The 1,088,685-nt window shown below is 45.0% G+C and overlaps 3 protein-coding genes, 3 long non-coding RNA genes, 1 other non-coding gene and 1 pseudogene across 11 annotated transcripts; 4 read left to right on the forward strand and 4 right to left on the reverse strand.

Annotated features, from left to right (window-relative positions):
• Nucleotides 1–185,136: 185,136 nt before the first annotated feature.
• Nucleotides 185,137–185,240, reverse strand: LOC114111148 (U6 spliceosomal RNA). The gene has a single exon (XR_003587252.1). It is a non-coding gene; the product is annotated as a U6 spliceosomal RNA (small nuclear RNA).
• A 232,110-nt stretch (nt 185,241–417,350) lies between these two features.
• Nucleotides 417,351–874,368, reverse strand: EPHB1 (EPH receptor B1). Its single transcript, XM_027960197.2, has 16 exons — nt 873,937–874,368; nt 738,068–738,132; nt 713,340–714,021; nt 571,315–571,470; nt 544,060–544,395; nt 521,229–521,353; nt 513,819–513,981; nt 510,186–510,294; nt 509,276–509,340; nt 496,180–496,302; nt 481,602–481,849; nt 469,992–470,207; nt 430,949–431,098; nt 424,114–424,307; nt 422,137–422,292; nt 417,351–418,809 (listed from the first exon to the last, which is right to left on the reverse strand). The coding sequence occupies exons 1-16, from the start codon at nt 873,992–873,994 to the stop codon at nt 418,701–418,703; spliced, it is 2,955 nt and encodes a 984-aa protein (XP_027815998.2). The 5' UTR covers nt 873,995–874,368; the 3' UTR covers nt 417,351–418,700.
• LOC114110252 (cytochrome c oxidase subunit 5B, mitochondrial) lies at nt 780,218–780,704 on the forward strand. The gene has a single exon (XM_027960200.3). The coding sequence runs from the start codon at nt 780,237–780,239 to the stop codon at nt 780,624–780,626; it is 390 nt and encodes a 129-aa protein (XP_027816001.1). The 5' UTR covers nt 780,218–780,236; the 3' UTR covers nt 780,627–780,704.
• LOC105604319 (uncharacterized) lies at nt 874,047–893,540 on the forward strand. Of its 3 annotated transcripts, XR_006057184.2 has the most exons (4): nt 874,047–876,549; nt 876,928–877,137; nt 878,605–878,756; nt 881,446–893,540. It is a non-coding gene; the product is annotated as an uncharacterized LOC105604319 (long non-coding RNA). The 3 variants fall into 3 exon arrangements; XR_006057183.2 differs by having other exon boundaries at nt 874,047–877,137; XR_001023806.5 differs by having other exon boundaries at nt 874,047–877,098.
• Nucleotides 893,541–927,589: 34,049 nt separating this feature from the next.
• Nucleotides 927,590–940,794, reverse strand: LOC132657418 (uncharacterized). The gene is made up of 3 exons (XR_009595567.1): nt 940,691–940,794; nt 934,846–934,908; nt 927,590–927,672 (listed from the first exon to the last, which is right to left on the reverse strand). It is a non-coding gene; the product is annotated as an uncharacterized LOC132657418 (long non-coding RNA).
• Nucleotides 940,795–946,033: 5,239 nt separating this feature from the next.
• On the forward strand, nt 946,034–946,676 carry LOC105611213 (protein BEX3-like; annotated as a pseudogene).
• A 47,421-nt stretch (nt 946,677–994,097) lies between these two features.
• On the reverse strand, nt 994,098–996,918 carry LOC105604327 (uncharacterized). The gene is made up of 4 exons (XR_003588640.3): nt 996,502–996,918; nt 996,105–996,215; nt 994,749–994,894; nt 994,098–994,281 (listed from the first exon to the last, which is right to left on the reverse strand). It is a non-coding gene; the product is annotated as an uncharacterized LOC105604327 (long non-coding RNA).
• A 30,445-nt stretch (nt 996,919–1,027,363) lies between these two features.
• Nucleotides 1,027,364–1,077,229, forward strand: KY (kyphoscoliosis peptidase). 3 transcript variants are annotated; one of them, XM_027960210.3, is made up of 11 exons: nt 1,027,364–1,027,559; nt 1,030,817–1,030,879; nt 1,034,574–1,034,636; nt 1,045,851–1,045,925; nt 1,047,878–1,047,940; nt 1,051,355–1,051,437; nt 1,055,199–1,055,307; nt 1,057,486–1,057,603; nt 1,067,035–1,067,223; nt 1,068,796–1,068,986; nt 1,072,856–1,077,229. In XM_027960210.3, the coding sequence occupies exons 1-11, from the start codon at nt 1,027,424–1,027,426 to the stop codon at nt 1,073,749–1,073,751; spliced, it is 1,986 nt and encodes a 661-aa protein (XP_027816011.1). In that variant the 5' UTR covers nt 1,027,364–1,027,423; the 3' UTR covers nt 1,073,752–1,077,229. The 3 variants fall into 3 exon arrangements, with proteins under 3 accessions (XP_027816011.1, XP_027816015.1, XP_042092731.1); XM_042236797.2 differs by lacking the exon at nt 1,027,364–1,027,559 and adding an exon at nt 1,030,562–1,030,623; XM_027960214.3 differs by lacking the exon at nt 1,067,035–1,067,223.
• The last annotated feature ends 11,456 nt before the right edge of the window (nt 1,077,230–1,088,685 follow it).

Consider the following 1,088,685-nt stretch of genomic DNA (forward strand, 5'->3'; position numbering starts at 1 on the left):
ACCTGTAATCATGGCCACAGTTGCTTTCTCCTCGAAAAAGCTTTCCTGACGAAGGAATACTTCTCTAGGTCCATGAGGAATTGATCTTGTAGTTTCTGGCTTCTAAACAGTGTTTTGTTTTTTTTTTTTTTCACTTTGAATTTAATTGTGACAGACTTTTTCTTTCCCTGTCTGTAAATCTTAACTAGAACAGAGCAGATTTCTTTTGGATATGGTTGAAAACATTCTGATTTTCATCATTTCTGTAAATATTTTGAAGGTGGGTGAAGAGAATCTTTAAAGACTGCTCTTAGTAATATTTTTTTCTCAAACTGTGTTTACACCATATTAAACTAAAGAAACATTCTAAGGACAAGGACAAAAGATGTTAGTTTTTCCATATGAATAATGTCAAATAAATGGTTAAATGGCCAGTTGGAATATAGCACCTGGGATTGGTTTGCTGCCTGACCTGAATTTGTTGGGGATTCCAGCAGGAAACTCATTCCTTCTTCCATGGCATGTTACAATGTGACATGCAGATTTGGTCTTAGATGAAATTTGGGATAAATTCATACTCCTTTTTAGGTCACTCTTCAATGACTACATGTCTTCTGACCAGTTTTAAGGAAATCTTCATTTCAGTAATTAAAATGGCCCATTCAGTACAACAATCATGTTAACCCTTACTGACTAGAAAGCATCTCCCCTCTGTGGATATTCCTAGGCTTTGAGCTGGGGAGCCTGGCGTGGGGTTGGGGATGCCACCTCTTTCTTCTCTCTGTGGTTGTTGGGTTTTTATTGTACCATGATTACTTGGATTGGCTACTGATCACAATTCTGCATTTCCTCCTCTGCCACGTGTTCCTTCAGTGCGTAACAGCAGCAGCGAGGCCTTTACTTCCCTGTTGATCTTGGATTTAACAATGGAACAATAGTAGTTATGACACAAGCAGGGCTTGATACGTGTCTGAATCATTGGTTCCACTTTTGTGATCACAGGGAGAAGGCCATGCCTTGGCAGTCCACTGTCCCTGTAGCTGGAGTGCAGGTTCAGTTCAGTCGCTCAGTCGTGCCCGACTCTTTGCAACCCCATGAATCGCAGCACGCCAGGCCTCCCTGTCCATCACTATCTCCCGGAGTTCACTCAGACTCACGTCCATCGAGTCCATGATGCCATCCAGCCATCTCATCCTGGGTCGTCCCCTTCTCCTCCTGCCCCCAATCTCTCCCAGCATCAGAGTCTTTTCCAATGAGTCAACTCTTTGCATGAGGTATCCAAAGTACTGGAGCTTCAGCTTTAACATCATTCCTTCCAAAGAAATCCCAGGGTTGATCTCCTTCAGAATGGACTGGTTGGATCTCCTTGCAGTCCAAGGGACTCTCAAAAGTCTTCTCCAACACCACGATTCAAACACATCAATTCCTGGCTCTCAGCCTTCTTCACAGCCCAACTCTCACATCCATACATGACCACAGGAAAAACCATAGCCTTGACTAGATGGACCTTAGTCGGCAAAGTAATGTCTCTGCTTTTGAATATGCTATCTAGGTTGGTCATAACTTTTCTTCCAAGGAGTAAGCGTCTTTTAATTTCATGACTGCAGTCACCTTCTGCAGTGGTTTTGGAGCCCCAAAAAATAAAGTCTGACACTGTTTCTACTGTTTCCCCATCCATTTGCCAGGAAGTGATGGTACCAGATGCCATGATCTTCGTTTTCTGAATGTTGAGCTTTAAGCCAACTTTTTCACTCTCCTCTTTCACTTTCATCAAGAGGCTCTTTAGCTCCTCTTCACTTTCTGCCATAAGGGTGGTGTCATCTGCATATCTGAGGTTATTGATATTTCTCCTGGCAGTCTTGATTCCAGCTTGTGTTTCTTCCAGTCCAGCGTTTCTCATGATGTACTCTGCATAGAAGTTAAATAAGCAGGGTGACAATATGCAGCCTTGACATACTCCTTTTCCTATTTGGAACCAGTCTGTTGTTCCATGTCCAGTTCTAACTGTTGCTTCCTGACTTGCATACAGATTTCTCAAGAGGCAGGTTAGGTGGTCTGGTATTCCCATCTCTTTCAGAATTTTCCACAGTTGATTGTGATCCACACAGTCAAAGGCTTTGGCAGAGTCAATAAAGCAGAAATAGATGTTTTTCTGGAACCCTCTTGCTTTTTCCATTATCCAGCAGATATTGGCAATTTGATCTCTGGTTCCTCTGCCTTTTCTAAAACCAGCTTGAACATCAGGGAGTTCACGGTTCATGTGTTGCTGAAGTCTGGCTTGGAGAATTTTGAGCATTACTTTACTAGCTTGTGAGATGAGTGCATTTGTGTGGTAGTTTGAGCATTTTTTGGCATTTCTTTTCTTTGGGATTGGAATGAAAACTGACCTTTTCCAGTCCTGTGGCCACTGCTGAGTTTTCCAAACTTACTGACATATTGAGTGCAGCACTTTCACAGCATCATCTTTCAGGATTTGAAACAGCTCAACTGGAATTCCATCACCTCCACTAGCTTTGTTCGTAGTGATGCTTTCTAAGGCCCACTTGACTTCACATTCCAAGATGTCTGGCTCTAGATTAGTGATCACATCATCATGATTATCTGGGTCGTGAAGATCTTTTTGTACATTTCTTCCGTGTATTCTTGCCACCTCTTCGTAGTATCTTCTGCTTCTGTTAGGTCCAGACCATTTCTGTCCTTTATCGAGCCCATCTTTGCGTGAAATGTTCTCTTGGTACCTCTAATTTTCTTGAAGAGATCTCTAGTCTTTCCCATTCTGTTGTTTTCCTCTATTTCCTTGCATTGATCACTGAAGAAGGCTTTCTTATCTCTTCTTGCTGTTCTTTGGAACTCTGCATTCAGATGCTTATATCTTTCCTTTTCTCCTTTGCTTTTCACCTTTCTTCTTTTCACAGCTATTTGTAAGGCCCCCACAGACAGCCATTTTGCTTTTTTGCATTTCTTTTTCTTGGGGATGATCTTGAGCCCTGTCTTCTGTACAATGTCACAAACCTCAATACATAGTTCATCAGGCACTCTATCTATCAGATCTAGACCCTTAAATCTATTTCTCACTTCCACTGGATAATCATAAGGGATTTGATTTAGGTCGTACCTGAATGGTCTAGCGGTTTTCCCTGCTTTCTTCAATTTAAGTCTGAAATTGGCAATAAGGAGTTCATGATCTGAGCCACAGTCAGCTCCTGGTCTTGGTTTTGTTGACTGTATAGAGCTTCTCCATCTTTGGCTGCAAAGAATATAATCAGTCTCATTAATGATAGCTTAGCCTAGTACAGCCCCTATTGTGGATAGTAGGATTATTAGCTGACTTTTTTTTTTTTTTTTCCTATAGGGACTGAAGTAACTAAGGACTTCAAAATTACAGTTTGTGAGTAAAGAGGATTACTAGGAGCTTCCTAGCTTTGAAAACTCTTCTGGGTAACTCAAATGATGCTAATTGAACTTCTCTTTGGATTTTAATTCAGAACTCAGGACTGGAGAGATGGGAGGTGTACATCCTACCTGTGGTTAGTATTAGTACTCTAAAGGTTTATGTGTTTTATCTGTGGGCTCTTAATTTATTTCCAGGACATGCATTAAGTGCCTGAGTTGGATATTGTCCCTTTGCCCCTTCAAATCCACTCTCCATCTTTTTCAGTCTTGCTCTTGATCCAGGGAGGGTGACCTGGATGCACTGTATCAGCTCAGCTCCCCTGTCATTTGGCTGTCAATTGTGTTCAGACAGTGGGGATAACCATTGGGGGATCCAGGTAGGAGGAGAGTGGGATCGGAATGTTTATTGCCCTGGATTCCTCCCTCTTGAACCCCATTCCTCCACGAAAAACCACAGCTCCTGCCAGGTAGTTCTCTTCACAGAATTACCCTTCCAGTATTCCTGTAATCACCTCCTCCCCTTGCCAGTGCAAACTAAACATTCCCTGCTATTGCTAGTCGCAGGCTACTGCGGTGTCTCTTATGATTTCTCTGAGCCAGCGTTTCTCAATCTTGGTTGCACGTTAGAATCACCTGAGGAGTTCTAAAAAAAATTCCAGCCTGATGCCCAGGCTGTGTTCTGGGCCAGTGCTGTCCATCAGAAATAGAATTTGAGCTACATACATAATCTTAGATTTTCTAGTAGCTATGCTATTGCAAGTAAAAAGAAACATACACTTAATCTCCATATTTTTGTCATTTCGATAAGGAATCATTCTCAAAATTATTAAAGCAAATATTTCGCTTTCATTTTTTTTCTACTAAGCCTTCAAAACCTGGTGCATACCTCAATCTGGACAGTGCAGCTCTACACCAGTTGGATCAGATTCTTGGGGGTGAGACACGGGCAACAGTACTATTTAAGACTCTCCAGGATATTGAATGTGTAGCAGAATCAAGAACCACTATCCATACATTTGTAAATAAACTTTTATTGAACTCTCTTCAAATTGCCTCATTGGAGAACACCGTCTACTTGATGTTTATGCTCGGCCCTGACTGGGACTATGAAGGGAATTTAGGTGGATTGGCTGCCTTGTGGGAGCATCTGGTGTTGAGCAGAAGACACCCAGGTCAGCAGGCCATTATGCTGTGAGAAGTAGGCCTGGATGACCCTGTGGGCAAATCTGTTGTACCTTTAGAACACCAAGAAATGCTATCAACAAAGTGAGAAAGTGGAGAAAATGCAAATTTCATTGGAATTCTTTACACTTTATTTTTTGAACCATATATTGTGTGCAGATGTGTGCAGAGGAGGGTGGAAGGCTGGATACCGTAATCATTTTAGTGTCTAAATCCTCTGACAGCTGCCAGGGCTCTGGAGAAGAGAAGCCATGGGAACTTGGAGGAGGGAGAGCACCTCGTCTGTATCGTCTGGTTCACACTAGTCATCAGTCAATTTGGGTCCATGAATTTCTTTCTGTTCCTCTTGGCCACTGTGCCTCAATTGTCTCAAACACAGAACCCTCCCACCCTTCCCCACAATCTTGCTGTGCTTTCTGTGCTTATCAATTTCCTAAAAATCACTCTGAGTTCTCCCAGTCTCTTAGGTCAGTTATTTTCAGCCTGGCTTGCTGGATCACCTCTGGGCATTGCTCTTTGTTGCTGAGCATCACGTGTGTCAAAGCTAAAGTGACTTGTTGGGGTGATCTATTTATCAAGGTTTGTTGGGAACTTTCTTGGTTTTAGTACTGGCAGTCCCATGTCCAAAGTGATTTCATCAGTCCTGGGTGAGCTGGGATACTTGGTCACCCTATAAGGCACCTACTTCCTGGCTGCTCTCTCCTGCTTCTCCTGCTGAAGTATAGAAGGACACAAGGTCACTGGGGCAGCGAGCATGGAACAGAGGCCCCAGTGCAGCTTGAGAATGAAACCCAGATAGCAGATGCCATAGCTGAAAGGTAGGACAACCCAAGCAAGAAACCACGGTTTGAGTGCCTGTGTCAAGATGGAACCTACAGCCAGACCCACACAACTGTATTGTGTGGCCCATACTTTCTCTTTTTGTTTCAGTCCATTTGAGCTGGTTTTTCTACAATGGCCCTACCTGATACAAAGAACAGCCTTCTGGTTCTGATTTGTGTTCCCAGGTCTCTGCTTACAGGAAAAGAATGCTGATCTGAATGTCTGGACAGCTGGTTACATGGAATTGATCAGCCTTTGGTTGGTAAGAACTGAGGCTTTTGTGAGTTGATTGGTGTCATCCCAGCCTAAGATTACCTTTGCAGTGCTGGCAAGATTGAGGTTCCGGTCCTAGAAACAAGGTGCAGATCCTGGGATGTGGGAGTTAATTCAGGTCCATGGATGCATGACACAATGGGAGGCCTTGAGTGGCCTTCTCTGTAGGCCTGGCACGTGTGTAGATTGAGGCCAGGTTGCCTGTGTTAGTCTCACCAGGGAAGATGTGCAGCAGATTGATTGCAAAAATGTCCCCAATTTTCATCCCTCCGACACCCACACTTCCTGCAGTGGGACTTTGGGCTTCTCCCGTGAAAACTCTGATGAGGAGGTGGGTTACATGTTACATTAAGCTGGGTACATGAGTCCCTTCCTTTTCTCTATGACTGGCCTTATGGTTTGCTTTGACCAAATAGACTGAGATGGAAGTGACAGTGTACATGTTCCAAGCTTAAGCCTTAAGGAGTCTTGCTTGCTTTTGCTCTCTCTCAGAACCCTGAACAAGCCCATGCCAGCCTGTTGGAAGAGGAGAGACTATGTGGATGGGAGCTCAGTTGTCCCAGTCGATGTCATTTTAGACCAGCCTTAGCCAGCCCATCCCCCTCAAATGAGAGGGTCCAGCCTATGTCAGTAGAACCACCTACTCAAACTACAGATGACCATAGATGAATGAATGGGCAAGGCTGAGACCTGCTGGCCTGTAGATTAATAAGAGATCATAAATGATAACTACTTTACTGGGTTTTGGGTGGTTTGTTATATAGTAATAGCTAACTAATATTACTTGCTAAAAACTTTCATTCCCAGGTTCTATTATCTTGAGATTCTAATTGCTTTAGCCTGGCATGGGACTTTTGAATCTGTATTTTTAAAAAAATCTCAATGCTATTGTTCCAGAGCTTGGGGAAGCTCTGGAAACACACCTCTGCCTGCAAGTGTGACGTTTTATATCTTATCTATATCTATATCTGTATCTATATCTATCTATCTATCTATCTTATCTATATTTTCCTAATGTTTTCAGCCAGCCTTTCAACAACTCATCCTGGGCACTGTTTCCTAAACAATTGGTAAGCTTCAGTAGTGGCAGCCTTCTCTGGTGAGGAGGTCCTGTGATGTGGGTCGGAAGGCAGCCCAGGAATCCCTGCAGACATCGAAGAAGTAAAAAAAGCATCAAGGTTTCTGGACACTCAATTTGAACTCTATTAAGTGAAACACAGGCCCTCAGAAAGAGGTGTTTGTTCTGGATTCAGCTGCACTCTGCTCAGATAATGGCCTGTGGGGCCCTATCTGTCACAGGCAGGCAGGTGTCTGGTTTGAGACAGAGGATTCCTTCCAGCATGTTTGAGGCAGCCAGTTTTGTAATTGAAGGTGAGCCTGACTGGAGCACTTCTGGACTCTGCGGGGAAGGCCACTCAGCCCAGCTTTGGTGTGAGGTCTTCGTCCACGGTGTGTCTGCCTTCCTGCACACTGGCAGTGCTGGTGTCGTTTTGGCCCCTTCCATTAGGCTCCACGGGGAGTGGTGGGATGATGTCCCGGTCTCCCACATCTGTACAATGACAAACCAAACTCAAGCTCTAGTTCACAGAGGCTCGCTGCCTGTCTTTCCAAGTTGTTTAGTCATCGTGAGACTCTTCTGACCACGAAAAAGTTGTTTACTCATTTACTGGAGGAACACTGCACAGGTGATCCATGAGTGGTGTTGAGCAAAAAAAACACTATTATTTCAGCATTGATCTAGAAGCATCAGTGAATGCAATTATAAGAAAAAAGAAATAAATATTAATGTTAGAAATGCTAAAAAATTTTCATTGTATGCAGTTGATACTGTCATATACAAGCCAAAGGAATTTGTGGGAAAGTATTAGAAATAATAAAAGAATAATAAGATGGCTAGTTATAAATCAATATATAAAAATCAATATCAATTGATTAATATCTTTTATTATGAAATGTATTATATATACAAAATATATGTATGCATATATATAATTTAAAATATATACATTATTTAAAAATAAGGAAGTAACCAATACTCTCTGATCACATCCCTGTCTTCCTTCCAGAAATATCCATTGTTAATCATTTCCTTCTTTTGTTACAATTTTGCTACAATTACATGTGTCCCTAATTAATATACTGTTAGTCTTGCTATTTTTAATTAGTTTCTTCTACTTGTTATTATATTTCTGAATCATCCCTGCTGATCATGGGCTGTGCTTAGCTGTTCAGTCATGTCTGACTCTTTGTAACCCCATGGGCTGTAGCCTGCCAGGCTTTTCTGTCCGTGGAATTCTTCACGCAAGAATACTGGAGTGAGTAGCTGTTCCCTTCTCCAGGGTATCTTTCCAATCCAGGGATTCAACCCAGGTCTGATCGTGTAGCTATAGTTTATTCATTTTCTCTGCTCTATGGAATTTCATCATGTGAGCGTATACCATCCATTTTCTCAAATTCTGAAAGTAAAAAGCTTGAACTGATGTTTAGGGTATTTTTGATCCAACTTATTGTGAAAATTCATTTTTTTGCTTCATCTAGTAGCAAATTTAAATCAGCATTTTTGATTGTCTATATAAACCACTGGATTTTGGCTTTGCCTTTCAATTAGCTTTGAATAACAATAACAATTGTTATTTTTGTTGTTTAGTCTCTAAGCCTTGTCTTTTGAGACCCCACGGACTGTACCTCACCAGGTTCCTCTGTCCATGGGATTTCTCAGGCAAAAATACTCAAGTGGATTGCCATTTCCTTTTCCAGTACATGTTTCTGACCCAGGGATTAAATTAGCATCTCCCGCTTAGCAGGTCGGTTCTTTACCACTGAGCCACTAGGGAAGCCCCATGTTTTTGCTTCAGAAAATGTTTTATATTTGAATTTGGAGTGTTGCTTCATATATCTGGGTATCTATGTGTGTGTGTGTGCTTTATATATATATATATATATATATATACACACACACATATATATGCACACATATTCTATTGTCTTTCTAAAATTAAAAAAACCTCACTGTATTTTGTATAAAAGGTTAGTAACTTGTATCATAATTTACTCATCCATTCCCATGTTGGTGGATATTTTTGAATGGATGTCTTTTGGTACCTGTGTGCATGAGTTTCTCTAGGGTATGGATTTAAGAGTGGAGATGCTGAGTCATGACCTATGCACACGTCCAGGGTGAAACCACATTGTCAAAGATGGAAGAGCCAATTATGTGTCTACTGACAATATATGAGAGTTCCCTTTACTCCACATCCTCACTGGCATCTAAAATTAGACTAAAATTTTCTTCAGTCGGTTGAATGAAAATTTGTATACCATGTGGTTTACGTTTTTATTTCTCTGGTTACTAATGAGGGTGAGCATCTTTCCATGAGCTTATTGACCACTAAGATTTCATCCTTTGTCAAGTGTCTGATACATCTTTTGCTTATTTTTCCATCATTTTTTGGGTCTTTTTCTTGTTTGCTTGTAAGAGTACTTTATATATTGAATACACATGTTCTTTATTGGTTATACATATTATCTTTCTTCTTTGGTTTGTGGATTCTCTTTTTCTCTTTCTCAATGCTCTTTTGGTTAACAAAATTTATTTATTTTAATTTAATTGAATTTAACTTTGTTTTCTTTTGTTATCTTCATAAATTAATTTCTAAGCTGAGGTAATAAAGACATTTTTAAAGTTTTATAGTTTAACTTTTCTAGTTGGGATTTTAATTCACTTGGAAATAAGTTTCATATATGGTATAAGTTTGGATTTAATTTCTTTCTTTTTTTTTTTCAGTAATAATAACTGATTGGTTCAGCCCTATTTATTGAAAAATTCTTTCCTTTCTCCACTGATTTACAGATACTCTCTGTCATAAAGCAAATATACATATATGAATGGCTCTTTTTCTGGGTTTCTGAACTGTTTCATTAGCCTAATTTGTCTCTCCCTGCATCAAAACCATGTTGATATAATGACTGTGTTTAAAAATAAATCCTGGTTTTGATTCATCTTTAAGCATGTCTTAGATATTCTTGATTATTTGATTATTTGTACATTTTTAAAAACTTTAGAGCTATTTGTCAATTTACATACACACACACAAACATAATGGGGAGAACTGACATCTCTGTAACACTGAGTCTTCTAAAGTATGAGTAAAATATCTTTCTTAATTACTTTAAATCTTATTTACTATCTTTCCATAAAGTTCTATAATATTCAACACAGAGGCCTTAACACATTTTGTTAGGGACCTGAGTTTTTAAAATGCTATCATAAATGTTTCAGTTCAGTTCAGTTCAGTTCAGTCGCTCAGTCGTGTCCAAGTCTTTGCGACCCCATGAATTGCAGCACGCCAGGCCTCCCTGTCCATCACCATCTCTCAGAGTTCACTCAGACTCACGTCCATTGAGTTCGTGATGGCATCCAGCCATCTCATCCTGGGTTGTCCCCTTCTCCTCCTGGCCCTAATCTCTCCCAGCACCAGAGTCTTTTCCAATGAGTCAACTCTTCGCATGAGGTATCCAAAGTACTGGAGCTTCAGCTTTAGCATCATTCCTTCCAAAGAAATCCCAGGGTTGATCTCCTTCAGAATGGACTGGCTGGATCTCCTTGCAGTCCAAGGGACTCTCAAGAGTCTTCTCCGACACCACAGTTCAAACGCATCAATTCTTTGGCGCTCAGCCTTCTTCACAGTCCAACTCTCACATTCATACATGACCACAGAGAAAACCATAGCCTTGGCTAGACGGACCTTAGTCGGCAGAGTAATGTCTCTGCTTTTGAATATACTATCTAGGTTGGTCATAACTTTTCTTCCAAGGAATAAGCGTCTTTTAATTTCATGACTGCAGTCACCAACTGCAGTGATTTTGGAGCCCCCAAAAATAAAGTCTGACACGGTTTCTACTGTTTCCCCATCTATTTCCCATGAAGTGATGGTACCAGATGCCATGATCTTCGTTTTCTGAATGTTGAGCTTTAAGCCAACTTTTTCACTCTCCTCTTTTACTTTCATCAAGAGGCTCTTTAGCTCCTCTTCACTTTCTGCCATAAGGGTGGTGTCATCTGCATACCTGAGGTTATTGATATTTCTCCTGGCAATCTTGATTTCAGCTTGTGTTTCTTCCAGTCCAGCGTTTCTCATGATGTACTCTGCATAGAAGTTAAATAAGTAGGGTGACAATATACAGCCTTGATGGACTCCTTTTCCTGTTTGGAACCAGTCTGTTGTTCCATGTCCAGTTCTAACTGTTGCTTCCTGACCTGCATACAGATGTCTCAAGAGGCAAGTTAGGTGGTCTGGTATTCCCATCTCTTTCAGAATTTTCCACAGTTGATTGTGATCCACACAGTCAAAGGCTTTGGCATAGTCAAGAAAGCAGAAATAGATGTTTTTCTGGAACTCTGTTGCTTTTTCCATGATCCAGCAGATATTGGCAATTTGATCTCTGGTTCTTCTGCCTTTTCTAAAACCAGCTTGAACATCAGGGAGTTCATGGTTCATGTATTGCTGAAGTCTGGCTAGGAGAATTTTGAGCATTACTTTACTAGCATGTGAGATGAGTGCAATTGTGTGGTAGTTTGAGCATTCTTTGTCATTTCCTTTCTTTGGAATTGGAATGAAAACTGACCTTTTCCAGTCCTGTGGCCACTGCTGAGTTTTCCAAACTTACTGGCGTATTGAGTGCAGCACTTTCACAGCATCATCTTTCAGGATTTGAAATAGCTCAACTGGAATTCCATCACCTCCACTAGCTTTGTTTGTAGTGATGCTTTCTAAGGTCCACTTGACTTCACATTCCAAGATGTCTGGCTCTAGATTAGTGATCACATCATCATGATTATCTGGGTCGTGAAGATCTTTTTTGTACATTTCTCCCGTGTGTTCTTGCCACCTCTTCTTAATATCTTCTGGTTCTGTTAGGTCCATACTGTTTCTGTCCTTTATCCATAAATGTTTAGGGTCATTTAAAAATTTCGATTCCTAACAGTTTATTGCTTGTGTGCTGCTGCTGCAAAGTTGCTTCAGTCATGTCTGACTCTGTGCAATCCCAGAGACGGCAGCTCACCAGGCTCCCCGATCCCTGGGATTCTCTAGGCAAGAACACTGGAGTGGGTTGCCATTTCCTTCTCCAATGCATGAAAGTGAAAAATCAAAGAGAAGTCGCTCAGTCATGCCCGACTCTTTGCGACCCCATGAACTGCAGCCCACCAGGCTCCTCCGTCCGTGGGATTTTCCAGGCAAGAGTACTGGAGTGGGGTGTCATTGCCTTCTCCACTTGTGTACAGACATGTAATTGATTTTGTAAATTGTTCTTTAAACAATAGAATTAACAGATTTGATTTAATTTAGTTGTATTTAGAAACCTTTATCAGTAATTCTAGAAGGTGTTATTTTTCTCAAGTGTACACAGAGCACTTACAAACATTGATACTATGTCTGGGTTGCAGAACAACTCAGAAATACCAATGAATCAGTATCATACACACTACGTTATGTGCCCACAATTTAAACTTAGGATAAAAACGTCTGTCTTTGGAAATATAAGACATTTATAAATTGATCAGAGGAATAATGCAAGGGGAAACAAAAACAGTATTACATTGTTTAGAGTGAAACAGTGTTGTAGTGAAATGCTGCATGTTAATATAAAGATATGACAAAATTCAAACAGTACTTAAAGAGAAATTATATAAATATTTTAAAAGATCTTACATTAGGAAAAGGTCTTCACAGGTGGCGCTAGTGGTGAAGAACCCGCCTGCCAATGCAGGAGATGTAAAATGCATGGGTTTGATCCCTGGGTTGGGAAGATCCCCGGAGGAGGGCATGGCAACCTGGCAACCTACTCCAGTACTCTTCCTGGAGAATTCCGAGGACAGAGGAGCCTGGCAGGCTGCAGTCCATGGGGTCACAGAGTCAGACACAACTGAAGCGACTGAGCCCCAGCCCATGTTAGAAGAAAGGCTTAAGTCAAAGTTCTACAAAGTTAGGGAGGTAAGGGAAAAAACCAGAATAAACACAAAATAATAGAAAGTAATAAGATAATAAAAAGCAGACACTAAAGAAGCAGAAAACACATATATGAGAAAGAAGATCAACACAGCCATAAGTTTGTTTTCTGTAACGGATCCAGAAAATTATAAAATACATACACACAAAAACAAATTTAGAATTGAAAACAGAGACAATTTAAAGATATAGCACATATATGAAAAGATAGTAAGATGTGGATGGCTAATGACGATCATATTAAAAACCTTCTTAAAACATCTAGAAGATATAATTAAACAAAACAGAATCAGTGACAACAGAAACTGCAGATCCAAGTAATTTTATACGTGAATTCTTATAAATTTTAAAGTAACAGATAAAATTGATTTTGTAAATTTTCTAGGTAACTGAAAACTATGAAACGCCCCTTGAATGTTTTTAGTGCTGGGATTTCCATTTGGCTTTCACTATAGTTTCTAGTACTCTTCTGAAATTCTCAATTTTGCCTTTTATTTCCTTGAGCACAAGATAGTTATTTTAAAGCACATATCTGTTAACCCCAATATTTGCAGCCCTTATTATTCTGTCAGGGAAAAATGAGCATAGAGAATAAGGCTAGTCTTCCTGGGCCACTATTTCCCCCTAATTCTTCCTTATTTTATTAATTTCTGAATTCTTTTAATCAGTTTAAAACCGTGTTTGGTGCAATTATTAAAGTATCTTAGGGAGGGATTAATTTGAATTACCTAGTCTACCATTTAAGCAAGTTAAAGTCAGTAAATTCTTAGTATTCTGTTTTTCTTAATTTAATTTAATTAATTTATTTTATTTTACTTTGCAATACTATATTGGGTTTGCCATGTACATTTACTTTTTTATAATTTAAAAAATTTACATTAAAATAGTAAAAGGTCGATCTATACACTGTGACATGGAATGCTTTCTCTGGCAAGAAATACTAAATAAGGCACAGAATAACATGTATATAATAATATCAATACTATTACTTAACATTTAGTGAATGGTTATGATATGTTAAGAATTATTCTAAGGGCTTTAAATATATTGGATAATTTACTTCTCAAAAGACCCTGGTAGGTAGTTATCATTATTAGTCCCATTTTACATATGAGGAAGCTGAGAGGCTAATGAACTTGCTTCAGATCATGCATGTTCTGTTGGAAAGTTCTATTGGACGGTATGCTACAGACTCAGAATTTGAGTACAGGCTGCCTCCAGAGGCCACACTGTGAACCTCTGTATTCATTAGACATGACATATAGCATACTTCCTCCCACAAAATCCTCCTAAGAATATACCAAACCATTAATAATGGTTTCTTAAGGGCTTTGAAGATGCATGTGATATTTTTAAATTCTTTTTCTGGGCTGTCCAATGTGGTAGCCGCAAGGCACACGTAAGTATTTAAACTGTGGTTAACTAAAATTAAATAAATATTAAAATGAGTTCCTCAGTCTCCGTAGCTCATTTCTAGTATGCTCAGTAGCCACAGGTGGCTAATGGCTACTTTACTGAACAGCATAGATATAGAACATTTCCATCATAACAGAAAGTTCTATTGGACAGTTGCTCTGTAGGGTTCAATAGTGCTTGAATTTTTTATATGTCTGTATTCATGATTTACTTTTGTAATTAAATAAGAAGGATCAATAATATAAAAAGAAAACTGTTTATTCAAAGTGAAAATACTTTTTAACCCTGCTAATTCACTGTAGTGTTATTTTCTTCTAACTTCCATAGTTGCTCAGAGTCTGTTTCTCCTTACAATTGCCTTTTTGGTTATTTAAAAGCAATACAGTGACAGCCTCATTAGATAAACCCATGATGGGTTTCTTGTAAACTTAGTGGCATCTATGTAGGGCTACATTCATCTCTTGACTCTTTGGAAGCATTTAAAATGCACATTGTTTTTAAGACCTGTTAACCAAATCATGTGTATTTTAAAAAGGTTTTCTTGGCAACAAGCTGGCAAAATATTGATAATATATTTTACTAAGAGTCAAGCTCATTGACTGAAAGTTTCTGTTCATTTTAAAGATGTTTAAAAAGTACCATTTCCAATAGATCGCAGCGAGGGAGCTGCTCTGCTACGTACGAAACCCCGACCCAGAAGCAGGTCGTCTACGAATGGTTTAGCACCAGGTGCCCCACGAACGTGCGGTGCGTGACGGGCGAGGGGGCGGCCGCCTGTGTATAACGGACTTTTGGACTCAGAGGGAGAGGGAGAGGGTGGGATGATTTGGGAGAATGACATTCTAACATGTATACTATCATGTGAATTGAATCGCCAGTCTATGTCTGACGCAGGATGCAGCATGCTTGGGGCTGGTGCATGGGGATGACCCAGAAAGATGTTATGGGAAGGGAGGTGGGAGGGGGGTTCATGTTTGGGAATGCATGTAAGAATTAAAGATTTTAAAATTTAAAAAATAAAAAACTAAAAAAAAAAAAAAAAAGAAAAGAAAAAAAAAAAGTACCATTTCCACTTGTGGAATATACAAAGAATTAGAGTACCTTTGGAGTAGAAAAAATGCCTTTATTTATCATAAAGAGTCAGAATAGCTTCAGTCTCATCTTCCAAGTCTTACAATAAAGTAAGAACTGGCAATGTTTAGTTTGGACATGATTAAGCATCCAATAGATTAAGTTTTGTCTTGTGGAATACAGAGTGGATTGACCTGAGTGGCTATAGGTGGCAGGACTGCTACCAGCGGAGGAGAGCCAACTGAAAAATATTTGAACAATTTGAATTCCAACAATGATATGAATTGACACACAGTCTAATGAGTTCCCTTCCCTGTCACCAAAGCAATTCATGTAGAATTTCAAAGCCCCAGGATTCTGGGCAGAGGACTTTTCTGTTGGAGAGGAGACTAATAGGATGGCCTTCTGACTGTTATATTCTCAAATCCTATGACTCTTCTTGCATTGTATACCATGGGATTATCACCGGCTGACTTATCATTCAGCTTAGGCTAACTTCTTGACTAACAATAAACCTTCAATCAGCGATTTACAACAACAAAAATTAATTTTTCCATCCACCTGGAGGTCAGTTCCATAGTATGTTAGCTACTGCTATGCTTCACATTGTCTTCATTTTGGGATCCAGGAAGAAGAAGCAGCTCCTATATGGGACATCACTGATTTTGTAGCAAAATAAATGCAGATATGGCTGAACCACAAAATAACTTTGAATTTTCAGCTCTAAAATGTCACATATCCCTTTCACTCAATTTGAATGGACAAGGCAAGTCATGTGGCCAAATTTGATGTTAATGGAGTGGGAATTATAATGATTCTATAAGGGTGAGCAGCATACACTTGAGAGCAATAATAAAGTCTACCACATAATTTAATGGAAAGGAGAAATCAAATATTAGTGAAAATGAGTTGTGATGAAGGCATAGGTCACATGGAAGTAAATGCCAGAATTTATCTTGTTATTCTTTCTACCTTTTCTTTCCCTCTTCATTTTTTGTACACTTCTTCATTCTTCACGTACTCCCTCAAAATATATCCAACTCTAGACATTGAAATTAGTCTTGAGAAAATGGAGGTAAATAATATGAATACTCATCTTCGATGAATTCCTGGTCTAGTGCAGAAAAAAGAGTAAATATATATTTATAACAACCATGTTAAGTGTTAGAAAAGGACAAATTCATAGTTCTCTGAGAGTACAAAGGAATGACATCTAACCCAGAATTTTGAAAATGAGTGATTTATAGAGGGCCTTCCAGGAAAGACTTTAATTTCAAACTGAGAGTGCAGAAAAAGATCATGTTCCACCTGGAGAAATTCTGAGAATATAAGATCACAGGCCCCCAGATAGCTGAGGTACACACTAAGGAAGTAATTTTAATGAGCCCTGACTCTTTCCCCATACATAGAAAAAGGCTAACTTCTTTAAGTTGAGATGCTGCTTCAAACCCAGATGCTGGGTTTGAAGTTCAATATTTCTAAGTTGAAAGGTGTAAAGTAGACACTTTCCACCTTTTGACTTAGAAATATTGAACTTAAATTGAGCCTAAAATTCAAAAAACTTAAGATCATGGCATCTGGTCCCATCACTTCATGGCAAATAGATGGGGAAACAGTGACAGACTTTATTTTCTTGGGCTTCAAAATCACTGCTGATGGTGATTGCATCCATGAAATTAAAAGACACTTGTTCCTTGGAAGGAAAGCTGTGATCAACCTAGACAGCATATTAAAAAGCAGAGACATTACTTTGCCAACAAAGGTTCATCTAGTCAAAGCTATGGTTTTTTCAGTTGTCATGTATGGATGTGAGAGTTGGACCATAAGGAAGTCTGAGAGCTGAAGAATTGATGCTTTTGAACTGTAGTTTTGGAGAAGACTCTTAAGAGTCCCTTGGGCAGCAAGGAGATCAAACCAGTCAATCCTAAAGGAAATCAGTCCAGAATATTCATTGGAAAGACTGATGCTGAAGCTGAAGCTCCAATACTTTGGCCACCTGATGCAAATAACTGACTCATTGGAAAAGACTCTGCTGCTGAGCAAGATGGAGAAGGAAATGGCAACTCACTCCAGTGTTCTTGCCTGGAGAATCCCAGGGACAGGGCAGCCTGGTGGGCTGCACAGAGTCAGACACGACTGACGCGACTTAGCAGCAGCAGCAGCTGAGCAAGATTGAAGGCAGGAGGAGAAGGGGACAACAGAGGATGAGATGGTTGAATGGCATCACCAACTCAATGGACATGAATTTGAGCAAGCTCTGGGAGTTGGTGATGGACAGGGAAGGCTGGTGTGCTGCAGTTCATGGGGTCACAAAGAGTTGGACATGACTGAGTGACTGAACTGAATTGAGACACTTTCCTAGAGAAACAAAGAAAGAATAATCTCAATATTTGGAGCATTGGCACCAATGGTGGACACTCCCAGAAAGATCCTTCTGATGCAGCAATTAGAAGAGTCATTGCCTTTTCTTCTATAAGATTGTGAAATGGACTTTGACCATGGGAAACTAGTAGGGAGAAGTCAATTCTGACTCTCTGTTGGAACTGTTTCTTTGACTTGCTTTTCATTGCTGTTGTTACTATAATCATACATATTGACCTGCCTCAAAGGATCCTGACCCTCTCTGCCTGTCAAACTAAAGTGCCTTTGTTACACTCATAGATAATATGACCCTGGCCACCTGTGAAGACTACAAAAACAGAGAGGAGATTAACGCAACCCTTCCAAAGGCTGACCCTTCCTGAAGATATTTTGCAAGACTGAAGATCCTTTCACTTTAGTTCCCCACTGCCTTTCCTTCTGTATTCTGCCTTTTGACTTCAGATACTTGTTGCTTCTTTCTGACTCTACAAAAGAATAGCATTCAGACCTCAACAAGATGGTTACTTTGAGACTCACGGTGAGCAGATCTAACTTGGACTTCGTAACATGCTGATAAACATCTATTTAATGCACATTATGTTACCTTCTTTGGGTCTGTGGTCAACACAGTTTGGAGCATGCTGATGTTAGATATGATGACGGTTGCATAATTCTGTGAATATACCAAAACCCACTGAATTGTAAATTTTTAAAAAAGTGAGTTGTATAACATGCAAATTATATTTTAATAAAACCAATAAGCAAAAATTAAAACAACAGAAGAAACAATCACATTCCAGGTAGAAGGAACAACATATGTAAAATACACATGTGGGAATGTGGGTCAGAGTGGGGCTCTATCTGGAGACATATCACTAAACATATATGGCTAGTGGCTACCATACTGGCAACACAGAGGCAAGTTCAGTGTGGATGGAACCTGGACTGGCAAAAGGAAGATTGAAGAAGGGGAAAGTCAGGTGAGGTTTTAAATGACAATGTAGCCAAGATGGCAGGGTAGGAAGACCCTGAGCTCACTTCTTCCCATGGGCACACGAAAGTTACAACAGAGCAAATATTGCTAATAATGATCTAAAAACTAGCAGAAAAAATTTCCATCACTAACTGTTTAAAGAAGGAACCACACAAGAAAGTTAAGAGGGGTGTAGATGTGGGATAGTCAGGACCCACGCCCCTGGATAGGTGACTCATAAATGGGAAGACAGAGGCAATAAGATTTTAGAGATTCTCCCCAAGGAACAAGGAGTCTGAGCCCCACATGAGTCTCTGTAGCCTATGGGTCCTGCACCAGGAAGATGAGCCCCCAGAATATCTGGCTTTGAAAGCCATGGGGCTTATGTATGGGAGAGCTAGAGGTCTTCAGGAAACAGAGACTCCACTGTTAAAAGGCACAGGCAGAATCTCACATACCTCAAGTCCCAGTGCAGAGACAGCAAACTGAAAGGAACTTACTGACCTTAGAGAACCTTCCAGAGAGGTAGGAGGCAAATAGGACTATCCCTGGAGACATAGATGCTGGTAGCCTCCATTATGCCACTAAGACACTGGTACTAAGTCCTCCCTATACTTTATTAGCACTGGATATGTGCCCACCCACCATCTGGTTGGCAGCAGTCTTGGGACCCTACAGCCCCTGTAGTCAGCCACCCTGGGACCTGGCCCTGCCACACAGTCTCGGGACACCCTGGGTCCTACTGCTAGATGTGCTGGGACCCATCCTTTCGTATCCATGGGTTGGTACCATCCCAGGAACCCTCTGTATTCCATGTCTAGATTTCCCAAGAACTGACCCTGCCCACTAGTGGGCCAGCACCAGCCTTAGGACCCCTCTCCTTCTGGATCTGCATGCAGCCACCCCAGGACCTGGTCCCGCCCAGCAGCCTACGTATGGCAGGGCCAAGAAGTGAACCTGGCTGGTGTCCAGTCCTGCCTACCAGTGTTCCCACAGTAGTCATTCCCACCACAACAGAAGGACCAACACAGTTCACATGGCGGCGCCCTAGACTATATAACTTTGATGGCCAGAGGACTGCGCTGCTAGGCCCCATAGGACATAGGACCACTTTTCCAAGATCTGTAAACATAATCAACCTATCTAATACATAGAAATAAACACAGCCAACATCAACGGTGAAAACCTGAAACCTTTTCTTCTAAGACCAGGAACAAAACGAGGATGCCCACTCTCATCATTTTTATTCAACATAATATTGGAAGTCCTGGTCACAGCAATTAGACAATAAAAAGAAATAAAGGAATCCAAATTGGAAAAAAAAAATAGAACTGTCATATTTTGCAGATGACATATATTATATATAGAAAATGCTAAATGTACTATCAAAACTATTGGAACTAGTCAATGAATTTAGCAAATTTGTAGGATACAAAATTACAGAAACTTGTGTTTCTATACACTAACAATGAGCTATAAGGAAGAGAAGAAAGCAATCTCATTTATAATTGCATTGAAAAGAATATAATATCTAAAAATGAATCTAACCAAGGAGGTAAAAGACTTGTAAAATACTCAAAAAGTTATAGGACATTGATTAAAGAAATTGAAGATGACACAAACAAAATGTAAGATATACTGTCTTTCCAACATACTGGGTTGGAAGGGTTATTATAGTTAAAATCACCATACTCCCCAAGGCAATCCACAGGTCCAGTGCAATCCCTATCAAAATACCAGTGATATTTTTTTCATAGAACTAGAACAAATAATTCTAAAATTTGTATAAAAACACAAAAGTACCAACATAGTCAAAGAAATCTTGAGGAAAAAACAAAGCTGGATGTATCATGATCTCTGATTTCAAACTCTTCTACAAAGCTACAGTAATCAGAATAGTATGGTACAGGCATAAAACAGCCACATATATCAATGCAATAGAACAGAGCCCAGAAATGAACTCATAATTATACGGTCAACTAAACTATGACAAAGGAGGCAATAATATACAATGGGGAAAAGATAGCCTCTTCAATAAATGGTTTTGGGAAAACTGGACAGCTACATACAAAAGAATCAAACTGGGTTACTTTCTGATGCCACATACAAAAATTAACTCAAAATTGATTAAAGATTTAAATGTAAGACTTGAAACCATAGATTGCCTAGAATAAAACAAAGGCAGTATGCCCTTTGACATTGATCTTAGCAATAGTTTTTTGGATGTTGTCTCCTCAAGCAAGGTAAACAAAAGCAAAAATAAACAAATGTGACTGCATCCAACTAAAAAATTTTGCACAGCAATGGAAGCTATCAACAAAATGAAAAGTCCACCTACTGAAAGGGAGAAGGTATTTGCAAAAAATATATCCCCAATATACAAGGAGCTCATACCATTCAACAACAACAAAAAAAGCAAGCAACCTGATTTAAAAATGGGCAGAGGATTTGAATAGATATTTTTTCACAGAAGACATACAAATGGGCAACAGGCACATGAGAAGATGCTCAACAGCACTCATCCTCAAGGAAATGCAAACATAAACTACATGATACCACCTCACACCTGCCAAACTGGCTATTAAGGACTACAAGTAACAAGTGTTAAAGATGTGGAGAAAAGGGAACTCCTTTGTCCTGTTGCTGAAATGTTCATTGGTATAGTCACTATGGAAAACATTATGGAGGTTTCTCAAACAATTAAGAGTAGAACTATCATATGGTCCAGTAATTCTACTTACGGGAAATTTTTCTGATGAAAACAAAAGCACTAATATGAAAAGATATGTGCAACTCTATACTCATAGCACCTTTATTTACAAAAGCCAAGATTTGTAAACAACCTAAGTGTCCATGGAATGATGAATGGATAAAGAAGATGCAATATCAATATCTATCTATCTATCTATATAATGGAATACAACTCAGCCATAAAAAAGAATGAAATCTTGCCATTTGAGACAATGGATGGACTTGGAGAGTGTTTTGCTAAGTGAAATAAGTGTGACAGAGAAAGACAAATGTCATGGGATTTTGCTTATGTGTAGAATTTAAAAAACAAAAAAAATACAAGACAGAAACAGACTTGAAGATACAGAAAACAAACAGGTGGTTTCCAGAGGAGAGGGAATTGATGGATGAGTGAAGTATGTGAGGGATATTAAGAGGTATAAACTTTCAGTTATAAGGTAAATGTTACAGGAATGAAACCTACAATGTAGGGAATACAGTCAACAATATTGTAATAACTTTGTATGTTGACAGACAGCTTGACTTATCATGATTATCATTTTGTAATGTATAGAAACATCAAATCACTGTGTTGTGCACCTGGAAAAAATAATAAAATAAAGCAAAGACTTAACATTGTATAAAACATAACGAAAATGTGAGGAGATTTATCAGCTATTTCAAAAATGTAACTTAAATGCTAATTTTGGGCCAGGCAAGCATTTGCTAAGTAGTTGTTATGAGCATGGTGTGGAATAAGGTCTGGTAGGAAACACCAATGACGCAGAGAAAGGTATGGAATTCAGGCATTTTATACTGAGAGACTTCTTTGAAAGGTGCAGATTGAATATAAGCAGCTAGTTTTTTTTTCTTTCTTTTTTTTATCTAACCTGAAACATCATTCAAAAGCCACTAAAGAGATCCTCAAGAGGACAAAAAAATTCTTGTAAAGACAAGGAGAACAGGAGAACTGCCTACAGTGTGGCAGCTGGGAAGACTGCATTAGTGATAACTGACTTAGCAGCTACAATAAAGCAAAATCCTCAGTCAGAAGTAGGGAAAGCCAAGAAGTAAATCAACTGTTGTCCCAGAATCCACAAAGTCCCTGTACCTGGGGACATAATGTACCCCTGGAAATGGAGCTGCTGCTGCTGCTGCTGCTAAGTCGCTTCAGTTGTGTCCAACTCTGTGTGACCGCATAGATGGCAGCCCACTAGGCTCCGCCATCCCTGGGATTCTCCAGGCAAGAACACTGGAGTGGGTTGCCATTCCCTTCTCCAATGCATGAAAGTGAAAAGTGAAAGTGAAGTCGCTCAGTCATGTCCGACTCTCAGCAACCCCACGGACTGCAGCCCACCAGGCTCCTCTGTTCGTGGGATTTTCCAGGCAAGAGTGCCGGAGTGGGTGCCATAAACAGAACTGGTTGAACCTCTAGGTTAAGATGAGATTGGAAGCTGCACACCTCTCCCCCTCCTTAACCCTCTTTACCATTGCACACAGTCAGACAGTAGAATGGAGGGTCATAGATGTTCAGGTATCATTGTGAATACAGGACACTTAATTGAACATTTCCATGCCATTAATATCTCAGCCTTCCTTCCCACTGGCATGCAGATTCTTCCCTGCCCTCTCTGTAGATTTTGCTTATTCCAAAAACAAAAGGCAGAAAGACATCAATATCAGAAGTGCCTCTAGAAATGATCCTGTCACCCTATCTCAGTGGCTGGGCTCACTGAGAGCTTCCATTGGTTTCTGAATGTTCCTTTCCCACTGAAGTTTTAGTTTTGCTGTCATTGTGCTGTTATATACTCTCTGAACATCATTTTTTCATGGCCTCCTATTCTTTTCGTATCTCTTTGAGAATACCAATAATAATTTCCCCCAAGTTTTCATTTTTCAAGTATTCTGCTTCTTCTTTGGTCCCATCTGTCGTATTAGACTTGCTCAGCTGACTGGTGTTTCTTACCTGCCCATTCATGTTCAATTCCCAGAATAAAGGACTAAACATAAGATAGAAAATAAGAAAGAAAAAATGAGGATATTACAGGATCAGTCATAAAAATAACTTGAGTTCCAGAAAGGAAGAATAGAGAATTGATGGGAGGGAAATAATCATAATCAAAGGAATAATTTAAACATTTTCCAGAATGAAAGGAGGTGAATTTCCAGATTGAAGGGGCCTGCCTAGCACCTTGCCCACATGATAGAAATTGATGAAGTCACACTGAGAAACTTGAAAACACCATGAATTAATTACTCTCAAGAGGGAAACATACAAAACCCCCAAATGATCAGAAGTCAGTGTGGCATCAGACTTTTCCTTTTCAATAGCAACACTGATAGAAGACTGGAAAATGTCCTCTGACTTCCAAGGGAAGATGATTTTGATTTTCACCCATTAATTCTATTTTAAGCCTAACAATAAATAATTAACAGGATAGAATAAAGATATTTTCAGAGATGTGAAGACTCAAAAAGTGTACCACATCTATATTTTTTCTCAAGATCATGATGAAGTATGAGTTCTTTTAAAATTGGATTAATCAAGAAAGTGAAAGACATAGATCCTGGAAATAGGGATTAAGCATAACATAGATGCAAAAGGACTCCTCCTTTTGCATCAGGATGGTGGGTGTGCAGCAGGCATTTCAGAGTAACCAGTCCAGATTGGAGCAGGTCAACTGGCTCCTAGAGCAATATCTCCAACTGGATAAGACTGATACTTTAATATGTTAAACCATATTTACACACCTGATGAAGAGTTTGTTGAATTAGTACTAAATGTAAAGAAATTAAAGCAAAGAAACAAAAAAAGGCAATTATACAGGCAAGTGAAAATAAAATGTACAGGGAGAAAAAGTACTCATAGAACACTATTTGGCTCATCTGAGCACCACATTTAGATGGTTTTAATGAGAGTTGGACTGTGAAGAAGGCTGAGCGCCAAAGAACTGATGCTTTTAAACCGTGATGTTGGAGAAGACTCTTGAGAGTCGCTTGGCCTGCAAGGAGATCCAACCAGTCCATTCTGAAGATCAGCCCTAGGATTTCTTTGGAAGGAATGATGCTAAAGCTGAAACTCCAGTACTCTGGCCACCTCATGCAAAGAGTTGACTCATTGGAAAAGACTCTGATGCTGGGAGGGATTGGGGGCAGGAGGAGAAGGGGACGACCTAGGATGAGATGGCTGGATGGCATCACTGACTAGATGGACGTGAATCTAAGTGAGCTCCGGGAATTGGTGACGGACAGGGAGGCCTGGTGTGCTGCGATTCATGAGGTCACAAAGAGTTGGACACGACTGAGCGACTGAACTGAACTGAATGAGGGAAACCCTGGATATTGATCTGTAACCAGAATTCAATGGAACTGTGTGGGTAGGAGGCAAAGACTAACAGAGATTGATAAATGTTTTTGTAAAGAGCTAGATAATAAGTATTTTAGGCTCTCTGAGCCAGATGGTCTTTGTGGAAACTGCTAAGTTCTGTTGCAGCACCCAAACAGCCGTGGACAATACATGAATAGTGGGCATGGTCATCTTCCAATAACACCATTTACAAGAACAGGTGGCAGGCCAAGGGCCATTGTGTACTCACTCTTGAACTAGAAATATTTGTGCAGAGGAGATGAGGTGAAAGAGAACTAAGATATCATATTTTATAGGGGAAAGCCAAGAGTTCATACCTGCAATTGAAAGAAAACACTCCAAAGTAGTAATCTAAGTATATTTTTTTAGGATACAGCGATACGTACCAAATGGAAATAGGGGTGAAGGTAGCTTTTTATTTTTTTAAAATGGATTATATACTTTATTATTTTATTTTTTAAGTATAAATTTATTATTTTAATTGGAGGTTAATTACTTTACAATACTGTATTGGTTTTGCCAATCAACATGAATCCGCTGCAGGTATACATGTGTTCCAGCAGATGAATGGATAAGAAAGCTGTGGTACATAGACACAATGCAGTATTACTCAGCCGTTAAAAAGAATACATTTGAATCAGTTCTAATGAGGTGGATGAAACTGGAGCCTATTATACAGAGTGAAGCAAGCCAGAAAGAAAAGCACCAATACAGTATACTAACACATATATATGGAATTTAGAAAGATGGTAACGATAACCCTGTATGCGAGACAGCTTTTTATTTTATGAATACAGTGTTTGTAGAACTGTTTGTTTCTTTAACCCATGTATTTGCGTAATTTGGGTAAAAATAGCTAAATTTAAAAATTAAAATTCATGTAGGCAGCAAACTATAGTCCATGTTTTCTCAGGTGATAAAGAAAGATAAGGTCGCCAAGGATACCAGAAGGAGGGGACTTGAGGCACTGAAGCTCAGGAAGAGTTTTTACTACCTCCAGTGGCCCTTCTCCATCCCCAGGGGCACATCCTGAGGCACATGGACAGGTGCACGACTGGCAGCTGGAAAACATCTCCATCTGTTAACTTACTACAGTTGGGCTTGTGCCAGCAGCTTCCAAGTCTGCAACTGGTCATGGTGCCAATGGTGACTGGCACAAACCCCAGTGTGGGGTGAGGGGGCATCTGTGGTGAGGCTCCCAGGAAAGTCTGGCTATGGAGGCTCTTTTTCAGTCCCACACAGACAGGCCTGGTGCCCCATAGGTTGGGGAGTTTCCTGTAGAACAGAGCCAGCAGCTGGGAGGGCAGGATGGGGGAGGCGGCCAAGCATGTCTGGAGGATGGGGGAGGTGGCCAAGCATGTCTGGGTGATGGGAAGTGGCTGCTGCATGTGGCTCGGAACGAAGGACCACGAGCAAGCTGACTGTGCTACAGTCTCACCTGAGCTGGCCTCGTGTAAGAGTGACGCAAATGCTGAGGAGATTGGTGGGTCTGAGGTACACTTGAGGCTCTAAATCAAAGCAAAGAGCTCACAGAAAATTAACAAAATTTCTGACTGGAATTATAATTTGCGAACCGTCGTGTCTGTGATCCTTAAATAAATTATTGGTGTCTTCCCTGGCATTACGAATGCATCATAAATGAGGGCTCTTCATAAATAATTTGTTTCTGCTTGTGTTTAAAGGCAGCTGGTATGGGGAGAAGGAGGAGAGGACCAGTGGGGAAAGGAGTCTGGAGTCTGAAGAAGGAGAAGGTTGAGGTGGAAGGAGCAGGGTTGAGGGGTCAGGCCTGAGCAGAGGGCCATCTGAATCTGTCCTGGTCTCCAGGTGAGCAAGGCCCAGCCCTGTGCCCTGATGCCCTTGCTGCTGAATTCAGTGCGTGGAGTATATGAGGTCCTTTAGATCTGGCATCTGCCACAAGTAGGCAAGGCCCCGTCAAGATGGGACCTAAGACCCCACGTCTGCCGTTTCTGACCCCTCTTTCCCAGGCTTTTGCTTCAGGCCCACTGGCAGCTAGGACCTGTTAGGTAAGGATACCCAGAGGTCAATTTACTAATCTCAGGGTCTTAAAAAAAAAAAAAAGACCAGAGGAAGTGCTGAGGGTGGATGCTGCTGCTGCTGCTGCTATGTCGCTTCAGTCGTGTCCAACTCTGTGCGACCCCATAGGTGGCAGAGGAGGGAGTAAAACATGAGTCAAAGCAAGGAAGAGGGGAAAGGTCAAGACAGGAATAGGGGATGAAGAAGTACAAGATATTATGTATAAAATAAGTGATAATGGGCTTCCCTGATGGTCCAGTGGTTAAGAATCTGCCTTGCAATGCAGGGAACTTGGGTTTGATCCTTGGTTGGGGAACTAAGATCGCACATGCTAGAGCAACTAAGCCCAAATTCCAGAGCCCACGCACCATAACTAGACAGTCTATACGCCAGAAGGGAAGATCCGGCATGAGCAAGGAAGATCCTGCAAGCTGCAATAAAGACTTGAGGCAGCTAAATACATATATAACTGAAATAAGCTACAAGTTGGTAATATCTCTTGGAGGAGGGCATGACAACCAACTTCACTATTCTTGCCTGAAAATCCCATGGACAGAAGAACCTGGCAGGTTACAGTCCATAGGGTCACAGTCCAAACAGTCGGATACAACTGAAGTGACTTACCATGCATAAGCGTTTATCAGATTTATTGTACAACACAAGGAATAAAAGGCAATATTTTACAATAACTATAAATGGAGCATAACCTTTAAAACTTGGGAATCACTATATTGTACACCTGTAACTTATACAATATTGGACATCAACTGCACTTCAATTGAATAGTGAACCATTAAAAAAAGGCAAGGAGGGCCATAGGATGTAGAAGGCGTTCTCAGGTTGGTTCTGATCACAAGTGAGAAAACACTTTCAATGTGGACCATTACTGCCAGTTATCTAGTGATGCGCCATCTCACACCTGGGAAGCTCCCCAGGGGTGGAGAGCCAGGAGCTGGAGCAGGTACAGGATGGCACTTTCTCACTTTGTTTTGGAGGTCTCCTCTCCTGCAGCCTCCTTCTCCCACTGTTTCAGTGGATATTCCAACAGATGGGGGATAATTCTAAAGAGTGGAGAAGAGACAGGGGCTGAGCAGACACCTCCAAAGTATATACTTCGTAAGACGAGAGCCTGGAAAGAAGAAAGAGCTGAAAGAAGGAAAATGGATTTGTACACACTGTTGAAGACAATAGTAGATATGAAAAGAGCTGACAGGAAGGATGCTTAATGGAAGGAGGAAAAGGTGGAAAGGATGCTTAATGGAAGGTGGAGGACAAAAAAGCCCCACAGCACTTCTGCCTCTGAGATACACTATTAGCAGGCATGGCTAGAGTACAGCAGCCCCACAATTTATCCTGTCTATGGAGTTTTGTGAAGCCAGAGTCCTTACTCCCATAAAAATAATGTGACAGATGGAGGATGTGTTCCCAGGTCAGCCTGCAAAAGACCAGTGGCCCCATGATGACCCAGGTAACTGGCTGGTCCTGGGATACAGCAAGGCGTCCTCCTGAGCCTAGAAGCTGGGGTACGAGGCTATTCTTGGGGTGATGCCTGAGGTCCAAAAGGGAGACCTGTGTAGGGAATAGTTGGCAAATAATCTTCCTGACCTGGCAGCTAGGTTAAACATTTCAAACCTGTGTCTAGAAAATGACCCTGCAGTTATGTGGGCACCTGGTTACAGGGCACTCTCAAATGGAGAGGGGTCACCCACTGGGCTGTGTCCCAGCACTGAGCAGTGCAGCTAGAGGCAGGGCTGGGCTCTGCCTTCCTGACAGTCATCCCATCTGCATGTCAGGCATTCACACCTGCATGTGCGGTGTGCATGTGTGGAGGGAGGGCGTTGTGTCCATAAAGCAAGCATGCTTTCAGTTATGTGGCCCCCCACAAAAGGTTCTGTTTGATCAGATGCTCATGAGCATATAATGGTTCAACAAATTGATATCTGGCAACTTTATAAATCTCTGGTTGGCATCCTCGAGTCAGACCCACTCTAGGACCTGTCACTGGTGGGGTTTCCAAACCCTCAGACCAGCCTGCCCTCATGGGCCGTGTACAAATTTCTTGATACTTGAATACCCACAGTATGAATAACAGCTGTGTGTCCTGAGGGAGTGGGGACAGCCCACAGAGTGTGGGGAGCAGAAAAAGGAGCAGAATAAGAGGATCCTCCTTCCTTTTCAGATGCAGGGCTGAGCTTCGTGGTGGTGGGTGGTGGAGCACCATGCAGTCACCTTCATGCACGTTTGCATTTGCCCCGCAGTGTTCACTGAGCACTGACTCTGGATCAGGTAGCACTCTGGGTGCTGACACAAGCTGTTCTGAAGGAGTGTACATCTAGTTTGCGTCTATGGATGTGTGTGTGTGTGTGTGTGTGTGTGTGTGTGTGTGTGTGTCTGTGTGTGTGGTGTACAGAATGTAAATAAATAACTCTGGCAAGTTCAAATCGTGATGACGACTATGAAGAGAAGAAAGCAAGAGATGGGATAGAATGGTAGTGTGGGTCTGGTCAGCAATGGCCTCTCTGAAGGGACAAGGTGTAAGTGTCGACTGAGTGGTGAGGAGGATGAGGAGCTGGCCAAGGAAGATCCAGGGCAGAGTTCCAGGCAGAGGAAGAGTAAGTACAGAACCTAAGGGCAGAGGAAGCTTGGAGGCAGGAGGCTGGCCAGCGGGGCTGGGCTTGGGAGCAAAGGAGTGGGATTCAGCTAGCCTGGGGGAGATTTTCCTGGGTCTTCTGCTCCACGTCAGGAGTTCAGATTTTATTCCAAACGCAGTGGGAAGGGAAACCCACGACCTGATCATGGGATTTTTCTTTTTAGTTTTATTTATTTATTTTTTATTTTACAATATTGTATTGGTTTTGCCATACATTGACATGAATCTGCCACAGGTGTACATGTGTTCCTCATCCTGAACTCTCCTCCCATCTCCCTCCCCATCCCATCCCTCTGGGTCATCCCAGTGCACCAGCCCCAAGCATCCTGTATCATGCATTGAACATGGACTGGCAATTAGTTTCACATATGATAATTTACATGTTTTGGGCTCCAAAATCACTGCTGATGGTGACTGCAGCCATGAAATTAAAAGACGCTGACTCCTTGGAAGATAAGATATGACCAACCTAGATAGCATATTGAAAAGCAGAGGCATTACTTTGCCAACAAAGGTCTGTCTAGTCAAGGCTATGGTTTTTCCAGTGGTCATGTATGGATGTGAGAGTTGGACTGTGAAGAAAGCTGAGTGCTGAAGAATTGATGCTTTTGAACTGTGGTGTTGGAGAAGACTCCTGAGAGTCCCTTGGACTGCAAGGAGATCCAGCCAGTCCATTCTAAAGGAGATCAGCCCTGGGTGTTCTTGGACGGACTGATGCTGAGGCTGAAACTCCAATACTTTGGCCACCTCATGCGAAGAGCTGACTCATTGGAAAAGACTCTGATGCTGGGAGGGATTGGGGGCAGGAGGAAAAGGGTGCAACAGAGGATGAGATGGCTGGGTGGCATCACGGACTCCGGGAGTTGGTGCTGGACAGGGAGGCCTGGTGTGCTGCGATTCATGGGGTCGCAAAGAGTTGGACAAGACTGAGCGACTGAACTGAACTGAACTGAACTGAATTTACATGTTTCTAAGCCATTCTCGCAGATCATCCCACACTCGCCCTCTCCCACAGAGTTCAAAAGACTGTTCTATACATCTGTGTCTCTTTTGCTGTCTGGCATACAGGGTTATTGTTATCATCCTTCTAAATTCCATATAAATGTGTTAGTATACTGTGTTTGTGTTTTTCTTTCTGACTTACTTCACTCTGTGTAATAGGCTTTAGTTTCAGCCACCTCGTTAGAATTGATTCAAATGTATTATTTTAATGGCTGATTAATATTCCATTGTGTATATGTACCATAGCTTTCTTATCCATTCATCTGCTGATGGACATCTAGATTGCTTCCATGTAATGGCTATTATAAACAGTGCTATGATGAACATTGGGGTACACGTTGTCTCTTTCAATTCTGGTTTCCTTGGTGTGTATGCCCAGCAGTGGGATTGCTGGGTCATAAGGCAGTTCTATTTCCAGTTTTTAAGGAATCTCCACATCATTCTCCATAGTGGCTGTACTAGTTTGCATTCCCACAAACAGTGTAAGAGTGTTCCCTTTTCTCCATACCCTCTCCAGCATTTAATGCTTGTAGACTTTTGGATGGCAGTCATTCTGACTGGCATGAAATGGTACCTCATTGTGGTTTTGACTTGCATTTCTCTGATAATGAGTGATGTTGAGCATCTTTTCATGTGTTGCTTAGCCATCTATATGTCTTCTTTGGATAAATGTCTGTTTAGTTCTTCGGCCCACTTTTTGATTGGGTCGTTTATTTTTCTGGAATTGAGCTGCAGGAGTTGCTTGTATATTTTTAAGATTAATTCTTTATCCATTGCTTCGTTTGCAATTTTTAATGCTCATCTAGCTGCTAAATGGAGTCTTGACTAGGGGGTGTGGGAGGAAGTGAAAAGCAGATTAGAAGGTTATTGCAATGATCCTGGGGAGGAGCAGGTCTCTCCTCCCTTTTACTTTCCCCTGTCTTTTCCAAATAAAACCTCTACTCTGTAAGCACTATGCAACTCAGATAAAGGTTCTAAGGAAAGAGAGCAATCTCCTTGAACAATTTCTCCGTAGGGCTGGGCCATTAACCCCCTCAGAGTTATTTTCCTTTGTAAAGGCGTGTTAATCACAATGGATTTCTGATTGGTAGAATTTCACTTGGGGAAGGAAAAGCACTCTCACTAACTGGGGGATATTTTGGTCAAGGCTGACATTTATAGTAATTCTTCTTAAACTTTATGTGTTACAATGCAGATTCCTTGTCAGTTTGTCTGTGAAGGAACCTGAAGTTTTGCTTTCTGACATTTCCCCATGGACTTCTTTGAGTTGCAAGTTTTTTCTTAATTATTATTTTAAATTTTATTTATTTTTAGGTGCACAGCACGTGGTATCTTTGTTCCCTGACCAGGGACTGAACTTGTGTCTCCAGCACTGGAAGTATGGAGTCTTAACCACTGGCTTGCCATGGAAATCCAAAGTTGTAAGATTTTAAAGGACTTTGACATATTAAAGACAGGTCAGAATATTAAAAATTGCTTTCTGGATATTAATTTGATCATTTGTTCATTTGTTCTGAAGGGTATCAGAATATGTCATGCCAATTGATGCCACTTTGGCATAAGAATTGTTTTGATTGGAGTCAACTGAAAAAAAGACACAGGAAGATTTCTCTGCCCTCCCTATATCTGCCTAAAAGCTGGCCATAAATTTTCCTTCATGGAGATGGCATAAATTCTGTACTCTGACCTCTCCTTCTTCCCCTATTCTTGTACCACAATGAGAGAGTGACTCTTATCACAAAAGACAGAGGGCCAGCACTGAGATGAGTCTGCATAAGCCAACCTTACTAAATAACCCTTATCTACTGTTAGTGTCCCTTATATATTTACCACTTCTAGGTGCTTTCACCAGAAGCACCTTTGTCATTAGACATTTTTGTTGCAAGCATTTTTGCTACAAACATTTTCACTGCATAACTAATTGGTCATAAGGCAATTTTGCTGTAAAAAAGAAAATGATGAAAAAGAAAAGAGGGACACTGAAAAAGGGTGTAATGAAACATGAAATATTGATGACAAAATAAAAAGACTTTGTTGTGAAACACAAAATATTTGAATCCATTAAAAATGTGTGTAGATTCATGGCCATACTGCAGAAATAACTGATTTTATTTTGTGGGTTGGTCCTAAGAACTTGTCTTTTGAGTCTCTCATTCTTAGTATTATGCATTTTTAAAATTGATTTTTCTTTCAGTTTGGCATCACACTTTTTCTTTCTTGCTAAAATTTCTTCCTTCGTTAAAAAATGTATCTATTTCCAAACACTAAAATGCATCTTTGTTACTGAGCTTTCTATTGCATTGTGAAAACCTCCACACTTTATCCTTGGCATATTGTTACATGTCTGTTGATAGATATTCCCAAGTTCTGTGGGAAATATGAGTTCCATTGTGTGCCTTTGAGGTCCTTTGCCTCTTTTTTTCTGCAATGTAGTATGTTTTAAAATAAGAAACCAACTCTTGGGGCAAATCATTGTCTGTCAACTCAACAAAGCCATCAATAACATCACTAACTGGAAGAAATGCTAACATTGAAACCAAACTGTCAAACCAAACTGTCAACCAGTTATTTTATCTTTGACTGCAAAATTGCCTTACAGCCAATTAGTTATGTGGTAGAAATGTCTGTGGCAAAAATGTTTATAGCAAAGAAGCTAATGTGAAAATACCAGAGACAATATTTATCCTCTCACTATTTACGTCCCCTAGAAAACCCAGATCCCCCTCCTTTGTATAATCCCTTCTCCACAATTTATCATCCTTTGCTAAAGTGGCATATAAGCCCTTGAGTATTGCTTTTGGTTTTTCGTTTCTTTCTCTGAAACCTCTGTGCATATAAAAATATTAACATCAAATGAAATTTGTATGCTTTTCTTCTGCTAGTCTTTTGTCAATTTAATTTGTAGTCTCCAGTTTCAGTACCTAATAAGGTAGAGGAAAAAAATTACAGTTAATTCATTCAAATGTTTGTTGGTTACTAGGGATCATCATATTTAAGGATATGAAAGAGTTTTCTGAGGAGGTTGCCAAGACATATATTTTTACTGAGCCTTCGAAAGCTGAACACATCTGGATTCTGGTGTTCCTGATCCCATCCAGTGGTGTGCTGGTAAATGTCTTAAAACTGTCTCTGGGGAAAAATCTTGATTTACAGCTTTTGTTAATTTCTGTGATGTAAATCTTTCCCCAATGCTGACTTTCAGCTTTCAGAATGATATTACTTAATGATGTTGTTGTTGTTCAGTTGCTAAGTCATGTCTGACTCTTTGCAACCACATGAACTGCACCTCACCAGGCTTCTGTATCCTCCACTGTCTTCCTGAGTTTGCTCAAATTCATGTCCATTGAGTCTTTGATGCCATTCAATCATCTCATGCTCTGTTGTCCCCTTCTCCTCTTTCCTTCTATCTTTCTGAGCATCAGAGTCTTTTCCAGTGTGTCGGCTCTTTGAATCAGGTGGCCAAAGTATTGGAGCTTCAGCTTTAGCACTAGTCCTTCCAATGAATATTCAGGGTTGATTTCCTTTAGGATTGACTGGTTTGATCAACTTGCCATTTAAGGGACTCTTGAATCTTCTGCAGCACCACAGTTCAAAAGTATCAATTCTTTGGAGCTCAGCCTTCTGTATGGTCCAACTCTCACATCCATACGTGACTGCTGGAAAAACCATAGCTTTGACTATCCAGACCTTTGTCAGCAAAGTGATGTCTCTGCTTTTTAATACACTGTCTATGTTTGTCATAGCTATTCTTCCAAGGAGCAAGTGTCCATTAATTTCATGGCTGCAGTCACTGTCCGCATTGATTTTGGAGCCCAAGAAAATGAAATCTGACACTGTTTCCACATTTTCCCATCTATTTGCCACAAAGTGATGGGACTGGATACTACGATCTTCGTTTTTTGAATGCTGAGTTTTAAGCCATCTTTTTCACTCTCCTCTTTCATGTTCATCAAGGGACTCTTTAGTTCCTTTTTACTTTCTGCCTTTAAAGTGGTATCGTCTGCATATTTGAGGTTGTTGATATTTCTCCTGGAAATCTTGATTTCAGCTTGTGATTCATCCCGCCCAGCATTTAGCACGATATTTTCTGCATATAAGTTAAATAAGTAGGGTGATAATACACAGTCTTGAAGCACTCCTTTCCCGATTTTGAACTAGTTCATTGTCCCATGTCAGGTTTTAACTGTTGCTTCTTGACCTGCATACAGGTTTCTCAGGAGGTAAGATTGTCTGGTATTCCCATCTCTAAGAATTTTTTGGAATTCCCATCTCTAAGTTTGTTGTGATCCTGTGGCTCAGCTCGTAAAGAATCCGCCTGCAATGTGGGAGACTTGGGTTCAATCTCTGGGTTGGGAAGATCCCCTGGAAAAGAGAAATGTTACCCACTCCAGAAATGTTACCCACTTCTGGCCTGGAGAATTCCATGGATTGTATAGTTCGTGGGTCACAAAGAGTTGTACATGACTGAGTGACTTTCACTTTCACACAGTCAAAGGCTTTAGTGTAGATATGATACTACATTTTACTTAATGTAGATATAGATAATAATGGATACAATAGATAACATAAAGGACATAGATGATAGTCAAATATAGTCAAACATTTAGGAAGTGAGGCATTTATTATTTATATATATATTTTTAAATGCAATTTAATTTATTACTTTTTAATTTTTTTGATGTGGACCATTTTAAAATCCTTTATTGATTTTTTTTTTGCAATATTGCTTCTGTTTTATGTTTTGGTTTTCTGGCCACCAGGCATGTGGGATCTTAGATAGAACTCTCACCCTCTGCTTTGGAAGGCAAAGTTTTAACCACTTCGACTGCCAGAGAAGTCCCTGTACTTTAGTGTATAATATAATTTATTTCACTGTAAGTTTTGAAATTTAACAACTGGCTCACAAATTTCTTAAAAATTTAGCAATTTCTTCCTTAAGCTTCTTCTTGGCCTTAGGTTCCAAATCAAATGCCTGTGTTATAACCACTGTGCACCTTAAGTTAACTGTTTCCAAGAAAAGGAAGGAATCTCCTTGAATGAATTCTCTACCACTGCATCAGACCCCATTCATGCTCAGCCCATCCTTTATTTCTTGCTATCAGGTGAGTGTTCGGTCGCAGACTTCTGATGCATTTCCAAATTTTGTGGTAGGTGCTGGTAAGTGACGGCAGATGTGTTAGAAGTGATAGGTGATAAGAGGATGTGAGGATGACAGCCTTGTACCCCTTATCACCTTATCTAGAATTTAGATACAAATCCAGTTGTCTCTAACACCAAACTGACCTGCTCAACAAAAATGTTATAGATATATCTGTAAGACTACTTACGTATGTATGTATGTGTGTGTGTCTGTGTGTGTGCGTGCTCAGTCATGTCTGACTCTGTGACCCCATGAACTTTGGCCTGCCAGGCTCCTCTGTTCGTGGGATTTTCCTGGCAAGAAAACTGGAGTGGGTTGCCATTTCCTCCTCCAGGGAATCTTTCTGACCTAGGGATAGAATCCATGTCTCCTGCATTTGCAGGTGGATTCTTTACCACTGAGCCACTTGGGAACCCATACTTATATAAAAGACTATTTATATGTTTTATATACAGGCTGATTCATGCTGCTGTTTGGTAGAAACCAATGCAAAACTGTAAAGTAATTACCTTTCAATTACAAATTTAAAAAAAAAGAAAATAAATCTACAAGCATAGTGTAGCGTCTTATCCCTTTCCATTCCATTGCTATTCCCTAGAGACAAGCAGTTTCAATTTTCAAATTTCAAATACTACTCTTGTATTTGCTTCAGTTGAGTTGAGTTCAGTTCACTCCAGTCGCTCAGTCTTGACTGATTCTTTGTGACCCCATGGGCTGCAGCATGCAAGCCTTCCCTGTCCATCACCAACTCCCATAGCGTGCTCAAACTCATGTCCATTGAGTAGGTGATGCCATCCAACCATCTCATCTTCTGTGGTCCCCTTCTCCTGCCTTCAATCTTACCCAGCATCAGGATCTTTTCCAATGAGCCACTTCTTTGCATCAGGTGGCCAAAGTATTGGAGTTTCAACTTCAGCATCAGTCCTTCCAATGAACACCCAGGACTGGTCTCCTTTAGGATGGACTTGTTGAATCTCCTCGCAGTCCAAGGGAATCTCAAGAGTCTTCTCCAACACCAAAGTTCAGAAGCATCAATTCTTCAGTGCTCAGCTTTCTTTATAGTCCAACTCTCACATCCATACATGACTACTGGAAAAATCATAGCTTTGACTAGTTTTGTTGGTAATGTCTCTGCTTTTTAATATGCTGTCTAGGTTGGTCATAGCTTTTCTTCCAAGGAGCAAGCATCTTTTAATTTCATGGCTGCAGTCACCATCTGCAGTCATTTTGGAGCCCAAGAAAATAAAGTCTGTCACTGTTTCCATTGTTTCCCTATCTATTTACCATGAGGCAATAGGACTGGCTGCATTGATCTTAGTTTTTTGAATGTTGAATTTTAAGCCAACTTTTTCACTCTCTTCTTTCACATTCATCAAGAGGCTCTCCAGTTCCTCTTCACTTTCTGCCATATTGGTGGTATCATCTGCACACCTGAGGTTATTGATATTTCTCCCAGCAATCTTGATTCCAGCTTGTGCTTCATCCAGCCCACCATTTCGCATGATGTACTCTACATATAAGTTAAATAAGCACGGTGACAATATACAGTCTTGACATACCCCTTTCCCCATTTGGAACCAGTCTGTTCCATGTCCAGTTCTAACTGTTGCTTTCTGACTTGCATACAGATTACTCAGGAGGCAGGTAAGGTGGTCTGGTATTCCCATTCTTTAGGAATTTTCCACAGTTTGTTGTGATCTACACAGTCAAAGGCTTTGGCATAGTCAATAAAGCAGAAGCAGATGTTTTTCTGGAACTCTCTTGCTTTTTTGATGATCCAGCAGATGTTGGCAATTTGATCTCTGGTTCCTCTGCCTTTTCTAAATCCACCTTGTATATCGGGAAGTTCATGGTTCATGTACTGTTGAAATCTGGCGTGGAGAATTTTGGGCATTACTTTGCTAGCATGTGAGATGAGTACAATTGTGCAGTAGTTTGAATATTTGGCATTGCCTTTCTTTGGGATTGGAATGAAAACTGACCTTTTCCAGTCCTGTGGCCACAGCTGAGTTTTCCAAATAGCAAGCATATTGAGTGCAGCACTGTAACAGCATCATCTTTCAGGACTTGAAATAGCTTAACTGGAATTCCATCATCTCCACTAGCTTTGTTCCTAGGCCCACTTGACTTTGCATTCCAGGATGTCTGGATCTAGGTGAGTTATCACACCATCATGGTTATCTGGGTCATGAAGATCTTTTTTGTGTAGTTCTTCTGTGTATTCTTGCCACCTCTTCTTAATATCTTTGCTTCTGTTAGGTCCATACCATTTCTGTCCTTTATTGTGCCCATCTTTGCAAGAAATGTTCCCTTGGTATCTCTAATTTTCTTAAAGAGAACTCTAGTCTTTCCCATTGTATTGTTTGCCTCTATTTCTTTGCATTCATCACTGAGGAAGGCTTTCTTATCTCTCCTTGCTCTTCTTTGGAATGCCGCATTCAAATGAGTGTATCTTTCCTTTTCTCCTTTGCTTTTAGCTTCTCTTCTTTTCTCAGCTATTTGTAAGGCCTCCCCAGACAACCATTTTGTCTTTTTTGTATTTCTTTTTCCTGGAGATAATCTTGATTACTGCCTCCTGTACAATGTCATGAACCTCTGTCCATAGTTCTTCAGGCACTCTGTCTATCCGATCTAATCCCTTGAATCTATTTGTTACTTCCACTGTATAATCATAAGGGATTTGATTTAGGTCATATCTGAATGGCCTAGTGTTTTTCCCTGTTTTCTTCAATTTAAATCTGAAATTTGCAATAAGGAGTTCATGATCTGAGCCACAGTCTGCTCCCAGTCTTGGTTTTGCTGACTGTATAGTGCTTCTCCATCTTTTGCTGCAAAGAATATAATCAATCTGATTTCTGTATTGACCATCTGTTGATGTCCATGTGTAGAGCCTTCTCTTGTATTGTTAGAAGGGGGTGTTTTCTATGCCCAGTTTGTTCTCTTGGAAAAATTCTGTTAGCCTTTACCCTGCTTCATTTCGTACTCCAAGGTCAAATTTGCCTGTTACTCCAGGTATCTCTTCACTTCCTAATTTTGCATTCTAGTCCTCCATGATGAAAATGACATCTTTTTGGGGTATTTGTTCTAGAAGGTTTTGTAGATCTACATAGAACCATTCACCTTCGGCTTCTTAAGCAACCTTATTGGTTGGCGCATAGACTTGGATTAATGTGATATTAAATGATTTGCCTTGGAAGTGAACAGAGATCATTGTCCTTTTTGAGATTGCACACAAGTACTCCATTTCAGGTTCTTTTGTTGACTATGAGGGCTGCTCCATTTCTCCTAGGGATTCTTGTCCACAGTAGATATAATGGTCATCTCAATTAAATTCACCCATTCCAGTCCATTTTAGTTCACTGATTCCTAAAATGTCAATTTTTACTCTTGTCAATGTTCACTCAAGGTAAATTGCAAGTGGTCAAACAGAGGATGGCAAGAATGAACATTGACATTTCAATACATTGAAATAAAATAGTTATACCATGATTTCTTGATTCTGCAGTTTTAGATATTATCTATTGATCTCTAAATATGGGGGATTAACATTTAATTTCCTTATATTGCAGTCTTTTCTGTCTTCCTTCTGATTGACATATGCCTGAATGCACGTGCGTACACACACACACACACACACACACACACACACATTCTGCCTCTCCCTTAACTAGCAGTATATTTTATCACGCTCTTGGTGCAGCCTTTATTCACAGTGTACATCAGCACTGTGTAAATACTAGTAACAGCTGAGTCATGTAATGTACTATAATTAAATTTACTTTCAGGAACAAGTATTTATTTTTCCCTGAGTTAATAATGCTTTTGCTTCCCTTGTTTGCTTAGTTTTCTAGTATCTATCTAGTATCAATGAACACGAATTTGAGCAAACTCCAGGAGATAGTGAAGGACAGGGGAGCCTGGCATGCTGCAATCCACAGGGTTGCAAAGAGTTGGGCATGACTTGGTGACTAAACAACAATAACTCGTATCAACCACCAATCCATCCCACAATTCTTTTAACAATTTCTTATTTTCCTAGGGATACTACCCTGGATTTCTCTATCCTTTTGCTCATATCCGGGCTAGCTTCTTGTTAAGCCTATTTGCAGCAATTGTCCTGGGACCTCTTTTCACCATTTTCCTGGGAATTTGCTTTACTTTTTTCCTGTGTTATATTCCTTGTTTCTTAAATAACATCTTTTCCTTTGGTTCATTCTCATTATATTGGAGTACATTCCCCGTAACTTCCTGAAAATAAGTATGTGGCAAATATAAATTTGGAGACCTGGTATATCTGAAAGTGTTTAAGTTCTATCTGTTTTTATAATTAATATTTTGGCTGGGCATAGAATTCCAGCTTGGAAATTATTTCCCTGAAGGATTCTGAAGACATTACCCTCTGGTTTTCTAGCCTTGAGAAATTGAATGATGCCTTCCCCAAAGAACTATCTTTTTCCCCCCTCCATAGACTCTTTTAGAATATCTACCCCCCTCCATGACTTACCCTCCCATATTTATTCTAATTTAAAAATTTTAATTCCTAAATGTCCTTAATTTATAGTCCAAATATTCCACTGAAATTTTTTTCATTTCTGCCATCATATTTGCAATTCCCAAGAGCTCATCATCTATTCTGTGGGTATTTCTCCTGCTATGATTTCATGGATGCAGTATCCTTTTACTCCCAGAGTCTCAGTTAGTTCACTATCCCCTCTGAATTCTTTCCTCTCTGCTTCATTTTGTTTCTTTCGGATGATGGAAGGCTTCTCAAATGTTTGCTGATTTTTGGTTGTCAGATGATATTTAAGCACGGGTCACTGAAAAGTTGGCCTGAGCTACGTTTGCCAGGGCTATATGTGGGTAGTGGGCTTCACTGTAGGGAAAACAAGCTTGGCCCTTTCACTGGGGACCCGACTCCCAGTATTTGTTGGCCTGGTTGCCTTTTCCTGTGAGACACCTGCCAACTTTTTGCCCAGGATGCTTCAGTCAGGTTACCTGCATTCTGGGAGCTGAAAATGGGAGCATGGGAGTGGGGCCTGGGGGCTCGTGATTCAGTGTATCAACTCTCACTTAGTTCTCTCGCTTTTGCTCGGGTACCCAGGCTCTGTCATTCCAGCCTGTCAGTTCAGAAGCTTTGAACTCTGCATATGAACATCACCAGATGGTCCTAGGGTAAACACCCAGCTTTCTGCTACAGCAGAGGCAGGGATGTGAGCGTTTAAATGCTTCTTATAAATATATTTAGCCCATTCACTGTTTTCTATTCCACCTGCATGCCCACTTTCAGAGCTAGGTGCTGTCTCCAGTTTCTGAAACTCCATGGTTCTTCAGGGAAATCAGCTGCCCGTGAACTTTCTTAGTCACTGGTTACATTTGTGTCTTCTAACACACCCCTCATCTGCCACCCAGCTGTCCAGCTCTGAAAGGCATCCTGAACACAACCTCTCTCCATTCCCACTGATCCTGAAGGGTATCCCCATCTCTGGGCTCCCAAGGCTTGCTATTCTGGAGGTTCCCGAGGATCATCTGTAAACTCAGTCTTTGTTTTTTTGCCTTAGCTGGTTTAGAGTTGGGTTTCTCTCATGCCTTGAAAAGCCCTGATATACAGGGCTAGTGAAACTGACCATTTGATTAAATAGGCAACCTAATATTACTTGATCTTTTTCCTTAGAGCAAATATTGCAAAACTGCATTAAAGGCTGTTCTCAGAACTAGACACGGGGGCCCTGAGTTGATCTCTAGTTTGGATCATCAGAGCTTCCCTGACAAGTTCAGATGGAGCCCCCACCCCTACCTCCCCCCCTTCTCCGGGCTCAATCCTCAGTCTGCGTCCTTCCTCTTGCCACTTACTGGGCATTTAGCTGACTCCACCCACTGTGCTCTCCTAAAGAAGTGTTGTTTAACTCAATATAAGACTATTTCATCTCCTCAGTTAATTCTTCCTTGGGTTCAACAGACTGCTGCAAATGTATCTAGCTAGTTCTAGATCTAGACTGCTAGTGTCTAGATTGCTGCAGATGTATCTAGAACAAGTGAATGAATGAGGAAATTAACTTTGTGGTTTTTCTACTCTGAATGTGGGTGAGTTAATCTAACTTCTTGTTCTTAAATACTTTTAGTGTTTAAGCCACCTTTTTAAAAAATTGATTTTTATAATTGAAGTATAGTTGATTTACAATGTTTTGGGTATACAGGAAAGTGATTAAGTTATATATATATATATATATATATATATACACACACACACACATACATATATATGTATTATTTTTCAGATTCTTTTCCATTATAGGTTATTACATGATACTGAATATAGCTCATTGTGCTGTACAGCAGGTCCTTATTGTTTATCCACTTTATACATAGTTCAGTTCAGTTCAGCTCAGTCGCTCAGTCGTGTCCTACTCTCTGCGACCCCATGAATCGCAGCACGCCAGGCCTCCCTGTCCATCACCAACTCCTGAGTTCACTCAGACTCATGTCCATCGAGTCAGTGATGCCATCCAGCTATCCCATCCTCTGTCGTCCGCTCCTCCTCCTGCCCCCAATCCCTCCCAGCATCAGAGTCTTTTCCAATGAGTCACCTCTTCGCATGAGTTGGCCAAAGTACTGGAGTTTCAGCTTCAGCATCATTCCTTCCAAAGAAATCCCAGGGCTGATCTCCTTCAGAATGGACTGGCTGGATCTCCTTGCAGTCCAAGGGACTCTCAAGAGTCTTCTCCAACACCACAGTTCAAAAGCATCAAACACTTTAAAAAATATTTTATTTATTTATATATTTTTGGCTGTGCTGGGTCTTTGCTGCTGGGCATAGGTTTTCTCTAAATGCAGCGGGCGGGGCTACTCTCTAGTTACGGTGCAGAGACTTCTCAGTGCGGGGGCTTCTCCTGTTGTGGAGCACGTGTTCTAAAGCATAGGCTCAGTAGCTGTGGTGCATGGGCTTAGTTGCCCTGTAGCATGTGGGATCTTCCCAGACTAGGGATGGAACCTGTGTTCCCTGCATTGTCAGGCAGATTCTTAACCACTGGACCACCAGGGAAGTTCTAGCCACATTTATAGTAGAAAATAATGAGTAAAAATTACTGATTAAGTGTAATTATATGCTCCATCCCTGAACTTTCAGCTATGATTTATAACAGTGCTCTGATGTAGGCAGTATTATCCTCATTTTATAGATGAAGAAAGGGAAGTTCAGAGAGGTTATCACATTTCAAGGTCATACTCGTAGTGAGTGGCAGAGCTGGGATTTGAACCTGACTTGCTCAGACTTCATAGATCACCCTTGCACCTATACTCTGCACTGTCGCTCAGGCTCCCAATTTACCTTCTATCTGCGACAGTTTTACCCTTTGATTTCTGATTGGTTTTACCATAAAGCAAAACTTTACTAGACTGTATATTTTTCAGTCATACAGACACTTAGCAAATTCCACATATATCCATCAGCCTCTTCTCCAAAATAAGAAAAGGTGACAAAGTACATGAAGACAAGGCTGCTCCAGACAAGTGCCTCACAGAGAGAATAAAGCAAGAGCTGCTGGAGTCATTTTCGATGCAACAAGGAGCAGCTTATGAAATGTAGAAATTAGGATGGATCTTGGGTACGCTTCCAAAGAATGAGCTCTATTAGAATGGTCTCTCCTGGGGAGTCCTGTGATGGAAAATTCATTGCTGGAATTATTTAAAAATGAACTATCAAAATTCTTCAGGGGCAAATCTCACGCTGATAGGGGGTGGACAAGATACCTTAATAGTTCATTTTAGTCTCTGATTTCTGTAAAAACCTCTGTTCTTATGGTACATTGAGATTTTTGATGAATTTCAGTTTCTGCTTAAGTGCCCAAGAAGTTTCGCAGACAGAGTTGAAAGGGAACAGTGTGTTAGACTCAGGGTAACCAGAGGAAACATCTCCTTGTCCTCCTTGTCTGTGTTCACTGGATGGCCAGCCTATAGCAGCCCCCACTGGGGTACCTTCTGGGTGTGTGGCACCATGAGAGCAGGCCCAGCCCCACCTGACTCCAAATGCTGTTCCTTGAGTACACAAGTCTGTGGTTCCCAGCCAAGACCCCAAGGTGGCGAGGAAAAGTGACATATGCTAAATAGTGGGGTTCCTAAAAAGCCAGAGCAGGCCTGCTGAGAGGCCCATAAAATCCCTGCCTGCAATTCCCTGCCTCCACATGCTCTGAGAGGTGTTTGTTCGGCTTAGGGCTGGTGGGCACAGAGGGAGTTCTGCCCTGGTATTGTTTGCTGAGTTAATTGTTCTGTTTGATCTGAGGCTCTTCGAGGTTGCACAGGGAAATGAGGTGTTTGGTCAGGGTTTTTCTCAAGCAAAGTTAACCTAACAACTTGGACAGGGGAAGAAAGGAAACAGGAGTTGGAGAAAAGGAAAGAGAGAAAGTCCATGAGAGCTTTGCTAGGTTCTGCCTGGTGCTGAGTGCTCACAAGTTATGAACAAACTGGCCGAAGTAATAGGGATGGTCTGTGGCCAGGTTACAGCAGAGGTCTTCTTTGACTAGAGAACTTGGGAAAAGTAAAACATCACATGTTTCTGTTTATCTATAATATTTACATATAGATTATAACAAAAAGTACATATCAAGTAAAACTATTAAAACAAAAGATCAGACCCTACGCTGAGAAGGCGAAATGCAATCATGCCCAAACCCTAACATAATTTGGCTACAAAAAACTAAGGGTTAGTAGCATTGACATATATAGATTATCATGTATAAAATAGACAGCTAGTGGGAAGCTGCTGCATAGCACAGGAGCTCTGCGATGACCTAGAAGGGTGGGAGGGGATACATGTATACTTATGGGTGATTCACGAAACCAACACGACCTTGTAAAGCAATTATCCTCCAATTAAAAATAAACAAACAAAAAAAGCCCTAAGGGTTTAGTTAGCCCCTGGATATTTGGAAATTATCCAAGATATAAGATGGAGTGGCCTAGGAGATCTGATTTTCGCTGTCTAATAAGGAGACCCATATCAGATCAGGAGGAGAGTGACATCATTTCCTAAGGCTAAGTTCTGAGACTTATTGAAGGGATCATTTTCATGTCATCCTTACCTTCTGGTGATGTAAAATAAGTAAACTTTTTCAGGAAAAAAACTATTGTCCAAAATATAACACAATGGCCACACAAGTTGTGACCTTGTTGTTGTGGGTGACAATTCCTTCAAAAGCAATATGGATTTGGGACTAGCTTTCCCAAGTAATTGAGGCAGGGCAGGGCATACCTGGAGCATCCACACCACACGAAGAATCCCATCAGCCAATCTAATTTCATGTATGTTCAAACTAAATGGTTGGGGGTTGGGGCTTTTGAAGAGGCTAACATCAAAGAACATATTTCTGGAAGATTCATGCACAGAGAGAATTCCAAGGGGGTGGGAGAAAGTGGAGACTGGGACAGACAGCCCTTAGCTCTAATAACAATTGCTCTCACCAAATGGCTTCATTCATAACTTGTCAAACCCTCATCATGTTGCTTCTTATCCTTTGTCCAGGGTAAGTGGGAGCCAATGAGTCAGTTACAAACTCTGCAAATAACATATGTACCTTGGTGTTCCTGCTGATTTTACTAAACCTGGACCATGAGTTCCTGAGATAGACATATTGAATCTGAACCTCCAGAAGGTAGGGTCTGGTTTGTATGTGTTAATAAAACTCACTAGTGGTTCTGATGGACAGATAGGTTGAGGATCACTACACTAGGCTCCATTGTTTGGATGTAATTTTAGGGATGAGGGATGGTGATGCTAAAAGGGGAGTTAGAGACTGGAACTGATGTATCGTGGCTCTGTGTTTATGTCTCCCCACGTCCATGTTCTTTTTCAGGATTATAGGAGAACCAAAGCCAGTGTAACTTGCTACATTACTACCCTAAATTGTGAGCTTCTAACCATTGCCAGGGTCACCTGTTTGCATGAATCGTGTTCAGAAAGTAAAGCATGAGGAAGAAGAGAGAGACTCTTGTCCTGCTCCACACTGTGTACCCAGTATCCGTTTGAGGAGCCATGGTCATTCCTACTCTGCACTCACATGCAGTGGGAGGAGTTGAGTCACTTCTCAGCTCCAGGAGTGAGCTTTCTATTCTACGGACAATCAGGAGTTTTATGTGGCACTTGTGTGTTTTGCATAGTTTTATTGTACAAATCTTGTTTCAAAAAGCCCCCATGGGGTGGAGAAGATAAAGTGGCAAGAGGAAAAACTAAATGACAGGCAGAGAAATTGCCATAGGTGCTGAGGTTGTAGGTGGACATCTGTGAGCCCACAGGGTGGCAGTGAGTCTAAGGGAAGACTTGGGCTGATAGAGGGGAGGGCAGGGAGCCCGAATCAGAGAAGAGAGCCCCTGTCCTGTGTGTAATCTAGCCTCCTTTTCCTTTTAGATTCTGCTTCCCCCTCATCTCCACCTGAGCTTATGCTGTTTCTGGTGTGAATGTCAGAACACGTTCTGTGCACAAGTGTCAGAAATGCTGTCAACCTGCCCTAACCAAAGTGGGAATTTACTAGCTCATGTAACTAAAAAGTTTAGGGGTAGAGTTGAGTCAGTGCAAGTTTTGCCCCCAGTTGGGAATTTGAGTCTCTAACTCTTTCACTTTGCTTTCCTCTCTTTGGGGCTCCTTGTATGCAGTGGCACAAGCCACCTGCGGCTCTGAGCCTTCTCACCCTGCTCCTTAATTCCAGCAGAAGGAGAGCTTTCCCCACTAATTCCTGCTGTTTATTGGCTTAGGATGGGCCATGTGCTTCTCTCTGCACCAATCACCATAGCTAGGGCTGTGGAGCACCCTGGAGAGACTTGGGCTGAGTGCCAGCCATACAGGTGGAGGTGCAAGGGGGCAGTAGCAGAAGGAGAAAGTAGGCTAGGCTGCACACACCATGGGCTCCCTTCTCTGGCTTGGCTTCCCCTCTCCTCCCCTCTGCCAGCCGAGTCTTCCCTTAGACTCACTACTGCCTGGTGGGCTCTGTAGACATCCCCCTACCACCTCAGTACCTATGGCAGCTTCTGGATCTGTCATTTAGTTTTTTCTGGTGCTGCTTTATCTTGTCCACAAAATGGGTTTTTTTTTTTTTTTCTTTTGGGCAGGATTCATACAAGAAAACTGTGCAGAACACACAAATGCCTCATAAAACTCCTGATTGTCCGCAGAAGCACTGAGGCTTGAGCCAGCTACTTACCATTCTGGGGTCAATTCCCTTGTTTTTACATAAAGAAATCAGGGGCACTAGAACCCCTAGGCCATGGCTCCTCTTTCTTGTGTTCCTGTGCAGGGGGGAAACCTCAGAATCCTTCCATACCCAGGAATCCAGGGAGCCTCCCCTATCACTTAAAACGCTGAGACTTAAGGAATCTTGTCACATCTCTAAATCCTCCTATAAGAACATTCTACATCTCAGCATGATTTCTTTAGTAAAGAATCTGCTGTCAGACACCACATATAAGATGTTCCACAAATCTCTAATTTTGCATGAAAACCAGTTATTATTTATTCTTAGAGTATCTCAGTAGGAAAAATTCATTTGAAGAACTCCGCTGAAGCAAGTTACTCTGAAGCAAGGACTTTGAATACCCAGCAAATGAATCTGAATGCAAAGCTTGTTAGAGGTGTCATGGGGAAGGAACTGCGGACACCAACCCACTCCAGCAAGTCACACTAAAGTTCTTCCTCAGCTTATGATGGGGTTGTGTTCTGATGAACTGGTCATAAAATATCCTGAGCTGAATGTAGATTTACTACACCTAAACTTGGAGAAGGAAATGGCAACCCCCTCCAGTATTCTTGCCAGGAGAACCCATGGACAGAGGAGCCTGGATGGCTACCATCTATAGGGCTGCAAAAAATTGGACACGACTGAAGTGACTTAGCACACACACATGCACACCTAACCTACCATCATAGCTTAGCCTAGCATACTTTTTTTTTTTCTTCCTTTTTTTTTCTTTTTTCTTTTTTTTTTTATTTTAAAATCTTTAATTCATACTTTAAACAAACTCAGAGCACTTACTTTAGACTACAGTTGGGTAAAATTAACTAAAGCAAAGCTTCTTTTTCTTTTTTATGCTTTTGAAAAAATATTGTAGTGTATTTACAATGCTGTGTTAATTTCTGCTGTACAGCAAAGTGATTCAGTTATACATACTCTATTAAAGCAAAACTTATTTTATAGAAAAAGTTGAATCTCTTATGTAATTCATTGGCTATTGTACTGAAAGTGAAAAATGGAAAGTTTGTGAGTGTATCTGTTGTTTACTCTTGTAATCACGTGGCTGATTGGGAGCTTGGCTCCCAATGCTGCCTAGCATTCCCAGAGAGGGTGGTGCTGCAAATCACCCGCTCAGGAACAGATTACAATCCAAAATTTGAAGCATAATTCCTACTGAATGTATATAGCTTTTGTACCATGGTAAAGCCAAAGATCACAAGTTGAACCATGGTAGGTTAGAACCATTGGTAATATTATCTTTGTGTGTGTGTGTGTGTGTGTGTGTGTGTGTGTGTGTGGACTGTTTTTAAAGTCTTTATTGAATTTGTTACAATATTGCTTCTGCTTTATGCTTTGAAGTTTTGGTCATGAGGCATATGAGATCTTATGATCTCTGACCAGTGATTGAACCTGCACCCCCTGCATTGGAAGGCAAATTCTTAATCACTGGGCCACCAGGGCAGTCCCTGTAATTTTATCTTTTGAGTCTATTCCAGCCCTTTCTCCAGAGATGCAAACCCACACGCTTGAACTGGCTTGGCACAACCTCAGGAGGCTTGGGCAGAATTTCCCTTTACATGTGGTTATTCAAGATCTTGGACATAGGCCACATCTGCCTGATGCTGGGAAAGACTGAAGGCAGGAGAAGGGGATGACAGAGGACGAGATGGCTGGATGGCATCACTGACTTGATGGACATGAGTTTGAGCAGGCTCCAGGAGATGGTGATGGACAGGGAAGTCTGGCATGGTGCAGTCCATGGGGTCGCAAAGAGTTGGACACGACTGAGTGACTGAACAACAACAACATCTGCCAAGGGGAAATGAGAGTGTTTCCTCTCTGCTCTCTCATCTTTGTTTGCTTCTCTCCTAATAATGGAGCTGAAAACCATGAGTTACTGTGAAGGACCATGAGGCCATGAAGCCAACCTGAGGAGAACAAAGCTTGCACAGACGTCATTCCCCACCACCCCGAGTGGCAGCTGTGGCCTGGCTTTATTCAGAGAGGAGGCAAAGTCCCCTCTTTGCATTTCAGATGGCAGGATGGAGAATTCCAGAGCTCTCTTTGGCCTGTGCCTGAAGCGTCCATTAATCTTGGTGACTGGTGGTTGTTCACAAACCTCTTATGTTATTTCCATGGTTTCCCGGCCCTCATCGAAGCCTGCCTCACATACCTGGATGCCCACTGCTCATCTAGCAGTTTCTGCCTTAGCCCGTCCTGGGCCTGAACTAGCTGCAGATGCCAGAGAGGACATAGTCCCTCATTGGATATCTGCCCTCATCTGTCTCCTGTCACAGAGGCCCACGGGTGACCTGGGATCACAGGTGAGACTTACGCCCCATGCCTCTGCTTCCTGCAGTCCTCTGCCGTATCTGGGCCTTTAGGGAAAACACAGTCCTTCCTGTGCAGGCACTGCTGAGGTGAGCATCAGGCAGCATCTGAGCTTAGTGATGACAGGAGATTAACACCAGGACAGGGGGGCTTCTTCAGCACACTCAGTGTCCCTTGGCGGCTGGAGGGTGGGCTGCTGGAGAGTGAGTATACCCACCAAGCTGCTGCCTGTGAGGAAGTCCAGGGCCCACCCCCGCACCCTGCAGGATACAGGCTGCCCCCAGTACAGCAGGCTCGGACTCTGCAGTGGGTCTGTTCTCCCAAACTTTACTTACACTAGGCTGGTTTTGTTTTTGTGTATTTAAAAAAATATATTTTTAAGGTATAATTGCAATGCCCCGTAGTCTTTCCAATCATTGATCATCATGTTTTCTCCTTAAATATCCTTCTCCTGTGGTTCTGGGCTCTTATTCTATCCCTTTCCTCCTGGTGGCTGGGCTGGGTGGCCCCAGGATCTGTCCTTGGACTTCATCTCTTCCTCTTATCACTGCTTCATGCTTCCCTCCTCAGGGCAGCGTCTTAAATTCTCAGACTCCACTCTGCATCCTAACAGCCTGTGGACAATCTGTCTCCAGATGTAAGTGTCCGAAGCCAGACACACGCCTCTCCCCCGCACTTGCCCTTGTCCCCGCAGTGCTCATCTCTCCAACTCAAGACCCGGGAAAGGCTGGTCTCATTCTTTCCCTTCATGCTCACTGCCCCTCTGTCCTCTGCATCTGATCTCAGCAGTGTGGCTAGAATTGCCCTCCTGTCCCTCACTCTCAGTGTGACTGTCCTGCTTTGGCCTGCACTCCCCCTTCCCCTGGACTTCCCTGCTGGCTCAGATAGTAAAGTGTCTGTCTACAATGCAGGTGACCCAGGTTCAATCCCTGGGTTGGGAAGATCCTCTGGAGAACGAAATGGCAAACCACTCCAGTACTCTTGCCTGGAATAAAATCTGAACTCCTGACATGGAGCAGAAGATCCAGGAAAATCTCCCCCAGGCTAGCTGAACCCCACTCCTTTGCTCCCAAGCCCAGCCCCGCTGGCCAGTCTCCTGCCTCCAAGCTTTCTCTGCCCTTAGGTTCTGTACTTACTCTTCCTCTGCCTGGAACTCTCTGCCCTGGATCTTCTTTGGCCAGCTCCTCATCCTCCTCACCACTCAGTCGACACTTACACCTTGTCCCTTCAGAGAGGCCATTGCTGACCAGACCCACACTACCATTCTATCCCATCTCTTGCTTTTTTCTCTTCATAGTCGTCATCACGATTTGAACTTGCCAGAGTTATTTATTTACATTCTGTACACCTCACACACACACACACACACACACACACACACACACACACACACACACACATCCATAGATGCAAACTAGATGTACACTCCAGAACAGCTTGTGTCAGCACCCAGAGTGCTACCTGATCCAGAGTCAGTGCTCAGTGAACACTGCGGGGCAAGTGCAAACGTGCATGAAGGTGACTGCATGGTGCTCCACCACCCACCACCACGAAGCTCAGCCCTGCATCTGAAAAGGAAGGAGGATCCTCTTATTCTGCTCTTTATTCTGCTCCCCACACTTGGTAGGCTGTCCCCACTCCCTCAGGACACACTCCTGTTATTCATACTATGGGTATTCAATTATCAAGAAATTTGTACACGGTCCATGAGGGCAGGTTGGTCTGAGGGCTTGGAAACCCCACCAGTGACAGGTCTTAGAGTGGGTCTGACTCAAGGATGCCAACCACTCATCCAGAAATTCATAAAGTTGTCAGATATCAATTTGTTAAACCATTATATGCTCATGAACACCTGATCAAGCAGAACCTTTTGTCAGGGGCAACAATACTGAAAGTGTGCTTGCTCTGTGGACAGTCCAAAGAAGGAGCATGGTAGGCTACAGTTCATGGGGTCTCAAAGAGTCAGACATGACTGAGTGACTTCACTTTCTTTCACTTTTCACTTCCTTTTCCCTGGGTGTAAGCTGTTGGCCACCTGATGCGAAGAGCGGACTCACTGGAAAAGACCCTAATTCTGGGAACGATTGAGGGCAGAAGGAGAAGGGGACAGCAAAGGATGAGATGGTTGGATAGCATCACCGACTCAATGGGCATGGGTTTGGGTGGACTCCGGGAGTTGGTGATGGACAGGGAGGCCTGGCGTGCTGCAATTCACAGGGTCGCAGAGTCAGACATGACTTAGCGACTGAACTGAACTGACTGAAGCTGCTGGCTGGTCTAAACCCTCACACTGCCTTCTCTGTCTTCATTCTCCTCCCTCTTCATCGCCTTGTTCACATGTCCCCAGGTCCATTTCTCTAATACTCAGCTTTGAACATTCTCACTGCCCAGTGCCAACAGGATGGCACTTCTGTGGTGTGAGATCTCTGGAAGCCAGCTGCATGAGCTTTGGCTCAAGCTGTCTTTGTACATCTGTACATGCACCCTGTGATCCTCAAAGTGTGGTCCCTCACCAGCAATGGCAGTATCACCTGGGAACGTGTTGAAAATGTAGATTCTTGGGCCCTGCCCCAGGCAGAAACTCTGGGCCCAGTGATGTGTGTTTCAAGAAGCTTCCTGGGTGACACTGATGCAGCTAAAGTTTGAGGCCTACTGCTCTAGCCTGGAGGTCTTTAAACCCACTGCATATTAGTTTCATCAGGGAAACTGTTTGAAAAATCATTTATGTCCAAGTTTCACCCAAGACCAATGATTCAGAATGTCTCAGAATGGGACTTGAGTATTAATGTTTTATTTAAAAAAAAATTTGGGGTGGGGTGGGGCTCACTGAATGGTGTGTGGAATCTTAGTTTCCCAACCAGGATAGAACCTACACCCCCTGAAATGGAAGTGCAGAATCTTAACCACTGGACCACCAGGGAAGTCCATCAGTATCTTTGTAAGTTCCCCAGGTGATTCTGTAACACAATCAAGACATAGACCCTTTCCAAAGCGCAATTCAATGGCTGGAGGTTCCCAGAGCATGTCCTGCTGGCAGAACCCCTCCATGGTTATATTCACAGGCCTCTCTTTGCCTTTCACTCCAGCAGTTCAAATCTTATTCCTCTTTCAAGGCCTAGGATACATGTAAACTCCTTTCATTTTCCTGGGTAGTAAGCAGTCATTTGCTTTAGGGTCCCTTGGCACTTTCAGAAAATAAATGTGAATGCTCTGTAAACTGTCAAATATTAGTTACCATAATCATATGTAATATAATGTAAGGAATATTGAAGAATGTAGTTGAAATGGACTGAATGTTTGTGTCCATGCCCCTATGCCATGTCACATCCCAAATTCCTATGCAGAAGTCCTAATACCTGATGTGATGGGATTTGGAGATGGGAACCTTCAGGCAGTGATTAGATCATGAGGGTGGAGCTGTTATGGAGGGGACTAGCATGCTTATAAGAGAGACCCCAGAGAGCTTTCTGCTGTCTTCTGTGAGCATGCAATGAGAAAATGACTATCTGCAGCCAGGGAGAGAGCTCCTTCCAGAACCTGACCTCAATAACAGCCTGATCTTAGTCCTCCAGCCTCCAGAGTTGTGAGAAATAAACTACTCACAATTGTTTATAAGCCACGCAATCTGTGAGATTTTGTTATAGCACACAGAACTAAAACAATAATATACTAATATTTTGACTCCTTTATTAGTCATAGGTGGCACTTATGGAATGCTGACTGTGTGCCTGGCACTGTTCTAAGTGCTTCAAGTGGATGAATCTATTTACTCTTCCCCCAATACTATGTATGAACAAACTAAACTAAGGCACAGAGAAATTAAACTGGTCCAGTGTTATACAACTAGTAAGTGGCAAAGCTGAGGTTTGAACCCTGGTCCACATGGCTCTAGAACTCGTCTTAATCTTTGAGTGCCAACATCTCAATGTATACTATTGTAAGTATTAATAATATTGTAGCTATGCGAGTATCTCAAACATGTATACCAGGCACTTTCCTTTTTACAAAGCACTTTTTCTTTGTGGGCAGTATCTCATTTTTCCTCAACAATTTTGTTAAGTGGGAGCTGTTATTACCCCTGCCACCCCATGTTCTGGATGAGGAGGTCCAGGTTTTGAAGGTTCTGTCCCTCATCCAGGGCAAACACCAGTAGGGGCTGGCACTGGGGTGTGAGTCCAGGCATCTGGTTCCAAATCCAAGTGTGCTAGGCTGAGTGGCCTCTCCCAGGACTTCACTCATCTTCCTTAGATTTTCCTTGCTTGGATGTGCCTTTCCCCAGCTCTGCTAAAGGGTAAAGAGGGATGGTGAGGAGACGTGGTCTCAGTCTACTGCTGAACAGAGCAGCAGGCATCTTGGACCTGGCAGGGCACATGGTGAGTGAGCCTCTGTTCAGAGCTAGTCCTAGCTGAGCCATCTGGTGGCCAGTGAAATGCTATGAGCTGGCTGTCCTGTGGTTTCTCCCATAAAGGGGCCCACAGGAGTGGGCAGGACACAGGTGTGGAGGAGCAGAGAGGCTTGCCAAGGGCTTAAGGCTGAATCCACTGTAGGCTGAGCTGGTCCGTGGGTGACCATTAGGGCCTTGACACCTAGCACAGTATCTTTACACAGGTGCTCTGGGGATGGCATAGTCTGATGGGAGACTGTGGTTCAAGGTCTGTTTCTTAGGCTCATGTGTCACTACACGGTGACATGTAGCTGCACCTCCCTCAATGGGGCCCTGGTGAGAAAGAAATGAGTTAATATCTATAAAGTGTGAACAAGAATCCCTTGTATGTAGGAACTGCTCAAAGAGGAAGGGAAAGACAGAGAAGAAAGGAGTTTGTCTAGGGTGGGAGGTGCGAAGTAGGCAGTCAAAGAAGACTCCACAAGGGAGTTGACATTCGAGAGGCTTTTGCAGGGTGGAAAGGAGTTTGCTGTTGGATAAGCAGGTGAGGAGTGGGATGGTTTCCAGGGACAAATGTGTAAATGTTTTGGAATCTCTCAAATATTGCTTAGTATGATCATTAGATGAGAGCACAGATGATACCCCTTTCTAAGCTGTGGTGATGATTTGCTTGCTTACATGAAGCATTCCCTGTGTTAGACATCCTGTCTCTTTCACCCCTTCAAGTTGGTCCTAGTTCCTTGCATGTAGTAAGTATTCAATAAATATATGCTGAAAGAATAAGTTACCTTCTTTGAAAGGTAACATCTCAACTATGAAATGTTCTGCACATGAATAGATTGTGTAAATTCCTTCTTATGATAAGCACTGAGTGGGGCAGCTTTCTTTGGGGAAAGATAGAAGACTGCCTCACTCACAGTGATGCTACTTCTTAACCTCTCTCTGGACCCATTTGATGCCTCTCTGATATCCCAAGCATGACAGATGTGGCTATCACAAAATGCCACCAAGGAAGAAGCTAGCTGTTCATTCTAGGGCATGGACTTCGGGCAATATTTTTCATTGTAATGACGGGTTGTAGCATGAAGCTCAGAGGAGATCAATTTGCATTCAGTTTTTATCAATTACCAGCTGGAAAAGCCTGAATGCATATCCATGGGTCCCTTGTCCCCATGGTCTCTTCACAGTTAAGCTAGCCTATGCCTAGTTTATTTTCTAAAGGGGTGGGTTTTATAATGTCAAGAGAGAAAACAAGAGCCACTTTTGGTTTTTAGGTTTTCAAAAGCATTGTCCTCAGAGGGGCCCAGAAAAAAATTCTAGGAGGCTCTGATTTATAGCAAGCATCTCCCCCAACAGAGGGCAATAAGACTTCCCATCCTGGACTGGGAGGAGCTGAGGAGAAGTGAAGAGCACCCAGGTATAGCAGGCACATGTGGAGCTCATGGCTGGGCTCTCTCTTTTGGAAAGAAACTGCTGTTTGGCTGGGGGGAGTGCAGTGACTGAGAGCCTGTAGCTGTACCACCTTTGGGATTCGACACAGTGACTAAGATGAGCCCACGCCCTCCTTTGGTGGCTCCAACCAACAATGAGAGGGCTGGGGTTCTAGGACTGGTGATTTGGGCTCAGTGCAAGACCCCTATAAAGTGCTCTGAAGCTCCCTGGGGGAAGGACTTAATAAATCTTCAGTGGATGCTCTCCTGCCCGATTCTGCTTCCTCCCCCTTTACACTTCGCTAGAGTTCACACTCCCCTCACCCCACTCTGACAAGCCTCTTCTACTCTGAATAGCGTCACTTCCCAGGGGACCAACTGACACAGCCCCTGAGAGAGGTGTGGCCCAAAAAGAAATATAAGTCCCCCCAAAATAGGTTTGAGGAATCCAAGGCACAGGGAACTTGTATCCTACATCTGTTACCAAGTCCAAACTCTCTCTGCTTGCCGCATGACAGGCGAATGAATCAGAGACAAGGTGTTGAACCAAGGAATTCAACTTTATTCAGGAAGCCGGCAGACTGAGAAGATGGCAAACGAATGTCTCAAAATAACCACCTTGTTGTGGTCTGGATGCCAGGTTCTTTTACAGAGCACAGGGACGGGGGAAGCAAAGTAAAAAGGCCATTAACCTTGCAAATATCTCCTGGAATGGCTAGCCTAGGGGATGGGATGTGTTAATTTCTTCCTTCCTATAGCCATCCGAAGGTGAACAGGGTCCTGAAGTGAGGCATTTTGGTTTAGCATTCAGGTAGAGGGGCAGGGTTCTGCCAGGTGGTCCTTTATGTATAAACAATATCCTTTTAATGAACAAAGAAAGTGAAGTTGCTCAGTCCTGTCTGACTCTTTGCGACCCCATGGATTGTAGCGTACCAGGCTTCTCTGTCCATGGGATTTTCCAGGCAAGAGAACTGGAGTGGGTTGTTATTTTCTTCTCCAGGGGATCTTCCCTACCCGAGGATAGAACCCAGGTCACCAGCATTGTAGGCAGACGCTTTTACCATCTGAACCACCAGGGAAGTCTTGGGAAACAAAGGTTAAAGTAAAAGAAACAGATCCACCATGGAGTCAGTTCTTCCCTCTAACACATTTATTTAGGCAGGACCTCATTGAGGCAGCCAGACCCTGGAGAGAAAGTAGCTACCTGATACCCCCTGGTGCTTGTGGACTCAGTTTCAGGGATCTGGTGTAGAGGGGTGTGTCAGTAGCTGAGACAGAACCTGATCTATAGAGGCCTTAAGACAAGGAATGGAGGTGGAGGGCGTCCTGAAGGAACCTACATGAACAAGTGACCAATGACCAGATGGCACAAGCTTAGCAGAGGCCAGCGAGAATGCAGGAGGACCTCCCCATCCACGGTTACCCTGGCACTAGGCAAGGAAACTGCACAGCCTGGCTAGGGTGAGGTGGGAAGGGGTCCATTTTAGCTAAGAGGCTAAAATGTATCTATGCTCCAAGGGTCTGGGGGTTTGAAATAGGAATGAAATTCTGTTTCAGAAAAATACAGGAGATGAAGAGATTAAATCTCTCTCAGCATGAGATTTTTTCACTCCGTCCAAGTAATGTCATCCAAGGGCAAGAGGCAAAACCTGAAAAGCTGGGAGGATTTTCAGGGTCAAGGGCCCCCATCTCTCCTTTCTTTCCCATTCATGATACATGACACTCACCCCAAGCCGCTCCACCCACCCCCACCCCCAGCTGGCCCTGGAGAGGCCCCATCCATGCTGAGCTGTAAGATAGAAATGGCTGGTGCTGGGATGCAGGTCTGTGCCACGGCAGACTGCAAGCAGGCAAGCCAAAACCTGGGCCGGCAGGAGCCTCAAGGACGCAGCAGCAGGACCGGAAGCAGAGTGACTTTATCCAGGAACCAGGGGGAGTGGCGGGCAGCCAGGAGAAGAATGTGGGCTGGAGTGGGAGGCAGCTTCTGCAGGTCTTGTCTGGCAGCCAGACCAGAGCAGGAATGCACCAACGGCTGATGAGGATGCGGGTCCCTGGCCCGCTCTAGGATTTAATTGGCTCTGTGGCTCCTCCCACCATGGGCAGAAAGCATCTGGATACAGCAGAGATGGAGGGCATGTGTTCATCTTCTGACCCCTGGACCAGAACAGCAGCTTTGGAGCCCTCAGCTTCTCTGTGAAAGGAGATGGGGTGGAAATCTGACAGGTGAATCTGTGAACTATATGCCTTTCTATTTATCCTTCTCTTTACCACACAGATAATCCTCCTAAATCTCTACTTTCATTGTGTCACACTGTTGTTTGAACAATTCAAACGCTTCTATTGGCTTTAAAGATAAAAGTCCAGGCTGAACTCAAGGACATACAGGGTCTGGCCCCTACTTTCACTCTCTCCTGTCAGAACAATCTATGAGTCTATCCTCAAACAGGCCTGACTCAGGCCTAACCCTGTGTTCTCCATCATGGTGTTCTCCAAAGACTGCCACCCCCCAGCTCCACCAAACCCACTGTCTCTAATGTTCATGATTAGCTGGCATTTCAGGTTCTCTGTGAAGCTCTGTTCCTTCATCTGTCATCCTCTACTCCTTCTCGTGCTTTCTACCCCTGCCTCTAGGCAAACAGGAGCAAATTGGATCTCTTCATTGGTCCCCAAAGAGTGGAAAGATAATTACTCTTCTCCCCTTATTTCCTCCACACTTCACTAAGCTTCCGTGTTTATTTGTAAAGATTTTTTGTTTTTGATGTGGACCATTTTTAAATTCTTTATTGAATTTGTTACAATAGTGCTTTCTGTTTTGTTTTTTGGCTGAGAGGCATGGTGGATCTTAGCTCCCTTACCAGGGATTGAACCCTTACTCCCTGAATTGGAAGGCAAAGTTTTAACTACTGGATTGCCAGGGAAGAACTTCCTTCTCTTCTTTCCCCCCAAAACTAACAACAGTTAAATAACCACCAAATATCAATCTTTGAAGAAAATTCAAATTTTGAACACTTAAAATTTTTAAACAGTGAAATTCTAGCCACCGAGGGTAAAGAAAACTCCCTTTCATCAGGAATTAGTATGCATTGGGTCATTTTTTTTTTCCTGGTCTCATTTGCAGACACTCACTCCCATGTGAGGAGAGGAGATTTTCTTTGCATTTGCATCTTGCTGGCCATTTGTAACATCTGCAAAGACATCTGGATAATTTCATTTTCATATGCTTTGAGATGTTTGGGGCTCTGTAGATAAATTCAAGATGAGAGAGGAAGGCACATCGCCACAAGTTCATGTAAAGGCAATCTGTATGAATGGCAAGGGGTGGGCAGATGATGTTCTTTTGGACTGCCAGGCCACGGCTGGGCAGGTATGACCAGACTGAGTGTAGAGCTTGGAGGCTGCTGTAAAAGGCGCTAAAGAGCAAGCTGAATTCTAGGGATGAAACATTCGTTCTGCGTCTAATTTAATCCATTGTGCTGGATGTAGAGAGCCTTAGCTTCCATATTGTAGTGTGGGGCCAGGGGTTTATAGGAGACTCTGCTTGACAGGAGGTGACAGGGGCTTCACCCACACAGAGACCCTGTAGCTTCTAGAAGCAAAGCTGCTTGGTGGAGGGGGGCAGTGTGTAGAGTTTGGAGCTGGGCAGAGCTAGGTTGGAATTAGATTCTGCTCTGCCAGTTGGTACAGTTTGGGGCAAGTCACTTCATCTTTTGGAAGACCAGCCTGGTTTCCTTGACTGTAAAAGAGAACAATCCTGTTTCCTACTATGCCTGGTGCAGTACTAGACGCTTAGTTGAAACTCACTAACAGACCCAGACTCTGGCAGTTGGATTGGGTCATGACATGGGTTCCTTGTGAACCCTGCTGCCCATGGCCAGGTCAGCCCATGGCACATGGGCTGTTGGCTGAAGGAAAGTCAGACTTGATGAGAGGAGGGGCAGGAACATGAACGCCCGTCTAGGCAGGCGCGTGGTGGGCCTCTGGCTCCAACAAAACTTTGTTATTTGGAAACCAGAACCTTCCTGCCATTCTGCCAAGAGACATGCTGGGTTCCTAGATAGAGTTGTCTAGTTCCTTGCCTATGAGTGTGTTGTTGTCAGCGTGGGGCCGAGGCAGCAGAATCCAGCGACAGCTTTTGCCTCCCGACTGCCAGGAAAGGCAGCCGCCTCACCTGCACGAGCTCTGTAGCCAGCTCAGAGGCAGCCTGCTCACATTCGCCACAGGAGATGTTGGAATCTTCACCAAGAGCCTGCAGGCTGAGACTGTTCCCAGTGCTGGTCAGTAAAAGCTAGCTTTATTCCATCCAGATGAGAAGAAAAAAATCACCAGGTAACATGTATATAGCTCTCCAAGTCTCTCAGTGGTCTCATTTTTATGGTATAACTTTGACCCAGGAAAGTTAAATCTGAAAAAAATCCATATTTTAAATTCAGAATGTTGATTCATTTTAAAATTATAAAACTAGAGTCATTCCTACGGGGGAAATGACCCCAAGGCATAATAAAAACACATTAAAAATGTAGTAAACCTAGAGAATTAATCTAATTAAAATGAAAAGTTTCAGCCTCCAATAAAATATCAATGAACTTATTCAGTGTTTCTGGAATTAGTATTGCTGAATAGGGATTCTGGTATGTCAGACTGTTGGCTGTGTGGCTGAATGTCTCCTTCTTCAATCAGGAGCACAGCTCTGCTCACACACCACACTCTCTACCAGGCCTGCCAACAGCCTCTCTCTAGTATTCCAGCCATATCCTGGCACCTTTCTTCCCTGTTCCCAAAGCATTCCAGGTGTGGATTCAACCTCCTTTCAGATATGATGTTTGGGTTCCATGTCCCATCCTTGTCCCAGTTTTCTTGGTCTTTTTGTCCTCCCGCTGGAGTTTTGCCCCCCTCTTCTTAATGAGATCCAGCTCCTTGCTGGGCTTCTTTTGCACCTATGTGGTCACCAGAGGTGCTCCCTTTGGCACTCATTACTCCTCCTTCCCACTCTTAAAACAGTTTGTTTATGTGGCTGCACCAAGTCTTAGTTGTGGCCTGTGGGATCTGCAGTCTTCACTGCAGCGGTGGGCTCTTTAGTTGCAGCCTGTGAACTCTTATTTGCTGCATATGGGATCCAGTTCCCTGACCAGGGTTCCAATCTAGGCCCGCTGCATTGGGAGCACAGAGTCTTAGCTGCTGGAATACCAGAGAAGGCCCAACACTCACCTCCCTTCATACACTTAAATGTGTCTTAAATATAAGTGCTTTAAGATAAAATTACATCAGGGCTTCTTGGTCATTGTACCTGGTATCAGGGCCTGGGATCAGTAGATGCGAGGGTCAAGGAAAAGAGCAGCAGACGCTAAGGGCCTAATGAGGGGCATGACTGGCAGACAGCAGGATGTCTGCAGGCCTGTGAGCCTGGCAGGGCTATGACCCCTGACTAAGGGGGAAACTGGCAGTCACTACCCTGGAACTGATGAGGAAGAGCTGGGATCAAGAAGCCAAGAGTGGATCTTGAGGCAGTCTTGGGTTCCTGGTTTTAGCTCTTCCAGGACTCCTCTGAACAGAAAATATTCTGAAGACTTGTCTGGGCTTGGCCCTGGGACCGATTCACAGTCTGGGAAGGGGAATCTGGGCCACCAGTCAATGGTTGCTTTTGGTGATGCTCAGTTTCCAAGGAATACGACAGAAGCAAAGAGACAAGCTTTGAATGCTAACAAGGTATGCATTAATGTTGCAAGCAAAAGACAGGTGAATATGACTCTTCTAAAACTTTGTCTAAAATTCTAAAAGCTCATACTATGCTCAGCCCCTAGAATCTCATATGAAAACAAACTTTGATTTTAAAAATAAACTTAATGAATTTACGCTGATATGCAGGGAATTTCTTATAATATGAAATAAATTATTGAAGAACTAAGAGTGTCAAGAAATTATTTTATTGTTCCAGGGCTTTATCTCATTCATTTCTGCCTTCTAAAATTTTAATGTTTATCATTCCTTGAAGATTCTCTGAAGATAAATAATCTACAAGCTCAGATAAGCAAAACATGTGACAGGGTTTAAAGCAATATTTTAGGGGGATAAGCACGAGCATGACTCTCATACATCGGCAGAACTTCTTGAAAATTATTTTACTTCTGTAGAAAGAAGTGAAGTTATTCTTTTTTTTTTTCTTTTTTTTTCTTTTTTTTCTTTTTTTTAATTTAATTTTATTTTTTTCCATTCATTAGGTTTTCCTTTTTTTTTTTTTTTAAATTTTAAAATCTTTAATTCTTACATGCATTCCCAAACATGAACCCCCCTCCCACCTCCCTCCCCATAACATCTTTCTGGGTCATCCCCATGCACCAGCCCCAAGCATGCTGCATCCTGCGTCAGACATAGACTGGCGATTCAATTCACATGATAGTATACATGTTAGAATGGCATTCTCCCAAATCATCCCACCCTCTCCCTCTCCCTCTGAGTCCAAAAGTCCGTTATACACATCTGTGTCTCTTTCCCTGTCTTGCATACAGGGTCGTCATTGCCATCTTCCTAAATTCCATATATATGTGTTAGTATACTGTATTGGTGTTTTTCTTTCTGGCTTACTTCACTCTGTATAATCGGCTCCAGTTTCATCCATCTCAACAGAACTGATTCAAATGAATTCTTTTTAACGGCTGAGTAATACTCCATTGTGTATATGTACCACAGCTTTCTTATCCATTCATCTGCTGATGGACATCTAGGTTGCTTCCATGTCCTGGCTATTATAAACAGTGCTGCGATGAACATTGGGGTACATGTGTCTCTTTCAATTCTGGTTTCCTCGGTGTGTATGCCCAGCAGTGGGATTGCTGGGTCATAAGGTAGTTCTATTTGCAATTTTTTAAGGAATCTCCACACTGTTCTCCATAGTGGCTGTACTAGTTTGCATTCCCACCAACAGTGTAGGAGGGTTCCCTTTTCTCCACACCCTCTCCAGCATTTATTGCTTGCAGATTTTTGGATCGCAGCCATTCTGACTGGTGTGAAGTGGTACCTCATTGTGGTTTTGATTTCCATTTCTCTAATAATGAGTGATGTTGAGCATCTTTTCATGTGTTTGTTAGCCATCCGTATGTCTTCTTTGGAGAAATATCTATTTAGTTCTTTGGCCCATTTTTTGATTGGGTCGTTTATTTTTCAGGAATTGAGTTGCATAAGTTGCTTGTATATTTTTGAGATTAGTAGTTTGTCAGTTGCTTCATTTGCTATTATTTTCTCCCATTCAGAAGGCTGTCTTTTCACCTTGCTTATATTTTCCTTTGTTGTGCAGAAGCTTTTAATTTTAATTAGATCCCATTTGTTTATTTTTGCTTTTATTTCCAGAATTCTGGGAGGTGGATCATAGAGGATCCTGCTGTGATTTATGTCTGAGAGTGTTTTGCCTATGTTCTCCTCTAGGAGTTTTATAGTTTCTGATCTTACATTTAGATCTTTAATCCATTTTGAGTTTATTTTTGTGTGCGGTGTTAGAAAGTGATCTAGTTTCATTCTTTTACAAGTGGTTGACCAGTTTTCCCAGCACCACTTGTTAAAGAGATTGTCTTTACTCCATTGTATATTCTTGCCTCCTTTGTCAAAGATAAGGTGTCCATATGTGTGTGGATTTATCTCTGGGCTTTCTATTTTGTTCCATTGATCTATATGTCTGTCTTTGTGCCAGTACCATACTGTCTTGATGACTGTGGCTTTGTAGTAGAGCCTGAAGTCAGGCAAGTTGATTCCTCCAGTTCCATTCTTCTTTCTCAAGATTGCTTTGGCTATTCGAGGTTTTTGTATTTCCATACAAATCTTGAAATTATTTGTTCTAGTTCTGTGAAAAATGTGGCTGGTAGCTTGATAGGGATTGCATTGAATTTGTAAATTGCTTTGGGTAGTATACTCATTTTCACTATATTGATTCTTCCAATCCATGAACATGGTATATTTCTCCATCTATTAGTGTCCTCTTTGATTTCTTTCATCAGTGTTTTATAGTTTTCTATATATAGGTCTTTAATTTCTTTAGGTAGATATATTCCTAAGTATTTTATTCTTTTTGTTGCAATGGTGAATGGAATTGTTTCCTTAATTTCTTTTTCTACTTTCTCATTATTAGTGTATAGGAATGCAAGGGATTTCTGTGTGTTGATTTTATATCCTGCAACTTTGCTATATTCATTGATGAGCTCTAGTAATTTTCTGGTGGAGTCTTTAGGGTTTTCCATGTAGAGGATCATGTCATCTGCAAACAGTGAGAGTTTTACTTCTTCTTTTCCAATTTGGATTCCTTTTATTTCTTTTTCTGCTCTGATTGCTGTGGCCAAAACTTCCAGAACTATGTTGAATAGTAGTGGTGAAAGTGGGCACCCTTGTCTTGTTCCTGACTTTAGGGAAATGCTTTCAATTTTTCACCATTGAGGATAATGTTTGCTGTGGGTTTGTCATAGATAGCTTTTATTATGTTGAGGTATGTTCCTTCTATTCCTGCTTTCTGGAGAGTTTTTATCATAAATGGATGTTGAATTTTGTCAAAGGCCTTCTCTGCATCTATTGAGATAATCATATGGTTTTTATTTTTCAATTTGTTAATGTGGTGAATTACATTGATTGATTTGCGGATATTGAAGAATCCTTGCATCCCTGGGATAAAGCCCACTTGGTCATGGTGTATGATCTTTTTAATGTGTTGTTGGATTCTGATTGCTAGAATTTTGTTGAGGATTTTTGCATCTATGTTCATCAGAGATATTGGCCTGTAGTTTTCTTTTTTGTGACATCCTTGTCAGGTTTTGGTATTAGGGTGATGGTGGCCTCATAGAATGAGTTTGGAAGTTTACCTTCCTCTGCAATTTTCTGGAAGAGTTTGAGTAGGATAGGTGTTAGCTCTTCTCGAAATTTTTGGTAGAATTCAGCTGTGAAGCCATCTGGACCTGGGCTTTTGTTTGCTGGAAGATTTCTGATTACAGTATCAATTTCCGTGCTTGTGATGGGTCTGTTAAGATTTTCTATTTCTTCCTGGTTCAGTTTTGGAAAATTGTACTTTTCTAAGAATTTGTCCATTTCTTCCACGTTGTCCATTTTATTGGCATACAACTGCTGATAGTAGTCTCTTATGATCCTTTGTATTTCTGTGTTGTCTGTTGTGATCTCTCCATTTTCATTTCTAATTTTATTGATTTGATTTTTCTCTCTTTGCTTCTTGATGAGTCTGGCTAATGGTTTGTCAATTTTATTTATCCTTTCAAAGAACCAGCTTTTGGCTTTGTTGATTTTTGCTATGGTCTCTTTTGTTTCTTTTGCATTTATTTCTGCCCTAATTTTTAAGATTTCTTTCCTTCTACTAACTCTGGGGTTCTCCAACTCTTCCTTTTCTAGTTGCTTTAGTTGTAGAGTTAGGTTATTTATTTGACTTTTTTCTTGTTTCTTGAGGTATGCCTGTATTGCTATGAACTTTCCTCTTAGCACTGCTTTTATAGTGTCCCACAGGTTTTGGGTTGTTGTGTTTTCATTTTCATTCGTTTCTATGCATATTTTGATTTCTTTTTGATTTCTTCTGTGATTTGTTGGTTATTCAGAAGTGTGTTGTTCAACCTCCATATGTTGGAATTTTTAATAGTTTTTCTCCTGTAATTGAGATCTAATCTTAATGCATTATGGTCAGAAAAGATGCTTGGAATGATTTCGATTTTTTGAATTTATCAAGTTTAGATTTATGGCCCAGGATGTGATCTATCCTGGAGAAGGTTCCATGAGCACTTGAAAAAAGGTGAAATTCGTTGTTTTGGGGTGAAATGTCCTATAGATATCAATTAGGTCTAACTGATCTAATGTATCATTTAAAGTTTGCGTTTCTTTGTTAATTTTCTGTTTAGTTGATCTGTCCATAGGTGTGAGTGGGGTATTAAAGTCACCCACTATTATTGTGTTATTGTTGATTTCCCCTTTCATACTTGTTAGCATTTGTCTTACATATTGTGGTGCTCCTATATTGGGTGCATATATATTTATAATTGTTATATCTTCTTCTTGGATTGTTCCTTTGATCATTATGTAGTGGCCTTCTTTGTCTCTTTTCACAGCCTTTGTTTTAAAGTCTATTTTATCGGACATGAGTATTGCCACTCCTGCTTTCTTTTGGTCTCTATTCGCGTGGTATATCTTTTTCCAGCCCTTCACTTTCAGTCTGTATGTGTCCCTTGTTTTGAGGTGGGTCTCTTGTAAGCAGCATATAGAGGGGTCTTGTTTTGTATCCATTCTGCCAGTCTTTGTCTTTTGGTTGGGGCGTTCAACCCATTTACGTTTAAGGTGATTATTGATAAGTATGATCCCGTTGCCATTTACTTTATTGTTTTGGGTTCGGGTTTATACACCCTTTCGTGTTTCCTGTCTAGAGGATATCCTTTAGAATTTGTTGGAGAGCTGGTTTGGTGGTGCTGAATTCTCTCAGCTTTTGCTTGTCTGTAAAGCTTTTGATTTCTCCTTCGTATTTGAATGAGATCCTTGCTGGGTACAGTAATCTGGGCTGTAGGTTATTGTCTTTCATCACTTTAAGTATGTCTTGCCATTCCCTCCTGGCCTGAAGAGTTTCTATTGACAGATCAGCTGTTATCCTTATGGGAATCCCCTTGTGTGTTATTTGTTGTTTTCCCCTTGCTGCTTTTTAATATTTGTTCTTTGTGTTTGATCTTTGTTAATTTGATTAATATGTGTCTTGGGGTGTTTCGCCTTGGGTTTATCCTATTTGGGACTCTCTGTGTTTCTTGGACTTAGGTGATTATTTCCTTCCCCATTTTGGGGAAGTTTTCAACTATTATCTCCTCAAGGATTTTCTCATGATCTTTCTTTCTGTCTTCTTCTTCTGGGACTCCTATAATTCGAATGTTGGAGCGTTTCATATTGTCCTGGAGGTCTCTGAGATTGTCCTCGTTTCTTTTAATTCGTTTTTCTTGTTTCCTCTCTGATTCATTTATTTCTACCATTCTATCTTCTATTTCACTAATCCTATCTTCTGCCTCCGTTATTCTACTATTTGTTGCCTCCAGAGTGTTTCTGATCTCATTTATTGTGTTATTCATTATATTTTGACTCTTTTTTATTTCTTCTAGGTCCTTGTTAAACCTTTCTTGCATCTTCTCAATCCTTGTCTCTAGGCTATTTATCTGTGTTTCCATTTTGATTTCAAGATTTTGGATCATTTTCAGTATCAATATTCGGAATTCCTTCTCTGGTAGATTCCCTACTTCTTCCTCTTTTGTTTGGTTTGGTGAGCAACTCTCCTGTTCCTTTACCTGCTGAGTATTTCTCTGTCTCTTCATCTTGGTTATATTGCTGCGTTTGGCGTGGCCTTTTTATATTCTGATAATTTGTGGAATTCTCTTTATTATGGAGCTTCCTCACTTTGGGTGGGGTTCTATCAGTGGCTTGTCAAGGTTTCCTGGTTAGGGAGGCTTGTGTTGGAGTTTTGGTGGGTGGAGCTGGGTTTCTTCTCTCTGGAGTGCAGTGGAGTGACCCGTAATGGGTTATGAGACATCAAAGGTTTTGGGATAATTTTGAGCTGCCTGTATATTGAGGCTCAGGGGAGTGTTCCTGTGTTGCTGGAGAATTTGGGTGGTATGTCTTGTTTTGGAACTTGTTGGCCCTTGGGTGGAGCTTGGTTTCAGTGTAGGTATGAAGGCATTTGATGAGCTCCTATTGCTTAATGTTCCCTGAATTCAAGAGTTCTCTAATGTTTTCAGGCTTTGGGTTTAAGCTTCCTGCTTCTGGTTTTCAGTTTTATTTTTACAGTAGCCTCTAGACTTCTCCATCTATACAGCACTGATGATAAAACATCTAGGTTAAAGATGAAAAGTTTCTCCACATTGAGGGACACTCAGAGAGGTTCACTGAGTTACAAGGAGAAGAGAAGATGGAGGGGGTAGTTAGAGGTAACTGGAATGAGATGCGGTGAGATCAAGACAGGAGAGAGCAAGCTAGCCAGTAGTCACTTCCTTATGTGCGCTCTATAGTCTGGACCGCTCAGAGGTATTTACAGAGTTATACGGGGAAGAGGAGAGGGAGGAAGTAGACAGAGGTGACCAGGAGGATAAGAGAGAGGAATGAGTAGGAGAGAGACAAATCCTGCCAGTAACCAGTTCCTTAGGTGTTCTCTACCGTCTGGAACACACAGAGATTCACAGAGTTGGATAGAGAAGAGATGGGGGAGAAAAGAGACAGAGGCCACCTGGTGGAGAAAAAGGAGAGGCCAGAGGAGGAAAGAGTGGTCAAGCCAGTAATCTCGCTCTCAGGTAAACTTGGGTAGTGAAGTTTGGGTTTTTAAATGTACAAAATTGACAACAAAAACCTAAGAGCAAAGATTAAAAATCTGGAGTAGAGGTTGGATTTTCAAAGATACAATATTAAAGAAAAGCAGAAGGAAAAAGGAAGAAAGAGAAAAAAAAAGAATTATTAAAAAACAAATAAACAAAAACAAAACAAAACAAAACACCAACAACCATCCAAAGAGTATATATGGTGTTTGCCTTTAAAAAAAAAAAAAAAAGTCCTTTTTTTTTTTTTTAAATAGTAATACTAGGTTATAGAAATAAAAATTAGAGGAGAAATAGAAGACTTAACAATTAAAAAAAAGCTCGGAAAAAAATGAAAAAAAAAAGCAAAAAGCAAAAAAAACAAAAAACAAAAAAAAGAATGATTTTAAAAATATTAAAAAATTAAAAATATATCTGGCTCTTCTCTGATGTTATGGGCCGTGTGGGCTCACTTCCAAGGTGGTTCCCTCTGTTTAACTTCTTCTGTTTGCTGGTTTTTAGACTCACTAGTTCAGTCGCGCTGTGGGGAGGGGGGATGCTGCAAACAAATAGCACTGTCGTGTGCACACAGTATTTCTGCCCCGCTTGACCTGTCCTTTCTCACGGCGCACAAACCGCTCCGGCTCTACGATGCTCAGCCGGGAACCGTCTGGGGCCGGCCCTAGGCTGCGTGCACTTCCCCGGTCCAAGCCGCTCAGGTTCGGCCCTCAGGCAGCCCTCAGAGGCACATATGCGGCTGGGACTGCGCTTTGTGCCCTTCCCAGGTCCGAGTAGCTCAGGAGTTTGGCGAGCGTGATCGCTGCGGCTTGTCACCTTTTCCGCCGCTGCCGCTCAGCTCTCTGGGTGGACCGCTGGCGCACCCCGTGAGGCAGACTGTGACTGTCCAGCACCCCCAGAAGTCTTAGCAAAGGAGCCTGCTTGCAGTTAGGTAAGTAAAGTCTCTCCGGGTCTGCAATTGCCCCTTTCCAGTCCTTACGGCTCTGGCTGCCTGTCCCCGGTAGGGGATGGTCTGCAGCCGGCTTTTTCCGCTCCGTCCTTTGTTCTGTGCTCGGTCCTGGCGGTGTCTTATGTTGGAGCTTTTCGCGTGGTAGCTATCCCACAGTCTGGTTTGCTAGCCCAAGTTAGATCATTCTGGTTGCGCGTGGGGCGTTCCTGCCCGATTCTTACAAAGCTCTGCAGCCCGCGCCTCCCGCGCGTCCCTGCCCTGCCCCCACTTCCCAATGGCGGATGCAGGCGTCTGTGCTGCTTTTCCGCTGGGGGAGTTACTGGTGGGCTTGTAATCTCTTGGTTTTAATTATTTATCTATTTTTCCTTCCTGTTATGTTGCCCTCTGTGTTTCCAAGGCTCGCCACAGACTCGGCAGGGAGAGTGTTTCCTGGTGTTTGGAAACCTCTTTTCTTAAAATTCCCTTCCCGGGACGGGCTTCCCTTCCCGGGACGGAGCTCCCTCCCCACCTCCTTTGTCTCCTTTTTCGTCTTTTATATTTTTTCCTACCTGTTTTGAAGAGAATGGTCTGCTTTTCTGGTTGCCTGATGTCCTCTGCCAGCCTACAGAAGTTGTTTTGTGGAGTTTGGTAGGCGTTGAAATGTTCTTTTGAGGAATTTGTGAGGGAGAACGTGATCTTCCCGTCCTATTCCTCCGCCATCTTTCCCAAATGTCCTGAAGTTATTCTTAAACACTCCCCTGCTAACCGATAAAAGTCACCTTGCTGTTCCTGTTTAGGATCAAAGCCACAAGGGGGGAATATTTTAAATTTCTCCTGCCTTGGAGCTTCCATCACGATGACATAACAGTGGCCTGCAATGCTCCCTAATTCTTCGTGTTCTCAAGTGGAGCCCTGGAGGCAAAGGTCATGTGGCAGTGACCTTTCCCACAAACGGGAAGGTTATGGGGGCACCCCAACATTGTTAGCAAGGAATAGAGAAGCCAGGGTACAGTTTCAAATATGCCCAATTCCATTTTATTGCACAGTGAATGTTTGGTTGAGAAAAAGGCCAGTTTAAGAATTAGTAGCAACTGCCTAGTAAATTCTAGGATTTAAAGTAACAGAAAGTAGGGAATGTAGTAAAAAAAAGAGTTGATGTGAATTAGCTATTTTTCAACGCTGATTCCAAAGGGAGAAGATGAAGCAAGGAGAATGGCTTTGATGGGGAGAAATACAGTGGGAGAGACTTCAAGGGGGCTTTCTCATGCTAGATGCATAGCAAGTGTCTTCTTTCCTCCTGCCAGCAGAAATGGAGTAAATGATTTCTTGCAGGAGAGTAGATGTAGAAGCCATCCCGCAAAAAAAGCCGCTCTAATGTGAGTCCTTGGCTCCAACTGACTTTGTCTGGCTCAGCAGAGCCCCTGAGTTTGCTTAAGTTTGCTAGGGTGGCTGCCTGGTTCTGAACAGACACCAGAATCTGCTCTTTCAGGCCGAATGTAGTGGGTGGGACGAGGTTTTTTTTTCCTGGATATTTACCTAGAAGAAGGCAACAGAGCTCCTGAGGCATCTGAACCTACCAATCCCTGCAGACCACCCCTGATGGCATCCTACTTCTATGGGTGGGCTGGATTATTTGGATTCGGAATGTTTTCCTCCTCCTCCACTGCTTTTATCTCCAGCTTAAAATAATAACATCATTGCTTTCAGCAGGAGAGCCTTACCTCCAGCTACCCATTTGAACTGAAGAATCTGACGATTACATTTTTGCTTCTTTCTTTGAGTTGATAATTTAAGGCCATTGAAATAGTTTTGAATCTAGACATATAATCCAACGATTATAAAGCCCTCTTAACTTTGTGTCATCCGCAAATAGGCCTATTCTTAGGGTTCATTTGGTAATGAATCCATACCAAGCACTTCCCAGATGACACTAGAGGTAAAGAACCCTCCTGCCAATGCAACTAGACCTAAGAGATGCTGGTTTGATCCCTTGGTTGGGAAAACCCCCTAGAGGAGGTCATGGTAACCCACCCCACTGCAGTACTCTTGCCTGGAACATGGGCAGAGGAGCCTGGTGGGCTGCAGTCCATAGGGTCACAAAGAGTTGGACACAACTGAAGTGACTTGGCACACACACATTACCAACACACTGAAGATGCTGTGGCAGGATCCCTGCAGGTTTTTCTCCATGGATCTCCCTCTCTAAGGGAGGCTTTCCCCCAGTTACTATAAGGCAAACTTCATTTCTCCATATTCACAAGAGTCATATTTAGGGTCCATTGAAGAAAACAATGTACATCAGATATCTTCCTTGCTGAACTTTGCTCAGTTTTGGTGTTTGTATTAAACACCAGTGACCACTGCCTTGATCACCCTCACTAGGGATGCTCAGCAAGTTACCTCACTGTTTACTCTCCTTTAGACCATTCAGCCCCCTAGGTTCTGGGTATGATTTTCCAGCTGTTGATTGTTGAGCATCAGCTATAGTCTCTACAGTTTACACATCTTATCTTGGTTCAGTTCAGGTCAGTCGCTCAGTCGTGTCTGACTCTTTGCGATCCCATGAATTGCAGCACACCAGGCCTCCCTGTCCAGCACCAACTCTCGGAGTTCACTCAGAATCATTTCCATAGAGTTGGTGATGCCATCCAGCCATCTCATTCTCTGTTGTCCCCTTCTCCTCCTGTACCCAATCCCTCCCAGCATCAGAGTCTTTTCCAATGAGTCAACTCTTCACAACTCTTCACATTCCAGCCTGTGTTTCTTCCAGCCCAGCATTTCTCATGATGTACTCCAAAGTACTGGAGTTTCAGCTTTAGCATAAGTTCTTCCAAAGAGCACCCAGGACTGATCTCCTTTAGAATGGACTGGTTGGATCTCCTTGCAGTCCAAGGGACTCTCAAGAGTCTTCTCCAACACCACAGTTCAAAAGCATCAATTCTTTGGTGCTCAGCTTTATTCACAGTCCAGCTCTCACATCCATACATGACCACTGGAAAAACCATAGCCTTGACTAGATGGACCTTTGTTGAAATAATGTCTCTGCTTTCTAGGTTGGTCATAACTTTCCTTCCAAGGAGTAAGCGTCTTTTAATTTCATGGCTACAATCACCATCTACAGTGATTCTGGAGCCCAAAACAATAAACTCTGACACTGTTTCCCCTGTTTCCCCATCTATTTCCCAGGAAGTGATGGGACCGGATGCCATGATCTTCATTTTCTGAATGTTGAGCATTAAGCCAACATTTTTGCTCTCCTCTTTCACTTTCATCAAAAGACTTTTTAGTTCCTCCTCACTTTCTGCCATAGTGGTGGTGTCACCTGCATATCTGCGGTTATTGATATTTCTCCTGGCAATCTTGATTCCAGCTTGTGCTTCTTTCAGCCCAGCATTTCTCATGATGGACTCTGCATATAAGTTAAATAAGCAGGGTGACAATATACAGCCTTGATGTACTCCTTTTCCTATTTTGAACCAGTATGTTGTTCCAGGTCCACTTCTAACTGTTGCCTCCTGACCTGCATACAGGTTCCTCAAGAGGCAGGTCAGGTGGTCTGGTATTCCCATCTCTCTCAGAATTTTCCTCAGTTTATTGTGATCCACACAGTCAAAAGCTTTGGAATAGTCAATAAAGCAGAAATAGATGTTTTTCTGGAACTCTCTTGCTTTTTCCATGATCCAGCAGATGTTGGCAATTTGATCTCTGGTTCCTCTGCCTTGAGGAAAAATACTGAGTCCCATCTCCTTTTCACTCTATCCCAACACCTAATTTTTCATGCTAGGAAATGAGACAAAGTAGTTAATTGTCTTTCCCCAAACCCCACAGCTGACCCATGGTTACACCACAATTTGAACCCAGGACTGTCAGATTTCAAGTGTACACCACAGTGCTTCCCATTTTCTGTGTGTACTCAAACTTCATGATCTTGTTCTTCATGATTTTGCTCTATATGTTCTTTCAGGACCATTGGGTTTGATTCTTCTGTTTCTGAATATCTGACCTCGTATGATGGAGGCAGCTGTTACTTGAGTAGCTCTCATTTCAGTTTGTGTCATTAAGCCCCTCTTGACCAGTAAGCATGTTTCCCTGGTGGCTCAAATGATAAAGAATCTGCCTGCAATGCAGGAGACCTGGGTTTGATCCCTGGGTTGGGAAGATCCCCTGGAGAAGAAAAAATGGCCACCCAACACAGTACTGGAAGTGGGATCTGACTGCTTGCTGCTCAAAAGCGAGTAAAGAGGGGAGGTTAGTGGAAAGGAAAGTTTGCTGTATTTCAGAGGCTGGCAACTTGGGAGGGGAGAGGGGAGGGTAGACTTGTGTCCAAAGGCCAATTCCTGCCCCTCCAGCCCTGACTTGACCCCACTGACAAAAAGGAGGCAAGAGCTTTAATAGGTGGAGTGAGGGGACTACAGGCAGTAACGGCACAGTCATTCTGACAGTCATCTTGAAACTGGTTATGCAGTGGTCATTTTGATCAGCTTCACTTTGTTTTAAGTACTGTTAATCTTCAGTTCCACGGTCAGTTCGTTATCATTTCTTTGAGGCTAGTTCTTGGAATTGCAGCAGTTATGTCAAGGCTACAAACTGGTCATCATGTAGTTAACTTCTTCCACCTGGTGGGGATCTCAGTATCTACAAGACACCTCGAAGGATATGGCTGTGAATATTATCTATAGCCCATGGGGAGGAACTTAAAGTCCTTGGATTTGTTTAGTGATGAAACTGTTTGGTCTTGTTTGACTATTTTCCTTTGCTTCTGCATTTTCTCACTTCTCTGATTGAACTTATTCTTTGACTGAAATTTTTCTATAGACAAAGGCAGGTGGAGGATATGAGATGGGGAAGAAGTATAGAGTCCTGCTTTGTTTCAAGTACATCCTCTGGTGCTCATGGCAGACCAGGGCTGCTGAATGCACGCTGCTCTGGGGGAGGTGGTGCCCAAAAGGCTTGTGACTGCAAAGCCTGGGGTTAAGACCACAGCAGAGGCACTGAGAGGGCTGTGGTCCCCAGAAGCCTACACCATCCTCTGCAGCTGATGCTGTGGGCTCCAGGGGCCTTCCCATCCTTCCTTCAGCCTGGAACACCCTTCTTTCTCCTTCTCTAGGGAAGGTTCATGTCAAGGGCCATTGCAGCTCAGTTGAAGCCTCATGAGGGCTTTTCCTTTAACTGAGCCAGTGAGTGAAATGATCACAGCTCTCCTCTAAGTGGATGAAACCGAGTTTCAAATTTCTCAGCTGTTTCCAGAACCCTAGCATATTTTACTGCTGGGAGGACAGATGCCTGCTCAAGTGTCTGATGAAAACACTTAACTTTTATCGTTGTTTGACATTCATTAGGGAACCATCTTCTGTAGGCAAAATACAAGACATTTCTTTAGGCAAGAGACATAAAAGGACTAATGGTGGGTCATAGGCCAGATGGTATGGAAACAAGATGAGCTGAGCCTTGGAGCCATACCAGCTTGGTCCTCCACTGCCTTCGATAAATTAGTGGGTGTGGAGAAGAGAGAAAGAGGTGACTTTAGGTCACTGGTGAGGGTGCCATTGAGCAAACATGGAGGCCTATATGTGGGGCGGGGGTGGGGGGGGGTCACACAGTCCCCTTTCCCAGCTGAGATTTGAAGAAACAGTTGTTGAATTAATGATCAGGAAATGCGGACAAGTGTTTATTGGAGCCCAAAGCTATATCTGCAAATTCCTTGGGTTCTCACAGTAAACCTGAAGAATGCAGCTAGTTTCAGATCCCTGGGTAGGGAGATGAGGTTGAGATAAATGAAATTGACCAAAGACACATGGTTCATTAGTGGTGCTGCTGGAGTTCAAACCCAGATCTACCTGGGTGTCAAGTCCCCTTTTATTAATATTTCCCTACACTTCAAGAATCCTGAAACTAAATACTTATTTTTTACCTCCAAAGAAAGAGCAGAATGGGGATGAGGGAGGGAAATCAACAACCCAGGGCTATAGGGTAGGGAAATAAAGTCTGAAATTTCCCTCACTTTGCTATAGGCATCTCAAGACTCTTCTTTTACTGTTTCCTAGCTGACTCTTGAAGTGCAGATGGAAGACTAATGGGAGTCTGTGATGGCAGAGCATTGGCTCAGCGTCCAACCAGAGGGGCCTCCTCCACAACTGCCCCTCAGAGGAAGGAAGAAGAAATGATTGACTTGCCACAGGGTATCTTTAAATTAGATATATGGATGGAGGCTTTACTCTGAGGACTTCTTCCTGATTAAATGTTGCTGGTTCCTTTAATCATATCTCCTCAGAAAGTTTCTTTTGCTTTCCCCAAAGAAGTCATGGAATTTCACAAAAGGAAAGTCCCTATTAATCAGCCTAATGTAATTTGGGGGCAATCTGGCTTGAAAGTGGGGTCATATCTGCAAATTTCTCCAGACGTGCCTATGCAGAGATGCCAAAATTTTTTGTACTGAACTAAGTATTTTCTAACTATTCAGCTTAGTTACTGCTGCCTACTTATATATTTTTAAATTTTATTTTAAAAATTTTAATGGAGTATAATTGCTTTACAATGTGCTAGTTTCTGCTGTGCAACAAAGTGAATCAGCTATATATATATACACACACACACATATCCCCTCCCTCTCGAGCCTCCTTCCCACCCTCCTATCCCACCCCTCTAGGTCAGCATTGAACTGAGCTCCTTTTAACCTGAATTTTCTTTTCCTCCCCCAACCCCAGTGCCTTCTTTCCTATCAACCCAACTATATGTCCTTAAAGAAAGGAATCTCCCTCTTGTTTGCAAATTCATCTCAAGTTGCTGGGGCTGGGTTACTTCCTTGATTGTGAAGTAGTGAAGGAAAGCATCCGCTTGGTCCCCTTCTAGGGAGAGGGCTGCCATATACTAATACTGATTAAACTCCTTCTGGTGGGTATGTCCTGATGAGTTTTTCCTTGAGGAAGTTTTAAGTTGATGCCAGTTGTGGGTTTCCCATGTTTTAGGAGTCCAAGCAATCTAAAATGTGGGAATCGCCTACTGCTCTCTGTCCATAAAGCCATGCTCTCAATTAAAGGAACTAAGCAAAGCAGATGCACATGAACTCACAACCTCAGCATGGTTTCATTTTAATGCTCGCTGTCCTATTTGGAGCAAGAGTAATTAGAAAATCAGCAGCAAGTTAGGGGAAAAAAATGCTGAGGTTTATAATGACTTGGGGCAGGGAGAGAGAATCTGGGATCCATTTACCGAAGGGCTCATTAAATTCTCCACCAGGAGAGTCAAGCTGCTACTGTAGAGCTGTGGGAGAAGCAGCAGAGGCAGCTGTGAAGGAAGGAGGCCAGGGGTGGGGCTGGGGGCCACGCTCACCTTGTCCTGAAGCTCTCTGTGCTTTTTGCATCCTGCTGTCACCTCTATGCTGGGCTTGGCCAGAGGGTCTCCAGGTCAGTGTTCTCACCCAGTCTCTCTCCTTCTGTCCAGCCCTCCCCTTCCTTTCCTCATTGAGCACTCCATGAAGCCCCCCCCCCCCCAACCCTGCCTCATTTTTCTCTCTCCCTCCTCCTTGGCTGTGCCTGGGTTTATGTGTGTGTGTTGGGTTTGAACATTTGTAATTCTCAATTGGTCATCAGGGATGCAATGCCTTTTCTGCATATATCTAGTGGTAGGCTGAATTGTGCCCCTCACCTCTAAAGAGATATGTTGAAATCCTAACCCCCCAAACCGGAGGTGACCTTTTTGGAAATAATCATTGCAGATGTAATGTTAGGATTAAATCACACTCAGTCAGCATGGGCTCTAATCCAATATGACTAGTGTCCTTGTGAGAGAAAACACAGAGACACAGACAAAAAGGGAGGGTGCCACATGATGATGGAAACAAAGTCTGAAGTCCTGCGGGGCAAGCCAAGGGATACTCAGGGTTGCCCACCATGATGGCATGATCACTCACCCTAAGCCAGACATCCTTTAATGTGAAGTCATGTGGGCCTTAGGAAGCATCACTACAAACAAAGTTAGTGGAGGTGATGGAATTCCAGTTGAGCTATTTCAAATCCTGAAAGATGATGCTGTGAAAGTGCTGCACCCAATATGCCAGCAAATTTGGAAAACTCAGCAGTGGCCACAGGACTGGAAAAAGTCAGTTTTCATTCCAGTCCCAAAGAAAGGCAATGCCAAAGGATACTCAAACTACTGCACAATTGCACTCATCTCACATGCTAGTAAAGTTATGCTCAAAATTCTCCAAGCCAGGCTTCAGCAATACATGAGCTGTGAACAAAAAGGCAGAGGAACCAGAGATCAAATTACCAACATCTGATGGATCATCAAAAAAGCAAGAAAGTCCCAGAGAAACATCTATTTCTGCTTCATTGACTATGCCAAAGCCTTTGACTATGTGGATCACAATAAACTGTGGGAAATTCTGAAAGAGATGGGCATACCAGACAACCTGACCTGCCTCTTGAGAAACCAGTATGCAGGTCAGGAGGCAACAGTTAGAACTGGACCTGGAACAACAGACTGGTTACAAATAAGGCTTGAGTATGTCAAGGCTGTATATTGTCACCCCGCTTATTTAACTTCTATGCAGAGCACATCATGAGAAACGCTGGGCTGGATGAAGCACAAGCTAGAATCAAGATTTCTGGGAGAAATACCGATAACCTCAGATATGCAGATGACACCATCCTTATGGCGAAAGTGAAGAACGAAAGAGCCTCTTGATGAAAGTGAAAGAGGAGAGTGAAAAAGTTGGCTTAAAACTCAACATTCAGAAAACTAAGATCATGGCATCTGGCCCCATCACTCCATGGGAAATAGATGAGGAAACAGTGGCTGACTTTATTTTGGGGGGCTCCAAAATCACTGCAGATGGTGATTGCAGCCATGAAATTAAAAGACGCTTACTCCTTGGAAGGAAAGTTATGACCAACCTAGACAGCATATTAAAAAGCAGAGACATTACATGGTCAACAAAGTCTGTCTAGTCAAGGCTATGATTTTTCCAGTAGTAATGTATGGATGTGAGAGCTGGACTATAAAGAAAACTGAATGTTGAAGAATTGATGCTTTTGTACTGTGGTGTGGAGAAGACTCCTGCAAGTTCCTTGGACTGCAAGGAGATCCAACCAGTCCATCCTAAAGGAGACCAGTCCTGGCTGTTCATTGGAAGGACTGATATTGAAGCTGAAACTCCATTACTCTGGCCATCTGATGCAAAGAGCTGACTCATTTGAAAACTCCCTGATGCTAGGAGGGATTGAGGGCAGGAGGAGAAGGGGACGACAGAGGATGAGATGGTTGGATGGCATCACCAGCTCAATGGACATGAGTTTGGGTAGACTCCGGGAGTTGGTGATGGACAGGGAGGCCTGGTGTGCTGCGGCTCATAGGGTTGCAGAGTCAGACATGACTGAGAGACTGAACTGACTGACTGACCAGAGGGAAAAAGCAAAGAAGTAAGCTTTCTCAAGTCTCAGAGGTAGCATGGCTCTACTGACTTCTGAATTCTAGCTTCCAAAACCTAGAGACAATACATTTCTGTTGTTTTGAGACATCTTTTTTTGTGATTCTTTATTACAAAGCCCTAGGATACTAATTTACTCCTCCAACAAGCAAATATCAAGTAGAAGATATGTATGGAAGGGTGCTGGATTAGACGCTGGGAGGACCAGGATGAGCTAGGTTGGGCTCCTGCCCTTTCTGTGACTCTTGGTTTCATGGGGGAGATTGGCGACCATGATTCATACTCATCCATGGTAATGTGAGCATACAGTGTAACAGAGGGGCAAATAGACTAAGTGAGAGGGATCTTGGAGGTCTCTGGGGAGAAGTTAGGATCTGAGTTGGGCTTTGTGGACAGAGGGTGGGTAACATTAAAGGGTGGAATAGCTTGTCCAAAGGACTGGGGTCTGGGAGCAATGGAGAATGCTGTGGTCGGTGATTGGAGTATGTGGTGAGGACCTGAACATAGACTTAAGCAGGAAAAGCGAACAAGGCAAGGGTAGCATCGGCTTGGTGCACAGTACCCATCTGCTTGCATAGTGAGGGATCTGGGGAAGCCATTAATGGCTAGAGGGATCTCCATGATCATCTTTCCAGAGAGAAAGAGAGAAGCCCAGAACAGAGTGCTGTCCAGATCTTTGAAGCAAGTCCTGCAGTATGTACCCGAGGGTGAGCTCAAGACATGCATATCCACTGCATATCCACTGCCATCACTTGGCCCACTCTCAGAAAGGAAAGCGATCTTCCTAATCTGGAAGTCTCTTTTCACCTTGGTTCTTTGACAAGCTGCAATTTCATGTTGGGTGTTGGCTTAGGGCAGGAGTCAGTATTCTGCCATCTGGTCTCCATCCAGGCACCACACAGCCCCTTCAGAGAGAGGCTTGACTTCTGGCCTTTCTGGTGATTCTCTCCCATCCTTCTAGACCTCTCCTGTACCTGGGAACTAAGTTGTGGTCTCGATTGCCCACAACTTCCTGTCACTTTGGAATTTCCTGCTTTGTAATCACATCTCTCTTTGCTCTGTAGCTGCCTTGCTCAGGTCTTTTAATCTGAAGGGCTGCTCCACTCACCCTTAGCTCTAGATCTTGTGTTTCTCTCCGAGACCCAGTCTAAGCACTATTCATTCATTAGGTCCTTCAGTGTTGAGCACCTACTGTTATGTAAGCCCTGTGCCAAGAACTGGGGATACAATAGTAAACACAACAGCTGTTCCAGCTTGTGTATAGTTTACAGTCTGGTGTGGATCCAGAAGAGTCAGTTGCCACCTGATTAATGAAGACTTGTGGTAAGTTCTGAGAAGGAAGTGAACAGGGAACTGTGAAAGGGAATGGTGAGGAAGGGAGATTTAGACTAGAGACTTGGGGAAGCTGGTGAAATATGGGAAGGAGCCTGTCTTGAAAGTCATCTAGAAAGAGAGTGACAGCATGTGTTAAGGCCCTAGGACAGGGAAGACTTTTTTAAGTTCAAGAAACTGAAAGCGTGGCTGAGGCCCAGTGAGAAAGATAGAGCATTAACGAAAGGTAGAGGGATGTAGGAACATGTTTTGGACCATTGAAAAAAAAACAATGCTCCAAAACAATGGGGAATCATCTGAAGGTTCTAAATAACTGTTTGGAGAATTGCCTGATGGAGTCACAGGGGAAGCCAGGAATGAGTCAGAAAGTTCTGGGAGAAGCCTGGTCCAGAGGAAGGACATGGCTATAGAGATGGAGATCAGTGGATGAGAAAGAGCTGAAGGTAGACCAAGAGGCCTTGCGTATGGGTTGCTGGGCAGGGTGCTGACGAAGAAACAGAAACAAAGGATTATGGCTTTAACAATAGTGTAGGTGGGGACTTCAAAGGAAAGAATGGGTTTGGGGATGTAATTTTAGAGTTGAGGATTGGGCACAGAGATTTGGAGATGCCTGAGAGATTTTTGAGCTCAGATGTGTGGCATGCAGTTGAATTTATGAGTCTGGAACTCTAAGGAGCAATCTCCTTAAGAAGTGACAATCAAAGAGGCAGAGTGTTAACGAGAATAATGTCCTGTTGCGGAATGAGAAGGAAGAGGTTATTTTGAGAAGGGAGTACCAAGATTATCAAATATTGCTGAAAAGCCCAGGGAGATGAAGACTTCCAGTGTCTGTGGGATCTGGCAATATGGCAAGATTCATAAGAACTCTTTCTTCTGCTTCTATTTCGTCACTCTTCATCTTGACTCATATTTATTGAAACTTCCCAACATGTATACAATACATTTGTTAATCTTCAAAACAACCTTGTCATGTTGATACTGTTATTGTTAACCCAACTGTATAGAAAAAGAGATAAATTAATAGAGATTAAACATCTTACTTTAGATCTTATATTCTCATTTTACAAATCGTTCATCTGGTATTCTGTTATGGAAGCAGGGGAGTTTATAGCTTGGAGGGAACTTAAAAATGTTCTAGTTTCCTCTCATTTTTTCATCAAGAAACTGACCCTGTAGGTGAGAAGAATTCATGTTTCTTGTTGCCTTTTATCTGTATACTAGAAGCCATGTGCATTCTCTCATGTGGTCCTCCAAGAACCTCAAGAGGTTTCTCCATAGAGGGCTCTGAAAAGTGTGGCCTATGTCTGAATTGTGCTACTAATTGACAATACGGTCAGGATTTGAACCTAGGGTTTGCTGACTCCAAAGCGTCTCACTTCCTAAGCCACATGACCTCCCAGGTCATGGCAGAATCAAGACTAGAGTCAAGCTTCCTGTTCCTTACTCCCCAGCACACACAGAACCATCAAAGCCCCACACTACCTGTATTTCAACACAGGCAATTTAGGGCCCTGTCTACATCATTTCTTCAACATGTGTAGCCCCTCTCCAAAGTAGGAGCATTGCACACAGAGACAGACCTTCACTGTTGTCTAATTTTGACCTGGATTCCCAGCTCCACCTTAGGTGGCTGAGTTCTCAGCTGTCTCATTCCACTGCCTGGGATCTCATCTCCAAGTTGTAATCATGCTTCCTAACTCGGCTGCCTCCCTCCTCCCTCGTTTTCTGGTTTAGACTGTTCCTCATTATAGCTCGTGTTTGCTTAAGATCATCCTTAAGTTCCTTTTATCTCTGCTGTGAGCTCCTTAAAAAATCCTCCTAGAACTTTGATTGGTTGCTATTTGATGCTTTCTTTCAAAGGTAGCTTTACTAAGTCTTTCCTAAGCTTTTTTGGTTTCGTTCAATTAGAGCTAAGGATTCAGCCAGCTGTCTCATTCCTGATTTGAGGTCACTCGATGTGTGCATTTAGAGTCTTAACTCATCCATTTCTTTACTCTTGGCTTATTAAGTCTACTTGCCTCAGAAATATAGCATTCACCTTATTTTTTTTCCCCTCAGAGGAAAAACTGCGTCTTTAATATCATAAGGGTGAGCATTGTTGGAGACTCACAATGACAGGTTCTAGGCAGCCCAGGGGTCTCTGATATCTTGACTGGTTCCAGTGTCACCTGGGCCTCCTGAAGAGGTGATTGTGGGGTCAGGATTCTGGGTGTCTTGACTCCCTCTGCTTTAACACTTTTCCTTTTGGGGTCTCACTCTTTCCATGCTCTCCCTGAGGTTCACCCTCATTCCTCTAGCTCCTCATCCTCCACATCTACCCTTTCTAGTGTCACCCAAACAAGATGATACAGTGGGGATGGAGTGGACTTAGTCTCAATGTAGCTGTTCCCTTGGTGGGAAGATGGGGGGTTAAGGCCTGGAATTCTGGTCTGGGACTGATTCCTGCCTTCATCTTTCACCTCCATAACTAAGACAAAATAGATGCTTCCAGTGTGAGGATTCATTTCTTTCTGAAACCTCTCCCTGACCTTCTTGGGTCTATTAAAAAAAATTCATATTTTACGTATTAACCCAAATTTGGTTCTACTTCTTGCCAACTAATACACTAGCTTTACTATGCAAATAATGTCCAGCCCTTCCTTACCTGGGTTATATCATAAAGAATTCTGCACTAACTTGACAAGAAACAGCTTAGAGCCCAAATTTCCTTCTTCTTAATTCTTAGGTGAGGGTGTGAGAGTGTATAATAAAGCTTGATTTTATCTTGCCATATAATCAAATGAAGTTGGTATAGATACAATGAATTCAATTCAAATAACTTATTGTGTGGGTGCCAAGCCTGAGCTAGGTAAATGAAAACTTAGAAAAGAGATCCAATTCCTGTGTTAAAGAAGCTCAGAACTACTGAAAAAGAAAACTAAATAACAAAAACTGGACGAGTCCTAGCAGGATCCCTGCTGAGGCTCTGATGCACCAGCCAGGGGGCTGGGGAACTTTCTACAACCCAGCGCTCTCCTCTGACCTGCAGGTGACTCAGAAGCACAGAACTTGAGTCTCATCCACATTACAGGTCAGACACATGCACACATGCTTGTTTGGGCCCCAGTGGGTGGCACGTATGGACAACAAGCCCCCTGAACCAGGGGAGTGACCAGCTCAGGTGTTGGGGGGCAGCAGCCGAGCCTGAATATGGGTTGGGGGCAAACTGTTCAGGTACAGGAGAAGCGTGTATTTGAAGTCATCCCAATCCACTTCCTGGGTGAGGAGGGGATGACTGGGCAGCAAAACTGAAAACTATATTATATTCTCATCATAGAACTAAATTATGTTGTAAGTGATGTGACTAAGTGAAAGGGAAGTCGCTCAGTCGTGTCCGACTCTTTGCGACCCCGTGGACTGTAGCCTACCAGGCTCCTCCATCCATGGGATTCTCCAGGCAAGAATACTGGAGTGGGTTGCCATTTCCTTCTCCAGGGGGGTCTTCCCGACCCAGGGATTGAACCTGGGTCTCCCACATTGGAGGCAGACACTTTAACCTCTAAGCCACCAGGGAAGCCTTAAGTGATGTGAATGATGTGTAAACTAACAGTTAGGAGACATTTACACAAATATCCATAATAGACCTGGTGATCAAAATTTTCAGCAAGGCAAGGGAGATGAAACTGATCAGTGTGAAAGGAGGAGGTGATTTGGTGCCTGACAGTGTCAGGGATGTATCGTTTCCCTAAAAAACCTATGAGAGTTTCCAGTTTGAAAATATGAAGCTAATGTTAAAAAAGACCACCAGAGAAGTGAATAGTATGACTTGTACCACATTTAACTAAAATGTTTTGCTTAGAGAGAAAAGAGATTTTGCTAGTTAAATGTGGTATAAGTCATATTATTCACTTCTCTGGTGGCCTTTTTTTTTTTTTTTCCCACTTTAGCTTCATATTTGCAAACTGGAAACTTGCATAGGTTTTTTAGGGGAATGATACATCCTTGACCCAGATTTAGCTAGAATATTTATATCTGTGGGCTTCCCAGGTGATTAGTGATAAAGATCCTGCTTGCCAATGCAGGAGACATAAAAGATGTGGGTTCGATACCTGGGTCAAGAAGATCTGATATGGCAACCCGCTCCAGTATTCTTGCTTGGAGAATACCATGGACAGAGGAGCCTGGTGGGCTACAGCCATAGGGTCGCAAAGAGCGGGACATGACTAAGGTGACTTGGTGCACACGTGCATGTACCTCCAGAGCTACAGTTGACTGACTTGAGTTCTCAGAAAAAAAATTTTGCATTAGAAGTTTGCAGTTAGCTTCTATAGAGCATAAGAGAAAAAGAAATATTTGTCCATCAGCACAGAACTAATTGAAGGGATATGTAAATTTAAAAATAGGAAAGTGACTGCATACTTTTCAGGTTGCTTGCTTTTTTATTGGGCAAACATATTAAATTAATAGAAAAAAGTCCCTTTAGAGAGAAAAAAGGGAAAGAAAGAAAATTGGACTTATCCAAGCAGATATATCTTCTATTGGTACCCTCTGCCCCTAAAACCAGTGCTTGGGACTCAAAAAGAAGGACCATTTTTTCTAGTGGATAAGTGTGGACCCAGGAAATCATGAGGTCAGGAAATCATGAGGTCAGTAATGTAGTTTCATAGGCAGAGTTGCTTATGCCTTGGGGATCAAGAAGGGGCATCTAAGAGGATGATGGGCAGCGCATGGCAGGCAGAGTTGGCTAGAGCATCAGTGGGCTAGGAAAGATGGGCTGCAGAGGAAGCAGAAACCTGAACTACCCATGAGATACATATTTCCCCATCCACCAGAGCCTTCTGGAGAGATTCTGGAAAGAGAAGGACTGAGGGGGACTAACATTTGGTGAGTGGGGTCCACTTACTTGGCATATCATGAGACACTCTGTTTAGGTGACTTTGGCCAGAATCTGCAAGTGGTGAGCCTAAGGGACACTTAGGTTACAAAATACATGTGAGTGAAATAATAGCATCATTGTTGCAGCTTAATGATAATAAATAGCTTCAGACATGAGAGAGGTCTAAGCCAGCTCACGAGTAAATGTTCTAGTAGATCATAAAATAAGGGCTCAGAGCAGGGTGAAGGCCCTGTGGTTTCCATGACCATGTTGGATGAGAGAATGGAAGAGGTGGGGCTTGTAGCTTGGGAGACTAGTAGGGTGAAAGGATGAGGAAAAGCAAGACCTTGATGAAAAGAAAGGGAACTTCCAGTTCCAACCCTGGCCTTTAAAGAGCTTGGACTGCCTCCTCCCATCCTTATGGGACAAGAAAAGCCTGGACAAAGATAAACTTTTCTTGAATTCATCAGAGAACGTGTTTCAGGGCAAACTGCTGCTTTAAAATCTGCAGACACAAGAGCATCCAGAGAGATTACTTTATCAGAGAAGCTACTGGAGCCATGAACTAGTGAGAACATTAATGGTAACTGGGTGAATGCCTGGATGTTGAGTGTGTCCTAGCGTGACAGTGACAGACCTCTGTGGACCATCGTCTTAGGCGGTCCCCCACATTTTTACAGACTTTCACTCCAGTAATCGCAACATATTTTCACAGTGAGGATCCTAGAAAGATCTCCTATGGTTCTGGCAGGGGAGAGTCATCATTGCGAAGCAGGCGCATTGCGAAGCGTGGTTCTCATAGCGTTTTTTCTCTCCAGGAAGAAGGACTTGGCTGGAGCACAATACCACAACTTTACAAGTAAGGAAGAGGACTTTCCCTCTGCCTTCCTATATCACCTAAGGGAGGAAAAAATTTTACAAAGTCAAATAGGGACACAGCCAAGGAAATATATTCCCAATGCTGTACCAGCAAGTGTGTATGGGAAAAGATGCTGACTTGAGTAACCTTTGAAATGAATGAATGCTCTCAGACTAAAGACAAGAGGAGCTGTATGCAAACATGGCACAGCTGGTAAAGTTGTTTCGCATGGGGATGCAGGTTAACAATTCTGAAACTAATCTACATGTATATTGGAAATGAACAATGCAATAAATGAAAGGCGGATGGTGGGAGTCAGGCTTCTCACTGATAGAGCCATAGGTCATAAGCAAGCAAGGGAGGAGGCTTGAATAACCCATGTGACCCTATATTAGCATCAGACAAACTGATCTGTGATCTCATGTTTAGCTTAACGTACAGACCAATGAATAACAGAGAAAAGTTTTTAGATACGTATACATATATTAAAGGTTTAATATACACACATGTATTTCCTTACTCTGTCAGTGAGAAAGGCTGAGACATAACAATACTCCAGGAGCAATGAGTACACCCAGAGTCCAATCTTGGTTTCTAATACCATCTTCTGAAAAAAGGAACCAGGCTTCTGGAGCAGTGTTTTATTTTAGGACTGGGGCAGGGAATAGACAGGATGAATCTGGAGAATCATGTAGTGTCAGAAAGTTAGGAAGTGTTCAAGAACACACAATGATGAAGCATATCAAAGGGACACAGGGGCCAGCTAGAAGAATCCCCCATGGCAAAAAGAGGAACAAATTGAGCAAGAATACAAATATTGGATTCTAACCTACAATATAAAAAAACATCTAGAAGTCCATACTAATATAACTAATGGTTGAATAAATAAATGTTGAAGAACAGATGAAGCCTCTATGCAGAAGAATTCCAAATAATTCTTGTGGTTATTCCTCCTTAAAGGAGGTGAAAGGTAAGCCCCCCACTCTTCAAGTGTGGGCTGTGCACAGCTACTTCCTACCCCAGAGTATAGTGTGGAAAGGACGAAAGAGCTGGTTTACAGTGGAGACCCCTGACCACACTGTTGTAGCCATATGATCAAGGTATCAGCAGTGACTACTACTGGCTTTGACTCTTGACCTGATGCACCAAGAATGACCCTTTACCTCTGAAAAGACCTTCCTCCCCCAAACTCCAGAACCCAAGTTAATCATGAGACAAATATGAGATAAACCTAAATTGAAAGACAGTCTACAAAATACATTAAGTTTTGATGTTAGACTCATCGGAAACAAGTGATATCTGAGAAGCTGTCACTTTCTAGAGAGCCTAAGGAGACTAGATGACTAGTCATAATGTGTCTTCAATGATGTCCTGGGACACATAAATGACCTTAAGGAAAACTGATGGTATCTGAGTAAAGAATGGATTTGGTTCGTAAAAAAGGTGTCAATATTGGCTCATTAGTTGTGAGCAGTGGACCGTATTAATATAAGTTGTTACTAGTGGAGACAGTGGGGTGTATGAGAACTCATTGTGCTATCTGTACAACTTTACTGTAAATCTGAAACTATAGGGTTGGCCAAAAATTTGTTTGGGTTTTTCCATAGCATCTTATGGGAAAACTTCAATGAACTTTTTGGCTAACCCAATATTCTAAACTGAAAAGTTAATGAAAAAGAGAAACTTGAATTTTGTTAAAGTTTTTACATCTTTATTTTATTCACTTTTCATTAAAATCTGAGTTTTCCCCAACTCACATACTTGATCTTTAAAATAAATGAAATATTTCAACCATACAGAAAAAATAAGACAAAGTAAAAAGCATTCAAATTTGTCAAATCATATTTGTCATATGTGTTTTTTGTCATTTTAAAAGAAATAAAACATTATCGACACAGTAAATCCTCTCTCTAAACCCATTCTGCTCCTAACCCATTTAAGTTCTTATACTGTTGCATAAAATGTGTCTATATAATGTGTATACAACAGTATTTGAAGGGAAACATTTTTTTAAAGGAAATGGGGGGTGAAATTAAGGGAAGGAGCTCCATCCTAGAGGAGAAGCTGGTCAGAGGTGGATACAGAAGCACCCTGATGAGAGGCAGATCTGGCCATTGGAACTTGGCCACCTCCAAAGATTCTGTGTAAAATAAAACGTGGTCCCTAAGGAGCCGGTGTGGGCCTCCCTGGTGGCTCAGTGGTAAAGAATCTGCCTACAATGCAGGTTCAATTTCTAGGTCTGGAGAAGGAAATGGCAACCCGCTACAGTATTAACTGGGAAATCCCATGGACAGAGTTGCCTGGCGGGTTACAGGCTATGGGGTCACAAAGAGTCAGACACAACTGAGCAACTAATCAACAGCAATGTGCAAGCGCAGCCCTAGAAGGCAGCTGGGTGGAGTTCCACAGGATTATTACACTCTTCAATGAGAGTCAACCTTAGGCCAAGTACTTTATGAACATTATCTCACTGAATCCTCTGACAAGTCTGTGAAGCAATGATTCCTCTTGTCTTTCCTGTAGATGAGGACACTGAGATTCAGAGAGGCGTCATGTTGGAAGCTTCAGTGGAGAGAAAGCGGCTGGAGTTGGCGCTCAGCTCCGTATGAACCTGCACTCTTCATCCTAACTGAGATGAAGTGAAGTGAAATCGCTCAGTCGTGTCTGACTCTTTGCGACCCCATGAACTGCAGCCTCCCAGGCTCCTCTGCCCGTGGGATTTTCCAGACAATAGTCCCGGAGAGGATTGCCATTTCCTTCTCCAGGGGATCTTCCCAATATCTACCTGGGTTCGATACCAGGGCTCGAACCCAGGTATCCCGCACTGTCGACAGACGCTTTACCATCTGAGCCACCAGGGAACCTAATTACTCCCTTTTCCTGAGTGCAGAAACCACCGATAAGGCCCTGTGACAAGGGCTTTAAATGCATCATCATACAAAATTCTCAGTTTGGATAGCAGGTTCTATCATGATCCCAATTTCACAGATGAAGGAGCAATCTTAGAGGATTTAACAGGATGGTTTGTAAGTCCCACAGATAGGAAATGGTGTAGAGATATTCAAATAGAGGCCCTCGATTCTGAGAGCCCAAATGTTAAAGCACTAACTTGTCTCACTTTCCGTGGTCATGACAGGAGTGGGTGTCTCTGCATGGCATGTAATCTACAGGCCTCTCCCTGCCCTGTGTCCCCTAAGTCTGGGATCAGTTGAAGTGACTGCTCACTAGCCTCAGCTCTTATTGCCCAGAGAGCTGCATTTTACCCTGGAAGGTCAGCCCGCTGAGAGTATTGCCACCACTGACAATGAGGCACTGTTGCCTCAGCTTAACAAAGGAGCAGCATGGCCTCTCCTGCCAGCTGCAGGCTTCTGTAATGGATCCATGATAAATCTTTCTAGCAGCATCTCAACTCAACCAAAGTGCCAATCTCATGGCACCTTTAGGTGCTCAGAGTCTGGCCTACAGTGCAAATAAGGTCCATGACCCACAGGGAGACAGCTGCTAGCAGTGGCCTCTAATAAATAGGGGAGCTGGTAGCTACATGAACTGCAGGCTACTTAAGACATACCAATGGGTCTTGAGCTGCAGGGCCCCATGGCCTGCATTGCATGATTCAAGAAGTAGATTCATTAGCAGAAGGGACATATCAAGAGTCAAATGCAAAACCCATGAGAATGATGCCCAGAGTCTTCTGTGCCCATATACCTCAGTAAGCTTTAGGATACAGCTAGGAATTGCTAGATGGCCTGGGGGAAGATGTTTCTAGAAGCACTACCACCCACAGCATGGCCAGAGCTCCAGGGAGCAGTTAACTCTGGCAATAGTTTGCCAGGATGTCTTCTAATTTCTTTGTTCAAAGGGTCTCTGGGCCACCTCTACCATGAGCAGAGGGTTAGCCCTGTGTTGTGAACCTGCTGTGTGGTAGCGGCATGTAATTCTAGGTTGCAGCAGATGTGTTATAGCCCTGAGACATTTTCAGGATTCCTTGGGAAATGCTATTGCATAGCAGTTTGGGGGATTAAATTGTGAGCTGTGGCAACAACCATATTTAATATGAGATTTTACTTTTGGTATTACAGTCTTGTGGGGTGGAACTGGCAAAGTGGGATGTGTATCCTGTTCATCTCCTCATGTTTTGAAGAAATAGAACACTCGAGAGACTGAGTGGGAAGGTGGGGAAGGAAAAGTGTCCTCACTTGCAGGGGCAGGTGGAGCAGGTCACAGCCACTGAAGAAGGGACCCAGAGATGCTTCTGCCTTGAGAGTGACCCCTCACCCCTCACCAGGGTAAGCTGAGAGAAAAACAAAAGGTAAAAAGAAGATGTGTGCATATAGTTTAGAATTGCACCTATCACCACTGGGAATAGAACATGATTTCTTGATCATTTGGAATTTCTGCATCAACCAGGGATGGACTTGGAAGAAAGAGAGGGAAAACAATATTAAATTTTATGGGCCAGTTTGGGGCATTTTATTTTGCAGGCACTGTGTTCTTTGGACTATGCGGTTATCATCTGCTGCATATTGTTTACTCCTGTCTGGCAAGCTCTGCTGGAAGACATCGCTGGGCATCATTTAAGATGGGAAGTTGGATATCAGTGACCTCCTGGCCTACTGCCTGATGGTGTCATTGGGGATCCTTGGCATGACTGGCAAATTGGAGGGGCTCTTCTGCCAGAGAGCTGTGTGTAAGGGAGACTGACAAGGCTCCTGTGTGAGCTTATCTGATGGGAGAAGGCGCCAGGCACAGTTCATGTGTCCAGAACAAAAGCCATGGTTGTTGGCAGAGAGTCCTCCTATTTCCTCACAGTCCAGTTCCCAGTGGACTCATCCATTCATCCAAAACACCTTTACTGAGGCCTTAATATGTACCAATCACTGTGGTATGTGTGGAATTGCAACAGGGAACAGAGCAGAGACACATTATTCACGTCCTATGGACATGAAGATGGCTGACAGTAAAGTTTGATAGAGTTGGTGTTGTAAACAGCCTGGCAGACATCGGAGCATAAGCAATTCACTTTCTCTATAACCGGGTCTTGAACAGAGAATGACCTTCCTGTCATTTGGAGTTGAGCATGGTGGCACTTTGTTACCCTGGGGGCTTTAGGTGATGCTTTCTGGGGAGGCACAGGGGGAGATTCTGTCCAACAAAGTAGGCCTCTCTGGGCCTAGAACAGCAGAACTGAGACCATAGTGCCTTCTGTGGCAATGATAGAGACCATAATGCCCAGCAAAGGTGGAGATGAAAGCAGAGGCCCAGCGGAGCACTGATGGGAAGATACAGTATCTGTGATGTCCAAAGGAGAAGGGATGAAGACCCTGGGTGAACAGTGGGGGAAGGACTGTTCTAGAGAATACTAGAGAATATTCTTTGTGAGTTTGTTCCTGAAATCTCCTGGGGCAAAAGAGGAAATACTGGAGAGATTTGTAGGACAGAAATTTGGCTTTTTGCTACTACTATGACCTCACATACGCTCATAGACTGTTGAGTTCTGTGAAAACTTAATTCAAATAATCATAATAAGGACATTAATATGAACACTACTCTACCACCACCACCACCACCACAATTATTGGGGTTACTGAATGCTAGCCAAGTACTGGGCTAGGAGCTTCAAATATATTACAGCTAATTCTTAGAAGAATTACAAAGAACTTCCACTTTGGACCAACATGGTGTAATAGGGACTAGATTTACCCTGTTGTCTGAAATGACCAAAAAAAAAAAGGAAAAATATATATATATAACAATGGTTTTCAAGACGTGGACATCAAGCAACAGAGAACAGTGATCCCTGAAAGATGAGAAATGAACAAGGTGAGTCTGTGATCGCCCCAGGTTGCAGGCCATGGTGCAGGGAAGCGGTTCCTAGGTAGAGCCAAGCAGACTTCCTGTGTTAGAGAGGTTGATAGTCTGGAGAGGCCAGGGCAACTGGAGTTTATAGGACATACTGCCAATAGGGAGAGACATGCACAGACAAAGAAGCCCAGACATGTGCAGAGGGGCTGTCTCGACTACTCATCAGCACATGAGTGTAAGGGAAACAACCAAGGCCAGGGAAAGAGTCACCCTGGAGGATTAGACTTAACTGCCTAGTGCTCATACAGGACTGGGAATGTGCCTGTCCCCAGTGGTCAGACTAGAAAATACATGATGCCCATGGTATTAGGTAGAGATGTCAGAAGGATCATTCCTCAGCAGTGGAATAATTAATCCTAGGCAGCTATGGTCCCGCTCAACAACTCTATAAAACAAAAGGATTAAATCATTTCTAAGTGACTTAATCATATTCTAGAGCAAACCTCAAGAATATTTATAGAAATACAAAAGCATACAGCAGCCAACAAGGTAAAAGCACGCTGTCTGGCCTCAAATTAAAAATTATCAGACATATGAAGAAGCAGAAAAATACAAACCCTAATAAAAAGAAAAATGTATCAACTGCCACCAATTCAGAACTAACACAGAGAAGGACAAAACATTAAGAAGAAAGAGAGATATAGAAAATATTTAAAACCTTGAAATTAAACTAAAGACAAAAACTGTAGTGTGTGAGATGGAAAAATACACTGGTGGGATTAAGGGCTGATTGGATGTTGCAGGAGAAAAGATCAGTGAACTTGAACACCAGAAATGATCTAAAATGAAACACAGAGATTCTTGGAGCATGACACTATTGATACACACTGCAATATGATGAATCTCAAAATGGTATACTGAGTGAAAGAAATCACACATATACACACACACTCACACGTACATATTGTATAATTCCTTTCATAAATTTCTGGAAAATGCAAATACTCTGTAGTAATAGAAGGCAGATCACCAGTTACCTGGGGATGAGGAGGGCAGGAAAGGGTGGGAGAGAAAGGGGGATAGGAAATGTTTAGATTCATTATCTTGATTTGGATGATAATGTCTCGTATACATTTGTCAAAACTCATCAAACTATTCACAAATATTTAAAGTTTATTGTATATTAATTATACCTTGATGAAAGCTGTCAAATAAGACCACACTAGAAAGTATTGCCACACTTTTTAAAAATTTTATTATTATTAAAAAAAAAATTCTGGCCACACCCTGCAGCATGTGGGACCTTAGTGTCCTGATCAGGGATTGAACCTGTACTCCATGCCTTGGAAGGCAGAGTCTTAACCACTGCACTGCCAGGGAAGTCCCCCACAGCTATGTTAAAGATGAGAAAACTGATAGGAAAGTCAGTGGACTTGCCTAAGATCAAACACTTCCTAGGTAACCCAGGGTTTCGAATTCTGTAGGCCTTTGAAATGGCATCAGATCGCAACTTCATAGCTAATATTACTTAAATCTACTTTTTGAAAGGATTATATTTTCAAAAATCTCTACAATAACGGTGAGCATTTGCTTACACCCCCCTTTAATACACAGTCCTTATCACAATCTTACATATCATAAACATGAATTTATTTACAGAATGTCAGTCTTTCTACCTTTCCTAGGCCAGGATAAAGTAAGCTTGTGAGGACAGGGACTTTGTTTCATACGCTATGTGTATTGAATATCTTTTCTGGCTCTCTCAGGCCTCTTTGTCTATTGTTCTAGCTGTCAGTCTGGGAACCAAATGTGCGTGCACTGCACTGGATATCAGAGACATAATCTGCCAGTGCTCCGCCTCACGCCTGCCTCTGGTCTCATGCCCCAGGGTTTCACTATTGATGCTGCAGCAAAACCCCACTAGAGCAGCATGTGTTACTTGGAAGCGTCGGTTTCCCTATGGAACGAAATTTTCTAATGGAAGGAGGGATCTGGAAGACAAATTCTGCCTCCTTTTACCTCCTGATGATGGTCCATATGTGACTTCTCAGGGATGGTGCAGCAAGATCAGTCAGGTTCACTTAGTGCTGGCGGGTGTGAAGCTCCTTACTCACCCTTCCTCCTTCCCCATCTTACTTATTTTGACCCTCACTCCTTATCTCTATGGATCGAATTCCCTTTAAGTAAAATACATAAGCCCCTTGCCTCAGGCTGTTCTCTGGTACCAGCAGTGGTCTCAGAAAGCAGACCTCTGAATGGTGTTTTGGAGCTATGTTATAAGAACCTTTATGCCAATGATGAGTGGCAAAGTACAACTTCAGGGAGATGGTGACATTCTAATGACTAACGTTTTCACCAAGATTTACTTGGGATGAAGTGCAGGCAGAAGGTGATGTGTTTGTGTGACTGTGGCTCTTGAATAATATGGAGACAATGATCTTTATAAATTATCAATTGTAATAGGACTTGTAGAGTGGGTTGACCCTTTGAAACTTCACTAAAGCCTTACAAAAATGTCAAGCTCAGAACTGACAACACACAGATTATGTTGTGAAAACTAGACATTTCTAACGCAGCTTTTAAGAAGATGCTCATCTCTGTAGCCATAGGGCAGACGGTGCTGAAGATCAGACCTAATGTTTAGTTGAAAGCGTATCAGAGCTGCAAAGAGACAGATGCACAGCAGGATAAGCATCTCATGTCGTGGTCATATCTTTAAAGGAAAATAATGAAATCCTGAGACTCAGGACTAGAGTAATTTGGGTAGATGAGCCAGAGTAACTTGAATCCCCTGCAGCTTTTGAACACTTCACAACCACAGAGGATCTTCATCCCTTTGTCAGAGGAGAGCTGGAGATTGCAGTGACCTCACCTTAGGGGAGTGTCTCACGAGGTTTTGCTTGTTTTCCACAGGACCTTCCCTCATGTCCCCTCATTCATCTAGGCTGATAACAAAAGCCATATTTCAACAAAGCCTGAGCAGAGAAGTACAGCCCTACTACGGGAGAAAATTGCTTAAAATATGAAAGAATCAAAGGACCTTTTGAATATATAACAGCATAGACCAGAACACATGTGTGCATAGATCTCATGGGTATTGAACCAGAGAGGAATGTAAGACTAGAAAGGAGAGAATTTATTTTTGAGGCACCTGCCCATGAATTAGGATTCAATGGTCTGCCGGGGACATTTGTGTTTGAAGTTAGTCCTAACAGTTTTCTGAGATGGCGTTTTGAAGCTTGTTTCTGACAATGGATTATAGTTAACAGTGTTTCTTTTTTTTTTTTTCCCCCAAAGTGTGGTCTCTGGAACAAAAGAATCAGCATCACCCAGGGAAATGAAAACTTCTCCTAGGGAATCAAAAGCTGCTAGGTGGGCTCTAGCAATCTCTGTTTTAGTAAGTCTTCCTTGAGAACCACTGGCCTGCAGTAATGAGGTGGAGAAGTCAGAATTTCTCTGATGCAGTATTTAAGGAAGGGATCAGAGGGCTCAGAGAAATGGGAAGGTTAGAGTAAATTTATCATGTAAGACATGAAGACCACTTTGAGTATGATTGCTCTGGGGGCCCTATGGGCACCCCTGCATTAAGGCAATAAAGAAGACACAGATGATGGGGATACTGGCACCTTTAAGCAAGTTGGTGATGGCCACCCTCTGGAGGATTAGGATAACCATGGGAGATGTTGCTATGAACCTGGGCTTCCTAATGTCAGTCAGATGATGGGATTCTAGAGTGACAGTATTCAGGGGGTAGCACTTAGGGTCAGAGGCAAGATGGTGTCATGACAATAAGTGACAATCGGGGTGCACTGATCTGCAGGGATTTGTGGAAAAGCTAGAGATCCAGGCAATGGAGGAGTGTGTGGTGATGCACAGATGACTGATTAGAGTGTGGCTTGGCTTGAAAATAACACAAAAGTTTCATCTCAGTTGCCACAATGGAAAACATCTCCCCTCATCTGGTTTCATTTGCTCTCTGAGTCCATTCTTTGAATAGAAGGCCATCCCCTCAGGAAGGACCATGTGGTAGATTGCATGAAAGTATGGTCCGTATATCACAGACTCTTCCCCATAGCACCTGGGCCATTGACAAGGTTGACTTAATGCTGGGAAAAGAGGGATACCCAGATGTGGGGGGACAGGGGTCTGGGGTCTGGGAACCAATGCACTATCATGGTCTTTGAACCTAGGAAACTTTCGCTACACCAGCCCCATCCTGATAAGTTTTGACTTCCTTACATTTAGACCTCTCTTCATTTCCTGGCCCACATTCCCAAGACAAATACTGGGGGGGAAAAAAAGGACACATGATTTATCTTACTTGGAGAAACAGAGTGCCGAAGTGTTAGAAATTGAAGCTTCTCTTTGACAAGTTTGGGCTGACCAGGACAAAGTGATCTTCTTCTCAGTGTTGAACTTAGGTGTGACCTCAGATTCTCTTCTTTCTAAGTATAGGAAATCTTAACTGCCCATATTATGCTCTTATTTCTCTCTGGATAGGTCACAGAAATCAGGGCTAGGAGAAACATCTAAGCACTAGGCTGCCTGAAGGTGCAGGTCCATGCATGCCCACAGCCCCAGCTTTAGGAGAGGGCGCTCTCTCTTCTGCCAGCCATGGCTTCTTGAGTGTGGCCATGAGGACTGGTTGGCAGAAAGTCAAAGAAGAAAGGGGGACCCATGACTGTTAACCTACACTGAGCTCGCTAGGATCAGCAAGAGAAGGGGCTAATCTGTAGAGCTCCAGCAGCTCTAAATCCCACAACACAAAATCAAATCCTCTCCCCTCCAGGACCTCCCTCCAGGGCCTGCTCTGCTTTCTTGCCGTCACTTGGGGGTGGGCACCGATACTCTCAGCATCCTTTTTTGCCTTCTGAGGCACTGAGCCTGGGTGGTCATTTTGAAGATGTGTGATCTAAAAAGGCATGATGGATCTCTGTGATCTACAAAGCCCCGCCTTATGGCAGCTCTCTCACAACAGTTGATGTTAAACCAACCTGTGTTGTTTTCCATTGTCTTCATACTTTTCATTCCGTGGCAGAAGCCTGTTTTCTTGGTTTATGTCTCCTTATAGCTATGGGGCTTCCCTGGTGGCTCAGTGTGTAAAGAATCCACCTACAATGAGGAAGACCTGGATTCATTCCCTGGGTTGGGAAGATCCCCTGGAAGAGGGCATGCCAATCCACTCCAGCATTCTTGCCTGCAGAATCCCCTTGGATAGAGGAGCCCAGTGGGCCATGGGGCCCAGATACAACTGAGCAACTAAGCCAACATAGCTAAAGTGCTTTTAAGAGACTTTTAGATTTCCTTTTCTTCCCCATTGATTGAAGTATTATGAAGGACAAGTCCTCTACACAGATAGACCCTTCTGCACAATTTCTGATCCTCCATGTCAGGCTAGTCACAAGTGGAGTTTTCAGAGATCACCTATATATACAGTGAGATGGAGGATTTACCAACTGGACAAAAAGGCAGTGTGGAAAATGGGCCATGCAGACTTGTTGGACAAGTTTTCCTGGAAGTACAGAAATACCATCATTGGTTGAGCATCTTTTGGCTATTGGCAGCAGCAAAGCCAAGGGAATGAGTCTATCCTCAAGGATCTTATAGTTTAGTTAGGGAGGGATTGAGGATATATAAAAAATAGAAAGAGAACTGACCTGTACATAAGGCATGTGACAGGGGGACAAATGAAGACCTCACTGAGGATGACATCATTGAGGCCATGGTGCCGAAGCAAGGTTTTGAAGTCAGACTTGGTGGGAAAGCAAATTGCTAGCAAGAAAAATGAGATGGGACAGTCACAAGAAACAGCATTATGTCTGCTGGAAAATGCAAGTAAATGGTGGTTCTGTTGGAGTTTCATCAGGGGAAAAGTGAAAGGAAATGAAACTGGAGAACTAGGCAGGGCTGGGCCACACACCATCTGTCATTCCTAGAAGTGCAGGCTTTATTCTCTAGGCCTCAGCTTGTGTAAGTATGACCCCTGGGCCAGCCACATCATCACCTCCAGAGAACTGGTTAGAAATGCAGATTCTCAGGTCCCACCTCAGCAACCCAGTGAGGAGCACAGGGGCTGGGCTGGCGATTTTAATTTTAACAAGCTGTTCAGGTGATCCTGAGGCACCTCTGCTTTCAAGGGTGAGAAGCCATGGCAGGTTCTGAGCATTGAGAAGCTGGGGCCTTAAAAAGATCCTCTTACAGCTGCATGGAAGTAGCCTTGGAAAGGACAGGTCTCATGGCAGAGTCACCAACTGGGAGACTATTCCAACTGTCCAAGTGAGAAGCTAGGATGAGAACCAAGACACAAGTGGTACGTGAATGGAGGGAAGGAGAGAAGGGGAGAGAGTGAGAGGTGTGAAAGTCACCCTAAGGTGAGGGCTGGATCTGGGCTAGGAGTTTCTACTGTTGAGCCTGAAGTTGCTGGTGGGTGGCCAGAGTGTCCATGCCAGCTACCCGAGAGGGAGGCCTTCTAGGTTCACTTCAACATCCATGGTGATGCTCCTTAGCTGCATTTTCCTGTGACCTTCATAGTGACAAGGCCAAGTTCTTTCTGAGCCAGCAGAACTACAGATGTGAGGATAGCTGATTATTCTATGTAAAGAAAACTTCTCAAAGCCAGGCTTGCTAATGGAAAGACTGTGCCGAGTGCACACATGTGGGCCAGTGTGTGTGCCGTGTAACTCTTTTGACTTCTCATATTTTACATCTTCCAGGTGCCTGCTTTTGCGTGCAGCAGGAGGTAGAATGAGGTGAGCTCCATACCTGTCAGTACTTCATTACATCTACGTTAATATTGTCTCGGCCTCTGTGTATTTGGAGTCCAGTAAACAAAACACATAGGAAAGCTTGAGTGCTTTAGTAGGGGTGGGGGGGTAGGGAGATTACCTTCAGACTTAAGCTTAGCTTATAAGAATATTATAAAATCCAGGCTATAAGCCACAGGAGTATGATTGTGTTGCTTTATTGTCCTAGAACAGGGCACTTGAGAGTCGCACGCTGCTGCTGCTGCTAAGTCGCTTCAGTCGTGCCCGACTCTGTGCGACCCCACAGATGGCAGCCCACCAGGCTCCTATCCCTGGGATTCTCCAGGGAAGAACACTGGAGTGGGTTGCCATTTCCTTCTCCAATGCATGAAAGTGAAAAGTGAAAGTGAGGTCGCTCAGTCGTGCCCGACTCCTAGCGACCCCATGGACTGTGGCTGAGAGTTGCATTGGTGTATTGTTGTATTTCCACCAGATGCCCTATTGTGTACTGAATCGTGTCCCCTTACAAGGCATATTCAAGCCCTAGCCCCAGTACCTGTGAATGTGACCTTATTTGGAAACAGGATCTTTGCAGACGTAATCAGGTGAAGATGAAGTCATACTCATTGGTGATGGTGGTGCTGTTGCTCACTCATATTCAACTCTTTGTGACTTCATGGCCCAAATCCAATGACTGTTTCTTTATAAGAAGAGGGAATTTGGACACAGACATAGACCGAAGGAGAATGTCATGTGACCATGGGGACAAAGATTGGCATGATGCATCTTTAAGCTGAGGGTTACAACCACCAGAAGCTAGGTAGAGGTGGGAAGGATTGTCCCTCAGAAACTCTGGAGAGAGCCTTGATTTGGGACTTCTGGGCTCCAGAACTGGAGACAAAAAAATGTCTGTTGCTTTAAGCCATACATGTTTGTGATCATTTGTTATGGCAGCCCAAGAAACGAATGCATGCTCCAAACCTTCAGCAGGTTTAAGATCTGCAATCCCAACACAAAAATGGAAATATAAAGCAACAAACAAAAATCAACAAAAAAATACGAACAGTCAGAGACAATTCGAAACTTATACAATTCAGAGTTGGTAATCAGAGAGATTGAAGAGATGGAAGGAAAGCCTCCTGTGTGTGAAATATGAAGAAGAAAGATAATGTGCTTTTTATCAAACTATCTGAAAGTGCAACAGACTGCCTTCTAAGATGGAAGGGAAAATTCTCCATAACTTTCAGGGAAAATAAGGACAGCCAGATAACTTCCCCATTCTGTGACAGCCTATCACCAAATGAGAGATGGAAAATAATAGGAAAGGCAGAAATGATATAAAACGGGCCCAGACATGGAACACTACTGGATTAACTCCAGCAGCATTTGTGTATGTTGTCATGTCAATAAAATTATGGAAATTGAAACTTGAAATTGAACAGAGTGTGAAAGAAAGAAGATATTCCTCAAGGGACACAGGCAGTAAATATTCACATTAAGGGGATGTGATATCATAGAAAGTTTCTGTGGCTTGGGATGCCACCGAAGTCCAAACAAAGCCGTCTAATTTCACTGTTTTTCTCCGTGACATTTCTGCAGAACTGAGCGCTTGGTTATAATGAAATTGGGCTCCTGAGAAGCGAAATCAAAGTTCAGAGATGCTTCAGTAGGTTGGAGTGCACATCCATTTATTCACAAGCCTGGTGGGGCTGCTTTCTATCAATTAGGAGCCATGAGTTTGCTTTATTCAGCAGCAGGGATTTGATATAAAGAATAGGCTGTAGGTTCTTGGACAAAGGAGAAAGCTGAGACTCAGGTCAATTTGGTAGTGTAGCTGGAAATCTCCCTCTCCACTCTCTCTCCTTGCTAAATTGTGGAATGTTTCCTTTTTAAGCCCCCACAGCAACATCCATGGAGCCCTCCCTACATGCCCCCTTGTGACCTCTCTCTTCTTCTGCCATCTTAGGCAAAGGTCAGGAGGCACTATTCCTGATCTGAGAACTGCTACATACCAGTTTGTTCCCTTCGGGTATCTAAAAAAACCCTTCTGCTATCTGTTTTCATCCATCTGAGTACCCAATGGGAAGTCTCACATTCCCATGCCCTATGTAGCAGGGCATTGGGTAATCCACTGATGATCTCTCCACAAAGGAAGCTCCTGAGCCAAAATATATAGACAGTTTTTCCTGACACTCATACAACTGCCAGTATTTCCCCCTGAGGATTATTTTCTACTGAAAGAGAGTCTGTAGCTGCTTTGAGTTCTTATGCTTTTATAAAAACAAAACAAGTCACTGCACCTAATCCATCACTGCATACATCTAAGAAAGGTCCATAGTTGTTGAACTGGTAAGAAAGATCTGTTTTTGTCTTTCCTGGAGATGTTATTAATATGCTGAGCTCAAGATAATTTAACTGGATTTTTACAAAGCAGTTGAAGATAATTACTATTAAGATCCTTATCTTGTAAATGAAAACTGAACCTTAGAGGGGTTAGAAATTTTGATCAAGTTTACAGAGTTAGAGTTGAAATCCAGGTATACATCTCTCCCAAACCATGCTCTTGGCCACTAAGCCACACTGCTGCTCATGAGCTGCAATTTTTAGGGAAGCACAGAATGTGAGCACTGAGTAATCTTAGAGGTCATCCAAGCCAACACATAAATCCTACAGCCGAAAAGTGATTGGATTCTGCCTGCACATCACTAGTGTCAGAATTCACCACCTCTCCAGATTCTATGTTTTGGTTTCAGTTCAGTTCAGTCACTCAGTCGTGTCCGACGCTTTGCGACCCCATGAATCGCAGCACGCCAGGCCTCCCTATACATCACCAAATCCCGGAGTTCACTCAGACTCCCGTCCATCGACTTGGTGATGCCATCCAGCCATCTCATCCTCTATTGTCCCCTTCTTCTCTTGCCCCAATCCCTCCCAGCATCAGAGTCTTTTCCAATGAGTCAACTCTTCGCATGAGTTGGCCAAAGTACTGGAGTTTCAGCTTTAGCATCATTCCTTCCAAAGAAATCCCAGGGTTGATTTCCTTCAGAATGGACTGGTTGGATCTCCTTGCAGTCCAAGGGACTCTCAAGAGTCTTCTCCAACACCACAGTTCAAAAGCATCAATTCTTTGGCACTCAGCCTTCTTCACAGTCCAACTCTCACATCCATACATGACTACTGGAAAACCCATAGCCTTGACTAGATGGACCTTAGTCGGCAAAGTAATGTCTCTGCTTTTGAATATACTATTTAGCTTGGTCATAACTTTTCTTCCAAGGAGTAAGCGTCTTTTAATTTCATGGCTGCAGTGATTTTGGAGCCCCCAAAAATGAAGTCTGACACTGTTTCCACTGTTTCCCCATCTATTTCCCATAAAGTGATGGGACCGGATGCCATGATCTTCATTTTCTGAATGTTAAGCTTTAAGCCAACTTTTTCACTCTCCTCTTTTACTTTCATCAAGAGGCTTTTTAGTTCCTCTTCACTTTCTTCCATAAGGGTGGTGTCATCTGCATATCTGAGGTTATTGATATTTCTCCCAGCAATCTTGATTCCAGCTTGTGTTTCTTCCAGTCCAGCGTTCCTCATGATGTACTCTGCATATAAGTTAAATAAGCAGAGTGACAATATACAGCCTTGACGGACTCCTTTTCCTGTTTGGAACCAGTCTGTTGTTCCATGTTCAGTTCTAACTGTTGCTTCCTGGCCCGCATACAGATTTCTCAAGAGGCAGGTCAGGTGGTCTGGTATTCCCATCTCTTTCAGAATTTTCCAGTTTATTTTGATCCACACAGTCAAAAGCTTTGGCATAGTCAATAAAGCAGAAATAGATGTTTTTCTGGAATTCTCTTGCTTTTCCCATGATCCAGCAGATGTTGGCAATTTGATCTTTGGTTCCTCTGCCTTTTCTAAAACCAGCTTGAACATCAGGAAGTTCATGGTTCACATATTGCTGAAGCCTGGCTTGGAGAATTTTGAGCATTACTTTACTAGCATGTGAGATGAGTGCAATTGTGCGGTAGTTTGAGCATTCTTTGGCACTGCCTTTCTTTGGGATTGGAATGAAAACTGACCTTTTCCAGTCCTGTGGCCACTGCTGAGTTTTCCAAATTGGCTGGCATATTGAGTGTAGCACTTTCACAGCATCATCTTTCAGGATTTGAAATAGCTCTACTGGAATTCCATCTCTTCCACTAGCTTTGTTCGTAGTGATGCTTTCTAAGGCCTACTTGACTTCACATCCCAGGATGTCTGGCTCTAGGTGAGTGATCACACCATCGTGATTATCCGGGTCATGAAGATCTTTTTTGTACAGTTCTTCTGTGTATTCTTGCCACCTCTTCTTAATATCTTCTGCTTCTGTTAATTCCAGACCATTTTGGTCCTTTATCAAGCCTATCTTTGCATGAAATGTTCCCTTGGTATCTCTAATTTTCTTAAAGAGATCTCTAGTCTTTCCCATTCTGTTCTTTTCCTCTATTTCTTTGCATTGATCACTGAAGAAGGCTTTCTTATCTCTTCTTGCTATTCTTTGGAACTCTGCATTCAGATGCTTATATCTTTCCTTTTTTCCTTTCATTTTCGCTTCTCTTCTTTTCACAGCTTTTTGTAAGGCTTCCCCAGACAGCCATTTTGCTTTTTTGCATTTCTTTTCCATGGGGATGGTCTTGATCCCTGTCTCCTGTACAATGTCACGAACCTCATTCCACAGTTCATCAGGCACTCTATCTATGAGATCTAGGCCCTTTATCTATTTCTCACTTCCACTGGATAATCATAAGGGATTTGATTTAGGTCATACCTGAATGGTCTAGTGGTTTTCCCTGCTTTCTTCAATTTCAGTCTGAATTTGGTAATAAGGAGTTCATGATCTGAGCCACAGTCAGCTGCTGGTCTTTTTTCTGTTGACTGTATAGAGCTTCTCCATCTTTGGCTGCAGAGAATATAATCAGATTTCGGTGTTGACCATGTGGTGATGTCCAGGTGTGGAGTCTTCTCTTGTGCGGTTGGAAGAGGGTGTTTGCTATGACCAGTGCATTTTCTTGGCAAAACTCTATTAGTTTTTGCCCTGCTTCATTCTGCATTCCAAGGCCAAATTTGCCTGTTACTCCAGGTGTTTCTTGACTTCCTACTTTTGCATTCCAGTCCCCTATAATGAAAAGGACATCTTTTTTGGGTGTTAGTTCTAAAAGGTCTTGTAGGTCTTCATAGAACCGTTTAACTTCAGCTTCTTCAGTGTTACTGGTTGGGGCATAGACTTGGATTACTGTGATATTGAATGAGCTCCAATACTTTGGCCACTTCATGCTAAGAAAAGATGTTAAGAAAAGATTCATTGGGAAAGACCCTGATGCTGGGAAAGATTGAGGGCAGGAGGAGAAGGGGTGGCAGAGGATGAGGTGGATGGATAGCATCACCAGCTCAATGGAAATGAATTTAAGTAAACTCCAGTAGATAGTGGAGGATAGAGGAGTCTGGTGTGCTTGCGCTACAGTCCATGGGATTGCCAAGAGGTGGTCATGACAGCAACTGAACAACAACAATAGAACAATAGTTAGTCTATAGCAATCTTCAGTTCAGCATTGCCTTCATCTTATTCTAAATGGCAAATAACCCTTTCCCGTGACTCAGGAAGACAGTATCCTTTCAGAGTTATTGTCTTCTCTATGACGGGTCTACTCAGTTTCCTCTAACCTCTATCTGTGAGTTCTGAAAGCACAAACCAGGTTCCTTTTTTGGCTCAGATACAGTCTCAGCTGACTTTCATGTAACAAAGCGGAAGCAATAATTGAACATCTGCTATTTTCCAGGTGCTCCCTCACATTCATGATCTTATTCAATTCTCCAGTAGCCCTATAAAGTAGAAAAAACAATATTCCCACTTCATAGAGAAATCGGAGAAACCGAGGCTCAGAGAGGTGAAATGACATGCCCAAGGCAGGAAACTGGGAGGATCAGTCTTCAAACTCTTGGAAGCTTATTCTAGGCCTAACTCATTGCATGACACCCGGATTGTTTTCTTGTTCCAAATCATAGTCCTCTAAGGCAATTTGAAAGCATGTCAGTCATTTTCTCCTCAGAGACTGGGTTTCCCTATAGAATGATCCTATTGTGATATTCCTAAACTAATTCTAGTTTCATCTTAAAGTTCATCAAGGAGGGCAAACACGAAGTTCCTCATTCTACTGCAATTACTTTATCTAAATGAGATAGGCTACTTTGGCTTGACTTTTCTCGCTGGATCAAACCCACTCAATGATTTTTGAGCATCCAAATGTGTTTTTGTCTAGAAAACAGAAAGTGGAGATTTTGTTGAGCTATAGGAAGACATTTTTGTCAATAAATTCATATTACTAGAAGTCTTTGGGATTTAAGATTTAAAGGTAGAGGCAGAATGGGTGAAAGAAAGGGTGGGTACTGAATTTGACTGAACTGTATACTAGCAGCATCTGAATGGCTTTGTGGTAGTGTTTTTAAGTGCTATAGAATAAGGAAAATCTCTAAATCTTTGAGGCAGAATTCTTTTAGAATTTAGGGTATGGGCCAGGGTTTCCCAGGCTCCCAGGGGCAGGCAGGTAATGTCAGTGTGAGATAGATAGAGCTGGGTATGGGTTTACAGAGAATCATGGTACACACTTTGATCAAAGGCACTGAAAAAATTAAATGGTCTAGTGTACAAACAAGCAAGATCCTCGACTCCTGGGGTTCTAATTAATGACCCCTGGTCCACTAATACGCACCTCCCCCACCAATTTTGCTAATTAGTGGCCAATTCTTTGTAAGTTACAGAGTTAAACTCCTCCTCATGGCACTGATTTCAGATTGGCCAGCTCTGAAGGACTGAGAGGACCACTCTCTACATGGGAAAATAAATGTACTTATGAAAGAAGATGTCTGAGGTTGTCACAATACAACCCATGCAGGATGATAAAACAAATGAAGAGATTCTCTCTTTATGGAGAATTCTCCCTGCTTCAAAGTTCCAAGTTCTACAGCTTTCTGGGATGATCCCATTGATGACTTCTGTAAAAAGATTTTTTGGTTTTGGCTGTGCTGGGTCTTCGTCGCTGCACAGGCTTTTCTAGTTGCAGTGGGTGGAGGCTACTCTCCGGCTGCAGTGTGCCGGCTTCTTATTGCAGTGGCTTCTCTTGTTGCCAAGCACAGACTGTAGGGCACACAGATTTTAGTAGCTGTGGTTTAGTAGTTGCTTAGTAGTTGTGGTTTCCAGGCTCTAGAGCACAGGCTCAATAGCTGCGGTGCCTGGGCTTAGTTGCTCCATGGCATGTGAGATCTTCCCAGATCAGGGACCAAACCTGTGTCTCTTGCATTGGCAAATGGATTCTTTACCACTGAGCCAACAGGAAAACTCCCTTTGATGACTTTTTAAATGATTCAAGTATTTCTCTTATGCCAACATCCTCTTCTCTTTCCTCTTTTTAAAATTAAAACATTTTTATTATGGGAAAAAAATGAACATACAAAAGGAGAGAGAATAATGTAACAAAGCCCTAGGTGTCCATCATCCAGCTTCAATATTAGTAAGCTCACAGCCAAACTTGTTTCCTTTATATTCCTACTCGCTGACCTTGCCCTCTCCACCATCTCCATTTCTTAAAGTAAATTTCATCCAGTATGTCGATTCATACATAAACGTGTGTATGTGTGTGTGCTAAGTCACTTCGGCTGTGTCCAACTCTTGGCTACGCTATGGACTATAGCCTGCCAGACTCCTCTGTCCATGGGATTCTCCAGGCAGGAATACTGGGGTGGGTTGCCCTGCCCTCCTTCAGGGGATCTTCCTGACCTAGGGATTGAACTGGTGCCTGCTGAGTCTCCTGCATTGGCAGGTGGGTTCTTTACCACTAGCCCCACCTAGGAAGCCCATAAAAATATGTGTATATCTCTAAAAGCTAGGAATTTTTTTTTTTTTTTAGAATTCCTAACCATAACCACAATACCATTCATCATTACAGAAGAAAAATCCTTTGATATCATTAAATATCCAATCAGTGTTCACATTTTCTCAATTGTCTCATTCTTTTTACATTTTATAGTTTGCTTCAACCCAGATATAAACAAGGTCCACACATTGCAGTTGTTGATATCTATCATAACTCTCTTTTAACCTAAATGTTCCCATTTTCACTTTTTCTTTTAATTTAGTTGTTGAAGAAACTGAATTGTCTGTCCTAAAGGGTTTTCCACTGTCTGGATTTTACTAATTGGATCCCATGGCGTCATTTAATGAGTTCCTCTGTTCTTCTAAATTGCCAGTTAGATCTAGGCTTGATTAGATTCAGGTTTTTTTCTTTCTTTCTTTCTTTCTTTTTTTTTTTAAGCAAGACCACTCCATTGGAGGAGTTCTGTACTTTTATCAGGAAACTTGCTATGTCCATTCAGGTGTCACTCTTCATGATGTAACCAACATTGATAATAATTGTCTAGATCCATCAGTTAATTTGCAGTTTCCAAATATTGATTTCCTAACTCTATCACTTCTTCTTCCCTTGGAACGTAGAAAATTCTAAAAGAAAAACCTTCCCTCAGCATCAATTTGTTTACTCTGAGGTACATCTTTTTGTAGGGAAAGAAAGAAAATTTCTTAATACTTTCTTTATATTTACCAATCTTTGGAAGAGTGAACTGATTTTTCTAATTCTCCAAAAAGTTACTTTTTTCTGTTGCTATTTTTCTTTTTTTTTTTTTAAGGATTTTATTTTTTTTTTTAGTTTTTTAAATTTAAATTTATTTATTTTAATTGGAGGCTAATTACTTTACAATATTGTATTGGTTTTGCCATACATCAACATGAATCTTTAGCATCATTTGGGCTTTTGAATTCAAACATATTTGATATGATATCAAGCCATCAAAACTTATCCTTATCAATGGCCAAATTATCCCAGCTTTGGATAGTGGGAGACTTTTCAATTTGGATCCTGATTTCTTTTGACAAAATCCTAGTATTTCTCATTTACTTCCTATATTTATAATATAATAAGATATTTTGAGTTTACTTTATTCATTTCTTGTCCCAGATCTGGAGTTAGCCATTCTTCAAGGAGAGTCCTTTTTGGAGAAATATTTAGAAACCATAGTCTGGATACTAGAAGTGCTCACTGCTACTGGACTGGTCATTGTTTCTGAAGTTTTCAGCAGATTGAGCCAGGAAATATTTACATTTTCAAAAGATAAAATTCATTATGATTTCATTCTGGTACTTGTACCCCAAATTCAGGATTATGAGGTTTTATTTAACCTCATTATTTTTATGCCTGTAACTCCTTCTTCTACACTGAAAATCCCAGTTCTTAAAAATGTCAACATAAGCATTCATTTATTCATTCAAATAAATATTTGTTTATTCTCACAATACCCACAAAACAAACAATAATAAAACTCATAATGCAAATAACAATGTGATAACTGGATACATATAGTTTACAATATTTTTGCAGTTCTTTTATCTTTAGAGCTTATTCTACTTAGGATGGAAAGTCAACTGATGTGTTTTATAATATCTTGGAAGAATTAATATGCTTATGCCATCAATTTAGTTTCATTTACCATTTTTATTTATAATCTTAGAGAATTCTTTTTTTCTCAGATTTAATTGTGGTTTATACTAGTATCTCCTCTTTATATTAGTTTATCTGGAAGCTGTTCTTTTTCCTAGTTAAATTTTGATTTAGTGTTTTAGTTTCTGAATTCTGGATTCAGCTCTTTGTCTTGCTTCCTTTACCATCATTAATTTTCCACACATCTTTGCTTCAAGTTGAAGACTTCCTAGTTCCTTAAATCTACCCCAAATTATCACTAACACATTTGATCTGCACAGGACACTTTTAATTAGGGATCATCTGTGGGTAATGTTAGGGCTGATAGGCAACTGCTTAAAATTGAGTGTAGGCATTATACTGGAAAATTAGACAAAATCCCCCACAGGCCTTGGCTTGGCACCATCTTTTTCCCTCTTGAGCCCCCTCTTCCATTTTCTGACTCAAACCACAGACTTGCAGTTGTTCATTTATTTTCTCTGCTCACAACCCCAGGAGAAACAGTTTTATTGGGATTAGCATCTGGAAACAGAAAGTAGTAGTATCTGATACATCATAACAGGTTGAGGAATGCAGATAAGGCAGATATCATTGTTAGCGGACCCTGTGGTAAGTATAGGCAATACAAGCCTGCTGGGAAAAGAGTTTTCACACCCTCAAAACACTCTGCTAAGCAACCATTAAGAAAAATGGAACAATGTTCTTAATATACTTTTGTCACCTCAATTACCACCAATTACCAAAATGTGATACATCACAGTTTATTAATTTAAAATTTGTCTTCCACATATAGCTTAAAGGTTCACTATTTTCAAAAATTTCTAATCTTCCGAACCTGGCAGCTACAAGGTCAACTGAGAAGAGAGAGGATAATCATACTGGCCCAGTGGCCTTTTTCCATTTTGTTTCCTCTTCAGTTAAGACCAGGTAACAGTGAATGTCTCAGACTTGGGGAATAGGGTTATCTCCCCCAGCACAATACTGCACGAAAGCATCAGAAGCACAGGTTGGTTGGACATGCGGGCAGGAAGGCATAGACCTGTAAGTTGGTGCAGGAAGAAAAGGGATGCTTACTGCCTTGGGTGCCTTGCATGTCTATGAACTTTCTTTGCATTCTGCCTTTGCCTTCATCTTTTCTTCCAATCCTGGCCCTAATTTCAGGTATCCAGGAATTGGCAGAAGGTTTGCCAGGGCCAGTGGTGGGTGTGGAGAGGAGAAGGGAGTAGTAGGTGTTTAGGGTGGGAGGTTAGTAGCCTGGATACTCTGGCTGCAGGCCAGAGCAAGGGGGACACTTGAGAGGTGGGAGCAGGATTTCCATGGGGGGAGGAACTCTGGGGAGTATGTTTATGGGGAGGGGAGGATTAACAGGATTGTGGCCTTCAGGAAATGCAGATTTGGGGGAATATGGAGGACCCCCTCAGGGCATGGCCGCATGGGATTCTGTGCCTCAGTGAGTGAAAGTCACCAAGTCATATCCCACTCTTTGCAACCCCATGGATATAGTCCATAGAATTCTCTAGGCCTGAACAGTGGAGTGGGTATCTGTTCCCTTCTCCAATGGATCTTCCCAACTCAGGCATAGAACCCAGGTCTCCTGCATTTCAGGTGGATTCTTTACCAGCTGAGCTACCAGGGAAGCCCAAGAATACTGGAGTGGGTAGCCTATCCCTTCTCCAGCAGATCTTCCCAATCCAGGAATCGAACAGCAGTCTCCTGCACTGCAGGCTGATTCTTTAACAATTGAGCTACAAGGGAAACCCAAAAATCAGTGCCTCAGTATTCTTTGCTAACTCCATGCCTGTAATCAATCCATTCTTATCCTCTGACTACTTTCTTAAATAGAGCAGTTCAACTTCCCTCTCCAACCCAAACCAAGTTCTTGACCCAGGTTCCTATATCCAGTCACCCACTGAAGAGTCATAAAGCACAGGGCCATATACTTAGGTCTCTATACTTTCATAGTTCAAAATATCAATAGTAACTTAAAAATCACATATTTCCTGATTACCTGATTATGGTCTAGTCTGTCTCTTCCTGTACTTCTTTCCAGAGCAAAAACCCAGGGTGTGGCATTTCGTTTTGTTTGTTTGTTTGTTTGCTCTTTATTCAAACTATAGAAGCATCTGTAAAGGTAGAAGCCAATGTATTATCCAGAAAATATGACGATATCCCATGTGACAAATGTTAGACTCAGTGAATTTTTCTTTTTTCATTTCCTTTCTGAGTTCCTTCTCTGAGAAAGATGAGTTTTCTATCTGTAGAAAACTGTAATAGAGGGTCATATAATAGCTAGCTCAGTCCTGCTGTAGTCTTTTCTCTTGCTCCCAGGTCTTTCTGCTTTCTGCAAACCAACAAGAACAAAGAGATCTCAGAGCCTCTTAGACTGGCAGTTTATTTCTCAGTTTGAAATCTGAAGGACTTCCCCACCACCAATAAATTCACCCCCAAATTAAATACAATGAAAAAGAGGAATTGTAATCTGGATGCACTATTAAATAGATAACTAATACAATTAGATTTGTTCTCCCCTATGAAGAGTGTAAATATTTTTCTAAGGATCACACAGCTAAGCCCTAGGAAGGAAGACCTGCTTCAGTCCTGAATATTGGATAAGCAGAGGCCCCAGCCTGGACCCACTCTGTGCAGCTGTTAACCCATCTTTCTTCCCCTCCTATCACCTCTCAGCAGCTTGCAATCCCAGACCAGTGAACACTCAGCCATGCTTTGGAATTGCTGTCATCAAAATGACAAAGGATCACAAGACAGATCCACAAACACCAGTTGATGAACCCTGTGTGGCCCATGTCTTCTCCCAACAGTCATTAGATTCCCAGAGCCCTGGGCATGGTGGTGGCCATTCCTGCTCAGTGCATTCTTTGAGTCTTGCTTGATGGGAATCATTGCCTGACTGCAGGGGTAGACTTCTACACCAATGAATCTCTTTTAAGATTCAGATCCTTACTGTATCCTGTTCTCTCTAACTGTACACTCTTCACCTCCCCCAGTTCCAGAAGAGGGTAGTTCTAAGAGGGCAGAGGAGGCACTATTGGGTGGTGGAAGGGTGAGCACGTGGGGAAGCCATCACCTGCAGCTCATTTTCTTTAGACATCTCACAGTTTAGCCAGTGATGGTCAATCTGATATTTCAAGCCTACTTTCTATAATGCCTTTCCCTGCCACTTTCATAACCTATTATTTTGAGAACTGTTGAGAAATGCCACTTTGGAGACTGTGCTCAGTGGTTGCTCCCAGCCAATGAGGGGCAACCCAAATATTTCAGCATTCATGGCTTTTAGACTGATAATGATGGGTGCCAATTTTATCTTGGGCTTTTCTGTGCCTTCTTCTTCTTTTGTTAGAGGACCCACCTACCTAGAGCACTTTAAGGCCTGGGCTCACCACACTCTGGATCTCTGAGTCCTGGTCAGAGTCTGGGTTCTGGGCTCCTAAGATTCTTGGCAGACCTCATATTTTACCTCTATAGGTTTTGAGCAATTTTAGTGACTGTATTTTGGGAACCCCAAATCAGAGTAAACATATGATATGTTTAAATAGACGTATGGAATCTATAGAGTAGAAAATTTCAAATGATCACAGACCAGGAGAATCTGTGCCATGTGATGACCCCAGTGGGTCACTGGCAGCTGAATGATAATCACAAACTTAGCCACAGGGGCTCTGCCAACAAAAGCACTCCTTGATGTTTTTGGGAACCTAAAGTAGGCTGCCATTTCTGGACTTTGCACAGCTTCTCTTGGGCCATATGTTCTGAGGCAGGCTTTACTCTTTCTATGACCACATATCTCACCCATAAAACAAAAGAGAGAGTTTTAGTAGAAAATCCCTAAGATCTTTTCCAACTTTAGCCACTGTATGGTATTATGATCTCTACTTTTGATTTATCTTTCCTCTCTCCCATATATCCTTGAGAAATCCCAAGAATGAAGAAACTGGACCGTAGCTGATCACTGCAACTTACCAGAATATAAAGTGTTCCATTCTCTTCTCTCCTAAGCCAAATGAAGACGATTTGCAAAAGCTCCACTGGGGCAAACTGTCTCTGAGTTGCTCACTCTGTTTATTTATTTGCATTAAAAATTAGCACTGCAGTGAATTTATAGAAACAATATTTACAGGTTTAGCATGGATCCTAACCATTAATGGAAAAATAAATTAAAATCCTTCCAGCCTCAAGCTGAAGAATCTTGGCACACATATGGGGAGACTAATGTTATTAAACAAGGTTTTAGAGGAGATACAGGAGACTGTGCCCTTGACATAACTGAGCTGAATGTATTTTATCATGAAATTCCCAGGGAACTGACTTGCAAATCAGAGCTCAGAAGCTCACAATGGTGGACAACAGAGCTGTCTGGTGAGCAAGCCTGGGAGGTGATGAAGTGGTGTCGGATGAGAGTTCTTCAGACATCAGTCCCCCAGGAATTTCTAAGAGCTGTTTCTTCTATGAGATGTTTTTGCAGGATTTCACTTGGTGGTGTCCCTCTGAGAGGGTATCCTACCTTTCTATAAGATTTTCTGCTCTGGGAATACATGGGGCAGTGGAAAGTGAGGACTTGAAAGAAATCAACACTCCAGCTAGTACACATTTCTCAAGATTTTGCCCTGAGGGAAAGCAGTGCTTGGGGTTTCCCAGGTGGCTCAGTGATAAAGAATCTGCCTGACAAAGCAGGAGATGCTGGAAACCCAGGTTTGATCCCTGAGTCTGGAAGATCCCCTGCAGAAGGAAATGGCAACCCACTCCAGTATTCTTGCTTGGGAAATTCATGGACAGAGGAGCCTGGTGGGCTACAGTCCATGGGGTTGCAAGAAGTCGGGTACAGCTTTTTTCTTTTTAAACAAAAAAGAGTCCATATAACACTCTCTTTTAACCCACATCAATTGAGCTCTGACTCAGGGTCAGCGCTATCTTTGTTGGTATCACAACTATTGGGGCCACAGACCCATCAACAGGGAATTATAATATTGTGTGGTTAGGGCAATGACCGGTTACATACAGGCGGATATAGGAGCACAGAGTGGGGACCTACCTTGACCTTGCCTGGCCCTTAGGGGACATCTCAGCAGAATATTCCAGGGCAAACACTGGCTCAGTTTCTAAGGATGGGGTCTGCTTGAGTGAGAGAGAGCAAGAGAAAGTGAGCAAGAGAATCATTTATGATTCTATCATTCATAAATTTGTCCAAAGCTTTTGGAAGGCATTTATATTTCCTGCCAGCACCGCCTCTTGGGGGTGATGAATTCCAATAAGTTCCAATCCGTTTATTACTCAGTGTGAGAGAAATTGCTTCCTTTTATGTCTGGAGCTAAACCTGGATCACATTTCATAGGCCATCTCCTAGTTACAGAGTTTTGGAATCTGGTAAGAAGTCAGTGCCCCATGGGTTCCAGGTTCTGTGGATCCAAATCCCTTCCCTTCCCAACCTTCAGAATGAAGACCCTAACTTTTCAGCTTGTCTGATATTTTCATTTTACTTGCTCATCTACAAGCTCTAATTGCCATGCTTTTCTGAGTTTCAGTGGCCAGAATATCCCTCAATCATCTTGTTTTATGGAAAAACAAAAAAGCCACCTTGTATAAAGGAAGAAAAGTATTTTTGCTTTGTGTTTGTGATAACACAACATGGGAACACAGAGCACTGACTGGGAAACACTTCCAGGGCAGGGCCTTCTGCATCTGATGCATCTTTCTATCACCAGAGTCTTGCCCAGAGCCCATTGTATAATCAGCTGGATGGGTGTTTGCAGAGGAATGGAGTGTTCAGATATCCCCTAGTGCTGGTAGGTCCCTGAAGCCTGACTACTGAGAACCCAGAATCCTTTATGTGACTATTAGTGTTCTGATTTTTTATTTAAAAATCTTCTTTCCAAGCTTCCTAATGTCTCATCGGAATTATAGATGCTTCCTTAGTGTCATCACTTTTTACTGCCTGGTGGAGTTATTTATTTATAATGCTTTATTTATAAAATTATTGTGTCTTTGTGATTATAAAGTGGAAAGCATTCACGTAGAGCATTTGCAAGATACTAAAAGGATAAAGTAGAAATATGAAATTATCTACAATTTAACCACCCCTCAATAAATTTCTTCCAGATTTTTCTGCGAGATTATATATATATACAAAACTGAAATCTTTCTCAGTGTTATACATTGATTTTTCTCATGTAACACCACGTTGTGAACATTTTTACGTGTTTGGGAATATTCCTTGAAAACATCATTTTAAACAGTTGCTTAATGTCTGTCAAATGCATATAAATTTGACTAGTTATTCTTCTTTGGCTAGGCCAATCTCTTCCAATGTTTTGCTATCACAAATATTTATATTTTTCTTATTGTCACAGTCTACCACATCAGATCATTCCCTGTCCACTAGACATGACTGTATGCTTAATTGTTCAGTGCTGTCTGACTCTTTGCGACCTCATGGACTGTAGCCCACCAGCCTCCTCTGTCCATGCGGATTCTCCAGGCAAGAATACCGGAGTGACTTGCTATGCCCTCCTCCAGGAGATCTTCCCAAACCAGGGATGCAACCCAGGTGTCTTGCATTGCAGGTGGATTCTTCATCATCTGAGCCACCAGAAAAGCCCAGACATGACTAGAATGCTTAATCTAACTCTGTGGTCTCCTAAGTGAAGTGTGATTCCCTGGTATGCAAGATGATCTGGAATGTGGAATAAAGTATTATAAATCTTATTTTTGGTTTTGCCTTTTACTTTTTATATTTCTACTTTTTTAAAATGTATTTTTATTGAAGTATAGTTGCCTTATAATTTGTGTTAGTTTCTACTGTACAGTAAAGTGAATTGTCTATACATATACTTATTTTAATATTAAAATTTTTTATTTCAAAAATAATATATGCACATCACCAAATATTATAGTTTGGAAATGCTTATGATTCTGAAGTGTTGAAGTATTTAGAAAATAGTATTTTTTTGTTCTAATTACATTTTTTATATGCATATACTTTTATTCCCTCTATTTTGGATGTCCTTTGGGGCTTTGCTGGTGGCTCAGAGGTTAAAGAGTCTGCCTGCAATGCGGGAGACTTGGGTTCAATCCCTGGGTTGGGAAGATCCCCTGGAGAAGGAAATGGCAACCCATTCTTCCAGTGTTCTTGCCTGGAGAATCCCATGTAGAGAGGAGCCTGGTAGGCTACAGTTCACGGGGTCTCAAAGAGTTGGACACGACTGAGTGGACTTCACTTTCACTTTAGGTCAGCACAGAGCACTGAGTACTTTCCTGAGCCGTTTATATATTTCTAATTATTAATGCCCATTTGAAAATCAACAATATACTAGTATAGGAGTACATGCATGCAATCTACTAGTAAGCAGCCCTATTCAGTAGGCACAGCTCAGATGTTTTTCTTTGCAAGAGGGGATTATAATCAAAATCATTTGTAGATACTGATTTCACTCACTCAAAAAATTTATAAAACTTCATTTCTCTTGGAGTTTTCCCAAAGCCCTGGAATTTTAAGGTAAGCTGGATTAGTAAACTCCTAGTAGGTTTTCTCTGTCACTGTCCACCAAGGGGTCTCTTCTTAGGCTGTGAGAGTTGATGGTAGGGTTTCCTTGGTTGATCTTCCTCCCTTTCTGAACAACCATGAAACCCCATCCACTCCTGACTTCTTTCGCCATCTTTTGCCTCCACATGAACCCAAGGAACTTAGGTTTCATGCATGAAGCCTAAGTCTTATTTCCTCCAATCCCTGGCTTCCTCCCACCTAGCTTTGAAGCCCTAACTTGTTTTTCACACCATTCATGGAAACTTATTTCATGATTCCTTCACTCTTATAAATAATACTTTTTTAAAAAGTTCCCGACGTAACATAAAACACAACATGCATGACATGACATAACAGAACAATTAAAAGCAAAATACACTGTTTCTTTAAACTGTTTCTGGTCCCTTATACTTTTATAACTTTTGTTTTCTTTTCTAGCAGCTTTATGGAGTTACCCTTGAAGCACATTTTAAACAAGTACAATTTGGTAAGTTTTGATAAATGTATACTCCTGTGAAACAATCACCATGATAAAAATAATGGACATATCCATCACCACTAAAAGTTTCCCCAAAGGGTTGTAGATCTATTCTTCCACCCCCTTTACCTACTCCTATTGTCCCCAGGCAACCACTGATGTGCTTGATGTCATTATAGATTAATTTGCATTTTCTAAAATTTATGTGAATAGAATCAGAGAGCATGTGTTCTTTTTTGCCTGTCTTTAACTCAGCATTAGAATTTTGAAATGCATCTATGTTATTGTACCAATATTTTATTCCTTCTCATTGTTGAATAAGTATTGTACAGATGTTATGCAATTTGTTTACCCATTTGCCCATCGATGGACATTTTTTTCCAATTTCTGGCTTTTACAAATAAAATTGCTGTGAATATTTGGTTTCATATGTTTTCATTCCTCTTGGGTAACTAGGTAAAGAATAAATGGATAATATATGTTTAACTTTTGAAATCCTAAACTGTTTTCCAAAGTGGTTGTACCATATTATGTTCCTGTTTGTGATATATGTGAGTTCCGTGTGCTCCAAATCCACATGGATCATCACCACTTGGTATGGTCAGTGTTCCCAATTTCAGCCATTCTAATAGATACATAGAAGTATCTCATTGTAGTTTAGATACATGTTTTTAGAATGACAGATGATGTTGAGCATCTTTTCAGTTGCTTACCTCTTATCTATATATCTTCTTTGTTGAAGTGTCTTTGCAAATCTTTTGGACATTTAAAAAATAGTTTTTTCTTATTGAGTTTTGATAGCGGTTTATATTTTCTGCATATGCTTGCAAAGATTTTCTTTTAGTCTGTCCCTTGCCTTTTCATCCTCTAAACAGTGTACTTTGAAGAATAAGAGCATCAATTTTGATGAAAAAAAAATTTATCAGCTTTTTTAAAATTGATTGGGTTTTTGTTGTCATATTTAAGAAAACATTGACCAACTCAAAGCTGCAAAGATTTCCCCCTATATTTTATTATAAAAATTTGTAGTTTTAGGTTTTAAATTTAAGTCTATGATCCATTTTGAGTTCACCTTTGTATATAGTACTTTTCTGCATATTGATATCCAACTGTTCCAATACCATCTTAGAAAGACTATTCTTTCCCTATTGAATTGCTCTTGTACTTTTGTTGAAAATCTATTGTCCATATATGTGATATATGTGTCTATTTTTGGACTCCATATTGTGTTCTGTTGATATTGCCTACCTTGAGGCCAATATCACACTGTTTTGATTTTTATAGTTTTGCGTTAAGTTTTAAAATGAGGTCATTTTAGTTCTCTATTCTTTTACAAAGTTGTTTCAGTTATTTTTGATCTGTTATGTGTCTATATTATTTTCCCCTAGCTTACATAGGTAGAGTTGACAAATAGAAATTATATGTACTTAGGGCATGCAACATGATGATGTAATGTACATGTACACTATGAAATTATTACCCCAATTAGGTTAATTAACACATCCAACACCTCACTATTTTTTGCTGTGCAAACACTTAAGATCTACACTTAAGATCTTTTCAAAACTAGCCGTCTATATGTCTTCTTTGGAGAAATGTCTATTTAGTTCTTTGGCCCATTTTTTGATTGGATTGTTTATTTTTCTGGAATTGAGCTGCAGGAGTTGCTTGTATATATACAGTGGGTTTTTTAAAATTTATTTTAATTGGAGGCTAGTTACTTTACAATATTGTGGTGGTTTTTGCCATACATTCAGATGAATCAGCCATGGGTGTACATGTGTTCCCCACCCTGACCCTCCCTCGCAGCTCCCTCCCCATCCCATGCCTCAGGGTCATCCCAGTGCACCAGTCCTGAGCACCCTGTCTCATGCATCGAACCTGGACTGTATTATATATAATACCATGTTTTTAACTATATTAATCTAGTCACCATGGTATATGTTAGAATCCAAGAACTTATTCATCTTATAACTGAAAGTTTGTACTCTTTGACCAATATTTCCCCATTTCCCCCACCCTTTGGCCCCTGAAAACTATTGTTCAACTGTAAGTTCTATGAATTTGATTTTTAAATTCTACATATGAGTGAGTCATATAACAATTGTCTTACTGTATCAGGGTTACAGTATTTCACTTAGCACAGGTGTCCTCCAGGCTCATACATGTTGTTGCAAATGGCAGGATTTCTTTATTTTTTAAGACGGAATGATGCCTGTCAATGCAAGAGACACAGGAGAAGGAGGTTCTATCCCTAGGTCAGGAAGATCCTCTGGAGTAAGAAATGGCAACCCACTCCAGTATTCTTGCCTGGAAAATTCCATGGATAAAGGAGCCTGGCTGGCTACAGTCCACAGGATCACAAAGAGTTGGACATGACTGAGTGTTATGCACTTGGTGTGCACCCAAATTATATTTTATTATGTATGTACATATATATTTGTTAATGTGTATATGTATAAGCATATACATGATACTTTATATATAACAATATCTCTTTGAAGTATTGATTTCATTTCCTTTGGATATATATTAAGAAGTAGAATTGCAGTATCACATGGTAGTTCTATTTTTAACTTTTTGAGAATCCACCATACTGCTTTCTATAATCAGTTCAGTTCAGTCGCTCAGTCATGTCTGACTCTGCAACCCCATGAATCACAGCATGCCAGACCTCCCTGTCCATCACCAACTCCCGGAGTTCACTCAGACTCACGTCCATCGAGTCAGTGATGCCATCCAGCCATCTCATCCTCAGTTGTCCCCTTCTCCTCCTGCCCCCAATGCCTCCCAGCATCAGAGTCTTTTCCAATGAGTCAACTCTTCGCATGAGGTGGCCAAAGTACTGGAGCTTCAGCTTTAGCATCATTCCTTCCAAAGAAATCCCAGGGTTAATCTCCTTCAGAATGGACTGGTTGGATCTCCTTGCAGTCCAAGGGACTCTCAAGAGTCTTCTCCAACACCACAGTTCAAAAGCATCAATTCTTCGGTGCTCAGCCTTCTTCACAGTCCAACTCTCATATCCATACATGACCACAGGAAAAACCATAGCCTTGACTAGACGGACCTTAGTCAGCAAAGTAACGTCTTTGCTTTTGAATATGCTATCTAGGTTGGTCATAACTTTTCTTCCAAGGAGTAAGCATCTTTTAATTTCCTGGCTGCAGTCACCATCTGCAGTGATTTTGGAGCCCCCCAAAATAAAGTCTGACACTGTTTCCACTGTTTCCCATCTATTTCCCATGAGGGGATGGGACCAGATGCCATTATCTTCGTTTCTATAATAGATGTACCCATTTATAATCCTACGGACAGTGTATAAGAGTTCGCTTTTCTCCACACCCTCAACAACACTTGATATCTTTTTATTTTTTGAGGTTATCCATGCTAATAGGTATAAAGTAATATCTCATTGTGGCTTTTATTTGCATTTCCCTGATGATTAGTGCTGTTGAGCATTTTTTCATATACCTGTTGGCTAATTGTAAATCTTCTTGGCAAAAATGTCCATTCAGATTCTTTGCCCATTTTAATTAGATTATTTCTATTTTTGCTATTTTTCCAGAGAGATAGTAAAAACAGCCCTACAATTTATATGGAACCACAAAAGACCCTGAATAGCCAAAGAATTCTTGAGAAAGAAGAACAAAGTGGGAGGTATCATGCTTCCTGATTTCAAATTATATTATAAAACTATAGTAACGGAAACAGTATGGCTTAAAACAAGACACATAGACCAATGGAACAGAATCAAGACTCCAGAAATAAACCCATGTATATACACTCAACTAATCTGTGACAAGGCTGCCAAGGATACACAGTGCAGGAAAAGACAGTCTTTTCAATAAGTAGTGTTGGGAAAACTATATGCATGTGCAAAATAATGAAATTTGACCCTTATCTTACTCCACACACAATAATTTATTTGAAATGGATTAAAAACTTAAATGGAAGAGATGAAACTACTAAATGCCTGTAAGAAAATATAAGGAAAAATCATGACAATGATTTTATATATATATATATATATATATATATATATATATATATACATATATATATATTATATATAAAACACCAAAACATAGGCAACAAAAGCAAAAATAAACAAGTGGGATGACATCAAACTAAAAAGCTTCTATAGATCAAAGGAAAAAAAAAACAAAATGAAAAGACAATCTACAGAATGGGAGAAAAATATTTGCTAATTATTTATCTGATAAGAGGTTAATATGATATGAATTTTTATAATCAGTTTGTCAGTTTCTATGAAAAGGCTGATGGAATTTTGACTGGAATCTTCAGATCAACTTAGGAGACCTAACATCTTAACAATACTGAGTTTTCTGATTCATGAACAGAGAATCACTCTATTTTATTTGGGTCATCTTCAGTTTCTCTCAGCAATTTTTTTTTAGTTTTAATCATACAGGCTTCCCATATCTTTTGTGAAATTTATCCCTAGCAGCTAATTGTGCTATTCTAAGTGATATTGATTTTTAATTTCAATTTCCAGTTTTTTATTGCTAATATATAGAGATACTATTGAGTTTTGTATATTGATCTTATATCCTAAAGATTTTCTAAACATACTCATTAGTTCTAATATCTTTTTTGTAGATTTCACTGAATTTTCTACATAGATGATTATTTTTTCTATGAATAAATACACCCTTAATTTTTTTCCAGCTGCTGCTGCTGCTGCTGCTGCTGCTAAGTTGCTTCAGTTGTGTCTGACTCTGTGCGACCCCATAGACAGCCACCCACCAGGCTCCCGTGTCCCTGGGATTCTCCAGGCAAGAACACTGAAGCGGGTTGCCATTTCCTTCTCCAATGCATGAAAGCTAAAAGTGAAAGTGAAGTCACTCAGTCATGTCCGACTTTTACCTAGATGATTTATTTCTTATTCTTACCTTATTCAACTGTCTAGAACTATGGGAAACTTTTAAATAGATGAAATGAGACTGGATAGATTATCTTATTCTTGATATAAGGCAAAAAATACTCAGTCTTTTGCAAATAAGTATGATATTGACTGTTGCTTCCTGACCTGCATATAGGTTTCTCAAGAGGCAAGTCAGGTGGTCTGGTATTCCCATCTCTTTCAGAATTTTCCACAGTTTATTGTGATCCACACAGTCAAAAGCTTTGGAATAGTCAATAAAGCAGAAATAGATGTTTTTCTGGAACTCTTGCTTTTTCGATGATCCAGTGCATGTTGGCAATTTGATCTCTGGTTCCTCTGCCTTTTTTAAAACCAGCTTGAACATCTGGAAGTTCACCATTCACGTATTGCTGAAGCCTGGCTTGGGAATTTTGAGCATTACTTTACTAGCGTGTGAGATGAGTGCAATTGTGTGGTAGTTTGAGTATTCCTTGGCATTGCATTTTTTTGGGACTGAAATGAAAACTGACCTTTTCCAGTCCTGTGGCCACTGCTGAGTTTTCCAAATTTGCTGGCATACTGAGGGCAGCACTTTCACACCATCATCTTTCAGGACTTGGAATAGCTCAACTGGAATTTCATCACCTCCACTAGCTTTGTTTGTAGTGATGCTTTCTAAGGCCCACTTGACTTCACATCCCAGGATGTCTGGCTCTAGGTGAGTGATCATACCATTGTGATTATCTGGGTCATGAAGATCTTTTTTGTACAGTTCTTCTGTGTATTCTTGCCACCTCTTCGTAATATCTTCTGCTTCTGTTAAGTCCATACCATTTCTGTCCTTTATCGAGCCCATCTTTGCATGAAATGTTCCCTTGATATCTCTAATTTTCTTAAAGAGATCTCTAGTCTTTCCCATTCTGTTCTTTTCCTCTATTTCTTTGCATTGATTGCTGAGGAAGGCTTTCTTTTCTCTCCTTGCTATTCTTTGGAACTCTGCATTCAGATGCTTACATCTTTGCTTTTCTCCTTTGCTTTTCGCTTCTCTTCTTTTCACAGCTATTTGTAAGGCCTCCCCAGACAGCCATTTTGCTTTTTGCATTTCTTTTCCATGATGTTAAAGCTGAAACTCCAGTACTTTGGTCACCTGATGCGAAGAGTTGAGTCATCAGAAGACTCTGATGCTAGGAGGGATTGGAGGCAGGAGGAAAAGGGGACGACAGAGGATGAGATGGCTGGATGGCATCACCGACTTGATGGACGTGAGTTTGAGTGAACTCCGGGAGATGATGATGGACAGGTAGGCCTGGCGTGCTGCAATTCATGGGGTTGCAAAGAGTCGGACACGACTGAGCGACGGAACTGACTGATGATATTAACTGTAGATTTTCCAAATTTGCCCTTTATAGTGTTGAAGAAGGTTTGTGTTGATTTTGTCAAATGCATTTTCTCCATTAATTGAGAATGATCATATAGTTTTCTTTTTGGTTTGTTAATATGATGAATTTCAGTGTCTTTTTTTTTTTTTTAAGTTAAAAGGTCAGCCTTGCCCTCTTGGGATAGGTTCTACTAAGTAGTGATGTATTATGCTTTTTGTATATTGTTGGATTTGACTTGCTAAAGTTTTGTGAAAATGACTGCATGTTAGTCATGAGGTCGCCTACTCTAATTTTCTTGTAATGTCTTTGTCTGCTTTTAGTATCAGTGTAGTGCTTGACTCATGAAATGAGTTAGGAAGTGTTTCTCCTTTTTAGTTTACTCAGTGATTGGTATAGAATCGATGCCCCCCCCCCAAATGTTTAGTAGAATTCAGCAGTGAAGTCATCTGGGCTTGGAGTTTCTTCCTGGGAAAGTTTTTAACTACAAACTGAATTCTTTATATATTTGAGACTATTCAAGTTATTTTCTTTCTTGAGTGAATTTTGGTAGTTTTCATCATCCAAGGATTTTGTCCACTTTATTTAAATTGTCAAATTAATTTTTTTAAATTCACCCAACAAATATTTATTAAACTCCTACTTATACCACTAGTATCACAACCATGACTATCACTTTACATAGTTCTTTTTAAAAAATTTTTATTTTTACTTTATTTTGCTTTACAATACTGTATTGGTTTTGCCATACATTGATGCGAATCACCCACGGGTGTACATGAGTTCCCAATCCTGAAGCCCTCTCCCACCTCCCACCCCATATCATCTCTCTGGATCATCCTCGTGCACCAACCCCAAGCCTCCTGTATCCTGCATCGAACATAGACTGGCGATTCGTTTCTTACATGATAGTATACATGTTACAATGCCATTCTCCCAAATCATCCCACCCTCTCCCTCTCCCACAGAGTCCAAAAGTCCTTGCTATACATCTGTGTCTCTTTTGCTGTCTCGCATACAGGGTTATCATTCAGTTCAGTTCAGTCGCTCAGTCGTGTCTGACTCTGTGACCCCATGAATCGCAGCACACCAGGCCTCCCTGCCTAGCACCAACTCCTGGAGTTCACTCAGACTCATGTCCATCCAGTCAGTGATGCCATCCAGCCATCTCATCCTCTGTTGTCCCCTTCTCCTCCTGCCCCCAACCCCTCCCAGCATCAAAGTCTTTTCCAATGAGTCATCTCTTTGCATGAGGTGGCCAAAATACTGGAGTTTCAGCTTTAGCATCATTCCTTCCAAAGAAATCCCTGGGTTAATCTCCTTCAGAATGGACTGGTTGGATCTCCTTGCAGTCCAAGGGACTTGCAAGAGTCTTCTCCAACACCACAGTTCAAAAGCATCAATTCTTCAGCACTCAGCCTTCTTCACAGTCCAACTCTCACATCTATACATGACTACTGGAAAAACCATAGCCTTGACTAGACGGATCTTAGTTAGCAAAGTAATGTCTCTGCTTTTGAATATACTATCTAGGTTGGTCATAACTTTTCTTCCAAGGAGTAAGTGTCTTTTAATTTCATGGCCGCAGTCACCATCTGTAGTGATTTTGGAGCCCCCCAAAATAAAGTCTGACACTGTTTCCACTGTTTCCCCATCTATTTCCCATGAAGTGGTGGGACCAGATGCCATGATCTTCGTTTTCTGAATGTTGAGCTTTAAGCCAACTTTTTCACTCTCCTCTTTCACTTTCATCAAGAGGCTTTTAGTTCCTCTTCACTTTACCATCTTTCTAAATTCCATATATATGTGTTAGTATACTGTATTGGTGTTTTTCTTTCTGGCTTACTTCACTCTGTATAATAGGCTCCAGTTTCATCCACCTCATTAGAACTTATTCAAATGTATTCTTTTTAATACTCCATTATGTATATGTACCACAGCTTTCTTATCCATTCATCTGCTGATGGACATCTAGGTTGTTTCCATGTCCTGGCTATTATAAACAGTGCTGCGATGAACGTTGGGGTACACGTGTCTCTTTCAATTCTGGTTTCCTTGTTGTGTATGCCCAGCAGTGGGATTGCTGGGTCATAAGGCAGTTCTATTTGCAATTTTTTTAAGGAATCTCCACACTGTTCTCCATAGTGGCTGTACTAGTTTGCATTCCCACCAACAGTGTAAGAGGGTTCCCTTTTTTCCACATCCTCTCCAGCATTTATTGCTTATAGACTTTTGGATCACAGCCATTCTGACTGGCGTGAAATGACACCTCATTGTGGTTTTGATTTGCATTTCTCTGATAATGAATGATGTTGAGCATCTTTTCATGTGTTTGTTAGCCATCTGTATGTCTTCTTTGGAGAAATGTCTATTTAGTTCTTTGGCCCATTTTTTGATTGGGTCGTTTATTTTTCTGGAATTGAGCTGCATATATTGCTTGTATATTTTTGAGATCAGTTGTTTGTCAGTTGCTTCATTTGCTATTATTTTCTCCCATTCCGAAGGATGTCTTTTCACCTTGCTTATAGTTTCCTTTGTTGTGCAGAAGCTTTTAATTTTAATTAGATCCCATTTGTTTATTTTTGCTTTTATTTCCAGTATTCTGGGAGGTGGATCATAGAGGATCCTGCTGTGATTTATGTCTGAGAGTGTTTTGCCTATGTTCTCCTCTAGGAATTTTATAGTTTCTGGTCTTACGTTCAGATCTTTAATCCTTTTTGAGTTTATTTTCATGTATGGTGTTAGAAAGTGATCTAGTTTCATTCTTTTACAAGTGGTTGACCAGTTTTCCCAGCACCACTTGTTAAAAAGATTGTCTTGGATCCATTGTATATTCTTGCCTCCTTTGTTGAAGCTAAGGTGTCCATAGGTGTGTGGATTTATCTCTGGGCTTTCTATTTTGTTCCATTGATCTATATTTCTGTCTTTGTGCCAGTACCATACTGTCTTGATGACTGTGGCTTTGTAGTAGAGCTTGAAGTTAGGCAGGTTGATTCCTCCAGTTCCATTCTTCTTTCTCAAGATTGCTTTGGCTATTCGAGGTTTTTTGTATTTCCATACAAATTGTGAAATTATTTGTTCTAGCTCTGTGAAAAATACTGCTGGTAGCTTAATAGGAATTGCATTGAATCTGTAGATTGCTTTGGATAGTATACTCATTTTCACTATATTGATTCTTCTGATCCATGAACATGGTATATTTCTCCACCTATTAGTGTCCTCTTTGATTTCTTTCATCAGTGTTTTATAGTTTTTTATATATAGGCCTTTAGTTTCTTTAGGTAGATATATTCCTAAGTATTTTATTCTTTTCATTGCAATGGTGAATGGAATTGTTTCCTTAATTTCTTTTTCTACATTCTTATTATTAGTGTATAGGAATGCAAGGGATTTCTGTGTGTTGATTTTATATCCTGCAACTTTACTATATTCATTGATTAGCTCTAGTAATTTTCTGGTGGAGTCTTTAGGGTTTTCTATGTAGAGGACCATGTCATCTGCAAACAGTGAGAGTTTTACTTCTTCTTTTCCAATTTGGATTCCTTTTACTTCTTTTTCTTCTCTGATTGCTTTAAAGGCGTTTATAATGCTCCCAGGAATCCTTTTAACATCTGTAGAATTTATGGTGATTTCTCTCTCCCGTTCTTAATATTACTAATTTGCGTCTTCTATCTTTCCCTCTTTTTAACTGATTAGTCTGCCCAGAGGTTTATGCTGCTGCTGCTGTCACTTCAGTCATGTCTGACTCTGTGCGACCCCGTAGATGGCAGCCCACCAGGCTCCCCTGTCCCTGGTATTCTCTAGGCAAGAACACTAAAGTGGGTTGCCATTTCTTTCTCCAAGTGAAAAAGGAAAGTGAAGTCGCTCAGGCATGTCCAGTCATGTCCCCATAGACTACAGCCTACCAGGCTCCTCCATCCAGAGGTTTATAGGTCTTCTCAAAGTACCAGCTTTTAGTTTCATTGATATTTTCTATGATGTGTTTGTTTTCTTATACTGTAATATGTACTCTGATCATTATTATTCCTTTCTTTGGCTTACACTGGGTTTTATGTCTTTTTTTTTCTCAGTTTACTATAATGGAAGTTGAGGTCAGTGACTGAGATATTCTTTATTCTAATGTAGGTTATGGTTCTGTAAAATTTCCCATAAGTTTGCTTCCAGTTCAATTAACTTCTTAATTAATTTATTTGACCCATGGGTTATTTGGAGATATGTTGTTTATTTTTCAAATATTTGGTAATTTTTTTCAGAGCTCTTTCTATTTTTGACTTATAATTTAATTTAATTTTGGCAGGAAAATGTGCATTGTATGAATTAATTTTTTAAACTTCAAGATTTTTAAAAACTTAAAATCTAAGACATTTTATATTCCAGACATAATTTGAGACATTTTATTTAAAGTGTTTATATACATTTGAAAAAAAAAAAAGTGTATTCTACTGTTCAAGAAGAAGTATTCCACAAATGTCAATTAGGTCCAGTTGGTTCATAGCATTGTTCAAATTGTGTGCATTCTTACTGATTTTCTATCTCCTTGGTCTATCAGTTATTGAGAGAGGGATATTAAAATCTCCAACAATAAATTTGACTTTTCTCCAGTACTTCTATCAGTTTTTGTTTCATGTTTTTTTGAAGTTCCATTGTTTGGAACATGAAAAGTCAGGGTTGTTATGTCCTCTTGATGAACTGACCTCTTAATTACTATGAAATAAACTTCCTTATCCTTTTTTGGATGCTGAATATTTTTGTATTTCTATAAATATTCTTGAATTTTGTTCTGGGGTACAGTTAAATGACTTGAAAACAGTTTGATCTTTTCGGTTCTTTGTTTTTCATATTTGTTAACTGAGAGCAAAGTTGCATTTAGTTTAGGGCTAACTCTTCCACCATCACTAAGGCAAGCTTTTCGTGAGAACTCTGTCTCACACTCTGTAAATGATGGGTTTTCCAGTTTTGCTGGTGAGAACAGGCACTGCCCTAGGCCCTTTGTGAACACCAGGAACTGTTATCATGAATCCTTCTGGTGGTTCTCTTTTCAGATTCAAGTAGTTTCCTCACATGCATGTGCTGTATCGAATACTCAAGCAGAATCCTTACCCATCCCCTGAGTTTTCTCTCTGTTCAGCCTTCTTCTCTCTGTCCTGAAAACTCTAGCTGCCTCGATCTCCTCAAACTCTCAGCTCTGCCCCCTAAACTCAAATCCACTGGGCTCTGCCTTGTTCCCTCTTCCTACTCTGTGGTCCGGAAACATTATCCAGGCAGTAAGCTGGTGCAGTCAGAAAACTCATCTCAACTCTTTCCTATCTCTCAAGCATCACTGTCTTGATATCCAATGTCTTGAAAACTAGTCTTTCACTTTCTAAAAAAATATTGGCTATTTCAGACAGGTTTAATCTAGCCCCTGTTATTCCATCTTGGCCAGAAGTGGAAGAACTATAAATATTTTTAGATTCAACTTAATTTTGCCAGCTTGCTTCCAGATAAAATCTGTTTTCTAGAATAAAAAATTTAAAAATATAGTAAAATGATTCTCAACAGGTTGTATTTTTTCATCAACTTTATTGATGAATAAGTCACATACACTAAAATGTACATATTTTAAGTGACCATTTTAATGAGTTTGACAGATGTACAGACCTGTTTGACCCCATTCAAAATGTAGAGTATCTCTCTCACACCACAAAATTCCTCTCAATAAGGTTTTAACTGCAGTTAGGAGACATCAGTTGAACCCTTGGCATTGCCTTTTAAGCTAAGAAAGGAAGCCCATCAAATGCTTGCCCCTATTGCATTGACTCTAGATCCTACCTTCTTAGATCTGTTACCTTCTTAGCCCAGGTATACATACCCATATGTGATGTGCCACAGAATGAATTATTGGACAGTCGGACCTGGGTGATTTTGTAACCAGTCAGAGTTCATGGACCAATGAGATGAGGAATTATTTGGGGAACTCAGTATTCCTCTTTGACATTCATGGGATACTTTAGGCTATATACAGTTTCCATCTTGAACCCCTGAAAAACTTTATTTCTGAGGTTTTTTAGGTCATTTGTTACACAGTATTATTGCCACAATAACTAACTGATACATGGTGCTTGATAAATATTGCTGGATTGCTTTCCAAAAATGTTATATTTATACTGTACCAAGTTTACCAAACTGAATATTATTTTTATTTAACTTATTTTTCTGAATTAATTGAGATGTAAATTGCTGTACATCACTGTATAAATTTAAGGTGTGCAGCATAATGTATTTCTATTTTTAACTTCTAAAATTTTAATAAGCTTAGTCATATTTTTGTTATTATCTTGTTTTTCAGAAACATTCCTAAACTTCCCAGGCACCTGCGAGCCATGCTGGCAAGAAGCATTAATGGGTCTCATTTCCCTTCTGGTGGGTGCACCAGAGGGAACCCTGCTTGGCAGCTGGTTGTAGAAGAAGTCAAAAATTAAAGTTGACAGCAAATCATGAAACTGCTGGGATGGTGTCCTATTTAAGTAGATCACCTTGTTTCCAAACATTCATTTATTTCCTTTCTGACTCTTAATACTCCATTTGCAATCTTGTATGTTCAGATTTCTCCTGTTTATCACGTGCTGGGCATGGTATAAGCCATATTAGGCATTGCACCCATAAGAAGCAAAGTTACTTCTGTGCCATTGCAACCCTCTTGTTTCCAGTTGCTATTTGCCCCATTGTCAGCTGGTTCTGAATTCACATCCTGGCCCTGGACACTGTGTTGCTCCCTGCATTTCTCCTAGCCTACTAAGAATTTGAGGGCTTTTACTCAAACACATCTCACCTAGCGCATTGAAATATAGCAGCAGCAGCAGCAAGTAAGTCTTCTGGTGAGTGAGTGAGGTGGGTGTGGGGGCAAGTGACCTTTTATCATCTCTGGGCTCAGGTCCTACATGTCAATCTGTTTTAATTGACAAGGATGACTATCTTTCTAGTTAAGGTTTTCCTTATATGCATTTTCTTTTCCTGTCTGTTGTCTACTTATCTACTGAGGTCTTGATTTTTAAATAAATCAATTTATATGCATTATTTAAGTAGCAGAGGTATTAAACCATTTCTGCAATGTTAGTTGCAAAATTTTTTCTCTGCCCAATATTTGTCACCTTGGCTTTTACTATACAGAAGATATGTTTTCTGAGTGTAAAGTTTATACCCATAAATAAGAAGGGGCATATTTAAATGTGTGTACCTTTCTCTTATCTTTACATAGCCTATAATATGTTTTCTCAGGCAGTTTAAGTCTTTCTCTGGAATGCTCAGATTAGCGGCTGGGGATGTATTCAGAAGGATGGAGAAATTGGATCCTTCTGTGACAGGAATGGCTAATGACATTTTCTCTCTGATGAGGCTCGTGGGCAATTCTTCATTTATGCATTCTAAAATATTTATTGAGCATCTACTGTATGCCAGGACCCACCACCTGGGACATTCTGGGCCCTGGCTTAATGGTCACTGAGATTTAATTGAGGTTTGATGAGATGGATGAACCATACACCATATCAATAAAGTTGAGTATTACCTTAATCGCATTCTTAAGAGTTATTAACTTCAGGGCCTATGGAGACAATTTTGAGTGAGCAAGAAAGATAAAGTCTCTGCTCTCCAGAGGGTCACAGAAGATTGAAGAAGGCAGACAAGCAAAAGACAATTACAGTGAACTGTGGTGGGAGCCGTGACAGAGGACATGGGGTGGGAGCTGGGGCTTTGCAAATATACAGCAGGGCACTTAGCTAAGATTTGAGGGACCAGGGGAAGCTTCTTAGAGATGATGTCCCAGTTTAGCCCTGGAGAATGAGTAAGAATGACTCAGAAGAGGGTTGGAGGTGAGAGTATGTTTGCAAAGGCAACAGCTCACAGCAGTCCTGGAGATGAGAAAGGAAACATGCGCCTTTGAGCAGCTAGGTGCTGAAGACTGTCTCCTACAGATGGTGTTTGAGAATGGGTCATTGTTATTCCTTGAGGTATTTGACCCCATTTCTTGTTACTCCCTACCTCTTTGTAAAAGATGCTACCATTATCCCTTACCACTGCAAAGGGGGTTGGCTTGAAAATCAAGACACTTCTAGCTATGAGAGAGTGAGGTAATTTTGGTGAGTTTAAGTTCCTACCCTGGATCTCTGTCTTTTGTTCTATGAAATCAGGGATAGAACAAAATTATGTTCTAGCAAAACATCCTATGGCTACCCCTACTGTGTTTGAGGTATGGGTGCTGACTGGCCTCTGGTCCGCTCTTCTTTGCATTCATCATATCTATGTCTAATGCTCAAGGGAGCACTCTCAAGGAGCTAGAGTTCAGGAAGAGGTTGTTTCCCCACCCTCACCCCCACCCCAAACCCAGTGAACCAAATCCACCGGCTGAAATCAGAACAGTCTCTACGCCCAACTCCATCAAGCATTGCCCTGTGGGCTATCGGTTTCCTCAACAGGAGTCAGGCGGATGAGAAAGAGCTCCTGGGAGGTGGACAGGACTGCTTTGGGGATTCTCCAGGCAGTGCCTAGTACATTATGGGTCCTCAGTTAATATTCATTGAAGTTTCATTGAGGTTTGATGAGATGGATGAACCATACAATATGTCAATAAAGTTAAGTATTACCCTAACCACATTCTTAAAGTTATTAAAAATGTCAAGAGCAGGGTGATTTATTTGCTCAGTCTATGGAAATATTGCAAAGACAGTATGTATAAAAATGTTCGGTGCTTAAATGATAATGATTTATCTTTCTGGCTCCATCTCAAACTTAGTGTCAGTGACTATTTCTGATGTTGCTTGTCTCTTCTAGGTCTTTGGCCTTTTGACACCATTTTTGGCTCTAAGAGGGATGGGAGATTGTAGGACAGGATGGAGGTTCAGGAGCTGATGCAAATTCCTTCCCCAGCCGTCTCCCATCTGTGGATGATGCCAGGCAGCTGCCTCAGGGTGACCTTTCACATTTGACATCATGGCCCCTGGGTACATAATAGGCACTTCAGCAGGGAGATAACAAAGTTGTTGCCGGGATCTGACACCCGAAAAATGTGGTTCTTGATCTGAAATAGCATGTCTCCTGAGAGAATTATAAGCAATAGCAACTGTGGTAGTTCAGGAAGGAGTGAGAATCAGAGTTACTTGCTTTGGGAGAATGTGTTCACGTTGTATCACTTGCATTTGACTTGCAGCACAACCTGCTGCGGAGTAAAGCTCCTGGCAGCGCCAGCTTTAGGATTTGTCATCCTGAGTCTCGGGCTTCCCTGGTGACTCAGATGGTAAAGAATCTGCCTGCAATGCTGGAGACCTGGGTTTGATCCCTGGGTCGGGGAGAAGGGAATGGCAACCCACTCCAGTGTTCTTGCCTGGAGAATTCCACTGACAGAGGAGCCTGGTGGACTACAGTCCATGGGATTGCAGAGTCGGATATGACTGAGCGACTTTCACTTGCATCCTGGGTCTCAGCCATAACTTCTCCAAGGCGTGGAGAGACCCTGGAGTCTCAAGGTGGGTGTTCGAGCTTCTAAGACGGCACATTTCACAGGACACGTCTGCACAAACAGCTTCACACAGCCATGTCCAAACACCCTGTACAGACACACGCTCAGTAAAAAAATGATCTTGAGGCTTTGTATTAACTATGTGATTAAAAACCACGTGAAAAATGACAACAGTTAGAACAAAAATCAGCCTTGCAAGCTCCTGTGTTGCTCTGGCAAAGCCCCTATCCCCTCCACCCTCTCCAGCTGTGCTCAGGTGCCCACCCTCTCAGGAGCGCCCCTCTTAGACATACTGCAGGGGTGGGGCTTTGTGTGGGAGAACCCCCTCCGAGCCTTCCTCTAGCCCTACATTCTTAGGACCATCCCAGCGCTCCGTACCGTTCTCAGCCTCTGGGGGGCACCAGAGCTTGCGCATAGCAAGGTGGATGCATCCCAAGACAAAAGAGGAGGATTTTGGCTGCCAATCTGTCTGAACATTGTGTAAGGTCTGTCTTGAAGCAGAGGAGGCCATATACAGACTCGAATTGGGGTGCGCACTGTTCTGGCTGTTGCGACACAACGGGGCTGGGGTCTGAGAGTGGTCCACACTCCCAGGTGATGGAAAGCCAGATTCTGGTACCTTCTGAATCTGAATCCAGCCTGGGGGCCAGTGGCTGGGAGAAGAGGTCCCCCCGGAATAAGGCCTCGCAGGACAGGAGGCTTCCTTCACCCTTGCCCCATGCTGCCCTCTCGGGAGCCGCATTCATCCAAGAAACAAAAGATGCCAGAGACACAAGGCAAGTGAGGCTGGTAGGGGGAAAGGAGCAGGAAGAGAGAAAGAGAACACGAGCTGGGGGCAAAATCAGAACAAGGCGGAGGAAAGCTAATGTATGGTGATTGTTCTAACCAGTGTTATGGGTTTTGGAGCAAAACAATTTGTAGGAAGCAAACTTCCCAAATGTGAGTACTTAATAAAGAAGAAAACAGAAGGATTGATAATGGGAATTAGGCTAATGAATAAACAAGCTGCTTAAAAAATGGGCTCCTCTAGCAGTCCGTTATTTTTAACTTAGTGGCAATTTGCATACTAGTTAATTTGCATATATTAAATACTGTTCCCCTTCTCCTCCTTCCCACCTCCTCCACTTCAGAATAACATTTCATTACGGTGCTGCTGGGCCCGAGGACTTGGAGGCTCTGGAGAGTTTATTAATTTATCCAACACATGCTGTGTACATTTTTATCACTTGCTGCACAGTGGACCCAGTATCTTTGAAGTCATTAACAACACAAGGGGTGTTCTGCTCGAGGTATTCAAAGGAGAGTGAGAAAAGTCAGCCTGAAAAAATGTACCCCAAACCAGGAAGAGATCATGTTTGGTTTATGTTCTTTCTAGGAAGACAAAAATGAGCAATGGATGACTCTCTCATCTGCATCAGGGAACCTCTGTTTTGTTTAATTTTTTTTGAATTTTGAAGTGAAATAGAACTGATTCCCAGTGGGGCACAGATGCCCAAAAGGAACTAGCCATACACGACATTTCTCCTTTTGCTGCTCATGAGGGAAGGAGGAGGAGATCATGGCTCTTTGGGAGCTCCCTTGCTGCTGACGGGGATGATGAACCAGGAGGCGAGTTGGGCAGGCCCCCTCCTCTGAGCTTCCTGGACTCATCTCCTCTGCACTGCCCTCTCCCAGGGAGCCCTCCCTCCACTGCCCCTTCCCTTCCTGCCTTCTAACTGCTGAGAACTTGCTTGAGCTTCTGGTGGCTTAGTTAGTTGCTCTGTAGAGGATCCTGGCATCACCCATGGGACCAGAAGAAAGCTACCATGCCTACAAGGGAACTTTTAGAAACTGTCTGGATCCAACCCACTTGGATTAACCCTGTTGTCATTTTCCAGTGTCATCCTATTAGTTTGGCTATTAGACTCCCTTTCTATTGTCCCAGTTGCTTAAGCTGAAGAGAAGCCTGTGTATTTGCCGAGAGCTTGTAGAGTTTTCCCCAGGTGCAGATGCAAATTTAAATTAAAATAACTAATTTATTCAGTCATTCACTCATCAATTATTTATTGTCTACTATGTGCCAGACATTCTAGGCACCAGAGAAGTGGAACTTACATTCTAGTGGGCAGAGACAGGCAATAAACATATAAATGATAACTAAATGATACTACCCAGGTTATAAACACTAAAGAGAAGAATAGGGAGAATGATGGGGTAGCAAGTGACATGAGGAAGGCACATTACCTAGGCTCATTAAGGATGCTGATCTTTGAGCTATGACTAGAGGGAGGCAGGATTCATTCAGGGTCTCGCGGCCATCTCGGTGCTTGGCTTGGCCCTAGATGAGTTTTTGGCCTAGTGACTTTGCACTTGGCTAAAATAATCTGCCCGTCCCAGTGTTCTTATTACCACTTGGTCTCACGGTGTGGCTTGCATTCTAGGCTTGGTGAGGCAGCAGCCTTGAAAGTTCACGCCATTCAGGTAGGTTCAGATTCTGTCTCCAGGAACTAACTTCTTTGGAGGAAATGGCGATGAAACGTCTCAGGCACTCTGGGTTTGAATCTCACTAGGTTTGTGACTTCGGGTAAGAGACCTAACCTCCTTGCACTGTAGTTTCCCAATCTGCAAAGTGGGTATAATAAATGGAAAAGGCCTGGCATGAAGTTTCAACAAATGTTCCCAAGCTTTATTGCGCAGAAAATACAGACTTTCCTCACTCCATTACCCCAGAGGATAAGGATTAATCCATGAATGGAAAGTGTGAAGGCTTTTTATGTGAGGCACTAAATGTATAGAGAGTAGAAAATCATCCCAGAGTAGTTTCTGTATGGAAACTACAAGCTATATAAGTCCTGTACAGCTTGTAGTTTCTAAGTTCCCGTGGCTTGAGTCAAGAAATCAGGCAACCTTGGGTTTGAAATCCAGCTCCACTATCTAACTAACAGTATTTTCCCTAAGCAAGTTACTTAATCTGATTATGACTCCTTTTGCTCATTTATAATATGGGGATAATAATAATGTCTACTTATAGGGCTGTTATAAGGATTAATGAGACAAAGTCTGTAAAGTGTGTAACACATAAAACGTTAGCTGATATATTTAATATTATTTCACTGACCTGGTCTGTGGCAGTAAGTAGTTTGATCCTCTTGATTAACAAGATATTGTTACATTCTTCACATATTTTATTGACTGGGTATTTTGGGGGCCAAATTATTCTCAAACTGACTGCCCCACTGCTACTTCAGTGTAATTTTCTCCATCACCAAAACCTTTACCCCAGTCAAAGTCACCATCATGTCTCCCTGGAGAACTGTGATGACCCTTAGTCCCGCCCTCCTCTAAGCCCTTCATCACTTGGCAGAGGATCTGTAGAATACACATGAGCTATCAGCTGGTCTCCATTCACCCTGAAAATAAAATTCAGATTCCTTACCTGGGTCTGTGAGGCTTTAATTGTCCTGTCCCTTGCTTCTGTCTCTAATCTTAGCTGCCTTCACTTTCCTCCATGTCTGCTATACTTCATCCACACTGGCCTTCTCTCTGCTCCTAAACGTGCCAAGCTCACTCCTGTCTTAATGTCTTTGGGCATGTCATTTCTTCTGCCTGAAATTCCCTTCTGTCCGTGCTTTGCTTGGCTCGTATAACAGTGAGGGATTTCATTTGACCCTGAGTAACAGAAAATTCTGATATAGTGACTTCAGTATATATAAGGGTTTTTGTTTGTTTGTTTGTTTTGTTATTCAGTTAGAAGTCTGAAAAAAGGTAGCATTGGTCATGGCTCAAAAACGTCATGGACGAGTTTCCTGAGATTTTCTGTTTTGGCTTTTTCCTCGTGGTTGCAATATAGTTGCCATAGCACCAGGCACCCTATCTGTATTACAGATAAGAAGAAGGAGCTGAAGGAAGCAAAAAAGGCAGTACTTAAATTAGAGGAGAAACACTCTCCTCTAAGCCCCAGCCAGTATCTCACTGGTCAGAACACTGTCACTTTGGCTACCCTTTGCTACCAAGAAGGCTGGGACAGGTGTGTTAACTAGTTGCCCTGTGCTGTGGCTCTCCATAGAGCTGTGGCTGGATACTTTTAGATGGGTACATTGTGACCCTAAACAACAAGGAAGCAGTGAGCAACTGTTAGGTAGGCAACCAGTGGTGCCCGTCACAGCTGGCCTCTAATGTTTTTAGGTCTGATCTGACCTAGTTTCTTCTCAAAAAGGCATTCTCTGAACCTCTTATCTAAGCATCACTTCTCTGTCACCATTATTTTCTGTCGTAAGCCCCTCTTGTTTGCTTCACAACACTTTTTATGATGTAATTGTTTTGTTTACTTGTTTTTCATATATCTAACTGTAAGGGCAGGGAGCCTTTCTTCTTACCTAGCCACTGAACTCCTTGCAGCCAACTCAGAGTTGGGCATGTAATTGTTTCTTAAGAAATTATTCACCCAGTGAATGAGTGAAAGTGTTAGTCACTCAGGGAATGAACGAATCAGCTTGTAAATGAATATAGGATATCTCTAGGATGTTGAAAAAGTTCTCTGTTCCTTTCCTAGGCTTCCCTAATCAAGGGGATCGGACCCAAAGCAATTGCTAAATAGAAGTGAACACAGTCAGCTAATGTTAATAGTGACTTTGTCAAATTAATAAATGATTGAATGTCCAGAAGATAAATCACTGGGTTCTTATTCTCACATGTTATCACCAGCACTCAGCTCTCATCGGTTATTTCCACAGAGGCAGATGAATTGAGTGCAGCAAGTTGTAGAGATATTCCAAGTAATGTAGGGGATGTAGAGTCTAAGCTCAGAGCTGTCCTTTGAGACTATTAACTGTTTCAATTCCCAGCACTTGGGGTAGGAACATTCAACACAATGACTGTGTTTTTTCTTCTCTTTAAAAGACCAAACCAAAGCACAATAAATCATTTACTCTGTGTTATATATATTAACTAATCAAATCCTCAAACCAATCCAAAGAAAAGATGCTACAGACCAGGGAAGTTTGTGGTTAGGGAGAAGTGATGGAACCTGGGTTAACAGTTGATGGAGCAGCCAGGCTCCAAAACCTGCACTGTGAGCCAATATTATACTACAATGCTTACTGTTTTAATTTAATGCAAGATTTCTTTGGGGAAAATTGGTATTATCAAATGAAAGCCCATATTTTAGTATACCTATGACCCTTATATAAATGTCAGTGATTGGGCAAAAGTTAAAAAAAAATGACTTTTTAGTGTATCACAACAAGAGACAAGGGGCCTGCTGGACCTCAGAGAGTGGGGATGATTCTTCAGGAGTGTATACCAACGCCTCCATCCTCTTCCAGCTCTTGTATCTGAAATTAGAGCGCCATCACCCTGAATCTAATTTCAGGGCCAGCTTCCCTGCATTGCTCTAATCTGTTTTTTTCTAAAGAAATGTTAATGTTGCTAATCAAAACCATGTGGAGTGACATTTCTCTTTTTTTCCCCGAGTGTTGCTACAAAGCAAACATTTTGGAAGAATGGAATTCTACATTAATTTAAGAGAGGGTGCAGGGTATAAGCCTGGTAGATTCCAACTTCTCAAATCAGAAAAGCCCTCCAGTGAGGACTAGAACAGGCTGTAGAGTTCTGCAGACCTGAAATCAGGTCCTGACACTGCAGCTTGCTTGCTGGCTATGTTGCCTGAGTAGGGCATGTAACCCTCTCAATCTTAGTTTCATCCCATTTGAAAAGAATTAATAGACCTAAGTATCTCTCACTCATTGTGAGGAATGCTTGTAATAATGTGTGTCAAGAACCCTTTTCAGGGACAGTCATAGGGTGGGATTCAACCGGGACTGACTGTTTCACCTCCTCTTTCAGACACCATCTGGTTCACTCGCTGCCCCTCTCTGATAAATCTTTACAAAGGAGGCTCCAGTTTCAGAATAGCTTCAGGTAGGAGATTTGCTGAGCACTCTTGGTCACCCATCCCACTGTCATTAGCATCTCTAATTTTCTAGCTTTCAGTAAAGCACTAGGCTCAATGGGGAGTCTCACAGCTGAATGAACAGGCAATGCTGGGCCAGGGAGCCAAGACAGTCAGAGAGAAACCGAAAAGGTTGGTTAAGAAGACCCTTGAGAAAAACAGGAGATACTGAAACCACTCAGCCTGAACCCTCAGGCCTGGCTTAAAGGATTTATTAACAGTCCTAGGGCCGTGTGTTTAGTGCAGGCACTGGTCAGATGCCAGAAGGGGCAAGGATGAGTGGACCAACCATAAATATAACCCTCAGTGCAAGAGGGAGATGGTCAGCCCCACTGCCACTGTGCTAATGGGCCACCCTCAGGGGAAGCCTGGTGTCCTAACTGTGTCTTGACTCAGAGCATTCAGATCCTAGAAACCCGCCCACGTAACAGCTTCTCTCAATTGTGGGCCTGTCTCATCCTTGATTCTGTGCTTCTTTGAGTCAGGTAGCCTTATCTGGAAAACTACAATTCTTAGAGTCCTCCTCTTAAGGTTGAACACAAATCTGCTTCCTTTTAACTTCCCACTGCCTCCCACACTACAGTTTACATGGTAATAATATTCTTCTTTCCAAGAGGTAATCTTTCAGATAGGCAAAGACAGTCTTCAACAGGCTAAACAGCTCTATGCCTTCATCTGTGATTCAGTTAACATGGATTCCAGCTGCTTTTCCACAGTATTCTTCTGACCTGCACATCTCAGGGCCATGGGCAGAGGCAGGCTGTACCTTGAAAACTACTCTCTAAGCTCCTGTTAGCCTCCTGGGTCAGAGCTCCCCAGGACCAAGTGAAGCTGAGCCTGCATCTAAATTCAATCCCAAGGTCTTTGCTTTGTGAGTTACTGTCCAGGTACATCCCTTCATCCTCTATTTGTACACTTGACTCTTTGAATAAAACCCCAAGGCTTTTGAAATAGTTGAAATATCATCTCATTGGAATTGAACCAATATATTGGCTTGTCAAGATGGTTTTTGGCTTGTTGATCCTGCCACTCCACCCCTCAGCTCCTCTTGTCAGGCTTAAGCCATGCAGATGTCCCCTAGGCAGGCTCTAGGGGACAAAAATTTAATAACACTTGCTAAAAGTTTTGGACTGGAAAAGGCAGGGGGTCAACATTCTTCATCATATCATTCAGGCCATCCTATAGGATCACATCACCCATTAATCATCATCTCGGAATTCATTCAACCAGTTATAAATCCACTGAATGGTATTATCATGAGGTCCATATCTCTGTAATTTGTTCACAACAATATTATAGGAAACTCTAATATTATAGGAAAGTGAAAGTGAAGTCGCTCAGTCGTGTCCGACTCTTTGCAATCCCATGGACTGTAGCCTATCAGGCTCCTCCATCCATGGGATTTTCTAGGCAAGAGTGCTGGGATGGGTTGACATTTCCTTCTCCAGGGGATCTTCCCGACCCAGGATCGAATCTGGGTCTCCTGCATTGCAGGCAGATGCTTTACCATCTGAGCCACCAATAGGCACTCTATCCACTGCATCTCTTTAATTCTCTATTGTGGTTGTCCCACCAACAAGCTGGCTAACATGGCTAGCTCTTAGTGAGTCTAAGTCAGTCTCAGCAATGAGTAGGCTCTCCCTTCTAAGAGTTCACATTCCTTCTATTATGCAGTCTGCCCAAGGGTCTGATTGGGACCATCTTACTGTCTTAAAAATCAGGGCTTGGGACCCTTCCAAAGGATATTAAACAGATGGGAATGGGACGAAGGAGACTGAGATTCAACTTTGTACAAATAATTTCAATTAGGTAATAAGAATAGGTGGCTCAGATGGTAAAGAATATGCCTGCAGTAAGGGAGAACTGGTTCTATTCCTGGGTCTGGAAGATCCCCTGAGAAGGAAACGGCAACCCATTCCAGTATTCCTGCCTGGAGAATTCCATGGACAGAGGAGCCTGATGGGCTACAATCCATGGGATCACAAAGAGTTGGACATGACTGAGTGACTAACACTTTCAGGTATTTAGAATAGTTCCCTGACCAGACATTGTGCTGAAATTCTAAGCAATGGCTATGATGTCATTTACTCAAATAATTAATAAATTGACTATACATGTGATCATTTTCCTTTGTAGACCTAGAGGCAAAGGTATGGATGAGGTCATGAACAGCAAGGGGACTGCTGCTGTGAAAGAGTCAAAGCCAAGGTTATCCTTCTGGCCCTGCTATTACCCACTAGCTTTGTTGATATGCTATTTTGGGATAGTCTTTTCTCTCTGAGGCCCTATTGCCTGGGTTTCAAAGGGGGATGGGAATAATTTCCATCCCTGTCTCATGGAGTTATTATGAAAACTCTGATGAAATGCAGCATCACTAAGAGGAAGTGGCTATTATTAAGGCTTCTGGAGGAGCTTTTGTCTCCAAGTAGGATCCACGGCTGTCAGATCCATGATTGCAGCTGTATATACTGTGGGATGTGGAAGCACATTGTTGGGGGTTGATCATATTCTCTAATTGGGTGTCACCTTTCATGAGCCAAGCAGCTGCCAAAACTGATTGCTTCTGATTTAGATTCTTGGAACTGATCAGCATGCTGTTTTTGTTAACAACTATCTGAGGTTCAAGAAGTCTTCTGAGTGGCACCACTTGAAATATAACAGCTGGCTAGGGGGCTGTATTGTGGTACATTCAAAGGGGATTTATGTGCTATTTCCTTCTTATGAGCAAATGTGGTAACAAGCTTGAAAAAGGGGCTCAGTGATTCCCCACTTCCTTTGGTACTCAGTAGGTAATTTTCATATTTCAATACAGAAAATACATCTTTGGTTCTTTTTTAACCAATCTGCCTCTTTTCATAAACTAAATGGGGTACACAAAGCCAAGGAACAGAGTGAACACAAGATTCAACATTGCCTCAATAGTAAGATGTCTATTCAGGACACTCTTGTCTACGCATCCATCTTTCCATCCATTCATTCATCCATCCATCCACCCATCCATTCACTCATCTATCCAACAAATATTCAGCATGTATTTATTATGTACAAGGCACTGAATGAGACTTAAATTATGCCCTCAAGGAGTTTATAGTGTAGTTTATGAAATAAATTGTATACAGTTCATATTTTAAAATGATATTACAAGATCAGAGAGAGATTACTTCTACTTAGATGGAGCTGGGGAAGCATTTGAGCTGAGCCAAGAAAGTTGGCTAAGATTTAGGTAAATGGGAATGGGAGATATGGTTTTTCCAGGTAGAGGGAATAACCAGTGGCAAAGACATGAAGGAAGTGAACTGCCTGGGAAATTCTGTTCCGCACTGGGCTTTGTGGGAGAGTAATGGGAGGTAAGCTGGAAGGGCAGCCTGGAATAGCTGGTGAGGGGCTTAGAATCCCAGGCTGAGGAGTCTGAACTTCATTCAAAGGGACATGGGAGCGATTGAGGGTTTTTGAGTGTTGTAGTAAAGGTGACCAGAACTGTTTCAGAAAGATCACCCTCTTGACCATTGTGAAAAGTTGTAAGGAACGGGTAAAAGCCTTTCCTCTGAGTCTTGCTTTCTGATTTTCATGCAGCTGTCACTGCTGCCAGTGGCAGGGAAAGAGGTGGCTCTATTTAACCCTGAAGGGAGAAGCTGCGTGCAGTAGATCTGTGTGTTCCGGTCACTCACTGGCTTTGGCTGCTGAAGGCTTACCGCTGCATCCTTCTCTGGGAATTGCTTTCTCCCTCAAGGTTAGTGTCTCTCCTTCTATGACTGGTTGATACAGGAGCTACAAAGGCCTGAGACCTGCCTCAATGTGAAAGAGAATTCTGAAGGCCCCTGTAAGATCATCTGAGGCCTCTCTGTTTCCTGGTGCACACTCACACAGGATTCCTACACACACATCTCCATCTCAGAGTCTGTTTGCAGGATCTGGACTGAAGGCAATGGGTCCTCCTTCTCCCTAGCTCTATCTGCACTGACGTATCCAGTGGATGGCTTGTTTCAGGCACATGTCATCTCTTCTTAATTGGGTGCTGGAAGTGGGCAGTGCTGCTCCAATTCCAGAGCTTCCCTCTGTGAATGCAGGGTTTTGTCTAGGTTCTGAGGGTCTCTGGCCTTCCCAGACTCTGGTCCTCAAGATGTCCTCCATGGGATGTTTAATGGGGGTGGTCCTTACAAAAGTGGTGGTCAAACCAGCACTGAGTATCCAGAGGTTAGAATTATAGAAAGTGCCCAAATGTATTTGATCATAAGACTGTCTTTATAAAAAAGAAAGAAAGAAAAACCATATCAGGGATAAAGGAACTTTTGCTCTGTTCCTTTGAGGGGTTGCTTGGGGCTGAATTAGTCATTAATGAAGGGTGAGGCCAAGATCTACTTGAGATGATGGCTTTAGAACAGAGGTTGATAGCTCAGGTGACTCAGCATACATTCAACATAAATAATGAGACAACCAGGTGGGGACTGTGGAGACCTGGAAATCGGATGTATGACCATCAGAAGGGGGCTGCTGCCTCATGGCCCCAGATAGTACTGTTGGCACATGGGGGCACTGGGCCTTGTGGCCAGGCCTCAGGTTTTACAAGAGAAGCCAGATATTTGCATTTTTTAAATTTAAATCTCCTGAGTTTTAATTCACATTTTAGAAAACATTGTGTTTGTGGAGCAAGATAGATATGTGAGCCAGATGTGGCCCGAGGGCTGTGGTTGTCTGCCTGTTTTAATCCGCTGATGTGCTGCAGAGAGTACCAGAGAAAAAGTGAGCACATTCGTATGCTCTTCTCTAGAGGAGTCTCTGTCTGGGAATAGCCTACTGGGGGCCAGGGCGGGCTAGAGAAATGGAGGGAGGGCCGCTGCAACTTTGCATGAGCGGTGCCAGGAGCAGACAGCCGAGAACACACTTCTGAGTGTGTACTGGCCTCTCGCTTTCATGGAGACTGGGGAAATCTGCAGGTTTTAAAAAAAATCTTATTTGCAAATTTACTTATTCCTTAAATTCCTTCTTAAAACATTACTTTCTGTTATTTAATCTTCAGAAAATCCTTCAAGGATTCCCAGCTGTACACAAGGTAACCATTGACATTATGTCTTTCTGTATTAAGACTACACATGCAGTTCATTCATTCATTCGGGTGTGAATTCCCTTATCTGACACATAAATGAATAATTATCCTAATAATTATTGAATCTATATTGCACAGGCCACTGTATGAAATGCTCTGGGAACAAGTAAGTAAGACAGCCTCTGCCCTGCAGGGACTCAGATGCCAGCACAGCAAGACAGGATGATAGTGACAGTGACAGGTCTCATTTACTGACTACCTACTAAGTGCCTGGTGGGATTCTTAATATTATTCCCAAATGATAGTTGAGGTTATTTAATCCTCATACCAGTTTGCCAAAGAAGAAACTTTCCTAACCTTACTCCACCAGTTGCCCTCGGGAGGGACTCCGAGCACCTCACAGCTCCAGTGGAAAGCATAGGAGAGGCAGGTGGATGCTGGGCTCTGAAGATAGGCCTGGGACACAAGTGGAGAGAGGTGCACAGGGAGAAAAGTCAGACAAAGGCAGGAAGAAAAGACTCAGGACTGGAGAGGTCCAGGTGGGTCCTGGGACCCCAGGGAGCAAATGGAAGTGGCACCAGCCAGCTGGACAGCTCCTGGGGCAACAGAGCTGACTGCATTGGAGCTGGTCAGAATAGACCCAGTCAGGAAAGAAACCAAAGGATGCCAAAAATTTCATTCTCCTAATAGACGCAAAACCACTCATTCTCCTTAAGAAGGGAACAAAGTTGAACCACAATGAAATACTATGTTTTCCATCTCCTATTAAAACACATTCAAAAGCTTAAAATACTAAACACTACTTTGTGTTGGCAAGGACTCTCCTTTTTTACAATATTGATGGGAGAGTCAATTGGAAAAGTATTTTTGACTGTGGTTTAGCTATAGGTGTGTATCTATTTTTTAAAATATTTTATTCATTTATTTGGCTCCACTGGATCTTAGTTGAGACACTCAGGATCTTAGATCTTTGTTGTGACAGGAAAACTCCTAGTTGTGACATGTGGGATCTTGTTCCCTGACCAGGGATCGAACCCAGGCCCCTGGCAATGAGAGTTCTGAGTCTTAACCAGTGGACTACCAAGGAAGTCCCAATATATTTTTAAATGCACATACATTTTGGCCCAGAAAAATCCCTTAGGATACACTAATAATTTACTTACTTGACTTTTCAGTGGCAAAGATCACTTCTAATTTTCTGTTTCTAAAAATGCCACAGCCTAACATACATGTATGTGCAAGAATGCATTTGTACAGGTGTTCCTATAGAATACATGCACATGTTTGTATATGCGCGTGTGTGTGTGCTGCATACTAAGTTGCTTTAGTCGCGTCCAACTCTGTGCAACCCTATGGACTGTAGTCCACCAGCCTCCTCTGTTTGTAGGATTCTACATGTAAGAATATTGGAATTGGTTGCTGTGCCTTTCAGGGGATCTTCCTGACCCAGGGATCAAACCCACATCTCTTATATCTCCTGCACTGGCAGGCAGGTTCTTTATCACTAAGGCCACCTGCGAAGCTATGTGTATGGGGCTTCTTTGGTGGCTCAGTTGGTAAAGAATCTGCCTGTAATACAGGAGACCTGGGTTCAATCCCTGAGTCAGGAAGATCTCCTGGAGATGGGAATGACTACCTACTCCAGTATTCCTGTCTGGAGGATCCCATGGACAGAGGAGCCTGGTGAGCTAAAGTTCACAGGGTCACAAAAAGCTGGACATGACTGAGTGTCTAACACATACACACACACATACCCACACATACATATGAATGTGAATCCTGTATAAACACCTTCACAAATGCATTCCTGCACATACACATATGTTAGGGTGTGTGAAACAGAAAATTAGAAATTTTTAGAAACAGAAAATTAGAAGTGATCTTCACCACTAAAAAGTCAGGTAGGTAAATTATTGTAATGCAAACTAGGAGAATATTGAAAATAAAACCCCAATTCTTTCCATGGCCCACAAGGCCTGTTATGATCTTGCCACTTTGTTCCTCTTCAGCCTCATTCCCACATCTCTTTCCTTCTCAACTCAAGTTCTCAAGTTGCATGAGGCTTCTTGGCTATTCTCATTCAGACCACGGCTTTGCTCTTACTATTCTTCTTCTTAGAAGGTTCTTTCCCCAGACAATCACATAACTCACTCCCTCACTTCATTTATTCCTCTGCTCAAATATCAACCTGTAGTAGGCAGTTTCTAGGATGGACCCAGTGATCCCTTCTTCTGGAACATACATGCTGTGTGATCCCCTCCCTTTAAGTGTGGGCTGAGCCTGGTGATTCACTATTAATGAATACAGTGTAACAAAGATGAAGGGGTGTCCCTTCTGAGATGAGATATAAAATACTGTGATTTCCAACTTGCTGGATTGTTCTCTCTCTCTCTCTCTCTGTTTTTCTCTCTGACTCTTCTCTCTTGCTTTCTGTGGTGAAGCCAGCTGCCATATTGTGACCTGTCCTATGGAGAGGCCCACATGATGAGGAACTGAAGGAAATTTCCAACAAACAACCAATACGGAGCTGAAGCCCTCAGAGAATGGCTTGGGAGAAACTAATCCTTGCCAACAACCTTGTGAGTTTGGAAGTGGATCCTTCCCTAGTTGAGCCTTCAGATGATGACAGCCCTGACTGATACCTTGACCATAGCCTGTGAGAGACTCTGAAGCAGAGAATGCAGTTAAACCACTCTGGCCTTCTGTCTAATAGAATCTGTGAGTTAATAAATATTGTTTAAACTATTAAGCTTTGGGAAAATTTGTTACACAGCTAAAGCTAACTGATACAGAATCCCTTGGAAAAGTCTTCCAAGATGAAACTAAATGGCAACCCACTCCAGTACTCGTGCCTGGAAAATCCCATGGACAGAGCAGTGTAGTGGGCTACAGTCCATGGGGTCGCAAGGAGTCAGACACGACTTAGCAACTTCACTTCACTTCAAACAACAACAGTGTTCTTTGTCATGCAGTGTTACCTTAACTTGCTTTGTTTCTCTTTATTGCGTGTATCCCTTGGATAGTTTACATTTTACTTGTATATTTGTCGATATATTGCCTCACTACTATACCAAAGCCTTTGACTGTGTGGATCACAATAAACTGTGGAAAATTCTGAAAGAGATGGGAATACCAGACCACCTGATCTCCCTCTTGAGAAATCTATATGTAGGTCAAGAAGCCACAGTTAGAACTGGACATGGAACAACAGACTGGTTCCAAATAGGAAAAGGAGTAGGTCAAGGCTGCATATTGTCACCCTGATTATTTAACTTATATGCAGAGTACATCACGAGAAATGCTGGGCTGGAAGAAGCACAAGCTGGAATCAAGATTGCAGGAGAAATACCAATAGCCTCAGATATGCAGATAACACCACACTTATGGCAGAAAGTGAAGAGGAACTAAAAAACCTCTTGATGAAAATGAAAGAGGAGAGTGAAAAAATTGGCTTAAAGCTCAACATTCAGAAAACGAATATCATGGCATCCAGTCCCATCACTTCATGGCAAATAGATGGGGAAACAGTGGAAACAGTGTCAGACTTTATTTTGGGGGGCTCCAAAATCACTGCAGATGGTGACTGCAGCCATGAAATTAAAAGACACTTACTCCTTGGAAGAAAAGTTATGACCAACCTAGATAGTATATTCAAAAGCAGAGACATTACTTTGCTAACTAAGATCCGTCTAGTCAAGGCTATGGTTTTTCCAGTGGTCATGTATGGATGTGAGAGTTGGACTGTGAAGAAGGCTGAGCACCAAAGAATTGATGCGTTTGAACTGTGGTGTTGGAGAAGACTCTTGAGAGTCCCTTGGACTGCAAGGAGATCCAAGCAGTCCATTCTAAAGGAGATCAGTCCTGGATGTTCATTGGAAAGACTGATGCTGAAGCTGAAATTCCAATACTTTGGCCACCTCATGCGAAGAGTTGACTCATTGGAAAAGATCCTGATAACGGGAGGGATTGTGGGCAGGAGGAAAAGGGGACGACAGAGGATGAGATGGCTGGATGGCATCACTGACTCGATGGATATGAATTTGGGTAAATTCCAGGAGTTGGTAATAGACAGGGAGGCCTGGTGTGCTGCGATTCATGGTGTCACAGAGTCGGACACGACTGAGCAACTGAACTGAACTGAGGGTATAAAATCTCACGAGGGCAAAATCTTTGTTTTGTTTACAGTTGTGGTCACTAGTGCCTACAGCAGTGCCTGACATGAATTGTGCTCTTATGTTCAATATTCAGCATTAGTGGCTGAATGAATATTGCAACCACAAAGAGAATGAGCTGGTCATGCACACCCAGACATGGGGAAAGCTTCCAAAGTGTAAACTGTTGAGGAAACTGGGAAGTAGAGAATTATAAGGCAATCTACATATAGCGTTAACCCCCTTTCATATCTAAAAAAACACCTATCAAAGTGCTAATAGTTGTGATTTTCTTTGAAAGAGAAGATTACAAGGTACACTGTCTTCTTAAATATTCATAGAATTTAAAAATGTTTTACAGTGATTATTTGCTATCACAAAAATGAAGGCATTTGGTATAATTTGTAAAGCTAACCAGCCACTTGCTTTGTGGTGTTCTTGTGTAGTCTCTGGGGAAGCCTGGGGAGCTAGTCCACTGCTGCTGTGGACGGAGCAGCCTTAGTTTCTTCCTCATGGGGGGCCAGAAACTCCTCTCCCTGCACCTCCCCCAGGCAGATTGCAGCCTCTGGGCAGTGCCCGGGAAGAGCTCTTCTCTCTCCCACATGACAGACTGTCAGAAATCTAGCAGGTTTTCTGCGAACATTTCTTGGCAATAATTACAGAATAGGAAATGGGAGGTTGAAAAGAAAGAATAAGACAGTACAGTAAAAATAACTGTTTTTGCAGTTCAGCCTTGAGGGGATCGAGGCCTCTGAGGAGCTGGTGGATGGAGCAGAGGGCTCTCATCCTCTGTTCTTCTTGGGGGTATAGTTCTCATGGGGGTGCTAAGACTGGGTTTTGGGAAAGAGATACTAGCTGGTTTCTCCTTGCCTATGCTGAGTGTGTCTGTGCAGGAAGGTACCCAGAACTGCTCCGTCTAAAGCTTCAGGATTCCCTGTAGACTCAGAGCCAGTGTGGCAGAGGGAGGTGGGAGGCAGCCGTGACATCACATCATTCCACACTTAACTTGGCTTGGGTACAGTTTTTCACAACCCGCTATGCAATCAACTCTCCACCATACCCCCTGTATCCCAGGGACTAAGGGTATTGTGTGCAGTGGCTGGGATAGAAGTGGAACGTCTGAGAACAGGGACTCGGGGATTCTGTCCTCTGTGGTAAGCTCATTGCCTGGTACAGTGATGGCCAAGTAGGTGCTCCAGTGGTGTAGTTGATTGAATGGCCACACGGACTTTTGTATATGTCCTTCCCAAAGTGTGCTCAGGTACCGTCTGACCGCTAGATACAGAGCAGGAATGTGGATGCCTTCTTTGTACATTATATACTTCCATGAATCTGATGACAAATGACATTTTTTGGGGCAGCCAAATTAAGCAGTTATATAACTTAATTCTCTTGTTCCTCCAACATTTTCTCCTTATTCTAAAGAGAATATTATATATTCTTTCTAAGTATTTCATAATTAAAGAAACACTTATTTGTTGCTTTAATTATGAAATACTTTAAATGTACACTACTCCACATATCTCAAACAGCAAATGCTCATGAACCTCTCTCTCAAATTTAATATTCTATTTTGTCATAGTTACTCTGCCTTTTGAGAAGTAAAATACAAGATAAAATTTGTAGCCTATTTTTTCATTCTTTGCTCTTCATCTCTTTACCCAAGAGATAAGTATTATTATTATTTTGAAGTTGGCACGTACCCTTACCATCCGTTTTTAAATTTTACTATATATATATATATATATATCTCCATAGGAATAAAGTGTCATATAAACTGTATCAAATTGTTTTGTCTGATGATTCTATAACTCAGAATTGTGTATTCAATATTGATTCATTGAAACTTGATCTCTTTAATTACTGGATTCTATGAGTATGACATAATTTGCCTACTCATCTCTAGTGATATTGGACATCTTTTCATGCATCTATTTGCCATTCAGATTTTCTTGTTTACTAAATACCTGTTCTTATATTGAGACAGATTATAAAAATAATGAAAATTTCCCAGCTTGAATCCACACCCTTGGGTAGTTCTCATCAGATTGGCTCTGGGTTTAGACATGTGACTTGCTTTGACCAATGAAATAAGAAAACATGAGGCTTGCGATCCAACAGACTTGAAAAGCGCCTGTGCATCGTGTTTGTGTCTGTTAGTTGCTCAGTCATGTCTGACTCTTTGCGACGCCATGGACTGTAGCCCGCCAGCCTCCTCGGTCCATGGAATTCTCCAGGCAAGAGTACTGGAGTGGGTTGCCATTTCCTTATGCGTGTGCATTAGTGCTTGCTTTTTCTTGCTGCTCTTGGGAACACTGAAGATACTATCATATGAAAGAGCCCAGACTAGTCTGCTAGGTGATGAGAACCTTGCAACCCAGTAACCTCCATGCCTCCTGCCAACTGCTAAACATAAGAGTGAGGCAATGAATCATGAGCTGAATGCAAATGTGAGCAGGAGCCCAGCTCATGCCTTGAGGAGGAGGAGAGCCATTCCCACTGAGCTCAGCCCAGCCTCCCAACTGTGAGAAAATAGGTGGCTGTTGTTTTAAACCAATAAATACTGGGTGATTTGTTAGGAGGTAAAGCTCATTTACATAACATTCTGTCCATTTTTGTTTCTGTGTCCTTTTTTTATTGCTACACTTTTTCTTAACATGCCATTTCTCATGTGACTCTATGAGTAAACTTATGAAATAGACATTTCCATCATCTTCACCACTTTGCAGATGAGAAAATTTGTTAAGAATCTGCCTTGCAGGTGGGAGATCCTGGTTAGATCCTTGGGTTGAGAAAAGTCCCTGGAAAAGGAAATGGCAGCCCAGTCTAATATTCTTGCCTGGAAAATCCCAAGGACAGAAGAGCCTGGAGGGCTACAGTCCATGGGGTCACAAAGAGTCAGACACCATCGAGTGACTTTTCACTCAGTGGCTTACAAAGGATCATGCAACTAGCAAGTAAAGAATGTGAGATTTGAATCCATGACTGTCTGACCACAGAGCCCAGGGTCTTAAGCTATTTCCCTATCCTGCTTCTCTCACACTCTTCACTTACTCAGTCAATGGAATGGCTTTATGGTATTCCACTGGCCACATCTTTCCTCATGCTATTTTGTCTTTACTAACTCTGTTTTGGGCTTCCCTGGTGGCTCAGAGGTTAAAGCCTCTGCCTGCAATGCGGGAGACCTGGGTTCAATCCCTGGGTCAGGAAGATCCCCTGGAGAAGGAAATGGCAACCCACTCCAGTATTCTTGCCTGGAGAATCCCATGGCCAGAGGAGCCTGGTGGGCCTCAGTCCACGGGGTCGCAAAGAGTTGGACACGACTGAGCGACTTCACTCATTTAACTCTGTTTTAGAACTTTATGTTCTCAGTTTTCAATGGTATACTGGGACCAGTTCACACTGGCTCATAAGGGCCATGTCTGAGTTCAGTGACTTTACTTTGGTAGCTTGACATTAGTGTCATAGGAACATTTGTTCCGTAGGTATCAGCAAAAGCTAAAAATTAGGGATTTTTTTTTTTTTCTTCCAGAGAGCTGGTTCACCAGCACACAAAACACTGGGCTGAGTATCATCCTATTCTGTATATATTGTTACAGCTGTTTCTTTCAAGTTGCTCCTTGGCATAGTTTTGGAACATGATTCTCACATCTGACAGATATGCTGTGCTGTACTAAGTTGCTTCAGTCGTGTCTGACTCTATACGACCCTATGGACTGTAGCCTGCCAGATTCCTCTGTCCATGGGATTCTCCAGGCAAGAATACTGGAGTGGGTTGCTGTGCTCTCCTTCAGGGGACCTTCCCAACCCATGGATTGCACCTGCATCTCTTATGTCTCCTGCATTGACAGGTGGGTTCTTTACCACTAGCACCACCTGGGAAGCCTGGCATATATGCTGGCCCTCCCCAATTTATACTATCTATGGAAGAGAAAAGTGTAACCTCTACATGTACATGAGCCTGTCAAGTCAGCTTAAAGGATTGGGAGTGGAGATCCTCTCTGGTTCACTTGCTCCACTAATCAACATTTATATTCCTTTACTAATAGCCACCATTTATTGAGCATTTACTATGTGCTAAGCAGTATCCTAAGCCTTTTGATTGCATTATGTTCTAATTCCCTCAGCAACCCTATGAGGTGTGGATCTAAGGCATAAAGAAGCTTGAACTACATTCCTTTGAGGTCTATATTGCTAATTGGTGACTGAGTTGTGATTCAAACCCAGTGTGCTACCTCTGATCTACAAGGCATTCTCTGATCTACAAGGATACTGCAGGGTGGAGGGAGCTGGATTCAGTGACCAGTTGGGTTCAGCAGGCAGCAGAGAGGCATCAAAAATTGAGTTGGAGAGTGACTATTTTTCACATGATATTTATGTTATTTTTTTCAGACTAGAGTGTGACAGATTGGTCACATAGAAGAAAGACCATAAACAGGGAAAATGCCTGGGGCATTATAGTGATCATTTAGAGCCTGATGATATCTGTGGAAACGAAATGATTCATTCATGTGTGGCTTTCCTTTCAAGGGCATTAGACTCCTCACTGGCTCAGTCTAGTCACCAAGGATGTGTTCATGCTATTTCCCTGGTCCAGGATATATTCCTCCATCTTCTTATTTCTTTATGCATAAAAATAGTTTTAAAATAATGACAGATTTATTATATTATTATTACTACCTTATTATTAAGTTTACCCACATCATTCCACTTAAATATTCACCATCTGATTCAGAGTTTTGATTTGATCATTTCCCACGTATTTATTATTTTTCACCAGTGAGTCTTCAGGTTCCTCTAGGGCAGGGAATGCATGTTATTCTCTGGCATGCTCTGCAGTGCTGAGATCATCAGAGCTACCCTGTAAATGCTTGTGGAATATAAGGATACATAAATAACTCTGCTTTTCTTTTTTCCCCCACTGGCAAGCTCATTGACAATAGGTGCCCAGAGTAATATAATTAGAAAGCTCCAAAATAAAACTGTGTTAAGGAACTACTTAAATGCTGTAAAGGAAAGTGGAGAAGACAGCCAATTAGTACCTACAAGCACCGATGATTTCTACATAATAGAAGAAGTCATTTATTGGATTTAGTTGACTTAGGTTCCTGGCTACAGACTGTCCCCTGAGTCCTTAATTGCTTCATCCAAAAGGAAGAAGGAAAGGGTCCCATCAGAACCAGGTTATGTGGTATGCAGACTAAGAAACCCTGAACCCACTGGCAGATTTGAGAGTGCAGCTTGAAAACCAGGGAGCCTGTATGAGAGGAACAGAGCTCCCAGCTGCTGAGCAGCCAGTGTGGGCAGACACTATACTAAACACTTTATTTTGGCCTTACTTAGAAACTAGCTAGGTGTGTTTTGTTATCCTCTTTGGAAGATGAAAAACTAAGCTTTAAAATGATGTACAGCTTGCTTAGAGTTCAAAGCTGATGAGAAGCAGAGATTCAAACCCACTCACTCCCATCTAGCTTAAAAACAATGTTATACTATTTACATACAGGACTAGAGTGGTGATGTAAATGTGTAAAGTGGGTTGGATTTAAGAAAATTGAGAGAAGTATGCATGTTCTACTTACAGACAATCAGAATCAAACTTTTAAAAACTGCTAACTAAGAAGGAATGATGCTAAAGCCTAAACTACTTTGGCCACCTCATGCAAAGAGTTGACTCATTGGAAAAGACTCTGACGCTGGGAGGGATTGGGGGCAGGAGGAAAAGGGGACGACAGAGGATGAGATGGCTGGATGGCATCACTGACTCGATGGACGTGAGTCTGAGTGAACTCTGGGAGTTGGTGATGGACAGGGAGGCCTGGCGTGCTGCAATTCATGGGGTCGCAAAGAGTTGGACATGACTGAGCGACTGAACTGAACTGAACCAAGAAAACAACCGAAAAGCCACGTTTGCAGAGTGGATTTTACCATTTACAACTTTTATCTGAATAAGGCACTGCACGCAGTCAGAGTGGGAAATGTAGATCCATCTCTCCTGCACTTTCTATGATGGGCTATTGTTAGCTGGTGAGGCCAGTCTGAACCCTCCACCCAGGAGGGGAAGAGCATGCTATGCAGAGGTTGTGAGAGCAAAGAGGTTTCCCAGGGATCCAGCTTGGGTGATACCCCTGAAGACAACCAGAGCTGGGATGTCAGCCAACAGGCCTCAACAGAGAGAATGAGGTACAGTGACCGCCTGGTGTGTGGCAAGAGATCTGGGCGCCCTGGCAAAGAGACTGTCAGGAAAGTATAGGGACACACAGGTCACTGATTCCAGAGACAAGTACAGGTGGCTCCAGAGAGGCCAGCAGGTGATGGAGAAGGTGTGGGGAGGATGGCATGGAGAAGGATCCCCCAAATCAACTCTGAGGTGGAGTGTTCAAGGCTGGCCTTTGTTTCCTGGAGGCCAGGGGAGTGGATGCAGGGCCTTTTCTGGGGCTATCCGGTGGGACTTAGATTCAGGAGAAAAAAACAGACCTCTGGGAGTTGTATTCAAGGTCTTGCCCTGGGCTAGAGAGGTCCCTATCTCAATCCTTACAGTGTAGAGGGACGTTTGAGTGTCACACACACACACGCACACACTTTACAATTTACAGAAGAGCACATGGGAGCCTCTGTCACTTGACAGCTGGTGGAGCTGGTCTGTCACAGCCTGCAACCCTGAACATCAGCTCCCAGGCCCATCACCATTCAGACCCCAGGGAAATGCTTCTCCTTGCTTCCTCCTCTACATCCTGGAAACGCAGGTCATTTCCTTCAGGTCTGTGGGTGTGTGGCTGCTGTCACTAGAGTAGGACTGGGGAGACCTGGAGCAGCGGAAGTACTCAAGTAAGAGAAAAGACAAATCAGTGTGTCAACTCCTTTCTCTCAAGCAACCTGAGTGCAGCAAATTCTGCCATAATACAGTGCAGTGTTTTAGAAATGCCACATATCTTATTTTTACTATTTTTTGGCTTCTCTTCATGGTTCAACTTGTGGTTCTGGAGGTATATTCAGAATTAATATGGTATTGACAACTGTTATGTATAATGAATGGTGAATATTTTGCAATACTAGATATTTTATATTACTCAAGTTTGTATATACATAGCTTTAGACTTAACAAACTTCTGATATAACATCAGTAACAATGGATTATTGACATAGTCAACTACACACTCAAATTGCAAAATAACCTTATTTTATAAAATGTTTATGAAGCTATAATTATACTTTCAAAAATTTTAATCAAAAATTAGGATGATTTAAATAATTGGTAAAATAGTTGATATTCTCTAATTACAATGTCTGTTTTACGTTTTAAATTTGCAGCAAAATGGAGTACCTAGAGATTGTCATACTGAGTGAAATAAGTCAGACAGAGAAGGAGAAATATTGTATGACATCCCTTATATGTGGAATCTAAAAAGATATGATACAAATAAACGTATAAAACAAGAAGACTCACAGCTTTAGAGAATGCACTTAGATTGATGAGGAGAAGAATGGGAGGAAGTGAGAGTTAGGGTATTTGGGATGGACATGTACACACTGCTACATTTAAAACTGGTAACCAACAAGGACCTATGTTACAGCACATGGAACTCTCCTCAACGTCATGTGGCAAGCTGGGTGCGAGGGGAGCTCGGTGGAGAATGGGTGTATGCACGTGAATGCCTGAGTCCCTTTTCTGTTCACCTGAAACTATTACAAGTATAGTTAGCAATTGTTAACCAGCTATACAAATACAATGCAAAATAAAAAGTTTAAAAAAATAAATTGAACAGATAACTGATGCTTATAATTATTTGAGAAATTAATGTTACAAGTTTTTAGACTCAATTTACACTCTAAGTGAAAATGTATTTCAGTTTTATACATGCTAAATACAATTTACATTTTATTTTTTGCAGATGGGACCCATTTTACCCTCACAACAGCCCTGTGAGGTGAACCTTGCCATTATCCTAATTTGTGCCAATTGAACACAAATTACATAAAATTCTTGATTATATGAACATACATAGTGATTTTACTTAACTGAAGCAAGAGAGATAAATTTCACGGAATACATATATAATAATTTATGAATTATGTATGTATTTATCACTTAGCCAAATGCCATCAGCCCATCAATAGTTCATCACACATAAGCAGTGATGATTAAAGTTGGTCAACCTTGATATATTATCTTTGATCGTGTGAAACTATATGCATATATTTTAAAAATTTTGTTGTCATGATGGTGTAAATGTCAAGGTAAGAAGAGACAATATGTTATTTGCCAGTTTATTAATTTTATTTGTAACTTTTTAAAAAGATTTTTTTTTGATGTGGACCATTTTTAAAGTCTTAGTTCATTACAATATTGCTTCTGTTTTTATGTTTCAGTTTTTTAACCAAAAGTCATATGGGATCTTAGCTCCCTGACCACGGATCAAACTTATATCTTCCTGCATTTGAAGGGGAAGTTTAGCTATTGGACCACCAGGGTTATTTGTAACTTTTAAATATTTAGACATGATATGTGGGCTTAGTGGGTTGAATTGTAGCCCTCAAAAGATATGCCCAAGTCCTAATCCCTGGAATGTGGGAATATGAATTTATATGGGAAAAGGGTCTCTGCAGATCTAATTAAGGGAATGGTCTTGAGATAAGATCATTCTGGATTAACAGCTGGGCCATAAGTCCAAGGATGGGTGTCCTTATAAGAGAGGAGACATAGAAATACAGGGGAGCAGGCCATATGTTGGCAGAGGCTGCCCTAAGCCCAGGACACCTGGCTCCCCTGGAAGCTGGAAGACGTGGCAGGGATTCTCTGCTAATGTTTTCAGAGGGAACAGGACTTTGGTGACACCTTGATTTCAGATTTCTCGGATCCAGAACTGAGTGAGAATAGATTCTTGTTTAGAGCCCCTAGATTGGTGGTGGTTCGTTCTGACAGCCGTTCCATCTGTACTTTTGTCCTGGGCCCTGCAAATACTAGAAGTGGGTCTGGCTGCTGGGTAAGCCAGGCATGAGAGGCAATACCAGAGCCCAAGTTTCAAGTCTGGCTCCTGTTCCAGGCCCCCATGCCTTCTGTGAAGTACTGGGAGCTCCCTGGAGGCAAGTAGGTCTTGGTCTTCTTTATCCCCCTAAGTTTTAGCTAGGCGCTCAGTATGAGTTAATGAATGAATGAACAAATGAATGTTGGTCATTTGAGTGTAGGCTCCTGGGCCAGGCTTGGCTGAATTAAAAATCAGGTACTACCGGCCGTGTGACTGGGGCAAGGTTATGTAACATGACTCAATTCCAAAGTCTTAGTTCATTCTCTGTAAATAGGAATAATAATGCCATTTGCAGCAACATAGATGGGCCTAGAGACTGTCTTACTGAGTGAAGTAAGTCAGACACAGAAAGATAAATATCATAGGATATTGCTTATATGTGAAGTCTAAAAAAAGTGTACAAATCAATACTCAGTACTCTGTAATGGCCTATATGGGAAAAGAATATTATAAAAAAAGGGATTCACTTTGCTGTATACCTGAAACTAACACAACATTGTAAATCGACCATACTCCAATAAAGGCTTTTCCAAAAAAGAAAAAAATTTCACTGACTTCACATGAGTGTTACAAGAATCAAATGAGTCAATCTATATAAAGCAACCAACATAAAATGGGTACTAAATAAATAGTACCTGCCATCATCATCATTAATATTTTATAATGTCCCACCTTAGGGCATTTACATTCTTCCCCCAGCTTCTTCCTACCCATGGTTCTGGTCTCACCTTAAACCTCACTTCAAGGTTGTCTTCCCTGACCTCTGGGTGTAGATCAGGTGTATGCTCCAGGATTTCTGTCCATATTTCCTGTAAGTCTGTGAGCTCTGGGAAGGTAGAGATTTTTGTTGTCTTGAGCACTAATATAATGCTGTATCTAGCAAAGGACCTGACACCTAGTAAACAAAGTTATTGAATGAAAGGTTCAATCTAGTTCAAGATCTGATGGGAGGAAGTCTTGAAGGGAGAAGATGCTGTCTCTGGGAAGAAGATTAATTTGATTCAATTTCTTTACAGGTCATTTTGGACCTCTCTCACCTCCAACAGATTTGAAAACTGAATTCAGGCTTTTTCATCTCTCATAGTTTCCCGGCAACCTGACACTGGTTTTGGTGAGGTGTAAAATATGGGATCCAGGATACTCGGGATATACATGGGCTCTATTTTGAGTATGAAATGTTTGAGCCTGGCCATGATCTCATCCTGACCCCCAGGGCATTTGTGTCAGTGCCTGGCAGAGTCTCTGCTAGAGAACTGGTGCCTGTTTGGACTGGAAATAAAAACCCTTATATTTGACTTACAAAGTGGTTTATACCCATTAGTAGTGCTCCCTGCCAGAAGCCAAAATAAATGAAATATAGCATCAATATGGCTGGGGTCCTAGATCTAAATTGGCCCCTTAGGACCTTGTCAGGGACTAAGATGGGGTGATCATGATACACTTATGATTAGATGACTGGATGGTGTTTGTGAGACACTATACAGGCCACCATATGCAGAGGTCTGTACTGTTACATTTTGGGAATTGATGCCAGGGATGTGGTCCCCTCCCTTCTGGACCTGCCTTCTTACCTAATCAGAAATTATGATCTGCTTTGCCTACTCCAATGAGCGCGGGACATCAGCCATCTGCTGCAGGACACCGCTGCAGAGCTAGGCTGGGAGCCACTGGCTTTCTTTCCTTGCTACCAAGCCAGCAAAGGCAAGCTGCATGCACACACCATCAAGAAGTAATTGGGGCCTGGGGCAGCTGGATTGCAGATTTCAGGGCAGATTTCAGAATCTAAACTAAGATGGAATTTGTATGTCCACATCTTGAAACAGTAATTATTCAGATACAAATGAACTTACAAAATGGGCTTCCCTGGTGACTCAGTGGTAAAGAGTTTGCCTGCCAATGCAGGAGATGTAGGAGAGGGGGGTTCAATCTCCAGGGGGAGGAAATGACGGTATTCTTACCTAGAGAATCCCATGGACGGAGAAGCTTGGCGGGCTACAGTTCACAGGGTCGCAAAGAGTCAGACATGGCAGTGATTGAGCACACTTGCACGAACTTAGAAAGAGACTCACAGACTTAGAGAACGAACTTATGATTGCCTATGTGAAGTGAAGTGAAGTCGCTCAATCGTGTCCGACTCTTCGCGACCCCATGGACTGTAACCTACCAGACTTCTCTGTCCATGGGATTTTCCCAGCAAGGGTACTGGAGTGGGTTTCTGTTTCCTTCTCGAGGGGATCCTCCCAGCCCAGGAAATGAACCTGGGTCTCCCTCATTGTGGGCAGATGCTTTACCTGCTGAGCCACCAGGGAAGCCCCTATGATATACACAGTTCTATATTTAAGATGGATAACCAACAAGGATCTACTGTATAGCACGTGGAACTCTGCTCCGTGTTATGTGGCAGTCTGGATGGGAGGGGAGTTTGGGAGAGAATGGATACATGTATATGTATGACTGAGTCCCTTCACTGTTCACCTGAAACTATCACGACATTGTTAATCAGCTATACCCCAAAACAAAATAAAAAGTTAAAAAACAATGCAAAAAAAATTTAGATGCCTGCTTATCTTAGCCAATTCAGAACTTTCTTTACAGAGACTTGAAGGTTTGTACAAAGATGGATTCAGTGGGATGGGACCTGCATTCCTCCCCCCTCTCCTAGATCTGCTGCCGCTGCTGCTGCTGCTAAGTCACTTCAGTCATGTCCGACTCTGTGTGATCCCACAGACAGCAGAGTTGGACCCGACTGAAGTGACTTAGCAGCAGCAGCAGCGGCGGCAGGAGAACTAGGAGAAGGGGGAGGAATGCAGGTCCCACCCCTCTGAATCCATCTTTGTACAAATCTTCAAGTCTCTCCTAGTGTGATAGATAACATGTTCTTTAATATCTCATCCCATTTTAATATTTTATTATTCTATTTAATTTAGCCCTGTGATCTGGAACCTAGTAGAGTACGTGGCACACAGTAGGCCCTTAACAAGAATGTACATTGAGTAATTTTTGCACTGTGTACTATGCTAAGCACTTTACAAATATGATCATCTCAGGGCACCCTCACAAACATGTAGGAAATGGGGGCTCAGATGGATTACATAACCAGTCCAAGCTCACTCAGCCATTAAGGGACAGAAGAGCAACTTGAAATCAGTTATTTCTGGCTCCCAAGTTCATTTTTTTTTTTTTTTACCACCAAACTGAGCGTTCTCTCAATAAACAGCCTGAATAAGAGCATGAATGTTTCTTCTTAAGCTAACCTAGATTTTTTTGGTGAATAGATTTACATGGACAATTGCCTTGATTGATTCCTTTGGGACTGGTCTAGACAAGCGTCACTGAAAAGTAGGAAGTGGACCATAGATACTGAGTACATTGAACTGTAACATGTCCCAAACTTCCCAACGGGGACAGTGACTAAAAATTTCCTTCTTGGCCCTTCTGGGAAATATAATACCTTCAAGCCACTGTTTCATCATACCAGCAACTGACAGTATCCTGTTCTCTTCATCTGGGAGCATGACTCATAAGAAAGAAAATAAATGGAGGCATTGATTTTTCTGAAGCAGGACTCCAGTCTGGTCTGAAGGGCAGGGTTTGGCCTATTCAGTTTCCTTTATGCTGAGCCTGACATGAGACCCCTTCCTAAGTTCTTCTATGGTGATCAGATAAGCCATAGAGAAGGAATTAGCTCTGATGTAAGTTAAGTGAAGCAACAGGCGGGACCAACCTTCAGTGAAGGTCTCTGCAAAGGTAATAAGGAGAGAAGGTGGATTTGGCCCCAGAACACAAAATGGGTCACCAGAAACTGGTGTGGCCAGAGCAGCAGAGCAGGGATTCCTCTAGAGGTGCTGATCTGAAGATAGAAATGATCTGATCACTGACTTGCATCATCAGGAGCCTGGATTTCCCTCATTGTAACAGACTTGGGCCAGAATGTGTGTACACACCTGACTAGGATGGACACTTAGTGCATTTCCCTCTCAGCATCACTCTCCCTTCTTGGGACAAATGAAACCTTGGTTGGATTGAGGGGTATTAATCCTTGCCTCTGTTCAGCTCAAGATCTTCTGACAATGGAGGTCACCCCCTAGAGTAGAACACAAGACATGATCAGATCATTTGGGGAGGGACATTCTTTCCCCTACTCCATGTGCGCATGCTAAGTTGTTTCAGTCGTGTCTGACTCTTTGCCACCCTATGGACTGTAGCCCACCAGACTCCTCTGTCTATGGGATTCTCCAGGCAATAATATTGGAATGGGTTGCCGTTTTCTTCTCCAGGGGATCTTCCCAACCCAGGGATTGAATCTGCAGCTCCTACACTGGCAGGCAGGTTCTTTACAACTAGTGCTACCTGGGAAGTCTGTGCTACCCCACCCTAACCTCTGTTGTTTACAGAGATGAACCCATAACCCAGGTCCTGCCAGACAGGATCAATGGACTCTCACCTAGGTTTCTGGGTTGCCCTCTAGGGGAGGTGGACTCCCCCAGCTGAGCGAATTACTGTGATATACAAGATTGAAATTGCTATAGGGGACCCAATATACAGCCTGGATTTGGAGGCAACCTCGAGGCAGCAAAGTTGTGAGACAAATTTTGGACATTGTTTAAACCCTAAATTGTACCCCATCCAGGGGCATTTCAGTGATGTCAGCAAACAAATTTGCTTTTCTTTATGCTGATGTGGGTGAAGTTTTATGTGACTTTCACTGAAAGAGAGCTGACTGATTCACTGACCTTTTGCTGCTAGTCTGCTTCCCTTTCCCATGGGCCGAGTTCCTCTAACAGGTGGGTTGGGATAGCATAAAAACTGAGCTGCGAAATATGTTTGGGGTGAACTGCTATGGACGTTCACTTTATGGGAAAAGGCCTACCTCATCCATTTTGTCCAAAATATCATCCCTTTTGTTCCTTTGATAATTTCTTTTTAAAGGTTAATACTCCCTCTGACATCCTGTGTCTCCATATCCATGGTGGTGCCATTTAATGACATCCAGCATGGCATTTTATATTCCAGTGCTATGCCACACACAGTCTCTTTGGTCGTGTCCAGCTCTTTGTGACTCCATGGACTGTAGCCCACCAGGCTCCTCTGTCCATGGGATTTTCCCAGCAAGAATACCGGAATGCTATTTCCTTCTCCAGGGGATCTTCCCAACCCAGGGATTGAACCCACATCTCCTGTGTCTCCTGCACTGAAGGTCAGTTCTTCACTTGCTAAGCCACTGGGGAAGCCCTTATATTTCAGGGTAGATGTTTAATCACTTTTTAAAATTGAGATATAGGTAGATGATTAGGATTGAGATTATTTACTTTCTCCAAGTTTGTTTTGTGATGTTTGTATTTGGTCTGGTGCCCCTGCTGCCTGTGGGAAAAGGTTACTGGGGTGTCCCTCTCTGAGAAGTATTTTTTTTTTTTCGGAGAGGGATTTCTGATCCAAGTGGCTGTTTGTAAATCCATACATTTGAAATTCCTGAGGTTACTGTGTGAGAATATATCTCCCTATGACTAATATCAAAAGCTTTCTTTTTATATTTGTCAGCGGTGGCACATGAACAGTTCTGTTGGTGATCGAGGGTTTGGTGGCGGTATTGAGTTCGGAAGGAATTGAGGAAAATTCTGAAATGTTGAGGGAGGGAGGTACAAAGCCTTTTAGGAATGTCAACTCCCAGGTCCTAGGCCTGGTTTGGTATCTGGTTTGGTCCCATTGCACAGATGTGTATCATGAAGTCCAAAAGTTCTACAGTTTCAGAAGTCACCCTCGTCTCTGGAATCATAATATTACCCAGGAACCAAGAGGAGTCATGATTGCTGGGTGATTGGTTGGGATGATCTACATCCTAGTTACTCAAAGTGAGGTCTACAGACCAGATCCATCATCAACACCCTCATTAGAAATGCAGGATCTCAGGTCTCCCCCAGACCTACTACATCAGAATCCCCAAGTGATTTGTAAAGCACAATAAGGTTTGAGAAGTGCTTGTCTCTACCCACTGACTCCAGTGCTTCACTCAAGCCAGCATTTAATGAGCACCCCCTGTGCTCCAGGCGTTGTGCTAAATATTGCATATAAAGATGAATAATGCACAGTCTTTTCTAATAGTTTGCTCACAGCTTGTTTAGTTCTTAATTCTTTCTCTAGTCTCTCTCCAACCCTCTGCATTCTAGCTCTTCCCTATCTCTTCATTGAAATGCTTCCTTTAAAGTCCACTAACGACCTGCTTGTTGTCAAATTCAATTTTTTCCTCTCTTTAGCATTTAATGCTTCTGACCAACACCTACCACTTAAAGGCTGTCCTTTCTTGGTTTTGCTGATGTTACACCATCTTTGTTTTACTTTTCTCTCACTCCCTCCTCTTGCCTCATTTACTAACTTGTCTTCTTTCCCAGGTTTCCCTCCCACCTCAGTTCTTTCTCTCTTACCAGGTTATCTGATGACATGGCATGAATTTCTTTTATTATAGAATCCTTGGCCCTCTAGGAACCCCAGGACTGTTGATATGAAAGGGGGATCTTGGGTATCTCCTTCTTATAATCTCTTTTTGAAAAAGTTTCAATTGCTTTCAATAGGAATTTAAATTTGAAAAATGTCCTGAAATGGAATGTGTGGATTTTTCTGAGTATCACTGCTGTGACAAATGATCACAACCTTGGCAGCTTAAAAGTAATTTATTATCTTAACCATTCTACAGGTCAGAAATCTGAGGTGGTCTCATTGGGCTAAACTCAAGGTGTCAGGAGTGCTGTGTTCTTTTCTGGAGACTCTAGGGGAGAATCTGTTCCCTTGCCATTTCCAGCTTCTAGAGGATGTCTGCATTTTTTTGGCTCATTGCTCCTCCTCCATCTTTCAAGCCAGCAATAGCAAGGTAAGTCCTCCTCATACTGCCAAGCTCTGGTTTACTGCAGTCTGGAAAGCTTCCATGCTTTTAAGAATTTGTGTGATTGGGTCAGACTCACCTGGGTAAATTAGGATAATCTTCCATCTTAAGGTTCTTAGCCTTAATCACATTGCAGAGTCCTTCTTGTTATGTAAGGTAACGTGTTCACCTTAGGTGCCAGGGATTAGGGCATGTTTGGGAGTTTATTATTCTGCCCAACATAGTGAGCCTGAGGACAGCAAAGGTTAGAGAAAGGAGAATGGAAGGGTAGCATGTTCCCTGCATGCCTGTATGGTTTCAAGATGAGTTAACAAAACACCTCAACATGTGCATTGGAAAAAGGGGCTGGGAATGAGGAAAAGGGATGCGCCGAGGTACGGAACACAGGAATCTCAGGTATGGAACACGGGTGACCTCAGGACACTGAGGGCTACAAAATCTATCCCCTATCATATGACAGAACAGCATTTTGCACCCATCAAGTTCAAAATTAAACTCATTGTCTCCCTCCTGTCAGCTTTCCTGTGTCTCTGAATGAGATCACTACTTAACTTGTTATTCAAGGCATAAATATTCAGTCATTCTGATTTCTTCTTCCCCATCCACATATAAATAGGTCATGGACTCCTGTCAAGTCTTCTTTGCCTGTATTTCTTAAATATAGTCTACAGTTTTTTCAGCACAGACCTGGTGCAGGCACCCACCTTCCACCCAGACCAGAGCTAAGCCTCAATCCAGCTTTCTCATCTCTGTGACTGATTTCAGTTCATCTCCCACTCTGCGGTAGGGTGATTTTCCACTGGTCTCTTCAGAATCACATCAAATACTTTGAATCCTTCCCACTGCCTTGAGAATCAAGTCTAAACTTGGCATGGTTTTCAAAGCCAGTTTGGCAACAACTTCCATATTTTGCCTTGTTTTTATCTGATTTCATCCTGTTCTCTGTACTCCAGCCTAATCAAATTCTTGCTTTTCTTCAACTATGACCTTTCATTCTTTCATATTTTTGCAAAAGCTACTCCCTCCATCTGATCCTACCTCCCAATCCCACAGGACTCAGATCAGCCATTGCCTCCCTTCACCCTCCTGGTAGACGTGGCTATAGATGTTCACAGTGTTTTACGTACATTACTACTGTAGCACATGTCATATTGCCTTGTACTTGTTTGTCTCCCCTTCTAGACTCATCAGGCAGTATTGGTAGGGTTCTTCTCTGTCACCATGGAATTTTATTCACATATTTTGAATCATAAAAAAAGATTTATTGGGGCTTACGGCTATGTCTATTTCTGCATAGGCCATATCATTCTTTAGAATGATGAGACATCTATACAAAATGTACTGCTATTGCTTTGCACAGTGCATGGTGTACTCTAGGTGCTCATGAAGAAATGGATGCTATTTCCTTATCTAAATCTGAGAGCTAAGAAATGAAAGCACTACTTACCCACCCAGGGGAGAAAGACTCACTCTACACTCCCAATCCTGAAAACCTATTGTCCTTGGTCATGAAGATTTTTGCATGCCTCTGCCTGTGCCAAGAAAGATGTAGATGTTGGTTTAAGGGAGGATGAAGGGTCAGCCTAAAAGTGGTGATCTTTGGGGTCTCTGCCTAACTTTGAGTTCTAGAGAGTTATGCTTCTAGAAAAAGCTGATATGGTTTCTGGTTACTCCTGCTCAGAAGTAATCTGGGATTACTCTATGTCCCCTGCAGTTTTCTACTTGGATGCCCTTAACTTTAATTGCCTTTTGTTCATTTAGTTGATCAATAGTGTCTCTTGAGTGCCAAGGCCCATGCAAGGCCAAGTAGAGAAGGAAAGGGAATCAGAGAGGATTCTGTCCTTCTGGGTCAAGGCTACAAAAGGGGAAGACTGCACACAAGTAGTAGCTATGATAAAATGTCATCAAGGTTAACGCTGTGCTAGAGAATAAATGGAACTGTGGGAGTCCAGGAGGGCTTGGGGTATAATCTGAAGGCAGCTAAGAGCCACTGGAAGACTATAAATAGTACCGTGACATAATGTGGTCAGACGAAGACTGAGGGAAGCTTAGCAATGAGTTGGTATTTCACTTATGCTGGGAAGTGGGGGGTTGGGTTTTTATAGCTGAGGAGGTAGTAGAGGCAGGACATTCAAGGAGGAAAGAATGAGAAGAGGAAACATCCAGATATGGGAAGGCAAGACATGGTGTTAAGAGAACAGCTAATTTCTTATGGGAATTTGCTGTAACCCTTGCACAACCAGTGTAGAAGCCACCCAGATGTGCCCATGGAGCAATAGCACAGATTTTTGCCAGGTACATGGTCAACCCCTGGGGTTCCTCCCAGGTGAATTTACTGAAGGTGACCCTTACCTAAGAAGGGAGAACTTCTGGTCCTATGCAATATGCTTTGTATGCTGTTCTGTCACCACAGCATTCTGCTTCTCTAGGTCTGGCTTCCCTGGAGGTAGCCCAATAATGGTGATACATTTATCTCATGCTTAAGTTCCAGGTTCCAGCATCTGTACAACCAAGGGTTCTATTTTCATCCAAATGCCTTGACTGGTTGAGAGAGTCAATTTTAGGAGAAGGAAAACTTCTCATGAAGATGCCATGTAGTTGGTATAGGATTTCTGATTTGAAAATCCTCTGATGATCATGAAGCCCCTTTATGGTAAGTATCTTCATTTCAGAAGTCACCCCATGCTTTCATTATTCATACATATAGTGCCTCTCTCTCTTCTGTTCCAGAAACCATGGTGCTGGCTCAGGGATATATTCCAGACAGAACTCAGACCTGCCAGATACCCCACTAGCAAAGAGAGATGATGAGATTTCTGGAGGTTTTAACCAAGGGCCTGGCTGATGAAGACACTGTAGCTAGCAAATGAGGAGAAGGCAGGGGGAAATCACAAATTTTCAGCACAGTGGGACAGACAGTGATTGCTTTTGTTCAGTCATTAAGTCGTGTCCAACTCTTGGTGATCCCATGGACTGCAGCATGCCAGGCTTCCCTGTCCTTCACTATCTCTTAGAGTTTGCTCAAACTCATGTTCATTAAATCAATAATGCCATCCAATCATCTCAGTCTCTGTCAGCCCTTCTTATCCTGCCCTCAATCCTTTCAAATATCAGGGTCCTTTCCAATGAGTTGGCATCAGGTGGCCAAAGTATTGGAGCTTCAGCCTTAGCATCAGTCCTTCCAATGAATAGCTAGGATTGATTTTCTTTAGGATTGGCTGGTTTGATCTCTCTGTCCAAAGGACTCTCAAGTCTTCTCCAGCACCACAGTCCAAAAGCATCAGTTCTTTAACCCTCAGCTCTCTTTCTGGTTCCACTCTTAGATTCATACATGACTACTGGAAAAACCATAGCTTTGACTACTTGGACCTTTGTTGGCAAATATGATGTTTCTACTTTTTAGTAATTTAATACGCTATCTAGGTTTGTCATAGCTTTTCTTCCAAGGTGCAAGCATCTTTTAATTTCATGGCTGCAGTCATCATCCACAGTTATTTTGGAGCCCAAGAAAATAAAGTCTGTCACTGTTCCCATTGTTTCCCCATCTATTTGCCATGAAATGATGGGACCAGATGCCATGATTTTAGTTTTCTAAATGTTGAGTTTTAAGCCAGCTTTTTCACTCTCCTCTTTTACTTTCATCAAGAGGCTTTTTAGTTCCTCTTCACTTTCTGCCATAAGGGTGGTGTCATCTGCATATCTGAGGTTATTGGTATTTCTCCCGGCAAACTTTATTCCAGCTTGTGCTTCATCCAACCCAGCATTTCACATGATATACTCTGTGTATAAGCTAAATAAGCAGGGTGATAATATACAGCCTTGATGTACTCCTTTTGCAATTTGGAACCAGTGTGTTGTTCCATGTCTGCTGCTTCTAACTGCTGCTTTTGACCTGCATATAGGTTTCTCACAAGGCAGTTAAGGTGGTCTGGTATTCCCATCTCTGGAAAAATTTTCCATAATTTGTTATGATTCACACAGTCAAAGGCTTTGGTGTAGTCAATGAAACAGAAGTAGATGTTTATCCGGAATTCTCTTGCTTTTTCTATGATTCAATGGACATTGGTAATTTGATCTCTGGCTCCTCTGCCTTTTCCAAATCCAGCTTGAACATCTGGAATTTCTTGGTTCGTGTACTGTTGAAGCCCAAATTGGAGAATTTTGAGCATTACTTTGCTAGCATGTGAAATGAGTGCAATTGTGTGATAGTTTGAACATTCTTTGGTATTACCCTTCTTTCAGATCGGAATGAAAACTGACCTTTTCCAGTCCTGTGGCCACTGCTGAGTTTTCTGTATTTGCTGGCATATTGTGTGCAACAGTTTAACAGCATCATCTTTTAGGATTTTAAATAGCTCAGCTGGACTTTCATCACTTTCACTAGCTTTGTTTGTAGTGATGCTTCCTAAGGTCCACTTGACTTCACACTCCAAGATGTCTGGATCTAGGTGAGTGTTCACTCCATTAGGGTTATCTGGGTCATGAAGACCTTTTTCGTATAGTTCTTTGGTGTATTCTTGCTACCTCTTCTTAATATCTTCTGCTTCTGTTAGGTCCCTGCCATTTCTGTCCTTTATTGTGCCCATCTTTGCATGAAATGTTCCCTTGATATCTCTAATTTTCTTGAAGAGATCTCTAGTCTTTCCCATTCTATTGTTTTCCTCTAATTCTTTGCACTGATCACTGAGGAAGGCTTTCTTTTGTCGCCTTGCTATTCTTTGGAACTCTGCATTCAGATGGGTATATCTTTCGTTTTGTCCTTTGCCTTTAGCTTCTCTTCTTTTCTCAGCTATTCATAAGGTCTCCTCAGGCAGCCACTTCCCTTTTTGCATTTCTTTTTCTTGGAGATGGTTTTGATCACTGCTTCTTGTATGATGTCATGAACCTTTGTCCACAATTCTTCAGGCATTCTGTCTATCAGATCTAATCCCTTGAATTTATTTTTCACTTCCACTTGTATAGGAATTTTATTATTAAATACTTGTAAGGCATTTTATTTAGGCCATTCCTGAATGGTCTAGTGGTTTTCCCTATTTTCTTAATTTAAGTCTGAATTTTGCAATAAGGAGTTCATGATCTGAGCCACAGTCAACCCCTGGTATTGTTTTTGCTGAAGATATAGGGCTTCTCCATCTTCGACTGCAAGGATTATAATCAATCTGATTTCAACATTGACCATCTGGTGATGTCCATGTGTAGTCATATCTCATGTTTTTGGAAGAGATTGTTTGCTATAATCAGTGCACTCTCTTGGCAAAATTCTGTCAGCCTTTGCCCTGCTTCATTTTGTACTAAAAGGCCAAACTTACTATAGAGTAAGAATAATGGCTCATACTAAGAATTAAATGTCTGGCTTTAGCAGCATATTAGACACAATAGAACAAATAAATAATTAACTGGAAATAGGACAATAGAAATATATAAACTGAAACAGAGAGAAAAAAATGGTAAATAATAAAAAGAGAGTCTGAGCCATTTGGAGCAAGTGAAAAGTGCATCCCATAGATACAAGTGAGATCCCAAAAAAGAGAATGAGATTGAAGCAATATTTGAGGAAAAAATGACCAAGACTGGTTAAAAGACATTAATCCATTGATCTAAGGATCTCTATAAACACCACACAGGTTAAAAATATGTATATATAAAAGTATGCTTATGCACAAAATAGGAAAATTATTGTAAACTCAAGTCAGAAGAAAATCTGGACAAGCAATTAGAGGAAAGCAATCCAATAAAATAGGAAGATTACTTTCAAAAGAAATGATGAAAGAAGGTGACTGAAATGTCATCTTTCAGTGATGAAAGAAATTAAGTTCCAACACAGTATTATGTGCACAATAAATATAACTTCAAAAAAGGAACAAAGTCATTTAATAGAGGCAAAAATTGAGCAAATATGTCATCAGAAGGTTCACATTAAAAGAAAGAAATAATAAAGAAAGTTCTATAGCCGAAGGAAAATGATCTCATATAGAAACGGGAAGTGGGGAGAAATAAAGAAGATTCAAAAGAATAAATAAGTGGGAAGACATAATGAATATGACTTAATAAAAAATACATCTTGGGTGGGTTTAATATAAAAGTAAAAATTTAGTGCATTTTTCTGAAAATTGGCAAGCTGAACCTAAAATGTATATATAAATGTAAAGAACCAGAAATAGCCAAAACAAAAAAAGCTGGAGGACTTCCACCACTAGCTAGCAAGATTTTCATGAAGCTAACATATTTAAGATTTCATGGAATGGTGCCAGTAAACACAAATAGATCAATGGTACAAAATAGAGAGTCTAGAAACAGATTCATTCATATACAGTCACTCGATTTATGACAAAGGTGCAACTGTTGTTTCTGTGGGAAAATAGTGGTCTTTTAAATTGCCAGATCTGTTGGATATCCATATAAGGTGAAAAAAGAACCCCCACCCCAATTTATACCATTTACCAAAAAAAAAAAATTTCAGATAAATCATGAACCTAAATCTGAAAGGCACAACAAGAAGGCTTCTTGAGGAGAAAACATAGAACATATTCATGACCTGGAGGCAGGCAAATCCTTCTGAAACAAAACACACTGAAAAAATTAACCATAAAGGAAAAAGTTAATAAATTTGACTTCATTAAAATTAAATACTTCTACTCATCTAAATGTATACTTTACAGCATGAAAAGTAAGCCTTAGAGTGGGAGAAGATATTTTCAATATGCTTATCTGATAAGTGTAATATATTACATACAGACAGTATATGTGTAATTATATCATATATCTGATGTAAATGTATGTGCATATAATCAGTCATCTCTCAGTATCCATAAGAGATTGGTTCCAGGACCCACCATGGATTCCAAAATTTGGGATGCTTAAGCTCCATAATCAGACTTTCATACCCACAGATTCCACATCCACAAATTAACTAACTGCAGATCATAAATATGATACTACATGATCCATAGTCAGTCAAATCTGTGGATATGGAACCCATGAATATGAAGATCTGACTGTAATTGTTTTAAGTCAGACCACTAAGCAAAAAGTAAGCGATAAATTTGAACAGGATGGTCAGTATCCAAGAGGCTAACAAACCTGAAAAGTGGCTCAGCATTAGTAGTGTGTAGGAAATGCAAATTAAAGTCACAATGAGTTGATACTCTATTCCCACCAGAATGGCAAAAAATGACAAGGACTGACAATGCCAAGTGTTGGCAAGGATGTGGAGCAACTGGAACTCTCACAAGCTTCTATTGGAAGTATATGGAAGTATGTGTTGTTACAACTATTTTGCAGAAATGTTTGTCAATATACACTAAAGCAGAACATATTCATGCCAGTAATTTAACTTCTATGAATTTAACAGAAATGGATATGTACATTTGATAAATGACTAATAGAGGGCAAAAGAGAAACTTTTAGAGTGCTGTTTTTGTATATCTTCATCATGGTGGTAGATATATGTGTGTTCACTCTATAAAAATGAATCAGCTCTATCTTATGATTTTTCCCTGTTATAATCTAGTAAGTCATACTTCAAAAAAGTTTCACTTAGAAACAAAGAACTAGCACCCAAAGTCTTATATGTATTAAAAATGACAAAACAAAACACAAAACTACTCACTTGTGGAATTCAGATGACTAGAAGTTAGAGAGATGGCGCAAAACAGACTCATTCACGTTTAGTCATTTGATTTATGACAAAGGTGTAACTGTGGTTTCTGTGTGAGAAATCATGATCTTTTCAGTTAAAACTGCAAAACTGGGTTGAAAGCATAGGATGATATTTAGGGCCAGAGCTTTCTTCAGGTCTTATCTAACACCCAGACATTATAATTTGCCAAAGCCTCAATCTATAACCCTCTGGGGGATCAAAAGACCAGGGTTGTCAAGGGAAAGAACCATTTAATTGATCAGAACTGCACAAAAAAATGTCTTAATGACCCAGATAACCACAATGCTGTGGTCACTCAACTGGAGCCACACGTCCTGGAGTGTGATGTCAAATGGACCTTAGGAAGCATTACTATCAACAAAGCTAGTGGAGGTGATGGAATTCCAGCTGAGCTGCTTCAAATCCTAAAAGATGCTGCTGTGAAAGAAAAGCTATGGAAAACCAAGATAGCATATTAAAAAGCAGAGACATTACTTTGCTGACAAAGGTCCAGATAGTCAAAGCAATAGTTTTTCCAATAGTCACGTATGGGTGTGAGAGCTGGACCATAAAGAAGGCTGACCACTGAAGACTTGATGCTTTTGAGCTGTAGTGTTTAAGACTCTTGAGAGTCCCTTGGACTGCAAGGAGATTAAACCACTCAATCCTAAAGGAAATCAGTCTTGAATATTTATTGGAAGGACTGATGCTGAAAGTGAAACTCCAGTACTTTGGCCACCTGATGCAAAGAGCTGACTCATTAGAAAAGACCCTGATTCTGGGAAAGATTGAAGGCAGGAGGAGAAAGGGAGGACAGAGATGAGATGATTAGATGCATCAGTGACTTGATGGAGATGAGTTTGAGTAAGTTCCGGGAGATGATGTAAGATAGGGAAGCATAGCATGCTGCAGTCCACGGGATTGCAAAGAATCAGACATGACTGAACAACTGAACAACAATAGCCTAAATCACTAAATCACTGTAGTTTTCAGTTTAAAATTTTTCATTTAATTCCTTTCTATAGATTCTGGTAAAATTGTCCATATTACATCTATTTTCTTGACCATATTAACATGAATTATTCAAAAATCACGGTATTTTTTTTAATTTGGGAAGAGAACATACGATAAAGCTAGTACCTATAAGTTTTATGCAAGTGTACTCCACAGACTGCTCATATAAGATCAAAGGGTAATTAAAAAATGATTTAGTGGAAAAAATGGAAATGAACAAAGAGGTTAGAATCATATATCTAAGATTAATTATTTTCATGGTATCACCCTGATAAGGCGTGTGTGCTCAGTTATGCCCAACTCTTTGTGATCCCACAGAATATAGCCCCCTAGGCTTCCTTGTCCATGGGATTACTCAGGCGGGAATGGTGGGGTGGGTTGCCATTTCCTTCTCTAGGGGATCTTCCTGACCAGGGAGGGATTGAACCCGATCCTCCTGCATTTCCTGCATTGCAGGTGGATGGATTCAAAAATCTGAATTCACAATGTTCATATGCAGGTTTGCTTCATGTTTTTTTTTTTTTTCTCTTGGTTTTGGTAATTTCGTCCTGACTCTTGTCATGTCTAATTGTATTTTATGGAGTGATGGACAATGCATGAAAAACTTTGTTTTGTTTTACAAGTCAAATATTGTAGTGGTTTTGTTGGTGCTATTTTTCCACAGAAGATTCAGTGTTCTGTCTAGTAGTTAAGGGTAGATCACTTCTCTCTAATAATAGATAAAATGCTTCCAAGCTTAGTTACACACTTTGGAGGGCTCATCTATTTTCTTTTGTTTTTTAACTTGAAGGCAGAGCATTTTAGAGGACTCAACTGAAAACATGCATTGTTTATCAGGACTCTTTTGTGGGCCCTAAACTTTGACATAAACTAACACCAGTACACAAAAAAGCATTCTGTGTTATCTGTCGCAATAAGGGATGCTAACCATCCTTCAGCCTCCACACTGACCATACTCCTCTGAGGATGGATAACCGGTTATCATACATAGGAAACTCACCTGCTAATGAACCTATGTCCAAATGTGGGAATCACATCTCTTCCTTCACTAACACAGTCTACTTTCTTTCCTGTCTCCATCCACTTCTATGGAAATATATTTTCCTTCTCATCTAGGTATGGGGATGCTCTCCTATCTCACCTCCATTTCATACCTATTCCTGTGCTATAGTCTGTGAATAGATACTGAATATCGCTTCATTTAGTCTTTCTCTGTGAGCATTAGTAGGTTCAAGGAATCACAGAGTTCTGTCTTCTAGATACATAGAGAATTGGGCCAGACCCAGGAGGCCTGCTATCCTATATGTCTCTATACCACTGAGGGATGTACTTGGGATCACAACAAAATCTGTTCTTATCCATCCTCCTCCAAGAACTATTAGTACCAGTTCCATAATCTCCACCATTCTACACATCTTCTTTTATAGCAGTCACTAGGGAAAATGAAACCTTCCCAGGGCATCCACAATCTCCTGTGTTCTCATCTTTGACTTATTTTGTACATCTCCTAATTTGGTCCACCTCTCTTCCTCTCCTTCATTCCTTCTCTGTGTCTTCTGGCTCTGTAAAACTGTACTTTTCTCAGAGTACTTCTTGTATTTAGGAAACCAGGGAGTCTACTCAGAGACATTGAGGAGCAAAAGTACATCATACTTGAAAAATTTATTGGAGTGTAGTTGATCTACAATGTTGTTTTAGATTCAAGTGCGAGCAAAGTGAATCAGTTGTATATACACATATATCCATGCTCCTTTAAAGATTCTTTTTCCATATAGGCCACTATAGAACGCTGGGGAGTGTTCCCTATGCTTTACAGCATGTTTTTACTAGTTATCTATTTTACATATAGCAGTGTGCATCTGTCAGTCTCTCTCAATTGCTCACCCCTCCCCCATTCTCTGATAACCGAAAGTTAGTCTTCTACACTCATGACTCTACTTCTGTTTTGTAAATAAGTTTATTTGTACACTTTTCTTTTCTTTTTTTTTTTTAAGATTTCACCTATAACTGATATCATCTGATATTTGTCATGTCTGACTTACTTCACTCAATAACAAACTCTGTCTCCATCCATGATGCTGCAAATGGCACTATTTTGTTTAGGTTGCATCTATGTCCTGGCTATTGTAAGTAGTGCTGTGGTGAACACTGGGGTGCATATATATTTTTGAATTAGAGTTTCCTCCATATATATGTCCAGGAGTGCAATTGCTGGATCATATGGTAAGTTCTATTTTTATTTTTTTAAAGAATTTCCATACTGTTCTCCATAGTGACTGTACCAATTTACATTCCTGCCAACAGTATGGGAGGGTACACCCTTTCTAGCACTTATTGTTTGTAGATTTTCTGATGATAGTCATTCTGATCAGTGTGAGGCAAAGCCTCATTTTAGCTTTGATTTGCATTTCTCTAATAATTAGTGATGTTGAGTATCTTTTTATGTGCCTGTTTGCCATCTATATGTCTTCTTTGGATAAATGTCTATTTTGACCTTCTGTTCAGCTTCTGAATGGGTTATTTCTGTTTTTTGATATTGTGTTGTGTGAGATGTTTGTATATTTTTGAGATTAATCACTTGTCAGTTGTTTGATTTGCAAATATTTTCTCCCATTCTGAGGGCTGTCTTTTTGTTTTACTTTTGGTTTCCTTCGCTGTGCAAAAGTTTGTAAGTTTAATTACGTGCCATTTGTTTATTTTTGGCTTTATTACACTACAAGGTAGATCAAAAAAATCTTGCTGCAATTTATGTCAAAGAGTGTTCTATATTTTCCTTCAAGAATTTTATAGTGTCCAGCCTTACATTAAGTCTTTAACCCATTTTATGTTTATTTTTGTCTATGGAATTAGGGTGGAGAAGGCAATGGTAACCCACTCCAGTACTCTTGCCTGGAAAATCCCATGGACAGAGGAGCCAGGTAGGCTACAGTCCATAGGGTTCCAAAGAGTCGGACATGACTGAGTGACTTCACTTTCACTTTTCATTTTCATGCACTGGAGAAGGAAATGGCAACCCACTCCAATATTCTTGCCTGGAGAATCCCAGGGACGGGAGTCTGGTGGGCTGCTGTCTGTGGGGTCACACAGAGTTGGACATGACTGACGTGACTTAGCAGCAGCATGGAATTAGGGAGTGCTCAAGTTTCATTTTTTTACATGTAGCTGTCCAGTTTTCCCAGCACCACTTATTGAGGAGACTGTATTTTTCCATTGTATATTTTTGTCATAGGTGTTTGTCATTAGATTTGGTGACCATAGGTGTGTGGGTTTATATCTAGGCTTTCTATCCTGCTCCATTGATCTGTATTTCTGTTCTTGTGCCAGTACCATACTGCCTTGCTTACCATAGCTTTGCAGTATAGTCTGAAGTCAGGGAGCCTGATTCCTCCAGCTCTGCTTTTGTTTCTCAAGATCTCTTTGGCTATTTGGGGTTTTTTGTATTTCTATACAAATTATACATTTTTTTTTGTCCTAGTGTTGTGAAAAATGCCATTGGTAATTTGATACAAATTGCATTGAATTGATATATTGTTTTGGGTAGTATAGTCATTTCCACAATATTGATTCTTCCAGTCCAAAAACATGGTATATCTCTCCATTCAATTGTGTCATTTTTGATTTCTTTCATCAGGATCTTACAGTTGTCTGAGTACAGGTCTTTTGCTTCTTATGTAGGCATATTCTTAGTTATTTTATTCTTTTTGTTGCAATGGTAAGTGGGATTATTTCCTTAATTTCTCTTTCTGGTTTTTCATTGTTAGCGTATAGAAATGCAAGATATTTCTATGTATTAATTTTTTATTTTGCAATTTTATCAAATTCATCAATAAGCTCTTGTAGTTTTCTGGTGGCATCTTAAGGATATTCTATGTATAGTATCATGTCATCGGCAAACAGTGTTAGTTTTATGTATTGTTTTCCAATTTGGATTCCTTTATTTCTTTTTGTTCTCTAATTACTGTGACCAGGACTTCCAAAAGTATATTGAATAACAGAGAGTGGGCACCTTTGCCTTGTTCCTAATCTTAGAGGAAATGCTTTCAGCTTTTCACTATTGAGAATAACATTTGTTGTGGGTTTGTCATATACTGTCTTTATTATGTTCAGGTAAGTTCTCTCTAGCCCACTTTCTAGAGAGTTTTTATCATAAATGGGTGTTGAATTTTGTTGAAAGCTTTTTCTGCATCTATTGAGATGATCATATGGTTTTTAATTTGTTAATATTGTGTATCACATTGATTTGTGAATATTGAAAATCTTTGAATTCCTGTGATCAATCCCACTTAATAATGGTGTATGAACTCTTTAAGTGTTGGTGGATTCTGTTTACTCATATTTTGTTGAGGATCTTTGTGTCTATGTTCATCAGTGCTATTGGCCTGTAATTTTCTTTCTTTCTTTTTATCCTGTCTTTGTCTGGTTTTGGTATCAGGGTGATGGTGGCCTTGTAGAATGAGCTTGGGAGTGTTCTTCCCTCTGAAAATTTTTGGGAGACTTTAAGAAGGATAGGTATTAGTTCTTCTCTAAAATATTTGATAGAATTTGCTTGTGACCTGGACTTTTGTTTGTTGGAAGATTCTTAATTACATTTTCAATTTCATTACTTGTGATTGATTTGTTTATATTTTCTATTTCTTCCTAGTTCAGCCTTGGAAGTTTGTACCTTTCTAAGAATTTGTCCATTTCTTCTAGGTTGTCCCTCTTCTTGCCCTTGTATTTCTGTGGCATCAGCTGTAATTTTTCTTTTTTCATTTCTACTTTTATTGATTTGATTCCTCTCCTGTTTTTCCTTGAATGAGTCTGGCCAAAGGTTTGTCAATTTTGTTTATTTTCTCAAACAACCAGCTTTCAGTTTCACTGATACTTGCTGTTGTTTTCTTTGAAATGTATGCTATTTTTGCTACACTTTTCCTGAATTCCTGTTCTGCAGAACTCAGTATATAAATAATTTTTATTTTATCCTCTGAAGTTATGGGTGGCTTGTTATATAGAATTAGGTAACTAGAACAGAGCCCATCAGGCCCTAGGATTTAAATAACATTTTTATTCTGATGACTCCCACCTTTACACAATTAAGCCTAAACTTGGCTTCTAAGCCATAGATTCAAGTATCCAACTACCTCCTTGACCTTTGCACTTGAATTCCTACTAGACATCTCAAGCTAATGTTGAATAGTCTTGAATTTCTGATTCATAAACCTGCCCCTGTCCCCAGTCACAGTCACCTCATTTTAGTAAGTGGCAGAGCCGGTCCGTCAGCAGGGTCTGTAGAGTCTGCACCTTGTCTCCACCTTCACGGTCACTTCCTGGGTCCAGGAACCTCTCATCTTGACCCCATGCTTCTATAAGAATCTCCAACTGATCGCTGTGCTACACAGTTCAGTCATTCTAACCTCTCCACTTTGCTGCTCACTGAGTGATTATTTTAAGATATAAGTCTGGTTGGCTCACTGTCTAGGCTTCCCTGATAGCTCAGTTGGTAAAGAATCCGCCTGCAATGCAGGAGACCCCAGTTCAATTCCTGGGTCAGGAAGATCCCCTGGAGATGGGATAAGCTACCCACTCCAGCATTCACAGACTTCCCTATGGCTCAGATGATAAATAATACATCTGCAATGTGGGAGACCTTGGTTTGATCCCTGGGCTAGGTAGATCCCCTAGAGGAGGGCAAGGCAACCGACTCCAGTATACTTGCCTGGAGAATCCCCATGGACAAAGGAGCCTGGTGGGGTACAGTCTATGGGGTTGCAAAGAGTTGGATGACAAAGGAGTTGCACCACTGAGCAACTAACCACAGCCCAGCACACAGGCTCACTGCCCAGTTTAAAACTTTGTTGATTCCTTGGTACTTGGTAAGATAAAACTCAAAGTTCCTATATTCATACATAAGAGAACTTCATAATGTGTAGACTTCATGCTCTGATCCATCCTATATAGCTAACACAGAACCACCAGGTTCCCTTCACATGCTGCCCTCTTTCATACTGCTGTGCCCTTGTTCATGTTGTTCCTTTGGCCTGGCATTTACCCTTTCCCCCATCTCCTGCCATTAACCTGGAAAACTGCATCCTTTCAGATCCTGCTCAGGTGCTACCTTTTTGTCATGCAGATTCTGATTTCTATGTCCTGAAAGCTACATGCTTATTTCCATATGAGTTGCATGCATGTGTGTGTGCGAGGTCACTTCAGTCAAGTCTGGCTCTCTGCAACCCTGTGTACTATAGCTTGCCAAGCTTCTCTGTCCATGGGATTCTCCAGGCAAGAATACTGGGGTGGGTTGCCATGCCCTCCTCCAGGGATCTGCCTGACCCAGGGATCGAACCTGCATCTCTTATGTCTCCCTCACTGGCAGTCAGGTTCTTTACCAGTAGCACCACCTGGGAAGCCCATGTGAGTGCATTTAGAAAGCAGAGAGGGAAGAATAAATCAGCTGTAATATACCTCCATGATAGGTTATTTTCAATATTTTCCTTCTATTTCATTCCTATATGTATTTAATAATATATTTGTGCATATATGTCCATGTACACACATATTTTATAATTATGACCTTTATGTCATGTTGTATTTCACTTAACATGATATCAACAAAGCATTATTAAAAAAATGAAAACTTGAAAATAATACAAAGATCCAACAAGAGGGAATGGTTAAGTAAGTTACATACCATCTCTGTTATGAAGTCATTACAATTTATGATAATAATCATATTCAGGGGCCAAAAGACATAATATTGTTAAAATGTTAATTATTGCCAAATTGACCTATTGATTTAACAAAATCCCTATCAAAATTCCAGCAGACTTTTTTGTTGAAATTGTCAAGTTAATTCTAAAATTTATATGAAAAGGCAAAGGACCTTGAACAACCAAAACATTTTGAAATAGAACACAGTTAAAGACTTTTATGATCTGAAAGTTTGCTAGAAATCTATGTAATCAACATGATGGGGTATTGTATAAGAAGAGGTATACAGATCAGTGAAACACAAGAGAGTTAAGAAAGAATCCCACACATACTTAATTGTCAACAAAAGTGTTAATTCAATGGAGAAAGAATAGCCTTTTTAAATAAATGACCTTGGAACAACTGGGTATTCATATGTAGAACAATTAATCTTGACTCTTAACTCATATATGAACATTAATTCAAGATTCACCAGAGATTTAAATGTAGGAGCTAAAACTATAAAACTTTTAGAAGAAAACAAGAGAAAATATCTAACCTGGAGTTACACTGTGGCATAAAAAGCATGAATCATAAAATTAAATTGGACTTCTTCAACATTAAAAACTTTTTCCTTTGAAACTCAATATTAACAGAATGAATAGGCAAGCCATAGAGTGGGAGAAATCCCAAACTGATATTTGATAAAGTACATATATTCAGAATATATTAAAAACTCTCACCATTTAATAGTAGCAAGACAAATATACTGATTTAAGAATGAGCAAAATATTTGAACAGCCGTTTCACCAAAGAGGCACATGAAAAATATGCTAAACATAATTAGTAACTGTAAATCAAAACCACAAGGAGATGTCACAACACACTTATGAAAATGGCTAAAATGAAAGATACTGACCCTTCCAAGTATTGGTAAGGATAGAGGGCAGCTGGAGTTCTCATTCACTGCTGGCAGGGTTGCAAAATGGTACAGTCATTTTGGAAACCAGTTTGGTAATTTTTTATAAAATTACAGAATGGGAGAAAGTACTTGCAAATGGAGCAACTGACAAAGGATTCATCTCCAAAATATACAAACATATATATATGCTATATATACACAAACCAAACCAATCAAAAAATGGGCATAATACCTAAATAGACATTTCTCCAAAGAAGAAATACAGAGAGTCAACAAACACATGAAAAGTTGATCAACCTCACTAATTACTAGAGAAATGCAAATCAAAACTACAGTGAGGTATCACCTCACACTGGTCAGAATGGCCATCATCACAAAATCTACAAATAATACGTGCTGAAGATGGTGTGGAGAAATGGGAACCCTCTCCTACTGTTGGCGGGAATGTAAATTGGCACAAAAATTATGGGGAACAGTATGGAGGTTCCTTAATAATCTAAACATATAAGTACTATGCGATCCAGCAATCACACTAATGGCATATACCCAGAGAAGACCATAATGCATCCAGTGTTCATTACAGCCCTAATTACAATAGCCAGGACATGGAAGCAGCTTAAGTGTCCACCAACAGAGGAATGGATAAAGCAAGCATGGTACATATACACAATGAAATATTACTCAGCCATAAAAAAGAATGAAATTTTTGTGGAGATGTGGATAGACCTAGAGAGTGAAGAGAAAAACAAATATCATGTATTAACACATATGTGTGGAATCTGAAAAATTGGTATAGACAATCTTATTTACAAAGCAGAAATAGAGGCACAGTTTTAGAAAACAAATATATGGATACCAAGGGGGATTGGAGCAGCAGGATGAATTGGGAGATTGGGATTTACATATATACATTATTAATGTGATGATGTGCTCAGTCGTGGTCAACTCTATGACCCCGTTGGACTATAGCCTGCCAGGTTCTTCTGTCCATGGAATTTTCTAGGCAAGCATAAGGGACTAGGTGGCCATTTCCTTCTCCAATACACTACTGATACTATGTATAAAATAGATAACTAATGAGAACCTACTGTATAGCACAGAGAACTCTACTAAATGCTCTGTGGTGACCTAAATGGAAACGAAATCCAAAACTAGGGGATATATGTAAACATATAGCTTATTCACTGTGCAGTTGAAAGTAACACAGCATTGTAAAGCAACTAAACTCCAATAAAAATTTTTTTAATGAAAAAATTAAACCAACACTCACAATATGACCTATTGTCAGAGTAGCACTCCTACTCCTAGGCATTTATTCAAAACAAATGAAGATATATGCCCTTTTAAAAAGTCTTTTACGTTAATGTTTATAATAGCTTTCTCTGTACTATCCAAAAATTAGAAGCTGTCTAAATGTCTATCATCCAGTAAATGAACACCAGCGTGCATCCACACAATGGAATTCTACTCAGCAATAGAAAGAAACGAACTATTGCAACACACAGTAGCATGAACGAATCCCCAAAACATTATGCTGTATGAGCATAAAGTGTGGGATCCAACTTGTAGAAGACTGTAGAAAAAGCCAAACTATAGCAACAGAAAGAAGATCAGAGGTTGCCAGGGCTGTGGTTAGAGAGAGTGACTATGAAGGAGTATGAGGGATGTTTTGGGGTAATGCAAATGTTCTATATTGTGATTATGATGGTACTTGTGTGACTATATATGTTTGTTAAGTTGATTATGTTGTGTGCTTTAAGTTAGTGAATTTTATGGATCATAAAGCATGCTTTGATAAAGCTGATTAAAATCTCTGAAATCCCTTAAAACCTATGGTTACACATGTGAATTGGTAGATATGGAAACCACAGATTTCTGTGCTAACCCTATTTCCTCTTTTGTGATCTGTCTGCACAGTTTTATTTTTTTTCACGCAGCTATTAGTTTGCATGCCTACTTCTGCTGACTGTGGGTTCTTCAAGGCTGGAGCTTTGTTTATTCATGTTTGTATTCCCCCAGGACCTGGTCAGGGCCTAACACAGAGTATGTGCTCTGTAAATGTTCCATCCTTTCAATCAAAAATATTTATTGCAACAAATGTTTAATGATCTTCAGTTCAATAATCACTAAAGAACTTGACCTACATTGCTGCTCTCCTCTTTTGGTCTGATGGGAGCCTGTTCCTTGCAGCTTCTGTTCTTGTCTTGGTTAAAAGCTGAAAGAAGAAATTTTATTTTACTAAAATAAATGTAGTGCCTGTTCCAGAGATTTTAGAAATATTAATTCAATCTTTACAAAAATCCTAGAGGGTAGGAAATATTATTCTTTCCATTTCAGAAGAGGTAACTGAAGAACAGGGATGTTAAGAATTTACTCCATTTGCACCTTGAGTAAGTGGGTTGGAGCCAGGATTTGAATCCAGATTCAGGGTCCAGGGTCTAACCCAGGATGTTCGGGCATGGCGTGAACCCACACCAGTGAAGTGTGTCCTGGAGGACACATGTGCCCTCCATGGGCATGCATCTGTGCCTCTTCCTGGCAGTGCCCACTGTGATCACCCCCTTACCTCACCCTACTGCTTTCTGACTTTGTGGAACTTACAGTCCTCACCATTCCTGCTCTCTGGCCTCTGGTCCCCCTTCTGCGGTCCAGTTCTGTGAGAGTTTAGCCCCTCCATGGATGACTGGGGTCTGAGGCTTGGTATGTTCTCTGGCTTGGCCTCAGAACCCTGTCTGGGGGACCTGCCTCAATGGATGGGCACAGCCAACCTTCCACAGACTGGCCATCTCCTTTGGTCCATCCAGGAGTCTGGGGTCAGGCAGGTATGACTGTCCACTGAACATCCGGAGCCCTATTACCTACTCCTCCTCAGGCCTGCTCTGCTCTGCAGTCGCCCACAGGCTAGGTTGATACTGGAACTGCTGTCCCAGTGACCAGAACAGCATCCCCCTCCTCCCAATCACTCAGAACTCAGGGGATGGTGGGGCTGTTCCCTTCAGCATTTGTGGATTTGAGGAGGCAGTTAAGAACCTGTTTGCGGGTGGATAATGCAATGCTCATGCTCTCCTTTTAACCAAAGCTTTAACATTCATTCAAAAGGAAACCCAGCCCCTTTCTCTCACTGCAAGCATTTGCCACCTCCCCACTGCCCAATTTGGAATGTTTGCATGTTTGGGAGTGAGTGGGTGTTGGAAGGAGGCTGAGAGTGTGGAGCTGACAATCTCGCTGTGTAATAATGGAGTAGGCAGATTCAATGACGCCCAATTCAAATTAGTCATGAGTGAATGCAGTATCGCTCCAGCACTGGGGAATTCCTCCCAGCTTAGCGAAGTAAAGTGTCACAAACAACAGCTAAGAGAGCATTGTGTGTTTCAAGTTGTGGGTGTGCTGATTTCTTAATTTTTTCCTAGGAAAGGATTATAGAAACATAAAACAAAAATATTTCGACTTGAAAAATACTTTGTAATTGTATGTCATAAAATAATTAGGTCATGGCAAATTAGCACAAATGTTTACAGCAAAATTGCCATGTAAAACATTATCGGTAATATTATGCTAATTGCTGCAGAAGCAAAAGCTGATTATGTTTCGGCAGGATGAAAATTTGCCACGTCTGCATTTCTCTCTAGCTTCACTAGATTTCCATGAGGGCACCAAGCCTGTGAATACTGTAGGGGCTGAACTGCCCATCTTTGGGGCACTGAACATGAAAAGGGATCTTTCTGAAGATGAAGCTAAGATCATCAGTATAAGAGAGAATTCCTGAAGGTATCCTCACCCTCTGGTGGAAAGTCAGCAAGGCTTGTACCCAGAAAGATCCAGTTTGGGGCGGAGCATAGAGAAGCATGGAAGAGGTACACAGTGTGTTCTAAAGGCCAGGCAGGACATGAGATTGGGCTACAAAGAATCTCAGAGGGGAACCCCTGCACCAGCCTGCGCAAGCATCATTTAAAATAAATGTACATTCTGTTTCATCAGTTCTGGAAAGGGGCCTGGGAGTCTATGATCCTGGGGAATGCCAGTGCTACTGGTCTGTGGACTGCCTTTAGAGTGGTAAAACCTTAGAGGAAATCTTGCCTAAGGTTACCAATTCAAACGTATATGGGGCCAGGTGGGCAATAGAGCATGATGCTGATGAGAGGGAGAATTTGGGATGGGAAAACCTGAGATGGATTGGAGAGGGCAAGCTGGTCCATTAAGGGTATTCAAGAGCTGTGGAAAGGAGAGGAAGGAAGAAGGGACCCTAGACAGGTGCCACCCACTAAGCCTATTAGTCTGAGACTCTGGTTCTAATTCAAGCCAATCCTGACAAGACAAGGCTGGGAGGGGCAGAAGGGACTTGCTGCAGGTATATAGATGGCTTGTGGGCAGCCAGGGCCCAACTTTTCCCTCCTCCCTCCTGCCTTCTGCGATGGCACCTGTGTTAAACTCCACGCCATGGGGAGACAAAGCCACCAACACTTAGGCAACACAGCTGTCTGTGCCCTGTGCCCTCAAGGGGGCCAAACCCTCTTGCTGCTTGTGCGATAGCACCTCAGCTTCACCCGGGAGGCTCCCATCACCCCTGTTGCCTCAACTGTGTTCATATCTGTCCAGACAATGGGCAGAGGTCCACCCTATCTTGCTAGCTTCCTTGAAGGGCCTTGAGCCACTTTCCTGTGGGCCTCAGCTTTTCATCTGTGAAATGGAACCACACGAAACACCAGGACAGCAGTGTCCTTCAGACCTCCTAGGGGTGGTTCTGGTCACAGCCTCAGCAGCAGAGGTCCCCTCCCCACCATATTGTCTGGGTGGGGGAAGTTTCACTGTCTCCTGGGGCAGGGCACTGGGTTAGACCTCGTGTTGAAGTTTCCCAGTCTTGCTTTAGCCAGTGTCTAGGGTACCACATGGGGCTTCCCTGGGGGCTCAGTGGTAAAGAATGAACCTGTCAGTGCAGGAGATGTGGGCCTGATCCCTGGGTTGGGAAGATCCCCTAGAGAAGGAAATGGCAACCCACTCCAGTATTCTTGTCTGGGGAAATACTATGGACAGAGGAGCATGTGGGCTACAAGTCCATGGGATTGCAGAGTCAGACACAACTGAGCAACTAAACAATAGCAGCAGGGTCCTATGTAGCATCCCATGCCCCTCAATTTATCACCCCTCTCGAAAACTTGCCTTCAGGCTCCATAGGGCTTCATGTTTTAGTTTATAAGGCCTATTCATTCTCAACATAGGGTTACTCAAAATGGAGTGGTCACTGTGCCCAGCCGCTGGGCTTGGGTCTCTATAGGAGTGAATACCCTGTCAATCTCGCAACAATAGGAGATTCTCTTATTACCCCCATTCTACCAAGGAGGAAACCAAGGCCTGGAGAGAGGCAGGGCTGTAATCGAATGTCTGTAATTTGGGATCATGCCTGTGTCACCCTTAAAGTCTAGTGCTCCTTAATCCTTTCATCACAAGATGGCAAGGCCCCCAGGAGCAGGGAGTGTTCTGTGTTTGTCCTTTGGAGACCCAATGTGCAGTATGGAGCCTGGCACTAAGGATTTGTTAGCTTTGCACAAAACTTCTTTTCTTTTTTGGATGTGCCATGTGGCTTGTGGAATCTTTGTTCCCCGATTATGGATGGAACTTATGTCCCCTGCTTTGGAAGTACAGAGCCCTAGCCACTGGACCTCCATAAAATTCCTTTGCAAGCCTTCTTTTACACTGGGTTCCTTCTTTCTACAAGACTGACTCCTAACGTCTTGCAAAGGGTAGGTCTCTGTGAGCAGAGATGTTTATTTTCCCAAGATCAGTGCCCTCAACAAAGCTAATGTTCAGAGGTTCCAGAACTGTTGAGGGCTTTCGGAGCCAGGCTCCGGCCTGCCGCCTCCCCTCATTTTTGCATCTTGATTCACAAAATGTAGTTCAACTGCTTCACATGATTTCCTTCTGCTCAGAATCATAGCCCTTGCGATTATGTTATTCTTTTTTATTATTTATTGTGTGCCCTGGGAAATTTTCATTTTAACCAAGACACTGGTTCAATTGCAAAATGGCAAAGAATGATTTGTAAGAAGATCAGTGTTGGGAGCTTATTAAAATAAGAATTTAGGGGATGGTTTGGAAGTAGAAGAGGGAAATCTCTTGGGAGAGGAGGTATTTCTAAGAGTTGAGACGAAATTGTGGAATATGAGGAAGGGGAAATAAGGGGAGGGGAGACAGAGAGAGAAAGATAAGCAAGAAATAGAATTAATGGAAAAATAGGAGGTAAATGGTGGACATAAATGTGAAAAGGAAAATAAACAAAAGTACTCAGAAATGAAAGATGATGCATTTACCATCATTTGAGACAGAATGAAGATTGTCCCCACTCCATCCTGTAGGCTCCCAGATGGGCTTAGGCTGTTAGCTGGGTTATTTGAATGTTTTCTTGAAAGCATTATTGAAAATCACAGCCCCAGGAGGTGTCTTTGTTCTCACTGCACAAGTGCTGGGTAGACCAGGGACACAGAGAAGCCTGCAGCCGCTCTTCTGGAGCTGGGGCCAGGACCTCACCTGCTCTGGAACCTGACCAGATGGCTCTAGAAAAAGAGCTGTGTTGTATGCGCCTCATGGAGGCCTCTTCTGTCCCTCCAGGCCCCCACAATGTCAGTGGCGCCTCCTGGAGTTGGGCCTGTGGTGGGAGGGGTCCCTTCTCTCTGAGATGTTCCTGCTTTCCTCCCTTGCTGTGGTCCTCAGGTCCCACCCACAGGGCCCTGGAGGCCTCCACCGAGCGTCTCACTGCTCTGGTGGGAATTAATGACTCACCTCTGCAGAGAGGCTTTCCCATCTGTGTGCTTAGAGAGAGATGTTCCACACACTGAGTGAAACAGCCTATTTGCAAAGGCCCGGGCCATTCGGGGTCTGATCAGCAAATCTGTGTTCAGAGGCTGAGGGTCAGGCTGTGGGGGCAACAGCTGACCACGTCTGCCTCCCAGTGCAGCCCAAGACAGCAGAAGGCAATTTGCTCTCCTCAGACCTCTTTTTATGAAATGAGCACTAGAGCATTCTTGAATTCTTCGGCTTCCGTGGAGAAATGAATTCGGCAGTGAGGAGTCTTGGGAGTCTGAGATGCACGTTCTTATTATGCCAAATAATTAGAGAATGCCGCCAAGCCGCCTTCTCCTTGCTCTTTCTCTGGGTTGCTGTTTTTAGCACTTACTGCCTTCAGAGCCTCAAATAATTGCTTTTCTGACCCATGTATGCACATGTGCACACAGATGTGAGTATATACATGCACGTGCACACATCTGCTCCCCACAGCGCACTCTCATGCTCCCTGGGTGTCTCACTCAGTGGACTCTCAGTCCAAGAATAGCTTGGGCTCTGCTCCTGGGCAGCGTAGCCTTCCCAAGTGTGTGCCCAGTTCTCAAAGCTTGGGCCTCTACTTCCTGTGCTGACCCAGGGGAAGGTGATATGCGCATTATTAACCTGTGGTAGAATATACGATGGTCCCTCATACATGTCCACAGCTGAGTCATATGTCACGTTCTGTGGCAAAGGGGACACTGCAGCTGTGATTAAATTAAGGATTTTTTTTAAAAAAATATGGAACGCTTCATGAATTTCCATGTCATACTTGTGCAGGGGCCATACTAATCTCTGTATAATTCCAACTTTGGTATATGTGCTGCTGAAGCAAGCACTAAATTAAGGATATTGAGATGGGGCAGTGATCCTGAACCATCTGAATGGGTCCAGTATAATCACAAGGATCATCATAGGAAGAAGGCAGGAGGGTCAGGGGGAGAGAAGATAAAAATGGGAGAGAAGGTGAGAGCAGTGCATGGCCACAAGCCAAGGAATATGGCGGCCTCTAGAAGCTGGCAAAGGCAAGAGTCCTCTTGCAGAGCCTCCAGAAGGAATGCAGAGCTTCTGACACCTTGATTTTCATCCACTAAGACCCACTTCAGAGTTCTGACCTCCAGAACCTTAGGATAATAAATTTGTACATTAAGTCACTAAGTTTGGGGGAATTAGTTATAGCAGCAATAACAACTAGTACACACTAGTATAATTCAGGGCTTGGTCTTTCTGACAGGCAAAGGGAAAAACTCTTCTGTCTCGGAGCTAGCCCTAGGTGGCCTCTGTGTCTGGCATCTAGGCACCTAGGCAGCAGAGGGCAGGTAGATGCATCATGGGGCTCAGTCATGCGTCACGACTAAGAACTGGGGGCAGATTGCACGCCAGGCGGCAGGACTGTGGCAGAAAGCAGAAGAAATTTCAAACCTAAACTTTGCTGGATTCAGGGTTCTGGGGAAACCAGTTATTAAAGCCCTGAACTCAGAGAGTGAGCAGACTGCCTGTGTGGGTGGGTCAAGGAAGGAGCTGGTGGTACGATCACCTGCTAGCGGCAGGCAGCCTGGGAAGTGGCAGAGAGAAGAAAGAAGCTCTTTCAGACCTTCATTTTTTTACCTCTGAAGTTTCCATGCCCGTCTGATGACCAGAACCATCTGGGGTGCCCGATAAAGACACATTTGGGGTCCTGCCCTGGGGTGCTTCCAGGAGCTCAACTGTAGGTCTGTTCACAGGAACGTTGGTTGCACTGGGTGTGGTATCTCGTACCCTTGGAATCCTACGCACAGGGTTCCCAAGTCTGGTCCTGCCTAGATTTCCACTCTGCCTTCCAGTCACCCATTCCCACCCCAGGCCAGAGTGCCCCACTGGCTGGCATTCCAACTTGTCCAGGCTCCTCATTCTCCAGCTGAAGCTTGCCCAGCCTGCGCTTCACTCCTGTGTCAGTTGCTGACCTGGCCAGGTCACAGCACAACAGTGAGCGCAGAGGGTCTGGACAGCTCCTGTTTCTACAGGTATACCACATTCTGATGACACAGACTCAGAACTTCAGCTCCTTTAATTCTTTCTCTTCCTTCCCCACCTTTTCAAACTGGACCCTAGAACTAGGGTAGCTGAACCATTCCACCTCCAACAGACAAGGACAACTGGGATTCTTCTATCACCCTCAACCTTCAATGTACAGGTAAAGACTCTTGTATTTACTACCATAAAAAATATCATCTAGTTAGCTATTTTACATATATATATATAATATATATATGAATCTATTTTCTATCTATGTATCCATTTATCATCTAATTTATTGCTATCATCTCTCTATATACCTGTTTGTTTTAGGTCTCCATCTTTGAGCTCAGGGAAGCATGATATACAGATTAAGATGGCTGGCTGTATATTGAAATTGTGTTCTTTAATCACTCTTAACTGTTTGACCTCAAACAAGCTTCTTAGCATCCCTTGTTATCAGCGCCCCATCTAAGAAGTGGCATGAAGTGTTCTTGTCAAAATAAAATGAAATCATTTATGTAAAAATTTCAGAACAGCTCCTGCAAAGTTGTAAGGGCTCAATAAATGTTAGGTGTTACTATCATTTGGGTTAGCCTTTTATGAACTATTTATTTGAGAAAAGGAAGATTTAAAAATTCCCCAAGTCAGGTTGCTCCTTTATTGTAAAACTCTCCTTTTGCCGGCTTGCCTCTTGGCAGGCCTTCAAACAAGGAGGGAAAGAGTGATTGCAAACTCAGCCCACCTTTCTGGCCCTGCACCCTTTTTACAGTTGAGCAAACAAGCAGGAATAAGCTCAAAAGGCAGACAGCAGAGGGCTGGAGAGTCCCAGGTTGCTCAAGCCGAGATAACAGAGTCGTCCGAGGGTGGCCCATGTGAATCTAATCCCCACACCATCTGTTTGCTGATTTTCCCCTCTGTCCTCCTCTCTGAGGCACAAGACGTTCTGAGCAGGTGGAATTGAGGGCCCTGCAGAAAGGTGGCCCCGACACCTCACGCCAGAGTTTTCAATTATGATGCCAGTCAATGGGAGAGAGGGGAGGGCGAAAATGAAAATGGAATATTTGGTTAGCGCTTTGACAAGCCATGAATCAAAACCAAGTGAAATTGCTCTGGGGTCTCCGGGCCTGTCAGACTCCCCCATCCATTCTGCCTGCCCCTCGGCAGTGTAATTCTGTGCGCGGCCAACACTATTTGCAGGAAAGCAAGCCTCCCGTGCCGCGTCAGTGGGTTCTTCCGCTGTGCTCTGCCAGGGGTTGGTGAGGGGTGGAGGGGTGGGCGGCGGAGGTCAGAGGGCAGGTGTAGAGGGCCAAAGGAGGGACGGTCAGCAGTGTGGGTGCTGAAGTGTGTCTGACCCATGTCGCAGGACTGGGATGCCTGCTTCCTTCTTAGGGCTCTTCTCTGGGCTCATTGATTCCCTGGCAAGTGATCATTCATTCTTATTTGAGCAGCTGTCTGTGCAGCTAGGGTCAAGGCCAAAAAGTGCTCTGGGTCAGCAGGAGAAAGGGAAAATCTACAAAGGAAGAGTGTCTTCTCCACTAGGAAGGGGGGACCATCTCCACCCTCACCTCTCCAGTAACAGCCCAGGTTGATTTAATGTGCATCAGGGCAGAAGCAGAAAGCGCTAGACAGGGAATCCTTAAAAGGGGGAGTTTTGATGGAACATTGGAGTGAAGAAGCTCATGCTGAAGAGGCGGGGCTGACTTACCAGCAAATCCTTACTGACCCAAGGTCTTATGGTGCTATCCGGGGGTGAAAAGTGAGTTTCTTCTTTTTTCCTTCTTGTCACTCAACTTTTGGCTTGGTAGGCATTTATTGAACAGAGTGAGCATTATGAGATGATTTTAGCTCTCAGAAACCTCAAGTTTGGGGTGATTTGGACAGTGATGTGGATTAAAGGCTGCAGGGAAGTCAGCTCTGGGTTCTTTCCCTATGGGGAAAGCCTGGACCCCTGTGTGGTCAGTACCAATCAGGGCGATGTCAGACAGGGCTGCTGCTCACTGCTGAGCAGGTTGTCCTCTGCCAAGGGGCAAAGCATGTGGGAGCACTAAGGTCCTGCTAACTTTCCACTCACCAAGTCATGTGTCTTGGAGTGCCTATGTCTATCCAGAATGTGAGCCTTCAGATTCACACAGAGGCATGAATGAGTCAGAGAAAGCCCTGTCATCAGATGGCAGAGAAGTCTGCTCCTGACTGGAACAGTGAGTGATCAGGAGCCTCTGTAGCTACAGAACAAGGCAGGATTAGGCCCAGTGATGCCAGAATAGAGCCAGCAGAAGCTGAGGTCGAATTGGAAACTCAGAGTAGAATCGGATTTCAAGAGGCCAATCAAGATCCAAACTGTCAGCTGTAACCAGAAGGTGAGGAAAAGCCAAAGGTCTGTTCTGGGTCCCGGTCGGTCTGTGACCAGTTTCTCTGGAAGGCCCAGAGTCAAGCCTAATGCCATTCACAAGCATCTGCCTGGATGCCACTCTTTATTTCTGTCTCAGTAGCACCTGCGCCAGAGGTGGAGTGGGGAATTACTGCAAGACCAGAGGACTCAGGCCATGCTGGGAGCAGAACCAAGATCAGTGTTAGAAGTTTCTGGGTGATGGATCTTGGCTCAAGATATGCTGCTGTGAAAAAGTTGCTTTGGAGGTGGTGAGCCCTCTGTCACTGGAAGTATTCAAGGCCCCATCAGGAAGCCTGCTGAGGGGATTCCGTATGCCAGGTAGAAGCTTGGGTAGGACATATCAAAGGTCCTCTTTCAGTCCCACATCATCTATGAGTTTGTGAGACTTCAGTCAGCTGGCTTTCCTCCCTGTCAGAGAATGGATTGCGCAGAAAGTTGAAATTAATGATTAGCACAGGCTTTTAGGGTTTTGTTGCATTTTCTTTCCTCCCTCTTTCTGGCCCCCTCCCACATCCCAGGTGCCAAATCTATTCCATGGATACTTGCTAGTAAATTGCCCAGACAGGAAGTTGAGAAGAACTTGTGGACATTATTCAGATAGCTCCTGGTCATCTCCCCATTGGGTGTTTCTTTAGTGCAGCAGGAAAGATGACCAGCTTGGCTGGGAGTGACATGAAATGTAGGGGCTAGCCACACTGGACATGGTACAAGAAGGAAAGTGTCCCAGTGAAGGGCTTTTTCTACCATGTCTGCCAGACTCCAAAGTGAGGGCAGAGTCCAGAACAGGCCCTACAAGCTGTGTCAGTAAAGAGTGTTTGTAGGATGTTTCTGTAAGTTCAGCATCCATTTCCCCTCCTGAGGTTGGATCCTGATTTTCCTTTGGGAAACTGTTTTTCCACTCACTGCCAGGCCATGTCCTGGGTAGTATCTCACTGGGTCAGGTAGCCTTCCCAGCCTCTACGCTTCCCTCTTGTTTTGTACTCTGTACCCATCTCAACACTGTGAGTAGGTTGATTAAGGTGCTCTGCTTTGTTCATTTTCCAAATGCCTAGTGCCTGGCACTGAGCCTGAGTATAGTGGGTACTCAACAGGTCAAGGCTGGGGGTATGAGTGGATGCATTACTACTCAGTGGGAGGAGCCATGGGGTTTTCAAAGACCCCTTAGCTTCTTCCTCATCTTTCTCTTATTGGAGGCAGTGATTTTGTGGGCAGCAAGGTCAGGTCAGGGAGATAGCAGGCAGCAGTGATCTGAGAAGGACCAGGGCAGGAGCCTGAGAAGGCTGTTCTCCTAAAGTGACCCTGGCTCACCCCAGCATGGGGGCAGAGGGACCCTAAAGCAGGAGCACTGTGGAGGGGAGAGGAACAAGTGCATCTAACTGTACCACATCCCAGGCAGCTCAAGTTTAGTGATGGGTAGTGGGCAGGAGTGGGCCTGGCTCTTTCAGGGGAGCCCCCAGTCCTGGTTTCTTAAGGCTGGATCATAGAGTGTCACCTCCTGGGATGGCTTTCAGGGGCATTACCTGGTTCCGCTATGCTATTCCCCATTTAAGAAGTCCTCTTTGTAGCTAGGAAGCCCAGAAAATCCTTTCAAGTGCCTTTCCCAGGAGACAGGACTAGGACACAGGACCTTTTAAAGTTCCTTTCCACCTTAGGATATGGATGCTTCTGGATGCATTTTTAAGTTAAGAGCATTTGAATATTTTTGCTTTATTGCTTCAAAAGTCCATAGGTAAGCAGTGAGAGATGCTGATGGGGATGAAATATGCATCAGCAGGGATGATGGTTTGCAGGGTTGGGCCCTTCCCTTCCACCTGGAACACCAAGGCTGGAGAGCATCCTTCAGGAGCAATGTGCTCAACAACTGCAAAATGACGAACATTGCTCATACTGCAATCCATTTCATAATTCTTTATATTATTTAGAAATAATCCTTGGCCTTTCTGAATACATCTGTCAAATAGGCATGAAGCAAGGTGCCTTATGTACATAAGAACCTAAGAGCCTTGAACCTAAGAACTAAAACATGATGATAATGAAAATAATAAATATAATAACATCACCCCAGTTCTATTCAAAAGCTTTGCCCACATTATCTGCTTAATTCTCACCACAGCCCTATGAAATAACATTATTTTGCCAGATGAAGGAACAGATGCTTGAGAAGTGAAATTGCTTCCTCACCACTGGTTAGTGGCAGAGACGGAGTAACTAGCTCCCCCTGGCCTCATGCCTGAGGCCTTCATCCTGCTCTAACTACTGTGGGTTAGAGCTGAAGAGGAAGGATGGAGACTGGTCCTGTCTACAAAGCTGGACTTCAGTGCCATGAGTGAGTTGTGCCATGAGTGAATTCCAGCAGGCAAGGGACCGCTTCAAACTCCACCCAGAGCCTTCTAGGGCAGGTGATGGCTGCAGGTCAGGAGAATGGATATTGTGCATGGTAAGGGCATTGTTTTCAGATTATAATTTCTTTTAGCAGTGGAATTCATTATTTTCCTCAAATTATGAAAGAACTCTGACTTGAAACAGACCTAGTTTATTTGATTGGAATGAACTGATTCTTATACATTCACATGTATAACATTTGAAACTAGCTATTAAGAAAAATGAGGCACTTTAGATCAACACAGCCTTCAAAATAAGCTTTTTGACTAATATTTACAGTCAAATATGCTTAGAGTAGTCTCAGCATTCCACTTATGTCTGCATCTTGCTAGGCCATATAATACGGGGGAAAAACTTGTGATTCACACAGGTAACAGTGGCATATATAAATTCCTGAAATCTGACTTCATGATATCAGTATTCTCTTAAATGCAACTCATCCAGAGGTTTGAAAGAGAAGGGGCAAGATATTTTTATTCTAAAGTTGAATTACTCTCCATGTCTAAGAACTGTCCCTGTTCCTTAAGTAGTAAATGTATAAGCTGGAGGGAGTTGATGAATGGGTTCTTCAGCTGATATAAAACCACAATTGTATCATAGAAAACACTTTTCAAGTATATGTTCTAACATTATGAGATGTTTGGCAGTATCATTAAAAAAAAAAAAAAAACTCTCCTGCATCTTAGTACCTGTCTCTGTCACATAGTCACTTAACATCTCAAAGTAGTCAGATTAATTTTCATTCATTCATTTATTCTTCTATTCATGCATTCAGGAAAAATTTGTTAAGTGCCTACTACATTCTGGACAGTAGTCTAGGCGCTCTGGATGTAGCCATAAACAGAACAAAGGCCCTTCCTTCCTGGAGTCTACACTTGGAGGGTGGGAGGGAAATGAGAATTGTGATAATAGGCAATAAACTCACAGAAACTAAATACATCAGTGAGGCAGTGATACACAATTTTAATAAAAGGGCAGTACTATTTAGGCTATCCTGAAAAGATGTTCAAGGAAGCAGAGTAAAAATACAATCGAAACATAAACGGTGAGAAAATGGTGAGAACATGAAACACAGAGTAGAGAGTAGTCCTTTTTTTTTTTTTTTTAATGTTCAGTTTTCCCCAACAAATCGGCATAGATGTCCCATCTTACCTTACTGGTAAAATATATCAAAACATTGGCACTTCCATGATGTAATGACCTTGCCCCACATCTGTTCATTTTTATACAAAGAAGGTAAATATATTAATGAGATAATGCAGAAATTTAGAAATTTCCATATTCACAAGACAATAAGGAAAGTTTGAGGTCTACATGCACTAACTCAGTAGCACATGTTACCCAAATTTGATATAAAACAGACTGACTTTGCATGTGTGTGTGTGAAAGTAGCTCAGTTGTGTCCTACTCTTTGTGACCCCATGGACTATGCAGTCCATGGAATTCTCCAGGCCACGGTACTAGAGTGGGTAGCCTTTCCCTTCTCTAAGAGATCTTCCAAACCCAGGGATCAAACCCTGGTCTCCTGCATTGCAGGCAGATTCTTTACCAGCTGAGCCACAAGGGAACTTTGTATGTTGTTTTAATTTGTATAGTTTATAACAATGCTTAAGATATGTTAAAGTGCAAAAGTGCACAAAATAATTGTGATGTTTAAAAATCACCTACTCTGGACTTTGAATTCCTGGGGAATAGTCTGAAAACCACAAGTACGGTGGGTACGGGGTGAGTGTTAAGGTAAGACAGATTTGTCTTTGGCCTTGCCAAATCTGGTTTAAAATTTGACTCTGTACTTGTAAGTTGTGTGGCCTTAGGTTTGTGTCTAGGGCTCAGCATCTTCACCTGTGATGCAGAGAACTGACTTCCCACATCTCCTGGATGCCTGAAGGATCAACAATCAAGATGTAGAAGAGTTCTTTTCTTCCCCCCAAAGCCAAGACTGGATCAGTTTTGAGGATGCCAGTTAGCAAACAGCAGGGCTGTGGCCAGAGGGATTGGTTTGTGCTGGGATTCCAGTCTCTGGGGACAGAGGCCAGGGGCCAGGAGTCATTTGGAGGATGGGCAAGGGGTGGGAACAGGGACTTGGGTGCAGAAAGCTAACAAACTAGGGACACAGTGATCAGAAATGGGCACACTGTGGTCAGTAGTTTTTAGCAGTGAATTAGAAGCCAAGGCATCTAACCTGAGGCATTTGGTCCAGGATGTCAGGTGGGGCCAAGTGTGGCCAGGTGTTTCCACCAATGAGCTAACAAGTCTCCAGCACCAGCTTCTAGAATGAGGTCTGAAATATGGCTCCTGCTGCCACACCCTCCCACCTCTCCAGGAGACTCTCCTAGAAGCAGCAGTGGCAATGTGCACCAGGAAAAAGCAGAAAGGAGCAGTGACCCCACAAGAGACTGAGCCAGACTTGCCTGTGCATGTCCAGGAGTCTCTGGCAGAGGCGAGGGTTGGTGGTGGCCTGCTGCAGGGTCAGAGGCACTGAGTGCAGCAGTGTGTGCATGGAACCTTTTGAAGGAGGTCACCATTATGTTCATTACCTCCACCATAGTTTGGCCTCAGTTCAAACAACAGGGAGGGAACACAGCCCTGCCTATCAACAAAAAAGTGGAATAAAGATTTACTGAACATGGCCCCATCCATCAGAAAAAGACCCAGTTTCCCCCTCAGTCAGTGTCTCCCATCAAGAAGCTTCCATAAGCCTCTTATCCATCAGAGGGCAGACAGAATGAAATCCACAATCACAGAAAACTAATCAAACTGATCACATGGACCACAGCCTTGTCTAACACAGTGAAACTATGAGCCAATGCCTTGTAGGGCCACCCAAGACGCGTGGATCATGGTGGAGAGTTCTGACAAAACGTGGTTCACTGGCGAAGGGAATAGCAAACCACTTCAGTATTCTTGCCTTGAGAACCCCATGAACAGTATGAAAAGGCAAAAAGATAGGACCCTGAAAGATGAACGCCCCAGGTTGGTAGGTGCCCAATATGCTATGGGAGATCAGTGGAGAAATAACTCCAGAATGAAGAGACAGAGCCTGAGACAAAACAACACCCAGTTGTAGATGTGACTGGTGATGGAAGTAAACACCTATTCATTAAAGAACAATATTGCATAGGAACCTGGAATGTTAGGTCCATGAATCAGGGTAAATTGGAAGTGGCCAAACAGGAGATGGAAAGAGTGAACATCAACATTTTTGGAATCAGTGAATTAAAGTGGACTAGAATGGGTGAATTTAACTCAGATGACCATTATATCTATTACTGTAGGCAGGAATCCCTTAGAAGAAAAGGAGTAGCCATCATAGTCAATAAAAGACTGAATAGCAGTACTTGGATGCAATCTCAAAAATGACAGAATGACCGATGTTTGTTTCCAAGGCAAACCATTTAATATCACAGTAATCCAAGTCTTTGCCCCAACCAGTAATGCTGAAGACCCTGAATGGTTCTATGAAGACCTACAAACTTTCTAGAACCAACAACCAAAAGAGATGTCCTTTTCATTATAGGGGACTAGCAATGCAAAAGTAGGAAGTCAAGAGATACCTGGAGTAACAGGCAAATTTGGCCTTGGAGTACAAAATGAAGCAGGGCTGCTGCTACTAAGTCACGTCAGTCGTGTCTGACTCTGTGCGACCCCATAGGCGGCAGCACACCAGGCTCTTCCATCCCTGGGATTCTCCAGGCAAGAACACTGGAGTGGGTTGCCATTTCCTTCTCCAGTGCATGAAAGTGGAAAGTGAAAGGGAAGTTGCTCAGTCGTGTCCGACTCCTAGCGACCCCGTGGACTGCAGCCTACCAGGCTCCTCAGTCCATGGGATTTTCCAGGCAAGAGCACTTGAGTGGGGTGCCATTGCCTTCTCCATGAAGCAGGGCAAAGACTAATAAAGTTTTGCCAGGAGAATGCACTGGCCATAGTAAACACCATCTTCCAACAACACAAGAGAAGACTCTACACATGGACATCACCAGATGGTCAATACAGAAATCAGACTGATTGTATTTTTTGCAGCCAAAGTTGGAGAAGCTGTATACAGTCAGCAGAAACAAGACTTGGAGCTGACTGTGGCTCAGATCATGAACTCGTTATTGCAAGATTCAGACTTAAATTGAAGAAAGTAAGTGAAATTACTAGAATATTCATGTATGACCTAAATCAAATCCTTATGATAATACAGTGAAAGTGATGAATAGATTCAAGGGATTAGATCTGATAGAGTGCCTGAAGAACTATAGGTGGAGGTTCATGATATTGTACAGGAGGCAGTGATCAAGACCATCCCTAGAAAAAGAAATCCAAAAAAGCAAAATGGTTGTCTGAGGAGGCCTTACAAATAGCTGAGAAAAGAAGAGAAGCTAAAGGCAAAGAAGAAAAGGAAAGATATACCCATCTGAATGCAGAGTACCAAAGAATAGCAAGGAGAGATGAGAAAGCCTTTCTCAGTAATTAATGCAAAGAAATAGGGGAAACAATAGGGAAAGACTAGAGATCTCTTCAAGAAAATTAGAGATACCAAAGGAACATTTCATGCAAAGATGGGCACATTACAGGACAGAAATGGTATGTCCCTAACATAAGCAGAAGATAGTAAGAAGAGGTGGCAAGAATACACAGAGGAATTATACAAAAAAGATCTTCATGACCTAAATACCCACGATGGTGTGATCACTCATCTAGAGCCAGACATCCTGGAATGCAAAGTCAAGTGGGCCTTAGAAAGCATCACTATGAACAAAGCTAGTGGAAGTGATGGAATTCCAGTTGAGCTATTTCAGATTCTAAAAGATGATGCTGTTAAAGTGCTGTACTCAATATGCCAGCAAATCTGGAAAACTCAGCAGAGGCCACAAGACTGGAAAAGATCAGTTTTCACTCCAATCCCAAAGAAAGGAAATGCCAAAGAATGTTCAAAGTACCGCACAATTGCCCTCATCTCACACACCAGCAAAGTAATGCTCAAAATTCTCAAAGCAAGTCTTCGACAGTAGATGAACTGAGAATTCCCAGATGTTCAAGCTGGATTTTTAAAAGGCAGAGGAAACAGAGATCAAATTGCCAACATTCACTGAATCATCAAAAAAGCAAGAGTTCCAGAAAAACATCTACTTTTGCTTTATTAACTATGCCAAAGCCTTTGACTGTGTGGATCACAATAAACTGGAAAATTCTGAAAGAGATGGGAATACCAGACCACCTGACCTGCCTCCTGAGAAATCTGTCTGCAGGTCAAGAAGCAACAGTTAGAACTAGACATGGAACAACAGACTGGTTCCAAATATGTCAAGGCTGTATGTTGTCACCCTGCCTATTTAACTTACATGCAGAGTACATCATATGAAATGCCAGGCTGGATGAAGCACCTGGAATCAAGATTGCTGGGAGAAATATTAATATCCTTCGATATGCAGATAACACCACTCTTATGGCAGAAAGCAAAGAACTAAAGAGTCTCTTGATGAAAGTGAAAGAGGAGAGTGAAAAATTTGGCTTAAAACTCAACATTCAGAACACTAAGATCATGGTATCAAGTCCCATCACTTCATCACAAATAGATAGGGAAACGATGGAAACAGTGGCAGACTTTATTTTTCTGGGCTCCGAAATCACTGCAGATGGTGACTGCAGCCATGAAATTCAAAGACATTTGCTCCTTGGAAGAAAACCTATGACCAACCTAGGCATCATATTAAAAAGCAGAGACATTACTTTGCCAACAAAGGTCTATCTAGTCAAAGATATGATTTTTCCAGTAGTCATGTATGGATATGAGAGTTGGACTATAAAGAAAGCTGAGTGCAGACAAATTGATGCTTTTGAACTGTGGTGTTGGAGAAGACTCTTGAGAGTCCCTTGGACTGCAAAGAGATCCAACCGGTTCATCCTAAAGAAAATCAGTCCTGGATATTCATTGGAAAGACTGATGCTAAAGCTGAAACTCCAATACTTTGGCCACCTGATGTGAAGAACATACTCATTGGAAAAGAACCTGTTGCTGGGAAAGATTGAAGGTGGAAAGATAAGGGGATGACAGAGGATGAGATGGTTGGATGGCATCACCGACTCGATGGAAATGAGTTTGAGTAAGCTCCAGGAGTTGGTGATGGATAGGGAAGCCTGGCGTGCTGCAGTCCATGGGGTTGCAAAGAGTCAGACACAACTGAGTGATTGAACTGAACTGAACTAGAAGTGAAGAGATTCCATGTGGGTGGGAGGAATGGACTTTAGGGACAGAAAACTGAGCAGAAATGCATGGGTAACGGTAGGATGGTATCTTTTGGACTTGGGTGATCAGTTTCCTCTTAACAATTATCCCCAGGGTTCACCCCATCTCTGATTTGACTTGGCTGGTTGAACTTGAAAGTAGGGTGTGGTGGTCATAGGTGCTGGCCCTGGTGGCTGGAGCTGGATCCTGGTGAGTCAGGAGAGATGACTGTGCACATCACTTCCCAGCTCCAGTTCAGTGATGGCACACTGGTAGCTTGCATGGCTTTTCTCTTTTGACTGTGTCGGGTCTTCACTATGGCATGCAGGCTTTCTCTAGTTGCAGGATATTCTCTAGTTCTCAGGCTTCTCATTGCAGTGGCTTCTCTTGTTGTGGAGAATGGGCTCTAGAGCATGGGGGTCTGTTGTTGTGGTGTTCAGGCTTAGGTTCCCTTCAGCATGTGGGAACTGCATTGGTAGGTGGATTCTTAACCACTGGGCAACCAGGGAAGTCTCCATACATTGCTATCTTAAAGTCAGAGATAGTGGGAGCATTTACCCCATAGAGCTTGGCAAAGGCTATGAACAGGGCTCTTCCTCTAGAGAGATGGTTATTAAACGCCGGATGCTGGGCTTGGAACTATATCATCTGTTGACTTCATCCCTGTGATAAAAATTACATATGAAATTCTCAATTTACAAACTACCCAAACATGGATGAGTTTACCCCAATACTTCCCCCAATGCCATCACCGACTCTCTTGCTCCTGCCTTCTCCAAGGAGCTAAAGAGAATCCACAAATTTAGGAGAGGCAGAGCCAGAACTCTGGAAGGAAGGCTGTTCTGCCTGCTGGCTGGTTTTCCTGGTCATTTTCTCTTCACGTTGACAAGCAGCCTGAAATCTCAGTAATGTACATTAAAGCAGAAAAAGCCAATTGATCTTTTATTTATTAATGAGAATGTGTTTCCTAGGAGAGTGGAGGCAAGAAATTGGATAAATGATATTAGAGCATGATCACAGAGGCAGGAGGTGCTGGAGTTAAGGGAAGATCTGCATGTGATTCCCATCAGGGAGTGACCTGGGGGCCCCAGGAACCTGTGAGAAGTGATTCTAAGGTACCAGAGGACTGAAGACAAAGCTACACCTTCTTACATTTCTTCTGGGGCTGGCTTTGCTCCTAGGGAAGAGCAAGAATTCTTTCATCATCCTTCTTCCCCTTCATTAGCTTGTGATCCTGGCCCATGAGGTTCACAGATCACATTAGAATTATAAGGACTCATGCCTAGATATTTGTGGGGAAATATATTCTAAGTTATAAATCAGCATTCAGATGACATAGAGTTGACAACTGTCTTTAGCTCTCTTTAATCAGTCAAGATATTTCTGAAGTTTCATGTAGCATAAGATAGGTTTACTTACCAATTCACATGACAATTTCATAAATATTTTAATTTTTGATTCCTCCTCTGTGGGTAGAAATGTTTAGTCTGTTAGGACCCTCTGTACTCCAAGCATCCCTGTCAAATGGTTAATGATGTGAAAACAAATACCTAAATATGCCAGGGTCACTTGGCATTTAAATAAACACTTTCATAGAGATTTATCATCCCACATTGCCAGAGAGCAGACCATGTTCATTTACATAGAGATTTTGTGGAAGAGAACATGGCCACGGTTGTAGATGGGTCCATAGGGGTTTTTGCAATGCTGTTGGCAACATTTGCTTGAAAGTTTTGGCTGCATTAAAAACCTACTATAAAATTAGTGGCTTGAAACAATAACCATTTTTATGATATCTCATTTGGTGGGTTTAATATTTAGGCAGGATTTGACTGATTTATTCTTCTGTTCTCCATGACATAGACTGAGGTCACTCAGTGGTTCTCAGCTGGTGGGTTGTTATTCTAGAAAGTCTAAGACAACTTATATATCTGACATCTTGAAGGGATAAATGTAATATTGTGATTTATAACAAATATATATTTGGTCTTTGTACTTATTTCTGGCACAAAGCTCCTGAAACCACTGGAATTTCCCAAATGATAAGAGCAATAAAGATGTCTTTTGTTTAGTTAGTAAGGTAACTTTGGGAAAGCACCTAGGTTACCTAGAGGTGGGTGCTGGTTGCCTGAGTACCCAACCATGTGATTAGATGGGGAACTTTCAGTTCCATCCAGAACACATCCTCCAATCCCGGATAAGGAATAGGTTGGAGGGCGAATCAATTGTCAATTATGTAATCAATTATAGGTAATAAAACCTCCATAAAAAGCCCAATGATGGGGTTTGGAGAGCTTCTTGGTTGGTTAAGAGGTGAAGATTCAGGAGAGTTGCAAGCTTATAGAGCATGGAAACTCTGTGCTTTTCCCTTGTACCTTACCCTAAGCATCTTGTCTACCTGGCAGTTCCTGAGTTATATTTGCATATAATAAACCAGTCATCTAGTAAGTAAAAATGTTTCTCTGAGTTCTGTGAGCTCATTAAATTAGTACTTAAGATTACTGTATCTTAGCAATTTGAAAAAAACCCAAGGAGTGGGTTAAGGAAACCTTCCACATATAGCCTATTGGTCAAAATTGCAGGTTACAAGCTAGATTTTCCATTGGCATTGGAAGTTGGGGTATGTGTGTAGGGAATAGTCTTTTAGGACTGAGCCCTTATCCTGTGGGATCTGATGCTATCTCTAGGGAGGTAGTGTCAAAGTCGAGCTAAATTATAGAATTACTTGGTGGTGTGGAAAAACTCCCATATGTTGGAATTGGGTGTGGAATCAGAATACGTGAAAGCTGGGCTCAGCTGGGACTTTAGGAACACCTACTTATGGCCTTTTCAAGTGGTGGCCTCACAGTAATTGGATTTCTTCCATGGCAGATAGCTTCTCCCAGAGTGAATGTTGCATGAGAATGAGGTAGAAGCTCCATGGCCTCTTCTGACTTTGTCGCAGAACTAAGCAGTACATTCAATTCACTCAATTGACAGCAAGTTGGTCATCAGGACAGAGAAGATTTAGGAGAGGACAATTAGACTTCATATCTTGATGGAGGTGTGGCATGGTGCCACTGTGGAAAAGCATGTGGCATGTGAGCTAATGATATGGCCATTCTTGGGGAAACCCCTCTGCTGCACTGTGTATCCTAAAACTGGCCACCTTAACTGCCCTATTACACCATACAGTAGCCAAAGTCTTGATTGACAGCATTTTCTGTTGAATTAGCTAAATGATTCTGAACTTTGTTCAGGGTGTGGATTAATTTCAACTTGATCTTAATCCTTACCACTACTCTATATCATGAAATCCAAATCCTGGTTTTGCTGTACCCCCAACATGTTGTCAATCAACTTAAGACTTGTCATAAACATCCCAAAATATTAACATTAATTAAGTGATAAATATTTACCATTTATGCCTTTGAGGATTTCAACGTTGTTACAGCTGAAATCAGACAAGCTATGACAGGGTATCAGTCATAAAAAATAAAAGAAATCCAAGAATCACAGATGTGTACCCTAAGTACCATGAAAGGATAGAATCTAGAGGAATGATTTTTTTTTTCCCAGGGGCTACGGTGAGCATGTGGATAAGTTTCTCTAAATGCAACTAGTTATAGTTCTTTAATTGATTTTTGTTGTTGGTTTTTTTTTTTTTTTTGGCTCAGAATTGACCTTTTTTCTTTTGTGCTCAATGACTTCTGTGCAAGCTGTTGCCATTCTATTGTTTCTCTCCCACAAGCAGAGATCATGCTGTTCACGTGTGTGTTGATGAGTGTGAACGCTGCTATCACTGGCTGACACTGCACTGCATGCCTTGCTCCTGGGGTGGTTAATAAATCTTCTTTGATGATTTGCTGACATAACCTTTAGATCTGAAATTGCAGTTGTACTGGACTGTCAGGAAAAGCTCCTTTGTCATACATTGCATGGATTTATTAGGAAACATATACTACGTTGGTTTTGAAGTCTTTCTGGTGTACTTAAATAATTTCTTGAGCACTTGAATTGTTCCTATGGTCTTGACTAAGCTTTTTCCCTTTTAAGATTGACTTCAAGTTGTTTGAAATCTCAAAGAAGAATAGATTGTATATTTAAATATCTGGTTCATTTAGATGATCCTTTGTCTCTTTTTTGGGAAAATATAAATCTTTTATAAATTTTCTTCCAAAATCTGCCAAATATAGTACTTCTCTAAAAAGTATAGATTTTTGTAATGAAATGACTCTTCGTGGCCCAAAAGTATAAATTTGGTAGTATTCTGACATTTCTTTGTTCTTACTACCCTCATGTTGCCTCTTGATTAGAGCCAGAGTGGGTGTATATGGGAACCATCCTAATGCCAATTTCCTGATTGGTTCAGTCAGATTTGGAAGATGAGCTAGTGGAATATTTTTCAGTCCAGTACAGCTGGGAAACATTAGTAAGCACTTGTCCACTAAGAGAACATTATGAACTTAGGTCTTAAGGGAAGAAGGCATTCAGGTCAAAAGGGACAGGCAGAGTGTACTCATGCTCAAAAAGTTTCTCTTTCCCCAGGTTTTTTGAGATATAATTGACATATAATGTATTTTCAAGGTGTATAGTGTGGTACTTGAATACATGTATATATTGTGAAATGATTACCACAATAAAGTTAGCTGTTAATAAAACTTCCATCACCTCACATAATTACCTTTTCTTCTTCTTCAGTGAGAACTTCTCAAATGACCCTGAACCCAGGATATCCAAGGGAAGATCTCTTTCAGTTGGCCTTGTCAGATAAAACTGAGGTTCCCTTAAACAGCAAAGCAACAGCAACACACTGTTGCTGTTTGGTGTGAGGTGTGATGTTTGTTTCCTAAGTCATGTATGGATCCTGGGACTCTTCTAACTCGCAGGGTTTCCTCTTTTTGGTGAAGTGGAAAAGGGGCAGAAGTTGGACAGCTTGGTTCTATAACTTGTGGTCCATCTCGGTAGGTGGGTAGTAGGCCTTGCTACATACGTTGGATTCTAAACACATTCTTTTCCAAAATTTACCTTTGTTCAGATTTCATAATTTACTCCTTTCCTATATGCTCTCTCTGTGTAAATCCTCTCAAAAACACTTTCAAATGGGCTAAGTTATAAAGAAAGAAATCATGGTCTTTGTTAGTGTTTATGGTTTTAGTGATATTAAGCATGGGAGAAAATGGGAGGGGTGAATTAGGAGGTGTAGGAAGAATGGGGTGCACTACAGCTCAGCAGGATTAATTCCTAGGTGGTACAGGGCTGCAGAGTGACGAAGTTTCAGGACTAGCTGATCTACATGTTGGGCACTCCAAGGACAGGAGATTTACTTCTGTGTGGTGTTCACTGAGTCTCTTGGGTGAAAGTAAGGAATCCTCTTCTCATTTTCACTTTTGTTCATTTCTTTTTATTTTTAAATAGTACCTATTGCATAAATATTAGAAGATATAGATAAGAAAAGGGGAAAAAATCTATAACCCCAGTTCTTACATATCACTTTGGATAGGATCTTCATTTGAGGAGAAACTTCTTTTTTCTTTCTACAAATTATTTTTCCTTGAATTCCATATTGCCTCCTGCTTTAGTTTGCTTGTATTTTCCCAGAATGTTTGTCCATCCCTCTATTTATTTCATTATTTTTATGATAATAGCAATATCAGTCCCCCCAAATAAAAAAATCTACACTGTACAGGCTATGAAGTGAAAAAAAAAATGCTTTTCCTTCCCACCTCTGATCCTAGCATTATATTTTGAAGAAAAAGTTTTGAGTTAAAAAAAATGGTTCTTATTCCATAAATAATAGACTTTGCTTCTATTTCTTGATTTGTCAATGTTAAGTGACTTATTAACTTTAAGCATATTTATTGAGTCCTCAAGATGAAAAATAATAAATTTCACTCAGTTTCTACCCTTCTCTTGCTCCCTTTCTATTTTCACTTTTTTTGTACTTTATTTCTTCTATCTGATACTTTACAAACTCTTAAATAATGTACCTCTGTCTGTTACTTCTTGATTCATCTATTTAGACAGTGTCTTGACTCTTAACAATAGAATATGAGGACATTAATGCTCCTCCATTCCTCCCCCCTCCCCGCCCCTTCTCTGCTTCAGTTCTCTACTGCTGTTGTTGTACTACCATTTTTACATTGTTAAAGTTTCTGGCATAGGAGTAATTAAACCTTTCACATTTTGTTTAGGTTGATTCCCAGATTCAAATATCCTAAAATTCTCTTTGTTATTTGTTAAACATATTGGCTGATAGGTATACTGTTGTCATTGTGGTTTAGTTGCTAAGTCGTGTCCGACTCTGCAACCCCATGGACTGTAGCCCACCAGACTCCTTTGTCCATGGGATTTCCCAGGCAAGAATACTAGAATGGGTTGCCATTTCTTTCTTGAGGGGATCTTCCTGACTCAGGAATCAAATCTGAGTCTCCTACATTGGCAGGTGGATTCTTTACCACTGAGCCACCAGGGAAGACCATACTCTCCACTTTGGAGTCATTTAATGAGACTGTATCCATGGAGAAAGAGAAGTAATTTCCTTCCAATCTGTGCCTCTCAAAGGAGAATGTTGCAAGTGCCAAGGTCAAATAGATCCTCAAAACTATATCACATAATTACTTTATACTTAACTTTGTCATTTCATATATAGATTTTTCTTTATTCTGAAATTTCTAATTACCATTCTCTTTTCTTATTGATAGAAATGTTTTTAAAACAAGAGCAAAAGCACACCTTGAACATAGTTTTGGGGTGGTAAATAAGTGCTTTCTAAGACTATTTCACAGAGATCGTTCTTCTTTCTTGTCACTCTATGAATTTTGTTTACTTTTTTCTTTTATAAATTAAAATGTAGTAAAATGGCTTCCTTTCCTTTCCTTTTTTTTTGATGTACAATTTTTATGTTTTAATGCATGTATGAATTTGTATAACCACCACCACAATTAAGATAGAAAGCAGTTCTCTTGCCCCCAAAACTCTCTGTGTTGCTTCTTTGTAGCCTACACTGGCAACTACAGATCTCCGTTTAACAGCAGCTGCCATTTAAAATTTTAGTGTTTATGAATGCAGCCACTATAAAAATTTGTGTATGGATTTTTGTGTAAATGTTAAGTTGTCATTTATCTAAGTTAAATATCAGAGTGGATTTGGTGTATCATATGATGTTTTAGTTTAACTTTATAAGAAACTGCCAAAGTGTTTTCTAAAGTGTTGTACTATTGCATCGCCACCAGCAGTGTATGCGAGTTGATTCACATTCTTGCCAGCATATGGTATTGCTAATTTTAATATTATTAGTTTTAGATGCACTGATAAATATAGAGTAATATCTCACTGTCATTTTAAGTAACATCTTCCTAAATGGCTAATGATGTTGAACTTCTTTTTATGTGCCCTTTGCCATGTCTACTTGATGAAATTTTGGTTCAAGTATTTTGTTTATATACTTTTTCCAGTCTTTTCCTTACTGGTGAGTTTCGAGAGATCTTTATATAGTTTGGATATACAAATATTTTCTGTCTATAGTTTGTTTATTATTCTCTTAAAAGTATTTTTTATACAGCAAAGGTTTTTAACTTTTATTAAGGCTAATTTATCTTTTTAAAAAACATTAAAAAAATGTTTTTGTAGCAAAGAACTCTTTGGCTAAATCCAACACATAAACATGGCATGATTCTACATTTATTTATATTGAATTTGATTTCATCCATCAATGTTTTATTGTTTTTAGCATATAGATTCTGTACATGGTTTGCTAAATTTAAATAGACTAAACTACAAAATTAACCCATTTAAAGTATATATTTGCTGGATTTTAGTATATTCATAAAATTGTGCAAGTATCAACACAATTTAAAGTTGTTACGTTTTCATTACCCTTAGGCAGTAACACTTCATTTTGCCTACACCCACCCCAAGTCATAGAAGGCATTAATTTGATTTTTGCCTCCTCTGGAATTTTAGTTTAAACAGGCTAAGTGTAGTCTTTCCTCTGGTTTCTTGGCTTAGCATAATTTTTCTTAAAAAAAAATTTATTTAATTGGAGGCTAATTACTTTACATATTGTAGTGGTTTTTACCATACATTGACATGAGTCAGCCATGGGTGTACATGTGTTCCCCATCCTGAACCCCCTCTCCCACCTTCCTCCCCATCCCATCCCTCAGGGTCATCCCAGTGCATCAGCCCTGAGCACTCTATCTCATGAATCAAACCTGGACTGGCAATCTATTTCACATATGATAATATACATGTTTCAATGCTTTTCTCTCAAATCATCCCACCCTCACCTTCTCCTACAGAGTCCAAAAGTCTGTTCTTTATATCTGTGTCTCTTTTGCTGTCTCACATATAGGGTCATCGTTACCATCTTTATAAATTCCATGTATATGTGTTAATATACTGTATTGGTGTTTTTCTTTCTGGCTTACTTCACTCTGTATAATAGGCTCCAGTTTATCCACCTCATTAGAACTGATTCAAATGTATTCTTTTTTAATAGCTGAGTAATATTCCATTGTGTATATGTACCACAGCTTTCTTATCTATTCATCTGCTGATGGACATCTAGGTTGCTTCCACGTCCTGGCTTATGTAAACAGTGTTGCAGTGAACATTGGGGTACATGCATCTCTTTTGATTCTGATTTCCTCGGTGTGTATGCCTAACAGTGGAATTGCTGGGTTGTATGGCGTGTGTATGCCTAACAGTGGAATTTCTGGGTCATATGGCAGTTCTATTTTCAGTTTTTAAGGAATCTCCACACTGTTCTCGGGGAAGGCAATGGCACCCCACTCCAGTACTCTTGCCTGGAAAATCGCATGGACAGAGGGGTCTGGTAGGCTGCAGTCCATGGGGTCGCTGAGAGTTGGACATGACTCAGTGACTTCACTTTCACTTTTCACTTTCATGCATTGGAGAAGGAAATGGCAACCCACTCCAGTGTTCTTGCCTGGAGGATCCCAGGGACGGGGGAGCCTAGTGGGCTGCCATCTATGGGATTGCACAGAGTCGGACACAACTGAAGTGACTTAGCAGCAGCAGCCACACTGTTCTCCATAGTGACTATACTAGTTTGCATTCCCACCAAAAGTGTAAGAGGGTTCCCTTTTCTCCACACCCTCTCCAGCATTTATTGTTTGTAGACTTTTTGATGGGTAGCCATTCTGCCTGGGGTGAGATGGTACATCATTGTGGGTTTGATTTGCATTTCTCTGATAATGAGTGATGTTGAACATATTTGCATGTGTTTGTTAGCCATCTGTATGTCTTCTTTGGAGAAATGTCTGTTTAGTTCTTTGGCCCACATTTTGATTGAGTCATTTATTTTTCTGGAATTGATCTGAAGGAGCCGCTTATGTATTTTTGAGATTAATTCTTTGTCAGTTGCATTGTTGCTATTATTTTCTACCATTCTGAAGGCTGCCTTTTCACCTTGCTTATAGTTTCCTTCATTGTGCAAAAGCTTAAGTAGGTCCCATTTGTTTGTTTTTGCGTTTATTTCCATTACTCTGGGAGGTGGGTCATAGAGGATCCAGCTGTGATTCATGTCAGAGAGTGTTTTGCCTATGTTTTCCTCTGGAGTTTTATAGTTTCTGGTCTTACATTTAGATCTTTAATCCATTTTGAGTTTATTTTGTGTATGATATTAGAAAGTGTTCTAGTTTCATTCTTTTACAAGTGGTTGACAAGTTTCCCCAGCTCCATTTGTTAAAGAGATTGTCTTTGCTCCATTGTATATTCTCGCCTCCTTTGTCAAAGATAAGGTGTCCATATGTGTGTGGATTTATCTCTGGGCTTTCTATTTTGTTCCATTGATCTATATTTCTGTCTTTGTGCCAGTACCATATTGTCTTGATGACTATAGCTTTGTAGTATAGTCTAAAGTCAGGCAGGTTGATTCCTTCAGCTCCATTCTTCTTTCTCAAGATTGCTTTGGCTACTCAAGGTTTTCTGTGTTTCCATACAAAATTTGGAATTATTTGTTTTAGTTCTGTGAAAAATACCATTGGTAGCTTGATAGGGATTGCATTGAATCTATAGATTGCTTTGGGTAGTATACTCATTTTCACTATATTGATTCTTTCAGTCCATGAACATGGTATACTTCTCCATCTATTTGTGTCCTCTTTGATTTCTTTCATCAGTGTTTTATAATATTCTATATATAGGTCTTTTGTTTCTTTAGGTAGATATATTCCTAAGTATTTTATTCTTTTCATTGCAATGGTGAATGGAATTGTTTTCTTAATTTTCCTTTCCTTAATTTCCCTTTCTCATTGTTAGTGTATAGGAATGCAAGGGATTTCTGTGTGTTTATTTTATATCCTGCCACTTTACTATATTCATTGATTAGCTCTAGTAATTTTCTGGAGGTGTCTTTATTTTCTATGTAGAGGATCATGTCATCTGCAAACAGTGAGAGTTTTACTTCTTCTTTTCCCATCTGGATTCCTTTTACTTCTTTTTCTTCTCTGATTTCTGTGGCTAAAACTTCCAAAACTATGTTGAATAGTAGTGGTGAGAGTGGATACCCTTGTCTTGTTCCTAACTTTAGGGGAAATCCTTTCAATTTTTCACCATTGAAGATAATGTTTGCTGTGGGTTTATCATATATGGCTTTTATTATGTTGAGGTATGTTCCTTCTATGCCTGCTTTCTGGAGGATTTTTATCATAAATGGATGTTGAATTTTATCAAAGGCTTTCTCTGCATCTATTGAGATAATCATGTTTTTTATCTTTTAATTTGTTAATGTGGTATATTACATTGATTTGCAAACATTGAAGAATCCTTGCATCCCAGGGATAAAACCCAACTGGTCTTGATGTATGATGTTTTTAATATGTTGTTGGATTCTGTTTGCTAGAATTTTGTTAAGGATTTTTGCATCTATGTTCATCAATGATATTGGCCTATAGTTTTCTTTTTTTGTGTGTCATCTTTGGTTTTGGTATTAGGATGATGGTGGCCTCATAGAATGAGTTTGGGAGTTTACCTTCCTCTGCAATTTTTTGGAAGAGTTTGAGTAGGGTAGGTACTAGCTCTGCTTTAAATTTTTGGTATAATTCAGCTGTGAAGCCATCTGGTCCTGGGCTTTTGTTTGCTGGAAGATTTCTGATTACAGTTTCGATTTCCATGCTTGTGATGGGTCTGTTAAGATTTTCTATTTCTTCCTGGTTCAGTTTTGGAAAGTTATACTTTTCTAAGAATTTGTCCATTTCTTCCAAGTTGTTCATTTTATTGGCATATAGTTGCTGATGGTAGTCTCTTATAATCCTTTGTTTTTCTATGCTATCTGTTGTGATTTCTTCATTTTCATTTCTAATTTTGTGGAGTTGATTCTTCTCCCTTTTTTTCTTGATGAGTCTGGCTAATGGTTTGTCTATTTTATTTATCTTCTCAAAGAGCTAGTTTTAGCTTTGTTGAGTTTTGCTATGATCTCCTTTGTTTCTTTTACATTTATTTCTTCCCTAATTTTTATGATTTCTTTCCTTCAACTAACCCTGGGGTTCTTCATTTCTTCCTTTTCTAGTGGCTTAGGTGTAGAGTTATGTTATTTATTTGACTTTTCTCTTTTTTCTTGAGTTAAGCTTGTATTGCTATAAACCTTCCCCTTAGTGCTGCTTTTACTGAGTCCCATAGGTTTGGGGTTGTTGTGTTTTCCTTTTGTTTCTTCTCTATGCATATTTTAATTTCTGTTTTGATTTCTTCTGTGATTTGTTGGTTATTCAGAAGCATGTTGTTTAGCCTCCATGTGTTTGTATTTTTAATAGTTTTTTTTTTTCTTTTCCCTGTAGTTGACATCTAGTCTTACCACACTGTGATTAGAAAAGATGCTTGGGATGATTTCAATTTTTTTGAATTTACCAAGGCTAGACTTATGGTCTACAATGTGATCTATCCTGGAGAAGGTTCCACGTGCCTTTGAGAAAAAGGTGAAATTCATTGCTTTGGAGTGAAATGTCCTATAGATATAAATTAGGTCTAACTGGTCCATTGTATCATTTAAAGTTTGTGTTTCCTTGCTAATTTTCTGTTTAGTTGATCTATCCATAGGTGTGAGTGGGGTATTAAAGTCTCCCACTATTATTGTGTTACTATTAATTTCCCCTTTCATACTTGTTAGCATTTCCCTTACATATTGTGGTGCTCCTATGTTGGGTGCATATATATTTATAATTGTTATATCTTCTTCTTGGATTGACCCATTGATCACTATGTAGTGTCCTTCTTTGTCTCTTTTCATGGCTTTTATTTCAAAGTCTGTTTTATCTTATATGAATATTGCTACTCCTGCTTTCTTTTGATCTCCATTTGCATGAAATATCTTTTTCCAGCCCTTCACTTTCAGTCTGTATGTGTCCCTTGTTTTGAGGTGGGTCTCTTGTAGACAGCGTATATAGAGGTCTTGTTTTTTCATCCATTCAGCCAGTCTTTGTCTTTTGATTGGGGCATTCAACCCATTTACATTTAAGGTAATTATTGATAGGTATGATCCTGTTGCCATTTACATTTTTGTTTTGGGTTTGAGTTTATAAACTTTTTTGTGTTTTCTTTCTAGAGTAGATCCTTTAGCATTTGTTGAAGAGCTGGTTTGGTGGTGCTGAATTCTCTCAGCTTTTGTTTGTCTGTAATGCTTTTGATTTCTCCTTTATATTTGATTGAGATCTTTGCTGGGTATCATAATCTGGATTGAAGGTTTTTCTCTTCCATCACTTTAAGTATGTCCTGCCATTCCCTTCCGGCCTGAAGAGTTTCTATTGAAAGATCAGCTGTTATCCTTATGGGAATCCCCTTGTGTGTTATTTGTTGTTTTTCCCTTGCTGATTTAATACTTGGTCTTTTGTGTTTGATCTTCATCAATTCGATTAATATGTGTCTTGGGGTGTTTCACCTTGGGTTCATTCTGTATGGGACTCTCTGGGTTTCTTGGACTCTGCTGGCTATTTCCTTCCCCATTTTAGGGAAGTTTTCAACTATTATCTCCTCAAGTATTTTCTCATGGCCTTTCTTTTTGTCTTCTTCTTCTGGGACTCTTATGATTTGAATGTTGGGGTGTTTAACATTGTCCAGAGGTCTCTGAGGTTGTCCTCATTTCTTTTAATTCTTTTATCTTTTTTTCCTCTCTGCTTCATTTATTTCCACCATTCTATCTTCCACCTCACTTATCCTATCTTCTGCCTCAGTTATTCTACTATTGATTCCCTCCAGAGTGCTTTTGATCTGTTATTGCATTATTCATTATTGATTGCCTCTTTTTTATTTCTAGGTCCTTATTAAAGTTTTCTTGCATCTTCTCATTCCTTGTCTCCAGACTATTTATCTGTAACTCCATTTTGTTTTCAAGATTTTGGATCACTTTTACTATCATTATTTTGAATTCATTTTTAGGTAGACTCCCTATCTCCTCCTCTTTTGTTTGGTTTGGTGGGCTTTTATCATGTTCCTTTCCTGCTGAATATTTCCCTGCTGTTTCATCTTGTTTAGATTGCTGTGTTTGGGGTGGTCTTTCTGTATGTTGGAAGTCTGTGGCTCCTCTTTATTGTGGAGGTTCCTCCCTGTGGGTGGGGTTGGACGAGTGACTTGTCAAGGTTTCCTGATTAGGGTATCTTGCATCAGTATTCTGGTGGGTGGAGCTGGATCTCTTCTCTCTGGAGTGCAGTGAAATGTCCAGTAGTGAGTTTTGAGGTGTCTGTGGGTTTAGTGTGACTTTTGGCCACCTGTATTTTAATGCTCAGGATTATGTTCCTGTGTTGTTGGAGAGTTAGCTTGGTATGTTTTGCTCTGAAACTTGTTGGCTCTTGGGTGGAGCTTGGTTTCAGTGTAGGTATGGAGGATTTTGGATGAGCTCTTGTCAATTAATATTTCCTGGAGTCAGGAGTTTTCTGGTGTTCTCAAGTTTTGGACTTAAGCCTTCTCCCTCTGGCTTTTAGTCTTATTCTTACAGTAGCCTCAAGACTTATCCATCCATACAGCACTGATGATAAAACATCTAGGTAAATAGTGAAAAGATTCTCCATAGTGAGGGACACCCAGAGAAGTTCACAGAGTTACATGGAGAAGAGACGAGAAGAGGGAGGAGGGAGATAGAGGTGACCAGGAGGAGAAGAGGGGGGATCAAAAGGGGAGAGAGCAATCTAGCCTGTAATCAATTCCCTATGTGCTCTCTACAGTCTGGAACACTCAGAGAGGTTCACAGAGTTACATAGAGAAGAGAAGAGGGAGGAAGGAGATAGAGGTGACCAGAAGGAGAAGAGGGGGAGTCAAAAGGAGAGAGACAGATCTAGCTAGTAATCAGTTCCCTAAGTGTTCTCCACAGCCAAGAACACCCAAAGAGATTCACAGAGGTAAGTGGAGAAGAGAAGGGGGAGGGAGGGGGTAGAGGTGAGCCAGGGGAGAGAAAGGAGAGTCAAAAGAGGAGAGAGCAATCAAGCCAGTAATCACACTCCTAAGTAAAAATGGGTACTGAAGATTAGATTCCTAAAGGTACAAAATTGATAACAAATACCAAATAGCAAAGATTAAAAATCTAGAGGTTAGCCTCTCAAAAATACAATATTAAAAAGACAAAACAAAACACACAAAATATTAAAATATATATATATATGAAATTTGCTTTCAAAATAGGATCTCTTTTGCAAAGTAATAGGTTTTAAAACTGCAAAATAAAGGAGTAATAAAGAACTTAAAAATAAAAAAGATTATAATAGTAAAGTATATCTAGGAAACTCTCTGGAGCTGTTGAGGGCAGTTATGGGCTCAGTTCAGTTTCAGATAGTTCCTTGTCTCAGCTTATACTTCTCAAGGTCTATAGGCCCCTTTCAATGTAGTCAACGCTAACTACAGGGTTTTAATCTGTTGCTCCTGTCACTTCCAAATAGGTTCCCTCTTCTTTGTTTATTTCGGCTTCCTCTGTTTGCAAGTCTCTTCAGTGTCTAATTTCCACCCTGAAACAAGGGGGTGAAGGTGGTCATTTATTTAGGCTCACTTGTTCAATTGTGCTGTGGGGAGGGAGGAACACTGCAAACAAATATCACTGGCATGTGTGGGGAATGCTCGCAGTGTCTGGGCCACACAGGGTTTGGCCCTGCTCATGGCATGTGTGCTTTCCCAGTCTACACTGCTCCAGCTCCAGGTTGCTCTGCAGGGGAACTGTCTAAAGCCAGCCCTGGGTTGCCTGCACTTCCCAGGTCTAAGCTGCTCAGGGTCAGGTTCTTGGGTACTCCACAAAGGCACAGTCTCGGTTGGGCCTGCATTTTGTGTCCTACCCAGATCCGAACTGCTCAGGTGACCAGGCGCTTGGCGAGCACACTATCCCAGGTGTGTGGTGCATCTTACCACCTCCCTGGTGCCAGCCACTTGGTTTCCTGGGTGCACAGCAGGAGTGCCGTCTCAGGTGTGGTGTGTGTCTCCTCTGGGGAGCTGATCTCTGACTGTGACCCTCCTGGCAGATGTCAACTCTCCAGGATCCCGGGAAGACTTGGTTAGCAACTGGGAGCCTGCTTAGAGTTTGGTAGAGGATGCCATCTCTGGGAACTGAGATTGCCTCTTGCCTTCCAGCTCTGGCTGTCCCCACCTGCCTCTCTGCCTCTGGCGGGGTGAGGACCCTGTCTGCAGCTGGTTTGCTCTCCTCTGGTATTCGCTCATTCCTTTGTTCTGTGAGCAGGCCGGCTGTGCCTTAGGTTAGGGCTTTTCATGGGAAAGTTCTCTCTCTGGCTATCCCACAGTTTGGGTTGCTATCTCACATTAGCTCCCTCAGATTTCCCTCAGGGCATTAAGGCCTGGTCCTTACCCTAAGCATGTAACCCCCACTTCCCTGTTCAGCCCCTGCTCGCTGCTGGCCTATGTGAACGTCTAGGCTACTTCTCCACTGGGAGTTGCAGTTAGGCAAATGATCTGTGGGTTGCTTTGTTCTGTTTTTTTCCTCAGTTATGTTGCCCTCTGAGATTTCTAAACTCTCCACAGACTCACCAGTTGAGAGGGTTTCCTGGTATTTGGAAACTTCTCCTTCATGACTTCCTCCTCGCAACAGGTCTCCATCCCTAGCTCTTTTGTCTCTCTTTTTATCTTTTATATTTTGTCCTACCTCTTTTTAAAGAGAATAGGCTTCCTTTCTGGGCACCTGATGTCCTCTGCCAGTGTTCATATCTTTTTTTTGTGGAATTTTACTCAGCGTTCAAATGATCTTGTGATGAACTTGTGGGGTAGAAAGTGGTCTCCCCGTCCTATTCTTCTGCCATCTTAGGACCACCTCACAACATAAATTTTCAAGTTATGTCCATATTATTGCATGCATCAACTTTTTTTCTTGTGTGTGTGTTAAGTCGCTTCAGTCGTGTCTGACTCTTTGTGACCTCATGGACTGTAGCCTGCCAGGCTCCTCTCTCCATGGTGTTCTTCAGGCAAGAATACTGGAGTGGGTTGCCATTTCCTTCTCCAAACATTTTTTCTTATTGTCAAGTAAGTATTCCCTTTTATAGATATATCACATTTCATTTATTCTTATATCAGTTGATGGATGCATGAGTTATTTCACATATGGCCATTAAGAAAAATGCTGCTAAAATTAGTATACAAGTTTTTGTGCAAACACAGTTTCTTTTGTCTTGGGCATATATCTAGGAGCTAAATTTCTGGGAGATATGGGAAGTCTGTTTAGCAATTTGAAAAACTGTCAAACTGTTTTCCAAACTATAGCACCATTTTGCATTCCTACCAATAGTATATGAGGGTTTTCTATTTGTTCACGTCCCTGACAACACTTATATTTGACTTTTGATTCTAGCTGTCCTAGTGGGTGTGAAGTGGTATCTCGTTGTGGTTTTGATTTCCATTTCACTGATGACTAATGATGTGGAGCATCTTTTCATGTGCTTATTGGCCATGTGTTTTTTTTTTTTTAATTAATATGATGTGTTACACTGGTTGATTTTCATGTGTTGAACAGATCTTGCATTCCTGGGGTAATTCCCTTTTGATTATGATGTATAATTTTTTGTATATATTGTTGGATTCAATTTGCTAGTGTTTTGTTGAAGATTTTTGCATTTATATTTATAAAGGATATTGGTGTATAGATTTCTTTTGTGATATTTTTTGTCTTGTTTAGTACCAAGATGGTATTAGTCTAAACGAATAAGTTGGAAAGTGTTTCCAACATATCCATTTTTTTGGATTAATTTGTGAAAGGTTGGTACACATTAGGCCTTAAAATTTTGGTTAATTCATCATTGAAGCTATTTGAGACTGGGCTTATTTTATGCCTAGCTTTTAAATTATTAATTAAACCTCCTTACTTTTTATAGGTCTAGTCAGAATTTCTTTTTTGTTGTTGTTGAGTCAGTTTTGATCTTCCTAGTTATTTGTCGATTTCATTTATCAAATTTATTGGCATACCATTATTCAAATATTCCCTCAAGTCTGTTGTGTTTCTCTCTTTAATTCTTGATTTTAGTAACTGTATCTTCTCTATTGATTCTTAGTAAGTCTAGTAAAATTTGCCAATATTGTTGATTGTTTCAAAGAATCAGCTTTTGGTTTTACTGTTTTTCTCCAATTTCTATTTTCTACTTAATTAATTTCTTCTTCACATCATCTCAGTTCAGTCGCTCAGTCGTGTCCGACTCTTTGCGACCCCATGAATCACAGCACGCCAGGCCTCCTTGTCCATCACCAACTCCTGGAGTTCACTCAAACTCATGTCCATCGAGTCGGTGATGCCATCCAGCCATCTCATCCTCTATCGCCCCCTTCTCCACCTGCCCTCAGTCCCTCCCAGCATCAGGGTCTTTTCCAATGAGTCAACTCTTCGCATGAGATGGCCAAAGTATTGGAGTTTCAGCTTCAGCATGAGTCCTTGCAATGAACACCCAGGACTGATTTCCTTTAGGATGGACTGGTTGGATCTCCTTGCAGTCCAAGGGACTCACAAGAGTCTTCTCCAACACCACAGTTCAAAAGCATCAATTCTTCGGCGCTCAGCTTTCTTCACAATCCAACTCTCACATCCATACATGACCACTGGAAAAACCATAGCCTTGACTAGATGGACCTTTGTTGGCAAAGTAATGTCTCTGCTTTTGAATATGCTATCTAGGTTGGCCATAAGTTTCCTTCCAAGGAGTAAGCATCTTTTAATTTCATGACTGCAATCACCATCTTCAGGGATTTTGGAGGCCCCCAAAATAAAATCTGACACTATTTCCACTGTTTCCCCTTCTATTTCCCATGAAGTGATGGGACCGGATGCCATGATCTTCGTTTTCTGACTGTTGAGCTTTAAGCCAACATTTTCACTCTTCTCTTTCACTTTCATCAAGAGGCCTTTTAGTTCCTCTTCACTTTCTGCCATGAAGGTGGTGTCATCTGCATATCTGAGGTTATTGATATTTCTCCCGGCAATCTTGATTCCAGCTTGTGCTTCTTCCAGCCCAGCATTTCTCATGACGTACTCTGCATAGAAGTTAAATAAGCAGGGTGACAATATACAGCCTTGACTTACTCCTTTTCCTATTTGGAACTAGTCTGTTGTTCCCTGTCCAGTTTTAACTGTTGCTTCCTGACCTGCATATAGGTTTCTCAAGAGGCAAGTCAGGTGGTCTGGATTTCCCATCTCTTTCAGAATTTTCCACAGTTTATTGTGATCCACACAGTCAAAGGCTTTGGCATAGTCAATAAAGCAGAAATAGATGTTTTTCTGGAACTCTCTTGCTTTTTCCATGATCCAGTGGATCTTGGCAATTTGATCTCTGGTTCCTCTCCCTTTTCTAAAACCAGCTTGAACATCAGGAAGTTCATGGTTCACATATTGCTGAAGCCTGGCATGGAGAATTTTGAGCATTACTTTACTAGCGTGTGAGATGAGTGCAATTGTGCGGTAGTTTGAGGATTCATTGGCATCGCCTTTGTTTGGGATTGGAATGAAAACTGACCTTTTCCAGTCCTGTGGCCACTGCTGAGTTTTTCAAATTTGCTGGCATATTGAGTGCAGCACTTTCACAGCATCATCTTTCAGGATTTGAAATAGCTCAACTGGAATTTCATCACCTCTGCTAGCTTTGTTCATAGTGATGCTTTCTAAGGCCCACTTGACTTCACATTTCAGGATGTCTGGCTCCAGATGAGTGATCACACCATCGTGATTATCTTGGTCATGAAGCTCTTTTTTGTACAGTTCTTCTGCGTATTCTTGCCACCTCTTCTTAATATTTTCGGCTTCTGTTAAGTCCATACCATTTCTGTCCTTTATCGAGCCCATCTTTGCATGAAATGTTCCCTTGGTGTCTCTAATTTTCTTGAAGAGATCTCTAGTCTTTCCCATTCTGTTGTTTTCCTCTATTTCTTTGCATTGATCGCTGAGGAAGGCTTTCTTTTCTCTTTTTGCTATTCTTTGGAACTCTGCATTCAGATGCTTCTCTTTCCTATTCTCCTTTGTTTTTCACCTCTCTTCTTCTCACAGCTATTTGCAAGGCATCCTCAGACAGCCATTTTACTTTTTGCATTTCTTTTCCATGGGGATGGTCTTCATCCCTGTCTCCTGTACAATGTCACGAACCTCCGTCCATAGTTCATCAGGCACTCTGTCTATCAGATCTAGTCCCTTAAATTTATTTCTCACTTCCACTGTATAATTATAAGGGATTTGATTTAGGTCATATCTGAATGGTCTAGTGGTTTTCCACTCTTTCTTCAATTTAAGTCTGATTTTGGCAATAAGGAGTTCATGATCTAAGCCACAGTCCGCTCCCAGTCTTGTTCTTGTTAACTGTATAGAGCTTCTCCATGTTTGGCTGCAAAGAATATAATCAATCTGATTTTGGTGTTGACCATCTGGTGATGTCCCTGTGTAGAGTCTTCTCTTGTATTGTTATTTCTTTCTTTTGTTGGCTTTGGGTTTATAGGTTTTATAGGTTCTAAAGGCAGAAAATTAGATATTGACTTGATGTCTTTCTACCTTTTAACATAGGTATTTACAGCTATAAATTTTGTTCTGTGCACTGCTTTAGCTGTATCTCCTAAATTTGGGGATGTTCTTTTTTGTTGTTGTTGTCACACATATCAACGTATTTTCTTTTTAAAATAATTTTTAATATGAACTGTTTGTAAAGTCTTTATTGAATTCATTAAAATATTGCTTCTGCTTTATATCTTGTTTTTTGACCATGAGGCATGTGGGCTCTTAGCTCCCTGATCAGAGACTGAACCCATACCTTCTGCCTTCAAAGGTGAAATCTTAACCACTGGACCACCAGGGAAATCCCTATCAAGATATTTTCTAATTTCCCTTGCAATTTATTTTTTGATCCATTGGTGATTAAGGTGGACATTGTTTAATTTACACATAATTGTGAATTTCACAAATTTCCTTCTATAGTTATTTTTTAATTTAATTCTATTATCACTGGAGGAAATCTTTTTTTTAAATTACTTTACTCCTTTTAAATTCATTCAAGACTTATTCTATGGCTTCGTATGGTCTAATCTGGAGAATGTTCCTATGTACTTGAGAAGAATGTCTGTTCTACTGTTAGTTGGTGAAATATTCTCTAGATGTCTGTTAATATAGTTGATTTATAGTATTGTTCAAATCTTCTACTTCCTTCTTGATCTTCTACCTACTTGTTCTATCTATTAGTGGAAATATGGCATTGAAATCTCCAACTATTATTATTGAATTGTCTATTTGTACCTTCAATTCTGTCAGTTTTTGCTTCATATATTTTGGGTAAGTGCTATATGGCTCTTTTTAGTTAGTGCTTTATTTTTCCCAATTAGTTTCCAATATTTGTTATGTTTTTAATCATCTAAATCATACTTAGTACATCATTCCCATGCCATATTTGTATTATCTGATGTTTTTCAACATCTAACCCTACTGTTCACCATATCTCCTAATCTCATGAAGCTGAATAGCTTCCTCATATGTTTTACAATTTTTAAAATTTTCCATTTTAAGCACATGTTAATTTGTAGGAAACCTTTACAACCTGAAGTTTTGTCTCTCCAAACAGATTTTTCTTTTACATCTGTCAGATGCTCTAAGGTTATCACCAAGTTGAGACCATTATTTTATGTACATTTGTGACATGAAAATGTCCTGGAGAAAACTTGAATTTGATGTGTAATGCTGAGTAGGCATAGGCCCATAAATAGTGCTTCCCCCCCCCAACCCCCCACCCCCCGCATTGAGAGGACAGACCAGGCAAGAAAACTATCTCTTTACCCTGTGCTCTTGGGTTAACATTTCCTAGTCTACTTTTTTGGGGAATGTGGAGCCTTTCTAGGAACCTGGTTTTTTAATACAGAAGTCTCAGTTCTATTCCTACCATAAGGAGGATCAAGACCTGATTTCATTTCCCTGTGAGTTCATTAAAACCTAAATGCGTTAGTTATAGAGACCAAAAACCATCCCTAGGTCTGCTACAGAATTTGCTAAGGTCGTTGCCTCTTTTGATTTTAATTTTCCCTTTGTTTTTGACATGTGGAAATTTCCTTTCTTAGGACTGTGGCTATGCATATAATGAAATGTTTGTAATAGTTTAACCACAACCTGTAGAGAGTATTCAGGCTATCTAGTTTAGACTATTGCCAAAAATAAAACTCAAGTCATTTTCTTTTTCTTTTTTGAAAATAAAATTGTTTTAATAGATAAATTCAAATTATCATGAGAGAAATAGAAAAAATACTTTATCACTACATTAGTAACTGATGCAGCCAAGATCCACTGATGCGTACCTACTGATGAATATCTACGTAGAGCCCGAGGGACCTACCAACACATCCTTTGCTGGCAAGGAATAGACTTATTTTCCCTTCTAAGTAGCCTCCACTGCAAACTCTTGACTCTTGTGAAGTGGGTCAAGTATCACCTTTTTTCCTTGACAGAAAGCAAAATATTTGTATTCTCTCATCGCCAACAGAAAATTGACTGTGATTATATACACAGCCAAGGTTATTTTCTTATTCTTATCAGAGCAATATTCATACTTAACTCTTAATCCAAAATTTCCATCCCATCTGTGAGCAAGATGCCATTTATGACAATGGCACAAGATACTTCCTTGGTGGTTATGCATATGGGCCTCATGATCCAGGTAGTCTAGGTCCATGAATATAGTACAGATCTACTTCCTAAAAAGCTGAATATGACCACTGCTGATAGGAATGCTACAATGTATGTCTGAAGAGACACTGAGGATCAGTCTGCTCCATAGCCATTGACTTCAGGGAATTCAGACGTAGGACACAGTGTGTCTTCCTGAGGAATCCCCATTGTAGACAAAGGCCACCATCAACAGAGCCTGGCACTAGTCAGTGATATTTTTGAAGGTCACCAGGATCTGGTCAGAGCCATAGTTTCCAAGGCAACAGGTGAAGCTACAGTTCTAATTGAAGGCTTTGTCCCACAGTGCTCTACTCAGCTGAGATGGTTTTCTCAGCAAGATCAATGGATTCTAGAACTCCTATGAGGAATCCTCTGTCTGGGACCAGCAATGACATAGAAGGCTGATTGATGAGTATGACATTAACACTGTACAGTGAATGTATACCTTTTTCAGGCTAAATATATTCCCTCTATTGCATATTTCTAACAATTCCCTCCCACCCCTTGTTTTGGTTGTTGAAGCTTGCTGACTTTTATCAAATGTTTTATCTTGTGTTGAGATAACCTTGTGGCCATTCTTTCCTTTATTTTCTTATCAAATGTGCATTCCTGGAGTAAAATCAAACTGATCATAATGTCATTATCTTTTCAATACAGTTCTATAATAGTGTTATTAATACTTTGTTTAGTATTTTTGCATCTACGTTTGTGAGTGATATTGGTAAAGATTGATCAAGATTTTCTTTCTTGGACTGTCCTAGTCTGGATTTGATGTTAAGCTTTTACTAGTCTCATATAAAAAATGAGTTATGAAAAACCATTTTCTGAAGAAGTTGTGTGTGCATATATACATACCTAATCTTACCAGAGGTTTGTCAGTTGTATTTGTCCTTTCAAAATACCAGTTTTTGAATTTGCTGAAAATATCCATTGCATCTTTTTTCCCCATTGTATGCATTTCTACTCACGCATTTGTTATTTCCTTCCTTTTGACTTTTTCCAGTTTATCCTGCTCTTCTTTTTCTGATATCTTAAATGAATACTTAGCTCAATTATTTTCATTATATCTTCTTTTCTAGTATCTGTATTTAAGACCTCTTCCTGTCAGTACTGCATTGGCAGCATCCCCAAAGTCTAGCATGTGATATTTTCTTGACAGTGATCCAACAGTTACTGAGAGACTTACTATTAAATGCCCCATAATTTTAGTGTCTTTGTTAATTTATCCCATGATTCTGCCCTATTTTGCTTTATGTATCTATTAGTATGCAGTTAAATTGTTTTATCTTCCTTATGAAGTGAAACTTTTGTCAATGTACTAATATAATGGCTTCCCAGATGGCTTCACCACTCAATTGTGCCAAACATTTAAAATTACTACCAATTCTTCACAAACTCTTCCAAAAAACAGAAGAGGAAGGAACACTTCCCCACTAATTTTATGAAACCAATATTACCCTGATATCCAAATCAGACAAAAGTTCTTGACATCATTAGTCACCAGGGAAATATAAACCACAACCACAATATGATACAGCTTCCCACCCTTTAGGATGGCTAGAATAAAAAATTCAAATATTAATAAACAGTGATAGAGATGGGGAGAAATTGAAACCCCCACACACTGTGGGTAAGAATGTGGAATGGTTCAGCAACTCTGAAAAACAGTTTGGCAGTTTCTCAAATGTTTAAACACTTCTAGCTATATGTCCAAGAGATATGAAGGCATATGTTCACATAAAAAACATGTACACTAATGTTTATAGCAGCATTATTCATAGCCAAAAGATGGAAAAATGTATATGCCCATCAATGTATAAATGTAAAAGTTAAATGTCATGTATTTATATGATGGAATATAATTCATCCATAAAAAGGAATGAAGTATCAATACATGCCACAGCTTGGATGAACCTTGAGAAAACAGTAAGCAAAAGAAACTAATTGTAAAAGTCCATATATTATGTGAAAGTCCACATAGTATTTAAAATTTAGAATAAGGAAATATAATAAAATAGAAAGTAGATTTTGGTTGCTTAGATTTGAGGAAGTGGTTTGTAAGGGGGTAAAGAGTTACAGCTAAAAGGTATGAGGTTTTTTCCTCAGGTAACAAACTATTCTAAAATTGTGACGATATTCACTTTTCTGTGAATAAACTGAAAGTCATTAAATTGTACATCTTAAATGGTGAATTGTGTATGTGACTCATATTTCAATAAAGCTGTTAAAAATGAACCTATAAAAATGTATTGTCCCTCATATCTTAAAATGCTTCTTTAAAACAATTTTGTCTAATATTAATATATGTACAATAATGTTCTTTCAGTTTGAATTTCCTGATCTATATATTTCAATGCTTTATTTTCAACCTTTCCATTGTTCTTGTATCTTATGTGTCTTTTGTTTTTTAAATGTGATTAGTAATTTTGTAAGTCCAATCTGACAACTTTTTTATTTAATTGGAATATGTATTCATTATTATTAATTATGATTATGTGTGTATGAATATTTTTTACTACCTTATTGTAGTTGTACAAGTTTTTTGTTTCTCCCTGTTCCTTTTCTTTAAGATTTATTTGTTCTCCAAAGCTGTGTCATGTTTTTTTTTTCTTTCATTAATTTGATGTTTTACATTCTAATTCTATTCTTTTAGTAGTAACTTTAGACATTTTCAACATGTATATTTAAGTTAACAAAATCATTAATCATATCCTTGTCTGTATCTTGAACAGTATGAAGATTTGAATACTTAACTTGAGGATAACCTCTATTATATCTATTGCTCATTATTTTAGTTTTTTAAAAATTCTGCATCCTAGACATTTCTAAAAATATGGCATTTGATTATATTTAGCTTGTTTGCCATATGTTTAAAAATTTATTTATATTTATTTATCTGAGTGTGCTGAGTCTTAGTTGTAGCACATGGGATCTTCACTGTGGCATGCAGGATCTCTAGCTGTGGCATGAAGACTCTTAGCTGCAGCATGTGGGATCTAGTTCTCCAACCAGGGATTGAACTCAGGCCCCCTGAATTGGGAGTATGGAGTCTTAGCCACTGGACCACCAGGTAAATCCCTACCATTTCTTGCTGATTTGTCTTTCTGGCATCTCACACCTTCTGTGACCATTTACATTTTTCTTGAAGTTCGTTCTTCTCTCTTGTTAGTGCCAATAGTTAACTTTTTTTCATTGGTATTTGTCTCAAAATGCCTTAATTTCACCTTTGTATTTGAAAGATAGTTCTATGAGTATAATGGTCCTCAGTTGATGCTCTTTCCTCCCTGCACTTTGAAAATATTGTTTCACACTCTTATGGACTTTTTTGCTTGCATGTAATCTATCTGTTTTGTCTGGTTAATATTAATATCTTTGTCTTTTTTCTTGAAATTATGCTAAAATTTTCTAGGTGTTTTTTGGTTCATCCTGTTGGGAATTGTTGGACTTTCTGAATCCTGAGTCCAAGGATGGTGCCTTTCAACAATTTGAGGGAAGTCTCAGCCATTCTTTGAATGATGCTTCTCCTTTATTATCTTTGTAAGCTCTATTGTAAACTGTAATTAGATTTTTTTTGGAACATGTCACTTCATATTTTACACCCCCGCAATTTTTTGCATATTTCCCCTATCTTTATGTACAATTTGGGAAACAAATTTTGTGCACTACCTAATTCACAATGTACCTTCAGCTGTGTCTGACTTTGAATGTAGCATCTATGTAGCTTTTAACTTGGTATCTATTTTCACTTAATATTTTTTATTATTAGAAGTTCTACTTGATAAAATTTCAAGCTTGACGTTTTGATAATCTTTTTTCATTCAATTGTACCTTTAAAACCTTTAAAAAAATATACTTTCTATTCTATCTCTGATAATTCTAATAGCTCCTGCCCTTGCAGATATTGTTATGTAAGTTTTTTTCTTCCCTGAAGATTTTGCTCATGGAAGTATTCTTGTTATGCTTTGTGTGTTTTGATTATAAATACATGTTGCACAAAAATGCTTTTTAAAGTTTTTTTCTAAAATAATCTCGTAGCCAACATTTGATACATTTTGTCAGCTAGCTAGTGTTAAATATTGTCAGAAACATAAGTCCAACCATCCTTTTATTTTAAATTTCCTATGTTATTTTGTTCCAGGTATGTCTCATTAAATAGTAGTCATTTGCATTTTGTTTACCAAACAAATTTGAGATACCTTAATAGATGAGCTTGAAGTGAAGAACTAAAGAGCCTCTTGATGAAAGTGAAAGAGGAGAGTGAAAAAGTTGGCTTAAAGCTCAACATTCAGAAAACAAAGATCATGGCATCCGGTCCCATAGCTTCATGGGAAACAGATGGGGAAACAGTGGAAACAGTGTCAGACATTATTTTTTTTGGGCTCCAAATTCACTGCAGATGGTGACTGCAGCCATGAAATTAAGATACACTTACTCCTTGCAAGGAATGTTATGACCAACCTAGACAACATATTAAAAGGCAGAGACATTACTTTTCCAACAAAGGTCCATCTAGTCAAGGCTATTGTTTTTCCAGTAGTCATGTATGGATGTGAGAGTTGGACTATAAAGAAAGCTGAGTGCAGACAAATTGATGCTTTTGAACTGTGGTGTTGGAGAAGACTCTTAAGAGTCCCTTGGACTGCAAGGAGATCCAACCAGTCCATCCTAAAGAAAATCAGTCCTGAATATTCACTGGAAGGACTGATGTTGAAGCTGAAACTCCAATACTTTGGTCACCTGATGTGAAGAACTGACTCATTGGAAAAGACCCTGATGCTGGGAAAGATTGAAGGTGGGAGAAGAAGGGGATGACAGAGGATGAGATGGTTGGATGACATCACTGACTCAATGGACATGAGTTTGAGTAAACTCCAGGAGTTGGTGATAGACAGGGAGACCTGGCATGCTGCAGTCCATGGGGTTGCAAAGTAGTCAGACACGACTGAGTGACTGAACTGAACTGAACTTAATAGATGAGCTTAATTGATACAACATTGTAAATCAACTATACTTCAGTAAATGTTTTAAAAAATAGATTAGCTTAAACTTTATGTATATCTGAAATATCTTGTTCTACTTCTGTTATTTAAACTTCTGTCATTTTTATGCTTCCTTATTTTTCTTTGGCTGCCTTCTGTAGTAATTCTGTGACCTGCCTTGACTTTTTTGGTAATGTGTCTTGTTTCACAATTACTTTTATTCTACTGATATTTAATTAAAACCCATGTCTTTTCTAAATATATTTACTCGCTTCCTATATAAAGCAAGAAATGTTTTATATTTGTAACTACTTCTATTAGTGACCATCATACACTAAATTTTCATGGAATAATCTGGCCTTTTAGATGAAGCATTTTTGTGTCATTTTATATATTATGAACTCTCTCTTTAGAATTATTTTTAAATTTGTATTTAATATTATAATTACATTATATTTGTTTAGGCATCTTTTCTAAAGTTTACTGGATTTATTTCCTCACTATTGAGTGTCATTCTCAAGAGGTACTTTTCAGTAAACCACAGGCATGTACACCTCCATCTCAGACCTACAACTTCCGAGCTATCTCTAAGGTTTGCAGGGTCCTGGGCAAATACTGTTTATGTAAGAATTGGTTAAAATTTGTATTATAAATCCATGGGCCCATGTAAGGTATAGTGAATTGACAGTGAAGATTCAGAACAGTGGCTAAAGAAGAGATACTTATGTGTTTGTTTATTGTCCATCAGTGCATACGAAAGCTGTCTCTAGCACCCAGGCACCGTTTCTTCCTGTTTAGTTCCAGGAATTGTCTTATTCTTTTTTCTTGTTGTTGTTAATAATGCTCTATTTATTGTCAAGTGCACAATACCTGAGTAATTTCTTATGCCTTTACCCTGTGAAAAAGCTAGTAATTATGTGTAAAGCCATGCCATAAACAAAATGAAAAGACAACCTGCAGACTGGAAGAAAATATTTGCAAACGATCCTACTGACAAGGAATTAATTTCCAAAACACACAAATAGCTCATACAGCTTAATATCAAAACCCCAAATAACCCAGTCAAAAAATAGGCAGAAGACTTAATAGATATTTCTCCAAAGAGGACATACAGATGGCCAACAAGCACTTGAAAAGACGCTCAGTATCACTAATTATTAAAAAATGCAAATCAAAAAACAATGAGGTATCTGATGTGACGTTGGTCAGAATCAGTTCAGTTCAGTTGCTCAGCTGTGTCTGACAATTTGTGACCCCATGGACTATAGCATGCCAACTGTCCATCACTAACTCCTGGAACTTATTCAAACTCATGTCCATCAAGTCAGTGATGCCATCCAACCATCTTATCCTCTGTCGTCCCCTTCTCCTCCTGCCTTCAGTCTTTCTCAGCATCAGGGTCTTTTCCAATGAGTCAGTTCTTCACATCAGATGGCCAAAGCATGGAGCTTCAGCTTTAGCATCAGTCCTTCCAATGAATATTTAGGACTGATTTCCTTTAGGATGGACTGGTTTGATCTCCTTTCAGTCCAAGGGACTCTAAAGAGTCTTCTCCAACATCACAGTTCAGAAGCATCAATAGCCATCATCAAAAAGCCTACAAACAATAAATACTAGAGAGAGTGTGGATAAAAAGGAACACTTCTATACTGTTAAGTGAAAATGTAAGTTGATATAGCCACTCTGGAGAACAGCATAAACTTTCCTTAAAAACCTAAAAATAGAGTTACAATATGATCTAGCAATCCCACTCCTAGGAATATATCTGGAAAAAATTCTGATTTGAAAAGATGCATGTACCCCAGTGTTCACTGCAGCACTGTTTACAACAGCCAAGACTTGGAAGCAACCTAAATGGCCATCACAGAGGAATGGATAAAGAAGATGTGGTATGTATATACAATGGAATACTAGAGCAACATGGATGGACCTAGAGATTATCATATTAGATGAAGTAAGTCAGACAGAGAAAGACAATTATCCTGTAATATCACTTTTATATGGAATCTAAACAAAGATACAAATGAACTTATTTACAAAATAGAAATAGACTCACAAACACAGAAGACAAATTTATGGTTACTAAAGGAGATAATAGGGTGAGGGGAGAGATAAATTAGGAGTTTGGAATTAACATATACACAGCACTGTATATAAAACAGATAAACAAGGACCTACTGTACGGCACAGGGAGCCATGTTCAATATCTTATAATAACCTAAAAGGAAAAGAATCTGAAAAAGTATATACATGATATATCTCTATATCTATATCTGCATTATTTCGCTGTACACTTGAGACTAACATGATAGGTTAATTATACATACTTAAATTTGAAATTGTTTAAAAATGTTTTTTTTAAAACAAGTTTTTTTTTTTTCTGAACCTGTTTGCATTGAAACAATATAGATTTTCTTGACTCTGAAGTTCCTTAATATCTTATGTAATGCTGGTTATATTGTTCTCTGTGATGCCACATTATTCAAAGCTTCCTGTGAATACAAGTTTCCAAGGACTCCCAAACACTGTTACTGTGCTTTGTTTTAGTTGCCCTCAATGCAAGTCTTTGTCAGAGTGTGAAGGCAAATGTGAATGATAATTGATTTTCTGGTCATGTTAAATTTACACTTTGAAATTTTATAGCATAAATGTAGAATGACACATCTTCCACACCTTCCAACAAAACCTCCCTTTGAACTCTTAACTCAGTAATCCTGTTTCAAGAACATGATATCTTTCAATGTTGACAGCACCCCTGTTGTAAACAGAAAGGATAGTTGAGAGGCCTATAGGCAAAACGAGAAAAATGGTCCCATTTCCCCAAAGAATGTCTGTCTCTCATCCAGCACAGATAAAGATTGATCCAGAAGAACATGTTGCCACAGATTGTATTAGGCAAAAAGGGACATGAGTTGTAAGGGCTCTTTGGCATTTTAGAGTAATGATCTCATTGGAAGAGCTTGGTCTGGTTATGTCCAGAGGACTACCTGGCACCTCATGCAGAAGCTGCAGAAGGGGCAGCAGGACCACTCTGGTAGTGTGCACACAGGATGAAGGATGCCTGCCTCCACCCCAGCACCCTTTGATGCTAAAGACTGGTGGCAGCATGTGGTTGGAAACTTGATGGGTGAACACCTGCACAGTTCCTTACCTATCGTCCAAGCCAGCCCAGAGACCAGAGCTCATGTGGATCCGACATAAGTGACAGTCACCCCAAATCTCTGTGTCAGCACAATTCTGGTGATTCAGTCTCATGTCATGCCATGAAAACAGTACTGTGCTGGCCAGTGGAAGAGATCTGCTTACCAGGTCACTCTCTGGGAACCAGGACCTATCTTCAAGGCCCAGGACAGCTCCATTGGCCTGTGGGCATTGCATGGACATTCTAAGAAGATGCTCTCTGGGGTTGGTCAGTGATTCAAGGGTAAAGTTTCCTCCTCTAACTGCTCCTTCACTCCACCTCAGCTTTAAGCTATTTCTATGAGTTTGAAGTATTAGAGATGGGACATTCGGCTGAGGAATCTCCCCTAACTTGGACTTCCACGGAGTCTTTCCCTTAATTTTTTTGCAACAGAAACTGGTATATGATTCCTCCATCTAGGGGGTTAAATTACTAATTTGTTCAGAGATCTTACCTATTTTCTTAGAAAGATTTTTTTTTTCATGTTTTTGTTTCTCTTTATTTTGGCCACTGCAAAGGGAATTTGGGGAAAGAGGGAATTAAATTCATGAGCTTTAGAGGCAATTAGCCATTAAGTAATGATGATCCCATTCTATCTATATTCCTGTCTCACTTTTTAAAAAAATGTAGTTTTAAATTTATCTTTTATTTTTAAATTAATTTTTATTGGCATATAGTTGCTTTACAATGTTGTGTTAGTTCCTGCTGTACAGCAAAGTGAATCAACTATACATTGTATACCACAGAGCACTGATGTTCTCAAGGGGTGTAGTGCTTGCAATTTGGCACTGGGTACCAGACAGGTCTTCAAACTTCAGCAGAAAATCTGCATAGATAGATTTTGTCTGTAGGTAAACATGGGTGCCTTCTTATACTAGAGGACCCAAACTGGCATTTGATCTGCGTATCTAAGAGTTTTAGGGTAAATTCCCTTGCTGGTCACCACAACAAGATATTCAGAGCTCAAGGTGAATCTGGATTCTCATGCTCCAGATTGCTGAGGGTCCTTCTTTGAATATACTTCCTCTAAATACACTTTTCCTCATTTAATTCCAGGGACATCTTTTATTGCCCTCCAACCTATGGTGCTCTCAGAGCTCAGACAACCTCTGTGGGGTTACATTACCCATTTCATGAGAAAACCAGGCCACAGTGAAGATGCTTGAGTCTCAGCTGTGATGCACAAGAGAGCCCCAGTGCAATGTGCTCCCAGGCCTCCTCTACACTGTGGGGGATGGAGTTTCCTCTGGGTAAAGGCCTACCTTTGCTTTCTGGACCTGCCTGAGCAGGCACAGCCATCCAGTCAGACTCCTCCCCTCTTAGCCCATCTTGGACCATGTGGCCATCAGCCCCCTGTGGAGCATTACAACAGAGGGTCCAATTATACATTTGGGCCATTGTCACTGCCCGTGCCTTGTGGCTGTGCCCAATCCTCACATTCTGAGTCTCCCCACTTTCTCTTTCAAATTCTCTGACATTTAAAGAAATTGCCTTCCTTTTTTAACATTAGTATACTTACTAGCCGGAGGAGGCAATGGCACCTCACTCCAGTACTCCTGCCTGGAAAATCCCATGGATGAAGGAGCCTGGTGGGCTGCGGTCCATGGGGTCACAAAGAGTCGGACATGACTGAGCAACTTCATTTTCATGCACTGGAGAAGGAAATGGCACCCCACTCCACTGTTCTTGCCTGGAGAATCCCAGGGACAGGGGGGACCTGGTGGGCTGCCGTCTATGGGGTCGCACAGAGTCAGACATGACTGAAGTGACTTAGCAGCAGCAGCATACTTACTAGCATCTTGATTAAAAATTGATTTGGGCCTACCAGTGGGACCAGGCAGCATCAAGGGATGCTCTAAAGCTGTCCAGGCTGGGAGGCAAGGGTGGATCAGCCAGCAATGCAGGTACCACACAGTGGGCAACCAGCAGTCACCTGATTCTGGACTGTGCAGCACTGTGAGAGGGGTCCTTCTGTGACATGCAGGCATTGACACCAAATAACCACTCTAAAATCTTCCCTTTTTGTGGGTGTTTATTGGGCAGGGCACCTCTAGGCTGGCAGGTCTAGGCAGTTCTCTGCTGAATCTCCTTTGAAGTTAAAGAAAGACTTTTAGAAAGGCTTAAGCCACTCAAACTGAGAGCCTTTTTGCTAGTAATACCCAAGTGTAAGCAATCTGGTTGTCTCTGCTCCCTGGCCTTATATTTCTTACTTGGAGTTCAGGAAAGAGAACTCAAACCATACTCACATGCCTTTCCCCATCTTCTCACATGTCTCCTACATGGCTTTGTAGATGTGGCCATCTTGAACAGTCCACAGCATCTTGGGAATTTCCAGAAGGTGCTTTCATTCTCTCGTTAAGTATTAAAAACCTGTCTGTACGTTTTCTAGTTACAAATATAACAAATTCCTGTTGTAGAGAATTAGAAATTATGTATAAACAACAAACAAAAGAAAAATCACCTGAATCCCTCTATTCAAGGATAATTGTTGTCAGTGTTTTAGTGTTTCTTTTTAGCTGCTTTTCCATGTTTATATTTGTATTTTACCTGTATAATACCACTCAACAAAATATTTTGTACCCCGCGATTGTCACTTTACAGCATGCCCTGGGTATTTCATCGTGTTATTAAATGTTCCTTGGTAACTCTATTTTTATTGGCTCTATGTATTCCATTTCATAGAGGTGTTGCTGGTTGTTGACTATTTTGGTCTTATTTTTCCGCCTTCTTGTCCTCCTTTTTACATTTTAATATTATAAACAGCATTGGGGTAGTTTAAGCCCCACTCTCATCATTTCTTAATTATGTCCCTAGTAGTATAACTTCATAGTGGAAATGTTGGCTCCTAATATGCAAATTCTGTTTTTTAGGGAAAAAAAAAACACACCAAATTGTCCTTCAAAAAGGTATATGAATTTATATCTCCACTTGGATGTGTAAGAGTTCATGGTACCAAAGTTGAATTTTCTTATATGTTAATATAGATTAAATTATTGTATATATTTAATATACAATTACAAACATTAATATATATATAAATCTTATTGAAAAGCTTCCAGAAGCTTATATTTTAATTTATATTTCTTTGATACAATGAAATATTTAATATTTTTCACATGATTGTTTCTCATCTTTTGTCATGCTTCTCCACATCCTTTGAATTTACTAGTCACATTTTCCTTATTGATTTAGAAAAGCTTCTGAAGCGACTTAGCAGCAGCAGCAGCTATATATTGATGGTATTGCTCTTTTGTCCATTTCCATGGTTTTCTTTATAGGTTTTTTGAAATGTCAAATTCTCATTTTGATAGCATTAAGCTCATTCCTGCATTTGCATCACAGAAAATTTGTAGATCTTACCACAAGTCAGGGGTTGTTCTAGCCCACAGGGTTGTAGCAGTGACAAATGAGACAATGATCTCTCTCCTGGGCTTACGTTCTCCTGAAAAGTGGAGGAGTCTCACAATGAACAAATAAGATATGCAAAATACCAGATAATGATAAACCTTGAGGGGAAAGCACAGCCATGCAAGGGTATAGACAGAAGCAAAAGGGCTGCCATAGCTGGGTGGCCAGGGAATGGATGGCCACTTTTGAGCACTGGAATGAAGGAGGGTGAGCGAGGACCTTCTAGAGGAGTTTTCAGGCAGGGGAAACAGCACATGCCGAAGCCCTGAGTGGAAAGAGAGCTGGGGTGTGGAAGGGGCCAGGAGCCTGTTGTAGCCAGAGCAGAGTGAGGCAAGGACTGAGTAATGAGAGTGGGGTGCACGCCAGGTGCTGGTGTGCTGCCCGCTGCTCTCGCCTGCTCAACAGAGCCAGTGTCAAGTTTTCAAGAATTCTGAGAACCAGTTGTTAAACAAAGCCATTATTAAAAATTAGATTATACCTTCTAAACTTACACTCTGGTATGAACAGTCCCCATGGCGCTGGTTGTGGGGAACCTACTTGCCATGGAGATGGCAAGAGACAGATGGAAGAGACATGGGTTTGGAAGATGGAAGAGATGGAAGAGACATGGGTTTGATCCTTGGGTTGGAGGAATCCCCTGGAGAGGAGTGTGATGGCCTACTCTGGTATTCTTGCCTGGAGAGTCCCATGGACGAAGGAGCCTGGTAGGCTTCAGCCCATGGAATCACAGGGAGTTGGACATGACTGAGCCAACTTAGCACGTGTAAACAGTCCCCATAGCTTAAGAGTGCCAAATTATATTAAGATCTGAACTACCTGTGACATGATATAGGTGATATCAGAAATAAGTTGTGATAAGAGGAAGTTGCACAACAAAATTCTCAAATAAAATGGAATTCATGTCCTGACAAGTGTGTCTCTGTGGACTTATAGCACATGGCAGGCAGCATCTCTGCTTTTGGACTAATTCAAGTTCGCTTCTATTGCTGAACTGTCTAAACCTCATGACTCTCCACTAAAATGAGACAGCTTTCTTACTTTATCCATAAGAGGCCCTGCATAGCAGAAACCCCAATATAAAAACCAGCTACTGTTTGTTCTATAGACCATAAAAATGTCAGATAATGTAAAGGTAATTTCAAGCAATGGGCTGAGTTGAGAGCATACAAGACAGTGGAGGGAGAACTTAGTTCTTTGCCTCAGGCAATGTTTGGACATCTTAAAAAGAGTTATAAGCAATAATGAATAAGAGGAATCTGGTTGGTTACTGCCTGAAAGTTGTATTGTACATTAACAATACATCAATGAAAAAAAGGGTTTATTCTGGTCCCAGTTTCTTCTCCAATCCCCCAGTGAAGCGGAAAGTGAAAATGAAAGTCGCTCAGTTGTTTCTGACTTTTGAAGCGAAGTCTGTTAGTCGTGTCCAACTCTTTGTGATCCCATGGACTGTAGCCTACAAGGCTCCTCTGTCCATTGAATTTTCCAGGCAAGAGTACTGAAGTGGGTTGCCATTTCCTTCTCCAGGTGATCTTCCCCACCCAGGGATTGAACCCAGGTCTCCCACTTTGCAGGCAGACGCTTTACCGTCTGAGCCACCAGGGAATTTTTATGGACCCCATTGACTCTACAGTCCATGGAATTCTCCAGGCCAGAATACTGGAATGGGTATTTCCTTTCTCCAGGGGATCTTCCCAACCGAGGTCTCCTGCACTGCAGGCAGATTCTTTACCAGCTGAGCCACAAGGGAAGCCCAAAACCCGAGAGAAGAAGGGAGCCACACCATGAAAGAGCCTGGAATCCCAAGCGATCACATAGAAAATTTCTGGTCAATCAGACATTACTTGAGCAAGAACAAAATATCTATCATATTAATCCATGGAGGTTGAGAAGTTCATTTGTTCCTGGAACTGGTTGTACTTTAATTAATCAGTTGTTAATATGTTTAAATCATCATTCTGAAGTAAATAAATAGTGAATATGAAAAACAATGAAGGTAAAATCTACTCAGATTTCATCCCTTCCTGATTGTTTTTTCTTAGCTCTTGAAGTTCATGGTGTGTATATGTTGGAAATGCTACATGGAGGAGGGCTACTGCACATCTCATCACAATTCAATGACGTCATGTTGGTAGCATTAAGTCAGCCATGATGTGACTACTTACAGCACAGAAACCAGCAAATTCTACAAATCAAGGCCTCATTTATCATTTTGTTGATTGTCTAGACTTAAAGTGAAGGAGAAAAATGTCTGTAATGCAGATTAAAAGTGTGTGTTTCTAGCTGCTACACTGTGAATTCCAAAAACATCAAGGAAATATTCCTCCCGTATTTAAAAATTATAATGCAGTTCAGCAAAGAAACTGTTTGTTTCACTGATGAGCAGGTGGAAGTCCAGCATGTATTTTCATTGTTTCAACTTCTTTTTACTCATTGATATTTTGGAACTGTGTTGATTCATCAATTGCAGCTACAATTTTGCTAAGGATCGAAGAGTTTGGTGCACACACACACATAAAAAGCAGTATGAGCAATCTGTGAGTATCAATTTGATATATGTGATTTGCAATGAAGGATACTGTATAGTTCATTACATTCACAAATGTACACTACACATCTTTCATATCACTAAAATTTATAATAAAATTATGAATGTTTGTGCATATATTTGTTTCCTTTGGTTGTTGAACATTTGCCTGTACATCAGTAGAGCCAGCTCCAGAGCATCTGGGAGACATGGTGAACCGAGGTAAAGATATTTATTCTAAATGTGATTGGAAGGATCAGTAGGTTCTGAGCAGATGAATCAAGTGGCCAGTTATTGGGTTTACAAGACTCATTCTGGCTGCCGTATAGGAAACCAACTGAAGGAATTAAGAGGGGACACAGGCAGAGCACTGTGGAGGCTCTTGCTATGATCCAGGTAAGAAAAGACAGGGCTTAGAATAGGGTGGTAACAGTAATGAGAAGTGGTTGTATTCAAGATATATTTTGAAGGTAGGTGCACCAGATTTCCTAATGGACCCGTATGGAGTTTTAGAGAAAGAGACGGATCAAACTAGCTCTCTAGATCTTTTAATGTGAGCAACTAAAGGATGGGTGACTATTTCTAAGACTGGGGAATTAGAAGAGAAGCAATTTTAGTGGAAAAATACGTATTTGGATTTGAATGAGCAACATTTGTGATGCTGACAAAACATCCAAGGGGGAAGCTGAGCAGGCAAATGGAAATAGGAACCTGGAGTTTTAAGAGAGCAAGTGTAAGAAATAAAAATTTACTGTTCAAAAGTGCAGAAGTACTTGAAGCCATGAAAACAAATGAAGTTCCCCAGCGATGAGGGTAACAGAGAGGAGTTTCAAGATGGAGCACTGGATACTCCAGCTTTTAGAGACTGCAGCCCTGAAGGTGATCAGAAAGGAACCTGGGAAGCATGGTAATCTTCATTCTATTATTTTAATTGTCTTTGGTGTCTAAATTTTCCAACTATTTCTGCACCAATAATAATTTTAATTCCTGTAGCTCTATGTTAGATTTTAATATTGGGTAGATGAATCCCTGTCACTAGTTTTCATAATTTTTAAAGCTAGTCTTTTGTATTCATTTTTCTTTATAGTAGTTTTTATGGCTAGACTTATGCGTTTTTTTTTTCTAGGTATTTTTAGACAATAGTGTTTGAGTTTTAAAAATTTGATGGCCAAATTTAAATCATTTATGGGTTAATTGGTATTTTATGATATTATCTTTCTTTCTAAGAAAATGTTATTTCTCTCTGTTTGTTCAAATATATTTTTATGTGCCTTTGTAAAGTTTTAAAGTCTTTTTTACAATGACTGTAAACAATTTTTGAGAAGTTTATTCCTATACATCTATTTCTTCCATTGTAAATTGAATCTTTTTTGGCCCCTTGTTTCTAACTAGTTGCTAGTATATAAGAAAGTCATTTATGTATACCCCATTTTTATCCAGCCAAATTACTACTTGCTCTTATTCATTATAAGAATCTTTAGTTTATTGGAGTTTACCAGATGATAATTATTCAAACATAATAAGATTAGATCTCATTGTCAAATATTTATATGTGTTATTTCTTACTTTGTCTCCCTTATTCCAATAACCAAACTTTTCAGAGTTGAGATAATTAATTGAACCAAAAGCAGACACTCATATTTTTCTTGACTTTAATGGGGAAGGCCTTTATTATTTCAGCATTAACTATGACATTAGCTAATTTGGTTTAGATTAGTGGTTCTCAAACTTCAGTGTACGTAACAATTTTTTGTGTTTTTGTTAAAAATGCATAATTTGGGAATTCATTTCCACAGTGAAAATGTTTAGGATGAGGCTCAGGATTCTACAGTTTTGATGAGAAACTTATTCTGATCCTTTTGCTAGCACGCTCTGTCTACAAGATACTCTCTCTCTCTCCTTTTTTTAATGTTTGATAATTCTCCTATAATTGCTTGAATTTCATCAAATGTTTTCTTATTTTTCATCAAATGTGAATTTTAGTTTTTAATGAAACAAAGTGATACATACTAATACGGAAATAAATTCAACTGAATTGTTGAAATGATCCTTCAAAACATTTTTTGCATATATATTCAAAAAGATTTGTTGAAAGTTTATTTTGGAGATTAACAGGGGCTACCCTGGTGGCTCAAATGGTAAAGAATATTCCTGCAATGCAGGAGACCTGGGTTCAATCCCTGGGTCAGGAAGATTCCCTGGAAAATGGAGTGGAAAGCCACTCCAGTATTCTTGTCTGGAGAATTCCATGGACAGAGGAGCCTGGTGGGCTACAGTCCATGGGATTGCAAAGAGTCAGACATGCAAGAGCAGTTTTCACTTTCACTCAGAGATTAACTTTGTTGGACTATTTTTCAAAATCAGTCTTGCTCTAGCTTTTTAAAATGAATCAGAAATCATAAAATGTTACATCTCATGTAACATGGAAGATTTCTGTCTCTTAAAAGTTTAAATTACCTTTGCCTATAAAATGCTCTATGCCTGATGCTATTTCTAGCTTTTTTTCTGGATTATTTATTTCATTTTTTTTTCATTCTTGAATTTTGATTTATTTAGGATTTTCCATTTTTATTCTTTAATTAAAGGGGATAGTATCATCTATTTCCATTCATTTGTGTTTAATGCTTAAAGAACTTGAGATTCATTAGTTTTTCTTTGAGATTAATTTTGAACTCACCCAATACATATTTGCCTTGAGTCTTCTACTATTATTCTTTTCTAAAACATATACTAATGAAAATTTTATTTCTTCTTTGATCTAAGAGTTACTTATGAGAGTAGATTTTTAAAATCACTTCAAAGTGGTTGGAGCATTTCAAAATAAATTATAGAATTAAATTTTAGCATATTCACTGTAGCTTGTACAGAGTATTTATTTAGCTCTTTTAGTTCTTTTTTTCAGAGTCTTTTAATGAATTTATTACAATACGGTTTCTGGTTTTGTTCTTTTATGTTTTTGTTTTTTAGCTGCGAGGCATGTGGGATCTCATCTCTCCAATTAGGGACTGAACTCTTACCCCCTTCATTGGAAGGTGAAATCTCAACCACTGGACTGGCAGGGAAGTTTCTAGTTCTCTTTTATTTAGTTCTTTTATGATATATAATCAGTATTTTTGAAGTGTGACATAGCCCATGAAAAAGAATCATGTTATTTATGCTTTTGGAGTACAGAGTTCAGCAATACACATATGCACATGTATACATGAATACATATGTATAAATAAATGTATGAAATTAAAGTTCCCCTGTAATGTATTATTCATAACACCAATGTTCTTGCTTTGCTCGTATTTGACAGTCAAGTATTTATAAAGAATTGTGATAGTTAATTTCATGTGTTCAATTACTTGGTTAGGCCGTGGTACCCAGATATTTGGTCAAACCTTATTCTAGATATTTATTTGAAGGCATTTTTCAGATGACAATAATATGTAAATCAATAGACTTTGAGTAAAACAGATTGCCCTCCATAATGTGGGTGGGCGTCAACCAATGAGTTGAAGGCTTTAATGGAAAACAAACAAACAAACAAACAAACGTCATACCCCAAGGAGAAGGATATTCTACTAACATATTGCCTCTGGACATGAACTTCAACTCTCCCCTGAGTCTACAGATTGTTGGTCCACCCTTGAGATTTTCAACTTGTTCTTCTCTACAATGCCATGAACAAATTCCTAAAAAGAAATCTTTCTCTATATATTTACATACTCTTAGTTTTGTTTCCTGGAAAACCATAACTAATACAGATATATTCAAATCTGCATACTCCATTGTGCTTTTGTAAATTTATTCTTCTGCAAATTGTATTTTTTATTGAAGTATATTTGATTTACATCATATTAGTTTTATGTATACAGCACAGTGTTTCAGATACACACACACACACATATTCTTTTTTAGATTATTTTCTCTTGTAGGTTATTAAACTATATCATATATATACGGGCTTCCCTGGTGGCTCAGAGGTTAAAGCCTCTGCCTGAAATGAGGGAGACCTGGGTTCAATCCCTGGGTCAGGAAGATCCCCTGGAGAAGGAAATGGCAACCCACTCCAGTATTCTTGCCTGGAGAATTCCATGGATGGAGGAGCCTGGTGGGCTACAGTCCCCGGGGTCACAAAGAGTTGGACACAACTATATATTTGAGATTAATTCTTTGTCAGTTGCTTCATTTGTTATTATTTTATCCCACTCTGAAGGCTGTCTTTTCACCTTGCTTATAATTTCTTTCATTGTGCAAATGCTTTTAAGTTTAATTAGGTCCCATTTTAAAATTTTTGCTTTTATTTCCATTACTCTGGGAGGTGGGTCATAGAGGATCTAGCTGTGATTTATGGCAGAGAGTCTTTTGCCTGTTTTCCTTTAGGAGTTTTATAGTTTCTGGTCTTACGTTTAGATCTTTAATCCATTTTGAGTTTATTTTTGTGTATGGTATTAGAAAGTGTTCTACTTTCATTCTTTTACAGGCAGTTGACAGTTGACCAGTTTTCCCAGCACCACTTGTTAAAGAGACTGTCTTTTCTTCATGGTATATTTTTACCTCCTTTGTCAAAGACAAGGTGTCCGTAGCTGCATGGATTTATCTCTGGGCTTTCTATTTTGTTCTACTGATCTATATTTATGTCTTTGTGCCAGGACCATACTGTCTTGATGACTGTAGCTTTGTAGTATAGTCTGAAGTCAGGCAGGTTGATTCCTCCAGTTCCATTCTTTTTTTTTGGCTATTCGAGGTTTTTTGTATTTCCATACAAATTGTGAAATTATTTATTCTAGTTCTGTGAAAAATACCATTGGTAGCTTGATAGGGATTTCATTGAATCTATAGATTGCTTTGGGTAGAATACTCATTTTCACTATATTGATTCTTCCAACCCATGAACATGGTATACTTCTCCATCTATTTGTGTCATATTTGATTTCTTTTATCAGTGTTTTATAGTTTTATATATATAGCTCTTTCGTTTCTTTAGGTGGATTTATTCCTAAGTATTTTATTCTTTTTGTCACAATGGTAAACGGGATTATTTCCTTAATTTCTCTGTTTTCTCATTGTTAGTATATAGGAATGTGAGGGATTTCTGTGTGTTAATTTTATATCTTGCAACTTTACTATATTCATTGATTAGCTGTAGTAATTTTCTAGTGGTGTCTTTAGGATTTTCTATGTAGAAAATTTTCATGTCATCTGCAAACAGTGAGAGTTTAACTTCTTCTTTTCCAATCTGGATTCCTTTTATTTCTTTTTCTGCTCTGATTGCTGTGGCTAAAACTCCCAAAACTATGTTGAATAGTGGTGGTGAGAGTGGGCACCCTTGTCTTGTTCCTGACTTTAGGGGAAATGCTTTCAATTTTTCACCATTGAAGATAATGTTTGCTGTGGGTTTATCATATGGCTTTTATTATGATGAGGTATGTTCCTTCTATGCCTGCTTTCTGGAGAGTTTTTATCATAAATGGATGTTGAATTTTGTCAAAGGCTTTCTATGCATCTACTGAGATAATCATATGTTTTTATGTTTCAATTTGTTAATATGATGTATCACATTGATTGATTTGTGAATACTTAAGAATCCTTGCATGCCTGGGATAAAGCCCACTTGGTCATGATGTATGATCTTTTTAATGTGTTGTTGGTTTCTGCTTGCTAGAATTTTGTTAAGGATTTTTGCATCTATGTTCATCAGTGATATTGGCCTATAGTTTTCTTTTTTTGTGGCACCTTTGTCTGGTTTTGGTATTAGGGTGATGGTGGCCTCATAGAATGAGTTTGGGTGTTTACCTTCCTCTGCAATTTTCTGGAAGAGTTTGAGTAGGATAGGTGTTAGCTCTTCTCTAAATTTTGGTAGAATTCACCTGTGAAGCCATCTGGTCCTGGGCTTTTGTTTGTTGGAAGATTTTTGATTAGGATTTTCTATTTCTTCCTGGTTCAGTTTTCAAGATTATACTTTTCTAAGAGTTTGTAGATTTCTTACAAGTTGTCCATTTTATTGGCACATAGTTGCTGAAAGTAGTCTCTTATGATCCTTTGTTTTTCTGTGTTGTCTGTTGTGATTTCTTCATTTTCATTTCTAATTTTGTGGATTTGATTATTCTCTCTTTTTTTCTTGATGAGTCTGGCTAATGGTTTGTCTATTTTATTTATCTTCTCAAAGAACCAGCTTTTTGTTTTATTTTACTATAGTCTCCTTTGTTTCTTTTACATTTATTTCTGCCCTAATTTTTATGATTTGTTTCCTTCAACTAACCCTGGGGTTCTTCATGTCTTCTTTTTCTAGTTTCTTTAGGTGCAAAGTTAGGTTATTTATTTGATTTTCCTCTTGTTTCTTGAGATAAGCTTGTAATGCTGTGAACCTTCCCCTTAGTACTGCTTTTACTGAATCTCATAGGTTTTGGGTTGATGTGTTTTCATTTTCATTTGTTTCTATGCATATTTTTATTTCCTTTTTGATTTCTTCCATGATTTGTTGGTTATTCAAAAGCGCGTTATTTAGCTTCCATACGTTTGCATTTTTAATAGTTGTTTTTCCTGTAGTTGACATCTAATCTACTGCATTGTGATCAGAAAAGATGCTTGAACTGATGTCAATTTTTTTGAACTCACTAAGGCTAGATTTATGGCCCAGGATGTGATCTATCCTGGAGAATGTTCCATGTGCACTTGAGAAAAATGTGAAATTCATTGTTTTGGGGTGAACTGTCTTATAGATATCAATTAGGATTAACTGGTCCATTGTATAACTTAAAGTTTGTGTTCCTTACTATTTTCTGTTTGGTTGGTCTATCCATAGGTGTAAGTGGGGTATTAATGTCTCCCACTATTCTTGTGTTACTGTTAATTTCCCCTTTCATGCTTGTTAGCATTTACTTTACATATTGCAGTGCTCCTACATTGGGTGCATATATATTTATAATTGCTATATCATCTTCTTGGGTTGATCCTTTGATCATTATGTAGTGCTCATGCAGCTCAATACCAGAAAAATAAATTACCAAATCAAAAAATTGGCCAAAGAACTAAACAGACATTTCTTCAAACAAGACATACAAGACAAGATGTCTAATAAACACATGAAAAAATGTTCAACATCACTCATTATCAGAGAATTGCAAATCAAAACCACAATGAGGTACCATCTCACACTAGTCAGAATGGCTGCTATCAAAAAGTCTACAAACAATAAATGCTGGAGAGGATGTGGAGAAACAGGAACCCTCTTACACTGTTGGTGGGAATGCAAACTAGTACAGCCACTATGGAGAACAGTGTGGAGATTCCTTAAAAACTGAAAATAGAACTTCCATACGACTCACCCAGCAATCCCACTGCTGGGCATACACACTGAAGAAACCAGAACTGAAAGAGACTCATGTACCCCAATGTTCATTGCATCATTGTTTACAATAGCTAGGACATGGCAGCAACCTAGATGTCCATCAGCAGATGAATGGATAAGAAAGTTGTGGTACATATACACAATGGAATATTACTCAGCTATTATAAAAGAACACATTTGAATCAGTTCTAATGAGATGGATGAAACTGGAGCCTATTATACAGAGTGAAGTAAGTCAGAAATAAAAACACCAATACAGGATATTAATGCATATATATGGAATTTAGAAAGATGGTAACAATGACCCTACATGCGAGACAGCAAAAGAGACACAGATATAAAGAACAGACTTTTGGACTCTGTGGGAGAAGGTGAGGGTGGGATAATTTGAGAGAATAGCATTGAAACATGTATATTACCATATGTGAGATAGATGACCAGTCCAAGTTTGATGTATGAGGCAGGGCACTCAAAGCTGGTGCACTGGGACAACCCAGAGGGATGGGACAGGGAGGGACGTTGGAGGGGATTCGGGATGAGGGACACATGTATACCCATGGCTGATTCATGTCAATGTATGGCAAAAACCATGACAATATTATAAAGTAATTAACCTCTTAATTAAAATAAATTAATTAAAAAATATCATATATGGTTCCTCTGCTATACAGTACGTCTTTGTTGCAAATTGTATTTCTAGTAGTATACGCTTGACATATTTTAATACAATATTTTTTAGTAAACAAAGATTGATTACTATATCTTTATTGTAAATTATCTGTTTATTAATATTAAAATAATGTCTTTCTGCATATTGTTTAATATTAAATTCTTATCCTTAAGGTTAAACTTATATTTTTAAATGCATTTTTTGGCCTATTTTGTCCATTATTGATCTTTATTTTATTAAATATTAATACTACAATATTTCTTTAAGATTTGAATTTTCATGTATATACATATATAGACAGATAGATAGATCTTTGCCCACTTTTCTGCTCTTCAGCTTTCTATATCTTTTATTTTAAGGATGACTCTCAAAAGCACAGTATTTTGTTTACTCATTTTTAAATTAATTTTTTTATTGAAGGATAATTGTTTTACAGAATTTTGTTGCTTTCTGTCATACCTCAATATGAATCAGCCATAGGTATCCATATATCCCCTCCCTTTTGAAACTCGCTAACATCTCCTTCCCCATCCCACCCCTCTAGGTTGATACAGAGCCCCTGTTGAGTTTCCTGAACCATACAGCAAATCCCTGTTGGCTATCTATTTTACATATGGTAATGTAAGTTTCCGTGTTACTCTTTCCATACATTTCACTCTCTCCTCCCCTCTCCCCATGTCCATAAGTCTATTCTCTATGTCTGTTTCTTCACTGGAGCCCTACAAATAGATTCTTCAGTACCATTTTTCTATATTTCATATATATGCATAAAATATGCATATATTTATGCATATTCTTTAAGCATAAATTATCTTTAATAAAGATAAGATAATTTATCTTTCTCTTTCTGATACACTTGACTCAGTTTAACAGGTTCTACGTTTATCCACCTCATTAGAACTGACTCAAATGTGTTCCTTTTTATGGCTAATATTCCATTGTGTATATGTACAACTTCTTTATCCATTCATCTGTCGATGGACATCTAGGTTGCTTCCATGTTCTAGCTATCATAAATGGTTTTGCAATGAGCAATGGGATACATGTGTCATTTTCAACTTTGGTTTCCTCAGGGTATATGCATAGGAGTGGGATTGCTGGGTCACATGGTGGTTTTATTCCTAGGGTTTTTTTTTTAAGGAATCTCCATACCGTCTTCCATAGTGGCTATATCAATTCACATTCCCACCGACAGTGCAAGAGCATTCCCTTTTCTCCACATCTTCTTCAGGATTATTGTTTGTAGACTTTTTGATGAGGGCTCTTCTGACCAGTGTGAGGTGATATCTCATTCTAGTTTTGATTTGCATTTCTCTAATAATGAGCGATGTTGGGCATCTTTTCATGTGCTTGTTAGCCATCTGTATGTCTTCTATGGAGAAATGTCTGTTTAGGTCTTTTTCCCACTTTTTGATTAGGTTGTTTTTCTGGTGTTGAGTTGTATGAGCTGCTTGTATATTTTGGAAATTAATCCTTTGTCAGTTGTTTCACTTGCTATTATTTTCTCCCATTCTGAAGGTTGTCTTTTCACCTTGCATATAGTTTCCTTTGCTGTGCAAATCTTTTAAGTTTAATCATGTCCCACTTGTTTACTTTTTTTCTTTTGTAATCCTTACTCTAGGAGGTGAGTCATAGAGGATCTTGCTTTGATTTATGTCATTGAGTTTTCTGCCTATGTTTTCCTCTAAGAGTTTTATAGTTTCTGGTCTTACATTTAGGTCTTTAATCCATTTTGAGTTTATCTTTGTTTATGGTGTTAGGAAGTGTTCTAATTTCATTCTTTTACACGTAGCTGTCCAGTTTTCACAGCACTGTTGAAAAGGCTGTCTTTGCCCCATTGTGTATTCTTGCCTCCTTTGTCAAAAATAAGGTACCCATAGGTTCATGGGTTTATTTCTGGGCTGTCTATCTTGTTCCATTGGCCTGTATTTCTGTTTTTGTGCCATTACCATATTGTCTTAATGACTGTAGCTTTATAATGTAACCTGAAGTCAGGAAGCTTGATTCCTTCAGCTCCATACTTCTTTGTCAAGACTGCTTTGGCTATTCAGGGTCTTTTGTGTTTCCATATGAATTGTGAAATTTTTTGTTCTAGTTGTAAAAATTGTCATTGGTAATTTGATAGGGATTGCATTTAATCTATAGATTGCATTTGGTAGTATAGTCATTTTCACTATATGATTCTTCCGACCCAGGAACATGGGATATCTCTCCATCTGTTTTTGTCATCTTTGATTTCTTTCATTAGTATCTTATAATTTTCTGTGTACAATTATTGTGTCTCCTTAGGTAAATTTATTCCTAGATATTTAGTTCTCTTTGTTGCAATGGTGAATGTGCTTACTCATTGTTTAAACAGAATCTTAATGTCCTTTTCTAATAAGAAATTAATATGTGTATAACTGTGGGAAATTACTTAACTTCTTATGTTTATATTTTCTTACCCACAAAGTAGGGTGAATAGAGATATTTTCTTTAATGGATTAAGTGCATGTGCAAGGGGGTCCATGTGTGTGCATGCCTGAGCATGTTTGTGCATGAGTATATTCATGTATGTGATGCATTATATGTGTGAGCTTGTGTGTATGTGTGCATGTTCACATATTTGCCTGTGCCCACATATATGAATGTGCATTCACACAAATATGTTTGTGTGTGCATGAATGTGCAAGTGTGTGTGTGTGCATGTGTGTAATACAGCTCAAGAGTTACCTGCTGTTGGCCAAGAGACTACATGAAGACACTTGCAGAGAAGCCTCTACAGGGACCAGTTTTACAATGCTACAGACCAATCTGGACTGTTCAGCTGGTTCCTTCTGTTTGTTCCTCTATTTAATGGTTTTATTTTGGCTGCTTATTTTTATTTTTCTAATTTGAAAGACGTTATTCCATCCCTATATAGTTCCTTCCTCATCTCTTTCCTTAGTTAATATACAGGCTTATTAACTTATCTCCCTGCCTCTAGCTGTGATCACCTCCAATTGTCTTCAGTGTCAGGGTGATGATTAAGTCCAGAACTCATAGAACATGCCTACTCCAAACTACCTATTGATTTTCCTTTGCCTGCATATGATGTTCCAGTCCCTCAGCATCTCCTTACACCTATACACTCTCCCCAACTCCCAGGTTCCCTTGCACATGGACTCTATCTTTCCCCTCTCCAAAATTCTGGTTTATTTGGATAAAACTAAGTCAGTCTTCTCTGAAGTCCCTTTAACCCCCTGCTCTGTTTTAATGAGGGAGCCCTCCTCTTTATTGGTTCACAGGATGCCTACCCTCATTCCTCATGGACACTCTCCCAAGAGTGTACATGGTTTGCTAAATTCCATAGAATTAATAATTGGCAGGGGATTGGAATCTGGGCTTCTAATCTGGAGCCCCAGCGATGGTTAATTCAAAACTTGGCCCCTTCCCTGACAGGTTGTAACATTAAAAAGCTGGATTTTGAGGTTCTGGTGCTCAGGTGCAGAGAGTATTGTCTCCTGCCCCACTCCTCCCACCCTGCTCACTGAATGCTCTGCCAGGTTCCAGCGGAAGGAGACTCTCATGCTCATAAGAGGAGGTGGGTGGAGGTGACAGGGTCCCCACTGTAATGAACAGTGGGTTGGGATGCACACTGGGGAAGGTTAAAGGTGATGTCCTAGATGGTTCCACTGAAAACTACAATTCGCCCACTTAATTCAGGGAGTTCTACAGGCTGAGTCAGACTGGAGCAATTAGAGCCAAGGGTATCCCTTAGGAGAATGTTAACAGTGCAACTCAGCAAAGATTACTCCAGGAGCTCTTTATTATTCCACCTTCAAGCCTTGGGGAGGATGGTCTTTGTGTCTTGGGCTCAAGAAATAGTTTGCTCTCTCTATCTCTGAGCCAGAAATAATTTCTGTTTCTTGTCTAATCATAATCATAATGTTAGAAAAGATTAACTTTACCAGAAACTGTAACTGACTCCAATCCTGTGCTGAATTCAGATTCTATGTAACAGCTACTTTTAAGCTACTAAAGGTGTTCAAATGATTACCTTTGGGGGAGAGTGTTGGAAGAGGGCTGGTGAATTAATGACTTAACATATAAGAAAAACTTTCATTTGAATGCACTTTTCTGTGATGCATATTAACTCATTTTCACCCTTGCAACACCCAACTAAAGTACGCTGGAAGGGATTGTGACAGTCAAGACACAGAAGCATCAGGACAGAGCGATAACACCATAGGTTTCTGGACATTAGCTTAAATCTGAGTCTGAGCTCTGCCCTTTTCTAGGTGTGATTTGGGGCAAGTCACTCAACTATGTAGCCACCTCTCTAAAACAGGCATGAAAAGGACTATTATCAGGCTTGAATGAGACAGTGCCTGACCTTGGAAAAACACTCAATGCATGTCCTGCATTATTCCTAGGAGTTTGTCCCAGGTCACATAACAGTAGATGATAAGGTGGAATTTGAATCTGGATCATTTAATTTAAAAATTATTAGCTAACATATGTAATTAGAATTCTCTAACCTCAACTTTCCCTCTCACTTCTTGTTTTTCTAAATCATTATTTATTCATCAAACATTTATTGACAACATTGACTATACTGGCCAGGTTCTTGCGGGAAAAGAGATGAAGTAAACACAGATACATTCTTAGAAAGGTTTCCATCTGTGTGACAGAGAAACAGTCACTCAAATGCATGGTAACTTCACAGTATCTGTGATGGAAGCCTGCCTAGGGTTTAGTGGGCGCTGAGCCTATGGAGGCCAAATCAATGAACTGTAACTATTGGCCCAAGACAGTGATGGTGGAGCTGGATATGGGTTTAGAAGGCTGAGCTGGTAGGAATGAGGTGTAAAGCTAGTGGATGGGGATAGGGGGCTTTTCTGGCAGCATTGTCAATTTGACATTGATGAATGGTTTGTGTATGGTACAGGTGTGTCTGGGGCACAGAGGGAGGGCCATGAAAGGTATGAGGCCAGAGGAGCAGGGTGAGACCAGTCCATGAAAGATCTCCCAAGTCTTGCTGGGAGGGCTTAACCTGCTGTGAGGTTTACATTTTACTCTATAAGGAAAGGGAATCACTGAATGGATTTTTAACAGCAATGCCATCTTCCAATGAAGGTTATAGAAAGTTTCAGAAAGGAGCAATATGAAAGATGAATCACAGAGTGAGGAGGTGAGGCCAGGGAAATGATCAAGGGACCAGTGTTCAAGCAGGGTGTGCTGGACCTCAGTCCATCAGCCTGGGGAGATTCCTGGGGGGAGTCAAGAGAATGAGGGGGAAAGAGGCTATGAATTCAGGGCTGGGAGTTTAGGAGATCATAAATGGGAAAGTTCTCAGTCATCACAAAAGCCAGGGTGGGGCCACAAAACTGGCTGCAGGAGTGGAGTGTGAAGGATGTTATGATAAAGAAGAAGGGACTTTGAAGCTGATGCTAGATGTTTCATTAACAGAGACATAGAAATCACCAGAACAATGGTGGACTTAAAATAGAAATACAAAATGGAAGTCAGGTGCTGATATCTTAATGACCTTTGGGTCAGTGGACAGCAGTGAAAGGAAGCATAGAGTAAGAAGTAACTGAGACTCAGCTGTCCACAAATTTCCATGGTGGAGAGCTGTAAACTAAGAATAAGTAAGAAATCCATTCCTAAGACTGGCTCTGGACCCCAAGAGGGTTGGTTAGGATGTGGGAGGATGAGCTGCCTCCCTCGAGAAAATGTCTGGGGTGTTGTATTTTTGTATGAAGCGGAGAAGGCAATGGCACCCCACTCCAGTACTCTTGCCTGGAAAATCCCATGGATGGAGGAGCCTGTTGGGCTGCAGTCCATGGGGTTGCTAAGAGTCGGACACGACTGAGCGACTTCACTTTCACTTTTCACTTTCATGCCTTGGAGACGGAAATGGCAACCCACTCCAGTGTTCTTGCCTGGAGAATCCCAGGGTCAGGGGAGCCTGGTGGGCTGCTGTCTATGGGGTCGCACAGAGTCGGACACAACCGAAGCAACTTAGCAGTAGCAGAGGGGCATATTTTAGATGAGACGGGGAAGGCATGGACTGACTGTGAAGAGATTGAGGCTACGAGAAAATATGTTTATAATAAGCTGGAGGTTCCGGAGGCCTTCTCAGAGGGGGAAAAGTAAAGCTAGCAGTTATATCAGAAGGAGAAAGATATGCCCCAGCTGGGATTTTTGCTGTGGCGGCTAGCTGTAAGACTGCCGCATTTGACTGACCTCAACTTCCTTTTTTTAAAAAAGACTTTTTCTTTTTAATGTAGACCATTTAAAAAGTCTTTCTTTTCTTTTTTTTTTTTAGTTTTTATTTTTTTAATTTTAAAATCTTTAATTCTTACATGCGTTCCCAAACATGAACCCCCCTCCCACCTCCCTCCCCATAACATCTCTGAATTGGTCACAATATTGTTTCTGTTTTTGATGTTTCAGAGTTTGGCTGTGAGGCACGTGGGATCTTAACTCCCCAAACTGAAATTGAACCCATGCCTCCTGCATTGAAAGGTGAAGTCTTAACCGTTGGACCATCAGGGAAGTCCCACCCTCCTTTTTGAAACTCTTCTCTTTGTTGTCTTCCCAGCACTATTCCTTTCTGGTTCACTGATGGTCTCTCAGACTGGTCTCATGTATTTGCATTCACTAAATATTTATGAAAAACTCCTTTGTGCACCTGGACCTTTCTCCACAAGGGCTCTTTAAGTTTTCCCTTTTGTGACACTGACTCCCTTTTGAGAACTGTAAATGTTCTTGGGGCTTCAGTACTCACCCACACATGGAATTCTACATCCTATTGCATTTCACTCATCCCCGCCAACATCTCCACCAGGACATCAGGTGCCCAGCACCCTCCAGAGTGTGAGGGTCCCTGCTCTGCCTATCAGGGCTCAGGGCTACTTCTCCCTGAAGTGAAGTGTTCCCTCTCTCCATGCACAGCATCCCACCCAGACCCCCTAAAGCATGGGAAAGATATACATAAGATGTAAATGGGAAGGATATAAATTTCAAGAGGTTAGGATTTTATCTCTTGTTCACCACTGCATCCACAGTGCCTGGAACAACAGTGTCTGGGATGTGACCAGTGCTCAGTAAATACTTGCTGCATGAATAAATGAACAGATTCTTGGTGCCCCTCTCCATCACTGCTTACATCCCATGAGACACAAGGTCTCTCAGTTCTGTCCTAAGCCCATGTCCTCCTTCTCATGCTCGAATGTCCTTTCATAATTCAGGCTGCATAGTTTTCCTACTGTTTTCCCTCCCTGAACCCCTGCCAGGCAAGTCTGCAGCAGTCTACGCTCTGCACTGCCACCAGACTGATTTTAAAAAATGATAGTCATTTAAAAAATAATAGCTCAAAATTGTGGAGCACCTAGAAGTAAGTACTTTACCCTCCACAGAATACCATGAAATATTGTTCTCCTTAATAAGACCATGCAACATTAGATCCTTTTGGTTGGCATTTCCTACAGAGCATTCACAGAATAGAAGTTCCTGAATGTACACTGAAAAAGAAGTTTCCATGATCAGATACGCCTAGAAAAATCAAATACCCGATCCCTGTCTTGAGGAATCACACTGCATATGAGAGTGATAACAGATTAGATACTTCCTAAAGTAAACATAAAATCTAAAAAAGTTTAACTTTGCTAAATTCAGTACCTGCTCCCTTGTTTTTTTTTTTTAAAACAGTCTTTTTCTAGGTAATTCCATTAACAACCAATGGAATTGACATTTTGTGAAAAACTATTTAGGAAATACAGAATGAGGCTGTGCTAAAGTGGGTTTGTCTTTACCAAAAATACATAAGACATTTTTAGAAATCCCACTTGGGCAGATAAAAGTTATAAACATAAGCTCATTGATCACATTTAATGTTGAGATGAGGCTGGCAGGAGGCATAAAGAAGGGAGGACAACTGGCTACCTTAGCTTCTCATGACTGGTGGTGAAAAGAATAGCATGCCTCAAGGTTAAGCAAATGTTACGGGAGAAAAATTTAAACTTAAAGGAACAGCCCCCCTTAACTTAATGTTTGGGAAAAGTAGAAATAAAATGCCATTATTTAATGTCAGTCATGAATAAACACTAGGAATCATCAAGTTCATAGTGGGAGGGCAAGTGCACTAAGATACACACTGACCATGTCCCTGACAGGCCCAGCACATGCGCCATGACCCTGACTTTGGTTGTTGCCCATTTCTGGAGGACTTGGATGAGTTGTAGTCTGTCAAAATGAAGCTGTGACTGACTCTTCATGAATTCTGTCCTCAGATTCCTTGATTCAGCTATATTGTCTTATTTCATGGGACACCACTGTTAGCCCAGTATCAAAAGTCAGTGAAACAAAAGAAACTTTAGGGTATTAATAGTTTCAGGATTTCAGTTAAGATCTTTCCACGTTCCACACAGTCAGCAGGTTAACTGTGTGTTTGATTTACACTAAAATTGATGCATTTTTGCCAGACTATGCTGCAGATATTTAGGCAAGGACCATTCTAAACTCTTCAAATTGTTTACCTTATGCCAGTTGTTATAAATCTGATAGCTTCAGATTCTTGGGTCTAAGTGATGTAAAGTTTAAAGTCTAAGAATTATTCCTCAGTTTCAAAAGGCCAAATGATAAACTGGACATTAGTAGATTAGGAACCATATCTGTGTCTTCTGTTAAGATTGTTGCCAAATTCGCACTTTGATTGATATCCCCAGTGCTGCAAATTAATAGCAATGAAGATGAACTATGACTGGATGCAAAAAAGGTACCAACAGGTTCAGACACAAGATAACCATCTCTGTGGATCTGGAATAAAATAGAAATGCAGTGAAAGCTCAAGGCACATGCTTGTTCATCTCTGGGTCTTTCAAAAAGTGCATAAATCAACTATTGCAGCCAGGGGTAAGGTGGTTCCATTACATATTGGTACCCCATATAAGAGGAGGGGCCAGAAAAAAATATAAATGAATGTGATGCTAGGACCTAGGGAAGGACATCTTAGCTCATGAAAAGTTCTGAAGAAAAAACTGCCGAGAATCCTTTGCCCAGACTGGTGGTCTCAGCAGCTTATGAACCTGAGGCTGAGAGTTCAAACCCAGACTGGGCCAGAAAATGACCAAGGCACCCATCATCCTTATGGCTAGATCTTTATCCACAACACCACTCTGGTGCAGGGGCACTGAGCTTCCAATATAAGACCAGAGAGTTTGTGCTGGAATTCCCACAATGGGAGTACTGAATGAAGGCAGCCATAAAACTGCTGCACAGAGCGAATGCTCCCAGAGCAAAGAGAGAGAGGCACAAAAAGTTTAACAACCCAAAGTTGTCCTCTTAGAGTGGTCTAAAATACACAGTTCTAAACCACTTGAAGAAATTTAAAACTAATAAAGATTGCCAAAAATATTTGTAAGGACAGATATTTACTCCAGGTGAAATGTCTTTAAGAATCTGAAAAAGTAATTTGAAAAGTAGGCTTAAAAATCCTAGATAATTAGAAAGATGGTGGAGTAGGAAGATCCTGAGCTCACCTCCTCCCACGGACACATCAAAACTACAACTGCATACAGAACAAGTATGTCTGAGAATGACCTGAAGATGAGCAGAACAGTTTTTCTACAACTAAGAATAGAAAAAGCCATATCAAGATGAGTGGGAGGGGTAGAGACAGTCTAGTCAGAACCCATTTCCTTGGTGCAGTGACCCACAAGAAGGGATTTCAAAACCATGGTGATTCCCTTTGGGGAGCCAAACGTCCAAGCCCCACCTTGGGTTTTTTAGCCCATGGGCTTGTAATGTGAGATGAGTCCCCACAATATCTGGCTTTGAAACCGGTGAGTCCAGGAGAGGAGGAAGGCTGTGGGAAACTGAGGTTCTGCTCTTGAAGGGTTCACGCATAAACTCATTTACTCAGAATTTCAACACAGAGGCAGCACTTTGAAAAGTATCTGGGTCAATAGAGGAGATTTTTGACTAATTTTAAGATGTATGTCAAAAGGCAGGGATTTGGTGTAACTTTCTCTAGGGATAGAAGAGTTGTAGCATATCCTTAAAAAAAAAAAAAAAAAAAAAAAAACAACTCTCCTCCTACCCAGTTGGCCCAGTACTGGAGAGAAACATTCCTGTGTTTCTCCATCAACCTGCATAAAACTGTGTGCTCTGACCTGGCCCTGAGGACCAGCCTTGCTAAACCTGTTCATTCAGGCTAGAACTTCTGAAGCAGCTTCCATCCCACCATATACCCAGCAGGCAGCCCCAACCAACACTGGTAACCTTCCCAGGTGGCTCCTGCTCTGGGGACCATTTTTGCACACCAGCATGCCTGCAGCAATCACAGTAAGACCTCCCAGCCACCTGAGCTTAGGGCTAACCATGCACATCAGGGCATACGGAGCAGTCACAGCTAATCCAGCCATCCAGCCTGGAGCCAGCCCTTCCCAGCAACATAACCACAGCAATCCGAGCCCAATAACAACAGGCAGGTGACCACAGCCTACATAGGTATATCCCTGGAGTACCTGGTGCTGGTGATTAAGAAGGGATGTGTCACTGGGCCTCAGAGAACACCTTAACATAAGACTACTCCACCAAGTCTGACAGATGTAACTGATATACCTATTAAGTAGAAACAAACACACAGTTGATTAAAATGAGTAAACAAATGAATACTTTTCAAAAAAAAAAGATTAAGACAAACCTCAGAAAAATAACTAAACAAAATTGAGATAAGTAATGTATCAGATAAAGGGTTCAAGGAAATAGTCATACATTTGCTCACCAAATTCAGGAAAAGAGTGGCTGAAATCAGTGGGAACTTCAACAAAGAGATAGAAAATACAAATAAGAACCAAGCAGAACTGAAGAATACAATAACTGAAATGAAAAAAATACACCAAAGGGAATCAACAGCAGATTAGAGGATGCAGAAGAACAGATCAGCAATCTGGAACACAAGGTGGTCAAAATCACTTAGTCGGAACAGCAAAAAGGAAAATAAATAAATAAATAAATGAGAACAGTTAAGGGATGTCTGGGATAGCATCAAGTATGCTAACATTTGAATTATGGGAGTCCCAGAAGGATAAAAGAGAGAAAAATGATCAGAAAATCCATTTGAAGAGAGAATGGCTGAAAATTCTTCTAATCTAGCAAAAGAAACAGACTCAAATCCAAGAAGCACAGAGCCCCAAATAAGATGAACCTAAAGAGACGTACACTAAGACACATTACAATTAAAATGTTAAAAGTTAAAGAGATAATCTTAAAAGCAGCAAGAGGAAACAACCTAGTTACATACAAGGGAACCCCCATAAGTCTATCAGTTGATTTTTCAGCATAAACTTTACAGGCCAGAAGGTACTGGCATGATATATTCAAAGCACTGAAAGGAAAACAAACAAACAAAAAACCACACTTACAACCAAGAATACTCAAACAAGAAAGATTATAATTCAGAATTGAAGGAGAGATAAAAAGTTTCTTGGACTTCCCTGGAAGCTCGGCTGGTAAAGAACCTGCCTACAATGCAAGGGAGACCTGGGTTCAATCCCTGGTTTGGGAAGATCCCCTAGAGAGGAGAGAGGCTGTCCACTCCAGTATTCCTGCCTAGAGAGGAATTCCTGTCGCAAAGAGTCGGATAGGACTGAATTTCTCAACTCAGTCAAAAAGTTTCTCAAACAGAAGACAAAGGAGCTATCACCACTAAACTGACCTTACTGCAAATGTTAAAGGAACTTCCTTAAGTGGAAAAGGAAAAATCATAACAATAAACAAGAAAATCATGAAAGAGAAAAACCTCCCTGGTAAAAATAAACATGAGGATAATGGATCAACCACCTATATAGGTGGTATGAAGGTTATAAGAGAAAAGGAGTAAAATCATCTGCACTTAAAATAATTACTTAAGAGATATATAAAATAAAAAGATGTAAATTATAACAACAAAACATAAAATATGAATGGAAGAATAAATGTAGTGATTTTAGAATGAGCTCAAAAAGTTAAAAAAAATGAGCTTAAACTTAAGCAACCGCCAACTTAGAATAGGCTGATATATACATAGGTTGTTACATATGAGTCTCATAGTAATAACAGCTAATACACAACATATAAAGGGAAAGGAATATAAACATAACACTAAAGAAAGTCATCAGATCACAAGGGAAGAGAGCAAACGAAGAAAGGAACAGAACAGCACTACAAAAACAACCACAAAACAATTAACAAAGTGACAATAACTTACTTAAAATGTAAATAGACTAAATGGTCCAATTAAAGCACATAGGGGGGCTGAATGGATTAGAAAAAATAAGATCAATCTAAGTATTGGGGTTTCAGCTTCAGCATCAGTCCTTTCAATTAATATTCAGGACTGATTTCCTTTAGGATGGACTGACTGGACCTCCTTGCAGTCCAAGAGACTCTCAAGAGTCTTCTCTTGAGAAGATTGAAGGCAGGAGGAGAAGGGGATGACAGAGGGTGAGATGGTGGCATGGCATCACTGACTCAATGGACATGAGTTTGAGCAAGCTCTGGGAGTTGGTGATGGACAGGGAAGCCTGGAGTGCTGCAGTCTGTGGGACTGCAAAGAGTTAGACACGAAGGAGAGACTGAATTGAACTGAACTGACATGCTGCTTACAAAAGACTCACTTCAGATCTAAAGACACACACAGATTGAGGGTGAAGGGATGAAAAAAGTATTCCATGCAAATAGAAATGAAAAAATGCTTGAGTAGCAATACTCATATCATACTTGTATCATGCAAAAAAGACTTTGAAACAGAGACTATAACAAGTGACATGGAAATGGTGAAGGGATCAACCCCCCAAAAAAGGATATAATGCTTGTAAATATTTATGCATCCAATATAGGACACACAAATACATAAAGCAAATATTAATAGACACAATGGGAGAAATTGACATCAATATAATACAATAATAATAGGAGACTTTAATACCCCACTTACCTCTATGGATAGATCACCCAGATAGAAAATTAATAAGGAAGCATTCGTCTTAAAATGACACATATCGTCACTCAATAGACACATACAGAACATTCCACTCTAAAAGAGCAGAATACACATTCCTTTCAGGTGCACATGAAATGTCCTCTAGGCTAGAACACATATTAAGCCATTAAAATTCTCATTAAAATTAAGACTGAAATCATGCCAAGTATCTTTTCTGACTACAACAGTATGAAACCAGAAATCAGTTATAAGAAGAAAACCATGAAGAGCACAAACATGTGGAGGCACCATGCTACTAAACACCAATGAGTCACTGAAGAAATTAAAGGAGCAATCAGAATAAACCTTGAGACAAAGGAAAATGGAAACACAATGATCCAAAATCTATGGGACACAGCAAAAGCTATTATAAGAAGGAGGTTTATAGAGATACAAGCCCACCTCAGGAAATGAAAAAAATCAAATAAGTAATCTAACCTCACACTTAAAGTAACTGGGCAACAAAGAAAGCCCAAATCTAGTATAAGAAAGGAAATAATAAATGTCAGAGTAGAAATAAATGAAATGGAGACTAACAAAAACAATAGAAAAGATCAATGTGATTAAGGGGTGGTTCTTTGAAAAGGTAAACAAAATTGACAAAACTTTTGCCAGACTAACCAAAAGGTTCAGGGAGGTGGGATCTAAATAATAAACTCAGAAATTAAAGAGAAGTTAAAACCAACACACTCTAAGCAGTTATATACCAATAGTGGACAGCCTAAAAGAAATAGGTAAATTCTTAGAAACATATAACCCTTCAAGACTGAATCAGGAAGAAATAAAAATTCTGAATGGACCAATTGCTGGTAAGAAACTGAATCAGTAAGAAAACAGAAAACAAAACTCTCAACAAACAAAAGTCCAGGACCAGAAATCTTCACAGATGAGTTCCACCAAATATATAAAGAATGATTGCCTGTCCTTCTTAAACTACAAAAATCTAAGAGGAAGGAATGCTTCTAAGCTCATTCTGTGAAACCAGCATTACTGGGATATCAAAAACAGATAAAGACATTACCAAAAAATAATTATAGGCCAATGTCTATAATTAAAATAGACACAAAAAATCATCAACAAAATATTAGCAAAGAAATACAACAATACATTAAATATAACAAAACATTAATGACACCATGATTTAAATGGGCTATATTTCAAGGATGTAGTCATGGTCTAAAATCTACAACTCAATAAGCAGTTTATATCACATTAAGGAATTAAAGGATAAAAATCTTATAATCATCCCAATATATGCAGTAAAAGCATTTGGCAAATTCAACATCCATCAACAATTCTTAGCAAGGTCAGCACCGAGGAAATACACCTTGACATAATAAAAGTGGTATATGACAAACCCATAGCTGACATCACACTCGAGGTGAAAAGTTGAAAGATAGGATCAGGAACAGGACAAGGATTCCCAGGGTTGCCACTTTTATTCAACATAGTTTGAAAGTCCTAGTCACAGCGATCAAATAAAAAATAGAGATCAAAGTCATCTAAATTGGAGAGGAAGAGGTAGGCTGTACTTATTTGCAGATGATCCTATATATAGAAAACTCTAAGGATTGTGCCAATAAAACTGTTAGCACTAATAAATGAATCCAGTAAAGTCACAAGATACAAAATAATTGTACAGAGATCTGTTGAGTTTCTATACACTAAAAGTGAACTGTCAGAAAGAGAAATTAAGAAAACAGCCCCATTTATAATTGCATAAAAAATACCCAGAAAAAATTTAAGCAAGGAGGTGAAAGCCTGTACTCTGAAGACTATAAGGCATTGATGAGAGAATTTGAATGACACAAATAAATGGAAAGGTATATATTGTTAATGAACTGGAGAGTTAATATTATTAAAATGTGCATACTACCCCATGCAATCTACAGATTCAGTGCAATCCCTAATCATAGTAGCAATGGCATGTTTCACAGAAGTAGAAGAAATAATTCTAAAACTTTTACAGAACCACAAAAGATCACAGATAGTTAAAGCAATCTTAAGAAAGGAAATAAACTGGAGGTATTATACTCCCTTATTTTAAACTATACTACCAAACTATAATAATTAAAACTATATGCTGCACACACACACACACACAGAGCAGTGCAACAGAAATGAGAGTCTGGAAATAAATCCATATATATATGGACAATTAATTTATGGCAAAGGAGTTAAGAACATACAATGGTGAGAAGATAGTCTCTTCAATTAACAGTGTTGGGAAAACTGGACAACCACATGTGAAAGAACAAAACTAGCCCACTATCATATACAAAAATGAAAATAGATTAAATACTTGAATGTAAACTCTGAGGCCATAAAAGTCTTAGAAGAAAATATAGGCAGTAACCTTTTTGACATTGGTCTTAGAGAAGTTTTTGATAATCTTTGTTTTTCTTTTTTTTTTAGTTTATTTATTTTAATTGGAGGTTAATTACTTTACAATATTGTATTGGTTTTGCCGTACATCAACATAAATCCACCACCAGGGGAACAATAACAAAAATAAACTAACGAGACTACATCAAACTAAAAAAGAAAGAGAAAAAAATGAAAAGAAGAGAAAATGAAATGAAATTCAACAAAATGAAAGAGAAATTTACTCTGTTGGAGAAGATATATCCCAATAAGGGGTTAATAGCCCTTAATATTGTATATATATAAATAACACATACAATTTAACATAAGAAACACCAAGTCAATTAAAAAATAAGCAGAGAACCTGAGTAGACTTTTTCCAAGGAAGACGTGCAGATGGCCAACAGACACATGAGAAGGTGCTCCAGATCACTAACTATCAGGGAGATATAAACCAAAGCCACAATATATCACCTTACCCCTGTCAGAATGGCTATCTTTAAAAAGAGACTAAAAAGCAAGTTTTGATGATGAATGTGGAGAAAAGGGAACCCTCATGCACTGTTGGTGGGACTGTAAGTTGGTGTAGTCACTATGGAAAACAGTATGGAGGTTCCTCAAAAAATTAAAAATAGAACTGCCTTATGACACAGAAATGCCACTTTTGAGCATTTCTTTGAACAACAAAAACATTAATAAATTAAAAGGTGTTGTTGTTTAGTCACTAAGTCATGTCCAACTCTGCAACCCCATGGACTGCAGTGTGCCAGGATTCCCTGTCCTTCACTATCTCCCAGAGTTTCTCAAACACATGTCCACTGAGTCGATGATGCCATCCAACCACCTCAACCTCTGTCACCCACTTCTCCTTCTGCCCTCAGTCTTTCTCAGCATCAGGCTCTTTTCCTATGAGCTGGCTCTTTGCATCATATGGCCAAAGTATTGAAGTTTCAGCTTCAGCATCAGTCCTTCCAAAGAATCTTCAGGGTTGATTCCTCTAGGACTGACTTGTTTGTATGCAGCCTTAGTTCATGGCAGCATTATTTATAGTATCCTAGATGTGGAAGTGCCCATCAGTAGACAAATGGGTAAAGAAGATGTGGTGTGTGTGTATATAACACACACACACAGAGTGTAATATTACTCTGCCATGAAAAGAAATCTTGCCATTTGTGACAACATGAATGGACTTAAAGGGTATGTTAAGCAAAATAAGTTAGAGAAAGACAGATGGCATATGACTTCACTTGCCTGTGGAATCTAAAAATCAAAACAAATGAACAAACAAAACAACACAAAGACAGACTCATAGATATAGATAACAAACTGGTAGTTGCAAGGGAGGAGGAGGTAGGGGTTGGGCAAAATAGACAAAGGAGATTAACATAAATTTCTGCTTATAAAATGAAAGTGATGAGTATGTAGTGCACAGCATGGGGAATATGGTCAATAATATTGCAATAACATCATATGGTGACAGATGGTTACTAGACTTACTATAGAGATCAATTTGTAATGTAATTAAATGTGGAATTACTATATTGTACACCTGAAACTAATATAATGTAGTATATCAACTATACTTTAAAAAAGGAAAAAAATGAGATAATTAAAACATAATTACATTAGAAAAAAGAAGTTATGAAACAAAGCCAGTAAAGTGAAACAAGAACAGATGTATATGGTAAAAATCAAATGCAAATATTAAAAAAAAACCACTATAGTCAATGAAATAAAACTCAATGGATGAGATAAATTCTAAACTGGATATATTGATATCTGAAGAAAAATAAAATGAATTGGAAATGGCACTGAGGAATGTATCCAAATACAGAACACAGAAAAAAAAAGTATGCAAAAATAAGAAAAGTATAACCAAAATACATGGCAGTTCAATATTATTCAATAGCATTTCATAGTGATTTCAGGGGAAAATAGAAGTCAGAGCAAAGAAACAATCATTGAGGAGAAAAGGGCTAACACATCTTCAGAATCAGAGAAAGATATGAGTCATAAGAGCTAATATACCTTTAAAGTCACTCAATATGTCAGCAAATTTGGAAAACTCAGCAGTGGCCACAGGACTGGAAAAGGTCAGTTTTCATTCCAATCCCAAAGAAAGGCAATGCCAAAGAATGCTCAAACTACTGCACAATTGCACTCATCTCACATGCTAGTAAAGTGTGCTCAAAACTCTCCAAGCCAGGCTTCAGCAATACGTGAACCATGAACTTCCAGATGTTCAAGCTGGATTAGAAAAGGCAGAGGAACCAGAGATCCAATTGCCAACATCGCTGGATCATGGAAAAAGCAAGAGAGTTCCAGAAAAACTTCTATTTCTGCTTTATTGACTATGCCAAAGCCTTTGACTGTGTGGATCACAATAAACTGTAGAAAATTCTGAGAGATAGGAATACCAGACCATCTGACCTGCCTCTTGAGAAACCTGTATGCAGGTCAGGAAGCAACAGTTAGAACTGGACATGGAACAACAGACTGGTTCCAAATAGGAAAAGGAGTACCTCAAGGCTGTACATTGTCACCCTGATTATTTAACTTATATGCAGAGTACATCATGAGAAATGCTGGGCTGGAGGGAGTACAAGCTAGAATCAAGATTTCTGGGAGAAATATCAATAACCTCAGATATGCAGATGACACCACCCTTATGGCAGAAAGTGAAGAAGAAATAAAGAGCCTCTTGATGAAAGTGAAAGAGGACAGTGAAAAAGCTCAACATTCAGAAAACTGAGATCATAGCATCCAGTCCCATTGCTTCATGGGAAATAAATGGGGAAACAGAGGAAACAGTGGCTGACTTTGTTTTTCTGGGCTCCAAAATCACTGCATATGGTGACTGCAACCATGAAATTAAAAGATGCTTACTCCTTGGAAGGAAAGTTATGACCAACCTAGATAGCATATTCAAAAGCAGAGACATTACTTTGCCAACAAAGGTCCATCTAGTCAAGGCTATGGTTTTCCAGTGGTCATGTATGGATGAGAGAGTTGGACTATAAAGAAAGCTGAGTGCCGAAGAATTGATGCTTTTGAACTGTGGTGTTGGAAAAGACTCTTGAGAGTCTCTTGGACTGCAAGTACATCCAACCTGTCCATCCTAAAGGAGATCAGTCCTGGGTGTTCATTGGAAGGACTGATGCTGAAGCTGAGACTCCAATACTTTGGCCACCTGATGTGAAGAGCTGACTCATGTGAAAAGACCCTGATGCTGGGAAAGATTGAGGTCAGGAGGAAAAGGGGACAACAGAGGATGAGATGGCATCACTGACTAAGTGGTCATGGGTTTGGGTGAACTCCGGGAGTTGGTGATGGACAGGGAGGCCTGGCATCCTGTGGTTCATGGGGTCACAAAGAGTCGGACACGACTGAGCGACTGAACTGAACTGAATACCTTTAGAGTGTTTCAAAATAGAGTCCACTCTGAGGCATACAATAGGAAACTGGAACATGAGGGTAGAAGAGAACCTCAGAATTTAACAAAGGGAAAAGGGAGAGCTAGAGGTAAACAACAATCAGGTTGACAGCAGATTTCTTCTCAGCAAACAGAGATGCTGGAATAAAATTATGTACTTACAGTACTGAAGTGCCAAACTTTTTTTATTGTATACCACAGCCAACTTTCACTTGAGATAAAAGGCAAAATGAAGATGTTTTGAGACATCGAAAATGAAGACAATTCGCCAAACACATTTCACTACTCATAAAAAATAGGGAAATAAACACACACAAATCTTAACAGGAGCACTTTAAATAGAGAAGGAAAGTCAGCCACGAAAGAAAGCATGGGACAAGAGAAACAATGGAAAACATGGAAAATAGTAAACTAAGGACATAAACATAATAAAATGATCACTATAGAAAATAATATGCTGCCGCTACTGCTGCTAAGTCACTTCAGTCCTGTCCGACTCTGTGCGACCCCATAGACGTCAGCCCACCAGGCTTCCCTGTCCCTGAGATTCTCCAGGCAAGAACAGTGGAGTGGGTTGCCATTTCCTTCTCCAATGCATGAAAGTAAAAAGTGAAAGTGAAGCCGCTCAGTCGTGTCCGACTCTTAGCGACCTCATGTAATATAGCAGAGTAAAATAAACTCTAAAATTCTATTTTTTTAGAAAGGAAGATAGCTAGTAATATTGAATAATTTAGTATTTTATTATAAATTATGAATGCTAAGTAGTTTGTATAGTTCCATATTATATTTGTTGGCTTTCGTTTTCTTCTTTTTTTTTAAAGTGTATGCTTTCACATTTATAGTATACATCTTTTACTTATCACAGTCTCTCTTCAAGTAATATTGAAAAAAGTGAAAGTGTTAGTTGCTCAGTCATATCTAACTCTGCCACCCCATGGACTGTAGCCTGCTAGGCTTCATTGCCTGTGGAATTCTCCAGGCAAGAATACTGGAGTGGGTAGCCATTCCCTTCTCCAGGGGCTTTTCCCGACCCAGTGATTGAACCCATATTGCCTGCATTTTGGGCAGATTCTTTACTATCAGCCACCAGGGAAGCTTTCAATTAATACCGTGTGCATGTATGCTAAGTTGCTTCAGTCATGTCTGACTCTTTGCTACTTCATGAACTGTAGCCCACCAGGCTCCTCTGTCCATTGGATCCTCCATCAAGAATACTGGAGTGGGTTGCAACGCCCTCCTCCAGGGGATCTTCACAACCCAGGGATTGAACCCACAGCTTATTGCTTCCTGTATTAGCAGGGTGGTTTTTAACCACTAATGCCACCTGGGAAGCCCCAAGTAATATTATATGACTTCAAACATAGTATAATAATTTTTTCCTTACAACGGTAATTCTCTACTCCTCCTCTCTTGTTCTTTGTGTTCATGTTATCCTTCTACAAATATTATAACACTACAATTCACTGATATTACTTTTTGCTTGCAATCTCTTATCTACTAAAGGGAATTCTTAAAATAAGAAAAAAGAATCACATTTACCAAGGTATTCATTTCTTGTTGCTGCCATCACAAATTATAATAAAGTCTGTGGCTTAAAAAATTATTTTCTCAGAGTTCTGGAATCCAGAAGTCTGAAATCAAGGTTCCCTCTGGGGGTCCTGGGGGAGAGTCCACTGCATGCCTCTCCTTTAGTGTCTTGCAGCTGCCTGCCATCCTCAGTGTCCCTTGGCTTGTAACTTCATTCCTCCACTCTCTGCCTCTGCCTTCTTCTGCATGTCTGCGCCTCTTCTTGTGCCCAACGTCCCTTTGCCTGACTCTTACAAAGGATTTAGGGCTCACTTAGATTATCTAGGATGATCTCATCTTGAAATCTGTAGCTTAATGACACACTTCCCAGATAAAGTACAGTCACAGGTTCCAGGAACTAGGATGTGGATATATCTTTTTTAGAGACCACCATCAACCCACCAACATCATGAAGATCTGAAGAAATGAGGGCCATCACAAGTTGTTGATGAGAATACTTTGGCAATTGGGGGGTTCCTCTGTGGTCCAATGGTAAAGAATCCATCTGCCAATGCAGTTAACACTGGAGATGAAGGTTCCATAGCTGGATCAGGAAGATCCCCTGGAGGAGGAAATGGCAACCCACTCCAGTATTCTTGCCTGGAGAATCCCATGGATAGAGGAGCCTGGGGGGTTAGACTCTATAGGGTCGCAAAAGAGTCGAACAGGACTGAACAACGAAGTGCCAATGCGCTCCTAGTAAAGATACATAATATTAATAATTCCTTTCTTGTATCAGAGAACACACACCCATACTCACACAGGCAACAGAGGTGTTTCCCAAATTCAGGAGTCTCAATCCAAGTAATGGGTCAGGTACTTTCTCCAGTCCTCCTCCTGCCGACAGGGGACCCAGGGATAATTTTGCTCTGATGTTCATGTCTCTCCCTACCATTCTATTTTATCCTCACTGATTTTAACAGGAAATGGCCCTAAATTTGGTACTGCTATTTTTTCTACTCTTCACTCAGTCCCTGTTGCAGAGCTCTCCAAATGGACTCGGAGATGCCCTGGGACTGCTGGGGTTAACAGGGAGCCCTGGGCAGATTTTGAGGACAGTCCTTCCTTCCTCGAGCTAGCTAGTTCAAGGGGATTTCTGTAAACAGAGATTCCTTAAAGCAGGGTCCATCTGGCCATTATTACCCAGAGCAGATCTGTCAGATACAGCATTGTTTGGGAACACTGAACTGGATGAATGAGGTGGTATAATTGGGCACTGATCCAGTCTTGAATCCCACAGCAGGAAAGGGGGGCCTTTCATCCTCCTGCTGCCCCGCCTCCTCACCCTCGCTGGCTGGGAGACACCAGCAGTGCTGTCAAGGGAGCCTGGCCCAGAAAAGAGAGCTTGCAGACGAGATCTGAGGCCCTTTAAAGACCTTGCATCTAACAGAGGAGGATTTCCTATAACTGGCAGGAGACAGATGCACCGGCAGGCTCAGTGAGAGACATCAGAGAAGGGGGCTGTCCCCTGTGATGAGGGCTTTCTGGGATGAAGGAGGGGGAACAGGCCCGCAGGTACCGAGGCTCGCTGTGTGTCCCAGGCCCAGGCTGACAGCCGGGCCATAGCATCCCAGGGTTCCTTCAAGGTCGAGCTGGCGGGGAGGTGGGGTGGGGTGGGCGGAGCCCTCACAGCATCCCTGGCCCCGAGGGAAAGGGATTGGCATGGGTCACACGTGGGGAGAGCAACCAAGCTGGGCACGGCTGCCTGAATAATCAAGACAGGCTGGGTTTCTATGAAGGACATTCCTCTCTCGTTCCTGCCCTCAGATCTTAGTCTCCCGCTGCAGGGAGCTGAGAAATGTGTCCAGCTCTGCACTGCTGATAACCCAGTGTCAGGAGAGACCTGACATCCTCCCCCACCGTGAAATCCCTGCTCTGCTCACCTCTCTCCCTCTGGCGGACTTTCTCACTACAGACTCCTTCCTGTCAGTTATCTCTGATCCCAGCATCCCATCTCTCTACCTGCTTGATGTCCCCTGATGCAACATAGTAGGTGGGTGGGGGAAGCATTCCTGTACTCTGTCCTAGGGGGTCTTGGCAAAGTGCATGAACGAAGATACCACAAGGTCAGCTCTGTGTCTCAGGGTGGCTCCTGAGCTTTGCTCTAGGTTCCCCCCACCTTCTCTGACAGGGATGACTGCCGACAGCATCTGGACAGGCCTTGCTCTCTGGTGTGTCTAGGGACCACTTCTCGCTATGCACAGATGACTCAGCCGTCCCTGCCCCCACACATGCCTCACATCCTCAGACCAGCACTGATTTCTGTTTCCACTCAGAATGAAGCCCAGCCTCCTCAGGGAGGTTCACAAGGCCCTTCACGCTGGCGACCACTCAGTTCTTCAGCGCTGGCTTGCACACTGTGCACAGCCTCTTGGGTCTGTCAAGGTCAACGTGGAGCTGAGGATGCAAATACCTCAGAACCTATACCCTGTGCCTATTGATCCCTCTGCTGGGCTTCTCTTCCTGGCACCACCCCCTTTGCACATCTGGGTTGAGATCCATCCTTCAGGTACCCTCTCCTGGTTAACACACTCATTCTAAATGATGAAACCTTGGTTTTGAGAGGACTCCACCCTAGGTTCTTCCAACCTCATTACCAAACTGTGGCCCTTGGCACCAAGACACTGCTCTTCATTTGTAAGGACACCACTGTCCTGGCTCAAACTTCTCTCCCAGACCTGCCGCGTCACCCGTGAAAGGGGTTGTGAAGCTTCTGAGCTTCCCTGGCCAGTGTGTTCCCGCTGCCCCGGGCACTGGGAAAGGTGGTCCATGAACTTCGGGTTTCTTTTTTTTTCCCTTTTCAAAAAACCTTTTCTTCTATCAATATTTGATGAGGGTAATCTCAAAGACTTGTTTAGTATGATCTGCACATAAGGAGCCCTTCCAAGTATTTATCACGCTCGGGGTATAATTACATTCAAATCCTGAGACACTGTTGCTAGGTTACTGTTGCTGAGGTTCCTCTGACTTCCATGCTTGAGGTGCTGCGATTCCCCCTTGTGATGTTAGGGGCAGGGGACCAGCAGGGTAGAGCTCCTCGTGGCCCTTAGTGAAGACGAGACTCTGGGGTCTCTCGTGTGGTTGAGAGAGAGCGTGTGTGCCCATGGGGCATCTCCCCCACCTCCCCAGGTGGGGCGGGAGGTACAGATCACGTGGTTACTGCAGGCAAGATTAAAGAGGTGGGAAGGGATAAAAGGGGGCAGTTGCTGCCTCGAGAGACTCCCATCGAGGAATTATCTCTGAGTCTTCTCTCCCCCCGCCCCCTCATTCTTTCTGAAAACTGAGCACACATCTTGCGTTCTCCGAGGGCCCCAAGAGCAGTTCAGTTCTGACAGCAGGAGGCTGCCCTTGTCCAAGGACACAGGCAGCTTCTAAGGGGTGAACACCTGCCTTCCGGGCGGAGCAGCAGCAGAGTAGATGGCAGAAAACCAGGATGAGGAGCGGAAGCCCACCCCTCTCCTCAGGAGGCTCCCTCACAAGACCGGCTTGTATGAGCCGGTGAGGGGTGGCTGGGGTGTTGGACCTGCGCTGTCTGCGCTGGTGCCTTTGTGGTGTGGAATTAGGGCCAAGAGGCTTCCAGGTTCACATTTGTAAAAGGTCTCAAATGTAGACTTGCACTGTTACTTCCAAGTGAGGCTAAGTGGACAAGTATGACTCTTTTGTGTGTGTGTGTGTGTTTCTTGCTTTCTTTTTGACACAAAGGAGTCAACTTGTTAAATGTAACCCTTTAAAATAGACCACATACTTACAAGTCTGCTTTGGCATTTACATTTCTTTTCTTTTTTTCTTTTTTTTTTTTTTTAGTTTTTTATTTTTTAAATTTTAAAATCTTTAATTCTTACATGCATTCCCAAACATGAACCCCCCTCCCACCTCCCTCCCCATAACATCTTTCTGGGTCATCCCCATGCACCAGCCCCAAGCATGCTGCATCCTGCGTCAGACATAGACTGGCGATTCAATTCACATGATAGTATACATGTTAGAATGTCATTCTCCCAAATCATCCCACCCTCTCCCTCTCCCTCTGAGTCCAAAAGTCCGTTATACACATCTGTGTCTCTTTCCCTGTCTTGCATACAGGGTCGTCATTGCCATCTTCCTAAATTCCATATATATGTGTTAGTATACTGTATTGGTGTTTTTCTTTCTGGCTTACTTCACTCTGTATCAATCAACCAGTACCTTTCAGAAGTGGCCTGTGCCCACCACCCCTGTCTACCTCTGAAAGCCTAGTTTAACTTCTCCCTGCACGTGCCTGGCACCTGGCAGTAGATTGCTAATCCATGGATGCTGCCTTTGTGGCCACACATTGATTAATGGCTGGTCAGGCCCAAACCCACACATTTGTGTTTAGTGCACTACTGAGTCAGTACCACTGGCCTTGGGGAACAAAATAGGAAATAAAGCCCAGGCAGATGGGTTTGGGATGGAGTTTAGTACTGGATTTGCATTTTCTGACTTGGCTGCCCGATCTATTTCCCACTGGCCTTTAGAAGCGTCCTGGATTGAATTGCATTTCCCATTGCAAATTTTAAATAAGGTGGATGATACAGTAGGCATTTGCTATCCACAGTCCCCTGGGTATAGCTGCAAATATGCTTTTAAACCTCAGAGCAATTTCCCCAGTCATCACCAAGCAATAATTGTTATTAAAAAGAATATATACCACAAACACACACAATCCTTATAGCTCAGCAGTGGGGAATATTGATTGTTGTCAATTTTTAATGCAAAAAATAATTAAAGACTTAGCTGTTCAAAATATTTACAAACAGATTTACTGCAAGCATTTATCTTCAACACCACAAGCAATATCTAGAGATAATTCCTTGGGACATTAGCTGAGTAAAACACATTTTGTTTCAACAGTAAAAGTTTCTGAGCCTCATGTTAGAAGATGTATGGAGGACGGACTTTCCCCAGTCACTGAAGTTAGCTAAGTTGGAGAAGGGTGATTCACCACAAAATGGCAGAGGACTCCTGGATTCTTCCAAATGACATCAGAAAGTGAGAGGGTAAGGCAGCATTGGTTAATCATGGGGATTTTTGTTTTAAAGACTCACACATACGATCCTTCTGTTTGTCAACTGGCTTATTACCAACAAGAAGAGCCCTGGTTTTGCTGACCCCAGAGCCTTGTCTCATTCTGCTCAGGAAGTCATCCCACTCTTCTGAGAGAGGGTAAGGTAACACAGAAATACCATTTTTATCACCCAGGAAAACAGAACCCAGACCAGATAGCTTAACTGACAGAGTCTGCTAAAGGGAAGACAGTTACAGTGGGATTGAAAAAACTGAAAATGGGATGGTGAGAAAACCTAGAGATTAACAAGAGAAAACCATCGCCATACCCCAGTTGGCGAGGCATAGGGACAGGATGGAGTGAGGGAGCCCAGGAGCTAGGTCTGCCTGGTGGAAGCTGAGGCCATCTTGCCAGTGATGCCCTCCCCAAAGCAGACGGTGAGGGGGAAATTCCCTGGATTCCCCGCTTCTGTCTTCCAAGTTCTTTCCCATGCCTCCCACTGGCACATGCACCTAGAAGATATATTTTGCAGTGTTGGGTCTCTGAGGCACAAAGCAATGGGACAAGGGGCAAGGATGGATCTGAGGGTGAAATGGGAATTGACTGGCCCACCAACTCAGGATCAGGGCCAGATGAGGAGGCGGAGACAAAATAGTGAAAGAACTCAGAGGAGGGAGTGGATACTTCCAAGGGGAAACCATGGAAGAGACATCACTTGAAATGGGCCTCAAAGGATGGAGAAGATCTCAACAAAGCTAGCAGTGGGAGATGGAGAGGAGCTGTTGACACTCAACTACAGCTGAAGATAACATCCCGTGCAGAAGAGAGATGGTTTTGAGATGGTAGGAGACGGGACCAGATTGATGGGGCAGGTCCCAACCAAGGCTTGAAGGCAGAGCCAAGGAGAGGGCTGGCATGGGTCAGGTTCATCAGGAAGCCAATGCTCAGAGATGGATGTGCAGGGGCTTTATGAGGATGAGTTCTCAGGATCAGTATAAACAAGGAAGTGGGGAGGGCTCAGGACTGCGCAGAGGGAGGTTCTGGGCTGTGATCCAGTCACAAGAGCCTCAGCCAACTGCAAGGTGGGGGGTAGGGGAATCTGGAACTCAGATGGCCCTTCAGAATAGTCCTGAGTTGGGACAAGGGAGCTGGGCCCTCATACCTTTGCATCAGCCTGTGCTGGATGCAGGCTGTCCCAGGAAGGGGTGTGACTCCAGGCAAGGCAACTCACTTCAGTCAGGAGAACTCCCAGCAAGGAAGGCCACCCCATAGTGCTTCTGTCATCAGGGAAATGGAATCCTACAGTTCTAGTTTGGGCAACACACCACAAGTCCTTTATAAGAGGCCAAGGGAAAGGAAGGAAAGCAGAGGTGTCTACTAGGTGCCAGTCGCTACACCTGTGCTTCACACAGGTCACCTTATTCCCAGTGCTCAGCAAAGTCAATATCACCAGGCAAGGAAGCTGAGACTCGGAGAAAGCAACTTTCCCAGTGTCCCCAGTCAGTAATTAGTGGAGTTAAGATCTGAACCCACATCAGCCTGACCTTACACCCACAGGACCAGTCAGAGATCTCACGGCGGAGAGGCTTTTATCTCTGTAGAGAAGGAAGTGAGAACAAGACTGAGAGTGAAGGCTCCATGGTGAGGAGGCTGGTTCCATAAAGTTGAAAAATAATCAGAAATAACTACAGAGCTTAATCTGATAGGAGAAGCATAAAATGATTGATTACCAAGCAACAGAGAGAATTCAAGTGTTGTTTGATTGCAAGGATATTTTCTAGCAAATAGTAGATTTTTCATTCTTTTTGGCCACTCAGTAAACCAAACCCTCTTTTTTAAATGCTGAAGATTGCCCCATCTCATGAGCCCAGGTGGGAGAAGTTGAAAAGTGATATGTCATCACCATCAGCTTCCCCTGCAGCCAGGTGGGGCTCCAGGCTGCCCCGCTCACCCACATCCACCCAGCTGTGATGCTCACAGGTGGCAGGGAAGCAGAGACCTCGAGGGTGTGTATGGCAGGGTGTGTGTGGTTTGGGCATGGCAGTGGGACCTGGGTGGGCCATTTGGCATTGCAATTTTGAACACATTGTGAACATTGCTTCTAGCTGAGCGGTCCTAAGTCTGGCTCTTTAGGCCACCTGTCAGTTCTGTGAATGAACCAATATCCTTTAAAAAAAATTATCTTGAAGCAATTTATGCTGCTGCTGCTAAGTCACTTCAGTTGTGTTCGACTCTGTGAGACTCTCTAGACAGAAGCCCACCAGGCTCCCCCCGTCCCTGGGATTCTCCAGGCAAGAACACTGGAGTGGGTTGCCATTTCCTTCTCCAATGCAGGAAAGTGAAAAGTGAAAGTGAAGTCGCTCAGTTGTATCCGACTCTTTGCAACCCCATGGACTGCAGCCCACCAGGCTCCTCCATCCACAGGATTTTCCAGGCAAGAGTACTGGAGTGGGGTGCCATTGCCTTCTCCTGAAACAGTTAATAAAATATTGCAAAAATGTTGTTGTTGTTCAGTTGCTGAGTCGTATCCAGCTCTTTGTGACCTCCTGGACCTCACTATCTCTCAGAGTTTGCCCAAGTTCATGTCCATTAAATCAGTGATGCCATCCAACCATCTCATCCTCTGTCCCTCTCTTCTCCTCTTGTCTTCAATCTTTCCTAGCATCAAGGTCTTTTCCAATGAGTCGGCTCTTCACATCAGGTGGCCAAAGTATTGGAGCTTCAGTTGCAGCACCAGTCCTTCCAATGAGTATTCGGGCTTGATTTGCTTTAGGATTGATTAATTTACTTTATTATTGTAAAAATAATGAACTCATAAACCCTTCACCCAGGTTCTCCAAAAGCTATCATTTTACCACACTTATTTTCTATTTATCCTACTACAGTAATAGTTGGATTCATCAGTGGATGCAAAATTAATGATGGAAAAAGTGATGAGAAATAAGATTTTATGCTGTCTCAAAATACATCCCTTCAATTATATAGAGGAAAGAGTGAAGAAGCCTGGCAGACACCACTTTAACCTAGTGATCAAACTTAACACCACAAGCAACAGGGCAAATCGACCCCATATGTGTCTTTTTAGGACACATCATCACTTCTATGACATTTCTGCAAAAAGGCACAACCTGAACTTCCTGCTGAGGAAACATCAAAAGAAACCTAGCCAAGGTTAATTCTACTAAATAACTAGCCCATTTCCCCTGATAGCACTTTAGTAATTTTTATTAATTTTAAGGCAATCTCTATCCAAATGTTTTGTAAACTGCATGGCACCAAACTGATTTCAGATCATTCTTATAGATTTTTCTGTGATGAGTCTGTGCTGGTGTGGAAGATGCCTGGATGGGGCACCATTCCAGGAACTATCATATTACAAGGGACCCCTGGGAGTAGCAGGTGGATGGAGAGGGAACGGAGGTAGGCAAGGAATGCATGGGCACATAGGTGTTGGAAAGCATTAAACATTCAGCCGACGCTTTTGCCTCTCAGTTTTCCACCCACACATGTGCTCTGTGGCTGCATAACTGTGGCATATTTATTCCTTTCTCTTTGGAGCTGTGAGAGCGATGTACGGCAAAGGCATAGTTAGGGGTTAACACTTCCTGAGCATAACTGAGGGCCCAGCACTTTATTGCTTGGGAGGCTGCACCCTTCCTGCAGTGGTTGATTGTTCAGGCTGTTGAAAATATTTTCTCATCCGTAAAATGGGGATAATGATAATGTATGGCTCATAGGCATGTGCTGACAACTGAATGGGACACTGATGTAATAGCACCCCACTTGGCCCACCATGAACACAGCATGTTGGCTATGAGTGTGACTAGAAGGGTGGCTGGATCAGATGATGTGCTTGAAGTCACTGAGCCTCAAGAAATGAAACAGGGATTGAGCTCAGGCTTGCATATCCACACCAGTATTCTCCGTGTGAGCACAGAGAAATGAGGACTTGCAAAGTGAGCGTGAACTGGAGATCAACTGCCCATTTCACAGATGTGCAAGTCGAGGGCTGATGGGGAGCTCTGGTCCTCCCAGGTCATTGCCTGATGCTGCTCTAGCAGCCCCTCCTCTTTGCCCGCTTCCTCCATCACCTTCTCTTGAGCTAACCTTGGTGCCTGGGGAGGTGGGCAAGGAGCTCATAACTCAGTAATTGCCTTGTGGATTTTATAGGGCCATATAACGGTGTGCTGTGCAAACTTTTATGAGTATTTATTTTACAATGTCTACTGAAACCATTAACACTTTCATTAGCTAGATTCAAGGGCCGTGAGAGGCCTGGCTTCCCTCTAAGATCAATTTCATCTGAAGATTTTTAAATAAAAGTTTATGAAAACATTGCAGGCTCATCCCAAGGCAAGCAGGTGTTCTCAGTGTCTTGCAGACCCGGGTGAGATTAGGAATCCATGATCAACTATTTATCCTTTTCAATTCTGTGCTGGCTGGAAGGGGACATATGGGGATTACTAGACCAGTCAGTCCACAATGTTTATTACTTCTCCTTGAAACCTGAATTCTGCCAGCAAAGCTGATCCCCAAGTGACTTCATGCCTTCTAAGACTATACTTTCATTTTGAATTCTATAATTCTAGCAGGTAGGAGCTTAAGACTGGGGTACCCAAAATGATAAAATATAATTTCTAATTCCTTTGAAAATATGTGGCTCTACATTATAGGTGACTATACCTGATAAAATTAAGATGATGTCTCTAATGTACTTAAATTTTATGGTGGAGGCTCAGAGTTGTTTATCAAAAAATTTTAAAAGTGGTGCTGTAGCTCAAATTGTTACAAGAATCACTGTGGTCCAGTGAAGTGATCATTAGCAGAAAGTGATCAGGAAGAGAAGCCTAGGAGTTTGTTTCCAGGAATGTTCAAACTATTGTATCATTGTGCTGATCCCACGTGCTAGCAAGATAATGCTCAAAATCCTTCAGGCTAGGCTTCAACAGTACATGAACTGAGGAATTCCAGATGTACAAGCTGGATTTAGAAAAGGCAGAGGAACCAGAAATGAAATTGCCAACATCCTTTGGATCATAGAATAAGCAAGAGAATTCCAGAAGAACATCTATTTCTGCTTCATTGACTACACTAAAGCCTTTGACTATGTGGATCACAACAAACTGTGGAAAATTCTTAAAGAGATGGGAATACCAGTCCACCCTACCTGCATTCTGAGAAACCTGTATGCAAGTCAGGAACAACAGTAAGAACTGGACATGGAACAATGGGCTGATTCAAAATTGGAAAAGAAGTACATCTAAGCTGTATATTGTCACACTGTTTAACGTCTATGCAAAGTATATCATGCAAAATGCCAGGCTGGATGAAGCACAAGCTGAAATCAAGGTTGCTGGGCAAAATATCAACGACCTCAGATATGTGATGTGAAAGTGAAAGTGTTAGTCGCTTAGTCCTCTCCAGCTCTTTGAAACCCCATGGACTGTAGCTCACCACGTTCCTTTCTCCATGGGATTTCTCAGGTAAGAATGCTCGAATGGGTTGCCATTTCCTTCTCCAGGGGATCTTCCCTACCCAGGGACTGAAGCTGGGTCTCCTGCACTGCGGGCAGATTCTTTACCATCTGAGCCACCAGGGAAGCCTTCAGATATGCAGATAATACCACTGTAATGGCAGAAAGTGAGGAGGAACTAAAGAGCCTCTTGGTGAAGGTGAAAGAGTAGTGAGGTGCAGTGCAGTGCAAGTCGCTCAGTCATGTCAGACTCTTTGCAACCTCAAGGACTATACAGTCCATGGAATTCCCCAGGCCAGAATACGGGAGTGGATAGCCTTTCCCTTCTTCAGGGGAATCTTTCCAGCCCAGGGTTCGAACCCAGGTCTCCCACTTTACAGGCAGATTCTTTACCAGCTAAGCCACAAGCGAAGCCCAAAGGTGAAAGAGGGGAATGAAAAATCTGGCTTAAACTCAACATTCAAAAAACTAAGATCATGGCTTCTAGTCCCATCGCTTCAAGGCAAATAGATGAGGAAACAATGGAAACAGTGATAGACTTTATTTTCATGGGCTCCAAAATCACTGTGAACAATGACTACACTCATGAAATGGAAAAAAAAAAAAAAGTTTGCTCCTTGGGAGAAAAGCTATGACAAACTTAGTGTATTAAAAAGCAGAAACAAGTCCTTATAGTCAAAGCTGTGGTTTTTCCAGTAGTCATGTACACATATGAGAGTTGAACCATACAGAAGGCTGAGCAATGAAGAATTGATGATTTTGAACTATGGTGCTAGAGAGTCCCTCAGACTAAAAGGAGATCAAACCAATCAATCCTAAAGGAAATCAACCCTAAATATTCATTGGAGGGACTGACGCTGAAGCTGAAGCTCAAATACTCTGGCCATCTGATGTGAACAGGTGACTCATTGGAAAAGACCCTGATGTTTGGGAAGATCAAGGGCAGGAGGAGAAGGGAATGACAGAGGATAAGTTGGTTGCATGGCATCACCGACTCAATGCACATGAGCTTGAACAAGCTCTAGGAGATTGTCAAGGACAGGGAAGCCTGGCATGCTGCAGTCCATGGGACTGCAAAGAGTCAGACAAGACTTAGCAACTGAACAACAACAAGACGAGAATGTGAATGGTTTATTTTCTCAGTACCGAGGCATGTTGTACTGTTTACTTGATTAAAATGAATGTACACTTTGCACATTAATTGATCCTTCCAATAATATGCAAGGAAATGTCCTAGGAACTATGAAGAGAGTTGCAAAAATGAGTTGAATCATACTTGTCTGGGATACAAGTTGTTTTGTTGTTATTGCCTATGGTCTTGCTCACAGTAGGTAGTTTATCTTCGTCCTTAGTTCATGGTGCTTTGTTATTATTAGTACATGCCAAGCCCTTCTCTTGTTTTATTCATTTTTTTCCCTTTTATCTTCCCTGCTACTTTCTCATCGCTTTCCTCCCCATGTGCAACTGTCTTTTTGCATTTGATGTTTGTCTTTTTTGCTTCCCTATGGTTCTATAAAAGGTTTACTGTTTTACTGCATGTATTTTTAATGTATGTAAGAGGTATTGTGTTATAGAATCTCATTCCTTTTCTTACTCCTCTCACTAAACACTATGTTTTTAAGATTCACTCATGCTGCTATGTTTAAATCTAATCTGTTGCTTCTAATTGCTGCATAATGCTCTATTCAGATTTTATTTGTGTGAAAGAGTAAGCTATTTTGAGGAAGAGGTCTACCTGCACTTCAGGAAAATAATCATGCAGATTCTGGGAAGAACAGACTGGAGTCACTGAGGGAGGGGCAGCTGGGCAGCAAGTTTAACCATCTAAAGGGAGGAAACTTGGACCAAGCACTGGGACTGGAGAAGAGGTGGTGTGTGCTGGACCTGTTTAGAGGTGTACTTGATGTATTTTGACTTCATGTTGAGTAGAAGGAGCGAGGCATAGAAAGAGTCAAGGGGGACTACGATTTTGAGCCTGAAGGGTGAGGTGTTTTCAAGCACCAGTGACTTGGGAGGAATCACACTATAAGAAGACGATATGGTAGGAAGAGGAAGAGAGAATAGGACAGCATCAAACATAAACATTCATCGGTCTATTCAATTAACATTTCCTGAGACCTGTTATATGCCTGGCGCTGAACTAGCCCTCTAGGAGGACAGGACAGGAGTAGGGTGTATATGAGATCTCTACCTGTATTGAGTGTGAGACAGACATTAACCAAAGATCACAAAAAATGAAAGCATCATTTTGCAAGCAAGCTATCCTAAAGACACTGGGAAGATGAAGGGCCCCAGGTTCAGGTAGATCAGGAAGGAGTTTTCTGGGACATCAGCTTTCAGCTGAAACCTGGATGAGTAGGGGTTGCCCCAGGGACAAAGGAGGAAGACATTCTGCACTGAGGAACAGCACTGGGAAAGAACCTAGCACAGGTGAGGTATGGAGGTGGGAAAGAATTTGGCCAGTTGGAGGCACTGAAAGATGTGAGGGTACCTGGACTGCAGGGAATGAGGGGAAGACCAAGCTAAGTGGTGATAGAACTTGGGTTACATCAAGGCTTGCAAGCCACACTGGAGAATCTGAACATTACTCTACAGGGAAACATGGCGGGGGCTTTAGGCGGGAGAGACTCCATCCGATGTGTGAGGTTAAAATCTCATTGAGGCTGCTGAGTGGAGCATAGACTGGAGGGCGAGTAGGACACTTTGAGGGGTGACTGTGGCTTTCCAAGTGAGAGGCAGGGGTGGTTTGGGTTGGGGGTGGCAGTGGAGATGGGTAGAAGGAGATTGATTTGAGAGGTTATGAGGTTGAGTTGACTGGGCTTGATGATGGATGGGAATGGTGCAGGCAAGGGGCTCTGTGTCGATGGTGGCAGGGAAGCCTGAGCTGCCTGTCATATATGCAAGTGTAGATGTCCAGGGATCACTTGGAAATGACACGCTGACATGTAGGAGATGACATGAAGAGGCCGTGAGATCGATTTCAGAATCATCTGTGCTTTGGTGAAAGGGGAGACCATGAAAATAGGTGTCATCGTCAAGGAAGATAGTATAAGGGCATAAACCAGAAAATGCCTACTTGGAAGATAAATTTTTATAGGAGATTTAAAATTTTGTTATTCATTTTGAGACATTAAAAATGCAATAGCAAGCAAAGAAAAATATAGCATAATCTCATATTCACATCATCAGGAATAAATTTGGTCAAATCTGCTATGTTGGAAAAAAATATTACAACTCCAACCCCTCAACTCCTGGCAAACACACTCTTGAGTTTGGTGGCAGGATGCTGTTTTGAGCCACAAGTCAATCTTTTCTCTTTATGTTTTCCCTTACTTGATTGAGATAGGTCACAGACTCTATGCTTCAAGCATCAGGAGGCAGGGCTCTGATGTTTATGAGGTTAAGGCCGTCTGTAGAAGTTGAGGGTAGCAGAAACAAGGAAGGTTTCTCAGTCATGGAAAAGGGTTCACTGGGCAGGTTCAGTTGTCCTGGAGCAGAGAAGCAGTGGGGTCCCTTTCCTTGGTCCTGGCACTATTCCAAGCACTGGCAGGACCCCAAGGTGGGAAGTCCATGGTGCCTGACTTGCTGGCCCTGCCAAAGCTTCATGGCTCAAGCTTGGTAAGAAGCAACAGGGCACGCAAGGCCTCAGAGCCTAAGCCAGCAGAATTCTCAATGGCAATCAGAGCGAATCAATATCTTATTAGCAAAGAGGTCTCACTTTTCCTTAGCCCTGTGTTTTGCATTGGAACCATGGTAAAGACTCCACACTCCCCATCCCCAGAGAAAGAAGAGGACTGAGATTGAATTTTTACCAGCCCAAGAAGATGAGATTTTAGCACTGAAAATCTTAATAGAAAATAAAGAAATGCAATAATTCTTGAGAACTTGGGTCCATGAATAGAAGTCCATCCCCAGTGTGAGTCTATTTAGTAGTAAGAGACCATGACAGAGATGGAGAACAAGAAGGACAAGAACCAGTATCCCCTAGGGAAGAGGCATCTCAAAAGGAGAGTGTGGTCAGTTGTATGACATGGGCAGAAAGGCCTGACCAGGAGGATGATCCACCTGCAGGGGGAGAAAGCCTTTGAGAGCAGAGGGGGCATGTGATAAGGGCTGAGAAGAGGATGAGAAGCAAAACTTGTGAAGATGCCATTCAAGAAAATTGCTAGTGAAGAGAAGGCAAGAAAAAAAGAATGTTTATTTTTTAAAAATTTTGCTTAGGGCTAGAAAAGACTTGAGGATCTTTCTGACTTGAAACAGAGGCAGAAGCAGGAGAGTCTGAATGAGAAAGATAGAATGTATAACTGGTGGAGGGAGCTGCCTGAGTTTGTGACAACCAGGATGTCCTGAAGGAGAGGGGGCTGCCCTGTGAGGAGGCGGGACACATCCTCTGGGCCTGCAGGAGGGAGGGCAGATGGCTACATAGAGGGACCTGTAAGGTATAGAAAGGGTGCTGAAGGAGCACATGTGGGAAGACTTGATCTTCATAATGGAGCAAGTCAATGTCTAGAGGTCAATGTCTGCCTGTCAAGGTCTGCCTGTCAGGAACATTTTAGGGGCTATGCAGAAAAGAATGCAGTAAGGAATCATTACGGCTAAATATAAGTACAGTCATAATAAGATTACCATTATATGGCAGACACTGTTCTAAGCCTACTACATAATAATTCATATAATTAGTAGAAATCTTAGACTTTATTAGTATTATTATCCCCACATTATGGATGAGGAAACCAAGGCTTAAAGAGGTTAAATAACATAATCCCATTAAATAATACAGCCCTGTGGTCATTCAATAAGCAAACTGCAGAGCTAAGGTTTTAACCAGTCTGCGCTATGCTGTTCTTAGTCACTCAGTCATGTCCAGATCTTTGTGACCCCATGGACCATAGCCTCCTAGGCACCTCTGTCCATGGGAGTTCTCCAGGCAAGAATATTGGAGTGGGTTGCCACGCCCTCTTCCAGGGGATCTTCCCAACGTAGAGATTGAACCCAAGTATCCTGCACTGCAGGCAGATTCTTTACTGTCTGAGCCATGAGGGAGGCCCAAGTATACTGGAGTGGGTTGCCATGCCCTCCTCCAGGGGATCTTCCCAACCCAGAAATTGAACCAGGGTCTCCTGTATTGCAGGTGAATTCTTTACCAGCTGAGCTTTCCAGGAAGCCCTGTAACTAGTCTGCTGCACACCAAAGTCAACTGGAGAAATGCAGCAGTGCAGGCCCTGAGGTTGAAGTGAAGTTTTGTCATAGGATGTTCACCAGGAGCTTGGGGTCAGGAGGATTGCTGGGTGCTGGGTGAACTAGTTTAGGAATTCCCAGACACTCTGGTCTTAAGATATTTGGATGAAGAGACGAATGCCCAGGTTGCTTCAGGAGAGCCTGGCAGAATAAGGAGTGTGAAGGAGTGAAGGGAATGAAGATCAGGGTCAAAGGTGGGTTGCAGGGCTCATCTCCATGTGGGTGGAATCTGATGCCACGAGGCTGGTGAGCTTGCTGTGAGGAGGTGGCCTAAGTCAAGTTCTGGAGGCATTCTAATATGAAACAGTCAATAAAAGGGGAGATACTTGTGACAGAGGCAGACTATCTAGGAGTGGGCATTATTGTGTCACCAGAGCAAAGGGAAGAGAGTATGTCAAGAAATGAGAAGCGTTTAGCAGGACCAGTGAGAACGGGCAGATGCAGGGAAGTGAGAATGGAAATGCGCCCCCTGGATTGGGGGCGTAGTGGTGGCTCGTGACCCAGCAAGAGCTGTTTCAGTGGAACGAAAGGGACAAAAGCCAGCCAGGGGTATTTTAATGACTGAGAACAGTGAGGAGCTGTAAATAAAGCAATCTTTTTAAGGAGGTTTCACTTGAAAGGTACAGAATGATGAGGCAATGGCTAGAAGGGTCTGCAAGTGTGAGAGAAGGCAGTTTTTTAAATAGAAAACAAACAAACAACAACAAAAAAAACTTATGGGTATGCAAATATACTGGGGAGAAATCCATTAGAGAGGGAGTTGGAGAAAGAAGGGATCATGAAAAGTGTGCATATCCTGACAGAGCAGGAGAAGATGGATCTTAAGGCATGTGGATGGACCAGCCTTGGGTGGTAGGAGGGAGAAAAGGCCAGGGAACAGGAGGGAGGGGGTGGGCTTGAGCACTTGGCAGTGGGTGGCTGAGAGAGCTCCACGTAACAGACTCAGTGTTCCCTGAGAAATAGGAGGCAGGGTTGCAAGCCAAGAGTGAGGAAAGCAGTGAGGGAGTCAGAGGTCTGAGGAGGGCATATGAGACCAGAAGCATACTGGAGAGTTGATGAGAGGAAAAGGGCATGCTGCTGGGCAGCGCGGAGAGGCATCAGAGAATAGTTATCAAGAATACATGGTGAAATTGATCTGCCCTGATGTGGTACTTTCTTATTAAGACTCATCAGCTTGTGCTGTGCCTTAGACCAAAAGGGGAGCTGGGTCCATTCAGAGCTGGCTTTTTGCCAAAGAGGAGTGATAAAAGCACAGAGTGGAAGAGGTATTTAGAGTTCTAATGAGTGGTGAGTCATGAGATCTAAGTTGGATAAAGAGGAGAGTGAAAGAAGAGGCCAACTGATGGGTTGGCAGAGAGTGAAGGGGGTTCATTGACTGAGGGTTCCAAGGAGGCTTAAAAACCATTTGGGGAGAAAGCTAGCAGGAGAGGAAGTTGACACCTATGTATAAAATGAATCATGATAAGAATTCGGTGGTTTTGGAATAAAGTGACCAATGTAAAAGAGAGAATAAGTTCAATGGGGATGAGAAGATCAAGAGACTGAAAGGCCAGAGAGTTGGATGGTCATCCACGTGGATTCTGAAGTCACATGACTCAGGGACAAGAGTCATCTACGAATGAAGATAGTGGGAAGATGACAGCACCAAGGAGGAGAAGAAGACAGGATAGCCAGGAATGCTGGACAGGCACTATATGCCAGGAGGAAAGAATTGAGGGTATGCTTCTGCCTGAAATGCCACAATTCCTTTTTTGACTTAAGGCGTTGTCCCCTTTAAGTTGCAAAGGTTCCGAGGAGGAGTAATAAACTAAGCCTTGCGAATCATTTACTCTTTGGAATAAATGAGTTTCTCAGTAGTTTACAGAGAGTACTTTTTGGCCAGGAGAACTAAAAAGGCATATGGAGTGAGAGGAAATGGCTAAGTCTAGAAAATGTCATCACAGTCGGTCCCAGGAACCAACACAGGGCAATTGGCTCAGTGCACCAGGAAAGTTATAATCAGGCAGGTGGAGTTCCACTGGCTCACCACAGCCTTTGCAGGCAAGCAGGGAGCATCGAGAGGCTCAAGGCTTTCCAACTCCGTGCCTGGACTGCTTTGAATGAGAGTCTAGCAGAAATCAGGACCCTGGACAACTCACAGGGACTACAGTTTTCCCCAAGGCAAAAGGAGAAGAGGGCGACTGAGGATAAGATGGTTAGGCAGCATCAATGACTCAATGAACATGAATTTGAGCAAACTCTGGGAGACAGTGAAGGACAAGGAAGGCTTGTTGCTCTTCCTGGTGTGCTGCAGTCTAAGAATAGAATATGACTTAGAGACTAAATGCTTCCCTGGTGGCCCAGAGGTTAAAGCGTCTGCCTCCAATGGGGGAGACCTGGGTTCGATTCCTGGGTTGGGAAGATCCCCTGGAGAAGGAAACGGTAACCCACTCCAGTATTCTTGCCTGGAGAAACCCATGGATGGAGAAGCCTGGTAGGGTACAGTCCACGGGGTCGCAAAGAGTCTGACACAACTGAGCGACTTCACTCACTCACTCTAGAGACTAAATACATACACAAAGACCATTTCTAGGCTGCTGGCTACTGACCACATACCTGTAGACTTTATAAATGAAAAGGGAGGCATATATAAATTTTATTAAATTATACGCCTGCTCTGACTAATGGAAAGCAGATCACACTCGTCTATTTTGGAAAGCAGATTGTATTGTACTTGTATGTCCATTCTCACATTCAAAACCAAACATTTATTAATCAATTTCTATATGCAAACCTTTTGATGAAGAGTATGCAAAGATATGAGTAAGACTTTATCCCATTCTTCAAAGAGATCATCATCTGGGCAAGGGAGAGAAAAATAGGTGAGACAAATAATTAAAATGCTATTTGAAAATCCCATAACAGTGAATTGTACAAACTAGCTGGAGAACATAACTGAAGAAATAAACTTCGTATACAAGTTTTTGTTCTAAATCAGAATACAGGCAAAGTGAAACATTGGTCACAAGTGTCCTAAAATAGTCAGTGCCTTTTTGGGTGAGGAATAAGTGCCTTCTCAAATGTGCTTTCTCAAAAGTGCTAAAAGTAAAGGTTTCAGAAGGCCCTGGCATCTGAACAAATGTCCTAATGTTGGTCTGAACAGGACAAGATGTGTTTTGCTGTTCTTTTGAGATAAGAATATTCCAAATTAATAGCAGAAGTATTTTGAGTTTGAGTACCTATACAAAGAGAAGAACTCCAGCAGAATCATGAAAATGTGATTTCTTTCCCACTTGGGAACATATCAAAGTGTCCTTGAGGCTGGTAGGGCAAGGATTCCAGCATTCTCTGTCTTTGGGACATGGAGCCTAAGACCTCATTGGGGTCTCTTTCATTTATCGACAACTACGACCTCAGCTTGATGTCACAGCACAATGATGTGTGGTCACATCTGTAATAATTAAATGGAATTCATGTGCCCCCTATAATAGTTCCAAATTATTTCTATAACAATATAACTCTCACTCATTCATATTTAAATTTTTCCCCAGTGGCATGGAAGGGGGTAGTTTTCCAGCTCTGGAAGGAGATTCTGCATGGCCTGTCACCTATCTTATTTCTGCCACATCTTTCCTACCATGAGGACCATTGGTGAGCAGCTAATTATCACGGATCTCACAGGGAAGGTTCAGCTGAGGATGGATGATGCCCTGCAGTTTCTTCTCCAGGTGTAAAGAGTTGACATCTCAATGATAGTGCTTAAGATAGAGTCAGTCAGAATTCTTCTATAAAAAGAAAGGTTAAAGAAAAAAAAGTGCTATGCATTAATTAACTTTACTCCATAGGAGGCGAAGTAAGTTTGAGGTTTTGATGGGATGTAGAGAGAAGTATCAATAGAAGAGTGAGGCCCAGATTGGTGCCTTTGAATGGGAGCTGTCATTAATTGCTGCTTGACCTAAGGTTTTCTCTTATCTTCCAGGAATCCGTTTAACACTCTTTCAGCTCCTGCCTGTCTGCGAACCTCTGGCCCATGTTCCTTCTGATTTGGCTTTTGCTTGGGGTCTCTGCCTCCTCCTCTCTCTCCAAGTCCTTTTAGGAGACAACTGACTTCTTGTTTCTTTTCCTTTAGTGGTTCAGAGGACAAAGAAAATGAAAACTCCTGTGGTTCACAATCTGGTCTCCTCTAATCAGTTTGTGGTTCCTTGATGACTGGGTCACTGACTCAGGAAGGCTCTGCCTTCTGCCCCCTGCCAAGGTCCCTCCACCTGCCTGTATTGCCTTTCTGAAGAGCAGACCCCCTCAGACTCACTGAAGACTCAGCCTCAGAGCCCGCAGCATGCAGGATTGTAGAGCCTTCTTCTGACAGCCCTTTTCTTAAAGAAGCCAAACTCTCTTGGCCTTTCCAAAATTTAAAATACATCTTAAATATGCCAGAGCATGTGTTAAACAGAGTGGCATAGTAGTTTTCATATATCCAAGTTACTAATTTTCTGGGGCCTGCCAACATTTCCATTTTAGGCTTCTGAGATTAAAAAGAATACTTTGAAAATATGTCAAAACTTCCCATTTTCCATCCAGGTCCTGGGTGTGGATCATCTTGGACACTGTTGTTCCTTGGCCACATGTCTTTTGTCTCATAGGTTATACTCATAATCCACTCATTGGAGGGTGGAGGGCATACAGGATACAGGTAGGGCAGGCTGTGTATTTTTAGGAAAGTGCTAGAATCAGGGACAATTGAGTATGGGAAGATGAAACCATGGACAGAAATTGGGTATTTATCATCCATGAAAGAAGTATGATGGCTGCTGAAGGGAACTGAGAGAGAGAAGTCAGGGTTTTCGGGGCTGGGCATCCCTGAAAAGAGAGAGGCACCCACCCTGGCTTAGTCTCTCTTTAGAGCCTCATTCATCAATGCTTTCCCCATCACAGACACTACAAGCCCTCATCGTACAAGACACACCCTCACCACCTCTCACCCCACTCACAACCCAGATGCACACACATACATACACTCGCATTTTTCTTTATACACATGTGAATGTGATTTATACTGTACATTATACACACAAACACACACATTCTCTCTCTTTCCCTCTCTCTCTCTCTCTCTCTCTCACACACACACACACACACACACACACGCACACACACTTATACACATAGAAACCTTCTCAAAGTGTGATCCAAAGGGCAAGATACTGTTCTAGAGGAGAATGGAGTGGAGGGGACTCCTGGCTGGGCTCATGAAGATCTGGTTGACTGTGTGACCTTGGTAGACTCTTCACCTATCCGGGCCTTGGTTTACCCACCTGGACCACATACTGATTGAGTTTGCTTCCAGCCCCTGGGGAGGCGGGAAGAGACTCACTCTTCCTCAGAAAGTACTCCCATCACTACTGCACTGAGGGCTTCTCAGAAACCAAAGGAGATACTGAAATGATTAATGGGGGAACAGAAATGAACCTGGCTCAGTCTTCCCAGTTAACGATTTTGTAACCTGCTGAGCTGGTCTGGCACCTCAGACCTATTACTCAGCTCAGTTTTTTGTTGGCCTTTTCCAGGCGTCCAATTAATTCCGCTTGACATGGCGCCCATCCCTCCTGTTTTCACTCTCTGGGCAGCTGGGGATGGTGCTAGGGCCAGGCTTACGCTGGGGGCGGTTTGGAGTGGTGGCAAGGCTGCCACACTGGCTGCAGCCCAGAAAAGCGAGTCACCACGGGACACTGACCTCAAAGGGAGAGACGATAAGCCATTGCTTTTTCAAGATACTCACAGTCTCGCCTCTTCCACATCACTTTGCTACAGGCGATGCACGTTCACACCTAATTACTTCATTGGGTTCTTACAAGAGCTCTAAAAAGAAGAGACCTCAAATATTCTTATTGCAATTTTTGGTAAAAGGTTAAGTGACTTGCCTTATGGTCATAGCTAATGAGGAGCAGAGGTGAGGCTGCACAGGGCTTCTTCTGATGTGACAGACCAGGGCCTCTCCTAGAGCTTTCTATCATCTCTTAAGAACATGGTTGTCTAGGACTCACCCCTCCCTCGCCCTCATCATGGTGTAGGGGCTCTTGGTGCCAGAATGGAGGATAGGGATCTAGCTTGTCAACTGGGTCCCCAGGATCCTGACACCCTCTGGGTCTGGGGGCCCCCAGATGTATGTCATCCAGAGGCTGGGGCAGGCTTGGTGTGGGAAAGAAGCTGCAAATGGGGAGCAGATTGTAGCTGTAATGATGAGGCCTGGCTTGAAGGTCTGTGTTACATGACATTCACCCTCGCATCACTCTCAGTCTCTTCACTTGATCATGAAGAAAATGAAGCCTGGGCTAGCCCTTCCCCCTACACACACAAACACACACACACACACCCAGAGCTGTCCAAGTATTAGCCAAGAAAGCACTGTTTGAGAAAGCCCTTGTAATGCTCATGGGCGGAGGTGGTGGTGGGGGTGATGGTGGTGTCACGTTAGTTAGGTTTCATCTTGTTGACAAACAGTCCCCATTTGTCAGGGGCTTACAACCATCCACCACTTTTTTCCTTCCTCACTTTACAGCAGGGGCTGCAGTTGGGGGAGCTCTGCTAGCCTCTGCTGGGGTTGATTGAGCTGCTCTCTGGGACAAGCTGTTCTCAGGATGGAGGTCGGAACAAAAAGGGCAGAGACAGATTCCCCAAGTGTATTTAAAAAAAAAAAAAAAACAAACTTCTGCTCAGATGTAGCCTACAGCCCATCTGCACTCTCATTTCATTAGCAAGTCTCTTGGCCAAACCTAAAATCACTACTGTGGGGAATTACATATAATACTCTGCCTGCAGGGAACCATGGCCTGAGTAGAGAGGGAGTGAGTGGTTGTCAACACAGAATGCAGTTTAGCAGGGAGTGTTATTATACTGCCCATGGTTACAGAGCTCACGAGCCTCGACTCTCGTGATGAATCAAGCTTTCTGTTGTCCGGTCAGGTGGTCATCTTTTCATCCGAGCATCTTTAATCCCACCCCTTCTGACACTTTTGCTGCTGCCTCTGTCACAGGGTTTCTTGCCGACCCTTCTTCTCTTCCATTTTCTGCCCCAGCAGGGCTCAAGTCTGAAAGGAAAAGCTCTGGCTTTCAGGGACCATACTACATAAATGCAAACAGGGAGAGGCAGCGGTGAATTTCAGCAGCCTTCCTGAGTACCTGGCCTGCCCATTACTCAGCATGGCCTGGCAAACACACTCATGCTTTGCTCCTGCAAGAAGGACTCTATGAGGTAAAAGAGCACAGAGAGAGGAAAGGGGACCAGCATTTAGTATCCCCTGGAGGGACTAGTGTCATTAAGGGAACTTGTAGGATTCTAGAAACTTAATACTTGTAAGTATTTCAGTGAGAGGAGGCAAAATGTCAGCATGAGTTCTCCTGTTCAGGAAAATGTTCCCCCAGGATGAGGAGGAGTCCCCGTGGCTGGGACCCCCACCACATATAGTTACTGAAGGTCTGAGCTGGCCCACAGCTGGAGAGAGCAGAGTGAGAGATCATGAGTTGGAGGCTCAGGAACAAGCCTCATCCTTGGGTGGTCCTCTAGTCCCTTCAGTGGTTGCCATCATCACTGGGCCTGTTGTCACTGACCAAGCCCTCTATCCCTTCCCCATTACCATTCCAAGGGTGCATATTGAGTCCTGGGCTCATCCTTCAGGACATGGTGATGAACAAACCCCAGCTCCTAACCTGAAGAACTCATAGCCTGTAACACAATGTAGATGTGTGACCCAATCCTCATGTACCAACAGGGGCCCCTCAGGGATGCATGAGCACCATCCAGGGTGGTGCACACAAGACATTCACCTCTTCAGCTGCCTTGTTTTCTTTTCAGTAATGATAATAATTGCTAGTATATTTGGAGCACTTTCATCCCTTTATTTTTTTTTTTTCTCTATGAACAACACTTAAGATGATATACTGGGCAGTGGGGCAACCTGAGAGATAAGCTGTTCTGGAATTCTAATCCTGGTTCTGCCACTGTATGAGCCCACATGAGCTATTTCACTTCACTGAGTCTTTGCTGGGACAATCGGGACAATAATACCTTCTTTTGAGGAGTCTTATAAAGATTAGAGCCAATATTCTCAATGTCTTGATCATATTTCCTGGTGGCAAGCTGGATCAGATGGAGGCTTCCCACCAGACTGTGGGGCATGGCTTCCTCCTCCACTGAAATGTAACTCAATTGGGGAATAGGGTTCTAGAAGCTGGCCTTCTAAGACAACTCCCTGCACAGCCAAGAACTCAGATAGCTTAAACCTGGGATTAGACTGCAACCACTGCAGTCACTGGGGCTTCTCAGGTGGCACTAGTGGTAAAGAATCCATCAGCCAATGCAGGAGACATGAGAGATGCGAGTTTAATCTCTGGGTCAGAATGATCCCCTGGAGAAGGGTACTTGCTTGGAGAATTCCATGGATAGAGGAGCCTGGTGGGATATAGTCCATAGGGTTGCAAAGAGTTAGACACGACTGAAGTAACTTAGCATGCATGTATATCCAGCAGTCGCTGACCTTCAACACATCCTGAAAGGAGTTCAGGGCAGAAGTCTGGGAAAAATTGGCAGGACTGGCCTTCATATAGTTAGATATTTTCAGGAGAAGATTTTATAAGCCCAATTTCTTGCATCTTCTCGTATCTAGAAAAGCAGTAAAATCATTAATGAAGACATCTGCTCCTCGAGACTAGTAGCAACCTTCTGCCAAAATATGTGCTTGACTGCACATACTGCCCTTAACAAAATCATGTATATACTGACCTCCCCCTTTACCTATTTGGAACAGTTCCTCAGAGCTATCTGAGGGGTTGTCTCCCAAGCTATAACCCTCACTGGCTCTGAACAAACCTTAACTCACAACTCTCACATTGTACAGTCTTTTTCAGTCCACAGAAGCCTCTGAGATTTCGAGGTTCTGTGTTTCACAGCTTCTCTGTAGCAAAAGCTGCTTGATACTAGCCTTCTTGAAATGATATTTGTTGATGTTCACCTGAGCCTTGTGCATTACCTGTGGTATACAGAGTCAGGGCATAAAGAACTGGCATAGGGAAACATATAGACTGAATGTTTTTATCCCTCACAATTCATATGCTAAAACTCTAATTCTCAATGTGAGAATATTTGGAGGTGAAGCCTTTTGGAGGTAATAGGCTTAGATGAGATCATGAGGGTGGGGCCTCCCCCCACCATGATGGGATTAATGCCTTTTTTTAAAAGAGGAATAGATTTTGCTCTCTCAATCTCCAGCCACCCTGCCCCCTCTCCCCTGCCATGCATTACGGAAAATTTATGTGAGCACATAGAGAGAAGTTAGCCAGGAAGCAAGCTCTCATCAGAAACCAAATACACTGACAATGAGTGTGTGCAAGCTCATTCTGTTTGCTGCACCACAGGATAATAAAATTGAAGACTAGGTGTTGAGGCAAGGAATATAACTTTACTTGGAAAGCAGGCTGACTGAGAACAAGGGAGACTAATGTCTCAAAAAAACCATCTTGTTGGGGTCTGGATACCCCATCAGGTTCTTTTATAGAACAAGAGGAAGAGGAGGTGAGAAGTAAAGTAAAAAGGCCATTATCTTTCAAGTATCTCCTGGAATGGCTAACCTTGGGGGAGGGATGTGTTAATAATCTCTTCTTTCTTGCAGCCATTCACAGGTAGACAGGGTCAAATTATCTCCCCCTGAGTTGAACAAAGGCACTTTGGTTTAACAGTCAGGCAGAGGGGCAGGAGTCTCTGAGGCAGGCTATTATATATGATTATAACAACAAAAGCAACAACAAGCAAAAGTTGAAGTCAGAGAAACAGATAAAACAGGAAATCAGAATTGACTCTTCCCTGTAACAACACCTTCATCTTGGACTTCTCAGACTCCACACTGTGAGAAATAAACACCTACTGTGCTTTTTAAGCTGCCTGGTCTATGGTGTTTTGCTATAGCAGCCAGAGCAGGGTAAGACAATACTTGGACAGAAAGAGAAGTGGAGTCTGCTGTAATGAATTCCCTACAATGTGGAAGCAGCTTTGGAACTGAGTAACGGGTGAAAACTGGGAGAGCTTTGAGGCACATGCTAAAAATCCCCAATATTATCAGGAAGTGATTTTGAAGGTAATTCTGATGAGACCTCAGGAAGAAAAGAGAAGAGTTGTAGGGAAACTTTCCATTTTCTTAGAGAATACATAAGCAATCATGTACAGAATGTTGGTAAAAATCTGGACAATAAAGGCCATTCTGACAAGATCTTGAACAGAAATGAGAAACATGTTATTGAACAATGGGGAAAGGTGATCTTTATAAAGTAGCAAAAAATCTTGGCTGAATTCTGTTTGTATTCTAGTGTTTTGTGGAAGGTAGAACTTGTGAGTGATGAAATTGGATATTAAGCTGAGATTTCAAAGCAAAGTGAGAGAAGCTTGGTTCCTCCTGTCTGCTTACAGCAAAATGCAAGAAGAGAGAAATGAATTGAAAAGGGAATAAGAATTTAAATATTTGGAAAATTCTTACTCTATCCATATTGAAAACAAAACAAAACACTCCAAGAAATTATGTTTGGAAGAGAACCCTAAGTGTGTGGCTAGCCAATAAGGAGATTAGTGTGGATGTGAACCAATGACCTAATCAGCCATTTCAACAGAAGGCAGAAACAGATGGAAATAGTGCAAACTGCGACTAAAAAAACAAGACCAATAGGAGGGAACAAAGGAAGACTGTAAACATGTGCTACTTCTCAAGAAAAAGGAAGAATGATACCCGAGGTGATTCACAGATCATCGGATCTGTCACGTCCACCATGGACCCCAAACGGCAAGACTAACTCCTCTTTGGTTTAAAAGGGTGGGGCCACCTCTGTGATTTAGAGGGCCAGTACTTCAGGGACAGAGCCATCCCAGAGAGCCATGTGTGCAGCAGCCCATGGAACTGAAAGGGCAGGACACCCTTGCCAACCTGTGGGCACAATACTGTCTGTCCTGTGGGTGTGGAGGGCAGAGCATAAGACCAAAGAGGATTATTCCTGACCCTCAAGATTTCATGAAACTCATTTGCCTGGCAGAGTTTAGGACTAGCCTGGGACCCAGCATCTCCTTTCTTCTGATTTTTCCCTTTTGGAATCAGAGTGCCTATACTATGCCTGTTTCGCCATTGTGATTTGGGAATACATAACTGATCTGGTACTGTAGATTCACAGCTGGAGAAGAATTTTGCCTCGGGATGAATTGTACCTCAGGTCTCTCCCATATCTGATTTAGATAGTATTTAGGTGGGACTTAAATCTGGCTTAAAACTTAACATTGAAAAAACTAAGATCCTGGCAGCCAGTCCCATCACTTCATGGCAAATAGGCTTGGAAACCATGGAAACAGTGACAGACCTTATTTTCCTGGGCTCCAAAATCACCATGGAAGGTGACTGAAGTTCAGTTCAGTCAATCAGTTGTGTCCAAATCTTTGTGACTCCATGGACTGCTGCACTCCAGGCTTCCCTGTCAATCACCAATTCCCAGAGTTTACTCAAACTCATATCCATCGAGTTGGTGATGCCATCCAACCATCTCATACTCTGTCGTCCCCTTCTCCTTCTTTAATCTCTCCCAGCATCAGGATATTTTCCAATGAGTCAGTTCTTTGCATCAGGTGGCCAAAGTATTGGAGCTTCAGCTTCAGCATCAGTCCTTTCAGTGAATATTCAGGACTGATTTCCTTTAGGATTGACTGGTTTGATATCCTTGCAGTCCAAGGGACTCTCAAGAGCCTTCTCCAACACCACAGTTCAAAAGCATCGATTCTTTCACACTCAGCTTTCTTTATGGTCCAACTCTCACACCCATACCTGACTATTGGGAAAACCATAGCTTCGACTAGATGGGCTTCCCTGGTGCCTCAGATGGTAAAGAATCCATCTGCACTGTGGGAGACCTGGGTTTGACCCATGGGTTAGAAAGATCCCCTGGAGGAGAACACAGCAACCCACTCCAGTATTCTTGTCTGGAAAGGAGCCTGGCGGGCTACAGTCCAGGGAGTCACATAGAGTCAGACATGACTGAACGACTAAGCACACACTTGACTAGATGGACCTTTGTTGGCAAAGTAATATCTCCACTTTGTAATAAACTGTCTAGGTTTGTCATAGCTTTTCTTCCAAGGACCAAGAGTCTTTTAATTTCATGGCAGCAGTCATCATCAGCAGTGATTTTGGAGCTGAAGAAAATAAAAAGTCTCTTACTGTTTTCATTGTTTCCCCATCTATTTGCCACAAAATGATGGGACAGGATGCCATGATTTTTGTTTTTTGAGTGTTGAGTTTTAAGCCAATTTTTTCACTCTCCTCTTTCACTTTCATCATGAGGCTCTTCAGTTCCTCTTCACAGCTGAACATTGGACTTCAAGGTGAGGGCTCCATGTCCCTCTGTGTGTTTAGAAGGCAGTGCAGGACTGAGAAGTGTCTTTTTTTTAAAAAATTCAAATTTGAGCATCAAATAAGAAATAATATGCACTCTGCTAAAGCAATGATTTTTAAGGGCTGCTCAACAACAGGTGAGTCTATGTAAATCCCTGCTTAAAACTGCTATATTCAAGTCCAGGAGGAAATGGAAGGTAACGACTCTCTAATTCCTTCATTTGCCCAGACATTCAGCAGGGATGGCAATTTAATTTAAGAGAAAATTTCAGCAAGAATCAATTTTTCTAAATCAAATTCAAGGGTCACTGACTGTTAAGACAACCGTGGGTATGATAATGATGCTATTTATAGTTTGGTTAATATGTATGCATAATAAGGGAAAATTATTTACGGAGATGATGGATTTAATACTGGGAGTGAAACAGATTTACAGCCTGGAAAATGTAATTGCTTTTTGATATCAATTAAAGGACTGTTTCCAAAATCAATAAGAATTTTAAAGAATAGTGTGAGTCTGAATGAATGATAAGTAACTTGGAAGCAATTTTAAAGTCTTACAGTGAACAATTCTCTTGAGCCCCATGAAGGGCTTTATGGACCTTTTAGGAAGAAGATAAGATTTTTTAAAAACTTCTATTGATTTAAAATGAAAGCAAAACTTGCACACACCACTGAACTGCCACTTATGTGGCTACATAAAGCCATGTTGGACATGGAGCTCAGGGTGTGATGAATCAGAGGGAATGAGACAGCCTGAGAGTTGGTCCTTATGGGCTGGAGCCAGACAAAGAAACACCTGCCAAGCCTGGGGAGGGGATCAAGGCCTGCCCTGGCGGGGAGCCCCTCAGCTCCAGAGCTGAGCACTGGAAGAGGGGGAGTCCAAGAGATACCAAAGAATCAAAGTCATGTAATTTTGTCACTCCACAGACTTCTATCATCCATCTACTGGTACATGCAAGGTGGAGACACTCTGATAGGCTCTGCAGAAACAGAGTTGAATTAGAAAAGGTTTTGCCTTAGAGGGGTTCATGGGCTAGAAGGGAAATAATAAACAGCAACAGGATTATGTAAAGTTCGTTCCCATTGATGGAGGACTTACTCTGTCATGGACAATGCATGAAGCACTTGGTATGCCCTGTCTTATTCAGTCCTCATGAGAAGACTCTGTTTTATAGATTAAGAAAACAAAGACAACAAATGTATATAACCTGCCCAAGTGCAGGTTATATAGCTAAAAAGTGCAAAAGCTGGAAATCAAACCCAAGAATTCTACTATTGTTAAAGGTGGTAATGCTATTTTCAGTGGGCTTTGAGACCTGGACCTTTGTTGTGTGTTGCTAAAGCCATGACCACACCACCAAGGAGAACCCCATAAAGGTGAATGCCCAGTGATAGACTGGGCCACCCAGGAGGAAGATATTCACTTTGCCTTGGGAAGATGGAGAGATACTCAGCCAGCTGGGTTTTCCAGAGGCAATGACATTTAACTATTCAAGGATAAAGAAACATAGGTTTGACAAAGAACAAATGGAAGGATATTTGACAAGGACAGAATTGTAGCTTTTTCAAAGAAGCAAATGTGGGCCATAAGGTAGTCCTACTATTTGCAAAAACTTCCTCAGGTCATCTCAAACAACAAGTGCTATCTCTGTTTTTAGTGATTTCCCATGACATTTGCCTGTGACACAGTCCATCGGCAAAGTGATCACAGACTATGCATCTGAAGAGTGCCTGATTTTGGGGGGAGGGTTCAAGATGGCAGGTAGGAAGATCCTGAACTCATCTCCTCCCAAAGACACACAAATCTGCTTCTACATATGAAATAATTTCTTTGGAAAGGGAGCTGAAACTGGATGAACAGAGTCTCCATAACAAAGGGTAAATAACAGCATCAAGATGGGTAGAAAAGGCAGTGACACAGTCTTGCCAAGGGAAAAACCATACAATAGCCACAGTGTCACACCATCAGGAGGAATCACAAAGGTATGGCTCTTTTCCCTGAGGAACAAGGAATTTGAGCCTCACAACAAGTATCCCAACTCTCAGGTCCTGCACAAGACAAACTAGTGCCCCAAACACTTGGCTTTGAAAACCAGGAGAGAATACACCCTGGAACTGCAGGGAATAGAAAACTCACTCTTAAAGGGCCCACACATTGACTCACTAAATGTGAAAACCAGTGTAAAAACTCCAGACTGAAAAACACATGGACCATAGGTAAAGGGGACGTGCTTACTGATTTTGAAGTATTTGCTAGTGAGGAAGGAACCAGTTGGGATGATCCTTAGGGACTGAGATACTGGTGGAAACCAGTTTTGCAGTCTCAGGCTACCCTGCTAATCCCAGTGCTGGTGAGCACCATCTTGGAATTCTCCCCCTAACTTGTTAGTGCCAATAGACATGCCCTGCTGAGAGCCCACCCACCCTGTGCCTCAGCTAGGCCTCACAGCTGGTTGGATGATATCCCTATCCACCAGGGCACCAGGGTGGGGCCAGGGTTGGGGCCAGCCATACCCATCAGTGCCTCTCAGCAGCCAAAATCAGGCCCTACAGCCAGTCTGGGGCCACGCTGATCCACCATCATGCTGCAGCAGCAGCTTCAGCCCCCTCCACAGGAGGAAGGCACGTGCAGCCCACCTAGGGGACATCTATGAATACCTGGCTCTGGAGGTTCCATCACAGTCTTAGAATCATTTGTTCTTGTTCTGAGAAATATGCTATTGGTATTTTGATGAGAATTTTGGAGCCTATTATACAGAGTGAAGTAAGTCAGAAAGAAAACCACCAATATACTGCATTAACACATATATATGGAATTTAGGAAGATGGTAACGATGACCCTATATGCGAGACAGCAAAAGAGACAGAGATATAAAGAACAGCCGTTTGGACTCTGTGGGAGAAGGCAAGAGTGGGATGATTTGAGAGAATAGCTTCGAAACATGTGTATTACCATATGTGAAATAGATCGCCAGTCCAGGTTCGATGCATGAGTCAGGGCACTCAGGGCCAGTGCATTGGAACGACTCTGAGGGATGGGATGGGGAAGGAGGTGGGAGGGGGCTTCAGAATGGGGGACACATGTACCCTCATGGCTGATTCATGTCAATGTATGGCAAAAACCATGACAATACTGTAAAGTAATTAGCCTCCAATTAAAACAAATATATTTAAAAAAGAAGAATTGCATTAAATCTGTAGATTGCTTTGGGTAGGATGAGCATTTTAATAATATTAATTCTTTGCATTTATCTACATGGAATATATTTTCATTTTTCATTTATTTGCATTTTATTTAATCTCTTTCATCACTGCTGTATAGTTTTTGGTGTACAAGTCTTTCACTAACTTGGTTAGATTTATTCCCAAGTATTTTATTGTTTGATGTAATTGAAAATTATATTGTTTTCTTAATTCTTGTTTCTAGTTTATTATTTGTTTATACAAATGCCATGGATTTTTGTATATTGAGTGTATCCAGGATCTTTACTGATTCATTTATTAGTTCCAACAGTTTTTGGTGGAGTCTTTAGGGTTTTATATATATAGTTTCAGAAATGGCAAACCAATCCACGATTCTTGCCTGGAGAGTTCTGTGAACAGAGAAGCCTGGCAGGCTATAGTCCTTGGGCTCGCAAAGAGTTGGACACAACTGAGAGACTACTATTTTCATTTACTTCATATACAGTGTCATGTCATCTATAAACAGTGACAAATTTACTTCTTCTTTTTCAATTTGGATGCCTTTTGTTTCTTTTTTTTGCTAGTTCCTGTAGCTATGACTTCAAACACTATGTTGAAATAAAAATTGTGAGAGTGATCATTCTTGTCATGTTTCCCATCTTTAAGGAGAGGCTTTCAGGTTTCCACTGTTGAGTTTGTTGTTAGCTGTGGGTTTGTGAGTGGTGGCTGCGTGGGGGCAGGAGGGCCTAGAGGAGCCAACCCACGTTGAAGGTCAGAAAGGGCGGCAGTGAGGAGATACCCCTCATCCAAGGTAAGGAGCAGCAGCTGCGCCTTGCTGGAGCAGCTGTGAAGAGATACCCCACGACCAAGGTAAGAGAAACCCAAGTAAGATGGTAGGTGTTGCAAGAGGGCATCAGCAGGCAGACACACTGAAACCATACTCACCGAAAACTAGTCAATTTAATCACACTAGGACCACAGCCTTGTCTAACTCAATGAAATTAAGCCATGCCCGTGGGGCAAGCCAAGACGGGTGGGTCATGGTGGAGAGGTCTGACAGAATGTGTTCCACTGGAGAAGGGAATGGCAAACCACTTCAGTATTCTTGCCTCAAGAACCCCATGAACAGTATGAAAAGGCAAAATGATAGGATACTGAAAGAGGAACTCCCCAGGTCAGTAGGTACCCAATATGCTACTGAAGATCAGTGGAGAAATAACTCCAGAAAGAATGAAGGGATGGAGCCAAAGCAAAAACAATACCCAGCTGTGGACTGGTGATAGAAGCAAGGTCTGATGCTGTAAAGAGCAATATTGCATAGGAACCTGGAATGTCACGTCCATGAATCAAGGCAAATTGGAAGTGGTCAAACAAGAGATGACAAGAGTGAACGTTGACATTCTAGGAATTAGCGAACTACAATGAACTAGAATGGGTGAATTTAACTCAGATGACCATTATATCTACTACCGTGGGCAGGAATCCCTCAGAAGAAATGGAGGAGCCATCATGGTCAACAAAAGAGTCTGAAATGCAGTACTTGGATGCAATCTCAAAAACGACAGAGTGATCTCTGTTCATCTCCAAGGCAAACCATTCAATATCACGGTAATCCAAGTCTATGCCCCAACCAGTAATGCTGAAGAAGCTGAAGGTGAGCGGTTCTATGAAGACCTACAAGACCTTTTAGAACTAACACCCAAAAAAGATGTCTTTTTCATTATAGGGGACTGGAATGCAAAAGTAGGAAGTCAAGAAACACCTGGAGTAATAGGCAAATTTGGCCTTGGAATGCGGAATGAAGCAGGGCAAAAACTAATAGAGTTTCGCCAAGAAAATGCACTGGTCATAGCAAACACCCTCTTCCAACAACACAAGAGAAGACTCTACACATGGACATCACCAGATGGTCAACACCGAAATCAGATTGATTATATTCTCTGCAGCCAAAGATGGAGAAGCTCTATACAGTCAAAAAAACAAGACTGGGAGCGGACTGTGGCTCAGATCATGAACTCCTTATTACCAAATTCAGACTCAAATTGAAGAAAACAGGGAAAACCGCTAGACCATTCAGGTGTGACCTAAATCAAATCCCTTATGATTATCCAGTGGAAGTGAGAAATAGATTTAAGGGCCTAGATCTGATAGATAGAGTACCTGATGAACTATGGAATGAGGTTCGTGACATTGTACAGGAGACAGGGATCAAGACCATCCCCATGGAAAAGAAATGCAAACAAGCAAAATGGCTGTCTGGGGAGGCCTTACAAATAGCTGTGAAAAGAAGAGAAGCAAAAAGCAAAGGAGAAAAGGAAAGATATAAGCATCTGAATGCAGACTTCCAGACAATAGCAAGAAGGGATAAGAAAGTCTTCTTCAGTGATCAATGCAAAGAAATAGAGGAAAACAACAGAATGGGAAAGACTAGAGATCTCTTCAAGAAAATTAGAGACACCAAGGGAATATTTCATGCAACGGTGGGTTCGATAAAGGACAGAAATGGTATGGACCTAACAGAAGCAGAAGATATTAAGAAGAGGTGGCAAGAATACACGGAAGAACTATACAAAAAAGATCTTCATGACCTGGATAATCACGATGGTGTGATCACTCACCTAGAGCCAGACATTCTGGAATGTGAAGTCAAGTGGGTCTTAGAAAGCATCACTACGGACAAAGCTAGTGGAGGTGATGGAATTCCAGTTGAGCTGTTTCAAATCCTGAAAGATGATGCTTTGAAAGTGATGCACTCAATATGCCAGCAAATTTGGAAAACTCAGCAGTGGCCACAGGACTGGAAAAGGTCAGTTTTCATTCCAATCCCAAAGAAAGGCAATACCAAAGAATGCTCAAACTACTGCACAATTGCAGTCATCTCACATGCTAGTAAAGTAAGGCTCAAAATTCTCCAAGCCAGACTTCAGCAATACGTGAACAGTGAACTCCCTGATGTTCCAGCTGGTTTTAGAAAAGGCAGAGGAACCAGAGATCAAATTGCCAACATCTGCTGGATCATGGAAAAAGCAAGAGAGTTCCAGAAAAACATCTATTTCTGCTTTATTGACTATGCCAAAGCCTTTGACTGTGTGGATCACAATAAACTGTGGAAAATTCCTCAAGAGATGGGAATACCAGACCACCTGACCTGCCTCTTGAGAAATCTGTATGCAGGTCAGGAAGCAACAGTTAGAACTGTATCTGGAACAACAGACTGGTTCCAAATAAGGAAAAGGAGTACCTCAAGGCTGTATATTGTCACCCTGATTATTTAACTTATATGCAGAGTCCATCATGAGAAACGCTGGGCTGGAAGAAACACAAGCTGGAATCAAGATTGCCAGGAGAAATGTCAATAACCTCAGATGTGCAGATGACACCACCCTTATGGCAGAAAGTGAAGAAGAACTAAAGAGCCTCTTGATGAAAGTGAAAGAGGAGAGTGAAAAAGTTGGCTTAAAGCTCAACATTCAGAAAATGATCATGGCATCTGGTGCCATCACTTCATGGGAAATAGATGGGAAACAGTGTCAGACTTTATTTTTGGGGCCTCCCAAATCACTGCAGATGGTGACTGAAGCCATGAAATTAAAAGACGCTTACTTCTTGGAAGAAAAGTTATGACCAACCTAGATAGCATATTCAGGAGCAGAGACATTACTTTGCCAACTAAGGTCCATCTAGTCAAGGCGATGGTTTTTCCAGTAGTCGTGTATGGATGTGAGAGTTGGACTGTGAAGAAGGCTGAGCTCCAAAGAATTGATGCTTTTAAAGTGTGATGTTGGAGAAGACTCTTGAGAGTCTCTTGGACTGCAAGGAGATCCAACCAGTCCATCATAAAAGAGATCAGCCCTGGGATTTCTTTGGAAGGAATGATGCTAAAGCTGAAACTCCAGTACTTTGGCCACCTCGTGCAAAGAGTTGACTCATTGGAAAAGACTTTGATGCTGGGAAGGATTGGGGGCAGGAGGAGAAGGGGATGACAGAGGATGAGATGGCTGGATGGCATCACTGACTCGATGAACGTGAATCTGAGTGAACTCCGGGAGTTGGTGGAGGCCTGGCGTGTTGCAATTCATGGGGTCGCAAAGAGTCGGACATGACTGAGCAACTGAACTGAACTGAACTGAACTGTGGGTTTATCACTTGTGGCTTTATTATGTTATTGTACATTTTCTCTATACCCACTCTCTTGAGAGTTTCTAGTATAAATAGATGTTTGATTTTGTCAAAAGCTTTTTTCTGCATCTATTGATTTGAGCATGATTTTTATTCTTCATTTTGTTAATGTGATACAGCAAATTTATTGTTTGGTGGATGTTGAACCATCCTTGCATCCCTGGAATAAATTTCACTTGATTGTGTTGTATGATCCTTCCAATATATCGTTCGATTTGGTTGCTATTTGATTTGCTATTATTTTGTTGAGGATTTTTTCATCTATGTCCATCAAGGATATTGGCTTGTAGTTTTCCCTCTCTTTTCACTTTTTGTGATGTCTTTTTTTTGGCTTTGGTGTCAGAGTAATGATGGCTTTGTGAAATGTATTTGGAAGATTTCCATCCTCTTTAATTTTTTGAAAAAGATATGCATTAAATCTTATATGATTGCTTATAGAATTTTTTAGTGAAGCTTCTTAATCCTGGGCTCTTGTTTGTTCATTTTACCATTGTTTACAACAGCGAGAAATAACCTAAGCATCCATAAATGAATGGATTGATAAAGAAAATATGATATATATGGACAATGAGATATTACTCAGATATTACTAAGAATGACATTTTGCCTTTTACAATAAGGCTGGACCTTGAAGGTATAATGCTAAGTGAAAAAGTCAAAAGTAGAAAGGCAAATACCATATTATTTCACTCATATGTGGAATCTAAGAAACAAAACATGAACAAACAAAATAAAACAAAAACAGACTCATAGATACAAAGGTCAGTTTGCCAGGAAGGAAGCTGTTGAGTGAGATCAGTAAAGGGGACTAACTCTATGGTGATGGATGATAACTATTTTTTTAGTGATGACCACTTTGTGATGTTTACAGATTTTGAATTATAATGATGTGTACCTGAAAATAATATTTTTAAAAGAGAATGCCTGATTCTCAACTGGGCAGTAAGTCAGGAGTATGAAGGAAGGGTAGAATTCTGCCACTTACTCTCTGTGTAACAATGGGCAAACATCTCAAAGTTGCTGAATCCTAGTCTCCTGATTTGCAAAATGAGTATGTAATAACTACTTCTAATGTTTGTTGTGAGTTTTAATAGGCAGTACTTAATTCAAAGTGTCTGATCTTCCCAGGTGGCGCTAGTGGTAAGGAACCCAGCTGCCAATGCAGGAGACGTAAGAGAGGCGGCTTTGATACCTAGGTCAGGAAGATCCCTTGGAGAAGGGCATGGCAACTCTCTCCAGTATTCTTGCCTGGAGAACCCCATGGACAGAGGAGCCTGGTGGGCTACCGTCTATAGGGTCACAAAGGGTCAGACATGACTGAAGTGACTCAGCATGTATGCATGGGGATTTGCACAAAATTAGGCTGCTGCTTCTGCTACTGCTAAGTTGCTTCAGTTGTGTCCGACTCTGTGCGACCCCATAGACGGCAGCCCACCAGGCTCCCCCGTCCCTTGGATTTTCCAGGTAAGAACACTGGAGTGGGTTGCCATTTCCTTCTCCAATGCATGAAAGTGAAAAGTGAAAGTGAAGTTGCTTAGTCGTGTCCGACTCTTCGTGACCCCATGGACTGCAGCCTACCAGGTTCCTCTGTCCATGGGATTTTCCAGGCAAGAGTACTGGAGTGAGGTGCCATCACCTTCTCCGCAAAATTAGGCTAAATAGTTCTAAATATCTGTATCTATATTAACATCAGTGTCCATACATATATTTACATTTATTTTTTAATACCTGTCTCCAAAGAACATATGAATCCTAGCTGCTATGACAAAAACAAGTACAGGCACACCTAGCTTTTTTTTCTCACCCTCTATAGATATTGCATTTTATTTTTTTTAACAAATAAAAGTTTTGTGGCAATCCTACTTGGAGCAATACTATCAGTACCATTTTTCAACAGTGTTTGCTCACTTTGTGTTTCTGTGTCACATTTTGGTAATTCTTGCAATATTGCAATTTTTTCACAATCATTTTATTTGTTATGATGATCTGTGATCAGTGGTCTTTGGTGTTACTCTTATAATTATTTGGGGACACCACAAACTGTGCTCATATAAAATGGCAATCCTATTTTATAAATACTCTGTGTGTTTTGACTGCTCCTCTCCCTTCTCAGAACTTCTTATTCTCTGAGACATAGCAGTATTGAAATTAGGCCAACTAATAACCCTACAATGGCCTCTAAGTTTTCAAGTGAAAGGAAGAGTTACACATTTCTCATTTTAAATTAAAAGCTAGAAATGATTAAACAGGGAGGAAGGCATTTTGAAAGCCAAGATAGACTGAAATCTTGGCCCATTGCACCAAACAGTTAGCTAAGTTGTGAATGCGAAAGAGAAGTTCTTGAAGGAAATTAAAGTCCTACTCCAATGGACACACAAATGATAACAAAGCTGAACAGCCTTATTACCAACATGGAGAAAGTTTAGTGGTCTAGACAGGAGATTGTCTAGAATACCACAGCATTCCCTGAGCCAAAGCTTAATCTGAAGCAAGGTCCTATCTCTCTTCAATTCTATGAAGGCTGAGAGAGGTGAGGAGGCTGATAACTTTGAAGAGAAGATAACTTTGAAGCTAACAGAGGTTGGTTCATGAGGTTTAAGGAAAGAAGTTGTCTCCATAACACAAAGAACAAGGCAAAGCAGCAAGTGCTGATGTAGAAGGTGCAGCAAATTATCCAGAAAATCTAGCGAAGATAATGAAATTGGCTTCACTGAACATGAGATTTTTCAGTGTTGATGAAACAGCTTTCAATTGGAAGAAGATGCCATCCCAAACTTTCATAGCTAGAGAAGAGAAGTCAATGCCTGGCTGCAAAGCTTCAAAGGATAGGCTGACTCTCTTATTAGGGGCTAATACAGCTAGTGACTTTAAGTTGCAGTTAATGCTTATTTACCCCTCCAAATATCCTAGGGTCCTTAAGAATTATGCTACATCTACTCTGCCTATGCTCTATAAATGGAATAACAAACCCTGAATGATAGCACATCTGTTTACAATACAGTTTACTGAATAGTTTAAGCTCACTGTTGATACCTACTGCTCAGGAAAAAAGAATTGATCCCTTTCAAAATATCACTCCTAGATGACAATGCACCTGGTCACCCAAGGTATCTGATAGAGACTGATAATTAGATTCAAGTTCTCATGCTTGGTAACATGACAATAATTCTGCAGATCATGGATCAAGTAATAATTTGGACTTTCAAGTCTTATTATTTAAGAAACACATTTCATAAGGCTATAGCTGCCATAGATAGTGATTCATCCCTCTGATTGACCTGGGAAAGGTCAATTAAAAACCTTCTGGAAAGGATTCACCATTCTAAATGTCATTGAGAACATTGGTGATTTGAGGGAAGAAGTGAAAATATCAACATTAACAGAAATTTGGAAAAAAGTTGATTCCAAATCTTGTGGATGACTTTCCATGGGGTTACAAAGAGTCTGACACCACTGAGTACACACATATACATCAGATTCTTGGAAGGATTAAATGGGAGAATGAATGTACATTTAATCCATAGTAAGTGTCCAAAAATGTCCATTAATATTAATATCAAACATTTTTAAGTTGCAACAGGCAGCTTACATCTTCCAATGAGTCATCAACACAATCAGCATGGCCTTCCCAGCACAGCCAGAAAGTATGTGGACAATGGGCTGGAATTTTCATCAAGGGGGCTTGATCTATATTCTGCTTCCCTTGTGAGTTTGAAGAACTGGACTTTCACTGATCCACAACAAATTTAGATAAATTCTATTGGTTCAGAAATTGATCTTATGTGAGTGCTGGCTTGTCTTTCATTACAGTGTTGCCAGGAAGAAATCCGTGTCATCTTGGGATGGAGGAGGGAAAGAAGCATCAATCCCAGAATAGCTACAAAGAAAACCCAAGAAACAGGCTATGCTGGAAAGAGCCTCACTCATCTGAGAGAGTTAATATAAAAAAGTGATTGGACTCTGGGGGTACCATGGGCAAGATATCTCTTTTTGTTTCGTGTCAGATACCTCATCTGTGAAATGGGAATAATTTTAGTACCTAGTACACAGATTTGTCATAAAGATAAAATACATATAAAGCATTTAGAAGACAATAAATGCTGAATATTTATCAGATATTGTTGATAATACATGGATCAAGTGCAGTAAGTGTCAAAGTAGCTCCACAGTAGTAGGGGTGGGAGAGGAGAGGATGGGGATTTTCACTTCTTCATCTCTGATTTCTCTCATCATTTTGATAATATCGCTTTTTGTTAGTTCAGTTCCTTGTAGAAAGCATTTATGGAGGGCCAGCTGTGTGCCAATCAGTGTGCAAGATTTCATAGAAGACTAAAAGGAAGAGCAAGGAATATGAGGCATCATTCCCACCTCCAGGGAGCTCTTTACCTGGGGAAAAAAAGACACTTTATGCAATATGTCCTTGTCTGTTATAGACATTTGGTATTGCACTAGCTCTGGCAAGGAGAGAGCAGGAGCAGGATATACACTCTGCTCTATGCAACAATCCAGATTGACATGAGGGCATTTCAGGTGAGAAGATATCAGGAGAAAAGTCAGAGGGGCTTGGCCTAGTGTGATAAGTTGGGGTGTGTGTATGAGGAGACCAGTCTGGCTAAAAATGAAGGTTTCAGCTTGAGGGGCTGCGGTAATAATGTGAGTTGGGCAGAGGGTATAGTGGTGCCTGCAGAGCCCATATTCATCACTGAAGTACTGAAATCTGTCCATGCATTCATCAACCAGGGACAAACCATCCCCACCACAAGAAGTTCCCCAAACACAGAACAAAAGATCAATGCCCAGAACTACCAGGGCCCTCCAGGGCCAGCATGCTCTAGCACTATGACCAGTGACCAATTTTGAGTGGTCAGTGGAAGATCACCTCAATTGTTAGTGTACAGAGGATCTCTAGGGCCAGGCTGGGGAGACTGTGCTTTCTTCTGGAAACCACAGAGACTCATTGGCAGTCTGCTGTCCTTAAAAATTCCCTTTGTCATTCAAAGGCACAGCAGGACAAAGCTTCCTGCTGCAGGGGAATGTGCCTCATCCAGACTCAGCAATAGGCATTTGCTCTTTTCTACTGGCTTCCTATATTAACTCAAAAGCCGTGCCATAGATGCCCACACGGAGGTCCCCTCCCCCAGCACCAGACAACAGACGCTCAGCTACCTTCTTGCAATCCCAAGTTCAGTTCGCCGCTGTGCTTCTTGAGCAGTCCCCTCTCCCATCTTTCAGGAAGGATATTTGTTGTCACTTTGGATCTGTCTCTGCCTTTTGCTCTCCCTGTATAAATAGCGGGTTTGCCCTGCTAATTCTTTTTCAACATATTCTGTTGTGTGTTTTTTGTTTCTACAACCTCAGGGCTGCCCGTCTCCCTGACTGGTGCCCTACAAAATCTTGATCAGTTAGTACCTTCCCTGTGGTTGAAAGCCCCCTTAGCATCTGCCACTCTGATCTTGTCTTCTAACCTACCTCTGTGGGCAGAGAGAGTGTGTGTGTGTTGGGAGGCAGTGGGCTCACAGGGAAGGAGCAGGTGCTGGTTTGTGCTAAGCTGACACATCTGTTGGTGAGGATGGCGCCAGCCAAGTGCTGGTTCCCTAGAGAGTGGCTTGGGCCAATTGGGAAAGCTTTGAGGACAAATTGGAAATTGATTTCTGATACTTTCACATTCAAAGAAGGAAGTGCTCCCTGTTTTCTTTAAATAAGTCTGGGTAGTTTTATCAATGAGGTTGATTATATTGGAATTTTTATTGATTCAGAAACATAATTATTTCAATTCAGAAATATATAAAATCACATTGGTTAAAACAATCTTTTTCCTATATTGCCTTTAAACAGATTATAGGATTCTTTGTTCTCGTCTCTGAAGACGGTTATTGAGCAAAATCTGAGTCTCCCAGCTGCTTGATTTGCTTCTTTTTCAGACTCAAGACCCACAAATGGTGCTGTTTTTTTTTTGTTTGTTTGTTTTCTTTTTTCCTTCTCCAGCATTTCAGGACCAGGAAATCTGAAGAAGGCAGAGCTTTCTGGCAAATCCTTTGAAGATCCACTGAAAGGATGATCAGAAACTATCTTCCAGGTAAACAGAATCCAGGAAGATGAGCATGCATTACAAGTTTCTTTTTATCAAGCCTGAAGCTTTCTGACTGTACCATTTTCTCCTCACAGCCTCTGACTCTTCCCCAGTCCAGTTTCAATTGCCTGAATTCTGTTTGAACCTCTTACAAGCATTTTTAGCTCTTCTTCCTTTGTTGGCTCTCATTTTTTCTATATGCTAATCATATTACTCCACACCACATACAAACTCCTTGGGGTCATACAAGTTCTGTCCCATCAAGGTACCCAAAGAAGTGGTCCATAGGCCCCTCCATGACATTGGCATTTACACTAATGCGAAAGGGTTCTTGTTGAAGGGACTCAATCCAAGGAGGAGATTGGTTCAGTATGTTGAACTAACATGGCCAACGAATGAGATGACTGTTTGCTGCAATTACATTGTTACTGTCTTTGTATAAATGCATGACTAAAGGTGCGACTCCACATGTCTATTTTCTTGGAAAGTCAGCATTGATAATCTGAATAAGATGCCAAGGAGACAAATGGGTGCCACAGGGGAGAGACTGCCCAGGGCAGAAGAAGGGAGGCAGGACAGCATCCCAGTTAAGCACTTAAGACCTCAGGTCAGGCTGCCGGCATTTGAATCTAGATTCTACCATGGATTTTCTGCATGAAATTGGCAATGTCTTCTCATGCTGTGCTATGCTAAGTCGGTCATGTTCGACTCTTTGCGATCTGATGGACTGCAGCCTAACAAGCTCCTCTGTCCATGGGATTCTCCAGGCAAGAATACTGGAGTGGGTTGCCATGTCCTTCTCCAAATGTTCTTATACATACCTTCATTTCATTGTAAGTAATCAAAAAGTGATGCTAAGAACGGAGAATCCAAAAGATAGAAATTATTGCTGAAAGTTACCCCCCGCTACCTTGCAGAAGGTAGCTGGGTCCCACACTCACAATTTCTGCTAGTATGCAAACACTGGTTTTCCTGTTACTCTTGTAAAACCACTTCAGATCTCTATGAAGAAGTTTCACAAAGATCTGTTTAATTGTGTTGATGTATCTTGGGTATTACCATGCATATGATTTTATAAGAACCCCTCTTTTTAGAGGTGTGGTGATGCAGGAAAACGGGATCAGGGAGACAGAAATGCCCCTGGAGCTCTGAGTACCCTTTCCCAGCAGCTGCATTTCTCTGAGATCCAAGTGCCTTCACCTGTTTAACCATCACCATAATTAAAATAACAAATTTTGTGTCACCCCCTAAAGTTATTTTCTCCCTCCTTGTAATTTATTTCTCCCTCTACTCTCATCTCCCAGGCAACCACAAATGTTTCATATCACTATTTGTATATTATTTTGCATTTCTAGGATTTTATATAAATGAAATCATACATTTTAGTCTTCTTTTAATCTGGCTTCTTTCATTCAGCATAATTATTTTGAAATTCATCTGTGTTATGTGTACAACAAGTTATTAGTTTTTACTACTGAATAGTATTTCATTGTGTGGATGTTGTTTAACCAGTTATCTGTGGATAGATATTTGGGTTGATATTTCAGTGTTTTTTGTTGTTGTTGTTATTTCAAATAAAACTTCTATGAACATTTGTATATAAATCTATGTATGTTTCCATTTCACTTGGGTAAATACATAGAGGTAGAATGGCTGGGTCATATGGTAGGTTTACATTTAACTTTTTAAGAAACTGACAAACTATTTTATTCCCACACACAGTCCATGGCAGTTTCAGTTCCTCCACATCCTGTCCAAAACTGGCATGGTCAGTCTTTGAATTGCAGCCCTTCTAATGTGCTTCCCTGATGGTTTAGATGGAAAAGAATCTGACTGCAATGTGGGAGACCTGGGTTCAATCACTGGGTTGGGAAGATCCCCTGGAGTAGGGAATGGCAACCTACTCCAGTATTCTTGCTTGGAGAATCCCATGGACAGAGGAGCCTGGAGCGCTACAGTCCACAGGCTCTCAAAGATTTGGACATGACTGAGAGACTAACACTTTCACTTTCAGTGGGTATCTAGTGGTATTTCATTGTGGTTTTAATACGTTTCCCAGATGGCTAATGATGTTGGGCATCTTTTTCTGTGCATGTTGGCTATTTTGATGTCTTCAGTGAAGTGAATGTTCACATTTCTGCCCTTTTCCTTGTTGGTTTGTAAAAGTTCTTTATCTAATCTGGATTCAAGTTCTTTGTAATATGTGTTGTGAAGGGGCTTGCCTGGTGGCTCAGTGGTTGAGAATCTGCCTGCCAATGCAGGAGACACCAGTTTGATCCCCTGACCTGGGAAGATCCCCCTTGCCACAAAGCAACTAAGCCCGTGCACTATATTGAGTCTGTGCCCCACAACAGGAGAAGCCCCCACAATGAGAAGCCTTTGTACCGCAACTAGAGAGTAGCCCCTGCTTGTCTCAACTAGAGAAAAGCTCATGCCACAATGAGGACCCAGCATAGCCAAAAACAAAATAAAAAGTGCTGTGAGGGTTTCTCCCAGTATGTGGCTCACCTTTTTATTTTCTTAATGATGACTTTCAAAAAGCAGAAAGTTTTGATTTTGATGTAGTCTGATTTGTCATTTTTTCTTTTATAGGTCATAATTTTTGTCTTCTAAGAATCATTTGTATAACCCAAGATCAAAAATATATGTTATATTTTCTTCTACAAATTTTGTACTTTGGGGCTTTATACTTAGGTCTGCAATCCATTTTGAATTAATTATTTTGTATGATGTAAAGGAAAGATCAATGCTTATTACTTTATACCACATAGCTATCTGGACTTTCCTTTCCCAGTTGAATTTCCTCAACATCTTTGTCATAAATCAATTGATCACATATGTGTAGTATATTTCTGGACTACCTATTCTGTTTGTTTGATCTGTATGTCTATCTTTCCACCAGTATCAAACTGTTTTGTTTGATGAAGTTTGATTACTGAAACCAGGCAAGATAAATCCTCCAATTTTTTTTTTAATTGTTTTGGTTGTTCTAGGTATTTTGCATTTCCATATAAATTTTGAGTTCATATGAATTTATACAGAATTTCCATATATATTTTAACTTGCCGACTTCTACAAAAATGCCTACAGGAATTTTGATTGAGATTACATTGAATATGGGGAAGAACTGTTGTGTAATGATACTGAATTTTCCAGCCCACAGAATAAGACAATATACTTTTCCATTCATTTAGGTCTCTATTTCTATTAGCAGTTTTTTAGGTTCAGTATTGAGGTTTTGGACTTCTTTGTTATACGTTCTTACATATTTAATATTTGGGGGTAACACCCTAAGTGTGTTTTTTAAAATCCTTCTTTCTACATAGTTGCTGTGCTTGTACTTAGTCACTGAGTCGTGGCTTTGCAACCCCATGGCCTGTAGCCTGCCAGGCTCCTCTGTCCAGAGAAGAATACTTGAGTGGGTTGCCATTTCCTTCTCCAGGGGATCTTTGTCACTACTGCCACCTGGGAAGCTCCACATAGTTGCTGTAGGTATATAAAAATAAACTTTCTTTTTGTGCATTAACCTTATACCTTATACCATTGCTAAATTCATTTGTTAATTTTAGTACTCATTTTTGTAGCTTCCCTGGTATTTTCTACATGAACAATCATATCATCTGAAAATAAGGAGTTCTACTTCTTTCCAGTCTTTCCAGGATTGATTTTATTTTCTTGCCTTAGTACAACTACCTCCAGAGAAATTTGAATAGATGTGGTGAAGGTGGGCATTCTTGTCCTGTCCCTAGCTTAGGAGGTAAAACATCCAGTATCTCACCACTAAGTATGATGTTAACTGTTTCTTTGTTTGCTTTTAGATATAGACACTCAGGTTGAAAAATTTCTCTTATAGTCCTATTTTGATGAGAGATTTTTTTAAAAAATTATGAATGAGTGTTCAATTTTGTCAAATTCTTTTTCACATCTAATAATTAATACTGTATTTTTCTTCTTTAATTTCATTAACATGATAGATCATGTTGATTGATCACATATTAAAAACTAAACTTGCTTTCTTGGGATAAGCCCTACGTGGTTATGACACATTTTCTTTTATATAGATTGTTGGACTCAACCCCATTGTTAAGGATTTTTGCATTTATATTCGTAAGAGATACTGGTCTACAATTTTCTTTTCTTTGCTACATCTTTGTCAGAGTTTGAAATTGAAGGTACACTGACTTCAGAAGATGAGTTAAGCATTGATCCTTCTGTTTTTTGAAAAACTTGGGTAATATCAGTGTTACTTTTTTCTTCATTGTTTTATATAATTCACCAGGGAATCTGTGTGCATTAGTTTCTTATTGCCGCTGTAGCAAATGACCATAAACTTAGTGGCTTAAAATAATACAAATCTCACCCTTATGCCTTTCTTACTCACAGTTAAGGACCCCATGATTACATTGGGCCCATCTGGCTATTCTAGGATACTCTTTCTACCTTAAGGTCAGCTGATTAGAAACGCTAATCCCTTCTGCTATTAAAGAAGACAAATTCCAGAGATTCGGATGTAGACATGTTTGGAAATCCACTGTTCTGCCTAGTGTACTGTTTCAGGCTGGAGTTTTGTATGTGTGTTGTGTGTGTGTGTGTGTGTGTGTGTGTGTGTGTGTGTGTGTGTGTGTGTGTGATTGGTTTAATGTGGTTTTCAATTTTTCAAATAGACATAGCATTATTCAGTTTTTCTGTTTCTTTTGTCAATTGTGGAGAGTTATATTTTTCAAAAAATTCTCTGTTTCACCTAAATAGATTTACTGATTTAAATTTGTTTATAGTTCTCTCGTTATTCTTTTCACATATGTAGGATCTATGGTGATCAATCTTTTTCATTACTAAATTGGTGAATGTGTTCTTTCTTTTTTGCTTGATCTACAAATAGTTTGTCCATTGTCTTGAACTTGTCAAAGAATGAGCTTTTTCCCATGTTGATTTTCTTTACTTTCGGCTTGCATTTTATTTCATTAATTTTTGCTCCAATTTTTTTTTTCTTCCTTTTACTAACTTAAGTTTACTTCTTAAGTTGAAACTCTATGGATGATGTTGAGTCTTTCTTTCCAAAAAGACTTTACTACATGCGACAAATGTTGATGTGTTGTATTTCTGTTGTTTTTCTAAAAGATCATTGTATCCATTGGATGGTATGGGTCTTCTGTCTCCTTAAGTAGTTTGTAAAAACTGGAATCTGAAACAAAGATACCTCTGGACCCCAAAGTGATTTTACAATGGGAGTACTCTAACTAGAAAAAGAACGCTAGTATTAGACCAGAAAGTTTAGAACAGTGGTTATTATTTCCTTGCCCCCAATTCTATAATTGTTTCAAGTATGTTCCAGTTATTGAACCTTAGAGTCCAAGTTGGTTGGAAATCACATCCTGAATACTCTGTTACCCTCTTCTAGCTGGGGAGAATTGTAAGAATCATCTTTACCAGTATGTCCTGGAGGCCCAGGTCTCCAGCTCAGCTAGGACTGACTTTGTTTTTAGTGGTACCTATTTGGACTGGTTCCCTGTGCTAAATAGGATGCACATGGGTTTCTAGAGTAGTCTTGTGCTAGGGGATAATGATGCGGAGTAGAATCCATAGGGGTAGAACTTGCTGAGTAGGTAAGGTATAAAGAAGGAGAAGACAAGTAGGGCCAGAAGTTCGCTTCTGGGTTTCACCACAGTCTGCACAGTGAGGAGATAAGAAAACAAGTCCTTTCTTCTCTCTGAGTCTGTCCTGCCAAGAGCATGAGCGATGTGGCCTGCAGAGCAGAGCATGGGTATGAAAGCCCCTTATGGGTTATAATACGCTGGGGTGACTGCTGTCTTGCATTGCTCTCTGGTTTAACCACCCCACCTCTTGGCTCCTATTTCTCTAGCAGCTCTTCCTTTTTCCTTACCTTCAGGGCCAGCTTCACAAGTATGTGATCCTTCCAGTTGCACGGGACCCCACACTCAGTATGGCTTGCATGCGGTTTAATGCTTTGCTGTCACTGCCTGGAAATTCTTAATCATTTTTATCAAGGGACCCCATGTTGTTATTTTGCACAGAGCCACCCAAATTCTGTAGCTCATTCTGTTTATCTGGAATCCATCGAAGACAAAGTAGTGATGTGGTGAGTAAAAGAGGAATAGCAAGACTCCAGGGGCAAAGCTCCTCAGTGGTCATAGACACAGCCAGGTACAATTCGGGGTGGTGTGTCACGTTTCTCTGTCTCACTGAAACAACTTCCAGCAGCACCTCCCCCGCCCCTGCACCTCCTTGTAAGGAGAAATTTTGGAAGACTAAGTCATGTTTTCCCAGATATTCCTCACCATACACCTGCCCCAACAGCTCCCCCAGCGCTCATTCACATCCAGCAACCCAAGAATCAGCAGCATCCATATGGTGCATCCTCTATAAATGAAAGCTCTTTTAATTAGTGATGGGGCACCTCAAATAATTTCAGCAGATGCTTCTATTTCATGCAAACAGGCACATGTCTTTGCAATTGGGCAATATTGTTCTAATTATATCATAGCCTGCAGCCCAACTGGGTATGTCTCTCAGACAGCCTTTCTGAGCGAGAGTACGTGGGTGGGGGAGATCTATTTTGTTCACTCACCCACACACACACCCTATGATATCTCTTCTCAATATTTAATGTTTGTTAATTGTAGTTTTGTTTTGTTTTTCACTATTTTGCTTTCCAAGTGCTTTCTACAGTCAGGAAGGGAGGGACGGAAAGGACATAGTTACTTGGCACTAGAGTGGGTGAGGGAAGGAGACTTGGGGATTTTCCTTCTTTTTATAATTTTCTTAAAAAGCACAAGTCTACTTCAAGGAGGTTACAGAGCATACTAAGTGATGCAAAGATTCCTTTCACTCTCCCTGATTTCCTGGGATTCTTATGACAGAGAGGGGAGGACTGTTGGCTATAATTAAATCCCCCCTAAGAGGGATGGGAGAGCATGTGGTCTCTGAACAGACTGGATTTGTGTCTAGAGGCATCAGCATGGTCTGTCTAGTTCTTGGCATGCAGTGCAAGAGGGACCTATAGTCTTGTTGTGCTTGGGAAGGTGTATTGTCTGGCTCCATGAGATGCTGGTTGCATTTGTTCACTTAAAATTTCCAGCTCACCGTCTACCTTCTGAGCATACAGTAGGACCATGCTTCTGTCCTTCTTTGAAGGCTTCTATCTGGGGCTATATATACTTCAATACATCCTTCTTTATGGGGCTGTGTAATTGACTTTAGCCAATTAAATATGAGTGGGTATGAACTGTGTTCCTTACAAGTAGAACACTTCAAGAGCCAGACATCCTCAGTGGTCACAGAAGCACGTATCAAGATAAAGCTTCTGTCACCCTGGTTCCCCGAGTCTAATCTCAGCAGAACTCTCCTATGGGCCAAGGACACTTGTGTTGTATTGCATCACTGAGATTTTGAAACATTTTGTTGGTGGAGCAAAACCTGGTTTATCCTGACTGATACAATAGTGACTAAAGATAGCCCAGTTTCACTCTCTGGGGAGTTCCCAAGGGGCGCCTCACCTGAGGAAAAGAAGGGCTCCTGGGGGAACAAAATGGGGCTTGGCAGTACAAAAACAAGTGAAAGGCCTTACTGATGTACACCCATCTTAGAACACTTCTCTCTTGTGCTGGTTCCTAGGAATAGCCAGCCATGACGCTCCCAGACTATTCTGGGCGACAAAGAACAGCTAGACTCTGGGGGTACAGATACGATGACTCATTTCATGTTGAGGAGCAGGCTAAATAAAGCGTGGTTAAAGCTTCCCCAGGAAAACCCGGTCCCCAGGCGGACCTGACAGCGTATCTTCCCAGGTCCTATCCTTCACGCTTTGATCCAGCCCTCAAGACAGGCTGTGGCACCTCCAAGGACAGCTGGAGAATGCACCAGATGTCCCCTCCTGGTAGAGGTATCCTGAGGATGGGCTAGCTTGTTTCCCCTCCCTCTTGGTTGCATAAGTATAGGATTTCTCGGAGAAGCGTCTATGATCTGGCAGACTCACTTGCTTTCTTGGTCATCCTCAGATGACCTCCAGGGCCCAAGGCAAGTTCAAGGTTAAAACTTCCTGCTCCTGCCATAACTCACCTGATGTTGCTCTGGGAATCGCTGTTAATGAACCCTTTACTTATAGGAAACGTAATCTGGGCCTCAAAGAACAGATGAACAAGAGACTCTTGAACATTTCTCCATCTGTAAGACAGGGAGCCTAGTGAGTATTTATAATACTACCTGAGTCCAGGTGGTGCTAGTGATAAATAATCTGCCTGCCAGTGAAGGAGATGTAAGAGATGTGGGTTCAATCTCTGGGTTGGAAAGATCCTCTGAAAAAGGAAATGGCAACCCACCCCAATATTCTTGCCTGAAAAATTCCATGGACAGAGGAGCCTGGTAGGCTACAGTCTATAGGGCCACAAAGTGTCCAACATGACTGTGCACAGCATATATGCTGCTGTTAAGTCACTTCAGTCGTGTCCAACTCTGTGCGACCCCAGAGACAGCAGCTCACCAGGCTTCCCCGACCCTGGGATTCTCCAGGCAAGAACACTGGAGTGGGTTGCCATTTCCTTCTCCAATGCATGAAAGTGAAAAGTGAAAGAAGTCGCTCAGTTGTGTCCGACTTTTTGTGATCCCATGGACTGCAGCCCACCAGGCTCCTCCGCCCATGGGATTCTCTAGGCAAGAATACTGGAGTGGGGTGCCATTGAGAGTGCCTCATATTTTTAACCAAAGCTGGATACAAACAAAAATGGAAAAAATAAATAAGTAAAAGTGAACTTCTTTTTTTAAACTTTTTCAGCCACGCACTTCAATCTTCTTAATTACCAAGACTGTAAAAGTAACGCGGTCAAAGTTAGATAAAAGCAAGGAGACACGTTAACTTTTCCTTTCAGTGACACATAATGTATTTAAAATGGCGTCTGTATGTAAATAGGCTGGGTCTCATCCCACCCAGAGGACTTCATGTTCTGTCCTCATGGCAGAATGTTGAGAGAACAGGTCTTCTGCAGTATGGGCATCACCCATCAGCATCTGATCTTTTATTTTTTTCCAGTCTGAATTTGACGTACTGAGAGCTGTTGTAAAAAAGTATCCCAGAAACCTCCTTCAGTCTTGCTCAGAGATAGAGACTGGATAAGATGACCTCTCAAGGAATCTTACAGCCTGAATGAATAACACATGTGTCTGTTCAGTTGCTAAGTCGTGTCTGACTCTTTGTGGCCTCATGGATAGTAGCCTGCCAGGCTCCTCTGTCCATGGAATTTTCTGCACAAGAATACTGGATGGGTGGCCATTTCCTTCTCCAGGGAATCTTCCCAACCCAGGGATCAAACCCATGTCTCTTGCATATCTTACACTGGCAGGCAGATTCTTTACCACTAGCGCCACCTGGGAAGCCCAAATAATGTATAATTAGGATTAAAAAGTGAGAAACTATTGGAATTTGCACGTTCATGCTTTCCTCCTACCTGACATAGAGCTCAAAGGAGATTTGTTGGACAATAACCCAACTCATCAAAATTTTTTGGTGTCTTAATAGGGTGGACACACAAAAATACTAGTGGTTTCAGGACACATCACCAGGAAGTTTATTTTGCACTCAGTCTCTCACTGTTAGGCGGGGCAGAAGACAAATACATTTCAAAACTGTGATTTGGGCTGAGTTAGATGTGTCCAACTAATGTGAGAGTGCAGATGGGGCAAGCAGTTCTGACCCTTTGGATGAATGGACCTCAATCTGAATATTTAAAAGAAATGGAAATTAAGTGACAAGGGAATGATGCGGCAGCATCCCTGATACTGAAAAAGCTTTTCCCTGTCAGGCGGAGCCCTGGCAAGGAAGTGGCAGGAGGGGATGCTGGAGAGGGCCAGCAGTCAAGTACCAGTGACGAACATGCCAGCGAGGGTGGGCGATTTCCCCCTGAAGCAGTGGGAGGCTGGGGAGAGATTTTAAGCAGGGAGGAGGCACGGTCAGATGAGAGATACCCTCTCTAGCTCTGGATGGAGAGTGGCTGCAGGACAGCGACACTGGAGGAGGCAGTCCTGTAGGAAGCTCCTGTACTGGACCAAGGGAGAGGGGGCCAGGCCTTGGGGTGGGGGAGAGGCAGGGGATCAGGACAGAATCTGAGGATACGCATGCCCGAGTAGTAAGCCTGCCTGTGTTGAGCTGGATGTATTTGCAGTTCAGTTCAGTAACATCTACACTGGTGGACATTCAAGGCCCTCAGCCCATACCCTCTCAGAGCAGCTGAGAAGTGCCCCCCTCTGCCCAGCCCATGTGGCTCTCCCTGGTGCCCTGCAAAGGTGTCTCCCAGCCATGGCTGCTGCGCTGTTCCTACACACTGGGCTTCAGCCTTGCATCACAGCTGCCACTCTGCGGTTCAGAGGACACCCCTACCAGCTCCAGGATGCCTGGTGAGCGGCCCAGAGGAAGCAGTGAAAGGTGGTGTCAAACAAACCAGTCTAAACTTCCAGATGGAAACTGGGTTCCCATCCTGATGGTCCATAACTCCCCCTTGCCCTGAGCCCAGCTCCTCACTTCAGGGAAATGGAAAGCTCAGCCTCTCTTACAGTGTCATTTGGTACAGTGATTCTAAACTCTTGTTATTGTTTAGCTGCTAAGTCATGTCCAACTCTTTGGTGATGCCATGGAGAGTAGCACCCCAGGCTCCTCTGTCCATGGGATTATTTCCCAGGCAAGAATACTGGAGTGTGTACCATTTCCTTCTCCAGGGAATCTTCCTGACCCAGGGATCAGACTCATGTCTCCTGCATTGGCAAGTGGATTCTTTACTCCTGAGCCAGGGGGGAAGCCCACAAAACATCACAAATCATTGGGTGGGAATTGAACTTGGGCCTCCCATGTGGCAGGCAAGAATTCTGCCGCTGAAGCAATGGTAGAATCAATGCTATGGTGCATTGATATCTTCTTGGGCTTGTTAAAACACGGATGGCTGGGTCCCACCTCCAGAGAGAGACTCTGATCCAGTAGGCTGGGGGTGGGGCCTGATAATCTGCATTTCCAACAACTCCCCAAGTCATGCTGATGCTGCTGGCTGGGGACCAGACTTCGAGAACCATATTTTCCACTTCACATCTTCTGAGAGTAGTTTTTAGTCATGCCATCTGGGGTGCTCAGCCCTTTAAAATAGAGAAAGCAGAAGAATTGCCCTATTTCAGCTGGTGAATGCGGGATCCAGGCGGACATTCACCCATGTGCTCCTGGCTGGTGGCTCTGGGCAGGCTCTGAGGGCAGCAGGCCTGGCTGGGAGAGGCTGGGAAATCAGTACACAGTCAAGGCAGACATGAGCTCTTGGATCTCTGGGGCCGTCCTGTAGAGCTGCAGAGCCGCTCTGCCTTTTCCTGCTTCTCTATCCCCTATCCAGTCTCCTCTCTCCTGATATGTGGGGAAATCAATGCCTGCAAGGTATTAGAAAAGCCATCGAATTGCCCTTACCTGCCACCAGGTGACACCTGATATTGATTGAGCTTATGAAAGTGATTCACAGGTTTGCTGAAGCCTGGAAAAGATCAAATGTTATGAGCCTCATGATCTCATCTTCCTTCTCTGCTCTCAGCTAACACTAGAGGAGGTAATTGGGAAATAATAGACCGAAGAAGCTTTTTTGGTGTGCTCACAAGGAGAACAAAATACAGGAGAATCGTTTCACTGGGAGAGAAGGGATTCTAGTATCATTTGTTTTTATTTAGGGCAGTTTTCTCTAACTGCAACATCCTCTGGACTTGACCATTATGGAACAATATTTGTAATGGAGCCAGTAAATCAATGAAAAAATTACCATGGATGGAAGCTTTCTATGAACGTGCCAATTGTTGTGTACCAGCCAGGTTGCTTAGAGGTGGGAAGGCTGGTGTCTGCCACGGGTCTGTGCTAGGGCTGCCCAGCCACGTGGAGGGCACAACCCACTTTTTGGTAGAAGTACTGGTAATAAGATAAATATGTACTAACTTGTAGCTTCAGGAAATTTCTACATCTCTGTGTCTTTATTTATAATAATAAGTTATAAATGTATTTGGTAGGGTTGCTTTGCAAACTGAAATGATACAAAGCAGCCAGCACTTGGCAGCAAAGGTTGGGTGTTGCTGTCATATTTTTAGGGTGTTAAAAGTAACAGCACCTGACATAGCAGCTGTAGCCAGAGAGCAGGGTGCCCATTTCCTGAATGGCATGGCACCATAGTGACCTGCGGTCTCTGTACTGTTATTTCTTCTTGGACACACTGGAAGATCACAGCCCCACCTTCCTCTGCAGTTACTTTAGAGCCACACGACAGAACTGTGACCAGTGGGATGAGGGTAGAAGTGATGTTATGAGCTGGCTCCTGGCTTGCACTTACAAAAATTTTACAAAATTTTCCCAACCTTTCTTTCCTTGCTGCACTGACCTTGAGATCACATATTCTGTGTGCTTTGGCTATAAGATGGACGAGGGCTACCAGACCTGCATCACAATTTATCTGAGGAATAAATAAACCTTTTCATGTTAAGACCCCGAGACTTTGGAGTTTGTTATTGAAGCATTCTGTATGCGGTACTGACAAACACAAATGCATCCTATGTGTTAAACAGTAAAGTAGACACATGAGTAAGTCATATGGCCTCATTTAATCTTTATGAAAACACTGCAAGGCTGCTATTCCCCCTCACCTCTGGGCTTACTGCCTCAATCCTCCCCTGCAAACATGATTTGTGTTGGTACCTACTATACCATAGCAAATTGCTGTCGTTGAGAAAGAAAAAGTCTTAAAACTGTTGTCTTGTCTCAAATTTCTTTCTTTTTTATTAGTAGAGGATATGTCTGCCTTCATTTAACCATCATGAAGTTTCGTGTTCTTAATCATGCAACTGCCGTAACAGAATCTCTGTTGATAGTTCATGATTGGTGTATCTTATTTCTAGATTGCTCCTTTATCATTTTGTGTAATTATTCTTGCTTTCTTATTATGTTGCCACATATAATATTTTGAGTGAAATAACTATTGCAACATTAGCTTTCTTTTGTTTATAATTTGATTAAATGCTGTTATTGGATATTTCCGTTTGAAAATTTAGTTAAATGCTGTTATTTGTTAGGTGCCACTATTATGTTAACTAACATAATAAAATAGTATTCCCAGTTACTTTATATGGTTTTCTATATGGCTTGCATAATCTGCTTTGGAGTTCCAAATGCAATTTATGGCTTCTAAGCACAAACACATTTTCCTCCCTTGCATTTCCTAGTATTACTCCATGGCTGTGTGTTCTTTAGATGACAGGTGCACTTTGGAAGATGGCTGATAGAAGGGAGTCCTTACATGGTGCTCTTCAGCTTGGAGCCTGGACAAGTGAAAAGGTGACCTCTGAGAAGCGTGCACTGTTGGCACCCCTTGTCATGACTAGGAAGTCAGTGCTATGCTGATATTTGCATCATAAACTGCCTGGTTCTTGAAAGAGGTACCCTTTACTGTGGTGGTTTAGTCACTAAGTCGTGTCCAACTCTTGTGACCCCATGGACTGTAGCCCGCCAGGCTCCTTTGTCCATGGGATTCTCCAAGCAAGAATACTGGAGTGGGTTGCCATTTCCTTCTCCAGGGGATCTTCCCAACCCAGGAATTGAACCCAGATCTGCATTGCAGATAGATGCTTTATCAGCTGAGCTATCAAGGAAGCCCTTTACTGTAGAGCTGTACAATAGAGGAGAAGCACCGTGGCTCTCTGTGCCCAGCAATGATCCTTTGATCTTTAAGCTAATTTTGAGATGATGCCATTATTAATTGTCCTAATACCTTTCAGAGGAAATCTGAGAAAATGCCTTCTTGTAACTAAACATAAATCTTTGGAACATGATAATAATATATTACTTAATATTTACCTCATGTCTGGTTTAACTAAAATGATGTGGATAAAACTCTCAATTTTATTCCCACTATGTGTGTGTGCTTAGTCACTCAGTAGTGTCCGACTCTTTGTGACCCCATCGACCGTAGCCCTCCAGGCTCCTCTGTCCACAGGGATTCTCTAGGCAAGAATACTGGAGCGGGTTGCCATGCCCTCCTCTAGGGGATCTTCCCACCCCAGGGATCGAACCCAGGTCTCCTGCATTGCAGGCGGATTCTTTTCCATCTGAGTCACCAGGGAAGCCCTTATTCTCACTACATAGATAATATTCACTATATAATCAAGAAAAAAATAGTATACATCATTTACTATGTACATGAATTCTAGCTCCATGGGAAAAGAAAATGGCTTGAAATACTTGATTTTGTTCATGCATGAGTGCTTGTGTCCATAGTCCCCATATCTTGCATTTCCCTGTTATATGTGTTTATTTGTTCATTGTTTATCATCTAAATCCCCTCATCACAAGAATATACATCTCAATACCCACAACTGAGGTTTTCATAGATTCGTATACAATTTAGGTAATACGAAGAGATCTCTTGTATGCCCAGTTTCCTCTTGCATTTTACAGAACTATAGGCTCATATCACATTCAAAATACTGACACTGATGCAATCCACCAGTTTATTCAGATTTCCCTGGTTTTACTTGTACTTGTATGTATGTGTGCGCATATATGTGAATTACATTCAATACAATTTTATCATTTTTGTGTTGGCTTGTGTACCTACCGCCACAATAGGGATATTGAATGGTTTCAATGCCATAGGGACCCCTTTTATAACTACCCATTTCCCATCTATACTCCTCCCTCTACAACCTGTAATCTATCCTCCATTTTTAAGCTTTTGTTATTTCAAAAATGTTATGTAAACAGAGCATACAGTATATAACCATTTAAGTACGAGATTGGCTTTTTCCTTAAAGTGACACTTGCGTAACAGAATTAACCATGTTAAAGTGCATGACCCGGGTGTACTTAGTACTATCATAGTGTGCAACCATCACTTCTACCAGATTCAAAACATTTCCATTATTCTAAAAGGTAGCCTAAACGTATTAGTCTTATTAAGCAGTGCTAGGGAAATTAGCTGTAAGTAGTCTTGTTCAGGCTTCAGAGACAAGAAACCAGAGCAGGCCTCTGACCTTGCTTCTGATCTGCCTGGACACTGCCCTGACTAAGTGCCTGCTCACGAGGGCACAAGTAAGATGAGTGGCAATACAGATGAGATAGGAAGCTAGTCTTAGAATTCTTGAGCCCCCTGTCTTGGAATTCTTGAGCTCCCAGAGGAGGTCTGGCTAACCACACCTGGGGCTTAAAAAAATCCTATGGCTCTCAAGACAAAACAAACAGGATGGGGAACATGTGTATGCCCATGGTGGATTCATGTTGATGTGTGGCAGAACCAATACAATATTGTAAAGTAAAAAAAAAATTAATTAAAAAAAAAAAGCAGTGGCATCACTTTTCCAATAAAGGTCCATATAGTCAAAAAAAAAAAAAAAAGGAGGGATTAATGTGAAACCAGAGCTGCAGTTTGCTCACAAACTGATGATGATATCAGCTAGTGGGCTGGGATTATAAGTGGGAACCCCCAAAACTTCAATTTAGAAGCCTCACTGAAGGGATGGATGCACTGACCTTTTCCCAATTGGGACTTTGGGAATTCTCAGTGGTGTTTGAGTCTGGATGCTGGTTGACCCCAATCAGGTGACGTAAGAAGGCTGACCTCCAAAGAATTGATGCTTTCAAATTTTGGTGCTGGAGAAGACTCTTGAGAATCCTTTTAACTGCAAAGAAATCAAAGCAGTCAATCCTAAAGGAAATCAACCTTGAATTTTCATTGAGAGGACTGATGATGAAGCTGAAGTTCTAATACTTTGGCCACCTGATGCAAACAGTTGATTCACTGGAAAAGACCCTGATGCTGGGAAAGATTGAAGGCAAAAGAATAAGAGGGAGGCAGAGGATGAGATGGTTAGATGGCATCACCAGTTCAATGGATGTGACCTGGGACAAATTCCAGGAGGTAGTGAAGTTCAGAGAAGCCTGGCATGCTTCAGTAAGTGGGGTCACAGACACGAACACGACTTTGTGACTGAATAACAACAACAATGACTAATGATGTTGAGCATCTTTTCATGTACTTAGTAAGTAAGTAAGTAATTAAAGTCACTCAGTCGCATCTGATTCTTTGCGACTCCATGGACTATGGCCCGCCAGACTCCTCTGTCCATGGGATTTTCTAGGCAAGAGTACTGGAGTGGGTTGCCATTTCCTTCTCCAGGGATCTTCCCAACCCAGGGATCGAACCCAGGTCTCCAGCATTACAGGCAGACACTTTACCATCTGAGCCACCAGGGAAGCATGTACTTCATGTACCTGTTGGTCATCAAGACGGTTAGTTCTGTTTTAGAGTGGTAAGATGTCTAATTCAAGTCATTTGTGCATTTCCTAACTGAGTTGTGTCTTTGTTGTTGAGTTCTTTATATCTATTACATACTGCATAGTTTTTAGATATATAATTTGAAAATAGGTTCCTCCATTTTAGGTTGTCTTTTTCACTTTCTTGACATGGTCTTTTGAAGCATAAAATTTTAAATTTTGATGCTATACAATATATTTATCGTTCTTTAGCTACTTGTTATTTCGGTATCATATCTAATAAACCATTGCCAAATCCAGGGTTATAAAGATATATCCCTAAAGGTGACTACATTCCTTGGCTGACACCTTCCTGCACATTCAAAGCCAGCAGTGTAGCAACTTCTTTCCTCTCTGGCCTCTACTTCTACCCTTATATCTTCTGTCTCTGACTGTGATCACCCTCCCTCTTTACAATGAGAATCCTTGTGATTATCTTGGGGCTACCTAGATAACTAACAAGATAATCTCTCCATCTCAAGAACTTTAACTTAATCACATTTAGAGAGTCTCTTTAACTATATAAAGTAACAATTCAGGGGTTCCAGGGATTAAGAGCATCAATGGGAGTCATGATTTGGTCTACCACAACTGGTACCCACCTTTTCCACTGAAATGTGGAAACTTCACTACCATTTGGATCATGTTACCTTATCCACTTTTACATATCATTGTGTTGGGCATGAGATGCTGTTATTAATATAATTATTATTTCAAACATCAATTACAGTTAATAAAACTCATGAAGAAAGTATTTGTTAGATGTAACCATGTTTCTTCTCCTTTCATTGTTCTCCTTTCCTGCGACTACAACATTGCTTCTTTTCTTGTTTATTTTCCTTTGAAGGTATTTCTTTAGCCAAATCTTTAAGGACGTTTGCTAATGATAAACTTGAAAAATTTTCCTTTGTCTGATAATGATTTTATTTCCCCTTCATTTCTGAATGGGTAGTTTCAACACATGCTGCATTTGCAGTCTGCCATTCTTTTTCTTCAGTGCTTCAGAAGTATTGTGCCACTTCTTTCTAACTTCCATGATTGCAAATGAAAAATTTGCTGTCATTCAAATGAGTGTTCTCTTATAGGTAATGTGTTCTTTCCCCTCTGATTGTTTCCAAGGTATTTTTTCTTCATTTTTACTTAAAAAATTCTTAATTATGATGTGTCTTGGCATGGATTTATCCTTTTGAGGTTTACTTAGCATCTTGTTTCTATAAGTTTGTGTCTTTCACCAAATTTGGAAAGTTTTCAGCCATGATTTTGTCAAAGACTTTTTCAGCCCCTCTCTCCTCTTCACCTAGGTGGCAGTCACTCTGTTTAGGTTTAATATGCTGGTTTGGGCTTACTTTTGTGGGCTGTGGTTCAAAAGGCAGACTAATGAATCAAATGCTTTATAGTGCTATTTTGGTCTGCAGAGTGTATCTAGTGCCACTGGGGTTATCACTGGTCCTTGCTGTTGCTGCCTTTAGGGGACAGAAGGAGAGTCCCCAGGTGGGATCACCTTAGAGTCCCAGGTTGCTCTAAGTGGGGGCCAAGGAGAGAGGGATATGATGGGATTCCTTCTGTCAGTGCCCACTCACCCTTCACTTCCTCACCCACTTTCCATTCCTGGGTGTCTATGAGTAGGGGAGGAAAGTTTAGGGCTCATGGGGACAAAGATTCTTCCTAGATCAATTTGCTAACCCTTATATCTCTTTGTAGAAAAGAGGAATCTCAGGCCTGGGAAGAAAGAGAATGCCTCCCCTGGCCCCTTGCCAATTGTGTTGGGCTTCACTTTTGTTGTTAGAGGGGATCTTGTTGGATCAGGGGGAAAAATGAACCTACCTGGGTTGCCTTCTACAGTGAAGTTAGGGGGCTGGGAAATGCCTGGTCTGAGCAGCCTTCCTATGTTGGGTGTGGGCAAGCAAGATGCCCTGCCTCTGTATTGTCACTCAAGTCTTAAAGTCCCAAAACAATTCATCTTTTTTCTGTTACCACTTTTCAGAGTTCTTCTCTGGTTGTTTCTTGCTCCATTTCCAGGGTTACACTTAGCATGGAGGAGACAGGGAAAACAGCTTGTCTGGATGGAACTTCACCATTTAAAAATTTTTATTTTTAATAAGTTTTATTGGAGTTTAGTTGCTTTTCATTGTTATATCAGTATGGCAGATGAATCAGCTATACATATACATATATCCCCTCTTTTTTGGATTTTCTTCCCATTTAAGTCACCTAGAGTGCTGAGTACAGTTGCCTGTGCTATAATACGGTAGGTTCTCATTAGTCATCTACTTTACACATAGTGTCAATAGGGTATATATGTCAGCCTCAATCTCCCAATTCATCCCATCCCCTTCTTTCCCACTTGGTATACTTATGTTTATTTTATGTCTCTGTCTCTATTTCTGCTCTGTAAATAAGATTGTCTATACCATTTTTTTTCAGATTTCACATATATGCATTAATATATGGTATTTATTTTCCTCTTTCTGACTTCTTTATGTATGACAGTTACTAGGTCCAGCCACATCTCTACAAATGACCCAATTTTGTTCCTTTTTATTCCATCTTTTTTCTTTGATGATTTCCTCATCTTCATTGACTTTGATCTCTCCTATTGGGATTCCTACTGAATAAACTTTGGATTCTTGTTTCTTCCTTCACTTTAAAAAATCATTACTTTTTTATTTTCCATCTATTTTTACTATGTCATATTTCCTTATCTTTTTACCACTATTTTGGTTTTCATTTATATTAATTCTTTTTTTCTGCCTGATGTATAATTTTTATTTCAATTTTCAGAATACAAATTTTCAATAGTTCTTTTCCCCTCTGTTTGCTCTTTTTAAATATTTTCTCAGATGCCTCTTAAGATTCAGGTAAGATGTACAGTTTTCAAAATTGCTTTCTTTTCCTTGCTTTCTTTAATTAGTTGTTGTTTTGGTTCATTTTGGCTTTCTCTTTCATGCTGTTGATTTTCCTTTAAGTTCTTAAAAGCCTGGAAGACTTTTCATGGTTATGAGTGAAAGACAAAGCTCTTTGGTACATATGGCACAAAAGAGACCCTTTGCCACTGTGTGCCAGGCCTTGAGGGAGCTCTGGTGCAGAGCTTGGGTGGACAAGCAGGTTCATGGCTCCTTTCGCTGTGTAAATTCCCAGCTGTGTTAGGCAAGGTGTTTGACCTTTATATTAGGCAAAGGTTGTTCTTGACCCTCATCACAGCACTCTACTGTTTCTGTTTGTTGGTCTGCTGAGGTGGTTGGGGTGTGTCCCATCTTTCTTCTCTGCTTCCTCCAGCACCCACGTTGTGGCCTCAGGGCCAGCCAGGTACAGATGCTGCAGCCAACATCTTTGTGACTCAGGAAGGCCTAAGGACAACTGGCCTGGATAACACATCAGTGGGTGCTAGTTAGGGGTGGGGAGGCTGAGGGTTGTGCAAGTGGATCCACCGAGTGTGCAAAGAGATGCTTAGAACTTTTACTGACATGAATTTTATCTCAAATATGAAAGACAGTAAGACATTAATTTTAACATATGGATTGTCATTCCTGAGTAAGTCTAAGAGTTCCTTAATCCACTTTTTTACTTATTTGATTGTCTTGCAATGAGTTGCAGTTTATATCCTCTTGGTTAAGGAGATTCATGGATAATATATTCCATTTAAAAAATCTAATCCTTTCAAAATAGTTAACTGATTAAACATTCTGGCATAAGAAAGAGAATTTTTAAATGCCAGCACTAGTAAACAACTTGAGAATAGCAAAGATGATACATCTAACTTTTATACTTTTATTGACACTATGTGATGAAAATAATTATGATTTTATAAGATGTGATAAAAAATGTTGTCCCTAGAGTTCAAACTATCAAGAAGACTGCTTGAAAGATGAAGTCTTACCCATGAGCATTAATAGTTAATCTCACTTAAATATAAATTATGTTGAGATATTTACTAATGAGTACATGTATGTAGTTTATGAATAAAAAAATATGTAAACTGTGGATGCATGCTTAATTTTTTCAAGTGTAGAGTAGGTGACTCAAAACAATTTAGAAATTGCTGCTATAGATAGTCCTCTAACGAATGATTCTGATTATCACTCCACAACTAAACTCAAGCTGGGAGACCCTGTGGGGCTCCCCTGGGAAGTACTATACGTACTGCTGCTAGAGCTTACTCCCTCATGGTTTTGAGTTGCAACAATCCAGCCACGTCTCTAGCCGATTGTCCATAAATTTTTTATCATTTCTGTTACACTCATGACACTCTTCCACATATTCAAGGCTGTGGCAGATTCATACTTCTTTTTTTTTTTTTCCTTTTTTTGCCAGAAGTCTTTGACTGTTCTATGGAATCCTGCAGGTGGTGGGGACAATGCATATGCATTGCCCACGACCCCAGATCTAAAGCCAAAATGTTGCTATTGAACTCAGAGAACAAGAAATTCCCCACTGAATGTTTCCTCTGTAAAGAATTCCTCTTATTTTCTGTTGGTCTTTATTAAAACAAAAGTCAACAAAGGAACAAAAGCAACTCGACTCAGGAATCAGGGGACTGAGCATGCAAGGTTAGAATCTGTTATCCCGTAGAGCGCTCCTGGGGACCGACGTGGCTTTGGCTTGTTGTCCACGGGGAAGATGAGAATGTCAGGGAGAAGGGCAGAGTGGTTACCATTGGGTGGTGTCATTTAAAGGGAAATAAAAAGGAGAATTTCTTTCCACCTGGGCTTCCCTTGTGGCTCAGCTGGTAAAGAATCTGCCTGCAGTGTGGGAGACCTGGGTTCAACCCCTGTGCTGGGAAGATCCCCTGGAGAAGGGAAAGGCTACCCACTCCAGTATTCTGGCCTGGAGAATTCCATGGACTGTATAGTCCATGGGGTAGCAAAGAGTCAGACATGACTGAGCCACTTTCACTTTCTTTCTTTCCAACTAGATACATCTCTCTACCAGCATAGAGAGAACTAATTCTGAGCTAAACTTAGAGTCAGAACCAAGTATTTCCCACTCAAGTTCCTCCCAGGTGGCTCAGTGGTAAAGAATCTGCCTGCCAATGAAGAAGACACAGGTTTGACCCCAGAGTCGGGAAGATCCTTTGGAGAAGGAAGTGGCGACCCACTCCTCTTTTCTTGCTTGGAGAATCCCATGGACAGAGGAGCCTGGCAGGATACAGCCCCTAAGGTTGCAAAGAATTGGACACGACTTAGTGACTGAGCACGCATGTATGCATTCCTTACTCACCCCTACCCCAAATGCAGTGTGCCACCTCCTGGTGCCCTTCCCTGCCTAGGTCCTTGGAGGCTCCTGAGTCTGCATTTAATGTGGGAGGCTGTTTCTTTACAGCAAGACCCTCCTATTGCTTAACTTCATGTTGCACACACTTCCTCCTAAATACGTCATGTTGCACTTTCAGCACAAAAATGAATTTAAATTAATTGGGTTTGAGAGTCCTTTTTGGAGTATTTCATGAGTCCCTTTGAAATAACAGAAGTGAGTGTCACAAACACAGTTTGGAAAGCAGATATTTGGTACAAAGAGTATCTTCTGGAGGAAGATACAGTTGTCAAAAAGGTATTTTTCCCCCTGCAGTGACAGGTGGCTCTGACAGCTCTGGTTTGTCAGCAGGCAGACACATGAAGATGAGGGGATCAGAAATGAAAGATGCCAGGGAAAATAATTCCTTTCGTGGCTGTGAAGTGATCATGACATTGCTGCATCATAACAGAGCTGAAGACAAAGTCAAATTGAAATCTCAACCTACAGAAAAAAATGTTACCTGATAATGTCCTCTGTCCAGCCCTTTCTATATTTGCTGGTGTTCCCTAAGGGTAAACCTAAGGGAAGGGCAAGACTGAGATAACCTGTCCATGTCCATGGAGGCAGATGGGGTGTGTATGTCAGGCTTGTGTCCTGGAGAGAATGGTGCTAGGGAGGCTGGGTGCAGGAAGCCCCTGGGAAGATGAGGTAGGTTATAGTCTCTGGGGTCCAGCACCAGGGGGAGACTTGGACACCTTGATATGATGGTCCATTTCCCATAAGGCCCTTTCCCATCTTCTAAGGGTTGAAGATCATGGAAAGAACATTTGAGGTCTTGGAGAAATACTGTCTTCTCAAGGCTTCCGGAAATAGCTGATGACTACTATAGTTACCCAAATGAATAGAGGCTGACTGCTGTAGCTGAGAACATAGCCAGCCACAAAGCCCTGAATAAGTTAACCTAGACACTGGAGTGCTTCTTCCATCAACCAGCTGCAATGATGAAAAAACAACTTCCTGCTGGGTCTAAGTTGAATTAGCTGCAACCAAGATCCAGAGAAGGATTTGGAAAGTATTAAGCTCAGAATGTGGGTGAACACAGGGGACAAGGGCTCACCTATAGCTACCAGATAGGTCCCAAATGCTTGCTCCCTTAGGGGATCTGCTATGTCTCTGCTCCCCAAGGTTTTTTCAACATTTGAGAAAAAACTGGCTGTAAATCAACAGCCTGTACCATTTCATGTAACAATGAGTTTCTTATACTTTCTATCTATAGTGGGTAAACATTGCTCTTTTAAAAAAAAAAAAACAACTTTAAAATTTAAGGCTTCCTATTCTACTGCTGTGGAGCTTGGGGAAAATGTTTATATTCATCTTAGCACTGCATATTTTTGGAAAACCTGGCAAGCCTGCATCCTTGCTTCTCATTGGTAACTGTGGGCTACCAGTTCTAGTCTTAGGTATCAAGCCTTCATTTTATCTGGCAGTTGGAAAAATACAATCTTCTCCAAATCTCTACTAAAATAACATTTAAAAAATTAAAGGCATACACATTCAAGGACAAAGAGTTTGTAAAAGGAGTAATACCAACAACATTTTTGGAAGCTGGATTGCAGGTGTACAATTCACATTTGACACAGCATAAAGAAAGTGGAATTTAAAGGCCGCAGTGAGCAGAGCTGTAAAGCACTCCAGTTTTCAACCCCAAGTTCTCAAAAGTCTCAGGACTCGCTGGTCCTGGTACACCTGGGAGTGGGAATGAAAATGACACAGGATAAAAGTTGTTCTAGATCTTTCTGACTCCAAGAAGGTGGGAAACTGCCCCTTCTCCACCATTCCAGAATACTGGAAGCTTATTTTGCAAAGAGAGGAAAAGAGAAGGTTTCTGCCTTCAGGGCATCAGGCCTGAGTGAGGGCAAGTTGTCATAAGAGAAAGAGACGAGAGGGCTTACATGCAAGCTTGTGTACTGAATGTTGAGACTTCCAGCCCCCTTTCACCCTTTCCCAAGACTCTTGCAGCACAGCTTGACCTTCCAAGGACAACAGAAGAATCTTCTCTGAGGACTCTGACCAGCTTAGGAGGACAGACCTAAACCCAGTGGAACTGAAGCTTCCCCAAAAAAGTTCAACCAGTACACATACCCATATGTGGCATCCATAATAGAAAAGACCCAGTCTTTTACACAGAGTTCCCAATCAGACTTTCAGTTTCCTAATCGTAAACATAGGTGGATAATTAAGGATCACCAGAAAACTGAAGAGGTCCTCTAATTTGAAACATGAGCTCAAAACAAGTAGAAGAAAAAGCAACTTGGATGAAATGCAAGAATCAAAAACGTTTTTAAAATACATCATTAATACCATCTGACAACTGGTAAAGATTATCCTCATGAAACGAAAGAAGAGGAGGCTGTAAACATTAATATTCAGGGAGAAAAAAATGTAATCTTGAAAATTTTAAATATGGTGACAAAATATAAAAAGCCCAAAAGGAAGATCAGAAGATGAAGTTAAATATATCTCCCAGAAAGTAGATGAAAACAGAAACAAAAATGGTATAGTCAAGGAGAAATAATGGAACATTTTAGGAATGTTAGACATCCAGAATCCAGGAACAGGAAGTCCCAAAAGAGAGAACAGAGAAAATGAAAGGGAGGCATTCATCAATGAAGAAATTAAGGAAACTTCCTTGAATTGAAGGGCCTGTGTTTCTAGAATAAAAAGAACAACTGAGTGATCTACAAAAACTAGACCAACATCATCATCACCATGGTCATCTATAAAAATGAACAAATACATATGATTATTTACAACACTGGACAATAGACAGAGTAGAAACATGATCCCTAACAGAAGGTGAAACTCAGCAGGAGCTGAGCTCAAGTTCACCAGCTTTCTGTCTGGGGGCACTTCCCCTAGGATAGTGCAGAGAGGTGGAAGGACCTTTATGTATCATTGAACTGAGGCAGATATGGAAGTCTGAAACTGCTGACAAGTCTTGGAGGAATGGCTATCAACACACAGAGTAAGGACTTGAAATGCCCAGCTGAGAGCAGATTGTTCAAGACACAAGCTGTACAGAGGTACCTGAAGCCCTACAATGTTGGGAGACATTCAAATTTGGAACTAGTCACAATGAAGAGCCTTTATTATACTACTGAAACATTCCAGAGACCCCCCTCCCCGCCACAAAAAAAAATTAGCTATTACTATCACGAACATTTAAAAAGAAAGAAATAGACATTAATAAAAACAAAAAAAATCCTCAAGAAAATATTGACAAATTAGATCCAGCATTGTATAAAAACACTCATACACTTTAGCCAAGTGATGTTTATCCCAGGAATGTAAATTGGCTTAGTATTTCAAAAGTAATTTGTCATGTTAACAAAATAAAAGGAAAATGTGATTATTTCAATAGATATGGAAAGAAATATTTGACGAAATTCAACAACTATTCATGATAAAAATTCTCAGAAATTAGGTAAAGAAGAAAATTGCCCCATTCTGATGAAGAGCATCTACAGAAAATATCCTAGAGCTAAACATTGTATTTGATGATAAAATATTCAATATTTTCCAGCACTGGTATCAAGGTAAAGACAGTCTCTCATCACTTCTATTCAACATTGTATTGGAGATTCTAATCATTGTAACAAGTCAAGATATAGACATAAAGTAACAAGATGTGAACAAAAAAGTAAATCTGTCTTTTCCACAGACAATGTTATAGTTCACATAGAAAACCTTAAGGAGTTCACACACCAAGAAAACTTATAGAATCTAGTTTATGAAATTGGCAAAGGGGCAAAATATAAAGTCAATACAGAATGCAAGTGAATATCTATATAGCAGCAGTGAACAATAGGAAAGTGAAATCACAGCATAGTATATATGCTATAATGCAAACTTTAAGATAAGATTGATAGATAAATGCCAGATAAATAATAAATAAATACGTAGGTAATAGATAGTAGGTTGCTTACATAGATAAAATGCATTACAGGATAGAGGAAAACAGATCAGAGGAATAAATATCTTTTCCCTGTGAACAGAACCATATCTGTTCCATCTTAGGTTTTGTCATCATAATAGATAGCTTCTCTATCCAGACAGTTGCTCAAGTCAGATACCTAGAAGTCATTCCTGATCATAGCTCTCTCTCAAGTACCACATCCAAACAGTCACCAAGCTCTGGAAATTCTTCCTTCAAAGACAAATTTAATCTGTCCACTTTTCTCTGTCTGAGTTGACAATCACCACAGTCCAAGCCATCATCATTTCTCACTGGGACTTCCTCCTAAATCGTTTCCCCCAAATTCAACACATTTTCCAAAGGGCAATCATAGTGATCTTTTTAAAAAGTAAACTGATGGTGCCCTTCAACTCTGCTTAACACACTTCAAAGTCTTAGCTCCAAAGACATCCAGACTACCAGAGATATAACCTGAGGCTCAGAGAAAGGCATCCTCCTGCTCCGACATTCTGTCAGTGCCTCCCATTGGCTGCCAGAGGCCGGCAAACATTCAAGATGGAAAACACCTCTTGCAGGTGTCAGCCTCCCTGTCCCCATGTCCATGACACAAAGTATCAGAATGAATCTGCAGGTACCCAGACCCAAGATTGACTTCAGTTAGAGAGGTCAGGGGAGTTCTCCCAGGAGGGGGCTTCACCCTGAGCCCGAAGGATGAGAAACAGCAGCTATGTGGAGAATGGTGGGGGGGGGGGGGGGGCACAGGCTCGGGGAAGCGAGAATGGCAGGGGCAAATGCTCAAGAGGCAGGAAAAAAGGAACTGTGCTGTTTGGAAAACTGAAATAAAGGCAGCGTGTGTGGGATGCAGTGAATGAGAGGTAGAAAACTTGAATGAGGCTAGAGAGAGAGGTGTGGAACTCATGAGGCAGGGCCTCACAGACTGTGGTCTAGCGTCTGCACTTGACTTTGGGAGGCACACTCAGATGAACACCATCAGAGCATAAAAAGTTTCTTTCTGGCTGCTGTATGGAAGCGGATTGGGTCACTAAGGAAGTAGGAGAACCAGGGGAAATTGTCACATCCATCCCAGGAGGTGACCGTGGGGAAGGAGGGACCATGCAAAGTTCAAGTACATTTCCTTTCCCCTTGTCCTAGTGAAAATGAGAGAGGCCTGACACTCCTGGGCATCGTCTTAGTCTAAGACAGCTTCTCTCCAGTCCATGCTCCTTGATTACTGAGGCTCTTTCCTCTTCTTCCTGAGAGCTCTTAGGCTGGAGTTGGGGTAGCTCATGGCCCTAAAGCCCTTATGATTCACTCCTCCTTCTTTGGAGCTTCCAGACAGCCTCTTCTTTGAGAAACTGGGAAAAAATTCACCTAGAGCCAGAGGCCACTCACAGATTGAATACAGTCAGTAGGGTTGGGGGAGGGAAGCAGAGAGAGAGCTGTTTCTCCAGTAATTTCAATGACTTTTAAAAGAATGGGAAGACTGGATTTTGATTCATGCCTTTCCTTAAATTCCTCCCTAAACTGCCTGTTTTCCAGCCCATTTCCTCTTCTCTCTGAGGAACTGGTGGAGGTCATGGCCCTTTCCAGCCCTCTTTTGTGTGTGTGAACTCACACACCAAGGGCAAAGGCTTGTCTGCCCTTGATGTCCCTTCTGCCTGACCTGTCTGTGGGTGGAGCAGTTGTGATCACCCAGCTCTGTCCAGGAAGCTCATCATCCACTCAGCCCTCAGAACTCCCAAGAGGCCACAGACAATCCACTCATCAGGCCCAAGGACCCATATCTTGAGCCCAGTCCTACATTTGCTCTGTTTCCAGCTCCAGGCTTTCACTAGGTTTTAAGGGAAGTGACTTCCAAACTCAAGAGGATGCTCCAAATGTATCACAGAGGGCTTGGGACAGAGCTGGGCTATTATAGCAGAGGAATCAAACCAGTCTAGAGCTTACAGAGAGCTTAAGGCCAATAAATTTTCAACTCATTCTCATAATCTGTTTGCATACCAAGCATTTACTGGGCTTCTTTTTGTACCCATATCTGCTCCAAGTACTACAGAGACTAGAACTCAATCTCCCTTTTACACTTATCTGAGCAAATTAAGGACCCTATCCAAGGGCAAACAGTGGGGTCTTTCCTGATTAGAAAGATATCTCGTAAAAAAGAAAAAGAAAAAGAAAGATATCTCATACCCTTTATGCCCCAGTGAAATCTTACCTCCTGGTGGCTCTCTCAGCAGGAAGGATTCTGAGGAATCCCAGGGGATGGCCAAGGTTGTCTTTGGAGGGAGAGTGAAGAGGCAAATCTTAGTCAAAAATTAGGCTTCTATCCTAAACTGATAGAATCTCCTCATAGGAGTCTCTTCACAGTATTCCCAGGAACTGGCTGGTTGTACAGCCTGAGCTCTCCCTCCCGCAACATCAGGTCTGCTGTCTGCCAGGGGTGCTCATTCTGTGCTTGGACAGTCCTCTCTTACACGGGAGTGCAGACTTGCCTCCTTGTACGGTGATTGTTCTGCTTTCCATTTTGTCTTCTGCAGGTAGCCTCCTTGTATGGTGATTGTTCCATCTTTCCATTCTGTCTTCTGCAGGTAGTCTCCTTGTATGGTGATTGTTCCATCTTTCCATTCTGTCTTCTGCAGGTAGTCTCCTTGTATGGTGATTGTTCCATCTTTCCATTTTATCTTCTGCAAGTAGTCTAGAAGAAAAGACTGCTCTCAGGTGTCTTCTGCATGCTTCCTGGGCTTAGGTACCCATTTCTTCCACTTCCCCATCCTAGGGTTTGGCTTTGCTTTCCCTCAGCATCCCAGGGCTTCCTGTGGCCATGCTCCCTATGATGGAGTCAGAGCCCAGAAGCAACCCCAGCACCCAAGGCTGGGGAAAAGTTCTCAACCGAGTTCACTGGGGTCATCAACCTCTACCTTGCCACCTAAGGCAAACAACTCTACCGCCTGTATTTTCAGCTCTGTATCTCACTTTCCTGATCCACCAAGGGAGAGGTAAAGGGCACTAACCTCATAAGGTCACTTTGGGATTAAAACAGGCAATCCATATTAAAGCATTGAACACACTGAGTAAACACGATTAACTTAGTTTGCATCACTTCTGGAACCCGAGACAAAGTTTTGCAGACAGAGAATTTATTTTGGAAAGAAATGGCAGGGAATAGGACTGGGTAACTGGGAGGTCCACATACAGCCCTGGGCAGAAAGAAGTAAGAAGGGGGTAGGGCCAAAATTCTTGTTCTTGAGTAGGTCACCACCATTGCCAACTGGGTCTCAATCCTGCCAGGGTCCTCTGCAAAGCAGTGTCTCTTGGGATTTTCCATCTGAGGGATAGGAGAGAAGAGAATTTTTTAAATATATATATATATATATATATATATATATTTGTAATTGAATATGGTTGATTTACAATGTTATGTTAATTTCTGCTGTACAAAAAAGTGACTCTTTTACACACATATATACATTTTTTCTTATACTCTTTTCCATTTATCCCAGAATATTGAGTATAGTCTCCAATAAATACTATACAGTAGAACCCTGTTGTTTATCCATTCTACAGGTAATAGCTTGCTTCTACTAACCCCAAACTCCCAGTCCATCTCCTGCATTCCCCCTTACCCCTGGGAACCACAGGACTCTTCTCTATGCCTGTGAGTCTATTTCTGTTTCATACTCTGGGTACATTTGTGGCATATTGTAGATTTCACATACAAGTGATATTATATGGTATTTGTCTTTCTGGAACAGAGAAGAATTTATTGTTGCCCATTGGCCAAAAACAGCCTTCTTGTTGTTGACTTCCTTGTGCTTTCTGACCACATATGAAAGTGTCAGCAGGTTCCCAAAATGTGCCACACTGAAGAATCCAAGAATCCTTCAAAAGCAACAGGAACAGGGCGCATTGGAAACAAGGTGCTATCAGGTTACATTTGCATAGACGTGGTTGCAGCAAGTGTCCAATACACAGTGCTCCATAAACCTTTGTTATTTTTCTTCTTCTTGTCCCAAGTCCAAGGTCACATTCACCCTTCGTCAGCCACATGCTGGTCCTGGTCATCATTTTGGCAGAGGACCAGTTTTCCCAAGAACCTCAGGGCTGCTTCTGGTGACCTGCACTGTCTATCAACACCAAGTTCAGACAAATTGCACACACAGCAAAGCATCCTGAGCCCCTCTCCTGTAGGCCATCTTCATGACCCCCAGGTATCATGTACTTACTCAATCTGAGTTTCCTAATCTACAAAATGGGTGTTGGGGTGTGGGGAGAGTGGCATCACAGAGCCTTTCTCCAGGTTGGAGGAAAGGGCTTTTCCAAGGCACCCACAGGGAGGAACTATGGGATGGTCTGCCCCAAAAGCAGATGGGGTGATGATCCTCATTTCCCAGCAGCCTGCAGAGGATACAGATGTGGCCCCTGACAGTGTTTTTGGAACATAGAGAGGGCAAGGAAGAGGCCTGAGCTCTATTGCTGCAAAGGTGGACATCAAGGGAACATGTGCAACAAAGGGCACTGGGGACACAGACCCCAGAAGCAGGTCACATCCTCCACCAGACAGGGAAGAACTCTGAGGGTGAGTGAGAGCATGGACTGTGCCCCTTCCTCCCTACTCCAAGTCTTTCCAGGCCTACAGTGAGTAAGGGGAAGTCAAAACTTGCAGTCTAGACTGGAGATGACCAGAAAGTCCCAACTTGTCCAAGATATACCTGAAAGAAGGGAAGTGGAGATTGGACAAAGTGTAACTGGAGGCAGAAATTGGAGGGAAACCTCTTCAGGAATGTGCCCTGCAGAGTTTAAATGGATCAATGAGATGGTTACATGTTTAGAGCCGGGTACCAGAGTGAACCACTGTGGGTCCAGTTCACAGCATGCCTGCATCTCACACTCACTTTCCTACAAAGTGGTCCATGGCATGGAGAGGTTCAGGGCTGCCTTCCTGCCCAAATCAGTGTCATGCTTGATTGTCTTCATTCTTTTCCTGGAAATAATGCTGAATAAGAATCAGACAGAGCCGCTGTCTCCTACTTTTCTATAATTTCACCCAGGAAGGCGACTGGCCAGCTCTGGGTAATTACCCCTGGCCTTCCCATCTGTGCTGGAGATGAAGCCTGGCATTCAGCCATGGGTGTTCCGATCTGTGCTCCAGGCAAAGGAGCTCCTGACAAGCGCACTGACACTTGCATTGCTCTCCTGCCAGCACGAAGCACAACTTTAATTAAACAAGGTTGCTTAAAAGTGTGACAGAAGAGCTGGGGCTCAGACAGCCCTTTCTCTCCTATGACATCACCCCGCTTGTGCTCCTTCTTTCTCCTCGCCTCTGAACTAATCTTCCCTTGGCATCTGCCATTCTCTGCCTTTAGACCATTGAGATTTCAACTTCTCCTCTCAAAGCTCTTTGCAGAAATAAACTCTGAAGCCAAATCTGGTAGGGAGTGGAGGCAGAAAAATCTTCCTCTCTGGGCTGCCGCTTTGGGAAGAGGGAAGTCTTTTCGTACCCTCTCCTATTCATCCCTTACCCTGGTCTGGGTGTGCATAGTAAGAGTAAGGAATGTGACCATCCGATTGAGTTTTCATGGTGTCTAGGAGGTACATGATTTGCTCAAAATCTCACCTATGGGGAAAAATCTGCAGGCTTCCCACCAGTCATGTCTCCATTATGTCCACAGACCTGAACAGTCCCTCCAGGACAGTTGAGGGGAAACCTTGTTTCTGCAGGATCTTGGGGACCTCAGTCTCAAGCCGATTCCTTAGCACAATACAGGAACAGGAAGAGACAGAGAGCTGGGAAGAGGGCAGAGTCACATTTCTGCAGAAATCTGGCCAAGTTCCAGTTGGCTGACCTCCCGGGCATCACGGCCAGGCACGCCTTCTGCATCGCTCTTCACTGCCCACTAGAATTAAAGTCCGGGCTTCTCTGATTTTTGTATTTAGTTGCTTTAAATAAAAAAGGGTCTCCTTTTGCTAGGAGGTGGAGATGTCTTTTTTCCCTTTAAGTAGAATACTGTAATTCTGCTCTGAATTCTTGAAGTTAATCTTTGGTAAGCTGCCATAGTTAAAGGAAGGAGAAAGAAAAACTGAATAAATAATCTCACCGTGCTGGATAACTAGGTGTCAGAGATGGATAGAGGGAGATAAGGGCCTATTCCTGGTGACTTATTCTTGGTGTGGAACTTATCAGGACAGGGAGGATAGCCTTGGAGTGAATGTTTAATCAGGGGAAGCGGTGAGCGATGGGCAGACTCATTACATCTGCCTTCTGCAGTGTGATCCTCAGGAAGGGGGAAAACAGTGCCCTTGTCCTCCCCTCTTGTTAACAGTTTTTAATTTTTCAAGGCATTAACATTCTTTTTAAATAAGTGACAAGTTCTGAAGGTTTTTTTTTTTTTAATAACTCTGAATTGACTAACAGTTGGATTGAGAACGTCATTTCTTTTTTTTTTTTTCTGGAAATTTTCCCCAGTCTTTGAAGTACTCCCAACTATATTCTCCCTTCAGAGAGAAAATGGTTGTTTTCAAAGTTGCCTTTTAAGCAGCAACGCTGTTTTTTCTCTGCTGAGAGCTGCTCTTGTGCACTTCAAAAGCAGAGCATGTCAGCCTTCTCCACCCTGTCTCTCCCCTTTGAAGTAAGTGTGGGGGCAGCTGCTGTCTCTTAATCACACTCTCTGGCATTTCCATGGCACTCTACAGTTTTCAAAGCTCCTTCATAGTCATTTCCATATTTGATCCTCACGACAACCCCTGAGGTAGGCAGAGCAGGTCTCTTTATCCCCATTTTACAGATGAGAAACCTAGGGCTCAGAGAGATGGAGATTTGTCCCAAGGTGACATAACTTCCAAACTAGAGGAGACTGGACCAGTGTCAAGCCTTTGATGGCTATATCAGGGCTTTCCCCACCAGACTGCATTGCATTTCCCTGTTGGCACTTGAGGGACCAGGGATTGAGAAGCTGGAGTAACTAAGGTATTTGAGGTCAACCTTGTCCAATGTAGGGGATGCGTGTGCTCCCTGAGGCTTTCTGAGCTTAGTTCTGGAGACCATGTCAGGAATAGAACCCGAGGAAGACTTTCCTGGCTACAATGGAACAAAATTAGGTCAGAAATAAAGCTGAGCATTGGCAGATTTCATCCCCAGCTCCCATGCTCCATAAATTCCCACAGCTGTGGCTGCTTCTTCCCCCACCTCTGGACTCAGCCCAGGCCTGGCCCTGGGAGCAGGAACACCAGATGCTCTGGCTCAGAAACTGCTGGTCCAACTAGTCCATGGTGACATTGTCTTTCAATGACCAAACTTCAGCTCATTTTGAACCCATTCCAGTATGTTATTCATTTTTGTCCACAGCTTAACTCCTATGTCTAGGGTAAAATTCAATGCAGAATCAAGCTTCCATGGCAAGGAGTCATCTCTTTTACCTGTACATCCATGAGCTGAAACTTAGGGAAATTGCATTCTTTTATATATGTGTGTATATATATATATGTCTTTTTTAATTAATTAATTATTGGCTGCATCAGGTCTTAGGGCAGGTGGGATTTTGCTGGAAGCATGCAGGATTTTCCACTCTGACACGTGGGCTGTCTAGTTGAGGCATGGAGGCTCAGTAGCTGTGGCACACCGGCTTAGTTGCCGCACACCGGCTTAGTTGCCACACGGCATGTGGGATTTTAGATTACCCACCAGTGACTGAACTCACACCTCCTGTTTCGGAAGGCAGGTTCTTAACCACTGGACCAGGAGGGAAGTCCCAGAAATTTCTTTCAATTTAGACACATTATACTCAAGACTCTTCATTTGGTTATTTCATCGACTGGTTCCTCCAACAAGTGACGTATATGCAGTGCTTCCCCTGAGATGTGGCCGAGAAATAAGTGAATCCAATGCAAAAAGAAGCAAGGAGGTTTGGGGGTGGGAGTGCCAGGATGGACATGAGCCCGGGTGCTGTGATTATCTCAGGCCAGGACTAGGAGTCAGAGAAGACTTCTCGGTGAAGGGAAGGCCTGATCTGGCTCCTGACCTGTGAACAGATGACATGTGAGCCAGGCAAGGAGGGGCAGAGGGGAAACAGTCAGAGAGGACATTCTTGAAGGAAGAAGCAGCACAGAGAAATGCCAGGAGGTGAGGGGGGGTGCATTGGGGGCTAAAAGTAGCTCAGTGTGATGAGAGCATAGAATTTGGAGAAGAGGAGAGAGGTGTTACGTGAATCCAGAGTGTGAGGGCTTAGTCATAAAGGAACACATGAAGAATCTTGGGCTTTATCCCAAAGTCAATATGTAGTTTTAATAAAAGTTTTTAAGCATGGTAATGTCATGCTCAGATTTGCATTTTAGAAAGATCATTCTAGTTGCAGCCTTGAGAATCCAACACAGATATACAGAGACCCAACCCTTCCCACAGGCCTGCTCAAGACATAGGGGATTTGAAAGAGACAGTAAGAACAGCATGCTAGTTCCTCAGTTTCCTGGATCCCCTAAGCTCTGTACTTTTATCTAACAAGGTCACAAGAAAACAATTAACCTCCAAATAAAATAAATATATTTATATTAAAAAATAAAACAATAGAAAATGGAGGAAGAAAAGAGGGAAGAAAGGTACCAGGAAAGCAAAAAGTAAAGAAGTAGAGGCCTAATTACTATTTGCTTTTTTGTTATAGTCTCATTAGGTGACTTATGAGAATTTTGAAGAGTGACTGGTTGGGGGAGGGTTAAACATTTTATGAAAATCGCATTATGCTTTTGTGTGTAAAAATATGTTAATAAAATACTAAAGGTAAGTTTTGGAAGGCATTAAAAAAAAAAAAAGAAAACAAAAGGCTTGGCCTAGGTCATTTTACTTCCCCCGCAGACATGACATTGCAGACCTGAATTTAATGATGTTTCCTTTATGCAAGAACCATTCATCAGGAAAAATGCTCTGCGTTTTTGTCAAACTGAAGTTAAAGACATTATCCATCAATGTCTTTTATTTGAGGAGCCTTTTATTTTATATATTTTTAAAATGTTTATGTTTATTGTCATTGTCTAAGACACTCTAGCTGCTTTCTAAAAATTTTTGTTGGAGTACGACTGCGTTACAATATTGTGCTAGTTTCTGCTGTACAGCAAAGTGAATCAGCTATACATATAGCCCCTCTTTTTTAGATTTCCTTCCCGTTTAGGTCACCACGGAGCATTGAGTAAAGTTCCCTGTGCTATACAGTAGGTTCTCATTTGTTATCGGCTTTCTACATAATAGTGTATATGTATCAATCCCAATCTCCTGATTCATTTCACCTCTTTGTTCCCCTTTGGTAACCATAATTTTATGTTTATTAAAAATGTTTTCTCAAATCTTTTTTTAAAAAAATAAGTAAAAGATTCTTTAATTCTCTAGTGTTTCATAATTTTCAAAAGTTTCACATACAAGATTTCATATAATCCCATAATAACCTTCCCTTACAAGAGCCTCCCTTTGTTTTCTTCAGCACCAATAAAACCATCCAACATGGCTTTCCTATTTTGCGATGTGAGTCCTGTATACACCTTTCTGGGTTGTTGTGAAGGTTGACTGTTCTTTTATCTCTAAGTCTTGAAGACTAACATTCATTCTACCAAGTTAGAGAAGTGAATGAAATAATACATAGACAGTGTTTGCCATGTTGTAGGTGCTGAAATAACATTGATACCTTCTTCTTTCTGCAAACAAACCTGTGGGCTTTATTTCATCTGAAGGTGAGGACCATCTAAATAGCTTCTTTCTCTTCCCTTCCGTTTTGCCAGGAAACTCAGAGCTCACTTAGGCTTCAGCTGTAGGGTCCTGCCAACATCTGTTCTTCTGTTCCTTTTTTCAGATTTCTATTTGCTTTCATTTTGCATCATTCTACTTTGTATGTGTTTATGTTTTATACCTACCTCCAATGGACTCAAAGTTGGCAAATTTAAGCTCATAATAGGTGTGTTGTTGTTTCGTCACTAAGTCACTTCTGACTCTTTGCGACCCCACGGACTGTAGCTTGACAGGCTCGTCCATCCATAGAATTCTCCAGGCAAGAATACTGCACTGGCATGTGGATTCCTTACCGTGGAGCCACCTGAGGAGCCCCTGCAACAAGATTCAGTTCAGTCCAGTTCAGTCGCTCAGTCGTGTCCGACTCTTTGCAACCCCATGAATCGCAGCACGCCAGGCCTCCCTGTCCATCACCAGCTCCCGGAGTTCACTCAGACTCATGTCTATCCAGTCAGTGACGCCATCCAGCCATCTCATCCTCTGTCGTCCCCTTTTCCTCCGGCCCCCAATCCCTCCCAGCATCAGAGTCTTTTCCAATGAGTCAACACTTCGCATGAGGTAGCCAAAGTAGTGGAGTTTCAGCTTCAGCATCATTCCTTCCAAAGAAATCCCAGGGCTGATCTCCTTCAGAATGGACTGGTTGGATCTCCTTGCAGTCCAAGGGACTCTCAAGAGTCTTCTCCAACACCACAGTTCAAAAGCATCAATTCTACGGTGCTCAGTCCAACTTCACAGTCCAACTCTCACATCCATACATGACCAATGGAAAAACCATAGCCTTGACTAGACGGACCTTAGTTGGCAAAGTAATGTCTCTGCTTTTGAATATGCTATCTAGGTTGGTCATAACTTTTCTTCCAAGGAGTAAGCGTCTTTTAATTTCATGGCTGCAGTCACAATCTGCAGGGATTTTGGAGCCCAAAAAAATAAAGTCTGACACTGTTTCCACTGTTTCCCCATCTATTTGCCATGAAGTGATGGGACCAGATGCCATGATCTTCGTTTTCTGAATGTTGAGCTTTAAGCCAACTTTTTCACTCTCCACTTTCACGGTCATCAAGAGGCTTTTTAGTTCCTCTTCACTTTCTGCCATAAGGGTGGTGTCATCTGCATATCTGAGGTTATTGATATTTCTCCCAGCAATCTTGATTCCAGCTTGTGCTTCATCCAGCCCAGCATGTCTCATGATGTACTCTGCATAGAAGTTAAATAAGCAGGGTGACAATAAGTCAATTTATTTGGTTATCAGCATCATGATAGTAAAGTTGAACACCTTAAGCTTCTTTCTGCCCGTGTCCCAGAAGTCTCAAGAAGGTCTCCATGCATCTCATTCACTCTGGTTGAATTTTGTCATTTTGCCTTTTAGTTCCTCCTCATAGTGACCAGTGTGATATGATGCTCTGACTGGCTTATAGCTATCTATGCTTCACCTCTGGAGCTGAGGGTGGATCATTTTACCTAATTTGCAAGGATTTACAGTAAGACAAAATTGAGTTCCAAAAAATTCAATGGTATTGCTTTTTTCCCAGAGAAAGTGAATGGACGTTGTGTGGCGAAAAGGATAAATGAAACAGTGCTGGGGCCATCCCGGGACCAGCTATTTACCTGATATATCTTACCCCCAAGACTACCCTTTCCTACTTTAGTCTATGATGCTAGGGCTGAGACTCTGCAAACTCTGCTTCCCAGGCTCTCCTGTTGGTGGGACTTCCTATGAAATCTTATCAATAGGAGGCACTAAGGAAGACTGGAAAAGAGAAGAGGAAAAGGGAGTATTTCTTTCAGTTTTCATGTTTTCTTCATCTTAACTCCAATAACAAAAGAAGGTTGGCTCCAGCCCCAGCTTCTTTTAACCCTTTCAGAACCATTCTTTCCTGAGCCAGTGCCTCTAATTCTTTCACCTTTATTGTTTCTGGACATATATCCAGAGGTGTGTGCTAAGTCACTTCAGTTGTGTCCAACTCTGTGCAACCCTATGGACTGTAGCCTGCCAGGCTCCTCTGTCCATGGGATTCTCCAGGCAAGATACTGGAGTGGGTTTCCATTTCCTCCTCTAGGGGATCTTCATGACCTAGGAATCAAACCTCTTGTGTCTCCTGCTCTGGCAGGTGGGTTCTTTACCACTAGTGCCACCTGGGAAGCCCAGATCCAGAGGTAGATCACATGTCCCAGATGACAGGTGCAAAGTCTGTCCCAGAGGCGAATAGCTGAGAGGCTCAAATAACTGCAAGATTTTGCTAACTTACGTAAGCAGAGACCTGGAAAATAGTCTGGAAATGATTTATAAGGTGATAGAGCAAGAAGGATTGTCTATAATAGTGGATCAGGCTGAATTTATCTATATGGTTCTTGGTTAGCCGACTGAAACCTGAGTTTAGTGATGCTGAGCTGCTCAAACTTCCCTGGCATGATAGAGAGGAAAGTCAAAATGCAGAAAGAAATAAAAGTGTTGAGGTGGATTTATCTCATACAGGCTCCACACTTCCTCAGCTCCCATAAGTCCACCAAAAGGTCCAGGTTGCGTTTTCTTAATTAAGGTATTGAGAAGAGCATTAGTGGGGGAACACCTGAAATCTTACATAGCTCTCTTGTGGCCATCTGTAGGAGATTCTGCCTCTGAAGTGGTTTACTGATTTCAGTGATATTGATAGAATTCTGGAGTAGCAGAAACCAAGTGATAACATCAAACTGTCAGAGACAAGGTGAACAGAATAACTATAATGAGTAGCAAGGATGAAATGGTCATCATATTTGAACAGTTTTAACCCACAGGTATTTCTGGCAGTTGGATAGTTGATCACAGTGTTCTAAGGAATAAATTGTATAGGCAGGCTCTTAGACTGTTTCTTCACTGATATAACAGGAGAAACTAGAGTCTGCTGGTCAGAAACCTGGAGAGAGATGTTAGAATGAAGGATACTGGTTTCTCTCCCAGCTTCAAAGCCTAAATCAGGTCACAGAACCAGAGCCCTTGATGGCAGGAAAGACTGAGTTCTCTTGAGACAAGTCCCTGCAACTCTACTTCCTTATCTGCCCCTACAATTCTTCAAAGGGATAGGAGGCCATTTACTAGGACGACTGTATACAAGCTAATGCATAATATCGATACTCCCAAAATTAACCAGACACTAGGAGAAGGAAATGGCAACCCACTCCAGTGTTCTTGCCTGGAGAATCCCAGGGACGGGGGAGCCTGGTGGGCTGCTGTCTGTGGGGTTGCACAGAGTTGGACATGACGGAAGCGACTTAGCAGCAGCAGTGCTGATTTAATGTTAATCTTTAAGGACCCAAAATGCAAGAGAGGAGCATGTGGAGGTTTGGTGACAAATGGGGCCCGATTCTGTCCCATAGTAATCTTCAGCTCTGGAAGTCCTTTATGTTTATTCATTTTCCTTATTCTTTAACATACAATTAGGATAGACATAATCAACAACAAATAGGACTCCCTCGTTGGCTATCTGATTTAAGAAATAAAGACTCATGCAGTAGGAAAGGCCAAGAAAAAGCTTCTGGAACTTATCATTCTTATTAGGATAGTTAGTTAGCCCAAGGCAATGGAGAAGGAAGTGGCAACCCACTCCAGGATTCTTGCAGGGAGAATCCCACTGGCAGAGGGCCTGGCAGGCTACAGTCTATGGGGTTGTAAAGAGTCAGACACGACTGAAACGACTGGGGCCTAAGGCAACCTCATACCTCAAGGGAAACTGCAAAGATTAGCGCCACTGTTAAAGGCTTGACAGATGCACGGCGGCCGTTTTTCTCAACTCCTGTTGAGTTTGGTCTGCTTGGCGTGTGCAGGAGGTGAAGGGATCTTGGAGAGGGACTGTGGAGTATTGTAAATTTAATTATGCACTGGCACCAATTACTGCAGCTGTTCCAGATGTTGAATTTCTCCTGAAACAAATCGGCACAATCCCTGGAACCTATTACACAGCTATTTGTACAGCAAGTGCTCTTAGCATTGTATCAGTTAACAAGGGCTACTAGAAGTGGTTCTTTTTCACTGGGCTAGACTGCAGGACACCTTCCTGATTACCTTCGACTAGACTATATCAACTCTCCTACTCTTTGCCATGTAATCTAGAGAATCAGTCATCTTGACATTGTATAGAATACCACACTGATCACTGCCAGTTCTGAAAATCAGAAAGTACAAAGTACCTTAAAATTTTAGAAAGAAACATTGGTGTCAGAGGATAGGAGATAAATCCCATAAAATGTCAAGGGCCTACAACCTCAGTAACAAGTCTAGAGCTCCTATGAGCTGGGTCACACGGGATATAACCTTCATTGTACTTCTAAGAAGAGGAAACAACATTTTTTGGATTTCTTTGGGTTTTGTTTTTCTTTCTTTTTAATTTTTTAATTTGTGAAAGTATAATAACACATTGACAGGAGACTTGGCAAATACAGAACAAAGTTACATATAGTTCTACTATATAATTATTGTTCAAGTAGATAAATTAAGATTTTTAGTTGGAGTTTCAATATCAAACTCTCAAAAATTAATAGAATGAACATACAGAAAAGTAGAAGGATACAGTAGGCCTGAAAAGCACCGTGAATCAATTCAACATAATAACATAATTATTAATAAGATTTATATAATTTTCACACGCACTAGGATACAAATTCTATTCGTGTTACCATAGGCTATAAACTAAGAGACATTGGAAGATATCCAGGGACATAAAACAAGGTGCAAAAATTTTACAGTGAAGTCATACAGAGTCTTTTATTACTGTGGAATTATGTTAGAAATCAATATCAAGAGATATTTGGAAATAATCCATATATTTTCAGGTGCAATGTGGCATTTACCAAGAGAGATATTTGACTTAGCCATTGAAAGCCTTAATAAAGTTAAAAGACTTAAAAACACAGATGGTGATTGCAGAGAAAAAAGCATTTAAGTGAAAAATTCATATCAAAATGAGAAATTAATGTCAAAGATCAGAGATACTTTAAAAACTCCATGTATTTAGAAATTAATTGTCTGTTTTTAAATCTTTGGAGAAAAAAAGCAGTTTGTACTTTTCAAAAAATTCCAAGATAATTCTGATATGCATCTAGATTTTAAAAAATAATTACAGGTTTTCTATTAAGTGGTAGTCTTGCTGCTGCTGCTGCTAAGTCGCTTCAGTCATGTCTGACTCTGTGCAACCCCATAGACAGCAGCCCACCAGGCTCCCCCATGCCTGGGATTCCCCAGGCAAGAATACTGGAGTGGGTTGCCATTTCCTTCTCCAATGCATGAAAGTGAAAAGTTAAGGTGAAGTCAATGATAGTCTTAGTGGTATAGAATTCTATTATTTTCTGTTGACCAATCATAATACAATAGTATTAAGTGAATAATGGTTACATAATCACAATAGTAAAAGGTGTTTGTCAGTTTTCACAATCAATAGCCAGACAAAAAATTAAAGATAATTACAATTGCAAGCCATAATAAAAACATGATTAACCTAACAATATAAAATAATTACATACAATTTGAGGGGCTAAATAGAGTGATCTGATAAGTGGAAGTGCATACATAAACATGTTTTCATCAGCTCAGTCTGTGTCTTTTGGTTGGTACATTTAACCCATTTTCAGGTAAGATAATTATTGATATGTAAGATTCTATTACCATTTTCTTAATTGCTTGGGGTTTATTTTGTGTAAGTCTTTCCTCTTCTTGTGTTTCCTGCCTAGAGAATTTCCTTTAGCATTTGCTGTAAAGCTGGTTTGGTGGTGCTGAATTCTCTTAACTTTTGCCTGTCTGGAAAGTTTTTGATTTCTCCATCAAATCTGAATGAGTCTTTCTGGGTATTCTTGGTTGTAGGTTCTTCCTTTTTCTTCACTTGTCACTTCAAATATATCATGCATTTTCTGGACTTCTTTGAATACTGGAGGTGATATATACCACATTTGAGTGTGATGTTCAGACCTATTTATCAAGCAAACTGAAAGTTTTAAATAGGATTCAGAGAAAAAGTTCTGCAAGAATCCAGGCTTCAGGGCAAGCTACTCTGATGTTTGGTCCCTATGACCTAGCAATCCAACGTCATGCTAAGTTTCTGATGCTCTTTATGTCCTCTGGCAAGAATCACTGCATTAAGCCTCAAGATTTTGGAGAAAAACTCTTCTCTCTTCTATAGATAAGTATGTCTTGGTGAAATAACTTTTTGCTTGCTATTTAGCCCAGATAATGACTGACTGTGTGATCATGGAACTCTAAGTGTGCTCATCTTAAATTGAGTATTATCTAACCCTTCAAGTCATAAGGTTCAGTTCGGTTCAGTTCAGTCACTCAGTCGTGTCCAACTCTTCGCGACCCCATGAATTGCAGCATGCCAGGCCTCCCTGTTCATTACCAACTCCTGGAATTCACTCAGACTCATGTCCATCGAGTCGATACCATCCAGCCATCTCATCCTTGGTCATCCCCTTTTCCTCCTGCACCCAATCCCTCCCAGCATCAGAGTCTTTTCTAATGAGTCAACTCTTCGCATGAGGTGGCCAAAGTACTGGAGTTTCAGCTTTAGCATCATTCCTTCCAAAGAAATCCCAGGGCTGATCTCCTTCAGAATGGACTGGTTGGATCTCCTTGCAGTCCAAGGGACTCTCAAGAGTCTTCTCCAACACCACAGTTCAAAAGCATCAATTCTTCGGCGCTCAGCTTTCTTCACAGTCCAACTCTCACATCCATGTATGACCACAGGAAAAACCATAGCCTTGACTAGATGGACCTTTGTTGGCAAAGTAGTGTCTCTGCTTTTCAATATGCTATCTAGGTTGGTCATAACTTTTCTTCCAAGGAGTAAGCGTCTTTTAATTTCATGGCTGCAGTCACCATCTGCAGTGATTTTGGAGCCCCCAAAAATAAAGTCTGACACTGTTTCCACTGTTTTCCCATCTGTTTCCCATGAAGTGATGGCACCGGATGCCATGATCTTTGTTTTCTGAATGTTGAGCTTTAAGCCAACTTTTTCACTCTCCTCTTTCACTTTCATCAAGAGGCTCTTTAGTTCTTCTTCACTTTCTGCCATAAGGGTGGTGTCATCTGCATATCTGAGGTTATTGAGATTTCTCCCGGCAATCTTGATTCCAGCTTGTGCTTCGTCCAGCCCAGTGTTTCTCATGATGTACTCTGCATATAAGTTGAATAAGCAGGGTGACAGTATACAGCCTTGAGGTACTCCTTTTCCTATTTGGAACCAGTCTGTTGTTCCATGTCCAGTTCTAACTGTTGCTTCCTGACCTGCATATAGGTTTCTCAAGAGGCAGGTCAGGTGACCTGATATTCCCATCTCTTTCAAAATTCTCCACAGTTTATTGTGATCCACACAGTCAAAGGCTTTGGCATAGTCAATAAAGCAGAAATAGATGTTTTCGTGGAACTCTCTTGATTTTTCGGTGATTACGGTTAGGCATACATAAAAACAATTTATTATCAAGTGAAAACATAAATGATTAAGTGATCAAGCTCATGCAGGTCCTGTAGGTCCAAGAAAGTCAAACTCACTAATGACCCAGACTCCTTTGTACAGAGCTATATTGCTTCTTTCCCTGCACACACATCTGTAGCAGCATGGGAAATTCCCTGTGAACGCCTGGCCCCCTAAACCTAGGTCCTACTTTACAGATAGTTCTGCATGATATACTGGCACTCACAGGAAGTAGATTGCTACAATTTTACTATCCAGATAATTTATATTATGGTTATACCAAAGATTCTGGTTTTTATTTCCACAGTGTTCCTTCTTGTTTACAAGTAGGCATTCTGTGCCCTTTCTGTTTTTCCTCTTCACCATCCTTAGCAGGTTGACTTTTATGGTACAGTGGCAAGATGGCTGCTAGCATTTCCAGCCATCATTCACAGTCATTGCAGAAACAAATGATAAAGGAAATGCCAGCTATCTTTCCCATCAATCAACGAAAAAACATTCTAGAAAATTTCTGCTAAGTCTCCTTGGCTATATCAGTGTAGTATGGCTACCTCTAGCTGTTGCAAATGATGGCAAAGTATTTAACCCTCTCTATTCTTGTAGTGGAGGAGGACATGGCAACCCACTCCAGTATTCTTGCCTGGAGCATCCAATGTACAGAGGAGCCTGGCAGGCTACAGTCCGTAGGGTCACAAAGAGTTAGTCATGGCTGAAGCGACTTAGCACACAGGCATTCTTGTAGTGACAAGTGGCAAAGAAGGGGAATGGAACTAGCTGCTGCTCCTGCTGCTGCTAAGTTGCTTCAGTCGTGTCCGACTCTGTGTGACCCCATAGATGGGGGCTCACTGTCTCTGGGATTCTCCAGGCAAGAACACTGGAGTGGGTTGCCATTTCCTTCTTCAATGCACGAAAGTGAAAAGTGAAAGTGTAGTTGCTCAGTCGTGCCTGACTCTTAGCGACCCCATGGACTGCAGCCTACCAGGCTCCTCCGTCCATGGGATTTTCCAGGCAAGAGTACTGGAGTGGGGTGCCATTGCCTTCTCCGGGAATTAGCTGCAGTGGTTACCAACCAGCAGTGTCTGCCATAAGCACAGTTAGTCATCAGCTGTTCTTGCTGACAGAATCTGCCTCCTGAGATTCCTCCTGAGTATGCAACACTATCTTTAGACAAAAGATGCTGGCCATCTTCTTCTGCTTCAGCAGACAAAAATAAAATAAAATCATCTACAAACTCTCACAAAACTTTTAAGATGGTGGAAGAGTAAGACAAGGAGGTCATTTTCCTCTCCATAATTACGTCAAAACTACACGTGCATGGGGGACAATTGCAGAATACCTTCTAACCCCTGACAGAAGACCCCAGACTTCCAAAAGGCAAGCTAACCTTCACAGAATGAGGGAGGGATAAAAACACAGGAAAATAAAGAGACAAAGGGCTTGGGATGGGCACCTCAGGGAGGGAGGTGTGAGGGAGGAAAAGTTTCCACACCTTGGAAACCTCCTCATGGACAGGGATGAGAGAAGTTTTGGAACCTCAGGCAGAACAGAGCAATAAGCGCTCAGAACACAGAATGGAAAGAGTCCACCACAGAGATCGTTGTCAACCAGCACTTCCCAGACAAGATGCTGTTCGCACACCACCCCCTACCCGCTGTGAGTTCAGAAGGTTTTTTGTTTGTTTGTTAGTCAGTTTTTAATTTATTTACTTTTTAATTGAAGGATAATTACTTTACAGAAGTTTGTTTTCTGTCATACCTCTACATGAATCAACCATGGGCATACATATGTTCCCTCCCTTTTGAACTTCCCTCACATCTCCCTCCCCATCCCACCCTCTAGGTTGATACAGAGCCCCTGTTTGAGTATCCTGAGCCATACAACAAATTCCTGTTGGCTATCTATTGTACATAACCTTACATAATGTAAGTTTCCATGTTACTCTCTCCATACATCTCACCTCTCCTCCCCTCTCCCCATGTCCATAAGTCTATTCTCTATGTCTGTTTCTCCATTGCTGCCCTGCAAATAAATTCTTCAGCACCATTTTTCTGCATTACATATATACGCTTTAGAATACAATGTTTATCTTTCTCTTTCTGACTTAGTTCACTCTGTATAATAGATTCTAATTTCATCCACCTCATCAGAGCTGGCTCAAATGTGTTCCTTTTTATGGCTGAGTAATATTCTTTCTTTGGAAGGAATGATGCTAAAGCTGAAACTCCAGTACTTTGGCCACCTCATGTGAAGAGTTGACTCATTGGAAAAGACTGTGATGCTGGGAGGGATTGGGGGCAGGAGAAGAAGGGGACAGCAGAGGATGAGGTGGCTGGATGGCATCACTGACTCGATGGACGTGAGTCTGAGTGAACTCCAGGAGTTGGTGATGGACAGGGAGGCCTGGCGTGCTGCGATTCATGGGGTTGCAAAGAGTCGGACATGACTGAGCGACTGAACTGAACTGAACTGAACTGAATATTCCATTGTGTATATGTATCACAACTTCTTTATCCATTCATCTGTCAATGGACATCTAGGTTGCTTCCATGTTCTAGCTATTATAAATAGTGCTGCAATGAACAATGGGATACATGTATCTTTTTTAATTTTGGTTTCCTCAGGGTATATGCCTAGGAGTGGGATTGCTGAGTTATGTGGTGGTTTTATTCCTTATTTTTTAAGGAATTTCCATACCATTTTCCATAGTGGCTGTATCAATTTACATTCCTACCAATAGTGCAAGAGTGTTCCCTTTCTCCACACCCTCTCCAGTATTTATAGTTTGTAGACTTTTTGATGATGGTCATTCTGACATATGTGCAGTGATGTCTCATTGTAGTTTGATTTGCATTTCTCTAATAATGAGCGATGTTGAGCATCTTTTCATGTGTTTGTTAGCCATCTGTATGTCTTCTTTGGAGAAACGTCTGTTTAGATCTTTTCCCACTTTTTGATTGGGCTGTTTGTTTTTCTGGTATTGAGTTGTATGAGCTGCTTGTATATTTTGGAAATTAATCCTTTGTCAGTTGTTTCATTTACTATTATTTTCTCCCATTCTGAGGGTTGTCTTTTTTACTTTGCTTACAGTTTCCTTTGCTGTGCAAAAGCTTCTAAGTTTAATCAGGTCCCACTTGTTTACTTTTGTTTTTATTTCTAATATTCTAGGAGGTGGGTCATAGAGGATCTTGCTTTGATTTATGTCATAGAGTGTTCTTCCTATGTTTTTCTCTAAGAGTTTTATACTTTCTGGTCTTACATGTAGGTCTTTAATCCATTTTGAGTTTATCATTTTGTATGGTGTTAGGAAGTGTTCTAATTTCTTTCTTTTACATGTAACTGTCCAGTTTTCCCAACACCATTTATTGAAGAAGCTGTCTTTGCCCCATTGTATATTCTTGCTTCCTTTGTCAAAAATAAGGTACCCATAGGTGCCTGGATTTATTTCTGGGCTTTCTATCTTGTTCCTTTTGTCTATATTTCTGTTTTTGTGCCAGTACCATACTCTCTGGACGACTGTAGCTTTGTAGAATAATCTGAAGTCAGAAAGTGTGATTCCTCCAGCTCCATTCTTCTTTCTCAAGACTTCTTTGGCTATTTGGGGTCTTTTGTATTTCAGTATGAATTTTGACTCCAGTACTCTTTCCTGGAAAATCCCATGGACGGAGGAGCCTGGTAGGCTGCAGTCCATGGGGTCGCTAAGGGTCAGACACGACTGAGCAACTTCAATTTCACTTTTCACTTTCATGGATTGGAGAAGGAAATGGCAACCCACTCCAGTGTTCTTGCCTAGAGAATCCCAGGGACGGGGGAACCTGGTGGGCTGCCATCTATGGGATTGCACAGAGTTGGACACAACTGAAGTGACTTAGCAGCAGCATGAATTTTGAAATTCTTTGTTTGAGTTCTATGAAAAATGCCATTGGTAATTTGATAGGGATCACACTGAATCTGTAGATTGTGTTTGGTCGTAGTCATTTTCACAATATTGATTCTTCCTACCTAGGAACATGGAATATCTCTCCATCTGTTTATGTTGTCTTTGATTTCTTTCACTAGTGTCATAATTTTCTGTGCACAATTCTTTTGTCTCCTTAGGTAAGTTTATTCCCGGATATATAATTCTTTTTGTTGCAATGGTGAATGGGATTGATTCCTTAATTTCCCTTTCTGATTTTTCATTGTTAGTATATAGAAATGCAAGTGATTTCTGTGTATTGATTTTATATCCTGCAACTTTGCTAAATTCACTGATTGGGTCTAGTAATTTTCTGATACTATTTTTAGTTTTCTCTATGTACAGTATCATGTCATCTGCAAGCAGTGAGAGCGTTCTTCTTTTCCAATCTGGATTCCTTTGATTTATTTTTCTTCTCTGATTGCTATAGCTAGGACTTCCAAAACTATGTTGAATAATATTGGTGAAAGTGGACAACCTTGTCTTGTTCCTGATCTTAGGGGAAATGCTTTCAGTTTTTCACCATTGAGAATGTTTGCTGTAGGCTTCTCATATATGGCCTTTACTATGTTGAGGTAGGTTCCTTCTTGAAGCCCATTTCTTAAAGTTTTAATCATAAATAGGTGCTGAATTTTGTCACAGGGTTTTTCTGCATCTATTGAAATTATCCTGAGAAGGCAATGGCACCCCACTCCAGTACTCTTGCCTGGAAAATCCCGTGGACGGAGGGGCCTGGTAGGCCGCAATCCATGGGGTTGCTGAGAGTTGGACACGACTGAGCAACTTCACTTTCACTTTTCACTTTCATGCATTGGAGAAGGAAATGGCAGCCCACTCCAGTGTTCTTGCCTGGAGAATCCCAGGGACAACGGATCCTGGTGGGCTGCTGTCTATGGGGTTGCACAGTGTCAGACACGACTGAAGTGACTTAGCAGCAGCAGCAGCAGCAGCATTGAAATTATCATATGGTTGTTATCTTTCAAATTCTTAATGTGATGTATCACATTGATTGATGTTCATATGTTGAAGAATCCTTGCATTCCTGGAATAAACCCAACTTGATCATGGTGTATGAGCTTTTTGATGTGTTGTCGAATTCTGTTTGCTAAAATTTTGTTGAGGATTTTTATATCTATATTCTTCAGTGATATTGGCCTGTAGTTTTCTCTTTTTTGTGTGTTGTCTTTGTCTGGTTTTGGTATCCAGGGGATGGTGGCCTCGTAGAATGTGCTTGGAAGTGTTCCTTCCTCTGAAATTTTTTGAAATAGTTTTAGAAGGATAGGCATTAGATCTTCTCTAAATGTTCGATTGAATTCTCCTGTGAAGCCATCTGGTACTGGGCTTTTGTTTTTCAGGAGATTTTTGATCACAGCTTCAATGTCAGTGCTTGAATTTGGGCTGTTCATAATTTCTATTTCTTACTGGTTTAGTCTTGGAAGATTGAACTTTTCTAAGAATCTGTCCATTTCCTCCAGGTTTCACATTTTATTGCCATATAGTTGTTCATAATAGTCTCTTATAATTCTTTGTATTTCTGCATTGTCTGCTGTAACCTCTCTTTTTTCATTTCTAACTTTGTTGATTTGATTCTTCTCTCCTTTTTTCTTGATGAGTCTGACTAAAGGTTTGTCATTTTTGCTTATCTTCTCAAAGAACCACCTTTTAGTTGTATTAACTTTTACTATTGTTTCTTTCATTTCTTTTTCACTTATTTGTGCTCTGATCTTTATGATTTCTTTCCTTCTGCCAATTTTGGGGTTTTTTTGTTCTTCTTCTTCCAGTTGTTTTAGGTGTAAAGTTAGGTTGTCTATTTGATGTTTTTCTTGTTTCTTGAGGTAGGATTGTGTTGCTATAAACTTCCCTCTTATAACTGCTTTCACTTCATCCCATAGGTTTTGAGTTGTCGTGTTTTCATTGTCATTTGATTCTAGAAATTTTTTTATTTCCCTTTTGATTTCTTCAGTAACCTGTTGGTTACTTAGAGATGTATTGTTTAATCTCCATGTGTTTGTGTTTCTTACAGTTTTTTCTTACAATTGATATCTAGTCTCATAACATTGTGGTCAGAGAAGATGCTGGATATGATTTCAATTTTCTTAAATTTACTGAAGTTTGATTTGTGACCCAAGATGTGGTCTATCCTGGAAAACGTTCCCTGTGCATTTGAGAAGAAAGTGCATTCTTCTGAATTTGGATGGAATGTCCTGAATATCAGTGAAATCCTTCTCATTTAATGTATCATTTAAGACTTGTGTTTCCTTATTAATTTTCTGTTTTGATGATCTGACCATTTGTGTGAATGGGGTGTTGAAGTCTCCTATTATTATTATGATACTGCCCATTTCTCCTTTTAAGTCTGTTACTGTTTGTCTTATGTATTGAGGTGCTCCTGTGTTGGGTGCATAAGTTCAGTTCAGTTGCTCAGTCATGTCTGTCTCTTTGTGATCCCATGACCACAGCATGCCAGGCCTCCCTGTCCATCACCAACTCCCGGAGTTTATCCAAACTCATGTCCATTGAGTTGGTGATGCCATCCAAACATCTCATCCTCTGTCATCCCCTTCTCCTCCTGCCTTCAATCTTTCCCAGCATCTGGGTCTTTTCAAATGAGTCAGCTCTTTGAATCAGGTGGCCAAAGTATTGGAGTTTCAGCTTCAACATCAGTCCTTCCAATGAACACTGAGGACTGATTTCCTTTAGGATGAACTGGTTGGATCTCCTTGCAGTTCAAGGGACTTTCAAGAGTCTTCTCCAGCAACACAGTTCAAGAGCATCAATTCTTCAGCACTGAGCTTTCTTTAGTCCAGCTCTCACATCCATACATGACTACTGGAAAAACCATAGCCTTGATAAGGCAAGGCCTTGACATTTGTTGGCAAAGTAATGTCTCTGGTTTTTAATATGCTATCTAGGTTGGTCATGACTTTCCTTCCAAGAAGTAAGGGTCTTTTAATTTCATGGTTGCAGTCACCATCTGCAGTGATTTTGGAACCCCCAAAAATAAAGTCAGCCACTGTTTGCAGTGTTTCCCCACTTCTATTTGCCATGAAGTGATAAGACCAGATGCCATGATCTTGGTTTTCTGAAAGCTGGGTTTTAAGCTAACTTTTTTACTCTCCTCTTCACTTTCATCAAGAGGCTCTTTAGTTCTTCTTCACTTTCTGCCATAAGGGTGGTCTGCATATCTGAGGTTATTGGTATTTCTCCCAGCAATCTTGATTCTACCTTGTGCTTCATCCAGCCAAATATTTCGCATGATGTACTCTGCATATAAGTTAAATAAGCAGAGTGACAATGTACAGTCTTGACGTACTCCTTTTCCTATTTGGAACCAGTCTGTTGTTTCATGTCCAGTTCTAACTGTAGCTTCTTGACCTGCATACAGATTTCTCAAGAGGCAGGTCAGGTGGTCTGATATTCCCATCTCTTTCAGAATTCTCCAGTTTATTGTGATCCACACAGTCAAAGGCTTTGGCATATTCAATAAAGCAGAAATAGGTGTTTTTCTGGAATTCTCTTGCCTTTTCAATGATCCAGCAGATGTTGGCAATTTGATCTCTGGTTCCTCTGCCTTTTCTAAAACCAGCTTGAACATCTAGAAGTTCACGGGTTACATATGGCTGAAGCCTGGCTTGGAGAATTTTGAGTACTACTTAACTAGTGTGTGAGATGAGTGCAATTGTGTGGTAGTTTGAGCATTCTTTGGCATTGCCTTTCTTTGGAATTGGAATGAAAACTGACCTTTTCCAGTCCTGTGGCCACTGCTGAGTTTTCCAAATTTGCTGACATATTGAGTGCAGCACTTTCACAGCATCATCTTTCAGGATTTGAAATAGCTCAACTGGAATTCCATCACCTCCACTAGCTTTGTTCATAGTGATGCTTCCTAAGGCCCACTTGACTTCACATTCCAGGATGTCTGGCTCTAGGGAGTGATCACACCGTCGTGATTATTTGGGTCATGAAGATCTTTTTTGTACAGTTCTTCTGTGTATTCTTGCCACCTCTTCTTAATATCTTCTGATTCTGTTAGGTATATACCATATCTGTTGGGTGCATAGATATTTACAATTGTTATATCTTCCTGTTGGATTGATCCCTTGATCATTATATAGTGTCCTTCCTTATCTCTTGTAATCTTTATTTTAAGGTCTATTTTGTCTGATATGAGGATTGCTACTCCAGCTTTCTTTTGCTTCTCATTTGCATGGAATATATTTTTCCATCCTCTCACTTTCAGTCTATATGTGTCTTTAGGTCTGAAGTGAGTTTCCTGTAGACAGCATATATATGGGTCTTGTTTTTGTGTCCAATCAGCCAGTCATGTCTTTTGGTTGGAGCATTTAATCCACTTACATTTAAAGTAATTACTGATATATATGTTCCTGTTGCCATTTTCTTGATTGTTTGGGGCTTGATTTTACAGATCTTTATCATCTCTTGTATTTCTTGACTATATAAGTCTGTTTAACATTTGTTGTAAAGTTGGTTTGGTGGTACTGAATTCTTTTAGTTTATGCTTGTCTGAAAAGCTTTTGATTTCTCCATCAATTTGGAATGAAATCCTTGCCACGTACAGTAATCTTGGTTATAGATTTTTCCCTTTCAGTACTTTAAATATATCTTGCCATCCCCTTCTGGCCTGCAGAGTTTCTGCTGAAAGATCAACAGTTAAATGTATGGGGTTTCCCTTGTATGTTACTTGTTGCTACTCCCTTGATGCTTTAATATTCTTTCTTTGTTTTTAATCTTTGTTAGTTTGATTAGAATGTGTCTTGGCACGTTTCTCCTTAGGTTTATCCTGTATGGGACTCTATGTGCCTCTTAGAATTGATTGAATATTTCCTTTTCCATGTTGGGAAACTTTTCAACAATAATCTCTTCAAAAATTTTTGTGTACACTTTCTTTCTCTTTTCTTCTGGGAACCCTATAACTCAAATGGTGGTGCATTTGATATTGTCCCAGACATCTCTCAGACTATCCTCAGTTCTTTTCATTCTTTTTACTTTATTCTTCTCTTCAAAAGTTATTTCCAACATTTTATCTTCCAGCTCACTGATTTATTCTTATGCTTCAGATATTCTGCTATTGATTCCTTCTAGAGTATTTTTAATTTCAGTAATTGTGTTGTTTGTCTCTGTATGTTTATTCTTTAATTCTTCTAGGTATTTGTTAATTGATTTTTGCATTTTCTCCATTTTGTTTTCAAGGGTTTGGATCATCTTTACTATCATGATTCTGAATTATTTTTCAGGTAGTTTGCCTATTTCCTCTTCATTTATTTGAACTTCAGTGTTTCTAGTTTGTTTCTTCCTTTCTGCAGTATTTTCTCTGCCTTTCCTTTTTTTTTTTTTTTTTTTTTTAACTTACTGTGTTTGAGCTCTCCTTTTTCCAGGCTTGAATTCTTTCTTCCTTTTGGTTTCTCCCCTCCTAAGGTTGGTGCAGTGGTTTGTGTAAGCTTTGAATAGGGTGAGAATTGTGCTGAGTTTTTTGTTTTGTTCTGTTCTGTTTTTTCCTCTGATGGGCAAGGCTGAGTGAGGTGTAGTCCTGTCTGCTCATGATTGGGTTTGCATTTGGTTTTGTTTGTTGTTTAGATGAGGCATCCTGCACAGAGTGCTACTGGTGGTTGGGTGATGCCAGGTCTTGTACTGAAGTGATTTTCTTTGTGTTAATTCTCACCATTTGATACTCCCTAGTGTTACTTCTCTGGTAGTCTAGGGTCTTGGGGAAAAAAGCCCACTTCAAGGGCTCAGGGCTTGAGCTCTGGTCAGGAATAAAGATTCCACAGGTGGTTTGTTATGGCATTAAGTGAGATTAAAGCAAATATCCAAAAACAAGAAAGCAAATATGAACCCAATAAATGCCAGTTACAAAATTGGGCAAATAATAATTAAAACAATGGAATATACACATATACATATATACCCATAAACAAAATCAAAACAGTCCAACAAAAATAGAGTACAATAGATTGACTCTGCAAATAAGGGAAACCAAAAATTATATCAACCAGCTAAGAACAAAGCTAACTAAAGCACAAACTGGAAAACAAAACTAAAGCAAGGTGCCAAGTGGGAAATAAAGCAATGAAAACAAGTATGTCGAGAGGAAAGGAAAGAAAGAAAGACTAGATATGGAAATTAAATAGAGGTAGATAAAGTTTTATATACATTAAAGATCAACTGCAAGTGGAAAAGAACAGTAGCAGAAGCTAACAAAGAAATAAATGTAGAATAATAATAATAGGTTTAAAAAAAATTAAAAATTACAATAAAAGAGAAAAAGAAAAAAAAAGGAAGAAGAAAGAAAGAAAGGAAAAATCCACAGAACTACAAAAGCCCAATGTAGAGGCAGAGGTTTATAACAACAATAAAAAGTTGGACTGAATAAAAAAACAAAACGCAAAAGCTTAATTACATTTCAGAGTGCCAATAAAATCAACAACTACATAGAAGGGGTGGGGGGAAAAAAGAAAAAGAAAACAGAAAGAAAAAAATCCAAAAGAATCTACAGAACAAGTCAAAACATAAGAATAATAAATGTTTTTCTTGAGTCACTGCTGTCAGAGTCCTCTCTGTCACTAGGAGCCCACCTCACCTCCCTAGGATGCCCTCCAACACTGTGCTGCTCTCTGGACCTGCTTGGTGGGTGGGGAGTGGGGGCAGCTTGGATTCTTGCCTCCAATGTCCACAGCTGTCAGAACTAGTGCATTTTCTTTTGTGAGAGCTCTCAATATCCTTTTATATATTCCATAGACACAGAGCCTGCCTAGTTGATTGGGCGGATTTAATCTGTAGCTTGTACAGCTTGTGGGAAGGTTTTGGGTCTTCTTCCTTAGCCACACTGCCCCTGGGTTTCCATTGTAGTTTTACTTCCACCTCTGCATGTGGGTTGTCCACTGCAGTTTGTTCCTGAGGTTACCCTGGAAGACTTGGTTCTGCCCCAGTGAGGGCCAGTTGTGGAGGTGGTGCAGCTGCTTAAGTCCACAGGGATTCTGGCTGCACCAGGTACTCAGGAGAGTTGGTGGCTAGGGCCAGCAGGAAATATAGTGCTCTAGAAGGGTATGGCAACCAGCATTCTTGCCTCGAGAAGCCCCCTGACAGAGAAACCTGGAAAGCCACAGTTCACAAGGCCACAAATAGTTGAACACGACCTAAGCAACCCTGCATGCATAGATGCAAGACTTCTTTTTTTTTTTTTTTGCCTGTGGCAGCTCTGCCCCGGTAAGGGTTGAGTGTGAAGGTGGCACAGCTGCTTGGGCTGCAGTGACCCTGGTGGCGCCAAGTGTGAAGGGACACAGACTGTCTCCAGGCAGGAGCTATGGCCCTATCAGTTTGGTTTTATTTTTTTTCCAAGCCTCCTGTAGCTGGTGATCAGAAGGCCTCTTTGGCCAGTCTTTCTCCCTAGCCCCACCCATTCAGGCACTGAGAGTGCTTCCTTGCCTGGAGTCCTTCTCTGTGGTTTGGCACATCAGGAACATAGAGGGGTACCCCTGGCTGGGGTCCTACTCTGTAGATCAAGCATGTCAGGCACTTAAAGGGGCACTCTGGGTGGTGTTCTACTCTGTAGTTCGGTGCTTGATGAGCCAACCTCTCTATTGTTCAGCTGCCAATGCTGGCATGTGGGGAGAGAGAGGCTATGGTGATGGCTCCACCCCCTAGGCATGACTCAGCAGTATTGCCTTGCTTCCATGGCTGCCTGGCTTTCCTCCACAGGTACTTCCCAACCACAATCTCCTTCCTCACATCCCCTCGACCTTATTCATCTGTCTGCAGTCAGCAGCAGCCCTCACCCTGGAATTGCTTCATAATCCCTAAACTCCAGCTCCCAGCCACTGCATCTTCTAGGGGACCTGCAGCCCTGTCCAGGGTATGTATGGCTGTGCAAGGGCTGTCTGACTCTCATTCAATTTAGGCTGCCACAGATCAGTTGCTTCACTCTCAGCCTAAATGTTTCTCCTCTAACTCAGACAACTGCCTTGATGTGGGGATGGGACCCCTGTTTCAGTTCCCCCAACCACCGAGGGCAGGTCCATTCCTAGTAACACTCCTGTTTTTCCCCCTAGTTCCTCCATCCTACCAAGTTTTGCATAGCTCTATATATTCTTTTCCACTGGTCAAGTACTCCTGTCTGTGCTCAGCTGGTGTTCTGCATGCATTTCTGTGTCTGAAGGTGTATTCTTGATGTATCCATGGAGACAGATGTACTCCACATCCACCTACTCCTCCGCCATCTTGTTCTCTCCCCTCTATGTTTTCGATCTTTTAAAATTTTTACTAGTCTAGTTTTTAGTATTCATTTTCACATATGGATTTGTTTATTGTTTTGGTTGATCTTTCACTTTTTGGTTCCTGTTTTTATTCTTTGTTTTCTCTTTTTATTCTCTCTCTTCTTTTCTCATTGTGAGTGTGTGAATTTCTTTGGATATTCTTATCTGTTGAGTGTTGCTTTCACCATTTGTCTTGGGGTTTTGTCTGTCTGTTCTTTTTTTGTTTGTATATTTAGTTGACTTCTTTTTCCCTCCTTTTCCCTCTATCCCTTTCTTTCTCTTACATGCTGTGTATATTGGGAAGTCTTGGGGCTACAGTAAGAAGTTGAGCTGAACCTCTGAGGTTGGAGATCTTAGTCTTTCAACACACAAAAGCCTTGGGTCAGATGGCTTCACAAGTGAGTTCTACCAAAAGTTTAGGAAGAGCTATTACCTATCCTGTTTGAACTCTTCCGGAAAATTGCATAGAAAAGAAAACTCTCAAACTCATTCTATGAGACCATCATCATCCTGATACCAAAAAAGAAAAAGGTACCACCAAAAAATAAAATCACAGGTCAATATCACTGGTGAACATAAATGCAAACATCCTTAACAAAATTTTAGCAAACAGAATCCAGCAACACATTAAAAGGTTCATATACCAAGATCAAGTGGGATTTAGCTCAGGAATGAAAGGATTTTTCAGTATTTGCAAATCAATTGATCTCATATGCCATATGAGCAAATTGAAAGATAAAAACCATGTGATCATCTTAATATATGCAGAGAAAGCTTTCGACAAAATTCAATATTCATTTATGACTTAAAAAAACTCTCAAAAAACAGGCATAGAAGGAACCTACCTCAACATAACAAAGGCCATATATAACAAACCCACAGCAAACATTATTCTCAATGGTGGAAAACTGAAATCATTTACTCTAAGATCAAGAACAAGACAAGAGTGCCCATTCTCATCATTATTATTCAATATAGTTTTGGAAGTCCTACCCATGGCAATCAGAGAAGAAAAAGAAATAAAAGGAATCTAGATTAGAAAAGAGGTAAAATTCTCACTGTTTGAAGATGACATGATACCTACACATAGAAAGCCTTAAAGATGTCACCATAAAATTATTAGAGCTAATCAATGAATATAGTAAAGTTGCAGGATATAAAATTAATATATAGAAATCCCTTGCATTCCTATACACTAACAATGAAAAATCAGAGAAATTAAGGAAACAATCTCATTCACTGTTGCAACAAAAAGAATAAAATACCTAGGGATAAACCTACCTAAAGAGCCAAATGACCTGTATGCAGAGGAGTATAAAACACTGAGGAAAGAAATCAAAGATGACACAAACAAATGAGGAGAAATACCATGTTCTTGGATTGGAAGTATCAATATTGTGGAAATGACTGTTCTACCCACAGCAATGTACAGATTCAATGCAATCCCTATCAAGCTACCAATGGTATTTTTCACAGAACTAGAACAAAAAAAAAAAATTCCTAATTTGTATGGAAAAACAGAAGACCCTGAGTTGCCAAAGCAATCTTGAGAAAGAAAAGCAGAGCTGGAGGAATCCATCTTCCTGGCTTCAGACTATATTACAAAGCTATAGTCATTAAGACACTATGGTACTGGCACAGAAACAGAAATATAGACAAATGGAACAAGATAGAAAGCCCAGAGATAAACCCACATACCTATGGGTACTTTATCTTTGACAAAGGAGGCAAGGATATACAATGGAGAAAAGACAGCCTCTTCAATAAGTGGTGCTGGCAAAACTAGACAGCAACATGCAAAATAATGAAACTAGAACACTTCTTAAATTCACACACAAAAATAAACTCAAAATAAATTAAAGACTTAAATATAAGGCCAGAAACTAGAAAGATCTTAGAGGAAAACATAGCCAGTACGCTCTTTGACATAAATTACAGCAGGATCCTCTTTGACCCACCTCCTAAAGTAATGAAAATAAAAACAAAAATAAACAAATGGGACCTAATTAAACTTAAAAGCTTTTGCACAGAAAAGGAAACAATAAACAAGATTAAAAGACATCCCTCAGAATAGGAGAAAATAATTACAAATGATACAGCTAACAAAGGATAATCTCCAAAATATATAAGCAGCTCAAACAGCTCAGTATTAGGAAAACAAACAGCCCAATCAAAAAAATAGGCAAAAGACCTAAACAGACATTTCTCCAAAGAAGACATACAGATGACCAGTAAACACAGGAAAAGATGTTCAACATCATAATTATTGCTGCTGCTGCTGAGTCACTTCAGTCGTGTCTGACTCTGTGCGACCCCATAGATGGCAGCCCATGAGGCTCCCCTGTCCCTGGGATTCTCCAGGCAAGAGCACTGGAGTGGGTTGCCATTTCCTTCTCCAATGCATGAAAGTGAAAAGTGAAAAGTGAAAGTGAAGTCATTCAGTCATGTCCAACTCTTAGCGACCCCATGGACTGCAGCCCACCAGGCTCCTCCGTCCGTCAGTTTTTCCAGGCAAGAGTACTGGAGTGGGGTGCCATTGCCTTCTCCTCATAATTATTAGAGAAATGCAAATCAAAACTACAACGAGGCATCACCTCATAGCAGTTAGAATGACCATCCTCAAAAAAATCTACAAACAATAAATGGTGGAGAGGATGGAGAAAAGGGAACTGTTGATGGGAATATAAGTCGATACAGCCATTATGGAGAACAGTATGGAGATTCCTTAAAATCCTTTAGATTAGGATGGAGATTCCTAAATGATTCCTAAAACTAGGAATAAACCTACCCCATGACCCAGCGACCCCACTACTAGGCATATACCCTGAAAAGTCACAATTCTAAAAGACACATGTACCCCGGTGTTCATTGCAACACCATTTACAATAGCCAGAGGATGGAAGCAACCTAGATGTCCAATGAGATACAAATGGGTAAAGAAGACGTGGTACATATATGTGATGGGATATTACTCAGCCATAAAAAAGAACAAATTTGAGTCAGTTCTAGTCAGGTGGGTTAACCAAAAGTCTGTGATACATAGTGAAGTAAGTCAGAAAGAGAAAAACAGATATCGTGTATTAACACATATATACGGAATCTAGAAAAACAGTACTGATGAACCTATTTGCAGGGAAGGAATGGAGACGGAGATGTAGAGAATGGGCTTGTGGACACAGTAGGGGAAGGAGAGAGTGGGATGAATGGAGGAAGTAGCACAGGCATATATACACTACTGTGTGTAAGATAGACAGCTGGTGAGAAGTTGCTGTGTAACACAGGAAGCCCTGCCTGGCACTCTCTAGGTCATCCAGATGATGACCTAGAGGGGTGGGATAGGGAGAGGGGAGGGAGGCTCGAGAGGCAGGGGATACACATATAATTATGGTTGATTCTCCTTGTTGTATGGCAGAAACCAACGCAGCATTGTGAAGCAATTTCCCTCTGATTAAAAAATAAATTTAAAAAATTTTGTTGACTTTTGGAAACTAAATATCATCTATATCAAAGATCAGACAAAAATTCTTTGTATCTATTGTACTCCAATATCAATACATTCTTTAAATATAAACTTTATCTAAAAAAATAAGAAATTAAAACTCTCAGAATATAGATATAAGGTATAGGACACAGATAACTTTTATGATATTGGTGAGTTTGTGAGGAATAAGGGCATTTCTTGTAGTCTGATTCTTGTAGTAAAGTCTTTGAAAGAGAATTAAATAGGCGAGGGTCAGTAATGAAGTTGTACAGCTTGGGCCAGGTTTGATTTCTGTCTTTGGTGTAAACAGTTGATAACAAGATCAATACGTGCTTCCAGCTCTTAGGTTATCTTTACCTGTGTTTTCAGTCAGAGGGAATGGACATCACAGAGTATTTCCAGTTGAAGTTCCTAGGCCTCTGGTTTATCTGAGGCAGATCTGGCACCAAAGTGAGGACACATTCAATGGGCTGATGTAGCTAAAATTTGGGTGAGCCAAGGAGGACCTTCTCTAGAGTTATTAAATAGACTTGGGGCCAAACCTGCCTGATTATGTGGAGTAAGGTGTTTCAGAAGAACCACAATCCACAATCCAGTGCAGTTGTAAGGGAATCCTTGAATCAGAATTCATCTCAAAAGCCAGGAAGTTAATCAAATGTTGTGTCATCCATCGAAAGAATTTTATATGGAGTGAGTATCACACTGCCACAGATGGGAACTCCAACTCACCCAAACATCCTATGTGATGACCTCTTCAGAGGCCTTGCCATAGCCCACCTTTTTTGTGTGCATATGTGGCAACACTGTGGGCTGTCCAGTTGGCACAGTGGTAAAGAATCCACCTGCTAATGCAGGAGACACTAGAGACGTGGGTTCGATCCCTGGGTCAGGGTAATCTCCTGGAGCAGGAAATGGCAACCTATTCCAGTATTCTTGCCTGGAGAATTCCAAGGACAGAGGAGTCTGGTGGGCTACAATCCATGGGGTCGCAAAGAGTTGGACATGACTGTGAGACTAACTATTTCACTTTAAGGTATTTAGAATAGTTCCCTGACCAGACATTGTGCTGAAATTCTAAGCAATGGCTATGATGTCATTTACCCAAATTATTAATAAATTGACTGTGCATGTGATCCTTTCCTTGGTAGACCTAGAAGTAAAAGTATGGATGAGGTCACATAAGAGTAAGCAGGCTGCTGTTATGAAGAAGCAGTCTTTTCTTGCCTGGAAAATTCCATGGATAGAGGACCGTGGCAGGCTACAGTCCATGGGGTCGCAGAGTCAGACATGAATGAGCAGAGTCAGACATGAATGAGCAGAGTCAGACATGACTGAGCATGCATGCCGGCCCAGAGATATGTGACAACATTTTAGCAATTAAAAAAAAATCATAGTACAACATACCTATAGAAGAAAATCACAAATAATAAGCATCCAGTTTAGTGAATTTTCATCATCTTGTCATATGCACACAACCAGCACCCAGATCAAGAAACAAAACATCACTAGCTCTCTTTCCTGTCAATACTTCTTCCCAAGGTAGCCCACCAGACAACTCTCTTAATATTTTTAAATATTTCAATATCTATTGATATATAATTGACATATAACACTGTATAAGTTTCAAGTGTACAACATAAAGATCTGATACATGTATGCACTGCAAAATGATCAGCACAGTAAGTTTAGATAACATCTATCACCTCATACAGTAACAATTTTTTCCATATGATGAGTACTGTTAATCTACTGTCTTAGGAACTTTCAAATACATAATACAGTATTGTTAACTATTATCACCATGCATCATTACATCCCCAAAACTTATTTATCTTATAACTGGAAGTTTGTACTTTTTGACCACCCTCATCCAATTCCTCCACTACCTACTTGCTGCCCTGGTAACCACAAATGTGATCTCAATGAGTTTCTATGAGGTTTTGTTTTGTTTTCAGATTCCATATATAAATGAAATCATACAGTATTTGTCTTTCTCTGTCTAACATTTCACTTAACATAATGCCCTTGAGGTCCATCTATGTTGTCACAAGTAGCAGGATTTCCTTCTTTTTCATGGTTGAAAAATATTTAATTGTATATATAGATACCCCATTTTCTTTATCCATTCATGGCCACTTGACTTTTAACAGCATAACCGTGATTCAGTTGCTTTTGAAATTTTTGTAAATAGAATCACAGAGCACATCATCCCCTGTGCCTGACATCTTTCACTCGGCATTGTGAGGTAGGATTCACCACACTGACAAGTGGTTATAGTTCATTTATCCTCATTGATGTGTCCATTGATGTGCAGTATTCCTTTGAATGCATGCACCACTATTGCTATCCATTTTTCTGCTAATGGTCATGTAGTTAGATTCAAATTTTAGGTTGTCATGCACACTGCTGCTATGAATAGCAATAATGTATATGATTTGGGCGAATTTACGGCTGTGTTTCTATTGGATGAAATCGCTGCATCCTGTAGTATGCATACGGTCGGTCTTGGGCTGCTTCTTTCTCAGCATCGATAGGCACTCTCAGCCCTCAGCACCCCAGGCTGGGTCTTCCTCTAGAGCGACTTTTGCAGGGGATAAAGAACTTCTGATACAAAGTATAATGAGCTCATGGCATCCTCTTATAAGTTCCTGTTCAGATTTCATGTTGCTGATTTTCCTAGATTTTTATATATATTTTTAGATGCTTCCTGAAAATTCTCATTTAGCCAGATATTTTATTGCTCAAACTTGGGACAGTCGATGCCTAGCAATAGCCAAGCACTGTTAAATGCTTAACCTATTTTACTCTATCACAGTTCATATCAAGCCTCTGCAGAAGGGTTGCTTCTTTCACATATGGAAAAACCTATGATGAAGGCAAGAGGCTGTGGAACAAATAGGGAGACACAGGCCAGTCTACCTGCCTCATTCTGTCAGCTGATACTGCTTCTCAACTTGTTCTTATATTAGGCTTTCACAAATTTGGAATTCACTAAATGAAGAAAGATGCATTTCATAACTTTTTTCCCAATCACTCTTCTCTGTCAGCAGAGACAGTATGAGAAGACTCATGGTGGCGAATTAAACCTTGAAACTATTTGAAGATCTACAAAGTGGCCTCGGGAGAGAGGCTCTAGAAAGCTGAGTGTGGAGCCAGTTAGACCAAAGAAGGGAGGCCGGGCTTGCGCAGGTGCCTGCATCACAGTGTTCTCTTAAGCGCGCAGAGCACGGGCTGCACCCATGTACCCATTCATCCAGGACGTGCTTGGAATGGCTTTCACACCAAGTCTACTCCGGGTTCTCAGATAAAGAGACGTAGATGCCTGCCCTGGAGGAGCTCACAGTGTACAGGAGAAGGCAAGAGGTTAAGCAAATAATTGCACAAAAATGCTAAGGGGATCTAAGAGAAATACAGGAGAGACTGGGGCACAGGGAGGTAGTCCGTACTCCCAGAGAGAGAGGTTGAGAATGAAGCGAGGAGGGAGCCAAAGAAGATAAGTTTGGAAAGTAAATAGTGGATGGCAATGGAGCCAAGTGTGAAGGGGAGAGTGAGGTTGAGTGTCGACAGGGACCAGGAAGGAAGGCAGGGGGAGCACTGTGAGGAGAGAGAAGAGTCAGGTCAGCTATCTGAGAGTCAGCTCATGCCAGGGAGTAAATGCCTAGTCATGGATTCCTGGAAAAGGGCCTGACTTGTGCCCTATCAGCCCCACCCTGGAAGGTAACAGTAGCCCTTGTAAGAAGCTGGATTGGTATGAGGATCAACCCCACCATGTAGTAAATTGGACATTTGGTCATATGGGATGTGTCTTCTGGTCAAGCAAACAGACCTCTGGAAACTCACAGCCCATTACCAAAGCTCTTTCAGGCTGGGATATGAAGTTGTACGGGCATTTGCCTTCCGAAGTATAGTTCTCCCTTAGAGCCCAGTCCGGCTATAGTCTAGGCTTGGTGGGGAAGCTTTCACACTTGTAAGGAGGAGATTTCAAACTGTCAGTGAACTCAAGAGAGGTTCATTCCTCCCAAGAGAGGCTGCTGCTGGTAAAGTGTTGAAAGGGTTTCTTCAGTGAAACCCACCCATTTTCCAAGTGGGGCCCACCCAGGGGCATGTTAATTCCACCCAGTGGAAATAGACAAGGGTGCCTTTCCTGACTACCATTTCCTAGCAGGGGTGGAAAAGAGAAAAGAACATGTGGTCCTGCATCTAGGAGAAAAATCCAACCTAGTCTGTGTCCCTTTTCCAGGCTCCTATGATGTTGGGCAAACTTGTTCTGTAGTGAAGGTACAAGAATCTGGGAGGCTGATGAAGAGAAGCCCAGAGGAATTCCTTCTGGGCAAGAGCAGAACAGTGGTTGGTGGGTCCCCGTGTCTAGGGTCTCAGAGATGCCAACCTTTCCTCTAGACCAGGGTCTGCTCATTGCCCAGCCTTGTCCTCATAACCCTCATATCACTTGCTCAGTGGGAAAAGCCACTCAGGAGAAAGGGCTGCATGGCTTTGGGCTGAGTGAAGGGTCAAGTCATTTCTACAGACAACTGTTTCTCTCCCTTCTGCTGGTAACAGATTCTGACTTTTCCCAGGACTGGAACTGAGATCAAGCTGGACCAATCTCAAATCTTATGGAAATTATAATTCTGGGGCAAAGAAGATAAAGGGTTGCAGATGACATCATGATACCGACCCAGGGTTCTTGGCCTTCCCAATCAATAGAAGTTGGCTAGAAGCCAGGCAAGAAATTCAGGCAAGGCCCTTTTGGGGTCCCTGATGCAGCAGTGGGGAGCGAGAACAAACAAGAGTTTCCTTTGCTTGCTCATTTACTGAGGGGTGGTGAACTTGCTCCTTCTGTGGCATGAGGGCAAGTGTGTCTTAGGTGTTCTGCGCTCTTCTTTGGTGGTGGTAAATGCAGGGGGCATGTTCAGTATCCTGCTTTTGCTCCCTGCACCCTGATTTTTCTCCTGGCTCTTCAGGTGGCAGTAGCTTTCTGGTCTTTTTGTATCTTTTGTCCAGCATTGCCCCAACTGCCCAAGCATGCAGTTATTTTTAGTCCCATATAGTTTCTTTGTGTGTCATTGCTTGAGCTGTGTCCAGGTGTAGGTGCTGCAGCCTTGCAGCAAAGGGTTCTGGTTCCCCGTCTCAATCTGAGAAGGACTCTGGTTCCTGCTGCTGCTGAGATGTGTGGAACAGCCTAGTCCTACATCCAGATTCTGAAGCTGGCTTTTCCTTCCTTGGTTCTGGGAGCTACCTCAGGATCCTTCCAGTCAGTCACACACACAGACTCCCCTTCTTTCCATAGTGTTTTTTTTTTCTTCTTCTTCTTTTTTTTTCCCCCCCTGCTTAAGTCAGTCAGAATTGGTTTCTGTTGTTGCAGCAAAATCTTGGCTGATATAGAAATTGGTTCCAGAAATTAGTTGTTAGCAGCAGGCCCTCGGGGTTTGTGGAATTGGTCATGAGCCCAGATGGAATGCATAAGTAGACAGAGAAGGAATATTGACTGGGTTACCTGTTGTGCTCACCTGAGATGCCATGAGCCCAGTGAAGGTGCAGCCCTGCTGCAGAGCATGGAAGGAGGCAAGCCGTGGACACGATGGGTCCGTGGCAGAGCATCTGATAGCATAAAGAATGTCCTACCCTAAGCTCAAACAAAAATCTATCCTTAAAGTAAATAATTTCTCATCTGTAACTGAAGCATCTTTTAAAATTCTGAAGATCGTATCTCTTGTTTCTGAATGACAGCACTCCATAATTCACAATCTCATGGATCTGCGGCATGAAGGAGGGAGCTTATGATACAGGGATGGAGAACTCTGAGCACCAGAGGATTTGAGGACCCTGATTCTGCAATCCCTTCTGAAATACACACTCACCCTGCCCCTGGGTTGCTTGTAGAAGAGGCTGACAGTTTGCACCCACCTCACTGTTTGTCTCTGAATAAGCAGGAGTTGGATTTGACATGGCCTGGGGTGAAATGGATAATCAGGATACAAAACAAAAGATTGTGCCTGGATGTATTGTAACTCCACCATTTGGGGTAACTTGGGGGCATACGATTTGAGAGTTTACTAATGAGGGTGAAATATAATTCTAAATGAGGCAGAATATATAGGTGAGCCCATCAGATTCTATTCCTGCTGTGTGTCTCCTTGGACATCTAGCTGGGTTCCAACAACTGGATTCTTTTATTAATGAAAACTTCTCCTGAAGATTGGCACATGCTGGGTGGAACCAAAGGGCCAGATAGCTCTGCAGCAATGCAGAGAAGGAAATTCAAAGACTCACTTTCTTGTTATATCCCTTGACAAGACCCCAAAGACTCCTATCTCCCTTGCCATGAAGAAGAGATAGTAACGAAAATGCCAGAATCTTTTAAAAATGCATTATGGATAGTCCCCTCTGGGCCAATGCTGTGTATAGAGCTCACTAAAAATGGGCCCTTGGGCAGGAGTATGGACCGAGACACAGAGAACAGACCCATGGACACAGGGGGGAAGGAGAAGTTAGGATGAATTGAGAGAGTAGTACATGTAAAGAGATCTCATGTGTAAAAGAGATAGCTAGCGGGAAGCAGCTGGATAACACAGGGAGCTCAGTTTGATGCTCCCATATAAGAGGGAGGGTATGCGTGTATACTTATACATGAGTATATAATCAACTGTATATACTTACAGTTGATTCACTTTGTCGTACAGCAGAAACTAAGACAACATCGTAAAGCAATTATTCCCCAATTTTAAAAAGTGGGCCCTTGGTATCCTTGAGGATGGAAGAATCTTAGAATGGCATAGCCCAGGGCACAACTGGAAGCAAAGCAGCTGTGGCTCTTGTAATAGACAGTTTTGTAAGTGTGGTTGGGACTCAGTGAAGAGCCTTATGCCCAGTAATAACTAGTTGTGATCAGTCAGTCATGCATTCACAGAGACTGTGACCACCTCAGCGTCTGTATCACTCAAGTCAGGCTAGGTTATGTTGCAGTAACAAACAACTTCTGTAATACCAGTTACTTAAAATAACAAAGATTTAAATCTCTCTCACTCAACACCATTTTCGACTGGAGTTACCCAGAGGAGGGGGTTAGAGAGGACAGCAGTCCTCATAGGTTCATATGGGCCCAAGCAGATGAAGTAGCCGCTATGTCAACTCATGCTGGTCACACCCTGGAGGAAGAGATCTGGAGGGTCTTGCACTAAACCTCAATGGAGCTATATATATATGATTCCTCCCTGGGCAGAAGTAGTCTCACAGTCCCACCCAACCAATAGGAAGCCAGGAAACACAGTCCACTGTGTACTTAAAAGTGGAAAGCTGAAAATAATTGGGAGACAAAACTAATTCTGACTACTATCCTACCCACTTGAACATCACACAACACCTTGACAAGGTGGGTGGTTCTAGCAGCATCTGTTAGTCCCACCAAGAAGTGAGGGCATCTCCACTAAGAGATGGCCTGAAACACCACTGGGAGAGTGATAACCCTCCCCAGACGCCAGTTCAGTCTAGAAGAATAGATGAGTGTCAAGGTCTGGGTACTGGGCTCAAGAAAAAAACAAACAAACAAACAAACAAAAAATCTCCTCTGGACACATCTTAGCAAACTCTTTCATGGATAAGAATGATTCCCATACATGTGTGTCTTCATTTCTTTATCCACCCAGCCTGTGGTGTCCCTCCCCAGTGCCAAGCCCTCAATACACTTACAAATATGAAGGGGCCTCATCTTCCTGAACCTCAGTCTCCTTTGGTTGTCCCTGCAGAGCTCTGCCCTTGGGTAAGGAACGGATGGGAATAAGGCCTCATGTCCTGGCCAGGGATCCCAACTCACGGTAGGAAAGGGGACTTCCCTGTCTCTTAAATGGCTACAGTGGTATTAGCCCAGAGGTAGGCAGCATGGAGGTGGGCAGCCTCAGGACCAATGCTGGGGTTTGGCCCTCTAGTTTCCTGCCCAGGTGGTGGGGAGCCATTAGGTATTTCTGAGGAAGAAACAGAGGTTTCTAGATTGGTGGCTTAACTCCTGATGGTCAAAAGCTGGGTTGCTTGCTCTTGGTAGTAATTGAATTTTCCTCTGAGCATGCTAAGGACACTGGCATGACATGGCATGGGGCAGGTTTTCTAGCCTAAAGTTCCCCTCGGTAAGGCTCAGACTCTTGTCAGACCATGCATACACCCTAAAGCCACTGCAGTCCCAGGAAGAACAGCCTGGCACAGTGAACGTGGAGCCCCGGGCAGCCTGCAGGAAGGTCATGACATTGTGGCGTGTGCTGTCAGCCAGCTCCCGAGTGGCACCCACGCAGGGCTAGAAGCAGAAATGACTGGTCCAGGTCAATTGGAGATTGATTTACTTGACATGTCCATGTTATATGTCTATTGGATTTCCACAGATGGCTGATCTTTAGTTGATATCACAGTGGACAGAAGGAGAGTGATGAGATGGGCTGCTTGCTCAGACCCTGGCTGCCATAGCCCTCCCCTGTAACTGAACTATTTAACCCCTGCAGGTCCTTGAGACTGGACAGATCTTCCAGTCTCAGAGACCACGTCCAGCTCCAGGCTAGTGCTCTGTAAGGAGCCTGGGGTCTGTGATTTGTTGACTTGGGATTTCATCAGTCTGGTTGTGGTACCATCTCAAGTGTCCTGGATTATAAAACTGGGGCATTCATCCCTTTTCTAGGATCAGCCTTTCTATCTTCTTTTGCCTCCACAGTCACCAGCCTTATTCTCTAGAGCAGGGGTCCCCAACCTTTCTGGCACCAGGGACCAGTTTTGTGGAAGGCAATTTTTTCATTGGCTGGGGAAGGGGGATAATTCAAGTGCATTACATTTATTGTGCACTTTATTTCCAATTTTATTATGTTAGCTCCACCTCAGATCATCAGGCATTAGATCCTGGAGGCTGGGGACCCCTGTTCTACAGTGAATCTCTAACTCTGGGTTCCAGCTTCTCCTGACCTATGGAAGACCCTGATTGACCTCAAGTCTCCCAGAGATTTGTCCTGCCCTTAGCCTGTGTCTGGGACACTGACACCTCTCAGATTTTGTCTTGTTCTCAACCTTTGCCTTTCTTTGACCCCCACCCCCCTACAAGTTTTATCCCATCCCTGGACCAAGCCATTAATACCTGTCAGGATACTGCACACTTGTCAGGGCCCCTTATTGCTCTGCACTTGAACATCTGTGCCCCATCTTTGTGTTGAATGTCTGTCCCATTGGAACCTCACAACCCCTGGACATATGCTTATCTCCCTGGCCTCATGGTCCAGGCTCCTAGCTCCTGCTGGGTAGACTCAGTGCTCCCTCCTGGCTTCTTCCCACTATCCTGCTTCCAGGAAGATACTGGAAATACTGCCTCCCACCCAATGCCACCTGCATTGATTCCATGATCTAATGGGTGTGTGCTCTGCCCTGTGTCTGTGGATTGGGTCTAAAGGGTAGGACCATCCCTCTGGACAACTACTCAGGTGCCAGCTTTATATAGGCCAGCTGAAGAGGCATCACCACTTGCCTCTTTGAAGATACCAAGAGGGACCATATTTTATGCTAAGAAAGCTACTGGGGCTTCCCTGGTGTCTTAGATGGTAAAGAATCTGCCTGCAATGCAGGAGACCTGGGTTCGATCCCTGGGTTGGGAAGGTTACCTGGAGAAGAGCACGGCAACCCACTCCAGTATTCTTGCCTGTGAAATCCCATGACCAGAGGAGCCTGGCGGGCTACAAAGAATGAGACATGACTTAGCAGCTAAACCACAACCACAAGAAAGCCAGCAGGCATGTGCTTCTGGGTTGTAAGGGGTGCCTTGATGGTATCCACCGGAAGAGTGCAGACCATCCAATAAAAAGGGCTGGAGCAATGGATTCTCAATAACTGACTCTCTTTTGTACTTGATTATCTAATGCCATGTTACAAATATTTGTAGAGCACGTACTGTGTTAGAAACAAAACAAGACCATCCTGACTACAGGAAAGAGTGGGCGGTATCCTGAGTATCGAGTATTGAACCTTGTTCTAGTCTTAAGGCCTGGTTTTAGCATAGCACATGACATAGGGTTCAGGGTTTCTGTTTGGGCTGAAATGCGAAATAAAAAATCAGATTGCCTGAACCCAGGTGGAAGTGGTATCGGCTACTAGCGAGATCCCAGTGAGAAGCAGAACCTTGGCAGTGAGAATCTGAATAGGCTGGTGGTTCCTCCAGGACTCTCATTGGAGACCCACCATCCTTAGGAGGCTGGCAGCGTGGAGCACCTTACAAGTATGGATTCTGAACGCAGATGAACCTGTGATACAGACTCACCTCCATCACTCACTAGGTTTACAATTTGGACAGTTTACCTAATCTTTTTGTTCTTTAGTTTCCTCACTTTGTAAAGTGAAAACTCAAATACTTGGGTTACAGGAATTGAGATAACATATGCCAAACAGCATAGTGCCTGGAAAAGAGTAAACCTTCAGTAAATGGCAACTACTAAATTTAATGTTTCCAACCTTGTATGATTGGAATTTGATTTAATCAGGAAGGAAGCAACTTCCTTTTACTGTCTTGCCTGCTCAGTCTTCTGTCACCTGATGCTTGGACCTGACCTTTCCTAAGCCTGAGGAAGGATCCGCTCTCTGGGTCCTGGCCAACCCACTGTTTGGTTCTTCCCTCTACCCACTGGGCCCCAGCTCTGGCAGCTGCCAAACCTTGCACACAGAGTGTCAAGACCTTTCTTTTGCGCTCCCTAGTCCTTGAAGATGTCTTGATAGTGCATTTGAACTCTACTATCACAGGTTAGTCATCTAACCTAAAGGATTTTGTGAGTTTCCTTTTAAAGAAAATAATAATCTAAAGTGAATGTGTGGGGACTTCCCTGGTGGTCCAGTGGTTAAGAGTCTGTCTTTCAGTGTAGAGGACCTGGGTTCCACCCCTGGTTGGGGAACGAAGATCCCACATGCTGCGGAGAAACTAAGTCTGCAGGCCACAACTAGAGAGTCCATACACTGCAAAGAGGGATCCCACATGATGCACTGAAAATTCCATTTGCCACGACTAAGACCCGATGCAGCCAACTAAATAAAGATTTTTGTAAAAAGTGAAAATGTGGGTTGAGAGGAGTGGAAAGATCATAAAGTCACTGACCAACCATGGGAAGATCACGCTGACACCCACCTCCCCGCCCCCATTTCAATGAAGAGTTTGGTTTTGCAGCTCTACCTTCATTCCCTTTGTGAATCTAAGTTGGGCCTTATGCAGTCTATCCCACTCAGTGCTAATTAGATGTGCATGCGAACTATCACTTTCACACCCTCTCTTCTTTTGTGCAGCATAAGCATTTAATTGTCTAATAAGGGTGTTTGTAAGATAATCAAAAGGAGAGAAATCACAGCAAGGCCTGGGAGGATGGAGAATCTGACGGTGCTGGGGAACATGGGACGGCAAGCTGGTGCCTCCACCCACTCCCAACTCTGACCCCTACTGGTGTGTGTGTACACCAAGGTTCAAGGTTCAAGAATTCCACCTGGTCAGCCACTCCACACACAAACTCAGCTCCAAATTCCTTCATGCCAAATTAGGGATCACTCTCCTGTCTTTCTTATCTTCTCCTCACATCTTTCCCTTCCCCTTTGAAATACACTGAAGAGAAGCCTTCTGTGTTATGTCCCATTGTTATTGGTACTTCACATTCATTCATTAAAAAAATGTTCATCAGGAGCCTCCTCTGATCTAAAGATACTGGTTATGTCAAGGTGAGTAGCCTTGAGCTGAAGGCTTTGTATGTTTGGCCATATTGAGCACAGGGGAGAATACAAGGTGTGCTCAACAAATACCTTCCACTGATTGTCTTAATGTTCCTGTCCTTGACCTTGAGAAAAATGATCGTCATTTCTCAGATGATCATGAAAAAGGAGGCCTGTCCCTATTACAAGGGGTGGATACACACCACATGCCCTGCGCTGGGGAGTCCACACGACTATTCTCCTATCTCCTTTTTAGCCCTTCCTTGCCCTTTGCTTTCTACCAGAGACATGGTCACTCAACAAGATTTTACTGAGAAACAGCTCTCAGTGTAGGGCTGGAACCATAGATATAAGACAAATGGATGAACAGCAAACATCCGCCAGAACATGAACATGTGGAAACATGTGAAAGACAGGCCGCCTCACTCACCCCACCCTGGGCAAGGCAGACAGTGGGGGCTTTCTGCTTTCCTGTTTCTCTATCGTTTATAGCAGCATCTGTGACCTCCTAGTAGTGTGGTCTTTTTGCTCTCTTGACACCGTTTTTCTCCTGTCAGCATCTTAGGATGGACACTCATCTTGAGTTCTAATTCTGCAGTGCACCTCACTTAACCTTGTACCCCATTCATCTCATAACAACCATGGCTGACAGGAGAGGAAAAGGCTCTGCCTGGCAGGTTTTGTTCTGTGTTGAGATGACGGAAGATGGGTGTGCACTGGAGTGAGAGCTGTCCCTTGGGATGGAAATGGTCTGCTGTACGCTGTCACTGACAGAGTGTCTCTCCTACGACAGCCCCTCCCCAGGCCAGACTCTGACTCTAGAACACCTCCTCCCCTGCTGGCTTCCTGGGTCCAGCTCCAGTCAGAGCTTGGGCTGCCCTGTTTATCCCCTGCATGCATCTCCCCCGCTTTCCTTTGCCCTTCAGAAGTCGCCCGAGGACCCTAATGATTCTTCGCTTCCAAGTGGAACAGGGACAGGAAATCTGGTGCTCATCCGCTCCCGCTGAGACACAGCTGTTCCTGCTCAGTGGGTAGAGAGCCAGGCTCACCACTTCCGAAGAGCGAACTTAGGTGCCACTGACTTCTGCCAGCGGGACGATGAGATGTCTACATCCCACTGAAGGACATGCCCAGATCCTTCCTGGTTACGTGGTGAGCAAAAATCTGTTGCTGAAGTCTGCTGCCTTGGCAGTCTCCAGGCTGCAAGTTCATGGAGAGACCAAGAGCCAGGAAATGAGTTAGTGAGCAGTATGGCTGCAGGCAGACTCGAAGAGTCTGGCACAGGAAGAACTCAGAGACAGATTCATCCAGCCACTAGACAGGGCCTCACTACATTGGCTCAGAGCAGGAGAAGGATGGGCGAGACACAGAGGGGCATAAAGAATGAAGTGGGGATTCCAGGCCTCCTCTGTGACCACACGCAGGGGCTCGTCTCCTCTTGAGGTTCTCTCTTTCCGAAGATTCCTGCTGTCACTGCATCTGGGGTCATTCATCCTGCCACCCCCTTGCTTTGCTGCAGGGCGCCAGCTTTGTTATCGTGGTCACTGGTCGAGCCAGTGTTAGTTCACAGACCTCTAGAGCTGCAGATATCAGCAGAGCCCGTAAGAAATTTCTCCCTTATATTGCCAGAAACTTTTCCTCCCTACAGTTTCTACCCATTTAGTCTGAATTCTGAAGCTCCAGAAAACAGGCTTCTCCTTTGTGTGACAGTCTTCCAAGTATCTGAAGGCATTCAAGAGTCACGACATCCATGTGATCCAGGCAAGTTACCCCTTGTTTCTCCAGGGACTGTTTCTAAACCCCTCTTAATCCTCCCATTTTCACTGGATGCTCATAACTTGCCACTGAAACTGTGGTCCGCAGACCAATAGCATTCGCGTCCCCCGGGGAGCCTGCTAGACATGCAGAATCTCAGGCCACCCAGGTTTCCTGAAGCTGCCTTTTAACAGTTTCTCTGTGTGAGTTACATACATGTTAAACTTTGAGCACTGGCTTATAGCATCTTCATAGCAACACATGTGTCCATATGTAACCCCTATCCAAACAATAGGAGAAAGATTAATTACATTATGGCATATTTGGGCTATTAGGTTTTATGCATAGGAACAATCTAGAAAATACATAGAAACCTGCTGCTGCTGCTGCTGCTGCTGCTAAGTAACTTCAGTCGTGTCCAACTCTGTGTGACCCCATAGACGGCAGCCCACCAGGCTCCCCCGTCCCTGGGATTCTCCAGGCAAGAACACTGAAGTGGGTTGCCATTTCCTTCTCCAATGCATGAAAGTGAAAAGTGAAAGTGAAGTAGCTCAGTTGTGTCCAACTCTTCACGACCCCATGGACTGCAGCCCACCAAGCTCCTCTGTCCATGGGATTTTCCAGGCAAGAGTGCTAGAGTGGGGTGCCATTGCCTTCTCCAGGAAATCTTCCCAACCCAGGGATTGAATCCCAGTCTCCTGCATTGTAGGCAGACGCTTTACCATCTGAGCCACCAGGGAAGTCCATGTTAATAATATTTATAGAGAGTTTTGACTACACCTCAGACTGTTCAAATCATATTAGTGATCACCTTTATGAATCACCACTATAACCTCGCAAAGAAGATAATACTGTTATCTCCATTTTAAAACAGTGAAAGAGGCCCAGAGAGGCTGAGTAACTTGCCCACAGTCACACAGCCCAAGCAGTTTAATTCCAGAGTAACTGTGTCTGACCACTGCTAAAGTCGAATGATGAAGCAAAGGTACAGAATTGTGTATAAGTGCTGACCACATCAATGAGGATATACACTGAGTATGCTCTAATGCTGTCATAGTGTGTTATTGTAATAAAAATAATAAAAAGCAGCATGCCCCAAGTGGAAAACAGCTTTATCCATGCCCAACAGTGTTTCTATCACCTCATTTGCATTTTTTTCCAATTTAAACAATGTTTACAGTACAAAAATAATATACGGTCACACTAAAAAAAAATTCACATGCACAAAAGGATATAAAATAAAAAGTAGGCCTCCCTCCCCACTAGCCTTTCTCCACTTTGAGATCATCACTGTTAGCAGTTTCTTATATATCTTTCAAAAATGTGTTCTTCATTTAAAATAAAGAACACACACACACATAGGTACATATATAACACACACAATCCACCCTTATCTTGGCTACATCTGTTAAACAGCCTCCCGATTGGCTCCTGTTTTATTTATGATGAATTGGAACACCCATATCTTTCGCACATGAAGTGTTATTAAGTTTTCATCTCTCCATCTTGTACAGTTTTTTTTCTCACCTAAATGTAGGATATTTTATATCTTCATACTGAGTTTCATGTAGCTGGTTGTGTTCTACCATTCCAGCGAATTAAATCTTTTTTTACTTCTGAATCCAAAGCCTAGAAGCTTTCTCCTTCACAAGTCTAACATTGTACGTATACCCTGATTTTCCAGGCCTAAGGAAACAACTACAGGGCTGGAGCAAGGGGGGCATTGGGATGCTTTTTGAGGGTTACTATATTAACGATTAATCCAAAATGTGCTAAATGTTAGCAGTGGCTATTTCCAGATGGTGGGTATTTGTATACATTTTCCAAATGTCTAATGGTGAGCATGGGTTAATTTTGTCATTAAAAACAATGAAATAAAAGCTGAAGTTGTACAGATTGGATATTATTTCTGCTTATTTATTGTCTTCGTAAAAGAGATGATACACCCATTTCTTCTGCTGGGATACTTTGCAGTGACCCCCAGTAGAGTATCACTGATATGTACCTGATCTATTGACATGGTGTTTACCCATGTGACCTCCTATGGTCGATGTGCTGTTACCTGGTGTGATGTGAGCAGAGGCAGCAGCTTGTCTGTGTGGTCTGGTTGGCCCCTTGTGCTTCTGCAGCCCACCATCCACTATGAGAAGAGTGTGCTCCAGATAAATGTTGGTCCCAAAATTGAGAGCCCTTGGCCCAGATATCGACCTGGTCCATAGCCCAAGGCAGAAATCCCCATTCCCCAATCAACCCACAGAACCCTGATTGACAAAAATAAATGTAATTGGAGTCTTTTAATAATAGCATGTTTACAGTAATAATTGAGTAGAAGGGAGAGTCAGCTCCTCCCATGCTGACTGGAATGTCCTGGAAAGAGTCACCTGCCCTTCTCCAGCTGCTGTAGCCACCCTCTCCTTAGTTTGTGCCTCCCCACCACCCATTTGAGCTATGCCCACCCACTCCTGCCCTTAAACCACCTGCCTCCCACCATTACCTGCTGGTAAGGAAGTGGGAGCCACACCTCCTGGCTAGTCCTAACATTCTTTTCTCCAAAAGTTCCTATTCTGTGGAGTAGAAAGGACTTTGGTCTACAGCTTAATCATGAGTTGTTGTGAGTTGAATTGTGTCCCTTCCAAATTCACTTGCTGAAGTCCTAACCACCAGCACCCCAGAATATGACCTCATTTGAAAACAGGGTCATTGCAGATGTGATTAGTAAAAATGAGGTCATAGTGGAGCAAGATAGCCCCTGATCCAGTATGACTGATGTCCTTCTAAGAAGGAGAATTTGGACACAGAAAAAGATACACACACAGGGAGAACGCCTTGTGAACCTGAAGGTGGCGACCAGGGTGATGCCTCTAAAAGCTAAGGAATGTGGAACATTGCCAGCTGATCATCAGAAGCTACGAGAGAAGCAGGAAACAGATTCTTCCTCATGGCCTCAGAAGGAAGAGGCAACCCTGCTGACACCCTGACCTCTAGACTCCAGCCTCCAGAAGTGTGAGACAACACATTTCTATTGTGGAAGTCAGCCAGTTTGAGGTGCTTTCTTATGGCAGTGCCAGGAAAACTAGTACATGAGGCCACCTCAGATTCTGCTCCCAATTACAGCCTATGGGTTCTTTCCCCACCAAGCAATTCTCTGACTCAGGTTGGATGGTCTACAGTTCAGATCAGCTCTGACACCACCTATCTAGTGGTGTGGTCAGATTCCACAAGTTAAGGGCTCATCTTACAAGACTGCCTCCCCCAACTTCAGATTCTAATCACAAGCCCAGGTTGTCATCTGTGCTTCTAAAGGCAGACCAGAGACACAAGGTTTCAACAGCCCCTCCTTGCATTCTCTTAATTTGCTAGAGCCGCTCACAGAATTCAGAGAAACATTTTACTTACCAGATTACCAAATTACTACAAAAGGATACATTTTAGAAACAGCCAGATGAAAGAGATGTGAGAGGCATGGTGTGGGGTAAGGCCCTGTAGCTTCCATGCTCTTTCTAAGCTCAATACTCTCCCAGCACCTCCAAGTGTTCACCAATCCGGAAGCTATCCAAACCCCATTTGGTTTTTCTAGAGGCTGCATTACATGGACGTGATTGATTTAATCATCCGCTATTGGTGATTGATTCAACCTCCAGCTTCTCTCTCTTGCCCAGAGGTCAAGGAGACAGATGGGACTGAGATTTTCAACCTTCTAATTCCATGGTTGGTTTTCCTGGCAATCAGCCGCCATCCTTAGTTGTTTTCTGAAAGTCCCCTCATTAACATAGCAAAAGACATCTTCATTGCTCTCATCACAGGAAGTTAGGAGAGTTTAGGAGCTCTGTGCCAGGCAGGGAAATAAAAACCAAATAAATATTTTTTATTATGAATAACAATGTCACACCACAGCCAAGTCTCTCTGTCCTTTCAGTGCCTCTGGAGGCTCCCTGCCCTCAGCCGGTAGGTCCAGCTGACCTTGAGGGTGATGAGCAGGTGAGACATCTTCTCTCCTCTCCTCCTTCAGAACCAGTCCTTTCCCCACACTTGATGCCATGCCGTGCCAAAGCCACCCTCACCCCCCACCACAGTCCTACCACTTGTGAACTCAATGCTAGAGTCTATCGTCTATTGCTGCAAACTCTTTCACTGTGCTTATGGTGACTGTCATTCTGCAAAATGAACCCAAAATACCTCTCTGTAGGTTCTATGTGAATGCATTGATAACTCTGTCAATAAAGACAGGGCTGAGTACCCCCTTGCCTTCCTCACTGCCATAAGCCATAAGTGACTTTCTATCAGGAGCTAGCCTGCCTTCCAGCCCTGTGCCCCATCTACCACATGACTTGTCATGAAAGACTAGCCAGATACAGATGCCTGATAGCCTCAGAATAAAAAGGATATGTGAGATGGCCTTCCTGGAGGAAGGCATGGCAACCCACTCCAGTACTCTTGCCTGGAGAATCTCATGGACAGAGGAGCCTGGTGGGCTACTGTTTATAGGGTTGCAAAGAGCAGACACGACTGAAGTGACTTAGCATGATGCCCTTAATCTGCCAAGCTAGTGAGCTTATCAAATGGGAAATAAATGAAGTTCAAATTAGAATGTTAGAAATTTAGAGGTGAAAAGAGCTTAGATATTTCAAGCTCTAGCCTCTATTTTATGAGTGAGGAACCTGGGGCCCCACAGAGGAAACAACTTGGAAAAAGTGAGTTCTCAGCAAAGCCAGGACAAGAATACTAGTTTTCCATTTCAGTTTTCCTAAGACCACATTAAAGAGATTAAAAAAAAAATCTATGAATGTTCTAATTGATCATAGTCCTAGTTTCTAATTTTCTCTGATCATTGGTTTAATAATCTATTTCATATATCTTATTACAGAAGCAAACATCCACATTGTTAAACAATTTCAAATTGTACAGTAGAGCCTGTTGTGGAAAGTGATGACCCTAGTTGTCCTCCTTCACCTCAAACACATAAGTTCCTCTCTCTTGGGTTAATCACTCATAATCTCTCCTGTCCTTAGCATGTCTGATGGTTATTTACCATTGTGTCACTAAATAACGTTATTATCCTCTTGATCAAACTTCAGACAGTTTTAATGTTAGGATTTATTTCTTTTACTCAACTTTAGACATTATTTCCCACAATGTTTGGGAAAATATTAATATTCGTTTCTTCTCTGTACCTTCTACATGGTCAAAGTTTATAATATTTATTTTTATTCTATAAGCATAATTTAGTTCTTTAGTACTTATCAATTAAGTACTTAAAATATTATGAATATAAGAATATACAGAGGAAATATACATAAAAGGTTTTAATCACCTGGATAACCACAATGGTGTGGTTACTCACCTAGAGCCAGACATCCTGGAGTGTGAAGTCAAGTGGACCTTAAGAAGGACTACTATAATAAAGTTAATGCAAGTGATGGAATTCCAGCTGCTCTATTTAAAAATCTTAAAAGTTGATGCTGTTAAAGTGCTACACTCAATGATAGCAAATTTGGAAAACTCAGCAGTGGCCACAGAACTGGACAAGTTTTCATTCCAATCCCAAAGAAAGGCAATGCCAAAGAATGTTCAAACTGCTGTGCAATTGCTCTTGTGTCACATGCTAGCAAGGTTATGCTTAAAATCCTTCAAGCTAGGCTTCAGCTCAACATTATCCAAGCCAGGCTTCAACAGTACATCAACCATGAACTTCCAGATATTCAAGCTGGATTTAGAAAAGGCAGAGGAACCAGAGATCAAATTGCCAACATCCGTCATATCATAGAAAAAGCAAGAGAGTTCCAGAGAAAACATCTACTTCTGCTTTATTGACTATCCCAAAGCCTTTGACTGTATGGATCACGACAAACTGTGGAAAATTCTTAAAGAGATGGGAATATCAGACCACCTTACCTGCCTCCTGAGAAATCTGTATGCAGGTCAACAAGCAACAATTAGAACTGGACATGGAACAACAGACTGGTTCCAAACTGGGAAAGGAATATGTCAAGGCTGCATATTGTCACCCTGCTTATTTAACTTATATGCAGAGTACATCATGAGAAATGCCAGGGTGGGTGAAGCACAGGATGGAATCAAGATTGGCAGGGGAAATATCGATTACCTCAGATATGCAGATGACACTACCCTTATGGCAGAAAGTGAAGAAGAACTAAAGAACCTCTTGATGAAAGTGAAAGAGGAGAGTGAAAAAGAACCTCTTGATGAAAGTGAAAGAGGAGAGTGAAAAAGCTGGCTTAAAGCTCAACATTCAGAAAACTAAGATCATGACATCTGGTCCCATCGGTTCATGGCAAATAGATGGGGAAACAATGGAAACAGTGAGAGATTTTATCTTTTTGGACTCCAAAATCACTGGCAGATGGTGACTGCAGCCATGAAATTAAAAGACCCTTGCTCCTTGGAAGAAAAGCTATGACCAACCTGGAGAGTGTATTAAAAATTAGAGACATTACTTTGCCGACAAAGGTTTGTCTAGTCAAAGCTAAGGTCCATCTAGTCAAAGCTATGGTTTTTCCAGTACTCATGTATGGATGTGAGAGTTGGACTACGAAGAAAGCTGAGCACCAAAGAACTGATGCTTTTGAACTGTGGTGTTGGAGAAGACTCTTGAGAGTCCTTTGGACAGCAAGGAGATCCAACCAGTCCATCCTAAAGGAAATCAGTCCTGAATATTCATTGGAAGGACAGATACTGAAGCTGAAGCTACAATACTTTGGCCACCTGATGCTACGAACTGACTCATTGGAAAAGATCCTGATGCTGGGAAAGATTGAAGGCAGGAGGAGAAGGGGATGACAGAGGATGCAATGGTTGGATGGCATCACTGACTCGATGGACATGAGTTTGAGCAATCTCTGGGAGTTGGTTATGGACAGGGAAGCCTGGCGTGCTGCAGTCCATGGAGTCTCAAAGAGTCGGACACAAGTGAGCAACTGAAAACTGAACTGAGGTTTCAGCAGCACATGAACCAAGAACTTCCAGATGTAAAAGCTGGGTTTTGAAGAGGCAGAGGAAACAGAGATAAATTGCCAAAATTTGTTATATCATGGAGGAAGCAATAGAGATTCAGAAAAAAAATCTACTTCTTCTTCATTGATTATGCTTAAGCATTTGACTGTGTGGATGACAATAAATTGTGGAAAATTCTTTAAAGATGGGAGTACCAGACCACCTTACCTGTATGCTGAGAAATCTGTATGCAAGTCAAGAAGCAACAGTTAAAACGACATGAAACTGGTTCAAAATTGGGAAAGGAGTACAATAAGTCTTTATATTGTCAACTTGCTTATTTAACTTTTATGCAGAGTACATCAAGCAAAATCCTGGGCTGGATAAATCACAAGCTAGAATCAAGATTGCTGGGAGAAATAACAACCTCAAATATGCAGATGAAAGTGAAAGTGAAAGTCACTCAGTCCTGTCTGACTCTTTGCAACCCCATGGACTAAACAGTCAGTGGAATTCTCCAGACCAGAATACTGGAGTGGTTAGCCTTCTCCAGGGGATCTTCCCAATCCAGGGATCAACTCAGGTGTCCCACATTGCAGGTGGATTCTTTAACAGCTGAACCACCAGGGAAGCCCAAGAATACTGGAGTGGGTAGCCTTTCCCTTCAACAGGGGATCTTCCAGACCCAGGAATTGAACCAGGATCTCCTGCATTGCAGGTGGATTCTTTACCAGCTGAGTTACTAGCAAAGCCCCTAAACATGCAGATGAGTGAGTGTAAGTCACTCAGTCGTGTCCAACTCTCTGTGACCCCATGGACTATACAGCCCATGGAATTCTCCAGGTTGAAATACTGGAGTGGGTAGTCATTCCCTTCTCCAGGGGATCTTCCTGACCCAGGGATGGAACCTAGGTTTCCCAAGTGAAAGTGAAAGTCACTCAGTTGTGTCCGACTCTTTGCAATCCCTTGAGCTATACAGTCTGTGGAATTCTCCAGGCCAGAACACTGGAGCGGGTAGCCTTTCCCTTCTCCAGGGGATCTTCCCATTTCAGGGATCGAACCCAGGTCTCCCACAGATAATGCCACTCTAATGGCAGAAAGTAAAGAGGAACTAAACAGTCTCTTAATAAGGGTGAAAGAGGAGAGTGAAAAAGCTGTCTTGAAGCTCAACATTAAAAAAACTAAGATCATGGAATCCAGTTCCATCACTTCATGGAAAATAGAAGAGAAAAAAGTAAAAGCTGTGACAGGTTTTATTTCCTTGGACTCCAAAATCACTGTGGACAGTGACTACAGCCATGAAATTAAAAGACCTAGCTACTTGGAAGAAAAGCTAGGACAAACGTAGACAATGCATTAAAAAGTAGAGACATCACTTTGCCAACAAAGATCTGTCTAGTCAAAACTATAGTTTTTCCAATAGTCATGTATGGAGTTAGACCATAAAGCAGGCTAAGCACCGAATAAATGATGGTTTTGGATTGTGGTGTTGGAGAAGATTCTTGAGAGTCCCTTGGACTGCAAGGAGTTCAAACTTAAAAGGAAATCAGTCATGAATATTCATTGGAAGGACTGATGCTGAAGCTCCAATACTTTGGCCACCTGATGCAAAAAGCCAACACTCTGGAAAAGATCCTGATGCTGGGAAAGGTTGAGGACAAGAGAAGAGGGTGGAAGAGGTGAGACAGCATCTCAAACTCAATGGATATTAATTAGAGCAAACTCCGGGAGATAGTAGAGGACAGAGGAACCTGGTTGCTGCAGTCCATGGTGTCACAAAAGTTGGACATGAACTTAGGGACTGAGCAGCAGCAAAAATATTATGAATATGTAACTATTATTCAATGCAAATTCCAATACTGTGCTTTTTTTTCCCCTCAAAAATATATATTCTCCTTCATTATTATTGAAGACTGGTCGGAAGCTAAAAGCCAAGTACTTTTTCTTTCCTTTACACCCTGTCAGCGTATAACCATACCTCATCTCTGATTTGCTTTTAAAGACAGAACTATGTTCTTCCTGAGTAGCCTTTCATTTCTTCTAGCTATCATGACTGAGAGTCTCCTCACATTTGAAGATCTTTAAGTTCCTTAACCATGTTACAGTTTGAGTGAAATCCCCCTTTTTCATCAGAACATTTTTCACAGAAGTCCTCTTGCCCCTGTTTTTATGTGGCTTATGTTCTAGGGTTGCTATACAGCAGTTAGGCCATTTGGGGAGTCCACATTGTCCTCTTTTATTTGGGTATCTGAGATACATTCTTGAAGTTTTGTGTCAGAAAATATATGTGAATGGAATTTAAACTTTATGAATTTTGGAATGCCTGATATGTCTTCATTTCAGCCCCACACTTGATTGATTACTTAGACTGGCATGGACTTCTGGATTTTTGAAAGCATTCCCCTTTTGTGTCTTCTAGAACCTGCTGTTGCATGTAAGTCTGGATCGGTTTGATTTTTCTTACTTTGAAGTCATGTCTTTGTTTCTCTCCAGGAAGTTTTAGGCTCGTCTCTTCCTGTTTGGAATTGTCACTAAGCTTTCTCTCAGTGGGAGCTTAAGGCATTAATCTCTGTTGGGATATGGTCACTTCTTTCTATTGGAAGAATCTCTTTTTTAGTTTCAGGGCATTTTCTTCTAATATTTCCTGATAATTGCTGTTATCATGTTCTTCCCTCAGTTTTCACTTTTAAGTCTCTTCTGTATGAATATTAGAATTGCTACATCTGTCTTACAGTGCCTGAACTTTCAATTATACGTTTCACTTTATTCTGTTTTGAGACATTAACACAACCTTATTTGCCAGAGGATGAACTTTGTCTTCAGCTGTGTATTTATTATTGGAACGCAATTTAATTTTTTATTTTTGCAATCATATTTGCTCACTAAGAACATTTTTGTTTTCTGATTGTACTTTTTAAATTATCCAATTCTTCTTCTAGAGATTTAATTTCTCTTAAATCGCTATCTGTACTAAAATGAATTATTTTTAGGCACATAATATTCTGAACTTTGTTTTCTGAAACTGTTCTCCTGACAGTTTATTTTGGCTATTGTATGTCGGCAGCCATAAGGTTGTTTCTTTTTAATAGCAACCTTATATCTCATTTTATATTTTACATATATGTAACTCTTTAACAAGTATCTTAGTAAAGAATACCTGGTTTTAAAATAAATAATTGATATTAGAAACATTATTTTACAACTGTTATCTTAATATGAATATCTTTGTTCATATAGGTTATTATTTCAGTGAAATAAATTCCTAGCTGTAAAAAGTGCTTGTATATATAGGATATATGCTTTCTAGGTGGCACTAGTGGAAAAGAACCTGCCTCCCAATGCAGGAAACATAAGAGAGGTGGGTGGGATCCCTGGATCAGGAAGATCCCCTGGAGGAGGGCATGGCAACTCACTCCAGTATTCTTGCCTGGAGAATTCTGTGGACAGAGGAGCCTGACTGGCTATAGTCCATAGGGTCACACAGAGTCAGACATGACTGAAGCAACTTAGCACACACACAGACCACATATTTATTAAGTTATCGCTATTTTAAAAATTTTATAGGAATTCTTATGTATTACAAAAATTAGTATTTTGCTATCTGTGAGTTAAAAGCATTTATTTAGAAACTTTTTATGGAGTTTGTGACTCTTAAATCTCCAATAAAGTTCTCAAGTTTTGAATATTTCAGGTTGTTGTTGTTGTTTTTTTAATTGTGAAGGTCAGTGGGAGAAGTTGCCATCGAGGTAATATTAAAGTTAAAAACAAACAAACAAAGTAAAAGTCACCTGAATTTTTTAAATATTGTAAAAATAACGTAGAACTTCTATACCCTAGCTTCTCCTATTATTAACATCTTAGATGAGTATGGTTCAATTGTAGCAATTAATAAATCAATATTAATACATTATTGTTCAGATTTTCCTTAGTTTTCAACTAATGTCCTTTTCCTGTCCCAGGATCCTATCATATTAGATTTAGTCATCATGTCTCCTTGAAAGTGAAAGTGAAAGTTGCTCAGTGGTGTCCGACTCTTTGCGACCCCATGGGCTATACAGTCCTTGAATTCTCCAGGCCAGAATACCGGACTGGGTAGCTTTCCCCTTCTCCAGGGTATCTTCCCAACCCAGGAACTGAACACGGGTCTCCCTCATTGCAGGTGGACTTTTTACCAGCTGAGCCACAAGGGAAGCCCTTAGACTTAGAAGTCTCCTTGGATGCCTCTTAGTGTCTTAGATTTTCCTTGTTTCTGATGACCTTGATAATTTTGAGGAGTTCTGGTCAGGCATTTTGTATAATGGCCTTCAGTGTTTTCTCATGATTAGACTTGGAAGAAGAGCACAAAAGTACGATTTCCATCACATCATATAAGCTAAACGTTCTATAAACATGATGATACTTTTGACGTGAACCTTGAGTACCTAGCTGAGGCAGTCCAGTTTCTCCGCGATAAATTTACTCTGCTTTTCCCCTCTTTCTAAACTTAACTCTTTGGCAGGAGGATGCTATGTACAGCTCACACCTAAGGAGTGGGGACTTATGCTCCACTTTCATGAAAGGAAACATCTCCCTGAATTATTGAGAATTCTGCGTGACAAGATTTGGCTATTCTCCCACAATTTATAATTTGTGTGGCTGTGTACACAGATTCACAGTGGGAATTATAATAATTTTGTAAGCCAATAGCATACAGAATAATGTTTCTTAATAAACCAATAAATAACACACTCCAAACAAGTGATAGCTTAATTATGATACTGTTCCAAGTAAGGAAAATGAAGGGAATAAAGTTCAAATTAAGTAGAAGTTTACATTGTTAGAGTTTCTCTGGAGAGAAGACTTTGGGGAAGTTCAGCTGCCAGCACAAAAATAAAAGTCTCTTGTTGCTGGAGCATGTCACTAGGGAACAATGGTGTTGGCTGGCTGACTGATCTTGGTGGGCTGGCTCAAGGTCTGCCACCATTGACAGTAAACGAGTCACCTTTTTTTTTAGGGCAGAAGCCAGTGTTCCTTCTGTTCTTGAGATTGCTGCATGGTTTAACACCACTGCCGACTGAAAAAGAGTCACTTGGCCGGGGCAGGAGCAAGCATCTCAAGATCTTCAAATAGCAGATCAGCAAAGGGCAGATTTCCCCTGAAAGAAACTCTAGGATATTCCTCACAAACTCTCAATATCTATCATCTAGGTGTCCCCTCTCTGTAGCTACTTCTCTGTTTTTACTGATAATCCTGCAATGGGGTCTGTCAACAGCCCAGCTATTAAGTGCTTATCAGCAGCAACAGATGATATAATGATCTTAATGCCACTTATTTCATTTTCATATCAAAACAACTTTATTTCTGAAAATAACATTTTTAGTCTTTGTCATGAACAAGTAGATTAAAATTACTTTCACTTAAATCATGAACAAGTGGGTTTGAAATCAAGTCAAGCCAGTATACATCATACACAATAATTTCACCAACCAAAGAAAAAGTTGGTTTTTTTTTTTTTAAAGGTGGCTGCCAGCACTTCTGTCCTTGGTAAGACTTCCACCATATCCCTCCCCTTTGGGTAAATACCCTAAAATTAGTCAACGAATCTCCTTCTTATATGACTCAGGTGCTTTTCAACACTCTGCTTCTGTGCTGGGACTTGGAGACAGTATCTGTGTGAACACTTCAGGGGTGGAGTATTGGTTTTCTAACAGCCCTTATGTTCTTCCAGATGTAAACCCCATTGGTTTTCAAAGCCAACTGTCATGGGAACTCTCTTCCTGGTGCAGGTCCCCAGGCTGGAGACTCTTACATAAAGTTTGGACTCTGACTCCTCAGGGGGAGCTTCTGTGATGGTATAATCCTCCTGCCTGTGGGTCTCCACATCAAGTGTGAATATTCTGATAAGACTGCTTCTCTGCCCCACTTACCTGTCTTAAAGTGGCCTTTTCCTTGTATCCTTAGTTAAAGACAATCTCTCCTGCTTATCTTCAGGTCATTCTCAAATATTTATTCTACATGGAGCTATAGTTTTGGTGTATCTGTGGGAGGAGGTGAGCTCAAGGTCATCTTGTTCCAGATTCCTCATATACAAAATTTTTATGTGAACATTGTGTCTATATCTCATTTTCCTTTTCTGTTCCAGTCATAGCAACAGCACACTGTACATTTATAAAACATTTTAAATTACATTTGATAAAATATTTTAATATTTGTAAGACTGATTTTTCCTCATTATTTGTATTTTTCAGAATTTTCTTAATGATACATACATGGTTATTTTTCCAGTAACATAAGATTCAATTCATTCTACTTCAAAAATAATCTATTGCTTTTATAGATATAAAATTAGGACCAAGTGAATTCTTTATAATATTGATTTTTCTGTCCAATAATATAATAGACTTTCTATTATTAAAAACTTATTTTGGGTCTCTCAATAGTATTTTAAAAGTTACCCTCATAATAATGCTATACAGTAATCACATTAAATGCAAACAATGTTTCCACTCTAATTGTATAGTGGAGTTATAGACTGGATAAGAAATAAGTCTGATGTACTTGCTTCCTAGAAGAAATGCACTTTATATATAAGACATAAGTAAATTAAAAATGAAGGGATAGAAAATGATGCAGCATGCTAACATTAATCAGAGTAAGAATGTTGTTGTTGCTGTTGTTCAGTCACTAAGTTGTGTCCGCCTCTTTGCGGCCCCATGGGCTGCAGCACTCCAGACTTTCCTGTCCTTCACTATCTCCTGGAGTTTGCTCAAATTCATGTCCATTGAGTCAGTGATGTTATCTAACTATCTCATCCTCTGCCTGCCTCTTCTCTTTTTGCCTTCAATCTTTTCCAGCACCAGAGACTTTTCCAATGAGCTAGCTCTTCACATCAGGTGGCCAAAGAATATTATCAGAGATAAAGAAGGGCATTTCATGATACTATAAGATATCAATCCATCAAGAAAACATACTAGTCCTAAATGTTTATGATCTAAATAACAGAGACTCAAAGTACACAAAAACTAACAGACTACAAAAAGAAATAGATAAATCAGTCACTGCTGGAAATTTCAACCCTCCTCTCTTAATAACTGACAGGACAAGAAGACAGAAAACTAGATCTGAAAGACTTGAAACACTCAGTTAACCTAACCTACTTGACATCCACAGTGTGCTCACCCAAAACAGTGTAAAACAGCTTTTTTCAAATATACATGAATTATTTACCAGGATAAACTATACTATGGATCATAAAATAACACAAAAATAAAATAAAAATGGATTAAAGATCTAAACTTAAGACCATAAACTATAAACTCTCAGAAGAAAACATAGGCAGAACACTCTTTGACATAAATCACAGCAAGATCTTCTATGACTCCCCCACCCGGGGTAATGGAAATAAAAGCAAAGATAAACAAATGGGACCTAATTAAACTTAAAAGCTTTTGCACAACGAAAGAAACTATAAGCAAGGTGAAAAGGCAGCCTTCAGAAGGGGAGAAAATAATGGCAAATAAAACAACCAAAAAAGAATTAATCTCCAAAATATACAAGCAGCTCATGCAGCTCAATACCAGAAAATTAAACGATCCAATCAAAAAGTGGGCCAAAGAACTAAACAGACATTTCTCCAAAGAAGACATACAGATTGCTAACAAACATGTGAAAAGATGCTCAACATCATTCATTATCAGAGAAATGCAAATCAAAACCACAATGAGGTACCATCTCATGCCAGTCAGATGATCGCCATCAAAAAGTCTACAGACAATAAATGCTGGAGAGGGTGTGGAGGAAAGGGAAACATCTTACACTGTTGGTGGGAATGCAAACTAGTATGGCTACTATGGAGAACAGTGTGGAGATTTCTTTAAAAACTGGAAACAGAACTGCTGTATGACCCAGCAGTCCCACTTCTGGGCATACACACTGAGGAAACCAGAACTGAAAGATATACATGTACCCCAATGTTCATTACAGCACTGTTTACAATAGCTAGGACATGGAAGCAACCTGGATGTCCACTGGCAGACAAATGGATAAGGAAGTTGTGGTGCATATACACAATGGAATAGTATTCGGCTATAAAAAAGAACACATGTGGATTAGTTCTAACAAGGTGGATGAAACTGGAGCCTACTATACAGAGTGAAGTAAGTCAGAAAGAGAAAAACCAATACAGTATATTAATGAATATATATGGACTTTATAAAGACAGTAATGATGACCCTATATGTGAGACAGCAAAAGAGACACAGATGTAAAGAACACTTTTGGACTCTGTGGGAGAAGGTGAGGGTGGGATGATTTGAGAGATTAGCACCGAAACATGTATACTACCATAGGTAAAACAGATGACCAGTACAAGTGTGATGCATGAAGCAGGGCACTCAAAGCCGGTGCTCTGGGACAACCCAGAGGGATGGGTGGGGGAGGAGCTGGGAGGGGGATTCTGGGTAGGAGGTCACATGTGCACCTGTGGCTGATTTATATCGATGTATGGAAAAAATCACTACAATATTGTAAACTAATTAGCCTCCAGTTAAAATAAATTTTTAAAAGTTGATTAATTTAAAAGAATTGAAATGATTAAAAGTTTAAACTTTGACCAGAGCTAAAATTACACTGGAAATCAGTAAAAGAACAATATCTAGTAAATTCCCAAATATTTGAAAGCAAATAGCATGTTTTCAAGGAACTCATGGGTCAAAGAAAAAAATAAAGAGAAATTATAAAATACTTGGAGCTAAAAAAAAGGAAGAAAAAGAAACACCCCAAGTCAGCATCCATCTCTAGAAGTTAGAAAAAAGAGCAAATTACGTTCAAATAAGTAAAAGAAAGAAAACACTAAAAATCAAAGTGGATGACAATGAAATAGGAAATAGGAACACAGAGAAAATCAATAAAAACAAACTTTAAAAAAAATCAGAAATATTGATAGACTTTAAGTCAGACGGGTTATGAAAAAGAGGGAGAAGACACTAGTTGTCAGTGTCAGCAGTGAAATATACAGCAAGATAGTTGAATGGGTAAAGAAGATATGGTACATATACAAATAGAATACCATTCAACCACAAAAAGAATAAAACAAAATAATACCATTTGCAACAACATGGATACAATTAGAGATCATCATACTAAGTGAAGTAAATCAGGAAGAGAAAGACAAATATCATATCATTTGTGTGTGAAATTTAAGATATGACATAAATGAAACTATCTATGAAATAGAAACAAATCGGGGGCATGGAGAATACACTGGTGGCTGCCAAGGGGGAGGGGATAAGAGAATTGAACTAGGAGTTTGAGATTAACAGATGCAAACTGGTATATATAGAACAGATAAACAGCAAGGTCCTACTCTTTAACACTGGGAACTATATGCAATATCTTGTGATAAACCATAATGGGAAAGAATATGAAAAACAACGTGTCTCTGTGTGTGTGTGTGTGTGTGTGTGTGTGTGTGTGTGTGTGTGTGTGTGTATAACAGAGTCATTTGGCTGTACAGCAGTAATTAACACAACATTGTAATTCAACTATACTTCAATAATGGAGAAGGAAATGGCAACCAACTTGCCTGGAGAATCCCATGGACAGAGGAGCCTGGCAGGCTATACTCCATGGGGTCACAAGAGTTGCACACGACTTAGTGACTAAACCACTGCCACCACCATACTTCAATAAAAATAAATTAAAAAAGAAATAGGCAACAAAATGGATTTTATAACTATAAAAATTTAGAAACACTATGGAGAATTTTTAGCAACAAAATTTTAAAATCTTAGATGAAATGGTGCATTTTCTTTAAATATACAAACTGTTAAAGCTTTTTCAAATGGCAGATAACCTGAATACTCCTATATTATTAAAGAAATTAAATATGTAGCTAAATCCTTTCTCACAAAGAACCTCAGGCCTAGTTCATACCAATGGGGAGTTCCACCAAACATATCAATACAAGGAAGAAAAATGCCAACTTTGCACAAACTCTTTTTGAAAATGTGAAAGAAAGGAAAGCTTCCTACTGAGTTCTATGGGGCCAGCATTACACTGGTAAAGCCAGACAAAGACAAGAATAGTAAAGAACAAATATCCCTCATGAATATCAATGTAAAAATCATAATCCAAAGCAACCAGAATATATAAAGAGGATAATACACCATGACCAAACTGCGTTTATGTCAGGAATTATTTTTTTTGGCTCCAAAATCACTGCAGATGGTGACTGCAGCCATGAAATTAAAAGACGCTTACTCCTTGGAAGAAAAGTTATGACAAACCTAGATAGTATATTCAAAAGCAGAGACATTACTTTGCCGACTAAGGTCTGTCTAATCAAGGCTATGGTTTTTCCAGTAGTCGTGTATGGATGTGAGAGTTGGACTGTGAAGAAGGCTGAGCACTGAAGAATTGATGCTTTTGAACTGTGGTGTTGGAGAAGACTCTTGAGAGTCCCTTGGACTGCAAGGAGATCCAACCAGTCCATTCTGAAGGAGATCAACCCTGGGATTTTTTTGGAAGGAATGATGCTAAAGCTGAAGCTCCAGTACTTTGGCCACCTCATGCAAAGAGTTGACTCATTGGAAAAGACTCTGATGCTGGGAGGGATTGGGGGCAGGAGGAGAATGGGACGACCGAGGATGAGATGGCTGGATGGCATCACGGACTTGATGGAGTGAATCTGAGGGAACTCCGGGAGTTGGTAATGGACAGGGAGGCCTGGTGTGCTGTGATTCATGGGGTCGCAAACAGCCGGACACGACTGAGTGACTGAACTGAACTGAACTGAACAGAGGTTAGGGGGAGGGAGGTGGGAGGGGGGTTCATGTTTGGGAATGCATGTAAGAATTAAAGATTTTAAAATTTAAAAAATAAAAAACTAAAAATAAAATAAAATAAAATAAAATAAATAACACTAGCATATTAGTAGATTCAGTTAGCCATATTATAATCCAAAAAAAAATTGATTATCTCAATAGATGCAAAAAAAAAAAGCATTTGTCAAAATGAAGTATCTTTTCCTGACAAAAATGTTCATCAAAGTAGGAAAAGTGAACTCCCTCAATCTAAAAAGGGGCATCTAGAAAGATCCTACATTTAATACCACATTTAGTGTGAAAGACATAACACTTTTCCCCTAAGAAACAAGGCAGGGATGTCTGGTCTGATTTCACCACTTCTGACCAACATTTTACTGGAGTTTCTAGTCAGGCTGACAAGAAAGAAATAAAAGAAGAAAGGAATGAAGAAAAGAAATCTAGATTGGAAAGGAAGGGATAAACCGTCTTTATTGCAGGTAACATGAGTGTTTCTGCAGGAAATTCTAAAAAATGTACAGTGATGCTCCCAGTTCAATTCAGTTCAGTTCAGTCGCTCTGTCATGTCAGACTCTTTGCGAACCCATGAACCGCAGCACACCAGGCCTCCCTGTCCATCACCAACTCTCGGAGTTCACGCAGACTCACATCCATCGAGTCAGTGATGCCATCCAGACATCTCAACCTTGGTCATCCCCTTCTCCTCCTGCCCCCAATCCCTCCCAGCATCAAAGTCTTTTCCAATGAGTCAACTCTTCGCATGAGGTGGCCAAAGTACTGGAGCTTCAGCTTTAGCATCATTCCTTCCAAAAAAATCCCAGGGTTGATCTCCTTCAGAATGGACTGGTTGGATCTCCTTGAAGTCCAAGGGACTCTCAAGAGTCTTCTCCAGCACCACAGTTCAAAAGCATCAATTCTTCGGCACTCAGCCTTCTTCACAGTCCAACTCTCACATCCATACATGACCACAGGAAAAACCATAGCCTTGACTAGATGGACCTTAGTCGGCAAAGTAATGTCTCAGCTTTTGAATATACTGTCTAGGTTGGTCATAGCTTTTCTTCCAATAAATAAATTTAATGAGGTCAATAAAAAATTATATTTCTATATATTAGAGATGACCACTTGGAAATGTAATTTAAATAGTTTCATTCATAACAGCATCATAAACACAAAATGTTAGCAAAATATACCCCGATATTTGTATGCTAAAACTATAAAACATTAATGAAAGCAATCAAAGAAGGACTAAATAAATGGAGAGTTATATCCAAAAAAACTATGATTTCATTGCAACCCCATTCAAAATACCAGCCGGCTTTTTTGTAGAAATCAGAAAGCAGATTCTAAACACTACATGGAAAAGTAAAGAAATTAGAATAACTAAAACAACCTTGTATAGACCATGGAGGAATCCATCATATTATTTACTTACTTATCGCAAAATACAATTAACACAGTAGTATTTGTGAAAGGTTAGGTATATTGATAAATGGAACAGAAAAAAGATAGGAAAAATAGGATCAAACATGTATGATCAATTGTTTTTCACTAAAGTTCCCAATGTAATTTAATAGATAAAAGATAGCCCTTCAGCAAATATTGATGGAACAGTTCTTTTTACGGGATGTGAGTGAGTGAAAGTTGTTCATTTGTGTCTGACTCTTTGCGACCCCATGGATATCCCCATATAAAAAGGAAAAAAAAAAAACTCAACAAAAACAACTCAAAATGGATCACAAGCCTAAATATAAAATTAAAAACTGGGAATTCCTTGGCAGTCCTGTGATTAGAACTCCATGCTTCCAATGCAGAGGACCTGGTTCAGTCCCTGGTTGGGGAACTAAGATCTCACAAGCTGTTTGCATGACCAAAAATATTTTAAAATTAAACCAAAAAAAAAAAAAAAGAGGAACAGAAAAACTGTAAAGCATAACAAAGAAAACATCAAAGGATATTTTTTGCTTTCAGGTAAACAAAGATTTATCAGAGAAGACACAAAAGTACAAACCATATTTTTAAAAAGTTAAATTGAATGTAACTGTACTCAGTGCTCTGTGACAACCTAGAGGGGTGGAATGGGGTGGGAGGTGGGACAGAGGTTCAGGAGGGAGGGGACATGTGTATACCTATGGCTGATTCATGTTGATGTATGGCAGAAACCAACACAATATTGTGAGCAATTATCCTCCAATTAAAAATAAATAAATTAAATTTTTAAAAATGTAAAACTTAGATTCTTTGACTGTCAAGAAGATAAAAAGATAAGCCATAGACTGGAAGAAAACATCTTCGGGGGAAAAAAAGAAAGCCTGGTAAAAGATGTCCATCCAGGATATGCAAAAAGTTCTCCAAACTCAGTAAGAAAAAAAAAAAAAAAGCCTTAAAGAATGGAAAGAAGACTTGCATAGCTACTTCACAAAGTAAGACATACAAAATGATAAATAAGCACATTAAAAAGTGTTTGACATCATTAATCATTAAAGAAATGTAAATGAAAATCATAACTGAATATTTATTAGAACGATTGGGATTAAAAACAATTCCATCCAAGTACAAGGATGTGAAGTAACATTTTCATCCACTGCTGTTAGAAATGAAAAATGGTATAAATCCTTTAAGAAACCATAGTCAGGTTTTTTTTTTTTTAAGTTAAACATGAACTTACTCTATGGCCCAAGAATCTATTTCAAAGTAATTACTCAAAAGAAATTAAAACATATGTTCACACAAAAGTCTGTACGTGGATGTTTATAGCGTATTTATTCATAATAGTAAAAAACTGGAAACAATCCAAATTGCCATCAACTGGTGACTGGATAAAAAAATAATTGTGCATACAATGGAATACTACTCGGCATTAAAAATATATGAGTACTGATACATGCAATGCCATGGAGAAATCTCAAAAGCATAGTGCTAAGTGAAAGAAGCTAGACACAAATGGCTGTATTTTTTATGATTCCATTCATATAACACTCTGGAGAAGGCAAAACCATAGAGCTCAAAGTCTGATCAGTGGTTACCAGGGGCCGTGGGTGGAGGGAAGAAGCTGACAAGAAAGGAGTACAGGGGAACTGTGGGGGATGATAAAATATTCTATATTCATTGTGGGAGTGATCACATGACTATCTGTGTTTTTCAAAACTCATAGGATTGTACACCTCAAAAGGCTGAAAACTGAACATTTTAGTCACTCAGTTGTGTCCAACTCTGCGGACCCATGGACTCTAGCTGGTCAAGATCCTCTATCCATGGAATTTCCCAGGCAAGAATACTGAAGTTGCCATTTCCTTCTCCAGTGGATCTTCCCAAGCCAAGGATTGACCCCATGCCTCCTGCATTGAGGATTCTTTACCACTGAGTCACCAGGGAAGCTCAAAAGGGTGAACTTCATGTAAATTAGACTTGTTAAGAGACATTTCTCTATGGATTTTTTGCATGTCTTTTGGGTAAGGCAATGCTTGCCTTTTGATCTGGACTATTTTCTCAAGAATGTCTGCATAGTCCATAGGCTTAGGAGACATGCTCTGGAGCAAAGCACATGCATACTTACTCACCAGTACAGTAAAGAAAATGCCTCTCTCTGTAACAGAAAGAAAATTTACCATTGAGTAAGTTCAGAGTTCTTCTCTGCAGTACAACTCATTGCAGCGCAGGTGTCATCTGGCCCATGTCATGCCATTCTGTGGGGAACGAGACTCAGGGAGCCAGCCCCAAAACTATATTATTCTGGTTCCTGCTATTTCTGTGGTAATGAACTGTCCTTCATTTCAGGAGAAATGTCTGACATTCCTTATACATGGAATCTAAAAAGAAATGATACAAATAAACTGCCCTCTGACCCAGGAGTCTGATAGAACAGCATTCATGAAACAATGGCAGGATCACTTAGTTTGCAAGTAGGGTAAAATCTCTTGACCTTTCATGGTTTTGACAGTGTCAGCAAACATGTTCACCAAAATATATGTTCAACCAGGCAATAAATTGTCCTCCATTTCATTGCCTGTTAATGACAAGGAGTTGGGGAGGAACTGTAGATTGGATACTAGGAAAAAGTTTCAAAGACAGCTGCCTGAACTGGGCCTTGGATGTTACAACTCTCCTCTAATGGGGACAATTTGTCAGTCCACTGGACAGCTTCAAGTTCACCATATAACTGATATTAAGAGTTTTCTTGAGGGCAGTTGGCCAAAGGTTCTGTCTCCATTGAATAATAATTAAAAAATACCCACACACACCTGAAAGGAAAGGAGGGGAATTTGTGACCACAATGTGCAGAAAGCCAGAGAAATCTGTAAACTTCTGGCCAGTTCAGTTGGAAGATAAAGAAATGGGATGGATGATGCTTGTTAAGGAAAGTTGGGAACAACTGGTTCAATCATCTGTCTGTCGTGACAACTACAAATCTATTTGGAAGTGACAATATAGGGTTCAGAGATTTCTTTCTTTCTTTCTTTCTTTCTTTCTTTATTTTTTATTTTTTTTTTTTTTTGCAGTAGGTACTAGCCGCAATAAGGGAGTTTTCCCTAAAACAAACTCCTCTGGGAAACCATAAATGAGGTGTTGACTAGTATCCAGGGCCTTGGTGCCCTGGATTGAGTTTACAATAATGATTAAAGTGACCTACTGCAGAATGAGAAACTGACCCAGTGGAATCTAGACAAATGCTTGCTGTCAACCCTGCCACCCTTGAAAATTCCCCTGGTCCTTACGTAGAGATCGAGTAAGAACATAGGAGGTTTTCTCTTAGTAATGGGAAATGATGCCCCAGATTAATGAGGGCTCCTCAAAGAAGGTTATTGGAGTGGGAGCCAAGCCTAAGCCAGCCAGATGGCACACATCCCATGGCCTCAGTGAGAAATCAATGTGGCTGTGACTGCTGAGTCAAGAGATTCCCAATGATGAAATAGAGGGTGTCAGCCGTGAGGACGTCACCATTCCATTTAGTATAGGATAGGCTAAAACAATGGAAGTTTGTTTGTAAGAGCTGAGAGAAGCTGCTGTACTGCTTGAAATGAAAAGTAAATGTGTCTTGCTTACTGGTGTGGAGTTACTCTCTCCAGTTCCCTCGATTTCTCTATCCCTTGCTATCTCAGTTACTTTGAGGATAAAGATGATTATGCATGGGGCTAAAATTTCCTCCTGTTGCAGGAAGTTCTGAAGTCAATATGCGCCTGTCTGTGTGTGCTAGGAACTTTAAAGAGAGGAAGATTCAAATTGGTGTGGCTCTGTTGCATAGTTACCCAAGTCACTATCATGCCTGTTGCCCGATTATTTAATACCCACTTTTATGAAGTATAATATAGAAGAAAAATTGTTGAAATTGTTTAAGTCAAAAGCCTGATGAATTTTCATAAAGCAAACTAATCCATGTAACCACCACCCAGATCAGGAAATAAGAGAGCAGATGTAGTTAATGGGGTTTGAACAAGTTTCAGAGAGGAGGAAGGGAGTTAATGTAATTTTGTGGTTGAGACCCTTCAGGCCAATTAAATGTACTATGGTTGTGGCTTTCACTGCTGAATGTGCAATTGATATTGATGTTTTACATGCATGTATTGTGAATGCTAATGAAGTCCAGAGGAGAGTCTCCTGATCAGAAGATAAGTGCTCACTGAATGCTTGTTATTTCTCCACAGGTGCCTAAACTGTGCTGTGATTTGCCAGAGATGAATGAGTTGGATTTTAGCAAGAGTGTCTCTACTTCTTGATGTCCAAAGATTTCTTACAAAAATGAAGCCCTGTGGTTGGCAAGTCAGAAGCTTGGGTCTCTGTGATTCTGACTGTAGTATAATCATACCTCTGGGGTGCCTGATAAACCCTGACAAAATTCAGACTCTACTCTCTTGGGACGATGTGGATGGATTCACAGTGTTCAGGTATACCTCTTTTGAAAAGCATCTATTAGCTTGCTCTTGTGGAAAGTAAATGCCTGATCATGAAGTCCTTGTAACTCAAGATCAATGATTAACAAATGGGGAATGTCCAATGAGCCTCACTTGTCATATGGAAATAGTTTAAGTGCTTAGCCAGGTTGGCCCAACAGCCCCTTGGTTTTTTCATTAAAAAAAGTGAAAACTATCTCTTTGGAAGAAACTTCATGTCCTATTCTATGACTTTGGAAAACTACTTGAAAGTATCTGTGCCCAGCAATTTCACTTCTGGGTATATACTAACAGAAATGCAAACATGTGTTTATCAAAAGACATGTACACCAAGAGCATGTGTTAGAATATTCATAGTACAGTTATAACAATCAAAAACTGGAAATAACTCAAATGTATGACACTGGGGTAAATAAGCAAATTGTGGTGTATTCACAAAAAGGAATATCATAAGCTATTAAAATGAATGAATTAAATTGTAAGGACATGAATTTCACAAATATGATTTGAGCAAAAATATCAAGCACAGAAAAATACACATTATTATTCCATTTAGATAAAGTTAAAAATAACACAAAACATTATGTTTAATGTTTTAGGTAGCAAGAAATGACTCCCTGTTTACTTTTGCAAAGCTGCAGCAGTAGTGACTGGGAGGGAACTTGATGCTAGTGGCTTTCTTATTTCCTGATGTAGGTTGTAGTTACAGGGGTAAATTTGTTTTATGAAAAGTTATCAGAATATTGACTTATGATTTGACAGTTTTTCTTCTGTATTATACTTTTATAAAAGTGAAAATTAAATAATCAGGGTCATCGAAAAGAAAATGCTAGCACAAATATACAAAGAAGAAAACCACACATTAATCATATTTATGAACACAGAAGAAAGAATCCTAAGTAAAAAATAACATATCAGATCCACCACTAAATTAAAAGCAAAACATACCATGATGAAATATTTTGCTTCAGGAATTCAAGTCTAGATCAATATATTATCCTCTCTGTAGATGTCAAAGTGCATTAAAAAAATAAAGTACCTATTTAAAATAATAATTCCTGGAAAAACAAAGATGCTTTCTTACTTGAATATCTATATAATAGCAGTAACCAATATCACACTTCATTATGGAACAATAAAGGCATTTCTGTTTAAATGAGCAGAAAGACAAATATATCTGCCAATATTATTATTGAACACTTTTCTAGAAGTTCCAGACAATGCAATAAGGCAGGAAAATAATTAAATTAAAAATATTGATAACTTGGAATTAATATTCTCTTTTATTGAAGACTGCAATATTATGTACCTGCACAAAAAGCAAATGAAATAACAAATTTCAATGAAGAAATGTTAAATAGTAATAATGCTCAGCATTATTGGATATTTGGATATTTATAAAATATACATTAGGTACTTCCCTGGTGGTCCAGTGGTTGAGAATCCACTTGCCAATGCAGGGCACGCAGATTTGATCCCTGGTCTGAGAAGATTCCACATGCCATGGAGCAACTAAGCCTGTGAGCCTCAACTGCTGAGACTGGGAGCTGCAATTACTGAAGTCTGCATGCTTAGAGCCCATGCTCTGCAATAAGCTAAGCCGCCGCAGTGAGAAGCCTACACACCACAAGAAGCCCTTGCTCACTGCAACTAGAGAAAGCCTCCATGCAGCACTGAGGACCCAGTGCAAAAAGTCTGACGCAGGATGAAGCATGCTTGGGGCTGGTGCATGGGGATGACCCAGAAAGATGTTATGGGAAGGGAGGTGGGAGGAGGGTTCATGTTTGGGAATGCATGTAAGAATTAAAGATTTTAAAATTTAAAAAATAAAAAACTAAAAAAAAAAAAAAAGAAGAAGAAAAAAAATACATTAAAAATTAGAAAGTGTAATGAGAAACAAGATTCTCTTAACTATATCAAAACTTGAACTACAGTATTTTTTAGCAAAAATGATACACAGCATCTATAAGAAAATTACAACACTTTGCTGCGGACTATAAAATACTACTTAATGAAATGGAGAAAAATGCCATATTTATAAATTACATGGTATATGAGGCAAGGATTTCTACTCTCCCACATTAATATTTAGAGCTATATCTTCCAGCTGGATGAATCACAAGCTAGAATCAAGATTGCTGGAGAAATATCAATAACCTCATATATGCAGATGACCCCACCCTTAAGGCAGAAAGCAAAGAGGAATTAAAGAGCCTCTTCTTCAAGGTAAAAGAGGAGAGCAGAAAAAGCTGGCTTAAAACTCAACATTCAAAATATGAAGATTATGGCCTCTGGTCTAGTCACTTCATGGCAAATAGATGGGGAAACAATGGAAACAACAACACACTTTATTTTCTTGGGCTCCAAAATGATTGTGGATGGTGACTGCAGCTATGAAATTAAACGGCACTCTTTGAAAGAAAAACCGTGACAAACCTAGAGAGCATATTAAAAAGCAGAGACATTACTTTGCCAACAAAGGCCCGTCTAGTCAAAGCTATGTTTTATCCAGTAGTCATGTATGGATGTGAGAGCTGGACAATAAAAAAGGCTGAGTGATGAAGAATTAATGCCTTCGAACTGTGGTGCTGGAGACGTCCCAAGTCCCTTGGACAGCAAAGAGATAAAACCAGTCAATCCTAAAGGAAATCAACCCTGAACATTCATTGGAAAGACTGATGCTGAAGCTGAAGCTCCAAAACTTTGGCCACCTGATGCAAAAAAAAAAATGATGCATTAGAAAAGACCCTGATGCTGTGAAAGATTGAAGACAGGAAGAGAAGGTGATGACAAAGGATGAGATGATTGGATGGTATCACCAACTCAAAGGACATGAGTTTGAGGAAACTCTGGGAGATGGTGAAGGACAGGGATGCCTGGCGTGCTGCAGTCCATGGGGTCACAAGCAGTTGGACACAATTGTGTGACTTAACAACAACAGAGCTATATCAATAAAATTACCATTATTTTGGAACTTTACAAAATAATCTCATAATTCAACTGGAAAAATATATAGGGGAAAATAGTAATGAAAATTATGGAAGTGAATGAGGATTGATGACCCATGATACACAACATTAAAATGTGTAATGAGGCTGTGATAATTAAGATAGTGCTGTCCTGGAATAAGAGCTAGCAGACTAATGAAGCATCTCACATGTCCAGAAACAGATATGTATATATGTGTATGTATAGACAAGTGTGTGTGTGTGTATTGATCTAGTTTAAAGGCAGCAAGGGAAATAAGAGGGGAATGGGTAGCTTATCCCCACTATTTCCAATCATAGGCAACCATTTTATCATGTTCAATGCAGCTACTTTAGTTATGCATGTATATAATAAAATAAGTATTAAATTATCCATCCTAATTCATACTTTGCCTACTGATGTTAAAATTTAAGAAAGCTTCTATGTGAAACTCTACTGGTCCATTACCCGAGACACAAGCACTCCATGGTGTGCATCCAACACATTTTGGCTATTGACTTTCTCAGCAATAGGCTCCCAGATTGCCTTGATGTCTTACCATCAGCCAACTTCTGGTAGAGTCAGTGACGCTAGTCAACTGAGCTGGGAGATTTGAAATCAGTTAGAATGGCTGATCTTGACTCTTTTGATACTGTTGAGGACTTGCATCTTCTCTTGGTCATGAGTTTTCCCTTTTCTAATGTAAGAACATTCCCCTTGGCAAAGATGCATGTGCCATGTTTGGAAACTGGGCCATACTCGGTGGCAACTGTGTTGTCTTCATGCCTTGGCTCTGTGTGCCATTTGTGATCAGCACCCACACATCAACTTTTACACACAGGAAAGCAAGGTATGTTTTAGATAACAATGTGTATTTTCGGATCAGTTCAATCAGGACTTGAATCTTGTCTCTGCAACCCAATATCTTAGCCAAAGCATGCAGTCTTCCTATGCCTCATCAGTTTTTACATCTAAGTTTTTACATCAGTGAAATGCTAATAATGATACCTTGTTCATTAGTGCATAGTGAGGCATAAATGAGATAGCATATGGCAAGACTACTTACTGTTCTTTGAAGACATCAGGCTGTTTTTTGAACACATCAGATCATAGCTCCAGAGACATTTGCCTATAAGACTCCCATCCGGGTCATTTCCTTACCTCCTTCAAGTATTTGCTCAAATCCCATCTTCTTAATGAGTTCTGCCCTGATCACCATAATTAAAATTGTGAACTACTCTTCTCTAACTTTTCCTTTTTCCATAGCACTTTCACCTTCAAAGACGTTAGAAAATTTAAGTTTATGTTGATTGTTACTTGTCTGTCTTCCTTCCCTAGGTCCTACTGAAGATCCAGATCTGTATTTTGTCTACTGATGGATCCTAAACACTTGAAATAGTGCCTGTTTCCCGATGCTTGAAGTTCCTACTAAGTAAACATTTGTTGAATGAATAGTTAGAGTTAGCACTGTTAAAATCAGAGTAGTCCTGAGTCCCATTTTTCACAATGCCAGAATGGATGCTTGAGAAAGTCAGTCTTTGGAGAACACAAATACCGGGCTGAAGTCTGGATGGGGTTGAGAACTTATTCTCAATCACTGTGTAAGAGACCAGAGGTCCTTGGGGGATTTAGTCAGGCAGAGTCACCCTTGTATGGAGTAGACACTTCATAAAGGCCTGCTGGCTGGATTTGGAGATGGCATGCATTTATTAACTTTGAACAAGGAGACATACATTTATGCCTTAAGTGATAAGAGCTTATAGCTTAAGCTCCATGACCAAATGAGAAATGTCCTTTCCTGTCCATCAGCCCAACAACTTGAAAAAGAGCTCAACTTTTGTCTAAAAGTCAGCCTAGAAGCTGATCCTTCTGGTAGCTGAAATGAAAATGGAGTGCTCATTAGAAAGGGTTTTCAGGATCCCACATGAGCAAAGGAGGAACACCATCCCTGTTTTACAGCCCAGTGAAATGACATTCCTCCTCCCCCAGTATCAGAAGCAGGCTGCTGCAGCTGCAGGTCACTGATGACTTGGCGGTCAGCTCTGCTCAGAAAACTACTAGGAAAGAGAGGTCCCAGGTGAGGACAGATGCTGGTATCTGTAGGGTCCATGGAATCTGTGGGCTGCTTGTAAACAGCAAAGGAGTGTTACAAGGAGTGTTTCTCTTCTCTCTTAGTTGCCTTCTGTGTCTCCTGTGCCACTATCAACTCTCTTCCTTTCTTCCCACCGCTCCCCCTTCACTGCTCTCCTTTCGTTCCTCTGCTCTAGATCAGTGGAAGCCTGGAAAAAAACACAGATGGCAGGGCCTGTCCCTCAGAGCTTCTGATCCATTGCTGCTGGGCTGAAGCAGGAGAGCTTGTATTTCTAACAAGTGTCCAGCTGATTGCTGCAGCCACCAGCCTGGGGTCCACACTTTGAGAAGCCCTGCTTTACTGCCTGCTCCCTCTTTACTCAGCTTCTTAGTATGTTTATCTCCTTCTGCCTCCATCTCCTCTCTCTCACTGTCTTGCTCTCTCCTCTGTGTGTGTGCTCACTCGGTCGCGTCCTACTTGTAGAACCCCATGGATTTTAGCCTATCAGAATCCTCTGTCTGCGGAATTTTCCAGGTAGCAACACTGGAGTAGGTGGCCATTTCCTCCTCCAGGGGATTGAACTCGTGTATCCTGCATTGGCAAGTAGATTCTTTACCACTGAGCCAACTGGGAATCCCAGTCTCTCCTCTATGTCCTCGCTAATTTGTCTGTGTGCTGCTCTGAGGTCACCGGTTCCTCCTTTGGTAACTTAGAATTGTGAACAGGTAGAGAAGGAAACCCCAGGTCCCATTACCCAGCATCCTGAACCCCAGGCTTGACTTCTGTCTTTCCTTTTCTCCCTGATGTTTCATAAGCCCTTGTGCCAAAGCCTCTCTGTGAGGGACAGTGGCACCCTGCACGCCCTGGTGGGAACTAAAGCTCAGGTCCTTCCATATGGCAGACCTGTGCCTTTGTTCCTTTCTCCCACAGAGAATGCCTGGGAATCTTCAAAGAGCTCAGAAGTGGGGGAAGAGATGAGAGAAAGTGAATCTATTAAAAGGCGTAAAAGTTGACAGTTTCAAAAATAATGATCTGGGTTTCCTCTTATTTAAAACTACCCAGATGCCCCGCTGCTTCCATTGCTGTTGCAACTGACACTCAGCTACGTTTGGAATTAAAAATACATAAGTGCTTTTTGAAAGAGCTGCTAATTTGAAGGTCATTAGCAGTCAAAAACATATTTCTTTTATTTATTAAAAAAGGCATGTAATAAAGCTATTAATATTTACTCTCCTCCTGAGCTCTGGCATGCTGACTTGTGCCAGCTTAAGCTGCTTGCCTCCCCTTGGCCCCCAGCAACATGTCCTTTGGTGGCCTTTGCGTCCTCACACCTGCCCTGTATCTTACAGCTGCCTGGAGGCCTCCAGGACCCAGAAGAGCCTGTGACTCACAGCTGACTGGGATGGATGTAAATTGCCATCAGAGTTGGTGAAATGGCCCCGTCTTCCAGGACGAGGACACTCGCAGGCAGCTGTTAAGCGCTGATGGGTTCAGAGGCACTTGCCTCGATAATGAGAGTGTTTGGGATAATTTCCCCCGTGAGCTGCAGCTTGTGTCCTCACTAGCCCTGGCCTGTGTCACAGCAGCCAGGCAGGCAGTCTCCCCTGGGGCCTGCTGTGATGGCCAACAAGTCAGGCGAGCTCTTGGCTCATCATCCTTGTGCATCTCCAGGGAGCATTGCACACCTCGCTCAGCCCCCCAGGCTGGGGTGGCCCCGGCTCCACACCACTGTCGCTCACTACAGCCTGCACTCTTTCTTTGTGTGTGCACATCACTCGCTTGTGTTTCTCTGTCCCCTGTGGCTTCCAAAGAGCTGGTCTCACCCCACAGCACCGCCTCCCAACTCCCTCTCCTAAGCTGTTTTATGAGGGAAATTACTAGAAGACCAGTCTGTCAGCAGCTTCTCTGCAAATCCTACTTGCAAAAGGAGGAGGGGATGAGGAGAGAAGCGGGGGGTGAGGGAGGCAATGAGGGTGGGGGTTGTGGTTGCCATAGAAATAGAGAAATGCAACTGACAACTGAGAAGCTCTGCGGAGCAAAGGAGAAGGAGGGGAGGGTGACGAGGGCGAGAGAAGCTGTTGATCGATGGGCAGTTGCATAATATGTGTTTGGAGGAAGGAAGATGTGGAGAGAGGTCTCCACCTAAGAGTGCAGATCCTGCCAGAGGGCAGGGATGACTACAGAATGCAGTCACCAGGCCTAGAGCGAGAGAAGCAAGTAACACAGGGTCTGCAGAAATGCACCAATGCCATGGGTACCAGCCGGATGCCCTCCACGCCAGCTGTGGGACTAGCCACCAGCATTCTGGTGTGGGTGAGATGGAGCCTTATGTCGGCCAGGGGACCTTGGGATTCCAGCTAAAAACCTGATGTGTGACCGAAGGAGACACAAGTGTGCACTCTGCTTTCACTCCTTTTCCCTGAGATTTATTCCTTCATTATATATATATATATTTTTTAAAAGCCATTTTGAGCTTACTTAACCAATTTTATTTCATTGCTTTTATTTCTTCTAATTACTATATGTATGAGGCAACTAGTTATGCTGGCAGCTATGTGCAGGCTGGGAAAGGGACACATTCCCCGTGGTATATGAAGAGTATAGGTCTCAGCGAGGCTTTAGGAATGCTCTTGGGGCCTCAGAGGCTGCAGGGCTGGGCCAATGGCTCTGAGAATCAGGGCCAGGAGCACACAGCATCTGGGTCATCAGAACCATTTCCATCACCGCCAATGACAGGGGACCTCACCTGGGAGGGTGCAGGCTGCTGGGGGCCAGACTTGTCTAGCTGGCCTGTCTCTGGAGCATGTCTGCTGCTCCCTGTATGTCCGGGAATGGCCAGCTCATCTCCTGCCGGATCCCTCATCCAGGAGGCCAGACCTTCTGAAATCAGCCTTCTCTGCCTCCTTCAGGACTCCTGCCCTTATGACAGCACCTCTCACATCTTTTTTCTCCACTCCTCAATTAGACTGTTAAGTGCCATTGGAGCAAAGAGTGTGCCTGTGTTATAGGGATTCAGTAAAGACACGTGAGTCAATGAATTCATGAATACATAAATAACTTTGGTTTAACCACTTCAAGACCCTTTGTGAGTCTTAACTGCAGCACTCTCGAGTCACCTGCTTGGATGTCTCTGCTTTCCCCTGTCCCTCTATCGGTCGCCTTGAGAAGGCCTCATTCTTTTCCTTAGTCCCTAAGGAGACAGATTCCCTGGGATGACTCTTCCCTTTCCTGATGCTTCAAGGCCAGGGTCATTTTAACACTGACCAGGAGCGTCTACCTTCCACCATTCACAGCAATGTTCTGAGAAATTACTTTGTTTCCACCTTTCTGTATGATGGGTGCTAATAAGCAGGGTGAGAGTCCAGTAAGAATCTCCTGAAATGAGCCTTCCAGGATGACTGTAAGAGACCACTGATGAGAGTCCCAGGATCAGGATGTATTTGGGGAGGCTTTTGTAAGTATTTTGGATTCCTGAACTTTACCATAGCCTCCCTGACTCCAGTCACTGCCTTTCCATCCACCTGAGGCAGGTTGTATCCAGGTTGGCCTGACTCCAGAGCGAGAGTTCTTAACCACTAGTTTAGACCAGGCTCAGCAAACTAATACCTGTGTACCTTATGTAGCCCGCCATCTGTTTTTGTAAATAAAGTTTTGTTGGAACACAGTCATACCCACTCATCTAAATATAATTTATGACGACTTTCATGCTACAATGGCAGAGTTGAATAGTTGTAGCAGACACCATATGGCTCACAAGTCTAAAATATTTTTTTCTCAAGCGTTTTACAGAAAAAAATGCTACTATCTCCTGGATTACATCTACTGCAGTAGATTCTAGAAGAGATGCTGAATAGTCCTGCTCTCTGCTTATCCGCAGGACTCAGAACCACAAACAGTTAACTAAACCTCAGCACCATATGACAGTTTGCAAATAAGACCAAAGGAATGATGTTCACTCAGATGAAATCAGCTGTACAGTTATGCCCCCTGGGCCAGACAAGTTAATGCTTGGCAAACTGCCCTTTCTGTGAAACATCCCAGCAGGAGCTGAGCCCCATGGTGGGAAAAAAACAATAAAAAAATTGTTAATTGTTAAATTGAATGTCAGAGAGAATATCTTTCAAAGTCGCAGTCGGCAGTTTGCATTTGGAAAACATTAGATTGTGAGTAAGACTGGAGGTCACCAATGAGGCAGAGGGCCCCTTCCCCAACTGGGCAAAGTGGATGCAAGGCTGGGTGCCATCTGCTCTGTTCTGCAGGGGGACCCGTCACCAGGTGCCCTGCTCAGCTGCTGCATTTTCCTTCAGAGAAAGCACAAATAAAAGCATGTGAGCAGGGCAGTGTAAACAGTTCCAAAGAGTTGTAGTAAACGTGGCCCAGCTTTGCACCTGTGGGGAAGTCACTTCAAGAAGAATCAGTGTAATCAATGAGTATTGTTGGTCTTTTGGTTTTCTCGGTTGGAAGCAACTGATGTCAGGGGTACATGGATCCAATTATTAGTTCATTTATTCAACAGATTTACTGTGTGAGGACTCTGCCCCAGGCCTTCAGGTTCAGCCATGAATAAGACATGCTTCCCAGTTTGGCAAAGCTCCCAGTCTGGGAATGTGGGATACAGATGCATCAACAGACCATGATGATACAGAGAGTGAGCATTATGATGGTGAGAAGCACAGGGAACTGAGGGGCCCCAGAAGAGAAGCAGCTGACCAGGTGGGAAGCCTCTGGGATGCCTTCAAGGGGAGCTGAGACTCAAAGCTTGGCCAGGAAGCAGCTGGGTGATGAGAGGTGGGCAGAGCATTGTTCCGACTTGGAGTCCCAGGACAGACAGCAAGGCCATGCATATCAGGGAAAGGGTCATGGGAGATCAGAGCAGGGGGTTGGAAAATGTGAAAAAATATGAGAAAGATGCACAGGTTTCCAAACTTCCATTTTCCAAGTCCCTCCTTTAAGCACTTTGCCACATGTACTTGCTTGCTAAGTCACTTCAGTCGTGCCTAAGTCTTTGCAACACCATGGTCTGTAGCCCACCAAGCTCCTCTATCCATGGGATTCTCCAGGCAAGAGTACTGGAGTGGGTCTCCATGCCCTCCTCCAAGTGATTTTCCCAACCTGGGGATCAAAGGAACCCTCGTCTGTTTTGTCTAGCTGCATTGGCAGGCAGGTTCTTTACCACTAGCGCCACCTGGGAAGCCTAAGCACTTTGCTATATCCACATATTAATTACACTGTCATTTAGTTACTCTTTCTTCTTAAAACCAAGGCACAGTTTTACTTAAATAAATTTATTTTAAAAGGAAACTTGATGTATTTGTGAAATAACATAGTATGTATTTTATGCACCGCATATTTTTTCTCTAGTATACAGTAGAATAAATGTATGATTATTATGAGTTTAAACAATTTAGACATGTAAATTCTTGCCAATTGATGCATTCATGGAAACCCAGCAGGTTGACCCGCTAGACTGCATTTCAGTCACAAGAAAATCTCTGAACAGTTACGAGCTGAAGAAAGCTCCTCATATGGACCAATAGGCCCAGAAACTGGGTTTTGATCCAATGAAGAGATTTGGTTTAGCACCAGGAAGGACGAGAGCAGGCAACGTGCCTAGGCAACATATTGAAGGCATTTCCAGAATCCAAGCCTCGGTCCAGGATGACAGGCAGCCTGGGAACCCACTCAGGAGCAAGGCAAAGTTCAGTTTCAACCTCAGCAAACATGCAAGGTGAAGGGCAGAAATGATTAAGATGACAGATACAAGCAACTGTGAAGTTCACACAAACCCCACATCCACAGAGGTTAAGGACTGACCTTATCAGAGGCAAGAAGGCTTTTTACAGCAAACCTCAGGCACTGATTTGATTTCTATTTTTAGATCATGTTCCCAAATCTCTAGAAGCAAAACAGATACCAGGCAACATTTATGGAGCCCTCAGTAAAAACCAGAAATTAGACTGTGTGAATAATGGGGGCCCTCCTCACAGAAACCTTGTGAGGTAGAGGATATGATCCCCATTTTACAGACACAAAGCCTCCATGTATCAATAAGTCACCCATGCTGAGTGATAGGATTGGGACATCCGGTAAGGAATTTTGGGAGGACTCCTCACAAAGGATGGCAGTGTGCTTGTGAGTCAGAGAACAACCTTCAGACAAACAACCTGTGTTGAAATCCTGGCTCTTCACTGTCATCTAGAACAAGTTGCTTGAACTTGAGCCTCACTACTTAATTCATTTTCAAAATATGTATAATAATACCTGTTGAATAAATACTTGGTGTGCATGGTTCATAGCAAGTGCTCAAAAAAAAAAGTAGCAATAGTAGTAATTGCTATTACCAATTATATAATTTAATTTGTGATTATTATTTTTAAGAACTTCTCAAGTGGCCATAATTCCGGCTTCACCCTAGGAATACCTCCTCTAATGAGCTGATAGAAAGACTCACTTTAAATTCTAAATGAAGGATACTCTCTGCTTTTACACAGATTGAAGCAAGATACAGGAGCCCTAATCTGCTTATCTACCTCTGAAAAATCTCCTGGCTGTGGTCAGAGATTCTGGAGATGTCTGTGGTCACACTGGAAGCCCAGCTGGAAAGCCAAACCCCACCAACCATGTGAGGAGATTGAGAAGAGTGAGGAAGGTGAGCTGGAGTTCTGCTAGAACTCCTGTCTGACGTGGGGCCTGGTGGGCTCACAGCCTGAGGGGGGCAGAAGGGATCCTAACACAGGGAGAGCCTTGAGTGCAGAGACAGAGGTGGAAAGGGCAAGTGGGGAGCAGACATATGGTGAGAAGGTTGGCTGGAGAGATGGCCATGGGCCTTCCCCTCATGGTCAGGAATTGGGACTTTATCCCTTTCGTGGTGGGGGGCCAGTGTTCCGAGTGTGAGAGGGTCCTGGAATGTGCCACATGAGTTCCTCACCAGCTCCTCTCACTGACCACTCATCCATTTCATCTCAAATGTCTGCCTTGCCTCTCCAGTTGTTTCAAGTTGGTGGAGTAGAATATGCTTTCCTGCAGAAACACCAAAATTGCAACTAGCTGCTGAACAACCATCGACAGGAGAATGTTGGGACCCATCAGAAAAAGATATCCCCATGACCAAGGGCAAAGGAGAAGCTTCAACAGGATCGTAGGAGGGGAGCAATCATGTTTAAAATAAAACCTCATACCCATCAGAGACAGTTGGAGGACTCAAAGAGAACCTTGTGTACACCAGGACCAAGGGAAGGGAGCAGTGACCCCACAAGAGACCGAGCCAGACCTGCCTTTGAGTATTCGAGGGTCTAGGCCTTGTCTCCAGCACCATGGGTTCAACTGAGACTCTGGTAGTCACATTAGAGGCTACGGGAACCATGTGACTAGATTGGGAGGAGATGAGAAGGGGAGCTTGAGTTCTGCTAGAACTCCTGTCATTCCTCATTTCATTTACCCTCCAAACTGAATTACAGCAGCTGCATTTTCAGCCACAACACCCATCCAGCAGCACTCCCTGCCTTCTTGGGGCCTGACCCTCTCCATGCATCTTCCTGTCTTCTCTCCTCATGGATTCCTTTTCATCAGCCTTTAAACATGCTCCAGTTTTCCACACTAAAACATAACAAGCAAAGGGAGCTTCCTCCAGCTACTTCTTTCTTTTTCTTCTTCCCTTCAAAGTCAAGTTTTTTGAAAGATTGTTGATGGTCTCTCTGTCTTCAGTTCACCCATGGCCTCCTGCAGCTAAACTTACAGCCAGTTTTCAATCCTTGCCTTATATCAGCCCTTCTTGGCAGCCCTGGGCCCTGGAGCTGCTGTTCTCTCCCTAAAAGGCTTTCCTTTGGCTCCACAGACATGGCACACTCTGGCTTTTCCTCGCTTCCTGCAGTGGCTTCATCCTGACCCCTCTGTGGGCCATCATTTGCCAGGGCATCTTTTAAATATGGCTGTTTTCAATGCATCCACTTCTCTCCCCGCCTTCACATTCTCATGCAGGAGACTCTTACACTCCCATGGTTTTGCTGATCATCTAGAAAAAGGATGGCCCCCAAATCTATATAATCTACCCAAATCTCTTTGCTGAATTATGAACCCTGTGTCCAATGGCCCATCAGCAACTCAAATTCAATTGTTACCCCCTCTCTCATATCTTCCTCCTCTCATATCTTTTATTTCTGTGAATGGTATTAAAACCCACTCAGTTGCCCAAGGCACAAATTTGGGGTGTCCTCCTCAACTCCTCCCACCCTCATCCCTGACAGCCAATCCACCTCTACCTTCTGCTGGTCTTACCTCCTTCCTGTTTCTTGAATTGGTCCACTTTTCTTCATCCCCAGTGGTACTTCATACCCCCACCCAGACCACCATCAGCTCCTGCCTGCATTATTGCACCAGCCTCCTAACCAGGCTCCCAGAATTGAATCTATTTCCTCCATTACATTTTCCATTTTGTGGCCAGAGTGATTTATAGAACATATTAATTCCCTTGCTTCAGTCCACTTTCCACCATTCGCACTTAGAATAGTACCCAGATTCCTTATGCCACATAAGACCTTTCATGATCTAGCCCCTGCATACCTGTCCAGGCTTCCACATCCAAAATCTTCTTCAGCCTTGTTGAACAGCCGGTGATCCCACAGACATGCACCTACCCTATGGCTTTCAAACTTTCATTTGCGCTGCTACGTCCTCTTGCAAGGCGAGTTTCATCACTGACATCTCCCCCTTCCCAATTTGATAAGTCCTTTCCATCCTCAGTGAATCCCCTCACCAAGGCCTTTTTTGATCCTCTGGGATAATGGCAGTGCCTTTCTCTGGGCTCCCATAGCCATGTTTGTTTATTTCTCCACTGAAGTTATTTACGAAATTTAGTTCAGCTACCAAAGATGGTAGCTGGGAATTGGCATCGTAATCTGAGTCAGAAAACCATTTCCAGAGCTACATTAATTCATACTGTTGTTGCCAATATGAATTTAAAGATCAGAAAAGGAAACTGAAGTCTCATTGGAATGAAGAGAACCTCTCTCTTTTAGAACAGCATAACATGGGCTCAGCATCTCAGTAGCTCAGAAGTGGCTTATTTGCCCATCATTTTGTTTTCCGATTTCATCTCCTGTTGAATGCGTGGCTACAGGAAATCTTGTAGTGGCTTTAGAAAAGAAATTCGTAGGGTACAAGGAGTGGCAAAGATGCAAATAAAGTTTCCTTGCTCAGGGAAGTCCTGCCCATCCTTTCTGCCAAATTTGACATTGTCCTGAAGGGACAGGGAGCGGGTTCTGCTTTCAGGAGGATGACCATTCCCTGTGCTCCAATGCCCTTCCAGTTTGTCTTAACTGTCCCAGGGACGATGTTGTTTTCATCTCTGCATCTGTGGAACTTCGTACAGTGACTGACACTCGGTGGGAGGCTGCTCTCCCAGATTGGTACTCTGGGGAAGTTCATGACATCGTATCAAAGATGCAGGGTTGAAAGGGGGCGTGTTAAACTTCACACAACTAAAATTAGAATAGCCTACAATTGATTGCCATTAAGAGTAAGTTAGAAAGATTCCCACTGAATATGTAGCAATTTATTTCTTTAAAAGCATGTTGTTTAAGGTCATGGGACCCTATAGGTGATGTAGGACATATTCGACTTTCTCAGCTCAAACTGATTGAAGTCACCCAATATGTGTGGAGCACCTTCCTGTGGCAGGCAGTGTGCTGGCTACAGAGATGAACAGGATGTGCTTCTGTGTCCACTTTCACTTTGGGAATCACTGGAAGTTTCTATCTGGGGACATTTGTGTGCCAGCCATGACTCCCAGCAACACGGGGCCCATCAAGGGCTTGTGATAATATGGTTAACCCAAGAGGATGCAAATGTGGTGGGAAAGGAGAGGAAGCATCTTCTTTGCTCTCAGGTGAGTGATCTGCCACTGCCCATGGGTTGTCCAGCCCACCCACCCTGAGGTCTACAGAAAGTGTTGCCCCCACCCACCCCCAACTCCCAGGCCTGATGCTCTCTGAGAAGGACTGAGAGTTTGTTCTTAGACCTCTGTGCTCCCATTCTGTTCTTTATATGAAACTGCTGATCTCGAGAGACTCTTGGTGGTGAATAATTCAACATTTGATCTCAATCAACTTGAATGACTTCCTTCCTTTGATAACCTTTCTGTGACTTCAGTGACTCCCCTGTACCACCACCAGCCCCTAGCCCTATTGGTATTTTGGACAATACAAAACATCTGGCTGCTTTTGAAAATGACCCTGTGACTTCTTTATGAACTGCGAGGTGTGGCAGTGAACACAGAGCTCACTCTGACAGGGATCTTCTTTGAGCCTCCTTGGTGGCAGTGAACCCTGGATGATACCTGTCTACTACTGGTACCCTATCATGCTGTGTTTCTCCGTTTACTCAGTCTCACACCAGGAATTAATCATGCTTAGTCAGTGAGTGCCCAAGCCGTTATTATTTCAGAAATGATGATGAAGTTCCCAGGCCAGCCCATAAAGGCCTCAGGAACGGAACATAGCATTAGCATCTTCGTTAACTGATGCTTTATAGATTCTCACCCTCCTGCCTGTCTCCCCTTCCTGCTCTGCCCATGCCCCTTGGTATTCCTGGAGTGCTAGTCCTCAGTCCTCATTAGTTTCTATTCTCTTCACAAATGGATGATCAAGGGTAAGTTCTAATCCTCATTGGATTTAAATTATCCTAAGGGTCCTTAGTGCACTTCCCTGGTGGCTCAGACAGTAAAGAATCTGCCTGCAATGCAGGAGACCTGGGTTTGATCCTTGAGTCAGGGAGATCCCTGGGGAAGAGAATGGCATGGCAACCCACTCTAGTATTCTTGCCTGGAGAATTCCATGGACAGAGGAGCCTGGCAGGCTACAGTCCACAGGATTACAAAGAGTCAGACACAACTGAGCAACTATTACTACTACTATACTACTAGGGGTCCTTGGTGTGAGCCCAGTGAACTGGTTCTACAATTAACTTGGTGGGGGTTGGGTATAGGGAGGTAGAAGGAGGTGTATGAACTCAGTAGTACGTGTACCTGTTCAACATCTAAGAACTTCGGTGATTTTTCCAATGATGGAATAAGTACATGTCTGTAGATTTATCTATTCTATCCTTCATTCCTATCTTTGAGTATTGGAGAGGGGCAAGCAGAGGACATAGGGAGGTGAGTCATAATCTTCAAGGCTTTCCCACAAGTCACTTCCATTCCAATAACTCCTGATCCAGGAACATGGATTAAGCATCTCCCACCTGCCTCCCATGTCACCCCTGTGACTCTTGGTGATTCAGGTGGCTCCCTTGGGAGCTACACCCTGGGCTGAACAGCACAGCTGTAGATTTCATTTCTTTAAGCTGGTTCTTAGGGCCACAGGCCACTGACTACTGTGCAAAGTGTGTTTTTAAGGAAGGATCTGAATTAGAATTAATTCTCCTCCAGAGAGTGAGTCAGCCTAGCTGAAATCCGTAAGACTGGGGTCTTGCTGTCACCAGCCTTCTCCTCAGGGACTCTTTCGACAGTGTGAGTAGAGTCACCTAGTGCCAGTGGGCACAGATGCCTCCTGCAGGAGACCAGCCTCTTCCATCCGTCACGCCCAAGAGTGAGAGGCTTCATTCCCCTCTTTCTGAGTTAACTCAAGAACCTTGATGTCTATCAACCCCCGAGTCAAGGGCCTTACATCTACTGTCACTAATTGTTAGGAAGTCAGGTTACTGCAGGGGTTCTCATAGTGTGGTCCCCAAACCAATGGCATCAGCATGACCTGGCAACTTATGAGAAGTGTACATTCTCAGGTTCCCCTCCTGAGATCTGCTGAATCAGAAAACTTGGAGGTGGGGCCCAGAGATGTGTGTTTTATTGACCACACCCTCCAGGTGATGCTGGTGCAGGCTCAGGTGTAAGTCCTGCTGGGATGGCAGGTGAGAGTGCGGAGTCAGAGTCTGAGCCAGAGCCTGACCCCACCATCCTGTGATCTAGGTAAGGTCTCTGTCCTTCAGTTTCCTCACCTGACATGGGGCATCTGTTAAAGGTTAATACAGGTAAAGCACTTAGGAACATGCCTGGCATGGAGAGCCTGCCCCAGAGTGTTAGCTAGGCTTCCTCCAAGGTATTAATAGTTATCACTAGCTGACTATTCACTTGAGGAGACAGAGGTCAGAGAGGTTACTGACTGCCCCATGCTCAGAGGGAGGGCACGGGGTCTCACTCACCAGAGACACTCTGCATCACTGTAGGTAGTTGTGTTCAGGCTTGGCCATGCCCTTCCTGCTGGGAACTAGGCAGAGGGTGCCTGAGCCTTGACTCTGTTGACCCCTCATGTTTTCCCCTTGGGTATGTTGGATTCTTTCTCTTTTGTGGGATCTTATGGACACACCTAACCAAAGGGCTTGCCGTGACCCTCACCTTGACCATGCTTTGTTCACAGCCAGGAGGTGGAGGTGGACTGGCCTTGGTGGAGTCACAGTGAGGGTGTCGGGTTCAGGAGGCTGCTTGAGAAATGTGGTGACAAACTAGAATTCATTCCTGTGGAAAACTGAGACTAGATTAGCCAAATTGCCTAGGCTCATGAGACAGGGCGTGGATTGAGGTCTTTGGGGATAATTCACAAATTATGTATGGAATTGGTGAGTTATTAATGAGGGAGGTTCTCTCCTCTACCTGCTGTATGGCTGGATGGGGCCCTTTGCAGCCATATGCCAGTCTGCTGAGACAGTTTGGATCGTTCTTCTCCCAGTAGCCCACGAAGCAAAGGAGGGAGCTTGCAGATAGGGCCCCCCTTGCATCAGAGCCATACCCCCAGGCCCATGAGCCGCTCTGAAGGGACTTCAAGAAGGTAAGTGTCTCTCCATGTAAAGTTCCCTGAGAACAGGTAAAAAGGCTAATCTCACCTTAAATATGTTTGAAATTACCTAAGTGGGAAACCTAGCTTCTTTCTCTGCCTCACTTCACCCCCCGACACACACCAACTGCTTGTTCACAGACCCCACAAGGAAGTGCCTGGATTAGTCTTCAGTGGCTTTCACAAAATTCGCCTGGATGTGAAATCCTTGAATGCAGTGTGTAAACTGAGCTGAGGGCAGAGTCTGTGTTGCTGTTGATTGTTTATGTTAATTTGCCAGTGACATCCTGTGCTTTGGAGCCTCCTATTTATTTGGTTCTTCTTTGGGGTCACACCAGTGAGAGTGATTCTCACACATTCTGCTTCTTGGGTGTCGTGGGGTCTGGGATGTCCCCCTAACCCCTTATTAGGGGAAGAAACGCAGTTATTAAGGATTCTTCCATACCATGGGGAGGGACCCACTGGCGTCTGGGAATACACACTCTGACACCATTCTATGTAAACCCGGACATGCTTCTGCTCATTTTAATTAGACAGATAAAATTAGCAAGGAGATTAAGGTAAAAGGAGAAATTAAAAATATTTCAGTGTTAGGTGAAATTTACAAAAGTGAATTGAACAATGAGGTACAGGAAGGAATGCAGAGAAACACAGACACATCTGAAACGTTCCTCGGATGCCACGCAGCTCAAGCCAGTCCCCAGACGAGGGGAAGAAGAACTCTCTTCCTCGCCATCTTGAATTGTAGATTTGGGGGATGTGGAAGAACATTCTCCAGAAACACCTTCCTTCTCCTTCTCTTCAGATGTCACCAAGAATAACGAATCAGTCAGTATCATTCTCAAATGGCCCACACTGCATCCAATTCAAACCACTCACCTGTTTCCTGTCTGAATTTGCAAGCTTTCCGGAGATTTTTCCCTTTTTCATTTTATTTTTCTCCCTACTGTCTCTCCCCACTGAGCCAACAGGCCAATGGGGCCAATCAGAAAACCATACCGACAACATGCTCCAGCCCCTGTGGATTTTCCAGGGGCAAAGACTTCCCAGTTCTTTCTTGTTTGCATCTGTTACGAACAAGCAGTTACCTGATAACACAGACATACATAAGCGTGCCTTTGCACACGGAAACAGGTTTGTTTTTTTTTTTTTTTCCAATTTGTGGTTTCTTTTTCCTTTTTGCAGAAAATGCAAACAAAAGAAAAACAAGGTTTTCAATTGAAGGTACATCTCTTCTTCAATATGAAGACATTAATTGAATTGGTTGGATCCCCCATGCAGTGGTCAGCAAGGTCCTTTGGCAACTGACAAAACATCTGGAGTCTCAGGAGCTGGGGTTTGTTTGAAGAAACTTCCCTACACGAGTCATGAGCAAAGGGAGATGGATGTGCGGGGAGGGAGAGGGCTCGTGAGGAGGAGGACAAAAGGAGAAAAGAAAAGAACGTCATTGGTGAGGAAGAAAGTGGGAAATTACTTCTGTTTCTTCCCTCGACCTCCTTCCCTTTCTTCTTGCCGGTGGATGACTCCAGCCCACCCAGGGTGCGAGCTGAGTTCACTCTTGGGGTTTCTGACACTTACTGTTTTGTCTTCACTTCCACTGAACATCACCTTTCTGTATTTTTATCATTACATATTTGGTTCCCCACAGCACCTTAAATGTGCATCAGTCACTGAGAAATGAAGGTTGCCTATTAGGAATAGGTCCAGCTTATTCTTCATTATGAGAATGCATTTCTCAGGTGAGAAGCCAGTCTCTCCAGAACATTCCACAGTGGTCAACCTCTGGTTCCCCTTGAGCCTAGTCCTTTTCCTTCCTCTCCTCCCCACAGAAAACAAGAGTTGTCATGCCATTGCCGTTGGTGACTGACTCATCTGGACCCTCATAGACAGAATGCTGTTCAGGATCTTCTTCTGATGACCTGCCAAGGTGACCCCTATTCTCAGGAGGTCTCTAGGAGGGAAAAAGCCACAAAGAAGGGACATTAGTGCTTTCCACTGGTCAAAACTCATCACAGAAGGCAAGCTCTAATAATAGTGGGGTAGGCAAGAAAAGGTGTTTAGAATCCAATGTGGCCAAGTTTATCCAAGGCTGGCAAACATCTAACTCAATATTCCCTTTCTCAATCTCAATCTCTCCATGCAGTGGCCCCTGCATCCAGTGCCCCCTCCAGCTTAGAAGACCCTGAAAGTGCTGTGCATTCTTCTTCACCTGCAGGTTCTGGAGCAGCCCTTTCATTGTGTCCATGACCCTAGGTGGACTAGAACTTTCCTCTGCTGTTTTTTTTTAACACTCCAAGCACACACTGTATGGGGCTTTGGTTATTCTGTGAGGTTTCTGCCTAAGTTAGTGATTGCCCATTGTGATTGAAAAGATGTAGGGCTTGCCTGGGTTTCTGATGTTTTCCCCTGAGTTTCCATTTTCTGCTTCTGTTAGAATTTTAATGTCATGAATTTTTAAGAAGGGTGATCTCAAAATAACTTTCAAATATCTGCCCAAGCAGGAATCCAAGGAAGATGTTTAGGATAGGGATTTGGACTGGATTCATCTTTGAGCTGTGAGTCTTAATATGAACAAGTTCATGGCTTATATTTGACTTTGGGGAGACCCATGCATCTTCTTTTAGTTAATAATATTACATTATTTGAGTGCTTCCCACGTGCCATATATTAATTCATTTATACCCATGGAAGCATTTCATAAAAACTGCCAAACCACTCAGAATCGATGATAATAATTTACCAGCAATCATTTCTCACCTGTGTCCTGTGGGTAAACAATAGACAAGTGCCTTATATGTACTATTCCACTTATCTCTCACCACAAACCAATGAGGTGGGTACTATTATTGTTTGCATATTTATAGACGAGGCAAGCAGGGCTCAAAGAAATTGAGTAACATGTTCAAGATCACACAGCAGGTAAGCAGTGGTGGAGATGGGCTTCAAACTCAGGACTGCCTGGCTCTCAGTTACCCTGCATGGCTGCTCTCAGAATTCTTCTAGTGTCCTGACTGTACCTCCTGAAGACCCCCTGCCCCAGCAGGGCAGATGGCTCTGAGTACTGTACATGAGACTCATAAGGGGGCCCCTGTGCTGGCTTCCCGTCTACACCTGGGCCCTCCCAACTCCTCCTTTCAGCTGGTGGTCAGCCTCCCTTGGGTTGCAGTTGGCCTAGATGTCAAATTGTCCACGTCTTTTCAGCAAATACTTCTGAGAGGTATCCTTGAATTCTGAATTCACAACTGTCCTGCAATCTACTTTATTTAGTTACACATGTTCTTTTTCTGCCTTTTATCACTCAAGAAGCACAGGAAATTGCTCCAATAGTGTGTGGACATTTTTTACTTTTAACTAAATCCCTTAATTTTCAGTTTCACTTTCCTTTTCTTTTTCCTCTAGCTCTTTATCATGTGGCTGTTCCCAGACTGAAGGAATGTCTCCGCTTGATTCCTTAGGCTTGTGGAGGATCAGGCGATGCGGGTCCCCAGACTCATCCCATGACAGTGGGAAATCAGACACAGTCCTGCATTCATGGACACTCACTCCACTTCTAAACCCAAGCATCCTTTTTAGCTCTGTAAGATGGGGAAGCTGGTTTTCCACTGGGAAGGGCTTATTTTTCATTTTTGGTGTCTGATGATAATTCATGATGACAAGGGATTTTTAGGGCATCACCGGGAATTGAACTCAAGTGTAAAAAATGAATTCTGGTGTTTAGTGGATCCAAGGCTAGAGGGACATCCAAGCCATTTCCCAGGAGAAAGCAGAGGTTCCAACATTTCTGGAGGGAATAAACCTGAGAGACGTGAAGCTAGACTCTAGGAAACTTGATTGCAGGCTAGGAGTCTGGGACAGAAGGCTGAGGGTCAATAAGCTGCCCCCCTGGCACCCAACTGCTAGAGTTGGAAGACCCCCACCTCTCCCCAGAGACTCAGTAACTGGCCCACCCCAGGATGGAACCCCAGCCCAGAGCACTGTGTCTGAAACAGCACAGGTGATCAGTAAGTGTTTGTCCATTACCTGGCAGACTGGCCAGGGGAAATATGTATCACAGGCCACCAACCCTAGCTGCAGCAGGGCAGCTGGTCAGGTCCCCACCGGTGTGTGTGTATGCGCGTGTGTTCAGAATTTGACTCTTGCCGACTGTAATCCAGATGCAGATTTGAGTCAGTCACATTAGAATTACCTAGGGAGTTTTAACATCCAGATGCTCAGGTCTCACCATGTGCCAAATCACTCAGAAGATCTGGGTGTAGGAATCAGGCATCAGTCATTAAAAGGATCTCAGGAGACTCAGTGTACATGCACCAAAGTACAGCCCCGTGTGTCCCCAGTCAAGTAGGCGGGAGCATACAGAGCCAGCAGTCAGGAATGCAGGCTTCAGTTCCCGCTTTGTCACCCCTGACAGCCCAGTCTCCAGGCACTAACGCCATCGCCTTTCTGAATCTCTGAATGGAAGGGGTAAAACTAGACACAGATTTCTCAAACTGCAGGTCCATAGAACCCTGCCTTCTGAAATACAGTTCCACGGTATTTAATAATTTTCCATGGGCTTCTTTATCTCAGGATTTTTCATGGCCTTTACAGTGCTAATATGTGGAGTGAATCTCCAGGAGAGTGATAAAGTACTCAGTATTTCCTAAATTTATTTGACCATGGGACCTTTTTTCCAAGGAGAACCTATTAACATTTCCCAGAACGGGTGCTGCTCAGAACATTCTTGGGGAAATGATGGACTGCATGGGTCTTTAAGACCCTTTCTGGCTCTCATCTTATTTGAATAATTTTAGTTTTTGTATTCCTCCACACTCCTGTGGGGGCTGCAGTTGGAAAATAATTTGTGGGGGCTGGAAACGTCTGCTTATTTACAAGCGCTATCTGAGGACGAAGACAGGCTCCGGGCGCATAGGCGACTGCTGCTGAATCAGTGCTCTGCCTCTTCCTGCTCTGATGTTTAAAGTGCTGGCTGGCTGTGTTCTTTCCATCTGGATGCTCTCTTTGATGGGCTGAGTTTAAAAACTTAAACAGAGGAGAGGCTCTCAGTGATTAGGCAAATGACATATGGCAGTGGCTTGGAGGAACTCTCATTTGGGACCTGGAATAAATCTCAGCCTCCCCACCTCACCCTTCCATCTTTCCCAGGCTCTTCCCCGCCAGGCCTGGTTCTATCCCGAGGTGGGGCTCTGAGGCTGAGGCCAGACCCGCACCACGAGGGACAGCAGCGAGGGAGCCTTGACCTCCACCCTCACGCAGGACAGAGACGATGCCCACCACTTACTCTGATGTCATCTGGGTGACCAGCTGGAGGGACGTGAAGCCGGCAGCGAGGAAGCTGTCCCTGTACTGGACCATCTTGATGGCGCTGAGCCAGTCATCCACGGTGGTGAAGGCTGTGAAGTCTGGGATGGAGCGGTCGAGTAGGGGCTGGGAAGGCCTGCGAGACAGAGGGCAGCAGTGACCCTACAGCTGCAAGGGGGCGTGGGCAGACCACACTCTGGGCGGACGGTGGACTTCATGGAGGTTCGGCGCCTCTGGTGGGATGAGGATTATGGAGGAAACCGGGGCTGACCCTTCCTTCTCTACACAGTTCTGGGCTGGCACAGCTCCTCAAGGCCAGGTGGCCCATCCTCCTGTCCCTGGGCTCTGTCCCATGCCAGTCAGCCCAGACCGGCAGACTGACACAGCGTGCAGTCTAAAGGGAAGAGAAGGATCCCAATCCTTTGTAAACTGAAATCTAAGAGCTTCACCAACCAAAGATATGGTTCTTTTACAAATATATGAAGTTCACTGCGGCCTCCCCAATGTTGGCAACATTCTTTCCTCCTTGTTCCGTCCTCCACTGACTGAAAGAAATGGAATAGAGCAGCCCACCACTGATCTTCTCTTGCATAGTCTCAGACCCCCAGGTACCACCTCCAGAAATCAGGGTGCCATCTTCACATCGCCCTCACCTTCAGCATCCACACCCAACCCTTCACCAAGTCATAAAGATTTGACTTTCAAAACCTCTCAAGCTCACTTGCTTCTTTCTACACAATTAGCCTGATTCAAGACGCTATCTCTATGGTTACTGCCATGTCTTCCTATCAAGTCTGTCTTCATGCTCCCCTCAACATCAGGTCCACACTAGTCTCCACTCTTTAAAAAAGCTAGATGTGATCGTGACAGGAACCCCCATCCTTACCCCTGATCCATGTCAAACTTGACCCACTTCAGTGGGTAATCGTTGCTAGGAAAACTCAGAGGCCTTAGCAGGGCCTAAAGGCTCTGAGCATCTGGCCCTTGCCTATCTTGCCAGCCTCAGTCCCCACCTGGTCGCCTCACAAACAGCACTCCCAACACGCTGGCCCTGTCCTTCCCACGCTTGGCCCTCTGCACAGGCCAGGGAACCCTGACCCTCTACTCCCATTTCACTCTCACTCAGCTAATGCATCCTCGCCCTTCAGCTCTCAACTGAAATAACAGGCATCAGGGTTACCTCCCTCACGCAAGACCAAGGTGTATGCTCTCCAAGTAGCACACACTTCCCTGCCACACTGGCCAGCCAAGTGTCAACTGGAGTATCTTTGGGCAACCATCTGCTTCATGTGTACTGCTCCTAAATGATTCTGATCTCCATGGGGGCATGTCTATCTTGCTCATTCTATACGGCCAGCAAGGTCATGGCAGTTAGCACATAAGCACCCAACACACTCTGGTCCAAAGGATGAATTAAAAACCAAGTTAACACTGCAAATGTAGATGAGTGATGTATAGCTGACAGTTGCTGACAGTAGCTGACAGCGCTGTGCATTTGCTAGAAACAAATCCAATTGCTCTAAATTTCTGTCCCATAGCTGTCAGGTTGGCCAAGCTTCCAAGTCTGCAGCTCCCCCTGCCTCATACACTGAAAGGTGTCTTCTGGAAACCGAATTGCCCAGAAGTGGGGTCTCGTATCAGTCAGATAAGATCAGCCTAATTATTACAGAGCCCGTGCCTAGTCCATCTGAGGCCAACGGACATAAAGAGCCAGACAGGTATTTGATCATCTGTCTACAACCCATGCTGGGGAGAGGGAATATTTCAAAAAGGTAGAGGGGGAAAAGGAAGGGAAGAGTCTTGGAACTTCTTCCATCTGTGGATAAGCTCAGCTACCTCTCCCTTGCTCTCAGTGGATTGAAGACTAGCAGCCTTGCTCAGGGCTCTGCCCAACTATGAGACCCCACCCCCACCCCTACCCCCACCCCTAGGTACCACCCTGCTCTACCGGACTCACACGGCGGTGATGGTAGCCACAGTCTTGAGACTTGCCGGGTTCCGGATCATCTTGTCCAGGGTGTTGACAATCTCTGCAAAGCGGGGCCGGCTGTTACGGTCCTTCTGCCAACAGTCCAGCATGAGCTGGTGTAGAGCAGCTGGGCAGTCCATGGGAGGGGGCAGCCGGTAGTCCTGCTCGATGGCATTGATGACCTGCAGGGACACACATGAGAACAGGTATGACTGCTGATGAGTCACTAGCCAGTCATTCACAAATTAGCCCCTGAGGGTGGAGCCTCCTTGCCTTCAGGTGTCCTCATTCTGTGCCACTAAACCTGTCACTATAATAGACTTTATGGGCACTTGGCTTCTGCCCCTAGACTATGAGTTCCCAGAAAGCAGGGCCTGCATCTTATTGTGTCTTTGTGTCCCCAGCTACTGGGATAGGACCTGACATATACTAGATGGCTATGAAATGTTTGCTAAAGAATGGTTGGAGCTTCTCCTTTGAGAGGATGCCAGGCCCAGTCTTGCCTTCCTGGCAGCTGGTGGCACCAGGGCAGATGAAACAATGGCACATGGAAATGCAATGAACCCACTGTTTGCAAACAACACCCACCAGAGCCCATGGTGGGCCTCGTCCTTCTACTGCTATGGGAAGAGAAAGGGAGAGAGGGGATCAGAATATGATGGAGAACCTACTTCATGCCAGGGACCCTTTAGATGCTTTCTAGACATTATCTGCCTTAGTCTTTATGAGGCAGCGACAGGAATTTGATAGAAGATAATTTAGTTAAACAAACTGGTTCAGTACAATGACAATGGTAGAAATAACAAGGTGATCCAACATAAATATCTTCCATCAAGTTTTGTTAATTTTCATAGATTCCAGGGGATGATTTTATAAAGATTTTAGGATCTGTAAGCACCCTTTACTTCTCAGTTTCCAATTCATTTAAATTAATTATGCCTGATCTCTGGTTTTGGAAATAGTAAAAATAATTATAAGCAGCCCATTGCTAAACATACAAATTTATTATGGCACACTCACAGCACAATGGAAGGAATGGAATACAATGCAGGCCTTAAGATGTTGCAAAAATGTACCTATTGAGATGGAAATATACTCCCATAATAATATTAGGCAAAAGAGCAGGCTGTCTAAGTGCAGGTATGGTATAATCTTGCTTTTGTAGAAAAACAAGAATCAAAACAAAACAAAGACTAATAATTACACACATACATAGAAAAGTCCTTGGAAGGATCTATACCATGGGTCTAAGGGTGGTTGCCTCTGGGCGGGTAGAAATATGAATGCCCTTTGTGTTTGTCTTTTTCTTTCTTTATATGTTTATACCCTATAATAATTAGGTGTTGATTTTACATTAACATAAACAGTTAAAGACCTTTAACAACATAGGAAATAATTTGGAGCTCAGGAATTTTCAGGTGTTTTTGCTTCTACTTTAAAAAATGTCAGATTCATTTCAACTGATTATTCTTTTTTTTTTTTTTTCCACTTTGTAAGTTGGTCAGAAAGTGAATATTCTTGATTAGTTTATACTGTTACAAATTCTATGCATGGTATTCAGGGCATGAAGGGGAATGAGATAATATAATAGCCTGAAGTCATTAGAGATAATCAAGGTATATTATTACTTCTATTCAATGTGGCAAAAAAAAAAAAAAAACCACCCACAATGTTTCAGAAAAACAAGCACACAAACCATACCAATATGATCACTTTATAAAAAACCAGCTACTGTGGACATGCACTTCTGAATAATATGTTATCCCACCAACAAATGTTTATCTCGGCCAGACTGTTGTCAATCAGATTACCTGTTACCCTCTCAGGAGTCCATTTTAGCCCTATTTTCCCCATGAGGAAATGAACATGCAATCGGGGGAGTTATTTACCTGAGGGCACGCAGCTAGTGAGGGACAGGGCTGGGAAAAGAGATATCTAAGTTCAAGTTCTGAACACTTTGAAGCCTACTCTTTCAGACTCCGTGGGATTGCCACAGTGATCTCAGCCTGGAGAATAGTTCTTGGAGCTGTTTGATGTCTTCATGGTAGGAAATGGGGATATGCAGCTAAACCAAGTAACCCAAGAGGGCGAGTAACAGGGCATCCTTTCTAGCTCCTTCCAGACAGCCAGCTGGAGGGGCCCAGTCACAGAGTTCCCACTCAGCATGGGGACAAGTGGGATTACCCACTGAATGGCTCCACAAGCTCTGGATTGCCTAAGGACTAGCTGGTGGGGCCAGCAGGAGGGGTTTGTGTTCAGATTCAACTTCTTTGAAGGGGTTGGGGCCCCTAAAGTCTTCCAATGCAAGGCAGCTCATGTTCCCCTAAACTGCTGGCCTCGTTGCTCAAATTATTTCATGGCTAGATTCCCATACACCAATGCTCCCCCCAACAAGATTCCTCTTCTGCCTGCCCAAAAGGAGAAGTAGCACTGGAGGCAGAGCCCTTCTGTGGGCACAGCTCAGAGGTGCAGCCAGCCGACCCAAGCACTCCCGGCACATCACTGAGTGGCCAGAGCACTGGCATGCTCTGACTCTCCAGTCTGGGAGCTTTGGACCAGATGGCATTTAGCCGCTTTACCCCTGTCTCCTCTACACACCACCTCTTTAGAAGCTCCGGAAGACTGTTCTGGGGTTTGATTATGTATTTCTTCCGTTTGCTTGATGTGCTGACTTTCTTTTTAAGAGGACATCAAAGAGTCACTGATCCCTCCTCCCTGTAGGCCCGAAGCCCCACGCACTGTGCTGGTGATGGTGTGGCATTGCCATTGAGCACATAGACCCTGGAGATCTGGGTTAAAATACTAACTCCACTTCTTATTAGCTCCAGAAACATGGGAGAGTCACTTGACTTCCTGAAAGTGCACAGATGGGGGTGTCGGAAGAATCAAGTGATACAATGAGCAGCAAAGGTGAGAGTCATGGAAAGGATCCCATCATCACATGGAGGCTGTCACTGTGGCCACGGCTATTACAGTGGAGGTCTTCTCTGCAGAAAGTGCTGCTGTTCTCCAGCAGCCACCTGGAGGCTTAGGAAGACGGTATCTGGAAAGCACCAAGCAGGCAGTGGGGACTTGTTAAATGGCACCTCTCTCCCAGTGTGTCACCTTTTGTGATAGAGGAGACAGAAACCCCCTCCCCTGCTTTTGCTTACAAAATTGGACTTTATTCCATCTGCTATTTCTTCTGAACAACTTTGCTGTTATTGCTTGAGTAGATAATACTTTGGGAGCAATGATGTTTCTTAAAGCTTTTCTCTCTGCTCCAGAGAAAAAATACCAAATCATTAGTTGGTATATGGGTAACATTAACCTATGATTTTACCAGTGGCTCAGTGGTAAAGAATCCACCTGCCAATGCAGGAGACCTGGGTTTGATGCCTGGGTCAGGAAGATCCCCTGGAGAATGAAATGGCAACTCAGTCCAGTATTCTTGTCTGGGAAATCTCATGGACAGAGAAGCCTGGTGGGGTACAGTTCATGGGGTTGCAAAAGAGTCTGACATGACTGAGCTACTAAACAACAGCATTCATCTACTTATGTCCTTCACTGAAGCACTATACATTTGAAGATTTTTATTCTCTTTTTAAGGACTGGTGTTTTCTAAATTTTCTGAGTACATATAAGTTATCTTCAAATTAAAACATCATTATTTCAAAAAAGTACTTGTGATCCTCTAATGGGGCTTTGGGATCACTCGCTGTCACAGCTGCCTCACTGGTAGCTGTGGAGAAAGCCAAGAGGAGGCAGGAGAATTGGGACTTATAGTCCCAACACCAGTGACTGCATCTGACTTGTGAACAAAGATGTGATCCAAACCTGGGGTCAGAGGGCATCCTGCTGAGCAGACTTGAAAATCAGAGCAAGTCCTGGGCCCCTTGGGCTTCCCTGCTGGCTCAGACTATACAAAAATCCACCTGCAATGCGGGAGACCTGAGTTCTACCCTTGGGTTGGGCAGATCCCCTGGAGAAGGGGACAGCTACCCACTCCCATATTCTTGCCTGGAGAATTCCATGGATAGAGGAGCCTGGCAGGCTAGAGTCCATAGCAGAGAGTCGAACAGGACTGAGCGACTTTCACTTCACTTCTGCCTGGGCCCCTTTCCTTGATCCATGACAAGATGAGATAAATGGATGTTGAAAGACTGGTGTCTGAAATGAGATCAGATGGTATTTCCAGAGAGAAGCTGATGGTGAGTGTGGCAGTGAGAACATGTCGGGAGCTGTCACGGAGCAGGCCTAGCTCACTTTGAATGGTCTACAGTGACAGGTGCAGGGGGCTGCCTTTGCTCACCTGTACCCTGGGATGCCAGGTGCGGGTTTGGGTGGGGATGAGGGGCAGGTGGTCTGGACCAGGGGCCCAAGGCTGGTGCTCCTCTTTGAAAGGAGCAGGACCCCTCCTCTTGCCTCCTGTCCCCAGCGGGGCTCCCAACTGCCCCGACATGCACTTTTCATTAGTGAGTTGGGCGGTGGGCGGGCTTCCTCGACCTTCCATGTGGAGAGTGAAGTGGAGGAGCTCAGAGCAGTGGTGGATCCAGGGCAGAGGGGGTTAAGTTGAGCTCTGATGTTTCAATAAAACCGCAGCTCCTCTCCACAGACACTGCCACTCTCATTATCTCTGTCAATCAGATCCAAGCAGTAGAACTTCCAAGTTCTCTCTCTGGCTGACAAACTCTCTGTACATGTTCAAAGAACTTCCTGGGCTCTGGAAGCCCAATTACCAGCACTCCGACTTGCCTCTGCAATTCTCTTTCTTAAAGCCTTTCAATTGTCATCTGTAAAATCCTTTACTGCCACCACCTCAGTGGTTTCTGATGAGTAGGGCTGCAGCCAGGAGCCCCTCCTGGGTCTCTCCCAGGCCGGGTCGGGAGATGCCTTCTGAATGGGCAAAAGTCACTCTCTGCCTTCCACAGAGAGTAGACTGGTACTTGGGACAATGGTTAAAGGCTTTATTTTAGGGGAAAAAAAAACCCAAAAAACAAAAATCAAAGAACGAAAAGAGAATAAAAGTGCTCCTTTGCAGATGTTCCTATTCCCTTTGAGGCCCAGCTCAAGCATTAAATATCTGGAAACCTTCTTTACCTAGCCCCAAATGTTCCCATAGTCCTATGTATATGGTGCTGGGCTGTAAACCCCCAAAGAATAAAGCCAGTAAGCACAATGCTTAGTCACAGTTAGCAAACTCTGAATGTCTGTTGAGTGAATGATTTGGGATTTCTGAAAGTCTAATATCAGAAACTCCATTTGTTTTCAGCAGAGGTGAATACATTTGCTGAGAATATCCTGAATGTCAAATCTTGCCTGTCAGAGGGTTTTCTAATCCATTCCACATGTGCTGAATTGTTCTTAATCGGATTACAGTCTCTGGGCAGGGCAACATGGGTCTGCTTTTTCTGGCTAACATTTATTACTCATCTAGCTGACAGTGTGGACGGAACCAGAGTGCAGCTGATTTCATGAAAGCAGCCTCGGCATCAATTCCGACACTTACTGATTTGACACACTACAGGAGCAGAGGCAAAGCATGGAGAATCAGAGATAATAGAGGATCTAGACACCACCCATGGTTGGCAATAGAACCTGGCTGAGGAGACAGCTTTTTCGCCTGCTCTGGGCTGAAGGCACTCTACCCTCTGAGCAGGCGGCATTACCACTAAGCACCAGCTCCTTTTCTGTCTCATTAGAAAGTGTTTTCTGGGTGCCCAGGTCACCACCTTTCTTAGCCTTCTGAGCAACAGCTATGGCTGGAAACCTCTGACTGGACAGGGGACTGGTTGGGAGCCAACTTCTCCAGTTTACCAGTGCCTCGGGAGCCCACACCCAGGATGCAAGTGCTTCTGGGATGGCTGTTTGCCCCATCTGGACTGGGCCAGCCCTGTCTCTTCTTCCTTGGAAGTTGGGGGAAGATAATAACTGCTACCCAGTGATGGGAAGAGCAAGTGAGAACACAGGTAATGCATATATTGCAGACTGCGATCCCCTTGGCCCCAAAGGAACTGTATATATTCAGAACACAGGAAGGAGTGGTCCCAGGGATGGGGTGGGGTAGGATTTTGATTGTGACCTTATCAAAGCAAGTCATCCACAAAAGGTTATCCACTTTTTGGTAATTATGGAGCAAAGGGTCCCATCTGGAACACCCTTAAAATGCCTCTGCTAAAAGCATCTCAGATGACGCTTCTCTTTCCTGTCTCCCTGTCCCTTGAGGGTCACTGACCACTCAGCTTGATCCCCTCCCAAGACCCGTCTGGAGCTGACCAACTCTGGGACTCTTGCTCAGCACCTCCTTCACCGACAGGTGCCAAGGATTCCGAAGAGCAGATTCTCAGGAAAGAAGGGCCTTTACAATGAACTCCTCCCTTTAGAGCACAGAAGTCGCAGACAAAAGCTGCTGCTGGCTCAACACAGCACATCCATCAGAGTAGAGCAGCTGGAAGCCAGGTCCTGCCAGGCAACCAGCACTGCTTCCTCTCCATCACACATGGTGACAGAGGGCACGCAGGCAAGTGCTTGGCAGCAGGGTACAAGTTCCTGGTCAACTTTGGGCCTGATCTATTCATGATTCAGGCCATTCAGAACCAGCCCATCATCTCCTGGATTGGTCAGGGCACATTTACAGGCTTTGGGGTCATAGGAACCATCACATCTCTGTGCTGGGTTCTTGATTAGTTCAAGCATTGGTGCAAAGGAGGTCCCTGCATCCCCTGCATCAGACACTTCACATTCAGGACCCAAGGCCCAGTGAGAAACCAGGTGGGCCTGGCATGCCAGAGCCCTGGGACCCCTGGGGCGAGGGTGGTAGCAGCCAGGAGCAGCTGACACTTACATCTTGGTTGGACATGTCCCAGTAGGGTCTCTCTCCAAATGACATGACTTCCCACATGACAATCCCGTAGCTCCAGACGTCGCTGGCAGACGTGAACTTGCGGTAGGCGATGGCCTCTGGAGCCGTCCATCTCACGGGGATCTTGCCTCCCTGGGGGAAGGAGAAGCCTGGTCAGTCCGACCACTGGGTTCCCAGTCGGTAGGAATAAACTGGGCATGCACATCCATCCTTCCACCCCTACCCCGATGTCTTGCAAACTAGGTCAGCGGGGTCCCCAGGCAGAGGAATCTGCAGGGCTGGTCTCTCTCACACCACGTGTGGGCACACTGCATTGCTCCACACCAGAGGTGGTGACCGGGGTTGCATTCAGCCCCAGTTCCCTATGTCCTGACCCTACCATCACCATGGGTGAGAGGAGCAGTGAAACTAACAGAGAGCCACTACCACAGGACACTGTGTGAAATCAGCTACATGAGCCGTGACAGGCAGGTGCAGCTCTGCTGACCTACAGTATTATATGTACGAGTCACAACATTTGGGTCAGAAGGAAGCTAAGCAAGCAAAACAGGAAGACAGTGAAGGTAATACCTCTGGACACCCTCAACCACAGATCATCCTCTGCCCCCTACACCCTGTGCTCCAACCCCGGGGACAGGCTGTCCTCACTGTGCAGTCCGCAGGCAGCCCTGGCTGCACTTGGTTTACCCGGCCCAGCACTGAAAGATGCTGGCTCTCCTCCCTGCCCTTCTGTGCAGGTTGACATCCAGAGCTGCAGACACTTTCCTAAATGGCCACTCTTAGGTTTGTTTCCCCATCTTACCCTCCAGCCCTACCCTGGAAGTTTTCGGCTTGGCTCTCTGCTTGGCCCTCGGGTCATCTGCCAGATCTCAGCCTATTTTGTTTACCAGTGTGCATGCTCAGCTACAAAGTCATGTCCAACTCCTCGCGACCCCATGGACTAGCCCTCCAGGCTCCTCTGTCCATTAGATTTCCCAGGCAAGAATATTGGAGTGGGTTGCCATTTCCTCCTGCAAGGAATCTTCCTGACTCAGGGATTGAGCCTGCATCTCCTCCATTGGAGAGCAAGTTTCGCACCACTGAGCCACCTGAGAAGCAAGGGATTGCTATCCATCCATTTGTACATGTACCCCATCAACAGATAGGCAGCAGGCACTGCTTTGTGCCAGGCCCTTCCTGAGGAGCTGGTGTCCCAGAGCTGAGCCAGCTAGGGGCCCTGCCCTCAACCTGCATTGAGCATGGGAAGGCAGACAAGAAACAGAAACTTAATACATACTGTTAACAGGATGGAAAGTGAGGGTGAGGCCGAGGGGGATACAGGGTTTGTGAGAACTGGAGGAGAATCCCTAACACAGTAAGGGGTCAGGAAAAGTGGCCAGGAACAGTCAGAGGGGCAGTTCTCTGGAGCCTTTGGCCAGATGTGGATACCAGTACTGTCCCTTTCTACCTGTGTGACTTAGGGAAAGTTACCTAACCTCTCTGTGTCTCTGTTTCTTATTGCCAAAATGGGGGTAATGATCACACTTACATAGTCAGGTTGTCATGAGGAAAACGAGGTTACTATCCATCCAGTGCTGGGGCAGGGCCAGGCATAGAAGGTCCATGCTATCCACTTGCTAACTAGTTAATCAGGCAGAGCATGTGGAGGAGGGAAGTCCAGGCAGAGAGGAGCACGGGCAGATGCTGGGGTAGCAGGCAGCAGAGAGGGAGGTAACTGCCACCAATGTAGGGTGGTCAGAGCACAGAATTCTGAAGGGGGATGTAAAGAGAGGGCAGCTCTCTCGGGCACTGATGCCACTCATGGGGGCAGAGTTCATCATTCTCTAGGGAAAAAACGATCCTCATTTTTAAGTCTTCACATGAAACACTGGACTTCACTACCCTGGCCCCATTGAGATGCCTGGGCTCTGCCTCCATAATGCATGAGGCCTACAGCTCCCTCCATCCCCTTCTCATCTGCCCCCTGCCTTGACTGAAGGAGGCTATTTTTATACTGACCATCCTCATGATCTGTTCAGATCACCAGAGATACACGCTGGACTTCAACAAAACATACCTTTAAAATGTATAAGTGGTTAAGCTGAGCGCCAGTGAGAGAAAAAGGAGCAAACTGCAAAGTGTATTTTTATCTGGTTTCCTAGCCGGGGTCTGGGAGGAATGAAGGCATTCTGGCCCCAACCTCCCCAGGCACATATCCAGCTTTCTGCAAAGAAGACAGCTCTGATTTCCCCCCAGGACTGTGGCAGGCCTTTGTGGTGGGAGAGTCCTCAACTCAAATACCAGCCATGTGACAAATGCCTTGAGGGCAGGCTCGGGCTGTGGAGGCAACAGGATGCTCTGTTCTCACCAACCCCCCAAACATGAATGAATTGATTGGTTTTATCTCCTTGGTACCATAGTTGGGAAGAGAGGTGGAAAATCCAGCCAGTGAAGCAGGAGTTGTTGAACACAGTGTCCGACAGCTCAGAGACCCCATGTGTGTGCCCACACTGGGTAGGGGGTGTTGCCACACCCGGAGAGGACCTGGGACTCCCTTGGAGCAGAGGGGTCTCTCAATACAATACCCCTGGGTTACTTAAGGTAGGAGAGAGCAGGAATTTAATTAGTGTTAGGCTGTGTGTGTGAGAGAGAGAGAGGCAATGAGACTCTGTGAGTGAAAACTTACCAGTGAGAAAGAAAATTTGGTCATGTGGGTCCGTGGATAAGAGTCAGGGCTTATCTTTTGCGTCTGTTTGTGTCAGGGAATGGGGAAGGGAGATGAAAGCGTGCTTCCCCTGAATTTCAAAGAGGCAATTTGGGAGTCTGAAGGTGTCCTCTCCGCCAAGTCTGGGGCAGACCCCAGGGGCCACTGTGACAGCTGCTGCACCTCCCTCCTGCATGTCAGCTGGCAGTGCCAGGCCCGCTGGCGAGGTGCCTCAGCCCTCCTGCCACCTTGCGCTGTTGGGCCTCACTGAACAGAGTTCGTCCTGTCACCACCCTGCCTCCATCCCAGCAGGTGGCAGAGCCTTTGAGAAGAGTGACCCTGGACAGGCAGGTGACAGTTTTGTCACATAGGCCCCCCGCCAAGAGAGCAGGGGACGCTGACCTCCAGGCCGGCAGGAGGGAAGGGGCTAGGTGGTTTCCTTCCTGGGGGTTTTAGAGTTCCCTCTCAGCTTTGCAAACATCACATCATCAGCATTGCCTTCAGATGCTCAGAGGTAATTATGATGGATTATTTAACTCATCTTCAATTACATGGAAGAAAATCTATTAATGTAGAGGATGGTGACCAGCCCCATGCAGGGGATTAGGTGAAAAGGAAGTGGAATGACACCACAGCTGCCAGCACTTCTTCTCATGAGGAAGGTCCTTCTTCCAGAAGAGAAGTCTGGACCAGAAAGACCAAGGTCAAGGTGCCCCTGTGATGGCCAAGTGCTCTGAGGGTCCTGGTTCTTGCCAGTGGAGGCGTGAGGAAGAGGCATAAGGAAGGAGTGATTTGCTCTGCCAGATGGGAGGAAGCACAAGGGACAAACTCTCAGGGGGGCAGACAACAGCTGAAGCCCACGGGAAGGATTCTGCACCCTTGTGGACCAGAGGGGCTGACACTGGGCTTGAAGAGAGCATTGTCCCCTGCACGGGTTCCTCCAAGCACCAGATGCCTCGATGTCCCCCAGGGATGCTGAAGGCACAGGTGTGCATTCTGCAGGGACCGGGGACCAGGTTCCCTAGAGCTGCTCTAGGACTCACTGCTGGGACATGAGGGAGAGAGAAGAGAAGAGGATGGGAAGGCAGCTCACCATCATCAGTGTACTTCATACACTGACCTTCCAGGGAAAGTGTGGCATTCTTCACAAGTGTGACACTTCTAGAAGTTTGTTTCAGAATAATCATGCCTTAACTCAGGTATGAGACCAACTACAAAGACTCTGTGTGTGTGTGATTTGATAAACTAGGAAGTGATGTCTGGCAGTAGATTAATTTTAACCCAGCCACTCAAGTGTAAGTGAAGTCACTCAGTCGTGTCCGACTCTTTGCGACCCCATGGACTGTAGCCCACCAGGCTCCTCCATCCATGGGATTCTCCAGGCAAGAGTACTGGAGTGGGTTGCCATTTCCTTCTCCAGGGGATCTTCCCAACCCAGGAATCGAACCCAGGTCTCCTGCACTGCAGGCAGACGCTTTAACCTCCGAGCCACCAGGGAAGACATTCAAGGGCATCTGCTAAAAACACACAGCCATACCTACCACTAAGAGAGATGCCAGTAGGTAGAGGGTTTCAGCCTAGAGGTACTGTAGTCCCTCAGGCTCAGCCAGCCTGCAATAAACATCTATGCAGCACCCACTCGGCAAGCACCCTGCTGGGAACCTGACAGGAAGGACGCTCAGCCCCACTCTCAGGTGACAGAGATCCCCAAGGCCACCCAGACAGCTCACTGCCTTGCTGCAGTGACATTAGAGAGGTATAGCTCATATCTTTGGCTCTAGGACCCACCCAACTGTGGAGTTTTTCAGGCTATAGTCTGAGCATAGCACTGGTTTCTCTTCCTAGCTATTCAGTGTAGAGATGCCCAGAAGGGTAATGTTTCTAGCTGTCTGGGCACTGCTACAGTACTTTTCTCCACCATCAGGTGTGAGACAAAGTCTCGGGGGGATATTACAGGAATCCAGACACTGATGAATATTGAGTATCGTCAATCACAGAATCTTTGGAATCATGTTGTGGGAGGAATCCCCTTGAAGTGACAGGTTTATGACTGAGACGTCATGTAGTGGCTGTGAATTTCATAATGCCCCCTCTCAAACAGGTTGATAATATATAAAACATATTGGGGTTGTTTTGAAGATCCAACATTTTATATATATACGTATATATACATATATACATATATACCACTCAGAATATTATTGTTACCATTAAACAAGACTTTATGGAGTGTTGTGAGTTGAGTTTGCCCTCCCAACCCCAAAAACAATACATTCAACTTCTAAATTCCTGTATCAGTACATGTGACCTTATTTGGAAATCTGGTCTTTGGGGATGGAACTGTAACAGAACCAGCTCTAATCTGGCCCTATTCTGTTTCTAACAAGATACTGAGTCATTTTTCAGAGGCAATAGGAACAAAACTGCAAGTCATACAGCTGAAGTGTATGCAGAGAATTTATTGATCTCAAATAACACCCAGAACCAAAGTTTCTCCACTCCACAGAACCAAAGGACCAGGACATGATGGTACCTGAATGCTGAATCCCTTTCAGAAGCCAAAGGTTCACTGTCCATGAAGACCAGCTCTGCTGCTGCTTTACCATATCATAAACAGCCGCGTTCCCAAACCATCTAATGAAAACCTGCCGCACCAGTGGTCCATGTGCCAACCCTCCTCCCCTAATTTGTAAACCTATGACCCAACCCTGGATCGATCAGGGAGATAGATCTGAGCCCTGTCTCTTTACTGGTTGACCTCACGATAAAGCTTTTCCTGTTCTCAAATGCTAGTGCCAAACTGTCGGCTTCTATGCACATCAGCCCTTTGCTGGGTAACAGAAAGTAGAAGGTGAGGTCATACTGGATTAGAGCAGGCCCTAAATCCAGTCACTGGTGTCCTTACAGGAAGGCCATGTGAAAATACAGAGACGGGAGAGGGCACGTGAAGTGAAGACAGAGACAGCAGAGGGAGTGACGCATTTGCAAGCCAAGGAACGGCAAGGGTTGACAGCGGTCACCAGAAATGAGGAGAGAGGTCTCGCTCACATTCCTCTCTGGAGGTTCTGGAGGGAACGTGACCCAGCCAACACCTTGATTTTGGACTTTTAGCCTCCACAACTGGGAGAGAAAAAAATGCTTGCTTTTTCAGATCAGTACAGCAGCTCAGTGATGTCTGACTCTTTGCAACCCCATGGACTGCAGCATGCCAGGCTTCCCTGTCCATCACCAACTCCCAGAGTGTGCTCAAACTTATGTCCATCAAGTCAGTGATGCCATCCAATCATCTCATCCTCTGTTGTCCTCTTCTCCTCCTGACTTTAATCTTTCCCAGCATCAGGGTCTTTTCCAATGAGTCAGTTCTTTGCATCAGGTGGCCAAAGTATTGGAGTTTCAGCTTCAACATCAGTCTTTCCAATGAATTTTCAGGACTAATTTCCTTTAGGACTGACTGGTTTGGTCTCCTTGCAGTCCAAGGGACTCTGAAGAGTCTTCTCCAACACCACAGTTCAAAAGCATCAATTCTTCAGTGCTCAGCTTTCTGTATTGTCCAACTCATATCCGTACATGACTATTGGAAAAACCATAGCTTTGACTAGACAGACCTTTGTTGGCAAAGTAAATGTCTCTAATTTTTAATACGCTGTCTAGGTTGGTCATAGCTTTTCTTCCAAGGAGCAAGTGTCTTTTAATTTAATGGCTGCAGTCACCATCTGTAGTGACTTGGGAGCCCCCCAAAGTTAAAAGCCTGTCATTGTTTCCATTGTTTCTCCATCTATTTGCCATGGAGTGATGGGATCAGATGCCATGATCTTAGTTTTTTGAATGTTGAGTTTTAAGCCAAATTTTTCACTCTCCTCTTTCACTTTCATCAAGAGGCTCTTTAGTTCTTCACTTTCTGCCATAAGGGTGGTGTCATCTGCATATCTGAGCTTATTGATATTTCTCCCAGCAATCTTGATTCCAGCTTGTGCTTCCTCCAGCCCAGTGTTTCTCATGATGTACTCTGCATATAAGACAATATACAGCCTTGACATACTCCTTTCCCAATTTGGAACCAGTCTCTTGTTGCATGTTCAGTTTTAACTTCTGCTTGTTGACCTGTATACAGATTTCTCAGGAAGCAGGTCAGGTGATCTGGTATTCCCATCTCTTTCAGAATTTTCCACAGTTTATTGTGATCCACATAGTCAAAGGCTTTGGCATAGTCAATAAAGCAGAGTAGATGCTTTTCTCGAACTCTCTTGCTTTTTTGATGATCCAGCCGATGTTGGCAATTTGATCTCTGGTTCCTTTGCCTTTTCTAAATCCAGCTTGAACATCTGGAAGTTCACAGTTGACATACCGTTGAAGCCCGGCTTGGAGAATTTTGAGCATTACTTTGCTGGTGTGTGAGAGGAGTGCAATCGTGTGGTAGTCTGAACATTCTTTGCCATTGTCCTTCTTTGGGACTGGAATGAAAATGGACCTTTTCCAGTCCTGTGGCACTGCTGAGTTTTCCAGATTTGCTAGCATATTAAGTGCAGCACTTTAACATCATCATCTTTTAGGATTTGAAATAGCTCAACTGGAATTCCATCACCTTCACTAGCTTTGTTCGTAGTGATGCTTCCTAAGGTCCACTTGACTTCGCATTCCAGGATGTCTGGCTCTAGATGAGTGATCACACCATCGTGGTTATCTAGGTCATGAAGATCTTTTCTGTATAGTTCTGTGTACTCTTGCCACCTCTTCTTAATACCGAATTTGTGGCATTTTGTTATAAAAGCCCAAGGAAACGGATACACTGAGTATATGCCATTTTATCAGGCACTAGTTAAAAATATTGCTGTTAAATTCCCAGGTCCACCATGGGCTACTACTGGGGGGGTGATGGTAGTGGGATTTGGGGGTGAGGGAACTTTCTAACATTAAGGTGGAAGCCCAGCTGATAAACCACAGGGCCTTCTGTAATATCTCCTCAGTGCTGTTGATCAGTCTACTTCGTGAAGGACTGCCGTTTGCCTAGCAACATGAGCGCTGTGGGGTGGGGCCTTCAAGGACAGATCCTTGGTGCTTCCACTGATGTGGTACTGAGGACCACAGTCAGAAGGCAGCTCTGATGATGACGGTGACACGCCCCAGGGAGAACCCACCCTCACTCTGCTAGCAGTGTCCACAGACCCAGGCAGTCAGTCCAGGCCTGGGTAGCTACATCTTGATTACATAGCACTAGCTGAAGGCCATGTCAATATCTTTTCCTGACATACCCAGTAAACCTAGCGTGTGCTTCTAGGATCACTCTGGGGAAGGTCATTACTATTATTATTTTAAAATGCCAATAGGTGATCCAATTTCTTCAAAATCTCTGGGAGTGGTGCCCAAGTACTGGTGATTCTAATGAGCAGTCACTGAGCACACACACTGGTTCTCAAATCTGAATGTGCATCAGAGTCAGTCCTGTTAAAACACACATCACATGGCCCTAACCTGGACTTCGAATGTACTAGCTCTAGGGTTGGCTTTGAGAATTTACAATGTGGCTCCTACACTTTAAGAATCACTAGCATAGACCAATCAAGCATAAATCATGGATTGAGTGAAGTCTCATCTCAAACACCAACTCTGGTCATTGTTAACAGCTGGGTTGAGAAGGATTCTAAGGCTTCATCTGGACTCAGCAAGGAAAAGTGCCATGACTGCTGAGCAATGCCTGCCACAAGTGAGGGAATGGTAGCCTATATATGGCAAGTATTTGCCTCTCTGCACGGAACCACAAAAGATCTTAAAACGGTGGGGGGAAGGGCAATGAGCTGGTTTCATCAAAGTTTCCATTAAGTATTTTTAAGGCCCAAGGGAAACAGAGGGTTAACTGAGGTCAAGTTTACATCATATCAAGCAAGCAGCCCTCTGGAGCAGCAAGTGGAGCACTGCCAGCAGCAGTGACTGTCCTGAACGTGTCGCTGAGCAGCCTTGATGAGGCATCTGTCCAGAAGGGGCTCCTTGCAGCCCTCGGTAGACAGTTCAGACACCAATGTCCCTGCCCTCAGGGCACATCCATGGGACACGCTGTCCCGCTCTCCAGCTCCTGTCCACTGCACTGTGCCCAGAGACCTAACACGACTCTAAGAGTTAAACTAAGAAGGTGGTTTAGAATGAACGTCTCTATTTAAAGCACTCTGAAAGTACACTGACCCATTTTTCCCAACCTAATCAGCAAAGTGATTTTTTCTCCAGATAAGACCCATATCAGCCTAGAAGGAAAAGATGTTTACGTTGAAAAGGTTATCTTTCTCTTAGTGTTACCGGCTTCTAACAGCCAGTGGAAATGGCTTCTGGCTGCTGGATTGCAACTGAGTCTATATTATAAAGAGGCCATTCCTAGTTCCCTAGGATGCCAGGAATTTGCATGAAAACACTCTCTCCATCTCTCCATCTTCTGAGAGAGTTCATCTGGCCCCACTGCTTATTTCTTTCCAGAAGCCACAATCTTGATGGTGACACTGTAATTTATTACCATGCTAAGGATTATGGTGCAACATACAGAGAATTAGAACTTTAGGTGGGAAACCGGCTGCAGGAACAGGTGAGCTTTTGGAGAGGATGGTCTTATTTGTCATGCAAATGGCACACAGAACAGAGAAAAGGGCTGGGAGAAAAGACAACCCAAAGAGACACACTGCATTGGCTGCAGACAAAATTGTTTCTAAATAGAATGTTTTTCAAAGCTTTTCTTGAAGCATTAGCTGCTCCTCCGAAATGAATGACACAATGTATTTCGTACTAGTAATAAAATATGTGATTTGAATAACTACAAATGGAGAGATTTACAGTCGGTGGGGTCCTGGCTGCCTCTCCCCTGAGCTTTGTGAACATTGAAACCCTTCTGTGAGATGCTGCGAAAGGTAATTGCAGCCCAAACATCATTTTCCAGCAGCGAGAGAAAGGCCTATTTGGACATAAATTAACTAAAAATATGCGGATGATAGTGTGTGTTTCATGTGTGAAGAACAGAAAGGCCATTTGGTGACGTTTCCCAGCTGGAAAAAACACACACACACACCCTGTTTTCAACCATACAGGCGTTGTTTCTCTGTACTATACTGTCAGGGTAAACAGCTGTCCTTTACTATCCACCCCCAATATAGCCCCGATGGCTGAGATGTGGGCATTTAGTTGATATATATCACAGATTTCTAGAGTTTATAATTTAAAAGAAAAAGTAGAGAGACAAGGGCTAAAAATTCACTGGCTGCCTTCATTCATTGGACAAGCAGGGTGTCTGTACCCTCTCTGGGCAAGGGCAGGGGCAGTAGAGGGGCAGAGAACAATACCACTTCTGCCCTGAGGAGGGCGCTTTGCGCGGAGTCCAGCAGGGTAATCAGCAGGGATGGTGGGGCTTGGTCTCTCCTCGTGCAACCCCCAAGCCTGGGCCTCGCTCTCAGTGCTCCTGAAAAGTCTGCCCCTAGAGAGCATTTGGATTAACTGGTCTAATCTGCTTCAGATTCTCCACACTGTGCCTACCCAGAGGCGAACTGCTGGTCACCCAGGGAGGGACCCAGTACCCCTCAAGGACCTGCTGAGCAAGGATGTGTCTGCCCAGCTGTGAAACAAAAACACCCCCCACCCCTCACCCCAAGAGGGTCGGGTGGGAGAGTGAGCTTCTTCGCCCTCCATCCAGGGATGAGCAGGGCTTAGGAGGAGGCTAGCCAGTCACCCCGATATCTACCCTTCCCTTCCTGGGCTGATCCAGTGCGCAGGGTAGGAACTGAGCTTTTTCCTGGAGCCGCCATCATCACAGCTTCACTGCTGCCGGTCAGCCTCAGCCCCACCCTTAGAAACCACAGTTCTCTCCTTTTCTAGGCAACCTGCTTGCCTTGCCCTGGACCAGGTCTCGGTGGCTCCTGTCTCTGCCAACAGGCTGTGATGGTGCCCCACTTTGCCCCAAGGGTCGCCCCTGTGACCTTCAGGTAACCACGCTTCTCCCCTTCTAGTCCTGCCTCTGTCTGCGAGCTTCCTGCTGCTCTGAGGCGCGGCTGCACCTCGCGTGGCAACCTGGCGAGGCCTCAGACAGTGAGCGGTGAGGGCAGGGGCCGCAGGGCGGGTGGCTGCCCCGTCTACGCGGCCATCCTGGGGACCTCTGTCCCGCTCTGGCAAGCCTGTGGGGTTTATTCCTCGACCTCACTGAGCTGACTAAGGCCTTCCATGTTTTCCTTCCTCTCTGTAAGCATCGACAGACGGGGGCAACTCATTTTCACAGGTATACTAGGTCTTTTCCTTATTCACAGGGTAATATGCTGCCTCACCAATGTCCGCTAGCCACGCTTCTCGCCTCTCTTCCTGTTCCCACCCTCCAGCAGCTATTTTAAAATAATCAGTCACATTAAATAGCTGAAGTTCCCCTGGCCTTCTGAACTGCCCTCCCTTCTTGGCACGGCTTCTCCCTCAAACAATCCCAGCAGTTATAACCAAGTCACTTAACCACTCTGTCTTACCGTCTCCACCTGCCAATAGGGATAATAATGCTTAATTATCTCAGAGGGGCGCAGGAGGCGCTGCTGGCTGCTGCTGGCAGCGTGTGAGATGTGTGAGTGAGGCTGCTCTGCCTGCCTCCTGGCGGGAGCCTTGTTCTCCAGGCCGCCTGTCCTCTCTGGCAGCAGCGAAGGAGGGCAGGGCCAGCCCCAAAGACCATTCCGGGAGGCGGGCTCCTCCAGAGCCCCTCCTTAATCAGTTACAGGAACCAAGGGAGGCAAGGATGGTGGCCAGGGGCCCACACTTGACAGAAGGTGGAGGGGGCACTTGAAAGCGGCTTCAGTTCCTAATCCCAGGCTGCCTTTTCCTCATAGCAGATAATGAGAAAGAATGGGGACAAATGTCCCTGAATATGGAGGCCAGGAACATCTTGTCTATCCAAAAAGGGAAAAAAAGAATTGATTTCTGTTTCACTTTTACAGAGCACGGAGCCACTAGCTTCATCATCACCTCTAGACTGTCCGAGTCCCAGTGAGTTCAGGCCTACAAAAGACCATGTGAGTCTACCGCATTTTTGATGTTTGGGGAGCCTTTGTTGCGATATAAGAATACTAAAGTGTACCTCAAAGTAAAACGATGAAAAAAAAATATGTGTTGCTTTCTTTTTCAAATAAAGCATTAACAAGCACAGTGTACTGAGTAGGCATAAACTAAGAAGATTGGTGGTGGTCCCCACATGAGGAGGGGGATGGGGAGGTGGGAGGAATCCCACAAACTGTGGCAGGAGTATATACAACGGCAAAAAAGTTTTAGGAAGTGAACTTTTTTCCTACCCAAACTTGAAATATGCAGTTCTTAACATCACCATGAGGGGCAGCTGAACATCATGTGCTCAAATGTGGTACCCTGAGAAGGACATACCATCATTTATGTAATGCATAAAGCATAGCCTAGTTCTAAGCATGAGGAGAGATCAGACAAACCCCAAAAGAGGAAGCTTCTATTCAAAGTAGGGGCAGTATTCTTTAACAATGACAATACCATAAAAAACAAAGAAAGGCTGTAAAAGTGTTCCAGATTAAAAGAGACTTTATCAAATGACAACGAAATGCAATATCTGATCCTGAACTAGATCTTGCACTAGAAGGAAAAAGTGCTAAAAAGGACATTGAGGGTCAGTTAACAGTATTAGAATACAGACAGTAGATTTAATAAAAGTATTTTATCCATGTTAAATTACTGAAGTTGACAACTGTACTATTACAGTTATTAACCGAATATCCCTATTCTTAGGAAATTCAGAAATATATACTGAAGTATGTGGGATACTTCATGGGAATAAAAGCCATGATATCTGCAGCAGGCCTTCCAAGAGTTTAGAAAAAAACTTGTTTGGTGGGGAGCAGACAAATAATAAAGAAGTGGGGTGAAATGATAAGAACAAGTGAAAAATCTGGGCAGAGGTTATATGGATATTATTTGTATTATCTTTGGAACTTTCCTTTAAGCTTGACATTGCTTTAAAAATTAAAAATGTGCAAATTCTTTGGCTCAGCAATTATTTTTCTTGAAGTTAATTGTACAGAACTAGCTATACAGGTGTGCAGAGTCATCTATATAAGAATATTCACTGAAGCACGGTTTGAAATAATACAACATCAGAAGCTGCCTAGATAGCCATCAAAGAGAGTTTGTTAAAAAAGGAAAGTTTGTTAGTTTCTACAGCTCATTCATACACAGGATGCCTGAGAAAAAAATCTGAGAAACCTACAGGGGTAGCAGCAACAGGTTTCCAAAAGCAGGAAGTAATGTACTAAGCAGGGAAAAGCTCATATCTATGATACATTGTCAAGTGACAAAGCAAGGCAATGAATGGATTGGTTTGTATATTGAGACTATTCTTGAGACCATAAAAAATATAAACACACACACACATACAAGCTGGGAAGGAAACACACCAAAATACTCATGACAGTGACTTCTAGAGATTGGGCAGGGAGAGTCTCTTTCACTTTTTACTTTAAACACAATTTTAATTTATTTTTTAAGCATTGCTTTTAAAAATAAACCATAATATTTTAAAAACACAGCATTACTAGGGACTTCTTTGGGTCCCTTTGTTCAGATGAGCTGAAGTTTCAAGTTGGACCCATGAGGCCCTTTTTCTGGTCCTCCCTGGGTGTAGGGGGAGGGATTGGGGTGAGGACAGGCCTAAGTCTGGTGAGTGGGGCCTGTGATAACAGCCACTAAGAGCCACAGGGGGAAGGGTCAAGTCTGGGTTGGAACAGCAGGAACTGAACGGTGTCTTCCTCCTGCTGTGAAGAGCCCAGCTGCCTTGGGACAGCCATCTCACTCCCAGGGTTTATGGGTTTCTACTCTGCTCAACACTGACCAGTCTCCTACTTGGTATTTCAGATCTCTAGGAAGCACGTGTGTCACTCATTAATTAATTTCTTAATTCACTCCACAGTTACTGAGCAGCACACAAAAGTGGAGGTAAACGAGGAAGACAGGCCAGCTGCTTCGAGAGACAGACGCAGGGCTGGGTGAGACCACGAGGCCTGTGGCAGAGGCCTTGATGGACCACTGAGCCACCTGGAGGAGGGCAGTGATGTGAAAGCAGGTGTGGGCTGTGCCAGCAGTGTCGACAGCACAGTGAGAGCTAGGCTGTAGGCTGAGCTGCCCATGGTTGTTCCCAAGCTCTCATGGTCTTTCTTGGCCTTGGATTCTGCTGTCCAACGAGGCTTGCATACAGAACTTGCTTGGGGTGTACTGGGACCCCAGCCTGATTTAGACTTTAGTAAATGTTGCTTGCATCTTATCTGTTCTTTCTCTTGATTAATCTCTCTATTTTCTGATCTACTTTAGGATTTATAGTTTTCCCATTTCTTAGAAAACTGACTCCTGGAGAGCCTCACACATTCCCAGGCTCAGCTTTCTCCCAACTTGCTGCGTCTAAACCCCTAGTCTGCCTCCCTGCCTATCCTGCTTGAGCCCATAGGAGCCCAGGGCTGGGTGGTTTGGGACTACCCAGGCACTTCACAGTAGAAAGGAGAAACCCATCAGTGTCTGTACCTCCAGCCCTGAACTTGGCCTTTTCGCTGTGGCACTTAGTGGCTGTTGTCACTTGGGGCCTTCCTAATCTCACCAGAGCCTTGAAACTCTGTCTGGAATTGCAAGGCCAATTCCATTCCAAATTTTCTGTGAGAGTCATGGGAACATTCCCTGCTGAAGTCCAAGCCTCTTTCTCTTCAGAGAGTTCAGAAACCCATTTTATTTGGATCTGGTAAACTGTGAGCCCCTCCAAAACAATTCCTAGTCCCACCAGATCCATAGTCTCCTGAGGTCTGGGAACCTGCTGTTTTGTAGGAGCCCAAAAAGTTCAGGAGACAGTCTTCAACCACAAGACAAGAGAAACTCTGGCAACTTCCCAAGACCTGTGGCCTCTGCGCATGGTAAGCAGAGCCTGCTTATCTGGGCTTGGTGGACAGCTTCCCAGTGGTTCTACATCCTGTAGGAAACATTTCAGTATCTCTGGAGGCCTCTCAGACTTTCACATTTCTGGGCCGTCCAGTGCTGTGTTTTACTACCTGGGGCAAAGGATGGGTAAGGTCAGAACAGGGCAGGGTGGAGTGGGGGAAGGGAGGGCATCCTAGCTCTGGAACAAAGTAGGCATGAGGCAGAGAAGCAGGAATTAATGAGCCAGCATATCTGTGGGACAGATTGGAGTTTGTCTGCTTCCCCGCTCTTCTCCCCTCCCCTCAAGTAAACCAAGTAGGTCAAAAGTGTGGGCACCTTTGAAAGGTCATAGCCTAAAACAGGAATTGGGGACAGATGGAATGTTAATGTTTCTGGCCAAAGATCATTCCAAAGGTTCTCAGGCAAAAATCAGAGAGTGTGATCTTTAGAATGTCATTAGGTTGAGTTTCCAAGCACGACAAAAGAACATTTGATTGGTTTTTCAACTAGCATTGAAAATATTCCCTTTGTCAATGACAAGTGCTGGCCTGGTGACTAGAGTTGGAAAAGGTAATTTTGCAGCTGCGGTAGTGCAGGCAGGTTCAGATAAAAATCATCAATGAACGCTAAAGCTGAGGAAGAGAGAGTGAAGATTTTGATGAAGAACAGTGTATTTTCATAGCCTCACTGTCTTCCCACAGATTGCTTATCAGTTACAAGAGAAAAAATATGTAACATATATTGCATGTAAATATACATTGGAGAAGTCGGAGAAAACCTTGACTGGGTGATCAAATCATAAGTCCAGTGTGACGGGGCACGTAGACATGATGTGGCTTGAGATATGATACTTTAGGAAGGACACACATCACTTCCATACACTGTGGCCAAGAATGTGGCAACTGAATCTAATTATGATGAATACCAGAAAAACCCAAAGAGATAACGTTCTCTTAATGAAAACAAAACTGGCTGTACTATTTTTTAAAAAGTCAATGTCATCAAAGACAAAGAAAGACAATGGAAATATTCCAGACTGAAGGAGACTGACGAGATATGAGGACTAAGCCCTGACTCTGGACTGCAAGTCCTGGAAGGCAGTCAGTCTTCACAGAGACTGATTTGAAGAAAATTAAAAATCTTATCCATAGTGTAGGTGTCTTCATCAAGTTTGAGGTGGTGGCGGGGGTGGAGGGGGCATGGATTTTAGCCAAATAAAAAGCTCTCTGAAATATCCTTTTCAAATGATCAAGTATCCAAAGAAATTCTCTGACCAAGTAATGGAATTTCCTTTTGAAATTGTTCCTACAGAGAAGCCAGTGATGAGTGCCTCCAAGCATTTTTATCATGACTTCAAATGTAGACAGTTAAGAAAATACAACATGGACAATATCCTAGCTTTGATGCTCCCAAAATGTAATAAAACTTTCCTGAATCTTCCTTAAAGACTAATAGTGGGCATGATCTGAAGAGTCTCTTTCAGGCCTAAAAAAATATTGATATGATTGGTGGAATAAAAATATGGAACACATAAAATGACCCATTGTCATCAAATGGGATGATCTATTGTCTTCAGGTACTGTACTTGTAGTGGTCAATCCCTTGTCTGAAAGGAAACCCTGGTAAGAGTTCAATCTAAAATAGAGTAGACCAGGTGTGTGGTTGAAGCTGGGTGGTAGTCTAAACCTGGCTAGGTTTCCCCATCTCCCTGGCAGGGCCCCAACCCAGTTCCTATAAATTCTAGGAGCTGACATGGAGCTGGCATATTGGTCATGTGAGTTGAAAGGCATTCTAGTGACTCACATTTTTTTCTTTCCTTTGATTCACATGTATATTCTAACATAATTGCTTCAATTTTGATCTTATTAAGAATGGTAAAAACATTATTTGTCACAAATGGTTAGGCCCAGTGATGGTTCAACTATTTATTAAGCCTAGAGGAAGCATATGCTTCCTATAGGTGACTGAATGGACTCTAATATCTTAATACAGGCTTTTTTTTTTTTCTATAATGCCCTATATAGTTTTTGAAAAAAACGTTACACTCTGCAAAATTGCACAATAAAACAAAAAAGACTATGGGGAAAAATTGCATTTGGAGAAGACAACTCAAAATATAACAAAAACAAAACAGTCCTAGTAAAAATAGCAAATAGGTAAATTAAAACCTGCATTTGCAATCAAAACCTGGATTTTGTGCTTCTTCTTTGGAGATATAGGTCCTGGGAGGCATTCCCATCCCACAGAGACCAGTTTCATTAAAATTAAAAATCTGACACACAGCATAGACTTATTTATCCAAAATATTATAATTTAACATAAAGGACATTCTTCCATAGTCTCCTCATTTTTTTGTCTCAGCTTTATCAGGTAGCAGAGTGGAAAATAGAGTGGTTCTAAAAACTACTAAACCAGCCACTACTTGCACTACAGAAAGGCTTTTCTGTTATTTCAACTTTTTTCTTAAGGTCTTCTTATGATGCTAATTAAGGTTTTCTGTTTAATTTTAGGAAACCTTGCCCCTCATTGCTTTAAGACATGAGTATCCCAGGAAAGGCTCATATGAGATCCATTACACTGACACGGTTCCCCCATTAACCAACCACATACTGAGTGAGTTTACATCGAAGAAACAGATGCTGTAAGAGAACAGCTATATCTCCATTCCTGTTTTTGTGAGGAATCTCAGAGGAGGTGAGAGCAAATGAACATTTATCAAGGATCCACTGGGTACTCTGCTGGACACTTGGTATATTTAAAACCGTTTGATTTTCACAGTCATACCTTATTAGAAGTAGGTTCTTATCCTTGTTTTATAGATTAGAAAACTAAGGTTCATGAAGTAAAAATCTCACCTGGTTTACATAATATATTAGCAGCAGATTCTGGATTTGTACTTCAGTCTCATTGCCATCCAAGTTTGTACTCTTTATATTACATCAGTCAGATTTTAATGCAAGGATCCCACCATTTGCGTTATTAACTGAATGTAACTTTACTGGCACAGATTTTCTCCCCAAATCAGGTAAAAAAATATTTCACTAAGATTCAGAATAATTGATTCTATTTCATCAACTTTTATAGCAATTTGTATCTTGTTACATTTTACAGGACTTTAGAAATGTATTAACATACTTTCAGTACAGTATTTTTCCTTTGATCTCTACGATCAATAGTCATGTGATATAGACAGAGTGTAATATCCTATTCCCATCTGACAAATAACAGAGCCTCAGAGAGGTAAAGTGACTTTTATCATAAGTTAATAATTTGGCCAGGACTCACCATGTTTTCTGGTTAAAAATGCAGCCTTGTTCTTATAAATGATGAAGGCGATCACCCTTCAGAATTATCTACTGTGAAGCTCTATGCTTTGAATTGTTTGTCATTAGAGCTATGGGACCGAGTTATGCTACATGTTTTGAAATGTGATGAAAACAATGAAAAATAAAGCAAGGAAAAAAATGATTTTAGTGTGTGTGTCATTGAAGATAATGATTACTGGTAGAATAATGCATATCAAAAGCCAGTACAAATAAACAACAACAACAAAAACTGAATAATGTATTTCAAATGATGAGGCATTCTAATTTACTAAAATAACTTTCTAATACTGAGAACTATTGTAGAAAACCAATCATTATTTTAGAATAATAGAACCATAGCATGTGTAATAACAAGTAATTTAGGAGGAACATAAGCTCCCTTAAAGTGATACTAAGGAACCAGCCCCTCCCCTTTTGCAGGCTTTCGTTCCCACCTTTCACCCCATTCCATCCACTCCTGTCCCAGTGTTTCCTGGCCAGATCTCTGCCCTTCTAATTTCTCCAGGGAGAATATCTAACTACAAAGCCATTTCATACTATTTTATCAGTGATGTTGGTTTAAAAGCATATGAACTCACATTTCTGGGCAATGGAGGATGGAGCCTCCCTGGATTTTCTGCCATACTCTACCATCCTTGTGCATGCTCAGTCGCTCAGTCATGTCTGACTCTTTGCAACCCCATGAACTGTGGCCTTCCAGGCTTCTCTGTCCACGGCATTTCCCAGTCAAGAATCCTGGAGTGGGTTGCCATTTCCTTTTCCAAGGGATCTTCCCAACCCAGGGATCAAACCTGCGTCTCCTGCACTGGCAGGAGAATTTTATTTTTTACCACTGAGCCACTGGGAGAGATCCTTCGAGTGTGCAAAATTCTCTTCCAAAGAGGTTTAAAAAAAAAACAAACAATGGTGCCTAAAGTCAAGGCCCCATGGCCACTCCTGGCTAAGTCATGGGCCAGAGCCCTGGGGTGTGTTCTCAAAACATACATCTCTAATAGTCAAGAAGTAAAAAGATGTGTGCAGACAAGGCAAGTATCTTGTCCCATCTGGCATGGAGTAGCAAGATGTGAAGCTGCTGGGTCAGGCCCAGGCAGAATTGGGCTGAGGCTTTGCATGTTAATAGAAAACTCTCAGAAGGTTAATGAATGGAAGGTCAGCCTTGCTCTTGTCACTTGGGTCACCTCCTCTGACTTCTCCCCACTGCGCAGTTCCTTGGCCAACAAGAGAAGAAAGGAACAAAGATCTGACAGGTTACTTTGAAAAGCCAGTCACTGCTGACCAAGAAAAAAAAATATCCACCTCCAAGAAAGAAAGAGCTGGCCAGGAGGAGAGGCAAGCAGCTTGTAACTCACAAGCTGAATCCATGGGCTTTGAACTTTTCTTTATGCCTTTCCCCCCGCTTTTTATCAAACACCCAGATGGCATGTGTTCTCTAAGTGAGCAGTATTAGTAGAAGTCTCCACGGATCTTTTTACCAGAGTCTTCTTTTCCCGTTTTGTACTCTCTCACTTTCTCACAGGAAAAGGGTTTCCTTGAATGCTTTTGTGGGAGGATTAAAATAAAATCTTCCCTCTGAAATCCTCCCCACACATTCCCCCGGAGCTAGAGTATATGCAGGATGAGGCAGCCAAGTGACCTGTGATCAGCTCTCTGCCTGCTCTTTCCCTTTCTCACTTTGCTCTCTCTTCCTCTCTTGCTTACACTCTGACTCACTCTTTCTTTTACCTCTGGATCTATAAACTGCTCTGGAAGAGAGCTCCTTGGCTGCCTTCAGATTTTTAAATTCAGCTTTCCCAGAGGAGGTATAATATGCTCAGCCTTGATAGGGCTTGTTTTGAGTGACTGGGGTCTTCAGAAAATCACTCTTGTTTCCATGTGCTCTCAGAGGGCTGGATGGAAGGGCCTGGTTTTCCTCTCTTGGATAAACAACTTGCCTTCTAGAGATTCGCTAGCCCCAGAGGCCTCTCTGTGAGGAGACTCTGCCCTGGGCAGGGCTCATGAATCAAGCCCTCTCAGGTCCTAAATGCCCTACCAAACTGGGAGCAATCACTTCCCTGTCCCCAGTACCAACTTCTCTAATGACGCAGAGGAGGCCTGCAGAACTAGAGGGAGATTGCAAAGACTCCAGAACCTCCTTCTTAAAAGGACACAGGTCATTGGATTTAGGGCCCACCTTAATCCATCCCATCTTAACTTGATTATATCTGCAAAGACCCTATTTCCAAATAAGGTCACACTCACTGGTACTGAGGTTAGAACTTCAATGTAACTTCTTTTGGGGAAATACAATGCAACTAATAACAGGGCCCTTCCAGGGTTAACGTGACATGATTTTACTGGCCTGCACACCCTCTTCCCAAAACCAGCCTGTTTACAGTTGGGAGCACACTAATGCACACACTACTTTCTGACCTCTCCCATTCTGATCTGTTCCCCTTTCTGGAAAATCCTCAGCCTCTGAGCCCTTGTAACCTTATTCATTTACCCATCCATTCACCCAATCCATCCTTTTATCTATCTATCTTGTAAACAGTTACTGAGTACCTTTTCTGTGCCCAGTGTTACTGCTGAGTTTGCCTGTAACTCATCCAGAATTACTCCACCCCTTCTCTCATCTCAGCTGCAAGCCATCTTTCTTTTCTCTAAGCCATGGCTCCAACTTGTATTTACTAAGCATCCAATCAGGAAAGTAAGCTTATATCTTGGTGAATGATTTACAGATACTACTGTCAATCAACATATTAAATATAAATAACATTTATTCTCCTTCCCTAGCAGAGGTCCTTGGCTCTTGCAAAAAATCAATGATCCTTGATTGACAGCTTCATTGACTTCTTGACTCACTCTTTGGGACTTCAGCTGAGAAGGTGAAATCTGTCTCCCCACCCTCTGCTGGGTGTGCTTCAATCCAGGCGCCCTCAGGTTTCAAGCCCCATTTCTGCATAGGGGCCCCCAGCCTATTCCCGGTGGGTGTGGGTCAGGGTCTCATTTACAGCCCCTCCTCTCTTCCTACCCCCAGTCCCACCCCTAGAGCACAAAAGCTGGAGCAAAGCTAACGGGAGCTCACTTGGGTTGCTCACGGTCCTATCCCATGAAGCTGACTCACCTCTCCTCACCATTCCTAAACCATCCCTTTTGAAAGTTTTTCCTCCTGCACAGCTGATTTTCCCCTATCTGTGCTGCGCACCAGCTTTCCCAGCACTCTCCTCCCGTCCACACCCTGTCCTTGCTGGAATGGTTGGCTTCACTCTTTCCCTAATGAACACCTTTCCACCTCTGAGTTTCAGCCCAGACGTTCCTTCCTCAGAGTATGTAACACATGCTTGATATCCGTTTCACCATGGCACCTAACATTGTAATTACAGCATGCAACAACTGTAATTACATGGTTAATTGCATTTGTTATTTAATGTCCATCTTTTTTGCTAGGAAGGAAATTCAAGGAGCTCAGGAAGCATCTGTTTTTTTTCATTGCCGTATTTTGTACACAATAGGTGCTTAATATGTATTTACTGAAAATGACTGGTGGAGGCATTGCAAGGGCCTGCGCTTTCCTACAGGTGGCTGGCCCCTCCTGCATGATGACAGGCATGATGACAGGCACACAGGGAGGAGGGCTTTGCCTGGCTGAACCCACCATCAGGCTTAGAGCAGAGAGAAGTGCTGGCCGAGAAACCTGACCTGGGCCTCGCTCTACTCCCCAGGGTACGAGCTGGCTCAGGCTCTGAAATCCCATCCTGATTCCACTCATGCTAATAATACACTGGCCTTACTAATAATAATTATGCTGAGTCTTTTTCAAAAGGGTATTTCAGTCAGGGCCTAATATCCCTAACTGAGCATCTGGTGACAAAGTGATCCTGGGAGAGACAGCAGTGGAGCAGGGGCAGGGTTGCTGCTGGAAGAAGAGTGATGTCAGTGGCCGAGCAGGGGCTATGGAGGCGGTATTTGAATGATTCAACCCTCAGCTTAATTAATGCAACTAGGGAAAGTTCAGGGGACCGGGATTCAGTTTCATTCTGGCTGCAATTAAAGGAGTTCCCCTCTTTTCTTTCCTTGTCTTTGTTCTTCTGCACTTTGTCATCCACCCAAGAGAGAACCTGTTACCCTAGTTCAATCATTGAAAGAAGAGCAAGAAACCATAATTTGAAAACGGCCTCCTGAGGGAAGCCCAGGATCAGACCAGGAGGAGAAGTATGATTTAAATGCAAAAACTGCCAAGAAGGGTGAGGAGAAGTGAAACTGGACCTGAATTCACTGGACAGAAAGCCGGCATACCTTTCTCATTCGGAAGGACTGAGTTCCTAGCCTGAACCCAAAACATTAGGCAGAGGGACAACCTTCTTAGTGGCAACTTCTGAATGAGAAACTGCAGAGTGCAGACAGAGGGGCTCTCTCCTGAAGCCTGGAAGGAGTGATTGTCTCTGAGGTAATTTTCTGCTTTCTAGCATGTTTTAAGTATTAAGTATACTATATAACAAATAAAACAACAACAAAACAAACAAAAAATAACCCCCAAACAAAATAGAACGCTTTCGCAGCATCACTCACTTCTCAGTGGTAAGGAAAGGGACAGCCTAGCCCTCACCCCACGGCAGCTGGGAGGGTTTGTGTCTGCATGTGTCTGTCTCAAGGTGGTACATGTGCGTTCCTCTGTGTCTTTGATTGTGCTAGGGTATCTGTGTGTGTATACTGCACTATATCTGTGTAAGTGCCTGTCCACACGATGTGTGTGATGCTGGTGGAAGTCACTCACCACAGGCTTTAAAAAAAACTCGTATATATATTCACACACACTATTGAGAAAAAAGAAAGCAAGGGAATTCCAGGAGAAAACATCTACTTCTGTTTCATTGACTGCCCTAAGCCTTTGACTATGTGGATCATAACAAACGGTGGAAAACTCTTAAAGAGATGGGAATATCAGATCATCTTACCCGTTTCCTGAGAAACCTATATACAGGTCAAGAAGCAACAATTAGAATTTTATATGGAACAATGGACTGACTCAAAAGTGAGAAAGGAGTATGACAAGGCTGTATATTGTCACCCTGTTTATTTAACTTATATGCAGCATACATCAGGTGAAATACTGGGCTGGATGAGTTACAAGCTGGAATCAAGATTGCCAGGAGAAATATCAACAACCTCAGATATGCAGATGATACCACTCTAATGACAGAAAGTGAAGAGGAATCAAAGAGCCTCTAGATGAGGGTGAAAGATGAGAGTGAAAAAGCCAGATTAAAACTCAATATTAAAAAGCTAAGATCATGGCATTGGAATTCCCATCACTTCATGGCAAATAGAAGGGGAAAAGGTGGAAGCAGTGACAGATTTCCTCTTCTTGGGCTCTAAAACCACTGTGAATGATGACTGCTGCCAAGAAATTAGAAGATGATTGCATCTTGGAAGGAAAGCTATGACAAACCTAGACAGTGTGTTAAAAAGAATAGACATGACTTTGCCAACAAACGTCCATATAGTCAAAGCTATGGGCTTTCCAGTAGTCATGCAAGGATGTGACAGCTGGACCCTAAAGAAGGCAGAGCACAAAGAATTGATGCTTTCAGACTGCGGTACTGTAGAAGACTCTTGACAGTCCCTTGGACATCAAGGAGAACAAGCCAGTTTAATCCTAAAGGAAATCAACCTTGAATATTGATTGGAAGGACTGATGCTGAAGCTGAAGCTCCAATACTTTGACCACCTGATATGAAAAGCCAACTCAAAGGAAAGGACCCTGATCCTGGGAAAGACTGAAGGCAGAAGGAGAAGAGGGTGATAGAAGATGAGATGTTTGGATAGCATCACTGACTCAATGGACGTGAAGTTGGGCAAGCTCCAGGAGATGGTGAGCGACAGGGAAGCCTGGCATGCTATTGTCCATGGGGTCACTAGGAGCCAGGCACAACTTGGTGACTGAACAACAACAACATTATTGATACTGCGGGGATCAGGCGGTGCCTGCCAATGCAGAAGACATAAGAGATGTGGGTTCAGTTCCTGGGTCAGGAAGATCACCTGGAGGAGGGCACAGCAACCCACTCCAGTATTCTTGCTTGGAGAATCCCATGGACAGAGAAGTCTGACAGGGTATGTTCCACAGGCTCATAAAGAGTTGGACACGACTGAAGTGACTTAGCATGCACTTTGATGCTATATCTAAAATATAAACTACTAAGAACCTACTGTATAGCACAGGCAACTTTGCTCGGTGCTCTGTGGTGATCTAAAGAGGAAGTAAACCCCAAAAAAATTCTGAAAGAGATGGGAATACAGACCACCTGACCTGCCTCTTGAGAAATCTGTATGCAGGTCAGGAAGCAACAGTTAGAACTGGACATGAAACAACAGACTGGTTCCAAATAGGAAAAGGAGTCCATCAAGGCTGTATATTGTCACCCTGCTTATTTAACTTATATGCAGAGTAGATCATGAGAAACGCTGGACTGGAAGAAACACAAGCTGGAATCAAGATTGCCGGGAGAAATATCAATAACTCAGATATGCAGATGACACCACCCTTATGGCAGAAAGTGAAGAGGAACTAAAAAGCCTCTTGATGAAAGTGAAAGAGGAGAGTGAAAAAGTTGGCTTAAAGCTCAACATTCAGAAAACGAAGATCATGGCATCTGGTCCCATCATGGGAAATAGATGGGGAAACAGTAGAAACAGTGTCAGACTTAATTTTGGGGGGCACCAAAATCACTGCAGATGGTGTTTGCAGCCATGAAATTAAAAGACGCTTACTCCTTGGAAGAAAAGTTATGACCCACCTAGACAGCATATTCAAAAGCAGAGACATTACTTTGCTGACTAAGGTCGGTCTAGTCAAGGCTATGGTTTTTCCTGTGGTCATGTATGGATATGAGAGTTGGACTGTGAAGAAGGCTGAGCGCCGAAGAATTGATGCTTTTGAACTGTGGTGTTGGAGAAGACTCTTGAGAGTCCCTTGGACTGCAAGGAGATCCAACCAGTCCATTCTGAAGGAGATCAGCCCTGGGATTTCTTTGGAAGGAATGATGTTATAGCTGTAAGTCCAGTGCTTTGGCCACCTCATGAGAAGAGTTGACTCATTGGAAAAGACTCTGATGCTGGGAGGGATTGGGGGCAGGAGGAGAATGGGACGACTGAGGATGAGATGGCTGGATGGCATCACTGACTTGATGCACGTGAGTCTGAGTGAACTCCAGGAGTTGGTGATGGACAGGGAGGCCTGGCGTGCTGCGATTCATGGGGTCGCAAAGAGTCGGATATGACTGAGTGACTGAACTGAACTGAATCCCAAAAAAGATGGGATATATGCATATGTATAGCTGATTCATTTACTGTACAATGGAAATTGATACAACATTGTAAAGCAACTATACTCCAACAAAAATTAATTTAAAACAAAGTTCACAGAGGCTTTCTATCTTCACCTAGAATCCCCCTAACCATCTGTCACCCATGAAGGCTGGAGATTGCACCACTGGCTCCTGGTGAACAGAAAGTCTGGGCAGCCTGGACGGGAGATGGCTGGCTGTGCTCCCAGCTTTGCCCTCAGTCCCCCACTGGTTCAAGGACAGTGATACAGGTCTTCCACTCCTCTGGAGTGTGCCCAAGCAAAGGCGGCCTCAGATTGTTTGTGGTACCTGCTTCCCCTGTGCAGGGTGGGCTCAGGACCTGGCAAGGGGAAGGTGGAGCACCTCTAAGGCTGAGGCTCTGACCCCTCCATTGATTTTCTCTGTCGATTCCCTCTTTGAAAGTCTCCCAAGCAGGTTCCTAGAGAATAAAAGACTCTCCATCTCAGACATGCCCCTCAGGCACCCTGGACAACTTCCCTTCCTTAAGCACTTACTGACTTAAAGAAGATGGAGGCTAAACAAGTGCAATGTACAAAACCTCTGGGTGCTGCACTTCAGTGGCTGGCCAGTAACCATGTCAATGAAAATGATGCAGGTGTTAATTTGTGTAAGTTTGGTGCTATGGCATAGAAGAATCTTAAAGCTGAGGGTGATCATCAGTCTGTCTCCAACTCCTAAAAACTAACCTCAGGATCTTCAGGACTGATTTAATCAGTTACGCTTCCCACCCCCACCCCCATCCAAAAGAGAGCTGATGAATGGGGCAGGGGTGAGGGGTTCAGATCTGGGAAATGGGTCATTAGGGGGAGCAAAGTAGCAAGGTTAGATAGGGGTGCTGAGAGCTGGAGGCATATGCTGGTGTGGGGCTCTGTGGTGGGGACACTCACAGGTGCAGTGCCCTCTCTGCCTTATCAGACACACGTGATGCTGGACTAAGGCAGGGGGGCTCCAGTTCCTGCAAAGACATGGTGCCCAAGGGACCTGCATACTCCCCGGGGCCTGGGGAGAGAGGAAGAGGTCTAGGATGATGGAAAACACATTTTCTTTTCTAGTTTAATTGGACAGGGATTCAGGATCAGATTTACTCCGATTTTTGAAAAATAACTGACATGTCTTGCAATGTAGGTTTGTGAGGAAATTTATGCTTCCTCAAACAGTTTCAATGCAGACATTCTAAAAGTGTGGTCCAGCATTAGTGATATCAGCATTGCCTGGTTCTTGTATGAAATGCGTATTCCTGGGCCCTATCTCAGGCCCACTGATGAGAAATTCTGAGTATAGGACCCAGAAGTCTATGCTTTCCTGGCCCTCTAGGCCATTTTGGGGCACTGGGAAGTGAGAACCACGGGGTTTTTTTGGGTTTTTTTTTTAGTTTTTTTTTTTTTTTTATGTGGACCATTTTTAAAATTTTTATTGAATTTGTTATAATACTGCTTCTATTTTATGTTTTGATTCTTTTGGCCATGAGGCTGCACCCCTGGCCTTGGAAGGTGAAATCTTTCAAAATTCTTCCATGCCGATCCTGTCACGAGGGCCCTCAGTTTTCCTTTTGAATATCAGCTTTTCCTGGGTTTCTGGAAGCTCTCTGTTCTACTGTTTTCTGTTTTGGAATGACTCAGAAGAGGGAACAGAGAAGGCAATGGCAACCCACTCCAGTACTCTTGCCTGGAAAACCCCATGGACAGAGGAGCCTGGGAGGCTGCAGTCCATGGGGTCGTGAAGGTCAGACACGACTGAGCGACTTCACTTTGACTTTTCACTTTCATGCATTGGAGAAGGAAATGGCAACCCACTCCAGTGTTCTTGCCTGGAGAATCCCAGGGACGGGGGAGCCTGGTGGGCTGCCGTCTATGGGGTCGCACAGAGTCGGACACAACTGAAGCGACTTAGCAGCAGCAGCAGTGTTAGTTGCTCAGTCATGTCCAGCTCTTTATGACCCCATAGACTGTAGCTTGCCAGGCTTCTCTGTCCATGGAATTCTCCAGGCAAGAATAGTGGACTTGGTTGCCATTCTCTTCTCCAGGGGATCTTCCCAACCCAGGGATCGAACCTGCATTGCTGGCAGATTCTTTACTGTCTGAGCCACCAGGGAAGCCAAAGCATCATTTGAATCCAAATCCTGCATATTCCTACCATGTTCAAAGACTTATTTTGCCACCCCAGAGTGGGAGAGAGTTCTAGAGAGATCTTTTTGCCACCTTCCCAGCCCACATTCCTGAAGACATGGGCAGCATATCATGGAATAAAGGCCAATTTTTTTGTGAAAGGAGAGGCCCTAGAGACTTCAGCAGGAATCGATTGTGGCTAGAATGGATGCTGTCTCCTGGAAACACAGTGAGGATGCAGGCTGTGGCTGAGGCGATAAGTCACAGGAATAATGGGAAAGCAGAAGACAAGGGTCCTGCCTCCATGGTGACAGGCGACTGGAAATTCATCACAGGGGAACAAGGGCTTCTGCAGAGCACATGGTGGAGTGGATTCAGGAAGAGCCCTGGGGCCAGGTGCCCCAGAGATGACTTCAGGGGACAGGCTAACCCTTGTCCCGCAGGGAGGGTGGACCCTCCATGTCCAGTGCCCCCGGGAGGCCACTGTGTCTGACACACATGGAGCAGATTCTAGAGGGAGGGGCCCAGCGGAGCCATCCCAGTGTCTGTCTTCACGGAAAGCAGGGGTGGCAGTAGAGAGTGCAGTGTGTGAGGGAGAGCTGGGCAGCCCAAAAGTCGGCTGGCTGATCACCTGAGAAGATGGATTCTGCTTCCTGCCAGGAAGGGCAGATGCCCAAGAAGCAGCTCTGTTTGAGGTTCACAGATGGGGACAGAGTAGGCAAGGAACGCCAGCTGACATTTGAACAGAGAGAGACGGAAGGAGGGAGGCACAGGCAGGCTAGGACAGAAGGGAGCCTCAGAAAAGCAGAAACACCAGAATCACACTGAGAGCCGGGGCTGAGACAAGAGGGTTGAGAGGCAGGCAGAGCAAAGGGGAAGGGGCTCGGGAAGATCAGAGGCACCTTGAAGACAGAGTGCACTTCACATAAAACAGGGAGGCCTGCAGGGAGCAGCTTGAGGGAAGGCGCAGGCGGGGCCAGAGACTTCCTAGAGAGATAGCCTGGGGCTCTAAAGGATGGGAAGGTTGACACTGCTTTAGCAGAAGCAACCTGCCTGAATACTAAGGAGCGAAGATTCTGCTCACAAAGGGACTGGATGGGGCCTCTTCCTACGGATCAGAAAAGAAAGCCAGGCATGATGGAGCAGAGCTTTTGACTTACCCAGCAGAAAGCTGCTACATAGAGAGGGTCCGTGGAACCCTGTGGGAGCTCTGTCCACCAGTGTGGGCTGAGAAAGGGTGAAGGTCAGGTTTGTGAATTGTGTTTGTGAGCCCCAAATGCAAACAGTTAACCAAAGATGTGGCACTTTCCCTGATATGAGTGCTTTTTTGTGCTACTAGTATGTGACCTGTGAAGTCAAACACTGAGTCTGGGTCTGTAACTCAAGCATGGTGTCATGGACTAAATGTACATGTCCTCCCCAAATTCATATGAATTCATGTTTATATTTATCACATAACCTCCAATGTGATGGTATTTGGAGGTGGGGCCTTTGGGAGGTAATTGGGTCTAGAGGAGGTCATGAGGGTAGAGACCCCATGATGGGATTAGTGTCCTTATAGGAAGAGGAAGAGAGACCAGAGCTGCTTGCTTTCTCTGTCTCTTTCTCTTTCTCTGCCTCTCTCTGCCGTGTGACCATAGAGCAAGAAGGCTGCCAACTGTAAGCTGGTAAGAGGGCTCTTGTCAGGAACTAAATTTGCCCGCATCTTGATCTTGGACTTCCCAGTCTCCAGTTTCTCCAAAACTGTGAGAAATAAATGTTTACTGTGTAAGCCACCTAGTCTATGATATTTTGTTATAGCTGCTTGAGCAGACTAAGACACATGGAAATGTCATTTTGAATACCCATAACGGCATTCAGACATATACCTGCCAAAAGGAAAGTGGTGTAAATTGTACAGGTGTTAGAGCCCAGCTAAGCTCATTGATCTGTCTCTCTGGAATGTTAGGAGCAATTCAGAACTCCTCCCTGTTTTAGTAGGCTTATTTCAATCATAAGAGCACAAAGGAGCAATTCTATCTGTTCATTATACCAGGAGCCTGATGGGAAGGAAATGCTCCTGGGGCTAGAAATAGCAATTTAAAACAGAGAAGGAAGACCTGGGGGGAAGCATGGTAGAGAATTAAGACAGAATAAGAGATGAAGGCTGAGGGCCTGGTAGGAAAAACTAGAAAACTTGAATAGCTATGACTGAGGTCTTCACTTATAAAGTAAAACAAGATGTATTAGAAGCTGACGATGTTTAAAAGATCTTGAAAGAATTGCATAAATAGGGAACTTAAGATGGAGCAGAGCTGGCTGAAGGGCTATTTCATGGATCTGCTGATTAAGGGTCATTAATAAGCTGAAGGTTCCACTTTGAGTGTGGAGGAGTATGCCTCTGACAAACAGATTCTCTGCAAATTAAAATACAAGAGAAGAGAAAGGAAAGAAGAAAAAAAAAAAAAAAAAGGGAAAACTACCTGAAGGTTCCAGAAACTGAGCAGCACAAGGTGAGTCTTCCTTTTTGCACTTTTGCCCTGGGGCAGCTGTCCACCCAGTGGCTAAAGCACTAATGGAAAAAACTACCATCTTTCTGGCTGAAGAAACCAAGGGAAGGAGTCCTGGATAATCAGGGATGCTGGAGAGCTGGGAAAGAATCCCTCAACACAAGAGAACCAGGGACATGGAATTCCAAATTCTAGGTGTAAACTTTCCTCAATTCTATGGCTGGCTCCTGAACCATGCAAGCATAAGATAGACTGAAAGCCACAGGAACTGAGCTGTTGCCCACTGCAGACATAAAAGAGTCAGCAGGTTGAGTATAACATGTTCATTTCCTGCTATATCAAAAACATCAATAATCTTTGGGTCAATGTTACAGAAGTCAGAGTCTCTACACCATATAAAAACATTCACAACACATGTAATCCAAAACTACTAGACATACAAAGAGCCAGAGAAATGTGATCCATTTTCATGGGGAAAAAGACGCCAACCCATGATGACCTAGATTTATGATAGTGGTTACTATGGCTGTGCTCAATGGGGTAAAGAAAAATATAGTTATGATGAATTAAAAAAAAATCTCAGCGAACAATTAGAAAGTATAAAAGAAAGATTCATAAGAAAGTACAAAGCTAAAAAAAAAAATACAATATCAGAAAAAAAATCTCCTGAGGGAAATTTTCAGAAGAATGGAGATGGTAAATGAAAGAATCAATGAATTTAAAAATAAAAAAAAAAAAATTATGAACCCAGGGTGAACCAAGAAAAAAAAAAAAAAAGATAGAGATGAGGAATGGAGAAGAAAACAATGTGGAAAATAATGAACAGAGCCTTAGGAACCTGTGGGACAATCTACACATTGGTAATTATAGTCCTAGAAGGAGGGAAAATGGGAAAGGAAATAGTATATGAAGGACTGTGGTTGAAAAATTCCCAAATAATAGTGAAAGACATAAATTTACAATTTAAGAAGCTTAGAGAATCTCAAAAAGATAAATTGGGGGCGGGGGGGAATACATGACTGGGCACATCATAGTCAAGTTAAAAACTGAAAATAATGGGAAAATCTTAAAAGCAACCAGAGAAAAAGTATATATATATATATATATATATATATATATATATATCTCCTAGGGTAACCATGAAAATTGTGAAGAAGTAGAACTGAAAAAATGCATAGACAAATGAAAGTTAATAGCCTGCCCACCTCTGCTTAAAGATGGGGTGGTGGCAGTGATGCAACATGGCCTGACCTCCACATCGCCCAAAGGCCAGCAGAGCCAGTTGGCAAACATGACAATTCTTTTCTGGATCTTTGGGAAGAAAAGGGGAAGGAAAGAAGGAGAAATAGGCTTTCTGGGACATCACAAATGACCTAATCTGTGTAGGGAGTCAGGCACACTATGGGGCCAGGGAGAGAGCCCAGGTGTCCCAAGCACTGGGCTCACAGTCTGGAGACTGGACTGAAGGACCAAAGCTGCGTGAACAGGCTCTGAACTGAGCAGCTCATTTGATCACTTTGGGCCTCAGATCCCTCCTCTGCAAAGCGAGGGGGAAGGATTTACAGCAAATTCTCAGTAATTAATTGCCTCTCTAGAGGAAAGGGACAGTGGAGCATTCATGCTCCTACTTTATTTTTGTGCATTTGTGTTGGTCACTGTCGGGCTTCTTCATGCTCAGAATGAATCCCTTTGCCCTCTTTGTCCTCTCCTGAGTCAAACACATTTACAGTCCCTGTTTTGATTCTTGTCCTTATGCTGATGACTCCTTAATGCACATCTTTGGGCTTCTCCCTCATGCTCCAAACCCATAACCAGCGGCCTGATTCAGCAGCTCTACTTAGCCTACGAGCACATAAAAGTCAAATTTTTCTAAACAAGAGTCTTTCAAAATTTTGTATCAGAATCATCCTGGAATCTGTGCCTCTGGGCTCCTTATTAACTCTAGGTAAACCTGATACCCACCAAAATTTGAGCAATACTTATTTAAATGAAACTCACAATTCATTCAAAACCTGCTATTTCTCTAACTGGTTCCTTTCCAGCATTCCCATTCAATCAGAGAATGGCACCACCATCCACCCAGAGGCACAGTCCAAGATGCCAGGTGTCATCCTTGGACCTCTGTCAGCCTCTCACCCAAGTATCACACACTATCAAGTCTTACCCACATTTCTCTCCTGATTCCTCTGGGTTTCATTCACCCCCACTGCCCTTGGCCTCCTAACACACATTGCTTCCACTTTTGCCATCTGTCTTCCACATTTGATTCTTGGTAAATGTTTTTAAAAAATATTTTATTTTGAAACAAGTTTCAATATCTAGAAAAGTTTCAAGATTATTACCAAAAATGCCTATACATTCTTCATCATGATACCCCATTCAAATTCTTAAAAATTGTCACAGAAATGCCCTATAGGGATCATATATATTACCCAGTTATCATGCCTCTTTAATGCCCTTCAATCTGGAACAGTTGTTGGTCTACTTAACTTTCATGACTTTGAAATTTCAAGATCATAGGTTAAGCATTTAATAAAGCATATCTCCATTTTAATTTTTCTGATGTTTCCTCATGATAAAACCCAAGTTATGCATTTTGAACACAGTATCTGAAATGCTGTTTTTTCACTGCATCTTCTTAAGTGGCACAGTGTCTGTTATTGGTGGTGTGAACTCTAAACATTTGATTCAGATGGTGTTACCAGATTTCTCTGTAAAGTTACTTTCTCCTCTTTTGTAATACATATTTTGGGGGAAATACTTTGAGGCTATGTAAGATCTCCATTTCTCTCTCCAGTTTCACCCCAAGTACAAGCATCCATTATATTTCTTAACTATTAATCTAATGGTCACCAAATAGTGATTTTTCCTATCAGTGTTAACTCCACAGTTCCTATCTTATTCAATAGGTTATAATCTGTTACCATCAGTATATATTAAGTTCTAAATTATCCTATATTTGGACACTGGGAAGTCCTTCAAGCTGAGTATTGTGTTCTTTTGACATATTACCATTATTTTTTGAGTACTGTCTTACTTTCTGGCACAAAACAAGGTACATACTTCCTCTGTCTAGGCCCTGGAAGGGGCCATTTAGCTAGTGAGTCCTGGTTGCTTCTAGTAGAGGAGAGAATATAGAATCCAAGATCTGAGTGCCAGGTGTATTTTTTTGCTACACGGGTGCAATTGCTTTGAGGCATTCTCAGCCCATATTTATTTATCTCTTTTTATACTGAAAACCACAAGTTTCACACTGATACCTCCAATTCCAGTTCAATTTTTTTAAACATGGAGAGGCTATTTATTCAACAGCAACTTTGAAGACAAAGCCTCAGAAGTCTGAGGGGATACATTTTCCTTATTTCTACTTCAGTTCACATAATTCATTCTAGCTTTCATGGTTTCCATATTTGTACCTCCTTTTCCAAAAGTTTCCATTATCTCCAATATAATTTACAATATCTCTATGTATATAGCTAATATCCCAATCATATTGGGTTTCCAGCTCCCTCACCTGTGAGTCTCAATTCCTGCTAGGGTTTACTTCTCTAGGTCAGGACAGCTACCTAACCTGGGACTGCCAAATGGCCTTTTGGAGAAAGAAGGAAGGAAGGAAGCCAAGAGAGGTTTTTTGTTTGTTTATAAAGAAGGGAGGGAAGATATTAGAAAGAAAAAGCAAGAGGAAAAACCAGGCTATTTTTCTAAAATGGAAATTAATCACCTTTGGGTCATGTGTGTGCATCGGTCTACACCCTTCTCTCCCCCCACCCCTACCCCCGTACACAGAATGACTGTTTATTGCTCTAAGGCAGTAAATTCCATCACAAATGTCCAGGAGGCCCCACCTAATGTAACTACTGCTGACCTCATTGGTCATTTTCCCTTCTTTATCCAAATGCCAAGTACAGGTGTCCTCTCTCAGCTCTTCTAAAATCCCACCTTCCCTATTGACACAAGTCCTCTGTATGTACTAATGTTTCTCAGTGCTCTAACCTACCTTATGCATTTGGTTGACCTTGCTGGAGCCCATCTCCTCTGAAAGCTCTCCTTAATTCGCCTAGATCTAATAAGGCTGTTTTTCTTATGTATTATTTTCTTCATGCTGTCACAGAATACAGTGACTCTCATCTCAACTGTCAATTATGCACTTATTTGTGTATGCATCGGACTAAGCTTCCCTCTCCTCATTCCGTTGTGAGTAATGTGAGAACAGTAATGCTGTCTCTTTTCAATCCTAATTGTGCCTCCAGATTGCAGCCCAGGATTGGCACATAGTAGATGATCAATAAATATTTTTCAGGTGAATAAACTGTATTTTTAGAAGCATAAATAGTTTAGTCATCAAACATGATAATTTTCTCTATTTTGAATAAAAGGAAAAACATGGAAGAATAATATGGTAAAATGGATCCTGAAAGCTGTTAGGTTTAGGAGTTTATATAGTTCATCATTTAGAAGAAACACATACAAAGTCACAACAGATGATCTAAATAATGTGTGCAGGACAATAACATAGGAAGCTTTACATCTAAGAAATTTTCAGTGTAAGGCATATACAGATTGCATGTTTGGTTCACATTATTATTTATGTGACTCAAGGTCATTAAAATGTCAAGCTTTCCAAATGTAGAATAGCGTTCCATTCAAAACTCATATGTGAGTGTATATGTATTACTAGGTAGTTTTAGGTAGATCACTAGACAAAGTGATCTTAAGTTGAAAGAAAATACATTTGAAAAGAGCCAAGATTTTTTAAAGATGAATGAAGGTACCTTAATTTATCCAAATAGTAAAACTCTTGCTAAAATGAATATAATCACAATAATACTGAAAGTAAAACTTTTGATACAGTTACTATAATTAGAATAATATGGTTGGGCATAAGAATAAATAAATTGACCAACAGAGGAGATTTTGGAATCAAAACATTGTTTATGTAAGGAACTTAACATATGACAAGAATGACATATGAGCCAATAAAATATGGAAAATGTTTCAATAATGGTGTTGATATAATTTTCTATATATTTACTTGCATAAAAACACAATAAAAATACATGTCCTAACATATTCAAAATCATATTTGAGAATAGCCCTGCTGTCTACCATCAAGAGAATGGATAAATAAACATAGACTGTTACAGTAATTAAGAAAAAATGACTGCTTCACTCAGCAACAGGAAAGGATCTCATACTCAGAATGCTAAAAGAAAGCAGTCAGGCATGAAGAGCATCCTGATTCCATTTATGAGGAGTTCTAGAAGAGACGAAAGAAACCTATATTTGAAAAAAAGTCAGAACAGCAGGCACCTCTACGTTTGGGACAGAGGAAGGACGTGAGGGAACTTCCTGGTATGACAACCAAGTTCTCTATTTTGATAGAATTTTGGGTCACACAGTTGTATGCATTTGTTAAAACTCTGTAAATGTACACTTAAGATCTGTGTACTTCTTTATGCAAATTTTGCCTTAATCAAGGAAAGAAGTATAAACAAATATATATACTCTCATTAAAAGACATATGCCAAAGTGTTTACGGGTGATGTGTACTAATGTCTACAACTTTTCTGGAAACATATCAACAAAACAGGGTGGAGTGATGAATAGACAGAGGAATGGATTAAATAAATAGTTACATGATAAATCAAACTTGTCAAGATAATAAAATAGTATAGAAAATTTTAAAAAGCATTTTATAACCTTGGGATGGAGAGAACTTTTAGAATAAGCCAAAAAATCCAACAGGTAGAGAAAAAGATAGATATTTTTGACCAAATGAATATGAACCACTTTTGCAAGCCAAAGGGTGTCATAAATAATATCAAAAAGACAAGTGTATTTTTTTAAATACAAAAAAGAATTGTACTGGGACTTCCTTGGTGATTCAGTGGTTAAGAATTTGCCTTCCAATGCAGGGGACATAGTTCGAGCCTTGGTCTGGTAACTAAGATCCCACATACTGTGGGGCAACTAAGCCTGAGTGCCGCAATGAAGGTGCGGAGCAGACAAAAAGAAAAAAATAATCTTTATAAAAAAGAATTGTACTTTTTTGTACAGGAAAACATGAAGGAACTAACTGTATCATATATGGCAGAAAAAGGGTCAATATCTCTACTATAAAAAGAGTTCCTATACATTTCTAAGAAACCAGAAAGTAACCCAGTAGAAAAATAGGTAAATACATGTATAGATGATTAGTGAAAGAAGAAACATGAATCCCAATAGCTATGCAAAAAGATCTCTAGGAGTCAGTTGAAAATTCAATGAAAACAAAACGAGTTATCATTCTTCATCTTTGGATTAACAACTTTTAAAAATATTGATTACTTCCAATGCTGGATGTTAGAAGATGGGCACCATATATCCTTAGTGGAGTGTGAAGGTTTACAAACTTTCAAAGTAGCAACCTGGAGTAAGAATCCCCAAGAGACACACAAGACACAGAAAAACAGGTACAGTATGATCCCATTTTTATAAAATAAAAAATTTCTTTTTGAACAAAGATACAGGTGTGAAAGCAGACACATCTAATTGTTGAAACTGATGCTTCAGCACAGGAGTTGGTAAACCATTGCCTAAGTACCAGATCTGGCAGGTCACCTGCTTTTTTACAGCCCAGGGGCTAGGAATGGCATTCATACATTTTTAAAGGGTTACATTTTAAATGGCTATATAATCATGTACTTAATATCCTCATTTGGCCTCTTAGCCAGCAAAGTCTAAAATATTTTCTATATGGCACTCACTTTAGGAAAAGTTCACCAAACCCTTCTTTAAGGGAATTGTAGGTTCTTATTTATCCTTTTTTCTTCTCTGTATTGTTCTGACTTTTGTAATAATCAGGTATTGTTTTTGCAAGTTTAAAGGACATAGCTGGTGGGTAGATTAGGAAGATCAGTCACTTGTGATGCTGTTATGAATGGATGCATGAAGACAAAAGGAAACCAGGGAGACTCATTAGGAAGCTACTGTAACAGTCCAGGTGAGAGAGAATGGTGCTTTTGAATAGGGTGGGGTCACAGTACAGATGTGAGAGTTGGATCATAAAGCAGGCTGAGCACCAAAGAATTGATGCTTTCAAACTGTGGTGTTGGACAAGACTCTTGAGAGTCCCCTGGACAGCAAGGAGATCCAACCAGTCAATCCTAAGCAAAATCAACCCTGAATGCTCATTGGAAGAACTGATGTTGAAGCTGAAGCGCCAGTACTTTGGTCACCTGCTGCAAAGAGCTGACTCATTGGAAAAGACCCTGATACTGGGAAAGATTGAAGGCAGGAGGAGAAGGAGACGACAGAGGATGAGATGGTTAGATGACATCACCAACTCAATGGACATGAATTTAAGCAAACTCCAGGAGACGATGAAGGACAGGGAAGCCTGGTGTGTTGCAGTCCATGTGGTAGCAAAGTCAGACACGTGACTGAACAGCAGCAGAGATGAGAAGAAAGGAGCAGACGTTATAGAAACCTATAGGAATAGGGTAGGGCTGCTCTGGTGGCTCAATGGTAAAGAATCTGCCTGCCAATGCAAGAGATACAGGTTTGATCCTTGGGTCGGGAAGATCCCCTGGAGAAGGAAACAGCAACCCACTCCAATATTCTTGCCTGGGAAATCTCATGGACAGAGGAGCCTGGTGGGCTACAGTCCATGGGGTCACAAAAGAGTTGGACACAACTTAACAACTAAACAACAACATAGGATTAGTGGAAGGATTGTACTTGGATGGGGAGGAACAGAGAGAACTCAAGACTGATTCCTAGGTTTCACCATTAGGAATGGTGCAACTACTGAGTTGAAGAAATGGGGGAGAGGCAATTGGAGAGTAAATCAAGAGCTCTATTTAGGACCTGTTAAGTTCTAAAGGGAATTGTGTGAACTAGGCAGTTGAACACAGATGATTATAGCTGTTCAGGCTGTAGAGGAAGGGGCTGAGATAGAAATACAAATTTGAGAGTACTCATCATGTTGTTGTTGTTCAATTACCAAGTTGTGATACTTATGGCTTTCTGGAAGTAATGGAGACAGAGAAGACAACGGAGGCAGGACACAGATGGGCTCTGGGTTAGGCATTTACAACTGGCCTCCCATTTACAATTCATGGGCAGGAATGAAAGTGGGCTTCAGGCTGGACACTTACAACTGTTTGCACTTAGCCTCCTGTTTGCACTGCCTGAGACAGAAGATAGGTAGGCCCCCAGGTAGGCATTTTCAATCAGTCTCCTATTTGCTCTCCAAAATGGAAATAACAACAGAAACAGGGAAATAGCCAGGTTTTTCTCTTGTGGGCACCTTAAAATAACCAGCATGGCAGGAACAGAGAAAGGCTAAATTTTGTTTGAGTAAAAGATCAAGAGATCACATATTTCCCTCCTTGGGGCAAGGGAGAGACTACACACTGCAGAGAGAGATTCTTTGGGGGTCAAAAGTCAGGGGATGCCAGGTCATAATAAGTTTGGCTTCTATCCTCCCAGACACTTTTGTGTTGAAATCCATCTTGGCTGAGGAGTGCACGCGCACCTAGGGGAGGGTCACAGAGTTCAGCCATGTGTCTTATGTACTCTGCTTTTGCAAAAAATGTTTTACTTTTCTCTTTACCTTCCACCTCTTCATCAGAATTCTTTCTTGTCAAGGTAGGCAAGGACTGGGGATTTAGGCTCTAGTCACACTTCTGTGGTCTAGTGGTTAGGACGCTTGGTCAGGGAACCAAAGTCTCATTTCCAACTACCACTCACTGCTGCTGCTTTCCGCAAGCTACCACTAGCTGCTGCATGTGCCCCAAATCAGGACCAGGAATGTACCTGATGACACAGTGCTCAACCCAACCGGAGCCTGCTCCCCGTAGATGATGTCTTTCGTGCCACTGACCAAATGTTTGGACTCCCCCAAATCATCCTTTTCAAAACATCCTCTTTCATTGGCCAGGAACAGCATGGCTTCAGAGGAGACACCAACACTTCCTCACAGCCTGTGCCCTAACAGTTGCCTGAACAACCAGTGGCTGTCATTTCTCCCGGATGAATGGTCCACCTGGCATTTGGCTTCCCCAGAGGACAAATGAGCCCTGGTCCCAGTCCCTCCCTGTATGCCCCACCATGGGTCCTCGCTATGTGCAGCCACTCTTTACTCCTGCCGTGCTTTGACCTGAAAAGACCCAGAAGGACTCACCAAGGAGCTGGTGTAGGTGGGATCTGAGGTGTCATCCTGGAGGTAGCGGGAAAGGCCAAAGTCGGACACCTTGCACACCAAGTTACTGTTGACCAGAATGTTCCTTGCAGCTAGGTCCCGGTGCACGTAGTTCATCTCCGCCAGGTACTTCATGCCCGCGGCGATGCCCCTCAGCATCCCCACCAGCTGGATCACCGTGAACTGTCCGTCATTTTGCTGTAATAAGACACCAAAGGCATCCAGATCAAGACTGGCTTCAGTGGTTACAAGGAAGCCAAGCAGCCAGGGTCCCTCTACTAGTCACTTCTGTCAGCGCTGGACTAAGCTGCTTCCGCCTCCTCCCGGCGCCCCTCCCATTCTCTTTCCTCTCCTCCAATACTCCGCCTTCTTCTGGCCAAGCCTCGTGGATCCCATCTTCAAGTTAAATCTCAAGCCATTCACTCCTCTCTGCCTTCACTGCCACCATTCTAATCAAGTCATTTTCATCCATCACCTGTAACAGCCTCCCTCCACCTGCTCCCCTCTGAAATCCCTCCTCTAAGGGAAGTTAGAGCCATCCTTACAAGACATAAATCCAGTCATGTCACGGGCTGGCTTAAAGCACTCTACTGGCCTCATATTGCATTAAGGGAAAGTGCCAATCTCCTCAGCTTGGCCCACAGGGCCCCAGGGGATCACCGTATGCCACTTTGTCTTGCACTCCCATGCTGAAGGCACAGTGCCTGATGATCTTTCAATTCGCTCCCTGGCCAGGCCCTTCCTGCCTCAGGGCCCTGATACAGGCTCTTCTCTGCTTCTCCCCCATAGTCAACACCCACTTGCCTCAAATCTCCCCTTCAATGTCACCTCCTCAGAGAGGAGTGTCCCTATAGCCAGTCCCCTCCCCGACCCACAACTAGCACGTGCATGCCACTATCTTTCCGTGTGTGCTCTTACTTTCCTTCTTAGCACGTATCACAAGGTGTAGTTGTATGTGTGGATGGCTGTGTGTCTGCCTGTCTCTGCTGCTCTGAGATAAGGACTCTGTCCCTTGTAGTCGCCGTAGCACTCCCAGTGCTGATGATGTTTGAGAAGACAGACATTGCTCAACAAACGTTTGCTGGATGAACGACTGGTACATTACTTCCTGGCCCCAGAATTAAATGTTAAGATGTTTTCCTGGACGCTGGGATAACACGTGTGCCTCAGAGGGCTGGCTGGTCAGGAGAAGTGCTTGCGCCATGTCTGGCTCGTGGACCGTCCCAGTAAATGAAAGCTGTTGCTGCCCCACCTCCTGCCAACCTTCTTTCCAACAAGTTTCTTACTGGCTGCCCTCCCTCCTCCATGGCTACAGACAGCTTGTCAGTGAATGAATGTGTCCCTTCCTCCACCTCCCCAAAGCCACTGAGTTTGGACATTGCCCACACTGGTTACATCAGTGGACCCTGGACCATGCTGCCAAGAACACATTTTCCCAATCAGTCCAGCCCCAGCTGCTCCCTAAAGTGCTATGGGTTATGTAAGGAGAGCATGGTCCAGGCATTGAGGTGCTCTGACTCGGGGAGAGGTGGGAGGAGTCAAGATACCCTGGGTTAGTCTAGTTATTGCTGAACACAAACCTTGACAAAGCAGCCTTTCCCTCTGCCCCAGGGTCCTCCTGTAAAATACAGGAAGCATAAACAATGTGTGGAGCTCCCATTTATTGAGCATCTACTGTCTGTGAGAGGGCATACAATGCACTCACATGCATTATCTCACTAATATGTATGGGACACATCATTTAGGCATGTGGTTGTGCAAAAGTAAGTTTCTACACAAAAATAAGTAAGGAAAAATAAAACAGCTGTTATCAAAATGTTACACATTTTTTTATTCAGGGAAAAATCCAACAATTGAAAAGTTTAACAATGGTGGCATTAATTGTTGAAGACTCTGTTCCTCATGCAAAATTCCAAGCCTGGGGATGGTCAATTGAAGGAAGGGAGCAAACCGGCACTCCCTCTAGTCCTTCCCGAGCACACCTCCTCCACCCGGAAGGAGGTTCCCCCAAACACACTGGGTCTGACACACTTCGAGTTTCCATTTCTCACTCAAACCTTAACCACCTCCCAATCTGCCCAGAACGCTTTCCCTGCAATATTTGCTTCTAACCAACTCCAGAAGAAAGTGCAGGGCCGCTTTTTGGAAACTGACTGGTTTTCAGCACATGGCGCCCATCTGCCAGAGCTGGAGGGGCTGTGAGTGATGCAAATCTTTCTTACTAATGAACTTCACTCCACACCTCCTTAAGAAGCTAGCCCTGCTTTCCCCAGCACCATCATTTCTCTAAGTGGGTCTCTGGGGATCTGCCTCCCCAGAAAGTTGTCATGCAACTTTCGTATATTAGAAAATGTATTTTAGCCACAAGCCACAAGGGTCGAGTTTTTTCAATTCAGTTTGTTACTTCTCCTCTGTAAGTGGAGACAACAATGCGGTTAAAAATAAATATCTCCCTACAGAAGCCCACTTGCAGACAGATGTTGGGGAGGGCACTGACGGCAGCTGCAATTCTGCCAAGAGCAGCATTGAAAGCATTTGCAGATTTGTGTCTGTGTTTCCACTTTAAGTCATTAAAAACTTCACTGAGCTGCTTCATTTTCTGATTTGAATATTTAGATCAGTCATCTTACAGATTCTGGTGTCAACAAAGGACAAGAAATGGTTAAAAGTCCAGGTACTTCATGGTGGGTCTGAGCTCCATCTCTTACTGGCTGCATGCCCTTGGGTAAGTTATTTAACTGCCAGAGCAGTGATCACCACATCTGTAAAATAAGAGTACAGTGAATCTCTTTTCCTTAGATTTGAGATTCAAGGTTAAATGAGATAATACATATGGAGGGATTGGCTCAGTGCCTCATCGATATGAAGACAGCAGCCACTATCGCTGACATTATCAGTAAGGCCACAATGTCTTACTAACCAGCTCTCCCATGAACCCCAGGTGCCTGGCAAGAGAGATGGAAGACACCACAGGCCAAGACTGTAGGTTCCTCCTGGCCTCTTTGGTGTGTGGGGCAGATATCTTAGAATCACTGCCCTCAGAGAGCCTAGTTCACTGAGAATTCAGAGTTCAGCAGGTTGGCACACCCACCCAAACTGTCAGTCAGTCAGTCAGTTCAGTCGCTCAGTCGTGTCTGACTGTGCAAGCCCATGGACTGCAGCACGCCAGGCTTCCTTGTCTATCACCAACTCCCGAGGCTTGCTCAAACTCATGTCCATCAAGTGGGTGATGCCATCCAACCATTACACCCTCTGTCGTCCCCTTCTCCTCCCACCTTCAATCATTCCCAGCACCAGGGTCTTTTCCAATGAGTCAGTTCTTCACATCAGGTGGCCAAAATATAGAAGTTTCAGCTTCAGCATCAGCCCTTCCAATGAATATTCAGGACTGATTTCCTTTAGGATGGACTGGTTGGATCTCCTTGCAGTCCAAGGGACTCTCAAGGGTCTTCTCCAACACCACAGTTCAAAAGCATCAATTCTTCAGTGCTTAGATTTCTTTATAGTCCAACTCTCACATCCATACATGACCACTGGAAAAACCATAGCTTTGACCAGACTGACCTTTGTTGGCAAAGTAATATCTCTGCTTTTTAATATGCTGTCTAGGTTGGTCATAACTTTTCTTCAAAGGAGCAAGCATCTTTTAATTTCATGGCTGCAAACACCATCTGCAGGGATTTTGGAATTCAAGAAAATAAAGTCTTTCACTGTTTCCATTGTTTCCCCATCTATTTGCCATGAAGTGATGAGACCAGATGCCATGATCTTCATTTTCTGAATGTTGAGTTTTAAGCCAACTTTTTACTCTCCTATTTCACCTTCATCAAGAGGCTCTTTAGTTCTTCTTCACTTTCTGCCATAAGGGTGGTATCATCTGCATATGTGAGGTTATTGATATTTCTCCCAGCAATCTTGATTCCAGCTTGTGCTTCCTCCAGCCCAGCATTTCTCATGATGTACTCTGCATATAAGTTAAATAAGCAGGGTGACAATATACAGCCTTGACATACTCCTTTTCCTATTTGGAACCAGTCTGATGTTTCATGTCCATTTCTAACTGTTGCTTGCTGATCTGTATACAGATTTCTCAGGAGCCAGGTCAGGCGTCTGGTATTCCCATCTCTTGAAGAATTTCCCACAGTTTGTTGTGACCCATACAGTCAAAGGCTTTGGCATAGTCAATAAAGCAGATGTTTTTCTGGAACTCTGTTGCTTTTTCGATGATCCAGCAGATGTTGGCAATTTGATCTCTGGTTCCTCTGCCTTTTCTAAAACCAGCATCTTGAACATCTGGAAGTTCACAGTTCACGTATTGCTGAAGCCTGGCTTGGAGAATTTTGAGCATTACTTTACTAGCATGTGAGATGAGTGCAATTGTGCAGTAGTTTGAGCATTCTTTGGCATTGCCTTTCTTTGGGACTGGAATGAAAACTGACCTTTTCCAGTCCTGTGGCCACTGCTGAGTTTTCCAAATTTGCTGGCATACTGAGTGCAGCACTTTCACAACATCATCTTTCAGGATTTGAAATAGCTCAACTAGAATTACATCACCTCCACTAGCTTTGTTCGTAGTGATGCTTTCTAAGACCCACTTGACTTCACATTCCAGGATGTCTGGCTCTAGGTGAGTGATCATACCATCGCGATTATCTTGGTCATGAAGATCTTTTTTGTACAGTTGTTGTGTGTATTCCTGCCACCTTTTCTTAATATCTTCTGCTTCTATTAGGTCCATGCCATTTCAAATGGGTATATCTTTCCTTTCCTCTTTGCCTTTAGCTTGTCTTCTTTTCTCAGCTATTTGTAAGGCCTCCTCAGACAACCATTTTGCCTTTCTGCATTTCTTTTTCTTGGGGACGATCTTGATCACTGACTCTTGTACAATGTCACGAACCTTCGTCCATAGTTCTCCAGGCACTCTATCAGAATCCCTTGAATCTATTTGTCACTTCTACTGTATAATCGTAAGGGATTTGATTTAGGGCATACCTGAATCTTCTAGTGGTTTTCTTTACTTTCTTCAATGTAAGTCTGAATTTGGCAATGAGTTCACGATCTGAGCCGCAGTCAGCTCCCGGTCTTGTTTTTGCTGACTATATAGAGCTTCTCCATCTTTGGCTGCAAAGAATATAATCAATCTGATTTTGGTATTGACCATCTGGGATGTCCATGTGTGGTCTTCTCTTGTGTTGCTGGAAGAGGGTGTTTGCTATGACCAGTGCGTTCTCTTGGCAAAACTCTATTAGCCTTTGACCTGCTTTGTTTTGTACTCCAAGGGCAAATTTGCCTGTTACTCCAGGTATCTCTTGACTTCCTACTTTTGCATTCCAGTCCCCTATAATGAAAAGGACCTTTTTTGGGGGGTGTTAGTTCTAGAAGGTCTTGTAAGTCTTCATAGAACCATTCAATTTCAACTTCTTCAGCATTACTGTTCAGGGCATAGACTTGGATTACTGTGATATTGAATGGTTTGCCTTGGAAACGAACAGAGATCATTCTGTCGTTTTGAGATTGCATCCAAGTACTGCATTTTGGACTCTTTTGTTGACGATGATGGCTACTGTTTCTTCTAAGGGATTTTTGCCCACAGTAGTAGATAGAATGGTCATCTGAGTTAAATTCAGCCAATTCAGTCTATTTTAGTTCACTGATTCTTAAAATGTCAATGTTCACTATTGCCATCTCCTGTTTGACCACTTCCAACTTGCCTTGATTCATGGACATAACATTCCAGGTTCCTATGCAATATTGCTCTTTACAGCATTGGACTTTACTTCCATCACCAGTCACATCCATAACTGGGTGTTGTTTTTGATTTGGCTCCGTCTCTTCCTTCTTTTTGGAGTTATTTCTCCACTGATCTCCCATAGCATATTGGGCACCTACCGACCTGGGAAGTTCATCTTTCAGTGTCCTATCAGCCTTTTCATGCTGTTCATGGTGTTCTCAAGGCAAGAATACTGAAGTGCTTTGCCACTCCCTTTTCCAGTGGACCATGTTTTGTCAGAATTCTCCACCATGACCCGCCCATCTCGGGTGGCCCTGCATAGCATGGGTCATAGCTTCATTGAGTTAGACAAGGCTGCTGTCCATGTGATCAGTTCGGTTTGTTTCTTGTGATTGTGGTTTTCATTCTGTCTGTCCTCTGATGGATAAGGACAAGAGGCTTATGGAAGCTTCCTGATGGGAGAGACTTACTGAGGGGGAAACTGGGTCTTGTTCTGATGGGCAAGGCCATGTTCAGTAAATCTTTAATCCAATTTTCTGTTTGGGGGGGGGGGGCGGCGGCTGTGTTCCCTCCATGTTGTTTGACCTGAGGCCAAACTACGGTGGAGGTAATGAAGTTAATGGTGACCTCCTTCAAAAGGTCCCATGCAGGCCCTGCTGCAGTCAGTGCCCCAGTCCCTGCAGCAGGCCACTGTCCACCCTCACATCCTACTCCCCGAACTGCAGTAGGACCTAATAACAGAGGCCTGAAGTTGGGATCAGTTAATCTATAAACTCTGACTTCTTCCCTTCCTTGGTTTTTGTATGGCAAGTCATATTTCATAGAATATGTTTTCATCCTTAACACTGGTCCTGTGGAGTAGGTAAGGCAGGTGATATTGCTTTGTTTTTATAAAGAAGTTAAAAGAAGTCCAGAAAGTTTAAGTGATTAGCCTTAAGTCATTCTGTGTGATATTCATTTATTAAAAAAATCTAAGTCCAAACAACAAATTGCTTCTCCATTGACATTCCATCTCTGATTGATTGGGAATGACTGCCTGTGTGGAAAAGTCTGTGTATCAGCTCTGTAGGAAGAAGAGCTATGATTGATGAATGACATCTGCGATGGCCATAGAAATAGAAAGGAGAGCCATGAACCACAAATATGCTACACTAATCTGAATCTTTCCTAATTCCTGTTCAGTGCCTTTTCCACCTAAAGGGATTCAGTCCTGAATATTCATTGGAAGGGCTGATGCTGAAGCTGAAACTCCAATTCTTTGGCCACCTGATGCGAAGAACTGACTCATTGGAAAAGACCCTGATGCTGGGAAAGATTGAAAGGAGGAGGAGGGGACAACAGAGGATGAGATGGTTGGATGGCGTCACCAACTCGTTGACATGAGTTTGAGCAAGCTCCGGGAGTTGGGGATGGACAGGGAAGCCTGGCGTGTTGCAGTCCATGGGGTCACAAAGAATCAGACACGACTGAGCAACTGAACTGAACTGATGCTAACTCTGCAATACTTTTTCTTTAAGATCTGCAGGGAAATCACATACTATGATAAGACAGTCACACCAGTTGAGTTCATAATCTTGGTGAAACTTATAGATATGAACATTAAGTTTTTCTGACATGTCCAGCTGTTTTATATTCAGTTCATTGATGTAAACTTCCACAAAAGAACTTCCAGAGATAATGAACATCAACATACAAAGATAAACAAGACAGAAAAAAAAAAAAAAAAGCCCAGATTTCTTAGAACTCTGGGAAAGGATCTGGTTCCATGCTGAGCACATGGTTAAAACAGTTTATAGAAGAAATACAGGCTGGGTGAAGTGATTTAAACTTTCTTCCCTTCACAAAATGCTTTCTGCTGAAATTGCTTTTCTGCAAATTCACTGAAGCCACTTGCTGGCCCTTTTATTAGACAGGAAGGATTTAGGTATTTCAACTTTCATTGACAAACCCACTTCAGGAAATGAAACCCTTATTTGATTTATTTGAAGAGAATGAATCATAGATTTTTTTTTTACCTGAAAGAGCCCTTTCAAGACCATCCAGCTCAATGCTTTTAGTTTATAGATTCGGAAACTGAGTTAACAGACTTGCTCAAGGCCACATGGTGACTCATAGCAGAGTCCAAAGCAGGGCCTTGGTCTCAGAACTTGCAATCTGGGATTCTCTTCCTGACAACTGACTTGCTGTCATCTAGCTCCAGCCTATGAATGAGCATCCCATGAATGATAAATGCCCCCAACCGACATTGCTCAGTGACTTTTAAGAGTTTCCCAGTTATGGCCATATGTGAATGAACCAGCAATAACCACAAAGCCTTGCTTTAGCCAAAAGGGCCTTACAGAGCAGGCCAACCTTTTTGGCTAGGGCATAAGGCATTGAGGAGGGCTTCAGCGCTTGTGTCTAAGATGATGGAAGAGCTACCAGATTGAATCCCCTAAATCTGAGTGCCAAGAAGGAAATATTTAATTATAGATTTGCATGCTACGTAATCCATAGCACATTTTTTAAAAATATGGATAATTATGACCCTACTTGAATGTATGGTTAACCAATAGCAATGTTTCCAATCCCTCCATAATGTGAAGGATTCTAAGTTCTGCAATGAGAGAGGAGCACTGAGTGGACTGTGAGAAGCAGTGTCTGATGTCGTCACTGGACCCTTGATGCCCAAAGGCTCTGAGACCAAGCTGGAGGCATAGCCACAGTCCAAAGCTACTACGTCTGGTATGAAGGGGCCCCTTTGTGGGGTTGGAGGAGGAGAGAATAAGTGCACAAATTGAAGTTGGACCCTTTTCCTTTCTTCTCTGAATGGCGATCCTAAAATTATACTACCTCCCAGAAGATGGACCCTGCAGAACTGAACTGATGACCCACTTTTCAGTTTTATCAAGCAGCAGATACATCAATTAGTGCTGCTATGCTCCAGGGTCTGGTAGTAAGGCTGAAATTAGATTTATAGATTACCTGCCTCTACACCGCGCGGGGAGTTGGTCATGCTTCATTTCCTTCCCCTCCTGGCGCTGCCTGCTCTGGCCGCTCCCTTTCTGCCATCTTTTCCCTCCATTTCCCTGTGCTCCTCTCTCACCTCAAGCTTTTCTCTCACTGCCTAGGCTGCATCATCATGAAAAATAACTGGCATCCAACTTGCCCCCATGTCCTGTGCCCCCCAAGTGGAAATATGCATGTGCAGAGCAGTGCAGAGTTCTGACTTTTTGCAGGCTCCTGAGCATGAATTGCTTTGCTCCCCTGCATGTTCTCGGGAGAGGATCTCATCTCAGTTCCCAGGCTGTGTTGAGAGTCTCTGAGAAGCACAGGCAGGTGACTTGCAGGAAATAAATGACTCCTGAATGGGTCTGGAGGCTGGTTCCAGAAGATACTTCTTCTAACATTACCACCTGTTCATGTTTATTTGACTGTCTGCATGAGCAATCTGATCATGAAGGAATGCCCCCAGGGGAGCATGGTCCATGCTCCACTGTGACACAAGAGGTCTGGTGACAAGGACAAGAGATCCGTGTACACTCAGGATGCTCCATCAATCCTGCCACACCCACCTGCTTTTGCTCCAGAAATGGTCTTTTATTCCGCTACCCTCTACTCGGTGCTCACTGTGCTAGGTGCTAGGGTTATACAAAGTATATCCCACACCCTCAAGGAGACTGTACCATGCAAAGGACATGGGCCCCATCACCTAAATCATCTGCCCCCTAACCTGCCAAACAAAAGCCACTACTGCCTATCGACCTAGACGAGCATAAAGCATGTGCTCCCCCTGCAAAGGAAGCTTCAGTACGTATAAGCGCAGCTTCTAGACAAGTCCTCAGCTTCCTGTCCACAGGGAAGCCCCTAAACTCTACTTCTGGGCTTCAGAGCCACCATGCAACTGCTGACAGATTACTGAACAGACCACCCTGACTTCAGCCTCTAAATACACAGCTCTACTGTTCTGTCAGCCTATCTGCTGTCTGGCAAATTCCTCTTTCTTCAATATTGGAGAAGTTCTCTCTCCTCTTTGAAGCCATCCCTGGCTTTCTCAAGAAGGTTTCAGTTCTACTACATGTGATACCTCTGTCCTTCATGTGTGGAAACAAAAAGTCACCCCAGGGATTGGAGCCTGCCAGGCTCCTCCATCCATGGAATTCTCCAGGCAAGAATACTGGAGTGGGTTTCCATTTCCTTCTCCAGGGGATTTTCCCAACCCAGGGATGGAACCCAAGTCTCTTGCATTGCAGGCAGATTCTTTACCATCTGAGCCACCAGAGAAGCCCGTCATCACATATGTGACACCTCTGTGCTTCATGCATAGAAACAAAAAGTACAGTCCAGACAGATGATTATTGGAAGCTTTGGGCATGAAGGTCCCGGGGGGCAGGGGCATCTCTGCAGGTTGTATTCTCTATGATGGACATAGCAGGACTTCCCATCCCTTACGTGCAAGAAGACATCAGGCTGCAGTACCCATCAAAATGTGAGGAGTGCTTCCTCTCCATGAATCTGGGTGGGCTCATCACCATGACTGAAGGATGCTATGTGACTGTTCAGGCTAGGTTACAGAACTGATACAGCTTCTACCTTCTGTGCTCAGGATGCTTGTTCTGAGGACCCAGCTTGCTGTGAGGAAGCCAGAGATGGCCAGGTGGAGAGATGTCAGCTGACACCCAGCATCCACTATGAGACAGATGAGTAAATGAGTCTTTGGGTGATTCCAGATCTTAGCCCTTGAGCTGCCCCTGCTGACAGCACATGGAACAGAGAGGTTCCCAAATTACAGACTTATGAGCAAACTAAATTGCTATTGTGCTAAGTCATTGAAGTTTGGGGTGATTTGTTCCATGGCATTAAAGCAATGTCTCTCTCATCAGTATAGACCCCGTTCCCAGCACAGGGCATGGTCTGAGCAGTCACCTGGTGAATGTTTCAATGACTAGTCCTTTGATCTGCAGCCATAGCTACTGTTCGGTAGCTTTGGTGACATGCATAGCCAGCTACTTGGTATTACCCTGAAGCCCTTGCTCAGAAGGCCTTGCCCCTGTACCCTCTTGCTCCCAGACTCCCCAGCTAAGCCTTTGGTCTGAGGCAGGCCTTCCTCCATGGCCTGTGGTTAGACAGCTTCTATCCCCCAGACATAAGCACTATGCCCACACTCATACAAGCCCTCTCTGAGTAGCTCTGAGATGCCCCATAGAAATGAAAGTGCCTCTATTGTGGCTGCATTTGGGCATTCTGACAATAGTCCTTTATAGATCTCTCGGCCATAGGCCTTTGGGGCCTCTATCCCTGCTCCAGGCTGGGTGGGAGCCACAGTTCTCCATCAACCCCAGAAAAGACTTGTGGTCACTTGTGACACACTGTTCCTGTGTCCTGCCCAGAAGCACCTCCTCAGAGGCCAGGTGGCCCAGGCATCAGATAAGGGTAATGTGCTTTATTTCTGAACTGCAAATGAAGAGAGCTGAATGGAAGGGCGGCTGTGCTGGGGAAAAGGCAGAGATGGCCACTGATGTCTGCATGAATCACGCAGGACAGCATAGCAGCTGGGAGTCTCTTCAATCTCCATGATTCATACGGATGCCGATGGCCATCCTCTGTCCTCTATTCATTCTTACTCATCGAGGCCTGGCTCTGTGCCATCCTTCTACAGAGGGGTCCACGGGCTCTGCTTTGTTCTTTCTTTTTAGCAACAAATCTGTTAACCTTGCTAACACCTCCAACGCCTATCTGTATTTCGTCAGGGATTCCTAAGTGGCAGGTGGTCCTCATGTGGACGCTTCTTCCCAGCCCACCATGGTCCCCCAGCTCCCACCAGTACCAGCATCATCTGTGCTTTTACTCTGAAGGGTAAAGGTAAGCTGAGCAGTTCTTACCCTGAGAAAAGAATCCAAAGCGCCATTCTCCATGAACTCCGTGATGATCATGACCGGCCGGCTCTTGGTGACCACACCCTCCAGGCGGATGATGTTGGGATGGTCAAACTGCCCCATGATGCTCGCCTCGCTCAGAAAGTCCCGTCGCTGCTTCTCTGAGTACCCAGCCTTCAGCGTCTTAATGGCCACATAGATTTCCCTCTTGCCTGGAAGTTTCAAACGCCCCTTGTACACCTCTCCAAACTCTCCTGCAAAAAGAATGCAATTATAACCCGCTTTCTCCTCATCCTGTGCTGCCATGAGGGGAGGCAGCTTACCAGGAACAATGGTGCTCCAAGTGGAACAGTGATTAAAGTGGCAAAAAGGAAAGAGTGACCTCTCATTATAACTGTGACGGCCTGGCTCTTAGCAGTTCATGGCAAACACAGAAGAAATACCCAAACACATTCTTTACCTTGGATTTTAGACAGCTTGGGTAACTGAAGTGAAATTTCAGACTCTATATGGGTTTATTTTTCCTCACGTTTAGATTTTCATTTGTATCCCAGCTGAACAATTGAGATGAAATGGTCAGTTTCACTGTGGCAGAAAAATAATTCATTTTTAGCAGAGCCTAGTATAAGAATGTTCAGGGGCTAGGGACATGTTCAGGTCCTCCAGTCCTCTGAATGAGATGTATAGTGTTTATGTTCCTACACTGCCCTGAAAGTGTTTATGTCTATTGGGTCCCTGAGAAGCAGACACTGAGGAGTTAGGAAGGGAAGTTAGCAGACTCTGTGCAGGATAAAGGGGAGAGGAGCAGGATTGCCCAAGCCCCAGATTACAATGCAGGAGAGGCCCAAACTGCAGTGCAGACCTGACAGTCTCATCCAACCCAATGAAGAGCTCCAGAACAAAGAGCGCCCATCCCCAAAAGACCTACCGTAGCATCCCACTGTGCTCTCTCACTGGCTGGGGTTTTGCCAGAAAGAGTTGGGCCCTGCGGGAAAGCTAAGGTAGATCCTGAAGGCACTGCGGTGGGAAGCTGGCAGCTACCTGCACTCCTGGCAGCTGAACAGAAAGTGGCTTTTTCGAGTAGACATGAGCAGCACACCTCCATGGGTTCTGCAGCATTTAAACATTTCTGTAGTAAAATCACCAGGAGTAAAAACAATTCTGGTAACACTATTTCACAGCTGCTTAAAAAATCTGTTGAATCTTGTTCACGTGCTTTTGAAAGTTATGATTTAACTTGGTTTTGTAACTTCAGTGCTGTTATGCGAAGCAGTTTAGAATCTACTTGTGAGTGTATCACAAAGATGGGTGTCAAAGGCCTGATAGGAGAAACATGTCTTTCTGCCAGGAGAAATTTCTTTGTCACTTTCAGCTTCTGGAAGACGATGATGGAGCAAACTGTGAGCAATCAGATAAATTACTGGCCGAATTACGAAAGCAAGTTAACATCTGTTATTTAGATGGGACTTTTTTTGTATTTTCTGCTGAATGGAAAGGAAGCTGATTGGAAGGAAGCTACATGAAGGGACTTTGGATGGAAAGCTGCTCCAGAGTCAATGGGACTTCTTAAGACTCTAAGGCTGGAGCAGAGGTTGTCTTAAGCACCATTAGGAAGATTTCAACATGAACTTAGGATAGACAGTATATGTAATACTAGTTTTGATACATGATCATACTGTTTGAGGTCAGACCAAGTCCCATTCACGTCTGCACCTTGAACCCACTGCATTGCCTGGTATGTGGTAGGCATGCAATAGAAGTTGGGGTATCACACTTATTATTACTTGTTTGGCTTTGCCCATCCTTGGGTTACAAACTGCTGGAGGCTCTATCTCTGTCCTATCCAAAATAAGTAGAAGTACCAGTATTAACATTTTTATAAAAGACTGTTTACTGCAGCATCTCTTTAATGTTAAATACCATATGACCATAACCAGGGGAATGGTTAAAAAGAACCTCCATACTGCAGAATGCTATGAGCTACTGAAGACTAATAGATGAATGAGATACACTGACTTCAAAAGATGTCCACATTATATTGCTAAGTGAGACAGAAAAGAAGAGAAAAGTTAAGAAAGTGGCCTGTAGAACATGCCCAGGTTGAGATCTGTGTGTGTATGCCAAAAAACATTATGGAAAAAAATCCATAGCAAATTTATTTTCAATTTCAAATTGTTTAAAAAATTGGTTACACTGGAATGGTGGGAATAGGAATGGGGGAGTATGGATTAGTAAACTTAATTTAGTTGCTTTTCTGTTGTTTAAATTGTTACAATAAGCATTGATTTTTCAGTTTGAGTAAAATTTAAAGAAAAGTATTGAATAATAACTACCTGTCACATATGTGTGGCTTGCATATGTACATATTTGCGTGTATGCACATGTATGTATACATATATGTGTCTGTGCATGCATATACATGCATGTCTATATACATGTTTGCATATATTGTATATATGGCTGTGTATATATGTGAACGTGAAAGTTGCTCAGTTTTGTCCAACTCTTTGCAACCCCATGGACTATACAGTCCATGGAATTCTCCAGGCTAGAATACTGGAGTGGGTAGCTTTTCCCTTCTTCAGGGGATCTTCCCGAGCCAGGGATTGAACCCAGGTCTCCTGCATTGCATGCAGAGATTCTTTACCAGCTGAGCTGTAAGTGAAGTCATGTGAGATTCCCCAGTAGAAGTGGAGAGACTGTCTTTTGTATCAAGGTCAACCGTGAGGTGTGAGGGCTCTTGGAACTAAAACTCTGTGGTTTTTCTTTAGCTGAGTTTTTACCAGAAAGGAAGAGGTAATTTTTTTCTTGTTGGATTCAGGATTGTCCAAGGGCATGAGAAGCCCCCTCCTGTTCACCGGGTTTTATTTAGTTGCACTTTCTCTTTCTTCTCCTCCTCCTCATGCTTATTCTAATTTTTTTACACTTTCCACTTTGATCAAGGGCTTTCGAGGTGGCACTAGTGGTAAAAAGCCTGCTAGTGGTAAAGACGCAGGAGACTTAGGAGACAAGGTTTGTAAGTATATACATGGGCGCCTGTGCACAGATATATATGCAATCAATTCTCTGACACCTTGACCTAGTAGGTATTCAATAGCTATGAACTGAATGAATATATATGCATTTTTAATAAGTATACTAACTGAAGAATATCAGTATTTCTTTCTTATGATTTTACTAATGAGTTCTGTTTGCTTTTAGTAAAATGACACATTTCAGAGTGAGGGGCAAACATGCTAATATTTCTTCTTGGGGGAGATAATACACCGATATGTTTTGACCGCCTATATGCCAGGCACAGTGCTGGGCTCTCTGCATGTCTTATCTCATTAATTCTCACAACCCGTTTATGAGTTGGGTATTATTATGCCCATTTTACTAACAAACAAACTGAGGCACAAGGAAAACATGCCTCACACGCCACAGCAGTGAGGCAGAGTTAGGGATGCTGTCCATAGTTCATACCTTTTCCTGTCACATCACCTCTCAGAAGGTGTATTCAGTTAGCAGTGCCACCGGGAAGAGAGCTGGGGGGAAGTCCCACGCAGGGACCACTGTGCCCCAAGCGTGCGGGTCCTAACCATTCAAATGCAGTTACTGTCACAATGACGCAGTAACAAGGGAACAGCAAACACAGTGGGACTATCTTCTAGACAATTGGCATACTTATGGAAAGCTCTTGCCTGGCTTGTTAGGTAAGATTGGAATATTTAGGAATCAGAATATTTATCAATTTCTACATATCAGTCTGGGAGTTTGTAAAAGCACCCTGGGTGAATTTATTGTTCCCTACAACATACACATAAACCCCATAGTTGAGGACTTCTGTTTTATACAAGCTGTTCTCAAGGATGTAACCCACAGCAACCCCCCAGAGAGCTTACAAAGCACAGGGGCCTGGATCCCACCTGCAGGAACTCTGATTAGTTGGGGCATGGACATATTTAAAAGTAGCCCACAGGATCAGCTACATAATTTGCGGGGCCTGGTGCAAAATGAAAATGCGGGACTCACTGTTCAAAATTTACTAAGAATTTTAAGACGGTGGTGGCAGAGCATTAAACTGAGCATGGGCCCTGTTGAGCAAGGGGGCCTGTGCACAGGTCACAGGTCCACAAAGTCAGGCCTGGCTGCCCAGGTGGGTCTGAGGAGCAGCCAAAGTTGAGAGCCATGGGTCAAAACCACCCAAGCATATTGAAACAGATCAGGGAACTGTCAAAGGCCCTGGAGTACCTGGAATTCATCCCTATACTTTTGAATTCTTTTGAAAGCAGTGCTTGCATATAAGCTGCCTCTCACTGCCCAGGGCCTGACACACAGAGTGGGCTTTGCAGCTGCGACCAGGGAGGAAGAAGAGAAAGAAGGAAGACGTGGATGAATGTGGCATCGCGGAGCCCCATCTACATGGAACAGGGTGGGCCACGTACATCCCTTTCCTAATCGATAAATGTCGTGTCGTTGTTTAACCTTTGTGGCTGACTGGTCTTCAGGTGTAGCGCTCCTAACACTTTAGCTCTAAATTATATCCTCTATAGGGGGTCTCTTCATATAGTTTTATGAAATTATAAAGTAAAAATGTGAGAGGATTTTTCAGGCAGTGAAATTCCTCTGTAAGAAATTAAACGGCGGGGCGGGGGGGGGGGGGTGCCTATTATTATAAATCTGTCTAAACCCATAGCATCAAGAGTGAACCTGCACTAAGGACCTTGGGGATAATGATGTATCAGTGTAGGTTTTCACTTGTAACAAGCGGAGCACTCTGCCTGGGGATGTTGACAATGGGAGAGACTGTATGTGTGGGGGCAGAGGCTATATGAGACCTCTCTGTACCTTCCACTCTATTTTTCTGTGAATCTAAAACTGCTCTAAAAAAACATAGTGTTTTTAAGAAAGTGCTCTCCTTGGATAGGGAGAGATGGGTTCTGTATGGTTACTACATAGCAGCGCTATATGCTCTTGGGAAATTTGCTCCATAATCACTGAAAAGCAGTGATTTAAAGGATTATGGTTCTGTAAAAATAGCTCCTTTCTGGTGTCTGACAAAGGAATGACTTCATATTCTCCAAGCCCAGAGGTTTTCAAACCACGAACTGCAAAGGAAGTCACTTCATCCACAGTTCTCACTCAGAGGCTGTCCTCCACCATGTAAGTAAGTGGCCCCCAGAGCAGTTGGGGCAAACTCTGGCCAAAAGGAGAAGCTCTGGAGAAAGAAACTGGAGTCTACACCACCTCCCCACCCCCTCAGCCTGGCACCACCCTTGGACTTCAGGCAAGGTGCTTCCCTTGTTCAGCCTCAGATTTCTCAGCTCTGTTGGACAAAAAGAACTGATTAACTGTGGGGCCTTCCCAGGTGTAGGGTCTATGAGAAAGTGCATTGCAAACTCCAGACTATTGAAGATACAGCTGGATGGTGATTTTAAGGGGTGGGGAGTGGAGAATGGAAGAGAGAAGGGTTTCTGCAGCCAAGACAAGCAGGGCATCTTGCCAAGGGTGGTGAGAAGTCCCCTTGCCAGGTATCTGGGTATGGACAGTGTCTCCAGGTAAGCCCTGAGCACTAAAGTCTGCAGGTTCTGGCCCCTCTAGCACCCCCACAGGCTCGTAGGGAACTGGAGTTGCACCATTTTTAGTAATAAACAGAAAATTAAGGCCATCAGTCACTTACAATCTGACTGCTGTCACCTGTGGTCTTTGACCTCAGGTTCAGGTACTATGTTCAGGGAACTATTTTTGGACACCTTTCCTGCCATTAGGGCCAGAACTTGAGGTTTGTGGTGCTTTGATTCCTCATGATCTGAATTCTAAACATGACTGAGCACACAGACAGATCACATGAACTCTAAAAAGCTTCCTTTCACACGAGCTCCAAATCATAGCCATCCATTTTCCATATTTTTAAAGAAAATTCTTAACCCCTAAGATCTATTTTCAACAAATTCAGTACTACCATTTTATATATATATATGTATTTATATACACACACACACACACACACACACACACACACACACACACATTGTTGTTGTTTAGTTGCTAAGTCATGTCTGACTCCTTGTCAGACATGGACTGTAGCCCAACAGGTCCTCTGTCCATGGGATTTCCCAGGCAAGAACACTGGAGAGGGTTGCCATTTCCTTCTCCAAGGGATCTTCTGGACCCAGAGATAGAAACCACATCTCCTGCATTGGCAAGTGGATTCTTTACCACTGAGCCACCAGGGAAGTCTGTATATACACACACACATAGATATACATATAATTTTAATTTTGGCCCTTCTGTGTGGCTTGAGGGATCTTAGTTCCCCAACCAGGGATTAAACCTGGGTCATAGCAATAAAAGTGCTGAGTCCTAGTCACTGGACTGCCAGGGAAGTGCACAGAATTATATTTAAAACAGATACTTATAGGAAATGACTGAGTAGTGGTTATGGTTAGTTCTTTCTATGCAGCTCCTTGACTGACAGTAATGGCAGCCAACCTAATTTTGGTCTGGCTGAACTGTGATGGGCACAGGTCTTTGCAGCTGACCTTGGATCCTCTCCTAGAACCAAATCTCCTCTTGGCTAGGACCCAGCTTCAGGCCAGTTTAGGGCCAGTGGCTCTTAGCAGTGGTTCTCAAAATGTGGTTCCTGCCCAACAGCACCAGCATCACCTGGAAACCTATTAGAAAAAGCAGCTTTGGAGCCCAACCTCTACCCACCTAGATCAGAAGCTCAGTAGGCAGGGCCCAGTGACTTGGGTGTTAATTCGCCTCCAGCTGATTCTGATGTCTGGCTCTAGTTTGAGAACTGCAGCCCTCAAAGCTGTCTGCTGAGGGTCATTTTGCCAGTTCCTGTCACTGCCCTCCCAGACAGCTGCTGAAATGATTCCCTACAAATTTCAGCTCCTTGCCAGGTCCTCTTCCCTATCTTCCTTGACAAAATGAGGAATAGAGAAAAAAAAAAATGGTTTAGCAGTATTAAATGCCTCAACTATTATATATAAAATCAGAGGGAAAGAATTTTCAATTTTTGGAAATGAAACATCCAACCTGCCAGCAGGTATTTCAAGCACTAGCTGTTGGCTATGTGCTGCTCGGATCCGCACACAATTGCTCTCTTTTCTTTAGCATTTTGAAGTCACAAACTGCCTCAGGGAGGGAAAAGGGGAAGTAGAGCTTCGTGTAACTAATTCAAGCTTCCACCAGAAAAGAAAGTTTTAAAGAATTAATTTAAACTAGGTTTAAAAATATGACTTATAGCAAGTTTTATGATACTAGCCTGTGTAAGATAGGTTATGGCTAAACTGCTGCTGCTGCTGCTGCTGCTGCTAAGTCGCTTCAGTCGTGTCCGATTTGTGAGACCCCATAGACAGCAGCCCACCAGGCTCCACCGTCCCTAGGATTCTCCAGGCAAGAACACTGGAGCGGGTTGCCATTTCCTTCTCCAATTCATGAACGTGAAAAGTGAAAGTGAAGTCGCTCAGTTGTGTCCAACTCTTTGCGACCCCATGGACTGCAGCCTACCAGGCTCCTCCAATCCATGGGATTTTCCCAGCAAGAGTACTGGAGTGGGGTGCCATTGCCTTCTCCTAGGGATAGTGAAATCATGGCAGGCATTCCACCACCTCCTGATCCTATACTCAGGACAGACATTACTAATTGATCACAATCCCACTTCTCCTCAGCAGAGTTCCCCTCGGTACCCATTACTAGGCTACTGGAGTTGGCAAATTAGATGACTCTAATTAGTAGCCATGATGCCCACAATACCTAATACCTAAATGGTGAGAGTAAATCTAGTTTTCCCTTTTCTCATAGTTTCTTATAGTCATTTAGACAACCATATACCTAGATATTATTATTTTTAGAATGAACCCAGGTCTCCCGCATTGCAGGCAGACCATTTATCATCTGAACCACCAGGGAAGTACTTAACATAAGCAAGCACATACAACTAAAAATGCTAAATATTGTGGCACTCATTGTTAGCCTTCTTAAGTCAATAACTGATTATATTAAAATAGAAAGCAGGACAAAGGTATTCTAGGAAAAAGATGCTCTTTCCGTGGCATCACCATATGGGCACACTGAATTCTAGGACAGTACTGTGATTCCCAGTCAAGTGGCTTGGGTATTCCAAACTGCTAGATAGAGTCTAACATCAGAAGCAATGTCTCTGCATACTTAGCTGCTCTTTTCCAGGACAGTGACAGAAGTGGAAGGTAGTGTGGGAGTTACATTCACTGGATTAAGGTCAGTCGTATCTGGGTTTCCATTTTTGCCCAACTATTAACTCAACATGGCCTTTGACAAATTGTTCACTGAATATTGATATCCTTGAAAAGAGCAGTGAAAGTGTTAGTCACTCAAGTCGTGTCCGACTCTTTGCAATCCCATGGACTATAGCCTGCCGGGATCCTCTGTCCATGGAATTCTTCAGGCAATGATATTGGCATGGGTAGCCATTTCCTTCTCCAGGGGATCTTCCCAACCCAAGGATCAAACCTGGGTCTCCTGCATTGTAGGCAGATTCTTTAACGTATGAGCCACCATCCTTACCAGTTTACAAATGCATATGTAAATGCATGAGTGCTTGTGTGCTTGTGTGCACACACACACACACACACTAACTCACAGGGCCAACAGGGTCATTATGAGGGCTGAATGAAGCATGCACATGGTGAGTGTTTAGTGCATGCCAGCTATATTAATTATTATTACTGACAACATCTAGTTACTTTGCTCCTCTAGAAACCCTATAGTCAAAGCTATGGTTTTTCCGGTAGTCATGTATGGATGTGAGAGTTGGACTATAAAGAAAGCTGAGCACTGAAGAATTGAACTGTAGTGCTGGAGAAGACTCTTAAGAGTCCCTTGGATTGCAAGGGAATCCAACCAGTCAATCCTATATGAAATAAGTCCTGAATGTTCATTAGAAGGATTGATGCTGAAGCTGAAGCTCCAATACTTTGGCCATCTGATTGGAAGGACTGACTCATTGGAAAAGACCCTGATCCTGGGAAAGACTGAAGGTGGGAGGGGAAGGGGATGACAGAGGATGAGATGGTTGAATGGCATCACTGATTCAATGGACATGAGTTTGAGTAAGCTCTGGGAGTTGTTGACGGACACAGAAGCCTGGCGTCCTGCAGTTTATGGGGTTGCAAAGAGTCAGACAGGACTGAGTGACTGAACTGTAATCTAGAAACCCTTCTTGCTGTGACTCCTATCCAGTATTGGTATTTTCTACCAAATCATCACCAAGAAACCCATTTTCTTCCTCAAAGAGAAGAAATAGGTCTTCTTTGCTGGCCCCATCCTATCTGTATACACCACAGGCTCCCTCTCCCCAACTCTCCTTATCTAGCCCTCCCAACTAAGCCAACTGTGGAAATGCTGGGTCAGCATCTGCTGGAGTAAGTGGTGAGGGGGGGGGGTTATTAATTAAAATACAATGGGCATGCCTCCCCTTCGATGATCCCTTCTGGTGACACCTTTACCTGTATGTTCACTGTTGTGCTCAGGGTTGCTACATACAGTTATGCAGGTTGCACACTGTACAACCCAGGAACACCATTCATGCTTAAGGGCCCAAGTATACATGGAAGCCTTAGTTTATGTTCTGGGCACGTCTACAGCACAAACTGATCAGAATCAAGCAGTGGGTCAGAACTCCACAGGTCAATTGAAGCTGACCTGTGAGTGATTCCTATGAGTCAGATTCATGGTTTCAAAGAGTTGACACTCTCCAAAGATAGCAGATGCCCTCTCTAAAAGGACTTCAGTAATTCCCATCACTGCAAGGAAAAGAGGAAGGATCAGTCTTCCTCATTCCGCTAGGCTCCTTTCAGAGCACTGAATGACTCACATCTCATGTGACCTCTTTCTGGTTTCTCTGCATGCTCCCAAACTATACCCAGTTCTTAAAAGTCTTATCTCTATTATGCTTTTCCTCCAAGGACATTTTTAACTGAGCACCTTAGTGCCACAGCAGGCCAGGCATGGGACTAACAGAAGCACTCAAGTTTCATCACTCCCATGGAACTTTGAGCATGGTGATAAAAGAGAGGCAGTAAACAAATACTGGGACTTCCCTGGTGGCTCAATGGTAAAGAATCCTCCTGCCAATGCAGGAGACACAGGTTGGACCCCTGAGTTGGGAAGATCTCCTGGAGAAGGAAATGGCAACCCACTCTAGTATTCTTGCCTGGGAAATCCCATGGACAGAGGAACCTGGCAGACTATAATCCACACCCGTGGTGGATTCATGTCAATGTATGGCAAAACCAATACAGTATTGTAAAGTAAAATAAAGTAAAAATAAAAATTTAAAAAAAAGGGTTGGAAACAACTGAATGGCTAAACAACAACAAAGCAAACATTACATAATGATAAGTGAACTAATTATATAGTTGACTCTTGATAAACATCAAGAGTTTGAATTGCACAGGCTCACTAGCACGGAGACTTCGTTCAATAAATAGGCACTACAGTACTACACAATCCATGGTTGGTTGAGTCCAGGGATGTGGACTCATGGATAGAGAGGGCTGGCTGTCAAGTTATACACATCAATTTTCAACCATACAGAGAGGTCTGTGCCCCTAACCCCTGTGTTGTTCAAGGGTCAAGTGTAATTCAGTCCTCTTGGTTGGTGTCACATCTGGCTCACAGTTATTTTGATTTTTTTGTTCATTATCCTCAACAATGGTAGAAGAAACTTTGGAGGTTGGTGCAATTCTTCAACCCCAAAGTTTTTAGATTGTATTCCATTGGCCTTTACTGGCAAGCACAACCACCAGTCCCCATACCCTGGTAGCCAGGCAGCCCCCTTTTCCCTTTAAGGTGTTTAACCTGATGGCCAACACTTCTGCCCACAACCTCCATGCCATGTCTCCCCGTCAGCTCCAGCCATCAAGCCCACTGGACCCCCCATTCACCGTGTTTGGGTACTTTTTGGTTTAGGTTGGTTTACTTGCTGCAGAGCAGCCTTCCTTACCACACTTGATTCCAGCATTGACCACCTCAAACCTACTCCATGTTTCCCAGCCCCATAACCTGTCTACGTGCCTCTGAATTCTTACAAACCTTTCCCATCACCCTTTCAAGTTCAATCAACACAGGTTCATCAGGTTCTTCTCCTACCTCATTTCTACTGCCTACCCTACTTCAAGACTACTCACTCACCATTTTATATAGGATAAAATCCATACCCAACATCCTGATCGCTAGATTCCAGACTTAATGCTTGATTAAGTCACCTACCCTCAGGGATCCCCTCTGTAGGAGCCTTCTCTCAGCCTCGTTCTCAGAGTGTGCCACACAGAGAATCAGCCCATCCAGCAGCCCAAAGTTCTTAGGGGCCCCCCAGGTGCCTCTTTCCTGCATTCTTCCTTTGGCCATCAAGCCTCTCTTCCTGCTGCCTCTAGGGCTGCGGGTTCTCTGACCCTCCGTCTTACCTCTCAGTCCCATCCCCTCCTCCTGCAGAGCAGGACTTTGTGTTAACAAATCAGCCAGGATTATGAGGCACTGAGTGTGCTTTTTAGCATCCAGCACAGTTTCAGGCATGGAATCAATGTTTAATGAATGAGGATCTTTTTGAATTCTCTATCTAATCCCTCCTGCAACAAACACAGCCCTCTCCTCTGGATCTATATGCAGCGGAAATGGGCCAGTTCCTCTGCAACCTCTTTGAAATTATCTTGCACATTCTGGAAGGCCTGGGGTGTGCTAAACTATCAGCTCTCCAGGAAGTGAAGAAACAAAAACTTTGATTTGTAGCATTTGCCAATTGTCATGGTGTAAATACTCCTCCCATGGCTGACGTCAGACTACCAAGATGTCACCAAACACAGGGCTGCAAAACGATGCACACAACTGGCAGTAGCAGAAACTGGCTCAGCACGCCACTGCTGCCAGGCCATGGCCATTTCCCTCCTTAAGTTATTCAGTTTTCCTCTTCTGCCTCGTTCTCTCATGCGTTTCCTCCAAACTTACTTTTCCTACTAGTTTTCAACCTTAAAAGCTCAGGCCAAAGGTGACCTTCTTTGCAAAGTCCTCCTGATCTCCCCAGTCCCTCCCAGAACAAGGAGCTAGATGCTGCTCTCTGTTGGCCCCAAACTTCGCATTTGCCTGTGTTGTGGGATGTGTGGAACAGTGATCATGTTACTGGCCTGTTTCTCAACAAGATTGTCAGACTTCTGGGCAGGAGAGTGTCTGTTCATCTCTGGGACTCAACCGCAAGCAAAAACTATTTAATAAGAGCATTTTGAGGGAAGGAGAAAGGAACAGAATGAAGGAAGGGGAAAGGATTTCTGATTCTTCTCATGTATTACCATTTGGGAACCCAGATTTGGTCCCCTGAGCTGAATCTGCCAGGTGGCTAAGGGAAACATTGCCAACTACACTACTAATGTTACCTTACAAAATTCTTTTTTAAAAAACTCAACTCACACCAGCTCTTTTAGCATAAAGGGAAGTCCAGCTCAGTGAGGCAAGGAGTGGGAAAAGCAGGAGTGGTGACAGAGAGGAAGAATTGGAGGATAGAGAGAGACTGACTCCAGCCAGGAGTGTCTCCTGATGAAACTGCATCAAGTTCCACATAGTGAATTCACATCCACAGGGATGAGCTGTGCGATTACTGAATTGCAAGCAGATGGGTATCAGGTAGAAGGCAGTCAGCAGCAACTGGACAGAAGACTTTATCCCAAGCTGTTGGGCATCTTCTAAACTGCTCTGTGTATCCATCCCTCCCCAGGACCAGGTAAGCCATGGCAAGGACCAAGTCTTCTCTGAGCAGAAGGCACAAATATTACAGCATCAGCAAAGGCTACCCAGAGGTAGAAGGTGAAGGTGGGCCATGGATTGTCCCTTTATAGGCATCCAGCAGTTGGTGAGCTCACTCCAAGCTGCACCTCCCTGGCAGGATCATAAAGTGAGAAGGCTCTTTACTCCTCCCCTGACAAAGATGGGAGGGGGGCTGACATGGGCTCTCTGGGATGAAATGCAGTCCAGAATGCATTGCACTAAGCACTCGACATAAATGACATTAAAATCACTAGCACCATTTTCACATGACATAACAGTAATGAACAACACAGAGGAGCAGGGTACGAGATCAAAGCTTTCACTTTCAAGTTTACTGGAGAAATCTGAGTGCCTTCAAGTCATCCAGCTTATCTGGGATCCAGCCTTCTAAGGCATGATCCTTAGGTCTGTCGGTATCTAAGGGGAAAGAGAAAATTATCTGCACAGAAGTGAAAGTCGTGGTTCAGTAACATATTTAATGAAAGTCAATGGGAAATACGTACAGATTCATGTGGATCAGATTATGGTCAGCTGGCTGGAACATGTGAGAGGTTGGTAGACAGAGGGTCATGTGTCCTACAGGGAGGGTCCAGCACCCACCACAGGGATGCCATGAGGTTGGAGCTCTTTAAGAGGGAAATCAGAGCAGGAGAACGTGACTTAATGGGGCAAGCTTTCAAACGTGACTTCCAATTTCACAGATGGCTTTTTGACCCCTCAGTGCATTAAGAGAGGCAGTGACTGGGAGGAGGGTGACTTTCCCCCTAAAGATAATATATGGAGTGGCTGTCTGGAAGACTTTGACTAAACATATTTTATGGAGCTTAAAATATTGGAAGAGGCAACCCCACAGCTCTCCAAATATTGACATGAAAAAAAGCACTTCCAGACACACGAGCTATGGGAGTACACCGCATATGAGTGAAGAGAGCCCGAACAATGTCTAATCCAATTTAAAGAAGAAGCGAAGACAAAGAATGTTGTATAAGGAACCAAAGGTAGGAAGGAGGACACAAGGCAAACGCATCTTTTAAGAAGATTCAGAAAAGACCACAGAGGGGGCACCAAAGAGATTATTTCCAAAGGAATGATATTTGGGGATATTTTCCTCATTTATATCAATAAGGCTGGATCCATTATCCAACTGACTCAACTATTGATCTATTAAAGGAAGATGAAAATGCTAGACCAGCCTTTAGGTAGAATTTCCTAACAGCCTCTCAGATAGTTATTCTCTGCTGGGCTGGGTTTGTACTCCCATGTAGATGAGAACATGCATTTCTTGGGAGGGAAGTCTGTCTTATATTACCATCCATATCATGGATCTTTTGTAGAAAAATATGGATATGGGTGAATTTTCTTCTGGAAATAGTGGTCCTTTGTTAGTTCATCATAGTCTGTCTCCAAATCCATGTATATCAGAAAAGGAAAACTGAAAGTGTGGGAATAAAGTTTGGCCCAAAGCCATGGAGATATTGGAGTCAGTGCTTGGGATACTAAGTCCAGCTTCTAAAAAGAGAAGTGCATTTCTCAACTTACCACCCTATTTCTCTCTCTTTATTTACATTTGGTGTTCCATTTCTAGAGCTATTTCTGAATCTTTTAAAGCCAGAGTTGACTTCTCCACAACACCAAATAAGCCTGGACACCATGAACAAGGTCCCCAGAAGATCCTTAGACACATATTATAGATGGTTTAGATGCACCTTTTGGGGAGAAAGATGATAGACATCACCCAGAGTGGTGAAAGAGGATGTCTAGACACCAAGAGGGCAGAAAGGAGGGGAGGGAAGAGCCATACCTGCTCCGATGACCTCTTCGATTTTCACAAAAGAGACATCAATCTCCTTGGCAAACTCCCGGACAGCTTCGTTGGGGTCCTCGTAAGTGAAGGGGTCAATGTAGATCTTCATCCCTGGGGAGCCTTTTTGGAGGAGATAAGCAGGGTTAACATCCCAAAGAGGACACAGCAGTCACTAAGCACTGGCTCGTGTCCCCAGCAGTAATGGTCTGGCTGGGTCGGGGCGTCTCTCCTACACGTCCAGCTGCCTCACTTTTCCTTGTTGGACCTCCCTGTCTCCCTTCCCTCTGGGCCATGCTAGCCTGGTTCTCTGTCCTCTACTTCTCCTCCATATTTTCTGTGTTTGAGCTCTTGATGAAATGTGGAGCAGATTACTTATAAGTGACAGATCGGGACCAGTTCCCACACCAGGCGCTCGTAGAAGGCAAAGAAGCTGATTGATGCCAACCAAATGCATTAGCAGAAAAGTGGTGGTAAAATGGCAGGGCAGATATCAATATTTATCAACTTGACAACTTTCCTGAGTGGAGGCCACCGTTAAGGTTATAACTGACAGCTGTGTCCAGGGCTGGAAGAGGTATGAGGATGGATTAAAAACAACAAAAAAGAAATGGCTATTAGAAAAACCTCAAGATAGGAGTGCCAAGCCAGTAACCAGAACAGAAAATGTGAAGAGAAGAGCATAGAAAATACTGAGAGAGAAAATTGTAAAGTCTACACAGAATAAATGAGGTGGAATGAAAGAAGAAATGGTAATTGAACCCCCATGCCTTCAGACACAGTGAAGTATGAAAAGTGAATAAAATGGTGAATGAGAAATACATAAAGGAATATGGACTTTGTCACTGATGTTTACAGTGGCAAGATAAATAGGTGCGCACAGGGACAAAATAGAGAATTGTCACTGCAGAAAAAATACATTCACAAACTGGAAGAGAGGGGACAAAACCAGGAAATGGAACCCAAGAAACAAATGGATTCATCACAACGTCATTTTTCACCATGTTGGACGTATCATTAGGCAAGCATGGAAAGGGATTTCCTGGGGGTGGTGAGATGGGAGGTGGGCTCCAAAGGCTGAACAGAACAGTCTGGCATCGCAGCCTTGTGAAGAGTAGTTTTCCCTTCCCACTTTTGCTGTCTGGTTCTTAAAAGAGGCAGGTCATCAGGGCAGGCAGGTGGGGAAAAGCCCTCGTGCTATGGCTGTGGTTAAGGTAAACTTAGGTTCCCTGAGCTTTGCCCTCTCAGCACGCACTCCCCACTGCAGCTCCTTCTCAGCAACTCCCAGCCTTGAAAACACAATTTATATGTGTATGAATATATATACATATATAATGATAATTTATACATTATAAATTATCACATAATGACATTTCCCATCCAAAAAGTTCTGGTGGCGCTACAGTGACCCCAAATGAATGTTGCCCTAGTCACCAGGTCAGGCCAGAGTTTAATCCAGATGGAGAAGGAAGATGCAGCCAAGAACTCAAAGTGTAAATGTTTTTAAAGCCAGGTACCCCGCCCAGAGGCAATACTTTTTCTGAAATTTGGATTATTCCCAGTCAAGAAATAAAAGCACTCCAAGGGTGCTAGACATCAATCTAAGATGCTCTTTGAAAACTTGGGGATGACAATGTTGACTCTGGAATCTATTGATTAAACTTTGAACAAAGAAAATCCTCATCTTTATGATAGAATGTCTTAATCTCTGGGGCAGGGGTGGAGAGAGAATGGAAATTTTACTTTAATAGCAGTGGACAAAGGGGAAAATAGAACTAGAAGCTCATCTCTTTCTCGTTTGGTCTGGAGAACAAGTAAAGAGCAAGAACGAGGGAAACCACATGGACGCCTAACAATCCAGACCAGCATGTTCATGCAGTCTCACTTGAGGTTTCTTCAGAAGCAACAACTTAAGATAAGACTGTGAAAGCAAGTAGGTGGTGATCCCTACTGGGATTATCTGGGAGGTGATCCCAAGAAGTGCCTGCAGGTTAGCGGGCAGTAAGGCAGGCTGGAAAGCCAGCCTAGGAAAAGTGTGCCCTCAAGGCACTTACCACCATGGGCTGTGGGTAACTGACACAGGCTTAATTCCCCACCCCAAGGAACGTCTGAGATCACAAGCTTCAGAGTCAGCTAGGGTGGCGTGAGCTGGAGTGGCGCCACACAACTCCCATCAGTCATTGGCTGAGTGCTGTGCAGCTGGGCTGGAAGGGTTCAGGGCCAGAGAGGTGCTCAGGTGAAGAAACACAGATGCTTTAGGCGGAAGTTGGCCCCTGTGTGCTGGAGGGCTGGGCCCTGGAGACAAGGCCACGGCAAAAGACCCACTCAAAATGCTAAAGGGGTGGCAGGCCAGGGTCGACAACCTGTGACTTCTCCCCAGTTCTGGACTGAGATGAGAGAAGGCTGAAAGGCCAGAGGCGGGGATCCCAAGGTGAGGTCAGAACTCTGAAGCCTCCCACTAACTGGGCATTTTGCAGCAAGACCACATACATCTCTTCTATTGTTTTTTTCTTCTGCCGAAGGAGGAGAAACACCTTCTTCCCGGGGCGGCTGTAATATTAAAGACCACATTGCAAGTGACAGATCTAACATGGTGCCGGGTGTACAGGGAGGGCTCACAAGCTGAAACACGCATGATTACTACCAGTAAATTGTTCTAGGAAGTGTATGGGGAGGTAGGAAGCTGGGGTGGTGGGGGTGGACAGTGTTAAGGTTATATTAGTTACTTTAAAAATACCACCTTGTTATTTTGGATTAAGGGCTTTTAAACGATGTGTGCTAAGCTGTCCTACAGGAACTCTTCCACGAAAACTAATTAAACAATCTAGAATGCGCTGTAATGAATGGTTTGCAAGTAAAGACATATGTAAGGATGAATGAGAGAGGATTCTGAGTTAATGAGCTCCACAGATATTGGCCCTGATCAGTTCTGGGAAGGAACTATTCCCAGAAGGGAGAGTTTCATCTCTTAATGGTGCCAGGATTCATTCAGGCCAATGATGTCCGGGCAAGTGTATCTTCATGGGAGAAAGTTCACCTTCTAATCACTGTCTGGTTTATTCATGAGCAGGTGTGCTACCTCACCGGCATGTGGAATTAAGGTGTGTGTGTGTGTGTGTGTGTGTGCATGTATATGAGTGTGTGTATATATGGCGTGTGTGTGTGAGCAAACGAATGTATATCCATGTATGAGTGTGTGTGTGTGTGCGTGCATGCTCGCAACGTCTCAACTGCTGCTCTGGGCCAGGCACGGGCTTTGGTCATCGCCAGTTTTTCACAAGAAACCAAGGAGAGCACGCAGGCTAGGAGAGCTGATGTAATGTCAGTTTAGAACATCCTGCACCTGTGCAGGGTAGGAATCAGTCTTTGTTTTCCCTGAAACTGAGGGTATCGTTATTAGACTGAGGCAGGAAAACTGAAATCAGAAGTCTAAAATGGATTCAAACCCAGTTCTTTTGCGATGACAAGGGTCTGATACAGTCAGCCTAGGAATGGCCCTGGCTGGACTCCTCTGCTGAGCCAGTCTCTATTCCTACGTCTGGAGAACCATTTGGCTGAACATGTGCTCTAAAGGCTCTCCCTGCATCCCTGGATGACACATCCCACCAGACCTCTCTCCTGCATCACTACCCTTTTTCTAGTCCCAGAAGGAGACGTGGGGGAAAAAAATGCCTTCAGCTATGCAGAACAGGTCATTTGTCTTTTGGCTCATTTTCTGTTTCTGCATAAATCCTGCATCAGCCTGTTCCTGCTCCCACTTGCCAGTGAGCAGTTTTTAATTATCAGGGAAATGGTATTTAGTGCAATGAATCACCAGACAGTGAACAAGGAATTCACGTCAGCTGCGGAGTCGGGCACAGCCAAACATTTGGAGACAGGGCTCAGAAAATGTTCTCAGATTGTGAGTGTTGGGGAAATATTATTAACGGCAGTTACAATAATATCAGATGTAATATAGCTCTATAATGTAAGACATTTTATAATGTTCCGTTCAATGCTTCTCATTATTATTAGTGTTAATATTGCAATATTTATAATATTTTATAGTTTCTGGTTATTTTCATTATTTTTAACATATAACTTTGGCACAAAAATGGTATGCACAGATCTAAACTGATTGATGGTGCCAAGAAAGAGAGAAAACTCTTCAATTTTATGATCTTCTAGTTTGCTAATTTCTATTGAAGGTATGATTTGCAGATATGTTTGTTCTTTGCTCTCAAAATTCATTTAAGTTATGACTAGGGTCACAGCCTGGATGGCTAAAGCTTTAAAGGACCAGAGTCCCAGGAGATCTGAAAAATCTTACACATGAACCAAGGCTGTAAAGATATTAGGTGAAGTCACTCAGTCGTGTCTGACTCTTTGTGACCCTGTGGACTGTAACCTACTAGGCTTCTCCGTCTGTGGGATTCTCCAGGCAAGAATACTGGAGTGGATTGCCATTTCCTTCTCCAGGGGATCTTCCCAACCCAGGGATCGAACCCAGGTCTCCCGCATTGGAGGCAGACGCTTTAACCTCTGAGCCACCAGGGAAGGTTCAAAGATATTAAGTTTGGGGGAAAATGACTCAGCCACTATCCAGAGCCTTCCTACATGGTACGGAGCAGTCCATGAAGCACAAGAAATTGCTGGCTATGGCTGGACACTCTGGATCAGGAGATCAGGATGCTCTCAAAGGAAAGAGGCTGGGACAAATTGGGGGGATGCTGGCAGATTGTGGAGTGTATCTAAAAGTCAGCTTGACATGTTCGCAAGTGCCAGGGTCCCAGGACAGGAGAGCATAGGCTGGGAAAGGGCCAGTTCCAAACAGTCGGTAACATCTGGGTATTAACAGTGGAAGGAGAAGATGGAATGCTGCCATCCAATCCTCTTGCACATTCAGAAAGTACAAAAATGGTACCATGAACATTTTGTGGGTCCCATGACAGAGGCTTCAAGAGTGCCAGGAAGAGCCCAGTGCCTTCCTGCTGGTGGAAGATTCCTGGAATCCCACAGCAGGGTCCTGAAAGCTAGTGTATTAATTAGGCTGTTTTCAGTCTTTGATATCTTGTGTCCCAGCAGATCTGGTGGAGCCATGGGGAAGGTGGAAGGCTGCCCCTCCTTTCCCATTCTAGAGCCAAGGCAGACTTTGCCATACTCGTAATTCACCTAAATTTAGTCCAGATATCTAAGCACAAGAAGGAAGCTGTTCAGGGGTTCCTGGGAGGGACCTCAGCTAGTCCTCTGCCTCGGGATGTTGATCACTCATTTTCTCAGTGCTAACCTGTCAGCCAACTGTGCCAGGGGCCGTAGGAGCCACAGGGGAAACAAAGCTCGTGGAGCTCTCAGGTCACTGAAACATGAACTAACTGGGGAGCGGGGCTGGAGAGTCTAGAGTCAGGAGCCCACAACTGGAAATGAGCCGAAAATGTGGCAGAAACCAGAAAAGGCAGAAGACTGTGGATGCCAGTCTCAGAGTCAGAGACCAGAAAGGACAGGTCACTTGGTCCTTCACTGATGAGGGACAAGCTTGGAGTGTCACACAGCATAGCTCAGAGTGATACCTGCTGTTGCATGAGTGAGGAGAGTGTGGAAGGAAGTCAGGTCCAAGGTGGAACACTGCTGATACACTAGTGGGAGGGCCTTGACTACCATCAAAGGCATCCGATTGCTGCCACTGGACACACAGAGCTGACACTGTGCCAGCAGCAGGGGAGGGATGTGCTGAGAACAAGACATCGGGGAGTTCATTTGGCTGGCAGCCCTCACCACTCCCATTCATTGTTAGGAGGAAGGGGCTGGAGGCTGAGAAAACAGCTCTGAGGTTGTTGCAGTAATTAAGGTGCAAGATAACAGTTTTTAGCCTCACAGCGACAACAGCAGAAAAAGCAAGAGAAATTTCAAAGGAAAATCTGACAGCACTTGGTGAGCAATTAAAGATGAGGAATGAAGGAAGGACCAGAAGAATCTGAATTAATGTCAAGATTTCCAGAATCAAGTGGTACTATTAACTACGTGATACACTTTCGGAAGGAAACTTGATTGTCCAGGAAGTTTGCACACATGGTTTTAGACTTTGAATGCATGGATGAAACATACGGGTGCCTAGAAGTCAGTCTGAAAACTCAGAATAGAAACAGAGCTGCAAGACTGGATGTGGAGTGGTGGACGTGGGGGACATGTGAGTGACAGCCGAAGCTATTGGTATGAAAGGCTAAGCACTGGGCAGGTTCCTAGACCAGGAAAGGTGGACGGGCACTAGAAACACTTCGCTCCACCTGCTTCTTGGGACCAAGGCCAGGAAAATGGGTGGATGTCTTTTTCCATGAAAGAATGGAGGTCATGGGTACCCAGCCAAGGTTAGAGGAAGAATCCAAGACGGGGAGCCTCAGGGTGGGCAACAAGCCTGGGGGGAAAAACACCGAGTCTGAGGAGGCTCTTCATTCAACCTTCTGTTTGGAGGCTTTACCACATTTCAAGATTTGTCCTTAAAAACACAGTCACAGCCTAATATGTGTCTCTAGGAGAAAAAAAAAAAATCGATCACAGGCTACTTACTTCTTGACAGAGAAAGGTATTTCAGGAAAAACAGTTTAACATCTCTCTACTTCTTGGGTATCAATGATTAAGACAGGAATGTCCTTCCAGACAAGGCCCCCTGTCTCTGGGCCACTGAAGTCCTGTCAGGAACCTGAGGGCAGCAGCCCAGGAGCTGGGGACTCAAAGAGTTAACCTAGTTTCTAGAGCTCTGGCTTAGAGCCAACAGCAGCCACATGGGTGAAGCCAGCTCATTAAATTTATTTGGCATTTAATAAGCACCCACTGAACACTCAGCCACCTTTTGCACCTGGGGGCCTTTCCTCCTCTTCCCATAGGCCCTCATTTACTCCTGTTCAGGTACCTCCAGGAGAGGCAGCCAAATGCCTAGTCTGTCTCCCTCCTACAGGTATACCTGACCTTCACCCTGGTGTCCAAGGTGATTCCCAGCACACTGGACGCTGTGGTCTGCACAGTTGGGAAATCCCTCCCACCCAGAGTTAAGAAAGATGGAGCTAGAGGAAATCTTGGAGCCAGATGTGCTTCTGGGATGAATCAAGTCCAGTATCTTACCTAAAGCAGAACTCCGCTCTACAGCATCTTTTACTGAAATCTGTGTCTGCGAGAGCAGAGAGCTCACCCCTTCTCCACAAAGCAGCCTGTCTCTGCAAGGACAGTTCCAGTTTGGGGGGCTGTTCTTACACTGAATCAAATCTGGCCTACTTGGATCTCTCACTGATGGTTCCGTTTATCTTCACAAAGCACAACAGTGTCACCTTTCCTTTGCCATGATGGTGTCATGCTTGGTGATGACCCCCAGGTCCCTCCCTGGATGTGACAGTTGGACCATAAAGAAGGCTGAACATCAAAGAATTGATGCTTTTGAACTGTGGTGCTGGAGAAGACTCTTGAGAGTCCCCTGGACAGTGAGGAGATCAAACCAGTCAATCTTAAAGGAAATTAACCCTGAATATTCATTGGAAGGACTGATGCTGATGCTGAAGCCCCAATACTTTGACTACCTGATGCGGAGAGCCGACTTATTGGAAAAGATCCTGACACTAGGAAAGATTGAGGGCAAGAGGAGAAGAGGGTGACAGAGGATGAGATGGTTGGATGGCATCACTGTCTCAATGGACATGAGTTTGAGCAAACTCCAGGAGACAGTGAAGGACAGGGAAGTCTGGCGTGCTATAGTCCATGGGGTCACAAAGAGCTGGATATGACTGAGCAGCAGGAAAAAAAAAAAAAAAACTGCCTGCATTTCCCCAGCACCAAATCAGTTGGTGTCTCTACGGTCGCGACTTGGCACCCTCCATGGGCCGGCTACTTTGTTAACAATATCCTTCTTGACATGGGGTCCCCAGAACCAAGAACATCCCTTTAGATGTTTCTCACCAGTGCAGAGGACAGCATGTCCATATGTATTACCTCCTCTGATCCAAACTTTAATCTTGACCACAGAGTCAGATAGACTTGAGTTTAAAACTTTATGTTGCAAATCAGTAACTCCAAGACTCTGGACAGGCTTCTGGATTTTTCTGAGGCTGTTTCCTCACATGTGAAATCTACTTCATGGGATGGTTATGAGGATTAAATTAGTTACTGTGCTTAATACAGTCAGTGCTCAAGGTGGAGGCTTTTGGCAGTATTTTCCTGCTTTAGTGGCAGTGCTTAGCCTTTTTTTACTAGTTTTTTATCACTCCTACTAAGCATGTGATCAAGTAAATACCCAAACTTTCTCATACAAACAGATAGCAAGTCAGGTCTCCTCCTTTTCTTACTGCTTTATTTTTGTTTTAACCAACACTAGCTTCTAGATTTATCCCTCTAACATTTTGTCTTGCAGATTTCAAATTAGCATTCAGAGCTGTTGGATAGTTCTGAATTTTGATTCTATCTTTTGTGGTGTTACGTATACCTCCCAACTGTTACCTACAAACTTGATAAGCATCCCTAGGTGTGCACCTGACTATGATTTTAAAAAAAAAAAAAAACAATCAAACAAGCAAGAGATCGAATTGGACAAGGACTAAGATAAAACGGATGACTCCCTCCCTGGCTGACAGACTCACTAACCTACTTTCTTTCTGTATGAAGACCAGCTCTGTACCCACTTCACCATGCTTCTTCCCCTTAGGAGACCATCAAATATTTTGCCAAAATATGCAATGTCTTGCAAATGTACAGCCCTAGTAAATGAGATGAGGGCCCCACGGTGGTGGTTTAGTCACGAAGTTGTGCTGACCCTTGTGACCCCATGGACTGTAACCTGCCAGGGATTCTCTGTCCATGGTGTTTTCCACGCAAGAACAGGAGAAGTTGGAATGAGTTGCCATTTCCTTCTCCAGGGGATCTTCCCGACCCAGGAATCGAACCTGGGTCTCCTACATTGCAGGCAGATTTTTTACGCACTGAGGTATGAGGGAAGCCTATATAACTTTTCTTAATAATAACTTTTAAAATAATCCTGTATTTACTCCTTAATAATCCCCAATGATCACTGAACTTAGTTTTAAATGCCCTGAAGGCATCTGCTTCCCAGTTTCTCGGGTGTTTGGCAGGGATTGAGCTCACACTTATGTTCTGAGGTCCCTATGTTCAGTCCTCTTGTCCTGTGTGGAAATTAATGTGTGCCAGTCTTTTATTTGGGATACATATCTCATTTGTTTTCAAAATTTCTCAAAGTTTAAGAAAAATAACTCTGTGATGATAACTGCAGTTGCCTGTTAACACGGAGATGATTCTGTTAGTGCTTCTTTTTGAAAACCCTTGACCCCTTCCCAAGTCCTCACCTTCTCTCCCCACTTCTGCTCACTCCATCCATCTTAGAATTCAGTGCAGTGTTAACTACCATCCAGTGTGTAGTTATCCAAGCCTTATAATTACCTGGTAACATTTCCCAAATGTAGCATCAACTGGAACTTTTCTAAAGATAGATTCCCAAGCCCACCTGGATCATCCCATCCAGCCAGTTTTTAGTCAGCCAGCACCTTCTGAGGACTGTCCCGTGAAAACCATAAGAACTTACCATCTGTCTGCCTCTTTCTAGACATGGGAAACCCGCACTTACCCACTCACCCTTGAACATGAACCACAGGCTCCCAGGCTCTTCAGCCCAGCATCTGGTACCATATCCATGCACTTTCTCTTCCCTTCCTGCCTTCCCTCTAGTCACTCTCACCCAGTCAAATCCTCCTTTACAAGCACATTCTCTGTGCTGCAGGCTCAGAGCCTGCCCTGGAAAGCACTTGGTATTCTCAAATTGCTAAGATCTGTTGCATCTCCACAGTCTAGAAAAGCCATTACATTTGCCAATACTTCTATTATGTCTCCTTCAGCCTTTGCATCAGCTTGAAGGGCAGGTCTGGGAGGACAGATGCCAGCAGACTCTGTTTGAAGCCCTGTGTGTGCCCTGCCTACAGGGAAGACAGGCAGGGGCCTTCCTGGGTACTGATGAGTGAGGCTGGGGAGCTGCTGCAGGTTTCTTGTCCCTTCCAGGGCAGGAAGCGCTGAGATGTCCAGGTTAGCATCCACGTCCCCACAGTGAGGTGCATGCATATAGGTAGCCCAGGAATGGTTGTGTGCACACTTTCAGATCAAGTGCATCCGCCTTTCTGCCTCCTGCAGTGGGACCCAGAGGAGGAGCCAACAAACCACCATCTAGGACTCCTGAGAGTGGTCCTCATGTTTTGACTTGCTCCTGACCTCCAGCCACCTTGAGCCTCTGCAATATGGAGAGATGACGGGCTCTGAAGCCAGGTTTAGAGAACGCAAGGTCTGTCTCTGCCACCCATGAGCTGCGAGACCTGGCAAAGTCATGGAACCTCCCTAGATTAATGCCTGCCACCTAGAGTGGTAGTCAGGGTTGGAGGAGTTGAAATGAGCTACCAGAATAAAGTTCCCCCTGCATGGCACTGGGTAAGCTTTCCATAACTAATTATTCCTACCCTCCCCCATCTCGGGCCAGGTCTGTCCTCCATCAGAGCCTTGAGTTTCCTCTTCTGCTATGTGTGTGCTGTGTCTTCCCCAGCTCCACATCCCTTTGGCTGGTTCTCCAACAGTAATAGCGTTAGTCAGAGTGACGGATGTCCATGGGAGAAAATGCACTGATGCAATTCAGTGCGTGAGGCTATGAGTTCAGAGAACCTGAGTGCGGGAGAGAAGCCAGGTTTCAGGGACTGGGTAAAAAGAAAGGGGTTATTAATAGAAAGAAAGAGCATTTATAAAAGGAGAACAGATTTTAAAAGAAGACAGACTTCTAAGGCAGCAGAGGGACTGAACTCTGGTGCAGGAAGAACTCTGTGTGCCCAAGTCCTGGGGATGAAGACTGCACAGCTTGTCAACTCTGTGTCCTCAGCCATCCTCGGTGGTTTCTGCTACTGAGGACTGGGCGTTGGGTCTTCTGCGGACCCTGAGAACCAGGGAGGCTTGATTCTCGTGGCCTTAGAGGTGAGAATTCCCCAGAAGGAGGCTGTGAGCACTTTGGAAGTCTATCTGTGCATGTGGGTGACACGTGGCAGCCCAGGGAAGCCAGCCTCTCCAGAGAAGAAAGTCAGGTCTGAGGCTGAAGAGGCCAAAAAGGCAGCAAGATGCACCCCCGCTTGATGCCTGGGAACTCTCTGTACCCCCAGTGAAGAGTATAAGATTTAACTTGCGTGCCTTTAAAAGGAGGGGCTCCCTCCTAGGGTATCCCATTCTCACTTTGGGCGTCTTTAATTTTCAAAATGGCATTCCTCCTTTTGAACCCAATTTTGTGTCCTCTGCTTTCAGGTGGACACGGCCATCTTTAAATGTTTCTTTCATCCAAAGAGTTCAAAGGATGCCAAATCTGAAACTGATGCATAGTGGCTCTCAAAGTGGCCAGGCATCAGCCCAGAGCAGGGAGGCGGGGTGATGTCAGAACCCCAGGAGGCAGAGGCAGGGAGGTGAGGTGGTGGAGACAGCCCACCAGGTAATCCTGATGCACCCTGGAGGGGACACCTCCATCACAGACAAATCAAAGTCTCTGTCCTTAGGAAGCTAAAGACCTGCCTGGAAGGGAAATGCGTCAGTTTATGTTAAGTAAAAGTATCTGAAGATTTTGCTTTGAGGTGCAAAATCAGAATGTAAGGAAAGGAGAGAGAACGCATTAGGATTTCCCTCTAAAACCAGTGACGTCTGGTTAAAATGGAGGCCCAGGTGGCCTGCTGGGGGGAAGAAAGAGGGATAGATGGACCTGGAGTGTTGCAGGAGCTGTGCCTGTAGCCTTAGAAGGGGGCTGCTCTCCCAGTCTCCCTCCTCTGACCCCAGTTTGTGTTGCTGAACATGGCTGTGAGCTGGACCACTCTGAGAGAGCCTTGGGGTCTCAGCCGGTGTCCAGGCCACAGCCCCATCCCCACCATGACTTACAACAGCAGCCCAGGTGCCAGGGGCTTAGTCCTTTACAGACCCTTGGTAGGTTCTTGGTCTTGGAGTGAAAATCCTGGGGAACAAAGCCATATCTACAGAGCAACCTCCGCATCGCCCCAGCCAGCACCAGCCTTGCCCTCACTCAAACACGAACTCCTCCGTGGCAAACCTGCTATGTGAGCACCCCGGCATCACTCTCTTGCCTGGGGTCACCTCGAGTGAGAACTTTCGCCTCGGACGCCATTTCTACTCCCAGAACCACCCAGAGAAGGCCTGCTTATGGTGTGTGTAGACACAGCCTGTTTTCCATGCTCTCCACCCAGAGAGCAGGGAAAGGGGGCTGGTACAGCCGCAGCAGCACTGAGGTGAGATGCAGCTCACGGAGGAAGCCGGAGACAGAGAGGGCAGAGCACGCAGCGCCGGGGCAGGGTTCTGAGTGTGTCCATGGAATCTGAAAGGAGTTATTTAGAAACAGCATGTCTGCTATAAGGATTTAAGCATTCTGCTTCCTGGATGCAGGAAATAACCCAGCTGACCAGTGGGGACCTCTGCAGACCCTGCAGTGTTGTTATGACATACATCAAAGAAGAATTCCGACACAGGACTTAACATCACAAGTTGGTAAAGGGAAATTTCAGTTATAAAAATATTATATGTAGGTTTTGAAAAAAGAGAGTAGATAATGAGTGAAAAACTTTTAAAGGCACTGCTTAAAAGAGAACACTTGGGAGATATCCCAACACTTTGGCCTCTTGGGCTCTGCTATCTTTTTAATTCCCTCCGTTCAAGTTCTCTGGCTTATCTGTGAATTTGGTTAACACATTCCCCAGCCGCCCCATTGGATAAGATAAGGCAGAAGATGTTAATAGAGAACCCTCCATCTTTTTCCACTGAGTCTGATTTCAGGATTCATTGACTTGCTAAACCCAATCTCCCTGCATTCCATGTCCTCTATGGGCTTATCAATGAGGAAGATAATCTACCTGCCAGGCATTCAATAAGTGCCCATGATGGGTGGACACAGATGGGGTGGACAGCCTTGGTCCCTGAGGACCCAGCCTCTGGGCACTGGTGGCTGGGAGGGGGCTCTCAGTGGGGATGGGCCAGTCTGCCTACAAGGAGCCCCCAAGCACTTGCCTCTTGACTCCGGAGCTCAGGCGGTGGGTGGCTCAGGCTTTCTACTCACCTCGGCCCGTGCTGTAATGCTGGAGCTTATCACTGTACACAGCTTCTTTGCTGTAAGCACGTTTCCTGTGGACACAAGGGAGAGGAGCTCTCTTAGCCAGGGTATATCCACACCATTCTGCTCCCAGGACCTCCACCCAGGCCCCCTGTTCTGATGGGGGCTCACCCGGGCTTCTCCTGGGGTTGGGAACTGCAGCTGTCCCTTAAGCGGAATTCCTATTGTGGCCAGCATTCTAGCTTGACCATCTCCGTGGACAGTGGGCTCCGCTTTCAAGCCAAGGTCTTTCAGAGGTCAGGCAGGGCCAGGGTCTCTACAGAGCTTGGTGAGAGGCCCTGGAGGGTGCCTGCTAGCACTCTGGCTGCCCTGTGGAACTTCTCGGGAGGGGCCAGCTGAATCTAGGCTAACCACCCAAGGCAGCAGCAGCAGCAGTATTAAAAATTCACGAGGACTTCCTACCTCCTGTAGGACCCGCTCTCGTAGAGCTCCTCTTTCCCTCCTTAGCTCCCTGCTGCCCACCTGCACCCTGTGCCCAGGCCCCAGCTCTGTAGCCAGAGAATGGGTTGAGGCACAGGGTGGGATGTTCCAGAGGGTCAAATGCAATTTTGTAACTGTCACTCCAGAAAGATCATTGTGTGTAGGGGGGTTAAATGAGTGGGTGAAAATGAGGTTGGGGGACAAATGCTCAGAGCCTTGCTCAGCCCCTCCAGAGGATTTATCCCCAGCACAGAGAAAATAAATGATCTGGAAAGTTCTAGGCTGCCCATGGACAGAGAAAGGGTGATGACTGGTGAGCCTGACGGTGTGTCCCTGAACGGTCAGGTCCTGTTCCGTCCACATGACCAGGGAGGGTGCATGAGCCAGCCTTCCTGGGTCTGGGGAGAGCGGGCAGGAGCGGGGCCAGGGGGCCTACCTGCTGCAGACGATGGAGACGGCCACCAGGGACACCACAAACACCACCCCAGCTGCTGCTGAGCCAGCGATCAGGGGCAGCTGCTCCCGCAGCTCAGACTTGTAATCATCTAGCAGAGAGAGAGGTATTAGAAGCTTCCTGTCTGCCCTCTGCATGGGGCTGCTTGCTACTCAGGGATGCCACCAAGGACATCAGAGTGATAGATAGAGTTTCTATATTTCAGAGCTGTAAGCCTGACCCAAACCAAGAGTAATCTTTAAGTAAAACACACTCACAAAAACAACCCCAAACAAATAATGTCAATAATAAAAGCAAGATAACAGTGACAGAGGACCTCACAACTAAGAGCTGATGACATTAGCCCCAGGGCAAAGGTAACTGTCTCCCTGCACTCATTCAGAATGCCTCTCAAAGGTCTGTCAGCCATGCCAAGGATACATCTAACAGGGGATATGGAAACCACTGATGAAGTACCTTCTAAGACACAAAGTTGCTGAGATGAAGCCAGTCAACAGATTCACTGAGCAGAGGCTTAAGAGCATCTGCAGCCACCCAGTACCACATCCAGTGTTGCAGAGAATGAAGACACGTCGAGAAATAGCCCAGAACTCTCAAGCTCACACTCAAGAAGAATAGGGTCCTGGCTTCCGCCAGTGTTAGAAACACATGGGAGAGTGGCTGCCTGTGGGTCACAGAGGTGGACAGAGCTCTCTCAAACCCTGGCTTTACCATGGGTAAGCTTAGTGATCTTAGACACAGCATCTAGTCCTTGACTCTCGGATTCTTTATCTGTTAAAATAAATTTTTAAATTAAATCATGTGACACATATTTCAGTGTCTGATGTATCACAGATGCCCCAAATACAAATTCTCTTCTCCTTAATCCATACAAACCACTCCGCCCAGGGGCCTATTGTTATTATTGTGGTTCTTCTCTCACTTGGTGTCAAGGAGCCATCACAGAATTTCGGGGCTGAGGCAGATGGGGGTCAAGCTATTTATGTCCTATTACAATTGGGGTTGCCAGATACAGTGAATAAAAATATGGAATGATCAGTTACATGTGAATTTCACATAAACAACAAATAAGGTTTTAATCTAACCCAAATATTGCATGGGAGATACTTAGACAAACATTATTTGTTATTTACCTGAAATTCACATGTAACTGTATTTTATCTGCACTCCCTTCCCCCACTGCCGGCCATCATTCTGAGGTTCCCTGCTCTGCAGGTTTCTGCTCTGCAGAATCGCTCAAGCCCAACGGTTAGACCCTTTTCCAGGCCCCTCCTCAGATCTAATGAATCGGAACCTCTGAGTGAAAGGCAGGGTACCTGTGTGTTTACCAAGCACTCAGCATGGCTTTTATGCACCCTAACATTTGGGAACCATGGTTCAACTTTGTGGCTACAGGATGAGACTTGCAGAGACAAGGATATTGTTCTAGAAGCCTCCCACTCTCTAGAAATCCATTTTAAAGAGTGAAGGTAGAGTTTTGGTTTCCCTCTGCTGCGAACTTTTTATAACATGTGTTTTTAAAAGAGTTAATTTTGCAAAAATAAAATAAACAAAAGGAACCACAGGGAGGAGTCCATGTAAATTAAAAAGTTCCTAAGCCATGTGACCTTTAGCCCTTCAAATTGATTTCTAGATGCTTCCAGAACCAGTATCCTTAGGTTTAGAAGTCTCCTTTACCCACAGTGTGGAAGGATGGTTCTCAAACACTGGGGCATAGTAATCACCCAGAATGCTTGGCAAACATGTAGATACTCGGCAAACATATAGATACAGAGTATATACTATACCTACATATACTGTATATACTGATTTAAACTGCTGTATAAATCAGTTTTTAAAAAATTAGGCAGCCAAGTCAAAGGTTAGCAGGTTGTAGCTAAGTACAGCCCAGAACTACAGCAGCTCTGTCCTTGTGGAGGTCACCAGTCCAAAGCATGGCCACTGACCCTGGGTGAGATCCCACAGGTCCTCCTCGACCCAATGACCCTATCGCTAACAAACTTCAGACTCACCTTTGTGCTGCAGGGAGGCCTGAAGCGTCAGTGAACATAATTATTACTGATGTGTGAACCTCAGTCATTAAGACAAATACTCTCCAATTTGGCCACTTACCAGAACTCTCTTACATCCAGCTCCTCTTGGGTTTACAAAACTTAACTGCCAAAGGTAAAAGGAATAGCCTTCTTGGGAGAAATTTGTTACTTCTTGATTTGTCTAGCAGAATTGCCAAGAGACCAGTGCTCACAGCTTTTTGAATTTTGGGCTTTTAATCCTGTGTACCTCTTGATGCCAAAGTGCCCATAAATCTAGATGTGAAGTAAGGTACAAAGAGGGTAACAGAGTCCTTAAGGAACTGAAGATGGACTGCGTTCTTTTCACACCAGCAGCATCATTAATCTGGATAAACTGGCTCACCTTTCTATCCTAACTCACCATCCTCAAAATATGAGTCCAAACTCACCTAAAATAAACTCAGAACTGACTGCAAACTCTACTCCTACAGAGGCCAGACAGCTCACATTGAAGCATCCAGGTACAGACCACTGGGAAGTGATAAGCCCTGCGTGGGGCAGCAAGCCTCTGTCTCAAGACAAAGTCCTCACACTAAGATGCTCACCAGCATTGCCTTCTCTTACAATTTTTCAAAATAAAACGGGTATTACAATTTTTATATGAAATCACTTGATTTTTAAATCTTTCCAATGACTTTACAGAGATTGTTGGCCTAAAATAAAATGTTTTCCAAGGGCAGAGTATTTTCTGTATAATTTAAGTAATAAAGGAAAAAATTAAAGCCTTTCTATTTGAGAGGCTGAGAATAGATTGACACTTGGGAGCTACCAGGAAACAGCTCATCAATGAATAAATATAGATGGGTAGTAGATAAATGAGTACATACACTATGGAAAGTAGCTAACGAAATAGACACCCATGCACAAGTCTGAGGTTACAGGGAAACAGAATTTTCATAACAACTAAAGGGGGTGATCTCAGAGGAGTAGCAGAGACTGTGGCAACAGGGAACTAATAAAGCCCAAAGGTGGAAGTATTTTCAGGGACAAGATCGTCTAGCCTTGGAGACAGCTTGGAAAGCAGTGGCTGTTCTCTCCGGAGACACCTCAGCTGGACCTCCTGGGGGTCACGTGTGAAGCTGTTTTAAATACTCTGAGGCGTGTGGGACAGCCACTCCCCAGTGCGTCCCTCTGTTTTCTTCCAGGAGCCCTTGACTCATGCAGTGAGGCTGTGCACTCAGCTCCCAGCCCCGAGAGCAGAGGAGTGAAGTGGGAGTGAGGTTGAAACAACACAGAATCCCAGAAGAGCATGTCCTTTCATTTTGCGTTGGGCTCACTGCTCTGCAGACGCAGGCATGCATGCGGGAGGCTCTGCGCGTGCGCGGTACAGAGACCTGCGAAGAAAACCCACTAGATGTCGAAAACCCGGCCAGGCTTCAGACAGATGCTCTGCCTAGTGAATGCGGGTCCTCCTGGGGGCAAATGAGGCAATTCCACTGGAATCCAGTTAGCAGCTGGCATTTCGGCTGTGACCACTGCCTCCTGGGGGCTTCTTCTCCCTCTTCTGCCTGCCCTGATCCCAGGTCACCTGCCTGCCCCTTACCGTCCGTCAAGGTCTGGAAGCACATCTTGCCGCTGAACTTTCCATAGCCGGCCACGGTGCGGGCGCGCACCTGTACCACGTACACCATGCCGGGCCGCAGGCCGTCAATCCGCGCGGTGTTGGTCTGGCTCCTGGCCATGGAGGAGTTGAACTCATTGTGTTCCTGCAGGAGAGCAAGGGAAATGGGTTGGCAGCCTGCTCCTGAGCACGTGGGCCCCTCGGTTCTGGGTCCTTCAGATCTGCTAAAAGGTGTCCAGAGCCCCAGGCCATCCCTCGAAACCCCACAGACTGGGCTGGACCTAAAGAATAATAAACGCACTCTGGACTGTGGGGTGGTGATGGTCTTTAGAGAGGTCTGAGGAAATGGCTGAGCTCTCAGGGCCTGGCAAGGACAGTTGTTTTCTACTCCTTCCCCTCCAGGGATGAGAGACAGAATTACAAAGCACTTGCAGCTTTGCACACCCCCTCTCATCCCTGACCTCAGCAGAAGCAAACGGCCACATCTGCACCTGCCTGCCTCTCTTTGCATTGCTTCTGCCGAGCCCTGGTCTTTCCTCTCCTGGTCACTCCTCACAATGGCTGTTCTAGATCACACCTTAAGAGACCTCAAGTCCGTAGACAAATGACTTTGTGTTTGCTCTGCTAAAAAGCTTGAGACCGAGCTAAAAACTTGAAGCTGGACTACCTCCCACACCTGCTTCTGCTTTCATCTTGGCATGTGTCTGTCTGGGTGCCCACTGTCCGAGTTCCTCCCCATCAGCATCTAGGGAGGGCATGCCCCTTCTCCCTGGAGAACATGGCCTCTGCCCTCACCCCTCCCACTGTTTAGGGGGTCAGTCCCACTCTCTGTGCGCTGTTCTCTTCAGCACCCTCTGCCTGGCCCTCTACAGTCCCTGTCACCTGCACATGGGTAGGATACATGGGTATCCTCTGGTGCTCACAGACCTGCTGTGTCTTTCTTCCTTCTGACTCTCCCACCCATCATGAGTGCCTCGCTGTGTCCTTGCTTGTGCTCTCTTCGCTGCTGATCTTGTGTAACATATGGTTTGGCCTGAACTTTTGTAGCTTCCGATCTTTTCTGCCACTCTCTTCCTACCCAATCCAAGGTTCTTTTGTAAAAAAGATCTCTGACTCCCTAAAGCTATTATCAGATAGACAAAACTCCTAACTCTCAGTCCAGAGGCCTTTCACAATGAAGTCAACTCCAATCTCTCACATCCCCCTGAGCCACCACCTTGCTGCTTCTCTGGGTACCATAGCCCTGGCCTCCAGACCTTTGCTTAGGTTGTTTTCCCAATCTGAAATGCCTCTCTCCAGGGGCTCCTCTGCATTTTCCGGTTTCCTTAAGCCTACACCCCTCAAGATCTCCTCTTCCAGGAAAGTGCCCCTCACTGTTCCAGCCCAAGGACTCTCTCCACTGCTGCCCATCATCTTTCTACCTCGCCCGCATGCACCAGCTCATCTCTAATCATTTCCATGTGATCATCATGGAGATGGCAGCTGTTCAGAGTCTAGGTCTGCCCCTAGTTTGCACTGTGAGTCTTAGAACAAAATGAAGATCTTAGGTCACCAGGAAGGAAGCCCCCAAGTCCCACGTGAAGATCTAGGGCACTGTGACGAGTTCCACGCATAGCAGTTCAAGAGGCAGGGTGGTAAATGAGGGGAAAGTTTTTGACCAGTGTGGTCTGTGAGCCACATCCTTAGTCAAAGGACAGAAGAAATGTTGGGAGTTGAACCGGGACAAAAGAATACAGTACAGCGATAAGAAATTACCATCATCTTAAAATATGTAGACGTCTACTGTGCAAGGGCAGAGATGACCTGATATGCGATCATTCATTCATTTGGCCAGATGGTCACCATGACAACACATTACCATGTGGTGCCTGCTACCAAGGGCTGCAGGTATCAAGCCATGGTCCCTGCCTTTGGGTACACAACATCTTGTGGGGTGGGGCTGAAAGCTGCAGTGCTGAGTGAGTGATGGCACAGAGGGCAGCTCACGGGGTTATGAGGGTGCAATAGAGGGCCGCCCGAGCCCAGACTGATAAGGTGGTTGGGAGGGACTCAGAGAAAGGGTGGCATGAGTGAGTCCTGAAAGATGAAAGAAATTAGCCCCATGGATGAGTGAGGAGAGTAAGAACTGAACAGACTATCCTTTGAGAACAGAATAAAATATGCAAAGGTGGGGCTGAAAGGAGATTAGGCACCTGCAAGTAACTGGGACTCTCTGGAGGATAAGTGGCATGGGGTTGGTGATGAGTGACTTACATCATTTAGCCATACATCATTTGATCTATTTAAAAAGCATGTCAATGCATGGCAAAACCAATACAGTATTGTAAAGTAAAATAAAGTAAAAATAAAAATTAACATAAATAAATAAATAAAATAAAATAATAAAAAGCAGGTGGATTCCTAACCCCACTCCACCTCCAATAAGGAATTCAGCAAAAAAGAAGGCTGTCCACTCTAGAAGGGATGCCATCTAAAACTTTCATCATTACTATCTTGACACACTGAAAACACGGTCTGAAACTATGAAAACATGGTCCTTGCAAATTAGGACAAAATCCCATTGCTCCAAAATCTAGGCAGCTGCCTGAATTCTCTGATTTTATTGTATGGGATGCAAGCGTGCACTGCTTGAAATATGTGAAACATCTCCTGGGCAGCTCTTTTCCTGAAAAATGTGTGCTGGTGTATTGGCATTTGGATGGCGAGAACCCATAATCACGTTATTGTCCACACATCCTTCAAGAAGTTCAGTGATTAAAATGAGTATCAGTCCTTGTTCTCTCAAAACCGTTCATCAACCTCAGGCAGATAAGAGTGAAGAGCAGAGTTGCTTTTCCTTTTCTTCTTCTTTCTTTGGTTGCTTATGATTTTGGAAGTGTGAGGGGGACAGATGCTGCAGCTGTTGAGGGCAGAGACCACATCTTGTTTCTCCATCCCTAACATGTAGCAGGGGGCTCGCCTTGCCTGGGTGCCCAACACCTCAGTGCTAAATGAATAAACCAACAGTCCACTTTGGACCAGTAATTTGAACCCATGGATGGAGCATAAGATATTGCCAAGGTCTGAGTGGGTTCCTGTGAGAAAATGAAGGGTGGAAATAAATTTGAAGGGTAGAAATAGCTAAGGCCTAAAGCAGTCTGTCCTCACCTAGTTAATATGAGAGCAAGTCCAGGTCTAAATGCTTAATCATTAAGACAGCCAAGAGCAGCTGTAGACGTTATCCCTTGGTTTGCCTATAAGCACTGACGTCAGGAGTGAAAAGTGCTACAAGACAGTAAACAAGAGAGAATGATGAATGGAAGCATATTAAAATGGGGAAGAAGATGATCATGGGAGAAGCCCTGGGAGTGTCATCAGCTTGATGGCATCTGAGCTCTCTATTAATGAGCTATTGGAGGAGCCGAAAGCCTCATTGATTCCACTCACAGTACTGAAGGTGACAGGTGTCCCAAGCAAAACCAAGAGACTGATGCGGAGTGGCAGACCCAGACCTGGAAAACTACAGCCTATGACAAACTACCTGTTTTTGCAAATAAAGTTTTATTGGATCCCAGCCATGCCCATATTCTATTGTCATCTATCTACTGCCCATGGCTGTGCTATAAAGGCACAGTTGAGTAGTTGCAATAGAGACTATGGCCTGTAAGCCTAAAATATTCACTAGCTGGTCCTCACAGAAAAATGATGCTGATTCCCAGTTTAGAAGAAGTGGCAAGGGAAGGAGGAATGATGAGTTCTATTTCTTTGGATTGAATCCAGGACATCTACTGGGCTGAGTTCTGTTTGCATCTTCTAAAGACCAGGATTCCACACCCCTGTGGAACAGGCAGGCAAATGATTCTGGCTACAAGTATTTGGATTGAAAATTAAGATACACTGTCTTATTTCCAAGGCCACACTAATTTTGAGCAGCATCAACATTGCATCCAGTCTTTCATTGAGCTCAGAAATATACTGAAATACAATAAAAATATCTACAGTTCCAATTCTGTGGTTCCCTAGCTGTGGCCTGTGAGGTTAAGGGTAGATCATTTGACCTTTCTGTGACTTAGTTCTATCATCCATAAATTGGTTATACTCAACTTTCAAGTATCTTTCATTTCTTTTGAGGATCAGAACTAATGTATCTGTGAATATCTGGCATATAACTGGCACTCAATATGTGATGAATTATTGTCATTGTGATTATTATTTCAAAACACCCTCATAAGATAATATCCTTTCTTTAGAAATTATAAATGGTCAAGGCAATGTAATGGATTTTATATTTGAGCACTTTATAAGCAAGTGAGAATTCTATCATAATATAATGAATGGTAACCAAGGCTTGGGCAAAGAATCTTCTCTTTCAGGAAAGCATTCTATCCTCTGGGACAATGGTCTGCCTCACTGAGGTATGGAAGCCCCCTCTGGCATTGAACTGCAGTGCATGTGTTCTGTTAATAATCAGCATAAACTATTGAGAAGTTGGGATGGGATCTATAATGGGAGAATAAGCCTCCTTCATAGCATCAGAAATCGAAGTTAATTGCAGTTTGTTTAGTGGGGAGGCTTGCATGGACAGGGAAAGGCTGTGGAGGAGTTGGGCGTGGGTTGGGGGATGAGGAGCTGGGGGACAGAGGCCTGAGCCTCATGGTTTCAGTTCTGAGGCTTTCACCCCCTCCTTTGGTGACTGCCCTTGGCACAGTGGGAGAGGAGAAGGGCAGGTGGTCTCCCATACATCCCACCCCTTCCCAGCACCACCACAGGCTACAGGACAAAGAACCCAGGCTAGATTCCCTTTCTAGCTGTGTGATCTGAGTAAGTTGGCCTTGTTTTTTTGAACTTCTTTGTGTATTTGTTTCTTTACCTAAGACAATGTTATTAATATTTACCATACTGGGCTGTGAGGGGCAGAGATTGTTTAGAAAGTCTCTGGCACCCAACAGGGGCACACAAAGAAGAAATTATTATTTATGTGAGATGGGCTACAAGGCTCAAGTTCATGTGTGTATGAGGAGAGGACTGGGTGTGACATTACTGGTGACTGACATCACACCATAGATGGCCAAGCATGATATTCTATTGAAGAAGGTCAACAGAACTAAGTCTAGGTCAATCTGAATTTGGTCCAGGTCAACTTTGGTGATGAAATGAGGTCATGAAATCGATAGGTCCAGATTGGTCAAAAAATTTTTTGGATTTGTCCAACATTCACTTCATTAAATGATAAAAAAAAAAAAATCTAGCAAATAAACACTCTCAGTTCAAAGCTGAATGAAAATAATGGTGGCTTATGAATCCAGATCATGTGAATTACCCCCAGTTCCCTGAATTATCAGAATCAACTGTCTGTGAAATTCAGAATCCTCTAAATGAGTAAATAGCTGCCTAACTCTCACCTTGCTTGCAAATTCGGCTATAACAGCTGAAGGGCACACCTCCTTGCTGGCTAGATCGGTGATCTATCTGGCCTTCTGCTTTCAGGGAGGTAAACTGGTGAATTTTACAAATGTGAAAACTGACCTAGAGTAAGTGGTTCAGTAATGGGACCACAGCTGTGTGGTTGTCAGTTAAGAACAGCTCTGGAAATGAAGGCTCTCTTCCCAATGCAGTCATGCTCCATTTCAACAATGCCTCCATGTTGGAGTCTGCAAGTCTTCATCCTAGAACCTCTTCTTATCTCCACTGACCCACTGGACAGTCTCACCTGGGCTCAGGTCTTCTACACACTGACAACTTCCAAATGGTCATCTCTAGCCCAGTCCACTCCTCTGAACTCCAAATGTGCATATGTAGCTGCCTGTTGCACATCTCCACTTGGCTATCTCAGAGGCATTTTAGACACGAAGCTGAATGGTCCCTTCCCTCAGCCCAGATGTGCTCCAGCCACGAGTGATCCCGTTCTCAGCCATCCTAGTGACTCAGGCCCAAACACTCCCAATTGAAAATCCAACCTGTTGGAAATCCTGTTGGCTTTGGCTTTGTCCCCCATCTTTGTCTTAGATTATTATAATCTAGCAGGTCTATTTTCAGTGGAAACGCTTGAATGATCCTTTTAAAATGTAAGTCAGATTCTGTTTCCCTTCTGCTCCAAACCTGCTATGGATCCCGATCTCATTTGTGGAAATGCTCAGGTTCTTACAGCCCAATGTGAGCACCTGCTCGGATTACCTCTCCCCGACTACTGTTTCCCAGTTGCTCATATCACTCCAGTCATGCTGGTCCCTTCCTGCTCCTTGAACCAGCATTCATTATCTGGCTGCAGGGCCTTTATGTAGGCTCTCTATCTCCCACATTGTCTGCTATATAACACCCTTTCCTCCTTCAGGTCTTTACTTAGAACTTAGCTTCTCCAAAAGCCCCACTTTTACCATTCTATTTATTTTTCCAACTACTCCTCCCCCAAACCTGACCATTCTGATCCCATTTACCCTGATCTACTTCCCCCACTTTACAATCCTCATTTTCTAACATACTGTATGATACCCTTGTTCATTATGTTCATTATTCATTTTATGTCTACTTGCATTAGAAAATAAGCTTCTTGAGGGCAGGAATCCTTGTTTGATCACTAGTATATCCTAGAATAGTACTTGCCAAATAGCAGGTACTCAAAAAAAAAAAAAAAACTTGCCAAACAAATATAAATGAATAAATGGTGTTTGCACAAATACTGTATTGGGTCAGTATATAAGAAATACTGTATTTTCCTGAGATGTTGCAAGTGTTACAGTTCACCGTGGTGGGAGGAAAAGCCCTGCTTCCCCCACAGATAGGCCAAGGGTCAATACCACAGGGCACCATTTCTCTTTTCTTGGCAGAACATGCCCTGTTATAGTCCCCAGCAACAGCTACAAGAGAACAGTCAAAGAAGATAACGTACAAACTTCTATTTCTATTAATTTCTAGCTCTCGTTTCTTCATTTCCACTTAGATATTTTAAACCTTCATACATACGTCAGTACATACATGCACATGATTTATAAATAAAAGATCTTATATTGGAGGTACATGATCAAAAACTTTGAAAAACACTAATTTACAAAGTCACGAAATCTTCAGAAAGTTCAGGGGACACTGGTGAGTTTGTAGCCCAGCAAACACACGTAGCAAGTTCGTGACTGGGAGAATGGAATTGGTCCTGCCCATCCATGACAGCCCAGTGAGTGGTCCAGACAGTGGGGTGGGGTGTTGGAAGGCTCTCTCCTGAGTTGGTGCAAAAAGCACCTGGGCGCCGGAGACCTTTGCTGGGGCAGAGCCAGGTTGTGCTCTCAGGGAGCCTCTGGCCTCTGTCACCAGATTCCTCCCCGCATCAGGGCTCCCTCCAGCCTGTATCCCCTCAGCTGGCTACCACCCACACAACAGTGGCTGGCCCTAGATCTTGCAAGCCTGCAGGCGGGGCTGGCTTACCTTCTCATAGTACCGGATCTCATAGTCCAGGATGATGCCGTTGGGTTGCTCTGGCTGTGGCCATGACAATGTCATGCTCCTCATGGTGGCACTGACCTGGTGCATGATGGGAACCGTGGAAGGGGCTGCAGAAAGAGGAAGAGATAGGGCAGATGAAGAGACCCTTGATGATATGAGAAAGGCTGTCTTTCAGAGATAAATAGGCAGAGAAACACTGTTGGGTTGGAACTCCGCCTCTTCTTTCTCATCAGCTCAGCCGGATGTACAGAATTTCCTGAAGGTTCTGCAGAATGAATGGAGTTTGGGCACCAAAGGAGAGAAAAGGTAGCAGTTTAGGACAGGAAGACATGTTTGAGGGCAGGGACTGGAGTGAACAAGAAGAAAGGTTTGACCAAAACAAGAGATGGCTGGAAAAACCACAGGAGAACAGTATGAACTGACAGAGCCAGAGTCAGGCGCGAAGGGCGTGACCAGCAGGACAAATCTATGCTGCAGGCAGTGGATCACGAAGAGCGATGGACTGTTTTTGAGCAGGTGGTGTTGAGGGAGCCTCAGCCTTGCAATAACGGGGTGAGCCATCTCAGAGAAGAGAATGTGGAGGCATAGCCTATCAGCAAAAGAGTCGAGCTGGTCAGTGCTGAATTGCTGTGCAGTGGAAAAGAGCATTCCAGCAAACATTCTGAGACTGCATGGAGGATTTTGCTGTGTTTCAAAAGGAAGAGAGGTGGCATCTCTCCAAAAGATATGAATACAGGCCAGCAACAGAGTTCTTTTCGACTTCTGTCAGAGTCTTCCAAATGAGGACATTTGCTATTGAGCGCTCACAAATATAAATGAAGAAATGATACACAAACCAAACATTTGGAAACAGAATAATAATTTCAAAATCTGTGAAGTGCTTCCGAAATCTCTGTTTAAAAAGAATATTATTTATTTCCCAATTCAACATTTTTCACACAGTGTAAGTAAAATGAAAACAGTCTGGAAATAATAAATGAGCGCTGTCTGTCTAGGGAAGAAGCGGGTAATGGATGAGGCTGCAGTCTGCGCTCTGTTTAGGGGCTGTTCCGTTTAGTCCTGGCACTTCTGCAGTGATGAAGGTCACTTCTTCAAATGAACTCAACTTTACAAGGCTTTCTCTGGGGACCATGGCTGAGTGACATTTACTGTCCCGGATTTAAGTAAACAGATTCCCCTCTAGGACCTGAAATTACAGAGCACAGCTGCCAGGTCATAGGGCCTCATTCTCCATTTCTCCATGATCCTAGGACTCTCAGCAGACACCTTCTGCATGAGGCGCCTGGGTGAGGTGGAGATGCAGGGGAGATGCAGGGTCGACGCAGGGAAGATATTAGGAAGATGCTCATAGTCTGGGGGAGCCATCAAGAGAGCACAGAGTGGGAGGTACTGTGATGAGCCCTTAGAATCACAGTGTGCCTCTGGGACTTTGCCCACTTCCCATTAGAGACCTTGTGATGTCTGTGAAAATGGGCCCCTCAGAGCTCCTACTCCTGGGAACATAACTGCCTAACGGCCCCAGCTGCAGCATTCTGAGATACATCACTGCATCCAAGTGGAGCGGTTTCCCACACGCTGCTCCCACCCAGTGACTGAAAGTGGTGGGGATGCTATGGCAGGTCCCTTCTTCACTCTTCCGGTGGGTGACTTATGCTCAAACACGCCCCATTGGACTTCCCAACACTTCCCTGCAACTCATGTCTGTCTAAAGCTCTTCCCACTCAATCCTTCTTCCTTGCCTCTCTCTCCTTTAGAGGGATCAGATCTTCATTGTGGTCTGATAGCTCTCCCAGCCTCCTCTGGCCTTCACCCCACTTTCCCAGTAAGTCTTTGGTATATCTGGTTTCATCGTGGCATCTGTGAATGGAGGACCTGAATTGATGCCGTTCTGAATCCCCTTATCAATTATTCTCTGCCAGCCCTGCTGTATCCCTGGGGACGGGAGGCTCACTGACTCCAGGAGTTACTGCTCCATGCCTGCGTATCTCTCACCAGTGTGCACGTCTTCCTTATCCTTATCTGAAATATGTCTTGGAACTTCCCACTGGTCTCAGTTCTGCCAACTGAAGTAATATAGAATGTTCCCTCTTTCACAGAATGGCTTGTCAAATAGCTAAAGAAACTAGTTAGGTCTCCCCTGAGTTTTTCCTGCTGAAAAGAATGGCCAGATCCTATGGAAATTTCTCCCATGATATGCTGCCACCTGAGGTGGCTCTCTTCCAAATGAGGCTTGTTATCTAAATCTCTTTAGGCATTAGGCCCTGAGGTGAATCCAATTCTCTCACCGCTGTTTGAACAGCAAAGATTAGAGTAAAACGAATATCTACCATGATCTGTGTCCTATGCATCTATTCACATGACCATAAGCTTTTGCTTCAAAAACACATACCTGCGATTGGATTTTGAAACCACAGTCAATATAACCTTTAGGTTTTCCCATGGTATGCTCCTCATCTTTTGTCTATAGAGTTGGCTTTTTGCTTGGACTACAGGGATTTAAATGTACCTTCATGGTGTCAAATTTGGCCTATTTGTCAAGTAAGTGGAAATAATTTTTGATCCTGACTCGACTATCACATGCATCTTCACTTCCTCCCAACTTAGGATCATGGCCCAGATCCACTTAATTAACTATTTAAACAAGTATTTACTGAGTATCTGTCATGTGCCAGTAATCATTCTAGGTTCTAGAGAGTCCACAGTGAACAAATTAACATTTTCTGTCTTCACAGAGCTTAGTTCTAGTGGAGGGATTCAGAGACTAGACATAGTAAATATATAAATTACAAGGTATGTTAAACATCTCAAGTACAGTGGGAAAAAAATGGAGCAGAGGAGAAGGGACACAGAATGCTATAATGTAGGAGGCCAGCTGGGGAGGGGCTGCAATTCTGAATCAGGTGGTCAGTCAGGCCCTGCCTGAGGAGCAGGTGTAGGAGCAAAGGATGAAGGAGGGAAGACAGGGAGGCAGGAGGATACTTGGGAGGAGAGCCCATGAGATGGAAATGTCAGGGCAAAGGTTCTGATCTGGGAGCAGCCAGGCAACAGGAAGAGCCAGTGGGACCGATGCAAAGACGAGGCCACAGGTGGTAGGGCCGCAGGGACACTATAAAATAGGACCTTGGCTTCTACTGAGAGAGACAGGGACTCAGGAGAAGGTTCGAACAGGAGAGTGACATCATGTGAGTTTCATGTATCACCCTCTGTTGTGTTGTACGTGGAGTGCAGAGGCTGTGGGAAAGCTGAAAGAACTATCCTAACACAATTGCAATAGTCCAGCCAGAAGACCATGGTGACTTGGACCAGGCTCGGAGTGGTGGAGGCAGCGAGAGTGGGGATGGTCAGATTCTGAATAGACTTAGACTATCTCAGTGGATGTGGGATGTGGAAGAAATAGAAGAGTCATCATGACTCCAAGGTTTCTGGTTTGAGCAGCTGGGAAGTTTTTGGGTAGGGGCATAAGGGAGATCAGGGAAGACACTGATACAGGCAGTCTGGAAGGAAAGACCAGGTGCTCTACTTGGGACCTGCTTGCTTTGAGACATCTAGGATGTACCAGACTAGTAGTTGGCTGAGGACAGATGCACATAGAAGAGGTCCAGACTGAAGATATAAATTTGAAGTCATCAGTATATTGTATCAAAAGCACCAGAAATGACAGAAATGACCAAGAGAAGGAGCAGAAGAGGTTATACAGTCTAAGATTCAGGAGGTGAGGGAAAGCTGCCAAGGGGCCTGAAACGAAAGACCAGGGCTCTGGAAGGAGAACCAGACAGAGTGATAGCCTAGAGACCAAGCAGCAGTGTTCCCAGGAGGACAGGATGTGTGCGGTGCCGCTGCTGAGTCACTAAAGTAAAACTAGGCACCAGGTATGGATTTGGTACAGGCTGGATTGTTAATGGTGGGGGGTGGGGTGGGAGTGGGGATTGACTTTGTTTCTCTGACACCTGTGTTCACTGCATGCAGAGCCCCAGGAGAGGATAAAGCTGCTTCAGGGAGAGTGAGGCTGTATTCTGGAGTTTGTAGAGTTGGTCTGGGATCCTGCTGTGTCCACCAGGATGGGTGGGAATGGCCTCCTTAAATCTTCTCCACACCATCCCAACCCCTGCCCCCATCCATCACACTGAAGGGGCTGCCCTTTCAGTCCTCTGGGGAAACAGGCTCCTTTGACATGATGTTACTCATGTCAGGGCCATATAGATTTTCAGGATCCTTCTGCCTCAAAAGCTGAAGCATTATGTATTAAAAATTGGAAAGATTAATCCCAATGACCTGAGGATTTTGATGGGCTTGGTTCTTTTCTTTGCCTCTAACCCCTGGAAAGCCATCATTCAAAACTCAACATATTTACCACCCATGGTGCCAGGCCCCTGCTCTAACCACTCAGGACAGAAGGACAAGTAAAGTCACCGTCCTGCTTAAAGGTCCTGGTTGGGGTCAAATGGCAAAAAAACTCTCGTAGGGCGGGTTGATCCAGACTCAAAGGAGTCAAATCCACAGACATGGACAGGAATGCCCCTGTGACAGAGGTGGCAAGGACCTCCTGGTAGCCCCTCAGCAGCACACAGACCCAGGAGAAACTGCCAGAGGGAAATCCACCGCAGCCAGCATTTCTCAGAACTATGGTGATGACGCTGTGGTCACAGACCCCATGGCAGGCTGTTTATCCTCATATAGGTCATTCTAAATGTCTTACCTTTTAATTGAGATGGGATTTTGCACAGGGGAGAAAGTGGGAAAGTATTACTCCACCTCCCTGAAGATCAGGGGCAGCGCACATTTGGTATTCTGCCATCAGTCATCACTTACGGTGACAACTTCTTTTTCCTTCAAGTGCAAATGCCACCTCTAAATCTCATGTTTTATATGCAAGAAAATCTTCAGACCAAACAGAACTAAAAAGTGCTCAGGTATTCATTCAAATACCAATTGCTTTTAGTAAAAGCAGATGTAAGATAGGAGGGAAAATTAATTCAGAGTAAGATAGGAGGGAAAATTAATTCAAAGCAGCAGCCCCTGGAACCCCAAATACAATGGTTTGAACAGTACACCCTGGCCAGCTGTCTTTTCTCATAAACCTGCATCTCAGATGAAGGGATAGTTTCACTGAATCCTTGAAAGAATTTCTTCTTCACAAGCACACAAATCACTTTTGACTAAACTAAACATTCTACAGAGAGAAAGAAATGAAAATTATTAAAATTTAGCAAGTAAGCAAATATAGACCTTTCCTTAGAAAAAGAAAGGACAAAGAATCAATTTAGGGGCTATTTGGAAAGAAGGTACTGATCAAGAAAGATGTGTTTGCAGACACAGAAACCAGATTGGTGGTTGGCAAGGGGGAAGAGTGCTGGGCAGGGATAAACCGGGAGTTTGCGATTAGTAGCTATGAATGATTACATATAGGCTGGAGAAACAACAAGGTCCTACTGTATAACACAAGGAATTATATTCAATATTTTGTGATAAATCATTATAAAAAAGAATATATATATATATACATATATATGCATGAAAGTGAAAGTTGCTCAGTCGTGTCCAGCTCTTTGCAACCCCATGGACTATACAGTCTATGTAATTCTCTAGGCCAGAATACTGGAGTGGATACGCTTTCTCTTTTCCAGGGGATCTTCCCAACCCATGAATCAAACCCAGGTCTTCCGCATTGCAGGCAGATTCTTTACCAGCTGAGCCACAAGGGAAGCCCAAGAATACTAGAGTGGGTAGCCTATCCCTTCTCCAGCGGATCTTCCCGACCCAGGAACTGAACTGGGGTCTCCTGCATTGCAGGCGGATTCTTTACCAACTGAGCTATCAGGGAGGCCATACTGAGTCATTTTGCTGTACAGCAGAAATTAACACAACACTGTAGATCAACTACACTTCGATACAATTGAAATTAAAAAAAAAGAAAGATATGTTTGGCCTAAAGAGACAGTGCTCAAAAAATCCAAACATACTCAAAATTGCCCTGAAGTTCTTCTCAGTGAAATAAAGAGGCCAACCCAACAGGAGGCCAGGATCCAAAGAGGAGAGCGGGGAAGCAATGACAAGCGTTCCGTCAGGCACTCAGGAAAATCTGTGTGAGGGTCCAAACAGAATCAGAACCAGGAGTGTCTGAATGCATGTCTAGAGTCAATAATAAAAGGCCCTTTAACTGTGTCAGAAGCAGGAAGAGACTTGAACATCATCGGTCCAGGGGCTCAGGGATGGAGAAAATGCAAAGGCAGATGGGCTGAGTCCTTTGTCTCTGTTGTTGTGAAGAAGACCTCAGGGAGCCCTTCCTCCCAAACTGCTTTTGAAGCAAACAGATCTAAGCTGGTTATCCCATTCAGCAGCGAGAGTGCACAGAATGTTCCTGCCTGAACTGACAAATGAGATGTGGATAAATTGCAGGGATGGGATGGTCCCAGTTGCAAGTTATGAAAGAACTCACATGTGACATGGGACAAGTGTCAGCCCCAACTGGTCACAGGTCACTGCCGGAGGCATCATGGATGATGCCAGGCGGACCACCTACCAGCCCTCCATTTCTAAAGAAGGGCTCCAACAGAGATTGGAGGGCGTGCACCCCTCTGAGATTCTGGCTGGGTCTTGGGAGGGTGGCGTGATTCTGTCTGGAATTTAATAACCCCAAATCTGGACCATGGAGTCTTACTGTGGAGCCTGATTTCCTATTTTGGGTTCTCCTGGACCAAACATTTTATGTTTAAAATATTCCTTGCTTGACCTTTTAATCGAGTTAGAGACTCTAGTCATATTCAAAGTTTTCTCTTACTCCTTATTTTCGATTTGAGAAAATAAGGGGCAATTTTCTCCCAATGATTAAGCATCTCAGATTCCAAATGTGAGAATAGATTGATATTTTTTTTCCCTAGGACAATTACTAAGTTCTAAAGCATTATCTTTCCTTATTAAAAATTACTTCCTAATGTCTTCATTGACTTTTATGTCCAAAGAATTCTTTCAACAGTTATCACCATAATCCATTTGGGGATATAATAAATGATGTTAAAATATTTTATTTAAGATAACCAAAGTATTTATCAGTAGTTTTGAAGAAAAATAATAGCAAAACACGCATGCATTTAAAATTAAGCTGATCTATTATATCAACCCTTAATGTTCACTGGAAGGACTGATGCTGAAACTGAAGCTCTACTACTTTGGCCACCAGATGTGAAGAGCCAACTCATTGGAAAGGACCCTGTTGGTGGGAAAGATAGAGGGCAGGAGGAGAAGGGGGTGACAGAGGATGAGATGGTTGGATGGCATCATCAACTCAATGGGCATGAGTTTGAGCACACTCTAGGACAGTGAAGGACAGGGAAGGCTGGCATGCTGCTGTCCATGGGGTCTCAAAGAGTCAGACATGACTTAGCAACTGAACAACAGCAACAACTGGAGTGAGATGTTTGAAGAGGTTATGAAAATATGGAACTTGAATTTTCAGAGTTCAGCAAATCCCATCTAAAGGGGAAAACAGTGTTTCTTCTGCAGGTAGAAAACACGCCAGAGGAAGCCTTGCTGTGAGGCCCTAGAGGGTCACTGCTGAGTCCCCTCTGCTTGGCCTCAGGTAACAAGCTTAGCAAATGTCCTGGAAGACACATGGCCTCTTCAGTTAGGGGTTCTCCTATCTGAACTTCTCAAGGAGGCCCATGGATAGGAGAGTCCATTGCCTCCCTCACAATAACTCATGCTGGGCTGGCTGGTGCAGCTTTCCTTAGTCCTTCCATGAAGAAATGTTTGCACGGTGGGTGGCGGTCCTCAGAGTGACCCTTCAGAGTGATACAGCTGCCCCCGCCTGAACAGTGTCCACCTGAGGTGGTTTATCACCGCTTCTACCATCGTGGGCATTGCTGTTTCTGGGAAAAATATCCATCATTTGATGAACATTTGGGTTGTTTCCACATTTTGACTATTGTGAATAATGTTGCTAAGAACAGTCATGTGTAAATTTCTGTGTGGACCTCTATTTGCATTTCTCTTGGATACATGCCAAGGAGTGGAACTGCTGGGTCACACGATAATACTAACCCCTCTTACTCTTTCTAGAGTAGCATTTCCCAGCTAAATCATCCCTAGACTAATCACCTGTAATACACCATAGACCCCAGCTGTGAGGAAGATAAAGAGGGTGGTGAGGAATGGTAAGGAGGCCAAGTCCCAGCCCAGACCAGTAGCAGTTAGCAAAAATGCAGACAGGCCATGCTCGGGGCCCTAGAGATGCTACAGAGAGAGGGGGGCTCCTATTCTGGCTTTGCCATCTGCTTATTGTGTGGTCATGGGTTAAGGTTACTTAACTTCTTCAGACCTTTAATCCTTCAACTATAAAATAGGAATATTAACCCTGATGTTATGAGGTTTTCAAATGTTCCAAGGATGTGCCCTGTGTGGTCCATTGCTTCTTCCAACTTGATCCAGTCTGCCAACACAGGGGACTTGGCAACCAGCCCAAAGTCTCCTTCTGGGTCCACCACTGTTCACAGATGCAAATCAATCCCTGGGCATAGGTCCTCAAGGTAAATGTGAAAAGCACAACTCCGTGACAGGCCTTGGGCATTTGTGTGATAAATATCTTTGAGGGGATAAATAAACATGTCAACCCAGTCAGAGTGGAGCGATGAATAAGAATGGGCTTAGAGACCAGGAAGGCTAACAGCAGGGTTCCCCGGAGGTTGGTGTGACAAATGTTCCGGAAGAAAGATGGTTTCCTGTAACATCTTGGGATGGCCTGCAGTTTTGCTGGGAAGTAATCTAGGAAATAAACGATGGGGTGTCTGTCCTTGAGGACAAGGAGAGCTCGTGACTGTGGGGAGGGGATGGACCCAACCATCCGGTGGTGCGAGTCAGGCCCAGGAGTCATGGATGGTCCCTTGGCTCTGTGCCCACATTTCTTCTGGTCTGGTCACCCACATTGACGGACACGTAACATCCTGTCCCTGAACCTTGTCTCCCTCTGGGCCTCTTCATATTATAGTACAGCCAGATTAACCATCCCAAAGCTCATTTTACCTACTTCCTTGATGCTCCAAAACATTCATTGGATCCCCACTGGAAAGAGATCTCTAACATTTCACAATGTGACAGCGTCTGGCCAGTCCAGGCTGTCTCCCACTCTTCCATCCAAGGAACCAGCCGCTCTCATCTCACCGCTCTACTTATGGATCCCAGCAGCACTCAGCTTTGGGGATCTCTGCCTGCAGAACCAACCCCTCTGCCCACCTCTCTTCATAACCCCACCAAGGCCCAGATCACGCCACTCACTGCCCTGGCTTAGCGTGTCAGATCACGCCCACCAGTGTCCCTTCCTTCCTCCCAACTCAAAGTCCTTATTTTTAATAATGCTCGTTGGGCTGTAACTACCACCTTGGGACACAGTGCACTGGGACCTAACTTTCCAGGTGATCAGCTCTGCTCTCCATCACTGGAGTAAATTCTTTAGGGCAGACGTCTTGTTTTTACCCTCCTCCCACTGTGTTAGCATGTAACGGATGCTCAGTAAAAGTTTGCCTTTACTGGAATGATCAGGGGCTCTTCTCCAGAGGCACTAGAAGTAAAAGGGGTCAAAATCACAGGTTGAAAGGCCAAACTTGGACAATAACCTTTAAAGGAGAAAGATGTGGGGTGGGGAGGCAGAATTGTGATTCTGCAGCCTGTACCTGGGAAGGAATATGGAGTAGGGCTGAGTATAGCGGCCCCAGGGGAATGGGGACAGGAGTGCTTCTAGATCACAGAGGCAGGAACTGGGGAGGCTGGGGCCATTCCCATCTCACTGGAATGTTTCAGCTGAAATGTTACCCTAACATGCACAGTTTCCTAACTTCTTTTTTTAAACTGTGGAATTCTTTCTCTCAAGAAAAGATTCCCTAAAGCATAAAGTGTGGAACAGACCCATGCAGTGCTGCTCTGGGAGATTCAAAAACAGGGGTCCCAGAACCTTGAGGCCAGCCCATTTTCTATCTCCTCCGCCCAGACTCTAAAGGGTTTGTGGAGGGAACCCAAACCGCTGGGCAGCTTCCATCAGTCCCCTTGAGACCTCAGATTAACTTTTGTGAGTTCCTAAAAGGCATTTGTGATGAGGTTAGACCTGAGGAGTTGGGGGTGGTGGGTTATCTTTTTCTTTATATGAAACACACCCTTAGAAAAAACCCCAAATCTATAAATGTCAGCTAAAGCCATCAGACCCAATAGTACCGATGACAAAGAATAATAATTTGCACACAGAAGAATTGTGCAAGTGATGAACTGTGTGTAGAGGAATCGTGTTTCTTCTGACATCCCTATTCTAGGAGAGAGTTTTGCTGAGAAGGTAATGCTTAGATAACAGGTTCCTCTTCTGTTGATGAAAACTCATTTCATTGCACAAATATGCTTGAATTTTACATTAGGAAGCCTGACTCATTAAATATTTTTGGTGCAGTAACATTTCTGGTCAAACTAGATTAAACAAATAAGCAATTAGTTTGGAGACTGGGTATGAATACAAAAGCAGAATTCATTATTTTTCTAATTGTTTTTCCCTAATGTGGACATTGGCGTCTTTGCTTTCACTCTGGGCTCTGCCTTGAGATGACCCAGACAATCCGTTCCAATCTCCCTCTGTACCTTGAGTCCCCTGGGGATAGAGGACTGCTCTGAGTGGGTGGCATCACTTCTATGCTGTTGTAGAGTATTACCTGAGTCTCATCACAGGCTCAACCAAGTGTGAGTTGGGGAGAAGGTGACGGCTTGCAGCCTGGGTGTCTGAGTCAGCCCCACACCCACAGGGAGGCACCTCCTTCAAGTCCATCCACTGAGGGTTTGGTTCTAAGCCAAGGGAGCATGTGACAGTGGGGGCTGGGGCCTGGGGCCTGTTCTAGGGGTGTGGGTTTACAGCAGAGGCCTTTGTTTCTGATAATTACCTCTGAGGTAATTATCTGAAATTACCAGATAATTCTCTAGTTCTCTCCTGGAATCATCTACGTGCTAGTTCTCAAATGTATTCCCAGATCAGCATCACCTGAGCACTGGGAAGAAATGCAGCATCTTGAGCCCCACCCCAGACCTACTGAATCAGAAACCCTGCAGGAGGAGCCCAGCAACCTGTGTTTTAACAAGCCCTTCAGGGGATTCTGGTGCAAGCTCAACTTTGAAAACTGTTTGTCTAGAAATCAGAATGTTACATTTTAAAAGGACATCCGGGGTTATTCAGTTTTCTGTCAATTCTTACAATTTATGGATTATAGCACTGAGGGAGAGAGAGAAAGCTGACTTCCTTGTCCCTAGCGAGCTAGAGCAGAGTCTGAAACAGCATGGTTCCTGCCCCTGAGACAGCCTCTCTCTCCCCTCCCCATATACTCAAGCGCCTAGCATCTTCAGAACCCCTGGAGGATGCACAGCATGGGGAGGGTCACATAATTCATGGTTGCAGAGATCAGGGGTTCCACAGAGGTGAACGTGCGCAGATCCCTATGCTAGGAGGGTAAGACATCCTAGTGAGTGTGTCCTGGGGCTGCTCTGCCTGCTGGGTCACCCCTCCTGGCAATTTCTCTCTCCTAGTGCAACCAGAAGTTACACTGGTAAAAGGAAGTGACCCTGAATGCTGTGCCCCATGGCAGCAGGAGGCTGTGAAGGGAAGTGTGAGTGATGCGGGAGTCCTTGTCAGGTGATATCCATCCTAGGCAGGGGCCCCAGGGTGGCTTGTAGGACAGCTGGGGCACGCCGCTCAACTCCACCTCCCACAGACCTGTCAGCCTTTGTCCTGTGGGACCAGAGCGATGGTAGCCCTGAGTTGCTGAATGCTTGATCACAGGAGGCACCAAAGGGGAGAGCAGATGATGCCCCGTGTGCCCTCTTACTCCCTGATTCTCACCCACACACCTGCAGCAGGGCACGAACCGCCACCACCTGTCATCACCACACTGACACCAGAGAGGGGAGCCATGCCTGCAGCCGCTGCGACTCTCCTCCTTGGGCCTGGAGGTCAAAGTCTTCTGGCCTCAGGGCCAAGAGGATCCCTGCAGGCAGGATTCCATGGGCACTGCCCAGCGGTGAGCCATCCCTACACCCCACTTCCACCATGTTCAGAGCCTCCATCCCCTTGACCTTGACTTCCTCCTTCACCACCCTGCACACCTCTGCCCTGGGCCCTCCAAATGACTGCTCAAGAACCAGAAAACTCTCCATGGCCTCCACCAGGCTCTTTCCAGAACATTCCCTCCATGTCTTCCTTAGGGAACAGTAGCTCCCCTGCAGACCCCTCCATCCTGTGGCTTTCCCCAGCATGGTGCTTATGACTTCATGCCCAGCACACCTCAGGGTCAGGAGGTGGGCCGTGTCCTCCTTGTGCCCCATTCACCTGCACCCTCCGCACAAATGCCCTTGGGCTGAACCGCTGCTCCCCGAGTGATGCTCCCACATCACTCCCTGACTCACTGAAGCCTTGGGCTTCCCTCTCCATCATCTTCCCAGTCTGTGCCTCGCCCTCCTGTAGGTAACTCCAAGGTCCACCTGAACAGCGCACACTCACTCCCCAACCCCCACAACTCCTCCAAATCTGCCCCTTCCTGACATTCACTTGGACCTGGCCTAGCCTGAAGTTGCTCCAATTTCAAAGCCACACATCAAGTACACCTTTTGAATGCAAGCATCCTGCCCACGTGGGGCAACCTCTGATAACTCCACCCCCACACCCCCAGCCCCACCCCACCCCCACACAGCCTTAACTGGTTCTGCATAGCCCTATCCTAATTCGTATCCTGCTTCATCCAGCTTGGGTTCCATTTTGCAATAGTGTAATTGACAATACTCCCCTAAGCAACAGGCGTGAGTTGCCTTCATCTTTCCATAGCATACAACCAGGAAAACCCAACCTGAGAGAGACCCACCATCCTCTTTCTATAGGGCCTGCTCTGAGCAGCCAGGTTCTGCTGAGAAAGCCACACAACAGGGCAAATGGGCAGCTTTGTAAATGGAAGATCACAAACTTCAAATGAGCCTTCAAAATGCTTTCTAGAAATGCTGAATTTCTCTGGTCAATTCCATCTCCCCTTCTCTGTAGTGCACTGCCTAACATTTTTCATTCTCCCTCAACCCCAAAGCCTCCTCTCTCATTCTCAGCACCCAAGCTTATCTCCCACCTACAGAGAAAATAGAAGACTGAACGTCCAACTGCGTAAATAATACCTCTGCTTGGGCACTCAGAATCTCCACAAGTGACACAGGCGCAGAACCCAGCCCACCATCCATCCCTGTGCCCTTCTGGGAGCCCCTTTGCATCTCCCACATATTTGCAAATCAGCCCTTCGTTCTCCTGCTTTGGTTCCTTTGATTTCCATGTAGGCTGCCTGAGGAGCCCATAGAAAAGCTGCTCACTGAGCCAGATTTCCAGGGCCCTCCCTGGGGAGCTGTGGGCTTATGAGAACTCAGTTCCCCTCTGTTCCCTCAGGCGGCACCCACTCAGCCTCCTGGAGCCTGTCTCCCTGCTGAGCTGCAGCACCTCCTCGGAGCCTTGGGGCTACCTGTCTGAGCCTTGAACCTCAGTGACCCTTCAAGGCCTCCTTCCTTGCCTTCCTTGTCTTCTCCTCCTTTTAGGGCATCAGATGAGCGGTCAGACACCAGAAGGCCCTGTCTCCACCCAGCACCCCCAATACCCAGCTCCTCACAAGCTTCCCTCCCCAAATACAAACCCGTTCCTGGGAACAAATGGCAGCCCACTGGGTCAGGAAACGCCACCAAACTGTGAACATTATGTCAGGCCCAAGAGGACTTCCTGGGACACGGGACACTGCTTAGAAGTACAGGGATTACTGGAGCCATGAGACCTGGTCTTTTCCCTTAGGAGCCCTGGTCCATCAGGAGAAATACAGTCCACGTGCACAAACAACTCGTGCACATCTAAGAACTCATGCATTTTCCTTACAACTAGTACAGCTCAGATGACAACGCATGCATGGGGATTTTCTGTGGGGCTCACAGGGTCATGAATGGGTGCTTGTTCCCCTGAGCTTTTCTGGATACAGAAAGCATTTGTTGTGTCCAGAAAAAAAGACAGAAAGGAAGAAACACAAGCACATATTTAAATCTCCAGGGCTCAATACTACAGCTGATGTTGCCCTGCAGCTCAGCTCTCTGAGGAAACTGAGCCCCAGGCCTGATGCTGGCAGAAAGTGCCCCTTGCACAGGAAAAAATCTGGGGTCCAGCATTGCCTTTATTTACCCAGAATACTTAATGTGTCTTTTTTCCCCATCTTTCATATCCGCTCAGAGAAGATGTTAATTTTCTGAAATTAAACACTTAGCTTGATTACTGTTTTGTTAATTGCTGCATTCAAAAACCCCTGGTGCTTCTGCCTGTTTAACATGGATAGTGCTGTGAAAATGATAGGCGCAGAGCTGGCGTGCAGGTGGACAGACAGCAGCCCTGGAATGCCACCCTGACATCCCCGCTGGTGCCTGCTGGAGCAGCTGGGGCCCTGACTGTAGGGGAGGGGGCAGTCCAACCTCAGCGTGGCTGAGTGTCTCCCACACATGGCTGTGGTTTGGAAGAACATTGCACCCAGGAAGTCCAGGTCTCAGCAACATCTGAGAGAATGTGCGGTCTCAGCTCTAATCACAGTGCCTGCCCAGAGATGCCAGAGGGAGGAAAGACCACAGAGAGAACAAGCTATACCATTTGTTGATGTCTGAGATGAATTTAATAATGACGGAGGCATCCATTCATACATTCATTTGATAATTTATTAATTCATTCAATGAACATTTCTCAAAAGCTATTATTTCAGGCACCTAGCTAGACACGGGGGAATCATAGCCACACAGATGGATATAGGACCCACCTCTCCTGGAGATGACAGTCTGTTCATGGAACTGACATTTGCCAGAGGAGCAAGGAACAGGCTCATTTGCCTGGGCTACAAAGCAGACAGAAACTATCTCCTGCTCCAACTGGAGGCTCCCTCTGTAAAGAGGGTGAAAACAATCTCATTTGGACTTTGAACAGGGGAGGAACTTCCTACAGTTCACTGCCAGCCATCTCCTTTTCACCTAACAAACTCTGTACCTAGAGCGCTTGGCCCAAGAGCTAGTAAAATGAGCAAACAGGTCCCCGGGGCCCATGGGGCCCTCCAGTCACCCTCAGAGCAATGCAGCTGTTCGCAAGCTGTTAGCAGCATCCCTAGGCATTGCTTAGGGCTGGAACAGGGAGCATACCTATGCCCAACCACCGAGTGTCCCAGCACGTGAAATCTGTCCACCAGAAGTTCCAACTGGTCGGATAATGAATAATATAATATCCCACCCAGTATTGTCTCTGTGTGGGCTTCCCAGATGGTGCTAGTGGTAAAGAATCTACCTACCAATGCTGGAGATGCAAGACATGTGGATTTGATTCCTGGGTCAGGAAGAGCCCCTCAAGAAGGAAATGGCACCCTACCCCAGAATTCTTGCCTGGAGAATACCATGGACAGAGGAGCCTGGCAGGATACAGTCCCTGGGGCTGCAGAGTCGGACATGACTGAGCAACTGAGTGCACACACTGTGTGGCAACAACCTCCCCAGATTGAAAGCTCTTGAGCAGCAGCATGAGATCACATCCTAACTTTCACCAAGTGTGAGCTGGCACTTCAGCAGGCTGTGGAACCCAGAGCCCAGCTGAGATTCCCCCTTGGTGCCCTTCTGGGCCACTGAGCCCAGTTTCAAGCAATGCTGGGGACCAGAACATGAGCTCCCCAAGACACAGACTCTTGTCTGTGCTGTTTGCTCCTGTGGTCTTCGTGCCTGGAACCATGAATGACACACAGAAGACCTCAGTAAATATTTGTCGAGTCAGTGAATGAGAGCCCCTAGAAGCAGAAGACAAGCAATCAGCAAGTGGAAGGCAATCGCAAAGACTGCGGTGAGTACACTTCCAAAGGTGACATGCTTAAACAAACAAACAAATCACCCTCTGAATGTGGTTGAATCTCACTATGTTCCTTTGAGAGCACTGGGGCTCCTGGTAATACCCTACGATCAGTCTCTTACATTTTCCCTCTAGGATCTATAGGGGAGGAAGACACCTGGCTCCCTGCTGACCTGGAAGGATTACTTGCCCACCTGTGGATCACCAGGACATATTACGATCACTACACATCAACCAAACATATGTCGTATGCAGGGACTAAAGAAGTGTGGCAAATGTTTATCAAGACTTTATACCTAGTGCTGTGTGGTCCTTCTCTCATGAAGCTGGGGTGGGGTGGGAAGTCTGGTTCTCTGCAGAGATCACCATCTAGTGCAGAACCTAAGGCTGCCAGCAGTGGGAAGCCCATGACTTTGGTCAAGGGCAATGCTACATGCTGACCTGCTCAGCTCAAAAGACAAGAAAGCCTATTTGCTAATGGCAGGACCTCTCTGAGGCTGCTTGGAAGTTCCTTCTCAATACCAGGGCTTCAGAAACAATAAAAACAACCTTTTTATGATAAGAAAGCAATGAAATGAACTATGAAATTGAATTGAGAACAGTGAAATTTTCATTGACTTTAGGTTTTTAAAAAACTTTTCCTTATTAACCTCAATGAAAGTTTTCCTTAAAGTCATTCCCATCTTTTTGAAGTTCCAACTCAATCTTCTCTCTGCTCTGGAGCAAATTTCACCTGCTAATTTCCAATGAGACCAGCCCTTAAAGACAGACTAGATTCACCATATGGATCGTAACACTCTAAATTTTCACAGGCAGCAGTGTAATATTGTTTTAATATTTAATTTTGAGATTTACATAATATCTTTCCTCCAAAGAGCTCAATATATTGCAATATCATAAAATTCCTTTTCATATTCAAAGATTATTCTTTATGCATGCAAATACTATATTTAACCAAGGAATAATGCAAATTAGGTGGTATGTTCAGAGGAATCGGTGGGCTGGGTAATTCACGTATGGGAAAAGTAGCATCTCTGAGTGTCTTTAATTGTTTGGGAACTCCAAAAATGCCTTAAAATGGACAAACTAGGGGCTTGTGGCGATTGACAGAGTGGTATAGAATTTTTTAAATAAAATTAAGTAACGGCTCGTGTCTGTGTTGCAGGCTCAGGGGATATGTTAGTATTTCACATGCAGTCAGCACAGCAGGCCATATATGAACCGTGTGTAAAATAAATGTCGGATAGAAATGCTGCTGATGCATAGTACAAGGGAAAAGTGCTGCTTCTCCAAACACAAGGAGGAGAGACAGTCGGGCTCCTCGGAGCCACAGAAGGAGCCCGCTTTGGGCACACACATCCCATTCTATCCTCACCCTCTCCATTAGCCCCCTGGGACACAGATTTCCCTGCTCGCCTTTCTGGTACCTACTCCTTTCGTGAAGAATGGCCACACTGACATCTGTCATTTATCTTATCTAGACGACATCAGTCCCAAACAAAGGGACTCAGGGCTTTGGAAAGAGAAAAACTGGGGGGGGGGGGGGGGGGGAAAGGCCCAGCAAATTGCTGTCTGGCTCAGGATACATTCTCAGAAATGATGCTCATCTCCCAGTCCATCACACGGTTTGCAAAGTGATTTTCTATCCCGTGTCATTTGCTCGTCACACAGCACTAGGAAACAGGTGTCATTACTCCCATCTTACTGGGAAGAAAGGAGGGATCGTGGCAATTCAATGGATTTGGGTGAGTCACGTGAGGAGCAGAGAGAGGGACCAAGCCCAGGACTCCCCACCCACTGCACAGCCACCACCATGAGCCCAGGAACCAGGGAAGGTGACTGCCCCATGGTGGGATGAGATGGTACATCACAGCACACTCACCATTTAGGCCTGAGTAGATCAGATTAGCTCTTTGAGTCTATGGGCAAGTCACAGCCAAAACGTCAGATCCAGAATTGGATTTGTTTGCCTCTCAGGTGTTTTAAGATTTTCTAGTTACTTGTCCACATTTTTAATCTGGGTTTTCAGTTTCTAGGATCTGGCAGCACTGGGTATGGCACCACTTGCTGGAGCTGAGTAGGGGCTGCTCCTTTCTCCCTGTCAGTTCCCTGTGGCCCCCACCCCTCCCTCCTGTCTGGCCCTGGGTGGCTCCTCTCCATTACCTTCCTGGCCTCAGGGGTCTTTGAGTGTGCTCTCTCTGGCTTAGATGCTCCCAAATTTACTGACTTTATTTTACCACACTACAAGTTGATTTTACGGATGTGCTGGTCTGGTTTGTCTCATTTTTTCCAACATTTCCTCCAAGGTCCTCGTCCCCATCTCTGACACTCTGAGTCTAGTTGGCAGAAAAGATAGGTAAAGTTTGTCATTCACTTTAATTCTGTCTGACAGCTGGATGATCCAGCCATCACTCTGAACCTGGGGCCAGGTGCCAGAGAGTGACTGCGGGAGTTAGTGGTGATAACAACCTCTCTGCAGATCGCTGGGCCACTGCAAGAGAGAGAGTTCTACCTGATCTGGTCTATTTAAAACTCAAGGCAGCTGTATTCAGTGCAAGGCTGCATCCCTAAAGACCTCACGTAAATCTCAGCTTGCATAATTCATGACCAACCCTGACCAAAGATGATGGACATTTTTTTGACAGCTAAAGTGGCCCAGCTATGTGGCAATAGCTTAGAGGGAGCTTACAACTTACACGGCTCACCATAATGCGATTTTTGATTTGTCCGAGGATAAAATGGCTACAAACCTGAGCATGAAACCCAGAAACATCATTTAGCTGGCTGTGAGAGGCTGAGCAAATTTCAAAAGCACTCCAAACCCAGTTTCTTCATCTGACCCATCTCATTTTTATAAAGAACTTGATAGGGACTTGGAACATTGTAGTTTCTCAAAAACGGTAGTTCTCTGTCACTGTTTATGAGCTGGATGAGGATCCTACCCTGATCTTCTCCAAGTAACTCAAGATCCTCGAGTAGTCTGACGATATACCTGACTGGGGTCATCACAGGAGGAGATGGAGGCTCTTTGGATCTGAGGATTCAAATAGACCCTTTGGTGTCCCCAGCCATTCTTGTTTATGATGGAAGAACTATTAATATATCTAATGTGTATCCAACAGACCAAAATATAACTATAAAATCTCTTTAGATCACAACCTTAGGATCAAGAGAAGTGTATTGGTGACTTTCTCAGATAGAATGATGCCAACCATAACCCATTTTGTAAGGTACAAAAAAAAAAAAATCAGCTAACATGAGCTGTCTGCCTCCACTGGGTAGGGCTTATGAGAGAGACACAACACAGCATCAATGCGGCGTACCTGGGAAGCCCCAAGAAAGAACAGCATGACAAACCCTGACTCCGCTGGAGAGTGAGAATGGCTCAGCCAGCCACCTGCGGCCCATAGCTCCTAAACAAAGGAGGAAGCACCCCAGAGGAGGGCACAGTATCCAAAAACAGATGATGATGTTCAGATCAAGTCCAAAATACTTGCAGCCAACTTGTCCAAACTCTTCCCCCGTGTGACCCAAACATCCATTGTCAGGATCCAACTCACCTTGGGAATGATTTGCACCCCTTAACGATTGCACACCTATCTCACATCTCCATCCACAGGCAGGGGAAGCCTTTAATGGTTCAGTATCACAGAAAAAAATTGTGGAAGGTAACCAGGTTGCACACTGAGGTCCCCTCCCCTCAGCAGGATGGCACTGTCTGGCTCTGGATAAACCCTCTGTGTGTGTAAGCTGTGACATGGGGAGCCCAGAGGCACCATCCACCTTTCAGGGCAGGAAACTGAAGGCTGAGGCAGAATGGATGGCCTGCTGACCCTTCTTCTAATCCTAGATTCCTCAAGCCATTAGAAATCTCTGTTTCCTTACTAGAAAAATTGGGAACAATAACACAGAAGCCACAGAGTAATTATGAAGATCAAATGAGTCCATGTATTCCAAAACTGTCAACTCAAAAGAGACACAAACATGAATAATAACTATTACTCATCTACTCCTTAATCAGGACCCACTTAGTAGTCTTCCGTCATTTCAGTTTGGGCTGTTCCAGGAAGGGAACAGATGCTCAACGAACACTTAGCAGCTGCCTTAGTGATTGACTCCAGGACTACTCCTGGTCAAATTCTTTACCTGCCATCTATCTGAAAGTGAAAGTGTTAGTTGCTCAATTGTGTCTGACTCTTTGCAACCCCATGGACTGTAGCCCACGAGGCTCCTCTGTTCATGGAATTCTCCAGGCAAGAGTACTGGAGTGGGTAGCCCTTCTCCCAACCGAAGGATCGAACCCACCTCTCCTGTGGAATCTTTACCATCTGAGCCATCACTCATGACCCAAATAGTAGGAGAGATGTGGCCACAGGTACTGATAAGGGGTCACAATACACCCAGAGATGAGGATAGGGAGGATGAACCGGATCTTGCCAGAGTGGAAGAGCTCTGGGGTGCCCTGGAAAGGGGACAGAAATGTCATGACTTCTTGGTGATACAGCGGTTCATCTACCTCATCCCTTAACAGATTTGAGTGAGTCACTAGGAATCTTTTGATGGTATTATTCTCTCTTTCATCTTTTATAAAATCTGAAGCTTCCATTCATGTTCTTAAAGTCCTCTTGCAGAGGTACAGGCTCAAGTGTTTATTTTGAAAGTTCTCATCTTTTTAGACAAATTATCTTTTGGTTGAAAATAATTTGCATTCATGTGAGGATTCACCAAAGCAGCACATTTTTTCTTATCCTATGGATAAGAAAAAATTTCCTGTGGATAAGAAATCACTGGTTAACCTGATCTTTATTTTATAATAACCATATGCCATGAAGAAGCAGTTGCAGTTTTACCTCATCGATCATAAACTTTCTGACACCTTAATTCCAGAATTCCCAAAGAGAAGTCATTGATTGGATGGTGACAGTGGGGCCAGGACTACAAAGTCAGGAAAAGTTAAGAATAAAGGGCCCATCAGAGGGGGAACAAAGGACATGAGAAATGCTTCTGGAAGGGCCAATGGCTGAGGATAAAAATGAATATTTTGAACATTGGTAATGCAGGGTCCCTTGTAGGAGCCCTGGTCTCTCGGCCCCACACAGCCTGGGAAGGTGCAGATGGCAAGACAAGCAGATGGGCAGGTTCGGGAATAGCAGGGTAAGGGAAGGGAGGGGCAGAAAGCAAAGCAAACCAATATAAGTGGCAGGTTTGTTCACACATGCTTAGAGAGAGAAAAGACAGCCAAGCCCAGCGTAACATGACAGCCTGGCAGGATTATTATTCCCAGAAGCTGGGACACTAAAATATTTCAGCCAGTTTTCTGCCTTAAACTCTCCAAGGGAAATACTGCTAACAAAGGCTGCCCATGTTACGTGCTCATCCCGATGCAGAAATTACCATTTCCTTCTCTTCGGGTAAGACAGGCTGTCACAACCTTTGTCTCCATGGCACTGGGGCTGTGGTCACCAGCTGGAGGCTTCCACACTTCCACTCTTATTTTCTCACTGCACACGTATGCATGTAAACACGTGACCGCACGCATACATACAAACACGCACACACGAACACACACATGCTCTCAGCAACAACGCAGCCATCTGGACAGCCATGCTCTCTGATGACACCTTTTTTCTTCTCCGTTCTGACAGCTTAAACCCAAGAATCATCTGCCATCAAAGATGCCTGGTATTAAAAGAGGCAGAACAAGTCTCAGGACTGGGGGGAGGGGGCGATGAGGAGGAAAGGATGGAGGATAGAAGAGGTCAAGAATTGGGAGCTACGTGGAAGGAGAGAGAGCTCAGCTCCTGCTATTCCCCTAACAAGCTGTCCTTTCAGAATTTGCTGATTGAGAAAAATCCATAATTCCAAGTAAGATCATGGTCCACTGCCTATGATTCCCATCATTGTCTATAAGAGGTGATCTTAACGTCCCCTTTGCAGCCTTGAACCTTCCCCCCAGGGGGGACATTGCTCATTTTCTATTTCCTTTGGTATTTGCTGCATGAGTACAGCATATGATGCTTGGGATACACCACCTTGCAGCTCTGCACTTTGTGTCTACGCCCTGGAAATTTTTCAGTTAATGAGTTTCATGGGAGGAACAATGGTGTCCAAGTGTTACTGTATCCCTCACAGTGTCTAATCCACAGCTCGGCACACAGTAGATGCTGAATAACTGTCTCAATAATGAGGGAATAAATAAATAAATGAGTGAGTACATGAATGGACTGATTAAATGGGTTTTAAAAACTGGATTGTTGCAAGAGATGTGAAATGTAATAAAAGGAAAAGGTCACAAGAGAAAAAGACATGGAAATAGAGAAGAGAAGAAAATGTATTCTGAGCTATGCAGTATAGGGATGTACTGGCTATCCGGATCGATCTATTATAAACTGTCTGAAGTCTCTATAACAGCGTAGCATTCATCTGAGCATGCTGTAAAGCAGAGTGCACTCTTGAATTACATGGGTTTAATTGAAAAATAATCTATGAAGGCAATACTGACAAGATTTCTGGGACATTGCTTTCATTGGGTTTTCTAAGAAAGCAACACTGGTATTCTCAAGATTGTACAGTGCTTCTGCCCATCCACCCACCTGCCCATCCATCCATCTGTCCATCTGTCCATCCATCTTTCCAAGGATGTTCCTTGAGCCCTAGCTGAATGTGCAGAGCACTGGGGCCTGCGCTAGCCTGAATATACATCTTTGCTTCTGTACCAGGCACAGGAAAATCCCTCAGAATCCAGCTCACTCTCAGAGGTGAAACCCTACCTCTCCAGGGTCTCAAATGCCCATCACCTGATACCTTCACTGCTGGGAGGAGGCCTGGGGGCAGGCTAACGGGTTGAGTGTGGCTGCAGCTTTGTTCCTGCACAGAGGTGGCAAAGTGTCAGCCCCACAGACAAAGGGGCACAGACACCTCCAGACTTACCAGCTTGGTTTGTGGTGATGTTGACAGAGACATGCTGTGGGGGAAAGGGACTCTTGCTGGAGACCCCATTGACAGCCTGGATGTCAAAGGTATACGGGGTATGGGCCCACAGGCTGCTGATGGAGACGCGACACTCGGTCAGGCCCAGCTGCCTGGGCACGAACTCCACGTTGTCGTCACAGCGGGAGCAGCTCCGGCGGTCTGCCCGGCACTTCTTACAGATGATGTTGTAGGTCACGTCATCCCGCCCACCCGTCTCCCGAGGAGGGTGCCACTCCAGAATGATGGATGTCTCATTGACGATGGAGATGACATTGCGGGGACCTGATGGGACACCTGTAGGGAGACAAAGAAAGGCCCAGTGAGGTTGGGTGGAAGCTTGGCCAGCTTCTCTCCATCCCTCTTTGGTGTGACCCCACCCTCCTCACATACACATATCCCCTCTGCTCCCTCAACTCCAAACAACCATGTCCCGATCCTTTCTGAGAAAAAAGGACAGACGGAGATGACAACCTGTTGCCAGCTCCCCGTTCAGTCATCCCAGTGAGGCTTTCCTTCTTTGAATCATGTCTGCCAAGGGAGAGGAGGATGGAGGTCTTGGATACAAGCCCTTTTGTTCTCAGGACTAAGCTACCTCCTCCAGGCAGCTTTAGCATCAGTGACATGTATGTATATTGGACTCTTACTGGATTTCATGTCTCTTCTTAACTTGTGGAGAACTCAAGGGTTGGAGGGCAGGAGTCACCTCTCCTAGGACTCAACATATTCAGGCATCTTGCGTACAGTGTCACACAACATGGGATCTATGTGGTTTGTGCATGGCAGTGGGAGTGTTTCTCTGCAGGATGGGCTTCCAGAACACCTGGAGAAATGAATATTCATATTGTACAACCTTTGGTGCATGAAGTCATGTTGGGTAGGAGACTCACACGGCCACTATTTCTTACCCCATGATACAAGAAGAGTATAGGGGTTTGTCCCAGACACTCTGCTAGCTACCAGAGCTGGTCTTAAGCTGATATGGCACTCCAAATGTTGGTGGTCAGATCTATTCATGGAAAACAAGAGATCTGAACAGACCGTCTCGCCTACAAACCAGGCAGGCTCACTGGGACTCAAGGAGGGCAGCCTCTTTCCTCCGGACAGTTCCATCCATGGCTGCTGTTCACACGCCTGCAAAGGCTGAGATGCCTTGTTGCAAGACTCTAGAAAGCTTGGTTCCTAGTAGGAGGGCAGAATGCTGCTAAATTCATAGCTGCAGTCCTGAGCATTTTGAGATCCAGTTGGAGAATCTCCTGCCCAAGAACAGAATGGATCATAGCCTCTGGTTCCCAGGATGGGCTCTGCTTATCCTCAGTATCCACCTGATGGAAACAGACTCTGCCTGGAAGCCCCTCTTCTGAATGGCAGGCCTGCGGGAGCCACTGCTCTGGATAGTAATGCATTCAGAATTCACGCACGTGACTGTCGCCAGCTGAACGGAGACATGTGTAAAGCGGTTCATGCTGGAAACAGGAATCAAATGCCAACACACAGAATGAGGGAATAACAACAAGGTCGGGGGGCACCAGGGAAGGAGTCTGTGTTGAATCAGTCAACAGCAAGCAGAGAGCAGAAAGCAAATATTAAATCGGATTCTATTAAAACATGAAAGAAAATCAGTGCTGCACTATATAAAGCTCATTAGACCTGAGCTAAAGCATAGTTTTCATGCATGCTTGTGACAGGGCGGGATTCGTGAAGCATTTTTACTGAGGTCTTGCAAATAGCATTCAAGAATTCCCCACCCATCTGACAGGGATAAACATCCATCTCTTTTGGAATCAGTGCACAGCTAGTACTGGGCAGGCATTGGGGATCGCCCTAGGTGGGCGTGGCCAGCCTTGTCTCACACCACATTCATCATTAATGCCCAAATTGGCCAGTGCCTGTCTTAGACTTGTCTGTTTGCTCAGACAGATGGGACTCAGACCACTAGCTCCCCATGGTGAATGCCCTCGCTGTCTGACTCATTGTCACAGCAGACAGCCTAGCCTCAGCCACAGGCCACTGTTTCTCAGAGTCATAAAAATTACATTCACCAAGCACTTGTTCCATGCCAGGCATGGGGTAAATCCTTTAACCATATTATCTTGCTATATCCTGTGGCATCCTCTGGTTATCACTCAGAAAGCAGCCTTGGGCGGAGGGGCAGAGACAGTACTGTTAGGGAGAGTGACCATTCACTCCTCCCATCCTTTGGAGATGCCCCCCCACACCCTGATTCCAGTTACCGCCTCTTGTCCTTGAACTTCAACTTCATCCTCTCCCCTGACTCTACTTTCTCCACTTAAATAAGTCATTGCCATTTAAAACCCAAACATGGTCACCTGGCATATCTTTCTCTATGTTGAATGTCCCCTCTTCACCCTCCAGCCAAGCTTTCCCAAAGTGGAGTCACACATCACACAGGCTCTCCTCTCTCCCTGCTCAACCACCTACAGTCTGGTTTCTCCCCAACTCCTCTGTCATGCCTGCCTTTTTTTTTTTTTTTTTTTTGGACAGGGGTAGGGTAGTGTGGGGGGTTCCCTACTTGGAAAATCCAGAGAATTTGGTCCTTACCTTCCTAACATACTGTGTGGTCACTGGCCAGAACATGGGGACCCAACACACTGTTCATCAGTGGCATCTCCTTTCCTCGTATTTTTTCCTTCCTCTGTATCTCTATCACCTCACAAAAATGGGTTCCACCAATTTTCCTTCCCTAAAGGAAAGCCTCTAATCAATCCTTCAACATCGCTTTCCATACCTCCCATCTATTCTCATCCACCAGGGTGTGAGTTTCAAAATGTACATGGGATCATATCATTCTCTGCTCAAATACCAGTTATTTAAAAGTTTACCCTCCTTTCCATATCCTTGAAGTCCTCATATGGACTTGCTGCTCTTGATTTCATCTCTGGGTCATATTGTGACCAACAGGAAGTTCCCGCCTTGTCCTGTGCCCACCGAACTCGCTTCACATCCCTAAGCATCTGCACTGCATTCTCTTGTTTGTCCAGAATTCTTCTCCTTCTATCTACTCGAGGAACTCTTTCTCACCATTCCAGATCCAGCACATTTCACTAGGAGACTTCCCTGATGCTCACAGTCATACACCTCCCCTCTGGGCTTCCATAAGCCCATTTCTGGCTGTGTAACTCAGAATCGTATGGAGGTGAGAGTTGGACCATGAAGAAGGCTGAGTGCCGAAGAATTGATGCTTTTGAACTGTGGTATTGGAGAAGACTCTTGAGAGTCCCTTGGACAGCAAGGAAATCAAACCAGTGAATCCTAAAGGAAATCAACCCTGAATACTCATTGGAAGAACTGATGCTGAAACTGAAGCTCCAATACTTTGGCCACCTGATGTGAATAGCCAGTTCACTGGAAAAGACCCTAATTCTGGGAAAAATTGAAGGCAAAAGGAGAAGAGGAAGGCAGACACCAATTCAATGGATGTGAACTTGGACAAATTCCAGGAGATGGTGAGGTACAGGGAAGCCTGGCATGCTGCAGTCTGGGGGTTGCAAAGAGTCAGACACGATTTAGCAACTGAACAACAACAACTCAGAATCCACCATCACACTGCAATGGGCTCTTCCTAAGCATCCTCACCACACTATGGTGTCCTGGTGAGCAGGGGCCGGTAGCTGGTTTGTCTCCATGATTCCCATGCCCAGCACTCTGCCTGGGGGAGGCCCCATTCTACCAGTTTTTGACCTCTGCTCAGTGTGCAAGGCTGTAGGTCACACGTGTGCACCCTTCTCCAGCATGAGACAGAAGCCCTGCAGTGGGGCTGAGGGAACCTGCAGGAGCAGTGAGGACCCTGTTGTGCCCCTGAGTGGTAGAGTGAAGCAAAAGTCGCTTAGTAGTGTCTGACTCTTTGCAACCCCATGGACTATACGGTCCTTGAATTCTCTAGGCCAGAATACTGGAGTGGGTAGCCTTTCCCTTCTCCAGGGGATCTTCCCGAATTGAGCCTGGGTCTCCTGCCTTGCAGGCAGATTGTTTACAGACTGAGCCACTGGGGAAGCCCAAGGGGTAGAGGTTTTGGTGAAACACAAGTGGCAGGAGAGAAACTGAACCATCCCTGATCCATCTGCGTCCCTGGGAGCTGAGGAGATCCACCCTGGTCGATACTTTGTCCAAGTCTGTTCGTTTGCTTCCCATTCAAGAAGAAAAGCAGTGGGTTTCCGTGAATGATGAATTTTTCACGTTTATTTAAAACAGCCTTCATATGAAGCAAGCACGTCTCACCCATGGCTGCGCTCCAGGGCACACGCACCTGTGGGCCATGAACTGCAGTCTCTGGGAGCCATGGTTGCTGAGTCCAGGGCTACATAAATCTGAATCCTTTCCTTCCAAGATCAGGAGCAGACTTTAATGGCCCTCCCTGGAGAGCAGACTCAGACAGCCAGGAGAACCTGAACACCTATCTTGTGGTCTCAGAAGCCAGCATGATGCCTGGGTTCACAGCATACCCTTGTGGAGGTGGCCCACAACTACTAGAACACCATTCATTATTTATTTGTTTACTCACTCACTCTTTAAATAAATACTCCTGCACTATTGTGGGCACTTGGGAGATAGGATAAAGCAAACCAGATGAGCTTCTGCTCCCGTGGAGTTTACATGGAGGGTGGGGGGCAGGAAGTGACAGAAAAGAATAGAGAAATAAAGAGATAAAGGACACAGAGATAAAGGAGATGAATCCAGATAACAATAAGCGCCAGGAAATAAAGCTGCCCCTAGGCTCAGATTGCCTCCCTGCAATGCTTCGCTCCTGACCCTTTTCCTATGAGGTCCCTTCCAGGACAGGCAAGCCAGGCCCAGTGTCTGGGCAACTAAAACAATGATGGTTCCCAAGTCCTGCATTGTCCTGATGACAAGGATGCATTTCTGCAAGTAGGTAGCTTGGATCCTCCTGTGTCTGGACAAAGAGTCTGACCATAGCAGAGTTGGCCTCCAAATAAATCTTCCTAAAGGAAATGTCAGGGCCACTTCCTACTCATCTAGGCTGTAGCCCCCTGTTTGGGGTCCTCCCCCTGCAGAGAGAATTTGTCTAGCACCAGGTCCCCAGCAACATCCTTAGGAAGGAGGCCAACTGAGACCAGCAAAAAAAAAAAAAAAAAAATTAAAAGGGGGAGTGGAGAGGGAACCAGAGAGAAAAGAAAATTTGCTTTATCCGTCCTCAGAAGCCCTCAGGAAGTGCGCTGGCAGGGCTCAGAGCCAGGGTCTCCTTGTCTAAGCTCCCTGCTCTCTCGTCCGCGTCCTCGTTTTTCTTAATTACATACAGACAGGCTTTTTGAAGCCTCTCTGATCTGTTGCCACGGTTACTACTGATGAAAGCTTCCTGCTAAAAGGGCTAGGAAAACTCAGTCCTTTTAAAGGATGGGAAAACTGCTGAGCTGTGATTCTCTGGGTAGGAGGAACATTGTGGATTCTAGACTGTGGGGATGGGTCTCCAGGGTCTTCCAGGATGTGCCTGAGAGGTTAGCTCAGCCCACATGAAGCATGGATGGCACTTTGAATTCAGAAAGTTAGGCAGAATTTATCCTTCCAGAGCCATAAGCTACCCCAGTGTTGTCACACTGAGATGAAATCTCCCGCTTCTTAATGTGTTTCAGGCCAGATGAATTTTTTTTTTTTTTTTAAGAATTGAGAGACAGAGTGGGTGGGAAAGAGTAGATGAGTTTATCTGTATAAAGCTGGAAATAAGAGCACTCTTGAGTAATAAGAGGGGAAATATGCTTAAGACTGGTAAGCCTCGAAAGCCACTTTTATCAGGAATCTTAAAAAAGCCAACATCTAGTTTCAGAATTTAGATGTGAATTTCTGGCTGGTCCAAAGTACAGAGCAGGCAATGTCCAGCTAACTGTGCATTGCTGTTGCTAGGGTTGGTGTCCTTGTATCCCCCACCATGGAGAGCAGGTGAAGATGACAATCACAGGAAGGTGATATACTCCTGGGAGCCCCCTGTGCAGGCTGGAATTGGACCCCTCTGCCTAAGGCCAGAGATGAGGTCCTCCCTTGTTTGTGAATGACCCCTTGAAGAATCTGATGAAAGCAACAAAGCTTTTCCTGAGAAAAATGAACATGTATTTGAACATATATGCATGTTTTCAGAGACTCTGAGGGATCTCTGAAACCAACCAACAAACCTCTTAAATGTTTTCAGCAACAAAATTAAAAAAAATATATTCCCTCGTTGGCAAAGCTTAGGAATGTGAACTTCTAAGCCTTAATTTTCTCATCTGAAAAATGGTAGTTTTGAAGATTTAATGAGATAATAAGTCCAAGGGTTTAGCTGTGTGGCTGGTACACAGAAAAACTCAGTTAATGTCAGCTGCTATTAGTATTAGTATTGTCATTACTGGATGATCTGGAATCCTGACCTTCTCATCAAACTAAGGCGAATCTAGTTCAGTCACTTATTCCTTGAGCAGAGACCCACTCTTGAGCAGATGCCCAGACCTGTGCAGGGAGCCATAAAGATATAGAGGTTACAGCCCATAATGTTGGAGAACCCATATGTTTATTGCTGAGACAAGATCCCTTATCTATGGAGTACTGGGAATTGTGGACACATTTAGCTAAGGATCAGAGCAAGTGATCCAGACACAAAGAGTTACAGACAGATGTTTGAGGAATGGTAAGATCAATGCAGGACAGAATTTTTTGAGATGGTGCCTGGGCATCTTGCCCACAGATTGGAGCTGTACTTGGGGAGAGGAACTTGGAAAGCCATTTGTTCTAATCTATGCCCTCTGGGCCACCTAACCCTTGCAAGCACCCTCTAGGCAGAGACCTAGTCTTGGGTATGGGGCTGCGTCTTCAGCACAGTTCCACACTTTTTGTCTTTTGGGCTTAAAATCTCTGTGGCACTTATACATCTGCTTCCTGGTCTCCCAAAAGGCAGTCTGACTTTAGCACAGTACCTGGTCTTGCTTGTTCTCCTTCCTCCTGTGGGCAGGGAAATCCCTCTTTTATACTTCTAGAACAAACTGTGTCCTCTACTCAATATCCTCTTAGGAGAAAGAGTTGAAATAGGATCTGTGAATGAGCCAGAAAGGACATGGGATACTCAAGAGTCTGGGATGCACAGGTAGTGCTCTCATGGCTAAGAAGAATCAAGATTGTGGTTTGGAAAACTAACTGCATATTTTAATGTGAGTTGAGGGTTAAGAAGAGATAGAAAGTGAGATCAGAAAATAACATCATAGACAGGGGTGGCAAAAAAAAATTATGTTGTGAGGGGCCAGGAAGACATATGAGGAGCAGGGCCAGATGGGTTATCGAAAATGATAGTACTATCAGGACATCTCTACTCACAGCCCACTGTGACATACCTACTTTAAGAAATTGTGTCTGAGTGATTAGAAGGCTTCCTAGAGAAGAATAAAGGTCTTTAAGATTTTATGGAGAAACAGGAGTTAAGGAGAAGAAGCAGACATGGAATTGGGGGCTGTGGAGATCTAAAGAGGTCTTCTATCAAAGCAAAACATGCAGGAAACTAAATCAGCCTGGTCCTTTGTCCTCAGTACAGAATGTAGGGCTGAAAGCAGAATGGGCTGGAGTGTAACATAAGCCAAAAAAGGGAACGTTTGCAACTGTCAGAAAGGTAGTAGAGTTACCAAGTAAACATGAGGTCAGCTTCATGTTCAGTTGTGGTTCCTTCTTTGGGTAACTTGTTATTTGAAAACAATGTCAAAACAAAAAGCTCTCTGTATTCTCTCTGGCTGCCATGTGTAGCTTTGACACTCTTCAGCCTAAGTTCAGCTCTCAGTCTTTCTCTCTGCGCTTCTCTTTTCCTCCTAAGGCACCAATTCCTCTTCCACCGTTTCTTCACTAGGTGTAGATTTCCTGGGGAAGACTAGACAAGAATGACCACTAAGGTAGCGGAAAGCGTTGTGATGCAGGGGACCATGCTGGTTCAGCACCTTGGAGAGGGGCATGGATCGCCTTGCTCTCACTCCTTTCACTGGGATTCCCTGGATGGCAGTAGGCAGTTTCTAAAGATCTCTCGCAGGTATCAAGAACACATAATATTAGGAGTCTGTGACAGCAGAGGTTGGAAGGTCTTGTCTTTGGAGATGGGATGGGTATATGGCTATCTGAGGCCATATCAGGGGACCAAGAGGAAGCTATCAGGAATCTGAAGAAAAGCAGTGGCATCAAGTGGACAGACTGCTGAGGCACACTCCATGCAATAAAGAAGCCAAGAGGGGCTTAGGATCTTTGGAAAAAGCAGACCAAGTGTTGGCTATAATTTATGAGTGACAAAGACTAGACAATTGGAACACTGTTTTGCTCAAGGTGAAGGTGGTAATAGCTCAAGTCCTAAAGTAGCTTTTCCTAAAAGGGAGTCCATTGTGCTGGGGGCTTGAGGCACAGAACTGGAAAGCTGAGTGAGGTTTGTCTCTTGTAACCAGTAACCAATACACTGGTTAGTCCCCCTAAGAATGTAGGCTGTCTCTCCTGAGGCAAGGAGGAGAGGACATTGAAACCTGGAGCTGTCGTGTTGCTTTACTTTTCCTAATTGCCCCAGGGGCAATTTTATATTGCTTTGAATAAGTTTAAACTAGACCCCAGGGACTGAAGTGACTTAGCAGCAGCAGTAGCAGGGACATGCCTTCCTGTGAACAGACACCTGTGCCATCTGCATGGACATCTGAAGGACAAGGCTTTGATTTGGTTACATGTGTTTGTTTCATACCACTGAGTGAGTGATTAATTTCGGTAGTTCGTCTAGAAGATTTCTACAAGGATCATCTGAAAGATCAGAGTGATGGCCATGGTTTCCATTTTAATAGAGTTCTGCATGGAGTTGTGAATTTCATTTCAACAACAAACCCTACATGCAAAGTACTATCATAGGCATTTTGATACATAATGAAGCCTCATTTTCCCAATATCCCATGAGGTAGGAACTATTATCCCCATTTTACGTATAAAGAAACTGTAGCTCAGAGACATTAAGTAACTTGCCTAAATTATGTGGTGGGTGAGTGCTGGAATAAAGACTTGAGCACAAGCCTGGATGTTCCCAAAGCTCTTCCTTAACAACTCTTCCCCCCAGGGTGGAGGCACCTAAGAGTGCAGGGTGCAGGTGTGATGCAAATACAGCCAGGTGCTGGGGGCAGGGGGCCGGTCTCTCAGGAAGGCAGGAAGCTATGTTTCTGAACCATTTTAGTAGCGTCCCTGTAGAAACAGAGCAACCGGTTCCAGGGCTGGGCTGAGCGTGTCTGCACGTGTTGCTCATTAGGGTCTTGGAAACACTGGGCCTGTACTCAGGCAATTCCCCTAATCATAACAGTTAGTAATAGGAAGAAACGACTAGTCAAAACAAGGAGGGACCCTGCTGAGAGGGATTTCAGGAGCATTAAAGAACCCAGTGTTACACATTTCTCCAAACACCAATGTTTGCTGAAAGTATTTCTTGTTTCACCTGCTTCAATGGAGCTAATTGTGTGGGAGAGAGGGGGTGGATTCACTTTCTGGGAAGAGCCCCCTCTCCCTGACCTAAATTGAAGCCTGAGCATCTAGGTTTCTCCAGGGCTGCAGAAGCCCTTGGAGGATGGCTGAGGCCCCTGCCTTCGTGAGGCAGTGCATCCCAGCAGGAATGGCTTACAACCATCTGTGTCACTGCCTGTGGGGACAGGAGGCTGAATCTTCTATTTGTGGCCCCAAGTGAGGCCAGAGAGAAGGAAGCTTGGATAGGATGTCCCCTGCAGATTTCCTGGAGACACTTCAATCAAGGAGAGATAGAAGTCATGTCATCTTAAAGACCTGGTCTTCAAGACCTCCTTCTTGGCCCTGAAATGAGGCCTCGGGCTTTCTGAAATGGTGAAAGATGTGCTGGAAAATTGGGCTGAGTGCCAGCTTTGTGACTTTAGGCAGGTCACTTGCATACTCTGAGCCTAATCTTTCACTCCTGGCTGATCCATCCATGTCCCTGAGACTCTATGTTACACTAAGACCCATACATAAGATTATGGTATGAAAAGTTCCCTGGGGTCTACCCTGAGGAGCTCAAAGTGTGCAGGGAAGGCAGGCATCTGCACAGCAGTCACACCAACCACTGACTGACAAGGCTGGTGGACACACCCCCCTGGGCCTGGAGATGGCCACACACTGTGCTGCAAGGGGACACGCAGGGTCCCTGCTCTCTCCTCACTGATGAGGGAAGCAAACAGCTGAATATACGTTGAGGCTGTCAGTGTATCTTGGTGCGCTCCACATGCACCAAAGACTATCTGATAGTTACCCAGAAATCCCTGTCCATCCATCCACCTTCCAGCAGAGAAACTGTGGCCACATACACACCTGTGCAGTGAATAGAAGACACTGTCTGGGACATCTGACATGAAGGCCCTCTGCAGACATTTTCCTGCTAATGACTTCTGAGGCCCCAGACAGACCCTCTATGGGATTTACCAGGTTTAAAACTAAACATGCAAAAAACTAAGATCATGGCATCTACTCCCATCACTTCATGGCAAATTGATGGGGGAAGAATGGAAACAGCGACAGATTTTATTTTCTTGGGCTCCAAAATCACTGCATGGTGACTGCAGCCACGAAAGTAAAAGACGCTTGCTCCTTGGTAGAAGAGCTATGACAAGTTTAGATAACATATAAAAAGCAGAGATATCACTCTGCCAACAAAGGTCCACATAGTCAAGGCTATGGTTATTCCAACAGTGAAAGTGTTATTCCAGATGTGAGTATTGAACCATTAAGAAGGCTGAGCACTGAAGAATTGATGCTTTTGAATTGTGTTGGAAAAGACTCTTGAGAGTCCTTTGGATAGCAAGGAGATCAAATCAGTCAATCATAAAGGAAATCAACCCTAAATATTCACTGGAAGGACTAACGCTGAAGCTGAAGCTCCAACACTTTGGCCACCTGATGCATAGAGCTGGCTCACTGGAAAAGACCCTGATGCTGGGAAAGATTGAGGGCAAGAGGAGAAGGGGACGCGACAGACAATGAGATGGTTGGATGGCATCACTGACTCAATGGACATGAGTTTGAGCAAACTCCAGGAGATACTGAAGGACACGGAAGCCTGGCATGCTGCGGTTCCTGGGGTGGCATGATTTAGTGACTGAACCACAAAGCTTGTCTACAGGGCTCCTACCCAGCTTAGTGAAGGCTGGACACTCCTAGACCCTGCTCATGGCATCTCTGACTCAAGTATCCCCATATGGTCCCCACAGATCTTCCTCCTGAAAGATCCATACACTAGGCCAGATCCTGCCAGGCACGCTCCAAGGTGTTTGCTGTCACCAGAGGCGACAGTCTAAGCCAGAGTCTTCTTGAAGTCAAAAGACTTTAGGACATACACCAATCTTTGGTGCAACAGACAGATAGACCCTACTTTGGCTCCCACAGAGCAACATGTTTTGGAACATCATTTCTAATTGATACCAACTCAGACCCTGAACCACCCCAAACCACTTATTTGATTTAGCATGTCCTGACTCAGCCCAGAGCTTGGTAATTCCCCCCCCCCACCCCCGCCCCATGCTGGTGCAAGTGTGGAGGCTGAGATCAGGAAAGAAATCTAGAATAAGAAAATGGATACGATGGGTCTTGAGATATGGTTGGTAGCCACTGGGTCAAGGCCTGTCAAGGATGAGGTTCACATACATGATGTAAGCCTTATAGGTAAAGCACCTCAGCTCCCAGAAATGTATGGGTCATCCAAAATCAAGTCCTGATTCTGACAGGTCATAGACACACTCATTTTTGGCATGGGAAGGAATCCTGGAGGCTAGAGTGTGTCCCTGGTGGTGAATGCCCTCTATTATCCCTTATAGGTAAAGCACACAGCCTACTGTGAGCTCTCAAATACTAGGTACTAAAGGGAGAAGGGCATGGACTTTCCAAGGTAGTTTTTAAAATACTATATCCATCTGGGCCAGACTGGACAAGCCCCTGCTGCATGTGGGGAGCTGGAGAGGGAGGCAGTGGCTGGGATGAGGTCTCAAGGCTCCTGCATGATTAGCAGTCATCTCTCCTCACCATCCCCAGAGAGAGGGTGGTGCCCACGAAGGAGCCTTGCATCTCCGTAGTTCTTCACAAATGACCAGCAGCCCTTTCACCATGTGACAGAATTTTTCCAGTTGTCATAATTCTCTATCATTTTTAGAGACTGTGTAACAGAAAGGCATCAAAACAATAGCTGGGAAGAGACTATGGGTTACATAGTAATGGGTTATTCATTTAGTTTTCTCTAGGAAGACACAGAAGATAAAGAAGAGCTTTCAGAACAAATTTCATAGTTGCTATCATTCCCCTGGGACTTCCCAGATGGCATGGTGGTAAAGAATCCACCTGCCAACACAGGAGACACAGGAGATGCAGGTTCCATCCCTGGGTCAGGAAGATCCCCTGTGTGAGGAAATGGCAACCCACTCCAGTACTCTTCCCAGAAGAACCCCATGGGCAGAGGAGCTTGATGGACTACAGCCCATGGGGTCGCAAAGAATCTGACATGACTGACTGACTGAGCATGCACACAGAAGAATCTCCCAGCACCACCCCATGTGGTTCTAAAAGAGACTTGTGTTGCCTCTTTCTGGGTGTACAAAAAGGCCCAGGATCCTAAGACAACAATTCAAGGTCAAGGGAACACAAAGAAAAGTTGAAAAAGGCAGGCATACCTCCCAGAAATGTATGGGCCATCCAAAATCAAGTCCTGATTCTGACATGTCATAGACATACTCATTTTTGGCATGGGAAGGAATCCTGGAGGCTAGAGTGTGTCCCTGGTGGTAAATGCCCTCTATCATCCCTACCTGGTTGACCAGCTTCTGTTTGATTCCTCCAGTGATGGGAAGCTCACTATTCCCACCACCAGTAAGTCCTTTGCTAACAGTAATCATAACCTCTTTGAAAAATATAATGAAAAAAAATCACCTATTCACAATAGCCACAAATCCCATAAAATTCTTACGATTAAATCTCACAAGGCTTGTGTACTGCTTGTATGAAGACAACTATAAAACTTTCCTTAAGGGCATAAAAGAAGACTTGAACACATGCTCCTGGATGAAGAGATGCAGATCATAAAGCAGACAGTCATCTCCAAAGTGACCCATATATTTAATGCTTTGCCAGTCCCAATGTAATAGGATTGATTAATGAGTTGTGCCAAGCTGATTTCAAAGTTCATCTTGCAGAGGAAAATGTTTAAGAGTTGGCAAGACATTTTGACAATGAATAATATGTACAGACTTCTTCTACCAGTTATTGAAATATACGACAAAGCTACTATCTTTAGAACAGCTTAGAACTGATCCCAGACAAGACTAAACAATCAACGGTAAGGAATAAAGATGAGTACAGACAGGCACTTAGTCTGTAACCAAAGAGGCATTTCACTAACATTTTGGATAATTCAGGTGGAGCTGATTGGATGCTATTTTTAATAAGACAAATAGGAACATCAATATCACGTCTTACACAAAGTAAGTTTTAGATGAAGGAAGGCGCTAAAAATATACACTATATAAAGTACTAAAATAAAATTAGAGTGTTTTTATATCTTAAAGTGGGGAAGACATATACAAAATCCAGGCAAAAAGTCAAGACTCAAATGCCCCAAACCAGAAATTTTAAAAGGTCAAGTTTAAGCTCAAAAATTAAAAATCTCAAAAATGCCAAAAATGTGTTCATAAACAGAGTAAAAAATAAGTAGAGGGCTGCACAATCCCAAGTGGCTCAAGAGGTAAAGAACCCACCTGCAGTGAAGGAAATGCAGGAGACGTGGGTTCAATCCTGGGGTCAGGAAGATATAATGGAAGAGGACATGGCAACCCACTCCAGTTGCCTAGAAAATCCCATGGTCAGAGGATCCTGGGAGGCTACGGTCCATAGGGTCACAAAGCACTGGGCATGACTGAGCACATACACATAAGCGGGCTGGGGGGCAAGATGCCACATTTAATTAACAGGCATCTAGAAGTCAAGTTTTAAAAACAGAAAAAGGGCAAAACCAGCCAATTTCCAAGAGAAAATAAATTGGTCAATAAATGTATGAAAAAGACATAGTAATTTACATTAAGGGAAATATGGTCAAAAATTTTAGGAGGTCAGTTAAACTGGCAAAAGCCAGTCTTGATAACATCCAGTTGAGCCCATGGGTGGAGAAGCAAGATGTACACCACTGCGGGGGGGGGGGGGGGGGGTCACTTGGTCAAGGCCTAGTCCTCTGGGATAGCACTTTGATTGGCTTTCTGAGTACATGTGCCCAGCAACCCAGCAATTCTATTTCTAGGTTAATTTCCTCCACAAATATAGGCTTGTGTGCCCTCAAGGTATGTCTGAGCATTTTCATCTTTATTTATATTAGTGAAATGCTGTGTTGACCACCTATGGGGGACTATATAACACAGCAGAGGTGGCTGTGCCTCCGCCCTCTCCCCTTTCCCACACTGTTCCCCTCTCCATTATCTTCCGCGTCCCCCACCCGCCAATTCTCCCCTCTTCCCCAGTCTTGCTGAAGGTCATTTCCAAGCCACTTCCATAGAGCTCACAAAATGACCCTTGACCAATGACACGCAATCCTTCACTGTCTCAAGTGGGTAGCAGCATTAGTTTGATGTCAGGCCATCTCAGAGGCAATGGAACTCCTTCCAAAGGATTGAAGCCTAGCACTGAGGCCAAGGAGCCCTACCTGGTCAGGTCTGGGCAGAAATTGGGCCCTGCCACTCACGAACAAATGTATGAGCTAGGACACTAGCCATGCTGGACCTCAGTTCTCTCATCTATACATTGGAAATAACAGTAGTACCACTTTATATTCTGTGAGGATAGCTGAGAAAATCCACATCAGGGGCTTAATCAGCACCAGCTATCAGGTTAGACTTACTGTTACTTGCTTATGCTCTTGATCCAGTTGGTTGTGGCCAGGGGTACCAGGCACATGGTACTTGGGGTCCACTCAGAAAGGGCCTTAGCCATAGGTCAGGTGCTGCACAGCCTTCACCATGCTTGGGATGCAGGCATGGGTGTGGCTGACCTCAACAGAGCTGCCTGCAGCCCTTTGACTGGCATGACCATAAAGCCTGCCTTTTGCTCACAATAAGAGTGACTTTTCACCTCATGTGCAGTTCCTCTGTGCTGGCCGGCAAACAGCACCCTTTTGAGGGGACAGAGTGGCTTTCTAACTTTTCTTACTGAGCACTGGCAGGGCTTCCCACTACCCCACTCCCCCAACCACCCACCTTCTAGGCGTGTCTGATGCAGCAGAGCCAGCTTGTACCAAGCCGCATCTCAGTCTCACTACCCAGGTGCCATGCTGGCCTCTTTCCACTCAGCAATGTTGAGCACTCTTTACTGCCACTTGCAAGGTGAGCAGAGCTCAGTGATAACCCAGAGGATCTGCTCCAAAACCACCTTGGACATCTTCTTGCAAGTCTAAGCCCATAGCCATGAGGGGCTAGGGGGAAGCAACACACCATGACCACCATTGCCCCAACCTTCTCTCTACAGAATGGGAAGGGAGGACAGAGGGACCTTTGTGTCCAAGTGGCATTCGGCCCTCTACCCATCAATTTCTGAGACCATTCACTCTTCTTAATGCAGTCTCAGAGTCAGAGCACCTTGGTTGTGCTGAGCAGAGGTGGTCTCACAGTTGACTTATGACTGGAGCCTGCTCTCTCTGTGCAAAGTCATCCACGACCATTTACCCACTGGGGAGTCCAGGCTTTAAGCCCACAGCCAACCCCCTATCATAAGAGTTTTCAATTGTCTGGATCCAAATGTGTACTTTATAGCCAACTGCATGGAAATTTTCTCAGAAGACCAACATAGAGTTTCAAAATAAATCACTACAAAATGCTAGTGTCCTGGTCCTATGCCACACATAATTCAAAGAGTATAGACAAGCCCATACTGACTACAAGACTCATTTCTTTCTACTTCATCCAATTTCCCATACGATTCAGAAACCTTCCTGGCAGGGATACCTCTTTGTACAATTCCAGTCAGCGTACTTCACTAATGACACAGGTAGCTTTGCTCACTTGGACAGTGTTCAGAATATACCCTTATACTAATTGAGAGTGGCTTGCTTCTATGAGAGTCAAAGACACCTGGAGCTCCTGGTCTTTGTCACACCCAAGCAAAGCCATCAGTGACATCTGTGGATCTCTGGCAACTGCTTTGGGGCTTTCACACGTATTCACCAGCCAGAGGATATAGAAGACCACTGTCATGATTTGAGAAAGGGTCGGCTAGTGCCAGGTTTCCAATATGGCAGCTAGAAGGGCAGAGAATGAAAAAGAGATGGAGCCAGGAACTCCACCCAGCGTAATGGGGTTGAGGGTGGGTTCTGAGTCCAGCGCCCAGGGAAGCTTAATGATCAGTAACAGAGGTGCAGCAGGCTTACATGGGTACCAGGACTGATTGGCAGTGGTGAAATTGAAAGCTGATTGCAAAGAGGCAACTGGCTGAAGATCTAGGAGTGAGTCCCAGACCTAACCCCCTACGGGACTTGGCCTTGGCCTCTGGTGTCAGAATTGGATCAGGATCTGATTCTGGGTTACATGGATGGAAGAAGTGGGGACTAGAGGAACCAGGACCCTAGTCACAGCTGGGGATCACCTGTGAGGAGCTGGGGACCAAGGTGGTCTGCACCAGCAATACCTGGATTTGTGATCACATCATGATGGAGTGGAGATGGGGATGATGGTATAAGATTCCAGCCAACCTGGGATGACTCTCCAGAAGCAACTGCCCTAAAATGCCCATTCCCCAACCCCCCTGCCCCACATTTTCTGTTCTGATTGTGGAATGTGCAATTCAGATATGACTCAAACCTTATTCATAACAACCAAAACAAAGACAAGTTTCTGAGACCTTACCATACGTCTGATGCTGAGTTAGGTATATACATCGTCACAACTCGGCACAGTGATAAACAATATCCTCATTTTATGGAAAAGAAACGGAGTTTCAGAGAGGTTAAGTAACCACAGCAACAGAAGGGTAGAGTCAAGAGTGAAGTCTGGTCTGCCTGATCCCACAGCAGGGCTCTTACCATGTAAGCCCTCTGTTGGGCACCAACCATGTAAGCCCACAGAGGGGATTAAAAAATCAGATCAGTATGTCAACAGCTTCCAGTCCAGTGGACAGAGAAAGCCCTACACCTGAACAGATCTAAATAGAATATTCAGAGCATGCACCTTCTTTCCTGGGGATGAAGTAAGATGCTTGGAGAAGAGAGACGATGTACAGCCATGTGCCTCTGACTGTCTCCTCTTTTGAGGAGGAGAATTAGAGCAGGGAAGATTTAAGAACCCTGAGCCATAGCTGCCATCCAATTCCAGCATCCATCCCAGGCCAGCCCTGCCTGGGACCAAAGCCTCCAAATTAGACATCAAAGCCATTGCCTGAAGGCTGCCAAGGAGCATTCAGGCCCACAGTGACTCGTACAGCCATGCATTAGACAATTCTGTTCTGATTTTCAAAATAGAGAAGAGAGTGGATTACATGAATAATTTTTACCTCAATCCCCTCCTACTTCTGAAACTTCATAGTTAAAACAATGCTTTGTGAGCCTCAAGAAAACAGTGACAAAAACCAGCATGGGTCTCTAAGTATAAGTCAGGCCAAATGACATTGTTTCTTTGTCTAAAAGTTTATGAGTCTTTAGAGAAAAAGAATATAGACAATGTACCTAGATTTCAAGGACAGTAACTGAAAAAAGTACAGATACTTGTGTACCAAAAGAAGAAATGTTAGCTAAATGATAATTCCAGTGCTTGGATTCAAGCTGCTTTGAAAATAGCACAAAAGTAGAGTGCACAACTCCAATAATAGTAGTAAAACAAAATAGCTTACTTTCATTGACTGCATCCTGCATGCCAAACACTGTTCTAAATAGTGTTCTAAATATTACTCCATTTATACCCTTGACAACACAGTGAAGCAGATGCTAATGCTCTGTTCATAATACACACTCAGTTTATGAATGAGAAAATGGAGACAGAGAGCTATGTCACTTGCCCCACATCACACAGCTGGGAAGTGTCAGAGCAGTGCTTGAACTCAGCCCTAGAGCATAGAGCGCAAAGCCCACTCTTAACCAGTTACACTAATACTTGTCAGTTGAAATCAGTTTTCAAAATGGTGTATACTTGAAAGAGCACGGTCCCCAAACCCATGAGGCCAAAAGGTCTGAAGTTACATGTATAAGTGCAGGAAAGAAAAGACCCAGATGGGCAGTATCTCCCGAAGAGACAAACAAAAGTTTTGAATGTTTAGAAGTAAAGAAGTCTGACTGGAGCCCATGGTGTGAGAGGCTGCATCAAAGGGAACAATTAACAGGATCCCAGTCTCAGAAGAGCCACCAAATTTCCTTGGGTCCTGCTCAGGGGTGAGGGTCATATGTTTCATTCTGGCTGCCATATTTTAAGTTGGATTGATAAACGTGAGAGATTCAGAATAGGCAGCCAGGACACTGAGGCTCAGGAAATCACGCACATTCAGGAGCAGACTATGTTCAGCCTACAGTAGGTGATTGAGGAAGGATGAGAAAGTTGTCCATAAGAATGGAACCAAAGGTTCCACCTGCAGGACACTGCTCCTCAGTGATGGACCAGTGGTGAGGACGGAAGGAAGGCAGTGCCTGATCTGAGGTGCAGAAGCTCTCTCTTACAGTGATAGGTGATGGCTGCCTAGCAATGGAGCACAGCCACCCTGCAAAAACAAAACAAAACAAAACAAAACAAAAAACAAAACAAAACAAAACAGCTGTTTGTCATCACAAATATTCAAAAAGCTACAAATGAAATGACCACTTCTCAGGGTTGTTGGAGAGACGAGGCTGACACTGGGGAGGAGTTTGAGAGGCAGGGCCTAGAAGGCCACTCCAAGTGTTAATAATCTGTGACTCCAAATGCCCATAAGATGAAATGTACTTAAGATGAAAAAGTGAAACAGAAATGTCAGCGCTTATGCCCAGCTATTAGCTTAAAACTTGGAGCTACATGATGCCTCCTAAGGGTTATATTCACTTGGGTCCAACAACTGTGAAAAGAAATTGTAGACCATAGAAGTGTGAAAGCCCAAGTACACAGGCAATGCTGACCCTTCTTGAAACAGCAGTGACAGCTCTTTATAGCTTTCAGCTCCCCTCACATGCCCTCAACTCTAAATCCAGGTATATACACTATCCGAATCCAGGTGTTCAGAGAAACAGCTTACCCCATGACACTTGTTCCTCCATGACCCTTGTTGGAATTTCACCTCGAGGAAAACACACATTACCTCCACTTCAAAAGCACAGATTGAAAAAATAAATAAATAAAGCACAAATGATGTTTTTATGCACAGTGTGGATCACATACCAGGGTAAAGTCAGGCAGCTCCTTTACCTATAGAAAGGGGCACATGGTGGGACTTTTCCTAAAGCCCTGATCAGTAATGAATGAGTAAAACTAACCTTGAGTGAAGTAGCCCTCTTTTAATAGGTTGCAACTCCTAGATGAAGAGGAACATGTTTTTGAAAAGGTTGGTTTTGGGGAAGTATTTAAAATCATCCCCAATGTGTAGGCATGGGAGCAAGCAGTCCCCAGTTTATAACACTGGATTCCTGTGCCCTGTGGAGTGCATCACCCTGGGGGAAGCTTCCTGCTCTACTGGACTAAAGGGCCCTTTCCTGAAATGATGGCACCCGGAAGCTACCTCTGGACCTTCTCGCTACGTGGTGAGAAGGACCATCTGAGGGGTGAGACCCATCACTCCATCACTCTGCTCACCTGATCCTCCATCTGAGCTCAGGGGACCAGCCCCCACCAGTCACCAGTTACTTTGCTTCTGCTTCAGGTTCCCCCTCCAACCTCCCTGAGTCTGCTCCAGCCAGGCAGTGCTCACTCATCTGTACTCTCTCTCTTCCATCACTGCTCCCACCACCCAAGACAGAGAATGTAATGGAAACTGCACCAGAGCAGGTGGGGGTGGTTCTGAGAACTAGTGAGATCCTCCTCTGAAACACTCAACACTGACACACACTCACATCACATCCCCTCCTCTTCTCTTCTTCCCTGGGTATGTATTCATACCCTCCCAACCCCCTGTCTCTCCAGTCTGCTACACAAGACACTGATGGGGAGGAGCAGGCGCTTTGATTCCACTCGGCAGGAATTCACTCAATGGCCTTTATGCCCAGGAGTCATAAAGCGGCGCACAGAGAGACATGACTAATTCTAAAGCAATGTTCTCAAACTTTAGTGAGATTCAGAATCACCTGGAGGGCTTGTTAAAACTCAGATCTCTGCCTCCTCTTCTCCCCACTCCCCCTCCCCAGAGTACCTCATTCAGGAGGTCTAGAGAGGGGCTGGGAATTTGTATTTCTAACAAGTTCCCTGGTGACACTGAGGCTGCTTGTCCAAGCACTGCATTTAGAAACCACGGCTATAAAGGAAACCATTACTGGCCATCTTGTCAAGCAAAAGCCAGCAGGAGCCAGGATTGGTGGAAGGTTATGATCTGATGTCCTTACAGACTTTCACAGTGGCATGAAGACTATCAGACCTCTCTGCAGAGGAGTTCCTTCTTTCTCTGTCATCTCCAGGCCCCTTCCATCCCCTGAGTCCTGCTCTCCTCTTCCTTATGCTGCCTGGAAAGACCAAGTTTGGGCAATGCCACACTCCTGGGCAGTCCATCCAAGGGCTATGTTCCCTCTATCATAGGGACCACTCTGCTGCCCTGGGACAGTTGGGATGAAAGAGGTTAACAGCTGCCAACAAAGGATGAAACATGAGCTTAATAGAGAGTAATGGGAGTAGGCAGAGATGAGAGAAGGAAGAGTGGATTCTTTTCCTTTGTTGTGGGAGGCAGATTCAAGAGCAAAAGTAGCAGCAAATCTCCATCACCACATGGCCATCTCCAACATCTTCCTCAGAGCTACCAAAGGGTAGTTCTCAGTGTGTGTGGGGTTGTGGCACTAGAGGCAGACAGTCATGAGCTTTCATCCTGGGGCTTCCATGACATCCTATCATTAATTCCCACAACCTCCTAATCTGAGTTCCATCATGCCCAATTCAGCCAATAAGAAGCCCCAGTTCACAGAAGATGTCACATGTCCCAGGCCACACACCTTAGGATCCACACCCAACGTGCCTGCCTTGCTGCTCAGCCTCTCTGAGTCAGGAGGAAAGTCAGAGGTGGTCACCGGGGGACCACAGGGACTGGCCACCAACGTGTCTCCCATGAGAGGGGAGAGCGGTATAGGACAATAATTTCTGGAGCCCCTTCTAACACTCCACCTCTATGATCGAAGCTGCAGAGGTAACCGAGTGCATTTGAAGAAGAAATAAAGAAACAAGACAAGTACTAGCTTGTCTCTGTGATCCATCAAAGTTTTTCCCATGTGGGTGATGGAGAAAAAGGGTTTTTGCGGTCAGAAATGTAACAAGGCAATTATTTTTACACCAATCCTTTCACATAGTTTTTCACAGACAGCAATTTTATAAGACATAATTATCTATTTTCACCTGCTTCATAAATTCCTCCTTTCCATTTCTTCCCCCATAAATAGAAATTACTTAAAACTGAAGACATGCATTTTGGTGCTCACAGTGCTGCACACTTCCTCATGCATTCCTGGCTCCCACCTCTATCCTGCTGGCCCACCCATCACACTTCCGAAGCCATGAGACCCTCCTGCGAAAGAAGTGAGTCCTACCGGGAGGAGTCATGGAGTCCCTGCTCCCTGAGAACTGAGAGCCCAGTGCCTCGGCCACTGCTCCCACCCCATTTCTCAGCGCCTCTCAGCTCTGGAAGTGAGCTGCTCCTGGAGTCCTCAGACGCTCTGTCTTCCGCTCCCTCCTCCCACGGCCTGGCCACTCCCAGTGGCCATCACCTTCTCATTTGTTTTCATCGAGAGCTCCAGGCCAAGGTGAATGGTGACTGTGATCCGAGCTGCACGATAGATTCTGATCCGAGCTGCACGATAGATTCTGCTGTGACACTCGGGGCTGGCATCAAACCTGTTCTCCCCCTGAGGACATCACTTTTATTTTTAGATCTCCAATCATGCTGGAAGCTTCCATATCTGCTGCAATCTTCACACTTTCCAGGGATGTAACCAAAGCAAGTTCTAACACTGATTGAGAGTTTACTATGAACCAGGAACTGAGCCAAAGACTCCACAATATGATTTTGTTTAATCCTCATAACAACCCAGAGAAGCATGCATTATTGTGAGGTCATGAGAAGAAAACAACAGCACACAAGAAGGGTAAGAAACTAGTTCAATTCACAGAAACAGTAAGAGACAGAGACAAGCTTCAAACTTCCGTCTGTGAAGTGCCAAGCCCACCTTCCCAGTGCTACATGCAAACTGATGATCCAATCAGCTTTCCCAGGACCTAGTCAAGGAGACTGGGGCAGTTTGGGGTGCCAAGACTCCCCAGGGGGCCTCAGGAGGAGGAAGCAGGCGGAGAAAGGTGAGCAACTTACTCAGCTGAAGTCAGTAACCTTGATGTTCAGAGTCTCAGCTCCCCAGCCTAGAGCCTTTGCAACCCTTCCTGGCTGGTGGGGCTAGACATTCCCTTTGACCTCTCCTGCCCACTTCTCTAAGTAGCCTACTGATAATTCCTCCTCGTTAAAGGTAGTCCCCACTGAGCACTCCGTATAGCCTAGCTTCTTTCAAGGGGTTCTGTTAGCAGGGGTTGGGGTGGGGGTGGTGTCACCTGTGATCTGTGACTTGCCTCTAGCCATCCCTCAGCTCTCACCTGATCCCATCCGTGGCTTAGGTTGTCCTTCTGTCTCTGAGGGCAGCCCTGATATGCTGCAGCATTGCACCCTAAACTCTTATATCAGTCTTCTCGGTCCTCCCTTCCTTCCCTCCAAACCCTGCTGAGAACAAGGCTTCTTCCTGAAAATGAGCACATGGGGCCCTGGCAGGACAAGGGGGCAGTTGGCCAGGTATGATGCACCTGATCCAGAATGCCAGGACTGGCAGAGACTCGAGGAGGATGGAGAAGAAGGAAGAAGGGAGCTGGGTGTCCAAGATCAGCAGCACTAACATCATCACAGATTCATTCACACAGCTCCCTATGCCCCTCTTCTCTGACTTCACTGAAAGCCCACCCCAGCCCTTTGACACAGCCTTGGGGTGCATCCAAGTCCCTGCTGAATCCATGAACTTTGTCAAGCATAGGGCTGGACACTGTGCTTGGACTTAGGGCTCCCAGGGCGTCTCATCGGTCAAGGAGATCCTAGGTTCTCCCAAGAGATTAAAAAGAAAATAAGGAAATGCCCACACAGGGCTATGAAAGTTGTCATGCATTTTAAATGTTTAGATTAATTTAAAATAAATTAACACTTTGAACACTATAAAAAATACAATGAATATATATGTGGTGCTTGTTTCGAGAGATTAGCAAGAGTCATAAAAACATCAATTTTTTTAGCAAACTACAGCTATTTTTAGCCTTGTAAAAAGGAGTACATTTTAAATCAGAAAATTTTTTTTGTAAAATGTCCAGTATTGTCAGTGAATGACTGTTGATATAACCTTATTAAAAGACAGTGGCAACAGGCCATGCCTGAGGCCTAGGCTCTTGGAGGCTTCCCACACGGTGTCCCTTTCCCGTATCACAACCCAGACCTGAACACCGTAGGCACCCACCAGCCTATATATTTTAGAAGGACAGAGTTCCCCTTTGCTTGGGTCCTCCCAGAACCTCATTGGGCCATCACCATCCTTTGTTTGCCTGGACAGAGGTGTGCATTTGTGAAATGAACAAGCACCTGGGCCCTGCCCACCAATCCCCCCTCACCCCTCACCAACCCTCTATCAGCTGGCCGGGCCCATGCTGGCTGCCTTGCTCCACCTGCAGAACCAGCTGAGACCCAAGGCCATGGGGCAGGGCTGTGCCTGGCCTCCACAGCTCCAGATATGCTCCTTGTATCTGAAAAATTATTTACACTAGTGATGTGCGATGCCTTTTTAAGAGAACAGATGGCACCTCCAATTAGAATGCTTTAAAAGGAAACCCTAATGAGAGTATAAAAGCCAACAAATTGACTTTTTCATACAGTACTTCCCTGGCACACAATAAATCAAATATATAATGAGGCTCAATAAAATAATAGGTTTATTTACACTTGTTTTGCCTAGCATTGTGCTGCCAGCCAGTCTGGCCTCTGGGTCCTCTTACCCACTGCTGGCCCCTGCCAACCAGAGCCTGGAGCTGGACAATGTGTCCTTGAGCTGCTCTTGGCCAGACCTCTACAGGCAACTGGGACTCTGATTTGGCAATTTCTGGCCAGACCCTAGAATTCTGCTTCTAGGGGTTGAAAGAGCTCAGGACTGTGTACAGGGTGTGGTGACATTCCTCCACACCCTGACATCCTGACAAGTCCTACATTCACCTCCCCACTCTGGGTAAGATGTGGAGATTGTGGTAGGACATAGGAGCTGGAAAGGTGTGCCTAACTTAGAGCTAGCTGCCAGTGCAAGAGAGAAAAGCTTGGGAGGTCTGAGTTTAACAAGCTGGACTCAGGACATGCGTGAGCAGTGGGCAGTGAAGGTCTACAGTGTGCAGAGTGAAGGCTCTGGGATGCTCCTGTTTATACCACGAATCAGCCCTGTTGGCTCAAGCACATCAGGTCAGGTGACAGAGAGATAAAAGGGAGATGTCATGTGAGAGGTACACGAGAGAGGCGCTATGAAGCAATGAGCTGCACATCGGTCATTGCCCTACCTTCTCTCTAGGTGGCCTTCTTCAGGGGCTGGATGGATTTATAGGGTGTGTATGGTGGAGTTGGAAGCTGGGGTCCCAGACTTTTATTTTCACGAGTTTATCTGCAGAGGGAGGCTGGCCAGTAAGACAGGGTCTGTGAGAGTGGAGGGGGATGTTTTCAGGACGAAAGCTGTGAGAACCTGGATTTTGGCAATCATGGAGACTGGTCCTTAGTCTGGATATCCAGGAAGTAGAGACTGAGCCTAAGTAGCTTCTAAAGAAGTGCATGAAACAGTGCTGGTCGGGTTCACAGGGACACACAGAGGAACCTCAGAAATCAGTACAGGGGTGCTGATTTGCTTGCTAAGTCAAACCCAACTCTTTGTAGCCTGCCAGGCTCCTCCTCTTTGACCATGGGATTTCCCAGGCAAGAATACTGGAATGAATTGCCATTTCCTTCTCCAGGGGATCTTTCCAACTCAGGGATCAAACGCACATCTTCTGCACTGCCAGGTGGGTTCGTTACCACTGAGCCACAAAAGGAAGACTGGGATTCCAATCAGCAGAAATGGAATCATTTCTGTTCATATCAACCCAGAGAGATCTGGGGAAAAATCAATTTACAAAAGGATGAGCTTTTTCTCAGTTCCAATCTATAAGCATTGATTGACCTCAGAAGTTTGATCTAGAAGGCACTTTCATTCTTCTTCTTTATCCAGCAAAGGTTATATATACTGCAAGGCCAGGATTAAGAAATTCTACCTGGAGTTCAGTCATTTTTTTCTGCCCAACAGAACTGCAAACATGTATGAAATGTTTCCTCCATGCCTTTCTATACTGGGGTGGGCGGAAGGAGTTTGGTCAGAGGAGGTGAAGGAAAGGTCCTTACTCGGACCAATCCGGGCAACATTACCCAACACAGAAGAAAGTTCTAGCATAATTAGAGGTTAACCTGGAGCACTGACTTCTGAATGCAACAGGAATACTGAAAGGGAAAAGTATCCCTATTTTAGGGCTGCCACACTTAGGAGAAGAGGAGCAAGTTCTTGAAAGTGCTGTGCAGGGATAAAGGTGCTTCTGATCTCCACATGATGGTGAATTATGAGGGAGAACATGGTGGGGAAAATCTCCCCTCCTCCAGCCCTCCCCTACAGGGAGCAGAGTTGCCCTCGCTTCCGTTTTGGCAGGATGACTGCCCTTCCCTCTACAGCAGAGAGTGGGAGAGTGGTGGGGCTGACGCACAGGCCCCAGCCCCTAGAATTTCTGCCTCAGGGATTCACGCTAGACTCTGGTCCTGTCGTTTGGCAGAGGCATGGATGTGCCATATAGGCACCTGGCACACAAGGACCTTTACTGGGTAACCAAAAAGACAAGTGAAGGATAACTGGGCTCTGCTGTACAGTAGAAACTCACACAACACTGTAAAGCAACCATGCATGCACGTGCTTGCTTGCCAAGTCAAATCCAACTCTTTGTGGCCTGCCAGGCTCCTCCTCTTTGACCATGGGATTTCCCAGGCAAGAATACTGGAAGGAATTGCCATTTCCTTCTCCAGGGGATCTTTCCAACCCAGGGATCAAACCCACATCTCCTGCACTGCCAGGTGAGTTCTTTACCACTGAGCCAATACTCCAGTATAAAGTTTAAAAGGGGAAATACTAAGAGGCAGAGGAAGGCTTCTTGAGCCTGGCTGGGTGGGGAACAGTTTAGAAACCTTATGAGAAAAAAGCTGAAACAGGGGAAAATCAGCAGCCAGCTGACAAAGTGGGAAGCAATGGTTGGGATCAATGGCTACTGCTAAATAGGAATTTTTGTTTAAAAGTGTTAAATTCTATTTTCTACTTCTCCATTGAATGTTCAGTAGAATCTACATCCAATGCCACAATAAGTTATCAGTGGTTATCTCCAGATATAGATAATATTTGTTTTCATATTTACTCATTTCTGCTCAAATTCTCTCCAGTCAACATGCATTAACTTTATAATCAAAAACTATAACAAATGTTGTTTTATAAAAATCTACATTAGAAAAAAAGAAAAATTTTACTAGACAATTATTAAAATCATGAGAGTTCTGAGGGGAGCCTGGTCACAGAGATACAGGAAGCCTAGTGAAAAGGGAGGATATTCTCAGCTGTGAAGACCAAGTGATCTTCTTGGAGGAGGTGACTGGAAGAGTTACCAGGAATTGTTCCAACGTCTTGGTGCACCTTGATTTTGCACTCAAAGAACTCTCCATTTGACATTTTTAACCATCTGGTGGACAGAAATTGTCTTGCTTGGGTAGGAGGAAGGCCCTCTCATTTGGGAGGAGGGGACAAAGAACATTCTCTTGACCATTACTACTGATAGAGGGGCCCTGCTTGCCCAGCAAGGAGCTGTTCATTTCAGCACCACAGCCAGCATTTCTGCTTTGTACCTTGCAACTGGAGAATGGTGTCTTAAGTCTTCCCTGCCCCAGGCCCACCACTTGCACTATCAGACAATCAAGCTCCCCAGCACAGAGCCCCTACTATACACTTACTAGTGCATGCCACTTCTGGGGGGTCAAAATCCGCTCGGTAGTAGCCGGTCCGGCAGGTGCAGATGGGAGATGCCTCTGAAGGGGATCGGCTGTTGGAAGGGCAGTGAGAGCAGACCTCAGCTTCCTGGCTGGCCTTGAACATCCCTGCAGGGCAAGCTGGAAAATAAAGATGCCGTCTTAGAATTAATGGAAGAGGGGCCACAAAGGCCTTTCCCCGGAACTGGAAAAGGAACCATTCTGTCCCCTTAAAAAGGACATTGAGATACCCCATTGCTCAAAGTAAGCATTTTCAGATAGAGGAAACCTCTACTTAAAACTTCCAAGTCTTCAAACATCCTAAGTGAAATATATTTTCCCAGTACCATTGGCCTCTCTCACTTGAACAATATGAATAATGATTCTTCCCTTTCAGGTATGTCAAGAGATTTAATTGAGAAAATGAATCTAATGTGTAGCTCAGTGTCTGAGGCATAAGTGCTCTATAAATGGTTATTCCCTCCCTCTTCCACCTGGTTAACAGGTGGGGCCTTACCCTGATCCACTCAGTGAAGGAATTTCACTGGTACTCAGATGGAACAATGCCCTGGTTGACAATGGGCCGGACCTATGGTTCTTAAACGTCACATTGTAACACACATGAGGGACACTGTGAGCTGTATTAACACTTATTATGAATGATGGTAAAGGGCTGAAATTCATGAGTGATTCTTTAAGAAGAAATTAAAGTGATTTCAAGGTTACTGGCTTAACAACATCATTCTCCCTTAATTGCATTTTGAAACGCTTGGAGGTGGGGGTGGGGCAAAGAAGGATGGCTTTACAGGCAGTGCACCAGGGAATGTGCCATGCACTTGGTATCATCTATCATGTACATGTCAGTGGGGAAGTTTGGGAACGCCTCATACAACCTGATGCCCACTAGAGCTGTCCACAGATATAAGGCGCTTATTCTTTTTTCTCCATAGGCCAGCCTGTGAAGAGCTGTGCCCCCAAAAGTCTGGCTCTAGGCCATTCCTCAAGCTTTTACCATGCCTCATCTCCAGAGACCTGTGACTCCAGACGTCTGGTTCCTGCCTTGCTGATTCCTCAGAAAATTGGCCCTGCCTGTCTGCTTCCCTCAGGCCCTTTCTCACTATCTCAGCTCCTGACTCTTCTGGTCCCCAGCGAACCTGCTCTGGCTTATCCTCCTTTGAGACCAGGGAAAACGAATTTCATGGTCAACTGGCTTTCTTTCATACTTCACTAATTCATTCAACAGACATTTAATATGATCCTGCTAAGAACTCGACCCAGGGAATTTTGAGAACAGAACCTGCCCTCAAGGAGTTCTTGATCCAATGTAGTCATACAACCACAGTACTAAGCGATCATTGCGGGGGACTTCCCAGGTGGCCCTAATGCTAAAGAACTTGCTTGCCAATGCAGGAGACATAAAAGATGTGTGCTCAATCCCTGGGTCAGGAAGATCCCCTGAGGTAGGGAATGGCAACCCACTCCAGTATTCTTGTCTGGATAATCCCATGGATGGAGGAGCCTGGCAGGCTACAGTCCACAGCATTGCAGAGTCAGATGCAACTGAAGTAACTTAGCGCGCACACATGTGAACACTGCCATAGTAGAAGTGCCACTACTGAGGTTTCTGCTTATACAAAGCTCATCTTCCCAAACAGACCTTCCTTCTGGAAAGTGCAGAGTATTTTTTAACAGTAGCAGTAGCCACCATCTGTTAACATTCTTAAGTGCTTATATGCGTTCCTCTGTGGGATAGCTATTATTAGCTCCATTTTGTTAATAAGGAAATCGGGACACTGAAAGGTTAAAAAATGTTGCCTAGAATCACACAGTGGGAGAAGTAATAGCGATGATATACATATAAACTATTTGGAAAATATCCATGTCTCTTCTACCAAGACAAGAAAGAACTGTTTCCTTTGCTGGGTAAGTTTTCTCACCCCCCTCATTTGAAGTGAGCTAAAGGGTTTTGGTCACTCTGGAAGTGTCTGGGGCAGGAGCTCATCTTGAATGGGAGGAAATTTTTGTCATGGAATGTTCTGGAATGGCATAACTCAAGCATGTTCCAAGGAGTCCATGTCCTTTCGGTTGTTAACACCAGCTACTCACAAAAGGGGTCTGCGGTCAGACATTTTGCATCTGTGGATTTAAAAAGGTCATTTCATTTTTTAATAAGAATTTTTCAGAACTTCCAAAATGGGATATAGAATGCTGCATTTTCTCGCCAAGAAACCCTATTTTGAAGCACATCTCCTGGGATTCAAGTTCCATGGAACACACTGGGGTACACACTGTCTAGATGCTTCAGTAACCTTATCTTAGAGATTTCTGTTGTAACTCATGTAAAAATGGGCCACCCGCTACACGTCTCAGCACATTCAAAAGAAACTTCTGGGTAGAAAGCAAAAAGCAAAAAAAGAAAGAAAGAAAGAAAGAAAAACAAAACTTAAATCTCTACTAAAGGCTTAATAAATAAAACACCAAAGGAAAACTGAATGGTACACCCAAAGTGTCCTAGAATTTGACTTGCAGATTTATCCTTTCAGGCCCACACAGTAAAGTCTTTCCTTCTCTTTCCTCCTCTCTCCCTTTCTCCTTTCCATTTCTCTTCCTTCTCACCTGTGAGAAGCACTTGGCCTTTTCTACTGTGGATCACCCAGCATTGCTGCCTCATTCAGTTCTGGAGGAGGAGAACATATAAATCCCACCTCTGTGCTGCCCAAACACAGCAGAAGCCCTTTGCCTGGAAAGTGGGGGAGGGGAACATGGTGACTCATGCCTTCACTGGAGCCCTGCCACATGTAATTTTCTTAATGTATCAGTCCAAGAGAAACAAGGTGTTTTCTCTCTCTTTCCAGCATTTAAAAGCCTTCTTTCTTTACATTTAATACATTAACAGTATAAACAGCCATCCTGATGTCCAGGAGTAGCAAGGGAGTTACAAAGTGTCTTCCTCTGAGATCTCTGCTGAAGGAAGGCAGAATCAGAAGGAGGTGACTCCAGAACGAGGTGATTCCACAGAAGAGGGGGCAATGACAGAGAAGGAGCCAAGCTGAGCTTCAAAAGAGAGAACTTCAGAGAAGGGCTGGAGAGAAAGGTCTTGGGAGGGGGCAAGACCCCATCCCCCCTTAGCAACAGTCCTGGGTCCGATTCCTGGCTCAGCTGGGTATTACCTGGGTGACCACTAGCAAGTTATGTCATCCTCATCTTGCTTATCTGTATAAAGAATCAATAAAAAAGAAATTTAACACTTCTCACAAAAATTCCCACAGGTCATTAGAATTTATTAAACTCAAATATGAAAATTTACCTAGGCTCAGTAAGAGTTAAACTGTGCTAATTCTTCTTCACCTTCATTTTCCCAGTTCCTTTTAAAAACAAGTTTTCTTTTAAGATTGATAAGCTTAGAGTCCCAAAAGTGGGCAAATCAATCCTGGGACCAAATGGAAAAATGTGTTTCTGCACAGATTATTTCTGTTTTGTATAATGGGAGAATCATTATATCTGTAACATATTTCTTATTGATACTCACAAAATAGATGAATCTCATTAATATTCAGATTTCATAAGTTAATATTGTTTTAAAATCTATGTCTAGGCATTCTCTAATTTATAAAGAAGCTGTATTCCTAGGTTCACTTATTGAACATTTAGACTAACTTGTCAGCATACTTGGGCTATATTTTCTCATAGAATTAATGCTTTAAATAATGCTTAGCATGCCAGACTAGTCCACAAAGCCTTTTTTAACTCATCTTGTATCAGACATCATTGAAAAGAAATAGAAGTTAGTAAGACTATTACTTTACTAAAAATTTAACATAGAAAAATAAATAAGAAATTTGTGCTACCCCTTGAGGAAAAGCAGTTTTAATTAGAGGTGATACATGGAGCTGCTCTTAGAGGCTAACAAAAAAAATTTAGACCAAGGGAAGCAAAAGAAATGGCCTCAGGCCAGAGAAGTCTCCTGAGTACATAAAGTGGTTTGGAGCACACAGTAGAGAATGGTAGGGGCTCTGGCAGCCACACACACCTGCCAGAAGGCTCAAAAAAATAATAATAATTAAATGCTGGGAGGGATTGGGGGCAGGAGGAGAAGGGGACGACCGAGGATGAGATGGCTGGATGGCATCACGGACTCGATGGACATGAGTCTGAGTGAACTCCGGGAGATGGTGATGGACAGGGAGGCCTGGCGTGCTGCGATTCATGGGGTCGCAAAGAGTCAGACACGACTGAGCCACTGAACTGAACTGAACTGAACTGAACTGTGATCACCTAATCAAGCACATATCCAAAACTGTCAAGCAATTTTGAAGTTGATAACATAGTTACTTGCTTTAATATCATTTCAAAACTCAGGGGTTGCCTTTCTCTTGATTAAAATTATGGTCAGCACTATCACTATAGACACGAACCTCTCATTCAACTAAATTTTTTAGACGATCTAGGTGAGCAGAGCCCAGAGCGTAAGGGACAGGCTCTGGGAAGTGCCCTTCCTTGTGGGGTGAGAGAGGAGGCAGACAATGGAACGCTGGTGTGTGTGTTCTTAGTTTGGGGGTGGGGGGACCGGTCAGGCAGGAAGTGCCTGACTTGGAGGATCCCCCACTCTGAGATGAGGACCAGAAGAAGCATTTTCCGGTGGTGACTAAGGGGTGAAATTCAAGAGAGGAAGAACAGGAGAGGCAGAAAGGGAAATTAGGTCAGAGAGTGCCCAGGCCCATCCCCTCCCGGAGCATGTCATCACTATTCCCGGAGGTGTGTGGGAAAGGAAGAGCTGCAGGGCCTTGCTGTGTATTCCCACAAGACCCCTGTCCGAGGGGCACCTGTGACTTGGAGGGCTGTACGTTTCTGAAACTAGCATAGCCAGATTGCTTTGTTTCCTTAAGAAAAGGGGGGTTGGCTTCCATTGACTCCATTGCAGAGGATCACGGTTCAGACAGGTAAATGGAGCTTTCAGGTGGCACCCCCTCCCCCACCACGCACACACATCTTTCCCCGCCCCTGACTCTGGCAGAGAGCAACAGACAAGACATGAGTACCAGGTCCCTAAGCATGTGTGTATTTTCCATCCCCCAAGCAAAATATGCGGCATTTCCCTCCCGCTTCAAGCAACAGGGGACTGGTATGTGTGACCTCTAGCTGATATCCAGAAGGGCACCTTGAAACACTCACCCAACTTCTCAGAGCCTCAGGATGTAAGGAATCCTCTAGAGCTTACAATGCTCTTGAGAACCCCCTTCCCTCCCCTCCCTGCACGCAGCCTCCCCGTGACACTAAATCCATCACCAACAGTACTATTACTTTATAAAGAAACAGATTAAGTGTCTCATAAACAGTGCAGTGATTGAGATAATGGAAAGCGCCTCTCGTCCCCATCTGCAGCATCAGGTTATGAAGCATTTCCAAGCAGCCAGGAAGAGGAAATTAATAGAAGCAAGAGGGAATAACCACTTTTATGCAATTTCCTCAGGAGATAGTGGACCATCTAATCTTTATTGGAGCCCTTTAACCTGTCACTCAGCACTCACCAGAGCCTCTTTAGCTCTCACAATTTTTCTTGATATCCAAGAGAGATAAAATGAAAACCTCATAACATTATTTTATAATTTTTGTACTTGGAGGGTGCACATTGCCTCTGCCCCTCCCCCTCTACTGAGGCCTCACGAAACATTTTTATGCAGCAGGAATGTGGGAGAGCTTAACTATTCCCGGTGCATGGTCCAGGGGGTCACAGCTTCTCTGCAGAAAGGAAATCTCTCCGTGCATTTTAAATGTGATGCTTCCCTCCACCGCCGCCTTCTGTCCTTGGTTTTTCTTTTTAATAATCTGATTACTTCTCCTGATCTAATTTTTTTTCCCCAAATGAGTTTGCAAAGGTTCATGCCAATGAATATTCATCCCCTGTTTAAGAAGCGGGTGCCTTTTTCTCAAGGCAGGTGCAGCTCAGCAGCTGGCTGGGGAGGTGTGCCTGCCTCTCGGGGTGACAGTGAGAGGGGCGAGGCTCGTGCTCCTGGTGAGGAAGAAAGAGGTTCACAGCCCTGAGCTCACTGCCTCTCAACCTCCCCTTTTGTCTCGAAACTCTTCCCGTGCTCTTGAGGAGCCTGCTGGGGTGGGCAGTGGCTGAGACACACCGCCGCAGCCCCTAGGATGGGCGTGGTGGGCGGGACAGGGGGCGGGGTCAAGCCCTTTCTGCAGGGCTTGCGCACAGCTCTGCAAGGCTCTACTCAGGTCTTGTGGCCTCAGGTGAGCCCTGCTTGTACATTCACGCCTGCGACCCAATCTCCGCTTTAGGGAGGCTGACCCCAGGGGTTCTTGACTCTGGACCTCTAGGCATGAAGCTCTGGGGAAGGAGGCGTGCTGGGGTTTCCTGTCTATGTCATCAGCACTCTGTGTATTTCCCAGACATGGGTCTCCCTGAACAATCCCAGGCCATCCCAGTGGGACCCAGGACTTGTGAAACCCCCACTTTCCCTTATAGTGAGGGCAATGTGTGGAGAAAACCAATAATAGAGAAGTGGTTTCCAGGCATCCACCCAGTGGATCATCCAACTACTGTACTAGGTGGAAAGGTCTCTGAACGTTGATGCTAGGTGTTGCCCTCTTTGCATTTTCCTCTCCCTGGTGCTGAGCACAGGCCTTCCACATAGACACATGCATTGGCTGCCTGGAGGTGGTGGCACACGCCCAGGCCTTGAAGGATGGGCAAAAGCTGACACAGAAATGGGAGAGTGAGGCAAGGGGAAAAGAGTGCCCCAAGCCTCGGAGAGAACAGGAACAGTACTTGCCTGGGGAACTTGGAGGGAGAGGGAACCTGGCAGTAGAGGCTGCCGGGCACACACAGCATTCATGGGGCCACAGCAGGAAGTTGGCTGGAGGGCTCAGGTGTGTTGAACTGCATACATGGGGCGAAATGGGTCTCCAGTCCCTGCCTTCATGGGCCCAATGCCAGCGGTAATAGCCTGTGCAGAGGGAACACTTAGCTGTGTCATACAGTCGTATCACTCTTAGTGACACTAGCTGAAATTGATGAATGCTGCAGGCACCATGACATAGACGAGACTGTAACTTCCAGTGCTATTAAGCTGCTCAGGCAGGAGCAGCAGCAAGCCTAGAACACATCAATCAGCAGGGAAGTTGTTAAAGATGTGGGGTCAGGGTCAGGGGCGCTTAGCCTTGGTGAAATGGGGAGATCACTGGTCAGAACTGAAGGATGACAAACAGAGGAGCAGTGTCCCGGGAGGAGGGGCAGGCACTTAGATCCTTGTCACTGATGGCGCCTACTCCTAGGGAACAGCTGGGCACAGCACAGCCAAGACCAGGTTTGGGGAGGGGGACTGGACTGGGGATCAGAGCCTCTCAGCAGGGAATTCAGGGCTGCATCCTGCAGTCCTGGCCCAAGTCAGTATTTAGGTGGTGGGATTGTAAAGCAAACCTAGGGGTTTTCTGTGATCTAGGCCAGTGATTCTCAACCTGTGGTCTCTAGACCAGAACCACCAGCAGCAGCACCCAGGAACTTGTAGAAATTCAGAATCCAAGACCCCACTACAAACCTACTGAACCAGAAATGCTGGGGTGGGGCCCAGTGATCTGAGTGTTTGAAAGCCCTCCAGGGGATTCTGACACAGCTCCAGTTTGAGAACTGCTGCTTTAGGATCTCCAGGTAGAGTAGAAACATCCTGGCTCTGGGGTCTGTGAAAACAGCCACTTCCTGGTTATGTGATCTTATGCAAGTTACTTAACCCTCAACCTCAGCCCCTAACCCTGTATACAGGGATGCTAGAGTAACTTCCTTCTTACAGTTTTGTGATGATCAGTATAATATGTGCAAACATACTGCAATGTAGCATCTCCTCAATAAATAGTGGCTAGGTGTTTTCTGCAAGGAGCCAGACTGAATGTTTTCAACTGCCATTCATTTTAAAGTAATTGGCCACTTAATATAAACTCGGAGCCAATGCTAGGCACTGAGATCTACCAGCGGATGAAACGCACAAAGAGCCTTCTGCCATGAAGCTGACTTCCTAGTGGAGGAAGTGAAGTGAAGTCTCTCAGTCGTGTCCAACTCTTTGTGATCCCGTGGACTGTAGCCCACCAGGCTTCTCCGTCCATGGGATTCTCCAGGCAAGAATACTAGAGTGGGTTGCCATTTCCTTCTTCAGGGGGTCTTCCAGACCCAGGGATCGAACCCAGGTCTCCTGCACTGCAGGCAGACGCTTTAACCTCTGAGACTCTAAACTGGAAATTCCAACAGAGAGAATCAGTGTAGGAGATCAGACCAGGCACTAACTGAGGCTGGGATGGTCTCAGACAACTGACACCTAAGTGAAGACATAAAGAATTAATAGAAGCTGAATAGGTTGCAGAGGTAAAGTGGGTTAGTGAGGGGAGACAGAACACCCTCCGTGTGGAGAAAGCAGCATGTGCAAAGGCCCTGGAGAAAAAATATGACTCAGTCCATAAATCGTGAGCAGTGTTTCTGTGATCCATTGTTGTATTCTGAGTGGACAGGGGTCAGTTGATGAGGAGGCTGAGTCTCATGTCAGCCCCTAGATTTGATCCTTAGGTCATGGGCCACTGCTAAGTTTAACACTGGGGAAAAAACACAATCAGATTTTTTTGTGTCTGAAAGATCACACTGGCTGCTGGGAAGAGAATGAGTCAGAGGAGTGGGGACAGTTAAAGAGAGTCACAAAAGCCTAGAAAGAGTGATAATCACTGGGGTGGTGGGGACAGAGTCAAAAGTCATTAGAAGAGGAGAAGCTGGCGATTAACTGGGCCTCCCTCATTCATCAATGGTATGCCCGGAGTCCCCACTGGATGTCAGGCACTGGGCTAAGTGACCTGTTGATGGCTTGTACCCCTACTTTCCTACCAATGCCAGAAAGCCTGCCCTCCACACTTCATCTACTTGGGCCAGGCATTTTCCTCTTTCTGGAGTTCTCTTTTAAAAACCCTATAGCCTGGCACTGAGTTCACTTTCCCTGTGACTTTGAGGGGGTTGAGAGTGACATTAGGAAAGGGAAGAACAGGGAAGGTGGGGTGTGGGCTCCTCCTGGAGATGGCTGGATCTGCTTCCCACCACCAGCCAGCAAACAGGGCCCTCACCCTGAGGAGGATCCTTCACTCAGGAATCTTTCAGGACCTTGGACAGGGAGGGAGGGAGGCCTCTAGCTGGAAACCCAGCTGCCAGGTACTCGATGTCACTGGACCCTGAAGGTTGCAGTGCTACCTGAGTGCCTTCCCAACAGGCCACCTGGACAGCCAGTAGCTGCTGGGGGCCCCATGGAACTGCTGATTAAGCTTTAGCCTGACAGAGCCCTTTCCCTTTTATAAGTTTGACTCATTTGAGGGGTACTTCCTGTGTGCCCTGAGTTAGATCTAGGAGAGTCACTTTCTTTACACTGGGAGAGGAGAGGGCTGTTGTTGAGGAGTTAGGGCAGACATGCAGGGAATCAGATGTAGAAGGGGCCTGGAGGAGCCCTTGGTCCATAGGTAGCAGATGGCCAGTAAAGATGGAATTCTTCAGATGTGGGGCTCCAGGGGCAGAGCAAGGCCTCCTGGAGAAAAGCTAATGTCACAGCCAGGTGGTGAAGGAGGTGGGTGAGCACATGCTGGGGGTACAGCAGGGGGAGGAGGGGTCTGTCCTTGAGCAGAGAGCAGAAGCATGCTGCCAGCAGCAGGACAGATTCCTTGAAGGAAATATGGCCTCCCCACTTCCCTCCCCACCACCCGAGATGCTCCTCAGGGTCCCCGGAACTTGACAAAGCAGAAATGAGGGTCAGATCACTTCAGATCTTTCAATGGGCCTCTCCTGATCAGACACACACTCTGGGCCACAGGGCTGCCAGGCCTTGGCCCCCACTGCTATGTCAGGGGAAGGGGTGGGCAGGGAATCCCCAGATGCCCCTTCTCTAGGCCCTGTCCCCACCCACGTCAAAGCCTGCCTGCCAGTGCTCTGAAAGCACCGTCAATCTGGTTTCTCTGGGCAGCAGGCGACGGGGACATATGCTTGCAGTCAGGTGGCTTCCCACATTTTCGAATTGAAGTGTTTATTTTACCCTTTGAGGAAAGCCTTATTTTTAAGTATTCGCCGACACAGAACTTGATGGATTCCCTTAAAAAAATAATTTATGATCAAGTGTTTAAGATAAATGAAGGTGACTTCTTACTGCATTTCTCAAGGCTGGACAGTGACAAGAAGCCACCCTCACTCTTCCTGTGGCTGGGGCAGGGCTGGCCACCTGCACGCACACAGACAGCCAGGCCTGGTGAGTCATCACACCCAGAAACAACATTGCTGTCCCCTGCTCTCTCTGTTTCTCAGTGACAATGCAGGAAAAGAAAAAAGAAGAAGAAAAAACAAGCATGTTTATTTAGATGCATTTCCTCTCCAAAATCTGACAAGGTAAATAGCACTCATCTCTTAGGGAAGGTTATTGTTTCTCCTTTTCCAAGCTTCCTCATTCCAGGATTTTGTTGAGTCCACAAATCACAGGCAGTCAGGGTGGAAAAAGACCTTAGAAACACCCTAGAAGAGGGTCAGCCAGTGTAGCTACGATCACCACCTCCCATGTTGTCCATGGCAGACATCACTAATCAATCATAGCACTTATTCCCACTCAACCCAGATCAGAGCTCAGAATCTTTAACACAATGTACCCCCACCCCAGGCAGCTGCTACCCATGGATCAGAGTTGGCCCATCCCAGATCTATGATGGAGAAACTAAGGCCAGGAGAAGGCAAGGGATAACTTGGTCAGAGACGCCAGAGACCAGAACAAGCCTCAGGGAACCAGAACAAGCCTCAGAGTCTGCTCCACCAGCCTCATCAGGATGAGCCCGCTGCAGCCCTGGGGGAGCTTAGCCCATCCCTGCCTCCGCCTGCCTTGACTCCTTCTCCTTTTTGTCTTTGAGGTCAGCCCCACTGCACAGCCTCGTCTCCAGCTGGGATGCCAGGGAACCTAATTATTCTCTCTGTGTGCATCCGGGGAAGAGTTGCATTATGTTTAAGTAAGTGTAGCTAAGAGGTGCCGCATCTCACGAGAAGGTCAAGTGCTGCATATGTATAATATAAGATTAAGATTTTCTCCTTCTGCGGTGCACTTGATAAAATAATTTTGCTGTGACCTTTACAGAAATGTAGGAGTAGAAATGGGCACAGTGGAACTTCCAGCTTCTCCCCTGGTCACAAAGTCATAAACACCATCAATCTATAACACTATTACACACCATTCAAGTGGGACAAGTGAGCAAAAGAAATGATTTTTATTTTTATTTTTTGGTAACGACAGAATAAAAGCATTGGAGGCTGAAATTCTCAAGCTGGATTACTGGAGCCATGCTGACAGATAACGGACATGAATGCATCCTTTCCTCACGCTGCCCTGGCCTAGCCTGGTGGCACAAAGACTGTGGCAGGGGCCTCCTGCAGAGTGTCAGAGGAAGGGGCCCTGTCCAAGGTCACAGAGGGAATCAGTAGGGTTTGACCGGCTCTGCTCTGTGCTTGTCAAGAGGATGTGCTAAACTGCGGTGACAGTGGATACACCACTCTGCAAGTCTGGGAGTCAACTCTAACAAAAAGGGAAAGAGCTGTGAGTAATAATCGATATTGAAATAATAAGGTTATATGCATCCCAACAGATTCTCCAAGTAGGACTGAACATGACATTTATCCAAAAGGCTGAAGGCAGACAAAGTTGGCAGAATATTTTGGTCTGACCCATGACTTTCGCTCGAGAACCTCACCAAATATGAACAGGGAAACAGGGCTCGCAGATTCTGGAATAGGGAGGACACCCTCCTTCTGTGCAGCTGAGCAGAGCCATCAGAAGCGCCGTATCTCTGGAGGCTGTGTGAATGGCCCAGCAGCTGCTGTAACCCAGAGCAGCTGAAAAAGGGCTCCTGCTGAGGGAAGGGAAGAAAAGGGGTGAAGAGCTGTATGCTCTCCGGTGACCATTTATTCCCAGGTGCTGAGAAGTCATTTCCAGCATGCTCTGCATCCCCCCTACCTGCACTTCCTGGATTTAATGATACAGGAGCATCACCAGCTACCTTCAGGTCTGTTAATTAAACATGACTAAGGGGGAAGCTTGCAGTAAAGCTCAGAGGTGTGAGTGTGGCACTTGGCTCTCAGTGCCCACCTAGGGCAGACCGAAAGAGCCGTCCTTCTGAAGGCACCACGTGAGGGAGGGCTTGGGAAGGAGCAACAGGTGCAGATGCCCAGGGAGGACCATGAGGTAGCAGTGGGGAGAGATGGGCAGCCAGTGGGAGGATATTCCCAAAGGAAACAAGTCCCGGGCTGATGGTGATGGGTTCATAGGAGCCTAGCGGGACAGGAGACCACCACCTGAACCCTCCACTGCAGAGGAAGGCGCCTGCTCTTCCTTGGCTACCCTTTCCCTGCAGCAGAGATCTCATATTAAATGAGAGACCAGCCTTTCTTGCAGAGCACAGCTGGGGAGTGATGCTGAGCGCTCTCCTCCCACCCTGTGCAACCTTCAAAGGCAAGGTTTGTGGGTGTCAAACTGACCTCCACTGGCTAAAACTGGTTACAAAGTTGTGTCAATAAAAATAACATAATTAATAATAACAACAATCACCATTTAAATAGCACATTTATCAAGGGCCAGGTACTCAGGTGCTCAGCATGACTTCATTTTGTACTCATAACAGTCCTAAGAGACATAAGCTACAATTATTCCCATTTTGCCCATCAGGAAACTGAGGGCAGCTTGTCCAACACCCGAAGTCAGTGATGGAGACAGGCACTGAACAAAGGCTATCTGACTCCAGAGACTTGAGAGCTCATTTGGAATGTTTTAAAATCAGGCAAATTTCCTTACAACCAATAAAAACCAGTGTGTATCACGTTAAATATAAATTATGGCAATGTGACTTCCTGGGGAAGGGATGCCAGCTTCTAAGTTACAGAGGCTACTACTCCAAAGTCATAGGAAAAAAATTCTATCTTTTTTTTTTTTTTGAGCCTTGGTTTCTTCATTTGTAAAAATGGAATTAATTGGCCCTGTCTCATAGAGTTGTTTTGATCATTAAATGAGATAATGAATATAGAATGTTTGGTGCAGTACCTAGCATATGATAACTACTCAGTTAAAAGTAGCTGTTTCAATGCTATTCTCAAATCATCCTACCCTCGCCTTCTCCCACAGAGTCCAAAAGACTAAAAAAATAAAATAAAAGTAGCTGTTAATTTATTCTGTTATAAAATTATTGTTGTTCACTATAAGTTCTATGAGCTTCCCCGATGGCTCAGTGGTGACGTCGGAGATGCATGGGTTCAATTCCTCAGGAAGATCCCCTGAAGGAGGAAATGGGCACCCATTCCAGTATTCTTGCCTGGAAAATCCCTGGAGAGAGGAGCCTGGCCGGCTACAGTCCATGGGGACATGACTGAACACCTAGCACCATAACTAGTGTGCTGATGTTACACTTTTAAAAATTCAGCATTTGTCCCACTCCATGGAACATTCCCATCAAGGTTTAATAACCCATAGGCCTTGGCTTGAATTGCTAAGATTTAGGGATATAAACTGAAGCATACGTAACCTATGGGCAGTGACTGTCAAGAGAGAAAGTTAGCTGGAAAGTAGACGTTATGGCTGGGCTCAGGCAGCCCTCTTGGGCTATGAGGATTTCAGAGCAACAAGTTTAATATGCCTGAGTCTCTAACACCAGGATACAGAGTACCCTACCTGCCTGGATATATTTTACATGACAGAAAACAAGTCTCCCTATTTTTAAAAAATTATCTGACATATGTTTTCTTTCTCATTGACAACTGGAATCCTAACACATCATTTCCTTTCAATTAAGTTTTATAAGGAGGATGGTATCATTCCCATTTCACTGGTAATGACATTTGGGACCAGAGAGGTAGAACAACTTGCCTGGTATTTCACAGCTAGTCTGTGGGAGAGGCAGAATTCAAAACCAGATATGTTTGGCTTCAAAACTGATACCCTTCCCAGTTATTGGGTTGGCCAAAAAAGTTTATTTGGATTTTTCAATAAGATTTGAGAATGACATGTTTAGATGCACTTAAGTTCTGATGAGAAGCTTGGGAAATGGATAAGATGTATTGCTTGTCTGCTCAATGATGGCATCTTGCCCTGCTTTCCCTGCTTCAAAAGGGAGGAGGGAAAACCATCTATGGTCCACGTCATATGCTGGCTCTGATCCCTCTGAGTCTCCGCCTGCCTTCATTCCTGACCAGATGTAAAAATGTGATGTATGGATGTGGTTGCTGGGCATTCTGCAGAGGCCTGCTCTGAAAGGCAAATTCATCCTTCCTGTGGCTTCTGATGACTGGCTGATTTTCTAGAGGACAGGAGATAAGCAGCTCAGCAGAAGGTATGGGGTGGTAAGTATTCACTGGTACTACCTACTCCCACCTCTAGTAGGCGCCAGCTTCCTAAAGCATAAGATGTTTGCTATGGACATGACATATGGGTACCTAGAATTATTATTGTTCATTATACCCCAGTCCAAATAGCCAAAGGAGGCTATCACATTTATGCCCACAGCCTGAATAACTTCAGGACGGGACAGTGGTACAGAAGTAGCCAGCCTGCTGTCCACCAGCATCGGGGGCATAGAGCAGTGAGTGCCAAGGAAATGGCATGCACTGAAATCTGGATTTCACCATCATCAGACTAATAATCATTATAATCCTATGAAACTTCATTACTGAATTCCCCCTTTACCATTTCTACACGTAACACTCATTTGTTAATAACCAAGATAAAGGTCCATAAAACAATATTGCTCCCATGTAACACGTCTCTTTCTCCTTGCTCTCAATAAGACTCCAGAATTTCATCAGAGGAATGCAAGTGCTTCTATAAGATGTGTCAATTATTTCAAGATGACAGGTATTCGATTCCCAAATTCATCAGTAGGGGCTGAGAATGTATTGGTTCATCAAGCAGAGCATATTTCTGGAAGCGCTCTCACCATTTGGGAATCAAATAATAATTGCAATACCAACACCTTGACTTTCTAATGTATTTTTTCAAGCTAAAGGGTTTCGACACATTCCCCCACCAAACCCATTCTTAGATTCATCGTCTTTGTAGGCTTCTGAAATAGTGAAGGCGCTAGTTTTATTTCCTCCATTTTGCAGAGGAAGAAATTCAGATTCTCAATTCAGAAGCTGAGTGACTTACATAAACAAAGCATATTGGAAGCAAAGGAGAGATAGCAGATCTTTCACTCTGAGGCTCCAATCACTTGAGTACACAGCTTCAGAAACATCACTTCTTGGATCCAGGCCCTGAGCCGGATGCTAGATATACCCCACGGAGTAAGTCAGAGCCCCCATTCTCAAGGAACATCAGCATAATGAAAGATGCGGACAGTAATGACAAAATAACATGATTAATGGGAACAGACAGGCATGTACAGAAGTGGGGAGAAAAGAGACAGTCCCCTCTCATATTAGTTGGGAGAGAGGACAGGTCTTTTGGAGATGACAGTTTTGAAGCATGAATAGGAGTTTACCAGGTAGATAAAATGAAAGAAGACATTCGAACAAAGAAAATGGCAAGTGCAAAGCCATGGTGATTGGAGAGTCAAGGATGTTTAGTCCCTTGTTGGTGCCCTTTGAGAAGACTTTGTCTTCAACGGAAGAGATATCAGCTGTTCCAAATGGGCTGAAATTAGTTTTGGAACAGGTCAGAATGTTGTACTGAGTCTTGAAATAAGTTGGAATCATGGATGTTTCAGGAACACTCATCTCCATCCCCCATTGCTGACACTCCTGATGAGTGTCTGCCTCACTCTCTTATACCGTCCTTCTTGCCTGCCTCCTTCTGACCTCCCAGAGCTAATCAAAGAAACTTTTGGACTTGGCTGGTTCTGGTTAGTAGGGTATGGGTGTTGCAGCTCTGGATGGGGCTGCCCAGACTTCTGAACCCTGAGATAAGCACCTTTCTAATGTCCTGAACACATCTGAATGCATTCTCTGCGATACATTCGTCTTTTGCCCAGAGCAGAATGATACAAGTGCAAAAGGGCCCTTCTGTAGAAAGAGTAAGAAGGTGCCACGGACTGAATGTTTGTCCCCCACCCTCCCCAACAAGGATTTTCCTGGTGGCTCAGATGGTAAAGAATATGCTCACAATGTGGGAGACCCAGGTTCAAGCCCTTGTCCGGAAGATTCCCTGGAGAAGGGAATGGCTACCCACTCCAGTATTCTTGCCTGGAGAATCCCATGGACAGAGGAGCCTGGTGGTCTTCAGTCAATGGGGTCACAAAGAGTCAGACACAGACACGAATGAGCAATTCTGTCTGTTTCCCCAACAAATCCATACACTGAAGGCCCAACCCCCAATGTGATAGGTATTTGGAAGCAGTGCCTTTGGGAAGTAATGGGGCTTTGACTAGGTCATGAGAGTGGGGCCCCCATGATGTCTCTCTCTCTGTTTCTCTCTCTCTTCCCCAACCTGCCCCCCTTCCAGGTAACAAAGAAAGAGCATGTGAAGACTTAATCGGAAAACAACATGGTGTCCAGGAAAGGGAACTTCCCCAGACACCGAATCTCCTAGTACCTTGATCTTTGACTTCCCAACCTCCAAACTTGTGAGAAATGCATGTGTGTTATTTAGACCCCTCAGTCTGTGGAATTTTGTTAGAGCAGTGCCCGATCAGACGTAAGATGAGTTTCCCTTTTCTCCAAGGCCCTGGCCTTTCCTCCAGGCGCAGGCTGATTCCTGCCTCCTGCGGAGGCCTCCTCTCTGCTCCAAATCAGGCTATACTTCCGTCCTACCCAGGCAAGGCCCAGTGTGGATTTATGATTTAATTTGTGTGTATGGCACTAAGAAATGATTTCTGGGCTGGTCACTTAAGAAATGATTAAAGACCATCATTTCAAAGCCGCAGCACTCCCTGGGGGAAGGGAAGCGGAGCGTGAGTCAGAAGGAGGTGTCAGCATAGCACAGGCTAGATGGACGTGTGACAGGGGAGGGCAGTCGCCTGGGGGAGAGGAGGCGGGAGGGCAGGGCCCGGATGCCTCATTTTTGCGGTTGGGAGGGGTGTGCTTGCCGGAGCCCTGGCCACGCCCCAAGACGGATGAGCAGGGTCTCCCATCTCACATTCGCGAGGCTATCTTTGTCCAGATCAGCAGGTACCACCTGAGGCAAGTGCGGGCAAAGCCTGGCCCGGGCTCCCTTTCTCGGCATCTTTACAACCTCAGAGCAGTAAACCTGGGCCTGAAGGTGGCGGAGTGTGAAGGCAGATAACAACTCATAAAGGCCTCCACCCTCCGGAAGCTCTCCGTGCACTGACATAGACCAGAAACCTGCATGCGGCAGCTCTAAATCACTCCGCCTTCTCCTCCCCGTGACAGCCAAATGTCACACTGTGCCAATTTATGAGGTGTGGCTGTAAAGTTCTGAGACCAGCTAATAAGCTTGGGAAGACGCACTCGGCTCCCCTCGAGGAATTCCTCAAAGTCAGGGCTGTTCTCAGCATCTCCTGTGTTAATCAACCCACTTGGGGACGGGAAAACCCAGCCGAGTCCTGGCTCCGCCTGCTCAGGGCTACACTTTCAACACGTGGCCCGGGTGTGCCCAGAGGTGGCCATGGGCCAGCAAAATTCACCCTAAGAGTTGACCCCAAACACCAGGGTTCCAGAACCAGTTCCTAAGTCCTTGCTGCCTGTGAGGTCGTGGGTGAGACCCGCTGTCGCCTCTTTGGGCCACAGTGGGCTCATCTGTGAAATGGGATGTGTAGGGAGTAAGACCAGCTCTGCACCTTCACTGTTGATGGGGGCGGTGAACACACAAGACTTGATTTTCACATGTATTACACCTCCCACAGCTGCTAACCTGAGCCTCTGAAACATTCGTCGTGGTAAATGACGCTGACTTTTGTAAACTACTTGTATTCTAAATAGCAAGATCAGCTGCAGGAGCACATTCTAGGTTTTTTACAACATTCATCAGCACAGTGACAGAGTGGTTCCTGGGAAGAAAGGGGCTGAGCCCCAGGCCAGCTCTGCTGCTGAGGCGTGTGAGCCCCTCTCCGGACCACACTCACCCTTTTGGTGAAATGAATGGTTAAAATAGAGTCAATGGCCCACCTATTCCTCTAACACATACTCACCCTTACAGTTATCCACCTATCTTCCCCCTACTTGGCACGCTCCTTTATTAAGCAGGGGCCCAGCAACACACACAGGCAAGCAAGAAGCAGTCCCAACGACGAGGCATTCACACCCTGACCTGAAGGACCGATCCCGCTGCGGTGCAGCCAGTCCAGCCAGCACCACTGTGCCTTCTGGCTGCACCCGTGGGTCAGCTGGGGGTGCCCAGAAAGTAACGGCCGTGCTCACCCAGCAGGTCTAAGGCAAGGTGGAGACTCGGTGCATCTGGATTCAGGCCACCTAGAGAGATTTTCCCATTAGTTTGTACCGCTTCTCCATCAATAATGATACCAGGCATAATGAAGATAAATATTTTGCAATGAACTGTCGCTTTTTCACATGGGAAAAGGCTATTCAAATCAAAGGCACTTCGGTCTCTCTCTCTCTTTCTTCCCCTTTATTCCATTTCATTTTCTTGGCATATTTCTGAGCTTAAAAAAAAAAAGGAAAGAAAAATCTATCCTGAAAAGGGAGAGGGAGGACCATGGACTATCCAGGAAAGAGTTTACTCACTGCCTAGATTCACTATTTCACAGTTCTGCTGCCACAAACATGTGCCTGTGTGGGTACTCACTGAACTGCCATCCTCCCCTGCTCCTTAGAGGTGGCGGGGGGGGGGGGGGGGGGGGGCAGCATGGGACTGGGGACCATGGGGACCCAGGCTGGAAGGACTGTTCTGGGCTTCCAAGGAAGCTAGGGATGGGGCCAGGGGATAGATGTAATGGGCACACTTGGCCTTTATTGTCATTATTATTGTGCAGGCATTAATTAACTTGACCCATGTAGCACTAACCTGTCTACTACACACAATTAAAAGCTTCAGTTATAGAGATGGGAGAATAGCAGGAGGGAACCTCACCACCTCCCCTTCCCCTTCCCCAAGCTCTAGAGAAGATGCCCCTTGTGGTGCAGATGAAGCAACCCCACCCCCCACTCACTTTCAGCCCATTTCATGCCATTGCTGCTGGGATCGGAGCCTTGCTCTGATGGTCTCACACTCTCTCTGTGTTTTCAGCCTCTGTCTCCAGGACGCATCCTATGAACTGTCCACCAGCAGATGTTCCACCACCTGTAACTTCCCTAACCTCCTTCCCCTCCCTGCATCCACTTGTCACCACATCCTGTCATCTCTACATTCCGCTATTGTCAAATTCCCCAATTTCTGTCCCTACCTTGGTTCAGCCCTTGTCTTGTCACCAGATCCCTTATCTCCATGACTGTGGCTCGCCTCCCCTGCACACCTGCCAGAGAAATCTGCCAGTAAGCCTCCAAGGGCACCTCTGCCTTGGCAATGACATCCTGTGCCTAGTTATGGCTGATCCCAAGCCCTCCAGTGCCGGGGTCCAGCCCCGGTGGATCCAGGGAATTCGAAGGGTGGACGGCGTCGGCGTGGAAAAACTTGTTTATTTATTAAAGTAAGATTAGATTAAGAAATTATAGTGTAGTAAGAAGATTAAGTGGAGGAAGAGGGCTGAATAGCTTGGTTTACGCGGAAGGCCAATAAAATTCCAGACAAGGAATTTGCACCATCTACGTTGGGCCACCGGCGCCCGCTTGAATATCTAAGGGTGCCCCGCCTTAAGCTCCCTTTCTCGCGGATCTTAACAGCCGGGGCAAGTAAGTAGACATGGAGAGCCTCCGCGCTCCAGGTGGAAATTCAGCCCGAAATTAAAGTAAAGAGCAGAGAGAGGGAAAGAGAGAGAAGAAGAAAGAGAGAGAGACACGGGGGGAGCCAGAGTGTCAAGAAACCAGGCCGGGAGACTAGTTAGAGAAGCTGGTCCAAGAAGCTGGCCCCCGGAGCTGACCCCCGGAGCTGGCCCCCTCCTTTATTGTTCAGAAGGCCTTTTATACTTTTTGATAAAACACAGAGATCAATGGGTAACACAAGATTATGTAGCGTTCGCAGCTCAAGCTCTTTCTATACATCATTTGGTATACAAAAGGTCTCAGGTGATTTACATTATCTTCTGGCCAAGAGGCTTGTTAACACTTTTGGCTCTCTTCCTTAATGAATGTTAGTCTTGTTTCCCCTGAAGTGTTTTTCTTTAATCTACATCTCCTTAAAGCATTAACATTAAAGTTACATCTCTATAGAACAAAGGTGCAGTGGGACACAACAAAGAGGGTACTTAACTCAAAGATCTAATGTTGCTAACACAAGGTCTACTACTTGTTTTTCTAACTATATCTACAACTAAAGGATGTGAAAATTTGGCAGCAAATATTGATTCAACAAATGAAACCTTTAATCAGTCCTATTCTAAAGATTTTGACTCCTCGGAAGCTCCTACATTCCTAGGATGTTTTAAGCTTCCTGTGCCTCCTGCAGTCAGGAGGCCTCAAACAATCACACGCGCAGCTGTAGGAGTCCTGCAGGCAGGCTAGAAAGCCATCAGAGGGTTTTTTGGATTGAAACACTCTTTTAAATGCAGAAGACTAAAGCCCTGAATTGACTTTTTCCAGAAAATATCAGAAGAGTGGAAAAGCAGAGCACAAAAGCCGGCAGATTTTTGCTGGGGTACATGCTTAGGAATTTCCAGAGGGGTCCCTGAAGTCTGAGCACGCCTTGCGTATGTCAGCTTCCTTCCTCATGACCTTGTCACGGGCGGGATTCCTCACACTGGCTCCCGGCACTCCAGGATCAATGGCCCTGCTCACCCTTCTAGTCTCTTTGTCAGCCTCTCCCTGCCCCTAAACACCCAAGCCTGCCCAGCTGCCTGAGGTGCTCAGGGCCCTCCTCCTGGAAGTATTGGGTCCTCTGCACCTGTTCTAGAATTCTGTGTGCCCAAACCAGGGGTGTCTGTTTACTTGCCTGTCCCCCACCTCCACCAAGCTGCTCCCAGTACCTGATGCATCTTTGCCTGCTGCTGCTGCTGCTGCTAAGTCACTTCAGTTGTGTCCAACTCTGTGTGACCCCATAGACGGAAGCCCACCAGGCTCCCCGTCCCTGGGATTCTCCAGGCAAGAACCCTGGAGTGGGTTGCCATTTCCCAGCACCTAAATAGTACTCATATACCCAAGTGGGCTGGGTGAGAAAGTGGGTACAGGCAAGAAAAACTTTGAAGAGCTCAGACCTCCTCTTAACTTTTCCTACCATGTGACTAACCTCCTCCCAAGAGGTTACTAACATGAATCCTACTCTCTGCAGGCTCTTTTCACTCATCTGTGCACCTGAAATGTGACCACTGCCTCCGGTTTAGCTAACAGGCCACCTACCCATGCCAGCGCCCCTCATTTCCTGGTTGGCATGAATATCTCCTCCCAGAACTGCCTCCCTGCCCCACCCTAGCCCTGCTTAGCCCTGACTGGGCATTGGGGCCCTGTCTGTGTTACAGTGCAGGATATGGAGCCAGAGGCCCAGGGAGGGAGCCTGGCCCCACCTCCTGCCAGCTGTGTGACCACAACCAGACACTAACCTCTCTAAGCCTCAGGCTCCCCACCTGTAAATTAGGAATAAAAGTAGTTCCTATCTGCTTGAAATGAAAGTGTTAGTGGCTTAGTTGTGTCCGAGTCTTTGCGACCCCATGGACTGTAGCCTGCTAGGCTCTTCTGTCCTTGGAGTTGTTCCAGGCAAGAATACCAGAGTGGGTTGCTATTCCCTTCTCCAGGGGATCTTTCTGACCCAGGGACTGGCCCTACATCCCTTATGTCTCCTGCACTGCAGGCAGATTCTTTACCGTCTAAGTCACCAGGGCTCATTAATAGTATATAATGGTAGCGCCTGTTGGAGGGTAAAAGTGATAATCTCTATAAAATGATTTGTAAATTAAGCAGTCAAAAGAGTTCATTGCCATCATCCTCCTCTTCCTCCTCAAGACCACCACCACCACCATCGGTCTCTCTCACTGATCGGTATACTTCTGAGGGCACAGCCTGTATCCAGGCTTCTATGTCAAGATCTTGTGCAGCCCAGGGGGTGGCTTCAGGCATTTGCTGAACTGAACTCACTATAAGACTGTGCTCTTATCCACTGGCGCTCGGCCTCTTACGTCTGTCCATGGTGGTCCTGCCATCTTCCCACGAACCCCCTGGCTTTCTCCCAAGCTCTTCTCTTGGCCCTGAACCAGTTTTAGGGGTCCCCTGAGTGATCCAGGATGTCCTGCGGCTCTGAGTTTACCCCCGCTACCCATGCTGGGGAGAGCCTGCATTTAGCGCCCCTGAGACTGGGCCTCCTGCTCAGATCTCCCCACTCCTGCTGCTGCTCCATCTGCCTCGAAGGGAGGCACTCAGGCCTAACCTCTCCTTCCCCTCGCTCCCCCAGAAGTTGTGCAGCGCTGAACTCTCTGCCCACAGCAAATCCTTAGTGCCTTCGGTACCCTCCTGCCTCCCTGATGCTGGCCCCACCTCCGCACACGTGACCACTGCCTTTCGGATCTTAAAGGGATCAAATCCCCACCTCAACGAACTGTCTGTTAGACAATCAGCCCCCCACACATCTCCAACCTTTTCAGATCCCCTTAGGCTCGCAGGGGCTGGAAGCAGGGGAACTACATTTCCCAGAATGCTGTGCTGTGGGGTTTGGATTAGAGCCCACCAATGAGTGGCCTTCCACCAGAGGGGTGGAGGCAGAGGTGGGAACAGCCCACGGGTTTGGTAGAAGTGAAGCTTCACCGTGACCTCTGCCTGTTGTCCCTGCGCTTGCTTCTGCGCTAGAGGCAGCAGTGACTGCTGCCAATGCCATCTTCTGGCTCCTGACTCCCCGAATGTTAGTGGCCACCCTGAAAGTGCTCAGGGGTCTGCCTGGCCTCTGTTTCCTGTCTCTTTCCAGAGTTTTGTAGGCATCTGTGTGCATGTGTGCCTGTGTATTTGATGCTCAGTTGTGTCCGACTCTGCGACTCCATGGACAGTAGCCCACCAGGCTCCTCTGTCCATGGGATTTTCCAGGCAACAATACCAGAGACTAGGTTGCCATTTCCTCCTCCAGGGATCTTCCTGACCCAGGAATTGAACCCATGACTCTTGTATCTCCTGCATTGGTAGGTGGGCTCTGTACCCCTTGAGCCACTGGAGAAGCCTTCCCCTATGTCAGACTGATTCTGCTTGAAATACCTGGAGTATTTCTATATCAATTCCCTTTATCCTCCCCATATACAGCTTTTTATAAAACATTTAATAGGTTGAATAATTCTTCCCAAAGCCACCCTTTTATGCCCTACACTCTGAGAAGGTGTGAGGAGTATATTCAAAGGTACCAGGAACACGTAATTCCTCAAAGACTTCATGTGCTTTGCTGATGATGAAGGGGGTGGGGTGGAACTCTGGACATTCCTCCCCGTACCCCCTCGCCCCTCTTATCCACCTGATTCTTCCCCTCACTACACTGGAGAGAGAGAGGATGGAGATTTTGCAGTGAAAGAAAGGTTGGATATAAAGGCAACAGTCAACACTGAATACACTGTGCTGTACAGAAATTATGTAATTATGCCAGTTAATCTCAAAACAGCACAAGAGCCATGCACAACAACAACAGAGAATGGCCAGTGTGGGCAAGGACTTGCTCTGGGTGAGTGATGCACTCAGGCTCAGCTAAGCTGCCATGCTCAACTCTCCCCCCAGCCCACGAAGGAGGTGCTGTCATTACATCTTTTAACAGATGTGGACACATCAAGACACAAGAGATTAAACAGTTTAACCCGGGTCCTACAGCTGCTTGTGACAGAGTCAAAATTCAACCCAGGTCTGTGCCTCATGCACCTGTTCCAAGTTAAGGGAAGGTGGGGTCTGAAGCTTCAGACCACAACCTGCAGCTATTTTCACTGGCTCTCAAATCCTAAAGACACCAAGTTGTCCTTCCAGTGCCCCCTCTCTGAATCCTTCTCATAGCTGTTTCTCCCCCCACCTTCCCCAAAACCAGTCTCCTCAGTTGGTCCAAACAGTGCCCTCTGGGAGTTTCCTGGTGATCCAGTGGTTAAGATTTGGCACTTTCACTGCCATGGGGCCAGGTTCAATCCCTGGCTGAGGATCCCTAGGATCCTGCAAGAAAAACACACAAAAGAGCCCACAGCCCTCGGAAGACTCTGCCTTTGCCCCACCCTAGGTGTCCCCAGGGTAATTTAACTAAAGAAGTTCACCCTGTCTTGCAAAGAAAGTTTGAGTTTCCCCAGAAACAATTTCTTGTAGAAAGAATCTGATTAACCTTGTAAGTTGAGCAGAAATTTGGGGTAGGGGGCAGGTTGTTCCTGCTCATCTCTCCCCTGCCCTCTCTGCTTTCTTCCCTGGCCCCAGCTTAAACTTCTGAAATCCTCCTCCTCCAGGAAGCCCTCCCCTGAGCCTGAGATCTCGTCCTATCAGGGCAGTAATCACCTTTTCTGCAGGACCTTCCTCTCGCCCCTTCCAACCTTGCAAGTCACTCCCCAACCTGCAAGGATTGTGCAGACCAAGAGGCAGGGCTGTTACAGTGCCAGTGCCAGGGACAGGGTGCCTCTTTAGCTCCACCAGCCCCCCAGAGCCACCCCAAGCAAAAGGACATCTGTTAAAACAGGGCATATACTTTATAGGTCTAGAAGCCAGGGGGTACCTCTATGCCCTTTTGTACCCTGGGTCCCCTCTAGACATATGTAGGTGGGCCTGGGGTGGCCATTTCTACTCAGACACTCCTGTGGCCCCTACATCTTGAGTAAGGGAGGTAGCTGGGGTGCTGGTTGACAGGAGAGGAAGGCAAAGCTGCGGTGAAGAGTGATTCCTGTCGGATGCCATCTCAGTGCCTCCGAGAGTATACACCAGGGATGGCAATTAGCGTACACATAGCCACACATGCACAAATTGCAGAACCATTATTTTGTAATTTCCATAACGAGGCCTTTGGAATAACAATCAAACTGAAAGGAAATGGAAGAAGAACTGCCTAGAGGGAGCTCAGGACTGTCTGCCAAGGGCCTCCCCCGCCAGGCTCCCCACCATCACTATCTAAATGAATGGCTGGTCTCCAGGAGGCGGGAAGCAGATTGAGGCCTCCTCTCTCATGGGGTTTGTAGGCAGAGTTTTTCAGAGTACTTGCTCTAATGGAGTTAGGGAATTTGTGGCAGCAGCAGGTGTAAGTCTCACATAGCACCAATTAATTGGAGGCATGGACCCATTGCAATGGAGGCATGGGTGCCCTATGGCGAGAGCTATGGGCCTCTGGATGGAAGTTTGGGTCCCAACTGGATGGAGGCATGGGTCTGAACTGGATGGAGGTCTGGTTCCCAACTGGTTGGAAGAATGGGTCCCAATTGAATGGAGGCCTGGGTCCCAATTGGATAGAGGGGTATATGACTTTCATTTGGATGGAGGCATATGTACCATCTAGATGGATATTCAGGTCACAGTTGGATGGATGCATAGGCCCATAAGCAGATTATCATCTTTTTCAGGCTGAGAGCTCTATAAGCAACTCATTCTAGCCTTCTGGGCCATCACTGCCCAAGTCCAAGAAAGGTATTAATTCTTTAAGAAGAAGTTATGGAGGGTAACTCTTTAGTGGTTGGCTGGTTGGTTTTTAAATTTATGTCTGTTCCCCACCTACTTCCTAAGACAGGCACTGTTTGGGGGCTCAGAATTGTGGTGCTGGATGCTGGATCCTGGAGATCTGTGGCACCTGCTCACAAGTACTGTTACCCCCAAGGACCTTCTCTGCGAGTGGTGAAGTCAGAGGGAAGGAAAAGGGACCCAGAGAAGGGAATGAACCTGCCCAAATCTATGAGAAGGTCGCTGTTCTAGAAGCTGAAGTGAAGTCGCTCAGTCATGTTCGACTCTTTGCGACCCCATGGACTGTAGCCTACTACGCTCCTCCATCCATGGGAATTTCCAGGCAAGCGTACAGGAGTGGGTTGCCATTTCCTTCTCCAGAGGATCTTCCTGATCCAGGGATCGAACCCAGGTCTCGCACACTGTAGGCAGACGCTTTACCGTCTGAGCCACCAGAGAAGCTGAGTACATGCTAAGTGCTCAGAAGCTACAGGCTGAATCTGAAGCCACACTAGAAGTTCTCTTGAATTTCAAGACTCTTCTGCTACTGGATTCTTCAAAAGTTATGCCCTTGTTGCTGTGAGCCCTTACGCTCCCTAAGAAAGATGCAAGATTAAGTTTCTCTGGGCACAGCACATTCCAACTCTCAAACTCCCTCTGCTTCCCTCTATCTTCCTCTTATAGGCGGTGTCTTCTCTGTCCACACTGGCCTTATAGGCTGCTCTTTTGGAAGACCTTAGCTGGCTGTGGCTGAAGAAGGTGGTGGCTTTGCAATACGCAGGCCATGGGGTGAAGAGCTGCTGGCCTAGGCTTCTTCTACCTGCCTGCACATTGCAGATAGAGGAGATCGTCTTGTGAATGGCTGGTCTTTCCTGCCACCTGGGGCCAGGGAGCTGGAGTTAGGGTACATTGCCCAACTGGTCCCTCTCCCTCTAGGAGACAGGCAGCCTCAGGCCCTATGGGCCGCCAGGACATCTCCCTGGCAGGACCCATGCTCTCCTCTGTTCTAGAGTGTGTCAGCTGCTTCTCCCACTCTTTTCTTTCTCCCTTGCTGGGCTCAGGAGATGAGCTGGTCTTGAAGTCCTCCAGCCTTTTCACACAGGACCTTTAAGAGTCTGGCTTCTGATGCCATCAAACTCACTCTTGGCAAGGACCCTGGTTGTAGGGGGGCGGGGGGGAATGCAAGAAGTAGACAGCCATTGTTCAAGCTCCAATCCAGGCTCTGCTGCCAGTTGCTTTCCAAAGCTTGGGTAACTTGCTTTACCCTCTGGACCTTAGTTCCATTCATCTGCAAAATGGAGTGATAACAAGAGCACCTACTTCAAAGATTTTTGTGAGGATTAAATGAATGGTTACTGATTGCATACTTTTAACAGAGTCTACCAGGTATTAAGGGCTCCAAAACTGGGCTCAAAGTTCTGACAGGCTAGTTCATACTGAATGTCTAAACCAGTGGTGAGGTTGACCTTCCAGGGGGTCTCAACTCCTGAAATTCAGCAAAGTCAAGCCCAGAAGACCCTGGCTGCTCCTGAGCATCCTACTGCCAGTCTCCTGGTTATACCCCCAAGTTGGGCCTCCTGGGCTGTCCAGTTCCTCCCGTGTATGAATATCCGATGGTCTTTATGTTTGCACACATCCCATGCAATGTTCCTTCAGCACCCTCTCAATCCATCAGCTCCTTCTACTATGTCTTCCCCTTCCCTAGGTTTGGGACCATTTCCCAACAAGTTTACACCCAGCCATCTCATCGCCACTCACTGACACAGGCTAGAAAGCAACCATGCCTGTCAGAGGAAACGCCTTCCTAGACAATAGAGAAGGCCGGAGGGATGGTCAACACTGTGACTGGGAGTGGGGAGAGCTGTGATGGCTGAGGGGGTGCAGAGAGCAGGAAGGTGCCCGTTTTGTCTGTGGGAGGGAGAACAAGCTTAGGAGAAGGGATAGTGAACAGATGCCTCAGGGTTGAGTTGCAGAGCTACCAAGGGCTGCCTCTCCTGCAGGGAACAGTAGGAGGTTGGCAGGACTCAGCTCAGTGGGCTGGACCAGGTGAGGTCTGCACCCTTCTTCTAGGCTGCACCCACTCTTCCCTTCTCTCCCTCAAATGAAGTGATCCCTTTGCCAAAGCATATTTTGGAGTTTAACTCTCTTCTTTCTTCAAGTAGCACAACTGGTAAAGAATCCACCTGCAATGCAGAAGACCCCAGTTCAATTCTTGGGTAGGGAAGACCCCCTGGGGAAGGGACAGGCTACCCACTCCTATATTCTTGGGCTCCCTGGTGGCTCAGATGGTAAAGAATCCACCTGCAATGCAGGAGACCTGGGTTCAATCCCTGGGTGGGGAAGATCCTCTGGAGAAGGGCATGGCAATCCATTAGAGTATTCTTGCCTGGAGAATCCCCATGTACAGAGGAGCCTGGTGGGCTACAGTCCATGGGGTTGCAAAGAGTTGGACATGACTGAGTGACTAAGCAGAGCAGAACAAGCAACTTTATGGACATATAATTAACAAACCATAACATTCATTGCAATTACACAGTTCAATGATTTTTAATAAATTTATAGAACTGTGCAACAATCACAATTCAGTTTAGAACACTTCCATCATCCCTGAAAGTTCCCTCATGCCCTCATGTTAATAACTTCCCTCATGTCAATAACTTCTCCTACCTCAGCTGTGGGCAACCACTGACCTATTTTTCATCTATAGATTCCCTTTTCTAGATATTTCAAGGACTTGTTCTGTATGTTCTTTGCATCTGGCTTCTTTCACCTGGCTTAATATTTTTGAAGTTGATACATTATGTAGCATATATGAGTACTTCATTCTCTTTTACTGATGAATAATGCTCCATGGTATGGATGTATCACATTGTGTCTACCCATTCACCAGTAATAGACATTTGTATAATTTCCACGTCTGGCTGTTATAAATAATGCTGCTGTGAACATGTATAGCCAAGTCATTGTGTGGGCATATGCTTCCATTTTCTTCCATAGAAAAACCTAGGAATGGAATTTTTGGGTCATATGGTAAATTTATGTGTAAGAAATGGCCAAATTGTTTTCCAAAGGGGCTGTGTAATTTACATTCCCACCACCAGTAATGTACAAGGGACCCATTCTTTAAATTTAAAATTTAGAATTATAGCCATGCTAGTGGGCGTGTGAAATGGTTGCTTATTGTGCTTTTGATTCGCATTTCCCTGCTGACTGATGATGCTGAGCATCTTTTCATGTACATATTAGTCATTTTTATATCTTCTTTGCTGAAATGCTTATTCAAATCTTTTGCTCATTTTTAAATGAGTTGTTTGGATTCTTACTCTTGAATTTTAAAATAGTTTTATTTATTTATTTATTTAGCTGTGTTGGGTTTTAGTTGCGGCACACAGGATCTTCATCTTCCATCTTCATTATGGCAGGCAGGATCTTTCAGTTGTGACATGTGGGATCTATATTCTGAATTTAAGTCCCTTATCAGACAGATGATACACACATATTTTCACCCAGTATGTGCCATGTCTTCTAATTTTCTTAATGGTATCTTGTGAAGAGCAAAGATTTTCATTTTGATGACATCCAACTTACCAATTTTCTCTCCTGTGGACTGTTTTTAGAGTCATATAAAAGAAATGACTTTTGCCCTAAGGTCACAAAATACTTTCCTAAAAGTTTTATAGTTTTGATTTTACCATTTAGGTCTCTGACCCATTTTGAGTTGATATGTGTGTATGGTGTGAGATAAGGTTCTAAGAGTTTGTGTTGAGTTCAGTTCAGTTCAGTCACTCAGTCGTGTCTGACTCTTTGTGACCCCATGAATCACAGCACGCCAGGCCTCCCTGTCCATCACCATCTCTCGGAGTTCACTCAGACTCACTTCCATTGGTTCAATGATGCCATCCAGCCATCTCATCTTCTGTCGTCCCCTTCTCCTCCTGCCCCCAATCCCTCCCAGCATCAGTCTTTTCTTGTGTTGAGTATGGATACCCAACTGTCCCACCACTGTGCCTTCTTTCTAAATGGATACCCAGCCCACCTCGTGGGATGCTTTCCAATCACCAACGTGACTCTGACTATCCATTCATCCCCAGATGCCTCAAATGGGAGGAAAGTAACACTGCATATCTGGTGCTGAGAAGAAAGGCCCAGGGATCCTCCTTGCAGGGTGCAGAGCATACCTCTTCCCTCTTAGACTGACCTGCTCACTCTTTACACTTAGGCTGATGCAATGATGGTGGAGAACCATGAGGTGATGGAGGAGGGGGCTGGAGAGCAGCCTTCCTACCACAGAGAGAAGGAAGACAACAAGTCCCCTTATCAGCCAAACCCTTGTCCTTGGCTACTAAAAAGCCCTGCCAGCCCCTAGCTATTGCAGCTAGTATTGGGAAGCAGGAGAGACAGACATCACTAGACACTTCATCTCTAGACACTTCATCAGATCCATGTGAGCATCACATACACTGATCTTTCTGGGGACCAGCGCCGCATGCTGCTGACCGAGATGGGGAAATGCGGGCCCTGTGACTGGAGGGTGGAGACATAGACGACAACTCAGCAGCAAGCTTCCTCCTCAGAAAGCTCCCAGAAGACAGGCTCTTGAGGCCTACGCAGAGGAACCCTGTGACAGACAAATGGAAAAATGCGAGCAGACCCTCTGGCACTCCAAGTGTCTGAATTTCCAGATGGGCAGAGCTGCCAGGGTGGCAGGGACGGGGAGATGGGCTGAGGGTGTGGCTCAGCTCCAGCAGAAATGCAGGGAGTGCAGAGGTGGGGGGGGGGGGGGGGGGGAGTGGGTCATGGTTCAGGCATGAGATTCCCCTGCTCCAGGGACCACACTTTGAAAGCAGCCTCCTGCATCCAGCACCTAGCCACTCTTCCTCCAGAGACCACCAGACGTTCCCAGAAGTCTACCCTAATCTGGTGGGTACTCACTGCTCCCACCACATGCCAGAGAGCTTTCAAAGAAGACAGCACACTGAATGGCACATGTATTCCAGCCATGGAGCTTTCTGAGCCATGAGCAGGGGACTCTTCCTCCTGGTCTCTGAGTCCCACCTCTCCCTTCCCGCCCTGACTCCACTGCTGCCTCGCTCACCCCCTCTGATGCCATTCACAGGGCCTTTACCAAGAGGTCACATGCTCTGAGGAGGAGGGAGAGCTCCCCACAATGTAAGAACTGGAAACAGCCTTGGTAATGACTTGGCACCAACCCTACATGTTCAGATGCAGAAACTGAAACCCAGAGGGGAGGTGACTGGTACAGGAGCCCAGACCAGGCTTGATCAGTGCCATTGCCTCTGGGCCAGGGGACCAGTACTTTCCCAGGTGAGAAACACATCAGTGGGTTTTGATAATGAAGTGACACAAGATCTAACTGAAGGCATTTTGTTCAGAAGCAGATGGATAAGCATATTTCTAAAAGCAGGGACTATGTCGGACTTATTTAGTTAAACCCTAGAGGACTACATAAATCATTAAGAAACAGAATTAAACCTAAAGGAAAATCTTCCAATGGTTTTGCATATAAAATCTGGGACTATAAAGTCTAAACAGAGAGACCTGAGAGCCTATAGGACATTCTAAACTTGCATTCACTCAATTATTCATGTATTAATTCAAAAAATATCTGTTGACAGAAATGCATCACTTTTGTTTAAATCTAAGAGCTCATGATGATACTGAAAATGAAAATCCTCTCTGACAAACTTTGGAGGGTGTAGGGACCAACTCATTATTTTAGAAACTGACATAGAATCAAGCATGTATCTGCCTTTCCTATATAAATTATACCTGAAGGTAACCAAATCATAATGAGGGTAAGTTTCTCCTTATAAGAGTATTTCAGCTAATATGTGCAGAAGGATAGGCAGAATGTTAACACTTTGTCAAGCCTAATGAAATACAGGATCTGGCCAATGGTAACGCCCACCTTTAACATCACGGGGAGACAAGCAATATGCCTCCTGATGGAAGAATGAGACAGAAGCATTCTTTCCCAAAGAAACACATCCAAATCTAATCAAGTCTCTTAAGTCCAATTTACAGAAAAATGCAGGGACAGAGGAACATGTTAAACAACATTACTGTAATGCAATTAGCAAACCTAGATTATGAGACACTCTCTGGAATAAACTACCTGGTTTTTTCAACAAACAGATCACAAGAACAAAGCAAGAGAGTTGGAGGGACTAAACAGACTGAGAGACATCATAACAACTGCAATTTTAAGACTTTCTTCAGATCCTAATATAAACAACAACAACCTGTTTTTAAAAAAAAAAGTGAGACACACAAAGAACTTTGAAAACAGGATATTTGATGATATTAAGGGATTATTGTAAATTTGTTTAGATATGATAATAGTATTGTGGTTATTTTTTTTAAACCCTTATCTTTAAGAGATACACATTGAAATATTTATAGATAAACTTACATGATTTCTCAGATTTGCTTCAACACAGGGCAACAGTTGGAAACAGACTGACCTTGCATTGATAACAGTTGAAGCTGAGAGATGAGCAGAAGTGGGTTCATGATTTTATTCTCTCTACTTTTGTGCACGTTAAAACTTTCCATTATAAATAAGCTAAAAACCTATCTTTGGGTTCTTACTAGGTGATGGTGCAGAGGATGCAACCATGAAACCAGACTGGAAATATAACTATTCTCATGAGTCTCATGGGGCTTCCATTCTAGCGAGGGGAGAGAGAGAAGAAGAGACACACAATAATTAAACAAATGCATAAGATAACATCATGCAGTGGTAAGTGCCTTGAAGACAATAGAAGAGGGAAAACGAGAGTGACAGGCTTCTGTGGTGGCTCAGATGATAAAGAATCTGCCTGCAAAGTGGGGGACCCAGGTTTGATTCCTGTGTTGGGAAAATCCCCTGGATAAGGAACGGGCAACCCACTCCAGTATTCTTGCCTGAGAAATTCCATGGACAGAGGAGCTTGGCGGGCTATAGCCCGTGGGGTCACAAAGCGTCGGACATAACCAAGTGACTAGCAAACAGGGATGGAGCATGAAAAATGCTTTAGACTTCAAGGTCAGAATCGGCCATACAAAAGATCTGGGAAGTACCTTTCTAGGCAGGAGTGGCAAGTATAAAAGGCCCTGGAATGACCATGGGTGGTCTGAGAGGTAAGAAGGCTTGCGTGGCTGCAGCTCAGTGGGCCTAGATGAATTGTAAGGAGACGTGTCAGAGAGGAGAAAGAGGTCAGGTCACAGTGGGCTGGTAAGGAATTTAGTTTTTTGAACAAAGGCAACGATGGTTCTATTAAGAGAAAGAAGATGGCAGTCTCGGCTGGGCTCTGTGCCTGAGACAGAGCAAAGACTGGAACATATTTTCAGGATGAAGCTGATAGAACCCAGTGGTGGATGGAAAACTGAGTTGGGGAGGATACTGAGGAGTGGAATCAAGAATGACCTAACTTATTCAATTCAACAGCTCGATCTGTGCTGGTGCTATTTATTGAGATGTTGAAAAGTAGGGAGCAATTAGTGTGAAGGAGAAATGCAAGAGTTCTGCTTGGGTGGTATTGAGCTTGAAATGCCCATTAGCCATCCAGAGGGAGATGTCAAGTCAGCAGGTGAATATATGACTCTGGAGCTTGGGTCTGGCTGGAGATGTAAATTTTGGAGTCATTAGCATATAGATGGTATTCAGAGCTAGGAGCTTTTGCACTCACTACCAAAACAAAGAACTAAGGGGAACCCCCACTTCCTTTCCAAAGATATCTCTGGAACTTCAAATAAAATGGCTTTGGAACAGAAAGAAGTGTCAAATTGCTTTAAATTGTCAACCCCTGTGTGTGTGTGTTAGTCGCTCAGTCTATGAAATACCATGGACTGTAGCCCTCCAGGATCCTCTGTCCATGGAATTCTCCAGGCAAGAATACTGGAGTGGGTAGCCATTCCCTTCTCCAGGGGATCTTCCTGACTCCAGGACTGAACCTGAGTCTCCCACATTGCAGGCAGATTCTCTACCATCTGAGCCACCAGGAAAGCCCGTCAACCCCCAGAGCCCAGTATGTAAGACTCCATAGATTCTTGTCCAGAACATTCTCTCTTCGTATCCTGCAGTTCCTCTTCATGAACTCTTCAAGAGTCACAAAAACCCTTCCTCTGACTCAGCATATGCAACTCCTACTGTCTTTGAGGACTCTTAAAAAAAGTCATGTTATTCTCATGAAGGCTTCCTGTCCCTCACATTGGGTGGAAATGACCTTTCTTTCTCTGACTCATGCTGACCTGCATCTGCCTTCCTCTGAGATCTCCCTGTTCCCAACCCAGCGCGGCAACTGTGCGGGAGACAGACTGTGATGTCCGCAGGAGCAGAGATTGTGTTTGTTACTCTCACTTTTGTGTCCTGACACAAAGGGGATGGGTGTTTGCAACCAGCATTTCCCTAGTGGTTGTTCCAGTGAAGGGTCCTCCATTGCTGAAGGTTTACAAACCTTGTGCCAAGGCAGAGCCAGACCAGGTCAACAGAGGAAATTGGGCAGGAAGCAAGTCTCCTTGGCTTTTGAGGAGGATCCTATGTAATGAAGTGGCCTTGCTCACTCCCCAAAGCCTCCAGCTGTGTGGAAAGAAAGAAGACAGGACCAGGCAGACCCCCTCTGACCCTACGGGCCACACTTCCGCAGTGGTACAATGAACACTTGGCCTCAGGCATCATTTTTGATTATATGTAGAATCAGAGCTTACCACCTGGTGTCCTTGTCTATCTACCGGTCTCAGGTGTAGAACTCCCTCTTTCATGCCCCAAACCTGTGTCACACCTGGCCATCCATCCCACAACTCTCAAGGTATATCTTAAGGGCGCAGAATGATGCAAACATTTGTCTAAAACTGCAAAACCAGGGAGTTAAAGAGAATGCAGAAAGTATCAGACATACAATTATTGAATAAATTAATTACTTGACTGTACATCCGGAGAAGGCAATGGCACCCCACTCCAGTACTCTCGCCTGGAAAATCCCACAGACAGAGGAGCCTGGTGGGCTGCAGTCCATGGGGTCACTAAGGGTTGGGCACAACTGAGCGACTTCACTTTCACTTCTCACTTTCATGCATTGGAGAAGGAAATGGCAACCCACTCCAGTGTTCTTGCCTGGGGAATCCCAGGGACAGGGGAGCCTAGTGGGCTGCCGTCTATGGGGTCGCACAGAGTCAGACACGACTGAAGCGACTTAGCAGCAGCAGCAGCAGCAGCAGCACATCGTTTTTATTTTATTACTATCTCTACCCACTCCATCCCAAACTCCTCACAGTAATAAGCAAGTGACCTGGGCTGATGAAAAGAGGAAGATCGCCTGAAACAGTGGCCTTGCCAGTCCGTTCCTTACCTCCCTGGGCCCAGGACTCTTCCCCAAACTCTAGGGCTCAGCCTCCTATTAGCCTGGTCAGCTCTACTGACAGTAATGCTGGTCCATGAGCCCAGAGACACCTGGCTTTCCACCTTGGACATGATCAAAGGTCAAGCCCACTGATCCAGAACAGTGCAGGTGAGTTGTGGTTCTTTGGCTACCCAATGCCAAGAGAAATGTAGGAAGCCCTACAGAACATCAGACCAGCCGAGAGTGAAGACCTGAACGCTTTACAGGCTGTCCAGAGTCTCTTTCTATAACCAAGCCAGCTTGATGGACTGTTTCAGACGCACAGAGGGTGAAGCATACTCTGGGAGGCAAAGCGCTCTGTGCCAGGTTGGACAGAGTGGCACCTGACCCAACAGTGTCACATACAGACAGAGGTCCAGCTCTGTGACTGTCATTGCATTTGCATGATGTGAAACCGGCATTCAGTTTTTTCAATAGCTCTTTCATAGTTAAACTAATTTGGGAAATCCTGCATAGCACATCTCCCTCCTACAGATTCAGGCTAGAATGTTCCCAGAAAGACTCTGGAAAGTGTCGTAGTAAAGAGACCTATTTGTGTTTAATTTAGCGGTTCTCAGTCATTCACGCACATGACCATCGTCTCTCACATTGCTACAGTGTGCATTTGAGGAAATGCTACTCTACAGCTCCACAATCAAACCATTCTAACTTTTTCTTTTTTTTTTTTTAAACATGACATGTCAGTGGGACTCAAGTAGCCATCAGTGTCTTTGATACAAGGTCACCAATGTCACATTTCAGAGCAAACACTGGAGGCTCAGAGTGGTTCAGTGCGTGGCCTAGGATCACTCAGCAGGTTATGGGAGAATAGCAAGAGGACCTAGGGCTCCAGAAACCAGACCAGTGCTTGAGCTCTGGGAGGATGCATGTGAGCAAGCACACCAGAACTCAGCTCACAGAACTTGGGTCAGCCTCAATCCAACCTGGCAAAGCCTTACCCAGCTCTAAGGCCTGTTCACTAGCACACCTGTATCCATCTGACCTTCTTCATCAGAAGACCGAAAAAACTTCCCTGCCCCAAGACAGCCCCACTGGCCTCTACTGCTGCTGGAAGTCCTGCTCTAAACTGTCTTCCGTGGGGTTCGAGGTTCTCCTCCATTAACTCATAAAAGGCAGGCAACCTGACAAAGAAGCAGCAGAGATCCCTTAGAAAACCCTTGCTAAGAACTTGCAAAACTGATGACCCACAAGAAGGCTTGGCTTGATCCAATAGAACACAAGAAGGTTTTGTTTTCAATTGAACTGATTGTCTTAAAAAGAGTGTGCTACAAAAATTTGCTCAAAAGGATGAAAGGCCTAAATTAAGACCTAAAACTACTTATAAAATTCTCAGAAGAAAACAGATATAAATCATGTTCTTGGATTTAGGTAATGATTTCTTAACTGTGACACCAAACACACAAGCAGCAAAAAGAAACAATAGGTCAATTGGATTTCATAAAAATTAAACTTGTGCTTCCAAAGATACCATTTAAAAACAGTGAAAGGACAACCCACAGAATGGGAGGAAATATTTGCAAATCATATATCTGAGAAGGGACTAGCATCCACAATATGTGAAAACTCTTACAAATCAACAATAAAAAGGCAAATAACCTAGTTTAAAGATGGGCAAATTGGTTGAACCGACATTTGTCTGAAAATGTACAAATAACCACAATAAGCATATGAAAAGACACACGATAACATTAGTCATTAGGGAAATGCAAATTAAAACTACAGTGAGGTACTACTTCATATCCACCAGGATGGCTGTAATCAAAAAATGGACAATAACAAATATTGGTGAGGATGTGGGGAAACTGGAACCCTTATATATTGTTAGTTGGGGTGTAAAATGGTGTACCTGCTCTGTAAAACAGTTCTGCAGGTTAAACATAGAGTTAGCATATGATCTAGAATGCCCATTCTCAAACCCAGGAGAACTGAAAACTTATGTCCATGTAATAGCTTGTGCACAAATATATATTATTATTCATAATAGCTAACCCAATGCCCATCAACTGATGAACAGATTAACAAAATGTGGGATATCTACCACGGAATATTGTTCAGTTATAAAAAGAAAAGTGATAACATGGAGAACCTTGAAAACATTATGCTGAGTGAAACAAGCCAGTTATAAAAGACCATATACTGCATGGTTCCATTTACATGAAATGTTCAGAATATGCAAATCCACAGAGACGGAAAGTAGGTGAGTAGGCAGAGGGGACAAAACTCCCTCCTTTCCTCTTTTCTCCATCTCCCTCCTCCCTCTTCGCTCCACTGTTTGAGTTGTTTAAGGAGGTGAGAGTTCACTTCTCAAGTAACGGCAAATTGGGAGACCTCCCCTGTAATGGGGTGAGATGCCAGGGATAAGCCTATAGCAGAAAAGCGACCTATGCCATAATATTCAGAGAACCCGCTACTTCAGACACTTGCAGGTGACGCCTAAATTCTAAATGTCAGCTCAGGAACTACGAAGCAGTAAATGACCGTGTTCACTCCGAGAGGGCTCCTTCCGTCATAAAACCCTTCCTGCTTCAGAAAACCTTGTGGAGAAGTTGAGCCCACATGCCCGGGTTTTACCACAGAACAGAATTTGGACAGAAGAATCCGCTGCCATGGGGACCAACCTGATATAGTGCACATGGAAGCGGCAGGAGAAATCTTTGTTGATCTGAATTGTTAGATAATATCCATAAGGATGTCTCCAGGAATTTGAACAAGGAGTTGATTTTAAAAATAAATTGCTTCTTTCCAACTGGATTCTGGGAGGTGTCATTACATGTTCTGAGGAGAAAAGCTTCCTGGGCTCAAATAAGTTTAGTAGAAGGTTCATATTACAACCCCCTACTGGAATCTTTTCTAAAGGAGATCAGTCCTGGGTGTTCTTCAGAAGGACTGATGCTAAAGCTGAAACTCCAATACTTTGGCCACCTCATGCAAAGAGCTGACTCATTGGAAAAGACTCTGATGCTGGGAGGGATTGAGGGCAGGAGAAGGGGACGACAGAGGATGAGATGGCTGGATGGCATCACCAACTTGATGGACATGAGTTTGGGTGAACTCCGGGAGTTGGTGATGGACAGGGAGGCCTGGCGTGCTGCAATTCATGGGGTCGCAAAGAGTCGGACACAACTGAGCAACTGAACTGAACTGGAATCTTAGGAAGCACTCCAGAATATGAGAGTATGAAAATTCTAGAGCCTGTAGAGAACATTCTCCCACATCCCTGCATCGTCTGACCATGGACCCTTTTCTACAGAACCCCCTGCCTGCTGAAGAAAGAGGAGCTCTACGATGTAAGTAGGAGATGCCATGGCTGAGCCAAGAGTGCGGCAGGACAGCCAGTGCTGAAGAGCAGCTTGAGCTCCCGATGCTGGAGATGGGCGAGCAGCAGCAACAGGTAAGGTGGAGTTTGGGCTGAGACCCACAGATGGGATGAGGGGGTTGGTGAGAGGACCCCCCAGGGCTACAGACTGATGCATACCCTCAGGAGCTTTATGGTGGCAGAAGTCCAGAGATGCTGCTCAGACTATGTTTATACATCAGCAGGAGAGCTGTGTCCAGGAGACCTGGACAACGGTGAAGACAAGCTAGAAAGGAAGCCCCTGTTGTGGCTGGGCCCTCCTCCTCTCCAGGTCATGGAATGGCCACAGTCAGTGGGGTAGGGGTCAAGAGGGGAGGAGAGCTGAGCCCACTCTCCAGCCAGGTGGGCCACCCCACCATTCCCGTTCACAGCACCCCCAGCAGAAGAGGAGGAGTCATCAGTGCTGCCACGAGAGCACTTCACTCACCTTCTGCCACGTTCATCAAGCGAGACTGAGAGCAGAGGGATGGTGGAGACAGCAAGGCAGACAGAACACACCAGCCCAAACCCATAAGCTCGGCTCCAGCACTCAGCACATCGTAGCTTTTTGATGACCTTATTTCTCTCTTTTCCAGCCTGTGCCCCTCCACCAGTTGCCTGACTCTCTGCTCCCGGGGCTTGGGTGCATTTCACTGAGTTCTGTCTTGCCCCAGAGAATGCGTACCAGCTTCAGAGGGGCCGCCTACTGGGCAAAATCCCAGTGTTTCAGTATCTGATTGCTCTCTGCAGCTGATCAAATGTGATTTTCCAGTTGAGAGAGAAAAATAAACTCACTAAAGGAAGGGAGCTCACAGTGAAGCATCCTAAAAGACAAAGCCCGAGCACAATGCCCAAGCAGCCCCACAGCCAAGGTCGTCCCCGGTTTTCAGGAAAGGCAGCAAAGGAAAGAATTTGGGGCATCCCTGCAAACACAAGTGTGACACACACAGCATACGTGTGTGTACAAGCACATCCATCCATCCAACATGGTGCACATATGTCCAGGGATCTGATTTTGAGATTGGAAAATGTGGTCACTACATTCAGAAAACCTGCAAAGAAAAAAGTGTGACCAAAACACTGTGGGCTTGGGGCAGAACTCCTCTAAAAAGCTAGACCAGGGAGCCACCCATGCCCAGCCTGCCCTGTCCTAAGGACAGAAGGCAGGATGGGGGTTGCTGGGAAGAATCACAGGTGGAATGAGCCAGTGGGGACCTCAGCCCTCTTTGAGTCTAGGAGGATGGTTTAAGGAATGCATGAGACTGGGGAGTGGGGGGATTCCGGCTCTGGTGGACTTGCTTACCCCATTGGTAGGTCACACCAGAACCTCCCCAAAGAGGAATAGAATAATAGAGTAGGAAGGGAGGAAGGAGGAAGATTTGGGGAGAGAAAGCAGTACTCTCCCTGGGGCAGGATGGGAATGAATTGGGTGGCCTCAGCTCTGGGCACTGGGGGCTCAGAGGCTACCCCTAAATTTCCTGCTCTCCATACCTTTCATCTGCCCTCAAATCCCTCCAGCCTCTGACCTCTTGCTCTTTGGCCCCCTCTCCTCTAAGCCTTCCTCATCCAGGGACTGCTGCTGGGAAGGACTCTCCCAAGAAATCCTGGGCTGCATGTGGCCCTGGAGCCCATCTGTGTTGGCAGAACACTTCTGAGCTTGCACCAGCTCCCGCCCCAACTCCCACCTCACCTGCTCCTGGGACCAAAGGCAAGAGGAGGGACGTGTCTTTGACATGTATGGGGTCTCCTTTCCTGGGGGTCACTAAGCTGGTGCAGAGGGCACTACCAATTTCACTGCTCTGCACATGGACATCCTTCTCTCAGTCCATGTACGAGGGGCTGGTCCCCCTGAGTCTGACACTTTGGCAGGAATCTTCTCCCAGCACGGTGGTGGCCCGTATTGCTCACAGCCTCTAACCCTCCCACCCACACTCCTCAGATCGCCTGCTTGCCAGCAGCCCTGCTCCCAGGGTCCAGCCTCTTCCCTTCCTGCCTGCTTGTCTGCAAGACCTCTGAGAAACTTCAGATATCTCTCTGTGGCAAATGCATTTGGAAGCATGAAATCTGTTGGAAATCTAATGAGACCAGGAGAAAAGAAAAACAGAATTTAAATTATTTTTCCCAGTCCTGGATTTGATGTTGCCATCTCCTGTCTGCCCAGATGTGGCCCTGTCTTTGCTCAGATGTGCCAGGGGTGCCATTAGCACACCTGAGCTCATCCCCACGCTCTCTGTGGCCTCGGGGAAGAGAACACAGAGCATCTCGTTGGCTTTGCTTATGACAAGTCCTACCAGAGGCTCCAGGAAGCCCACAGGCCTGTGGAGGGGTGCATTCTGGGAAGAGCCTAGCCGGATTGCTCCGTTTGAAGAGGACAAGGAGTGTGTGAAGTGTCTGCGGAGCCTCTATAGCCTGAGGGTGAGCATCAGCTCTGCAGGATGGAGCCTCACCCTTACTGTATGCAGAGCGCCCTGTGCAAGCTTGGGAGACAGAAGGCTCCAGCCCAGTGGTCCACGGTGATGTGCAAGTTTTATGGTACTGCGGTCACCAGTCCTGGTCTTGGAAGTGAGTGGCACTCTTTCTCCAGGGAGTAAACAGCTGACGGGTAGGCGATCAGTGCCAGGACAAAGGATACAGGGCACAGTGCTGTCCCGGGAAACCCTGGGCAGAAAGGCCCTGGGGAGATGCTGTGTTTCCTGCTTCCTGTCCTCTAGGCCACAGGTCTAGGTGCATGGATGGAGAGAGGAGGAGCCTCCCCACAGATGGAGAAGAAGGGACCACCTAGATCTGTGCCGTGGGGGCCGCATCATAGAGATGAGGCAGCCATCCCTGAGGGCACCAACCAGGTAAGTACAGGATGATGCCAACCTTGACTGCATGACCCCCTTCACTCGCAAAGAGGGTTCTGCCACTTGCAAACTAAGCGAAAACCATGCACAGGTCCCAGCCACCTCATCTCCTCGTACCTCAGTGTTCTCGTCTTTAAAAAATGAGAGTCATGGCAGCAATTCCATAAGGCTGCTTCACAAGCAACCAGGCAGCGCTGAGCACAGGGCAGGCCCATGGGAGTGCACGGGACATGTGAGCCAGCAGTAGGATGGAATCTCCCCTAAATATGGACCCCAAAAGACAGACGGAGAGCTAGCTACAATATGTTCTCCGAAGTGTTATGCATCATCATTTTATGAAAAGCAGATACAAACCAAATGTCCAACATTATGGAAATTCATTTTCTATATGATATTATACCCAAAGGTAGACAGCCAAATGGACAGTCATTAAAAAGAAGGTTCATGATGTTTTATATCAAATGTTTGGACTAGATTGTTAGGTTCCAAATGCTAATAAACCAGATAATGAGGCTACAAGTTAAAGTAAACATACCAAAATATTAACAGAATTACGGATACTTTGTTGCCTACTTCTTTATTATGTTAACTTTTCAAATTTTTGACTGTAGGCATCTGTTAATTGCATAGTCATCCTTCAGTATCTGCAGGGGGTTGGTTCCAGGACCCCTGCAGATATTAAACTCTGCAGACTTTCAAGTCCTTTATATAAAACACTGCAGCATTTGTAAATAACCAGTGCTTATCCTTCCCTATATTTTAACTCACCTCTAGATTACATACAACACCTGGTACAATGTAAATGCTATGTAAATAGCTGTAAATACAATGTAAATGCTATGTAAATATTTGCCAGTGCATGGCAAATTCAGGTTTTGCTTTTTGGAACTTTCTGGAATTTTTTTCTTGCATATTTTTGATCCATGGTTGATTGAATCCATGGAGGTGGAAACTGCAGATACAAAGGTCCAACTGTACATTAAAAATACTTAATTTACTTGGTCAAAAATCAAAAGTGAGGCCAGAGGAATATTCTCTAGGCATCAGGACACACAAGGGAATGAGGTGCAACAGGACAAATGGACGCTTTTGGAAGAAGCAGCTTTAAAATCAAGAAAACACCCAGAAAGGAAGGGATGAAACCCATGCGGAGAAAAATTTGAGTTTATAAGGAATAAATATGCAGTGTTTGTGGAAATTGTGTTGCATCTGGCAAAAAGAACAATATATATGTATATAATCTAAGTCTTTTATAATAAATCCGGGAAGATCCAATGAGCCAATGTCAAAGCCAGCAAGCACTGCGAGGAGTCTCAGGCCCCCCATGGACAATCAAGGTCCTTAGTACAACAACGGTGGATTTAGGTGGCCATGCTCTGAGGCCACTGCTCTCTTCTCCTGTGTGGGAGGCCACCTGATGCCCCCCAGAGTAGGGGGATGCAAGATGCACAGCATGCCCACCCAGACCCTTCCAGGCTTCTACCCAGAGCTCTGGGGTTTTCCTCTCTGCACCTGGCTTCCCAGGGCTCTGTAGACTCTGCATCCCATCTTTTGATCTGCTTTCGTTCTGCTCCAGTTTCAGGCCAACCTCCACTCCCCTGGAACGAACCCAGAATTTAAGGGCTCAAAAAGAAAAAGAATGATCATTTAATAGGAACATAATGTGTGCTAGGTGTCATGAAGGGGACAGGGGGTCTAGCAGCAGATGAGACAGTTGTCATCTCCCAGAGGTTAAATTCATGTCAAGGCACCTTGTGCCAGGTCAGACACAGAGTAGAGCCTTCGAGCCTTGAATGAATGAGTGGGGTAACTTAAAAATTATTTTACCTGCTCCATTAGTCAGAATTGTCTATAGAAAGAGAACCAATGAGGGGTGTGTATATGTTTGGAGAGAGAGAAAGAGAGATAGAGGCAGAGACAGAGATTTTAAGGAGTTGGCTGACACAATTGTGGATCTAAATATGCAGGAGAGGTCAGTGTTCTAAAACCCAGGAAGAGTTACAATTCAAGTCCAAAGGCTACTGACAAAATTCACTCTTTCTTGGGGGATGTCAGCCTTTTTTTTTTCATTTTTCAACTGTAGGCTTTCAATTGATTAGATGAGGGCCATTCTTTTCCAACAACACAAGAGATGACTCTACACGTGGACATCACCAGATAGTCAATACTGAAATCAGATTGATTACATTCTTCACAGTCAAACACGGAGAAGCTCTATCCAGTCAGCAAAAACAAGACCCGCTGCTGGCTGTGGCTCAGCTCATGCACTCCTAAATTACAAAACTCAGGCTTAAATTGAAGAAAGTAGGAAAACCATTAGGCCATTCAAGTATGACCTAAATCAAATCCCTTATGATTATACAGTGGAGGTGACAAATAGATTCAAAGGATTAGATTTGGTAGACAGAGTGCTTGAAAAACTACAGACAAAGGTTCATAAAATTGTACAGAAAGCAGTGACCAAAACCATCCCCAAGAAAAATAAATGCAAGAAGGCAAAGTTGTTGTCTGTGGAGACTTTACAAATAGCTAAAAAAAGAAGAGAAGCAAAAGGCAAAGGAGAAGAGGAAAGATATACCCCAGTAAATGCAGAGTTCCAAAGAATAGCAACAAGAGATTTTAAAAAAAGGTCTCCTTAAGTTAACAATGCAAAGAAATAGAGGAAAACAATAGAATGGGAAAGACTAGCGATCTCCTCAAGAAAACTAGAGAAATCAAGGGAACATTTCATGAAAGGACGGGCAAGATAAAGGTCAGAAACAGTAAGAACCTAACAGAAGCATAAACAATTAAGAAGAGGTGGCAGGAAAACACAGAAGAACTATACAAAAAAAGTTTTAATAACCTGGATAACCATGATGGTGTGGTCACTCACTCAGAGCCAGACATCATGGAGTATGAAGTCAAGTGGGCCTTAGGAAGCATTATTACAAACAACACTAGTAAAGGTGACAGAATTTCAGCTGAGCTATTTCAAATCCTAAAAGATGATGCTGTTAAAGTGCTGCACACAATATGTCAGCAAATTTGGAAAACGCAGCAGTGGCCACAGAACTAGAAAAGGTCAGTTTTTATTCTAATCTCCAAGAAGGGCAATGTCAAAGAATGTTCAAACTACTGTACAACTGTGCTCATTTCACATGCTAGTAAGTTTATGCTCAAAATCCTTCAGGCTAGGCTTCAGCAGTACATGAACCAAGAACTTCCAGATGTGCAGTCTGGGTTTAGAAAAGGCAGAGGAACCAGAGATCAAATTGCCAACATTTTTTGGATCATAGAGAAAGCTTCATTGAGTACTCTAAAGCCTTTTACTGTGTAGATCACAACAAACTGTGGGAAATTCTGAAAGAGATGGGAATACCAGACCACCTTACCTATCTCCTGAGAAACCTGTATGCAGGTCAAGAAGCAAAAGTTAGAACCAGAAATGGAACAATGGACTGGTTCCAAATTGAGAAAGGAGTACAGTAAGGGTGTATATTGTCACTCTGCTTATTTAACTTATATGCAGAGTACATCATGTGAAATGCCAGGATGGATGAATCACAAGCTGGAATCAAGATTGCTAGGAGAAATACCAATAACCTTGGGTATGCAGATGATACTACTCTAATGGCAGAAAGTAAAGAGGAACTAAAGAGCCTCTTGATGTAGGTGAAAGAGGAGAGTGAAAAAGTTGGCTTAAAATTCAACATTCCGAAAACTAAGATGGCATCTGGTCTCATCACTTCATGGAAAATAGAAGGGAAAAAAGTGGAAGCAGCAACAGATTTTATTTTCTTGGGCTCCAAAATCACCATAGATGGTGACTGCAGCTATGAAATTAAGACACTTACTCCTTGGAAGAAAAGCTATGACAAAGCTAGACAGCATATTAAAAAGCAGAGCCATCACTTTGCCCACAAATGTCTGTCTAGTCAAAGCTATGGTTTTTCCAGTATTCATTTATGAATGTGAACAACTGGACCATAAAGAAGGCTGAGTGCCAAAGAATCGATGCTTTCTAATTGTGGTGCTGAAGAAGAGTCTTGAGAGTCCTGTGGTCTGCAACGAGACCAAACCAGTCAATCCCAAAGGAAATCAACTCTGAATACTTATTGGAAGGACTGATGCTGAAGCTGAAGCTCCAGTATTTTGGCCACCTGATGTAAAGAGTCAACTCATTGGAAAAGACCCTGATGCTGATAAAGTAGAAGGCAAAAGGAGAAGAGGTGGCAGAGGATGAGATGGTTAGATAGCATCACTGAATCAATAGACATGAATTTGAGCAAACTCCAAGAGATAGTGAAGGACAGGAGAGTCTGGTGTGATGCAATCCAATGAGGTCGCCAAGAATTGGACATGACTTGGTGACTGAACAACAACCCACATTATGGAAGGTAATACGTTTTATTCAAAGTCTACTGATTTAAATGTTAATATCATCTAAAAACAACTTCACAGAGACATCTGAGAAACATTTGACCAAATATTTGGATACCATGGTCTAGTTAAGCTGACAGAGTAAATTAACTATCACACTAATCTAACAGATAAGAAAAAAGCCAATCCTTGGAGACACCATGACTTGGTTATTGAGCTGCCAGAGCCTAAATTCATAGTCCACCTAGTGTCTAAGCTACTTTCCCCCTTCACTCTGCATCTCCTAAATCAAAAGCTTTCTTTTCAGTTTTTCTTTTTCTACCCAGCCATTCCCTCAAATCTAGAAGCTAATTCAACTTCAAAGTTCAACATTTATTGAAACTCAGAGACCATATTGAAGGTACTATGTATCCTTCCAGTCAATTTTCCAGAACTTCCAAAATATTCAATCAATATATACCAGAGATTCATAACACTGTTCCATCAAGCCCATCCATGGGTTCTGTTCTACCTCTGACCAGCCATCTTTTTACATAAACCCAGTCTGATGTCTGCTGTGACCAGGGCTGTGACCTGAGTCCTTCCAGGCCTCTGCAAGGACTGGAAATCGTTTCCTAAATGCTCACATACAACCTGTTCCTCTCTTCCCAGTAGAGATCAGCTCTGTACTGGCAAAGACATGTGTTAAACTGTTAGGTTGATCTGTATGAAATTGCTGATATCTGACCTATGAAACAGCATTTTCATAGAGTTCAAGGAAAAATGAGCTCATCTTTCCCTGGTCAGACCTCACCTTCCTGGCATCCTGTTCTCTGTAGAGAGAGACTCTCCTCTCTCGCTGTGGACAGGAATGAAAGATGCTGTTATTAAAAACAATCTAAAGTGATTTGCGAAGTGACAGCATCTCTTAGAGCAATGAGGTAATGCATCCAGTTTGCCTTCTCCACCATTTAACTTCCTGACAGGAGGCACGGAATGTGAACAAATTGATTGTCCTGTACAAAGTCAAGTAAATAAATAGCAATGCTTAATGCAATCATTTTCCATATTGCCTCATCAAAACCCATGCAGTCAAAGCCATTTATGAATTACGTAGGTCCCTACCGTGGCCATCTTTTCAGTGTGTTTCTCTCAAAGATGCCTGCAGGTAGGGAGAAATAGGAGAGCAGGTGCTAATCAATCTTGAAGCTATGACCAGAAACGATTTAGCAAGATGACAGCTTTTGCTTGAGCCATTCCTAAATTTCCAAGAGGAAACCTCCAAGGGACTAAGTCATTAATGGAATGATAGGAAGGAGACTGGTGGGGGGAGGGGCGGTTATTATTAGAGAATAAACACCTTGCTGCCTTTGTCTACCATATTTTTCAAAGCAAAAATGAAAAAAACTTTGGGAAGAAGAGAAAGTGGTTGAGATCCAAGCCCAGAGTAAGTGTGGGCTAGAATGAAATGGCCGCCCCCGCAGACACTCTAGCTTGCTGGCTTTCTTATTTCCCTTTCTTTTGGCCATTCTCAAAGTTACCAGAGCCCAGAAAATCAAGGATAAAAAGATATATATATGGCTGGCAGTTGGATATTGGAGTTATTCCATCAGCAACTAAGAGTGGATCAGAGGTTCTAAAGCAGGTTCTAAATTCAGATACTCATGAATGAGATGAGGCCCAAACTACAGGAAGCAGAAACCATGGCCTAAAAATTCAAGGCCACTGACTTTCCCATGCAGAAAGGATGGGCCCCAGGAAGACAGTGCCCACAACACTGATTAATAATCTGCAGTATCATGACAAAAATATGAAAAATTCAATATGCTCTAATAAAGATACATTCATTTTAATTGAAAGGACTGCCCTTTATTATTATGTCCTTGCCACTTTGGGAGGTTGGGGTTAAGATGTCTTCTCTTCTATAGAAGTAACAATGGCTGTAGATGGTCATTACATTTTCGGTGGTTTCCCAGGAGAATCACATCTAACTCAAAGGTTAGGCTATAAAGTAAGCATGTAAGACAAAAGCCTTAAAGTTTAATCCTCAAAAGGGTCCCATTAGCCTTCCATGGCAGTCAGACATTCATCCTCGTATCATTCCCTCCAATTCATTCATAGTCAACACTCTGTATCAGTTTGAATGCTAGTGACAGAATACCTGGGCTTCCCAGGTGGCTCAGTGGTAAATGAATCCACCTGCCAAGCAGGAGCCTGGAGTTCAATCCCTGAATTGGGAAGATCCCCTGGAGGAGGAAATGGCAAGCCATCCCAGTATTCTTGCCTGGATAATCCCATGGACAGAGGAACCTGGCAGGCTACACCCTATAGGGTCACACAGAGTCGGACACAACTTGGCAACAGAGCACGCACAAGAGAACATCCATTACACGTGAGCTTAAATTCCAAAGGGAACACATTGGCTGTGAAGACTAAAATGGAAGAAAAAAGCAGCCTTCACTCCCTGTGGGGAGTCTCCTTGGGGAAGCTTGTCCTGGGGTTACCACTGGAAGCTCACAGCAGAAGGACGCTGTGTACTTTTCCAATTCAGGTTTTCAAGCACAAAGAACAATCAAAGCACAGAGTTCAAAGGTCCAGAAGTTAGCCCAGGAGTGCTGAATTACTCACAGGCAGGAAGCATGGCTTTGCCTCTGTGTCAGAGAACGTGACACAAAGCTAGTGCTCAGGACTATGTGGTCAATGAATGAATGGATGAAGAGCCTGTTTGCTCTTCTCTAATCACATGCTTGTTGTGAAGGATTTTTTAAATTAATTGATTTATTTTAATTGGAGGCTAATTACTTTACAATATTGTGGTGGTTTCTGCCATACATTGACATGAATCAGCCACGGGTGTACATGCTGAACCCCCCAATCCTGAACCCCCCCCCACCTCTCTCCCCATCCCATCCCTCAGGGTTGTCCCAGTGCACCAGCTTTGGGTGCTCTGTTGCATGCACTGACCTTGGACTGGTCATCTATTTCACATATGGTAATATACATGTTTCAATACTATTCTCTCTAATCATCCCACCCTTGCCTTCTCCCACAGAGTCCCAAAGTCTGTTCTTTATATTGTTTCTCTTTTGCTGTCTCACATATAGGGTCATCATTACCATCTTTCTAAATTCTATATATATTCATTAATATACTGTATTGGTGTTTTTCTTTCTGACTTAATTCACTCTGTATGATAGGCTCCAGGTTCATCCACCTGATTAGAACTGATTCAAATGTGTTCTTTTTAGTAGCTGAGTAATATTCCATTGTGTATATGTACCACAGCTTTCTTATCCATTCATCCACCAGTAGACATCTAGGTTGCTTCCACGTCCATGGCCCCCAAAGTCCCAGACATTCTACCCATTCACAGGTGGGGTATATGTCTCCACCCTTATCTGAGCTCTGAGTTCCTGTCACTGTTTGAGGTGTTGACAATGATGGAAGCTCTGCTATGTCAGCTTCCAAACAGTAGCATTAGGAAACTCTTGGAAGCTTTCAATTCCTGTCTCCTGGGACACTCCCTCTTGGAACCCAGTCATCATACTGTGAAGAAGCCCAAGGCACATGGAGAAGAAAGGTGTTTTCTGGATGATGGTCCCAGCTGAGTTCTCAGTTGACAGCTACCATTGACCACCAGACCTGCAAGTGCAGAAGCCTTGTCTACGAACCCAGCCCAGTGCCATCCGATCATAACGGCACAAGAGAAAGCGAGAAAGATGTGCCCAGCTAAGTCTAGCAAATCTTAGAATTGTTGAGAAATATTAATGAAATGATTGTTGTTGTTGTTAGCCAAAGCATTTGTTACACAACCGACAAAGCACATTAAGCAGCTTAAAGATGTAGTCTCAAAGACTTAAGTGAGGAGATGCTTTTCAATCAGGAGGCTCCTCTCTTGCTCAGCTGCTGAAAGCTGAGTGCAGTCCCGTGATGACGTAGGAGTAATATGAAGGCCGGGCTTGTAGACCAGGCTGTTCCATTTAGCTTCCCAAACAGCCAGAGGCACCTTCTTCAGAGGAATAGAAGATGGCCCACTTCTGAGCCTATAAGGAAGCACCCACAGGGCTAAAAACTCTAGCTCTAGCTCGACCAGTCCCCACACCTTCTAAAAATGTATGCTTAGCACCCAAGCCCACAGAGGAAGGAAGCAGGAGTGAACTGGCTATTGACTGGGCATTCGAGCTACTTCATCATCTCCTGAGACAGATGCTCATGTGAGGAGGCACAAAGTTGGAAGGAGCAGAAGTCAGAGTGGCCGCATGATCGAGGGCCCTGGTGTAGATGCCGTGGTGCGAGAACACAGTGCTCACCGCCCAGCAAGTGTGACTAGACCCCTCCATGTGCATGGAGTGGTGGCTGCAGTGACAACACAGCTACTCAGCTCCCCTGCAGTTCACAACACCAGTTTCGAATCTAAGGGTGTGGGCCCTTGGCAAGAGGAGAGACTTGCTAAGACTCAAAGGGAGACTCAGCAACGACTACAGGAGGCTTCTTTTTCCTCTCTCCCTGAGACCTCAATCTGTGCTCATGCCACCCTCCCTAGCAGCCCTGCCCTTGTTCTCCACTGACCCCTAGAGAGAATGGCTTCCCCAGGCTCCCTCTTCAAGCCATCACTCCATTGTATAGGTCTTTACCTTGACATCATAGATTGCTATCTGCTGTTTCCACTGCCTATTCACTCTCTGGGTAACCGCTGCATATCCATCTTCCATCTAGGTCAGGGGTCTTGATCTCAGTGTTACCGACTTTGCTGTTGTTATTTAGTCTCTAAGACACATCTGACTATTTGTGACCCCATGGACTGTAATCTGCCAGGCTCCTGTGTCCATGGAATTTCCCAAGCAAAAATACTAGAGTGGGTTGCCATTTCCTCCTCCAGGGGATCTTTCCAACTCAGGAATCAAACCCACACTTCCTGCTTGGCAGGTGGATTCTTAACAATGAGCCACCTGGGAAGCCAGCACTACTGACATTAGGGGCCAAATAATTCTTGGTCTTAGTAAGCTGTCTTATGCATTATGGGCTTTCCAGGTGTCGCTAGTGGTAAAGAACCCACGTGCCAATGCAGGAGACTTAAGAGACATGGGTTTGATCCCTGGGTCGGGAAGATCCCCTGGAGAAGGAAATGGCAACCCACTCCAGAATTTTTGCCTAGAGAATCCCATGGGCAGAGATGCTTGGTGGGCTACAGTCCGTAGGGTCAGAGTCAGATATGACTGAAGCGACTGAGCGTGCACACATGCCTGTGCATTACAGCATCCTCTTACCCACTATTTGCCCATACACCCTCCAACTTTGACAATCAAAAGCCAAATAAGAGGGAAAACAATGCTCCTTCTGTTTAAGAACCCCTGAGGTTACCACACGGGTGTGAATAAATGTTTGTTAAGGGAAGGAACAGAGAAAATGAACGAATGAATGAGTCAGTGTATTGGAGAGGAAGCATTCTGCCCCTGGAAAGCCCTTGCATACAGAAAGCTGAGAGCTGCAGGCAGAGAAGAGTTAATGGGTCTGTCAGTCCTACTGATGCCCTGCATCCTCAATGGACTTTTGCTGGCTGTGCAGTTCAATGCGTTTCCAATTAACGAGAAGACGTGCAGATGCCAATGGACCTTTAATAGGGCCACAGGAATGGGGCCTCTGATAAGCCAGGCTGAATGCAGCGTGTGACATGAGAAGCTCAGGAACCTGTCTGCCAAGGTGCTGATTCACTTCCTTTGTCAAGTCGTACTTTGGAATGACAGCTTCTCAACTTCTGCTTCCCCAGCTGCCATCTGCAAAGGTTACCTGCTCTAATTTGCCAAGCATTTCTCCTCTCTCAGCCTCTCCCAGCTGTCACTTCTCTCCCCCTCCTCCAGGGCCTCTTTTGGAGTTCACTGGACTGCTGTTTGCTGACCCTCACTGAGGTAGGACCAGGGAGCCTGTGGGGTTACAGGCTGTCAGGCGTTCATCAGGGAGAGAGGAGACAGAAGGCTCAGGGGCTTGGCTGCACCCCGCTCTTCCTTGACCTCCTGGGCCTCTCTGCTCCCTCTCCAACTCAGTCACCCTCCTTACCCTGAGCTCGAGCCCCCAAATATGAGCAACGGCAGGGGTATGGGCAAGGAAACAGTCCAATAAGATATAAGATATAAAACAGTCTAGGCATTCTTATCCTTTAAATGAGAATAGGTACTGATTCTCAAAGGTTTAGGTACTGCTACTAAGCATCTTATGAGTGTCATCTCATAAAATGTGTCGGCAACCTCAGGAGGGAGACTTTTAATTTCCATTTTACAGGAGAATAAAAAGTGTTTAGAAGATCTCTAATTTTAAGGTACATCAGAACTACCTGGAAGACCTGTTAAAACCCAGAGGATGGCTGGCCCCAATTCAGAGTTTCTGAGTCAGTAGGTCTGGATGGGGGCTGAGGAATTCCTATTTCCTATTTTTCAATTGGAGGATGAATGCCTCAGACTAGAAAGCAATTAACATACTCAAGTTACTACACAGGTGCCAAGGGGGCATTTCGGGTCACTCTGTGGACCAACAGATCCCATCTTTATAGATGGACAAATAATCCAGCAACCATCACTGCACTCATTAAATATTTGCCAGACATCTACCATGTGCCCTGCTGTGTGCAAGTTGCTGGGGATGTAAAGAAAAATAAGCTGTTCTCCAAGCTTATATGCCCAGCAAGGGAGAGAGGCACACGCAACAATGTGTGTGTGCCTAGTCACTCAGCTGTGTCCAACTCTCTGAGACCCCATGGACTGTAGCCCCTCAGGCTCCTCTGTCCACGGGATTCTCTAGGCAAGAATACTGGAGTGGATTGCCATGCCCTCCTCCAGGGGATCTTCCCAACCCAGGGATTGAAGCCAGGTCTCTGCAGGTGGATTCTTTACCGTCAGAGCCACCCAGGAAGCCACAATAATTACAATAAAATGCAGGAAGAGTACGGTTCAGAAAGAACAAAGCATTTGCTGCAGCAGCAGTTCTCAAACATTTTTCGTCTCAGTGTCCCTTGATAATCTTAAAAATTATTGAGAACCCCAATAATAAACTCATTATATGTGAACACAAATAACATATTTTGTGAGAAATATCTGTATTCTCAATAAAACTATATTTTCTATAAAAGTGAGAAGACTAACATTGTTTTACAGTTTCTCAAATCCCTTTACTTTTGGTTCAACATTTAGCATTTGATTCATCATTTAACATCAGCTTCCACAGTCATGTTATATGTTATTTTCGCTGAAGTATACAAAGAAAATCAGTCTCACTCAGATATGTAGTTGGAAAAAAGAAAGGCATTGTAGTAAGCTTTTCAGATAACTGAGGCTATTCTTTAATATTACACCAAAAATCAGTAAGTTTGGTTACAATGTGGCATTTACACCTAAACAACAATTTTGCATTAATGTTTAATTAAAATTTTATTCTTCTATTTTGAATTTTTCATGGAAGTTTTACTTACGCTTGATTTAGTCACATCATATATTGGTCATTTGGTAAATATCAATACAATGAGTTATGCAGATTTTTCGAATGTTGACATATCATATGGTATAAAGAAAGACTAAAGTCATTAAAACAAAATCTCTGAAATAACAGGAAACTGTCAAGGTTCCCCAAACTCTAATTTTCACTTCAAATCTCATATTTTATTATCATTAGCAAACAATATTTTCAGTGGTTTTCCCTGGAATGAGGAGAAGGAAATGGCAACCCGCTCTAGTATCCTGGCCTGGAGAATCCCCATAGACAGCGGAGCCTGGTGGGCTACAGTTCATGGGGTCACAAAGAGTCATACACTATTAAGCGACTTTCACTCCACTTCACTTCACTTCCCTGGAATGAAAGGCTCACTCCTTTTATTTTTAAGTTAAATATGTGCCAAATGTCCAACTCTGAATCACCATAATTTGTATGTCTATTGTTCTTTCCAGTAAAAAGTGATGTTCCATTTAAAAAATGGCTAGTTCAGCTTGCAACTCAAATAAATATGTACTTTTCCTTGAGACAACCATGATACTTCAGTGTACAGCAGAAGTTTTTTATTTGAACTCAGTATCATCCAGAATCTTAAAAGGACATGTACTCAAGGACCAAAACTTAAAAAAAAAAAGTTAACTTGTACTGCTTCATCAAGGGTATTCTTAAGTGAAACTGACCTTTTCTGTTTGTTTCTTTGAGAGATTGTTAGTAAAGGACAGAACAACCACTTGTACACTTTGGTGCTACTGCTTTAAGTCTTGCTAAGGCAATAAGTAGGAATATTAGCTTCATAGGCAGGTAGATCCAAGCTTTACCCTCTATCTGTGCAAACATCAATGCAGTGAAATAGGCAAATGGCATATAAGTTTCATTACGAAAACAGTTCTGAACTTGAAGACCCCCTGAAAGGGTCCCCTAGGTCCATGGAGCACACATTAATGTCCTATGTACCGCAGTAGCACTAAATTCCATTTCTAAGGTCTCTCCTGAACAACTACTTATCCAGTTCATACTCAGCTTCACTTCTGAATTGCCTCAAGAGATATCAAGAAAAGAAAACACAAAAGGTGAAAATGTAGGGGAAAACATTTCAGGAAAGATAGTAGTCTCTACTGCAAAGCTAAGAATGAACCTGAATTAAGCAGGCATCTTCAAAGGCATTACTTTAAAAACAACCAAGTGTGTTAAGACACTACAGACCTAAGTAATATGTTTTCTAATAATAATCAGTACCATTTATTAAACATTCACTAAGGGACAGACAAGTTTTGCCAAGAGAACGTACTGGTCATAGCAAACACCCTCTTCCAACAACACAAGAGAACACTCTACACATGGACATCACCAGATGGTCAACACCAAAATCAGATTGATTATATTCTTTGCAGCCAAAGATGGAGAAGCTCTATACAGTCAGCAAAAACAAACCAGGAGCTGACTATGGCTCAGATCATGAACTCCTTATTACCAAATTCAGACTCAAATTGAAGAAAGTAGGGAAAACCACTAGACCATTCAGGTATGACCTAAATCAAATCCCTTATGATTACATAGTGGAAGTGAGAAATAGATTGAAGGGACTAGATCTGATAGACAGAGTGCCTGATGAACTATGGAATGAGGTTCGTGACATTGTACAGGAGTCAGGGATCAAGACCATCCCCATGGAAAAGAAATGCAAAAAAGCAAAATGGCTGTCTGGGGAGGCCTTACAAATAGCTGTGAAAAGAAGAGAAGCGAAAAGCAAAGGAGAAAAGGAAAGATATAAGCATCTGAATGCAGAGTTCCAAAAGAATAGCAAGGAGAGATAAGAAAGCCTTCCTCAGCGATCAATGCAAGGAAATAGAGGAAAACAACAGAATGGGAAGGACTAGAAATCTCTTCAAGAAAATTAGAGATACCAAGGGAATATTTCATGCAAAGATGGGCTCGATAAAGGACAGAAATGGTATGGACCTAACAGAAGCAGAAGATATTAAGAAGAGGTGGCAAGAATACACAGAAGAACTGTACAAAAAAGATCTTCATGACCACAATAATCACGATGGTGTAATCACTCACGTAGAGCCAGACATCCTGGAATGTGAAGTCAAGTGGGCCTTAGGAAGCATCACTATGAACAAAGCTAGTGGAGGTGATGGAATTCCAGTTGAGCTATTTCAAATTCTTAAATATGATGCTGTAAAAGTGCTGCACTCAATATGTAGCAAATTTGGAAAACTAAGCAGTGGCCACAGGACTGGAAAAGGTCAGTTTTCATTCCAATCCCAAAGAAAGGCAATGCCAAAGAATGCTCAAACTACCGCACAATTGCACTCATCTCACACGCGAGTAAAGCAATGCTCAAAATTCTCCAAGCCAGGCTTCAGCAGTACATGAACTGTGAACTTCCAGATGTTCAAGCTGGTTTTAGGAAAGGGAGAGGAACCAGAGACCAAATTGCCAACATCCGCTGGATTATGGAAAAAGCAAGAGAGTTCCAGAAAAACATCTATTTCTGCTTTATTGACTCTGCCAAAGCCTTTGACTGTGTGGATCACAATAAACTGTGGAAAATTCTGAAAGAGATGGGAATACCAGACCACCTAACCTGCCTCTTGAGAAACCTGTATGCAGGTCAGGAAGCAACAGTTAGAACTGGACATGGAACAACAGACTAGTTCCAAATAGGAAAAGGAGTATGTCAGGGCTGTATATTGTCACCCTGCTTATTTAACTTATATGCAGAGTACATCATGAGAAACTCTGGGCTGGAAGAAGCACAAGCTGGAATCAAGATTGCCGGGAGAAATATCAATAACCTCACATATGCAGATGATACCACCCTTATGGCAGAAAGTGAAGAGGAACTAAAAAGCCTCTTGAAGAAAGTGAAAGAGGAGAGTGAAAAAGTTGGCTTAAAGCCCAACATTCAGAAAACGAAGATCATGGCATCCGGTCCTATCACTTCATGGAAAATAGATGGGGAAACAGTGGAAACAGTGTCAGACTTTATTTTTGGAGGCTCCAACATCACTGCAGATGATGACTGCAGTGATGAAATTAAAAGACACTTACTCCTTGGAAGGAAAGTTATGACCAACCTAGATAGCATATTAAAAAGCAGAAACATTACTTTGCCAACAAAGGTCCATCTAGTCAAGGCTAGGGTTTTTCCAGTGGTCATGTACGGATATGAGAGTTGGACTGTGAAGAAAGCTGAGCCCCAAAGAATTGATGCTTTTGAACTGTGGTGTTGGAGAAGACTCTTGACAGTCCCTTGGACTGCAAGGAGATCCAACCAGTCCATCCTAAAGGAGAGAAGTCCTGGTGTTCACTGGAAGGACTGATGCTGAAGCTGAAACTCCAGTACTTTGGCCACCTCATGAGAAGCGCTGACTCATTGAAAAAGACCCTGATGCTGCGAGAGATTAGGGGCAGGAGGAGAAGGGGAAGACAGGATGAGATGGCTGGATGGCATCACCAACTCGATGGACATGAGTTTGGGTAAACTCTGGGAGTTGGTGATGGACAGGGAGGCCTGGCATGCTGCAGTTCATGGGGTCGCAAAGAGTCGGACACGACTGAGCGACTGAATAGAACTGAACTGAAGGGACAGCCATTGTGCTGAGACGTTTGTCTATGTTATCTTTTTTGCTCTTTCCAACAATCATATGTCACAAATAAAACTACCTCCATTTACAGGCCAGGAAACTAAGATTCAGAGAGGTGAAATAACCTACCCCACACAGTGAAGTAAGTCAGAAAGATAAAAACAAATATTGTAGGTATATTAAAGCATATATATGGAATCTGGAAAAATAGGACTGATGCAGCTATTTGCAGGGCAGGAATAGAGATGAAGACATAGGAAGGAGAGGGTGGGATGAACTGAGAGAGTAGCTCTGACACATACACAGCGTCATGTGTAAAACAGACAGCTAGTGGGAAGCTGCTGTAACTTAGGGAGCCCAGCCTGGTCCTCTGTGTTGACCCAGAGGATCGGAATGGGGCTGGAGGATGGGAGGGAGGCTCATGAGGAAGGGGATAAACACACACACACAGTTATGGTACATCAGAAACCAACACAACCCTGTAAAGCGATTATCCTCCAGTTAAAAAATTAAAAACTAAGAAACAAGAAGATGATGACTGAATAGGAAGCTGGTGGTCTCAGCCTCTTTGCTCTGCAGCATCTTGGGCACGAGTGCCCGCAGACTAGGAGGGTGTCACTCCAGTGCTTGCCGAGGGCCAGGTGCTGGCCTGAGTCCACGGGGACCAGTCCCTCAGGGCAGGTGTGGACACAACTGCTGTCCCCCAGGAAAGCACAGCTCTGCCGCATTTGCACACCCCCAGGAGGCACTCTTGCCACTCCGTCATTTCTATTGCCTTTATTACACTGTCCACAGCAGTGCCGAGCTCCCCGTACATAACTGTCACACATACAGAAACATCTGCCCCTCCACTCCAGCACCCTGGGGAGCTGCCACAAATATAGTCAGAAACCCCCTTTTTATTAAAAAAAAAAATTAGTGGTTTGAAGATGAGACACATTCCATTTTAATTAGAATCCACTTCCTGAAAAATTCACTTCTCAGGACATGTTAATATCTACCTGCTAACCTATGACTGTCCTACTTGCTCTTGGACAAGCCCCAACCTGACAGCCTTGGAACAGTGTAGCGCTGGGAGAGTGCAGGGCAGGGCTCATGCAGGGTCAGCCAACATGCCCTGTCCTCAGTGTTCCGTCCTCACTGTCCCCCCACCATCTCCCACCTTTGGGGAACACTCAGGTCAGCCTCCCCTGCTTCTTCCTCCCCTGGCACAATCTCAGGAAAGGGCTTATGGAGCACAGTCCAAGGTACTAGGGACCAATCAGCCTCAAGGTATCATTGGTGCTGGAAGCAACTGCATCTCTATGGATGCAAAAGGCTTCAACTGAAGGAATGCATCTTGGGAATTTCCGGTATGGAGATGGAGCAGGACTTTACATGGGGGAGGGTGATCAGGGGGGGAGACAAGGGACATGGGAACAAGGCCTCCCCAGAGCAGGAGGTCAGCAAGACCTCCTCCTAGTCAGGGGAACTGGTGTGTAGAGGCAGGGGAGGAAGACTGGAGAACTGGTGCTGGGGAGAGTCTGTACTCCCAGCTTTGGCCTCATGGAGGGGCTTATGCTTTGGGATGGATCTCTGGGCACAAGAGAGCCCCATTCTAGCCTTGATTAAGCTTGAGTCTGGTTTACTAACAGTTAAAAGGTTAGAGAGAGTTTAATGGCTCAGATGGTCTACATTCTCTTTGATATGAGAACAGGATGTAAACAAGAAAATAAAAACCTCGGAGTTAACCTTTTTAACTCTGATTCAATGGTCAAGCACTTGCTGTTTGGTATGGGGAGCTGTTCATATGCTTAAAGAAAGGGCATGAGGGGATGAGTCATGAGGCTTCTCTAGATCAGTTGAAGAATGCACTTGCTATTTGGACAAACCAGATAACAAGGCAGCACCTTGCCTACCTGGGGCCACCGACCTTGGCGCAAGTGAATTCCTCAAGAGGAAACAATCAGCTGAAGCTGACTTGCAAATTCAGCCAACTCAGCAAAATTCAGCTCAGTTCGCAAGACCACTGATGCTGGGGGCTGCGTCCTCAGGCTGGCCAGCCACCACCGCTTCCGAAGGGGACTACGTCCACAGGCTGGCCTGCAGGATTTATCAAATGAAACACTAGGTGCCCACCCAACTGGCTCTGAATTTCAGACAAACAAGTAATTCTTTTTTAGCATAAGTAAGTCCCAAATATTGCATGGGGTATACTTATTCTGAAAATTCACTTTTTGTGAGAAGTTCTTCAAGGACATACATATGCTAAAAAGTTATTTACTGTTTATCTGAAATATGAATTTAACTGGGCATTCTGTATCTTACCTGGCCACCTCTCCTCATGGTCTCAAATCTTGGGCTTCAAATATTCATCCAGGCCCATGGAGCCTGGAGCTGTCCTTTTCTTTGCAGAGGGTGGGCCTGATCAGCTGTGAGGTGGAGATAAGACCCTGGCATTCCAGATGAAAGACTGGTTGGAATGCATTTGAGAAACCCCACTTGAGGAAGTAACTCTACAGGAAGGCAAAGAACCCCAGCATCACAGCTAGTACTTCTGCACCCACAGAAGGCTCCCCGGGCATTTCTTGCTTCTCAACAAGCCAGCAGCTCTGGGCCACACAAGTAAACTCCAGGGAACCACATCATGGTGTGTGGGGTGTGGGGATAAGTGAAAGTGAAAGTCACTCAGTCATGTCCGACTCTTTGAGACCCCATGGACTGTATAGTCCATGGAATTCTCCAGGCCAGAATACTGGAGTGGGTAGCCTTTTCTTTCTCCAGGGGATCTTCCCAACCTAGGGATTAAACCCAGGTCTCCCACATTGCAGGCAGATTCTTTACCAACTGAGTCACAAGGGCAGCCCTGGGAGCTATTCTCTCCATGGCAGAGACAAGGAGGGAGAACATGAGAATTGTGTCTGAAGAGTTCTAAGTACTCAACCGACATACCCACTACTACGTCCTGGAGAGTGAGCCCATCCCTACCCTACTGGTTCACAGATACCCTGGGAAAGGGCCCCAGGCAATGGAATACATCCCTTACCAGCAGGGAATGTATCCACACAACAGAAAATACTCTGATGGGATTCATTAGATAAAGTCCTGGTTGAGCCTTTCCTAAGGGGCTCTGGGCCTTCTGCAGCTAGACACTCTCTAATCCCCATCACATTCCAATGCGGTAAGAAGGCAAAGGAATTATAGATGTACAATTGCTATCAGGAGGATTCAGGCGGATTTCTCCTTGCCCACTTTCTCTATCTCCTCCTCCTTGTCATGCTATTAAGAATAATGCCTTGCACATAGAGAGCGCTTTACAGTTTAGGAAGAGCTTTCTGGGCATTATCTCCAGTGACCCTCCTGGGCTGCCACCTGATGCCCTGCGCTGGACTCAACAACTTTAACCTCAGTCCCTTCTCTCTTTGGCCCACACGCACATGAGCATGGGCACATGGGCACACCTTACAGATACAGGTGTGTCTCATCCATAAGCCCAATGCCTGCACTCCTGGCAGGTCAAGACATGGGCCTACAGCTCACCAAATGCCCCCCAGACCTAGGGCATCTTTGGGCGGCCCTTCCCTACCATAGGTCCCCAAGAGGACAAGCCAGGAAGTTCTTGGGACATCACACCCCGTATAGAGGAGCTATTGCCAGAACCGCCCTGCCCGAGGGAATTCCAGCTTGCTGGCAAAATGTTCTCTTGCACACCTCCTATAGGCCAGGTCCTTTACACTATACTACAGTGTATGCTATTCTTCTGAAAGGAAAGCAGTGTTACCCAGTTTTATAAATGTTCGAACTAAGTTTCAGAAAGTGAAAGTGAAAGTCGCTCAGTCGTGTCTGACTCTTTGTGAACCCATGGACTATACACTCCATGGAATTCTCCAGGCCAGAATACTGGAGTGGGTAGCCTTTCCCTTCTCCAGGGATCTTTCTAACCCAGGGATCAAACCCAGGTCTCCAAAATTGCATGTGGATTCTTTACCAGCTGAGCCACCAGGGAAAAGAATACTGGAATATTCTGGAGCGAGGTTTCACAGAGAATCAATATTCACTTCTAGTCCCAGCCAGAAAGTGGCAGAACTGAGATTCAAAACCAGGAACCCAAATTAATATTTTTATTATCTATAGAGTTCGTGGGGGTCAGGAATTCAGACAGAGGTGGGTGGGGTAATTCTTGGGCTCCAAGTGGCATTAAGCAGAGTCCCTTGGTTGGTGGCTGGGCAGGGCAAGAGGGTTCAAGATAGCCTCTCTCACCTGCCTGGCACAGCGACAGGGCTAGCTGGCTCATCAGGGCCCATCTCCCTTGCCCTCACCCTGCAATGTCAGGGTTTCCTCATGTCCTCCCTCTAGCTGGAAGGTGGGACTGCTACTTGGCAGCCCAGGGCACCAAGAGATGAGGAGAGACTCTTGGTAGCAAAGTGTCTCTTTCCACATTCTATTGGTCAAAGTAGTCACAGGCCAGGGCAGATTAAAGGGAGAGGAAATGGGTCCTATCTCCCCATGGGATGAGTGTCAAAGAGATTGCTGTCATCTCTGTTTTCCCTACAGGTGAGAGATAAACACACAGATGAACTTGGCCAACCTGCCCCATTGGAACTACACATGGCCACCCTGCCCCTCACACCTTATTCTGGTAAAGGCGATGAGAGGGGCACACTTATAGGAAGGGGCACCCCAGAATTCTACAACAGGAGCAAAGATTCTGGGGCTCATAGGCTGGGAGATCTTAGGCTAGTGGGCAGAAACGATGACTTTTTTTAAGGATAGGAGCTGATAAGGGGCATATCAGAAAAGCATTCTAACACTCACAGAACTCCTGCAACGTTTCTTCATGAGTCACCCGAACAGTCAAAGGCCAAGGAGGAAGAACACGTGGCCTGATGAAACCCACCACTCAAGCGACACAGATGAATCAGTACCTGTTTCATGAAGACATCATGGAACCTCCAGGAAATATGAAAAGCATGTTGCAACCTTGTACCTCTTGGCTTGCTCTGTAAAGAGACTGTCTTTCCAAGTGGACCTGAGGTACAATGCAAATTTTAGCTCATTCATTCACTCTTTTTCAACCAACAAGTACAAAACCTCCCCTCTACAGAAATCAGCATTGATACGGTTTACTGCTGCTGCTGCTAAATCGCTTCAGTCGTGTCCGACTCTATGCGACCCCATAGACGGCAGCCCACCAGGCTCCCCCGTCCCTGGGATTCTCCAGGCAAGAACGCTGGAGCGGGTTGCCATTTCCTTCTCCAATGCATGAAAGTGAAGTCGCTCAGTCGTGTCTGATTCCTAGCGACCCCATGGACTGCAGCCCACCAGGCTCCTCCGTCATGGGATTTTCCAGGCAAGAGTACTAGAGTGGGGTGCTATTGCCTTGAGAACAGAACAAAAATAGATGCTGTCCCTGGCCACAGGCAAGTCACCTAAACTCTCTGAAGCTCAGTCACCCTTTGTGTAAAATGGACTTGGTCTACTTGATTTCTAAATCTCTCCAATATTTTCATGTTGAGAACTAGTGTCAATGCCCTTTAAAAGTGAAATCCATGCAAAACTAGTAATTTTCTCCCTTGCATTAATATACCTAATGGAGTACCTTTCTGCACAAAACATTTATACTCAAGGGCCTCCACCCTGAGGGTTTGAACTCTCTCCAGTTTTCAAGTTCAAAACCACATAGAGCTCTATCAAATTCTCTCAGAGGCCAGAGACTCATCCAGTAGGCCTCTTCTCCCAGGGAGACTTGAAGCAGAGAACGGACTTCATTTGCAGTGTGCATCTGGGGTAAAGAGGTTGAGCTTAGAGTGCTGTGCTGAAAAACCGAAAACCCAGATTTTGCTTCTGAGCCTGAGCAGTGACTCTGGGTCCTCAGCACTTGCTAATTCTCTAGTTTGAGGCCTGCTATGAGGATGGCATGTCTCAGGTCAGGACGCTGCCCATATCTTAGAATGTCTGATTCCAGAAGAGCAATCCATTCATTTCTTCTCAGTCCAGTCACCATCCTAGCCTCTGGTCCTGCCCGCTTTGCCTGGCATTCCACTCCCAGAATCAACCAGGGCAGCAGATTACTGTCCTTATGGCTGCTGCTCGTCAAGCCCTGAGGCTTGACCTGCATAGCTCTGGATCCTGGCCATGTGAGCCCCTTGCTGTACCCTGGGCAGACCCTAACTGTGGCTTCCAAACCTCAGTTTCCTAACCTGGTTGCCTGCCATCAGCACAACCTGCTGTTTTTGAAGATTCCTAAATAGGTGCAGGGACCCTACTGACCAGGGAGGTAAAGGCACCAATGCCAAGTTCAGAAAGGTTTTCAGGGGAAGGTGAGGGCTGGGACAACCCCCTAGCTAAACTATCATGGCGGCCAGTTAGCTGCACCCTTCACAGGTCTGAAGGTGAAAACAATGGTGAAGATTGCATTGCCTAAGATGTGAAGGCTGCAGGACACACATCTCAGGGCATGGTCATCTGTGCACTGCAAGTCCTCATGTGGGAAAGGTGGCACCGAGGATAAAGCAGTGAGGGGCCTGCTGACCTCACAGGCCCCTGAGGCCTGGCCCCTCCATCCTGAGTTGGGACAGGTGTGTGCCGATTCCACCACTGCCTTGATTAAGACATTCTGTGTCCTATTGGCCCCAGCGCCCCCGGGCACTCCCCACCCTTTCGATATGATACGGTGCTCAGACCATATCTGGCTCTCCAGGAGCCATGCTCCATCAGCCTCACCGTGCTGTTGACGCTGCTGGCTTTGTCTGCCCTCCCCAACCAACTGTGGGCGGCCAGGCTCAGGAGCAGCTTCTCACCTGTCCTCAGCCTTTAGCCCAGAGCCTGGCAGCCACTGGGGGGGTACTCAGTGGGTGCACATGGCATCGGTGAATGGATGGAGACATGAGTGGATGGAGGCAGGACAGATGGAGAGGGAGGTAAGTGAATGTTCACACCTAAGGGGGTTTCCACCCCCTCATGCTCTTTTCCTCATACCTGTGAACCCACCCACACCAGAAACACTGACAAGTCCCATGTGCCAACCTCCCCAAGGGCCAATTTTCTCCTCTTGGTGGTACAGCAGAGTGCTGGCATGTTACACACAGGCCCCCAGTGCACCAGTCATCCGACACCTGCCGCAGGCTCATAGGCTTTGGATGGCCTGTGATTCATGCATCAGGCAAGGTGGCCTGTGGTGGCAGGAGATGCTGAAATAGTATCTCAAGGCCAACAGACACCAGGCCTCCAGGCGGCCCAGCCTTCCCCAGCAATAGGAGTCAGATCCATGCGAATGGTGTGAGGAGTTGTGCTGGTGAGTGGAGGGAGGGTCCTGAGAGGGAGGCTGTGTCCCAAACACAGGATCTGCTGGATTTCAACCTCCTTGTCTAATTACCCAAAGATGTGCTCCCTAGGATGTACTTAAAGAATAAAAGGCCCTTTAATTAAAGCTAATCCACTTTTCCCAATTCCATTTATCACCACATGTAATTATCATAAATACTGGCCTGGAATAGGAAAAAAGTTCTTTTTTCCCTGTGCAGTTCTAGCTTCAGCATCTGTGGAACTAGGAGGCAAAATCCCCACTCTGCGGGTAAGAAGCCAGGCCCTGTCAATGGGAAAGGATAGGAGACAAGGCCTGTGGATAAGAGAAACCACAGACTCCTGCCAGGGGTGACACAGACATCTCTGCAGCAGCCTCCTCAGGGAGACACAGATGCAGGAGGGCAGGGGCTTGATGCCATCAGGGCGGCTGGCTCAGGGCATGCCTGCTCCTCTTGAGTGACAGAAGCCTAGGGCTCAGACCATGTGGCTCCAAACCCCAGTGGGATTAGAAGAATGAGCTCAGAATGTGGCCATGGCAAAATCTGTGAGCCAGCAGCAGGCAGGGTGGGTAAAGATTGCTCCAGGCTGAGCAGTGTGTGAGCCTTCAGCCTCCTTCTCAGCTTCTGATACTCAGGGGGCCTCTCTGTCCCGCCAGGCTCTGCTCAGCAGCCTCCCTGTCCACTGTCCCCCTTCCTTCTGATCCTAAGTCCTACTCAGGACTTCCAGGCAGTGTCCATCCTACAAGGCCTCCTCCAGGAGAGGTTCTGACAGCTCCCAGGTGATGACAAGTTGCTCTTACACACCAGCTACAGGGTCAGCCCCTCCCCCAACTGCTTGCATATTCACAAGCCCCCTTTCTGCTGCTGCTGCTGCTAAGTCGCATCAGTCGTGTCCAACTCTGTGCGACCCCAGAGACGGCAGCCCACCAGGCTCCCCTGTCCCTGGGATTCTCCCGGCAAGAACACTGGAGTGGGTTGCCATTTCCTTCTCCAATGCATGAAAGTGAAAAGTAAAAGTGAAGTCGCTCAGTCGTGTCCGACTCTTCGTGACCCCATGGACTGCAGCCTACCAGGCTCCTCCGCCCATGGAATTTTCCAGGCAAGAGTACTAAAGTGGGGTGCCATTGCCTTCTCCGAGCCCCCCTTCTAGTGACCCTCAAAAGTACCTGCTGCCAGGAGTCCCAACAGCTTCCTTGACAGGATCACCTAAGCTGGCACACAGGAATTTCCTAGGCAAAGCCACTTGGCAGGACCAGCCCAGAAGCCTTGCAGCTGTGACTGGAGGCTGACCCTTACCCTATTGCTTCACCACAACCCCAGCTCCCCAGGGTCCCACATGGGGTTCCAGCCTCCAGCTCTCCTCCAGGCAGACCGTGCCTGCCTTACAGTCAGGAGCTACAAACACACAGTCAGGAGCCTGAACCCCACCCACAGGACTACAACACAGTCAGGAGCCTGAACCCCGCCCACAGGACTACAAACACAGTCAGGAGCCTGAACCCCGCCCACAGGACTCGTTTCTGTGCCACCCAGAACCCTTCCAAGTAGACGTGCCCACACTTCTCAGGCTGCCTGCCCCCCAACCCTCCCCAGACAGGAGGTGCATATTTTATCTCCAATGGACCATGAAGGTCTGTAGGAGGTAGGCTGATTTATCAAAGACATAACCATACAGTTGAAATTGTGTCAATATATCTTTGCATAGTGGATTCTGAAGGATGCCCCCTGTTTCTCCAGTAAATCATATACATTTAAAGTTCCCAAATGCCTAAATATATATTTATCCAGTAAATCAACTCCGCCTTGAAGTGGTTCATTTCTTTCCTGCAGAAATACAGGATATAGTTGCTAACCTTGTTTTTCTTTCCTTCTCCAAGTTAATAAAAAAAAAAAAATAAGAGCAGAGAAATGAAATTCTGAATAATGAATGTTTAAATATTGACGAAGGTTTGACACTAATGGTGTGAGGGAGTGAACTGCACAACAGCTTCGCTGCGGCAGGATCTACAGAGGGAGGCGTTTTGCCGGAACCTCTCGAGCCCCTTCCAGCAACTGGACTCAGTCTGTGACACACCGCTGAGCAGGCTCTGGGGGCCAAGAGAGCGCACTGGACTTGAATTGAAATTTCCTGATGCACCAGGAAAGGGCTGGTGATTTATTTGTCTCATTTCCCGATTCCCTCTCTCAATCTACTAGCAAACAATTTATTCAGAAACAGTGATTTCTTATGTTTTAAGGATATAACTCTGACTCTAGCTAGCTCCCATCTTTCTAGGAGGACGTGTGTGAAATCCCTAACACTGTCCCTAGTGCAAAGCAAGTTCTCAAGCCATGATGGTTCCCTTTTCTACAACCTCCAGACACTTGCGTAGGTTGTGATTTCACAGCCATAGGCCCCAGGGTTCCACATGGGGTTCCAGGAGGCTGGAAACAATCCCTTCACTTTAGAGTCAGGAGGGTGGAGGCCTAGTCAATGTAACAGAGAGAGCAGCAGTACTGCATAATTCCTGCAGGGTTAGGCTGGCCTTGATTATGGGAAGCCTAGTAGCTATAACGATGGAAGACCCCCAAGGGGAACTGACCTTCCCCTCAGGACACATGCTGCCCTGTCCCTAAGACAAGCTTTGGCCTAAAGTCCTCTGAGTCTATTCCTCTATCTTTAAGCTAAACTCATAGTAAATGACTCCATAATTTACTGATGGTCACACTGCAGGAAAGGAAGTCTCCTGCAATATTCTATCCCAACAGACTGAATCCTGCATCAAAGCTCTGGGGCTCCTATTCCTTCCTGGTGGCCCCTTCGGGTACTTCTTCTCTACCCTGCGGTGCTGGTCAGTCACAAGGACATTGCCACCCATGTCACCATCACAGTCACGTCTCTGATTCAAACACATGTTTTGTTCTGCTACCTCCTGGAACTCCAGAAATGACACTATGTAGTAGAAAAGGTGTAAACTCCCCATGGACAGGGAGCCCTACGGAGACTTAGCACACAAAGGTCTGTGTAAAATTTTGGAGGGAGGAATGTACATGGACTTGGAGAAATGGCCACAATGCCCGGACCTTGAGTGGGACCACGTGAGCTGCAAGGTCACAGGAACTTCTCAGAGGCATGGTCCTCCAAGGGTAGCAGTGGAGTTGCAGGCAGAGATGCCTCTGCTGGAAACAAACATAAATAACACATCAGGAAACTGAGTAAACCATCTCTTGAGAAATTGAAGGGCATCTGAGAAAAGACCTCTAGACACTGACCCCAGTGAATTGATCACCTTGCCATCTGACCACTAGACAGTTTTATCTATCCATCAACAAGCCCCAGGCGCTCACCTTGAAGTATGAACATCTTTCAGTGCTACACACTAAAATATGAATAGATGGCCTGAAATCTCAGAAATGATTTTAAGCCAGCAAATGAGATAGTAAAGTTACAAACAGGAAGAGCATCCAGAAGAAAAAGAAGCAAAGCACAGAACTGAAGGAAATGTCTAAAATTAAAGTAAATACCTTCAGGGAGATGGGAAGGTATTATACTCATGGAAAAAGAATAGGATGCTATGAAAAGAAACAGGTTTTAGAAAACAAAAATAAAAGAAAAAAAATCAGTAAAATGATTGTGTGATGAAATTAAAGAAATCACCTACACAGGAGAACAACAACAAAAACATACAGATGAAAAATAGGAAAAAGGTTATTTTAAAAATAAAAAAGAAGATCCATCCAGGAGGTTTCATTCATATTTGACTAATGAGCGTTTAACAAAAACACAAATAGCTAATAAAATGGACTGAAAGAAATGATTAAAAAATAAAAACACTAGGATAAATTTCACCAGAATACTCAGGCAATGAGTGTTAAGAAAAACAAAAGCATGAAATTTCAGAATCCCAGGATATAAGAAGATACTAAAAACTTCCAATGAGGGAAATCAAACAAAAGAGAATACAAAATAAGGAAACTCAGGATGTCATTGGAACACTCCAACAGCAGCATTGACATGTAGAAGAAGTCAAATCAATGTCTTCAAGTGATTTTTTAACCTAGAATTCATACCCAGTCATTCAATCAAGTACAAGAGCAGAATGATCTTCTCAGACATGGAGTGAATACAAAACATTTACCTCCCAAGCACACTTAAAAAAAAAAAAGATTGGGTCGTTTATTTTTCTGGAATTGAGCTGCAGGAGTTGCTTGTATATTTTATCATATATGAAACAAGTTGCCAGCCCAGGTTCGATGCATGATACTGGATGCTTGGGGCTGGTGCACTGAGACGACCCAGAGGGATGGTAGGGGGAGGGAGAAGGGAGAGGGGTTCAGGATGGGGAACACATGTATACCTGTGGCAGATACATACTGATGTATGGCAAAACCAATATTATAAAGTAATTAACCTCCAATTAAAATAAATAAATTTATATATATATAAAATGGAATTTCTGAAGGATGCACTGAAGTTAAAAAAGACAGTAAACCAATACAGGGAAGATATAAGACTCAGGAAACACAGGAAGCGATGGATGAAAGTAGTGAAGTCCTTAGACAGATGCCAACTGTGCAGCAGGACTGAAATGCAAGCTTTCAGCAGGAGAATACAGGATTTCAGGAAGGACGTGGGAAACCATTTGAATTTTCTGAGCTTAGGAAAAATAATATTCATTATTACAGGATCAATTTGATTTTGTGAAAAAACATAGATACTCTATAGAAAATTAAATGAAAAAAATGAGGAAACTATTAATCCCAAATTTTATAAAAAGCAAACAAGGGAGAAAATAACCATATAACTTGATACAGCACTGAAAAATGATTGCATAGACAGAATAATGTAAACATAATATGGATTTAGCCAAAGTTATCAATGTAGGTTAACATTATGAACTTATTCTGCATTATACTCAGATAGATATCCTCAAATCAGATATATATATAAAACAAAAACATTATATAATTATATATAAGAAGATAGAGTGATGGGTATTAATGAAATAAGAGAAGAAGAAGGCTGTGGGGAGGAAAGGAATAGGAGAAATTCTCAGCAACCATTGGGTGGAGTCAAAAGACAATGTCCAAATTAATATCAATAAATAGCATTAAAAGTATATAATTCAAAAAGTGAAAGTAAATATATAAGAAACAAACCCAAGTGTTAGGGAATAGGATGGAGTGAGGAGAGAGGTGGTTGGGAAACTGATACTTTTTTCACTTTGGTACTAGCTGAATTTTTTAACCTATGTACTTTGATAAGAATTAAAATTAATAAACAATGAAAAGCTGCTATTCCCACAGATGGACCCTCTACAGCAGCGGGGAGAAGGTGCTGGTCCACTCCCTGGTGTGGGGTGGGGAGGGGGCAAACGACCCGGCAACGCCTGAAACATGTTCCACTCTGGCTGGGACCGACACTCTTCTTAAACTCTGGTGACATCCATCCTTGTTTCTAAACCATGAGCTGAAAGGTTTCAAAGAAGGTGGCTTTAGCAGATTAGTTGGAATTTTCCCTCTCTGGGATTAAAATAGAAGGAAAAGTTGTATTTTCACAACTAGAGCCATACTGGGGCCCTGTTTTCATTCCACCACACAGTGTGTGATGTGAAAATAAGCAACCCTGGAATGGAGGTGCGTCTGTGTTTTCCAGAGTCTCTTGAGACTGAGTTGGGCAGAGGGTATGAAGCCAGACTATTTTCACACCTACCCTTGACTGAGTCTCGCACGTCTTTGCATTCAGAGGGGATTTTCGTCACTGCCTCATTTCAGAACTGACTAGTTGTAGATGGCAAGCTGATGGCTCAGCCCAGAGATCTCAGCCAGCACGTGTAGCCTGAACAATTTGTCCGTGGATCTGGAATGAATGACCAAATATTGAAGCTTGCCGAGGGGCTATTTTTCAGTGTGGCACGGAATAAAACGACTTCACTGGGCATCCCAAATTATAGCCTGAACCAATGACATATTCACTCAAAACACCAACATATGCAGTCAAAACAAATCCCCTAAGAATCAAGAATTATTTTTTAAAGAGTCTGAGTATAAAAATGCAGAGTGAGAAAATTCACAAGGGAGAACGGCGTAAAGTATTCACTGGCCAGCAATGCCTGGCAGTTTCCACCAAATTCCCACTAAAACACTGGTAAAAACTAGACAAGTAAAAACTCAAAAGACACTATGTAAACTACATTTGATAGGGTGCTAAAACCTTGAGGGATTTTCACCAATTATAAAGCCATGGGCTCAGGACTGAAAGACACAAACAGAAGCACATATGTATTTTTTTGCTTGACTTACCACCCGATCAAAGTAAGATGCGGAAGACGTTCTGTTCCTCATTCAAGTTCAAAACACAAGTGCATGCCACCCTCTATCCTAGGGATTCTCACAGGGGTGACTGTGCCCCCTAGGAAACATTTCACAAGGTCAGGGGACATCTGAGGCTGTTGCAACTTGAGGGGAGGGGATGTTCCTGGCATTTAGTGAGTAGAGGCCAGGGAAACTCCTAACACCTTACAACGTACTGGATGGCTCCCCACACAATGATCTGAACAAAAGTGTTAATAGTTTTCAAAGATGAGGAAAGCTGCTATACCATGTGGGGGAATATGTGTGTACATACATAGGTTTTGGGCAGCTCCTCATGGTTTACAGGATCTTAGTTCCCCTACCAAGGATCAAACCTGGGTCCAGGGCAGTGAAAGCACAAAGTCTTAATTGTTGGACCACAGGGAATTCCTGTGTGGGATATATATTTTAAGGCAGTGAGAGTATCTATTTTCCCATCACACCAAACCTTACTAACACACACACACTCTCACAGTACACCTTAATACATTAGGCTTGAAGGCCTAATGTTATCTAAGAGGACTTTTAAAACATTTACTAGCATTCAGGCAGGAGAAAAAGCAAAAATGAAATAACAATAAACGACTAGCCTCGGACCACCTCTACAATATCACAAAGGCAAGAACAGAAGACTTCAGACAACAATACTCATTGAGTTTTGCAGGAAACGGTTGTGACCATGAAGTTTTACATTCAACCAATACATCGTCTAAATGTGGAGCAACAGACATTTCAGGATAAAGCATGAACTCTGAAATTTAGGTATTGTATAGAAAAGAAAATATTACTTGAAAATACACTTCACTCAGCTGAGTGATGAATCAGAATGAAGAACGTAAGAATGAGAAAGCTGGAGGTGACTGATAAAACCCGTTTCAATGTACAGTTCTCTGTATTATTACTGTAAATGAGAATGAGAGAAAACAAATAACATGGTAAGAAAGGGGATACACGACAGACACAATGGTTTCCTGTAGTTCAAAAAATCTTTCTATATAGCACTGTGCTAAAGAATTGAAAAATCTCAACATTTGAATGGTTTCCCTGAAAAATGTAAATTATTAAAATGTGACACAGGAAAAAATTAAAAAAAAAAAAACCTTAAGGGATTAATTGTCAAGGTAGAATGAAAAAACTATAGACGTTTACATCAGAGAAATATTTCAAGACCAAAGACTTTTACGGAGGGGAGGGGGTTCTTTCAAACTTACAAGAAAAAGATACCAACATGCTGTATTATCTGTCCCATGCATTAAAAAGTATAAAACTGTCTAGTTCATTTACGAAGTTAGTAGTAAAACCGTCTGCCAAAATGTGCCAATATAACAACAACAAAAAATTTCACTTATTAATACAGATGTCAGCATCTGAATAAAAACACTACAAACCAAATACAACATTCACTATGGTCAACTAATGTTTATTCTAAACACTGAAAATATAGTTTTATATTTTTTATTAACGTTAATCAAAACTCCATGTCAATTGAGCAATAAGGGAAACATTATATTTATCTCAAAACATACTGATTATATTCTTCTCTACTTTTCTTTCAAATAAATAATGCTATTTTTCTTTCTAGTTTTCTACTCTAAACGTATACTATTTTAATAATGAAAAAATTAAAGTCAGTTCCAATAAAATTAGAAAGACAATGAGCTTGTTTCCTCTCACTGTTTAACACTTTTCTAGAAGATCAGGCCAAGGCAATACGAAATGAAACAGAAATTAGAGACATAACTACTAGAAAGGAAGAAAGAAATCATCATGGCTTTGGACAGTGTGATTAGAGATGCAGAAATTGCAAAGAAACAACTGGAAAATATTCTGTAATTAGAAAAGAGAGTTCAGAAAAGTAGATCATTACAAAGGGGGTAGGGGGAAGAGCCTTCTTTAATACCAGAAATAACCAGTTTTTAAAATCCACTCACAACAGCAGTAAAAAATATCAAAAGCAAAGACACCAGAATAGCCCTAAATAGTGACACCAAAATGAAGAAAATTAACAGCATTACTAACATATATAAAATAAGATTTGACAAAATGGGGAGACATGCTCCTGGATAAAGACTGAATGCAATCGATTCTCAAAATAACATAGAAGTCTAAACCATGGCCAATCAAATTACCAGCAGCTGATGGTGGGAAAAAGGCATTGTTCCAGAGAAGGGAAGGAAACCTGACCAAAATCTTCTAAGATCTTCTGGCAAAATGAATAGGCAAAGGAATTAAGAAAGTCTGTATAAAGAAGAATAACGAGAGATGAACTCATCTAACCAGACTGTACCCTGTCTTATAACTGTAAGAATTAGAAAGCCCAGTGACGCTGCGATCGTGGGTAGAGAGACCACACAGAGCACTGCGTCACGACTGAAACAGCCCCAAGTACACGTAAGAACTTAATAAATTACAGAGGGAGCAGTACAAGTAAATGGGGTGGAAATGTACCAGGACAATTGGCTATTGGAAAAAATATTTAAAAAATTAAAATTAAAATATTAAAAATATTAAATTAAACTCTCAATCTATTACTATTTACTAAAATACATGCTAGGTGGATTGAAGAGTTGATATAAAAACTAAAACCATTTTAAACAGGACTATATCCATATATTACTTTTGAGATTTAATTATTCTAATGTTTTAATGAAGCAGTTAAAAAAAAAAAAGTAACAGAAAATACAACTGTAAATTTAACTGAAGGGCATTTTAAGCATAAAAGCCCTGGAGAGAGAGAAGGTAGATTATAGAAGGAAAACTCAAAACATTCATTACATAAAAATTTTAAATTTCTGCTATTAAAAATCATAAGCAAAATGTAGTTGCACACTGAGGTACTGAGACATGCTACAACCTTGAAAACATCCTGTTAAATGAAAGAAGCTGGTTACAAAAGCCCATGTATTGTGTGCTTTCCTTTATATGAAATGTCCAGAATAGGCAAATCCATAGAAACAGAAAGCAGATTAGTGGTTTCCAGGAACTGCGGACAAGGGGAGGGGAAATGAAATGGGGAGAGGCTGCTGGTGGGTACCAGGTTTCTTTTCAGGATGATGAAAATATTCTAAAACTGATCATGGTGATGGCTGTGTAACTCTATGAATATCCTAAAAACCAATGAATTGTACACTTTAATGGGGTGAATTGTATGGCATGTGAATTATATCTCAGTAAAGCTGTTATAAAAAGCATAATGGCAAATAACCAATTGGGAGAAACATTTATAACATATTTGAAGAAAGATTAATAATCTTGCTATATAGGGGACCCTTGATAAGTAAAACTGTGATACCCTATTGGAAAATTGGGCAAAATCAATGAACAGACAATAAATGACTAAGAAACTAATGTGTCTATTCTATCAAGTTAGCAGAGATTTAAGGAACCATAATGCTCAATGCAGAAGAAGGTGCCAGAGCAAAGACAGTCTCATCTATGGTGGCAAAGCCTTCAGCTGGAGACCGTGCTGGACAGCAACCTATAAATAAGCACCTAGACCCATCACCAAATCACATGCCCTTTATTTCATGTCCAGAAATCTGTCCTTAAGAAATAAGCACGGAGTGCCCAAGGATTTATGTATGAGGATGCTCACAGCATCATTATTTGTGGATATTCTGAATATCCACAAATTAGGATGAGCATAAGTGCTCAAAAAGGGAGAAATGGTTAAATAAATTATGGATCAGGCACAAGACTGAATATTATACAGCCATTAAAAATGATGTTTTCAAATAAATTTAATGACAAGGAAAATGATCACAATGTAATGTTCAGTGGATGAAGGATATAAAATTGCTTACAATATGACCCCATCCACACAAAATGCTAGAATGAAATACACCAAAAGGCTGCAGAAATGATCTCTAGACAGTGGCATTCTGGGTGATTTTCATTTTTCTTTTTATTTCCCATATCTTCCATGTTTCCTACAATAGACATATTTTATTACTGTAATTCAAAAACAAAAAAAAATGATATTTTCCTGGAATATTCATCTACAGGCAAGTGTTTGGGCAGAAGAATGAATAACTGCAATGCAAAAGCTGGCATCTGCTTTGCACCCCCTCCCCATTGCCTTCCCTCCTCCCACAGTCGCAGGGTGGAATCAGTTTTAAAGGCTCACCCCCATCCTGGAGGCAACTCCATCCTGCTCAACCAGCCTGGCTGTCTTAGACTGTACAGGCTGCTATAACAAAACACCACAGACAGGTGGCTTATAAACAACAGAAATTTATGTCTCATAGTTCTTGAGCCTAGAATCCTGAGATCAAGGTACCAGCATGGTTGGATAAGAGCCTTCTTCCAGGCTGCGGACTTCTCAGTGTATGCTCACACAGCCAAGGAGCACACGAACTCTCTGGACCCACTTTTACAAAGTCACTAATTCCACCTGTGAGGCTCCCACCCTCATGATCCAATCTCCCCCTAAAGGCCCCACCTCCTAATTTCATTATCTTAGGGGTTAGAATTTCAACATATGCACCTGGGGAGGACACATTTAGACCATAGCCCTGCCTATGGAGCACTCCTATGCTCCAGCTCACTTAGGCTCTTATCTCTGGGGGTTGAGTCTCTCTGAGAATAATACAGCTGACAACACTGATGCATCTAAAGGAAAGTATTAATAGAATGTGGTGCCCAAAAATTTCCTTTGGGTTTTCCCGAATGGGTTGCAGAAAAATCGGAATGAACTTTTTGGCCAACCCAATATTTATTCTAATAAGGAACATATAAAAGGCTAAAGAACCTTTAAAATTCAGTGATAAGAATGTGTCATAATTAAATAAAATGTGATATACATTAATATATATTCCATTGTACTTAACTGTGATATGTGTATATATATGTGTGTGTATATATACATATGTGTGTGTGTGTGTGTGTATATATATATATATATATATATACACACAGTCTATCATATAATGGAATATTATTATTCAACTCTAAAGAAAAAAGGAAATTTCACCATTTGGGACAACATGGATGAACCTGGAGGACATTATCCTAAGTGAAATAAGCCAGACACAGAAAGATAAATATTACATGATCTCACTTATATGTAGTGGAATAATAGATATAAAAGCTAAACTCATAGTAACAGAGAGCAGAATGGTAGCCACAGACTGAGGTATGGGGGAGATCTAGAGATAAAAGCAAAAGGGCTCAGGCTGGGGTTCATGGGGACCAATTGTTTAATGGGAAAGACGTTAACTGTGCAAAAGATGAAGGAAGAGAGCTGTGGAATGTAGGATGGTGATGGCTGTACTGCAATACGAGTAAACTTAGTACCACTGAACCATATGCTTAAACATAGCTAAGATGGTAAGATTTAAGTTAAGAGTATTTTGCCAAAATTTTTTAAAAGGATGTGTCAGGGTGGAGTCTCAGTTCTGTGGAAGAGATGGGGAGGAATCCCCACTGAGCCCCAAAACCAGCTGCTGTGGGGAGCCCCTGCTCTGCTGGAGCCGAAGGCAGGAGTGTGGGGAGTGCTTATGGGGCCCCCAGGTACTCTGCAGCACAGCACAGAGGGCCCCACTGTCATGGAGTGGAGCCCGGCATGGCTAACCCTTGGTAGAAAGGCAAGAGCCCGGGGAACACACAAGTCCCCAGGCAGACTTCCCCCCGGCCTCACTGCCTCAGCCTCTCCAGGGGAGACATTCAGCCTGGAATTCTGTCAGTTCCCCTCAGCTGGCACAACCCACTCCTGTCCAGTGCTGAGGAGGCAATGAGATCACACAAAGCCCACGTGCAACCCCTATCGCACAGCGTCACTCAGAAAGCATTAAGAAACTGGCCTGTCAAGGAAATAAGCCCTGTGTTTATCCAGCAGCTACTAGGCACGCTGAATGGGATGCTATTAGTGTCCTGGGCCGCTCGTGGACGGGCACACCATAGGAAAAGACAGAACAAAAGTAGCCAAGACACAGGGGAAACAGTGGTCACAGTGTAAGCAGAAGCTTCAGGAATCTGCTGAGGGGAGGAAGGCGACATCTGAGCCGGTCACTGAAGAAGGGAAGGAAGGCTGTTACAGCGGGAGCTCAGAGGCTCAGCAAGGGCCCCTAGGCAGGAGGAGTGCCAGATGTGCTAAGAGCCTCAGAGAACCTCCCGAAGAGGTCGGTCCTTGCTCAGCACCCCATCAAAGCAGCTGACAGGCCTCGCTGGTCACTCACTGGCACTGTTTCTTGGAGGACTCATACCTCCATGGGTCTAAGTTGGGCAGAGTGTGGGGAGGACTGGGGGCTGCTGCTTGCCTGGAAGTGCCAGTACCCCTCATGAGCGGGGATTCACAGAACCTGTCCCTCTGTCCAGACCCAGTTTAAGTACCACCTTCTGCCTCATAGCTTCTCTTCCCTCCACTGTCCTCCCCAGGGGTCTCATCACATTCCATCAACTCACAGCCCAGGCACAGTGGACAAAGTTGGCAGTGAGATGACCTCAGTGCATCTGAATGTACGAAGGTCCCTTCTGCACCCAGGCATTTATTCAGTCATTTATTCATTCAACAAACACATACTGACTGAGCACAGTAGGCCAGGCCCTACTGTAGACTCGTGGGAATGCCACAATAGAAGACCCGAGAAAGACTTACTCCTTGACCCCAAGCTATTCAGCTTCGAGTAGATGAGACAAAGGAAAAGCCCAAGCCCCCTGAGCTCAGACATGGAAGGTAAAGAGAGCAGAGGCTGCCGGAAAAGCAGTGATGGTAGTCTTCCACCAGGGTGCTATGGGGCACCCCAGGGAGTTGATGGCATCTATGCTGGTGCTGGAACACCTGAGCAGGTGGCCTCCCCAGCCGATGCTGCACAGGCACCTGAGTCTAAGATTAATCAGATGGTTCTGGCTGCCTGGGAAATACTGACTTATTGTTTCATTGTCACACACACACACACACACACACACACACACACACACTCTCTCTCTCTCTCTCTCTCTCTCTCTCTCTCTCTCTCTATTTGCAATCCTTTTGTTCTGGGTTTTCTACACATTTAATTACCTCAGGATAAATCTGATTTCTCCTCGTGGAAAATCTCTCTTTTGTTTTCTTTTAATTTCCCTTCCTTTCACATTATATTTGACAAAGTTGGGAGAGACATCAAGACTGATGAGCAATGGGGGCAGGGGGGAACGGGGCGGGGAATGCTGAAGAGCCGTCACGGCTGTGAAGGGGGCGCCGGGTGATGCAGGCTGCCTCGGCTCTGCACCCAGAGCCATAAATTAGGAGAAGTGCCCTGGACTTATATTTAATTCAATAACAAATACTCACTCACATAAAAATAACTTATTTTCATTCTGGGAGGGTAAGGCCTAAATTTAAACAAGCTTTCCCAGGCTGCCTGAGGAGAGTCTGCTAGGTTCTGCCTCCTCCGCCCTCTCAAGCTCCATGCCTTCAGCCGCCACTTGAGAGGAGGGAAGGGAGTCCTGCGCTGGCCACAGCCCAGCCAGAGGAGGGTTGTCTGGGCATCTCTGTGATGAGCACAGTCCTGGCCAGAGTCCTGAGAACTAAGCACACAGACTCTCTGAAGGGAATCACGTCAAGTGCATGGAATGACGGCTGTGCCTATGGAATAAAGTTTTTATTTCAAGCTTGAGGGAAGACAAGAAAAGCTGTCGGTTTCCCTGGGAGAGAGGACACTGCCCCCAGGATTCTGGGCCTGGGCAGGGAGGGTACTGCCCCTACCTGGCTGCCAGACCCTGGGCGGGGTAGGACTCTGGACTTGGTTCTGCCTGGAATGGTTACCCCAGAACAAAAGACCTCAAACAGTTCTTTTAAATTCTGGCACCTCATGGAGTCACCTGGGAAGATTTTAAAAATACTACAGCCCACTCCCATGGGGACCAATTCAGACAGAAGGGCAAGGGAGGGGCACAGGCTGGTATCAGTATTGGTTTAAAAGTTCCCCAGGCCTTTCTCAAGTTCAGCCAGGTTGAGAAGCCCTGGGTCAGCACGTAGGGATGTGTGTTACCTGCTCTTGGAGGTATGCAGAGGCCACTGGGTCAGTGGTAAGCAGCCAGAAGTCCATTCCCAGTCCATCCCCCCGGGCACTGAGATGCCCAGAGACAGCAGGAGCGGAGAAGAAGGCAGAGGGCAGCAGCGAGAACAGCACAGAAACCGGCAGATGGGAGCTACGGTTCTGCCCTCAGGAGGATGCAATCAGACTCCTGGCCCAAATGGAGTGGCTATGCAAAGGAGGAGTCAGGACCAGAGCCTGGGGGTGCTGCCTGGGGGTTCTTAACACCCCCAAACACATACACACCTGATAACGCAGTACCCTTCATCCCTAAAGACAGAGGGTGGATCTGTGATTGGCAGTGACCAGCAATTCTGTCCCTCCATTAAATAAGAAGAAAGAAAAACAAAACCAGAAAGCAAAAACTAGAAGAAACAGTGGGTGATTTGTGCCTCTGTGAATGCTGGGTTCTGGATAAGTTGTCACTGTTCAATGTCAAGACCTTACCTGACCCTTCACACAGGCCCACAGGGCACCGCCCATTTGGAACAGTGATCTGGAAGCTGGACAGGCATGTCTCCTCTACTGGTGTGAAAGCGCCATGAGGGCACGTTTCCTAGTGTTTAGCACAGGGCTTCCCACCAGCACTGTGAATGTGAATTATGAATAACCCTTTACTGAATTATGAATGGGCATTTCTCCATCTCTGCCATAGATAGAGTCTTCCTGCTAGAAGCAGCCTTCCTGTAAGAAACACCTGGTAAACTCAAAACTCAGCACCGCTCTTTTGAGTGGTGGAGGATTCTGTTGCTAGCAATAGAAATTGTGGTTAAACGAAAGAAACAGAAAAGGGAGACAGACTTATGGAAAGTGAGGGAACAGTGCTCTGAACCCTCAGAAAGACTGGGCAGGAGACAAGGCAGCCTGGGCCACACCTGGAATGCATTTCGAGCTGCCTAGACATTCCTGATGACCCCTCGGCCCTGCCCACCAGCCAAACACCCGACACAGCTGCATCTGCTGGGACTTAATGCTACTGCGAATGTTCCAAGTCGCCTAAACCTTTGAGACCCTCCCTCAGAAGTCAAAGCCTTAGTGAGACGCACCCCGACGGCTGACCTGAGGTCCGTCCGGTGCCCATGCACTAGCTCCTTGAGGACGGAGGAAGACCTTGAGGCCCCTAAGAGTTCCTGAGGCTTTGCAGGTGAACATCCCCAAGCCCTGCTTCAAGCAGGAAGGAGTCTCCCATTTCTAAGTGGGTCCCCTCGGCCCCTTCACCAGGCATGTGTCCCTGCAACATGGAATCCCATCTTGGAATTCCACAATGACTTCATTCCATCAGACTTTAAAACCAGCTGAACTGAAGCAGGCATAAGCTCTCTTGCTTGATGTGTAACTGAGACAGTTCTACAATCTAGTGTTTACAACACACTTCATCCCTAGCCAGAAGGAAATGGTGGCAGTTGTAACGTTAGCCTCTGGTTACCACGAGAGGCTGGGGACACTGTTTGGGGGAGACACTTGGGAAGAAGATAAAGCACCCTTAGAGAGCTAGGCTACTTCCAAGCTGTGGGCTGGGGGTGGAGAAGAGTGGACTGCTTGGCTGGAGCAGCAGTCTGCTCAAATTACTTGTCTTTCTTCTTGGAGCTTAGCCCCAGGCTTCTCGGAAGCCTGATGGCTAACACTTCCTCCTTTCCCCATCCCTGCTCTCACCCTAAGAATATCGGCCCTAATCTGCTGCCAGCCCTGCTGTGTCCCCTGACACACTGACTCTGCACCATGCTGCGGTGATGCAATGGGTCAGGCTCTGCTCCCAGTGCCTGCAATTTGCCCATCGCTCATCCTCCCGGAGGCAGCTGATTTCATAGCCATCCCAATAAGGAGTGTGAGCATCACATCACTAGGCAGGGGGCGGGATAGGGGAACCACAGGGATGGGCCACATGTGAGTTTGCATCACAGGTAAACCTTGGCACCTTCCTCAGTCCCCTAATAACTGTTACTAAGGTCCTGAGATGGGGGTTTATCATCATCTGTTCATAGTTTTAGGTAGAAACAAGGTTGGGTCTGTGACTCCCACTTGTGTTTCCTCAATGGTCCTTTCTCAGAAGTAGAGATGACAGCCTTCCTGACTGGCATGGTCCTAAATGGGTAAAAGTGGGAATGATTTGGGAGACCTAAGGTTTTCACTCTGAAGTGGTCAGGTGCCACATCTACTATGATGCCATGGCTGGAAGCTACCCTGGAGGAGGGAGGTTTTGGTCACCCTGAAGTACCTCTAGCCAGCCTCCCTTGCTTCTCAATAAAGCCCAGATATGCAAATAATAGTGCAGGCAATGATGGTGCACATGGCTTTCACCTAGGGAGCTGAGTCAGCAGGTTTGGTGGTTTCAGAATTTCTCCTGGCTCACCACTTGCCAATAAAAGAGCTTCAGCAGAATAATGAGGTGAGGCTACCCCTGGGCTGAAGTGTATTCCCCCTGAGAGGGAGTTGGCTTGGGGTGGCCATAGCACTGAACAGCTCCAGCTCCAGGAACCTAGGCAGCAGGGACAGTGAGCCAGGTGCCCCCAATTAGACTTGTCAATTGCAAAAAGAAAAAGAAAAAAGAAAGAAAAAGAAGAAGAAGAAGAAAGTTGAACCTCATCCTGCCCTTGGCTTAGACAGAAAGGTGGAGAAAAGTAAAGTTGTAGCTAAAGCTTTCTATCTCTAGCTAAATGCACAAAAAGAGTTTTTCCCTGTAGGAAGGGAAGAAAGATCAACTTTTACTAAAATAAACAGCCATCACAACAATAAATGCTGCCAGCCAATGCAGGAGACAGAGACGTGGCTTGATCCCTGGGTTAGGAAGATCCCCTAGAGGAGGAAACAGCAACGGCTCCAGTATTCTTGGCTGGAGAACCCCATGGACAGAGGACACTGGCGGGCTACAGCTCAAGGCTGCAAAGAGTTGGACAAGACTGAAGTGACTTAGCACGTACACACTCACTACAAACTGCAGAGTAGAAAACGCATAGAAATGTGGAATAATATTGAAAGCTGACACAAACCTCCTCAGACTTTGGGCAAGATCTGGATTTCTCCAAAGGAAAGGCTGCCTCCTTGAAACACCCTCCGGCGTTCTGAGAGCCAAGGTGCAGGAGAAGGTGTGGGAAGCTGGGAAATACCCCGAGATTGCTCGTCTCTCTTCTCTGTCTCTGCCTCCTCCTGTCCCCATCTCCAGGGCTACCAGGCTAAGGGGTCCTGGCTGGGAGAAACTTCGAGAAGAGAGTGCGGAGGAGGCAAGGAAACAGCCTCAGTGGGTCCCAGCCCACGTTCCCAGTGACAGCAGGCTGGGCCCCGTTCACCCACCAACAAAGCTTCGTCAGTACTCTGCAGACTCCAGGCGCAGAGCACCTAGAGCACGCAGGACAAAGGCTTCCTGAATTAACAGCTTGACACTGCCACCTGAAAAAGCCAAAATACATCCCAAGGTCAAATCAAGACACATCCTGGTGAATCACCACCTCAAGGATAAAAGAGGAGTCCTCTGGACATCCAGCTGGCAAAAGGCGAATCTCCTTCAAAAGGTAAAAATCAAGGCTCTCCCTAAACTGACCACAGCCATGTTCAATGCCAGAAGACACTGAAAAAGGTCTATAATTCTGAGCGAAGGAATGGATGTCACCCATGTCTTTTAAAGTCCGGCACCCCCCGCACACAAATAGGCAAGAGGCAGGAGAATCCAAGTATTCTCAAGAATGCCACATTTCAGGGAGCACAGCACCAGTGAGCTATGGCGGGGAGGGCTGGGAAGGGGTCAGAAGACAGAATGTGATCAGCCAAGAAGTAAAACAGTTTAGAACCTGTCCATCAAAGGGTGGCTCTTGCAGCCAGCAGTGTGAGTATCCTAAAGGAGCTGGTTAGAAATACAGATCCCCCCACCTCAGACCTAGAGCCCCCAAATCTGCATTTTAACCAATCCCCAAGGGATTCATATGTACTTTAATACTTGAGAACGTTGCCCTGGAATATTGGAACGCCTGCTGGTGAAGGTCAGGCAAACAGCAGGTGAGCAGAAGGGAGCGCAGTACTGTAAACATCTCGGCCTGACAGCATAGAACAGGATGCAAATGCTACAAACTTTATTGATGTAAAAATAGTAGCAAGAGAAATCCAGAGTCGGAGTGAGGGGGGGAAGGTGGCAGGAGACACTGTGAAATTTTAAAACTGGGACCAAGTCTCATCTTCTGCCCCCAAAATAACTAACTACAGAAAATTCTCTCGGAAACTGAAATAACTTGGAGGGAAGAAAACTATTTCTGAACTTCAGCAATTTTTGAAGTTTCAGTTTAATTTTTCTGTCTATTAAATTCAAATCAAATTAAACATATTGCTTTTAATTTAAAAATGTGTACAGTAGAATTCTATTTTTGTAAAAGTGTTTCAATTTACCTAATTAGCTATCACTCTATCAGAGAGAGAGAGCTGTGATAATGTTCACCAAATGTTAATTTCTTTTCCATGGTGGAATTTGAAGTAATTTCTTCTTTTTTTATTTTTTTTTTGGGGGGGGGTACTTTGTATGTTAATTGATTGAAAAAAAACAAATAATGGGTTTGAATCAGTTTCACAAAAGAAAAATCTCTTAAAAACAGATAATCAGAATTTCATAATCGCAAAGGTCTATCTTTGTTTTAAATAACAGATTTATGTTATATTCTAATTAGCTCTTAGGTTGTATACATCTTTAAAAAATTAAAATGAGGCTAAAAGAAGTCATATTGGGAAATAAGCTGGCTAAAAATATAACTGCTCTAGGTCCACTTAACACTGTTTTTCCATTACCAGGATATTAGAAAAACCTTACAATGCATTCTGTGAAGAGGCTTCTCTGACAGTTCGCACATGCTCTGGGTCTCTCCAGGGCCCCTTCCCTCTCCAGGGCTCTGTCCCCCCATGCCTGCCTGTAGCTGCAGCTCCATCTGTGGCCAGTCCTGCGTGTCACCAGTCCCGGACTGAGTTCAGAGACCTGCCTTTGCTTCCCTGTCCTCTGCTGCTGTCTGCACCTCTCAAAGCCAAACACAGGAGAGCCCACAGACTGCCTCGCCTTGTCTGCACAATGGAACACCCATAGCTCTCAGAAATTACTGAGCCACACCGCAGACCATTTGTTCTTCATTTTGATGATGATCAGAATCAGCCCAGAAAAACGTAGCAAAAATTTAACAGCCTGGGCCCTATCCTCCTTCCAGGCTCCCGGGGGCCACGCGTGCTCAGTGGCTGATCCTGATCCCCACCAATGTGGGAAGACTGATTGAGGCTCTGTATATGGGCTGGGGTATCAGTGAGTGTCCAGCCTTCCCAGATTCTGACTTGTGCAGTGGGGCTGAGGACCACTTCCCTCACCTCTGCTCCTAGATCTAATGAAGGATGTGGGTTCATGCTGCTTCCCTTCCCCAGGCAACATGGGGTTCTGTGAGTCTTCAAGAACATGATGGAAGGTCGGCCCATCCCCATGTGGACCCCAGCTGTCCAGTGAAGAGGCTGCCCGCACTGAATGCCCTCATCCAGGTGTGTGACCTAGGTTTCCCCATCCTAGTTCAGTTCAGTTCAGTCACTCAGTTGTGTCCAACTCTTTGCAACCCCATGAATCGCAGCACACCAGGAGACATACTGAATTTTTACATAAGAAAGTAACTACACTGAAGTTGTCTTTTAGATCAGTCTTGTCTATTCACAGATGAAACAACTGAAGACCAAGGGGTCAGGTGGTGGCAAAGCCCCGCCTTGACCCAGACCTTCTCCATTGTCCCTGCACTATTCAGATAGGGAACATGATGAGGAACATGATGTTCAGATAGGAACATGATGAGACACCTTTTGAGGCAGATTATTTAACAGCTCATCATAGCAATCACTTTCACCTCTCCCACTTAGCTGAGAGAAGATTCCACAGGAACTGAGGCCCTGGAAAAATTTACCTGAGGTCTGGAGTCCCTGGGATTAGCCAAGTCCTCTTTCTAGAAGCAGAACATGCCAGTGGACTCTTTGAAATCCATTCAATAATACGATGGAGGGACTTCCCTGGTGGTCCAGTGGCTAAGACTCTGTGCTCCCAATGCAGGGCCCTGGGTTCAATCCCTGGTCAGGGAACTAGATCCTACATGTTGCAACTAAGACCCAGTGCAGCCAAATAAACAATAATAATAGTAATATGATGGAGGCTGAGCTTTCCAAGGCCACAGGGTGCAGTAAAGAGCACACACCCTGGAGCCAACACGCTTGGCTTTCAACCCTGCAGGTATGACTCGGGCTAAATTACTTGACCATTCTCTGTGCTTCCATCTCCTCATCTGCAAGATGGGAATAACAGCTACACTACACCTGCCTCTTAGGATGTGTGAGAATGAAATGATTTCACATATGCATAGGACCGTGTCTGACACACAGTAAGCACTGTATATAATTCTGTCATTCCTAGACTCGAATTATACCCACATGTCTGTATGCAACCACCCTTCTATCCTTTTGCAGTTCGACATACCAAGTCAATACTTTCGCCCAAGTGCCCCCTTCCACCTCACAACCTACTTGTTCCTTGGTAGTCAGAACTTAGGCACTAATAGAAGCTTTCCTGTTTTGTCCCCCAGCTCTCCCCACAGGCCCCATCATCCTGATATCAGCAGAGCCCCTGAGCCCCTCATAATTTCACCATAGGCATGATACTTGGCTGAGACCTCAGCCATTGCATCAGTAATAATTCTGTTAAATAACTGTATCCTGTCAGCCTTGAGAAATGGGATGTCGCCACCTGACACTGCCCTTCGTCCTGACCTAATCAACACTGTAATCCACAGAGTGGAGGGGAAATATTTAATGGAATGTATATCAAATCGGGAAGTGACAGAAAGCTGGAAGAAATTACATAAAATCCTGGTGAGTGAGTTAAGATTCACTCAGACTGATCATGGGGGTTTGGAATTCTGGATTGAAGCCAAGAGAAGGTGATCTTTAGACAGGACAAATGTATGTTATAAATCAAGGTGCCTTGGCTCTGGAGCTGTTTGAAGAAGACCAAACCGTGCTAGGTGGTACATGCTTCCTGCATGGACCCAGAGCAGGCTGCATCCTGGAAAGGGCCAGCCCACTGTCCTCTGAACTGAGGAGGTGTCTTCCTAAGAATTCTACACTGCTGAAGAAGCCACAGGGTAATACTACTATTAGTAACGCAACTTGCAAGTAATTCATGTATTCTTGGAGTCATTCACCAGCATTTATTTCAGGCTCTATCTTTGCCAGTAACTGACCCAAAAGCTACTCAAATAAGAACTACATTTGTTCTGGTTCTTCAGAGGACCCTAGATTACAGGTTGGAAAACCAGGAGGTACACTTGATGGAAAGTAAGTTTCCCAGGAATCAGGAAGGAGTGAGCTTGCTGTCAGGAGCTGTGTGCAGACTCTCCAGGTTGGGAAGGGAGCACACCAAGGACTCATTGTACTGGGCAGCTGGACCTGGTAGATCCTCTTCCGAGGTGCATTCTATGGTCCATGAGTCACATGAGAAAGCTAAAGCAGAGAGTAGAGGGAGGCTGGGGAGGGGTAAAGGAGCCAGAAGTTCTCCTTTCACACCAGCCAGCTACCGTTGTGCCTCCAGGCTGCTCCTGGTCTATTTCCATCTTGACCTGGGACCAAGGTGACTCCTGATCCAGGGAGTCTCTGACGCTCACCCCACATGTGGCATAACCAACTCAGAGAAATGCAAATTAAATCCACATGGGGTCCCATGTTTCAGCTGTCAGGGTGGCAAAGATCAAACTGTTTGACATCATAATGTGGCTGGTATCAAACCAACCACATATCTCATGAGTCAGAGCATTGCCTAGTCGAATCTTTTGAAAGAAAATTTGGCATCATATATCAAAATGCAAGCTAAAATTGAAGAAAGTAGGGAAAACCACTAGACAATTCAGGTAAGACCTAAACCAAATCCCTTATGATTATACACTGGAGGTGACAAACAGATTCAAGAGATTAGATCTGATAGAGTGCCTGAAGAACTATGGACGGAGGCTTGTGACACTGTACAGGAGGCAGTGTCCAAAACCACTCCCAAGAAAAAGAAATGCAAGAAGGCAAAGCACTTGTCTGAGGAAGCTTTACAAATGGCTGAGCAAAGAAGAGAAGTGAAAGGCAAAGGAGAAAGGGAAAGATATATCCAACCTAAAGCAGAGTTCCAGAGAATAGCAAGGAAAGATAAGAAAGTCTTAAGTTAATGAAAAGAAAAGAGTAAGACAACAGAATGGGAAAGACTAAAGATCTATTCAAGAAAATTGGAGATACCAAGGGAATATTTCATGCAAGTTCAGTTCAGTCACTCAGTCATGTACGACTCTTTGCAACCCCATGGACTGCAGCACACCAGGCTTCCCTGTCCACCAACAACTCCCAGAGCTTGCTCAAACTCATGTCCATTGAGTCAGTGATGCCATTCAACCATCTCATCTTCTGTTGTCCCCTTCTCCTTCCGCCTTCTTTCCCATCATCAGGGTCTTTTCCAATGAGTCAGTTCTTCGCATCAGATGGCCAAACTATTGGAGCTTCAGCTTCAGCATCAGTCCTTCCAATGAACATTAAGGACTGATTTCCTTTAAGATTGACTGGTTTGATCTCCTTGCAGTCCAAGGGACTCTCAAGAGTTTCCTCTAACACCACAGTTCAAAAGCGTCAATTCTTTGACGCTCAGCTTTCTTTATGGTCCAACTCTCACATCCATACATGACTACTGGAAAAACCGTAGCTTTGACTAGACAAACCGTTGTTGGCAAAGTAATGTTTCTGCTTTTTAATGTGCTGTCTATGTTGGTCATAGCTTTCCTTCCAAGGAGCAAGTATTTTTTAATTTCATGGCTGCATTCACCATCTGCAGTGATTTTGGAGCCCACGAAAATAAAAGTTTGTCATTGTTTCCAATGTTTCCCCATCTATTTGCCATGGGATCTTGGTTGTTTGAATGTTGAGTTTTAAGCCAGCTTTGTCATGCAAAGATAGGCACAATAAAGGACAGAAATGGCAAGGACCTAACAAAAGCAGAAGAGATTAAGAAGTGGTGGCAAGAATACACAGAAGAACTGTACAAAAAAGGTCTTAATGACCCAGATAATCATGATGATGTGGTTACTCACCTAGAGCCTGACATCATGTAATATGAAGTCAAGTGGGCCTTAATAAGCATTGCTATGAACAAAACTAGTGGAAGGGATGGAATTTCAGCTGAGTTATTTCAAATCTTAAAAGATGATGCTGTAAGTGCTGCACTCAATATGCCAGCCAATATGGAAAACTCAGCAGTAGCCACAGGACTGGAAAAGGTCAGTTTTTATTCCAATACCAAAGAAAAGCAATGCCAAAAAATGTTTAAACTATTGCATAATTGCACTCGTTTCACATGCTAGAAAGGTAGTGTTCAAAATCCTTAAAGCTAGGCTTCAATAGTTCATGAACCGAGAACTTCCAAATGTATAAGCTAGATTTAGAAAAGTCAGAGGAACCAGAGATCAAGTTGCCAGCATTCACTGGATCATAGAAAAAGCAAGAGAATTCCAGAAAAACACCTATTTCTGCTTCATTGACTACACTAAAGCCTTTGACTGTGTGGATTACAATAAACTGTGGAAAATTCTTAAAGAGATGGGAATACCAGACCGCCTTACCTGTTTCCTGAGAAATCTGTATGTGGGTCAAGAAGCAACAGTTAAAACCAGACGTGGAACAATGGACTGGCTCAAAATCGGGAAAGGAGTACATCAAGGATGTATATTATCACCTTGCTTATTTAACTTATATGCAGAGTACATCATGCAAAATGCTGGGCTGGAAGACCCACAAGCCAAAATCCAGTTTGCTGGGAGAAATATCAGCAACTTTGTAGATATGCAGATGATACTACTTTAATGGCAGAAAGTGAAGAAGAACTAAGGAGTCTCTTGGTGAGGGTAAAAGAAGAGAGTGAAAAAGCTGGCTTAAAACTCAACATTCAAAAAATTAAGGTCATGGCATCCAGTCCCATGACTTCATGGCAAATGGATGGGGAAAATGTGGAAACAGTGACAGAATTTCTTTTCTCAGGCTCCAAAATCATTGTGGATGGTGATTGCAGCCATGAAATTAAAAGACACTTGCTTCTTGGAAGAAAAACTAAGACAAACCTAGACAGCATATTAAAAACAGACGTCGCTTTGCCAGTAAGGGTCCACAGAGTCAAAGCTATAGTTTTTCCAGTAGTCATGTATGGATTGGCGCTTAAGTTCTAATACTTTGGCCACCTGATGCTTAGAGTCAACTCATTGGAAAAGACCCTGATGCTGGGAAAAATTGGGGGTACAAGGAGAAGGGGGTGTCAGAGGATGAGATGGTTGGATGGCATCACTGACACAATGGACATGAGTTTGAGCAAACTTCAGGAGGTAGTGAAGGACAAGGAAGCCTGGAGTGCTGCAGTTCATGGGGTCACAAAGTTGGACATGAGTTAGCAACTGAACAACTAGAATCAAAATTTTAAATGCACACACTGCCTCTCTGTAACTCCATTTATCATACAGATATACTGTGTTCCTACAGAGTGCTCTATTGTAAAAGGATGCTCCCTGCAGCATTCTGTTCCTTTTAAGACTCCAGCAAAACATTACTATCTTCCCTATCTTTCTACTGTCGTTAAATACATTCACCAAAACACACACGCACACACAGCAAATACAAATACATTCTCAATATTGCACAACTCTCCCTACTATCTATACCTGAAACATTTTCATCATCCCCAAAATAAAACAGGGTTCCAAGGTGCTGCTACTTGTAAAGAATCTGCCTGCCAATGCCAGAAGCACAAGAGATATGGGTTTGATCCCTGGGTTGGGACAATCCCCTGGAGTAGAAAATGGCAATAGGTCCCGCCTACACAAACTTCAGGTCAGTAGCTCTGGGATAACCAACAATGTAAAACTCTGTATCCATTAAATAATACCTCCTCACTCCCCTTTCCCTACCCTCCCAAACCTCTGTTCTCTTTTATCTCTATGAATTTCCCTATTCTACACAATTCACACAAATGGAATCATACACATGTGTCCTTCACTCAACATGCTGTATTCAAGGTCCATCCATGCTGTCGTATGTATCAACATTTCATTTCTTTTTACGACTGGATTATTATCCATTTTATGGATATACCATATTTGTTTATCTGTTCATCTCCTGATGGCCATGTGGGTTGTTTCTGCCCCTTGGCTCCTGTACAGGTGAGTAAATACTGTTATAAACATTTTTGCATGAATATCTGTTTGGGTCTCTGCTTTCAAATCTTTTGTGCAGCATGTTTTCATGGTAAAATAAAAAAGAGTAGAAACAACCAAAGAAACTATTAATAGGGTATTAGTTGAATAAGTTATTATACATCCACACAGTAGAATTCTATGCAACCCTTTAGAATGAGGCAGGCTTATGAGTCTTGGTATGGAGCCACCTACAAGATAAATTATCTCAAAGAAGAAGAAGGGGATGTGGAGGGGTGAGGAGGGGGCAGAGGACAAGGAGGGGAGAGGAAACAGAGGAAGACCAGCAGCACCATGGACAGTGATGCTGCAGAAGGAACTGAGGGCATGTCTGATTCTTAGACTGTCTCTAGAAGGTTCCATGGAGCCAGTAAGAGCAGTACTCTGAGAGGCCATGAGACCCAGGGTTAGCAGTGAAGGAAGGCTTACTCTTTCCTATAGGCCCTTCATCCTGTTGGAAATATCTTAATGAACTGAATGGTTTGCCTTCTGAAAATCTAATCAATATTTTTTTAATTGTCATGTGATCTCTTCAGATCCTGAGTTTGGTCACGGGTCCAGCAGAAGGTGGGGACGTGTGACAACCAGGAGGCTGCAGAGCAGCCCTGACAGTGGAAGGAAAGGGCCCTCTTTATATCTACCATTTCGGGCCCTGGAAACATGGCGGCTGCAGCCCCATCTTCCAGCACTGAGCTCACTACCAAAGCCTCCCCAGTGCCTGTGGCCTCTCACTTCTACTCCCCCTGCTTCTCCTTTTCTTCCTCCTCTCCCTGGAAGAGTAACTTTACCACCAAAAAGGGAGGCTGTGCAGTGAGGCTTCAAAGCTGCAGGGACACCCTGTGCTGAGGAGGTCATGCCCCACAAGGAGAGGTCTCTTTACCCTCTTCTGGGCTGTACAGGTCAAAAAGGTGCCAACAGAACAGACCTCACAGGATGATAATCAAATCATATTTGGAAATGAGATAAGGAGGGGAGTCAGAACAAAAGCCTATGAAAAGAAAAATAAGGTGAAAGTTGCCGAAATTGGTGTTCTGTATTCTAAGGCCTGCCTGGCTCCTAGCAGAGTTTGAGATTAGTGTTGATAATAGTCTCACCATAGGACCACAAAAAATCAATGAAACTGGGACTGAGGCAGGATTCATTTATCTTCTTGGGGTGAAATAGAAGGTGTGATTTTAAAAAGACAAATTATACTGAATGCGTGTAATTGATGTGCATACACAGAACCAGACAAAGAAGGCCAACTGCACACAGTTGCACGATATCAGGCATTATTCTCATCAAGAGTTCCTTGTAACAATGCCAACCCCAGGGCATGATTCAAGTGCTCTGGAGAGTGGTACTCAGAATTGAGTTCTAGAATATGCTGCATTATTTTTGCATGGTTAATTATTTGTTTGAAAGGGCACTGAAGAATACCGAAAGGAAAATTAATTTGCAAGTTCTGGTTTATCATGAAATGGCTTGGTTGAGACAAGACTCCAGACTCACTCCAGGCATCCCTCTACCTCTCCTTTCAGTGGGCTGTCTGCCCCTTGGGTGAACTGTCCCCCTTAGTTTAAAGGCTTTATTTCTGTGAGTTTCCTTCATTGAGCTCTGTGTACATTCTCATGGGCACGGATGATTGCCTCATCATCTGGGTATCAGATAAATGTTTTATTTACTTATGAATTGGTTAATTAGTTAATTGAGATCTTGTTTCTCAACTCAAGAAGACTATCATAAGCACAAGTTCAGAGCTGAGTCTTTCACAACCACACTGTCAACTGGGTCCGGCCGACCGTGGTAAGCCAGTGCAGTTGAACAGCTCAAGGCTGTCCTTGGAGAGGTTAAGTAGCAGAGAAGAGTGGGGAGGGGCACAGGGGCTGTGAGCGGAACCACTGCCTGGGGTCTGGAGATCAGTGAACCAGGACAGGGACATGTCCATGGAGGTTTACTGTGTGTCCTCCGCCCACATACTTCACATCTCTGGAGACGAGCATGGAGCCATACCCCACAACACCTGAAAGGGGCGGGAAAGGGAGAGCCTCCCTCCTGACTTAAAGCCACTTCCTGCAAGCTTTCCTCAAGCCTCCTGGAGAGACAATCAATGTTAGCACTGGGCACATGGCCACCTGAAGTGAGATGCTTTCAAGGCTCTCTTGTGGTGCCACCCAAGGTTGCCTCTAGAGGCTTCTTTTGACCCCAGGCTGGGCTAGCAGGCTGCCGGCAACACTTTCATCTTTATTTTTTCACACCAGGCCTTCTGTGCCCCGCCACTCCCGCTTCCCTGCAGCCTACTGCTCCTCCTGCAGTAAGAAGGTGGAGAAGAGGGCCCCCTCCCCTCTGTCCTTGCCCCCTAAGGCATCTCTGTCACAGCCCCATCTCCCCCCCACCTCCCACCAACACACACACACACACACACACGCACACACACACACACACACCCCTGCACCTGCCTCGCCCTTGGCGCCTCCTGCGCAGAGAGAGCGGCTCTCACCTTCCAGGGGTTCTCAGACCAGCCTCCCCTCCACTCCTCTCATTCTCCTTCTCAGGTCAGACTCACACTGGCTTTGGGTCCTACTCCTCTAGTCTTGCAAATTGCTCTTTCTAGTCACAGTCTCCTTCCCCCAGGATATAAAGCTGATCAGATCTTCCCAGTTCCAACAACAGTAACAACAGTCACCAAAACAAAAAACCCTTCTGGCATGCTGATTTCCCCTCAAGCCCTCATTTTTTCTCTTTTTCACTTTTCCTTTTAAAATCTGTTCAGAACTGCTTCCACTTCATCAATCTATGCAGCCATTCAACCACGGAAGGGACTGTTTCCTTCAGGCTTCTGAAACTAAAGGTCACCAGTGACTGACCACTTCACTCATCGCCCTTCTCAGCCCTGTGGCAACCCTGCCAGCCTGGACCAGTCGGCCTGCCGGCCCTCTCCCACCCAGCCCTCCCCCAGGCAGCCCTCTCCCACCCAGCCATCCTCCTCTGGTCTCTCCTTCCTGGCTTATCTTCCTCCTGCTGCTGCATGTCCCTCAAAGCTTAGCATTCTCTCTCTCTCTCTGGTCTCTATCTTAGCAATCATATCCCAGTTTAATTAAAAAAAAAATTCTATTAAACTTGATGAACAAGACTCTGTTAGACACTGTTGATGTAGTGCTGAATTATAATTCTTTCCGAGAGCTGACAGACAAATGCAGGCGGGGTAGGGTGGGGAGAAGGGTGTAGACAGATAAATAAATGATTTAACACCCTACATTTAAGAAGACATGTATACTATCATGTAAGAAATAAATCGTCAGTCTAGGTTCGATACAGGATACAGGATGCTTGGGGCTGGTGCACTGGGATGACCCAGAGAGATGATATGGGGAGGGTGGTGGGAGGGGGGTTCAGGATTGGGAACTCATGTACACCTGTGGCGGATTCATGTCAATGTATGGCAAAACCAATACAGTATTGTAAAGTAAAAAAAAAAAACAAGAAATAAATAAAAACTGAATTTAAAAAAAAAAAAGGAAGACGACTTTCTGGCTTAAAATGTGGATGACAGCCCAAGGCATGCACATTTTTTCAGGAAAACTTTCATGATGTCAGGAAAATGTTGAAAACTTACAACAACCTTTCTTCAAGCTAATACTAGCAGATAATCTAGTGTGAGGATGAGGGAGGGGATACTCTACATCAGGGCTGTATTGAAAAAACACACCTGGGCTTAGAACAGGCTCACCAGACTGTGCTGCCTGAAGCAGAGGATTGCCTGAGAGGATTGCCTGCTGCCCCTCCCCTGAGACCTAGGACTACTACCATTGAGGAACTGGGCTATGCTGGCAGTGAAGGAAGTTTTCATTTCTTGACCCTGCCCCCAGTCTCCTCTCTAACCCAGAAAACATCCAGATAGAACATAGCTATCCAAGGTCTACAAGTGACATCATGCATCTGAAAGCTGTGGGCTGAGGGGAAGAGCACTTCTGGGAACAGGTAAGGAGAGTAACACCCAGAACTGAGGCAGGCAGGGAACTGTACTTTTCATACGTAACATCAGACTAGAAGAACCAAAGAACCAGATGCTGCAGGTCAAAGGAATGTGCCACCTAGGCAGAGATACATCATGGGAAGCATTTTATATGTGAGAAAGTGGGCATGGACCTGTACATATCCATCTTCCCAGCTGGTGCAGACACAAAAGGGGAATGAAGTCACCCTGACACAGGGCTGACACGGAGTCCCAGGATGGGCCTCCCTCGGAAATGAATAGACACAGGTTCTCAGGACAGGCCTCTCACCCAGTTTGTGGAACCTCACTGAGTCTCACCAAAGTCCATCATGCTTTCAATTACAAGGGGAAAACCACACAGCCCAAGAATGAGCACATCATTCTGTTCAGCCAGAGGAAGAGCATACCTCTAAAAATGAGATACTGCAGAATTCAGAAGAAAAATTCAGGAAATCATTTACTTTTTCATGAGAGTATAAGAAGTTTGGTTTCTAAGAAAGAGGAACAAAAAAAGTGATCAACAAGATGAAATGAAAGGGAAGATGGATTCAAAATGAGAGGATAGCAATGGCAGGAACAAAGCCACTTTGTAGGCAGGGAAGAGTAGCAATCAAGCTTCAGGATATCAAGTCAGTAACATAGAAAACGAATGTGACAGAAACCCAGACAACATGGCAGAAGGTGAGAGATTTGGCAAATGGAGAATGAAGAGCCACATGTAGTAATGAAGACTCCTAAAATAGAATCCACAACAAATGAAGCAGAAGAGAACTGAGAGATATAATGTAATAAAATGTTCCTGAGCTGAAGATAAAGGCCTGTGTGTACAGACAGATGGGCTCACCAGGCAAAGTCAGCAAAAAAGAGATCCTAGACGCATCACGGAAAATAATAAAGATAATATCGAAGAGAGAAAGCAGGCTGCTTGCAGGTTGAAAAGCTGGCTTCGGATATCTCGGTGACACAGAGCAGATCTGAGAGCAGAAAAGAATGTGGGCCGTGGTGAAGAGGGCCTTTCCAGTCAAGGGAAAGAGTGAATTACTCAGGCTATGAGGAAAAGACACAAGTCAGCTACTGGAAAACAAATTAAATCCCTACTTTATGCCAAATCCCCAAAATGAATCCCTACTAAACTAATATTTAAATGAAAAATTGAGCCATAGAAGTAATATGGTAAAACACAGATGAATATTTATATAACTTTAGAGTCAGGAAGAACTTTCAAAGGAGGAACTGAAGGGAAAAACACTTAAGAGAAAACCTGATAGACTGAACTACATAAACATTTTAAGGTTTGCTGCAAAAATACTGTTCTAAATCTAATTACAAATTTAGGAAAAATGAAATATATATGACAAAGGTTCATATCCTTCAAATCAATAGAAAAACGGATTAAGTATAAAAACAGGCAATTCACAACAGAAGAAATACAAACAAATATTTAGTCCAACTGGCAATCAAATTTAAAAATCTAAAATCAAATAAATAAGACATCATTTTCTGCTGTCAGCATAACACAGATTAAAAAGAATTACAGTGAGCATTGCTGGAAACAGTCGAGGTCACTTATGGGCAGCCAGGATATGAAGGGTACACCAGCATAGCATACCTGAATGGCAACTGGGAATTTTATGAGAAACCTTAAAAATGGGAAAAAGTTTAATCCAAAAATTCTACATACTGAAATTTATCTTGAGAATATCCTCCATTCAGTTATCAAAAATATGTGCAACAAGGAACTTCATTAGGACATGGAAAAACAGACTGGTTCCAAATAGGAAAAGGAGTACGTCAAGCTTTATATTGTCACCCTACTTATTTAACCTATATGCAGAGTACATCATGAGAAACGCTGCGCTGGAAGAAGCACAAGCTGGAATCAAGATTGCCGGGAGAAATATCAATGAGCTCAGATATGCAGATGACACCACCCTTATGGCAGAAAGTGAAGAAGAACTAAAGAGCTTCTTGATGAAAGTGAAAGAGGAGAGTGAAAAAGTTGGCTTAAAGTTCAACATTCAGAAAACTAAGATCATGGCATCCGGTCCAATCATTTCATGGCAAATAGATGGAGAAACAGTGAAAACAGTGGCTGGCTTTATTTTGGGGGGCTCCAAAATCACTTCAGATGGTGATTGCAGCCATGAAATTAAAAGACGCTTACTCCTTGGAAGGAAAGTTATGACCAACCTACACAGCATAGTAAAAAGCAGAGACATTACTTTGCCAACAAAGGTCCGTCTAGTCAAGGCTGTGGTTTTTCTAGTGGTCATGTATGCATGTGAGAGTTGGACTATAAAGAAAGCTGACTGCAGAAGAATTGATGCCTTTGAACTGTGGTGTTGGAGAAGACTCTCGAGAGTCCCTTGGACTGCAAGGATCCAACCAGTCCATCCTAAATAAGATCAGTCCTGCATGTTCATTGGAAGGACTGACGCTGAAGCTGAAACTCCAATACTTCGGCCACCTGCTGCAAAGAGCTGACTCATTGGAAAAGACCCTGATGCTGGGAAAGATTGAGGGCAGGAGGAGAAGGGGACGACAGAGGATGAGATGGTTGGATGGACATGGGTTTGGGTGGTCTCTGGGAGTTGGTGATGGACAGGGAGGTCTGGTGTGCTGTGGTTCATGGGTTCTCAAGGAGTCGGACACGACTGAGCAACTGAACTGAACTGATAACAGCAGGAGAAGAGAATAAAAATGTCTAGATGTCTCAGCTTAGTGAAATAAGTCACCAAATTTAATAAGACAAGTGTTAACATTATAACATAGGTACTCATTGATATGAAGGAGGCAAACTCTATGCTTTGAAAAAAAGTCAGAAAAGTATATGGCACCATTTTTGATGAAAGAAATATACACAAACACATACACATACACAAAATATTCCAAAATATTAGCAGTAATTAGGTCAAGAAGTTATGGCAAGATATAGATTATATCCTTTATGTTTAGTCATATTTCCTACTTTTTGCATTATGGATATGAATTGTTTTTTTTTTTCAAATTTGCTTTAATATACAATTTTAAAATGCCCAAGAGTTAATTACTGGGTCATATGATAAGGGCATGTATAGTTTTGTAAGAAACAGTGATAATCTTTTCCAAAGTGACTGTACCATTTTACATCCCACTGGAAATGTATGAGTGATTCATTTTTTCCACATCCTTTCCAGCATGTGGTGTTTACTTTTAATTTTAGCTATTTTGAGAGGTGTCTAGTGACATCTCATTGTGATTTTTATTGGTATGTCCCTAATGACTAATGCTGTTAAGCACCTTTTCATATGCTTGTTGGCCATCTGTAGAAAAATAAAAACTTATGTTTATACAAAAGCCTGACGATGAATGTTCATAGCACCTTTATTTGCAATTGCTCCAAACTGGAAATAACCCAGATGTCTTGCAACAGGTGAATGGTTAAACAAACTACAAGACAGTCATCTCTCAGAGGATTGGTTCCAGGACCCCCAAGGATATCAAAAGGCGTGGATGCTCAAGTCTCTTACATAAAATGGCCTAGCATTTGCATTTAACCTACATACACCCTCTTGTGTACTTTAAACTATCACTAGGTTACTTATAATACCTCAGTTCATTTCAGTTGCGCAGTCATGTCTGACTCTTTGTGATCCCATGGACTGCAGCACTCCAGGCCTCCCTGTCCATCACCAACTCCTGGAGTCTACTCAAACACATGTCCATTGAGTCGGTGATGCCATCCAGCCATCTCATCCTCTGTTGTCCCCTTTTCCCGCCTTCAATCTTTCCCAGCATGAGGGTCTTTTCAAATGAGTCAGTTCTTCTCATCAGGTGGCCAAAGTAGTGGAGTTTCAGCTTCAGCGTCCATCCTTCCAATGAATATTCAGGACTGATCTTTAGGATGGACTGGTTGGATCTCCTTGCTGTTCAAAGGACTCTCATGGGTCTTCTCCAACACCTCAGTTCAAAAGCATCAATTCTTCTGCACTCAGCTTTCTTTATAGTCCAATTCTCACATCCATACATGACCACTGGAAAAACCAGAGCCTTGATTGGACGGACCTTTATTGGCAAAGTAACGTCTCTGCTTTTTACTAAGCTGTGTAGGTTGGTTATAACTTTTCTTCCAAGGAGCAAGTGTCTTTTCATTTCATGGCTGCAGTCACCATCTACAGTGATTCTGGAGCCCAAAAAATAAAGTCTGTCACTGCTTCCACTGTTTCCCCATCTATTTGCCATAATCTTAGTTTTCTGATCTTATAATACCTAATACAATATAAATGTTAAGTAAATAGTTGCCAGTGCATGGACAATTCAAGTTTTACTTTGGGGGACTTTCTGGAATTTTTTCCCTAATATTTTTAAATTTAATATGTTTATTGAGAGAATTAATAAAACTGAACATTGAGACAAAGATGAAAAGGGTAACACCCATATAAAACTGTAGGTCCAGTTCATCTGTGAATATATTAATAGATATATCTGAAATAAAATATTACCAAGACAAATATAGCAATCTAACAAAAAAATACTATATCATGGCTAAGATGCATTTACTCTAAGACTATAAGGATGCCAACACTAGGAATCCTAAGAAGAAAAATTATATAATTTTTTCTCCCAATACTTTTCGGCCTCTGTTGGTTGAACCTGCATATATGAAATCCATAGAAATGAAGAGCTGACTGTACATCAATACCATGGAACACTCACTAATCAGCAATAATAAGGAATATCTGATACACACATTGGATAAGTCTCAGTGGAAGCTTGTACTAAACTGTTCTGTATCTTAACTATGGTGATAGCCATCCAATTCTACACATGTGATTAAAATAAATAGACCTAATTACACACACAAGTGAGTACATGTAAAACTGGTAAAACCTGAATAAGGTCAATGATTGCATCAGTGTCAACTTCTTCCTTGTGCTACTGCATGACAGCTTGGGTAACGGGATGAAGGGCACATGAGTCTCTCTGGTCTCTGTATTGCTTCTTACAACTGTATAAGAATCTATGATTATCTCAAAAAATTTTTTAAATGTAAATATGGAACAGAAAGATATACAATCAAAATGTAAAAAGATACAGCCTAAGACAGCTATGTAAAGAGCAATGTAAATAGTAGTGCTTTAGGGGAGGGCCACAAGGAAATCAGGGAGGCCTTCCTGGAGGAAGTTGATTGTGAGCAGCAAGCAAGCTCCCAGGCAGGAAACAACAGGAGTTGAAGACACAGCCTGAGATGACTAACTGTGAGGCCCCAGAAGCCTGCTGTAGAAGGGTAAGAAGCAGGATAGACAGGCACAGAGAGGATCCCCCTGGGTGGGCCAACTTTTTTTCCCCACTTAGTGATTTTATTCATTTATTTTCATATCACCCCTTTATTTATTCATTACTCATTTGTTCAACAAATGACCTCCATGTGCCAAACACTGCATCATGCCCTAGGGATAAAATTATAAATAAGAAACCATCTTTGTCCAGCCCACCCCAGTCAAGGATTTGGTGATGAGATGAACAAGTAAACAGAAAAAAATGCAAAAACATTTGCACAGACTGCATATGGAAGGGGTACCTCACCCTGGAGGGCTTCATGGAGGAGGTGGCATCTAGTATAAAACCTGAAGCATTAGAGACAGAAATCCAAATGATCAGAAAGTGGGGAAGAACAGCCTTCAAGGTAAAAGGAATCCATGGCTTGTACAAAGGCCCAGAGATGAGAATACGTGTCACAGATGGGGGGACCCAAAGCATTAAATGTGGCTAGAAAGCTCATCAAACCCAGGATCTCACAGCGCCCCAAATGCCATGCTAAGGAGTCTGACCAACACTTGAGGGTGGGGGGGGAGGAGCCAGTGTAGTCTTTTTTTTTAATTTTAACAAGAGATCAGAATGAGCTGGAGGAAGCCCATGCTGTCAGCAGTGAGGGGAGTAAACTGGGCTGGCGCAGGGAACCCAGCCCCATCTGTGCTCCAGGCCCCCACAGCACAGCTGTTCAGAGCTCTCACGTGGCTCCCCAGACCTCCGTGCTGTGGTCAGGGCATGTCCCCTTGGGAAGCACTGAACTCCGTGGTTTATGGAGTTCTGAGCTCTGGGGCCAAGCTCTCTCCCATCCCCGATCAATTGCTCCCTGTCACGAGCTGATCTTGTTCCAGTTCTTTACTTTCTGGATCATAAAGTTGTCCTCTGTGTGACTTAGGAGGCTCTCTGGTGCTGGGCATTTATAACCCAGAGATACCTGTGCAGTCAGCAGCCCCCATTAGTGTGCTGCTTGACAATTTAGCTGTCCCCTCCGAGGCCAGGTTTAGATCTATCTGTTTCCCCAGGTCTCACTTGCCTGACATCCAGATAAGACTGGATGGCTTCCCAGCAAGTGCTCTGGCAGCAAGGGCAGCCAGTGGCCTGTGCTGCTGTAGCTTCCAAAGACACAGAGCAAGAACTGCAGATGGGCACCCTGGCCATGGGGGGCAGGGGACAGTGCCCCTTATAGCCAGGCAGGCAACCTTCCAGACCTTGAGGTGTATAATCAGTGGAGAGGCTTTCAGAAAAGGACCTGGAACCAGGGGTAGGGAACCCACCATCAGCTCCAAATTGGGGTGAGAAACAAGCAGCAGAAATTCCCAGATGGGGCTAGGAGCACACTCTCAACACAATAGCAGAGGCCACAACAGCAAGGCCAGGGTGCTGTAGGTCAGGAGGGATGGGATTTGAGTGTTCAGGGAAGAGAGAGGGAAGAAGAGGGTCTTTGAGATTCACCTTTATCTACTGTCTCATTGCAGCTGGGGGGATGAATAAGACAGGTCTTTCCACGACCCTGTATGCAAGACAGGGAAAGAGACACAGATGTGTATAACGGACTTTTGGACTCAGAGGGAGAGGGAGAGGGTGGGATGATTTGGGAGAATGACATTCTAACATGTATACTATAATGTGAATTGAATCGCCAGTCTATGTCTGACGCAGGATGCAGCATGCTTGGGGCTGGTGCATGGGGATGACCCAGAAAGATGTTATGGGGAGGGAGGTGGGAGGGGGGTTCATGTTTGGGAATGCATGTAAGAATTAAAGATTTTAAAATTTTAAAAAATAAAAAACTAAAAAAAAAAAAAAAGTATAACTAGGAAAAAAAAAAAAGACAGGTCTTTCCAGGGACTTCCTTGGAGGCCCAGCGGTTAAGACTGCACTCCCAGTGAAGAGGGTACAAGTATAATCCCTGGCTGGGGAACAAAGGTCCTGCATGCCACAAGGTGCAGCCAAAAAAGAAAAAGACAGGTCTTTCATCCACAAGCTCACAGCACAGAGCGGGAGGGACAAGGCTCCACACTGTCCCCAGCTGCTCAAGACAGTCTTTTTCCTGTAGGGAGCCACTGCTGAGGCTGTGGGCACAAGGGATTTTGAGGGCATTGGCAGCCTTAATGCTGGTGAGGATCCCTCCACTACAGCAGGACCATTCTGTACTCGTGTTCAAAGCTTCAGACAGTGCACAGCAGCAAGCTGATGCTCAGTCAACACTCATGCAATGTCTGTCCTGACTTAACTAGGAGCACAAACAAGTCTTGATTCCGAATATTGACCAGAAGCTTGGTCAACATTGTCCTAGAACCAGAGGGAAATCTGCAGGCCCATGAGTTGCATGGGGTTGCCTCCCTCAGAGGCATCACAAGCTCCCCAAGCTTACAGCTCAAAAGAGAGATTCCTGTGGAGCCAGGTCTCAAGAGCAGATTCCAACCTTCATCTTCACAGCAAGGCGGCCCCTTCTCTCCCTAAACCAGCCTCAGATCCCCGCAGCATAAATCACAAGCTTCTAAGGTGTCTCAGATGAGGTCTCAATATTGAACTCACTTACTGTATGACCTTTCAAAAAAAATGAAAAGAAAAGGCAGTTTTCCCTTCTAAATGACCTGGGATTAAAGTTTCCAAATTGCAGCTAGAGAAAGTGGAAGCTAAGGAAGCCTGGGGAGAAATGGAGGACTAAAACGAACAGCTCTGGAAAGGGGCTGGCTTCCAGATTTAGCCATAAGTCACGAAGGAGTTTAACTGCACACCTCAACTCAAGATGGATTCTTGCCAAGGGGAGTGGACAGCTGTGCAAATCATGACGGCATGGCCTGTGAGTGGTCCTTGAATGCTCCTTGAGGTTGGGGCATCTGAGCTGAAGTCTGACTTAAATGAAGTATGAAGAAAGGGAGCAGTGATCTGCGCAGAGAGATCAATATTGGAAAGGCTGCAGACTGGAAGAGAGCATGAGGCAGGGTGAGGAACAAAAGCAGGCAGGCAGGAGGGGTCTCTGGCGAGGGGGATGTGGTCTACGTCCACCAGGTGAGGGTAAGGCAGGCAGACCACGCAGGTCTCTGGGGACAGTTCAGCGTAGCTGGTGAGTAGCGTTTCTGAAAATTCTCTCTAGACCTCTTCCTTTGCAGAGTTAGAAAGGAATAGGCTAAAAGGGTATATTTTTTCATTACAGGGCTAACACCCTTACAGAAACAGAAGTTCTTGGGGTTCCACCTTGAAGCAGGGAAACAATTCAAATGCCAAGGCTTTACCCCAAACTCGAGGAGGACCAGCACTAGTTGGAAACACTGATGGAGAATACATATGGTGCCTCCATCAAAGACGGCGGACAGATCCGGCTGAGCTTTCCTCCTCCTCTATGGGCAGAAGAGCTTTCCTCTTCCCCTAGGGACAGAAAGGTGGAGGGATGAGTAACTGGTGCTTTAGGTGGGACTCAGGTGTGAAGACAAGTGGCCCACAGACCAGGCATGCAGAAAGTCAAAGAGGGAAGAGAAATGGCGGGCGTGCCCAGAACTGTTCTCAGAAACTGTGAACAACATGAAAAGAAACAAAGAGCAGAGCAGATCACTACCAACTGTATCAAAAATAAAAAGAAATATAGAAACATAGCATGAAAAGAAAACAGGAAAAGAACCCACTATGAAAGAAAATACAGTCTAAGAAATAGAAAAAAAAATCCATAAGGATTTATTTTCAGAAGAATTCATAACACAAAAGCTCAGAACCAGATGATAAAACAAACAACCCCCTCCACAAAAAAAAAAAAAAAAAAGTGTTAGAGAGTCCAGTTACAGACACAAGTTACGATGAAAATGGAGGTGGCTCCATTTTCTTTACCGCTGGTGGCTCAGCAATAAAGAATCCACCTCCCAAAGCAGGAGATGTAGGAAACCCAGGTGTGATTCCTGGGTCCGGAAGATCCCCTGCAGAAGGAAATGGAAACCCACCCCAGTATTCTTGCCTGGATAATCCCATGGGCAGAGGAGCCTGATGGGCTATAGTCCACGAAGTCAGAGTCAGACATAACCACAGCAACTGAGCATGCATACGACGAAACTTATAAACTGTGGAAAATTCTGAAAGAGCTGGGAACACCAGACCACCTGACCTGCCCTTTGAGAAACCTATATGCAGGTCAGAAAGCAACAGTTAGAACTGGACATGGAACAACGGACTGGTTCCAAATAGGGAAAGTGAAGTTGCTCAGTCGTGTCCGACTCTTTGCGACCCCGTGGGCTGTAACCTACCATGCTCCTCCATCCATGGGATTCTCCAGGCAAGAATACTGGACTAGGTTGCCATTTCCTTCTCCAGGGGATCTTCCCGACCCAGCGATTAAACCCAGGTCTCCCGCCTTGCAGGCAAACGCTTTAACCTCTGAGCCAGGAGTACGTCAAAGCTATATATTGTCACCCTGTTTATTTAACTTATATGCAGAGTACATCATGAGAAACTCTGGACTGGAAGAATCACAAGCTGGAATCAAGATTACTGGGAGAAATATCAACAACCTCAGATATGCAGATGACACCACCCTTATGGCAGAAAGTGAAGAGGAACTAAAAGCCTCTTGATGAAAGGGAAAGAGGAGAGTGAAAAAGTTGGCTTAAAGCTCAACATTCAGAAAACTAAGATCATGGCATCTGGTCCCATCACTTCATGGGAAATAGATGGGGAAACAGTGGAAACAGTGTCAGACTTTATTTTTGGGGGTTCCAAAATCACTTCAGATGGTGATTGCAGCCATGAAATTAAAAGATGTTTACTCCTTGGAAGAAAAGTTATGACCAACCTAGACAGCATATTCAAAAGCAGAGACATTACTTTGCCAACAAAGGTCCGCCTAGTCAAGGCTATGGTTTTTCCTGTGGTCATGTATGGATGTGAGAGTTGGACTGTGAAGAAGGCTGAGCGCTGAAGAATTGATGCTTTTGAACTGTGGTGTTGGAGAAGACTCTTGAGAGTCCCTTGGACTGCAAGGAGATCCAACCAGTCCATGTAAAAGGAGATCGGTCCTGGGTGTTCTTTGGAAGGAATGATGCTAACGCTGAAACTCCAATACTTTGGCCACCTCATGTGAAGAGTTGACTCATTGGAAAAGACCCTGGTGCTGGGAGGGATTGGGGGCAGGAGGAGAAGGGGACGACAGAAGATGAGATGGCTGGATGGCATCACCAACTCGATGGACTTGAGTTTGAGTGAACTCCGGGAGTTGGTGATGGACAGGGAGGCCTGGCGTGCTGTGATTCATGGGGCCGCAAAGAGTCGGACATGACTGCGCAACTGAACTGAACTGAACTGAACAATATTATAAAGCAAAGCAGAAAAAGCTACAGAATCGGTAGGGTTTAAGACTGAACTACTGACAGAATAAATACATAAAAAATAAGTGATGAGCAAAGAAAAGGCTCAGAATCTATGGATGACAACTGGTATTCCTAAATTAAAGCCCCCAGCCAAAGAACAAAAAAAGGAATTCAGTATTCAGAGACCCAACAAAGAAATTTCCTAAAGATGAAGGAATTATGGGTGGAGTCACAAGCATTCAAACATTGCCCGGTGAAGGTGTTGAATTTCAAAGGTAAGGAGGTGCTCAGCAGGCAGAGGACAGCCAGTCATTCCTCATGGGAGGCACAGGTGAGACTCAGCTTGTCTACAGCGACCCTGCATCTCAGGCAGATGTTCTCAAGGATATAGAACCTCAAGTAGCAGAGAATCCTTCTAGGGGAAAAGAGTACTTAATAATCAAATTCTATCAATCAAGAGATAAATTAAAATGATTAATTCAATGGACATGGGTTTGGGTGAACTCCAGGAGTTGGTGATGGACAGGGGGCCTGGCATACTCTGGTTCATGGGGTCGCAAAGAGTTGGACACAACTGAGCGACTGAACTGTACTGAGCGGAATACTGAGCAACCGAAAAAGCAACTGGGAATTGTTATAGTATTTTAAATAGAGAAATAAGATAAAAACAGTTTGAAGTTGTTATAAACCCTAAAATTTTTAAAAATTAATTAATGAAAATTAGGAGGTAGGGAAAGGTAAAGAAATAGAAGAAATAGAAATATACCTACTTCCTCATCTTTAATAGAAAGGGGTTAATAGTTACTATTTAAAATTGAAATATGAAGTTTAGAATAATGATTCAAATCGCCCAGTTTTTTATATAATGGTCTTTCTTATCGTTACAGAATCTTTCAGGAAATATGTTTTCTGGTGAAGAAACATTATCAAATGTAGCAATACCCTCCACTATAAGAAACTATATTAGTTTCTTTTTCTTCAGTTACATTTAAATAAAATTAAATTAACATTTTCACGATTACCGTTATCACATTTTTCTAAAATTATTTGTGATTCTCCTCTATCTTTCTAAAGCTTTAGTGAAGACAGATTATAGAGACATATCTATGTTGACCTAAAGTTAACAACTATAATTTCTGGATTTTTTGAGTTGTTTTTTACTTTCCTCATTATACTTTTGTTTTGCTTCTGTGAAATGTTAATAGAAATGTGTTATTTTAATAAAAACAAAAAAGTCACTTTTCTTAAAAATGTCAGAAACAAAAAGAATATCAATAAAATGTCCCATAAATTAAAGTAATATTTTATGATTTCCATGCTTAGTAATACCCATTCACTGGCTCCTATTTGCTAAAAATACTTTTAGAATCTCCCTCTACACAGTTTCAAAAAGGTATTTGTAATTTTCTTACTCTGATGCAGTAAATAAACACACTGATTCACTTTTCTGGGGGCCCTGTCTCTTCCTCTAATCAAATATTCAGAACCTTTCTGATAGATATGACTTATGTCACTTGTCCCTTAGACCTTGATTCATCACTTGCACTGGGATGCCAGAGAAACAAGCATTGGGAAGTTTGAAACATTTGCAGGAATCTATTTAATTTACCCCAGAAGACCTCTGTAGGTGTCTAATTCCTCAGCCTGCTAACAAATACAGTAGGAGAGACAACCAAGTCCCCAGCCTTGACTCGCAGGTCAGCACATCCCAGGACCCTCCTGGTCTTCCTCCGAGACTGCTTGGTGAGCATGGTCCACTGCACTGCCTTCCACTACTCTCCTTTCTCCTACTGTGATACTGTAAAGTATCCCCAACAGCAGTGACTCAAAACCTGAGTGTTCTGGAACTGAAATTCTCAAAGTATACAGAAGTAAATCCAGGGATACCAGAATTTCATGGAAAAAAAGAATCTGTGTTTGGAGAGGCATTACTGTATACACAACCCCCTGTAAGCAATACAAGTATAAATCAGGTGAATCTGGACACCTGAATCTTTATACCTCGTATCTGTCATGGTTACCCTAGCCAGGATCCATTACCAATAAGAGGGGTGGGGGCGGGCATCTTCTGGTATTAGTCCTGTTTTCAGTCTAAGGGCACATTCATTTATTGTGAAAAGTGAAAGAGAAAGTCGCTGAATCGTGTCCAACTCTTTGTGACCCCATAGACTACACAGTCCATGGAATTCTTCAGGCCAGAATAGTGGAATGCGTAGCCATTCTCTTCTCCATGGGATCTTCCCAACCCAGGGATCTAACCCAGGTCTCCCACGTTGCAGGCAGATTCTTTACCAGCTGAGCCACAAGGGAAGCCCTTCATTTACTGTGGTTGCTCTTATTAGGGCCGTTAGCACTTCAAGACACGATTTATAGAACCTCACAGTGATTCATTCTGCTCATGTTTACTCATTGGATTAGGCTAACTGCTCCTCTTAGAAAAAAAATACTTAAGCTGTTCTAGAAACATGGTTATACATTAAGCTGAAGACAAAGAGATGCTAACATATTCAGTGTACACATGTGTTTATTTATCAGATCCCATTAGTGCTCTTGAGCTCTTGCTTACTTGTGCCCAGCTCGGAGCTTGGGACTTTATATTCATTCTCTTTCTATCATAATAGCTCCCCTTGTCTGGCAAGCATTTCTCAATACAGAGCCTTGCACCCTGGCTTGGAGGGATGGAGCTCCTGGCTTGGAGGGATGGAGCTCCTGGCTTAGATTGAAGAGTTAGGACTTGGGACTCCCTCCAATTTCATTGCAAGGCAGGTGCCTTAATGGATTCTAGCTCAGGCTTTGGAACACAGCCGAACACCACGATTTCTGCTCAGCCATGGACAAGCTGCTCATAATTCCGGGATTCAAGGCCCTCCCTGGCAAAAAGGAGCTGACAAAAGTACATATCCCATAGGGTTGTTGTTGTATTAGTCTGCTCAGCTGACAACAGAATATCACAAACTGGTCACCTACGCATCAGGAATTTATTTGCTCACAGTCCTGGAGGCTGGAAGGCTAAGTCAAGGTGCCAGCACGATTGGCTTTTGGTGAGATCTAGCTCCTCAGCTTGCAGATGGCAACTTCTGATTGTGCCTCACGTGGCCTTTTCTCTATGCATATGTGGAGAGAGAGGGCTGGTGTCTCTCCCTCTTCTTCTCAGAGCCCCACCCTTACGACTTCTTTTAACCTTCATCACCTTGTCAAAGGCCCTCCCTCCAAATACAGTCACAATGGAGGTTCGAGCTTCAATGCTGGAATCCTGTGGGGACACAGTTCAGTCCCTAAGACTTGTGGGGACGATTAGATGAGTTAATGCATCTAATGCACTGTACATGCTACTTGCTTAATAAATGTCAGCAAGTATTATTACTGATATTGTTGTTAGCAAAAGATTGCATCATCACAGACTAACACTTGAAGGAGAGCGAGCGTCCAATACTTCACAGTTCTCTCTAGGTGAGCATCTTGACGAGCTGTATGAGGTAAGATGGTAAAGGTACCTTCACCTTTACAGCAGGTAAGATCAGCTATTCCCACATGTGAATTAGTCAAAGGTGAGAAAGCCATGTGAGCACAAGAGGGATAATGTAATGAGAGTTTCACAAAGATGAAATTTTCATAAAGATTAAACTCTTAGATATATAAATTCTGAGCTTATAACCCTCTCTCTCTCTTTTCTTTTGAAAACTTAAGCTGTTCCCAGACAGTGATGACACACAAATTGAAGAGAAGTTGTTCTTTTTTTGGTGTTAAACTGATCTCCCTTTAAGAAATGATGCACCTGTGATGGAAAGCTAGTGCTAAGTCACTTCAGTCGTGTCTGACTCTGTGCGACCCCATAGACGGCAGCCCACCAGGCTTCCCCGTCCCTGGGATTCTCCAGGCAAGAATACTGGAGTGGGTTGCCATTTCCTTCCCAATGCATGAAAGTGAAAAGTGAAAGTGAAGTCACTCAGTCAGTCGTGTCTGACCCTCAGCGACCCCATGGAGCCTTCCAGGCTCCTCTGTCCATGGGATTTTCCAGGCAAGAGTATTGGAGTGGGTGCCATTGCCTCCTCAGTGTGGAAAGCAGTTCTCTTGTTTTTGTTCAAGCAGTGGTGTGTGTAATATCATTAATAGGGATTTTATATTAGTAACCTGTATTTTGGAGAGCATTTTTGGTCCAAAAGTCTGGATCAACCCATGGGTTAGACTTTGGTCCAATGTGAACTGAAAAATCAGAGTTCTCTGTCCCAGACCCCTTTTCAGATGGGTAAGTTGGATTATGACCTCACTTGGTTTCCAACTGCCCTGGCTGATGCTGAACTTCAGCTGGTCCCTCAGGCTACCTACCGTCTGGAACCAGCCACAGGTTAGCCAGGATGCTAACTGCCACACACACAGATGTTTCTAAATGCACATGCTTATTTGTGAGGACTGGCAATTAAGAAAGTTCATTTAAGCTGCACTGTACCTGAAAGGAATGAGTTAAAAAAGAACCATTCAAGAAATAAAGTACCCTGAATGAACTCTGGCTAAATCCACTGAATATTGTCACTACTTTTCTCAAATGAAAAAGATGGTTCCATGGAATAATCATGAGGGATTCTCCCAGCACTCACATTCTTTAATCATCTGGAAAACCGTCACTCCCCAGAAAAGTGGGATGAAGCTGAGGAGTTGGCAGCTAAATGATCACATCATGACCTGACGTGTTAAGCCTCAACTTATAATCTAAAGAAATGGGGGAAAGGCAGATGTTTTTATTTGTGCCTCACTCCTGAATTGCTACAAGTGAAACCCCTGTCTCAGGGCCATGATCTGGGCGAGCACATTTTCTGCTGGCTGGAACCCAGCTTGACTTCTGACCAGTCACTGCCCAGCAGCCCATGGCTGTCAGGATCAAGCCAATGATTCAGGCTTGAACCACACCGGTCTCCGAGTTGTGGGGTCCTGCCAAACAAAGCCAACAGGTAACACGGACTAAGCCATCCTGGGTGAGGGGCAGGTGTTCTGGGAAGAAAGTAGGCTCCATAAAGTAAGAATAATAATAACATGAGTAACTTGAGTACTAATATTGAATGAAGGTTTGCTCTGTTCTACCTAACATGATGAACATTTCACTCATCTCATTTAATCCTCCCTACAATCCGAACAAATAGGCTCTAATATTATTCCATTCTTAAGAATGAAATAATGTCATCTGCAGCAATGTGGACAGACCTAGAGATTACCATCCTAAGTGAAGCAAGTCAGACAGAGAAAGACAACTATCGTATGATATCATATAAATGTGGAATCTGAAAAATATGAGCTTATTTACACAACAGAAACAGACTCACAGACAGAAAACAAATTTATGGTCACCAAAGGGGAAAGGTGTGGGGGGAGGGATAAACTAGAAGACTGGGATTAATATATACACACTATATTTAAAATAGGTTACCAGCCAAGGTTCACTATACAGCGCAGGAAACTAGGCTCAACACTCTCTAACAGCCTAAATGGGAAAAGAGTTTAAAACACAATAGATGCACGTACATGTATAACTGACTTTGCTGGACACCTGAGAGTAATACAACATTGTTAATCAACTATGCTCTAATATAAAATAAAAATTTTTTAAATATCATCTCACTTTATAAACAAGAAATCTGAGGCACAAGGAGCAACTGGTAAAGATGGTCACTGAACCCCTCCAGGTGCATGCCACTGACACCCTCCAAGGGGCAAGAGGATCCCAGAGTCAAGCTAAGTCCTGTGGGGTGGTTACTGAAAGAGGCCCACAGTCAGAACCCAAGGATCAGGACAGGGAAGCCAGGTTTAATCATGCAATAAAAAGGACTCAACTGAAAATGTGATGCCAGGGTGGTGGCCCTCCAATCCAGCTTCCCTGTGGAGTGACCTCGGCTGGGAATCCCAAACTCCACGAGGTCTCCATGAGGTTGTGTTCGAGGCCCCACGCCTTTCACTGCAGCCACTCAAGAGCCTGGCCACAAAGTGGAGTACGACATGACGGTTCTCCCTCTGCGCTGCCCTGTCTCTCCTCTGGCCTCGGGCCCCACCCTCACATGCTCCACTCCGACCTGTGGTAGCACATCACCAGAGTTTCCCTGGTGGCTCAGCAGTAAGAAGTCTCCCTGCAATGCCAGAGACCCAGGTTTGATCCCTTGGTCGGGAAGATCCCCTGGAGGAGAGGGCATGGCAACCCACACCAGTATTCTTGCCTGGAGAATCCCACGGACAGAGGAGCCAGGCGGGCTGCAGTCCAGGGGGTCACAAAGAGTCAGACATGACTAAGCAATTAAGCAGCAGCAGCACATCAACCCCTCAGGACACTAAGCTGTCCCTTTCTGGGGCTTTCGCCCCACAACTCCGTGGGCCCCCTCACCCCAGGAATGCATGCCTGGATCTGTGGTGAGACGTTTTCCATAGCAAGAAGGGCTCCATGCAGACACTTGGGCTCGACGCTCTGAACTCTCTAGAGCTCCCAGGGTGGGCTCTTTTCTCTCCACTGCTTGGAAGCAGCTAATCCACGCCCCCTGCCCCTCAGGTTTCCAGAGAAGATTCTTGAAGAGCTAATACTGCAACTTGCTGCCTGCTTGTCCTGTGGTGCTGCCCCAGCCAGCTCCTGGCCTCACTGGGGCTTCTTCCCTGGAGCTCTGTCTCCACTCCCTGAAGCCCCATCCCACCCAGGCCTGGGCTGTGGAGGGGGGCTCTCTGAAGGCTACTGTCAAGGCCACTGTCTACAAGGTAGCTGTGCCTCAGTGGCGGCAGCGGGTAGAAGGAAGAACCCCCACTGGGAGGACCACCCGTGTCCCGAGAAGGGTCATCTCAGGCTGTTCTCAGGCCTTCACTTTCAATGAGTGTTGAGACAGAGGGCAGGATGCAGGCCACAGAGCTCAGGACCAAGAGTTCCTGCTTCTTCAGCCCTTGACCCACGTGGAGACTTTTATTATGAACACATTACAGCTAAGAAACTGCCCATGGCCACCCAAGAGTCACCTGCTCCCTTGCAAGGCACAGAAAAGGCAAGAACACAACTGAAGTCACAGTAGCCTAACCCTCAGGACACCCTGGACCCACCAGGAAGGTGAGGGAGGGGGTCACCCCCACTTTACAGGTGAATTGCAGAGGCCAAGAGTGTAGCTGTCACACGGGGGCAGGGGCAACACTGCAGAGGGGCCCCAAATGCCAGAACAATAGTCCAGATTTCCACCAGCCACTTCTGTCCTTGAGGGTTTGGGTCACTGCTTGGACAACGGGTCCTGGAGAGGGAGTCACTCTCTGCAGAAAACCAAAGCCCTTCACAGGCCAGGAGATGCCAGGCCTTGGCTGTGGGGTTCTGCCACATGGCAGCACCCATCAAGCTTCTGACTCCCTGGAGAGGTTTAAGGAGCTCTGCCCTTCAACTCCCTTACCCTCTTGCTCTGAAGCAGCTTTCCCTCTTCTCCCTGGGCCCCTCTCCTGAGGATATGCTCTGGCCAGAGGAAGTGCCCAAACCCAGATGGTGGGGAGATTCAGCACTGAGCCCCACTGAGCCATGAAGGGAACTCAAGAGGCGAGTACTTGACACCTGCAATTAGTCACACACAGAGAACTGTGCTCACAACTAGTTGCACCTGCAAGTGGTTAATTGCTAGAGAGCAAACGCAATTAGGCACTTACACATCAGCTCCAGGCCACAAGCTGCCAACACAGTAGTCACTAGTGCATGCATGGTCACGCACGGGTGCACGCACACACACGCACACAGAGTATACATAGGGGTGCACACACCGATACAAGGGCACACCCACATACACAGAGGTGCACACACAAGAGGAACTAAACACAGGAGAAAGCAATTTGACCCTTGAGGTTGGAGCCTGAAAGACACTAAGCAGGGAAGTCTTTTTATTAAATGTCAACAAGCTCCACTAGAAAAATCTAGGTTAACCGAAGCCGTGTATTGATATATAGGACACAGTCTGGGGCTCTGGCACCAGACAAGAGCAGCCTAGGACTGCAGATCATTCTTTTGATAAAGCCTGAGCAATCGTGGAAAACAAATTGGACCTAGCACACATGGTCAGGCTGCTTTCAGGCCTCACGGACTGTTGTTTATCCCAATGTAAACCATTATTTAACTGCAGAGGATGGAGGCGAGCCATAATTGTTATATACATTTTTAAATCTCAAAATACTGCTTTGGAAAGTAACACACAAAATAGGAGAGTGACCTTTAAAAATTCTGTTTAATGCCTCCTTTGTAGCCCTTTCTCCCTTTCTCCAGTTTCTCCAAGTTGTGATACTGAGTTGTCATAGTTTTCAAAATATTTCCTTTCCAGCAGCCGAGTGAGGAGGAATACATCTGTGCATTTAATTGTAGACCATTCAGATGTGGTAGACTGGAGAAGCTCTTCAGAGGTAATGAGACACACCAGGCATGGAACTGGGAGACCGATGGACAGAACTGAAGATCAGCGAGGGGCAGGTTACAAAAGCAGCGCCATCGACTTACAGGGTACCTTCCTACCGGGTCAGTGCCCTCGCCTGCCTTCCACACCAAGTCCCACGACTTCAGCCAAGGCTTTCACTCTATGTCAAGAGCATCAACACCCTCCTCCTCCCCCTCCTTTGTTCCTTTCCTCCCTTTTCTTCCTTCCCTTTTTTCTTTCCCTCCCTCCTTTCCTCCCTCTTTCATTCATTCATCAAAAAGAACTTGAATGATCAGACATCACTGGAAACGATCCTTGCCTTCTAAGTGTTCATAGTACAACTGCAGAAAATAATTTTTGTTGTTTTCAGGTCTCTGATTCAGAAAGAAGAAAAATTCACGAGTGTAAAAAATAAGTGTAATGTAGCTGTTGAAGAGTAAGAACTTGGACTTGGCCCAAATTTAAACCTCAGCTCTGCCACTAGGGAGCTGTGGGATTTTGGACAACTGATTTAACCCCTCAGAGGCTGAATTTACTCATTTGTAAATGGGCATCATCTAGCCAATCACTCAAAATTGTAGTGAGAGTTAAACTGAACCCTGAGCAAAGTGTCTGGCTTACTGCAAGGGCTCAATAGTAATGAAAAAAAAAATGATTATTATTATGCTTAACCATTGAAGACATATTTTTGAGGAAAGATCCACTAATACTTGCTATCTTTATGGAAAGTCTGGCTACAGTCTGAAAAAGTTGCATAGATTTTGAACAATCTAGTAAGATTAGGTACTTCTCCAGGGAACCTTTTCATCTCCATATGCTTAGCACCTGGAGCTGTACCTGGCACAGGACAGGTGCTCACTACACATTAGATGAGCAGATGGATGGTTGCTTGCAGGTATGCATGCATCAATGAAAATGTGAAGAGGGAAAGGACGTTGTGAAGAGAGAGCAAAGATACGGATTTTCAGAGACCACTGTGGTATTCGTGTAGCGGTTAAGGCAATTTGCCATTTTTCCCAGCTCTCTGTGTCCCAGGGACATGGTGGGATTGTGCTTCTGGCCACTGAGTTATAAATGGAAGCGATGTGTGTCTCTTCTAAGTCAGGGCATAACTATCAATGTAAGACCCACCAAAGTCCTCTTTCCCTCTCACAGATGACTTTCCATGGCATGAAACACAACCCTTGTCAACCTATGATGAACACAAACTATGAAGGGGGAATAAACAAGCGTTGTTTTAAGCTACTAAGACTTGGAGGGTATTTGTTATTGCAATATAACCAAGTCTCTTGCTGACTGGAACAGGCATAACAGCTCATGAAAATTTAATGACAAAATCTAGAGTGGCTGGAGTGCTGGTGAGAGAGCCACCATGTGGGCAATGAGGTACGAAAGCTCACCGGGGGCCACCTTTGACTGCCAGGAATGAAGCAGTTGGTCAACATGTGTCCCAGGAGATTCTGATGTGTTAGAGATGTCTTGGCATGACATGGATGACCCTGCAAAGTCCCATGCCCTGCCAGTCCTGTGCTTATCTCCTTGCTCCAGCTTTGAGTCAGGGAACCTTTGGAGCTAACAGATAAAGTATTTTGAATTTCCAGGAAGCCAACTCTTTACTCCTGTCTCAGAGGGGTTCTCATTCCCTTCATCCCTAAAGATTATGCGAGATGAACTCTCTTCCCTTCAAGGAGATACATGGTCATGGCTTAGGAGCAGCAGACAAAGAAACCTCAAACCACACAATCCTTAAGCCCTGGCCTAGCAGGATGCTTGATGACCCATCTGACATGCGCTGAGAGTTTACCCCAGCAGAATGTGGCAAGGGCCACCTCTTCTCTGGCCTGGTCCGGCCCATGAGAACCAGGTGGGACAATCTAGAAACCCTGTCTTCTTCTCATGGGAATGGAGAAATCAAAGGTATCACCAGAGTCCGCTGCTAGCAAGTGTCTCCAGAGGTGAACTTCTTCCTCTCCTTTCATCTAGATAACATTGAGCCCTGATCAATCCAGAAGAGAAAAGGCCTGTGTGGTTTTAAAAACATGACTGTGAATTCCTAACACCCTTCCCACTGAGATCTATATTTACTGGGATCTACATATCCTTGCCTCAAATCTGGGTGGGCTTATGACTCCTTTGACCATCAGGGTGGGACAGAAGTGATGATGCATGACTCCTGAAAGTAGGTCCTAAAAGCCAAGGGACTTCTACCTTCTTCACAAAAATACTCTAAGAACATGGAAATACTCTAAGAATTCAAGGGATTAGATCTGGTAGACAGAGTGCCTGAAGAACTATGGATGGAGATTCACAGCACTGTACAGGAGGCAGTGACCAAAACCATCCCAAAGAGAAAGAAATGCAAGAAGGCAAAGTGGTTGTCTAAGGGAGTCTTACAAATGGCTGAGAATAGAGAAGCAAAAGGCAAGGGAGAAAGGGAAAGATATATCCAACTGAATGCAGAGTTCCAGAGAATAGCAAGGGGAGATAAGAAAGCCTTCTCAAGTGAACAATGCAATGAAAGAAAGTGAAAGTTGCTCAGTCATGTCTAACTCTTTGCGACCCTATGGACTGTAGCCCAGTCTCCTGTCTCCCAGGCTCCTCTGTTCATGGGATTCTCCAGGCAAGAATGCTGGAGTGGGTTGCCATTCCATACCAGGGGATCTTCCCGACCCAAGGATCAAACCCAGGTCTCCTGCATTGCAGGCAGATTCTTTACCATCTGAACCACAGGGAAGCCCAAATGCAAAGAAATAGAGGAAAACAATATGATGGGAAAGACTAGAGATTTCTTCGAGAAGAACCCTGAACCACCTCATAAAAAATTCAAATTGCCCTGAGGCCACCATGCTGTAAGGAAGCCCCAGCCACATGGACAGGACATTTGTAAGGGTGCAGTCCAGTTCCAGAACTCTCAGCTGAGTTCTCCCTTTAGTCATCCCAGCCCAGGTGCCAGACATGTGAGTGAAGAAGCCTCTAGAAGATTCCATCTCTCAGCTGTTCAAGTCTCCCAGCTGAGGCCCCAGCCACAGTGGAACAGAGGCAACCCAGCCCTGTCCAAATTCCTGATCCAGAGAATCTGAGAGCATGATTACAGTAGTTACTAGTTTATCCAACCATTGAAGTGGTTTGTTATGCAGCAAGAGGTAAACAACACACAGTTCTACCCGTTAAGTTTCCAGCAGTGCAGTGGAGGGACAACCCAAATGACTCTGGCATTCAGACATCAAAATAGCCATGAAAAAATATATGATTTAGAGAAACAGGGTCTGGGCTCAAACACCACCTATAACCATGCATTGACAAAACGGTCTTGTGCTGGTCATTCAAATACTCTCCTTTGAATCTTTTCCTTCTACAAAATGGGAATATCAAATACTCTCCTTTGCATTTTTTCCTGCTACAAAATGGGAATGTTCACAGTAATAACCTCCTCACAAGCACGCCCCGCTGCTGTCAACAGAGTGAAAAAGGCCCTTTCTGAAATGTTTTCTTGAGGTGAAGAGAATAATTTTAAGCGATGTAGAGACTGGTGTGAGTTACACACACACACACACACACACACACACACACACACACACACACACTACCAGTTCCCCCTCTCTGAAGACAATGGATGCCTTTTATACAAGTTACAGAGAGAACTGAAACACATCAATCTGGTTGGATTTTTTTTTCTTTCTTTCTTTAAACATATTCCTTTACTAAAGTTTTAAAATTACACAATAGCTTCCAAAGATCTAATCACTAGATTTCTTCTTAGATTCCAGGTTAAAAATATCTTAAACACATTTCTTCTGTCAGTCAAATCATAATGCAGAAGACACTGTACCATTCTCAATATAAGTTGAGAATATTTATTTCCCTAAGGAAAAATCCTCCGACATCTTGATTTTGTTTCCTTGGGGGCTTTGACAAGCTATATCGTGGGGCCAAAAATCCTGAGTGTCTTCCTAGCTTCCAGATCCCAGGACCAAGGCCCTCAGTCCTGCCTTCCATGTGGACAGCATGTTGGGGGAGGAACCCCAAGAAGGCTGTTCTATGTTACTTCTTTGAAGCTGGGTGGCAGCAGCATCCACCACCCGGCACACTGCTGTGAAACTCTCATACATTATTTAATTCATTTATTCAGCACATGTGCAGTGAGTCCTTGTAATAACTACACTGGACCTGGTGAGGAGCCACAGAAGTGACCTGGAGGCTGTCCTGCCTGCAAGGAGGGCACCATGTCATGAGAGGACTGGGAGAGAGAACACACTGTTGGTACCATGTGAGGCATACCACCAGAGATGATGCTTACAAAGCACTGGAGACACAGAAGCAAGAACTGCTGACAAGCTTTTGTGGAGGAGACACGGAAGGCTTTGTAAGGAGGAGCCACATGAGCAGACTTGAGCTGTACCAATTAGAGAGAGAGAGAAGGCAAATCCAGGAAGAGGAAAGAGTGTGTAAGTTCCACTGAAGACAAGATTCAATTCTGGGAACCTCTTGGCCAGAAGCTTGAGGTGGGGCCACAGGAGACAGGCCTGGAGATAAGTCAGGGATCAGATTACTAAATGCCCTGGTGCCATGGGGGCTGGGTTGCATAAGATTTTATCCATCAGAAGTCATGAAGGGACCTAAAGAGTTTTGCATAGGCGGTCAAGACCAGCTTTATTTTGGGGGAAGACCCCTGGGACAGTTGTGTGGAAGATGCACTGAGGGGCCAGGATCAGAGCCAGGGTGACCAGGGAGGGCCCAAGTGCAGCAGAACAGGGGCAAAGGAAGGAAAGGGAAGGTTCCAGAGATCTTGAGTAGTAGAAGGGACAGAACTTGGCAACTCAATGGCTTGGGGAGATGGAAGATTCTGTGGGAGGAGGGAAAAGTTTGGATCTCCAATTTTTGATGTTCTGGAAGCAGCCCCCTGGACCCTCAGAGGGGGCTAAGTCAGCCACAGGCTGATGTGTAAGCATGGCAGAGATGGCAGGTTCCTTCAGTATCCATCACAGTCCACAGATCCTCCACACTGGCTGAGACACTGTGGGAAGAAAAATGGAGAATGGAGAAGACATGGGAAAGTCTCCTTTGATTTCTTCCTCCACAGGTGGAGTCATCCCTCTAGCCTGGCTCGGGGAGGCTGGAGGCTCTGTTCCTACCCTGAAGATTTCCCACGTTCACTGGGCTCAGGCCTCCACCCTTCCACCTTCTGTGGATGACCCAGGTGGCATCTTGGGAGAGTGGAAAACTCATCCCACCCATGGTAGGGATGGGAGAGGAAGCAGCTGGGAAGGTCAAGTCAGGGGCGGGGTGGGTGAGGGTGAGCAGAGAGAGTCACAGAGGATGACCCTAGTGGGAAGCATCCCCCACTCAAACTGCCACCTTTCACCCCAGGAGCAAACTGGGAACTCCTAACTCCATGGGAAATAGATGGGAAACAGTGGAAACAGTGTCAGACTTTATGTTTTTGGGCTCCAAAATCACTGCAGATGGTGACTGAAGCCATGAAACTAAAAGACACTTACTCCTTGGAAGGAAAGTTATGACCAACCTAGATAGCATATTCAAAAGCAGAGACATTATTTTGCCAACAAAGGTCTGTCTAGTCAAGGCTATGGTTTTTCCAGTAGTCATGTATGGATGTGAGAGTTGGACTGTGAAGAAGGCTGAGCACCAAAGAATTGATGCTTTTGAACTGTGGTGTTGGAGAAGACTCTTGAGAGTCCCTTGGACTGCAAGGAGATCCAACCAGTCCATTCTGAAGGAGATCAGTCCTGGGTGTTCTTTGGAAGGAATGATGCTAAAGCTGAAACTCCAGTACTTTGGCCACCTCATGTGAAGAGTTGACTCATTGGAAAAGACTTTGATGCTGGGAGGGATTGGGGGTCAGGAGGAGAAGGGGACAACAGAGGATGAGATGGCTGGATGGCATCACTGACTCGATGGACATGAGTTTGAGTGAACTCCAGGAGTTGGTGATGAACAGGGAGGCCTGGCGTGCTGCGATTCATGGGGTCATAAAGATTCGGACACGACTGAGCGACTGAACTGAACTGAACTGAACTGAACTGAACTGAACTTCAGGATGGGGAAGGAAATGGCAATCTACTCCAGTATTCGTGCCTGGAGAATTCCATGGACAGAGGAGCCTGGTGGGCTACAGTCCATGTGGTCACAGAGTCACACACGGCTGAACGGCTAACACGACACAACTTCAGGAAGACTGAACATCCTCAGGGTGATGGTGAGAAACTGAAGTAGGGGACGTGGGAAGGAGAGGGACTAGAGGGTACCCTGGTCCCTGAGGGAAAAATTTTGAGACTTGCTATCTTTCCTGAAAGGAAGGCATAGGTTTGGGGGCAGGGGTGTCAGCATGGTGTGGGCCACAGAAGGACAATGAATGGGATGCAGGACAGGGCATCCACTGTTCCGGGAATGAATTTCCTGCAGCTCCCGCCCCTCTCCTGGCCAGGAACTGGCGATTTTCTGAGGCTCTCACACTGCAGGCCCCTCTGTGACAGGCAGCGTGGGCTGAAAGTCTGCACACATGCTTCCTTTAGTATAAGTTGTGGCCATTTAGCAGCTTCAAGCACCTTGGCTCCTCCCCTCCGTTGAGCCATAAAGGTGGGAATGCAGGCAGCCTCCAAGACACGGCTGCCTATCTTAAAACAGTCACAAGGAAGCTTCAGATTTTTAATTTTGACAAGTTGGGTCTCAACAAAAAGTGAATACCTTCCAGAGACCTTACATTTCCAAGAAGAAGGCAGGGCCCCAGGGTTCAAGGCTACAAAGCCTTCACCCATGGGGAGACAGAGATTTTTCTCAGCTACTGGTTTTGTTCAGTAGGATTATTGTTTTTCTTAGGGCTTTGGCTACAGAGTGCCCAGGTGATGAAGGACAAGCCCTGACCTTTCTTTCCCCAGAAGCACTGGCACCGTAGGGTGCAACTTTAGGGAACTGCATGTGGCATTACGAAAGTATGCCTGGGTCATAGGCACACAGGAAGAGCTGGCATGGCTTCTGATTAAAATGAAGTCGCTCAGTTGTGTCCAACTCTTTGCGATCCCATGGAATATAGCCCACCAGGCTCCTCCATCCATGGGATTCTCCAGGCACGAATACTGGAGTGGGTTGCCATTTCCTTCTCCAGGGGATCTTCCTGACCCAGGGATCGAACCCAGGTCTTCCACATTGGAGGCAGACGCTTTAACCTCTGAGCCACCAGGGAAGCCCCCAAAGTGACCCCTAAGTTGAAATCCAAAAGCCAGCAAAAAGTTAACCAGGGAGAGAAAAAGGGCAAAACTGTTCCATTAAATCTAGATGATATCTAAAAGTTGGCAAACAGGCCAAGGGTTCTGTGTCATTTCAGGATGGTTTGATATCTTTTCAACTATTCTAAAAGTTGCTCTTCCCCATATTGCTTTTACTGAGCATGGTGATGAAGCTGTTCTACATCTGCCAGGGGCTGCAGGCTGCAGTGCCCAGAGGGGCTGCTGCATGGACCCAGCATGTCCTTGACCCCTCCTCCTTGCCCCTGTCCAGGAGCCCAGGTCAGACGAGCTGTGGTCAGGCCACTGCTCTCCAGGCTGCTTCCACAGAGCTCTGAGCTCATGCGGGCAGTGAACGAGCGAGTGAAGCCGCTCAGTCATGTCCGACTCTTTGTGACTCCATGGACGATAGGCTCCTCTGTCCATGGAATTTTCCAGGCAAGGGTACTGGAGTGGGTTGCCATTTCCTTCTCCAGAGGATCTTCCTGACCCAGGGATCAAACCCAGGTCTCCCACATTGCAGGCAGACGCTTTACCGTCTGAGCCATCAGGGAAGCCTTCAACTCATGGCTGCAGAACCCAAGCAGGGAGTGGCAGGGAGGAGCAGAGCAGGAACTGGTGACGATCACGCAGTCCATGCGGAAGGACCCACCTCTGGCTATGGGCGTCAGGACTTTCAGCTACAAATCATCTTATACCCCTGCCTTTATTTTCCCTGCATCTATTCTCCTGATTCTGCCGGTTTATTTATATATATCCAACGTCACTCCCAAAAAGACGTCACGCAGCCCACATACGTGAACACAGGCATCCTCCAGGAGGCAGGATTCTGCCTTTTCCCTCATCACTCTGCCCACTCAGCTCTATTACTTCATCTTTACAGATCATATTTTTGAACCTACTGCCCTTCCCTAACTTTACTCCTGCAATGTCATCTTACCCACAAAGTAAAATGTAAATAACATGACCTGCCCCCTAAGGTTACTGAAGGATTAGATGAGATGAGGCAGGCAGGGCCCTCAGCACAGGCGCTGGATCACTGTGTGCTTTGTGGGGGAAAGATGAGACCAACCTGTCTGACGCCAGGGCAGCAAGAGCCTCATCAGCGAATCCCACCATGGTCCTCCACCCTGCCTGCCCCCACCCCAGTGGCTGACAGTCATCTGCTTGGTCTTCACCCAGCTCTGCACCTGCTCTTTACCCTTCTCCTCAAGGCCGGGTCAGGGCGCAAGGCCTCTCCTGCCCAATGCTTTCTTCCCCCAGACTCTCACCCTGATCCCAGCTCATGAGATGTAGCATCTGAGGTCCCCGAGTTATCTGAGTCTCCAGAAGAGTTTCAAACCTCTAAAGAAGATGTGGTACATATATACAATGGGACATTCCTCAGCCATTTAAAAGGAAGAAATAATGCCCTTTGCAGCAACATGGATGGACCTAGAGAGTGTCATACTGAGTGAAGTAAGTCAGAAAGGGGGGAAATATCGTATGACAGTTATTACATGTGGAATCTAAAAAGAAATTATACAAACGAACTGACAAAACAGAAAGAGAATGAACTTACAGTTGTCTGTAGTTAGGGAGTATGGGACGGACATGTACACACTGCTATATTTAAAATGGATAACCAGCAAGGGCCTACTGCATAGCACAGGGAGCTTTGCTCAATGTTATGTAGCAGCCTGGATGGGAGAGGAGTTTGGGGGAGAATGGATGCATGCATATGTATGGCTGAGACCCTTTGCTGTTCTGAAACTATCACATTGTTAATTGGCTAATCCCAATACAAAATAAAAATTAAAAAAAAAAAAGTTTGCAACTTCGACTACTAACTCAACAGAACAAAGTCAATGGCTTCTGAAACAGCTTTCTTCCCACATGTAAATATAAGATCATGAAAAGTGCCCCCAGAAAAATCAATGCTGGCTTTTTAAAAGTCCAAATCAATATGACGTGTGAAAGTTCTCATTAAGAGCGAGGTGGGGGAGGTCAGAGAAACAAGGAGAATCGAGAAGAAGAACGAGGTGGTGAGAGCAGAGGACAAACAGAGGAACAGAGGGAGCCAGGTGAGGCTGGGAGAGGAGGAGCACGGCGAGAACGAGGAAGACAGAGAAGCAGGCGCCAGCACTGAAGCTGCTCACGGGGGAGAAGCTCTGACAGCCTGTCCCCTGCAAGAAGCAGGGAGAAAGACGGGGAAGAACGAGGAACAGGTCTGGGACCCCTCAATGGCTTACAGTCTGTCCCTGGCAATTGGGGGGCAGGAAGACTGTAGGCAATGTGCTGGGAGACAGGTGTGGACAGAAAAGTCAATTATGTCCAGTTGGCAATTGGAGCAAGAAATCAAAAACTGTTTATAGAAGAGGCAGAAGTTCAGGCAGGCCTTGGAGGGTTGATGAGATTTAAAACGTGGACTGCTGGCCTTGAAGGGGGAGGGGGACCAGCGGGCTACCTGTGAGAGCTGGAAAACAATAACGATGATTCATTTGTACTGACCACTCTCTACGAGCCAGCAGTGCCCTGAGCGCTTTGCAAGCATTAATTCGTTCAGTCTTCCCCATCACCCTAGGAAATAGGTTACTCTCATGCCCATTTTACAGCCGAGAAAACCAAGTAACCAAAGTAACCTACCCAAGGTCATACAGCTAGTAGGTGGTGGTGACAGAGTTCAAAGCCATAGAGTGTGGCCCCAGAGTCTATACTCTTAACCAAGCTTAGGGGACTGTGGTAGTCATGGGTATTGTGGTGCTCCAGGTACAAAAGAACAAGGTGAACAAGAAGGGTCTTAGAATACAGCAACAGGGAAAAAAAAAAAAAAAAGAAAAGACCCTTATTGCCCATCCCCCCATGTTGTAACTACTGAGGAATTTTTGGACCTTCCTGAGCAGTATGGCCTATCTTCCCTCCTATCCCATATAAGGAAGAGGTATTTGCCTTACTCTCCTGCCTCATATACATACCTCATCCAATTAGCAAATAACTCACAAGACCCCTACCCCACTCCTTGCTATAAAAACAAACCAAGGACCATGTCCAAGGTCAGTTCTCCCTGACTATCAGGAAGCCAGCCCAGGGTACGGCACTGACCCTCCCCTCCCCTGCTCTAATAAACTTGTCTCTCCTTTCATCCTGCCTCGTGTCTGGAAATTCTTTTCCAGCTTGGGCCTGGACCACGACAGGCACATGTGCACTTTTGAAAGCCTGCCTGAGACATGTGCTTAGGGCAGCGAGGAGATGTAAGAGTCTGTGAGCAGAGGGATGAATGAGCACGTCTGAGATTAAGAAGACGAATCTGGAGAGGGGGTGAGCCTGGAGTACTGCGGTGGAGCTTGGTTAGAGGCCATTGCAGCCGACAGGGTCTCCAACAAAAACGCACGGGGACGGGACACACCCTCCATTCAGAGGCAACTCTAAATCACTCCACAGCATTCTCTGAAGACTGTCCCCTCAACCACATCACCAACTTCCCGCTGGTCTATGGATTCTCCCTCCTGCAGACATGTGTCTCTGTTTTTCCGGGTCAGACACATCTCAGCGTTTCCCCGAAGAGATGGGGCATGCTCTCCTACTCGGGCCTTGCAGTGTTTCCTCTAGGATGAACTGTACCACAAATATCTTCTCCCCAGGTTCCTTAACTACCCCTTCCCCAACCCACCCCATCACTCCTGTGCATTTTAGTTCTGCTCAGTTGATTCATTTTGGGAGACCAGAATACAGACAAGGAGAGCTGCTTCTTCTCAACTTTACCCCTTTCTCCCAGACCAGCAGTGGGCTTCCCCAGAATAAAGAAGAAGAGAGCATTCCCATCAAGCTGAGCCAGGCCTGGCCTGGACCTTGGTCAGCCCTTCATTTCAGCATCAGGCCCCCCTGCCCTGCTCCCCAGGAATGGCAAAGGGCCCTGCTTCTCAGGACAACCAGAAAAGCAGCCCCTTTGGGTGCCTGCCCCTGGACCAGGCTGCAGACCTGGGTGTCAGGGCACACAGGTGCCCACAAACACTTAGCCCACAGGGGGTGCCATGAGGCAAGGCTCCTATAGGAAGACTCATTCCCCACACCCAGGAAAGGAGAGTGACTGGGTCAGCAACCTCCCAGTTCGGTCAGCCATCAGATCACCTGTCCTCTGAATCAGACTCCAAATGAGTCTGTCCATGGAGCACCCACCAGGGCTATAAATAGAGCAAGAAGAGGACTCAGACCCACAGGGATGGAGATGCTGCTGAGGATCAGCTGGGAGGCACAGGTGGGCAGGTGACCCACCTCAGTCAGAGCTGCCCGGCCCCTAGACTCAGAGGCTATAAGCCGGCTGTCGCCAGCAAGGTAGGAGGGCCCACCTGGGCTCACTCCCGTTCAGGAAATAGCTCGAATTCACACTTAGTGAAGAGTCACAGGACTGAAATGAGGAGTCCATTACAACTTCAAACATACCCCATTATCCAACCACCTTGCCTCTAAGGGGCTACACGCGTACACATCTCATAAACCCTGCAAGTATCTTCTGGTAGCATACCATCAAGTATTGTAGTTTTTGTGTTAAAAGCATTTGTTGAACATAAACACTTAAAGCAGGCTTCCCAGGTGGTGCTAGCAGTAAAGAACCTGCTTGCCAATGCAGGAGACATGAGACGGGGGTTCAATCCCTGGGTTGGGAAGCTCCCCTGGGTTGGGAAGCTCCCCTGGAGGAGGGCATGGCAACCCACTTCAGTATTCTTGCCTGGAGAATCCTCATGGACAGAGAAGCCTGGTGGGCTACAGTCCACAGAGTTGCAAACAGCTGGACATGACTGAAGCAATTTAGCACACGCACACACAAACACTTAAATCATAGCACAATATCTGTAACCTTGTTGTGACATTATCATACATAGATTCTCAGAGAAAGACAAAAGATCCCAGCACTCTGCACAGCTAAGGAATCCTGCACCCCGTGCTGGCTCACAGCAAGGATGCTCTGGAGGGAAGGGGACCCAAGAGGGAGAGACGGCTCTTCCTGGGCAGGTCTTCCCCTAGAGGAACCACGGGAGACAGGTGTGGCCAAAGGAACAGGCTTCAGGCAATTCTCACACTGCAAGTTTCTGTTTCTGATCTGTAATTAAGACCTCCATTTAAGCTAGTAACACTTCTTTAAAAAAAAAAAAAAAAAAGACAAAGGAAGACATTTCAAGCAGATCGGCTTGGACTTCCTTTCTGTGAATTATTACAAGTGTTAATAGGTGTCTTCATTAAAGTATAACTTAAGAAATATTACAAGTTGGGTTCCTCCATCCTCATAGGTCTGATGACTCAAAATCAGCAGCGCCTCCCAGTGAACTGAAACAAATTTATCAGAAAGCAAAATTAGCCGATTTGGTCTATCCAGTGGTGGAAATGAGACAGAAATAAGAGACAACGTGGGTTTGCTTTTCTGGGAACATAGTATGTGACCAGATTCCAAACAGGTCAGGAGCCTTAGCTGTTTAGAGATCGTCAGAGAGCAGGGCCTGCTGAACCATCAGCTGCTGTCACGATCCATGGGCCTGACAGGTTCCACCTGGGGCGGGAGGTGGGGTTGTATCTAGGGAACCAGTTCTCGTGCAGTGAGGAAGGGCAAGGGCCAGCTCCTCCTGCACCCAGATCTGGTTCCCATCAGCACCCCACACCCTAAATTAACATTCCCTTTAAGAGAAGCGGGGACTTCTCTGGGGTCCAGTGGTTAAAAATCTACCTGCCAATGCAGGGGACACAGGTTCGATCCCTGGTCCGGGAAGATTCCACATGTTGCGGGGCAACTGGGCCTGTGGGTGATGGCTACTGAGCCCATGCTCCACCACAAGAGAAGCCCCCTCCATAAGAAGCTTGCCCACCGCGACTGGAGAGCGGCCCTGCTCACCACTACCAGAGACAGCCCGAGCCCAGCAAGGAAGAACGAGCACAGCCGAAAACAAATAAACAGTAATTAGAAAAAGAACACTGGGCTTGTTTCGCAAATGCAACCTTCAAGTGGCCAGTCAGGCCTTCCCCACCCACCCAGCCATGAAGTGGCCCCAAGCTCCTTCTATGCAGACTTCCAGAGCAGACCCCAGGGGAGACACAATGTCACACACTCTGTCCACCTGCCACTGGAGAGAGAGTGACGCCGGGGCTCAGGGGAGGGACAGCATGGAGAGGGTCCCATTTCAAATGACAGGATCTACTAAGCCCCCCACTGCAGTTTATCTAACCTGCCCTCGTTTCTTCTGGCCTCTCCATATCCTCTCCTCGAATCTTGTTTCTCAGATTCCCTGGGCCTCTCCCTCAATAAGTTAAGCCTCATCGCTGAAGCGGAAGCACTGTCAGCCAGGGGAAACCTGCATGCTAGCTGACTTTGCCTCCTAAACAGCTTTCCCTGCACGTCCTCTATCCTGACAGCACCTCATCTCTGAGAGGCTTCCAACACCCAGGGCTGATTAGAATTTAAGATGATTTTCCCAGGGAGTTAGAGCACTTTCTTTCAAGGGGCCTAAGGGTGAAAGGGGGATAAAGCTTAAGTTTCGAGGAACAAATACTTTAGATGTAGAGGAAAACTATTTAATAAGTTCTTACTGGCCTCAAATAATACAGTAGGCGGGTGAGGAAGAGGAGAGCTGGGGTGGAGTGTTTGACAAACCTGTTTTGCCTGATGAACCAGCGAGGCAGGGCTCTATACAACTCACTTCTGATCTGACCTGGCCTGGGAGTTTCTACTAGCCACCGCTGCACCTCCTCGTTCTGCAGCCCTGTGCCCTGGAGAACCCCAGCCTCTCCATGCATCCAGTTCTTGTCAATCACTCAGGACACATGAGTTAACAAGAAGACCCCTCCCCACACACCCTCAAATATCCCTGCTTTCAGGCAGTGCAACACACACAATAAGTTACACGCTATGCTAGGGATGATAAGTGCCATGGAAAAAATAAAGCAAGGTAGGGTAGACAGGAGAGCTGTTAAGGGTGGTCTACACTGTAAGTAGGGTGGTCAGGGCAGGGGGCACTGAGAAGGTAACAATCAACTAAAGGCTTGGAGGAGAAGGAATCATCTCTGGTGCTGGAACAACTAGACATCACAGGCCCAATAATAACAAAATGACCTTCATTCTGAACCTCATACTTTCAACAAATGCTAACTCAACACGGATCACAGACCTGAATATAAAACACAAAACTATAAAAGTTTTAGAAGATAACATTCAGAGAAAACCTTTGTGACCTGGGGTTGGGCAAAGAGTTATTGGACATGAAACCAAAAATATGATTCTTATCCTGAAACAATTGAAAAAATAATTGGTTGGATAAATTGGAAAAATGGATAAATCCTCCAGACAATGGAGTATTATTCAGCTCTCAAAAGAAATGAGCTGTCAAACTATGAAAAGGACATGGAGAAACCTTAAATGTACATTACCAAGTGAAAGAAGGCAATTTGAAAAGGCTACACACTGCATGATCACAACTGTGGGACATTCTGGAAAAGGCAAAATTATGGAGACAGTAAAATGATCAGTGGTTGCCAGGCAATGGATGTGGGAAGGGATGAACAGGCAGAGCACAGATGATTTTTAGGGTAGTGAAATACCCTATATGGTACTATAATGATGGACATATCATTATACATTTGTCCAAATCCACAGAATGTACAACCTTGAGAGTGAACTCTAATGTAAACTGAGTGACTATGATGTGTTAGGGTAGATTCATCAATTGCAACAAATGTGCTACTCTGGGGGGGGATGTTGATAATGGGGGAGGCTATACACGTGTGGGAGCAGCATGTATATGGGAAAGGTATATAATGTACGTACTTGCCTCTCAATTTTGCTCTGAACTTAAAATTTCTCTAAAAAGCAAAAATCTCCCATAAAAAATTAATGGATAAATTGGATTTCATCAAAATAAAAAATGTTGAGTCCCTTGGACTGCAAGGAGATCAAATCAGCCAATCCTAAAGGAAATCAATTCTGACTATTTATTGGAAGGACTGATGCTGAAGCTGAAGCTCCAATACTCTGGCCACCTGATGTGAAGACCCGACTAATTGGAAAAGACCCTGATGCTGGGAAAGATTGAAGGCAGAAGGAGATGGGGACAACAGAGGATGAGATGGTTAGACGAAATCACCGACTGAATGGATACGAGTTTCAGCAAGCTCTCAGGAGATGGTGAAGGACAGAGAAGCCTGGAATGCTGCAGTCCATGGAGTTGCAAATTGTCGGACATGACTGAGCAACTTTAACAACAATGCTTTGTAAAAGACACGGTTAACAGAAAGAAGACCCAAGTTACAAATTGGAAAATATTTTCAAATCACATGTTCAACAAAACAACTTGCATCCAAAATATGCAAAGAAATCTCAAAACTCAATAGTAAGGAAACAGCCTAATTAAAGTGTGGGCAAAATGTTGAATAGACACTTCACCAAAGAGTATAAACAGATGGCAAATAAGCACATGAAAGATATTCAACATCATTATTTGCTAGAGAATGCAAATTAAAACCACCATGAGATATCATATACCAATTAGAATGACTAACATAAAAATACTTACAATACCAAGAGCTGACAAGGATTCAGGGCAAGTGCTGGTGGTAATGCAAAATGGTACAACCATTCTAAAAAATCAGCCTGGCAGTTAAACGTACAATTTCCATATGACCAAGCAATCCCTCTCCTGCGTATTAACCCTAGAGAAACGACGTATGTACAAAAATCCGTGCCTGAATGTTTATAGCAACTACTTATAATCACTCAAAATTGGAGACAATTCAAACGTTTGCCAGCAGGTGAACAAACCACGGTGCATCCATACAATGGAATATTACTAGCAATAAAAAGGAACAAACCACTGACACAAATCAACTTTGATGATGCTCACAGCATTATGGTGAAGCCAGTCTCAAAAGTGGGCACAGTGTATCATTCGATGTTAAAAGGCAATGTAATGGTGATGAACAGATCATGGATCAACAGAGGTGGGGGATGGCAGGAGGGAATGGAGAGAAAGGGAAAGCATAAGACAGCTCTTCTGTTTCCTAATTCCTGTGTGATGGTTGCACAAATCTACACATGTTAAAGTTCGTAAAACTGTCCAGCAAATTAAGTTTAATTTTCTGTATGATAATTTTTTAAATACAATTTAAAGTTACTTCAAAATGCAAAAAGAATTTTTAAAAATTAATTTTTCAGTGATAAACTGGACAAACTTATATCCACTAATGACTAGATGGGCAGCTTCTACCATCTTTAGAGACTCAAATACTTTCTGTACCCCTGACTCAGATCATGTTATCTAAGCCTTCCTAATATTTCCTGGATCTCTGTAAACATATCACATTCTTTCCATAATTCTCCTATGCCTTAAGAGAACCAGCCCCATACATAGAAAATTATGCTCTGGTTCATTTAATAATGAATTGTTAATAACCTCAAACCCATTTTTAACCCTTGCAATGTGCCCGGATTTCCGCTGAACTCTACCTGGACAGATCCTTGTGGTGTCTTCACAGAAACCTCCTCCCCTGCATTGCAAGGCAAATTCTTAACCACTAGACCGTGAGGGAGGTCCTCTGTCTCCAGCTCTTGACAACTACCCATCAGTGGCTGTTTTCTCAATGGTTTTGTGGCCTGGCTAACTGCATAGAATATGGACTCAAGCCCTTATTTTCTAGAGAGTCCTTGGGCAGGGTTAAGACAATATGCACTGAGCTTTGGGAAGTACATTATGTACTAGAGATAGTCCATACAGACTCCAGAAAAATTCATTTTGAGATCTCATCCCAGAATTGGGGGATTTTCCCAGAAGATTCCAGTGTGGTCTCTTTTGTCAAATGTAGCCATCACCCTAAACAGTTACCAGTGGAAGAGAACGAGTTAGTTATAGTCTTTGCTTTCCAGATTCGATTTCCTTTTCCTTTCTTCCTCCCTGAGTAGTTAGTACCAACATGTATCACACTGATACACTCTTCTCCTTTTCAGTTGTTTACATTCGCAAGAAATCAGGAAATTACCCCATGTTTTCAGTGCCCAGGCACTAACATCAAAGCTTTGACACATCTGCGTCATCAGGGTGTACACCATATGCTGGGAGAAACTGCATCTCTAGACAGGCCAAGTTACCAGGTAACCCTCTCTCCTCGTGCTTCCAGCTCTCTGAACTGCCCCCCCCCCCCCACCTCGGTCACCTCTAGGCCTTCAGAGTGACCCTGGCCCAATGAAGCATGGGCCACTCCATTCTAAGCCACAACAGAACTGCCAGGAAGGTGCAGACTACTCTGGTATCTGGAACCTTCTGTGAGCCTGCAGTGGGTTCAAAGACCTTGGGTCGGAGCTGGATTCTGTCCTAACACTGGCTGCTATTCCCCTGGTGACACACGAGGCAACTGGGCTGCTTTCAGCGAACCTAGTGACACAGGGTTGGGAACAGAAATTGCCTGGCGAACCAAGAATAGGACTGGGTGAGAAAAATGCCCTAGGAGAGTGCCTTGATTTGTCAGAGGACGTTTCCTAAGTTGGGGCATCCTGATGACTCAGCAGCTCCTCCATAAGGAAGGCCCCTCACACCAGTGTTCCCCACCTATCAGCCAGAACAAAATTACTAGTAAAAGGATAGACTTAATGTCCCCCAAAAAGAGTTTATTGTTTGTAGGGCTATTGAGAGACAGACAAAGATAAGAAGGGTGGTAGACGCCAGCAGTGGGAGTTTACAAGAAACTCTGTCATTTCTTCTTTCCTTTCTCTTAGGACGGGAGGTTAAGACAAAGACCCTCTTTGCCATTCTGAAGAAGCTTTGTTGCTTTTTGTCAAACTCTCCCTCCCAAGCCTCTCCAAGGTCCCTCGGCCCTTCCCTCAGTGGCTGACTTGCAGGGAGTCGGCCCCTCCACTGCTCCCCTCTTCCAGGCTCACTCTCATTCTCTGGCTCTAATTAGCAACTGCTTTTTTATTTTTGTATGCATGTTCAAAGACAGAGAGTGGGGGGCGGGGGGTGGGGAGACTGAAAGGGAGAAAGCAAAGGTCTGTGTGAAAGGAGAGAGCAGCTGGCTTCTCCCTCGCCCCCTGCATGTACCCGGGCCCCCGTGTTGGCAAACAGCACATAATGTCTGTCTACAGAGCCCTTTGTGGCCCAGAAGGAAGGGTCTGCACACAGCTAGGAGCAGGAAAGGAGACTGGGGTGGAGGTGGGGGTTGGAGGGGGGGTGGGCAGGCAAGGAGAAGGCTAGAAGAGGCCTGGCCGTCTGGGGGATGGAGGGATGTCCCTCCATCTCTGCCTCCTCCTTCAGGGTCAGGAAGATGAGGAGTATGGATGTCCAATCGGCTTGTGTGCTGATGCTATCAGCTCTCTGGAGAGCACATGATTGCCCCCAGGGCTGCAGAAAGGGCTCAGAAGGAAGGGGGCCTGCTGCTTGAGTTGGGACTGTGAGCTCACATTTAGACTCCACAGAGGTGCAAGGAGAGGGCACTGAGTGCATCCTGATGGGGTTCAAAGCAAAGAGGCATGGAAAGGCCAGTCCCCAAAGGTGAAACACTCTCCCAAATAGCTGAGTTTTCATTGAGCAAATTCTGAGGTAAGGAGGCTGGGTAGGGGGTAGAGATACTTGCAAAAGGGGAGGGGCAATATTAGCCTGAAAGGTTAAATCTGTCACCCTGATTGGGTATGTTTAAACCACAAACAGCTACGGTTACTAGTTCTAAATTAGTACCTGGACTGAAAGATTTAAAAGATGATAAGAAAAAGTCTGAAAGAATTCTCATAAGCCAAGAATCATCATGAGGGTGAGGAAGCTGAAGGAAGCAGAGTATGTCCCAGAAAAATTAAGAAATGAGCATGGAGAAGCAGGGCATCCTACAAAGATATTGTTTTAAAAAAGCAAATGTTCTTTTAAATAACTGAGCTTATTATCAATATGTGTGATTATATATTAATAATTGTTATGACAAAATTATTCATAATATTTACAATTGATCTCACTGATAAACATTGATTTCCTTTATTTCCCTCTATGAAAAAAAGAACTTTTTCTTGCAATTTGCATTTAAACAGCTTTCTAGAGGGGAAAAAAATAAAAACAATGAATGGAACTAGCTGTTCACTCATTAAAATTCTACCAATGGAATGTGTCTTCTCATTTCTCTTTTTTCAAATCAAGTCCAGAGAGAAGACAGACAAGAGGCTAGAATAAATGGAGGAAAGGAAAACAGCAGACAGATGAGTTTGGCCAAAGATGCAGAGGGAAAGACAGACTGAGCCAGTGAGGAAAGGGAAGCCCAAGTCGCAAGGGCCTCCACATTCGGATCAGCACAGGCATGTGTATGACAGACCCAGAAACCAAACAGCAACCCTCCAATTGCCTAACTCCCAGAACAGGCACATTTTTGCCAAGTTGATGATTTGGCAGAGTTCTTGCATATTCCATACAATTTCATGGAGAATCTCTATCCATCTTGTGCAAAGAGCAGATTGTCGTTTTCCACTTGAAACACACACGTCGCACTGACCTTATGTCCTCTGTCAAACTGACACATGATCATCAACTTTTGGTGAAAGGGTTTCAAGACGTATGGGCTTGCTATCATTCTGTTGATTTTCTCCTGAGTGCCGTGTGTGCACAACGTGTCACTCTATTGGACAACAGACAGACAAAGCCTCTGCCATCACTGGTTACTCCCTCCATCTGGCTCTGCCACTGTCACCTCTCCAAGTACGTGGCTTCTCATTGGACTCGCACTCTCTGCCTGCCTGGTTTTCCTGAAGTTTACGCTACCAACGCTCCTGAGATATTTTCTTACACATTTTTTTAAATTTTTTATTTTATACTGGATTAGTTGACCAATAAGGTTGTGTTAGTTTCAGGTATCCAGCGAAGTGATTCAGTTATACATATACATGTATCCTTTTTCAAATCCTTTTCCCATTTACGCTCTTACAGAATATTGACCAGAGTTCCCTGTGCTGTACAGTAGGTCTTTGTTGGTTATCTATTTTAAATATAGTAGTGTATATATGTCAATCCCCAACTCCCAATTTATCTCTCCCCCCATCACTCTGCTGGCATCTTTCCTCTTTGGTAACCATTAGCTTGTTTTCTAAGTCTGTGAGTCTGTTTCTATTTTGTAAATAAATTCATTTGTACCATTATTTTAGATTCCACATATAAGGGTCATCATATGATATTCGTCTCTCTCTGTTTGACTTACTTGCAAAGTCTTTCTTCCTCCTCAGCTCACCTGCTGCTTCCACCAATTTTGCTTTCAGTGTGTTTTGTTTGGTTTTCATCTAGCAGATGACACAGAGTAGGCATTCAGGACAAAGAGGCACATCAGGGGCGGCCCTGCCCATGGAGAGCTGGGGGAGAAGAAGAGTGGGAGCTGGGCCGACCATGGAGGTGGAGGGGTGTGTCTTGATTCATATGCACCATGAGCACGGTCACTCCATGAACCTCCCGGCTCATCCCTAGCCAATGGGAAATCCTGATCAAACTCTGATGGCTTTTCTTTGCCATCTTTACTTAAGGCTTCTATCTCAGTCCACATGGGACACTGAAACCCCAGCTCCCATCACACATCACACATTTGCCCCTGATAGACTCTTGCTCTTCTTCCTTCTGGGGAGAAATACAGAACAGTGGATATTAGCCAGGCCTCAGAATCCTATGCTGTATGACCTCGGCAAAACTACTTGGCTTCTTTGCACCTCAGTATCTTCAGCCGAAAAGTGAGCATGATGATGGGGTATACTTCACAGGGCTATCTGAGGATGTAAGTGATAATGCAAAAAAAGAATCTGGCACAGAAACCGGGACATAGTGAGTGCCCTGTAAATGATAGCCATGCCACATTAGTGCCTCCATGCAAGCTGGAAGCCAATGCAGAGAAGTTTGCTCCATACCTGAATCAGAACCATCACTGTGATCCGACAGTGAAACACGGGACTGCCCAGCAGAGCCTATAAGCTGCTCTCTTAGCCCAGACAGACAAGCCAAGTCAGCAGTCTTGTAAACATCAGTCATTTGCATATTATCTCTATCACTTTTTGCTCTATTTTCATGCCAGGTTTTAAGTTTATTATTTAACTTATTTTTTTAGGCTGACTCATCTTTCAACCTGAATATATTTAAATAGAAAAGTAGTGAGGAAGGAAGGGAGGAAGAGAAGAAGAAAAAGAGGGGGCGAGAAGATGGGAAGGCTCGGAACAAGGAAGAAGAGGGCTGAGGCCAGGAAGAGAGGTGGGAAGCCCACGGTCCAAGAGAGAAAGAATTGCTGCAGAGTTGAAGACAAAAACCAAGAAGAGAAGGAGGCAGTGAGCAAAAGCCCAGGGCTAAGACAAAGCCCACTGGCACCAGCAGACCTAAGGCATCAGCAGGCTGGGCTAGACGTGTGGTCAGGGAGTGGACTGAGACAGATCCAGGGCTGCTGGGGAAGGGGTGGCAGGTCTGATGAGAGTGGGATGCTGCAGAAGAAATGAAGAGGAGCTGGAGGAGGTGGGGGCTGAGGGTTGCTGACTTTTCAGGGGTGGTGGAGTGGGAGGCACCACAGTGGGCTGAGCCCCAAGGCCCCAGAGGTGAGCTGGCAGAGTAAAAGGAAGGGATGTGGAGTGGAGAGACTGGGCCAAAGAGGAAGAGCTGAGAGGTGCATGCCAGAGGGGAAGCAAGGAACTCAGAAGAGGCAAAGGGTAGGAGAAAAAGGATGGGAAAATCAAGGCGTGCTTCCCACCAAACTGGCTGCAGTGGCCTTCCTGAGGCAGCACAGCCCTTCCACACCAGCACCGGCTCTTGCCTGTCCCACCCCAACGCCCCTTTCCCCACCACAGTCAGGGAAACACCGAAACAGGTGTACAGCATGCGTCAAAATGTCCTAAGGCTACAGATGGGCAAAGAATGTGTGAAGGGTGGGATGCAGGGCAGAAGGGAAGGGACTAGAGAGTGAAGGGTAGACCATGTCATCGAGTGAGCATACTCCAAACTGACTACCGTGTGCAGACCTACCTGATATAATGATGCGTTACATAAGAATATTCGTGTTTCAGCTCCCCAACAAGGCAATTTATGGAACTTTGCCAAGTTCAACGCCCCTCATAGCAAGAGAAATGCAAATGGAAACCACAGTTGGATGCCAGTTTTCATCTATCAGATTGGCAAAGATAAAAACAGTTGATATTTTATTATCTTGGCAAAGATATAAGGAACAGAAACTCTAAAACTTGTTGGTCCGAGCAAAAATCGGTAGAAAGTGTCTTTTTTTGGAGGACTGTTTGGGAATATCTATCAAAATTAAAAATGTTTATACTCTGAGTCAGCAATTTTACTTCAAAGAATCTGTTGCATTCTTAGCTCTTAGAAAAGTGCTTGGCACACAGAAAGCCCTCAATAAATATTCATTGAATAAATTAATTAATGAATTTGTTTCACAGACATGCTCACACCTAGGTGCAAAGATGAATGCACAAGGATGTTTGCCGAAACATTGTTTAGAAATATCAAAACACAGGAAGCAACCTACGTCTATATAAATGAAGGGCCAATTAAATAAAGGTACATCGATCCAATGGAATACTACACAATCATTGGAAAGTAAGAGGCAGATCTCTACATAATACAACCAAACCACTCCTAACTTTCACTGTTAAGAAAGAGAGTCTGGGGTATGAGAGTGGTGGGTGGAACTCAGTGAAAAACCCTGTGCAGTAAGCCCTGTGCAAATGAAGAAAGGATGTGTCCGTGTTTTGGATGTGCAAATGCATGGACCCTGTTAACCAGAGAATATCAGCAACTGAAACAGTGAGGGATCTGATGAAGACAAGAGTCAGGGAAACTTAATGTCCTACCTGCTCAAAATATTTAAAAAATAACAACAAAAAGTAACCTGGGATAAGGGAGATTTGCATTAAAGTTCCACCCCAGGGTCTAGAGCAATGGGCCTCTGATTCATTTCAGTCCTAGGAAGCGCTCTGAGATGAACCAGGCTGCCTCTGGACGTCTGAGTGTCAGACCACTGGAGGTGTCCAAGAGCAGGGGGGGACCACAGTGGCAAAGCAGACTACGTGTCATCTGGTGGGCTGGACTCTGTCCTCAGAGGCCGTACCTAGCTGAGCGGGGCCACCCTTTATAGGCCACTCATGACCCTGCCCTTTGGACACGGCAAGCACTGTCTAAGAGCTAAGATTCTAGTAGATTCTCAGAAGTAAAATTGCTCCATCTGAATGTTTAAGTGTAAAGGGCCTGGCATCAGTAGGTGCTCAATAAGAACCTAGAGAAAGAAGTGAGCATAGAGACACTGCATCTGCAGGAACTCACAAGTGGAATCCAACCAGACTGAGGAACTGGAGGCCACAAGTGCCAAGGCCTGCAAGGAGTGAGCTGAGCAGGCCCCATGGGTCATATCCACCTCATTAACTGGCCCTTAAAACAAGAGTGGAGGGCTCAGCTGCAGCCGCCTGACCAGGTAACTGGTACTCCAGCTCTTAGCTCAGCCGGCAAGGACAGTACAGATGGCATCTGCAGGCAGAGACCCCTCCCCTAGGGAAAGGCCAGGGTGCCCCTCTCTCAACATCCCTGCCACAGTTCCATTGGCAAAATAAGGCTTGCTCCTGGCAGTGTGCAAATGGGATATATTCCTTCCCCTTTTGCAGCTGCCCTGAGCTGACTGTCTCAGGCTCTTCCTCCACTGACTTGAAAGAGAACTGAGGCCCAGGAGCATTAGGGTACTGTCAACACAGCTTGTCAATGGGCCAAAGCATGGAAACCAAACTCACACCATTAGAGCTCCTAGGGCCCAGAATCAAGGGACCGCACCCCAGGCAAGTCCAGATTCACTGGGAGTTTTCTCTATACTTCAAACTCAAAAGTGGCAAGGAAGTTTGTGCTGAGATATATGTGTTCAGGTTCTACACACAAGACCGTCCAGCTCGAGAGAGAGGCAGGACCAGGGAGAAAAGGGGGTAAGTCTGACAACAGCACTGCCTCGGGGGCCTATATTGGTCCTTGAGGTCAATTACTGAGCCATAACCAGGACTCCATCCCACAGCCCTACCACCCTCCCTGTCCTTTTCTAGAAGCACAAAGCCTTTAGACCTCATCCTTCCCAGGGAGCTTTGTGTCACTGACCCCTACCACTGATGCCATGACCCTCTGGATGGTCCAGAGGCAGATCAGCGTGTCAGAGCATCTGACATGGTTCTGAGAGATGGTACTGCTTCCAGAGAGATTAAAAAGAAGACGGGGGTAGTCAGCACGGAGCTCTGTGCTGCACAGTGCAGAAACATCAAACCACAGAGCACAGCTGCACGGAGCACCCAGACCCAAAACACACAAAGGGCAGCACAGGCGCAGAGAAAGAGTTCATGGGAGAAGAGCTGAGAGGGGGTTGCTATTCCTGAAAACAGATATTGTGTATCCAAGGATGGTTAATTTCGAGAAAAAAAACAGTCTCAGAAGCAGAGACAGACAGTGGCCTCCCAGACTCGAGTTCTGATCCCGGTCTGACATCACCCAGCCGGGCTCCCCAGACTGGTGCCCAGCAATGCTCTCTGTCTGCCCACTCTCCATGGATATCTCCAGGACGGCTATCATGCCCAGAACATTCTCAGCAGCTTCAGCACTGACCTGGGAGAATCATGATTGCCTGGTCAACACCAGTAGAATCTGGGTACTTCTAACCTATCCTTTAAAGGCAGAAGGGGTGGCGCAGAGCACAAGGGGATTTGGAACTCAGAACTGCCCCTCCCCTCTTCCCTGGTTGTGCCCTGCAGCCCCCGGAGTCTGGGCTGTGCACACCCGCACAGTGTGCTGGAGTTGGTGAGGCAGACAGCATCCTTCCAGCTGTTTGCTGTTGCTCATGCTGGGGTCACAGCCCATTATATGCAGTCTATTATATGAGAGTCCTCTCTGGAGGGTACTGGGCAGGGTCACTGTGGAGGCCCAAGAGGTTTCTAAATGAAGTAGCCTATTGGGAAATCCTATTATGAAGCTCATCTTACAGGACTGCGGTGTTAATAACTCTGGCCTTCCCCAGCGCTGAGCTGAGTGGGTCTCCCTGGGGCCTAGGAGGAGGCATCTAGGCTGTGGGCTTCCTCTCAGTCACCAGCCAACAGCTGATGGGCCAGAGAGCAGAGCAGAAAGACTTCCTCAGTGCCCCTGAATGTAGTCACCTGTATACACACACACACACACACACACACACACACACACACACACACAGCCAGGATGAGGAGGCAGGAAGAGACCCAGAGCTGGGACCAGCAACCCTAAGGGAGGTGGAACTAGGCCCCAGAAACTTCTCTTTTCCACGAAGAGCTAAACTAGATACATTTTTCTCCCCTTCCGAATTCTGCAGATTTCTTAGCTCCCCAGGTTTATAAACTGGCTCTCTCCCTGGCTGCTCAAGTTGACAAAGGCACTGAAATTACTGAAAGGTTCAAAATGTCTCTCGGATTTCCAGGCATGAAGGGATTTACATGTAGGTGGAAAATCACGAAGGAAAACAGTCCCTCCCAAGGAAAACAGGGGAGGAAGGAAGGAAAAAGAGACCTGGAGGAGAGGCAGGGAAGTGTGGGTGAAGGTGTGGGATGCTGCATGGACAGTGCCCATGAGGTCTCAGGATCCAAGGCAGGCTCTGATGGATACCAGGGGACAGGAGAGACACAAAACGGGGGACAGAAGAACCAAGAACAGAGCCATTCTTCTTTAGGAACTGCCAAGGCCTTGCCAAAATCCAGAGCTGGAATGATCTTAGCTGACCTCCAAGACCAGCACAACATTTTAGGGACCACAACACAGAGCGAGCTTGCCAAGCACTAGTTCTTGGTCTCCCTGGCCCAGGGACAGTCAGGCTATTGGGACTCACATGGAGAATCGACTCAACCATCAATCTGAGCAGGGAAGGCTTGAGGGTGTATAAAGACAAAGCCATGATTTCTCATTAATCAGCTATACTATCCGCATAAAATCTGAAGCTGGGGCAGATAGACCATTTTGCTAGTAATCAACAGTTTCACAGAGATAAATGCATGATGGGTTAGAGTCACTGGTGGGGTCAACAGGCTTCTGGGATTCTGACTGATTGGTCTAACCTATGGGTACAGAAAGGATGAGGCCGGAACAGGCCCTGGGCCATGGAGCCTCTAGAAAGCGTGTGAGCTGCTTGCTGCACATTCTGATGTGCAAGCTCCCCAGTGGCTTCCTCCGCTTGCCACCCCCTCCCTCCTCACAATAGGAACAGCTCTAGGCCATGACCATTCTTTGCTGGCTGGGCCACCTAATTGGTCTCCAGGCGCCTCTGCAAAACCAAGCAACTAGTCACCATGACTCTGACAGGCAAGGGTTTCACAGAGGCAAAGTGAAAGTCAGAATAAGATTCCTGCCCATGATGAAAGCCTGTCCTGCCAGAAAAACAATACAAAGTATAAGCTTTCTGCCACCCCATAGATTCAACACATGCAAAAGCTCAGATTCAAGTATCCAGAAAAGAAAACTGATCAGCTTCACACAACTGTGTGAATCGTGGAACCACTGCGGCTTCTTCCAGCCGGGCTCCGGGACATCAATTCTCAGGGCTGTGCTGAGAGAGCAGCTTGCCTCCCTTCTCAGGTCTTACCAGGACCGATGATGGAGACGCGCTCTTTCTCACCCACAAGTCTCTACTGCATCCACCGATCTCCATGCTCTCAATAGGAGGCTGTGCTAGGCAGGCAGCTGTGGGTGATCACAGTGCCCACCTGACAGCCCAGCATGAGAATCCAAAATGAATTGAGCATGCTGCCTTGAATATACACCCCAGGAACCAGTTACAAATACCTCCCCAAGCACTGTCCATCCCTATTCAAAGAGTGCAGAATCTGCCCAAAGCCCTTCACCTCCCTGGGCATCCCACTTCTGTGAGCCCTACAGAGGTGGAGGTTGGTCTCAGTCATCAAGCCCAGGTTACTAGCAGAGCCAAGGGGAATCCTGTTTACACACACACACACACACACACACACACACACACACAGCTAGGATGAGGAGGCAGGAGGAAACCTTAAAATTCTTGAGACAGAAAAAAAGGTGCCTTTCTAGAGCACAGAGGCCAGCCAGGCTGCTGGGCTGCAGGACCTATGGTACTGCCTGGCTCGCTACTCTCTGCTCTTAGAACTACCACCAAAACGTGGCTTCCTGTGTCTCTGAAATGGCAAATCATGGTGCCCGGGGCTCCGCATCTCCTCCAGCTTCCAATGAGTTTGCAACAAGCAGAGTGTGAAGTCAAGTCAGGTTCCTAACAGCTCTAGATTAGGAACAGCCACCAAACGTCAGGAGGAGGCTGAGGCTAGGTAGACAGGATGGAAAGCAACCACTTGGTTTTACATATTTGCCCCCATAGGCCCTCCCAGGACAACCACAGGAGGTAAGCAGCAGGCACTGCAGAACCCTCCCAAAAGAGAAAAGTTCCGATTAGCCCAGAGAAATGAAAGCCTGTTCCCAGAGTCCGAATTAAATCAGAACCAATCAATACTTTCTCTGGTTCCTGCTGTTGTGCTCAGGAAATAATGAGCAAAACAAGGGCCCCAGCCAGCAAGTGTGGGATGGCAGCCCTTTGAAGTCTGGAGAAATCACCCCTACTATCAAGAGTGTGCCTGGCAGCTGTGGCAATTGCAGCTAAACTCAGCCTGGCCTGGGTCCCCACACAGACCCGACACATGCTCAAGAGGGCACTGCCCTCCCACCCCCAACCAATGGGACAGGGGAGCATGGTGGGACCAGGCCGGCTGGTATTAAGCCAGTCTGTGTTGATTCATCACTTGATCTGGTATGCTCTCTCCTCTGTTTCCACATCATCCATCATGGGCATCATAACCAAGAAATCCAATAAAGACACAAAGGCGCAGCTTCCTGCTCTCAGCAGGCCTCAGAAAGGCTGTGAGTGCCCCCAGCCCAGGCAATTAACTGAGTCCAAAGGACTGCAGAGTTGGTGGGCAATAGCACTACTGTGCCTGGTACTTCACCTGCAGGTGGCTGGTGACTAAAAGTGGAGAAGGAGACACACACAGGATGTTCCATTGCTCAGGCAGGGTGGGGAGGCCGACAGGGGACAGCTGGCATGAAGCTCATGATGGAGAAAACGGAGCAACTGTAGCTCCCCCCAGGCTTCCCTGGTGGCTCAGTGGCTAAGAATCCGCCTCCCAGTGTAGAAGACGTGAGTTCAATCCCTGGGTCGGGAAGATCCCCTGGAGAAGGAAATGGCAAAGCACTCTAGTATTCTTGCCCAGGAAATCCCATGGACAGAGGAGCCTGGTGAGCTACAGTCCATAGAGTTGCTAAGAGTCAGACAACTTGATGACTGAGCGCAGTTGCACGCACAGCTCCCCCCATCTCCAAGTGGCCGCCAAAGGACTGGGGGCAACCAGAGTAAGAAGTCAGGGTCAAGGTGGTCATCTCCGAGGTCTGTGTGGGAAACCTTGCTTTTGAAAGACTCTGAAACTTTGAAGGCCACGAGCAAAAGATAAAAATAAAGGAAAATAGTCTTCTCTTCTTCAGCTTGGGTTCCCCCCTGTTTAGCTTCCATGTACTCAGGCAACAGATGAGCCATGGACCCTCTCGATCCTTCTATTAACTCCCAGAGAAGGCCGAGTTTCCAGCCAGTTCAGCATATTTATTGCCATAGACTGGACATGTGCTCTCCTGGACTGAGGAGGGCCAATATGAGGACAGGGTACCCTGACACCGCCAGCCGCAAAGTCACCATCACTCTGTAACGTCCTGAAGCAAAGGTAACAGAAAACATGGTACCATACCACCTGCATTCCAACACATTCATCTCCTTTCAGGACCTACTAATGCTAGGCCCCATCCTTGCCCCATGGCCTGGCACTAAGTCCCTGGAGGAAGACAGCCAAGCCAGGAAGCTTTGAGTTAATGAGCTGCATGGGTTCAGTACCAAGCTAAGTGATGTGGGAGCTGGACTGAAATGAACGAAAATATTTTCCAAGTTCAGTTGCTTCTCAATTACCCTTGAGTGACTTCTCCATGACAACCCAAATAATCCATGCCTCAGAGCACAGGGCTAGACAGGATGCAGGGGTGTGTGTCTGTGTCTAAAACAGGGAGAAAGAGAGAGAATATGAGTGTCAATGTTCCCAAAACTAAATATACATGAGTGGTTATGATCCCCCGTTTAGAATTCTCATCTCTTTCCCCTACCCAGAATACAGAAATTCTGGTTGAACACAACTGGAAAACCATCAGGCCTAGCACTGGAGATGGAGGTTCTCCAGAGCTTTAGAAGAAGCCATTAGGCTCTTCTGTCCCTATCTGATCCAGAGCTGGACGTAGGGACTCCTGACTCCTGATTTCTTTGCTGCAGGAAGGAGAGGCCTCAAGAGCCTCAGGGCTTACCCTTGCAGGCCACGCTGTTCTCGGGCTCATAGCCAGGCTTACAGGTGCAGCGCCCGATGGGCACCATCCACTCCCCGTCCCCGTTGCAGTAGAGTTTAATGGGCACATCCACTTCCTCTGCATTGGGGATGCACGTGCCCCGAGCAATGACCAGAGATGTGCTCTCCGCCCCAGTCATGGTCTCCGGGAACACTGCAAAATTTTGCACAATGCTGGGACACTTTTTGAAGAAGACACGGACAGAAAGAAGAGACATACAGGCTCCATAATCCTGGAAAGCGAGGTAAAAACCATTCCGTGTCAGAGGCCCAAAGCTCCTGACTTCTGTGTTGACCTTCATCAATCTTCCCCCAAAGTCCACCTGGGAGAAGCTCTCATCTGCCGCAATGGTGTCCACTTTGAGGTAGGGAGCCTCGGACCAGAAGGCCGACTTCTTGGTGGCAATGACGGAGTCAGTCTCATAGTAGTACAAGTTGAAGGTCTCCTTGCAGGAGCCTGGGACGTTGGGGAGACTGCTGCAGTCCCTCACAGTGAAGCGCATCTCCGTGTAGATGCGATGGGCCCCCCGCCGGTTGATGAAGGTGGTGAGCAGCCAGTTGTTCTGATTGGGCTCGAAGACATTGCACACCTGGTAGGTGCGGATGGTGTTCAGATTTTCATCGTAGCCACTGACTTCTTCCCACTGTTCCCACAGGCCAGGCACACACATGGAAAACACAAAATAGAGAGTAAGAAGACACGGAGAGGCAGAGCAGAGGAGAAGTCTGGCACTGAGGGGGCCTTACGAGCTCACCAGTGTAACGGCTTGACTTGAGAAATGAACACGCTTAACCCTAACTTGCATTTAAAGATCTCTTTATGAGCACATTTCAGGAGATTCCTATGTAGTCCATCCCAAAGTATAACAGACATCACTGTATAAAGCTTCGCATCACCTAAGCCACAACTCTCATGCTGTGACAGTGACTCATGATGTCCACAAGGGACATTACGTCCACCTGCAGCTTCGAGTCCCATATGATGGCAGGGACTTACATCCTCAATGCCACAGCCTCTACTCTCGTAGTCACTCTGGGGATCTGACCACATGTCACTGCCATCCACCCGGAAAATCCTCATTTCTGAGGCTAATTTCTTTATTGTGGTATAACTCCTTTATAGCTCCAAAAATCATATGAATATAAAACTTTTCAGAATTTTTCAACATAGATTCACAAAAACTTGTTTTATAACATCAGTCTCTCTGAAAGAGCTAGACTGTGAAACTGGGAAGAGCAGAATTGCTGAGAGATCCCAAATGAAGCAAATTAAGCTTCCTTGTGTGTATACTTTGAGCAAAGATGTGATGGAAGAGAATAATGGAAGGTGTTACTTAGGGAGTAAAGAAAGCTTCTGAATAAGGAAAATACAACTGTGGCTCTTGTTGGAAAAGGGTTCTCTTATAATCAGCAGTCCTGTGGGTCAGAAGGAAAATAATGTCCCTCAATCATACCAACAATTCCCCCAAAGAACTAGCTTACCATTACCAATTTATAGGTGCAATTCATCATTCAATTCAACTCACCCATGCTCACATCACCATAAAGGATACGGGGAAGAGAGGAGGCAGAAACAAGTGCTTTGAATGGCTGAAGAAATTCACCTAGTAACTTATTTCAGTAACAGGCAATACGGGAAGAGGGTCAGTCTGTAAAGACATGGCTCCCTTCATGAGCCACCCAGGGGGCCAAAGAAAAGTTGCTGGATCATTCGCTCTTCCTTGTTCTGAGAGAGGAAGAAGCCGCCCATATTGGGGAGTCCTCAGAACCCTGCCCTCAAGAACTGGGGGTCTTCCCAGGAGGTCCCAATGTGTTTGCTAAAGAAGTAAATAAGGGGCAGAAGAAATTCCACTTCCTAAAGTGAAAAGTGAAAATAAAGATCCTTGACTAATTAGCAGTAATAACGAAAGAAATCAAACAGTACCATTTCTTTAAATATTGTGTTAGTTGCTTATTATTCACAGTGTACAGTTGAAATATATAAATGAGAATTCTTCATTAAAAGAGCCAAAAATTAATCAAGTGTTACATGGGAAATACACTAGGGTTTCTTTCTGCACAGAATTAATTCTCTATAGGAGCAAGAGGCAAGGCAGAGGCGAGGCTGTCCTTCAAAACTGTACCAGGGCTTCTGAACACCAGGTATGGAGCAAAGGAAAGAACACCTGGAGACCTGGCCCTGCCCACTCAGACCTCTGCAGCAACCCCCAGTGACACTCCTCCCCAGACCCCTTCCAGCACTCTCAGGAGGCCCAGTTCCCTCCCCAGTCTGGAGCTTTAGTGGGCTCCTTCCAGGATCCTTGTACACAGTCAACCTCACCTGCGTTTTGTTTAATTTCGTATCCAATCTCTAGATGTTAAGGTACACTTTTTTTTTTCTCTGCTTTTATTTTATTTTATTTCTTTAGTTTTTTATTTTTTAAATTTTAAAATCTTTAATTCTTACATGCGTTCCCAAACATGAACCTCCCTCCCACCTCCCTCCCCATAATATCCCTCTGGGTCATCCCCATGCACCAGCCCCAAGCATGCTGTATCCTGCGTCAGACATAGCCTGGCGATTCAATTCTTACATGGTAGTATACATGTTAGAATGCCATTCTCCCAAATCATCCCACCCTCTCCCTCTCCCTCTGAGTCCAAAAGTCCATTATACACATCTGTGTCTCTTTTCCTGTCTTGCATACAGGGTCGTCATTGCCATCTTCCTAAATTCCATATATATGTGTTAGTATACTGTATTGGTGTTTTTCTTTCTGGCTTACTTCACTCTGTATAATCGGCTCCAGTTTCATCCATCTCATCAGAACTGATTCAAATGAATTCTTTTTAACGGCTGAGTAATTGTGTATATGGACCACAGCTTTCTTATCCATTCATCTGCTGATGGACATCTAGGTTGTTTCCATGTCCTGGCTATTATAAACAGTGCTGCGATGAACATTGGGGTACATGTGTCTCTTTCCATTCTGGTTTCCTTGGTGTGTATGCCCAGCAGTGGGATTGCTGGGTCATAAGGTAGTTCTATTTGCAATTTTTTAAGGAATCTCCACACTGTTCTCCATAGTGGCTGTACTAGTTTGCATTCCTAAGGTACACTTTTTATTCCTTCTTTAGATTTTTTTTTTTTGGTGTTATATTCTATTTAAATGTGTTTGTTAAAGTTACATTCTGCTTGCCTGGTTTTTTACAACCAGAAAGTAAATACATTAGGGAGAAGTCATTGCTAGCAGTTTTTTTAGTTCAACTTTTCAGACCTCCCTCCCTTTTCATGGCTGTTTTGAAATTACATTTTCCCAGTTGACCCTACATGACTTCAGACGGAAGGACAGGATTTTTTTTATTTTATTTTTTTGCTGTTCTGCAATTGTTTAAACACAGCAGGTCTCACGATATATCATTTCACTGGGCTGTATGAGGTTTCAACATGAACATGGGGCTCCTTTGTCAATGCACAGGTGAAGCTTGAGGCCCACTTAGGGTGGGGACCTTGAGCCACCCAAGACTAAAGCAGCTCTCCTATGTGAGAGCAGGGCAGGAAGCTCGCCATCTGGGGCTCATCTTAACACTAAGGCTGTCACCACTAGCATGTCTCGAAATAGACAGAATGAGGATTTACACTCTTGTGGAGCTGGGATATTGAGAACATTTATCTCAGAAAATGACATTGATTGGTATTATACGACCCAATAGAGGTAATTGTTTCCATCATTAACCTCTCTGGGCCTCAGTTTTCTCATCTGTAAAATGAGGAATCATACTGGGTGACCTGGAGTCATAAAAGTCTACAGATCTAATTGATTCCATGACAGCTCCTAAGGGAGTGATCAAAGCAAATTAGGGGGAATACAGCTGTATGTTCAAAGGGAAAGAGCAGAAAGAAATTGAGAGAAAGAAAAATAATTCCTCGTTGTTTGGGGAAAGGCTGTGATGGAGTCTCTTTCCCTTTTTTATTCTTCTGCCTGCTAGAGCTACAGGGCTTAGAAACACAGCAATCAGAGCAGGCTGGAGGAAACACAAATATTCTCTGAGCAAGGGGCAATTAGGATTGCGGGCCTTGAAAGAGAAGATCTGAGTAAGTCAAGATGAGGGTGGAACAGCATTCCCAGCAGGGAGGAAAGACATCATTATTCGTTTGTGATACTTGGAATCATGTCATTGCTTTATAGTTCTACTTCATGCATCCATCAGTGAAAAAACATATTTACTGAAGGCCAGCTTTATGCCAGGCATTCCATTAGCCACTGGGGATGCAGAAATATGAAGCTTATAATCTAGTGAGAGAAACAGAAATTAGACAAACGGTTATTAAAATAACTAAATTATTACAATTGTGCTAACTGCTGTGAGGGAAAATTTCAGGATGCCAAGAGGCCTGGCAGAGATGACCCTCCAAGCTGAGAGGGATGGGTGGATAGAAGCCAGCCAGGAGAAACGTGCATCTGCTGCCAGCAGAGAGGGGCAGAGAAGGGACAGAGCACAGCAAGTGCAAAGGCCCTGTGGTGGAGAGAAATGTCCTGGCACCACTGAGGAAGGAAGAATCATTAAAAAAACTAGAGGTAGCAGGAAGAAGACTGCAGAGAGAGTGAGTCTGATGGAGAACTTGGAATTTCACCCTGAGAGTAGAAGGCATTGATAAGTTTTAGGGAGGAAAATATAGGTGACCAGAGCTGAGTTTTTTAAAGAGTTCTCTGATGCAAAGTAGAGACTGGGTGGATGAGTACATGAGCAGGACAACCGGTCTTCATTTTCCTGCTTCAAGTGAGAGATGACAGAGGGTTGGACCAGACCGGTGGAAACTGAAAGTGTATCTTGGTGCAGAAATTCTAGGTTCTTATCACGTTGAGGTTGGGTGATGGGGTGAGGGACAGAGAGAGAGTGCTTTGACCAGATCCATGTGTCCCCTTAATACTCTCTCATGCATCAGGTCTGCCTCCCTAACCAAGCTTTGAGGGACTGTGTCTCTAGGTGCACAGCTTCACAAATCCTTAAAAAAAAATGGGTTTCACCAGTGTTGGATACTCAACCCCACTGGTATTCAGACCTAAGACCTGTGCTGGTTCCAGCCTCTGGGGGGCGCTCTCACTGCCCTTCCCAAAGTCAATCCTACTAAAGGTTTCTCAGCCTCCACTTCTAGGCATTTGACATGCTGTCTCCTGTATTCCTTTCTGTAATTATCTCCTCCCATTAAAACAACAAAACACCCCATTTGCTTATCAGATTGGCAAAAAATTAAAAAGATAAAATATCAAGTCTCTGTAAGAATATAGAGAAAAGGCCACTCCTGAGCCTATATGTGGCAGAGTAACTGATGGGATGTTCTAAATATCAAATCAATAGGTCTCACCATTTGGAAGGTTGGCCACAACTCAAATCAGTGGGGAAAAGGTGAACCATTTTTTAAAATTGTTGCAATAGCTGGGTATCCATCTGGAAAAAACACATAATTCTACATCCATACTTCTTACCTTACTCCAGAAAAAATGTCCAGTGAATCAAAGATGTAAACATTAAAAATGAAACCATAAAAATACTAAAAGAAACCACAGAGACAATGTATGTATAGTAATGACGACATGAAACTCAGAAGCCATAAATGAAAAGACTGATCAAGTCAGCGCCATACAATTTTTTTTTTTTAATTAACATGATGGAAATAGCCATGGTAAAATCAAAAGGAAGAGAAAAGAAAACATGCTGGGAAAAGACTTATTGCAATTTATCATAGATAAAGTGTTAATTTCCCCTAATAGATTTTTTTTTTAATCTATACATCCAAAAAAAAAAAAAAAAAACAGAAAAATGGGCAAAGTATCCTAACACTGTTTACTAAAAGAAACAGATACAGCTAATAAACATATGAAAAGGTGCTAAACCTCATTCAATATAACCAAAATGGTAATTAACCACAGTGGGATACTTTGGACACTTTTTTCTTTTTGGTCAGACAAAAGTTTGATAACACCCCATGTTGGAGCGGGTGTCAGAGATAAGCATTCTAATAAATAGCTGGATGAAGGGTGAAGTGGTACAATCTCTATGAAAATTCTGGCTTTATTTATCAAAATTAGAAATGTATACATCATTTGACCCAGCAATTCTACTTCTAGGATCAACCCTGAGTTTGATGCCAATCTGACTGTAGTCCTCGCTCCTTGGAGCTCTCAACTGGACTTTCATATGACCCCTGAGACTGAGTCTTCCCCACGTTAAAGTGCATAGTAAACACATACACCACTAAACACATAATTAGTAAGCACATAAACTACTAAACATATGAAAGGGGATATAGCTATATGATGGGGCACCATTTGGAAATAAAAGAGAAGGAAATACTGGTACATGTAACCTCTAAACCACGACTGCCCAGTGAAAGAAGCCAGACACAAAAAAACCACATACTGTATGGTCCTCTATTTATGTGAGGAGTCCAGAAAAGGCAAACCTATAGACATAAAAACGCTAGTATTCCCCTGACTGAGACCGTGGATGGGAAAGGAGAGTGCCTACAAAGAGACATGAAGAGTCTTTTCTGGAGCTGATGGAAATGTTCTAAAATGGGATTGTGGTGGTGATTACACAACTCTGTAAACTGACAATCATTGGATCGTACACTTAAAGTGAGTAAATTTTATGATATGTAACTAATACCTCAACACAGCTTTTTCTGAAAAACACTCTTGGTTAGTGGGTACAGCCTGTACCTCAACACCCAACAATGATGGCCTGGTCTCTATCATGCACAAACAGTATGCCCCTGGCAACTTCATGCCCAACTGGTCACCACTATTCGCCATTTCTTCCAGAACAACGTTCCCCCTGTCCGGCCTCTCTGTTGCTTTCCACTGCCGTGCACTAGGGCCGGCATTGCCTCACTCCTGGACTCATGGCCCGGCTTGCTGTTTGGTCAGAGAGTAACGATAGCAGAGCAGGCGAGAGACGGCCAGGGCGTGAGCCAGGGCCACATCCTCTCCCATCACTCAGAGCCAGTGCCCATTTCTGCTCCTGATGTTGTTGCTGATGTTCTGGCATCTTTCTTCTGCACCATTCTCATCCCATCTCAACTCCTCCAAGACACAGAACCAGAGAATAACAACCTGATAGGAAGCCATGATAGGTTGTGTTGACCAAGACCTTTTGTTGACAAATGGGCACACTGACTCTCAGAGACACTCAACAGTAGCCAGGAGTCAGGCCACCGATGGGTGGCACAGCTGAGCTCTCTCTGCAGACATTGCTTTGAGTGGCCTCGGGTCTTATATAGGGCTTCCCAGGTGACGCAGTGGTAAAGAAACTGCTTGCCAATTCAGGAGAGTCCAGTTTGATCCCTGGGTTGGGAAGATCCCCTGGAGAAGGGAATGGCTACCCACTCCAGTATTCTTGCCTGGAGAATCCCATGGACAGAGGAGGCTGGCGGGCTACACAGTCCATGGGGTGGCAAAGAATCGACATGACTGAGCTACTGAACACAGGTCTTATTTCCCCCATGATGTCTTTCCAGCTTTTATTCAGCTACCATGTTCCCAAATGCTTAAAGTATGATTGAGCTTATTCCACACAATTTAGCATTGGATAATACAGTGTTTTGAATGATTCATTAATTGCTTTGGTTTCTGCTTCCAGGCTGTGAGCTCCTTGAGGACAGGGAATTATGTTTTGACTAATTTATTAGTTCCTGTTGATAGTGAAGTAATTCTGTGCATTTAGCCTTGTAACACTGGTGTTACATGACAACGTTTTTATCCAGGATATCTGGGACCAGTGGAATCCACAGGTTTCTCAGGGTTCCACCCTTACTCCTGTCTCCTCTCACTATTCATCCTGGGTGATCTCAGCCACACAGAAGGCTGTAACCACAATGGGGACCATCACTGACCTCCTCCCAGTGTCCAGAGTTATTTATCCAGCTGCCACCTGGACATCTCCAGGTAATCTCCTGGAAGTCACCACCTTGCTCTCTCTAGTCCTGCTGCAGTCTCAGAAATTCACCCCCACCCCAACACCACCTGTTCCTGCCGTGGACTTGCCCCTTGGAAGGTTGACTGCATCAGAGACTTCCTGGTATTAGTGCCTAGCCCTCAATAAATACAGACAAACTGAGGGGACGAGCGAGGTCCTGGTCCATTCCTCAGCCCCTGGTCGTTGGCTGGGGGCTTAGAGCAGGTGTCACGAGGCTAACTTGTCCCTGGGAGAAGAAGAAACAAAGCAGCCTTGCACAACCAGCAGAATACTAATAGCCTTTGAAAGGGCATTATTATTGATGCCAATAGACCATCTGTCCTTGAGATAAACCTAATAAAGAAAACAATGCACCCATTAGAAAGCACTTGTTCAGGCTTTCAGATCAGGACTTTGATGTATGATAAAGATGCCTCTAGGTTTCTCCAAGATCTCAGTTTCTCAGACTGACTGCCTTGTTGGAATCAGAACCTGCAGGTCTGTTGGTCTGGAGGGGGCTGGAGTGACTATTGACATTTGCTGTTTGGGCAGCTACATGCGTGTAAAATACACTGTTCTCCTTCAAAACCACTGCCATGAACCCTATCTACTGGTCCATTGACACCACCTTCTAGGACATCCTTCTAATACATTCTCCATCCTCCAAGAATGTAGTTGGATTTCAGAAACAGACAAAGGTCATCTGGAGCCCAATCTGATGAGTCAGATGGATGAGCAAGCTAGGAAATACTACATCTTGATCAAAAGTTAAGAACCACTATAAAATGAAGTTAAGAGGTTCTGATTCTACTTATGCCTCTGAAGACAGTTCCAGGCATGGAGTTCTGGAAAGATCTATGATTGATAGCCCTTCCTTGGACGGCTGTATCTTCCTGGGCCAACCCGGCCCCTCCCAGAATGCCCAGTGTCTGCCAGGGTGTTGTATTGAAGCAATCGCTGAGAATAAGCCATTTCTACAGCCCCTGTCCTAGACACAGGCTCTTCTAGACACAGAAATCACTGAAACTGGCTTTTGGGGCTCTCTCAGTCTGCTGCTGCTGCTGCTGCTAAGTCGCTGTCCGACTCTGTGCGACCCCATAAATGGCAGCCTACCAGGCTCCGCCGTCCCTGGAATTCTCCAGGCAAGAACACTGGAGTGGGTTGCCATTTCCTTCTCCAATGCGTGAAAGTGAAGTTGCTCAGTCGTGTCCGATTCTTAGCGACCCCATGGACTGCAGCCCACCAGGCTCCTCTGTCCATGGGATTTTCCAGGGAGGCTATTCTGATGTGTTTCCAACCCCGCTCATTTAACTCATTTTCACAGTAAAGAATTGAACGCCTAACACATCCCCAAGTAGTGACCTAGGTGTTCGTGTGACACAGCAGGGACTAAGAGACGAAGTCCTGCCCCATGGGCCTGATAATCTAATGGAGCAAACCAGAGGATGAACAGTAAATGAATTAGTAACATACAGTTGAACAGTGTTAAATGCTATTGAGGAGCAGGAAGGGGCTAGCAAGCGACAGCTGGCAGTGGGGTTATCAGAGGTCTCCTTTTGGGAAGAGGTTTGAACGACTCTCAGGAGCCCCCCAGCTTCACAGGGAGATGAGGGAGGAGCATTCCAGGCTCAGGGAATAAGAATAGACTCTTCAGAGCAAGAGTGTTCCTGGCACATAGCTGAGAAAGCCAGGATGCCAGAGTGGCTGCCAAGTGGCACAGGGTAGGGGGAAGGTGGGAGAGGTTGGCGGGGAAAGGCGAACCCCACTTTTGCCAGTTACAGCTCTGTGACCACATACAATTTTCTGAGCTTCAGGTTCCTCAACTGCAAAATACTCTTTGCCCTGCAGGGTGTCAGGAAGATTGAAAGATCATCACCTAGATAGAGAACCACGTAGCACTGAGCTTGCACGTAACCACCATTCACTAAGTACCAACTATCATCCTTACTATCAGCAGCAGCACGGCTGTTATGTTAACCTCAGCATCCACTTCTGACTCACGCATGAAGGTGTAAAAATCGTCTCCTCCATCTTAGATAAATATTCCTGCCATTCAGTCAGCAGGAAACGCCGAGACTAAAAAGCTGAACTCAGTCTCTGTACAGACCCAGAGGGACAGCCAGGAGCCTTCTCTCTGCCTCTCCCAGAATCTCCAGGACTGCCTCTGGCCAGGTTTCAGCATGGGTCCCCTTCTCTCATCATGCAATCCCTGGGTCACTGTCAGCCACCAGTTCAGACCACAAGGAGACAAAATTTGACACAACTCATAGACTTTGGTCCCATGTCTGTATTTGGGCACAAACTCGTGTTTGAAGGAATCTGCTATTTTGCAAAGGGTTGCCATCGCTATGCCCCATAGGATCCTAACTCCCCAGGCACTGCCCAGTTGAAACAAAGGAAGGGGGTAGGGCACAATCTTTGAAAGAATGACATAGGCCCTGCACGTGTTCTCAGTCGTTCAGTCTTGTCTGACCTTCTGCAGTACCAAGGACTATAGCCCACCAGGCTCCTCTGTCCATAGGATTTCCCAGGTAAGAACACTAGAATAAGTTGCCATTTCCTTCTCCAGGAGATCTGCCCACACAGGGATCGAACCCGCATCTCCTGAGTCTCCTGCATTGGCAGGCAGATTATTTACCACTGAGCTATCTGGGACCTCGATTAGAACCAAATAGGTTTAAGATGACCACAAGTCGACTTCCACTAGATCTTGAGCCTCGGTATACACTCACTGTAGTACACCAGCAAGCTAAACGACACACCTGCCAGAGCCGTGACAGTTCCAAGGCTGACTATCAAAGACCAAAAAGTAGGCAGTGCCCCAGTTCCTGGAAATCTCTGCCCTTTCCCCCAAATTACTGGACTAATCCTCCTACTCATTAGTCTGTGAAATTACCCAGCCTATAAAAACTAACCACATCATTCTGGGGGACTGCTCTCACCTTCTGAGATGGCCCACACTCTTATCTGTGGAGTGGGTTTCTCTCTAAATAAATCTACTTCTTACCTATCACTTTGTCTCTCACTGAATTCTTTCTACAATGAAACATCAAAAACCTGAACCTCATTAAGACCTGAGACCAGGTGTGTGACCTCAGTTAAAAGACTGTGGATTCAAGTCCCATTCTGAGTTACACAGTATCACGATCAGGGAGAATTCAGAGTCCTGCTTTTAGGTTCCCAGTAAAAGAGGCCTCTGAACAGGAAGAGAAGCCCACTGAGGCCCAGGAAGCACGTGTTCTCACAGAACATACAGGCCAGAGACTCCTGAGGGCTGCAGATTGCTCCAGCAGGACTGGAGCCAGCATCACCGGCTGCCCTGGAGCCCAAGGACACAGGTCCTGTGTAGACAGTAAACTAAGCCTGAAAGAGCTTGGATATTAGACAAGCTCGAGGGCTAATTAAATTGTAAAATGTAGTCCGTGGGGCATAAACTCCTACAAGCCCAGAGGGATCTACCATTTAGCGCACCAACCAAGCAAGGCAGCCATTTACTCAGGGGCTCCCCCGAGGACTGTGAGCACCACCTCACCTCCCAACATGCTCCATTTACTTCCCAGATGTGCTGGGCTGGTGGGGGGACATGGATGGCCCCTATTCATTACCATGGCCCTATGTAATGTGCCAAGGAACTGGGCACCTGGCTTGGGGCAGGCACTGCTTCTGAGAGCCCAGAGCTTTGAAAGGACACAAAGCAATGAATTTCCTAAAGGGGCAGAAGAGCAGGGGATGGGGGCAAAGAACACAATTAGCATATGGAAAGACTTAGAGTCTGGAAAACATATTCATTGTTTCCCAAGGCAGTCTCAACAAGATTCTTCTGGAAGTTTGGATGGTGGAAAAATGCAAGAAATACTGTGCTGAGGTGAGAGTGAGAGAGATGAGCCCAAACATGATCTATCCAGACTGCCTGGAAGTGTTTGTGTCGCCCAACAGTGTGGGTTGGGATAAAGCAGCCCTGCTGTCACCCTGCCAAACCCTGACCCTCAGGAGTTCAAGGCACAGGCTCTGGAGTCAGTGAGACCCAGCACACCCCTAAACCTCCCTGAGCCTCAGTCTCCACCTCGGAGACAGGGATACTCAGAGTACGGAACTACTTCACCAGATGGCTGTGAGGATTAAAGGGAAAACGCATGTGAAAGACCTCAACCTGATCCGAGACGCCCGCCCGTGAGTGGCGGCTATCAGCCACAGCCTTAGGCTTAGCCTCTCTCTGAGCTCCTGGCACTTTTCTTGGAAAGGCTGCTCTCCCTCCATGGCGTGAATGAACTGCGACTCCCTCCTGTCCCTCTAGTCGTCTGCACCTAAGCGTCGTCTTCGATGTGTGCACACTAGCACGTGTGTGCATGCACGCTTGTGTGTATATGCACGCCTGCGGGAACTATATGAAGCTGGGGACACTGACTATGGCCTAAGCAGGGCCTGTGTGCCCTCCCTTGGGTATATGCCCACCCATCAAAGGCCACAGGAACCCTGGTCAGCTCAGACCACTCCCAGCCAGTGAGTGCCCCGCACTGCTCAGAGACGCCATGGCTATGGGCCAAAGGAGCCACATTCATAGAAGGCAAGGCCAGCCAGCCCAAGGTCCAGATGGTTTGCATCTCGGCATCTGGGCACATTTCACACCCTGGTCTCTGCCAGTGCACCAGGAGAAACACTGCAGGCTTGTGCCTTGGGAGGAGGCTCCTTGTCCACAGGACCTGGGTTGCTGTAACTTCCACCAGGCAGCAGCATTTGGTACCAGGCCCTGCCTGGAGTGGGGTCCTCAGCCATTATGACAGCTGCTGCTGCTGTTGACACTGAAACAGTGACAAATTCATCCTTCTGACAAGATCCCTTTAAATAATTCACAGGGAGCTGGGGATTAAGACACTGTTTCTCTCTGTCTCTGTTGAGATTTAAAACACCTCCAGCTGGGGTATTTAAAGAGCATATAATGGGCTACCCCTCTTGGGTCTCCCCTCCCCCTTTTCCTCCTCTTTCCCATTTCCCAAACTCACCCCCCCCCCCCCCCCACCCCACCAGCCAGCCCTGTAACAAGGAGGCCCAGAAAACAAGAAAGAAAAAAAGGAGGGAACCAGTGCTTGGCCGGTCACTATGGCAACAGCGGCAGGGTATTCAGCTGTCATTATCCCAGTGCCTCACACATGTGATTATCTTAAGCTGTCGATTGAATGCGGTCCTCACCGCTGCCCAACAAGGCCTTGTCGAACAAGGCAGGGGCGGGAGCTGCCGGCCCCGGGCCCCACCAACCTGGTGCTGCTCTGCTCAGGCCTGCTCTCCATCATCACTGAGGAGCAGTTTCCCCTGAGAGAGACCAATGGCATTTCCCTTCCGCTTGGATGGATTTCCGCTCAGAACACAGAGCCAAGGCCAGCACACTAGGTTACAGGCCAAGGAGATGGGCTCTCCATTCCGTGGGTGCAGAGTTTTGAGAGTGGGTCAGGCTGGCCGTGGCCAGTGGGAAGCATCCTGGAAACAAGAGAGCAAGGCACGGGGGGAGGAAAAGACTGGCCTTCCTAGAGGAGCTCCTGGCATCATGCCCATTCTCAGGGTGCAGGAAACTCAAATCTGGCCTTAGAAGGGGACACACTCCCCCCATCCTGCCCCCTCCCTAATAGTGGGAATGTGGCCACTGTGTGTGATCCACTTCAGAAACCATGGCTGCTGGAGCCTGGCTGGATAAGCCTGGGGAGGGCTTTGATCTCACGCCTTTGCCTACTGGACTTTGCTTCTGATTGTTTCTGGGCTGAGGTTCCCAGCTCTAACCAACATTCTCTAAAAGACACAATCACTGGTCACCCCCCACCAGGCACCACCCCCACCAGCATCACTCCAGGTCTTTCATTGTCCCTTTCAAAACTGGGCTCCCAGAATAAGCCCACTTCTGCAGACATGCTCAGGCTGGAACAGCATGCAGTGAAGCCACCATCACCTGTGACTTGCATCTGCCCTTCCTGTACCTGCATCGTGTAGTTGGTCCCCAGGAATAGGTAACCAGCCACTCACAAGACCTCACCTGAGCCACTGCCCACCTGACTCCCAGTGACTCGTTTGCACCTAAATGAAAGCATGGACCTTTAACACGGACCATGACATTTTGAAGGCAGAGCTCTCACTCGGCAAGATAAGTCTGAATATTGACTCCAAAGTCGTTCGCGTTGGTTGTCCTCTGTGACACTGGGAAACATGTTGGGCATCCTATCTTCAGCAGGAAGAGAGGTGAGTGGGACAGTACGTATAGAGAGGAGGGTGCGCCACAACTAGACCCCTGCCTGCTACCAGCAGAGGAGCACCTCGAATGCAAGAGGGGCCGGTTCAGCCCAACTGATGCGGCGTCACTGGATGGAAAACAACAGCTCACCTCTCTCCCTTCCCAGGAGTCCTCACTTGCTCAGCATTCACCAAGACCTGGGGGCAGGAGCTAACCATACGCTCCTTCATCATCACTTGGAGCCACCCATCTCCAGGGACCACCTGCATCCTCCTGGATGCATCCATCCTTCCTGGCCAGGCCTCACCTGCCCTGGGAGTGGGGTCGCACCCTCAAGGCTCCCCCTGGACTTGCTACTGCTAAGTCTAAGTCGCTTCAGTCGTGTCCAACTCTGTGTGATCCCATAGATGGCAGCCCACGGGGCTCCCCCATCCCTGAGATTCTCCAGGCAAGAATACTGGAGTGGGTCGCCATTTCCTTCTCCAATGCATGAAAGTGAAAAGTGAAAGTGAGGTTGCTCAGTCGTGTCCAACTCTTAGCGACCCCATGGACTGCAGCCCACCAGGCTCCTCCATCCATGGGATTTTCCAGGCAAGAGTACTGGAGTGGGGTGCCATTGCCTTCTCCAGGACTTGCTACTACTCTGCCTCTAAAGCCCACACATTACACACCACCTGCTCCACACCTCTCCAAACAGCTTGCTTTAAAAAGTGACCCATGGGTACTTAATAAGTTTATGTTTCACTGGCACTTAGCTTTCAAACCTACCCTTTCCCTTTGTAGAAAACAGAGATTTTACCTTTCCTTGCCCTCTGTTCCCTCATTTCTTGATGATATATACTCGCCCTTCCTCACTCTCATTCAGGAGCAGAAGCACAAGTGAGCTCCACAGTCAGAAAGGCCTGGGGTTGCAGGTCTCTGCAAAACCCCTAAGCAGTTCCGTGACTTTGGATCCTTGCCCGCAAGCTCAGTGTCTGCTCTGCAAATCTGTAAAATGGGAGAAACACTCCCTGGCATGCACGGTCCTGGTGAGAATTCGATGAGGTGGTACCCCTGATGTCCAGTGCCCGGGACACAGCTGGTACTTAATGACAGTAACTAGTAGTAGCAGTAGTTATCACTATTCTTAATAATAGCTCTATGAGTAATAACAAGGTGAACCCTCTGATGGTATTCTCACAAGAGCCGCAACCTAATAGAAATGCCGGAAAGTTGATCTTGCATCTCAGGCCTCCCAACCCCCATCAGTCCCCACTCTCGTCCCAGGCAAGTTAAGTCCCTCAGACAAGAATCACTGCAACCACTAGCGCTGGTCAGGGCAAGTGGTATTGACTGGGCCTTGGAGTCTACAAGGAAACTAAACCCAATTTATGCTGCCAACCACTCTGTAAATAAGATCTTACATTAGCCATGTGACAGAGGCAGAAGATGGACTCAGAAGTTGAAGAACTCAGAGGGAAATGGCAATAGACCCAGCACATCAGACTCCAAATCCTGGGCTTGCTCCTTGATGCTACCAGAAATACAGTGGGATTCAGGCCAAATGATCCTTTCACTTTCGGCTGTACCTGGGGGTCAAGTCAAAGGTGTATCCCAGGGCTGCCCTGTTTCCGCACAGGTCAGGCGCCTTCTTCCAGAGCCAGGCTAGAGTCCCTATCTGGCTGCTGCCAACCCTGAGCCTCCCTCCTCTGCCTGTTTTCCTGTGGCCCATCTTCTACAGGTCTCTTAACTCTGCCTCACCTTTCTTCTCATGCTTTGTCCTCTCCTGCAATAGATTTCTTCTTTCACCAAGGACACCAGTGAGGAGCTGTGAGTCAGGGCTATTAAGGCAACGAGACCCTGTGGACCCCCCTCAGCTCCATCAGAAGCCCTGTTTCCTTCCAGGGCCCTGAGGGCCACTCTGACCTTCACCAGGCAGTTGGTTCTCAGCCTCACATACCAGTGGGAGAACGGTTCCCAGGGTTGGGACAAGGGGCATGGTAGGGGTCTGCCTTCCTGGAAGAGATTTTAGAGAAAAGAAATCTGTCTGTCTGGACAAATGAGGGTTAAGCCTGCCTCTGAGAGGGGGAGGGGGAATGGGTGACCTCTGGGGTTCCCTCCTGGAGTCTATGGACAGAAATATCTCCCGCTCCACTGATGAATGAGTCTGTGAGCCATTTTCAAGAGCAAGAAAATAAATCTGTCAGATAGTCAGGTTCTGGTGAACCACCACAACTCCCAGAGTTCTTTAACACAGCGAGTCAAGAAGCATCTCTCCCTTAATCCATCCCTCCCTCCACACACATACACACAGTCATACCGCATGTACTTCTGTTGCAGGAAAGGGGAACCCTTCCAGGGCTGGTGAGTGGGCTCCTATCTAGTACTCAGAAAGGCATTATCTCAGGAGACATACACACTGACAAACCAAGAAATGTTATCGGGAGGGGGCACCCGGGTGGAGAGAGCAGCAGGGTAAGGAAAACCAGGACAACTGCTCTGCCATGTGGCTCACAATCTCAGGCTTTATGGTAACAGGGTTAGTGTCCCGGTTGCCTCTGGCCAATCATCTCGCATGTGCCCGTATTTGATGTGACTTGGGTCCTTCCTGGTGACACTCACATCTCTCAGCCAAGATGGACTCCAGTGCAAAGGATTCTGGGAGGTTGTTGGGAGATATTATGGGTTGGAGTCTCCTTCCTCCTTCGGGCCCCTTCCAAATTATCCCAGTTAGTTTTCAGTGGCAGCATCCTGTTCCTTATCAAGACCTCTTGTTTTAAGACAACTCATGCAAGTGGTTATCATCTTGCCTGACCAAGATGAGCAGTTTCGGTCAACGGTTCCCTAACATTTCCGCAACCAGTGCAATAATTAATATTCTACTCAATGTAATAATTCATATCCTACCCAATGACATTGCTCATCTGTAACACTCTAGTCACCTCTCTGTCAAAGGCACACACATGCCCACAAAAAAGAGCTCATGTAAAAACCCAGTGACAGCAACCACACATGATGAGGTCAGGCAGAACAGTGCCCTTGTCTGGCCCACCTTTCATCCCAGGGGAACCACCAGCCTTGGCCAACCCACCCCAGGGCTGTCACTCTTTCCAGAGCAGTGTCTGAATCCCACGGCTCCCTGGGCCCATGGCTCTGTCCTGAGCCCCCAGCCTTTGTCTATCACTGTCTCTGTCAAGCAGGTGATTTTAAACTTCCATTCCTAAAAGACATGTATTATATATATTAAAAAAAAAATGTTTTAAGTGCCTCGGGGTGTTTTGTTCCTCATTGCTTCATAAAAGTGACATTAATAGCCAGAGAAGAGCACTGCTGAGTGCAATTACAGAGGATGTTTCAGGTATGAAAGCTGTTTTGAGCCTGCTAATGTTTCCTAATTACAGGCCTTTTGGTAGTGAGAGAAAAAGATAAAGAGTGGGTGGGAGGCGCAGGGTGGGAGCTCTGACTTATCTCAGGGGTTTACCTGAAGAGGGCAAGGGAGGGGGGAGGGGGAGGGGGCAGGGCAGTTGGAGGCCCACCTGCTGGGAGGCAGGGCCCCTGGCAGTGGAGAAAGCAGTACTTACTCCTTGGTAACAGCTCAGGGGAAAGATACCACTGTGTCCTAAATTGTGAGAAAATCTTTTAGACACTGAGCCTGAATTCGACGGACCTCCAGCAACTCAAAACTGGAAATTCTGTTGGAAGCCACTCTCTGGAGACACTGCAGCATTTCACTAGGAGAGAGGGTACAGCGTGGTTTTCAGCAGGCGAGCAGGCAGCAGAGGGTTAGATGGCACTCTCCAGCCGTGTGATCAGAAGCAATTTAACAGTTGTTCAGTGCTTTGGTTTCCTTTTCTGTAAAATGGGGCTGTTGTGAGGACTGATGTACACCTGGCTGTAAAGCACACAGGGCCTTGCGATGTAGTATTCAATTTCCTCTTTCTATGCCCAGCAACTATTCAGCTTTCTGGTACCCACATCCCAGTTCCTTCTGGAGAGGTACTCCCTCCAGCCCTTCAGCCCAAGGCTTCTGGTGGGCTCAGCCCAGCACGGGGTTGGAACAAAGGACCTGAGAGTACCACTCAGTACTTCCTGGATGCAGGGACTAGATCAGGGCAGGTGTGGGAGCCAAATTGATATAGTCAGGCCCACTCAGAGCTAATTCCAGAGCTTCTGCTGGGGGATTCCAGAGGAGGTACTGGCTCTTCCCCAGGGGATGATGGATGAGGTTGTAAGAGCTAGAGCCGCTGCAGCCTTCTTATGACCAAGAGGAAACTCAGCAAGGAGCCAACACCAGGGGAGCAGAGAGAGGAGAAAGGTGATGGGGAGAGAGACAGATTGATCTAAGGATTTGCACCCAGCCACAGAGGAAGCCACATCAGTCCCTGGACTATTTATTCACATGAGCCAAGATACCTCCCTTAAGACTGACTTGCGTTTTTCTGTCCCTGGCCACCAGGAAACCCTGACTGATCCTGAAGCGTGGCTCCCAGCAATCAGTGACCAGTTCCAATGCTCCCAAGTCCCAGGCAGGGGTACCAGTCTGAAAAAGGATGCCCAACTCTGTTCTCCTCTGCTCTCCTGCCCCTGCAATGGCCAGAAATTCAAACACCATACAACTCCATTCACAAAATCATTTTGCCCAGAGCTAAATGTCTCCTGGATTTGCCTAATTTAGCTCAGGCTTTTCTGTCTTAATTAGCATGATTGAGTCATCAAAAGAAGAAGAGAGAAAATCCAGGCCTCCAGAGGGTGAGTACTATGCTAACACTTTCTGAGTGTTTACCCAGGAAAACTTTTTGTCGACACAGTCGCATATACGGACTCGTTCCCATCCTCGCCCTGTTGAGCAGAGGAGACCCTGGGACTAAAGGAGTCTGGGTGACGGGCCAAGATCACACAGCCAGGGAACTGCAGAGCAGGAACAGGAGCCAGATTATTTGATGCCAGGGCCTGAAGCCTTCATTGCCTATCAGGCCAACTAAATTTCTATTGATTTTGCTTAGTCTTGGAATAAATGGGGTGCTATCGGAGTGGATTTCTCTCCTAAGTGTGCTGTCCTTACTCCCAGGATGTGGCAGCCAGTGAGGGTGCCTGGAACTGGATAATGGGGAAAGGGAATAGCCAGGAGGGTCCTCAGGAGGGCGGTGGGGAAGGACAGCCCCCGTGTGCCCCTCTCATGGGCGTGCCTCCTGTTTGAGGAGTTGATTTATCAGACACATACACAGGTACTCAAACGAGGGTTGTGCCCTACACACTGGCCTCTGCGGAAGCTCTCCACTTAGTCCAATAATACTCTCATCACTTAAGATCTTTCCAGAACTCTGGAAACCACCTGCAGAGGCATAAGGTGAAATCAGCTCATTTAACTTCATACACCCACACCCACAAACACATACACTCATACATGTATCACATAGAAATACACACACACACACATATCACACAGAAACACTCAGATGTACATATACACACAGGCACATACACATAGACATACATAAAACTGGATATGCACTCCCCAGGTGGCACTAGTGGTAAAGAATCCACCTGCCAAAGCAGGAGGCACAAGAGACATGGGTTCAATCCCTGGGTCAGGAAGATCCCCTGGAGGAGGCCATGGCAACCCACTCCAGTATTCTTGTCTGGAGAATCCCACGGACTGAGGAGCCTGGCGGGCTACAGTCCATAGGGTTGCAAAGAGTCGGACACGACTGAAGTGACTTAGCACAGCACAGCACACAGATATAAACACACACTTCACATATTTATACTCAGATGCACAGACACACACACACACAGACATACACACACGGAGCACAGGCACACACACACCCAGCCTGCTCAACCTGAAGGCTCATCAGGTTTGGCTCCAGACTCTTGCATCTTTCCTCTGTCAACCTTCCCACCTTCCCATGATGAAGATTTGCCAATATTAATGTGGTAAACAGAACATGTCACAGGTTGTGAGAAGGTGGTTCCACAGGGTAGCACAGATGGAGGTGGAGTCTGGAAGCCCGTGAAGTGCTCTTTCAAGGTAACTCAGGATCTGTGGATGTGCACACGGCGGCCACATGTTACACAGTCACAGACTCCCACACAGAGGCTGTCGGCTGCCCACGTGCAAATAGCCAAGGAGCCCTGGCAATATTCTGCGCAAGTAAAAGGCCTTGCTTGGATTTCCAACAAGCAAGGCGAATAAGCCTCACTATCAGAGGGACCCAGCTTGTCTTCCTTATCCATCACAGCCAGTATGTGAAAGCAGCTGGACCTTCTGGAGAGTGTCCTGGTCTTCTCCATCATGCTCATCGCAGGAAAGGTAGCTCTCTCTGTATCACTGATTAAGTTTCTTTAAAAGATACTGACAATCAGTTGGGTATTGGGAGATCTACAAAAAACATTTTACTGGGCTACAATAAACCTAAACTGAACATCTCCTGAGTTCAGAACCCTGTGTTGAAGATGCAAGAGGCATCATGAACGCACTGCTCCTTCCTCATTCTATGTGGCCGACAAACATTTACTGAAGCCTGTCCCTGCTGGCCCAGGGGCAGAGATGAAGCCACTCCTTTCTCTGCCCAGTGGGAGGAAGCACACATCAACGCAGGTTTAGCTCACAGAGTGATGGACAGTTAGGAGTTGGCACCAAGCCTTCTGCTTTAGGAAAAGGGCCCCTACCATGGAATCCTGGTGGGGAGGGGCACCCCAGAGGGCTCCCCGAGGGGAGGGGAAAGGAACTGATATTTGAGGGACAGACAGGGATGCAAGGGGGAGAGGGAAAAAGGAAAAGAGGGGAGAGGACCAGGCAGCATCTAGGCACAGTGGTTGTTGTTCAGCCACTTGGTCTTGTCTGACTCTTTGTGATCCCACTGACTGTAGCTCGCCAGGCTCCTCTGTCCATGGGATTTCCCAGGCAAGAATACTGGAATGACTTGCCATTTCCTTCGCCAGGGGATCTTTCCGACCCAGGGATCAAATCTACGTCTCCTGCATTAGCAGGCGGATTCTTTACCACTGAGCCACCTGGGAAACCCCTCCAGGAAGGGGGACAACCGTTAAGGCGGACCACGGAAACCATGAGAACTAGCACTTACTGAGCCCTGTGGCAGCTGAGCACTGCCCTGAGTGTTGACCACAGGACCTCTCAGAGCACTCTCCTGCCCAGAGCTTCACATCAACATGTGAAGGTCAGGACCCTTTTGGAGCAGGACTGTAAAGAAGGGTTAGGGAGAAGTAACTGAAGGCAGCCCAAGGTTGGAGGGTGGAGTTCACAGGGTCATGGGTGAGGGTCCTGGGATGCCCTCTGATGGGAGCTCAGCCCCTCATCCCCCCAGCATCTGTTACTTCATAAATATATTTGTTATTTTCTCCCTCTGCTCACCAAGTGGCCTCTGATACAGGTTAAACCTAAAGGCTTTAAATTAAAGCTGCAATTAGATTATAAAGCAACATTTTGCCATTTGAGCAGAAACACTTTCTGGTTTTGACACACAATATTATAATCCATTTTCCAGAGATATAACTGAAAACAATTTGCAGGCTATGTGTGGGTGGGCAGTCCAAATCCTTCCCGCATCTGGCAGTCCTTGAGTACAAGGGTGAAGATAATCCAGGGAAACCATAAAAGGAATTCTCCTGGCCTCTCTCTGGGGAGCCTACCTCACAGGCCATGCATGGATAGGGTTCATTGAAATGCCAGCTGGGCCCCCTGGTAGAATCATAGTACCCTTTCTGGACCAGGCCTACCAGTTCCCTGGAGACCCACAGGCTACCAGAACAATGCCCACCCACACATCAAAATCTTCGGTACGCATAGTATCCTGACTGCAGGGGCCATCTGAGGGACAATTTGCTCTCTTTCTGGGTTGCTGGAGCGGGGCTCATCTCCTCCCCTACTGGATCCCAGGAAAATGCAGACCATTCACCCAGCCTCCTGGCTTCTCAAATGCCGGACCCTGGCCCCACTCCCCAGACCCTTTATCACCCAGAAGTACTCTGATTCAAGGCCATGGCCTCGAGTCCTCCTCCAGTCTCCTTGAGAGCCCCAGCCTCTGTACTTTGTCACAATGCTCCTGGCTTCACTCTTCTTTTTGGGGCGATGTCACGCTACAAGATGCTGACCCCCTCCTGCCAATGTCCTCAGCTCCTGACCCTCCAGGCCCACCATTCTCACATAAGCGTAAGTAAGGATGACTCCACTGCCACACAGCCTCCAGGTACCCCTGATTGGGGCTGTCACACACACACAGCCTGGACCTCAACTAGGTCCTTACTACAGCCACAGTCCTTCCAAAGAGTCCAGACTCTCCCAACTTACCAGCATGGGCAGTTACCTCCCAACCTTTTCTCCCTCCTAAAACCTGCTACTTAAGACTCCCCACCTCCAACCGCCCCTCCAACCTCAGAGAGAAGATGGGAAATTAAAACACTTCTTATTTTACAGCTTCTATACCAGTCCTGAGTCCTCCCATCTCTCTGTCCTGTCATTTCAACAACAAAGGCATCCCGGCCCCTGAGAGGCACCTGCCTCCACAGCATCCCTTCCCTCTGCCTCCCGTGCTCTGTATTCCCTCCTCTCACGGGCTGCTCCATCGCCTCACCTCCCATTGACCCTTCCACGTCCTGCTTTCTGGCTTCTGACCCTGGTCCCTTCTGAAACCATCAGCATGTGGCACCAACAGGGTCCTTGTAACCAAGCCCAGTGCACCATCCAATGCCTAGCAGCACCTGCCACCTTTGTCCCCTTCCTCCTTGACCCCTCTCCCTGGGCTTCTGTAAGAAGACCACCTCTTGGCTTTCTCCTGCCTCACTCCTTCTCATCCCCTTCCCGGCATCTCTTAACTTGGAATATTTCCCAAAAGGACCATCTGCCTTGGGAAGGAGTTCAGAAGTTTAAAGAAGACAGGTGGTATGTACAAAAATCAAGGAGAAAATGAACCAAAAGTCACATCAATGACTTAAGTCACAGGAGAAAACATGCAAAGCTCCCACTAACAATGTAACTTGTAGAAGAGGGGCAAGTCCTTAATGTCTGGGCCGCTTGAAGAGTTGCTGCACCATCAGCTTTCATGAGGTCCCCAGTGGGAGTGGGAGGCGTTCCCTGGTGGCCTGCAGTGTTCCCAGCAGGATTTGGGCCTGTCAGTGTGGGCAAGATTGGCCCCTGCTCGTGGCCACACTTTGGGAAACACAGTTCACCCCAGACCTTTCCCTGCTACTGCAAGGCTCCATGCCTGCACCCAGAAGTGAGAACCCAGGGAGAAAGCGCAGCTGAGGGCTCAGTCTGCCTTGGGGCCTGAATCCCAATGTCCCTAAGACATAGGCGAGAGTCTTAGGACCGGCTGTGACTCACACCCTGGGTTGCAGAGGGGCCTGAGGCCACAGGCTGGAGGTGACCAAAGGCAGGGAGGAGAGAGGAGGTGTAGGGTTGATAAGGAGATCCAGCTAACCCTGCCCCTGCCTCACCCCCTCGCTGGGATGAAGAGTCCATGCATTCCCCCTGTCCCCTCCTTTCATGATTAAGCCTCACAGAGAGCCAGCCACTTGAGCCTGAGATGTGAATCCCATCCCACCTCCTCCCTCTGCCTCTCCCCACCCCAATGTCTTCACCCACTGCCAAATGCTGCCAAGGCCTCCTGCTTAGCTTTGCTCCAACTGTCCTGAGTGTCCCATTTTAATCTGATGCTTCTGACCCATCCAAGACAGCTGCAAGAGCCTTCTCTCAACTGTTCCCTACAATCATGTCAGCAAGTGTGACAAGATCCATCCTTTACCTATAGGATAAAGCCAAATGGCTAACTCAGCAGGGCAGTCCCAGTTCCCCACGCTGTGCACTGCCCAATCCACAGCCCAGCCCCACCTCAGCACTATCCACACCCTCCCATGGTCCAGACACACAGACTCTTGTTCTTATGTCGTTTCGTGACTCCCATCCCTTTTAACCAGCTATTCCTCCTACTTGGAATGTCTTTCCAGACTCCCTATTTACTGCCTGTCAAACTCCTACTCAGTCTCCAAAGCCCAGCTTGAGTGTACTTTTTTTGTAAAGGCTTCTTGCCTCCCTCTGAAGTGTCTCACTCCCAGTTCTGTGCCACACCTGTCAGTCTCCCCACTGCCACCCAGGAGGGATACATTTCAGCTCATTCATGCATGTGGTGGATCCCATAGGAGGCCATGAGCTCCTCAAGAGTATTCATCTTTGAGGCTACAGATTCTGACCAGGTGCATGAACACTGAACAAATGAATCCAGAACATTGCTCTAAGGCAGCGTCAGGTGAAAGAGTGCCTCAGCCTTTCTGAACTCGAGCTCCTCCTCATGCCCTGAACCCTCTTCAGCCCCAGGGGCATCTGGATCTCTGTCCTCCCCATCACCACTGACTTGAACACCCAACTACTGACAGCCACTGGCCCCAGTCCCACACAGGCCTTGGCCACCTGCTGCTGCCTCTCTGCAGATGGGCCATGGACAAAGCCATTTACACCTGTAATCCACATCCCAGAGGGGCAAGTCAGGCCCTGCTCCCATGACTGCTCATCAGGACAGGAGGACAGACGGTCTGACACTCACCCCTGATGCAGGATTGGCGGTCCAGCCCAGCTCTGCAGTAGCCGTCCTGGTGTCCATTAAAGTTTCTGAAGGTCAAAAAAAAAAGAAAAAAATGGTGCGTCAGAAGAATTACTGGACAATGAAGTTACTTAGGACTATAAATGTCAGTGCTAGGAACCCTGGGCTCCTCTGCCAAGCCTACAGCTGAGGGGAAGAGGCCTGCTAGGAGGACGCAGCTCGTGGCAGCGTTAGGTGCAGATCTCGGGTGTCCTGATACTAAGGCTCTACTGAATGACCCCAAGCCACCTGGGGGATGGTGTGTGACGTCACCTGCCTACTCATCACTTTAACGCTGAGACATGGCATCTTCTCACATCACTCAACTTATGTGTTCTCCACAGGCCATGCTGACCCAATAGCCAAACCTAATTCCCTCCGCAAGTCTTTCTCAGCCACCTCCTTCTGACCTGACTCCCTACTCCTTTCTCCCCACTCCTGTCCTCTGCTTCCCCTTAGGCATCCATGTTGACACTCTCAGCTGATTTCCCTTCAACTTCTCTGGCCCCAACACTCAGTCCTCCTGCAGGTCCTTTTGCCCAGATACATGGCCCAGATACATGGCTACCCCCTTCCCAAGACTCTGCCGAAAGCTCATGCAGCTTTGGCAAAGGCCCAGATACATGGGCCCAGATACATGGCCACCCCCTTCCCAAGACTCTGCCGAAAGCTCATGCATCTTTGGCAAAGGCCTCACCCCAAACACAAACACACATCTCACACCCCAGGGGCCTGCTTCCTGGTCACCAATTCCTCCAGCCAATAAGGGAAAGACAGACACCCTGACTTAGCCATGAGCCCCCAGGGACACCAGGGTGGCTACAGTACATACACCAAGATCACCAGGCACCATGTAGCAATTACAGAGCTGATATTTACTACAACTGTTTTCGGGCAGATAGCAGTGAAGTGTCCTGAAGACGGGGCACCTTTTTCCTTTCTCTTTCTTTCCTTTTCAATCCATTATTGACTGCTGTCAGCCCTACCTCTCGATGGAAACGTCTCCCCAAAACCTGACTAGAGCTTTGATCAGCAAGTCCAAAAGCCCTTTTGTTTGCAGGGGGTTTGTCTGTTGTGTAGAGGGGTTTGCGTGTTTTGGCTGTACTACACGGCATGTGGGATCTTTGTTCCCCAACCAGGGACTGAACCCGTGCCCTCTGCATTGGAAGCAGAGTCTCAATCACGAGACCACCAGAGAAATCCTTTTTTAAAAAAAAAAAAAAACAGCAGCTTTACTGAGGTACAAATGGTATGCAATAAACTGCACATAATTAAAGCATACAATTTGATAAGTTTTGACATATATTTATACCCAAGAAACCATCACCACAATCAAGATAAGAAACATAGCCGTCATTCCCAGAAGCTGCCTGTCCCTCTGCAATCCCTCCTCCCTCTTGCCCAAGCCTCACCCTGTCACTGTCCCCAGGCACCAACGAATCTGTTTTTCGTCACTATAGGTTAACTGGCATTTTCCAGAAATTTATATAAATGAAATCATAGACTATATTTTCTTAATCTGGCTTAGCTCGGATAATTAAGATTCACCACGTTTGTGTCCATCAGTAGTTCATTCCTTTACATTGCTGGGTAGTATTTCACTGTGTGGAGAGACTGCATTTTGTCTACCGATTCACTTGTCATTTCCATTTTGGTGGCTACTACATGGGAGCGTATGAGAGTTCCAGCTCATCCACATCCTTGCCAGCACTTGGCATGGTCAGTCATTTTTAATTTTGGCCATTTGAACAGATGTGCAGTGGTATCTCATTGTGGCTTGAATTTTCATTTCCTTAATGAAGAGTGATATTACGCATCTTTTCACATGATTTCTTGTCAACTGTATATCTTTCAGTGAAGTGTCTGTTTGATATTTTTCCATTTTTAAATTGGATTGTTTCCTTATTGTTGAGTTTGGTAGGTTCTTTATTCTGGATACAAGTCCTCTATCAGACCAGATGGTCTACAAATATTTTATCCCACTTTACGACTTATCTTTTCATTCCTTTAATAGCATCTTTCAAAGAGCAGAAGTTTTAAATTTTGGAGAAGTCTAATTTATCAACTTTTTCCTTTTATGGTTTGATATCATACCTAAAAAAAATCTTTCCCTAACCCAAGACTACAAAGGTTTTTCTCCTACCTAGGTCTATGATCTATTTTGAGTTAAGTTTTGCCTAAGTTGGAAGCTATGGGTCAAATACATAATTGTGAGGGTTTTGGTTTTTTTTTTTTTTTTTTGGCATGGGAGTCCAGAGTTCCAGAAGGGCACCTTTCAAAATCACACAATGGTGCCCTTTAGGTTAGTGGAGGTATCTTATGCACTTGAACTTTCCAAGGCATGTATCAAAGCACCAGGCACAGCACACCCTAGCTAAGCAGGCGGCTCAGCAAACATGGGCACAGGACACAGACTTGATTGACGTGTTGTTCCGGTTTCTCCCTACTCTGTTCCTTTTCTCCTGAACATCCCTCCACCCTCTGTGAACAGTCATTCTCTGTTCTCTATTCCAGGCATGAGATGGGAAGCATGCATGCAGAAATTTGGGCCCCTTAGGAAACAAAAGAACTCCGGGCATAAACCAAAGGATTAGGAAGAAACCTACCCTGTGGGCAGGACTAAAGTAGTGAAAATAAAGTGATAAACGAGGAGCTGTGCTGAGCCAAGCGGTGTCCTATGCCCTTGTCTCTCAGTGCTCAATCCCAGAGAAGGGATGATGGGAGTCTGTCCAGGTGACAGGGCCTTGGACACTCAGCACCCCGGCCTGGAGTGACCCCACCAGGCGGACATGGCATAGATGGAGCAGACAGAGTCTTTGGGCCAGAACAGGTCTAATGAAGGGACCCCAGAACCACCCGATGGCGACTTGCATGGACTATACCCATGGCTCAGATGGGGTCCAGGGAATCTCAATGGGCAGGTGCTAACAGGTCAGGGAGGCACCTCCTCACAAGCTGACACTACATAGCCCACCGTGACAGCCATTCTGCCTCCCAGTGGAGTGGGGCTCTTACTGCAAACAGGGGAGTAAAGCAAATACAGTGGGCTGGGTTCACTAGCCCATCCAAGCTCACTTGGAGTTGGACCAAGAGTAGTGCCCCTCGCGTAACTGAAGGAACGCAAGCACAGGAACAGACTTCTTGAGTTTGTTTTCTCCTCTGATTCTTCCAACAGCTGGGGAGGCTGGTTCCTGCACCGAGCAGCCCTCCTTCTCCCCCGCGTCTCCACTTCACAGCACTAATAATGATCATAACGACACACCAGATTTACATAATACATGTCTCCAAAGGCACTCCATGAGGCCCTGGAGAAATTCATCTCCATGATTAAAATGTGTTCGCCAGGTGGGCCTGAAGCAGGAGTCACTGAACCCACTTGGCAGAGTTAGGGACCAGGGTACAGAATAGCGTAGTGCCTCCTCAGGGTCACACAGCCTCCCATCCTGATGCTGATAGCCTCAAATCTCAGCCTGCTGCCTACTGGGCAGACATGGGTGTCTGCGGACTCTGCAGTGCCCTGGAATGGAGGATCTTGCTCATACAGCTAAAAAACCATCAAAGCCCCCCCCCCAGAACAGCACATATTGCAATAAAAGTGTGTATGGAGGCACTCCCCAACTTCAGGATCATGCTGAAGTGCAGTGAAGAGCAAAGGACATGGGCAGGGAGGGAACGAGAGTCCAGAAGCAAAAGTAAGAAACAGCTTTCCCTCCTAAATCTTCCAAGGACTGGTTTGTTCTGCTAACCCCATGAATACAATCTAAGAGTTCATTATATTCATAGTTACCTGCTCAAGGGCTATAATTGAATCTGTTTCTAAATAATGTTTTCCATCCACCTTCTTGGACAGAAGTTGCAACGAGAAGAATCCACTTCTCTGCATCCTGCCCGCCGTGGAGACGGAAGGCCACCAAACCATAAACCGTCCACTCGATATGATTAAGGGCAGTTTCTTTTCTGGCACAGAGCACTCCTGATTATGGCATTACACTCTAGTGGGGGCTGAATTAAAGTGATTTGAGGAGGTTTACATCTCCCTGGAGAAGAAGAGAGTGCTTATTTGCATTTATAAAGCATATTGAGAGTTCTGGCAGAAAGTTATGGTGGAAGCACAATTAAATATTTACCATCACTTCTGCTTTCAAACAGTGGCATGGGGACCAAACCAGCTGGAGGTGCATGTGTTGCTGTCAGATCGCACGCCTGCAGGGCACATGACTCTGGGACCCATACCCACCACCAGCCTCTGCTCTCTGGGTGTGCGTGCTCACTGCCCAAGGGAGAAAAGCTGGGGAGGGCACATGGAGGGCAGAGAGGGTGCTGGTGCAGGCAAATGGGGTCCAGGCCCCACTTCCATCACATAGTGACCATCTCTCTCCCCTCCCTCCTCATCTGCAGAACAGAGGAGGGCTCGTTAGAGCTCAAGACCAAGAGTGGACTGTGTGACACAAAGCACAGCAAAACAAATGCTTTTATTATTATAACTTAACCACTCCAAGTTTCAGTCTCTTAGCTATGAAAAGGATCTAACGATGGCATCTGTAAAATACCTCTAAGATTTCTAAAAGAATTAATGATCATAGATACCTACTGATCATCTACCTCCTTCCTTTAAAGACCCAGGAGTGACATAAGTGGAGAATAAGGCAGCAAATCAGAGCAGTGGGTCCCCTGGAGGGACTCTTGGTCCAGGGGAGAGACAAGAAGCAAAGTCTCACTCTGCATTCTGTTCTGGCTGAGACTAGGAGAAGGAAACCAAGAAACTCAAGAGAATGGACATGTGGGGAGCAAGTGGGTCCATCCCCAAAGACACATGCCACTGTCTCTCGGCAAAGGCAACCCTGGCCGCCTGGGCAGGGGTGGGCTATGGTGGGGGCGGGGAATGGAGACAGCCACCTGCCACGTGGGAGAGATGACAGAGTGACCAGGAGAAGCAGAGACAGGTCAGTGCGGATGAGCTGGGAACCATCCCAAACCTAAGAGGGGGTGAGGGGGACTGAGCCAGAGGGGAGGGGAGGCCACAAGGGGAGACAGAAGGGGGTCTCTGGCAGGAGTCGGCCAGACTGGCAAGAACCCGAGAAGCCTGGGGCCCATGAGCAGCCTGGTAGAGAGACCCCATTTTCCCAGGGAACAATTTCCCTTCAGTGGTTCTGGTAGGGAAACCCTCAGGGTCCCCCCTCCAACCATGGGGGGCCGCCACCCGAGGGTCAGGGTGGTGGGGGCAGGTCTGAGCCCCCTGCACAGAGGAAAAGGCAGCTGCCACCCAGCTCTGCAGACAGCTTCCCTTTCTGTCTAGATTGGCACCTTGGGATGTATTGACATTTGGGATGAATTAGATGCCCATCATGGTGAAAGAGAGCTAAATAAACCCTCTCCTTACAGTTCTGCCACTCTTTCTGGAGAGACATTAATCAGACATTCAGCTGAAAATATTTACAACGTCCCTCCATGGTGGTAACAATATACAACAACATACACAGATGGAATGGGGGCTTCTGGGCCTCCGCTGAGCAGAGCCTCATGTGTATTTGATAAGGCAAATTTAAGGACCTCCCAAGCAGGGAAGAACCAGCGCGGCCGTGCAGTCACTGCCTGGTGCAGCCTTCTGTGGCTCACGGAGCTCCCGAAACCCAGGAGCCACAGCCCAGAGTCGCTCCACAAATCCAGGTCCTCCCAGGTAAAGCCCAGGAGTTGGAGATCAGCCCACTGCAGCCCAAGCCTCTCCCTCAGCCTTCACAAGGGGCTTGGATCACTGGAAGCAGGCTGAGATGCATGGCATCAGGGGGTGATGGTACCCATTCAGCAAAGGTTGTCTGAGTCACTCTCCCAGGCAGGTGGGCGCTGTGCAGGAACCAGATACAGAGCAGAGGAAAACAGACACCTTGGCCCTCGAGGACTTTGCAGACAAGTGAGAAGACAGAAATTAATCAAATAACCACGCAGCTAAATCTGCAATTACGGCCTCGTTGAGTGGCAGGAAAGGGGAATCCCAGGGACAGTTGTGAACACTGAATAAAATGACAGGTGTGCGAAGCCTGGTGCACAGCTGATACTTCCTCCTTGCTTTCCCAGCCCCGGCTGATGGAGGCACAGCAACCAGCCCCTTTACACACACACACACACACACACACACACACACACACACACACAATTGTCCCAGGACTGAGTCCACACTGGCAGGAACAAGACGTGTAGTGAGCAGTCTCCCCAACTCCCAAATCCAGAGTGTGCCAGTATTCACAGTGTGCTGGGCAGCTCTGACCATGGTGAGGCCCTCAGCCTCCCATGGGACCCCTATGTTGCCCTCCAGACCCGAACTCATCACAAGAACCTGAGCATTTCGTGCAGCTCACTCCTCCAGCCACCATCCCAGGCTCCTCAGTGCCCCCACTCATGGCCTTGCTCCGTCCATCACCGTGGCCTGCCAAAGATGCAGCCCAGGTTCACGGCAGGGGCCTCGTGGGGCTCTTTCTCCAGGTCTTCCCTGGGAGTGTGTCCTGTCTTCATACATCCCGTTCACTGGGCAAAGAACTCCTGATGATGCCCACAAGATCCCTCAGCTGTCTGTCACTCCCGCAAACCTCAGCCCCTGACACAGGGTCCCGCAACCAACAGCTGCTCAGCTCCACCTTCACACTTGCCCAGACTTCCTATTGCCAACTCAGTCCAGCCTCCCGGCAATCTCATCACCAACCTTCTGAACAGGCTTCAGGTTGCCCCCCAGGACAGAGGAGCGAGAGCTGTGCCAGCTCTGGGTTTGGAGATGGCTCTGGTTGAGTGTAAACTGGGAAAGGCACCAGCTAGCCTCAGGGGCTCGTGTTCTGGCGTAACTGGGCCCTGGGCTCAGCACAGCTGGTGAAACAGTATTCCAAGCAAGCCTTTCACGTCCCATCCCACGTGTCCACCCAGGCAAAGGTTCTTCACATGCACCCTGCTCCACACTATCCCACTGCCATTCCCTGGAGCCCCTGTGGGACACCCCAGGCGCATTTAGCTGTGATTCCTTGTTCTCCTCAGTCCATCATCAGATCACTCACCATGCCACAGCGACTCCTGCATCTTCTCTGTGTGTTCCTTTCCAATTATCAGCAACTATGAGTCTAGGGCATCAGCCCTGCACAGTGGGACCACAGCAACCACCTCCTAGCTGGTGTCTCAACAGAGGCTCCATCTGTACCCTTCTCCACAAAGCTGCCCAGTTTAGCTCCTTCTGTCCATGTAACTAGTTCAAAGGCAATACAGCCACACTCAGCAAAGGCTTATAGAATCTCGGTTCCTCTGATCACCCGGTGATGTCACCCCCAAAACACTGGCCAAAGGAAAACACAAGGCTCTATATCAAGAAGATATTCATTACAGCATTATTTAGAACATGAGAACACTAGAACCAGCCTATCCAGAGGGGAAGGAAATGCAGGACGGCACACTCACATTCACACTCCTAGAGTGTTACAATGTCACAGTGTCAGGATGTCAGCTACTAAACACAGAGCAAGACACAGAACTGTGTCTGCCCCACAGATGCAACACAGGAAACAGGGCTTCAATGGAGTAAAATAGGAGCATGAGTACAAAGACCAGAAAGCCAAGTGCAAGAGCTCGTAGGCCAGGGACACCAGTTTACTATCACTCACATTCTTCTTATTCCTATGCTGTTTTAGAAGACACACATTCAGAAACAGAAATTTAACCCACCTTCTAAAAACCCCTGTTTCATCCCATCTCACTCTCCTACTTTATGATTTCCAAAGTCTCTTCTCTAATCCAAGACACGCCGCAAACTTCTGGCCTCCATGAAGCTTCTGCTCCAAGCCTAGCTTTTCCAAATTGACCTTCAGTTTCCCAAAGGAAACCCATCATCCCCCACACCACCACTTGTGCTCAGGAAGGGCCTCCTGCCCGGAATGGCTTTTTCCTCTTCTCTACCTGAATTCTGTTCTGAATCTTTCTTGCCCAAGTGGTGCTGTAAGTACTTTGAGAAGGCATAGCTGTGACTTACATCCCATAGACTTTAATCAGATGCCTTGTGTAGCAGAAATGCTCCATCAGCTCTGGAGAGCTGGGTTCAAGTCCCAGCTCCAAGACTAACAAGCAGATCAACATTTGAACATCAAAATCTGATTTTCCTCCTTTGCATCTCTGAGCCAGTGAGACCAGGTTCAGAAAGATGCTCTCTATATTTTTAACAACACTCATTGGAATAACATTTGTTTACTGTTAGTTGGCATCACCGACTCAATGGACATGAGTTTGGGTAAACTCTGAGAGTTGGTGATGGACAGGGAGGCCTGGCATGCTGCGGTTCATGGGGTCACAAAGAGTCAGACATAACTGAACAACTGAACTGACTGACTGACTGTCTCTGCCAAGTACAAAATGTAAGGTGAAGAGGAACTGTTATCACATAAGTCTCCATTGACTGGTATGTAAGAGGGGCTGGTGAGAAAGAGAAACAAGCCTGAGTAAATGGAATGAGCCAGTCCAGCCCATCTGCTGAATGACTGACTGACTGAATGAGTCGGAACAGGCACTTAAACCATAAGTACAAACTGTGAAATTTGCTCTTTTAAAGAACACAGATTAGTGTAGTCCTCCCCACCACACCCTTCTCCTTCTGTTTCTTTCATTTCTCAAGGTGCAATTAATTATCATAAATAGAAGCCACAGCTTAAATGGGTCCGAGCATAGGAATGTGCCTCTAGGAGGTGGGAGGGGCTCTGGGTCTGGTCCTGGTTGACAAATCAGAGTTGGTCCCCTAACAGCAAGCACTACCATGCCCTGTGCTTGGTCCTAGTGTGGGCAGCAGAGTGTCTTAAGGGCCTAAGGTCCCAGCTAGGTCCTAAGGCCCACTCTGAAGGGTGGGCTTTGGTCTCCCAACCCCAGCCCACCCTGGCAGTCTTGATTAAAAAGCCTTGGCCCTCCAGCTACCCTCTAATTTCTCCTCAGCCCTCCTTGTCCAACCCCCAAAGAACCCTGTCGCAGCCTCCTTCAACCATGGACACCATGCAGGAGGGATCTGGGATGGGGCTGCAGCCTCAACATGAGTGTACCGAATGCCTCTCCTGCAGGCTGCCCGCTTAGACACTCTGCACCCTGTGTGGTCTCACTCGGGCCTAAAGGGAAGGCTGACGATGTAGCCCGAATAGCCAAGCGGCTCCCCTGACCTCAGCTACACTCTGAGGCCCGGGGAACACAAACACGCCAGGCCTCTCCTGGGCCCCATGTTATCCTCAGTGCCCTGGTGCTGGTGCAAAGCTGGTGAAGCTGGCATGCAGGGGTGCCAGCCACAGCTCTACAGCCACATCCCAAACCCAGTGACTCCAGGACTACCCTCTTCAGCACATGCCTCCCCATCCCATGGGGCATGGGCCCTGCAACCAGAGGGCAGCAGCCTCCAGCAGCCAGGCCTGGGGCCCACAGCACCTCTGCTGGGCTGGACACAGGGACATTCTGGGTTCAGTTCACTCACTCAGTCACGTCCAACTCTTTGCAACCCCATGAATCACAGCACGCCAGGCCTCCCTGTCCTTCACCAACTCCCGGAGTTCACCCAAACCCACATCCATCAAGTCGGTGATGGCATCCAGCCATCTCATCCTCGGTCGTCCCCTTTTCCTCCTGCCCCTAATCCCTCCCAGCATCAGAGTCTTTTCCAATGAGTCAACTCTTCGCATGAGGTGGCCAAAATACTGGAGTTTCAGCTTTAGCATCATTCCTTCCAAAGAACACCCAGGACTGATCTCCTTTAGAATGGACTGGTTGGATCTCCTTGCAGTTCAAGGGACATTCTGGGTTAACCAACAACAAATGTCTGTGTAAGGGCCCTGGTCAGGGATGGGGGCCCATGGTGGCCTGCGGAATGGGGGAGGTTATGGACTCATGCACGTGCATGCCCCACAGCCTGTCTTCTTCATGAGTGTGGCTCCAGCAGCCTCCGCTACGGAAAGCACAGATCCTGTTGGTCCAGTGCAGCATGGCTTCACTCTTCAAAACTATGGCTGAAGAACCACTGGTTTGAGAACAATGGTGCTGGGCAGTGGTCTTCTCTCTCATCAACAGTCTCATGTGCCACCAGGGAGGGTCCCCTCTTGCAAGGCCACCAAGAACTGAAGGCAAGAGTCTCTCCTCATCCAGAGAAGCTTGGGAAGAGGTCAACAAGCAGCTCAAACATGACTGAGCGACTCACTTTCACCCTTTGAGTTTTTCCCAGGGCCAAGGTCAGGGATAGCGCTTCAGAACAAAGGCAGGGCGCCCACACACCTGTGCTATTACCTACTCATCGTCCTGATGGATCAGGACCACCGGGTCCACCTTTAGTGAAAGGGTTTCAACAGTGTTCTTGCCCAAGTGGAGGTGGAGGCTCTGTGCCGGGCCCGCCCTTGGGAGAGTGTTCCCTTGTGGGGCCCTGCCTGTCCCCTCCCCACCCCCCCACACTTATCCTGCATGGCATGCCACCCCCATCTGGCTCCTCGATGGAGGAGCAGATTTGGAATTCAAGGACTGGCAGCTGCTCTCCAACAAAAGAGAAGCCCTGAGCAAGTGAGACTATACACAGGCGCAAGGAAAAGGGGAGACTGAAAGTCTTCATTTTAGGCACAAAATACCAAACAGCCCCTCCGTCTTCTGTCTGATTCCTTATCTACATTCTTTTCCTTTTATCTCAGCTCCCTTTCCCATTCTAACGTCTATAGTTCGTGATCCTTCAAGCTGGCCAGACACCCTCTCAAATCCACGCGCACCTCTCCTCCGTCTGAAAATACCCCATAGAGAACCGAGAAAAAAGTGGGTCTCACCCGTCCTGGCTGGGGATCTCTGGCCCTCCACAGCATCAAACATCTGTAGGCAGAACCCAAACCAGCCAGGTGGTGTCAGTGGGCACAGGCAAGGTAGACCTGGGAGGCTCCTCTCCACCCAGGCATGATGGTCCGCAGCCCCGGGCACACCCAGGTCATCAGGCACTGAGGGGCCTTTAACCAGACCTGCAGCAGAGCTCCTGCCCAAGCCCTCACCTCCTCCTGACCCAGCTTCCCACCCCAGCACCAACACGGGTGCCTTCCAGCAGCAAGGAGAGAGAGGAGAACCACACAGGAGTGCTGTGGTCCAGGGACATCCTTTATCTCTCTGCTCCAGCACGCTGATGGTGCCGGCCTGGCTGAGTGCCCACTGCTCAGGGCTTCACCTGTTTGCATTTTTGTGGGGAGAGTCAAAGGCCCATTAAAATGGAGAAGCCTGGCATTTTGCAGTCTCCCAGCACTGTGAATTCTAAGGGAGACTAGATCTGTTTGCCCTGGCCATTTTGACAGCCCTGTGAGTTGGCGCCAAGGGCACACAGGTAAGAATCATACATAATAAGCCAGCTGCCTCCGCTCCTCATCCACAGGAGGAGAGAGGGCTTCTCACTTGCTGGGGGATGCGGGCACCTGGGGGCATCAATCACCCTGGAGAAGAGAGGGGAGGAGAGGCCGCACGCCCATGCAAAATGACTCTCTGCAGCCCTAATGAAGGCCGGCGATGGATGGTGGCCTGGGCTCGTTAATCAGAGGGAACATGCTGCCGTCTGCCTCTCCTTCCAGCCCTCCTGTGCCCGCATCCTGGATTGATCTGTGGCACAGTAACTCTCAGACGTCACTGTCCCCTGCCAGGGGCACCAGGGGGAGGGCTCTAGTAGGGGCTTGGGGGATGTGCCAGAGAAGGAAGGAGTCGGGGCTGGGAGGCAGGCCCTGGCCTTCTCCTGGACATATCCTGGACCAGCCTGGGGCTGATGACTCCCGAGGGGCCACCAGAGCTGACACTCCCCCTTGGGGCCTCTTCACAGAGTGCCTCCCACCAGATACACAGACATCCTCTTCCAGCGGTCTGCATCCTTGGCATGGCTGTGGAGGGGTGCTGCCCCACGGCACCACTCTCCCAGCCTCCAGCCTTCATGCCCAGCCCACCTTCCCCTCTCCAGAGAGCCAGACTCCATCCAGAAAAAGGCCCGGCGTGATCAGTTGGCCACCCTACTGTTGTCCACCCCAGGAGTGTGGGCAGAGAGGGTCCAGGCTCCCATCACATGCTGACCGCAGGGCCAGGCCTACTCCACAGGTGTGCCGTCTCCTGGTCTGCCCCTCTGACAAACTGATGGGGAGCTGGCCACCCTTCTGTTCGTCTCACTTTAGTTGCTTGTTACACGGAAACAACTGCCAAAAATGTCTCCTCTGCAGCTGAGGGTGCTGTCCTAAGGCCTGGGTGTGTGTAGGAGGGCATCTGGGTTGTGATGCGGCATTTGTCCAGTCTCCAAAGCCTGACGCTCTCAGAGGGTGACAGTTCCTGCCCTGGGAGGTTTCAGGCTCCAGACTCCCCCCTACCCTCCCTTTCTGGGGCAGAGGGCAGCTCAGGCATTCCCGGCCAGAGCAGGTGGGGAGTGGGACTCTGGCTACCAGGCCTGCCAGCCCCCAGCTGGGGCAAGCCAGCAGGACCCCTCTAAGGCTAACAAGGGAGCCTCAAATTCTCTGGAGATATTTCTGTACAAAGGCATTCACTGTGGGGAGGACACTAATGGTGTCGAGACTGTTTGGGGTCTCAGGAAACACTGCTTGCCGGGGGCCAGTTAAGTCTACTGATTGGAAAACACAGATACAATAGAACCATTCCTGGGGTGATCCTCGGCTGTCTTGGCGATAATAGAGGGTTCTTAGGAGCAAGACTGACAGGCAGGGCAGGACGGGCTCCCTGACAAGGAGAGGCACAATGGCAAAAGGTCAATTCCCAATGCCAGGAGGCATCGTGGAGTTACAAGGGCAAAACCAGAGGGGCTGAGCTGTGGGCATCACCCCACTGACCACAACACCCACTCAGCTAGAAGAGGCCAGAATTACGATCTCACGGACCAGAGGGAGCCATCCCCTGGCAGGCTCCTCTCTGGATTTGCTACTGGTGCTCCTATCACCACCTCGCAGATGACAGTGGTCATGCAGTACAGGAGGGCAGCTTCAGAGCCCAGGACAGACCATCACAAGCATTCAAAACCCATCCAACAGAACAGGGGACATGACGAAAGGCAGAGAGTGACTGAGGCTGCCCTGAGGGTGTAAGGGGGGAGGTGGGGTAGAATGCGGGCTTCAATCACCAGGGAGGTTCCTGCAGGAAGCGTGATGGGGCCTCCACCTTGCAGCCTGCAGCCTATGAACTTGGGGCCTGATTCATAGAGCAGGGCTGGCACATGGGTCCGGCACAGAAGGTCCACAGATGAGGCTGGCATCACTCACAGAGCCTATAGGACATGGGTCAGGGACTTGCTGAGAAGGAGCCCAGAATGCAGGCCCCACAGAGCTGGGGTACCAGTGGCACGTGGGCTACACCCTCCGGGCGGGAGGAGAGCATGGCTGGGTGGTCAGGCAGGCTTCCACAGAGGGTGCTAGGGACTGTGGCCAAGCCTAAGAGAAATGGACAGATGTGGTGGGGTGGAGGGTCGCTGTGACAAGGACAGACTCTCTCAGAGGCTCTGCCTGAGAGGAAGCACAGCCCCTGTCTCCTGACCGAGGGCCATGGGGGCCCCTGGAAATCGCCTCCTCCTCCTCAGGACCAGAAGCTTACAGGGAAGGCTGTTCATGGACTTGGCCTTGCACGCTCCCTGATGGCGTGAGGCAAGAGTACTGTGACTCTCCACTGGGGTTTTTTGGACAAAAGAACAGACTGAAAAATAAAGTCTGCATTTCTCCTCCTTTGAACTGAAAAGAGATTAAGTTCAGCAACACAGGATCTGGAGCTCTGTTCCCTGTCCTCCAGCCTGTACCCAACGACCAGTCCAGAACTCACCTGCCCACTCACTTCGCTTCTTGCCTATCCAAAGGCAGTCGGAGGCTAGGCTCAAATCTGGGCACCACTCTCAATTCAGAACCTCTCAAAGAGGGCTTCCCTGATGGCTCAGATGGTAAAGACTCTGCCTGCAATGCAGGAGACCGAAGTTTGACCCCTGGATCAGGAAGACCCCCTGCAGAAGGGAATGGCTACACATTCCAGTATTCTTGCCTGGAGAATTCCATAGACAGAAAAGCCCGGCAGGCTACAGTCCATGTGGTCTCAAAGAGTTGGACATGACTGAGCAACTCACACACACACACACACACACACACACACACACACACACACATGGTCAGAAAAGCTCCAGAGACTTGGTGCACTCCTCCTCCCCAGCTTCAGGCTCTGATCCAGCACTCTCACCAGTTGGTCATTCAATCTTTGCTTGCATACCACCCAAGACGAGGCACTCACTACCTGTCCAGCTGGGCCATTTTCTTGTCAGAAGTCTGCCTCCTGGGATTTCCTTTCTTCGACACGCTGTGCCCTAAAAGGGCCTCGACAGAACCAATTACTCCCCTTTCTCCATGGCAGCCCTTCCGAGTTTTCTCTCTCCCAGTCCCACGCTCTTGGCTCCATCAGCTCTTCTTCTAGCCCCCACCACCTCTGACAGATCTGAACATCACATGACAGGGAAGGGGGCTGTCACATATTTCTGGGCACATCCTACTTCTCTCTTTATCTCCCTGCAGAACCCCTTACCAAGCATGGGAATGCAGGTCCCCATCCTCCCCCACCAAGCATGCCAGGGTCTCCTTAGGAGAACCAAGGCTCCTCGGAGCTCTGAATCCATTGCCAGTGCCCTCTTTTGAGTCTCTTCTTCCTGGCCCTCACCTCCTTCCTCCTATTTCCTCTACCCACTCCCTTTTTGTGCTGTTGTTGTTGCTTAATAGGGTGTTTCTGAAATGAATAGTGTTTTCAGCTCTGGCTGGGAATATATCTGGCCTTTCCCAGCCCTACCCCTGTCCTCATGGAGCTGGTGAAGGTCTAAGGAGAGCTGGGCCCAGACAATGGGCCAGCAGACTCACTTGAGAACTCACAAAAGCCCCATTTCCCTCCACGTAGCAGAGCGACAGGCACAGAGAACAAACCCCTGCCTGCATGCTGCCCACATGGGATGCTGTGGGGGCTTGGGGCCCCTGAGCAGAGAGGCTGAAGCTCTTGGGCTCTGACCCCGAGAGAGAGCCAACATGAAGGGTTGGAATTCACGAGCTGCAGATTCCCAGGGGCTTGGCATAGTCCCCACCTCATGTGGTCACTGGGACCACCAGCACCTTCAACGCTGACATGCTGGGGCCTCTGGGTGCACATAGAGAAGGGCCCATAGCCTGTGCTTAGATTCTGAGAGACGAGGGCTTGTGGAAAGGAAGACAGGACATGAAGCTCCCTGCACTCCAGGCTTCCTGAGGGTGGGCAATGTGCCTGGAGAGGCCAACATGGAATACTGGCCCCTACGCATCTGCTGTGAGGACAGGTGAATGGATCAGCGACTGAATCTGTGAGGGGATGAGGCCCTAGCGGGGGTGCCAGCCCTGGCCTCCAGCATCTCAGGGAGGAAGCTTACCTGGAACACACTGGTCCCTAACTCTGCACCAGGAGACCTAACTTGAAGGGCAGCAACATGTAAATCCTGGCATGTGGGAGGGAAGAGCACAGGTGAGGCAGATTTGCATATGGACGACTACCCCTCGCCTCCCATGTACACCGGCCTGGTGAAATATGGACCGATTCCAAGACTTCTCTTAATTTTTAAGTTGAGTAATGCAACCAAGGATACAGTCTTTCTTGTAAAATGCCCATTCTCTTTGCCTTCTCTTGATATCCATCACCAGTACTACTGGCTGGCTCTCATGGGAAGGAGGCAGGAGCCACCTTCTTCCTGCTTTGTAAGGGTCACTCTAATGAACACAACATAACATAGCATAATATAATGATGATAAATGGCAACTAGCAAGCAACTGTGTGTCCCTTTGGCAACTCCACGGGTGCTGTGACTCAAATTCACATCTCAGCAAAATGACCTGGAACTTCACTGTACAAGAGGCACAGTTCAGTGTTGACTTTGGGGATGGCTAGAGACAACGAGCCATGTTTTCTTTATGCTTCACTAAGATCCCTGGGCTTGCCTCCTCAAACTAGAGAAATGATGCCCAGCGTTATTTACCAGCAGTGGAAAACACATGCCTACCTCCTTCAGAGGCCCCTTACCTTGTCAGCCATGCTGTAGCAAAGAGAGCACTGGAGTTGAAGTCACAAGGCATGGGTTCTAACCCAGGCTGTGTACATAAGACCAGTGTGGCCTGGGCAACCCACAAATTCTGAGCCCCATATTTCTCACAGGGAACATGGGTGCAAATACCTGTTTCTCAAGGAAATAGGAAGATCAAATGAAATGTTATTTGTAGAGTGTCTATTATTGTACCTAATCTATAATAATCACTCATCGATATTACCTATTTTTATTTCTAAACAGTTGGATACAAATTATGCTTTTTATGAAGGATATAAGTCAAGACTTCTTTTCTTCTTTCAGCATGTGGATGGCTCGTTGGTTATTTCAGCACCATTTGTGGAAGACACTATTTTTTGTTCCATTGTATTATTTCACTCCTTACTTACAAATCCTAAAAGATGATGCTGTTAAAGTGATGCGCTCAAAATGACAACAAACTTGGAAAACTCAGCAGTGGCCACAAGACTGGAAAAGGTCAGTTTTCATTTCAATCCCAAAGAATGTTCAATTCATTCCAATCCCAAAGGATGTTCAAACTACAGCACAATTGCCCTTATTTCACATGCTAGCTCAAAACCCTTGGAAGTTGGGCTTCAATAATACATGAACTGAGAACGTCCAGATGTTCAAGCTGGATTTAGTAAAGACAGAGGAACCAGAAATCAAATTACCAACATCTGCTGGATCACAGAAAAATCAAGAGAATTCCAGAAAAACTGCTACTTCTACTTCACTGACTACATGAAAGCCTTTGACTCTGTGGATCACAACAAACTGTGGAAAATTCTTAAAGAAAATACCAGACCACCTTACCTGCCTCCTGAGAAACCTGTATGCAGGTAAAGAAGCAATAGAACCAGACATGGAACAACTGACTGGTTCAAAATTGGGAAAGGAGTATGTCAAGACTGTATATTGTCACCCTGCTTATTCAACTTATATGCAGAGTACATCATGAGAAATGCTGGGCTGGATGAAGCTCAAGGTGGAATCAAGATTGCCAGGAGAAATATCAATAAGCTCAGATATGCAGATGACACCACCCTAATGGCAGAAAGTGAAGAGGAACTAAAAGAGCCTCTTGATGAAAGTGAAAGAGGAGAGTGAAAAAGCTGGCTTAAAACTCAACATTCAAAGAACAAAGATCATGGCATCTGGTCCCATCACTTCATGGCAAATAGATGGGAAAACAATGGAAACAGTTACAGACTTTATTTTCTTGGGTTCCAAAATCACTGAAGATGGTGACTGCAGCCATAAAACAAAAGATGTTTGCTCCTTGGAAGAAAAGCTATGACCAACCTAGACAGCATATTAAAAAGCAGAGTCATCACTTTACTCGGGCTTCCCTGGTGGCTCAGAGGTTAAAGCGTCTGCCTACGATGAGGGAGACCTGGGTTCAATCCCTGGGTCAGGAAGATCCCCTGGATAAGGAAATGGCAACCCACTCCAGTACTCTTGCCTGGAGAATCCCATGGACAGAGGAGCCTGGTGGGCTACAGTCCACGGGATCGCAAAGAGTCAGACACGACTGAGCCACTTCACTTCACTTCACTTCACCTCACTTTACTCACAAAGGTCCATCTAGTCAAAGCTATGGTTTTTCCAATAGTCATGTACAGATGTGACAGTTGGACCATAAAGAAGGCTTAGTGCTGAAGAATTGATGCTTTCAGACTGTGATGCTGGTGAAGACTCATGAGAGTCCTTTAGACAGAAAGGAGACCCAACCAGTCAATCCTAAAGGAAATCAACACTGAATATTCATTGGAAGGATTGATGCTGATGCTGAAGCTCCAATACTTTGGCCACCTGCTACAGAGCTGACTCATTGGAAAAGACCCCTATGTTGGGAAAGATTGAAGGCAAGATGAGAAGGGGACAGCAGAGGATGAAATGGTTGGGGTTGCAAAGAATCGGACACGACTAAGCAACTGAACAACAAAATTATTTTCACTCTTTATCAAAGATCAGTTGACCAGTGTTATGCGGGTCTACTTCTAGGCTCTCCATTCTTTTTGTAAACATCACACTGTCTTGATTACTGTAGCTTCACAGCAAGTCTTGAAGTTAGGTAAAGTCAATCCTCCAGTTTTGTTCTCCTTCAATATTGTGTTAGCTATTCTGAGTATTTTGCTCTCCCTATAAATTTTAGAATCAGTTTGTCAATATCCACAAAAGCTTTGCTGAGATTTTGATTGTGATTACATTGACTCTATGATCAAGTTGTGAAGAACTGACATCTCAGAAATATAGTCTTCCTATCCATGAACATGGACTATCTCTCCTTTTATTTAGTTCTTAGTCCTTCCTTGAATGGATTCATCAGTTTTATAGTTTTCCTTCTAAAGATCTTATACATATTTTGTTGGATTTATAACTACTGCATTTTGGGGCGTGCCAATGTATGTATTTTATTAATGCTGCTGCTGCTAAGTTGCTTCAGTTGTGTCCGACTCTGTGCGACCCCATAGATGCAGCCCACCAGGCTCCCCTGTCCCTGGGATTCTCCAGGCAAGAATACTAGAGTGGGTTGCCATTTCCTTCTCCAATGCATGAAAGTAAAAAGTCAAAGTGAAGTCGCTCAGTCGTGTCTGACTCTTCGCGACCCCATGGACTACAGCCTACCAGGCTCCTCCATCCACAGGATTTTCCAGGCAAGAGTACTGGAGTGGGGTGCCGTTGCCTTCTCCAATTCTTTTTGTTGTTGTTGTTGTTCAGTCACTCAGTCGTGTCTGATTCTTTGTGACCTTATGGACTGTAGCACACCAAGCTTCCCTGTCCTTCACCCTCTCATGGAGCTTGCTCAAACTCATGTCCATTGAGTTGGTGATGCCATCCAACCATCTCATCCTGTTGTCCTCTTCTCCTCCTGCCTTCAGTCTTTCCCAGCATCAGGCTTTTTCCTAATGAGTTGGCTCTTCATATCAGGTGGCCAAAGTACTGGAGCTTCAGCTCCAGCATCAGTCCTTCCAAAGAATATCCAGGATTAATTTCCTTTAGGATTGACTGATTTGATCTCCTTGCAGTCCAAGGGACTCTCAAGAGTCTTCTCCAACACCACTTAGAGTCTATATAAAAGTTTTCACAGATATCATCACACTTCAGAAGATCATTACAAGAGAAACATTAGACCTACATAAACTCTCTGAGCCCCAGCTTGAGATCTTATTACCCAAACTGGACATAATATCATCAGTCAAATGAGTCTTGGTTTGCATTCTCCTAGACCTATACAGACAATACACATCTTTGTTAGAAGCACAGCTCAAGGAATAGTCTTCCAGCCCAGCCCAGGAGCACCTCCTCCCAGTGGGCCTTAGTTTATCACTGGCCCTCTGGAGTGGGGCTGCTAGGATGTGCATTGCATAGCCTACATCGGCAGCTGGCAAACTTTCTATAAAAGTCCAGATAGTAACTATATTTGGCTTCATGGGCTACAAGGTCTCTGTTATAGCGGTTCAACTTTGCCTGAAAATAGGCTACAGGCTATTGTTTGCCCACTGCTTGTCTAGCTAGACAGGCAAGGGTTCTGGCATGGACAAATGTGCGGACAACATTTGTTTAGTGATATTTAAATTTCTCTTGTAATTTTCATCAACAAATTCATTATTTAGCATATAATAATAGCATATCCTTCCAGCCATCGGTATACCTGCAAACTTCCCCATTCAGAACACCAGAAAGACACCAGCGGGGGCCCTGAGAATGTTTGTAAATGAAAACAAAATAAATAAGCTTTATATTCAGTGTACCTGTGGAAGATGACTGGCCCACTTCTGGCTTGTGATGCTATCCTCTTGAGCTAACTGGTTTCTACCAGATTTGGGAAGGTATTTGAGTCCTTCCTGGGCTTCCCAGGTAGCAGCAGTGCTAAAGAGTTCATCTGCCAATGCAGGAGACGTGAGAAACGCAGGTTCAATCCCTGGGTCAGGAAGATCCCCTGGAGGAGGGCATAGCAACCCACTCCAGTATCCTGCCTGGAGAATCCCATGGACAAAGACGCCTGGTGGACTACAGTCCATAGAGTTGCAAAGAGTCAGATATGACTGAAGTGACTTAGCACGCAGGCACATTGAGTCCTTCCTAGAAGCTCTGAAGGAAAACTGGAGAAACATGGGCAGCATAAGCCTATCCACCACTAATGAATTTGCAGAGGAATGTGTTTGTCGGTGGGGAGCCTGTGGACCTGGCACATAATGAAAATTTGTCATCCTGGGAGCACTCTTAAGGGCCCTGAGCTCAGGGAAGAGTCTCCCCTGGTCTGACGGGGCCACAATCAGAGGAATGATGAGGGAGGGGGGAGAAAATGCATCACAGGTCAACCAGGTGGTGGGTACAGAGAAGCCAGCAGGTGGTCAACAGGGACTTCCAAAGGGAAGACAACAACAAGATGCTCTCTCAAAAGAGGCCAAGATCTACCCACCCAGGAATGATGGAAGGGTGGCATGGCTCCAAAGCCTTGAGGGCACCTGGGGGGAAATGGACACAGCAAGGCCCCGGTCACCACCCAGCAGAAATATCACTGAGGAAGGTTTGGCCAGACCTTACAAGCAAAGGAGTACTGGGATCATCAGGGTCACCCCTCAGAGCCTCCAGCGTAAGACATAGTTGTGACGGCAGTTTCCCAGGGCTACCTCCAAACTCCTCCCACAGTGAAGGGAAACTGGGGAGTCCACAAAGTCAGATAACAGCCAGCGAAATGCTAAGGCCAAGACTGTGCCCTCTCCACACCTGGCTCGTGTTATTGTGAATGGCTGTAATGCATGATGGCAGGGGCTCCTGGGTGAGAACCACACCTCCAGTAGGGGGGAGCAAGGGTCAGCATAGTGCATTGAGCTGCGTTCCCTGAAAGATACATCCAAGTCCTATCCCACAGTACCTGTGAATGGGACCCTACTTACTCATGTAATTAAGGATCTCGAGCTGAGATCATTCTGGATTTAGGGTGGGCCTTAAATCCAGAGACTTGTATTCTTAGAAAAGAAAGAGGCCTGACACACAGAGATACACGTGAGGACAGATGCAGACCCTGAATTTCTGCAGCTATAACTAAGGAACACAAAGGATCGGCACCGACAGAAGCTGGCAGAGTCTTGAATCAGCTTCTCCCTCAGAACCTCCAGAAAGAAGCACCCCACAGACACTGTAGTTTCAGACTTCTGGTCTCCAGAACAGTGAGAAAATAAATTTCTATTGTTTTAAGTCCCCTCAGTTTTTGGTTTTGTGTGTTTGCATTTTTTTTTCCTTCTGTTGCTTGTTTTCTCTTTCACAGCAGTTCCTTTGTTGTTGACGTTCAGTTGCTCAGTTGTGCCCGACTCTTTGCGACCCCATGGATTGTAGCACTCCAGGCTTACTGTCCCTCACTATCTCCCAGAGTTTGCTCAGATTCATGTCTATTGAGTCAATGATGCCATCCAACTATCTCATCCTCTGTCACCCTTTTCTCCTCCCACCTTCAATCTTTCCCAGCATCGGTGTCTTTTCCAATGAGTCGGCTCTTCAAATCAGGCGGCCAAACTATTGGAGTTTCAGCGTCAGTATCAGTCCTTCCAATGAATATTCACTGTTGATTTCCTTTACGCTTGACTGGTTTGATCACTTTAGCATCCAAGGGACTCTCAAGAGTCTTCTCCAACACCACAGTCTGAAAGCATCAGTTCTTCAGTGCTCAGCCTTCCTTACGGTCCAACTCTCACATCCACACATGACTACTGGAAAAACCATAGCTTTGACTAGATGGACCTTTGTGGGCAAAGCAATGCTCTGCTTTTCAGTGTACTATCTAGGTTGGTCATAGCTTTCCTTCCAAGGAGCAACTGTCTTTTAATTTCACAACTGCAGTCACCATCTTCAGTGATTTTGGAGCCCAAGAAAATAAAGTGAGTCATTGTTTTCACTTTTCCCCCATCTATTCGCCATGAAATGATGGGACCAGATGCCATGATCTTTGTTTTTTGAATGTTGAATTTTAAGCCAGCTTTGTCATTCTCTTTTTTGACCTTCAAGAGGCTCTTAGTTCCTCTTGGCTTTCTGCCATAGGGTGGTGTCATCTGCATATTGAGATTATTGATATTTCTCCATGCAATCTTGATTCCAGTTCGAATTTCATCAAGCTCGGCATTTCACATGAAGTACTCTACATATAAGTTAAAGCAGGGTGACAATATACAACCTTGACGAACACCTTTCCCAACTTGGAACCAGTCTTTTGTTCCATGTCCAGTTCTAATTGCTGCTTCTTGACCTGCGTACAGGTTTTTCAAGAGGCAGGTAAGGTGGTTTGGTATTCTCATCCCTTTAAGAATTTTCCAGTTTGTTGCATTTATGTGTGTGTCTGTGTGTGTGTCTGTGTGTTTTCTTTCATAGCAGTTTCTAGGAAGCTAATTCAGCTGGGAATGGTATGTCCCTCCGTGATCCCAGGGGTATGGTCTGTCTTGTCTGCCCTCTGTCCTCAGCCCCAGGCTCACTGTAAATATACTGCCTGCTCTGGGCTTGGATGGTCAGGACCATTGAGGCCCTGAGTTGGCTGGCAGGTGATCCCTAGGCCTGAGGGTGAGACAAGGAGTGAGTGGTCAGCCAGCCAAGATGAAGGCCTGAAGACTGTGAGTTTCTCTACCTAGGCTTGGGAGGTCCTGAGCTCAAGGGTGCCGGGGCAGTGGAGGAAACATGGCAGAGGGTCAAGGGTCTGTTGGGCTCTGGGCAGGAGAAAAGAGCCCTGGGTGGTCAGGAAAGCTTCCTGCAAGAGGCGGATGACAGGCAGCTTGGTTTATGCAAAGGATTTGGATGGGAAGAGACATGACAGGGTGGAGGGTTTGGAGCTGTTTCCCAAAGGGACATGTTTGGAACTGGGGAAACACAATACATATTCCAGGAGGAAAGAGCTAGTGTGGTCAAATCAGGGAGGTTAGTGAAGCAGCCAGCATTGTTACTGCAAAACTCCTCAGAGTGAGCATGAAGGGGCGAGCTGAGAAGGGGTCCCCAGGGACAAAAACAACCCTCAAAACTGCCCCTGGACAAGCACTCTGGCTGCCTAGGTGAGGGACAGTAAATGGATATGGGAGTGTGGCCATGTCAGGGCCAGGCTGGTACTGTCTGGCAGGACCACCCTCTTCATCCTTGGCCTTCCTCCCACATCACTTAGGAGTTGGGCATGATGCCAGAGGTGAGGGGAGCCCAGGTCTGGGGTGGAGGCATCCCTAATAAGATCCTGGGATAGCAAAGGACCCCTCCCAAATGAACACAAGCAACTCCATCTTTTCTAGTCAGGAGGAAAACTTCCTAATTAGGAAAGAAGGCAAGATAACGGGCACAGACTGTGTTTATCTTCATTTTATATCCTTTACGATGAGCTTAATGACAATGTTTCACTTAGGCACAACTACCATTCCCCTGAAGAGCACACTGATCCTGATTTGGTTCATTCACAGCTCACTCCTGGGTGGAATTCCTGCCCCAGCTCCCCAAACCGTGCTTGTTTCAGGAAGGGGCAGCAGAAGGGGAGAGGGAGGGAAGCAGCCCCTCATTACCCCTGAGCCCACCCCAACCCAGCTTGCCACTCATCCTCCAGGGAGCACACAGCTCAGTGTGGCCCCCAGGAAATCCACCCACCACACGCTTTGCATCCTTTTTGCATCCACCTATGACCAACCTAGATAGCATATTAAAAAGCAGAGACATTACTTTGCCTACAAAGGTCTGTCTAGTCAAAGCTTTGTTTTTTCCAGTAGTCATGTATGGGTGTGAGAGTTGGACTATAAAGAAAGCTGAGTGACAAAGAATTGATGCTTTTGAACTATGGTATTGGAGAAGACTTCTGAGAGTCCCTTGGACTACAAGGAGCGCCAACCAGTCCATCCTAAAGGAAATAAGTCCTGAATATTCATTGGAAGGACTGATGTTGAAGCTGAAACTCCAATACTTTGGCCATCTGATGAGAAGAACTGATCCATTGGAAAAGACTCTGATGCTGGGAAAGACTGAAGGTGGGAGAAGAAGGGGATGACAGAGGATGAGATAGTTGGATGGCATCACTGATTCAATGGACATGAGTTTGAGTAAGCTCCGGGAGTTGGTGATGGATAGGGAAGCCTGGTGTGCTGCAGTCCATGGGGTCACAAAGAGTTGGACATGAGTGAGCAACTGAACTGAACTGAGGCATCTTTACCCAGCAGCAGTCTCTATAGCCAGGCTGAAAGAAAGTGAAAGTGTTAGTCACTCAGTCATGTCTGACTCTTTGTGATCCTCTTTGTGAGCCCTACCAGGCTCCTCTGCCTACGGAATTCTCCAGGCAAGAATACTAGAGTGGGTTGCCATTCCCTTCTTCAGGGGATCTTTCCAACCCAGGTGTCGAACCTGGATCTCTGGCACTGCAGGCAGATTCTTTACCACTGAGCCACCTGGGAAGCATCTGAGCTGACAGATGAAGCTTGTGTGCTTCCCAAAGCAGAACTTCACCCTCCTACCTGGGTCTGCAGTGGCTAGGCGGTCAGGAATACGCAGGGTGACAGAAGGAATGTTAGATGTCATGGAGGGTGGAGGGTGACTGGAAAACCATGTGGAAGGGGAAGTGGGGTGGTGCCTGCGGTGGGCACAACCACTGTGGGAAGCCCACAGACGGTGCAAATGTGCAGATGAAGTGTTAGCTTGCAGGAGAGGCTCATGAGCCCCCTCCATCCACCGCTACAAAGAGGAGGTTGATCCCTGGTGGCTTCTCAACCTCCTCCATCTCAGCGTACCAGAGGATGTGAAAAGGTGCCCTCCCAAGGAAGGCACTTTTCTGTAGCTAGCTGAGGGCAAGGCAGACCCTTCTGATGGACCAGCCCACACGCCCATTGCCACCCACCTTCACGTGGGCTGAGGGACTGCCTGGTGATCAAAATACATAGCTGCTCCCCACCACCCTCTGTTACCCTTGCAGATTCAGCTGCTGTGGAGATCATTTGTCTCTCAAAGTGCAGCTCTGTGACAGGCGATCCAGTACCTGCCACCAGGTACAATGCCTCCCGCCCACCCCAAAGTCCCAGGTTAAAACAGAGAGGAGCCAGAGAGAGGCTCAGCTGACCAAAACAAGCAACTTTTTGTCAAAAATAAATCTTCAGGCTAGCAAAGCTTGAGCAACTTACAAAAACACTATATTTAGATACTTTAAGGCAATTTTTCAAGTCTGTGTTCCCTAAGTCACATCCGATGTCGTCCCTGACCGCCTCACAATGGTGATCAGCCACAAAATTCATTTCCTCCCTCCCACGCTTGGGACCCACAGATGCTAGCTTCAGTTTGTATCCTCAAATCTCTCTGCCACAGCCCCTCCACCTGGAGGGACTTCTCCAACCATGAACTCCCCTTCCGCCTCCTGCAAAGAGAGTCTGAAACAACCCCTAGCAAGTGTAAAGGCCTGACCACCTGGACTCTCCTCTGGACAATTTCTGGGGGGATGTTACCCCTCACGCACTTCCTGAAGCCCCCGCCTTAGCACCCCCTCCCCACCCCTGCAGCTGCCTTCTTGCACAAACCACTTCAGTAAGATGAAAAGGACTGCTTCCCTCAAACAGAATATTTTGAACAGAGAATTAACAGCAAATTAAATTGGTTTCATTGTACTCATTCATGCACAAAATGAGTGTGGGTGTTAAACAGAGAAAAACCAAACAGGCGATGCATTGCAATAATCAGAGGGCAGAATCAGGCTGACAGCCAGGGGAGGAGACCAGGCAGGCAGAAGGGCTCCTGATCAGTCCGGAGCCGGGCCGTCCCTCTTTCCATGCTGGGATGCTTCCTCTTCAAGGTGGAGCTGGGAGGTCTGTGAGGCTCCTTCCAGCTGCAGTCGGTCCATCTCAGGTGGACACAGCCTCCTGAAAATGGCCCCGCTGACTGCCCCTCCTTGGAGAATTGTGCTGGCTCTCGAGTGGGAACACTGCTTCTGCACTCCATCCAAAATGGTCCAGCAGCAACCAATCAGGGCCCTGGTTCTCCCGTCCTTTTCTCCTCAGGCATGTCTGGCCGCGCCAGGGTGGAGGTGGAACTGCTCAGCACAGGAGTAACAGGCAAGCCCATCGGTCTCCTGGGATTCTTCAGGACCCACAGTGAGCAGCCACATAATGATAACTAGCTTCAGAACATGGAACAGTTTTAAACAACCCCACAAATCTCCTTTCTGTCTATCTGGTTAATCTATCATGTGATTTTCCCATCTCTGGTGCGTTCCAGGGCCCCTCCCTTTACAGACTTCATCCACCCACCCCCTAGAAATAAACCTGGTAAAAGTGCGTGCTGCCTAGGCTGGGTGGGAGGGCAATGCCCAGGAGCGGGCAACTGGGGGACCCTGGCCTCCAGCCCCCAGGACCTTCTGAGAAAGGGATTCTCAGAAAGGGCAGCCATTCAGTTCAGTTCAGTCACTCAGTCGTGTCTGACTCTTTGCAACCCCATGAATCGCAGCACGCCAGGCCTCTCTGTCCATCACCGACTCCCGGAGTTCACTCAGACTCACGTTCAGCCATGGTCCCAGGCAAACTCACTTTTAATCACAAGGGATGCTGCTAAACATGCCAGCATTCACCTGCACGCTGATGCACACCAAGCCCGGGGACAAGCTGCAGTTTCTCTCTGGCCAGACTGCTGTAGAGGCCAGAGTAGGGTACAAGAAGCCCCTGCCTTCTCCCCTCCCCTCCCAGTGCCAATAGGACCCACCTGGACAACCAGACCCATGAGCTGCAGGGGCACCTGGGATTCAGGACCCCAGACTGTAGCCCTGAACCAGCTGCTCAGCGCCTCACCTGCCTTAACCACTCCCACAAAGCATGTTGTTACCCCACCTTGGCACAGAGCAGCCCAGAACTCAGGTGGAGTGCCTGTACGTCTATTCCTTTTTAATACATAAAAGAAGATGAAAGAAAAAAAATTAAGTTTTAGTCATAGGAATATACAGACAGACCCCGATGCTTGGGTCATGGTCAGGGTCCCACAGCGGGTGCAGCTTCTGAGGTGTCCCAGGAGCCTCACGGGAGGGCAGCACATGGGAGGGGTCCCAGGCACCCTAACTCTGTGCATTTTCAGGGTGATGTACTGGCAAAGAGCATTTAGAGCTTATGTGATCTGATTTAGACCAAATCAACCCCAACAAAGGTGGAATAAGTGACTTTAAAAGATTCCTGCAAAGAATACACAAGTTGAACCCTTCCAACATCATAAGGGACGTAAGTCCGTGAGCCTAAGGGTGTTGACACTTGCCCTATTCCTAGTAAGAACTCTTCATCGGCCACACCAAGAGCTGAAAGCTATGACAGTCTAATTGGATCTGACAAGAAATTGGCCATAAACATCAAATAATCAGGAAGACTATTTGAAATATGGATATGCATCTACTGCCAGGAATGATGAACCTCTCCCAGGCTGTATATTTTGCCTTGCTGTACCAGCTAACGAGATTAAGAAGCCATTTTAATCATAGCAAGTTAGTTTAAAATATTGCTTATTTCATCTTTATCTGATTTTTAATAATTTTTATTTTATTGTATCTATTAAATATGCACCAAATATATTAGCATAGTAGCACACGTGTTCACTAAATACATGAGTATACAAGTACTGGGGTGGGGGCTTGGTCTGGGATCTTGGAAGTTTGGAGACTACTCCTGCCTCATCTCCAAGGGTGGCACCACCCTCCTGCCAGACTCAGTCCCAAGCCCTGACCTCCTCCTGGATCTCCGGCTCCCCTGCATCTCCCACAATGTCTATCATCTTGTCTCTGTGTTTATTCTCTGAATAGTTCCCAATTAGTCCCCACTGCCATGACCCCACCCAGGCCAACCCCTTCTCTCTGGACGACACCATCAGCCTACTACAACTGCTATCCTGCACATTTTCTTGCACCTCCCAATTTCATTCTCCATCTTGCAAGACAAGTCAGGCTTTCTAAAATGCAAATCTGATCATATTACTCTGAGCCCTGAAGCTTTCAATTGGGTCCCATAGATCTCAGTTGGAAATGTCCAAGCTCCCTTCCCTCCTCCTCCACATTGTCATCATCAACATCATGATCACCAATAGCACCAATCGAATCCTTTCTACCTGCCAGGTGCTGGTGCTAAAGGTTTTTCATCCACTGTCTCTTTTAATCTCCTCTCTACAGATTAGGCTTAAAGGGGCTGAGAGACCGCCCAAGTTTCCACAGCTCTGCTCTGCCTCTGCTTCCGGCCCAGTCCTCTTTTACCATGGTGCTGACCTTGCTGCTCGCATCCCAGCCTCTCAGAGCTGCTCAGTTCTAACATGTCCTCTCTGATGCCCAAGCCTCAATTCACGATCCCCTCCCCTCCCCCTCCCTTCCCTGGGTGACTCTTCTGACCCAGCTGGTTTTAGCTCAGATGCTGCAATCAATGATATGTCCTCCCCAGGGAGGCCACAGCCACCAACAGCTGCCAAACCAGCCTGGAAAAGCCTGTGCAGAAACCAAATTAATCCTGAGCCTGCCCAGACCAATAGGTTTGACTCTCAGTTTGTTTACAAGATGTCCAGGGGACCAGGCGACATGCTAAGCAACACCATGGGGGTTTGATCAGCAAAATCCAGACTCTGCAGAACTCTATAGGACATGTAATCTGGTTCATTCAACAAATAATTCATGGGAAAATGAAAAGGATTCGAAGAGACCTGAGAGATGAGTCAACCAGACATAATGAGTGGATCTTGTTTAGATCCTGATTTGAATAAGCCAACTATAAAAACGTTTATGAGACACACAGGTACTCTGAACACTGACTGGCCATTCAATAACACTAAGGAATCAGTGCTGATTTTTTTAGGGGTGATAATGGTGTTATGGCTATGCTACGGAATGAACACATGCACATATTTATGTAAAAATGTAAATTATGTTTATATTAAAATTATGATAAATAAGATGAAAAGATGAAAGCTTTTTAAAAAGCAGATTGTCTTCCAAGCCCACACTGATGAATGAGGTACTTGTATGAATTTTCAAAGAATTCTGGAAATTGCCCATCAGATTAATCATCATACTTTCAAGGAATGATTGCATTAAGTCATTACAGTCCTTCCCCACGTCACTACAGTTGCAAGCTCTGCGAGGGTAGAAAAGTGTCTTTTGGCTAGTGTTGGGCAGACATATCCCCCAACACCTACACAACGTTGTAAATCAACTATACTTCAAACCTACACACACTGGTATGTACCTCTACCTACATACAAACACATCTGCTCTCACATGCCTGCCTAAGTCTGCCCCCACCTCTCAGGCCCCATGAGCCCAGGCCCTTCCCCTAGAGGCTCCAGGACATCCTGGTGCCCTCCAGTCCAGGTCACATCAGAGTGTGCTTGAAATGTCCTGATTTCTCAGGTTCCCCTCCAACACTCCTGCTTCCTATAACCCACCACACAACACACACCCCAGCCAAAGCCTTCTTCCTTAACTGCCACTTTCACCCTGATTCTTCCAGCTCAAAATTCTTCTTAGGGTATTATCTTTTTTTTTCCCCCAATTCTATGTATTTTTAGATTTCTTTCTTATTTATTTGTGTATTTTTTACTTTACAATATTGTAATGGTTTTTGCCATGCATTGACATGAAGCAGCCATGGGTGTACATGTGTTCCCCATCCTGAACCCCCCTTCCACCCTCTCCCCATCCCATCCCTCTGGGTCATCCCAGTGCACCAGCCCTGAGCACTCTGTCTCATGCATCAAACCTAGACTGGTGATCTGTTTCACATATGATAATATACATGTTTCAATGCTCTTCTCTCAAATCATCCCACCCTTGCCGTCTCCCACAGAGTCCAAAAGACTGTTCTATACATCTGTGTCTCTTTTGCTGTCTCACATACAGGGTTATCGTTACCATCTTTCTAAATTCCATATATATGCGTCAGTAACTGTATCAGTGTTTTTCTTTCTGACTTACTTCACTCTGTATAATAGGCTTAGGGTATTATCTTCACTCTAGTTTAAAAAGTGAGCAGCCAGGAAGCACAGGCACTATGTGAGGCCAACTGGCAGACCTCAAGATGTAAGAGGTACGATGCCTGCTCCCAAAGGCCTCGGCTTCTCAGCCCAGATGAGCTCAGTTATGTCCACCGCATCTGAGCACCTGCTTCACACATACCCGCATCACCTCACACAATTCTCACAGCAGCTTATGCAACAGGCTCTATTATCACATGTCTACAGAAAGAGAAACTGAGGCTCAAAGAAGATGAAACCTCATAATATGCTGCACCCCAAAATCTTATCCCAACCAAGGTCCTGTCTTACTGCCCTGTCCATTCACCTTGATGGTTTTATCAGCTTAGATCTCCACAACCCATCTAGCCTAAGTCCTGCCACTCCTGCCCTGGGGGCATCAAGCTCTGGGTCCACTAGTCTCCCCACCACCTCGCAAACGCACCAGGCGTGGTTGTGAGTCCTGCCATTGTCTCACTGTGCCGCTCCCTAGAAAGTCCTTCCCCTCAATAAGCTCAAAGTCTAGTGTGTGTTTTGGATGGTCAAACAATGGGGATGAGATCAGTTTTAGCATGTGATAAACACTATCCTTTGAAAGATATTTATTCTGTCCGACAGAAGAGGGGCTTAAGCTGAGGCTTAGCACATGAGCAGGAGTGTGCTAATCCAAGAAGGGTGGAAGGACACTCTCAGCAAAGAGAAGAGCAAGGGAAAAGGCACTGAAACACACAAGGGTGAAGTGCTTTGGGGGGCAGGGGAGGCCAGCAAGCTGCCTAGTGCAGAATCTCAGATAGATGGACAAGATTGACAGGCCAACCTCAGAAGCAGTCTTACTCTCTGCCTAGAACACCCAGCAAAAATATTCCATAAAAAGAATCCAAAAAAGAATATGTGTGCCTGTGTGTATGTAACTGAATCACTTTGCTGTGCGTCTGAAACACAACATTGTAAATCAACTATACTTAAATTTAAAAAAAAAAAAAGAGTTCCATAGTCCCTGGGCCCCCATGGCTGAGGATGCTGATAAAAATGCTGCTGCTGACACTCAGGTGTCAAGGGTCCACAGTGATACACCCCTCCCTACTAACTCCTGGGAAGCGTCCTGGATGCACCCCAGGTGATGTGAAGCACCCGTGGCCCACCTCTGTCCTCCATTCTACTGCCCAGCACCCTGGGAATTAAGAAAACCTCTGCCCTGTGCAGTGGCCCCTCTGCCCCACTCCCTTGGGGGACCAGCCCAAATCAGAATTCTGTGCATTGCTAGACCTGAGCTCCCAGCCTGTGTGCTGCATACCCAACACTGCACGGATTCATTCCAGCCAAGAAAGGAATCATCAAGGTGCTCCCAGGCCTGGAGGCAGCGCTCCCGAGGGTCGGAACCCCCTCTGGGGCTTCTCAGTTGGGAAACAAAATGGCACACGCAAGGGAGCGGGCATTTCCAGTCCTGAGCAGCAGTTGTTTCCGCAACAAGCAAGCAGACCCCGCACAGACCCCGCTCTCCTCCACAGATGGGCGCCTGGGAAACACAGAGTCTCTTCCAGACTACAGATTGCGCCGAAGCCCCGTATCACCTGCTACATGCAGACTCTACTGCCACTTGCCTGGAGTCTCCTGGGAGTTGGAACATCAGGGCTGGCCTGCCACCAAGTACAGAGAGAAGTCAGATCAGTGCCATGAAGTGAGGCTGACGCCTAGATGCTGGGGTCAGAGGGAAGGAGGGACCTGTGGAGATGAGCCTGCAAATCCTACCCTCCCAGCTTCTCCCCCAGCCCTGCCATCAGCGCTCCTGCCACATGAGCAAGTCATTTCTTTTCCATCTGAAAACGAGGCTGTTAGTGAAGCCCATTTACAGGATGACCCTTGGAACTGTGAGATGGTTAACTATGAAAATGTACCTGAGAGGAGCCGGACATGCCATCGAGAAGCTGGGACGACAAACGCACAGCCCGAGTGCAGCCACACCTCTCCCCCTGCCCACAACACGCACAGCCAGAGACCCAGGATGCCCATCCACCGGGTCACTGTCTTTCTCACCCTAGCCCCCCCAGAGATGCCCCACGCGATGCCAGCTGGCACACAAGACTACATCGATTTGCCTACTTGGGACTAAATCAGCAAAGCCTTAAGCCAGGACTCCCTGAGGGATGTGTAATGGTGACATACGTGAGTGTCACAGCCTCAGGCCACAGTCCCCAAGCGGCTTGGGTTCTATGAGAAGAGAAGCTGCCAGCGGAAGGGGCTCTAAGACACCTCCCTTCCTCAAGGCATTGAGAGCCAGCTCCTAGAGAAGAAAGAGGTTTCCACTCGGGCTGTGGGGGGTGGAGGGGGGATGAGCAACACACACACTTGTGCTGGGCCCAACCCAACTGCTGTCACAGCCGACCATTCACTCGTCAGCTCTCCCATGTGTCAGTCACCAGTGCAATGGAAGGACAGGGGCTGGAAATTTGAGAGCTGGTGGTCAGGGGAGGCCGCCCAGAGGATGTCCCTCTGAGTTCCGGATGAGTCTCAGCCCCAAAGAGACCAGAAGGGAAGGCATTCCAAGCAAAGGAAGCAGACAGTGCCCAAGTCTGGCAGCCCTGTGAACAAAAACCATTCGGGGCACACTGCTTTGCAGGCCTGCACTCCCAGGGTGGGCACGCCCTCCCGCGGGGCTGCTGCTGCTCTACCCTCCTCCCTTTCTTTGCCCCTGGACTAAGTCCCAGGGGTTCAGAGAGTGACTGGGATTGGGGCACTATCCCTTCAAGATGCTGTGCTCACCACTCCCCAGACTAAAGAGAGGTGCAAATCTTCCAGGCTCCTAAGGATCAGGAACAAAGCTGACCAAGAAGAAAACTCTTCTTTAGGAATAAATCTGATGAGGGGACTGGGTGTGCTCTGGGTCTGTCAATTCCAAGCTGGTTGTGAGAAAGGACCAGGGAGAACCTCTCTTCCCTCACTCATTCAGGGAAGTTCTCGGAGATACAGTCTCCCAGCCAAGAACTGGAGCCTGCCTCCTGCCACCCTGGGTGGCCTCATGACCCCACCTGCACAGCCCAGATGTGTCCCAGCTGATGGGACAGATACCATGTGAGGAGGGTGACATTCACCAGAAAGACCTTCCCACCAAGGCTGAGCCCTCACCATCCTCCCTGTCACTGAATCAAGAAAGCAGGGGCTCTGCTGGGGCCTGCATTCAGATCACCCCCTCCGTCAACACCAAAACCATGGTGCTTTCTACTTCAAACAAATCTGCCTTAGTGGGGCTGCTCTCTGAGCCTGACACCCAAGGGAACTGCTCTCAATGAGCAAAGCAATGAGGGCAGAGGGTATGGGGTGGAGGAGGTTGACTCCACAGAGATCTGCAGTAGAGACCAGGCTGCATGGGCTGCGATGGAAGGAAATCAGCAAGTCAACTGGCAAGAAGAAAGATAACTGGTGTCATGCCAGAGACTGTGACAATGGCTGCCATCAGGAGATCCAACCAGTCCATCCTAAAGGAGATCAGTCCTGGGTATTCACTGGAAGGAATGATGTTGAAGCTGAAACTCCAATACTTTGGCCACCTCATGTGAACAGTTAACTCATTTGAAAAGACCCTGATGCTGGGAAAGATTGAGGGCGGGAGGAGAAGGGGACGACAGAGGGTGAGATGGTTGGATGGCATCACCGACTCAATGGACATGAGTTTGGGTAAATTCCAGGAGTTGTTGATAGATAGGTGCTGCAGTTCATGGGGTCGCAAAGAGTCAGACATGAGCAACTGAGCAACTGAACTGAACTGAACATCACCATTATCATCATAACAGCCACCACAACAACATCAACCGTTATTGGGCACTTGCGATGTATCAGGTGTGGTCCTGGCACCTGTGTTGATCCTCAATGATTCTGAGGGAGGCTCCATGATCGTCTCCCTTTACTGACAGGACAACTCGCATCCAGTGGACCAGGTTATGGGAAGGAGAGCTGAAGAGAACTGGCAGATGCTAACCAAACCCAGACCCAGCATCTCTGAGATGACTTCCATGGGGCACAGGCGGGCACAGGGGAGCCTCTGAGGTCTGGGTGCTCTGCATGGCATCTCAGTGCTTCTTCCCTGGCCCCAACACACCACATACCTGAGCTGGTGAGCCACTCAGATGCTGCTCTTTCCACATCTCCCCAATGGTCCCAGAAAGATCCCAGAAAGCCTACAACTCCCTGTTACTGGCTACATGGAACACAGGGGTCAAAGAGAAGATTCCAGTTCCTTGTTTCTTCCTAACCTGCTGCCCCCCACCATTTTTAAGTCCTGTATGCCTATCCTGAAGATGCCTGGCAAAGGCTGCGGAATTTGGGACTTCCTTGGTGGCACAGTGGATAAGAATCTGCTTGCCAATGCAAGGGACATAGGTTCAACCCCTGGTCTGGGAAGATTCCACATGCCACGGGGCACCTAAGCTCGTGTGCTGCAACTACTGAGCCTAGGCTCTAAGACCCTCAAGCTGCAACTACCAAGCCCTCGTGCCAGTACTACTGAAGCCTAGGGCCTGTGCTCCCCAGTACTACTGAAGCCTAGAGCCCATGCTCCCCAGTACAACTGAAGCCTAGAGCCCATGCTCCCCAGTACTACTGAAGCCTAGAGCCCGTGCTCCCCAGTACTACTGAAGCCTAGAGCCCATGCTCCCCAGTACTACTGAAGCCTAGAGCCCGTGCTCCCCAGTACTACTGAAGCCCAGGGCCTGTGCTCCATAATGCGAAGCCACACAGTGAGAAGCCTGTGTGCTACAATGACGAGTAGACCCTGCTCGTTGCAACTAGAGAAAGCTCCTGTCAAACAACAAAGACCCAGTGCAGCCAAAAATTAATTAAAAAAAATAAACACACTGAAGAATTTGGGGTCAAAAAGAAAGGTAGAGGCGACTTTATGGAGGGACCCATGCACCTTTCATCTGGGGTCTAAACGGTACCCACGTCCCCAGGCCAGCCCATCTGTTCACAGTGCAAAAGATAAACCTGGTGTGCTTTCCTATTATTACACACCCTCTCCAGTAGTTTAAACCTCAATAGAAACTTCAGCTGCCCTCTTAACATTTGGTAGCTTTTCCTCTTAGAGCTTATAAACAGCGAGTTCACTTTTGCTTACAAGAGTGCTAGAAAGATATTTGAGCATGTACAATAGGAAACATGCATGTTTTCAGATTCCGTATCTGCACACAAAAGGTACTGGCACCATAGCTTTCTTTTCAGCTTCTTCCAAGCCTAGAAAATTTCCACTTCAAAGACGCGACTTTCTTATTTCCTTTGTGGAAAAAATGCATTGGTAACAGTCAGAGATGAGTTACTCCAAGCTCAGCCTCTGCCACACATGGTCACAGTTTCCACTCACCAACACGCCCCTTCTGCGCTGGGCACCACAGCCACACCTGTGTCCACTTGGACCCTGATTCTCTGTCACTGGGCAAAACGTTTAATTCACCAGCCACCCAGCGGGCCATCAAATGCAGAGTGAGAAGACAAGAGAGAAGTGGTTTTGATCTCTGTGGATGTCAATTCCTGGGGGTGGGCAAGCTTGACGGGAAAAAGCAAGGTTGCCCCACAGGGCCACAGGAAAGGAGCAGGGCAAGCAGAGGGCTTTAGAGCTTTCCCAACACAGACTCCTAATTTCTTTTAAATGATACCTTTTAAGCTGCAAATCTCCAGAAAAAAGGGGAATGGTTGTTAAAGCAGATCTGGCCACACATTAAAGAGTGGAAAGCCTGTTTCTGTGCCCAAGGCTGCAGGCTGTCACTCCCTTCAGATGCTGAAGATTTACTGAACTCCAACAAGAAAGAGAGGCCCTCGCATAACAGTTCCTCATTTCCAGAGACAAAGAGAAAATGAAAAAATAAGAGAGAAAACACCAGTTATGGGAATAAAACCATCAGAAGGGGACATCTTCCAGGAACAAAGCACTTGGCTTGTCAACCTACCTCTGCAGATGGGAGGTGATCTCAGGAGAAGGTGGAGGAAGTGCCCTGTCTATGAGTGAAAGTGAAAGTCGCTCAGTCGTGTCCGACTCTTTGCAACCCCATGGACTATACAGTCCATAGAATTCTCTAGGCCAGAATACTGGAGTGGGCAGCATTTCCCTTCTCCAGGGGATCTTCCCAACCCAGGGATTCTTTACCAGCTCAGCCACAAGGGAAGTCCTTTCTATGAATGTTTGTATCCTCAAATGCTCAACAAAGGAGTGAGTCTCCAGGAGTTCAAGGCAGAGAGTCTGGGGACAGAGGCTGGCTGGTCTGCCACCAGAGCCCTTGCTCCAAACAGAACTCTTCATCATCCTTCCAGAACCTTATTTCATTTGCCAGAACCCAAGGAAATATCCAAACCAAAAATACTGGGCTTCAGAAACAGTGGGCAGACAGTAAAAAGGACAATACAGAAAAACAGACTCTCAAAGAGGAAATGTTATCTTTCCCAGAGGCTGGCAGTGGGCAACATCCTGAAAGGCTTCTAAGCTGAGAAGCTTTAGTCTGCCTTCCTGCTTCAAAGAGTTCAAAGTGTATTAACAGAAGGGTCCTCAGATAAGGAAACTGAGGCTCAAGAGTGGGAACTGAGACCAGGGGGAACAGCCTCAAGACAGCACGTTGAGTCAGGTCCTCCCAGAGCCGAGAACTTGCTGCCAGTCCACCCCTCCCTCCACCAGCCGCATGCTGCTCAGCTCCGACATGGTGACAAGGGGTGCCCTGGGCAGGTACACCTCAGGATGAAATCACCAGTCAGTCCACTGTATACAGAGTAAGCCTCACGTGCATGGGCTACAGGAGTCCCACACGGGAGGAAGCTTGGCCCCTCCTCCCTGAGGCTCTGGCTTTCAGAAGGGAGAAACCAGCATGCAGTCAAGTAAAAAATAAACAGGCATCAAGGAGGGTGGGAAGCAAATAGAGGAGAAAATGCACATTCCAATGCCAACATCTCCTAACAGCAGAGGGAAGAAAAATGCTGTTCTTGGTATTCTTTTCTCCCCTCCTCTCCCTCTCCTCCTCTCCCTCTCTCCTTCTTTCCTTCCTTCCTTCCTTCCATCCTTTCTTCCTCAGTTCAGCCCACAGGTTCTTAGGGAGCAGTGCCCAGTCTGCAGCTAAAGCCCAGAACATAACAGGTAGGAGCCCAACCCCCAGGGAGCCCATGGTCTGGAGAGAACAGACATCCCACAAGGAGCGGACCAAATGCTTACCTCATGACCCCTGCACTGAGTGACACGTGGGGGAGGGTGCCAGTGGGCGGACAGATAAGGGGAGCTCGCTCAACACAGGGGCCTGGGGGTGTGAACGTTTCCCAGAAGCAGCAGCTTTGGGACTGAGACAGACGGATGGGTGGAGGGACCTGCTGAAGGAGGCAGGGCTGCTGCCTGGCAGGAAGCAGCAGGGAGAGCCAGGCTGGTCCAGAGCCGGCACTTCTGAGCAAGTGAAAGGCTCCCGTGGGCATCTGCAAGTGTGTTGTGCGTGGCAGGGACGTGCACTTGGACTTGAGCAAGTAGGGAGGAAACAGGCAGGCAGGGCCTCCTGGGGCACATTAAGATGTTCTTTGCTTGAATTTATGGTTTGTTTGCTTGTTTTCCTGCTGTATTCTCAGCGTCCGGGGATACTGCTGAAGTGTGTTTGAGGCCAAGCAGCCCATGAATGGATTCTTTCACTCCTCCTTGCAGTTACCACAGTTTAGGTTTACACTCTTTATGTGTATTCTGGATGCAAACCACAAAGGTGTTACAGGCCTGCATTTGCTAATGACACAACTAATTAGGTCTGTAATCAGGACAATCTCTAGGCTCCTGAGACCACTGGCACCCAGAACCACATGATGGGGAGGGTAGACAAGTCAGGGACATCTCTTCCTACATTCTCGCAACTTAATTGGGTCTCAGACGGATGACTGGAGATTTTTCATTACATTTGGCTAGGGAAAGATGTAGAGGGCTGATAAGCGCATGTGAGCACGTGCAGCTGCAGGCATGCTGTTTGCAAGGGGCTTGACCCAGGCTACACAAGGGTGGTGAGCTAGCCGGGATGCAGCAAAGCAATCCATTTATTATAATTCTGCTGAGAAGAGGCCCAGTAAATCAAAGAGACAACCTCCCTGCAAACAAATTACACACCAAGAGATAGGAAGGAGGGAGACAGGGAGGGCAGAGGAGAGCGGCAGCCAATTGGAAAAAGGGGGAAAAAGAAGAGGGGGAGGGGGAAGGGAAAGCCGGGGAATAGGGACCTACAGGGATGCCTGGAGTCTGAAAGACATAAAAAATGGAGCCTAATTTGTCCATCTGGAAGAAAACGAAAAAGAAAAGCATCCACCAAGAGAGATCCCATTTGCTGGTTACCCCCAACTTACAAACCGTTGACTTAAAAAAACAATTGCCCTTTGTTCTCCCAAGGGGTCACCTAGGGAGTGATTGATGGGCAGCTACTTTCTCTGGAACAAGGGCACTGAGTTCTCTTTTCTCATGCAAATGGAAGGGGCCTCTTCTTAAAATAGAGTTAACCTGTTCCTGGTACCCCTGCTGCAAGCACAAAGCCCAGCCTAAGTATCCTCCAGAAGCCACTGCCTTCTGGAGATGAAGACACTCTCACCGGGCCAAGGTTAGAAAGGATGGGCTTCTGGGGAGGGAACTTAGCCCAGGTTCCTGAAACCAGAACGTAACAACTGGGGAGCAGCTGTGGCTGGGAATGCCACCCCAAACTCCTGGGGGGGCACGGTCATGAAGCAGTAAATGGGCTTCAAGGCCAGGAAGAAGTGTTAGTTCGACTACGACTCAAAACATCTTTTTTTCTGGGAAAATAAACTCCTAGATCCACATGTCTCCTTTACAAATTCAGCTCTGAAAAAAGAACCTGCTTGGAAAGCTGTGAAGTGCTTCCACTGAAGCAATAAACAGCAGACAAGAGGTTGGGAAATCTGCTTAGACAATGAGTTATATCTTGTACTCCAAAATGCACTTCGATGGGAAAAAACCCAACTAGAGAGAGAAAAGTATGAGCTATTATAGGAGGCTGTGGTTCATGGTTATTTCCAAGGAATCTGCCAGGCCCCTCCTATTTGAGGGGCCATCCTTTTCTGTGACAAGATTATGAAGGAGACCACCTCTAGAAGGCTGAAGGTCTGTGGATATTTGGGGACCAGATAATCATGAGAACTAACTGGCTCTTAGTATAAACCTTGAGGCTGTAAGGGGGACTCTAACACCCAAATCCCACAGGGTGGGTGCTTCATTACCACCCAGGCAAGCTTTTGAAATCAATCTTTCTTATGAATATCTGTGCACAAGTCTTAAATAATTAGCTAAAAATCCAGTAACACCGTGAAGGACCCCAAGTTGGGTTGACTGCAAAGCAAGAACACTTCAATAACATAATTTAACCAGACTTCTCGAGACAGGTAAGGTGGTCTGGTATTGCCATCTCTAAGAATTTTCCACAGTTTGTTGTGATCCACACAGTCTGAGGCTTTCGCATAGTCAATGAAGCAGAAGTAGATGTTTTTTTTGGAATTCTCTTGCTTTTTCTATGATCCATTGGATGTTGGCAATTATATCTCTGGTTCTCCTGCCTTTTCTAAACCCAGCTTGTGCATCTGGAAGTTCTCAGTTCACGAACTATTGAAGCACTGCGGACAGTGCCTGCAGTCACAAAATTAAAAGACACTTGCTCCTTGGAAGAAAAGCTATGACAAACCTAGACAGAATATTAAAAAGCAGAGACATAACCTTGCTGACAAAGGTCCGTACAGTCAAAGTTATGGTTTTTACAGTAGTCATGTACAGAATGTGAGAGTTGGACCATAAAGAAGGCTGAGTGCTGAAGGGTTGATGCTTTCAAACTGTGGTGCTGGAGAAGACTCGTGAGAGTCCCTTGGACAGAACGGAGATCAAGCCAATCAGTCCTAAAGGAAATCAACCTTGAATACTTATTGGAAGGACTGGTGCTGAAGCTGAAGCTCCAACACTGGCCACGTGATTCAAAGAGCCAGCTCATTTGAAAAGACTCTGATACTGGGAAAGATTGAGGTCATGAGGAGAAGGGGACAACAGAGGATGAGATGGTTGGATGGTATCACCAACTCAATGGACATGAGTTTCAGCAAACTCAGGGAGATAGTGAAGGACAGGGAAGCCAGATGTGCTGCAGTCCATGGGGTCTCAGAGTCAGACACAATTGAGTGATTGAATAATAAACAACAACAAAAACCAGATTACTAGATACAAACATTGTCTAAGCATCTCAATAGACACTTGAGACAATAAATAAAACAAAAGTCATTCCTAATTTTTTGAAAACTCAAAATAATATCGAGATAGATGGCTGTATTTCTGCTACAATGATACATGCTTTTCTCAACACAGAATGCTTAATGGAAAAAGAGATTTTTCACCATCAAAATTAGAAACAAGGCAAAATGTCTAGATTTATCATATTGAGCAGTGTTGTGGGGCAGTGGGCAAAACAATTTGTACAGGAAATCAGGTATATAAATTGGAAAGGAAGAGACAAACACAGTCAACGTTGGTAGACAACATGATTGCATGCCTGGCAAACCCAAGACAATCAACTCACAACCTACTCTAAATGGTAAAAAGACAGGTTATAAAAGCAATATCTGGAAAGCAATTTTTTTTAATTTACCACCACCCACTGGAAGACACAATGGAAGAGAAAATTCTCATTTATAATAGCACAAAAATGACAAAATACCTGGAAATGTACTTAGTATGAAAAATAGATAAGTCCATATTCTTGGATAAGAATTCTAAACATCATAAAATGTTAATTATCTGTGAATTAATCTATAAATTTAAGTCAATGAAGCTGTTTATTTATAGGTTCATTTGCAAGTAGTTGAGCTAATTCTAAAGTTTTTTTTTTTAAATAGCAAAACAAACAAGTATACTCACTTCAAACAGTAGTCTGACTCTATCTAAGATGCCTGAACAAGTGTATATCTGATGAACAACTACTCCATTCCTAGGTATAAATCCAAAAGATCCACAGGAAATTCTTAGAAATGCACAAGAATGTCAGTAGAAGTACTGTTTATAATGGCAGAAAATTGTATACAAGCTCAATGCACAACAACGGGAAAATGAACAAATTGTGGTATTTTCATACAACAAAATACTACCCAGCTGTGGCAATAATGGACTAGAGCAAGTTGTCTCAACTTGGAAGAATCTCTCAAATATAATGTTGAGTTGGGAGAAAAGGAGCAAGATTCAGAAGGACACAAAGTATAATACTATTGATATAAACTTCAGAAACATCTAGGTTACTGTTAGGCTTCCCTGGTGGCTCAGTAGTAAAGAATTCACCCTGCTAATACAGGACATGAGGGTTTGATCCCTGATCTAGGAAGATACTCTGCAGAAGGAAATGACAACTCACTCCACATTCTTGCCTGGGCAATCCCATGGACAGAGGAGCCTCGTGGCTTACACTCCAGGGGCTCGCAAAAGAGCCAGACATGACTTAGCAACTAAAAAACAAGGTTACTATTGTGTCTAGATCCACATACATAGGCATTAAAAGTGAATAAAATTCATAGAAACAAAACCCACCGAATTCAGTGGCAAGGAGAAGCCACCCTAGTGGGTGTCCTCAGGACACACGAGAGGTGGATCCTTCCCCACCAGCCCTCCCCCGGCACTGCCAGCAAGAAGAGCTGATTTCCCAGTCTCCTCCCAGGTGAGCTCACTGTTTGGAAAGGAGCATCCCTTCCAAGCTGTGTGACTTTGTCTCTCTCATGCTACCCACACACAACCATCCCGTAGATTCAGTTCTGTTTCCAGCCAAGCCACCATCTCCCATTTGTTGGCAGAGCAGCGTCTCCCAAGAGACTCTGGAAGCACCTGCTTGTGAGAGGACACACCCTGCCCTGAACAAGTGTTTCTGGATCCAAGACCAGGAAATACTGCTCCATCTCCTTCACCAGGAGTCTGACAGTCTGCCGAGTTGGCAACATCTAGGTCTGCTCATTTGACTTTGCCATGTCCAAGGCTTCCCAAACTTTCTAAGCCATAAACCCTCCTTTGTCACAATGTCAATTATGTCCCACAAAATTCCCTGAAAGAATTTAAGAAAGTTTGGGGAAGTGGTGGTGTTTGTAGCGGGCGTGATGGCGTCAAGGTTACTCCGTGGAGCTGGAGCTTTGGCCTCCCAGGCCCTGAGGGCCCGGGGTCCAAATGGAGTCTCCGTGGTGCGCTCTGTGGCGTCTGGAGGTGGTGTTCCTACTGATGAAGAGCAGGCGACTGGGCTAGAGAGGGAGGTCATGCTGGCTGCTCGCAAGGGACAGGACCCGTACAATATACTTGCCCCAAAGGCAACCTCAGGTACCAAGGAAGACCCTAATTTAGTCCCCTCCATCAGCAACAAGCGGATAGTGGGCTGCATCTGTGAAGAAGACAACAGTACTGTCATCTGGTTCTGGCTGCACAAAGGCGAGGCCCAGCGATGCCCCAGCTGCGGAACCCATTACAAGCTGGTGCCGCACCAGCTGGCCCACTGAGCTGTTGCACTGATGCACTCAGAATATGATGCGGAATTTCTTCTTTCCAGTAAAGACTAGCCGTGATGTTGGCGTCTCCTCCCAAAAAAAAAAAAAAAAAAGAATTTAAGAAAGTTTGATCAGGGAGTCCTAGAGGAATAGAGCTGGAGAAGGCAATCTGCCAGTTGCTGGCTAGTTTCAGTTCAGTCAATTAGTCATGTCTGACTCTTTGCGACCCCATGAATCACAGCACACCAGGCCTCCCTGTCCATCACCAACTCCCGGAATCTACCCAAACCCATGTCCATTGAGTCGGTGATGCCATCCAACCATCTCATCCTGGCTAGTTCAATTCAGTTCAGTTCAGTTCACTCAGTCATGTCCAACTCTTTGCGACCCCATGAATCGCAGCACACCAGGCCTCTCTGTCCATCACCAACTCCAGGGTTTACCCAAACTCATGTCCATTGAGTCGGTGATGCCATCCAACCATCTCATCCTCTGTCGTCCCCTTCTCCTCCTGCCCCCAATCTCTCCCAGCATCAGGGTCTTTTCCAGTCAGTCAGCTCTTCGCATCAGGTGGCCAAAGTATTGGAGTTTCAGCTTCAGTATCAGTCCTTCCAATGAACACCCAGGACTGATCTCCTTTAGGATGGACTGGTTGGATCTCCTTGCAGTCCAAGGGACTCTCAAGAGTCTTCTCCAACACCACAGTTCAAAAGCATCAATTCTTCGGTGCTCAGCTTTCTTCACAGTCCAACTTTCACATCCATACATGACCACTGGAAAAACCATAGCCTTGACTAGACAGACTTTTGTGGGCAAAGTAATGTCTCTGCTTTTTAATATGCTATCTAGGTTGGTCATAAAGTTAACTGTCTTCAAATCTGGGACTGCTTATCAGATTATAAATACAAATAGATGATTAATGGCATATTTACTTTTCTGAAGGAATCACAAGAAACTGTTATCAGTGATAATCAATAGGGAAAGACTTGGGGGTATAGATTGGGGAAAGAACCTATCACTTTCATTCTGTACTTTCTCTGCTGTTTGCATTTTCTAACATATTTTACACTGTACTACTTTTTTTTGGCTGCACTGGGTCTTCTCAGTTGCTGCTCAGGCTTTCCCTAGTTGTAGTTAGAGGGAGTTACTCTCTGTTGTGGCATAAAGGCTTCTCATTGTGGTGGTTTCTTTTGCTAGAGCACAGGCTCTAGGAACATGGGCTTCAGTCGTTTTGGTGATGGGCTTAGTTGCTCCACAGCATGTGGAATCTTCCTGGACCAGGGATCAAACCCATGTCTCCTGCATTGGCAGGCAGATCCTTATCTAATATACCACCAGAGAAGTCAGGGACTACTTGTTTTAAATACCAGTTCACTGACGCTCTGTTCATTATTCTTCAATCATTTATCCCTCATCTTGGATTAGGTCTTCAAGTTCACTCATCTTTCCTGCAGTACCTCATCATCCTTCAACTCTATCCAGTGTATTTCTCATCTCAGATGTTCATCACTAGATGTTTAACCTGGACCTTTTTGTTTTTTTTTTAACATCTCATTTGTCTCTCCTTATCATGTTCATGCATTCCTCTACCTCCTCACAAAGCTGGGATGACTCTGCACCATTAGAATCCAAACTTTTTCTTCAATTGCTTGCTAAAGCTAAGTCACTTCAGTCGTGTCCGACTCTGTGCAACCCCAAAGATGGCAGCCTACCAGACTCCCCTGTCCCTGGGATTCTCCAGGCAAGAACACTGGAGTGGGTTGCCATTGCCTTCTCCAATGCATGAAAGTGAAGTCGCTCAGTTGTGTCCGACTCCGAGCGACCCCATGGACTGCAGCCTACCATGGGATTTTTCACGCAAAAGGACTGGAGTGGGGTGCCATTGCCTTAGGGAACTCCAAACAAAGCCATCCTTTCAGACCTGCAGCCTGAGAATCATTGCATCCACTCCTTGTGTTTCCTCAAAGGGCTGATGTCAATTCCAGCATGCCTTTATTCGTATGTGTTCAATAAATGCATGCTGACTGATTGACTACAGTTCCAAAGATCAGGCCTAAATAGCTGGATTGCTCAATTTCTGTTCATTGGCCCACAAGTGCCTCCCTTGCGCCCACACGTGTCAGGTGTGAGTACTGCACAGCTCAACCCACACAGTGGAGAAAACTGAGAGGCTTTCTCACTTATACTATTCCAGTGCCCCAGTACCTTGGCTTCTTGAAATGCAAAGATTCAAATTAGCCAAAGGAAATATGGTCTGGGTAATTCAGGTCTTTTGAAAGAAAAAAGTGTTAACTTGCATCCTATTGCTTGTTTATGCTGATTTTTGATATTTTATTTAACTAACAGAACAGTGGCCAGTGCTCACTCAGTCTTTGAACCCCAGCTAATTAGAACCCACCATACACTCTGGCAAGAACAGACCACCTCCTGATCAAAACTTCTGAATCCCCAGGAACAGCATCTGAGCAGCTTTGGCTTCCAGCATGTATTTTAGAGTTAAAAGAAAGCTTACACTCATTTATTTATAATAAGCATATGCATACAAAAGGCTTCTATAAACCTTCAGAAAGTGATAGAATTGTTATTGCTCATGGATTCAGAATTCTTCCATCTGTGCCCTGCCCAACAAGGAACTTTTACATCCCAGCTTCCCCACACCACCACTGTTCCCCAATATGCTGTGGGGGACCACAGCCTCTAGCACATGGGGTTCAGCCAATGGAACACTGTTCAGACATTCAGACATTATGTCCCATAAGTCCGACCACAGTCATAGGGCCTGACACATAGAGATCAGAATGAAAGACAGCACAGGGCAGTGCTCCTAGCTCTACAATGGATGGACGGACCTGGGCTCAAATCCCATCCTTCACCCACCTACCAGCAGTGTGACCCTTAAATTCACGGCAACTACATTGCTCTACCTCTTAAACCAGGGGAAGCAGTTTGTGATTCATACAGTTGCCACGAGATGATGCATAAAATGCATTCAGCACAGTGCCCAGCACAGGGAAGGTCCATAGAGACCTCACTCTCCCTGACCACTGCCCTCATCCTCCAAGGCAGGGCAACATCTGCCCTCTGAGCACCTCAGCCCTGCTCGGAGCGGCTATGGAGGCTGCATGGTAATCAGAGCATTACTCAGGAAGGTCCAGTCTCAGAACAAGCAGTGATCTCCTTGTCTGCCTCCCCACACACACCCATTTCTCTCCGTAAGGGAAGCAACACTCTATTTATTCATGGCTAATGCCAAACAGAGGACGAGATGGTTGGATAGCATCAATGCACACGAGTTTGAGCAGACTCCTGGAGGTAGTGAAGAACAGGGAAGCCTGGCATGCTCCAGTTGACAGGGTTGCAAAGAGTCGGACACAACTCAGTGACTGAACAACAACAACTCAGTGTTCATTAAAAGCTAGCCAAGGAACCCTGTCTTCCTCTCCAAATCTAAAATCTATCACTTATACTTTCTAGGAGAGTTTAAAGTTGGTCCCACTTGCAGTCTCAGAATTTTACAGCACAAGGATTAAAAAGGCCATTTCAAACTCAGAACTCAAATCCCCCTCAACATTTTTGGGAGGAGGTTGTACAACCTCTGCATGGGATGGAGGGCTCACTGTCCCCCAAGGCCGGACATTTCTTTCTAAGACAGCCCGGGCCCAAATCAGAGACTCAATGTCCACTATGTATTAGAGGCCCTTTTCCTTGCAGTGCCTCTCACATCTGCCTTTGAGATTTTTCCCTTGCCAGCCTGCCCTCATTGCTTCAGTGGTTCTTCTTAGGACAGGATTCCAGAGCCTATTCTTCAGAACAGACTGCGGCTTGCTTCCCCTCCTCCTGAGTGGAGTGCCAACAGGGTGGAATATTTCCTTCCAGTCCCAAGAAGTCCTAATGCAGGAGGAAAGAAGACTTCTTACACTATTCTCCAGGTCTCCAACTCCATCATGTTCGAGATACCCCCTCACACACACACACACACACACACACACACACACACACACACATACACACACACACACACACAAGCTGATTCTTCATGGTGAGTCTCTGTTATAGCCATCTGGACTCTGATGCTTCGTAATTAGGAATTTTTTTTATAGCTTTAATTATTTCCTCTGTTCTCTTTTTTATATACAATGAATCATTCTGCTCCTGAGAGAGGAAAAATAAAAAGATTTTTGAAAGTTATAGCTCTAATTTCAATAGAAAGAGATTGGGCTTTGAGGAATATGAGCATTTGTTGTATTTTCTGAGTCCATTTTTCATCCCCACTGGTTAATGACGATGTTATTTCTCTCTTGCATTTCGGTTGCTAATTTCTGACAAGTGTGTTTTTCAGTTATGGCTGGTTGTATGCCTCTTGGTTCATCCCTCTTTTGTATACTTTATGAAATATTCAGTTCTTCTTGATAGGATGAGGTTTGATTCTCCCCTGGCTGGGATTAATTGTGTTCGCATTTTGGGACCTAATTTATGTTTATACGATTCCTCTAGTGTTTCCATTTTCTTTTCTAATTATCCATTTTCCTCCATCTTTTTCCCTGAAATTAGTACTGAATTAGCTTGCCTCTGATTACAGTCTTGGACGCATCCCAAAGAATATTGTTGGACAGCTCCCCATTATCATTTCATTCCATGAATTCTTTGTTTTGTTTTTGCAATAAAGCTTTATTAACTCTCCGTGAACCCTCCTTTTCATTTGCTCAGTCATTTCTGATGGGAAGTCACACCAGGCTACGGCCGGGTGTTAAGGCAGTCACTCCCACATTCTCTGCTGCTGTCTGCCAAGTCAAGTCAAGCTCTTTTTAAAAAGTCACAATTCTAGGGATTAAAAATAAGATCTATGCCTGTATTGAAGGGCCAATTTCAATTATTTATTTATTTACTATTCTGGTGTGGACATCTGTTAAGGTAGCTCTGCTGATGGGCAAGAACTCATCACTATCCTTTGCCAGGTCTCCTGGCCTGTATGTCTCTCCTGGTTTTTGCTGACAGATCCCTTCTGACCTGGCTCTATAGATGATGGGCGCTCAGTCTCTGCCAGTAGGTCTCTCCAGTGGCCCCATTAGTCTGAGGCAGGTGGGGCCCAGGTGAAGCTGCTCTGGAATGAGGTACCTCCCATCATCATCCACCAAGACATCTTATCTCAAGTCAGCCTATTTACAGACTAGGGTCTGTAATTTGCTTCTTGGTAGGCTCTCTTTTCTGACAATTCATCGCCCCTATCTGCCTGCACACCTCTCTCTACATGCCCCTCCCACCACATGCAAACTATATACAACATTCTACCATGTACACGCTACACATCCAATATGCCCATGTACCTGTGAAACACATGCCCACTGCCTCTTCCCATGAACCTGTGGGACCTCTGCCTCCCTGGGAGATGCTATTTTCTGCATTAGGGATGTTGGCACAAGGGCTCTGGGTGATTGTTAACAAAAGACTCTCCCACAGCCAGCAAAGGCTTGGCTACTCTCAAACTGTTTTGACCAGGGTCCCTCTGCAACCCTTGATCTGCCAAGGTGAGTGCAGAAATGGTGCTGTTCCAGTGATGAACAACTCTACACCCCTTAACTGCACCCCAAGTCCTGAACCCTTGGCTATGGAATTCTCACACCACCCCTTCCTCTCACAGATAAAGCAATAACATCTCTTCCTTCTTGAAAGCAGGACCCAGAAGCCCAATTCCAACCTGCCTAACCTTCCTATGAGGACACCGCAGGGATTCTCCACAGCACTGTGAGCCTCACCACTCAATCCTGCAGCCCGGATGCTCATCGCTGCAGTCTCGGCCTGCGAGCGCCGGCTGGTGCTCTGAGGGCCCAGGAAGATGAATCTTGGCTGAGCAGCGATGTGAACCTTGCTGTCTGGCCTTTTGGGCCCTGGTGATGGGCCCTCAATGCCGTGTCCTCTGAAGTGATGGAGACTTGGCTATGTGAAGAGCAACTGTAGCCTCCAGGAAGAACCTCTGGTCGGGTGGACAGCATGCTGCCCTGCCCTGAGCAGCCCTACCGGGAACCTTTCCGGCCAGTGGCGAGAGGAATGAACAAAGAAGAAAGCAGAACCAGCCTTTACTGCCCATGGGCTGCACCTGGCCAGTGCCGCTGCTGAGCAGACAAACCAGCCCTTGCTGGCCTTCTCACCAAAGCCCCTCTGTAGGCCTAAGAGACTGTTCATGATGCTAAAATGTCACTGAGGTGTCCTGAAGAAACACGCTACCACAGAAGGCTGAAGCAAAGCAGCCAGGTCTGTCCACACACTCCCCTCCCTGCCCCCCAACTTTCCCCAGTCAGTCCTTCAGCGGCTGCAGGGCAGCAACGTCCTCGTCATCTCTGTACTGTCTGGCCAGCTGCAAAGGGGCCAGTTCAGACCAAAGCAAAATGTTTCCTCCCACAAGGCCTCTTCCAGCCCTGGAGCAAAACGCACAGTTGCAAAAAGCTGAGAACAAAGCGGGGAGCACGGTGTTTGGGAAGGCCCAGTGTTCGGGGTGGATATAAAGGGACAGGATCCCAGGATGCTCAGAGATGTCCTTTGGGGTATGTGGACTTTTTCCATCCTCATTTATATCACTTCCCTACCAACTGGATCCTCTGTGTGTGTGTGATAAGTCACTTCAGTCGTGTCTGACTCTTTGTGACCCTATGGACTGTAGCCCGCCAGGCTCCTCTGTCCATGGGATTCTCTAGGCAAGAATACTAGAGTGAGTTGCCATGCCCTCCTCCAGGGGATCTTCCCAACCCAGGGATCAAGCCCAGGTCTCATGTCCCCTGCATTGGCAAGCGGGTTTTTACCACTAGTGCCATCCCGGGAAGCCCCAAATGGATCCCACCAATACCCATTTCGGATTGGATTTTGCCTGTTACTATGGCATCAGTCTAGATTTGGATATAAATCATTATACAACAGTTCTGCAGACCTGTCTTTTCTCTTCCACAATTTTGTCCAAACTAGGCTCCCTTCCCCTAAGGCTCAGGAAATGGACCCAATCTCCCCATACTGAATCTCCATCCTTTATATTTCTTGATGGAATCATTGTTTGGTAAATGCTTCGCACTGGGATCAGATGTTGGTTTTCCAGGCTGAAACGTGATCCAAAGATACCAGTTTCCCAGAAAGTCTTAAAACGTGGGCTCTGCTTTCTGGCCAGCTCTGGGTACCTTGGATATATTACTCTATTTATGAGCCTCAGTTAAGTTTTCTGGAAAATGGGAGAGAGGATTGAAAGGAGCAGGGTTTTCTAGGTGAGGGGGAGTGGCAGGCACCACTGTGACATTAGAAGAAATTTTAGGGTAGCACCAGACACCACACTAAATCATACTGAATGCCTTAGGAAGAAATGCAGCCCTTCCTAACTTCCTTTCCATCCTTTTGATTACCTTAAAGAAGAAAGTCTTGGTTTGAGTCTGGCATTTCAATAACACCTCTTTAAACCTTGATACTCGAAAACAAGAAAACCAGCTTTAGATTTTAGCTAAAGCTTAATATTTTTTTTCATTCAATTCATTTTAACAGTTGCCTTCCACTGACTGCATATTTTCCATGTACTAGATTGATTTAAACTTTCTTTTACAAATGAGTGCACTTAGGCTTTTAAAAGGTGAATCAACAATGATACAATGGTGAACTGACAACAGTAAACTCCTGGCAAAAATTCATCACAGTGGTTGGTATGTGAACGACAGAAATGGAGGAGATGCTGCGCTCTGTGGCCCTCTGCATCCGGACTCCTGGCTAGGAAACCCGATCATGACCATAATCACAGCTGTCACAAGGGGATAAGATCCTCCCTTTCCACCAGCTCTTTGGAAACCAGAGAAAGTCACAGTAGGGAGAGAGCCCTGTCTCCAGCACTCATCCCCCAGCCCCTAGCCCCTAGCCCCCAGCCTCCAGTGGACTCACCTGGTGCATGGCAAGCAGATCGCCCCCTGATGGCCAGGGATGACAATGCCAACTCCGGGGGTTAGTTACCTCCACTGACACAGTGGTTTTTAATTCCTAAGGTTTCTAGCCTCTCTTTGTTCTTTAATAACTTTACTACCAGCTACCAACTATGCCTACCCCACTATCTGGCTGATTCTCCACTAAGAGAAGAGCAAATTTAAATTTGGAAGAAGGAAAATCAATTATTCAGAACGGCTAATTTCACCTGGGCCATTGTCTTAAGAGACTGCTTGAAGAGCAGACTGAAAATTGTTCTTAACTCATGATATACAAATATCCCTCAGAAAGATCAATGGAGACAGAAGGTTCTCCTCCGGGAAGCCCCAGCCTGCCCAAGGCCACCCTCAGCTGGGGTGTGAGCAGCTGACACACCCAGTGCGGCCCTCACCTGTGCTGGGAGGACCTGTGCTCACATCCACACAAGGGCAAACTCCTGGCAAAAATTCATCATGGTGGTTGGTATGTGAACGACAGACATGGAGAAGATGCTGGGCTCTGTGGCGGGGGGGCTGGCCTTCCCCCGGCTGCCACCCCACCCCCTGATTCAATTGCACCCTGGCAGCACTGAGAGCTGAGGCATGGGTGAGGGGGCACTCCTACTGCTGAAGGGAGGGAGAAAGGCCTAGAGCGGTGGGTCCTGCCTGAACCCCTGCCTGGTTGGGTGACACTGTCAGGCTGGGCACAGCCTCCCCAGGGTCCCCAGGTGAAGGGGAGGCTGCAGGCCCCCCTACAATAGAGCCACACCTCCTCTCCCACACATGTGAGTGAGGGGCAAGTTGTTATAGGGAATCATCTTGAATCCCAACAATTTGTTAAAGAAGCAAGTAGATTATTCACAAACTTGGAATTTTTTTTGTCATCAATTACGATTTCTTTATGGTCTATCCTGACTGATGGAGACCTGGTTTCTGCAGTTGGTGCCTCGGGGAAGATAGTGTCCTGGGTGTGCTCAGGGAACCATCGAAGTGGCTACGTGGGAGCCTAAGAGACAGCGGAGGACAAGGAGAGGTGTTCAACAAGGAAGGGACAGAGTTCCAGGGCCAGCCATGCTCCTGGGGGCTGAGGTGCTGGCAGCTGCATGGATTCCTCCCCAATATGGAAAGGACCAGCTCCTGTGACAATGTACCACCCATCCCCATCCTTGCGGGGCAGCATCTCCATCGGAATCTAAGGTTCTCCAGGTATCCTGTCTGTGACAGGACATCTCAGCCCACGATGGAGCGGCCCCAGTGATGGATCTTATCAGACCACAAGACCCGCAGGACTGCTGTACTCAGCAAGGGTCCACATCCACTACCATTAGCATCACCCAGAACCATGACCCCAGTTCTGCCATCTGACTCCAGACTTCTTGGTGGGGCTCTGCTTGTGCATGAGCTGAGGCTGGAGTGCAATGGGTTCACAGGTACCGAGCCCCCATGGGGTGCAGGCCTGGGGTCAGGCAGCGAGGAGCTAGTGTTGAAGGCAACACCCACCTGTCCTCAGGCAGCTCACAGTACAGTGGGAGAGACAGGTGCATGAGCAAAAATTCCTCCCCTTGTATAGAGAGTAGCAAGGCACTTGGGCAGCACACAACCCCTGAGGTGGCAGGAACAGTCAGGGAGTGTGCTGGAACCTTCTGTGCCTGCCACCCAGCATTTACACACTTTTCTTTTGTAAGAGCACCCAATTCTGCTCCAATAAACCAGTCCCTCCCACTCTCGGTCCAGGAGAGTCAGAGACTCCCCATCCTGCCCCGACCATCCGCCCCATCCTAGCCCATCACCCCCAGCCACAACGGAGGGTCAGTCACATGAGTCAAAGCAGCTGACAAAGCCCCTGCCTAAGGCCTTGTGTGCCACCACGATGGAGATGCATCGCTGTCTGCATAAAGCCCGAACTGGTGACCGGCTATCTTTGCCACCACTTGGGGGCCTAAGAATGAAGCTTCCAGGGAAGACAAGAGAGCCGCAAGATGGGAGAGATCAGGTCCTGGTGCTGTCTGAGCACCTGCACAAAGCTCTTCAGTTCTGTGAATCAATACACTTCCCTTTCCTTGAAGCTATTTTGAGTGGCATTTCTATCTCTTGCAAGCTTCCAAAGGCTGAGTCGTGAAGGCTGGGCAGGAAACTGGCAAATGAAGAGGAAGGGAGGAAGAAGAAAGGGCAGGGAACCCAGCACCAGCCTGGGTGTGTCTGAGAACCGCATCTGCTGGGAGTTTCACCTGGAGCTTGGGGAGGCAGGGGGGTGAGGAGGATGGGCAGGAGAAGTGAGCAGGCGTCCGCACCAGAAGACTTGGGAGCCAGGATCCTTTCCCTCAGTGGCAGAGCAGCCCCAGACTGTGAGCCCGGGGACAGGACTGTGCGCCATCCTTCTCCCACCTAGCTCCTTGCCTTGTACAGAACTCAGCCTACATACCTTATGTGAGTTATGACCTGAAAGGTTTGGAGCAGAAAGACGAGACCACAGGAGCCATTTCCCAACGTTCCCTCCAGGGACTGTGTGGAGGACGACGGCACAGAAGCGGCCAAGCCTGGTGCTGGGAGGCTAGAGGGCGGAGGCAATGGTCTCTGCAGCAGGAGATGACAAAGACTCAAAAGAAGCCCTGTGGTCACTTGCCTGACCTGTTCCATTTGGAAGTCTTTTATAAAAAATTGCATTAAAGACCTGAACGAAAAATAAGTACTTGAGAAGTGGAATAAAAATAAGTAAACATAATAATCTTCTCACTTAGGTGTAGCGATCCATGGTGTTTCAAGCCCTCTCAGCAACATGAGCTCATCACCATGTTGAGAGGTGGTTATTACCCACACCTAATAAGATGTGGAAATGAGAGCTCAGAGGTGCCGAGGAGCCTCCCGTGACCGTGGCAGCATCCGCACAGGAGCTCAGGGGAGAACAGGCCTGCCAGGCCATGTGCCCAGGCCTCCCAGGGTACCACACAGGCCACTGGTCCCCCTATTCCCTGGAGCTCTGCACGCGAGACCCAGGCCAAGACCTCTCCACACTGCCCACATGCACACCCTCCCCAGTGCCAGCAGCACCTCCATCTGCCCACAATCCCCCTCCCAGCTGGCCTTCTGCTCCCCTCTGCCTGCCAACACAAGCCCTAGTGAGGGACCAGGCGGGCAGGTCAGCTGTTCCTGGCTGATTCAAATGGAAAAGGATCAGGACAAGGCCCGGCATCTCCCCAGGAGCCGGGAGAGCCACCTGCTGGAGGATGAACTGGGCTGCCCCCTCCCTCACCTGGTGTCACTGTGCAGGGTCCCCACCCCAAAGACTGTCCAGGTGCCACGAGCCCTGCGGCAGGACGATCCCTTGGAAGATGAGTTCCTAAGGTCACCAGCCAAGCTCTGGGGCAGACCCGAGAAGGGATGCAAAAGCCTGGCCCACTGGCCTCCCAGGTCAGACAGGACGGGGAGAGAGGTGGACTGATTCCCTCAGACAGGGGCCCACCCCAAGTTCTCAGGAAGGTGCAGTGATGCAGGCTCAGATGCCACAGAGCAGGGAAGGGGCTCCAGTGGTGGCAGACTGGGGGCCCACGCTCCACAAATTCTATAAAGAACACGTGCATGTATGTTTGTGCTAAGTCATTTCAGTAGTGTCTGACTCTTTGTGAACCCCTGGACTATAGCCTGCCAGGCTCCTCTGTCCATGAGATTCCCTAGGCAAGAATACTGGAGTGACTTGCCATGCCCTCCTCCATAATTAACACAGGTACAGGTAAATGGACAGGTAAACCCTATAATGAATGCAGCTCCTACACTGGGGGGGCTCCTGAAAACTCTCCAGTGAGAAAGAAAGAAGAGGAATGTGTCTCCTCATTAGGAGTCATTTCTGCCTGTGCTTTTCAGATGGGGAATGGACAGTCACCACACGCCCACCACATATTCAACCCAAAGACCCTGCCAGGCCATCCTGGCCAGCCTGCTGCCGTCAGAGGTCAACCCCCATAATTCTAAGCTGCCCACAGACTTTCTGGGAAGGTGAGGGCAGGGAACGGTGCATAATGTTTTTAAGATCTGTTGTTAATGTTTAAAGAGTGAAGATTTCACACAGAAATCCCTGGACTGCATTAAGGAGCATGTGAAGACCGAGCTGTGCCTGCTCCTTCCTGTTGGAGGCGAGGGCAGGGCTGAGGCCATCAGCCTGAGCCCACAGGCTGCATGCCCGTCTGCCAGCATTGTCTGCCAAAGCCTGCTGAGTTCAAGTTTCCACCCAGAAACAGCCCGCGGAAGCTGCCGGATTTCTGCTGCTATCAAAGTTTCTCTAGAGAGGAGGGCTCCTCAGCCTCCTCGCTCAGCCTCTCCTGGAAACCGCTCAGCTGAGTGACAGACCCCTGTCCATAGACTTCCCAGTAAAGCCCACTCTGCTGAAACTGGAGCCTGAGGTTGAGCGAGATCGCCTCCTTGTTCTTGTTTATTTCTGTTCTTCAGTCCACACTGGAGGCTCTTCCATTGCCCATCAACTCACCTCAACCGTCCCTCCTCGGGGATTCGAGGGACACAGTCTGCCACCACCCGCTGGCCCAGATGCATGAAGGGGTCGTCATTTAATGGCCATCAGTGCCAGCCCGGTTTCTCCAGAGGAGCAGAAAGTGGGGTAGGGCAGAACCACCTCCTGGTTTCAGGATAGGCGGCTCTGAACAGAATCTTGTGAACTGACAGCCGCAGCCCCCACTGCCATTTCTCGATAAGCATATACACTCCTGTGGCTGACATGCAGACTAGAGGGAAAATAATTACTGTGGCTGACTACTAGAATACAGATAAATTCATTATGAACCTCAAAGCCATCTGGGTGGCTCAGATGTGGCAAATACACCCCAGAAAAATGTTCTCTGATGTGGGATAAGGGTGGCCTGAGTAAAGGCGAAATCCTTTCTCACGCTCAGAGCAGCAGGATGTCCAGGTCACACAGAGCACGAGGGAACCAGGAGAGAGGAGAAACCCCTGACTGGCCCGCCATCGCTCTGGGGCCTGCTCTCATCTCTCTCCCTCTCCTGGGCCTCTCTCTCTCTGCTCTCTCCATGAGGGCATGAATTGGCTTGTGTTCTCCCCATCTTTGTCACAGCATGGGTAGTTAAGTTGCTGCTGCTGCTGCTAAGTCGCTTCAGTCGTGTCCGACTCTGTGCAACCCCATAGACGGCAGCCCACCAGACTCCCCCGTCCCCGGGATTCTCCAGGCAAGAACACTGGAGTGGGTTGCCATTTCCTTCTCCAAGGCATGAAAGTGAAAAGTGAAGGGGAAGTCGCTCAGTCGTGTCCGACTCTTAGCGACCCCATGGACTGCAGCCTACCAGGCTCCTCCACCCATGAGATTTTCCAGGCAAGAGTACTGGAGTGGGTTGCCACTGCCTTCTCCAAGTTAAGTCAGCAGGATTCTAATTTGGTTCAGGGTAGGCTGAGACAGAAAATTTCAAGTGATGTGTCAAATATCCAGAAATGGCACTGCGAATTACAGCTGAAACACGAGCCACGTCACATCCGGAAGGCCTTCCCGCATCCATCCCCAACAGCCAAGGTCCCCAGGATCTCAGGCTGATCATTTGGTCATCCATCCCCTTAGTTAGCCCCTGCAGCACTCTCTCTGGATGCCAGGTTCTGTGCTGGTCAAGGGACATAGAAAATAGCATGGTCCCTGTCTCAAGGGACCCTAGTCTGGTGGCAGAGGCCCGTGGAATGGTCTCATATGGTGCTCTGATGCCAGGATGGAGGGGAGCTGTGTGGCATCCACAATCATCCTAATTTATGGGAAGTCACTGAAGGAGCTTAAGCAGGAAATTACATGATCACTCATGTAATTGAGTAAATTAGCTGTCAAGAAAAAACCACTCTGCCCATGATATTGTTCGCTGGATTGTAATACAACTGGCAGGCCCCATTCTAGCTCCCCTTTATTTATTGGAAATCTGTGGTGTGTAATGTGATAGGTTGGTCATAAAAATGTCTAATCACTACGTGTGAAATAGCCATGTCTCTCAGCTTTGCATGAAAATGGCAAATTCGGCTTAATGTTCCTGGACTCTTTTACAATCTGATTAACTGCTGTTGTTGTTTGTTGCTGTCTAGTTGCTAAGTTGTGTCCAACTCTTCGGTGACCCCATGTACTGTAGCCCACCAGGCTCCTCCGTCCATGGGATTTCCCAGGCAAGAAGAACAGAGCGGGTTGTCCTTTCTTCCTGCAGGGGATCTTCCCGAGCCAGGGATCGAACCCATGGGTGCTGCGTTGGCAGGTAGATTTTTTCTTTTACAACTGAGATGCCTGGGAAGCCCCTGATTAATTACATATGATCCAAATTTATAAGGAATAGAAGAGGCGATGGGAGGGAGAACTATGAGCACAGGGCCTTTCCTTCGAGTGGGAATTCTTTTCCGATGTGCTTATAAAGGCCCAGGCAAACCACATCAAGGCTCCTCTGTGAGGGGTCCTAGAGACCCCTCAGTGGGGGAGTCATCAGTTCCCTCCTAGAGAGACAGAGTTGTTACCCCGAATCTAGCCATCCTTTGTCTATTTGTTGTAAGTTTTCTTTATTCTAAGGGACCAGGTGAGGCCCAGAACAAACAGAATGTCCCCAAGGGCAAACAGAGCAGAGGGAGAGAACCAGAAAGTCAAAGGTTTTATAGCAGACGGGGTCCCTGCCACATGGGCATGAGAGCAGACGCAGGCATCAGAGGCGACTCAGGGCAATCCGGCAGCCCCTGTGTCACCGCCGGTGACACAGCATCTGGGGCTTGCTGTCACACAGCCCCACCCACGTGGCTTCACTCTGGTCTGGACTTCCTGCTGACACTACCCTAGGTTGCATTAATAGCTCGATACCATGAACTATATTAAGTCCCCTTAGCAGGCTGATCACCAGCCATCACAGGCCACACCATTTTGGTCCCTGTGGTTATAACCCAGAGACTTAGAGCAGCCACTACGCATTCCACGCCCCCTCCCCACATACACACACACTCAAACTTGCTCCCTACCTGCAGCTTCTAGGATGATGAAGATGGTATTGCAAAGACCCCAGGAGTGACCGTGAGTCCACTAAGGAACACCTTCCCAGGAGATATCTCAAACTTTCTCTTTTGGGGGCAGCACCCAAGCAGATTTGTCTTGGCAAGGTAGCAAGGTTTTAGAGAATACTGTTGGAACAGACAAAACTGGATTTGAACTTCATCTCTGCCACTTACAAGCTTGGATGACCTTAGGCAAGCTATGAGTTCTTTGAACTGCATCTTCCTTAAAAACTGAACAAAGGAAACCTACTTTGCTAGGTTATTACGGAAATCAGAAAAACATTTGTTCATGGATTCAATCAGTAAGTACTTACTGAGCGCCTACAATGTCCCAGGCACTGTAGTCGGCCCTGTTCAGAGCAGAACCTGCCCGTTAATGGTTCCTGCTCCAGTGCACACAGACTCCAGCTCATGCAGACTATGCATCAGGAAACAAAGGAGGGAGATAATTTCAGGTAATTACAAGTGCTGCATATACACTGAAGCAGGATGCTATGATAAGGGGGCTATCATTAATATTTAAACCAAGGTGAGCTGGGAAGGCCTCTCTGGAACCTGCCGATGAGAAAGAGCCAGTCCAGGTATCCCTGAGGGAACAGCAAATACAAAGACCCCGAGATGGAAACAAGCCTGCTCTGTTAAAGGGCCAGAGAGGTCAGTGCAGTCTGAAGAATACTGCAGAGTAAGAGGTGGCAGGGTTGCAGCTTCCCAGGGGTGCTAGTGGTAAAGAGCCTGCCCGCCAATGCAGGAGACATAAGAGATTTGGGTTCAATCCCTGGGTCAGGAAGATCCCCTGGAAGAGGGCATGGCAATCCATTCCAGCATCCTGGCCTGGAGAATCCCCATGGAGACAGGAACTTGGTGGCTACCGTCCAGAGGGTCGCAAAGAGTCAGATGTGACTGAGCAAGTATGCATGCAAGAAGCGGGGCTGCAGAGGTAAGCAAGGGTCAGAGCACATGGGGACCTAAAGGCCATGGCACCGAGTTGGGGTCTTATTTTACACGTGACAGCAGGATGTTTGAGATGGAGATGGGAATCACCTGACTCAGAAGGGCAGGGAGGCAGAACCCTGGAGACAAAAGATGCTGGGGGCTAGGACCAGGTGGAGAGACACAAACGGACTCAGGAGGCACTTTGGAAGGAGAGCCAGCAGGGTGTGTGGGTGACTGGAAGAGGGCCACAAGGGAAAGAAGGGATTGAAGGGGACCCCTGCTTTGGGACTGTGACAACCAGACAGATCAGAGCACCATTCACTGGGGCGTAAAGGCTGGCAGAGGGGCAGTTCCATTTTGGACTCACTGTGGCTGAAATAGCCCAGCAGAAAGGGCAGGAACAGAAGAGAATCATGTGTTTGCAGTGAGCAGAGAAACTGGGCTGGAAGTAAATTCGGGGTCATCAGCATCTTGGTGGTATTTCAAGTCCCAGGCTTGTCTGAGCTCACCTAGGGATCCCTGCATGCAATAAAGGCAATAATAATAATGATCATAAATAATGAATACAGCTAGGTGGCAGACCCCAAACCCCACATCCACTGATACTTGATTTTTCACTGGCAACTGCATCTGCTTTGAACAAAAGACTCAGAACTGCAGAGCTCTGCACTCTGCCCCTCACCCCAGTACCAGGGTGTGAGGACCTCACCTGCTGAATTCCTCACCCCTCAGCCCAGCCAATCCCTCACCCAGAGAATTGGCCAAAGTGACTCATTTGTTGCTCAAATTATGAAAGGGACCTACCTGCCTGGACCCAGGGGCATGCACGCAGTAACAGCCAGAAAGCGGCAGCATTATAAATAAGTGATGGGCCCCTTGTTAGGCCCCGAGCTGTAATCATTACCCAGCTCCATTCATTCCCTGAGTTGCAGCTGGTTTAAAAGGTCGTTATTTGAAATGGCTTTAGTAACCAGGTATTTCCAAGGCCTCCCTTTGGCCCATGTTTTTTCTAATCTCTACTACATTATTAAACTGAGGCCCTCCTCATCATGTGGAACCCATGGTAAAGGGTCACAGGCCCCCCATCCCAGGGAAACAGTGGGTCTGAGCTGTAAGAGAGGCAGCGACCTGCCTGGTATATGGACTGCAGACAGCTGCAAGGGGGAGGTGGAGAAGAGGGAGCTTCAGGGGCCCCACTCAGCCCCTCTTGTATCATAATAAATACAGCAAGTTAACTTTTGTAAAATCAGTGGAAAACGGGGAGACACAGCTAAGAGGAAGCTGAGACTTACTAAGTATTTACTCTGTACTGGGAACTTAGTGATTCTCAACTCATTCAGTCCTCACAACAATCTGTGAGGCCCATATCCATGTCCTCATCTTGTTGATAAGGCTCCTGAGACCGGCTCTGTGTATGGCTGGGGTTTTCTGGGGCACAATGCAGCTGATGTCAGGCTGTCTGGGACAGCATTAAATGCTGCCAATCTCTGCCAAGATCTGGAATCCAGTGCGACTCAACATTTTTGTGACTACCTGGGTCCCTGGGCCAAGGGGTCAGTGCCTTTCTGGGCAGGCAGCCCCTTCTGAATACTCCTCAAGTGGCCCAAGGGACCACTTCTGATTGCGAGCCTGCTTTGCTCTGCCAATTGGGACCACCCCGAAGGGATGCACTCAAAGTGGGCAGGATGCTCTCTGAACACCCCCAACCCCACCCCTGCCAACTCTGCCCTGGGTATCTTCCTTGCTCAGATCAGATGCCCACAGACTCTGGACATCAGGTCCGCAGGTGAATAAAGTCACTGTGTCTCTCTCTGGACTGTTGGCTCTTCTTAGGCAGGCCAGAGCTGCCCTCCTCTCTCACTCATTCCATATGGCCCAGCTTATTTTCTCAACATCCTCTGCAACTGGCCCCAACATGCCAGTGATCCAGGAGCAAACCTGGGCATTGGAAACTTTCTTTAATGACCTCATCTGATCTGCCTACCTTACCTACTCTTTCTATTTGCTCCGTCAAATGCACGGACCTGATGTCCACAGTACTGTGTCAGCCGAAGGAGACTCGTGCACTTGTGCCTACAAGATAATTGGAATGCTTGCCCAACGTCTACTGTGTTGTCCCCCATACCTGTTTGCCAGTTGTGTTTGTGATTATAAATATTTAATTTAATCAAATATTAATAGACCTATGAAGCATAAAAGAATCTGCCTGCCCATGCAGGAGATGCAAGTTCTATCCCTGGGTTGGGAAGTTCCCCTGGAGAATGGAATGGCAACCACTCCAGTATTCTTGCCTGGAGAATTCCATGGACAGAGGAACCTGGCAGGCTATAGTCCATGGGGTCACAAACAGTTGGACACAACTGAGTGACTGAGTATGAGCACAATGAAGTATAACTGTGAAGAAGAGCTGTTGCCTCTATAGCACTAAGTTGAATGCTTTAGGTTAAGACACAACAAGCTAATAAAAAAAAAAAAAGTTCACTTTCTGGACAGGGTAAAACAAAGCTAAATGATCAGAAACAAAATTTGCAGTCAACATGCTTTAGGCTCTTGAAGACCTTATTCCATTACAGGAAGCTGGACAGTGGACATTGCAGACGATATGTCTTAGATGGTCAGAGTGGAATGGTCTCTGTGCACTCAGCCAACCTCAGTGGCTTGTCCAAGGTCAGGACAGGCTTAATCAGCCCGGGTCCATTCAAGGGCTCTTCCTAGAAATGCAGGAACAAAAACTCTTGCTATTACTCCCCACTGAATTCATCCTGGAAAGCTATGGTCCCAGCAGCTGCCTGCAGCCATCTTGGTGAGGTTGTTCCGAGAGTCTGTGAGAATAGTATCAGTCCAGCGGAAGTGGCTAAAGAGGGGAGAGAGAAGTCAGGTCCATGGTGCTGACTGACCTTCCTGGTCCATTGAGAAAGTCAGTAAATTTATCATTCACTTAAGCCGGGTTGGGCCGGGCTCTCAGTCACCTGTCTAGCTTTTTCTCTTTGACAACACCCATCTGGTTCTGCTTGCCAGACCTCCCCTTCCCCTTCTCCATCATTAAACCTCTATGTAACACAACTAGTCCCTCCAGCAACCCTGTGAAGTGAGTACCAATGAGAGGAAACCCAGGTGTTAAATGACTCCCTCAAGGCTATGCAACTTGTAAGAGGCAAGACCTGAACCCACCTAATCATCCCTGCAGTGCAGGTTCCTTAAACCCTGGAGGCCCATGGCCTCCGTTGTACCAAGTGGCCGCCCAGTGGCACATGACGGCTGAGGGCACAGCGTGAGAGCCGACCTGTCTGTAGATTCATTATTTTCCCATCAGGAGGTCTAACGCAAACGTCTGTTATCGAACAAGCCATAGGTACATCACACCCATTGTTTAGCAGTCCATTTTCCTTACTACCTGGTAAACAACTTAAAGCCAGGGACGTATCTTATTCCCCAGAACCTGACATACAGTATGTGCTCAATAAATGTCTAGTGTACTAAACTGTGCAAGTCAGGCCTATCCTGGGCATTTCACTTTCCAAGTCCTGCACCCTACCTTCTCTTTCAAGGACGAAGTCTCCATGGACTTTGGCTGGTGTGTCTGGAGATAAAATCACCCCTGCCCCGGGCGCCAGCACTATGCTCTCCCCATGTCCTCTACATCCATTTCCCTTCCTGGCACAACACAGAATCTCTGCATTCCTCGTGACCTTCGTCACACATTACAGCTGCCACACTCAGGAGGCAGTTTCCTTTCACCAAAATACTCTGCCCATAATGAGGGTGACACCACTCAGTGGGCATGGCTGCCTTTGCACAGGGCCTGAGGGTCCGAACAGCTGAGTTTCACATGCGGGTGATTAACTGATGAAAAATGGTCAGAGTCTCCACTAAGTCATGCTTTTTAAGTTAAAATAGAAGTCTTTGTTAAAACAGCCAAACCGGAGATCCTAATAACATTAATCATGTCCACATTTAAAAATCTGATACATAATTTAAGAACAAGAGGCAAAGAAAGATAAGCACTTAAGTACAATTTAGTATCTTTTCATTAAACCTTAACTCATCAATCAACGACTCGTCTAACCCTAGTCTTCTCCCCTGGCCAAAGCAGAATCCCTCCTTCAACTCTCCCTGCATTTCACATTTAGAGACAGTCTTTACTTAATGTCCTCAGGGTACACCCTTTGGTGGTTCCAGTTCTCCCCTAAGGCCCCCAACTCTGTTTCCACTGCAGGCTGAAGGGATTACTGGGGATAGAGCCCACAGGAAGGGGCCTCCAATACATGATTCCCATAGTATTTCCCTCAGAGGCCCTGGGAGACCAACCTCCTCTCCACTCAACCCCTACCCCCACCCCATCACTCTTAGCCCAGAACCCAGTAAGAAGCAACACAATACAATGCTCCCCAAAGGAGCAGTCCCCTTTGGCCACCGATTTCCTGTATTACCTGTTAAATGATTTCATTCATCCCTTCATGTGAGTTAGTCACCACCTGTGGCTTCTACGAAGTTTAAGTCAAAATCTTGAACTCGGTCTCAAGCTTGAGATTAACTACCAGGGAATCAGGGCAAAGGAAGATGGGACTCTCCATCACCATCACCAAGCCAAACCTGAAGTCCAATCTTAAACTAACTAAGCATCTTTCCCCCTCAAGACTCCTCTCCATCACACTTCCCACCACCCGGCTTGAAGCAGAGTCATATCATGTCTGTCTTCTTACCTCTGATATTGAGTCAGTTTCTGAGCCCTATCATTTCCTCCTTCCCAAGACAGATAACACCACTCACTTGCCTGCTCCTCCCAGTCCATGCCCTCGGCTGCTCATTGGAGTTCCTGCAGCAGCTTCCTACCTAGCCCTGCCAGCTCTTGCTCATTCTGTCTATCTGGTACTTCCTGGTTAATTTCAGAAAGCCCCACTGGGGTCCCACTATTCTCTCTACCCACCACTATCCAAGGCTGTCTCTGTTATCTGAGCAGAGGAGTGCTGGGTTAAATGTAGGCAGAAAATGAGAGGGAGCATAAGATCCTCTCCCGCCAAAATACATACATACATATATGACTTGGATAAATGTACACACGTGGTGTTTTCCAAAGATCTCTGTCCAGACAGAACCAACTATAATTGGAATACAGGTATATAACGCTAATGAAGGAATGTGCCCCACAAAGGAGCCTGGTTGCACCTAGAGAATAAAAAGAAACTTCTAAGAGATGATTAAGCCATGGCTCTGCCAGCACTGCCCCCACCCGAGTCTGCATTCTAGTCACACATTCTCAACGGGAAGGATCAGCCCCCAGGTTATCCATCAGGGCTGGTGCTCCTAACCCTAGGCTGGCCTGTGTAACTCGGATTCCTGCCTACCAAAGCCTTTTGATGCTAGTTTTCTGCCCTTCTGGAGCTGCCTGAAGGAGAAGGTATACTGGTCAGAGGGCTTTTGTATCCATTTCCCTTGGTGGTTCTGCTCCCAAGGTAATGAACACACCAGACTGGGTCCACATATGAGTCTCTGGACTCATCCAGAGAACATCCACATGCTGATGAAAACAAATTTCCATATCTGTAGCGCTAAGATTGTGGTGGCAAAGGGCCAGGTAAATGTTGCCCTATGAGGTCCTCACTGAATACCTTGCCAGTTGCCCAGGGATCCTTCTTGGTCCTAGAAACTTGAACTAAATCAGCATGAGCTGCGAAGTACATAGACCAGACTCCACTTCCACCTCAATGCTATCCCTACCCCTATCCCAATAGTGGCCAACCCCTCAAGACACCTGACCACATGACTCTAGGATCTGAGAAACCTCACCAAGGCTGAACCTTCAAGCTTGGCATCAGGTGCTGGGCAAGAGGAAAAATGGTCTGTGCCTGTGGGCAGTGCTCCTAAGTCCTAGGCCCTCTCTAGCCCAGGCCTGAGAAGTAAGAAGTCCCACTTGGTCCAGTCTACAGCAATCAATATTCCTTGTTGCTGTTGTTCAGTAGTGAAGTCGTGTCCAACTCTTTGTGACCCCATGGACTGTGCCACACCAGGCTCCTCTGTCCTCCACTATCTTCCAGAGTTTGCTCAAATTCATGTCCACTGAGTCTGTGATGCTATCTAACCATCTCATCTTCTGCTACACCCTTCTCCTTTTGCCTTCAATTCTTCCCAGCATCAGGGTCTTTTCCAATGAGTCGGCTCTTCATATCAGGTGGCCAAAGGATTGGAGCTTCAGCTTCAGCATCAGTCCTTCCCATATTCAGAGTTGATTTCCTTTAGGACTAACTGTTTGATCTCCTTACAGTCCAAGGGACTCTCAAGAGTCTTCTCCAGCACCACAATTCAAAAGCATCAATTATTTAGCACTCAGCCTTCTTTATAGTTCAACTCTCACATCCATACATGACTACTGGAAAAACTATACTATACCAACCTTTGTCGGCAAAGTGCTATCTTTGCTTTTTAATACACTGTCTAGGTTTGTCATAGCTTTTCTTCCAAGGAGCAAGTGTCTTTTAATTTCATGGCTGCAGTCACCATCTGCAGAGATTTTGGAGCCCAAGAGAATAAAGTCTGTTACTATTTCCACTGTGGTTTTCCCTACTTTCTTCAATTTAAGCTTGAATTTTGCAGTAAGGGGTTGGTGATCTGAGCTACAGTCAGTTCCAGGTCTTGTTTTTGCTGACTGTATGGAGCTTCTCCATCTTCAGCTGCAAAGAATATAATCAATCTGATTTGGGTATTGACCATTTGACAGTTCTTGGGTGATGCTTTTTTTGACACATGCAATTCCATTCAAAATTTTAAGTTTTGAAAGTTAAATCTCTAACCATGCCATTCACACTTGATATCTACAAAGAGGGAAGGAAAAAGAAGGGAGACAGAGGCATTCTCCAGCTGCTAGTACACTCTGATCCAGTCTCTACCCGCTGTCTGGGTGTCAGGCATGAAGACAGGGACCAGTGGCCTCTGCTTGTTCTCCGCTTGGGCATGGGGCTGCCCTTGGTTCTGCCATATCTCAGAGTGAGCCCCATTCATCAATGGGATTCCTTATTCTAACAGGTCCTAGTGAGAAATCTCCTCCCAACTGTTCTTACCTTACCCTTCCTTTATGCACATTATATTGACTCATGTGAAATTGCCAATATTCAGTTATTTTGACCTTTCAAAATGGTAATTTCATACTATTGAACCCAATATAAACAGGGATGAATATAGACTCTAATTACCCCTTTTTTACTCAAGAGGTAACATATTAAGCACACTGTTTTGCATCTTGTTGTCTGAGCTAATATATCTTGGCAATCTTTCCAACTGAGGTCATTGTGAGCTTCCATTCTCTTAACACCTGCAGAGCATTCTTCTATTGTGTGGATGTTCCATTAGGTATCCAGCCAGTCCCATCATGATGCACGCTTGAGTTGTTTCCAATCTTTTGCTATTATAAACAACAGAGCAAAGAATGATCTTGAACATCATTGTGCACAAGTATATCTATATAATAAATTCTTAGAAATGGAACTTCCAGAAGTATGTATGTTTGTAAGTATGTATGTATTCATAAACTGACAGATATCGCCAAAAGGTCCTTATTAAGGATATGCTAACTTACACTCACTGTCTTCCCAGGTGGCTCAGTGGTAAAGAATCTGCCTGCCAATGCAGGAAATGTAAATTCAATCCCTGGGTCGGGAAGATCTCCTAGAGAAGAAATGGCAAACTACTCAAGTATCCTTGAAAATATATTCTTGAAAATTCCTAAAAACCCCATGGACAGAGGAGCATGGTGGGCCATAATCCATGGGGTTGCAAAGGCTCAGACATGACTGAGCAACTGAGCAAAAAAAAAAAAAAGAAAGAAAAAGACAACCTACACTCCCACAAGTGATAAACGAGCAGTCCCACATCAGTGATCCCTAACATTTTCCTTTAAAGTGCAGGTTGTGACTCATTACTGGGTCATGAAATCAGTTCTGTGGGCTGTAGTCAGTATTTTTTAATGAAATAGAAGAGTATAGCTTATTATAGAATCAAGAAGAGTAAAACAGAAAATACCACATTGAAGTACATGTAGAATGGTAAGTACTGTTTGGGGAACTTTTGTTTCAGAGATGATATAGAAATAAATATAGACACCCACACAACTAACACACTCTCTCTCTCACACACACACACACATACACATACATACATAATTTGTGAAACAAAGTCTAGACAGGTCTTTTAAACTACAGGTCATAGTCAAAGAAATAGGAAAGTCTTAGATCTTGAATCTTTTCAGGAATCCAAGGAAAACTGTAGAAATTCTTCCCACAACATCTCACATCTCTGACCTCCCCAAGGCCCATGTAGGGACCCCAGGTCTGGAGGCCTGGACGATAACTGTGGGTTACTCAAGGACAGGCTGGTGGGTCCTGCACCCCTGGGCAGCCCCATTGACAGCAAGGCGTTCTGAAAACACATGCTTCCCTGAGGAAATTAACAAACCACTGACACAGCCGCTCCGTGTGCCTTCCACTGCTCCCTCTCTTTCTCAGCCATGGGGACACTACCCTCGACCTGCTGCTTTGGTTCTTATGAAAAGAGTGGGCAAAGGTTTCAGAAAGAGAGAATAATGATTTCTCTCCTTTGAGTTCACTCATTTCTTTTTCACTCTGAGCTTGTGGCTCTGGAGAGAAACAGAACCATGAGAGGAAGGGGTGGGTGGGGAGGAGGAGGGTAAGAGGACAAGTTAGAAGGAGAAAGGCAGTCAGTGGGGGCCTGAGACAAGGTTTAGAAAAGGCCAGGGAAACAAGAAGGGTGGCAGGGACTTTCCAGGACAGGAGCATATGTGCACAGGTCTCTGAACAACCTGAGGAAAGGTGAACAAGCAAGGGCTCAAGGGGAGAAAATAGCCAGCCTGACAGCTGGGGATGGGGGCGCGGGTCATTGCTAGCCCTCTCCTGCCCCAAGGATTGCCCAGCCGGGTCCAGAACCCACTGATCAGGGGATTTAAAAGAGGGGGTGAAGGAACCTCACACAGAAGCATCTAGCTGCAGCAGGACTCGGAAGAGGGCCAAATGGAGGCAAATAGACACAAAAAGGTCCGGTGCCAGGGTACGAGGTCACAGCTGAGCCATCTTCTCTGCTGTTCTCGAGAAAACAGAGGACAGGATGCACCACTTTCCTGCATCATCTCTCCAGAGAGGCAGTCTTCATCCGGTCCCCACAGAGATGCTGTGACCTCCTGCAGCACTGTTCCTGAGCCCCGCTTCCCACCACCTGCCTCCCCAGTGAAAGCTGACGCATGCCTGGAGAAGGGCAGGCAACAGAGATGCCCACTCCCATCACCTGTTTTCCCTCCCAGAGGATGCAGTCTGGACACAATAGGGTGTCAAGACAGCAGGACTGCCTCTCCTGATCTCTGCCTTAAATATTGCAAAGGGTGCCACACCTGCTGTATTTCCAGGCTCCAAGGTAAAAGACAAAATTCCAAACGTGGATTTCCTATCCCCAGGCTCACTCCCGGAGCCTGGCAATAGCAGCTACTATTCCCCGGAACCAAGGATAGTAAAAGACTATTAAGTCTTTAAAGACTCAACACAAATATTGATTCTTCCTTTACCTAATTTCTTCCTTCTTTTGTTCCTGGTAGAGCTTGCTGCCACTTAACAGCATTGGGCTTAAAAGATGAGCGCGCATGAGGTTATTGATTTCCTCCTAAGAACTTGCCTGCTCTTGAAGTGAGCTCACATCAGGCAGGTGGGAGTCCAGGTTATAGCTCGGTGGTCCAGCCTCCACAGGTGGGGGCATGCTGGCCAGATGCTGGAGGGGCCTTTCCACACTCACTTTGTTCCTGTCAAACTAGAACGCTTCCTTAGAAGAGTAAAATACAATTTGAAAAGTTTGAGTTGATGACTGTAAAAATTAGTGGGTAATAAAAAGATAAGTAGTCTCCTACACAACAGAGATGTGACTTAATGCTGCATATTAACCTGTAGCATAACTTGTACTCAAGATGGCTGTGTACATAATGATGCAAGACAGGCCAGTGGAGGTCAACAGACCGACTTGGAGGAGCAGCAAAAGGCGTATCTCGTTGGGCTCTGAGGACGGGGTAGCCAGGGACGGTTTAGAGGAACATCTTATTACTTCCAGAAACCTGCCAGTTAGCTTGGAGACTGGAGTGGCTGAACAGAGGGCTTCTGTACACACAGGGTGGGAGATAAGGAAGATGGGGTAGAGCGCTCAGGGGGCATGAGGCCACGAACGCCAGGTTCCCCAGGTCGGGGGAGTCTGGGGTCCACTCCAGCTGCTGTCCAGGACAGCAAAGCTACACACAGGCGGTGGTTCTCAGAGCCTCACCACCAAAAGGAAGGAGAACAGCACCCCCAAATTTACTGTATCTTTCAGTCCAGGTGACTCTCGGGTGTGGCCTATGAAGCCCCCTCTGTGATGATCTACCCTGAGCCTGCTCCATATGCAGCCAGCACCAGCCGTGAGCGCCTCTGTCTCCAGGAAAAGGAGCAGGAGGGCCACCACCTGTGGACAGGCTGAAGGACTCGACAAGAGGGACATCGTGTTCCCAGGACCCTAAGGCAGCCTTCCGCTTCCTGCTCCGCAAGCCAGCAGCATGTCCAGCTGGCCCTCCAGCCGCCCGCAAGCACGGCTACTGCTTTCAGGCCACTGGGCCTTTCTGGTTGCTGCTTGCTGGAAGCACTTTAATTAGTACTCTATTGTAACTGATGATATGTTTTCATTGGTATTTTGAGTTAATTAAAGTTTTATTCTAATTTGGCTGTCTTCTTTTTTTAAGTTCACAAGATTTGAACAAAAGAACGAATAAGACCTTGTCCAAATAATAATAATAATAAATCTAAGACCAGCATCCCCAGGGGAAGAACTGTGGTTACGAGAAGTGTAAGTCTTTAAGGGATCCAGGGACACAGACTGAGGATATCCATGGAGTACACACCTCTGACCTCTTTGGGCCCAACTTAAACCGTTCCCCCCTGCTGCCCTCCACCTCCAATCCTGCACCAAGCCCTCCTTCCCCAGAGGGCTGGGTGCCTCTCCCAGACATCAGCCCCATGCTAGATGTCCAGGCGGCTTTGCCCATGAGCCTCAACACCCTCTGCATTAGACCACATGCTCCCAGCAGGCAGGGAACGCCCAGGGCAAGGCATTCCTTGCTCTTCACAGCATCTCACCCTCGCCCAGGCTATTCAGGGGAATCTGAGAATCTGAGAATTGGCTCTGCAGCCAGTGAGGCCACTATGGACACTCCCTACGGAGCAGAGCCCTTCACCCGGGATGCGCTGAGAGGCTGCCAAGTTCTTATTTCTTCACTCCTCCAAAAGGAATGCCCAGGTCAGACACCAGGCAGAATCCCAGGGACTGTATTACACACGGGCTATTCTTTCAGCCCAACAGTGGCTGAGCACATCTTTCCTACCTCTTGGGGGATCGGTTTCTCCTCTTATCTCCCCCCACCCCCCCCCCATCCTTCCCATGCCTCTTTCACACACTTTCTTTCCAGGGCAATTTCCTTTTCTGGAAGCTGCCATGGCTTTCCTTCCTCTGAAATCTCCTTGCCTCTTCTAGCTGGTATTACAAATTCTCTAATTGTAGTTACTGAAACTCTCAGGTCTACTTCCTAAGGCTCACTGTCTGCAGTTGCCTTCTTATCCCCCTCATGGGGGTTCCTCCCCATCGTGCCAGAAAACAAGCTTGTCAAAGTCTGCTTTTCTATCCATGCCCCTGGCCAATCATCTTGGCCACATCCCATGCTCTCCACTTGACTGCGTACTCCTCAAGTGCCCTGGCCCTTGACAACTCCAGAATGACACTACCATCCTTCTGTTCCATCTGTTTCTTTTTCCTGGTCCTAGGGATTCCCACTGCTCCTGGGACACCAGTGAGTCCTGGATACATTTTCTTTCCCCACCCCAGCCCCATTCCCCTCCCTTTAAACCCCACAATTTCAACACCTGCACACTTGGCCCACCCCCTCATGGTATTCAAGTCACTGATTCCCTCCACTCCCTCTCCGACTCATCCTGTGCATAGCCAGGGAAGTTCTTCTTGAGGAAACACAGAAAGGAAAAAAAAAAAACCATGGAACACACATGCATACCGGGCAGTGAGCCCTTTCTGCTTATGCACTTATTTCACTTAATCTGGGGATGAGCTGGGGTGCTTGGGGGTGCAATGACTGGGAGAGGATCTACAGTTTCACTTTTCAGAATGCATTAAGTGAGCTTGCTTCTTATACTGAGGTGAATCTGAAAAGTCCATATAGTCAAAACCGCCCTTGAGAGTCCCTGAGGAAGGCACCACGCTGGACACCGCCTCATCCTCTTTTCTGGGAACAGATGGCCCTTCCTTTGGCTGGGTACCAGAAGAAGCAGTTGGTGTACACTTAGGTGCCAGAGAACACGAAAACCACGCAGCTTTAACATCGGAGTCTTTAACAAGGGTGTGGCTTCCAGAGCAGGAGGCTTGAGGGAAAGAAGTTCGTTTAGGGGTCAGCAGAGCCCTGTGCCTCTTCCGCTCCTGTGTGTGGGTCTCTACCCCTTCTCTTTTCGTTAGTCTTGTCACTTATATGTGCCTATGATGCAACTCTGCATTTTCAACAGCTGTAACTGTTAAAAATAATCCATTATTCAGAGTTTATCAAAGGGAAAAAAAAGTGGTATTAAAAGAAGCTAAATACATGATATACTTTGCTGTACACCTGAAACTAACACATTGTAAATCAACTCTACTCCAATACAAAATAAAATAAAACAAATACATGGCATTCTTATTCCCAGTTTCATAAAACAGGTGAATGCTTAAATACTATACAGTCACTTGACAAAGCCATTGAAAATTGACAATTATAGAGATTATGCAAAGCAAAGAAAATGAACAGTAAATCTGCATGCATCTGGACACAGATTGGAGACACCAGAAAAACGTACTCACTGGTTTTGTAAAGCATTATTTCAAAAAAGGGAAAGTTTGCAAACAAATGCTTATAAATTGAAAGAATGATTACATTTGGGGAGCAGAAATTTAAAGTCCTAATGGTACAGCTGGAAGACTCCAGAAGACCAAAGTCAGTGTCTTGAGGGGCAGAGGAAGATGCTTTAAAAGCATCTAGCAGAATACTCAGCCTCTAGCAGAATACTCAGCCTCTAGCAGAATACTCAGCGGGGGTTCCACCAGGGCATTGGGGGTGACAGGTTTCACAGAGCAGCACCCTGGGATGGGCCCTCGAGAGACTGCAAGTCTGGGAGCACTGGATCAGATCAGGGCCCAGACCTGCCACACACCTTGACCAGCATGGCCTAGAACGGGCTGGACACTTCCTTCCCTCCAAGTTCACACCCTGCAGGAAGTGAAGGCTGGATCAGGCAGAGAAGGCTGGTCCAAGGCCACTTCCCTCAAGCCTCCTCGTTGCCACCACCCAGGGCTGCACTAGAGAATTTTTACTGCTGATTAGTGACCATCATTTGATGAGGTATATAGAGAGGGGCAACTAGGAAGTGAGGGAGGAGAGAAGATATTACACCACACGTCATGGAGCAAAGCCTGAAGATACAGGGTGTTCGTCCGCCCTCAGACGTGGATGGGGAAAAGAACCCCCCTCCAGATCAAAGATGAGACCTCCCCCAGCTCCTCCTGCCCTTAGTCAATGGGTCCCAGCTCACGTGACCACGCAGCAGGGAGGGTGAGGGGTGAGCAGCGCCCCCCCCAACGTTTCCGGGTGGCAGGATGAGCTGGAGCCCGTGCCAGGATTCCCACTCCCCTGGTGGGAAGGGTGCCAAGGGCTATCGTAAGTGCCTCTGAGGGACCTGTCAGGGCAAGCTGGGCTTGCAGTGACCCCCTGAGGGGATGTCCTGGCCAGGGGATGTGGCTGGCCGCCCTGGCTCTGTCGCTAACTCTGAGGTCACTTCTTCCTATGCCGCCTCGGTCTTCTTGGGTCAGATGTGTGGGCTCGATCAACTCCCATGGGTCCCCTCTCAATCAAGAGTCCATCATTTCAGGCTATTTCTAGCAGATGAGCTTTCCTGTGCCCTGTTCTGGAGGTGATTTTGGGGTCAAGCTACACAAGCTCCAGGCCTCCTTAATTTATGTTGGGGCTGCTCCGGGGACCGCCAATGGGAACAGATTTAAATCATCCCTTTGCCATGCTGAGCACAAACACGCTATCCCTTTCGTGCCTAACAACGCCGGCCATCAGTGAAGCTCCATATTTAGCAGATGTTCAGCAGTAATTACGTGGACATCAGACACATTCTCCTGTTTAATTACTCGGCTGCAGTGGTCCCACATGCCCTCCCACGTGCCACTCAAAGCACTCACATAGACACACTCAAAGCATTGCCCTTGATTCTGACCCAGTAGGGGACCAAATACGCATCTGGGAAGGTAAAAGAACAGGCTTGGGGGACCCTCAGCAAGGAGAACATGTCACCCCATCTCCACTGACACCCGGAGGTGACAACAGTGACGACAATCTTGATGGGACCGAACGCTCGCCATTGAGAGCAGGAGAAGGCTGTCAGCCTACAGCCGCTCCGTAAAAGTTAGGTGGGGACGTGGCACAAGCTAAGACCCCCTGGGTGGCTTCCAGGAAGCCCGCCTAAACGGCACCATCTTTCGTGAAATTATGTCACACCAGGTCAGATCCACAACTGCAGTAACTGCAGGTCGACTCACGCTACCAATATCTACAGAGTAATGCATACCCAGGACGCCAGTGTGTTGCTTTCATATGAAATAAGCACCTCTCCGGGAACCAGGACATCTGTGTTGGCTCACCTGTGCACTCTTGCCCATGGACAAGCTACACAGAGAGTCCCATGATCCACCAGATACAGGGGAGCTGATGACAGTAGCATCAGGCTCGCAGGCTCTGCTCTCACCTCCACCGTGGGGATGTACAGGCATCACTCCTGGACAGATGCCTGCAGCTGGCACTGCCCTTCAGCCTGGTGCAGGGATGGACACTGCCAGTTTTTGCTTCTGTTCTCCCGACTGAGCCCCACCCCCCAGTGCCTGCCAGGCCCAGCATCCCTGCCCTCTGCTCAGGGACACGCACCAAGCTGGCATCCACACAGAGGCAGTCACGGAGTAGATCCAGGCCAGTTCTGGCCCCAGGACTGACATCCTCAGGTGGTCAGTGGCCAGCACATGGCCTGCTGTGGGAAGGTGACTCGCATGGACCAGAATGCCTCCGCAGAGTGAGGGAGCAAGGGGGAGCTGAGGCTGTGAGGGGATAGGAGGGCTAGGCAAGCCCAGAGGAAGCAGGGAAAGGTACTTATAGAATATGGAGACCATATGCCAACCAGGAGCAGACAGAGGACAGGGCCAGGAACCTCGGCTCTGCAGCCGGCTCTCCCAGGAGGCCCGTCCTCATGCAGCTCACTGCTCCCCACCCTCCTGGGGCTGGCTCTCTTGGCTGCTTCCCTGGTTTCCCAGCATCAGATGCCCACCACAACACCCTGCCCAGCAACCCGACCTAAAGCTACCTCTGAAAGGATACATTCCTTCTTTAGATGCATTTCACACCACAGAAATTCACAGTTTCATAAAACGTGCAAAAATGGCAACTTTCCTTTTTGTTTTTTTAACAGTTTTCCACCTTGTCTAAAACAGTGCTGTCCAGCAGAAATATAATGTTGTGTATGTAATTTTAAATTTAACATTAATAAAAGTACATTTTAATAATTTATGGATCCCCAATATGTGCCTACAACGAGGGAGACCCAGGTTCAATCCCTGGGTTGGGAAGATCCTCTGGTGAAGGAAATGGCACCCCATTCCAGTACTCTTGCCTGGAAAATCCCATGGACAGAGAAGCCTGGCAGGCTACAGTCCATGGGGTCGCAAAGAGTCAGACACGACTGAGCGACGTCACTTTCACTTTAATATGTCCAAAATAGTACCATTTAACACGCAATCAACACACAAATTCTTGAGATAGTTTATTCTTTCTTTCACACAAAGTATTCATAATCCAGGGTGTCTTTGACATGGACAGAACTTCTCAGGAAGCAGCCACATACCAACAGCTCAGCTGCCACAGGTGGTTAGTAGCCACCACACTGAACAAAACAGCCTATGAGAGCAGACAAAAGTACAAAGTTAAAGAAAACTGCACGTCTTCTGGTTTAAAAGAATCTCCCTTCAGAAGTACTCAGGCTCATCTGCCTCCCACCCCATCTGTGGGGTGAGGTGCAGGGAGGCTGAGCTACCCTCACTGGGGGGTCATGAGATGTGGCTATCTGGTGCTGTCCCCCTCTCACACACAAGTACCCAGGCCCCCTGTACCCCTGCATGGAAGGAGCACTGCCTGGCGTGTTGTGCAGGCCCTGGGTGCCTGGCCGGGTCACTCCCACCGTGGCACAGCCCCTCTTCAGGCCTGCTCCCATCTGCTTATCCACTGCAAACATCCATCCTTCCCCCAAAGCTGCCTAAGGACCTCCAAGTTCACAGCACCCTCCCACCACCCCACCCCAAAGTCGGGGGCTGGAGCACCAGCACTCAGTTCCATCCTTCCCCTCTGCTTCCCATCTTCCTCCAGGAACTAGAAGGGCTTCCTTATTTGTATTTCTGTGTGGACCCTGAAGCCTTGTGGCTTAAGGGTGACATCTGTAGTCAGGCCACTTGACATTGGACCTGCCTCCAACCATTAGCAGCTTCGTGACCCTAAGTTACTTGATTCCTCTTTTCCTCTATTTTGTCATCTGTAAAATGGGTATAATCCTAATTCTACCATCTAATCAAGTCTCTTTGTGGATCCAATGCTGAACATACAAAACATTCAGAGGGTACCAGATCAGGGCCCACAATAAGAGTTAATCCAGTGGAGCAGAAACATTTCTAGGTCCAGGCTTCCTTTTTCCCTGTGCTTTGGTATATTCCCTTCTTCCTTCCCCCAGCATCATTGGTGGGAAAGCTACAGGGAAATAAAGCAGCCTCCTGATGCAGAAAAAAATGTTTCAGGAGCTATTTCTACATCTCAGCCCCATCACAGTCTGTACGCTCAGGTCACAGCCCCATCTGCCACCAGGAGTCATTCTGCTGCTTTAAGGTGACGTCCACTGTTTCTGCTAGAGGAAGGGCAGACTGCTCAGAGGGCGCACATGCTCCCCATTTCTAACACCTTCTAGCAGCTCCAGTGTTCTGTCTGCAGGTTCCACGGGTGAGTTTCCTCCAGTCTGACTGTGGGATCCAATGGGCACCTGGAAACTTCTTCCAGTGTGTTCAAAATCCTGTCAAGAGCCTGAGGCAGCCTTCCCAGGGCAACTCCATCCACAGGGCAGCTCTCGCTGTGAGAGTGTCAGTCCAGAGCCTCCAGCTTCTGGGGCGCACCCTCCAGTCCCTGATTTGCTGTAGGCCTTGCCTCACTCTGGGTTCCAAAGCTTCCCTGGAAGATTCTGCCTTAAATCTTACATGTTACTTTATTTATAACCCACTCTATTTTAGAAGATTTAAGATGGCTTGCAAGGATTATGTAAAATACTCTAAGATATATATGTCACCAAGTAAAAAAATATGATATGTATTGCTATTTTTTTTTAAGTTACTAAACACTATGTATAACATGGCAGAAGTGCTGTTTGAATTTTATGCAGGTGTGTACGTGTGTGCACACCTGTGTGTCATGTGCTCATGTGTGTACAGGACAGAGACAGGTAAGCTGAACCCAACATTTAACAGATTGCCACAAGGACGGGGTGGGGATTACAACTGACTCAATTTTCTTCTTTATAGTTTTCTATGCTTTTTTTAACTTTTGTAGAGCATCCATATTTGTTTTATATTTTTTTTAAAAAAGCAATAGAAAATCTCTAAGTAAAAATAAGTGAGAAGAAAAAAACAGGAGCAAAGGCATAAACTGGAGCCCACAGTAAGGCTAAAACAACTCATTTTCTTTGGCCAAGCCACCCATGAAAGCTGGATTTTCTAGCAGTAGATGGATGAAGAAAACCTGATCAGTTACACAAGTCATGGGGTCCATAGGATGTCAACAAAATGACTGTCAGCAAAGTCCGCTGTCCTTGCTATGCAGCCTGAAGCCAATGCCTCCCACGGGCCCCTACAAGGACACCGAGGAATGCGACCAATGACCCCCTCATGATAAATACCACCAGGACTTTACCAGGGCTGTTCTTCCAAAGCTCCTCAGTGCAGGCTGACAGCACCTCAGCAAACTGTAGCTCAGGAAGGTGATTTCTCAAGGGGAAGAAACCAAGAGGCCAGGCTCACGGAGGGTGTCTGAGTTAGTCCAGAGGGAGATGTTAGGAGATCACGATTAGGATACACATTCAGTGACTCCGTGCAGCTCAACTCAGCCCCTGGGGTCATCAGGCTATCCCTGCCCCCAAAAGGCTGCAGGCACCCACTTACCTAGACATTTGTTCATCTCTCATGAGTTCGCTGAGCACCTACTAAGTGCTCCAACTACATAATTCTTCGCAATAAACCCAGATCCATTACTCACATGAAGACAAGCTGGCCCCACCTGACATCAGCTGTGGGTTTGCAGCAAGACAAACATCATTTCTGTGCATGGGAGCCCTGGGTAAACTCCCGGGACATGAGAGGAACAGGTGAGCCTGCTTGCACAAGGAGAGAATTTCACAGCCACCAGAGGAAAGGATGCTGAGGCTGAGCACAGTTTCAGTACAAGGACTCTGGGATGGATACAGTCCTGGCCAAGGAAAATGGGCATTGCTAAGACGTGTTGTCATTCTTGTATGGAACCCATGTCTCATATTTTCTATGGAACTCGTGTCTTACCCTGCTTAAGCTCTGGGCAGGGCAGGGGCTCAAAACTGTCTCTTCCTCTCAAAGCCTTCCCTTTCTCTACCCGTATAAGAAGAGTTCAAGAGTACCACCAGGCCATGGTATTCCCAGCAGGGAATTTACCATCTGTGTATATCCATGGCTAACAACTTTCCACCTCGATCTCAGCCCACAAACTTCTCCTCGGAGCCCCAGATCCACACATCCAACCTCCTTCGCAACGTCCACTTGGAATTCTCACCAGTGTCTCAAAGTCAGCAAAGTCTCCCAAACTCAGTTAGCTCCCCATCTTTCCCATCTCAATGAGAAGACCCACTATTCATTGACGGTAAAAACCAGACACCTAGATGCTGCCTTCGACCACTCCTCTCACCTACTTCCTGTCCCCAAAATACGTCTGCCATTTCCTCCTGTTTACAGCTCCACTGTGAGAGACTGCCCAAGCCCCACATGTCCTATCCTGGCACCTGTGGTACCTCCACCTGGTTCTCCAGACTGATCCAGGGAGGATGGGCGCCATAAGTCACACAGGGCTCGAGCACACGTGCCTCTCACGTGCCTCCTGGAATTCTGCCACGTGCTTCCCTCCTGCCTCCTCCTCCAACAACACCAGCTCCCAGATAAGTGCTCACCTTTTCTTTCTCGTTCCTCTTCTCCTCTTGCTTCTGTCTCATCTTCTATTTTGCTCCTTTCACTTTTACTCCTCGGCCCTGTCTGTTTCCTTCCTCTCTCTTCCTCTCCCTCTTTCTTCCTCCCCTCTCTCTCCCACTCTGCATCCTGCCCCGGTTCTCCTCTCCTCCCCTTTTCAGATGTGACAATCACAGAAATCAGAGCTGGTAGCGATCTCCCTGGCCTTCCTGACTTGATGGGTGGGGAACCTGGGGCTCAGATGGTGAAACCACACGCCCACATCCTCACAACAGCTGGCAGCAGGGCCTGCCCTGGCTCCAGCCCAGCGTTCTCTGCTACTCATTCTGCCTAGTCCACTGATTCTCCTGGTTCCTGCTCCTTGCCCCAGGACTGTGGTCTTCTACTCAAGACAACAGGGCTGGTCACCCTCCACACAACACAGATCCACAATTAGGGTGCTTGGGTGTGTCTGCCTGTCCCATCTCCATATTTACTGCACACTTGGACACTTGCACCCAAGACTCCGAGGGGAGTGGTTTCACCCTCTCCATAGGTGACTCCATGGCTTGTCAGGCCTTCAGTTCTCCTCCTGGTGAGGAGGATGCATGCTGTTACACTTGGATGCACCTGCAAAAGTCCTCTTCAAAATCCCATCACTTCACCACAAAGGACGGAATAAAGTACCATGATGAAGGTGTCTGAAGGAGATGTAGGGGGTGGGGGTCGGGGATGAAGTGTCTGACCCTCCGTCCTTTTCTCCTGTAGCCCCATATGGCCTTGGCACACATGGCTGCAGAAACCCAATAATGCCTTCAGATTTAACAGAGCCATCTGCGAAAATGTTGCTCGCCAGGGTAGGACTGGCAGGGCCCACCGTGGCTGCAGATTTAGGGTTGAGGCAGACGGTCAGAGGGGTGGGGCCACCTGAAGAAGGAGACCACTGAGGCAGGCAGTGGTGCAAGGTGGGGACAGCTGGATGGCACGAGATGGCATGTGCTGTCCTGGCATGACCACTAGAGCAGGCGCAAAAACGCCCCTGAGGAGGGTTAAGTACAAGGCGCCAGCTCAGGATGGGGGCTGGGCATGTAATCTGAACTTGAACAGACCCTTGAAACCTTGGGGGTTTGCTGGAAACCCATCCTTGGGCAGAATTTCAAAGACAGACATTGGGCCGAGAAGGCTGGTGAAGATCCAAGCTCATCCCGAGGTCCACAGACACGCATCAGCCCTCCAGAGCCTGACAAAGGACAACAGCTCAGCTCTGAGCACAGACGGAGCTACAAAAAGGTAAGCACGGTGACAATTCATTTTCCAGACTGTCAAGATTTTCACCATGTTATGATTTTCAGCCAATGTAATTCATTAAATGTGTAACAAAGGAGAGTCCGTATCTATCCCTTCGTTTGTAAGGATTAACATGTAAACAAATCTCAGATGTGAAACAAAGTGCCCTTTGTCAGGCAGTGAAGAGTGACCACAGTGCCCATGGGTCAAAGCACTGAGGACAATGAGCACGGTCTGGCCCTCTGAACTGGCAGCAGCCCAGAGGACAGGACTGCAACAGCCACGGCAGCCCCTGCGTGCCCAGCACGCACACAGATGTCCACAGAGTCCGCTCACCAAGGAGGCAGGAGGTGGCTGCAGAAGGAAGGCACTTACCAAAGGAGGAGGGAAGGGACTGAAGGAGGAGGAGGGAGAGAAAGATCGGGAAAGAAAGGGAAGCGGAAAGAGAGAAGGGAAATGACCAGCGCAGGGCAAGGGGACCTCAGGGGAACAAAGGGGCAGTGGGCAGAGGAAGGGGGCTACCAGGAGGAGAAGCAGGAAGGCAGGGCACCAGGGATCCATGCAAAATGGGCTGTGAGGACTAGACAGTGGAGGAAACCCCAAAAGAGACTCTGGAAAGGACTCTTTTCAGAAACCTTAGCCATTTTTGCAAACCTGTCACTGAGAAGCAGCATTAAGGAGCTATGTGTGTGCCCTGCTTGGTAATCTCCCTGCAGCCAGACAAGGCCTGCCCAGCCCTGGGGATCCCAGCACTCCCGGCTCTCTTCACTGGACTGAAGGACACAGAACCAGCACTTTACCGTCCAAACACATTTGGGCCTGCATCCAGGAGGAAACAGGGCAATGATTCAACAGGGACGAGAGGAGAAGGGCAGCTTCTGATCCAGGCCCAGGCCACGGCCCATCCTTCCACTCTGATGCAATTTCCCTCCCAGCTGCTTCTGCAGGGCTGCCCCAGGTCAGGGGACACACATACACCCTCCTGGCTCTACATCAACCAGCCAGAGGGTCTGCTGCAGCTGGCCCTGCTCCATCTATGAGGAGACTGTCCACGCCCCCACCTCATGCCCACAAGGAGATCAAACCAGTCAACCCTAAAGGAAATCAATCCTAAATATTCATCGGAAGGACTGATGCTAAAGCTGAAGCTCCAATACTTCAGCCTCCTGATGCAAAGAGCTGAGTCACTGGAAAAGATCCTGATGCTGGAAAAGATCAAAGGCAGGAGGAGAAGGGGACAACAGAGGATGAGATGGTTGGATGGCATCATGGACTCAATGCACATGAGTTAGAGCAAACTCGGGGAGGTGGTGAAGGACGGGAAGTCTGGTGTGTCCATGGGGTCCATGGGGTCGGACATGACTTAGTGACTGAACAACAACGACACACCTAGAGGGCAGCCATGGGAGTGCCCAGGGAACGAGGAGTGGGGTGGATCACGACCCCCAACACCATCGGGTAAATCAAGAATCCCAGCTGTATAGGCCCAGCAAGGTGGATGGCCCCTCCCTGCTTGGGCACAACTCCCCGACTCCTAACTCAGCCCCCAGGCCCCACAGACCCTTCTCACCTCTGTGTCCAGGACACAGCCTTTCCCTGTCCTGCACTCCCCATCTCCCAGCCCTAGAGAGTACTCAGTGAAGGCAAGCCCAGAGAACCCCAAAAAGACTAAGGGGTCCTCACCGCTGAAGGCCTCCCAGCCTCATTTCTCCACGCCCCAAACCAGGGTGGTCTCACAAGGGGTCAATGTAGAGGGTGCCCCTCGTTCAGAGAAGGTCTCAGCAGCGGGCTCCTGTGGCCCCGGAAGCACTGGGGCTGGTGCTCCTCCTGTTCTCTCGGGAGCTCCACGTGGCTTTGATGTGGAGAAGCCGTGACATGGCAGTAACTGGGGGGAAGGAGCTTTAAAGCTGCTGTTTTAAATGACAGTCATTGTTCCTTGGCAATTTTATGATGAAGGAAAAGAAAGAGGCCTTTTAAGCTAAGATGTAGCACATTAAAGAAGCCCTAGAGGACTGGGGAAGGTGGAAGGCTCCGAGGGGAGGCGGCTCCACACTGACGTCTCGGCAGTCCCCTCCCCAGCGCCCCAGTGCACAGCCACCAGGAGCAGCCTCCCAGCCAGCCGTGGAGAGCAGCCAGCAGCCAAGGCCACCCCACTGCTGGGCACAGGCAGGTGCCAGGCCCCTTCCCAAGGCAGTGGTCCTTTTCCCCACAGAAGGGGCTCTATGGAGCAGAGCTCCAGGGGGCACATCCTCCCCTCCCCATCCCCCACCCAGCAGAGGCAGCATTAACAGCCTCGACAGGAGGCAGAGGTCATGGGCCATGAACCACAGGTGTCTTTGGTGTAGTCCCACTGGGCTGCATCTCAGGAGGAAGCTGTCCAGCTGGTGTGAATGGCTTCTGACCCCAAGTCTCCCAACTCTGCCCTCAGGATACTCCTGCATCCTCCCTGTGCCACTCACCCCTCTCCAGTGATGGGGAGAGAGAGTTCTCCATCTCCAGCCCCCAGATCCACCTGCTGTCCACCTCCATGTCTGCTGCAAATGCTCTGCAGCCTTCTCCCTGGGCTGGCGGCCCTTAAACTTCCCACCTCCAACTCTGGCCCACTTTCCAGGATTTCTCCTCCTCTCTGCTTGGTGAGGTGCTAGGTTTCCTACAAAGGACAAAATGACCCTTCTCTGTGAAGCCTCGTGGTTTATTCATAGCAGCCTGTGGACTAAAGAAAATAGTCATAACCTAAAAGTTGAGGGTTGTGTTTTATTCGTTGGGAGTTTTTAGGACTCCAAGAAGGGTTGGGGGGTGGGAGGAGTCAAGTTATATAGAAGTTTGCAACAAATGGCAGGTAATCTGAACATCAATAGATTACTATTAATTAAGGAAAACCAGATGTCTCAAGTTAAGGAATTTAGCACTTTTCTATGAACAGGAAGATGTAAGAGTCTGCTCTCACTGACATTATTCTTTTTATATGCATTTCAGCTATCTGGGGCCAGCATCCTGTGATTTGATTTTTCACATCCTTAGTTCCTCACTTACCACAGGGAGTGGCATTGGGAGTGGTTGTTGCTGTTTTTGCTCAGTTGCTAGCCATGTCCAACCCTTAGCGACCCCGTGGACAGCAGCAGGCCAGGCTTTCCTGACCTTCACGATCTCCTGGAGCTTGCTCAAACTCATGTCCATTGAGTCGGTGATGCCATCCAACCATCTCATCCTCTGTTGTCCCCATCGCCCCCTGCCTTCAATCCTTCCCAGCATCAGGGTCTTTTCTAGTGAGTCAGCTCTTCACATCAGGTGGCCAAAGTATTGGAGTTTCAGCTTCAACATCAGTCCTTCCAATGAATCTTTAGGACTGACTTCCTTTAGGATTGACTGCTTTGATCCCCTTGCAATCCAAGGGACTCTCAAGAGTCTTCTCCAACACCACAGTAGGAAGACATAGATTCTTTGGTGCTCAGCCTTCTTTATGGTCCAACTGTCACATCCATACATGATTACTGAAAAAAACATGGCTTTGACTAGATGGACCTTTGTCAACAAAGTAATGTCTCTGTTTTTAATATGCTGTCAAGGTTTATCATAGCTCTTCATCCAAGGGGCAAGCATCTTTTACTTTGGGAGAGGTGGCAGCCTGATAAGCTTCCAGAATTGTTAGGGGAAGCACACTGATTGAAACCGCCCACCCTGGCCAGGCCCTTTAGTAACCATTCGCTTGAATTGTTTTATGACAGGAGATCCTGGCAAGGAATACGGAACTAATAAGCCGCCACCAACCAAAAGAGTTCAGGAAAGGTCAAAAGGTGACACCGCGTGTCCGTCCACTTCCTAGAATCCCTCTCGCTAGCATCCATCTTGGCTGAACGATGCGTGAGCCACCAGGAAAGACTCTGAACTAGAATGACTGGCCAAAGACAACCCAGAAACTAATCCCATCACCGTAAAACCTGAGACTGCTAGCCACATGGCAGAGCAGTTCTCCTGGGTTCCCTTACCTACTGCTCTCCACCCAGGTGCCCTTTCCCAATAAAATCTCTTGCTTTGTCAGCATATGTGTCTCCTCGGACAATTCATTTCCGAGTGTTAGACAAAAGCCCAGTTTCGGGCCCTGGAAGGGGCCCCCCTTCCTGCAACAGAATCACGGGCATTGTTTTCCCTGGGTGCCCTCTAGGCTCAGCAATTCACATTTGGAAGGCCAAAATCACTTATGGCTGTGATATCCTTGTTTATTGATATGGTAGGAAATACTCCATTTCTCAAGTCTTAGTCTAAATCAGTGGTTCTCTGAGTGTGGTCATCAGATCAGCTCTGTTTATCCTCTGGGTGCTTCTGTCTGCACTGCTCATCTGAGATTCATGCCTCCTGACTTATGCGTGGAATGGCCTCCAAGAGCAGGCTGAGTCTTGCCTCTTTTGGCATCTGCCCTGTATCTTGCAGACACTCAACAATGATCTCTCATACTGGACTGAAAAATAGAGACCTATGCCTCCTGGACACACTTGCACCACAAAGAGACAATTCCCAACCCACCAAAGGCCCTTCTGCTTTCTCAAGGAAGAACACACAAGACTTACGGATTACAGAGCAAGGAGGAGCTTCCAGCGAGAGAAGTCTCACTCCCGAGCGGCTGCTGCCTTGAAGTTTGGGTTGGAGAGTGGCAGCCGACTGCAGCAGGGAAAGAAGCATGACAGCTTGTGACAGTTTCCTCAAAGTCTCCAGCACTATTATTGCATCAGCATCAAAATAGCAAGAAAAAGTTAGTTCTATTTTAAATTGTCAATATTAACCTAATGCTGGTGATGAATGGAGTGTTGATGATAAATGAGGTGTTTAATAAAGATGAAAGCTCTGGCAGCCTAAGAGAGAACCTCCTTTGACTTAAAGTTATCGTCTTGATTAAAATTTCCATTTTATTATCCTAATCAGCAATCTTTGTTCAATGTGCTACAATATTTTTTCCACTTAGAGAGATAATTAACAACATCATAAACATATTAAAAGTAAAATGTTTATTAAAATTGCTCTGTTATCCATATTTAACTTATGTTTAATAATGCCCCTGCCTCAAGACACGCCCCTGCCTCCAGGAAGACTTCCAGGAACTACCCATTGCTGAGAGCCTCATCCCATTTCCAAGGCCCCCAGGGAACAGAGAGCCCCTTGTCCTAGTCACATGTTCCCGTGTTCACAGCTTTGTCAATTTAACTCAGCTTAATTTCATTTCATACGTTCTAATACCTCTTTATGCAGAGACTAAGAAACGTACTCTTCTCCATGGCGAATGTGGGACTGGGGTTGCATGCAGACACAGATGAGAAACTGAGGGAAGGAAAATACATAAATCTCTCCAAATTAATCACCTCTGCATCTCTCTGCAAAGCAAGGGTTTCTTTTAAGGAAAGCTACTTAATGAGCAAACAGCCACTAGGCACCAGTGGGAGGAGGCCCAGCGCCTCAAAGGCCGGAGCCTGACTCCAGGCAGCACACCAGGACTCACAATGTCTCCAGTCCACAGTGGAAAATTGTTTAAGAAATCCGATTTTCTTTTTTTAAAACACAACTCTGATCCTTATCCAGACACAGAATCTGACTCCCCATATGGGATATCTGCTCCACACAATATGAAACACCAGGTTGCAACGGCCATCTTGGTCACTGAGGGACATTCTTGGGAGGAATCCCAGGCAAGGACCTTCTGGGTCCTTAGTCCTGCTTCCTCTTGACCTCCTCATCTCAGGGCAGATCAGCAGCCTCAGTCCACCCACCTCACCTTGTCCTCTACACAGGGCTGATTATGCCTCAGGAGTGGTCCTCCCTGCAGCCACCAGGAGTCCAGAGGGACGGCGAGAGGCCACACTCCAGCAAAGGACTCTGGTTTAAAAGCACAGCTCTCATTCAACCTCTCCAAGGCCTGGTGATATGAGCGTATCTCTGCAGTTTATAGATGAGGAAGCCGGGCTTGGGGTGGTTGGGCATCTTGCTCCACATCACACAGCTGATGAGCAAGTAGCAGCTCATCATGGTGGAGTCCTGGTCCCAGCTGTCTCCCGGGGGGTCAACGCTCCAGCCTGCTCCTAGGATGACTGGCTACATCTGAAGCAGGAGGGGACCGAGCTTCGTGCCACTTCTGTTGGCAACTTGCAGAGGTTCTTGGGGACAGCCTCTCTCTGTCTGGGATGTGTTTTTCCATGATGTGTGGGTTTTAACCCAGGTCACTTCCAGGTATCCTGGAGCCTTCCACAGGGAAGGCTATGTTCCCTTAATCAGCGTGAATCGGCACACGCCCCCTGACCCCAGCATACTGGCGCTGACGACACCCGGGGAAACGCAGGAAACGGCTATCCGTACAGGCCGGGAAGGGCCATTAATCTCCCTCCCCTGAAGGAAATGAAATCATTATGTCTGCAGCTCCAGAATCCAAAAGAACAAATTTCCTGCCAGGATAATAAATGGATTCTTTTGTACTCGCCTCGACTCCTGTCACATGACCCTCCTGGCCCATTCCTCATCCAGGTGACTTGGCTGGGTAAATACCCAGAGGTTTCAGTTTCAACTTCCAAAGCGGACCAGGGAGTGGCCCACCAGAGCCCTTGGCTGTCTTCCCTTTCTGCCCTTAACCTTTCCTTCCCCAAACACCGCCCGCCAAGGTAAGCAACCCCTTTACAAACAGGAACACTCCTGCCTTCAACCAGGAGCAGGGTTTGAAGTAACTCTGTGGAGAAGACAGACAAAGAGCCATTTTTCACTGACCAGGCATCGAGTAAGGTGTACTTGGGAAACAACAATGAATAGTAAATCTGGGCTGTAAAGCTCCCAGGGCCAGCAAGGAGCGTAGAGCAATGCTCTGGAAGAAGCATGTGCAGGGAACAGTGCTGGGATCAGGAGGGCTCTTGAGGGCAGCATGATACGCAGCTGGCACGGGGCTGCACTAACATTCTTCTGAACAGGGCCCCGGAGTCCTGTCCTGGCAGGTGGCAACGTGAAAGCAATGAACCACTTCATAATGGGCTTCTGTTCTGACACAACACTCAGCACCGGGCTTCAAAAATGGATCTGTATTTGCAGAGAAAAATTGTTACTGGCTTAACACAACAGGAGCCATGGTGCCTGGCGAACAGACCCAGGGACAACCTGTCCACTGCTCCTTGCTGTCCTGCCCCTACACCCCTGAGAAGAGGCAAGACTGAAGCAGAGAAGAAAAAGCAAGTCTGAGGCACAGGTTGGCAGCACCTCTTCCCCAAGGATGTGGCGACCTCGGAAAATCTCTGCAGATGTGAAACAACTACAGCCTTCGCTCTAACCTGCACACGAAAGCCTCTGCCTCCTACGTATGGGCATGTTGGGGGCAGCAGGTAGAAGCAGGGAGATGGACTAGCCTCAGTCATCTAACAGAGGCAAGAGTGTCTCCTCTGTGACAAAAAATGAGAGCTGCTAGGCACTCCTGGACTCCACGAGAAACTATGACATGTAAGTGCTTTGCAGTAAAACAGTGGCTAGAAATGACATGTGTCTTGGCAGGAAAAGTAAAACTGTCCTCCTACAGAGGCAGTGTGAGCACATACATGACTGCTATAGCCGGAGACCCACTGGATTACGTCCCTTGGGCTGGCATGGGATGAATAAAGTGCTAGGTTATCTTGTCACTACCCACCTCACTTTCTGCCCCAACCAGAGAGCCTCAAAGCCACAGAAGAGGGTAAGGGACACTCTAGTCTCAATCCTTCGGCCTCTGTACTGGTAGTTCATCACTCATACCTACCATAGCTCTTGTCCACAGGATTGGAAACTGTGTTTGTCTTCTTCATTAAAGGTGGTTCTCCAGAGCACATTTCCTGTCTCATTTATCTCTGAATCTGTAGAAAGATGGCTGGCTGGATGAATGGATGGATGGATGGGTGGGTGGATGGATGGATGGATAAGCCAGATTACCAAAGGCATATTATCTTCATCAACCTCACATCTTAGAGGAAGAAATGAAAGCAATAATTATAAAGCATTACTCCATGCTGGGATTATTCCAGATAACATCTACATTTTCTCTTATTTAATTCACACAGCTTATCCCAAGAAGTGAGTTTTATTTTTGACATTTTACAGATGAGAAACTAAGGAATATTAAGGCAAGGCACTGTACTTGAGAACCAAAGCCAGGTCTTTCTGAGTTCACATAAAGCATTCAACTGGATTACCCCATCTGTCAGCCATCCATAAGATCGTAGGTGCAACAAACATATGCTGGGCACCCACTGTGAGCCAGATATGATGCCATTCATTGAGGATCCAAAGACAACTCCAAAAGTGGTTTCAGACAGAGCTCTTGAGGGAGGGAAACCCACGCTCTTCAGTGACTCTGCAGCCAGGAAAAACCTGATCACATTAAAAAAAACATATGCAACCCGGTAGAGACTCAGGGCTGAGCAGAGGAAAGAGGTAAGAAGATACTCTTTTTTTTTTTAAAAAAAAAAAAAAAAAAGGCAACTACAAGTTCAGTTCAATTCAGTCACTCAGCCAGGCCTGACTCTTTGTGACCCCATCGACTGCAACATGCCAGGCTTCCCTGTCCATCACCAACTCCCAGAGCTTGCTCAAACTCATGTCCATCGAGTTGGTAATGCCATCCAACCATCTTATTCTTTGTCATCACCATCTCCTCCTGCCTTCAATCTTTCCCAGTATCAGGGTCTTTTCCAGTGAGTCAGTTCTTCACATCAGGTGGCCAAAGCATTGGAGTTTCAGCTTCAGCATCAGCCCTTCTAATGATATTCAGGACTGATTTCCTTTAGGGTTCACTGGTTGGATCTCCTTGCAGTCCAAGGGACTCTCAAGAGTCTTCTCCAACACCACAGTTCAAAAGCAAAAATTCTTTGGCACTCAGCTTTCTTTATAGTCCAACTATCACATCCATACTTGACTACTGGAAAAGCTATAGCTTTGACTAGACAGACCTTTGTTGGCAAAGTAATGTCTCTGCTTCTTAATATGCCATCTAGGTTAGTCATAGCTTTTCTTCCAAGGAGCAAGTGCCTTTAATTTCATGGCTGTAGTCACCATCTGCAGTGATTTTTGAGTCCCCCAAAATAAAGTCTGTCACATTTTCCACCGTTTCCTCATCTATTCGTCATGAAGTGATGGGGCTGGATGCCATGATCTTAGTTTTCTGAATGTTGAGCTTTAAGCCAACTTTTTCACTCTCCACTTTCACCTTCATCAAGCGGCTTTTTAGTTCTTCTTCTCTTCTTACCATAAGGGTGGTGTCATCTGCATATCTGAGGTTATTGATATTTCTCCTGGCAATCTTGATTCCAGCTTGTGCTTCCTCCAGCCCAGTGTTTCTCATGATGTACTCTGCATATAAGTTAAATAAGTAGGGTGACAATATACAGCCTTGACATACTCCTTTTCCTTTTTGGAACCATTCTCTTGTTCCATGTCCAGTTCTAACTGTTGCTTCCTGACCTGCATACAGGTTTCTCAAGAGGCAGGTTAGGTGGTCTGGTATTCCCATCTCTCTCAGAATTTTCCAGAGTTCGTTGTGGTCCACACAGGCTTTGGCATAGTCAATAAAGCAGAAGCAGATGTTTTTTTTGAAACTCTCTTACTTTTTTGATGATCCAACAGATGGCAACTTGATCTCTGGTTCCTCTGCCTTTTCTAAATCCAGCTTGAACATCTGGAAGTTCATGGTTCAAGTACTACTGAAACCTGGCCTGAGAATTTTGAGCATTACTTTGCTAGCATGTGAGATGAGTGCAATTGTGCGATAGTTTGAACATTCCTTGGCATTGCCTTTCTTTGGGACTGGAATGAAAACTGACCTTTTCCAGTCCTATGGCCACTGCTGAGTTTTCTAAATTTGCTGGCATATTGAGAGCAGCACTTTAACAGCATCATCTTTCAGGACTTGAAATAGCTCATCTGAAATTCCATCACCTCCACCAGCTTTGTTCATAGTGATGCTTTCTAAGGCTCACTTGACTTCACATTCCAGGATGTCTGGCTCTAGGTGAGTAATCACCCTATCATGGTCATCTGGGTCATGAAGATATTTTTTGTACAGTTCTTCTGTAACTATAAAGCAACTATAAAGCTGGGCAAAAGTGGCAAAGACAACCATCTCAGCACTTTGAACCTTTATCAAAGCAACCCAAGAAGTGTTTATGTCTCAAAGGCTGAACTTTGGGTAAGAATGGGGGAATCTGTGATATTCTTGCCTAGGGCCACTCCCTGCTCTCCACTCACCTCTGAGCTGGACTGATAAGGAGGTTCTGCCAGAGAAGGAAGACATGAGAACAGCAGATCTTTGAAGTCACAGAAGACTTGGATTTGGAGTGATTGGCGATGCCGAAGTCCAGTATCACTGTCACCAGAAATGAGGATCTTGGCAGGCAAGGCTGTAATAATGGCTGAGGCAAGCATACCCCTGGCTGAGGCTGCACACGTGTCCAATGAAAACCAGAGAGAATCCAAGATATCCACACACTAGCTCTAAGACTGCCTGTATATAGGAGAAGCAAAAGTCCCACCGGGAAGTTGAAGCTGAAGCAGGTTTCAAAATGGTCTGAACTTTTTCACCCATACACAGATCCATCAGCAGAGAATGGAAGATGGACTGGTTCCAAGTGTTTGAGCACAACTTCTGTCTGATCACTGGACGACCACTAAGCTACACAGACAGAGGGGCTACCCCTAGGAAACAAGATCTAAACCTAAAAACAAAAATAAAAAAATAAAAACTGAACCAACACACTGGGGGCCACACACTCCAGGGGAGACAGATTTCACAGATTTAACTCAGGCAAGTTACAAAACAGACCTATAAACAAAAATAGTAACAGCAGCCTTCAACGGGGAAAGAGATAGTATAATATATTGACCTAAACATCTAGTTTTCAATGTTTTAAAAAAATATGACACATCAAAAAAATGGGAAAGTGTGTCCTATATGCAAGGAAAAAAAAAAAAAAACAGTCTCCCAATGTTGGAATTAGCAAAAACTTCAAAGTAGTTATTATAAATATGTTTTAAAAAATAGAGGAAATCATGTTTAAAAGTATTATGATAACTATTAATCAACAGATATCTCCACTAAGAAGACAGAAATTATAAAGAATGAATCAAATGGTAAGTCTGGAGATGAAAAATGCAATAACTGAAATGAGAAACTTCCTGGAGGAGCTTGACAAAAGATTCTTCAAACTGGAAAAAAAGGAAAAAAAATCAGTGAACTTGAAGACGGGTCGATGGAAACTATATCTAAGAACAAAGAAAGAAGATTAAAGTAAAAAGTAACAGAACCTCAGAAATCTGGATAACATTTAGCACACCAATATGCATTTGATGAGCCTTCCAGAAGAAGAGTAAAAAGGACAAAATTTTTGAAAAATAATGACTTAAAACTTTCTGAATTGATGAAAAGCATTGATCTACACACAGTCAGGAAGCGCACTGTGCCCAAAATAGGATAAGTATAAGGAGACTCACACATAGATACATCACAGTCAGATGTTTAAACATCATAGTCAAATGTTTAAAAGATAAAGAGAAGGTTTTTAATCCAGCAAGAGAAAAATGATTTATCACATACAGAGAAACATCAATAGGATTAATACTTGATTCTTTTCTGAAACAATGGAGACTCAAAGGCAGTAGAATGACATACTCAGAATACCAAAATGAAAAAAAACTAAAAAACGGTCAAGCAAGAATTCTATATCCAGCAAAAGCAAAACTATCCTACAAAATCCCAAAGGCAAAATACAGACATTCTCAGATAAACAAAAAGAGAATTCATTGCTGGCAAACCTGCCTCAAAAAGTTAGTAAAGGATGTCATGCAGAATGGAAGGAAATGACATCAGAAGTAACATGGAAATGGAGGAAGAAATAGAAAGTGTTGGATATGGTAAAGATGCGGGTTGTAATAAATGACTCTATAAGTATATTTTTCCTCATGTATTCTTTCAGTGTCTTTTAAAAGCATAAGATTATATAATCATTGTAACACTGTGTCGTTGAGTTTATCACATCTGTAGCTGGAACAGATACATTAATGGCATAAAGGAGAAGATCAGGACACTACTTCAAGCAGCCTGTTAAGGGCGGGGGGCGGATGGTAAAAGATGGAGACAGTGGGGCAGCCCTGCAGGCAGAGAAAACTGAACAGCCCAAAGTGGGCAGCCAGAAATACCACGTCTGAGGAAGAGCCAGCTATCTGGTTGGAGGCCTTAGAGGGTAGAGTTGGAAGAGTCAGCTGCAGGTAACACCTAAGGAGGCCCAGGGAAAGCAAGTGGCTTGCAGATCTTAGTTCCCCAACTAGGAACTGAACCCAAGCCAGGGCAATGAAAGTGCCGAGTCCTAAACATGGGGCCACCAGGGAACTCCTGGGTTTTGTTCTTAAGTTAGAATAACTGACCTTTCCAATCAGTGCCTTTGGAAGGGTCTTCTGGAACTGCGGTGGCACAGGTCCTGGGTGGAGTGAGCCTTGACAGGGTGGGCTCTGGATGGCACAGCATGGAGGAGTGAGGCTCGGATCAGGGAGGTCTCCTAGGAGCCCACCCTAATGGTATGAGGTGATCTCCATGACATCCTCTTAATTTATTCTTACCCTGAGTCTCAAAATCTCTGCAAATAAGCTCAGCAAGGTATAAAGCAGTGAGGGAAACCCTGGGGGGTGGACAGCTCAAGTGAATAAGCAAGTAGGAGAATTTAAATCAATCTCTACACGAAGCTAAACACTCCAATAAGCACCTCAAATTCTCTCATTTAAGCCTAAAAGGAGATTTTATTAAACCCATTTTATAGAAGAAACTGAGGACATACTGGCCCACAGCCACACAGAGAGTTCAGGGCAGAGCAGGATTCAGATGCTCACGTGCCTGACTCCCCATGCACACTGCTCCCAGACTCAGTCACTCTGGTGAGAACGTACCCAGGCCAGAGTCAGCTTTTTCAATCAAACAAACGGGGGGACTAAGGAGAGGAGAGCTCTTCAAGCCAGAGGTGCCCCATCTCCTCCCAGGAATCTCTCCTCCCACAGCCCATGAACCTGTTCAGATTCCCCAGGAAGCAAAGCATCTGGACTTAGCATTTCTCCCAGCCACCCACCCCTACACTGGCCTGCCTGAAAAGTAGCCCCCCTCAGAATGCAGCCCGAGGGGCCAGCACTGCAAGGAGCTGGGACAGGACACCCACTCCTTCCAGGTCTCCAGGCTGGATCTGAACATGACCAGGGCCGGCAGAGCACCTAACAGGGTTTTAGAGATGTCCTGACCACTTCTCGCATCAGAGATCTTCCCAGAAACCATGAAAAGGCCCCAGGACGGGCAGGAGCCACAGCCATGCTACAGAGCCATGAGTTCTGCCCCTTCTCAGCACACACACCCTCTCTTGGCCAGATGGGAAGAGATGCAGCCAGAAAGGGGGGCTCTGAGAGCATGGGAGACCAGGGAGGGGGCCTGTCCTCTGGAGGGAGCCCCAGGATGGGGTTTGAACCCCTCCCCCCCACAACACCTGCAATCAGCAGCCTGATGACCGTCACCACAGTAATGAGCTCATCAGAAATGGGCCTAAGGGCTGTGAGCTGCCAGGGCCAACAAAGTCCATCCCTGTGCCAGGAGCTTTGAGGGGGGACTCTTAAAGGGAGGTGGTTTCACATCTGTCACCAAAGGGGTGGTCGAGGGGGAGGTCAACTGGCATTTACAACGTGGATCAGTTCTGCACCCTATAAAACAGCATCCAGATTACAACCCTCTCACCAACTTCATAAAATACATTTTATTGGAATTGTTATGGTTCTGACTCAAACAACTGCATAAAATTTTTCCTTCTCATGAAGTGGATGTTCTGACACACTCACTTGAAAGACGGAAACTCAATTGCCAAGACCCATTTAATTAGGCATATGCATTGAGAAACTATTTTTTAAAGGACAAGGGCATATGTTGGCTATTTGTGGGGCTTTAATTTAGAGGTTTTCAATGCATCTGAGAGCCAAATTGATTATATTTGGTCTGCACACCAATGTAAAGTGAAAAAAAAGGCATTTTTTTGTCAACATTTAAAAATTGGGGATTACCCTAGAAAATCCAGAAGAGAAGGCAATGACCATACAGATAGATAGAGCGCTCAGATGGTAAAGAAGGTGAAGGTGAAGTCATTCAGTCGTGTCTGACTCTTTGCGACCCCATGGACTGTAGCCTACCAGGCTCCTCCGTCCCTGGGATTCTCCAGGCAAGAATACTGGAGTGGGTTGCCATTTTCCTTCTCCAGGGGATCTTCCCGACCCAGGGATCAAACCCAGGTCTCCCGCAATGGAGGCAGATGCTTTAACCTCTGAGCCACCAGGGAAGCCAAATCTGCCTGCAATTCAGGAGACCTGAGTTCTATCCCTGGGTCAGGAAGATCCCCTGGAGAAGGGAATAGCTACCCACTCCAGTATTCTTGCCTGGAGAGCTCCATGGACAGAGGAGCCTGCTGGGCTACAGTCCACGAGGTCGCAAACAGTTGAACATGACTGAGTGACTGTCACACACACAGGGCAGGGGCTCATCAGTTCACATGGCCCCCAGCGGGCAACTTCAGCTTATGAAGCCTGTGTGTCCCCAGCCGGCTTTTGGGCCCCTGCTTTTGGATGAACCACAAACACTTACAGCATAGTCTACCATAGGCAAAGTCCTGTGCCAGGCACCATGGGAAACAGTAAGACCTTGTCCCTGAGCGCTAGTGACTGGGAGACAGACAGACAGGCAGACATACAGAAGTAACTGATCCAAAACAGAATGCGTTTCAAGCAATAAGGCAGAAGCCAAGTGGAGATAAAGAGATTTCTTAGGGAGAGACAGGACTGATGGGGTTCCCTAAAGAAAGGCCACTCTTCTGCTTTGAGCCAGGACCTCCTGGTGGGATGCCCCTGGGTCCCCAGTGAGCTATCAGCCCAAACCCTTCCTGAGCAAATCCTCAATGAAGCAGAAGCACACTCAACCTTTCACTTGTTTATTCACCAAAGGGTAGCCCAGGACATATAGCAGAGTCACTGGGGAGCTTTTTCACCCCCACCCAAACAGGTCCCACCAACTATGGAGTCGAGCTCCCTTCCTTTGGGGGGTGTCTGGTCATGGGGACATGGAAGAGACTCACCAGATGGATCACATTACTCACTGCTATCCACTGATGCCAGGCCCTGCCCCAGGACACAGCCTGTCTCTCCAGGGCCACCTATTATATTGGTCATCCTACTTGGGCTAGCCTGAAATGAGGTCACAGCTCAGTCAGGGGCCCAGGATCTGGCACCCTAAGCCTTGTGCCTGGGTGTCTATGAGCAGAGTTGTTTTCAGGACCTGCTCCACCCCTCTGTCTTGTAACCTAAGCATCCATCATATTCTCTTCCCCAGGACTCACCCACTTCCACTCCAGCCCCACAGCAGCAGAAGCTGGCAACACAGTCTGAACAGCCAACCACAAAGAAACAGATTCTAAAAGTATAGGTGAAACTCAGATCAGAAGTTCTATCTACGATGCAGAATTAGTTATCAGCCAATGGCTCTGCTCAGTCGGTAGAGAATCTGCCTGCAAAGCAGGAGACCCGGGTTTGATCCCTGGGTTGGTACAATCCCCTGGAAAAGGAAATGGCAACCCACCCCAGTGTTCTTGCCTGGGAAATCCCATGGACAGAGGAACCTGGTGGGCTACTGTCCATAGCGTCACAGAGTCGAACACAACTTAGCAGCTAAACCACCACCAATAACAAAAAGGTGAAGTCAGGGAGGTGCCCACTGAACACTGATGCCATCAGCACACACAAGGCTGCAGAATCAGGAGGCAGGAAATACAAGTAATGTCTTGAGCCCGAAAACTCGAGTTCACAGTCTAATCCTGTGAGTTCCAGAGTGTAACTCTGCCTGTTTACGCCTCTGCGTCTGTATAAAAGTAATATCTTGGGGTTGTATACTGAGAAGCGGGGCTTCTCAGATGGCTCAGTAGTAAAGAATCCACCTGCCAATGCAGGAGATGCAAGAAAGGCAGATTCAATCCCTGGGTCAGGAAGATCCCCTGGAGAAGGTAATGGCAACCCATTCCAGTATTCTTGCCTGGAAAATTCCATGGATAGAGAAACCTGGTGGGCTACAGTCCATGTGGTCACCAGAGACAGACACGGCTGAGCAACTGAGCATGCATTCTGAGAAGCAAAGAAGATAACACGTATAAAGCACTTACTACACTTAGGCACCTGGCATACAGTGTGCACCACATAAACATTCCTTCTTTTTCACCTGGACATTAAGGGATGGTTAATGAGGGCTCAGACGGTAAAGCAAAGAGTTGGACACGACTGAGCGACTTCACTTTACACGTAGTTTAAAAACTGATCTACTTGAACATGTTCCAGATTATATATAATTATTTTGTTCTTACTGTTTTTTTAATAGCATCTGCCTAGGAGTAGAAAGTTCCCCTTTATTTTCTGGCTTCAAAGTTGCATGCGAGAAAGCGGCCCTCTTTTTAAATATATACTTATCTTGTAATTAGGGTACAATGCCACCAGGTGGCGGTGGTTGGCTGGTCAGGCCTCATTAAGCTGGAAGACACATGATTTGTCTTAGATCCAGCTACAACCATGAATTCTCCAGATATTAAATTTTAAAGAGCCAGAAAGGCTACATGTGATTGATTAGAAGATTCTATTAAGTGAAGGTTTTTTTAGTTTTTTTTGTTTTAGAGAAGAGAGCTAAGCAATTATTCTCCCATGACTTTCAAGTATACCGTGAAATTTTAATTGTGGGCAACACTAGATGACAGACACTAGGAAGAACTGATTGACCAACAGGGAAACAACATTTTAGCATAAACTTCTAGGAGATTCTTAGGAAGAAGCATCCAGGTGATGTCTCCAAGAACCAAAATAAGCCCAGGAAAACTATGAGAGGGCAAAAAGGCTGGGGCAGGAAGGAAGCCACGGTTTCCCTTTGGCTCTGCTCCTAACACTCCCGAGACTCTGGCCAGATCACCTAAGGTTTCAGTTTCCTCAACTGTAAAAGGAGGAAATGATCTACTGAGGCTCCCCTGACCTCAGCCCCAACAAATCTCCCATCTTTTTTTGCGGCATCTCCCTATTCCCAGTCTGGGTCCTACATGGTGCTAACAACTTTCTCCACATGAAGGCAGAACTCAGGCCACAATCTCAGGAGGCCAGCTGCATTTTCAAGCTACAAGAAACCTGGGCATGAGGGTGCTGGGGACAAGAGCAAGCCAAAGCACGGTCCAGGACCAAGGACTACCTAAAACCTGAAGCAAAATCCCACTCAGTCAAAGCCCTTGGTCTTCCCCATCATATGAATGAGCTACCCATGTTCCCCACTTTCTTTCTAAATCTTCCTTGTTTGGAAACTGGTAAAAGTTCCACCAAACAGCCCTAAACACCCAAGTCGTATCGGCTAATCCTCAATCTTCAGAGATCAGAGGAGAGCTTTCTTTAGGATTTTATTCCTTTGATAGAGCCATGCTTTTATAGATTCAAGCTACCCTGGGTTGGGAAGATCCCCTGGAGGAGGGCATGACAACCCACTCTAGTATTCTTGCCTGGAGAATCCCCATGGACAGAGGAGCCTGGCGGGCTACAGTCCCTGGGGTCACAAAGAATCTAGCACGACTGAACAACTAAGCACAGCATGGCCTAAACAAGCTCCAGGCCAAAATACTCTCTCTACTCACCATGAGGGGCCAGCCCTGAGGGCGTCATGTCCCACCAGCCCACTTCATGGGGGCTCCAGCAAGGTCTGCACAGCAAGGCTGGTTATCCACTCCTCTGCCACGTCCCAGGGCAGCCAGAGGCATTCTGCAAAGCAGCCTGAGGCCTTGGTGTTCATCCTTAAGTTTATATCAACATCATCTGCATCCATGTGAACCAATGATGACAATCAGAGATCCTTTAGAAGTAAATTAGATTTTTAAAACGTCTGTTTCTGAAAAAAATTAACCCCAATTTTTAAAACATTCACTTGCTTTCTATAACAAAAAAGATATGCTAAAGTTCAAACATATAACCACAGAATAGAGAACATGCCTTTTAGTTATGGGGTGTTTGAGAGAATAGATTATTTTAATCTTTTTAAAAGAAACGTTTCACAAATAAGTCTCAATATGCCCCTGACACACTGGTTCCTAGGATTCCCTTAAGTGAGCTGGGGTCACTGTTTTTTTGCAGGGACACCCTGACATTCAGCCATGTAGACAACTAGCTACTCTTCCTTTTCAGTATCAGCTTTATGAGTCAGAGTTTAGGGTGGATGAGTTAAGAGAGATTCGCTGATGAGTAATTTCAACTGGTTAAAGTCGTTTACCTCAAGTCATCAGGATATTAAAATGATAAACCAAGCTTTTAATAACAGTACCCTCTTCTATAGCTGAAGAAACAGTATTTTCTTTCTTTAGACAAATCTATTCGAGATTAGTCACTTGAGAATTGGAAAGGCAGGCGAGCTCAGATTTCTTTTCCGGCCAATGAATTAACAGGAAGAAGAAGGTAAGCGGCTGCATAATAAAGACATTAACTTTCTTATCTTGATTAAACTTGGGCTGATTCATATTTACAGTTTTTTTAAAGCCCATGTTTAATATTTATAACCAGAATACTAACAATGCATGTACATGTTTTTGTTAAAATGTGCTATTGTTGAAGGTAAATATTCATAAATATGCAGTTTTAATCAAGGAAAATAGTTTGACGGTCTGTTATTTTGGCTGTACTTTATTTGCCTAATAAAGTATCATTTTAAAAAAAATGCACCAAATGTGTATCATACCTCTGTTAGATTGGAGATGGTTTGCCTCTTAATTTACAAAGATCTGCTTCGATTTGTGTTTAATGAAAATACTGAAAGACTACTACATTTTCAAATGCAAAATTAAAAATAGAAAAATGAAGCAATTCTTTAAATGCACCTTTTAAAAAAGCCGCATCTGACTGAAGAGAAACAAGGAGCTAAAATCCATTAGTAAAATTTACTTTTTAATTGAAAAGAGTGAGTATAATAGATGTTGAAATCATGCTTTGCATTGACCATTGCTGTCAATTGAGAACAAGGGCAGACCATGCTTTGGGGGGTGTTCAATGTGGCCAGTGTGCCCAGAGGGACCAGGGCAGCTGGGCCGGGCAGGGCCCAGTGGACAGCTCTCCCTGGGGCTTGGGAGGGGGGTGCCCCACCCCTTCTGTCTCCAGCCAGCCTATGCATCAACTTCTGCCTTCAGACAAAATGCCCACAGAAGCTCCAAACTATTGACTCTAACCCAACCTTTCACGAAAACCTTATTTATGGAGAAGCTTGCAACTCTTGGCAGAGTGCCGGTCACTTCTGTGTTTGGACCAACACAGCTCCCATGCAGCAGCCTCCAACCTTTGGCCAAAGGAGCCCAAAGGACAGGGCGACAGCAACCTCAAAGTTCTGGTGAAAGAGATGATGGTGTGGCAAAGAATGGCTGGAGCCCTGGGGAGCCTCGGAAACCCTGACACCACTTTCCAGTCCTCCTTCCCCAGACAAGCCCTTCCCTCTACAGAGCCGTCCACGAGGCTCAAGGGCCTGTCAGTCAGCCTCAGGGTCTATCCCACCTGACTGGATGAATTAGGTGCAAGGACAGAAAGAACACAGGCTTTGAAGCTAGACAGTCCAGGACTGGATTCAGCTCTCACCATTTCCACTCGCCTTGGTCATGCGGCCTCCCCTCCCCAGACCTCCAGGACCTCATCAATAGAGAGTTGTGGTCAAAATTCAAGGCAATGCAGGTAAAGACATCAGCCCAGTGTCTAGCTGCACTGTCAGCATCAATAACGTAAAGTTCACACACACTCTTGTGTTCTCATGAGCAACCTTCCACAGAGCTGGAAGCAGCCATCGCAAGGGCTGGAATCTAGACTCTACCAGCACTCAATGCTGTCCGGCCTGGAGAAGGGGAGGGGTCTCCGACGTCCTGGCCCCAGCCCCTCAGGGATGGACCGGCTTCTCCCGGGTCCCCAGCACCACATGCCAGCACCTCTTAGCTCAAGCAGGGGCCCAGCCAAGGCACCACTTCCGGGAGTGGTACACCTGTACAGGTGTCAGCACGCCGCACCTGGCCTCTGACAGAATCAAGAAACGGATGCCCAGACACCCTGTGGAAGCCAAGAGAACAGGCTGCCAACCCACTCTGCACGTGTCCAGCCAGCCAACCGTGAGAGAGTATCTCTAAATTACCCCCTGCTCACTTGACTGAGGAAGTAGCATTTGTTTTTATTTTCTAGGACAGACAGTCAATCAGTCGTATGTGACAGAAATAAAGATAAATACCACCCATTGAACTTTAAATCAAAATGCTAATCCCAAGCTGACTTCTCTGTCAAGGTCTGACACTGAAGTAATTCAGCGGGCTTTGATTATGCCCAAAATTAATGCTCTGTTGGAGACTATGTCTATTAATCACAGATTCTGATGGCATGTTCATGCTTCTCTACTGGGTGACATCCCAAACCGTCCTGGTGGCCAGGAGACCTTTAGCTGGGTGTCCTTAGCTCACATATTATAAGGCAACATCCAAACAGGAGGATCCAGAAAGACCACTTGATATTTACAGAGTGTAAAGGCTCAAAGGGTAGGGTCATCCCTAAGAAGAAGCTAGAAGGTGACATGTTCTGAGCATAAAATGATGGCAAAGCATTATTCTATCTTTACTAAGGACCAAGCTAGAGAGGTTTAGGGTGGTCAAACTGAATTCAGTAGAAAAGAACCCAGAGATGAGCTCACACACAGATTCCCAAATAATCAGCAAGCGCATCACAAACGACCATCTTAAGTTAAGAGTTTGGTTCGTGTGAGAAAAACAGAGCTCTTGTCTCCAGAATTCTGCTAGAAGGGACAGTTAGGTTGTAACACCAAATGCTCATTTCATCTCCATAAAACCCAATCCCTAAATCTCCCATCAGCCTGAACATCTCACTCCACATGTATCTATTGATCACTTACTGTGTATCAGGCTCTCGTCCAGGCATTTGGGATACGTCTGAACAAAACAGTAAGATTTGCATTCTAGGGGATCAGGTGGGCCCTCTGGCCAGGCCTTCTCATCTCTGCCTGGAATGACATGGAAGCCTTCGAGTTGGCCTTTTCCTTCTGTCTTAGCAGCCTCCCATTCATCACCCACACAACAGCAAGAGCAACTTTCTCAAATGTAGACTTGAGCCAAATCCTTCAGTGGTTCCCCTGCTTAAGACTGAGAGTCCATACCTCTTAACAGGCTCTTGGGCAGGCCTCCATAAACCTCTTCTGCGTATCCCTCCAAATTCAGCTCACTTTTTTAATTTTATTTTTTATGGCTGCGCTGGGTCTTTGTTGTAGCACACGGGCTTCTCGCTGCAGCGGGTTCTCTCGTCGCAGAGCACGGACTCAATAGTTGTGGCCTCAGGCTTGGCTGCCCCATGGCATGAGGAATCTTCCAGAGCCAGGAATTAAACCTGTGTCCCCCTGAAACCACTGGACCACCACAGAAGTCCTCGACTCACTTGAGAAATGTGGGCGGATGGGAGCAGCTCAGTACACACAGTGCTGGTCAGCCCTGGCCAGCTGTTGGCTGACCATCTCCACTCCACATCCCTGCTCTTCACCCATGAAAAACCTCCTTCAGCTTCAAGACTCAGCTTCAGGGCAGCTCCTCCCGATGCCCTCAGGCTTAGCCAGCCCCAGTGCTCGACCTCCCAGCACACTGGGCCTCCATCAGTCCTGCACCCGCTGCCCGAGGCAGCCTCTCTCTGCTCATCTCTCCCACAGACTGAATTCCATTTAGCCCGAAACAGTGCTTTCTACATTTTGTAGTCCCAGCACAGTGTCTGGAACATACTAGGTGCTCAATGAAAATTTACTACCCTGAACCAATCATACCATAAAACCTAACCACCCTTTAGTACGTTGTTTCCATGGAAAAATTGTGTTCCAAGTCCTGCCTGGCCTGTCGAGGACATGGCTTGCCCACTTAGCCTCAGTAACAATGACACAGGTCCATTCAGCATGCTCTATAATGTGCTGGCCTTGCCATCAAACCAGAGGGCCTGGGTGGGGGTCCTAGGGGCAGCACGGGGCTTCTGATGGATAAAAGCTGGAGCATCTAGCTGAGTTTGCCTCTGTGGCCTCATGGGGGAATGAGGGCCCCAAAAAAGCCCAAGGTGGTTTCTGCCACAGGCTGGCACAAAGGATGTGGGGTCAGGTCACTTTGAGTGTACATGTGGTAGCTCGACTCTGACCTATAAAAAGTCAAACCTCTCTCCAACAAAGAAAAACTCATTTATAAGGGACTTAAAACAAACTATCATTAGTGGTCATTACTAAGACATACCCAAGATACCCAGTATCTTCTAGAAGCCAGAGCCACATTAGCCATCAAATACGCTGGCCTACAGGACTAGAATGGAGAAGGCAATGGCACCGCACTCCAGTACTCCTGCCTGGAAAATCCCATGGGCGGAGGAACCTGGTAGGCTGCAGTCCATGGGGTCGCTAGGAGTCAGACACGACTGAGCGACTTCACTTTCACTTTTCACTTTCATACACTGGAGAAGGAAATGGCAACCCACTCCAGTGTTCTTGCCTGGAGAATCCCAGGGACAGGGGAGCCTGGTGGGCTGCTGTCTCTGGGGTTGCACGGAGTCAGACATGACTGTGGCGACTTAGCAGCAGCATCAGGACAGGACTAGAAAGTTAGTCCCTTGCAGCCCTTCTCTGGCCCTTCTGATTAGGTCGAGAAGAAAGTTTCAAGCAGAGACTGTGTCTCATTAGCACCTCTCCACCACTTATTAAGGTCACTTTTTAAGGAATCATGACTAGGTTTCAGAAATTAAAGTCAAAGGCATGGTCCTTACGTTGACGTCACCTGCAATTTGTGAAAAATGAGACTGTTTTACCCCTGAGATTGATGGAATCAACTTTCCTTCTTGAAATACATTTATTCAAGGTTTTAAGTGAATGGATTTAGGAAAAACATTAAATCTATACAAGCACATAAGGGGTGTGGGGGAGTCACAGCAGTGACCTCAGATGGCTGGAGCTGGAGACAGAAGGGGCCTCAGATTAACAGGGCAAATTCTCAGGAGCTATGATGACTCAGGGGCTTCCCAGGTGGCACTAGTGGTAAAGAACCCGCCTGCCAATACAAGAGACAAAAGAGACATGGGTTCGATCCCTGAGTCAGGAAAATCCCCTGAAGGAGGGCATGGCAACCCACTCCAGTTTTCTTGCCTGAAGAATTCCATGGACAGAGGAGCCTGGCAGACTACAGTCCATGGGGTCGCAAAGAGTCGGAAACAAATGAGCAGCTGAGTGCATGAAGTGAAGTGAAGTGAAGTCGCTCAGTCGTGTCCGACCCTGTGACCCCATGGACCATAGCCTATCAGGCTCCTCTGTCCATGGGATTTTCCAGGCAAGAGTGCTAGAGTGGATTGCCATTTCCTTCTCCAGGGGATCTTCCCGACCCAGGGATCGAACCTGGGTCTCCCGCATTGCAGGCAGACGCTTTATCATCTGAGCCACCAGGGAAGCCGAACTGAGCGCATACACACTCACAAAGCTTAGCTTGGGGATGAAGAGTCAGCTCTGCTGTAGGGAAAACACCCTTGCGGAAACAGAGGCAGCCCACAGGAACTACTCTGGAGGCCTGTCAGACCATGTCAGATGGGTAGGATAGGCCAGAAGCAAACTTCTGCTGCTCGTTTTGAACAGACCTGAACAAGTCTGTTAATGTGGGGGAATAAAACGAGAAAAGGAGGGCGGGATGCAGTGGGACATGGTGCCAGAGCATTTTCTGGATCCTGAATCAATCTGCTCAGCCATGGGGTCAGGCAGTTGGCCTAGAACTGCAGGGTCAGGTTCCAGCTCAACAGACCACAGCTTCTCTCATTAGAACCTAACACCTTGCGGGCCCATTCCTGGTCTCCCAGCCGCTCCTGCGACCTCAAGGGAAGAATGGAAGCCACTCTGGTCAGTGTTTCAGAGCTCTGAGGAGCTGCCTGCCTGGACAGGACACTCGACCTTGGTGATGCCAGTGAGGAGCCCTTGTATGACACAACTTCTTCCCAGAGGAATTTCTCTATCAGAAGGTGTTAGGAGCAGTACTCTGGTTGTGGATACCACTCACTTGACATGAATAGGAAGTCACCCTCCATTTCAGGAAAGCAGGGAGAGCTGATGGAAGTCATGAGGATGTATGCCCACTGCCCACCTCCCCACCTTTGCTGTCTGAGTCCTTGCTGACTTCTGAGAGGAGGGAGGATATATTCCACGCCTCTCCCCTTGCTTCTGGTGGGTCGCCGGCAATCTCTAGCATTGCTCGGTTCACAGATGCCTCACCCCGATCCCGGCCCTCAGGTTCACATAAAACTGTCCCCAGGCACATGGAACATCCAGCCTTCCCCTCTTGATAAGGACACCAGTCATACTAGATTAGGGCCACATGGCCACCCTTCTCCAAATGACCTCAACTCGATTTAATTATATCTGTGACTGCCCATTTCCAATAAGGGCACACTCTGGGGTACTGGGGGTTAGGAATTCAACATGTGTTTGAGGTGGGGGGGGTGTAATTCAACCCATAATGAGTGTATAATGCAGTTCTTTATACTGAATACGGTTCCTATAGGTCTAAAGTCATTTCATAATTAAAGCCTTTTTTTTTTTTTAAGAGAAATGTAAAGGAGTTCTGAGAAGGATTGAAGAGCAGGTGTGCTGGAGAGGACAGCACTGCTGGGGAGCCTCTCAGAGCCCAGAGTTATAACAGCCCAGCAGGGAGACTGCTGCCACGAGGCCCGTGAGGGAGGCAACCTTCCCAAGTCCCAGTGTCCCCCGAAAAAAGAGGGCCTCCCACTCCCCACCCCCGAGGTGAAAGACTCACTCACGACTAGGGTCAAGACTACAAATTAATTTTTTTTTCCATCAAAACAAGCATGCAGCAGGCGTGCTTGCCCAGCAGCTCAATAGATGCTCGTGGTAGTTAATTAGAAGAATGTTGCTGAACAAAAACAACTAAATAATTGCGAGCTTCATAGAATTTTATTCCACAGCTAGTATCTCTTAAAAATAGCACCCACCATATGAGAGTTTTTCATTCATTCAAATTATGTCTGAGAAATAGCACGTCTCTACGGCAATATTTCATTGACTGAAGGAAGAAAAGGGCTCTGGGAGATGGTAGGTGCTCCCCAAACAGAGTACGAGCTGGATGATGGAGACTCCTGCTCAGACCTCCCCCTTTAAGCCTCCAGAGAAGGGACCCAGGGCCATCCTGCACGGCCCACCCCAGGGTTCTGTCACCTGCCATACTATTTATTCCTCTGCAGTATGGAAAATATTGAGGTGGCACCATCCTAACCAGAAATCTCCCATCCCAGAGAAGATCATTAGCCAGTCTGGGGACCACACACTGACTCAGCGTCCATGTGTGCCCAGGACTGTGCTGACCAGTCTCTAGGAAGGTCCATCAGATCCTGTCCATGACCCTCAGCCTCTTCCTGGCTGGGGTCAGCCTGTGGTCCCCCACAGTCATTCCCCAGCGTAAATGCCTTGTTGGACCACCCTGGAAAACCACAAAGAGTGGAAATAGCACTAAAGAGGGCACAAGAGAGATTCTCTGCTTGTATCTATGCCTCTAACCCACTGCACAACCTGAATTCAGCTTCTCGGGGTCTCAGAACTGACTGAGTCAGATGCTGGGAATTAGTACATTTTCAGGTACAGTGGTCCAACTGGAGACTAAGCCTCCAAAAGGTTCTAATGGACCAGGAATAGAACAAGAGGACAACAACCTCCCAGGCCAAAATAACCCATTTGTTTGTATTCCAATTGTCTGGCTGTCTACCAGACTTCTCATGATGGCGCTGCATTCAGATTCAGCGTCATCACTGGTCTAGTAACACCCCAGGATCTTTCTTGTTCCCACTCATACACCATTAGCTTAGCCTCAGTTTCTTCGCTGCAGTGATTTTTCACCAACTATTCACGGAAAGCCCCAAATGCCACAGAGAAGTAAATTTTGTACATTTATTCCAACTTGGACATTCTCTCTCTTCTTGAAAACTATCCAAAGTGGCAAGCAGATGTCTTTCCTCAGTGGGTTATCAAGGAAGAGACAGCAGGAATCCAGATCACAGGCCCTCAAGGGAGGAAGCTTCTGGAAGCCAGGCAGTCAAGGAGGCTTCCTCGATCCCAGAAGGCAGGAAACAGGCCAACCTCCCGGAGATTCAAATGGGAAGGGCAAAAAACAGGATCAGGAAACAAGCGTCAGCAAAGAGATGCTGGCAAGACAGGCAACTGCCCATCTGAGGAGCAGCCCAGATGAGCACAGTGGCTATTTTCTGCCAGTCAGCACCCTCTCGTCCTACTCTTCATAACTGCCCATGGTCTCTGCTTGCAATTTCACCCACCCTTTAGAGTGCCCCAACTCGTATGCCTTCAGTTGCCCAAGGGAAAGTGTCATCTATGCCCATCAGTGAACTACAGCCCCTGGGTATGGTGATCAGTTCAGGGATAAGCATGTGACCTAGATTGGCATCAACCAGAATGACTCCCAGGACCTGTGCAGGAACTTCCAAGAAGTGAATCTCCCTGTTTGTGTTGTATCGGGACAATGGACCTACTGATGGTAATGGGAGAACATGCGGCCAACCCAGAGGAAGTGGGGCCAAAAGACAGGCAAGACACTGAGTCACGCATCGCCCACGGCACCCAGTCACACCTTAACCAGCACCACAACATACTTGAACTGCATGGGTAAGGCACGTGTATGTGTGTCTACAGGTATTGATTTTGCTTCCTGTCACTCAAAACTGAAATAGTTGGAATGGATGTACCCATCAGCTCAGGCTGGAGAGAAGAGAAAGTACTAGACTAGAGTGTTAGATTAACCTGGCCTCTGATCCCAGCACCGCCACATGTTAGCTGGGCGAGTCAGAATAAGCCACTGACCTTCGACAACCCTGTTTCCTCATCTACAAAATGGACATAATAATTCATGGACTGATGTATGTGAAAGCACAGGCTCCTTGAATATTGGCAGAACCTGTGGCATTTGCGCTTGATGCTGTGGGAGACACTGAAGCACTCTGGACAGAGAATGCACTCTACGGGAAAAGTGCTTTATAGGCATTATCCTGGACTCTGTACCAGCAGATATACAGAGACCAGGGGCACTGGAAGCCCACTGTCTGACAGTGGGGAAGAAGCAGCAAAGCCCACTGGCCGAGGGTTGGATATGGAGAGCAGAGGCCTCTCCCACATGGACCACACTGCCCAGTGCCGAAAAAGAAGTTACTTGCACCTCCACGGCCTGTTCCCTGTAAAATAAATGACCCCTGCCCCTTTTCTCCAGGAAGATGTTGAGAATTAATGATGAGCTCTACAAACTACTTGGTAGCCCCTGCAGAAAGCTGCTATATGGCTATAAGGGGGTGATTAATTTCTTCTCTTTAAATGTCTTGGTATCATTTGCCAAAACGATGATTTATTATTTAGACAACCTTTATATTTCCAAGGGGCTTTAAAATCATTTATACTGGAGAATGAAATAAAAATGATTAGGGCCCTGAAAAACAGGGGTAGTGAGGAAACACAGAAGGAAGTGGGGGTTATTCATCCAGAAGCAGAGAAGGCAGATGAAGGACACAGCAAGAACTGTCAGCTGTATGGAGAACACCGCCCCCGAGGAGAGGCCTGACTCTTCTCCCTGCATGATGAGGGGGAAAGACACGGGAAGAGAGATGCACTGTACCCCAGCTTCCAGAGGCTAGACATCAAGGTGACAACGGGAAGCTGGGGAGGGTGTGGAGAAGGGAACCCTCCTCCACTGTCGGTGCGAATGGAAGTGGAGGCACCACCATGCAGAACAATGTGGAGGTTTCTCAGAAAATCAAAACCAGAACTACCATATGATGGAGCAACACTACTTCTGGGCAAATATCCAAACAAAAATACAAATCAAAAAGATACACGCATCCCCGTGTTTATAGCAGCACTATTCACAATAAGCCAAGACATGGAAGCAACCGAATTCCCATAGACAGATGAATAGATAAAGATATGGTACATATAAACAATGGAATACTACTCAGCCATAAAAAAGAATGAAATAATTGCATTTGCAGCAGTGTGGATGCAATTAGAGATTACCATACTAAGGGAAGTAAGTTAGAGAGAGAAAGACGATTACCACATGATATCACTTGTACGTGGAATCTAAAATATGACACAAATGAACCTGTCTATGAAATGGAAACAGATTCACAGACATAGAAAACAAGCCTGTGGTTGCCAAGGGGATGTGGGTCGCAGCAGGGGTGGAGCTTGCGGTGTAAGAGACTGGGGTCGGCAGATGTGAGTGTTTATATGGAGAGAGTGGACAAACAACACGGTCCTACTACAAAGCACAGAGCACTATATTTAATATTCTATGATAAGCCCTAATGGAAAATAATATTTTAAAAGAATATATATTATAATATATATAAACCTGAAGCACTTTGCTGAAGAGCAGAAATTAACACAATATCGTAAGTCAACTATACTTCAATAAAAAATATTTGAACAAGGACAACAGGAAGAACTTCCTAAATATATACTCATTCTAAGCACCACATCTAAAAATGTTTTCATTGCCTTTTACGATATAACATTATCTGTGGGGAAATACAATATGGAAAGACAATGCAGATACAAAAAGAAAGGCATCTGCAGGGAATGAGAGGACGAATAACGGGGGAGTAAACAGAGTGAGAAGGCAAATGTAATTCTTCTTTAAGGAAGGAAAAGGTAAAAACAGTGAACGCTGTATCCCATGGGCCAACCCATGGGGGAAGGTGGGGAGCAGAAGCTATTCATACACAGAGGAAGCACGGAGGTCTACTGGAGGGTGATGGACTGAGTAAGAACCACCAACTAGAACTCTTTTCCTGATGAAAGTTTTCCTAAGCCACTAAATCATGCTGTGTCTCGATTTCAGTAAAGCACTTCATGAAATGGTGCATCAGATGGAGAAGCAGAGGCCAAGACAAGTACAAATTGGTGGATTCACAGCTGGCAGAATAATAGTACCCAAAGAGGGCCCCCTGGAAGCAGCATCTCCTGTGAGACTTCACAGGCTCCATGCTCTCTGGCATTTTTATCAACGGCTTGGACGAAACTCTGCAAAGGGACATTCATCCAATTGCTGGGAGACTCAGCCAAAACCAACCAGATAAAATGAACGGTCCTGCATGCTGAGGTTCAAAACCATCCCATCGGAGCTGGAGCAGATCCGGCCTCACTGGCATGTTAAACTGCAGATGAACGGCCAGGCTCCTGGAGCTGACTGACGGCAGATCCCCATGCTTCCCACACACCCTCCTTACATGAGGATTCACCCACAGGATGGCCACTGACTGTCCTCTGGTTTTGAAGGTCAGAGGCCTTGAACATTAGGGCCCACCACAGGGCCAGTCACCTGCCATGAATGTCATCTCTGAGCCTGGACTGAGTTTCATCTCACACGACAAATTCAAAGTCATTGCTTGTGTCCTTGTGAGTACCGTGTGTAACAGCTGCCCTGGAAATGGAGCAGCTGGTGATAATGATGCTTCATTTTATGCCACAATTCTGCAGGTTGGCTGGGCTCAGCAGGGTAGTTCTCACTGAGGGTCACTCAAGAGCTGCAGTCTAATGTTGGCAGGGTGTATGGTCACCTCTACCAAGCTTGATGCTCAAATGGCTGGAAGTACACCTGGAACCCCTCCATGTGGCTTCCCCATGTGGCTTGGGCATCTTACAACATGGCAACTGGGTTCCCAGCATGAGCATCCCAGACATCCAGGTGGAAGCTGCAAGATGCTGATGACCTAGCTTTGGAAGGTCCATCACTTCGGCCACATTTTATTGGTGTTGAAACTCACTGAGACCAGCCCAAACTCCAGGGAAGGGGAATTTGATTCTGTGCTGGTGCAGTCCCACTGCCAAAGAGCATGTGGGATGGAAGATGTTGTTGTAGCCCTCTTTGAACAACATAACCAGCTACAGCTTTTAACAACATGGAGCACTGCGATGAGAATGATTCCAACTGGCAAAAGGATCCAGGGCTCTCAGGTCACACGGTTGGAACTCCAGACCTAGTGCCTTTCAGCCCCAGCATATTCAGCATCTGGGCTCAACCTCCCAGTCTCCTTCCAGAAACCCACTTGCCTCCCCGTACTTGACCCCCGATTGGCCCTTCTCCACTGTCATCCCCAGCCAGCTACGCCATGTCGGCAGGAATTACTCCCCTCCCTATGCTGGGCACACAAGGAACCAACCATCACTCAGCCAAACGCAACACCCCAGGATTACAAAACATAAAACAAGAAAAGAAAAATAAAAAAGTATTGTCCTTTTAGCAAACAGTCAAAGAAAACTTTTACAGAAATCAAATTTGTTTTTGGTAATTCTGTGACTTTGCAAGCAGAAGCATTCAGTGGTTTATCAAGCCCCCTGTATTTGCTTGTATTTGCTCTGAAGATCAGTGTATCTCCCTTGGAGAAAGCTGATGCGGGGGAGGGTGGGTGTCAGGCCTGCACAGCTGTGCTAATGGATCATGTTTTACACCCTCTCTGCCATGGCTTCCCATGTTCCTGCCTGTTTGTCTCTCTGCTGAGCCAGGCATCTGTCTGTGACAGCACAGCCTGTTGCCACAAAACCTGATGCTATTCCCAGCTTCTGACTTCAGGCAATAAAATGTCTTTGGATTTACAATTTCCTGCGAGGGCCTCAGTTTGGGTCTTCCCATGGTTGGTGGTCAATGGGACACTTAACAGCTTTTAGAATATTCATCAGATTCCTTATCGCCAATGGCCTCAGGGGAATAGGAGAAAGAATCCTACCTGCAGGGGCGGGTGGGAGGGGGAGCGGCCAGAAGTGGTTCTGGTGTTACCTTAGCCAAGTTGGGCCTTAGTTTCTCTATCTATAAAATGAAAAGGAAGATGCTTAGCCTTTGGGGTTACCTGTCACAGAGCCTGTAGGAAGACAGACACTCAACAGGCAAGCCCTCTCTTCCCCAAGACCTCAGAGCTCTATTTTAAAGAACCTGTGTGGCCTGAATCAGTAGGAATTCTGGCAGATACTGGGGATTGGCAATGGGGGCTAGAAATTCTGAACATCTGAGAGGACCAAAATGCCACTAACTCCGAGCCCCTTTGCCCTCTCTCCCTTTTTTCTCTGTCCTCACTTTCTGCTTCCCCAGGGTTCTGCAAGGTGTTTCTGCCCAGAAGGGGCCCAGTGAAGCAGGAGAAGCTTATCCTCAGCCACACCCATCTCCTCCTTTCCTCCTCCTTACCACTTCCTTCCCTCCCACACTCCATAATCCAGAGTCTGACCCTCCTTTAGTCCTGGAAGACCTGCCTCCCACCATCCCAGGGCACTCATCTGTCAGCCTGGGCAGCCCCATCTGGGAAGAATCCACCCTGCAGGCAGCTTTGAATAGAGGCACAGGCTCTGCTCAGGGCTCCCTTATGCCCTCAGCAGGCATGGCCTGGTCTCCCTGGGACACCTTGCTCCTTCCAATCCCCAAGTCCAGGGTGACCTCTTGTTCCCGTTCGATTCTCCCTTGTACAAGCTCCATCCCACTCCTTTCATTAAGCCCACTGCTCACAGAAGACATCTCTCATCTGGGAGAGCTTCCTCTGCAGTTGTATTCTGGAAGCTTCTCTCTGAATTTACTTCCTCCATCAAGGAGGCAGGTGAGTCATTTGCATCAGTTCATCATTTCTCCTGAGAGACTTAATGACTTTTAAGCAAAAACAATTAACTGAGAGGCCACAGACCCAGGCCTTTCAACCCAGTGCTGGGTGCTCAGGGGTACAGGGAATTGGGAAGCTCGTTGGTCCCACTGGAGGGCAAGGGATGGCCCAGTGGCCCCCATCAAGGGCACTTCTGTTTCCTCCCTAGCTGGATGGGAGGCCGGAGTGCAGGTCTTGCTGAGTCTGGCCCCGAGGTGGACAGTCTAGCTGCCTTTTTGCCAAGTCAACCTCCCACACAGCTCACCGATCCCCATACACTCTGCCAGCAATTCTGAGAAGGACACAAATCTCTTCCAAGGTGATTGAAAACAATCTTTTTTATTTTTTTCTTTTTTTTTGAAAACAGCAAAATCTGCTATGTAGAAACAGAAGGGTCCCTGATGTAACTAATCTGTCATGTTTGCAAAATGAGGCAAAATAAAAAAGGAACATGCTTTGGTGAGGGGTGGCTCACTAGAGCAAGGTGGGGAGAAGGTGGAAAGGTTCCGTTCACACATGCTATGGACTATCTAACAATTTTAAATAAGAATCACAGGTGTTCCTGAAGTGTCAGGGCCAGGTTCTGACTTTAGGGGGCAAATTCTTTTGCAAAAGGAATGAGAAAGGGAAGCATGTACGGTGGCTACTGTCCCCACCCCACCAGCCTGCACACACCATCAGCCTGACATCTCAGCTCACCTGCAGCCAGGTGGGAGTGAAGGATGACCAGTATCAAAGGTGAGAGACGCCAGTGGTCTGGCAAGTCTAGGCTAGGAGGGTGTCTGTGGAGTTTGCCCATCTCTGGGGACAGCCCTGAAGTCTCCTGTGCGGGGAGATGGCTGGTGGGAACCAGGAGTTGTGTGGCCAGGAGACTGTGTTTCAGGCAGGATGGGAGTCGGGTGGGAAGGGTGTATGTCTGCCAGCTGAAGCAATCCTTTACACAGGGACCTAAGTACCCAGCAAAGCATGAAGATCCCCCCAGCTTCCACACCAGTTCCCAAACTGGTAACACGATGTTAGCCCTGCCTGTCCCATTTTAACACTGTCTTTACCTGTCCACTTACTCTATGTTCTCCTGGAGATGATGCCTTGGAGGGGGCTGCTCTATTCTTAGCTTGTGGCCCCCAATTTCTGACTGCCAGAGATGTGGGTTCAATCCCTGGGTTGGGAAGATCCCTTGGAGAAGGAGATGGCAACCCACTCCAATATTCTTGCTGGGAAAATCCCATGGACAGAGGAGCCTGGTGGACTATATATGGTCCATGGGGTCACAAAGAGTCGGACACGACTGAGTGACTAAGCACACACAGCCTACCCCCTTGCCTCCAACTGTCCCAAACACAGGGAGAAAAGGGACACTCAGAAAGGCTGGACCCCAGCGGCAGGACAAATCGCGCCAGCTGCCCCCAGCCCCCAGCTCCACCATCCCTGCCCCAGCCTCGTTCTCATAAAGAGAAGCACTGTTTCTATCTACATTAGAACTTCTCCTGCCCAAGAATCCTTAAAGAGACAGATGTCCACCCTGGAACTCTCACAGGGCTTGCCCCCATCGCCTCTGGTTTGGGAATGCCTGCCTCCTTCTGAATTTAGTCTTCTTGGGCTACACAATCCAGCCTTCAAGTATTTTAGGTTTTTTAATTTCACATTTTATCTTGTCCACTTGGGCATTTACGGTTTTTTCACAGTAATTGTTATCACTATCTTTTATCTTTACTTAAACTTTTTTCACTTGCACTAATTCTTTCTGGCAATTAGTTCCCAGGTTTTACCATTTTACTATCATTTTTAAAATTCCATATCTTCTTAATTCTAATACTTTTTCTTCATTTTAAAAATCAGTCCTTCTGCTGAAGGCTTATCTGATCTCTCTGCTCCTATTTCCCAGCCGTGGGAGCAGCCAGCCGGCGCAGACATTTAGAGGTGGGCAGGCAGGAGTGCCAGGAGAAGAGGACACAGCGGGCGGGGCAGGGGGGCACACTGCAGATGGTCAGACACATAAATAAATGAAAAGCAACTACCGAGAAGTGCTGGTGAAGAAGCGCTTGGGCCCTGGTCTCCTGTCTCTAAGTGGAATCACCTGGGTTACTTTTGGCCTGTGATCAGAGAGCTCAGCCCCCATGATCTGAAAAGTTACCCCTGAGCATCTCCTCTTCCACTGCATCAAGGCAGCCAGTTGCCAGTCTCGCTGGAAGGATGGAGGGAAGGAAGGGAAGGAACGTGGAGGGACAAAGAAAGGGAGGGAGGAGTATTCTGAGCCCTCCTGGTGGATAAGCCTCCCCCGAACAGGGAGGCGTTGCCACTGTCCCCAGACTGCAGAAAGGCCGTGGTACAGCGGCAGGCACATGGCCACCTGCTCTCTACATCTGAGCCCTCTTCCCAGATGGATGCTCACTCCATTTCCCAGGTCCTGTCCAGCTGGAACCACGAGAGGAGAGGCAGTGAGGTGTCACCTCCAGGCTGGGAAGGTAAGACCGGGTGGACTCCTCCTCCACCAGCACCAGTCCCCCCACTGGCCTCCGGGGACAGTGATTCGAGGAGGAAACACACATTTATCTCGTCAGCTAACAGGTTTGGAGTCAGCTGTTACAGCAATTAGCGGACATCGGCCAAATCAGACACTGTCACCGGAGGTGTCCATCTGTCCTCGAGCTGTGCCCACCCTGGTGAGGCTCAGAGCAGGAGGTGGGGAAGGCAAGGCCGGGCTGGAGATGGAGGTGAGAGTGTCTGTTACACAGAAACCCCCATTAGGGCAGAGAGGACAGAACGGGGCTGCAGGAGCTCGGGGCAAGGCAGCCGCCTTGCCCACAAGCAGGAGGGTCTGAGCCGCTGCGGGAGGCACGATATGGGTTTAGCTTCTCCAGGCAGAACCCCCAGGCTGCAGCCTTGAAGGAGGAGGGGAAAGAAGGACGCATCTACTGAGTACCCACTACTCACCCAGCACTGCACCAGGCACTGGACATGCGTCATCTCACTCCCTACTGAAGCTCCTACAAGGGGGTCTTACTCATTCCCATTTTACAGAGGAGTTGACTGTCCAAGGCTTTCTGGGACAGAGCATCTTATGTGCAGCAGCTCCAATTCCTACTCAATAACCTCTTTCTGCTTAGAGGGCAGGAGGTTGGACCCCATCAACTCCAAATGAAGACAGGGACGCAGTCTTTGAGACCACCCAGCACACACCACTGCACCTCCCTCCGGGCGGGTATCCTGTCTACCGGCCCCCTGTGCAGAGCACCGAGGCTCAGATAGGAGGACCCAGCCCTAGCCCTCAACGTCCAGGAAAATGAGGGATACACACCCAAGGGAAAACCCCAATTTACCATGGAAATGGTAAGGCAGAGGTGTGTTTCTGCATCCCCACCTTGAATTCATCGTGTTCAGTTCGGAGCTCACCTCTGCCCCTCTCCTGTTTGGTACCCCACATACAGACCCATTTATATCCTGCTCAGATAGCCCTCTCTGCGCCAATGCTGGCCCCTAAGCGTCCTTTGGTGTCTGAAGATTAAATGCACCCCACCTCCTACTCCACCCTGTTTCCAGCCAGGCTACCTGTTCTCTTCTGCTCCTCGGCCCTCTGCTCAGCCCCCTATTTGCCCTAAAACACAGTCGTGTGAGAGGAGAGGCCAGATGGGTGGAAGACTCCTGGGGGACCATATCACTGTCCTCAGTCGCAAGGATCCACCACGGTCAGGTCACACATCAGAAGCCAAGACATCCCCCACACCTTCTGCTGCTGCCTGTCAGGCTCTTAGGGCGCCAGGACTTCTCATCTCATTACTCCAGAGTTGAACACAAGTTTCTCACCTATGGAGTGATGTTCAAAGAAAAGTGAAATCTATCACAATGGTTTGGGAATCATCCAGAAATGTGAGATGGTCATCTGGGGGTATATCCTGTGCCTGGTTATGCCTTTCCTTTCCACATCCTTCCTCCCCATGTGGCCCTTGGCAGAGTCAGGGGCACAGACAGCCCCACAAGCTCAGGTGAGCCAGGAATGGGGCAGAGAGGGACACTTGAGGGACACCTGCTTGAGGAGTAGATGGGTGGGAGCTCAGCCCTGGGGGGAGAGGTATCTGTGAACCAGGCTAGATGCGAAGGCAAGCCCCCGCCTGTCACCCCGCCCTCCCATCCTCTGCTAGGTGGTGGGGTCTTAGACTTGGTCCCCACTATAGGGATGACCACTTGGCCCCCAGAATCAACTGCACCCTCTGTTATGGTAGAGGTGGCTTGCATCTCCAGAGTGTGGGCCAGTTCTGGACAGAGCATCTCATGTGCAGCGGCTCCAATTCCTACTCAATAACCTCTTACTGGAGACCTCAGAGGGCAGGAGGGTGGACCCCATCAACCCCATTAGACAGGCTAAGGTGACTTTCCGAGGTTACGGCAGCCAGTCCCCTGCCTCCAGTACCACACCTCTGCTGTTGAAGCACACCATCAGTGTGAGGCCAAGGAAGGGCCCTGCGTGGACCCTCCACCATGACAGGGAAACGAGTGCCACCCAGTACAACTAGAACCCACCACACACATCCACCTCCAGCTCCAGTGCTCTTTCTAGCTGAGCCAAGAGCCACACTGGCCATAAGTCCAAGAAGAGAGCATCAGGGCATCCAGCCTTTAAGGGATGAAAGTACTGTGCAAACTCCAGAGCGGCCGGATGGACATTCCACACTGAGGACAGCAAGTGCAGGAGCACGCTCTCCAGCACCCCCAGTTCCCGGGCCAAAGAGAGAGAGGGCAAGGCAGACTGAGACCCTCAAACTTCATTTTAAAACTTTTTTATTTACAGAAATAGGCAGCCAGCCCACAGGCTAGAGGTTGAAGATTTGATTTTTTTTTTTGATTGCATTAAAATATTTATCTTGGTTCCTGAGTTTTTGGTGCCCCTTTAAATTTTGCATGCCTCCTCTGATCCTAGCCCCAGTACTGTGCTTCCCTACCCCTACAAACACGAAGGGGTTTTCTTCCTCTAGCAAGAAGAAATCCTGGAGACAGGATGGGAAAGGGAACAGTGAGCCACAGGCTCTCTCCTTACTTCCCTGGGCTGTGGGATCTTCACCCTGATGTGCTCACTGGGGGTCAGTGACACAGGAAGTCCTGCAGCTGTGATTCCTGGTCGTGATGTCAGCTACTTAACCTCACCCCAGCACACACACCTGTGTATCAACTTTCCAAAGACAACTGGAGCTGACAGGACAGAACCACACACCAGCAATGTAAGGTCCACACAAGGTCTTAGCGGGCAGCGTAAAGACTTAGGGATCAGCTTGCTGGAGGAGGTGGCCTGGAGGTCTGCACTAAACAAAAAGAGACATTCTGAAGAAGTGACAATCCTAACAGCTAAGCAGGTTACCTCATTTATCTTTCACCACAATCTGAAGAGGTAAGGGGTGCCATCCCCACTTACCAAATGAGCACACCAGGCTTAGCGAGGTAAGTAGCCCAGGGCCAGAGATGGAACTCCAATTCAGGCTTGTCTGACTACAGCATTCTCCTAAAGTGCTCCAGAAAACAAAGCAAAATAATTCCATCTGTTAAGGAAGCAATCTGGGGGGGTGGGGGGGAACTTAAGAGATCAAGGACCAGGTGCAGAAGGTACAGCGGCTCCATCACTTACCTGTTACTGCATTGTGCTGAGTCTCAACTCCCAACTGCCCCTACCCCTCAAAAAACATGTACTGATAAATAAACATGGTAAAATACTCAACAATTGTTGAAACTGGGTGGTCAGCTATGGATGTTCACTGCACTATGATTTTTCTTTACTGTCAGAAATATTCATAATAAATTGGGAAAAAAATAAAATGTCCACAGGTCAAAACTGATATATGACCCCATCAAAAAAAGTCCCTGGCATGAAAATAGCTGAATTAAAAATAGCTACATCAGACAGCTGCAGCAACCCTCTCGTGGCATTGTGAGAATATAAATTGGTTCAGCCTTTTGGGAGGGTAACTTGCAACATCCATCAAACTTTTAAACAAAACACATTTTATAAAAACTCTTTATTTTCAAATAATAGCAATTACACAAGAAAGTATCATGAATAGACCCCCATGTAGCCTGACGCTGAGATACCAATTTTTAATGTTTTGCCACATTTGTTTTTTATTCTCTCTATACATGTATTTTAGAGTATGAGAATATAATTGATTCCATATATGCTTTTGCATTACGTATACATTTATTATAGGACACACACACACTCGTTTGCTTGTTTTCTTCCCAAGTCATCTGAGAACAAGGTGCATACATGAAGAGAAAAAGGATATTCTCTTAAATGTGCTGCTGCTGCTGCTAAGTCGCTGCAGTCATGTCCGACTCTGTGGGACCCCATAGACGGCAGCCCACCAGGCTCCCCATCCCTGGGATTCTCCAGACAAGAACACTGGAGTGGGCTGCCATTTCCTTCTCCAATGCATGAAAGTGAAAAGTGAAAGTGAAGTCGCTCGGTCATGTCTGACTCCTAGTGACCCCATGGACTACAGCCTACCAGGCTCCTCCATCCATGGGATTTTCCAGGCAAGAAGTCACTCAGTCGTGTCCAACCCTTTGCAGCCCTATGTACCATAGCCTGCCAGGCTCCTCTGTTCATGGGATTCACCAGGCAAGAATACTGGAGGGGGTTTCCATGCCCTCCTTCAGGGGATTGTCCCACTCCAGGGACTGAACCCGTGACTCCTGCAGCTCCTGCATCACAGGTGGGTTCTTTACCGCTAAGCCACCAGGGAAGCCCACCTGACCATAATACAGTTGTTAAATTTGGAAATTTTAACATTGTGATGATATTTTTATCTAATGAGACCCTTTCCCTTAATTTGGGGAGTTCATTGTCAATTTTCCAAATACCATGATTTAGAACAATTTCTTTGCCAGGATATAGTAAAGGATCATGTGTTCTATTTACTTGTCATGTCTCTTTGGTCTTCAGCAATCTGGAAAAATTCCTTTTTTAAAAAATGCTCAAAAAATTATTTGTTAAATTGTTTAAAGAGGCTACTTCCCTGATGCAAGAGTCGTAAAGCCTAGGGCTCAGGGTAAGGCAGATCTGAATTCAGTCCTTTCGAGGCAGGGCCTGAGATTCTGCATTTCCCATAAGCTCCCAGGTAAGGTCCACGCTCTGGCTGGCATACCACATGCTGAGTATGAAGTCAGAGAAGACAGCTGTGAGAACTGCTCCAGACCATTGCAAAAAGCATCCTGGATTCCCTGAGATGAAGCCGTGTTGGCAGTGTCAGCCAGGCCCTGGGATTCAAGATGTAGCATAGATGGGAAGCCCTTCCCCACAGGAACATCTCCTGGGCTTTCCGGAGCCAGGAGAGTGAAGACAGAGGGGCACAAGTCACAGAAATGCGCTTCTCTGAGGTTCTCCAGCCCAGATGATTTTGGCCCAGGGAAGGGCAAGCCTGCTAGAAGGCAGTCCTATATATAAATGCCTGCTTCTTCTATAAGCACAAACCCTCTGTTTCCTTCAAGGGGTCTCCCTCCTTAAGGAAGCAGTCCTGGTTACCCTGGCCACTCCATCTCTCCGTCCTCTGACCTCCAACAGCACCACTCACCTGCTGAGCCACTGAGCACTCACTTGGCTGTACTGCTGCTCCATGCACTGCCTTTCCTTTCCCCGTGCTATGTCTCCACCTCTGCCAAGACATGTACCCCACCCCTTTCCATCTCCACATGTTCAAGGTACAGTTTACCCCTAGGCTTCCTGTAACACAGGTCCTTCCAACGGTGGCTCCTTGTCTGAACCATCTTTGGTCTCTCCATCCAGCCCCAGACGTGTCAGTCTTGTCTTCACGATTAGATCTGGGTTCCTATGCTGCTGCTGCTTTGAGGCTGGTTTTATGTCATGGTGGCACCAGCATCAGCCTCTCCCTGAGTGACCCTGAGCAGTGTGATAGGGACACAGTCCATCAACCACTCATCCATCCACCATTTACCAAGTGCCTCCCTTTTGCCAGGTCCTGGGCTGGATTCCGGGGGACCCTCAGAGACCCTCACCCTGCCCAGAGTCAGAAATGATTCAGCGTCAGTTGCATCCTTGCTCATGGGCACGAGATGTGAGATGTGCCACAGGGCCCAGCCGTGCCTATCGATTCTTGATGACACCGTGGCGGGCCTCTACATCCTTGTCACGTGTCACCGCCCCCATGATTACTGTGATCGCTGATCATCATCGTGCAAAGAACAGCAAACGCGGCTGAAGCGCCCACATCATCCCCGGTGGTGAGAAGCCTGAGGAATCCTGCATCTGTCATCTACAGTCCAGAAACGAGCCAAAGTCACGACCTATGGCTTCAATGCAGCACACACCAGCGGATCTGGGAAGCCTCTCAAGCCTTTCGAGCCAGACCAGGAGAGAGGTGATGGACCGCCTCAGTGCCCTATCGCTGGGCCCAGCCTGAGAGCAGGTGTCCTGAGCAGCACCACACTAGCCTTCAAGGACAGCCTGTGACGAGGAATCACACCTTTCCCCGTAGGAAGGAAACTCCCAAAGATGCCTGTAATAAGACCACCCTGGAGAAGCAGGACACTTGGGGGTCTCTGCCTGATTTCTGCCACCACCACCACAGAGGCCCAGGTCCTTCTACAATACTGGGCAGGGGCAGGGCATGGACCCTCCTTCCAGAGACAGGCGTGGCACTTACAGACGACACAGAGGAAAGAAGCACAGGGAGGCACAATCCCGGATCACCTGAACTGTGGTTTCCTGCAGAGGCTCACACATTCTCATGGCAGGGACCACTCTCCAAGGTTCTGGCTCTGATCTAGGAATGCACTTCTTCCCTGATAACTGACAGCCATCCTTGTCGAGAAGGTCATGGACCCCTGGCCTACCTCCAGGAATGAGACCCAGCACGTACCAACCTTCTCTGCACACCACAGCAACCACAGTGGTCAGGTGAGAGTGGGGGAGAAGCTCCCCTGGAACCTCCAATCAACCATACACATGGAAAGGCGCCCAAAACAGAAAACCCAATCACACACACACATACACACACACAAAACCGACTAAAGGTCTGAACTCATTTCATCAAAGAGTATGTATGAATGGCCAAGAAGCATGTGACAAGTACAACATTAATAACGCAAATGAAAACCATGGGATGCTGTCATATACTCCCCACAAGGGTTAACATTTAAAAGATTGACAATAACAACTGCTGGTGAGGAACTCTCATACGTAGCTGATGGAACGCAGAACATCTGAAAAACACATTGGCAGTATCTTATAAAGATAAATTCACACTTATCATATCATCCAGCAATTCCATGCTCAGGTATTTACATAGGAGAAACAAAAACCTATTTTTCATTTTGTGTCTTCACAAAGACACATAATCCGTGGTCCAGGGGAGGAGCTCCTAGATCAGTAGCTTTATTCATAAAAGCCAAAAACTAGAAACTAGAAGAAAATAGAGATCAACTATTAAATGCATAAATCAAGGGTACATACATATATGTATACACATACACACACACATACGTAGATGTCCATGGGGTCACAAAGAATCGGACACGACCGAGTGACTAGGCACAGCACACGTATATATATTCATTCGATTGAACACTACTCAGCAATAAAAAGGAAGGAACCACCGATGTGGGACCACAGGGATGAATCTGAAATGCAAGCACTGAGTGAAAGAAGCCAGACAGAAAAGGACAACATATTCTGTGACTCCATTTGTATGAACTTCTAGAAAAGGCAAAACTGTAAAGGCAGAAATCAGACCAGTGCTTGCCAAAGGCCAAGGAGAGAGGGACAGAGGCAGGGGACGGCAGAAGGGCACAGCAGGGTGATGAAAATGCCCTATATCATGTTTGTATGGGGGCTACGTGCCCACATTCATCAGTCAAGTCTCATGGCATCATACACTTAAACTTGGTGAATGTTACTGTGTGGAAATCATATCTCATGAAGGCTTATTTATCTAAAAAAAATGGACCCAAACTCAAGAAACCATTTTCAGATCTGGGGAACTCGGGACTGATATTCAGTAAGCGTAGGCTGGCACAGCCATGCTTGTTAAAATACTGAAAGCCTTCCACACTTACTGGTAAATCACCACTGCTTGAGGTTTCCAGTTACCCTTCTATTCCCAGGCCTTCACTGGGCCCCTCAGACCCCTCCAGGACCGGACAACTCAAGGTAACACCAGACAGCAGAGTATTTCCTAGGCCAGCGAAGGTGGACACCATTTTGACTGGCCGGTGCCACTCCTGATAAAAGTTATGTGGAAAAACAAAAGATGTCAAGTTGTGCTCTAACTCAGCAGAAAGCTGGCTAATTTTCTGCCAGGCTTATTTAGTTTAGGTGGTGCTTTCTGAACAGGGGTGGCAAGTGATTCTTGGGGGAAGGTGCAGAATGAAAAATCTTAGCCATTACAATCATTGGTGGCCCCTCCAAGGGCATCAATATGTAAAGAGATGGACAGTCTCTCCAGGTATGAGTATTTCACAGGGTATGGTACTGGGTGATCAGGAAAGATTATCTACAAAGGCTCCTGGGGAGTGAGGGGTGGGAGGACAATGAGAATAAGGCTGAGAAACACTGGTTCAGATGCAGAACAGAGACCGCCCTGACACCACAGAGGCAGCCCCAGTGCTTGCATGGAACTCCTATCTGATGGTTTTCCCTGTTGCCATGGGTGCCCATCCTTGGCACAGTGAGGCAGTGTTGTGAGTCAGAGGATACGTCCCATCGTGGCAAAGCCAGTCACTCATTCTCCATCCTCTGAAAGGCTTTAAACCAACACAACTCAGCAAACTTTCCCTAGAACTCTGGCAGCCAGCCTAGCCCATTAGGATGGCCTCAACCAAGACCGCACACAAAGCTCTACAGGGAGCCAAGCACAAACCCAGGGATTCCCACCCCTTTCCCGGACAGATTTGCTTCTGGAGCCCCTAATGGCAGAATTGCATGCAGCTCTTAGGAGGCTTTCTGCAGCATGAAATGATGAAGACCACCTCCAGGTGAGCAGAAATTAAGCGCAGTCTCTGAGTCCTGCTTCGTCAGGCTCAGCTGAGCCCCAGATCTCCGGTACAAGGCTGGCTTGTGCACTTAGACGTTATGACAATACTATAATTGTTCTTTCAGTCTTTTCCGGATATTTAATAACAACGTGAAGTGGGAGTCGCAAAGGTCAGCCCTGCTGTAGAACGAGCTTTGTTCTCATTGTCCTTTTCTGAATAGCATCTTCCATTTGCCAGCTGTTCCGTGCCAGTGAGCCCTGGTGGTAGAGGCCTGGTGCTGCTAAAAAGGTAGCACCACTGACTGGTGCGGAATATTCTGATTTGCTAACCAGCCCCCGGGCCACAGGCTATCCACGTTAGCTGCATAAATACACACACGAGCGCGTGCATGCACAGACACACCAACACACGTGCACACGGGGCTTCCCCTCACTCCTCCAGCGCACCCACAGCTACAAGCCCAGGAATGGAAAGAATGCCGACCACCAAGATCAGAGAAATGAGGTGATATACACATGTAGCGTATTCATTTGGGCAATTACTCTTTCTGGTTAGGTGAGAAACAAAAAGCTCCTAGGATTCCCAAAGAGTCCTGTATCTATGTTTTGGTGTTTTATATTTCTTTTTTTTATTCTTTCTTTCAGTTTATTCCTAAAGCTCACAATAGTTGGCAAATGGGAGCCACTCTTACGGTCTCTGACAGCAGTGCACTGAGCTCCCACCACGCCACCTCGGCGTGTCCAGATTCCTGTCCCATCCTGTCATTTCACCTCTCTGAGCCTCAGCAACCAGGTCTACAAAATGGAACAAACCCACTGTCTGTCTGAAGACAGGACACTCATCCAATGGAACGTATAGACTACTGGGAGCCTTTCAAGAACCAGGGTCTTCTTAGAGGTCTGCGTGTCAGATGGGGTAAAAGGGTAACTGAATTGTAATTCAGAACCCATGCAGTGTTGTCAGTGAATGTCTCTTGCATCTGGGCAGGGCTCGGTTTGGGAGCTCAGGTACCATAAAAGAGGGCGATGTAGGCCTGGCAGTCTGTGTCAGAGAGCAGCTTTGTACCTAATCCAGAGAGTATGATAGTTGCTAAGAAACCATTGAGATGCAAATGAACTGGCAAATACTTAGCAGCAAGATATCAGAAAAGGGTGGGGAGGGGACGCCTTGAACAAGTTAGTCAGGTGAGTGAAAGGAAAATTACTTTCTTCTGATTGGAAAAAGAAAACCACAGCACTGTGCTACTGCGTTTAAAAAGGAATAAACCAAACTGTTCTTGTTCTGCTCGGCTGAGAGTAGAGGAAAGTTAGAGCTAAGAGCAGGGAACCTGCAAGGGCAAATGGAGTCTTCCTCTGGTGAACACTAAGCAGATTTCAGATACCTCTCTCCCAAAAGAGAAAGAGACATACAAGGTGTGACGGAAAAAGTCTGCAAAGGACACCGAAGACCTGCCATCTTTATGCAAGTCTCAAAACCTAGACAAAAAGTACACAGAAAACTAAATGTGCTACTGACACAAAGTGGAAATTTCTGGTGAAACTAAGCCATGATTGAGAGTGGGGGAAAGTAAGGGGAAATGGGCCCTCTTACCAGGTACCTATGAGTTCGCATTTCTTTCCTTCTTGCTCCGTACTGAGCATTCAGTTTAAATACAATGGTTAGGTTAGGATGTTGTGGCATCTGTGTTGGAACCCAGAGATACAGTGAGAAGCATGGCTCCTCACTCATATTTTTTTTTCATTTTGTCCCCAAAAGGAGCCCTCCTTTTTCAGAGTCTAACTGAGATGCTCTAGTCTTAAACTCATTTTGCCTTCAAATACCCCTTCTGTCTGCCTATTCATCACTTTGAGTTTGATCTTAACGCTCAGGGATAAAGAAAATATCCTCAGCCAGAAAGAGACCGTTGGCCCAGCCATCTCCAGGTTGCCCTTCCTGGGTTCTCACTTTTCTATCATCTACAGTTTCCCCAGCTTTTCCCACAACTTCACCCAGGATCATCACAGCTATAGCCGCCTCCTGCTGCCCCCAAAGTCCATGTTCTTTCCTTTCCTGCAGACCAGCTCTCTTATGTTCCAATGATGCGAGAAGGTTGAATGGCTATGGAAGACTGCTGCCCCATCCAGCAGCCACTCCCACTACTTCCAGTAACAGCACCCTGACATTTCTGGGGGGAGCCAGCCCTCCCCATCTCTGGCCTGGTGGCTCTGGTGGGTCTGGGCTACCCCTCTCCCCCCAGCTGTGGGGATGGGTAATGTGCCCCACATCTGGCCAACAAGTGCATTTCAATATGCCTGTGACAGAGCCTGGTTCATGGAGAGACTTAGGACCTGGGAAGCCAAGGAGGCAAAACTTCCAGGGCCTCTGCTAGAGCCTCTGGGAGTGAGAATTCATCACTCTGCCAAAATTTCCAGAGGACATGAGCTTGAGCTGCCAGCAGCCACATGAGTCTCTAGCGGGAGAGCTGTTGGAGGATGAAGTCAAGGTAAATGGCTGAGCTGATTATTCTCCATAGCCCTGCAGGCCCATTCTCCAGCTTATTTTGCACTCTTCTGAGGCTCAGGAGACTGACTTCCATGGACCAGGCCACCTTGTCCTCTGTCTTCTTGTTGGGCTCACCCAACAGAAGGTCCTGGCAGGCGATGAGAAAGTGGAGGAGAAAGAGTTCCAGGACTACATCGCCCCTCTCTGCGCCCATGCACTCCTCTGTCTAGGACCACAGCTTCTGCCCCCAGGGCCCTCTCCTAGTACAGCCCTGACCAGGTCCTGATGGCACCTCCCATTGCCACTTCTGGCCTTAGGGAGCTATTGCTTCCCACTATTGCCAGATCCTGGGTACACCGAATCCTGTTTGGTTCCCTTGCTGTCCTCTGCTTAGCTGCTTAGTCATGTCTGCCTCTTTGTTGTCCCCATGGACTGTAGCCCACGAGGCTCCTTGTCCATAGGGATTCTCCAGGCCAGAATATTGAAGTGGGTTGCCATGCCCTCCTCCAGGGAATCTTCCCAACCCAGGGATCGAACCCAGGTCTCCTGCATTGCACGCAGATTCTTTACTATCTGAGCCACCAGGAAAGCTCAAGAATACTGGAGTGGGTAGCCTATCCCTTCTCCACGGGATCTTCCTGACCCAGGAACCGAATCAGGGTCTCCTGCATTGCAAGTGGATTCTTCACCAGCTGAGCTACCAGGGGAAGCCCATTTAATCCCCTTAACTCTGGTCACACCTCTGGAAAAGAGTCTCTTCACTGAACTCTCCTCAACTAACCCTCTGAGAATACCATCTGTGTTCTGCCCAGAACTTGGCTGACACAAACACAAAGCTAAGGAATGAAGAAAGGAAGACTGAGCCTTAATATAGCCTTGGTGCCCCGGATACAGTCACAACCTGAGTCTCAAAATATCCAAGAAAACAAAGGCCAGTAATCACTCCTTAACTTTTGCTCTCCTCCAGTTTAAGCTGTACATCTGTCTCTACAACTGAAGATATGGCTAACAAAACAGGTAAAGCCCTTCATGGAGAGCTCTAGTGGTCCACCATTATGAAAAGGAAGACAGAAACGATTACCAGCTTTGGTTTCTCATCCCAACCCACTCCCATTTCTGTCTGACAAATGTCTACCTGTCCCCCAAGGAGGACATGTCTCTATCTGTCTCTTACACACCCAATCCTGCCTCAAATCCTTCCCACTGGAAGTACGATCCTCTCCTTTGGTTTCTCCTAGCAGCTGATGTGTAAGTGTTACGCCACAGCTAGCAGACTCCATCACACCTCCTGTGACAGCCTGTAGTCTGCATAGCTCTGTTTCCCTCACCAAAGTGTTAATCAGTGAGCTCCTGGAAAGAAAGGCTGTGTCTTCTTGAACTCCGTGTTTTCAGCTTCAAGTACATTTCTCATGTAGATGCTCAGTAAATGTGCTCTGTATCAGTATTTATGAACCTGGCAGCTCCCAAGCTGTCAGTTCTGTCCTGCACTTCCCATTCCCCATTTGCCTCTTGTAGATTTTGGGCTCTCACCTCTGGGAGCAGCTTGGCCCTCCTTGGACACTCTGGGATGGGGCTGTATCATCCCTCAAGGCTTGGTTCAGCCTGGCTGGAAAGAACTGCATAATCAAGCCAAAACCCATCTCCCATGCAGAGTAAAGCCTAGCCTGCTTGGCAAGACCACCCTTCATGTATTCATAGAGAAGCCTTCCCTCCACTACCCTCTCCTCTCATTCTCAGTTGCCCAAGCCTGCATCCATCACATTACCCTGTTTATTCCCTTCATAGTACTTTCCTAAAATTATGCTCTCCATTATTTATCTTCTTAACGACCATCTGTCCCACCACTAGGATGCCCCCAAGGGCTGTGTTCCCCTTCATCACTCCCCGTTTTGTGCATACTGCCCGGCACAGAGTAGGAAACTGACAAATAGCTGATAGAAGTTGAATGACTGAGACATTTCCTCTCCCCGTCCCTAACCTCCCTCAAGCTCTCTCTGCTGCTGCTGCTAAGTCGCTTCAGTCGTGTCCAACTCTGTGTGACCCCACAGACGTCAGCCCACCAGGCTCCTCCATCCATGGGATTTTCCAGGCAAGAGTACTGGAGTGGGGTGCCACTGCCTTCTCCGCAACTTCCCTCTCGTCTTCTCTAAACCATTTTTCTTTCACTACTTCTCCCAGGATATTTTGGCTATCAATTGCTATATAACAGACCAATCCAAAACCCAGTCATTTTAAACATGACAAGATCTATTTTGTTCACAAATCTATAATTTGAACAGGGCTCAATGAGGAAAGCCTGTCTCTTCCCACTCAGAGTCAGCAGGAATGATTGGAAAGATGGGGGCTGCAACCATCTGAACACTCCCCTGCTCAGAAGTCTGGCATGTTATGCTGGCAGTGGGCTGGAATATGAGCTAGGGCTGTGGCTAGAACACCTACAAGTGGTCCCTCCAGGTTGCTTGGGCTTCCTCACAATATGGTGGCTGAGTCACAAGGGCAAGCATCCCTCATGTAAGAGAGAGCCAAAGAAAAGCTGCAGTATCATCTCTGAACTCACCTCCAAAGTCATGTAAGATCACTTCTGCCATAGTCTATTCATTAGAGTCAGAAGGCAAACCCGTATTTAAAAAGGATAAGAATTAGGTTTCATATTTTGATGGAAAGAGTAGAAAAATTTGCAGACATTTTAAACTCCCACAAAGGACATGATTTCAGGGTTGTGTGTGTTCTGCTAATTTTCCTTTTTTTGTATTCATTAATACAACATACATTTATTGCTGTCACCTATGTGCCATATGGTGGGGATACCATGACAGTTAAGCTGGAGCCCCACCCTGCAGGGGCTCACAGAGCTATGGGGTACCCAGAAAAATCAACACATAATTACAGACCAGTGTGGACTGGGCTCCCACTGAGAGAAACAGAGATAGGTGTGGTGGGAACCAGCTGGCTACCTCATCCAGCCTGGGATGGGATGAAGGCTTCCCAGAGGAGGTGAATTGCGGCAAAGTCAAAAGAAAAAATTAAAGTTAGCCAAGAAAAGATCAGTGACAAACACAACACAGACACACCAAGCAGGTACAGACCCATAGGTGCACAGCAGCAGAAGGCTCAGTTAGGCCTCTACACACACGGGGGAAAAGAAATGGGGGATGCCCAAGGTGTGTGTGCCTGTGCCGGCATGGAGCAGGGAAGACGGAGCAGCAGGCCGTGATGCCAGCGGGGAAAGGCAGGGAAAGGAGGACCCAGACTGTAAAAGGTCTCACACCAAGAAGGCGCTGGAAGAGACTCACGCATATCCCAGCCAGGATAAACCCAAACAGCATGGTATGTGGTCTGACACCCAAAGTATGGTCTGACAGTGCCCAACATGGGCCACTGGGTGCCTGCTCACAACTCAGTGAATGTTCTGATACTAAGACCCTCTTCCTCGCCCTGAAGCTTACAGCCTACCCCCTCACCCCCAGTTCATCCGGACCACCTGGATGCACTGCCGAAGGGCTGAGAGCATCCCTGGATGGGCCACCCTCTGGCCCCTCCCAGAGAGGTTCCTCTCTTCCAAGCTCACCACCCGGCTCAAGCCTCAGCATCAATGAGAAAGCCAAGGGCAAAGGTCCCACCTTGATGTGCTGGAAAAATAGTGAGAGGAAAACAACAGAACAATTAACTGCGGGGCCCAGCTGCCTCTCACAGATAAGGCATTTTCTCTGTCACCCCTGTCAATGAAGCTGCCTGCTATTATTCCCAGTACTTCTGCTCAGTCCACAGGTGCAGCCCTGGGGGGACCAAGCACTATCCAATGAGGCTAGGACACTCAGGGGTTTCTCTCCCCCCTCCTCCTGCACATCCATCTATGCTCAAAGCGAAAGTGAAAGTGAAGTCGCTCAGTCGTGTCCGACTCTTTGTGGCTTCTCCATCCATGGGATTTTCCAGGCAAGAGTACTGGAGTGGGTTGCCATTTCCTTCTCCATCACCTGATGCTAAACCCCTGTGTCCTCCCCTGATGTGAGTCTGCACCTGTCCAGATGGGCAGGAGCTGCCAGAGCTCTGGAAGTAACACAGCCCCAAGCAGGGTGGGGTGCACAGGGCAGAAACCAGGGCGGCTCCCAAAGGAGAACATGGGCAGCTGGCCCTCCGTCTAGAAGGCAGGCCTGTGGTGGGAGCTCCAGGAAACCCACAGCAACCCAGTCCCCCTGCACCACCCCCCCCCCACCACAGCCCGGCACAGATGCCAAGCAGCCACCATCTAAGCAGCACATCAAAGACGTGAGCCAGACGGATATGCATTAAAGAGAAGACCACTAATGACCACAGCAGGGGTCTGACTGGTGAGAGAACATGGAAAAGGCCATGCACAAACAGGAAAATGCAAACGGAGAAGGGAAACAGTTTTCCTCTAGCTGTAGCACAGGTCGGGCACGTCCAGAGAGCAAGAAGAAAGCCCGGCCACAGGGACCAGGATACTCTCCGGTACTTTGGACATGACCTGGCAGGACATGAATAAACAGCTGAATAAACAGCTGGTGCTTAATAAGTGCTCCCTGCTTTCATTCATGAGTAAGCAATGTTCAATGGAAAAGGCACTGAACTTGGAGGCAGTGGCCTGAAGGGCTGGCCAACTTCAATTTGTTAAAACTTCAGTTTGAATCTTAGTTCTCGCGTCTGTAACTTAACCTCTCAAAGCCTCGGCTTCCTCACCTGTAAAACGGGACAACAGATGCTTGGATATTAAGAGTATAGGATCAATCAGCACATGATAAATGGGAAAACAAAAGCTTAGTGCAGTCCTGGCTCTAATGCTGTCAGGCTGTAGGATTTCTAGAAAGTCTCTTCCCGTCCCTAAAGTCTGCCTCCAGTCCCATTCCCAACATGCCAGGGCCCTGGGAACAAGCCCTGTGGGCTCCCACATGCTGCAGCGGCCCCTGGATCAGTCCCAGGGACCTCAGACAGGAGTGGTAGGTTAGGCCTGGGGCCCCCTGCTCCCTCACTTGCCCCTCCCCTCCTGGCTACCGGCCTCTGTCCATTTCTCTGCTCATTATCACCTCCACGGGGTGGGGAGGATAGAGAAGCAGGGCAAGGAGGTTAAATTCAAATCAGTCATTTGGTCACTTGCTGCTAGGAAGCAGGTGGAGTGAGAGGAGAGACTAGGGCCTCAGGTGCAACCTGCGGGCAGAAATGAGCCCTGGTAATTCTCGGGAAATTTCCTATATGTTTCCACGTTGGCCCAGCTCTGCTACTGAGAACTCTGGGAACCTTCAGCAGCTGCTGATCATGCTGTCTGTGGGCGCTGGGGCTTCCCTGCCCTGGAGGAACACCTCTGCTGGGGAGGGAGTGAGAGGGCCTTTTTCACCATGTCGTCAGTGTCTCTAGTAGCCGAGCATCCTGAAGACTCCATAATGGGGGTTGTTACGATATAGCGAAGGGCCCCAGATTTTCAGCTCTGAGGCTGAGTAATACTCCATGCTGCCCGGGGATTAAGAAAGCAAGTGAGTAAGACACTCTTCTGAGGCTGTGGAAATGACACCTTCTATTTCACAAAGCTAGTGGGAAATGTAAAGCCAAATTTCATTGAGAGGCACCTGGCAGATGATGCTACATGGGGCCAGTGGAGACCGTGGTCCCAGTGCTGGACCAGGCCAACAGGAAGTCCCAGGAGCAAAGTCTCCTTGTGGAGGCACCAGGCTAAGGCCCCTCCTGATGTCAGCCAAGCTCACCCTCATTCATCTTTGAGCTGCTGTTGCAGAATGCCCGCCAGTCTATGAGGATCCACACCCCACCCACAACTAGTCAGGGGGTCACCATGCCCCAGACTTCACATTACCTACTACTGTCATCCCAAAGCTCCTAATTCTACCACTGCTTCTACCCTGGGGTTTGCTCCCACCCCAAGCCCTTCCTAACCTCTCCATCATGATGGCCCTTCCTCTAGTCTTTCAATAATGAGAAAACTGGGACACAGAGAGGGAGAGAGTGAGCTAGACATCCAGTTGCTTCTTGTGTCTTAGGTCAGATGGAAAGCAGGTTTCCATTAGCAAAGAAGAACCAAGTCCACCATCCTCCAGGGCCCCCAGCACAGCATGTTCCCATGTCTCTAAGCCCCAGAAGAGTCATCAACAAAAGTTAGTGAGGCAACTCAGATGTCAGGCGTCAGGGGCCTTTGATGGAGCAGGTGGCCTTGACCTGGTCACTCAATGCCCCCTCTCTGAGCACAAACACACACCTGGGGGCCCTGATTTATCACTGCAATTTAAACAGAATCTACAGAAGGGACTGAGAAATTCCTCAGCAAAATTGTACTTTGAAATATGGAATCTCTCCCAGGGTGTTACTTTATTATTATAGTAATTTCCTCAGAAGGGCAGGCATCCAATGCTCTGTTCCTGCACCACCTTTGGAGACATGGAAATCTAACAGAAATATTCAGGTTGCTTTAGTGGCTAATGCAGAAGAGGAAGACACAAAGGGAGCTCTTCCAAGAAATGCAGACTCCTAGAATCCAGGTGTAGGGATGTGTTCTAGAAGACTGGGGGAGGGGATGAGACAGGTAATGGCCCAGTGTGCTCCCTCCACTGCCCCCAAGATGCCTAGGGAGCCCAGGCCAATCTCCTTTAGGGGCCCTTGTCTGCAATCGTTTCTTCCTTGGGAGGGCTGGCCAGGGCAGGAGGAGGAAGAGAGATGCTCCCAGTCCTGCTACTAAATTCCTTATCAGAAGCCATGCCACGGTGCAGGTCCCCAGCTCTGCATCTGCACATGTGCAGGGTGGGGGAGGTGGATCGTGGGAAAGGGGGGCAGGAAACCTGCTCCAGCTGAAGTGTCGAGACCGTCTGAACATTTCACTCATCTCTTCTCCGGTGACCACGGAAACATGGAGTCCCCAGTAATCAACAGAGTACCCAATGACCAGTGGCTGAATCAGCATTAGAATTTTTCCTGTCCGTGAATTCAGGCAGATCCGAACCTTTCTTCTCGCAAAGTTCACCAAAGTGGTGAAGTGAGGTGGAGTGGTTAAGAACACTGACTGCCTGGGTTCAAATGCAAGCCTCTTACCAGTTTTGTGACCTTATCAAATTATTGAACCACCCTGTATCTCAGTCTTCTCATCTGAAAAATGGGAGAGGAAGGTTGATAATAATACCAATCCAACAGGGTTGTCTAAAAAATAAGCAAATTAATTTATATAAAGTACCTAGAATAACACCAGGCATTAAGTGTGAGCTATTATCAGCAGTTTCCAAATATTCCAGTGCCAGGCTGTCCGCATCTGCATCACTGGGGACCTCTATAACTGATAAAAATGAAGATGCCCAGGCTGTTCAGCAAGGGCAAAGTGGAGCAACACCTGCCCAGGATTTGTTACTGCAGCTATTTTAAAGTAATTCCCCTGGGCAGAGTTTCCAGGATGCAGGATCTTCAGCAGGATCTTTTGGGAGGCCAGAATATAGTCTTTCAGAATATATCCAGACCTGCTGAACTTTGGCAGAAAGAGCCCAAGAGTCTACAGCAAATTGCCCAGGTGGCATGAAGCTGCCTAAAGCCAAAAACCCTCCCTGAAATGCCATTCCCTTCTGTTGCTTCCAAAACTGCCTCCACCCTTTGTCCACAGTGGAAACCCTACACTCAAAACCGTAGGGTTTCCAAGAACTCTTGAGGATTAACTAAGATGACTGTTTTAGTTTAATAATATGAATGTATCTTTGACTTTAACAGCATCTTTATTTTTAAACTAGTTCAGGGATATCCTCATAACGTGTGTGTTACCTGTCTGACTTCCTAGGCTGGAAAGGCTGAGTATCACCAGCCACTGGCAGCTCTGCTCTGCCAAGCCAGAAGGTTCGGGACTGGCCAGGGCTGGGCCCGACCCCTGCAGCTGTCTACACTGCCAAGACTCCTCAAGAAACAGCCCAGGGCTGTGTTACCCTATCTCACCAGCATTCCACTCAATGGCTTCGGGTGTCCCTCCACAAACACTGAGTAACGGCAACCATTTTACAATGCACAGAAAAGAATTCTCTCAAATTTACTTTTCCCTCCAGATATATATTTATTTTTAAACTTCGGTGCCTGCTACCGCTTGCTGGCTCAGGATATCCAAACCAGAGGCACACATAACGAAGAATCATTAACCGAAAATGCAGAAAGGGTCAATTGCTGCCTGACCTGGTAGCCTGTTGTAGGCATGCAGACTGAGGTTGGGGGTTTTCGCCATCAACCTGCGATAGACTTAACTGTGGATGGTGAACTTAGGGCCCTTGCATTTCAAGGTGTGGCATGTGCATTGACGCACCAGTGATTCCTTTGGAGAATCCACTATTTGCTAAGTCCTGAAAAATCTACCACCACATCAAACATGTGCACACTCAAGGGTGGCAAGTCCTGGATTTCACTCTGGACCACATCAAAGAGCAGTTCTTCTGGGAGTGCTCTGGCTGGCCAGCCAGCGTGGCAATCAGAGGCCACCTGCATTTGTTATGGTCATTCACGGACACTGGTGCTAGGGCTAGGAGGATGCTACAGGCTGTGATTCCAGAGCACTGCCTCCAGAAGGGCCACCACGTTTAGCTCAGGAATACTCTACTCCGAGGGAGAGTGTCTGCTTCCAGCCCGACACCACAGAAGCCTGGGTCTCCAGACACCATCATGAAGGGCATGGGCCAAAGGGTAGCTCAGAGAATGCAGCCTGCAGACACCAGCAGCCCATCGACAAGTGCTCAGATCCAGTGTGAAAAGACATGAGCTTCAAGAGGCAGCTGTTTTTCTGGAGACAGAGAAAGGAGGCCTAGTTCTCTGTCCAGAAGTCTAGGTTACGTCAGCATCCCTGCCCCCCCCACCCCCACCCCAAGCCTGCCTGCTCCTCTCTGAAAATAGATTTAGAAAGCCTTTGCCCTGCAGGCCATCTCTCTCCAGAGCAGAGCCAAGGGCTAGATGGAAGTGGGAGGAGAGGGCGGAGAGCAGGAGCGGTGTCCCTCAGCGTGGGCCTAACCTTCTCTGCATGTTAGCCACTCCCTCTTCCTTCCATTGAGGCAGAGGGTCTCATAGGACACTGCCTGCTTCTGGCTAAGTGTCCCCACCTGGCCCACGGTTTCTGCTAAAGCTTTGGTCCGGCCCTGGCCTGGGCTCAGGACCTGCCTGGTCTTGGAGCTGCTTGCCGTGGGTGATAAGGCCCCACTGAAATTCCATCAGGGACCCAGGACAGAAAGACCACAGGCGGACACAGAAGTGGCCAAACCAGGAGGGGCGCCCCCTGGCCACGGCAGTTTGAGAGGGATCTGCGATCTGCGTAGGCAGCTCATTGATCCACTTTTCTGATAATTATTCCTCACTCATCACAAACGAATCACGCTGGCCCCAGCCCAGCCAGGCAGGCGGGAAGGCACCGCCGCGTGTGCAGAGGAGAAAATGAGCCTGCCTGTGCTCACCCGGGAGAGGCAGGAGTGAATGGTGTGTACTATCTCTGTGCACTGAGCAGGAGGCCGGGCTGCTTTAATATTCTGCTGAATGTGGCGTTTCTTTTAACCCTTACTGGAGAGACGTTCAGCCCAGAAAGCCAGGCTCTTCTGCCTAGGCTAAAGGTAAAGTTTCTGGGCTGCGCACAGAGAAAGGCCACAGGTCCCACACTCTGGGTCGCTCCAGAACCCACGGGTGACCGGACGGATACACGGGGCTGGGTACCGGCACCACAGCACCCCTCCTTGGGGCCGCTCCAGTAGAGAGGGTCTAGGGAGGAACCAGCGCGCCGCCAGACGCCTGGGGACTTCCCATACATTTGCTCCCCAATTTCGCTCGAATACAAAATTGCAAGTGCCCTCCTTCAACGTGGAAACCCAACCCTGAAACCAGGTTCCTAAAGTGGGCACCTATCTGCTCTCCGAGACCGAGCCGCTGACCCTTCAGCGGACGCCAAGAGAGGCGGGCAGGATGCGCCGCCCCAGCGCTAGAGAGTCCAGTGTGCCCTCGACCATTGCAAATGCCCGCTCTCCCAGGTCGTCCTGACCGCTTTGGAAGTGTGCCTCGCCCACCCGGCCCTAACTCAGCCGCTCCCGCGCTTGTCCCTCAAGAAGACAAACCAGAGCAGCCCTTGCGCGGGGCGTTGATGGCGCCCCACAATGCTCCAGTCCCTGCACGACCCCAAAAGCAACCCACAAGCACAAAGACCCAGCAGCCGGAAAGGGCAGAGGCACGCGCAGGGCAGACAAAAAACCACCTTCAGAAAAGCAAGCGAGCTTTCCAGGCGTTAATCGCCGCACCCCCGCGCCGCCACCAGAATGAACGCGGGATGTAGTGGTCTTCACCACCAGGCCGGGGAATCCTAGCCCCGCCGGGGGCCAAAAGGCCCCAGTTTCGCTTGGAGAAGGGCAGCGCTTTCCGGAGGGGTCGGGGCGCTGAACCACGGGGCTGTGGGGCGGGTGGAGGGTTCCGCTGGGCAACCAGTAGCAGCAGAACAAGGACCCGGGTAGCCCAGCGGAGCGAGCTCCCAGCTCTGCAGGCGGCGCCGGCGCCGGGGGCCGCGCGCGAAATCCTTCGAAGGAGTTTCACCCGCGCCGGACACGGGGACTGCGAGCGGGGCTGAGGTGCGCATTTTCCCGAGTTGCTTTCATCCCGGCACTAAACTCCGCTCCAGGCCGGGCTGTGTTTCCGGAGGTGGGTGCGACTGCCGCTCAGCTGCGAGGAATGGGGCGGGAGAAGAGGGCGGGTGGCGGGAGGCGGGAGCGGGGCAGGGATTTCCCACAGGGATTCGCGGGCGCCGCCGAGCGCGGAGCTCCCTGCTGCGCCAGGCGCGGTGCCCGCCGAGCGCGCCTTCCCCGCCGCGGCGGCGGCGGAGGCACAGTCAAGGCTGAAGTAGCCGGGAGAGCAATGCTGCGAATAGGTTACCTTTCCCAGCCAAGGGGGAGACTGGGCGACTTTCGGCAGGACCAATCACCCACCCTACCCCACCCTCGTTTTCAGGTGCAAGAGGCCACAAAGGTGTCCACTTCTCCCCGACTGACTCGGAAAGAATGCAGCCCGTAGGCTCCCGGACCACCAAGCTGTCCCCGAGAGTCGGGCCATCTAACTCAGCCCCTATCATTCGGCAGCGACTTGCAGGGTACCAGGGCAGAGCATCTCCGGTCCCCGCGCGCAGCGCCAGCCTGCCGAGCCGAGTCCCGGAGCCTGCGGACCCGGAGCGGGGGAAAAGGAGAGGTGGCGCGCGGCAGCCTAAGGGCATCGGTGCCCGGGATAGGAAGGGAGCGGACAGACGCCCGCACTCCAGCGGCGGGACGGCCAGAGGCGCCCCTTCTTCCCCAACGCCCAGTTGCGCCGGAGCTCAGGAGCCTGCACCGCAATGCAGCGGGCTCCGTGCTCCCCGAGGCTGCGGGCGACCAGGGCTGCTAGGGAGCGCGGGAGCCAGGGGGCTCCGCGAACCAGCTGCGGGTGCCGAGAGCCAGCCGGGGGCGCGCGGGTGGGTGCCGCCCCAGCCCCGCGCTCGGTCGTGGCCGACGCTCTCCCACAACCCGGCCCTCGGGTCTCGGGATGAGGGCGACGCGTAGCAGCCAGAGAAGCCCCGGGGATACAGCCGTCAACTTGCTCCGCGGAGGCTACGTTACCTTCCATTGCGGCCACTGCGGATGCCAGGAGGAGCAGCAGCAGGAAATCCAGGGCCATCGCCGGCCGGCGGCCCCCAGGCCGAGCCCGAGCCGAGGCGGCCGCGCGGGGAGGGCGCCGCGTCCCGGGGCGCCGCTGCGCTCCCCGCCGGTGGCTTCTCCGTATCCTTTCGCGCTCGGGCCGGGACCGGACTTCCCGGAGCGCGGCGTGGGCGTGGGCGGGAGTGTGCGCGCGTGGGGCGGTGCGGGCGCGCGTGGTTGTGGGTGTGCATGTGTGTGTGTGTGTTTATGGGAGAGGTGGGTGTGTGCGTGCCTGTGTGTAAGAGAGAGAGGGCGAGGGAGTGCGAGCCGGGTAGAGCGCGCGAGTGCGTGTGCGTCCTGGTGTCACATTGCGAGCTACAGCCGAGCCTACGAGAGGACGGAGCCGGCCAGACTGAAGGGGGAGGGAGCGGGATCCCCCACCACCAGCTCTCTCCCCACCCCTAACACCTCCTGTCCAATCAAGGAATCAAACCTGCAAAATTCCCCCATCCAATCAGGCACGAGCACCTCCTTACACTGGCATTGTTAGTTTAAGAAAAACTTTTGCTTGCAAGGCTGTGCGGGAGGGCTCGGAAGGCGCTAGGAGGGGTCGGGGCTCCCCCTGGTGGTGCTCTCGGAGAACCGCACAGGCCGGCCCTAGCTCTCCACGCCCTGATTTAGGGGGCCAAGGGAAGGAACGGACCCAGGCCCTTCCCTTTACAGCCCACCAGGTTTAGGTGAGCTTTAAATAATCAAATTTTTCTTCTTTCATCTTCTCAGCAAGACTACGCTGACTACCCTGTTTAATGCAAGCCCAATGGTACACCTTATTCCTCCTGTCCATAGCACTTCACCTAACATGTGGTTTTATAGCTATCCTGTTTATTGTGGGTCTCTCCTTACTAGAATGGGGTCTTCATTCCTGGGATTCGTGTGTGCTTTGTTCACTGCAGAATAGCCAGTGCCTAGAACAGTGCCTGGCCCGTCGAAGGTCATGGCGTGCATCTGCTGACTGAATGAATGAGGTTCAGAGAATCTGGGGGCATCAGCCCAGTGTGCAGAGCAAGGGATATGCTTCCTATCCAGCTCCCTGCTGCTCTCCTCCCCAAGAAGCCCCCGACTTCTCACTTCCCCATGTGTTCTGTGAACGTCCGCTGAGGGCCCCAATCCCAGAAAACAGGTCAGGTGGGAATGACCAGCGGTCACATAACCCCCTAGAGGGGCGTAATGCAATAGGGACAGTGGAGAGCTCTGCAAGGAAGTGGGCAGGGGAAGGCCCCCGTACTGTGGGGGAAGGACTACAAGGACTGCAGAGGGGGACCGGGCATTGGAGGCAGGAGTGATTCTCCCTAGCCCAGCTTCCCCAGCTCTGCTTTCTTTAGCCAGACGGCTTAAGATCAAGGACCTGCCCCGAGGCTGTAACGCTATGCGGGAGAAGCGTCCTCACTGTACCGCCCCCCCGCCCCCGCCCCCGTCTCCAAACCTGCTGATGGTCTCCTCCTTTAGGATCAGCGACGACCCGTTAGGCCACCCCTCCCCACGACAGTCACCTCTTTCCCACCAAGCCTTTCCCAGATTTGTCAATGACTTGACAGTGGGCAAATGTGATGGCCTCGTCCATGCTCCCTGCTCTCCTCTTAACAGCGTTGCCAAACCAAGCTCCCACCCTGAAATGTTCAGTCTCTCCTCTGCTTGGGACTGCTCCTATTCAGTCAGTCCTAGCCAGACTCCTATCTCCATTCTGACATTGTTTTGCTTCCCCTCTCTAACTCAGGCTACCTCCCTCTCCACCACCCTCCATCCCAGCTGCCTCAGCATTGGCCTTCACTCCCTCCTCCTCCTCAACACAGTGCCAGCTGCCCTCTGCCCCATCACACTGCACCAGGTACATCCCAACGACTCTGAAGCCATCATCCCAGGAAGAATGTGCTCCCATTACCCATAGCCCTCCTAAGCCTTCAGCACTCCTGACGTTAAGGACCAGTTCTCCTGGAGCTCTTGCCTCAGTTTCCATGGTGCCCACTTTCCTCCTACCCGTCTTAGCACTTCTTACTGTTCCCTTTTCAGTTGTGAAGGAGGTTCCCCGACCAGGCTCCGTCCTTGGAACCTCTGCTTGCTGAGTTCCTCGGCAGCTTCACCTGTTCTGTCTCCAGCCCTCCCGCTATGGATGAACAGATAGATGAGTCTCAGATTCCTTTCTGTCCTTTGTTACACCACAGTCTTAGGAGAGACATATCAGGCAGAGTCCCCTCTGCCACAGCTTGCTCCCTTGTCCCAAGCTCATGAGCCTGTCCTAGGGCCAGCCTAATGCCTTGGCCACCCAGCTTCCAACCCCTCCCTTCCCTAATCCTTCTGCTGCCAAACCAGTCCTCCTCCAGCCAAGCTTGATCTTATCTCTTCTCAGTACAGAAACCTAATGGCTCCTCATTGTCTGCTAAAGAAAGACGGACCACTTTGGGCTGGCATCCAGACTCCTCCACAAGCTCCCTGGAACCTGCCATCTCAGCCCAGACTCCACCAGCCTCCCTATGGGCCAGGCTGTTCAACCAGCTTGATCCCCTAAACACAGCCCAGGCTTTCCTTCCCTTGCATCTGGTTAGCATGCACTCACCCACTTATTCCAGGGAAATTTATTGGGTAATGACTGCTAGCCAGGCAGGCCTGCTCAAGGCTGTAGGGACACAGACACAGCCCCTGCTCTGAGAGAGCTTATGGAGTCGTGGAGAAGGATGACCACAAAGAGGAAAGAGGTGTCAGGTAATGGGAAGGACTAGAGAGTCAGCAAGGTGCCAGCTAAAGGGTGGTGGTGGGTAGTGAGAACAGGTGTTTATTGAGCACCTGCTGCATACAAGCATTGTACCAGATGTTTTTGTGCAAACTGAAATGAAATAAACTTCCTGCCTTCAACTTCTTCCCAAAGCGCACCTCTCTCAGGAAGCCTTGGTGTCCCCTAACTGTCTCTCTCGCTCACAGTCTTGTGCTACGTCTCCTTGTGTGGGTACAGAATGGCTCTTCCAGACCTGGCTGAGGCATTATCCAACTGCAAACCTCCCTCCTGGGAGGACCTTGGGACATCACAAGTGCAGGAATGCCAAGAACTATGCCAGGCACTCTGCACTGTGCCAGGACCACAAGGATCACCAGGTTAGTATCTTCTGGCCCCTACGGCTCACCCTGAGAATTGTAAGTCGTAGGGATGAGGTAGGGCCACAGATGTTTTTTTACAGTCTACACCCTGATGGGTTCTGCTGCTCAGGGAGGCTTGGCGGCCACTGTCTAGGAGTTTCAAGCTGTGCTCCGAGGATCTCTCAGGGGACATGCAGGTGGCCAAGTACGGGAGCAGTCTGAGGGTGGGGCTTTAGACCTCACCTCTGTTCAGACAGCCTTTTGTTTTACTGGGCATCTATATCAGGTTTTGTTTAAAGGAAGGGTTCTATGACAAGAAGAGAAAGAGGCAGGGGAAAGATAAGAGGCGTTAGAGGAGAGAATTGGATTGGGGTGGGGATGTGCCCATCAGTTCACAAGGGTGTGAGGGAATGACACTGATGGCTTTTAGAACATGCTGGTGGCTCAGGTAAAAACAGCTTCAGTTTAGGGCTTTTGCTAATTTCCCTAATAGCCCAGGGGATTGACTTTTCCTGGGCAAGTTAAATATTAATTTAGCCATTCAGCAGATTGATCTCTCTCACAACACGTTATGCTCTGTAAATATCCCTGAAAGCACCATTGGTTGGGATTCCAAGCCTGGGTGCCCATTTTCCCCAAAGCATCTCCTAGGCTGTTTTTTCTTTTTTTCTCTCTCTGATGTCAAATGCTCACTTGTTTTCTTGATTAATCACCCCTCTATTTGATATCACTAAATCATTCCTTCAAAGTGACAGATGTTCGCCTCTAAGCCAGCAGCTGAGCACTCTCAGGCACCCAAGGGTGACTTGACCCTTTTGCTAGGACTCAGAGGCCCTTCTGGTTAGAAGGTTTGGGGGCAGCTAACTAGGTCACCCCCACCTCTAAACAGCTTTGTGTCTAAAAGATTGAAAAGCATTTCTAGTGAAAGCAACTGCCCAACTTCCCTTCTATACATTATGAAGCTACTCTGCTAGAAAGTTCCTGCTCAGCTCCAACCGTATCCCTTTTGTTGTGGTTTTAGCCTGCTTTCTTCATTCTACTTAGTAGTGGGAACATAGGTAAATAGTAAGCAGTTTGAGAATGATCATATGGATGTCTTGTGCATGAGATCTTAAGTTGCTCCTTTATCCCATTGTTTTCTTTCTAAGCATTGCTTAACTGCGCAAATGAAAGGTTTTGTTACACAGTCCATGACCCGAGCTGCTTTAAAGTAGATTCTTAAGCTGCAAGACACATTTTCAACAATTCTTTTTGGAGAAGCAGGTGGATCACGTGTGGGTTATTTAAGGCATTTTAACAATGGATGATAGGCAAAGAACAAAACTTTCAGTGTTTATTGAGCAGGAATTCCATGTTGGTGACCAACAAGGTGCTAGAGACCCGGTGATGTCTGTGACCCCAAGCCCCCCTTTAGGGGTCTCAGGATCTTCCTGGGAAGACAGACACTGAAATGCATTGTGGGACTTTCTGTACAAAATGGCCTCTGGCTAGTAGCTTCCAACAAAGTTTCTCCTTATTTCTCAGGAAAATGCCTCAGCAAATACAGACAAATATGAAGACTCAGAGTAACAAGGTGAATGAACACTGACAGACAACCTAATTGCCAGGATGTAGAAGGAACTGACAATCCTTATAAGGCCGATGAAGCTGGGTGGAGAAAAACCTATCAAGCACAGGTACGACATATGCCAAAGTCTCTTCTATAGAGAGAACTTGCTTTAAAGAAATAGGTGGGAAGATATGTGGTAATTCCTATTCTGTCAATACCTGACTCAGACACCCAGGATCTCTACTAACCCGAGAATGGAGTAAATATCCATTACCATTACTGATTCAGCTCCAGAGCAAATGAAGAACAGTCTCCCTGAGTCATCTCCCTCCCTTCCCTAAGGTCTTCTTATACCCAAGAGACTCTGAAAACAAGCAAGTTCAGTTCAGCCGCTCAGTCCTGTCCGACTCTTTGTGACCCCATGAACCACAGCACGCCAGGCCTCCATGTCCATCACCAGCTCCCAGAGTCCACCCAAACCCATGTCCATTGAGTCGGTGATGCCATCTAACCATCTCATCCCCTGTCGTCCCCTTCTCCTCCTGCCCCCAGTCCCTCCCAGCATCAGGGTCTTTTCAAATGAGTCAGCTTTTCGCATGAGGTGGCCAAAGTGTTGGAGTTTCAGCTTCAACATCAGTCCTTCCAGTGAACACCCAGGACTGATCTCCTTTAGGATGGACTGGTTGGATCTCCTTGCAGTCCACGGGACTCTCAAGAGTCTTCTCCAACACCACAGTTCAAAATCATCAGTTCTTTGGTACTCAGCCTTCTTTATAGTCCAACTCTCACATCCATACATGACCACTGGGAAAACGGATGAGCTGATGGAGACACAATGCATTCCAGAGGGGATGAAAAGTCAAGAGGCTGCCGCAGACATGGTAATAATGGTGGGAGCAGTGCACCTACTGAGTGTAGTTTTTCCTGTGGCATATCAGGTCAGAACACTAGAGAATCAACATTGTATTTAGACAAAGATGCCACTTCAGTTTGGCAGATGAAGCCTGTTGGCAACTAGCAACTGAACACTGGCTTATCCTCTAGATGTAGGTCTAAAAAGATGATTCAACCATCAATCAAGCAAGGAGAAGGAGAGCCCAAGGCCAATCCACTCCTCCTGCATAGCATAAATCAGGACTATGGGTCTTCCCTTCTCAGGGAGGAGTGAAAAGGGGTCAAGAGAGCCCAGGGACCTGTAGGAAATACTGCAAGGCAAGGAGCAGGGATGGTAACTCCAAGACCCAGAAGGGGAGCATCACTTTAAAGATGATGTTCTGCCCAGCCAAGAGACATTTCAGGAAGCTTCTTGGTATGCATGAAGACAAATTCCATGGCTAAGGAAGAAGCTGGCAAGAACACAGACTAAGAAAAAAAGGCAACCAAATGAGAGAAGGGAGGAGAAAGAGAGAACAGGATTTTAAAGAAATAAAAATGCAGGGCAGAATTAAGCTCTACTCGTGTGTGTCTGGAAAGAATAGATTTGTTGCTGCCGAGTGTTTATAGGTGGCATGGAAGACAAACTGGGGAATCTTTCCAGGAATGCATGCAAAATGGACAGAAAAGGAAAAACACTGAAAAAAAATACAAAACATATGGAAGACAGAAGATGGAGGACCAACATACGTAAAATTGTGTTCATACTTGCAAGGGAGTGGGAACTATAAACAGTCCCCAGGAACATTCCTGAAAGAGTTTAGAGTTCCTAAAAGAAATAGCAGTACAAATGTCATCAAAGTAATTGCAAGGCTACAAAATAACAAAACTTTTCTTAGCTGAATAAAGACCTGATACTCACATCTCAGTGATGTTTTTGAACTGTATGGATATTTTAAAGAAATCTTACATCTACCCAAGGACGCACACAAACACACACATAGAAAAAGAGACTAAATTGCCTATATTTGGAATAAATATCATTAACTTCATAACACTGAATTCCAAAAGAAAATGGAGCCAGAGCTGTAGACTTTGAGAAGTGGAAATTTTGTAACACGGATAATGTATTTCCAGCAGACTGAGAGCAGCAGACATTTTCAGTTACATTTTAAAATCTCAGAAAATTTGCAGCAGTTTGGAGAAAAAAGTTACTTGAAAATATATTCCAAACGACAGAGATGAGGTGTGCTGGCAGACATAAAATCAATTAAAAATAGAAGTCTAAATGTTTGCAAACCACTTTTAAATTTAATTAAAATGTCAAAAGTAGTCTCAATACAGAATGTTGTCAAAATTCAGGTTATGAAAACCTAAATCTAATAGCTCAAATTGTATTAAGATCAAGGAGAAGGCAAATGTTAGGTGGGGGGAAAAAAGCTATATGAAATTCCTTGTTCACATAGGAGGGTTTCAGAAGCTTTTTGTGTATTTTTTTAATGCTTATCTTACAAATACTGAAATTGGCTTAAAATATTTGAAATTAGTTTTTAAAAGGTTTAAATATTAAATGTTTCTACAAATATAATTTAAAGACATGTATAGACCTTTAAAAACACTGGAGAAGGTAAAAATAAAATATAACTTGTATATTTTTAAAGGAATTGAAAAATTATTAAATGGAAAGTAAATTATAGTTGAACAATAAAAATGCAAAAGAAATAACAGAAATAACTTCCAATAATAAATATGAATGAATTGAATATTGACTAAAAACTCTTCAGCTAAAAAATATCATTCTATAGCATACATAAAGAAAAAATAAATCATGAAAGAATAACTTACATTCACATTAATTATATAGGTTAACCCACAAAATTGTTGCTAAACACATTTAGGAAAACCCAATAATATGTAAATATTTTCTTTTCAATGTGCTGCAGAGTCTGAAAGAAGTATCCCCAAGAGCCTAGAAATGAAGTGCTGAAATCTGGATGATAATGTGGGTGCTTACACTGCAGACTGGGTAGGGGTCAGTCCCCAGTCAAGAAACCTAATGGCTTGAATTTTAATGTGCATCAGTAGAAAACAAGTTTGAATGAATGCAAGACAGAAAGTTTGAACTGCGAACTGCGAAGTCACTTCAATCGTGTCCGACTCTGTGCGACCCCATAGACGGCAGCCCACCAGGCTCCCCCATCCCTGGGATTCTCCAGGCAAGAACATGGGAGTGGGTTGCCATTTCCTTCTCCAATGCATGAAAGTGAAAAGTGAAAGTGAAGTCGCATCTCAGTCATGTCCGACTCTTAGCGACCCCATGGACTGCAGCCTACCAGGCTCCTCCATCCATGGGATTTTCCAGGCAAGAGTACTGGAGTGGGGTGCCATTGCCTTCTCCGAGTTTGAACTGAAATCATTGCATAAAGCTGAGGCCTCTAACTGCAACACCTTCATTGAAAGCATGGACTCAGAGAAAAGTTTATCCTCTGTCAGAGAGGAGGACAAGGAAGTTTGCTTCTCAACCTGGGCTCAGGATATGAGAGAAAATAACCTCCCCATAGAACTCCTATCATAGGCCTTCACTCACATAGGCTTCAATTTAAATTTTACTACTTAATCTCAAAACTTGCAAGGCAAAAACCCAATTAGAAATATTCAATACTTTTAAATAAATGGATTGGTAGAAAGAAATAAAAAAAGCACAAACCCTCCATAAGATTCCCACAAATAAAGCCATGCCAAGTGTGAACTCAAAATCCAGAATCACAGAACACATGAATTAATCCACCATAAGCAAAATTCAATCAACAAAACTGATTTCATGGGCTAGCAAGGTTATGCTCAAAATCCTTCAAGATAGCCTTCAGCAGTACGTGAACCAAGAACTTCCAGATGTACAAGCTGGGTTTTGAAGAGGCAGAAGAACCAGAGATCAAATTGCCAAAATTTGTTGGATCTTGGAAAAAGCAAAGGAGTTCCAGAAAAACATCTACTCCTGCTTCATTGACTGCATGAAAGCCTTTGGTTGTGTGGATCACAACAAAATGTGGGAAATTCTTAAAGAGATGGGAGTGCCAGACCTGTCTCCTGAGAAACCTGTATGCAGGTCAATAAACAACAATTAGAACTGGATATAGAATAACTGACTGGTTCAAAATTGGGAAAGGATTTTTATTATTGTCTCCCTGCTTATTTAATTTATATGCAGAGTACATCATGGGAAATGCCAGGCTGGATGAATCACAAGCTGGAATCAAGATGCCAAGAGAAATATCAACAGCCTCAGATATGCAGATGATAACACTTTAATAGCACAAAGTGAAGAGGAACTAAAGAGCCTCCTGATGAGGGTCAGACAAGAGGGTGAAAAAGCTGGCTTAAAACTCAACTTTAAAAAAACTAGGATCATGGCATCTGGTCCCATCACTTCGTGGCAAATAGATGCGGAAAAAATGGAAACAGTGACAGATTTTCTTTTCTTGCGCTCAAAAGCCACTGCAGACAATGACTGCAGGCATAAAATTAAAAGAACCTTGCTCTTGGAAGGAAAGCTATGACAAACCTAAAAGCAGAGACATCATTTTGCCAACAAAGCAAGCTCTGGGAGATAGTGAAGGACAGAGGGGACTGGCATGCTGCAGTCCATGGGGTCGCAAGGAGTTGGACCTAGCTTACCGACTAAATGACAACAATTATAGATCTTTCAGAAAAAGACTTAAATGTCAGTATTTAAAATAAAACACTACAAAAATTATACATTTGAGAGAGAAGCACATAGAACAGGAAAAAAATAAAGACACTGAAATAAAAACCTACATGGACAGTCTTAAGAGAATAAATATGCTTGAGGAAATGTTTACAGGAACTTCAAGTTAGATCTGAGGAAACTGGCTATAATGTAATACAGAACAGTAAAGAAATGTAAGATATTGCAAGAGGTTGAGAAATATGGATGATGCAAAGAGAAGGCTACCATATATTTTAAAAATATTTTGTTGTGTTGTTCAGTTAGTCATGTCTGACCCTTTGCAACCCCATGGACTACAGCACACCAGACATCCCTGTTCTCTACTATTTCCTGGATTTTGCTCCGACTCATGTCCATTGAGTCAAAAATGCCATCCAACCATCTCATCCTCTCTTGCCCCCTTCTCCTCCTGTCTTCAGTCTTTCTCAGCATCAGGGTCTTTTCCAATGAGTCAGCTCTTCACATCAGGTGGCCAAAGTATTGGAGCTTCAGCTTCAGCATCAGCCCTTCCAATGAATATTCAGGGTTGATTTCCTTTCAGGTTAATTGGTTTGATCTTCTTGCTGTCAAAGGGACTCTCAAGAGTCTTCTCAAGCGCTACAATCCGAAAGCATCAATTCTTTGGTGCTCAGCTTTATGGTCCAACTTTCACATTCATACATGACTACTGGAAAAACACAGCTTAGACTAGATGAACCTTTGTCGACAAAGTGATATTTCTGCTTTTTAAAACATTGTCTAAATTTGTCACAGCTCTTCTTTCAAGGAGCAAGCGTCTTTTCATTTCATGGTTGCAGTCACTGTCTGCAATGATTTTGGAGCCCAAGAAAATAAAATCTGACATTGTTTCCATTTTTTCCCCATCTATTTTCCATGAAGTGATGGGCCCAGAGGCCATGATCTTCATTTTTTGAATGTTGAGTTTTAACCTAGCATTTTCACTCTCTTCTTTCACGTTCATCACGAGGCACTTTAGTTCTTCTTCTTAAAATACTTGAGGAAATAATTGAAGTAATGGGGGGGGGGTGTAAGCAATATTAAGAGAAAATAGAAAAATCTCTAAAACTGTTGGAAGATATAAATTGTGGGTTTAGGAAGCACAGATTTAGAAAGCCTTGAGCAGAATAAACAAAAAATATTCATGCCTAAACAAATCATAATGAAACTTTAGGCCACCGAACACAGAAAAAATCATTAAAAGTGATCAGAAAGAAATGACAGTTACTTTTAAGACATGACAATTAGTTTTCTCAGTAGCAAAATGTTAATTACAGAAAGAAAATAACCATGAATCTAGAATTTTGCAAAACATAAAATCCTGCGTGCATGCTCAGTCGCAAAGTCGTGTCTGGCTGTTTATAACCCATGGACTGTAGCCCACCAGGCTCCTCTGCCCATGGGATTCTCCAGGCAAGAATGCTGGAGTGGGTGCCATGCCCTCCTCCAGGGGATCTTCCCAAGCCAGGGAACCCACATCTCCTGCACTGAAAGGCAGATTCTTTACCACTGAGCCACCAAGAAAGCCCAACCTAAAATCTGCTAAAGTTGTGCTCAAAATTGAACACAAAATAAAGGCATTTTGAAGCAAGGTTTAGGGCATTTATCCCCAAGATACTATCTCTGAGATCTACTAAAAGAAATAGTTCACAAATAAAAGAAATGAACTCAGAAGAGTAAAATAAGATGAAAGAAACAATAATGTGGGCAAATATTTGAAGTTTATAAAAGCAGGATAACACTAAAATACTGAATATAAACAGCATCAAAGATGGGAGTTAAAAACCTAAATACTTTTTAAAACTCTGGTGCCATTTTAGAGGCAGGCGAAGATATTGGATAATTTTAGATCTTGTCTAGTTAGCCATGCTTTTGAATGTTAAGGATAACCACTTCCCAGATAAGCAGTATGGGAAAGCAGAAATAATGAAACTTAATTAAAACAATGAGGAGTAGGAAATAAGGAAAATAAGGAACGAAAAGCATAGCATACTATATTCTGATAAAAATTAATATGAGAAAGAAAAGCATAGCATAAATAAAGCATAAAATAAACTGGTGGAAATAAATCCAAGGATACTAGCAATCATATTAAATGTATCTGTAACATAATAAATATAAATGAAACAAACTAATTTAAAATACAAATATCAGATTGGTTAAGAAGAAAATCCAGTTATATATTGTTAGAAGAAACACCTTAGAAATAAGTATTCGAAAATATTCAAAATAAATGGATAAAAAAAATGCCAGGAAATGCCAGGAAAATATTGATTTTAGAAATCTGTTATAGGTAGATTAACACAGAAATACGGGAAAAGCATTATTAGTAACAAAAGAAGCATTACACAATAATAAAATGAATAATTTTTTAGGAAGATACATGGATTCTGGACTTTTGTGCACCTAAGGCATGGCCTCAAATTATTAAAAGAAAAGCACAAAATTTTAAGGAAAAGTTGACAAATCAACCATAATAGAGAGAGATTTTAAAATAACCTCATTTGTATAGATCAAGCAGAGGAAAATTGATGTTAGAAGACTGGGACAACATAACTGCTCAACTAAATAGAGATGGATACAGAGTCCTATCTAATCACTAGCGATTGCCTGTTGCCCTCAAGTATCTATAGAACAATTGCCACAAAGGACATCTCAGCAAAGGCCAAACAATTGGCCATACAAATCGCATTGTGCTTGCGTGATAAATGGCTTCATTCTTGTCCGACTCTTCGTGACCCTATGGATCATAGCCCTCCAGGCTCCTCTGTCCATGGGATTCTCCAGGAAAGAACACTGAAGTGGGTTTCCATGCCTTCCTCCCGAGGATCTTCCAAACCCAGGGTTCGAACCTGTGTCTCTAATATCTCCTGCATTGGCAGGCGGGTTCTTACCACTAGCACCACCTAGGAAGCCCCACAAATCACATTATCTGGCCTCAAAGTAATTCAATTAGAAATCAATAATAAAAGAAACTTTGAAACACACTTTAATGACCTTTAAATAAGGAATTGCTCTCTCTCTCTTTTAATTGATTTGGCTGCATCGGGTCTTAGCTGAGGCACGTAGTGTTCCCATTGTGTCGCGTGAGAACTTTTGGTGCAGCGCATGGGTGCCCCAGTCATGGCACACAGGCTTGGCCGTTGTGGCACCCAGACCATCTAGTTGCTCCTTGGCATGCGGGATCTTAGTTCCCCAACCAGGGATTAAACCCATGTCCCCCGCTTGCAAGGCAAATTCTTTACCACTGGACCACTAGAGAAGTCCCCTAATTAAGAAATCTCAATGGGAAATGAAAAATATTTCAAATTGAATGATAATTAAAACTCCACCTCTCAGAATTTTGGCATGCAGCTAAAATGATATTTAAAGGTAATTTTGTATTTTGGAATATTATAAAGTTGAGAAGAATAGAAGTTGCTAAGTAAAACTTCTCTCTCAAGAAGCTAAAACAAAGGCAATAAAACTGAGAATAACTCAAAGGAAAGAAATACAACATAAAGAGAAACACATAAATATACAGGAATGGAAAATACAGAAATTATTAACAAGACACCATATCGCAAAGCTCACTGTCTGAAAAAAGGAACAAGATGGAAAAGCTTCTGACAAGATTGAGCTAGTTTGCAAGGAAACTGTAATGAGATAAAGTGTTAGGGCTGAAAAGAGGGACATACGTATAAAAAAAAAAACTTTGAAGTTTTAGAGAATACTGTGAACCTCTTGAATGAAATAGAAAAAATATAACATATGCAATCTAATTCACAAAAAGTAGAATATTTGAGTAGACTCATTACCATGAAATAACTTGAATCAGTAAAATCTATGCAATGAAAAGATAACAATATTAAATCCAGACGGTTTTGCCAGTGAGTTCTACTCCAAATATTCAACGATGTTTCTAAAATCATGTTAGGAACAGTACAGGAAAACAAAGGACCAAATAAATGCACAAATAAATAATAAAATATTATCAAACTGAACCCAGAAATGTACTGTATTCTCTCTCTCTTTTTTTTAAGAGGACCAATTTGGGCTTTCCTAGGATTGTAAGGATGGTCTAACTTTAGATGAATCTATTTACTTCATTAACTGATTAAAAAAACAAAATGTATATACTCATCTCAACAGACACATCAAACCTCTGATAAAAATTCAGAGCTTTTTCATAATTTAAAAAGTATTTAACTAAAGAAATAAAAAAGAACTTTCTAATCTGAAATATGGTATATACTAAAAGCAAATAATACACTGGATGATCAAATATCAGAAGCATTCTCTTTGAAGCTGGAGAAAAGAAAAGGATAACTGCTCTGTTTGTTTCTATTAAACATTTTACTGCAGGTCCTAGCCAGCACTCTAACACATGAAAAAGAAATGAAAGTTATAAAGAAAGGAAAGGAGGTGGGGGGAAAAGAACATATTGGGTCATAAATAGTAAGATTATCTAGAAAACCCAAGAGACTGTACAAACAAATCATTAGACCAAACATGAGAGATGAGCAAGTTTGCTGATAAAAAGTCAATATATAAAAATGCACTGCTTTCCTAACAAGGATGGACCTAGATATTGCCATGCTGATGGAAGTAAGTCAAAGAAGGAGAAATATTGTATGACATCCCTTATATATGGAATCTAAAAAGCAATGATGCAAATGAACTTATCTACAAAATAGAAACAGGCTCACAGACTTAGAAAACAAACTTACGGTTGCCAGGGGGAAGACTGAAGGGAAACGGAGCGTTAGGGGAGTTTAGGATCAACATGTACACATTGCTATATTTGAAATGGATAATCAACAAGAGCCTACTATATAGCACAGGGAACTCTGCTCAATGTTTTGAGGCAGTCTGGAAGGGAGGGGAGCCTGGGGGAGAATGCATACATGGACATGTCTGGCTGAGACCCTTTGCTGTCCACCTGAAACTATCACAACATTGTTAACCAGCTATACTTAAATAGAAAATAAAGTTTTTAAAAAAGACAAAAAAATTTACTGCTTTCCTAAACATCAACAAAAAAATTTTTTCAATATCATAGCATTTGATAACACAAAAATGGAAGTATTTTAGAACAAATTTAAAGAAAGTTTTAAAAGACTTGTATGGAAAAAAAGTATAAGACTCTATTAAAGAGTACTTAAGTAACCAGAGAGATACACCATTTTCATGAATAAGAAAATTGGTATCAATTATCCCTGACTTTAAATATAACTTTAATACAAACACAAGAAAAGCATTCACACTATTTTTTAAGAATTTGATTGTTTGACCCCAAATTCAAAGGCAAAAAGACAAGAACAACCAAGACAATTTTGAAGACAAAAGAATGGAAGGCCTTGCCTGATCAACTTTTCATCCTTATTATAAAGCTACCATAAATAGAACAGTGTGGAAGTGATGTAGTGATTTAGGACCAGTGTATAGATGGAAAGATCCATGTCAAAAAAGAATTACTGGAGAAGGGATAAACCACGCTGTAAATGATGCTGGGAAATTAGATATTTTCCTCACACCAAATATAATCAATTTCAAGTGGATTAAAAATAAACATTAAAGGTAAAACTCTAAAAATGTTTTTGAAGAAAATACAGAATACCTTAATGAAGAGCAGTGGCTGGAGTAAGATTTTATAAATAAGACACAAAAAGCCCAAATTACAAAAGGAAATATAGGTACCTTTGACTACATATAAGAAGCTTTAGTGCAAAAAAGCACCATAAACATAGTTAAGCCAAATACTGGGAGAAAATGTTTGCAACCCATTTAGTGAAGAAAGTATTCATATCTAGAATACATAAGGAATTCTCCAAACCAAAAAGAAACATTTAAAAAGTGCCCAAGTGCTTGCTTTGACAGTGTGTTGGAACTAAAATTGGAATGATACAGAAATTAGCATAGCCCTTGAAACAAAAATTCATGAAGTGTTCCATATTTTTCCACCAGACACAAAAGGGTAAATACTGTATGATTCCACTTGTATGAAATATCTAAAAAGGCAAATTCATAAAGACAAGAAGTAGATTGGAGGTTAACAGGGGGTATGGAAAGGAGGTGTGGGGGGTTACTGTCTAATGGGTCGAGTTTCTGTTTGAGGTGATGAAAGGGTTTGGGAAATGGTGATACACAACATTGTGAATGTAATTAACATCACTGAGTCGTACACTGAAAATGATTAAAATGAAAATTTTATATTGTATATTTTTGACCATAATATTAAAAGCACTCAATATTAAAGAGGGCTAAAAATTCAAATAGACATTTCAGATAAAGGGAAATGTGAATGAGCTAATCATATTTGCAAAGATACACAACCTCATTTGCAAGTGAAAATAACAGCAAGACAATACTTCTCACACCACTAGGCAAAAATAATACAGTCAGACAATAGCAGGGTTGGTTTGATGTGGAGCAACAGGAACTTTCACATGTTGTTAATGGGGGTATCAATTATTTCAAACATTTCGGGCAGGAGTATAGCATCAGCGAGGTTTAACATGTGCTTCCTTATGTAGTAATTGAGGTACAGGCTGCTACAATAAAGATACTAACAATAAAATGCTAACCGTAAAATGGTTTAAAGGTAAAGAAATTCATTTTTCAGATACCTTTCATTCTTGAAGTTTATAGTTCTGATTAGTGGGACAGCTCTGATCCTCATGGTCAACTTTGACCAAGGTCTTTGATACTTTTCAGGTCGTTGCTCTGCCATCCTCTAGGATTCTGTCATTTTCTGCAAAGTTGAAGTTGGGTCACCACCACCTATGGATTTGGGTTAGAGGGAAGAGAGATGAGAGCATGGAAGTGGTGTGTCCGTTGCCTTAAGGCTCTGATCTCAAAGTAGCAGGATGGAAAGCTGCTTAGATTTTATTGGGAAAAACTTAAGTCACACAGCCACATCCAACTAAAAGGAAAGCTGGGGAAGATGTCTATCTGAATACCTTCCATGAAGGTGGGGAGAATGGATTGGGGAGAATGGATTTGGATGGACAACTGGTAGTCTCCGCTGTACCCTAAGACGCAGCAATTTCACAGCTAGGTATACCTTAGCAACACTCCTGCACACATGTGAACCAGCAGACACGCACAAGAAAACTCAGATTTCAGACAATGCATCAGAGGAAAAACCAGGAAACAGTCCAAATGTTCACAAGTGTAGAAACATTAATTTTGGTATATTCATACACAGGAGAAAAAAGAATGAATTACTGCTGCATAATTAGAAAGATGCTCCTAAAGACAATGTAGCCAGCTGAGTGGTAGGCATTAATATTTAAATTGCATATGCATACATACACACATATGCACATCTATTCGTTACATAGAAGTATATATGTTTATATTTATAATAACAAAGTTACTTCCTCAAAATTAACTAGATACCATATTTCACCCAGCAGACTGGTAAAAACTAATGTTTGCTAACATTAAATGTAGGCAAGGAGGTGTGGGCAGATGGACAGTGAAAATATAAATTGCAGTTTTACTCTTTAGGGCACTTTGGTAGTATCTAAAAACCTTAAACTGGGCTTTTCTATGAACTCCAGTTTCACTGCTTAACACAAACATGAAGAAATAGTCATGGAGGCACATAAGCAGGCAATGTGCTAAGATGTTTGATGCAGCAAACTTTAAAATAGGAAAAAATTGAGAATAACAGTTTTTCAGTCTCTAAATCATGTCCAACCCTGCAAAGCCACGGATGTCAGGCTCCTCTGTCCTCCACTGTCTTCCGGAGTTTGCCCAAATTCATGTCCTTTGAGTCAGTGATACTATTTAACCATTTCATCCTCTGATGCCCTCTTTTCCTTTTACCTTCAATCTTTCCAAGTATCAGGGTCTTTTCCTATTGAAAAAAAAGTTGGCTCTTCGCATTAGGTGGCCAAAATATTGGAGCTTCAGCTTCAGCATCAATCCTTTCAATGAATATTCAGGGTTTATTTCCTTTAGGATTGACTGGTTTGATCACCTTACAGTCCAAGGGACACTTAAAAGTCTTCTCTAGCACCGCAATTTGGAAGCATCAATTATCTGGCACTCAAGCCTTCATTATGGTCCAAATCTCCTCTCCCTACATGACTACTGGAAAAGCCATAGCTTTGACTATAAGGACCGTTGTGGGCAAAGTGATGTTTCTGCTTTTTAATGCACTGTCTAGGTTTATCATAGCTTTCCTTCCAAGGAGCAAGTGTCTTAATTTCAAGGCTGCAGTCACCATCTGCAGTGATTTTGGAGCCCAAGAAAATCTGTCACTGCTTCCACTTTGCACCCCTCCCTGCTTATTTTTGGTCATAAAGTGATGGGACTGGATGCCATGATTTTAGATTTAAATGTTGAGTTTCCAGCCAACTTCTTCACTCTTCTCTTTGACCCTCGTCAAGAGGCTCGTTAGTTCCTCTTCACTTTCTGCCCTTAGAGTGGTATCATCTGCATATCTGAGGTTACTGATATTTCTCCAGGCAATCTTGATTCCAACTCGTGCTTCATCTAGCACAGCATTTTGCATATAAGTTAAATAAGCAGGGAGACAATATACAGCCTTGTCATACTCCTTTCCCAATTTTGAACCAGGCAGTTGTTCCATGTCCAGTTCAAAACTGAGAATAAGCTAGATGCCATTAATTAAGGAAGTAACCAAGTAAACTATGATTCAGCCATACTACTAAATGCCAGAGTTAGAGGGATATGGAACTATCTGTGCTTAATGTACATGGATCTTTAAGACCCAATGTTCTGTGAAAAAGCAAGTTGCAAAATAAGTGAAAGTAAACAGTATTATGTCTCCCAGAAGGGTGTGTATATGTATTTTTATTTTTTTGAAGTATCTCCAAAAAGATTTTGCTGTTTTAAAAAAGCTGTACAAGTAACTATTGTTTTAAAATATTAAGCTTGAAAATGTTTTAAAAACCAATAAAAGACACTTGACTAACTAAATAAAACTAAATGAAGAGATGATACAACTTATCCATTCATTTAAAAATATTTCTTGAAAGCATACAATGTGTCAGATTTTGGGCCACTGCAATGAGTTACAAAGTCTCTTCTTTGCAAAATTCAATCATTTGAAGGATTGAATCTCACCAAAAATAAAACTTAGAAACCACAGTTGCTAACCATTTCCATGTATTTTCCTTAAGCAAATGTCCCCGGTTTTTTGTGTTGTTTTTTTTTTTTTAAAGAAAAAAACTGAGTCATTTGGAAAAGTCCAGTAATTGTTCAGAGCCTTGGTTTATCCATCTAAAAAATGAAGTGAGTATATATTCTGCTGAAAAGTCAGCTAAAAGGCATTCGAGAGTGCAAAATCTGATCATTCTCTTTATGAAGTGCTACATGTGGTTGACCAAGAAGAAGAAATGAAGGCAATTTATCTTGCTCTTCACAGAATCTAAGGTATGAAGTGCTAATCATCATAACAAGAAATACAGTCCAGATCAAAATACTGTGAGATGATCACACAGTTAATTGGAGAGTGAGAACCAAAGGGGACTTATTAATGGTAAAATCCACAAGTATTTTTCAAGGAGGTCAATGTGAAACGTGTGCCTTTTTCAACACCTACAAGGACTCAATAATGCAATAGAATGCATGCTGGTTAAATTTGCCTCTGTCACTTCTCACCTTTGGAAATCTTTCTTTTGAAAAATTAGAGTTAAGAATTGACTTAAAATTCAACAAAAGGTTGACTACCATGGATGGTTTCAAAGACCTTAAAAACAGTGGCCTGAAAGTTCCTCTGGTTCCTCAAGCAAGTGGTCCCTATCTGCACCTCCTTTTTACAGCCACAGCATCAGCCACTGCCCCAATTCTGTCATCTCCAACTCTGGAAATTGCCCTCTTGGATCAGGGCCTCCCAGGCTTCCAGCCCATCCCTTCTCTTCTCCCACTCATCATTACCCTTCAGCCTCATTGTGAATCTCAGTCCTCAACTGCAATCCAGCCACCCCACACCATCAAGAACATCAGATCCTTCTGGCTTCACCTGCCTTGTAGTCCAGGCTAGATACCACAGTTTGGCCATTTCAACAAAACCAGGCTTACAACCAAACACTATGGAACTGAGCTCTCCAACATGGTACCCATTAGCTACGTGTGGTTAGTGAGCACTTGATATGTGACTAGTCCAAATTGAAATGTTTTTTTGGTATAAAATAGGCTGACATTTATGCCATTCTTCAAGAATTAAGGATAAAAAATGTAAAAATATCTTGTAATTTTATATTGATTACATGTTGAAATGATAGTTTAATATACTGTGTTAAATTATATTAAAGTGAATTTAACCTGCTTCTTTTACTTTTTGTATGTATTTATTAGAAAGTATATAGTTTGTATTATATTTCTACCTTAACCAGCTGATGGCTGGTATTGTGAAACAGAATCTGGCTCAACAGGGCCAGGGGTTGGTGAGGATTAGGTGAGCATCAGAACCACACAGAGGTGGGTTATGGTACAGGGCATCCAGAGGGACTAGGCTACCACACAGGGGAGGAGCCCCATGACACCACACATGCCTCTGCCCGCAGACTACTGGGCGGGGAGGTGGCTTCCTGAGGAAGCAGCTGGCCATCTAGGTAACACCTGGCCCTTTTGCCATTTCAGCTGTTAGTCCTCACTGTGTAGATCTGATACAAGAAGAGGGGATTGGGCAGGCAGAAAGCCCCACATCCACAACTGAATGGCAGTAGGAAGACAACTGAAATAAAAGGGGGCCAGGTCAGTTCAGGAGGAGCAATATCATTCCACACAGAATGAGTGATGGAGAGAGAAGAGGTCACTATCTAAATAACTCCACCAATTATCCAAGAACCAAATGGACAAATGAGTGCTTGAAAATACTATTCAGGGATCTGATGTCTCCCTTCTCCTGGAGATGTAGGTAAATGGTAAATCTGTCTTTCATCCATACCCAGAATCAGACCCTGAGACAGATCAGATCGCCAGCCTACATGGCCCCTTCCCTCCACTGGCCAGTGCACCATCTCTCCAGCTGTGGGCACTGGTGGCTAGCAGGTCACAGCTGAGCCCTTTTCTGGAGCATTGTCTTTGGCCAAATGGGCACCACCTCAGCTGGGAGGATAGGTCTACCCACCCCCACCCCTCAGGGCAGTCTTCAGGAAGTAACTAACTGAAATGGGGGTTCCAAAGGTCAGCTTCCTTGACTCCGGGGGAACTAACTTTGAGGTAAAGTCTGTGCTCCAGAGTTCCCCAAAGGATCAGGCTGAAGCCATCTCCAGTGAAGACCATAGCTTTGCTCAGCTCTTTCTCCTGCCCCATGATGGTTCTCACTTCTTGCCTGAAAGCACTCCCCACTAAGTCATCTGGCCAAGCTTTAGGCTCTGCTTCTAGGGACCTCACTTAGACAGGAGGGGAAGGAAACACAGAGAGGTGAGTGAAGAAGTGAGATAATGGAGAAGAGGTAGCCAGAGTGTACCACCAAGCCACACCCCCATGGGTGACCCAGGATTAACTCTGTGGGGAAACTGGATGCCAGTGTAGAGCAGAGGCCTGCAAGTTATCCACCCAAGGGGCAAGGAAGTTGGGGTATTTATACACCAATCCTCAGCAGACATTGGTTCAGGCTGCCAAAGAGAAGAACATCAACTCCATAGCACTCCCAGCTGCGTGAGTATGGCCAACAGCCCTCCGAGGTCCAGAGAAAGGCCTTGGGCCCCAAAGCTGGTAGCTGGAAGTCAGGCCTCTGTGACCGCAGCTAGGGCTGAAGGAATGTGATCAGGGCATAGAGTTTTCAACTGTAATCTTAAACTTGTCTCTTCTTCCTTAGTTCAATGCCTGGACCTCCACTACCTCTCCACTAGGTGCCAAACTGACCCAGACACACACTCACCACTCTCACTCAGAATTGTGTATGTGAGGTTGACTTCACTGAGGACTCAGCAGTGATGATGGAGATGTTTACTCTGCAAAAATGCAAATAGACTCAGAGAACATTACGTGTTCCTGTTCTTCGAGGTCCTCCAGCAGCCCCACCCAGGGGACCCTCCCTGCTGCCTCGCTCAAGGCTATCCATGGTGACAAGACCCCATGAGAGGATTGGGCGGAACAATAGGGTCATTCATTTTATGGGACTCACTCTCCTGAAGTCAAGTGGACCTTAGGAAGCATTTGTATGAACAAAGCTAGTGGGAGTGATGGAATTCCAGCTGAGCTATTTTCAATCCTAAAAGATGATACTGTTCAAGTGTTGTACTCATTATGCCAGCAAATATGGAAAACTCAGCAGTTGCCACAGGACTGGAAAAGGGCATTTTTTCATTCCAATCCCAAAGAAAGGCAATGCCAAAGAATGTTCAAATTACTGTACAATTGCACTCATCTCACATGCCAGCAAGATTATGCTCAAAATCCTTCAAGATAGGCTTTAGCTATATGTGAACTGAGAACTTTCAGATGTACAAGCCAGATTTAGAAAAGTCAGAGGAACCAGAGATCAAATTGCCATCATATTCTGGATCATAGAAAAAGCAAAGGAATTCCAAAAAAAGAAAAAAATCTATGTGGACTTCCCTGGTGACTCAGACAGTAAAGACTGCCCGCAACGCAGGAGACCCGGGTTCAATCATTGAGTTGCGCAGATCCCCTGGAGAAGGGAATTGCAATCCACTCCAGTATTCTTGCCTTGAGAATTCCATGGACAGAGAAGCCTGGTGGGCTACAGTTCATGGGATCACAAAGAGCTGGACATGAATGAGTGAATAACACTTTCACTTTCTGCTTCATTGACTATGCTAAAGACTTTGACTGTGTGGATCACAACAAACTATGAAATATTCTTAATGAGATGGGAATACCAGACCATGTTACCTGCCTCCTGAGAAACCTGTATGCAGGACAAGGAGCAACAGTTAGAACTGGACATGAAACAACAGACTGGTACAAAATTGGGAAAGGAGTATGTCAAGACTATATATTGTCACCCTGCTTATTTAACTTATATGCAAAGTACATCATGCAAAATGCCAGGCTGGATGAATCACAAGCTGGAATCAAGATTGCCAGGAGAAATATCAACAATCTCAGATATGCAGATGATACCACTTTAATGGCAGAAAGTGAAGAGGAACTAAAGAGCCTCTTGATGAAAGTGAAAGGAGAGTGAAAAATCTGGCTTAAAACTCACATTCAAAAAGCAAAATCATGGCATCCGGTTCCATCACTTCATGGCAAATAGATACAGAAAATGTGGAAACAGTGTCAGATTTCATTTTCTTGGGCTCCAAAATCACTGTGGATGGTGACTGCAGCCATGAAATTAAAATGCACTTGTTCGTTAGAAGAAGAGCTATGAGAAACCTAGATAGTGTATTAATAAGGAGAGACTTCTTATCACTTTACCATCAAATGTCCATCTAGTCAAAGCTATGGTTTTTCCAGTAGTCATGTACAGACATGAGAGTTGGACCATAAAGAAGGCTGAGTGCTGAAGAACTGATGCTTTTTAACTGTGGTGCTGGAGAAGACTCTTGAGAGTCCCTTGGGCAGCAAGGAGATCAAACCAGTCAATACTAAAGGAAATCAACCCTGAATATTCATTGGAAGGGCTGGTGCTAAGGCTGAAGCTCCAATAATTTGGCTACCTGCTGTAAAGCGCCAAATCATTGGAAAAGACTAATGCAAGAGGAGAAGGGGGTGACAGAGGATGAGATGGTTGGATGGCATCACTGACTCAGTGGACATGAGTTTGCACAAACTCAGGGAGATAGTGAAGGACAGGGAAGCCTCTCCTTCAGGGAAGGGAAGCCTGGTGTGCTGCGGTTCATGGGCTCACAAAGAGTTGTACATGACTTAGCGACGGAGCAATAACAACTCTCCTGACAAGGTACTTGTGGATGAAGAAAGCAATTTTCCTCTCCATTACATTAGTATTGTGGCATGCTGTTGCATTGCCTCAAGCCAAGTTTTAAGTTTGTATGTTAACTTGGAGAGTAAATCGTTTGTGTCATTTCTTGGTTATGTGACTTAGCACAAGGGAAGGAACTAGAATGCAGATACCAGCACCTCCCAAAGAGTCTGGGGAAGGGAACAAGGGTGAAGCTGAGGACGCCAACACTGGCCTATCGAAGGAAGTCACAGATAGGATGTGACTACTGGTTGACTCCTGCGCTGACCTAGGCCATCAGAGGCTCCTCATACTCTCTCCCTGGAATGTACGTTCTGTCCGCTGTTCCCACACTAGGAGCCATTCAAGGACACAGCCTTGAGACAGCAGTGTGTTACAGTAGACGCGTGGCGGGGAGGTGTCAATTAGATAGCGATACCCCTGGCCATACCAGTGGGAAGTGTTTCCTTCCCTCTGGCACCCAAAGGATAGTCCTTACCCTCTTCCCCAACCCAGGAAGCCTCTGCAGCAGCAGGGTGAGGCCCTCTGTTCCTGCTGTAAGTCAGTGATGTACTCGGTATGTATTTTCTGACCACTTATTGCATCCTGGGCACCAGGCTGGGTACTGGGGAAGCAAAGACAGGACAGAAAGTCCCTGTTCTCATGGGTGTGAAATTATGGAGGAGACAGACCCTCCCTTCAAAGACTGCTGCTGCTGCTGCTGCTGCTGCTAAGTTGCTTCAGTCGTGTCTGACTCTGTTCAACCCCATAGACGGCAGCCCACCAGGCTCCCCTCCCAGGGATTCTCCAGGCAAGAACACTGGAGTGGGTTGCCATTGCCTTCTCCAATGCATGAAAGTGAAAAGTGAAAGTGAAGTCACTCAGTCGTGTCCGACTCTTCACAACCCCATGGACTGCAGCCCACCAGGCTCCTCTATCCATGGGATTTTCCAGGCAAGTGTACTGGAGTGGGGTGCTATTACCTTCTCCTTCAAAAGACTAAGCAAATACAGTAAGATCATCTCAGAGGGCATCAACCAAGAACCATGTAGGAAGTAAAACACTGCATGACAGAGGGTGACTCCTGGGATGAGAAGCATGCTTCACCCAGGGCCATTTGGAAGGGCATCTGTGGGCACATGATACTTCATCAGGGGAAGGAACCAGAAATGTCAGGGACAGGGGAGGGCAGTGGGGCTGAACCCTAGTGAGGAGCCAATAGCTAAAAGTGTAGGGCATGAGATTGGGAAGATGGGCAGGGTTCATTTATGCGGAGCTCTGTTCTGTTACAATTTTAAGTATCACGTTCATGGAGATGTATGCTGAGGAATACACCTGTGGCCAGAGGTAACATGGCAGGTTTCACTTGGGTTTTCTCCCCTCCATATGGGCTAATACCAGCAGCACCTGGAATTTAATGCTCAAGATAGACTTATGATAGACTTATGATGATTTAATGCTCAAGACAGACTTATAGATTCAATGGGTGCCATTGCCCAGGCTAAGGGAGTGGCTTAAGTGGCCTCCCAAGGTCATTCTGGAGCCAGGCCATGTAGAGAGGGCTCTGCCCATCCACGAGGAACTGTCTCTTGCAGGAAGGGAGCCCACGTGTCTGAGATGGCTGGGTCTCCTGTCTTTTCTGAGGCCTTGGCTCCATCCTTGGGTGCTGGTGGCAGCAAACAGGAGCAGGATCCTGCAGCCAAGGATGGAGAAGGAGAGCGAGGAAGCTGTGCAGTGTCTCCCCACTCGGCCAGTGCGTGTCCCTGCTCTCTCTCTCTGAGCACACGGGCACTGGTGGAAGGCTTGGGCTAGCAAGCACACTCTGAGGGATTCCGGGCTCCAAGAGGCTCTGGGCACCTCTGGGCAGACCCTAGGGTATGTGTAAGAGGAGCCTGTAGCTGCCTCCCATGCTTTGAAATCTGGGGACTCCTTCTCAGGAGAGGTGCCTTGGCAGCACCAGCCTGGATAGCTATCTCCACCCACCAGAAACCAAATTCCCTTCCCCTCACCCCAGAAGGCTGCAAGGGGCATAAACTGAGTCACAGTCAAGCTGAGCTCCTGGAAACGACCCTTCAGAGCCTGAGAGGGCCAAGCTCCCCAATCCTTCTTGGGAGCAGTCAGACTTCACAAGCCAGTGCTTGCACTCTGCCCATGAGACTGAGGCGTCTGGGAACATCACTGGGCAGCAGCGGGAGCCTGTTGCTCTGGCACTGCAGAGGCCCCACCTCAGGGGCACCCTTGGTAGGGACACAATGGGGAGAATCTAGGGAGCTGAGCAACCCTTCAAGCCAAGTCAGGATGGGCTCTGAGTCCTTCTCACACGGATCATTTCCAGACCATGAGGGAGAGCATGGGAATGAATGAGGGAAGAAACGGAGGATAAGAGAGGAGGGGGAGGGGAGAGAACAGAACAACAAGAACCTGAAGAGGAGCCTCACCTGGGTCTCTGTCGAGTGCTTTCCCCCAAAGCGACTGGCACACATACAAGGTGTCCACAATACAAGGTGTCCACAAGTCAAGTGTCTCCTTTGCAGCCCTTACGGTCTCCCATTATAGCTGGCTAACGGAAATCCATCTTCTTAATGCTGCTTCGAACAGAGAGGGAGCCTAGCCAAGCCTCGCAAGAGGACCCAGCCACGCATCAGCTGCTGCGGGTGTCTGGCATTAGAGGGTCAGGTTTCTCCCATCCACCTCTTCTCCTGGCATCAAAAGAGCACAAGGCCCGCAGTGCCTCCAGGGGGGTGGAGGGAGGGTATCAGGCAGCCAAGTGGGATGTTTCAGACAGGCCCAGCCAGGATGCCTCTGCTCAGCGCCCCCGTGTCTACTTCCACCCCACCCACCTGGATGGCTGGATCCACTTTCCCTGTGTCGATGTCTGCAATTCGATCTCACCTGCACATTCGCAAATAACCCCTCATCGCTCAAATGTTTTCCCCTAAGTCAGGGAGCCAGAGTGCCCATGGTTTTAAGAGCATTCCAGCTATTTCTCAGTGTCAGTGGACAAGAACTGGAAGAGAGAAGAGGTCTCCTGGATGTGGTGCCTTCTAAGGGTGGAGACTGGCATAGATTGCTCCTTGCTGGAACTTCAGTCTGCCCACCTAGCTCGGCCTGGAGAAAGGACAGTAAAAGCTCTCTTAGCTGGTCTCAGGAAGCTGGCAGAGTTGATGGTGTGAAAGCAGGAGGCAGAGTTGCCCTGCCTTCAGAATCTGTGAGGCTCAGCACCCAGGAGTGGAAGTGAGGATGCAGGCTCCCCTGGTTAGCATCTGTCCAAACGAATTCTTACAGTTACCTTCTGGCCAAAATGGGTTGATAATTTCGTCTGGAGTTTGGGGGTGGTTGCTAAGGGAATCAGGAGGAACGTGTTCAGTATGTAAATCTTATCATTGTTTTCCAAATTAGCATCCATACAATCTGTAACTTTGGAAGACTTGGAAGCTAATTAGCCCCTGTTCTAATGATTAAGACAGACAGACACAAGAGGAGAGAACTCAGGAGTGAGCCTGATGATGCTATTAACTATTTATGGTTTTTTCTTTGCCACTTCATAAGAAGAAAGTGGAAGCTAAGAGGGAAAATGGCAAAGACCTCATGGCTAGGGACCCCTCATCAATTACGATACAGTTAACCAATGTTTGCAGCTAGGAAGGGGGAAAAGTAAAAGCATCTTGAATGGTGTTTGATGACAAACTAGTTCAATGCCTTAAAATCACAAGGGGAAGATTAAATTCAGAAATTAGTTTAGGATGAGAAGTACCAGTAAATCTTGAGAAAAGAATCAGGTTAGTGGGGAAAAAAGAAGGTAAGTAGACAGAACTGTAACTGTTGTGAAGTATTGATAATCCTTAACTTTTACTCTAATTCCTCTTTATTGATACAACCTTTTTGCTAAAGCTAGTTTACATTTAACAATGCTGGGATCTTTTTATAGAAAGAACATTTCTTGGTGAATAGAGGATGTTAGGATGCAATGATTCCCAAACTCACATGGACTAGAGACATCGGACTCTCCTGGGGTTTCTATTATAAGCTCAGCTATTGAACATCATGATCTAGCGGTTCCACACTGACCCTAGCAATATGAATTGTCACTTTCCAGGGGATTTTGATGGGCAATTATATTTGAGAATAGTCTGGTGTCTCTGCTATCCATGTGCTAGAGAAGACTAGCTATTTGGACTAAAAAGCCAAGAACCTGTCACACACTTGCTTACCTTCATGAGAAAGCAATTCCACAAGAAGATAAGTCGCCATGACCTGCTGCTACTGCCCATCAGTGAAGTGAAGGGGAGGAAGCTCTGAGGAGTTGGTGTAATATGGTTCCCCCATGCCTCAGAAGTGAACTCGTTTATGCTCCACAGACTGATGTGATGTAAGAGGAAATAGAAATAACTGTAGGCTCTCAACCTACACCTGTGTCTCATCTCCATGCCTTTTGGGTGAACTTAAGTAGGATGCATTAGAGGTCAGAAAAGTGTTCAGAGAAGAAGACAACCAGGACCAAGGCTGGCTCACCCCTCCTCTCCCACAGCTCCTGAGGCCCTTAGGTTCTGGCTTCAGTATTGCTCCTCTGGGTAAAGCTATCCCTAATATCAAGGATCTTTCCAAGTATATTATTAACCATCCATCTGGTTAGGAAATATTTATCAAGCTTCAATTACATGCCAAGCATCTGGGTAGCAATTTTTAAATATTTATTTCATTGTATTTAATTATTTTTGGCCACACCACATGGCATGTGGGATCTTAGTTTCCCAACTAGGGATCGGACCTATGCCCCCTGCATTGGAAGTCTGGAATCTTAACCACTGGATCACCAGTGAAATCTCTGGGTAGCAATTCTTATTGTACATTAGAGGTGCTAGGAAAACTTAATTACATATGTCTATCCCCACCTTAAGCTTCCCCAGTGCCTCAACAGTAAAGAATCCACCTGCAATGCTGGAGATGCAGGTTCCATCGCTGGGTTGGGAAGATGCCCTGGAGAAGGAAATGGCAACACACATCAGCATTCTTGCCTGGAGAATTTCATGGACAGAGGAGCCTGGCGGGCTATGGTCCATAGGGTCGCAAAGAGACACGACTGAAGCGACTGAGCAGAAACATAAGCCCCACCCCAGGAATTTTTAGTAAATTCATCTGACGTAGGGTCTAGGCAACTGTAACTTTTTAGAGCACCCCAACTTCTCCCAGTCAACAGCCGAGATTGAGACTCAGATTGTTCTAGATTGTTCTAGTTGAGACTAGATAGTTCTAGTGTTACTGCAGTGATCCTCAAACCAGCAGCAGGACCACCTGGAGAGCTTAGTGAAACACAGACTTCTGCCTTCACCCTGAGATGTTCTGACTCAGCTAGGCTGAGGTGCACCCAAGAATTCGCTTTTCTCTGGGAATCCAGGTAACGCTGATCCTTCTTGTCCTGGTTCAGGACCACACTCAGAGCTACTAAGGTACTTAGTGCTTACATCTCATGAAACTTACAGTCAACTGAAGCTACATTCTTGTGCTTATTTCTTAGCTAGCCTCAGAGCCCACCTAAAGTCACATCTCCCTCACCACAGCAAAGCTGTTCTACCTTGTGAATCTCCAAGCCCAAGCCCCTGGCCTGTCCTGAGGGCTGTTTTGATTAGAAAAGCACAAACAGCTGCATTCCTGTTGGAGGGTAGTGGCAGGGGTGCAGAGACCTGCTCCTAAGCTCAGTCAGGTTGTTGCTAGAATCCAGCCCCTTGAAGCTGCAGGACTGAGTTCCCTGAGTCTTTCCTGGCTCTCAATTGGTGCTCCTCTAGAAACCTCTCTGGTCCTTGTGCTCCATCCCCTCTATCCTAGAGCCAGCAACAGCACATCAAACCTTTCTCATGCTGGGACTCTCTTCTGGGACCCTCTTCTGCTTTTAAAGTTCATGTGATTGCATGGGACCCACCTGGACAGCCTGGGCTAACCTCCCTATCTTAAAGCCCACTGAGTAGCAACCTTAATGCCTCTTCAGAGTCCCCTCACAGTTGCAAATAGGTTAGTGTTGGTTGAATAACCAGGGTCCAGGGTTTTGAGAGACATCTTTAGACTCCTGCCCACCATGCCACTCTGGGGCTTACCAGGTGGCGCTAGTGGTAAAGAACCTGCCTGCCAATGCAGAAGATGCAAGAGGCTCAGGTTTGATCCCTGGGTTGAGAAGATCCCCTGGAGGAAGGCATGGCCATCCACTCCAGTATTCTTGCCTGGAGATTCCCATGGGCAGGGAAGCCTGGCGGGATACAGTCCATAGGGTTGCAAAGAGTTGGATACGACTAAAGTGACTTAGCACTCACACACGCATGCCCCCATGGCACTCTACCTGTTTAGTGGTGCTTTCCAATAAGCAGGCACTTGGAGAAGCTATGCCTTCCTAGTGTCAGCCATGTAAATAGCACCTGGCTAACCAGAATCCCAGGGTTTCCAGCACCTGGGCCAGCCCACAGTTAGGAAGGGGTGCCAGTGCCAACTGAGAAGAAAGAAGGGTTCTCAGCTCCTTCTGGCACCGTGTGAAGAGGAAGAGAAGGAAAAATGCCTCTGGTCACTGTTAAAGCCTTTCATGGCCTTAATTAGAGCTCCAGTAACTTCTAAATAGGGCTTGCAAAACTCAGATCTGTAGGCAAAGTCGGTAGCAGGACAAATGAAGTCCTGTTCCTGGGAAACTCAGGTCTGTCTAGCTAAAGATAATCCTCAGTGATGGGGCAACTTGTTTTAGACACCCTCCAGGCTCACTGCCTGTAATCCATTGGCCGCAGCACAGCCACCAGAGGGTTGTCCAACATGCAGATATGATCGTGTTCCTGCCTGTTTCTGATCCTTCCATGGCTCCCCATTTGATTCCAAAGGTTTCGAGTTCCTTGAGTATAGGCCTTCCAGAGAATGCCCTCTGGTCTGGTCGCTGTCAGCCCCTCCACCCTCATATCCTGTCACTCCTGGCCTCACACTGTCCTCCCTAATTGTTTCAGCTCCCTGTACACATTATGACACTCACTTCTCCAGATCTCTGCCCAGGCTGAACTGCCTAGAGTCTTTGACTAATCTTTAATCACCCATCACTCAATTCATGTGTCTACTGTTTCAGGAAGGCTTTTCCCTTTCCATGACTAGATCAGATTCATTGCCCTTGCATGTCCATTTTCCAATGAAACATCTATCTCCTCCTTGAATGAGCTCCCTGAGCAGTGCGTAGTGCCTGGCACAGTACATGCTCTCAAAAATGTTGGCTCACAAGCAGCAAGAATAACACCTGTGGCAAGAATTTAGTGCAATCAGACCCAGCTTTGTGCATGTGAATGTGAGTTGGAGTAATCAGTGTGGAGTCAGGAAAGGGCCAGAACAGGGCTCCCATCTGCTGGACTTGTCTCTTACCTACAGTGCCCTTTGCAAAATAAAAATGCAGATCTCCTTGTTAAGCAGTTATTAAGTCATCTCAAGATGACAGAACATTAAACCAGATGTTTCTGAGTATGGAGCTCTGTGGGAATTCACAGGTCATACACCTGTCAGCCCGGCATTCCAGCCTGGAATCTTGACATGAGCTTAAAAGGGTGAAGACAGCAAAGCCAGGACACTCACCTCCATTTCTCCCAGTCCTCAATTGCCTATGATGTTAACCTATTGAAATAGTCATTATGAAGGGGTCTGTTATCCAGCATCCAGTTGAGGCCTCTTGGGATAAGAATGGAGATACCACATGCCCAACACCCTTGACCATGTGGTATAAAGCCTGGCTCTGTTGTTGCCTGGGGCCTGAGTACCTGAGAGCCCATTTTCCCACACAGTGGTTGCGAAGGCCAAGTTACTCCAACCTACACATGTCCACAGCCAGCCTCTTCCCAGCCCTGGGCCTAGAGGGCTCCCAGTAGCAAGATGGAGCCAAATGGGAGGCCTGGGCTGCAGACCAAATGGTCCTCCAGAGCAGAGCACAGTCCCCAGGGGTGAGCTGGGCATCCACGTGGCAGGAAGCCTCTGGAGAGAACTTGTCAATCCCAGGCACATCACCAACAACAGGGAGCCCACTGAGAGTCAATGAGCTACAAAGAACAGAGACTTCTCAAGCCAGTTTTTCAATTCCACTGGGTACAGTGGAGAAGTGCTTTTACTGGATACCATGAAGGGAAACTGGGAGACACCAGGCCATGGGGAAATCAGAACTTAAGGCAATGGGGTGAGGGGCAAGGAGGGCGAGCTTCTCCCCACGTGCCTCTGCTCTCCCTTGCCCCTGCACCGTCTTGCCTCCCCTCTCCTCTTACCAGCTCCTGCCAACAGATGGTTTCTGGCCCTACCTGACTTGGACTGCTCAAGCCCCCAGGGCTGTCCTGGCCTTTTCCTCTACGTCATGGCTCTCTCTCCTGCAGTCTCTATGCTCATGGCCCGATCCAGTCCGTTTTCCACATTCTCCTGGGAGGGGTCTGAATTGGCCCGACATTAGCCCAGGCACAGTCTCGGATGACCAGGCAGGTAGTGATGGTCAGATGACCACCCGAGGTCCAGCTGGTGTAACTCTGGTTACAGGTTGTGTAACAGCTACAGCCCCCAAGTTGGCCCACTCAGCCCCCTGACCAGGACAGTGTGGTCAGGGCAGGTGGGAGGGCCTTTTCTTGTACCAGACAGAGCAGGCCCTGCAGGGCAGCCTTGCTGGTAAAAGACCCAGAGCAAGCAGCAGAGCAGGCACTAGAATGTGATTTATCCTGGAGGAGGCAGGGCCCCAAGAATCTGAGGAAGGCTCTCAAATCAGGATGCAGGCACTAGAAGTAGAGGAAGGACAAGGAAGAGCAAGACCTGGCTCAGAGCCATGGAGACCCTTGGGGCTGTGCAGATTCACATCTCTGAGCCTCCACCATCAGAGAAGTCAGCAGCAGAAGACCACAGGAAAGGCAGATCCTAACGCATACACACAGAGCTGGACCCTGAGTCCAAGGAATTTCAAGGTATGAGTGTGTCCAACCTCAGTCCTCTGCATCCTTTCTTCCCACACAAGTTGATGGAGTTGATTCTGTTGTAGGTGTGTGCTGTATTCATAAGTGTATTTGGAAGTCATGGGGAGCCAGGCTCAGCCAATACCTCCATCTTCTGACCCCTGTGAATAGGACCCCAAGACCTTACTTCAATAAAATGATAACTAACCATAAGGATAAAGCTATGCACAGAAATTATGTTGTAGACAGTCTCCACATTGGCCAAAGAGATGCCTTGAAAATACAAGTACATCACGTTACCATTTTGTTTAAATTCTTTCACTTGTTCAATCAAGCAACAACTACGTGTTTACTGAGAGATGGTTCTATGCTATGGGTGCTATGGGATCAAATCCAGATGCCCTAACAGGACTTTTGTGGCCTCTATCCAATCTCTGCCCACTTCTCTAGTTGAGTAACTCTCAAACATGAGCCGCATCAGATCCCCTGGGGGGCTTGTGAAAACAGAGATGGCTGGGCCCCACCCCAGAGTTTCTGACTCAGCAGGTCTCTATGGTGCCCAAGTACTGGCATTTCCAAGAAGTTTCCTATTCATGCTGATGCTGCTGGTCCAAGGGCTGTTTGGAGAGCCCTTGCCCCAGCATCACCAGTTACCATAGCCAGCTCCAGCTTCCAGTCTCTCTGTCTACTTCCCATCCTCCTCTCATACACAGACACCCTCCCCATTACCTGAACTTCCAAGTTCCATATCACACCATGCCATTACCTCCCCTGATCTTTACACCTGATTTCTCCTTTACCTGGAACGCATTCCCTTCCTAACTTCCTCTGGCTCACCCTTACGTCTATTTGAAGATCCAGTTTAGATGCCACTTCTTCCAGGAAGCCTTACAAGACTTCTCCCTTACTTACTTACTCACACAACAGACTGGTCTGGAGCTCCTGCTCTGAGCTTCAGCAGCAGCCTGTACTTTCCCTCCTACTCTTCTGAGCCCACTGTGTCATCAGACCTGGTCTGTAAGGAGAATCTGCATTTCTAAGAAGTTCTCAGGTGATGTTGGTATTGCCAGTCCAGGAATCACACTTAAAGAAACAGTGTAGTACCATATGCATAAAATACTAAAATTCTGCCTGATTTGAACATAGAATAATATCTTAATAAGATAACGATCAGTTCATGTTGTTCATTCATTCATTCAGCAAATATTTTCTGACGGATTGCTGGTCACTGGTATGTGTGCGCCTATGTTTCCATCTGTTGATGGGTACCTAGGTTGTTTCTATATTTGGCTATTGCAAATAGTGCATCAGAGTTAGTGTGTCTTGTACTCTGAGAGGGCAGGAGTCAGAGCAATCCTAGTCACTATTCATCCTTGAGGCCTGGCTAGTGACCAGTAGCCACGCAGAAAATATTTGCTGAATAAATGAATGAATAAATGAACATGAACTTGATCATTGTTTCATTAGAATATTAGTCTACATTCAAATCAGGCAGAATTTTAATACTTTATGCATACACTACTATAGTGGTTTTTAAGGAGTAATTCTTGGACTAGCAATACCAATATCATTTGAAAACGTTTTAGAGATGCAAATTCTCCTTGCAGAACAGCTCTGATGATACTGTGGGCTGTATGGGCTTCCCTAATGGCTCAGTGGTAAGGAATCCATCTGCGATCCAGGAGATACAGGAGATGCAGGTCCCACCCCTGGGTCAGGAAGATCCCCTGGAGGAGGGCATGGCAACCCACTCCAGTATGCTTGCCTGGAGAATCACATGGACTCAGGAGCCTGGCAGGCTACAGTCCATGGGGTCACAGCATTTGCAGCAACATGGATGGACTTGGAGAGTATTAATCTTAGTGAAATGTCAGGCAAAGAATGACAATACTCTATAGTATCATTTATGAAAGTGAAAGCAAAGTTGCTCAGTCATGTCCAACTCTTTGTGACCCCATGGACTGTAGCCCACCAGCTCGTCCATCCATGGGATTCTCCAGGCAAGTGTACTGGAGTGGGTTGCCATTTCCTTCTCTGGGGATCTTCAAGAAAAACAAACTAGTGAATAAAAAAAAAAAAAACAAAAAACAGACTCACAGACACAGAGGGCAAACTAGTGGTTACCAAAGGGGAGCAGGAAGGGATTAAGCAAGTAAGGGTAGGGGATTAAGAGGTACAAACTACTCTGTATAAAATAAGCTACAAGGATATATCTTACAGCACAGGGAATATAGCCAATATTTTATAATAGCTATAATTGGAGGATAACTTTTAAAATTGTGAACTGCTATGTTGTATACCTGAAACATGCAATATTGTACATCAACTATACCTCAATTTAAAAAATTTAAAGTAGAAATGTAAATTCCCCAGCCCAGACTAGTTCATCAGAAACTCTGGGGATGGGGCCTAGTCATCTGGCTTTACTAAAGCCCAGGTGGCTCTCTCAAGTTTGAGAATCACTGCCCAACACACGATGAGCCTTCAAAGGAGTGGAAGCACTGTAGTATTTTATGGGTGAGAGCATGCTCAGGGACCATGAGGTCAGCCACATGTGAACACTGCTTGGAGGATGCTGGGCACAAGTCTTGGGGGGGAAGGGTTTGTACTCAGCAGAGCCCTCTGCTCAGGGTAGTCGAGCTCAGTTTATTCTCCAAGTTATTGGCATGTATGAAGCAATGCCTCCAGGGATGGGGGTATCACTACAGATGAAGAGAGTTTGGAGGAAAGATCGTTTCTCTGTCGGGTGAATAACTTGGAGACTAAATTGAAAATTGACAACAAAGAAAACCCGGAGAGCTGAAGGCTAATTCTGTGGCTGGAGTGAGTAGCATTGGGAGGGGGAACATGTTCCATTCACAGCAGGTTCCAGGGAGCAAGTCCTTTCCAAATTCTGCTTGCTGCCCCTTTGGGAGAAATGAATATCTGGGTATTGATGTCTGAGTATGAATGTCTAATGAATGTCTGAGTATCTGGGTGTGAGAGACAAACGCTGCAGAAGCGGCAGCAACGTGGCCGTGGGCGTCTCGGGGCTCAGGAGGAAGCTCCAGGACAGGAACGGGATCACAGTAGGGGTCAGGATAGTGAAGGGAGCCTGAACCAAGGAAGTACGTTAGTGCCGTACAGCGAGGCAGGATCGCCATGTACTCGCTATAAAAGAAGGGACAATCTGTTTGTAGGACATATATTAAATTAACCTTAAAAATGCATTCCAATATATATATTAGGTGCAGACAAATATTGATTCCACTCATATGAGATACCTAGAATAGTCAAATTCATAGAGTCAGAAAGTACGTTGGTAGATGTCAAGGACTGGGGGTGTGGGGGACAGGGAGTGGGGACTCAGTGCTTCATGTGGACAGAGTTTCAGTTTAAGAAGGTGAAAAATTCAGGCGATAGATGATGGTGAAATTTGCTCAACAATGAGAGTGTACTTAGTGCCACTGAACTGTCCAGTTAAATATGGTTTAAATAGTACGTTTTATATCATGTGACTTTTACCGCAGTGAAAAAAACATTTTTTAAAAAAGGTGAATGAAAGGGCCCAGGGCTGTGCTCCAGGGGAGAGCTGATCAAGGCGGCTCAGAAGGCTCTGGAAAGAGGAAGCCCAACTTGAACTTGGGGCTTGTCCCTGAAGGCCCACCAAAAAGAGCTCATTTTCCTTTAAAGACTTGGAATATGGGAACTCGTGCATTGAAACTAACTTAAACTTGGCATTGAAGCCGATTGGAAATAGAGTTGATTTGTTTGTTGAACTGTGTCCACAGCAGGCTGGGGTTCTACCATATGCTTCTGGATGGTCCGGCTCCCTGCAGGCTGCTTTCAAACAGCCTTCATGTGCCAGCAAAGTATATCCTACCCAGTAAATGAAGTCGACCTTGGGCTACCCTGATGGCCCAGAAAGTATAAAGGTGAGGCTGGTCACCCTACCTGGCACCCGCAACATGGGACCCTAAGAAATGAGAAGTCAGTGGTGGAGACCTCCACAAGAAGCGGATTTGCCACATGGAGCCAGAAAAGCATTCACCAGGTCACTAAAAACAAGGCATTATTTCAAATGACTGGGTCAAAGGTCAGGGCTAAGGACACCAAGCTCAACATCTCAGATAACCTAGGGGAGACACTTGACCCACAAGGAACTGACTGCTCTAAGAGTATGTGTTTTGGTGATAAACACTCCTCCAATACACAGCTAACTGTGTGATCTTGAGCAAGGGACTTAGCTCTTCTGATTCTCGGTATAATCTGAGAAACAAAACAGGGGTATAGCACAGGGACTTTTATCAACATCTTGTGATAATCATAGGTTATGGAAAAGAACCTGAAAAAGAATAAATAAATAAATAAATATATATATAACTGAATCACTTTTCTGTACACCTGGAACATTGTAAATTAATTGTATTTCAATGCTAAAAAGGGGAGTGTAATTAATATCTACTAGGCAGGACTTTTTTTTGAGCATTAAACAAGATCTCAGTGTCTCTCACAGAGAAGGCAATGGGCACCCCACTCCAGTACTCTTGCCTGGAAAATCCCATGGATGGAGGAGCCTGGTAGGCTGCAGTCCATGGGGTTGCTAAGAGTTGGACACGACAGAGCAACTTCACTTTCACTTTTCACTTTCATGCATTGGAGAAGGAAATGGCAACCCACTCCAGTGTTCTTGCCTGGAGAATCCCAGGGAAGGGGGAGCCAGGTAGGCTGCCGTCTATGGGGTCACACAGAGTCGGACACGATTGAAGTGACTTGGCAGCAGCAGCAGCATCAGTGTCTCTCATATACACCCATAACTATTAGAGGTACTCATCTCAGACTTCTTGATTATGGAGTCTGGGCCTGTCTGAATCCTGGTTCATAAAAAGAAAGAAGATATGGGACACAGCCCTGAATTATAGAAAAGCTGTGCTTTGTAATGAGTCATAAATTACTGTCAAAAATCAATGATGAAGCTGCTGTTACCCCCTGCCCCCACCCACCCCAGTCTGGCTCTGCAAACTGTCTTCTTATTTACCGTGGGAAGAGTTGCCAGCACAAACCCTAGAAATTGCATTCACCCACTTTCTGGAACCCCAGGGGAACTTCTCGTACCCTCTTATTCACTAAGTCCTGGCATCTGTAGCTGTTGCTTATTGTTCAGTCACTTAGTGGTGTCCGAGTCTTTGTGAACCCATGGACTGCAGCACACCAGGCTTCCCTGTCCTTCACTATCTCCTGGAGTTTGCTCAAACTCATGTCCATTGAGTTGATGATGCCATCCAACCATCTCATCCTCTGTTTACCCCTTCTCCTCCTGCCCTCAGTCTTTCCCAGCATTTGTAGCTAGAGGTGCTTTTTGTTTGTTTTGTTTTGTTTTGACTGATAAAATCCTCCTCACAAGTTTGCAAGCGCTGCCCACAGCAAACTGGGTGCTTTATGCATAGAAACGTGTTGAATCACCATTCTCTGAAATTCAGGTGCTGGCAGGATCTCACACGCACCGGGGGCTCTATAGGAGGGACCTGCCCAGACCTTGCTCTGTGGCTTGAAGATGGCCATCTTCTGATGCCCTCACATCATCTTCTCTCCAGGCAGGTCTCTGCCCAGATTCTTCCTTCTTCTCAGGACACCGGTCCTATTGAACCAGGAATACCCTAATCACTTCAGTTTCACTTGATGGACTCCATGAAGCCCTGTCTCCAAATAAGGTCACATTCTGCAGGACTAGGGGTTAAAGCCTCAACACAGGAACTGGGAGGGACATAATTCAATCCTTAAGATCCCTCAACCCCACTTATGTACACTTGTGCCAAATGGGGGATGTGAGCGCAAAGTGGCCTGGTCCAGATCACCAGAAAATGGCACATTCCCACACTGCAGGGGAGAAATCAATATAATATTCATTCTCAGCAGAGCCCACCGGGGGTAGCTAACCAGCAAGACGCGCACTTGGCCTGGCTCAGGCTGACTTTCCATAGGCCTGCGGATCTTTTCAGAGTCTGGACCGACCAATGATGCACGTGTGTCTATGGGTCTCACACATGGGGAACTATGCAGAGTGGTCAACACCAAGGTTTCTCACCTCTCCTCCTCCCCAGCTAGCTACAGAATATGACAACTCCATTAAATCTCAAGATGAGAACTGGTAGGTTCTGCTCCTCAGGAGCATCAGGAGCAGTGTCGTCTACAGAATGTGGAGCAAAGATGCCCAGGGCTCCTTCTGCTTGCTGTCAGGCTGGGTGACTGGCAGCTTCCGAGGCACCTTCTCAGCAGCACCTCCATCCACATCAGGGACAGAAGAGGAGTCAGGGGCTCAGGTGCGTTCGAGGGTTACGCACAGATAACATAAAAGAGCTGAGTCAGGTCTTTGCAAATCCTGCTCTGAATCTCCTAGACAAATCTGAAGCACTTATATCACAGCGGGTGGACAGAGTGCCCAGAAGGCCCAGTGGCCATCTCAGCCAAAGCAGGAAGTTTCCCCTCTGCCTTTTTTGGACAAAATGAATGTTTTCTTGTCTCACCTTTAAAATGAATCCAGGGAACACCTCCTAAGAGCCATCCTCTCTGAAGACTCAGCCCAAGGGCTGCACAGTGGCCAGGAGGTGCCCTGGGGAGCCCTGACCTTCCCTGTCCAGGCAGCAACAAGCCTCTCTCCACACCAGGTCTTCTCCCGGCCCCCTTCATTTTCCATATACATGCTTATGAAAATGAAAAGCCCTGAAGATCTGATTGGGGGACCGAGGTGGGAGAACAAATGGCTGAGCTTGATAAGCAGTCACGGGAAGCTGGTGGGCTCCGGGTGAGGTGCTCTCTGGGCCTTTAAATAGAATAGCTCCATGGATGAGCCAAAGAGTGACCCCAGAGACAATAAAAGCTGGATCCACGTTCTTCCTCAGTGGCAAAGCTGAAGGGCTTTTGCTATAGAAGGTTATCGTTAAGGAGCAAAAAGAACCCTCAGCCTTTTCTTAGAGCAGCATTTTGAGCAACAGGCTCAGTCATTCCAAAGAATTAAAAACTCCAAATGCTCAGAAGGATCCAGCATGAGAATTCAGTGGAGTGCTGCTGAAAAAAAGCACTCTACAGGCACTGAGGCATGAAGCAAGCACGATTCCTTGTTACCTTGCAAAAGTGCCCCCCAACAAGACGGCACAATCCATCAAGGTCTGCAAGTGGTGAGGAGCTACTTGATTGGACTCTGAGTTCTTCTCACACCAAGAGCATGTGAGCATTTCAAGCTCTGGCTTGACCACATTGACAGTTAGCTGTGTGACCTCACAAGTTCCTTAACCTCTCTGGTCTCCACCTCATGGCACTATTACGAGATTGAATGCACGCATGATAACGGATTAACAGCATTCCTGGCAGGCATGAGTAATTGCTCATTAACCCTTCCAACTATGCTATGGGGCTCTGCTGTGTGGATATACCAGACACACGCTGAACAGAGATGGCAGTGGCCACTTTTCCTTGGACCAGTCTCTTGACCTCAGTTTTCCTTACCTGAAGAATGGACAGAAGGACTTCTGCCTGCTGCTCTGAGGACCAAAATGAAACCACCAGTGGGAAGGTGCTTTGGGATCTGAGATGATGCAAATTAATATCTTTACATTTGACTTGAGAGTGCATTCCCTAGAGTCAGACTCAATCGTTTGATCTCTCGTGCTCCAGTTTTCCATCAGCGAAATAGGGATAATAAAGGCAAACATCTTGTAGGTTACTGCAAAGATTAAAAACCATGTGCTAAATGCTTGGGAGAGAGCCTGGCATGTGGTAAACGCTCGTTAGTCCTCTTGTTGTTTCCATCACTGGCCTCACTGTTACGAACAGGAGTATATGCAACACTCGTGGCTGCTTTTGCCATTGCTTGCTTCCCAAGAGTTCTGTGCTTACCCTTCACTGCCAGAGACCCCGGCCCATTATATAAAAGTCTGAACATCAGGAAAGTGACTTGGTTTCCCTTCTTCCCAGTAGCCACCACTGTAACTAGGATGCTTTCTACTCCACAGTCCTACACATCAGGCTTCACTAGTTCCCAGTTTTCAAATCCATGTGCTGTGAGTCAAATCAGGCCCCGCCTGTTCCCAGCTCATTTGGGTTAATTCCCTGCTGGGAGGATGCTGATGGTCTCCTGGAGGCAGCTGGGAGGAGGGGAAGGTTTCCCTTGTCAGATTGTCCTAAGGTGATGACGCCAGAGGCCAAGGTGCAACCTCTGTACAAGACCAGTTTGTGGGAAAGAGCAATGAATTGGCAAGGAAAGGCTTTGATTGCTAAGAAGTCATGGCTGTAGCCATAAAGGGCTGCCCCTCTAACAGTGGAGAAAGACCCATTTGGCCACAGACTGTTTTTGTTTATGACTGCTGTAAAAAATGACCACAAACTTAGGGGCTTAAAAGCACACACATTTATTATCTTATGGTTCTGCAGGTCAGAAGTCTCAAATAAAAGGCATCAGCAGGGCTGTAATCCTTCTGGAAGTTCTAGGAAACACTCTGTTCCCTTGCCTCTTCCAGCTCCTGGTGGCTCCAGGCAATCCTTGGCTTGTGGCAGAATCTCTCCAACTTCGGAGTCATCTTCACAAGGCCTTCCCTTCCTCTCCCCTGTGTCTTTTCCTCTTATGTCTCTTATAAGGATAAATGTCACTGGATTTAGGGCCTGCCTGGTTAATCCAAGGGAGTCCCTTGGATTGCAAGGAGATCAGTTCAGTTCAGTTCAGTTCAGTTGCTCAGTCGTGTCCGACTCTTTGCGACCCCATGAATCGCAGCACGCCAGGCCTCCCTGTCCATCACCATCTCCCAGAGTTCACTCAGACTCACGTCCATCGAGTCTGTAATACCATCCAGCCATCTCAAGGAGATCAAAGCAGTCAATTCAAAAGGAAATCAGTCCTGAATATTCAATGGAAGGACTGAGGCTGAAGCTGACGCTCCAATACTTTGGCCACCTGATGTGAAAGAATTGACTCATTAGAAAAGACCCTGATGCCGGGAAAGATTGAAGGCAGGAGAAGGGGACGGACGACAGAGGATGAGATGGTTGGATGGTATCATCATCACCGACTCAATGGACATGAGTGTGAACAGTCTCCAGGAGTTGGTGATGGACAGGGAAACCTGGAGTGCTGCAGTCCATGGGGTCTCAAAAAGCTGGACACGACTGAGCAACTGAACTGGTTAATCCAGAATGATCTCACCTCAATATTAATTACTTAATTGCATCTGCAAAAATCCTTTCAACAAACACGGTCCTATGCAGAGGGACTGGGGGTTCGGACCCCCTCTTTTGGGGTGCTCACTATAGAAGGAACGATTGGATAAATGGATGAACAAGTGGATGGGGTACTTGCCTGTTCCTTAACCAGAACCCCATGTTGTGGGGAGGGTCTATGAACTGGAGGGACCCCAGGGCACCCCCAGCTCAGTCTTTAAGTTGAAGCTGAGCCCCCAGAGGAGAAGGTGAAACCCGCTTGGTATCAAAACGACACATACACTGGGAAGCTCTGGGTCTGGGCGCAGGTGACAATTGAAGCGAAATGGAGCTGCTGTTGACTGGGGCATTGCCATGGGGTGACAAAGAGAAGAAAGAGAATAACGCTGAGGGAGTGTCCCAGGCTGGCTTGGGAGTGGGCTCGCACTGACTGGGAGGCCAGGGTGACCATGTCTAGGGGACCAGGGTGTGTTTGCAATGGAATAAATGGCCCCAGAACTGGGCAGAGATGGGCTCAGCAAGCCCGTCTTGTTAGGGAGGGGCAGTCGGCATCCCCTAGAGCTGCTCCTTAGGCTGCCCCCTGGGGAGAAATGGCCTGTCCGGGTTCCTGGACAAGCCTCAGCTTACAGATGGGGAAATCGAGACCCTGGGAGAGGGCAGCATCCCCCGCAATGATCAGTGGTACAGCCACAGCCAAAGCCTGGGCTCAGCTCCTGGCCCTGTTCCTCTTCTCTGTGTGTACAGCTAGAAAGCATGGCTGTGTCCTGTGAGGGGGGGTCGAGCCCACGTGACCACATCTCCCAGAGAATCATCAGGCCTGTGGTGGTAGAGAACAGACATGATAAGAGTTCAGTGTGAAGCTGGAGTTTTGCCTAAAATCAAGCCAACCTGAAATGTGAACGATAGCGGGTGGTGAAAAATGCATCCCATGCAACCTTCTGATGGAACATGCCGCCCTTTTGGGAGAAAGATTTGCTGCACATCTGATGGCGCCAAGGCTTCAGGGTAGGGGCTCCTGCCTGGGAGGACTCCGAAAGGCAGGGAATGGGGAAGGAGAAACAGGGGAGAGCTGGGGCCGGGGGTGAGCTGAGGAAGGGACGGAAATGGAGCAAGTGGGTGTGACGTGCCCACTGGGGACAATAAATGCTGTGAGAGAAGAGGCGGTCGCTGGCTGCCCTGACACATACCCAGCCTAGCCATCTCTTCCATGACCCTTCAGAAAAGACTGCACAGCTCAGGGATGGATGGGGGGTGGGCATTTAGAGTCTCTGAGGCTTCCTTTGTGTGATGTAGAGACCAGCAGTGTCACAGGCAAAGAAGGTGTGAGAGGCTTGTGTCCAGATGTCTGCAGACAGACAGGGGAGCCTTTGGCCTCCCACACACCATGCAGCTGGGATGGACTTGGGCCCATCTCATGCAACTGGCCCTTGGGTTACATCTTTTAATGACAGCAGCCCATAAATGGTCAGTGGTTGTCACAACAGCTCTGATCAGAGGTGACTTGGTCTCGCACAAGGTGTGCTTTGAATCACTTTTCTTATTTAATCCCGCCTCTCGCAATTTCTCCGGCCAGTCCAACTGGGCTTAGCCCCCGCCTGCTCACAGTCACACACGAGGGGCACATGCACGCGCATGGCCAGGTTCACTCCCAGACCAAGCCCTCACTGACCCCCCACTCTCCCGGCCCCTCATCAGGGCTGGGCCTGAAGTCCCCACACCAGCCCCCTTCTCTTACCCACTGCCGGAACTGCCTCCTACCCTCCCACCGACTTCTGCTCTTTGTTCTGACTCTCCCACCAAATCCCCAAATTCTATCAAGTTCGCCTCAGGCTTGAAAACTGGTCCTGCCCTGACCCTCCTAGGACTCAAGTCACCATTCTGCTTCCCTGCCTCTCGTCCCTCCCCAGGGGTATTCATGCCCTCGGCACCCGCTCTTGGTGTCCCCCAGCTGCGTCCAGCCCCCTCCAGGGTCACCCCTCCTTCGCCTCTTTCTCCCCAGGCCTTGGCCCTGCTGACAGAGGTGACAATGGGAGGTCTCGTCCTTGTCTCAGGGACTCTGCGCCCCAGTGCCCCTCTCTCCTCCTGGCCCTGCCCAGTCAATCTTCATCCCCTCACACATCTGACTTTAATAAGTCATGGCTCTTCAGTCTAGAAAAGAGTGAATATATGTCTGTGTGTATGCACGCTCAGTCACTCCAGTCAAGTCTGACTCTTGGCGACCCCATGGACTATGGCCCCCCAGGCTCTTCTGTCCATGGGATTCTCCAGGCAAGAATACTGGAGTGAGTTGCCATGCCCTGCTCCAGGCGCTCTTCCTGACTCAAAGATTGAACCCGTGTCTCTTACATCTCTTGCACTGGCAGGAGGGTTCTTTACCACTAGCACCACGTGGGGATCCCGAATATACGGCCAATTCACTTTGCTGCACAGCAGAAACTAACTTTGTAAATCAACTATTCTCCAACAAAAAAATTTTAAAAAAAGAATATCATTGCTTATCTCTTCCCTAATTTCTACGTTCGTTCTCTCTTTAGAACTGAAAATTTCGGAATAATTCTTGATTCTTCTTTTTCTATGCCCACTCTTGCTATTCTGCCAATTACCAAATCCTATGCATATTTAACAAATATTGCTGAATTGGATGGAAGAATTGATAAAACAGCCTAGCTGTGAGAAGGCAGAAGTTTCCGTCCAAAGTCTAACACAGGCTTTGTTACGGATCTGTTTGCTTATCTGTGAAAAGGGGGTTGGACTAGCCCCAGACATTGCTAAGAGATTCTCTCTGCCATTGAGTGCACTCTGGGCCCATAAGGAAGTTTGTCCTACCGGCTCCATCTCCCCTCTAGTGCTGGATGGACAGAATGTGGGGCAAAGGCGCTCTGTTCACTGGGTCTCCTCTTTTCCAGGTTTCACTGGACCTTCTACTGTCAAGACAGGACTGGTTTCCAGACCCCACATCATACTGGTCCCTGAAATGTACCAGACATTGCAGTCCCCTATCCTGCACACAGGAGGACCTGACTTCCCTCACAAGGCTCTAGATAAGGACACTCTTCTCAACTATTTAGGATCCCCCTGGCACTTTGTCAAGTGTTCATTGCTGAGATGAGGGTTTCCCTGCTGTCCAAGGGGCATGGGCCTTCTGCTGCTGCTGCTGCTAAGTCGCTTCAGTCATGTCCGACTCTGTGCGACCCCATAGACGGCAAACCACTAGGCTCCCCTGTCCCTGGGATTCTCCAGGCAAGAACACTAGATTCTCCAATGCATGAAAGGGAAAAGTGAAAGTGAAGTCACTCAGTCGTGTCCGACTCTTTGCATTCCCATGGACTACAGCCTACCAGGCTCCTCCGTCCATGGGATTTTCCAGGCAAGAGTATTGGAGTGGGGTGCCATTGCCTTCTACTCCGATCTAAATCTGAACTCAAGAAGGCTAGAATGTATAAGCTAGAAAGTACTGCTAAGAGATGTCACCCAGACCAGGAACACTTGAAACTGTCCTGTGGGTACTGAGAGGAGGCTGTCCCCTCAGACTGGGCAAGTGCCCCCACACAAGGGGTTCAGCAACTGTCAGGAGCCTCTCTGTCCCTGCTGCCTCCAGCCCCACTGACTCCAGCTCCCCAGCAGGGCCCAAAGCTCCTGCTGCTCCAGCGTGCGGCTCAGGCCACTGTGGATCACACGTGCAAGCCTCTTTCCAAAGCAGGGGCAAGCCCCTTGCATTGTCCCTCGGGGCTAAGCGGGACCCCACTCTGTGCTGTTTCTTAAATGCTGCATCTAGGGACATGTAAAGCACCAGCCCAGTTCTCAGAGCTCTTCTGGCATCAAGCACTCAGCTGGCCAGTTGGGCATTCCGCACACAGCTCCTCAGCAACAGGTATCAGCTGTGTGGGAAAGTGACCAAAGCTGGGGTTGCTCTCGGGATCTGCTCCTCAATGGGAGCCCAGGCTGAGGGAGGGGAGGGGGAGAGGCTGAGATGTGGCCTCAGCCACAGAAAAGGCATGTTGAGAGGGGCTGGGGGAACTACTGTGTGGAGAGGTGCCCCCTCCAAGCCGTGTGCACAGGAAACTGAAGAAAGAAAGAGTGAGCTCTCCCCAAGGAGAGGCTGAGTCCCCCGTGGCGCAGCCCTGCAGCTGTCTTCAAGCCAGATTGTTCTGTGCCAACAATGTCCTGGGTCCTACCCCTCATCTCCTGCCTCCGGGAGATGCCCTCTTGGAGCTGAGAGGCTGACCACCTGAAGGCCTCCATTCACAGACTCTCCACTAGAGGGCAGCCCGGGGTGAGGGCAAGGCTCTGCCCCTCCCGCGAGCTCGCTGGCTCTCCAGGCTCAGGGCCCTGACAGGAGCTTCCCAGATGGTGGAGGATAAGGCACTCCCCTGCCCCACCCCCTTTTGTACCTGCTGGGTCCTCCATAAATCTGCTCTCACAGGCCACATGGCCCAGCACCCTTCCTCTGAGCTCAGAATAAGCTGACCTCACACCCAGCTGCCCAGGAGGCCCCACGTGTCCTGGCGAAGGGATTCGTGGTGAAGAGAGAGCCTGGGTGCAGCTGAGCTCTGGAGAGGAATGTCAGAGTCTCACAGGCAGCCCACTTGTGGCCTGCTTTCCCCAGACCCATGGGGCAGGCGGAGAGGATTTGAGGGGCTGAAAGCTTGCCTGGCCCTGGTTAAAAGTCAGTGCGAAGGGTGGCCTGGAGACCTTTTTAAGAAAACATACAGACATGCGGCAGGAGTCAGGGTGCTGCCTAGCCAGGCTCTTAGAAGGAAGCCCAGTTTGCAGAACATAAAATCATGAGTAGAGGGTAAATAGACTGGTCAGTGGAGGATAAATAGACTCTCGTCCCCTGAGTATCCATAACGACCCACCTTCTCCACCCTGGCATTGATCGTCACTGAAGCACCTCACTGAGAGGCTACAAGTCTCGAGGACGCAGCTTGAGATAGCCAAGCTAGGCTGCATGCGGCCTTGGATGGCCAGAAGCCTGGGCAGCCCTGGGTCGGAGCGTGTGGGAGGGTGACCTACTTTCGGAGGAGCCCCTCCCCACACTGGGATAGCTCTTCTGTTGACAAGATGAGCTGTGTCCTTCACCAGAACCCTGGAAGAGAATTTTGGCCTCTGAGTGTGTTCCTGATGGGCGGCATGGGAGCTGGGGGTCTCTGCGTGTTCACCTGCTCTCAAGGCAGTCACAGGGTCACAGACCCAGCAGGGACAGCCCCGGAGTACCCAAAGACATGGCCTCAAGGTGTCCTGGAGGCCAAAACATTATGTCGCCTGTCTGGCCCAGGCCCAGTCACCATGCCATGCAGTGCAGGATGCCAAGGCAGGCAGCAGTGTGTTTCAGTCCAGAAGGAGTCTTGCACCTGGTGAGTCCTTTGGGCTCAGAGACGCTGTTTTGTCACACTTTCAGTAAAGCCTAAAAGGGGTGCATGAGCAGCACACACAGAGACACCCCCAATATGTTTGCACGCACAGCCTCTCAGATACTCACATCTGAGCGTGCACACTAGCGCGTGGCTGGCACAGATCTGTGGCCCACATATAGGGCCCTGCGGTAGTTTTGCAAAGTGGTCAGGAGAAAGGACTGGGGGCCACGAGTGCTGCTGTCTAGCTCTGTGTCCTCTGATCAGGTATCCTACCTCTCTGAGCCTTTTCGTGTGTCAGAACCATCTGCCTCCACAGCTCACTCTGAGGGCAGGAAGGGGACCTGGCTCCCAGAGCCCTGGCCTGAGACGTGTCCCCTGAACATGGGGATGCTGGCGAGGTATGGTCATCAGGGACAGCAGTGCTGAGTCGGGGCTCTCGAAACCAGAAGGACTGGCTCCCCGTCCATGTGGTGGACTGTGGACTGGGGGCCTATTGCTGTTTTTAGGCCAGTCTTCCAACTCCAGTGATCCACAGGGGAGGGTCCTTAGCCAGCATCAGGAAAGGGATGGAGTTTGGGGAAATTCAGCCTACAAGCTCTTTTCTGGAAGACCTAAGTGTTAATAAGTCTGCACAGAGGCAGGCGCTGACCCAGGGAGACAATGAGGGGAAGGAGAGCTGGGATAAATATAGAAAAAGAGAAACTGTAAATAGAGCGGTGACGGATGCTAACGGAACGAGAGAGGGCCGGGATACAGGGCTCAGCTGAGGAAGACCACACAGACACAGCCAGCCAGAGACCCACTGACAGATGGATGCAAGGACCGTTCTTGCAGGTTCACAGGCTTGAGTAATCTCCTACACCCAGACCCCGCAGCTGGGGACGGAGAACAAAGGATGGAAACACAGAGTCCCGTCTGCCAGTGACCTTGGCGCCCACTTCGTGCTTGGACTCCCCAAAGGCTCTTCTCTCCCGGCAGCTGAGTCCCTGCCAGGCTGCTGGCCATCGGGCCCGTGTCGTGCCTGGGCAGTGGCAGAGCCTGCAGGGAGGGAGGCATGGGGGCAGTGCAGGTCACCCGCTAACCCAGGCATCAGGAGGAGACAGCGGAGCTTCAAAGAGCTCTGTCCCTCCCACAGCCATAGGCAATCGCCCAAGACCTTCACTTGTCAGCCCTGCATTTTCGTGACATAAATGAGACTTCCTGCAAATTTCTCCCTGGAGGAGTTGCCTGCCTTCTGAGTCCTGGCCCTGTGGGCCCGCCCCTCTCCCTGGCTTCACCTGCTCTGTGAAGGAGTGTGGCAGAAATTCTTTCTGTCCTCTTTGTATGCTTGTGGTTAATTCTATCCAAGAGGGATAAATGACAGGCTGTCCATGGACCTAATCATCTGCCGGCCCTCCGCTAATTCACCCTGGAGAGGAGTTGGCTGCCATCCCATCACTAGGGAATGTGGGGTGGGAGGGGTCGGGCCATGCCTGGCAGGCAGAGCAAAAGACGCCAGGCTAGAGGGTGCCCAGCAGGATGCAGGCTTCCCTCCCCTTAGTGGGAGGGTGCAGGTCATGTCACAGGCTCATGGCCCTCCTGCAGGGGTGCTGGCTGCAGTGATGGTCATATCTGATATGACCTCTGTCCTAGGAGCTGATGCCCATGTGTCCACATGCAAGGTGTTCCTGGGATGGACTGACTCATCTTAAAATACCTCCTTTGGGGGTTCCCTCTGATTCCTTCCTATCTCTCAGTGATTTTCTTCATCTGTTTCCTTGATTACTCTTTTCCCACCCCCTCTTAACTGCCAAGGTTCCCCAGGTGCCACTCTGGGCCCTCTCACTTCTCACTCCATCACCCTCAGGACCCACTGAACAAGCATTGCAGGCCCTGAGCCAAGCCCAGGGGAGCAGAGGGGACAGAGTATCCCCTGCCCTCAGGAGCCCAGTCTTCCAGGACAGCAGCAAGAATCAAGTGATGGTAACATCCAGGAGCCCCGTGCCTGGGGGCCATCGATGTGACTAGGCAGCCCAGTGTTTTTTACCTTATATGGAAAATGAGAATTTTCTCAGAGGTTGTTGGGATGATGGAAAAGTAGAAAGTGCTCAGAGCAGTGCCTGGGAAGATACACGCTCAGGTAGTTAAGACGAATCTAATAGCCTGAGACACTGATGAGACCCACTTCAGCCTCAGCCCAGACCTTCCCCTTTGGATGCAGGTGAGCACACCCAGCCCTTCCCCCAGGCATGTCCACGTGGGCATCCAATGGCATTGCAAATCTAGCAGGTCTCAGTGGAACTCATCTCCCACTCCCTATGTGTGTGTTGGTTCACAGCCTCGGGAGGTCCCCAGGTGAAATCTGAAACTGAAATCCACTTCTCTCCTTGCCCTGAAGAAGAAGGGGGCCCCCACTCCAGCTTGGTAGGCAGCAGGTTTCATCAGGAAGGAAACTCACATGAAAGGCTCGTCTTGGTTGAGTATATGAGTAGACTTCCATACCCACCTGCCGGAAACTTAAAACTTTATGTAGAGGCTTGAAGAGGTTCAGTCTAGATGTCCTCCATGACTTTGCTGTCTCAGGGCTGTGTCCTTAACACAGCTCCTAGTGCAGGAACAGTGGACAGAATGTACATCCCAAGGACAGGAAGGGGGAAGGAGCCTCTGATTGCTCTGGTCCAGCTTCCAGTCAACTGGCAACGGTCATGTCCTCTTGATAACTTGCTCCGGCGATGCGCTCCATAGTGATGGCACCACTGTTCATTCCTTGGTCCAGTTGCATGAGCAGGACCCTAGGAGCCATCTCCTATCCAAACCAAGCAGTCACAGTGTCCTGGGAACTGTGAGGAATTGGTTCAGATGATATAGGAAAACTCTTGAACTGCAAATAAGTCTCCTCGAAAGATAAACAATGAATTATCACATTATGAACCCATTCCTACATATCATTCCAACTCATAGGTACATATCCAAATAATTGAAACAGGTACTCACACAAATCTTTGTATACAAGTTTTTGTAGCAGCACTAGTCACAATACCCAAAATGTGGTAACAACCCAGATGTCTATCAGTGGATGAATGGATAAATGAAATGCGGTATATCCACACAACGGAACACTATTCAGCCATAAAAAGAAAGTGCTGATGTATGTGGATGAGCTTTGAAATAACAATGCTAAGTTAAAGAAGCCAGACACAGCAAGGAATATACTGTGGGATCCCTCTGATTTTAACTTCAATTCCAAAATGTAAGGGTTTCCCTGCATGCTTCTAAGCAATTCCCTGACCCCAACTGGGTATCCTACAATTCAACTCAATTCTGACCCTATCACCTGGAGATAGCATCAGGTGCCACAGGTTAAGGGCTCAGTGCCACAAGACTGACTCCACTTCAGACATCAGTCCCAAATCCAGGTTATTATCTATGCTTCTGAACTGACTGGCTATAAATCAGAGGTTCTCCTGACTCCTTCCTGGGGTTGAATTTATCTGCTCTTAATAGAATGACTCACAGAACACAGGAAACCAATTTACCCACTAGATTACCAGTTTATTCCAAATAATATCAAAGGGTGAAAATCAAAAGCCAGAGGAAGAGACACCTAAAGTAAGGTTCTGAACAAAGGAGTTTCTACTCGCTAGAGTTTGGGCCCTGCAAGGTGGCATGCGGAAGAGTTCTGATCCACCGGCCTGGAAGCTCTCTGAATCCCTTCCTTTTGGGTTTTCATGGAGGCTGCATTACATAGGGGCTTCCCTGGTGACTGAGATGGTAAAGAATCTGCCTGCAAAGCAGGAAACACAGGAGAAGTGGGTTTGAACCCTGGATGGGGAAGATTCCCTGGAGAAGAGAATGGCAACTCACACTAGTATTCTTCTGTGGAGAATCCCATAGACAGAAGAACCTGGCTGGCTATAGTTCATAGAGTCACAAAGAGTTGGACAGGACTGAGCAGCTAACACACACACACACACACACACACACACACACAACATAGGTGTGAGTGATGATATCATTGACCATTGGTGATTGGACTCAACCAGTGTTGAGTCCCTTTCCCCTCCCCAGAGCTGGGAGGTTGAGGATGAGACTGAAAGTTCCAAACTTCTAATCATGTGGTTGGTCCCTTGGCAACCTTAGGGGGCCAAGGAGCTTTCCAAAAATCACTACATTGATAAAGCAAAAGACACATTTATCAGTCTCATCACTTAGGAAATTCCAAAAGTTTTACAAAATCTGTGCCAGGAACAGGGGAATGCTGCTGCCCTGGACTCAGAAGCATCTACCTGGACTGCTGGGGAGCCCTCCTCTGGAAGTTCCTGGAGTCAGGAGCAGGCAGGATAGGATCTGTGGGGTTGCTTCTGCAGGAGGTGCCTATAGGGGCAGGGACACTTATTAACAGAGAGGGAGGGCCTCTGACCAAAATTACAGCAGAAGCCTTGCTCCATCACACTATTCAACCCTGGTCAATAGCTTGCCTACACTTGGATAAAAATTCTGTGTTTGAAGGAGTCCAGAAGAGCTCACACTGGGACTTCTATCCAGGGGCTGCTAATGGTGATTCAGTCCAGAGCCTTGCAGGGTCTAGGGAGAGCAGCCCAGCTACAGCAGGTAAGGCAGTAAAGTGTCACTTGGCTGAATGGATCCCTTGCTTACAAGTGCCCCCTCCCTCCGACACCAAGCTAGTGTCCTGCCGTGGCCGGGAGCCAGGGCTTAATCAACCGCTAGGAGACTAGACCTGCCACAGAACACCCATTAGCATCTGGGAGACCCACCCCTCCCCCCCGAAAGGCCCAGGGCTGGAAGCACTGGTCTGTCTGTTCATCCTCTCCCCCCGCCTCTCCGTCTGCCTGGCTCTTCTGCTCGCTAGCTTCCAGCTGGCGATCGATTCGTTGCTTGTCTCTCCTTTTGTTTTATCATCCCACTTTATCTTCTTTGTGGCATTTTTCCTTTCTTTGAACAGTTTCTGTTGCTCTTCTAATCAGGAGGGGGAAGCGGTGGAAGGAATAAAGGGAAAGGGCGGGGGGGGGGAATCTGTCTGCCTTTCTGTACAGGTCCCTCCAATGGACACCCTGACCCCCAGTCTGGATGTGTTGAGATGGTGATAAGATCCACTTGCATTCTTATGTATCCTTTTCCCAAAGCACAGAAGCCCTATTGACTCTCCTTACCATTTCTGCTTCCCATCCTACTCTCTCCATCCCCACACAATGGCTCAGGCTCGTTCAGCTCCCCGCTGAATCACTGCAGCTGCCAACAGCCTTCTAACCTTCTCCAGCCTGCTGCTGCTGCTAAGTCACTTCAGTCGTGTCCGACTCTGTGCGACCCCATAGACGGCAGCCCACCAGGCTCCCCCATCCCTGGGATTCTCTAGGCAAGAATACTGGAGTGGGTTGCCATTTCCTTCTCCAATGCATGAAAGTAAAAAGTCAAAGTGAAGTCGCTCAGTCCTGTCCGACTCTTCATGACCCCATGGACTGCAGCCTACCAGGCTCCTCCGTCCATGGGATTTTCTGGGCAAGAGTGCTGGAGTGGGGTGCCATTGCCTTCTCCATTCTCCAGCCTATCCCAGCACAAAGCTGAGCCCTTCACTTTGCTTCAGTGGTTCTCAAAATGCAGGTCCCAGACCACCAGCATCAGCATCCTCTGGGAACTAGGTAAAAATGCAAATTCTAAGGACACATCCCAGACCTACTGATTCAGCAACTCCAGTGCAGGGCCCAAAGCTTTGTGTTTTAACAAGCTCTCCAAGTGATTGTGATGACTGCTAAAGCTGAGAACCACTGATCTCCTTAAAAACCCTCATTGACTCCCACCTTCTTCAACTCCTCCCACCTGCCAGTGGTGCCCTGAGCAGGGCTGGTCCAGGCCTCTGTGCCATGGGCTCCTCATTTCAGAGCACACTGGCCATTTCCTTTTGTGGTGTCTCCTCCAGCCCTGACTAGCCTTGTCCCTCCTGCCCTTAGCTGTCAGCCTGTTGCCCGCATTCTCTCTAGACTAGGAACTCTTGGAGGGCAGGGCCATGTCTTGGTTTGTGTGAACCCCAATACCACGCACATATGTGGCACCTGATTCAAAGCCATAACTTAAGTACTGTCCCCTGGGTCATCACAAGATCCCTAGACACATGCTGGCACAGATTCATGGTTATTTCATTTTACTATTGAGCTTACTATTAACACAGAGGGGTTGGTGGGCCCCTGGAGGAGGCACAGCAAGCCCCTGCAGCTCTCTCAGACTGCGCTCTTGAAACACAGCTTCTGGAGGTACCTAGAGCGTGTGGGAAGAACAAGGGAATTGGGGTCTGATGAGCTATGCTGGCACTCTGGCTCTGCCATTTTTCAGCCCTATGACCTCAGAAAAGCTCCAAGACTCATTTTTATCATTTGTGAAATGGAATTGTTGTATTAAGGTTAGATAAGTTTTCTCCTAATTTGAGTGCCCCTGAGAGCAGGACCTGAGACAAAGCTTTGGATGCAGGGATTTATTACAGAAGGGATCCCAGAGAGTAGGAGGGGAGATTTGGGAAGGGCAAGTCAGAAAAGAGGAAACACTCATGTAATTATTACTAACGGTGGTGGGAGGGTCCATCCTGCTGAAACTTCTGAGAAGCACACAGAATGTGCCCCCAGAACTGCCCACCCAAAAGACAGGGTCATTTATCACATTTCCCACATCCCATTGGTTCAGAGCTGCCAAGGCCCTCCCTCTTACAGACTGTTGCTGAGATCCTCCGGTCTGCAGGTATGTGGGTTCTGAACCTTCAGGGAAGGCCAGAGGCAGAGAAACACAGAGGTGGAAGGTGCACTTGGGGTGGTACTGGTTTGTGACCTGCTGCTGAAACTAGAGGTGGGCTAAGGGGATGCACAAGGGGCCTGAGAGCACCTGCTCCAGTCTGTGAACACACCTGCCCACCTGCCTAGAATGCACCTGCACTCCACATGCCAGCACATTTGGGAAACTCAGCGGTGGCCGCAGGACTGGCAAAGGTCAATGTTCATTCCAATCCCCAAAAAGGCAATGCCAAAGAATTCTCAAACTACCATACAGTTGCACTCACCTCACACGCTAGCAAGTAAAGTTCAAAATTCTCCAAGCCAGGCTTCAACAGTACATGAACTGGGAGCTTCCGGATGTTCAAGCTGGATTTAGAAAAGGCAGAAGAACCAGAGATCAAATTGCCAACATTCACTGGATGATCAAAAAAGCAAAAGAGTTCCAAAAAAACATCTATTTCTGTTTTATTGACTATGCCAAAGCCTTTGACTGTGTGGATCACAACAAACTGTGGAAAATTCTTCTTAAGAGATGGGAATACCAGACCACCTTACCAGCCTCCTGAGAAATCAGTATGCAGGTCAAGAAGCAACAGCTAGAACTGGACATGGAACAATTAACTGGTTCCAGTTTGGGAAAGGGGTACATCAAGGCTGTATATTGTCACCCTGCTTGTTTAACTTATATGCAGAGTACATTATGTGAAATGCTGGGCTGAATGAAGCACAAGCTGGAATAAAGATTGTCAGGAGATATATCAATAACCTCACATATGCAGATGACACCACCCTTATGGTAGAACGTTAAGAAGAACTAAAGAGCCTCTTGATGAAAATGAAAGAGGAGAGTGAAAAAGCTGGTTAAAACTCAACACAGAAAACTAAGATCATGGCATCCAGTTCCATCACTTCATGGTAAATAGATGGGGAAACAGTGGAAATAGTGACTGACTTTATTTTGGGGGGCTCCAAAATTACCGTAGATGGTGACTGCAGCCATGAAATTAAAAGACGCTTACTCCTTGGAAGGAAAGTTATGACCAACCTAGATAGTATATTCAAAAGCAGAGACATTACTTTGTCACCAAAGGTCCATCTAGTCAAAGCTATGATTTTTCCAGTAGTCATGTATGGATGTAAGAGTTGGACTATAAAGAAAGCTGAGTACCAAAGAACTGATGATTTTGAACTGTGGTGTTGAAGAAGACTCTTGAGAATCCCTTGGACTGCAAGGAGACCCAACCAGTCTATCCTAAGGCAAAGCAGTCCTGAATAGTCATTGGAAGGACTGATGCTGAAGCTGAAACTCCAATACTTTGGCCATCTGATGCGAAGAACTGACTCATTTGAAAAGACCCTGATGCTGGAAAGATTGAAGGCAGAAGGAGAAGGGATGACAGAGGGATGAGATGGTTGAATGGCATCACCGACTCAATGGCCATGAGTATGAGTAAGCTCCGGTAGTTGGTGATGGACAGGGAAGCCTGGCATGCTGCAGTCCATGGGACTGCAAAAAGTCAGACACAACAGAATGGTTGAACTGAACTGATTTGCCAAGGCTGCCTCTCACATGGCTCTGCTGCTCTTATCTGAGGTGGCCTGTTTAGCTGTCTGTATCCCCCACTTGACATGAGTTTTCTAGATGCCCATTACTATATCCTCAATGCCAAAGCAAGAGCAGTGTACAGACCACATCCTCGGAAATATCTTTTGAGTGACTGAATGAGCAAAAGCACTCTTCATGTAATAGAGACTCAGGACCATCCACTGTGGCACTAATCAGACTTTTGAACTGCGGGAGAGAATGTACTGTTTTATCATCAAGTTGCAAAGAAACATCCCAGGTGGCACAGTGGTAAAGAATCCACCTGCCAGTGCAAGAGATGCAAGAGACACAGGTTCGATTCCTGGGTCAGGAAGACCCCCTGCAGTAGTAAATGGGAACCACTCCAGCGTTCTTGCCTGGGAAATCCCATGGACAGAGGAGCCTGGCAGGCTACAGTCCGTGGGGTTGCAAAGAGTCAGACATGACAGAGCACACACAGAAAGAAAAGAAATCCATTATGAGTGGGTTTCAATTCCTTTCTATTCAAGATGGAATAACAGAGAACAGGTTTACCTCTGCCCTGAAACTACTACAAGCCCAAACAAAACATAGGAAACAATGATGCTCGAGAGTTTGGACTTAGAACAAAAAAGAAGGCTCATCTTCGAGAGGAAATGAATGAGGTGAGCCGTGTGACTGCCCCAGCTTAGTGGTTGGAGAAAGTTTCGGGCAGCTGTGGGAAGCAGGGGAGGGAGTAAAGGATGGAGGGACATACTGCAAAGGGGCATGAGGAAACGTGTCTGGGTGATGATCAGTTCACTGTCTTTATTGCAGAGATTGTTTCACAGGTATATACAGAACACGTCAAAACCTATCAAACCATGCACTTTAAACTATGCCATTTAATTGTATATAATCATACTTGGATGGAGTTGTTTTTAAAAATAATAAATTAGAAAACTGATATTTCTGCTAGGTAATGAAGAATACTCTACATTAGTAAAAACACATGTAGAAACTCATTAAAGAGTATGGAACAAATCAACATCTTTCTGGTAAGATCCTCAGCTCTCTGGCTTTTAACAAATAATCTTTGTCTAAAATTTGGATCCAGTTTTCAAAGGAGGGTTCAGAATTTTGTCCAGCAGGCAGGCAGATTGAAATTTACATTTGTAAATTTCACCTGAGTTACTCTCTCCTCCATATCAGAGCCTGTTGCCTTGGGAGGGGCACACCTACTGCGCTAGGCCACAGGCCAGGTTATCTCCTCCGGGGGATTCAGACGTATCTTCCACATCCACTGCTTCCACCAGCGAAGCCCCAGGGAAGCTTCTCACAGCTTCCCTGCCACACCTGGATCACTGTCGACCATCTCTGAGATCTCTGACCTTAGATGCCCTCTACATGTGCCCACTACCTAGAGGTTCAGGGACCTCTCAGTCTCCCACCTGGAGACTGGAGGTGCTGGCTCCTCCACTGACCACTCCCCTAGTGGTTTCTTGGGCCCCTAGTGGAATAATTCTCTCAATGCACCACCCATTTCCCCAGCAGAATAGCTTCAATTCTTAAAGCCACAACGCTTTCAGTCTAATCTCGTAAGCATCTCCTCCCAAGAAGCAAAGGACATCTCCAGGGGACTATGCTGGAGTGTGTTCAAAGGATGCCCTTTTCTCTTCAGTACCTTAGGCTAAGTTCAGCCGCTGCACCAAACCCTGTATGTACTAATGTGAGTGTGTTTCCCTCAGAGATCTGTGGTCCTTCTTGACAACCTGTCATCATTCTGACAATACAGTCCTCCTGCACACGCCTAATCTTCCATCAAACTGTGTGCAGCTGAATCTTCAGTGTGGACAGGGCTCTGGTTATTTTCTGGTGGGATGCTGAGCCCAGGGAAAGTCAGCCTAGGTGGCTGGGGTGCCCATGACACTTCCCAAGGACCCCCAGGCTGGGCCACACAAAGCTCTGCAAAAGGACCCTGCCTTCTAGGTTCTGCCTCCTGTCCATAAAGCTCTTATAAATAGGTATAGGGATTTTGTGAATGCAAGTTTTCATTTATCTGGGATAACTGTCCAGGAGTGTGATTTCTGAGTCTTGTGGTACAATGCATGCCTGCATGCTAAGTTGATTCAGTCATGTCAGACTCTTTGAAACCCTATGGGTTATAGCCCACCAGGCTTCTCTGTCCGTGGGGTTCTCCAGGCAAGAATACTGAGCAGGTTGCCCTGCCCTCCTCCAGAGGATCTTCCTGACCCAGGGATCAAACTCATGTCTCTCACACCTCCTGCACTGGCAGGTGAGTTCTTTACCACTAGCACCGCCTGGAAAATCCAAGTGTGTGGTAGAAATAGTTTTAACCTCTTTTCCAATTCTTATACCTTTATATATATGTTCTTATCCAATTGCATTGGCTAATACCTCAAAGGCCATGTTAAAGCATACGAAAGGTAATGAACACCTTTGCCTTAGTCAGAGTAGCTCTAGCGTTTCCCCATCAAGTAGGATTCTGGCTTTGGGATTTGTGGCCTATATATATATATATATATATATATATATATATATATATATTCAGTGTTATTTTTTTTTTTTTTTTTTTTTTTTTAATTCTAAAATCTTTAATTCTTACATGCGTTCCCAAACATGAACCCCCCTCCCACCTTAGTTGCCCAGGGCTGCTTTGACAAAATGCCACAGACTGGCTGGCTTCAAGCAACAAAATTCATTTTGGGGGTTAGAAGCCTGAAATCAAATTGTCGGCAGGGCCACAATCCCTCTGTAATTTGTAAGGGAGAACCTGTCCTTTCCTCCCAATAGCTTCTGGTGCTTTGCTGTCATGCGTTGACCCCTTCTGTGTCTATGTCTCTGGGTCTCTTCTGTTCTTATTGGGACACTGGTCATAGTACTCCAGTATGGCCTCATCTTAACATTACTAATTATATCTGCAGTGACTCTTTTTCAACCCACCCACACACAACAGAACACTCTATTCCTGCCTTCCTTTATATGTTGCTCTTGAGAAGACTGCTGGAAGCTGAATTATCTCATGCATCCAATTAATTTTATAGTTGGGCCTGGAATCCCTGAGGATTTTTTTTTTTTTTTTTTTTGGTCTTTAAAGTCTCGTAGTTTATGTCTCAAATTTGAGATTTGAACATTCTGGGACAACTTTCAAAGTATATGTGCCGGGAGACAATTCTCTGAGTCACTCACATTTCTGTATATATTGCAAATATATTGTGTTGCAAATATATTGTATAGCAAATACATTGTGTAGCAAACAGCTTCAGAAGATAGAGATAGTGTTGACATCCAGGACAAAAAGAAGACACGCTTGGTGTTCAGCACAGTGAAGCAAAAGGGATGATATCTACTCATTATGAAAGACTCAGGTTCCCTGAGCTAAGAGTTCCTCTCCTGTTATAATGTATGTGCAGATAGTCTCTAGTCCTCTGTACATCACCCTTGAATATTAAGGCTGAGAGGATCAATGTCAAAAGGACAGTATATTGGGCACTAATATTTCTGTGAGTAATAAGCTATCTTTGCTCTCTGACCCAGGAATCTCATGTTTTCTATTGGCAACCATAAGACTGTGGCAAGCTAACTTATTAGCTTATAAGCAGAATAAAATATAAGACTCTTCATAGTTCTTGACAACATGCTGGGGCATTTTAATACGGTTATTTACTTTTTCTGAAAAATCTTCTTGAATACAATTTTAAATATTTGTTGTTCCTGTGTTTGGTCATTTCAACCCAGGACTCCTATTATACGTAGGCTGAATCTTCTTTGCCCGTTTTCCTTTTCAATCATTTTCAGAACCATTTTACTTCTTTTGTTTTTATTATTTTTGTTGTTTTCTTTGTTTTTTGCCTTTCTTCAGTGTTCCTTTTCAAATTTTCACTTCAATATATTCCTCCTTGTACAGCTTGTAATTTATTCTTTATTTCTGAAATTGTGTTGCCTTTCTTTTTCAGTTTCTTTCCTGAGTTCAGTCAACTCATTGCATTTCTTTTGCTTTGCTCATCTTTGTTTTTAGATTTTTAATTTCTGATTCTAATGTTTTAATTTACAAATGATTTTTAACATATGTTCAATTCATAATGCAACATGTATTATCAGTTTCTTCCATTTTGGAGAAAGGGAGACTTTTGATCAGCTACCAGTCTTATATGGACTTGTTTTGATTTATTTTCTGTTTTTCCTATTCCTGAGCACTGTGGGGACAGAGTTCATAGTTTAAGAGTACCTTCTTCTCAGCTTTTTGGTTTTTTTTAGTGGATAATAATGAGGGGGATGAAAAGGATTGGGATATCTTATTCTTTTTTTAATTTCTGCAGAATCAATATTTTTCCTCTCTTACTTAAACTTTTCCTTCACAATCAATTCACAAAGGACATAACTCATCTCTTTATTTTATTATCTCCTAGAAGCTCTGCATCTCTGAGGCGCCAGTTCCAGTCCTGTTCACTTTCAAGCCATTTTCTCTTTGGCTGTTGCTGTGAACTATGATGTCCGAGACCTATGCTCAACTTTTTGACATTTACTATTGTACTTTCTTTTTATGGGAGTAATTCTGTGTGTGCGCTATCTATGTCCTCTTCCCCTGATTTCCCTTTTTGCAGATTCTCATAAGCCTCTCCTCCTCTACTCTCCTACCTCTGGCAGCACAGACGCTCTATTGAAACACAGTGCTCCCTTCTCAAGTTGTAGTTCATACAAAGTTTGTGGTGGTCTCTATATCCCAAAGGTGTGGACCAGGGATGAACTTATTGTTTTTTCTCTTAACTTGATTGATTTTTGGATATGAGGTAGAAAACTAAATGGATGCAGAAAGCTGCCAGTATTTTTCAGACCATTCCAAATATTTTAAATGCTTGTTTTTATTTTTCATTTGATCTATAGTTACTTAGAATTTGTTTTTAAATTTCATAATTTATAGGATCCTAAAATTATTTACCTATTTACTTTCACGTTAATTGTATTGGAATCAGATATGTGGTCTCTATGTTATTACTGATTCTTTAAAATGTACAGAAACCCAATTAACAGCCTACTTTGGGGTTAGCTTTGTACGTGATCCTTATGTGTCTGAGAAGATTGTACATGCTCTAATTTCTTACTACAGGGTTTCCCCCCCATATACTTTACATACATATATAGGATCAAGTTTGTTAATTATAGTGTTCAAATACCATGAAAGATTTGTTGTCTGTTTGATCTAATTACTGAGGAAGGCATATCAAAAATTTCCCAATGTGATGTATGTTTATCAATTTATGCTTGTTGGTCTGTCAAGTTTTGCTTTATATGGTTTGAGACTATGTTATTAAGTATATTTTAAAAATATAATTAATTGAAGATTTTATCATTATATCTTGATTGACATTCATCTTTTTTAAAAAATATGATATTGATATAGCTATACAAGCTTTCTTTTGGCAAATATATAATTTCTATCCTTTTATTTTCAGCCTTTTCATGTCCCTTTGCTTTAGTGTGGCTCTTTCAAGCAGGATGTTTGAATTTTTCAACTTAATCTGATAATTCTATATGTTAAGTAGAGAGTCTATTACACTTGTATCATGCTATCGACATACAAAATAATGTATGTCAAAGTTATTTTTTACATTTACTCTGCTTTTATTATTTTTTTAAATTTAGATTTCTTTTAAGGAACTGATTTATCTTTCTGTAAAATCATATTTATCTGGAGTTTAGTAATTCTTTCATTTACATTTTTATGTTCTGTCAAATTCAAGTAAAATTAAATATATTATTACATACTCATGTATATGTATACATACATGTATATTTATTTATATCTATTTTTCCTACAATGTATATATATTGCTTTTATAATCCAAAAGTTATTTAGAGATAGTTTAATATGTAAATGAATAGATAAATGAAATCATATCTTTCTTTATTTTTAACATGGAAATGATGTTGTTATAACCAGGTAGATTTATCAACAGCAATAAAATGGAAGTCACCTGAAGGCAGAATCTCCTCAACTTCTCCTGCCCTGAATATTCTCTGCTGAGATTAGTGAATACCTGCAGAAAAATAAAGGATGCTGTCAGGAGGTGGTGAACTAAGTTGCTATAGTAAGATTATCAGATTTAGCAAATAAAAACCTTATGCAGGATATACGTTTATGAACAATTTACACACTGTTTATCTGATATTCAGATATAACTAGATGTCCTATATTTTATCTGGCAACCCTAGCCTATGGATCGCCCTTTCCCATGCATTTCACTGGAGAGTGGAGCAAAGCAGATGTCTCTTCCTTGTAAGCCCGTGACCTGTCTCCGCTGAATGGATCTGTGAAGAGGTAAAAATGTCCGCTCTCTATTTGGACACCCACACTCGTTGTCTCTTATTTGCTAGCAATCTCTCAGAGACCCCTTAGCACTTAAACTAGGGAATGAGGACACTATGCCTTTGGTTTTCGGCCTGCTAGAATTTCCATCTGACCCCTTGCCAACAACCCCAACACCAGCCTACCACACACAAACACACATCCGGACTTTCTGCCAATGTCAGACCTCAGGAGCTAGAACCAATCAAGGAAACCCCACAGTGAAGGATTATGGCCATGTTCTGCTTCCTCCCTGAGCTCAGGAAAAGACTGCTAACCAGTTGCCCATTCAGGACTTCCTTATTGAAAAACGACAAATTTAATGATCCCAATAGGTACGGGTTCCTCAAAATCACCACAATGTCCTCCTGGATCTTCTGATCACCTCCTCTCCAATCCTTATCCAGGAGTTTTCCTGCTCACAATTATTCAGAAGTTTCTGTTGTTCCTTCTGCTATGCTTAACTAATTATAATAAGCTAATAATTAACTTTTGTACAAAACTCTAAGCTCCCTGTGTATTCTTTTATTTGTGATAATTAGTTCCCAGTCCAGCTCTGATTGAAAAAGCATGGGCTCTGACCCTGACAGGCTTGAGCCTGAGGTCAAGATCACTCACTGACTAGCTTGGCTTTGACCAATTCACTGAGCCTCTCTGAGGCCTCTATTCTTCATCTATAAAATGGGACTCGGACAAGTGACTTTGAACCAATCCATATTCTATTAGACACCATTCAGACTCACAAGGGAAAAAAAAATTTTGCAAACTCCATGTTTGAACTAGATCGTACTCTTTTAGAAGCATGCAGGAAAACATGCAAACTTCATTGGCAACAGAACTAATTAGACAGATTTCAATATATCTTTCACGGCAGTCAGAATGCTGATTGGAAAGGAATTTTCAGACAGAGAGTATTGCAGAAAGGAGTGAGTTTATTAAGAACAAAGAGCAGAGATAATGTGGAGCACAGTGATCTAAAGTCCTGATGGACCAAGAAAAGTCGACAGGACAATGTTAAAAGAGCGGGCCAGCTCAAGGAAGTGCCGACTGAAGGGAGAATAGTGAGGGGCTTAAAAATACAGTGGGCCAACTTCCTGAAACACCAGGGAGGTAGCAGCCAATTTTTATAGCCTCAAGACAAAGAAAATTCTTGCTAGAAGGGTGGCGTTAGGTAATTGGTTAGGGAGCGATAGGATGTGTACCAAGGTGGGCATTTTTGCCTAACTTGGCATCAGGAAGCTGGCCGGTAAGGATCAGGGGTCTTTTGGCAGCAGTTACAATGGGGCTCAGTCAGTTCCGGAGATGGCCTCAGTTCTGGGCTCTACTTCCATGGGCCCGGTGCAAGACCACACAACTGTGGCCTTGGGATAGGACTCCACAATGTCCACAGTAGATTAAATGAGGAATTTCTTTAATCCTCAGAACAATAAGAAGTAGACTTCTTTTAGTGAGAAAAGCAAGATGGGAAATAATATGTATAATATGTAACATTTTGTATTAGGAAGAAGGAATATGAAAACATGTTTATTGTATTTGCTTATTTTACATAAATAATACACAGAACTTAATGAAAATAGTTAAATCCAGTGTGAAGATTGGGGATGGTGATGCAAAGCACAGTGGTTTAGGGCAGGGATATTCTTTCACTATATATCATTTCATATTATTCGGATTTTGGAACCACATGATTTGTATTTTGGAATCCATTCAAAAGTAAAGATAGGGAGTTGAACACTTTTAAAAATTAAAAGTAAAGTTCACCTCTAAAAGTTGTCAGTTAAATGAAACTATATATGCAGCATGTGCGTGTGTGTGTGTGTGTGTGTGTGTAGTTTTACAGAATTATGTATTTAGATAGAGAAAATTTTGCAAGTTAACTTCTAAAGAAAAAATAATCATTTATTATCCCAATGCTCAGAGGCAAATCTGTTAATATTTTTCATATTGTTTATCAATATTTATATTGTTATTTAAATATTTTTACATAGAGAGTATGTACAGTTTTTTATCCTGCATTTACCTTAAAGCAAAGCCATCCTTCGTCACTTCTGTTTTTGGTATCTGTAGTATACTTAATTATGTAAATGATCTATGTCACCTGTTTACTTGTCTGTGTTCCCATGGCCCTATCAACTCCCCAAGGACAAGGGGCTATGCCTTATTCATCTTTGTGTTCCCCTGGTGTGATTTGTGGAGGGATCTTGATAAGTATCTATTGAATAAATGCACACACTATTTGACCAAAATTACCTAAGGAGTCGCTTAGTGTTGGGTATTTGGGTCATTTCCAATTGTTTTCACTCCTCTGAATAATGCTAGCACAGTCATCTGTATCTATGAATCACAAATCACCATGCACATCTTTGCTTGTTTCCTTAGGCAAAATTCCTAGAAGTGGAATTACTGGCTCAACGGATAGGAAAAATTTAAGGTTGTTGAAATCACACTGCTAATTTGCCGTCCAAAATGTTGTCCCAATATGCACTCTCAGCAGCTGACACAGGAGGCCTGGTCCTGACATTCACTGAAATTAGGAGCTCCTGTTCCTAAAATCTTTGCTTATTGCAGGGGAAGAGAATGGCATCCCATATGCAATCCTACTGCACTGAAGTTTCTTTAACTTTTTTTAGTGAGTTTGAACAGGTGTTCGAATTTTCTTAGACATAAATTTTTTTTTTAATTTTGTTTGCTCATGCACTTCATACGTCTATCTACTCGGGCTTTCATATTTTTCATCTGTATCTTCTCATTTAAAATTGTGAATCTCTCTGCTGTCTCTTTCCTCATAGGTTACCTAATTTTCTCCAGGGAATTTTTTAGAGGTTTAGGGGAGATACATATTATGGAAAATTTCCAATAAATAAAACAGTAGAGAGAAAAGTACAACAAAGTCCTAAGTTCCTGTCATCCAACTTCAACAACCTTAAGCACTTTGACAATTTTATCTGTTTATCATGTTTCTTCCCCAACATACACAGACATTTGAAAAACATTTTTTTTCCTAGAGTATTTTAGGCAAATCCTAGACATCACAGCATTTTCCCCATAAATAGCCAAAGCATTTTTAAGCTGCCATATGAGTATTTCTATTTAAGCAGAGCGCGGATTGACTCCACAATAAGGAATTTATTTATAACAGATTGGAATCCTGCCCTCTATCATTTCTCCACGTTCAATGACTCTTTCTTTATGTAAAACGTGGCCTTTGTCTTTCTTCAGCCTACTTGCGTGTACTCCATGGGAGACCGCTAAAATATTGCAGCCATGAATTTAGCCCAAATGAATGGCCAAGGCCTTGTCAGAGTCACCCAGGTCTGCAGGAGAGAAGAACCATCAATTTGCATTTGCTGAGCATATAAACAACTCATCTCCAATGCTTGCTAACTGATTGCCCACCATCATCAAACTCATAATTCAACAGTGTTAACGCTGTTAAGTCTTAATTTATCTTCATTAAATAGCAGCTTGCGTTGAGAAGGGAAACGGGTTGATTTCCGTCCCCTCCCCATGAAATGGTAGCTTCTTTGTCAGTCTGGAAACAATGAATCCCTCTGCAGACTGGGCTTCATGTTTTAAGCAGAACTCAAGACAGTGGCAGTATTTTTATTTCCTTTCTTGGGACCATTTTACCCAATTTCAAATATCTATAGAAATCGGAGTCCAGAGAAACTTTCTCAAATGGGAGGACTCTAGGTGTGCAGGGTGGAAGGAGAGGCAGAGAGAGCATGAGAGTGTGTCTGCAAGACAGCAAAAGTCGTTTTTATAAAATAAGTGCTTGCAAAGACAGAACTGCAGCCAGGCTGGAAGAAGAGAAGGCCACGCACCCCCCGTGCTCCGGCCTGCCGTTCCCTGTGCTAATCCCGGTGACAGCAACAGAAGCTACTGGAATCTGAGCCGCCGGCCTGACTTCAGCACCTGGCGCGGGCGGCAGGGGCTGGAGATCTGGGGAAGTTATGCTGCGGGAGCGAAGAAAGCCCAGCTTGTTGAGGACCAGACCCACCGTGCTGGGGATCCTGAGGCCACTCCAGAGATGTCGACATGCCTTTCATGAACCAGCACTTGCCTGCATTCTGAGCCAGCCCCTTTGCCTCTCCTGGCCTGGTGTGCTGCAAGGAGAGAAGCCCGTCCCCAAGATCAGGGAACGTCTGCATGCTTGTGTGTGCATGCGTGCATGTGTATGAGTGTGTGTGTGTGTGTGTGCGCACGCGCATGCATGTGAGTGTGCCTGTGTCTTGCTCTTGCTTCAGGAGCTGGAAGTTACACAGCATCACCTTCAAAATGAAGCCTGCTGTCAAGTGGTAAACAAGGCGGATTCTGGGGATTAGAATGTCAAGCCAGGTCTTTGCTAACATGCACAGTGGCCGGATGGTGCCCAGAAAGGTTTTTAAAGGCTGGAGGCGGCACGAGGTGTGTGAAACCAGAGCTTTCCCTTTCCGTGGAAAAAGCAAGGGGGAACAGGAGGAGACAGGCTCTCTCACACTGAAACGTGTTTAAAGAAGAATCATTTGAATTAAAATAGACGCGCTCCCGAAATAATCTTGTTTTGAAAGCTCAGAAATCTTAGGAAGAGAAAAAGGCTATCAGTACACTTACCCTTTGAATCCGTTATGGCCCTTGCTATTTATAATTTATTTTTCCTCCATGTGGCTTAAAATAATCAACAGACATTATCACATTAACTCTTGCAATCCTCCTCGCCCTTCCACAAAGTCCTGTCCTTCAGGGCACAAAGGACACAGCCCCAGCCCTGCGGATGTGGCCCCTCCTGCACTGGCGCCTCTGAGCCCCCTGGCCGGCCTGGGCCCAGGAAAACATTCTGGCCACTGCAATTCATGGTCTTTCCTCATCTGCTCCAGCGCCAGGTGGCGGGGAGCCTGCTGGAGGACGTCAGTGCAGGAGAGCCGTCAGGACCCCAGAGACGCCCTAGGCCGTGCCCCTGCGTCAGTGTCCTAAGGTGTCACTGCAAGGCCCACAGCAAGCTATTGTTAACAACAATAAAGCTCTGGGGTTCACAAGTTGTTTACTCTTTTAAAAAAGTAATTTAGAGAAGGGTAAAGTTATCTCAAGAGAGGGTGGGAAATAGCAGCTTACACAGTAGGTATGTGTTAACTTTAAAGAATTCACATAAAATTCATGTTATCAGTTTCTTTTGGAAAACCCAGGGCTGGGGTCAGCCCTTGATGGGCGCTAAGTGTCCCTGTCCTTTCAGTCGGGAGCAGGGCTCTCTCTTCGAGTGACACTGAGTCCCTGAGTGGGCACACCACTTCCCCAGGAGAGATACTGCTGGCCCCCTGCAGGCTTCTGGGGTGTGACCTCTGGAAGGCAGGAGTGGAAACAGTTTTCCTGGGGGCCAAAACCTATATAATTTCCAGCTTCCCAGGGGGTGCTAGTGGTAAAGAACCCATTTGCCAATGCAGGAGACATAAGAAACACAAGTTTGATGGCTCGATCGGGAGGAAGAAATAGCAACCCACCTCAGTATTGTTGCCTGGAGAATCCCATGGACAGAGGAGCCTGGTGAGCTATAGTCCATAGGGTCGCACGTTGGACACAAGCGAAGCAACTCAGCGCACACACACACACACTTTAAGAAAAAGATACAAAGTTAAATGTAAAACAAATATTTATTTAGAATAACAAATTCCAATTGACAAATTGTAAATTTATTTACGAATTTGATAACAAATATCAATGATGACAATTACAAGCTATACAATGATAACAATACCCTGACCACAAAATCCTGAAAAATAATATAATTTTAAAAAATAATACTTCAAGAACGACAAACCTCTTTTATACTCTTTTTTAATGTTGTTTTTTGACTGCATACTCTTTGATTAAGTCTTCTTATAAAAATGATTGTGTAATATTTTCTCTAGAAAGAATAAATAAAAATTCACTCTTTCCTTTAGATCAGCTGTTTGAAATTTGGTTTAAGTTATTGATAGTATAAAAGAGTTTCTTCCAGCTTCACCTCTCGTCACTGGTAGTGTCACATGAATTTTTAGGATTGTTGTCAAATTTAAGAAAACTTTTATCAAATTTCTTTCATATCTGAGGTGCTGCTATTGTGCTTGAGGTGTGAAATACTGTTATGGGCCTGTGCCTGTAACATAGCAATTCTAATCAGTTCTGTTTTACGTGATTCCCATTGAAAAAGGAAAAAGGACATTTAGTACAATTATAATTGTCTGTTCTGCCTTACTGAGTATATTCTTGCATAAGTGAACTTCAGTTTTGACTAAGCATTGATGAGAATTGAATCCATTGCTTATGATTTTATTTGCTGAGTAATTAGATTATCTTACCATAGTCTGTGTATGTTTCAAGCCTTATGTCTCCTGCATTACTCACATATTTCAGGAGCTGGATGCCTCGGGTGCTGAGAGAGTTTGCAGAATGGGCCGTAGGCACATTCTTGGAAGTCATTCCTATACTAGCATGGCCAGCAATGATTTATCATTGACAGTGATGCAAACCACAGAAATACATCCCACTAAACCCAAACTCAATCCATCCAACTCAAACCGCTGTAACAGACATAGAAAAGCCCTTGGCCACTCCAGTGCCACCAATGACACAGAGAGAAGCTTGACAGAGCCGACGAGAGGATGGAGAGTGACAATGGTTGCACTGCTGCCATTCAAACCCCTCAGCTTTGCAAACTTTGCAAATATGTGGGTCCATCTGCGTATATTGTGAAGGCCCCTCCCCAGAGTCTTGAAGGGAACTAAAAATTGAGAGGCCCAAAGTCAAAGGTTTACTCACTTATGGGTGAATTAGCCTCTGATGGATAATAACAATCTCACTCTCCACTTTCCTGAATGGAAAAGAAAGATGTTAAATAACTTGTAGAGATGCTGGGCTTTCACATCACCCACAACACCTGGGACCTGAGCCAGAACCTGGTGTGAGTACCCTTTACTGCTTCATCACGAGTTGTTGTGGTGCTTGTCAATTGTTGAAGAGACTTACTTCTCCAAAACTATCTTTTGGAGTTTTGTCAAAATCTGCATCTCGTGGAGGAAATGCATCTTTGCATTTCAACTCAAACTCATCCATTCAGATGGCCTTGCCCACCAGATGCCCATCACAGAAAAATGGCAGAGGACTGCTGTGCTGGTGGGAGACCCTTATTTGCAGAGAGATGTGAGAACTGCCGAGCATATTGGGCCCAAGATTAGATGCCTCCTGAACCATCCTAGTCCATCTAGTCAAGGCTATGGTTTTTCCTGTGGTCATGTATGGATGTGAGAGTTGGACTGTGAAGAAGGCTGAGCACCGAAGAATTGATGTGTTTGAACTGCGATTTTGGAGAAGACTCTTGAGGGTCCCTTGGAATGCAAGGAGATCCAACCAGTCCATTCTGAAGGAGACCAACCCTGGGATTTCTTTGGAAAGAATGATGCTAAAGCTGAAGCTCCAGTACTTTGGACACCTCATGCGAAGAGTTGACTCATTGGAAAAAACTCTGATGCTGGGAGAGATTGGGGGCAGGAGGAGAAGGGGACGACCGAGGATGAGATGGCTGGATAGCATCATGGACTCAATGGACGTGAGTCTGAGTGAACTCCGGGAGATGGTGATGGACAGGGAGGCCTGGTGTGCTGCGATTCATGGGGTTGCAAAGAGTCAGACACGACTGAGCAACTGAACTGAACTGAAATGAACCATCCTTAGCCCAAAGTGCTTTCCACTGAGACTCAGAGCAGAGTCTCAGCTTTAAGGTAGCTCTATAGTTTCTTCTCACACCTGGTGAAACACCACATGTACAGATGGGTCTTACTTAATGTGTTGGTCAGGTATTGTGCCAACGTTGTGTAACCACCCACCTCAAAACCCAATGACTTGAAACAATCATCATTTATTCTTGGGGATTTGAAAGGTTGGCTGGAGAGGCTCTTTTTCCTGCCATAGGATTGTGAGCCTAATGTGGTTTGCTCCACACATTTCTCATCTTCCTTGGACCAGAGGACTAGCCTAGACATGCTCTTCTCAGAGTGATGGCAGAGGTTCAAGATGATGAGCAGAAACATGTGAGGCCTCTTAAGACAGGCTTGGAACTGGCACACTACAGCTTTCATCCACATGCCATTGGTCAAAACAAATCCTGTGGTCAAAATCAAAGTACAGGAAGTAAAGGGTACTCCATTCCTTAGGCTATGGCAAGGGTGTCAATGCAAAGAGGAGTGAAAACTTGGGTCAATAATTCAATCTTCCGCACCTAGCAAGGAGCACAGATGACAGATGGGCAGGTCCAGCAGCCCACTGTAGAGATGAGAGAACTGGGGAGTGCCACAGACAACACAGCTTTAGCAGGGCATTTGGCAGGGGTCTACATGGACAGCTGGGTAGATTTATTGCTGAACTACTGTGTCCAAAGAACATTGACTAATGGATTGATGTCCATCTGGAAGAGGTTTGCAGTGGCATACTATTAACTTCTGCCCTGCCCCACTCTTTTATCCACATTTTGGATGTAGGTATTGGAATGATGTCTTACCAGATTTGCAGGTGATAGCCGGACTATCAGTGAGGAGCATGATTAATATGTTTCGATGGCAATTTAAAAATTCAAATTGGTATTAACAGGCTGGATTTATGGGTCCAAAGCAAGAATGAATAAATAAAAAGGGGAATAACATTTATTGAACATCTATTATATGCCAGGCACATGTTTTATTTAATCCTTGCAACAACACTTTGAAGCAAATATGCTTTTCTTTTTCAGATTAAAAAACTATATCCTAGAAAAAGAAGAATAAACTACATCCAAATCAAGCAAAAGGAAGGAAATACAAAGAAGTATGAAAATAAATAAAACAGAGACTAGAAAAACAATAGAGAAAATCAATAAAACTAAAGTTGGTTCTTTAAATAAATATCAACAAAATGGATGAAACTTTAGCTAAGCTGATCAAGGAAAAAGGGAGGAAACTCAAGTCATTAAAATCATGACTGAGAGGACATTGTTACTGACCTTACAGAAATAAGAAGTATTATAAGGGAACACTATAAATAACTTTACATCAATAAATTCGGTAACTTAGATAAAATGGACAAATTTTTAGAAAGACACAAGTCACTAAGACTGTCTCAAGAAGAAACAGAAAATCTGAATAGGCCTATGACAAGAAATCAAACAAGTAATTAAAAAATTTTCCATAAAGATAAGCAGTCCTGGTCCAGAGGGATTCACTGTGAATTCTACTTAAACTTAAAGAAGAATTAATACCAACCCATCACAAATTCTTAGGAAAATTAGAAGAGGAGGAAATATTTCTCAACCCATGTTATTAAGCCAATGTTACCCCAATATCAAAACCAAATAAGGACATCATACTTGCACACACCAAAAGAATCCTACAGAATTGCTATGACTAACAGAGGGTGAGATGCCTGTACGGCATTGCTGACTCAATGGACATGGGTTTGGGTGAACTCCAGGAGTTGGTGATGGACAGGGAGGCCTGGCGTGCTGCAATTCATGGGGTCGCAAAAAGTTGGACACGACTGAGCTACTGAACTGAACTTAACTGAAAAATATAAAAATCCTCAACAAAATATTAGCAAACCAAAACAAGCAACATATAAAAAAATCATATGCCATGAAAAATGCATTATCCCAGGAATACAAAGTTGGTTTAACCTTCAAAAATCAATTAATATAATACACCATATTGGGCTTCCCCCGTAGCTCAATGGCAAAGAATCCACTTGCAGTGCAGGAGATCTAAGAGACGTGGATTCAATCCATGGGCTGGGGAGATCCCCTGCAGAAGAGCCTGGCAACCCACCCCTTGCCTGGAGAATCCCATGAATAGAGGAGCCTGGCAGGCTAGAGCCCATAGGGTCTCAAAGAGCTGGACATGACTGAAGTGACAGCACGAGCACAAGCAATACACCGTATTAATGGAATAAAGACAGAAACCATGAGATAATTTCAACAAATGCAGAAAACGTACTTGACAAAAATCAATACACTTTCATGATACAAACACTCCACAAACTAGGAGCAAAAAGGAACTTCCTCTATCTGCTGCTGCTGCTGCTGCTGCTAAGTTGCTTCAGTCATGTCCGACTCTGTGCAGCCCACCAGGCTCCCCCGTCCCTGGGATTCTCCAGGCAAGAACACTGGAGTGGGTTGCCATTTCCTTCTCCAATGCATGAAAGTGAAAAGTGAAAAGTGGAACTGAAGTCGCTCAGTCGTGTCCGACTCCTAGCGACCCCATGGACTGCAGCCCACCAGGCTCCTCCATCCATGGGTTGCCATTGCCTTCTCCGCCTCTATCTGCTACACGGCATTTATGAAAAACCCACAACTAGCATCATACTAATGGGTGAAAGATTAAACACTGTCTCCTAAGATTAGGAAAAAGATAAAGTTGGTCATTCTCACAAATTTTTTAAAGCATGTATAGGAGTTTCTCGTCAAGGCAATTAGGTATGAGAAAGAAATAAAAGGCATCAAGATTGGAAAGGAAGAAGTAAAAGCCCATTTTCAGATGCCATGGTCTGTTTAGAGAAATGCTAAACAATCCACTAAAACACTATTAGAACTAAAAAATGAATTCAATTATGTAGTAAGATACAATACCAGTATTAAAGAATCAACTATATTTTTATACACTAACAATTCAAAATTAAACAGTTTAAAACCAGAATTAATAAAGCAATTCCACTTACAATAGCATCCAAAAGAATAAATGCTTAGGTTTAGATTTAACAAAATTTAAAAAAAAATAAAAAAGAAATACAAGACCTGACTTGTTGAAAGAAAATAAAGAAGAGCTAAATAAATGAGAAGACATACAATGTTCATTTTTTGGAAAACAATATTATTAAGATTGCAACCAGAAGTAGGAGTTGGGGACGAACTTGGCAGTGACGTGAAGCCCTCACGTGACCAGGAGCTGCAGAGTGACACAGCCTTCAGTGTAGTAGTCACTCCTATCTGGTTACCAGCTCTCCACTGCTCCCTCACACTGGGCTAGCTTCAGACCTGAGGCAAGCAGGTCTGTGGGACGAAGCATGGCAGTGGGGTACTTGTGGCAAGAATCAAAAGGAAAAGGAGACAGCAAGGATAGGCCCAGAAAAATGATCAGGGAAAAAAATCTCATCGTGGTGAATATCCACTAGGAAAAGAAAGAAATGGAGCAGCCCGTGCAGAATGGACAGGAAGACTGCCCTTTGGGAGGAAGTGAATGTCACCAGTCAGCAGGAAATCACAGAGGGTGACAGGCCCACAGACTTGCCCCTAATTTCCCATGGGCCATGCCCAGTACGCAGGACAATGATGGGATCAGTGGAGATGGAGATGATATGGAAATTTTCATAGAGGAGTTGAGAGAAAGTAGGAGAAAACAGGGAGCTGTAATTGAGGAACTGTCTTCCTATCCTTATGGGGGAGGTCTCCATCATCAGGACCATCATGACGAACTTTGCCTTACACCTTGACTCCTGCCATTTTCCATGGGATTAATCTGTGATTCCCACGGTTGTCCTCTTTATCCTTGCATTTTCTTGTTAATGCCTTTACTGGTCCGTTTGCTGTGAACCTTATGTAATCTCCATGTGTCAGATGAGTTCTGTGTTACCAGCTTCTAATCGGAGATTGCCTTGGCACTCAATCTAAGTTTCCATCAACAGTAGAGTTTCTCCCATTTGCATGGAAAAATGCAACTAAAAATGCAACTACATCCACACAAAGACTTATACACAAGTGTTCATAGCAGCATTAGTCACAATAGCTAAAAAGTGAGAGCCCAAATGTTTATCAACTGATGACTGGATACACAAATATGGTACGTCAGACAATATTATATTAAGCAACTAAAAAGCAATATATATATATATAGAGAGAGATAGTTAAGACGGCAATACCTCCCCAACTTAATCTACAGATTCAATGCAATGCTTATTAACATATCAGCTGCCAATTTCTTCAGAAATTGAAGAACTGATCCTAAAATTCATGTAGAAACTTAAGATATCCAGAAAAGTCAAAGCAACCTTAAAAACAAAGAACTAAGTTGAAAGACCCACACTTCCCAATTTCAAAACTTACTATGCTATGCTAAGTCACTTCGGTCATGTCCAACTCCGTACGACCCCATAGACGGCAGCCCACCAGGCTCCCCCGTCCCTGGGATTCCCCAGACAAGAACACTGGAGTGGGTTGCCATTTCCTTCTCCAATGCATGAAAATGAGAAGTGAAAGTGAAGTCACTCAGTCATGTCCAACCCTCAGCAAATCCATGGACTGCAGCCTTCTAGGCTCCTCCGCCCATGGGATTTTCCAGGCAAGAGTACTGGAGTGGGGTGCCATTGCCTTCTCCAGAAACTAACTATAATGCTACAGTAATCAATACTGTGTGGTTCTGGCATAAGACAGACATACAGATCAATGGAATATAATTGAGAGTCCAGAAATAAATGGTTGATTGATTTTTAACAAGGATGCCAAGTCCATTCAAAGGGGAAAGAAGAGTTTCTTCAACTAATGGTCCTAGGACAACTGAAATCTTCATGACCTAAGATTTGGCAACAGATCCTTAGAAAAGACACCAGAAGCATGAGCAACAAAAGAGAAAATTGATCAATTGAACACCAGCAAAATTAAAAACTTTTGTCCTTTCAGGGATATTAGCAAGAAAGTAAAAAGACAATACACAGAATGGCAGAAAAAAGTTTCAAATCATATATCTGATCTGAGACTTGTATCTGTAATAAATAAAGAATTCTAGAGCTCAAAAGTTAAAAAAAAAAAATAACCCAATGCAAACATGGGCAAGGATTTGAAAAGACATTTCTCCACAGAAGATACATGGCCAATAGGTACATGAAAAGATGCTCAAAATTGTTAGTCATTAGGGAAATGTAAATCAAAACTATTAAGAGATACTACTTCACATCCACATATAATATATAATGAACAATACATATAATAAAAATATAAAATATAATAAAAATATTACAAACATATTATAAACATATAGTAATATAACATATAATAACATATAATGAACATATAATAAAAAAGAAAGACAGACAAGTTGTGTTTGTGAGGAGTTGAAGAAAGTGGAAGTCCCATATGTTATTAGTGACAATGTAAAATGGTGCAGCCATTTTGGAAAACAGTTTGGCAGTTTTTCAAAAGGTAAATGTATGATTCCCACAATAAACTAGCCATTCCACTCGGAAGTATATACCCAAGAGAAATGAAAACATACATCCACACAAAGACTTATACGCAAATGTTCATAGCAGCATTATTCACAATAGCTAAAAAGTGAGAACAACCCAAATGTTTGTCAACTGATGAATGGATACACAAATGTGGTACATCAGACAATATTATATTAATTGGCCATAAGACAGAATAAAGCACTGATATGTGCTATGAAAAAACATCATGAATTTTGAAAGCATTATACTTACTAAGTGAAAGAAGCCACACACAAAAGACTACATATTGCATGATTCCATTTACAGGAAATGTCCAGAATAAGCAAATACATAGGCAAAAGTAGACTAGTAATTGCTCAAGTCTAGGCTTGGAAGTCCCACTCCAGCACCCTTGCCTGGAAAATCCCATGGGCGGAGGAGCCTGGAAGGCCACAGTCCATGGGGTTGCGAAGAGTCGGGCACGACTGAGCAGCTTCACTTTCACTTTTCATTTTCATGCATTGGAGAAGGAAATGGCAACCCACTCCAGGGTTCTTGCCTGGAGAATCCCAGGGATGGGGGAGCCTGGTGGGCTGCCATCTATGGGGTCCCACAGAGTCGGACACGACTGAAGTGACTTAGCAGCAGCAGGGCTTGGAAGTAGGAGGGGAATGCAAATTGACTGTAAGTAGGTATGGGAATATTTTTACTAAATGGGGACAAAAATTGTCTGAAATTATGTTATGGTAGTTGCCAGGGTCCAGCCCCGGTGGATCCAGGGTGATTCGAAGGTGGGTAGTGGTTGTACAGGGCTTCACATGTGGCACTAATAGTAAAGAGCCTCCCTGCCAAGGCAGGAGATGTTAAAAGACACGGGTTAGATCCCCGGGTCAGGAAGATCCCCTGAAGGGGGGCATGGCAATGCCTTCCAGTATTGTTGATTGGAGAATCCCATGGACAGTGGAGCCTGGCAGGCTACAGGCCATAGGATGGCAAGGAGTCAGGCATGGTTAAAGTGACTTACCACTCACGCATGCACACAGTGGTTGTACAACCCTGTGAATAGAGTAAAAACGGTGAATAGGAAGCTTAAATGGGTGAATTATGTGATATGTAACATATGAAATTAAAGCTCTTTTTTAAAAAGTGCACAGGTGAAAAAAAAAGCTCTATTCTAGGAAAGTGCTTGTCATACTTTAATGTGCATGCAGCTCCCCTGGGGACTTGTTGAAATGCAGATTCTGATTTGTAGGTCTAGGAAAGAGCTTAAGATTCTGTGTTTCTAAAATCTGTCTGTAGCACACCTTGGAGAGCAAGACTCTAAGGTAGCTACACAGTTTTCTCAGGGTTAGACAGTTAGTAAATGGGGAAAACCAGGCTTCCATTTTGTGTGACAACAGAATTTGTATCTAGTGGTTAAGTGCAGAGTAGATTACCCAGCTTCTCATCACCTGTTATAAAGAAAACAGAGGCTTTATAACCATAACCTCAATGTATCAAGAGTTCATCCCAGTCACTAAAACTCTGAATAAAGTCTTTTTTTTTTTTTTTTCAAAATATTCATTTATTTTTTTTGGCTGTAGTGTGTCTCTTTGCTTCACATGGCTTTCTCTTGTTGCAGTGAGCAGGGACTACCCTTCACTGCAGTGTGTGCTCTTCTCTTGTGGAACACGGGCCCTAGGCACGCGGGCTGAGTAGTTGTAGCTCAGTGGCTCCAGACCACAGGCTCAGTAGATGTGGAGCATGGGCTCAGCTGCACTGCAGCATGTGGGATCTTCCCGGAGCAGGAATTAAACCCATGCCCTCTGCAATGGCAGGAGGATTCTTAACCATTGGCCCACTAGGGAAGTCCTGTAATATACTTTTTAAAAATACCTTCTTCTTTTAAAAATACTTGCAGAATAAACCTGAGCTGAATTAATTGAAGTAGACGGTCCATCCTAGTAAGGAACAGGTAGTAGCCATGAAATTAAAAGATGCTTACTTCTTGGAAGAAAAGTTATGACCAACCTAGATAGTATATTCAAAAGCAGGGACATTACTTTGCTGACTAAGGTCCGTCTAGTCAAGGCTATGGTTTTTTCTGTGGTCATGTATGGATGTGAGAGTTGGACTGTGAAGAAGGCGGAGTGCCGAAGAATTGATGCTTTTGAACTGTGGTGTTGGAGAAGACTCTTGAGAGTCCCTTGGACTGCAAAGAGATCCAACCAGTCCATTCTGAAGGAGATCAGCCTTGGGATTTCTTTGGAAGGAATGATGCTAAAGCTGAAACTTTGGCCTCCTCATGTGAAGAGTTGACTCATTGGAAAAGACTCATGCTAGGAGGGATTGGGGGCAGGAGGAGAAGGGGACAACAGACGATGAGATGGCTGGATGGCATCACGGACTCGATGGACGTGAGTCTGAGTGAACTCAGGGAGATGGTGAACAGGGAGGCCTGGCGTGCTGCGATTCATGGGGTCGCAAAGAGTCGGACATGACTGAGCGACTGAACTGAACTGAACTGAACTGAGCCTCCCCTGGAATCCCAGGTTCAGATGTGAGAGCCACATTTAAGAGGAACACTAGAAAAACAAAGTTTACCTAGAAAAAGCTAACCTGCATGGTGAGGGGATTCAAAATCTTGCTAAAAGGAGAACAGACAAAATGATTGATGAGGTTTATACTCCAGAAGTAAAGATTCAGGCAAGCTATAATATCTTTAAATAAAGTCTACTTTAAAAGAAGAAATTGATGTTTTCTATGTGACACAGAGGGCAGAATAGAGATTAAGAAAGGAATATTATAGGGAAGTCACTCCAATAAATTTAAAAAGTAATAAAACTCGAATAATTAAAACCTTCCTATATCATTCAGAACTCAGAAACTAAACACAAATTGGCTTAAGCCATGTGGAAAGTCTATTTTTCACATAACATAAAAGTCTAGAAATAGGTTTCAGGCACTCTATCATTCCATAGTTTTTTTCTATGCTGGCCTCAGCTTTGGACATACTCTCTTTCAAGGGTGATAAAGTGGTCAACAGAAGCACCAGACTTTAAGATTCTATCAGCTTGAAAACCAAGAGAATGAACGTGGCTCCTTCTCAGGGGCTCCATCAAAACTCTCAGGGCTGACTTTCACTGGACAGCTTGAATCACGTGCCCATTTATGAACCAATCATTACGGTCATAGTGTGGAACAGGATGACTCACCAGGCTTGGATCCCTGGCCCACCACTGATGTTGAGAGCTAGGCTCTGCTGCTGCTGCTGCTGCTGCTAAGAAAGTCATGTCCGACTCTGTGTGACCCCATAGACACCAGGCCCCCCCAGCCCTGGGATTCTCCAGGCAAGAACATTGGAGTGGGTTGCCATTTCCTTCTCCAATGCATGAAAGTGAACAGTGAAAGTGAAGTCACTCAGTCGTGTCTGACTCTTCGCGACCCCATGAACTGCACCCCACCAGGTTCCTCCGTCCATGGGATTTTCCAGGCAAGAGTACTGGAGTCAGGTGCCATCGCCTTAGTCCTGCCCAAATCACAAGGACTGAAATTGGAGGAGGGATGGTTCTCCAAAGGAAAATAGCCTGGGTGCTCCCTCCAGAAGAGGGGAGACTAGAAGTTTGTCAGGGAAACCAACCGATTTCCACAAACTGCCTGCTTTGATTAAAGGGGTTCCTTTAGGAAGGATGGAGGGAGAGAGCTCCCTACCTCTGGAGACATCCAAACAGGCTGGATGACCCCCCTGAACCCTGCCCAGTAGGGAGCAGTGGATGGGAGTCACATCTTAGATGGTCACCTCACTTCCAAGGACAATGGCTCTCCATTGCATTCACTCTTGCCCTCAGGCACTCACTTCTGCCTCAAAATATTTAACACCTTCTATCATAAAGCAGCTTCCCAATTCATAGTGCACAAACCTTTCTAGGCTCTTCTGGAAATAGACTTATTTCCTTTTGTCTTTCCTCCTAAACCAACCTTGTGGACTTGATGTACGCTCATTCTCTCTCAATGGCCTTGGCTTTCTGTCTTTGCCCTAATCAAAGATGCTCTTTCCAAGGACACATTGGAGTGAAGCTTCAGAAGAGTGGTATCATGTCTTCTGTAGATAGTACTCTTTGGGAAGTCACTTCTTATTCAAGGTGACTTATTATTTTGTTTTGCAAGAAAATAAGATCACTCAAGCTAACTAAAGAAAGGTGTGTGTGTGTGTGTGTGTGTGTGTGTGTGTGTGTGTGTAGCAGGGCTGACACTGTGAGGATATGGAAGTGCTTGGGGGTGTCTAGGACAGGAATCATTGCCAATCAGCAGGCCTCACAGAAGCTGAAAATCTTCTCTGAGTTCCCACTTCAGAATAGCCTGGGCAGCAAGTGTTCACACAGCCTTCCCTAGCACTCAGCCACATTCACCTGGTTAGCCCCTCGTCACATGTTTGAAACTTCATACTCCACCAACCAACTTGTTTTTCACTGTCTGTTCTGGAGTCCTGGAAGAGGAAAATCATTGGGCCAGCTCTCATTTTGCTTCAGACAATTAGTTCAGTTCAGTTCAGTCACTCAGTCACACCTAACTCTTTGCGACCCCTGAACCGCAGCACGCCAAGCCTCCCTGTCCGTCACCAACTCCCGGAGTTTACTCAAATTCATGTTCATTGAGTCAATGATGCCATCCAACCATCTCATCCTTTATCATCCTTTTCTCCTGCCTTCAATCTTTCCCAGCATCAGGGTCTTTTCAAATGAGTCAGTTCTTCGCATCAGGTGGCCAAAGTATTGGAGTTTCAGCTTCAGCATTAGTCCGTCCAATGAATATTCAGGACTGCTTTCCTTTAGATTGGATCTCTTTGCAGTCCAAGGGACTCTCAAGTGTCTTCTCCAACACCACAGTGGTCAGCCGTCATCTAAATCTCATCGCTTATCCAAATACTCAGGGATGAGGCGGGACAGGGGGAGTCATAGACGCAACAGTCTGCTGTTAGTGAGTCTGCAGAGGGCATTCACCTAACCCATACCCGGAACTTGTCAAGTTTAAGTATCACAGAGAAGACTTGGTGCCCAGTCTCATATTTTTCCTGTAAACAAGCAACCAGCTGGAAAGGATGTAAAGCAACCAGACCATCAGGCAACACAGAATAACCATCTCAATGGCAGAGGCAGAGGAGGCTGGGGGCTGTCACCTAGGACTCTGAAGGCAGTGCCAAGAGAGGAGTTCAGATTAAGGAAAAGGAGGGAATTCACTAAAACTCAGGTGTCCATGCTCCAGCTTGTGTGCCCATGCTCTGCTCAGGGCTGGGGCTACATGGACTGCAGACGGGACCAAACTTGGGGAATCCTAGCTGAGTACAAAAGGGACTGGCACCTGAGTTCCATGTGCCCCTATGCAGAAACTGACCCCACTCTGAACCTCCATCCCCTTCTCTGCAGGGAGGGGTTCCAGGGGATTCACCAGGGGAGGGGTCAGACCTAGAGGACCAAGGTATCAGAGAGCCCCCCTGTGACTCCACCCCCTGCTGCTGACTGGGAATAAGGCAGAAAACATCTGATAGTATAAGCATCTGAGGGCTCATCAGCCTAACCTGAAGACACCATCGCCGTGAAAATACACAGCCAGAGAGCCTGGAGGGAATTCAGAGAGATGGAAGGGATGCGTGGGCTGCAGGCACTGAAAGGAATTGGACACAGTAATTAATGGAATCTTATAAAACAAATTCAAATTGATCGGTCTGTAAATGAGAGTATTGCCACCCAGACCAAAACCGATTTAAAGGAACATAAATTGAGTCAATAACAAATGTGGAAGGAGACAAGAGTCAGGGGAAAGTATCCAGTGTAGCATTATTGGAATTGATGTTATTTATTATAGAGGATTAATAGTAATTTAAAAAAAAAGCTCCCATGACAAAGCCTTTGGAAGAACCTACAATATAAAACTTAGACCTATAAGTAAGATCTGGCTTTAGGAGCTTAATTGGAAATATTAAATAGGGGACAGCAATTTAATTAAATATAAAGATGATGATAAATTGCTCGGATTGTATCTAGTCAGGGGAGGAAGGATCCTGATAAAGGGTCCTGGTAATCAGAGGGTTGGGAACTGCAGGGCTTTTTTCTGTTTTTCTGTGAAGAGGAAAATTTCAGAGCATCAATTGTGAGCTTCCTTCCACCCCCGCCTCCCACAGGGCTCCCTGTAAGATATGTGCCAGGGCCCCTTTAAGTGGTCAAGCCCCTCTGGGGTTGGTCTGTCTCCCATACTGTCCAGAGAGAGAAGTCCCCCGTTTTCCGGCTGCCCAGCCTTCCTGGCAGGGCACACACACAACCCTGAATATGGTTGTGGTTCCCATATGGTTCCAATACAGTTCCCACACCAACCCTGAATATGCACGTGGGCAGACAATCCCAGAATCACCCCTGGAGAAGGGGAAACTCCTGGAGCTGAAGAGGTTGATTCATCACCAATGACTCTGATTAACAAGGGAGGAAACTCAGGATAGAGAGCTGTGATGCTGCTTAATCCCAGAGCAGCTGACCTCTAGCCCTTTCCCAGAATACTGCCCCAGCCCCAGCTGTGCTCACACAAGAGAGGCCACAGCTGGGCTCAGGCTTGGCATGGAGAGGGGAGGACCCTGCTGTCCTCATGAGTGCACAGAGCGGAACCGTGAGCTCAGAAGCGTGGGAGGACTCTAACAAGAGACAGACAGCCCGTCAACAAGTGTGCTCGGCTCTTCTCGGAGCCCTGAAGAGCTGCTGCAGCAGTGACATGACAAGAGGGCCTCCCTAGGTTTCCTACCTCCCCAGCTGGTGTTGACCATCCTCCTCCCGGGACATCGTCTGCAGAAGCTTCTCCCCAGGTGCTTAGCATGGTGTCTGTGCCGGCGTCTCTCCCCACTGCAGTGAGTCTGGTTCACTGCAGCTTCCCCAGCAACCAACAGAGTCAGGCACAATGCAATGGATGGAATGATCGACCGGCAGGGGACCTCCTCAGCTGCCCGCCCATGGTGGGGGCAGAAAATGTTCGACACTGATGGCATGTATCAAGAAATGTCCGGCCACGACTTTCCCCAGAATCAATCTGACTTACTCATCCCTACATGCTCTTGGACCCCAAAGATGTGGCCTCTTTCTGAGCCCTGGGAGCCGACCTGAGATGTGGCCAGGGCTCCTGCTTTTGCTGTGGGGAGAGAAAAGGAGCACTCAAAAGACATTTGGAATTAACGTACACTCACTGCTATATGTAAAATAGGTAACCAACAAGGACCTACTGTACAGTACAGGGAACTCTGCTCAATACTCTGTTAGAATCTAAAGGGAAAAGAATCTGCAAAAGAACAGATACATGTATATGTATAACTGAACCACTCGGCCGTGTACCTGAAACTAACACGTCATTGCAAATCAACCATAGTCCAACATAAAGTCAAAATTTTAAAGAAAACATCTGTGGACGTAAGATGGGACACAAGTTGAAGCTGAGTAATGGGTACATGAGGGCTCACTATAAACCTCTCTACTTTTATATATTTTACATTTTTTCCATAATAACATAATTTTTACTAAATTATATTTTTAAAAGACATCAACCTCAAATGATTTTCCCTCGTGCTCTTGCGGCCTCACCACCCCCAGCCTCCTCTATCATACTGGTCCCCAAAATACTACTAGCGAGCAGTACTGACATCTTCTAGGAACTTCTTAGACATGCAAATCTGCAAGTTCACCCAAACTGCCTGAGAAAGAAACCTGGGGTGCGGACTGGCAAACTATGCTTAACAAGCAATCTAGATGGTTCCGATGCATGCACAGGTTTAAGAATGGTTGGTCTAATGTATTTTATTGATAATCTTCAAAATTATGACTTCTGCAGATTGATGATACTTCAAATTGTTGGAAGATCCCTTCCTACCACCTTTGGGAGATGTTTTCTTCACAGCTGGCATCCACCGCATTATGCTTAGTCGCTCAGTTGTGTCCGACTCTTTCAACCCCATAGACTGTAGCCCACCAGGCTGCTCTGTCCATGGAATCCTCCTCTCCTGTGTTACAGGTGGTTTCTTTACCATCTGACAGCCCCTGGTCCTGCCCTAATCACTGGGCATCCCTTGTGCAGAGGACATAATGGCTCCACACTCAGGCGTTCCTGACAGTCGTGGGCACAACTCTGAGCTCTCAATTGGTGTTATCTCATTTGACAATCTCAGCAACCCTAGAAGGAATTTACCGTGATCACTTTCATTTCACAAATGAAGAAACAGGGCGTGAAGCAGCTCAGCAAGTTCACCTAACAAGCAAGTGGCAAAGCTCGGATTCCAGAGCATGAGCCCTTACCACTTGGACCACCACCTTACACTCCTGCTCCTTGTCTGGCTCTGATTGTGTGGCCCAGGACATATCATTCCCCAGATCAAGCCTGTACCCAGCTTGGACCCTGAGCCTGACTCCCTGTTTTAATTATACACCCAGACCAGGAAGCTGAGGCTACAGCTTACTCACTTCCAAAGATACTTAGCTAGTTAGGAGGCTTCCAGGTTCAAGGAACAAATTAATGAATCTAGAGAACAGGTAAAATCTATCACTGCATCTAACAAGTGGCTTCCAGGTAAGGTAGTTGTCTGACGGGTTAATGCAGTGGTTCCATGGTGTAATCAAGGTCCCAAGTTCTTTCATTCTCTCCTCTCAGCCATTCTCAGCATATACCTCTCTTCTCGGAGACCAGCTGCCCTCATGGTCACAAGTTGACAGCTGTGGTTCCTGGCTTCATGATCAGATAAGAAGAGAGACCGTTTCTCCAGCTATCTCCTATTTCAGTGAGGAGTCCTTTTCCAGCAGACCTCCCTTCATGTCTCATTGGCTGAAAATAGGTGACATGCCCATTACTAAATCATCGTTAAACCAATTGCTGGCAAGGGGAAAATAGAATGACTTGATGAGATCAGCTTAGTTGGATGGATGCCTGAGCTACCTGGTATAGTTGTGTGCACGCCAATACAACTGCAGCTGGACCAAAGGGAAGAGGATGGAATGGCTGCTCCAAGTCTTTCCCCAGGAGTCCATGCCTGGACTCTTAGGGAGAAGGAACTGTCCCACTGTGAGGCTCTAGAGAGTGAGACACAAACATTTAAGTCACTGGGATTTCAGTGTTGTTATCAAAGCCTATCCTGAGTGATAAAGACATAGAATCCCTCCTCATGCTGCACAGACATGAAACTGAAGAGGTTTGCTCCAGACAGATTGAGTCAGACTTGCTTTGGATGGGGAGACACCAAGGGATGGTGATGAGCAGGAGTGAAGCTTCATTATGAAATTCCTAGCCCTCTCTCCAACCCCATTTGGCTTCCAGGCTGCTAATGGCTGGGTTATATCCAGGCAGGAAGCTGGAGAATATTCTGGAAACTGGAAAAACTCCCTCAAGAGAAAGCTCTCTATAGTTTAAGTTCCCCCAACAAGACATCCAAGTCCCTGCCTGACTTTCCAAAAAAAAGTCCAACCACCAAGCCTTATGCATCATCCTAAATGTGTGCAAACATTTAAAGATGCTCATAACGGCGAGAGTTGAGATCAGGTCAAATAATCCCAAACAAACTGAAGCAGAAAAGATTTAACAACCTGAAAGAAACAGAATTCAGAGAGAAGAAAAAAAGTTTTAAATAAATATTTAGAAAGATGGTAACGATAACCCTATATGCAAGACAGCAAAAGAGACACAGATGTATAGAACAGTCTTTTGGACTCTGTGGGAGAAGGCGAGGGTGGGATGATCTGAGAGAATAGCATTGAAACATGTATATTATCATATGTGAAACAGATCGCCAGTCCAGGTTTGATGCATGAGACAGGGTGCTCAGGGCTGGTGCACTGGGATGACCCAGAGGGATAGGATGGGGAGGGAGGTGGGAGCGGGGTTCAGGATGGAAAACACATGTACACTCATGGCTGATTCATGTCAATGTATGGCAAAAAACCACTACAATATTGTAAAGCAATGAGCCTCCGATCAAAATAAATACATTTAAAAATAATAATAAATTTTAAAAATTATTCAATAAAAAAAGAAACAAATGTTTAGAGAGATGAAATACCTCACACAACAATATGAGAAAAAAATGTCAAATTTGAAGAAGGAATAGAGAATGAGTTTTGTGAAGTTTACAAAATTAATAGACAGAAATCCTTTGCAATCCTATATACTGATAATGAAAAGTCAGATAGAGAAGTTAAGGGAACAATCTCATTCACCACTGCAACAAAAAGAGCACAATACCTAGGAATCAGTCCAGTTCAGTTCAGTTGCTCAGTCATGTCCGACTCTTTGGGACCCCATGAATTGCAGCACGCCAGGCCTCCCTGTTCATCACCATCTCCCAGAGCTCACTCAGACTCGCGTCCATCGAGTCAGTGATGCCATCCAGTCATCTCATCCTCTGTTGTCCCCTTCTCCTCCTGCCCCCAATCCCTCCCAGCATCATAGTCTTTTCCAATGAGTCAACTCTTCACATGAGGTGGCCAAAGTACTAGAGTTTCAGCTTTAGCATCATTCCTTCCAAAGAAATCCCAAGGCTGATCTCCTTCAGAATGGACTGGTTGGATCTCCTCGCAGTCCAAGGGACTCTCAAGAGTCTTCTCCAACACCACAGTTCAAAAGCATCAATTCTTCAGTGCTCAGCCTTCTTCACAGTCCAACTCTCACATCCATACATGACTACTGGAAAAACCATAGCTTTGAATAGATGGACCTTAGTCAGCAAAGTAATATCTCTGCTTTTCAATATGCTATCTAGGTTGGTCATAACTTTTCTTCCAAGGAGTAAGCGTCTTTTAATTTCATGGCTGCAATCACCATCTGCAGTGATTTTGGAGCCCCCAAAAATGAAGTCTGACACTGTTTCCACTAACCTACCTAAATAGACAGAAGATGTGCAGTCAGAAAACCATAAGACACTGATGAAAGAAATCAAAGAAGACACAGATGGAGAAATATACTATGTTCATAGATTGGAAGAATCAATATTGTGAAAAGACTGAACCACCCAAACCAATCAATAGATTCAGTGCAAACCCCATCAAACTACCAATGGTATTTTTCATAGAACTAGAACAAAAAAGTTCACAATTTGAATAGAATCACAAAAGAACCCAAATAGCCTAAGCAACCCTGAGAAAGAAAAACGGAGCTGGAGGAATCAACCTTCCTAATTTCAGAAATGGCAACCCACTCCAGTACTCTTGCCTGGAAAATTCCATGAACTGAGAGGCTCCTCAGAGCCTGGTAGGCTACAGTCCATGGGGTCGCAAAGAGTCGGACACGACTGAGCAACTTCACTTTTACTTTATACTATAAAGCTACAGTCAACAAGACACTATGGTACTGGCATGAAAACAGAAATATAGACCAATGGAACAAGATAGGAAGCCCAGAGATAAATCCATGCACCTATAGTCACCTTATCTTTGACAAAGGAGACAAGAATATACACTGAAGAAAAGACAGTCTTTTCAATAAGTAGTGCTAGAAAAACAGGACAGCTATGTGAAAAGAATAAAACTAGGACATTTCCTAATACCATCCACAAAAATCAATTCAAAATGGATAAAAGACTTAAATTAAGGACAGAAACTATAAAGCTTTTAGAGGAAAACATAGGCAGTACACTCTGACATAAACCACAGCAAGATCCTCTTTGACCCACCTCCTAGAGTAATGGAAATAAAAACAAAAATAAACAAACGGGAATTACGTTTAAAAGCTTTTACACAACAAAGAAAACAATAAACAAGATTAAAAGACAATCCTCAGAATGGGGAACAATAATTGCAAGAGAAAAAAAACGACAAAGGGTTAATCTCCAAATATATAAGTAGCTCATACCATTCAATATCAGAAAAACAAACAGCCTAATCAAAAAATGGGCAGAAGATCTAAACAGACACTTCTCCAAAGAAGACATCTAGATAGTCAATAAACACATGAAAAGATGCTCAACATCACTAATTGTTAGAGACATGCAAATCAAAACTACAATGAGGTACCATGTAAAACATTACCAGCAATCAGGAGTCTCTCTAATACCCACTCCAGTTACTGCCCCTCAAGAGTAACCACTCTAGTTTCATTCTTTTACAAGTGGTTGACCAGTTTTCCCAGCACCACTTGTTAAAGAGATTGTCTTTACTCCATTGTATATTCTTGCCTCCTTTGTCAAAGATAAGGTGTCCATATGTGTGTGGATTTATCTCTGGGCTTTCTATTTTGTTCCATTGATCTATATGTCTGTCTTTGTGCCAGTACCATACTGTCTTGATGACTGTGGCTTTGTAGTAGAGCCTGAAGTCAGGCAAGTTGATTCCTCCAGTTCCATTCTTCTTTCTCAAGATTGCTTTGGCTATTCGAGGTTTTTTGTATTTCCATACAAATCTTGAAATTATTTGTTCTAGTTCTGTGAAAAATGTGGCTGGTAGCTTGATAGGGATTGCATTGAATTTGTAAATTGCTTTGGGTAGTATACTCATTTTCACTATATTGATTCTTCCAATCCATGAACATGGTATATTTCTCCATCTATTAGTGTTTAGGTAGATACATTCCTAAGTATTTTATTCTTTTCGTTGCAATGGTGAATGGAATTGTTTCCTTAATTTCTTTTTCTACTTTCTCATTATTCGTGTATAGGAATGCAAGGGATTTCTGTGTGTTGATTTTATATCCTGCAACTTTACTATATTCATTGATGATCTCTAGTAATTTTCTGGTGGAGTCTTTAGGGTTTTCCATGTAGAGGATCATGTCATCTGCAAACAGTGAGAGTTTTACTTCTTCTTTTCCAATTTGGATTCCTTTTATTTCTTTTTCTGCTCTGATTGCTGTGGCCAAAACTTCCAGAACTATGTTGAATAGTAGCGGTGAAAGTGGACACCCTTGTCTTGTTCCTGACTTTAGGGAAATGCTTTCAATTTTTCACCATTGAGGATAATGTTTGCTGTGGGTTTGTCATAGATAGCTTTTATTATGTTGAGGTATGTTCCTTCTATTCCTGCTTTCTGGAGAGTTTTTATCATAAATGGATGTTGAATTTTGTCAAAGGCCTTCTCTGCATCTATTGAGATAATCATATGGTTTTTATTTTTCAATTTGTTAATGTGGTGAATTACATTGATTGATTTGCGGATATTGAAGAATCCTTGCATCCCTGGGATAAAGCCCACTTGGTCATGGTGTATGATCTTTTTAATGTGTTGTTGGATTCTGATTGCTAGAATTTTGTTGAGGATTTTTGCATCTATGTTCATCAGAGATATTGGCCTGTAGTTTTCTTTTTTGTGACATCTTTGTCAGGTTTTGGTATTAGGGTGATGGTGGCCTCATAGAATGAGTTTGGAAGTTTACCTTTCTCTGCAATTTTCTGGAAGAGTTTGAGGAGGATAGGTGTTAGCTCTTCTCGAAATTTTTGGTAGAATTCAGCTGTGAAGCCATCTGGACCTGGGCTTTTGTTTGCTGGAAGATTTCTGATTACAGTATCAATTTCCGTGCTTGTGATGGGTCTGTTAAGATTTTCGATTTCTTCCTGGTTCAGTTTTGGAAAATTGTACTTTTCTAAGAATTTGTCCATTTCTTCCACGTTGTCCATTTTATTGGCATACAACTGCTGATAGTAGTCTCTTATTAGAGAAATGCAAATCAAAACCACAATGAGGTACCACTTCACACCAGTCAGAATGGCTGCGATCCAAAAATCTGCAAGCAATAAATGCTGGAGAGGGTGTGGAGAAAAGGGAACCCTCCTACACTGTTGGTGGGAATGCAAACTAGTACAGCCACTATGGAGAACAGTGTGGAGATCCCTTAAAAAATTGCAAATAGAACTACCTTATGACCCAGCAATCCCACTTCTGGGCATACACACCGAGGAAACCAGAATTGAAAGAGACACATGTACCCCAATGTTCATCGCAGCACTGTTTATAATAGCCAGGACATGGAAACAACCTAGATGTCCATCAGCAGATGAATGGATAAGAAAGCTGTGGTACATATACACAATGGAGTATTACTCAGCCGTTAAAAAGAATTCATTTGAATCAGTTCTGATGAGATGGATGAAACTGGAGCCGATTATACAGAGTGAAGTAAGCCAGAAAGAAAAACACCAATACAGTATACTAACACATATATATGGACTTTAGGAAGATGGCAATGACGACCCTGTATGCAAGACAGGGAAAGAGACACAGATGTGTATAACGGACTTTTGGACTCAGAGGGAGAGGGAGAGGGTGGGATGATTTGGGAGAATGACATTCTAACATGTATACTATCATGTGAATTGAATCGCCAGTCTATGTCTGACGCAGGATGCAGCATGCTTGGGGCTGGTGCATGGGGATGACCCAGAAAGATGTTATGGGGAGGGAGGTGGGAGGGAGGTTCATGTTTGGGAATGCATGTAAGATTTAAAGATTTTAAAATTTAAAAAAAAAAAAACTAAAAAAAAAAAAAAAAAGAATAAAAAGGCAGAAAAAGAAAAAAAAAAAAAAGAGTAACCACTCTACTTCTAACAACACAACTTGTAGTATGTAGCCCATGTTCAGTTGCTCAGTTGTGTCCAACTCTTTGTGACCCCATGGACTGTAGCCTGCCAGGCTCCTCTGCCCAAGGGATGTTCCAGGCAGGAATACTGAAGCAGGGTGTCATTTCCTACTGTAGAGATCTTCCCGACCCAGGGGTCGAACGTGTGCCTCTTGTGTCTCCTGCGTTGACAGGCAGATCCTTTACATTAGTGCTACCGTACACAGCTGTTATGTCAATAAAGAAGCATTCACACGGAGATTGGTTCAAGGTGGTGGAGTAGAAAGACGTGTGCTCATCGTCTCCTGTGAGTGTTTGGGGGTCTCCTGCAGAGGCGTGGATCGGCAGTGTCCCGCCATGCAGACAGGGACACCGGTAGTAGCCTGTTTGTAGATTTTTTGTTGAAGGCCATTCTGACCGGTGTGAGGTGATACCTCTTGCTTAGTACGGATGATCTTCACATGGATATACTCAGGTTCAGAAAATAATTGAACTTTATAGACTTTGTTCTGTTAAAAAAAAAAGTCTACAAACAATTAATGCTGGAGAGGGTGTGCAGTAAAGGGAACTCTATTGCACTGTTGGTGGGAATGTAAATTGATACAGCCACTATGGAGAACAATATGGAGATTCCTTTAAAAACTAGCAGTAAAACTACCATATGATCCAGCAATCCCACTGCTGGGCATATGCCCTGAGAAAGCCACAATTTTAAAAGACACTTGCATCCTGATGTTCACAGCAGCATTATTTATAAGAGCTGGGACATGGAACCAACCTAGATGTCCATCTACAAATGAACGGATAAAGAAGATGTAGTAGATAAATATACACATGTAGTGTGTACATATATACAATGGAATATTACTCAGCCATAAAAATGAGCAAATTTCCATCAGTTCTAGTGAGGTAGATGAACTTAGAGCCTGTTACACAGTGAAATAAGTTAGAAAAATAAATATTATATATTAGTCTAGTCAAGGCTATGGTTTTTCCTGTGGTCATGTATGGATGTGAGAGTTGGACTGTGAAGAAGGCGGAGTGCTGAAGAATTGATGCTTTTGAACTGTGGTGTTGGAGAAGACTCTTGAGAGTCCCTTGGACTGCAAGGAGATCCAACCAGTCCATTCTGAAGGAGATCAACCCTGGGATTTCTTTGGAAGGAATGATGCTAAAGCTGAAGCTCCAGTACTTTGGCCACCTCATGCGAAGAGTTGACTCATTGGAAAAAACTCTGATGCTGGGAGGGATTGGGGGCAGGAGGAGAAGGGGACAACTGAGGATGAGATGGCTGGATGGCATCATAGACTCGATAAACGTGAGTCTGAGTGAACTCGGGGAGATGGTGATGAACAGGGAGGCCTGGCGTGCTGCAATTCATGGGGTCCCAAAGAGTCAGACATGACTGAGCGACTGAACTGAACTGAACACATATATATGAAATCTAGAAAAATGGTATTGATGAGTCTATCTGCAGAGAAGGAATGGAGAGGAAGGTATAGCATCTCCAATTAAAAAAGTAAATTTAAAAAATTAAAATTCAAAATTCCATTGAAAAAATAGAAGATAATTTGCAAGAAGTTGAAAATATCAGAAAGATGACAGTTAGGTAGAACAGGTAAGGAATAAAATAGTGCATTCAGGAGTTCCAAAGTCCAACAAAGGAGTTACAGAAAGATCAAACAAGGGAAACAGAAGGGGAGGGAATGATCAAAGAAATGACACAAGAAGATTTCCTAGAACTGAAGGACATGAGTTTCTTCTGTTGAAAGGGCCCACCGAGTATCTACCACAAAGGAAAGATGAAAAACCCTCACAGGGGCATGTGATCATCAAGTTTCAGAACTCTGGAGCAAAAATTTCTATGCAGAAACAAACAAACAAAAAAGTCACCTGTAAATGATTAAGGATGAGTGGCATTGGCCTTCTAAACAGGAACTTCTAACAGTGCATCAGAAGACAACAGTGCGGCTCCTTCACAATGATGAGGAGAATTAGGGAAAATGATGTTTCGATGAGAACTCCAAAAATGGCCGAATTATTACTCAGGTGCCAATAAAGACATTTCTGAAATTCAACAGACATTCAAGGTCCCAGAATCATGCACCCTTTCTCAGAAAGCCACAGGGGATCATGATTCAGCAAACTAGGAAATAAACTCAGAAACAGAAAGAAATGGGACCCAGAACATGGAAGCTGCTGGAGCAACAGAAAAGGGAAAGCCTAGGGTGACGGTCACAGGTATGCAGGAGGCCTGGAGAGGAACCAGGAAGGATGAAGAAGCCAGGTTTGATGTCCTCAAGCAAACATGAAGCTGATAGATAGCAGCTGGTTTGGGAAAGAGCACTGGGAAATTGATAGAGACATGAAGTTAAAGCAAATAAAAAATGAGGCAATTTTCCTACTTCCCAAACATTCTGGGAAAAAATAAACAATAAGTTGTTAAAGAAAGAAAATGTAATCAGAGAAAAATAGGTTGCTTGTCAACTATTTTTATAGTGATACTCTGGCAAACACTGAACATTTTATTTATTTACTCAAATTTTGTCGCATAAGCAGATTGGGAGAAGGGAGAAGTAAAAGAGTGTGTGTGTGTGTGTGTGTGTGTGTGTGTGTGTGTGTGTGTGTGTGTAAAAGGATTAAATCCTAGTCTGGAAAGAATATGTCAAGAGATAATATTAAAGCTGGAAAATTAAGAAACTGAAGTACAATAGTGTATCACTGGGAGATAGAGATAAACAGAAGAAACAAGCTAAAGGGCCTCTCAAGAATAGTACCCGGGGAAGGCAGGAACAAGGCAGGAACCTCTGACTCTTGTCTAAGCCAGCCTAACTGGATGGTTTGAATGAACATTAAACACTCAGTTCAGTTAATAAGTCGTGTCCAACTCTTTGTGACTCCATGGATTGCAGAATGCCAGACTTCCCTGTCCATCACCAACTCCCAGAGCTTACTCAAACTCATGTCCATTGAGTCGGACATCCAACCATCTCATCCCCTCGTCCCCTTCTCCTCCTGCCTTCAATCTTTCCCAGCATTAGGGTCTTTTCAAATGAGTCAGTTCTTTGCATCAGGTGGCCAAAGTATTGGAGTTTCAGCTTCAGCATCAGTCCTTCCAAAGAATATTCAGGACTGATTTCCTTTAGGATTGACTGGTTTGCTCTCCTTGGAGTCCAAGGACTCTCAAGTGTCTTCTCCAACACAACAGGTCAAAAGCCTCAATTCTTCAGTGCTCAGCTTTCTCTATAGTCCAACTCTCATATCCGTACATGACTACTGGAAAAACCACAGCTTTGACTAGACAGACCTTTGTTGGCAAAGTAATGTCTCTGCATTTTACTGTGCTGTCTAGGTTAGTCATAGCTTTTCTTCCAAGAGCAAGCCTTTTTAATTTCACAGCTGCAGTCACCATCTGCAATGATTTTGGAGCCCCCAAAAATAAAGTCTGTCACTGTTTCCATTGTTTCCCCATCTATTTGCCATGAAGAGATGGGACCAGATGCCATGATCTGAATGTTGAGTTTTAAGCCAACTTTTTCACTCTCCTCTTTCACTTTCATCAAGAGGCTCTTTAGTTCTTCTTCACATTCTGCCATAAGGATGGTGTCATCTGCATATCTGAGGTTATTGATATTTCTCCTTGATTCCAGCTTGTGCTTCATCCAGCCCAGCATTTCACATAATGTACTCTGCATATAAGTTAAATAAGCAGGGTGACAATATACAGCCTTGATGTACTCCTTTCACGATTTGGAACCAGTCTGTTGTTCCATGTCCAGTTCTAACTGTTGCTTCTTGATTTGCATACAGATTTCTCAGGACGTAAGCTTCTTGGAAGAAAAGTTATGACCAACCTAGATAGCATATTAAAAAGCAGAGACATTACTTTGCCAACAAAGATCTGTCTAGTCAAAGCTGTGGTTTTTCCAGTAGTCATGTATGGATGTGAGAGTTGGACTATAAAGAAAGCTGAGCACTGAAGGACTGATGCTTTTGAACAGTGATGTTGAAGAAGACACTTGTCCAAGGAGAGCAAACCAGTCCATCCTAAAGGAGATCAGTCCTGACCATTTATTGGAAAGACAGATGCTGAAGCTGAAACTCCAATACTTTGGCCACCTGATGCAAAGAACTGACTCATTTGAAAAGACCCTAATGCTGGGAACGATTGAAGGCAGGAGAAGAAAAGGACAACAGAGGATGAGATGGTTGGATGGCATCACCGACTCAATGGACATGAGTTTGAGTAAGCTCTGTGAGTTGGTGATGGACAGGGAAGCCTGTTGTGTTGCATTCTACAGCATAACAAAGAGTCAGACACGACTGAGCACCTATACTGAGCTGAAAGTGAAGTGAAGTCACTCAGTCATGTCCGACTCTTTGCAACCCCATGGACTGTAGCCTACCAGGCTTCTCCGTCCATGGGATTCTCCAGGCGAGAATACTGGAGTGGGTTACCATTTCCTTCTCCAGGGGAATCTTCCCAACCAAGGGATCGAAGCCAGGTCTCCCGCATTGGAGGCAGACGCTTTAACCTCTGAGCCAGTCTTGGCAATTTGATCTCTGGTTCTTCTGCCTTTTCTAAATCCAGCTTGAACATCTCAAAATTCATGCTGCACGTACTGCTGAAGCCTGGCTTGGAGAATCTTGAGCATTACTTTGCTAGCATGTGAGATGAGTGCAATTGTGTGATAGTTTAAACATTCTTTGACATTGCCTTTCTTTGGGATTGAATGAAAACTGACTTTTTCTAGTCCTGTGGCCACTGCTGTGTTTTCCAAATTTGCTGGCATATTGAGTGTAGCACTTTCACAGCATCATTTTTTAGAATTTGAAATAGCCCAACTGAGATCAAGAGAGGAGAGAGCAAGCTAGCCAGTAGTCACTTCCTTATGTGCGCTCTATAGTCTGGACCGCTCAAAGGTATTTACAGAGTTATACGGGGAAGAGGAGAGGGAGGAAGTAGACAGAGGTGACCAGGAGGATAAGAGAGAGGAATGAGAAGGAGAGAGACAAATCCTGCCAGTAACCAGTTCCTTAGGTGTTCTCTACCGTCTGGAACACACAGAGTTTCACAGAGTTGGATAGAGAAGAGATGGGGGAGAAAAGAGGCAGAGGCAGAAAGATGTTATGGGGAGGGAGGTGGGAGGGGGGTTCATGTTTGGGAATGCATGTAAAAAAAAAACGAAAAAAAAAATAATAAAATAAATTTCCAGAACGTAAAAAAAAAAAAAAAAAAAAATGAAATAGCCCAACTGGAATTCCATCACCTCATAGGGGCTTCCCTCATAGCGGCTTCCCTCATAGCTCAGTTGGTAAAGAATCCTCCTGCAATGTGGGAGACCCCGGTTCAATTCCTGGGTTGGGAAGATCCACTGGAGAAGGGATAGGCTACCCACTCCAGTATTCTTGGGCTTCCCTTGTGGCTCAGCTGGTAAAGAATCTGCCTGCAATGTAGAAGACCTGGGTTTGAACCCTGGGTTGGGAAGATCCACTGGAGAAGGGAAAGGCTGTCCACTCCAGTATTCTGGCCTGGAGAATTCTGTTCATGCTATTTCTGTTAACATGTCTTTTGAAGATGTAAATGATTGTCAGTTGCTCCAAGAGAACCCGCATAGCCTAGCCTTCTTGTGGTGACTGCTGGTGACTCTGAAGAATTCCAGGCCAAGATTGGACATGTCCTCATTGCAAACAGTGCTGCCTCAGCTCAGTTGCTGCAGAGCTCTTCATTTTTAACAAACAACATGACTGAAGCTTTTCAAAGCTTCCAGGGAGAAACCAACCAGCCAATTCTGAGGTTGCCCTCAAACCTCCAGCAGGAATTTTCTGTGTCCCTGGGCCCACTGGCCTGGGTTTCAGTGTTGTGAGGTCAATCCTGGGACTTCAAACAGCCCAGGAGCCTTCCAACTGACACTGGATGACACGATTGCCACCATCATACCAGCCCCAGGTCCCTTCACCCTACCCACCACAAACGAATTTCAGCATCATACCTGCTTATCCCAACCATCCTTTTCGTTCTGAATCATCATGCAGCCAGGGTAACAGAGTGGAATAAAAATGAATTTAGACAGAAAAGATCCCATGTCCAAATTCATACCCAAAGCCAGCTAGTTGTATCTTGTATCTATTTCTCTGCCATCAATTGGTCACCAATCATAGTTCAATAATGCTGGGTGTGTTTGTGCTCAGCCGCTTTAGTCATGTCCAACTCTTTGAAACCCTAGGGACTGTAATCTCCAGGCTCCTCTGTCCATGGGATTCTCCAGGCAAGAATACGGGAGTGGGTTGCCATGTTCTCCTCCAGGGGATCTTCCTGACCCAGGGATCAAACTCATGTCTCCTATGTCTCTTGCACTGCAGGCAGATTCTTAATCATTGAGTACAGCATGCTAAATACCTAAACTTTCTTTTTTTTTTAAAGATTTTTGTGTGCATCTGTATTTTTAAAGTCTTTATTGAATTTATTGCAATATGGCTTCTGTTTTATGTGGATTTTTTGCTGGGAGGCATGTCGGATCTTAGCTCCCCAACCAGGGATTGAACCCGTACCCCCATGCATTAGAAGGTGAACTCCCAACCCACTGGATCACCAGGGAAGTCCCAACTTAGAGTTTCCTAATCAGGGAGGCTAAAGGACTTGATCAGGGCCACACAGGTAGCAACTAACTGACAGTCCAGCTCTGTGGGCTCCAAAGCCTGAATTCTTTCCATTTTTCCAGACTGTCTCTATAAGTGAGGCAGTTTACATTTTACTTTCAAGAGGGATGTGAAGCCACACTGGGAGAGTATTAATATTTACAAACAAGTCTAGCGCCACACAAGTGTTTACTCATTAACTCGAGAATTGTGTATGCCAGATGCGATGCTAGGTGCAGTCTCTGACCTCACAGAGGACGCACGCAGTCCAGTGTGGGAGGAAGATACCAGAATAAACAGCCACAGCTCTGTGGTGAGAGCCTCCCACCCCTCCCCCACTCACTTCTGGGATACCTGTCTCAGACACCTGTCACAAGCCTGACTGACCATTTAGTAGCAGTCATTGTCCACTCCAGCCCTTTTTTTCCCCAGGGCTTTTTTTCTGCTGAGGCTTTAGCTGTCATCAAGCACCCCAGTCCCACGACACAGCCACCCTGACCATGTACCACCTTCACCACCATAGCGAGAAGGCTCTGGAGCCCTGAGCTGCCAAACTGGGGCCCTGGCTGCAGGGGCAAGAAGGCTGCGGCTGGAAGCGAGAGGATGCTCCCCTTCCTTTCGCTCCCTTCCCTTGGGAAGCTCCACCACCCCGTGCCAAAGCAAGCTTGCTCCTGCACCCAAAGTTCTTCCAAAGTCACTACTGAAAAATCTTTCCTCTGTACCCTGGGTCTTACATGTGTCCTGGGGACACTGAGCTGGGGACAGACCCGAGTGAAAATTCCTCTACAGGCAGAGGGTTTGTTCCTGAGGCTAACTGCTGCCTGACTCCCTCTTCCCAGGAAGCCTCAGTTCTTCACAAATATAGTCTACCCTCACCTCAGTTGCTCTTCCAGACACACGCTGACATGGCTGAGGGTCTGTGGTAGGCCCCCTCCCCAGCACACACGTGCACACACACACGTGTAGCTGTCCCCAAGTCCACCTCGAATCATCTGCCTGGGTGCCCTTTTGTAATCAAGGTCTAACACTCTTAAACTTTGTCATTTGGGGACAGAGACAGCAGGAGGGAATGTGTCCTCCCACATTTCAGGGCAATGTCCTGAAATTTCAAAGGATACATATGTTCAGCAATTGACAGCTATGTAGTAGAGAATAGAACCTGGTCATCTGGGAATAAGATGTACAAATGAGAGATATTTGCCGGAACTTTGTGCTACCATGGGGCAAAAGGCACAAAGTTGTCAACCATCCAGACACTGCAGAACAGGGACAAGAGGAGGGCTGTCCTAAGCCTGGAGGGGCCTCACTCACACAGCTCTCCTAAACCACATTCACACAGAGCCTCGGAGTCCCCAGACTGCTTGATCATTCCCTCAGTGATCCATCAACATAATGAAAACCTCCCCTTCTGTGGCCTAGTTCCTTGAGACCCTAGCCTCTGCAGGCCAAATTTTGTTGCTATTGGAAATCCCTGGCCAATCAGACAAGTTAATCTCTGATAAAAGATTAATGCAAGGATGGCAAATGGATTCCATTTCTGCTGCCAACTGTGACTGATGATAGTACTACCTAGAAGGCTCATTTGAGAGGAACCATGGCCACAGTTTAGCTCAGCAAGTAAGAGTGCAGGCATCAATTCAGGATGTCTGCCCTGAGCCCTCTGAGGACAAGGGCATTATAGGGGCTGCTTGTCTGCCATCCAAGGATTAGCAATTGCCCTCAGTGAAACTATCCCTCCCTCTGTGGGTACATATATTCATTCTAGCATGCTCCTTGGGAAAAGGAAGTCTCACTCCAGATACTTGAGCCTAGGAGGAGGTCTATGGTATAGGATGACCCCTACCAGCCCTCTTGTGGCAGCCCTTTTCATGTGCCAGGAGTACCTGACCCTGCCAGCAGCATCTCTGAGGACTCTCGGCACTGCTTCAGCCCAGAGTCAGACAGGGCTGAACAGCCATCGATTCCAGTTAATCTCTCTGAGCATCATGAACCTGTACTCTCCAGGGCAGTTTCAACCACCGTGTGTGACTATCTCGAGCTGCTCATTGGTGGTCAGACCCAGGTACAGATGAGTAACCACCTGCTCTAGTGACTCAGGTCCCTAGGAAGTGGGTCAGAGTCCACTCAGGCCCTTCCAAGGTGAAGAGAAAGTGGAGCAATTTTGTAAACAAACCCTGGGCACGTTAAGAACCTGCTCATTTAGGCCTCACAGTAGACCCAAAAGGAATGGGGGAATTCCAGCCTCGGAGAGGTTATTTTTGTTCCATTTTGTTTGTTTTTCTAGGGCTTCACAAGCACTGGCTAACGTGTGAAATATAAAGGGGCCTGAAAAGTTAGGCAGACCCTGGAGTAGCTGTGTGGCAGCTGTGATTCTTAGAGAATGGATATGTGACCTAGGACGTTAGAGGAGAACCAAGCTGATTCTTTTCTGTTTCTTCTGTCTGGCAGACCCTGGGCTGTCTCCCTCCAAAGAGTTCAGAAACTCCAGCCAGGCCTCACATCTCCAGCGAGCCACGGTCCTGCCATTCTGGGATTCGTACTCTATTTACAGAGGTTTCCAGCTCACAAACAAGTCCCAGCTTGTCCAGCTTAGTCCAAATAAAGCATAAAGGGGCTATGATGGCAGATTGGCTCATCAGAGTTGTACTAGGAACAGACTCCTGAAAATAGCAGACCTGAGCTAGTCCTGGCTCCAGAGGAGAGACATTTCTGGTAGAAATGTCTTCCTATGGGCAGAGCTTGGCCTGGAAGGACTTGTAATCACCAAGATCTATGGATTCAACGTGGTCACACTTCTTAGTTGGGCTTTCATCATTCTCTCTCTCTCTTTGTTTTTCTTTTTAATGTCATTCTTTCTGTCTGTCTTCTTCTTTTTCTCTTTCCATTTTCATTCTCCTCTCATTCTACAAGTGTAGAAGTCTACTGAATGTCAGATATGGCCCTGGGCGCTAGGGACACTGACATGAACAAAGCCCAATCCCTCTTCCAGGAATTCATAGGCTAGAAAGGAAGATTATAAAGCTATCCACACAGAAATACAAGGCAGCATGGAAGCACAGGAGAAAGAGCACTCAAACTTGCATAGAATTTACCATCAAAGTTGGAATTTGCCTGTTTATTTGATATTTATTAAGTTGGTAGTCAGGTAAGAACACTCCAAGAGGCAATAGCAGCCAGGCCTGAAAGAATATGCGGTGTTTGGGAAAGTGCAGGGAGCAAAGGCATTACCCAAGTCAGTGAATAGCAGCACTGGATAAGATGCAACACCCTTCCATGGTCTTCCCCACCTGCTCCCACAACTGCATAAGGTCTAATCCACATAATAATCATTCCAGGTCATTCAGACTGCTCTGATCAAACTCTAACTGATGCATCAGAGGTCAGCAAACTTTTAATGTAAACTTTTCATTATAGAGGACTGGAATGCAAAAGTAGGAAGTCAAGAAACACCTGGAGTAACAGGCAAATTTGGCCTTGGAGTACAGAATGAAGCAGGGCAAAAGCTAATAAGAGTTTTGCCAAGAGAATGCACTGGTCATCGCAAACACTCTTTTCCAACAACATAAGATGTCCATGTCTACACGTGGACATCACCAGATAGTCAATACCAAAATCAGACTGATTACATTCTTTGCAGCCAAAGATGGGCCTTAGGAAGCATCACTATGAACAAAACTGGTGGAGGTGATGGAATTCCAGTTGAGCTACTTCAAATCCTAAAAGATGATCTTGTGAAAGTGCTGCACTCTATATGTCAGCAAATTTTGAAAACTCAGCAGTGGCCACAGGACTGGAAAAGGTCTGTTTTCATTCCAATCCCAAAGAAAGGCAATGCCAAAGAATGCTCAAACAACCACACAATTACACTCATCTCACATGCTAGTAAAGTAATGCTCAAAATTCTCCAAGCCAGGCTTTAACAGTATGTGAACTTCGAGATGTTCAAACTGGATTTAGAAAAGGCAGAGGAACCAGAGATCAAATTGCCAACATGTGTTGCATCATCAAAAAAGCAAGAGAGTTCCAGAAAAACACTTCTGCTTTACTGACTATGCCAAAGCCTTTGACTGTGTGGATCACAACAAACTGTGGAAAATTCTTCAAAAGATAGGAATACCAGACCACCTGACCTGCCTCCTGAGAAATCTTTATGCGGGTCAGGAAGCAACAGTTAGAACTGGATATGGAACAACAGACTGATTCCAAATAGGGAAAGGAGTACATCAAGGCTGTATATTGTCACCCTGCTTATTTAACTTATATGCAGAGTACATTATGTGAAATGCTGGATGAAGCACAAGCTGAAATCAAGATAGCTGGGAGAAATATCAATAACCGCAGATACGCAGATGACACCACCCTTATGGCAGAAAGTGAAGAATAAAAGAGCCTCTTGATGAAAGTGAAAGAGGAGAGTGAAAAAGTTGGTTTAAAACTTAACATTCAGAAAACTAAGATCATGGCGTCTGGTCCCATCACTTCATGGGAAATAGATGGGGAAATGGTGGAAACAGTCAGTGACAGACTTTATTTTTCTGGGCTCCAAAACCGCTGCAGGTGGTGACTGCAGCCGTGAAATTAAAAGATGCTTGCTCCTTGGATGAAAAGCTATGACCAACCTAGACAGCACAGTAAAAAGCAGAGACATTACTTTGCCAACAAAAGTCCATCTAGTCAAAGCTGTGGTTCTTCCAGTGGTCATGTATGGATGTGAGAGCTGGACTATAAAGAAATCTAAGTGCCAAAGAATCGATGCTTTTGAACTGCGATGCTGGAGAAGATTCTTGTGAGTCCCTTGGACTGCAAGGAGATCCAACCAGTCAATCCTAAAGGAAATCAGCCCTGAATATTCATTGGAAGGACTGATGCTGAATCTGAAGTTCCAATACTTTGACCACATGATGCAAAGAACTGACTCATTTGAAAAGAGCCTAATGCTGGGAAAGATTGAAGATGGGAGGAGAAGGGGATGACAGAGGTTGAGATGGTTGGATGACATCGCCTACTCAATGGACATGAGTTTGAGTAAACTCCAGGAGTTGGTGATGGACAGGAAGGCCTGGTGTGCTGCAGTCCATGGGGTTGCAAAGAGTCAAACATGACTAAGGGACTGAACTGAACTTTATTTACTATTTATTATAAACAACTACATATTTTAGTCTTTTATTAAATATTTACATACTTGTCTTGAAAGCCACGAGTCAAACTGAGGATATTATAAAGGTACTTGAATAACAAAAGAGACAATGGGTTAAAAAATTTTTTTTTACCACATTCAAAGTGTAATAGTAATAAATATGAGCTTTTTGGTAATACAAGCCTACTTTCAGGAAAAACAATTCTTTTGGACAAGATATTGTTGCTGTGTTATTGTTGTTCAGTTGCTATGTCACGTCCAACTCTGCAACTCAGGAACTGCAGCATACCAGGCTCCTCTGTCCTCCACTATCTCCTGGAATTTGGACAAGATAACGCTTCACTTAACAGCAATTCATCTTCAAATAGATTTCAAAATTTCATTTACAAAAACCATTCTTAACTTGTGAATCATACAAAAACAAACAATAGGCAAGACTTGGCCTTGGATCTGTGGTTTGCTAGTCCTGTGATACAAACTCCAATACATACTCCAGCTCTTTTTTTTTTTTTTTTAAACTTTACAATATTGTATTGGTTTTGCCATACATCAACATACTCCAGCTCTTAATCAAAGCTTCAGAAAGATTTCACTCAAGGAATGAAACAGTTTTAAGTCTTATTAAAACGGCAACCAATTTCTAACCCAGCTCAATCTTTGGCTGGATTGCAATGATAGTTTACCTAACAGGAAAGAAGGAATCCTTGATAGCTGAAGATATCACCCAAAGCCTCTGAATTCTGTTACACAATGACCAACATGTAATGAAAAATTACTAGATATGCAAAAAGACAAGAAAACATGACTGATAAGAAAAATGAATAATAGAGATGTTCAGTTCAGTTCAGTTGCTCAGTCGTGTCCGACTCTTTGCAACCCCATGACTCTGAGCATTCCAGGCCTCCCTGTCCATCATCAACTCCCAGAGTTCACTCAAACTCATGTCCATCGAGTCAGTGATGCCATTCAGCCATCTCATCCTCTGTTGTCCCCTTCTCCTCCTGCCCCCAATCCCTCCCAGCATCAGGGTCTTTTCCAATGAGTCAACACTTCACATGAGATGGCCAAAGTATTGGAGTTTCAGCTTTAGCATTAGTCCTTCCAATGAACACCCAGGACTGATTTCCTTTAGAATAGACTGGTTGGATCTCATTGCAGTCCAAGGGACTCTCAAGAGTCTTCTCCAACACCACAGTTCAAAAGCATCATCTTTGCACTCAGCTTTCTTCACAGTCCAACTCTCACATCCATACATGACCACTGGAAAATCCATAGCCTTGACTAGACGGACATTTGTTGGCAAAATAACATCTCTGCTTTTGAATATGCTATCTAGGTTGGTCATCATTTTCCTTCCAAGGAGTAAGCATCTTTTAATTTCATGGCTGCAATCACCATCTGCAGTGATTTTGGAGCCCCCTCAAATAAAGTCTGACACTGTTTCCACTGTTTCCCCATCTATTTGCCATGAAGTGATGGGACCAGATGCCAAGATCTTAGTTTTCTGAATGCTGAGTCTTAAGCCAAGTTTTTCACTCTCCTCTTTCACTTTCATCAAGAGGCTCTTTAATTCTTCTTCACGTTCTGCCATAAGGGTGGTGTCGTGTGCATATCTGAGGTTATTGATATTTCTCCTGGCTATCTTGATTCCAGCTTGTTCTTCATCCAGCCTGGCATTTCGCATGATGTACTCTGCACATAAGTTAAATAAGCAGGGTGACAATATACATCCTTGACACAGTCCTTTCCTGATTTGGAACCAGTCTGTTTTCCATGTCCAGTTCTAACTGTTGCGTCTTGATCTGCAAAGAGATTTCTCAGGAGGCAGGTAAGGTGGTCTGGTATTCCCATCTCTTGAAGAATTTTCCACAGTTTGTGGTGATCCACACAGTCAGAAATGGATGTTTTTCTGGAACTCTCTTGCTTTTTCGATGATCCAACAGATGTTGGAAATTTGATCTCTGGTTCCTCTGCCTTTTCTAATGGACTATTACTCGACCGTAAGAAAGAACAAATTTGCATCCGTTCTATTGAGGCGGATCAACCTAGAGGCTGTTAAGTCAGAAAGAGAAAAATAAATATGGCATGTTAATGCATATGTATGGAAATCTAGAAAAATGATCTTGATGAACCTGTTTGCAGAGAAGGAATGGAGACGCAAATATAGAGAATGAGCTTGTGGACACAGTGAGGGAAAAAGAGAGTGGGATGAGTGGGGGAAGTAGCATCAACATATACACACTCTTGTGTGTAAAATAGATAGTGCAAAGCTGCTGTATAACACGGCGAGCCCAGCTTGGTGCTCCGTTATGACCTAAGGGGTGAGATGGGGGAGGGGAAGGAGGTTCAAGAGAGAGCGGATATATGTATAATTACAGCTGACTGAAGCTGTTGTACAGCAGAAACCAACACAACATTGTAAAGCAACTTTCCAATTAAAAAATTTTTTTAAATAGTCAATATGTTAAAGAAAAGTGGACACAGCTGAAGAAAGGATTAGTGAACCCAAAGACAAGTCACTAGAAAATATCCAAAGTAAAGCACAGAAAGATTTATCTGAGAAAAAGATCATTGGGACTGCAGAGTACAGGACGCTGCAAACAAAAATTAAAAGCAAAATACCTTGAGGAGACGAGTAGAGATTTCCTCTTTGAAGTCATCTAAACGCCGTCAGGGTGAGGCACACACGGCACCCAAAGCATCCTTCTCCATTCCCTTAAGGAAAAAGGGATCTTTTTCACATTTCTCTCCCCTTCTATGAATTTTACCTGAATTTAAGTAAAATCGGAGGAATTCAACATCATAGGGTCAAACCACGTCTCTTCATTTCCTTTAGTAATGGTATTTCTATTTTGACTGAGACTGGAGGAAAAGAGAAGGAAGAAAAGCTTAAGAGTTCCCAGATTCCTGACTCTTCCTTGGACAAAGGAGGGAAAGACTTCCGGCTCCAATCCAGCCTGCCAACTTTCTCCTCTCTGACTGGTTCCCAGAAGATGATCAGAGATTCTGCAACCATCAACAACCCTCCTGGGAAACTAGAAGTTTCGAGCTGATCAGAAATTATGACATGCAACCAATCCAGACCTTGGCAGAAAACCACTTTACATGAAAACCAAAAAGTGAGCTTAGGGTAAAAGTTGGGGAGTGAGCAGGGAAATTCCCCTTCAGGGGGAAAGCTCGATATGATGCTCACCCATTCAGTAACAAGAAACCTCTACTGTGTGCCAGGCACAGGTCTAGGCCTGGGAACACAGTGTAAACAAGACAGGCAAGGACACTGCTCACAGAACTATAAACTTCTAATATATCAAAGGCAGTGTAATGAGTGGAAACTAAAAGCAGGAAATTAAAACAGGATGATGTAATATGGAGTGGTAATTTGGGTGGTCAAGGAAGGCTTCTCTGAGTTGGTGACATTTAAACTAAGATATGAATCATAAGAAGGAGCCAACCCTGTGGAAAGCGGAGTTAAGAGTATATCAGCCGGAGGGGATAGCTCAGGCAAATATCCCAAAGGCCTGTACAGCTAGAGGGCAGCGGGTGCCAGGGAGCGGGATGAACAGTAGGGCGGTGAAGGCGGGAGGAAGCCAGTTATGTAAGTCCTTAATCATTCTGACGCAGAGCTCAATTTTATGTGCAATGAAAAGTCACTGGGGTTTAAACTGCAAACAAGAGCGCTCTGTGTGTTTTCTGCTATGCTTGGGCTTGATTTCACTGGCCACTCATGAGTTTTATCACCTAAATTTCTCTACTTCTAAGCCTTTGGAAAAGGCTCAGGCCAAAACTCCTGGAGTCATTCTTGATGCTTCTGGTTCACTCACACTCTACTTGAAACCTGAAGAAAATTCTAAAGGTTTTAGCTTTGCTGTATGTCCAGCACCCTTTAGCACCTCTCTGCCTCCACCCTCATCTAAGTCTTGTCATCTGACAGCTTGGTGGTTGAAACTGTCAATTTCTCCTCTTGCCCTGCAATCTATTTGTTACACAGAGTGAGCCTATTAAACATCCAATCACATTAGATCACCTCTCTGCTCTGAGCCTCCATCTTCCTCAGGGTAAAATCCAAAGTTCTTGCAAGTGCTTGTAAGTTCTCCACAGCATCTGCCCCTCAGCACATTTCTGCTCTCGCCACCTCCCACTGCCCCTTCCTCCTTGGGACAGTGGCATCTTGACCACCAGCACACTTACTCCGTCTCTTCCAGGGGGTCCCTGCTCCAAGTCCCACCTCCTTGGGAAGCCCTGCCTGCCTACACCATTGAGTAAAAAAACCTGCCCCCTCCCTTGGCCCACTGGATCCTCTTTTCCCAGCTTTACTTTGCATTTTTGTTGGTCTCATCACTTTCTAAAACATTCTATAATTTACGCATTTATTACGGTAGCTGTTTACCATCTGACCTCTCCCCCACATGGATGAATTTCCTGATGGCAAGCATCATGTCTGTTTTTCTCTTCATGCCAAACTCCTAAAGCAGTGTCTAGTAGTCAGTGCTCAACATTTTGATTAAATATTGTTGGATATGTTGATCATTTTTAAAATTATATACTTGGCCCTCAATTAGTGCAGCTGCTGCTGCTGCTAAGTTGCTTCAGTCTTGTCCGACTCTGTGCAACCCCATAGACAGCAGCCCAAAGGCTCCCCTGTCCCTGGGATTCTCCAGGCAAGAACACTGGAGTGGGTTGCCATTTCCTTCTCCAATGCATGAAAGTGAAAAGTGAAAGTGAAGTTGCTCAGTCGTGCCCAACTCTTTGCTACCCCATGGACTGTAGCCTACCAGGCTCCTCCGTCCATGGGATTTTCCAGGCAAGAGTACTGGAGTGGGGTGCCATTGCCTTCTCCCTCAATTAGTGCAGATCACGACAAGTTTTATTTCCATATTATTTCACTCAATCATCCAAGAAAGAAATGTGCTGTGTGCTCTGTCACTTCAGTGGTGTCCAACTCTTTGCAGCCCTATGGACTAGAGCCTGCCAGACTCCTCTGCCCACAGGATTCTCCAGGCAAGAATACTGGAGAGGGTTGCCATGCTCTCCTCCAGAAGATCTTCTCAATCCAGGGATCAAACCTGAGCCTCTTGTGTCTCCTGCATGCAGGCAGATTCTCTATCCACTGAGCCACCTGGAAGTTTTATTAAAAGAACAAAATTGAGCACTGAAAGCTGAGCACAAATGTGCTACTTTGGCTTCAATTTGACGTGGCAGATTGAACACATGTATCCTCCTCAAACCCCAACAAAATAATAAAAAAGATGTAAAAGCAGAATTAACCAATAAAGATAAAAGGAACAAGAGGGAGATGACTCCAGACAAGACACAACAGCAGAACGTAATGCGGAAAGCCAATGGACAAGGGCAACCACGTTGACAGGCCAGCTGAGGGTAAAGGGTGCTGGTCCTAAGGGAGAGAGCCAGGAGGCAAGCTGGTTGCTGCTGCCCCGTCCAGAACTGCAAGAAGGGAGGCTGCTCTGAAGGCTTGAGGGCAGGTGGGTTGGTTACAGAAGAGTGGGTGGAAGGTCAGTGTAAGAGACAGTGAGACTCCCGCACCCCTTCCCTCTACGTGAACTGCAACTGCGCACGCGCTGCTGATTTAATCCAATTTGTGCTAGAACAAAATTGGAAAGATGTTATCAGGAAGTGTTTGTGTGGTGGGAGTGGGGCAGGGGATGAGAGGGAGAAGCCTTGGTCCGTGTTTGGAATTCAGCAGAAAATAAGTAAAAGCTAAAACTCAAAAGCCAGCAGCCTAAGGATGGTGGAAACTGCCAAAAGAGTTGAAAGTGGTCACCTCTGGGAAGTGCGAATTGTGACTGAGGAGGGACAGGAGCCCGCTGTTTCTCATTATAAGCTTTCTAGGAGGATTTGTCTTTTTTAAACTACGTCTCTGTGTTACTTTTATAAAAACTAAAAATTGAATTTCTGGCTGCTGTGTGAAGAATAGATTGGAGGACAAAAAGCATGGAAGCAGGGAAATCCAACAAGTGGTCCAGGGGAGAGATGATGACGCCCGGGGCCAGTGCGGCAGGAAAAGAAGAGGGGAGAGCGGGATATGTTGGCATGACATGAAACAAAGTTGCAGAGAGAGACAGAGTCCACAGGACTTTGCCAAGGATTGAACATAGGCAAGGAAAACATGAAGGGAAGTGAATGCAATTTGCAGGCACGTGGCTGGAGAGACTGGTGGAGGCAGGGTAGAAAAGAGCGTGCTCTGTCCTCTAACCTGCCTCAGGCCGGCCCCTTACTGGACTTCCTGGGACTTCAGATGCACACGCTCCACCCCGCCTGCGTCACTGCCTCACTGCCCACTCTGCTCCCTCCCACTCCCCAGCCACCTCTGCGGCAGCTTCCCTTTCCCCAGGACCTCACAAGCTGGGCAGTGACGCTGGTCATGGCCCTAGCTGCCTTCTAAGGACTGGGCTTGGGCCATTCTTTTTTCACCATCTGATATCACAACAAAATCTAAGTTTTGTTGCAAGTCTGAGGTTGGGATGGTGGTAGCAGGGGCCAGAGTGGGATTCCCATCCTCGCTGGGTCCCTGCACTATTCCTTGGAATGACCCCTTAGATTTGCTATGTGTGTGTTGGTCACTTAGTCATGCCCACTCTTTGTGACCCCATGGATTATAGCCCGCCAGGTTTCTCTGTCCATGGAATTCTCCAGGCAAGAACACTGGAGTGGGTTGCCATTCCCTTCTCCAGGGGATCTTCCCAACCTAGGGATCGAATTCGGGTCCCCTGCATTGCAGGCAGATTTTTCACCATCTGAGCCACCAGGGAAGCCCCAGTAGGTTCTTTCATTTAGATTTGCTACCACTTCACAATTTACTTAGTGCTTTATAACACGTGCATTTTCTCATCTGGTCTCAGAACCATCCTCTAACCATCCTGGGGTCTCGATATATGCCCTTTATAGATGGGGAAACAGGTTCCCAGAGTTGGGGTACTTGCTTGGTTCTGTGTTTACAGTTGGCACAGAGCCAGGTTCTGGGACCCTAGTCAAGGTCTTCAGATTCAAAACTCTGCCCCTTTCTTCCTCATCCATGAATTCCCAGTGTCTGTCATTGACATGCCATCCTCACCATTGCCACATCCATGTGCTTCCTCTCTATTGTCTACTTCCTATTTTCAAAATCAACAGTTTTTTCATTAAATCCTTCCATCTTAAAAGGAAGCACAAGGAATCTCTAAAGTTATGTGGTAGACACACAACTTCAAAATGACACAAAACTGTTTAAAAAAAATAGTTATTCAGAATTAGAACTCATGCTGCGGCACCTGGCTGGGTCCAAGCCCCAGCTTCAACACAGTAGCACGTGCAGCTGGTCTCCCCCCAGAGCCCCAAGAACCTGATATTCTAGGACGCAGTAGCCTGCTTTCCAAGCGTTGCCAGATAGCTGTTCTCAGGTCACTCTCTTAACAATTGTTTCTGAAGCTCCTAAGACCAGGAATGGTGCTAGGCACGGTGAACAAAGCAGTGATCAGGACAGGTGTTTTTACCCCATGGGACTCACACCCCCATGCTATTTCTTGCTCAGGGTCCCTTCAGATAAAACAGCCCACCCACCCAAGTCTGAATTCTGGCCCCAAGCCCACTGGCCAGACCTCCAAGCAAGTCTGCTGAGCCTCCATAGGTAGTGAGGGTCCTGAACCTTCCTTCTCCTATGAGGTGCAGCCTCATTAGAGCATAGAATCATCCACTTTGGAGAAAGGTATGCTAGGGTAGGCCACGGAAGAGTTGGCTAGTCACCATCTTACTATATGAACAAGGCAGAGAGCAATGGCAGGAGGGCCAGGGAGGAGTGCAGTGAGATGGCAAAAATCCCAGTGGCACTTGCTAGCTGTGTGACCTTGGGCGAGTTACCTAACTGCCCTGAGCCTCAGCTTCTACCAATATAAAACAGATATAGTACTAGGACTCCGTCCCTCATGGTCGTGAAGATTCACTGAGTTTATCACTTAGAAGTGCTTAGAAGAGAAACTACCAGGGGCCAGTTGTCACAGGCACACGTAGCCAACCAGGGAGGTCAAGACCTGGGTTGCCTGACCCTGTGCTGAGTGCTCAGCCCAGCGGGTCTGCCACCCTCTCGCTTTCTCCATCCTTTAATGTTTCCAGTGTGTGGACTGGCTGCAGCAGCAGGAGGGCGTGTGGTTCATCCGCCTCTGCGCTGTTCTCTGGGAGGGGTCTGGAGCCCCTTCTTGCCCTCTGGGACTCCTCCCCCCTGTTGTAAGTCATGCCCCGCTTCGCCACCTGCCAGGACTCACATCTGTCTGTTTGCACAAACCAGATGGATCCCAGCCTCCTCCTGTGAGCTGAGTGTCTTGTCCATGGAAGCAAGAAAGGGCATTGCCATGTGTGGACAGGATCTCTCTGTGCTGTAAACTCATCACTCAGTAAACAATGAGTGTTGCCTCCTCGAGCTCGAGAAGCCAGAACAATGTATGCTCAACTCTTTCCAATCAGAACTGTTTCCACAAGCCTTTGGCTTCTGTGGGGAACGTTTGGTTTACAAAGAAATGGAATTTCCCCTCCAATATTCTTCTTGGATGACAGGTCTGTGATTGGAATCAGGGCTTGAAAAATCATGCCCGGGTGGTTATTTCCATTAGTGGCTCTTGACTTTGCAGGGACACCTGGAGCACAGAACGCCCAGCCTCTCCCACCCCCACAGCTCAGGCAATGCCTGGCCTGCTATCCCTGGAGCGTCCTGGGACCACAGAGGCCTGTGCTGTCTGCGCAGGAGCTCCCCGCTAACTGGCTCTGCAAGAACCTGTGCCACTGTCCCGCCTCACACCATTGTCCCACAGGCCCAAGCTCTGGGCCAGCCTTCTTTCACACCACAGTGTGATGGGACACACGCACACACACACACATACACACACGTGTGCACACACACAGCGCATCCTTCCTTCTCTGCCTAAAATAAACCATCTCTGAGCAGTATGAATTGTCATACAGGGCAATCAGGAAAAAAAACTGTTCATTGTCTAGACCGCAGGGTACCAAAACCCAGGGGACCTCCAGTGAAAGAAATAGACAGGGCTTGGAAACACAAAAGAAGAGCAAATTGAGACCACACTCAGGGAGTTCTTGAGGAAGACTCCGTGAGAAATAGTGCCGCGGAGGCAGCAGGCGCGTCACACTGGGCTTGTGGGTCTATCCTCAGATAGCTGGGAGCCCTGGGGGCAGCCACGCATCTCGGCATCCCTCACACTGAGCACATGTCCGGACATAAAGAGGCGCCCAGGAAATGTTTGTTGATGATGGAAGGAAAGAAGAAAGAAGGGGAGCAGGGAGACAGCTTCTGCTCAGGGGCTGAAAGCTACTTTCCCTAACTTGGGGCAGGGTCTTCAGAGCAACTGTGTCAGCTGAGCAGGATGGAAACAAAGGAGCAGGGTGGTCTCCCAACCAAGGAGAAAGCTGGTCTGAGGCCTGGAGGGGTGGGCACCAACCACGCAGCTCTCACGGGCCTGCCAATATACCAGGAGGGCGATTGGGCAGATGCAACAGGGTGCAGGGTGACTGCACCGCCCTGCCATCTGCGTGAAGCCCACCCCGACCCCAACCGCATGGGGGAAACATCGAGAATCCCCTGCCCTCCCTAGCACATGACGGCCATGCTCAGGAATGGAGGATTGGCCTCAGGGTGGGGGCCAGAAGCCAGTGGACAGATGGAGAAGGTTTGAATCCGGGCCTGGGAGACGAGTGCTCCCCACGTGTCCGCGGGGCGGCTGCCAACATTGCTGCAGGATGCCCTTGCCTTCCTCCCACGGCCCTGAGCCTGAGCTCCTGCCTCTAGGGTGCGGCAGCCAGTGGCCATCAGCAGGGGAGGGGGGCAGTGTTTCTGACCCACTTCCGAGAGCACAAGCACTCTGAACTCAGCATCAGCCCCTGGGAACCAGGCCGGCATCTGCAGGTGAGGTGACAGCACCTGCAGAGAGCCTCGGGACGGGAGCCCTCTTCCCGCGACCCCCTCCACCAGCTCAGTGTCCCTCAGGTCTTTAGTGCTGAAGCTTCCGGGAGTCCGGTGACAGAGGACAGAGATCCACAGCCAATGAATCTAGCTCAGAGATGAAGGACCTTTTTTTCGCTGAGACTCTCGCCTCCTGGGAATGTCTGAGTCCCAAGTGCAGCTGTAAACCAGCAGTAAATTAGCCCATTTTTCCTGCTTCCTGCGATTTTATGTAAAGAATCTGTGTAACCAGTAAAGAAAACAACCCCTTGCACTCTAAGAATTGTATTTGGCAACAGAAATCTAAGAAACAGTGACTTAAACACAATTAGGGTTTTAGTTATTAGTTAGTTAGTTATTCTTGCTTACAACAGGACTCTGGGAATAAAGAACCCCAGCCTTTTATAGCAGTTCCATGAAGCCAGTTAGGGACCCAGTCTCCTGGCCTTCAGCCTTACAACCTCCTGGTCCTCATGTCTGCAAGCTGAGTCTAGAGCTCAAGCCATACCAGCTGAGTTCCAGGCAGGGAGATGAAAAAGGGCAAGGGCAAGACATATGTGCTATGAAGCTACTCTGTTTTAAATGACTTTTTTCTAGAAGCTCCACCTGACAATTTTCTTGACTATCTCATAGGCCAGAACTGTATCATGTATCCAGTCCATCCGCAAGGCAGGCTGGGATTTCTTTCCTAGGCGCATTGCTATACCAACAAAATGGGATTTCTCATAATAAGGAGGGACGGGGAGAAAGGCCATGGAGTGGGCATCTGGTAGTTTCTGCCACACAGCTCTGTATCTGTCCTTTTCTCAGCCAGTTCACTGAAGAGTCTGGGAACTGGATTAGAAAGAAGAGGAAGAGAGAGGGAGAGGAGCGGAGCCCACAACCAGAGCCCAGAGCCAGTGTCCAAGTGTGTATCTGTGTGTGTTAGAGTGGGAATAGCCACAATTTGTGAGACTTTCAGGGTTAAAATCAGGACAGTCCCAGGCAAACAGGGGCAGTTGGTCAACGTAAATGTGCACAAGCGTTTGTGTGTGAGCCAGGTGTTGTTCGACTAGAGATCTCAGGCCAGTGCTCCTTAAGGTGTTGTCCAAGGAAACCCAGAGACCCCCAAGACCTTCTAGGGGATCTGTGAGTTCAGGCTATTTTTCCAGTAGACTAAAGTGTGTGCCTGTTTCACTCTCTTCTCTGACAGGTATACAAAGGAGTTTTCCAGAGGTTATGCGACGCGTGACACTGCATCCGATTGGGCACAAAAGCAGATACGAGGATCCAGCTGTCTTCTATTCTGTTAGAGAAAGGAAATTCTGAGTGGCTCTGCTCTGGGACATTTATTCACACCCACAGCCGCCTTCTGACGCCAGGCCACGAGGTCCAGCCTCCATCCTGTTCCCATGATTTAATTCCCAGGAGACTCTCCACACTTACTAGTCTAGGAAGAGTTGGAGATGTGCCGTCCTGCTGCTGCTGCTGCTGCTGCTAAGTCGCTTCAATCGTGTCCGACTCTGTGCGACCCCCAGAGATGGCAGGCCACCAGGCTCCCCCGTCCCTGGGATTCTCCAGGCAAGAACACTGGAGTGGGTTGCCATTGCCTTCTCCAATGCATGAAAGTGAAAAGTGAAAGTGAAGTCGCTCAGTCGTGTCCGATTCTTAGCAACCCCGTGGACTGCAGCCTACCAGGCTCCTCTGCCCATGGGATTTTCCAGGCAAGAATACTGGAGTGGGTTGCCATTGCTGTCCTAGACTAGACCAATAAGTGTGGAGAGTCTTCTAGGAATTAAACCATGGGAACAGGATGGAGGCTGGACCTCGTGGCCTGGCATCAGAAGGCAGCTATGGGTGTGAATAAATGTCCCAGAGCAGAGCTGCTGAGAATGTGCTCCAGGAATAAGGCCAGACTGAGAAATATTCCCCACTAGTCACTGTTGAACTCAGTACAGAAATCAAGAGAAGCTTCTAGAAACTTCCATAGCAACTTAACAGAGTAACTTTATGTCTGTTGAAACTAATAATAAGAAAAGCTGGGCTTGTATTTTTCATGTCTTCTCACTTTCATTTTCTTTTCCTAGCAATTTATTTTTACCATACTTCATAAAATTTTCCATAATGCATTGGAAATTTTCAAAATATGGCCCTTTCACACCTGAGATGAATCTTAAAGGATTAATATTGCTTACCCAAGCAAAGAGGGGGACAAAGTGTTCCATAGTAAATTTTGTACTTCAAGGGCAAACTGTACATTGTTGAAAGCACACTTGTCCTGCCTGATTCTAGACATTCACTGAGCAATTTTACAATTTTATAAGCTGCAAATAACTAATAGCAACATGAAATAATTGCTGCCTATAGATACAAAAAAACTCCTCTTATGCCACTGGCTTCCTCCCTGACTGTGGCTGACAGTTTAGGCTACACATTCATTGTTATAGTCCTAAAATGTAATTATGTCTGTTCTTTGGATTCCCATTTGAACTTGTTGTAGCATCTCACTGGTATCCTCATTAGTGAGTTACATAGAATTATTAATTAGTGTTCATAAGAAAGTAATACGGTTCTTCACATTATTCACAAACCACAGGGTTTTCTGAGCTTTGCTCTTGGACTCCACCGCAGATGTGACTCAGTCACCATTCTCATCCTTCCCGCTGTGCCCTCGCCTCTGTCTACTTTTTCTGGCTTATAGCCATTCTTTCCAGTTTAGGCTTCCTCATTATCTTGTTTGTGAGGTATAAAGGGGGCTGAGGGAGACAGAGAGAGAGAGAGAGAGAGTGAGACCAACAGGAGGTTGAAGAGATGGGCCAGGGGGATCAGCCCATGTTTACTTTTGTGTATGTATGGCTGAAAATAACTGTGTCCTGCCCACCAGTTGAAGTGTCTGCCTGCAATGCGGGAGACCCGGGTTCCATCCCTGGGTTGGGAAGATCGCCTGGAGAAGGAAATGGCAAGCCACTCCAGTACTCTTGCCTGGAGAATCCCACAGATGGAGGAGCCTCGTAGGCTACATACAGTCCACGGGGTCGCAAAGAGTCAGACACGACTGAGCAAGTCCTTTGCTTCTGCTTTGCCCACCAGTCACTATTCCTGATCAAAGCCACACCTGTTTTGGTTTTGTGAGCAAAACCACACCTCTGTGAGCTCCTGGCTTACTGCTTGTCCAGGGAAGCCATCCCCTCTCCATGCCAGCACCCAATCCCAGCCTCCGTTGCTAAGTCCCTGGCAGAAGAAAGCCTTTGTCAAGAGGATCCGGATGCTGGCAGAAAGTGTCATAAGCCCGACCTCAGCTGCAGAGGAGTGGAGTTCAGTGCCCAATGACTCTGACACTTGAGGAAGCCAAAATGATGGTCCTAGCCACCTGCCACCCTGAAGGCAGAACAGTGTGTCTGAGGTTCCTGTAAGTAGCCTTCTTCCCACTTTAGCTGCCTGTGGAGCAGCAGCCTGAGTGTCTCCAGTTCCTCGTCATCTTCTTGGTGGGCCTGTTGGGTGTAGGACGCAAGGGGCAGCGCATGAGTGAGGTACACTCTTTGCTGGAAATCCAAATCTTTTCCTTTTAACAGTTTCATTGAAGCATCATTTACATACCACAAAATTCAGTTATTTTAAGTATACAATTCAGTAACTTTCAGAAAATGTATGGAGTTGTGCTACCATCAACACAATCCAATTCTGAAACCTTTCCTTGAGCCCAAGAAGTAACCTTGTGCCCATTTGCAGGCACTTCCTATGCTCGACACAACCACTGCTCTGCTTTCTGTCTATAGTTTTGCTGTTTCTGGACATTTCATATATATGGAATCGTACAATGCATATAACGTTTTTGAGTTTCATCCTTCACAGCGTGTAACAGTACTTTATTCCTTTATAGCTAAATTGTATCCCATTGTGTGCATACGTCACATTCTGTTTATCCATCCACCAGTTAATGGCCATTTGGTTGTTTCCACCTCTTGGCTATTAGCGTCACTAGGAACTCTTGTGTACAAGTCTTTGGATGGATTTATGTTTTCATTTCTATGGTGACTTTCATTTCATTCTATGGTGAATTCAATAGTGAATACATTGTTATTTAGTCACTAAGTCATGTCCAACTCTGCAATCCCATGAACTGCAGCACACCAGGCTTCCCTGTCCTTCACCATCTCTCAGAGTTTGCTCAAACTCATGTCCATTGAGTCTGTGATGCCATCCAACCATCTCATCCTTTGTTGCCCCCTTCTCCTCCTGCCCTCAGTCTTTGACAGCATCATGTTCTTTTTGAATGAGTCAGCTCTTCACATCAGGTGGCCCAAGTATTGGAGCTGGAGCTTCAGCTTCCAGCATCAGTCCTTCCAGTGAATATTTAGGGTTAATTTCCTTTAGCATTGACTTTGATCTTCTTGCTTTCCAAATCACTCTCAAGAGTCTTCTCCAGCAATACAATTCAAAAGCATCAGTTCTTTGGAGCTCAGCTTTCTTTATGGTCCAACTCTCACATCCATACCTGATTACTGGAAAAACCATAGCTTTGACTAGATGGACCTTTGTCGGCAAAGTAATGTCTCTGCTTTTTAATATGCTGTCTAGGTTTGTCATAGCTTTTCTTTCCAGGAGCAAGCCTCTTTTAATTTCATGGCTACAATCACCATCTGCAGTGATTTTGGAGCCCAAGAAAATAAAATCTGTCTCTGTTTCCACTTTTTCCCCCATCTATTTGCCATGAAGTGATGGGACCAGATGCCATGATCTTAGTTTTCTGAATGTTGAGTTTTAAGCCAGCTTTTTCACTCTTCTTTTTTACCCTCATCAAGAGGTTCTTTAGTTCATCTTCACTTCTGCTATTGGAGTGCCCATCTGCACATCTGAGGTTGTTGATATTTCTCCCAACAATCTTGATTCCAGCTTGTGTTTCTTCCAGCCTGGTAGTTCACCTGATGTTCTCTGCAAATAATTTAAATAAGCAGCATGACAATGTATAGACTTGATCTACTTCTTTCCCAATTTTGAACCAGTCCATTGTATCATGTCCAGTTCTAACTGTTGCTTCTTGTCCTGCATACAGGTTTCTCAAGAGACAGGTAAAGTGGTCTGGTATTCCTATCTCTTTAGGAATTTTCCATAATCTGTTATGATCCACACAGTCCAAGGCTTTAGTGTAGTCAATGAAGCAGAAGTAGATTTTTTTTTAATTCCTGTACTTTTTCTATGATCCAACAGATGTTGGCAATTTGATCTCTGGTTCTTCTGCCTTTTCTAAATCCAACTTGTACATCTGGAATTTCTGGGTCATATGGTAAATTTATGCTTAACTTTTTAAGAAAGTATCAAATTGTTTTCTGAAGTAACTGTTTCACTTTACATTCCCACTAACAATGTAGGAGAGTTCCAGTTGCTCCACATTCTTGCCAAAACTTGCTGTTTTCTGCCTTTTTGATTATAGGCATTTGTGGGTTTGGGATTTGAAACTTGAGCCACAAGAAATGAGGGCAGGCTACAGCTATGGCTGACCCATCCTGGGCAGCACACCAGGAAAGCTTCACCTCATCCTGCAGCAGATTCCAGACATCCTGGATTCCTGTCATTCTTGAGGCATGATTATTCTGCTCTCTTTGTGGATCTGTATATTACCTTCAAGTCTTTTCAATAAAATGTTAAAAAAAAAAAACTTATTAGAGTTCATGGGGTTCTGTCACTTGCAACAACACCTATCTGAATTGCATACTTCCCATGGTGCACCATCCCTGACCCCGGTTGGAGCCACATTTCCTATTGGAATAAGCCCAACAAGCACAAGGAAGTCAGGATGTGTTTTTGGTGTAAGGAACCCTGGGAATTCCTTCAGTGATAGTGCCGCCTCCCAGCTCTCCGGGCACCTAGGCGACAAAGCCCATTCCTTCAGGCTCATTTTACTGAACCTGCCACAGGCTTAGCTGAGCCAAAGTCAGAGCATCTTCAGAGAATCACAGTAAGTGGTGAGAAGGGTCAGTAGCTTTTGAGAAAGGCCAAATTTTCGAGAAATTTGACAAAGACAGAGGGTGTCAGAAAATGAGTCTTCATGCTCCTTGAGAACTTATCCTGGGTGACCAAAGTTGGTTCTGTGAAAGCACAGAGAGCTGTGTGACCTGGGGTGAGTCACCTGATCTCTCTGAGCTGTGGTCTGCAGGACTGTTGTAAGATTTGGTCATGAGGAGAGCACCAGAATAGTATCCAGTAGGTTGCACATGGCTGACACTTTTCCCAACATTGGTGTTGTGCCATTGTTTACTGAAGGGAAGTGAAATAAAACAGACTTGCCCCAATCCTTTACTTTGGGGGAGGCACTTCAGTGTCATGACTGAGAAAATGAACTTCCTGCTAGATGTAGCAAGCAAGACATGCTGTGCCAGCTGTGTGCAGATTGTCGAGTCACTTCGGTTTTTTCCAACCCTAAAATGATGTGCATGACAGTGCTTCACTCACTCAGTGTGGCGAAAGTCACCAGAGACAGTGAAGAGGGAGCCCTGAGTAGGGATCCTGGTACCTAAGAAGTCCTCACCAGCGTTGGCAGCTTTTGTAGCTGCTGTTCCGTGCATTGGTCTGACCTTTCCTAGTGCTGGGAGCTGCCCTCGCCGCTGCTGGGGTCGAGCCGTCTCAGGGAGGAGCCTGTGCTCTGTCTCGGGTGGGTGGTGGGGGCCAGGAGGACACAAGGGCCCAGAGCCACCCCCACTGCCCCCCGTCGGGACTCTGGCCATGGGAGCCCACTGGCGCCCCTGACTGTAAGGCTCCCTGCTGGCCAGCCCCTCAGCCTGCCAAGGACACTGCTGACCCCAGCCCAGGTCAGGCGTGTGCTGGGTCACCTGAGCTTTCCAGCCCCTCCCGGCCCGGGACAACAGGTGGATGTGCTCAGTAATTCGAGCCTACCTTCTGAGGGCCTGAAAGATTGAGAGAGGACAGACAACTCTTTCTTCAGACAACCACATGGGCAATAAACAAGTTTTCAGGGAGACCATGCCCAGCTCAGGCTTCTGTAGGGCTGGCTGTCAGGTTGGGGGTTGTCCAGGACCTTGGGTTTTCATAACAACAACAGCAGCGGTAGCACCGGCCCCATCTGCGAACACCCCAGGGAGGGACACAGACCCTGGACCCCCGTCTTTCTGTGCTCTTTCCTGTTTGTGCATGTCGATAGCCCGTGCAGGAGTGAGTTATAGGAACAGAGGCGCTGCAGACAGACCAGGCTTGAGCCCCAATATCTTGACCTCGAGCAAGGCAGTTAACCTTCCAGCAGCCTCAGTTTTTTCATCAGTAAAATATGGATGATAATATCTGCCTGCTACAATCGGAATTAGATGAGGTGAAGCAGGGAAACTTGGGAACCCAGAGCCTCGCATAGAGTAAGCCCTCAGTGTACAGCAGCCAGACGTATTATTGAAATAGTGTCCCTTCATTAAGTATAAGGACAGCGAAGTCCATTTGGCCAGAATCTGAAGTGATCCAGCCCCTGAATCAGCTCTAGCTCCAGAGAGGGTCCTGATTATTGGAGCCAGCATGATAGTCGTGTCTCTTGTGTGCAGGCATCGTCAGCACTTGGGACCCCTCTGGTGACTGTCATGGGCCCAGGGAAGGAGGGGAGACCTAAGCTGGCTCAAGTGAACCGAAGGAACATTCTTCCTTCCTGTGGATGAAGCGTCCCAGCTCTCTTGCTGAACATGAACACACAGCGTGTGTCCCGGTTGCTGTTGGCAGCCACCGTGCCAGCGCACGCGAGACTGCAGAGAAGCAGAGAGAAGCAACAGAGGAGCCCAGGGCCAGAGAACCCAGGGACACCAGGCCTGGGCTTCAGGCTGCCACCGCAGCCCTGCCTCTGGACTTCCTGTTTTGCAGGAATTTCATTGAATTAGAGGGACTTTTCTATTCTTTGAAGTGGTAAAGCATCTTTGTGCAAGCAGGAGGTATGGCTAGAGATAAATGAAAAGGGAGGGACTCTCTTGAGATAATGAGGCAAAAGTGGAAAGAGATAGTGGAAGAAAATGAGGGCTTAATGAAGGAATCTGTGCTTAAGCAGTAAAGATACTTCCCGCATAGATTATTTGACAAAAGAGTCATAGGAAGAGATGAAAAGGAAGACTTGGGCCCCAACCCCCGAGGGAGAAGAATGGCTAAAATGGAGAGATCTCTCTGTAGTTGGAATGTCCAAGCAGCCAAGAACAGCATGGTCCCCAGTTATTCAGAGAAGAAGAGTGGGGGCAAGGAGAGCCACATAGGAGTGGCCCCGAGAGGACATGCAATCAGCTGCCCACAGTCACAAGTCAGCACTGAGTCCACGTTCCCGGGACAGGGGCACACTGTTAGGGGCTCTAAGCAACTTTGCACCTGAAGCTCTTCCCAGCAGCCTCATCATCTGCCTGGGGCTAGCTTCCAGCCCCTGATCTCCACGAGAGTGTGCTTTTTACTTTTCTCTCAGTCCAAAAGATGTTCTTAACTCTTCTCATGGCCTCAGTTAACACTACATTTCCTTCCATGGCAAAAGCCAAGTGAGAATGAAAGCTGTCTTAGAGTAGTTTGCTCTCATGAAAACTTGCAGCGCGCATCTGCTGTTTTTCCTGCCTTGCACTCATTTTTTCTGGGCCTGCTAACCCCATGGCCCTGAGGCAGTGCGGTTTGCAGTGGGTCTGAGTCCATCCCGAATGTCAGTGCGAGCATGCCAGCCAAAGAGAGCACTGCACTCCCTGCTGGTGGTAAGTCAAGCAAGAGTAGGTGAGCCCAACCCAGCCAATCTAAGCGAATGTGATGGAGCAGTTGATGGTGGGAAGTGGGAAGCGGGTTCCTTATATGCTAAGCCTATAAAGCTATAAGCCGTCATGGAGGTGCTGGGACCATTTTAGTGACTTGTGAGAAGAACCTGCCTGAAAATGAAGTAAACATAGAAAGAGGAAAGCAAGATGAGAGCCAGACTGAGTCCTGATGATATCATTTGACCCCCATGTCTAAAACCAGAGTCCAGGACTTCTTATTTACATAAGCAAAGGATATATTCTCTATTTTTGTTTGCTCTCTTGAGTTGGTTTTTGTATCACTTGTAACTGATGGAGTTTGGGTTGATAATATACCCCAATTTTAAAAAAGAATGATTTCCCTTCTCTTTCATTTAACACTTTTCCTTACATAAAAAACCTAGGTTGTTTCTGCTGCTGCTGCTGCTGCTGATGCTGCTAAGTCGCTTCAGCTGTGTCTGACTCTGTGCAACCCCATAGACAGCAGCCCATCAGGCTCCCGCATCCCTGGGATTCTCCAGGCAAGAGTACTGGAGTGGGGTGCCATTGATGTGCGTCAAATTCTTGCTGTCTGACTTTGAACAAGTCCTATCCATGTGTCCTCATGAAAACAGGGCACGGGACCCCATCACCCAGGTCCTTTCCCACCCTGAAATTGTATACTTTTACTAGTATACGATTCTACCTTCATACTCAGACTTAGATACAAAACTATTTTCTTGAAGAGTATGGATCGAAACAAATAACACTTTCAAAAGTTTAATCAAATTTCAGATGAGGAAAACCACACCTGGTCTCTTTGCTTTAGCAAAATATAGAACCACAATCATGGTGGAGACGTGTCATCCGCTAGTTTCCGGTGCCAGAAAACTTCTACTCCCTTCCCCGCTTCTAACGAGTACCACTTAGCCTTTTAATCCACGAAACCTGTCAGAGGTGGGAGAGATGTAACAGTTTAACAATCTTCAGAGGTTTAAAAACAGACCTGTAGTCACTTTAACTGTAAACTCGAGGTACCCCATGCAAAGCCCTTAGGTGACTCTCTGCCACCCCAAATGCCAAGTCAGACACCTGCCCACCAGTTCCCATCCTTCCTCCCACTCCTGCCTACTTGAGCATCCTAGATGTATCACTTAATCTCTCTGCCCTCAGTTTCCCCTTCTGTAAAATGGGGATTAATAGTAGCACCTCTTTCCAAGTGCTGTCATACAGACTGAGTGAGTGAACAGGGCCCCACTACGCAGCGCATGTGCGAGTCCTCAATCGTCTCCAGCTCTTTGAGATGCCATGGACTGCCCTCCAGGCTCCTCTGTCCATAGAATTTTCCAGGCAAGAATATTGGAGTGGGCTGCCATTTCCTACTCCAGAGGATCTTCCCGACCCAGGGATCAAACCTGAGTTTCTTGCGTCTCCTGGATTGACAAGCAGATTCTTTACCCTGTACCACCTGGGAAGCCACATATAGTTAGCACAGTATAAACGTTCACTCTCATCTTCATCATCATTCTTCTGGATGGACTCCTTGGTGCCAGATGGATGGCTGGATGAACAAATGGGTTAAAGTGTGAAGCATCAAAAATATTTCATATTGTGTCAGTTATTAGTAAATACGTAGTAATGATGGTATTCTAGAGATATAAAAGTAGCAATTCAGAAGGGACAAATCACACAGCTTGCTCCCCTCTCTGCTGTTCCCACCCACTCTTGAGCCCCCCACAAAACCCTTCTTTTTGGAGCTTTTGCTGTTGACTTCCAGAACCAGAATGTCTAGTTAATGATGATTTTTCAGCTCTTAGTGCAAATTTGCTCCTCTGAGTGTCTAATATGAACTATTCCCAATACAAGTGCAGACACACTCCCCAATTACATCTGTTTTAGCAAAGAGATACCCAGAGTGACCAGTTGACCCCAGAACTCAATCCTCCATGGGCACTCAGAAATAAAAGGATTTGGGAACCAATTCTCCTAAACTGTTCTTAAATGAAACCAACTGATGACTCAGAAAGGCCATTTATTCAGCATAATAGGAATTAGATTAGATCAGAGCCCCAGGATCAGGCATGACTCAGAGAATTCCCTCCCAAAAGACGTCACCCTGGGCCCCCAAAAGGCTCCTGGCTAGCTGGGTCGGCTGATTGCCACCCCTACAAGAGGCTTGAGAGAGGGCTGAGGGGCCCAGTAGGGCTGGGTGGGTACTCTAGCAAGATTTGTTTGCGAGCTGGGTGACTTTGGGCAAATCTCTAACTTCTCTGAGCCTCAGTTTCTTTGGTTTTAAAGTAAGGCTGTGGCACTCAGCCCAGGGTAAGGAACTGACTGAGACCATACGTATCAAATGCCTGTCTCACCAACAGGTGGTCCAAGACTACTGTTGTGTGTGTCCTGCCTTCTCTTGGGGGTATTTCTGGCCCAGAGCCAGCATTAGCCCCTGGTCCATGGAGCACTCTCCCCCAGGAGTGATGGATAAACTCCAGTTTCCCAGAGCCCACCTTCTCCTGCCTTAACATCATGACCGCCCTCCCACTGAAAGGCATTCGAGCAGGTTTTAGCTTAACATTCACTGTATTTCACCCCAAATTAGAGCTTCTGAGCCTTCTGAGGGTCAGATCTATTTGAGGATCTAATGAAAGCTGTGGTCCTTATCCCTGTCAAAATGACCATGCTTTTGCATGTGACTCAGACTCCAGGAAGCCCCCCAACAGGCCTCCCAGGGCCACACGTACCCCGAAATGAAAGTCTCCTCCTTAACTGACCTGCAGCAGCCTCTGGCCTTCCCGTCTGTGCTTGGCCAGCGTTCCTGTTGGCCACGTGTTTTCGAGTCATCTCCAAAGGGGCAGGGTAACTATCCCTCACTTCACAGTTTACTAGGTGCCACAGAGCGCAGGACATGTTATTTGTACAGCCACAGGAGGCTAATTCCACCCCCTCTTCAGCCCCCTTTTCATGGTATCCGCCTCAAAAGATGTCCTTTCCTGTCCTGCCTTCAAAACCAGAGGGCCTCATACAGGACCTGGGCCCCAGAGGGTCTACCTCCCTGCCCTTCCCCCTACCAGCTCTCCCCATCCTTGAACCTCCTCCTTCTCCAAGGCCCGCCCCCGCGTGTTCCCAGGCTCCTGTCCCAAGCGCCACCTGTCCTGGGGCTTCACTCACAAGTGCCGCTGTCCTGCAAAGCTCTTCTGGGCTCAGCCCCCGGGGCAGGAGAGAAGAATGAAGACACCCGAGTTGAAAGCTATCAGGCTTCAGAAGCGAGCTTTAAACAGACTTGAATAGCAGAAAGTTTCAAAGGCACTCGCTCAAGTCCTTGTAAAACTCCTGCCACCTCTCCTCTGTGAGCTGGCAGTTCCAGCCTCTTTTGGATCTCTTTGAGCAATCTCCTTGTCGAGCCACCAGCCCCGGTCCTGCAAAGGAACCAAACAGGCGTTTGTATTTAAGCTTTTCAACAGAAGGAGATGGGTGGGGGGCTGCAGACCCTCTTGGTCTGAAACATGAATATCTCATAGCATCACTGAGCCAGAAATCTACCCTCTCCCATTGGGAATTGATGGCATTTAGGGGGCGGGAAGGAAACAGTCTTATGTCTTCACAGACTCATCTCACAGATGAGGAAACTGAGGCTCAGTCACGTCTGCTTGTTACCCCAGACTGGACATTGCCCAGAGCTCTTGCCTCATCAGTATGTGGGACAGTGCACAGCCCCTCAAAGGGTGACTTCAGCATGAGTTATGGAGCCTGTTTCTCAATGGCCAGCGTTTGGGCAAGCTTAACAGTGTCGACAAAACTAGGACTATTGAAAAACTGAATGTAAATATATGGTCACAGGATTCAGCAGAGCTTTAAAATAATGTGTGTATTATTCATAAAGGAGGAAACTGAGGTTTAGACAGATTAAGTAACTGGCTTCTGGTTACACAGCTAGTCAAGTGATAATCAGTGAGACTGATTCATAGGCTGGGGTCCTTCCCACCACTAGGTTGTTGGTCTCTGACCTCTCTGCCACCCGGTCACCTCATCCCAAGAAGAGAAGCACATTCAGACAACTGTAACAAAACGGCCGGGCTTCCCTGGTGGCTCAGTAATAAAGAATCCGCCTGCCAATGCAGGAGACCTGGTTTTGATTCCTGGGGTAGAAGGATCCCCTGGAGAAGGAAGTGGCAACCCACTCCAGTATTCTTGCCTGGGAAATTCCATGGACAGGGAAGCCTGGCGGGCTACAGTCCAGGCGGTTGCAAAGAGCTGGACACAATTGAGCAACTAAACAATAAATATAATTGGTTTCCTAGGGCTGCCAGAAAAAAATGCCAGAAACTGGGGGCAGGGGTGGGGGGTGTAAACCACAAAAATTTATTTTCTCACAGTTCTGGAGGCTAAAGTCCACCATCAGAGTGTTGGCAAGGTCTATTGCTCCTGAGGCCAATCTCTGTGGGTTGCAGGTGGCCACCTCCCTGCTGGGTCCTCATATGGCCTTTCCCCCATGTAAGTACATCACTGGTATTGCTTCCTCTCTTGTGAGGGCATTGGTCCTATCAGATCAGGACCCACCAGAATGGCCTCATTCGATCTCAGCTACCTCTTTAAAGACTCTGTCTCTACATCCAGTCACATCAGGACCCACCAGAACAGCCTCATCCTATCCCAACATTCTTTAAGACTTCATCTCTACACTCAGTCATATCAGGACTCACCAGAATCGCCTCATTCTATCTCAGCACCTCTTTAAGACTCCATCTCTACATCCAGTCACATCTGAGTAGCACTTTCCCTGAGGCTTCCCACTGTGCTCGTAATTACCAAGGCAGTTTTCTCTTTTAAAAACATCCCTGGTGTTCCAGTGGTTAAGAATCTGCCTTCCAACGCAGGGGACAAGGGTTCAATCCCTGGTCAGGGAGCAAAAATCCCACATGCCTTGGGGCAAGTAAGCGTGAACTCTCCAACTACAGAGAAGCCTTCGTGCCACAAGAAAAGCCTGGACAGCACAATGAGAGATCCTGAGTGCAGCAACCAATATCCTGCGTCCTGCGACGAAGACCCGGTGGAGCCAAAAATAAATAAATAAATACTTTAAAAAAGCATACATACAGTTGTGAACCAAATTGTGCCCTGCAAACTCATATATTCAAGTCCTAACCCCAGGGACAGGCCCCTGGGCTGCACTGATACCTACAAGCAGGGCTTTCTCAGCTGCCTGCTGGCTGAATGACATTGTCCTGAGGTCAGTTTGTGGCCAGAGAGTGTTAGAATCATTGGGAATGAGTGGAAACTTAGAGCCAGCAAACAGGTCCCAGTGAGCTGGGGAGGGCCTCAGCATTACCCAGTGCAGCTGATGTTCAGTTGTCTCTTCAGTGAATTGGGGCCAACCTGTCCTTAACTCTGTCCAGGGAAGTAGGGAGATCAAATAAGATACAGCTAAGAAGTAGCAGCACAATAAGAACTATAATCATACCAAATAAATGAAAGTCATTAAAACATAGGTCTCTTTTTCCTTTCAAGTAATCAAACAGATTACCCACAAAAAAAAGATTGCATTTCCAAAGGCATGACTGTTGATGGTGGAATTTCTTAACAGCCTCTGTCGGGTGAAGCTGTAGGTCACCAATTCACTTTGAGGGGTTGCAAGGCAACTTGTTCTGGGCCCCAAATGAGCTCTGGGGATGCAAAGCTTTGTTCCAATGAACAGCATGTGTCAAAGGCAATTTCATTGTCAGGCCAGGGAGCTCAGGGTGGGCTGAGCATATGCAAAGCTAGGGTCTTAGCTGGGTCCCAAGTAAGGTGGAATAGGTGATGGGGCACTGGCATTCCCAGCATAGGGGATGTGGGGTGGAAGTCAGGGATGGATGACAGCTGGGCTGAAGAAACAGCACACTGTGGTGAGTACAGGCCAGTCCCTAAAGTTAGGCTTGAATCCAGCTGTGCCAACTTTGGGCAAGTTATGTAGCCTCATTTGTGCCTCAGTGTCCTCATCTGTAAAATGGGGGCAGTTGTGATGCCCACTACATAAGGTTGTTGTGGAGTTTAGATGAATTCATACATTAAGAGTCCTTAGAGGGGTGCCTGGCATGTAGTGGCTAACACAGAGCAATAGCCATTCTAGTTCAATCTGTTTTTTCATTAAACCCTGACTGAGCATCTGGTCGATGCAAAGCCTATGCGAGGCTCTGGCCTTGCCTTCCAGTAGCACACAGATACATGAATGTAAAAACCATTTGAACAATATTGCAAATAGCCTCACAGAGATAAATCCCAATAAGTTATGGAGACTAGGAAGAGCCTGTGACCTGGCCTGAGTAAGGGTGGAGAGACGCAGTGTCCCAAAAAAAAAATCTAAAAACATGTCATCTGGTCCAATCATAAAGAGCAAGAATGTTTCAGGAAGGGGATGAGGGGGTGGAGGACATAGTGTGTAGAGTGACATGGGGTAGTGTGGTCCCCACTGCAATCCAGGGCAGTTCTGGGCAGGAGGAGCTTAAGTATTAAACAGGGATGACAGGAAACAGGTCTGAGAAGCAGATGGGGGCCGGTGCCCAGGGCCCAGTGCCAGGCCGAAGGCTAGGACTTGACCTAATGTGGGTTTGAGCAGGGAGTGACATACCCAGGTGTGCGTTTTAAACGTGATTGCAGTAAAAGGTGAAATTGGAGGAGAGAACACTAGAGGCAAAGACCCCTGGGAGCCAGCCGACCTGGGAGCCGTCGTGATGGCGGTTCAGAGAGAGCAGGGACACCGGGAACGCTCGGGGGGAACTAGCACCACATGGCTGGCACCTGCAGGAAGCAGGGAGAGGTGGCCAGGTGACGGGGGTCCAGTTGTGAGGAATCGAGCTGTGAGGCTGCAGCGTGGAGGCAGTTGCCCAGGAAGAAGGAGCAGAGTGGAGGCCTTGCCCGGAGTCAGGGGAGGCGCAGGTGTCCAGGGGTGAGTAGACCAGCTGGGGGCCACCAGGAAGCCAGGAGCAGAGGTCAGAGGGCCACCCGGAGAGCCCAGAGCCCTCTTGGATGGAAGTGGGGAGGACCAGGACGATGGAGGGCAGGATGTGCAGGAGAATGGCCACAGGGGGGCAGTAGAGCAGCTGGGGAATGTGGGGCAGGGACCCCAGGCTGAGGGGAAGGGCTTCAAGGAGAAAGAATAGTAGATGCCGGTCACTCTTAGGGGAACTTGAGGGAAATGGGGGAGAGAGAAAGCTGTGAAGTGAAAGAAGCATGATGCCCGAGTTAACAGTGAAGAAACCAAAAAAACGAGTGCTGCTGGAGGGGTCCAGCTCCCAGAAGGTCAGAGGGCAAGTGTGCCAGCCTGGGCACCCTGGGGGTAAGTGACAGAAACCCTGAGCTACCCTGGCCTAAGAAGCAGAGAATTTGTCAGCTCATGTAACTGAAACATTCCATGGTAGTCTGCCTTCTGGCACAACCGGATATGGGGATTCAAGCAGGATCACAGGATCTGGTTTCTCCCCCTCCAGCTCCGGTCCCTGATTTCTCACAGTCCACCCCATCCTCAAACAGACTCACTTTCTTATTCTATTTTTTAATGAATAGGATATAATATTCTATTCTATAGGGGATATAATTCTATAGGGGATACAAGTCCCCATATAACTCTATTCTGTATATTCTATGCTATAGGGGATGTGATTCACCTATATAATTCACCCTTTGAAAGTGTGCAATGACACTGTAAAACTATTTTAACAACATTCACAAGGTTACGCAATGCTCACCACTGTCTAATTCCAGGACTCTTGTTTTCCTCACCCCTCACCAAAACCTGTCCCAACTAGCATTCTCTTCCCATTTCTCCCTACCCTCAGCCTCTGGCAAGCACTAGTCTACTCTCTTTCTCTATATATTTGCCCATTGTGATCATTGCATATAAATGAAATTATAAAATATGTGGACTTATATCTCTGGCTTCTTTCACTTATCATAATTTTTTCACCCATGTTGTATGTATCAATGCTCTATTTCTTTTGATGCCTAAATAATATTCCACTGTAATGGATATACCCCAGCTTGTTTATCCATTCATCAGTTAGTGAATATTTGAGTTGTTCCCACTTTTTGACTGCCATGAGTAAAACTACTATGACCATCCAAGTATACGTTTTCACATGAACTTTGTCTTTGTTTTGAAATTTTTTAATTGAGGTAAATTTGATGTACAATATTATGTAAGTTTCAGATACTGTTTCAATATTTTTATAAATTAGACTCCAGTTATATTCCCTGTGCTGTGCAGGACACCCTTGAACTTTATTTGTTTTATACATAGTAGTTTGAACCTCTTAATTCTCTACCTCTATCTTGCCCCTTCTCCTTCCTTCCCCTAACTAGTAACCACTAGTTTGTTCTCTATTTCTGTGAGTCTGTTTCCTTTTTGTAATATTTAATAGCTTGCTTTATTTTTTAAATTCTACATATAAGTGATATTTTACAGTATTTGTCCTTCTCTGACTTATTTCACTAAGCATAATACCCTTCAAACCCACCTATTTAGTCATAAATGGAAAAATTCTATTATTTTTTATGTATATACATATAACACCTTTATCCATTCATCTGTTCATGGACACTTTTGTTGCTTCAATATCTTGGCTACTGTAAACAATGCTGCTATGAATATTGGGTCCATATACAGTCAAGTGGGCATTAGAAAGCATCACTATGAACAAAGCTAGTGGAGGTGATGGAATTCCATTTGAGCTATTTCAAATCCTGGAAGATGATGCTGTGAAAGTGCTGCACTCCATATGCCAGCAAATTTGGAAAACTCAGCAGTGGCCACAGGACTGGAAAAGGTCAGTTTTCATTCCAATCCCAAAGAAAGGCAATGCCAAAAAATGCTCAAACTACCACACAATTGCACTCATCTCACACGCTAGTAAAGTAATGCTCAAAATTCTCCAAGCCAGGCTTAAGCAATACATGAACCATGAACTTCCAGATGTTCAGGCTGGTTTTAGAAAAGGCAGAGGAACCAGAGATCAAATTGCCAACATCTGCTGGATCATGGAAAAAGCAAGAGAGTTCCAAAAAACATCTATTTCTTCCTTATTGACTATGCCAAAGGCTTTGACTGTGTGGATCACAATAAACTGTGGGAAATTCTGAAAGAGATGAGAATACCAGACCACCTAACCTGCCTCTTGAGAAATCTGTATGCAGGTCAGGAAGCAACAGTTAGAACTGGACATGGAACAACAAACTGGTTCCAAATAGGAAAAGGAGTATGTCAAGGTTGTATATTATCACCTTGCTTATTGAACTTCTATGCAGAGTACATCATGAGAAACTCTGGGCTGGATGAAGCACAAGTTGGAATCAAGATTGCTGGGAGAAATATCAATAACCTCAGATATGCAGATGACACCACTCTTAAGGCAGAAAGTGAAGAGGAACTAAAAAGCCTCTTAATGAAAGTGAAAGAGGAGAGTGAAAAAGTTGGCTTAAAGCTCAACATTCAGAAAACGAAGATCATGGCATCTGGTCCCATCACTTCATGGCAAATAGATGGGGAAACAGTGGAAACAGTGTCAGACTTTATTTTGGGAGGCTCCAAAATCACTGCAGATGGTGATTGCAGCCATGAAATTAAAAGACGTTTACTCCTTGGAAGAAAAGTTATGACCAACCTAGATAGCATATTGAAAAGCAGAGACATTACTTTGCCAATAAAGGTCCATCTAGTCAAGGCTATGGTTTTCCAGTAGTCATGTATGGATGTGAAAGTTGGACTGTGAAGAAAACTGAGCACCAAAGAATTGATGCTTTTGAACTGTGATGTTGGAGAAGACTCTTGAGAGCTCCTTGGACTGCAAGGAGATCCAACCAGTCCATCCTAAAGGAGATCAATCCTGGGTGTTCATTGGAAGGAATGATGCTGAAGCTGAAACTCCAATATTTTGGCCACCTCATGCAAAGAGTTGACTCGTTGGAAAAAACTCTGATGCTGGGAGGGATTGAGGGCAGGAGGAGAAGGGGACGACAGAGGATGAGATGGCTGGATGGCATCACCGACTCAATAGACATGAGTCTGAGTGAACTCCAGGAGTTGGTGATGGACAGGGAGGCCTGGCATGCTACAATTCATGGGGTCGCAAAGAGTCAGACACGACTGAGTGACTGAACTGAACTGAACTGATACTTTTTTGAATTAGTCTTTGTATTTTTTTCAGATATATACCCAGGAGTGGAATTGTTGGATAGTATGCTAGTTTGTTTTTAGTTTGGGGGAAAATCTCCATACTGTTTTCCACAGTGGCTGCACCATTTACATTTCCACCAAGTATTTTGTGGCCTAGTATGTAATCTGTCCTGGAGAATGTTCCATGTGCACTTGAAAAGAATGTATTTTGCTGCTTTGTGATAGAATGTTCTATATATATATATATATTAGTATATTAGTATATTAATATACTAATAGATTAGTATAATGTACATTGGTATAATGTATTATTTTAAGGCCAGTGTTCCTCTGATTTTCTGTCTGGATGACCTGTCCATTGATGTAAGCAGAGTATTAAGGCCCCTACTATTATTGTGTTACTGTCAACTTCTCCCTTTATGTCTATTAATATTTGCTTTATGTACTTAGGTGTTCCTATGTTGGGTGCATATATGTTTATAATTGTTGTATCTCCTCGGATTGATCTCTTGATCATTATGTAATGTCCTTCTTCATCTCTTAAAACAGTCTTTGTTTAAAACTCTATCTTGTCTGATATAGGTGTGGTTACCCTGGCTTTCTTTTGATTTCCATTTGCATGGAATACCTTTTTCCGTCACCTCAATTTCAGTCTGTGTGTGTCTTTAGATCTGAAGTGAGTCTCTTATAAGGGCATATATACAAGTATTGTTTTAGCATTTAGCCCATTTCCATTTAAAGTAATTATTAATATGTATGTTCTTATCATTTTGTTCATTGTTTGGGGGTTGTTTTTATAAGTCTTTTTTGTTCCTTTTTCCTTCTTCAGGTATTAATATGCTTGATGTTATCTCAGAGTTCTCTTAAACTGCCCTCATTTCTTTGTCCTTTTTTCTGCTCAGCATCAGTGATTTTCACTACTCTGTCTCCCAACTCACTCATGCATTGCCCTAAATCATTTAGTCTGTTATTTAGAGTCTTTCTAGCATGTTCTCTCATCTCAGTTATTGTATTCCTCATCTCTGTTTAATTGTCCTTTATATTGTCTAACTCTTTGTTAAAAACTTCTGACTTCTAGCTCTGTACATCTATTCTTCTAAGCTCTTTGATCATGTTTACAACAATACTTTGGACTATTTCCTGGATAAATTTGCCTATCTCCATCTCACTTAGTTATTCTATAGGAGGTTTTATGTTGTTCCTTCATTTGAAACACATTCCTCTGTCACCTCATTTTACCTAAGTTGCTGTTTTTATTTTTATGTGTCTGGTAGGTTTGTTACGTTTCTCAGCCTTGGAGAAGGTGACCTTTTGTAGGAGACATCCAATGTATCCCAGCAGCACACTCTCTTCTTGTCAGCAGAGCTATATGCTCTAGGGGTGACCTGTGTTGGGCTGTGTGAGTACTTCTGTTATGATGAGGTGATTACTGTGGGCTGTCTGGTAGGCTTTATTGGTCCCCAGTCCAGTTGGTTAACAAGTCCTGCCTTGTGTGGAGCCTGCCTACCATTGGTTGGTGGGTCCAGATCATGAGGTGGCTGCCTGCAAAACACCAGTGGGCCCCAGAGCTAGCGCTGGTTCAGTGGTGGGTAGATTCAGGGTCTAAGAGACCCCAGGGCTGTTGCCCATCCACTTGTGGGTAAAACCAGATCCTGAGGCTAGTGACAGCCTACAGGCAGGCAGAGCCAGGTCCTGGGGTCTGATTGCAGGGCCCAGGGGTCTCAGAGTTGGTGTCAGATAGCAGTTCCTGACACAGTTGGCTGCGGGGTCCAGGGTGTCCTAAATCTTGTTTTGGCGTGCTGGTGGGCAGGTCCAGGGCACAGCCAGCCTCAGGACAGGATCTGGCCTATTGATGGGTGGACCAGGTTTGCCGGATACAGCCCTGCTGTTGTCTTGAGGCTGGTGTCCATCCACTGGTGGGTGAAGCTGATTCTAAGGATAGAGTGGGACTGGGGCCCAGAGGTTTGGGGGCCTGATACTTTCCCACTTGAGCTTTCTTGGTGACACTAGTGGTAAAGAACCCACCTGCCAGTGCAGGAGAAATAAGAGATGCAGTTTCAATCCCTGGGTTTGCAAGATCTCCTAGAGGAGGGCATGGCAACCCACTCCAGTATTATTGCCTGGAGAACCCCATGGACAGAAGAGCCTGGTGGACTATAGTCCACAGGGTCTCAAAGGATCTCAAAGAGTCAGGCACATCTAGAGAGACTTAACACACACTCACCTTCCCACTAATGGGGGGAACAGGGTCCCAGGGTCTCAGGCTGCAGGGCCCTGGGGGTCCTGGGTGTAGTGCTTTGATATTAGTGGATGGGGCTGGGTCCTGGGCCCTCTGGTGAGCAGGGCTATGTCCAGGGGCAACTATAGGCTCATAGGATCTTCAGGCAGCCTGATTGCTGGTGAGTGGGACCATGTCTATGCCCAATTAATTGCTCGGCCTGAGGCATCCCAGAGCTGGTGGCTATAGACTGTTGGCCAGAGCAGGGCTGGGTCCTGGGGCTAATAAGCTGAAGGGAGGATTCTAAAACAGTGCTTTCCAGCATCAGTGTCCATATGACAGAATGAGCTCCCCTAATCGCAGTCACCAGTGTCTATGTCCCCATGATGAGCTGAAGTTTCTGCCTCTCTGGGAGGTTGTCCAAGGTCAGCAGGTAGGTCTGACCCTTTCAAATTACTGTTTCTGCCTTGGGTCATAAAGCATGTGAGATTTTGTGCATGCCCTTTTAGGGCAGAGTCTCTATTTCCCTTATCTCTGTGGGATTTCCAAAAGTGAGCCTTACCAGCGTCTCTGTTTGGTTGTTCTTTACATTTTCTAACTCTTTGTTTAAATCTTTTAACTTCTACCTCTGTATGTCTATTCTTCTCCTAAGTTCTTTGATCATCTAGCCTTCAATGCCTCAGAGGAAGCTCACCTTCCTGGTACAGGGACCGTTGGACTGAACAAGAGCACTGATGTGGACCTCAGACCTCTCACTCCCCTGGGAGAACCTCTGCACTTCTAAGTATTCTCCTGTTTGTGGGTCGCCTATCTGGGGATGTGGGACTTGACTATATCTCGATTCCTCTTGCCCATCTCATTGTGGTTTCTTCTTTATGCATTTTTCACCAATGGTTAACCTGCCAATAATTGCAATTTTGGTGTGCCCATGAGAAGAGGTGAACTTTCTAAGGATCTTTCTATTCCACTATATTGGCTAATCCCCCTTCCTGAAACTTATGAACAATAGTTTTGAATCTCTTGTGTTGTGTACCTATGAGTAAAATTTCTGCATGATATGATAACTCTCCCTGGGTTGGGAAGATCCCCTGGAGAAGGGAAAGGCTACTCACTTATTCTGGCCTACAGAATTCCAAGGACTGTATAGTCCATGGGGGTAGCAAACAGTCGGTAAAGAATCCCCCTGCAATGCAGGAGAACCTGGTTCAATTCCTGGGTCGGGAAGATCCCTTGCAGAGGGGATAGGCTACCCACTCCAGTATTCTTGGGCTTCCCTCATGGCTCAGCTGATAAAGAATCCACCTGCAATGCAGAAGACCTGGGTGTGATCCCTGGGTTGGGAAGATACCCTGGAGAAAGGAAAGGCTACCCACTCCAGTATCCTGGCCTAGAGAATTCCATGGATTATACAGTCCATGGGTCGAAAAGAGTCAGACACAACTGAGTGACTTTCACTTTCATAATAACTCTGTGTTTAACTTTTTAGGGAACTAATTGCTTTCAGCTGCACCATTTTAAATTCTACTGGCAACGTATTCCAACTTCTCCACATACTCACCAATACTTAGTATCTATCTTTGTTAATTGCCATCGTAACAAGTCATATCTCATTGTAATTTTAGTTTCCATTTCCCTAATGACAAATAATGTTGAGCATCTTTTCAGATGCTTATGGATCATCATATATCTTTTTTGGAAAAGTATATATTCAAATTATTTTCCTGTTATTTAATTGGGTTGTCCTTGTTATTACCAGGGTGAGTTATAAGAATTCTTTATATATTCAAGATATACGTCCCTTATGAGACATATGATTTGAAAATATTTTCTCCTATTTTGTGGGTTGTAAAAAGCTTTCTTGATAGTGTCTTTGACAACACAAGCATTCTTGATTTTCAAGAAGTCCAATTCATCTCTGTTTTTTTCTTTGATTGGTCAGGGCTTTGGTGTCATATCTAAGAAATTAAACCCAAAGTCATAAAAGATATACACCTGCTTTCTTCTAAGAATTTTATAGTTTTAGCTCCTACATTTAAATCTATGATACCTCTTAAGGTAACTTTCATTTATGATGTGAGGCAGGTATGCAACTTCATTCTTTTGCATATAGACATCCACTTGTCCCAGGATGATTTGTTGAGTATTATTCTTTCCCCATCAAACTGTCCCAAGATCCATGTCAAAAATCAATTGATCATAGGTGTATGGATTTATTTCTGGATTTTTAGTAACAGAGTTTGTGCTCCCCTTTTCAATACAGCACGGGTTCTGTGGTTCTTGAAGAGACAGGAATACCACTTTCAAAATCTGTTTAAAAGTTCCATGCTACACATTGTTTAAGCTGTCACTGAAGGTTCCCAAGGGAGACCTCTGGCCAGCCTAAGTCATAACACTGTGCGTGACTCCATGCTCCCCACCTGCATCCACCACAGTCTCCCACAGCTCACAGCACCCATTTCTTAGATGAAGAACCTGGCTCAGAGATATGGGTGACCCCACCACTTGTGACATCCCACAAGTCATGTTCAAACCTTTTTCTGATGTTAAAGCATTCCTGCAGCCTCCAGCACCCTCCTGCAGGAAGCATTTGTTTACCGTACACAGCAAACACTTGTACCACCTCTGTTTAAATGCTTCCACAAACACTGGACTCCTGGTTTTCCTTTTCATTTTTCTATTATTTTCATTATAAAATATTTTGAAAACAGAAAAGCACTGTTGATGCCCATATCATAACAGCTACCCATGTGCTAACCACTGGGAGTGAATAAAGGTTAACATTTTTCTATATTTGCTTCAGATTTTTTTTAAGAAGATAAACTATTATAGTAATGGTATATATGACATCCTCTCCAATTCTCTCTCTCCGCAGAGGAATCATTATCCACAAAAAACAGCACATTCTACTCATTTTTTTAAACTTTACCACAGAAGTATATATCTGTGGACAACACATATTGTTTTGACTGTTTTGAAACTATATCTAAGCTATATTACACTATAATATTCCAACTTTAGTTCATTCACTCAATTTTGTATTATAGATATTTACACATACAGTTCCATGAAGATCTAATTCATCCATGGTAATTGTCATATAGACTTCCAATGCAGGAGGCTATCATGATTTATACAACCATCCTTACCACGGATACTTTCCAGTTCATAAATTTTACAAACACTACTATAATAAACAACTTCCACATGATCTGAGCTGAGTCATGGTGCATATGTATTTCAACATTATTACGTATTACCAAATTGCTCTGTAAATGTTTTATAACAGTTTAGATTCCCACCAATCAGCTATGAGCAGTGAATTTACCTAGAACAAACCATGGTGTTGCCGACCACACTGTTCTCTAATGTGAAAGAGGGAATTAACTCCTGTTCTCAGCAACACCATCTCTTTTCCATGGATGACTCTTTAAGGAACTATTTTACAGTGATGAACCACTGCCTCACTTTCCCCATTGGTCCTCACTGTTACCTTCAACTTACATTATGGCCATCTAAGATCCTCCAGAGCATTTCCCAAGTGCTTCCATCAAATCAGATATCCCCACATTAGAACTGATTTTTTACCCAAATTTAAATTTTAGGTTCAGAGGGGCTGTGTGTGGATTGGAAGGAGTATGTTCACATTGGAGGCAAAACACTTGCATAACTGCTATCTAACATAGCTCAGAGAGCCTCAAAATTCATATTTACTTGGATTATCTGATTGGAGACAGTTGAAAACCCTTACTTGTGCTCAGAAATTATTTGCCAGCCCCACAGATTCCATCTTTTTAACATTTGCAGACCCTATTACTACCTAAGATCTTTGATCCAATTAGGCATTTTAGTCCCTCAGAAACTATGGAATAAAAACTTAAGATCTTTATCATGACTGAAATAACCTTCAGCCTCATCAATAAGTAACAAGAACTGAGTCACTGTTAGCCTGGGCAGCACTGGTGTTATGCAAAAACACTTACTGATTCATACTACATAGGAAATGATCAGTCTATTAGATAGCAGCTGTCAACAGCCTGGTACAGCCAGACGGTGAAAACCAGCTAAAGAGCAAGCAGGGCCACAGAGTTTCAGTCATTATGGCACTGCCAGACACATGGATTATGTGAGCCACAAGCATCAGGGATAGATGAGTGGGTGGAGGGGGAAGCCAGGACATTACCCCAGTGCAATGTCTAACTGGGACCCCAAGAAAAGTTCACAAAGGACAGGTGTTCTGATTCTATGGTGTATGCATCTCTGATGGAAGTCTGCTGATTTAAAAATTGAGGGTCTCTGAGGTGTAGGACAAACTGTCTTGGTGGTGAAGGTGAGAGTGGAGGTGGTGGAGATAGTGGAGGGTGGTATAGGTGGAGATGATGATGGAAGTGGAGGAGAAAATGGAGGTGCAGGCAGTGGACTCTTGATAGAAATGTGGCAATAAGTTGTGCCTTATTTAGAAGTAGATGATAAAGAATCTGCCTGCAATGCAGGAGACCTGGGTTCAATCCCTGGGTCAGGAAGATACCCCTGGACAAGTGAATGGCAACCTACTCCAGTATTTTTGTCTGGAGAATTCCATGGACAGAGGAGCCAGGTAAGCTACAGTCCATGAGGTCGCAAAGAGTCAGACATGACTGAGCGACTAACATTCCACTTGACTGTTTAGGAGCAACCAGTCCAAGGGAAAAGCAGACAGTGCATCCACTTGTGAGGAGATCTACGTGATGTAAGTGACCATCTACCTGAAAAACTATTGATTCCAGGTAAGAGAAGAAACAGAAGTGATTTTCTCATGAGCGTTAACTGACACCACTCAGATCAGACAGCCATTCAGAAGACCCTGAATGACCGTGTGCTAAAAGTGGCAGCTCCGGGACTTGTTCTGGGCTTGCCTTTGAAGGTCAAGGATGGTGAGCTCATAATGCCACCTCTTACTTCTGCTCCCAGCTTTGGGCCAGCCCAGCTTCCAGGGGCCACGTGTTGCCTGATAGCTCCCCTCCTACCTGGCTCATACCTAGACTGCCTTCCTCAGTCCTCAGCTTCCTCCTGATACTGAGGTGGATTGCTGGGCAGACAGGGAGGCCACGGTCATGGGCTTCATGGCTTTCTTGCTCCCGTGACTGGCGCATGAGAAGCAACGGGTCAGAGCACCCGTTTCACAAAGTGCAAACTTGGACGTACATGTCTTAACAGGCACCATTCTCCTCCTTGCAGGGCAGCCTCATGGTGCAGCACCAGGACCTCTGGAGCTCACTTCCAGTCCCTGGCCCTTCCATCAGGAGGGTCAGACAGAGGCTGTGGTCTGGCAGGAGTGGGGTGTGCAGTTGGTGGCCCTCTATAAGCCCCTGCGCGGTGGCTGGAGCATGAAGTTTGCCGACCTCTACATTTGAGCCAGGGAGTCCCTTTCCAGGAAGTGTCACAAGGCAGATATATCTGTGAAGCAGATGATGGGTGTTCCGCTGGGTTTATCATATGGTCAAGTTGTGAAATAATTTATGTATATATTAGTCTCTGCCCCCAGTGCCTGCTAATATTTCATCTCTGAGGCTGGTTCCTGACACAGACTCCTTAAACCATTGTGACATTCTGGGTGACAGGAAGATAGGGGTGCCAGTGAGGTGACTCTGGGTGGGCTCCAGGATGGAGGCTGGCCACCAGGAAGACCAAGCCACGATTAGAAGCTTGGAACTTTCAGGCCCACCTTTTATCCTCCAGAGAGAGGAGAAGGTCTGGAAAATGAGTTAACAATTTATCATGGTTATGTGATGAGTCCTCCATAAACATCCCAAAAGCATGGGATTCAGAAAGCCAGGAGGGTGATGCACACCAGCTCCATGGGGATACAAGCTCCTGTGCTGGGGACACTTCCAGACCTTGTCCTGTGGTTCTCTTGACCTGGCTGTTTGTCTGTACATATTACCCTCTGTAATGAATTTACAGTAGCAAGTAAACTGCTTTCCTGGGTTCTGTGAGCCCCTCTAGCAAAGTATTAAACCTGCAGAGGGATCATGGGAACCTCCAATTTGCAGCCAAGTCAGACAGAAGTGTGGATAACCTGGGGACCTGGACTTTTGATTGGTGTCTGGAGTGGGAGGTAGTCTTGTGGGAGAGGGGGGAGTTTCATGGGCCTGAGCCCTTAATCCACGCTATCCACACTAGCTCTGGGCTGTTAGTGTCAGAACTGCTCGGTGTGAAAAAACCCACACGTCTGGTGTTGGTTTGAGTGTTGTGAATGTGGTGTATGTGAGAGGAACAAGACGCAGTGAGCTGCTTCTAGACACACATCTACCTATTTCTTTTTTTAAATTTATTTATTTTAATTGGAGGATCATTACTTTACAATATTATAGTGGTTTTTGCCATACATTGACATGACTCAGCCATGCGTGAGCATCTGTTCCCCATCCTGAACCCCGCTCCCACCTCCCTCCCCATCATCTACCTATTTCTAAATAAAATGTGACCTTAACCATACCTGTGTATGTTTTGTTGTTTAACTTACTCCACAGCTGTTCAGAGGAGAACCCAGGCCCTGGTGCCTTCATGCCATCTCCTAACACTGGCACCTTCCTGGGGTCAGGGGGCAAGGGGAGGGCCGAGCTAGGCACAGTCTGTCACAGCTCCGACATGAGGGCTGCAACACCCGGTTCCAAAGCTCAGCCAGGGTGTCCCAAGCTGCCCAGGAGGAGCCAGGTAACAGCCTGGAAGTTCAGGGAAGTTAATTAGTGCCTTCTGAGGTGAGCTCTCACCGGTGAGGAGTAAACGGCAAGAAGGAGCAGATAGGTGAATTCTCTGCCCTTTCAAACACACACACACACACACACACACACACACACACACACACACACACACACACACTCTTTGAAGGGAAAATGTTCCATGAATCTTCTCTGGAAAGAACCCCTTTGCCTGAGGAAACACGCTCTCCTTCCCGAGGCTGCGAGCTGCTCGCTCACACGCCCTCCTGATCACCCTGCACTGCTCATTGCCTCGGGCCCTTCCCCCTCACCAGCGCTGCCTGGGATCACAACCCTTCTCTCAGGAAGTGTCAGCAGAGGAATCTGCCTCCAGCTCTGTTTCCCAGGGTACCTAGAAAGACAGCTGCCTAAAAACGTCTCCCTCCCTTCCAGGGGTATAGGTAACAAGTTCAGGGGGAAAATTGAGTTGGAAGTATACTGCCCAGGTAGATACGCAAGAGAAACGAAGGCTGAATGTGGAAGAGACATTCTAGTGGGAAAAGACAGTGATTATGAGAGGACTATTTTGGGGCTGGCGTCAGCAGGCCTTGGACACTGGATGGGTGGGAACAAGGTGGAAGGAACCAAGGTAGCTGAGTTTGGGATCTCAGCCTGAGAGGCAATAGAGCCATTAATGGAAACAGAAGAACAGTCGGGAGTGAGCATGTGTTTTAGGGTAAGACAGACAAGGGTTCTCATCCAGCTCTGCTGTTTACTGCTGTGTGACCTTGGGCATGTTGCTTGTCATCTCTGGGCCTCATTTCTTTACCTCTAAGGTGAAGTCAGTGATGAACCCTACTCTGTTTAAGAAGATGAAATAAAATAATGTTCAGCATACAGCCTGGGCAGGAGCTTGATAAATTAACAGTCCCTCTTATCTCCATTGCCTTGGCCTAGCCATGAAACTTCCTCAACAGCAGACTGGCCGGGGTTGATTCATGACCTCTAAGGTGCCTCCCAGTCTGCCGTCCAAGACTAGACAGGCTCCTAGCCCTTCCTGGGATCCCTGGTTGATGAAACAAAAGATGTAGGAAGCCCCCAGCTCTGAGCAGACAGTTCCCTCAGAGTCCTCCCAGCCCTGGCTCAGCCCACCCAGGCCACCCCCTCGGTGTGGGGAGACAAGGGAGGACGGGGGAGGGAGGAGGGAGGAGGGGGAGAGGTGCCCACCCCTGGCTTCTCCTGGCTGCTTGGTGTGACCCCACAACAGACTCTCCTGGAGAGCCTGCTGCAGAGGTGGATTCCAGGTCCCCCATGACCCATGAATCAGACAGGGGATGGGCCCAGCACCTGAACTGGAATGCACTCCCAGTGATCCTGCAGCCCACTGACATCTGAGAACCACCGTCAGGCCCCTGGACCTGGGGACCTCTGGCCAAGTGTGACTTCTTCCCCCTGAAGGCGCTCCTTCTACCAGAGCCTGACCAGAGGCATCTGTCTGTCCCCCGACTCCAGCCCTGCTGCCCCAGCCCGCTCCCTCTCCTGATCCGTGTCCAGGCCTTTCTCTCTGTCTCTCTTTGTGCTCGTTTTCCTTCCTCTCTCTGATTCCCTGTGCCTCTCTAGTTCCTCCATGTCTCCACCTCTGTCTTCTCTCCCTCCTCTCTCTCAATTGCCCTCTTGGCTCCTCCGTTTCTATTGTTCCCTGTCTGTGTCTGTCCGTCCCTCTGTCTGTCCTAGTTCTCTCCCCTCATCTCTGTCTCTGTCCTTCTGTTTCTCTGGCTCTCTGAGTCTCTCTCTCTCTGAATACCTTTCCTCTAAGTATCTCTCTGTCCTGTGGCTCTTTCTTCCTCTCTCTGTCCCTCCTTCTCTAAGAGTCTCTTATCTCCCCTGACTCTGTGTCTCTGTCTGCCTCTTTGTCTCTCCATGTCTGGTCTCTGTCCCTCCCTGTTCCCTGCCCCGTCCCTCCCTGGAGGCCTGCAGCCTGGTGGTGGAGCAGATGGCTGTCAGGCGTTGGCCTGAGGCCCGTGTCATTACACAGGCTCCTCCCTCCGTGGCGGCTTTTCAGCAACCACCTGGGGAGTGCAAAGTGTCCTGCCACAAACAGGTCTCTGTCACCACTGAGATCCAAGGCCTGGCCCAGCCCAGGCTCAGCCTGCCTTGGTTAACCCTGCACGAGGCCAAGTTCCCGCCTCTGCTTGCGCAACAGCCACTCTGGGGCCAGAGGCCCAGCCTCAAGGAGGGGGGCAGGGGCAGGGGCTTGCACCCAGGAGGCTTTTCCCAGCTCTTCCCAGGGGCAGCACGGGGAGATTGGGGTCCTCCATGGATGCCAGCCAGCTGACCTCTCACTGAGAGGCGCGGTCAAGGCCTCCACCCCGGCTCCTCCCTTAGCAGGAGACAAGGAGAAGCCAGACTGGGTGGTGCACCCTAAAGCCCCCTATCCTATATCTCCCAGACCTGCAGGGGGGCCGGAAGCAACCCTATGCTGCTGACCCCAGGGAGCGTCAGAGTCTGGTGAGAGGCCAGGGCCCCCCACACTCCCATTGCCCATCCAGTGTCTCCTCTCCTGTCCCGTCTTCTTCTCTGGAGCAGACCCCAAGACAACTGAGGAAGACCTGTGCACTGGATGAGGGAGGGGGTGTGTGTCACAGCCCCCTCACCCAGTGTGCCATGGTGGCAGGGGAGGTGGGGTGCCACGACTCCTGCACAGTCAGGCAGAAATCCGCACCCTTATTGTCCACATGAGGAAACGCAAGCCCAGAGAAGGGGCAGGACCCCTCCAAGGTCCCACAGCACCCGCGGGGACCCAAACGGCCTCATTACACACGTGCGCACACTCAGAACTGCCTAAAAGGGGTCCCTGCTCTGTGCAGGAAGCAGCTGCTCTTGGAAAACACGAACCAAAGGCCCGTCCCCACAGCAGAGCCCTCCACGAATGCAGTGCACCTGCCTCCACCCTGCTCTCCGGAGGCCCCCATAGCAGGAGCTCCCCTGTGCCGGCTGCAGAGATGCCCCTGAAGTGGTCACGGGAAGTGGTCACGGCCAGGTTCAGGGCCAGGCTGCACGGCTTGTGCACAGACACCCCTCGTGGCAGCATGTGATGGGCCCCAGCCGGCACCATGTCACCTTGTCTTCCATCTGGGGCAGCAGACGTGACTACTGCCCAGGTACAGATGGGGAGACAGAGTCTCCCACTTGCCTGGCCATGCTGGGACTTGAGCTCCCAAGTGGCCTTTTTAGGATGAAAATGAAAGCACCTGGCAGGGGCCCCCACCCCAGACCCAGGGAGGTGAAGGGGAGGCAGGAGAGACTTCTACACTGAATGGGCCCAGCAGATGTCCAGGAACCAGAGACCAGTGCAGGCCCTGCCGTGGGTGGCTCCAGAGGGAAGCCCTTGGTTTTGTGGTTCTTCTGCATTCAGGAGCCCCCACTGCTGCAGCCCAGAAGCAGCTGAGCCTGCACCCTGCCCTTCCTGCCCCCAGCACCCCTCCTGTCCCTTTTGGCCGGGGGTAGGGGGAGGACAGGACAGCAGGATGCAGTAGGAGCAGGCCCGGCTCATGTTTCCCCCTCTTCCTGGCTGGGATTCGTGGTGAGCAGGGACAGCTGAGCTGGCAGGTGCAGAGGGGAGAGCTAGTGGGGGAAGGGCTCTGAGTAGCCACTCTGCCTACACACGCCCCTTCCCAGCCCTGCGTGCTGGGCCCGAGCCACTGGGCCCGAGCCACTGGGCCCGGGACTGATACCTGGGCACTTGCATCCTGTACACAGACGTGCTCTCCAGGGCAAGTAGGTAAAGGCCCAACAAGTAGTTTCTCAACAGACAGATAGACTCCAGGGAGAAGACCTACTGGTTTGAGGAAGCAGCAGGGCTCAGCCAAATGAGACCTCTGTAATTTTAGAATCTCTAATTAGCACTGCCATCCCCACCCAGCCTCTGAGATGTTCCCTACCCTCCAGCTCTGCAGCTGTTGGAAGGCATCTGCCTGGGAAACCTCAGGGCCCCCTCACCCTGACTTGCCACTAGAGCCCTCGGTTGCTAGGACCACCTACCGAATGAACTATTTGGGAACACTCCAGCCTGGGGACAGAGATTGCCCACGAGTGGTCCTTAGAGATTCATCACAACAGTCAGGAAATCATGGGGGACATCAAACAGTGAGGACTGGCTGCGGATCCAGAAAGTGCCAGTAGAGATGTGTCAGCAGAAAACTGCACATGCTGAGTAACAGAGGGGCCTGGGGCTGGAGCTGGCTGAAACCCTAATATGTGGGAAGGCTCCTCCCTGGGCCCCTACTGGGTCTTCACCCCCAGGAGAAAGTCTTAGACCAGAAAAGTAAGGCAAAGCTGAACACTGAACCAGCCGAGGTGCACAAAGGCCTGCAGGTCTGGCCAGAGCCTATATCCTGGCAGAGAGAGTCCAGAGCCAAGAATCTCCCAGGAGGACCCTAAATCTGGTGCAGCCACCAAGGGAGACTCCAACTCCACATTAAACAGAGTGGTACCACCTGGAATCAGACTCCAATAGCTGTGCATGCCTCCGTGACCTCCTTCTGAGCACCACAGGAGCCAACTGACTGTGGTTCTTGTCCACGTGCACAACTTGAGGCAAGACAGTCCCAAAATGAGCTGTCAAATTGTCCTGGACTGAGTTCTCACTCTCATGCTCTGCGTTAGCAAGCATATTCAAGCCAGTCCTGCTCTTCGGGTTTTATTCATGTTGAACAGATGCCCCATCTGAGCCCCAGTTGTCATCTCCAAAGCACTCACAACTACTCCATAGGTTGTTGGGATAATTAAGACTGATGGAACACTTAACACAGGGTCTCAAATGCAGTGGATAGTCCATACACATTCCCTCCTCTTTCTTCCTCCCTTTTTTCTTCCTTCCCTCCTTCCTTTTTCTTTTTTTCTTCCCCCCAGCGCAGAATCTAAAAACCTTAGTTGATCCTCCTCCAGACCTTTCTCTTCTTATTCTGCAGCTGTATTCTTTTGGTTGCTTTTCGCAGAATCCTCTTAAATTCCACTGTTTCTTTCATAAGTGGTTCTGCACACCAGGTCGTCGACTATCAGAGAGAGACTTGTTGATCTCTGTGTCCCCACCACACCAGACTCACAGCCTGGAATACAGTGTCTGGTTCCAAACGGAATGAAGGAATCGGTGATGGGATGGGGATGGAAGGGTAGGTGAATGAGGAGGTGGGTGGTACACATTACATAGTATGGATGGAGGGATGGGGTTGACAGATGGATTGAGAAGTGATGTCTGGGTAGAGACGGAAAGATGGGGGAACAAATGGCTACGTGAGACGGGTGGGTGAGCGTGCGAGCAGATGGGTGGGTAGATGGAGTGATGACTAGATATAAAAAAGTATGTAAAAGGAAAGATTGGTGGCTGGGTAAACAGATAGACAGTGGCCTGTGCCACGGCTGCCTTTGGATTGAGGCAGGGAGGTGTTTGCAAAGCTCTCATCCCAAATCCATGTTTTCACCATCTCCTTCTGCTCTTAAACCATACAGATGTGGGGAATGGGAGGAAGGACCTGGCTGACAGAAGCAGGGGACAGGTAGGCCTTCATTCCAGTTATGCCAAGCGCTCATTTTGTAAGTCCTAGACTCCAAGCAACCCAAGACTGGAGACACTTTCCTCTCCCTAGCTGTTGTCCCCAGTCTCACCCTCAGAAGATGCTTTAGAGAAAGGACTGACTGTATCAGCAGAGCTTTGACTGTCCTCGTGCTGGACACCAGAGTCTGGAAACCTGCTGACCTCAATTCCCAGGCTGCCCCTCTCCAGAGCAGGCTTGCATACTGGTTCCCTGAGACCCAGATGAGAATCATGTTATGTTATCCTCACCAAGTCCAGAGTTCTCAAGAGCAGGTGAATTCCTGACACAGAGTTGGCATGGGGGAAAAAAAAAGGCTTGTGGTTAAATCAGATGGATCATGAATCTTACACATGACTGACTGTCCTTTGGGGAAAAGTGGAATATCAGAAAATTACGATAAACCTTGATCTAGGACACTGAGTTTGAATCCCAGCTCTGCCACTTCCCAACCGTGTGGCCTTGCCCAAGTGCCTGTACTTCTCTGAACCTCATTTCCAAATCCTGGGAAATCAGGATAATAGCTGATACCATTCAACTATTTCCTGAGGTTGCAACGATCATACTGGGAATCAGCTTCTAAGCTGGTCCTTTAGAAAACCCCTCACCATGACAGCCTCAATAGCCAAGACCCAAAGTTGAACATCCATCCCACCTGCTCCCCAGAGGGCAGAACGGGCCAGTGGGGAGGGGACCAGCAGGCTGCAGGAGGTGAGCCTGCCCCACTTTCAGGCCTCTGTAACCAGGGGTGTGCATAATCAACCTGACCTCAATCTTTCTCCATGAATTATGGAAAGAGAGCACTCTGAAAATGAGGCATGTGCAAAAGTTCCACCAGGCTCCCAGCCCTCCCCTTACTTCATCCTTCCCAACTTAATAAGGACCATGGCTTATTAGCTCTTCTCCTCTAGCTCCCCTTGTTCTGGGCCCACACATGTGAGACTAAAAATACCCACGGCTCCTATTAGAGGCTCTGCCCCCAGGGAAAGGCAAGGCTGGAGTCCACGCTGAGACTGAAAACTGGCTCCCTTGTGCCCCCTGGGATCCAGGCCACTGGGCCTGTCCTGCTTGGGGCAGATGGCCAACAGCCTCCTCCCAACAGCACCCAGGGGTCTCCAGTAATAATCAAAGGGCTGTTCTGACTTTACATGTCTTTTTGTTCAGATACTCCAAAGCCGTTTTCTGGGTGCCTCCCTGCCACCCCATCAAACAGCCTCCCACCACCAGCTGTGCCGGCTCTTCCCCAGGGACATGTATCACTGGGAACAGAGTCTGGGCCCCAATAGAGGGGGGGCCCAAGTTCCAGCCTGCTGCTGGGAAAGACACCTGTGCCTTTTCTGCTAAAAGGCACAGAATGAGAAGTGTGGGAGGCTTGGTGTGAGCGCTGGCTCGTCTAGAAGCCAGCAGTGGTGCACTGGGGAAATCATATGAACAGATTTCTTTCTCCTCTGTTTCTTTGTCAGTAAAACGGCAAAAAGGAGTCAGCCCAGCCTTGGGTTAGAGCGAGGATGACATGAGTTCATAGAAGTAAAATGCAGAATTCTGCACGGAAGAAGGCGACGCGGGTGGACGAACTTTGAAGCTGGAAGTGGGTGTGAGGTCGCCTCCCTTCCATCAGAGAGAGAAGCGGCTCGAGGAACACGCAGGGGGCATTTCAATAGCTCGGCAATAAACACTTGGTGAAGCTGAAGAGGTAATCTCTCCATGGGCTTTCATGTGCCACTGGATACCTCTCTTGGCATGGCCTGAGATATTTTGGAAGTGGTGGTGAGAGACAAATTGATTTTCATCATATCCATCCACAGGAAAAGGCCAAGAACGCCAGCGAGTATGAAGACTACAAAATTTAAACTACCTGGAACTTGGATGTGGTTCTTCCCACAGGCGCACATCATTATACGCAAGAAGAGGGGGTTGGAATGAGCCTCACACAGAAAAATAGGGACAGGCGATGAGGCTGCCGTGGACAGAAATACTGACCCAGGGAATGGCTGACGGGCCACTGGGGAGAGACAGACGGGAAGGCTTGAGGATGGAAACAGAAATGTCACAGTTCTGGCTCCCGAGTGGGGTGGGGTGGGGGCGGCTGCGTGGGACTGCGCAGCGCTGTGGGAACCCAGCTCTCCCCAGACCCGCGCTCCAGATGGTTCGGTCAGCAGCGGGGGAGGGGCCGTTAGCGTTGCTTGTCCTCGTTTAACCTCCTCCTCCATCCCCTGGAGGTCTGAGGAAAGCACAGAAGATCAAACTACCGTCTTGGGAAGGCTGGTACCCTCCAGGCTAAAGGGAGAAGGCTTGCCGGCTGGGAGCACTCACTCTGCCCCATCTGATACAAACAATTATTGAGCACCTTCTGTGTGCAAGACACATAGGAGGGACTCAGGAATGAGGAAGGCTATGACCCGGCCCTCAGAGGCCATGACTTCACCAGACTTTGGTAGTTTGGAAGAGTATTCTTTTTTTTTCAAACTAATATTTAAAGGCTTGTGCCATTTCAGTAGGAAAAAAGAAACTAAGAATACAAACCACATGAGGTTTAACGATTTAACACCCATACACACACATACATTTATATAAAAAATATTGTTCTATCCCAGTGGTAATTTAAAGATGAAAATTAGTTACCACGCATAGATTATATCATGGCAAAGGTTCACTCAATGACAGTATTCACCTCTTGTCGCAGTCTACAGCAAGGTGAACACACACAGCCAGTGACATTGTAAACAGGCACGATTGCTCTGGAAAGTGATTGGACAATATATCTATCTCAAGCCTTAAAATAGTCATAACCTTTGACTCAGTAATTCCGCTACCTAGAATCTACTCTAAAGAAATAATCAGAAATGTCATCAAAGGTGTAAGGTATAAGCGCAAAGATATTTATCAACATATTATTTATAAAAGTGGAAGATGCAAAGCAAACTAGAAGTTGAACAACAAGAAAATAGAAAAGTAGATTATGGCACATAGGTATAGTGGGTAATGAAGCAGCCTTTTAAATTGGGTTTTTGAATACTTTTTAGTAAATTATTCATTACGTGTGAATAATATGTATTTTTTGGTGTTGAGACCAAAAAAATCATGAGACCAAACTTTATGTGATGTGATCCCAGTTTTATTTTTTAAATAAGTATACACACACATTCTGGAGGAGGGCATGGCAATCCACTCTAGTATTCTTGCCTGGAGAATCTCATGAACAGAGGAGCCTGGCGGGCTACAGTCCGTGGGGTTGCAAAGAGTCGGGCATGACTGAAGCAACTTAGCAACACACACATGCACACACACACATTATATGTGTATGTGTATATATGGGTATACACACGCATTTGTTGTATATGTTATAATAATTAAATGTTGTAGTCTAAAGAAATGCTAAATAACAAAATGTTTAAAAGTGATTATCCCTAGATGATAGAATTGGGTGGTTTTATTTTCTTCTTTATATAGTGCTGGCATTTCCTAAATTTTTAATAATGAGCAAGAGTTTAGAGAGCCCCTTGGACTGCAAGGAGATCCAACCAGTCCATCCTGAAGGAAATCAGTCCTGAATATTCATTGGAAGGACTGATGCTGAAGCTGAAACTCCAATACTTTGGCCACCTAATGCAAAAGAACTGACTCATTTGAAAAGACTTCGATGCTGGGAAAGATTGAAGGCAGGAGGAGAAAGGGACAACAGAGGATTAGATGGTTGGTTGGCATCATCGACTCAATGGATATGAGTTTAGGTAAACTCCGGGAGCTGGTGATGGACAGGGAGGCCTGGCATGCTGCAGTCCATGGGGTCACAGAGTCAGACACGACTGAGAAACTGAACTGAACTGAACTGAAGAGTTTAGAAGGATGGCTTGTTTCACTGACACCCCCATGGGGCTCTGCAGGAGAGGAGGCCCTGCTCACCTGCAGTGGTCACATGTGTGTGGGGAGTGAGCTGGAGTGGAGGCCCCTCGTTCCTCCACCAGCGTCTGGCCCCTGCTAGTGCTCCCACTCTGAGCCCAGGCGCACCTTACCTGGGCACTCAGCACCACACTCCCAGATACTGCTTTCCTCCCACAGCCCAAGGGCAGGACTCAGTGATCTTATAGTGTCATCCCCTTACCTAGCACCCTCTCCAGACACCCACTACCCATCAGGCCCACCCCATCCTTGTTCTCTTGTCCCTGCTGACATTGGTCCTCATGGCTCAGCTGGGCAGCAGGAGCCTCACCTAGCACAGGTCTCCCCTTTCTGATCCCTTCTGCTCTTGGGCTCCCCTCTGACCCCTCTTCCCTGTACCACAGCATCAACCAGACCGTCCTGGTTTCACTTCCAGAAAGGTGTCATTTCTTTCACCTCCAGCCCTTCCCTCATCCTCTACCCATCCCCCCCAGGCTGCTCCTCAGCCTGGAAAGTCCTCGTCCTTCTTCTGGGGCTCTGCCTACTCATTCACTCCCAAGAACCATGTTCTGAGGTCAGCTTCACCTCATAGCGTTCCTGGACCCTCTTCTCTAGGAGGACTGGTACTCCCTCCTTATATGCTTACTGTTTCACTTAATCATAATGGCATCTCACATAGTAGGTCTCAAGAACAAGATGCTGCCTGTGCTGGGCAGCATCCCCATGGCAAACCCAGCAGAAATGCAAAGTCTTCTTTACAGTTTAACTATCCTCGCCGCAGCATACCTCAACAGCTCTGCAGATGGCCTGCCTCTGCCTCCCTCTCCATCCTTCACTGCTCCTGGAGGCTGCAGAATGCTCCCAACCACCAACTTTTATCTACTGCCAGTGCCACCAGTTCTCCCCTAAGATGCCACAGAGCCAAAGGCCCAACTAGGGGCTTGAGCTCAGAGAATTTTTCCAAGAGCCGCAACAGATGTCTTGGGCCCCTGGCTCAAGGTGTTTTTGTCAAGACAGTTGAAAGCATCTCCCCTGCAGGCTGATGACCCTGCGCTTCCCTCAGTCTTAACTCATAGACATGTGATGTTCACAGGGGTGGGGGTTGTTTCAGCACATGAGCTTTGGAGTCATACAGGGTAGGGTGTCAAGGGTTAGGGCATCATTGCTATGTATGAGACATTGTGGGACCCTGTATAGAGCTCCTTTGGTCTCTAAGCCTCAGTTTTCTCATCCATAAAATGGATTTAATACAGAGGCACTTCCCAGCGGATTCACAGAGTGTTCACAGGGTACAGAGGGTGGGAAGGAAAGACAGTTGTGTCGAACCACACTCTGCTGCACAGATCTGATGTTGGTTCTGCAAAAAATGGATTCTGTGGCTCACTGAGTTTCTCTGCAATGGCAGAATAGCAACCGAGAACAGTGACACAGGAGGGAAGGCAACTTTCTGCTCCTTGAGAGGGTCAAAGATGCCTCCAATTTCTTCTGCTCCTCCCCTTCCCAACTGTGGAAACACATCCACAAGAACCTCCTCAGACCAGGAACCAGACTGGAGTCTGACCAGAATGCAGGCAGCTGCTGTAGGTTTAATTAAGCGATGGCTAAGCATTTTATTTCATTTAATCCCAGCAACACCCTCACCCATTTGACAGATGAGGAAAACTGAAGATCAGAGAGGTTAAGTATGTTGCCCAAGGTCACCTTGCTAGGAGGTAGTATGGAAACATACATTTTCCTGACATAACTGCTCCAGTGGGAATTGACAGCTTTTCTAAATTTGATGAGCATGGCATCAGAGCTGGGGAAATCTTCCAAGTTACGTTAACCATTGGAATGGACACAAAGAGAAGCATCAGAGAGCTGACATTCTTTAGGAGCTCCAGGAGCTAGAGTGACCAGGAAGGCTTCCTGGTGGAGGTGAAGGCTGGTGTCAGGCCTTGAAGGATGGCGAGACTGTACTTGACAGGGAGGTCCAAAGAGGTCTTTCAGGAAGAAGTGAAAGCAAAAATAAACACCTAGAAATGGAAACAAACCAAGCCAGGCTGGTCAAGACTCCTGGAGAAACTCACACCTGCTGTAGAACAAGTTTCTGGGAAAGATGCCTTATCCCCCATGTAATGGTTTGCCCATCTCCAGGGAAGAGAGAGTGTTAAGAGGTGGGGACCTGGTCTCCGCTCTTCACTGAGTCATCCCACTCTGTGTGCCCCTTCTCCACTGTACCAATGGAGAAAGGCATGTTGTGTCTACAGATTGCCTGCTAAGAGCCTTTCAAGGGTTGGCTTGCCTATTAGGTCTCTATAGAAAAGGGGAAAACTTGCCTCTTGGAATACCTAGAGAGGTAAGAGTTAGGTGGTCCCTCGGGAACTATTATTTCTGAGGAAAAACAATATTATGAGTTGGAGCACATTCTCTTCTGGCAAGAGCAAGCCTCCTCCCATCCACTATCCCCCACCATCTTGCAAAATCAGCTCAAAGCTCAGAACCATTCAGCTAATGAAGTCCCCCTTCAAGAAAGGGGTGAAAGCAGTGTAGGTGACAACTGGACGTGTCTGGGTATTAAACATGACAAGGATAAAGGCGATATGCAGTCTTTTGACTGCTCTTTGACTTTCAGAATCCTGAAATTTCCAACTCATTGTGATTCAAATAATTAAAGTTCTGACCTAAAATGGAGATATCCCCTGGCTTGTCAGATCCTAAGACAAGGGTGTAGACTAATTAGTTGGGTCAAAATACAGAGGTCCTTGAATCCCATGTTGTTCAAGATGGTGGCAGGATGGAGGGGCTAGAATGTGGAGCAAAGCCAAGAAGCAGACAAGCCAGATGTGCTTGGGGAGCAGTGACATGGTCGTGGCTGCAGCATGTATGGGTTGGCAGGAGAAGAGGAAGGCACGGGTCTGCAGAAGGAGGTTGGACCAGGGTATCAATCACAGGCTGTGTCTGTTCTTTGTTCCTCTGGTTGTGGGACCAACTGGAGGGGGATTTTAAGCATAGAGATAGACCCTCTGACTGATAACTCATGGCCTCAGTCTTCACTCCTGCTTTCCCTCCCCCTTTCAAGATACATCCAAATGCCCTCATCCACACCATCTTCCCTTTGATGTCTCCCTCTCGGCCCAAAACTAATGAAGCTCTAGATAGAGGTCTGGGTCACCAGAGACCAGGGATAGGGGAAGGGTGGGGTGAAGAAGGCACCCCACCCCACCTCTTCTTTCTGCTCCAGCTCCTGGAAGGAAGTAGTTCTGTGGGCCTCAGAAAGCCAGCTGCTGGACTGGGGACTGTGGGTGGGAGCCTCTGCAGAGTGGGTCCAGGGTTTGGGCAGCATCAAGATCCAGGAGCAGCAGCATCTCCCAAAGCAGTCAAGGCAACACAGCCTCTATTTTTACGGGTTTGTGCCAGTGTTTTCACTGCATTTTTGTTTCCCAAGAAACATACGTCAATGTCTAGAAACGTTCTGGGTGTCTCAAGTGGGATGTGGGTGCTCCTGGCATCTAGTAGGTAAATCTCAGGGATGCTGCCAAATACCCTACAATGCACAGGACATCCCCCTACAGCAAAGAGTTCTCTTGCCCCAAATGTGCATCGAACCATGGGGGAGAAGCCCTATCCCAAAGAATCTATTCTCAGGTAACGTAGAGAAGCAGGGGGCCCCACACCGTCTTCCTGGAGCTCAGACTGGCCACTCCCCCCACCCACCTCCCGGTCATCACCCCCTTCTATAAAGGCAAGTTATGGTGGAAGGCAAGTCACTGTGAGTGAGTTCCTAAAGGTGACACTCCCAGCAGGCAAGTGAGTGTGGGAATGAGAATGCAATGTCTGGTGAGGGGGCTTCAGCTCCCTGCCCTCCCCAGCCAGCCCCATTCAGGTGCTGTCCAAGAGTTTCTGCTGGGATCTGCACCCTCAAAGGACTTAGCCCCAAGGATGGAGTGACACTGAATAAACCATAGTTCTTACTTCCCTGGTCATCTGACTCAGCCAGCCTCCCAGCCGTGTCTGTGTGTGTGTGTGTGTGTGTGTGTGTGTGTGTGTGTGTGTGTGTGTGTGTGAACGTGAACACATACAGACAGGACAGGGAAGGACAGGGTTCCCTGTATAAGGAAACTGCCTTGGGAATCGCCACCTTTACTGGTTCCATGCTGAGCCCTCTCAAGCCTCCAATCAGTACTGCTGGAAGCCAAAGACTGCTCCCTTCATTGGGTGCCCAGTGGGCAAGGGGGCAGCAGTGATGCAACGAGGTGCTGGCATTGTGAGCCACAGTCAACAGGGAAAGAGTTTCTGAGTCTGAGGTTCAGCTGTGTGACCCCAGCTCTATTACTGACTTGCCACTTCACCTGTCCCTTTCCTCATCCTTAGAATTAGGGGAGAATGACAGCTACCACTTGAAGACCACTTACGATGCATCAGGCACTTCACCTGCACGTCACTGTCACAGCAGCCTGGTGAGGGTCTGAATTATGCCCATGGCACAGGTGACCAAATGCAGGGGAAGAGGCTTTTCCAAGGGAACAGGGGCAGCAAGTGTAGAACCCAGGCCTGTGCTGTCGAGTCTGCCTCCAAGAGGTGGGGGAGCTTCCAGGGGCCATGGTGCAAGGTGGGGTCACTCAACTCCACAGCAAAGAGGGTCCCAGAGCAAAGGCCTTCAGCTGCATGGTATTTCTTAATGGTGGAAAGTCAAGTTAGGGTCTGGCCCCAGGCGGGTAGGCCCACAGTGCCAAAGGCTACCAAGTAGATGCGCTGTAAACACTCCTGAGTCCCAGAGCCAAAGCCCTGCGGTGCTACTGGCTGGGCAGGCCCGGCCTCGCTAAAAATAGACGGGCCTTCAGGTCCAGCTCCCTGACCGCGGCCCAAGCAGGCTGCTCCCTGTACCCAACCTCCTCCTCTCCCCCTCCCCTCTGCCAACAGGGCTAGAGCCAGGCTTCTAGAAGGTACAGAGATGTTAAGACTTTCACTTCAGGCCAGAGAGGACGGTTAGGCTGATGTCCAGTGGGCAAGTTCCAAGTTCTTGTGGGGCCATAACGGGGCAGGGGTCCTGACCTCAACATCCTACACATCTCCCTCTAACGGAGGGAGCTGTCGACCTCCAAGCCCACTCGGGGAAAGAGTGGCGCCAAGGGCAAAACTCGGCCAATTTCGCCGCATCTTGCAATGGAATCTGAAGCCCCCTTGCCGTTTCTCTTTTACTGCACTGATTCTCCCCGTTGACAGCACTGTGCGGTTTCTGTGTTTGCTGCGGCTTTCTGAGGTCTTCTGCGGACTATCTCGGGGAGGCCCCGGGGATTGCGGGATGAGGCAGTGGCCGGGAGGCAAGGGGCGCGGGGAGGGAGGCTCCGGAGCGCGGACGGCCAGGGATTTCCTTTCAAAGGTGACTTAGAGCCGCTTCATAAGGGTAGCGCCCTCCCGGGCGGGCCCTAATGGCGAGTTTGGCAGAGTCAGCGAAACGCAGCGCCGCGGCCGGGCGGCGGGGAGCGCCCTCTCCCGCGCCCTCGCGGTCTCCCGCGCAGGGCAGCGGCGCGCACGGGCCATTTGCAGCGCAGGCAGGCTCGCGAGCGGCCGCCGCGCACCGGCCGGAGCGGGGGGCACCATGGAGCTGAAGAAGGACAGCAACGCTGTGTCCATCGACATGCTGCTGATCGTGCACTCGGAGAAGCGGCGCGCCGCTCAGGGCGCGCACTCTGACCGGCCGGCGGACCCGGGCGCGCCGCCGCAGCGCAGAGGAGGTAAACCGCGCTCGGGCCGCCCCGGCCCCCGGTCCCTCGACCTCCTCGCCCCAGGGCCTGCCCGCCGGGGGGCGCCCCAGGCGCCCCCGGGACGAGGTCAGCGAGGCCGAACTGCTCCCCAAAGCTGGCTGCGCCTCAGCGCTGCGGCTCTGGCGTCCTGTGGCAACGCGTAGCCCCGTGATTGCCCCGGGTTGACTCCCCGTGCATGCCTGCGGTGCTTCCGTCACCCCGGGAGCCAGTTTCCTCTTGGTCACTCTTTGAAGGGTGCAGATCAGGTTGGAAGATGCCCTGGAGGAAAAGGACCAGAGCCTCAGGCCTGAATCCTGCGTGCCCGAGGCCTGCTCCCCACGGGCCACATTGCAGGGCACAGGGGACCCCGGGGAATTCGTGTACTGAGTCAGAAACTTTGAGATGGGGCCCTCCCTTGGTGTCCTTGCGCAAATCATGGCCTCACTTCTTGAGCCCTCTCCCAGCTTCCAACAGTAGAAGGCTTGCAAGGTGTGAAAGGCACACAAGCTGGGGTGGCTGCTCTCCCCACTTTGGCTTAGCTATGATTCTAATTGTCCTGTAGACTTTCCAGGGAAGGAGATCCTGGTAAAATAAAGCGACTGTTCCCAGAGTGGTTGTGGAAAGCAGGACCCTGGCCCCTGTACTCTCCAGAGAACAGGAAACAATGTGAGAAGAGTGGAAAAGGATATTATTAGAGGTTAAATCGGCCCCTCAGACATCTGGGAGCCCCCAGTCCCTGTCTCTGAGGAAGCCCTCAGGAGCTCTTGAGGAGCCTGGAGTGCGGTGCCCTAGGCGGACTGTGCCCTAGCTCTTTGGAAGTGAAGTTTCACAGCCCTCAAGGTAAAACTTCTGCCTCCCGTCTCCTTTCCAGCTCCAGTGTTCCTCGAAGTCTGTCCCCAACTCTTCTGTCCCCACAGTCCCTGTGCACATTGAATACGTGCCTTCCACCCACCCTGCGGTAGCAACGGGGCCGTGGATGGCTCTGCCCCCCACCCCCACCCCAGGCCATGCAGGCTGCAGCTGCCCCTTAGCTCCTGGTGATGTCCAGGGGAGGCAGGCAGGGGAGAGAAAAGAGATGGTGGAGAGCCGAGAATGTCAACGGGCACCCAGTCTCCAGAGGGATTTGAGGCCTAGCAGTTGTTTGGGTTCGTTGGTTCTGGTGTTCTCAGAGCTGCCCCTGGGAGAAGGGGACACGGCCTGCCTAGGGTGTTTGTACTGAGGAAATTGACAGAGGCCGCCTGGCCTTCCTTGACAGAAATGTGGCTGCCCACTACTGCATGGACTGTGGTCCAGAGGGCCAGAGGCCCCCCACAAGGCACAGCTCCAGGTCAGCCCATGAGTCCCCACCTCCCTCTCGTGCTCTGATCACATTTCCCCAAAAGGTTCTGACACTAGAAAGAGGGTGGAGAACATAGAGAAGGCCCTGAGACACCAGCGATGCGGACTGCTCAGTGAAGCGTCCAACACCGGGCACAAACCCTATGTGACGCCAGACCAATGCACTTCACACTCATGATCACGACTCAGAGAAAGAAGACCCCTGTTTCCTGAGTCTTCTCTGCTGATATGTTGCTCCAAATATTTTCCTGATGGAAGTTTCTTCCAAACATTATAGAAGCAGAGAGACCGTGTCATTTATTGACAATCAGACAGTTATGAGCTGGAGCAGAGGGAGAGCACATGGTCTCCAAGGCCCGCTGGACAGTAGTGATGTCAGGAGACCCCTAGCTAAGCCAGCACATGGGCCCGCTCCTCGGGACAAGCCAAGGAGGAGAAATGCTGAACAAGACCAGCTTGTTCCAAGGCCTCCTGCTGGTGCACAAAAATCCAAAACACACCCCTCCCCCTCTTCCAAGTGTGTCATGTCCTCTGGTCTGCTCCGCTCCAGGGCCTGCCAGGCAGGGAATCCTCCCGGCTCTACAAAGGAGGGTCTGTGCTCTCTGTCAGGAGAGCGAAGCTTGGTTACTTTCATGGGCAGAGGACCGACTGAGGGTGTGAGCAGGTGGCTTTCTGCAGTGTCCTTGTGGCAGAAAAGATTAAGAGGGACAAGGAGGCATGGAGTGTGTGCACCAGATATTGGGCTGCAAGGTAGCAGAGATGCCTCTTCCTTTTCTGCAGGGCCCTAGCATTTTCCGAGCCATTTCCTTAGAGCCATGCTTCTCTGAAACACTCCTGAAAGCCCTCAACTCCTGTTGCATAGTCTCCATACAGGAGGTAGCCTAAAGCTGCCTGCACCAGGTCTGAAAAAGCTTCAATACCTCAGGATTTCTCCCCAGAGTCAATGGGACATGTGCTTTCCACTCCCTGGGTGTCAGTGAGGGTTGAGTGGTAGGTCCCAGATGCTGACTATGGAGGGCTCTGTAGAAGAGGAGGGTGTCAAGAAAGGATTGGGGACACTCAGAGTGGTGGAAAGGGCTGGAGATTCATATTGGAGGCTGAGCTTCCAGGAACGTGGCCATAGGCTGCAGAGCAGGACTGGCCTGGTGAGGAGGCCTCCGCTGCCACCAAGGAGCCCTCGATGCTCCTTCCATGCCAGCAACTTGATTTTATTGCAGCTGCTTGCACTGCCAGAATATATGACAGTTCTGTGCCAGGAACTTGACCTTGTGGCCACCACTTCCAGCCGCCGCCAGAAACAGAGAGAGAGAACCACTTCCATTCCCTTCCCTGTTGCCTCACCAGGTCCCGAGACAGAGTGAGACACAGATACATCTCAGCGGACGCCTCGGCCACTCAGGGTCCTTGCTCTAGCTGCAAGTGGCTGGGAGAGCAGGCAACCGTCACTCTCAGTTCCCATAAAGATCTATCACTTTCCATCTTTGCCTACTCCCCACCCTACCTTAGGACTCTCAAAGTGGAAGAAGGTTCACCACACACAGAAATAGGCAGGCAAAATGAATGTCTTCTAGCAGATGAAGAATCTAGCAGGTGTCTTGACAATAATGCTTCCATACTTATGCAGTGGAAATGTGGGTGTGACAAAGAGGCATCTCCATTGTGAAAATTCTCCCTGAATGATCCTGATAACCAACCACCACCCCTGAAAACTACCATGGTAATGTTTTCTTTAATGTTTTAAATGTAGAGGGTTGCATTCATTCCTCTGAGCTCTTCTCATTTGTGGGCAGCCTCTCTCAGATCCCTAAAGAGCCACATTCCACCTTTAGCTCAGATCCATTCCCAATTGGTGCACTTGGTCTGAGTTTCCTTCCACAGAGGGCCTCATGCTGGTCTTTGTCACTTCACAGGACTTCAAGGCGTCGGGAACGGAATCCGGAGATGGCAGAAACTAGAAGGAAATGATCTATGTGGTAAATTCTCTCATCTTCATTTTATTTTCTTTCCAATCTCTTGAATTCAACACATTGAAAAATGTCTATGAATGTTGGGTTTCACTTGTTTGATGACTGGCCTAGATGTCTAACCACTCAGACAGTGGCTGCTTGTGTGACTCAGCCAGGCCTCTGGGGCCACCATGACCCTGGAAGATTCCCCTTAGCATCAGGTCCCCCAGTTTCCTGGAGGCTGTTGAGGGGGCAATGCTATCAACTTGAGCACCCACTTGTTCACTGGCTGAGCTATAAAGAAAACCTTGGCATCGTTTGGGATAGTGGATTTGGGTGTGTCCCCAGGGGAGGGGCTTCCCAGGTTATGCAGGGCATCCATCTTTTAAAAATATTTCTAAACAGGGAAGATAGTGGCCTGCCTTGGGTGGTGTTACTCAAGGCCTGGAAAGATGCCAGTCCAGGGTTCTTTGGCTCCTGGCCTGGAACCCAGAATACAATAAGATCTGAGAGAAATCCCAGCTTCCAAAGCCACTTCTGTATGGTGCCAGGCGTCAGTCACCCTGCAAGCCCAGGATTTCTCTGGCAGTGCCATGCATGGACCATTCCACTGGGCCTTATTCTGGCCCTTCTGGATTCGTAAGCCCAGCCTCCATGGACAAATACTACGGAACTGCACTGGGGGCATGTGAGAATTCTAGCAAGAATAAGACCTCCACTTCCAGAGCCCCAGTAGGGGACTTAGTCAGACCCCAGCTATCTGAGCCCCACGATCAGATGACTGACTCATCAAATGCCAGTGGGAAGGACCCATCCCCCATGACCCTCTACAAATGGAGAAATAAGACCCCAAATGAACAAGACTGAGCACCTATGTTCTGCCATCCTTCTGACAGTAACAGAAGGAGAGGACGAACTTCTAAAAGTGAATTCATTCATTCATTCCCTCAGTAAAGGTGTACAGTGATTGCTTGGTTCTGGGAAGTGTTCCAGTTGTTGGAGATGAACCTGTGAATGGAATAGTCAGGAACGCCTGCCCTCCTGGGGCCACGTTAGAATGACTACATCATAATGCCATTCACCCCAGCCAAGTCTCAGCACCCTAGAGGTGGAGAGCTTGCCTGTGTCCCCTGGGCTATGCATGCAGATAACTCATCCTCAAGACACCCTCCCCCAACCAGGGACCATCCTCAGAGTCCTGGCTGACGGGCATGCATGCATGGGATGTCTTCCTTATCCTTGGGGTGGGACCATCAGATGGGAGACACACCAGTTCTGGCTCTACCTAAACGGACAGCTAAGTTAGCAAAACTGTGCTGTGGGTTCATAAGAATTACAAAAAGAATCAGACCTCCAAGAGACCTGACAGCCTCAGAAGCACATAGCAGCCCATGCAAGCAGGCGTGCCCTGCCAGTGTGCAGATGCATGAAGGGCAAGCGGGTCATGTAGGAGGAAAAGGACACCACGTCTTTGTTACAGCTCCTGCTTCACCTGAGTTGTTGGAAATTCATCTTATGGCTTCTTGGGCATGTTATTACATTAGGAGAGGATTGAAGTATACTGAATTCATCCCCTTTTTACCATCTTTCAGGGTTCCTGGTTTGGGGGAAGATTAGTGGAAAAACATAACAAAACACAAAAAGATATGGTAACTATTACAAGACTCTTCTTAAAGATGTGAAGTGGGTACTAGGTGCTAAGAAAGAGAATGCTTTAAGTAGTTCTTGCAAAATCACCTAAGAGTTTTAGGTAAATGAGGACTGGAGAGAGACTGCATAGAGGCCTTGAACTTGGGAAAGAGGATTCCACCACTCCGCCAACATATGTAATTTAAAATTAACTTCAAGTAAAATTTTATTTATTTTTTCAAGTGACATGCTTGAATGCAAGCAGAAGTTAAAACTACAGCTTCTTTCTGTGTTTTCTGATGGTGAGGTCCTGGATACATACTTGCCTTGCTGGTGCCCAGGTCACCCAGCCCTGGTGACCAGCATGGTGCCCAGCCTTGGAAACTGGACAGCTTTCACCTGAGAAGGAAGCAGCTGCTGGCTTGTACTTGGTAGAGGGTGCACAAGTGTGGATGAACATGCTGTTGGTCCCCCCTCTTGCTACCCATGCACTCCTCTGGCTGAGGTGCTGGCAGGGTGGGGGGAGCCCAAGTGCTCCAAACTTTTCCGAGCAGCAGGTGTTTGGGCTGAGCCTTCAGCTTGCCCAGCAACGGGCTTCCCCTGCTGTGATTGGCTGCTTTCCTTGGTCCTGGCTGAAGTCTGCCTAGCAGCACAGGGACTAATGCCCCACAGCCACAGGGAAACCAGTTGCGCAGCCATGACTATAAATACACTTACAGCAGCTAATGCCAGCCAATCATCCTTCTTGAGGATTCCCTTCCCAGATCCTGTTTCCTCCACCCTCCAGCCGAGCGGAGATTACAGCCAGCAGTGCCCACAGGAGGTGGCCTCTTTGTCTTCGCCTGGGTCTGGCCTGGAGCTCCAGCCGAGCACATACTGCTTCACCCTGAGTTGGCACACGCAGTGGTCCTGACCCTTGCCCAACTGACCAACCTCAGCCTTCATGGGGCTAACTGACCTGGTTGGTTGGGCCTGCTACAGAGAAGCCTAGAGTGGGTGGGCTTCCCCGGGCAAGACCCCACCCCCGCAAGGAGAATAGCAATCCAGTCCAGCTCAGTGAGTCACCCACCCACCATGACCGGCTTCTGCCTGGCCCACAGCATGGAAATGCTGAGTGGCAGCTCTGGTTAGGTATACAAGCGATGACATATGAACAGAGCCAAATCGGGCCAGTGCTCCAGAGGCATGCTTGCACCTGTGCCAGTGGTCACTTCCAGGGACAGGCCCAACAGCCTGTTTGCAGCTCAGCAGGAGGCCAGGGGAGAAGATGGCAGGTCGGGGTGGTAGTGGCCCTTCCCTAGTCTCATCCCTGCCCCTCTGAAGCAGAGGTTCAAGGGCAAGACCAGACCACCACAGCAGCCATACATGTGCAGCAGAGATGGAGGGGAGGCGGTGCTTCCCACGGGAGGGGCAGTGGGCACCCTGCCATGGTCTATGGCAGGAGGTGGGCATGTCTCCATAGCAGCCTGACTCCACTAGGCTCTGAGCATGGCTCTGTGTCCCAGGGACACGAATATCGCCAGTGCATGGCAGGTGCCCTGCAAATGTTGGTGAACCTGAACCAAACTGCAAGCACCCCAACTCTGAGGCTAGAGTAGGAGCAGGGTACTCTCCATTCCTCTCAGAGAGAGGTAGGAGGCTGAGTTCAGACTTAGGAGACTTGGGTTCAAGCCCGGGGTCTCACCTGGCCATGGGGTCTTTGGCAAAAAGTTAACCAGTCAAAGCCATGGGCCCATGATTGAGATAAGAGCCTTCCAGGCTGCTCCGTAGAAAGGTGTGGAGATCAAGGAGGCCTCACGCTATGCTATGGAAACTGGCCTGGCTGCACCAAAGTCAGGAGCGGTGGTCACTTAGCCCATGGGAGGCAGGCCCAGCTTTTGGAAGAGAAACTAACCTCTGCTAGCCCCCACTGAGAGTGAGAGGCTGTGTGTATGCGGGCTCCTAGGCACTTGCCTCTGTGTTCAGATGTAAGATTCTACTGATTCACACGTGTTGATACCCAGCCTGGCAACTCTCTGCTCTGCCCAGGGAAAATTCCATCCTACTCTGGGCCCCATGGTCACTGCAGGCCCCTCTTGTCTTCCTTCAACAGGAAACCTGGTGGAGAAGCAGCATGCCCAGCAGACCCAGGTCATCACTTCCTACGACAACCAAGGTAAGGTTCTGCCACTACCTGTCCCCTCTCTCCCAGCTCCTGTGTGCCCAGATCTGCTGTCCTGGCCAGAGAGAGTGGGGTCAGAGCTCAGACTGTGGAGAGCAGGGCCCTCTCTGCCCTGGAGATGCTGGAGCACCCTTCCCTCCCCCACATCCCATGGGAAACAGTGAGAGGCTGGCTGTGCCTGGGATAGAGCAATAAAGTCCTTGGGCCACAGAAGCCGCTGCTGTCATCATCATCACCCTGGTTGTCATCACTTTCTCTGAGTGCTAACCTCACGCCAGGCACCCTGCCAGACCACGTACACGGTCATTCTCACGTGAGTTATGCCTCACAACAGTCATATTTGATTGGTACTCTTATCGTCCTCATTTTACAGATGAGTAAACCAAGGGTTAGAAAGGTGGTCTTCTGTCCAAGATTGCATGGCCAGTAAGAGTCAGAGCTGGAGTAGTCTGTTCCCAGCACCATCCCCGCCCCCCCTACCACGCCAACCACTGTCAAGACCTCAGCTGTCTCTCCTCTCACAGCACAGCTTCTACAGCCACCCTGGGACCCGGCTCCCCCCGCCTGGCCCTCCCTCCTTCCGAGTCACGGCAGTTCCCTGGCCTCTCCCCCAGAGACGGAGCCTGCCTGGACAGGGCCCTCCACCCTGGGACAAGTTTAACTCAGCAGTGGGGATTGAGAGGGCCCTTCCTTAGGAATGCTCACTTTGCTGGACAGATCCTCCCAGAAGGGAGGGCAGGCGAGGGCGTCCGCTGCTGACTCTGCAAGGGACTAGATCTGAGAGCACTTCAGGGTGGAGGCAGGGTGGCTCACAGCTACAGCTGGAGGAGAGGCCAGGTTAGAGCCCCACCCAATGTCCACTTCCCCACTCACTCACCTCCCCTCCCTGCAGCTGTGGCTTTCTGCTCTCGATTGAAGGGCCTGGTGCCTGAGAGCTCTCATAGACTTGGGCCTAAGATGTCACCGCTGGTGCCCTCAGCGCTCATGTCCTAACTTGTAGGGTTATGTCCAGAAGGCGGTGAGGAGGAAGCCCTGGAGGACTCAGAGGTTCTCGGGGAATTGCTCTGTAACACCAGCTAACTCAATATCCCCAAGGAAAGATGTTGGCAGATAGTGAAGAAAGGCCTGTCAGCTCGAGTCCCCAGCAGGAAGTGGCTAGTTCTTCTTGCAGTCTGGGTCAGTATCCATTTAGGGCAGGATTCCTGGGACGATGGCTCCAGGACAAACCCAAGGTCACTCAGTGGGCCCGCTTCAACCTGTTACCCCTCTGAGCACTACAAAGACAAGCCTGGGCCCCCCACGTCTCTGCAATGGACTGGCAGCAAGCAGCTCACCCCAAACGAGAGTGAGTGGCACCTCACTAAAGTGAGTGTGGATTCAGTTCAGTCGTGTCCGACTCTTTGCCACCTGATGGACTGCAGCACTGAGTGTGAATTAGCAACTGTTTATCTTGCTTGGTTCTGGCCATACCCCCTGGTTGGGTCGTGATATTATCCCTGTCTACAGAGGAGGAAGCTGAGGCTGAGGATGCTGTGGCCCCCAGCCAGGGTGCTCCTGCCAGACCTGTAGGATAGGACTAGTGAAATGGGGCCTTCCAGTTACCAGGACCTTACCTGTACATCATACCCTGGCTCTTGTGGGCCACTCACATGCCTCCTCCCTGGACCTAAGGCTTCCAGAGGTGGCCTTGGACAAGGTCCACTGAAGATCGGGATGGAATGAACCCTCCAGGTCTTATGGAAGCCTGGACCACAGCGAGGGAGAGGCTGCCCTGCTCTGGGGCTGAGGCAGAGTGCCCACGCATGCTGATTCATTCATTTCACAAAAAGCAGCTCTGGATGATAGCACTTGGGATCCATCAGAGAACACAACAGACAAGGTTCCCTCCCTGTTAAGCTGACACCTGGTGAAGGAAACTGATGAACCTGACTAGAAAAATGCAAGGTGTCAGATAAGGCTGGAGGAGAAAATAAAGCAGGAAGGGGCATGGAGGGGAAGTCATGCAGCTGAGTATTCATTTCTGGTGGCTGCTGTGACACATAATCTCAAACTCAGTGGTTTAACACAAATGTACTTATTGTCTTCAGTGGGCTTCTCAGGTGGCTCAGTGGTAAAGAATCCACATGTAATGCAGGAGACCTGGGTTCAATTCCTGGTTCTGGAAGATCCCCTGGAGAAGGAAATGGCAATCCATTCCAGTATTCTTGCCTGGGAAATCCCACAGACAGAGGAACCTGGCAGGCTACAGTCCATGGGAGTCACAAAGAGTCGGTCATGACTTAGCAACTACAATATTCTCTTCAACAGTTCTGAGACTACAAATCCCATACCAGTCTCACTGGGCCAATCAGTCTCTTGGTCAGCATCAGGTTCCTTTTGGAGGTTCTGGGTGATAATCTTTTCCTTGACTCTGCTGGCTTCTAGAAGCTGCTGGCACTTGTGGACTTGTGGCTGCATCACGCCAGTCTCTGCTTCCATCATCACATTGCATTCTCTCTGTAAAGTAGTTCTATCCCGCTCTGTTTTATAATAATCCTGATGATGGCATTGGGCCCACCCAGATAATCAGGATCACCTTTCTATCACGAGATCCTGAACTGAACCGCATCTGCAGAGTCCCCTTTGCCGTAGAAGGTAACATTCACAGGTTCCCGAATTAGGACATGGATATCTTTAAGGGCCATCATGCAGCTACCACAGGGAACAATTTAAAATAGAGTGGTTGAGAAAGGCATCCCTGAGGTGACATTTGAGTAAGGGAGGTGATGAAGGAGCAGGTCACGCGGCCCCAGGGGAAGAGCTCCCAGCAGAGGGGGTGGTAACTTTATGCAACAGGTGACAGAATGATCATGGGAATCTTGGATCTTCACGCGGAAGAGGTCTTTGCAAGATTCATCTGTGACAGGCCTATGCGTTGAATGAGAGGGGAGTGATTATAGGAGCCCCAGTGACCTCAGGCCCCAAAAGTTATTCTTGACAAATCAGATTTCTGTTGAGGCCTCCTTCCAGGTCACCTACCCTCATCTCCAGGCAGACTGTCTGTGCCTTCTTTGATCAGACCTGCACTAGGTTCCAACTGCCGTGTTTCCAGACCTGGGACCTCCCTGTTGAGCGCCATTCTGCAGAAAGAATCATGAGTGGCCCTGGGTTTTCAAGAGCCCCATGGAAGCCAGGGTCAGTCAGGCTGCAGGAGACAGCCTTGATCACACCTTCTGGCTAGTGCCCGCTGGCCTTGGCCCTGAGCTCTGGCACACTCGCAGTCACCCCACAACTAGAGCTGCTGCTCAGGGCTTCCACCCTGTGTCAGACTGTACCTGGTGTGGGATCTGCAGAGCTGGACTGTCCCCGTCATCAGTCAGCTTGCTGTTCCCAGGGTGTCAGAGCTTACACTTCCTGCACTAATGCTGACTACCACACTCTGGGCAGAAACCTCTCAACACCCAGCCCAGGGCTGTTTAAGAGTTGGGCTTTTTTAGAAATACTTTAGCTGTGATTTTCTGACTCATCTACTGCAGGAAAAATTTGAAGGCACAGAATCCAGGTTGTAAATGTGACACCTGGTTATGAAGAGAGTTAGGAGCATCTTAAGTCAATGATGACAAATATCTGACATGAATGCCATACCACCCACCCCCCAGCACACACACAAGAATACACCCACGCATGTATGCATACACACACTCACATTCATACACACACACACACACCTGACCGTCTTTGCTAATTGATAAGCGCTCCAGGCAGCCACTTCCAATCAGTCAGAGTTAATGAACAACACAAAATCTGTTTGCCATCTCTGTATTAGGTGTTCAGAGCAAATTAGGTCTTCAGACAAAGCCTGATTCAAACCCACAGAGACCTGGAGAGAAGCTGTCAGGTGGGCAGGTCGTGGACATGCTTAGGCCTGCCTGCTGCGTCGCCACTTCTCTGGGGGTGGGAACAGGGTCTGGCAACCACTTCTCAGGTGTAGCAGAAAATAACCACTAATATGCTTTTACTAAGACAGCCAAAGTTTCAGCTTCACAAAATGCTGTTTGGGTGATAGCTGGTGGAACTGGGAAGCGGTAACATGAGAAAGTCTGGGGCAGCTGATCCGAAATCCCAGGAAGGCCTCCTTTGGGTATACTTGTGACTAAGATTAGCGTCATGGTATCTGACTGTACCTAGGGCCTGGATCTCACTTTAAAGTTTGTCCAAATGATATTTCACTTTTTATCATTGGAAAATTAATGTTTCTTTAAATTAAGAGTTTTATTTGGTAAGGAATGTTGTAGTTGGCAAACTGTTAGCACTTCACACCTTTAGGAAGCACGGGGTGGTACTGCAACCCTGCTCACTGGGGATAGTGTGCCCAGGTCCAGGACCGTTTGGAGCAGAGAAGCCTCCCAGAAGTGCCCTTGCACACCTATGCATGAGAGCGAGAATAACACCCATCAGGGAGGCCGGGAGCTTTGCTATTCTCTTCAAGGGAGTGACGATTAACAGCACCACTTGGGGCAGAGCCAGGAGGGGGCCTCAGGAAAATGTCAGATCCCAGGATGGGGGGCCAGGGAGAGGTGAGGCAGTGCAGGAAGGGAGAGGTGAGAAAGGGTGACTGATGAGTGAAGGGGTGACTGACTGGTGAGCTTCCAGCCAGGCGAGTGCCCAGTGGGAGACCACCTCAGCACCCACCTCGGAAAGGGCTTATAGAGTTTCGATTTTCAGCTCACTCATTCTCTGACAGAGCGACATGGCTGGATAGAGGTGGTTGGAAGTACCTGGACATTAGGAGAAGTTTGGGAAAGAGGTTTGTTGTTGAGCCCTGGTAGTTCAGCTGGTAAAGAATCCACCTACAATGCAGAACCCAGTTCATATTCCTGGGTCGGGAAGATCCCCTGGAGAAAGGATAGGCTACCCATTCCAGTATTCTTGGGCTTCCCTGGTGGCTCAGCTGGTAAAGAATCCTCCTGCAATGTGGGAGATTTGAGTTCAATCCCTGGGTTTGGAAGATTCCCCTGGAGAAGGGAACAGCTACTCACTCCAGAATTCTGGCCTGGAGAATTCCATGGACTGTATAGTCCATGGGGTCGCAAAGAGTCAAACACAACTGAGTATTTTCACTTTCAAACCGATAGTCAGGTCAGCTTTGCAGCTTCTCTGTACTTCTAGAGACTGTTGCAGCCCAGCATTTTCCAAATTCTGTTTGATGAAATAATGCTGGGTCAAGTAGACTTCTCAGATCGTTGTGTGATGCGACCTACAAAAGGGGAGGAAGTGGACATTTTTCTCAAATCCTTTTTGTTACAAAACATCTAGTGGGCAAGTATAGCTTGGCACCCACTTTGAAGACCAACTCTGAGTGTTCAGGGGGAGAAAGTGGAAAGGCAGTGGTGAGTAGACCCATGCCCCGGGGCATTGTGGGAAGACGCACAGCTGTAATTTGCTGCCATGGCGATGGTAGCATATCCTCTGACCACAGCTGAATGACCCTTTGAACTCTGAAACACTTAACATCTTAATTGTCAAGTCACAGGTTGATTTTCTCTGCCAGTGAATGTGCTAGAAACTACAGTCAAAATGAATGTTAACCCCTTCAAAGTAATCCCTTGGAGGCCACTTTGTATCTTTTAAACTTGTTTAAGAATTACTATCCTTAACATGCAGAGCAAGGTTATGAGCTACACAAGAAAGTCAGTATTGTTATTCTGTGAAAACACATTTAGCAGGCAAAAGATTCTAAATGGAGCTCTTATGAAATCAATAAGGAAAAAAATACCACATCAGTAGGAAAATAAGCGATTCACAAAGTAAGTTTAAAATGGCAAATATATGAAAAATACTATACTGAAAATTTAATAAATACACAAAAACAGTGAGATGTCACTATTCATTTTTTTAAAAACTTAAAGGATTAATGACAATCAAGTGTCAAATTTTTGCAATACAAACCACCCCAAAATTCAGTTCCTTAAAACATTTAACAGCTCTCAAGTTTACGGGTTGTCTAGGTGTTCTTGTCTAAGCCACACATGGCTGCTTGCAGGTCTTGGCTAGCCTCACCACTGTGTGTGGTCAGTGGGAGGGCTGGCTGAAGATCAGCTGGTCTGGGGTGGCCTCACCTGAGATGGCTCTGCTCTGCTCCCTGTGGTCTCTTGCCCTCCGCAGGCTAGGTTAGGCGCAGTTACACGGCAGCTGTGGCTGGAATCCCAAGAATGGAAGTGGAAGCAGCAGAGTCACTTGGCATAGGTTCCAAGCCTGCACAGCATCATTTCATGCTAACTGGCCAGACCACATCATCAGGCCAGCCCAAATGTGAGAAGAAATAAATGACCTCTTTTTGGAAGGAAATACAAAGTATTATAACCAATTTTGCCACCAAACACAGAAAGGATGAGCAAAGTAGACACTCTCTTACACTGTTGAGAGAATCATAAAATCATTCAGGAGATTTTGCCAATATCTAACAAAAGCCTTAAAAACCTCCATACCCTTCAATACATGTTTAAGAGTTTATTTGAAGAAACCGATTTGGAGAGTGTGTAAAGCAGTGTGTCAGAATGTTTGCGTTTCCCTGGTGGCTCCGTGGTAAAGAATCTGCCTGCCAACACAGGAGATGCAGGTTCATTTCCTGGGTCAGGAAGATCCCCTGGAGGAGGAAATGGCAACCCACTCCAGTATTCTTGCTGAGATAATCCCCTGGACAGAGGAGCCTGGTGGGCTACAGTCCGTGGAGTCACAGAAGAATCAGACACAACTTAGCAACTAGACAACATCAGAATGTTCATCACATCATTGTTTAAATAGCAGAACATTTGGGAAATCTTAAATATCCAACAAAAAGAAATTTCTTCTTATGCTTATAAACCATCTGTAGAATAGAGTACTATGCAGCCATTTCAAATGACTTGTGACTATATTCAGCAACATGTAATGTAAAGACAAGTGAAGAAGCAGGATACAAAAACATGTTTATTATTATCCTGCTTTGCCTTGTCACCTATTTTACATCATTCTGTATCACATAAGTTCTGTTTTAATTCTACTTTTACTTTTGCGTTTGACTGGTGTTTTTAAATTTTTATTTTAATTTAAATTAGCATAAAGTATTGGATTTTCTGATGTGCAGTTCTATGTGTTTTAACTTATGCTCAGATTCATGACATCACCAACCACAATCAGAATACAAAGCAGTTCTGTCACCCCCAAAATTCCCTGGTACAGACTCTGTATAGATTCACATCCTCCCATCACTCCTAAGAGTGTTGTTGAGAAGTATCGCTTGATATGGCTGTACCGAAAGGTGTTTATCCATTCACCCACTGAAGGACATTTAGAGGTTTTCAGTTTGGGATAATTATGAATAGAGCTTCTATAAGCATTTGTGTACATGTTTTTGTGTGAATGTAAAGAGTTTCATTTCTCTGGGATAAAAGCACAAAAGTATACTTGTTGAGTCATATGTTAAGTACCTGTTTTGTTTTTTAAGAAACTGCTAAACTATTTTCCAGAATGGCTGCATCATTTTACAGTCTCACCAGCACCTGGGAGGGATCTAGTTTCTCTGCAACCTCATCAGCATATAGCATTATCATTATTTTTTATTATTGCTCTTCTAATAGATGTAGTATCTCATTCTGCTTTCAGTTTGCATTTTCCTAATGGTTAATCATGTTGAACATCCTTAATTTCTTATTTGGTGAGATATCCATTATTTTACCCATTTTCTAATTGGATTGTCTTCGCACTTTTGTAAAAAATCAATTTGCCGTATTTGTGTGGGTCTATTTCTTAATTCTATTATGTTCCATTGAGCTATATATCTATCACTTTGTCAATATCACACTGTGTGATTACTGTAGCTTTATAGAACATCTTAAAATCCATTGGTGTTCTCCTTTTTCTCAAAATTAACTTGATTTTTCTAGTTGCAATATCTTTCTACCTAAATTTGAGAATCATCTGGCCTCTATTTACAATCTACAAAATTCCTCCAAGGAGTTTAATTGAAATCGCATGAAATCTATAGATGAATTTAGCAAGATTTGCCAACTTGAAGGAAATGGCAACTCACTCCAGTGTTCTTGCCAGGAGAATCCCAGGGACGGTGGAGCCTGGTGGGCTGCCGTCTGTGGGGTCACACAGAGTCGGACACGACTGAAGTGACTTAGCAGTAGCAGCAGCAGCCAGCTTGACAATACTGAGTCTTCCAGTTCATGAACATAACATATTTTCCTGTGTATTTAGTCAGTAGGTTCAGTCCCTCAATAAGGCCTGACTCTTTGCGACCCCATGGACTGCAGCATGCCAGGCTTCCCTGTCCATCACCGACTCCTGGAGCTTGCTCAAACTCATGTCCATCAGATCGGTGATGCCATCCAACCATCTCATCCTCTGACATCCCCTTCTCCTCCTACCTTCAATCTTTCCCAGCACCAAGGTCTTTTCCAATGAATTTAAGTCTGCTCTAATTGGTTTGATATTTTTTAGTTTTCAGCATAAAATTCCTGCTTTTTTATTAAGATTTACACTTAACTATTTCATTTTTTGGAGCCTTGGGAGATAGTAATTTTAAAATTCAATTTCTAATCATTTATTGTCAACATAAATATAATTGATTTTGAGGTGCTGACCGTGTATCCTGTGACCATTCTTAAACTTACTTTTTAGTTCTAGGAAATTCTTGTATAGATTACTTGGGATTTTTCCATGTAGACAGACATGTCTGTGAATAGGAGAGTTTCACTTCTTTCTTTGTAATCTATATGACTTTTCTTTCTTTCTCTTTTATTTCTATTATTTCACCGGGCAGAACTTCAGTACAGTGTTCATTAGGAACAGTGAGAGTGGCCAACCATGCCTTGTTCCAAATCCCTGGGGGGAAAGATTTCCACTTTTCACCATTAAATATGCAGTTAGCTCTAGGTTTTTGGAAGGTGCCCTTTTCACGATTAAGAAGCTTCCTTCTGTTCCTAGTTTCTTGAGAGGTTTGTTGAGTGGATGTTAAATTTTGTCAAATGCTTTTTCTGTATCAATTGATATGATCATGTGGGTCTTCTTTAGCCTGCTAATATGATGAATTACAATCACTGATTTTTCAAATATTGAGCTAACCTTGCATTCCCCAAATGGTACATTATTCTTTCACTATACTGCTGGATTTAATTTTCTAATATTTTTTGAGAATTTTTATGTTTATGTTTACAAGGGATATGCTCTATAGTATTCTTTTCTTATACTGTTTTTGTCTGGTTTGGGAATCAGATTGATGATGGCCTCATAAAATACATATGAAGTATTTGCTGCTTTTCTATTTTCTGAAGGATCTTGTGCAGAATTGAATTTTAAAACACCTGACAGTTTTTTTAGAATTTGCCAGTGAAACCTTCTGGACCTGGTTTTGGTTTGGTTTTTGTTTGTTTGTTTTTGAAAAATTTTGAACAACAAGCTTAGTTTTAAAAATACATATGGGAAATTTCAGGTTATAACTCCTTCAGTGAGTTTTGGTAGTTTATAGCTTGCAAGGAAATGGTCCATTTCAGTTGCAGAAATTACCTGTATAGAGTTATTTATACTATTCCTTATTATTCTTTTAGTATACATGGGATCTATGGTGATAACCCTCATCTCACCTGTATTGGTATCTTGATTCCTGATTTGTGTCTTTGTTTATTTGGCCACTCTAGTTAGAGGTTTATCAATTTTACTGATTTTTTCAATGAACCAGCTCTTGGTTGCGTTGATTATTCTGTCATTATTTCTTCAAATATTTTTCTGCATCACACTATTTCTTCTCTATTTCTGGGGTCTCAGTAACATGAGTGTTAAATCTTCAGGCACCATCCCACAGGTTCTGTTCACTGTTTCTCTCTGTTGTTCTTGTTGAGTAATTCTATTGCTCTCTCTTCAAGTTCACTGACTCTTTTTTTTTTTTTTTTTTTGGGTCATCTCTATTTTGCTACTGAGTATATGCAGGTATTTTTTAAATAATTGTATTTTTCAGTTCTAAAATTTTTGTTTCTTCTTTTTATCTCCCAAGTTTTGCTAGTACTTTGTATCTTTTCATTTATTTCAAGACTATCTACCTCACTTTTTAGAACATGGTTATCATGGCTGTTTTAAAATCTCTGGCTGATAATTCCAAAATCTGTGTCACCGTCGGGTTAGCATCTGTTTATTTTCTGTTCCTTTTTAAGTTGATATTTTCCAGGGTCCCTCTATACTGAGTAACAGGATTTTAGCCTTTGCCAGATCTGCCCCGCACACGCACCGCGCAGCGGCCAATCGAGGCATTGTTTTATACCGTAGTTTAGCTCACAAAGACTGTGGTATAATGTTTAGGACGAGCGCATGCACAGTGTGAATGAGATCCATTCATGTAGAGGTGACCTCAGGAGTTCATCCATAACTTTATGGAATTGCTCTCTTGATTCCCTCCTCTTTACAACCCACTTGCCAGTCCTCCAGCCCCAAATCTTGGGACTTTAGCTTTCCTACTCTTCTGGGTGCATCTCTGTGTCTGCATCTGGAAACAACCAGTGGAGAACAGAGAGAGGGAAAGAAATCAATGAGTATTTTCCCCTACACTCCTGGGAATCATAGCTTCACTGGTAACCACCTCCCTTACAAAGACTTAGGTGTCTGCTGGGCCACCAAACTCACGGCTGCACTGATACCAGCAGAATTTCCCTGGGGGCTGAGTCAGGAGATGAAAGAAAAAAGGGGAAAAACAAGAGGGTTTCCTCCACTATGACTCTCAGAGTCCTCCTTTCTCACTCTGCAAGCCAAAAGAAAGAGCTTCTCTTGGAGCACTTTTTCTCTGCATCCACTGTGCCCTTGTGCATTTGGGTCTGCCTTTGAGTCCAGTCTAGGTAATGCCACAGGGGAAGGGAATGGTCAACTCTGCCAATTTGATGATGCTTTAAATTCTAATCTTCTTCCCCAGTTTGCCTTCTATCATTTGCTTTGAAGTGTCCTCAAATAGTCGGTCTATTCATTCTTTCCAGTGCATTGAGTGCGAGAGACACGGTGGAAGTTGTTTACTCCATCTTGCCCAGACTTGAAAACTGTCTGCTTATTTCTTGCTTTGGGGTTTTGTAAACAAAATTATCTGCATATTCAAAAGAAAGGTCTACAACCAATTGTGTGCTGTTGTTCAAACATCCGTCATGAGACATTGCACCCTTCTCTGGCAGCGTCTGGCTGAGAATATCACTTCCTATTCCTCTGCAGGAACACAGCTGACTGTGGAGGTCCACCCTCGGGATGCCATGCCCCAGCTGTTCAAGAAGTTCTCCTTAGCTAAACGTATGTGCATACAGGGCTGGTCGTGTTTGGAGGAGCGGCACGGAGGGCTGGGGCAGCTGGAAGGGCCAGAGCCCAACCCGGAGAAACTTCTGGGAGAAGGAAGAGGGACCTGGGCCTACACACAGGGAACTAGCAGAGCCATGGCAGCTTCGTCCTGGGACACTCTCTTCTCCACACTCGATAACCCCTGTTCTTGGGTCACACAAGGCATTTAGCTAAACACAGATTTCATCACAAGAATTTTGTTGTTCTTAGACGCCGTGTATTGACTGCCTAAAAAGTGGCATGCGCTGTCCGTAAGCACTGCACACTCAATTGGTTTTTAACTCTTTGTTATACACCAATATTAGCCCTACTTTTTGGATCAGCAAAGGCTCAGAAATGTGAGATAACTGCCTGTCTCCCAGTTAGGAAGCAGGTCAGAACCCTGGTCCAAATGAAGCCCATGCCCTTAGCCGCCATGCTTGGCTGCCTTCCGTGCTCTGCACACAGACCCAGACCCAGGCCTGCAACGTCTCCTCTGCTCCCTTCATGGTCCTTACCCTGGATCTGTCCATCTTGGGGCTACACAGGGGCCTGGGAAAACTCCAGCCAAGGAACAGAGGCTGCAGAACAGCCCAGGCCGAGGGGCACTGCACGTCCACTTGGGGGTGGGGAGCTGCAGGGCAGGTCCCCTACAGCTGCCTGGTCCTACAGGCCTCAGCAGCCAGGAGATCGGGAGGGCAGGCCCTGGGAGTCGGCCAGCTGGGTTCAGATCTCAGCTGTGAGACCTCAGGCAAGTAGCTTAACCTCTCTTTTGTACTCAGTTTCCTCATGTACAAAAGGAGGAAAATGATTCAAAGTCCCTCAAAGGATTGCTGTGAGGTTATGTGAGACAGTCAGTAAAGCACAAGCCAGGCAATAGTAAGTACACAAAAAATCTGGCTACTATTTTGAACCCCTGTCACTCTACCGAAGAATGTGGATGGAAACAAAATATGAACATAAGAAAGACAAGGCCCACTGTTTCTCAGAATGACTTATGTACATTTGCAACCTTCTATTTTTTTATTTACAGCCAACAATGACCTTCAAGGGCAAAGAATAACTTCCCTTGACACCCCTATCCCCAGCTCCTCCTGGTTCCATCAGGGACCCCCATCTTCCTGACCTGGTTTCAAATCAGCAAGAAATTATCTCCTGTTGTTTATGGAGTCTAATGACAATTAGTGACCATTCTGCCTTACTGGGCTTCCCTGGTGGCTCAGATGGTAAAGAATCTGCCTGTAATGCAGGGGACCCGGGTTCAATCCCTGGGTCATGAAGATCCCCTGGAGGAGGGAATATATCACTACCTACTCCAGTATTCTTGCCTGGAGAATTCCATGGACAGAGGAGCCTGGTGGGCTACAGTCTGCAGGGTCGCAAAGAGTCAGACATGACTAAGCGACTAACACACACACACACACACACACACACTGCCTTAATCGTCCTGCATTTATAGATTTGATTGCCCTTGAACCTTCCTGAGGAATATTTCCCCTCTTTCCCCTTTCATGTCTGCTCGTGGTCAGTTCTTCTCCTGAGATCATCTGGCAGTGTGAATTGACTGACACCCTCAGGATCTCCAGCTGTGGTCCAAGATGGCAGGAACATTCGGTGTGGAGGCAGGAACAGGGACTCCAGGCCAGCCTGCTGAGTAATCCCAAGCCTTGATGTTCTAGAAAATTCTTTCTCTGCTCACAGACTGAACTCTTTCTTGTCATCCCCCATTGGCTCTCAGTCCTCCATATCTCACCAGAAAGCCCAGGGCATTCCTAGCAGTAGTTTGGTGGTGGGTGGGGATGAGAGCAAGAATACTGTGAGATGGAGAGTGAAGATGAGGGGTCAGAACCACCACACAGAGAATCATCCGTGCTTGCCTTTCTGTTTCTTCTGAAGTGTCTCTACTCCTGACCTTTGGGATATTGTAGGTTTACAAGTTGATAAAAATGGAAATACAAGACCCCGGCAGCCTGGAGGGAAAGATACCCACGGTAAGTTGCAAAGCCTTCTTAGGGTTGTTTTCTGAGATTGGGTTATCCTCATGAGGCAATCTGCAGTCAGTTGGAAATGGCTCCCTGGAGCAGTCCAGCTCCTTAGAGCTGGGTATCTGGGGCCATCTTGGGGCTCAGGAGACAAGAGTATCATGATTGACTGACGATGTCTGCTATGGACACAGGTGGAGAAGTGAAAAGCTCACACACCAGATGTGATCCCAAAGCTAAAGCACAAACCCCACCAATAACAAGGCAGCCCATTATGGGAAACATTAGAACAGAATTCAGAATTGAATTAAGTTTTAAAGCAAGTGTCTGTAAGGCAGGAGGCATGTGAATCAGCAGAGTGAGACAGGGGAAGAAATCCTGAAGGGGTGATGGACAGCCTGTGTTCAAATCTTAATTTTGTTCCTTACTCACCTTCCCATAAAGAAGGCTGAGCACCAAAGAACTGATGCTTTCAAATTGTGGTGTTGGAGAAGACTCTTGAGAGTCCCTTGGACAACGAAGAGATCAAACCAGTCATTATTTATTGGAAGGACTGATACTAAAGCTGAAGCTCCAATACTGGAAAAGACTCTGATGCAAGGAAAGATTGAGGGCAGGAGGAGAAGGAAGTGAACAAGGATGAGACAGTTGGAGGGCATTACCGACTCAGTGGACGTTTGAATTTGAGCAAGCTCTGGGAGATGGTGGAGGGCAGAGGAGCCTTGTGCGCTTCAGTCCATGGGGTCACAAAGAGTCAGACACAAGAGCAATAGCAGCAACACCTTCCCTGGGCCTCAGTTTCCCTCTCAGTAGACCAGATGGCATCTAAGGCTTAGTACAGTTTGTTATTTCTTCCTATTGTTTTGCTTTAAAATTAGAATAATTTAGTTAATGCCACTGGTATTTTAAATGTATTTATGCAAAATCATATTCAAATCTTACATAATCTGCTCAAAAAGTAAATTTAATGAGGCATAAATCATTATGGGTATTTTTAATGTTCAGATATTGTAAAATGAAACCAAGAAAGGGTAAAACTAATAATAGGGTTTTCAGTCCCATTTTAGAAATGCCATCCTTCTTCGAAATGGGGGCAGGGGAGGCCTCATTTGCAGAGCTGAAGCTTGTTAAACGTGTAAGTCACTTCATATCCACTCAGGTCACCGTGATGGCCCTCGTCAGAGGTGCAGGAGCCAGAGTCCACGGGGGGAGAGGACACTGAGAAGGGGGGAGCTCAGCAGGGCCTGCCGCTGCATCCCCATCCCTTCTGAGAGCCCAGCTGGGTGAGGGCCCCATGGTGGACCACCCAGGATGGCTCTGAGGTGATCTGAGTGATCAGAGGGGAGAAATCCCAGCTCTGGCATGAGACAGGTGAGCCGTGATGGCACTGGGAGCCTCTGGGTAAGACTGTGCAGGACAGAAGGCTGGAGGCAATCAGAGGAGGGGAGCCAGGGAAGGCCTTGGTCCTTGTAGAGGAGCAGAAAAGGAAGGAAGAAGACGCTGGGTTGCTGAGCAAGGCTGCAGCCTCAAGTAGAGTGTGCGCTGCCTGCCCACCCACCGCACACCCTGCCTTCTCTTAGGACAGGAATAGCCTCAGATCCTGGTGTGTCAGAGGCTCCCCACCTTGCCCCATGTGAGGACTACTGCAGCAGGTCAGCAGGGACTGAAGGAGCAGACAGAGGTGGCCAAAGCCAGTCTGAGCTTGAGAAGGAAGTAAAAGGCTTTGGTCCTAACAGGAAGGGGCCTGCATTAGTGGGGACATGCAGAAGGGTCCATGTGGCCTGCTCCTGATGCTGAACTTGACTGGAGCCTGGGATCTCCTCTGTGGCTGGACAATGGCCAGCTCCCTAACCAGCTGGCAGTGCCTCACATGCAGTGCCAGCCCTGGGAGGGTTGCAGAGCAGCTTAAGCCAGAGCTGGTGGTGACACCTTGTCCCCATCAAGGAAGCCACTGCGTCCATCTCGGAGGGAACAGCAGCTCTGCCTCCAAAATACTGTCTCCAACTCTTTTACACTCTGACTTACAGCCCTGGTTCCAACTGCGCAGCCTCCGTGCTTGCTGCTCTGCTCCTCCTGTAGCTTGTGTACTTACTTAAAAACATTTAATAAATTATTCTTCTGCTTAAACTAAAAATAGAGGGGGCTGTCCTCAGAGGATGTGTGGGTTACACACAGGAACAGCTCCACACTGGGCACAGAGGTATTACATCCCTGTTCTGTGCTTGCCTGCAAAGGACCCCTCTTTGCACCCTTCCAGGGAGCAGAGCACCTCTAACCTTACCGCGTGATCCACTATCTCATTCACTCCCCAAGGTACCCCACAGATACATGCTTGAGGCCAGGCTACTGGATTCAGCCACTCCCAGTGAGGGGGACGTCAGCCAGCCATTCCAGGCTGTGTGTAGTCCCACCAGGCACTTTCCCTATCCCTCTGCTCCTCCCAGGCTTGCTGTCATGTCCTGTGGCCCCCAAAGCACCCCTCACTCACCCCTCCTCCACCATGGCATGGCAGAATGAGAGTTGACCCCGTGGAGTTGGGGAATCAGTGCCCCTTTGGCTCCATCCTCCTCTCACTCCCTTCCTGACCTCCGACCCAGGTTGCCTGACTTTGGTCAGCCTGGGCCTTGAATAAGAAAGACCCAGCCAAAGCCCAGGCTCTTCTCTGGGCTGGGGCAGGGGTTTGCTGCCTCTCCATCCTTGGGTTGCTCTGACCATTGATCAGTTGGTTCTGCAGTAGCTACCTGAGTCTGTCCTGTGTCTGGGCTCCCTCTGAGAAAGGCTGGACATAGGTGAGGGATTCTGAGACCCAGCCTCCCCTGGGGGCCCCCCACCTTACCTTAGGCACCTGTTGCCAGAACTCTTAACTTTCTCATGGTGCATACAGTCTCCAGCTGATCACAGGCAAGGGAAGAAGCCTGACTGGGTGCCAGATGCGCCTCACCCCATGGAGGCCCAAGTGGCCAAGAACCACCATGCCCTCCTCCAACACCCAGAGTGCCCTGCAGCACATCCACCCGGGGCACCATAGCCAGGGCATCAGGGGCCAGCAGCATTGCCTGGATCCTTCCCACAGAGCACTGTTTCTGGAAAAGCTAGCAGAGAATCTGCAGAAACCTACCTGGTGGGAGAAGGGATTCTATCGCAGTCTGCCTGGGGCTGCTGAGTTCACTGAGGTGCAGTCTCTATACTGCTGACTTCCCGGGTCTCCTTAGGGTCCCTGTGAATCTCCCAGAGGACTAGAGGAGTTGCGACAGTTTCCAAAGAGGAACCCTTCTAGGAGATCTAGCTCTTGAGAGCAGTGTTTCAGTCTAGGAGTCATGCTGAAGGTTAGGCAGTCATGGCTCCTCACAAAGACAGGGAGGCCTGATCCAGGCTGTCCTGCTGGCCAGTCTCAGCCACTGACCAGCCCCCCTGTGTTTCCAGCCTACCCCTGGGATCGCTCCAGCCTGAAGTCCATGCCCCTGGACCTGCGGCAGTTTGAGAAGCTGGACACCTATGCCTCACAGGTAGGAGAGCCAGCCCCTCTGCCTGTGTGCCCCCCAACCCTCAAGACAGCTTGGAGTGTCCTAACCCAGGGTGGCAAAGCCTTTGCCCGACCCTCGTAAGTATATCCTGAGTCCCTCAGGTGGGTGGTCCTGAGTTCCTTTCCACAGCGTGTGGATGGGGGACAGAAGGCCAGGACACAGGCCACTTCATTCCCCCCACCCCACTTACAGTCCTGATGCTCTCATCCTGGGCCATACACCTTGTCCCATCCCCTTGATAGACTCCTCTGATTAGCCCTGTCTGTCCTCACCTACCCATTTGGGCATTGCTGTTGCCCAGCCCTGTCAGTCCCAGCCCATGCACGGAGGGAGCGAAAGGATGGGAGAGGACCACGAATGCCAGCACCCACGTGACTCCAGCCGTCCTCACCCCTGGAGCACGTGGGCAGCTGAGCTTCCACACCTCTGGGCCTGGGCGCATCTGGGGTGGGGGTGGGGCAGCTACAAGCGCTGAAGCACTAAGGACATCCCGGGGTCCTGGGAGTCAGGCAGGAACCTCACCACAGAGAGTCTGATTGGAGGAGCCAAGGAGCTGGACCATTGCTAAGGTCACAGTGAGCTGCCTGGGCTAATAAGCCAGGAACTCATCGTTGCCCTAGAAAAACCGCCCTGGGGTGAGCACACGGTGGGTACTCAGGAACCTTGCTTGTTGAACTGATGAGTGATGATAGGCGCTTGGATCAAGAGAGTCTGATTCGAGGCAGGGACGTCAGTAGGAGGACATCCAGCTGTCCAGGCAGGATGAGGCATCCCTGGATGAGGCGGGGACATTGAGAACAGAGAGGAGCTGGAGGCAGAGAGGGGGCCCCTGCCCAGTGTGTGTGCAGTGAAGGGAAGATGGGGAGAGGGGCTTGCCCGTCTCTGGGCCGGGTAGCGGAGGACTGGAGGGCAGGCGCTCGGCGCAGGGAGCGAGGAAACAGGAGCATGTGTCAGGGGATGATGAGTTTGTTGGGATGCAGTGAGCTCTGGTGCCTGCGGAAATAACCACTGGGCAGCTGCATAGCCAAGCCTGGACCCGTATCCTGGCTGGAGAGAAACCCTTGGGCCAGAAACCCTGCCTTGGGAGCCGTCAGATTCATTTAAGAGCTGAAGTCCTAGAGAGGGCATCATCTTGGGGAAGACAGGCCGGGGATCCAAAGGGCCTGGATCTGCCTGAGGCCCGGCAAGATCTGGAAGGATCAGTGTTCTGGAAAGCACAGGCATGGTCAACAGCATGGGCTGTTCACTCTGGCCAGGCAAGGCTAGCACAGGGGCCTTTCCATTCTTCTACATTGAAGTAGATTACTACTACATTGAAGTAGTACATTACTTCTTGGTAGGGGGCAGCTCAGAGGAAGGCTGGAAGTCTCAGCTAGGCTCCAGCAGGCTGAGGGGCAAATGAGGGGGTGAAGGAGGAGGGAGTAGAGAGAAGACCCCACAGGAGCCTGGCAAGGAAGGAAGGCTAGACGTGGGCAGTCCAGTGAGAGAGACTGGGAGGTGTTTTGAAGAGACACGGCAGATAGGAGAGGATGGGACGCCCAGGATAGGAAGGAAGAAGTCAGAACACAGCCAAGCAAGGGCACCGCTTGAGGAAGGAAGAGCAGGCTCTGCTGAGGCAGAGACCCAGACCGGAGGCCTACAGAGAGGCTGGCTGAGCAGGAGGGAGGTCTTATTGGTAAGGAAGCCATGCCTGGGCCTTGCGGAGTCTGAGGCCAGGTCTTCTGTGAATTAGGGAAGGAAAGGGAGGACATCCAGAGTCTGAGCAAGTTGTCACAGCCTCCAGAAGGGATAGACAGACTGCTGGACAGGCCCAGAGAGCAGTGCATGAATGGGGACCAAAGGACCAGAATCCACAGAACTGAAGCCAGGGGTTAAGTCAAGAGTCAGCCAGACTATCATGTGGGCCTACAATGTGTCGGGTGTGGTTCTAGACCCAGGAAGGGGACAAAAACAAGGACCATGCGGTTGGAGCAGCTGACCAAGGGGGCACACGGGAGGGGCCTGGAGGTCTCCCTGTGGTCAGAGGGTGGATCCTGGAGAGCCTCAGAAACACGCCAGGTCAGGAGGATCTCAGCAGGGGCTGACCGAGGTGTGGACAACCACTGCAGAAGTAAGCCCCCAGGTGCCCCTGCTTCTCTAGAAAGAGTGATCAGGGCTGCCTTTCAGCAATGCCAACCCTGAGGGCCCCTGCTGGAAAACCTAACTTGTTCTTTTTTTCTAAATTATAGTAAAATATATGTGACATAAAATCTGCCATTTGAGTCATTTTTAAGTGTACAATCCAGTGGCATTAGTTACACTGCCAGTGTTGTACAATCGTCACTATCGCCTTCTTCCAAATTCAGCCTAAAGAGGAACTTTGTACCCATTAACCAATGACTCCGCATTCTCTCTCCTGCCAGCCCCTGGCAACCTCTAATTCCCTTCCTAGGTATATAGGCCCAAAGAACAAAGACTGATCCTCAGATACTTGTTCACCAATCCTCGTAAGGGCAATATTCACAGTAGCCAAAAGGTAGAAACAATGTAAGTGGCCATCAGAAATGAATGGATAACCTATCTACTATCTCCATGAATTTATCTAGTATTTCATGTCAGTGGAATCATACACTGTGTCTTTTTGTGTCTGACTTGTTTCACTTAGCATCATGTTTTCAAGGTTCATCCAAGTTGCAACATGTAAGAGGACGTCATTCCTTTTCATCAGTTCAGTTCAGTTCAGTTGCTCAGTCGTGTCTGACTCTTTGCGACCCCATGAACCACAGCATGCCAGGCCTCCCTGTCCATCACCAACTCCCATGGATGAGTAATATTTCATTGCACGGTTATACCATACTTGGTTATCCATTCATCTCTGATGGCCACTTACATTGTTTCTACCTTCTGGCTATTGTGAATATTGCCCCTAGGAGGATTGGTGAACAAGTATCTGAGGATCTGTCTTTGTTTTGGGGGTGTATATACCTAGGAGTAGAATTGCTGAGTCACATGGTAATTCCACGTTGAAATTTTTGAGGAACTACCAAACTTTCCCACAGCAGCTGCATCGCTTTACATTTATAGGGATTCTAATTTCTTCACATTTTTGCCTTTGTGTGTATGTGTGTGATTGCCTACCTTTTTTTAAACTACAGTCATCCTAGTGGGTGTGAGGTAGTATCTCACTGTAGTTTTGATTTGCACTTCTATAGTGACTAATGATAGACTTCCCCGGTGGCTCAGAGGTTAAAGCGTCTAATGATAAACATCTTGTTATATTTTTATTGGCCATCTAAATTTTTGGAGAACTGTACGTTCACATCCTTGGCCCATTTTAAAATTGGGTTTGCTTTTGTTGTTGAATTACAGGAATTCTTTGTATATTCTGGATATTAAACCTTTATCAGATAACATTATTTGCAAATTTTTTCTTCCATCTGTAAGTTATCTTTTCACTGTCTTAATATTGTCCTTTGATGCACAGAGGTTTTTATTCTTATGTAGCTCAATTAATCCATTTTTTCTTTTGTATCCCATGATTTTAGCATCATATCTAAGAATCCATTGCCAAACCCAAAGTCATGGTGATTTACCCCTGTGTTTTCTTCTAGGAGTTTTATGGTTTAAGTTCTTACATTTAGGTCACTGATTATTTTTGAGTTAATTTTTTATATGGTATGACGTAAGGGGTCCAGCTTCATTCTTTTGCATATGAATATCCAGTTGTTCAGGCCCTGATGTAGCGCACCCCTCCCACTCCCCAGGTGACAGTCAAGAGTGGCCTCGAGGAGCTGGTGAGCGACCTGCTCCAGGAGGCCCACAGTGACCTGGAGATTGTCCGTGCCATCTGGATCTGGATCTGCCACCACATAGGTAGGCCCGCCTGCGGAGCCGCTGGCTCTGGGACACTGTTCCCAGAGGAGCATCTCTGGGCTTAATTCCATCACCAGTGTGTGTGCAGTAAGGTGGAAGGTGAAGGAGCAGGACTCCCAGGGTTCAGCACCCAGACTAAGGAAGGTTCACTCATATGCACCAGCCGCCCATGTTTACTCCCCCAAGTCTGTGCGCTCCGTGAAGCGCCAGCGGTAGGGATCCCACCTGGCCCTTTGCCCACAGCCAGAGCTGAGGCCCCTCACCCAGCCACAACCTTCCCTCAGTCCTGCCTTCCTGGTCGACCTGCTCCACAGAGATGAGAACCCAGAGCAGAAGGTTGTTTCCAGGAAGGAGGTGGCTGGGGACGAGTCAAAGTTGTTTGAAAAGTTACTGCAGCACCAGAGGTTTCTCAAAGCATCCATGCCAGGAAGGGTGGGCACCCCTCTGCTTGTTCCTTACTCCCACACCAGTGACCTCGCTGCCACTCAGCCTGGTCTCCAAGTTCGGAGAGCCAGGGGCCACACAGCTGCCCCCAGCTCTGCACAGGACCCCCTCAGCTGTCTGACCAGCTCAGGCCAAGCCCCAGGAGGTTGCTAAGGGGAAGCTGGCTGCTGCCTCCTTCAGTCCATGGAGAAACCAAGTGGCAGGATGGACTTCTAGTGACTTCCCTGCGACATAGTGACCAGCGGAGATCCCCTACCTGCTGTCACTGGGCTTTCCTTTTGTCCTCCCAGAGCGGCAGTTAGGGATGCAGCTTAGAGGATGAACTCACCTGACTCAGGTAGGCCATCTGGCCACAGGACCTGAAGGGCCAGCTTCTGCCATGTCAACCTCAGCTGTTCAGCCTGGGCCTAATAAGGGGGCAGGATGGGAATCGGAACATCTGATATGACATTGTGTGTGGCCCCCACCCTCACACACACACACACACACACACACCCTTACACACACACCCAAACACACACACACACACCCTCACACACACACACACATGCCCTCACACACACATGCCCTCACACACACACACCCTCACACACACACACATCCTCACACACACACACCTTCACACACACACCTTCACACACACACACACCCTTACACACACCCTCACACACACACACCCTCACACACACACACACCCTCACACACACACACCCAAACACACACACACACACCCTCACACACACACACACACACACCCTCACACACACACACACACACACACACCCTCACACACACACACCCTTACACACACACACCCAAACACACACACACACACCCTCACACACACACACACCTCACACACACACACACCCTCACACACACACCCTCACACACACCTCACACACACCCTCACACACACCCTCACACACCCTCATACACACCCTCACACATGCACACCCTCACACACCCTGACACACTCTCACACACATGCCCTCACACACCCTTACACACACACCCTCACACACACACCCTCACACACACACCCTCACACACACCCTCCACACACCCTCACACACACCCTCACACACACACACCCTCACACACACACACCCTCACACACACCTTCACACACACACACACACACACACACACACACCCCGTGGGCACATGTGGGCACACACACACCCTTTGTGCCCTCACAGGCCACAGTACCTGCCTCAAGGCCTCACACAGGTCTTAGGCTCTCTCGTTAGCCAAGTAAAGTGGCCTGTCTTCACTTTCGGGGACGAGTGTTAACAGTAACTCAGCATGCTCCATGTGGGTAGTATGAGGCCTTGGCCTTGGGGCTGCAGCAGGGGGCAGCCTCACTGGCTCTGCTTACAGAGCTGCGTGCTCGTGGGGACATGTGGGCAGAGCTCCCAACTGCCCAAGTGATGTGTTGGTCCCTCCCCTCCCAGCCCCTCCTCAGAGACCTAAAGAGCCAGGTGGCCCCTTCTGCCAATGCCTTGCTCTTCCTCCCACCACCCAAGGGTACATTTCCCAGATATCGCCCAGCCTGGGGCCCTGTTCCCTTCAGTCCACAGCAGCCTCTCCTGGGCCCAAGGGAGGCCACCCCAAGTGATGCTGGAAGCAGAGCAGAGGGCGGGGGCAGTGGGGTGGACCCCTCTCTCCTCTGTACCAGCCTGCTCATCTCCAAGGACCTGGTTCCTCACAGCCTCCTCCTCTGCTCTCCAGAATACGACATCGAGGCTGCCCAGGAGAAGGACCGCCAGGCCTTCAAACCCACCGCCATCCTGCAGACCCAGAAGACCAACTGTGACGGCTATGCTGGGCTCTTTGAGAGAATGTGCAGGTACAAAGGGCTCCCAGGCTGACCACCCTGACCCAGCGCTTCCCCCTGCCACCTGCCCTGTGCCTTCACCCACGCTCTGGGCCGAAATGGGAGTTTGCAAACTCTACTCTGAATCCAAGTGAGTCTTGAAAAGGTCAATTTCTCCCTTTTTAACACCAGCATAATTGACTTTGTACCATCTGCCGGGCTTCGCGATACATTAACATAATGGCAGATGAATGCACAGAGATAATTTGGTTATAAAAGGCCCTTTTTCCACCTTCTCCCATCTCTGTGCAGCTGAAGGTTAGAAGAATGGCAGATGTGGGAATGCCAGGACCATGGCTGCAGGCGCCAGGCGGACTATGAAAGGCTGTCCTCCGGGCTGGCGCAGGGGCCTCTTGGGGGAACAAAAGCCCCCCCACCTGGAAAAAATTGTCCACTGGAAAAGCTGAATCACTAGGCAGCAGCTCCTCTCTTGGAGCCTTTGGGGTCTGTTTCCGTTGCTCTGGGAGTGAGCACCTGGCCAGGATGCCTGAGGCTGGGTGGGGGGAGGAGGAGGGGCAACGCAGAGGTGGTGAGAGCAGGCGCGAGGCTGGTAGGGAAGGTGTTGCTGTTTGGAGACCTCGCTGCCGGTTCTGTGTGACCTGGAGACGGACTCCAGGCTGGGGGAACCCTGCTGACCCCACAGTTTCCTCTGCCCACTGTCTAAGTTCTACTGTGTTCCCCCAGCAACAATCAGCCAGCCCTGGGGGCCACTGCAAAGCCCCTCCCCGGGGGGGTAGACAGACTGCACCCACTGCCTGCATGGACCTCTGGGAACGAGTCTTCTCAGACTCCCAAACGTCAGCTGACCAGAACTGCAGGGGGCAATTTATCAAACCAAGAGCAGAGACGATGATAACTAAAGTGTCCACGGGAGGCAATGGAGTGACAGTGTTGTACCACGACCATACGATGTCCTGCTCCCAGGGGGACATGCCACCCACTCCGGGCCTGACCCCCAGCCCTCCAGGCTGCCATCCGCATCACTACCACCCAGCGCAGACACGCTGCTCCATCCCTTCTGTTCTCTCTCTGCTCTTCCATCCCCTACCTCCAAGCCCACCCCTGAGACCACAGCCCCAGAGGGGACCCGAGGGTCAGCGGGCAGAGGATGCCAAGCCCTCTGCAACCCACCCACCCCCCCATACATTCCCACGCTACCCCAGACCCAGGCACCCCCCATACATTCAGGGCTTCCAGGAACCCAGGTCCTCCTCAGCAGCCCCCTGCCCTGGCTCCCGGGCCCTAGGTTCCGAACAAGACTAAAAGCTCACACTGTCCCCATGACGTCCTCCGAACTGCAGCCTCGCCTCCCTTCCAGCCCTGCCCCCTCTGCCACTGCCCGCACTCACACTTTGGCTAATCCTGCTCCATCTGCTCGCCTTGCCTCTCAGTGCTCTTCAGGCCCCACCTCTCCCTCTCCAGATGCCATCAACATACCTATACACCAGCTCAGGTCTTGCTTAGGCTTTTATTTAATCACTTTTCTAAATTAAAAATAAAGCTTAACTATAGGTGATTTATAAAGTGCATAGAAGAAAACAGAAGAAAATTAAGCTACCCTGAATCCTACCAGTTAGAGAACACTTAACATTGTGTCCTATTGCTTTCTGAACTTTGTTCTCTCATATAGCCTTTGCCTGTGCCCATTTCTTCTTATAGGTTTTACATGTCTTCATGTCTCCCCCCACCTTCCCTTTGAACATCCATCTCAGAATCCTATACACAGGTAGGCCCTCAGTGACAGGAAATGACAAGATATTCCTCGCAGACTTGTATGAGTTGGACCTTCTCTTGTAAAATAAGGGAATAGCCCTCCATCTATGCTCAGCTCTATATGAACCTAGCATCTTTCAGAGTGTAATTATTTTCATCTTAATTTGCAAATTGGAAACACTTGGGGTTTTAAGTCACAGAGTATATTTTTTTTTATCCAATAGAAGTCTTCCTAGCATGGTATGGAAGGAGTCCCAGATTCACAGCCAGAAAGACTCTTCCAGGCCTCAGTTAGTTTACCAGTCCTTGATTTCCAATCCTTAACGTCCCGCTCATTAGTTTTGCTCCCTTTGGAAGGCACTAAGCTTCTGGGTGCTGGGAGGGATTGGGGGCAGGAGGAGAAGGGGACAATAGAGGAGGAGATGGCTGGATGGCATCACCAACTCAATGGACGTGAGTCTGAGTGAACTCCGGGAGTTGGTGATGGACAGGGAGGCCTGGCGTGCTGCAATTCATGGGGTCCCAAAGAGTCGGACACGACTGAGTGACTGAACTGAACTGAACTGAAGCTTCTGGGAGCCTCGGTTTTCTCATCTGTACACTGGGGACTCCATTGCCTACTGGCAGGACTAAAGGAGAACTTGGGGGCTGTTATTTTTAACCCTCCCTGTCCTCTCAGTATTGGAGTGTCTTTGCTGTGTAGAACTTTCCTACAGACCACATAGACTCACATAGGCTCAGAAAATTGACATTGGCCTTGAGTGGAACTGCAACTCTTTGGCCTGGTCCAGAGGCTTAACAATGGCCATTTTCTGGCTTGAAACTGATCATTAAAAGACCAACGTTTTGCATCATTTAAAGTTATGTTCCCACCTGGCAGTTACCCTGTGAAATACTCTCCACATAGCCTGGGATATTTAATAATAGCTCACAGTTCTCTGAATTCCTTTAACTTTGGCTTTAAAGATCAGTAACCTCGGCCATGCGTCTTTCCTACGTCCTCTTCTCTTTAAAATAACTGCTGAAGGTTTGGTAAATTCATTAGCAGATCCCTTAATAACCAAGGACGTGTAATCCACACTTGCTGATTTATCCCTGCTTAGTTGTCAGAGTGGCCCCTTAGCAAGAATTGTGTCCACATAGCTGGCATTACTTCTACCAGTCCAGTCTGCCTCCTTGCAATGGCCTCATTAAAGACTGATTTAATAAAGTAATTTGGTGGGGAATTCAGATATTTTTGCAACATCATTCGTTTCCTCATCGTCTTTCTCAAGTAACCAGTGTGCCTTTTTTGTTAGCGCCGCTGCTTGTAACTGCTGGTCCAGTTTCTTTCTGACTTTCTCTCGTCCAGCATTCATGTCTCTCCTTTTGCCTCAGTTCCCCGACAGCCTTCACGAATTCCGCTTCATTTCTTTGCAAGGGTCATGCTTGAGTCCCCGGAATTCTGCCAGCAAGTCAGCCTCCAGTGCAATTTCTTCCCCTGTTACCACGGCGCTAACACCACCAGCTAGCAGATTTTCCAGGGACTTTTGAGAAAGCCAAGAGCTTATTACCAGTTTCAGGCTTTGATGCGGAGGAGACTGGCTGTCACCAATCAGATGTCAGTCTGTTTCCCATGCATCTTCCAGCTGTCACAGCGGTGTGCTGCTGCTCCGCATCATGTCCCAGACGATCCCAGAACATCACTTGGTTCCAGAGGCCCCGAAGGCTGAATATACAGGATAACCTTAAATTATCTCCATCCTATATGGCCTCTGAAAGGAACATCTAAACCCCACCACCCTTTTAGATACATCGAAGGACAGTGCTCATGAAGATGAATTGCATCACTATAGCAAACCAATCTTTATGCCACTGCTGCTGCTGCTGCTAAGTTGCTTCAGTCATGTCTGACTTTGTGCGACCCCATAGATGGCAGCCCATCAGGCTCCCTCGTCCCTGGGATTCTCCAGGCAAGAACGCTGGAGTGGGTTGCCATTTCCTTGGATTGAAACAAATCTTGCTGTACAAAAAGTCTGGTGCAATGCAGATCCTCCTGAACTGGGCATCGGGACCCACGAGTCCTGGCACTGCCTTGCCCCCAAGCCCTCTGTGTGTCCCCAGGCAAGTCAGCTTCCCTCTCTGAACTGCTGACTCTTCACTCATCACAGAGGAGACCCTGAAGTCAACCTCCAAAGGCTCTAACAGGCCTGTGGAGTGAGAATTATTACCATGATTACAGTTACTGACCTCACTGTAAGCGGGGGAGTGGCATAAGGAAAGGAGAAGAGGACCATATACAGAAATATAAACACTGCCAACTTTATAACAAATCAGCTACATAAACTGTGAAACATAAGTCATGGTTATGCATGTCATGCTGCAGTGTAGAAACCACAAACTGGGCTCCCTGGTGGCTCAGTTGGTAAAGAAGCCGCCTGCAATGCGGGAGACCCAAATTCAATCCCTGGGTTGGGATGATCCCCTGGAGAAGGGAAAGGCTACCCACTCCAGTATTCTGGCCTGGAGAATTCCATGGACTCTACAATCCATGGGGTTGCAAAGAGTCGGACACGACTGAGCGACTGTTGCTTTCACTTTCGTTTTGGAATTATATACATACTTAGTTTTTATTGAAATATAGTTGGTTTGCAATGTGGTGTTAGTTTCAGGTGTATAGCAAAGTGATTCAGTTATACATATATATATATATTCATCATATATATATATTCATTTTTACATTTTCTTCCATTATAGATTTTTTTAAGATATTGAATATAATTCCCTGTGCTATACGGTAGGACCTTGTTGGTTATCTATTTTACGTATAGTAGTGTGTATGTTTAATCCCAAATTCCTACTTGATCTCCTACCCCGCCTCCCCTTTGGGAACCATAAATTTGTTTTTTGTGACCTTCTTGAGGACCGTTTTGGGAACTACAGGCCCTAAAATTTCTAATTCACGTGTTTTCCCGGTTAAACTGGCCATTGGGCTTAAAGGTATTGAAACCGTGTTTCCTAATTTTACTATTAGAAATCGCAGTGTTTTCCTCAAGACAGGAAAACAGCATGCTTCGCTACCTCTCCTACAGCTCCTTTCCACCCTCCCTCTTTCCCATGTGGCCCTGACATCCAGGGAGAAGTGGTCAGAGCTAAGGAAGCCCACTGTGGGCAGAGGCTGATGTGTGCCGGGTGCACCGTCCACCCCAGGCCACTCAGCCATCCTGCTGCTGGGGCTTGGATCGTCGCTGGTTTTTGTTTTGTTTTTAATTGGAGGCTAATTACTTTACAATATTGTAGTGGTTTTTGCCGTACATTCACATGAATCAGCCATGGGTGTACATGTGTTCCCCATCCTGAACCCCCCCCACCCCACCTTCCCATCCCATCCCTCAGGGTCATCCCAGTGCACCAGCCCTGAGCACCTGCTGTTTAAAGTGACAGTCACAGTCTCTGGATCCATTGTCTCCTCAGTATTTCCCCTGGCGCTGAGGTTTTCCAAGCTGTCAAAAGTAAAAACCAAGACTCTGCAGCCTGAGGTTATTAGACACATCTCCTTGGCTGATATTTTGGGCTCTAGGATGGCTGGTCAGGGTTCTTTAAGAGATGGAAGTGTTTCTCATCCTCTGCTCATTCTTTAGTGCTCTCTCAGATCTTTCCAGCAAATTCCTCCCCCTTTGGGTTTCCTGAAAGAGCTATGCTTAGTTGCTCAGTTGTGTCCAGCTCTTTGCCACCCCGTGGACGTAGCCCGCCAGGTTCCTCTGTACATGGGGATTCTCCAGGCAAGAATACTGGAGTGGGTAGCCATGCCCTACTCCAGGGGATCTTGCCAACCCAGGGATCAAACCCAGGTCTCCCGCATTGCAGGCAGGTTCTTTACCATCTGAGCCACCAGGGAAGCCCAAGAGCTATGCTTATCACTAGCATTTTTGTCATGGTTCACATATGCATTCTCTTCCTATTAAGAGAACATCCAGGGAGGCCAGTGAGCTTTATTTTTAGAGCATCATAATTTATTATGTTAGAGTATTTATTATATTTCTAAATGATATGATATAGGATATTATATCATACAGGGGATATGATCCCCTGTACAGTGCTTTGCAGAGTGTGTACAGTCAGCAATCTTTGGAGGCCTGAGGTGGCTGTGGGTCACCTGACCAGCAACTAGCATCTGGAATGACTAGTTCCACATTTTGCGTGAGAGTTATGGATTATTAACAATAATACTCTACATTATGACTGCTTTGTCCAACTCATCTTGCACACTGCTGCCTGGTAATAAAATATCCTCATATCATAGTCAAGCATGGCAGAAGCTTACTGCTGAGGGGATTTTTTCATCTTTATTCTGCCCCAGGCATTCCCCACAGCCCTCCCAGCTTCTCCTCAGCCTGTCAGTGGAGAATCAACCCCTAGAGATCATTTAACACCAACCTTTCGTTTTGCCCGTGATGAGCCTGGCAAGGTCACAATGGAGTGAACGGGTTCTCCAGGCCAGTCTCACCCCCTCCAGCCCCGAGCCCTCAGGAGGACATCCAGACACTCCCTTCTCCCTCTTGCAGCCCTTCCCAGGCACAGGGTGGGGTGTTCACGCTTATTCCCCGACTTGGTGCTCAAATCTGACCTCCAGTTTGGCCCTGGGTGGGAGGATACCTCTGCCCAGGGCCACAGCTTCTCCCAGGAGGACACTTAGCTCAAGCCAGCCCTCTACCTGCACCAACACCAGCCCATCTTTATCATAGCACCCGGAGGCCACGTGGGAACTCAGTGCCTCTCCTGCCTCCCCTGATGTTGGGTGGCTCTGAGTGGAGGACAAGCGTGCTCCTGAGGACCATAGCTCCCTTCCCTTCCCTGCGAAGCGACCCCTTCCCGTCCTCCACGTGCCGGCCACTCATTTCTCCCTCCTCCAGTCCTAGAAATTCATGGGCACCAACATTCTGGCCAAGAATGGAAAATAACTCACTAAAAGTGTCATTTTCAAGTAGCACTTATGATTTTTTCTTCCAATTCAAAAAGCAACACATAATCATCATTGAACATTTTAAAAATAGAGAGAAGTTTAAAGAAGAAAATTAAAATCATCCCAAATCCCATCACTAAGAGACCGGATGACTTTTGTGCTGTCTCTCTCACTCTGCCCTCCCCCTCAGTTTCTGGTTCTCCATGCACACATATGCACGCATGCACACGCACGTGCACGCACACACACACACACACACTCAGGGATTGTGCTGATGACGGGGTCTTGTAGAAGGTTGTCAATTAACAGTAAATGTGTCAGGAGCATCTCTTATCTCGCTAAATATTTTTCACCACATTCCTTCTCCTTATCCACTCTCTGAGTATGTGGAGCCCTACCTCCAATGGAACGCCCCGCCTATCCCAGTATCTTCATCGCACCCCTCTGGCCTTGCAGGCACCTCCCTTCTCAGGGATTCCCTGGTGGCTCTGCAATGCTGGAGGCTGGAGTTCAATCCCTGGGTCTGGAAGATCCCCTGGAGAAAGAAATGGCAACCCACTCCAGTATCCTTGCCTAGAAAATCGCATGGACGGAGGGGGCTACGGTCCATAGCATCGCAAAGAGTTGGACATGGCAGGCTACAGTCCATAGGATCGCAAAGAGTCGGACGTGGCTGAGCAACTGCACTTTCACTGCATTTTCACTTTCTTTCGCTTTCTCCCCTCTCTAAGGGGAGGGTCTAAAAGACTTCTAAGTATTAGAGGCCTTTTTTTCTCTAAGACTGCAAACTCATTCAGATCATACCTTCTGAGAACAAACCCCCTGGGCCTCACGTCCCGTTGTAGCTATGAGGAGGGGGCTGTCCCGGTATGCCTGCTTCTTCCCCCTGCCCCCGCTCCGGGCTTCTGGACCTACCCCTGCTGGGCCTCCTGCCTCTGGGGGGCCCTTCTGCTCCTGGAGTCAGTGTTGGCTTGCGCCAGCAGAATCCTGACATGGGATCTACTTTCTCTTGCTCTCTGCTCGCACTCCCAAGTGCTTCCGAAATCCTTCCCACGGGCCCAGCTGGTCTGTTCTCATGGGATTTCTTTGACAGTCTGGGGAACCTGAACCTCCTTTTGTGAAGCGGCAGGCAGAAGGGACGGGGAGGTGGGGGGCATGGGGTGGCTGTGAAACTTCCCAGCCCATAAGGAGCCTCGGCAGGGCAGGCCTGCCGCTGGGCAGAAGACGGGAGTTCAGGCCATGTGGGGCCGTGAGTGGCGCCCCTGGCAGGGTGGAATCTGGTGATTCGCAAGCTCCACATCTTGCCCCACTCGCTCTTTCAACAAGTGATATGTAAATGCAAATAAGTCATATTTAATCCAATATTCTGCTAACTGTTCGTTAAACATTCATTTTTATATGGATAACGTCCAATTTCTGTCCCCATGCCTATCCTATGGCCATTTCACCCTATCGCCCTGAGGCTCCGTGACCTCTTGTTTAGAGCAACTGAGGCTGTAGACCTGCTCCTGGAGGGACCCCCACCAAGCACTTCCCAGATAGAGGCCCAGCCACACTAGGAGCGCAGCCCCAGTTCATGCGAGGGGAGGGCGGAGTCGGCAGACAGCTCGTGCTGAGCCCCATCTGATGGGCTGGTGCAAGTATCCTGGGTATCACCCGTTTGGGTGTTGATTACACCAAGGTTCCACAGTGAAAGGAAAGGGGTCTTGAAAAAGGAGTCCCTTGTTCTAACTCATACAAAGGCCCCAGAAAGGCTAGCACAGAGGGTCCCCTGGGTCAGAAGAGCAGCCCACCCCTCGACTGCCATGACGGGGGCAGGGCTGCTGACGGGCAGGGCCAGCTGCCCATGGCAGGACTCTCAGGGTGCTTGCTACAGCCATGGGGCAATGCCCCAGCTCGGGTCTGAGCCTCAGGGTCTCAGCTACAAGCGCCCAGTGCATGTATAATTTGCCCATGTTGTCTCCAGAGGTGACCAGCGCCCACCCGCCACTGTCCAGGCCAACTTGTTGTGAGCACTGGGGGAATGCATTGTCAAAGGGGTCTTGATAAAAGCTTGGCTGACCGGTCATCATTTCCACTCCCAGAATGAAAGCCATCAGGAACTCTGAAATCATGGCCAGGCCATTTAGTCAGAAAATAGCCTTAATGCACCATGGTGGTCCTGGCAGTGAGCCAGTCCTCTCCAGGTCTGGGCAGGGACCCCAGCTAGCCTGCCCCAGGGGTCCTCCCACAGCTGTCTGTGGGCTGGACGTGGAGGGGAGGTGGGCTCAGCTTCCTCCTGCACCCTCATATCCAGCACCCCTCCCTGACACCTAGGTGTCACCTAGGCCCAGCTCCCCAGCCCTGTGTCTAGAGTCACTCTGGTTTTTCCAGCACATTGTCCTGCCCCTGGTTTCCATGTTCACCAGGCAGAACTCTCTGTTGCACCAGCGTCCTGCAGCTGCCAGCAGAGCCCCCAGGTCGACTCAGGGGACAGCCCCAAGGGCTGTGTGCAGGCTGGAGGAGCCTGCAGCCAGTCTGTCTGTGCCGGAGGTGGCAGGGACCAGCCAGTCCATGTCGCCTCCTGCCCCCACCTCTGCAGATAAAAGCCCTCAGGCTGTATGTGTGTGACTGTGTGAAAGGCAGGGAATAGGAGAGGTATGGAGGGGCTGACAGCAGACAGGCCTGAGGCAGGGCCACAGACAGACACACACGCGGGGCGGAGGGACCCCCGGCAGGAGCCGCCTCTCAGAGCCGTGTCCTGCCCCAGGATCGCTGGAGTGCAGTGCGTGACCGTGCCTGGCTACTCCAAGGGCTTTGGCTACCAGCTGGGGCAGAGCTTCTCTGGGGAGTTTGACCACGCCTGGAATGCCGTGTTCCTAGAGGGGAGATGGCACCTGGTGGACAGCACCTGGGGCAGTGGCCTGGTGGATTCCTCCACGTCCAAATTCACCTTCCTGTGAGTACTTCAGCTCTACGGGGGTCTGGTCAGTGGAGACGGGAGGCAGGAGCCTGAAGGAGGCGGCAGTGGAGAAGACCAGTGGAAGGGGAAGGAGAGCTGGGGGCCTCTGTGTGCTGCGGGCCCTCACCCCCTTCCTCTGGCTTCAGGGGTGAGCTAGCTCCAGGCTGGTGACAAGAGCCCAGACCTTTCTGTCACCTCACCCTTCACTGTCTCAGTCCCCCCTCTGGCTCCCCAGCACTCCTCTTCCACACAAGGGCTAAAAGCACAGTGTCTGCCCACAGGCCAAGTGCCAAGAAAGGCAGGGCTGAGAAGCTCCTTTAAGTGTCTGGAGGTTCCCATCAGGCTTTTAAAAAGGCCTAGTCGCTCAGTCGCATCCGACTTTTTGCCACCCCACAGACTGTAGCCCGCCAGGCTCCTCTGTCCGTAGAATTCTCCAGGCAAGAATACTGGAGTAGGTTGCCATTTCCTTCTCCAGGGGATCTTCCCAACCCAGGGATCAAACCAGGGTCTCCTACATTGCAGGCAGATTCTTTACCTTCTGAGCCACCAGAGACTCATAGTCGGGCCTTTGGCCATTGACTATGTTATTATTTGAGATGCTAGAATTCTCTCCTGCTGCTTCTCCCCAGATATCAGGGCTTCTCCTCCTCCTCTCTGGTGTAAATGCAGCCATATCCCACCTCTGAGGGAGGGGGTCTGGCTTGTGGGAAGGGGTGTCAGGGTGCTCAGTATTCCTGTGGGTACTGCGGGGCAGGGTGGCTGGGAGGCAGGTCTGGAGCACATCTGTCCTCCAAGGCGCTGGCCTTAGCCTAGGCCATGACATTCGCGCAAAGCTTGATGTCCATCAGCAGCTCAAATGCCTTTTCGTCCAGAAAAATGAGAGTGCCGCCCCGCTTGTGCAGCTTAAATCCTGACAGCTCTGCGTGCGGGGCAGACGCGGTGGGTACAGAGCCCGTACTGGGAGGAGGTGTCAGTCACACCCGCCTTTGCTCCGTCAGCTGTGAGTGCTGCCCACCTTGGGCTGAGTGAAGGCTCTCCCATCTCGGAGGGGTCCCCCCTTCTTCTCCTGATCCCCATCACTGACCTCTAGAGAGCTGCGTCTAGCCAGCCCCGGGGACCACATCAGGGCCTCCCTGCTGCACAGCTGCCCACAACAGGTCACAGAGTGCATGGAGCTGGCTCCCCAGTCTCCCTGCCTGCCCTCCCTCCACGCCACTGGCACCTGGTCCCTGGGTCCTGGCTCTGCTCCCTTCAGATCCCTTTGTTTTTGAGAGCAGGGGGAACCCATTCTCTGCCTGGACGCACACTGCCAGGGCGGTGGCCTTCTCTTAAAAGGGGGCCTCAGATCCTGCTTTGTCTTCTATTTCTGGAAGCAGTTACTGAGGGGGCATCTGCCAAGCCCATGTCAGGGTTGGAGATGGTGCCTCTTCCCTTTGGGTTGTGGGTAGGACCCCGCCATGTGTTACCTTCAAGAAGGCCCCAAAGACCCTCTGTGGGCCCCGCCTGCCCCTCTGCACGGCTGGGGCCTGTGCCTCCAGCATGGCTTCTGACCAGCCGTCCCCTCTCCAGCTACAACGAATTCTACTTCCTCACCCACCCTGCACTGTTCATCGAGGACCATTTCCCAGACAACAAGAACTGGCAACTGCTCAAACCCCCTCAATCCCTGAGGCAGTTTGAGAACAACATGTATCACAAGAGTGAGTTCTACAACAAGGGGATGCTGAGCGCCCAGCCGCAGACTTCCATCATCAAAACAGGTAACCGGCGCCGGTGGGTTCATGGGCTGCCCTGCCAGTGCCCAGCTCAGTGGAAGCGGTATGTGGGGGCTGTGCAGGGGCGACTGAGGCCGCCTAGGCCATTGGGCCATCAGGGCAAGACACAGCCACAGGTCACATTTGCAAGGACAGAAGCCCCTCCCACCAGCATAAACCAAGACAGGGCGTGCAGCTCTGGAGGGCTGAGCTTTGGGCCAGGCATGCTGGGGAGCCAGGGCTAGTGGACCCTCTCTCAGCTCACACAGCAGGGAAAGGACTGCTTCAGCCTGGCTTCCGCCGCCTGCCAGCTCAGGTGCGCGACAGAAGCTCCTCAACTCCTGGTGTGTGCATGCCAAGTTGGTTCAGTCATTTCTGACTCTGAGACCCCATGGACTGTAGCCCTCCAGGCTTCTCTGTCCATGGGGCTCTCCAGGCAAGAATATTGGTGTGGTTACTGTGCCCTCCTCCGGGGGATCTTCCTGACCCAGGGATGGAACCCGTGTCTCCTCCATTGCAGGCGGGTTCTTTACTACTAATGCCATTTGGGAGGCCCCAAACTCCTCCCAACAGGCTCTAAAGGCCTCCCAACAGACCCAGGTGAGCTTGGGCCTTCTCTCCTGGAGCACACAGGCAGCCCTTGGTGGGAGTGTGGGGGTGCACTAACCCCGCTTGGCTGAGCCCTAACTGTGGTGCTGCCCCGCCTTGGGACCTGGCTCCCAAATGCCTCCCAGTCCACATCCAGCTGCCTGTGGCCCCTGTGGAGAGATGGGGAGCGAATAGTCCAGGCCAGCCTTGGGGACAGCTAGGGGTCCTGTACACCCAGCCCAGGGGAAGTTGCCTGGAAAAGGCTGGCTCTGCCTGCAGGCAGGAAGGAGGCAGATGAACAGTCATCCAGGTGGTGAGGGGAGCCCTCAGAGGCCGAGCTGCGTCCCTGGAGCCCAGCCTTCATCTGGGGCACCTGAGCTCAGATGTAGGAGGCCTGCTGGGTCCTTTCTGAAACATGTCCGTCCCTGTCTCCCGTGATGCCTGCTCTCCTCCAGTTCCCAACACTGCTGCTCAGCAGCCACCTTCCTTATAAAGCCCCCAGCTTTATACTCTCTCCTGGGAGACCCCCACTGCTCCCCCACTAGCTCCTTAGGCCACTGGCATGCAGAACCCGGCCCAGCTTGGCCAACGCATGCCCACACTCAGGTGACGGGGCACCCATGTTAGTCCCAGCCAGTTCTTCCCTTCAACCTCACGACGGTCTCCATAACCAGGCTGCCGAGCTCTGGGATAATTTTTAAAACGATGAATGCCTCCTGCTGCTAAAATAACAGCATGAGGCTGCTGTCTCAGAGAGCGTGCCCGTGCCCCCGGCACGCTTGTCAGACAGGGGCTGCTCCAGCCAGCAGGGGCCACAGGGAAGAGTGCGCCAGGCCACAGAGATGCCAAAACAGTGCCACCAAGGAGCTCGCCTCTTTAAGAGACAGAGAAATGTAAACACTGGGTTTCTGAATATACAGTAAACCTAAAATTTGATTGCATATTCATGAAGCATATTTAAAGAATAGTTCTTTGCCGGAGCTAGTTTTGTTAAGAGTGGAGATGAAAAGAAAGCAGAGAGGGAAACACGTAGGCTAAATGCAAGGAGGGGATAGTGAGAGGGTGACGGACGGGTGAGGGGAGGAGGAGGTCACAGGCTCTAACAGAGTCCCAGCGGTCTCCGATCCTATATTTCCAGCCTTCCCAGCCATTCAACTCACCTTCACCGGGAACCCCCTGAGGTGGGCACCCCAGCCAGGCCCAGGACATGGCAAGAAAGGAGATAGGTGGGCCCTTCCCTGTGGTGCCCACACCTAGCAGGGAGGATCCGCATTACCCACAACTAATACATTACTATGCTGCTAAGTTCCCTGGAGGAGAGGGAGGGCCGGGGAGCAGCTTCCAGGTCACTCAGCCGCCTGCCCTACCTCAGGGCATCAGAAAAGCCGTCTTTGTGGTCAGAACACTGCCTTGAGGTCTTAGCCAGGTTTGGGGGACACTGAGCATATGTGAGAGCCCTGGAACATGAAGGGGTGTCCCCGTGGAGGAGGTACAGGAATACCATGTGGGCCTGAGGATGGGCCTGACTCGGGCAAGGCAGGAGGGGACAGACCTCTCCACTGGCCTCCAGTTTGATGGTGACACACAGAGGGGAGCCCCAGGGTGACTGGGTAAATATTTTCAGGAGCCCTCGAGCTGCCACATGGAAATGCCAGGAGCCCTCCATCCATCAAAGCTGAATTGCACGGGGACCTCACCGCTAGCTGGGGCACGACATGGAGCAGGACAGGGTCCATGAGTGTTGAGGCAGCTTCTGCCCCTGAAGAGGGATTCAACAGGGAGAAGTTGACAGTGATCTGCTGTTCTTGGTCGCTTTCCTCTGGAGGTCACCGTGTCTCATGGTGGCTGACAGCCATGGAGAAGCAGCATACACAAAGAAAACAGCACAAAAGCACAAAGAATACCACCGTTCGTGTAACAGAAAGGAAAGGAGTCAGAGGCGGTGGGAAGGCTGGGCTAGGGAGGGGGGCAGATGCAAGACGAGCAGCAAGGTGGATGTATGATCGGCGGCCCAGATCCTCCAAGGAAGCCACTGAAGACCTGGAGGATGGGGCCAAAGCCAGATGTCAGAGAGCTGAGTGAGTGGGAGGGAGCTGCAGGAGGGAGGGGCGTGGGAGGAGAGGCAGGTGAGGCGCTGGCAGCGCCTGAGAAGGCAGGGAACGTCTTCTGGTTGGAGGAGCCACAAAGAAGGTGGTGGGGAGGTGGGGGAGGCCAGTGGAGCCCCCTTCCCCATGTGGGGATTCTCAAGGTAGGAGGTAGCATTGAATGTAGCAACTGAGCAGCCTGGAGCTGGGCCTCGTGGCTGATTAGATGGGAAGTCTCCCAGATACTCACCCTGCAGCATCCTTGAGCGTGGCTTTCTGCCTCCAGAGCAGGAATTCTGGACACCGATGGGGGAGAGGCTACTAGTGAGTGTGAATGAGACTCTAGTCGGAGGTGGCTGGGAGGAGGGGCAGGTGATCAGCTTCTGAGGGAGCAGAAGGCAAGGCTCTCAGAGAAGCCCTGCCCCTCCCTGTGGTCCTGCAAAGCAGCAGGGACCAGGGAGGGGAGTGCCCGTGGGCTGTAAAGACAGAGAACTAACCCCCACTGTGCCCCACAGCACTGACCAGGACAGAGGAAGACAGCACTGGAGGGCAAGGGGCGAGGCGCGTGTGGGATGCACGCGATCCTCTCGTGCACTCCACTCCATTCCGGAAGCACGGCCTGGAGTGGAGGGTGGAGGTGGGGGTGCGGGAGGACCCGCAAGGAAGCGCTTCTGTCCCTGGAGCACAGTCTCCAGGAGGGAAGCATCCAACGAGTTGTTAAGGTGATTGTTGACATGCCAGCTGTGAAGGGAGCAGGGTGAAGCAGGCCTTGAGACTGGAGGCAGAGTCAGAGATGGCTTTCCAACCAGGGTCTTGGCCCTCCGTGCCCCTCAGCCCTCTCCCCTGCCCTGGAATCAGGTTAAGCCCCCTGGCAACATTCACCTGATGTGAATCAAATGGGCAAGGCAACACATATGACTGGGGGCAAATTTTTCTTGAGACCCACCACCCCCAGCTTGCGGTTCTTGAAGAGAACCGCCCAGAGGGGTGAGAACCCCTCCAGAGGCGTGCTGCCACCGGCTTATATAATGTTCAGTGAGGTCATGCTGGTGGCTTAAAATGACTGGGTGAAGGTATTCCCACCAGGGAAATGGGCAGACGCTGTAAGTCAGGGTTCCCCACCCAGAGATCCTATTGTTACACGGTTACCAGCATGTCAGCACAGGTCAGGCTCCTCTCACCTGATCCTGGCTCTCCCCACAGTGAATGGAAAGGCCACGGTCACCATCGAGAGCTGTGCTCCGACGCTGTTCATGTTCATGCTCAATGGCAAGCAGGAGCACGGGCTGCTGAGCCTCCGGAAGAATGGGATGAAGCTGGATGTGTACCCCCCGACCGCGGGCACCTACAAGCTGCAGATCTTTGCCAAGGGCAACTCGGAGATCTACAGCTCCGTGCTGGAGTACACGCTCAAGTGCCACTGTGCAGACATGGACGTCCGGTTGCCGGCTGAGCTGCACCAGCCCGTGGGCCCCAGCTGGTTCTCGGAGCAGATGGGCATCACCAAGCCGTCCCACCCCGAGCCCGTCATCTATACCAGCGACGGGCGCTGCTCCGTCAGCTTCGGTGTGGAGGAGGGCATCAGCGTCCTGGCTTCGCTGCACGGAGACGATGGCCCCGTCACCGAAGAGACCCAGCGACGCTACATCTTCCAGCTGCACCGGGAGAAGCAGACGGAGCTGAAGGTTCAGCTGCCCCACGCCGGCAAGTTTGCACTCAAGATCTTCGTCAAGAAGAGGCAGGAACCAGGCAACTACCTCTTCGTCTTCAATTACCTCATCTGCTGTACCAACACCAAGGTGAACTGGCCCGTGTTCCCCGAGAGCTTTGGCAACTGGGGGGTGGACAATGAGCTGCTGGAGCCACTGTCGGGCGTGCTGCCCGCCAACCGCAATGTCCCGTTCAAACTGAAGCTGCACGGCGTCGCCAAAGCCCTGGTGAAGGGGCAGGACACGTGGCCGCTGACCCTGAGCCCCGAGGGCTACTGGGAGGGCAGCTGCAGCACCGCAGGCTGCCGGGAGGTGTACGTCATGGTGCTGGAGAATGCCAACCACAGCTTCTACTCCTACATCCTCAAGTACCAGGTCAACGCCCAGTGAGGGCCACCTGCCACCCCCACCCCTGCCGGGCCACGCACAGAGCCCGGACACCACTGAGTCTGCATGGAATCCCTTCTGGACCTCTGCCTCGTGTTCCTGCTCTGCCGGAGGCTGCGATGTCAGTGGCCAAGGGGACAGAGGCAAAGGCCCTTTAGACGACAAAGGTGCTATGTAAATCCAGGGTATTGTAACTGTGTTCACTGCCCAGACACCCGCCTTCTCATGCTAACGCTGTCCTTGTTCTCAGGCTGGTGCGGGGAAGCAGGACTGCTGCCCGGGGCCAAACACGTTCCCGCGATGGGGAGAGAGAAGCGGGCGTGGTCCACGGGGCTGAGTCACCCTGAATGCTCAAGCCCCTTCCCAGCAGCTGCACAGAGCTTCTCACCAACTCTAGGACCCCAGGGGAGGTCAGACTGTCGTCTTCTTTCCAGACCTGACCATCTCCTGCATTCCCGATGCCGCTTCTTATTCTTCCAGGTCCTGAGAAGGAAGGTGCAGAGAGGAAGCTCACTGCCCCCCAACTAGCCCGGGGCCTGAGGGCCTCCACAATCCCTGTATGTGCCTGAAATGTGGCACCAGAAAGGTCATGGGAGACTTCAGGGCCGAGAGCAGCCAGTGCCTGCTCTTTTTCTGGGTGGGGGCCAGAGAGGCAGGGATGTATGGCAGTCCAGCCACCCTAGTCTCAGAATGTAAGACCCCTGACTCTGCTCTCAGAGAGATTAATTCCGTCTACTTGGTCTATTAGCAGTTCACTCAGCTCCTGCAAGCCCTCTAAGAGCCTGTGCCTCAGGCCCCAACCTGAAACCCACACTGGGAACCCCAGGAGGCTTCTGGGCCCTTAGAGACCCCTGGCAATAACCCTCAATAAAGACTTCAGGTAAAGCAGTAAGAACACTGCAGCGCTGGGGGCCCCCACAATAGCAGGGTCCCACCAGCCCCAAGATCTCTACCACCAAGGTCACACCTGGGGGACCTCGACCTGCCCTGGGAGCAGTTTCTATCCCATGTCCCTTCCTTCCTCTCAAGAGAGACCCCCAGGGTCGACCTTCTGTAGGGACCGTCCAGAGCTCCTTGTTTGCTCAGGCCTGAGAAGTCTCGCCTGCCCAGCCGGCCCTTAGCAGCACCTCAGGCCAGTGTTGCCATGGCAACAGCAGAAAGACTGGCTCCAATGAGGGCAGCAGGAGGGAAGGATGGAGAGGCCCTGCGAGGCCCTGCATGGCCGCTGCAGCACCATCCCAGCACGTGGAGAGGTTGGAGGTGGCCTCACCTGCCCTCCTGACTCCTTCAGCTCTGCAGCCCTGCCTGCCAGGGCCTGGGCCTGGAAGGGCCAGCGCTGCCTAGCACTCCCCTCCCTGCACTGCCGCTCCGGATGCCCTGGGCTGGCTACAGCCAAAGCTGCTGGGGATCCTCACGGCGCCCTTGCCTTCATCCTCACATTTGTGTATTCAACAAATGTTCGTGGAGCACTTAACCAGGTACTGTATCAGCTGATCCTTCGTTCTGGGGCTGCAGCACTGCCCCAGCCATCCCAGAGCAAAGGCTCTGCTGCCCTTGCCCAAGCTTGTTTCAAATTCCAGGCTCCCAACACTCCAGTCCATCTTCTCCCTAAGGTCCCACCCCACAAAGATCCCCACCACCCCCAGCATGAACCCGGTCCAGAGGAATGTCTCAGGGGGCCCATCCTCCACCAGGCTGGGGGTCCTGGAACACAAGGGCAGTACACCACGGTGGGCTGAGCTGCCCTGGCCTGTGTCCAGCGTCCTCTGGCAGGCTCTGCCACCCAGGCATTCAGCACTGTGTCACTCACGCCTGGAAAATGCACAAAGGCTGCAGAGGCAGAACTGCTGTGCACCACAACAGGGAAACAAGAGGAGTTTTTACACCCTGGAAACAGCCTTTTCTCACCCCTTTGATTTTATGGGCTGAAAGAAATGCGCTGTGTTTCATCAAAATAATAAGTGCCTTCTGTGACTCATGTCACTCACTGGACCCAGAGCTGGCTGCTAGTCCTGCTGGGAACAACTTGCATCCTCTACAAAACAATATAATTAGTCTATACATTCTGGAGCACACAAAGGATGCCACCCAGCAAAATAGGAGCTGTCCCAAGCAGGAGACGGTGGCCCAGCCTCTCCAAGAGCCTGGGAGCATCAGCAACTCCTCCCTGCTCATTTAACCAGGCGCCCCCCGCTCCTTGTAAAGACAGCTGTAGGCACAGACAACACCTGCATTTCTTTCCACTGAAGTAAAAATACATGAAATGAAATCCAATCTTCATGAATTTTTACACGCATGCTGCTCAGGGTAGAATTCGGGGTTGTATTTTGAAGTCTTTTATTCAAATCCCCATCTTTGTTTCCCGATCGAGGCGTTCTAGCGGCCAGTGGAATGGCACGGGCGTCCCCTGCTGTCCGATATGCAGAGCTGCAGGTGCTGCAAACTCCCGCGAGGCTGGGGGTTTTATGCAGCATTTGAAAAAATACGGCCGGGATGTTTATATTAAATTCACTGAGTGCCTTCTCGTGGCTTCTCAGAGTTTTCTCATGTATACGTGGAGCACGTCGTTCCCACACAAGCTGTGAGGCGAGGCAAGGAACTTCCTGGCATGGTGCCAAGACGAGAACGTGATAAAGGTTTGGGAATATTTTACCCGGAAATCGGGTAGAAGTGGATGGGACAGTTTGACCACATTCATTAGTAAGTCAGTGAAAAACTGGAACTGACCGAACTCAGAAAGCTTTTGCTGCAAGGCTCAGGATGGCAGCCCTGAAGCTACAGAAGGGCATAGAGGGTCGGGTAGGGTGGGAGAGTGGGACGAGGCAAACGGGCGAAAACCACAACTGCAATTAACTTCTGTTCAACCTGTTTTGGAAGTGCCACCAGCGCAGCTGGACTCTGCCTCCAATCTGATTGTGATCATGTGTGTTCCCCATATGTTACATTGTCCCACCAGGACAAACCCCTGACAGCCTGCTGAGATTAAGAGGAAATAAATAGATTAGCTGAAGCATGAAGGATTGGGGCTAGACATAAGGAAGTATTTCCTGTTGTTAAGCAGGAGGGACAAGTTGCCAAGAAAGTTTGTGAAATCCTCTTCTCAAAGGACTGGAAAAGTAGAAAAAATTTCTCAGTGGTCTTGGGTCTTTGCTGCCATGCTAACCAGTTCTTTCCAAACCAGTTTAATTCTTGAAATTCACTGGATTACCCACAGCAAACGGGGGACCGAATAGCGTGGTAGCGTCCTTTGCTGTTGGCAAAGCTTTCAGAGGTGAGAGGTGGTGAGCATCTGCGTCCCCCGTCAGTTTCTCTGAGGTCGATCATTTCTTTTCATTTGGAAGCATAGTTGGAGCTTTGAAGAGGTGATTACTTTTCATAACGTGTGCATTGAGTTGTGTGGGCCCACTGGCTGTTAGGTATGCTTTCCCCTCATTGTTGCTGGTGTTGTTTTTCAATAAAATTTATATTCATTTTTACCCAACAATGTAATTATCGATCCGTTCTTATCACTGTTCTCACAAGCAGGAGGAAAAAAAAAACACTTTCATGTTCAAAGGGAACGTTAGGAAAAAAATCAATGTCCCAGCTATTTGGATGTGATGGTGAGATGCAAATAGAATGTCAGGCAAATAGCTATTTCACATTAAAGGAAACATAATTAGGTTAGCTCCAGCCCTTCTCCAGCTCACATGCCTTTGAAGAACATGAAGGCAGTGAATCTTGTTTAACTTGAAATTTTTTAAGTTGATCCTAATTTCTGTTTTTAATGGGAGAAAAAAAAAATGTTCCAAAAATGCCCATCAGCCTACTTTTTGTTGTTGTGAATATATATAAATATATATTCCTTGATATTCATATACTTGTAGAAACTTTCCAGCAGGTTACCTAAACAGATTATTCATAAATTAGACATTTAGGGAAATACAGCAAATGAAAATCTAGACACCTCTGAGAAGCTGCTGTAACCATGGAAACCATTCTTGTAGCTGTCATGTGAAGGACAAAAAGAATTCGTGTTCCCAAATTTGGCCTTGTTGCGCTCCTCACTGCTAGACCCACAAACACGAGCCCACGCATGCTTCTCCTTACCAAGGCTTCCACGAGTGACCCATATCTTTAACAGCATGTTAAAGAACGTCCGAAGAAACAGTCTTTGAATAATAGAAGGAAGAACTCTCAAATTGTTAGAACAGTTTGAAAGTGCCAGCCCTGAGGCTGCCGTGGATGACCTCTAAAGTCCCTTCCAGTCCGGAGAGTTTGTGATGCTGTGTCTCCGTGAACAGATGCTGGCAGGCGGTAGGCCTAAGATTGTCAGTGGCGGAGCATCTGAAGGGCCCTGCTGTGTTAAGAGCCTGCCCTGCAGCCCCCACCAGACTGCGCTGCTGGCTCTTTTCTTGCCCGAGGGCAAGGGGCTGGAGGAAAACCCAGCAGAGGGACCAAAGGGGAAGCCGCAGCCTCTGACAGGATGTTGCTTCTCTCTGATTTTGCGAACAGAACTAAAGAAAACCAAAAGTCAGGCAGCAACTGGGATGCCCCCTCTTGCATGTCCTGCCAGCCTCCCTGAGTCAAAAGACTCTGAACCCAGGTCACTTCTCTCCCCCAGATTACCTCTGCCTCCTCCTGGACTGCCAACACAGTAAATGTATCCCCATGCCCAAAGTCAGACTCATGGGGGCCACTGCTGACTCCTGCATCCCTTTCAGTGAGAAATCTGCTCCATGCCGCCGTGTTCCATTCTCGACCTGCTCCTCCAACTCCGTGTCCACTCCTCTCCAAAGCCTTTGTCATCGTTCAGGCCCTCCTCACCTCCCAGGGATACATGTGATTGCTTCCTATAATGTAAAAAAGCATAAACACTTTTACTGTCAAAGTCTGAATATTTTCAGGGCTGCCTTCAGGAGGGTTGATGTCTCAGAAAACAATGGTCCAGTGAACATCAGAGCTCCTGATTCTTTAAGCATCATTGTCCCCAAGGCTAATCCTCTCAAGAGAAGTGCTTGCAGGATGAGACATAAAAGAGACAAAATGCCTTCAAGGTCCTTGTGTATCCAGTGGCAAAACTGAGACATGAAGTTTTGAGAATGGATGAGAAGGAAACCTGGGCTTAAAACAGCTCTCCCGATGCTTGGTCATTGCTACCTGCGCACCGGGTTAAGGATTCTGAGGTCACAGTGGGCTCAGTAGGAAAGAGGACTGTGATTGGCAGGTGATCCTTAGACACTGGATTGAAGAGTGAGGTGTGCCATGGATTTGCTGAGTCTGACTAAAAGGAAGGCAAACCCAAGCTAAGATCAAATGACACAGGAGATTATTCAGACCAGTGGGTGAGTGCTGGCTTCCCAGCAAACTCACCCACTGACAGACAACCAGTCAACTCCCACGATAGGCGCAAGAATGCTCTGGAGGTATCCTGACAGCCTCTGGGCTCCAAGAGGAGCCCACCCAACCCACTGCATGGAGCACCCAAATGCATAGCACTCCAGGAAGAATGAGGCACCCTGAACTTGTGCACTTTTTCATTTCATGATGAAATGGTACCTTACATTTAGACTAAACAATCACTATGTATTCAAAGTGAACATCAGTTGTTCTTTCAAAAACAAAATTCTAGACCATTGGCTTTATTTACAGCATTGTTGACCCAAGAGATTTTTTTCCCAACTAACTAAAAAGTATATGCAATGAGCGCCTTTGCCTCTGTGGGAAATGTGGGTTTACAGAAAGACAAAGATTGCCACCTGGCTGTGCGCACTCCTGGTGTTCACCTCCAGGAAGCAATCAGGGAACTGATTGATCTGAGGAGTGCCCTGCTTCCTGGGGGGCCTGCCGCCCTCAGCTTGCACTGGGATTGCTTTGTTTCCATCAGGGGGATGGCTGACTGCCTCCACGACACAAGGAATCAGCCATCATTTCACCCTGGCTGTGCGGGGACCAGGTAGGGACATCCCATTGCAGACTGGTGGGGAGGATGGTGGGGAGGTTTGTGCCATGAGGGCAGAGGGGCAGCCACACCGTGAATGGCCAAGAGGAGCTGGTGCACGTGATTAATGGAGAACAGATGTCAGCAGTGAGGGGCCCCTGGCAGCTCCCATATGGACAGAGTGGTGATGGAGGAGGAAACTGTATATGGAAGAAATGACTGCAGGATGACAAATCGTCCAGTGAACACTCTGCCAACATGTATTAATATATGTATTAGTGTGTATGTCAGCACCAAGCAGAATCTGAAAGTTAACATTGATCATTTCATCATATTACAAAAAATTAAATGTAGCCAAGATACCGCAGGTGTTTGGAGGCCCGACTCCATCCTGTGTGGTCATCCCACCCTCAGGACTGGGGTGAATGTGGATACCGTGAACTTTTCATGTCTGTTGCATCCGCGCCAGACCCCTTCCCCACCTCCCAGGAGAAACAACAGAGAGAACCTGATCCCATGAGGAAACTGCCTCTGTTAAAGCTTCACTTGACGTTTTTAGACCTCAGCTGCTGCTGCTAAGTCCCTTCAGTCATGTCCGACTCTGTGTGACCCCATAGACGGCAGCCCACCAGGCTCCCCCGTCCCTGGGATTCTCCAGGCAAGAACCAGGGAGTGGGTTGCCATTTCCTTCTCCAATGCATGAAAGTGAAAAGTGAAAGGGAAGTCGCTCAGTCGAGCTCAGCAAGAGTGTTCAAATTCCATTTTAAAAAGAAGCCAATAGGCTTCTTCCTGGAAAGGTGACCTCTTAGCCGCCCGTTGCTGATGACTGAAAGCTGTCATGTGGGGTCAAGAGCCACAAATGTAGGATTGAAGCGTTTGTTTCTCTCTGTAAACCCTGGCTTGACTGGGGGCTCCCCAGACACCTCTTCCAGCAGAGCTCCCAAGGCTGGGGGAGGCCTGCAGCCCAAACCCCTGGATGACATCTAAATGGTACAAGAGTTAAAGGCACCAACTCTGCATTCAGCCACCCGGCTCCCATCCCTGCTCGGCCCCTTACCGCTGCTGTTGACAAGTTAACCCTAGCCTCCCGTCTCAGTGTCCTCAGCAGTAAAATGGGGGTAATCATGGCACCAACCACGGAAGCTTCCTACGGGGTTTGAATGAGTGAACAAGGGCGCAGTAAACAAAGTCCCAGCACTAGGGGGCGCTGAGTGAGGCTCAGCAGTCACCACAGCATCAGTCTTTCCCAGCCCGTGCGAAGATATTGACGTGTTGCGTGTTGTTCCCTGAATAATCTGAAGGTCGTAGGCCCCTCATAAAATCATACCAGCCCCTGACCTAATTAGAAGAAATCCTGTCTCCAACTGTTGGCCACCCCGCCTCTCCTAGAATCTTCCAGAGACCAGGAGTTCAGCTAGGCAACTGTTACATTATTGGCACCTCTTTGAAAGGAGCCTTAATTGAGAACAGTCAGCCAGTCTGCACACTGGCTGGGGAACATATCTGTTACATTCCAGGGCCACCGTGTGGCAGCAGCCCTGAGCCCCCAGCGCAAGACCCATCTGAGGCACCCAGCCCCACTAGCCGTTCCCCACCTCCTGCTTCAGACAAAAGGGTGGGAATTCTTACTTTCTCTCAGTAACATTTAGTAAACTTTTGTAGACCCTTGAGTATCTTTTATCAGATGTATTTCTAGATATGCATGGATGTATTTTTCATGATGCAGTAAATGGTATCAATTTTTAAGTTCATTTTCTGCTTTTTTTCCCTAGTGCGTAGAAACACCTGAAATCATGCAGTGTGTTCTTTGTGGATGCGTACAAATACAAAGATACGGTTGTGAAATGTTAACACCATCGTGAAATTAGAAGGGCCACAGAAGTTATCAGCAATCTGTTATGTTAAGTTTTAAAGCATATATGATGAAATGCTGGCATTTGTTAAATACAGGGGGAAATGAACCATCCATATCACCATCTAAGAAAAAGAATCATTGCCAAACTGAGATCATGAAGATTTTCTCCTGTTTTCTTCTAGAGGTTTTATCTCTTAATGGAAGTCACTCTGTTCTATGATCTCTGTTCTCTCAGGGGGATGGAAGGAGCATGTGGCAGCCAGCCAGCTGCCGCAGCGTCAGTGTCCCTCGGAGCTCTGCAGACAAAGGAAGATGGCTAGTCCTCCTGTGGTCCTACCCACCCCCTGTCCTGGGGGCCTTGGCTGTGGTGACGGACCCTGGCCCCAGGTCAGTCTTATCACCCCCATACTGGTGTGGGCAGAGTTTGCAAATCTTACTGATCAGCCTGTACAGTGTTAGTTGATGTGAACATTTAAAAATCAATGGACTTCCCTGGGGGTGTCCAGTGGTTAAGACTTCACTTTCCAATGCAGGGGGGTGCCAGACCCATCCCTGGTCAAGGAGCTAGGATCCCACATGCCTCATGACCAAAAAATCAAAACATAAAACAGAAGCAACATTGTTACAAAATTCAGTAAAGACCTTAAAATGGTCCACAGCAAAAAAAATCTTTTAAAATTTTAAAAAATAAAATAGCATTTCAAGGACTTCTCTGGTGGTCCAGAGCTCCCAATGCAGGGACCCAGGTTTGATTCCTGGTCAGGGAACTAGATCCCACATGCCGCAACTAGAGACCCTGCATGCCACAGCAAAGATCCTGACTCCCACTGCTAAGACTCAGCACAGCCAAATAAATAAATATTTACAAATAAGACAGTATTTTTAAATAAATAAATAAAAGTGAAAATTCTATCAAAATCTGATTGACAACCTTTCCCGAGAAGCCTGTGAAAACCTCCACGAGGAAGAGAGCTGCAGTGTCCCCTTTTGGACAGGCCAGCTGCCCAGGTGGCCCCACACCTCTCCCTCTGACTGTCTCCCAGACCCTAAGGCCACCCATCCCTGAATGGATGCTTCCCTACAGCTGCCCTCTACAGTGGTGGGTATTACCTGTGAGGTCCCATCTACAGCTTTTTGATCCTCTTCCCTATTCAGCATCTCACCTGGCCTCACGACAGCCTCGCTGAGTGAGTATCAGAGTCTACATTCTGCATATGAAGAAACTGCCCAAGGGTGTACAGCTGCTAAGTGGAGAGCTGGCTTTGAGGCTTCCCTCTCCGCGCCCAGACTCATTTCACTCAGCCCATTGCCCTGGGCACTGGGGCCGTCTTTACGCATTGAGGATGCAAATTGCTAAGGGCGCAGGTGTGTTACTAGACCCTCTGAGCACACTTGTCAGAGGTTCTGGGAGCAAGAAGGGAGCTGGGGTCTGTGTCGCCAGCATCCTCAGGGAATTGCAGGAGCTCACGCTGCAAAGATGAGAAGTTTGCTTGATTAAATATTTGATGAATGAATTAATAAATGGATGAACTGTCATCTGAGTAGCCCACATACATTTAACCATTAATCAAAACACATTTTAGCTGCAGAAATATTTTAGCTCAGGCATAAAGGAAGGGAAGGGAGGGTTGCCTAACCAGCTCCGGACCCTCCCTCACCACCGAGGTCCTTTCTGCTCATTTAAGGGAGGACTTTCCAGGAAACGCATAGACAGAAATATGTACACAAGCCTCTGGGGTAAACTGGAAAGGATTTAAGAGGGTCTGTTTGAGATGAAACTCATTAGATTTTCTCTCCAATATGTAATTAAGATGATAAAAATATAATGCAAGTATTAGGAAAGACATTGAACTTATATAAAACTTTTAATATGATCATTTCAAAAATTTTAATGAAAGCCCTGAGCTTTCTTTCATGATCTTAACATTTTTATTGAAATATAGTTGATTTACAATATTGTATTAGTTTCAGGTGTAAGCAAAGTAATTCAGTTATAAATTTTACAGATTATGTTTCATTATGTTAATATAAAATATTGCATACTGGTCCCTGTATTACACAGTAAGTTCTTGTTTCTTATCTATTTTACATGTAATAGTTTGTATCTGTTAATTCTATACTCTTAATTTATCCCTCCTATAAGTTTGCTTTCTATCTCTTTGAGTCTGTTTCTGTTGTGTAGATAAATTCATGGTTTAGATCCCACATATAAGTGATACTGTATGATATTTGCCTCCATCTGTCTGACTTGCTTCACTTAGTATGATAATCTCAGGTCCATCCATGTTACTGCAAATGGCAATGTTTCATTTTTAATGGCTGAGTAGCATTCCACTGTGTGTATGTACCGCCTCCTTTACCCATTCCTCTGTCGATGGACACTTAGGTTGCCTCCATGTCCTGGCAATTGTAAATAGTGCTGCGATGAGCATTGGGGTGCATTGGTCTTTTGGAGCTAGAGTTTTTGTTTCTTCCAGGTGTGTGCCCAAGAGTAGGACTGCTGGAACATGCGGTACTTCTAATTTTAGTTTTTAAGGAACCTTCAGACCTTCTCCACTGTGGTCAACTCAGCTTGCATTCCCACCAGCAGTATATGAGGGATCCCTTTTCTCCACGCCCTCTTCAGTATTTATTATTTGTATTCTTTTCGATCATAGCCATCTGATCGAAAATGGGATGTTGTGGTTTTGATTTTCATTTCTCTAATGATTGGCAATGTTGAGCATCTTTTCACATGCCTGCTGGCCATCTGTATGTCTTAAGAGAAACGTTTCTTTTGGTCTTTGCCCACTTTTTGATTGAGTTGTTTGTTTTTTTGATATTGAATTGTATGAGCTATTTGTATATTTTGGAAGTTAACTCCTTGTTGGTCACATCATTTAAAAGTATTTTCTCCCTTTTTGTAGGTCGACTTTTCAGTTGGTTGATGGTTTCCTTTGCTGTGCAAAAGCTTTGGTTGATTAATGACCTTAACTTTTTATATCAGGATTTATGCTGGAATTTGTTAAAAACGATTCCTAAGATGTTTTTAGCTAACAGTGTCTTTAAATTCTTTCTACTCTACTTTGATGGGAAACTTATGAGAAACTTATTATTTTCACTATAAAGTAGTGATAATTTTCTTTACAACATTAGTTTGAAGATTACAACACCACAAAATGTATTTAAAAACTAATTGCAATTCCTCTTCTTTAACTGACAGATTTATTGTTGAAGTTTCTTGTAATATTATGGAGAGATTTTGAATCCAATCAAACGTTTTTAGAGCAACTGTTAAATTATGAGAAACACTAATTTAGGGAACTTCTGTTTCTTGTTGGAGCAGTCATCTTGCTGCTGGCTTGGGATGACAGGCAGCAGACACAACAGAGAGGTACAAGGACCTGACCATTGCTGGTTAAAACGTTTGCTTTGTCTATAGGATTTAATTTTAGGCCAAGGGTCCAAAATGAATGTCTTGAGATTCAGAGACAACTGGATTATTTTGTGAAGACAGATTCAGGCCTGCCATCTAGAGTGGTATCCACAGGAACATCAACTGGCTTCTCTGTTACCAACCAGAGCTCTTGACCTCCTTAATCAGTAGAAATTGATCAGAGGCCAGAGGAGACATTCAGGAAAGGCTTTACTGTGGCCCCTGCTGCAGGAGGGAGGAGCGAGAAGTCCGCTTGCTTGTTGGGGCGGGCAGGGGTGCCCAGGGTGGGGGTTAGGGCCAGCTGGATCTTATACCTTATACTGGGTGAGGGTAGGGCCAGATGGGTGGTCTAGGTGGTCTGCCTGCCCCTTGGTGTGCTGTGTGGGGTTTTGGTCCGTTTGTGTTTTGTTGTGAGTAATTTGCCCCAGTTGAGCATGCACACTCTTATTTTTAGTCCTTTACAGTTTCCTTGTAGTTTGGTGTTTGAGGAGACTTGTCCAGGTGCAAGCCCTGCAGCAAGGAGTCCCAGGTGTCTCACTCAGCCTGTCTCACCTGCACCAACTACCCTCCCCTTGTCCCCTGCTCCGCAGTCCCCAGGTGGCTGCACTTGGGCCACGCAATTCTCCTTGCGTGCACAGAGCCCCAGCTCCCCCGTGTGTCTAGGCTCCTCGTCCATCCTCTGCAGCTCTGTTGGAGGAGACATCTGAGTGGTCCAGCTTCTCCCCGATCTCCCGCTGGGCTTGTCACCTATAGGGACCATGGGCTGCTTGACCAAGCCTAGTTTTCCCCCAGGTAGCCCCAGGTCAGGAGCTCTGACCCTCCCAGGCTTGACCTGGCTGTCCTAAATTCTGAGGGCAGCCAAGGGTCCAGGGTCCCCGACAACTCGGGTGGAATGATCTGACCTGTTGAGTGATGACACTAGCTCTCCAAGATTCCCAAAAAGGGCTCCCCTTGCACAAGTCAGTTTGTGATCTCATTTATTTAACGACTGAGTTCTTAGAATCGCAGGTGACACTAAGCACAAATATTGCCACTACCACACAAGTGAATGTTCACAGGTAACCAGACTGACCAGGGACAAGGGGAAGCATGAGTGAACTCTAAGCCTCTAAATTCTTAACCCAGAGTCCATGGACTCCCTGCCAAGGGATCCAAGGAGAGAATTTAAATTTCTATAATCTTGGATGGAAAAACTTGACGTCCTTATTCTCCACTGAAGCTCTAATTGAAATTAATTTCCATTCTATTAGGAATCTTAGCAATAAACTACAGCAGTGTTAGCAGTACCTGCAGCTTTATTCCAAGAGAAATTAAGACACATCCACGTCTTACAGCAATTGTTGCAGACTCTCAGAACAGTGTGTTCATGCATCATTGCTTCGAAACCTAGTGGGCAATGGACCTGACCTCAATCTCGTCATTTAGTGAGTAAATAAAGAGGTGCATGTCATACCTTATCACAGATTTATTTCTTATTAGATTTTGAGAACTGAATGTCAATGTAATTGGTTTTCTTTTTAACACTCTATATTTTATTTTGTGGACTTGGTCACTATTTTGAGGGATCCATAGGCTTCATCACTCTGCCAGAGAAGTCCCTGGCACACAAATGCTAAGGACCTTAAGTGTCTAAGGCCCAGTGGCCTGGTAAGTAGAGGGGGGCCATCAAGGGACGGGAGAGCCAGCAGGAGGAAGAGAGGCCGCTCCCTCACTCCATCCCGGCACTGAGCGGATGCTATGCAGCCTTTCCCGTTCTGCTTTGGTACATGTCTAAGGAACACTTATCAACACTTTGAGGACTTTCAGATCTCTAGAAAACAGCTGGAGAAACGTGGATTTAAGGAATGAGTTAACGTGGGAACACACGGGAATTGAGTGGTGGTGTTAAACCATGTGTTGGAGTTACACCTTTTGGGAATAAAATAAAGAGCTCCGTGATGCCTTCTTTGTTCACAAATGGTAGCTCATGCAGGAGGCAGCAGTTGAATACATCATCCATCTAGAACTTTCTCCACCCTTTGCTGTCGATCCAACACTTCCTAATATGAACGGGCTGCTGCCGTGTCTCCACGCTGGGTTGAGGGGCCTGTCACCCCAGAGGGGCATCACTGGGGAAGCCACAGGGCTCCTGCCCCAGCCACCGCTGTCAGGACACACAGGGACCTACACAGCTGAGCACACGCTCCTGCTGGGCGTGAGGGCTGTGCTCAACCATGGCTGAAGAGATTAACTGGTAGAAAACACTTGCTGCCTTGTTTATGGCTTTTACTTGTAGGCTGAGGATCTGAAATGCAGGCCCTAGACTACAGAAAGATTCAGACTGGTGAGCTGTTTATATTATACATCAGGGTCAAGACAGATCAAAGAGATGGTCCAGCGAGCAGCCCTCGTGGCTTCCTCAACCAGGACAGCTCTGGGGGCTGGCAGCTAGCTCGTCCACACCGGCTGCCTCCCAGAGTGTGGCCAGTCCCTAAGAGCAAAGTCTTGCGTGTTGCCTGATCTGCTTCCCACAGCTGAAGATATGGGCGGCTATATGCTGTGTGGCTGGCTTTTCTTACTCTGGCCACCACGTTTGTAGAGGCCCCGGGGACTGGCCTGCTTGGGGCACAGTCCCGTACTCCCACACTTCCCGTCAGTGGTCAGGAACCACAGACATTGTGGTCAGGGCCCTCAGCTCTCCTGGAAACCAGCCCCATGGTGGACAGCATGAGCTCACGCTCCACTGCCAGGAGAGGTGCCCTGGGTGCCCCGGCTCCTGGCAAGGCCCGTACCCATGGAGCCTCAGTGAGGCTCCACCTTGCCGCCCCACCCCCCACAAGCGACTGTTCAGGCAGAGCTGGATGTCCACCCCCTAAAGAGGGGCACCACTGTTACTCCCGAGTGTGAAAGTGGAGAATATGAAATTTTAGAATAGCATGTGTTATATGTGCTGTGATGTTTTCTGAATATAAACTTGACTTTTTTTAGGTGTTGCTGTGCATCAGAGGGTTTTTTTTTCCGTAAGAGCTTTACTAAAATATAATTCACGTGCCATTTAAGTTACCCATTTAAAGTGTACAATTCAGTGCTTTTCAGTTGTGCTATATTCAGAATTGTGCAGCCGTCACAATCAATTTTGGAACGTTTTCTTGGAAAATGTACCAATTTGGAATGTACCAATTTGGAAATTTGTACCCTTTCATCTTCACCCCCGGCCCCTCCACACCCCCCAGCCCTCAGCAACCACCAACTACTGTCTCTATAGATTGCCTATCATAGATTTTTCATATAAATGAATGAAGCCACACATATGTGGTCTTTTGTGACTGGCTTCTTTTGTTTAATGCTTTCAGGTTTCATCCATATTTTAGAATCATACTTCATTCCTTTTTATTCCCAAATAGTACTCCATTGTATAGATATACCATGTTTTGTTTATCCATCTATCACTTAGAGGACCTTTAGTTTTTTTCCATTTGGAGGCCTCTTATGAATAATCCCATGAACATTCATGTACAATTCTTTATGTGGACATGTCTTCACTGAGCTTGGGTGTATACCGAGGCTTGATATTGCTGGGTAACTTTTTAAGGAACTGCCAAATTGTTTTCCAAAGTATCTGAACCATTTCACATTCCCATCAGCAATGTATGAGTGTTCCAATTTCTCCATATCCTCATCAACACTTATTTTTTATCTTTTTATTACAAGCGTGTGTGAAGTGTTTTGAGTTGCATTTCCCCGACAACTAATGATGTAGAGCATCTT

Source organism: Ovis aries, chromosome 1, assembly GCF_016772045.2.
Source record: "Ovis aries strain OAR_USU_Benz2616 breed Rambouillet chromosome 1, ARS-UI_Ramb_v3.0, whole genome shotgun sequence".
Classification (NCBI taxonomy): Eukaryota; Metazoa; Chordata; class Mammalia; order Artiodactyla; family Bovidae; genus Ovis; species Ovis aries.

Bases quoted from the DNA above. Each gene is read 5' to 3' on its own strand.
- LOC114110252 (XM_027960200.3), top strand. From the start codon at position 780,237: ATGGCGTCAAGGTTACTCCGTGGAGCTGGAGCTTTGGCCTCCCAGGCC.
- KY (XM_027960210.3), top strand. From the start codon at position 1,027,424: ATGGAGCTGAAGAAGGACAGCAACGCTGTGTCCATCGACATGCTGCTG. The intron at 1,047,941-1,051,354 runs GTAAGTTGCAAA...CTGTGTTTCCAG, and splicing joins TGGAGGGAAAGATACCCACG to CCTACCCCTGGGATCGCTCC. The intron at 1,057,604-1,067,034 runs GTACAAAGGGCT...GTCCTGCCCCAG, and splicing joins CTCTTTGAGAGAATGTGCAG to GATCGCTGGAGTGCAGTGCG.
- EPHB1 (XM_027960197.2), bottom strand. From the start codon at position 873,994: ATGGCCCTGGATTTCCTGCTGCTGCTCCTCCTGGCATCCGCAGTGGCC. The intron at 521,354-544,059 runs GTAAGTCTGGAG...CTCTTTCTGCAG, and splicing joins CATCACCACAAACCAAGCTG to CCCCTTCCACGGTTCCCATC. The intron at 418,810-422,136 runs GTAAGTGGTGGG...TTTCCCTCCTAG, and splicing joins GTCACCCAGATGACATCAGA to AGACCTCCTGAGAATAGGGG.